Source organism: Mesocricetus auratus, unplaced genomic scaffold (genome assembly GCF_017639785.1).
Source record: "Mesocricetus auratus isolate SY011 unplaced genomic scaffold, BCM_Maur_2.0 Super-Scaffold_100018, whole genome shotgun sequence".
Lineage (NCBI taxonomy): Eukaryota > Metazoa > Chordata > Mammalia > Rodentia > Cricetidae > Mesocricetus > Mesocricetus auratus.
Genome location: NW_024429199.1, coordinates 19,599,234 through 20,727,105, shown reverse-complemented (window position 1 = coordinate 20,727,105; position 1,127,872 = coordinate 19,599,234). Strand labels below are relative to the sequence as shown.

Sequence of the window (1,127,872 nt, the reverse complement as noted above, 5' to 3'; positions counted from 1 at the left end):
CATCCCCAGGATCTGTGTTTAAAAACAAAACATAAAATACTGAGTAGTAGAAAAGCCCACAGTAGGGAGAAGGCACATCAGAGGGTGGGTCTGGTAGACACTGCTGGGAACTGACTCCCTGGCAGCTGGCATCCTACTTGGCAGCCAGGAGGAGCTGGGCTTTACCCTGTGCCCATCTAGACCCACATGGATGATCTGAACCTGACACATGCAAGCCACTCTAACAACCCTAACGGTAGGAACACTGCTGCTCAGCAGCTGCTCTGCTCCTAGCAAGGCTGCCAAGATTGGAGAAAATAAAAATATCTGAAATTCTTCAATATACAAGAAGTACAAAGGAAACAATCCCCCACAAAACACAACCCTCAAACCCCAAACCCCAGTTATCAGCACCTGGAAGGTTGAGAGAGGAGGAATGCAGTACTTTGAGGTCATTCTGGGCTGCAGAGTGAGCTCCAGAAAGCCCAGCATACAAGGTGATACTGTTTCAAACAAAAGCAATGCATAAAATAACATTTGAAAACAAAATAAATACTTTAACTAGACATGATAGTACATGCCTGTAACACTAGCAACTAGGCACTTTAATCCAGAAATCACACTGCTAGAACTTTCCCCTTCCATTACAATTCCAAAAAGTGAAAGCTGCAAAAGAAATGTTTATATAAATTATCCCATGACACAGTTATAAATTATCCTATGACACATTTATAAATAATAGGGGTGATGTATATATAATAAATAATATACATGAGCATACATCTGCTTGGTGTATGTGACACAACTATAATAAAGAATGATTGACGTGTGCACGATGAAAATTCAAGTCAATGCATGTATTGTGGTTTGGATACAAATTGTCACCTGAAGACTCATGTGACTCATGTAAGAGAGCTTAATACTCAATGCAGCATTGTTCTGAGAGGCAGACTCAAGATGGAATTGGATCACAGGGGCTCAGAACTCGTCAAAAGATCAATCCATCCATGAATTCAGAGAAGAATGAACTGTGAGGGGTTGGGTCCAAGTTGTAGTAAGCAGGTCTTACAGAGCTTGCTTGCCCTTGAAGAAGGTGTCTTGTCTCTGGTCTCTCATCTCTCCCCCTCCTCCTCCTGTCTCCTTCTCTCTCCTCTCCTCCCCCCACCTCCCCTTCAGTGCCCCTCTTTCCTCCCCTGCCTGCCTTCCTCCTTCCTTCCCTCACTCCCTGTCTCCTCGTTGCCATGAGGTGAGCAAATCTTTCCACTGTGATGCTCTGTGTGATGGCAGAAGCATCCGACCCAAGTGGAAAATTTCAAGCCACGAGCCAAAATTAGTTCTTCGTCCTTTAAATTATTTCCTCCGGCGTTTCACAGCAAGCAGAAGCTAACACAGAAGGCTGAAGGTGGTCAGAATAAAGAGCTGAGTGGCACGAACACGGACAGTGGCGAGGCTTCACCTCTGGGAAGGACTGCATATGTGCTGGTTTCTAAACAGTTTGGAGCAAGCGCAGAAGAAACCATCTATGGAGTGCGGGGGAACAGACGTGCAGAAAGAACATGCTTTCTTTATTTTAGGCTTTCCTACCACCTGCATTGTCTACGTGAGGCACTTTAAGTACTAAATAATCGCAGTAAAAACGATGGGATAGTAGTGTCCGCAAGCCATCCATGTGCCTCAGGGAGCGCACAGCACCTCATACAGACTAGTTCATTTCATTTTCACACCTCTATAGATAGTAACTATCATTATCCCCACTTGGCACATCAGGAAATTCAAATGCAGAAAGTTAAGCTGGCCAGGCATGGAGAAGCACACCTGTAATTGTAGCATGTGGGATGTCTTGGATTCAAAAAACAGGGAAAAAAATAGAAAAGGAGATATAAGAAAGTGTGCTATGTCACAAGCTGTGGAAGAGAGATTAAATAGAGATCTTCAATCTAAACCCGTGTTTTCACCCATTGCTCTTATTGTGGGTTTGTTTTTCACGATATATTTTTTAAACAACACAATAAAAAACCAAGGCCAATGTGCTGGCTCATACCAGCTGTCCCAGCACATGGGAGGTTGAGAGGGGAGGATTGCCATAGTTTGAGTTCAATTGGGCTGCAGAGTGAGCTCCAGAAAAGTCCAGGATACAAGGTGAGACTGTTTCAAGCAAAAGCAATGAATAAAATAACATTTGAAAACACAGTAAATACCTTAACTAGATAGACATGATAGTACATGCCTGTACTTCTAACACTTAGGAGATAAGCCAGGAGGATAATTAGTTCAAGCTACATGAGTTTGAAGCCTGTCTGAACTATATAAGACCCTGTCTCTAATTAATTAATTAATATCATGGTTTTGGTTCTTAGCATCAGCGTGAGGCAGCTCACAACTGTCTGTCACTCCACCTACAATGTACCAGGTACCTGCCTTTGACCTTTGTGATCACTGCAGACACATCTCTCTCTCCCTCTCTTCTCTCCCTCTCTCTCTCTTTCTGTGTATGTGTGTGTTTTCTGTCTGTCTCTCTCTCTTACACACACACACACACATACACACACACATACATACACACACACACACATACACACACACATACATACACACACACTAATATGTAGAGTATCCATTAGGTCTTCAGACTCTCCCTCTGCCCATTCCCATGTGGTTAAGTGAATAGGTCCAGTTTGGTGATTTTTTTCTAGTAAAGCAAACGGTGTCATATGTACCTCCAAGCAGTTCCTCTGCTGCATTCCATAGAGGTTGATGTATGATACTAGTTTTGACTGCTTAATTATTTTTCTAATGTTCCCCATGGGTTTTTTGTTGTTGTTGCTGTTCATTGGATTATTGATATATTTCTAGATATGTGTTTTAAAATTGTACTGACGTCTTCCAGATAATTCATTTCTACAGTAATGCTCTTATGGTCCAACGTCACTGACACGTTGTATAGTTTTAATCTTTTAAAGCCCATTTCAACTTAACTCTCTGTGACTTGGAACAGGGTTACGTGATCTGGTATGATGAATGTTCCATATGTCCTTGAAAAGAATTTGGATTTTGCTACTTGTTTGGCCAACTGTTCTATGAACAAGAATTAGATGAAGTTGTCTGATGGTATCTATACATTCAAAAGGCATAGATAGAAGAAAGTAGGTATGGCTTTTACATCTGTTTATGTCTTTCCCCATGTGTATGAAAACTGGTTTTAGATGACTATATCTTATCATTATTAGATACTTTTGATGAATATATAAGCATTTAACATTTTTATTGGGAAATTTATACTCCCTGGTATTAATTTATCTTCTGAAATCTACTTTGCCTAACTTTAAAAAATAAAATCTTTCGAGCTGGGTAGTGGTGCCACACACCTTTAATCCCAGTATTCAGGAGGCAGAGGCAGGCATATCTCTGTGAGTTTGAGGCCAGGACAGTCAGAGCTGCTACACTGAGAAATCTTGCCTTGAAAAAGCAAATAAATAAATAAATAAATACAACTTTCTTTTGAACAACATTACACATATCTTTTCCATGATATTTTTCACTTACCTGTTGAAAGTACCTTTTGTACTTGTATTAAAAGAAAAACAAGATTCTTCTTTTCTTTTTTTTTCTGTCTTTTAAGACAAAATCTCTCTGGGTAGCCAGGAATTTACTGTGTCACAGACTGGCCTCAAACTTATGGAAATACTCTTTCATTACCCCCTTGAGTGATGAGCCACCAACCCTGGTAAAATCACATTTTTCTTATAGAGGACATTTCATTGCACCTGTTTTCATTCAATCTATATCTGCTTTTTAGTGAAGTGTTAGGTCATTTATATTTAATGAAATAAGTACACTGTCATACACCCACCTTTTCATCTGCTTCTACTTGTCTTCCGTAATCTTTGATCCTTCTATCCCTTTATCTGCCTTCCTGAGTTAATTTAGTAATTTTCAATGCTCCACTTTATCTTCTCTCTTGACTTAGTAAGCACAAAGTATTTTATGTGGTTGTATGGGGTTTATGGTGTCAACATTTAACTTATCTGTCTACTTTCAGATAATATATTACATTATGCAATTTTTTTGTTTTTTGCCTTTGTTCTATTGTTGTTGTATATTTTCCTTTTTATGTAAGATAATAAACATGCACACATTAACTCACAATTATGTTTTTGCTTTAGACCGTTATTAATCTACAACATGGATTTTAATGGGAAACCTTTATTCTATAATTATCTATATTATTTTTACAAGTCTTGGTGTTCTTCTTTCCTTTGAATAGTTTCAAATCTTTCTTGGATATCATGCTCCTTTTATCTAGTGGATATATCTTCATGTTTCTAGTCTACTGGCAAAATACAACAAAACAAAACAAAAAAACAAAAACTGAAAAAGAAAACCACACTCTGCTTTTATTAGTAGACATGGTAATGCTAAATATAGTTCCATATGTCCATTGTCTTGCTATTATTGTATTTCTATCTCATTTGCCTCATTGCATGGATCCAAAGCTCACTTTTCCTCATAGAGTGGCCCTCCAGCAAGATCTCAGGGTCTACCTATCTCTACCCTCTTAATGTTGGGGTGCAGATATCTACAGCAGTGCCTGGCTTTTTATGTGTGTGTTGGAGATTTGAACTCAAATCCTCACATTTGTAAAATAAGCACTCTTGTCCACTGAGGACTCTCCCTACTCCAGAAACAATATAATTTAAAGATCATATTCATACTGTCCGCCCTTTTGCTCTTTAGAAAATAACCCCATTTTGATGACACTTAGCCATCAATGCATTTGCTCCTCTTATTGTAACTTCCTGATAAATGATCCTTATATCTGAAGTTGATGAAGAGTAAAAACGCAGAGCCATTGGTTTGCCATGAGACCTTCAGATTTCTAAGCCAATTGCCTTGCTAGAATTTGGGCTCCTTAATGAAAGATTCTGCCTGGAAAGTTCTTTACATGGCTGTTAGCCCTTCCCAACCATCCCTGTATTTATTGCTTTCTTCAAAATAAGCCAAAACGAAAGTCCTATATCACTATATTACTAATGCGTGATTAGCCATTTCATCTTTTAACACAAATCATTTATTGGCCATGTTGTATAATTTTGTCCTGATCCACAGTTATTAAAAATGCCTTCAAAATGGACATCAGAATAATTTAATGGGTTCATAAAAATGTACTCAACTTAATATGTTCTGATACCATGCAAAGCACTGAAGTGTTTTTGAAAATGGAGTATTCTACATAAGCTGAAAGCTTTTCATATAAAAATACATAGAGATATTGGATAAGAAAAATTGGTATTTTAAACATATAATTAGGTTCACAAAACAGTGAAGGAAGTCTCCAGAAGGAAACAGAATGCAATAAGAATAAAGACTATTGATACATCAGCTTTCTAAGATAGGTCTTAGACTAACGAGAAAGTTGGTGAATTAAGACTTGGAATTTACAATGACTGAAGGTTTGGGGGTTAACTGAGCTGAACCGCCACTGAAACAGTTTGTAAGGAACTCTGCTTATCTGGGTAAGTGTTCCCAGTGCAAACAGGTTAATAGGGAAAACTATGCATCTCAGGCAAGCCAAGGCTTTGTCTGAAGAGGGAAAATACAGCAAACAAAACAATTCTAGTTCATTTGGCAGCACTTTGGTGTCCCACCAAAGGTTATAAAGATGCTTATTTGTGGTATCTTTTAAAATAAGGTCTCACTCTCTTGCATTGCCTGGCCTCAAATTTATGACAATCCCCCTTTAAATCTTCCAAGTGCTGGGATATGATGTTAGCCACTATTCCCAGTGTGGTAGCTTGAATGTAATTGACCCCCCATAAGCTCACAGGGAATCGGCACTATTAGGAGATGTGGCTTTGTTGGAGTAGGTGTGGCCTTGTTGGACAAAGCATGTCACTGTGGGGATGGGCTTTGAAGTCTCATATATGTTCAAACCATGCGCAGTGTCTCAGTTCACTTTCCATTCCCTGCAGATCAAAGATGTAGAATTCTGAGCTCCTTTTCCAGCACCGTGTCTGTCTGCACATGTCCCACCTTGATGATAATGGACTGAACCTCTGAACTGTAAACGGCCTCTTTATAAGAGCTGCTGTGATCACAGGAATAGCAACCCTAACTAAGACATGCAGTCTAAGAACAGATCTTGAGAACATAAATCAGAACATATCATACGAGGGAAAATTATCTCTCTGGTTTAAGAAATAAAGTGCACTATAAGCTTAACATCCAATTTCACTATTATACTCCTGCTGGTGATTAGGTTTGTAACAGTAGGACTCCAGTTGAGAAATAGTACCCTTCCCCATCTTACTGACACTGGGATACGAAACCAAATTGGCATGTACAGGCACATTAGCCTACAGAAGTTTAACAGCCCCGTGAGCCAGATGACTCTTTAAGAAATGTTCATCATGGAATGGCATCTTCTATCATCTAGAAACAGGTTTGTTCCATGGACTTTAGAGAATTTAACTCTATGGCTTTTGTGAGGAGGCCTGAGGCAAGGTTTCCAGAGTACAGTTTAGTGTCATAATAACAGTGTACTGGGATCTACTCAGGGAAATACATGGAGACAAAAGATAAATCCAGATCCTGCCTTTAAGGAGTCTAAGATCCATGGAGCTTATATATGTGACAGGCAAAATTTAGGACAGAATGAATGTTTGATAATGATTAAAGTGAGCAAGCATCCTCCAATTCCTGGCTGTAGGAAATGCTACTTACAAACGGTAGGGGTCAAGTTGAAGCCAAACTCCCAGCCTAGTATGGCAAAGGTCCCAGGCAGCACAGTCCTGGAAAAATCCACATTCCTCAGAAGGAGGAAACCTTTATGAACTCTTCTGAGATTTTACTACAGACAACTTTTCCTCCCTCCCTCCCTGCCTCCCCCCCTTCTTTACCCCTCTCTTTCTCGTTCTCTCTCTTGCCTTCTTCCTTCCCTCCTTCTCCCTTCCTCCTGTTTCCTCTTCCCCATACCCACAAAAGTCACACTTGTGTCATAGTCTGATAGCTCTTCCAGCCTTTTTTGCTCTTTCTTCATTTTTTGTCTTGACCGTTTTCTCAAACTAACCTATGCTATCTTGGCTGCTTGGCTTCCTTGAGAACTCACTTATTTGCATGGGTACAAAATATATGAAACTCAGAAATACTAATTTGTGGGCTGAAAAATGTCCTACTTAGAGGGGTAGTCTGGCATACACGAAGCCTTTCTTTCTACCCCCAGCAATGCATAAACTGAGCATAGTGGCACACCTGTAATCTCAGTACTTGCAAAGTAGACCCAAGAGGATGAGAAGGTCAAGGTCATCCTTGGATACAAAGTAAATTCAAGGCCAGCCTGGGTTACAGAAAGCCCTATCTTAACCAACAAACAGGCTATAGGGATTGAGATGTAGATGTAAATGGAATTTCTGTTGTGCAATAGGTCCCAAATAACCACTCAGAGACTTGATGTTAATTACAAATGCTCAGTCAATAGCTCAAGCTTGATACTAGCGAACCCTTACATTTTTAAATTAACCCATATTTCTTATCTACGCTTTCTCAAGTACCTTTTCTCAGTATGGTATGCCCATCTCACTTCTCCCTGTATCTGTTGGCAGCTCCAGAATCCATCTTTCTCTTCCCAGTCCTTTGGTTGTCTCATCTATACTTTCTTCCCTAGCTGCTGGCCAATCAGTTTTTTATTAACAATGAGAACAACATGTTTTCACAGTATACAGGATTACACCACAGATAGCTCAGTGGTTGAAAGCACTGGCTACTTTTGTACAGTAGCCACATGGTGACTCACAACAGTCTGTAACTTCAGTTCCAATGTATTCAGCACTCTGTCCTGACTTCCTCAGATAACAGGCATGCCAGCATGTGGTACACAGACACAGAGGCAAGCAAAACGACCATACACGTAAGATAAAAATTTACAAACAAAGAGAAATAAAAAGAAATATTTAGTGTGAAAGCATATCTCAGAAAAACAGATCTTGATTTTAAGAGCGGAGCTGGGGAGAGGATGCAGGACAGGCAGCAGATGGACCAGCAAACCGCAAGACTAGAGGACATCTCAAGCATAGCGAGAATGGGAAGTAAATGGCCAAGTATAATGGAAGACAATGGTGCCAAGACAGAAGGGGCCATGGGAAAGCTCTCAAACGGTGCGCTGTCTCCACTCCTATGCTGGGGACTGAAACTACTAAAGCCTTGTGCATGAAAACAAGCAGCCCACGACTGTTCTGTGCCCCAGATCAGACATTCAGCGCCACTTTAAAGCAGTTCAGCATTTTGGATAGGAAAAGATAGAAAGTTTGTTTCAGACAAAACACTTTTTGACTGTTAGTAGAAAACCTAGTTCATTAGCTTCAAACAGGCCTTATTGGTCCAGGGCAGTAGTTCTCAACTTGTGATCTGTGACGCCTTCACTGGTGGGGGAGGGGTGTCAAGTGACCCTTCCACAGGAGCTCCATATCAGGTATCTGTGTTACAGTTCATAACAACAGCAAAGTTACAGTTATGAAGTAGCAACAAAATAACTTTATGGTTGAGGTCACCACAACACGAGGAACTGTATTAAGAGGTCACAGCATTAGGAAGGTTGAGAAACACTGGTCCAAGAGGTATGGTGGGCATTTGAGTGTGCCAAGCAAGTCAGGGTACCATCAGAGATACCAAAAACTTCATTTTGTCCAATGTTGGTTCCTTAAGACTGAACTTTTACCTGAACACATGGGGGAGGATCTAGGCCCTGCCCCGGATGATATGACAGACTTTGAAGATCCCCCATGAATGGCCTCACCCTCCCTGGGGATTGGGTGGGGGGTTGGGGGAGGCTGGTGGAGGGTGGGGGAGGAGGGGTGGGAGAAGGAGCTGAGATTGACATGTGAAGCAAGCTTGTTTCTAATTTAAATTTAAAAAATTAAAAAAAAATGAACTGTTTAGGAATAAAGATGGTTCCTAGCCTTAGGGACACCGTGCTCCCTGGATTGTGTATGCCACAGCAGTGGATTTGCAGATTCTTGGGGAATAATCATTTCTAATGCCACAAACCTGTCTGGCCTCTTCAGTAGTTAAACCTGAGTACTGTACTAATAGTTCTTCTCCTTATTGTGATAAAATACTGAAGAGGAACAACTTAAGAGAAGAATGTCTGTTTTGGCTCATGACTTAAGAGGCAACCCATGACAAGAGGGTGCTGTAGCAGGAGCAAGAGGCAGCTGGTCACACTGCATTCACAGCCAAGAAGCAGAGAAGGACCATGCTGATGTTCAACAGTACCCCCATTTACCCCTTTATTCAGTCCAGAACCCAGCCCATGGGCTCCTGTTGTCCAGAGGTGTGTATTCCAGATGGTTCTGAAATTGACTCAAGATGACAGTGAAGATTCCCCATCACCTGTTTCTTATTCAGTGCATGGCAAGGGCATGATGTCGCCATTATATCAACCAGAGCAGTCAAACTCCTTGAGCAAATGAACTGTTGGGGTATGAGTGGATAAAGATGAGTAATCTAGTTAGAGAAAGCTGGAAGGATTCTGTCAAAGCAAGACACAAATTTTGTTGTGATAAAGAAACTTTGAGGGAAGAGGCTCTTGGGTACTGTGATGGTTATTTTTCTTGGTTGTGAATGTGACTACCTGGAACTAACTATAGCTCTGGGTTTGGACCTCAGCACTACGTAAAGTATAGCTATAATCCCAGCACTTGGGGGGAGGGAGGCAGAAAGGTCAAAAATTGAAGAACATTATTGGCTATAGCAAGTAAGAAGCCAGTCTGAGCTGCATTAAGAACCCACTCAAAGGAAAGAAAGGAAGATGGGAGGAATAGAGGGAAAGAGGGAGGGAGAGAGAAAGGGAAAATGAAAAAAATAAAAGAATAAATAGAAAAAACAAAACAGAGTTCAAGATTTCAAAGAGGAAAGGGTTTTATGGTGGAGTGAGACTGTGCAACTGAGCACTAAAACTTTGGGCTGACATCAAGCCAACTTGGAATTGTCCTTGTTTTCAGCTTTAAGCACTACTTCCTTGGGGAAAGATACCGAAAAAATGGGGTTGTAATCTAGACTAAGCATTGGTCCACTCGAGTCCCAAAATGTTTAGAGTTCACACCCACCTTGCTCCGCCTCCTAGCTCTTATATTTTCTTGGTCTCTTAAGTCCTCAGCTTGCAGCAACAGCAGCAATAATGTTCTCTGACCTTTCACTTACTATTGTTTATGTACCGGTTGTCCCAACATTGTCGAGCATATAATTTTGTATTGACAATCTTGAATGTGAAATTGTGGTAAATGCTAATAAGAAATACCTCTTGTGGTAACTAAATGTGATGCTTATAAAGAATTAAATTGTACTTGGGAGATAATGAGGCATGAGTTAGTGAAAGCTATGACTTTGGCATAGTTTGGGTAATGAGAACCCCATACATAATGTTTAAGTAAAAAGTTCCTGTTCTATAAAGAACAGCAAACATTTAAAAATCTTCAAATTTATAGAACGTGGATGAGGGAGAAGAGGTGGGGCCATCTCAGCCATGTGTCGTTGGGAATGGGCCTGGGGCCTGTAGTAGTAACAGCTGAATCTCTGTTCCTGCTCTTTCGTGTTGGAATTAAGAGTCATAGAACAGGGCTGGGGTGGAGAAACAGCTCAGCTAGTAAAGTGCTTATCTTGCAAACCTGAGGACCTGAATTCCATCCATAGAATACACGAGAAAGGAAAAGAAGAGAAACAAATAACAGAAACAAGTCTGGGACTGGTACCTAACTGTTATCCTAGTGCTGGGAGGAAAAGACAGAAGGGTCCCTGGGGCTTACGGGGGCTTACTGTGTGCTCCAGGATAATGAGACCTCTGGCCTCCAAATGCGTATGAGTGCGCACACAGACACAGACACACAGACGCACACACACGGGGGGGGGGGACAGATTAAAAGGAGATGGTAGAAAACGTACAAGCGACTGAGTAAGACCAACAGCATTGTCCTCTGTCCCATGCTCAGGCATGACACAGAAAAGCACACACAAAACCACAGAATGTTTCTGCCCTAGTCATTTGGTCTTCTCAAGTCTGCAGAAACTGGCCCGTACCCTCCTTCCAGCTATGGGAAGCTATGGGATCTTTGCTTTGATTGATTCTGAGAAAGTTCTTTCTCCTTCTGGAATCACTTCCTCTAGGAAGTGTCCCTAGATGAATGAACTTCATCAGTTTCCCAAGTGGCCATCTCACAGAAGGATTCCTTCCTGTGCCTCCATCTATTCTGAACGTCCATTATAACAATAGGGCAGGTGTCTACAGTCACAGACTCAAATGCCACTGTGCTCTGCACCAGTTAGGAATACTTCACTGCAGGTAGTCAGAGAGAATTCGACTACAGACAATTAGAAACTTGTCATGACAAAGTGAACCCTGGGAAGTCACAGGGTGGGTAGCCAGAAGGGGCACTAATCTTAGGAGACTTAGCATTCCTAGGGGGAGGTAGAGGGATGCAGAGGAAGGAGCAGTAGAATGGAGAGAGGCGGAGGAGGGGGAGGAAGAGGCTTTTCTGTCTCTAAAGATTGGATTAGTGAGCCCAGGAGACACCTGTAAGGATATTGGAACATCTTGACTCCCAGCTCACCCCCAGGTTTCCCAACAAACAGAGAAATAATAAGAATAATTAGTGTGTGCTCGGAGGGTTAGTTATGGGGCACACATGCCATGGTGGGTATGTGGAGGCCAGAAGACAACTTTGTGAAATGGATTGTTTCCTTCTGGGAATCAAACCAGGTCTCCCAGGACTGCCCAGCAAGTATATCTGCCTGCCAAGGCATTTCAGAAGCTCTTCCTACAGACTTTTAACAGGCTGGGCTTTCAGGCTATTTCAGGCTCTTTGAGCCATGAAAGCCTTTTAGACTCGCCCTCTGTAGACTTGACAGTGTAACAGTGTAGCAGCTTTGCCAAATGAAATAATTTCTTTATCCACAATCCATGGAGTGTCCTTGTTGGTTTCAATAGCAGCAGAGTACAGGCTCTGAACTTGGCTTAGCCCCAGCAAGGTAAGTAGCATGTTAGGGGGCAGGGAGAGGAGGAGGAGGAAAAAAAATCAACAATCAAAACATCAAAATACAAGCAGTATCAACTAGCCAATTTGTATATGTACAATGTACAGTGTATTCTATGATCAAATACTTGATTAGCCAGCCCCACTGGAAAAATAGAGGTCAAGAGTCGGGATCTTCGTTCATACAAAACTCAGGAACCCTGGCTCTCCAGTTAAGGACACATTACCTACCAACCCCAGAGCTCATCCTCTCACAAACATTAATAGAGTCCTTGCCATTTATCAAGCAAAGATTTATGGTTACAATCTGAAATTAGCAGATGTTCTCTGCAGATGTTGAGGGTACAGCTGAAGTTTCAACATGAATATTATTAAAATATATAGATTAATATATGTATCAACATAATATGTAGATTAACGTTTCCATCTTGCATGTTGAAAATCATTTTATAGAGCACTGCTTTAAGAAATTAGTCTAGGTCTGGAGATGCCCCCATGGAGGGCCTCACTCACCCTGTGGAACAGAGTGAGGATTGAGGGGGGCTGGTGGGGAGCGGGGGGGGGGGAAGGAGGGGAGGGAGAGAGAGCTGGGATTGACATGTGAAGCAAGCTTGTTTCTAATTTAAATAAAAAAAGAAATTAGTCTAGGTAGCAGATTATACACACAGCGATCAATAATTTTGTGGCTCACTGCTTAAACTTTCAAATATAGGCAATTCTATACCTAAGCTATCAATGATAGTAATGGGTTTCACTGCTCTTCAATGCCAGGGCGCTTGACCTCAAGGGCGATTTAATTGCACAGGGACATTTAAGATTAAAAGCTATTGATAGCTTCCAAAACGGTCCTGTCAACCTGTCAAAAGAATTGCTAAATCCACAGCAGGGCATCTTTGTTTTCCTTTCACAGCGGAAGGGTGGGGGCGGAGGTCATGCCCAAATTGAAAATTACCTCCACCGAATCTCATCTTGTACCACTTCCTCGGTGTCATATATATATATATAGAGAGAGAGATGTCAACAGTTGACAGGCCCTGGAGAGACAGCTGGGGCCTGAGCATGCTCAGTAGACGGCCGCTTTCTGAGAGCTTCCCTTGGCACAGCAGCTAGCTAGCACTAGAACTGAAGGGAGCCGGCTTGTGCGCAGCTGCTGTTCCTTGCTGGAAAGCCGATCGCTGCACGGCGCCTGGCTTGGGTCCTCAGCGGCAGCAGAGCAGCCAGAGGTCTTCGGAATACCCAGCTGAAGCGTGTGCAGGCTCCGTGATTGCGGGTCTTCCTCCTCTCACGTGCCCGCCCGCAGTCCTTAAAACAGCGGTGTGGATGATGGAGCAGAAATGACAGGTTCCCGTTCCCGATTAGCCAGAGGGGCTCCCGGTGAGAGACACAGAAGGGTTATCGCGTCCGGAGTAAAGCGACTCTCATGGAGCACTCAATGACCATGTTTTCCCATGATCACATTTCCTCACTTGTTGGGACTCCGGGGTCCCTTGCTCAGGACCTGCGGAAGACGGTTACAGCATTGACTAGGCTGGTGCACTGTTTTCACGACAGGTAAGGAGAGCATCTCTGCACGTTTTTTGGTAACTTGAGGGTTGGCAGGTCTCTGAGGAGTGGCTGAACACCAGCGTTAGTAGTTTGTTCCTAAAGGAAACTGGGGAAGGAATCTTTCCAGGATTAAAAAAAATCATTTCTGATGGAGATTAAACACAGCATTCTTGTTCCTTTTGATTTCTGTCTCTTTGGACTCCTTACCTGACAACCACCTTGGTAGAATTTTGTCTTGACCCTGCCATTTAACTTTCCATTTGCAATATCAGGTTAAAGTAATTTATTATTTTAAAAGAATGAAGATTCCTGCTCTTTTTTTTTTAAAGGAAAGGAACTTCATGCAATACTCGTAAACTGAAACAAAAACAAACACAAACACAAACACAAACCCTCCAAATAATTACCATCGCAGCCAAAAAGAGAACAGCTGATATTGTCTCAATATTAACTTGTTCAGCACTGAATTGAAGCAGACTCGGTGCACACTGCACTTATCTGATGTTTTTATTGCTGTCAAAAGTGTTGATCTATTTCTGAGAAATAAGCACGTACCTTTTTGTACAAAACTCCGCAGAGACATCAGCTGAAAAGTAAAGGGTCATTTTGCAAATGCAGGTGTGTGTGTGTGTGTGTGTGTATGTGTGTGTGTGTGTGTTGGAAACTGTGGAAGCATATTTCCAGATGGCTCTTCATATGAAGAAAGCACGAAAATGGTAGGCTTTTGAAACTTAAACCAAAAGCATTTGAATAAAACCAAACACACATTTCCAAAGAAAAATGTTTCCAAATGGCCATTTAATTGCAGCTACAACTTCCATTGCTAGCCACTATAGGTTTAAAGAGAAATCTGGCATTAGGAAATTGCACAGAGATCCACAAGGATGACCCCTCCAACTAGGAATCTAAGCAATAGTGGAGAGGATACCTTAAATGCCCTTCCCCTATAATGAGAATGATGGCTACCTTAAATGCCATCCTAGACGCTTCATCCAGTAGCTGATGGGAGCAGAAGCAGAGATCCATAGCTAAGCACTGAGCCAAACTCCAGGAATCCAGTTTCAGAGAGGAAGGAGTGACGAACAAAGTGGTCAAGACCATGCTGGGGAACCCACAGAAACAGCTGACCTGAGCAAGTGGGAACTCGTGGACTCCAGTCTGACAGCAGGGGACCAAACCAGGCCCCCTGAACTTGGAGGGTGTCATCTAGGAGCACTGGGAAGCCAGCCTATGGGGCCTCTGGCAGTGGAACCAGGATGTATCCCTAGTGCATGAAAGGACTTCGGGAGCCCATTTCTCATGGAGGAATACTCTGTTAGCCTAGATACACAGGGAAGGGCTTAGGCCCTGCCCCAAATGACTTGACAGATTTTGATGATCGCTCATAGAAAGCCTCACTCTCCCTGGGGAGTGGACGGGGGATGGGATGGGGGGTCAGTGGAGGGCATGGAAGGATAGGAGAGAGAGGGAACTGGGATTGATATGTAAAATAAGATTGTTTCCAGTTTAAATAAAATTTATTAAAAAACTGAAAGAAGGAAGCACTCTGTAAGCCAATGAAGCAGGGATAGCTTTGTGAGTATTATCTGATCTTTAGCAACCTGATCAGTCGGGCAGGAAGATGCTGTCTTCCTACTTTGACATTAGATGTCTTCCGTTCTTACTTAAATGATAAACATTAATAACTTACACTCCAATTATTGGAGTTTTTCCTATCAAAGCTAAAACAAAAAAGAAAAACTGAAAGATAAAGAGGAAGAGAGCAGTATGTCTGCACGTGATGCTCAGTGGTTAATAGTTGGGGAAAAGTTGGACTTTGTGGGCAAGGCTTTGAAAGTCTTCATGAAAACACCAGCTACTACTTAGGATGCACTCCTTTGTGGGCACATTTAACCATAAACAAGTGACACTGTCACTCTTGACACAATCAGCTGTTGCTTTAGCACCTGCTGTATTATGGAATTAACACTCCCCATAAGCACTTGCCATTCTCCACAGCAGACCTATACAAGTTGTGAACATGGACCTGACACATAAAATTAAGGCAGGTAGGCCAGGCCACAGAGGAGCTCAGCCTTGAAAAGGGCCAATTAAGGATAATGATTGCAGCCAGTCAACACCTTGTACCAAAACTAGATGAAAAGGGACAAAAGGCAGAGATGAGCACATTTCCTCTAGGGAGGGGGCTAAAACTCACTGTTTCTAGTTTGTTCTGAAGTAGAGAACCCTAACTGAATTGAATTAAACAGTTTCAATGCACAAAAGAAAGACAGGTCTTTTATAGCTTGGTGTCTCTGGAGGAAGCCCATACTGCCCTCCTGGTCTTCATTATGATGATGATGATTTTGTAAATACACAGGTAATACTATTAGCAGCAACCCCACTATGAGCATTCTTATGCGTGACCCTACAAAATCCACCAGGAATCTCCTGTAAACCCTGGCCTCTGACTTGCTCACACTGTAGATCTCCAAGGTCTCCATTCACAAGCCCCTCTGTTTAGTTAACATAAAGCCATACACTTTTCAGAAGCCCCCAATGACTTAATACCTTACTTGAGAAAACAACAACCACAAAATAAAAAGTCATCTCCCAGACCCTTTCCTTGGCTACTTCTTGCCCTCTGTGGGTCAATGGCTTTTGGAAAGTGTATGTTTAAGTCCTTACTTAGCAATAACTGTCCTGGATGAAGTTTGGCATGCAATGTCCTGTTATACTAGGTTGTAAGCAGTCACTTAGAATATCATCATCAAGAGGAAGAATAAAACTGTGAAGTTATCTGCATATTTGGATGTGCAGGACAGGCAATGATTCTGGCTCCCACCTCCTCTTTCACCATGCTTTAATTATGACACAGGAGGAGTCAAGCTATGCAGTGCTTCCCCTTTTAAAGATTGGGAGACTGCTCAGGGGGAGAGGCATCTCACTTACTAAGTTCCATCCTCACCAGGCTCCATTAGTGTGTCTCCAAAACCACCAGAGAAGGACGTGAGGTTTACTACAGTGAATTAAGTTGTGAGGCAAGGGCTGGAAATGGTGTGCATTTCATTTTCTCTTAGCAACTCAATAGGACCAGATCTTCAGTCCTAACACAATTAAGAGCATACTTCCCTTGCCCTTCATTGTATGAGAAGGTGGACCTGACTCTGTTATTTCTACCTTTTTTGTTTGTTTGTTTTTTGAGATGCATTTAACCAGTGTTCAGTACGAGAGCAAAATTTAGCTATGGCTAAATTCATTCTTAAGTTCCATTCTCAAATCCTGGACAAGGAAAATATCCGAAGAGTTTCATTAAAAGTCTTCATGAATAAAAGTGGTTTTGTTTCATTAAGGAAGTCTATATCTTTCATGACTAAGTCCTTTATCAAGTGTTTTCAGTCAGGTTAAGATAACTAATTAATTATATTTGTAAAGCATGCAAGGTTTTATTCCTGGTTCTTTGCTGGCTTATTTTTGATTCAAAGACAGAATTTTCTATTGCTTAGATAATCCCCTAGTTTTCACCTTAGTGTTTATAAAGAACTAACTGCTTCTATGCAGGATAAGAAATAAATGCTAACTGAAATCTAGGGAAGAAACCTGAAATATCCAATGAATTCTAGGATTGATATACTTGTGTCCAAATTTGCTAGGAAGTCCATGTCATTCTCAAGAAGGTTGTTAGCTCCAGTCAGGACTTTCAGATTGTCACTCCTGGGATTCCAGTCTGAGAACACTGACACACACTGAGCTTTGAGAAAGTCAGGCCCTGGTTCTCTACGGCAGTAAAGGTCACAGCTAGCAGCTTTCAAACATTCTAGTCCTCTCAGAGTCTGAATATTTGGACTATCTTGGAGCTATGAAGAGCTAAGAAGTAGCATGGAATATAGCTTTAGACAGGTTAGCAGAACATTACCCCAACCCTCCCCCACAAGCCCACCTCTATGCACACTACGAGCTGGGGTTGGTCTAGGAGTAGAGTTAAAATCAGGGAACATAGTCCTGTGGTTTTTGTTTGTTTTGTCTTTGTTATGGAGATGTTCTGTTACATGCAGTGGAGTTCCTTGGATAATATAGTGTGACCATAATAGAGTCAATGTGTGTGTTTGAAATAGGAAGTTTAGTAATGTGTGTAAGCAGGGTGAAGAGGGAGGACCCATGTGTGCATTAGATGAAGATGTAGGAGACCAGGCCAGCCATGGGTTGCAGAAACTGAGTTTCTATTTTATTTTAAATTTAAAATTTTTTTCAATTACTATATTTACATAATTACCACTCTCATCCCTATTGCAACTCCTCATTGTATCCCCCACTTGCTCTCAAATTCATATCTTCTTTAATTATATCATTACATGTATGCATCCACATACAAACAAATAACCTACTGAGTCCTGTTTAGCATTACTTGCATGCAAGAGTATGTACTTGGGATAGGATAACCTATCAGGGAGCTTGTCCCTGGAGAGAAATTGATTCTCCCTCACTCAGCAACCATTGATTGTCTGTAGCTCTTCATCTACATTAGGGACCTTGTGAAATTTCTGCCATCTAAGTTGCCATGTCAATTGGGGACACCATTGCGTAGGTTTTATGTAGGCAACCATGTAGTTGAGATTTCATGGATGAAGCTTCCTTTTCATGTTAAGGAGAATCAATTACATTTACAGGTAAATTCATAGAACTAGAAAATGCTATGCTGAGTGAGGTAACCCAGACCACAGTACAGCATATTCTCTCTTACTTGTGGATCTTACTTCTGGGTCCTTAGGTTTGAGTATATAACCTGAAATAACCAAAGAAGTCGGGGAGTAGAAGGGGATCATGGGGAATGGGAAGGAGCCTGAATTTTTAAAGCACAGCAGAATTCACTGGAGTATCTCACACTTGGAAGTTGTGGCTGCTGCATGAATGAATAATGCATGGTAGTAGAGAGGGAAGTTATGCAATCGAACCAATGCACTGAGGATATATCTTGTCTGGAGTGTTGTTTTAAAAATTAGCTGTTTGCATTTTCAAGCTGGAATGACTTTTCATATACTTACTTTATGAAATAAGGCAGCATTGGTTTGTCTTCAGATATCTGAAAGTCAGCATCCATAAAGAGCACAGTTAGTATTGGTAACCCAAGCTATTCCTCATATTGTATTCCCTGCCTCAGTTAGGAATTTTAACCTCTTTTGGTTTTTTTTTTCTTTTTAAAAAAAAACTTTTATTTCGAATAAAACAGACCATTCCCTCTTGTGGGTCATGTTACCATCTTTCACAAAAAGGTTTTTGTTTTTTTAAAATGTGGTACTGGGGATTGAACCATGGGCCTTATGCATGCTAAGCACACATTCTACCACTGAGCTATGTTCCCATGCACTGGTACATGCCCCCCACAACTCTGTTTCCTCTTTTTTTGTTGTTTTGTTTTTGAGAGTGGCTTTGAACTTGTGACCCTTCGAGCTAAGGCTTCCAAGTGTTGTAATTGTGAGTGTGCACTAGCCCACTTAGCCTTTTCTTTTTGGGGGGGAGTTCCAGATATGGTTTTTCTGTGTGGCCCTGGTTGTCCTGGAACTTGCTCTGTAGCCCAGGCTGGCCCTGAACTCACAGAGATCTACCTGTTAAATGCTGGATTAAAGACCCATCACCACTTACACACTGATTCTAACACAGGCCTAATGTCATCTGTTTTGTAACTACAGAGCTTGGTGCCACCATGTCTTCACTTGGAGAACAATGTGATCAATATTTAAGCATTGTTTCTAAGCTACACAGATAAACCCTGTCTCGAAAAACAACAACAACAACAAAACAAAAAAGATTTTCTTCTATTAGACTCCAGTCAATGTGACTTCAGCTCTATGCGTGTGGCTGCACCTAACTGATAGTTATTGGTGAAAAACCGTTAAGTGGCCAAATGACATTGAACACTTTTTCTCGAGTCTATTCCTCATCAGCTTCCAGACTGGAGAAGTTTGTGCTTACAAGAGAGTACTCATGTCTTGATGTTAGTCCATATGTTTTGCTCTGTTTTGTGCTTTTTTCCTTCCTGTGCTGTTCTGCATTATTTTCTTAAACTTAGGAGTTGGATGAATTATGGCCCTGGGGCTAACTCTGGCCTGATAGCTCTTTTTGTAAATAAAGTATTATCAGAACAAACTGCTTTCTTTCACTTCTGAATTGTGTAGGATACATTTGAGTATGATGGAAGTCATATGACCTGCAAAGAAGAAAATGCTGACGTTTTAGCTGAAGTTCTCTGACCTTTGCTGTGACCTGAGGAAGGAGCAGCAAGCTAAGATCAGGGTAGGGAGTGATGACTAAGGACATTTTCAAAGTGACAACTTTTATAGAGTAACAAATGCTAATGTTAATGCTGATTGTGAATATAGAAAAAAAAAGCTAGAACAAGGTCTGATAGTTCTGTTTTAGTTATTGTAATCACCTAAAAGCTGGTAGCATCACCCCTGGTCCCCTAGAGCCCCAGCGTCCCTAATTGACCACACCTGAGTGATGATCTACTTTGCATTAGGTATCGGTTCTCAGCTGGCTCTGGTCTCCAGGTGCTGCTTCTAGAACAGTGGTCCAGAGCTCTGAGGTGTACTCCAGAATCACCTCGGGAGTTTACAAAGCTGTTTTCTAAAACTCCTTTTAAGACTCAGCTTGGGCTTTTCCAATCCGGAGCTCCACGGATGTCCTGCATTTTAAAGAGACTGATCCTAGGGCAGTGGTTCTCAACCTCCCTAATGCTGCAATCCTTTAATATAGTTCCTCATGTGCTGATGACCCCCAACCATACAATTATTTTCCTTGCTCCTCCATGACTATAATTTTTCAACTGTTATGAATTGGAATGTAAATATTTTTGGAGATAAAGGTTTCCCAAGGGGTATAAACCCACAGGTTGACAACTGCTAGCCTAGAGTACAATTGGCTTGCTTTCTCAACTAGCCCTTATATGGGTTTTGGCTCAGGTGTGCTTTCGATGTTTGACTGTAGGTTTGACGCAACAGTTTGGTAGGGATTTCATTACATAATTAATTGTAAGAAACACTTTAAACTGGGTTTCTGTTTGTAGTGTGGCTACTGGATTTGTCAGCAAACTTCAATATAGCCATCATCTGAAAAGCATGCCATATTCAGTAACACGATAGTCTTTCCATTTTTCAGAGTAAATTTGGAAACCTATATCTCATTGTGTGTGGTTCTGTATGTGAAACTCCTTTTCCCCTTTCCTGAAAAGGGAGTGAGACTTTCTCTTGAAGGGGACATGAGAGGTTCACATTTGCCATTCCTACACAGAGTTCACAACGCCAATTGGCTTCTGGAAGAGGAAATGGCATTGGGGAAGTCTTCTTGGTTCTTCCCACACTGCTAATGGGAGAGCTCACCTCTCCTCTGAACAGTTAAGGGTTCTGTGCTCTGCATGAACTTTTGCTTGGAGATTAGTTTCTAGCTTCTACCACAGGATTCACATACTCCATCACTTAGTGTTTGTTTCTTTATTAGATTGCTCTTTAAAATGTCTCTATTTCTATGCATGTGTATGTGGGGTTACATATGTGTGCAAGTGCACATGTATTTACTCCTTCCTAGGTATTTATCTTATTTCTGAGACAGTATCTTCTGATGAACCTGCAGCTCACAGTTTTGGCTAGGTTGGCTGGTAGACGATCCCCCAGGATCTGCCTCTCCCCTACCCAGCCCCCAACAATGGACGGTGTCACACAGGCTGTACATAGTTGTTGTAAATCCAAATTCAGGTACTCAATGCTTGTGAGGCATTTTTACCCAGAGTCACCTCTCCAGCCTCCATTTTAATTTTTTGGTTGCTGCTATTTATAACTCTTTGAATCTGAATATTATGTCAGAATACAAATAAGGAAAAGCAACAATGAAATAAGAAATGTAGAAATACCAATGCCTTGGTGTCAGCCAGCATAGTGCCTGACAAGTGTGAACTACATACTAAGCTTCCAAGTTCTGTGTATGAAGAGCCAACATTACTGACATGCTGGGGCCTATATTACATTTTAAAAAATATTTGTTCTTTAAAGTCTAGGAATAGTTACTGAAACTTTGGTTTATAGGTCACCAAATACACATACAACTAAATAACTACCAACTCCATGAGATATGTAATTCTATACTATGAATCATGATTGTGGATGTATAGTATAGGAATATAAACTTGATGAATGGCTAAACAAGAACAATGATCTATAGATTTGAAGGGCCCATGTATTAAGTACTTTTGGATTAATTCAAGTTTTGCCCTGGATGGTTTCAGTGAAAATTTACATGTTTTATTGGGTACTTTATTAAGATTAAAAAATGATATTTGGAAACTGTTGCTAAGGGTAGACCTTTGTTCTGCTCTATAAAGAGGGGCTTTTCTTCCTAAAGGCTTTCTTTGGGGAGGGGACTTAGGGCATTTATATGTTTTCTCAATCTCTTTCTCATGCATTATAAAAATCCATCTGCTCCAGTCCATCTAACTGGGACTTAGACACACACCAATGCCCTTGGCTTCTTCAGTCCATGGTTTCTAGGGAGATGTAGTCCCCAGAGCAATCATTAAGCAAGAGAGAATGTTAACTCACTATTCTCACTCTTAATGTGGCTTAAGGTTTTGTTATTGTTATTGTTTGTGTGGGCTTTGTTTTTGTTTTGTATCACTAGGTAGCCTTGGCTGGCCAGAAACTAGTTATGTAGATCAGGCTGGATTTACAGAAATCCATCTGCCTCTGCCTCTCAAGTGCCTAGATTAAAGATATGCACCCCCATGTCCATGTTGGTACAGTCTTAAGGACACCCAACTAGCAGTGCAAGATTCAGTGAATATGTCATCTGGAAAGACTGATGAAAATGTTTCCTAGGACCAAGACTATATTGTGATTAAATCATCACTATTTACCTGTTATAATAGTCAATTTTCTGAGTCAAGAAATTATACATCCCTTTTATAGGCTAGGCCAATGCCATGGGTGTAGATGTAAATGCATTCTTTGTATAGAGAACAAAATTGTGACTTTTGTTTTTTGCTCTATTCAGAGGAAGTATTTTAGGTGATTGAGTTGCTTTGTGAATGGGATTTTACTTATGCATAGATGCAGTCTGTACTTCACTTAATGCTTTGCTCTTGCTTTCTTAAAGTTCTTATAACTTTCTTAATGAGGAACTCTGCATTTTTATTTTGGATAGTGTCCATAAGTTAATGAGGTTATTTTTGCCAGTATTAACTGTTTCTTATGTATCTTTAAGTCCCTGTAGAGTTTCAGTATGATGCCTATTGAACAAATGAATGAACCTTTGTCTTACTGACAGCAAAATAAAGTATCTACTATTACTTTTGCATCATTATAGGCCTATAGTTTAGATCATTATATTCCTAGGATGAATTCAGATGAATCCTGACATGAGGGAAATGGTTGAATGGTGGTTTAGAAGAAGTGCAGAGACCAAATAGTTTTTCAGAAATACAAGTGTATTTCCTAGATATTAGGTGGATAAACAGATAAAATATCTATCTATCTATCTATCTATCTATCTATCTATCTATCTATCTGAACCGAATCAGGATTTCTTGGAACTGGACCCAGGAATCTATATTAGAAACTCACTGGTTGTGGTTATGGCTGTGTATGTATTTCTGCCTTCCACTGTAAAGATCTGCAAAGGCCGAAGGTCTGTGCCCAGCTATGCACAAGATTTGATAGAACAAGAGATTTGTCTAGGTTGTTGGGGAGGGGGGCTTGTGATACCAAGACAGAAATGCAGGATAAAATAGGAAAAGTCTGCACTTAGAGTAAGTACAGTTCACCTATGTATGGGATGGTTCTATGTGATGGTATCAGCAAGTCTGACATGTCTAATGTGGTCACTGCTGTTCCTTGAGAGGGCTATGATACTCTATGTGGCTTGTGCTTATAGATAGACTCGGTGATGGTTGGTTATACAAACCAGGTCATGGTATAAAGTATCAGCTTATTGCCAACTACTGTTCTCTTCATGTGTCTCAGATGAGATAACTAGAGAATATAAACTATGTGATGCCCCTGCTGGTTAGTCTAGTGCCTTTTTGGTACAATCTTGGCATGGATCTAACCAGAACAAACAGCACGTGAGAGGGTACTCTGAAGTGTATTGAGGTTGTGGGTTAGTCTGTTTCTCACAGTATGTAATGATGGCCACTTATCCTTCAGAAAGCAAGGGTTATTACAGAAGTGTAGATTATATGCATCTCTTGATGGCAGATTATGTAGGATATGGAAGTGACAACACAGAATGAAACCTGTAACTCTGGGAAATATGTGAAGCTCACATTCTAAATGAGAGTGTCTCATCTATGAAAAGACATGTGAGAAAGAAATTTCACAAGATACATAATCCTCCTGAAATGTGCCTTGCCTAGAGGGATGGTCACATGTTCAGAGGGCGTGCAACTGCAGAGCACAGAAGCAAGGGGCTGTCAGGTAATTCCAAATTGTCATTGTCTACCATTGTTAAGACTTTTCAGACAGAGGCACAAGGAGACTGACCATAGTGAGTAGAGAGGCAGAAAGGACAATGACTAGCAGCCAAGGGTAAGGGTCAAAAATTACCCAGAGTTTATCATGTTCTGAGTACCCACCATATACATACTAGGTAGCTATACAAACTAGGTACAGATGATACAGAGGTTACATAAGATAAGCATAGTTCTTAATTTCATGGAATTCATAGAACCTGAATTTTGGCAAATCAAGAGAAAGACAATACAATGTAATATTAACACATCATAGTAGGAATGTAATTTAGTACAACTGTTATGGAAAACATTCAGAGGTTGCTTGACGTAAAAATAAACTGCCGTATGGTCCAGCCATTCCACCACTAGGAATATATCAAGATATTGTGCAGCTAGGATGCAAAATGATGTCTATATTCTCACACTCATAGCAGGATTATTCATGGTATCCAAGACATGGTGTTAGCCAGTATGCTCACCAGTAGGACAAAAAGCATGTAGTGTAAATGCAGTGTTTTACTACTCAGCCTCAAATAAGAAAACTCTTGTTCTTGGCAGAACATGGAGGAACCTAACCGGACACTACAATAAGCGAGATATACCAGGCATAGAAAAGCAAATGCTGTGTGTAATCTTTAAAAGGGGGATTGATAAAAACCAAACTCAGAGAAGGAAGTATGCATGGTAGGTGTGAGTGGGCCAAGTAGGAAAAGAGGATGGGTTTTATGAGATGACAGTTGAAGAATACAGAATTTCCTTTTGTAAGAATAAGTTTAAGGCCAGGAGGTGGTGGCTCACACCTTTAATCCCAGCACTAGGGAAACAGAGGCAGGTGGATTTCTGTGAGTTCAAGGCCATCCTGGTCTATTGAGAGAATGCCAGGACAACTTCCAAAGCTACAGAGAAACCCTGTCTTGAAAAACCAAAAAAAAAAATAATAAGTTTAAGAGATCTGTTGTATATGATGACTGTAGTTAAGTATAATGTACTATATTAAGATTGCTAACAGTAGTTTTAAGTATTCTCACCACAAGATAAGTCTGAGATAATTCACATGTTAATGAACTTAATTAGGTGTTCTACAATGTATACATAGCTTGAAACAAACTATAAATGATAAATGATCTAATTTTGTCAATCAAAAATTAGAAAATGAAGGCTGGTAACTGGTTCAGTGGATAAAAATACTGACTGCTAAGTCTGACCACCTGTTAATCCCTGGGGCTCTTATGGTGGAAGGAGAGAAATGACCTTGAATGTTGTTCTCTGAACTCCACATTCATGCTATGACATATTCATACCCATATCGACTCACATCTACAATATATAAATAAAATGTAAAAAGAATTAAAATTAGAGAATGTGACTGAGGAGATGACTCTATGGAAAAGTACTTGTACAAGTGTGAGGACCTGATTTCAAATCCTCAGAACCCATAGAGTTGGGTTTGGTAATATGCATCTGGAATCTTAATGTTTATATGCAGAGATAGACAGAGACAGGAGAATTCCCAGAAGCTCTTGGGTCAGCTAGACTGTATTTTGCAGTGGTGAACAATGTCTCAAACAGTAGAAGTCAGGGACCAACTCTTAAGGTGATTGTCCTCTGACCCTATGTACTGTTCCATGCCCACACCCACAGTTATGCCCAAGAATGTGTATATGCACATATACATGACCACATATCACATGTTTATCTCTCACATGCACATATGCCTGTACACACACACACGCACACACACACACACACACACACACACAAACACACACACTGAGAAAACGAATTAAGGGCATATCAGAGTTGTGAATATTAAAAAGAGAATTCAAATATGAAAGATTATGGATCCTACAGATGTTCCTGGAAGTATAGAAATGTCCTCCTTTTCTTTCCTTTCTCCAAATATACATACTAGACAATGTGTTCATTTGTTAAGAGCTTCATTTTCTTATGTCATAAACTACTCTTGATCAAGTCATTGTAAAGCTGAGCAGCATGACTTATAAGGCTTAAATTGAGATCAATGCTGTCTATAATGCTAGTACTATGGTATCAAATAGTTCATTTCTAAATGTCAGAGGTATATCAAGAAAGAGAGATGGTGGTTGGCTGTAATTGCCAACTTGATACACTCTTGAGTCACCTGGTAAGAGGGTCTCAATAAGGGATCTGAGACCTGTCTAGACCAGGTTGGTCAGTGGGCATGTCAGTGCAATATTGTCTTAATTATATTAATTGATGTGGGAGGATGGTGCACTATGGGTGGTTCCATTCCCTAGGTAGAAGATCTGAAACCGTATGAGTGTGTGAAAAAGCTAGCCACTTCAAGTTCCTGCCATCTTGACTTCCTCTGCAATGATGGATTGTAACCTGGAATTGTGAGCTAAAATAAACACTTTCTTTCCTAAGTTCTTTTTGCCAGGGTTTTTTTTTTAAATCACAGAAACAGGAAATAAAGCAAAGACAAATGCTACAGCATGGAAGATTACACTCATTTTACTATCTTCATATTTCTTATGACTATGTTTGCCTGATGACTATGTTTGCCTGATAAGAAAAATAAAAACAAAGTGTTAGAAGTTTATTACTATCAATATTTAAGCCTGTTCCTTCTCTTGCCTCATGAATACTAGTTGTATATGAACTTACTCCTCTAAGACTTCAGTATTATGTAAAAGTTCTACATTGTATTATTGTATTGTATGTAGAAGTTTACATTGTAGTGTACATAGAAGTCTACATTATTGTATGTAGGTGGCTACATTGTTGTGTATGTAGGCAGCTACATTGTAGTGTATATAGACAGCTACATTGCATTATATATATATAGCTGGATACATTGTATCATGCGCGGATGGCCACATTGTATGGTATGTGGACAGCTAGATTGTATAGTGTGTAGATTGCCACATTGTATCATGTGTAGACAGCTACATTGCATTGTGCATACACTGTAGAAAGGTCATGCTCTCCTGCCTTCTGGGTTGTTGTGGGAATAACAGTAAGGGCAAGTATGGCAGGGAGTAGAGGGCAAAGATAAAGGAAAATGATGATTATTGTTATAACCAAATACTTATTACAAAAAGATTTTTCAACAAGATGATATCTTATTTGGGTGTGGTCCTACATGCCTGTAATCCCACTGCTCAGGAAGGTGAGGCAGGAGGATCTCGAATTTCAGGTTAGCCTTAGTTACATGATGGAATCTTGTCTCAAAATCAAGAATTATCTTAGAAGAATATGATAGAAACAACCTAACATATTCTTCTAGTTATTTGTGATTAAGGAACTCAACCGTTGTAGTTAGCAGACTTCTATTGAATTTAGATTTTGTTAAATATTGGTTCATGAGCAGGATTATTAGTACATATGCCAAATAAATTACTTTTTGTTGTTTGCTTTAAGATTACAGCAAATACCTAGGAAATTCTAAATATGGTGGCTGAGATACTTATGGTAGGTGAGGTACATGTGTCAATACACTTCAAAATCACAAGACTAAAGACAATGACAGGAATCTATGGAAGGTATTATAGCCTGATTGGACAGATGTTGAAATGCCCCCCATAGAGAGTTAAATGTAGAGCCTGAGGTCACTTAGCCAGTAAGAGTGAGGAATGATAGGGTTGAGTTCACACTTGCTTAGGAGGCCATCATTCTTGCCAGTGACACTGTACTACAATAACTCAGGGGAAGAATGTTGGGAAGGAAAGCAGCTATAGTTAATTAACAGCCTGTGTTTGAGCTGTCCGAATGGGTCACAACATTCCTTCAGTGTTAAAGATGACTGTTGCTAGTTGATACTATCATTGATTATGGGCTCTATTAGGCACTTCTGTATTCTTTCAAAAAAAATTCCATGACAGTTCTCTGAGGTAGCCATGGCAGATAGCTGGTAGATATGATATCCATTGTATACATGATGAACTGCATCTGAATAAAGTGTATACATTACCCAGATTCTCAGTTCTTGGTCTAATTTCAACACCACTCCATTACTCAATTCTTTTCATGTGTATATACGATGTGGAGTGTGTATGCACATGTGAGAGAGAGAGAGAGAGAGAGAACATGCAGAGGCCACAGGAAGATATTGGGTGCTATGTATGCTATTTTAGATTAAACACTGCAACACTGCATTTCCTGCTGTGTCTGATTCCCTGAGATGGGGCCCCACCCTGCTGGGCTGGCAGTCAGGAAACCCTAGCCAGTCTCCTGTCTTTGGCCTCCACAGTGCTTGGGTTCTAGGCATGTGTCTGACTTTTGCATGGGTGCTGGGAGCTGAACTCGGATCTTCATTCTTGAACACCAAGTTCTCTTGCCCAGTGGGCAATTTCTCTAGACCCTTATTGCTTAAATATTTTTAAGCGAACACTGTGTGTTTCTTAGTTTTGTTCTGCTGAAAGTATTTGGTTAATAATGATGAACAGTAAAAGTCAAAGACTGTCCATCAAAATCCCCAAATAAAGTCAAATCCCTGGTTTATTAGTAATTACTTTTGTTTCACACCACCAGAAAGCAGAGACTTAGCTTCATGGGGGAAAAACAACGGTAGGGCATTGAACTAGATAGATGTGGTCTTTGTTAAATCAGGCTTTCATTTTCCTAGCCAGGATCCCGCATGAAAATTCAATGAAATAATCCCCTGATGACCACTAGATGGCGCATGAGAACAAAAGAGATGGTGATATTTATACCCCCCAGCAACACTTTCAAACAGTTGTAGAATTTATTTTCTAAGTGTCTCATTGAATTCAGACTAATAACCAATGTCAGAAATGCCTGACCTTTTATTTCTCTAATATGAAACTCTGTATTATTTCCAATTTTGGATGGAACTTTGATAAATCTAAGCAGAGAGCCAAATATATATATATATATATATATATATATATATATATATATATATATATATTTGGCAGAAGATTAAGCAAAAAGGGCTCCTTGGCATCATGTCTATTCAATAACTCTGGCCCTAGCTGTAGCAAAATTATAGTAAATTGAATGTATGAAAAAGATGACAGAGTCCGGGATTGTCCCTGTGAACTCTATGAAATGAATTGCTATGCTATTTTGGATGACAATATGTTTGTTATCATGAATACAGTCTTCTGGCATTACACAAAGAACAGGCCAAAAATCTTCCAAGCTCCATCTGCAGAGGTGAAAGAAAAAGTTAGAGGACTTTGTTTTTAGGCTGTGAAACTGGCAGATTGTGGGTTGTATAACTCAATTGATCTTTATTTCAACTATTTAATTTTAGACATTCTCTTACAGTCATTTATTATGTGTGCTGTGGTTTATGTGGAGGCATGGACATGTGTGTGTCATGGCATGTGTGTAGAGCTCAGAGGGCAGCTTGGGGAAGTTGGTTCTCTCTGCCCAACATACAGGACCTGGGAATCAGGTCCTCAGGATTGAAGGCAAGTCCCTCTACACAATGGCCCATGTTGTTGACATGTAGTTTTAATTTCTTCACTTCATTACTCCTGTCTTTTTTGAGCATACAACCCAGGGAGGCAAGTGGAATAAGAAGCAGTAGATAAAAGCTGGAAAACTAAAGACTTATTATGCAGCTGAGTCAAAGATTGAATGTTCCTATCAGATACTTTAATTTGACCAGACCCATATAATCCACCTCCCCTTTAAAGATGTCTCCAATGCCAGGGAAATAATGCAAGTTGTGGCTATGGTTAGAAGGGTTAGTCTGAGCCTTTTTCCTTTAAATAAGTCAAACCCTCAGAAAGCACTTTTCAGTGAAGAAAAATGGCATAATCAAGGGGCAACGGTAAGAAAGGGTCTTTCTTGGTGACAAACAAAGCCACAAAACTGGGAGGGAGGGTGGTTTCAAAGGAAATCTGAGCCTTAACCTATCACACACTCACTTGTAACTAGTCTTAGCTGCTGCTCAGATTTTCTCATTGAACTCTCAGTTCTGTGACAAAGGGGGCTTGATTATTCATATATGTGTGGAGAAGGCCTTGGGGGTGCAAAGGGGCTGATTCACTGCACCCATGATTCTTGCGTAGCAGGTGAAACTGGGTGTGTTCCTAATTGCACAGTCTCAGAAATTTCATCTCTAAAATGGGAGGGAGGGAGCCTCATGTACTTCAGAACCTAACCTGCTGGGCTCCTGCAGGCCCCGCACCTGAGGAAAGTAACTGAAAGAGCAAAAGATTTTTAATCAAAGCTAAAAAAAATTACTTCAAGATCATATTATAATTAACACTCAAAAGTTCTTAGAGATACTTTGATGAAAGCTCAAAAGGAAAGATGATCCTGGCTTAGAAAACTGCATGAGTAATTAATTGCAGATGACTAATGCTCTTTTGCCGGCAGCCTTCCCCCTCAAGAGCACAGAAGTAGGATAAGCAATACGACTGACTCAAACCTCCCTGCACAAAGTGAAGGAAAAAGAAAAAGAAAAACAGCTGAGCGATTATGGATGTGACTCAGTAGACCTGGTTTTCTTTCTTTTTCTTCAATCAGTTTTTATTGCTGGGATTAAAGGCATGCACCACCAGCGCCTGGCTTCTTCAATCAGTTTTTAAAGTAAATTTCTTTGTATGTGTGTTGGTACATACATGTGTATGTTTCATAGCACACATGTGGAGGTCAGAGGACCACATGTGAGATTCGATCCTCTGCTACTGGTGGATCCAGCGTTTCCAATTCAGGTGGTCAGGTTTGAGGTCAAAGTTCAAGTCTGCCACACTGTATCACATGTCTTTATAGTCACTGACTGGCAGAAAAGAAAAAATGGAAAGTAGACTGTTTCATCCTGTCAATCAAATGTGTTGATCCCACCCCCATTTGCTTGTCTTCTGCTTTTGTCATGAGTTACGGAGACAGTTTTGTACATTATGGTGTTTACAACATCTGACCTATCTATTGCTTTTGAGAGAAAAGATGTATAGAATTAACTACCTTAAAAATGTATTTTTGGATGAGCTTAGCATATATACTTTAATATTAATATTAAAGATAGTAATGATAGTGAGAACAACTAGTGATCCAGTTGGAATGCTGGATGTGTTTGTGGGGAGCTGGGAATAAAACCAACGTGTTATTAAGATGGGCTGAGAAAAGCCCTTAAGTGGGTCAGTGTCTGTCAGAACTTGGGTACCACCACGTCCGCTGCCAAGAGCCCTTCTGTGGATGGACTCCATTCAGTCTAGTGCTACCCTGGGAATGTCTCTCTCCAGTGCTGGTTCCGTTAACTCGCACTGAATGAGTCTGGTTTTGCAGTGGACCAGGAAAATTGCTGCCTGTCTGTAGAAGCTCTAAAATTTTCTACTTCCACTCTTTTCCTCAGAAATAGAGAGCAACCAATTCCAGATCACAGGACTCCTAAGACATAAACCTAATATTTTAAATTTTAAATGATTTATGTATGTATTGGTTTTTCTGCACTGTTCTCTTGTGTAAAGTTGCTCCAGAGAAGTGTAGATTCTCTCTCTCTCTCTCTCTCTCTCTCTCTCTCTCTCTCTCTCTCTCTCTCTCTCTCTCTCTCTCTCTCTCTCTCTCTCTCTCCCTTCCTCCATACATCCCTCTCTCCCTTTCTCTCCCTCTCCTGATTTCACACCCCCACCTCCCTCCCTCCATACTCCCACCCTCCACCCCCTATCCCCCGATCCCTCAGGGATTTGAGTCAGAGTCTTACCATGTAGCCTTGCCTGGCCTGAAACAAGCAATGTGGATCAGGCTAGCCTTCAGTTCCTCGTGATTCTCCTGCCTCTGCCTCCCCAGTACTAGGTAGGATTAAAGGCATGTGTTGCCATGCCTGGCTTTCATTTTCTTCTTTAAGGAAATGAAGTCTACTGCCAAGACTTTGGCCACTAGAGCTAACGGCAGATGACTGAGGCTGCCCACCCTTGCCATGTGTCACGTCCTTGGGAATGTTGTGCCTGTTCTTATCTGGAATCCAGACTAGAAGTTTTTTTTTCCTCCATTTTCCATATGGATGACAATATAAACAAATTGGCTAACTCCAGTGAGCTTAAACCTTTCTTTCTTTGCAAACCAACTTTTAGGTACAGTACCTAATGCATTGTAAATGCCAAATATGTAAATAGCGGCTGCTATTTTAGCTTGTCTAATAAATAATTCAGTCATCAGAGAAGAAAGAATAGACTGGGGCTTGTTTGCTTGTTTTGTTTGTTTAAGCTTTACTGAAGTATAAGATTTATTGGAAAAGGTAAAATATTAAGTCCTCAAAAGAATTGTTATGATAGTGCTTGCTTTAGCCGCACATACACTATGTGATACAGAGAAGACTAGCATGGCTCCTTGCAGGGATGCCACGCAAATCTGTGGCACATTAAAAAAAAAAAGAATTGCTATGATTCAGTGAAAAGGCCTAGTCTCAATTCTGCACGCAGATCTTGTTGAACTGGTGGTTTACATTGTGGTAAATCTAGAATTTTTCTTCATGTTTCTTTCCCATTGCATTTTTTTTTCTTTTTTAGGTAAACTCTTTCAAAGTACAGGAAGATATCCTTAGGATATTTCCCCTTACATACTTGGGAATGTATTCTTGTGCTTAATAAGTGTCCCATCCCTTATAATCAACAGACAGCAAAGAGTCTGCAGTCTTGTGTTGGGAAGTTGAGTGATGGTGGCGGGTTCTTGCGACAGGATGAGACCCTGCGACAGGAATGCTTGGCTGAAGAGCCAGCCTGGGCCAAACGCTGAATATCCACCAGAAGGCCAGTGACTGGGAATTACAAGTGGGTCTCTGGGCCATTGATATCAGAAAACAAACTCAATTTTCTATTAAAATACTTTAGGTAGTGCTTAGGCAAGATAGCTCAGTGTGTTAAGGCGCCCACCAGCAAATCTGATGACCTAGTGGTCTGAGTGTGAGCCCCAGAACTCCACATGATAGAAGGAAAAACCTGACTTGTGCAGACTGTCCTCTGACCTCCACATGTACACTCTGGTATGCACACACAAATGCACACATGCGTAAATAAATGTTAAACCTCTAAAACACCTACAGGTAAAGCTAGACCAAAGGCACACCACCACCAACTGTGCTCCCTGAAGTAAGAGTCTAAAGATTTCCAATGACTAATGTTTCAGCCCCTGAAAACTGGTTCTTAGATTCTGGAAGCTGAGTGGCAGGGGTAGTTCACGGAAGTCGTTAGCCTTTGTGAGCAATCTGTCAGTGGGGATCAAAAGTAATTTTCCTGAAATGTTTAGGTATTGATTTTCCTTTCTGTTTTGAGACAAGGTCTCAATAAGTAGCCCAGGGTAGCCAGGAACTTGTGGTGCAATCCAGACTGGCCTGGAACTCACTGTGATCCTCCTGCCTCAGTCTAACTGAGTGCTGGAGTTGCATGCATGTGTCACCATACCTGGCTTAGGCATTGATTGTTTTTTTTATTTTTTTCTCTGTGTCTAATTTAATCTCGTGGCCATTTTTTCCTTCTTTTCATAGCTAATGAAAATGTTGCGGCTATTGAAAATGTATGGTTATGTAAACTGTTCATTAAAATGAAATGATGTATGGGTGGGAGGTGTGCACTCATGTGTTGCATGCATGTGAGTGAGCTTGTGTGCACACACCCTTGTGTATACATGTGCACACACACCCTTGTGTATACATGCAAGGCCAGCACAGGATATCATGTATCTTCGTCTATTGGTGTCTATCATATTGACTTGAGAAGAGTTTCTCACTGAACCAGAGTTCACCATTTTCTGGGCTGGCTGGCAAGAAAGCTCTCAAGATCTACCCATCTCTGCCCCCCTAATCCTAGAGTTCCAGGTACGGCGGCCTTGCCTGGCTTTGTTCAAGGGTGCTGGGGATTAGAATCAAGACTCTTACGCTTGCAGAGGAAGGTTTTTAAAATTTTTTTGTCTTGTATTTGAGTGTTTGTCCCACTGAGCCATCACTCCAGCCCCCACAGCTTGGCAATCTGTCAATGCTCATCCTCTCTTGATTCTCTGTGCTGTGTATGGTGTGTGTAGCTTTCCTCTGGGATTCTATCTCTTTGTCCTTCACTTTGAACCACAACCACTTTCTAAACTACAGCAGACAAAAGAAACTCACTTCTAGCTTGCTGTGTGCATCTTCCCCTATCTTTCTATACACTCACACAACACACACACACACACCATGGACAAACCCATAGCTTGAAGTGTAGTGTTCTATAAATAAAAATGTTGTGCCAGAGCTTAAAGCCTCTTCAGGTGCGGTTGTTGAATTTTTTATTTTCATCATTTCCCTGTCATTGTGTGTCAGACTTTCGCCACGTTCAGCGGCAGTTTCTCTTGGCACCCTGCTTTCCTGAAGGATCCCTGTGGCATTCACCTTAGTTTTCACGGAGACAGTTTTTCAACTCACATTCTATCAGTGTAAGTGATATTATGTCCTTTCCCCATTTAGAATAGTAGGGTTAAGTAGTCCGAATAGCCGGCTCACTCCTTGGCAAACTGCAACTCAAGTAATGAAGGGTGAGGGTTAGGGTTAGCTTCACTAGCCCAGAGAAAAGTTCCTGTGAGCTGCCCTGTGGAAGTCATCCTCACTTCTACACGTCCTTGTCCTGTGCCTTCCCCCCAACTGGTAGGGATGATGCATGCTATTCTGTATCACTCTCGCCATTGGTCACTTGGCATTATCTAGAGATGCTTTCAAAGGTGTGGTTACTTGAAGGGAACCAAAGGACTTGTTGAAAGCAGCGAGGCCTCCCCTCTCCTAGCTCTAAACACCCCAGGCTTCCCAAGCTGTTCCTGGAGCATTCCCACTTTCTGCTTCCTCCTGCCTTGATGATAAGCCTTATCTGATGCAATGTCTTTCTGGGGAAATCTCTTGTGTATTTCTTGGTTGGCTAACAAGATTTAGTCTTCACTCTGTATACTTCTCCTCTTGAATCATGGGCCTTCTCACACAGCCTCAGCTCTGCACACACGCCTCCTCCTCCCTCTAGAAATAGATTGACATTACTTCAAAATCACTTTGTACTCTGATTTCTGTGGATTATTTAGTTCAGAAATTGAAATGGAAGTAGCAGTCCAGAATCTGGACTTTGGCCAGGTTGGTATCATGAGTCTGGAGTGTCTAAAGTCAGGGCTAGGGGTTGCTGGCTGATTTGTGAAGAATGGACTGGGACCAAGTGCTGGCAAACAGTGTCAATTCCAAGTCAATCAAAGGATGAGTCAGAAACTGGGGTATAGCCTCCCATGGGCAGAGAAGATAGTTGCCTACATCATGTGCCAGGATGTAAAGTAGACTATAAACAGAAACAAATTAACAGAATTTGATAACTGAAGTAGTTTGGGGTGAGTGGTCACCCTATGATGAGTAATAATAAGTGGGTAGTAGGCCAGGCAGAATTAATTTTATGCTAATTGGTTAGATTTCTACAAATGTACCCATGTGGTCAAGATCCTTAAAGAAGTTGGAAACAAACAAAAGAGAGGAAACAAGTTCAGAGTGTGGCATTCAGTGGGTCATTGCCTGACCAGTGGTGTAAACAGGAAGAAGCCATTATTTGGTTGGCCGTGGTAGTTATATATACACTGTTGTGCTACTGTTTTTGACTCTGGGTTATCTGACTCAACAAAGTAGTGAACAAATAAATTCATTGCTTTAGTGTAGCCATTAACAGATTATAGTACGTCTGTTTTCTGTTGCTATTACCAAATACCTGAGGCTGGGTAATTTCCTTTTTTTAAAACAGAAGTTTATTTCATGGTCTAGAGGCTTGAAAGTCAAAGAGCATTGGCACCAGCATCTGCCTCATGCTTGGCATTGGACTGCTTGCCATCATCATGGATGGGACCGCTCAGTGGGCTCTGCTTTTCTTTCTCATTTAAAGCCACTAATGGTGTCCGGAGGCTCATGACCTTATCCAATCCTAAATTCTCCCAAATGACTCAGTTCCAGGAGTCTTGATGGGAGGGTACTCTAACAGTATCTTACTTTTAAAAGCTGTAAAGGAGCAGGGGTCCCTGCCTCAATCTTAGTAACAAGATAGTTCTACAAAATCATGAAACAGGTAATACTTTTCTCGTTTCATTTTGGGTTTTTTGCATTTGATTAAGAAAAAGTCACAGCTATAAAGGTAAACAGAAGATTCCAGAATTTTTCCTTTCCCTAAAAAGTTATTCCTTCCTCCTGCACCTGTTTCCCAGAGAGCACTTTTTCTGTTGCTAGGTGACATATTTTATGCAATTAGTTGATTAGGAGGGGCAGTTGTCACTGTGCAATCCAGGATAGCCTAAAGTATGCAGACACTTCTGCTTGAATGGCAGGGATGCACCTGTTACCTGCTCTGTGTTTTCCTCCAATGGCCTTTCATTTACACGTTGTTTAGCTTAGAAGAAAACTTGGGGAAGTTAACCCAGTTTTAAAGCATACTTTATTTTAAATAAGAATATAATGACGAAAATAGTGCCCCAAACCAGAATGTGTTGGATCTGTCCCCCTGTTGGTTATGTGGATGACAGGCCAAGTATAAGTGGAGCAGCTTTTCACAGCCTGTGTCACAGACATGGGTCCTTTCAGCTGTAGGCAAGCATCTCCTTTCTTCTAGAACTTTGCAGTCACTCCCATGATAAACCCAAATGGAGAAATGTCCCCGTTGAAGAAAATTTATGAGGAGTAAATGGCTTCAGGATCTGTTTTGACAATTGTGTCTCAGCTGTCAAACTGCTTGGAAACTGCAGGACTGGGATATCTCCTGGAAGAGGCTTACGAGCCACATTTAAACAATCTCTTTCATAAACAGCGTTTATAAGGCATTTGAATGCATTCTATTGTAAAACCAGTTAACTAACTCGATAATCAACCACGAGCTATAAGCCATCCCTTGCAATAAAAGTGGCACTAATGGGGATGTCGTTTACAGCAACTCTGCTCTTATTTTCTCTAATTAGGGGGTTATTTTAATTTTATAATAAAAATTGTGCATCTTTGCTTTTATTGCCCTTTTCAATGGCTTTGCTTCTGTCCTTACTTTGTTTCAATTTTGTATCAACACATTTAAAAACTGTTCGTCTAGACTCAGCCTCTAGATTCGGCCCTTAAGACATAGAAGTAGGACAATCAGGAGTTCAAAGTTCAAGGTTCTCTTCAATTATGTTAGGGTTATATAGGAACCTGTCTCAAACAACATTAGTAGTAACAGCAACACAATTATTGACCCTCCCATTGTGTTTTAAATAATTGTAGGTGTTAATGTCACTTTAGTTTCTCTTTCCTGTAATGCTCAGATAAATACTCATTGGCTTTATTATTGTGATGAAATATCAAACAACATAAAATTGCTTTAACATTTTTAGGTGTAGAATTCAGAGGCATGTAAGCTACTTCTTATTTGAGTACCTTTTTATTAGTATTTTTATTATTTGAGAGTTTCATACTTATACAATGCATATTGATCACTGCATGTGTACCCATCTGCTACAGGAGAAAGCTTCTCCAATGAAGACTGAATAAGGCATTGATCTATGAGTATAGCAGAATGTCACCAGGAGTCATTTTATTGTTATTATTTTTAGACCAGTAGTGTTTGGTCTTACCCTAGGTTCAGGGATATCTAATCTCTGGTTCTTCGTTACCCAAGCAGTGTCATGTATGGGTTCCAAGTCAGGGATGGGTTTACGTCAATAAGACATTAGTTGACTACTCCCACAAGTTCTCTGCTGCCATTGGCCCAGCATATCTTGCAGACAGGGCAGATTGTAGGTCTAAGGTTTTGCAGATGGAATGGTATTTACATTTCTCCCCTGGTAGCCTGTAGAGTATATTCCCACACCACAGATACTAGAACATAGGGATGAAGGCTCCACATAGGCACCAGCTTGATAGCAGCCATGTTCAAGGGTCTTGTCTTTTGCTGTTAGTTTGCAGAGAACAAACTGTTGTCTTAGCAACAGCATGGGTGGTTTGAGGATTTCCATGAGACTCCCATAGCCAAAAACCCAATTGAGTGTAGCCTAGTCCCACTACTGGAATCCTTGTCTGGTGACAAGATATGGCAAGTTGGGAATCTGTAGCCCCCATTATTAGGAAACCTCATGAGGATCACCTTCATCTATTTTAGAAAGTTTCTACTCCATTGGGTTTCCTCATTGGGTTTCCATTCTACCCCAATGCCCCTCATTTCCAGCTGCCTCTCCATTCCTTTGCTCAATCCAATCTCTCTTCTGCCTTCCCACTTGATCCATCTTCCTGCCCCGACCCACCCCCAATGCACCCATAACATCTATTCTATTTCCCCACTCCCAGGGAGATCCATGTGTCCCCCAAGTCTCTTCCTCTAGACCTACCCTCTCTGGCCCTAAAGATTGTCTGACCCTATCATTTATTTAATGGCTAATAGTCACATATATAAGTGAATATATACCATATTTATCTTCCTGTGTCTGTATTACATTACTCAGAATGATTTTTTCTATTTGCCAGCAAATTTCAAAATGAGATAACCATCTGGTTTTTGTCATTCCATTTGTTTATATGGTTGAGTACACTTCTTGGTTTTCAAGTATTAAACCATACCTGTATCTCTAGGATGAAGCCTACCTGGTCATGCTGGATGATCTTTTTGTTGTTCTTGGATTCAGCTTGCAGGCATTTTATTGAGTATTTTTTTTTGCATCTATGTTCATAAAGGAAGTTGGTCTGTAATTCTCTTTCCTTGCTGAGTTTTTATGTGACTTGGGTAACTATGGCCTCATAAAAATGAATTTGACAATGTTCCTTCTGTTTCTATTTTGTGGAATAATTTGAGGAATATTGGCATTAACTCTTCTTTGAAAGTCTGGTAGAGTCAGACAGTGGTGGTAAACGCCTTTAATCCCAACACTTGGGAAGCAGAAGCAGGTGGATCTCTATGAGTTTGAGGCTAGCTTGGTCTACAAAGCGAGTTCCAGGACAGGCTCCAAAGCTACACAGAGAAACCCTATCTCAAAAACAAAACAAAACAAAAACAAAAATTAAAAGGAAATGTCTGGTAGAATTCTGAGAAAAATCATCTTGCTCTGGGTTTTTTGTTTGGGAGATTTTAAAGACTGCTTCTATTTCACTAGGGGTTATAGGTCTGTTTAAATTATTTATATGATCTTTATTTAACTTTCGTAATATATACCTATTGAGAAAATTACCCATTTCTTTAAAATTCTCCAATCTAGTGGAGTACAGATTTTTAAAAGTGTGACCTTATGATTCTCTGGATTTCCCATGTGTCTGTTGTTATGCTCCCCTTTACATTTCTGATTTTGTTAATTGGATAATCTGTCCTTTAGTTAGTTTGAATAAGGCTTTGTCTATCTTGTTTATTTCTCAAGGAACCAAGTTTTTGTTTCATTGATTCTTTGTATTGTTCCCTTTGTTTCTATTTTATTCATTTTAGCCCTGAGTTTGAGTATTTTTTACCATCTCTGTCTATTCTTCTTGGGTATGATTATTTATTTTTGTTCTAGAGCTTTCAGGTGTGCTGTTAAATTACTAGTTTGAGATCACCAGTTGGGTTTTATATATATATATATATATATATATATATATATATATATATATGTTTATGTAGGTACTAAGTACTATGAACTTGCTTCTTAGAAGTGCCATCAATGTGTCCCGTAAATTGGGGTATGTTGTATATTCATTTTTGTTGAATTCTAGGTCTTTAATTTCTCTCTTTATTTATATATTGACCAATTTTTTATTCAGTAGATAGGTTTTCCATTTCTATGAGTTTATAAGCTTTCCATTTTTTTTCTGTTGTTGATATCCAGCTTTAATCTATGGTGGTCTGTTATGATTTGGGGAGTTACTTCAATCTTCTTGCATCTGTTGAGGCTTGCTTTGTATCTGAGTATGTAGTCACTTTTGAAGCAAGTTCCACGTGGTAAAGAAGGTATATTCTTTTGTATATGGGCAAAATATCCTGTAAATATCTGTTAGGTTTATTTGGTTTATAACATCAGTTAGCCACAGCATTCTTGTTAACTATTTTCTGGATAATCAGTATATTGGTGAGAATGAGGTATTAAACTCTGCCACTATCAGTGTGTGATGGTAAATATGTGATTTCAGCTGTAATCGTGTTTCTTTTACAAACTTAGGTATCCTAGTATTGGGGGCATAGATTTGAAATGTCACCTTGGTGGATTTTTCCTTTGAGTATGTAGTACCCCATCTCTTTTGATTAGTTTTGGTTTGAAGTCTATTTTGCTAGATATTAAAATGGCCATACCAGCTTGCTTCTTAGATCCACTTGCTTAGAAAATCTTTTTCCAACCATTTAACTCCAACCATTAACTCCAACCCTGAGGTAATGTCTGTACTTGAGGTTGAGGTAGTTCTTGATACATCAAAAGAATGGATCCTATTTTTGCATCCATTCTGTTAGTCTGTCTTTTTTTTTTTGGTTTTTCGAGACAGGGTTTCTCTGTGGCTTTGGAGGCTGTCCTGGAACTCGCTCTGTAGACCAGGCTGGCCTCGAACTCACAGAGATCCGCCTGCCTCTGCCTCCCGAGTGCTGGGATTAAAGGCGTGCGCCACCAACGCCCGGCTTAGTCTGTCTTTTTTTAATTAGGGAATTGAGATGCTGTGTTTTCGTGGGTATAGTCAACCTCCTTCTAGCACCTTCTGTAGGGCTGGATTTGGATATAGAGATTGCTTAAATTTGGCTTTATCATGGAATATCTTTTTTTCATCTATGGTGACTGAAAGTTTTACTGGGTATAATAGTCTGGGCTGATATCTGTGATCTCTTAGGGTCTGCAGCATGTCTGTGCAGGTCCTTCGGGCTGTTGGAGTCTCCCTTGAGAAGTTGGGTAAAATTCCAGTAGGCCTGCCTTTTTATGTTACTTGGTCTTTTTCCATTGCAGCTTTTAATATTATTTTTTGTTCTGAACATTTAGTGTTTTATTGTGTACAGAGGTGACTTCCTGGATGTTTTGTGTCAGAAGTTTTTAGATTTAATATTTTCTCTGACCAATTTATGTTATTTCTATTGTAACTTCAGTGCCTGAGATTCTTTCTCCCATCTTTTGTATTATGTCAGTGAAGCTTGCCTATGTAGTTGATGTTTAATTCCCTAAGTTTTTCACTTCTAGAATTCCCTCACTTTATGCTTTCTTTACTGATTCTATTTTCATTTTCAGGTATTAAACATTTTTTATTCATTTCCTTCTACTGTTTGTTTGTGCTTTCCTGTATTTCTTTAAGGGATTTAGCCATTTCCTTGCTCTGTTTGTATTTTCTTGAATTTTTAAAAGGGATTTATTAAATTCCTCTTTAAGGACCTCTAATATCTTCATACAAGTGGTTTTCAGGTCTTTTTCTTATGTTTCAGCTATGTTGGAATATTCAGGGCCTGCTATGGTGGGATACCTGGTCTCTAATGGAGACATACTGCCCTGGTTTTTATTAATTCTATTCTTACGCTGGTGTCTAGGCATCTGGGATTGGGATGTTTATAGGTCAAGGGGTTGGTTTCTGGGGTTGTCTTTGTTCCTTGGCTCCTGTTTCCTCTCTGGATTTTCAGAGAGTGTGATGTGATAGCTGTGTTGCCTGGTAGGAAATTTTCTTTGGAGTTGATAGTTGTGGACACTGGAGGTTCCAGGTTAAGTGTATTTCTGGGTATTGTGAACTGACTATAAGAAATGAGGATAGGCTAGGGATCTGGAGGGGTTCATAGGAAGGAGGAGAGTTGAGTATTCAGTCAAGATCTGCTTATTTCACCTCCTTGGGATGGGGGGAGGCAGTGATGAGAAGTCATGCAAAGGGTCTGTTATAGCATTGGTGATGAGACTGGGGTTGGATCCAGAGGACCAGAAGGAGAGGGAAAGAGCTACAGACCAGCTGCTTCCCTGGCAGGAGTGGTTTGTGAGTTTGTGGGGAGTGCCTGCTGGAGTTGGGGAGGTAATAAAGCAACATGTGGAGAGAGGAGAGGGAGGGTAGGAAGGAAAGGTCTGTGGGATCCACAGGAGATGGGAAGGGAAGGCTGCCACAGATGTTCTGATGCAGAGCTGGGCATGAGACTGGGGGATTGGATCTGGGAAAGAGCCTTCCTGGAACTTACAGGAAGAAAGGGCCCTTGCTACCACAGTGTTCACCAGGAGGGGCAGTGAAGCCACCACTATATCCACTAGGAGTGGCAGTGAGCTTGCTGTGGTGACTCTCTGGATATCTCTGAAAGACTGTAGCTTTGAGATCAGAGTGAGTATGCACCCATAAGCTGGCGTTTCCAAAGTTACAGCCTTGCTTTGAGATGCCCTCAGCTGTCACATGGGAGGAGTAGAGAAACTTAGGTATCCAAATACACTTGGGGAATATTCCACAGAAGCATTGTTTCCTGTTGTAGGATCTTTGAGGAATGACTTTAGTGTGGAAATTCTGATTTCCCTCTGGTGAAAAGGACACAAAACTTTCCCTCCCCCTCCTGGGAAAAGGCTGCTGGGAGCCCTGACTCCCACATATGCACTTGACTTTCTATATTCTCAAGTTGTGGGGCCCTTATGTGTTCAAACCTGCAAAATCTGCAATTATATTCACTGAAACAAAGCTGGCATGAACCCAAACAAGTCTCTGCAGACTTGGTAGGTTTTAAAATGTGATTGGAACTGACTGTAAATGTCACAAAGACCCATGATCCCTTTATTTATTGTAGAACATTTAAGCAAAGCATATCCTAGCTGTTTCCTGTTCTTTTTTTAATGAGAAGTAAATCAATTAGAATTAGATTTTTTATGTTAGAAAGTATCACTAAATTTATGGTTAAAAATTCTTTATTAACTTGGGTATTCCAGTACGAGAGCAAATAGTTTATTTTGCCAACATGAAAATAAAATATTCTCTGTGGTGGAACTATACACAATTTTCTTCATGCTTATTTGGATTTTCTGGGGTTTTTTGCTATGAATACTTAACCACTGTGTATTCATAAAGTGTATCAATAAAGACATTAAGTTTTAATATAATAAAGTAGAATGCCAATAAGGGATTCATCTAGAAATCACAATTAACGTTATGTTTCTAGTTATGTATTTTACTCCGGTCAGAAGTTTGTGATCACTATGTATCATTTACTTCTCTCCTTTCTCAATACAAGCTCTGATTACTGCTTAATATTCACTGTCTACAATAGTTCCTGGTGGTAGAAAAGATTTTTTTTCTAAAGGCAGCCACTCTTTTTCCTTCAGCATTGGACTTTGAGCATGGCTTATGGGGGCACAGAGCGGGTGTGCCAAGCTCAGCTTGATGAGCCTACAGGAGTCTGTATGATGCATAGTCATCATCTGAGGTCCGGATGAAGGACACCCACCACCGTAGGTATCTTTCCTGTGTGCTTTTCAGTCAAACCTCATTCTAAATCCATCACGCTGATTTTTTTTATCACTATTGATTATGGTTATCTTGCTGAATTTTATTTAGAAAAATATCCACAAATTGGTGTCTAGCATTTTTGTACACATTTTTCTCATTATTTTTTAGATACCCCCATATTCTTGTTTTAGAAGATGCTAGTTTTTACCTTTAAAGGTTTATTTCTTTTATCTTTGAAATTACAATGAAATCATCCCCCCATTTCTTTCTCTCCCTCTAGACCCTCTACTGTGCACCGCTGCCTTGTTCTCGTTTGAATTTTGCATGTGCCCTCTCCCCTGGGGAAGACTGTTTCTCCTACTCTCAGCTCTCTTCAGTTGCCTGTAATTCTTTGTGGAGGGTTGAAGCCTCATGGTCCTTCCCTGGTCACTTTGTTTTATCTATTGTTGTCCATGCCCAGCTCATGCTGAGTCGGTTATGTTGGTGAGGTTTTATGGGTGTAGTTTCTGACATTATTAGGAGACACCCCCTTCCCCAGGGTTCTGAGTCTTAGGTATGGGAGTTGTTTTGTAGATGTATCCCTTAGGATTGGGCTCAATAATTCTATGTTTTGACTGGTCACGGTTTTGTGCAATGTTCTCTATTTGTTGCAAAGAGACGTTTCCTTGATGAGGGGTGAGGACTACACTTATTTGTGGAGATCAGGACAAATGTTTAGACTGTAGTTGGGATTATGCTGGTTAAGTAAAGTGGTGGTTGTGTGTTCTCCTCTAACATCCATGACTTCACAAGCCTTGACTGGTTTCTAGGTTTCCAATGCCAGCAGTGCCACTCTTGTTGAGTGGGTCTTATGTCCAATTAGAGAGCTGTTGGTTACTACCTGTGCACAAACGCCACTACTACACACTTCATGTTATTGTGTCATGCTGGTCACTGTGAGTGATCAATATCATAGCAGGGTAGAACTAACTGCTGGTTGCCTCCCTCCTTTGGAAGCTTGCAGAATACCTTCTGGCACCATAAAAGCTAGTCCTACCATGAAAGTTAGTCCTCATGGACAAGGCATTTAGTCAGTTCCAGCCCAGGCACCTCCAGGTCCTGTATCTACAATGCATGGTGTCTTCAGCAGTAGGGGCTTACCTTCCTCTGGCAGGGAGAGCAACCAAGGGCAAGAACTCTATAGTATGTAATGTTTGGGGAGTCTTTTGGACAGGCCTGACTAACACTCAGAAGAGGGTTTTTTATGCCTGGTTGGGATTTTTGCTAGATTATTTAGCTCTTGGAGAAAGTATTCCTATTCCAAATGAGAAAATTTCTTTTTAACGATATATATATATATATACAGGCTTGTGTGCTTTTATAGGCTTATTTTTTAGTTTATAGTAGATTCTTTATGACTTTCAGGCATCCTTAATTTTATTTTACCATCCTCCCTCCTTCTGTATTTATCTCTCTCTCCCTCTCTAATTAGAGCCCCCTTTTCCCTATTTCCATGACTAGGTTACTTGTACCTACCGTTCCCTGTGTCAATGAGTAAATTAATGATTAAACATACAAAACAGAAATAATTACTCGATCTGTAGTAATCCTTATGTGTAATATAGAATAAGAAAGTAATGTTTCCTGCATATAATATCATGACATCATATATTTTTAAGCCCCATTGGTAAGGAAGGGTATAGTCATATAAGAATTTCTAAATATCAGTCATTTGGTGACAGACACTGGGAAAAGTATAATGAAGTTTAGCCTAAAATCTAGATTAAGATGGCTTGGTTGGGAAAGGCACTTGTTGCCAAGCCTATGGACCTGAGTTCAATCCCCATGTCCTGCATGATGGGAAGAGAGAACTGATTCCCATAAGTTGTTCTTCCGTCTACACATACATGCCATGGCAGGGGCAGCTCCCCCATATACAAAAACATAACCACACAACCAATACACTGAAAAAGAAACACATTTGAAAAGGAAAGCTATCAATGCCTGGACACATAAAAATAAAATTAAAAACAAGTGTGTACCCTAAAGCAGAGTCTTTGAAAGGTCTAATAAAATCACAAAAAGAGGCTACCACACTAATAATGAGAAAAACAAAACATTTTATCACTGTGCTTAAGGGGCTTCCTTCAGCAACTTTGTACTAACATGTTTCAAAAGCTACTTGAAATGTATATATTTCAAATAAGTATAACATTAAAGGAAAAGGGAATTAGAGAGAAAACCCAAGAATTACTATCTAGGTTGAATTTGTAATTAAAGCCTCAATCCCAGAGTGTCCTGAGCCCATCTGGCTTCATAGATGAACTCCACAGAACAGTTAAAATGAAAGATGAGTGTTTCCAAAGAAAATAAACCAGGATCAGAGAGACAAATAGACCATGTGTTTTCTCTCATACGTGGAATAAACGCTTAAAATGGTGCATGCAGGTAAATAATACATGTGTTTGTATGTGCATGTACATGTATGCAGACATGTGCATGCATGTGCGACATGAAACTAGAAAGTGGAACACTAGAGGGGAGGAAGAGATAGTACAGGAGAAGATAAATGGAAAAGGGAATGAAATACATGCATTAAGATGGAAGGGAGGGCTAGCCGGGCATTGGTGGCACACGCCTTTAATCCCAGCACTCGGGAGGCAGAGGCAGGCGGATCTCTGTGAGTTCGAGACCAGCCTGGACTACCAAGTGAGTTCCAGGGCAGCCTCCAAAGCCACAGAGAAACCCTGTCTCGAAAAACCAAAAAAAAAAAAAAAAAGATGGAAGGGAGGGCTAACTGGAGGATGAAAGGGAATCTGCTGTACAGGAGAAGGGGAACAAATGAGAACAAAAATGGAACGTTGTTGGGGAAGTCTTATGCTAATAAAGCACTGTCTGGCCAATAGGAATCTAGATAGGTGGGGCTAGGAATCCAGGAGGATTCTGGGTAGGAGAAACACAGGAGAGTCAACATGTAACCGCCATGGGGGTAGGAGCCCAGAACTATTCTCCGGTAAGAGACATACTTAGATTAACAATTATGGGGTAATTACTTAAAGCAGAGCTAGCCAGTAAGAGACAAGCAAGGCCAACAGCTTCATAATGAATATAGCCTCTTGTGTGTTTATTTGGGACTCATATGGATCTCGAAACAGGCTGGCGCGGCAGAGCCCAGGTGACTGGCGGGGGATAAACCAAAGCGGCTAGCAAGGAAAAAGCTTCTCTTAACATAATGGTTGTCAGGAGTGGGATTGAATTTCCACGCAAAACAACAAAAGCTTTAAAGGAATTTTAGAAACAGAAGAACAGAGAGAAGCACAGATTTTTGGTAGCAGCATTTTCTCAGGTGTGCTCTGTTTTGCTATCGACAAGCCGAGATTCACGTGGCTCGCTTACCGGAGTCTTCCTGACTCAGCATAAAAAGAAAAAAAAAACAGCAAGGTTGTTTTAAGAGACTCTGCTACCGATTGAAAGGTGTGTACGTACAGCTGGAAGTGGCAGCTTTTGCTGGAGGTCAGCATGGACTGAGGCGGTAAGCTGGAATCATGCTTACGCCCGCCATCTTGAGAAAAAAGAGGCAGTTTAAACTGCCGAGGTTTTAACAGATAAGACACGTGGCCAGAAAAACATAAAGATTTACAGTAAAGTCAGACTTGGATGAACAAAACCTTTAAAGGTTTACAGTGTGTTTAAAAATATACGTGAGATTGAGAGAAAAATGAAACGGCAAAGTGGTAAATAAATACAAAAGCTGGCGTTGTGGTGGCGCACGCCGGTAGGAATTGCTCCAGAGGCAGAGGCAGGCGGATTTCCAAAGAGACACCCTGTCTCAGAGAAAAAGAAATAAAAGTGAAAGAAATAAAGTAATAATAAATAAATAAGCCACGTAAAGATGGAAAATACACAGAGAGTCTGGATACTGTACGCTATTGTGTTTTTCAATTTTTTAATTGCTCAGGAAGGAACAGCTGCTAAAGTACACTTGATTATAAATGCTGCTGAATTAATCCAACTTCTATCTTTTGAAAATGCCTTGACTTCAAAATTTAAGTATAATGATATGTTACTTGGGAAAGGAGATTTTACTTATGTTTCTACAGAAAATGAAAAGCTGAGGATTCCTTCCAGGCTTCTGTGGTTTCACGAACCAAGACCCCGGAAGCAGTGGACCAGGTGTTTCAACGACTGAGACAGCTAAGATGATACAGCTCTACAGACCATAAAATTAAGGACTTATACAGGCTTCTGGGTTTTGTCATGATCCCCATGGTATAAACAGCGCCCCCTTCCAGCAGGAAGCAGTTTGGAATGAGCGACGTCCCAATTCCCATCTTGTTTATAAATCTTTGTTTTCATTTAAATGGGATTGTTTATAATTGGCTAGTGATCACAGCCAATCTTTTTTAATGGTAAAAAAGGGAATTATGGTATGGGTATTGTTTTTCATTTATTGATACAAATTCAAGGTCAATTTTGTGATGTGTATATTTCTCCTCTTGATTAAGTATTGTGCTTATACTGATCTTTTAAAACGTAATGCATAATTGAATACAGACTATAGATAGTTACTTATAATAGAATTTATAGTTAGGTAAGTTAGGTTTTCTAGATATACAGAAATATATTTGAGATAGATAAACAGTCTTCAAACCTCTCAAAGACCTTCAGAAAATGGCATTTAATATGGTTTAGGGTTTTTCTTGACAATGAGAAATGTCTGCTCCTGGCAGCACCAATTACATCTGAGAGGAAGATGGGCATCGAAGGAACTTGTTATGGAGTTTGCTTTCAACATGGCAAGATTAGGCATTTGGGCAAGAAACTGCTCTTGCCTAGACTGTTGACTGTTGCTGTATAAACTGGACAGGCAGGACCCACAGGAAAGTGACTACTGAACTCAGTCTTACAGGGTTCCTGCTTCATGAAAGAGTCTACGAGACTTTCTACAGGACAAAGAAAAGTGAATAACAGACTGCCAATGCAGATGGACAGTTTGAAATTTCCTGCTTTGCTGAGAAGTGTTCCAGACACACTGTGGCCTATGGGCTGAGATGGATGCCCAGAGGAACTTCGGGTGACTGTCCAGATAGCAAGATGTCTCTGTCAATCCTAGTGTTTATATATTATCCTTCTGTGGTCTTTGATGGAGTTGAAGACAGATAGTTATAGTTTTCCTTAGTTATGATAAAAGATAAGTTACATATAGAACTTTGAACTCACAAGGATGGTATGGATGATATTTTCTTTAAATCTTGCTAAAATATTGTAACTATGTTCTTATTTGATAACTGTTCTGTTATATACAATTTGACTGTGTTAAAGTTAAGACCTTTCTTTTTGTTTAAACAGAAAAGAGGAGATGTTGGGGAAGTCTTATGCTAATAAAGCACTGTCTGGCCAATAGGAATCTAGATAGGTGGGGCTAGGAATCCAGGAGGATTCTGGGTAGGAGAAACACAGGAGAGTCAACATGTAACCGCCATGGGGGTAGGAGCCCAGAACTATTCTCCGGTAAGAGACATACTTAGATTAACAATTATGGGGTAATTACTTAAAGCAGAGCTAGCCAGTAAGAGACAAGCAAGGCCAACAGCTTCATAATGAATATAGCCTCTTGTGTGTTTATTTGGGACTCATATGGATCTCGAAACAGGCTGGCGCGGCAGAGCCCAGGTGACTGGCGGGGGATAAACCAAAGCGGCTAGCAAGGAAAAAGCTTCTCTTAACATAATGGTGTCAGGAGTGGGATTGAATATTCTAGTGGAGAATAGTTCTGGGCTCCTACCCCCATGGCGGTTACATGTTGACTCTCCTGTGTTTCTCCTACCCAGAATCCTCCTGGATTCCTAGCCCCACCTATCTAGATTCCTATTGGCCAGACAGTGCTTTATTAGCATAAGACTTCCCCAACAGAACGTTGTCCAAGGAGGCCATGATGAAGCTCTTTACTATGTGTGCTAACCAGAAAAATATGTTTAAAATATATGTGCATGTGGTTTTTAAATGAGTATATTTTAGACACAAGACAGCAAAAGGGGAAGCACTGAATGTTTTTCATGAGACCAGAATAACCACGATAGAAAACACTGAGCATGTGCAGTACTTCTCTATTGATGCTGTAAACAAAGGACAACCTAGGTAGCATCTAAATTATTCTTGATTCAGCATCTTACAGTCGAGCGCTACATGTGGAGCAGAAACCTGTGTAGGCTGTGTGCCTGCTGCAGGCTCTAGTGGAGAACTCTGACCCCCTTTCCACCCGCCCACCCTCCTTGTCTCCCCAGCCACCTTTGTCTAAAGGGTAACAGCAGCAATCTAGTCCTCACTGTGTAGTATCAGTCAGAGCTCTTCTGCTTCCTCTCACGTCTAAGAATTTCTTTCAGCTTGTTTCTGATTCATATGGGTAATCCAGGCCAATTTCCTATTTTATGGTCAGCTGATTGGCAACCTCAGTTTCTCATTGCTGTATATTATGACCTTCACAGAGTCCAGGATTAGGACATTTTATGGAGAAAGGCATTATTGTGCCTGCTATGACTTTATTTGTGAACTTAGATAAATTCTAATAAATGCAGAAAGGCTGCCATATAGCTTACTCTAGAAATCTAACATTGACACCAAAAGGACCCATACAGTTTTATCACATTAACAAAAGATAAATGATTGTCTAATTAGATGTATGCAATGTTTGATAAAATTCAACTCTATGATTTTAGATCGCACCCCTAGACTAGGTGGTGATGCAGACATGTAATCTCATGTTGAGGTAAGGGCATGAGTTAAAGGATACTTTGAACTACATGACATGGTCCTGTATAATGAGAAAATTGTCACTGAATAAATTCAGTGACAATGTCAAAAGATGACAGTGTCAAACCCTCTGGGAATGGTTTAGTATTATCTTCTAAAGTCAATGATATGTGTGCTAATGACCCATCAAGGTAGATACTCACCTGAAATGTGTGTTTGGATGGGCTAATACACAAAGAATATTTATTGTGGCAAATTATTTATCTGGATTAAAAAATGGAACACCTACTATTTCTATTTATGATAGAGTGGATAAATGGTGTTACACCTAAAATGGAATGCTATGAAGTCATCAAAAGAATAACCATCATTTAAATAATTTGCATGTATTATAAGCATAATTTTAAGAGAAAAAGAAACACTAAAGAACAGACACTAAATTTATGTATTTGTAGCAATTTCAGAAAACAAGTAAATCTGAACCACCATCTTTGGAATTCATGCTTAGGCAATAAGTTTATTTATTTATTTATTTATTTATTTATTTATTTATTTATTTATTTAGGCTTTTCAAGACAGGGTTTCTCTGTGGCTTTAGAGGCTGTCCTGGAACTAGCTCTTATAAACCAGGCTGGTCTTGAACTCACAGAGATCCGCCTGCCTCTGCCTCCCGATTGCTGGGATTAAAGGCGTGCACCACCACTGCCCAGCAATAAGTTTATTTTTAAAAAGCCATAAGTCCTGATCATAGAGACTGGTTATTGAGAAAGAGATGAAGATTTCTGGGGCTAGCAATTGCCTGTTTCTTTACTATGGTAGAGTTGCCTGAATATTTGTGCTGTGGTAAACCATGTCACTACACAGCTCTGGATTGCATTTGGCTTGTTACAAGGTTAAGAGTATTTAGGGTAGTGTAGTCAACTCATGTTCTTATTTATAAATCTGTGTGAGTGTATATACATATGTGTCCATGTGTGACATCAGCCAGCTAGAAAAGGGCATCAGATGTCCTCTATCAATCTCCAGCTAGTCCTTTGAGGCGGGGTCTCTCTCTGGACATGGGACTAGAAGTTAGCAAGTCCTAGTGACCTTCTGTCTCTGTCCTCCTTGGAGTTACAGGTGCATATGTGGTGTTACATGGATACTGGGGTCTGAATCTGAGTTCTCATGATTGCATAGCAAGTACTCTTAACTGCTGAGCCATGCCTATTCCATCAAGTGTATTAGAAGCCATTGTATGTAAATAGTATGAGGAGCTAACAACAGAGATGATCATGGCTTCTACTTCTAGGCTCACCTGAAGTTATGCTATTAAAAAAACAAAACGAAGCACAAAAACCCAAGGGTTTCTATGCATACTAGTCTTAGGATGAGTTTCTGAGTGACAAAATCTAGCTACCTCATGTCCAGCAGGTATGGCTCTTGGACTCTTACACGCTATCCTGAACATCTGTCTGCTTATACCTCCCTTATCCAGAGCTCTATTTACTGAATTCCTCAGATAAATCCACTCAATTCATTGTAGACTAGTCCCACTGATTATATTCCTGCTGCCCTAATTGTTACTCTGTCCTTCAGGTCAACCTTGAGTCAATCCTAACATATTTTAAATGCCTCTGGGACATCTGTCTCTAATGTTCACATACAGGATGAGCAGAGAGAATTGAGATGCTGAAGGGATTTCCACAGGATTTCTACCAGATAATCTTAAGTGCAGAAACTGGCATTAAAATGGAGAAATTCAGCTAGGGGAACTAGCGGGCCTTGTGAGCACCCCTCTAGTCCATGATTGACTAATGGAAGTCTGGCTTAGTTGCTGTGGGATCATGATTGCAATGGAGGCATCCCACCAAGAGGGCAGTATTCCAAAACACTTTCCCTATCTTTTGTCTCTTAACTTTCTTTTTGGTGGATCCCAGGGGAAATGCAGTCTTTGTCTTTAATTAAGTATTCATGGGTGAGTCCAGCAGGCTACACTGGACAGTTCCAAGCTTGTAGGTGTCATAGACAGCCCTACTTAAACTCAGTGGGTCACAAAACAAAAGACATGAATGCGAGAAAGGGATTGGTAGGGAAGAACGGGGCCTGACAGGAGCGGGAAGGGGATGGGAAAGGGTGGAGGACAAAAAGAACCAGAATGCGTTAGAGACATGTATGAAACTGTTATCACATTTAATAAAAATTATAATAAAATGGAGGGAAATTAAGACTAAAAATGACAGTTTTAATTTTTAGAGCATAATGGGTTTTCCATCAATATCTATTTTTAACCAGAGCCTTGTTTTGATAGAAAAATAATGAACATTATCATCAAAAATTTTAACTTTGAAAAAGCACTGGTCGATATAGGCTGCCAACATGAAAGGTTTTTGCTGCTTGTGAATGTTTTAAAATGTTCTTTGTCTGTAGTGCCAAATTATATTTCAACTGTTTAAAATTATGACTGTAATTTAGCAGTTGAGGGACTCCAAATTTGATTTGTTTGAAAGACATAGCTTCAAAGACAGAAAAATAATAACAATTAGAATTAAATTTAGAATTTTATTAGAAAATTTGAGCCCAGACTTGGCTTTCTGTTCAATGCGCTACTAGGAACCACATCAAATATATTGCTTAAATGTCAAGCATACTCAATGTTCACTAAGATTGAGACTTACAGTTTCACTCATTTGTTCTTATTCTGTATATTTTTCTGTTCTGTTCTATGCAAAAGGATGCCAGAAAAACACATGCATCCTAGACAATCTCTGTGTGATTTCATTCCTTTTAACTGTACAGTTAAAACAGAGCACAACAGCTAAAATGAAACAAAAAATCCAACTTATTCGGTTTGATATACCTTCAGATACCCAGTCACATAAATCCTTGTTTACGAATGGAGATCACAACTGACTTAAATCCCTATTCCCAGCCTGGAGGCAACAGTTCCAATTAGCACAACTGAGTTGGGCCCTGTCTACAAAGGACACAGTTCCTAGAGTGACTTGAAAGGCTGGGATGTGGGACAGATCACAGATGTATCACCAGCCCCCCTTGTCAGCCTGGAATCTTGGATAACTATGGAGTATTGAGTATCCCAGTCCTCAATTTCTGCATCTGTAAATTTGAATCATACCCCATGCCGTAGCAATGATTAAACAACATATGTAAACAATTTAACACATTTATCTGATACATCAGAACATCAGACACGCTTAGCAAACATTTGCTGCTATTTATGTTTTTAAATAATGACTTTTTAAAAGTATTATTGTGTGTGCACATGGTAAGTATGTGTGTAGTCTCAGGTGTGGAGACCAGGTGACAACTTTCAGGAGGTGGTTTTCTTGTCCCACATTCTGTGGGTTTCTGGGACTGAACTCGGGACGCAAGGCTTTGTACCTGCTGAGCCATCTCGCCAGCCTGGCTTTTCCTTCTCAAAGACCCATGTCCCTATTTCCTTTTATTTTTTCATATAGAATATGTTTGGGGAATTTCATACCATCATGATTCTCTTCTCTAGATAATCAGCTTTTCTTAAACTGTTATGTTAAATGTAATTTACTTAGCTTTTGGATAGAGTATCATACATGCATTTTCAGGAGCTTGGCAGTGACAAAGACACATTTTAGAACAATAGAAGTTATAATGAACCAGGTGTTGGTGGCACATGCCTTTAATCCCAGCACTTAGGAACCAGAGGCAAGCAGATCTCTGTGAGTTCAAGACCAGCCTGGTCTACAGAGTGAGTTCCAGGACTGGCTCCAAAATAACACAGAGAAACCATGTCTCAAAAAACAAAAACAAAATGACAACAAAAACAAAAAAGAAGTTATAATGATGCTATTAACTTTTCACTAGGGTCCTTGGCATATATGCATGGTGCTTTTCATCATTCTCCCTATTACATTGTCATGTTCCTCTAGCCTGCCTACATCTAAAGGGGAAGGGATGGGTCTATCTTTTGATATGGGGGAGAGAAAAGGGGAGGTACCTTTTAATCACCAATTCCCTGAGAAGTTGAATAAAGAGAATCAAAGAAGAAATGCCTGTCAACTCAGTGGTGATCATTAGCTGTGATTTTGTGTCTATTTAATTCTGGACAGGTTAATTTTTTCTGATTCGTCTTCCTCATTATACACTGCCTTCAGTGTCGTTATTTTGTTTGATTCGTGATAAGTGCAAGTCATAACTACCGTTTTCAATTATAGCAGTCACAGACGAGCATGAGACTTGGGTTCCTAAATGGTAATTGTTATTCCTTCCAAAACTTCCAACTGAAATCTCATATGGAGTAATCATGTAGTGTGTTGGGGGGTCACTCCGAAGGGTGCTGGGCATGGACTGTAATTCTCACATCTTTCCCATTGACCCTGGAATACTAAGCTGACATTTGAAGTTGGCTCACAAGTTGACAACTGTTCTGATTTGATTAAACCATGTCCATGAGCATTCCTGTGTTCTTCAAAGTACACACAAGCACTCATTGAGAAGTATAGTCATTGCTTCTCACCTTCAGAGGTGTTTCTATATGCCATGCTCTCCATGGAGGGGAACTCATGACTTGGAGCAAGCCTCCTTTTGGTCAGCCCATCTATAGGTTCTTCTCTCTGGAACATGGTCGTGAGCTGCCTTAGGCAATGTGTAGGGTTATTTCTCATGTTTGTGGCTGTGTCATTATTTACTCAATTTATTATGACTAGTGTGCATATGGTGCATATGCCACACATAGTTGGAAGTCAGAGGACAACTTTAGGGAGTCAGTTTCCAGGGATCCAACTACATTGTGAGGCTTCTGGGCCAATCACCTTTACCTGCTGAGTCAGCTCACTGCCTGCCTGACACCACTGACATTAACAGGCTTAACTGATAATATATAAGTGTTAATTCTACTTCTGTCTTTGCCAGCTGCATGCCTGCACAGTGAGCGATCAGTCACTGGGCTTTCCGTCTCTGTTCCTCTGAGCAGCTAGAGCAATCGCCCTTAGAGGTTAACGATGGGAACTGTGCAGGGCTCCCGGGTTTGCACGCCACCTCTATCGTTTGAGAGATCTTCATGGAATTACACAAGTTGCTTTCCTTCACATCCACTCAAGAAAGAGTAAGATATCAGTTCTCCTTTAAAAAGAAAAACCACCAGCGCTTTCTTATCATTGTGTGATGATTTAGTTATAAAGTGCCGAGACAGTGCCTGACATGGTTAATCCCTCAGCCATTAGCCACCCAGTAATGCCTCTCAGACACAAAAGGAGATAGGGGAAGGGCTGAGAGCAAAGCCCAGCATTTATATGCCTGTCCAGCCAGGCCATGAGTTGTCTGAGACCAGCCCTGGACTTTGTGTGTGTGTCAGGTAGCCGCACCCGGTCAGTACACGGAGTCTTGTGGACACAGGTGAGCAATGAGTGGAGCAAATAAAATAGGCATTCCCTCTTCTGCCTTAATTCCTGATCTCTCATTGCTGCCTCTCACTGTGTTCTTACTGTATTGTATTTTGACCAGTTGTCACTGGCTCCCCCTGCAGGAGGGAAGAAGTATTTTCCTGGTCTGCCTCTGCTTGGCTGGAAAATCTGGGAATGCTTTGGAACTTGGCAGCCGGTCGCAGCAGCCCTGCAGTAAGGCCTTCAGTCAGCATTTTCTATGTGTTGTACGGTTACCTGGGCATTCCAGGGTGGAGAAAACTCATGGGACGATGGAAAGAGGAAATGGCGGGGATGGAGGAACGCTCTGGCTGGCTTGTTTTAAAATTCATCATCACTCTTTTGTGGTATCCTCTGATGCCAGTTGCTTATCGTTTGGTTTGTTTCTTCAAAATGGTGGGTTGTCAGATGGTTCACGAGTGAGTGAGGACAAGCAGCAAGGCATCTGGAGAACCAGAGTAGTTTCTAGCCTGCAACACACACGTGCAGTATCAGCTCCCCTCCAATTTACAAGGTAACCCAAACTCAGCTGCCGTTGCTCTGCTAAGGGTTAGGGTTTCTTTTGTTCACATGGTTCCTTCTCAGTCACTGAGCAGTTTCTGCTGCAGAGGGAAGATTTTTTTTTTGTCTTTCAACCAGCAGGTGGCAACCAAATTAAAGCTAAAAGCTCACCTTATTTCAACACAGGAGAAAACATTGGCTTTTGCATAACGGCAGTGACAGGGAATCAGGGAATGGAGAGCTCTTTTGGAACTTAAGCACAAGCCAAGCACGCCATGGCCGAGCTCTCTCTGGACCACAGGTGGGAAGGCCGGGTTTCTTGAGTCTGCCTTTGATTTCAGCTCCTGTACACCATGCACCTTCTTAGGGGAGTGTTGGATGGCCCCTTCCTGTTTTATGCAGTATTGTACTTAAAATAATGACTGTTCCCTTGACCGGGCTGTTTAAACAGCAGAGTGAAGAGTGAAGTCATGAGTGAACGTGACAGACTACTTATACAGATCCAATTTCATTGTCCTTCCAGACCCAGGCTGAGGCTGTAAGTTTTTGACTATCTGCTGTTTGTGGGGTTGCATGTTTTGTTTAGTTTTTTGTTTGTTTGTTATAAAATGATGAAGATGCCACCGCTATTCTGAATATTAAGGCAGACTATGAAAATGCACTTAGCATAGTTCGTGGCACACGGTGAGCATATGTTGTGAGCTGTACATTTTAGATAAGTTGTGCTATGCTTGTAAATATACTACTGATGGAAAGTGGTAGCCCATGTGGTCTGACAAACCCTTCCCTCCTTGGCTGAGGCATTGGAGACCTAGAAAGATTAATTTGTATAAAGTTACAGATCTATTAAACTTTTTGGAACACAAATTGTAGAAAGTACAACTCCCAAAGCCAGTGCCCCAAGGCTATTCATGATTTCTGGCTGGCGTTGGATGGTACTGAGCCTGTCTTGCCATGAGGCTTACCTGTCATGTTTTGAGCGATTATGGCCAGGTTGGACTGTGGGGCAGGCACCATGATGGCTACATTCAGAAGTGTCCCAAGTTACCACCACATGATACATGCTGCTGAACTCCCTTAAGAGAAGGCCAATCCTGAATAGAAGATTACCCCCATACTAGCTTTCTCTTCCAAGGCAAGTCACTGCTGGCCACCTTTCTCTCCATTAGAAGGCTATACCCACTATCCATTGTAGCTGATTACGTGGCCAGTGCTGCATTCTAGTGGAAAAAACACTGACACTCATTGGCTTAGCAGCTGACCTGTGGATTTGCTAGGAATTAGCCAGGAAGGCAAACATTTCTCCTATTTAATTTGCTGCTGAGACCACCCTTGGCTAATATGGTATCTGCAGAGGTAAAGAAGGGCTGGTCAATGCCTCTTTAGTGAGCTGGTGACTGTCACCATCCTATGTATATAACTCACAGTGTGAGGTCTGTGGGCTATCAGACCATCAGTGCCAATCACAAGATCATGGACTTATCCTATTGGAGATGAAAGAAGTTCAGAGGTGTTCTCTCTCTCTCTCTCTCTGTCTGTCTCTCTCGTGTGTGTGTGTGTGTGTGTGTGTGTGTGTGTGTATGTGTGTGTGTGTTCACTTGTGGTTGTGTGTGTGTCCCTGTGTAAGGGCAGGTACATGCACAGATGTCATAGAACATTAGATGTTAGTTCTTACCTTACTTATACCTTGTTAGAGACAGGCTCTACCTTCTGTCATTTGACACTGTGTATGCCAGGTTGGCTGGCCCATCAACTATAGAGTCCCCTGCTTCTGCCTACCATCCTGCCGTAGCAGCATTGGGGCTACAGATGTTGGTTACTGTACTTAACATTACATAGATTCTGGGGATTCATACTCAGGTCTTCAAGCTTTACCCAAGAAGACATTTCCCTAGCCCCACAATCCTCTTTTTATACATGGAAAATCTCAATGTGATATCATTGGATCATCAGGTGTCAGATGACCAGAACATTATTTTAAGATATTACTTACTGCAGTGATAATACTTTTTAGTCATTTCAATTCTAATAAAATATCCCAAAACCAATAATTGATGGTGTCTGGAAACTAGAAACAAGAGACTTGCCTCCCCTGCTATGAACTGCACATATTACAGTAAGAATTGGTCTCTTCTCGAATCTTCCTTTCCAGTGTCAGGGCTCTCTCTGACTCGGGATTTCATTCAACGCTCAGGGCTTGGATTTCCCACCTGCTTCATGGTGAATATATCAGGAGATTGAAACTCACATGGATAAATTAAGTATAAGCAAAAGTGGGAGCTGAGTGGGAACCTTTCAGATGCCCTCTCAGAGATTCCCCTTCATGTCAAGTGATAGCTGGCCCGAGGGCTAGAGGACCCTGATCATGTGTCTGTTTCCAGGCCATATCCATGAGGCAAGCATGCACAAAGGGGGCTTCCAGCCTTGGAGTAATTTCAAATAGTGAAGTTAATAATGTCTCTAATGTCTAGGATTTATAAAGCAAAGGTCTTCTAAAATTAGGTGCTTGTAATTTATAATTAGACTTAATTATAGTTGTTGATTAGCTGGAAGTGGTAATTTATTGCTGTGCTGAGGAGGATTACGGACTTTGTGTTTTTGTGGGTTTTTTTTAAACCTTGTATTCCAAAGCTTCAATAAGACAAAGACAGGTTGTGACAATTGACAAATTAGTCAGTTCTAAGTGGCAATGATTCTGGATTCATTACAAGGGGAGAAGATAAAAGAACAGAGGGAAGGGCTGGAGAGATGGCTCAGCAATTAAGAAAGACTTTCTGCTCCTGCAGAGGACCTGGGTTCAGTTCCCAGCACCCACATGGTGGCTCACAGCATTTCTAATTTCCAGTTCCAGGGTATCTGATGCCCTTGTCTGACCTCTGTGGACACCAGGCATGCATATGGTGCACATAGATTCCTACAGGCATGATGCTCACACCCATAAGATAAATAAAACCAGAGAAAGAAAGAAAACTAGATTCATTCTTATTTCAGAATGTGTAAGTGGGCACTGGATTTCCTTCCCCAAGAATAGAGGATTTTATTAACTATGACCAATTCAGTAATGGCTTATTCTTAACTATAAGCTTCCAACATTTATCTTATTAAGGAAGGATTCTCCTATCAGAAATCTCCATATACTCCATTTCTCCATTATGCCCTCAGGGTTGTACTAACATGTCTGGCTGCTCTCTGTGGCATTTGGATTAGCAGCAATATCAACAAATAACTGTATCCTTGGTATTACTCTGAAGATAGGGAGTCAGTGGTAACTTTCCGCCCTCAAAGATTGCAGAGATCTATATAGTCTGTGTATGTGTAGGTGAAGAAGGCTTGAGAGAGAGATAAGTAACTTTGATATGGTATAGCAGTGGTGAGATAGATACATTTAAAAAGGATATAATAGAAATGAAATGATTATACATTGAAATGTTGCTCAGATGTCAGTGATTAGATCCTTCTAGAAGACGGCTCAGAGAGATCTAAGTTAATACCTAGGTCTTCTATATGAGAGGACAAAAAAAAAGCTTTAACTTTAAGAACTACAAGGCTCTGTGGTTTTAGCCACACTTACTTAAAACACCTAAAAGAACAGTCTCAAGAAGTTGTTACATGGGGTGAGGAAGCAGGCAGGAAGTGAGCATGAACTTTGCTGCAAAGCTAACTTTGACCCAATGTGTCTGGGTTATTGGACCCAGTATTTTTTTTTTCAGTGTAAAAGTGAGTCACTTTGGGAAGAGTCCCCATGATAGAATTGGAATTCATTATAAAAATGGTTATACTGCTGGGCACAGCAGGACACCTATGAGTCCAGTACTCATGAGTTAGAGGCAGGTAGATTGTTTCAAGTTTGAGGCCCATCTGGTCTATGTAGCAAGTTCTAGGGCATCTGGGGATACATAGTGAGATCTTATTTACACCATACCCTCCAACACACACAAAACATTCCAGAGTTATCACCATACATTTAAAGTATGAGGAATATAAGAAATATTCATGATTAATATTTCTTTGTTGGGAGAACAGCACAAAGGTCTCTGAACCCATACATCTCCAGGGAGGCCAGAAATATTAAACATGCAGGGTTGTCTTTGCAATGAGAGAGTTGTAAAACCTGTTCTTCCATCCAGAAAACAGGGAACTGGAAGTGGTTAGTACCCTGGTGATCTGTGTTATCTGTTGGGTCAGGCCATATCAACCTCCTATAACTGGGACAGAAGGTGGCTAGTAGTCTAAATGACCCTTACAGTCAGGGACTTCCTAAGCTTTTACAACCAGGACCCAGAGATACATAATAGCCTGAATGAACCTTCCATTGTTTGTATAGCCAGAGGCTGCCCCAAGATCCCACAACCAGGGCCAGAGGTGGCTGACAACCCAAAAGACCTCTAAGGTATCTGTGGGACTGAGACCAGGCCAGACCCTTAGGTCCTTAGGCTAATACACGTAGCCTATCTTTATAACCCATCTTCTTGGAAGAAATGACATGTACCCTGAGTCAGTTTCGATGTAATCATGCTACCTTGTGCACCATGGATTGGATTATGTCAGGAACCTTCCCCCCACCATAGTGTTTAAATTTGTTGGGAATAAACCACTTGGCATCAGACACACCAAAGTCTTGAACTGAGTTTTTGTTCTCACCTCTTTGTGGCTCGCATCCCTGCCTGCCATGAACCACCTGCAGGGTCCCCCTTATTTCATTTCCAAAGGTAAGACTAACTGACTACAGGGAAAATACATGTAGTCTTTGTATGATTGTCTTGGATCTGTGGTATTTCCTTTGTCAGCTGTATTAAGCATATAGGCATCCTGGCTACCTATTTCTTCAAAGGCCTTCAGAGTGTTTGGAATGCTGGAGTTGCTCTGGTTGCTTTTGTACTCTAAGGTTTAATTAGTTACACAAAAGGATGCTAAAATCTTGCCCTGTTGCAAGGACTTCTGAGTTACTCTGCAAGGCAATGAGTCTTTAATATGAAGAAGAACACATAAATAAATCTGAAGTTAGGGTTGCTGGACTGGGAAGATAGCTGTATGTAAAATGCTTGCCTTGTTAGTCTGACCCAGGGTTCAAGGCCTAGAACCTATGTAGAAGAAAACTAAGCATGCTAGCTCTTGGTAATGCCAGCACTGGTGAGGTAAAGACAGGTAGAGTCTTAGAACTCTCTGGCCAGACAGTCACCCTATTAACATATCCTAGTCGGTGAGTTCCAGGCCAATAAATGAACCTGTCATAACTTAAAAAAAAGTAGTGGTGGTAGTTCTGGATCATGAGGAGTAACATCCAAGGCTGTCCTTTGGCCTCTATAAGTAGACATATGAGTACTTGCATAAGTATACACAAACACACACACACACACACACACACACACACACACACACTGGAGTTGGGGCTGCTATTTTTAAATGAATGCCTCACCTTAAAGCCAGTTATTGTTTGTTTGTACAAAAAGGGGTAACTGCTTATAACTAACCTACTCTTTGTGTTTATCAGTTGACAGCTTGTTCCACTCCTGGAGTGACTTCCATTGTGTGTGCCTGCTTATCTTTCCTGTCATCTGTCTCCATAATCAGAGCATTTAATTACTATTTATCGGTAACAGGCCTCTTTCCTTGAGGGTCAGTCAGAACAGTACACAGAATTTGAAAAGATTTATATGTTATTGACCAAATACACACACGTACTGGCAGTACTTGTCTGTATTTATATTTATGAAAAATGTAAAATACCTAGTAAAAGAATCAAATTTCATGAAATCATCATGAATTTTGACTTACCTTTGTAATCACAGTACCTAGGAGGCCGAGGCAAGAGGAGAGGCAGGGGGATTACCACTGTGAGTTTGAGGGCAGCCTGAGATATCCAAGAAGGTTCTAAGTTAGTCTGAGCTATAATGTGAGATCTTGTTTCAACAGCCCCAGTGCCTGTCACCTCAACATTGGTTATATCTGGATATTTTATTCTGTGCTTTGGAGATCCTGGATGTTTCTTTTATTCATATTAGTACTGCTCAAATTGTAGGGCAGGGGATCATTGTTGGTATTCATAATGTTATTGCCTATGCTATTTATTTACCTGTGACATGCAAAGTAATGAATAGTCATACACCTAACAAGAGAGGGGCTCCTTTGCGGAAGTTACCATATCACTTCTAAACTCACAAGACTCCATGATGATTTGTAAACAAGATAGAATAATGGAAAATCTAGACTTGTGGATCAAAGGAATTCTATTCTGGATTCCAACTCTGCCTTCTTTCTTTGTGCTTTTCTCTGTAACCTGAGCTGCTGATCTTCAAGTCCCAGCGTTCTCATCTGTGTGGTGGGAAGGAAGCTCTGACATGAAACAGCTGCCGTTGGAGACATTCATGGAAGAGAAGCTGGGAATTGCTTTTTCTCCCCAGCTCATTTGTACTCCAGGACAGCCCTGCTCCTGTTCTACAGGAATACATCATTCCCGCAGGTTCCAAAGCAGAAACTTAGTGACATCAGTGAGGGAAGACAGAAGTCTTCCAGGAGCCTTTGGTTCCAGATCTGCTGTCACTCCCACAGGCTTCTCCCAGGCTGCTGCAGTTGAGTGCCTAGTGACTCCTACTTGAGCAGCCAGTGTAATGACCTCACACAATAACTTCATAACAGAAGCACATACCACATCCTTTTGGGGAAGAATTTTACCTCTTGCCCTCATCCTGTAAACAAGGATGGCCTCTGTTTAAATGAGAGGAAAAGGAAGAGGGAAGAGGATATTGTATCACCTGGCTTGCCAGTTTGGGGAACAGATGTTTTCTTTGTTTCATTGTTTACAGAGAATATTTTCAGGGTAGTATAAACTAAATGCTCAAAAACACCATCTTCTATGAATCCATTCATATTTTTCTTGAGTATGAGAAGACAAAACCTTAGAAATCTCATCTATTTCTCTTTCCCAGGGTGATCCATGTGTCCCTCTTAGTGTCCTCCTTATTACCTAGCTTCTCTGGTGTGTGGATTGTGGCCTGATTATCCTTTGCCTTATATCTAGTATCTACTTATGAGTGAGCAAATACTGTGTTTGTCTTTCTGGGTCTGGGTTACCTTACTCAGAATGATTTTTTTCTAGTTCCATTCATTTGCCTGCAAATTTCATGATGTCATTGTTTTTTTTTTTTTTTAACTGGTGAGTAGTACTCCATTTAGAAATGTTCCACATTTTCTTTATCCATTCTTCAGTTGAGGAGCATCTAGGTGGTTTCTGGGTTCTGGCTATTACAAATAAAGCTCTATGAACATAGTTGAGCAAGTGCCCTTGTGGTAAGGTTGAGCATCCTTTGAGTATATGTGACAGTGGTAATGCTGGGTCCTGAGGTAGATTGATTCCCAGTTTTCTGAGAAACCACCATACTGATTTCCAAAGTGGCTGTAGAAATTTGCATTCCCACCAGCAGTGGAGGAGTATTCCCCTTGTTCCACATCCTCTCCAACATAGGCTGTCATCAGCATTTTTTATTTTTTTAGCCATTCTGACAGGTGTAAGATGGTATCTCAGAGTTTTTGTGATTTGCTTTTTCCCTGACGACTGAAGATATTGAACAATTCCTTAAATGACTTTTCTGCCATTTGAGATTCTTCTGTTTTGAATTCTCTGTTTAGATCTGTACCCCATTTTAAATTGGATTATTTAGTATTTTGATGTCTGAGAACATGCGGGAATATATGGTTGAGTTGAGGGAGGGATGGGTAAGGAGAGCTAGGAAAGAGAAATCTGGATAGAGGGAGCCATTGTGGGGCTAGAGAGAGACCTGATTCCCAGGAATCCAGAAGGATGACCCCAACTAAGACCCCTAGCAATAGTAAAGAGGGTGCCTAAGCTGACCTTCCCTTGTAGTCAGATTGATGGCTATCCTAACTGTCATCATAGAACCTTCATCTGATGGAAGCAGATGCAGAAATATGTACCAGTTGAAGAGGAGGGATTATATGAGCAAGGGGGGTGGTCAAGATCATGAAGGAAAACCCACAGAGACTGTTGACCTGAACTTGCAGGAACTTATGGAGCATAGCTAAACAATTGGGGAGCCTGTGTGGGACTGAATTAGGCCCTCTGCATTATGGGTGACAGCTTTGTAGCCTGGTTTGTTTGTGGGACCCCGGCAGTGGGATCAGGATCTATCCCTGGAGCATGCTGGCTTTTTTTGTTTTGTTTTTGTTTTTTGTTTTTTTGAGACAGGGTTTCTCTGTGTAGCTTTGTAGACCAGGTTGGCCACGAATTCATAGTGATCCGTCTGCGTCTGCCTCCCGAGTACTGGGATTAAAGACGTGAGCTACCACCGCCTGGCTTTTTAAAGCCCATTTCATATGGTGAGGGCCATGTTCAGTCCTAATGTGTGTGGGGGGGGGGGGAGGGGTCCTGACTCCACTGAATGTGTAGGCTTTGTGATTTCCCCATGGGGAGGGCCTTACTCTTTCTGAGGAATGGATGGAGGTGGGTTGGGGGAGGAGGGGAGGGAGGGAAACTGTAATTTCTATGTAAAATGAGTAAAAAGAAAGCAAGAGAAACCTTGACAATGGATTGTAAATTAAGGATAAGCACTAAAAACTCAAAGCTTTCTGTAAAACACTAGACCCCAGATGTTAGAACTATGGAGCTAACTACAGAACTTGAACTAAGGTGGACCCATGGGGGAGTAGGGGGAAGAATTATGGATACTTTAAGACTACTGAGTCTAGGTTGATTTTTTTTTAAAGGCATAGTTTTGCTATGTAACTGTAGCTCTGGCTGACCCAGGACTCACTATGTAGACCAAGCTTGCCTTGAATTCTCAAATGCTGAGATTATAGCCATGTGCCAGAATGCCTATCATGAGGTTTTATTTTGCCTTATTATTTTTCAAGTAGTCTACAAAGTATCAAATAACAGGAAATAGATTTATTCCAGTAATAAAATATCAAGCCACAGTGAAGAAGATACTGTGCCTGCTCTTAGAAATTCAAGTTGGGTTTCTGAGAGGGTCTAGCCTATTCCCCAACTTTACAGCTTGGCTGTGTGATGCACTGACTCCCCTTTAATACCATCAACATGGATGCCAAGCAGTCAACACAGGAGAGAAGAGAGTTTGAAAGGTTTCTCAGGCTCTCAGAACTTCACAGCTGCTCAGTAAGCGCACATCTCTTTAGCCTCAAAGCAAACAAACACAAAAGAGTTGGAAGTTGAATGTTCCAAGTAGACTTCTCTTAAAGAAGTTAAGTATCATTGAGAAATGAGTGCAACATTCAGTTAGGATGACACAGGTACACACACACACACACACACACACACACACACGCTTTGGGCAAATTACTAAATAACTTTTATTCTCTTGGGCAAACTACTCTCTTGGGGCAGAATGTATAGAGATCTGAAACTTCAATCATCAAAGTTTCAATGCACTTCCTTTACTTGTCATACAGGCAGTTCATAGCCACATGTTTTCTGATTCTTTCCCATTGTGGGGTCATATCAAGGCAGTTACTCTCACTGTGTGTTAGATGTCTGCATCCATCCAGACTATAAACTTAAATAATAGAGTCCATTCTTCCAGTTCTTGAAGATTCCTTTGCCGTGATGTTCCTCTGAATCATCCCTGCCTTCGGTAGCCAAGGCTGGGAGAAGAAATGAGGTCCCATCAAGTCTGTCGCTGCTGAAACTGTGCCCTGATGACCCATGTTAACTACAGTGACCCTGTGGCTGATTTGTCCTCTGTCTTCCATCCATGTGATTCAAGTCAGGCAGCATTCCTTCTTTGCATGGATCTGATTGTTTCTTCCCAGCTCATTCATTTTGAATTGTTTCCCACTGCTTCCAGAAGATAAATATATAAGGCACTAAAAGTCCCTAATGGTCTGGTAATAATGCATGTTTATGGAGTGTAATATGATAATTTATACATGTATACAATGTGTGATGATCAAATAACTGTAACTAGCATGTCCATTCCTTAGCTTATCATTTCTTTATGTTGAGAACTTTGAGCCCTCTTCTAGTGGCTTATAAACCATGCCACGAATTATTGTGAACTATAGTCACCTTATGACACCAGATATAGAACATCAGAACTAAACTCTTATGTAACTCACAACATGTTTACCTTGAGCATAAACAGACAGATGGGATCTGTGTCTTGGTTTCCAATGGCTGTCTCTCTCGTAGGAAGCCTTGCTCTTCCCCCATGATTCTCCATTGCCATTGCTTTGTGTACGTTTCCAAGCATTTCTCTAAGCCTGAATTAGCAAATGGCTAATGCTGAAAGCTCAGAGCAGGTGAATCATATGCAGTATTTAATTGTGCCCTCTTCCTTGATACTTGGGAACATCCTGAAATTATTTGCCTTTTATTTAATGGATTCCCTCTCTTAGTATTGAAATCTATTTTTTGCATGTATGATCCAATGTTCCATATTACAGATAGTTATACTGTAACCCACCCTCACTGAAAATAAATGCAGAGGGCTGGGTAGTATCTGGCTGATCAAGCCTCTCTGAAGTGTTTGTTAGAAGCCAACTAGTGTCTGTGTAAGATGAGCAGGCCTGTGACTTTAATGGAAACATGGATTGTGACACGAATGATTTTTTTTAAAATAGAGGCAAGCAGGCTTGCTCATTTCCTCAAAGCACTTCACAGAGGACCTTGTTATTGGGCAGGGCTTGCTCTTGGGTAGCAGGGGACTCTCAGAGACCTTCATTCTGTGCCTCTCATTCACTTTTGAGGTGGTAGAATTTTAGCTCTGGACTGAAACCTTTAAAAAAAGCCTTTGAAAGAAAATGTTTGATGGTGGAGGACTCCATTGATTTCCTTCTGATATTCCTGTAATACACGTACATTCCCACCAGGCTGTGTGGAATAGGGTTAAAGGTGGTCTCCCTAGACAGAAATCAAACTGTCCCTGCTGTTGGCTGCTGTGTGTGTGTGTCTGTGTCTGTGTGTGTGTGTGCATGTGTGTGTGTGTGTGTGTGTGTGTTTCTGAGCGATGTATTCATTTCACCCACCACAGCTTTGTTTTGATGATCTTTGCAAGGTTAAGACAAATATTGCTTTTGAGCTAGCCAGGCTTACAGTAGAGAGGATTCTAGAATATGACTCATCTTTCTGACCAAACGTGTGATTCTACTGTGTTGATTCAAAGTCCTTGATAACTTAGAGAGAGATACATTTCTTAGAACATCACAGTGTGAAGTTTAAATTCAAAGACTTGGAAGGTTACATTCACCTTCTGGAAAGATCTTTTAAGACTACTTCTGTTTGAACAGAAGGGGCAACATGTTTCCACATGCATGTGTGAAGACTCCCAGAGATTTCATCACACCAATATCTCCTGCTTTCTGCCTTTCACACCAGCTGTGATGGAAGCTGTGTTTTATGAATGTCCACTGTGTATTTATGAAAGGAATTGCCTCATGCTTGGAAGATGGTGACCACATGGGATTTTGTTATGTTTAGTACTGCTTATTAATTCTTACCTGTAGTAATGAGATGCATTTAATAATATAGTGTAAGTTTTTATTAAGAAAGGAAAATATATATTAGACACTTTTAAAGAATACTATAGGGATAAAATACTGGGAAAACAGGCTGATGGAAATGGATTTACTCTAGTGGAATTCACTTTTCTCCCTTGCTATTTGAACTATAGACAACTTTAGAGTTCTATGGAGATTTTGTTTTTCCCCTAGGAGTTAATGTGTGACATAGGAGTTTAAAAAACAACATTATTTAAAAGTGATTAGTTGGCCTAGCAAGATGGGCATAGCAAGTAGTGGGACTTGACACCAAGCCCGATAACCTGTGTTTGATCTCTGGAACCTATCTGGAGCAATAATTGTCCTCTGACTCTACACACATCTGGTGATGCATGACCTCCCCACTACACAAAAAGATAATCATTTGAATATGCATTCATAAAGGCTGCCATAAATTCTTATAGTAGATTCTTTTGACTATCTTAAGGCAGCAGCATTTGAACTCAAAAGAACTATTTAGGGAAACTGTATTGGCACTAGGAGGCAGAATTTTCCTGGTCTCTCACCCTTGGCTCTATAGCCATTTGATCTGCTTCCCCACACTCCCCATCCTCTCTAGTAGCTGCTTCTATAAAAAGTAGTTTACACTGGATGTAGATAACTTTTGGATAGCCTTGACCCTATAATTTTGAGTCTCCCTTTAACATTTCATAAGGCACAGATCCTCTTGATTATAGTTGTGTTCTCAGAACCTTGGCAATAGCAAGAAGTCAGCAAATTATTAAACAAAATGATGGAAAATGCTTTTCTTGGTATTTTCAGGCACACAAAGCTGTTTGGGTACAAGGACATTTAAGGAGCTTTGTCTCTGTTAGAGTGAGAGCAGGGCATTTGCTGGAAATCCTTTGTAGTAATAAACCTAAACAATAGTGCTTCTTGAAGCAGTGTGAGAATCTGTGGAAATTTAGCAATCCCACTTCAAAAGCAGGTCAATGGCCCATGTGTGCCCAACCAGGCCAACAGGGTAACCATGATGCCCAACACCAAATTGTAAGGTGACTTAAAACACTGAGTATTTTTAGTGTGTGACTTTTTTTTGTAAGTGGATTACATAGTTTTTTGTTTTTGTTTTTGTTGTTTTGTTTTGTTTTTTGAGACAGGGTTTCTCTGTGGCTTTGGAGGCTGCCCTGGATCTAGCTCTTGTAGACCAGGCTGGCCTCGAACTCACAGAGATCCACCTGCCTCTGCCTCCTGAGTGCTGGAATCAAAGGTGTGCGCCACTGATGCCCAGCTGGATTACATAGTTTTTGAGCATAAACTTTGTAGATGACAATGTCTGTTGCTATGTCAAATGTTGGACATTCTTGAATTAACTGTATTACAAATTTTGTAAGTAATTCACTAGCTTTCCTGAAAATTCTTTCACAGAGAAAGAATGAAGCCAATGATACAAAGACATAAATTCAAGAACAAAAACAAATTAGACCACAATTTTGAAGAAAGAATTTTTCTCTGTGATTCTAGGCTGCTGTTGGTGGATGAATCAACTTTAATAGATTCTTGGGAAATGAAAGTCTTGCCACAATATCAAATTGTTTCAAGGACTTGAAAGTATTTACCATATTTAAAAAAACAGCTAACAGTTATTTCCAAGGACTCTGCATTCACACGCACACACACAGTCACAACTGAGTCAGTTACCTCAAGTAGATTTTAATATAAAGCTTGTTTTTAATTTATAAATAATTTTACTTTCATTTCAGTAGCAGTAAGTTCTTTAAACCTGGATTCTCAGAGTTCTGTTTGAGCAGAGGAAGTACCAAGTCACATGACTAGCTCTGCTGGACTCAGATAGACCTGCCTTCATATAGGCCTATCTAGAATCCTCCAAGAACCAGAGTGGAAGTCATATCAGGAAGTCAAGTACCCTAAAGTGGCTTCTGTGAGGTAGATATGTCCTTGGTGCCTTTTCCATCTATTTCTAGCTAAGACCTTTGTATTTGAACAAATCTACAGACACAACTCTAGGTTTTCCATGTCATTTCTCTATGCATAAGCAAAACTCAACTTTTCTAGTATGTATAGCCTTAGAATGTTTTTCATGCATACTTCATTCTTCAGTTGTATTTAAAACATAGCTCTCACTAAACTGAGTAATGGAAAAGAAAACTAATGGAAAAGTTAGTTATGCATTGCACTTGGCTTTATTGGGCAGTTTCTAGTTTCAACATGACAAGTGGAGTCACCATGGAGCCCTATGACCTTCAACATAGACAGTTCTGTTCTAACATACGCACTTTTCTAAGACCCAGTACTTAATAAAATCTTAATTGCCTCTTGGTTTACAAGCTTCACCTGCCTTTGCTGAACATTTTTTTAAAGATCAATGAAAGGATGTTTATAATGAATGACCAGTGTACTTTTGTTTCATTTCTATAGGCAGAACTCTTTTAGATAGGATTGTCTCTTAGAATGCCATGCAATCCTAGTATTTTGACGTAAGAAATGGTTTCAAAGTACCAGAAAATGCATTTGTGTGTTGGCTAGAAGGTGAATCTCCAGTGCAATGCTTTTATTCTGTTTTCTTGAACAAGCTAGCTTTTCTCTATGCTCTTTCCCTTGCTAGTCTTATAAAGGCTCTTCCCATAAGCAAAATAGCATCACTACTGAGACAGCTAGAACTTTAACAATATCTAAGACTCAGCAATCACACACATACACGCATGCACGCATACACGCACGTACGCACACACTCTCATATCCCTGCTTCTGCTACCTACAGGCTAGATGTCATTCATGTTCCTCATGTCTATAGTGGGCATATCATCCAGGTCCAAGAAAGAGTAAGTACACACATTTTAGCAAACATTACTTTTTAGCAATAAACTCCTTAACTGTAAGAATGATTTTCTTCTTTTCCCCACAAATGTTTGCAAGAAGCCCTAAATTAGCCTCCAGCCGTAACAGTTGCATATTATTCTGGGTATGACTCATACATATTTTCCCTGGAGGGACAGTTAAAATAACTTTGATAATGAGGTAGAAATGCTTGGAGCTGTCCAGATAAAGGCAGACTCATCCCTCACCGACCCAGATAGAATTAGTAACAAGTGACATTTCCAAGGAAGTTCATTTCAGTTCTGTCGACAGAATGTTTTTAGTTGGAGTTCCTTTGCACAGAATTGACCAGAAGGGAAGCTTTCAAGAATTATTCATGATAAAGACTCAATGAAATTTCAGCCAGGCAGCACAGAGAACTAACTCCCTTTTCATCAATCAGAACTACTCTAATCCTACTTTTATCACTTAGGTAAACAAATAAAATCATAACTGATTAATCTATTCAAGTTCTTGTTATAACATATAACTATAAATTGGGTTCAGTGTTACTATTTGGAAGATCACTTTCCATAGGATTCTGTGTCTGTATAGGTTTTATACCACCTTACAGAAGTGGATACTTTTACTTACTGATGTAGACTGATGGGGAGGGAAAAATACTAGTAAATGTGTTAATTCCATTGCAGTTTTGGTTTCTTCCCAGTATAATTCTCCATCATTAAATAGGAGCCTATGTCAAAATATGAACAGTTGGTAAACTCTTCCATACCTAGTAGCAATGAACTTAAGAATTTTCAAAATGAGTTTTGAATATGGTTGTCAAATTGTCAAACACTTCAGTATTCTCGCCAGCCTACTTTTAACAATTTATTTGAGTGCATAAATTACAGCTTTCTTCCCCTTCTCTGTGACATCCAGTACACCCCATTTGAAGGGGATGAGTGAAATGCATGTTTAAACTGTCTTGATGGTTTTAATTACTTTCTAAGATGACTCATAACAGGAAGTTTTTGGAATGAGCTCAATAGCTTAGACTATTAACATTTATCAAGGACATGAAATGTCTGCGGTGGGAGACACTAACAGTGTGTGTTTATTGTATTTTATCTTTTCATAAAGATGACCTATACAATAACATTTAGAGAGAACCAAAAATGAACTATGGATGTTGGTAGAGTTAACTTTATGAAATAAGATCACCCTTTCATTGGTCCATGTTGGTGGCTAGGGTTACTTCCATGACGACATAGTAAAATTCTGAAACTATTTCTAACTCTCTTGAACTTAAGTCTGAAGCGGTGTATACCAGTTCCACTAGCTGTCTACCTGCCTGTGGCAGGCATGGCCTCAGACCAGTAACAAACAGAACTTAGGGGGAAGAAATGAAGAGGGAGCCTGAAAATTTTCCATGTAATGAGTGGGATTCAAAATTTATATATAATGGTTTGGAATTCAATTTGCATCACAGTTAATTTTCTGCCTGGGCACAAATATTATTTGAACTTGAGAAATAGTTGCATTTTAACCTATGCATTATGATGAATTTATTAAATAAGTGAAGATGCTATAATTAGGTACAGATAAAACTTAATTATTGTTTTGGTCCTGGTGGACAAAATCTGTCATTATCAATTGACTCATGAGAGTTGGCAGTGTCCCCTGCATGACACCCAGTGGCTGAAGATTCAGTAAGGAAGGAGGAGAGGATGGAAGAGAAATGAAGATGTAAAAGAGGCCCAAGGAGTAGAAGGGAGGGAGGGAGTGGAGCAGAGGAGAAAGAAAAGGAGAGTTTCCAAAGCTCAAAGCAGATACCTTTATGAAGATGGTGGAATGTGGTCCCATATAAGGTCTTTTAAAAGACAAAAACACTGGCTCTTCTCCCCTCTTGCTGTCTCTTCCTGTGCTGTCCCTCCCTGCCCCCCCTCCCTCCCTCCCTCCCTCCCTCCCTCCCTCCCTCCCTCCCTCCCTCCCTCCCTCCCTCCCTTCCTCTTTCTTTCTTTCTTTCTTTCTTTCTTTCTTTCTTTCTTTCTTTCTTTCTTCCTTTCTCTCTCTCTCCCTCCCTCCCTTTTTCTTTCTTTCATTCTTTCCTTTCTCCCTTTCTCTCTCCCTCCCTCCTTCCTTCCTGTTTTCCCCTCTGAACTAGTGAACTATTCAATGGCACTAGTATGTGCATGGGAGCCACTCCTCTGACCAATTTTAATTCAAGGCTGCTATTGAAGGGACATTCAGATTCCCTTAGCTCTTCCTCCATTTACTTCAAGGCCAGGGATGTGGAAACATGAGAGGTCAGACACAGAGGGAAGAGAAAGGAAGACAGTGCGACCTGGGGGAAGAAGGACGTGTAGGTGAGGTGGAAACCACGCTTAGGACAGGAAGTGAGAAAGACTACAGATCAGCAAGCTGTCTCCTTGGGCACTAGGGAGTCAGGGAAGGTTTGTAAGTAGTGACATCATATGAGTAGTGCTGGGGTAGATTCAGAAAATACGTGCAGAGTTTAGAGTAGGTGACAAGAATGGCCCAAAAGATCTGTTTTAAGAGTGGAGCCACCAGCCACGTAGTGGATCACACCTTTAATCCCAGGACTCAGAAGGCAGAAATAGGCAGATCTTTGACGTCAAGGCCTGTCTGGTCAACTGGATGAGTTCCAGGACAGTCAGAGCTACAAAGAGAAACCTGTCTAGAAAACAAAACAAAAATAAAGTGTAGCTAACACTAATTATAAGTCCCAGCTTGAGGCAGTGATGGTGGAGGGAGAGAGTACAGCATCAGGAGCAAGGGTGGAAATCCTGAGTGAGTAATTGTGAAGAAGAGGGAAGACTATGTAATATGGTCTTTTAAAATCAAGTCTTGTGTGTGAGTTCACTGCAGACATGATCGGAAAGACATTTTTGAAAGATGGAGATAATTTCAGAAGGGCTGGGGTGATGACTCAGCCGTTAAGAGCACTGACTGTTCTTCCAGAGGACCCAGGTTCAATTCCCAGAACCCATGTGGCAGTGAAAAACTGTAACTCATATTCCAGAAGATCTTATGCCCTCTTCTAGCCTCCACAGGCAGTAGGCACACACACAGTGCCTAAACATATATGTGAACAAAAAACCCATATGTATAAAATAAATATAAATTTCTTTAAATGTGTATGCAATGGCTAGTTTTATGTCAATTTGATGCAAGATATAGTCATCTGAGTGGAGAGAACTTCAACTGGGAAAATGCCTCCAGGAGATTTGGTATGTAGGCAGGCAAGCCTGTAGAGAAAGAATTTTCTTAATTAGTAATTGATTCATCGAGGACCCAACCCACTGTGATTGATGCTGTCCCTGGGTTACTGGATTTGTATTCTATAAGAAAGCAGGCCGAAAAAGCCATGACAGCAAGCCAGTAAGCAGCATCCTCCATGGCCTCTGCATCAGCTCCTGCCTCCAAGTTCCTGCCCGATTTGAGTCCTCTTCTTGGCTTATGTCATGACTGTAATTCAGGATATATAATCCAAGTAAGCCCTTTCTTCCCCTAGTTGTTTTCGGTTCTGATGTTTCATCACAGTAATAGATACCCTATCTAGAATATATATTTGCCCTCCCCCCTTTGGTTTGCTTGTTTGTTTTGAGACAGGGTTTCTCTTGTAACCTTGGCTGTCATGAAACTTGCCTTGTTAGACCTTGAACTAAGAGATCCATCTACCTCTACCTCCCATTTCTGGGATTAAAGGTGTGTGTTGACACACACAGCTGACAATGGATGTTTTAAATATGAATAAACTTATTTTTAAGCTTTAAATAATGAAAAAAATCAAATTATATGTATATGGAATGACAAAGTTGAAAGCATCTGAGGGATTTTAGCTATATTAACCAAGAGTGATTGCAAAGATAACCAAGAATTTCAGTTTGCGGCTAGGAATTTGGATCCTTTGGTAGCTTCCTTGTCTTGCATGCATGAAGTTCTGGATCCAATCCCCCCACCCACACCCCTAGCCACATACACTGGAATCCCTGGTGGAAACTGGCATGTGTGTCTGGCAAAAAAATCCCAAATTTAATGTGGTTCTCAACTGGATAACAAGTTCAAGTTCAAGGCCACCCTGACTCACATTGAGATCTGGCCTCAAAAACAAAACGATCAGGGCAGAAAGATGGCTCATTAGTGAAGACCATACACTATTTTTCCAGATGACCTGAGTCTGGCTCCCAGCACCCCTGTTGGGCAGCTTCCAACTTCCTTATAACTCCATCTCTGAGGAATCTGAAACTCTTCTAGCCCCTGGGGTACCAAGAACACATGTGGCAGTCACATAGACAGACATACAAACATACACATGAGTAATCCCCCTCCAAACAGCAACAGCAACAACAATAACAACACCAAATCAAGGTGTGGTGCCATGAGCAGCACTTGGGAGGCAAAAGCAGGAGAATCCCGAAGCTCTGAGTTTGAGGCCAGTCTGGTTTACACAGCAAATTCCAGGCCAGCCAGGTTTACACAGTGAGATCTCATCTAACAGATATACAATAATAATAAATGATAAAAAAATACATACGCACAAGTGTTTCAATTCAGATAGCTACATATGTCGGAGTAGAAATTTTTGTTTTTAATTTTTTAGAATAGAGAACACAAAGAATGATTTAAAAAAAACAAATTCTTTTGAGCTTGCTTTATTATTGAGCTGCCTCTTACTGACTTTTATTTTGGTCAAGGTATTTCACCTGTCCCTTGGCTATAGTTTTTCTTACAATTTTAATACTGTGTGTGTGTGTTTATGTGTACGTGCCTGTGGCACGCCCCCCCCCCCACATACACCTCCTCCCCCAGGCTCACAACTGGAAAACAATAGATTCTCAGCAAATGCTGGAACTGTTTATTATGAGGAATACTTCTTAACAGACAGATCGTTAGATAGACATTTTTTCCCGCCTAAAGTGTGTATTGATAAAACAAGAGGCATGCTTGACATTCCAGGGTACACAGAAATTCAGTATTTTTAGTGAAAAAGCAAAGGCTTTCTTGTGATGTCCAGATGGCACTGTGATGTTTGATTGGGCTCCTTGGTTTGGCTGTGGTGAATATTGACACCTTACCCTAAGGGGTTAAGGAATGCCTTACTCGAGTTACATGAAGTGGCAGACATTATCAGATGGAAACAGGAATGGGGAAGGGGAAAAAGGCTGTGTCCCAGCCCATAGTTTCCTAATTCAGAAGGCTTGTATTTACATCGGTTTGCTGCTCTTCCTTTGAGGCAGGGGCCTCCACACAACACCCGGGCCCCCTTAACTGCTGCTGACTGGGACTGCCGAGTTTAAACAAAGCTGTGAGTCACACAGCCTGTAACTGCGGGGCCAGGAAGCCCTGCTGGAGAGGCCACGCCCCTCTCCCTGTGAATCGCTGGCCCGGACAGGGGAGGGGCTGGCCCTTGCTAATGAGCAAATTGCCAAGGCCAGACAGGAACTTCATTCCTCGCTGTGTCAGGGTCCCAGAAATTATGCCCCTTCTCTCATCATGAACTGGCTCTCGAGTTCCCCGGGAGTTGTGCTAACCGCTTACCACCCCAGCGGCAAGGACCAGGTCGTTGGGGAGAGCCATGCAAAGGGAGGCGATGAAGCCACCTCCAGGTAAGGAGACCAACAAAAACCCACTACCTGCCCCTGGAACAAAGTGACTGGGAAGTTGTCAGGAGGGAAGAGAATCGCCTCTGCACTGGAAGGCTGACCTCGGGCTGCAGCACAGACATACAGCTTGTTCTTTGCAAATCATTCACCCCTTCGGATTACCAGTGGAGGATGGGGGATGTGACTCCATAGCTCTCTACCAGTTGCTTAGCAGGTGCACTGGCAAATGCTGACTGATCAAATGACTGTATCGGAAACACTCTCTATGAGATGGAATTCTTGAATGGGCTCAAAACTCCGCTGGAACTGTTAGCTAGGAAAGTCTGCCAAAAAGCAGGGAGGCTGGTCACTCTGTTAGCTGTTTTGAGAGTGGCACCCTCCGTCCCGCGCTAAAAGCAGACCTCTTAGGCAAAATGCCCAAGATACTGGCTGGTGGCAGTGTTGTTCAAGTGCTTCAGCGCTCGCCCGTAGATTACTCCCACAGTCCAACACACCCTTAAGAAAGGGATTTCAAAAGGGAGTTTTTGTCAGCTGGCAGCCCTCTGCTGCTACGGGGAGCATGGTTAATGTTAAATCACTTTATAGGCAGACCGGGCAAATGTTCTATAGACCATGGAGGTGCAAAGAGTCATCCTCCGTGTACTTTGTTCTGTTTTTCGAGGTTGGTTTCCCCCTTCTTCCTTTCTCTCCTGAATGACCTTCTCCCTAGCTGAACTTTTAATCTGCAGTCTTAGATATACATTGCAAATATTGGCCTGGAAGATTGCCAAGCAACAACAAAAAAATTAGTTATCAGTAAGTCTAATTCCATCTGGATGCTAAACGTGATAATGAAAACTTCATTGTTTGTGGGTGACTTAACGCCCGGGGACTTGCCCTGAAAGAATACCTCCTTTCATTGGTTTTTCAAATCCCCAAACATGGGGACGTGGGAAAATTAAGGGCAGGCTGTAATATTCTGGGTTAGATCCTGGCTGAAGAACTTTGCTTCTCACAGGTTGCCCATTGTGTTGAGGCCATTGAATGAACTCCCTTCCAAAGTTGAAAAGGAGTGTGTGCTTTGGTGCAACATGTGCTACCCATTTTTCTTTCTGTGGCCCTTGAGGATTATCAGCTGCTTTCCACCCTTTCCACCTTGCTTCTGCACAGCAGAAGTCGCCTTCTAGCAGCAAGTAGCCAGCCACATCAAAACAAAACAAAACAAAACAAGCGGTAGCTGTTGTAGTTTGCCTGTCACATGGCAGTCAAAACAGTCAGAACCCTGCAAGCTTGCATGTTCCTTAGTTGTCACTGGCTTCAGGCTGGGGGGGCCTGAGGACTAGAGCTGAGTCTTGGGTTTTGATTGTGGGTATGAATGAAACCCCTGGGCCTTGTGTCCAAACCTCTCATCCCATTGTTCGGACTGCAACCCCAGCAATTCCTTCCGCTGTAGCAAAGTCCGGTGCCCTAAAGCTTTTATATGAGACGGCATGCATTCCCTAGACACTCTCTCCTGTTGTCCAAAGTTTTGTGGCTTGTTATGGGTGGTTTTGACTTGAGTGCGTTGAACAAACAAACAGGAGTGGATTGTTTTCAACTATTATGGAAGCAGAACCAGAGTGAGCAGAGGAGCAGGGCGGACAGTAGCCCATGCAGGATGTGTTTGTGTAGGGATCACATCTGTAGGGTGGCTCCAATAGGCCTTTCTGCTGGCTGCTATACTATTTACCCCACCCTATACTAGGATTGGGTTTTCATGGGGGATAGTTACTGATGCTGGGAGGAGGAGATGGAAAACTGATTTGAGACAGGAAGCAGGGAGGAAGGGATCAGTCCTCATTAATTTTTACACTTAAGCTTAGGGTAACTTTTTGTTGTTGTTGTTGCTCTTTGTTTTGTTTTTTTGAGACATAGTTTCTCTTTGTAACAGCCCTGGCTGTGCTGTCACTCACTTTGTAGACCAGGCTGGCATCAAACTCACTGAGATCCTCCTGCCTCTGTCTCCCTATTGCTGGGATTAAAGGTGTGTTCCGTCACTGCCTGACTAGTTTAGGTGAACTTATCAGCCAAGCACAATGTATCTTTGGGAGGTACCATGTTTAAACTTGAAGGGGTTAAGATATTAGAATTGGCATGGAATAAGGCTTGGTAGAAGGAACAGGGATTTGAGGGGTGACCACTCAAGGATGGTGATAATGGTTAGCGGTGAATGGATGTTGGCTGTGGGTGGGTCAGTTGGCTGTTGGGTGGGTCAGTTGGCTGGTAGTGTAAGCATTAGGAAGGTGCTGCAAGGTTTCAGTGACATTGATGCCTATTTTGTAAATAAAGTCAAAGTAAAACTCATGAAGAGGCTATATTTAATCCAGCAGTCCTCATATCTATGTAAAAGTAGCTGAGGTAGCTCAAAATTCTGACCTTGCTTATCAAAAGCCTCCATTTAGTCTAAATACTATGTACATTGATGAGCTATTTAATCAAATGGTTCAGTATGATTAGCTCATGTATGTGTATATATATACATGTATACACATATACACATATTATGTAGCTAAAAACACAAAATGTTATGTTTATAATTTCAGATGTTTATAGAAAATGTTTGATTTTTAGCTTTCTCTTGCAATCTTTGATTGCTGCTCTGGTCTTATGAAAACATAAGATGGATAAAATTTAACATTTTTGCAAGTAGTCTGATAGTCTCAAATTCCTCAGATTCCATTATCTTTATCAGAAAACACATCCAGATCCCAGTTAGGAGAATTCCTCCTACTCCTGGTTGGGGCTTCCCAATTATAGAATCTCTCTCTCTCTCCTCTCTCTCTCTCTCTCTCTCTCTCTCTCTCTCTCTCTCTCTCTCTCTCTGTGTTGTTGTTGTTGTTTGAGGCAGGGTTTCTTTCTCCGTGTAGCCCTGGCCTCCCAAATGCTGGGATTAAAGGTGTGCACCACCATGCCCAGCTAGAATCCTGTTTTCATATTTTCTTTTTTTGTAATTTTTTTCCCCTCAAACTATTGGGACTTGAAAGAACATGTTAACATTAGTTTTCTGACTGACTGCATCCAAATGTTTCCAAAGGAAACTACTTTTTATGGATGGCTATATTTACAAGACTTTATTTACTTACTTGTTTTCCAGGCAGGCCTCTCAGTATTTGCTTTAGGAAAAGCAATTTTTCAACAAAACTGTATTACTATTCTCTTGACTCTATGTCATTTTAAGGGGTAAACTAAACCCTGCTATGCTTGCTTTATATGTTTTTGTTCTTTTAATATTAGTGTCAAATGATATTTTCTGTCTTATTGGAAGTAATAGTTTGAAATAGCATGAAGACTGAGATCTTTGAGTCTCTCTTGAACAGATATGGTGTTGGTTATATAAGGGTTATCAGAAACCTGAAAGTCAAGGCTGGGGGACAAACATGGCTGGATTCACACACTCTGACTGACTCTCCTAATTAACAGTGTGAACTAGCAAGAGTTCCTTAAGTCTCTGTTGTAAGTTGGATGTCACAATAGTCCTCCCCTTGCTGGGACAATGAAGTTAGATAATCCATGTAAAGCCCATGGGGCAGTGTCTGGCTCAAAGCCAGCCTCCTGCTTTCCTTAATACTCTGTGCCATGTAGAATATTCTTCCACAGTTTAACACCTTGCTTAGGGATCTCATTGTGTCATGGGTTGAGGAATAGATGCATGGTAATCATGCTTGGGTAAGAATGATGTTGGAAGCTAGGCGTGGTGGCATATATCTGCAATCCTGGCATTTGGGAGTGGTGGAGGATTGGGAATTCAAGCTAGCCTTGTCTATCTAGAAAGTTCAAGGTCAATTTGGGCCATATGATGCATCCACCACCACAACAACCAAATAAATAAAATGACTTATGGGAAACTGGGTGTGGTTGGTGTATGCCTATTATTTCAGCCTGCAAGAAGAACCAGGAGGATGAGATTTCAAAGCCACCTGCAAGTTTGAGTCTACTTTATAAGATCCCATCTCTCGCTCACTCCCCATTCCTGGTAAAAGAAAAAAGACCTTGGGAAATGAAGAACAGTGCAACTCTTTTGGTCTTTTGGAATCTGAATGCCCTGGGAAACATGTTTGTTCCACATCAATTTTGAGTTGTCCGGGGACAGCTGTACATGGGAGTTGGGCACTGGTGTCCATAAACATGGATGGAATGTGGGGGATTAATTTTTGGCAGTTAATCTCGCTCCTGTCTTCATACTTTCCTCCTCCATCTTAAGGAAATGTGCCCAGCTGCATGCCAAGCAGAAAGCACTGTCTCTTTCACATCTGTATTTCAACTCTAAACATGTTCGTCTTATCCACTGCTTTGTTCTGTAAGCCTAGCCAGCCAGTCACTCAGTTAGTCCAAATACAATCTCTATTTGTCATGGGGAATCAAATGAACTGTCCCTTTTCTGGTGTTTCATGGAGAATGTGACCCTGTCAGTCAATCCCTTTTTCTTGATGTGACAAGGACCTGAGAAAAACCAAGAGTAAGTACAGTCCTTGATTCCCAGTTAGAGGCTGCAGCTCATGAACCCCATGGATTTCTTAAATCAAGGGTAGGCAGCATGGCAGAAGGAGTGTATGATGGAGGAGGCAGTCAGGAAGACACGAGACGGATCGGAGCCTGGGTTGAGATACAGCTGCCAAAGACACGGCCCAAGTGGCTTATTTCTTCCTATTAGGCCTCACTTCTTAGAAGTACTTTATCACCTCCCCAAATAGTGCCACCAACTGGGACTAGGATTTGAACACCTGAGCCCATGGAAGACATTCAGTATTCAGAATTTATCAAAAAGTACGTGTTGGGGTAGAGAGAAGTATCCGGATGTAGACGGTAAACCCTGAGCTGCTGATGGTCAAGATTAGCAGGTATCTGAGAGCAAGGTCTGTTAAGGCAGAGAGGTCAAATGCATAAGAGCCACAAGCCTAGAGGAAGCCCTGGAGCTGATGACCAGGAGCCAAGAGCCTTGCATGGCTAGAGGGCTGGGGAGGACAGGAAGTTCTGGGCAGATGATGGCTGTGTAGAACATTTGGGCTTTTTGGTTATACTTAAGAAAAAATATAGGGCAACATGGAGGGAGGGGGTTTTGAGCAGAGGAAGAACACAGAGGAGACTCCAGTTTTAAAAGGTCCTTCTGGAATAAAGGGTCGATGGTAAACTGTAGAAACAGCAGCCTCATGAGGAGGTGAAGGTGACAGTGGCCTGGGCCAAGGTCTTAGTCATTGCAGTAATGGAGGGAGTGGGTCATGATCTCTCAGGGGATGTGTCTGCAGGATTTCCTGATGCCTGATGTGTGAGCAAAGGCAAATAAAGGTTCTCGCATGGATTTGGGTCTAAACTCTTGTAAGGATAGAGTTGTCACTGCCTTAAATGGCAAACTTCCTACAGTGCATCAGGAGGTTGTACTGGGAAGTTCCAGAAACCAGCCTTGAATGTAAGTTTTCAGAAAAAGACATGAATGCTTTTCTTGATGAGGTCAGCATTCTGTTTGTCTGTCATGGTGCTAGGGATTGAACTCAGGGACCTTGTGCTTGCCAGGCAAGTGCTCTACCACTGAGCTATGCATCCAGTCCAGGCTCATCATTTTTATGTAACATCCCGTGGTATTTAAAAATCCGATGTGCTGTGACGTTAATAATTCCTTCCAAATTTGTGTATCATCTGAAACTTTTATTATGCTGTGGATGGGATACTTGTTAATACCTTTTTATATTGCAGTTAGTTAAAAGCATATTTCCTGATCTTACTTTTGCAGGATTTAGTGAGGAAATGCATTCTTTGTACCCATCCATGTGGTGGGTTGTTTTCTTAATCTGGGCCCAGATTTCTTAATGACACACAAACTTTAAGACTTGATGTCTTTGGTCTGCAGCGCAGAAGCCCTACTTGTTATTTCTTCTCAAGTTGTTAAGGTCTTGATTGGATAGATTTTACCTTCATTTAGGCAGCAAAACATTGCCTTTTCATTGTGCACATCTTTAAAGTGTTATGTGCATTAGTGTGTCTGTGTGAGGGCGCCAGATCTTAGAGTTACAGCTCAGAGCTGCCATGTGGGTGCTGGGATTTGAACCTGGGTCCTCTGGAAGAACGGTCAGTGCTCTTAATGCTGAGCCGTCTCTCTAGTCCCAAAGTCACTTTTAATATTGATGGAACACCAGAACAAACACTCCTTTTCTTTTAGTTCTCACTTCCTGCAAACATCAGTCTCACATGTTTGGACACACCCCTAGCCCACTAGAGGTTCAGGCTGCCCTGCTGGGAGTTCTTTTTCTATGCTTCCTACTCTTGAATGAATGAGGTCTCTTTATATCTGCTGCCTTCTCTCCACTTGATTTCTTGATTTAGCTCTGCTTAAGGGTCCCTGGGAAAGCTCTTACTGCCATCTTTGGGACATTACTGTGTGTGCTCAGAACTGGAAAAAAAAAAAGACTGGCAGGTCTTAACCCTGCTTGTTTGCAAGGAGGAAGGAGTACTAAGATGGCCTGATAACAAAGCTCACTTGGATTTCTCCATCTGATGTTTACTGGCCTGGTCCAAGCCTTTCATTTCATACAAATGCCTGGAGATAGGCTGTTTTGTTTTGATGATGGTCCATGAGCCTTTCCTTTTGGTAAGAGGATCAAGGGGATGCAGGGCATTCAGGCAGGAGCAGCAGGAAGCATGTCTAGATCCTTCTGTGGACATATTCTTTCCAGTGTGACACTTGTCACTTTGAACTGGCAAGGTATTTATTTATAGAAGTAAACAGGAACCATGGAGACCTGGCTGGCCACTCCCCATATCTCAAGTCCTTTAACCACCAAGTCCACCAGGTTATCTGTGTCTTGCAGTTGTATTTGGTAGCTGCTTTTTGGCTAAGAAAACATTTCTGTAGGGGAAGTGGTCCTTATCATATACAAGGATCTTGGTCACAGGGCCAGGATCCATTCTCTTTTCTGTCCATTGACTGGTCATGTGATGTCATGTGCAACAGGCTTGTTTTCTCTTTTTAAGATCATTACCGATCCATTAACTTTGTATAATCTGATCATTTCAGATTGACCATAGTGGCTCTTCATGGGGGTCTTTCTGTCATCTTGTGTCTTATTTTATTAAAAATTTAAAATTGGGATTTTATTTGCCTAGTTCATCTTATTTTGATGCATGCATGCATGTAGGGTGTATTTTTGAGAGAGAGAGAGAGAGAGAGAGAGAGAGAGAGAGAGAGAGAGAGAGAGAGAGAGAGAGAGAGAGAGAGATATGAATGTGCAGTGTTAGGTACACTGCTCTGTCACTCTCTACCAAGTTCCTTTGGGGCAGAGTCTGGAACCTGGACCTAGGTTGGTGTCCTGAGAGCTCCAGCAACCTTTCTGTCTCTAGTACAGTGCTGGAATTAAAGGCATGTGGGTGGGAGTTATAGGCATGTGAGTAGCTACGCCCAACTTCTTTATGCAGTGCTGGAATTTAAATTCGGGTCTTCACGATTACACAGCAAGCTGTCTTACCCTCTGAGCTCTAGTTTAGTAGTATTCCATATTCAATTCCCAGGCAGTGGACTATAGTCATGCTGGGACTTTTTAGAGGTGAGGCCTGTGGATAGAGTAGGTTCCCCTAGGAAGGATTTGCCATTTTTTCTAAGATGTTTCTAGATTTCCTCATCTATGAGCTCACTATAGCAATACTTTTACTCCCTTCGCCTGGTTAATTCTGAAAAAAAAAAAAGATTAAAAATGTACTTGAGAATTACCAGAAACCGTTTTCTGTGTCTTAGATTTTTCTCCAGACCTTTCACTTATCCAGAGCCCTGACATAATGGTGAGATTTGTGTTGTCTGTACTCAAGGGTATAAGTCCTTAGACTTAGGGATCTTGCCTCGGGATGGCTTGGTTAGTTGTCTTAGCAGAGTGCTTATTGCACTCTAGGCAGTTACCGAGAGCTTGAATGAATCAATAAGTAAGTGTGAGAGGGAAAAGGTATAGACATCACACACATAGGCTGGGAGCCAGACTGCATGGCTGGGGCAGTCTGAGTTCGGGGCTGTTGTCAACGCCCTTTACTGATAAGTCTGGGAGCTTCTGTTCTTTTTTTTGTTTGTTTGTTTTCTTCAAGAGCTGTTCTGGTATTGATTGAGTAAATGTGCAGCATCCTAAGGAGAGTGATTGTTTTAGAGGACAGCTTATTTCCTGTGGTGATGGAGAGCCTGCTGCCTGACAGTGAACAAACTCAAAGTACCGAAAAGCGCTTTTGAAGTTAATTTGTTAACGAATGCTTGCTTTGATACACTTACAGGATAACATCGTTATCTTAAAACAAGATAGTCATGCATTTTAGATTACCTATCTTAAGTACTGCAGAGAATGCACAAATAGTGTTTTTTTTTTTTGTTTGTTTGTTTTGTTTTTCAAGACAGGGTTTCTCTGTGTAGCTTTGGAGCCTGTCCTAGAACTCACTGTGTAGATCAGGCTGGTCTCGAACTCACAGAGATCCACCTGCTCTGACTCCCAAGTGCTGGGATTAAAGGCATGCGCCACTACCACCCAGCACAAAAAGTATCTTAAGGAGGGCTCCATAGTGTTGAAACATTAATCAGGGTGACTGCTTTGAGCAGTTGTTGTTTCTTCCTTTTGGAGAGTATAAATCCTTCATTACCTTTAATGAAGTCATCTAGGTCAGCAAGAAAGGATTGACTGGGGACTACCCGAGTATTTGCAGGTGCATTATTATGTAGTCATATGTGTTTATATGCCTTTTTTTTGTCCTTAAAATGTAAATATGTATTTCATGAGCAGCTATTAACCACATAAACAGGAAGTAATTAATGTTTCCTGGAACTGATAGCCACAGATATCCCATTCTGGCAAAAGAAGCAAAAAGTTTGAAACCACGGGTTGGAGAGATGGCTCAAGCAAGGCCGGGGACAAGGGCAGTCACCATCAAGCTAACTGACATCTAACTGATGACCCGAGTTAAATTCCTGGGACCCTGCCCACACCGTAGAAGGAGAGAACAGACTCGAGCATGTTGTCCTGTGACCTTCGGGTGTGGAAACTTTTAAAATGTTACCATTTCTCTCTGTGTGATCCATAATGCCTTTCTTCAGCCGTCTGTCCGTCCGTTAGTCGTCTACTGGGCGGTAGATTTGGAAAGTGTCCCACTAGCCTGCTCTCAGATCTCCCTGTACTTGACACTCTTTGCAAGCTCCTGCTACAAACTGCTCTCAGGAACAGGCTGCTTTACGTCCATCTCAGAGGAAGTGGTGGAAGTAACTAGAAGGAAGAAAAGAAAGGGGGGGGGGTACCACACATGAGATGCTGAAGTCCTGTGCAGCCTCAATCACCTGTTCCTGCCCATTGTTAATAGGTTCCTCCTCTCTTCCCAGACTCCGCCCCTGCCCGGCCCCGCCCAGATCCACTCTTCCTCATTTCCCTTCAGCAAAGAGCAGGCTTCCCAGGGATAGATTCCTTTTTATTAGGCAGAAAATGCCACTCATTTGGAGCACTGCTGCTTGGAGAAGCATTCTAATTTCCCATCAAATTTAGAAATAAGCTTTCTGAACTCAAAATCTTCGATTCTACTGGAGATTACTATTCAGAGTATATTGTTCATTGCTCTTGGGTCTTTTGAATAGCAAGAAAAGAAAAAAAAAACACTATCTTCTTCTTTGGGTTTAGTTTTGTTTTCTATAATATCCTTTCCAAAATATAAGGGACCTTGGCATGACTCCAATAACTATGTCTTCAAACTCCAGTAACTATGTGTTCCCCTGTCCCCCTCCATCCCCAAAACTTTTTAAAAAAGAGATCCACCATGGAGGGTCTTACCCTCCCTGGGGATCAGAGTGGAGGTTGGGTGGGGGACTGGGGGGGCCTGGTAGGGAGGGCAGGGGAGGAGTGGAGGGAGAGGGAGCTGGGATTGACATGTGAAACAAGCTTGCTTCTAACTTAAATTTTAAAAAAGACCAAAAAAAATTATAAAAAAGACCCCCCCAAAAAAGAAAATATTATAAAAAAAAAGATAGGGTCTCACGGTGTAATCCTGGGGACCTGGAACACAGTATGTATAGACCAGGCTGGTTTTGAACTGTCAGAGATCCTCCTGACTCTGCTTCCCTAGTGCTAGAAATAAGAGCATGTAGTACTGTGCCCAGCCTACCTTTTAACATTTAAAATTCTATCATCTGTCTGTCTTCTGTCATCTGTCTGTATTTGAGTGCGCATGTGTGCTGCAGTGTGCTCTGGAGGACAGAGGACAAGTTGTCTGGGTAGATTCTCTTCTTCCATCCTGTGGGTGCTCGCTATGGGTTTCAGGATGTCCTTGGTAGCAAGCTGAGGCGTCTTGCTGGTCCATGTCACTTATTTCGGAAGATTCAGAAAGGTGGAACTGGACATATGTTCTTATGCTCCTAGTCAAGCCAGACTTGAATTGGGATGATGTAATTTGGGGAAGTAATGCTTCACTAAAAGTGAAATGCCCTGCTAAAGATGCTTTACCTCCAAGCTGCTGGGATGGAAGGGCTGGGAGAATGGCTCAGTGGTAAAGGCTTGCTGTGTAAACTTGGGCCTGAGTTCAGATTCTCAGAAACCATAGAAAGCCTGGGTGCTAGCATTCCCAGTAAGATGGGAGGTAGAAATAGAAATGCCGGGGGTTTCCAGATGCCAGACGAGCCATTGTGGTATACATAGCAGGAAACAGTAAGACCTGCACATGTACTGGAGCATAACACTCACACAAAGATAAAACAAAAACGAAGTAACTCCCATACCCACACTAACCTGGAACAGTAAGATACTCTTTGGATTTTTAATAATGAGAATTTTGAATTTTGCCAGGTTTAGCGTCAGTGAGTTGATGTATCAATTCTGAAAGCTGATGATACCAGATACCGTATGTATTTGAGGAAAATAATAAGCACTATCTATTATTGATGAAACGAACAGCAGGAAATTAAAATTCCTAGTTGGGTTTACTCGGAATGAAATTTAGACAACTCCATAATTCTTTTAAGAATCTGTGAGTATACAATATCTTAAATCCTGTGTGTGTGTGAGTGTGTGTGTGTGTGTGTGTGTGTGTAAGGATATGTAAGTATAGAATATCTTAGGTCTTATATATATCTCTCTCTATATATATAAATTTTGAATATATGTTTTATTAAGTAAACATCTACAGAGGTCTTTGTGTAAAAATGATGAGTCTGGAGGAAAGCAAGGATGTAAGAATTCCCGCTTTAAACAAGGTTACAAGGAAGGTCAAGGAAGTATATTTGAGAATCACAGTTTTAAGCATACCTCTTTTAAAGGATAGAATTTTCAAAGAACTTGGGCTGAGCAATTGAGGTTCAGTTTGGCTGCAGGAAGTTGAAAGGAACAGGCTATTTATAGGTGGTCTAGAAACATGTAACTTGATTAACATGTTTTATAATTAATGCTTCACTAGGGTTACTCGCATGGACCTGTTTATTTCTCTCTGTTCAGATAATACAGTCAAAGGTGTTACTATCATCTGGTAAAAATGATTTGGGAGAATGTGTATAGTATTTTATTTTATTTTTTCTCTGTTTTTTTGTTAATTTACTTTTTATGTTCCAATCCCAGTTCCCCCTCCCTCCTTTCCTCTCACTCCCTCCACTCCCCCCTCCTCCCATCTGCCCCATGGAGAGAGTAGGGCCTCCCATAGGAAGTCTACTAAGTCTGTCCCATCATCTAGTTGAGGCAAGACCAAGGCGCCTCTCCAACCCCAAACCTCTGTGTCTAGGGTTTTTTTTTTTTTTAGCTCATTTTCATTGATGACAATTTTAGCCTTGAGGGCAGGGATAGGTACACTCATATTTCTGGATTAAATTGATTTGAATTACAGCATTCTGAAATACTTTATATTACAGTGGAGTTGGACAGCTTTATATTCAGATGTGGTTAGGTAATTATATAAATCTTACTTCCCATTTCTTCAGATTTATTTTGTGTGTGTGTGTGTGTGAGAGAGAGAGAGAGAGAGAGAGAGAGAGAAAGAAAGAGAGAGAGAGAGAGAGTGCTTGTATGTGATGTGTATATTACATGGACAGCCATGGAGCCAGAAGAGGGTGTCCGGTCTCCTGAAGCTGGAGTTACATATCATTTTGAGCCTTTTAATATGGGTGCTGGGAACCAAACATGGGTCTTCTGGAACAGCAATTAGTACCCTTAACTGCTGAACCATCCATTGAGTCCCTCAGTCACCCTTTTGTCTTGGGTAGGGTCTGTCCTTAGGAATGAATAGGAAAAAGCATGATGACGATACATGTTGCTGATCCCAGTACTTGGAAGGCAGAGGATTGTCACAGATTTAAGGCAAGCCTGGGCTGCAGAGCAAATTCCAGCGCAGTCTGTGCTATACAGAAAAAAAAAAACCTGTCTTAAAAAGAGTCAATAGATAACATAGTCTGTGAGCGACATGATATACTATTAAAACCATGTCCATCTTAATTTTGGGTTTTAGTAAAACCTATTAACTAAAAATGTAAGGATCCAGAATATGAGTTGAATGTGAAATGTCACCCTTCACAGACTTGAGTGTTTGACCACTTTGTCCAAGACTGGTGGTTGTGTTTTTGGCTATTATGAAACCTTCTTATATGGTTCCACAGTGGGAAAGCTAGAGGGTTGTAGGCTGGTTCCAATTCTGGCCAGAGCTCTCTATTTCCCGATCAACTGAGATATTAAGGACTGTTATTTGCGTGTTCCCACCATCAGGAGCTAGGCCATGCTTTCTCTGACATGATCCAAACTAAATCTTTCTCTTTTGTTGCTCTGTTAAATGTTTTATTACAGTTATGAAAAGAAAAATGTAACTAATATAGAGACATGATGCAGAAAGGACTGCACTACAATAATCAGTGCCTTCATATTTACACATTTGGCGCCTAGACAGGGAGGAAGCTTTCTCCTTATGTAACTTCTCTACTTGGTTAACTGAGGTTTCTTTGAGCATGACCATGACAAAGGTTGTCAGATGTCTTACACTCTTAAGACTTTCTTCATGGGAAATGCAAATCAAAACAACTCTGAGATATCATCTTACTCCTGTCAGAATGACTAAAATCGAAAACTCTAATGACAGCTTATGCTGGAGAGGATGTGGAGAGAGGGGAACATTCCTTCACTGCTAGTTGGAATGCCGGCCTCTACAGCCACTTTGGAAATCAGTGTGGAGATTCTACCACAAGACCCAGCAACTCCACTCTTAGGCATATACCCAAAAGATGCACATTCATACAACAAGGACGTCTGTTCCACTATGTTCATAGCAGCTTTATTTGTAATAGCCAGAACCTGGAGGCAACCTTGATGCCCTCAATCAAAGAGCGGATAGAGAAAATGTGGTACATTTACACAATGCAGTGTTAGTCAGCGGTGAAAAAAACAAAACAAAAAAACAATGGAATCTTGAAATCTGCAGGCAAATGGATGGCACTAGAAGAAACCATCCTGAGTGAGGTAACGCAGTCACAAAAAGAGAAACATGGTATGTACTCACTCATATATGGATTTTAGACATGAATCAGGGGGCACCAGCATATAATCCCACGACCACAGAGTCTGGAAAATAGAACCTTCATCCAGCGACTGATGGAAGCAGAGGCAAACACCAACAGCTAAACACTGAACTGAACTCCTGGAATCCAGTGACAGAAAGGGAGAACTGATGGGCAAAGGAGTTAAGACTGGGCTTGTTTAACCCACAGAAATAGCTACCTGAACAAGGGGGAGCTCTTGGACCCCAGATTGATGGCTGTGTAGAAAGCATGGGACTGACCCAGACCCCCTGAATGTGGGTGTCAGTGAGGAGGCCTAGGTAATCTATGGGGCCTTGGGTAGTATTTATCCTTGGCATACAACAGACTTTGAGTGCCCATCCCACAATGAGGGATGCTCTCCCAGCCTGGGCTCTTGTGAGAGGGCCTAGGCCCTGCCCTGGATGAAATGACAGACTCTGGAGATCCACCATGGAGGGCCTCACCCTCCCTGGGGATGAGAGTGGAGATTGGGTGGGGGACTGGGGGGCATGGTAGGGAGGGTGGGGGAGATGGGGAGGGAGAGTGAGCTGGAATTGACATGGGAAACAAGCTTGTTTCTAACTTAAATAAAAAAAAGACTTTCTTAACAATGAATGTCCTAGGAAATATAAGGAGTAGCTACTAACTGGACTTTAGGAGCCAATCAGAAAAGAAGTGCACGAGTTTCGCCTTATGCTGTTTGCCAGTTAAATCAGTCATAGGTCGGCTCACATTCAAGAACATGGAGGAATTTCGGAGAGAGAGGCTACCCTGTAAGACATTCTTATTTAATGCTACCTAGCTATTGTCCTGTATGGCGTAAGTAGTTACTACTTTCATTTGTTTCAAGTTGCTTCAAAGCCCTGGCTGTTTACATACAGAGAAATTTACTCAGAGGGATTGTTGGACAAAGAGTATTTGTAGTACATGGTAGTTTTGAGATTACATAGTACATAAGAAAACATCCAAGAAATATGTGAAATTAGTCTACGGCGTTTGAGTTACTTGTGTCCCAGCTTCCAATGTTGAGTACATGTGAGCATCCAGTCATCTTCAGAGACTGAGCGCTCAGCCATACACACCTCAATAGCTTTTCAAAAGGCTTTTAGTGCGAGCTATCCTTCCCCATTGCCATCCTCTACCCTTCCCGCCCATTTCCATTTAATCCTCCTGTTCTAATTTCTCCTTTTAACACCACACTCATTTCCTCTTCCTTGGCAGCCATACTTCTTTTAAAAGGAAGGAAAAATATCAGTTAACAAACTCTTTGAACTCTGGGATGGGGATTTTCATCTAAGTAAGGATTTTTATTTTGAAACAGTACTTTAAGATGTGTATATTTCTTTAAAATTACTTTCCATCTTTAGTTTGGGATTGCCATTGTATAGGGTGGGACTTAATGCATATGTTTAAATAACTTATCTATAGAAATGATGGTATACTTTGTGAGATCATGTGATTTAGAGAAATAATTTTAAATCACTTTTCTTATTTCTTATACTACAGATTAGAAACTTTTTGTCAGAGTGGGATGAGGCCAGTTCCTTTTTAAAAAGATTTTATTGCTGTTATTATTGTTATTATTGTTGTGTTTGTGGGCCTGTGTAGGCACAGCGCGTGTCTGGGAGTGATTAGAGAACTGCTTTGTGAAGTTTGCTCTCTCTTTCTACCGTTATGTGGGCTGGGGATTGAACACAGGTTATCAGCTTACAAGTGCTCTGCCCACTGAACCATCTCAACAGCCCACTGACTCGTTTTTGAGCTTCGTTTGAAGGTTGAGGCTTAAAGACAAAGTCTAGGCATGACGCCTCTAACATGAAAGAGCCACTCTAGTTGCTATGAATTGTACTATGTACTACATACTACATACTATGTACCCCCCTCTCCTGGAAGACACTTTGTCTATTTGCTTAAAGCACAATCTCTTGCATGAGTCGGTGTTAGGTTCTTATTTCCCAAATTGTAGGTGGCACACTGTTGCTAAATGTTCTATTAAGAAGGATTTTGTGACTCAGTGTTTGGGTGTTAACAACACTTGCAAGCCTTCTTGTAGCACATACTGTCCAGGTAGTATTTTATTCCTCAAAATGATAGAAGAAAAACTGAAGCAAATAGTATATTTTGAAAGAGTCCCTGTTTTGTGAAACACTTGATGCTGTCTTATAGTCTATGAAAACTAAAACTATTGTTTTCTATTTGCATGTAGGAAATGTTAAATACTGTATACTTGGAATGGGTAAGTTACTTTGGGTTGTTTTATACTGTAACAACAGCAGTTTTCAGCCCCCCTTCTGCTGTCCACTATGCATTTATACCTACAGAGCTGGTTCCCACAGTAAGAGAGTTCCTCCCTGCTGCTCCCAACTTGAAGACAGGGTCTCACTATGCAGTCCTGGCTGGCCTGGAATTCATTCTGTATAGACCAGAGTGGCCTTAAACTTACAGAGATCCACCTGCCTCTGCTTCCTGAGTTCTGGGATTAAAGAGGTGTGCCACCATGATAGGCTGTAAGACTGTTTCTTCTTTTCAGATACTGAAGTTTCTGTTGGCGTGGTATCGCATACTCACCATCTGGGCTCTTGACAGGTGGAAGCAGTGGGGTTGAGAGTTCAATTTACATTATCAGTTCTGGATAGCTGGGGGTTTGGAAAAAAAGGAAAAGGTCATATAATACATATCATTCAGGAAAAAAATGGCTATTTTTGTAGGCAAAATTTACATGTATATCCACAAACCTAACATGACAGCCAGGTATAGTTATGGAGGAACTACCTTGTGGCAGTTTTAGTATTGGTATGTGGGAAACACTATCAGAGGAACTGTGGCCCGGCCAAGCAAAGATGTAGCACCTGGCCTCCACTGATTGGCTTTCAGTTGGTGGAGTTTTAACTATTCTCCATTCCAGTAGGGCAGTTTGTACATTGTATCAGACGTTGGCTATATATTTTGAAAAAGCATTTGTATCTTGGGTATATACGTTCCATGTTTTGTTACTTAAAAGAATTGGACAATCTTAGTGACCATTCTTCCCTCTAGAACATCAGTTGTCAGGTAAGGAAGACAGTGGTCCAGAGAAGCAAAGCAAGCTGCCTGAGAGTGTCCTGTTGTGGCAGTGCTGGGATTTGGAACTTGGCTCTGGGAAACTGGTTACCAGGATCTTCACCAGAATGCCACTCAAAAGAATAGTTTTACTTCCAACTTTTGTAAACTGAAAATGATGTTTTGGAAGCATATACAGCACAAGTTTATGAACAGTGAAATATTTGAATTCTGGCTGATTTATGTTCATTTTCATAATAAAAAGTTCTTCTGCTTTTAGTATTTAAAGGAAGTACTGCCAATCTGGATCCAGGACAACTCACTGACGCTAGTCATTTGGGGAAATCACTTTAGCAACGTTCAGACACCAAGATGTTATTTAATCCCAATTAGTAAGGACTTTTACCATTTAATAGGTAATTTTATGTAACCTTAAGATGTTCCCTGTTATTTTATGGTTGGCTATTGCTGTAACCTGAGCAAATTGTTTTGTAGAGGAAAAGCAAAACAAATATTTGTCGAGCATTCTCTGTGTTCCTACGTACAAGCTTTAAAGTACACTTTCTTTAGTGCCGGTAAGATGAAAAGCAACACCCTTATCCAAATGAGGGAAGGAACCGGTGTTTGTGAATGAGCTCTGGCTTGAAGTCTGGCCACAAGCGATAGAATAAGTGATGTCGTCATGCTTATGTCTGAATGGCACCAGGTGTGAGTGACATGGGTTGTCCAACAGTCTTGAGATGTAGGACTTGAGATGTGGGGCTGCAGAAACAGATGAGGAAGTCTGGGCTCCTGTAGGTAGAGGAGATAGGCTTCTCTCCGTAGCTTTTGTGAACTGGATTCCCTCCCAAGGTTCGACAGGGACCCAGGAACAAAATGCCTTTACATCAACACCACTGCCATTATTAATAGATGCATTTTTCTTTGAAGACGAATAAGCAGATTTTCCTTTAGCCTTAGAAAAAGGGCAGTAAGACTGCACTGGCACCGCATTATCTCCAGGCTATCACCAACAACCAACTCAGTTTCAGTGTCCTTTCAATGTAGAAGAGTTTTCCACGGACCGTTGAATCAGCACTCTTTTTAAGCTGGGACTTAAGTCATTTAAATGCTTGGGGTTAGGGCAGCATGGGGCTGTGAGGACACAAATATCATGACCTACCACACATTCAGAGACTTCCACATAAAAATCAACTGCTTGGTGGGTACTTTTTGATTAAGTTGTTGTAGGTGTTTTAAAAAATTGGTGAGTGAGGGCTGGCTGGGGCACATGGACTGCTGTCACTCAGTCTCTGGTCATTCAGCCTGGTCTCTGATAGTATTTAGACTCTTGGCTTATAAACACTAGCCAGATGATGGACACACTGAACCTCTTTCAGGGACACCTCCATTTTTAGACTAAGTAATTTGAAATTGGCCAGTGAGCAAGCCGAAGGTAGGGGAACTGGCTTTTTCTTGCTCCTAAACCTAGACCTGTGTATAAACAGTTGATTTCCAGGCCAAGGTGTCCCTGTATGACACGCTCCTAAAAGGTTCCCGCTGTCACAAATTGCAAATCTTAGCCACAATAGAGTTTTGTGTCTGTCCAGACTGTTCCCATCATAGGTCACCATTGCTGGGGAGACTCGCAGAGAGAGTGAGCAAACTTTCAAAGTGGTGTTAAAATCTGATGCTGCATAGGCTCCTTTGTTTTATATCGTCCCTTCATACTAAGGAAAACAGTTTATTTTGAAAGATTTTTCAAAACTTAGGCCCAGTGTATGCAGGAGAGGAGGGCCAGAGAATAAAATGGTCCATGTGTTATGGGGAACCCGAGTTTAGTGAAGTCATTTTGGAAAAGGGGTCTGCTCAGTTATGTCTCACTCCCCAAAGATCCTGCCTTTTGGGGGAAAAGAAAGGAAGGAAGGAAGGAAGGAAGGAAGGAAGGAAGGAAGGAAGGAAGGATGCAATTTGTAAACATTTCACAACGTAAAAAATAAGATCAACAGAAATGCCCATGCTGCCGAGTCCTTGTCCTGGCCCAGGGGGCCCAGAGATCTCAGTTTAAGGGAAGATGGGATATCGGCTTCAGGGCCAAGAATAAACATTGGGAAGAGAACTGAAAGAGGACCAACTGCAGGAGGGAGGGGCAGCTTAGTCTCATCACCATTTAGAGGAACCGACCACATCAGTAGTAAGGAAGTCCCAGGCCAGGCTCAGGTGGTCCCAGAGGGACTGCACGTGAGATGCAACTGTGATGGATGTGGCCCTGTTGGCACAGTCTAGGACACAGGAGAGTCCACCATGGGCAGTCTAGGCGTAGGGACAGAGCAGTTACTAGAAAACACGACTGCAGTATGGGTTATGCGTTGCTCCTGGGCAGCCCTCTGGGAGCTTGCAAACTGACTGTGATTAGGAGAATAATGAGATCACATGGGTGAAGTGCCAGCCAGAGACCTTTCAGATGTTGCCACTGTGGGAAGTTCACACCTGGTCCACTGTGCTTTCTAGATCTATAGCCTGGGGGAGCTTCTTCTTGGACATGCTTTCTTGCAATCTTTTTTTAAACCTAATACTACTGATATTAAAAGTGGCTCTTCTAAAACTTTTTCTTATGACCCTTTGACCATTAGGTAGTTGTTTGTTTGTTTTTTGTTTTTCGAGAAGGAGTTTCAATGTGTACCCCTGGCTGTCCTGGAACTCACTCTATAGACCAGGCTGGCCTAGAATTCACAGAGATCCACCTGCCTCTGCCTCCCAAGTGCTAGAACTAAAGGAATATGCCCCCATTGCCTGGCTGGACCATTAAGTTTTAATCCTTGCAATACCATTGGCTTTAGGGTTTCCTCCTGAAGTTGTCATAACCAATGCATAACAAAGTGATTGAAATAGTGATTTTCATTCAGAAAAGTCAGCTTTGAAAACTATAAACAGTGACAGAATTCCTTTAAGGTCAAGGTAAAATTTTTCCACGGGGAAAGCAACAGTGCTGGTCTGCAGGATTCAATACCATCTTACCACCATTTCCTCTTTCCCTTGAGGTGGGAGTTCCCCAGGCTTCTGAGATCCCCCATGCTGGTAAGAACTGGGGCCGATGTCTGTACAGCTTTTTATCAGGGACTGGGGCTATGGGAAATGTGTTCTGTAATTATGTGGAAGGTGACCAATTCTGATCACTTGCTTCCTTCCCTCCTGCACACCCTCCTCAGTACAAGACAAAATAAACAACTGGGTAGCCAGTTTGATAGCGAGGTGCCTGTGCAGCAGCATAGCATGCACTGTATTACCAGCCAGAAGATAAAGGACACCTTCAATGAGCCCCATGTGTAAATGTGACAGAGAGGCAGCCATAGTTTCATGGTGTTTCTGCATGCAACCAGACTTTGAAAAAACCCCAAAAACCTTAGAAGTTGTTTGTGTTGAATAAAATGTCAGTAGCATTGAAGCAAATTTACAATTTCAGAGATTTAAAGAAAAACTCACAAATACTGTACAGGCATGTGTAATTGATTTGCTCCTCCATGAATCTTCTAGATTGTGACATATGTTGTTAGGCTCATGAAATTGTAGTATCACACATACCACACATTTATCTTCTTTCTGAAAGGAATATGAAATGCCACAAATCTTCACAATGGTGTGTTCTTGATATGTATCCTTTGTGTATGAATATTTTCAAAGTGAATATTTATACCCCTGGATGTTTGTATTATGTCTTGGAAAGCATAAATCAGGAAAACATTATTTGTTTGCAAAGGAGCCTTTTGTGTAGATTCTAAAACTGTGCTTGTTTCTTTACTTGTGTGGATCACATGTTTAGCTCTGCTGGGAATGTCTCATTTTGCATTTGGAGAATTCGGAGTATGTAATGCTGGATTATTTGAGATGAGGGTAAAATGTCCCACTCCTGCTTCAACCACATCACTGGCTGAAGTGTTTCACAAAGTGTAACATTGTAGTTATATATGTGATAAACATGTGTATCTCAGCAACGGTGGTATTGATTTCATGGATTGAACCTCTTTAGATCTGGCATGTATATGAAGATGTTATCATTACAAATAAATAACTGGACATTTGTATAAATTCCATGCCAGTCATACATGTATGCTTACTTGAGCAGGATATTTATGTTGACTTTGCAATGCATGCAATATTGTAAATGGTCTGGTTACCCAAAGTACTTGTATGTCTACTCATTTTTGACACTAGACTCAATTAAATTCATGTGACTAGTTAAGACAGGAACAAATCTGCCTCCTTTTAAAAGGATGTTTATCTTCTCTGTAGTTGTGAGATTCAGAATGGAAATTTGAAAGCCAGGATGCCAGGAGCTGGGGTGGTAGAGGAAGAAGCTTTTCTTTCTAGGTCTTTAAGGAACGCAAACGTGTGACTTTTCTGAATGAAGAAATGGAGGTGTTTCTGCTGTATCAGGTGTCCATATGTACAAACCTTGCACACAGTGAGTCACTTCTGAATTTAAGCCAGCAAAATACTTACTGAGAAGCTGCAATGTGTAAGTAGGTCTTCAAGCCTGTAACCAAGGGAAGTACAACGCTGATGTTTTCAAAGGCAAATGCCCCAGTGCCCATTTCTCCTTCTTGAGGGAAAGTTCTGTTCCTCTGAGAGGGCTGCCCTCACACCGGCTGCAGGTGAGGATTCAGACAAGACTACTAGTGGTAGCAGCCAGTTATCCCTCTAAGAACTGAAGATTGCCCAATGGTTCAGGTTGTTCACTAAGTGCCAAAGAAGCCACAGAACATTTGTGTGTTAACAAATAACTCCGAGAGCTGGGGAGATGGCTCAGTGGGGAAAGTGTTTGCTGTGTAAGTATCAGGACCTGAGTTGGGATTTTCATAGGAAAGCCTGGCATGAGGTGGTGTGCCTATGATCCCAATGCTAGGAGGCAGATACAGGAGGAGCCTAGAGGTTAGCCAGCAAGTATAGTCCACTGGGTGAGCTCCAGGTTCAGAGAGACATCCTCTCTCAAAATCTAAGGTGGAGAGTAATTGAGGAAGACATATGATATCAAAATGTATCCCCCACACATGCACATGCCTGCGAGTTCATGTGCATGGATGTGTGTACATGCACACATAAGACACACACACACACACACACACACACACACACACAGAATAATTCACATTTCTCTGGTTTGGGCCCTTCAGCACTTTGATTGTCATGAAGCCAAAGAGAAAATGCTTATTTGTCTAGTAGACAGTCCTACTTACCAAAGGAGACGAATTCTTCCTGTCAATCTATGAAGTTCCAGAAGGCAAAGTTGTCTTCCCTGGTGGCAGCCTTGCTTCAGCATTCACTACCTAGGGCAGCAGCTGTCAGTGATGAGACATTGTCTTTTAAAGATCATTCCATGTAAGTTCTAGGGGTTTGTTGAGTAGGAGCTTTGCTCACTGTTCCAATGCTAGACACTGTGCTTTCCAGAAAGTTCTGGAAGGAGTTTCACAATTTCTACCAAGGGTGATAATCTCTGTCACCCCTGTGTTCCAGAACGGGAGGTTACATTCACTCCCGCAATGGTTCAGTTCAGTTCACAAGTGCTCTAGGTGTTTATGGATAGAAGACATCTTCCATCACCTAAAGACCAGAGAAGCTTGTATGCTTCGTCTGTCGGCTTGCCTGGTAGTGACTGAGCTTTAGGGGAGGGAGTAGATGCATTCTAAGGAGAGGGAGGAAAATTATGAAGATGTTAGCTTAGATAGAGGGCAGGACCCTTGGAATAGGGAGAAGGCCAAGCTGGGAAGTTGAGGCCACCTTACTACAGGTCTGAAGAACTGGGATTTCTTTACATGGTGACCTGCCCACTTTAAAAAATACTGAAGTGCTGTATTATAGACCATTGAATCAATTGAACTGGGATTTCTGTACTGAACAGTATAGTGATGAAAGGGGAGAACTCTGGATTATGGGGTGGCAGGGTGTTGTGACTTTGATCTGTCAATTACTGGTCATCTGACCTTGGCCAAGACTTGAAACCTTTTTGTGCCTTAGAGATGCTGTGTAGACTAAGGGAGGAGAGCCATGGATGGTGCGAAAGCCCACTGCAAACAAGTAAAACACCAAACAACCACAAACAAAAACACTTGGCCCCTGATGAACTTGTGACACTGGAAAGTTTCCTCTACTATCCTGTCAGGAACATGGTGGTGAACTCAGGGAACATCATGAAGAGGGAGCAAGATGGTCAACACAGGTGAACATGGAGGTGAAGTCGGAATAGTTACATTTGCTTGGAATGGGGCTTATCTTCCCAGAACAAGCATGTTCATGGGCTCCCTTTCTTTGCTCTGGTAAGAGAGTGAAAAGAGTGTCTCCACTTGAAGCTTGCTGTGGAGCCTGAATTAAGATTATCTCGTCATGTCCTATTTGGTACCTGATTAGAGAGAAGGGACTATAGGTTTCTTCTCTGGTCCCAGGCAGATAGGAAATACTTTGAAACGCTAGCAGTCACATTTCAGTCACAGGCTCTGTCAACATGTCCTCAGACCCTTGGCATTTCTGGAGTTTGCAGGTGCAGTTTCTACTATTTGTATTAACTTGGAAGGTTGGGCACCTGTGATTTACAGCTACTCTGGGACCTATGAACCAGAGTTAAAAGTCCTGAGGGTGTGGTGTGGAGAAGCTGGTTCCTGGCCTGTAAGCAGAATCCCTGGTCAGCATCTGCAGCTAATTGTGCTCAAGTGAAGAAACTGTACTTATGAAGAATGTTTTTTTTTAATGAAGGAGTGATGAGGTAGTTTTATTAACTACTGAAAGACATGGGAATCTGGAAAAGGACCAGGATTCTGCATCAATGCTTCTGTGGTTACAAACCTGTAGATTTTGGAAGCTGTCAGCTGTAATTCTCCCAACTGTACAGGGAAGTGACTGAACCTTGAAGAAATTAGGGTCCTTTGGGAGCCAAGGGAATTCTGGGAAAGCCTCTGACAGGTACTGGTTTAATTATGGAGGGAGATGTCAGCCCGGCATTTTACTGGTGGTGTGGCTGGGTGGAAGTTACATTTAGTTACACTTATATTTGACAGAGTTGAGGTTGGGGAGGTGTTTCTGGACCCCCCCCCCACCACACACCACCGCCATAATCACCTAGGTGCACACAGGGGCTTTGTGTAATGATTGAGATGAGCAGCTCACACAGGAGCACATGACCAAGGAAGACAGAGTAGTGGTTGGCAGCCCACAGTAGGGTGTCAGTACTGGTGGGCATTAGTACCTCTTATAGTGCTGGCTCTTGTCACATAGAGGATGACCCTGTTATCAGAGAGGAGACCTAAGGACACAGTCAGAGCTGGGATCAGTGAGGTCTTGTGGCTTTGAAGGAAATCATTGGGTTATTATAATAAGCTTCTATAAAACAGAAATGTAGACACATGCCCTCAGAGCAGATGTTTCCTTTTACAATAGGGACAGCTTGCTTCTGGCTTTAAAATATGGTGTGACACATTAGGATTGTGAATAAAGAAATGTCCTTTCTTTCCTAGGGGTGAGGAGAATGTGACACAGTGGAGGGGGAAAAAAACACCCAAGAAAGCAAACAGCTAGACCTCTCTTATGCCTGGGTTGTTATAAATTTTGAGGAACTCTAGAATTATCTGCTTTAAATTTCATCGGTCAAAAGGGGGAAGGAGAGGAAGTTGAAAAGGCCCAAGTGGCCTTGACTATGCTAAGCTTGGAAAAAATGTCAAATGATCTCTACCACAATCTGTACAGTTCATGGTCACATTCGAGCCGGCTCTTCTAGAAGGCTGTGCTTATTCCATCTTCAATGGAAAATATCTAATAAATGATCTCCACTTAGTAACTTCTTCTTGCCTGCTGTGAAACAGTCTGTGTATGCATACTGGTTGATATGTGCTTCATAACATCATAGGGGTAGATACAGTAGCAACTTCCATTTCTCAATGTGGGAAACCAAGGCACAGGAGCTGTGAAACTCACTCAAGGTGACACGCCAGGGTAGTGAAGCTGGGTTTCAAACTCTGGTTTGGTTCCAAAGTCTAATCTTGTCACTTAATTACCATGCTGTGTCCTTGTCTATAATCTGTTCTGTACTTCAGTGACTTTGCCTCCTAGGTTGATTTGAGTCTGAAATGCCCCCCCCCCAGAAGCTCATGTGCTTAAACCCTTGATCACTAGCTGGTGGCATTGTTTTAGGAAGTTACAGGTCCTTTAGGAGGTGGGGCAGGCTGGTGGAAGTGGCCTAAGGCAAGTCACACACCCAGGGAATCTTGTTTTGTTTTTGGTACAGGAGTTTACTAATCCTGGTTGGGCTTAAACTTGTGACCATCCTGCTTCAGCCTTCCAAGTACCAGGGTCGTAAGCCTGTGCAAACACATCCAGCTCCCAGATTACTTGGTACACCATCCACATTTTTATGACTGTGAAGAGCTATATTTAGTACTGTAAACATCTTAGTGCCGATAGCTTCGGTCATAGGACAGGGTTTGTCATAGATCCTAGGGAAAACTTCCTTAGGGAAGGGCGGGGTCAACCTTTAGGTTGTAATTTAGCTTCTTGACCTTTGTGGTTTGGTTGTAGTATGGTCAGTTTGTCTATGTGACATGTGAATAATAAGTGAAACTCATCAAGTGGCCAACCACTGTGGTGTGAATATTTAGTGAACTCATTCTGTGTGTGCGCGCTCACTCTCGTGTATCCATAAAGTTGATAAGTGAACGCACAGCTCTCTGACATTCTTAGCAGTGATATTAGGTAATATTCTCATTTTAAAAAAATTGAGAAAAGTCTGAACAGGAAATGTGGATTATTTACAGCATGACTTAGCTACTGGTGAATTTTACTTTCAGTTTTTTCTTTTTTCTGTCTTGTTTTCTTTTTTTTTTCCATTGCTCATACATTCTTAGACATGCTATCTTAACACAGTGGTTCGTGTAGCTCAGCTATTGTTACCTTCACAGTTAAATTTTAACCCCGCTCCAGAATACAGAATGTCTCAGCAGGCATTTTCTGCTGGGGAAACCACAGATATGTCAGCATGTGTATGTTGCTAAGCCACCGCATACCTCATTTCCTTTCCTACTTCCCCCTGTCCCTGGCAGTCCTCTTGCTGGCTCTCCACATGTGACAGCTGAGTCATCACTGGCAGCTCTCTCAGGCCCGCTCCAGGGGCCTGTCGCTGAACTAGGTGACTTTTTCTCTACACAGCCTTTTAGTAGTTTACAAACGCCACAACTCGATTTGGCCTGGACTTCAATCTTCTTACTCTGTCAAGGTTGTTTCTTGGCCCCTGGATTCTTCTCTTTTTCAATCCTCACTTTGAAAAGTAATTTTCTAGGACTGGGAGGTATAGCCCAGTGGTACAGGATGACCTCAGCATGCACAGAGTTCCAATCTCCAGCACCATCACCAATTGAAAAGAAATTATTGCCCACATTTTCTCAGTGTTGCTTTCTTAGCAGTCTCCTGTGACAACACCCCTGAGCTCCTCTCCAGCCTTCCTTCCACTATTTATGATTCTTTGTGGTGTTCTCATTTACCTCACTTAACCCTGTGCCAGGAAAAGGCACACTGTTCGTCTTCATTACCGAGCTGTTAAAGGTAAATCGAGCTGGCTCTGGGGAACGTTGTGACGTAAGGAAAAATCTCTGACATTTCTAGCCTCTACCCTTCATGACTTTATGACCCATTAGGGCTTTTTCTCCTCCTACTTATTATCTTATTCCATAATCCACACTCCAATAAAAATATAAAAGAACATCTTATTGGTTTATGCTTGGGTGAATTGGATGACAAATTCTCCTTCCTCCTCCTCCTTCAGACAGGGTCTCACATTATAGCCCAGGTTAATCTCTAATTTGTAGTCTTCCAAACTGCTTCCAGCACTGGAGTGCTGGGATTACCAGCATATGCTATAGCTCTGATCACAAATTATATCATGGGATGAGATTTTTTAAATGAAACAGGGCTAATGAAAATAGTGGCTTTTTTTCTTTAATTCCTTTCAGAAGGGGGCCTTATTTGGCCAATTAAATAGAGTGCAATACTGTGTTTGTACTTTTATCCCAAAATCTAAAGAAATATTAGAACTGTTGTGGGGTTTATGTTCTGATGTGTAAGGCCATGTAAGTCTGAGAAAATTATTTCAAACTATAGCATTAAAAAGGAAAGGAGAGCAGGAGAGAGAGAGACAGAGATAGAGCTGTCAATATGAGATAGTATTATCTAGGTGTGTCTTTTGATGAAAATGCATTTCTATGAGAATGTTGTTCTCTGACAAGAATACATTGAGTGTGTGCATTTTAAAAAGTCATTTTCTTTGTGTTCTGTTCAGTCTATTTATTTCTTCTCTGTCACATGTGACCAGTTATTATATCTGTCTTACAGTATAAACTTGTAATACCTTTGAGCAGGTTGTTTCCTGTAATCTTGGTCTCAACATCAAGTTTACATCAGCCATCGGGTGTAAAAGCAATCAGTGTGTGTACATTGTGTGATGATGCTTTGGGATAATTTTCCTTGCATGTTTAGAGTTTGGGTTGATTTTCCTAATAGGACTTAAGAATTTTACCCTCCATCCCCATGGTCCATGTTTCAGTCGCTCTGCAAACTTGACAACCCAAGTTATCTAGAGGAGCAACCATTTGCAGCCTTGTTTTCATTCCTTTTGGGGATGTGTGCACCTTGGGTCTGAGATTCTTTTTTTTGGGGGGGTGGTGTTCTGTTAAACCTGCATGCTAGACTGAGGTAACATGGAAATGAGGCAAGCATAGCTTTTTGGCGAAGTCAGGATCTTATCTTGCTAACGAGGAATGGTATGGATTGTTTTGAATTCCAAAGCTACAGCTATCTCCTTGTTCTTCTGTTAGATGCCTTCATACTCACACCTACCAATACTTTCCTTAGATTGGCCAAACCTCAAGGGTGGGAAACGTCTTTTGTTCAGAAACACCATTGGATTGGAAATTTTTTTGATGTCTTTTACTCTGTACTGGTACTGTGCATCAGTGATTCTCAGTTAAAAAAGTGCTGTGATTCTATGATTACAGTATGGCCTGTCTTTTATCTTTATGTGCATACACACACACACGTGTTAACATGTATGGCATTTGTGTGTATGTGGGTAGCATGCATGTACCAACAGAGGTTGACATTGATTGGATGTCTTCCTCTATCGCTCTCTACAATCTGTATTGAAGCAGAGTCTCTCACTTGAATCCGGTACTCTCTGCTTTAACTTGCCTAGCCAGCCAGGTCCCCCCTGGATTATCTGTCTCATCCTCCAAGCATTGGGATTGCAGGTAGGCTCTGCCACCCACCCGGCATTTATTTATGAGATGCTGGGGATCTGAATTCTACTTGTAAAATTTAAATCTGATGAGTTAAATGGAACCCTGAAAGAGAACATAGCTTTTTCCTGGAATGGTGAGATCCAGTTGAGAGGAGACAATGGACTTTTCATGTAGCTGCCAAACAGTTCTGCTTCCCAAGGGAAGGCTCTAAGGAAGGAAGAGGAGACAATGGTTTTCCTAACCCATGTACTTGCTTATCATGCTTTTTGTGAATTAGGTAGATTTTGATGTTTGATGTCTTTGGACTGCCTCAAGGTGCTTGCCCTACATCAGGAATACTTACCTAATGTCCAGGGGATTTGGAATTTGTCTCTTTATTGTATGTGTGTGTGTGTGTGTGTGTGTGTGTGTGTGTGTGTGTGTGTGTGTTTTAAGCCTACACAAAAGTGAAATAAATTATTTTGTGCATTCATTTTGCTTTTAAAAGTGAAAGGATGTGAATGGCCCTGGCTAAATAGAAATGCTTTTATACTGCAGTCTCACTGGATGAGGTGATATTTGTTTTTTCCCTCAATAGGATAACCATTGAAGTGATAAATGAGTGATAGCACAGACCTAGCATGGGAAGAAAGAAGATATTCATATATGCTAGCAATGGTGGAATTGCCCTTTCTTACTCATTTTTCTACATTTTGGAGAATACTTTTAATAAGTACTAAGAAATGCTTCTGGCAAGGATCCTTCTTACGACCTGGAGTACATATGTGGGCTTCATATTTGTAGACGAAATTGGAAGCACCTGCATAAGAGTTTCAGCAAAGAGTCACACTGGTTGACAGATTCTAGAATGGCTTCAGTTTCCCTATCCAGACTGCTGGAGCAGGAGGCAAGTCAGTTCTACTGAAGTTATTGAGTTGAGCCTCCATTATTAACAATTATGAAGTATAAGTAGTACATTGGCATCTCAGTGTTTGTTTTTTGTTCATTTTTTGATAATGTAAGTTCTTATTTAATCCAGGCTTCAGACCTGCTATGTAGCCAAGGATGACCTCCTGTAGCCAAGCCAAGGATGACCTCCTGTCTCCACCTCCCAATGTGCTAGTGTTATGGGCTAATTGTCATGCTCCATGGCCTGTGCATTTCAAGTTTTGACTGGAATCTCAAAGTTTCTCCCTCCTACACTTATTATATGTGTGTTTATAGTCTTGGACTTCGTAACCAAGATTGACTTTGTGGTCAGTGGGAATTGGCTGCTCAGAGGGTCCTTGAATGAATGCCGTGCCCAGTTCTGGAGGCTGGAAGGGACCAAGCTAGGTTTTGTCTGTTCCCAGGTCCTTTTCTTTTGTCCTAAGGACTTCTGAGAACTGGCACTCACTTGGACTTCCTGGCCATGGTATTTGGGCTCTTTCTCTCAGTGCTTGTCAATTGAGGCCATAGGCTATAGTCAGGAAACAGATAAGTGTCATAGTTAGGCTTTTCTTATTACTGTGAAGAGACACCATGACCATGGGAACTCTAATAAATGAAAACATTTAATTGATGGGGCTACTTATAGTCTAAGAGGTTCAGTTCATTACCATTATGGGGGGGGGCATTGTGGCATGCAGGCCAACATGGTGCTGGAGCTATGAGTCCTGTCTTGACTCAGAAGCAGCAGGAAGTCAACTGTCAACACTGAGGGAAGCTTGAGGAAGAAGACCTCAAATCCCACCCCCACAGTAACACGCTTCCTCCAACAAGGCCACACCTCCTAATAGTGATACTCCTTTTAGGGGCCATTTTCTTTCAAACCACCACAATGAGTAAAAGTCATGGGCTGTGACTGAGGAGAAGGAAGAAAACAAGACATTATCAGTTTTAATTGGGAAGTGCTTTCCAGGTGTCATCTAATTAAATTATCCACGTACATTATGAACAGACTGAGTTGCAAACATTTGCATCTTTCAAAGGTAGACAAACTCTTCAAATATGTTCTACAAATATATTTGTAAGTGTCCTGGCTAGTCAACTTGTCTTTTCTTTCTTTGTGGGTATAGTGGTAAATTAGATAATGGCTGTTGAGAAGTCTCAGCACCAGAATTTATGAACAATGGGCTGTTTGGAAACGTCAGGTTGCAAATGTGATTAAGATCTTGCGAGGAAGGATTGTTGTGGATTATCTGTCTGTACTCTAAGTGGGATTATACAAGTCCTCGTGTGAGGCACAGAGAGATTTGACTGCCACGGAGGAGAAGGCTCAGAGACTGGAGGCAGAGGTTGGAGGGCACATGGACATAAGAAAAGCTAGCATCATCAAATACTGTGAGAGACAAAGAAGCTCTTGGGGTCATGGAGGGAGCCCAGCTCTGCTCACATTTTCTCTCAGCCTGCAGATCTTCTCTTGGATTTCACATTTCCAAACAGATGACAATTTCCTCTTGACTTCACGTTTATGGTCACTAGTTGCGGTACCGTTTGCAACTATGGCAGGAAGAAAAGTAAAATTGAAATGTAAAGGAATTTGATTAGGATGACTGCGGCACCAACCTTTGACGTAAGAATCCTGTTTTTTTAAAGATTTATTTATTTATTATTTATACAGCATTCTGCCTGCATGTATGTCTGCATGCCATAAGAAGGCACCAGATCTCATGATACATGGTTTTGAGCTACTGGAAATTGAACTCGGGACATTTGGAAGAACAGCCAGTGCTCTTAGCCTCTGAGTCATCTCTTCAGCCCAAGAATCCTCTTTTACTTATTTATGTCATTGCATTATAAAGGAAAGGGGAGCCTAGTTCAATGTCATTCTTATTATCAGATTGATTTTCCCAAAACAACCATCTAACTGGGTCATGAGTGATTGTCTGAAGTCCTAATTTGACTATAAATTTGAAATTCTGTTTGACCTGTTTATAATTATATCCATATTTTCTGGCACACAGTAGGTTCTCAGTAAATATTTTCCAAATGAGTTCATTTCTAAGTATGAGTACTTTCCTAATTGGGGCTCCAATCTGCCATTCCAACTATTTTTCTTCACAATTTTTTCCATATTCTTGCCAGCGGGGAATCAAGCTGGTAAGACATAAATAATAGATAGCAACTACAATTTCTCTTTTGAATAATAACTGTCCAGATGACAGATGGCACCAGAATAGACTGATTGGGTAATAAATATTAATTGAAACATTTTTGTTACATCTCTTAGGAAAGAGAGGCAAATTAGGACAAATCAATGTGTATTAAAGATTTAGTAAAAAATGTATTTTAGAGTGTATTTTTAGAGTCAGTACAGATAAAACTCAAATGCATCCTACACCTGCAGTATTTTACATGATTGGGCTATTCACACTGCCAGGAAAGGTCCAAACCATGGGTTTTGAAAATGTACTAGAAAATATTGAAACTAAAATTGTTTTAGTAGAGGGAATTTTAGCTATTTGATGAATTCTTAACAGTTCTTACTACCTGACAGTAATGAGATGCTGACCTTCGGGCTAGGGCCATTACCTTGTCTAGGACAGTCGGTGGAGAAGTATGTTTCCTCAACTTTCTTGTGAAAAATTCAGGCACTTGGAAATGTTTTCACAGCAGCTTTTGATGAATGCAGATACATTTTTACATCCGAATTCAAAGTTTCCAATTGAGGAAAATTAAAAATTCAGAAGCTCGGGCCACATTCAAAACAAATGAATCTCAGTCCCTGGGCATCAATCAGAGTTTTGCTTCTTTGTTTCAGGGCCATCCAGAGTATTATGGTGGGAATGCAGACACATTTGACAACCACACATGTGTTCTATTATCCAATCTGTATTACGGTGCCCAGCCTCTTTCTTTTGAGACAGGGTCTCATGTGTGCTAGCAGGGCTTGAACTCAAACTTGGTATGTAACCGAGAATGACCTCGAACTCTTGACCTTTCTACCTCTACCTCTTGATTTCTGGGATAGCAGGCATGATGCTGAGGATCAAATCTTGAGTTATTGAATGCCAAGCAAGCCCTCTACCAACTGACCTATGTCCCCAACCTGACCTCCCAGATGGCCTTTACAGCTAATTTTTGGTAGAAACTATGATGTTTCATTGCTGCATTTCCATATTTATTGTATTCTGTATTCACTGTTGTATCCTAGTGTGTAATCAGGAGACTGGTACAGAGTGGTGGATAACTGAAGTTTTTGTGAATTTATTCACGGGTGTTGGCGTCTTGCCAAGCATCTGTTAAGTAATCTTCCACTGACCGACTGCATGAGACATGAAGAGCAGCCGTGTAGCCTTTCTTGAGCCAGCAGTCGTTTTGCATGTGGATTTTAAAGAAGACGTCAGTGGAGACTGCAGCTCTGTGATCAATTATGCATTAAGGTTCAACTGTATATGCAGAGATGTAAGGTGGGATTTCATTTCATGTTTTGTGTAAACATTGCTTGAAGACTCAAGGAGGCCCTTGTACATGGATCCCTAGGGCTCAGTGGGGCCCAGTTTGAAAGAGAACCAACTAGAAGGTTGTTCCTCCTCCCGAGAGGGCTAGTCATCCTGCCAAATAGTCATTTTTCATCTTGCAACATCAGGTTGTATCATACCTTGGCAGAAACTGAAGGCATATTTTAAAAAAATCATAAATGATACTTATCCTTCTTTTATTTCTTAACTTACTTTTAATATATTTTTGAAATAGGTTTCTGTAGCCCAGGCTATGCTGAAACTCATTATTATAATTCCTAGCGGTTTTCCTCTCAAGTGCTGGAATTACAGGAGTGAGCTACCCTGCTGGCATTTGTTACTTTTTAATTGTTGCACCCTCTTTCCACTTTCCACATTAAACCAGTAGATGCAAGAGCAGTAATATGTTCTGTGTAGGAATTCAAATGCCAGCTGCTGATGGGCTCATTGAATTTTGGGAACACAGGTATCTGCAAAGCTATGGATTAATGACGATAGAAAGAGGTGGCTTTGGGAATGGTGCCAAACAGCAGGACTAGAGAGGTGTGTCCCGGGAACGAGCTGGAGAACCATTCAAAGTACTCATTGATAACAAAATTCAGAGGAAGAAGTCACTCGTTGTTAATGTATCTGTGGTTGAGTGTTCTATAAGCACCAACGTTGCGTTGTAGAAGAGCCTTGCTGGGTTTCCAGTAGAACACATAAATCTAAGCAAGAGATGGAATCTTTTGCAAGTGGAATTGTTAAGTTGACATGCCTAACCAAAGCAAGCACTCAGCACATTAGTTAACCAGGTGTCCATCACCACAAACATGTGTGAGTTTTGTGGAGATTATAAAGTCAGGGAAGGCAACTTATTCCTTGACCTTAATCTTTGGTACAGGATTCTAAGAAGCTCTTAATTTAATTCTGGCCTTGTGGTTTATTTCAATCTAGTTTTAGTGATACAAAAATTCAATATTGCTGCTGCATGTTAATTGCTATTCTATTTTTCTTTGTTTAAAAAAATGTACAAATGTGTCTTTACCTGTTTTCGTGCAAGCAAGCCACAGATTCTTAGATCACAAGAATATTGCCTTTCCCCTCAAATACTTTTTACATTCAAAGGACTTTGAGTGTCATTAACTTTACTTTTTCCATGTACTTATCGAATGTGTGCATATGTGGGCATATATATAATGTATATGTTTATACATGTATTGGGTGCCTGAACTTGTGTGTGTAGCTGAGGAGGCCAGAGGAGAATGTTAGGCATCCTTCTCTATCACCTTGCTTTATTCCCTTGAGACAGAGCCTCTTACTGAACCTGGAGATCACTGTTTTTAACTGTGGTAGTGGCTAGAGAGATGACAGTCCTAACTCCACCCCATCATCTCTGCGGTTGCATGTGTCCATGACTTTTCCACATGGGTGCAGGACATTTAAATTCAGGTGCTCATGCCTGCACACTCTTATTTTTCCCCCGTTGTATGTGACAAAACAGAGACCCCACATGCTAAAATAACTGGTGAAAGGAACTCATACTCAGCTGGCCGTGGAAGGAATAGGAGCCAGGATGCCAGTGAATATGACCCCAAGAAGCACTGACTGAATGCTGTTTGTCTTCCAGGAGTTTTAGAGTGTGGTCTCATTTAGAGTGTTAAGAGTGGAAGGGGAATGCTTTTTGAGCAAGTGTTGGGGACATGCTGAAGTACCTCTGGCTAAGAAACCAGCCACAGCATCATGGCACGTAGGACACAGGGTGAGCATGGACATCTTGGGGTCCATGCTTGATTTTTGGATAGTTTGATGCATTATCTAAGATGTTTATGCACCTTCAATTGGCTACATACCTGAAACTCTATTAATGGATCACCTTATGATGTAGGTCTGAGTAGTATCTGCCCCTTGTCCCTCTATAGTTCATTCATCATTAGGATGGGAAACAGAAGATAACAGTTCTAGCTTTCACTGTTAATGGACATTGACTCCTTCAATGTGTAAGAGGAGCCTTGACCACACGTGTCAGAGCAGTTCCCACTTTGCTTCCCTCCCAGCATCCTTTTATAGAACATGGGGCAAAGAATCCAGAGTCCAACAGTAGATATGATAAAGCAAGCGACTGATAGGTGATGGCTGCTGTAGAGAAGAAGGGGGTTTACTGCCAGTTCAAGACCAGCTTGGTGTACACAGTGAATTCTAAGTCAGCCAAGGCTATGGTGGAAGACAGTGTTGTAACTTACACTCCTCTTCCAGAGTGGTCCCCTTGGTACTTATTAGTCAGTTCTTGCATATGGTTGAGTTGTTCCTTCAGTTGTGGAGCAGAGTTTAGAAGAGTGATGGAGTGAGAGGCTAAACTTGGAGTGGAGATGGTCTGGAGTTATCTGATGGGCAGCACAGGTAGGCACAGGGAAGAGATTAAAAAACAAACAAACAAAACAAAAAACATGGGTCTCAAGGAATAAATGGTAAAGAAAATCCAGTCTGCTGTTTTTTCATTTACTTAAATTTAAATTTTATTTTATGACTGGAAGGCCAGTTTATAACTATGTCCATATATCAAAGTAATAGTACTAGGATTTCTCCTTGGGCAGTGGTTCTCAAGCTTCCAAATGCTACAACCCTTTAATACAGTTCCTCATGTTGTGGTGACCCCCAAACCATACATTTATTTTCATTGCTACTCCATAATTTCAATTTTGCTACTGTTATGAATCACAATGTAAATATTTTATATACAGGATATCTGATATGTGACCCCTGTGGAAGGGCCATTTGACCCCAAAGGGGTTGTGACCCACAGGTTGAGAAACACTGCCCTACGATCTATGATCTAGCCATCTAGGCAGTACTGGCTCAGTCAACAAACCCCTAAATGAGTTTGTCTTGTGGAGTGGGCTTTAATTTCAAGCAAAGAATGGTTGGTTACTTCCACTAACGTCCACCAACTTTTGTGCCTGGGGGTATATCTTTTTATGCCAGCTATTGTAGTTGAAACGATTCACAACTAGGTTAGACTGGGGTTGACTTTTTCTCCTGGTAGAATATAGAACCTTCCAACACTATGAGAACTAAACAATAGTGATAAAGCTCCCAGGACAGTAACAACTTGATTTCTCCATGTTCTCTGATTCCATTATGTGGTATTTCTGTAATAGGCTCTTTGTAATATTGCAGAGTACAATGAAGAACAATGGCAATAGCCTATAGTGTCAATTTCTGTTTTAAGTAGGGACAAGGAGATGGCTTGCCACCAAACCTGATGACCTGATTTTGGTACCCGGAACGCATATTGCAGAAGGAGAAAACCAAGTTGTCCTCTAACTTCCACAAGCACACCATGGCACTAGTTCCTGCCCTACACACAAAATAAATAAATGTAAAACAAAATTCCACGAGTGACTATGAAAATAAAGATTGTGAATTACTGATAGAATCAGCTACATTTAACATGGACAATGGGCTGATGTTACAAACATCAGAGACTTATAGTTAATTCAAGAACTTTGTTAGGGGACTTTAGTCATCTTATGGAAAATTGGTTCAGTACATTTATTATAATTTCCTAGAACCACAGAGTGCTGATCCTTAAGCAGATAACAATGTTCACAGTTTCTGCAGCTGATTTGTAAGGAAGTTAAGTGACATTTCGAAAATTGAGCAGTTAATGATAGAGCCAGGCAAACAGCCCAGTGCCTCTTCCTTTACCTTGAAGACACATGCTATAAATCTTCATGGGAATCTCCTGTCTGGCCAACATTATACAGCAGTTTGCTTCAATTCTAAGTGGTTGTAATAACGAGAATTTCAGCAAATAGTTTTCATGTGGATAAAATATTGAAAATTTTAGACAGGTTGTAAGCCACTACTATGACATATATTTCCTTAATGCTAGATTAAAAGCTGGCACAGCTGGGAAGAAGCTAAAACAGAGTGCTAACTGTCGTCTTTGCAAAGAGAAGGGTATGGGTATGATGAGGTGGAGAGGGAGGGAAGGTGGAGGGGGGGGGGAGAGGAAGAAAGAGAGAAGGAAGCAGAGAGGGAGAGGAACCAAGTAAAGAGGGAGAAGGAGGAAGGGACACAGGAGAGAGAGGGGAGGAGGGGGGAGGGAGGGAGGGAGGCAGGGAGAAAGAGAGTTGGGGAGAGGAGAGAGGAGAGAGGAGAGAGGAGAGAGGGAGAGAGAGATGTCTTCACAGTTAGTAGCAAGTACTGCTCTTTTCTAGATGACCCAATTCTGTCCTCAGCACCCAAGTCAGATAGTTCACAACCATCTGTTAACTCTATCTCTAAGGGATGTGGTAGCCTCTTCTGGCCTCTGCAAGCAGTTGCACAGAAATAAAAATAAAAAAAGGAAGAAGGAAAAAGGATTTCTTTTGTGATGGGGATTGCTGACTTTGGTGGCATGTACCTGAAGCCAAAGCAGGGATGTCCCTTGAGTTCATACATTCAAGATGGACTTTGGCAATATAGTAAGACTTCATCTAAGAGATTGTAAAATATTAAGGATTTCTTTTCAGAGGACATAGCTATTTTGACTGGAAGCAACCTGGAGCTGGTTTTGAGTTGAGAGGGGGGAAAAAATCAGATTTAGCAAGGAAAATAGGAACTACATATTTGCATCAAATTTCCATGTAGTATGAAAACAATGTAACAAAACCATTTCCATTTTAAAGTACTCATGAATGATAATTTTTAAGCACAGTAATATGAGCTTTCTAAAATTTATGCAAAAGCATAGCTTTTAAAGAAAAGTGTTCTGATACTTTTCAAGGCATATAAATATTATGAAAAATGACTCTCCTGTGTGTTTGAAAGGAATTGGCAAGGGAGTGGAGAGATCCAACCTGCAACCTGTATGTAGACAGTCAGTCATAACACCAGGTACTGCCTGCTCACTTTTGAGAGTCCAAGGACTGGCCTTGGTCTGTAAAATCAAAAGCCCGGACTGGGTGATCTAAATATCCTTTTCATCTTGCAATTCTATTGTTGTTAATAATTTGAGAAATCAGAGGTAAATTTCAATCAGGATCCTGAAAGGTTTAGATGTTAACAGGAGTCAGATTCTGAATGAAATATAAAACTTGATATTTTAGGGATAGCACATTCTACTTGGACATGGGGCATGATCAAGAGAGGCCTAAAGTGGGATTGGGGGGGATTTCACTATTTCTAATCCTGTTGTCTCTTTATTATGAGAGCAAAGATGTTTATTATTAGAGATTGAATAGGGGATTGGCTCACATTGGCTAGATACATGTTTTAGCTAGCTTTGGAGAGCAGCTCAGATGAAGCAAGGACTAAGGAAAAGCTAACACGGGGGGCACTAGCCAAGACTCAGGATGCACACATACTTAATAGTTACCATGCATGCCTAGCCTAGGGCGCTGATGTGAAGAGAAACTGATAGAATGGGCTCTCTGGAAGCTGGATGATGTCAAAGACAGGAGGAAGGTCAGTCATTGTTGAGGAAGGGAAAGACTGAACTAAATATCTTCATGTATGTGAGTGCCACAGTCTGCATGTGGACAGCCTTTGGAAGTTGGTTCTTTCCTTCCACCATGGGTGTGGGTTCCTGTGATCAAACTCTGAGCCATCTCACCAGCCCCTGAGTTAGACATCATTGTTATTTGAGTTTTAAAATGTCTATGTTAGTGAGATATTGTGAATTTGAAGAACCATGTTGGCAGGTCCAGTCAGGGAAGAGGTTCATTTTCTGGTTTTACTTATTTTTATTTTTTGCAAATCTAAGCTTATTATTCCCAGTGTTCATCAGTGTGTTGTATGCCATTTAACATTCAAGCACTCTCTGGAATGTATAGTTTGTTTTATTTTATTTCCCTTTACTTCTCTATTGTATGATAAAAAAGAATACCCACACAAGTATATGTAGACAGATGGTCTGAATTTCTCTACAGAACGGTAAAGGTGAAGAAAAAGGCAAGAGTTTTGTTACAGGTAAATACATTAAGGCTGAGAGTCTATCCCTCAATCATTACAAGCTTCTGCTCAATGCCAGACATCTCAAAACAGTACAGTTCTATGAATGTTATGATGTCTAGAGGTTGCCTTTATATCCTGTGGTTTCAGAACTTGACCATATCAGCTTAGGAAATGTGTGGGAACCAGCAATTACTGACATCTGGGACCCAAAGGGGGTAAGACCTGTCTATTGGAGAAGGGAGTGATAGATGGGCAGCTATGGTGACAAGGGAGGGGGTGTTCTAGGTCCTAGCTTATTAATTAACCTGTGTGAGCATTCAAAGATTTGGCAACAGGAAGAGTTTTTGACTTTCACAATGGGTAAAAATTCAAAATCAAACATGTCATTTCTGACATGCCTTCTGTGTGGCATCTTGCTGTTCACTGCAGCTTTGGTTCTATTCATGCAACACACACACACACACACACACACACACACACAAAAGAGCTGTGTGTGTCATCATGCTGCACAACACCAACCAACACTCCCTGATTCGAGATGCTTATATGATGAAATACTGCATTTATACTATGTGCACAAAGTTTTCTGCTCTTCTGGTTTGATTGGGGGAGAATACTTTTGTTTTCCCACTGTTACTTTTCAGTATGTAACAAATTAACATATTGTTAGGTCATGTTCTGTTAAAATATTTACTTTAAAAAACAAGGAAGACACCAATGAACATGCCAATCAGGACCAGGAAAAGCCTATGAGGAGTCCTCAGTCCTGCACATATGTAATATTATACAGACTGAACAGATTATGTTTAGAAATATACATACACACACATTTGCATGCAATAACAATTATTTAAAAAAAAGAGGCCTTGAATTGAGTGTGGAGGAGGGTATAGTAGGTTTGCAGGGAAGAAAGGGAAAAGAGAAATGTTACTAAATTATAATTTCAAAAAGATAAATTTCACTTTAATAAAACAAATTTAATAAAAATTTGCTGCTTGAGTTGTTAATGAGTTTTATCAAATTATCGAATGGATTTTTATCCTGGGATTAGAATATAATTTCCAACAATTTCTGAAATAGTTCTTAAGCATATTGGTGTTATTTACTATGTATATGAAGTGACTATTTCAATAATGATTATAAAATCAAAATATCTATGAGCCCTCATGCTCTGCATCTCCTAGTATCAAATATTCAGCCAATGTTTAATTCTGTCTCTAAAAATGAGCAAGCATATCATCTCACCATGCGCAGATTTTAGTTCTTTAATCAATGCAAAGGACTGCTTGAAAATCAACTTCATTTTTTATTAATAAATGTTGATTTTCATACCTATTTTATATACCTATATGGCATAAAATATCTCAGCTGAAAAGGGATTGTCAGGGGAAAGAATTTAGAGGCCTTGTCTAGTTTGACAACCTACAGAATAGAATAGAGGACCAGCAGAGGGCTCGGTGGGGAGAGGGGAGCTAAAAGGGGAAAATACTTTGGATTTATGACTTTGTAAGTTCTCTAGGCAGAATTTGGATGCTTTTTTTGTGCGAAGTAGGTAGTATAAAAGATTTTTCAAGTAACTGAGACATCCATAAATATGTCTCTTCTGCAGTTGATCCTAGCCAGAAAGGAGAGGAGACCCAACATCCCTCTCCAGACAGTTTACCTCTCTTTTAACTATACAACATTGCTAACACAAAATGAAGGGAAGCAGTTATCCCACAATATGGAATCATTCCTTTAGTTTTCCTAGGTGTACTGGTGGCACCTCAACTTTGAGTTAGAGGATTTGTTTCCCATCTGGAAGCTTCCATGATATTTAAGAAATTCTTTAATATATACTAAGAACGTGAGTGACTGTCAGTCAGCACGTGCCTGGAGAAAATAGAAATGTCAAAATAATGAGACATCCGTAATGCTCTGATGTAGAATTTTTAACTTTTATTTTATTTGTATAAGGTTGATTTTTAGACCAGGAAAACAAAACAAAACAAAACATTAAATCTGATATCCAGATTAGAACTCATTATGGTTGCAAGTAAAATTGTTAGGGCAAGTTTTTTACTCAGATTGAAGGCAAATTTCGATTCAAATTGTCCTTTATTTCAGTTAAGAAAAAACATCTGAGGAGAAAATTGAGACAAATTACCAACAAGACAAGTAAGCATGAAGAAGAGGGAAACAAAACCGACCAAACAAAAAAACCATGTACTTTCTTTTGCAGTGTATAACAGGGACCCAGAATTATTGAACATATTTAGCCTAACTTGTGTGTTATTTGTCCACCGTAGAAAACTGAGGTAGGTATAATTGCTCACAGTATTAACTGCCTTTTAAGCTGGTTTCATGAACATTGGTGCAAATAATCTTAGTTAATGTTTCTGTTTGCTCTGTAAAGCACCTATTCAGTGTTAAGCACAGGTGTTAAAGTAACATGCCTCGGAGGAGAATTAGGAAATGCCTGCTCTTGAACTCACAGTGTGTGGCTCATTCCTCTTTCTCTGGACTCAATGTAATCACACTATTGGTTTGGGTTCTGCTTTTGTTTTGTTTTTCATTTTTGAATCAGGATCTTATTTTACCTTCATTTATTTTTCAATATAAAGTCTCACTATGTAGTTGTGATTATCCTGGAACTGCCTATGTAGACCAGGCTGGATTTTAACTCACATTGATCCATCTGTATCTATCTCTTTCCCAAGGGCTGGGATTAAAGGCATGTATCATGATGAGCAGCTTAATTTATTGGGTATTATGAGATAATCCAGGTTGCTATCCCTTATCTAATTTTTTTTTAAATTACATTCATTTATCCAGGTGAGAGGGACTTAAGGACCATGGCAGGCATGTGGAGGTCAGAGGACAGCTTGCAGAAGTTGGTTTTCTCCTCCCACAATGTGAACTCCAGGGTTCGAACTCTGGTCATCAGACTTGGCAGCAAGAACCTTTACATGCTGAGCCATCTCTCTGGCCCTTAACTGAGATTCTTTAGACCAAATGCATTCCAGCCTTGAGGATGAGAGTGGGGAGACTGTTCATATGGAAAGAGTTGCTTAGGTCTTCCAGCTTGATCATCACTAAACTACAGACTGCTCCAGATGTGAGACCCTAGGAGCACATGTCCTTCAGATGTTGGATATTTGATTTAGGTGTGTTCAACCCGTTATTTTGTACTATTAGTAAAATTATTTCTAATTCACTTAACAACATGTAAGATAGGCACTGTTGTTTTATTTTACAAATGAGGGAATAGTGGATATTCCAAGAGTTCAGATAGTTTGCTCTGAGTTCTGCTTCTGGTAAACTGCAGAGTTAATGGGCACCTTTCTATCTGTTCCCTACAGGGAGCTCATTCCCCTTGTGGGGTTGCTCTGGGAGTGAACTTGGAAGAAGGCAGTGTGCAGTGGTAGAAGTGTGGATGTTGGATGGAGAGGCATTCTTGTGGTGTGGGAGTTAGAGAAAGATAGAAGTTGTTAGTGGAGATGAGAATTGTACACACAGGGCTCTTGAGGTAGAAGTCGTCCGTGTGTCACACAGTTCTCTTGGACTACAGTGTGGTGCTTATGAGAAAGGAGGGAGGTAAACCTGAGCCAATGGGTAAGGGAAGTTGGGCCAGAGTTAATAGGGCTTAGGATGTCAGACTGAAAAATCTAGGGACTCAAGGAACCAGGCTGCTCCTATACTTACAGCTCTTCTGGTGTAGAGGCTTAAAAAAGATTGTGAAGACAATGAAATGTCTTCATTTCCCAGATGGAGTTCCCAGTCTGTTTTATGTATTTGTGGAGAAGCTGATGTTTTTGAACTGATGGCTGAAGACACTGCATTTACACTGCATGTGTTTGTTGTCCATGTAGTGAAAACCTTCTTCAACAAAAAGGTCACTTGGAAGAGGACTACAGCAAAAAGAGACAGCTGCCTTGCAACGTGGCTTGGCTTGAGACATTGGCCTTTCTGTGTCTTTAGAATGGGGGCAATGACTATAATTGCAAACAGATTAGCCTGGTGCATGATGATTCCAAGAAGTGCAGGCAGTGGCCAACGGACATTTAAGTGTCTGGGATGTCTCTAATTTGTGCACTGACTTGTATTACCAAGGGTGTTTATGATATGGAAGGAGAAGATAATTGAGGACTATTGTCAGTCTTTCTTCACTCTCCATTTTTACTGTGTGTATGATCTGTATCTATCCATCCATCCATCCATCCATCCATCCATCCATCCATCCATCCATCCATCCATCCATCTATCTATCTATCTATCTATCTATCTATCTATCTGGGACAGGGTCTCCATGTAATACAAACTGGCCTCACTCAACTCTCTAGTCCAGTCTCAATTACTACAGTCTTGCAAATGCTGGGATTGCAGCCAATTTTATTTCCTTTGGTAGGTGAAGAACAAGACACCATTGCTGCTGCCGCCTCCTTTCTCATTGTCCCATGGTTTCATCACAGTCTCCTTCCTTCTTCCCTCCTGCTCTTTTTGTCCAGGCATGCATTTGAATACCCAGTCCTCTTCCATTTCTTGGCCAAGAGCCCAGTGGACATTACTAGACTCTTATCCTGCCAGGAGCCAACTGGGAACCCCTGAGGTTCTTGTCAGTTTCTTTTGCCCTCCATGTACGTCCTGTCATTACTTGGCAGATCTAGAGCTGGCAATAGCCAGGACCCCACAAGACTACTGGGATCTTGGTAAATGTTTTTTGAAGGAGCTCATTATGCGTGAGGGAGAGAACCCCTTCATAAAGGACTTCCCATTGACTACCTGGAAATCAAATATATTATTTTTCCCTTCCTATATTATGATTAACACCTGCTGTAATATTGAATGTCTTAATTTATTTTAAAAAAATCCAAGTGTTTTGTGCAAGAAGCATTTGTTAAAGACTAAGTAGTTGTCATGCATACCTGTAATCCTAGCACTTGGGAGGCAATGTCAGTGGAATGGCTCTAAGTTTGGGGTGAACTATACTGTATGATGATCAGGCAAATCAGGGATGGACAGCAAACTGTATCTCAAGAAAGCAAACGACAACCCCATGAAACATCTGACTTCTGGGACAAGCACTGGTTGTTATTCAATTCTGTCAGCTCATGAGAAATGCAAAGACATGTCACTACATTGAAAGATTTTGGCAGCATTGAGTAGTTGTTAGTCTATGGAGTAGCTGCTCATTTTTGTCTTTAGAAAGGATAGATCTGGGTGGTGATGGCACATGCCTTTCTTTAATCCTAACACTTTGGAGGCAGAGGCAGGTGGATCTCTATGAGTTCAAGGCCAACCTGGTCTACAAAGTGAGTTCCAGGACACCGAGGACTGTTACACAGAGAAACCCTGTCTCAAAAAAAAACAAAAAACAAAAAACAAAAAACAAAAAACAAACCAACAAAAAAAAAGAAGGTAGAATTTCCAACTTTTCAAAGAGGGAAAGATGACTTTTTTTTTTAAATGAGAAGGGAGGGAAAATTAGATTTTTGGCTAGTGATGTAGCTCCACGAGTAGGTGCTTGCTGCCAAGTCTAACAATCTGAGTTCAATCCCTAGAACCTATGAGATGGAAAGGGATAACAGTCTATAGCAAGTTGTCCTCAGACTTCCATACGTTTGCCATGCCATTTGCATCCTCACCTGTAAAATAAATAAAAAAATTGAAAATACTTTGTATATACCTCCATATTGGGAAATTTAGATGCTAGTTTGTCTGTCCTTTCTGTGCAAGAATTTGAATTTATTTTTGTTAATAAAGGAATTTTTGTTGAACATCTATTTGATGCCCAATATACCTTCATTTTTGGATTCAAAAGGAGGAGAGTTAAACATTGGAAAAGAGCAGGAAATGGGCTTCTGAGAGGCACAGGGGCAAAGAATTGTGTTCCCTGTCAGCAAGACTTATGATCTCATTTGGAGGCTGAGGGCCACACATGTGAAATTAGTGAGCATGGCAGTGTTATTTAGAACTGCATTATTTGTTCTCCATTTCTAGTCTGTATTCTCAAATGAGTTGGTGTCTGTCTACATAAGGGTATATATAGTCAGGGTGTAAATCTGTTATAATAGGGTGCCCTGTAAGAGAATCAGCTAGAAAAGTGGGGAAGGCGGCCCTGGAGGTGGCTTGGAAGGATTTCTTTTTTTGCTGACACATCACAATGCTTTGTTGTAACTTCTAATACATTTGGTATTTGATTCACCTATCACTAGACCTTTAGTTATGATGTTGGTTTGTTTGTTTGCTTTTGTTTTTCAAGACAGGGTTTCTCTGTGGCTTTGGAGGCTGTCATAGGCCAGGCTGGTCTCAGACTCATAGAGATCCATCTGCCTCTGCCTCCCAAGTGCTGGGATTAAAGGCATGTGCCACCACTGCCTGGCTGGTTCTGATAATTTTTTTTTGTTTTTTTATCAATATATGTTTTTATTTAAATTAAAAACATGAATGTTTCACATGCCAGTCCCAGCTCTCTCTCCCACCCCTCCTCCCTTGTCTCTCCACCAGTCTCCCAACCCCTCACCCAATCCCCACATCATTTCCCCAGGGAGGATGAGGACCTCCTTGGGGCGGGGGGATCTCTAAAGTCTGGCATTTCATCCAGGAAAGGACCTAGGCCCTGGCTTGGAAGGATTTCTAACATGGTTGTTCAGGGTGGAACGGAAGAGAAATGGGAGGCCAGGAACATCCTGGGGAAGGGAATTGTTTGATGATCCATAATGGGGTCTAGTGAGGAATTCTCTTTCTGTCAAAGTGGTATGCTCTGACACTCAACATTCTTTTGTTATGTCCATCTGGGTACCCATTCTGGGTTAGGAAGGTCCTGCCTCCCAAGCTATGCTGAGAGGGAATACTCTTCTTCCTTTGACAGAGAAGATGATGACTAGTGCAGCAGGCATCAGTGACAGGAGCAGAACCATCCCATCCCCTGTCCTCCGAGAGCATACGAGAGCATGACTTGGAGTGGGACAGTCTGGGAGCTACCCAGTAAGGTTGTAGAAAAATTGGCATTCTCATCACTGAAAGGGGGTGCCATTGTTGGTTCCAGGTCACAGAGAGGTAATACCTCTTGGTCAAGGCCCCATAGACAGCAGACAGCTAGGAAGTGGCCCAGGGATTTCTGCCACAGAGACTGACCTACATCTTTATCTTTATCTTTCCCCACTAAAGAGAGTGGGTAAGAATGTTAACACCCTGGACGGATGTTGATGTGTATTATTATTCAAGGGTTCTTATGAAAACATGGCCTGAGGTAAGGTTTGAATCTGACAAGTGTAGCTCAGCATTGTGTAGAAGGTGTAATTCAAGGACAGGTTTTTCTGACCCTTCGCTAATTTTGCTGTGCTGCCTTTGGGGCTAACTGGAAAACAAAGACCATAGATTGGATCCCCAGGCCAGATGAGGGAATGAGGAAATACAGAAGTGGGAAGTGATGAATCTTCATTCCAAATACATGCCAATCGCTCTCTCAGGAGTTCTGTGTGTCATGCCATCATTTCATAACGCTGGGCATTTGTGGAAATTGCCTACACTGTAGATATCTGCGCACTTAACCTTGCCCCTCCTTCCTCCATTCAAATGTGTTCATGCATCACGTTGCTTGCTCAAGAGGCCTTCATCTCTGTGGTAATTCCACCCCATTCTCTGAGCCTACATCATTTATTTTCAGGGCACATCTCTCTTCCTGGCAAGTCATAAATCCTTTTGTTTTCTATCTCCTTGCCACTCTGTTTCACCAGAGCAGACTTGATTCACTGCCTAATCCCTGCATTTTGGGTGTATTTGTACTTTCACAAATGCCCAGTTAATCATTTTGAATCGATGGATGAATGTGGGGAAACTGAGACATAGGGTTTTAGATAACTTGCCTGTGACCTCAAAAGTGATGAAATTAGGTTTTAGATCCTATTTTACATAATGGGTATTATGATTACGTCCTAATTCTATTGTTCTCCCCTTTACCAATATTCCTCTGAGCAATGTCTACTTTCCATAATTTTTAAAGGATGTCTATCTTGGGATTTGGGGATAAAGGTAAAAATCCAAAGTAACCAGTCCAACTCTTCCCTTTTACAATTTCACCATGATCCATTCAATATAGATAATTCAATCAAAGTAGTACCATGTTTCTGTTGGGGAAGGGCCAGGCTTGAGTCTCATGCCTTCACTCCATTGTATTCACTTCATTCTTGCCATTAAAACCCTATTTTGTGGCAGAATTTAGCTCATGGGAGAAGGGTTTGAACTAGAGAACCTGTGCTTTGAAATCATAGGATGAATCTACTTGAACAGAGGCTGTCATTCAACCCCCTCCAGAGGGCCTGGCTAATAGCACAAAATGAAAGAGACCCAGGGCAAGCTGGAACATGTATTCCCTGTATAAAGAGACTAGCCCAGAAACACCTGCTATTGCTCCAAGAAGCATGTCTCAAAGGAAGATGGGACTAAGTAGGTGGGACTGGGTTGGAGAATAAGGTAGTATTATTGGATAATTGTTCTTTGGACTCATTCAAGCATCAGTGGGCTGGGTTGTCAAAGTTCAGCAAGGGAAAATAATGATCAATAAAAGAGTATTTATTGCCCACCTTTATGACCTTGGTGATAAAGGCGAAGAGTAATGTGTTTTCTCTCCCCTAATGCCATCTCTCCTAATGGGTGGTACTTGGTCATGCCATTTCCTCCCTGGGAGTCAGCATCGAAGAGGTTTGGTGTGGATATGAACCACCTGGGTGTTCCTGGGAGCTTTCTGTGGCCAGCGGTGCAGTGGCTGGACTCTGAGGAGGCCAAGGCAGGAAAGGATGCTGAGGATTTGATACAGTATTCTAACCTGACTTGTCACCTTCATTTATTTGAAAACAAACAAACTTGAGAGGTGAGACCAGTTGTATTTACTACTTACATACCTTGGACACATGGGTAACCAAAGTGTTTTTGCCAAACTTCCCCTAAAGCCAGCTTGAGAGTCATGCCTATGAGCAGACTGGTGATCTCTTAGGGTCTTTTTGACTCTGATCTCCATCATACTTTATGTCCTTTCTGAGGACTGGTGCCAGAGCCCATTATCCTGTAGATGTGAAGAGTGAGGGTCTGGGACCACTTGGCCTGGGTTGTAGTCTACCTGTCCTAGTCAAGGGGATTTGTTTCTTCGAATCTCGGTCTCTCATCTTTAAAATGCTGGCCCAGATGGGAAACGCTTCTTAGTATTATTGTCGCCACTGTCCTTGGCAACTCACCAAGTGCTCCTTTTCTAATGGCAGAGCAACTGGGGGTGGAAGTAACAAAAACTGAATTAATTAACATTTACATTTCAGATGCAGAGCGAGAGAAGGCTCGTCCCTTTCCCAGAAGATTTTCGGTCATTAAATTTCTCATTAATAACAGAGATATGTTGGAATTAAAAGCTAACAGACTTAAGCATGCAGTTGCCCACACATGTGTGCCTCTGTGCTTTATTCATTTGTTCTGTGAGGTAGGGTCCGACTATGTAGCACAGATTGGTTTCAAACTCGCTCTCTGAAGAAGTATTAGGGTGACAGGAGTCATACCTGGCTCCATAATTTAACAGTTCCAGTTTACTGAGGTACAGAGCCTCATGACTCTTATACCCTGATGTTAATGAATAGGTTAAGTATATATGGCCAGGAAGTCTCATACAGTGATGTGGAAAGTGGGTGTGCACATGGAGATTCGATGCCACTTAAAGAAGACTATCTGATAGCAACTTTGCTAGATAGGGAAGTGTTTACAGCCTGCACACGGAAGAGACTCTTGTGGTTTCATGGGCTAATAGGAAGGACGCTGCATGGCAAGAACAAAAACATCTCTCCAGATCCATGCTGGACATTATTTTTAAAGCGAGAGGATGAATGGACAAATTGCTTCCACTTCAGAAGGAGAGTGTGGGAGCACACTGGGCATTTGTTCCAAAGGGCTCAAAGTAGGCATCGTGCCCTGATGGGCCTTTCCCACTGGGCCACTGTCACTTCTGAAAGAGCAGACTGTCCTTGTCTGCTCATTTTCATCTTCTGTCATATCTGTATTCATGTGTGTCAGTCCCCACATAAAAGAGCACAGCTTGCTATTCCTGTCTTTACTTCATTCTGTGCCCTGCCATTAAAACCATTAGAAAATATATTTTAAGGCTTTTACATGGAGTAGTAATTTATGCATGGTGGTTTTTTAATCATTTGGCCTCCAGCAAGAAGCATTCAGAGGCTCTCATGCCTCAGGGAGCAGCAGCTTGCAAGGGCCTTGGGAGTGGCTGGGCTTCGAGGGTGTTTCATTGCATTCTGTGTGTGTGTGTGTGTGTGTGTGTGTGTGTGTGTGTGTGTGTGTGTGTGTGTGTGTGTGTATGTGTGTGTGTTAGCAACACCAAGCAACTCTAACAGTGTCACCTGGGAAACAGAGGACATAGACAACTGTTGGTGGACTTGAAACCCGCTCCAAACAGCTACTGCATTGTGAAGAGGACTTTAGGAACATTCTTGACCCTGGTGAGCTGGTGGGCTGAGGTGTTTGGGGTGGTCTGAGAGTAGAGAATGGGGCAGTTGCTGCATACATTCCCCATGTTATTCTCCAAGGAGCTTTTGGAGAATTGAATCCCTCCTCACAGCCAGCTTGGAGCACAGATAGTTACAGCTGGGAAAAGAGAATGGTTTGTCCCCAAGGTTTCCAGCTGAGGGGATCCTGGTGAAGTCCTGCCTGAGGCCAGACAGCATCTGAGGAAGCTAGCCTGAAATCACCTTCTTTGGCAACGGTCTTTTAAAAATTGTCTCATTTAAGGGAAAATAGCACTATATATTATCAAAATCAGGAGGTGAGGTGGGGTGAACCACCAGACAGAATAAGCAATGCCATGCATAAATGTATATAATCTTACCAAAGAATCATTCTTATTAATTTTATATTGATCATCTTGTATTTCTTTTTGTTAGCTAGCACCTTTAAATATTAAATAAGTTTAACTTAATCGTAAGTAAGGGTGTTTATTAGTGTTTTTTTTTTGGTACTAGACACTGAGCCCATGGCCTCCTACATGCTAAGCGAGCTCTCCAGCATTGAGCTTCACTCCCTGCTACCCAACCTTCTTGCCCCCACTTCTTAACTCAAAAGTTGCCCAGATTGTCCTTGCAATTTTCTCTATAGTGCAAGCCAAACTCAAATAGGCAATCCTTCTGCCTCAGCCTTCTGAGTAGCAGTCATCACAGACCCCTGGCACCATGGCTAGTAGAAGCTCTTTACAGCTGTAATGTGGATTCACCCCTATTTTCCTTGCCTTTCTTCTTGTTTGTATTTATTTAGTGTACTTAGCGAGTGAGCTGCTGTTTAACTTGATGATGTTTTATTTCCATTCCACACATGCAGCCTCTTCCACACCACGCAGATTCTTTTATCCTGTATAAATTTGTTTTCTGTGGCTAAGCTTCTTTTTCAGCCCCATAGTTTTAACTCTCATGTATATGCTAACGAGTCTAAAATTATCCTTTAGCCAGTAACCCTTCCCTGAGCTCCTGAGCTCCCTTTTTCAAATGCCTGGAGCAATTGTTCCTGGCGTCTTGGACTCTGCAGTTACCTGAGGATGCTAAATTGCAGGCTGAGATTGAGCAAGTGTGAGATGAAGTCTGAGATCCTGCTTTTCTGGCGACCTTATGCCTGGTGCAGCTGGACTGTAGAGATGCAGGGAACTTTCCTCTCTGAAGGTTCATTAATTCAGTGGAAATGACCAATAATGGATGGAATAGCCAAAATAAAGGCCTCAGGATGTATTTATGTACTCAGGGCCCATATGGGAGTGAGTACCAGCAGCCTAATGAGATTTAAGAGCTCATCAGCACCCAGCATGGTGGTGGATGCCTATAATCTCAGTATTCAGGAGGCTTAGGCAACAAGTTTGAGTTGGACACTATTCATTTCCATGGCAAGAATATGCCTCAAAACAAGAAATATTAAAAACAATAATAATGGCAAAACACAACCACATATGCCCTGTTTCTAGGTTAGAGGGAGATGGGGCTGTTTGTAGACATTTTACAATGGGTAGGAATGGTTTGGCAGGAAGGTAAATGGTCTAAGCAGAAGACAGTAGCTGGGGAAGAAATTACTTGATTTGCTAGGTACTTTCTTGTTGTTGTAATCAAACCCCTGGCAAGAAGCATCTTCCTGGAGAAAGGACTTCTTTTGCTCCCATGTTCAGGGCATATAGTCCACCATGCCAGGGGAGGCATGGTGATGAGAGTATGAAGTGGTTGGTCACAACACACTCGCAGTTGGGGAGCAGAGTGGGAGAGAAGAGGAAATGGGACCAACCTAAGAAGCTTCAGTACACACCCCTAGTGACTTATTTAGGCCTCCCACCTGAAGGCCCGCCCCCAGCTGGGGGACAAGTATTCAAAAACAATTTCTCATTCAAACCATACCTGTGCTCTGGATGTAGCAACAGTTCCTGTGTTTCCTGCTGGTGGCTAGTCCCATTCTGGTGAATGGTGGAACTTCGGAGAAAGTTCCCATAGTGCTTCAGGAAGGAAAGAAGTGAGGGATGGAAGGGACTGGAGGTCAAAGTCAATGTGGTTAAAACCTTGACCTTTAATGTTGTTTACAGAGCTTCAACAGAGCCAAGAAACATGATATGGATAGCAAGTGTTCTGAGCAAGTCTCAAATCTAGACTGATGTCATGACATTCTCTATCAAAACTTACCTGGCAGTGGGTAAAACAACTTCAGATTGCTGAGCATGCAGTTCAAAGGGGCTCTTTCTTTCTCCTACTTAGGGAAAGTCAGTATCTCAAATGAAACCACAGTAAAGAATTTCAGCATGAGCCAGTATGCAGCAATGAGTTGGAGTTCATTAAATAAGGGGCTTGTTAAGAAAACCATAGTTCATGCTTAGATGTAAGCGTGGTAAGGCATAGTGGCATGGTGTCTGATGCATGGTAAATACTAGTAATTTTGCAAGGCTTAGGACACACTTCTCCAGAATGTTTCCAAACTGCACTGCGTGAGTGTGTGTGTGTGTGTGTGTGTGTGTGTGTGTGTGTGTATGTGTATGTGTGTATGTGTGTGTCTGTGTGTGTGTGTGTTGACATCTGTGTGCCACAGCAGGCATATAGAGGTAGGGGACAACTTACCCCTTGCCAACGTCATGGACAATTTTATTAGAACTTAAAACATAAACACCTCAGGGCAGGCAAGCTGGAAACCTCAGTGGCTGCTCAGAGGAGGAGAATAGAATCGGGAAGGAAGACATCTGTGCCAGCTTGGCAGCTAGGCAGTCACATGGCAAGGAAGAACATTTTAGAGAAAAAGTTAGGAGGTCCAACATGTCAGGAAAACCCTTAGGAAAGAGATAGAAGGGGAAAGTTCAGAAAAGCAGGCAGAGGTACAGCACTGCATACTATGATCCAGTCACTACTGTATTAGCAACAGGGATACTGGGAAGGAAAAGTATACTACTATCTCATTAAAGAACCAATTATTCTACCCATCTCTTAAGTGTGACTTAGGGTGAACCTGTTTCTAGAGAGAGTGCCCTGGCCAAGTAACTGAACACACCCAACCGGAATGTTTCCACACCAGCCAGAGATTTTATTCTCTTGATCAAAAGGAGGAATTTTTGTGCTTTAACCTATCACCCTCTGCCTTATTCTTTTGAGATAAAATCTGTCACTGAACCTGAAGTTCACCGTGTGGCTAGGCTATGTTCCCAAAACCCATTGATCTATTTCCCTGAGTGTTTGTTTTGGTTATAGACATGAGTGGCTATTCCTGCCTATTTGTTTTTACAAGTTTCTGGAGACTCCAGCTCAGTGGTTCTCAACCTGTGGGTCATGACCCTGTGAGAGGTAGTCAAATGACCCTTTCACAGGGGTCACCTAAGACCACCAGGAGACACAGATACATTATGATTCATAACAGTAGCAAAATTACAGTTATGAAGTAGCAAAAAATAATTTTATGGTTGAGGGCCACCACAACATAAGGAACTGTACTAAAGGATTACAACTTGAGAAAGTTGAGAACCACTGCTCCAACTCATGTCATTGTGCCTGCAAAGCAAGTGCTTTTTCCTACTGAGCCATCGCCCTACCTCTCAGTAAAGTCCTTAGCAAGTGGCCTTACTAGAATGAAGGACTCTTGTGGTCTGTTTCCATAGCAGCCACTGCCTTAGCATATTGTGTTTAAGTTGTGCATGTCTTGCTTATTGAATATTTGGCCTATTTTATCTAAAATGTGTCTTCATTTCATTGTTCAAGGTAATACAGAGAAAAGTAGGTTTTCAGTAAATCTTGACTCAATAGACAACCAGACATTCTGTGAACAAACAGCAATGGGTTTCATATATTGGAAATAGGAGAAATCTAGCAGTTGTGTGCATTGGGCAGCCTGAGGAGAATTAGTTCACTGTCTCATTCGCTCCGTAGTTGCTCTCCTCAGTATGGAGGTTACCAGTCATCTAGGGTGACTGAACATGTGAAATCTGTTGTTCCAAAATGAATCCAGAAGAAAATTTAATGTCTTAGAATGAGGTAAAGCATTGTGTTAATTTGCACATTGATTATATGTTGCAATGATAGCACTTGGGGTGTATTGGGTTAAATTTTATTGACATTTAACATGAATTTTACTTGTTCCTACTTACTTTTTTTAATGCAGCAACCAGAACATTTTAAATTACTTTTGTGCTCCTCCTTTATTTCTACTAGCTGGCCCTGGTTTCTAACATAATTTATTCATCTACCCAGAACACATTCAAAAGTTTTCCTACCACTCTAGTTGTGCTTTCTAAGATTTGGTCGAACATTTACTTCTTAGCTATTTGCAATCTTAGGAGTTATTGACTTAAAATAAATGCAAAGATGCTGCTTGCGAGTCAAGTTCCTCAAGTTGAGTCTTTGAGATGATTTTTCTCATTACTGTATGTTAGAAGTTGTTGTTACTTATAAACACGAAACTCAGTGCATGCCTTTATGCTGTGACCTAGAGCATGATGGGAATAAGAAAATGAACCTGGAATAAAGCACCTACGAAGCTGAGGCAGGGGGATAAAGAATTTAAGGGCAACCTTGGCTGCATTGTGAAACCCTGTTTAAAAATAAATAACGACTAAGCAGAAAATGAGAAATGTTATTTAAATTTAAAACTTCATTTTAGTGTTTGTGTGTGTGTGTGCGTGTGTGTGTGTGTGTGTGTGTGTGTGTGTGTGTGTACCTGCATTTGGGTTTGTGGAGGCCAGAGAAGGACTTCCATTGTCTACTCCTATGACTTTTAACTTTACTGCTTTGAGACAGAACCTCCCATTGAATTTATAGCTAAATATTTTGGCTAGCCTACCTGGCTAGCAAGCTCCTGGACTCCACCTGTCTGTGTCCTCCAATGCTGGGTTATAGACATATGAGATCATGCCTGGTTTATTTACATGGATGCTAGGTATTGTAACTCAGGTCCTCATGATTGTGTTCCAAGTGCTCTAACCCACTGAGACATGTCTTCAGCCTGAGAAGTTTTAGTGTAAGGTTACCAGTTCATGCGCCAACCATGTTTTCTATACAATATCTTGCTTGTTCAAAACTGTAAGGCCTAGTGTATTTTCATACATATTTTCTCTTTTATCAGTTTTTTTCAATATTTAAAACTTAAGGATTTTGCAACTTTAAGTCTCTCTCTCTTAAATTTACAATGTCTAAGGCAGTTTTCTTTTAATTTCTATAGTCATGTAGCCCTTTTCTAGTGTATCCTAAAGGATGTCTTTAAAAAGCAAACCAATTAAATATAGCAGCTGAGGTTGCGAGTTGGGGTTGAGGGAGACCTAGAGATACTTTTCTCTGCCACTTAGTCTTAAAACAAACTAACAAAACCCCAAAACATGGAGGGAGGTGACATGGTGGACTCAATTACAATGTGACAGTGAAAGACAATGTTGACAGATTAGAGTGATACCACTTTTAGAATTGGATGTGACTTGAGGTACTGTCCTTGCATTTGTAGGATGAATGTGTCTGTCATGCCCCCACAAAAAAACAAAAAACAAAACAAAACAAAACAAAAAAAACCAGGAGAGTTGGAAACAGGCCAAGCTTTTCGTCTCCCAGTACAATCTTCTTTCGCAAACTCCCCTGTGATAATAATATAAAAACTAGACTGTCTTGGCCTCTTAGTATGGGCTAAGAAAGATGAGGACACTTTCGAGTGTGAGAAGGCACGAGAGATAAGACGTGGATGCAAGCACTGTGATTCAGGGATCAGGAGCCCCCAGTGAGAATTAGGCGGATGTTCAGGAGGTAGCTAATAAATTTCTCCTCTCTCCATTGCACTCTATCGCTTACTGCAACGCACTGATTAGGGTTTAAAATGGCCCAATGAATTATGCAAAAACTGCATCTGCAGAAGGGGCTGTCTTGCAACCCTAATGCAGCACAGATGGGACGGCCCTCTTGTAATCATTGTTCCCACAGCACTTGGAAGCATTTTGAGGAATAAGCCCTCAGAAGTAGGAGTGAATGAGTTCCTTCTGCAGGGAGGAACTGAGAGGTATTTGTGATGCAGATGGCTGCTCCGGGTTTGACTGTGCGTCCTTATCATTTGAGATTTATAGAAGCAAAATGGAAATGCTTGCTTTTAAGATGGTTCCACTAGAGAAATCACTTCTGCCCGCCTGGCCCAACACGCATTATTATTATTTTCAAAAAAACGGTGACAATGAACGTTTAAATGCCAATTCACTCCAATCAGGGAAACATGCAAATTATTTCTCTCTCTGATCCTTAGTTACTACTGAAGAGGTGGAATTAGTTAGCATGCCCTTACTTTTATTAGCATACTATTAATGCAAATGATCAGTGAGGGGTTTTTTTTTTCCTCTGAAAAAGAAAGAGCCGTGGAAAGCAATTAATAACAGTGCTTATTTCCTCAGTAAGGAAGGGAAAAGAAAACATTTATGATTAGACCTTTAACTGTGTTATTTGTGCCAAAGGCCTCCTATGTGGACCTAAACAAGTACCCGGTTCTAAAAGCAGTAACAGTTCAGCTCTTCCTCTTACAGAACAGGAGACAGTGCAGGCAAAGCATTTCAGAGCAAGGATAGTCTGCTGTTGTTACCTGTTGCAGTTCTTTGGGGGACCATGGCCTTGGGCGCCTGTGCCCGTGTTTAGGCTGCTTCAGGAGGATGGAGCATTCAAGGCCCCCTGGGCTTCATCACGAGCCCCTGTCTCAGAGCAGCAGCAGAACAGAGACAGCAACAAGCTCAGAACTAGTGTAGGCTGCATCCTGAAGACACTGCCTCCTAAAGGAAGAAAAGACTAAAGTAATAGTTTTCAGCCAACTCCAGATGCAGTAAAGGATGGAGTTCAATCCAGCAAAAGGGTGATTATGAAGAGGACACTGACTAATTCTTTATTTGCTCCGAGGAAATGGGCTTAAGCTAAAGGGAAGTGAAGTTGAATCAAACAACAGGAAGACATTGTTGCCTGTGGCGTTTTATAAAATTAGAACAAGGTATAGGAAGAGGCTGGGATTTCCTTCTTACCTCCCCACAGTGCTACAGTGCTTTTGCTTTTTTTTTTTTTTTTTCTTCTGCTTTCTGGCATCTAGTCCTTGCCCAGCTGCAATACCTAGTGTCCCCACAGTGAGCCAGAGCATACCATTCAGCCTCTCCCCCACCCTGCCCTGCATTGTTCTTTTCCTGACCTCTTTAAACAATGCAGACTCTGGTCAGAGGTGAAACGCAGTGCCTCCTTGGACTTTGGACATCAACATGTATGGTGCTTTTCAGCTAACAAAGAGCCAGTATTTGTTGAATGAATGTCTGAATCACCGATTACAAGTCTGTTTATTATTAGCAACAAGGGTCCCAGTTCTGTAATCACTCTACCAAAGCATAGAAGCATTGCCACCATTTAAATCTCAGTGTCCTTTGACATATTCTTCTGCTCTTTTTATTATTATTTATCTATGTATCTATCTATATATATCTATCTATGTATCTATCTATCATCTATCTATCTATTTGTTGGTTTTTCGAGACAGGGTTTCTCTGTGTGACAGCTCTAGCTGTCCTGAAATTAATTTTGTAGGCCAGGCTGGCCTCCAACTCAGAGAAATCTGCCTCTGCCTCCCAAAGAAAGCTAGGATTAAAGGCGAGCACCCCCACTACCCCGCTTCATATTCTTTACTTAGGGGATAGGAACACAGCTCAGTGATAGAACCTGTACTTAGCACACACACAAGATCAGTGGCTCCCAACCTTCCTAATGTTGTGACCATTTAATACAGTTCCTGGTGTAGTTGTGGTGACCCCCCAACCATAAAATTATTTTCATTGCTACTTCACAACTGTAATTGAAATGTAAATATCTGATATGAGACCCCAAAGCGGTTGAGACCCACAAGTTGAGAACTGATACTCTAGATTCAATCCCCAGGCAAGACCCACACCCACACACATACATAACATACATGAACACAAAACAAATATTAATTTCACTTTAGATCATAATTATAATTTTAAAAACAGAGCTTAAATGCAGCATTCAAATTAATATTTATAAAGAAAGGATAATGAATAAATGTTGTCATTGTTGTTTAATGAAACTGTATTGATGAAGCAATTAGATTAAAAAATTACCTTTTTCCTGAACTGGGCGATAGGTCAGTGAGTAAAGCCTGAGGACCTGTGTTCAAGTCCCCAAAACCCAAGTAAATAAGCTGGGTTTGGTGGTGTCAGTATGTAATCCCAGTTTGGAGATGGTAGAACTGGGCAGATCTCTGGGGCTCGCTGTCAGGCTAGTCTGGCCCTACCTATTTACTGAGTTCCAGGCCATTGAGAGTCAGTATCTCAGAAACCAAAGTGGATGGCTCATGAAGAATGACACCAAATGTCAACCTCTGGCTTCCACACACACTTTCGTCCTCTTGGATACCCGAGCAACTTTGACCAGTGTCACACTGGGACCTCAGGAAGCTTGGTCTTAGAGTTGGTATTTTGTGAAAAAATAAATATCAGTCAATCTGTAATTTCTTTAAGGATTTAGCAAGAAGGGAATCTGGGCCTGGAGCAATTATAGAAAACAGGGATGAATACAGAAGACTAGAGATGGAAATCCTTGAGTGGGAAATTCTGTCCTAATCCCTAACCACCATTCATTTAGTGGATTTTTAAAAATGAAGCTCAAACCAGTGACTCAAATAGCAACTTTTTAAAAGTCAAAACATTCTAAACTAAGTCATTACAGAGATACACTAATTGCCTACTTGCATGCTGAGAAATGATGATAGAAAAAATACTTCAAATCCTCGTTTTCCACAGTTAAATCATCATGTTTAATAAGAACAGAAGACTTTTTATGCAGTGAAAACTCTGCAGTTCTTCATTATGTAGTCCTTTATTGTGCCAAATGTGTTCTCTCCCTCCCTCCCCCCCTTCTCTCTCTCTCTCTCTCTTTCTCTCCTCATTTTCTTCCTCCTCCCCCTCCTCCTCCTTCTTTCTCCCTCCCTCTGCCTATCCCCTTCACTTCCCAACACAACATCTAGTTACGGGAGTTCAGACCTCATGTGACCCCATGGTTTCAGAAGATGTGTGCTAGATGGCATAGCATGCTACTGACCAGCAGTAAGATCGGTTATGCTAAAGACTTCTGTTTCATTTATTTTTAGCATTTCATCTTCTCCCACCTGGTATGTTTAGGTCTCCCTGCTAGAGGTAGATATCCCTGGCTACCTTTCAAATGAAACTTAGTGTCTTTCACAAAAAAAAATGCTTGGTTTTCTAGTCATTTTATTGCTGTTATTATTATTATTATTATTATTATTATTATTAGTAGTAGTAGTAGTAGTAGTAGTAGTAGTAGTAGTAGTAGCAGTAGTAGTAGTATTTTAGATGGTACAGTAAGTCTTAACTCCCCATTTCTTCACTGTGTTTTTCAACTGGGAATTAATCTTTATTTGCTATGCTGTTGTTTTATCCTTCATCGACCTTTTAGGCTGCCTGTCCTCTCATCTGTTGAATTAGCTCAGCATCCAAAACATGCTAAGAAATATGGACTTATGTAGTATTATTAAAATGAACTTTCTAATGGAGGCATCCTTCAAATAAAAAGGGTCTATTTAACAGTGAATAGATTCTAGCCTGAGAAAGGGCCAGGGCCTTGGGTAAAATAGTTTATTTTCAAACAACGAGGCTATGTAGTGGAAAAAAGTGTTCATTGAACCTAAAGCTAAGGGTATATTCATATAAGGAAAATTTAAAGACAGAAAGTGTAAGTTCGTTGCTTAAACCTACATTGGCTATAGGTATGAGGGACTAGATGAGGAAGTGGGGAAGCCTGGGGTAAGAAGACAGTTCATAAGCAGATGTATCCATTGCTTCTGGAATGGTTGAAGTTGCAAGCAGAATGTGGTGATGCAGGGGGTACCTGGTACCCAGTGGACTTGATAAGAGTTTTAACATGGATTCATAAATGTGTAACACACTTGCTTTTGCTATAGCTGTTCTAATAATCTCTCTTCCTTTCCATTCTCTAGTTTTGTGACTAAATTTAGGACATCTGAATTTATTTTTTCTCATCATTCTCCATTTAAAAGGAAAACTTGTCTTGAAGTAGTCACAACATGTACTTGGGGACTGACTGCTTGAACACACCTTTAAGGAAATACAGGAATTGTCTTTAAGGTTGTCTACACTTTTTTACTTTTTTTAAGTTGGAAGTTATTTTTCCACCCTCTCTACTCCAAGTAGAGCTGACTTCAGCACTTGACCTATAAACATGCTTCTTGCCTTTCTGTGTATTAGTGATATTTGAAGGTCATTTGGAACTACCAATAAAATTATGGGTTTGCAGCCCATTGGATGCAGCCTGCTTTCTTATTCACGTGCCATTTGTCAGTGTTGCTGTTTGGAGCTGCCTAGTTTTACCACTGGACAACATTACTCCATTTATACTCTTTCCCTTTAATAGTCAAACACCAGTGATTCTCAACCTTCCTGATGCTGCAACCCTTTAATACAGTTCCTCATGTTGTGATGACCACTAACCATAACATTATTTTCATTTATACTTCATAAGTGTAATTTTGCTACTGTTATGAATCATAATGTAAATACTGATATGTGGGGTATCTGAGATGCAACCCTAGTGACAGAGCTGTTCAATCCCCCCAAGGGGATCAGATATCCTTTTGCTTTTAATGTTTTCTTTCAGTATTTGTCTAACTACTGGAAGCTTGGTTTTATACCCTGATAGCTTTCCTGGGATAGGGAATGATTTTTCTACTCTGTTGGAATAATTAGGAAGAACTCAGAAGGGTGACCGTTTCCTTTGTCTTGTTCAGAACATGCCTATGTGTTTGATTATTATCAGAAGATTTTGTTTTGTGTTTTAAAATTGAACTTATTTATATATTCTTTCAGAAGAGCATAAGACAGTTGACGTTAGTGTGTACATGAAAGCCACGCTGAAGGACAAGACATTGCCGATGATTTAGTATTATTTTCTTTAGTACTATTTTCACATCAAATTGTAAAATGTTATTTGAAATTGTGTGTTCTGTCAACAGATACTTTGTTAGTATTTATTTAAGATTTTGTAGGTTAATAGCAACTTTTTAAAAATAAACTTGTAAGATACAATTTAGGGCCTGGAGTGTAAGTGGTGAGGGCTGACCTAGGCTAGCATGCAAGAAGCTAGAGTTTGATACCTGGTAGACAGAGAGGAGAGAGAGGGAGGGAGGGAGAGGACATGAATGAAAATGAGTATGAGACTATGAATGAGACTGTGTAATAATTTATAGATCTGCTGTGACTCAGCACACAGAAATTCCTAACCAGCATCTGATGTATATTTTTTAGATCTCAGATCTTGAAGTTAATTATTAAGTTTTTGCTTGTTTGTTTTGTTTTGTTTTTAGACAAGATCTCACATGCCTTAGACTGGTCTCAAACTCAATAGATAGCAGAGGGTGACCTTGAACTTCTGATCCTCCTCTGTTTACTTGCTGAGGTGTTGGGACTGCAGTCATGTACCATCCATCCTGCCTGATTTTATGCAGTGTTGAGGACCAAACCCCAAGCTTTGTGTGCTCTCAGCAAGCTGTCTGCCAACTCAACAGCATCCCTTGCCCCCTGTGGCTTGAAGGAATTGCTCATCCCTGTTTAACTGGTGTTGGAAAATTGAACTTTGATATTTTGGATATAATAAAAGTTGTGAGAAAGGGTATTTAGATGTTGAGTTTGGGAATGTGGGGAGGCCTTTCATCTTTGTTAGTGAGTCTCCTCTTTGAGACGCCCTAAAAGTGTTTTTTGATAACTTGATAGTTTTCTCAGAGGGAAGGCAGGAGCCAAACTTTGAAAAGTAAAGAGGGAAGAAAAATGTAACTTCTATCAAGCGATTGTGGCCCACACCTTTAGTCCCAAGCACTTGGGAAGCAGAGGCAGGTGGATCTCTGTGAATTCGAAGCCATCCTGTCTACAGAATGAGTTCCAGGACAGTCAGAGCTGCAACATAGAGAAACTGTGACTCAAAAAGCCGATAGATAGATAGATAGATAGATAGATAGATAGATAGATAGATAGAATGTAGTTTCCAAGTGCAGTGAAAGTAAATGGATGGAAGGTTGAATAAAGCTTCGGGCACTGATCACTATCTTTAAAGCCATTGGACAGGTATGGAAAAGAGCAGTATAATCTATAAAAGTTGTGGGGAAGTCAGATTCCCTCTCAGAAAAGGAAAGTTTCAATAATAGGTTTCAGGCAAACCCTGGAAGTCTGGGAGAAAGAGACTAGGGGTGGAAGGGCTCCAGGAAGGGTGAGTGTCTTCATACGTTGCTATTGCTAAATACCCTAAATCGGATGTCTTACAAAGGACAGAATTTTCTTACAGTTCTGAATGTTAGGACATCTGAGATCACAATACTGTCAGGGCCAGGGTGATCGTCTACACCTATGATCCCAGCTCTCTGAGGCTGAAACAGGAAGGTCCTGTGTTCGTAGCCGATCTAGACTACACAGCGTGTGTGTGTGTGTGTGTGTGTGTGTGTGTGTGTGTGTTGTGTGTGTGTGTTGTGTGTGTATGTTGTGTGTGTGTGGTGTGTGTGTGTGTGTGTGTGTGTGTGTGTGTGTGTGTGTGTGTGTTGGGTACCTTCTTTATGTCTTCACATGGTGGAAGAGGCAATGCAGGTTCCTTGGGCTTTTTTGTAAGGACAGCGTCTGTTACTACCTTCAGTATCAGGAGACTGATGGATGCATTTGGAGGCAAAATGTCTCTTTACACCCTAGCAAGGAACTATGTAGGCAACCTCAAATAATTGATTTGAATCTGGGGAAAGTTGGGTGACATGAGAGAGGAAGTGAAATTCTTACTGTGGAAGGTGTGGCAGCTACCACAGAGCTTGAGTCTGTGACTCAGGGGTCATGACTTGGATGATCATGCTGGAGAGCTGTCAGACCATCATAGTTCAGGAAGAGCTGAAATAGTCTACCTACATCTGGAGTGGGTGTCATCATGTACCTCATGCTAAAGGTTTGGAGAGCTTGACTAAATGGTCATCTCTGATAAAGGTGCTCAGCTCAGAAGAATTCATTCAAGGAATAGTTTCTTATTATAGAGATTGAGGGGTCAGAAAAGAACATTGGCATGCATGTTTTACAAACTACAGGCCACATCTTTCTTGCAACTTAATGTTAGTTATAGTCTGGCATCAGAGCTGCTCCTCATGTAAGCTACTGTTAGGAAGCCTACTTTCAATTGAACACTGGAGAGAAGAGTCACAGAACAATGCTTTTGTCAATGTTAGAATTTCTTACTTCTCTTCATGTTTCTAATGTCTGTGTAGTTTTATGCTATTAATGTCTGTGTAGTTTTATGCAACTAAATAAAAGCCTTCGGAAATTAAGTAGGGGCTGCTATTTCAGAAAGACGGTGAATTCTATAATACTTGAAAATCTCACAAGTGTCTGTGATGGCAAATAGTGCTTAAACCTAGGAGGACTAAGATGAAGGAAACACATAGTTTTGCTCCAAGACACACATAGTTGAGAGGTAGAAACACAAGCTTTAGCAGGCTAGCAGAGTGCAGGATGTGGTAAGGGCTGTGGGAAGTCTGAATGGGCAAGATGATACCAGCTCCCACAGGGACAAAAAAAAAAAAAAAAAAAGGTACCAAGAAACGAAGTCGAGTCATGACAGCTGGAGAGCAGATCACACTGTGGAGTTTTGCACAGAATGCAAAGCAGCTGCTGGTGTTTATTTTCCAGGTGGCTGTACAGCTGCCAAAACTAAAAGAGGAAGGAATCCTGGAGAAAGGACTTGTGGGTCCTGGTGTTGATAGATTGGAGTCATGGTGACATAGTGCCTGGAGTAATTATGCAAACGCCACTTCATGTTCTTTGGGCCAATGTTTCATGAGCCTGGAAATTTTATGTCCAGCCCTACTATACATATCTTTGTTCTGGGAAGATGATCTCGATAATTAAGATCTCCTTGTTCTAATCTGGCTAGTTATGTCTGTACGTTAGAAGGAAACGGTACCTGTAAGTAACTGGGGGAACTGGAGAATAAACAGGAGCCAAGTCTACCAGGAACCACTGCTCTAACAAAGAGCTGTGTCTGTGACCATAGTGTTGTGGGTCCTGTGTCTGTGCCTACAAGAGGAGTGCTCCCAAGTCCTCTTTGTGCTTTCTCTAACTTCTTTAATATAACTCATGGCAGTTTCTGCCTGTTTCTTTATTCCTGTGGTGATCTTGACATAGAATGAAAAGCTTTTAAGGTAAAACAAAAGGAACAACAATTACAGAATCCCAAAGAAGCATGAATTCAGCTTAGCCGTTTTTTAAAAGTTTTGATCAAGTAAATGCTGTGTAAATAGATGATAGTCCATTCATTCATTTGCTCATTGCTTTTCTGTGTAAATCCAGGTGTGATTGAACACACCTGTAGTCCTAGCACGTGCTTAGAAGCCTGAGGTAGAGTGATTAGAGTTCTAGGGTAACCTGAGATATATATCAAGACTCCTTTCCTCCTCTTCCATCCCTTCATTTCCTGTTGCTTTGCTATATGCTACAAGCAATGGATACTCAGGATAACAAGAAAACAGCCCAGAAGACGTTCAGTGATTTATAAAGGAGAATCTGAGAGAAATGAATCAGTTCTATTTGTCTCCTCTATGCAAAGCATAAATGATGGCAGTTTACAGAAAAGGTGAAAACTATCTTAGTAGCCCTTAAGAGGATGGCAATTAGGCTGGACACAGAGAGAAGGGGGTCTTCCTTCCCTGGAGTGTTATGTCCCCTGGGTGTAGGAAGGGGCACCATGGTACAGTTTGCTAAACAGTTTCTCTCTGCCTTTAGGCATTGTCAGGGTCCTTTGTTCCTGGCCATTAGAGACACTCCTAATAATTACTACTTTCAGCTAAATGGTAGCCAGCATTTCCTTTCCAAGGAATGTAAATGACTTGGGTCGAATGAAGACTGCAGCTCTTCACAGTCATTCCAACTGCGCAGAGGCTGATGGGCAGGACCATCACACAGTATTAATAGCTTAGAGTTCTTTACCATCTCTGCTGCAGGGAAAGGGGCCCGCTGATTAGAAGCGCACTTCTTATATTTAACACGGAGAGAATGTAGGTGAAGAAGAGTGAAATGTGAAAAATTTTAAAAAAATGTTTGTGAAACAGAGTTTTGTTTGTTTATCACGGGTTATATTTGAAGTCATGGCTCCAGGATGACACTACTTGTGTTTTAGAACATGTAGTGGAAAATGTTTGTGCCATGTCAAATGGTATGTGGAAGGTTGGTGGAATAGGTGGGTAAAAAGAATTTACTAAGGGCGTGAGAAGACAAAGGAGATCATTTATTCAAGCAGGCTGCAAGAGAGGTAGAGGGTGAATTCCTAGAGAGGTAATCATACACTGAAAGAGATTGTGGGTTTTGTTTTTATTTTATTTATTTTTTTTGAAATATTGGTTAAGGGAGTAGCTACTTGGTATTATCTCATGTATGCATAATAATATATACAGGGCCAGATCTAAATATATATAGGTAGGCTTCTCACTATCTTGTTCAAGTAATATGTTTTACTCTTAGTTACTTTTCTTAAGACTGCTCATCTAGGTAATGTGCCACAGAATCTTAAGAATACGGGCTCCAGATATTTATACATGACACTTTAAGTCACTGGGTTCTGATGTCAAGCAGTTATGGCCAAGCTGTTAATGTGGGAGGATGTGGCTTTTGTTTGGGGGCCTTTTGCCTCTGTGTTTCATCCCTTGGCAGATCAGCAGTGTGAAATCATTAACAAAGGGTGACTATTTGTCTTCTGGAATCACTTTGGGGCTGAGTAGCTGTATCAGGGGGTCCTGGTTGGCGCTCCTGATCTGCTTAGAAGACTAAGGCAGAAAGGGCTTGAGCAGTGTGCTAGAGAAACCAGGAATGCATATTTATAAAGGTTGAGTGGTAGATGATGACTCCACAAATGGAAAGACTGGGTAGGTGCTGTCAATCCAACTGGGAGTAAGGGCAGGCCAAGCCTGCAGTCCTCTGTGATGACTGAGTTGTATCGCTTGAGATTGTGAAAAAGGTAATAGGGGAGTTGGTTATAAGGTGTGGGAATAGGTGCTTTGGAATAATCCTTCTCTACACTGTGAATATGTATAACTCCCATGGTTAATAAAAATCTGACAGGATGGTAGGTGGGCAGGAAGTTAGGTGGAAAGTCAAACTGAGAATGATGAGAAGGAGGAGATTGGAATCTGGAGAGACACCAGCCAGCAGTTGAACTTGCAAGACCTTCAGAAAATAAGGTAACAAGCCATGAGCCACATGCCAAAGCCTAAATAGAAATGTAGGTTACTTTAAGTGTAATACTTAGCTAGAAACAAGCCTGAGCTATTAGCCAAGCATTTATAATTCATACCCAGCCTCTGAGTCAGTTATTTGGGACCAGGCAATTGGGGCATTTGTAAACTGAAATGTCAGTGTGCAAATAGAAGTACAGGGGAACCAAAAGTCACAATGGCTAAAAGGGATACCATAGGATGATTTCAGGAAGACAGATGGGAGATGTGTGCATAGCGATTGTGAAGATGAGAAGAAACCCTAGGCCCAGCAAAGGTACCTAGTGATGCTGCAGGAAGTGCGTGTAGACAGGACATGACATAACCTGAGAGAAATGATGCTAGCTTAGCAAAGGCTTCCAAATTCTCTCAGAAGGAAAGGGTTTAAGTTGATGGTCCTCCGAGTTGGGTCTTTTAGGATAGGAAGGGCGGGAAAGGAATAAGTTAATCTTATAAAAGTATGTGGTTAAATATGGAAAGGAGCGAAAGATCAGAGGGGTGGGCCTTGTAGCTTGACTGATAGCAAGCAGAGACATGAGTAGGACTTCATAAGAACTAGGCCAGTCAGATTTGGGTACTTTTTTAATTCTGTGGGATGGCTTCCTTAAAGTCCTTGTGTGTCATCTCTTGTAATTTGTTATAAGCTAACAACTTTGATAGCAGCTGTTTTTTTATTCTTCCTATGAGATAGACAATAATGTAGTTCTGGCAGGTCCTTCCCCTGTCATCTTCTCTATTGCTGTACTGTTATGGCCGGAGTGGTTCTGTATCTGGCTACTAACTACAATGGAGTCTGGCTTGGCTGTGCCTGGACTAATTTATACACCCGTTAAACGCCAAATTCAGATTCTGCCTTAAGAGTACAGCAGGTAGGTCAGAATGATAAAAATGTCTTTCCAGGTGAGGTCGCAGGTCACAGACCTTTCCTTGATGGAGGTGGCCACCTAGTCCAGTTAACATTAGTTTGAACTAGATTTGAGACACGTCCGGCACAGAGAAAAGGATATGGTTCCAAGGTCCCCCCACCAACCACATTACAAAGGGGAGAATGTTTTTCTGTGGAATGAGTATGGATTCTAGTTGTTCCCTGAGTTCCTAAAAGAAGTCCCAAAGTGAGAGTGGGAGGGAGAGAGTACATGTGGGTACCCAGGAGAGGCAGTTGGAAAGGTTCTGTAGACAAAGGGAGGAAACAAAAGCCTGGAGAGGAGTAGAAAGAGGTAAGAGAAGGATGACCAGATGGGTAGGTGGGAGGTCAGTGACACAGAAATAGGAGCTGAACTCTAGGTTGAGCAGGAACTTGAATGCATCCAAAGGGGAGTCACCAAGTTATTATTTGGGGCTGGGTTTAAGGAAGACAAGCTATTGTCAGAAGATCTAGTAAGGATCTTTCCTACAATGGAAATTCATGTGACAAGTTCATGAGCAAACACCTGAATATAGGAATCTTGGAGTTCTTCCCTTAATTATAACAGAGATATAGAATTGTATTGTGACTGTCGAATGACATTAGTGGACCAGTATTGCTTGTCTTATGAGAGTGTACAAAGGCTACATGATCCTGCAAAAGAAAATAAGTCACTTCTTTATAAGGTTCAAAAGACAAAATTTATACTAATTTTGAAAAGTACATCCCAGGGATGAGTCAGAGTGAATGAAGAATGTATAACCCATGGAGAGTCAATTAAGGGGCAACATCCATGCAGAATGTTTCTACTGTAGGTGATGGGTGGACCACCCAGTCGTCAAGAGACCTGAGGCAAACATTCTGAGGCTTGCCCCAAGAATAAAGATGAAGTGGGTCACGGGATTGAAACCCAGTTTTGCTTTAGAGTCACTTATGTTGCTGGGACCAGTAAGTCAGCTAAACCTGGCCAGGTTGAACCTGTCCTCAAAGGGGAACTCATAAACTGAACTTGGCTATCGGCTTGCCATGAGGAAGAAAGCGACTCTCTGTCAGAAAGAAGTGAAAGTGTGCTTACTCAGTCCTTCAGAAGAAATCGGGAAGTCTGTCTGGGAGAGGGGATGGTAGGCATGCAAACAATGGGCATGTGCACTATAATTGTAGATGCTGGGAATGAAGGTTTCACTGAGTAGGCCTCCAACTCCAGAGAGAAGAAAATAAATGAGAGGAGCCTGACAGTGTCGGTGCACTGCTTTAATCCCAGGATTTAGGAGGCAGAGGCAGGCGGGTCTCTGTGAGTTAGAGGCCAGCCTGGTCTACAGAACAAGTTCCAGGACAGCCAAGGCTACACAGGGAAACCCTGTCTCACAAAACCAAAGAAACAAAACAAAAGAGGAATGGGAGAAGTGGGACTCCTTGAGGAGGAATTAGCCACGAACATGCTTCCAAGACAATTGCACTAAGGCATAAGAGGGAGGGGATCCACAAAATAAGAAAAGCAGCACCTGATGTTATGGATGGTAGCTGTCGGTCCTCCTTTATCCACAACCTTTAGTTTCCATCAAAGAGTTGCCTTGTTCAGGTACTTTCAGTTGTGGACAAGATAGAAGGTGTTTGCAAAAGGACAGGAAGGAACGCTTTGGTTTGTGCCCTATAGGACAGGGTGGCCCACAGCCCCAGTCCAGGGGGCTTTGAGTCACACTGGAGAGAAGCCCTGGCCAGAGACCTTCAGTTGTTCACGGGTCATTTGGTTGGTCACTACAAGTACTAGAGAGAAGAGAGACAAAGAGAGCAAGCTCTTAGAGGCCACAAACATTGTGTGAAATGGAGTCTGAAAGGCCAGTGACACGAATGAGTGTAAAAAGAATTTATCAAGGACATGGAAAGACAATAAAGGTATTGAAAAGCACCACAAAAGAGGCAGCACAGAGGAGACCCCACCATTGAGAGGGGACAAATCTTTCCTATAATAGTTACTTGCTCTTATTTTGTGGACCATTTATGTAAGACCATACCTGGGTAGATAGGTGGGCATCTTACTCTCTTATTAAGATGTGTGTATCACAGAACAAATTGTATTTCTTGAGGCTGAACATTTGGGGAGGATGATGTAGGCCATAGGACTTAGGTTTCAGATGTCAATAAAAAGCATCATAAGTCTCTAGGGTCAGGTTCTAAGTAGTCATGGTCCAGTTGCTCAAATGTGGGCATTTAGCTTTTGTTTTTGGATTTTTAGCCTCTCTGGTTTTCTGTGCCCTTTAAAGAAGTATGGTTTGACTTAAATGTGTTTTTCTCTTGATTGCTATCTTAACCAGGGTTCTGAAGAGGAACGGACCGAATAGAATGACTTTATATTACTAAAAGAGGTTTTTGTAGATTGACTTCTGTGAGAACATTTAGGTAGTGTAACAGTGGACATTTTCATATTCAACAGGCTGAGAGGTCTCGGCACTTCCAGTCTAGCACTGAAGATCTGGAGGTTCCTGGAGAGCTACTCGTCTTCAGTCTACATTGGGAGGCAAAAGAAACTAGGTTTTGATGTTAGCAACAGAGGCAGTAGTACTGACTGGATAGATAAGCTTTGCATGAGATGGAAATGGTGTGGTACCTTGGATGAGAACGGCCCCCATAAGATTGTATATTTTATTGGTAGTGGGGAGGATTAGGAAGTGTGACCTTGCTGGAGAAGACAGTCACTGGGGGTTGGATTTGAGGTTTCTATCCTACACACCATTTCCTGTTAGTTCTCTTTCTGCCTTGTGTTTGTGGATAAGATGTAAGGTCTCCACTCTTGCTCCTGAACTACACCTACCTCTTTTCTGCCATGCTCCCCACCACGGCGGTCATGGGATCATAAGCCCCATTGAAGGCTTACTTCCATAAGTTTCCTTGGTCATGGTAACCCTTCACAGTAATAGAAAAGCAACTAAGATAGTAGACGACATTGCCAGACGCACAGGAAGGCAACCAGGTGAAAAGCAGAGTGCAGTACTTTCCCTTTAGAGCCTCTTTTGATTTGGCTGCCACTGGAATGTACTGTTCACAGTCAGGGTATGTCTTTCCACTGAAAATAACCTGATAAAGAAAATCCCTTTCAGTTGTGCCCTCTGGCTTATCTCTTAGCTGATTACATATCCAGTCAACTTAGATGGAGCATCACATTTAATATAATAGTCATTTAAGGATGTTAACTATAGACTGTTTCATCAAGATCAGTTTGGCCTAGCTGTATGCACCATAAGCTCGGAAAACTGTAACTGTTGAGGCAGAACCAAGGTCTACCCTTGTGAGTCTGTTTGGTATAATAAAGTGACCCCTAAAAAAGTAATGATTCTGTTAATCCAAGTTTTCCCAGCCCTTTGTTGATGTTACCTGGGAGACAGCTTTAGTCCTCAAACCTGTCACCTCATCTAGAAAAGGATGAGAGAGGTTTAAAACTTAAGCTATAATACTATCTTTAGGTTTATGTTTCAATAAATGTGATTTTACATAAAAATATATCTAACCATTATGATTAATAACAGTATTGTGGTCGGAGTTGAAACTTTCTCTAGTCTAAAACACAAAAATAAACTCAACTCTTCAGTTTTATGTCCCCCATTCTGACTACTTCTTGTCTTGTATAAAAGTAAAAGTAAGGGGGGGAGGAGGAAGGTGTCAAAATGACTCAGAGAGTGAAAATACTACATAAGCCTAGTGGCCAGAGTCCAACTCCCACCCTCAAACTCATAGGAACAGAAGTAACTGCTAAAAGTTGTTCTCTAACCTACACACACACACACACACACGATGATGATGATAGTAATAAAAATAGGATAGGAAATATGATGGCAGATGTAATCATGTTTTCATATTTAGAAAGGATTTCTTTCTTAAGAAAATGAAATACAAAACCATGGTCTATTATCCAAGGACTTCAAGAAATCAGAAGTTTCCACAACTTTTGCCTGTGAAAGGGACAAAATAAGGAGTCAGACTTGAAACATTGCTGCAGATGTGAATGCAGGGTTCTCGTCCCCTTCCCAAGGTCCTCTGACTTGCCCTGACAATGGACAGATTGGCATGAAAAAGGATTTGCGCATGTGTTTAATGTGCTTATGTACACAGAGAACCTAAATGCGCAACTCAGAGAGAGGCAGATGAATGAAACATAAATACTCTCTAATAGGGAAGAAAAAATAGAGCAGAGAGTTGTTGACACCTTCGGGGCATACTAAATGATTTTTAGTAGAAATGAATGAGCCCCAAGGAACAATCATAGACTGGGACCAAGTTGCTCAGCTCTGGTGTGGCAGCCACCAGTTACGGAAGCAAAATGTCAATGTAAATCCGATCTTACACAAAGTTTCTCCAGAAATCCTGAAAATTACATCATCATAAGAACTGATGCAGAAGCCATCTGGGTAGAGTGAGGGTTGTTGGTTCATTTTCCCCTCTGTTGGTTAATGTTTCCTGGCTACACGGTGAGATTCCTAGGGAGGACGCTTAAGGAGGTTGGATTTCATTGAGAAGGTGCTAATCTGTCAGAGAAGATGATGTGAGAGAGTCCTTGAGTACTTTGGGGCAGAAAAAAGAAGAGAAATTTAGATAGCCCTTGCTTCAGAGGAAGGTCCTATGGCTTTCCACTTTTCTTTTAATTCAAAAGTGTTCTCATCCCATACTTTGAAGTATTGTTTTCTAAGCCTTAAGGAGGTAGAGTACAAAGAATAAAAATTGGACTAGATTACCTAACATGCATCCAGTTCACATGTTATAGTTACAAATATGTCTGCCTTCTGGTGACATCAGATAGAGACCATGGATGACCAAGGGGCACAGAGGTAAAATACCCTGCCAAAGGGGAAAGTTGCTCATCTTTTATCAGGGATGGATATGAGTGAATGATTAAGGACATTGGCAAGGTGAAACTTTTGAAATGAGTTTTATTCTTAAGATACCATTGGGATATACCCCAGTTTTTTTGTTTTTTGTTTTTGTTTTTGTTTGTGTGTGTGTGTGTGTGTGTGTGTGTGTGTGTGAAAGCCTGCAAAACTAAATACTAAATGAAAACAAAAGAAAGAGGGTCAAGAGGCACCAGGAAAGCATTCCCGCTTCCCTCAGTAGGGACACCGCCCACAGAATAAGATGCCCTTTTCAGATCCATTAGGAGTGTTTTGAGAAGTGGAAGAGTGGTGGTGTTCAGGGTGTGGTTGGGGGCATGGGGGAATCTAAGCTGTTTTCGTAGTGTCACTAGGATTCTCTTCACTTCTTTGGTTCTCATTCTGTCATGATAACATAACATAGATAACACAGAGATTGGCTGCAGCAGCAGAATGGGCATCCAGAAGCCCCCTCGAAGCTGGCAGTTCCACAGACACAACAGTGCTGCTCATCTTGATCTTTAACTGCCTTTTTATTTATTTTTTTGTGTTTTTCAAATCATGCATCTGGAACCCATTCGTTTCCTCATCCCTTTGTATCCACCCTCTGCCCTTGCAACAGCCCCCCCCCAAATAAAATGGAAGAAAAACAAATGGAAAAAGGAAAAGTCTCATCACAGAAGCTGTAGTGTGACACAGTGATTCACACAGTGAAAACTCTTTTATCAAATATCTTTACCTGCAAGTGTTCATTGCGAAGAGTCAATGGCCGGGTTTAAGGCCGCAGGGTTTTGCTACACTATCAATGCTGGGCTCTCCTGGGACTCCTCTTGGCTATCCTGCTGCTGCCCTGGGGTATGGAGATCCTGCAGCTTTGGCTCTGCAGGACTGGCCCCTTCACATACTCCAGCAGATCACAGATGGGATGGATGCTGGGGTGAGCCAACTCAGAACCTGGTTCTGGGCCTGGGTAGTTGCAGGGTTGGTCGGCCCCCAAACTCCTCCCCCCCACCACCTGGGTGAGCTCTCTATGGTTGCTTACCGCTTGCAGCGATGAGCAAGGGGTGTGGTCATTTCTCCTGCTTTCATGTCCTCAGGGTCGGCTCTCCCACACCTGGACCATCAGGGCCAGCTCTATTGTGTCACCCAGACAAGTTGCAGGGCTCACATTCCCGAGTGCTGCAGCTGGTAAGGGGGAGGGTCAAGGCTCCCTCTCCCACCACAGGTGCCAGGGTTAAGTAGGGGATGGGTGGGAATGGGGTTGGGGGTGGGGGGGTGGAGGATAGGGAGCATCTTTCCCTTACCCTCTTCACCACATGGCAGACAATGGCCAGCAATCCCACTCTTCCACCGTCGGGGCCAGCTCCCCTGTGCCTCTGCCAACAGGGCCGGCTCTACAGTGCTGCCCAGGTGAGGAATGGGGACTGCTTTCCTGATTGCTTCAGCTGGTAAGTGGGAGGGTCACCTCCCTCATCTGTTGCAGGCATCCAGGGACAAGTTGTAAGGGGCGACACCTCTCCCCCACCCATGCCACCGCATGACTGATGAGTAGTGGGGACAACTCTCCCACACTCACAACGTCCCGGCTGGCTCACCCACACCTCCACCAACAGGGTCAACTCCACTGTGCTACCCACATGAGGTACAGGGTCCATTCTGAGTGTTGTGGCTGGTAAGGGGAGGGTGGGCTCCAAAGGTGGGCTCCCTTGCCAGCTAGAGGTAGTTGGTATGAGGGGAAGGTGAGAGCATCTTTCCCTCTCTCCTAACATCACATCTAAGACAAAGAAAGAGAGGCAGTGCTAGCTATGTCCCTCTCATGCCCCCAGGGTTGGCTACCTGTGACCTGGTCTACAGGGTCAACTCTACTGTGCTGCTCCAGGGAAGCACAGGGCCCCTGAGTGTTGCAGCTTGTGAGGGATTGGATCAGGTCCCTCACCTGCAGCAGGCAGTGAGAGGTGAGTAGTGCTAGGCATCTTTCCTTCACCCGTGTCACATGGCGTATGAAAGGGGTGTGGCCTGCTCTCCCATTCTCATGCCCTCAGGGCTAGTTCTACCATGCCCCTGCAAATGGGGTCCGGTCTCTTGAGGTATAGGGTCCTTTCTCTAGAGTGCTTTAGCAGGTGATGGGCAGGACAAGTTCTCCCTTGTGTTGCAGCCAGTGAGGGGCAAGGCTGACTCCATATAACCCTATCCTTTCTGCCTTTGGTGGCATCAGGAGCCATGGTCATCAACAGTGACTGTGTCTGCATCAGAGTCATGAACCCGGACATGGGCCCCAGCAGTAGCCCAGGTCCAGACATCAGGATGGCCTTGGGTGGCAATGAAGCCACCCACCTCAGCTCACTCCTCACTTCCTCCACCTCCTCAGATATGGCCTCTGTCCATAGGACATGAACCGTTCTGTCTCTCTTTCTCCCATGCCATGTCATATATTTGCTCACCACAGTAGTGTCCATCTTCCTGACACCACAAGGTGCCGGCTGGGCCAGTGTTTTCTTCTCCAGTCCCAGGGCAGACTGTCCCTGGCCCGTGTGTGGCTCTTCTTTCCCCACTTAGACCTTCATGGCGCTGGGCAGACCATGCTTCCTCATCATAAAGAGATCATAGTAGTGCCCTAGGCTCCCGGTGGACTTCAGTTTGGTACAGAGGTATTGGTGGGAGTCCTCTCTTGGGCTAGAAATCCTGGGCTGAGATCCATTGAGTTCTGCCCATCCCAGAGGCACGCCATGGGGTCAAGGTGTATCATATCAATTTTTGTTCTTGGTTTGCTTGGAAGGTAGTAACTTTCTTCTTCCTCCTCTTCCTCCTCTTCTTCCTTCATCTTCTTCCCCCAAAAAAGTTTTTTTTTTCATTTTAATACCTAATGTAATAACAATAGTTAAAAGGCATACAAGGGAAAGCTTTCTTAAAGCCTTTTAACTATGTAAAGGGGTCTCTGGCATCCTTGTTTGAGAATTGTTCTAGAGGATAAATGATTCCTCTGAGCCTTGGAAGATAGCACACGTATCCTTATTAAAATGTAAGAGAAGTAGTCTGGTGTAGATACTGGTGCAAGCATCGGGGAAAAACATTCATGGCTATGACCTTCTCATGACTACGCCTGAGGCAGTCTGGTAGGCCTTTGGACTGTAAGGGTTTTGCTTTCTTATTGCCTTTTGTTTGTTTCGGGTGGCGAGGGATAAATATAGGGCCTCCTAATTAACATATTTACTTGCTGAGTCCCCAAAGCTGTTGGTGGCTTTCTGTTTTATAGGTAGGGAAACTGAGAAGGAGAGGTGAATGACTTACCAAAGATCATGGAGTAAGGCAGAGGAAGAATCATTTGGTACTTGTATATCCCCATTTTGCTGATCAAATTGACAGTAGGCTGAGTCATCAATCAGTCAACCTTGACATCACAAATGACAACCTTACCTCCCTGTAGAGGACAAATTGTCCAATCATTTTTGTTTCCTTTTTGACAAAAGAAATAACAAACTGGGTGTGGTGGCACATGCCTGGAATGTCAGCACTTGGGAGGCCAGAGGGTTGATGGCAAGTTCAAGGGCAGTGTGGTCTTCAGAGTGAGTATAAGGCCAGTCAGGGCTATGTAGAAAGACTCTGTCTCAAAAAGAACAAAACTGTAAGCAAAGCAGCCATCCCTAATACTTTGAAGAGTATGAATACCTTTTAAATTTTCTGGTCAGCTGGAAAAACTATTATAGTAAAATGAGATAAGTTATACCTAGGAAAAATACAGTAAAATAATGGTCCAATTACCTTTATAAGCTTAGAAGACATGGTAACAAGGTCAGAAAAGGACATTCCAGGAAGGCCCTTAAGAGTCTAAGGAGTGAGTGTTTCTTGATGGTTTTGGTGGCCATGAAAACAGGCAAAGGGACAACATGTATATCAGACATGATGTATGCACAGCAGGACTGGGAGCAACTGTCAGGCAACTTCTCTGAGAGAAGCATTTTCAGTTTGGTTATTATAGTTGCCTGGGTTGAGAGATGCAGGACTGCTTGCAGTTTGGCTCTAGCATGACCAGCCCAGAGGCTGCTGGAGGGAGAGAGAAGAACTTGGACAGTGGTTTGACAGCAGGTCCTGAGGGGCAGTTGCTAGCTGCCCATGGTGTGGTCTCTGTTTCCTTGATTTCAGCACCTTGTGCTGGCTGAGATGGCATGGCGATGAATTCTCTTTCATGTCTACTTCATTACTCTGAGTGGATGATGCTTTCCAACTCTGAACTCAGTTTTCAGAGTGCTAGTATAAAAGACATGGTCCTCAAAATCAAAAGGAGGAAATTGGGTAACTTACCAGAGCAGTTTCGGGAAGTTCTAGACTTTTAGCTCTTTCTTGCCGGAAGTATAAAAGTTAAGTACATTTGCAAAGGAAAGGCAGTGATATAACATACTAAACTGACCTCACCTGAAATGTTTGGATCAAAAGGAGAAAAAACAGGTTGACAGAATTCATCAAAGAGTAGTTTATTAGTGAACATCTGCTGCTTCCCATTCCTCACCCTAATATTTAAAATGGAAAACATGATCCAACAATATTTACCAGTGATACAAAAGTAAAAGAAAAAGAAAAAATGGAAAAGGCCCATGATTTAGTGATTGTCAAGTTATTAAAAGTGGATTCAGCACCCATACCCTAGCAAAGTCACAGTATTGAGTCATGTCACCAGCACTGAGGTGTAAGATGTATGCTGTGTGCATGTTTTGAAGGCAGGGCTCGACAGAAAAGATACGTTCATATAACTAGGCTGTAACTCCGTGCCCTCAAATTTTTCTGCACATGCTATCTTAATGGAAATTTACTGGGAATTTCTTGCCAGAATAAACATGTTCCTGCAGGACTGAAAGGCTTAATGTTCTTCTATTCAGCTGCTCTACTTTCCTGTGTGCAGATAAACCCAAATTATTTGGTGTTATTAGTTATTATATTTCTCACAGTTCACAGGACTCATTGTGGTCTCCAACAGGGACCATTGAGCTAGAGGTAGAAAAGAAGAAAATGGAAGCCAATTTTATACTCTAATGAGGGAGAAAACAAAAGCAAAGGCATGAAATAAACAACAGCAAAAATGTGTGGGGAACATAGTGACTCTGCTTTGGCTATCCGGACAGGCTGAGTAAGGAGGTGCCCCACACACAGGTGCTGAACCTTCTGACCTTGGAAATGGAAACATTTATGAGGGACTGACTTTTTTATGTAGTTTTTTAATTTTTAAATTTAAATTTAAATTAGAAAAAAGGTTGCTTCACATGTCAATCCCAGGTCCTTCTCTCTTTCCCTCTCCTCCTCCCATGCCCTCCCACCAACCCCCCTTCAATACACCCTGCTTTTCCCAGCTAGGGTGAGGCTCTCCATGGGGGTATCCATAGTCTGTCATTTCATCCAGGGCAGGGCCTAGACCCTCCCCCAAGAGTCCAGGGTGTGAGTGCATCTCTCATTGTGGGATGGGCACCCCAAGTCCATTTGTATCTGATCTACTACCCAAGGCCCCATAGATTGCCTAGGCCTCTTCACTGACACCTACATTCAGGGGGGTCTTGATCAGTCCCATGCTGGATTCCTAACCATCAGTCTGGGATTCAAGAGCTACACCTTGTTCAGGTCAGCTGTTTCTGTAGGTTAAACCAGCCCAGCCTCAACCCCTTTGCTAATCAGTCCTCCCTCTCTGTCACTGGGTTCCTTGAGTTCAGCTCAGTGTTTAGCTGTGGGAGTCTGCCTCTGTTTCCATCAGTCATTGCATGAAGGTTCTGTTTCCCAGTCGTGGGATTGTAGACTGGCACTCCCCATATCTATGTCTAAAATCCATATATGAGAGAGTACATACCATGTTTGTCTTTTTGTGACTGGGTTACCTCATTCAGGATGGTTTCTTCTAGTGCCATCCATTTGCCTGCAATTTCAGGATTCCACTTTTTTTTTCTGCTGAATAGTACTCCATTGTGTAAATGTACCACATTTTCTCTATCCACTCTTCAGTTGAGGGGCATCTCGGTTGCTTCGAAGTTCTGGCTATTACAAATAATGCTACTATGAACATAGTGGAACAGATGTCCTTACTGTATGAATGTGCATCTTTTGGATATGTACCTAAGAGTGGAATTGCTGGGCCTTGTGGTAGGCTGATTCCCATTTTCCTGAGGAATCTCCATACTCATTTCCAAAGTGGCTGTACAAGTTGACACTCCCACCAGCAGTGGAGGAGTGTTCCCCTTTCTCCACATCCTCTCCAGCATAAACTGTCATTGGTTTTTTTGATTTTAGCCATTTTGAAAGGAGTAAGATGGTATTTCAGAGATGTTTTGATTTGCATTTCCCTGATGACTAGGGATGTTGAGCACTTTCTCAAGTGTCTCTCAGCCATTTTAGACTCCTCTATTGAGAATTCTCTATTTAGTTCTATAGCGCACTTTTTAATTGGATCCTTTGGTGTTTTGGAGATTTGCTTCTTGAGTTCTTTGTAAATTTTAGAGATCAGCCCTCTGTCAGATGTGGGGTTAGTAAATATCTTTTCCCATCCTGTGGGCTGCCTTTTTCTCTTGTTAACTGTGTCCTTTGCTTTACAGAAACTTCTCAGTTTCAGGAGGTCCCATGTATTAATTGTTGACCTCAGTGTCTGTGCCACTGGTGTTATGTTCAGAAATTGGTCTCCTGTACCAATTCGTTCAAGGGTACCACCCACTTTCTCTTCTAAGAGGTTCAGTGTGGCTGGATTTATGTTGAGGTCTTTGATCCATTTAGACTTAAGTTTTGTGTATGGCAATAGACATGGATCTATCCACATTCTCCTACATGCCTGCATCCAGTTATGCCAGCACCATTTATTGAAGATGCCTTCTTTTTCCATTATGTATTTTTTAGCTTCTTTGTCAAAGATCAGATGTTCATACATGTATGGGTTAATATCAGGGTGTTCAATTCGATTCCATTGGTCTACCTGTCTATTTTTGTGCCAACACCAAGCTGTTTTCAGGAGTACAGCTCTATAATAGAGCTTGAAGTCAGGGATGGTGATGCCTCCAGATGTTGCTTTGTGAATAAGGTTGTTTTAGCTATCCTGGGTCTTTTGTTTTTCCATACAAAGTTGATTATTGTTCTTTCAAGGTCTGTGAAGAATTGTGCTGGTATTTTAATGGGGATTGCATTGAATCTGTAGATTTACTACGTTGATCCTGCCTATCCAAGAGCATGGAAGATCTTTCCATTTTCTGATGTCTTCTTTAATTTATTTCTTTAAAGACTCGAAGTTCTTGAGATACAGGTCTTTCACTTGTTTGGTTAGTGTTACCCCAAGGGACTGACTTTTTATGAATGACTGACAAATCAAGACGGGAAATTCTACAGTCACCATTGTGACTATACAGTGATAATGGGGCCAGTCACCTGACTTGGGAGTTACACACACAGTGACATAAACAGGACGAGTGGGGCTGGAAAGGAGGAGTAGCTGTTTTGTTAAAGATGGAGTAGGTCGACAATGGATAATGGAGACTGGATGAAAGAGATACCTAAGTATTCCATCCACTTCCTCTTGTTAACCCTGCTCCTGAAGTCCACCTGCCATCACTCCAAGGGTGCTGATAGGAAAATAGGTATTATGTGTGGGGTAGAGAATCTCACTCCATGACCCAAGGCAGCTCTGAATATGCAATCCTCCTGGCTTAGTCTATTGAGTGTTGAGAGTACTAGGGTGTGGGAGCCATACCCTTCTCCAAGGAGAGATTTAGTAATGCCTCTTTTGAGTCTCACAAGCAGCATTGATCAGAGCTAAAGAACTGGCCTTAAGGAATAAAACTTGTCTAGTAGCCCATCACAGCTAAGTACTCAGTTATGCTCCATTTCTTCCCAGGTTCTTTGCCTTTTCTTGTTTTACCAAACCATTGGTTAAGATCATACTCTTTTAAATATCAGAAGTACCAGTTTAAATATGAGAACATCACTTGTGGAATATTAAAAAAATTTATATTATATTTCTCTTTATTTTCAATATGTACAGGAATAAAACCGGTCTAGCAAGTATTGCTTCTTAATAGTCTTTGGGAGATTAAAAACATTTTGAAATTACAATAATATAACTCTTCTACCAATTATTATCCCCATTCAAATTGTGCTCTTTAAAAAGAAGAGTATTTTATATAAAGCAAAGACACCAGAGATGAAAATGTCCCTCTTTGAGGTACTTGAGTGTTGTTTTCTTTCTATCCGTAAATAATAAAAAATAAAAATTTCTAGTTTATATAGGTTTTTATTGTTTAGTCTCATAATTCAATTTCAGAAGTAGATGGGATGTGAGTATCATGAAAATTAGTTTACTTGAAGTCATAAAAATTCATTCAAGGGCTGATAAGGCAGTCAGTGGGTAAAGGCACTTACTGCCAAGCCTATGATGAGAGTTCAGTCCCTGGGACCTACACTGTGGAAAGAGAGAACTGATTCTTCCAAGCTGTCCTCTGACTTCCACACCCTCTCCATGACTCATGAGCCCGCTCCTGTCCATAATAAATAAAGGTAATGAAAATAAGTCTCATTCAATTTATCTTTTTCTCAGAAGTAACAAGAAATATCTGAGGCAATCTCAAGTTATTCAGAATTTCCAGTAAATCAGTGCTTAGTCATGTTAGAAATTATTATGTATAAGTCATGAGTCCATTTATAAGTTTTAAAAGAGCTTTGCACAGTAGAGTAGAACAGAAAACTTCACAAATTAACTTCTATATACTTCAGTACCAAAAATAAGATGGAAATGGAAATTCACTTTATTCACTGGTGGGAGTGATTGGCTATAAGTTGACTGAGTTTGGTATATACATGTAATTGATAAAAATTGTGCATTATGTAAGATTTGCTTCCAATTTATATGTGAATAAGCAACAATTTGAGTTCACTCTATTGCTTTCTAAATACAAAGTTTCAGGTTTCATTGAGTCTATGTGAAAGGGTAAGTTACTGGTTCCTCCTTACTCTTATTCTTTTCTGTAGAGCCTAAAACTCGGATGGCTTATCAAACTGCTTTCCTTTTCGTGTTACCTACCACAGCACATGTTTGTTTGAGTTAACAAAACAAGGGTGAACATAAGTAGTTTCTGGGGTTCCCAGCTCAGCGCTGTGGCGCTTTGGCAATGGTGCTAATTTCTCACAATAACATGAACCATGTTTGTTCTGTATTTTAGTCGCAGATATGGCCAGTACACCATAATCCAAGAAAACTCTGCCAAAGTTACAGAAAGGCCTCCCTTCAATAGATCGAGTTCCCAGGATTCTTTGGATGAAGGTTTGATGGAAGACTATTGGACAGAACTAGAAAACATCAAGAGGTCTAATGAAAATCGCCAAGAGAGTCAAGAGGCCGTTGTTGTCAAAGAGCCTGATGGTAATGATTAAGTGAACAAAACGTGTCCATAACACAAAGAGGGATGCTCTCTCAGCCTGGACTCTTAGGGGAGTGCCTGGACCCTGCCCTGAGTGAAATGACCGACTCTAGATATCCCCTATGTGGAAGGAAGTCTCAATAGGGTGGGAGGCTGGGGGGATGGTGGGGACTGCGGGAGAAGGGGAGGGAGAGGGAACTGGGATTGACATGTGAAACGAGCTATTTAAAATTAAAATAATAAAATAAAAACAACAAAAAGTGTATATATTAGTAGAAAAATGGATGTCTAGAAAGAAAGGGAACAGACTCCAAGTAGTCTCACTGGTTGCCTTTGAACTTGAAGGTTACTAGACTGTAACATATCAGAGTCCAGTTACCAGGTACAAGTGTTGTGAGCAAACTCACTTTATAACGATGGTTAAGCCCATTCTGTTAGAAATTCAATGAGTTTAAGCTTACTGTTTAAAGTCATCCACGCTGACTTTAATTCCTTCCCTGACATACTAGCATCATGGCTATTTGGTCTCCAAGAAGTGTGGATGGTGATGGCAAGCTCTCCACTTTGCAGTGATTCTGTTTTTCCATTTGATAAGCCGCTTGGTCTGTTAGAGCTGTGTTTGGTTTGCAGTCTGTTTCCTTTCTATGCAGACTTAGTTGGTGTAGTTCTTTCTGCTTCGATGAAGAACTAATAAGTTCATTCTGCTTTCCCATATATGGTCGTCTTTTGACCATTTGAGGGTGTTTATCTTGTTTCTAGATAATACATTTCTACATCACACATGTACATGAGCATCTCAGGTGGGTGGGTTTTAGACCTTTGGTAGACCTGGTCCCGTGTCATTCAGCTCAGTATCCACATTGGAAGCAACACAGCGTGCTTTGCCGATGGAAGGGTTCAGATTTGGACGGTCGAAGACAGCATTCACATTTCAGCTGCCTTAGTTGCTTCTTTCCAGGATTTAACACATTGTTTGTTTTTTTTTCTTATATTACTTCCCAATAGTATTTAATATACAGTTCATTACTATACTTGATATTCTGGAGTAAGCATGCAGTACTTCACTTTTAAAATGTTTTTCTTAATTTTTTTTCTAATTCCTTTAGTATTTTAAAATTTAAGAAGTCACCATATTTGTAATGCCAGATTTTTTTTTTTTTTGGTATTTACAAGACAGGGTTTCTCTGTATTGTTTTGGAGGCTGTCGGTCCATCCTGGCCTCGAACTCACAGAGATCCGCCTGCCTCTGCCTCCTGAGTGCTGGGATTAAAGGCGTGTGCCACCACCACCCGGCTTGTAATGCCAGATTTTATCATTAAAACTGTGACTTTCTTTCTATGCTATCTATAATCTTGTATGTATATTTTGGTATACTAGTAAATATATAAATGCCAAAAAATAAAAGTCACAATCAGCTCTGTGATCACTAGTACAGACATCTTTAACTTAGTTCTATTGAACTACTCCTTTAAGTAACTATAAATAGGGTTTCTCCTTTGCTACAATGTTGTTCTAAAAATTCCCACCAATAGTAGCCTTGGGCCTGACTTCAGTGCTCCTCTTGAATAAGGTCTCACTATGTAGACCAGAATTATCTTGATCTTGTAATTCTCCTGCATCAATCTTCTAAGAGCCTAGATCACAGGTGTGTGTCACTGTACCAGGCTTGGAGACTTTTCTCAATTTAATATTTTTCATATTGATAAAAGAAAGTCATAGTCAGCTAATATGATTTCAGATTTCTTTTTCTCCCATTCTATTCTAAATACATTTTGACCAAAACCTCCCTTATTTATAACAATTAAAAAAAGTTTCCATCTTTCAGTCTGTGTTTCAAGACAGAAGCAACTTACTGGTTGCTTGGTAGGAAACAATATGCTAGGGAAAACCACATTTAAGTCTTAGGTATAGGAGTGTGCCTGTGACTATTTGTGAAATGTCCAAAGTTAAATTGAATTCACAGATAAGGAAGAACAATGGGCATAATTCTATAGACTCATATTTTCCTAGGTGGTATCATCATTATCATCATCACCATCATCATTATTATTATCGTCCCTGGTTGTCCTGGAATTCACTATATAGACCAGGATGGCCTCCCTCAACAGAGATCCACCTGCCTCTGCCTCTTGTGCTGAGACTAAATGTGTGAGACATCTATGCTTAGCTTTTCTTAGATTTTAAATAATTTGAGTTTTTCTTCTATTTTTAATGTACTAATGGATATAATCATCTCGTTTTCCTTGTCATGATATGTCAAGCCCCATATCCCTTCCCCCAGCACTCTGGGTTTATACACCTGTAGTGTGTTTTATCTATTCAGCAGTAATGACAGTGGCTGGTTGTTTTTCTTGTGACCAGGGCTATTGACACTTGATTGCTATACTCAAGGAGTTGCTGTGGTACACATGGACAGAAAGCATTTGCTAGTGATCCAGATGATAATATTTGCACAGTGTCTTGGCCTTTACTCATGAAGTACCTCTGGTGGCCCTCATTTAGTTTATAGAGGAAAAAAGCAGAATTAGCTTCAGGCTGACTGTTGCAAAGTGACATGGCTGTCAAGCTTCTGAAATGGGGTACAGACTCTTTTGTGACCTGTCATTACTATTTTATCTCTCCCTATAAACATGGTACTTGAAGTGACTCTGTTCTAGTTTTCCATCTGTTTTTCTACATGCTTCATTAGGTCTTAAAATACAGCATCTCTTTGTGTCTAGGAATGGTTGGTTCCAGGATTTCCAGAACACCAAAAATACACAGATAGATACTGAAATGTCTTTTATAAAGGCATAGAATTTGTATAAACCTATCTGCATACTCCTGTGTACTTAAATCAGCTCTGTGTTTTATGGTACATGATACAACGTACGGTACTTTATCGATAATATATTGTGTTTAGGGAATGGTGAGAAATGAAATATCTATAGGTCACTGGTAGGGCATGAAGGAGTCTGCTATAGGAGATCAAAAATTTAGAGCTTGCCTGAGCTATGTAGTGAGACCCTGTCTTAAAAAAAAAAAGAAAGAAAGAAAAGAAAAGGCTGGGGGGTGGTACTTATCTTTAATTCCAGCACTTGGGAGGCAGTGGCAGGTGGATCTCTCTGAGTTCAAGGCCAGCCTGGTCTACAGAGCTAGTTCCAGGACTGCTAGAACAAAGAAACCCTGCCTGACAGGGGTGGGAAGGGGAATGGGGGAGGAGTAGAAAAGGAGTAGAAAATTGTTCATATCCATGTTCAGTTTAGACCCATTTGCTTTTCAGCAATCCAGGTTAGTTGGATATTCAGATGTAGAAGGAACTACAGCTGAATTCCTACTTTCTGTGTTTTCAATTGATCATTCACCTAATCAGTTTTCATACAAACTCTTTTGTTGTTGTTGTTGCTGAAAGTAATGTGCTTTTAAAAATTCTTTACTATCTGTGGTATCTGATGTATGCTTTGGAGAAAAAAAATAGAAAATTAAACTTGAAATTGAATAGTTCCCCAATGCCCAGATATTTTTTTTTACTGCTACCTTGCCATATGCCTCATCAGCTACAGAAAACTGAGAAAACAAACCCTTTTCGAGATTAGTGTTGGACTCCAAGATAGCCTTGAATTTAAGCCAAGAAACTAGGCCTGCATATGTGCTCTCAGCACCAACTTCCTGTGCCATGTACTGGAACAAGTTATCTCTTTATGGCTCGCTTGCCTCTGGAAGGAGTGCTGTACGGCCCTCCTTAGTTAATATGCAGAAAGTTGTGGAGGTTAATTACATGTGAAGCAATTTAAAAAATTTTTAATTAAGTATATATGAAATTGACCCAAAATTTGCAATCGCTCTGGCCAGAGTGGATGGCAGTTGTCCAAGTTTCAGATAATGATTCTCAACACCGGCTTGGTTATAATAAGAACATTTCAGTCAGGGTTTCTGGGCGTCTAAAAACATGAACATTTTTACACTTTGTGATTTCAAAATGATCTCCTCCTTTTTCAAAACTTTTAGAGGGGGAGCTGGAAGAAGAATGGCTCAAGGAGGCTGGGTTGTCCAACCTCTTCGGAGAGTCTGTCGATGACCCCCACGAAAGCATCGCGTTTTTAGCCACACTGACCCGGACTCAGGCAGCAGCAGTTCAGAAACGGGTAGAAACGGTCTCTCAGACCTTGAGGAAGAAAAACAAACAGCACCACATTCCTGACGTCAGAGACATATTTGCTCAACAGAGAGAAGCACAAGAAAAAGTAAGTTTCTTTACTGATACCAAGGCGAAAGGGTGAAATGCTTAGACTCATCTGGACCAATCCAGTTTCTTTCAGATCATTGCAAACCCAACGAGCACCTATTATCTACCCAGGGTCAAAACACTGTATTGGCAGTGAACCAGTAATCTCGAGTTTGGCTGTTTTAGAAGTTACCCCAGTGAGGCAAATACCTAAGCTAGTTCAAATTCAGTGTGATGATCCTCTGCTAGGTAGGATGGAGTCCTGGGAGCATTCAGATGTGCCCATGACACCACTGGGTGTGACAGAGTGGTAGAGAAGGCCTTCCACACAGCCTGCCTGCCAGTAGAAGCTGGAGGCAGGGAGGGGATGTGAGATGGGGGAGTTATTCCTTATCTTTTTGTTGTTGTTGTTGTTTTCAAGACTGGGTTTCTTTGTGTATCCCTGGTTGTCCCAGAACTCATTCTGTAGACCAGGCTGGCCTCTAACTCACAGAGCTCCCTCTGTTTCTCGAGTACTAGAATAAAGGCGTGCACCACCACCGCCTGCTCCTTATCTATTATTGCTTGTGGAAAGTTTTGAATTTTCAACCCCCTCAAGGATGAGTGGAAGTGAGGAGTGAAGAAACCCATGGCACCTGAACTATGAATGAAGTTGGAACCTTGGGATGTGAAGGATTCTCCTCTTTGTGTCTAACTCTAGGCACCTAGCATGGCCTATAGATTCGAGTTAACACAAACCCAGTGCTTTCTGGAAGCTGCTGGATTCGGGTGCAAATAGAAGACTGGTAAATGAAAAGATTTTAGGGAGATGGTAGAAGTGTTCCTGAAGAATGACTGGCTGATAGGTCGTTCATTGCTTATCTATGAGGAAATAAGGAGTTTGCATTGGGTTAAAACAATCATACTTAAGGAAGTTTTGCTCCCAACAGGGAAAAGTCAGCTGAACTAAATGATGTTTTTAGGAGCACAGAAAATTTGCCTTCTGGCCCCATCAGCTCTGGCTTAGAAAATTCAGTGAAGTCATTGGGAGGGTAACAAAAGGATTCTTGGATAATGGTTATAATGACAACATTAGCAGTAGCAATTGCTGCCACAGCGACTGAGCTAACTGCTTCACCTGCTTTATCTCATTGAATCCACACAGCTGTCTTATGAGTGAGGTGGTATCAATTCCATCCTATGGCTCAGGTTCATAGACTTTAAGTAACTTGCTCAATGTCCCGTAGATGCTAAACCCAATTTTGTCTGACTTTAAAGCGGTCTCTCTCCTGCTGTATTTCTACTTCCAAACATGACTTTGATGCTAAGCAGTCTGAATTTGAGAATTCATTTATAGTATAAGCAAAGGGCAATAAAATTTTCATGATTGTTCATAAAAAGTGGGATTGGGAGATCTTATATTTAAGGCACTTTTTTGGGTTGTTGTTATGTAGAGAGTCTTTACTTTTTGCAATCATTTCATTCTTCTGCAAAAATCCTTCCAGTGACAGACTATTATTCTGCTTGCATGGCCAACTGTGGATCAAACTCAGCCCATTTACAGGAACTCAGGGTCACTAAATTGCTCCAGGCACTTGTACAAGTTGCTCGCTTGCTTACTAGTCAGTGGTTATTTGCGACATCTACTTGGTTTCCATTATAGAAAAATGAATGGCAAGGCTATGCAATGTGACATTTCCTTCCTAATTAAAAAGCATCACTTCTTCCCTGATCCTACCCATCTAGAAAACTCAGAGGAAGTGAAAAGCAGGAATGGTCAGCAAGCTGAACCTTAGTAAATATATGGTGTGGGATTCCTGCCAGACTTGAGGGCAGTGTTGTTGCTTCATGCTAGAAGAAACATTTTTTTTTTCAGCAAATTCCTGGAAAAGTCTAACCCATGTGATTTAGAATCTAAAATAATTGGTAGTTTTTATTATCTGCTGATCTCATTAAGAGAGAAATAACACAAACAAATTAAGAAAAATGTTTTCTTTTGCTGGATACCTTTAATTGAAATACCACCACTTTTTAGAAGTTGATTTTCCATTTCCCATTCCCTAAGTATCCATCTTTGTTTGTGGGTCCTCTGTTCTGGGATAAAAGTGTATTCAGCTTTTCTGGTGTCCATACTTAAGCATGGAGCTCATACTGACACCAGGAAATTTAATGCCTAAATGTATCCATCAGCGTGCCTGTCTTCAATTACTAACAAAAACGGTTTGACCACATACTCCAAATATATATCCATACTTAAAATTAGAATCCCTGGCCGTGTTCACTATGTTATGGAAGGCCAATCCTCTGTGGTCTTATAGGCAGAGGGAAGGAGAGTGTTGTACTGCAGTCAACTAAAGTACACCTTTGACCATGCCATGAGTCACTTCTGTCACTTGCTTTTCACCTTTCACTGTCCTGAGCCCTATAGGCCTCTAACTCGTATGTTAATGACTTTTGCACCAGCCCTAGTGATTTTTATAAAACTGGGTGTGAGGAAAAGAGGGGTCCTTTGTTGAGAACAGCTTGAGGTTAATTATGTTGAGAGGGTTGTTATTATTATTTTTGTGAATGTAGAGATGGGATCCATTAGAGTGATTATCAAAATTAATGCATTCAAATAGGCCTCTTTATATGGTTGGTTGAGACTCCCTTTCCGAACCCTCCTAGAGCCCTATCTGGAAAGAAAGAATTGCTGTCTGACCACAGGCATGGGTAGAGTCAGTCCTGGCTCACCACGTTCATCAACCCCCGAAGGACCATCTCGTAGCTGTCATGGCTCATGGCACCAATCTCTTTATAGAAAGAATTCTTTTCAGTATATTAGTGCCTATTGCCAGTGTGGCAATTATTTTTAATTTATCTCACTTTCATTCTTTAAACAACTTATTTTTCATGTGCATACTAATGCATAAGGGTATATGTATACGTGTAGGGAGGTCAGAGGTCAACATGAAGTGTCTTCCCCAATCACTCTCTACCGTGTTATTTTTTGTTGTTGTTCTTGATGTAGACTCCTTCACTGAATCCAAAGCTAACCAATGTAGCTACCGTGGCTGGCCAGAAGGTAGCTACAATTGCTGGCCACAAAGCTTTAGGTATCCACCTGTCCCTACCAGATGCCTGTAGCCCTGCCCAGGTATTCACCTGGATTATGGGGTGTAAACTTAAGTCTTCATGTTTGTATGAAAAGCATATTAATCCTTGAGCTATCTCTTTGTTAAGATTGCCATCTATCTATCTATCTATCTATCTATCTATCTATCTATCTACAAGGTCTCACCCCACAGCCCATCCTAGCCTTGAACACATTGAAACTGGTCTCAAACTCATGAGAATCTGACTGCCACAGTCTCCAGAGTGCTGGGATTCCAGACATGAACCACCACCAGGCTGGATGCTTCCTATTATTAAGGGTTTTATATTACTTCCTGTGTTAGCTAGTGCTTTTGTTGGATGATGTAACTGTTGAGATAAAATTCATATATTGTATGATCACCTGATTAAAGCATAGCACTCAATCTGGAAATGATTGCTTGTGTGGTGCTGGCAGAGTGAAAACTGTATCAACAACAGAAACAAAAAATGGAGAGTCAGCTACTTCACTGGTGTAGTCACTAGTAAGCTGCTCTTGGTTCAATAAATAAGTCCACACCCATGCTTATGCAAGAGATCCTAATAAAACTTTAGTCACCCCCCATCAAAAAGACACAAAAGTAGGAGGGTACTTGTTTGGGACAAGAAGGGGTCCCATGAGAGTGAGAGGGGATAAGAGGTAATGCGGTATTGAATATGGTCAAAATATATGCATGTGTGAATTTTTAAAAATAATTTAGAACCAATAACAAAAGAGGTATATAATCCAGTGATTTCTCTATTATCATGATCAACTATAACACATTTTTATTATGCTCCCCATAGAAAACTCATATCCATCAGTAATTATTTCTTATTTCCTCTTGAATACTCAGGCAATAATGGATATTTTGGTCTGTGTGATTTGCCTGTTCTAGACTTTTTCCTATACATGTAATTATAACATATGTGGCTCTTTGTGACTATTCCTTTGGTATGGTATAATATTTTTCAGAGTTTATTCATGTAGAAGCATGATTTTGGACTGTATTTTCTTTTGTTGTTGTTGCTAAATACTATGTAATAGTGTGAGTAAACCATATATATCCACTTATTACTGGATGTTGCTAACATTTCCCTTTCATCTATATAGTGGTGTTTCAGATGACAGGGACATTCTTGACATCTTCGATGTTCCCAATTGTGCTTGGATATGTCTCACTGTTATGAGTAATCACACACTTGCTGGATAATTATCTATTGATTATAACCATGGCACTTTGTTCCCTCACTGTGACTTGTATAAGTCTGAGTACATTTCTTGTTCTCTGAAGGTTATAATGGGGTTATTTACAACAGCATTTTCTTTAGTTATGAGTTGGAGAGGATTAAGTGGCTCCTTTTCTGTGTTTAGTCTCCAGGTGGCTCAGAATCACCATCAGCCAGAACGAAGGAAAACAAATGCCAAGGAAAAGATGGTATGTGGGACCTGTGCTCTTGATTGGCCCCTTTAATTACTATAGTAAATCAGTTGTAACTCTAACAAATTACTTCTATTCTACTAAGCAACTTCTACTAAAATGCCAGCGTAAGGTCAACATAGATAAATGCATGGTTGGCCCCTTATCATTTTTATGTGTATTTTCATCTGATCCAAATACATATATTATATATACATCTTCCTGACTGTTTATCATTATCCAAATTGGTGTGCAGACCATTTTGCTTCATTCACTACACTCAAGAATTCTACCTGGTAGGTACTGCTCTCAGTCTATTTTACAGATGAGAGAACTCAGGGTTAGACTTGGGCAGCTATGTTCCCAAGACCATGCATCGAGTATGTGTAGTTAGTGCCTTGTTCATGAATCATAAGCTCTAAATCAATAAATGGTTTCATTTTCAGAAATTTTATAGAAACCTTTAAAAATTTTTCTTTTGAAATTGATAATTCTCTTTCTCATGCATTTTCACATCAAACATTTATTTCAGGAATGAATTGGAAATTCAGTGTCTAGAAGGAAATGAATACAAAGATTCTATTAAGCATCACCAAGAAAAAGGTTCATGTCCATAGCTAAGGTCCTAAAATTGGAACTTAAAAAAAATTAATCCTCTAGTTACTTAAGAAATACTGACATAGATGTCTTTATTATGTTCTTCAGCCTTAGCATCTAAGGTATCTGTGCATGGCAGTGTTGCCTTGGACTTTGAATTAGCAGAATCGGGGAGTGGCTCTCAGATAAAGTAGAGGACTGGGAAGCATTCCCAACCTTCCTCTAGAAATCACTCATTAGGACAAGGTTGTTTGGGAGGTTTCAGGAATCCGAGAGCATATATCATCTTTGTTTTGTCAGGATTTTCTTAATACTTCTCTCTTGCACCCCTACTTAAAAATATGAGGGCATGCAATACTCACATGAACATCATGAGACTGAGTGCACACGCACGAGCACACACACACACACACACACACACACACACACACTCTCCCTATAAAAACATGCTTCTTTATCTTCTGTGGAGGCCTCTGTAGCTACATGTATTGTATCAGAATGAACTGTTGGGTATTTCCTCCTGTATTTGTGCCAGCAGACACTGAAGTGGCGAGCAGGCTGGCTATGCCAGCCCTAGCCTGCTGGCGAACTGGGTCCTCAGAGAGACAGATGACTCTTTTGTGCCAATGTCAATATGCTTTGGGCTTTGCGGAAGAGCGACTGCCAGTTGTTTAACAGATATCGAGGAAAACGTTGTCCTTTCTTCATGTTTTCCTCTCTTGCCTGAGCTCATAATGTTGGCTGTATCAACAAAGGTTCTGTGTGACAAGTCCATTATATGAGCACTTGCAGGCTGAGCTTACAGTAGGCAAGGGAGATGTGACAAACTTGTGTCCTGATTTACATCTGTTTCTACTGGAAGGCTGAGCAGCAGGAATCAAGCTGCAGGGCAAAATACCAAGAGATTGTGGATAGCCCATCAAGTGACCAGGTAGCTTCTGCTGCTGCACCTGTTTCTCGGGACTTCCCTACTCTTTTGCTTATCAGTGAATGAATGTTGATTTGAACACCCTGGAAAGTTCAGAAATAGATTACAATAGTTTTGTTTTATTGTTGCAGTGGCTGTTATAAAACACTAATCAAAAGAAGCTTGAGGGAGGAAAGAGTTGCCTTAGCTTGCTGGTTACAGCCCTTCATCCAGGGAAGCCAAGGCAGGAACTCCGAGGCCATAGCGGGGTAGTACTTATTGGCTTGCTCCCAGGTTCATGTGAAGCTGTGTTTCTCATGCAGTTTGGGACATCTGCCAAGCGACTGCACTGCCAACAGTAGGCTGAATACCGCTCCATCAATTAGCAATCAAGGAAATGCCCCACAGACGTGCCCACGGGCCAATCTGATGGAGGCACTTTCTCCGTTCAGATTCCCTCTTCCCAAGTGTCTTAAGTTGACAATCAAGCCTAGCCGTGATGTGGATGCATGGAAATATTATCTGGAATTTGTAAAGGGAGGCTGGTTGTGATTAAAATCTCAAAACATGAGTGTAAGTCTAATCTAAATGTTTTCCTCGCACTTGAGTTTTTATTTCATTCCAGACTACCAATTTTAGGGCAGGAGAGATGGCTCAGCAGTTAAGAGCACCCTGGTCCTGTTCCCAATACCCATAACCATCTGTAACATCAGTTCCAGGGATTTGACATCCTCCTCTGGGCACTGCATGCATGTAATACAGATACATGTATACTAAACAGTAATACATATTTTAAAAAACATAAAAAAGATCTTTAAAAAGCAATTTCAAACTAAAAAGTAATAGACTTTAAATATTGAAAGTATTGATATATTTCACATTAACCCACTTTCTTCATTCTTCATAAAATTATAAAACTCTATGAAAGGCCCAGTATCTATATTTTCTTAGAAATATTAATATGTTAATAATTTAAATTTTTCATAGTGATTTTTATATATATATGTGTATATATATATATATATATATATATATATATATATATATATATATATATTGTGGTTTTTTGAGACAGGGTTTCTCTGTATTGTTTTGGAGACTGTCCTGGAACTCACTCTGTAGGCTGTCCTTGAACTCACAGAGATCCGCCTGCTTCTGCCTCCCTAGTGCTGGGATTAAAGGCGTGCACCACCAACGCCCGGCGTGATTTGTATATTTTTAGTTTTGGTTTCCATGAGAGAGGAAAATACTTTTTTTCCACTATTTTTATCTTTTATGTGTAATCAGCAGCTCTTAAGTGGTTTACAGAATCCTAGGAAACTGTGCAGAGGTACACTTTTTAAAATTTATTAATTGATTTATTTTTTACATTCCAATCCCAGTTCCCCCTCCCTCCTCCCCTCGAGCTCTCCCCACTTCCCCCCACCCCACCTCCCATCTGCTCCTTGGAGAGGGTAAGGCCTCCCCTAGGAAGTTTACTAAGTCTGTCCCATCTTGTTGAGGCAGGACCAAGGCACCCCCTCCCCCACCCCCATGTCTAGGCTAAACAAGGTATCGCCATAGAGAATGGGCTCCATTAAGTCGTTTGTGCATTAGTGTTAGGCCTCATGTGTTTCCTCAGCTGCACCACTGTCACCTGTATTAAGGGAGTCTAGTTCTGTCTTATGCAGGTTCCCCATTTGACAGACCGAAGTCAGTGATCTCTCACTAGCTCAGGTCAGCTGATTCTATGGGTTTCCCATCATGGTTTTGACTCCTTTGTTCATATTATCGCTCCTCCCTCACTTAGATGTACCCCAAGAGTTTGGCCCGATGGTTAGTTGTGGATTTCTGCATCTGCTTCCATCTGTTAAAATAAAGTTGTTTCTGTATATTTTGGACAGCTGGGCAATTTTTAAAAAGTAATCCTAACCAAAACATATTGTCTTCTTCCAAATCAGAAGGGCTAGAGAGATGGTTCAATCAGTTATGTGCTTGCGAGTTAAATGCGTGCCGTGTAAGCATATGAGGGCTTGGGTGTGATTCCCCGAACCTATGTGAAAAAGCCACACTCAAAAATATTTGTTACCCCAGCACTAGGGAAGTTTAAACAGATGGATTCCTAGGTGTGCTGCCTAGCCAGATTAGCATACTTGTTAAGCTCTCTGCCAATGACCCTAGGCCACTCGTCTCAAGAGTAAAGTGGACAGTGCTGGATGATGGAATCTGAGGTTTTCCTCCCACCTCCACATCCATGTATACACATTTGTGAGTCCACCTGCACAAATTAACACACACACACACAGGCACGCACACTCACACACACACACACACAGGCACACACACTCACACACACACACACACTCACACAGGCACACACACACACACACACCGACAAACACATGTATGCATGAGCACACACAGATTCACAGAAGGAAATAGCACTTGAGGACTTAACAAGCAAGGAATTTGCCTCAATATTTTCCTTTAACTTCTCTGTGTGAGAATGATGGTCCATCATTCCTCTTAGCCAAATTACTGTCTGTCTCCCAGCAGTGCCCATCTCCCCCCAACACACTTATTTTTCTCTCCTTCCTGCCTGAACTTGACTTCACATTTGAACTGAGGTTTGTGCGTTTTGTATTTTTTTGCTCTTGTTGCCGTGTTTTCCAGAGAAAATCAGTTTGTTTTAAATGTGTTCTGAATGGCTCCATTTTGAATTCGGCACAGCATATTTATATTATGCACGAGGACGGTGTGATTATTGTAACTGACATAGAAGCACTGAAGAGAACCGTTTTTAAATTCTTGTCCACCAACATCCAGCAGCTGAAAGTAGCTTCTAATTTACGAAAAAATGGCTAATCATTTCTTTTCTCATTGAATTGTTCCCTAGGAAACCAGTAATGTATTCACAGCAAAACATATAACCATATAAACTAATGGGGAAATAAAATTATTTTTTGTTTTGACATTTATGATAATGATTTTAAAATTAGTCATAAAAGTATTCTATTTAAAATTGTCAGAGACTGTTGAAAAACACTCTTCTGACATAGAAGGGAGCAGATAATACCGTCATGGAAGTTTCAGTTCATTGTTATTTAGGGGTTTAACACAGGTATATGTTTGCTTGCTTGTCTAACAGAAAGATTGCCTGAGAGCCAGCGGGGCTGGCTCATGCCAAAAATCTAGGCTTTTTGCAGGTTGTAATTTGGTTGTAGAGAAGCATTAACAAAGACGAGACCCTTTTGAGATTAGAGTGCCATGTGACAGCATGGCTACATGTTCATGGAGCTCACTGCTTGTTCAGTGGGAATGAATGAGACTAGACTAATATTTCATTATTAACTTTATTTTGATTGAAACAAAGGCTTTTGCTTTATAATAAGGTGATGACAGAAACACTCCTGAGCATTAAGCTTTAAGGAATACACCTCTGATTTCTGGCTTATACTCGATTAGATTTTTAAAACTAACTTCATCTTTTGTCATTTTGCTTCACAATGTGCAATGTTAGTAGACAAACATGCAAAGTGCTGTTTTTGTTCTTGTGTTTTTATTTTTTGAGACAAGGTTTCATTTTGCTCAGTCAGGAAATTGACTCACTATTTGGATTGGAGGCATCGTCCATGCCCAGGTATCAGTTTATTTACTCATGTATTTAAATTTATTTACTATTGTTGTGTATATATATATAGGGGGTGAGTGTATGTACATGTGTAGTCAGGCACATGGTACGATGCACATATGGAGGCCAGAGAACAACTTTTATGAGTTATTTCTTCCCTTCGCTGTGGCACCCAAGGATGGAACTCAAGTTGCGAGGCTTGTATGACAATGCCTTTACCTCTGAGCCACCTGACCAACCCTATTTTTGCTTTTGGAGACAGGACTCATAGCTCCTGGGGCCTTAAGCTCACTATGCAGTTGAAGATGACCTCGAACTCCCGATTTCTTACCTCCTCAGTGCTGGAGTCAGAGGCATGGGCCACCATGTCAGTCTGTTCCTCTTTCAACTCACAGCTTCTTACTGTGAATCAAGCGTCAGCAGTGAAAAGAACCCCAGTGTGCATGCCAGGACTTTTCAAAAGTGGGATGTACAAAAGCCAAAAAATCACCACGGAAATTTGGAAGTGTTTTCTTCTATCCTGGTAGCTGTTGTTTTTAATCAAAGAAAATTTTTCAGTGTTAATTATTTCCTAGAGGACCAGCCGCAGACAAAATGAAAAAGCCAAAACCAAGTTTTGAAATGTGGATGCAAATATTCACAGTTTGCTTGACTCAGAGCAGAAGGGACCTTTGTGCTCTTTGCTAGACTCGGGTATGAAGCCTGTCCGTTCTTGTACCAGGTGCTTCAGGATCCGACGTCTGTAGTGATGAGTTGTTGGCATCAGCTTTTGTTTTGGAATTTTTACCATGGTACGTAGGTAACATTCCAGGGTGTGGAGGACATCTGCCCCTGGATGTGCTCCACTCTGAGGGAGTTAAAGCAAAGGCTCTAGGCAGAGGTTACAATGAAGCTCACCTCTCCTGCTCTGCTTTTATTTAGCCCTTAGTGCAGAAGCACACAACAGTTGCATTTACTAAATGCATGAGAATGTTTTTCTACTATCTAGCAGAGAGAAATGCATCTACTCAATGTTATGAGAATTTCTGCCGTGTTTCAGTAGGCTTTTGCATTTGTACCCAGTGGAAAAACTGGGATCACAAAGAATCCACAGTTGAACCCTGGTTTGCTAGTCACTTCTACCTCCCGGCTTTTATACCATGAACTATTAGTATAGTTCCTTGAGTAGATATTTTAATATTAAATTAACAGTAAATTGTTTCCTGGAGTAAAGAATACTCTTCCCGTGGGTCTTGTTAATATATTAGAAGGTTTTTAAATAAAAGGCATGCAGTTGAATTGTCTTTTTTTTTCTCCTAGACCAGGCATCAAGTGGGGCTGTTGATAACAAGGAGCTGATCCCACGGGTGCCTGAGGATGCTCCCGCCTCCGAAACGGACATCAACCTGGAGGTGTCATTTGCGGAGCAAGCTGTCAATCAGAAAGAACTCAACAGGGAGAGGATGCAGAAGATCAGAGTCAATGATGCCTCATTGCCTGTATGTAACACACATTCAGATGCCTCTAAAAGAATGTCTTTTAAGGCAAGCTTTGCATTTTTAAACTTTAGCAGCCACAGACAACTTAAAAGCATAGCATAGGGCCCGGCGTTGGTGGCGCACGCCTTTAATCCCAGCACTCGGGAGGCAGAGGCAGGCGGATCTCTGTGAGTTCGAGGCCAGCCTGGACTACCAAGTGAGTTCCAGGACAGCCTCCAAAGCCACAAAGAAACCCTGTCTCGAAAAACCAAAAAAAAAAAAAAGCATAGCATAGTTAGAATTACATTGCCATCAACAGTTGATTCAAGTTATTAATATTTTCCTAACCTATATTTTTATGCCTATCTGTCTGTATATACACTGTACATATTCACTTGGTATTTGAGTCTTTTCAAGACCATTGAAAACAGAGTTGGAGGTGGAGAGATGGCTTGGTGATTAAGGACACTGGCTGCTCTTTGAGGGCTTGAGTTCGATTCCCAGCAACTACATGGCTGCTTACAATCATGTAACTTCAGTTCCAGGGAATTTGATTCCCTTTTCTGGTGTCTGTGGGCATCAGACATGCGTGTGGTGAGGTTCACAGACATACATGCAGGAAAAACACCATATAAATATAAAAACAAAATTAAAAATAAAATAGATAAAAAGTAAACAAAGTTTTAAGACTTAAGAAGTTAGATTCTAAAGTCATAGCTAACATTTCACAGACAATCATGAAGCCCTTGGCAATTGTCACAGACTGTCCTCATGGCTTCTCCCTTCACACCCTTTTGAGGTTTGTATAGAGAGTACACATTGCATTTGTTTTCCTATATTTCTGGGTGATTTAAATTGAGATTTCTCCTCTTTTTTAATTTGTTTGTATTTTTAAAAACATTTTAAAAACAGTTCATAGCATTTAAAAATTATCTGATTATTTCATCATGATTAGATACAAATTAAACATTGAACCAAAACCGCTATGCCTCTGAATTGATACAAGCCACTCTCCATGATGGAAGTTTTTGCCGCCAAGTTGGCTAAGGGAGATGCTTCCTAGTTCTCATCCTGTGAATATAGCTTTCTTACCTGTGACTTACGCTAGACTAGTCCTTGAATTGGGTCTATCCTATCTTACAACGTACTGTGCAGTGCTTTGGTCTCCATTTATCCTTTTCTGGAACAGTAATTAAGCTGGGAAAATTAAGCTACATTAATTGACAGCAACATTCCTCAGTAATTGGGAGCTCTGCTTCTCTTTTCGGCTTTGCCTGCCACTATAGACCTGCTGACCGTTTTCATTAAACGTTTTATAGATATCATCATTTGTCTTTGATGGTCAGAGTCACACAGCCTTGGCCACCTTGCTCAGTGGGGGCCTGCAGCTGGCTCCCACACTGTTCCACCATGTCCTCCTAATCAGTTTTCCTCTCCGTTCTCTAGTACGGACTGTTCCCGGCTCACCTTGTAATTTTCTCCCTCTTAGACTTGAAAGCAGCCGTTTCCTAAAGAAACTGGTTCCTTTCAGCAAGAAATGGTATTTAGGACCTAAGCCTTCTGTACACAGTGTTCTCTTTGCTGTGAGTGCCTTGAATTTTTTCATACATTTTAAAGCAAAAGACAAAAAAGAATAATGTAAGGAACTTCTGAGTACTTAACTTACCTTTCAGCCTCGGCGTCACTAACATGGCCAGTTCAGACCCCTCTATAACTCTGTTCTGTTTCCTGTTCTGTGTTACTTTGAAACACACATCTGGATTTTGGTAATCATCTGTAAAGGTTTATATTGCTAAAAACAAAAAAGAAAAAGAGGTTTTAAAACCTGCACACCCCTCTGATCATTACCATACCTTTAAAATACCTTTTAACTGGGTACTTTAATCTCAAATACTCAGCCTTCAGACTTGAAATGGTATCTCAATTATCATGACTGTTTCTGCAGTTTGAGAGCCAGGCTCCAAATAAAATCTGTGGTTGAACTGGGTTGATATGACACTTAGACTCTCCATCTTTCCCTTACCCCCTCCATCCTTCCATGTCTCTACTTTCTCTTCTGTTTTCCCATTGACCTTGACTTTCTCAAGTCTTACTGATTTCTTCTTTTCTTCCCTCCCATCTTTTGTCGTTTGGTGCCCCCTCACTTCTTCAAAGCTTATTTGTCTTGTCACATGTATATGTGCATTGCACATGTATGTGCATGCTCATGAATGTGTAGGCACATGTATATGTGTACAGGTGTTTGCAACTTATCCCTGCTACAGGGTCTTTAAAGCAAACCCAGGGCTTGCTGAAGCAGCTAATCTGCTTAGCCATCTTGTGAGGAGGATTCCCTGTCTTCTGCCTTTGGGGACTTGGAATACAGGCAGCTCTTGCACACACGTAGGGAATCCAAACTCAGGGCCTCTCAATTGTATAGCAAGTGCTTTAACTGCTGTCCTATCTTCTAGCCCTGTCCTCAAAGTTTATTGAAAGAGCCTTGTAATTAAATTCAAGGCAAATCGCACCCTCTGGCTCATTCTGTCCTCATAGTAGAGTTTCACATCTTCTGTGTATTTATAAACTAGTTGACATTAGTTCTGTTGGATTTAAGTTCCTGTTTTTTTGTTTTGATTTGTTATACACACTTTAGATATGTTCTCATGTGTTGTCTACTGGGGATAATCTAGCTACTTTTTTTTTTTTTTTTGTCTAGTTAAAGCTGTGGTCCAGAGCCATACCTGACTACATAATTTATTAATGATCCAAAAGGATGAGGTTCTAATTGTTTCTTCTTTTTCATTTATTATTTTGGACATTTCCTTTTTAAAAAATTATCAAGATGGTTAGTTTTTCCAACTATATAAGTTTTCAAATTTAGTTTTTGCTTTCTTGGCATCTGTTAACAGTGATCAATTCATGTCTCTGTGTGTTTATAAAAAGAGCATCTTAACCCATGGGTTCATACATGTTTAATGATACCATAGGAAAATCTCTCTGGGCTTATCTTGTGTATTTCCTGCTAAAGACTTAAAAGTGTCACATTTTCAAGTGTCCCTAGTTCCATTTAGTAGAAGTCGAGATCTTCACCTGTGACCAGGACACTAGGAGTTCTCTGGGCTGGTTTTCACTTGGGAGCCCTGTTTGGTGAAGACGTAGTTTTCATCTTCTGTCTTCCATGCTGAGAAGTGTAGTTCTTAGGAAAGGACAGGTGCCCTCACTGTCAGAAACACACTTGTTTGTTCTAATTCAGCGTATAACATTCTCTGAATGCCAATGGTGACCACACTCAGTGTGAACGCTTCAGAATGTTTATAAAGTTGCTTTTCTGCAGTCATTTGTGTCCTTGGGATATATCACAAAGGGGACTTGATACAGTCAAGTTACTGAGCTGTAGACTTTTTTTTTTAAGGCCGCTATTCTCTGCGTGGCTAAGCTGCCAACTGCATGTCTGGTTAGGTTAATTTGCTTTGGTTTATCCTCAATTTCTAAAGCCTGCTCTTTTAAAAACAATATTATTTTATTCCTTAAGAGTATTAAATAGTTAATATGACCCAAAGTAAAGTAAGTTTAGCTTTTATCTTTGAAGGACCACCCTGTCCAGGACCTCCTTTTAGAGAATCCTTTTTCATTTTTTGTTTTATTTAAAAATATTTATTTATATTTTTATGTGACAAGTGTTTTGTATACATGAATGTACGTGTACTATGTGTGTGCCTGGTGCTCACACAGGTCAGAAGAGGGTGTTGGATCCCTGGAGCTAGAGTCATATATGGCTATGAGCCATCATGTGAGTGCTTGGAACCATGCCTGCATTCTCTACAAGAACAGCAAGTACTCTTAACCAGAGTCATTTCCCTGTTGTGAGCTGTGTCTTTAGGGCTGCAGCGGGGACCAGCCAAGCAGCCCCAGGTCTATTCCTGAGGGGGGAGTGTGGGAGAGGGAAAGACTAGCTAAAAGAGTTAAGAATCAGAGACACAGGATATCTGTCAGGAGGGCATATTCAGTCCATACTGAATGCCTTTATTTTATTCATACACCATCTTATGTATTCAACCAACAGTGAAGACAAAAGGCAGAAGACTTCTATTATCATGTATAAGGGGTAAAGAGTCATTACTCCCTTAATCCTTCAGGTATTTCATAGTCATAGGTACTACCAGGTCTTCAGTAGCAGTAAACTTGCTTGGGTCCAAGTCTATTGTTATTTAGATAGGAAAAATTCATCACCAAGGCCAGGACATTCTGCAGCCCTTAAATTAATGTCTTAAGGACAATAGGAGTTATTTGAGCTGTCTGAACTCTTGGCAAGATGAAATGGTCTCTATTTATGGGTCCCATCATTTCCCTAGCCCTGAAGAGCCCTTTTTATTTTGATACTGTTTTATCTATCCATTTTTCCTATGGATATTAGCCCACTGCTCAATGTTTCTCCATCTTGGCTTTATTTTATTTTAACTATAAGAGACCCAACCATAATAATTCAAGACATACTTCTCATTTCTTCTTCTGAATGCACACTTCTCTACTATGAGGCCGCATCATGATTTATTGAAGGAGTCCCTTAGTGATAGACATCTGGTTGTTTTCAGACTTTCCCATAAATTTTGAGGGATCTGTTTTTAGTGCCTCATGGGGAAAGTAAAGGAGTTTTCAAGATTTGGCATAAAGCAATGACCCGCACTCCCAGATTCTCCATAGGAAGAATAAAACTCTCAGTTTGTGACAGTCCTTGTCGCAGAAGATGGAAATCCTTGAAGCTGCAGGAGGAGGGGGACACTAATTAAACAAAATTGGGATGTTACTGATTGGTAGGTTGCCCCCCAAACAATGAAATAAAATGTAACTTCCGTTTGAAGACTTTAGACACAGAACTTGGCCTGCCATTTATTTTTTCTATCACGTTTATTGGTGTTTGACTACCTTCTTGATTTTGCTCATGTTGTACCCAAGTTGTGCAATACCCCCTCATGCCCCATCCTTCACACACACACACACACACACACACACACACACACACACACACACACACACCTTCTTCTGTTTCATGCTTACCTGGAAAACCTGTGACTGTCTCGTGGCTAGCTTAACAGCTCACTTCTCAGTCCAGTTTTGCTTGGCTTGAACTCAGTCTATAAAATATTTAGTGCCTTTGCCCTGATCAGTACCATAGGTTTGGTGGCTGTCAATCATCTCTGCATTTGGTTTTCATCTGTATGTACCTGTCCATCTCTATAACCATGGTTCAGAAATGCCTCCTATGTGTGGGCATGCTGTATCGCTTCCATAAGTCCATAACATGGTTGATGAAATGAATATTTGCTGGTGCCACGTTAAAGTAGGTGTCTAAACAGAGCCATGAGTTCCATTCTGTAGCTACACTTCCCTTCCCCTGTAAATAAACAGTGGGCTTTATGTAATGAGCTGCTTTCTGGTGACCTCATTTCTCATTCACTACCCTAGTCCTGCAAAATCAGGCACTCTTTGTAAATTCTTTATGGTCTCACAGTGGATTCACATTTCTTCTCTTAAATTTGGAGATTACATTTAATATCTTTCAAGGTGCAGCCATCTGTAAACTTAGCTCTATTGTGTACATTGTGTCCATGTCATAGTCTGAAAATGGTGCTTTGTAACTGCTACTCATTTTTGGAGTAATCTTTGTGATCTAGATACTATCACCCCTAGCTTTCAAATGTGCAAACAAGTTAGAGGATGGAACATGTTAGGCCCTGACTCTGAGCATTTTCTGCTCTTGATTTCCAACTTGAATCGAAAGTGGGAGTGGCTGGTGAGTAAAAGATTCAACTTCATCATTACTAATAAAGTCCCCAAAATACCCCCACCACACACTGTACTTCACAGCCTACAAAAGGGTACAGTTAAAAAACTAGCTCATGAGTTGATGTTGCATAGAAGCCCTAAGAACCTTACGCATTTTGGAAAATTTTTATTTCTTTAAAAAATACATTATTCCAAAGTAAGGTACTTTACTTTTGCTGAAATTTCATTTTTTTCTCAGTCAAGAAACTGAACCATCCGGTTTGTTTTTTAAAACACACACACACACACACACACACACACACACACACACACACACAAATAACTGACAGGAAACTTCATAAATATTTAAAACAGCTGCTATGAATTAAACATTGGGATAAAGAACCAACTCTTTTTATTAAGCACAATGTTTAAATCAATAAATAAACAAGCTCATGACATACATTGCTAGGTAAATTAAATGTTTGTACTAATAGCATTTCACGTTTCTCTAAACATTTACCTTGGGTAATACTTTTAGCTAATTATATTACATGGCTTATTATACCCAAAGCAACTGATTTTAATGAAACACTTGAACTGTTGGTTTTTTTGAACATGTAAATGGGTAGATATGGTTGGTTCAGCATTTCTGGAAACAAAGCCATTAGCAGATGTACAAAGTCATGTGTGAGAAGAATGGGACATGTTTTATGTGGGTTTTAAAAGTAAATCTCAGGGCCAATGATGTGGCTTGAGGACAGATGTTTGCACAGCACTTGCAAGATCCACCATTGCCTTTAATTAACGAAAGCTCAGGAAATATGACAGGACATCAGAGGACATAGAAGAACTTGAGTAAGAATGAATACAGTGTACACCGGGTATGCAGCTAAAATCTTAGTACTTGGCAGGTAGAGATAGGAGGTTCTTGATTATGAGTTCTTCCTGTGCTGTGAGAGAGACCCCGTGTCCATAAACAACAGAGATAACACTGATGAAGCAGCTTCATATAGTGGTCCTCTCTGTGTGGTTCTTTCTGGGCTGTAAGAGAGACCCTGTCTTGCTAAACAACAGAGACAACACTGGCCCTCCTCTCTGTGTGGGGTGTGTCTCTTCATTCCTTCCCTAGACTGTGGCAGAGCACCTGAGGCATGCTAGCCCTGAGAGAGATACTGGGTCTGGAGAGGGGCTCACTATCCTCTATCAACCTACACTGTTCCTACCTCCCTAGACGATGAGGAAGTTGAGTAGGACGGGAAAGTTGCCTGGACTTTCAGGCAACAAAAACAGACAGGAACAGTCAGAGACTGATGTCCATTGTCTATGCAGCCATGCCAGAGTCTTCCTAAAAATCTGTTTCCCCACACCTCGAGTATGCCCTGATTCTTACCCTGGTGGAACTTTTTGCAGAATATAGTGAGATACCATTTATCAAATGTGAGTATCACACTTGGTTTTTTTTTCTTCCAGGACCATACTTTCAGGAAAACAAAACCAAAAATATTTTCAAATGATTTTTAAATTTCACTCATAAAAAATAGCGTAATACAATATGCATGTAGACCATTGTCTACATCTCTGATAGAGAGTCCAGGAGAATCAGAAGTTCAAGGCCAGCCTTGGGGAATTTGCAGACAGCTTTGGCTACACAAGAGACCCTTTTTTCAAATACACCCATGTATTTGGTGCAAATATATAATATGTGCATGTGTACATGTGTGTGGTGTGTATATATGTGTGTACATGTGTATGTGTGTATACATGTGTGGTGTGTGAACATGCGTATATGTATGTATGTTTGCACCTTTGTATGTACTTTTGAGTGCTTACCTGTGTCATTGGATCCTCACCCTGTGAGGTAGTGTGGTATGATCTGTGGTTTCTATTTTACAGATCTTTCCCTTTCTCCTTCTCTCTCTCCCTCCACCCCAGTCTCTCTACCCTCCCCCACCCCACCTCGTCTGTCCTATTCCTCCTTTCCTTTCTCCCTTCATCCCCTCCTTCAGTTTTCTGACCACTAGGATATGATTTTGACTGAAATTTGCCCCCGGTTCTCCCATCCCCTCTGCTATGGATTGACACTCTGAACAAAAATAAATGTCCTTCTGTAAGTTGAATTTTCTCAAGAGTTTGTCACAGTGATGAAAACCTAACACAGATAGTAGGTGACAGGGACAGGATATGCCACCTGCAGTGTAGCTCTGCATTCTCAATTTTGTATTGCACCATGGAGGTCAAATGAATGAACACTTAAGATGTACTTAGACTCTTTCTCCCATGGTACATACCCCTTGCTGTTTGAATGTTTTCAGAGGAAAATGTACTACCAGAAGTTCAGAAAGCATCATTTCTATTTATTATTATTATGATTATTACTAGAAGTATTATTATGAGTATTATTATTGTGAGCAGTCAAGCTCTCTGGAGTTGAGCATATATGAAAAGCTACCCAATCTCCAAAAGCCACTGATGTTAGGAATTGTTCTATGTTCTGCTGGCAAATGTTCTCTCAAACATTTATGGTCTCAAAATTTCATTATGGTCTTAAATCATTTTAGACCTCAAAAAACCTTGTGTATACATTAATTGAACTATGGATACATGTAGCTTTTCAAGACAGAGTCTTAATTGCGTTGCCAGGCTACCCTGAAATTCACTGTATAACCAGTGTTAGCTCTGACCTTATAGCAATCCTGCTGCCTCAGCCATCTGAGTACTGGAATTATAAATATGAGCCACCATGTAGGCTACTCTATTGATATTTATTATATCAGAAATTAAAATTTCAGCATGGTACCATGTCTCAGTAGTAGACTGCTGGGTGAAGAGAGGCTCCTTGACAAGCATGTACAGATGCCAATTTTAATTGTCAGTATGAAAAAAGAAAAGAAAAAGAAACCTCCACTTGAGTTCTAGCACCAAAAATCTTAAGTTGAAAAATCAAAATACTACAATAAAGTTAACTATTATTGGCATACATACCCTTTTAAAATACAAACAATTCTTTTGCATTCTGTCTGTTGGAATAGACATGTGATTTACTTCTGGAAAAGTCCATTACACACTCATGAGAGAGTTAAAGTAAAAAAGAACTGTGTGTTAGTATAGATCATTAAAACTAATTTGGGGCTCGTAAGCTTGACCTCTTGGACTAATTGGTACCCACAAGTTTCCCTGAACTGAGAATGAATGCTAAAGAGTGAATCTTAGCAACTAATGAAGGAATTAGGGCAAACCCCAAAGAAACAGTCTTGATGACATGATTTTTAATTAAACTACTGGAGAATGAGCATTGTAAACACAGTGGGACTGTAATTTGTATTAAATATGCTAGAGAAATTTGTTCTTTTAGTTTGTGCCTTGTTTTCTTATATTTAATGTGTTTAATGATAAAGGAGGTTAAGTCATTAGGAGATGAAATTTGAGGAAGGCACAAAACAGTAAAAACACAGTTATAGATCCCTGATCCTGGGTGGGATCTTGGCCTGTGCATGTTCAATAGTGAAATAGCAACAGTAGCAGACACAAAAGTAGTTTAGTTGTATTGACTATTTAAGCCTCACAGTGATCCTCTGGATGAGGAGACTTCTTTCTCGCTTCCCTCTTCCACTTTCTCATCGAATTTGACAGAAAGGTTGAGCAGTTGCCCAATCCCACAGCTAGTAAGCAGCTGGAAACTGATAACCTCTGACTCTACAGTCTACTCTTCTCCCATTCTAATGGTGATAGACTTTCTTTACTAATCTCCTTGGGTTTTTTTTTTTTTTTTGACAATTAGGAGAGCATCGTGCATGTGGAGGATACCTGGAATACTCTAAGGACATCCTCATGAATGCAACTCCTCCTTCTCTTCCTCCTGTTTATAACCGGCAGACCATTTAACCTCGCTTCCTCTCTGACCTCCTCCTTAGGGTCCCTGTCTGACATCTAACTTTTGGTTCTTGAAGTCCCATGAGACAGAAATCAATTTTCCTGTTCTCTGATCCATTGTATTACTTGGTTTAACTTCACGTTATGTCAGACATCAGATGTGAATTATCTAACTCTCTACAGTTTGGGGGTTCTCCATGATAAAAGTATTTTACCTTCTGATTGCAACATCCTACCTTGACTTTCATCATCACTCAGTCTGAGTATAATCTTTGTTTTTTTTTTTTTTTTTTTTTGCTGTAGTTAGAATGTCTTCTCCTTTCATTACAAAAGGAATAAAATGAGTTGGATACTGATAACCTTTTCTAGCTTATATATACAATTATATGTATGTATATATATTTATATTTATTATTTATACATTTATTTATTTTTATTGTTTTAGAGTTTCAGACTGCCAAAAGATAAAACTGGTACTACAAGGATTGGGGACTTGGCACCACAAGACATGAAGAAAGTTTGCTATCTAGCCCTGATTGAACTCACTGCCCTGTATGATGTGTTGGGCGTGGAACTCAAACAACAGAAAGCTGTGAAAATCAAAACAAAAGGTAAAGGTAGATTTGGTTCCCAAACAGCAAAAATAGACTTGACTCTTGGTTGGCATTCTTGGTGGTGGAACAGAACAGCAACCAAATAAATAAACTGAGACTCAAATACATCTAGACATCTAGAGTTCCAATTCTCAACATTGCCTTAAACCTTTTTATAAATTGATAAATAGAATATACAACCAAATAATTTAATTCTAACAAAAGGGAATTGTAACTCAGGGAATTGTCATGCTCTTGTTTTCCTCTTTAGGATGCTGTTTGTTTGAGAGCCCCTTGGCAAACATATCTATTTCCAAAACCAGATCTCAAAAAATGGCTTTTAAGGGGTTGGTGTTGAGTGATTCCTTTTGTTATTCCATGATGAAATATGGCAGTTCACAACCCGCCCCTATGTTCACTTTCATTCTGTTTTTAAATTTCACTTATTAGTATTGTGTATGTAAAATGTCCATGTGAGTGCGAGCTTGCAAGTGCCACAATGTGTGTGTGGACGTCAGAGGCCAACTGTCATGGGTCACTTCTCTCCTTCCACTATGGGCTCCAGGGATCAAGTTCTGGCTTTCCCGCCTGCGTGGTATGCTCCTTCACCTGAAGAGCGATCTCATTAGCCCTACACTGTAGTTTTAGCTATCTGACGGAAACAGTTTTCCCTGTAAGTGAAATAAGGCTGCTGTGATATGCAACGCCACTACATTGTGCTCATTTTCCCTGTGTCATCCTGATTTTGCAGGTAGCTTGCTTATCTATTACATCAGCTGACTAATCCTGATAACATGTTAAAGAACAGACACCTTTAGTCTCTGCTTCTCTTATTTTCTTGGTCTGGAAATTCAGGTAATTCTCTACTGACAAAGCTTTCCCGTTTAGGAGCCTCTGTCCTCTTGTTTAACCTTACAGGTGTCTCCTAAAGAGGCACTGAGAATGAGGCTTATTGAGTTGCTATGGTAACATGAGCCAAGACAAGTATGTACCTGATTTAAGTTATAGAGAGTTTCTCTGTAGGAATGTAGTGTACTGTTTCGGTCCTTTCTGTGTGTCCCTGTTGTGGCGGACCCTAAAGACTGCATTCTACGCTCAGTTCTCTGGAATATTTTACCTTATGGCTTGTAGTGGTGACTTTCTGAGTTCAATGGTGCTTCTGGTTTCCCCAAGTCCCTATGAAGAATGAGGACTTTAAATGCTTCTGTCAAAACTCATCATGACCTTTTTTTCAATGAGAAAGTAGGAATACAGCTTGAATAGCTATAATTGCATGCCCAAGATTTTAAAATGGCTTACAGAGGTGTTTTTTGTTTCTGTTCTTGTTTGTTTGTTGTTGTAATATTTGGTTTTGTTATATGGTAAAGAGAGAAATACTAAAATGTTATTTTAAGGCTGTGACTGTTTAAATGGAATTAGAGGAAGTAGCTTGTAGTTTTCAAAAATACCTATAGCTTTGATCCAAGATACCTGTATCTTGAGTGTTTGGACTCCTTGAGAATACAACTCTTCTGCTGAGCAGACCAAAAGGCAATTTATTTTTTTAAAATGGTTTCTTCTCAGTGTTAAGTGTCTGTCCTGTCTGTCCTTAAACCACAGGCCAGTCCCTTCTCCTTTTCTACAGATGAATGTTATTACTTGATTGTGTCGTTCTAAAGGACAGAGCGCTTGCTTCTGTTGTAACCATAGACCCAGAAGAGAGACAGAAACAATATTGTAGGTAACAGTTATGTTCATTTCAAACTTATGGCATCAGAGATGAGTTTAGAAAATGTACAAATATTACCCATCATTACACACACATATACACACACCAGACACACACACACACACACAGAATTTAAATGTAAGAATACTAGGTATCTCCTACTTTTTTGGTCAGGATTGTAATTCTCAAAAAGCAAATATTTATATTTAGCTGTATCAGGGAGTGTTCAATGTCCATTCAGTAAGGCAAAGATAAGTGGTGTTTGATTATACGTCAGAACTTTTAATTTGATTGCATTTCGTCAACTGTTCAAATAGTTTACATGTCCTCATAGTATCTATATTTTATGCAGCAGTTCGCTCTTTTTAATTGCCATCATTTGTTTAGATACTTGTGCCTGCTGGATTGTTCTAGAAGACAGAGTCATTCTTTGGCTGTGTTGGCTTGTGTCTATTTAATGGCTTCATGGTATCATTCCCTTAGTAGGTGCCTCAACAAATAATCTGATCAATAAGTGATAATGTAAGGAATCTTATATTGTTAGGTTTTATTACTATTTTATAGGTTGATGGAAACTTGTGTTTTCTTGTTGCAGATGCTGGCCTTTTTGGTGTTCCATTAACCATGTTGTTAGAACAAGATCAAAGGAAAGCACCAGGAACTCGAATACCCTTGATCTTTCAAAAAGTAAGTAGGTCTGAACTGGCCAGTACAGCAAGAATACACTTAGGCTAATAGTGACGTTTTACACTCAGACTATGATAATATACTTCTCCAATTGATATGCTGATTTATTTTATACTTTGATTTTCTATTCATGAAGCAAATTCGTTTCAAGGGCTCATAATTTTTATCTCATGGTAATACTTTCTATGATATTACTGTATCTGTGATTGCCTGGCATCATTTTCCTGTCTTATATTAGCTGCTTTTGTGTAATTGAGATTTCAGTTCTATAATACATAGGAGTGGGAACTGTGTATAAATTCCTAGGGAATTGAATCTTCATGAATATTTCATGCACGTATGTATTTCTCATGCTCTCCTATTTGCAGTAAGGCTGTCCAACTTAATTTACCAGTGCCCACGTCCAGAGTAGGCAAAGAAACCATAAAGTAGAATTAGAAAATGATTGCTAAACTATCAAGTTGCTTGTGTAGTCAACACTCAATTATTCATAAGGGGATTATCTGTAGCAATGAAAAAATTTCAGCTCAACCTCTGAGCCATCATTGTGCAGGAAAACAGATTCCATTTGATAAAACCTAAGAAAACACAGTAAGGAAGGCAGGCCCAACATCAGTGGACTACCCAAAAGAAAGATCCTTTGCAACAGCCTCAGCGTATCAGCAACTGTAATTTCTCAGGACAGTAAAGACAGTTTTTCAGTTGACTGACTCAGCCAGTCCTAAGGCTCAGTCTATTTGGTACTCACTGTTCTGTTCCAAATCAGTTTCTACCCTTGTTACCCTCATGCTGTTGGTGCCTCTCTCCTCTTTCCTGTCATTGCATCTAAAGTTGTATCTGACATGTCTCTTGATGAGGGTTCTGTAGAGTTTTTCTGCCATTGTCTATTGAATTGTATCTATATTAATAGTTGATAACTTATTCTGATTAAGATATAGAGTCTAGCTTATAGAGACTACATATTCCAATTGCTTCTTAGGTTGAAAGGATGGAGCTACTGTACAAAGATGCATTGTAAAGCTCTACCTTTGCAGTTTCTTACTTTTGGCAAGCTCTTCCAACATCAATAGAATCTACAGCTATATCTCTGTCGCTGTCTCTGTCTGTACATCTCTATCTATACCTATATGTGCATCTGTCTATGTGGAAAGGTTTCTTTTAACGATTTTGTTCATGCAGTTAATGGGATCCAGCAAGTCTGAGATATGTGGAACAAGACACCAGGAGAGCAACTTGGGCAAGAGTTGGTGCTGCAGTCTTGAGGAAACAGTTTCTTTGCAAACCACAGGCTTTGCCTTGCGTCTTCACCTGATGGGATGGGGCTCACCATATTGCAGGTGGTGACCTGCACAGCTTAAATTCTGCAGCTCAGCACTTGGTCCCTTCTAAAATGATGCCGTCACTGAAACATTTAGACTAGTGTTGACTGAACCTCTGGCCACTCAGAGCTAACCAGGTTTGCACACACAGTTCATCATCACACGGGGAAGTCTGAGTTTGGCTTCATGTAGGGTTCAATGATGCTTCCCTCAGTGGGCTGAATAATAACTGCTTGTGGTATCTTGAGGAAAAAAATCATTTTTTACTTTTCTCCAAATTTTGATTTGATGTATTTAAGTAGTTATTTTACAATTTTGTTCCCGTTAGCACACCAGAGACTCCTGCAACCTACCATTTTTGAATTTATATTTCAGTTTTGTTCAGATTGAAAATAAAATGCCTTTAAAGGGTTGAAGGGTAGGCAGCTCTCACCAGTTTGCTGCTTCTGCTTTGTGTTGTAAGAAACAAACCACAGAGATGTGTTGTGGGGAGCATCATTTGATCAGCAGCCCATACTCCCATTGTCTGTCCTTCCATTTTGTAAAATGGGGCAGGGACACTTGATTTGCAGAAACCTTTGCTCCCAGGCTCCAGAGGGTTCATCTTTAATGTGAAGGGAAAGTTTCTGGCAGGTGGCACTAACCAAAGACAATCTCGTATCACTTAATTTCATCCTTTGTTTTTCTCAGACCTCCTCCTCCCGCAAGGCATGTTGTTCAAACCATGTTCGTAAAAGGGGTTGGGTAAAGAGAAATGTTAATTTTACCTTATGGAAAGTGCATTTTCTGTCAAATTTTCAAATTCAACAGTGTCTTTTTTATCAAGACTATAGGTCAAATCAGTGTTGTGACAGAGGGTCTAATTTCATTTCCATTTTAGTTTTCAACACACACACACACACACACAATTTACATTTTGAGAAACATTATGGATCAGTAATAAAGCATGGAATGCCCAAATTTCCCCAACCAGCATAATTAAGCATAGTTATTTTTGTCTATTTGAGGTCTTGAAAATTAAAAGAAAGCTAGACTATGTTTCCTACTAATATAAGAGCCAGTAATAGAACTAATTAATTAATGTAGCTAAAATATGTGATTTTTCCAAGTGAGAAATAGGAGATAGCACATGGTATTGTTTCAGACAGCACACACATAACTCTTGATGTTGGTATCCACCATTAGAGAACACTAGAAATAGATTCAAGTATAGAATTCAGAAATGAATCCTATTCAGCTGTTTAGAAGCCATGATTTTCTTCTGTACTTAATGAAAGTGAAAAGTGTAGACTATTAAAACCTGATTGGCTTCAGCAGCCTACATTCAAATGGATATTGTAATAGGACATGCAAATGTTTTATAAGGGGAAATAAATGAAAATTGGCTGTACATGGAATATTTTAAAATTTGGTGTTAAATACTTTTTTGAGTAATGTCCTTCTAATTTCAAATAATTTCTAATTCTTATTTCTCTGAGTTTCTCTACAGTGGTATTGAAAGATGTGGTATAGGAAAAAATTGAATTTTTTTCTCAATATATTTTTTTATTTAAATTAGAAACATGCTTGGTTCACATGCGAATTCCAGCTCCCTCTCCCACCCCTCCTCCCTTGCCCCTCTACCAGGCTCCCCAACCCCCCCAACCAATCCTTACACCACTCCCCAGGGAGGATAAGGCCCTCCATGGGGGATCTCCAGAGTCTGTAGTGACATATGCCCAGGCTGAGAGAGGTTCCCTCCATATGGAATGGGCTCCCAAAGTTCATTTGTATGCCATGGTAAACACTGATCTACTACCCAAGGCCCCAGAGATTGCAGAGGCCTCCTCACTGAATTTTAAAAATTGATGTACTTCTTTGAGTGGTCAGGGATGGATGCTTCAGCCAATAATGTATTCTCAGAATTTGATGCTATTATTGGCATGTTCTCGGAACCCCTCTGTATCCATGAATTTCCTGGTGAAAATCTATTCACAGGTTAGGACAGATCAAGTCTTTAAGGAAAAATCACCATCACTTCCAGGATCCACTGGAAGTGGTACATCTGACTTTGGAACATGTAGGCAGAGGTTCCACAACCTCCCAGAGGATGCTACACTTTCCCATAACACAAACTTTTATATGCAAGGGGGGCGTCAGTAAACTCTATGAGGTCTATGGTGCCCGATTAATCATTAACAGGAGATTCCCTGAAGATAGCATTCTTTTGCACCCTGGAGGATTTTATAGGTGTGCAGAGAACACTAAACTAAGATCAGAGATGCAGGAAGATCTTGTCTGGGTTCCATTTTTTGAGTAAAGGCCAGGGGTGGGGGGTAGGGGGGTAGGGAGGGGTATAGGAAAGAAACACTTAGTGCAAGTAAGTGCCTTGTATTTAGAAGGAGGTAAAAGTGATTTCCTTAAATATCACAGAGGCTGCTCTGCACTCTGTGTGCTCCATGCCCTACCAAGGACATGTGACCCATGGTTTCTAACTGGAAGCTCCCTCACCCCCCCCTGTCTTCACAGCTTTTAACAATTTGCCTCTGTAATATTCCCTACTTGCCTGAATTTTGTGGTATGTTTTTAACATTTATAAACAAATATTTATAATTTAAAAACAAGTTATGTGTATTTGTGTGGGGGTATGGGCATGTGAATACACAAAGACCAGAGGCATCAGATGCCCCTCCACCTGGAGTTTCAGGCAGGTGCAAGCTGCCTACATAGTTGCTGAGATCTGAATTCGGATCCTCTGCAAGAGCAATTCATGCTTTTAACCACTGAGTCATGTCTCCAGCCCCATGGCTGCTACATCTTCATTTTAGTTTATTTGAGTGGAGTTGCTGAAGGAGATACATAACCATTCATTGAGGGTTGGTATTTAGAAGCTCTGTTTAAAAGCATTCCTCTTTAATCTTACTACCAGTAGCTTAAAATGAGTATTAGCAACCTTTTCTTCCATATAAGAGTTATTGTTTCTTGAAACAGATTAGATACAGCATATAAATGTGCAAATACTGGAATTCATGGTATTTATTTGGCCACACAATGCATGTTGCTGGCATAGCAGGATGGTGTTCCGAGCTGCTTTTACACGGTGAACATCTTTTCCCTGATCCTGTGGAGAACCGCAGCTGTTGTGTGAAATAGACATTTCTTTCACAAAGGAGAATAAAATGAACTTTTTCAAAATAGTAACCCAGGTTCTCATGTTTTCGTATGCATAGCTTTGAAGATGTTGGTCCAATAGCACTCCGAACCTCATCAAATCCAGTTTACATGCCATTGAAATGTACTTTCACTCACTGATGGGGGGCAGGCGGGGATGGAGGGCAGATGTTAATCTGTACTTGCATGGATATCAGAAGGTTTGTTGGATTACCCACAGCTGATTTCTCACATTGAAGAAGGTGGTCTGGAAACTGAAGGCCTCCTACGAATACCTGGAGCTGCTGTGAGAATCAAGGTAACCAAAAACACTTCAGTTCTGTTAATGTCCAGTTTTATTGCTTAATTATGCTTGCACATTTTAAAGGCCAACATAGCTTCCCCACCCCTTACTCTTGTTGGCAAAGCAGATAAAATAAAACGATAAAGCCTCTTAACACCCACTTTATAGTTTCTCTACAAACCCCCGTCTGATTTTTTTTTCTGTAAGTCTTATTTTTCCAAATCCCCATATCACCTATTGTCATTCAACGATAATGAGAGCATCATGACTCAGAAAGACAGTAGGGAGCTGGGTGAGAGTCAGGATGAGTAATAGCAATCGAGTTTTGATTTTAGAAGGAACAGGAACATGGCACTCCAGGTGGGGAGCAAATTAAGGCCCTTGACAAGAGCCACATAGTTGGCAGTGTTGACAGAAGGAATAGCTAGTGTAATTTCGAAGACCAGTTAAGTGGCTTCAACTGTGTCAACTGGTCCACCTAGCCTGTCGTCAAAGGCTGGAACATGCTGCAGCTAGCCCCTTGTAAATGATTTAAAGATGATGAGCAAACATTTGGTCTCCCTACCCCACTGAATTTTCTGCACTACTCTTTCTTGCCTCCTTCCCTCCTTGAGTCTCCTCTGTCTCTCTGTCTCTGTCTCTGTCTCTGTCTCTCTGTCTCTGTCTCTGTCTCTCTGTCTCTGTCTCTGTCTCCTCATTTCCTCTCTCTCCACCTTTCCTCCTGGCCCAGTCCTTTCTTTTTCTTCCCTTACTCCTCTTTTACTCCATTCCCAATTTCTGAGGTAGCATCCATGTTTTTCACCAATTACAAAAACAATTAGTGCAAAAAAAAAATGAGGGTTTTGTTGGGAGAAGCAGAAGAACAGCGGAACACTTTCCTAGCATACAGGGTGCATAGAGTTCCATCCCCAGCACCGAAGCCAAAGAAAACATAAGTCGAAGCTGTCCTTTGAGAAAGTGGCTACAGTAATAGAGACTTAGAAGGATTTCTGATATATTCGGGCTTATGCCATATTAAAAGTGAATCCAGAAAAATAGTATTCATGTACTAACTTAATGTAGTAGTAATAGTGGAAGCAGCAGCAGCAGCAGTAGCAGTAGTTGAGTTGGCACATCTCATAGAGTATCTGGAATGGACAATCTCAGCATCCTGATTCTATATGGATCCAAATGTTAACCTGAACTAGCAGGGGGATGGTGGTCCAGTGAAAATAGGTATCTTTATAATTATTTTTGACTCCTTATCTATAGGATTTGGTTTTTGCATTTAGACAAATTACTGGTAACAAATTAGAGGTAACCTTTTGCTTGCCTAGAGATGGATTTATGTGTTTTGTTATGTAACACACCTCTGAATAACTCAATAACATCATCTTGAATTCTAAATGTTCTGTTTTAATATAATGACAAATCGTAGGGCCTAATGGAAAATGATTTTAATCGATCTTTTAATTAAACCTTTGCTAATTAAAGTGTGTGAAAATGTTGAAACTCTTTTCTTAACCTTGGGTGTAATTTCTCCGTGTCGGGACAGCCAAGGTTGGGGATGGCATTTTTCTGAGTGACAGGGAAATGTTAACTTTTACTACTCTAGCACTTTACAGATTAGGATTCTTGTAAAGTAGAAAACACACACTCAATAGAGAAAAAAATGTGCTAGCTGCTAATTCCTTTTTCCCCTTGTGCCATTCAGAACCTTTGCCAAGAACTAGAAGCGAAGTTCTATGAAGGAACTTTCAACTGGGAAAGTGTCAAACAGCATGATGCAGCCAGCCTGCTGAAGCTCTTTCTCAGGGAGCTGCCCCAGCCGCTGCTAAGTGTGGAGTATCTCAAAGCCTTCCAGGCTGTCCAGAGTGAGTGATTTCCATCGGGAAATCGCCTGGGAGTGGGTGCCACTCACATTTACCGTCTCAGTGACAATTGGCAGAATAGGGCACATTACCAGATGTCTTTGGTTAGACACATTGTTTCATGGATGTCAAGAGTTGCTCAAATGCCATGCCACTTTCTTTTCATAAACATAACAGAGTGTTCTCCTCAGGTGCGTATGAGTTGCACTGCCTTTAAGAACACATTGCATCTTAATTGTGTGAGTCACATAGATGTCTGATGGGTTTTTCTTGCCAAGTGTTGAGAGCAACACACACAGTTATTATAAATGCACAAGGAAATATCATAGCATCCATGACTATCTCCTAAAAACTCAGATCCTAGAGTAGTATAGGGGGATGGGTACCTAGTGCTTTGCTGCTCCTCATTGGCAAAAGGTCATGGTTTTCTGATGTGTGGCCATTTTGTGGTCCTGGAAAACTCCGAGTGTAATCTTGATTATTTTCCAGGAACACAGACGTCTTACAATGGTTATATACTGCTGTGATTGTTCCATTTACTCCTAGGAACCACCAGGAAAGGAAACAGTACTGTAATGATATTCAAGAAATCATTTGGCTTCCAAACTGGAACCCTTTGTGAATGAATGGGTGTACAATTAACAATGACAGGGAGGTGTATTTCCCATTTGCATAGTTGCATAGTATTGTTTAGTTTGTGTACTTTTGGAGTGAATGCCTAAGTTATCTTGTGTCGTAACTTTTTTCTTTCAAAATCCATGAAGACAATAAGAAAACCACTATTTAAAGTATCTCCTTTTAAATGAAAGAAGCATCTTTTGTTAAAAATATTTGTAATGATGAAGTTGCATTGTTTTGAATGCATTTCCTGGATATGGATCAAATTTGTTGCTGGCTGACAGAGCAGTGCTGGGAATACTCTAAGTTTCTGGGAATATTAGGTGCCAGTGATGATAATGTATACATCCTGGAAGCTTACCTTGCTGATTGGTTCCTCATTCATGCCAGACACATTTATTGGACACCTATCATATTCCAGGTCCCATTTTTTTCTATGCCTGTCAGTTCTCTCCCCTTGTATTTTGTTCCCTTGAGACTGAGAGATAAATTTCAATGTTTAAAAAGAAAAGCACCCTACCCTTGCTAGCGCTTCCTGGACTGTCCAATCTTCCCCATGTTTCCGTTGGAGAAGAAATACCATGTGGAAGTTAGAATTGTTTCCAAATCACTGCTGTATGTCTGCAAACATAAGGTTGCTCATCATGTGATCACAGTTGGAAGCTAGCATCCTAGGACTAAGGGTGCTCGGAGCAGCTGCTTCCACTGATCTCCAGCAAACACTCTCGGTGAGAATGGCTGCTCAGTCACTGTGTCTTACATTCCTCTGTAACGTTTACAACGGCTTTTTTTTTTTTCAAAAATGGAAAAAGAAAGGAAAGAGTTCCCTGAAGTTTTTGGATTTCTTTCATCTATCTACAGATCTTCCAACCAGAAAGGAGCAATTGCAGGCTTTGAACCTCCTTGTCATCCTTCTACCTGATGCAAACAGAGACACACTGAAGGTCAGCTGCTTCGTTTACACTAAATATCCCTTAGAAGGACGCAGAGGAATTCTTTCACTATTTGTGGGAAAACAGTATGATGCTTGCTTTGGGAATAGCAACATGCATCTAAAATGGAAAGAGTGCTTTTAAGGACAGACAATGAGAGGCAGCCTTTCACCCTTAATTGGTTTACTGGGTTGCTAATTTTATTAATATTACCAAGGGTTTTAAAGAGGGTTTATTTACTTTATATGTGTATCTGCATGTCTGCTTCTGTGCACGTGCAGGTGCCCAAGGTAGCCAGGAGAGGCCATCAGATCCCTTGGAGCTGGAGGCATCTGTGCTTTTGAGTTTCTCTGTGGATGTGGGAATTGAATGTTGGTCTCCTGCAACAATAGCAAGTGTTTTCAACCACTAACTCACCTCTCTAGCCCCTAGGTTGTTTTGTTTTGGAGCACTTGTATCTTTTTGAGAGAGAGAGAGAGAGAGAGAGAGAGAGAGAGAGAGAGAGAGAGAGAGAGAGAGAAGAGAGAGAGTTCGTGTGAGTATGGGCATACATGTTGGTATAGTTGTGTGTGTGTGTGTGTGTGTGTGTGTGTGTGTGTGTGTGTGTGTGTGTGTGTGGTAGCTGAAGGTGAACATTTGGTGTCTTCCTTGACCGCATTCTGCCTCATATATTGGGGCAGGGCCTCTCTTTAAAAAAATACTTATTTATCTGTAACTTTGTGTGTGTGTGTGCCTGTGTGTAGGTTTGTGTTTGAGGCTGCCTACAGTGCTTACAGTAGAGAGCACCTGATCTCCTGGAGCTAGAACGACAGACAGTCCCGAGTCATCTGATATTTGTGTTGCCAACAGGTCCGCTGCAGGAATGACAAGAGTTCTTAGCTGCTCTAGGCCTGAGACAGAACTTTCTGATCGAGCTAGTCTAGCTAGTTCCCAGAATCTCCAGTCTCTGCCTCCCTCCTGTGTGTGGGATTGCAGGTGGATTATAACACCCTCCTAACATTTAAGTGGGATCTGAGGATCCAAACTCTGGTTCTCAAGCTTCTGTGGCAGTGGTTTACCCTCTGAGTCATCTCCCTGGTGCAGTTCTGGTTTTCAGATGTGTCTTGGCAAACAGCCCTAGCTGGCCTTGAATTTAAGACATACCCCCAGCTCCCTGCCACCCATGCTTCACACTGCTAGCTCTAAGCTTTGTATTTCCAATTTTCCCAATATTCTTTCTGGAAGATCAGATGATTAAAGCTCATTGATGAATAGAAAACATAGACTCTTTCTGTGTTTCCTTTTTCGATTTTTCTGTTTTCCCAATGTTACTTAGTGAGCATGTACAATAAAGCAAACAATAGGCGTTTAAAATGCAAGTGCCAGTGTCCATATCATATGTGACACATTGTTTCCTGAAGATGTGATTGGTGTTTATAGTTAGAAGTGGTAGAGGCTGAAATAAGTCACAATGGCAGCTAAAATATTCGTTAACATTAAGTTACTTCTCTCAGGGCTGGAAGTTCTGATTTGTATAATTATACTGAAGTAATTTGATAGAGTCATCACCCTTCTGATTTAATGATCTCAGTAGTAGTATCATTAGAGGTTCTTGGGATTGGTGTGGATTGTTTTCACACTAGGTTGATTTTCCTTAGCCTCAGATATGTAAGCTCAGTGTTGCTAGGCATTGTGGCTTGAATGAGAAGTCCGCACAGGCTCATTTCTTCAACACTTGGTCCCCAGTTGGTGGAACAGTTTGGGAAGGATTAGGCAGTGTGGCCTTATTGGCGGAGGTGTATCAGTAGGGGCAGATTTTGAGGGTTCTCCGCCTTCTACTTGTGGATCAAGGTATAATCTTTCAGCTACTGCCTCAGCACCATGCCTGCTCCCTGATACCATGTTGCCTGCCTGATGGTCATGTACTCACCCTCTGAACTGTAAGCCCCAAAGAAACTCTCCTATAAACTGCCTTGGTCTTGGTTTCTTGTGGGCATAGAAAAGTAAGTAAGATAGTAGAGCATAGAAACCCTATGACACAGGAGGCTAAGAAGTGAAGGTAGAAAGTTTAAGGCCAGCCTTGGCACATAAGCATAGAAAGGTCCTGACCTTGACAATAAACAGAAGTTTATCATGTGGGAGTAGGGGCTAATTATAAACTTTGGAAAAAGATAGTAAAAAAATCAGTAAGCAATACTTATCTGGTTCTGTTACTGCACCCCACCCCCCAACAGTGCCAATGTGCTCACACCTCACTTATGTAGTACTTTCAAGGTCCAAAAGAGAGTGTCAGATCTCCATGGAGATGGAGTTACAGGCAGTTGTGAGCTGTGCAGTATGGGTACTGGGAACTGAACTCTGGTTTGCAAGAACATTGACTGCTCTTAACCACTGAGCCAACTGCCCAGTTACCCACAGTCCTTTAATAGTTTTTTTGTTTTTATTTGTTTGTTTGTTTTGTGTGTGTGTGTGTGTGTGTGTGTGTGTGTGAGTAGTGTGAGTGCAGAAGAGGGCTTAAGTTACAGGTGATTGTGAGCCACCCCATATGGGTACTGTTGATCAAACTCATCCTCTGCAAGAACAAATCTCCTTAAGGGCCAGGCCATCTCTCTGGCTCTCTCTTTATTTTACTTAATTTCAAAACTGTGTTATATATTGTGTCACAGTCCTTGAAGTTTAGGAGAGCTGTATTCTCACTTTACGTAGGGACACGTTTTTACAGAGGTGTTGAAAACAGACACCCTATGAGCACTCTTAGCTAATGAGTAACTACTAGCCTGGCCTCTAGGTTTGCAAAGACTCAGTCTTTTCACACCAGGCTCTCTGCATGGTTTGTAACCGCTTAAAATGGTCCAGCCATTCTTCAGTGTAGCTTTGTCAAGGCCTGAGCCAGCATCTTTTGTTTTGTTTTGTTTTAAGTATCTAGGATGGTTTTATTCAGCAGTTCGTTTTTCTTTCTTTTTTTTTCTTTAAATTAGAAACAAGCTTGCTTCATATGTCAGTCCCTGCTCCCTCTCCCTCCCCTCCTCCCCCACCACCTAAACAGGTCTCCCAGTCCCCCACTCTGTTCCCCAGGGAGGGTGAGGCCCTCCATGGGGGATCACCAGAGTCTGTCATTTCATTCAGGGTATGGCCTAGGCCCTCCCCCAAGAGTCCAGGCTGAGAGAGCATCCCTCATTGTGGGATGGCAGCCAAAGTCCATTTGTATGCCAGTGATAAATACTCTATTACCCAAGGCCCCATAGATTGCCTAGGCCTGCTCACTGATACCCACATTCAGGGGATCTGGATCAGTCCCATTCTGGCCTTCCAGCCATTAGTCTGGGTTCCAAGAGCTCTGAGCCAGCATCTTACTAACTTATCTTCTGGTTCCTCCGCTCCATCTCTTCCCCTCCCTTCCCCCCTTTTCTCCCTGGCATTCCTCTAGTAATGTTTTGAACAGTCTTATTGCATATGCACACCACAATTAAAATAATTAGCTAATCTTTGTAATTTATGCTCATAAAGAAAGAGATACACTGGTCCCCAAGAAACCATTCTGGTCCCTGTGGAACAAAATTAAATATTTTTTCCTAAACTTCAATTAATCTTTTGTCCTCATTTGTGATCATGTTGCTTCAATACAGCACAATGCTTGGATTACAATTTAGCTTTGCAAGCACTGTACCAGATATTAGATACATAAATTTTGCTGTTAGATATTAAGCCTTTAGTTTGCTTCAGATGTCTGAGGTCTATATTGCAAATAAATCTGATATAAGATCAACCTGTTAGCACTAGAGCCTGGTTTTTTTGTGTGTGTTTTTGTTTGTTTGTTTTTTGTTTCTGCCCTGAAATCTTGTAAAAAGGCCAGTTTTATTTGGCTTTGTTCCTTCCATTTGGGTCTAGCCTATGTTGACTTCTCAGGTAGCGATTTTAGGATAACTATGAAAATGTGATTCCTTGTGTAGTTAGGAGTTCGGAAACAAAAGCCATAGAGAGCTGGGATTAAATTATTTGCACAGCATTTGCTAGTTGTATGCTTTCCAGTATTGTTCTCTAAGGCATCACTTCCTCCTCTGCAATCTGGGGTAGCTATAGTGTCAGCCTCTCATGAGTATTAAAACGATGACCTCTAAAATGTGTGGATAAAGTGCCACATTCATGGAGAACATCAAACACACGTCCAGTTAGTGTTATTCTGGAGAAAATCAACCGAAAAACCAAAAAAAAAAGCAAAAGAACCATCACATGCCTCAGTTCAGAGTGTGTGGAAGAAGTGGACATGGCAATGTTGATGCTGAGCGAGACCTAACATAGTCTGCAAAACTCCCATTCACTTATCCCCTCAGTTTTTAAAAACCTCTCTTTTCTTTGGTAGCTCCCTCACCCCCAACAAAGCTCACTTTGTTCAGGTGTTGTGACAGCAAGCTATGGAGTCCCCTAGTGAGAATGAAACTAAGGTAGAGTGTACTTTCTTAAAGATCTTCTTCTTCTTCTTCTTCTTCTTCTTCTTCTTCTTCTTCTTCTTCTTCTTCTTCTTCTTCTTCTTCTTCTTCTTCTGCTTCTGCTTCTGCTTCTGCTTCTGCTTCTGCTTCTTCTGCTTCTGATTCTTCTTCTGCTTCTTCTTCTTCTTCTTCTTCTTCTTCTTCTTCTTCTTCTTCTTCTTCTTCTTCTTCTTCTTCAATAAAAATAGGTTCCTTTATTTTATTATTATTATATTTAGATTAGAAACAATCTTGTTTCACATGTCAATCCCAGCTCCCTCACCCTCCTCTCCTCCCCTGCCCTCCCCACCAGGTCCCCCAGTCCCCCACCCAATCTCCACTCTGATCACCAAGGAGGGTGAAGCCCTCCATGGTGGATCTCCAGTAACTGTCATCTCATCCAGAGCAGGGTCTAGGCCCTCCCCCAAGAGTCCCGACTAAGAGAGCCTCCCATTTTGTGACATGGGCACTCAAAGTCTATTTGTATGCCAGGGGTAAATACTACCCAAGGCCCCATAGATTACCTAGGCCTCCTCATTGACACATTCAGGGGGTCTGGGTCAGTTCCATGCTTTCCACACTGTCTACGGCTATACCACCCTAAATGTTCCTGATCTCATCTGATTTTCTTCTTGTTTTTCCTTCCTTTTCATTTTATATCCTTCCCTTTTCTTTACCTGCCTCCCTGTCTCACTCTTTCCTTGAGGTGAAATAATTAGCATTTTCTGAAACATGTGAATGTTTATATGCTATTTGAAACTACTTTCAGTGCTCTGCAGTTCCTGTATATTTAGAGGCCTGGATTGCTACACATCTCTCTGCCATGTCAGAGGCACTCTCTTCCTTGCTGCCCAGCGCTGTGGGTTTCGGAGAAGCAAAGCACCATTTTGGGCTTCATTCATCTGTCTGAGGAACTTTGCTGATAAGGCCTGTTGGCTAGAGATAGGTGGTTATACATGACTCACATTGCATGTATACATGCTTGGTGTGGTATGGTGTGGTGTGTGTGTGTGTGTGTGTGTGTGTGTGTGTGTGTGTGTGTGTGTGTGTGTGTGTGTGTGTAGGCTAGAGGTCAACTTTGGGTGTCATTCCAAGGAGCTGACTCTCTTGTTTTTTGAGAGAGAATCCCTCTCTGATCACCTAGAGATGACTGGATTAGGCCAGGCAGGTTGATGAATAAGCCCATTTCTGCCTCCCCAAACACATACTGTCTAACCCAACTTAGTTTTGGGGTGGGGGTTTTGAGACAGGGTTTCTATGTAGCTTTGGAGACTGTCCTGGAACCAGCTAACTCTTGTAGACCAAGCTGATCCTGATCTCACAGAGATCTGCCTGCCTCTGCCTCCCTAGTGAGCTACCACTGTCCAGCTAACCCAACTTTTTACATGGGTTCCAGGAATCAAATATGGGTCTTCAAACTTACCTAACAGGCACTTTGCCATTGGAGTCATCCTCAGTCCTGGCTACTAGTTCTATTTAATGTTTCTGACATTTATTTATTTGTGTGTTTACGTGCATAGGGCACGTGTGTCAAGGCACATATGAAAGTTCAGAGAACAAATTCTAGGAGCTGGTTATTTCCTTTCACCGTGCAGGTTCTGTTGATTGACCTCATGTTGACAGGCCTGAAGGCAAGTCTTCTTACCTGCTGAGATGTATCACAGCAAAAAAGTGTTTCTTCCTTTACTAGTTATATTTTGGGTAACACTTTTGCTAGTTCTTTGATAATTAACAATTTTATTAATTTTTATGATAATTTCATACAGTATATTTTGATCAACTCTTCCCCCAGCTGCTCTCAGATCCACCCTCACCTCCCTACCCACCCAACTTCATGTTCTTTCTTTTTTTGTTTTCCTTTTAAGACCATTGGATCCTGTTTGTGTAGCCCAGGTACCCCAGGGAGTAGGACCAGTTCCTAGTTCTCCTCCGTCAATGCTGGGGTTTTGATTGGCTTATGCTTGTATAGGTCTTACTCATTCTGTGGCAATCGCAACTGCACTACTGTGTGGTAAATACTGTTCCTTTCTAGTCATCTGTCACCTCTGGCTCTTACAATCCTTCTGTCCCCTATTTCCTGATAAAACTCCAGGCTTGAGGGAAGACATGTGATATAGATGTAAAATTTATGGCTGACTATTCTGCAGTCTCTTACTTTCTGCACCTTGGCCAGGTGTGGGTCTCTGTATCAATTGCTGTCTCAAGAATAAGCCTTTCTTATGAGGATTAAGAGTGGCCCTGATCTATACGTATAGTAGTAAGTCATTGGGGGTTGGTTTAATACTATTTCCATTTGGCACAATAATAGTAGTAAGTTTTTCCCTAGGGTCTATGATCTTTGTAGGCATAGGTTCTTGGCCTAGCTTATGGTATCAAGTATAGTTTCCTTCTTGTGGAATAGGGTTTAAATCTAATAAGAAAGTGGTTGGTTATTCCCATGATATTTGTGCCGCTACTCCACCAGTGGACATGTCTTGTCAGGACAGTCATTATTGTAATTCACAGAGTTCACAACTGGATAAGATTGATGTTTACTTTTTGTCTTCAGGTAGCATACATAGCATAGCACCTTCCAGTACCTTGAAAACTAGCAAGTAGGGATAAAGCTCTGAGATAGCTGTCATCTTCATTTCTCCTTGTTCTGTGATTCAAATATGTGGCATCTTCAGCAACAGAGTCATACTGTTATGTTCTGAGGAATAACCAAGAACAATGGAAATAGCTATTGGTCAACTATTCCAAAAGAGGTAGCCTATCCCTGGTACTGGGATTTTCATTTGCTAGCTTGTGGTGTTAAGTTGGGCTATTGTCCCATTCAAGGTAACTCCACTTAAACTCTTTTTATGTTATGAATCTATTTTTGGAAGCTTATGTAATAGGTGATTTCCATATGAATTTTTTCAAAAGGAATGTAGAGTTAGATAGCATCATTTTAAAAAAATGACATAAAAGTCCTATGTACTACAGTGCCTTTATCTACATGTGTGACAGAAATCTTGGTCATTTTTGTTTTAGGCCTTGCTTGAATTTCTTCAAAGAGTCATTGACAATAAAGAGCAGAATAAAATGACAATTGTGAATGTAGCAATGGTCATGGCCCCAAATCTCTTCATGTGCCATACGCTTGGTTTGAAGTCCAGTGAACATCGAGAATTTGAAATGGCAGTTGGGACGGCAAATGTCATGCACTTATTGATTAAGTACCAGAAACTTCTATGGACAGTAAGTATATGTTTTTAACTTAACTTTTTAGGGCAGTGTGCAAAGTCTTGAGTTTCATAGTGACATCTTCATACTTATTTGTCATTATACTTTTGTTTTAAACTTATGCCTGCATTTATTCTCTTCTCTCCTCCAGTTGGTACTGTTTTATCTTTTTATTGTATGTATTCCATAATCCTCCTTTCTTCTCTACTGTAGGATCTCTTCCTTCTTTCTCATCAGTCCTTTTCTAATACACATGGATATGTACACACACGCTTATACATACACAAAAGTTTAGATCTAGTTTCTTCATATAAGAAAAACATGTGGTATTTGTTTTAAAACTGCAATAGTGATCATATAATTTCCTAGCATAATCGTTCTTAATAATCATGAAAATAACTTTATAAAGTTGATATTTAAAGCAATGTGCTTTTTTTCCTCAATGGCTTAAAAAGACACTGCATGTTAGCTGCTAACCTTATAAAATTACCATTACCATGTGTGAGTGCAGAGGTATTAAAGGCACTTTATTCACAGAGGTAAAGAAGGCCTTGTGAATTTCTATTTTAGAATCACAAAATTAGGTCAAGCAAACATGCCTTGTAAAAGGTACTTCTTAGGTAGTTCCTTCGGCACATTTCCCCTTTGCTCAGTGTTCAGGCTGTCATGTTTTAAAGAGCTCATGCTGTCTTTGCTCCCATCATTCCCTTATTTTCCATGGAACTGCTATTTAAAGGGGCACACGCATTCTGCACTCCGATTGCTGAGGTCTTGAATGCAGTTTCCTGCTTTGCTTTTATGTTGATCTTAAGTTTTAACAGATCATCAACATGGATGCTGATGAGAGATTTAGTTGATTACAGTCTCATTTTTCAATGAAATTTGTATTTTTGGCAGAGAAACAGGGAAGAGAGTCCTTTTTCATTTTTTTACACGCATTTAGAAAAATGAACTAAAGAAATCTCAAGCCAAATTATACTATTAACTATTTTAAACCTCAATGTGAGCCTCTCCTAATCTCAATATGTTTTACAAATACAAAATGACGCTTTCTAGACTCTCAAGGCTTTTTATATACTATCCAAAGGCAAATGATGTAGGTTATTTCAAATATATTTAAAGTAATGATCAGTTTCATGCCTACCTCCTTTGAAAGCAGCATTATTTTATAGCTAAATTTTAATTACCTAGAAGATTTTATTCTTAATATAATGTCTAAGAATAAGTTTTCTTGTATCTTTAGAAGTACAGTGTAATTTTTTTTTTAGTACAGTGTATTTTTAGGAGAGCCGCTGGCCAATTTTTGGCTTTTGTTGATAGGCGAGCTTTTTTTCTGGTCTGGCAGTAGAGGCCATCTGAATTATTGGAAGGGACCTGTAGGTTAGTTTAGAGGGGCCATCAAGAGGTGGTTGCTAAGGGGACAACTGTAGAGGTAGTGGCCCCCACATGGGTCTCCTCAGGGAATCTCCTGTGTTGACAGCCATGCACACAAGTGGCCAGTATGTCCTTGAACTTCACAAAGTCCCTCTGGCACCCTTGCACAGTGGGTGGCAAATTACACCAAATGGATGCCCTGTTCCTGGTCTAAGTAAGCACATGGTTCATTTCTTTTCACAGGGCTAATGAACAGCACAGTGAAATGGCTTAGTCTTGAGAAACAGAAGCTTTATTCCTCTTGAAATTAAAAGCAAGAAAAAGAAAAAAGTATTTAGTTTAAAAGGGTTCCGTGTCTTTTATATCATTTTCTTCCTCAAGCTGAATTTCTTTTCTCCATAGATTCCCAAGTTTATTGTAAACCAAGTGAGGAAGCAAAACACTGAAAACCAGAAAAAGGAAAGAAGAGCCATGAAGAAATTGCTGAAGAAAATGGCTTATGACCGAGAAAAACATGAAAAGCAAGAGAAAACTACAAATGAGGTAAGAAAATCTTGAAGGTCTATTGTTACTGTGATTTAAGTAATCTCATTGGATGGCCTTCTCTCAGTTATTGGGCCTTGGTAGTAGTCACAGATGAAAGATACCAGTTCCTTTTCTTCTAATAATATTGAAAGTTGGTCAGGTGTTGGGACTCAGCATGTGGTTTAGTAATGGTGAACAAGGAATCATGTCAAGAGAAGGCTGTCCCGCCTGTAAGTATGTGCACGTGTAGGCACACATACATATTCACTCACACACACACACACACACACACACATACTCTCACACTCACAGACATACACAGCACATATAAACACCCACACCCATACTCTCACTCACACACACACACATATACACACACACACTCACACTCACAGACTCACACAGCACATATAGACACCCGTACTCTCACTCTCACACACACACTCATTCACACAAACACAGACACACACACACACACACACACACTATATGCCCACTGATTTTATGATGTATAGAGAATGAAATTCTTCTGCACTCCACTCACCTCCTTCATCCATAAAGATTCCCCCAGATACTTGCCTGGGCTGGGGTATCTTGGGGCTGAAGATAAATCTTAGACTCCTGTAAGGATTTAAGGTCTGTGATTTGGTCAGAAGAATCGTTAACTTATATTGTAGAGAAGAAAATTAAAATAAAAAAAATCCATCATTTGCAAACTGCAGTAAGAATATATTAAGAATCATGTTTACAATAATTGAAATATGCTTGCAAATATATTTATGAATTGAGTTAACACAGCTCTGGTGGCAGATCTCAGAATGAGGGAAAGGCCTTCTATTGTTCTACTTAAGGGAAAACACCCCGCACCCCAGCTGAAGTTGCTCAGTTACATGCTGACATCTTGTGGAGTATGATGAAAATGCAATTATCAGCCTTTGTCCAATTTCTCTGCTTTAAGTGGCCCCCAAATAATATTAGTTTTTTTCTCTTAAACTTATTTGTAGCTCTCTTAAAAAATTAATATTTTCTTAGAGATGCAAAAAAGTCTTTAAAATCAAATTTAAGTATCTCTAAAAGATACAAAATATAAGTAAGGGAAATTATCCATGTTGTTTACATTTTTTTAGAGCTTAATTTTTTGTCATAGGTTAGAAAGGATTTGTGACATGGCATTTTTCTTTCGCTTCAGAATGCTCTGTTATTCAAACACAATTGTAAAGAGGGGTCTGGGCTTGTAGTCCTGGCTGTTCAAATTAAGTGAGTGCATATTACCTCTTTCTTTTCTGAAAATTCAGGTATCTAGCAAAATGCTGCTGATCCAAGGTACCAAACCTCAATTCTCCATTAGGTATTCAAAGAGGCCCAAAGCTTCATGTTTGTCTTCCTGCCCCATACATAATCGGATAGCACAGATTAACTTACATGTGTATGAAGGAGATGGCATGCAAAGCCAACTATGACTTCAAAATCCCTCAATTCTTATTATTTTTCTCAATATTCCCAGATTATAACCTCTAAGAATAATATATACCAAAACTCTGAGTTCATTGTATTGGTTCTGAGTCTCTGTTGCTGATGGAATAAAACGACTTCCAGATAGTTTTTAAACTAATCGTGGATGGCAGGCAAGATCCAATAGGAAAAGGAAAGAAATTCAAGAGAAGAACCACCAGCAGGTGTCACAAAATGCAGATACTGGGTGAATGTTAAGATTATGGAAAAATAAATATAGAATGATATTATTGTAATTTAAAAAGCGGTGCACAAGAGAAAGACACCATGAAGCTGAGCTCACATGGAGGATATTTTTTTTAATTAGGAGAAAGGTAATGGGGAAAAGGGAAGGGGATGGGGAATGGGGGAGTGGATGAAGACTGGCCTCTGAGGACAAGAGCAGAAAAAGAGAAAAGAGACAGAGACAGACAGACACACATACATACACACACACACACACACACACACAGAGAGAGAGAGAGAGAGAGAGAGAGAGAGAGAGAGAGAGAGAGAGAGAGAGAGAGAGAGAGAGAGAGAGAGAGAGAGAGAGAGAGAGGAGAGGAGTGGGAGGTGGGCAGGGCCCTTTCAAAAGTGAAGGCTAGTGAATGTGCACAGGTGGTGCTTTTAGTGACCACAGCTGAGGGTGTATCCTGTCAGAACCCCAAGGGCAGGCCTGAATACTAACGTTGAATTTTGTTTGTGACACTTGCCTATTTAAAGGTAGGGTAGACTTAGAGGGTCACTTGGGGCTTCAGATGCATCTTTGGAATTAGCCTCGAAATTGTACTTTAGGCAACGGAATGCTTGTGTAACTCAAGAAAGACTTGACAATGAGAAAAATAGAAAGACAAGTCTGAGGCATGTCAGTATTTTCATAGTAAGTCATGAAGATGGTAAAAGAGTTGACAGAGTTAAGTAAGACAAATATGTACAATATATACAGTGCTAGGATCTCATGCACAAAGGGCACAGTTAGTTAGTGCTGAGTTAGAAGCACCAAGTAATGCAGAGACGGGAAGGCTTGCTCAATAAAGGTGCTTACTTTTGTAGGCTGGTGGTGACTGCCTCTAGAGCATTGTCAGTAACCTGACAATACAGTGAGATAGCTGGGGACTGGAGAGTGAAAGATCAATTTTAAGATACTATCCATGCTTTAAAGCTAACTGTACAAAATCAGGCATCCATGTTAAGATAACGCTTGACTAGATAAATGTGTACTTTGCTCCAAGTTGTAAGATATATACTCGATTTACTTACTAAGGCAAATGTTCAATGACTACAGCATATTAATTATTTGGTATGAATGTGAATGCCCTTAAATACTATTAAATTTTATCCACTAATTACAACAGGAGGAAAGAATAACAAAATTATAGATCATTAAAAATAGTTATTTTCTAATAGCATTTGACTTGTTGGGATCTTGCTCTCTCTCCACATACCCAGTTTGGTGTATGTATACCTGTATATTTAATTGTGGATTTGGGTGAGATGAAACTGAGGGCGGTTTCTACTTAGACAGGTGGTGTACCACTGTGATGTACCCCCCAAAAAATAAAAACAATAGCATGTGAGCCCCAACATCAAATCCCTTTACTTTGCTCATCTTCCTACCTGTTCCACACACTTTCTCCCCTTTTAGTCTCTTTATGCTAATCACAGACATCCCATCATTTCACCCATAATTACCTCGGATGGCCTCTGTCTAATGAGGATGTAGGGGCAGCTTTGATGATCACTTAGCGACAAATTGCTGAAGCTCCCAGGCTTCGTTTCCAGTGTAGGCTTTGATTTACATGATCTTTCCTCTGCTGTCCCTGCTGGCCTCCTAGAGGGAAGCCGAACTTTTATGAACATGTGTGGGCAGTGTGGATCCTATTTCCCCACTGCTACTCCCCACTTCCAGTGGCTTAGGAAACAAACCTTCTCATAGTGCCTTCAACTTAAACTTTCACTCTGGATGAGCCAGCTTTAGGCACTAAAGTAGAACTCAGGTTTTGGAATGGTTATGTGATTTTTTTCTAAAAGCCCCTTATAAGGGTGTCAGGTTTAGGGACTCTGGACGGAGGATGCTGTAGTTGACTGTGTAGCATTCAAGCTCCGGTAGTTTGTGAAGACTTGTGCACAAGTCACAGCTTTTCTTGGCACTTATCTGGAGTTTCATTCAAAAGCGTTTACCCATAGCTTCATTGCAGGTATTGGTTCCAGTGCCTACTATTTAGATATGGACAACAGGCTCTAGCTTAACTCAGAGATTCATGTGGAAAATGAAATCAAACGATGCCACACAATCTTCTTTCATGGAATGACTCACAGTGATCTTAAGTAGAGCATAAAAAAAATCATGTAAAGAAAGAAAAACATTAGGACTCACCTCATTGTGAATTGAATGCTTATCAACTTCCGTAAATTATTAGAGCTCTTAACAATTTCTGAATCTCTGAGTCAGATTACCGTTTAAGGCTCTGTGATAACAAAGACAGCATTTGGAGCATTGTTTACGACAATGAGCTTATTTGGCCACCTCCTGGTATTGGCAATTCACACTAGAGTGATCAGTATGGATTTTAGTTTAGATACTTTGCCGTAATGTCCTCATTTAATTTTCTAAAATGCATATTACATCTGGAAATATTTTAAAGAAATCTTTGTTTCTTCTTCGTTCTTTTGATGATACAAAGGATTTTCTGTGGCATTGAAAGAATTAGTTTTTCATTCAAATGAGTTTTAATGGAAAAGAATAATGTCTTCTTTGATCTTGCATTAAATTTCTAGAGTGCATAACTTTAGGAATGTAATGCTTACACCTAACTGAAAACACAAGAAAAAAGTCATGGTTTATTTAATCAAACCAGAACTATAATCAGATTTCTCTAAGTCCACCTTAGTTCAATATATGACATGTGTGAGGATTACTTGAGGTCATTTTTTCTGTTCCTGTAGTCTTGGTAAGCAGAGGAAATTAACATTCTTAACATTGCAAACTCACTGGGAACTGATCTTAAATGGCCCATTAGTCCTTGTCTACTTCGGACTTGTGTACAACAGACAACTTCAGTTCATAGGCTTACTGCACCCCAGTGTACCGGATGGCACTGGCTGTTAGCCAGTGCATTATTCAGGGTTCTCTAGGGGAACAGAACTTATAGACTGAATGTATACAGGGGGCTTTTAAAACAGTGGCTTATAGGTTGTGGTCCAGTTGATCCAACAAGAGCTGTATACCAACAGAAGGCCCAAGATCCAGCCGTTGTTTAGTTCACAAGGCTAGATTACTCAGCTGTTATTCAGTGTGTGTCATAATACTGAATAAGTACCCTCTCATGCCAGCGGAGGAATAGTCTTGTTGATAAGAGTGACAGTAAGCGCAAGCAGATAAGGAGAGCAGGTTTCCTTCTTTCATGTCTTTTATATAGGCTGCCAGCAGAAGGTGTGGCCCAGATTAAAAGTGGGTCTTCCCATCTCAAAAGATCTGGATTAAAAGTGGACCTTTCCACTTAAGTGACTTAATTAAGAAAAATCCTTCATAGGTACACCCCACCATTTGGGTTTTAGTTAATCCCAGATGTAGTCAAGTTTTCAACCAAGAATAGCCATCACAAGCCCACCCCCTGTCAACTTGACACACAATCATATCTTATTATGTCATGTTTAATTTCTAACTGAAAATAATAATAAGGTTATAATTATGCCATGACGTGATATAACTATCCTACGTACAACTGCCAACACATGAAATATTTTTACCAGGTCATAATTACACATAACATGATACAACTATCCCTTGTACAACTGCAAATGCATCATAAATTTACAATAGGTGTCAATGTCCCTTGAGAGACATTCTTTTAGTATTTCAAACTTAAATATGACAATCACTGATATTCTTTGGACATTACACTACATGATAAAAAGTTGAGAAAAAACACAAATATCTATATAAACACATTCTTAACAAATATAATTATGATCCTCATTTCTGCAACTGGTCCCCCATGGTCTTAGCTGATATTTATAACAACCTTCTTTTATTACCCATTTTGTATTTTCTCTATCCTCAGCAAGCATTTCATCATCAGGTCTGGGCCCCTTTCCTGGAGAAATGACTCACACCTTTGTTACTGAAGAGACTGTGCCCTTTGTCATCCTGCTTGAATTTTAGTTACAGGACATGGTAGCACCAAGAGATTCCCTAAAGGATCTCTGCACTCCAGATATAATATTTCTTAACCTTCCTTGTGAGAAACAATTCAATTTCCTCTTGGTAATCTGGTTCAATCACCCCTCCTAAAACTGTTAGTCTTTTCATGGCTTGTTGACTTAAGGGCATCAGAAGTCCATAATGGCCAGGGGTAGGTCTGAGCTTCCAGTTCAATGAAATATTTGTTGTGTCTCCTGACAGGAGTGTTCCCCGCTTCTGGAACCAAAACTTTTAGGCCAGCAGAACTTAAGGTCATTGTAACAGGAAGCCAAATTTTTCCTAGTGGGTCATTAAATGTAATAGTAAGTGGAACTATTTATTCCCTTTTGTTTTCCTTGATTCCTGAACCTCTGGATCCGGACTGTGGGAGAAACTGTATGATGTATTATATGCTAATTTACCTTCTGGAGAACTCTACCTCAATCTTTCACAGGCTGCTGCCACCTAAGTGGCACTGTGACTATGTCTTCAAAAGGCTATTCCATCTTTCTATTAGGCCAGTTGCTTCAGCATAGTGGGAAACATGGTAAGACCAGTTGGATTGTGGATTCCTTGATCATGCACCCGCGATCACACTTCTTTGGCTATAAAGTAAGTTCCTTGGTCAGAAGCAGATATTGTATAGAATACCATGACAGTGGATAAGACACCCTATAATTCCATGGATGGTAGTTTTGGCAGAAACATTAAATGCAGGAAAGGCAAATGCATAATGAGAATAAGTATCTATTCCAGGAAGGACAACGTCTTATCCTTTCTACAGAGGAAATGGTTCAACGTAGTAAACCTGCCACAGGGTCACTGACTGGTCACCCCAGGGAATAGTATCTTGGGCTCAGTGTTGACCTCCATTGTTGGCAGATTTGGCACTCAGCAGTAGCAGTAGCTAGGTCAGTCTTGATGTATGAAAGTCCATGTTGTTGAGTCCATGCATAGCCTCTATCTCTGCCTCCATGGCCATTTTGTTCATGGATCCATTGAGTAATGACAGGGATGTTTGGGGAAAGAGGCTGACTGTCCACAGAGAGGGTCATTTTATCTACTGAATTATTGAAATCTTCCTGTGCCAAAGTAATATTTACAAGTATCTGCACATCTTTTACCATTTGGAGAGATTCTTCTTCCTTAGCTGTCTTTCTCACAGATTTTCCAGTCATACTCTTTCCAAGTCCTTGGTCATGCAGGCAATCCTCTAACCATAGCCTGTAAATAAGGGAATAGTCACACATCTGGCCATTCTTCCTTCCCAATAAAATGTATTACCTGTTCTCTCTACTGTGATTTCCCCTCGTCAGTGTCTTTCAGGGTTGTCACTGGAAGGGGTTGTAATTCTGTAGCTCTCCACTTCTGAGTGGTGCCTACATAATGTGAGGAACCATCAGTAAACCAGGCCCTAGTCTTCTCTTCCTCAGTCAACCAATCATAGGACACACCATGAGGCTCTAGATGTATGCCTGCCTGTCCACAGATAGCATTGTAATGGGAATATAAATCATGGGCATTTAGGAAACTTCTTCATATAAGTTTGTACCTTCAGGACCTGCTCAGCCTGCTCTCTCTCTCTCTCTCTCTCTCTCTCTCTCTCTCTCTCTCTCTCTCTCTCTCACACACACACACACACTGACACACACACACACACACACACACACACACACACACCAATTCCATGTGATAATAGATTGCTGCTGTGCAATCTATGACTTGGTGGGGCAGATAACACCAAACTCATGATGTTGCATGGTAACCTAGCTCAGGTTGCATGGTGACTTGGTGACCTATTGTCAAATGTTCAGTTTCCACTAAAGGGCCAAGAGCAGGCCAAGAGTTGTTTTTCAAGGGAGAAGAGTTGTCTGCAGATGATGGTAGAGCCTTTTCCCAAATCCCAAATGTCTCTTCTGTGACTCACCTGTAGTGACAAAGGCGTGGCAAAGCCTTCACACAGATCCCAGTTTGACACTGACATCTCAAGTATCATTGAGTTTATTGAATCATATGATCCAAGTGGTAGAGTAGCCTGAACTGTTATAGAGCCTTCCCTGTTCTAGAACATACACACACAAATCAAGCAGCTTTACAAGACACTTGGTATATGAGCTAGAGTAATACACTCAAGTGATGAATGTACTGTCTCCAAGACCCAAATAGTCCCCCCCTAAATCTTGTGCTTCTTTCTTGGTGGTGTGAGGGGCCAGGCTCAATAACCTATTCTCCACCTTAGAATGAATATCTCTGCCTATCCCACAGCACTGGGCTGCTAAGAATTTCAATGAGATATAAAAGGCCATTGAACTTTGGTTGGATTTATTTCCCATCCTCTGGGGTTCATATGTCTTACTAATGAATCCAAAGTGGTTGCTACCTCCTGATCTCTTGGTTCAATTAGTGTAAAGTCATGAATATAGTACACCAATGTGATATTTTGTGGAAAAGACACAAGGTCAAGATTCCTTCAAACTAACTTATGACACAGAACTTGAGAGTTAATCCATCCTTGAAGTAAAACTGTAAAGGTATGCTGTTGGCCTTGCAACTGAAAGGAAATTACTTCTGGTGGTCCTTATAGACAGGTACCAAGAAAAAGGTATTTGCTAGATCAATAGCTACATATCATGTACTAGGAGATGTGTTAATCTGCTCAATTAAGGACACCATATCTAGTACAGTGGCTGTAATTGGAGTCACTAACTCTTTGAGATTTTGATAGTCAACTGCCATTCTCCATGATCCATCTGTCTTCTGTCCTGGGAGATAGGAGAGTTAAAGGGAGAGGTGGTGGGAACTGCCACCCCTGCATCTTGCAAGTCTTTGATGGTGGCGTTGATTTCTGCAGTTCTCGTGATGCTGTTCTTGGTACACTATTTTCCCTGACAGAGGCAACTCGAAAGCCTTTCCAGCCACAATAGCCCTCACTCCACAGGTCAGAGAACCAATGTAAGAATTCTGCCAACTTCTATCCCAATTATGAATGGTAGGACTGGGGAAATAATCACAGGATTAGTTTAGGGACCCACTGGGCTTACTGTTCGTTGGATTTCAACCAAATCTCCATTAATCACCTGACCTCCATAAGCCCCTACTTTACCTGGAGGGCCACAGAGGTTCTCAGGGTCTCCTGGAGTCAGCATCAACTCAGATTCAGCATCCAATAGACCATGGGAAGTTTGATTGTTTCCCACAGCATCAATTACCCTTTCAAAAGGCCATGGGTCCCTCTGGGGAAGGAATAGGAGAAGGGTTAATAATAAAACTTTAGTTTTTCATCAAGGTTCTTCTTTGGGGGAAAATAGCCATCCCTTAATTCAAAGGGTTTTGGGTCTATAATCTGGCTCATCTGAAAATTGTTTCACAGGCCAAGATTCCTTTTTGTCATGATCCAATGGAGACTTACTTTCAGTTGTTTGAGAATTTTTCTGCTTCTACAGATCAAATAAAGATGCAGTAAACTTCTTATCTATGTTATGCTTGGAAACAGCATATTTGATTAGCCAGTATATTATGAGTTAGGCCACTGTGGATATTGCTTTGTCTATTCTGCCCATTATGATAACTATGATCAGCTTGCCTTTGGGGATTTGGTGCTGCCACCTGACTCCTTCTTCCAGGTCCAATTAAACCCATTACATTTAATTCATCCAACTGAACAACAGCATCTTCAAGCTGAAAGTCTGGCACAAGGGAAAGGATGACAACAAAACTCTTCACATATGCTGGTACCCATTTCACCATTTGGGGCCTTTTAAAGATTATTGTCTTCTGGGCCTTCCCACTGTGGAAAATTAAGTTTTATACATCATTGTCCAACTGTAGCATTGTAATTTCCTTGGTTACCAGGCATTTTCAACTCCTATGTCCAATAAATCATTTTGTCAAATGCTTCAGACAACCATTAAAACAAACTTTTGACACTTTTTTTAAACTATGCAAGCTTCCATATTAAACCTAGAATCACCTCCACTCAGTGGACCCATATCAATAAACTCAGCCTGATCCAGTTACTTCCACTTATGTTACTTCCACTGTAAAATGAGTTCTTAATTGTCTAGATAATAAAAACCTGGAGTCAGATATAGAGGAAAATGCTGAGAGATCAGAGAGAAGAAACAGCAAGCCACAACCACACCTTACCTCCTTAGTGTTTCAGCAGACAAGAGAGTGAGTTCCTGTTTCTCCCTGCGTGTATCATATTTCCACACCTTACCTCCTTAGTGTTTCAGCAGACAAGAGAGTGAGTTCCTGTTTCTCCCTGCATGTATCTTATTTCCACCCAGCTTTCTCATTCTTGTCTGTGCAGACCCCCAGACCTCTATGGTTAGCTAGTGGCAAGCTCCATTCTCTGACCCTCAGACAGGCTTTAATTGTACAAGCAAGATATCACCATTTTCCACCATTATCTCACACCCTTAAAAATCCATTCCCACATGGATTTCACAGACTTCTGTTTGAATGAATTAGCAAGCTAATTGAGCTCTTTAGTAGTGTAGTGCAACTCCTCATGGACTGCACTTTCTACCTCCCCACTAGGAACCTGCTCAGGATGAAGTTAAGTTACAGGTATAGAGTCAACTGTCAGTGGGTCCTGAGGGACATTAGTATTTTCTTGCCTGGCAACTCCTTCAAAGAAACTCACTGCTGTTTTAGCAGGCAACAATGATTAATTTCCTCAGAGGTAGAAAAAGCACCGTTTCAGGGGTTAGGGATAAGAGTACATCTCCTGCTGAGAATAGAGGGACTATTGCCTTTGGTGAGATTGAATTCTTGAGGACATGAGGGTACAAAATTCTCAGTTTTGATATCCCCATCCCAAGTTATAGGATCCCATTCTTTACCAAGTAATGCCCTTACCTTAACTGCCAACATCCTTGAACACTGGGACTTGAATTTTTGCTGTAGTTCAGGCAACCATATAATGAGGGCTTTGGTTTGATTTTCTTCAACTTGAGGTCTTTGGCTGCTGGAGAGAAGATTCTCTTCCAGGGCACATTTAGAAATCTTTAGACTGTTTATGCACATCTGGATCTGGTCAGTTTTACTGCCGAGTCTATTGCTGTCCTTCCCTGTGTTCTGAGATGCTGGAAGTTGGTTAATTGGATCACAGAGTTCACTCTTTTCCTTTGTCAGTTCATCCAGAGATGCTTGTAGCAACCAAGCAGTATCCCCAGTCTCCTTGTTTTCCTACAGACTCTCAAAAGTTCTGTATTCAGAGTCACCAAATCATTGCACCTCGCAAGTGGAGAATCAGGATAATCACATGCATTTGCCTCCTTGAGTTTGTAAAGTAGTTCTCACCATGGGCTTTCAGTATTCTCCAAGCTTCCAGGAGAGGCTTCAGTAACTAACTAGGTGTTGGCAAATTGGAAAGTCTATTCCAGATACTTAAACAATTCATCCTTTTACTTCTAGTGTTCCAGAAACATTTCTAGTACCAAAAGCTGTATTAGTCAGGGTTCTCTAGAGGAATAGAACTTATAGAATGAATCTGTCTATGTATCTATATATCTATCATCTATTGATGAAATTTATTAGACTGTCTTACAGGCTGTGGTTCAGTTAGTCCAACAATGGCTGTCTATTAACAGAAGGTCCATGAATCTAGTAGTTGTCCAGTTTATGAGGCTGGATGTCTTGGCTTCTTAAGTATATGCCTGAATCCTAAAGAAGTAGGCTCAAATGCCAGTGCAATAATGGGCTTGCCAGCGATAGAAACAGCAAGTAGGCAAACAAAACAAAACAAAAAACAAACAAAAACAAGCAACCTTTTCCCATATCATTTATATAAGCTGCCAACAGAAGGTATGACCCAGATCAAAGGTAGATCTTCCCACCTCAAAATATCTGGATTAAAAGTGAGTCTTCCCACTTCAAATGATTTAATTAAGAAAAAAAATCACTCCCAGCTGTACCCAGCCACATTGAGTTCTAGTTAATTCCAGATGCAGCCATGTTGTCAGCCAAGAATATCTATCACAGCCATGAAATGTGAAGGTCACAAAGATTATTCTGTATATAGCTTCAGCTACTATTATGGCATAAATAAGAACATATTGTTTGGCTTGCTGATCAGGCATGGTGTCTTTTCAAAGCTTGGCAGCTCAATGTAATTAGTATACTAATAGCACTCGTATTGGATACAGTGTAAGTTTGGAGCTTAATTGAAGCTGTCATACACCATTTAAATGAGATCTTTGGTATTATTTGTTATTTATCATCTCTGTGTAAATATCATTCGCCCACCCTTGCGAATATACTCAGTGAAAACTTTCAAAAACATCTGATGATATTTTCATCTTTACCATCTACTGGACACACTTCTGCAAAAGTTTAAGGAGCTTAGCAGAGTCATATCAAGGCACGCTGGGGGAGCATTTAGATGAGGTGCATTCAATCAGTGTATATTGCTTCCATCATAGATATAAACAATACCCACACACTCTTTTATGGTAAGTTCTCCAGTCGCCAGAAACAGGAACGTCAAGAGTCAACCTGAGGAAGCAGCATGTGCTACTAGTGGCTGAAGGAAAACCTTGAAGAGGCAGTGATGTATCTGTCCACTTGCTATGATGAGTCAACATTTTTATAGAGTCTCGTTTGGGAAGAGTTAACACTGAACTCAAGTCGGCCTAACTTCATCCCCTTTAGTGGAGGGCTAGAAATGTAGGGATGGTTTTATCCACAGCCATAAGGAGCCTGTGGTTGATTTCCCATATGGCAACCCAATTTGGCAAAAATCAACTCTGGTGCCATATATGCATAACGTGACAATTTCTTGACATTTGTGTACATTTAAGAATTCTGGGATACATGGAAGCGAGTTCCTGAGACTATTCCTTCCAAAATCCTGTGAGTATGTGAGAGGCAGTGTTCTAGAATTTCTGATACCACACTAAATCTCGGTGCTGTGTTTCTTGAGAAAACCTGTTGCCATTTCCAAGTCCACACTCCCTGAACTCACGTAGAAGGGATGGGGCATGGATCATGTTAGCACAGGTCTTGTCCTTCTAGGGATGTCTTGGCAAGAGAGAGGTTACTCTTGAAGCAAGCACATGCTAATTCTGGAACCTTGGACTTTTGTTGTCTTCCTACAAGATAAACTAACTGAATTATCTTTTGTAGCGTTGTTAAATTCCTTTTGTACAATTCTGTCCCTTGTCTTTGCAGAGTGTGGGGAGCAATACAAGTGACAGAGGCAATTCAGTGGATTAATCTTTCTTTTTTTCTTGGTATTTCAAGACAGGGTTTCTCTGTATCCCTAGAAATCCTGGAACTAGCTCTTGTAGACCAGGCTGGCCTCGAACTCACAGAGATTCACTTGCCTCTGCCTCCCCAGTGCTAGCATTAAAGATGTATGCCACCCTTGCCCAGCTTCGATGTACTAATCTTAGATAAAGTGCATTAGAATATTTTTTAACCGGTAAGAAAATGTAAACTGGTATGTCTTGTTACAGAGAAATATTATTGTCATCATTCCATTGTTTTTAATGAAAATATTGTTGAGTGATTTCATGTCCTTTGATCTGCAAGCCATGGTAGACTAGGTTCCATGGAGTTTGAGATGTTTGAAATGAGCCTTGGTACAGTCCTTGGATAATGACCTACTATAGAGGAAAGGTTTTTTTTTTTCCAAAAAGAGAATAACCTACAAGGAATAATGGAAGGAAATGCAAGTAGCTGCTGATGTTGCCATACTGTTGAAATCTCCATGACACAATATTATTTTTCTGGTCCATTTTTATTTGTAAAGTGTTCATTGTAGATCTTCTGTATGTATAATTTTATCTTACTTACCTCAAGTGTTTGACTGTTAATTTAGCAAGCATATACATATTCATTCCCTAGGGCTGGGTAAGAGGTGACTATGGAAACAATTTTTATTGCTATTACTGTCATTACGCAAATTTAAATATAGTAGCTACTGTGAATTAGCCTGGATTTCCTAATGTTAATATCATCATAAGTACGTGGTTATATGCAAACTCTGGCCTTCCACTGAGGGCCTTGTACAGAGTTATAGTGAGGATAGATTATGTTAATTCATAGTGCCATTGTTTGCTGCGTTCACTGTGTGGACAAGGTAAACAGGGTGTGATGAATACAGCCTCACTTTATCCAATATCACGGCTACAGTTTTCACTCCCAACATTCAAGTTTGCAGTAGCAACTTATTGTTTTCCACGTGGAGGAAATAGATTGCTGAGACCAAGCTGTCATTGGAATGGACACAGTAGAAAATAAGCTGGAGAGCGAGCCCAAGGGAGAAGGCCCTGCAGTCTCTGAGTTATGTTTCACCATTGATAGTTTCTCAGAAAGGAACACACACACACACACAGTCACACTCACACAGTCACATAACCACAGAATATCACACTTGCACGTACATAATCATACAACACACACAGCCACACAGTATCACACACATAAAATTACAGTCACACAATATCACACTTGCACACACATAATCACTTACACACACAGTCACACAATATGATACACATATACAATCACACAGTCACACAGTATCACACACACATAAAATTACAGTCACACAATATCACACTTGCACATACATAATCATACAACACACACAGTCACACAATATCACACATACATACAATCACACTCACACAACAGATACATACACACACATATACAAAATCACAGGAAATGTCCTATCCACTGTTTAAAGTAGCTACTTTTTCCAGTATGTTACAGATGAAAGTAGTTTATTTCCTAGTTAAAAGAAAAGGGTAAATTGGGCTAGACACATAGGGGTAAGGGTCGTGTCAAGGTCATAGTATACTGAGGAAATCAGGCCAGACTAAGTACCCCAGAAGGAGAAGTGAAAACCAACAAGTCCAAGATGGAGTAGATTTGGCAGTCTGTCTGTGGCTTGGACTTGGTGGCTGGTGCCCATGCCTGCTGGGCACTCCTCAGCAGTCCTATTTCTTTCTCTGTCATCCCAATATGAAATCTCTCCTGTTACTGAGAACCCATTTTAAATTGTTTGGGGTCTTTTTTTGTTGTTGTTGTTTTTAATTCTGGCCTGATTCTAGAAAAATACTGTTTTGTTTACTTCCCAAAGACATCAATGGCATCTGTATTATAGTCATGCTTTATGGCTAAAACCAAGGGAAATTCAAGATTGTATCTATTTAATAGGCATAGACACTGACAATGAAGGATGGGTATCTTTTTATTCTACTAGATTAGCAGAACTAACAGAGTACTCAGCAGATACTTACCACAATTTTGGTTGAATTAAGTGGGGGAATTTGTAATATTTAAGGAGTTATAGTTAAACATAATTTGAGCATGCTGTTCTAAAGTCTGTTTAAGACATATGGTTATAAATAATAAATTAATATTTATTTTAGCAAAACCATTTATGAATTAATTAAGCCTATTACTTTGAATGCTGTAGCTGTAGATGTTTTGATATTACAAACCTCAAAATGTGTCCCTGATATCTCTAAATCTTTAAAATATCCTGCAGATCCATGGGTGGAGGACTAAGACTCAGTCATCTTAAGCAAGTGGGAAGCTAATGTAGTACAAATACATCACGAACAGGCCATTTCTTTTTCACACCCAGGGACATTAAAGATGGAGGAAATTTTGATACTGGGTGGGAAGGTTTTATAAAAGCACACATAGCCACAGCACCGAGTGACTTCTTTCTGATTCAATTTCATAAATTGCTACATGAGGAAGCACTCTCCAGTAGATAACACTCAGAAATCAGCACTTAATATGGCAGTAATGGTTATTGCTGTCATTCTTTACATCTTTAAAAATAATTAAGCATTACTGCACAGGCATTATAAAGTTCCCCTATCACCATTAAAAGGATATTTGAGGTTTGATGTAATTTAGCAAATTACATTATACAGTAGTTAAGGTTTTATGCAGTGGGGTAAAATGAGTAGTAGTTAAGCACACTTACCATACAATGCCTTGTACAGAGTTACACGTTCCAGCTGCTGTCAGCTTTGTTCCAGTGTCATTATTGCTTTGCAGGCTGACGTTCCTCAGGGAGTGATTCGAGTGCAAGCTCCCCATCTTTCAAAAGTTTCCATGGCAATACAGCTAACTGAAGAACTAAAAGCCAGCGATGTACTTGCCAGGTTTCTCAGCCAAGAAAGGTAAAGGCCTGTGTTAATTATTCTGTGGGATAACTCATGTTTATATTTATCCTCTCTCTCTCTCTCTCTCTCTCTCTCTCTCTCTCTCTCTCTCTCTCTCTCTCTCTGTATCTCTCTCTCTCTCTCTCTCTGTATCTCTCTCTCTCTTGTCTCTCTTGTGTGTGTGTGTGTGTGTGTGTCCCTCTCTGTATCTTTCTCTCGTGTGTGTGTGTGTGTGTGTGTGTCCCTCTCTCTGTATCTTTCTCTCGTGTGTGTATGTGTGTGTGTGTGTGTGTGTGTGTGTGTGCGTGTGCGCGCATGCGCACATGTGTGTCTTCCCATCAGAAGAACAAAGCTGACTTGACAATTAGACCACTGGAGTGAACAGTAGGAATTGTCAGAGGGAGATTGTGTTCAGGCCGAGCCTGTTTCAGGCGGCACGTGTGAGCAGCCCTCCACCATTTGCCTGCAATGAGCTTGGCAAATAAAACTACTCCATGGTCTTTCTAGAACACGTTGGTTGGAGGTTAATTACTGTTTGTAGGCTGTTATGAAGATTGCTAATTAGGATTCAGCAAGATTAAAATGAAGATGTAACTTTCTCTATGAAACTTAATGAATAAGAAAGGAATGTTCCAATTTAAAAACTGAAAGCTTAGATGATTGAGAGAGGACACCCAGTCCCTGAGGTCTGAAGTCACCAGAAGAGAACAAGCTGTCCTCATTAGGGACATCCACGTCCTTCCTTGTCCTGAGGCTGATGCTATCGATACTTAGAAAGCTGTGCTTTCCCTCACTGTACTCACTATAGTCTATCCTCCCATTCATCCTGTCTAGAATTTGAGAGGTCCTGATAAGCTTACAGGGATTTTAGCTTTTCCCCTTTAAATATCTCATTTTTGGCTAGAGTCCGTTTTAATGGCATTCCCCCTATTTATGCTATGAAATTAAAATTCTTGTTTTTAAATGTTATTAGTATGTTTGCATGCATGCACATACATGCACATGCACATACACGCACATGCACACACACACACACACACACACCTGTGTATAAATTTGTGGAGTCCATTCTCTTTCCATCCTGATATGGATTCCAAGCATGGAACACAGGTCACCAGGGATGTACAACAGCCTCCTTTACCCACTGAGCCATCCCACCAGTCTCAGTGTAGAATCTGGGAAAGACATCTAGCATCTGTTTGCAAGCATCCCATTCTAGGCTTTCCTTGAAGTTAGTCTCATTCTAACGATGGGGGCTTCCATCAGATTGTCTCTCTCTGCATGTCAGTACCTTATGCTAATGTTTGTACTCCCATTAAGACTCTGAGCTTGGTGTTAGAGAAGTAGAAACCTTCAAATAACCACCTCTCCCCAATCCCATAAGCTGGTAGAAAGGATGGATCTGCAAAGATGGTGGTGAAGAGGGAAAGAGACTTTTGGGTAACAACTCAGCCCCTTGCAAACCAGCTTAAACTTCCTTGTAGTGTCACTGTGCTTCAAATACAATCATTCCTTATACTTCACTGACAGGAACTTGATCAGGGAACATTTTTATCCCAGGCCACACAGCTGGAAATATGCACCTATATTTGTGTTCACACCAGCTCCTGAGAATCACGTCTGACCATTAAGCCCTGAGTTGAATCTCTCAGAACTGGGGACTGGAAGCATAAGGAATTTCTCAGATTGATCCTTTCTCCCTGGAGTGTCTCAGCTATAATGAAGTCAACCCTCTTTCTTGATCCTCCCCATCTTTGACTTGTAGATGTCACCTTTGACCCCTCCCCCCAGCTGTATGTTCCATTTCCTCCCAGAATGTGTCTGGAGATTTGGATACTTGAGTCAGGAGCATCCCACAAGCTCCAAGAACTCAGTTCTGCTCATCTTCCCTACTTTCAGAGCATAAATCCTTATGAAGTTGTACACTCTGTTCAGCTGGGACTTTAACACTTTTGGGTATAACATGAAGCATTAGTTAGTATATTCAAATGCATGCTATTCTGTCTAAAACTTAGGCTGGTATTTTCAATGACAACATCTTTGTGTACCTTTATATGCTTATGGTACACATGCCAAAGTGCTTGAACCAGTTTTTTCCTTCTACCATGCGGGTTCTGGGTCATCAGCTTTGGAAAGCTCCTGCCGAACATGTCCCGTGTCCTAGGTTAAAGTCTCCATTCTCCATTAGGAAGAGCAAGACAGAATAGCACTTCCTTATAGACTTGTGAGAGTTGATTAGGGAAATGGTCAATAAATAAGTCCTCTTGATATCTATCTGGGCCACAGAGTGACAGCAGTGCTCAGTAAATGTTTGTACTGTAGTTTTCCTCTCCTGTGTTTCCCCCCATTTATATCCCACCTGTTTGGGACAGTTAGGAAACTCTCTTTCATCATTCACTTTCCAACTCCGTCAAAAGCCAGTGAACACACACATGTGAGCACAAAGTACAATAAATTGGCCATTCATTCATCAGTTATTGGTAAAATATGGGTACCTTTCCATCAGTCCTTAGGGATTTGTTGACTTTATATGAAAGCTATTCTATGTCATAAAACTTGTTCAGCTTTCTACAAAATGAAAGAACTATATAGACACTTGAGAACCACTCTGAGGGCAATATTGAACTAGATTCTTAAAAATCAAGTCTTTTAGAACGTTCTTTGGGGGTTTTATAGCCACAGTAGCTCTTGGTTGGAATCAGAATGTAACCATTGGATGGCACATGAGGCAGCAGGCAGAAATAGCGTGTGTGTACACACACGTGGGCAGATGGTGATGCTGTGGCCATAGCGGTGGGGAGAGAATCACATAACCAGAGAATCATTGACAGGCTGCTTAGAAAAGCTGCCGTTATGCCTGGAATTCCTCGTAGCGGGAGTAGACTCAGACTTGCTAATTTTCTTCCCGCCTACATGATGCATCTCCTCTAGACTGCCTACATGCGAGACTGTACACAGTGTGTCTGTGGAGGTACAAAGGGTAGTTGATCCCCTGGAACTGGAGTTACTGCTGGTCATGAGTTACCTTGTGGTTGTTGGGGATCAAACCCCAGTCCTCTGGAAGAATAATCCAGAACTGCTAAGCCATCCCACTAGCCCCTCTCCTTTGGACCTTTACCAGCAGCCCGCATCCTCTCCGTTCACCTCATCTACACACCACAGAGGATTTTCACAGCAAATTCTCCAGCTTCCTCTGGGAAATAAAAGTTCGGTTTAAAGTTTCGGCAGGTTTCTGAAGTAATTTCTTTTACAGAAACCTTTGAAAAATCACTTAATTATAGTGTATGTGTGTGTGTATGTATGATTAACATTTTAGAAATGTTTACTTTTGTAACCAACCTGGAAAACCTAAAATATACAGAGTTATGGAGTGGTAAGAGGTTCCCATTCCTGGCTATACTATGTAATGTCAAAACATGGCTAATTGTATCTGTATACCTTAACCTTCAGTGACTTTTTATGGTAGGTGGAAAATCCTTTTTTTTTTTTTTGAAGAATGTAAATGTATAAATGTAACATACTGAGTGAGCAAATACTAAGTGCAATGAGGAAACTGACTCACTATCTTAGGCCTGTGAAGAACGGATAATCATATCAATAATCATGTGTTATCAGTGTTATATTAACTTGACTTTCTAGTGTTTACAAATTTAGATACTGATGTATTCTTTTGCCGCCAGATATCTGATTCTATTTATTTTGGTTCCACATGTGACATCTTTAATTACCTGTAGGGTACATTTAACAGATGGGAAAATACAAAAGTGTGTAACTACAGTATGTTTAACTTAGGGATTTTCTATGCTAGCTAGACTTTGCCAGTCTGCTAAACTGATTACCTGTAAGCTGTTTGAGGGATACAACTAATCAGTTTGTCTTATCCCTGACAGTGGGGTTGCCCAGACACTTAAGAAAGGAGAAGTTTTTCTATATGAAATTGGAGGAAATATTGGTAAGAACATTTTCATTCTATATGCTGATTTAACGTTGCCAGTTTATATGTTTGGAACAAAAATATTTCTGTATTTGAAAGTAAACATGCCGTGCCTTAGACAGTTGCTGTGGTCAGAACTTTCTTCCTGGGACCTCTTTTTGAGCTTCTTCTGTCCAAATAATCATTCACACGCAGTCTTTGTACATTTGACTTTTCATTTCACAATTAGATCTTGGAAATTAGTGTGGCTTCTTAGCTGAATTCAAGACGACTGTTATGTTTAATGCAGGCGAGGTTGATTTTAATGAAGCATTTAAAGTCCACCCCACAAAGTATTTTTGCTTCTTAATTTAATTTGATACTAGCATTAGAGAGTGATTACCTAATTGATGTTTTCAATGCCTTGACAATTCTTTAAATATTGTCATGAGAAATAGGGAAAAAAGACAAAGGTTTAGAAAGATTTTTAAACATTGGGATTGATTTTATGATTGCACCCGTACTCACCCACTGTGTTAACTAATACCACATCTCCTTCACAGGGGAACGCTGCCTCGATGACGACACATACATGAAGGACTTGTACCAACTGAACCCAAATGCTGAGTGGGTCATAAAATCCAAGCCACAGTAGAAGACTAGCCAGAGGACTAGTGTCATCATTCATTCTTGCTGGGTCAAGAGTGTAAATAAAAGTTGCAGGTTTCTTAATTATTCAGCTGTACCCAATTATTACAAAGTGACATCCCAATGCCTTAAAATTATAGATTTTTGTGGCTTCTACAATTGCTAATTATTATTATTAAGGAAACAAATATTTTTGGAGTTGAGAGGAAAGGGGCATAATTAGCTTGTGGACTGTTTATGCACACTTTAAAATGTGACAGCTGTTTGGTCTTTTTGTTTTATTTTGTATGAAATAAATTCTCTACCACTTTTTTGGGGGGGATTGCTGGGTATTGAACCAGAACTTTACCCATGATGGGCAAGTGCTTTATGATACCTAGCGATATCCCCTGCAGATTAAATCACATTTACTAATAGGCTTACCAAAGAAGTTTTGGTTTATTTACATTTTAAGAATGTTCTCTCCCCTTCCTTACCTCTTCCTAGCTACCTTCCCTCAATAAAACTTGCCTTTTTAACCAGAAAGAGACAGTTAATAGCAGGTATGGGAAGCTGTGAAGGCAAACCTAACTCAACAGTATTCTTGTTAGTATCCGTGCCTCTGGATCCTCTGTCTGAGCAATCCTTCCTGCAGCATCCAGGCAGTTATTTTCTGCAGCTTATCTTACTTCTGTGGACAAATCTGTATCCATCATCAAATCCCAAACTGTCAGGAATGTCCAATCATCACCAAAGCATAAAAAGCTTAAACACTCCAGAGAAATAATATGATCCACACAGAATAACTGAATCACCTCTGACCACAATGTGAAAAGCCAGATCGCTTTATGCGCGCCATGCTCTTCCAGACGGAATCTGCAAAGTAACATATTATAAATATCATAACAGCCCAACCTGGAACAACTGGAGAATGCATTGTGAAATGGCACTTTCCACCCCCACCCCCACCTCCCCCGAATGAGTCTTCTGGGTGTGACGATTGTTGATGTCAACAATTTTGCCTGTTTTCATATTTTAAATAATCTGAGTCAACTTGTTAAGATGTTACAGAAAGTATTATTCCCAGGGCTTTTCGTGCACAGACACACTGTGACACATGGACCTCTGCTGTAAATAAGAGAAATGAAATAAGAGCATTGTTCGCTGTTTTATAAGCGTAGAGCGTCATTGATGAAAGGTGGTGTGTATAGATGTGGCACCAATGTCTTGATGACACTGTTCCTAATTCTTTAGGGGGAGCTACACATTCTCAGAAGCTCTTGATGCCACTCTAATTAGGAAGGAAAGTGCCGTTAATGAAAACAGCGAAATGTTGAGCAGCCTGTGGATAGATGCTTCAGTAACGCCATGGTGATCTGTGCCATTGCTTTTTTTATTTAAAGAAATTTTATAATTAAAAGTCTTTTTCTAAACAATCTTCACTTGGTATTATTACTTTTATTCCAGTGTGTTCATGGGTCTCCTTTTGTCTTTTTAAATTATTTTAATTAACAGTCTATTTTCATTGTACTTAAGCCTCATCTGCTCTTTTAGTGGTTCTACGTTCCTGTCTAGTTTTTAAGTTTGAAAGACATATGAGACAAGCTTATTTTCTTCCTCATATTTCTTCTGTTTTTCTTTGCATAATTTTCTACCCTTTGGGGCTTTCAGAACACATTTTGTGCTGTTTATTATAGGAGTATGTTCATTTCCTAGGTAGCAAAATTTTTTACTAATGATTTGGTGCAAACAATGGACAACTCTAAAGAAAAACTATATGCTCAAAACATTCAGGGACCCATAACAACAAAATAAGACAGGAGTCAGGATAGTAATTTAAAGAAGTGTTTCTAGATCACATGTCAACTGATTCTTAGTAGACCGGACTGCCTACCCAGGGAGGCCGAAAGAATTCCTAGGGGTTTTTGTTTGTTTGCTTGTTGTGTTTTTGTTTTGTCTGTTTGTTTTTTTGAGATGGGGTTTCTCTGTGTAGCCTTGACTGTCCTAGAACTCACTCTGTAGACCAGGCTGGCTTTGAACTCACAGAGATCCCCCTGAATTCTGGGATTAAAGGCATGAGCTGCCACCACTCAGCTCAGTTCTGAGGTTTTGATGGGGAACTGAAAAGGCCTTTTTATTCGGAGTCATTCTTAGAACTCATGGCCTAAATTCATTGGCACTGAACAGTGCATTTAAATAATACATACATACATACACACACACACACACACACACACACACACACACACACATAAAATTCTTACAGAAGAGAATTTCATATTGTGGAGCCTCAGATACATATCCTGACATTAACTCAAATGCTTTTACTGTGATTTTTTTTTCTTTCTAGTAAGTTTTAATTTTCAGTGTACATCTGTTTGGTTGAGAAAAGGACAGTGAAGTGAGAACAAACACATTTGCTTTGAGTCTCAAACGTTTTAACACTTACATGAGTTGCTGGTGGGAAATCTGAGAGCCAGTGATTACAGAAGAATGCTCACCCTGCATACCCATCCCTGGGGCTTCCTGCTCTCATCTCCTTGTTCTGACTTTCCTGCTTTGCCACCTCACCCTCTGGAGTATTCCTTCTAGATATTTCTGGTCCTTGTTATTCTGATAACCACCTTCACTTAGCATAGTTACAGAAATTGCTATAAATTCCTTGTTGATCATCTCTGGGAAAAGTCAATTGTTTTCTCAAGTTTGTAGAACTGGTTTACGCTTTGCATTGTCCTGATTCCCACGAACTTGTCAGTAGGTGGCAGTATTAGGCAGAGATTCCTTTGAATGGAAAGAACAAGTTTTAAACAATAACCCAAGTTTATAACATGACATTCTTTGCTGTGACTTGGTAGGTGCCAGCCACCTCCAGCAGTTAGATGATAACATTGTGGGGCTCTGTTTTAGTTAATCATCTCTGTTTAGTTAATCAAATTGTAATAGTTAACCTGGGGGGAGGGGAAGTGTTGTATTTTTTTCTGTGTGCCTTTAATGAATTAGTCTGCTGTAGTCCTTAATCCACTGAATGAATATGTGACCAGTATATCATACCCCGAATTAAACTTTCAGCAATGTCTAGTTTAATCAGAAGTGTTGTGTGTCGAAGTGGAAAACCAAGAGGACAGGGACAAGGAGCTCAGAAATTAACTCTTCGGTGACATTTGTTTCAACAAATTGGACACTTCCTGGACTTACTAGACACCTGCATATGTCTCCTGTAGGCTGTTCCCTTGAGACTTCTTAATGGACAAAATAACCAAAAGCATTGACACTGTTGGATTCCTATTTTCATGCGGGAGACAAGTAGTGAATTAAACAGAGTCGTGAGTGAATGAAACTACAGAGTACAGTGAAAGGTGGTAAGGACAGTGGAGGTAGAAAAGAGATGACAAGGGCTGGGGAGATGAGCATATGATAGCATGAGATGAGAGGTTGCCTCGAAGGTTTGGCAATAGATAAAGATGCGCAGAAAGAGGGATTTTCTGTGTGGCTATTTGGAATGATGTTCCAGACAGAGGGAACATTTAGGACCAAGGTCCACTGTAGGAATGTGCCTTGTCAACAGAGTGGCTGGAGTGGCGTTAGGGCCAGTGGGAGCAAAGGTCAGAGAGGGAAATGCAAAGACAGAGTCCAGAATCATGAGAGCCTTGCAATAGAGGGGCAGTAAATTATTGGTCATATCAGAACAGCCAGTAAAAGGGCACTTTTGGCAAAAGCTATAGCTGTGAAGTCATGAGACATCCTGGTCACTCCACACTGTGAAGGCGGAGCCTACAGGCTTTCTGGCAGGAGATAAAAATGTGTAATCACAAGATTTTTATCTTGGCTATTCATAGGGTGGAGTCAGGATAAACTGTGCCCTTGGCTAAGATCAAGGGAGGGTGTGTGGATTTTATTGAGAAAACAGGGACTGGAGACGTAGAGCTTCCTAGTTTTGGAGGCTAGGATGTGAAGGAAGCAGGGAAGTATTAGAAAGAAACCTCTCCTAAAATAAGAGATCTAGTGTATGAAAAGTCATGTGAAGGAAAGCCACCAAAGTCATAGCAGATCTTCCTTGTAGCTCAAATGAAGTAGGATTGATCAATGATGGATTTCTCTATGTGAAGTCTTCGTTGATTTGGATGCCTGGGTGAAAATATTACATAGCAGGGCTAAGTTCTCTTAAGGTGAACTGTTGCTGGACAAAGACAACTAAGTGAGGACAACTGCCAGGAGAGGCAGGTGATCTGATCTAGGTGAGGTTTTGAAGTTTGTTTAAATAACATTTAGAGGAAAGCTGCCAGGGGTGCAGGGGACAATATTAATGTTATTATTTTAATGTGACTTTGGGCACATTTCTTACCTGAGCTTCATTTTCTGTTCTGTGTAAAGATGATAATGGGAATATGCACTTTTTAGTAGCTTATTAGAATCAGTTTTGTCAAGAGCTCAACAGCATACTAACCAGATAACAAGTAGTCAATAAGTGACAGTATTTTCATTGTTGGTTTTAATGATTATTATCAGAACAGTATAATAAGAATCCTCACTATATCATGCTAGTGCCCAACTCTGTTTTTCCTCAACATAGAGCAAAGGTATGATAGACATAATAAACAGGAGATAGATTATAATAAACAGGAGAATCAGGGAAGTGGAGTAGCAATTATATTGAGAACAGTAAGGTCCTCCCCCCAGGTAATTCTCATAGAATCTCTTAGGACTATTCCTTTCTCCAAGTTAGGAATCACTTCCTACCTAGACACTTAAGGACTGCCCTCCTCTTTATATTGCTCAAGGGAGTCAGCCAAAGGCCAAACAATTTCACTGGAAGTCTGTAGTACCACCTCTTTCTTGGAGAAGCAGTGCCATTGTCAGTTGGACAAAACATCGTTTTCTCTGCTTCACATGAGCTCAGATCACCATTGAAGGTGGTTTATTTAATTTACAATGAAGAGTGCCAGAAAGCTCCTGGAGTACAATGGAAGTGAGGGACGAGAGATAATATGAACAAGGGGTCAAGACCATAATGGGGAAACCCATAGAAACAGCTGACCCGAGCTACTGAGAGATCACAGAGGCAGGTCTGATAAATGGGGAATCTGCATGAAACGAAACTAGACTCCATTAATACAGGTGACAATGGTGGGACTGGGGCAATATATGAGGCCACTGGCAGTGGGTCCAAGATCTAACTCTAATGCACAAACTGACTTAGTGGAACCCATTCTATGTGGAGAAATACCTTGTTCAGCCTAGACACAGGGGTGTGGGCGTGGAGAGGCGCCTTGGTCTGGCCTCAGTGAGATGATGGGACAGACTTTGTAGACTTCTTAGGGAAGGCTTTACCCTCAGAGGAGCAGATGGGAGAAGGAAGTCGGGGGGAGTGAGACTAGGGAGGGGTAACTGGGATTGGAATGTAAAAAATTAATAATAAAAGAATGCCAGAGTTCTCTCCCATATGTCAGTCCTGGAAGCACAGGGATAAAACAAATATGTATATACATTTATGTACATATATTTGTTTTATCCCTGTGCTTCCCTGTGATATGGCTGGGAGGACATGGGCTTCTTGTTCTGCTGCTCACATTGGCCAAGATCCCTGTTTTTGGTGCTGGCTTTCTTGGGCTAATTATCTCTCAAATCCCATGTTTAATATATATTGAACATCATATCCCTTCTAGGTCTCCTGGCCTCTCACCCTGGAATCTGGACTTCGCATTATTTCCTCTTTGCACTTGTGGCCATGGATGTTGTGTGGAGCAGCTTGCTTCTGGGCAGAAGGGTGTGGCAGGAAACAAGGGAGCCCTTTCCCCGCTGTAACTATTTCTCTGACTCTTTAAGGTTCCTTTGAAGGGACTCCTGGGCTATTTTCCCATATGAGTGAAAGCAACTGGCTGCCAGGAATGATACTTGAGGTGTTTGTACAAGAAGCCATGACACTGGTTCTGTCTAGCAAACTTTTCATCCAGGGCTTTCGAGTCTGCGTCTCAACTAAAGCAGCTCAGATATGCTTCAGAGAATGAGGCCCCACTCCCACGGTCTACTCTGCTTTCGATGCTTAGACCTCACTACATCTCAACTGTTCAGTTCTGTGTCTTATTGCATCTCCTATGACCTTTACAAAATGACAGCTTTCATGTACTCTCTGCCTCAGGTCACCTTCCCTTCCAGCCAGGAGCCACCGAGAACAAGGTACATCCCTAAAGAGAGGTTCATAAGGAGAGTGAAACTGGCAAAATTCTTAGAAGTTCATCGGTTAACATTTTCTTTCTTTCACCTCCCTGTAACCATGATACAAGGGGACCATTGAGCCATGACTTCTGCCTTTACAACTCTCAGTCAGTGGGCTGAATTTTGGGTATCGTACCTGTGTCTGTTTGCATCATCTAGTTTGGCAAAACGTCCAAGAAATCAGCTACAGACAATACATTTCCTTTGGTACAAGAGTCTCAAAACATGTGCTAGGCCATGCTTCAGTTATTCCCATGCCTACCTAATGTTGAGACGGAATAAATTGTCATGCTTCATTTCACTTGCCTACTTACTTTGGTTCCTAGGATTGAACTGAGAGCCTTATACGTGTTAGGCAGATGCTATACTACTAAGCAACATCCCTAGCATGCTTTACGATTTCATTTATTTATTTGAGACAAGGTGTTACTATGTAGCCCAAGCTGTTTTTGAGCTCAAGGTTCTCTTGCCTCATCCTCCGGAATGCAACATGCTGAATTTTCAAGTGTGAAGAACTAAAGAATTATTAGGTATACTAGATAATGCCTTAAGGAACTGAGTTCATTAGACCATATTACAAACAATATTACTAGTTAAGAAAGAAATATGGCCATCATGTTTTCCTTTCTCCCATTCTTTTCTTCCCCCATACACTTTGATGTTTACTATATGTATTATACAGTGGTTATATGGTGGTAATGTAATAAGCAATTGTTTGATGCATTTCCACAGGGAAATTACATTTACACTTGTAGATTGAAGCTGTAGGGAATGCATTCTATACAAATTTACTCCATTTTGATGTACAACTAACTGCAGGATAAAATATAGTGAGAACATACAGAGAGGCTGAATAATTGATAACAGAAACATGAATACATAAGCTGCTGAACCATTTAGAATACTGAAGACTAGATCAGGTCAAAAAGAATGGTCTCAGAATTAGACATAGGCAGTGGAAAGTGACAGTGGGCCAGGCTGAGGTTGTGTGGTTGGAATCAAGGGTCTGAATGATTCCACGGGCTGCAGGGGTAACAGACGGATATGATATTGCCAAATAATAAGTTAAAAATTTAAATAACCCTGAGAACAAAGGATGCTGCTTTCAACCAATCTCATGTTAGAATGAAGTACTGATTTGAGATTAAAGGATTTGAAAGAGAGGAGAGGGAGAGAGGAAAGAGAAAATAGGATGTAGGGAGAGAAAATAATGAGGGTATAAAGCTTGAGAGGAGGTGTTTGCAAAAGAAAAAAGTTAGAAGGAGGCATTTTTGGGGAGGTACTTTTTGAAAGATTTATGTTTAGATAATACTTCTTGGAATATGGTAGAAAAAGTGACTGGGGCCAAAAGAGGGGTAAGCACTTCCTTGAAACCCTAATAGTAGTATGAGACGAATAACACTCAGAGATTCTGAGGATAACAGTTTCAACAAAGGAAATGGCCAGCTGTGTCAGATAATTAAGAGAACAACAAGGCAAGAATTGAACTGGAAACATTCGTGCTGGAATTCAGGGTGAACCTTCTAGAAGTAGGCCGAGAGTGTTTGGGACTGATGGAGCACATGCCTTTTAATAGAGCAAGATGCAAGCAGGAACTCAAAGATATGAACTTAAGTGGGATTGTTGGAGGGAGATACAGTGGAAATGAAGTTTATCAAAGCTCCTTTTTTGGCCATTCTTTGATATTATTTTGCATATGGGGAAAGTCATCTGAAAATAGTTTTTGCACAGAATTTCTAACATTTAATGGTCTGTACCTCTGCACTTAGTTAATTCAATATTTTGATAAAGTTCTCATCTCTAAAATAGTACTTAAAGTGATTCCCTTTAGAGATGGTGTCCCTTGTATAGCTGAGGATAACCTTGGATATCGAATCCTCGACCCCCGCATGTTCTGTGAGTATAGCTGTGTACCACCATGCTAGGTTTGTGTTGTGCTGGTGAAACAGGGCTTTGCTCATGCTTTCCCAACTAAACTATATTCACATACCCAAATAATTGACTTTTGAAGAAAATTGACTGTGCCAAATATGGAAATCATCTCTAAGATTTTGTCAAATCTTAAGGGATATCATTCATTTACATTTTACTTCTATGATATTTTAAGTATCTTTCCAAGTTTAAATCAAACGGTTTTAAAAATATGCTTATTTGGAAGTTGGTCTTTAGGGAGGACTGCTCAGAGAGATGCAGCAAAGCATGTTCCATGTTAGAAGCTCTATATAACAGGGGCAAAGAGCACAGTAGAGAAGGGGTAAGAGGGATGAGGAGGCAAAGGAGGGAGGTGAACCAAAATAAAATGAAATAAGTTTTTAAAAAACCCATAAGGAAACAATACTTGGGAAGAAAATCTTAAAAACTGTAGATGGAGTTTCTGACCCACCTAGTCCCACAGTCGATTAGCCCCCAAATAAGCACACAAAGATTTATACTAATTATATACTGTTTGGCCAATGGCTCAGGCTTCTTACTGGTTAGCTCTCTCTTAATATTAACCAATAGCTATTAGTCTATGTACTTCTACATGATCTTATCTTACCAGAGAATGCCTGGCAAATCCTATCTTCCCCGTAGCTACATGGCATCTCCTTTGTTCACCTCTCTGTGCATCCTCTCCCCAGAATTCTCCTGGTTTGGTAGCTCTGCCTATACTTCCTGCCTGTCTACTGGTCAATCAGTGTTTTATTCATCAATCAATAAAAGAAAAATATAGACAGAAGGAATCCCCCATCAAAGAAACAGTAAAAATTTAAATAAAAGGTCTATTGGAGATGCTGTGCCTACTCCTCAGAGTCCTGATATTATAGTAAGTGTTATTACTTATCCCACTTTAATTTACTTAGTAAAGCCTGGAGAGCATACACTGATGATGCCATTAAAAACAAGGATGAGGACAAAAGTTATACAAAGCCTTTGTTTCCATGTTGAAATGTTGAAATGTAAACAATTCACTAGAGGCTCTAGATTTCTGTTCTTCATTTTTTCCCCAGTTAATCTCACCTGTGATAAGGCACTGTACTGGTAAACGTCCTCTAGATTTATAGGACGTACATAATGTGTCTTTATATATAGAAATGACTTATAGGCTATGGTCCAACTAATCCAACAGTGGCTGCCTCTGAAAGGAAGGAAAGTCCAAGAATCTATTAGTTGTTCAGTCCACAAGCTGGATGTCTCAGCCTTGTATTAGGTATACACCTGAATCCTGAAGAAGTGGGCTCTAATGCCAGTAAAGGAATTTACTAGCAAGCAAGGGGGTCACAAGCAAGCAAGCAGAGAGAACAACTGCTTCCATGTTCTTTATATAGGCTTCAAGCAGAAAAGCGGGCCCAGATTAGAGGTGGGGCTTCACACCTCAAAGATCCAGATTAGAAGTGGATCTCCCCACTTCAAATGATTAGGCAAAAATCCTTTACAGATGTGCCCAGTCATTTTGGGTTTTAATTGCAGATGTAGTCAAGTTGACAATAAAGAACAGCCATCACAATCACCTTGCATACCTTTCAAAGACAGCCAAAATTTTCATTTCTGGTTGTAAAAATTTCAAAGGATATCCTAAAATTTTAGTATATTTCAAAGAGAATAAGCACACCACAGTGCTTTGATAGCGTGTTTTTAAATGTATGAAACCTAATTAACAAGAATGCTGTTATAATTCTTTTACTTAAGGTTTCATTGCACTTTCCTCCTAGAATTTCATCCCAAAGTAATGTATTCCATGATATGAAACAGATACATTTCTCTGTATCCAAAATAAGTGTCTACATGATGAAACAAGTATATGAGAAATTTTAATAGCTATTCAAAATTTAAATTTTATTGAAATCAGATTCCTATTGAAGATTTTGGGTTTATTTTCCCTCTAATTGCCACTGGGTAGACATCATTTAGTTTTAATAAATACAACATCATTTTATTCTCATATATATGTGTATGTCTGCATTTGTGTAGACATAAGAAAAACCTTTATTACAAAAGTATAAATTGGACTGGAATACATTAGTTACAGTCACAGTACACAACTTTTCAATCCTTTGAACATTCACTATGAGACAGGTGCTATTTGTAATCATCTACTAGCATTTGAAATCATGCAGTTTGAAACAACCTGACTTTTATAATGATCTCCTCCCTGGTTTGTTATGATCATGCATGTTTTTTTCAGTTTCTAGGATATATATCAGAGAAGAGTAAAGGGTTGTGAAAAAAAATTTCCAGCAAAATGTTTTAACCTATATTTTCTGGATACTTAATGAGGCTAATCATGTTTCATATGTTTACTGTAGTATGCTCATAAAAATGTTATCTTTTATGTTCTTTATATGTTAGTAATGGAGAAACACAGAAGTTGTATTTAGGAAGGTCACAATTATCATGTCTGTACAATTAATGAACATAGATGTGACAAGAGGCTAAACATAGCAGAGCATGTGATTGATTGGATTTTCAATGTCAGTCATATCAGAATTACTACTGGAGAGCATTTCCTCTGGTTTGACTTTAAATAGTTTTTCTTTTTGTCTAAAATTTTATTTTTAACCTTCGTGTGCTTGAGGCATTTTGAAGTGAAAAGTACTTATTTAATGAAGATGTTAAGGAATGAATGCATCCTCTCCAAATGTATTTATTAAAGGTAAAATACACAGAATTATGGTGTTTGGAAATGGGACCTTTGAGTGGTAAGCATAGTTAGAAATGTTCATGGTCTATTGGCTTAGTGGTTTGTCACATGATAAAAGAGCAGTTCCTCCATGTAAATGCTTCAAGTGAAAGCTATTCAAAAACTAGGAGAAAGTGGTTGTTAGCCAGGAAGAGAGTCTGCTCCAGGAATGAGTCATAAGACCTTTTGTTCATGGACTTCCTACATCCCAGATTTAAGAAATACCTTTGTATTATTTAAGTTACTCAGTCCATAGTATTCTATTATGGCAGTGCTCATTGGATAAGTCAGAGGCTTCCTTAGAAAATGTAATGTCTGATCTTGAAAATTGTTCACCTTCTGTCACTTTTCTAACAAGATTTTTAAGATATATGTGCATATTTGTGTGTGTGTGTGTATTCATTTTTGTAAACCATGTACATACAGGAGACTGGGGAGTGGGAATTGAACCTGAGTCCTCTGCAAGAGCAGCAAGTGCTTTTAAAGACTGATAGATGCAGAGCCATCTCTCCAGTTCCATAATTTTTTACTTAGTAGTAGTGGTAATTGTTAGCAACATGGAAATTCCTTTGAATCTAGGACTTTCTTCCATTGCCCTCCCCAAGTAAGTCAGGGGATATTTAAACACATCTATTCTACTTTAAAAATATACAAATAAGCTTGTGAACATAAAAATGATAATGACATTTTTATCACTGATATGCATGGAGGCAGACCTCCTAGAGTTATCCTTGTATTTCACTGAAGAGCTGGAATCCCATCATCTCTAGCATAAGCACACAGACTCACAGGTAGAAAAGTAGTATGTGCTTTTGATATTTTAAAATGATTTCTAAAATGTCTACAACAAAATTCAAGTATAAACGTAGTTTAATGGCACCATCAATCATGTGGTTAGGGATCTACCTATGGAATTAATAAAGAAAAACAATTTTCTATGAGGAGAAATTTAATATATATGATTTCAAAGGTATATGTTGAGTGGGTTAATAGACAAAATGAACTATAGACCTACATCTGGGAAGACAGCTTATCTATCAATTTTCCCTGATGAGTTCCCTAAGCCCAGCTCGCCATCTGCAAACTTCCAGACCTGCCTTTGGAGAAGTAACTTTCCATGTGTTCTCTATGAAGTCTGTCAATCCCATTCTCACACTTCCAGACTTAGCTCTAAAGGCACAGGTTATTCACAGTTGTGCCTGGTGAATCTACCAATCCCACCAACATTGTCCCCACATTTCCAGGCACTGTCCTAGTCTGTAGTATTCTAGAATCCCACATTAGACACCATGTCTTCTCAGATCATAATGAGTTTGGACTAGAAATCAATAACAAAAGCAGTAGGAAATGTTTATATAATTTCCGTTTATATAAGTGGAAATTGAGCATCATGCTTCTAAATAACCAATGAGTCCTGAGTTGAATGGAAGCTGCATATAATACAAACTGTATCATGTACAGATATATCATAAGTTGTATTAGGAGGGAAAAATATAGCAATGAATGCATATATAAAAGAGAAAGATTATAAATAACTTGGGATGTGTTTTACAGTTAGAAAACCCAATCCAAAATGAATAAAAAGTGACTAGGATAAATATAAAATTTAAGAAACTTTAGCTAGATTCACCAAATAGGAGAAAAAGAGAGAAAGCCCCAAATATCAAAAATGAAAAACAGAGACTACAGAAAAACAATGGATCATAAGCTGGTATGAATAACCCTATAATAGCAAGTTGAAAATCCTTCAACACATGAACAAATTCCTGGCCATATGCAGCCTACTAAGGGTAAATCAGAAAGGCATACAAAATATAAACTGATAAATAGTGACTGGTTCAATATCTCATATCAAAGAAAACTTTAACAGAGCTGTACAGCAGATTTTATAGAATAGTTTTTAAAAGTCATTCTAGTTATTCTCAAACTATTCCAAAAACTGAAAGATGAAGGACCACTGTTAAACTCATTTTAAGAGCTGGCATTATCCCCAAACCAAACCAAATACATAAAACTAAAGACCAATATCCCTGATAATTGATGTAAAAGTATTCCCTAGAATGCATGCAAACCAAATTCAAGATTCCATCTTTAAAAAAAAAATCAACAAGTGAGATTTCCCCCCAGAGACTTAAGGATGATTAAACATTTAGAAATCAATAAATGTAATAGCTAACATCAACATAATGAAAGCCTAAAGTCACATAATCATCCAAGAAGGCACAAAAAGGCATTTGATAACACTCAATATCCCAGTTGATAAAAATTGAATAAATTATATCTAGATGGAGCATAACTCCAAATAGTAAAGTCTGTATATGACGAGCCCACAGCCCAGAGCCAACAGCACGCTGGTAATTCCTCACCGTACTGAACAAGAGAAGGTTGTCCACTTTCACCACTTTTGTTAAATAGTTTTAGAAAGACAAAGAAAATACATCCAAATTGGAAAAGATAAATTATGTGTTTGCAGATGGCACAATTTTATATATAAAATTTAACTTCATCAAAGAACTGTTAAAACCAAGAAATCAGGAAAGTTTCACTACACATAGTCAACATACGAAAAAGTAGATGCAGATTTACATACCAATAGCAAGACTACCCCAAAAGAAATAAAAAATAATTCCATTTTCAATACCTTCTAAAAATTAAAAGTCAGTTTGGAAAAGAAAATTACAAAATGCTGGTGAAAAAGCCTTGTGAGGGACACAGGAGAAGTGGAAGCAGGAAGAAGGAAAGGAGGGAAGAGGAAAGAGGAGGGAAAAATAATGCTTATGATGATGATAAGGTGAGTCTGTGTTCATAGAGTAGAAAGAACAGTAATGTTAAAAGACCATACTATCCAACATGGTTTGTTGATTCAATGTAATGTCCACTGAATACAAGTAAAATTCTTTATGGAAATAGCATATTGAAATAAATACGGAATTACAATTGACTCAGAAAATTAAGAAACACCGGCAGGGGCATTGTGGGGGGTCTGGAGGCATCAAAATCCTTCTTAATTCAAGACAAACTTCAAATCTATAGCAACCGAAAACATCAAACTGGAAAAAAAATGACAGTACCAGGAGAGAGTAAGAAATCCAAGAATTAACCCACATGCTGATAGCTAATTGATTTTTGGCCAAAGTGCTGAGAAGATCCATGGCAGAAATGGTAGTATCTTCAAATGGTGCTGGGAATCTAGATACACATATGTGAAGGGACAAAACAGACCAGAGAACTGCAGGTAAGACCATAAACTAAGATGACACTGGAAAACACAGGAGAAATACTGCCAGGCATTGCTTTAAGCAAGATATATTATTGTTGTTGTTAATAAGATCCCTGAAACATTGGATACAAAAGCAGATAAATGGTATTCTATGAAATATAAATGAATATATCGAAAAATAAGTGAATATATGGCAAAACAAATAATCAGCAGAGCTGAGACATAGCCTAAAGAATAGGAGAAAATATTTTCATAATTATAGACAGTCTAGAGATCAAAATAGAGCTCTCAAAATAAGGCACACAAATGACCAAGAATCATAGGGTATTTGATGCTTTTTATTGTCAACCTGACAGGATCTAGACTCACCTAGGAGATGAGCCTATGGGCATGTCTGAGGAGATTGTGTTGATTAGGTAATCAACATAGCTGCGATGGTCCACCACCCCTGTGGGTGGCACCATTCCATAGGCTAGCATCTTGAACTGAATAGGGAGAAAGTGAACTGAGCAAAAGCATTCATTCCCATCTGCTTCTTGACTAGATACTGTGTGGGTAGCCACCTTAAACCCTGGTTGCGGTGACAGACTGTACCCTCAAATTTTAGTCAAGATAAATCCTTCATTTCCTTACGTTGTTGGGTATTTTGTCACAGTGATGAGAAAAGTAACTATAATGGGGGAAAGGTTCGAAATCATTAATAAGAGCATCATCAGGGAAAATCAAATAAAACAATGAGACATTGTTTTCCTGTGGAAAACAGTAAGAAATACAAAGTAAAAAGAAAAAGTTGGAAGGGCTATATGAGCCATTAAACTGATAATTGAGGTAATAGAAAAGTGATACCTTGCATATCCATATTTACTATAGAAATCTATATGTAATAACCATTCTAGAGAATCAACAAGAATTTCCAGTGATGGATGAGTGTATAGATTTACAGCAGAGTATTATTCAACCTGAAAGAAGAATGAATTGTCTTAATAACAGCACAGAACAAAGTGGAGGTCACCATGTTAAGTGTACTAAACCAGACACAGAAAGAAATGTCACATGTTCTCATTTTTGTGAACTAAGAAGTCTATCTCATAGAAGGAATGGAAATGTGGTCTTTAGAGACAACAATACCCTATTAATAAAATGAGAAGAAGTTATACAAGTTAAACTGAGGAGATAGGAGAAAGTGGAGTAAATAGTATCAACGACAACCTATGACCTTCTGTAAAATAACTACCCTGTGTGAAAGCACCCAACACAATAATTAATGATGAACTAGAAGTGATTTTTATTCTGCTTGATCATTCCACACTATATACACATGTAAAATTATCATACTGAACCCATAAATACACAAAAGAGTTTATCTTAATAAAAAGAAATGGAACTCTCAATGGTACATGTCTGTTATGCTGCTTTGATGAAGGGCTACTTTTGGAGTAGTGATTAGACAAAGGAATTTGGTCTAGTGGTAATCAGAGAATGTAATCAAGAAAATCCCATTAGATCAGGCCTTTTCTGCAACTCTTCCTTGGCCCTTAGAAATGCTGACATTACTTTCCTCTACATGTAGGGAGGGAATCTCATCAATGTTGTCTTATAGCATGATGTGTAGGCAAGTTGGGGAATTTTTTTACGCTTTGCTGTAGTGGACAGGAGTGGGAGAGGTCAGCAACTTCTTGATTCTACTGTTATTTTAAGTGCCAATGTGCCACATCATATCCTAAGCCCCATTAATAGACGCCTCTCTAAAGAGTGGAAACAACCATAAGTATCTAAAAGCATTCAGCATCCCCCAGTTATCAGGTAATACAAGCTAAAACATTTAGACATTACTGCAAGAGAGAAGAATAGAAGAAAACTCTTGCTGAGAGACACTCTCTGCCTGGCTCTGGAATGTGTGTTACAGCTAAATGAGTTGGAAGAAAAATCCTGGCTTCAGCAGCTGCTATAGCCCCAGACTTGAACCAGCATCAGAACAGTAGAGAGGAAAACTGGGGTTCCTACTGCCACCCTCACTTCTGTAACTGCAGTGTGTGAGCCTGTACTGCTTGCAAGTTGAAAACACGTGTTTCAGGCCCTTCATTGCTGCTGGAGATGTCAGTGCCAGAGACCCTAAGAAGTAGCAGGGCTAGCAAGCATCAATAATATCTAAGGAAGTCTCCCTTATCTCATGGGGCTCCTACTCCCAATTTTACGTTAGTACATAAATACAGAGTGAGCACTCCTCACCCATTGCTTGCTCTATACCTGCCTGAACTGATAGAGTGTTTCCCTTTTACCTGGCCCACAAAGAGAGAGGTTTCTCTGATTCTGCCACAGTATTCAGTGTGCCTAAATCCATTGATGATATCCAAGCAGCTTGTAGGGAGATAATATCATGTCAAGCAAGAAATGAAGCCAGTATTTCCCACCTGTCAGAAAAAGATGCCTACTAATGTTATCCCATGGAAAGGGATAATGCTAACTGATTTAATAGATGTGCAAATTTAAATATGCTACAAGAAAATGTCAAAACACAGGTAACAGGATGTCTCCAAAGAATACAGCAACAATGTGAACAAAATGCCTGAGAAAGCATGTAGAAAGGAAGTGGTGGTGCTGTTGATGGGTGAGCAGGTAGAGTTGCTTGTAGACAAGTCTGACTGAGTTCAATCCTCAAACCCCCCAAAGAGGCAGGAGAGAACAGACTCTTAAATTTGTCCTCTGTCCTCCATATGTGTACAATAGCATATGTGCCCTCTCTCACACACAAATTGTTTTAAAAGAAATCTCAGTGAGAACCTACAGATTGCAAATAAAATAAATATTCCATTTAAATAAAATTTGGAAGACAATGTAGAATAGAAATAAAATATTCAACAAAGACATAGAGATCTAAAAAATAAATCCCACAATTACAAATCTTGGAAATGAAGAATATGGCAGATCAATTCTGTTGAAAGTTATGGCAGATGGACCAAGTGAGGAGAAGAGTATCTGAACTTGAGAAGTCTTTTTTTTCCTCTTTTAAAGAGAGTGTTTTTAATTTTTGAAACTATTGAATAAATGTTCAGGTTTATGAAAAGCCCATCAGAGAAAAGAATAATGACAGACCAGGGAAAATAGTCAATGAAATAAGAGTAAATGACTCTAATGTTGGAAATGACATAAACATCTCTGGTCATGGACATATATGACCCCAAGTGGTCATAACCACCTGTGTAAGACTAAATCTACAAAAGGAGGGCAACAAGTCACATGTGAGGATATCCCTTGATCACTCCCAACAGATTTGTCATAAGAAAACTTCCTAGTTAGTAGGTAAGGTAATTATGTGTTCTAGTTTCTGAAAAAAAAAGCCAACCAAGAATACTATACTCAAAGGCATTATTCAGAAATGAATCAAGAATATAAACCTCAAAGGCAAGCAAAACAAGGAGAGAATTGATGATACAGACCTATCTTACAAAATATGCTTATTAAGGGAGACCCACATCCAAGAGTGAGGCAGACAACCACTAAGATGTGAACATTGTAGAATGCCAGTCTAACAGAGGAGCAGATGTACACAAGAGAAAGAGTCCAATACACCAACACAAACAAAAGGCAAGAAATATTAAAAAATAACTAGAAAAGAAGTCCTTATGATCAATAAGAATCTTGAATATAAAACAATACCTTCCAATTAAAAGATACAAACTGGGGCCAAGGAAACATCTGAGTTGGTAACATGTTTACCATGCAGGTGTGAGAACCTGAGTTCAGATCCCAGTACCCACATAAGATCAAGCACAATGGTGAATCTGTATCTCCAGCAGAGAGTGGCGATTCAGGGAGGCAAAGACAGGAAGATTTTGGGAGTGCAATGGTTAGCCAGCCAGCTGAAGAGATGAGCTCCAAGTTCAGTGAGAGATTTTATCTCCAAAACCAAGATCGAGAGCACCAGAGAAAGACACCTGACTTCAAGTTGGGGTCTTCACACACATGTACACATATAAGGGTACATCTGCACACATAAGCATACATGTATACATATAAAGCATGCATAATACACATAGAGAAAATAGAAACTGATTGAATTAAAAACACAAGCCTAATAGGGGGCATATTTATGTTGGGTCAGGAGACAGAAGGCAATCCTGAGGAAAGAGAAAGCAAGGAGAGTGTGGTACTTTGAATAAAAAAAATGCCCCCCCATATAGAATCATAGGGAGTGGCACTATTGGGAAGTGTGGCTTTGTTAAAGTAGGCGTGGCCTTGATGGAGGAAGAGCGTCACTGGAGGTGGGCTTTGAGGCTTCAAATGCTCAAGTCAGACTCAGTGTCACTCTCTCTTCCTGCTGTCTTCTGATCCAGATGTAGAACTTTAGGCTCCTTCTTCAGTACCGTGTCTGCCTGTGTACCTCCATGCTTCTTTCCTACCATGACAACGGTAGACTAAACCTCTGAACCTGTAAGCCAGCCCCAATGAAATGCTTCCCATGATAAAGTAACCAATACAATTAATGGGTAAAGTATTACATTTCTCAAAAACAGATGAAAATAGAAACAGAACATTCACAGATTTCTGAGACAATACATGTTGAGGTACTAAAAATGATGTTTATAGCAATAAATACTACATAAAAATGCAAGATTTCTGTGAGTTCAAGGTCTACAGAGCGAATTACAGGACAGGCTCCAAAACAATAGAGAGAAACCCTGTCTTGAAAAACAAAACAAAATGAAACAAAGCACTGCCAAAATACTAAATTTCAAACAAACTATAACAATTTATGTCAAGGATTTAGAAGGCAAATCAAACCCAATTTAGTAGAAGGAAAGAAACTATAAAGATTAGAGCAGAAATACATGAAACAGTGTAAAAATTACTGAAGGGCATTCAAACAATGAGTTGATTCTTTTGAGGTCATAAACAAAATTAGTAAACTTTGCTAGATTCACCAAGAATGAGCAGAGTCAAGTAAATCATATTATAGATTAAAAAGAAAAAAGAAACAATAGCCTATGTAATCAGGTAAGAGGAAGAAGTAAAAGGGATACAAATAAGCAGGAATAAATCTACTTATCTTTGGCTGTCTATGACATGGGTCTGTAGTTTAAAGACCCTAGCCAGAAGATTCTTAGAGCTAATTATCAATCTTAGAGAAGCAGGATTAAAATATCAGCATCAGGATAGTGCCAGTCTGCACTTCCACTGACAGAGAGTCTGGGAAACAGGAAAGAACCTAAGAGTGATATGCATGGTACCCCAGAGAAGAGGAATGAGGCAAGATCTTCTGAAAAGATTGGGAACATGGTGAGGGGTGGGGGGGGGGAGTGGGAGCTGTGAAGAAGAGAGGGGGGAGAAGAGGAAGAGAGAGTAGGCCAGGAGGAAAAGGAAGGTTGAATGGGAGGTAGAATAGGGGGAAGAGGGACTCATGGGTTAGAAGACAGATCTGGCACCAGTGCGACCTCTAGTGATCTAAAAGGATGACAACAACTGGCAAGCTAAGCAATAGTGTAGAGACCACCTCGAATGCCCATTCCTGATAATGAACTTGATGTCTATAACCATCCTGGAGCCTTCATCCAGTGACTGATGGAAGCAGAGGCAAACACCCATAGTTAAACACTGAACTGAACCCAAGGAACTCAGTGACAGAGAGGAGCGATGAGCAAATTGGCAAAGAATGGGCTGGCAAAACCAGCATAGACAGCTGACCTGAACAAGGAAGAGCTCTTGGACCCCAGACCGACAACTGGGAGGCCAGCATGGGACTGATCCAGACCCCCTGAATGTGAGAGTCAGTGAGGAGGCCCTGGGCAGTGGATCAGTGTTTATCCCTGGCATACAAACAGATTTTGTGTGTCCATAACACAAAGAGGGATGCTGTCTCAGCCTGGACTCTTGGGGGAGGTACCAGATCCTCTGGAACTGGAATTTTGGATGTTGTAAGTTGCCATATGGATATTTAGTTGCAGGTTCTCTGGAAGAATAACCCATCCTCTTAACTACTGAGACATCATTCCATCTCCAATACTGCCCACTTTTAGGATGAGTCTTCTTATTTTAATTAACCAAGACCAGTGGTTCTCAACCCATGGCTCACATGCCTTTGACAAACTTCTTTCTCCAAAAACATTTATGTTATAATTTGTAACAGTAGCAAAATACAGTTCTGAAGTATCAAGGATAATAATTTTATGGTTGGGGCTCACCATAATTGAGGAAGTGTATTAAAGGGTTATGGCATTAAGAAGGTTGAGAACCACTGCTCTGGATAATCCCTCACAAACATTTCTAGAGATTTGTTTCCTTAGTGGTTCTAATTCTCAAGTCAACACTCAAAACTGACCATCACAGCACTGAAAAATAAAACTGGAAACACTAGGAGGAGAGACTACCGAGTTTATGAATTGGAATAACTAATAAGCTTAAAATATCCATATACTCAAAGCAATCTGTAGTTTCAAAGCAACCCACGACAAAATGTTAATGGCATTCTTCACATAGATAGAAAAACAAGCCCCCAATTCATATGGAAGCACAAGAGAGACTGGAGAGATGGCTCAGGCATTCAGAGCATGTCACACTCTTGCAGAGGAACCATTAAATCCCCAAAACCATGTCTGATGCCTTGCAACAAGTCTAATTTCAAGAGATCTGACACTTTCTTCTGGTCTCCATAGGCACACACATACATATGGTACAAACTGCCACATAGAAAAACATACATGCATATAAATAAAATTTAAAATGTTAGAGGAAACACAGGAGTCCTGTAGCCAGAGTAGACAAGAACAAACGGAGAAAGAAAGGCAAGAGCAAAGCTGGCTTCGAGGCACACTCCAGAGCAGCAGTGTGGCTTTAGTAAAACAACAGCAAATAACAACAGCAACAGCAACAACAACACAGAGGATGGAATCAATCAACAGAACAGGACGGAGATCCAAAGAAATGAGTCCAGTATCCATAGTCAACTGATCTCCAGCAAAGTAATATACACTCAAGAAAAAAATAGTGTCTTCAATGAACAGTGATGGAAAAACTGTATGTTTACAGGCAGAAGACTAAAACATGGCCATTATCTCTCATCGTGCCTAAGAATCAACTCAATAGACCACAGAAGCTTGTAAGATGAGAAACTCTAAAACTATAGAAGAGGACACAGGGGTACTTTGAGACATTGGCACTGTCAAGGACTCTAAAGCCATAGGAAACAAAGTAGAAATGAGCAAATGGGATGATATTAACTGAAATGGCTCTGGAAAGCAGCAAGACTATCAGTGGAATAAAGAGATGACTTCCAGAATGTGAGGAAATTTTTATCAAGCATTAATTTGACAAACTTGCTCTCTACAATAAAACAAAAGGAACTGGAAAAAAGAACAGTAAAAATAAGCAATCTAATTAAATCAGCAAATGATCTAAGCAGTTTAAAAGAAATAATCTCAATAATCTATCAATGTTCGGTATCATGGAAATACAAGTAGAAAGACCCTTGAGTTATCATGTCACATCAGAATCGCCTTCATCAACTCCCTGCCTCCCCCATCACAAATGCTGATGAGGATAGATAAAAAAGGAAATCCTACACATTGTTTGTGGGATGTAGATGAGCACAACCAACATGGCGTACACTAACCATTCTTCAAACACTGTCTGCCAACTGGGCATGATGGAACATGCATTTATTTATTTATTTATTATTTAGAAACAATCTTATTTAATATACCAATCCCCCCTTCTCTCTCCCTTCCATCCTCCCATTTCCCCCACTGACCCCACCCACCTACCCCCACCTACTCCCCAAGGATAGTGAGGCTTTCTGTGGGGTATCATTAAGTATGTCACATCATTTGGGAGAGGGACTAGGCCCTCCTCCATGTATCTAGGCTGAAATGGTATCCCTCCATAGGGAATGGGCTCCCAAAGTCCATTTGTATACTAAGGATAAATACTGGTTCCACTGTTAGAGGTCCCACAGACTGCCCAGGCCTCCTAACTGGTACCCACTTTCAGAGGGCTTGGTTCAGTCTAAGACTGGTTCCCCAGCTTTGTGACTGGGGTCTATGTGCTCTTACTAGGTCAGTTCAGCTGTTTCTGCAGGTTTTTCCAGTATGGTCTTGATTGGTTTGCTCATTTCCCCTCCCCCTCTACAACAGGCTTCCAGGAGTATGGCTCAGTGCTTAGCTGTGGATCTCTGCTTCTGCTTCCATCAGCTACTGGATGAAGGCTCTAAGATGGCAATTAAGGTAGTCATAAATGTCATTATAGGGAGAGGGCATCAAAGGCAGCCTCTCCCCTACTGCCTAGATTCTTAGTTGGGGTCATCTTTGTCAATCTCTGAACACTTCTCTAGTACCAGATTTATCTTTAAACCTATACTGGCTCCCTCAATTAATGTATCTCTTTTCTTGCTCTCCTCTATTCCTCCACTGACTCAGTCTTGCTGATCCCTCTTATTTTCTTCCTCCCTCCTCTTCTCCACTTCTTTTTTCCTACCTCCCTCTTCTCTCCCCCCATGCTCCCAATTTTCTCAGGAGATTTTGTCTTTATCCCCTTCTTCGGGGGACCATGTATTTCTCCCTTAGGGTCCTCCTTGTTTCCTAGTTTCTCTGCTGGTATAGATTGTAGGCTGGTAATACTTTGCTAATATCCATATATGAGTAAGAACATACTACGATTGTCTTTCTGTGACTAGGCTGCCTCACTCCAGACAGTTTCTTCCTTTTCCATCCATTTGCCTGCGAATTTCAAGATTTCATTGTTTTTTTTTCCCTTGTGAGTAATGCTCCATTGTGAAATGTACCAATTTTCTCTATTCATTGTTTGGTTGAGGGGCAACTAGGTCCTGGCTATTACAAACGACACTGGCATGAACATAGTTGAACATATGTCCTTGCTGTATGAATGTGCATCCTTTGGATCTATGCCCAAGAGTGGAATTTCTGGATTTTGAGGTAGACTGATTCCCATTTTCCTGAGAAACCATTATACCGATTTCCAAAATGGCTGCACAAGTTTACACTCCCATCAGCAGTGAAGGAGTGTTCCTCTTTCTCCACATCCTCTCCAGCATAAACTGTCATTGGTATTTTTTATTTTAGACATTCTAGCCAGTGTGAGATGGTATCTCAGAGTTGTTTTGATTTGCTTTTCCCTGATGACTAATGATGTTTATTGCATGAGAATCAAGATTCAGTAGACTCAGTACAGGTTAAGTGAAGTTTATTCAGAGAGAATGCACCTGCACAAGAGGTGGGTGACCACTGTAGGTTCCAGCTCCAAGGATCCACCCAGACTGTTCCCTGTGATCTGACCAGAAGCAAGACAGAGCTCTGGTGTGGTCAGTGCTACACACCAGAGCTCTCTTTCAGTCTAAAGAAAAAGATTTAGGCTTGATATGATCCTATATACAAAGACAGCAAATATCAAGTATGCTCTAGAAGAAAGAAAAAGTAAGAACAACACACTTGAGACCTATTGCCAGTGATGCAACAAGAGCAAATGGCAAGAGTTACATATCCAGTCCTAGGAAAAAGGCATAACAGAGATTACCATAGAGTTATCCTAAACTGGAAAGTTTAAGCCCTGTATATAATTTTTATGTCTAGGAAGAGAAAACAATAATTTTGACAGTCTAATCTTCAACCTCATTAAAGACCTGAGAAGGAGGATAACAATACTAGGGTAGACAGGAAGTGAAGGCAAGCAACTTCCAGAAGTTGTAGTGAGGACAAAAAGAGCAGGCTACCTGGACAGTCCTTGAAGTCTCACAGCAATGTTGGGGCAACCAGCTTTGCCTAAGGCTTAGAGTATCTGACTGACCAACACAGAACCAGGGAGGTTGAAAGGCAGTCTTACTTGGCAAGGTTCAGCAGACTTCTATGTTTATCTCCTGCAAGCACAGTAGGACAGCAGGTCCAAAGTCAGAGGTAGATGTGGGGGCAGTTCTTTGCCCAAGAGGCCATTAGTTGAGGAGAGAACGGACTCCAGATTGAGTGTCATCAGTGCCCAACATTTTTTCGGGAAAGCTTGATGCTGTCAGGAGCAATTCTGTCTCATTTCAACAGAGTACTAATATTAAAACATTTAAATGCCATGTTCTATATGTCTATGAACTGTTTGAGGATCAAATATCTATGTCTGACTATTCTCATAGATAAGAAACATGGGTGGTAAAAGTCTGTAATTCTCAGAAACATAGGTGTACAATGGCTGAAGTTTCCCAAAATAATTTAACAGGACACTGACTTCAAAAAATGTAACTATGTGCATATATATATAATTCTAGATAACAGATAGAACTGAAATGTCTTGACTAGAGGTAGAACTGTAAAATGCAATATGGTAAAATATCCTAAGTTGTATTAATATACAAAATATCTATACATCAAGATAGATTTATATTTGTGTGCAAAACATCATAAACAGAAACATCATAAACAAAACATCATAAACAAAACATCATAAACAGAAAGAATACCCTAAAGAGTCAACATACAATAATCTAACAACTTAAGTTATCTATAGCTAACCGTTGCTAAAGTTAGTTCACTAGAAAATATGTTAATCTGCCTATATCCTATCTTAACCATACCTTTCCCATCTATACCCTTAAACTTATCTAAAAGAGATACCTGAGTCTGAGCATCTCCCTCCATACCCAATCCTAAACAACTAAAACCTACTCTATGCAGGTAAATACTATCCCTTAAAGTCAACGGTAGGGGAAGGGGGCATTATTTTCTTAGGATTATTTCCTGCTGAAATGGGACGATGAGTTCCACGGAGTCCTGTAGAAAAAGAAATTAGAGCAACAAAAGTCTTGAGAAGACTAGTTGTAACATTTGTAGCTAGTCTCTACAAGCTAGGAGATGCTTGACTGAAGTTCTTATATGAAGCTCTAGACAGAGTGTAATAAGAAGGTGCACCATGTCAGGTAGATAGTCTGGAATTGTCTCGAGCTTTATAGTCCCAAACCAGTTTTAGGGTGGTGTTTGTTAATTCAGAGGCATCAAGCTGAATCAGCTGAATTGGTGAAGTGGGGCCCCATCTTCTTTCCAGAGAGTTCAAAGATTGCTGTTAGGAAAAATTTTGTTTTCTGTGCAGGACTTGAACATTAGCATCAGCACAAAAAGTTTAACTTCATAGGTAAACATACAGGAAAATGTAACAATAAGAATGAAATTAAGATTGAAAAAAATTAGGATTTTAGAGAATACAGAGTCAAGAAAATAGTAGTCCTAGATTTTATTTTCTTCTGTCTTACACCAATGGCTGTTTGATATGAGACAGAAACTCTGAATTTTATTAAACAACATGGTTGAATTTGGAGAAGGAGGACTAAGTCCAACTCCAAAGTCAGGTTTTATTTTTCTGCGAGTAGGGACTACAACAGTGCTGGGAAGCAGGGAAACAAAAGACAAAAGCTTCGTATAAATATTTTACCATATGTCAGATTCATCTTTGTATGATGGTTCTTTCTGGATAGCTATCCTTTCTTCTTTAGGCATCTACACATTCAGTATCTTTTTGCTTTTTGGAGATCGGTTTTCCTGTAAAGACAAGAACAAAAACACTCCCTATACCTATGAGAGGTCTCCATACAACTCGTGGGATATACCTTGGTAAATGACCTATCATTTTTCCTTATCAGGAGGTTTCTCCTGTTCAAACCAGATCTTGATCAACTTTGATGGTATTCAAAGTTTTTCTTCTTCTGTAGAAACAGAGGTGTAACACATATCCTGGTTTCCATAGAAAGGTCAATACATCCTTGAAGTACACCAGCTGGTTTAGTTTAGAAGATTTTTCTATTGTGCAGTGTGTTGAGCACTTTCTTTAGTGTCTTTCAACCATTTTAGATTCCTCTATTGAGAATTTTCTATTTAGTTCTATACCCGCTTTTTAATTGATTGTTTGGTGTTTTGGTGATTAACTTCTTTGTAAATTTTGGAAATCAGCCCTCTGTCAGATGTGGAGTTGGTAAAGATCTTTTCTCTTTCTGTGGGCCACCATTTTGTCTTGTTGACTGTGTCCTTTGCCTTACAGAAACTTAGTTTCAGGAGGTCCCGTTTACTAACTGTGGATCTCAGTGTCTATGCTACTGGAGTTATGTTCATGAAGTGATCTCCTGTACCAATTCGTTCAAGGGTACCTCCCACTTTCTCTTCTAAGAGGTAAATTTTGGGCATGGTGATATATAAGGACCTATCTGTAATCTTCTATTTGTCAGCATCCAGTTATGCCAGCACCATTTGTTGATGATGCTTTCTTTTTTCCATTGTATAATTTTAGCTTCTTTGTCAAAGATCAGGTGTTTGTGGGTATGTGGATTTATATGTGGATCTTCAATTTGATCCCAACGGTCTGCCTGTTTATTTTTGTGCCAATACCAAGCTGTTTTCAGGACTATAGCTCTATAATAGAGCTTGAAGTCAGGGTAGTGTTGACTCTGGGAGTTCCTTTACTGTACAGTGTTGTTTTGGCTATCCTGGGTCCTTTTTTTTTATATAAAGTTGAATATTGTCCTTTGATTGCATTGAATGCATTGAATCTGTAGATTGCTTTTGGCAAGTTTACCCTTTTTACTGTGTTGATTGTACCTATGCAAGAACATGGGAAATCTTTCCATTTTCTGGTAACTTCTTTAATTTCTTTCTTTAAAGACTCAAAGTTCTTGTTGCACAGACCTTTCTCTTGTTTGGTTAGTGTTGCCTAATATGTTTTATATTGTTTGTGACTATTTTAAAGGGTGATGTTTCTCTGATATCTTTCTCAGCCCATTTATCATCTGTATAGAATAGGACTACTGATTTTTTTGAGTTAATTTTGTATCCTGCCACTTGTTTGAAGGTGTTTTTCACCTGTAGGAGTTCCCTGCTAGAATTATTCAAGTAACTTATGTAAACTATCATATCCTCTACAAATAAATGAAAATTTGACTTTGCCCTTTCCAATTTGTATCACATTTATATCTTTTTGCTATCTTATTGCTCTAGCTATAACTTCAAATACAATAATGAAGAGATAGAGAGAGAGTGGACAACCTTGTCTTGTTTTAGATTTTAGAGGAATCGCGTTGAGTTTCTCTCCATTTAGTTTGATGTTGGCTGTTGACTTGCTGCATATTGCTTTTATTATGTTTAGGTATGTTCCTGTCATCCCCAATCTCTCTAAGACCTTTATCATGAAGGGGTGCTGTTGTGTCTTTGTGTGACTTGGATACAAAGGAAATTGTAGCCTTGTAAAAAGAGTTTGGCAAAGACCATTCTGCTTCTAATGTGAGGAACACTTTGAGGAGTATTGGTATTAGCACTTCTTTGAATTTCTGGTTGGATTTTGCACGGAAACCATCTGGCCCTAGACTTTTTTTGATTGGGAGGCTTTTGATGCTTCTATTTCATTAGGCGTTATAGGTCTATTTAAATTGCTTATCTGTTCTTAATTTAATTTTGGTAAGTGATATCTACAGGGTTTCTCTGTATTGTTTTGGAGGCTGTCCTGGAACTCACTCTGTAGACCAGGCTGTCCTCCAACTCACAGAGATCCATCTGCCTCTGCCTCCCAAGTGCTGGGATTAAAAGCGTGTGCTACCAAAGCCCGGACAAGTACAGGTTTTCAAAGTATGACCTGATGATTCTCTGGATTTCCTTAGTGTCCATTGTTATGTCCCCCTTTTCGTTTCTGATTTTGTTAATTTGCATGCTTTCTCTCTGTCTTTCTGTTAGTCTGGATAAAGGTTTGTCTACTGTTTTGATTTCTCAAAGAACAAACTCTTTGTTTCATCGATTCTTTGTATTCTTTACTTTGTTTCTACTTTATTGATTTCAGTCCTCAATTTGATTATTTGCTGGCATCTACTCTTCCGGGGTGAGTTTGCTTCTATTTGTTCTACAGCTTTCAGTCGTGCTGTTGATTCTCTATTGTGACTATTCTCCAGTTTCATTATGTGGGCACTTAGGGTTATAAACTTTCCTCTTAGCACTGCTTTCAAAGTGTCCCATAAGTTTGGGTTTGTTGTATCTTCATTCTTGTTGAATTCTAGGGAGTCTTTACATTTTTATTTCTTCCTTGACACAAGAATGGTGCAATTGTGCATTGTTCAATGTAATGGTGCTTCCTACCCAGTGCCACAGACACCTCAGAGTCCCCAAACGAACACAAGACTTTTATTAATTATGAAATGTTTGCCATTAGTTATGGTTTCTTATTGGCTAGCTCTATTATTGACCCATAACCACCATTCCATGTGCTCCCACACGGTCTTGACTTACCAGACCCATAACTCCTTTGCCTGCTACATAATGATGGCTGGCTCAGTGTCTCCACAGAGAAGAGAGTGATTAACTGTTTGTCCCTGCTTATATTCTGATTCTGCCCAGCTAAGTTACATCCTGCCTATCTGTACAGACCTCCAGACCTCTATGGTTACCTAGTGGCAATTTCTACTGAGCTATTTCACTTCCTAGGATCACATGCGGACTCCTCTCTGCCTGTACATCCCAGAATCCTCCTCACATTCTAGTCCCACTTATCTTGCTGTCCTATTGGCCAACAGTGTTTTATTCGTCAACAAATAAGATAAACATATACACAGAAGAACATTCCCTTTCAATTCAATTTCCATGAGTTTGTAGGGTTTTTGCAATTTGTGTTTTTGTTGTACTCTAGCTTTAAAGCATGGTGATCCAATAAGATACAGGGGATTATTCCTTTTTTTGTGTGTCTGTTAAGGTTTGCTATGTTGCCTAGTATGTGGTCAATTTTAGAGAAGGTTTCATGGGGTGCTGAGAAGAAGGTACATTCATTTGTGTTTGGATGGAATGTTCTATAGATGTCTGTTAAACCCAATTGGGTGAAAACTTCTGTTAGTTTCTTTGTTAAGTTTCTGTCTGGTAGTCCTTTCTAGTGGTGACAGTAGGGTGTTAAAGTCTCCTACTATAGGTGTGTGAGGTTTTATGTGTGATTTGAGCTTTAGTAGTGTTCCTTTTATGAATGTGGGTGCCTTTGTATTTGTGGCACAGATTTTCAGAATTGAGACTATATCTCGATAGACTTTTCCTGTGATGAATATGAAATGACCTTCTTCATCTCTTTGGATTGATTTTAGTTTGAAATCTAATTTCTTAGATATTAGGATTGCTACACCAGCTTGTTTCTTGGGTCCATTTGATTGGAAAATCTTTTCCCAACCTTTAACTCTGAGGTAACATCTGTCTTTGAAATTGAGGTATGTTTCTTGTATGCAGCAGAAGGATGGATTCTGTCTTCATATTCATTCTGTTTGCCTGTGTCTTTTTTTTTTCAGAGACAGGATTTCTCTGTATTGTTTTGGTTTGGAGCCTGTCCTGGAACTCGCTTGGTAGACCAGGCTGATCTCTAACTCAGAGAGATCTGCCTGCCTATGCTGGGATTAAAGGCATGTGCCTCCATTGGCCAGCTGCCTGTGACTTTTTATAGGCAAGTCAAGACCACTGATATTGAGGGATGTTATCAACCATTGATTGATAATTTTTGTTTGTTTTGGGTTTGGTGGTGGTAGTAGTATTGTGATGGGGGAAGTCATATGTATATGTCAATAAAGCACTGTTGGGCCAATAGGGAACCAAGATAGGTGGGACTAGGAGTCCAGGAGAACTATGGGAAGGAGAAACACAGAGAGTAAAGATGTAACACCATGGGGTAGGAAGCCCAGAACTATTCTCCAGTAAGAGAAATACTTAGATTAACAATTATGGGGTAATTACTTAAGTCAGAGCTAGCCAGTAAGAAACAAGCAAGGCCAAGAGCTTCATAATTAATATAGCCTCCTGTGTGTTCATTTGGGGACTACAACGCGGCAGAGCCCAGGTGACTGGCGGGTGATAAACCAAAGCAGCAAGCAAGGAAAAGCTTCCCTTTACATAATGGTGATCAGGAGTGGGATGATGAATTTCCACATAGAATGACAAAAGCTTTAAAGGAATTTTAGAAACAAAAGAACAGAAAGAAGCACAGATTTTTGGTAACAGCATTTCCTCACTTGGGCTCTGTTTTGCTAACGACAAGCAGAGACCCATGCTATTCACTTAAGTCAGACTTGGATGAACAAAACTTCTAAAGGTTTACAGTGTGTTTAAAAATATATGTAAGATTGAGAGAAAAAAAATGACAGAGTGGCAAATAAAAATGGAGAAGCCGCCTGTGGTGGCGCATGCCGATAGGATTTGCTGCAGAGGCAGAGGCAGGCAGATTTCCAAAGAGAAACCCTGTCTCAGAGAAAAATAAATAAAAGTAAAAGAAATAGAGTAATAATAGATAAATAAATAAGCCACGTAAAGATGGAAAATACACAGAAAGTCTGGATACTGTATGCTATTGTGTTTTTCAGTTTTTTGATTGCTCAGAAAGGAACAACTGCTAAAGTACACTTGATTATAAATGCTGCTAAATTAATTCAACTTATATCTTTTGAAAATGCCTTTACTTCAAAATTTAAGTATAAGAATATGTTACTTGGGAAAGGAGTTTTTATTTATGTTTCTACAGAAAATTAAAAGCTGAGGATTCCTTCCAGGCTTCTGTGGTTTGATGAACCAAGACCCTGGAAGCAGTGGGCCAGGTGTTTCAACAATTGAGACAGCTAAGATGATGGAGCTTTACAGACCACGAAAATAAGGACTTATACAGGTTTCTGAGTTTTGTCATTATCCCCAAGGTATGAACAACACCCCCTTCCAGCACGAAGCAGTTTGGAATGAGCGACGTCCTAATTCCCATCTTGTTTATAAATCTTTGTTTTCATTTAAATGGGATTGTTTATAATTGGTTAATGATCACAACCAATCTCCTATTAATGGTAAAAAGGGGAATTATGGTATGGGTATTGTTTTTCATTTATTGATACATATTCAAGGTCAATTTTGTGATATGTATATTTCTTCTCTTGATTAAGTATTGTGCTTATACTGTTATTTTAAAATGTAATGTGTAATTAAATACAGATTATAGATAGTTACTTATAAAAGTCAGAACTTATAGTTAGGTAAGTTAGGTTTTCTAGATATATTGAGATATATTTGAGACAGATAGATAGTCTTCAAACCTCTCAAAGACCTTCAGAAAATGGCATTTAAAATGGGTTAGGGTTTTTCTTGACAATGAGAAATGTCTGCTCCTGGCAGCACCAATTACGTCTGAGAGGAAGATGGGCATCGAAGAAACTTGTAATGGAGTTTGCTTTCAACATGGCAAGATTAGCCATTTGGGCAAGAAACTGCTCTTGCCTGTACTGCTTGACTGTTGTTGTATAATCTGGACATGTAGGACCCACAGGAAAGTGACTGCTGAACTCAGTCTTACAGGGTTCCTGCTTCATGGAAGAGTCTATGAGACTTTCTGCAGGACACAGAGAAATGACTGACAGACTGCCAATGCAGATGGACAGTTTTAAAATTTCCTGCTTTGCTGAGAAATCTTCTGGAAACATTGTGGCCTATGGGCTGAAGATGGATGCCCCAACGTTACAGAGGAACTTTGGGAGACTGTCCAGGTAGCAAGATGTCTCTGTTAATCCTAGTGTTTATATATTATCCTTCTGTGGTCTTTGATGGAGTTGAAGACAGATAGTTATAGTTTTCCTTAGTTATGATAAAAGATAAGCTACATATAGAACTTTAGACTCACAAGGATGGGATGGATGATATTTTCTTTAAATCTTGCTAAATGTTGATAGACAAAATATTGTAACTATGTTCTTACTTGATAACTGTTCTTTTATATATAATTTGACTATGTTAAAGTTAAGACCTTTTTGTTTAGACAGAAAAGCAATGATGGTGGAAGTCCTGTGCATTTGTCAATAAAGCACTGTTGGGCCAATAGGGAACCAAGATAGGTGGGACTAGGAGTCCAGGAGAACTCTGGGAAGGAGAAACACAGAGAGTCAAGATGTAATGCTATGGGGTAGGAAGCCCGGAACTATTCACCGGTAAGAGAAATACTTAGATTAACAATTATGGGGTAATTACTTAAGTCAGAGCTAGCCAGTAAGAAACAAGGAAGGCCAACAGCTTTGTAATTAATATAGCCTCCTGTGTGTTTATTTGGGGAGAGCCCAGGCAACTGGCAGGTGATAAACCAAAGCAGCTAACAAGGAAAAAGCTTCTCTTTACAGTATTGTGTGTGGATTTCCCTCCCCTTTTTTCTTTTGGCTTTTGGTATGGTGGGATTACCTATTGCCTATGTCTTTCTGAGTGTAGTTAACTTCGTTGGGTTGGACTTTTCCTTCCAGAACTTTCTGTAGGGTTGGATTAGTGGCTATGTATTGTTTAAATCTTTTTTTTTTCATGGAATATCTTATTTTATCCATCTAAGTGATTGAAAGCTTTGCTGGGTATAGTAGTCTGAGTTGGCATCCATGGTCTCTTAGTGTATGTGGAACATGTATCCATGACCTTTTGGCTTTCAGAGTTTCCTTTGAGAATTCATCTGTAATTCTAATAGTTCTTACTTTACTTGTTACTTGGTCTTTTTCTTTTGTTGCTCTTAATATTTTTTCTTTATTTTGTTTGAGTTGTTTCCTTCATTAGTTTGGATTTTTTTTCTTGCTTTCTTTAAGAGATTTGTTTATTTATTGAATTTTTTTGGTTTGTCTTTTCCTCCATTTCCTGCATTTTTGTTTGTTTGTTTTCTTCCATTTCTTTAAGGAACTTTCTCATTTCCTCTTTGAGGGCATCTATCATCATCATAAAGTTGATTTTAAGGTCCTTCTCTTTTGCTTCATCTGCATTGGCATATTCAGGTCTTGCTAATGTAGAGTCCCTAGTTTCTGATGGTGTCATATCAGTCTTTCTACTGTTGAATGCATTCTTATATTGTCTTCTTCCCATGCCTTCTTCCAGTGGGTTCAGGTGGTATCTCTCTCTCTCTCTCTCCTCTCATCTCCCAGTGGTTGTAAGTGGGTCAAGACTTCAATGTCAGCAACTCTGGATGGTCCAAGGTCTCATGGAGTTCTCAAGCAGAGAGCATGGGGGGGGCAAGACTGCAATGAGGGCAAATTCTTTATAGTTCAGCATGCTGGGGGCAGGTTCACAACATGTGGAGCTGACCCAGGAAGATCCAAGGAGAGGATGGAGGGAGTTGGGCCTGAGCAGGCTCCAAACTCACCTCAAGAGGAGGGTTTGGGGGGGGCAAGATTCAGCACATGCTTTTAATTCCATTCCTTGAAAGCAGAAGCAGGCAGATCTTTCTGAATTTGAGGCCAACCTGGTCTATACAGAAAGTTCTAGGCCAACTAGAGCTACATAGGGAGAAACTGTCTCAAAACAATGAAACAACAACAGAACTGTCTGCCTAGTATGTACCATGGTTAATCTGAGGGTCTCTCTGTGTATTTTGATCTATGCAAAAGGCTACAGTTTAAGGCCATCTTTATTTCTATTACTCTGATCCACACAAAGCTCTGTATCATCTCCTGGTCTGGCTTCAGCTTCATCTTTTTTTCATTCTTCTGTTTCCAATGTGTTTCATAGTGATTTGAATGCAATATTCCTCAAGTCTTTAGCTTCCATAGCTAATGGAAGGAGTCAACAAAAATCCAGTGAAAAACAGGTGTGGTGGTGCATGCATGCGTTTAATCCTTGCCAAGTCAGAGACAGGATCTTAGAGTAAGATTGAGATCAGCCTGGATTACCTACACTGTGAGTTCTAGGCCATCAGAGATACTCCATAAGAGTCTGTCTCAAAAACAAAGAAGTAAAAACCCAAGAATATAGGGGATGCAATAATGAAGTGTGTATTTCTAAGCAAGACCTAGACTGGTCCTCAGTACACTGTTTGTGTAGACTCGAGACAGGGTGTTGATGACAACATCACAGTGAGTTGTTTCAAACAGAAAACCAATAGCTCTGTGCCTTTTAGAGCTTGCTTGGGAACCAGAACCTTGCCATGTGTTTCTGCCATTGAATAAAAGTCCATTATTTATATTGTATCTTGCATTCAGATATTAATTCTTTAGGGAGTCTTGTATTTTTCAAGCTCAGAGTAGAAGTCTGGAGGGATTACTGGAGCAAAATATATTTCTGCCTGGGACTGAGAAGATAAAAAGCAGCAGAAGAATCAGATCAAAGAGGGGGCCATACTGTACATTAAAAAATTCCAACTTTACTGTGGGCTTTTATCCAAAACACTGGGAAGTGAGTCTCCTCAAGCCTTTCTTTTATTTATAATCACCACAGAAGTCAGTTTGTCACTCCTGTGGTTATGGATAGAAGATTACATTATGAACACTGGTTATCTGTGTGCCAACCAGGGGCTTTTTACTGTCAAAACCAGACTGCCCTGGCTCCAATACTGTCCAGTGCAATTGAGAAATTCCTGACTGACCTTCACACTGAAAACACATATATCCTGTTTCTCAGCATGATTTCAGGGACTTTCACTAACGTGGCAATTTAGAACTGTGATTGCCTCAGAGTCCTGGCTAGTCACTATTATGAAATAGCAAATTGAGATTTTTCTTTTAAAATAAAGGTTAAAGTCTAGGTGTACCTTAGATTATTTTGTATAGAAATCCAAGAGACTCTTACTATTTGCCCCTTTCCTGAAGAGGTGTCAAATATGGGGATGAGGGATTTAGGGACAGTCTTGGCACGATGGAGATAGGTGTCTTTATGGAGCCGGTGTCCAGGGGGAGCAAGCTAATGGTGATCATGTGCTGTTAGCATGCAATTGTGTTTAGAAAACGAGTGAGTGGGCAGAAGTTATCAAAGGCAAAGCAATGCTTCTACATGTGGAGCCTTGAGAACTTATCTCTCCTCTTGTCTGAGTGATTATTATTTATGGTCTAGCATATGACAGAAAATAAATCAAGGGTTAAATGGCTCATTGCTAGAACAATTATGCTGCACATGGGAGACCCAAACCCAATGACCACAAAAGAAAAATTGAATAAAAAAAGTTAAATATAAAGAACCATCCAAGTGTGATGGGGAAGTCCCTCTGTGTATATGTAAATAAAGCACTGTTGGCCAATAGGGAAACAAGATAGGTGGGACTAAGAATCTAGGAGGATTCTGCGAGTTGTTGCCATGTGATCATGGGAAGAGGATGCATGAGGCTGCATCCTTGGAAAGATAAGTCCTTATAAAAACACAGATTAGTAATAATGGGATAATAAGTAAGAGCTAGTCTATTAGAAACTATAGCAAACAGCCAACAGATTTATAATTAATGTAGTGTCTTGTAGTTATTTGGGGGCTAAAGCGGCAACGGGACCCAGACAGAAATCCCACAACACAAGTGTTGACTTTCATCTGTAATCATAGAATCCGGGAGGTTGAGTCAGGATTGCTTTAATTTAAGAGGCCAGCCTGCCTCTTAATGTGATCCCACTTTCCCACGTAAAACAAGACAACAGTGTTGTTAGCAGGTGTTCACAATGAGGCTCACACTATCTAACATAAGCCCACAGGATGCTGACACACACTGAAGCAGCAGCGTCATGGAGCAGACATCACCACTAAGCATGAAATGAAAAGGCTGTACTAACTTGGGAGAGCACTGTTGTGTGCACTGGTATGCAAAGTTCATGGTGATGCTGTTCTGGGGAGATTCATGGGAAGTCTGTTTTCTGGAGTTCTCCCAAGTGCTTCAGGACCCTGTGTGGCTGTGAGAAGCTGTGGAAACAGGACAGGAACCAGTGTCATGCTCAGTCAGGAAGACTGTTGGAGCTGGGGTGCCAGAAAATTGCTGAGTGGCCTTTCCCTGGAAACTAAATGGGAAGCTGATTACAGGGGAACAGTCCACCACCATGAAAACTGTGAGGTCTCTGGAAAGGGTCGTTTGGGGGAAGCTGTCCCAAAGACAGGTCACTTGCAGCTGACTACCAGACAACGTTGATGAGATTATCCATCCACATTGAAGAAAGATAATGGGGTGGTCACATGGATGGAGGAACACAATTTTCTCATCACTCTCTTGGCAAGTAAACAATGGGTCAGCCAGCAAGGAAGAGAGATTTAGAAAGCTCACTGACACTCTCTGGAAATGGAAAGCTATGCTCCTGCTATGGGCTGTCCACCTCTCCCTCACTGAATGCTGCTGACAGGACCTTGGCTCCTAACTTCCTGGAGAAATTTGATTTAAATGGAAGCATTAGCTGTCAGGTGTCCTATTCTGTGCTTAAAGGCCACTATGAGATTCAAAGTCTCTTAATGAAGAAAGGGACTTAGTGCAGAATGGAACGAGCACTACACAGAAAATGGTTACAGATCCGCATCAGATGTCATCACACTGGACAAGCCTTCCCAACAATATCTACAGATTGATTTGAGACGCCGGTAGAGAACAGCTGGAAAGCAACTCATAGAAGCAATAATGAAATGGAGGTGGTGGCCAGAGTCTAGTCACCGGGAATTACCTTACATCTGTTTGCCACTACAGCTTTCTGGAGAGTTTCCTTTGTAATTACCCTGAAACCTCTATGGAACCCCTACTTTCTTTTTCAGCTCCTTTGAGCTACATCTGGAAGAGACAAAGCCAATAGTTATTTAGGTCAATGGAGTTTTCTTGTGTATTTATTTTCTGCATGTATTTCTTAACAAGCCACACAAGAGAAAAAGGCACGGAGTCTTAACACACAAAAATTGAAAGCTTGCTCTTCAGCGAGGATTCAAGCCACTTGAAACTGCAGCAGGATATGCATTTTCCTATGTGCTCCAGGAAAAGATTATGTCTGTGATAGACAAGCCAGTATGTCATCTTATAAAGAAAAATTGTCTCTTGCCTGTGCCTAGGTTCATTCAACATACCCACATATGGAGATTGACAACTCTGATGCGAGGTTCCATGTGATGACTTTGACTGCATGCATGGGGGTGGGGGTGCTGCTGGCTGGGCTAACCCCCAGGAAATACCTGGAAAAGCAATGAGAAGCTATGCGTATGTTGGCTCTGGCCCTACAGAGACTAGTGTCTGGTGCCTTCTTTCTTTATCCCCAAGGCAAATGGAGAAGATAATCCAGGTCAAGATGGAAGCAGCTTTTCCTCTTTAGGTAGAAAGGATTTGGGCTAGCATCTTCAAATACAAACCCGAGACAGAGCTTTGCAAAAGAATCGGCACATGGTAAACTGTAAGTAGAAGTCTCTGGCGTGGAGAACAAGGTAAGGTTTTCCTTGTGTGTATTTTACCATATAAAGATCATATTGGTGTTATTTTTTTGAACTTTGTGTTGGAGTTAGCATTTCAAATGCATGTAAATTCATTACAATTAGCATTTGAAATTCTGTAATGATGTCTTTCATTTTAAGCATTTATTAAAACTATAGGTTAAGTACTACCAGCAAAAAAAAAAAAAAAGAAAGAAAATCTTTTCCTTCTATGAATAAGAACATAAGCTCAGGAAGAAAGGGAAGTTTGAAATAAGGGAGGCAGGCTCTGGAGTTGCAATGGGGACAAGAGTAGAGGTGTGAACAAGAGAATTGTTGCTAGTTTCTGGGTGTACTTTTCTTAGGGCAGTTACAGAAAGGGAAATACAACCAATTCTAGGTTTTAAATACATACACAAGGGATCTCAAAATTCTGGGAAAAAATCATTGAATGAATCCTTTGTGCCATTAAACTTGTCCCTAGGGAGATGATTCATTTAGCGAAATCTTCAGTTACAGATAGATAACTACACGATAACTCCGTGTCCCCAAAGTTTCCAAGGGTTGAGTAATCTGAGATCACATACCATATCACATTGTCATCTGCTTAGAATCACAGCAAGCTGAGCTCTCGAGACTTGCTGTCCGCAAAAGTTTTGGAGTTATTATAACAATGAGTGTTTAATATAGAATAGCAGCATGGCATTGGGGACTCACAATTGGCCCTGTTACTCTGAAGATTGCCTGCCTGAACATTCCCAGGCTGGTAGTGACCCAAGCCCATTACTGTTGGATAATTGTGCAATCCACCATTGTTGGATCTATGTTTCCCTAGACTCAAGGCTGAGTGACGAGGGAATATCTGCCTCAGGAGCCGCCTCTTCTCAATCCTTAACTTTTTTCTTCCATGATTGTTTCCTTTCCCTTGCTACTTCTAATTTCTGTTGTTTACTGAAGTCCTGCTGTGCTATGATTACATGTGCCATGAAACTTGATCACTTAGCAGAGTTGTAGCACAGCCAGTACTAGGAAAGGACACAGATTCAGAAATTTGTTGAATCAGCTTCTCCTGTCACATAAATTGCTCCCCCAAGGGAAGTTAAGCTCATTGGGAGACTTTAATAATGCAGGCCACTGGGTACTACTTCAAAAATTACTATTTCTTCATGATAAGATTTTCTCTTCCTACGTAATTTCCTCGGTTGCTAGGAGTGACTGCTTGCAGTGTCCAAAAGAGTGGGGACATGGGGAAATGCCATGGAGATAATAGAAGCCAGATGCAGAACTTGGAACAGTTTTGGGAAAGCTCTGTTGACTGTGAAACCTGACCTACAAATGTTAGAGTTTGTCTATCCATCCATCCATCCATCCATCCATCCATCCATCCATCCATCCATTCTCCCTCCGACGCCCTCATCCACCTGCTTACCTAGATATCAGAATAATACTTTAAGTAAAAACTGAGACAATGAGTAAAGTTGAATATACATGGTGTAACTACAAACACCAAATTTAGTTGTAAAAAGGAACCATGCAATTACAGAATGTAGGATCCCCATGCTGAGAATTTGTATACATATGTGAAATATGACAGGCGATTAAAACATATCTAAAAAATATTTTGTCTTCATCTAACAGTCAGGAATAAGTTTCAGCTGCATTAGAAACATATTTTATTTTCCTTGATGATATCTAACTCACATTAGGCAATTTGCCTCAAAATACCAGTGTTCACAATGGAAATGGAAGATAGACATTCTGTTCCCACTCTGGTGAAGGAGCTGCTGGAGTCTAATTCTGGAAGCTGCTGCTGACTGACCATCTTTTCAGTTAGATGGAAAAGAAAACCTTCTCAATATTAAAGACCAAATCTGACAAACATAGTGGTAGGCAGTGTTATCTGACATTTGAAGTATTCCCATTAGGAATCCATACTTCTACAGACAGGTGCTATCAACTTCAAACTTTATGAAAATATTCATCAGTGGGTTTTTCTAATAGATGTAAAGATGGCAGATAAAAACAATTGTTTTTTTTCTGATTACTTAAGGTAAGTGCTTGTTTCAGAATACTATGAAATATAAAGTGCAAAAATCTAGGAACCTTAGAAGAGTTCCATAACTGTAGTAGTGTTGGAGAGCTTGAGAGTGACTATTTTTATTCAGGTCACTTGACCTAGGACTATAGAAGGAAGCCATTCTGCCATGACACTTTTAATGCATGTAACTATTTTTTGTACTTTCTTGCTAATAATGTTTGGTTTCTTTGTTAAAAATTAAAAACTAAATGTGGTTCAGGGGTTTATTTCTTTGTAATACACCATCTGCTATTGAGGTTAAATATGTGAAGCATACATGTATTTGTGCTAGTGAGTGTTATCATAATATTTATTCCTCAATCTGCTGTTTGCTAAATGGCCAAATTACCTTACATCTGTTTGCAACAGGGGTTGGAATTTTAATATCAGTGGTATCAGGACTAAATCCCACATGTTGCTAAATAATAAATCTACAGTCTATTCATGAAATTAAACAGGGAAGTGCTACACAGTATATCTTCATAAGCCAAGGTACATATAAAGCTCTCATGATAAACATATACCCTGCAAGACACTCCTATTCTGAGAATGTTAGCAGATACAGTAATTGGAAACATTACTATTAAAAGAATTATATATAATAGAAAAACTTAGATTAAAGAAAGATATAAGGATTTAAAATGTGATCAATTATAATAGCTCATTAGAAATTGAAGAAATCAAGAAGACATTTTAAATATTATCCATATGGAAATATGAAATAGTATAAATTTCACAAATTAAAGTCATTACAATGAAATAGTCAGCAGATGGGCTAATTGATAGACTATGTTGAAGAGATAATAGAGAAATGGAAAATAGCAGTGGAGAAACCACAAAACAATGGAAACCAATGTGATATATACAGATGTAGATTTAAAATATGCTTTAATGAAATAACCACCTTTAAAGTTTTAGCTGCTCACATAAGTCTAAACCAGGAATAAAGTCCCCCCAGCAATATATTTATATTTCCTTCTTTTCTCCTTCATTTTTTTGTTATCTTTTTTCTTTTTTGAGGGGGGGAGCTTTTTGGAGGCCAAGTTTCTCTGTGTAACCATTCTGCATGTTCTGGAAGTCACTTTGTAGACCAGGCTGGCCTTGAACTCACAGAGATCTGTCTGCGTCAGCCTCATGTTTTATGCTTCATCAGTGTGCAAAAGTGAAGTTTTTAACTGCAGTTGCTTATGACTATTAACCCTTTTTGCTTCATTTACACATTCTTTATGCAAGGAAACATTTGGAGGGGCCTTGTGCATTTTATGTAAGATTAGCTTGGGTATGTACATCCTGTGTTGGAAGTCACTTCTTTGTGTACTATTGCAGACATCCCCACCCCCTGTTCAGGTCCTGGGAATAGTTACTTTGCCACAAAGGTCTACAATGACTTTATAATAGGAAAATGTTCTGCAGCACCTACTATAGAGACAGTAAGGAGAAGGGAGAATCAGCAAAGTTTGAGATAAATGGAGTCAGAAAGTCATCTTATTTATGTTCTCTGATGGCAAATTGCTAATTGTGAACTTGACACAATCTGGAGCCCCCAGGGAAGTGCGCCTCTGGCCATACCTATGAGAGGTTATCTTGATTATGTCTACTGATGGAGGCAGGACCATTTCCTGGACAGGGCTTCTGGCCTGTATGAAGTGGAGAAGCAGGCTGAGCCTATATTCACGCCTCCCAATTTCCTGACTGTACATGAGATATGACTAGCTACTTCAAGTCTGCCTTGACTTCCCTAGCATGATGGACTGGGGTAAAATAAACTTCTCCCCCTCCAGTAGCTTTTGCCAGGGTGTATAGTCATCACATCAGGAAGAGAAACTGAGATTCACATGAAAGAACCTCCCTAGAGGTTTTTCTCCTCAATTGAAAATAATTTAAAAATCAAAAACAGCACCTAAACATAAAACCAGTGAGGAATGTGGGATTAAAGCAAGCTTTAAAAGAGAATATCATAGAAACATGTTAGAGGAGACATTGGAATACGTTTCTCAACTGAAAAAGACCTCACACCATTGTCACAGAAGAGCGTATACCTAAATGTAGAGGAGGGAAAAAAGATATTACAGAGGCAGCATGGTAGCTAATATACATATTATGACATTTTCAGGACTTATGTTTACATATTGATTTTACTTTAAAATTACGTGTATAGGTTTGTGTGCGTGTGTGTGTGTGTGTGTGTGTGTGTGTGTGTGTGTGTGTGTGTTTATACAAGGCAGTATAGTGCCTGCAGAGGTCAGAAGAAGGCATCAGGGCCACCCCCATCCACAATCAGAGCTGGAGTTACAGTCAGTTGTGAGCTAACTCCGCCCCAATGTGAGTTCTTAGAACCAACTTGAATTCAGGTCCTCTGCAAAAGCAGCAGAGGCCCTAACCACTGAACCATTTCTTCAGACCCTGATGTAGTTGTTTTGTTTCAATTTACAATTTGAGTGATTTTTTATTTCACATTCTAAAGACATACTATTTCATATTTAATTTTATAGTCACCTTTTTAAAATATCATCCCTAAATGAGTTCCAGATTGTGTAAATTGAAGATTCCAAAAATCCTGAATCTGTCCCTGGAAATATGAAGGACAGATTGGCACAGAGAAAACAAAATGAAAAGCTCCAATTTAATTAAGATTCGAATGAAAAGAAAAGGGAGTTTGGAAAAAGGCAATGCACAAGGAGACATGCTCAGGAAGACGCTTGAATTACAAGAAAACATCAGTCTTAAACTGAGAACTGCGCATTGAAATCTGAATAGCACAAATCAAAACAAACTTTCACTTAGTATATTATAGTCAAAGAGCAGATTTCCAGGGACAAAGAACAAAACCTTTACATCAAGGAGAAACAAAATACAACCCCAAAGTGCTAAGCAGGGTCTGTTAGAGAGCTTTACTAATGGAGACAATGGACCTTCAACGTGCTGATTGAAGATGCTTGTCTAGAATCCTCTGCCTCAACCTATTACTTAAGACTAAAAGCTAGAAAAGTACTTTTTTAGAAAGGGAATACCTAGCAACAGAATAAAAGAATTCTGAAGAAAAGGGGGAAAATCCAGGAACTGACAATAAACCAAAATGTTATTAAACTACAATAAATATTGTCTGAAGCAAGGCAAAAATCAGTAGTAACCAATTTCAGAGAGTTTAATTCAACCAGAACACTGGAACACACACACACACACACACACACACACACACACACACACCCACACACACACAGACAATAGAAGTTTTTCCAGCTTCTTTTAAATCCCAAATCAAAGTTACACTTTAAAGATTATCCTTAAATTAAGAAAATTCAAAAGAACAAAAGTGAGAATCAAACTCCAAAACCAGAAAAGATTTTTATTTTTTTATAGAAGGAAGAATTATTTTATTCAACATTGGAAAGGAAAGGGACAAAATTGAAGGCAAAATAGCTGCTATCTTCATGAGATCAGCTATGTCTATTTGCAAGAATCCATTACCAAGGGGTCTGTGGACTATTGACACTCCTTCATAGGCTGAGGAGGAGTTGGGAAGCTTATTGAACCCTCATAGGAGTATCCATCAGCTCCTCCCAGCTGTTTGCATGTAATTCTGCCTTAATTGCATGTGGCCTAGATTCTCTAGAGGTACTAGAGTATATAGACTATGGTAGTTTGAATAATAGCCCCAGATAGGCTCATACATTTGAATACTTAGTCATTAGGGAGTAGCACTACTTGAGAAGGGATGGGTGTGGCCTTGTTGGAAGAAGTGTGTCAATGGACATGGACTCTGCAGCTACCACCCAGAGTTCTCTTGAACTGTGTGTATGTGGTTCCCTGGGTAGCAGGAGGAGGGCAGGGGTACTTGTGTTGAGCAACTTCAAGACTTGCTCTACATTCACTGTCATCTTTTTGCTACTGCAGTCTAGTAGATTTTATTTGTCTTTGACATTTTTCTCTTATTTGAGTCTACTCTATCAAGCAGATAATGCTATATTAACTATGGATGGAGTGAGTGATTTATTTAAGTGAATTATTTAAGGCATAGACATCTAGAAAGACTGCCTTTCTTCAGTCCCAAGTAAAGACCTGTCTAGGCGGGCTTTGGTGAGTAGGCAGATGTAATCTGACTAGCTGATGGCCTCTCAGTTACGGGAGCAGCATCTTGCTGAATGAGAGACTGGGCCCTTCACAAAACTGTATTAGCTTGTTCAGTGGGCCGGCATCTTTTATCAGAGTCATGTGTATGCACATATGTTCAAATAATTTAATGTCCCATTCCATTTTATTCACTGGTGAGAAAAAGAGAGATTTATATGCGAAGCATGGGCTGACACAAAATAATCCCTTTACAAAAAACATTTGCTCATCTACAGTAAGTCTTCTTTAATTCTCATTTCCCATCCAGGGCTCAATTCTTTACAGAACAGTTCTTGTGAAGGTTACCATGTTGTCTGTCTAGGAACAGCTTTCCATTTTTATCAAAAACACGGCCCATACTCCTTGAATCCAATGATAGTCTTACTTTCTTATTTTTATAATAAAATGTTTAAAATGATATACAAATCAAGAGAGGACCAGTGGAACAGAAAAGAGGAACCAGAAATAAATCCACAAAGCTATGCCTGCTTAGTTTTTGACAAATGAGGCAAAAGCAAGCATTGGAAAAAGGATGACTTGTGCAATAAATGGTGCTGGCCAACCTGCACTTGCAAAATGAAATTAGATTCGTATTTCTTTTGCCTTGTTCCAAATCAATTCAAAGTGGATCAAGGATCTTAATTTAAAACCTGAAAATTCTGAAACTACTAGAAGAAAACATTGGGAATATGCTTCTAGACTCTGGTGCTAGCAACAGCTTTCTGAACAGAGCACGAACAGCTCCAGGTAACATCAGATGGGACGATTGGAAAACACAACAGTAAAGGAAGCAGTCACCAGAGCAGACAGCCAGCAGTGCAGCACGGGAGAAGATCTTGAGCATCTATTCTTTAGACAAGAGGCTAATATCCAGAATTTACAAAGAACCATAGAAACTCAATATCAAGAAAACAAAACTGCCAATCATAAAACCAGCTAATGGGTTGAATAGAGAGATTTTTGTTTTGCTTGTTTTGTTTTTAAACAGAAATGGCCAATTTAGTCACCATGGCAATGCAGACTAAAACTACTTTGAGGTACCACTTCGGTCACCCCAGTCAGAATGGATATGGTCAAGAAACCTGAAGAAAAATGTTGGAGAGATGTGCAGAAAGAGGAGCACTCTTTCACTGCTGGTGAAGGTAAAAGTGAATCCAAGCATTTGTGGAAATTGGATCCCTCAAAAAAACAAAAAATACCACATGGCCCAGCTGTTTCACTCCTGGGCGTATACCCAGAGAACACATCTTACCACAGAGATAGGTGCACCCTCCTTTACTGCTTTATTCACCGCATAAAACTGGTTGTGCATCAACTGATAAATGAATAAGGTAAACTATATACATATATGAAATAGAATACTACTCATCTCCAAAGAAAGCTGAAGTCACACAATTTATAGAAAAATGATGGACTTAGAATATATAATATTAAGCCAGGTCACAATTTTAGAAAGGAAAAAGATATACATGAATCCTAGTATATTATATATGTGCAAAAACATGTATATGTTGTTATAGTGTAATATGTAGCAGGGTAAAAAAGAGGAAATATTAGGTGATGAGTAACTATTTAATTCTGGTAGTGGACACATAAACCATGCAAGAGCATATAAAGCTACTTGTTTTTCTAGTTTTAACTCTTTCATGGATTCTGTTGTTTTGTTCCTCCCCCACTCCGGTAGTTGATAAATACATAAAAATCTAATTGATAGTGTATGAAGCATAGCTGATAATGAGAGTGTAAAATGCAGCGTGAGGCTTCACAGCTTCAGCACAGCTCTTTGAACTGTGTAGACTCCACTGAGAATCTAGACTTTGGGTCTGACCAATCTTGCCTTGTGACCTTTTACTTGCAAATTCTTTACAATCCAGTTTTGATTATCTAATAAGGGACTGTTTAAATCCATTATTTTTAGGTTTTATATTTGTTTAACTGACAAACAATGATTGGATGCGACTATGGGGTATGGTGGGATATTTTATGCATTGTAGGAAGACCCAGTTGGGTGAATGACCATGCCCACGCCCAGCATCTCACTACTGTATAATTTAGAGGATGACATCTTATTACTCACTTGCCTTGGGACATTATTCTGAAATCACTCTACCTCTTCTTTCTTCTTCACTTTTATCTTTTTAAAATGTGACATTTAAACATGTAGGTTATTTCTCTCAGTTTCCCCCTGAGAACCTAATAACTTCCATAGATCCTTGACTCTCTACCTGTAAAATTTGTATCTCTTGAACCTATTCTATTTTTTTTCCTTTTAGTCAAACTCAGGTCCATCAACCTGTTTGATATTGTCACATGAATCTTCAGATCTAAAATCAAAACCTGCGAGCAGAATTGCTGTTTCATTTCCACCTGCATCATGAATACTATTAGCCAACAACAAAGTTCTGCATGCCCCATGTTTGTTACTGGAAAAAACTTACTTTTAGTAAAGACAAACCATATTTATAGTTTCCTCAGCTATTGCTGTCTTTCATTGATATGGTTCACTTGTTAAAATGAATGCGTGGATGTTCGTAGAAGACATCTGTTCTGTTCTGCCTCAATTTGCAAATTCTTGCCCCCTTTGATTGATGTCCTCCTAACAGCGCCCCTCTGTCCTGTTCACACATGAACATATTTTTAACATAATTGGATTTTCTCACATAGTGTCAGCATAAGGGTTACCATTAAAAAAAAAAACAGTGAAGACTCACCCTAAAATTGGTTTCCTCTGTTTTTTGTGGGTGTTTCTGCAGTGCTAGGCAGAACTTTGCACTGGCTAGGCAAGGTTGCTACCCCTGAGATACATGCCCAGCCCTGTGTCTCTCTGTTTTGTTTCTTTCCTAGAAATTATTACAGGGATTTGTTTCGTATCTACTTAAGAGAAAAGGAAGAGTGGGTGGATTTTCATTAAACTTTGTGTCTCTAGCACCCAGTGGGTTCATTGCTACAGGCAGAACTCACAGGTGTCAGATGAAAGATGAAGGCTGAAATTCTTTTTATTCTTCAAAATTGAAACTAGATTTTTTCATACAATATGTTCTTATTATAGTTTTTTTCCCTTATGCAACTCCTCCCAGCGTCTTCCCACTTTTCCTTCCACCCAAATCTACACCCTTTCTTTCTCCCATTAGCATACACACACCCAAAATAAAATAAAGTAAAATAGATAAATAAATAAAAATACAGCAAGACAAAACAAACAAAAATAGCCAAAGAAAAAGCACAATAAACACATACAGATATTGAAGCACACACATTTTTACACACAGAAGATGCATAAAAGCAAAATTGAAAACTATAATATAAGCAAAAGTTTTGTGAAGGGAAAAAATACCCAGACAAAGCACTGTAAGACATCTCAAAAATATCATTGAGTTCATTTTGTGTTGACCATCTACTGTGGGTTTCTGTACCCAGGTGTTGCAAGTGACCCTGCTTGGATACCCACTGGGGGAGGGTGTAAGAAGATACAGAACCAATGACTCAGGCACTGCAGACTCACTTATTAATGAAGTTGCACTTGCCTTAAACCTCCTCCCAAGGTCCCATTGGCTCAGGTGTCTGACTCTGTTGTGTTGTCCTGTCCTCACTGGTGTCTCTGGGTCAGGTGTCTCTGGGAGTGGAGGCAGACTTTGCTCAGGGAGGAAGTGACTGCCTCACATGTTCATGCAGGCTGGCCTGGGCACCTGTGGCTTGGGTAGGCTGGCCTCAGTTTCTCCTACACCCAAGTTTCTCTTTTGGAGAAAACTACTTTTTCCTTTGTGAGCAGTTGTATAATGGAAATGGCCTCTGGGCTAGGGATGGGGGCTTGTGTCTGCATTCCCTCTCAGTGCTGGGATTCCATCTGGCTTGATTTGTGCAGGTCCTATGCATCCTGTCACAATCTCTGTGAGTTCATATGTGTACCAGTCCAGTTGTGTCTAGAAGGCTTGTTTCCTTGCTGTTCTCCATCCCCAAAGGCTCTGTTATTCTTATTTTTAATAGTCCTAACAACTGGTGTCTCAATTTGACATACATAAAGATAAGGATTTTTTTCCTTTGTAAAAAATTAGAGTGATGGTTGGGATGGGGGACCGGTGGGAGAGTGGGAGAACAGTAGGGATTGGTTTGTAAAATAAGATTGTTAATTTAAATAAAAATTAATAAAAATAAAATAAATAAAGCAAAAAATAGAGTGGCATTGTACAATCATAAACAAAAGAGGAAATGACAGTCAGGGAAGAACAGTAGAGCTATTTTTTAATTTTTAAGATACAAATATTAGCACTCCAAATTATCATTTATGGAAAAAGTCACTTCTGTGAATCACATTGTTTGATCTAGAAAGTTATATGTGTTGTGTTAGTTTAGCTTTACAAGTTTTATTCCATTCGACTGAGAAACTATGTAGCTCAGAAGAGGAGATCATGGGTTTGGCAGTTGTTTTCCACCTGAATGTATTCTGAAGTTGTTACCCATGAGAGAGAGAAGACCTTATGGTCACTGTTTGCATGAGAGATTTTATTTGGAAGGTCTGTCTTATAACCACAAAGAAAAGTTGCCTTATTAATCTTGTAGAAATGCATTAGACTGAGTCAATTATAGATCTTCTGTTAAGAAAATTAGGTTTTTTTCATGTTTGTAGTACATGGATTACAATAAACATACAAACCAAACACTTGGAGTAGGAAACTAGGCGTTTAAATTATGGAACAATTTAGATTGATTTATCAGGCTGCTGGGTTGTTTAGAAGAATCAGGAGGAAAAAGATGTACTTTAAAAACGCATTATCATTTAATCAGTGACTGAATGTTTCTTAGTTGTGGTGTTATGGCTTTTACTGCCAGATAGCACTTAGCTGAGAAATTCATTTACCATCTTGCCTTTTTGAAAGGATTTGAAGTGACCGTATCATTCTTACAATCTCTTTTGGGCTATCAAAAACTCCTCTTTCAAAATGTCAGCTTATCATTTTAAAATATCTGTTTCTGCAATTGCATATTTTTCAAAACTAACCCTGATATATTCATTCATTGACTCTCTCAGGAACTGAATCCAGGCCTCCCTCTTTACATGACTTCTTTCTCTCTTTCCAAACCCCATAATTACCAAGTCTCATCAGAACTCAAAGCTCCCTCTGAGTTTGCACACACCATCAACTCATCACTTAGCTTGGCTTGTGCAGTAACCAGCCTCCCACATCTCTACAATGCCCCCTCACCTAAGACGCAAGGGCTGGTTTTGTGCATTTAGGTTTGCCTCCCTTGACCTTCCAGTGACCATGCAAATTGGACCACTGGTAGCAACGGTTGATTCATGTCCACCCCAAACCTGCTACAGTGTTAAGTGCTTTAGGATTGAGATTGGGTGCAGCGAGAGCTTCTCCAAGGTCCCTGTAAAAAAATGACTGATATAAGTGGGGGGTACCTATTCGCAGCAGCCAATGCTGAGGTACCATCTCGAAGGAGAGAAGACTGAGCCCGTTCTGTGGGAAGCAGAAATGGATGCACAGAGTTGAGGGAGGACCTCGTTGCTTCAGTCCCTGGCTGTGGCCCTTATGAGCTCAGGTTGCTGTTTTGTCTTCAGGAAATCCCCTATCTGTGCTAATGAACACTCTTGGCTAGTTTCCCATTGTTGCTTACAAACTGGAAACGTGAATATAAGATCGTATGTGAGGTATCTCGATAGTGACTGCATGTGTTGTTAGTACCGGAATAATCCGTGGGAAGAAGAGTCAGGAATGATACTTTTCAACTCTCTTCCACTTTAATCTTACAAGTTTTCATTTTAAAAAAGCATCAGGATGAACACATAAGCAGTTTAAGCCTCTCTTGTTTCATATCTAAAATAGGGAGGAGATGATGGTACCCTCACCAAGAACTGTTGGGAAGACTGTCTAAGAACTCATGTACACAGTGCCTCCATGCAGTTCCTGTGTCTGGCAATTAGAGCTCATTGTTGCAACTGTGAGGAAATCCCACTACAAGCCTTAAACACAAGAACTATGCTGGTCAGAAAGACGAGAGTGACAGCAAGTTCTGGAATAGTGTTTCTCTATTCTACCCTTCAAAATACCGTCTTGATCTCCATTCATCCCTTTGCTCCTTGCATATCCAGGTCTCCCCACACAGGAGTCACCATCCCAGCTATCACAACCTTACTTCCATGTGCAATCCCTCAGGAGGGGTATGCACTGCTTCCAAGAGGCCTCACTGGAAACACCATGGTCTTAATTAGCATTCTTATCACCCCAGGGTTTGTGGGTGGGAGGATGGGATAAAGTTCACTTGATGAGTTGTCACTATTTATGGAAAAGAATTCATGGAATGATAAATCTCCAGAGGAAAATGGATGTGGGGGAGAAGTCTCCTCTCATTCCCTAAGTGCAATGAATGTACCATTTCTTCACTTTGGTCACAGTTTTAAAAGCATCCCACACAAAATGGAGGTTATTGTTTTCTTCGCAACGTAATTATACATGAGTTATGCATAACTTTTATTAGTTTTGTCTTGATGTGATTTTTAGAAATTGGTCCTGAGAAATACATTATTCTTCATTGAAATTTGATTAACACAAATTATTCTTTGTCTTTTATTTGTCTTTCCCTTGCCTGCTCTTTTGAGCCTGCAAAGCGAAGAGATGGTTTTGCAATGTTTTAATTCAAAGGCTACATTTTGAGAAATATTGTGTTAACTCTGCCTTCAGCTCTGTGACTCCTCTGGAAATCTGTCCACAAGGCTTTTGATCCTTGAAGAGATGAGCTTGTGGACAGAAGCCTTGGTATCAATTGGAATCAAAACAGTTTACTATTAAGGAAGCTATTAATTATATTAAATTTTTGAGTTGTTTTTGCTTTTAGACATTGGGTCTCATACTCTAGTCCAGGCTGGACTTGAACTCATATCAAATCTTCAGCCTCATATTCCTCAGTCCGAGAAAATAAGCCTGAGCCACCAAGCCTGGCTAAGCCATACTTTTAAGTGTAGTATTTCTAGGATAGTATTAGTTTAATGGTACAGAATGTCCAGGGAAACAAATGTTATTTGGTTTAGTGGATAAATTGTCCGCATTTTCTTAATATAATAATAAAGATTATTCTGTTATTGTTATTTTTAATTTCTTATCAAAAATATGAAAAAGTCACTTGTATTAGTTACTTTTCTTCCTATAGTAAAATAACAAGGTCAAAAGCAACTTAGGGAAGAGGGTGTATTTTGACATTTGGTTCCAGGATAAAGTCCATCATGATGGGGAAGGCATGATAGCGGCCAGGGCCAGGGAAAGCATGGCTTTGGGAGCAGGAAACAGAGAGATTGAACAGAAAGTGGGGCAAGGTTATAAACCTTCAAGTATGCTCCCTACAGGAAATCTCTCCCTCCTAAAGGTTGCAGAACCCTCCCAAACAGCACTACCTACTGGGGACCAAGTGATAAATACACAACTGGGAGAGGAGACATTTCTCATTCAAAACATAGCATTGTGTTATTCATTCCTTCCTCCCCCTCCCCTCTGCATTTTCCTATAGCGTTAATTATGCTGACATCTACTTCAACCTTTTGAAACTATAATCCACAGAAGCAAAGATACTAGCATGTATTATAAATATACTTTATATAACAGCCCAGCCTGTGTGCTCACAAAGAAAGACTGTTGTTGGTAAAGCAGTCTCACTCTGTATGATGTCCTTTTATGTCGCCATTCTGTTTTCCCCTTTCATTCAATTTTCTTATATAAATAGCTCATTTACAATCCTGTAATTTGATGTTATGACCCACTGATGTGTCTCAGAAATACAGTTTGGATATTCTTGCTAAAGCTATACTTCCTCATGAATAATTATGTGTGTTAAAAGGAGTCCTTGTCTTTGAAATATAGAGGCAGCAAATATTTGTGTTTCTCTTTTTAAAAGCATTATATAATTTAGAGTGATATGAAATTAATCTTCTAACTACTCATAGCTGAGAAAACACTAGAGCATGCCAAGTAAGCATGACTGCTAAGGTATTAATCTTGTGAATCTGGTTGAACCTGGAAAAACCTAAGAAACATGGATCTGGATGAGTCTATATGGGAATTTCTGGAAGAATTACGTGAGATTGAAAGACCCTTCTTCAGAATGGGAGGCACCTTCAATATGGCCCAGGTATAAGAAGGCCTCAGCGAAATTTACTGATTTTTGCCTGTCTGCTTTCACTTTCTGCTAGTGAGTGCGTCTATTCTGGCTGCCCCCATGGCCACAACCATCACAGCCACCAGCGCCCAGACTTTTCAGCCTTCCAACATGGAAGCCAAACCACTGACTCTGCAGGAATCCTCGAGGCCTTTAGTACTAGATTAGGGTTTCTGAGTCCTCTATCCTCAGCAACAGAGCAGCCACAGGATTTACTGCCTCTCTAGTTTGGGACAGCCATTGTTGGACTACTCAGTCCCAGCCCACATGTGCATGCATATGCGCAGCAGGCACTTCTTCCCTGAGCCAAGCCTGCCTCTACCCAGAGACTGCCGAGGAGACACCACCTGACCCAGAGAAACCAATGAGAAAGGACAACACAGTGGAGTCAGTCATCTGAGCCAATGGGACCTTGGGAGGGGGTATAAAGGCAGGCCTGACTTCCTTAATAAAGGAGTCTGCAGCATGCTTGGCTACTCACTGACTCCCAGTGCCTGAGTCCTTGGTGCTGTGTCCTCTCACCCCCTCCCCCAAAGGGTGTCCTTTGTAATGTATACTCACTCTATCTCCTTCTATCAGTTCTCCTTTGTCCTCTAGAGAGCCCTAATTAACACAAACCAACTGATGAAAGCCAGATAAAAACACCACAGCTCAGTCACACAGTTACTACTCATACAAGATACTGGACACCTTGCTAAAATATGAAAAACTCACATTTTTCTCATGAGAGGCATAATTTATATTGTGAATCTGACACTATGACTGACCGTAATACATTAAAAACCGGTGACAAAGAGGAAAAAAAAGGAAGCATCCGGTTTCTACTTATTTACAAGGTGTTCTTTTCGAGATGTGCCTATATATAGTGATGCGAAATGTCCCTGTTGTCATAGAGAAGCTAAAAAAAAGTATTAAAATGAGTCAATTGATACTTTAAAGTATAAAATTTTAAGAAATGCAAACATTATATCATAAAATTTATTTTAGTCCATTTTTAGCCCATGCAATGTCCTTGAATTTTAAAATATCAAGATTCATTTAATATACTAAGACAAAAATCATAGGCATTATTCAGTAAGTTGGCTCTTATTTACATTTTAAAATTAAAGTGGGCATGGCCTTTATAATAAAGTCTAAATGTTTTCTCTCTCAGTCCCTCCCATCATCCCTTCCTTCTACCTTCCTATTTTCCTCCCTATCCTATCCCTTTCCCCTCTCCCTCCCTCCTTTCCTTCCCTCCTTCCTTCCTTTTTTCCTTTCTATTTTTCCTCCCTATTTCTCTACCCTCATCTGTTGCATCTTCTGAAATAAATATGAACTGCTGTTTACTTATTTAAATGATCCTAGGGGGTTCCAAGCCTGGCATTGGATTTGCTGTAGAGACTCACTGGTAAAGTACAGCTCAGGGACACAGCAGTGCCTGCACTTTGCAGCCTCATTTGGTGGGTGTGATTTGTCACTTGTCTTGGTAGTGTTCTCTTTGTCCTTTTACCAGGTCTGATGTGTATGGACTGTCACTCTCCATAGGCAGTCAAGAGTCTTTAATGCTAACACGTGAGTTTTGAGATATGATTGCCCCGTTAGTTCCCTGAGATTCCCGTCAGAGTTTTTTAGGTGAATTCTGTGAAGGCTACAAGGATTGCTGCATTGTAACTTGGTAAACTCAAAACTGTCTCTCCATATTTGGCAATCTGTTCAGATAGCTCTTTTTGTGATTTTTTTTTAAAACAAGCAATCATTTTATTTTAGCTATATGTGTGATCATTGACTTTGCTAGTAAATCAAGTATATATAGTTACCTTAAATACTGTAATTATCTAATTTTTATAATTAAAAAAGTCATTTTTTTCTCTAATGCAGAACTATAAAGTGACTTTAGAAAATGTTTTTGTGATGGTGTGCTATTCAAGATTTCAAATGCTAAAATGGTCTGACTTTTGTAAAGAAAATAAATAAATTTTGGTCAGGCAGATAAAACAGTAGAATACTTGCCTAGTATGCACAAAGCCCTGGATTTGATCCCCCACATTGCATAAGCTGAGTGGAACACATGGCTCTGATTCTAGTACTCTTTATGTAGATGTTAAAGGATCAGAAGTTCAAGGCCATCCTTGGCTGTATAACAAGTTTGAATGTAGTCTGCACTACAGGAGACCCTGTCTGAAAAAAGAAAAAAATGAAAAGGAAATAAAGAATGAAAAAAGAAAATAAACGTATTTTACTACAAATAATTGGTTTTCTGGTTCCAATTATATTACCCAAAGATAAGACTAGATCTGAATAATCTCTCTCTCTCTAAAAGTTAAGGCCAAGCAAATGAGAGAGACTATAAAGAAATGTAAAGAGCTACAATTCTTTCTCTGTGCTTAAAAATGCATTAAAGTAGCTTCTAAAAATAATATTTACTTCACAAGAAATGCAGTAATGGAAACAGAAGGTTAGAAGGGTTGAAAAAATTCAATCATAAATAAATTGTGTGAACTGTTGTTTAGTTTTGAATTCACTTGAGCAAATTCAGTCTGTTACTTCCTTTTGCTTCCTTCTCTGTTAAAGTCTAGCTTGCAAAGATGAAAATTTATGACTGTCAGAAAATTATAAAGTAAAAATACCAATGATTTTAACTCATCAACTAATGAGGGAAATGGTAATTTTAAAGGTCTCAGAAATTGGTAAGATGTACATGTCCATGCAATTAATTTTTCAGTGAAATATGAGAACAAGGTTATTCAGTAAAATACAGGCTGTTGTGACTTTAGGGGTTATCTGGTTTACTTACCTGTGTCTTCTAGGAAAAGCTGCAAGTTATTTGTCACATGTAGTTTTACTATAGCCCAGGTAGAAGTTGAGCCTAGTACCACACTGCAAAGAGCATCTAGACATTTCCTGTACCTGCCTGTAGGTTCTTCACAGTTTTCTGATACCTCTACTCTGAAGGCTCTTAATATTATTGTTCAGAGTCCTCCTGCTGTCTTGTTATGGGTCCCACTCAGTCCTGTATAAACGGCATTATAATCCTGATGACTATGGAGATAGTTCAAATCTCTCTCCTGACCTCCAGTCTCCATCCAACTGTTCACAGCATCAATACATGCCTGACAGTTGAAATTCACCAAATCTAAATCCAAATTCTGAGTTTTCTTTTCCACAAAAGACCACTTCTCCTACCTTTGGGGCCTCTTGGATGGTTACTCTTTCAGGTCATCAGAAGTCTAATCCTATTTTCTTATACTCCATGGGGATTTCTTCAGGAACCAGCAACCCATCTTCTGAATGAACCAGTGACCACTTTTCACCATGCCCACTCTTCTGGTCTCTTACCTTATCAGGTGAGTCCCCACAGAGGCATTGAACTCCAAGAGGATGTGGGAAACACAGCAGCACTTAAATGTATCAAATAGCTAATGATGGCTTCTTCAAACCCAGACCATCTCTCAAGATAGTTCCCTCTACTGAACAGTTTGAGGAATTGTTACTATGTGAAACATTAGTTACCTGGCTTATAATTCTATGTAGCTATGTCTAATATTTTCCATGAACACACAAAACACTTGATTTAAATATGCCATAGCTTAGGAAGCTGAGGCAGAAGGATTGCCATGAGTTCGAGGCAAATCTGGGCTGCAAAGTGAATTCCAGGTCAGACAAAGCTATAGACTCTCTCCCCCCTCTCATATATAATATAGTAGAGAGTGACCCTTCATTTCAAAAGCAAAAATCATTTAAAAATGTTAGTTGCACAAGTCTCAGAAAAGACTTTGAACTTTGGACTTTTACATGTTGTTGAGACTGTTATAGACCATGAGGACTTTAAAAGTTGAATGTAATGCATTTTTGCATTATGTTGTCACTACAAGCCTATGGGAGCCAGGGAGTGGAAATGTGGTGGTTTGAATAGGTCTGGCCCCCATAGACTCATGTGATTGAATGCTTGGCAACAGGGAGTGGCACTATTAGGAAGTATGACCTTGTTAGAGGAAGTGCATCACTGTGGAGGTGGGCTTTGAGATCTCACATATGCTCAAGCCATACCCAATGGGACAGTTCACCTCCTGTTACCTTTGAATCAAGATGTAGAACTCTCAGATCCTTCTCCAGCACCATGTCTGCCTGCATGCTTCCATGCTTCTTGCCATGATGATAATGAACTAAACCTCTGAAAGCCAGCCCAAATTAATGGTTTCCTTTGTAAGAGTTGACATGGATAGTGTTTCTTCACAGCACTTGAAACCCTAATTAAGACAAATGGATTGTAGCTTGCTTATCAAGATACAATGACTTAACAGCTAACATCCACATATAAGCAAATACCTACTATGTTTGTCTTGGTTACTTCAACCAGGAAGCAGCTAAGACAAAGTGGTGGGGTGGTAGAGAAACAGTGTGGAAGAGAGGTGATCTGCTGGGAATTGGTTCCAAGAGGGAAGGGGTACAACAAGTAGTCTGCTACAGAACGGATGTGGATTCTCAAAATAGTTTCAATTTATATCATTCTGATAGCTAAAGATCTTGAACACTTCAAAATATTTATTAGCCCTTTGTATTTCTTCCTTTGAAAACTTTCTGTTCAGTTTTAATTGAGTTATTTATTGACTGAATGTTTTAAGTTGTTTTGGTGTTTAATTCTTGAAATTCTTTATATAGTCTCAATATTAACCCGTTGTCTGAAGCATAGATGACAAGGGTTTTCCTCCATTTTGTAGTATGCCTGTTCGTTTTGCTATTTGATATTTTTTGCAGTGCAAAGCTTTTCATTTTATGTAATCTTCCTTACAAATTCTTATAGCTATTTGCACTATGAGGAAGTCTATTTAGAATTCTTTTTTGCCTATTCCTACATCCTGATGTATTCCCTCATATCTGTTTCAGTGTGTCTACTTTCAAGCTAAGGTTTTTGACCCAGTTTGAGTTTTTTGCAGGGTGAGACAAATTGATTTATTTTAATTCTTCACATAGGGAGTCACACTCTTTGACTTTGGAAAATTCTTAAAACTTTTTTCCTAATCATAACACAAGAGACAATAGTTACTTTCAAAACATTTGATTTCTCTATCACCATTCAAGAACCTCGAATTTGTTGATGATTGAATCTTAAATTTAAAAATATTATTTATATTTCAATAAAGGAATACCGTGTTAGTTTGCTTTCAGTACTATAACAGAGACCAACAGACTGGGTAGTATCAACAAGAGAAAATTGTTTCCTGGCATTTCTGTATACTGGATGTCCAAGTTCAAGATGTCAGGAAAATTGGTTCTTCTCAAAGCTTCTTTACTTTGTGAGTAGCTGCCTTCTTTCTGCTTCTTTCTTAAAGCCTGTGTTCTGATTTCTTCTTTGAAGGTCACATTTCAACTGGTCTAACTTTATGGCCTCATTCTGTTCAATTCTTTCCTTGTAGGTTTCATCTCCAAAATTAGTCATATTTAGAGCTGGGCATTAGGATTGTGCATGGATTTTGTGAGGGCACAGTTCCACCCTAACATTTCTGTATCACTAATGGACACACATCATACCACTTAGGTAATTGGTACAAATGCTTCCCACTATCCAAATTCTAAAATAATGTTTGATTTTAGCACCCAGACCAGATGGCCTTTCCTTCCAGGTGCCTTTTGAACCTGCAAAAGGTAGGGATTTTAGTCAAGCAAATAAGGAAACTACATTTTGATGTATTCAAATATCTCTACTGATTAAATAGAAAAACATAAAAAGAAACAAGAAAGCTTTCTCAGAAGTGTGATATTTGCAGGTGGTTGTAAAAATTACTTCACATTTGAAAAAAATACTATTCTGTTTCATATTTATGTTAATCATTTTATCTGTATTATACACAAATAAGCCCAATAAAATCTCCATAAAATCTGAAGATTTAAATTTTTTAAAATCATCTTTTCTTTTGTGAAATAGAAATCTAGCAGGTCTTTGTAGTCAGGGACAATAGATTAAATAAAAATGGCAGAAGATAGTTATAATTTTTATAACTACTAATTGGAGCTGTGTTGTCAGTGGTCTGGTGACTTGGGGTTGAGGTCTGTCTACTTTCTTCTGTATTTTCCAATCTTGGGCATATTTACCATGGTAACTTCCATAAAAGACCCTCACAAATGTTTGTTTTTTCAAAGTACCAAGTGTACCTTTTAAAAATGAATGGCTGACAACCTTGTAGGAGTGAATGTTTGGAAAATAAATGAAAACTGTTTACCTTTCTTCATGGTGGCTGCATGTGGTGGGAGGTACCATAATTTCTGAGAAGGTCTGACTGTAAAATAAAATTTAACTTACTTTGGGATAAAAATTAATTTGATGTTTGAGGTGGGAAATTAAAGTATGTTGTAGAGAAACGTCTGTTTTTCATAAAATTTATTTTTGATTTTAAAATCTAGATAGGCTGTGTTCATGCACAGTCATGAGTTTACCCTTCGGTATGAACCTAGGGTGAGAGAAATCTACTCAAAGCCAGGCAGTGAGTTCTGCCTCACAGCAACTTTTCAGGAGCCATGTTGGAAAATATCACTAATGTGGGACCTTCAGCACATTGTCATACTTCAGGCTACCCTTTAGACCCTCTTAAAGAAATATGGAGATGGCAGGAGACTTGAGGTTTCCATTCCCAGACATACACTAGACTCAGTTGGAAACTGGGGTGTGTGTGTATGCAAGGACCCTACTCAAAATTGTTGCTTAATTGGTACTGGGCAAAATCCATGTATAATTTTTTTGTTTGTTAATGCACCTAAGCCATTTGTAATGTCTGCCTGGAATCAGAAGGCCCAACATTGATGTCAAAGGACATGCTGAACCATCCCCTTCCAAAGCATTTATCTAGAATTGACTTCAGCAGGACTTACCTCTGATAGGAGTGTCAATCATGCACCTGGGCTTCATATTTATGTATCATTTCTAGCAGAACTTGAGGAAAAGGGTATTTTCTTTAATATAAGGAAAGCATCTTTATTCATGTTTATCTTACCCAGTATCCAGAATAACCCCAATAATTTATGTCAAGGTCCACTGCAGAAGTAACGATTGCATTTTCAAGACACTGAATTTCAAATAGTTTAAAGGCTTAAAGGCTGATTAAGAGGCAACTAGATTATAGAATTTTTATGTGTTTGGAAAAAACCAAGATCATGATAATGGTAGGAATTTCAAATGACTATAAAATTCAGTTGGCATCGTGGATAATTATTTCTTAATAGTGGCGATTTTCTTCATGGGAAGATTACTAAATCCCTTCTATTGTAGACTGCATCAGAACTGCCGTATCTCATAACAGGGTTGGTTTTTTTTCCCTCCTAGGAAATACCTTTTAAAACCCAAGGAATTTCTTTCAATAGAATAGAAATGTGTGGACAAATTGTGCAGAAAAACTGGCTAATGGTAAAATGCTAAGTGTACATTTGCCAACACAGTGATGGAAACCACACCTTCATTCACTTAGCAGATAACACCTTCCTTGTAGATTACTGTCCCAGTGCTTAAGTGTTTTTAGTGAGGCAAGTTTCCTGTTCTTTTACATCCATGGTTCTCAACCTCTTAGTAGTTACCCCTCTCACAAGGGCTGCATATTAGATATCCTGTATATCAGTTATTTACATTTTGATTCATAACAGTAGCAAAATTGCAGTTATGAAGTAGCAATGAAAATAATATTATGGTTGGGGGTCACCATAACACGAAGAACTGTCTTAAAGGGTCACAGCATTAGGAAGGTTGAGGACCACTGCTTTGCATGTTCTCAATCATTAAATTACATCCATTTCTTCCAAAGATGGCAAATGAAATGTTTCCTTTTAAACTTGATGAATAAAATCCAGGCTAGTCTTAGAACCTATGCCCCTCTGAAGATGGCTGAACAGAAAGAAATAAAGAATAAAAAGCAGACCTTTTTTTGTTGCTGTTTATAGGAATGACTTTGTCAGGTCACACTACATGACAGAAGGACTCAAGGGGAATGTCTTTGAAGCTGCTGGTGGCGTGTCACCTGACACAAACAAATGCTGTTTCCTTGCTTCCTCTCCATCTGGGTGTAGGGTGTGAACTCTCCCTTGTAAAGCTAGAGTCCACAATCTCACTACAGTAGCAAAGGCTTTGAGCTTCACTGTCATTCTGCAGTTTGGCTCTGGCTTCTTCTCGAAGCCTATAAATCATTATCAAACAAGAAAATCAAGTAATTATTAAGCTCACTGGCCTGAATCTGATCTATACTATCAACCTGCAGCATGAAAAGGTATTCACTCATAAGGCGACTATAATGCTCTAATAATGAACTTGGATTAGGGAAATGATTTGCTAATGATTTTGCAAACACAGGGACTGAAGGACCTGATTGCTTTCCACTTGTTTTCAGTGGCTTGAACACAAATGCCAAAGCCAACAGCCATGGAAGGGGATGGCACAATTATTCATAGATGTTGTCTCTTTTTATAGTTGCCTCCACAAATTGCATGAGCCTTTTTTTTAAATGATGGCCTCCGGGTATATTGCAAATTCATTTTATGGTCAGTTACTTTTCATCTATAAAATCATACAAAACATGCAATTATTTAGAATGATATAATTGGTTTAATAATCATAAGATTGAAAGAGAACTTGAATTAAAATTCAATCTGTGGTCTGAATTATCACCACCTGAAAACAAAGAATTCTATATACGTGCACACATTAGTTTTATTAATATGCATAGGAAAGTATATTGTTTAACTTGATACGCTCATCTTGATAGACCTTTCACAGGCTTGAACTTCTCTTTATTAGGTAGCTGGGCATGATACAGGTTGAACACCCGTCAGTTCCAGGGCTTTGGTGAAATTAACCTCCAGTGGCTTGCCTGTGCCTTTGGTGAGTCTCAGAGATCGAATGCATCCTCGGAACCGAACGTTGGTGGTCAGGCCAAACTGATTGAGGCCATCTGAGAAGACAGAATAAGAGGGTTCAGCTCAGAAACCTTGTGTTCACTAGACAAGTACTCTACCACCGGTTGACCACTACTCCCAACACCCACACGGGGTCCCCAACTGTCTGTAACTCCCAATCCAGGGGATCCGATGCCATTTTTCACAGGAAATAGACATGCACATGATCCACAGACACGCATGTGGGCCAGAAACATCCATGCCCATTAAATAAAATTTAAAAGAGAAAAGCCACAAGCAGCCCTGGAAGGAGACGCTGTCAGTCTCCTCTAACGTCTTTTGCTCTGCCAACCTGTGTTGAATTCTGCGCTTTATTCTTGCTACCTAGGCAGAAGGGCTTTGCATAAGGGAGGACAAGAATTGTCCTTTCAAAATGATGACAGCTCACTCCAGGAGTCTTATGTTGTTTCAGTGCTCAGGAAGAAGCAATGGCCTCATTGCTCAGCTCGACACGTTTGTTCCTGGGCTCTAGGTAACTATGCAGTTCATGTGCTGTATTTAATGTGTTGAGGAAGGGTTTTTAAAATACAGATTTATTGCTTGGGTTTTCTTTGTAATATAAATACATAAACTCTATAATAACCTACGTGGGAAATTAGCTACATTTAACTTGGAGAATTCCAGAACTGGAGGAAATAAGTTCGACAGTGTTTTATGATTCCTCTGATACATTAATTTTAAAATAAGAAATAAAAAGACCCCACAATTCAGGCCTCAACTGCTGTTAAATGCTTTATATGTTTTATAAGTCAAATTCATTTCCTTTAGCTTTAGCCTCCCCTTAGATAAAACTTCGGGGGTGATTATGAAAATTTTAGCCCCATGTGGTTTAAATAAATGTCCTCTTCTTATTTTACAGACTGGAAATTTTAGGTCAAGTGTTATTTATGGGAGGAGATTCTACGGCTGGGAAGCAAGTACCCTTAAGTACACATTTTTGGACATGGTTATACAAATATAAATGTTTAAAACCACACGCATAAGGAGCAAAGGACATGTTTGCTGGAGCAGCAAGCACTTACCTGGGAAACCGCCAACAAAAACAGGGTCGTTTGTATCGGCTGATGTGGATGCTGAGTTTGGGCTCTGGGCATCCACCTGGTTTCCATCTACCACAAGCTCAAGGCGGTTTTTGATCTTCTTGGCAGTCACTTTATGCCACTGTCCATTGCACATATGGCCTGGGATCCCAGCGTCATAGACCGCAGTGAATCGGCCAGCGCCATTATCCACATGGAACATAATCTGGGAAGTAGGAGCATGATCAGTCACAGGTGGCTCCAGTAGGGGAAAGCTCCATAGCCCACACAGTGGAAATTAGAGTCTGGAGTGAATACAACCGGGGCCTATTTAACATTAAAAAATCTGGACCAAAGTTGAGCCTGGAGAAATAGCTCAGTGAGTAAAGCGCTTGATATGCACTTAAAACTACTTAGTTGATTGAAGCATTCCCTTCCGCTTATCCGTTCACGTGCTTATCCTTGCCTCTGAGTTATTGGATATTTTACTCTGTTGTTTATGGGATGGTTTGAGGACTAAGGGAAGGAGAGGGGGCCAAGGATGGTGTAGTTTAGATTACCTTTTCTTAGTGTGAGATGCCAGTACTAAAAGGTGGAAATAAGGGGCACAGTTGAAGTGTAGTGCTTGAGTAATCTTGAGAACTCATGTGAAAAAAATCTCATCATAAGGGGAGCAACTTGGGGGTCCACTGGCCCACCAGGCTACTTGGCTTGGTGTGCTCCAAACCAGCAACAGATAGCATCTCAAACAGTAAGGTGGATAGCTCTTCAGGATAGCTGTGTACAGTGTCTTCTGGCCATTGTTATGTGCATGTGTGCCCTTGTACATGTGTATCTGCATATGTACATGCACAGTCAAGCACACACACACACACCCTAGGGGAAAGCTGACATGCAAAATTAAAACTTGGGACCCAGTGACAAACCATGTTCTTGGGTATTGCCAGCTTTACTAAACAATACGTATGCTGTTGATTCTCATTTCCAAGAAACCACAGAAGAAAATTCAGCAGCAGCAAAGAACCCAATCCCCACAAAGATTTTCTACCATGCATCTTTTTAGAATGTGAGGGCTCTCGGTGAACCTCACAAAACTTTCTTGGGAGATATTGCTTAAAATAACTCGTTAATTGACTTACAAATTTATTTTAAAGGATTGTTTTTAAATGTAAGCTTTTGATGTTTTTAATTGTGTTTTTCTTTCTCCTACATGGTTTTCATTTTATATACAGGATTAAGAGTTACATAAATTACTCTTTTGGGCAAGTTTTATGTCACAGGTGCCAAAGACCCGAGCCAGAAGGCCAGTTAAATTCCCAACAAGGGAGAACTTGATTAGAAGTTCTTGTTTAAATGAGAAAAATCTGTTTTTAGTAACATGGAAAGGTCCCTGAAATTTGAGACATCAGGGTTCCTTTGAAGCTGATGAAGAAAAGGAACATGCTGAAATATTGAAAACATTAGTCAGCTTGGCAATAGACTTGACAAGGTAGACGAAAGAAATATTTTGTTTAAAAAAGATTAATAAGGCTAGGTGAAAAGTTTGCAGAAATACATACTAACGCAAATATTAGAGTTTAGGACGCTGAGTCGAGTTTGTTAAAATGACATTTTGCATTTCTGAAGAACCTGGTGAAAAATCGCATGATGTAGTGACATACAATGAATGTAGGCTTTCAAAATTCAACAGATCTATGAAGTTTTGCTTATCTGTGTATTTGTTAATCCTTTTTGCCTATAAGTCCTGGATATTTTTTTCTATGTGGTTTGTGAGATGGCTTGAGGAACACAAAAGGAGAGAGAGAGGAAAGGAAGTTGTGTTTTAGATCACCCTGTCATGTTTCTTCTTGGGCAACACCAGGACCCTAAGGTGGGAAATAAAAGCACAGTGGAAGTCCTTATATATGAGTCAATTGGAAAACTCGTGAAATTAGGTTATTGCTTGTACACAAACTAGTAATACTTGTATATGTTTGCTCTTTTTGAGAAGTGTCTGGGTGCTTGTAAGTGGAAACTGGGAACTGGTATGTGACTAGCCTCAGTGTCATAGGGGAGATGCTGGCCTGTTGTAAGAGCAAGGCTGATTTCAGATTATCTGAGCCTCTTCCCTTTCCTCTGCACCAGAAGTTTTGTAAACTAGGCTCATAGAGAGAACAGATGTCCTAGGAGCATCACACTAAGAGCTGGGCATCCAAAACCACTTGGCCCACAATTAGTCAGCACAATTTTGGTGTGGCCTGACATTTTAAAGTACAGGCTGCTGTACAGGATGATGGTGATAAAAGTGTACATGGATTGTGACGACCTGGAAGAATGACAAGGTGCTATCTAACTTTCTTGCGATGAAGACTGTGGCAAGACCTGAAAACAGAGCTGAGTGGAAACACCAGTGTCATGAGATTGTGTTTGGGCTGCAGACACTCACCTTCTCGTCAATCATTTCGATACCCATTCCATCCATCTTCTGACTGCTGATGCCCAGGAGAACTCCAGTGGGTCTTGTGGTGCGGAATTCAAATTCTACAAGAAGGTCCAATCCCACTTTGAAGCCTCCAACTGGGAAAAAAGTATTGATTAGATTTTGGGGCCAAATAATTGTAACCGGTAGCTTCACTAACAGTGTAATTCACTGCTGTTGCTTATTTTGAGTGCTAATGCGAGAGGCCAGGACTTTATCTATTCTACTCCTAGTTTTACTCTTGGAAATGTCTAAGTGTCTGGCACAGTGCAGCTTCAGTCCTTGAGTAGCTGAATGAGTGAGCTCATGCTGAGATGGAATCGTTGAATAACCAAATGAGTGAGCACACATTAAGACTGGACTCCAAAGCCAGGTGTGAGTATTTCAAAAGTCTGAGCGTTGAATAAAGCATCTCAATAACTACTCAGTAAAAACTTTATTGAGATGCTCAAAATGGCACTACAGTGATTGGAGAGAGGTTAAACAATCCTACATATTTTATTAAATGAAGAGAAGAGTTGCAAATATAATTTTATGGAAATATTCTAGAACATAATCTTTTCTATTTAACTCTAGCCAATTTTTTTTCCTCCAGACTTTTTAATATTTGGCTCAGAGATTATTCAGCCTTTAAATAAGAACTTGAGATATTGCACTTAGGAATAAAATGATTTCCTAAGATCAGTTAAGACTACATGAACTCCACAGAATATTACAAAAGCCCTCAAGAAAATCCTCGCTCTAACTTTTATTTACTGTGCAAGCAATAAATACCATGCGTGAGCACAGCTGTCCCCAGTGAAGGGTGGCACTTGTTATGTGCTAGATTTTTTTGTTCTCCTGGGGATCTTGATGATTTTGCATGGGAAAGGGTGGATGGATTTTAAACACATTTCTCAAGTAAAGAGCAGAAGGAGCTGAATTATTCTGGAAAATAAAGCAGCAAGAGAGAAGTAAAAAGAAGAAAGGAATGATGTAAGGCACTGCAACTGAACACAGAGGTAGCAGGTAGCGAGGAGGCCAATAAAATGTCCAGCGACTGGGTGGCCGAGAAGCTTTTAAGAACGGAGATACTGAATTTGTATGACTTGCACGGATGTAACCTGCAACTCTGCCTGCCCAAGTTTTCTGTGAATTGTATTCTGCTGTAAGTTGAAGTGATGGGAGGAGCTGTTGGGAATAGAAGAAGTGACTGCCTCCTTTCTTTTTTCTTTTTTCTTTTTTTTTTTTTGGCTCATTTTGATCCAGTTCCAAGAATAGGTAGGAGGGTGACAAGTCCATCCATTTGTTACAGATGTTAAAGCTTGCACCAAACCTGGCTAAGAGAATGGTATGGCAGCCACTTGGGAATATGCAGAAATTTTGAGAAGCGTTTTGGCTTTCACAGCACATGACTGTTGAGTTCCATCATATCCTTTAGTATTTCCATACCTGACACATCCCCCCCTTTTTTTGGGATTCTGCTTCTACCGAGGTGGGGTTTCCTCCCTGGACCATGTTGGAGTATTGTAATATCTACTCCCACAACTTCTGCATGAAGTGTTCAACTAATATAATAAAGCTTTGCTCACATATCTGTTTCTCCAGAAAACAATTCCTAACTCACAAACAGAACTAGTCCTTCTAATAAATCTGCAGAATACTGTGCATCTTTTACAGTATCTAAAATTTATTTTTCTTTCCCTTCTTGTGATTTCTCAGAAAACTGAAATTTTATTGTTGACAATATACTTTTAAAGGAAGGAAATATATCTCATTTACTCATTTCCTATAGTTGGCATTCATACATTATGGGTTCCTTATTTTTCTCTTATACTAACTAATGTAAGGGAGTTTATGTAAATAGAGATTAGTTCCATTTTTTATTGTAATGTGCTGTTCAATTTCAGTAACACAGACTTATATTGGAAATTTATACTTAAAACCAAACAAAATAACATATGTTTTCATTGTCAACGACAAAGAGGCACTGTTGTGCGTGGGAGTGTGTGGTGTGTGTGGGAGAGAGAGAGAAAGTGTGTGTGTGTGTGTGTGTGTGTGTGTAAGAGAGAGAGAGATGAAATGTAACCCTGAAAGGAGTTTTAAAGGAAGAAAGGAAAATGGTATCTCATTTCCAAAAAGTTAGACTGAGAACACTCCAGAGACCATGACATGTGAGCCTTCTTGCATAGTGATATTTATTTTGCTGTCATTGACCTGTAGTGAAGGAAATGGAACAGACTCTCTAAATATAATTTTTCCCCCACTACTTATTTTTTCCTGTAAGTTCTTATCAGAATCACACATGTGAGTTTTGTTGCCATTACCGGGTTGCTTTGGCAGTCTTAGAGAATGAGCCCAGAGGTTCACCCATGCTAGGCAATGCTTTACCATTGAACTACAGCCTCTGCCCCCACAAACCATATATGAATGTTTTAGAGGTATTCTTTTTCTTTTTGTTAGTTATTGAGACTGATTTTTGGTTTAAATAATGAATAATAGTTCAGGACCCAGGGGACTTTTATTTCTTGGCATAGGCGAGAAGTCAGTGTGTATACATCGTGCATATTCAAAGCAGAAAGAATGTGGAAGTACCTCACCTGCTTTGGCAAAACCTGTTCCATCAAAGTAAGTTCCCCTTTGAGCGTTTGCAAAACATGTCCCAACATGGAAGCTGGAAGTCGGCTGGTCAAGGTTAACAGGGGCCTGCTCCATGTGAAGATTCCTAACACAGCCATCAAGACTGTAGGTCACCTGAGCAGTTGGGTCAGCGGAAATAGAAGCCACATTTAGCAATGTTTTGTCTCCATGTGTAGTCAGTCATCTGTGGGGTACACTATGCACTGTCATTAGCCAGTTGTCTCATAACATACCTCAGAGCTGCTTGGGTCTGGACTTCTGTACCCTAGACTTGACGGTATAGCAGACCACAATCCAACACTGAACTTGTCCATTGGGATGTATCTAGCCAGGACCACAAGGACCTGGTACTCCAAGGACTGAGTCACACTTTGTGACTGTTGACTTGATAGAGCTGTGAGCTCCATGTGAGCATGGTAATATTTGATTAGTTTCTTATATTACTGGTTTCATGTTTCTATGGATAATTTCTTAACCTTACTATCAATGCATTCTGTTTTGATCTATGTTTCCGTTCCTACTAAAAAAGTTTCAATCAGTTCTACTTCCTTTAGAAGAAAAACCCAATGAAAGAAACAGTCCCTCCCCTCAGAAAATATATACAGGAAACATGAAAGTTTGTATAAAATATTTTAGGGATGATGGAATTTAGAACTAACTTAATTCTATGCTCTGATCCACTATAGTCCATAAGGTTTAGAAATTTGAGTTGGTCATTTTTGCTATCATCACTCCAAACTCTTGTTTTTGGTAGGTAGGCAGCATAGTTATGAAAAATGGAATATATACTATTCACATACACGTATAAACACACAGCCAGGTACTGAACATTATGACTGTAATAGGGATGGGCTTTGATGCATAAACAGACATTTGCTAATTGAGTGGAGAAGTCTGTCACACTTGCCTATAATGCAGTCACCAAAAACCCTAATCCCCACTTCTCAGAATTGTGCTTTCCAAAGTAAGCCAGGACACAAGCCAAGTTTACAAAACTTAACTGGCAAATATTAATTTGTACAATTATTAAGCTTTTAAATTCTAAAGTCAAAATTTGGTAGCTACTCTTTAAATTGTGCATCTCTCGAGAGGTCTAAAAGAATATCAATACCTTTATTTTCCTTGTTGTCCAGTGCTTTCCATATGTTAACCCTTTTGCAAACACCTTCATGTATCATCTCCTTTAATTTTCATAGAATCTTCATTTTGTTGTTGGTATTATTATTGCCATATTTTGAAGATAGAGAGTTCATTTAAGAGAAGTGAAATGACTTGCTTGAGGTCATACAGCCAGTGTGAATATCTAGTTAAGTAGATACTCAAACCAAGATTGTTGGACACTATGTCCACTTTAGTGTTTTGTGGTAATATCTCACATAGTCAAGGCTACCTAGAAGACTTTCTCCCTTTCTCTAATAAGATGTTTTCCTACATACCAGTAAGTAATCATGAGACATAGGACCTTAGAATTAAAAAATAATACATGCAAAAGTCACTGAATCCACCAAATAAGCAACAAGGAATTAGACACTTACTGGACCAATTCTGCGTGTGGTATAGTTGATCGGCAATCCACCGACATACAGCATCCCCACAACATCCAGGATATCAGCTTTTTTGGGACTAACGGTTTTGTTGGAGGCATCATCTACATAAAGAGTTCCTTCTTGTTTCACTCTTATAATTTTAATCTATAAAAGTAAGGAGTCATCATTAACGACAATTTTGAACAAAAGTACAAGACATACGAAGTTTCATGGTGTTTCCAAGGGAAAATGATACCACTTATGTGCTCAGCCCATGCTATAAGTGAAAGTAGATATGTTTTATAGAGCATATCAAATGCTGCTTTTGAATATAATGTTTTTCTAAATATCAGATAAAATTCCAGAAACATATATAGAAATCTATGCCCCAGAGGTGGGTATGTCATAAAGAACTTGGCAGACTAATTTGAACTTGAGCTAAGAGAGATATAAAATTCATTTCTTCATCATTATCACTATTATTGAAACAAGGCCTCACTATATAGTTGAGGTTGGCTCTGAACTCAGGACCTGTTGCCTCTGTTTCCCCAGCATGGTTATGATAGGCATGTATCATTGCACTCAGTTTCCATGTCTCCCTTTAGCAGTGTGCTAACTGGATGATCAAAGTCTGGGATCCTAATATAACTTCATGTACACCTATTCAGACCTCCTTGTGAAAAATTATAGGAAGGATGATTGGGGCAAGGGAGGGGCATTGCCATTTCTGTAGCAGATGATTGGTCTAAAGTCAGGGAGGAAGACGCAAACCTGAGATCTGTTGAAATCATGACAGAAGTGAGAGAGAGAAGGGGAGACATGTGAGGCCCGGGAGTCTGCATCTAGCCAAGGGAAGATGTAAGCCTTTAAATGCCGGGGCACAAAAGTACTCTAAAAGCAAGTTAGGGCAGGATTACAAAATAGTGTAACATTTTAAATATCTATTCTGATATTTAAATGTACGAAGTACATTTTCTAAACTTTCACAAATGATATCTGTCCTAACAATTAAGGCTAACTAGTCTACATAAATTGCCTTTCCTAATCTTAACTTGGTGGTCCATTAATATGTCTTTTTTTTCTCAAGTGTTTATTTATTCTTCCATTAGCCAGAGAACAGAAGGAACCTTATCAAGACCTCCCTTACCAGAAGCCACACTTGCTATTTTTGAAGGTCTCAAGCAAAAAAGACCTCATAGCTTCTTTCCGGGGTAACAGGCTGATTGACCTGTGGTTTGTATTGTAATTCTATTTTCTTCTGCTTTGTGGCTTTCTCTCTGACATGACAAGCCAAAGCAGGTTAATATATCAAATCCAACATCTAATAATGGCTCACTCTGAAAATTACATATTTTATTGGTCTACCTAGGGAAACTTTACTTAATAGGCTATCACAGGTGCAGAGACAAATTTTGAGGTTTTGTTTTAATCAAGCCGTATATTATCGACTTGCAGCCAAACCAAAGAGGAGGAAGTTGGCAAATGAGCCTTCTGTGCCTACAATACCACCAGTTTCTGGGTATAAGGCCAATGTTTAAAGTTGTTACAAATGACTGTTGGTGGAAATGGTACCTCGGGGCCCCTTAAAGTTGGTATTGCAGAGATTTCCAGTCTCCTGATTTTCAGGTCAAAATGTGCTAGGTCTTGGGGCCCATCTTAATGTCACCAACTTTTACCTTGGGCACATACTATTTCTTAGTAGAGAGGAATGCACAGTCTTGTAATAAACATTATTTCCATAAACTGAAAACAAAAGCGTCATAATGAACACACCCAGTTGTCCTCTGAATCTCACTTAAACCAGTGGAACAGTCTTCTATTGCCTGGCCTTGTTTTGTGGACAGATGCTTGGGAACCACAGTGATAGAGCAACAACAGGACTCTGTGGTACCACAATCAGCTCATATGGTGAAGCAGAAACCTACTCAGCTCTAAACACATTCTCAAGGCTCTGGTCACTGTACACACCGCTGACCATTTGTTCAGTCTCTGCCACATCCCTGGAACTGTAGAGTTGGGGTCTGAGTTGGCAAAGTAGTGCTTGTAGGGGAGGTTCAAACTGTCTCTGGGACCCTTCTTAGAATGCTACCCACAACCCCAGACTGTTACCTTGTGCCACTGGCCATCATTGATTCTGGTGGGGATCATGGTGCTAGTGTCACCACTTCCCAAGTCATAACTGAAGTAGGGGAATCCATTTCGCAGCTGAACAGTAGCAAAATCAGCATGATTGATCCGAGCCATGTAAAAGAGCAAGCCTGATTCAGCTTCTGTTCGCACTTCCAGCTCAATTGTGAGGCTGTGAAATACGAATGTGAAAAAGAAACAGAAAATTGTCAGGTTAAGAAAAAGTGGTAGCATCTGAGGGATGCACTTTGATGAAGGACATGAAATCTGTAACAGGGGGATTTCTAGGTTTATGTATCTCCTGCATGTGAGCTCAAAGCAAACAGGATTCTATTTTCTACTTCCCTCGGTGGATTAAGAGCAAACAAACCCTAAGGCAAGAGATTTACATGTAGTTGATTAGGCTTGATTAAATGTGAATAGTCGGTGCTTCGATGATCAGTTGCTGTGTCGTATTCTAGAATAATACATACCGGTTTTTGACTTTGGTGTCATCAAAGGCAATAGCGATGTGGCTGTTTTTGGAAAGCCCAAACTGCTTGGTCCCTGCCAGAAATGCTGGTTCTGATTCTGCAACACAAGAGCCCTGAGAAACACCAAGGACAGGAGATGAGAAATCACAGTCTTTTGCTAACAGCCGAGCCTGCAGTCTGCTTGCTTCTATCTATTCCCTCCATGACTCCGAACAACGCAGAATTCCTCAAGAAGAAAATCCCCTCTTACTCATCTCTGCAAACTGCAGCATGGGCAGGTGCTTTTTATGTGTTCAGTGGATTTGAACTAGTTTTCCTTAACATATCCTGGCACTGCTAAAGGAACATGTTAAAAAACAGTGTATTGATATACTTGTAGTTTCCTTACTCTCTAAGGAAAGCATGGTTGGTATTGCTGGGGAAATGGCAACTTCTTTTCCATATTTACTTCATTGACGAGGAGTTTTGTTTTTAGAGACAGAACAGGGAGGATTATGGGATAGCCGTGTGGGTTAGAAGAGTAGAAAAATGTGGTTCTTTCCACTTCCCACTACAATATTTTTTTCCCTCTAAAATTATCAGTCTACTAGAAGGTTGCAGTAAATTCAGAATTTCAAGATGGTGTATCTAAAGCTGCAAGTCAGCCCATTCAGGGCCTTAGCCAGTTGCTAGGCAACCAGCATGAGAGTTTTTTTTTTAAGTGCAACCCACCATACACCGTTTCCACTGCTGCTGTTCCAAGATCAGCTTCCTGGGGTGCTTAGGAGGGACAGCTAGGTACATAGATGTGAAATTACTCGCTTTAATGCTGTGCTATTACCACCTGGAAATTCATAGTAATTTTTGATGAAGGGGCCCTGCTTTTTCCTTTTGCACACAGTCTCACCAATAGCATAACCAACCCTGATGACTTGGACTGTCACACACAGCTCAGGAAGCAAGGCACTTCAAATGACAAAGCCACAAGTCTTCTCCTTGCTGGCTCTCTATTTTCACCGGCTAGCTTGGTGTGCAGGTGGCAGGCTATTGAAGAACTTGTAACAATAACATGCACCCTTACACACGTACATCTGCGTCTCAGATCTGAGATTAATAGCTATGAAAGAGCAGCCGCCCCAGTCAACGCTGACTAAGCAGGGCCTCCCAAACAGCCCAGGGCGGGATTTTGATTAGGGGCATTCTTCCCCAGCAGAGTGTTTCTTTCAGACATGACTCATCAGCACCTAGGACATCTTTATGCAAGGAAAAGCCTCGTTCTCTTTTCTCTTGTGCTTAGTCAAAGGTGTCATTATGCCACAGCAGGTAAAGGGGCTTAAAAGTGTTTTGAAAGCTATAAAATTGTTTTTTATGGAGATAATTCCTTTCTTGCCTCCCAGGAGATGGTCAGTTATGACAGCTTTGCAAAAGCCCAGTGGGTAGGACAGGATAGTTGTATTCACTACTATACGGTACCTTTGCTATTGCATGGCCAACAAAGAAAGCCCAAATGGAAAGTCTTCATAGCTTAATGTCCTGTCCCACAAAGGCTACGAATAGAACACGGATCATTTATCAGGATTTTGGGGGTATTTCCTGTACAGAGTACCTTCTCAGCAAACATGTATGCAGCTTTCCTTAGAATTCTCTGAGAGAATCTGTATGTTGTGAGTTCTTGGGAACGGAATTTCCCCAAAACATCTCTAAATTTTAGCTCTGAAAACAGACATTGAAAAAGCCAGCGGATGCCAAGGAATTAGGAACCAATAATGTACAGCCTGAAGGAATTTTGCTGTTACTACTGCTTCGGCTGCTTATCCATTCACCAAAGAATATGTTAACACCAAATAATACTGTGACATGCCATTTTCTAGTATGGCTCTGTGAATGACCAGGATGGCAGTTGTAAAGATTGGGTATTTCGTTAGTGGGATGTTTTGGACAGCTTTTGTCTTGGAATGCCATTTGGTAACTGAACACCATGACTCTGCCTGTCGGTAGAGTGGACAGGTTTGGAACAGATCTACAGCTGAGCAGCAGTTCCACTCACCCTGAACATATTACCTACATTTCTAGGTAGTCATTTCAGAATCTCTCTTAGTTGGAAGAGATTTAGTCCGGGTCCTTTGACCCCATCATCATCTTACAGCCCAACCGCTTAGGAGAGAGGAGAATGATGTAAGAGACCAGCTTCACCTCTGTATAAGGGCGGATGTGAGAGTCAAGAAGAGCAGCGAGTACAACAGTGTCCTCAGAGTGCTCAAAGCCATAGAAGCAAGTGGGAACAAGCCCGTTCTCTAACAGGCCACCCTCATTATAGCCACACTGGCAGATTCTTACCACCAACTGCTAACAGGATGCATACCCTGCACATCACTTCGGCAATATATTCATAATCTATATCCCCTAATAACGCTGGTCCTTGGCAAAGGATAGAAGTGTGACCCTAGTGGATTATGGGACTATATATCTACCTTGGTTAGGACTTAAATGTTAAAAAACAATTCTCTCCCAATACATTGTTTCCCCACAAATCTACATCTCTCCCCTTGCTTGGCGTCACTGGATCCTGACCAATCACCATCACCTGGGGGATCTGACCATGGGGTGTGTCCAGAGTCCACTACAGAGATTTGCCTGCTTCCTCCCTTCTCGTGGAACTGCTCACCGCAGCTTCAGCTGTCTGACTTTTACAACCTTCTAAGTGGGCTCTGCCCGGGAGCAACTAGAAAATGGTACTTCTCACAGCATGAAGCCATCTTGTCAGCAAGGACGTTTGTACAAGCCTGTCCTCCATAGAAACCTAAGCTAAGCAAGAGAGGTTGGAGCTGTTTATCTTACTCCTCCCAGCTGGCGGGGCCCGAGAAAGGTCTTTCCTTGTGTTGTGGAAACACTAATCTCTGAAACATGTTAAAACAACAACAATAATAATATTCTAAAAATCAACCTCAACAGAGGCTCATCAATCTCAGCATGTTACACTTCTGCCACCTGGTGGCGACACCTCATAATACATGTAACACACGGGGAAATGGTGGTAAAGGACAAAATGATTTGTCTCTGCTTTGCAGATGACAATTCTTAGGCGCACGGGGATGTGGGGAGCCTAGTGGAGAAGTGTATTTGTTGATGAGGGCCTGAAGTGGTTTGGAAGGGTTCTGAAGGAAGCCGTGTTTCCTGGAGCCACAGTCACAAGGCAAGAGTTCAGTTATCCCGGCAAACCCTCCCATGGTTAAATTTCAGGTCAGAGTAAAGCAATGGCCATTTCCAATTCCTGATGCAAAGTTGACACTTGAAAACAAATGATCAAATCCAAGGCAACATGTGGTTTCTTTGTAAGTGTACTTTGACTTTAGATAGCTGTAGAGCAGAGATTTCGACTGTGTTTATCGAAACGGGCAGCAAATGATGACTCATGCTAAAAATTGTGTAATTTTCTTCCTTCATGAGTCAATGATCCCACTAATAAGTGTGGGCTAAAATCCCATCTGATGCTTGCTTTTGATGATCTTTGTGGGTGAATGCTAAATAGGTACTTTTCCAGCACCGACTTCATTGTCCTGACGGGCACAATGCCTGCTGCTGTGTCTGTGAATTCACGTGAACTCCTTGTGTGTGAGCTCTTTGGTGGGAACTGGGCCTCTGCAGTGATATGCCTTTAGACACATTCTGGGGAGTGTGGAGAATGTGTATTTTCCCTTTAAATATGTGTCAGTGTCCAATTGATGCATCCTATGGCTTTGACTGGACACAGCTTTTAAAGTTGTAGCATTGATGTTGCTACAGGAATCCCTTTCTATTGCTGTTTCTGTCTTCCTTTTCAGCTCACTTCTTCTCTTCAATTCCCAACGAGACCTTATCAGAAGTCTTCATTTCCAGCAGAACTCGTAAGTGCTACATTCAACTCTCCAGCAGGATTCAAAGAAAATAAATGCAGCCAACTTGTTGTATGCCAGTCCCCATGGGCCATGCTTTTCAGGAAGGCTTGCAGTCAACAGTGCAGACATTTGTCCCATTTGAACACATCATTACATTTCTTGTATTGATAAGCCCAGATGGCTATCCATTCCATCCCTGTCATTCTAGATGAGAAATATCCACAAATATAACACACAGGGATCCCCTCCCCTGCCCCGCACCTCTTCCCCCCTACTCGGACACTAATGGGCTAAATAATCAGAGAAAATGTACAAGGGACTGCTAGGCTCTGGCACTGAGAAATAAGATAACATGCAGGAAATACTGTCTAATCGAGGATGGCTGACTACGTAATAACCACAGGATTGGCATATCCCTTTTACAGGGCACCGCTTTCCCAGGATACTTTTCTATTAGCCTGAAGCCTACTGAATGTTTTCTTTGCACTCTAAGTGACTGGCGAGGTAGGACTGAAGGATATAAGGAAGACAGAGGTGGGCAGGAAGGGCGGGGGTCCCTGTCAGTCAAGGAATATGAGGCTTGTAGACATTAGTTCCCACTTGGGAGGTTAACCTGCAATGCTTTAAAAAAAAAAAACCTAAACTCAGAAATGTTGAGAATTAAAAATAGCCAGAAACCAGTTCAAAAAGCATTTCATGATTGAGGTTGAATTGCTTACAAGTAGAACACTCATCAGCACCCAAGGGCTCTTAGCACTTGTGTCTACCTCCGAAGGGTGAAAGGTTAGACCAACTAGTTCTCACAGAAGGATTCACAGTGTGATGGGGTGTTACCACAGGCTAGATCCTGTTCTTGGTATTTTACAGACAGTATGCAACTCCACACCTAATGATCTTCAAAGTGAGGTGTCCTTACTATCCATTTATTACTTCACACTCACAGAGGGTATCACCCGCACATCTCACTGACCAATGGCAGGTGGCCTCTCCTCCCTCTTTCTGTTCCTTCCTGGTTAGCCACGATGACATCAGTCTTACATTGATTGGACTTTTTGATATATATATATATATTATAAAATGAATTACCAAGTTATTAACTTCTAGTCACGTCTAAAAAGAAGGCTCCGTTTTCCACAAAAAGGAAAGAAATAAATCAAATTAAAATGGATAACACATGTCATATGGAACTGCTTGGTGCAGTGGCACACACCTTTAATTCCAACACTTGTGAGGCAGAGGCAGGAGGTTCTCTATGAGTTTGAGGCCAACCTGGCCTACATAGTGAGACCCTGTTTTAAAACAAAACAAAACAAAAACCATGAAGTTGGAAAGTTCTAAAACAATTCTGACCCCACAGTCCCAAATTACTAGAATATGTAGGAGTAGAAATAGCAGGTAGGATTCAGGTCTCTATTACTTGTGTGTGTAATCTGAGACCACACTGTAACTTCTCTAATGGGGTCACGGAAGAGTAGGATTTCTGTGCTGAGGTGGATTAGAAGATAGGAATACTTGCTGCTCTTGCAGAGGATCCAGTGTTCAGTTCCTAGTACCCATAGGAAGGCTCACTTCCCCCTCCTCCCAGCCCCCCGTTCTAAAGAATCCTGTATCTTTTCTTGAACCTTGTGTGCGTCATGTGGTACACATACATACATGCAGGCAAATACTCATACACATTTAAAAAAGCAAATATTTTATAAGAGAGTTAGGATTTCCAAGGTCTTTTCTACCCGTGATGCAGTTCTTTCTTGATCTGCAAGTCGGGCTGCTCCTCAAGCCCTCGGCACAGTCCTGTCTACTAAGTGCAGTGCTGTGATTTTGAAAAAGTTAAAGCATTTTTCTAAGAGAAAATGAAAAGCAGAGTTAGAATAAGAGGTTCCAAGAAAACTCATTTGTGAAAATCTCCATGTTTCTGAAAACTGTGCTCTTCAGAAAGCGGAGCAGGGTGCTTGAGGGACCCCTCAAAGCAAGGCTTGTAGAATTTACAGGAATATCCTAGAGCTGAATAGGTTGCATAATAAAGAGAAGCACAAAGGGATGCCAGGTTCTGGCACTGTGACAAGTGAGATAACATGTGGGAAATGCTTTCTAACTTTGGAGGTCTGACAATGTATTAACCACAGATTGGGGTATCCATTTCACAAGGAAAAATAAGGGACTCCACAGAGACAACCAACGATCTTCTCTACCCGACAAACCACAACACAAAGATGAAGACCTACTGATAAGAATGTCCAAGAGGTTTTATTTGACCAAATATGATAACTAGTTAGGAGACATCCTGTTGATGCATATGCTGGCAGCATCCATGTACCAGTGGTACCCCAGGGGAAATGACCCTACTTAACCATGACCTTGCCGTTATTTACTGACTCTAGGCATTCCTTTTTGTAAAGACAGGGATAACAATACTTGTAATAATATATATGTGTATATATATACAGAAAATACTGTCTTATAAAAATAAAATCCCTTCACGCTCATTTTGAGGTGAAAAAAATTCCCAATTTTCAAAGTCCTACATATGCCATGCCTTTGATTATTACATCTTCACAAAAATTGTGGCTATAATATACTCATTATTGTAATTATTTCATTATAACACAATATATATTTTATGATATAATAATATAAATTATATTTTATTATAATTTTGTTATAATAACTCTAGTAGTGTAAGACTCATTTTTCGGAAGCTTAAATGTTGCTTGTAATAGATAATCAGTTTTTTTGAATAATGGCTATTTGGCCTGCCACCTAATAAGAATTTCCTGTGTCAAGGAATGAGCTAAAGAATAAGCAAAAGAGAGACTGCTGTGTTCAAGTGTTTTCAAGAGATTTCCTTAAGCCCACACACGCTATCGCTTTAATTAGCCATGGACAACTGTGATCAATGCCTGAGTGCAGTGAGACGAACCATCTCTGATGTAGTAGTGAGACTATAAATTGTAGTAAATTCTGGAAAAAGCAATTCTGACACATGGGTGAGCCTCAGATGCACCTATCTTTTGGCTTCATACTTTCCTACTAGCAATCTAGTACAGTAATGAGTGATGATAAAAGACTAATTCTCAGGTGTATTTGGTTGCTTATAGTTTCTAAGTGAAAACTAGACCCTTCCTCCCAGTAGGCCTCAATGGGCTAGTCAAAGTACAATGAATTATAAAGGCAAAGCTTTGCACTCATTCAGAGTCAGAGTTTTAGGATCTGATCTAATGGATTAAAAACCCATCCAGACACTGGCCAGTCATTTGAGTGAACTCATAAGTTGCTTCAGAGAGCCAGTTCTTATCCAATCTACAAAAAAAACAGATGTCAATTTGTATTTCACAGAGCTGGTATGAGAACTACACATTGCATTGGATAGAACTTGTTTGGCTAGAGGTGGGCATGTAGTAAACATGAAAACAGCAAGTAGGACCATTAGTATGTGCTTAGCATACTTCAGGCAGTTAGAACTATCTTCTAAAATCCTGATGGAATTTGACAGCTCGCTTGTTAATATCCTCACTCTACAAGTTACGGGCCTGGCCTTGATTGCTAAGCATCTTTTCCACATTTACTCAGACGGTTGGTTTGAGAGCTGGAATCCGGGTGTGGCTGGGTGACAGGATCCAAGGATCTCATCAAGGAAATCCCGTCTCTTGTAATGTGGCATATTTTGTGTGACTCCGTGTGTGTGTGTGTGTGTGTGTATACAAAAGAAAGTCATGTTAAATACAGATACACATCTATGTGATATTTATAGACAGTTGTGATTATGTTGTGATTCTGTCTTACCAGTTTTACAAGTTAAGATTCCAAATTATATGAGATTTATGTGTAAAATTCAAAGGGACTGAACACTGGCATGATTTTCTCTGTGTATGGGTATTACAAATGACTTTGAATCTGGATTCTGAAAACTTCTGTCCTCTTCCATTTTTCAAACGAAAACCAGTTCTAGTTTATGACCATCAAAATTAAAGGGAATGACATGAAGATAGAAGCAACCCAAAGAAGATGCGTGTGAAGAGCCCAGGGTTTTACAGACAGGTCCCTGGTCCTCTAGTGCCAGGGCCAGAGTCTATTAGATTCCTTGAACAACTTCTGTTCTGGAAATGGTTCAAAAAGAAGTTTCAAAAGCAGTGTCTATGTGAACACTTACATGTGTCAGGGTGGGCTCAGGTGAAGGGAAGACCGGGGTAGGCAGTGGCTGAGGCTGAACAATGACTTCACCTGGAACTTCATATTCCCGGGGCTTCTGATAGGCACAGCGGCCAATGTCAGCATTTTTGAAGGCTACAGGTCGTGCAAAGTCCATGGGGCTAATGAAACACAATCAAAATGAATTTTTTTCTTATTTTTCATTGTCTTCTTCCTTAACAATTAAATTAGTCCCCAGTTCTGACTTGAAATGGTCTGGGTAGAAATCCAGGTCTCCATTAAAGGTATCATGGCCTCTTCCCTACTGTGGTTTTAGAAAATATGGATACTACATCGACCCTAATATTGAATTAAGAGCAAAGGGGCCAAGGAAATGACAGTCACTTACACAGAGTTGATAACAAGATTCCACACACAGCCTTCAAAAGCAGGGATATTCCTGAGTGGGGGAGGCTGAAATTCCGGAGGCGCACCCCCGACGAAGAGCTTTTTCACTTCGATAGGTTGCTCCACCGTCAGGTTTTGTGTATGTCTTCTGTCTTCATCAACTTGAACAGTGAAGATGCTGATAAAATGTTTAAAGACAAAGAAAAATCCAGTACAGTTAGAACATCTTTCCTGCCACCTCTTATTCTCTACCTCCAGAAGTCTATTTTTCAGTTTTGCCGTTATTACTGCCCTTGTTGAAAAGAGGTATCTTAGTCTGGCTTTGAACTCATGATCTTTTTGCCTCGGCCCGTTGACAGCTAGGAGTGTGTAGGCATGTCCATGGCACCCTGATCTCCCATAGCCTTTGAGATAACCCAGGTTAGATAATTAGGACCTCTACGCCAAGCAACTAACAAACACCATTGTTTCCTAAGACTTTGTCTCATGACTTGCTCATTAACTTGTACTGAAAGTTTATTGAAACTAGGCAAACACACAGCTGTGACACTCGTCTGTGATGCAGGTGGCAAGACAGGTTTGAAGCCCAACACACGTTCTGTGAGAACAGAGGCTGCGGGGCTGTATAGCAATGTCTAATCGGATAAGGATCTGGGAGTTTGGCACAGCAAGGGGTTGCATTTTGTTTGGCTCTTTATGTCTTGGTTTGTGCTAGCTATTACCTTCTTGCTAGGGGACAAACCGTCCTCCTGAGAGCTTAGATTGCAGGACTCAACAGCAAACACTTACAGTACATTTTACAAAGAATGTAGCTGCTGGCTTTTGAATAGAAGAGGCAGGCCAGAACACCAAGCTAATTGTTCCTTGCAGTGATTTTCCTCAGTGGCTGTTTCATTAATTTCCCTAATTTGCTTATGAGTGATTACTCACACGCTACTAATTGAGAACTGCATACTACTTATTCACAACAATCCTTGGATCCAGGGGCAAAGAACGAAGACATGGAGTTCTAATGATGAAAACAACCAAAGGCATTTTCTAGTTTTCTTTGTACAAGCAGGGTTTGAGCTTGGTTCCAACAGTAATCAAAATGCTGTTTGTCATCGTGGATGGACTGCAAATGGACTGCAGAGACATTACTTCTTATCTGAAGATGAAACCTAAATGCCCAGGTGGAAACTCAGCCTTAAAATGCCATATTACCTGATTTTGTTAAAAGAGCAATAGGAAGAGAGAGAGGGAGGGAGGAAAGTAGAGAGAGAGGAATAGAAGGAGAGGGAGAGGGGAAGGGACATCAAGGTAAATGAGCTGGAAATAATAAATTAAGACAAGTTAGGACTTGGAACTGAGCAGTGGATCCATTTTTGGTCTAATTCCAACATAAGAAAATAGAACAAAATAAACTTTGTCCTGGCTCAAAACGTCACAGTTCAGGCTGTTCAAGGCACAAGCAAGACTTTGTTTCAGAAGGAAACTAGGGAGAACTTTGTTTTTAAAAGAAAAGAGTCTAGAAGAATACGTTGGCAAAAACCAGGAGGTTCAATGGTGCTACCCTCTAGTTTCCAGATATGAGTGACTCACTGAGACCTGCCTTCCCCAAGCCAGGGTTCTCTTGCTGAAGTGCTGGCTGTTTTTCTAAGGCATTGAACCAGGCTCCCAAGGGCTTAGCTGGGGATTTAATACACTACTAAGGAATGTCCATTGACAGTAACTTTCTGATCTTGATTAGGGTGTTAAGGAACCAGGGGCCCTTCTCTGTCTTAGGTAGATTTTCCACCGGTTCTGTTCACTGGGGAAGCAACAGGCCTTACTCTACAGTAATGCAGAAGGAATGTGGGCCTTTAGGAGGGCCAGATTAGAATTCAGTATTAATGTGTAGTCTTCCTAGCAGCATGACCTTGGGCAAGTTATTTAATCATGCTTAGTTTCATTTTATTCATTTATAAAATGGAGATTAAAAACACCTACTTCAAACAGTGGAATACATTAATTAAGAGGTTGCCCTGAGGCAGTGATACATAGTAAGGGCAATGTTAGAAGACTACAGTTGATTTTTTTTCTTGCATTTTACATTCAAAAAACATTAAATATAAATAATTGATTCAGTTCCTTTTTAGATAAAGTCATTAACAATATATCCATTCTGGCATGGCAATTTGCTTTAATTTTTTTATCTTTAAAGATTTGTTTTATTTTTTAATTATGTGTATTATGTGTGTCTCTGTGTAGGTATATGCAAGCATGAGTACAGGGGCCTATGGAATCCAGAAGATGGTGCTGGATGCCTGGAGCTAGAGTAATGTGAGCTGTATGATACGGGAGCTGGGAACCAAACTTTGGGCCTTTACAAAAGCAGAATATGCTCTTAGCCACTCAGCCATCTTTGTACCTTCTCATTTTTTATTTTATTTTTAAATAGCTTGTTTCACATGTCAATCCCAGTTCCCTCTCCCTCCCCTCCTCCCGCACTCCCCCACCATTCCCCCCCCCCCAGCCTTCCACCCTATCGCCATTTCCTTCTACATAGGGGATATCTAGAGTCTGTCATTTCACTCAGGGCAGGGTCCAGGTACTCCCCTAAGAGTCCAGGCTGAGAGAGCATCCCTCTTTGTGTTATGGACACACAATGTCTGTTTGTATGCCAGGGGTAAACATTGATCCACTGCCTAGGGCCCCATAGGTTGCCCAGGCCTCCTCACAGACTCCCACATTCAGGGGGTCTGGATCAGTCCCATACTGCCCTCTCAGCTGTCAGTTTGGAGTCCAAGAGCTCTCCCCTGTTCAGATCAGCTGTCTTGCCGGTTTTGCCAGCCCATTCTTTGCCAGTTTGCTCATCGCTCCTCTCTCTCTGTCACTGGGTTCCATGGGTTCAGTTCAGTGTTTAACTGTGGGTGTTTGCCTCTGCTTCCATCAGTCACTGGATGAAGGCTCCAGGATGGTTATGGACATCAAGTTCATTATCAGGACTGGGCATTCTAGGTGGTCTCTACACTATTGCTTAGCTTGACAGTTGGTGTCATACCTTTAGATCACTAGATAGAAGATTTTTTTTTTTTGCTTTTTCAAGCCTGTCCTGGAACTAGCTCTTGTAGACCAGGCTGGTCTTGAACTCACAGAGATCTGACTGCCTCTGCCTCCTGAGTGCTGGGATTAAAGGCATGCACCACCATGCCCAGCTCTACCTTCTCATTTATAACTTTTACCTGATAGGTTACTTTATATAAAACACTATAGTAAATTAATATTGCAATAACTTAGCTGATATTTCCTTTTATGATGTCAGTGGTTGATTCTCACAGTCTAATTATTTTATTTCTTGTGCTCTATTCCTTACTGATTTGCAAAATGGGTCCAAGTCATCAGCAATTTTGTATGTGCAGGAAGGTACTAAATGGAGTATTTGTAATTTACATGAAAAATAAAATGATATTTTTTACTGACATATATTGAGACAATACTTGGATTGTCTGAACTATGATCTCTAGAAGTCTTAAGTTCTAAGATATCCTAATTTTCTGGTCTTTAGTCATATTCTGTACCTGTGTTCCAAATGCTTTCACAGAGGACATACTCAACCCAGTACTTTATCCCAGTCACCCAAGGCACTACTTAAGACCTTAGTGTTTCAACGTTTTTGTCCTGCTAGAGGTGATGTCCATGGGCTAGACTCCAGGGCGAAGATCAAAATCAAGGCAGTCATAGGAGGAAGGGTTACTGAGTATCAGGAAGTGAGACAAGAAAATGGTTGAGGTGAGTATATTTTTATTTTTAAAAGGAAGGGGTAGAAAAGGAAAGGATGTGAGTTGGGGCCAAGAAGGAGCAAAAGAGGAGAGAACTTTTGTCTCACAACTTGCTAAAAATCCAAATAATTTGAGGGTGCTACTACAGTTACCACACTATTCTGGAGTTTAGGAAAAGAAATGACTGGCCTCTATGCATATAAAAAGTATTGGTAGAAAACAAGTATTTCCAAATTAGTAATGGTGTATCATACTCAATTCCTAGTAATATTAAATCTTTGATGTTACCATTGGGTAAGAACAAATAGCAGAGCATTATAGACGGAACATTAAGGCTGGTTATAATTGGTTTTAAACCTGGCTTTCATTTCTGCTGTGCAATTTTAGGCAAATTACGTAATGTTTTTTAATTTGAGATGAAAGAACACCAATATACTTCTCACAAACAATGTAAAATGACTAAAAGACAATCGGCCTAGAATTCAACAAAGTGCATTCCTTAGAATTGCTATATGAAGCAGCATGATGTTTCTGAGTGACAGTTGTAATGCTCATTAGTGATGTCTGGCTAACTGGCTTTATGTGTTTGTTTATAGAGTAGACAATAACTGTGTTTTGACCTTAGGAAACCAGGAGGACATAGTAGTAAACGGGTTCCTGTTTTGGCACAGAATTGGATAACCATACAGTCATATGTCTAATATATCACCTCATAACTAACAGTCAATGGCAACCCTGTTTGTTTATACAGCTAATTAACCGACTGACCAGTTTGCAGGGATGTATTGTATACAGAGCTTAATCAAATATAATTTGGATTGATGGCCAACAGCTGTGAAGTTGGCATAAAGTAATGCCCTTCTTGAAGAAACACCTGTTCGAAGGACACGTTAGTATAACATGGTGACACATTTGGGGATTTGTAAGTTCTTTCTCTTAAAAATAACATACTTTTGGTGAATTTTGGTCACCTATATTTCCTAAATCTGCATTTGTTTGATGAAATTATTTGAGATTTAAGGACTTGCAAAACATGCTTTCCATAATGAGAAAGATTAATGTTGAGAAAATGGCTTAAAATCTAGATGAGAAGATATGCAGAATTTGTATTCTAAAGTACTCCCCAAGAGAAAATTGAGTCTGCCCCTGCCCTCCAGTCATGCTCCCTGGCTATTAAATCAGTAAAAGTTACGAGTTGTCTGAACATTGATTCCTAATTTTTCTTGATCATGGTATCCAAACCTTTCAGTCTAGACACAACACAGATGCTTAGTATTAATTCAGCTCACAAGCAAATACTCTGTATCACAATAGCAGAAAGCAGGCTTTGTTATTTACTTAGAAAGTAAGAAATCTCATTAGTTACCTAAGCCATTACCTATACAAGAGAAGAACTAGACAGCATAGACCTCCAGTGTATGATAGCAGCTGCTTCTTTGGACCATCACTCCATATTCATACCCTCGCTGCCCTCCCACACTCTCTGTGTCTTGAGGTTTCATCAGGTTGAATTTCCAGTTCTTTCTCCTGCCTTCAGTCTAATAAACGGACTGTTGGTCTGGAGGTCTGAGGCCCCCAAGTCTCCGGGCTTCTGGTTTCTTTTCCTTTCATCGTCGTTCTGAAGAGATTACCTCTCTGAGTTGTTACATAGTGTTTTGATGAAGGACACAGATGACTTTTTTGGTAAAGCAAGTACAAAGCATTGTGCAGAAATGACAGATCAGTTCATAAGCTTTCCCCAACTCGGCACTAAGGGCAGGCATCCTTGGAGATTTGTAGAGAGGTGACCACTACACATGATTGCAGATGGCCACCATTCTCCTTTTCTACTTTAACTCACGTCTCCCAGAAAGTTGCTACAGGGCCCTACACACTGTGTTAGGGACAGACAGAGGTGAAACATACCCATAAGAGGATCTGTAGGTCTCGTAGCTACTGCCATGCTCCATAATACTGATGGCAGGTTTCTAAGCAGCTGTTGTAACTGGTTTGGAACCTGAGTGAACTAGAAGCCTCTGCTGCTGCCTCCACCTGAACTATTCTATGATTACCTTATTAGAGAAGAGCCAACTTGCAAGATGCAGGGGGAGGGATTTTTCTTTATCTCCAGCTGGAGAAGGTGCATTGTGTGAAGCAGGTGAGAAGAACCCCACAGGAGGGGGACTGTTGGTAATAGAATTCCTCGGGCCCTTGCCAATGAGGTTCCCAAAAGCAGGAGGCAAAGAGGAGGATATAAGTGCATCCTCGCAGTTAGCAGTGTGTGGTCTGTCCTCGCAGGGAGGTTCAGGTAGAGAGCTGTGCCGGTAAAGCGACTTCACGTTAGATAGAGTAACAACAAGTGTTCTACTCCTACTTACCCTCTGGTTCTTTCCATGTGAACTGAATGCTCTCTCCCATCGTGAAACAGATTTGGCTCTGGTTTGATGACAATTTTCCTCATTGTTCGCGTCCCCGAGGAGAGATGCACTTCCAGACGGCCCTTGTTGAGGAATATGGCATAATAGGCCTGCAGCAAAAAAATGGGTATTGAAGATTAAGCAGGATTTATATCTGGGACAGCTGTAGTGATTGATACTTTATCACAAAAACACAAGCCAAAGGAGGATGTCAGGTCCCACTCTAACACTCTGCTTCGCTCACTGAGAATGAACTTTCTCACTGAACCTGGAGGCCAGGACTGGCATCCCTCAAGCCCCAGCAGTAATCCTGCTTTTGCCTTCCATAGTGCTGTGTTATAGCCACATCTCGCTACTTACTTAGATCCTAGGGATTTGAATTCAGGTCCTCAAGTTTGCCCAGCAGAGGTTCTTACCCATTAATGTATTCTCCCTAGCCTCTCATATTTACTTAAACAAAGTTGATAAGAATGTAGAAATGTCTTTTTAAAATCCATTGCCATTTTGCTTGTTGGATAAGGAGGCAGGCTGATATATTGATATCAGTTGTCTGACAAGTTTCTAATGCTCAATGTAACAGCTCTGCTTACTTCTGTCCTCTAACTTACAGGACCTGTCAGGAAGCAAAGGGTGTCAACAAAATCATTCCCCTTTACACTCACAAGTGGGCAGCTAGTTTCTAGAAATGAGGTCTGACTCAACCTCATGGCATTTGAGTGTTTAGATTTTAATTTATCTCCAAGCTGGTAGAAGAGATCACTGCCACAAACATGTAACTTGTCTCCCACATTTAGAAAGAAGGAAGACAATTTTCTATCCACAAACATGCCTGTTTTCTTCTTGTCAGTGTTACCATGGCAACCAGTATGGTTTTGATATCCAATTATGAACTACAGGGAGCTTGGGTGCAATCCTTGTACCCAAAGCTGATGTTATATGCACTCCCTCTCCTGTGTGGTACCAGGAAGCTGCTGTACTGTGACCATTCTGTGCTCCATATGTAACTGATGATGGTAAATAAGGCTTCCACCAGCATTACCAACCCTTCAATATCTCACTAGATTATCTGGGTAGCTATGTATCCAGTACACAATGCTCTGAAGATTAGCCCTCATCGTCCCTCAATGGAGCCACCATAATCTACCTACTCAAAAACTGCTTTAACTGATTGTTCGATATTGAAAACACACTTAAGGGCACACACAATTAAAGATAACCTTCTGTATATTTCAACTCTTAACTTTCATAAACAAAATGTATCCATTTAGACAGTCCTGATTCAAACACATTTGAACAACTTAACACCGTTTCCCTTTTAAGATAACGGATATTACATGACTTTAAAAGCTGGATATTCATTATCATTAAATGTTTGTGGCATTAAAAATTTCATTTTGGTACTTATTATCTTCTTGTGTTAATTGTCTTAAGAGGAACACATTCCATTTTAAGAATTTGCCTGAAATTTGATTTAATCCATTTATTCATTGTTAAGAAATTTGAATCTGACAGATGTTTAATTATTGACAGTGGCCAAGGGGATGTGGTGAAAGTTTCAGAACATTTGGTCCTCAATGTAATCTGAGTAACATTTGCAAAAGTGAGAAAAGATTTTTATTTTTCAGGATTAGAAGATGAAGATTTGGTAGTAGTCCTTTTTACATCTATTCAGTGATTATTATCCACAGTGAAGAGTTAAATATTACTTTTCTTCCTCTATGTGTCAAGAAAAACTTTTAAAAAACTTAAAAAATAAACTGATGTTTATATGTGTATATATATGGGTAAGTATGTGTGTGTCAGTTCAGAAGCCTGTCTAAGCCAGCAGAGGGCATCAGAGCCTCTGGGACAGGAGTTACAAGTGGTTATGATCCATTCATTTGGGTCTTCTGCAGGAGCAGTAGGGCTTGTTAACCCTTGAGCCATCTCAGCCCCTTGAGAAGGATTCATTATGACTGATGGGATTCTCACAATATAAATGCATTTATGTAAATACAGAAGGTATGTTTATGCTCTGTCATCAAATCATCTACACTCTACCATGCAACTTAAGAAGATACCATTTTCTATCCATTGAGCTTCTTACTAATTCCATCTTCCCGCTTCCCCATCTCAGAGGTACCACTATTATGGGATTCATTATCCCAGGGTTTTAAAATTTATTTTTGAAGATACACATATGCATTTGTAAATAATACCCCCTACGGCTTCGCAATACCCCTATGCAAGTGATATCACAGTCGGCTCTATGCATTCACTGCTGCTTGGTTCTCATTCACCCCTGTTGTCTTGTTAAGTTGTAAGTCATCCCTTGCTCATCCTTCTTTCTACACCATTAAGCCAAAATGCTACTTTACTGGTCTCTTCTCCAGTTGACAGATATTTGGGTCCTTTTTCACTTATCTGCTATAAATAAGAACTGTTCCTTTGGGCTGTTCTTTTTTTTTTTTTTGTACTTGTCTCATTGGGCACCATGCCAGGGTTCAGGTTCATGCATGGGGTGGATATGCACGGGGTGGAGTCCACATGTGGTTCACCTTAAAGAATGGATTCACAGCTACCACCAGAACACATGTATCAATTAGGAACTGCCTTTAACAATGGCCCTGCCAGCACTTAGCATTATCCTGTTACATAATGTTCTGTCATTCCAGTGGATATAAAATTTAGTGTGAATTGAAAATGCATTTCTCTCTTATCTCAAATCTGAATGTTTTAAAAATATTTTTTTTGTATTCACCATGGTCTCTCTTCTGTGAAATGCCTATTTAGATCTGTTCATTATTGTATATGTATGTTTCTGTTGGAACTTGGTTTTTGAAAGTTGTTTTCATATTGTGGTTACTTAGGATTTCTGAAGGTTACATTAACAATACCTTTTCAGGTAGATGCTTGTGTTTTGTGGTTTTTGATGAATGGAGTGTTTTAGTATTAATGTGGCTGTACATACACTCTTGTTTTTCTTACTAAATCTCTTCCAGAATATCAGAAATATCAAAAGTATCTATCTATCTATCTATCTATCTATCTATCTATCTATCTATCTATCATCTATGCATCATCTACCTATATACTGATCATCTTTCTAGCCATATAACTTTCATTGATTTAGATCTATCTAATCTATCTATATCTACCTCTCTATATAATATGTGTGTGTGTGTATGTTTGTAGAGAGCAAGCGAGTGAGAGAGAGGATCAGGGGTTTCTTTCTATATATCTCTTGCTGTCTTAGAACTCATGATATAGACTAAGCTGTCTCCAAACTCACAAGGATCTGCCTGCTTTTGCCTTCTGAGTACTAGAATTGAAGGTGTGTGCCATCATGCTGAGCTAGTTTCTTCTAAAAGTTTTAAAACTACTTTTCTTTCCATATTTACACCTTTAATTATCTGAGAACTTATTTTTCAATTTGATATGAAGCACATTTTTAAAATTCTTTCTGGTATAGAGACCAATGGCTCTAGAATTGTTCAGGGAATGCCTACTGTTTTCTTAATGATTTGAGATGCCACCTATTGGTAAATGTCATATCCAGTCTTCTGTATTCTATGTTATCAGGACAGAGTTTCCTAGGAATGAAAACATTACTACAGTCTAAATCTCTAGCTTAGAAGGAGCAATATCTGGTACAGCAGCTTATCCCATCATATTCTTCCATTTCAGGAGTTTTGGTGGATTTTGATTTTTGTTATAAATTAAAAAAAACTAATATACTATGATTCTCAAGAAAGACGAGATAATATTCTTACTGAAATTAATTTTGTATATTATATTAGGGAGAATTGACATATTTCTTGCACTTTTAAAATTTAAATTAGAAACAAGCTTGTTTTACATATCAACCCCTGTTCCCTCTCCTTCCCCTCCTCCCCTGCTCCCCATGGGCCCCCCTATTCCATCCCCTTCTGCTTCCCAGGAAGGGTGATGCCTTCCATGGGGGAATCTTCAAAGTTTATATTTTATTTGCATTGGTGTTTTGCCTGTATGTCCATGTGAGGGTGTTAGATCTTGGAGTTACAGACAGTTGCTAGCTGACGTGTGGGTGCCGGGAATTGAACCCAGGTGGTCTGGAAGAGCAGTCAGTGCTCTTAAATGCTGAGTCGTCTTTCCAGTCCCTTAACTGACAAAATTTTAATGATGAGTTTTTCTCTACTAACAAGATGAATGTGTACATTTATTGAGGATGACTTTAATGGCTTTCAATAAAACTTTACAGTTTTCCTCATCTATGTCTAACTTGCTGTGTTTGTTTTTAAAGCACATAGTTCCTTTTGTTAACTAGCTACTTGCTCTTTGGTTGCTTCAGCAGAGAGATTGATACATATGAAACAATTTCATAGCCTTTTATAGCACATCACATATCTGTGATGCTCTTGCATCAAGGCCCCTAATCATCATCTTTTATAGAAAGAATGTTTCTTCCTCTTAGTGCACTCAGTGTTTTTTAAAAATCGTGAATGTTGTTAAATTTTACCTAATGTTTTTGCTTTTCTTAAATCTGTTATGAAAATTTTGTGATTTTTAATTTTTCAAATATTACATTGCAATGTAATTCCTTAAGAATTCTATTTATGCATTTACTCATTTTGTGAATGTGTTTGTGGACGTATGGCGCACACAACCATCATGTGGGCCTTAGGAATCAAATTCAGGCAGTGCAGCAGACAGCAAGGCCTTAGCCCACTGGACCATCTCACAAGCCTCTCCATGCACTCTTGAGATTCTCAAGGTTATAGAGTGCTTGTTCCTCTTAAATAATCTCTTGTTATAGGATTCATTATGTTTTATATAAAGAAATTGAGATCTTATTGCCTACTAGGAATTACTCAGTATTAAAATCTTCCAATTTAGAAGGTCTCCAATCAAGGCCTGGGAGATGGCTCAGTTGCAAAGTATTTGCTTTGCAAGCATGAGGACTTTAATTCAATCCCTAGAACCTACATTAAACAGAAAAACCCAGGTGAAGTGGTGCATGCCTATAATTCTAACACTGGGAAGGTGAAAACAGTCAGATTTCTGGTGCTTTCTGGTCAGACAGTCTAACCTACTTGATGAGTTATAGACCACTGTAAAACTGTCTTATATTCACGCACATGACATGCACCTGTGCACACACACCCTACACACACACACACACACACACACACACACACACACACACACCTAGTAAGGGTGATGCCATCTCACTTTTAAAGGTGTTTTCATATCCAAATATGTATTTGTACAACAGTTTGTTTACTCGTTTGTTCATACCTGACTTGATAATAGTAGCTATGGATCCTCTCACTCAGAGTGACCAGCCCTGGTTCACCAAGATGATAGTCAAAATGAGTGACTCAACTCTGAACTATAAAACTAATGTAATGGTGCTCTTGAAGGCAGGCCCTAACCAACCCAGCATCTCAGATGAGCATATCCCTAACTCGATAAGGTACTATTTAAACGCAAGGGGGAAATGTCTTATGCAGGAACTGTGAAGGTACCTGTCCAGTTTGCCTCCTTTTTCTCCTAGGTGGTGTTGGTGTCCCTCCACTTCCCAAGAGAATGATTCCAGACTCATTCTTTGTACTGAAGGATAGATTGATTTCTGTCCCAACATCAATGGGCGCCGGAGCAAGCTCCACAAAACCAGGCTTGGGGAAACTAACTGTGTAAACATTCTGTGGGGAAAAAGGAAACAAAGAGAAAACATTAGAGATGAGGGGTTAGATTCTCCACACACCTCTTTCCTCAATACATTCAGCATGATTACAAAAACAGTGTAATTTTAGGGAGCATGGAACTTAAGAGAAATTGAAGAAATAATGTTCCAAATGCAATTAATCTTCTGTACAATTCAGCTCAAAATTTAAAAAGTATGACTTCTGTTTTAAATATGTAATTTTTGACATAAAATGTGGGAGAGTATTGGTAGACAACATTTTCTTTTGGTTTAAACCTACCTTGCTGTCTTTCTTAAATCTCTTGTCTATGTAGTATCGATTATTATTTTGTGTTTAAAGCTGTGTGTGACCATGACTTATATCTACATTCTTCCTCATGATGGGCCCATGGGAAAATGTTCATTAGTTTCAAGAGTACAAATATTCTCTAGAATAATTTCTAGAGACATAACCTAGTTATAAAAATAAATTCAGTATTTCATGTCTGCTTTTTCACAATAATACCAATGTGTTGTTGCCAACCACAGACTTTATATACTCAAGTTTCAGAGACTGCCCAGAGGACAAAGAGAAAGTGACCCGCTTCTCAAAGCCATGCTAAAAGCATGCAGTTTTCTAGAACTCATTGGTTTGTTTACTTTATCTTTCACAAGCTTGTCCTCTTCATTCTTTTTATATTTAGACTGAATCATCTCTTTAAATTTTTTAAGATTTTATTTTGTTTCTAAAGTGTGTGTGTGTGTGTGTGTGTTGTACGTGGTTGCTGTGCTCATAGAGGCCAGAAGAGGACTTTGGATGAAGTTAGAGGCAGTTATGAGTCATTAGGCAGTTCCTCTGCAAGAGCAGTACAGGTCCTTAACCACTGAACTATCTCTCCATTCCCACAACATCTCTTTTCAAATATGTAAGTTTTTCTGCCAGTAAATACAGTTTATCATCACTTTTTAAAAGACGGGGTTTCTTGGTGTAACAGACCTGGCTGTCTTAGAATTTGCTCTGTAGACCAGGCTGGCCTTGATCTCACAGAGATCGGCCTGCTTTTGCCTCCTAAATGACTGCTGGGATGAAAGGTGTGTGCCACCACACCCAGTTCATCATCATTTTTAAAAGCTGGAGAAATTCTACCATCTGATAGTGCATTTATTTCAGCAAGATTATGCCATTGGAGTTTTAAGGTCCCTAAAATATTCAGCTTTTTAAAGTCTTAAGTTTTTCTGGAGGGAAGGCAAAAACCCCAAAACTGAACAACAACAACAACAACAAAAACCATTTTCATGCGGGCTACCACCAACTCCTGCACCCCTGCACAGGCTAAGTTCAGTGAAATAGTATAGGAGGTAGTGAAATGTATAATCTACTTTCTATTTTGTTTTTCAAATTTCACAATTTTAGATGGTTCAGATGAAACTATGGTGTAGACTTTTGAATATTCATCCATATCAAATTCCTGTCTCTTATTTTAGCCAAACATTTCCCCATTCTGGAAACATTATGTTACACAGGATGCCTTTACATTACATCACACAGGTTACCTTTATATTGTGCACACATGCTGTTCAAGTTCGTTGCTCTGGATAGCTTTCCACTCTCAAGTACATATCTTTCGAGTGCAGATGAGAGCTAGACTCTGAAGATTTTAACTCTCTGTAAGTTTTTCTTTTAGAAGACAGTGTGGACCCTTAGAGCATTCATTCTTTTTGTATTTCTCCTTAAGCTTAGAGTAGGAGTCTATGGTCACTTCACAGAGAGCCTGCAGCTATGAACAATGAAGACCCAGCTAGGTCTGTCTCAATCTTCAAATCTCACAGCTCAGAAGGCAAATTCACTCTTCTCTCTATTTCCTGCCCCTACTTCATTTCATTGAACTCCACTGGAGTGATTCAAAATGATTTGCATTGGAGAAAGCAGCCAAAACAAACAGTTGTGTCAGAGTGGGTAATTAAAAATTTGTGTTTGATAGATTCAACATTTTCTTATTTTAAAGATCTCATCACTGTAGAATTTCCATCAAATTATTGTTATTAATTTATGGTCATCTCTCACTGTGTTATAGATATTGTAAGAGGGGAAAGTGATGCTTTGGGTCTTTCTTGCATTGACTGGCCAGAACTGAAGAGTGATTACCGAGCGCTCATCTCCAGGCTGCACTAGCAACTAAGAAGAGATTCTGAGATACGAGAGATTGTACACTCATATCACATGAGTTTTTGCAGATTTGGACAAGATATGACACACAGCTTCAAGGCTGCGGACAAGATCCTGCACAAGATGGTGCAATGGTGGGTGGTGTTACTGTCTGTGTAAACTACTAACATAACAAAAGGTAATCAAGCAGTATAACGTGCAAATGTGAAATCAATTTCGGAAAGATGACAAAAATGAGAAGTGTTATTGAAATGGAAGATAGGACCCACCAGCATTATTATTCATATTAAAAACACTTGCTATATATTCAAGTACTATGCAATTTGGAAAATGGAGCACAGTTTTGGCTCCTCTTAGTACTATTTCCATTGCAGTGATTTATAGAATGCTTCTGTCTTACTATGTCATCTATGCATAACTAAGACGAGATTAGTACAAAACTAAAGCATATTGACAAAGGAACAATTCTAGCAAAAGCACTCATGTTAAGTAAATGAAGCATGATGTGAATATGTTATAGAACCTTTAGAAATGAACCAACCTCCAGTGAACAGCCTTTGGTAACGCCAACGTAATTGGGGCTACTGAGTATATTGTATGGAGTCCTTGAAATTTCAATGTCTTTGAGGCAGCCGGAATATTTCTTCACATTTACTTCTGGCCTATTGAGTAGTCAAATGGAGAACAAAAGCAATACCATTAGACTGATGGCCATGTAGTCTTTGAGCACTGGAAGGAAGCCATGTGGAGCGTGCGCACGTGTGTGTGCACTCACACACACACTCACACACACACACATAGACACACACACGTGCACACACAAGCAGGTGCATGTCTATCACAGGGCACATGCACACGCTTGCACTTCACAAGCTGGGTTCCATTGTGTGCTAGTTGGGTTGAGTGGATGTTGACATCACTCTGTACACAGAATTCTGAAACCATTTTCTCTCTAAGAGAAGCTGTGTTCATAGCATTTCAATACGAGGCCCAGAAATCAACTGACTTATTAATGCTTCATGCACATAATGAAATAAATGCTTCTTGTTTCCACTAAAGAGCAGATAATTGTGTGGGCAGAATAATTCAATTATTTACAAAAAGCTCTTTAAAATCTTGTTCATAGTTTAGGAAAAATATTTGGAAATGTTTATTTGAAATATTCCTGAAGCTAGAGAGAAGTGTGTGTGTGTGCCTGTGTATGTGTGTGCATATGTGAGAATGTGTGAGTGAGATTGTATGAAAGTGTATATATGTGTGTACATGTGCATGAATGAGTATGTGTGTGTGAGTGTATATGTGTACATGTGCACGTGTGTGTATGCCTATGAGAGTTTGTGTGTGTGTATACATGTACATGTGCAAGTGTGTATGTGTGTGTGAGTGTGTGTATGTGTGTACATGTGCATGTGTGCATGTGCATAAGTGTGTATATGTGTGTGCATGCGTGTGTGTGTTGTGTGTGTGCCATAACAAAATAATGCAATATAATGCAAAATAGTCAATTCTTCTAATTTGGCTGATGTCTTCTACACCGAAACAATACTAAAATGCTTGCTTTTTTCTCACTACATATATAGACACAGCAAGGATGCTAATAGATTAGAAATTAATTCCTTGCCTTTGACTCTTACATGTTGCTATGATTCATTATTTGATATTGACCAAGTGATCTGATTTCTTGAGGATTCCATATTTGTATGTGTAAGTAGGCATGGTGACAATGACAGTAGTGCCTATGTTTTCAGTGAAAAAAGTCTGGATGTACTGCAGAGCACAACACATCTAAATGCACAATCCACACCTACTGACAGCATGCACGGTGATGACATCTCTTGAGTCTGTGACAGCAGAACTTTCTGTGATGGTGGACATACTCAGTTCTACACTGTCCAGTTCAGTAGTTAACTGGTTCCCAGGCATCTGTGACTACTGGGACTTGCAGTGTCGTTTGTGCCAAGGGGGAGTTGAGTGTGTGTGTGTGTGTGTGTGTGTGTGTGTGTGCTCACAGTGGCTAGTTAGTAGCTACTCCAGTGAGCAGTGTCAAAATATAAGAGTAGAGATTGTAATTTTTCATTATGTAGTGTAGATGAATATCTGGAAAGTGTCCAATCAACTCCAATATTGTACTTGATAGGCTAATGATTAATTCTGCTCTCGTCGTCCCTTGATGCCAAGTTTCTCGTTTTCATCTTTATAGAAGACACATGGTACGAGGGAAAACAGGTGGGAAAGCAAATTAGACGCTGGCAGTCTGTACCAGGTGATTTATTTCTTGTCAAGTATTTGTTCTCTTTTCCACTCCCACCCCGTCTCTCTGGAACTTCTTTATTTCCTTTGATGATTTTCTCCGGTTCCCAAGGTCTCTTCCTTCTGTTCCTCCTGTCAGTAATTATGAGGAGCACTGCAAGCTAGGGGGAAGGGATCTTACTTGTCACCGTGTACAAAGCGAAGGGGATGGTGAATTTCATTGTGGTGGTGCTCACTTACTTCCAAATTGTGCTTTAGAGCAGCATAGATCGATCACAATTTGGGGGTTGGGGAAGTTTTGTCAATAAAGTGAATCATACCAACAAGTTTATTGTTTCATGGATATACTGAGATCCTTTTTAAAGTGTCCTGATTCAGCAAGTTCAACATTATGAAAGTCTCAGGGATGAGTCATGGTACAGTGATTTGCTTTCCTATAGTGACCACAGGTCCTCTTTCCTGAGGCTAATACGCCTTGGAGAGCCGTCTTTATATCTCTCCACACTTAACTAAAATATTTGTTTTAAGTGTAGTATCTGCAGAGGTTTTTCTCATTTGGCTACATAGATAATTTTATATATGGCAGTAAACAAGCGGCTTTGACAAGAGACAAGAGGTGCAGTGGCCATGGAAATGCACATTCTCAGGCCTGCAAAAAGCAAGAAGGCGGTGCACAGGTGGCTTGCTGAGCAAACAGCACAGTGCTAGAGAGGCCAGAGTCTAAGGCTCTGCTTTAGAAGCCATGGTTTTAACATGGTTCCCCAGAATTAACTTGACTGACCAGCTGCCCTCTGCGTATATCCTGCTAGCCACTAGGAGGCGCTGTGCCAGGCGTTTGAACAAGTAAGCAGTGAAATTCCCTTAGGGCTAGCCTAACGACAGAGGTAACCTGACTGATGGTGGGCAAGCCGTGATCTCTTTGTAAGTGCTGGGAAGCATGAGGACTCTTGCAGCACGCATGATTTGCTCATGAAATCTACTGTGGAAGCAACTGCATTGGTGTTGCTCTGCTTCTGCAATGCTGATGTCACCACAAAGCCACATTTCCCCAGCCATGCACTCGAAGAAGGCATGCATAAATTTAAATTTTACCTTGCTTTCATACTAAGCCAAAGGGAAGAGAAAAAAAAACACAATTTATTTATAATTGCATTTTCATTTAATGAAACAACAAACTTTAATAATAAATCTTGTTAAAAACTCATCTCATAAAGGAATACTTGAGGAAAGGACACAGAATAGACCAATGTCCTTGATGGAAGTGAAACCAGAGATGGCCATTCCCCATTACCTCCTAGGCATTTTTATTTTGGAATAGAAATTCAATGTTCTGATTTTTATTGACATGATATATGAGAAAGTGCACCAATATGGTATTTATGAATAGCTTACTAAAACTGACTCTCAAGAAGCACAAGCTTAACACTGTATGGGAAAATAATTTGTGTTTACCACATCATCATGCAGAGGTTCTGACTGCACAATACAACGGGTGTACACATGAATACTTTGTCAATCACAAATATGCACGTAGACTATTTTGAAACAGTAGGCCACAATACAGCAGCATTATAATTTAAATTGCTGAATGGAGAAAGTCACATTGCAGTGATAAAGACTCAGAACATAATAGTTCCCAAAAATACACCCAAGATGCTAAACCATTCTCAGTGAAGTTAATTCATGATGCGTTTGTGGGTGTTTCAAGAACTCACTTTCTGATAATAAAAATCTTCACTAGACTGTGAAGTATTTTTAGGTAGTCTTATTTCACTACATTTAATTCATTCTGAATATAGTTAGTGATTTTCCAAGGTAAATCTTGGATTTAAATAAATACTAGATCACCAGTGTTTGGTGTGCTGCCTAGCACATAGTAGGTATTCAGAAATCATGTATCAAACACTTGTTTAGAAAAGAAACTAATAAGTGATAGTTACATCACTATTCAAATAATTTTGCTGTATACTGATTTTTGCGACTTGATACTTCAGAATTATATTACTAACAAATATAGTAAAATTATGCATATATATATGATATATGCGTGTGAACATGCACACATGACCTGTAATGTGAAGGTTATCAATATACACTAGGAAAGACTGGCAATTTTACAATTGCCTGGTCTTAGGAACAGATTTTGGAAAAAAACAACTTCAGTTGATATGAAACTGATGTATAAAATGAGAACAAGGTTCCTTTGTTCAGGGACCTGTTTATGGGAAATAGGGACCTAACTGCCCCATGATTTCCAATAATAGCATTCTAAGGATTTTCCAGATGTAGTATTTTTATTGAGTAGAAACACTTTTATAGGACTTTCATAACCTTTATAAGCCACCAATAAAAAGCAAAAAAGCCAAATCTGAAAAACCTGAAAACATGATAACCTGAGAGTGTCACAACTACTCACAGATTAGCCAGGTAAATTCGTTCCAGTTTAGTCAGATTCATTTAACATATAGTATCTCCTACCTACTCTATGGGATTTGTTTTATATTAATCAATAAATTAATTGAATACTGCATGGACTTCTTTCTGACTTGTTAGTTCCTGTTTCTGAACTAACTCAACTATGAGCTAATGATGTCTTTCTATCCTGCTCACTACAGAGCATACGAGAAATCTCTAAAATATCTTGGAACAGGTAAGTGAATAACGAATGTCATTTAGATTGGATACCTGGGAAAGCCCCACTATGCTATTATGATGCTAATGCTTAGCAATAACATAGATTATACTCACAGCATCCTGAACACTGACTAATTTTCAGAAGCCTGCACAATGTCAGAATGCCATTCTCTCTGGTGACTGTGTGCAGAGAACAGCAATTACAAGACTCACATTCAACTTCGGCTTCCACCTTTAATTACTTTCTTAATTCTTTTCAGCAGGTGTATATATGAGAAATAGCAATTCCAATTTATCTCTTCAACAAAGATGTCAAACTAATCCCCAGTTTCCAAATCCTTGCGTTGTTCTTACATACAGCATGATTTTTTGATTAGTTCTTTCTACAGCTAAAGGTTATATGACATTGCTATTGTAATTAAACTCCACAACTCCAGTGACACAATGGCTATTTAATTAAAACTTTTGCTTTAAATATATACTAGATTACCTCAAGTTTCTCAGGGTTGGCAGGCCACCAAAATATATTTTGTCATCTGCTTTCAAGTCAAGACCAAAGTTGTTTCCAGAAGAGGAAGTGGCTACATTCTCCTCCTGGTTGGTATCGATGTCTACAATGGATATGTTGGCTGTAATGGAGATAGGACATTTCTATTTAATTAGCACAAGGTTCTTGCTGACAGCTGGAGATACACTCAGTCTAAATTTTGAATAGACATTGGTGTTCTCTCAGTATGTGTTTTATTATATATATAATATATAATACAACAATAACATAAATACAGTACATTATTGAAACATTAACATTGGAGCTGAAAATAATGACTTCCACACAATGAAGGCAAATCAGTGGAGAAAAAAGAAAGCAGGTTGGTTGGCTATCAACAAACCACTTGACATGGTTTCTCATACTAAGGAAAATTAGTATTGTGTTTGCAGGACTATCTAAGTAGAATTGGACAACCGGGAATGTTTCAACTCCTAGCCTCTTCCTTTGAATTTCAGCCTCTTCAGAACTACTGAGGTTTCTGTTCATTGGCAAAGTGTTACTTTCTTGTATAAAATCATAGCACATGCAAGTGGAAAATGTGGATGCTTGGCTCCATGAGCAGGTGAGACCCACATCTCTTGTAAAACACATTTTAGGCTGGGAGGATGTGCTGTGAGTGATGTGTTGTCCTTATTAATTACTGCTTTTCTTTTAGGTCTCAAAGGATTTTCATATGTGGGGAGTACTAGAATGTAAACAGAGAGAAGGAAGAGGAAAGAACTCACATTTCTGCTGAGACTGCATTGTTTAGAAAACAAATGAGAAATCTTAAATCACCAGTTTTCCTCACTCATTTCTTAAGGGCCAGGCTAGGCTACTTCTGAGTGATGTGATTCCTGGGCATTCTATACACTTAGCTTAGATCTAACCTTCAAGTATGTTATGTGTTGTGGGTCCCTGATATATATTGAGACATCATCTCATTTACATGACAGATTTGCTTCTGTATCTTTGCCTGGTGGAGGATCTGAATTAGTGTGGGTTTGGAAAATGGGCGTTTGAACCAATTAGTTAGAAGGGAATTTCCACATGTTCACTGCTTGTAATGTTAGTTTCTTGGATGTCCCTGGTTCAGATACGCATGACATACACTGAATTGAACAATATTAAACATGTATTCAAATGCTTGGCCGCCCAGATTTTTCAGTATGCCAATGTACACTTCAGTGCTCCAATAGAAGGGTACTACCCAAATCTGTTTGAACATGCAAGATTATTATAATCTCTCCATTCATCATCATTTAGAATTGAGATTCCTTGGAAAACATAGAAAAGTACAAAATTCCATTGTAGTCTACAGTGCTACTCAAAATCTTCAATAAAATCAAATACCATCAGCACATAAAAATGAAGTACCCCCAAACCTATTAACACCTCAAAACCTCAAACTCAAACTAGTCTATTTGTCTATCTATCTATCTATCTATCTATCTATCTATCTATCTATCTATTTTCTATCTTGGAAACAGACTCTCAATGTGTAGTTCTTACTGACCTGGAACTTGCTATTCAGACCAGACTGGCCTTGTACTCCCAGCGATAACCTGTCTCTGTCTCCTGAGTGCTTGGATCATGTACATGTACCACCATACATGACAAAATCCACTTTTGTAAAAAGTAAAAAACCAAATCAAACTAGATAAACCACCATATGAGAATGACTTTCCCATTTAGATATGCTTAACAAATCAATGTTCAGAATTTTAATTAATTTTAAATATTTAATTATTAGCTATATATACGAACACCTCTTAGACCAGTTTGGCAACTAAAGAAAATAGATTTATAGAACTGTTTCTAAGACTTCTATACATGCTCCTTTTTAAAAATCTGGATCACAAAGAAGGCTTTATTTGGCGCTGTTCACTGGAACATGAAACTTGTCTTTTTCTGCAGACTTGGGGGCTGTTTTAATAGTGTTCATGAAATGGAATTCTGCCTGTCACTAACAAGCCAATGATTGGATGTACTTTTCCTCCTTATCCATGAGAGGGTATAGCCAATCTCAGTATCAAAGAGCAGCAGCACAATTCAAGTGGAACTCACTAGCCCCAGAGCTATCTCTGATGAACATGTAGGCTGGCATAATTTTACTATTTTGACAGGAGGGTTTTCCTGCAGCTGTTAAGAATGCCAGTGGTAGGTAATGTTATGCTTGCCATTATAGAATTATAGAATGCAGAAGTAGCCACCCACACACAAATTCAAGATTTGGTGGGTTTAGCCATCAATTTCATGAGTATGCAGGGAAAAGAGGGTGTTATTAAGTAAAACACAGAGGAGGGGTTAGCATGTAACTTTACAATCATCTCTGTGTTATTATGCACTGTTTCTACCTTGGTAATCCTTTTCTTCCCCAACTCCAGTGGAAACCTAAATAGTTATTCTTTGGACCATTCAGTGCACTTGGAGGACCACACTTCTATTAGTGGCTGTGGGTTCACTCAAGACTTAAGGAGGGTGAGGAATACCCTCAAAGAAGGATTCTGAATGTCAAGAGAACAACAGTTTTACAAACAAACAACAATCTGTGCAAAGCAGCCAATATGGTCACTGATGAAAAGCAATCTCCTGCATTGCTGGAATCTTACTTCATGTCATCTCAGTACTTAGTATCCTCCAGTCTTAAAGCCTTCCGAAATTCCTTCTCTACCTCCATTTCAGCGCCTGAGCACTGATGAGTTCTTACCATAGTTTCAGTGAAATGTTTGATGCTGCTAGTGTTCCTTTCATTGTAGGAATTTTCTTCTTTTGCCTCTAGTTTTTCTTACTTCTAAGTTTCAATTTCTTCCCCCTTATCCTTAAGACAGTTTTAATTGCACTTACTTAGTATGTGTTTGTGCATCTGTGTGTGCCCACTAGCACACATAAATGAGGAGGTCAGGGACAACTTTCAGGGGCCAGTTCTTCCCTTTTACTATATGGGTTCTGAGGACCAAACTGAGGAGTCAGAATTGGCAGTAAGCACCTTTACCTGCTGAGCCATCTCACTGGCACTTCCCATATTACTTTGAATACTTAGGAGCTATTCATCTTCTGTAAGGTTCCTTTTCTTGTTCACCTCATAGTTTTAGCCAACAGAGTAAACTCAAGATAGCGTATAATATAATAACACACCCCCACCAAATATTCATGCCTGAGCCTTTATTTATTTATTTATTTATTTATTTATTTATTTATTTATTTGGTTTTACGAGACAGGGTTTCTCTGTTTTGGAGGCTGTCGGTCAAGCCTGGCCTCGAACTCACAGAGATCCGCCTGCCTCTGCATCCCGGGTGCTGGGATTAAAGGCGTGCGCCACCAATGCCCGGCTTGAGCCTTTATTTTTCTAAAAATTCACATCAAATAAGTGATACCATTATTAGCATTTTCTTTCAATGCTAAACATATTCTGAACTAGAGTGGAGAACTTTGTATTCTCAACCATACATGAATTATTTTATTTGGTGGCACTGTTACTCCTAGGCACTCTCTTAAACCAGAAGTCAGCCCCTAGCATTCATTGCTAATAAAATCAACACCATTACTGATATTCTGCTTCTACATAAATATAGCAATTATGCTATCTAAATAGCTTTAATGAGATATAGTTGACTAACTGACATATACTTTGCCTGTGTGTAAGGTGTACGGTCTGACAAAATTTGAAATATCCATGCACCCATGACATACATTACCTTTCAAGAAAATGAGTGTAATTTATGCCTCTAAAAATTTCCTCGTGAGCTTTTATGGTTCCACCTCCCTACCCATCTTTTTTTTTTTTTTTTTTTTTTGGTTTTACGAGACAGGGTTTCTCTGTATTGTTTTGGAGGCTGTCGTCCAGCCTGGCCTTGAACTCACAGAGATCTGCCTGCCTCTGCCTTCTGAGTGCTGGGATTAAAGGCGTGTGCCACCACCGCCCGGCCCTACCCATCTTTTGACATAACTTGACACCCAGAGCTCTCATATACTTTGTGTGACTATAGATGTGTTTGCATTGTCCATATAATTTAATAAAATGTACTCCAGTTTGTCTAACCTGTGTCATTTATTATTTTCATATCCATTCATTTATGTTATGTCAATAGTTTGTTAGTTTTGTGGTCAAGTAGTATTCTATAACATGTATGTATAACAATTTATCTATGTCTACATTCATGCTGATGGATGCTCAACTTGGCTTCAGCTTTTGAGTTTCACGAATGGGAATGATATGAGTATTCGGGCCAATGATTTGTTCTTATTTATGATTGCAAACCCCATGAGAGGGAGAAGAATGACTGGCTCATAGGGCTGGTTGCACACCAGTGGTGCGCCATCTTCCATTCTACAATGTGAAGGATTTCTTCAATCCTACATCTTTGCAGCACTGGGTATGACTGTTTAGACATCCTGGTGTTTGTGGAGTGGCATTCCTTTTTGCATTTTACTACTGTCAAATCCCTCTGTTACCCTCACTTCATAGTCATGTATTTAATTTTTCTATGTTCAATGACTATATTCTTCCACTGAGATTTCATTTCTCAATCCTATATAGTAAGAACTCTGAATTGGTTTGTCTTTTGTTAATTATTTGTTTGTAACCATCACCTCATTTTCTATTGTGGCTTCCATGCTCTTTTCCTTAATATGAAAGATAATTCATGTTATTTAGCCTACCAGAATAATAAAATCCTGTAAAAGTATCAGAGAAGATATATTAGATATGCAAAAACATGTGGAACACCAGACACCTATTATAGTTTTAATAAAGCAAAAAAACGACACCTATTTCATTTGAGAAATGGGTGGTTGGAGGCCAGAAAACAATGCAGCAGGAGAAGCTCCCAAGCTAAACTGAGAATCCAACTTCTAAACAACTGAAGTATGTGGGACTTAATATGGTTTCCTTTTTATGGTGATACTATGGAGACACAGCAGGGAAAGTAGCAGTATGCTTCATTTTGTGAAGACCCCAAGAAATAAAACAGAGAGTGACTGCATGGTGCACAGGATGGGGGCATGTCAGAAGCCATAGCAGAATGGGAGCCCGTAGTCCATCTGTAGACCCAGAAGAAGCTTAGCAAAGGGGAGACTAGTAACAGTGACATGAGGTTCAAAATACAGAACAGAAACAATGCATAAGATACTGTAGAGGTCCAGGACTGTCAATGTTCCCTCTGATTTCTGGACCCCAGAGAGCTAATAATGTAAGCTTAGTGGGGTCTGGGCAAAAAGTAGCACCATTTACAGGCAGTGATTAAGCTACAGTAAACTGGAAAGCTCCTTTAATGACTTTGACATTTACACAGTACTATAATTTGACTTTTTGATTACTTGTTTCAATGCATATAATAAAAAACACAAGGTAATAGGAGAATTACAGTAATTGATATATTGCCAAGGTGACAATATATGGAAATTATACACCTAGGAAGTTGAGTCATTCCATACCCCTGGTTTTAGCTATTGATTTATTTAACAGTGTCATCTTTAGAATTTGTAGCTTGCCTAGGGAAGGGATCCTGTACTTCCTTATCCCTGCCCCAAAATGCAAGTAGAACTTTCTTTCTAACTTGTCAGTCTCTACCTCTTGTTTTCTCCTGTGCTCTATCATCTGGAGAGAATGACCTCAGAATGTCCATGTCCCTAGAGTATGCACCTCTTGCTTGGTTTGACGCTTGCCCTCCACCCTGCCTTGGATTGGGTCCTGCACTCCTGAGGACTCCTGCTGTATTAGTAACCACTCCTCTCTTTGTTATTTGACTTTCTCCTGGCACATTCTTCACAGCCTACCATCATGCTGAAGAATTGCTCACTCATTCCCTCAAAGAAAAAAATACTTACCAAGTATTCAGGGCATACTAGAAATGGATGGAGAACGCTAGAATGTTCTCTCACCTCATGCCACCTGCCCTCCAGCTCCACATTCACACTGTCCACTACTGTCTTTTTCTCCCTTCTCTCCTTCTGAGACTGTCCTTCGGAATCAGCTTATTTTTACAATGCCTACTTTCCCATAGTCCTTTGCAGCCTAATGAGCCACTTTTAGCCTCCACTTTAATCATACTGCTACCTTTTGTTGCAAGGATTATTATAGTTTCCACTGATGATGAATCCCTTTGCTTTTATTTCCTGTCAGCATTCTATGCTCTAGGATAAGCCAAATTCTTCTTCCTTTTTCTTTGAGATAAGGTCTCATGTAACCACGGCTAGAACTTACTGTGTAATCAAGGATGACCTTTAACTCTCTATCCTCTGGTTGCTCTCTCCCCAGTGCTGGGATTACATGCTGTGCACCATGCCCAGATCTTCATTCTTTGAGGACATTTTCTCTTTTTCTCCTTTAACACTAGGGTTTTCCAAGGGATTCATTTCATCTGTCTCTGATTATTTCTCTATGGTTCTCTTTACAGGTTCTTTATTTAATTACTCTTTCAATATTTGTGTGCTTCAGGGAGTGAAATTCTCCTATGGCTAAAGTCATTTTCTCAGCTCCTAGGCCTATGCAGTGACTTGCCCTGCTATCTAAGTATAATTCAGTAATTTTCTACCGTCATTCATCCATTTAGCCTACACAATCACTGATAGTTACTATTGTGTCTGCTAACATGTGTATGGCAGAAACATTTCTATTGCAGTAGTTGGATTAATCTGAGTAAAGATATTTGGGAAACACCTAATTAACTGTCCTTACTGAACGACACAGAGTTCTTATGACTTGTGAGTACCATGTCTCTCTTTCATGGGGATGAAGAAAGCAGTACACACCAGCTACTCAAGAGTACCATTAGCTTTTGTCTTTCCTAAGGAGTTTCCCCATGCACCTCCTGCTCCAAGGAAATGCCGCTTCAAACTGGTGCATCTTGTTCTCCAGTGGCTCCTGGATTTGTGCAGCATTCCTCTGAAATGTCTGCAGGTGCTCTTCACCTAGGACACTCTCCCACCCTTGCTTGTGTCTCAGGGGCCCACCCCAGAGCTGATTTCTTCCTCCCACTCACATAGTTCTTTTCTGAGACTATGTGCCGGATAGTTTTATATCTACTTGACATAAGCTAGCGTTGTCTGAGTGAAGGAAACTCCATTTGAGAAAAAGAAAAGAAAACAAAACAAATAAAACACTCCTGCAAGATTTGGATGTGGGAAAACCTGTAGGCTATTTTCTTAATTAGTAATTGATCTGAAAGGGCCCAGTCCAGTTGTGGATGGTGGCGCCCCTGCAGTTGGTGGGGTGGTCCTAGGTGCTCTAAGGAAACAGATTGAACAAGCCTTGAGGAACAAGCCAGGAAGCAGCACTCCTTCATGACCTCTGCATCAGCTTCTGCCTCTAGGTTCCTGCCTTGCTTGAATTCCTGTCCTGAATGTCTTCAATGATTTTAAGGAAGAGTAAAATATTAGCAAAGCCTTTCCTCCCCAGATTGCTTTTGGTCATGGTATTTTTGTTGCAGCACTAGAAACACTTACAATGACAGAATGCTACTTTACTATACACAACTCTATCAGCAATTAACCATTCTTTTTTTTTTTTTTTGGTTTTTACGAGACAGGGTTTCTCTGTATTGTTTTGGAGGCTATTGGTCCAGCCCGGCCTCAAACTCACAGAGATCTGCCTGCCTCTGCCTCCCGAGTACTGGGATTAAAGGCGTGCGCCACCACCTCCCGGCAAGCAATTAACCGTTCTTGTATCGTCTGACTGTACGCTTCTTGAAGGCAAAGACTGACATCAGATTTCCTTTAGTTCTTGTACAGTACTTAGTAGATGATTGGCAAAAGATTATTCAACTTAGAGTTGGGGGGGTGGTATGGAGTGAAGTCTAAATTGTCTTAAAATATCACATTGCCCTCATTACTATTAGTTATGTTTGTTTCTTTTTGCAGAGGTTTAAAAGTTTGGGTTTCAGCAACTGGTAATGCCATAACACAGAAAATTATGAGATTATAACGAAATACCAATTGCACCATTACCCCATACTGAGAACTAAGAGACAGGGTTTTCCATCTTGGTCATGATTATAAATTTTGCATTAATTTTTTTCTATTACTGTGATAAAACACTCTCACTAAAACAAAACTTAGGAGAGTAAAGGATTTATTGAGTACATCATGAAAAAAAGCCAAGGAGGTCACTGAAGGCTGGAGCTTGAAGCAGAAGCCATGGAGAAGTGCTACTTACTGGTTTGCTTACAGGCTCATATTCAGCTATTACTTTTCATAATCAGCACATGCCCACCTGCCTGGAGATGGTGCCATCTACTGTGGGTAGAGCCACTGTACTTTAATTGGTAATTAAGAAAATACCCCACAGATATGCCCACATATAAAACTAGTAGAGGCATTACAGATGTGAGGTTGTATCCTTCCAATTATCTTGAGTTGAAAACCAAGATTAACCATCACACACACACACACACACACACACACACACACATATACACACACACAACCACCACCATATACATATACCTATACACATGTACACATACATATGCATGTATGCCAGGTTATATAAGTTTAAGGGTGCTTTTCCCATTCTCCAACAACATATCAAAATATTCCCTTATAGGATCAAATGAAATAATGTACAATTTTAAAAAGTCTCAGAACCATAACAAATGTCATGTCATTATTTCTCAATTACTGGAACGTATTTACAGTTTTGGCATTTTTGAAGATCAAGGAATTGATGGTTATGTGATACCACCCTACAGATTCTGAATGAGAGGAAACATCTCAACAAAATAGAAAAGCACACAACCTTTCCAAACCTGTCATAGGAGATAATTTCACAAGTTGTGAGACACTTGTATGCTTTCAAATTAAGCTCTCGGTTAAAAATAATGGCAGAGAACCATTGGGCTCTTCAATCAGTCTTGTCTAATCCAAATCACCTATAATGTAGGCCAAAGAAATGACTGTATCAATTTTTCCCAGAAATTGTGAGTAGCTGAAATTGCAGGCAAGGCCCTTCTCCTGATTAGGTTCACGGTACTTTGGGTGGCATGATTAAGGCCCACACTGCATTCTTACTTTAAAAGCTCACCTTGTTTCTGGATCCTTGACAGGGTGAAAGATTTCCATTTCCCATCGTTATGGTTTTGATTGCTGACAACAGAAGCCATTCCTGAGCCCAGATCATAGCTGACTTTTATGTGCCCGTCACTGAGCTCTACACTCATGAAGTCCTTCTATTAACAGAGTGAAAATACACCAGTGATTGGATACACAGAGAAATATACGGGTATTCACTTTTTATGGGGTTTACAAAAGTGCCTTATGGCTAGAGTGCTGCATGTGTCACTCTGTGACAGAATTACATTTCTGAAATAGAACTAGTGTCACTATTTGTATTTTTTTTGCTTGTGAGTGTGAGATGTTATAGTGCAGATGGCCAAAATCAAATTACTGGGACATATTCTCTCATGATGGTGGTGCAATGTGGTTTCCTTTGAAAAATGTATTAAGCAAACCAAATGTCAAGATCCCCAAACAAATTTACTAAAGAAGTGTGAACCTGAGAAAAATGATGCCAAGGAGTATTTAGAAATATTTTTCAGCATAGGTCTCTTAAATAAAGCTAAGGAACTAGGATTGCTGCTACATAATTCTATTCTGGGAGAAATTATCACCAGATGCTTCTCATAAAGAGTTATACACATAGTGATGTCAGAGAAAAAGTAACTAAGCTGTATCTTGATTAAATCATCACTGAAACAATACAAGCATTTTTCTGTATTGTTCTTGGCTACTACAAAACCACTATAGACTCCCTTTATGTTTAACTGATAATTTTACCAATAACTAATAATTGTATTGACATTCTACAAAAAAACAAAACAAAACAACAACAACAAAATCCTTAGCAAATTTCCCAGTCTCCATGTTACCAGGTCTCGTGTGGCAAGATACATCAGGAGAGCACTTGATGAAAATGTCCGGAACTTGAACATGACCGTGGAGATGTTGGGGTACCAGCGGATGGGGCGGCTCACCAATGCATAACCTTCTCCATCAAACTGAATAGTCCCTTCACTGTCTTCCACTTGTGGGCTGAAAAGAGACATTGCACATCAATCAGTTGGACCTACTTGGCCTGTCATCCTTCAGTGAAATAGACTGTCTCCTAGGATAGAATGACAAGGTGTTGCAGGACAGAAACTATCTTAAACATGGCACATGTCCTTCCCAGCTCCACTTCTATTCAACACAATCTTAGACTCCAGACCATAATCTTTTACCTAGACTTTCATTGGCATTTTTAGGCAAGCAGTTAGTATAAAATTACATAATATTTAAGCACGTCTTAGTGATATTTTACACTGTTACACTGTTAGAATTTGGGATAGACAGAGGAACTTAGCTTTTCAATCACATACTTGATTGTGGGTAACTTGGCTATTGTTTAGCATTTCATCATGATAGAATCCTGGAGCACCAAGCTCGAGATAAAAGGGTATTACAAGAGACGCCATACGTGTTTCTTGAGATTCTCATTTACTAGAACGTTGTCTAGTATACCACCATGGTACCAAGAACATCTCAGGAATCAGTCACATCCACTTTCTCTTTCTATGTGCTTTGTCCCCATTGTTACTTACTGATAATGTTTAAATTACCGTGCCGGGTGCCGGTGATGAACGCCTTTAATCCCAGCACTCAGGAGGCAGAGGTAGGTGGATCTCTGAGTTCAAGGCCAGCCTGGTCTACAAAGATATATGGAGAAACTCTGACTTGAAAAATCCAAAATATTCAAATAAATAAATAAAATTACCCCAAACAACAAAAATCTCACTACACAATTCTAGAATCAAAAGAGAAATACTAGTTCAGTTTTTGATAAAAAAAAACCTTAGGAAATTTAAGCCCTGTCATACTTGTGTCCCTATTTTATCTTCTTCTCAATGTTGGTTAGATATCAGATACTCTGGGAACTGCTGGAGAATCTCACTGAAGCCATTTAACAATTCATATAGGAATTTCACAAGCATGACATAAAAGTTTAAGTCACTTTTAGATTTCCAAAGTTCCTTCCAACACTGACAACATTATCTCACACAAGCAAAAGACAATTTAGGGGAAAGAGTTTCAGGCTAGAAGTGAGGCAGCTTAGAGGCACAAAAGAACCACCATCACTCAATTCATTACTGACATTAGTCAAAAAGGGGAAATCTGGCTTGGAATGTGTAATTTGGAAAAAGTTAGTTTAGGTATATGCTATATTTCAATATGTAACATTATATCAGTTTCTTGTCCAATTTGATCATACTTTTTTTTGGAGACAGGGTTTCTCTGTTTTGTTTTGGACGATGTCCTGGAACTCGCTCTGTAGACCAGGCTGGCCTCAAACTCCTCACACTCACAGAGATCCACCTGCCTCTGCCTCCTGAGTGCTGGGATTAAAGGCATGCTCCACCAACACCCGGCTTGATCATACTTTTAAAGGAAATGTGGCAATCCCTTCATACCTAATAATCACAAAGTACCTTTTATTTCTCAAAGGAAAAAGAATAATAATACCTAGAGTTCTATAAATATTGTTGTTATAAATAAATGGTCAAATGGGACAACAGTGCTTCAGGAGATCACTCAAAACTTATGCAACTATAAAATCAAAGCTTATTAAACAATAGCAATCCTAATCAAAATAATTTCACAAAGCAAAAAGATCCTTAAACAATTCTATATTTGGGGCATTTTGTGTGTAAGCATAGAACTTTACTTTAAAAAGAAAAGATAAGGGTAGTTTGCCAGCCAGATGCATGAAGAAGGTGTCCTAATTTTTTTTTGTACTCTACATAAGCTAAAGTCATTTGGGGAGAAAGCGTACCAACTGAGAAAATCTCCCCACCAGGTTGGGCTATGGTCAAGCCCATGCATTTTTGTTGTAGTTGTTTTGTTTTGTTTTTGTTTGTTTGGTTGTTTTTTCTTGATTAATGGTTGATGTGGGATATCCTTTGCCCTTCCCTGTGGTCCTGGGTCCTATAAGAAAGTGAGTTGAGGAAACCACGGGGAGCAATCCAGTAAGCAACACTCCTCTGTGAGTTCTGCTTCAGTTCCTACCTCTTGCTTCCTGCTCTGCTTGAGTTCTTGCTCTGCCTTCCTTTGATGATAGATTGTGATGTGAAACTGTAGGCTGAGGCAAACCCCTTTGTCCCCAATTTGCTTTTAGTCATGGGGTTTTATCATCAGTAATAGAAACCCAACGAAGACAGGAGGGTCAATACTGCATAGAGGTGGGGCTTAGTCAAATACATTGTGGTGGAGAACTGGGCAGTCCACACCCGCTATCTCTGGGCTCTCCACATTCTTCTTGGCTTGACACATTGCTGAGGTTCGCCTCAGGGTGGTAGGCTCCTTCTTCCATAAGGCAGATTTCCAGAGTTACACTTTATACCCCATTCAAAGGGGGTTTTTAAAGTTGTGCTTTATAATTTAGCTTATTAATCTTCCTTCCTTGTGATACAACTTTTGATGACTGAGTTTGAGTTGAATTCTTCCTAGTCTCAGAAGGTTGGAATTATAAATTCCCCAGGTGATACATTACATATTGAAGGTTTTTTTACACAGCTGATAATGTGGTAGTCTTACAAACTGTCCATGACAGAGTGATGATTTGATATTTTAGCATAATCAGGCACATTCATCCTGTGCTCTATGGGCTGCATGTATTCCAAGATAGCTATGAATGTGACCCAATACATTTGTAAGTGACAATATTATATTGCAATGTCAATTGATTTGATAGTTCTAAAAGATTTCCTTTTACTACTGTTAATAATCTTCTAAAAATTCCAGTTATAAAACTAACAAGGGAATGTTTAGGACAAATCTGGACCTCGTGCCTCAGACTGGTGCTGGATTTAAGATCTTCCTACCCCAGTGCTGGGATTAGAGGCAGGTACAAGCAAACCTTGCATTGTATCTCATGGTTTTTGGGTGAACTGAAAGAATTTTATAGACATCTTTCCATATTCTGTGCCAACACATTCTGGATAAAACCATCCTAAGTATGTCAAACTTTCCCCCTGTCTTAGCACCATATTGATAAGGTTGTGATACAAGAAGAAGGATATTAAAACTTCCAGAGGTATTTTGGAGACTCTTCCTAAACAGATTTGGGTGCTTTTTAAAAAAAAGTACAATGTGCTTTTCTGTGTTAATGGGACTCGGGATTTGGAAATGCCCATGCACTCTTTAAATTTGAAATAAAAACACAGGCTTAGTACTTCTGAATTATTATGTATTTTTACATTAATCCTTCAGGTATTTATTGTATTCTTCTGAGTTTTACTATAATTAAATAATTTTTAGACTTAAATGACTAGGGGATTCTATATTTTTATGCTGAGAAATTTTCCCACTTTTGGGTTATTATTTTTATACTCTCTACTCAGGTTCATATAAAAGTATCTATTTTCTACATATGCATTTTATGCTGGATACTTTAGAATCCTGTTTGTTCTGAACTCTTTTTTACATTTGATGCTATGTATTATGGCACTGCTTCCTGGATTGACTGGGCATCTGTTATTCCCGCCATTATACACCCCTTAAGCATCATCTCAAAGTCTTTCAGTTACCCCTGAAAGCACCTGCAGAATCAGACGTCAATTGGAAAGGTCCTACAGGAAAAGAAATATAAGCTAGGTTTCTACATGTATGTATGTTTAATCAGTGTGGGGAGTACTCTCCTTATAAAATAATAATTATGACCAGAAGTCATTAATAGATAAGCAAACTCTCCTGGCCATGAATAGACACTGGCATATAGGAAAAGACTATCCTTAATCCACTGGGGTTCAAATTGCTCATCTGTGCAAATTTTATGAAAACACATGGCCATGTAAATGTATTGAAGGGCACTTTCAAGGTCCTTGGAAAATGCCTGCACAGGTTGGGCCGGGACATGAAGTTTCACTCATTTTTGGTAAATCCACCGTAAGCACAATCAACCCTATTCTGCATGATCATAGATGGATATGGAGTAAAATGTAAACTGTGTGATTCATAGAACAGATCTCATCTAAACTCACCTGACAGTGCAGCCTTTGCAGTCTCCTTCTTTTTCCCTGAAGTTCCATAAGCCTATAGGTTTGTTGTCAAAGTAGGTTTCTCCCATACAGCCGGTGAATGTAATCACACGTACAGCATCGGCCTTCTGCAGGGACACATGTGATGTTTGTTAGAGTTAAGGATTTCACGAATTACAGTAGTTGTGACTTATTAACAACAGAAGGCAGAATAGCTCTTAACTGTTCTGTATGACAATCTTAGCAGTCTTTTTACGGCATAGTGTGCCCTCGCAGCTACTACAGAATAGGTCATAAAGGGAAAAGCTCAGTATTTCATTAGTGGGTCTTGTTTATCTTTTATAAATTACCTAAAATAGAACTTCATTTACATGTATTATCTCCACTATCAAAAGCAATTGTCTTTTTGTATCCTCTAGTGTTTTGTTAAAAAACCCCTCAGCAATGTACAGTCCTTAGATTCTGAAGTATCTTACATAGAAAGGATGTAGTATTTTATATACCACACATACATCCTTTCATATAACTTCAAATGATCTCTAGATTGCATAATAAACCTAAAGCAATGCAATATAAATTCAGTGTGATTAGCTGTTATACTGTATTATTTACCATAAAAGAAAACATCTGTACATTTTCAATGTAGGTGCAGTTTTATTTTTCAAATACTTTCCATTCTTTGTTTAGTCTGAGAATGGAAAGACCATGTATACTTTTGGCAGAAATAAATGATTTTCCAGCTTCTACCCTTAGGCTAGCTATGAGCTTCTCCACAGATGCCTGCCACATGGGATCATTATGAGAAATAGATTATTTCTGCTCCTAAATCCAATGCCCAGTGCAGACAAGTGCGTATTTGGAAGTAGTGTTTACTTTGGGCAAATCTGCCCAACAACACCCTATGATGTTTTTCCCTTGGGGTCATGAGAGAGCTCACACAGAGATCTTAATGACGAAGGTGAGAACATATACATTAATTAAACTGCAACAGTGTTGATCTAAGGCAGTAGTTCTCAACCTTCCTAATCGTGTGACCCTTTAATACTCATGCTGTGGTGACCCCCCAACCATAAAATAATTTTCATTGCTACCCTTAACTGTAATTTTCTATTGTTGTGAACCATTGTGTAACTAGCTGTGTTTTCTGATGACCTTCAGTGACCCCTAAGGAGCCAAGACCAACAGGTAGGGAACTGCTGATAAGGTTTTAATTCCCAACCAGTAGGCTTCCATCTCAGGAGAATGAGGAGAAAGATAGCAACTTTATAAGAGAGGGCCATGTATATCCACACAGCTTCTGTTTGCTGCTATCCCCAGCAGAGCATCTGGGATCTAAGAGGACTTCCCTATGATTAGCTGTTGAATGTTAATTCTAGTGTCATTGTCACAGAGGCAGGTCTTCAGCTTGGTGAATGCTACATTCACAAAGGAGGAAAAAGAGCATGTCCAAACTAGAAAACCTTGTTTAAACACCTCTCATCTCAGCCCTGACTTACTACATGTAAGTGGCATAGTTTGTATCAGAAACTGCCAAAGCTGGCTGTGATGTTTAACTTCATTGCCAATTTAAAATAATTTAGAGCCATCATGGAAACTCACTTTGGTGTGTGTTTGAGGGCATTTACAGAAAGGTTTAAGTGAACAGAGAAGACACACTATAAATATGGGTGATGTCATCCCATAACCTGGTATCCTGGATATGTTGTGTCAACTTGACATAAGCTATAGTTATCTGGTAAAATGAACCACAGTTAAGGAAAGTCCTCCATTAGACTGGTTGTAGGTGAGTCTGTATGGCACTTTCTTGACTAATAATTGATGGGAGTAGGCCCAACTCACTGGGGTTGTGTGACTGCTGGGCAGGTGGTCTTGGCTGTATAAGAAAGCAGACTTAAATTGTTGGGAACAAGTCAATAAGCAGCAATCTCCATGGCCTCTGCTTCTGTTTCTGCTTTCAGGCTCCAGCCTTGACTTTCCTCAGGGATGGACTATGAGTAGGACATGTAAGCTAAATAAACTCTTTCTCTCCCAAGTTAATTTTGGTCATGGTCTTCATCACAGCATAAAAAATTACGTTTGGACAAGTGTGTTCCCAGACTGAATAAAAAGAAAAAAAAAAAGAAAGCAAATAGAGTACCAGCTTCCTCTTCTTTATGTTTTCTGACTTTGAAATCAGTGTGAGGAACTACTTCACACCCCTGCAACCATGCCTTCCTCTCCGCTCTAGGATGGGTGGACCCTCAGACCATGAGCCAAAATAAACCCTTCTTCAATTTTTGTTTTGTCATGTATTTGCTCACAGCTACCAGAAGAGAACTGGTTATGTAAGTCTACCTCTATGTCAATTATCTAGTAAAAAGAGTAGATGGAGATGTTTAGGAAAAAAAATATGAGAAGATGGTCATGAGAAGCTGAAGTATTCTGGCTATAGCTTTAGTTCTAACGTTAACAATATGCATCTCTTTCCAGTACTGTGACCAGAACTAGGGACAAAGGCCACAGATGTTAATGAGGGAGGTTCTTGGAATGTTGTCAACGGCTAGAGCCTCTTGACTGACTAGACATGGACCATCCTGCTGCTCACTTTCTCAGTCTTCCTCCATCCTGACATGCCGCACTTGAGAAATCTTCCTGCTCAGTTGAGTTTTAAGCAGTGCGGTTGTTGAGTATGCGCTTGTAGCTTTTGGTGTATAGCTTGGGTGATGGGGGATTTGGAGCTCATGGTCCAAGAGATTTCTCAAGATTTTCCTTTATATGCTCTTCTTATCCCCTTAGGCCAACTTGGAGTTGCTTTGCACTAGTGATGCCTACATATTAATAATAAAAAGTTTGGGCCTGGGGATGTGGTTTTCAGTTGGTAATGCACCTGCCACACAAGCATGAGGACCTGAGTTTGGTTCTACAGCATCTTTACAAAAGTCAGGCAGGACAGCACACTGTAACTCAAGCCCTGGGGTAGGGACAGAGATAGTGGAGAGCCATACTGGAAGACATCCAGCATCCACCTTAGGTTGACATACATACACACATACATACATAGGTAGTATGTGCGTGCGTGTGTGTGTGTGTGTGTATATGCGCACATGTACATGCATACCCCCATGCATATGCATATAAATAAACCATAAACATATGCATACATACAGTTTTTGAAATAATTTAAGGTAAAAAAACATGTTCTTGGAACTTTTCATATATTTTAAACACATGGTCTCACTCTTCACTGTAGTAACGAAGCACTGAGATTAGGAATGGTGACTTCTTACTCCATGTTCAAATCTAATTGCTTTCACTAATGATTATGTAACATGTTCAAAATATTCCAGTTCTTTCTTTTTCAGTCTTCTTCATTATGAAATAGGAGGATTTTAGTATTGACCCTGCTTTCATCTGAATATCTACCTCCTCCCCAAATTCTCAAATTGAAAACTTTGTCCTCAGGCCGGGCCTGGTGGTGCACACCTTTAATCCCAGCACTTGGGAAGTAGAGGTAGATAGATCTCTGTGAGTTTCAGGCTAGTCTTGTCTATGAAGTGAGTTCCTGGATAGTCAGGGCTATGTAGAGAGACCCTGTCTCAAAAAACAAGCAAATGAACAGAAAACTTTACCTTTAAGGTGTGGAAGTTTGGGAGGTGGTTGTATTAGGAAAGTAGGGTCTCCATGAATGGGCTGAGTGACCTTGCACAAAAGTCTCAAGGAAATTTAATTGCCCCTTCTCATTTGGGAGCATATTACAAGACAGAGCCTTACATGTCTAAGGGGCTCTTATTTACTACCAGCTATTGGTACCTTGATCCAGTTTCTAGAACAGTGAAAAATTTGTTTATTGTTTACACAAAGTTTGCTTTTATGATAGTTTGTTTCAGCATATACACGAAGACACTTTGTTATGCTATATTAAATAAATCACGTAAATTGTTTAGAACATGACTTAGCACATAGTGAGGATTATAAAATGTTATCAGAATTTTCTATTGTTTCTGTTAACGTGCAAGTGAGGCATATGTTCTCACTGCACTTTTGTAGTAAAAAACACTGACCCCCAAAGGGTTACATGTCTTACCTAAGGGCATATTTTATAGGTAGTAGAGAGAAAGAAAAGCAACCCAGATATACTTTCAAAATTCATAGGCTTGTACTACTACGTATTGCCTTAATTTTCTTTCAGGGAGCAGAGAAAGTTGTCAATATGACTACATATTGCTATGTACTACACAAGTAATTCTATGGAGTGAGGGTGGTTGTAGTGGAACCAACTCCCATTTTTTAAAGTCACATATTTTGCATGAAGCCAACAAATTAGCTTCACGCTCTATGACAATTGTGTTCTCTGACTAGTCTCATTGCAGGATTGTCCATTATATTTGGTTGTGTTCCTGCATTTCACCCACAGGTCAATTTTCCACACCTATTTCCATCTAATCAACATAAGCTTCTTTCAGATGCAAGCACTTTGCAATTTGAAACGCACAAGGACCTGCCACGGAGCAATTATGAATATTAAGTGTATTGCTCCAAAGGATGAGAAGAACAACTAAAAAACTTTTAAAGCAGATCATGATTTGAAAGTGTATGGCCTCTATGATATTTCCTAAAGATTCATAAATCTTTTAATTAGATGTATGAACTTTATAGCACTTCACTTTTATAAATCATAAATTGATTGCAAAAATGATGCATATTTAAGAAACACTTGGCTTTTGAAGTGACTGGATAAAAAAAGAATGCCAAAAATGAATGCAACAGTTAAGGAATAAACTACTATTGAAGGCTTAAAAATATGGTAGTTCCAGATTTGAATGTTCACAACTCAAAGATGAAAGTTCTTTTGGGTGTTATGACACATGCCTGTCATCATAACAGCTGGGAGGCTGAGACAGGAGGATTACAAGTTCCAAGCAGGCCTTGGTTACATGGTAAGACCATGTCTCAAAAAATAAAGCAGAACAAAGAGAAACCAACCACCAAAGCCAAAAGATCTTTAAATTGATGGTTTCACAAATGAAAGTTTAGAAAACATGGGCAGGTGTTTTCAGCATTCTCCACAGCATCTCTTAGCTGTCTATAAAGGGGAGAGAAAGGATGGGGCAAAGCCCATTACCTTTATTTTCCCAGTGAGACCGCCAACAAACAGCATTGCATTTTCATCCACATCTAGAATGGTGTAACCGGGAGGGGACGCCGAGTGGTAGGTGCTGGGTATAATGCTAGCTTTGGGCCCATCTAGAGCTCTCACAGAAATAGAACCATTTCTTCCCGTTCTTCAAGCATACATGTGTGTTGAAAGAGAAGGGATGAAAACACAGGAAGTGAGATATGAATCATAGTCTATCGCCACCAGATTTCAAAGACATAAAATAGAGACACGTTGGGATACTTCAGCGAACTGGGTGTTCAGGTCCAAGTCCTCTGAAGTCAGCACTTCTCAAGCCACTACAAAGAGCTGATCTTTATTAAGTACTTACTGCCACATTCAGACAAGGAAAGAACAACATAACCTAATTGTGAGTACAGCCCTCGATAAGAAAGGACAGCAGCAGTTAGAGGATAGACTTACTGTAAAGAAGAAAGCATTTCCTTGTTGCTTTACACAATAATTTTCCGTTTTATAAGATGAGGAACTTAAACAAATTTTATGACTTCATTTAGTATTTTGTCAAATATAATTCGGCAAGAAGATTCCTAATGAGCTACCCTTATGCAGCACAAGCTGCATACTTCTGCCTGAATTTCATTATGATGGATCTTAATTCATTGAAATATTCTTCCCAGAGTTGTAGGTTTTGTTGTTGTATCATATGATCTTAATGTATAGAAGAATGCAGTAGCTAGTCTGCCGAGTTGTGTATACTCATTTGTGGAAGTACACTTTTAAATTCAGTTTAAAAACTTTGAAAGCTATTATCATTTTATTTCATTTTCTTTTTTTAAGTGATGGATTTCCATGAGTTGTTAAATATGAAAATCTGGTCTCTTCTGAGACAAGCAGTCATAACAAAACTTCCTTGTAGCTCTCTCCCTTCTGTCTCATTATGGTAGACTTTCTCTTTGAGGAGGCAGAGCTAAGTGAAATATGTGGGAACAAAGAATGGATTGGATCAATGAGAATTCTTGAATAGAATGAGTCTCTTCTGATAGAACTGTACTTTGTGAGAATAAATGTCTTTAAACTAAGCAAAGTACTCAATCACTCTAACACTAACATGGCTGTGAGCACAGCCTTATCTTTCCTTCCTTCCCACCCCCATTTAAAATGGTATGGATGAATCTCACATGTTAGATAGGGGACCCATATCTAGAATAGACCCAACGTAGACTAAGGGGAACCGAGTACACACAAATAGTAATGGGCATTTTTATGCTCTTTTGTATGTTTGATAAGAACAACTAGCTGTATTTTTTCTTTTTTCTCCTCAGGTAAGGTAAGATGTCTGAGACAGCTTCTCTTGCCCCACTCTGTTTAGCAGAAAACAGATTAAGGAGTTAAATTGGAATAGATTCACTGACTTAAATCTTGAATACGTGTCTTCTCCTAACAGGATGACAAATGCAATTTTGCATACATTTATACACGTAGTAGATGACCTTTGCACATATGGACACTCATATATAGCTACGTTATTGAAATAGCAACAGGATTTTTCTCATGGGCTTGGAATTTAATTCAAAACGTTGCCATCCAGTTATCTTACTATTTCCTGAGAATTTACCTTGATGCTTCAATACGGTACCAATATGAGTCATCTATGGTCAAATCTGGATACTCTACACGGCCAACTCCAGATCCAACATCCCAGAGGAAGCTGACTTTGCCTTTACGCATTTCTATAGCAAGAAAATCAATCTAGACCAAAGAAATATGAAAACAACATGCTTCAGAAAAAAAGCACTCTGAAAGAGAAAGTGTGGAGTGTTTTCCAATAACATGTAAAATAACTGGATTGAGAATTTTTCATAGTTATACCCAAGACACTGTCTTTTATCAGAGGTAGTTGTGTTAATTTTTAACACAAGGTGAGACAGGCTCCCCAACATGAATAGTAAATGCTAACTTATGATACAATCAGTCTGTTTAAACACCTTATTCACCTTGGAAGATCCCTACACATGAGAAGTAACATTAAATTTGGTGGGTGAGAATTTGCATGCACCACTTGTGTAATTTCAGTTTGAATCATAAATTCAACACATGGCAAAAGAGTTTTCCATGGTTTGAATTTGTGTACAATCTGTTATTTGCACTTCATTAATATGAAAGGTTATTATTATTTCTTAATTTGAGAATAGAAAAGAATCTTTTATTCTTATTAGACTTTCTCATTAATGGCTAGATTTGAAAATATAATGCAAAATAAATATTAGCATGCTGACAAATTTGCTTTTAGAATTTTAAGAATTTTCACCTGTTTATCTTTCTAACTTAACTTAAACTGCAAACATTTGTCAGCTAAGATTCTGAGATTTCAGACATGAAATCTACATTAGACACTTTCCGGGTCATGTTGCTAGATCCTATGTATTTTCCTCACTGATTAACCTTTGACCTCTACACACACACACGCAGTAGCTTTAAAAAAGGTTGAATATTAGACTTACAAATTTGGCACTTCCAAGATAAAAAAGGAGATTGTCAGCAACAGTAGTCTTGACATTGACAACAATGTTATTGTAGCTTCCTTTCTTGATTTCTGGTTTGTATGTTCGAATACAGTCACCTCCTGAAGACACGGATACTTTGATCTTAAAGAAAAACAAGAAACAGAATCCTATGAAACTCTATGACTAAATCTTTCTGTAAGCTTGAAGTACAACCCAAACCACCACAAAAACCATCATCATTCTTTTCTTTGAAGTAATTTTTCAGTCACCAAATAGTATCATTAAATGTCCATATGTAGACACCATTATGTAGATAGGGAGGGCACAGATGATTAGTTCTTTGCTAGCATTTTTTCAGTGACCTACTCACAATTCTTTCCCTTGCTTGTTAGCTTGTTAGGGTGCCAATATTTTTGAAGCATGAAGCTAGAAAATTCTCACCTTCGTACCATTCTTTGAAGACACATTTCCAAGGGCGATTTTATGCAGAACAAATGGAAATAATCTTCATTGAGGTTATTTGATGAAGAATTTTAATTAAAAATCTTACTTAAAGGGTATCACTTAAAGAGGAATCCATTTTTTATTCAGTTTTCAAGAGGGTACTGCCAGTCCACCCATGCTCTTACAGTTCAAAGAGGCCAAGCAGAGTTTGTTCTAGATCTCCTAACAATAAGAATATTAATCACTCCTCTCAGAATATATATCCTTCAGAATAAATTACACCTATTATTAAGTTTCCAGGAAATGAGATGGAAATAACTTCCAAATGTCTATCACTACTAATATGTATAACAGCTCTTTTCCTTTTGAATAGTACTTCAAAATTACTATAAATTGCTAAGAAAGGAATTCTTATGTGAATAGAATGGCACTGTTCATGCCAATTTTTACTTCTATTAAAGGAGGTTTCGTTCAGTCACAAATAGCACTATTTGATTATTGGATTTAATTTCTTTTGGGTCAGGTGCAAAGCCACCATCAGTGATTGCTGCTTTGCTGGTTGCTAGTGCTCAACAAGGAGAAGGGAAGATATGAAACTTACTGTGCCTCTTGCTCAGATATCTATCATATTAGATGTCTGTCATCTAGCTTCAGGATGCCCACTGGCCTTCCTTAGTCATAACTTCCCATTTGTTCATTTCTTCTTGTACCTTTTGCTACTCATATAGTTTTCACACTTGAGAAAAACCAACTAATAGTGTTATCCACAACTTGTGCAGACCTTGAATAAGACTGCCTGGGCCACCAAACCACTCTCCATAGTTGGGTAACTGGGAGGCATCTTCAAGAGGCTCGCTTTGGGTGTGAGGGTAGGGAGCATTGCAGATTTTTTTCTGTGGAGGGGGAAAACTATCTGGATGAGGTTCTATGATCTATGTTCAAAAAGGAAATGAAGGCTGACCGGCTCTGAAAAACAGGAAGATTTACATTTGGGGACTTCCTGGGAAAGAGCAGATCTGATGACTCATTAGAGTCCTGTATTTTACAAGTGTTTCCTGTGGCCTCTGAGCAAATTGTGTTTCTACATAGAGGAAACTGTTCTGCAAAGAAACAGGCTCTGTATGGTGGTCTGAACTTGCTGTGATCTAGAAAGCCAACTTAGACGGTTTTATGTCTTTGTCCCCTGCAAAGGTGTGATCTACCCTGATAATGTTCAGGACTAGAGGTCACCTTGGATCTCAGGATATCTGCTTTGTGTCCCCCAAGTTAGTCTTGGTTGTGTGATTTCCAGCTAGGAAATATGTTCTTTGATTCCCATATGATACAGTTTCCCTTCTACATGAAGTGCTGAGAGGAGTCAAATCAGAATAAATTTTGGAAATCCTAAGGCAGGGAATGTACAGGTTTTGCCCTGGGTGCTAGCACTATGAAGCAGATACGCAGCTTGAGTGGGAAAAAAGTCATACAGCAGAGCAGCAGCTATGCAAATAGTTATCTGGGGCCAGAGATTAAAAGGATAAAACATCAGAAGGGAAAGGCCCTATAATGGAGGGTAGTTAAAAATGCACCATCAGATTTTTTAATGTTCAAAGAAAGGTATAATATACATGCGTTTTTAGGAATTTGCAGTGAATGAAGCAAAACCTTCAAGAAAAAAAGATAGTGGCATTGAGCAAATTTAGTATCTGAGGCAGGTTATAGGTGCCATTGATATCCTAAGATAATCAAAGATCAGAAGAAATAAATGATCTGACTGTAATTCAGGAATAGAATTAAGTAGTAGATATAGTCATCCCTGGTAGGAAACTATATTCAAAATCACACAGGGTCTTGAGTAGCAATGGAAAGTAAGCATGTGTAGTTGGTTTTTATCTTTACTTCATAAATGCATTATAGGCTTAGCTCTGAAGCCATGTTATCACTGGTTGAATCAGAAATAAATCATGTTTCTCGAAAAGAACCAAATTAAATAATACTCCTTGACTATGGGATGCAATGATTATGTGTACTATAGGGTCATAGGATAAGTTTCAGACCTTGTCTATAGAGCTGAGGCAGAAGTAACAGATCATGCAGTTGATCCAGTACAAGGGATGCGTGGTGGTTCCAGATTCGAAGACAGCCCCAAGGGAAATGACAATGCTCAGTTTGGGAACCCAGTCCATGAGTGTGACCATTTAAAAACCAGGTGTATTCAATCTTACTAAGATTTGCAAACTAAGGTACTCTATCTATTGTACACTTTCCATATCCATAAAATCCAAGTCTCTGAAGAAAAGGCTAGTGTTATTCCCAGTATGCCAGGATTATTCTACAAACTCAGCTCTCATCCACTAATAGAAAAACTCACTGGATTTGCTGATTTTTCTTTATGAATTTACACTGACTACCCAACTGTTTGCAACTAGATCATAACTACAAATTTATTCTTGAAAATACCACTTTTGACTTCCAGTGGTTGTATGGCTTAGTGGTAGAGCATTTGACAACATATGAAGAACTTGAAATAATTAAATCAAAACACAGCATTTATGCATTTCTTTAAAAAAATCTCTTGGATACACCACTCTTGCAAGAGGCAGAAAAGTTATGTAACACAAATATTCTTTTGGTATATTCAGTTATACCAATTACTGTATTCAAGTGTAACTTCATGGTAAAGCTTATGAAATTACCACTAAGAAGCCAATGTTTCCAAGGTGTTCTGGCTCAACATTATTCACCAGTTAATCACCATAAACACAATTAAACATTGTTGGATATCCCACTGCTCTGTGGACTCGATTTGCATTTCATTTTTCATCTGATAATTAGACAATTCATTTAGAAACAGTATTAAGTTACTCAATTATGCAATTAACAAGCTGAATTAAACCACTTTAAAATAAATGCATTTAGTTCCTTAATTAGGGAATGTCTTAACTGGGCTGGCAAGATAGGTCAGTAGTTAAAGGTGTTTGTCGCCAAACCTGACAACCTAATTTTGATTTCCCAGGACAAGTTTTGTACCATGTCTCCAGAGAGCTGCTCAGGTTAGGCAATGTTTGGCAGGGTTGGCATTTGGTGAAGATGCCCTAAGAGGCTACTGCTTGAATCTGCATAGGTAAAGCTCAAGTTGCAATGGAGATCTAAGGATGTGAGACACTTTAGAGTCATAAGATTCCCACCGAGGGAAGCTAATGGAATGTAGTAGAGCCAAAGAGCAAATCTGTGTATGCTGTAGGGTGCAGAGCTGAAGGAGGAGGGCGATTACTCAAGCCCTTAGTAGCTCAGAACATTCCATCATGAATGCCAGATGCTGGACACAGAGTCTCAGGGTTTACTCTTTGCTCTGCTGTGTTTCTTCCCTGCTTCACTCCAGTTATTCCTGGTCAGTCTTCTATTCTTCTCCTTCAGAACAGAAATGCTTTTCCTGCATCAATATTTATTAGAAGTATGTATTTTTTTCAAATTTTATTGGGGCTCACCATTCAGAGATAGTCTTGTGTCACAGAAAAGGCTTTATGATAGACCTGAAATTGCTAGAGAATTTGGGGACTTTTGAAGCATTTTATACTTAGAAAGCAGAGAGCCTAATACAGGCACAAGGGTCAGAAGAGTGATATATTTGTCCATCAAGCTCCCAATGAATAAGTTGTGATGACTGACACTGATTTTGAATCACTAAAGAGAGAGCATCTGGCTTGTCTGTAGGTAATCCTCTAGATGAGGTTAATTGAAGACATCCCACTCTAGTGGGGCAGCACCATTTCCTAGGCAGGGGTTCTGAACAGAAGTATGAGGAAAAAGGAATCTGAGCACAAGCGTGCATCCCTCTGACTCTTGACGGTAGTCCCAGAGTGACCAGCTGCTGCCTTCACCCAGTGTGACCAGCTGCTGCCTTCACCCAGTGTGACCAGCTGCTTCCTGCTCCCAGTGTGACCAACTTCTGCCTGTTCCCAGTGTGACCAACTTCTGCCTGTTCCCAGTGTGACCAGCTGCTGCCTGTTCCTATTGTCACTGTCTTCTCTGCCATGATGACCATATTCCTGGGGGTTACAAGTCAAATAAACCCTCCCTTCCTTAAGCTGCGTTTGTTAAGTATCCTTCTGCAGTGATGAAACAAGAAACTACTATAAAGCTCCATTCACCTACTCCATTATCAACTTTCTGAATGTAACACTGGGCTAGTTCATCTTTGTATACTTCACAGGAAAAAATACTGAACATAAGAGGTCTAGTTTCATTGTGTAAGTATCTCAATAAGCTTGTAACACTGGGCTTCATTTTACCATGTGCTTAAGGGACACAGTGATCACTTGTCAATCACACTACATGGTTTTCATGTTACAGTTGAATAGGCATCTTCTCAGACATCATTACTGTTTCTTTTTATCTTATATTACCCACATCTTCTCTAATCCACTGGTTTCTAAGGTTTTCTTTAATAAATATAAGGTACTTTCCACTTGGAACATCATTGTCATGGCCTTGTTTAGATGTCTTAGATACATACAAGGAGGGACAAGTATATACTATCACATACAGATTCTTAGCCACTGCTAAAAATAAAAATGATTATAAATTGATAAATTAATAAGAACTTATTTTCTGACCATCATGGCTACCTTTGTTAAATGAAATTGATTTTTATCTCTAATGTCATCATGGTTTGACTTTATATATTTAAAGTTTCACATTGGCATTTAAGTGTCCCAGTTCAGGACCAGTAAGGAAGTCTTTGACTGCAGCCAGCCTGACAGAGTTAAATTCCTAGGACCTACAGGGTGGAAGGAGAGAGCAGACTTTTAGATTCTGTCCTCAGATCTCTACACCCACACTGAGGCACACACCTACACACAAGCAAAGCAAATAAATAAGCAAAATGTAAACATTCCAGTCCCTTAGTGCATTATTTTTTTTAGAGAGGGTTATCTGTCTGGATAGTTTTCTAGTTAGGTAAATATAAAGCGAAATTTAAAGCCAGCTATTTCCTATTTTTCTCCATAAATATAAAAAGAAGTGCTACAACAAAAGGAAGTTGTTGGGTTTCTTTTAAACAAGCAAAAGCTATATTGTACTTAATTAAAATAATGCTTCTGTTTCTCCTAACCTTGTTTGTGAATTCCGATTGCAAGCCCACTCATTGGACATTTTGTATTTTCCTGAGTAAGACACTCTCATTATTCCTTTTGGTATGCAAGAATAAGCTTTTCATTTGTGTTGTTTGTTTTGGTATATTAAAGCACCAACAAAAATATAAAAGATTTCCCAATTCTCAAACAGTAAGAATGGTTTGTCATTTTCCTGAAATGGTTTTGAAGTCTATAGGAAATAAAGGGCTGCCTCATCCTTCCTACATACCAAAATAACCTTCAGTTCAAGAAGCCAGAGATCATTTATTCAGCAAGTTCATTGGGGAAGACTTTCCCTCTGGGAATAAGAGTAATGCTTATTAGTAGTTCTTAATTCTGAAAATAAGATCTTACAGAATTGGCTTGTTTCCGGGCTTGGTTAATCAGTTCCTTTATTTCGGAGATGTTTTTCTTCAGGTTATCTTCCAATTCCTTGATAGGCTTAACTTTATCTATCAGGCGATCAGCTTCTTGCTCTAGATTTTTCACAGTAGTACCTGCATCTGCAACTGCATAGAACAAAATTTGCATTTCCGTGTGTGGGATGAGCATGTACCCCCCCCCCCACACACATACACAGATACTGGTGCCAGAACAGCAGTGGATTTGCTAATTTATTTCATTTTATACATGTGTCAAAAGCAAGACCATGATGGCTGACAGAGTGCATGAGGCTAACTGTGAATATTTTAGTCAGGATTAAAGCAGGCCAGAGCTGTTAGAGAAAGTTTTTGGCTTTGGGATTTAGATGATAATTGTCATTAAAGATAGAAGATATGATAAGCTTAATTAGTGCTTAAAGCTGACCTTCACAGGAAAATTAAAATGGGGTGTCTTTAAGATATCACCTGCTCTGCCCCACACAAATAACATTAAAATCAAGGTTCTCGAGAAACTTTTTTTTAAATTTTTTCCCTCTTTGTCTTTCTTTGCACATGTTAGAGAAGGAAGCTATGGAGACACAGCTTGAGGAACATTACCTTGTTGAACAACACTTAGGCTGAAGGCCTCTGTTATGCCTTAATTAAACTATTCAATCTTAAGTTCAATTTTGTCTTGTTCATTATACTGCACTGTATATTTGTTAGATTCACATTAAACTGCTCTTTTTGTAGGTTATAGAAAAGATGAATATTGACAGTTTCAAAAGGCTGTACCTGGAAAGAGTTGAAGGTATCTGATACACAGACCTTACGTATGTGCTTCCATGGCAATGGGGGCAGGGTGAGGTATATAAGGTGTAGAAAACCAGTTATTCAACTTCTGGGATACTGACAATCTATACAAATTCTGTCATCTGTTATCTGAGTTTTATTGTTCATCTCCCTGTTATTTTGACTCTGAAGAATTCAGCAGAGTCCAAGGCTACCTGTCCTGCTAGACTATGACAAATCTGCTGCTTGCCTGATGTTGAGCCACTGAGGATTTGTCTTTAGGATTGACAAATGATCATAAACAAACATTCTCTGTTTGGATTCAGCTCACACAGGGTCTCTGTGAGTTGCTTGTCAGCCAATAACTACAGGTGCATCCTGTTTTCTAGTCCGGGCTTATAGCCCGGTCTTGCCCCCCTGGCATCAACCTCTAATTATGAAAACATGAACTCTTACACCTGGGGTTTTGGTTTTTCCACTGTTTTGTAGGTCTGTATATAAGGCAGCTCCCTTCTTAAACTCTCTCTCTCTCTCTCTCTCTCTCTCTCTCTCTCTCTCTCTCTCTCTCTCTCTCTCTCTCTCTCTCTCTCTCTCTCAGCACAAATGGCCAGACATCTTGTATTTCATTTAAATCTCCAGGCTTTCATCTGATATACCAGATTTGTTTGTGGCGCAGGCACCACAATTCTCTTTGGTTTTGTTCATGCTGGAGCCAGAACCCAGGGTCCAGTGCTTGGTAGACAAGCACTGACCATGGAGCTCAGTCCTCAGTCCCACACACCAGCATCTTTAACTGTATTTTGAGTTAGTTGATTTGGATGCATGCTCATTAATGTGGGCTGTATTCTTAGTGGAACTTAAAAAGATAGTGGACTATTGTTAACATTTGTAGGGTTCCTGGATCAAGACTCTAATGTTGTTTTTGTCTATTCATTTTTCTGGAGATGTAGGTTGCCTGGATCAAAGCCTTTGTCATATAAGTAGCATGCCATTGCTACCACGTTATTTTCTGTACTTGTCCTGTGTTTTCTTCCGTCTCACCCTCTAGTGTTATTTTATATTCTATAAATATTCAAGAATTAAGGAAAATGGAGTTTTACAGCTAGATTCACAATAAAGAGAAAGAGGAGTTAAGCTAATGCTACCAAGGCTAAGATAAATACAGGACCCATTTCTCCTACATCTCCGAGAAGCTTTTTCAAATGCTTCAAATAGAACTGGAGGTTCCCTTCCTCCCTTTGCCTCTACTTTTCAAAGCTGTTTAAGCCATGTGGAAATTATCTTCCTGAATCTCTGAAAACTAAGTCACCTATGATGCCGAGTCTAAGGAGTCTTGTATAGTTGTGTTTGAACATATTCTCATTTTCTTCCCTAATTGTCTGAGTAAGTAGATTTTAAAATAGCTTCCCTATTTAGATTTTGATAAATGGATGTTTTTCTGGAAGATTATCATCTGTATGTTGTAGGCTCTGAAATTTACCAGCATGGAGTTTTCCCAAGTAATCTCTTCTTTATTATGTTTTTCTCTATTATCTAATTCTATTGTCTTTAGGAATCACCTGGTTGACCTTTATTTCTTGGTATTAAACTTGTCAACTATCTGTTTATTGTTTTCTATATTCTAATTTATTAATTGGTTAGCTGTTTCTTCATGTGGATTTTATTTTTTTCTAACATACTAATAGAAGGCTTAAGAGTTTTCTTCAGTGTTCATATAGTAATGCAGTTCTTCTGTAATATTTTCTACAGAGGCCATCTTTGGATTTTGATATGTTTGATTTTATTAACATTTCACCTACATATTTGTAGTGCTGTGCTTGGGATGTTCAGCTCAAATTCTGATGTGTGCAAGAGACAATATTTTTATAGTTAAATGAATTGTTCATGTGTATAGAACCAATTTTATTCCAAGAAGAATTGCTTAGAACCAATATAATTATGAGAATAATTACTTAAATGAAGGGAGGGAAAGTGAGCATGGGGTGGGGTGGGGTGGCAACAACACAGTTTATTTTAGCTACTTTAACTCATGTGCAGGGAAGTCATTCAAGCCCAATGGCTGGATTTGAACTATCAGAGACAATGTAGTTATCTCAATCTGTTGCAAAAGTCAGTTTTACACGTCTATGTGGATAAGATTAAATATTTCACCAGGTTTTCATAGGACTATTAAAACCATTTATACTAAATATATCCACACATCAGTCTCATTGGAAGGATATTCTTTTTATATATTGAGTACTAATTGGTGATAGTGTATAGAACAGATATGCAATGTTTAAAGCAGCTCCAACATATGGCCACATGCAAAACTAAAGCTTTTAGCAATAAGTAGAGCAGTATAAGAGTTAAGATAGAGCATACAAATAAGGATATACATACTGATTTCTGCAGGTAATTTCATATGGAAGAAAAAAAATAAATTAGAAAATTCCCGAGGAAATATTTTCTACAGGTATTATAAAGTACCAAAACATGGCACTTTTTAACAAATGTTCTTTACAAATACACTTTATTTTAATTCAAATAAGTATTATCAGATGAAAGGACACAAAACATGATCAAAATATATTTCATGAAAACAATTTAACTTTTAAAAATGGAAAAATACCCTTTAGCAAGCTGTTCACATGGGAGGAAGTGTTACTAAGATCAAAAGAAAATATTTAATTACTATTTATCAATAAATGTTTCTTTTAGCAGAAGATAAAGAAGCAACAGTGTTATGACAGGGATGTCATCAGCTGAGATTAAATCTAAACTAGAACAAAATGATATCTTAAATCATACTCTATGTGAAATAAAACAGCAAATTTACTTTTAATTCTATTTTCTCCTGGTTGAGGAGTGTTGTGATGTATCAGAAGTAATTCAGGTGGGGTTGCTGAAACACATGAGAAGTACTATTTATGCTTATCCCCTATCTTCCTTGAAGAAATGGCAAGGAGCCAGTCTTTCTTCATTCCAGATCTGAAGTCCATCATTTTTGTGTTGACTTTCCCCCTTGCCCAAGAAGCTGTCATGAGCATCCTCCTGAACCACCATCATAACGTGGTCCGTAACATCATAGCATCTTTAACATTTGGGTTGAAGTGAAGACACTCAGATCTGTCCACTCTATAGTCACTACCATTATTATAACACTGCTTCTGTTATCTCTTTGTATAAATATTCTTATACCTTATAAAATGTTGGTAGTCTATTTTATTAAAAGCAAAAATCAAAAAGTAAACAAAAACATAAAAAGCCCTTAAGTATCTTCCTTAGGGAAATTATATACCAATGTAGTATCTTACCATATGATAAAAAGTACCAATGTTTTGTTGACTAGCTAAAATTATAAATCATTACACTGAATTCTCTCAAATTTCTCAATAAATTATAATTAAGCCAATGAGTTTGATGTAATATGTAAGAGATGTGAAGATACGGTTGTTAACAAAATAGATAAACACTTCATTTCCTGGAAATGTTAATTGACTGGACTATAAATAATACATACGGTGAAATTTCAAATGATGCATTTTAAGGTGATATCTTTCTCTAACAGAACAACTAATGAATATACCCTTAAACTCTATGTTCCATGCAACTCCAATCCTAAGCCTAAGTCACCTGTGTGTAACTATGTTTTCAATTACACTAATGGATTAAAAATTTGTGACAGCCACACACCAAACAAACTTCGAGAATTCCCAGCCTCCTCCTGATTGGATAAAAGTAAATGCAAAAGGCACCCAGGCAGAGCTGAGAGACCTGAGGGCTGGAATGGCAGGGCCTGTAATTCTCACACAACCACACCAGGAATGAGGGGGCCACAAGCGTCAGGTCAGGTCTTGATCTAGCTCTCCCACACACGAGTCTAGGCCACTTTCACGGTGTGATGAGATAAATGACACAACCACAGGGAGAAAGGCAATCTTACTGTTTTTGGAAGGATCCTTCACAACCGCATTCGTTTTGGCCACACTGTCTGCTAGTTTATTGTAGTTTTGTTTCAGACCGTCAAGGTTCTGATGCAGGTCTTTAACCTGGGCCAGGACTGCTTTTGCTGTGTCATTGGCTTGTCTGGCTTTCTCTTTGACAGCTTGCAGCTTAGCAGCCGTGTCTGTTGGCACAAATGGGCATGAGAAAGACAACAAAGAAAAGACATTGGTGTTTGCATCCATTGCATCCATGCTCGGCAGAGACAGACTGTGGCTGGCTGACCTCAGGGACGAATTTACACAGGGTAAAAGGCTAAACAGTGTTTCAATCAGCTGTATCAAATGAAGCTTTTTTGTTTTTTAGCTAAATTAAAATATCTCAGGGACCTTTGTGATGAATATGTGATTAGTTTTTAAAATAGCAAAGTGATTATTTTCTAAGTTTGTAGTTAAGGGGTATATTGTGATTTGCTGCTGAGGAATCTATCCGCCTGGTTCATGTAGCTTCATCAAAATTAGATTTAAGATTTAATCTGTAATTCCATAGGAGAAAAATGTATGTGTTTTACTTTTTGGATCTACTTCTTGGAATGTTGCCGTGTTCCTATTTGTTTTCTGTATTGGCGCTTGGTAGGTTCTAAGTAGTCAAGAGGTGCCACGAAAAGTTCATAAAATAAAAGTAACATGGATTTAAATTTTAACATTTCCTATGTTGTATACATGTGTGTCCTTATTTCTGGGTCCTAATTTGAATGTCAAACATAGTTCTGGTGGTTTGCATATAAAATGACTTCTGAAGGTTCCTGTGTTGAGGGACTTGTTGCCAGAGCTGGGACTTTGGGATTGTTTGACCCATGAGGTCTCTGCTTTCATCTATAGATGAATCCATAGATATATTAATAATTTGATGGATTGGGGAGGTGGGAACTGTGAAAGAAGGGGGCACACCTGAAGAAGAGAGTCACTGAAGATATCATTTGAAGGGTTTACATGATTCCTAGCTTCCTTCCTCTGACCCTCTGCTTTCATCTATAGATGAATCCATAGATATATTAATAATTTGATGGATTGGGGAGGTGGGAACTGCGAAAGAAGGGGGCACACCTGAAGAAGAGAGTCACTGAAGATATCATTTGAAGGGTTTACATGATTCCTAGCTTCCTTCCTCTGACCCTCTGCTTTCATCTATAGATGAATCCATAGATATATTAATAATTTGATGGATTGGGGAGGTGGGAACTGTGAAAGAAGGGGGCACACCTGAAGAAGACAGTCACTGAAGATATCATTTGAAGGGTTTACATGATTCCTAGCTTCCTTCCTCTGACCCTCTGTTTTATGACCCCTGTGAGTTAAGTAGCCCATCCTTGGCCACATGCACTCACTACTACCGTACTGTGTCTCATCACACACCCATATCTGAGCAGTCAGTTGACCATAACACTGAAACCATAAGTCAAAGTAAATCTTTTTCTTTACGTTGTTTATATATGATTTTTAAAAAAATTCAGATATATAAAGTGACTAATACAAATGTACAAATATACCCATGCTTGTGTATCTGTAATGGTGGGTGAGGCCACAGGCTATAAAGGTAAATGTCACTTTAGACAACAGCTTTTAGTATTCTATTTCTTATTTGAAAAGTGAAAATAACAATTCTATCCACCCTGGAGAACTAGCATGAGAGATTACATGCTTACCAAATCATATTGATTAGTGAGTACTTATAACGCACTGTAGCCTGTTAGGAAAATATAAAAAGACATTGCCCTGTCCAGAACTAGCATCGAAAAATTATCTTAAATAGTTAAATAGTGTTAAGAGGTTGGATGATATTACAGATATGGGTTGACTGCTACTGTTTTTGAAATCTGGAATAGCTAAGGAGGTCACTTTAGCCAAACAAGACATATGAAATGGCTATAGGCTCTTGTCTGTTGTGTAAGACCCTAATAAATTGTGACTTTGGGTCAGTAAACCAATATAATGGAGAGTAGTTCATGTATGATTTGTTGATTTTATTCTTTCTCACTAATACAAGAATTCTTAGGGATGACAATATAATAAAATGATATATAATAATATTATATCTTTCTTGATATAACATGTTCCCATGCATGCCAGTTAAAGGTAACAAAGGATATCACCATCATATTGTTAAATGTGATTCTGATTCTCAAAAGAATAATTCATAATTAAGAAAACCTTTATCCATTATTTTATGATAGCAGAAATGTAATGTTAGGAAATGGTAAAAGCTACCAAGATTCTTCTGTATTTCAGGTAACCTGATGTAGAGGGAGGGACAAGGATGCTTACCATTTGGAATGACTGATAACTTGCCCAAAGTGTCATTCAAAGCCCTTAGGAGATCACCATTCCTAGCATCAGCAGCTTCTAATCTGGTTTTCAGGTCATTTAGATCATTGTGATTTTCTGTGAACATAAGCCCCCAAAAGACACAGTGACTTACATTATTCTTGAATGTGAAAATTTCATTAACCTTAACACACAGTTAACAAAAAGCAAGAAGATATAATTCATTTATTATCTTCTACTCAACCACACATTACTGCATTAAGTACATATATTTATGATCATTTGGTACTTCAGAATGGTTAGCCATCTTATTTTCCTCTTGGTATTTGGTCTCTGTGACTTCATTCAATGATTTCCTATAGGTTAGAATCCTCCACAATTCAACCTGCAAGTGAAATTTGATGATATTCTCTTGACCTTCCTCCACTGTTTTTTACATATTCAAATTTTATTATCAACAATGGATTATTGGGTTAGCTTTTCAAAATCTTATATATAATCATAGATAAGAATATTCTATTTCAGTAAACACAACTGAGCATTATAGTATTATTTGGAACAGAAATAAAAATTAAAGCAAAGGAAAAGCAATACAACACAGATAAACCTGTCATTTTTCATAGAGAAAGAAATACGTTTTTTACAAATTCCCTCCAAAAACTTCACTAAAGCTTTTTGTCTTGCTGCATTAGCTTACGTTATCTTACATTCAAAATCATTACTTTCAAGTGATCATTTAATATTAAATGTGTACATATTGTCTTCTTTATCTTGTTTTTTTATATTAGCTTTTTTTGGCTGTAGGTTAGCTTTTGTTGTTGAAAGAACTGTGTGGTTTACATTTTAGCAATGTCAAAAAATTTGAAATCGCTTAGAGGGGAAAAAAAAGGTAAGCTTAGTAATCTTATTGAGGACCAATGAACATAAGCATATGTGGGGACTCCTTACTAATTTTCTGACATCCAGGGTTATTTCAAATAAAACACATATGTCTAAAGATTCAAAGTAAATATCAATCTTGATCATATGTGAACACCATGAGCTACACTAACAACTGGCCTAGCAAGAAGACCACCTACCAATGCAAAAGTGGCACAAACGTCATGGTAGGAACTACCTGCTTCTACTGCTTCGATTTAAGATTTACTTCACTCTACAGGATGCAGCTCATAGCTGGCACTATTACTGAAACCAAGAAGCTTTTGCTAGTCAGATCATAGGCCTTAGGTGAGAACCTACTGTTATTTTTCAACTAACTGGTTACAGTACTAACCTGGCTACTAATGACTTAATCGCTATACCCATAGATGGTTGTATCTCATCAGAAGCCTCTCTAGCTTCTTTTTGTAATGGATGCTAATTAAAACTGGTCAAATTACAGAGAATAAGAGACTTCAGAATACAGGGGCATCTATATCACACTCCTCTTTCCAAGGCTCAAGGGTTACTGAGGAAGACGGAGTAAAAAAAAAAACGGTAAGAACTAAAGGTGATAGAGTGATGGCTGGGAGGAAACAGTTTCTTACAGGCCACACAGAAGTTGCACATATGAGCTCACAGTGGTTTTGATAGCATGCATCAGACTTGCATATGTTCAAGTCAGATATAATCCCAGCATGGAAAGGGGGGGTGAGCACAAAGTCTCATGCTAAGGAGCTATTGGCAACTTGGGGCAAAATAAAAGAAAATAATTTTCTTTATAGGTGTGGCTCCTGATACGGCAACCATGCTCCACTGAAGAGCCACACATCCAAGAGTATAAGACCAGCAAAAACTGGATTTGATGGGTTTTAAAATTATGAGACAGAAATTTGGGTATGTGAAGAAAAGGGGTATGGATCTGAGAGGAGTTTGAAGAGGGGTTGACCATAATCAAAATACATCGTATGAAATTTTCCAGAAACCAATAAAACTGAAAGGAAAAGTCTGATAATACCAAGCGTTCACAAGAGTGTTGGAAGTGAAAAATGTTTGACAATGCTGCTTTTCTGAAAGCACTTAAATAAATTTATCAGAATTTAAAAATCGAAATGGGTTTGGTTTGGCATCTCTCTTTTCAGAGCTCAGGATTGAATTAGGACCTTACACATGTTAAGCAAATACTCTAGCACTGGGCTTCATCCCCAGCCCTAGGACCAGCAGTTCTACTGCGATACTTACCTTACTCTTCTGTGTGTGGCACAAGCCTGAAACCTCAGCACTGCAGAGGCCGAGTTAAGAGAATTGTAGATGAGTGGGTACAAGATACAGAACAAAAACTGAAGTGTGTTAGTGTATGTCATCTGTAATATACATTAGATCTTTGTCACAGAAAAAGAAGAAAATGTTAAATAATTTGGTTAAGACTATTTTTATATCAGTATAGCATGTCCATACAATAATATGGATGGCACAGCCTTTAACGAAGAATTATATGAGTATATGTGGGTGTATTATGATCCTTAAAATTTTCCCATGAAGAAGTAAGATACACTGTGATGGTTTGGATGAGAATAACCCCCATAGACTTATATATTTGAAAGCTTGTTCCTCATTTGGTGGAGCTGTTTGAGAAAGATGTTGGGGGTAGCCTTGTTGGAGAATGCACATCACCGGGGGGTGAGTTTGTGGTTTCAAAAGCCCATGTAATTCCCAGTGTCTCCCACTCTCTGCTTAGTGGCTGTGTCTCAGGGTGTGAGCTCTCAGCTACTGCCTCAGCGCTATGACTGCTGCCTTGCCCATTCTGATGGTCATGGACTCTAACCCTCTGAAACTTTGAGTGATAAACAAACTATTTTTACTATATGTTGTCTTATCACAGCAATATAAAAGTAACTAAGGCATACACCATTGCAAATCAAGGCATATATGCAGTAATTTGGCAGGACAGAGGCTGGAAACTAGGTGGGAAAGAATATACTAGAAAATGTCAGCTGCACTTATGATAGGAACTAGGAATCAATAGAGAAGTAACAGTTTCAAAAACAGGAAACTAAAACTTCTTATTTTGTATCTGGTTGTACTAGTGAAAAATTTCTCTGTGTGTATTGCTGTTCTTTGATCTTTTTAAGAAAGTGTATTTAAGTGCTAGGAAAACTGTCATCTTGGTAGTACTTGTCAACATGAGGACAGTTACTTTTTATCAATCCCTGTACCTGGAGTGATCAGGTCAGGGGAGAATATGCTCCTCAGAAAAGAGCCAGATTGCTTTAGCTGGACTGTGCCTGCCCCTCTCTCGGCCGTGCACAGGGCTGTTGTAGGACCTGTGCCAAAAACAACCAACTGAAGAGTCATCATCCTGTCCTCCATTGACCTTCTTCTGGAAAGAATACAAGGGAAGGAAGACAGATAATTCTGAGCTTGCAGTGCTCTGGACATGAACAAGTCCTGGACATATTAATGATCCTCTCCGATGCACATAAAGGCTTTTATAGGCAGCCCAATTAAACCACCACCATAATCCATAAGCAGCCACAACTATAGCGCAGATTATGCTGAAATAATAACATCATTTTGCGAAAGGTGCTTCACTCTGTGATCCAAGACAAAGACCTAATACTATAAAAAACAAAGCATAAACCAGCCCAGCAAAGCACACCTCTAAAACATCAATATGTTCATTCATGCCACTAATATATTACTATTTTCAATTTTGCTCTCTCAAATGTACTTTCCAAGTAATTGAATTTTCTTCTCCATCAATCACAGCTCATCATTTCTTTAACACTTCTGCTGTTTTCAGTGGTAGTACTAAGATAAAGTTATTGAATAGTTATCCAATCCTCTTATGTGAAATAGATCTAGTCTGGTGATCAGGGCACCGTCTATGTGGGTCCCTGGGATTAAGGGGTTGCTCTGCCACTGGGAACCTGGAGGTCTTAATCTATTAAGGAAATAGAACTGTGAGCATTCCATCTCCTACTTTCCTGACTGGATTTTATATTTTTACACAACAAAATATTCAAATTCTCTAGCAAGCAAGGTATTAATGTATAATAAAAAGAAAAGAAGCCAATAACTTAAAGAGTGTCACTGGGTTTATACCATTTTCATGTCTGAGAAATTCTGTTGGTTTTTCAGAAGAAAGAGTAACTGAAGAATATCTTCACTGATACCCTTCAAAGTCTATTTCAAGACTATTATCACTATCATTTGCTTTCTGTACTAGAAAATAAAGTATATAAAATTCAAAATTAATGCATATACTCTGACTTTGGATTTTAATATTTTAGCTGTTTTACTCTGGCTTCTTAATTATCCCTTCTGACAATGCTCAGTTGAACACAGTGAAGCACAGATTCCGAGATGGAAGACGCAAGTGCAGCAGGAAAGAGAAAGTTGAGAACTGCAGTGTTGACTTGAAATGAAGCTATGTGAGGTCTAAGAGAACCACAGCTCTGCCATGATAAAGAATTCACATGGTCCAACTTGAATTAGAGCATGGTGGAGGAAACAGAATCACTGGTTGTAAAAAGAAGCCCTTACGTAAGTCTTTTAACTTTTGGAGAATAAGAGGAGGACAGGGGCTGCATGGTATGGGCCTGCATTTTCCTGTCTGTGGAAAAACAACATCCAGTAAACAGTAGCCATATCTTTCTCCATCTCCATCTTCTTTCTGAGGGCCGCATCCACCATGCCTCGAATTCTCTCTCTCTCTCTCTCTCTCTCTCTCTCTCTCTCTCTCTCTCTCTCTCTCTCTCTCTCTCTCTCTCTCTCTCTCTCTCAGCACTTTCACGTAGGAGACCGTGTTCCATGCATGAGCTGGATAAAGACGGAGTTCATAAAGTGAAGAGCAGTGAAGCAACTCAGGCAGTGAGAACATGCCAGGCAGTGCAATTGCCTTTGTTGTGGAAGGAGGCTCACCGGGCAGGGTTGGAAACAACATCTACACTGGTGCCTTCTCAGGTTTCCCATGTACCTGGGACAGTGCCTGTGGGTCCTTTCTTTACACCTGTTCTAGAGCTCAAGATAGTTTATGTTCTTGAATTTCATTTTGCTGTTCTCTGAGGTAGGACATGTGGAGAATATGGGAAAGTATCTGACATGAATTGTTTAGGAGTGAGTTCAGCTTGTTGTATGGGCCAAGATTTAGGGGGAAACATCCATGAAAAACAGATTGTCTCTTCACTTGCTTAATCGACCACACGTAATAACAGAAACAATAGAAGCAATGGGAACTTCGGACTCAGAGTGCTTTGTACTTATTTCAAAGGTTAAGTGATTTTGCAAAACAGTGAATAAGGGTTCAAAACTAAATAATACCAAGAGATTTTGAGTAAGTGAAGTAACAGTGTCTTAGATCTCTAAAAGTTCACTTCTCCCTAAAGTCATTTGCTTCAAAGTCTCTGACTGTTCCTGCTATTTTGTGATTTTTACTATAACTAAATATACTGATAAAATTATCTATCTTCTTTTAAAATAGCCAATTCTTTAGTTAAACCAATGCAAACATTTTACATTGTTTTTGATCAATGGTTTATTTGTTTATTTCTTTTTTATTTGTGTTTTTAATTTTGTGGTGTTGGAAGTTGTACACAGAATCTCATGCACCTTATCACACAGGAAAGAAGACTGTAAAAATGATTGCTAATAATGTAAAGTTTGAAATTGAAATGTTGGCCTGAGAGGCTAGCACAAACCCTTAATAGTATGATCTTCCTTTAACGATTTAAGGCAACCTGCAAAGATTTAGCTTACGTTAACTAAAGTAATAAGTTTTCCTTCAATATTTTAGAACTTTCTTTCCTTACCTATCTAGAAGATAATGTTAAGAGAGAAGGTTAAATTAGTCACATAGATTTTAGCAGATTTGATACTGACCAAGCCCATTTATATACCTAAAATGCACTGAATTAGATATATTAATTTCTAGCTTATATGTTATGTATAAATCATCACATGAATATATGACTGTCTACAGTATATAGTTTTACAGTCCCTCAGGTACTTGGGACCTTCAAGATGTGTATTTGCTTAGTTGTCAAGACAAATCAGAAAAAAGGCTGAGATCAGATCTTCTGCATGGTAGAACACCCCTGTACCACAATAATTTCTGAACCAAGTACAGAACACCAAATGAGCCTCATCAGAATCTTAGGCTAGTTTGTGATTTTATCATTTTTTCCTCAAAATCTTTTAAATATAAGGTAATTTCACTTTTATGATATTTTGATCTCCTATAGATTTTGATCTCCTATATAAGTATGTATCTCTATCTATATCATTTGTCTATAATCTATCTACCTGTACATTTTATGTTATTTGCAAAGCACTCGTTGGTCCAAATTAGGACTTCTAGAAATGGGGACAGTGATTTCCAAAGAGCTGTTAGCTACAACTGCTGTGCTCTTTCTCCCACCTGAGGATCATAGCAGACATCTTCTGACAGGAGGGAGAGATATGTGTTTGGTGATGGGTTTTCTTGATGTTTAAGATGTGGAGGTAGAGATACTTCTGTTTGCACCAAGATTAATAAAACTCAATGGCAAGACTTGAGCTCCATATGGTATTCCTGATTGAAAGCCTGTAGACTTGTTTTGGGTTAGCTAGTAAGGACATTGAATTTCAAAGCCTTTAAATAGGATAGGTTTCTCTGATTTAATACAAGCCCCACCTCCCTTGAGTTATCAGGAAGTTGAAGGTTTTGTGTTTATCCCACTATATCTAAACTGATTGGGAAATTTCCTCCATCCTCCTGGAATCTTAGATTCTGGTTTTAAACATGGAGGCGAGCCTGGGTAATTTCCAGGTAAGACACCCAATTTAATTTTGCAGGCCCCCATCTCTAGTTAGGATGGCACTAATGAACTTCATGAAGGTTTGCTGACAAAATGAGGCAGAGACTTGGCATCCAAGTCCCACTTTCAGGGAAGATCATCCCCATGGCTAGGACCTCAATGTTGCCAAAATTTTGCTGTTTTTTCCTCCTAACATGACTGCATCTCAGTTATGTTCTCTTGATTTTCACTGTTCACATCCAAAGCAGTGAACAAAATTTTGTAAGAGGAATCAACACTTTTAATGGGAAAATATGAGACAGCATGGTGGCCAGGGGACACAGACTAATTTCTTCTACTTATTGCCAATTCTCTGTCAACAAAGCAGGATTTATTTGCCTTTCATACATGCACCTATAGAAAATCCTATGCAGGCAAATGACAATATGTGAATTAAAAAGGGAGGTAACTTTAATAATATAAGAGTTATTTAATCCAAATTAAATGACTATGTCATACTTAACAGGCCCACAGTACTCCCATTTATTAGCAAGGGTATAAAATATGTAATGAAGTAAAATAAAATCTTTTTCTAATATAAATCATAACAGAGCCTCAAATGATAAGTATCACAAATGTATTATCTCCATTGTCTCAACAGTTTTCTGATACACTTGTGAGAACTGCATGCCTGAGTACCTGATGTACCATAGTTCAGAAAGAAGGTATTGACTGGGGTGATGAATGTTAACAGTGGGAACATAGATTTTCCCTGTTCCATGTATTGCACAGTACTGAATATCTAGGAATTCTCAGATTTATTAATATATTTATTATTCTCGAGTTTAGAATAATCCTTTAATTTCATGTTACCAATTTTAATATATTGAACAATTACTTATTTTCATAAGTAGTTAAATTCACTTACCTTGGGCAAAGCCAACAATTAGAGGCAAACCAGGAAGTGAATAAAATTGAAAAGTGACTCCAGTGAGTGAGGTACATAAAATTTTAACATTCACATAGTTTCCACACCATAAACTACCCCATTCTTTGCCTGTGTACATATTCTATGAGAACCCCAACTGACTATTTTATTGACAAAATTTCCTGTTCTCTGCAAAGTGATATTCACCTGGTGGCATTAATTCATCTTCTGACCCTTTCAACGATTAATTTGTCCCTTGCCTCAAATTATCAACAAAATGATTTTTATCTCCACAGACATTCTACTAGTACATTATAGACTGCCTTCAAAGCTCCAACCATGTGCAAGGGCAAATTTACTTTTAACAGATGTATATTCAAAAATTAAAAAGCAAAACAAATTGCTCCTGGCAAGTTCAGACTCCCTCAAGGCAAGGACAGCATAAAAATAGCAGGGAGTAGCAGTAAGTCATTTGTGACCAGAATACAGGAATAAACTGAGCTGTACTGACTTGAACAAGCAACAAATTAGAAATATGGAGGGCATGCTGGCCCCACCATTTTTATTCCTTCTAACTCCAGGCGCCACAGAGAGAGAAATGACTAAATCTCTATTTTAATAGCTGCTGTCAAGAGTTTTGCTCTGCAGAGCCTATTTCAACAGTTCCTCGTGGTAATATATGGCATTTCCCTGATTAACAGCCATTTTATAACCTGTGTAATTGGCCACAAATCAGGAGAATGTCATAACGTAGCAAGAAAACATTCCCATCTCCGTCATGGCCTTGGCTTGGTTTTCTGTGGGAATTATTGCTTGAGTAGTTTGTAGGTTTTCATTACTTTAAATAATGAACTACCTGAAGTACAAAAAAGTACATTTAAACTGATGAACATTTCTATTCCTAACCCTTTCTGTTGCCTCAGTCCTCAGATTTTCCAAATGAAATTGTATCCTTTTATGTGTAATGTTAGGGTTTCAGGGAAACAGGGTCAAAGACAGGATTGGGCACAGTGTAAAGTATGCACAGTATTCAGTTTAGCAATGAAAACTCGGTACTCAAAATAGAAGTAATTTCGCGGAATATATATGTTTTTGGAGATATGGTGTCATGAAGTTCAGGCTGGCCTCAAATTTCCTATCTAACCAAGGTTGACTTTGAACTTCTGATCTTCATAACTCTACATCTCCCATGCTGAGATGACAGCTATGCACAACCACACTCCGTATATGAGGATCTAGGGGCTGAATCCAGGACGTCAAACACAATAGACAAGCAGTAGTTACCAGTAGTCACCCCAACTTTTATAACATCAAAATTAGCACAAAGAAAATTCATGAAGAGTAATATGTCAAATGCTTGAATAAAGAAAAAGTCTGGCTCTGTATTTGTACATGAACTTTAATGCTTGACAAAAACTCTAGCCTCTTGCATAGGGATTGGATAGGAAAGAGTGGCCGCAAAGGAATTGGGTCAATTCTAATTGTACAATAAGAAAACAGTTCATGGGTCTTTACAGTCAATCTTTTGCTGTAGCACTTTGATACCAGGACTGTGGAATGCACAGTCCAAAGCATTTTGGTATCAAAATGAGTAATAACAGAAATGGCTCTTGTAATTCCTTATCAGTTGCTAAAGGGGTTCAAGATATTTTACTTTAAGGCATGCCAAATATCTACTATATCAAACTTCATATTTTCAAACGCAAGTAAAACTTAATTTATAAATCTGTCATCTTTATTTCTAATTTTTTTTACTTAAAATCAGTAATTGCTTCATAATTTGAAGTAGGCTGCATGTCATACATTATAAGCTCAATGCTTAAAAAGAACCTTGTGTCTTTCTTGAGGAAAAAAAGACTGTATCAGCAATGGTTTGGCAGGTCTATGAGAAAGGCTGAATAGGCAGGTTAAGTGTGAATTAGATATTCCATTGTTTCTTACAGAAGATATCTCAGCAAAGATTGTTTCAGTATTTTTTTTCAAACAGAGTCTCATAGTTATTTAATTGTTGTTTGATGGACTGAGTAAGTGACTGAAGAACTAAGGACGGAACCTGGGACTTTGTGTACAGGAACTGAGTCCTCTATCAATGAGCCATGGCCCCGGCTCAAGGACTTAAGTAGTTTGGTCTGATCTTGAACTTGCCATCCTCTTGCCCATTCTACTCAGCATCTATAATGCTGCTGAACTAAAATGTGATGCTTTGTTATAAGGTTTGTTGATGCAGAAATACAGGAGAATGTGCAAATTTAAGGAGATGGAATACCACTATGACCCTATGGCACCTTGGGATGACAGTATATGTGAGGGTCCATGTGTAGCTATGTTTGGGAGGTGGATGAAAGTCAGATGATGCCAAGGCATGAGGCTAGAGAAACAGGCAAAAAGGATCGAGAAACAGGTGGTACTTGAGTGAAATGATAGACACAATAGCTTACACTGATAGCAGCCATGCTTACAAACGTTGATAATGTCTCAGAGTAGAAACCGCTTTGTACACTTTTATGTCTTTAATTAAGAAGACAATACATGACTATTTTGTAAATGTTTAAAGACTCCAGAACCTATTGTCAAAACTGAAGATTTCACTAACACATTCATGCCACATTGTCCTAGCTCAGCATTTACTTGAATTTTATTTTTAAAACCACATCAAATGGAGTTTAGCAGCTTACAGCTTTATAACACTGAAAATTTCTGTTTTAGATAGGTGAAACAATGCTGTAGACATTAGGTTAAAATTATGAAAATTTGCTTGGTGAAGCTTGAAGACTAAGTATTGTCAGGCCTGTGAGAAAGGTCAGTTATATTGTGTATATAAGTCACAGCTCACAGTTTCATTTTTTAACAGTGTGGTGTAGTCTCCTCCCATTATAATGCTATTAACCTCAACATAATAGAAACAATGACCACACTAACCTTTCACATCATTTGCTAGCTTCTTGGCCTCATTAAGGATCCTGAAGCTTTTCTGAAGGGAGCCTTTGGCATCTTCCTTTAATAAGCCCCGAGGACTTGTTGCCTGTGGATAGAAGAAAAGGTGTCACGTTTTAAACCACAGCGTGGTAAGGCACAGAAGGCAGCAGATATACAGGGCCTCCTTTAAGGATTCTGGATTTAGAGTTGCAGATTTTTCAAAGGATATTCAATGACGGAAACTGTTCACTGTGTGAGTTGAGAAGCATTGGGCCAGAAACCTTCCAACAGTACTCTTTAGACAGGTAGACAAAGTGGGCCTGATGAGGTGCTCTGGATTCCATAAATGAAAGTGGGAAATGTTGCAGTGACATCATCTCTCAGTAGCCAGGGCTACAAGTTAAGCAAATGAAGAGCTAAATCATCCATTGACTTTACCTCTCATCAAGCAGAAAGCTCTTCCTACATTGTCAGGAAACAAAAGCTAATCTCTTTTTAAACACATCTCTAAGTTCCACTGCAAAACATGAACTTCTAATTGAAAATCTTAGAACCTGGGGATCTCTAGGCAATATGTATTAGCTTAGGCTTAGATATGAACAGAGTGACACAAAAATAATAGAACTGGAAAGGGATCGCTTAACTTCCTGTCTACTTATCCATTTAAATAGTGTTTGCTTTTTAGAAGCCATTGCATAATGCATACATACCAAGAGGTGAATCAAATAGGATCTTACGTGTAAATTTTAAATGGGTCAATATTTTAGAGTACAAGGGTTGGAGAATCTTTTTTTTCATTCTTTTTATTTAAATTAGAAACAAGCTTATTTGACATGCCAATCCTGGATCCCTCTCTCTCCCCTCCTCTCTTGTCCTCCACTATCCCATCCCCTTTCTGTTCCCCAGGGAGGGTGAGGCCTTCCATGGAGAAATCTTCAAAGTCTACCATATCATTTGGAGCAGGGCCTAAGCCCTCCCCAGTGTGTCTAGGCTGAGAGAGTATCCCTCTATGTGGAATGGGTTCCCAAAGGCTGTTCATATGATAGGGATAAATACTGATCTACTACCAGAGGCCCCATAGATTTCCGAGGTCTCCTCAGTGACACCCACAATCAGGTGGTCTGTAGGAGTCTTATACTGGTTTCCCAGTATCAGTATGGGGTCCATGAGCTCCCCCTTGTTCAGGTCAGCTGTTTCTGTTGGTTTCACCAGCCTGGTCTTGACCCCTTTGCTCATCACTCCTACCTCTCTATATCTGGATTCCAGGAGTTCGGCTCAGTGCTTAGCTGTGGGTGTCTACTTCTGCTTTCATCAGCTACTGGATGAAGGCTCTAGGATGGCATATAAGGCAGTCATCAATCTTATCATTAGGGAAGGGCATTTAAGGTAGTCTCTCCACTATTGCTTAGATTGTTAGTTGGTGTCATCCTTGTAGATCTCTGGACATTTCCCTAGTGCCAGATTTCTCTTTAAACATATAATGCTCCCTCTATTCCAGTATCTCTTATCTTTCTCTCCTTTATTCTTCTCCTGATTCAACCTTCCTGCTCCCTCATGTCTTCTTTGCCCCTCCTCTTCACACCTTCTCTTTCTCCTAGCTCCCTCTCCCCTACCCCCATTCTTCCAATTTGCTCAAGAGATCTTGTCCCTTTCCCCTTCTCTAGGGGGGCATGCATGTCTCTCTTAGAATCTTAACTACCTATAGTTAAATCTATATATCTGAATTTGGTTTATTCTAGACATGACACCCTTCAAAGGCACTTGCAGCATCCTAATAAATACTATTTTTCAGTTGTGTTGTTTCAGCAAATCTAGGAAAGATGTCAAAATGTCGTCATGCTATGGTCAAATTTGTTTTAATGTGTTAATCCAAGTTTCTATTTAAGTACTTGACTGATTAAGAGTCAGATCAATGATACAATATTAAGATATACAGCAAGGTATATGATAGAAACATATCCATAAATAAAAATGGAAAAGGTTTACTGCTGTGGAATAATCCTCTTGTACACTGTAAAGATTTGTTATTGGAATTGATTTAATAAAATGCTGATTGTCCAGTAGCCAGGCAGGAAGTATAAGTGGGGCAACCAAACTAAGGATGATGGTAATGAAAAGGACAGAGTCAGGAGATGCCAGCCAGCCAGACACAGAGAGAGCATGCTGTACTGAGAAAAGGGACCAAAACCTGGCAGAGCATAAATAAGGGATATGGGTTAACTTAAAATGTAAGAGCTAGTTAATAATAAGCTTGAGCTATTGTCTGAGCATTTATAAGTAATATTAAGCCTCTGTGTGGTAATTTGGGAAGTGGCTGCTTGTATTTGGGATTGAATGACTCTGAGACAGGAAACTTCCACATACAGTTCACTGAAAAGCCAATCTTGAATTAGAATTGTGTGGAATTTCTAGAAAGAGGGGATTCTTAGATCCAGGTTTTATCCTTGGAACTGATATAGTAACACTACTTAAGTATTATTTATCTTAGAAAAAAGATGTGAAAAACTGAATTGTACTTGGGGTAAAGAAAATGTGACAAATATTATACAATGGAATGTTAAGTAGCTATAAAGAAAAATAAGTTCATGAAATTTGTAAGAAAATCAATGGCCTAGGAAATCAATATGTTAAGTAGAATAAGCCAGACTCAGAGGACAAATAATACATGATATAGCATGCTTTCTCTCATATGTGGATCATATATATTATATGTAGTAAATATAATACACATATATATAGTGTGTGTGTATGATGAAACTAGAGAGAAGACCATAAGATGAACAATCTTAAAAGAAGAAGAGAGTAATTAAAAACAGAGGGTAGTGAATGGTATGTGGCATGAAAGAGGAAGTGGGATTATTGGGGGAATACAGGAACCAGCATGAGAAGCAGGAAAGAATGGGTCAGGGAAAGACAAATGAACAATAACAGTGTAGATATGAAAATGCCACATTGATACCAATTACTTTGTATACTCATTCAACAATTAGTAAATAACATGAAAAAGAGAAGTAAGTGAGTTATGGTGGCACAACAGGTAGGATGTGCTGAAGTAGAAGAGCAGGAAGGTTATGAGCTGTAGGCCAGCCTGGGCTATACCTTTTTAAAAAATTAAAATAACAATAAGAAACAGAAATACAACAATAAACTGAATTCTACGTACTTGACTAAAATTCCACATGCTTTACTAAAAGATAGCAAGTTTCAGGTTATTCATCCAGCTTCTGTATTTATTATAACATACATATCATTATTTGTCTAATTCTAAGTTTTCTGAATCAAAACAGATTTAATATAAGATATTACAGAGATTCTACTTGACAATCACCTAAGAAGACCTAAAAACAGCAGAAGTGATAGCTGACAATCTGTTTGACAATGGAAAGCAAGACAAGAAAGCTAAGCAGTAGAGAACATTTCCAAAGCTTAGTATTCCAAGACAAATGGAGAGGGTCTATGACCATATCATTCTGGATGCACCTGATCTCTGTCTAATTAATCTCCAAGGCTAAGCATGGTTGTGGCCTGGTTGGTACTTCGATGGGAGATAATTTAAAGAAGGGTAAAGTGTATGTGGGTAGGGTTCTTGTCAGAGGAGAATATTATTGTAGTAAGATATCACAGGATGATGATGGTGATCCTGAATCATGAAGATAATGGGGGTCATTCACAATTTAGATACAACTTGGAAAAACAAAGGAAGCCAGTGAAAAATGAGAACATTTTCTTCACCTTTAGAGACAGAGAGTGAGAGAGAGAGAGATAAAAAAGAGACAGAGAGAGAGAATATGTGGAGGCTGATGCACAACTTCCAGCCTCATAGATGTCATCCTTAAATGCTGTCACCATTTGTCTTTGAGATACAGTCTTCTACTGGCTTTGAACTCCCAGAGTAGGGATTGGCCAGCTGCTCAGACCCCCAGGAGTCAGTCAGTATCTGTTTCCTCAACATTGGGAATACAAGCAACTATGCTTAGCTGAGGTTTTCAATGTGGATTCTAGGTCAGAACTCGGTCCTTCTGAACAGAATGAGGCAAGTTTAACATTTTGACATATATACAACCCTGAAACCACCATCACAATAAAATTGCCAAATATGTTGTTATTTCATTATATTGTCTTCCTATTCCACCCATATCGTCTCCCAAATCTTCCCTCCATTTCTAAGCATTCATCTAATTTCCAACATTATGTTTGCAATTTACACAACCTTCTATAAATTTATCACAATCTTTAAAATAATATACCTACTTACATTTGGATGCATTTGGACGCTCCTCAGTGTTGTGTATCAATATTTGATTTCAACTGGTAGGCAGATTAACTACATGGATACGCCTCAAACCACTTATTTATTTATCACCTGATTGTTATTGGGATTATTTTTTCTGCCCTGTGTATTCTAAAGAGAGTTTCTTTGATCATTATTGCATGATGTTTTGTAACATGTGATTTCATTTCCCTAGCAGTAAATACCCTGAAGTTGAAAGATGGAATCACGTGTAGGTAAATGGTTAAGATTTTAAGAAATTACTACCAGATCGACAAGGTATTTAAACTATTTTAAATCCCCATCAATAGAATTTTCTATTTCTGTACATTCCAACAAATCCTCATGATTTTGAAAACTTTGACATCCTAATAAGTAGGCATTTTGCTTTTAGTTTCAATTTTTCTGTTGATGCACCATGTTAAGCATCTTTTTGAACATAAGTAGTTCTTTTGTATTATAAGTTCTTAATATTTTAAAAACTTATCCACAGGTCTATTGGGTTTTGGGGGTTACTTTTGGATTATGGTATAAGACATTTTTAACACAAATATCCAATTCTTATGTGTGCCTTTATGGACTTGACATAAATTGCCTTTGTACTTTGGACTATGTTGTTTTGATATACGTCTGGACTCTTCTGTTTAGTTGTCTACTTGTTCATATTGACCAACACTATCTCGTCTACATACCACAATTTTGTAAAAAAAAACCTTTAAGTCCAACTAAGCAACTGTGTCATTGTTTTTTCTTTTATTCCCAGTGAAGTCTTCAACATTTGTGCCAATTTCTAAAGAATAAAAGCTAGCCAGGTTTTATTAGGATTTCTCCCAATGTTTCTAAAATTATCAGCATACACATATTGGATTTTCTGATTGTATATCTCTTAATTACTCAGCTTTTCTTTATTTATTTAAAAAATAATCAGTTCCTTGGCATTTTGAACTTTTATAAAATTTATTTTTATCATCATTATTGATGCTATTGTCCATTTTAACTTCAGTTTCTAATTCCTTGTTGACAGAAACTGTAAATGATTGATTTTGTATATTTTGCTGTACTGTTTAATATTGATCAAATTGTTTATCAGTTCCAGTAACTTTTTTTAAGAGATCACATTGGCTATCATACTTAGACACCACTGGTTGCTTTCAGTGTGGGTCACTTTTATTTTCTGTCTTCCTGCCTATTGGGCTGGCTGAGGTATACAATACAATGTTGAATGAAAGCAATGAGAACAGACAGATATCCTTTCCCTTTTCCTGAACTAGAAAGAAAATTTTTAAACATTTTACTCTGAAATATGATGCTGGTGGAAGGGTTTCCTTTTATGCAACATACCTTCTTAGGAGTGGGTAGAGAAGGTCTCTTAGTCATTGTATGCTGAGACTATTTTTAAGAAGTAACCTTGGAACCTGTTTGGTGGGGGAAGTCCTGTGTATATGTCAATAAAGCACTGTTGGCCAATAGGAAACCAAAATAGGTGGGACTAGGAATCCAGGAAGACTCTAGGTAGGAGAAACACGGGAAGTCAAGATGTAACCGCCATGGGGTAGGAAGCCCGGAAATTTCTCTGGTAAGAGAAATACTTAGATTAACAACTATGGGGTAATTACTTAAGTCAGAGCTAGCCAGTAAGAACCAAGCAAGGCCAACAGCTTCATAATTAATATAGCCTCCTGTGTGTTCATTTGGGACTCATGCGACTCTGGAACCAGGCTGGCGGGAAGGCTTCTCTTTACACCTGTTGTTTTTCATTTCTCTAATATTTTAAAACATATTGTTTGATTTTTCAAATTTATCTATTTTGTTCCTATAATTAACTTCACTTACACTGTATAATCTTTTTAATGAATAGTTACTATAATTAACTTACAAACATTGTATGATCTTTCTAATGAATAGTTGGATTTGATATAATTTCGTCAAGAAGTTTGACATATGTTTTGATGAAGAAAATCAGTCTATACTTTTGTTTTTATTTAATGACCTTGCCTAGTATTTGTGTAAGAGTAATATTAGACTTATAAAATGGTGTGTGTGGGTATGTGTGTTTTAAACTACAAATCTGATTCCCTCATGAATATAAAAGTATTCTAATTATTTATTTATCTGTAGGTGAATTTACCAGTGTATAACTTGTAAAATATTGTTTATTCCGATGAAAGTATTGGCCCAGCATCATTTAAATACATTCTGAGTTTATTTTCCTTCAGCAGAAGGTACAGGGACATTACATCTTTTATTGCTGCCATTGGTGACCATCAGTCTAGCTGAAGGGTTATCATTTTTTGATCCTCCACCTCCTCCTGTACCTTTGTCCAGTAACAAGTCTGCATTCTTTCAGGCTGATTTCCTTACTGACTGTGGGTTTTGCTTTGTTTCTTCCTTCACTATTGCCTTTTAAAATATCTTAGGCCTTTTTATTCCAATAATCTTATTTTTCCTGACTTTTAGGAAGGTAGGGATTTCTCTAGAGCTATAGTTTACTATTCTTCGCTGACATATAAGGAGATAAATGATGTCTGAAGGCATTCAGGGGATAGAGTAAAAACAGTGTGAGGAAGGCAGAGAAATAGGGGATCTTAATGCGTGGATGAGTGAACAAGTATTTCTGTTTCATGGGCCTGTGGAGTGTGTGGTCTTACCATGAAGTAAACTGGTAGGCATGACCTTTGCATGACATTTGAAATCAGATTAGGGGTATTGGGAAATGAAAATTGGAGCCATTAACAGTTTCAGAGTTGGTGAGTAGGATCATTACTCTAATGAAAGACATTGAAGTGAGCAGTAACAGGAGGGAAGGAGCCCTGAGTTGGTCATTGTAATAGGTCTGTACAATTGAGATGTTTGGATTTACAAAACCGAGAAATAAAAATAAGGCCTTAATGTTTTCAGACAGTCTTCAAAATATTGGACGGCTGATGGCATGACACTCTTGGTTACAAGCAATCTGCCAACACCCAGGTTTGAAAGACAGGCTTTCAAATGATAAGGGAATGGAAAACACTAATATGGATAAACAGAACTGTTTTGACTCATTGGAATTTGGAGAGAACCTTTCCAGGATTGCTTAGCAAGTTACTGAAGTACAGCTACAGAATCAAGACAGGTGATGAAGCTACATTCTCCAAGCTAATTATACCTCATGCATATTCATGAGCATCACATCTGAGTCTCTGAGCTGTGTCTGCAGCATATGTGGGATACCAGAGAGAGCCTCAGTATTGCAAGATACTGTGTTTTCTTGCTTTTAAAGATGTATCTTTACAAATACGTTCTTTTGTTCTCCCTGAGTGTATGATTATAAATGTGTGTGTATGTATACACATAATTATATAAAATTTAGTGTCATTTAAAATAGAATTTATTTCATATGCCTATATGAATTATGCATTCATAGTTACTTGCTATGATGTGAAAGACTTTTGGGGCAAAGTAGTAAATATGTATAAAAATTGAAATGATCAATTTTGTAAAGAGTTAACCAAGGGTAAAATGCATTTAACTGCATTTTGGTGTTACTTTTATCCTTTGTCAAAACTGTGTAGTAACTCATATTAAAATATTATGAATAAAAAATTAATTTATTAATTTTGTTCAACAAATGCTTTGCTTGCAAGCACAATGTTCACTCCTTGATTTCCAAAATAGGAAGACAGCAGTTTTTCCTGATGGAATTGGACTGGAGTGGAGGAGATGGACAAATTTAAAAATCACTATCAAAGAATAAATGATCTTTTCTGCTAGGGATCAGAAGCATTCCATCAAGCATTTGGTTGTCAGAGAAGGAGGAAGAGAGATGGGAATGGGAACCCTGAAGATAAGTTACAATTTATCAAGTAGGTAAACTGCATTAGTGATTTATTTTTTGAAAGTTTAATGGTTGTATTACTTTCTGTATTAGACTTTTATGATATTTCTCAAATAAATTTCTTAGAGATAAATGTTGAGTTTGTTGAAAGAGCTGACTATTTGAATCCATGCAGAATACTGTTTTATATTTTTAAAGGAATTAGTAAATTACAGTACTATTCTGTGTATGAAATAACTAATTTTAGAAGACAAATTACCCACTTCCAGAAGGGGAAATGTGCCAAGATAATATGCTAACTTACATGATTTTAAATTTAAAATCTTTTCAATAAAGAAAACTATTTAAAATGTAAAAGTCATATGTAATGTTGGTAATTAGATGCAATATGTTTACATAAAATATGTAAAGAGGAAATTATGCTCTTTGTGATGTTAGACTACTGCGGAAAATTAAGAATATTGTGCTGTGCTGTTTCTAATGAATTATCAGAAAGAAAAGAGGGATCTGCTGTTATATGTACTTTAAGAGACAAATCTTTTGAGAATATTGTTAAAAATACGTTTTTGAAGTTAGTCGCTACATAAAGTTACAAATCAGTTTCACTGAAAAGACACACTTATGGGTAAGTATTACCTTAAGTGGTATGAACAGACAGACAACAACATTATAAAATAATCATTTGTAGTTAATGGGATCCTGCAGTCTTACAATGTTCCCTTTTCCTTGCCTTTATTTCCTACTTTAATAAAACAGACATGAATTGTCTTTTCACGAATATTATAAAGATCATATATTTTGAGAATAAGGAAATCACTGCATATCAATTTAAATTTAACTTTTTAAGCTAAAAATTTCTTCCTAAACTTCAATTTAGCATTATTGATCCATGTGTATGTGTTTGACATGAGCTAGTACTGGTCCATGCATGTCGTGGCTTACAAGTGGGTGTCAGGAGACAACTACAGTCGATGATCTTCTTCCACTGTGAGACCCATGAGTTGAACTCAGGTTCTCAAGATTGCATGACAAGCACTTTTACCCACTGAATCATCTTGATGATCCCAATTATATATTTTAAAGAATTAGTAACTGAAAAGTAATACGGGATCAAAATCAGTAAAGAAATAATTGCAAGAGATAGCTCTGATCAGTGCAAGTCGGTTTATTACAGATTCCTACATCACATAAAGCATTTTTGGATGTAGAGGGACCGGTGAGTCCTTGTGGAAGTCTGAAAGCAACAGAGCACAGAGACTTTGTGGGAAATCCCCAGTATTGCTTCTGGGAATCCGAGTTCATGACTGACTTATTAGCTTGATGAGAAAACTAAAAAAAAGACATCTAAAAGGAGAACTTAAAATATAAAAGAATCTGATAAATATTTTGTCAACTGTCTCAAAAATAGTAAAGACATAAAAATACATGAAAATCATTTTTCTCCAGTTGCACAGTGTCAGTCAACAACCATTTAGCTGGTCTGAGTGCCACAGCCTACTGTCACGAGGCAGGCACTGGGACAGCTGTACCTTTACTAACATTTGATCTGTCAGTTTTTAAATACACCCACTGTTCGGTCAGGAAATAGCACTGGTTTTTCTGCTTTCAATAGATAATTGCGTAGTTATTGACCTAAGTGTGTGTATCATGTATAAAGAAGATTAACCAGGTCCTGGTAGTATAACGAAGCCAGTTTTCATACACAGATTTAGTGCACCTTAGATCCACACTGACATTTTCATATTTGCTGTTGTGGGAAGTGTTTAGTTCTCAGATATGACGCCCACTCACTAATGAAGAAGAAAAAGATGTTGTTCACCAGTTTTACTGACACATTCTATTATTTTCCCATCAACATTACATGGGCCTAAATGTAAATTCCTGAAATTGCGGAAATTCATAGAAAGACCCAGTCATTGCTTTAATGACTATTTGGTTACTAGTAAGGATATAAAAACAGGAAAAAAAAAGAAGCAAACAAGGCCTGTTTTAATAATGTATGCAGCATGGCTTATAACATGTGATATTTGGACTTTCATCACTTATACAATTATTTCTGGAGAAAATACCACAACATCACTTTACTAGTCTTTTTTATGTGTTGTGTTTCATCTGGTTATAGAAAGAAAATTTAAATAAGATGTACTAAATGGAACATGTGACCACATTTCTAAACAAACACTCATTAGCAAAGCCTTAATGTTTAATCACATAGCTACAAGATTCACATTAATTCATCATCTTACAGCGAATCAGAAGAATCTTGCCAACATGGACCTCAGGAATGAATAAAGCAGAATAAAATATTATGGATAGGAGTAACATAAAAGAAAAAAATAAAAGAAAGAATAACACAAGGAGCAACAGAATAAAATAAAGTAAGTAAATTATATAGGGAATATTCAGCCTCATATTATGTTGGTAAGACAAGTAATGAAAAATAAATGTTTATTTCTGGTTTAAGGACAGACAAGAATTTCACTTATCTTTATTTATTCTGTATGTTTAATAGTGCTATTTATTCATTAATTTTAGTAGATTCTTAACAAAATAAATTTGATGTTAATGAAGCAATGAAAATAGGACCATGTTTAATATCTCAAATAAATAAGTACTTTATAAACTTATTATGCAGACTATAACTTCTTTGATATCTGGTATGAAATGATCATCGATAATTGTAGTGATCATTAGGTCACATAAAAACTAAGTTCTAAAATTGGAAGGCACTATATCAGCCCATGAAAACCATTATTTTTCCTCCACTGGAATGCTATGCACCCATTAAAACTAAAGAAATTCTTTTGTGATGGTATGAATGAATGTGCAGGACATTGCCTCAGAGATGTTATCTAGGCACAGACAAAAGCCACATGATCCCACCACTGTGTCACATCTAGGTTTTGCCTTACAGAGGTAGATTGGTCATGATTAGAGGCGTGGTTTAAGACAAATGGAGAGAAGTAGGTTAAAGGATACCATTGCATTAGACAGGAGGGATGGGTTCTTCAAATGTCCACAGGGGAACTGTGCTTGATGATGGCCTATTGTGTTCTCTAGAGGTACTGTGAAGTGAATAAATCATATCTGCTCTTACCACAAAGAGGTAAGACTTTTATTATTACCTACTTTGAGTCATTCCATGATGCATATCAACTTCCAAACATCACGCTGCAAGTGATAAAGTGTAAGTCAATTAAAAAACATGTTTTAGAAAAAAAATTAGGGAACTTCTAGATATTAATAAAAACCTGTCTGAAAAAGGAACAAAACAAAATTAACAAATGAAGAAATCAATGCCCCAAACCAAGTCTACGTCCTAAGGGATGAAGAAAAAATAGGGAGAAAATGAAAGAAAGCCTTAGGAAAATATTTAGCCAAGAAAATGAAAGATCTGTACACTAAAGTCTGTAAAATATTGGTAAAATAAGTTTAAAAGTACACAAGTAAGCAGAAGATGCCTGCTGTTTTGGATCGCAAGAGTGAAATAACCATACTGCCAAACCTGACTTACAGTTTGAAATGCAATCACTATCAAAGTTTCAATGATACAGATACAGAAAAAAGTACTACAAGAGTTTTTCATGGATATGTAATTGATCCTCCTGAAGAACCTAAAAAGTTTTGTACAGACAGAGTAAAGTTGGAGTCATTAAATTACTTGACTTCAAGATATACTCCAGGGTAATAGTAGTTAAAATAGCAAGACACTAAAGAAAAAAATTGGAACATAGACAATGAACAAGGTAAGTTTCTCAGAAATAAGACCATACTTTGCCAAATGGTATGAGAACACACAACATGATAAGTACATTGTCTTCAAGAAAAATATTTGTGATAAGTAGATAGCTATACATAAAAAGTGAGAGTAGATCCTATCTCACGTCATATAGAAAAATCAATAGAAAATGGATTTGCGAAGGATCTTATGTGATTTGTCTGCCAAGGACTCATGTTGGTCTATATCAGTGGTTCTCAACATGTGGGCTGTAAACTCTTTGGGATTGCATATAAGATAACATGCATATCAAATGTTTACATTGTGACTCATAACAGTAGTAAAATTGTAATTATGAAGTAACAATGAAACAACTTTATGGTTGGGGGCCACCACAACATAAGAAAATGTATTAAAGGATCACAGCCACTAGTCTACACAATAGTATTAAGAGTTGATTAGACAGTTAAGAGATAGGGCTCTGTGCATGATATGCATGTATGAAACCATAAAGAATTAAAACAATAAACCTTAAGACAGAGGTGGGAAGTCATCAAAGATGCTGCTTCACACGGAATTGGTGTTTTGTTGTAGGATTTAGCTAGTTCCCATGAGAGGTTGATATAAAAGAACCAGCTGTATCCATCTCCAACCTCTTTCATCTTTCACATATGATCTCATTTTCTTACATGTGCTCTCACCAAGATGCCATAGCTCACCAAGCCACAGGACATTGTATGATGCCAACTTAATTTGGGAATTTTAGTCTCCAAAGTTGTGAATAAATAAAACTCATTTCTCTGTATATTTCTCAGCCTTGGGTAGTTCATTACAGTAACAGAGAGTGAACTAACTGGGCTCATTAAAACTTAAATAGAAATGAAGCTCTAAAAGAACCACAGAGAACATGAAAGAAGAATTCTGCACATGTGGCCCACATGATTTTTTTTTAAAGATATGTCAATGAAAGTTCAGGTATGAAAACAAAACTAGACAAAAGGCAGAACATCAAACTAAAAATCTTCTGTGTAGAAAAGGAAGCATTTAGCAGAATTGTTTATTGAATGGGAGGAAATAATTGCAAACCATACATCTGATAAGGAATTATTGCAAAATAAACAAGTTTAAATGTCCAAGTAATAAGGAAAATAACAAATGAAAATGAACAAAGACTGTGGTGTGTCTCAGAAAAAGGGAACCAGTTTTATGTAAAGAATATTCTGTAATATAAACCATCTGGGGAATGCAAAGTAAAATCACAGGCTATTACCTCACACTTATTAGAATTGAACCCCAATGCATGTTACATATACACTTTTTGGTTTTCAACGAAGAATAATAAAACTTAGGCGCAAAGTTATAAGTTCTAGGAACTTTATGCACTATGAAAATTTGGCCAGTGAGGGAAAACCCAGACTGCGTCATGTTCTGGGAACAAAACTGCCAAGTGACAGATCACTGCCTATATCACAAGAGCTCAGTCTGAGATGGAAGTGTAATCCCTAAATCTCATCCACTAATGACTTTTCCTAATTTGACTGGGAGTTTCAAGCATATCATTGGAACCTAATTCTGACCAATCAATAAACCTCATATACGGCATTTAGACTTACACAGATATTCAAATGGGACCTCAAACTACAGAGAGAGAGAGAGAGAGAGAGAGAGAGAGAGAGAGAGAGAGAGAGAGAGAGACAGAGAGACAGAGAGAGAGAGAGGAAGAGGGAGGGAGAGGGAGACAAAGAGGGATAAAGAGAGATTTCTTTGTAGTTTTCTTCTTTGCTCAACTTCCCTATGTCTTGTGTCAATATAAATGTTTCATTAATTCTTAATATCTGTATCATAACTGTTTTATATTTCTAGTTCCACTGTTAGTATTTGGAGATGAAGAAGGCATTTGGTGTTTAGTATCCACTAATTATAAAAGGCACAACCTATATGAAAATCATAGAACACTATGTAAAATAGTAAATGATTCAGGGTAATTTTATCCAAGTTTCTGTTCACTAAGTAGTCTGTTGAGAGCACAAATTTTAAATCTGGAGACACTGCATTCTGGGAGAAAGAAAGAACTAAAACACTGCATTAGTAGTCAGAAAAGGAAGATAGTGGAGCCACTGGAGTAGATTCCTTGGAAAAGAGAGAAGAGAGAAACTCAGATAGGCCCAGATCCACATAGGAACTGCACACACTGAAGTAGTCAGCACTCAAAGCTTCCATCCGAGGGCCAGAAACTGCCTGATTACTGCTCAGGGCCATTAGTACCCTGGCATATCGAGTTAATCTGGGCGACTTTCCTCCCTCAGGTCCAAATAGTGGACAATTAAAGGCCCCCAAAATATTTTTACAAAGGAGAAAATATTATATATATATTCACTCAATTTAAATTTTTCACCAAAGGACTGGTCATTCTTTACAAGATAGTCCCAAGATTACAGGGCACATCACTAGGGAATAGTAGAAGGATGGAGGTCTGTGGAAAAGAAAATCAACAAGGCCACTGCCTCTGAAGAGGAATCTACCCTTCTGCAGAATGGACACTGTAGTGGAACTATTAGGAGGCTTTATCGGAGGAGTTATGTCACTAGCACGTGGGCTTTGAGGTCTCAGAAGCTCACTCCTGGACAGTGTGTGACTGTTAACTTCCCTATGCCTGTGGATGCAGATGAAGTACTCTCAGCTCCTTCTTAAGCACCATGTCTGCCGGCATGCCTCCTTGTCGCATCATGATGATAATGAACTAAATCTATGAAACTGTAAGTCAGTCCCAGTTAAATGTTTCCCTGTATAAGAATTACCATGATCAGCTGGGCAGTGGTGGTGCACGCCTTTAATCCCAGCACTTAGGAGGTGGAGGCAGGCAGATCTTTGTGAGTTCAAGACCAGCCTTGTCTACAAGACCTAGTTCCAGGACAGGCTCCAAAGCTACACAGGGAAACACTGTCTTGAAAAAACAATAACAAAAAAAGCCCAAAACAAACAAACAAAAAAGTTACCATGGTCATGGTGTCTCTTCACAGCAAACAGAAACCCTAATTAAAATAGATACACTTCTCTACATCAACATGGTTCCCTGGTTAATTCTTGGTCCTTCATCATCTACAGTTATTTCTTACAGTCCTCATACAGAGAATAGGCAGGGCATGAATTCACAGGATCTGGGACATGTGAGCACAGAGGAGCAAGAGGACAGGTCAAAGATCAGAGTCTGCTGTGAGAACAAAAAGAGATACTTGGCTGCTATCTATCATTCCTTTCTCCAGAGTGCCCCGCCCTCGCCCCCCCCCATCCTGGGGGAAGAACCAAGAGTGTTCTTTAGGAAAAACAAATGGCTTGTGAGAAAAGGTTCCCTCCTTCTTAGGACAGCTGTAGGTAGAGATAAAAATCTATTACTTATAATGACAATATGACAGAGCTACAGAAGTTGAAAGGAGGAGCAAGGAGGTGAGCACATGGGCAGGATGGATGGTGTACCCAGGACATCATCCCGCATCATCTTACAAATGTGGGACCCATCTCCACGAATAGGAAAAGACTCTGCTAGGATGTCTGCTTTATTTAGAAAGCAAATAGCAAAGGATCCACTCTTGGGTGAGTCAATTCAACATACCATGTGCTGTGAGCCATAGCTCACTCATCATAGCAGCATTAAAATGACCACGCCCCATGCAAGATGAAACCACATCTTCAGCTCCAAGAGATGCAAGAGAAGAAACATTTAAAAGATCTAGAAATAGTAGCTCCCAAGGGTGTGATCTCAGAAGTGAGAAATGTGAGGTCTGGGTTGGGGGAATTGTAGCTTAAAATGATCAGCCCTGTCCTTAAAATGTACTGACATGCAAACATATGTGCATTATGAGTTTCCAGGATGTAAAAAATCCTCTGCTTCCAGAACCAGTTTAGTCTTACTCTCCTAATTAAAAAATTAAGACTAATCTTATAGGCCTGTTTTAGTTTTTTTCTTTATTTTCAATTACACAATTTAACTATAAACATACAGGGGAGAAGAGAACTGTAGACATGGGCATTCTCAATCTCCATATCAGGAACAGGATCCCCCTGCTCTATTCATCCAGAGCCCTAAGTCCTCTATGTTTCCATTTAGGTGATAATGTTTTATTTAAACCTTCTCATTTCGGGACTGATCCAGACCCCCTGAGTGTGAGAGTCAGTGAGGAGGCCTGGGCAACCTATGGGACCCTGGGCAGTGGATCAGTGTTTATCCCTGGCATACAAATGGACTTCGTGTGTCCATAACACAAAGAGGGATGCTCTCTCAGACTGGAATCTTAGGGGAGCCTGGACCCTGCCCTGAGTGAAATGACAGACTCTAGATATCGCCTATGTGGAAGGAAGTGGCGATAGGGTGGGAGGATGGGGGGCATGGTTGGGGGGTATGGTAAGAGGGGAGGGAGAGGGAACTGGGATTGACATGTGAAGCAAGCTACTTAAAATTAAAATAATAAAATAAAAAACCTTCTCATTTCTTTTTTCCCTTTTTATTTAAGTTAGAAACAATCTAATTTTATATATACCAATCCCAGTATTCCCTCCCATCATCCCATGCCACCCAACTTCTATGGGGGATCATCAAAATTTGTCACACCATTTGGGGCAGGACCTAGGCCTCTCCCATGTGTCTAGACTGAGAGAGTATCCCTCTGTGGGGAATGGGCTCCCAATGTCCATTTGCACTCTAGGTATAAATGCTATTCCATTACCAGGGGCTTCATAGACTGCCCAGGCTTCCTAACTGACATCCACATGCAGGGAGCCTATTCCCTCCTACGCTATAAACCTCCTCATTTCTATTTAAAGGATTAGCATATACATATATGTATATTCACATACATAAAAAGAAAGAGAGAAGCGAGGGATGGAAGGAAGGGGAAGGGAGAAAGAAAGAAAAACAGACTGCAAGAAAGAGAAAGAAAGAAAGACAGACTCTTGTCTGCAGAGTTGGAAATCTGCACTCCAGATGGTTTTTTTTTTTTTGCTTTTATAAAATAAGCTGGGGAACCTTGTCTTCTATTCCTGTGCTTTGGGATTTTTTTTGTTTCTGGGGTCCTTGAATTGATGGTAGTCTTTGCCATATGACTGTAGATAAGTTGTGGTCTACTGATGGTCTTTATCTGATAGAATAATGTGTTCTTGCTTTTTAAAAAAGTTTGCTCTATGCCGGGCATTGGTGGTGCACACCTTTAATCCCAGCACTGGGGTGGCAGAGGTAGGCAGATCTCTGCGAGTTTGAGGTCAGCCTGGTCTACAGAGTGATTTCCAGGACAGCCTCCAAAACAATACAGAGAAACCCTGTCTCAAAACAAAACAAAACAAAACAAAAAGTTTGCTCTAGATTTATTCTCCACTATATCTGAGTATTTAGATTAATCTGAATAAAGCTGCTGGGAACTCCAATTTATACATGTTTAGTTTTGGATCTGTATGATCTCAAAGAGTTATGAGCCATTCTTTGCTAATCCTGATCCTGTGTTTGTTTAATACTCTCTGCCTCCTCTGTTTATGTTCCCATTTGTTTGAAGAATCAGCTTTCTATTTTGTTAATTCTAATGGTTTTTTCTATGTCATTAATTTCTGCTTTTATGTTTATTTCTTCTTTCATACTTTTTAAATGCCTTGAACAGAACTTCAGATTTAATTAGTTTCTTCTCTATCTTTTTCCAACATCTTTCAGTAATTAACAGCTTATTTGCACTCCATAATTTATCAATTTATTTTTGCTGCATTATTCAGTGATTTCTAAGTATTCTGTACCATTTGACTCTTGAACTATTTGGAAGTATGTTTTAAAATTTGAACTTAGATTTATTTGTCTTTTGTAAATGTGCAAATGCTTGCATGTATGCCTTGTGTATTCCTGGTAAATGTGGAGCCAAAAGCGGCCCTTGGATTATCTGGAATGGGAATTAGAGACAGTTGTGAGCTGCCGTGTAGGTGCTAGGAACAGAACCTGGCAAGAGCATCCAGCATTTTAAACTACTGAGCCATCTCTCAGCCCCATGATTAACTTGTTCAACAACAGTTTTATGTGATTTTTGTCAGTTTGTAATTTTACTGTTTGTGATGACTGCCTGCTGCCTGGATGCCTTCAGAGCATCATGTATTACTGGTACACCCTTTGAGGTCTGCTTCATGGCCCCCTTTTTTTGTTGTTAGATTCTATATGTACTTTAACTACTGAGGCATACAGAATCAGTTATCCTACTGTTGCAAGATTCCATAAAGCCATTCACTAATACTATCTATGACCCTCTTCAAACCTGCATGCCTCCATTCTCTACCTTGCCTGCCAGTTTTTAAGAGGCATGCTAACAACCCTCATGGCAGAAATAATGAATTTTCTCATTCTGATGTATCTGTCTTTATTTATTCTTAGGCTCTTCTGTTAAGACCTTGAGACTTTTCCTACTAAGTCATTCTTTTCATTCTATTCTAGTGAGTTTATTGTTATTCCCTAATAACTCTTTTTGGAAACTTTAAAAGTCAACTGTGACTGTTGCTGTTAGCAATGTGTTCCCACATTTTCTCTCATTAGTACCCTCATTTGTTATCTTTCTGATCCTTAATTTGCAATCTATCCTTATACTCACACTTGAGTGTTAATTTTGTGTAAGCGATGGCAGTTTTAGTTGGATAGGAAAATCACTCTAACCTGACTGAACATTTCAGTCATTTTGCATTATAACGACAAGTTGTGATATAGACTGTTGATTCTCGTCAACATTTTTTTGCTGTCTTTATACTCAGACTCCCACGTGCCTAGACTGGAGTGCATGTGCATATGCCCAGGTCATGCACCATATAGTGAGAGCTGGAATGTTGCTTTTCCTCTTTGCCAGGATAGTCTTGGAGTCTGTGTAATGTGGTGTTATCCACAGGAGAACAATGGCTACACCTTACACACTGGACTGTGATTTAACCATAGACTTGAATTCTGTCCATCCAGGCTCTGAAATTTTGGAACTTATTTGCACCAACTAGCGAAAGCTACTCTGGCTTTGGTAATTGGGTTAATTAAATTCTATCATATTTTCATCACATGTTTACATATGTTTACACAGTTGTGATGGTTTTCCATTTGTATCTGTCTTGCTTCCATGGAATAGGTTAAATATTGTTCTTCTGAACACATTGTTTTTCTTTTGTCCTAGAGAACATGTTTAGCTTTTTGTGATGGTGTTTCTGGTGTCAATCTGGCTAGGCTATGGTTCCCAGGTGCTGAACCAAAGCTTGACTGTATCTCTGCTCCTTTTTTTTTTTGGTTTTTACGAGACAGGGTTTCTCTGTATTGTTTTGGAGGCTGTCGGTCCAGCCCGGCCTCAAACTCACAGAGATCCGCCTGCCTCTGCCTCCCGAGTGCTGGGATTAAAGGCGTGCACCACCACCTGGCTATCTCTGCTCCTTAAGCTATGGTTTGTGCATAGTGAGGGCCACTAAAACAAAACAGCAAAATGGCATTAAAAGGTCTCTGAATGTGTACTGACCAAAACTTAATTCAAAGTCAAACATGTAAAAATGAATCCCAGGTGTGTCTGTGTGGTGCCACCCTGCTCAGTTTCACTGCAGCTTTGGTTCCGAACACATGATGTGCACACTTTGCATTGTGGATTCTGGCACACCACATTACACCAGCGAAACAACACCACTCATATTTAAGACTATTGCACGCTACAAATTACAGTGGTTTGATTATACATGTTTTCTGCTCTGAATGGTTTATAAAAAAGAAAAAGTTGTGATATTTTTATCTTCAGTATGTTAGTAGCAAATTATTATGCCTTTGATTTACTATGTTAGAGTGCTTAACTTTAAAATGTGCTGTTTGAATTGCTGACCTGAATACCATAAAACATCACTATATAAAATTATATTTGGGAGTAGGACAGGATTCCCAATGATTTCTTAAAGGTTACTAAACATACTTTGCCATTTTGGGTACATGTTTATGTGAAGTAATGTTCTCAGTATTGTCAATTATAAAACCTATTTATTCACAGACTTGCAAGAATCTTATCTTTCTGCGGATGGTACATGTTTTAAGGTGACTTATGGTATGGAAATTTAAGATATAGATTATTGATTATGGTTTATTGTTAGTATTTCTAGGTATGTGTATGTGTGCTTATTTGCAAGGGTGGTGTGGGTGAGGGGCTTGCATGTTTAGTGGAGTGCCTGTGGAGGCCCAAGAAGGCATTGATTGCCCTAGAATTAGAAGTATAAGCAGTTATGATACAATGTTCTGGATGCTGAACTTGGGTCCTCTGGATGAGTAGTATATGCTCTTAACTGGTGAACCATCTCTCTAGCACCTGTTAAATTTTGTTTTCAATACAAGGTTTCTCTGTGTAGCTGTGCTTGTCCTGGAACCTATTCTGTAGACCAGGTTGGCCTCAAACTCACAGAGATCCATGTTCCTCTGCCTCTCTAAGTGCTGGAATTAAAGGCATGTGCCTCCACTGCCTGACTTGTTGAGATGTTTTTAAAGGATTCAAAACCAAGCAATTCATTTTAGAAAAATAATTTCTAGATTTGTATATTTCTTTATCTAAAAAGTAACACAGTTCCTTTCACCTTTTGGTGTACACATCAAAGAGAAGTACTAAGATCAGAAAGACTGGACTGGGAGAAATGAATATTTTTAATATGTAATTTGCATTTAGCTAAACACCAGCATAAACAGAATATTGATTTCCCCACAATGCTTCAGTTCTTAAGTAATATTTCATTTTTATATTTAATGAAATTATGCTTTAATAAAAATACGTGTTATTTCTTATATAATAATAGTATGTTATAAACTAAAATTGGATACAACATCTACCAGCTTCTTGTATTTTCATTTCAATTCCATTCTTAATTATTTCTCTGTGTTGATAAATAGATTTAAGTGACTCTTATGGAATGAAGTAGATTTTAAAATGCTGCCTCCATTATGTCTAGAGCTTACTTCAACCATTCACTTGTCTCTCTTCTATGGTATTTTCAGTGTTTTATTTTTCTTTTTAAAATTGTCTCATCACCATTTTCTTCAGTGTTTCAATGGGTTGTTTTGTTATTTAACAAATCTAGTCCAAGTATCTACTTTGTTTCTTTGATTTTTCTTCATAATTCATTTTAAACATTTGCTCTTTTTCTACATATGATTCACTTCAGTAGAGGGCTCTCCCATACTGCGATTCTTCATCTCCTTTCATAGTAAATCATAAACTTGTGCTCTATTGTTATTTATGGTTTTATATATAATACTAACAATAATATGGGATTTTAGATTTATGAGATGTTAGATAACTCCTCAATTGAATGCTTTACAAATATGGTAATTTTATGAAAGAAATAAACTATAGTATAATGACCTTTAAAGGTTAAAGTCTTACCTTTTCAGTTCATGAAACCTGCTCCAACAAATCACCCAGAACAGTTCTTTACATGTCCTGGTAGCTATTGAATAAATAATTAATTCTGTGTGCCACACACTTTTTCAAAAATTTCATTATCTTTTTAGTTTGTAGAAAGAGAAAAAATAACAATAAGAATGAGTGGACTTTGTTGGAGATTGTTAGCCTACCAGATACAAGAAGTGAAAATTTTATGTCAGTATAACCATGAGGATTTTCTATATGTAAGTTAATAGATTGAATAGTTCTTTAAGACAAAATGTTAAAAAAACGAAATAATTACAATAGTATATTTTAAAACAATATATGAATATGCAAAACTATATTAATGTATTAACTATATCATAAAACACATGCTAGTATTTGCTAAATACTAAGCTAGAGGTTGAAAATATTTATCAAACAAAGCATAATTTAGATAACAGTGGGGAATTGGAAATCAAGTTTTTAAAATTATAACAGTACCTATTTAAATGAATAAAATTTGTTAGATTTTAAAAAATAATCATTTTGTAAGGACAATATCTTCAATGATATATCACTATTTTGAATAAGAAACTAATACTTTCCCCACAATTTATTGAATGGTTCTATACCCATAGGTCTATTGGCAATACTAATTCGATATATTGGGCTATAGAGGAAGAAGGAGGAGGAGAGGTGAAGAGGGAGGAGATTTGATGTCAAGAGTATGTGGAATTGGAGGGAGGAAAGGGAGGTGGATAATACCACATTTCATTGTACACATGTAGGAAACTCTTAAGAATAAAGACAATGTACTAAATCTGCAAACAAAAATGTAGTATATGGCATTAGTTTAGTCCATGTCAGAGAAAACACTAATGGTGGCAATTATGAACATAATGATGTCCCCACAGAATAATGTGATAATTATTTCTGATGTCCCTCAGTGAAAAACAATGTTTTTTTTTTCAGTACCAAAGCCAGGGGAATTCCAATCTGTCTCTTGCAAGCCATGGTTTATGCACATTTCTTTCACAAATATCCAGTAAGTGTTTTCCCTCCAAAATTATTCATGTAGTTGTAGATTCTCTGTGAAGCAAAATTGCTTCAGTGATTGTTCTGGGCATTGTACTTCCTAAGGAATTCCCATAAGGTATTTCCTCACCTAAAGCAGTCTGAGAGACACTTATTGGAGACATTGTTTACACAATGTTGCTCGGCAATGAATGAATTTTTGTCCTGACTGAAGATAAAGATCCTTAAGGTAGTCGCACACTTAGAATCCCAAAGCTCTAAAATATTAGTTCCATGCGTACTTTGAACAATGACCAAAAGATAGTGGGTTTTCAGGTCCCAAAAACAGTCTACGCACTCACTTTAGAAACATATGATCTGATGTGTTTTATAAAGGTGCACTTGACATTAAACCCAACACAATGGAAAGTATAAATGCTCTCTGTTCTGGATACTTTTGCAAACCGATGCCTGTTGGACTAGTGGTGATTAATGTTCTCTGTTTTGAGTATTACATTTGCTTATTTTAATTTTGTGAGCTGCAGCACAAATATTCTTGGCACTGGGCAGTGATCTCTGAACTTGGACAATACTATATAGTGGGTGACTGCTGTGGTTATAGATAGTGAGAAAATACTTAAGCTGGATTTTTTAAATGTGATTTTTCAATAAATACTCATGACAACTATTCCAATTTACTAGGTTTGTCATGTCTCATTCACATCTGAAAATTAATGTTACAAAGATTTGACTAGGAGCTCAACAGATGAACTGATTTTCTTTTAAATGTGGTACTTGCACACAGTGGTTTTTTTTCTTCAGCCACAAAGAAGAATGAAACTAAGTTGTTTTGGGGGCAGGAAATGGATACAACTGGAGATACTAATATTAAGTGAATTATACCAGTTCCAGAAAGGCAAATATTGTATTTTTCCTGATTCTCAGCATGTAGGTTTTGTGTAGATGTAAATCATGTATGTACATATAGAACAGAAGTTGAGTTGAAATTCTCTGGGGGAAACAAAGGAGACCAATGGGAGAGGTGGGAGATGAGGGATGGGAGGGGATAAGGATGAGAGGCACGCTCAGTGTACAAAGAAAAAAAGAATTCAGTTTCCATTCTTAGCATATGATGTTCTCTGTTTCTCACCAGTTGTGTAGCTTCATGGGCAACATCTTTTGCTTCTCTGGCAACTCTCTCAGCTTCATCAATATTGTCCTTAATATTACTGTAAGCTCTGAAGGCTGTAGTGGCATTGAAAGAGATGTTTTTAGCCTCATCCAGGATTCTGTCAGGTTAGACAGAGAAAAGAACTTTTAGAGGAATTAGCACTCAAATAAAGAACAGGCGAGTCATTAAAAGCCCAGCTTGTAAGGGATCATGGCAAATATGACCAGGATAATTCCAAACCCTAGTAATGTGTCTATTGATTGCATCATGTTGTACTGTTCCATTTAATCTTATATTCCTCAAGGTTTGTTGTGAAATATAGCCACTCGGTTGTTTAGGATTTTTTAAATATTTATTTAGTTTCTATCCTTCCTTCCTTCACCCTTCTCTTTCTGTGTGTGTGTGTGTGTGTGTGTGTGTGTGTGAGTGTGTGCACAAAAGCATATATGCACATGTTCACAGCTTGAAGGAGTCAGTTCTCTCCTTCTACTGTGTGAATTTTAGGGATTGAACTCAGGTCATCAGACTTGGTGGCAAGCATCTTCACCCATTAAGCATTCTTTCTGCCCTCCCCCACCCTACAGTGTATCTTAAACGTCTGTGACAACCTGTCAACGCCCTTGCAACCATTGGACCAGACAAGTGTATGCAGTACTTTCTGTTTTTTTTTTTTTTTGTACTGGAGCACACTCCAGTTTCCAGAGCACTTGTATCCCGTTAATCAAATGAATTTTACAATATCTTCAGAGTAGGCACACTTCCCAGAAAGCTTAAAGAGATCATAGAAAAAAACAAAAAACAAAAAAACAAATCATGACTAATACATCCCTAATGGGAGATTTGGAATCTGGGTCTGCTGATTGCTGGTCACTGATTCATCTACTGCTCTTTGTTCTAGATTGGGGAAAGTTTGTTAAAAAAATAAAAAACTAATTGTGGATGAGGTGCTTGAGTTTTCAATCATTTTTTCTGCATCAATGATACTCAAAGATGAGAACAGAGACTTGCATGTGGTGCATATTAAATAGATTTATTTTGTAAAATTATTTCTAGGATGAATAGCTCCTGCGGTTTGTGTGTGTGTGTGTGTGTGTGTGTGTGTGTGTGTGTGTGCCAATCACAAAAGTATAGAGAAAGTAAATCAGTCATACCTAGAATACTGTTTAATAGGCAAACCCTATTCTCTAGGTCTTTTCTTCTGTCCCACATGATAATCCTAGCAACAGTGAGCTGTTATTTATTTCACTTCTTTTTATTATTGACAGGGTTTCATATAGACCAGGCTGGCCTAGAGCACATTGTAGTTGAAGCTGGCTTTGAACTTGTGTCTTTCTGCCTCCACTTCCCAAGTGTTGGGGTTATAGGTATGCCCCATCCATCACTGTTTCTTCAGAGAGGTGCACGAAGTGTCTTAATGGAGGGCAGAGACTGAAAAGCAGTTTATAAGGCTACGCATTCAGAGGCATTTTTAAACAGTGAAATGATTAGATCGCATTAGAAATGTAAAATTGAAATTTGAAGCTGAATGTGTTTGTGTATTATTTAAAATGCTAATAAGACAACCCTGGTGCCTTCTAATAAAGAACAAAACACAATATTGTAAGGGTAGCCCAAGGCTATGTTCGTTTCCTAACCAGGCATAGTTGAATTCACTTTTAACTGTGACTTTTGATGCTTTTCCAGAGGATCTTTGCCTACATGCTCCTAATTAGCATCTTCCAAAGAGAAGCCATGCTGCGCTTTTGTTCATAATTACGGAAATCAAGACTTGAAAGTGATTTTCTACCCTTTCTGCTCATCTAAACTTTTGGATGGGTGTCAAGTTATGCAGACATTTCCAACCACACACGGCTTACCCATCAAGCACAGCAGAGGAGTCATTCAGCTGAGCCGCACGGCTCTCAGCCTGGAACACCTTCTCAGCAAGCTTCCTGTCCTTTATTTCCTGAGAGAGGTCATCTATTTTGTCACTAAGCTCCTCGGACAGTGGTGGCAACTTAGTTTGAATGTCTTCGACATACTGACATGGAGAGAGAATAGATGGCATTAGGAGAAAATGCATCCAGGCCTCTAGGAGACTAAATCACACATGCTTTATTTTGCTTGCCTTTAGAAAACTTTCAGTCTATTACCAGAAGGAATAGGGAATAAAAGCAGTTATTTAATAGAGAAACAGAAATTTATGAAGCCAATTTACACCATGAAAAGTCTATTTTTCTTGTAAGCTTACTTCATAGCAACAAGTGAACACGTGACAATCATTGGAACCTTTCAGGTCCTTTGTGTCCTTATTCCTGCACATCTCAATGCAACGTACTAGACAGTAGGCTAAAGACTTGCTTGTGGATTTTTATTTTTCTTTTAGCTAATGTTATATGAGATAATAAAACAGGTTGTGAGTGGTGGCCTAGGAACAAGGAATGACCTGTTCACTGTGATAAGAAAAAAAAACATAAGCTTGCATACGTGAGTACTTGAATAATGTTAGGTTCTAATTGTTACCAATAGGTGCACATGTCCACAACACTGTACTACAATAATATATTCTCACCAAAAACCACATAAAGGCTCTTGTTTCTGTTACTGAGTTTTGTTGCCGGTGTGGGAAGGAATTGTGTCACCATCTTTCTCTTCATTCTGAGCTGTATTCAATACTCACATCTATGACTGAGTTGATTTCATCTGCAAGTCGGCTGGCTTCATCAAGTATGTCATTACCCTCCTTCAAAGTGCTCTCTATTTGTCGTTTGCCATTTTCAATAGCCTCCTTCTTTTTCTATAGCATGCAAAGGAAAAGATGATATTACAAGAGCATCTGGGTAAACCTGTCTCTACTCTGTATTCCTATTTTCCCCGAGCTGTCTGAACAAAAGGTTCACAAATAGCATATGATATCTATCGACAGTTGGGCTAGATGACAATGGTTGAACTTACCCACTCAACCCTCTTAAGAATTCTTCAACATAGGGCATAGACAGGTCATTTCTCCTTCCCATTTGAGAAAACCATCCAGGCAAAGAAAAGCAATGTGATAGTTGCTAGAGAATTAAAAGGTTTGCTGAAGCAAAGTGGGACCTCTATCTTGACTACAATGCAAGTGCTGAACATGTGCTGCCAGCATCTAGTGTGCCAGATTAATCTAGGAAAATGTACCCCGTTCCAGAATCTATGCAGAAATCATAAAATTCAAAAGGCGGGATTTCTTAGGGAACTTAGAAAGAATATCTTTCAGGAAAAAGAAACTATCCCCTTAATGAATAAACCTAATGGATTATTTCATAGGATGAGGACAGATGAACTTCTCTGTGGAACTTATGGTTTGTCTCAAAGCTACATGAACTTCATTCCTGGCCCAGAAGAGGAAAATCAATGGGAGACAATTACTGCCATGCTTTCATGTGGAGTTTCTTTGTACTTCAAACTCATTCATATTCTGCCTCCCCTCATTCCCCTTACATGTTTAATGGAATAAAGTAAAATGTTAGTCTCTGGACTTTATATGCTTTTCATATAAATCCTAGTGATGGTTTATATTCATGCAGTTTTTTTAAGTTGTGCAGAGCAGCCTGTAAGTCTTTGATTCTGTGGGTCCCATGTTCATCACCTTGAAATGAACAGGAAACTGAGTCATTGAAGGGCTATGATTTTAGCGCTTGTGCCTCCATCAAATTTCTACGTGTCCTCTCAATTCTTACTGGGAAGTACTGACTCAGAACCAACACTGTAACAAGAACTCAGGCTTCTGTGAAATTAGATAGAAAAGATTTGGCTTATAACTGCCAGGCACAAAGAAATGCTCTTTAATTGTTAACCATTGTATTGATGGTTTCATTGTAATTTCTCACTTAACTTACTGTCTATGTGAGTGTGCATATGCATGTGTGTTTGAATGTGAGTGTGTGAATGTGAGTGTATGTATTTGTGATATATGTGTGTGAATGTGTGTGTGTGTGTGTGTGTGTGTGTGTGTGTGCGCGCGCGCACCGGAGTGCTCTTGTGTGTGGCATATGTTCATGTTTAGGTAGGTGAGTGCATATCTGCAAGTAGGTGTATGTACACATACACATATGTGTATATGTTGACACTCCTTAATCATTCCCCATCTTCTCCATCTTATTTTTGACACAGGGACTGTCACTGAACCCAGAGCTCAAGGATTTGGTTATATTGACTGAAGGAGCTTCGGGGATCTGCCTGTCTCTGCCTCCTGAGTGCTGGGATTAAAGGCATGCGCCACCTGCTGACATAAGGCTTTTATTTGAGTCCTGAGGATGTAAATTCAGATCCTCACGCTCATGAAGGATGCACTTTGTCAGTTGAGTCACCTTTTAAGGCTCCTTAAAAATTTATTCTATGGGGGCATTTCACCAATTATAGTGATATAAATACGTCATTTTTTATACAAGTTGATTTTTCTTCACTAGTTTTGGGAGTGGTTCTAAAAACACGGGTTATTTAATGGACATCGAAGAAATAAACACATCACAGATACAGGGACCATGGAAAAAAGACACAGCCTACTGAATTGTGCATAATGATGGACATTGCATAGAATGTATAATGAATAATCATAGTGATGGTTGTAGATCATGCATTACATACCAGAAAACCATTACCCTGTACATTATCTCTCATTTCCAGCTTCCCACCATTTCATACACTTGTTAACTGAAGCCAAGAACATATTTTTCACCACAGTGTGAGTCCCACAGAAACAGTCTCTCTAGCATCTCTTTGAACTTCCCCAGTGAAGAGTTTTAAATGAGTGAATGAAAGTGAAGCTCATGACATGTGTTGTGTGTGACTCAGCTCATTGAGATACTGTGTCTCTGCAAGATTCAAAGGAGTATTTGTTTTGTGATTACTGCTTTGCTGACAAAAAATTGCAGGGGGAAGTTCTAGTGTCACTGATTTCCAGCTACTTCTTTGCTTCCAAGGGTATGAAATGCTTTACATAAGAAACACCGGCCCCCAAGGTCTTGTATAAGTATATAAAGGTACATTGTACACGGAAATTCAAAAGTGCTCTCTTCGTTGTTGCTTGCTTCAAATAATGCAACAAAGTCATTTAAAGTACTATGTCAGGGCTGGAGAGTTGGCTTAGAATTTCAGAGCACTGGCTGCTCTTGTATAGGTCTTGAGTTCTATTCCCAGTAACCACATGATGTCTCACTACTATCTACAATGAGATCTGGTGACCTCTTTTGTCATGCAGGCATACATACAGAACTCTGTATCCATAATTAAAATAAAAATAGCATGCCAATGGGAGGATGAGAGGGAAAGATATATCCATGGGTGTGTTAAGCAAAGAGCTACATCTATTTCTTTTTAAATAAACTAGAGAGTATCTGTTTAAAGTTTTTTTTGTAATTTTTTAAAATTTAAATTAGAAACAAGCTTGTTTTACATGCCAGTCTCAGTTCCCCCTCCCTCTCCTTCTCCCCTGCCCCCCCCCCCCGCCCACAGACTTCTTAAAGTTTTAATTGGATCAGTTCAGGGAGCCAACTGTAATATAGGGGTCATAATTTATTCTTTATCACACTAAAGAAAATGATGATCTAGAGAGTAAAGAAGTTTAAGGGTGTCTAATTTCCAGATTAGATGATAGACTCTAGTTTTGAAACAAGGAATATGGAGATTTGAGGCTCCAGGAAAATCAGAGAAAACATTGATTTCTCTTTGCTTTATGACATTCTTTTGTTCTACTTATCAGTAAAAAAAGTGTTTTTGTATTTGTGCTGAATACAATTTGTGGCTCTAAGGATACAATCAGAATTGGATATGTATTTCTTATGACTTCTCTGAAAGAGAAGTATTGTATGGATATCAAATGTCCAACAAAGGCCAGCTGTATTGCTAATACAAAAGAGTGAAATATTTAGCAGGTGACTTTCCCTCTTTCTCCTTCTCTTCCTCTGCTTCTTCCTTCTGGTACACCATAAGGTCACTGCCCTTCCTCTAAGGGACACCATAGGTGACTATCCTTTCTCTAGGGTGATCTTCACACCATGATTTTCTGCCCTGCCATAGACCACAAACAATGGAACAAGTAGTCCACAGACTAAGACCTCTGACAGATGGAACCTAAATGACCTTTTCATCATCATGCTTTTTGTTTTGTTTTCCAGACATGGTTTCTGTGTATTATTTTGGAGACTGTACTGGAACTCACTCTGTAGACCAGGCTGAGTTCGAACTCACAGAGATCTGCCTGCCTCTGCTTCCCAAGTACTGGGATTAAAGGTGTACACCACCAACGCCCGGCCTGATCCTTTTTTTTTTTAATTTTGCATTTGTTCTGTCACAGCAGTGGAGAGATAAATAACACAGAAGGAGGAAGTACATTTGTAAATTAATGTGCCAACTTGAGTAATCATGAGATTCATGTTATAAAGATAAATAAAAAGGAATAAACAAAGATTGATGTAGGATATAGAATGTATTGACAGGAAGCTCAGAGTGTTTAAGAGACAAGAAAAGGAAGGTCCATATATAGAGACCGTCAGTCTTTAAAATTATGCTAGAGATTGGGGAGGATTCATGAAGTCACACCCCTAAGGAGTTATTGGCAACAAATGACTGCTGTAAGAGGGAGAAGCAGTTTTCTTTAGGAATGGAGTCCCACATAGGTTACCCAAATTGTAATCTGTGGCCCTGTATCTTTGCATATATTGGTAGATCAAAGTGGCCACAGTGAATTAAAAAAAAAAAGACACATGAAGTTGGAATGGGGAAATGGTGGTGTATAGAAAGGAATTTCAGGGGAGAGAATGGGTGATGGATTTGATCAAACATATTATGTGCAATCATGACATTCTCAATAAAAAATAAAAAGTATTTCATAAGCATAATAGTTAATTCATTCTGTTTAGAGACCGACGTTGATTATCCTACCTTTTCTTTCTAGATAGTTACATCTTCATCCCTTCAGACCCCTTCTTGATGAATATTGCCCTTCTCTTGTGCTATTGTTTATCGGTTAGCTTTTGTAGGTCCCTGCAAACACCATCTCCCTGTCTACCTTTATGTAGCAACTTAGAGCTTTCTTTCTTGCAATCGTCTCTTCAGTCAAGTTCTAAGAGTGGACATTGGGCAGAGGGTCCAGTACGTATTCTTTGCTTCACTAGTTGCTCATCTGTTCCCAACCCCTCGGCCTCTCCATTGTTAGAATGCCCTTCTCACTCAGCCACCACCAGTAATTAGTGTTCACAGACTTCTGTGATCTCATTCCAAAGGGCATTGCCAGAGCCATCTTTCACTACTTTTGATGTAACTTGTAAATGAACCAGCCTGCTCTATGTGAGATTTCCTACAGTCACCTTTTGCCTTCACTGTCCATACTTGAGTGCATGTTGTTCCCTTATTTCTATAAGTTTCTTACAATTTTTGGTGTGTTGGCATTATTTCTACAAATATTTTATTGACCCTCCTAGCCAATATAAACTACAATATTAAATAGAGGGAAAAGATAAACCGTGGATATTTTTTCATATTATAAGTTTGATTCAGTCAGCAATTATTCATACTCAATTTGAAATGACTGGGTTACCAACAGCAGCCAGATTTGATCAACATTTAAATGTTAGGTCAGTTTACTCTCTGTACCTAACATCACACTATTGAATGACACAAAGCTGATTTTGCAGTTTACATGAGCCCTTAATAAGCCATTTACTGTGTCACTCTAATCTATGATTACATATTTTGGTTGCTTCCCAGTGTTGAAGCTATAAACAAAATTCTTTAGTCACATAAGCCTATTTTCTTGTAACTCAAGATTTGGAATCTGCTTATTCCCAATGACTATCTATGCCAACATTCATTCACATGTACTCTTTATTCCAATTCTAGCAACCATGAATTCTCTGTCAGAAATGTTACCTCTTTTCCTATGTTTCTTTTCATGTGCCATTTCCTGTTTCTGAAATGTTCATCACCACTGCTTCCACCAAAAGGCACTTATACTCTGGTCCTGGAATGAGTGTCAGAATCTCTATGAAGCTGATCTACCCTTATCCACTTTGGTTACTTCCATGATAATTTCTACAGTGCTAGCATGGTTTGCTTCTTTGCCTGTTTATACCTCCAAGTAGAATCAAGTTATTAAAACCATCAGTGTTGTTGTTTTATATCAGTGTTTCTTAGACTTGAGGTTGTATCTGAGTCATTAGAGAATTTGTTTTGTCTTGTTTGTCCTTTGAGATGAGGTCTTATTATGCAGCCTGTATACTTTGGAACTTATTATCCTTTTGCTTCTGCCTCATAGGTTGCAGACATTACAGGCACAAGCCACCATTACCAGATATATTTTTAAGAACAAGCTTCTTAGCTGGTCATTTTCAAATAAATAAATAACCATCCCTGTTGGGGAAGTCCTGTGTATTTGTCAATAAATCATTGCTGGCCAATAGGGAATCTAGATAGGTGGGACTAGGAGTCCAGAACTCTGGGAAGGAGAAACACAGGGAGTCGAGATGTAACGCCATGGGGTAGGAAGCCCGGAAACTTCTCCGGTAAGAGACATACTTAGATCAACAATTATGGGGTAATTACTTAAGTCAGAGCTAGCCAGTAAGAAACAAGCAAGGCCAACAGCTTCATAATTAATATAGGCTCCTGTGTGTTTATTTGGGACTGATGCGGCTCTGGAACCAGGCTGGCGGGAAGGCTTCTCTAAAGAAAAAAGCCTCCCTTTACACATCCCTTTGATTTGGATCTTAACATTACCTTAATAGTAGACAGTACAAGGGGAGTTTGAAGTCACTTCATCATTAAACCTGCTGTGTACAGTATAGTTGCTGTTTTCAAATCTGTGTGGCCAGTAAGTGAATTCAAGTATCTCAGTAATGAACACCAGGTAACACTATAGGCCAACCTATGCTGACCCTGCAGGGGAGGCCATGGATCATGGATACTGTCTATTTAATGAATTCTGCTGGTGTGTGTGTGTGTGTGTGTGTGTGTGTGTGTGTGTGTGTGTAAATGTATATGTGAAAGTCAGAAAACAACTTGTGGGAGTTAGGTCTCTTCTCCACAAGGGATCTGGGAATTGAACACAGCCTTTTAGGCTCAGGCACAGTGACAATTAGCTACTGAGGCAACTTTAATGACTTAAGTAACATTTTTTAAAGGCTAGTATGGCACCTACCAAATTAGTATCCCTACCAATGTAAACAAACAAAAAAGCACCATACTTTATTCTTGACAATTTACTTAATTCGCCTATCTTATCCAGAAAATATTCAAATTAGTCTTTAGTTAAGCACGGCATATGATATAAAAATACAAAAATTACGACATGGAACTCCAGGACTGACTGTGTAGAACAAACATCTGCCAGGGTGCCTGAGAATGACAGAGCTTGGTTTTGCGTATCACGAATGTGAGGAGCAGCCGGAGTCCCCATTCACTGTATCACTATAACTCTTCTTGAAATACTTCTCAAATACTCAGTGTGCTTTCCACAAAGGGAATTTTAATTTCCTAAACTGTTCCCATAAAATGATGAGGTAGAACTCTGGGTAAGTTACAGCACTGGAGTGTTAAAAAGCTGAGTGTGTCATGTCGGAGCATGTGACAGGACACAGCATTTTCTGACTCTCCATGGACTGCTTTCTTTTGATTATTGTGTCAGTGGTCCCCAATTTGGTTAAGATTAGATACATGATTTACAGTGAAAGTCTTCCTCTTCAGTTTTCTATGACTGTGACAAGGCTAAGTCCCAGAAGAGGGAATGTCTCCCCCAGGTTTCTTTTAATTTTATTTTCTTAGACCCAAAGGAAAACAGACCAAATAAAAGGACAAAAAACTAAAATGTGTGGCTGGTTTAATTCTCTGTCAGGGCCATTTGACACACATTTTAGAAATCTTGCACAATGTTGGAGCATTGAGTTACTGGTGATGGTGATATGTTAGCAGAGCTGTGGGTTTCCTGAAGCATTCGGATCTGCTGGGAGAGCAACAGCAAGAGGTGTGTTGTGTATGGAGAGAAAAGTGTTTACACACCAAACACAATTCTGTGTCATTGTGTACACTACATGCACTCTCAGAGAACCCCTAAACATTAACCATGCTATGATCAAGAGAGAGAATGAAAGGAAGGAAGGAAGAAAAAAAGGAAGGGAGGGACAGAGGAAAATACAGGTGCTGAAAAGAACCTATTTTTGTCTTAAGCTCAGCAACTCTCTGGTAAATGGTGACTAGTCTCTGTGGGGGAAAGGAGGGAAAACAACCTAGACTTGTCTGTCATGTTAGGCCCATTAAAAATGTCCTTGTCCGCCGGGCGTTGGTGGCGCACGCCTTTAATCCCAGCACGCGGGAGGCAGAGGCAGGCAGATCTCTGTGAGTTCGAGGCCAGGCTGAACCGACAGCCTCCAAAACAGAGAAACTCTGTCTCGTAAAACCAAAAAAAAATGTCCTTGTCCATGAACACGTTCCAGTGAAGAAGGGAATGAAGGCTCCCTTCTTCTGGTCTCCAGGTTTCTCAGAGGCTCAGCTTCTACGCAAGCAGAGAGAAATGTAGTGATTGTTTGCAATCACATCTCTGAATTGAGTTTGTGGGTCAGGTTGGGGAGCTGCAAAGCTGTGTGACACTGGGACTTAGCAATTGTCTATGTATGTTCCATTATAATGTATTTACTGTACAGCTGGAGAACGGATTGACCCCATCTGGATTTCTAGGTGGTAGCACACTCGTCATTAACATGGAGGTTCCCTGTCTCTCAGGAAAGAGTTTCTTTCATGCCATCATTATAAACCTTCCGTAGTCTCAATGACACAGATGGACAGACAGTCACATGTATACTCTCTGTCTCTTATCTCTCTGTTGTTTCTTAGAAAACCTCCCAGAGTCATAGCCTTAACCTTTGTAAACATACATGAACTTCACTATTCTAGATGTATTCAACCTGCTCCCCATTCCCAAGAGGGCTCCTGGCTCTCACCTCCAAAATGGTCATGTTTTTTTGATTGGCAGCAGACAAGTGATTAGCATCTCGTGTTTTCTCTGTGGCTTCTCTCAGTAGATCCCAAGCATCATCAAGTTTGTCCTTGTAACCTGCCAGTTTCTCACGGAGATTCTTTTCCATTTCTTCATTTTGGGCTCTGGACTCGCCAAACAGCCTGTTCACTCTCTTCAGAAGGCCTTCTGCTGCCCTGCAAACATTCCCAGCACAAGCATACATCATATGGTTTTGCTTATATCAAGCTATGTTACAAGGGGATGCTAACACAGAAAGGTTAAACATAGGTGAGAACACACCAACAGATTCACTATGCACGAAGTCAAAGTGAAACTGGTGTCTGACTGTGGAAGAATTTTTAATGAAAATGGAAAAGACACCTGTTAAATTTAGTCATAAGCCTATACTTCCAATTGTTTAGGGGTGTCATGTCATGGTCACAGTGTGACTGGTGAAAGGAAAAGTTTTGTTTTGTTGCACATATAAAAGCAAACAAATCAAAGTGCCAGTTGACCCATCATACTGTGCTACTTTCTTTGACTTTGATGAGTGACTGTTCACATGTTTGCTTACGTAATGGCAGGTGGAACTCTCAGGGTTTTGTCATGCTAGAATAATATTATAATTTTGTTATTGTCTTTTTTTTTTTTGGTTTTTACGAGACAGGGTTTCTCTGTATTGTTTCGGAGGCTATCGGTCCAGCCTGGCCTCGAACGCACAAAGATCCACCTGCCTCTGCCTCCCGAGTGCTGGGATTAAAGGCGTGCGCCACCACCGTCCGGCTTTGTCTTTTTTTTTTAAGTTGAGGACTGAACCCAGGACTTTGCACTTACTAGGCTCTACCACTGAGCTAGGTCCTCAACCCCCTTGATTTTGATCTAGTCTATCTTTTCTTACAATTCAGTGATCTAGAGAGTCCTGACTTAAGTTAGCAGCATTTCCTAAAATGGTAAAGTAACGATGGCCTTGTAAGGTGTGACTTATTTATCATTTACCAAAATATGTGGTCATCTCCTCCTTGTCTTCCTCCTCCGTCCCCCCTCTCTCTGTCTCTCTTTCCACTCCTTCTGCATCTTCCTCCCTCTCTCTTTCTTCTTCTCCATTGAAACAGGGTTTCACGTATACCAGATTGACTTTGGATTTGCTATGTGGTCAAGGATGACCGTGAAATTTGGATCATCCTGTCTCTCTATCCCACAAGTTCTGGAATTGCAGGTGTAACATCATGTCCAGGTTATGCAGTGTTGGGGATCAAAGTCAGATATTGTGTATGTAACGCAAGCACCTACTGGCCAACTCACACCTCCAGCCCCTTGAGTTTATTGATAGTTCCAATGTTTCTAATACCAGTCATTAGCAAAGCAAGCCTATTGACCTACTTACAAAAAACAAACAAAAATCAGTTCTTTTACTTATTATTTTACATATAGGAAAGAAAGATGGTTTTAATTAATTTTAAAGCAAAGTCGATAGCACTAAATGAAGGCATGAAATATAAATAATAGCAAATATCAACATCCCCAGATAGAAATGTAGGAAACTCTCGATAATGCTGATCAATTGATCAAATGATAAAACACAGAACATCTACTCACACTAGCTCATCCTCAGCCACTTCTTTCTGTGTCTGAAGATCTTTATTTCTGAGTTCCTTCAGCATCCGATCGATCTCTTGCTGAAGCTCTTGCAAGTTTCTCTCCACAGTCTTGTCTTGACTTCCTAACGTCTCATTTAGTTTTACAGCTTTTTCATTTACAGCTGTTGGGGGAGGGTGGGTTAAGAAAAATTTTGTAAATGAAGCAATGAAAATGTCAAACGCAAAATCGGCATTCAACATCTGGTCTTCTCACCATCTCCGCAGTGTTCCTTCTGAGAATCAGAGGCAGCACCAAAGAGAAATATGTGACATTGCTATCCGCTTTAAATTTCTTTAGAGAAACCATTACAATTAAACTACCGTGGGTCTAGCCTCAAATGGAGGACATATAAATATAAAGGACATTCAGATTCTCTTCAGGTCAAAGGGAGAGACAGGAGATATATAGGTTAACACCCTGTGACTGACCATGCAAGAGCTTTTGACAAGGCATATCCAGAACATCTCAGAACACTGAGAGTAGAAACGCCTTCAGCTGTGAGCTCACTGAACATGGACCTGCCTTCTCATTTTCACAACTCCCTCATCCTCAATTTTTGAAGGCTGAAAGGAGTACCAGTTTATGGAGGAGACAGGTATATTAGCAAGAAAGATGCATGCCTTCAAGCAGTAACATCTATCCAGGGAGTCTGTGTTTACTATGCAGTAAATGGGGCTTCAAGCTGTGCCCTTTGGAATGCTAGAATTCTCCAGGTGGTTCAGGTACTCTACAAATGATGTCTGTTCTGCCAAGAAACTGCTTGATAGGTTGGTGTTCTAGGCAAGATTTCATTTGGAAAAAGAATTCTCTGTCAAATAAAACTTTAAAAACTTAGTGAATTGAAACAGTTACATAGCTCTATCATTCATTTTAGCCTCATGTTTTCTGAATGTTCAGTGGGACGTTACTTTGGAGAGTTGAAGAGAGATATTTTCTCAAGCTCTTTGTCTTTCGAATATATATTTCTACAGTATTACCCATGAAAATCCCCAGAGCAAAGAGTTCGGCCTGACCAAGTGGTATTTTCTAACATTTAAAGGCTTCTCTGAAGACCTCTTTAAGATGTAAAAAAATCTTGGATTTCCTTATTGGATAGATGTTTTCTTTCAGATTTACACTGGGCAGTGCTCCTGAGTCAGGTGCATACAGCAATCAGTGTGGGCTTTGAGAAAGTGGCTCTCAAATGTGATACCCTACCCAGTGGCAGCAGCAACACACTGGAGCTTTTTTAGAAATGCAGATTCCTAGGCCCCGTCACAGATCGACTAAGACAAAAAGTCTTGGAATCAGGGACCAGCAATCTGGTGCATGACCAAGTACTCTGGAAGTTTCTGGTGTTTCCTGGGATATAAGGAACACTGATAAGTTCAAGAAGCCATGTATATCTCAAGTGCTCTTTTCAAATCACCCCCTTTCCTTATAAATGTGTTTGGTTAGAAAGCCCCTGCAGTCAACACTTGTTCCTGAGTGTCATAGCTAGAGACATAATGTTTCTTTCCATCAAACATACTAATGTAAAATTTAATTCCTGTGTGACACTAGGTAGAGATGGGGCCTCTGTCATCTTACAGTGTTGCTTATAATCTGTTCTCAAAGATAAATGTCTGGAGAGAAGAAATTGATCGGAAAAGAATAATTAGATAAAGAATGTATATGTCATATCTTTTCAATAAAACTGGCATGTGAAGAAGTAAAGACATTAATAGGGTACACAAAATGGCTGCAACAACGTGCATTGAGAAAGAAAACATAATTTGTATATAAGAGGGGCTTGATCAGAGGTCAGTGGTAGGTTATTACCCAGCATGCATGAGGCCCTCAACTCAATCCCTAGCACTGAGAAGAAAGCTAGTTGAGCAGAAACGGTTTGCTCCTTCTAAAGCTTATGTAAGTGGAATCAGAATTTACACTAAAGATAAACGTTATTTAATCCTTTATTCTAAGGTATATAGTGTCAATACACTTCCTACAGAGTTGAAAATAGTTGCAAAATATGAATTGACTCTACTTGCTCTGATCTTATTTCAGAAGAGGGTTTTATGGAAACTAGCATATCTAAAGTCAAGGTAAAAATCAACATTGAGGGAAACTAGAGGAAAAGAAAAAATGAGAATGAGGGGAATGTTTCTAGATGGAAAGGTTTGCCATGCTAGTTTTTTCTGAAATATCCTAAATCAGCTCCACACCATGACAACAGCTGATGCGCAGCACAGACTAAATGGACCCTTCTCGAGAGAAGTAGGGAGCATCTGTAAGACCAGACAAACTAACTCCTTGGAGGAAGCAAGTATATTCTCCATATTAAATCTGAAAATCCCTCTTATGAGTAAGTGCATCTGGAAGGAAATGTGTTCTGAGAAACAAACAAGAAAGATGTCCTAGTATTAATTAAGTTCGGCTATAAGTCACAGCATAAACACTAATGGGCATGATCATTAACTCTAACCTGTGAGATAAAATGCAATTCAGTCACAATATGATCAAGAGTCACAGCACAGTAGACATAAAATTACAGTACATATAAACATACATTGTGGTTGACTAGAAGTTGATTGTCCATGAAGACTATGATCGGTAAGCATTTCATCTAGCTAAACAAAACTGAAACAGACAAATGCCTGACCAAAGCCTTCACTTTTCCACAGCAATTGACTGCCCCTAATAAATTACAGAAGAACCCCTGATCACCCCAGTGCAGAAGTTTAGGTGAAGTAATCAAAAGTGCAGCTAGGTAAGATAAACTATTTAATCTTTAGGCAATTCCTTTCCTCCCTCCCTGTCCTTTCCCTTTACTGCCTCTCCTCCCCATATCTTTTGTTCTTTCTCCCCTCTTCCCTAGACTGTTAAGCCTCCTGTAGCCAATCTCTTAGAACATCTCAGCTAGAATTTAGCTTCTTTCTGGCATATGAAAATTTGAACTTTTATTTCATTGTGAGACATGTATTAATTCTACCAAACAATGTCTGTTGGCAGAAATATGCCATGTTCCTATTTCCTTAGATACAGCTATCCCACATGACACCTTACATGAGTTAGTAAATAATGTTGTCTCTGCACAGATGTGTTCAACTCAACTGACCAAAGCACAAGGTAGGGAATGAGAGCTGCCTCTCACTATTGACCATGCTTTTTTGACTGCTGTGTGGACTCATAAATGTGCTTAAATGCTATCTTTACACTGTCCCTAATGGTGACTTTGTGTGGTATACAAACTATAAGATGGTATCCAGAAAAATATCAAAGAAGCATGTAAAAAGCCCACGGTAACCAAATGAGCAGCTATACTTGCTTCTCTCTTGAGGTGGGAGTGGCAGATTTGTTGCAAAGAAGAGAGTAAGCAGTGATGAACCTGGAGTCCACTAAAGTGTATATAAGCAGTTATGTTTACAAACAAGTTACTTTTAAAATTTTATTTTACTTTATTTCTGTGGATACATACCTTGAGTGTTTGTATGTACACCACATGCATGTAGATGCATTTACAAGCCAGGAGAAGGTGTTGCATCTCTGGAACTGGTGTTACCAATGGTTTAAGAGCTGTCTGACATGAGTACTTGGAATTTAGTCTGTGTCTTCTGCCAGAACAGCAAGTACTCTTAACCATTGACCCCCAAACCAAAGATGAAATGATTTTAAAATGAGTCACTAGGAGGTCATTGGGTGTTGAGTGGTTGAGACTTCAGACAGAAGATTGTAAAGGTTACCTTCAAAAGTCCATGTAGAAGAAAGCAGCTTTCTGTCATACATTTGTTGTTAGGGGGCATTTTCAAATGGCATCAATGGAAAACAATACTCGGGAGAACACAACAACAGTTTCATGGATGAGATCACAGAGCACCGTGAGCTAACTCAGAAACTTGCTAGAGAAAGTAACATGTTCTACTTCAGAAAAGACTCATCTGAAAACCCTGTCACTGCTCGCAATGGGGACTCAGTCGTTATAGATATTGGACCACCGTCAGACTTTGCGTTGAAATTTAGTTCCCAAGCCCTCCATTTTTCTATATCACAAAGCAAAATAGCAAAAGTCCACAGTGGTGTAGAACAATAGGTGTTTAGCTTTTATTTTTTTTTAAAAAAGCCACTCTTTGAACCTTCTGAACATGCATCCATAGTTAATGTTTATTGATAGAGGCTGAAGTGCTAAGGACTTCTTAGTCTGGGCTTTTGCCCAAAGAAGTGGCTTCCACTTTAATTCTGTCATATTGGGAGATGCCAAGAACCAGTTCCTAGGGAACTGTGGACTGCATGCCAGGGAGCCTCTGGTGAACTTGTGCAGCCAAATCCTGAACAACAGATGTTCTCTTACAACCCGTACCAAGTACTTGAAGGACCATTTTGAGAAATCAAAGAGCAGTGCTCATGTACCAAATGGAATTTCAAAAATAACTTTTAAAGAGACAGGATTAACAAGTTGTAGATTGCTTTGATTAGAAAAATAGCCAAGGATAGGGTTTTCAATGAATTATTTAAACATCTTCACATTTATTCATATTCTGCACCCATAACCACCAATTTATCAACGGCTATTGCTCATTTAACTCTGTAGGCTGTAGATTTCAGGTAATCGTGACACCAAACAGCTCAGTCAAAACCTTTTTCTAAACCTAAAGACTTGAATTTAGAAATGACACCTCTTTAAAAGGGGAATTTCAGTCATGTGCAATCCCTTTTTAAATTTTTCTGTAGGAGAAAACAAAACTTAAAATGTGATTTCCTAATACCTTCGGCATCCTGGACAAGCTCTTTAATGAATTCTTCTAAAGATTTCGCTCTTGTGTTGGTCCGCTCAGCATCTTGTCCTGTTTGCTCGCCATCTGCTGTCACTTTGGTAGCCTAATGATCCAAATTTAGGGAAAGCATAATTAATAGAGATGATGATGGTAGAGCTACATAAGCTCCCACTGGCTACATTTTATTTCAAATTTTACTTTGAGCCAAAGGCAATTGATGAATTATTGATCAGATGTACCGGCAACAGCACCCCATGCTCAAGTATACAATTAAACTTTATTACTTTTCCCATTAAATGGAAATCAGAAAACTGTATTTGGTCCTATTAAAACCCCTGTTATATGTGGTGACACAAAGTGATAATACACAGTTATTTTGAAGAATCTTCAAGTTTCTGATGCCAAAAGTGTTTGCCTCCGTTAGCTGCAGTTCCGTCTGTATTTTATTTTCTGAAACCATGTGGTGTGCAGCAATGATCTCTTGACGCAGGAACTGGCCATCTGTCTCAATAAGCTTGATCCTATGGATTCACTTTAGATCAATATGCTAATTAAGAAACAAAGAGGGTGGGGAGTACTTAGCTACTCAGTAGTAAAATGCTGTTTTGTAATCCTCCAAAGATGCCAATAAAACATTAAGGCAGACTTAACGCTTGCTTCCCTACATGACACCACTGGAAATATGGCTGCTAATGTATGTAATCACACACCATGGACAACAAAATGAAACAGAAGCCCCCAAACAGCTCTACCTTCCAAAGTGTAACATAAAACATACTCAATTTGGGTCACACTGTAAGTGCCTTTGACACAATGGGATAGATTTGAAGTGTTCATTTCAGACATAAGATCGTCAAATACAAATAGATTAGATGACATTAAATATTTCTTTAGGACTAATGCAAGGTTTGGAGCACAATGGCATGGACTTAAGATTTATTTCTCTATGTAATAAGACTTCTCTCTTTCAAAAGATATTGATACTGAATCAGAGAATCAAAATGTGCCTCTGTGTGATGTCACACTCTACAGCAACTCCTTGGGGGTTGAATACCCCTTGCACAGGGGTCGCCTAAGACCATCTTGCATATAAGATATTTACATTATGATTCTAACAGTAGCAATATTACAGTTATGAAGTAGCAATGAAAATTATGGTTGGGAGTCATTGCAACATAAGGAGCTGTAATAAAGATTTGTAGCATTATGGAGGTTGAGAACAACTGTACAGTCTTGTACTAGAGTGCTTGCATTCTAACAATGACCAGAGAATTAATGTCTTTTTTTATAAACACACAGTGAATTTTGAACAGTATATATTTGTTTGGCCAGCATAAAACAAGCCAGGAGATGCCACAGGAATTACTCTGCATCCCCTCCATCCCCTAGGTTTGATAAGAAGTTAAATTAATGGTGAAATCTGAACTCCTGTTACTGTTACCCTATTTTTACATTTGCAAGTGTTAAAATTACAGGGATGTAAAGGGAAGAAGACTTGGAACCCATTAAAACTCCTGTTTGCAGCAAGTAGCAATGACCTGGAGAATACTAATCAATGTACTTAATGCTCAGTTTATTCTTCCAAGATTAGTAATGGGATTGTTTTTCCTTTAGTATTTTTCGACAATTCTTTTTATAAGTAAACTATGCACATATCTCAGTTGCGTGCTTCCATGGTAATTGTTATGTTCCCAGCAATTTCTGTCAAATCAGGTTTCTGTAGCTATTTATACCCAAGGCTTAGATGGGTCAAATTACACACACACACACACACACACACACACACACACACACACCTTTTCCAATGTTACTTTTGATTGCTAACTAAGGTAAACTATTTAAGAAATTGACAATCTGAAATACAATACCTTAGGAGTTTCTGAGGACTAAACTGCACTCTGACTTTATCCTCCAATACCACTCTGATGTCCACATGGCACAGAACATCATAATGGTTTGATCTGCAATGTGGTCATCCTCCAGTATCTTATGAATGAATACACCCACCAGTTTACTTTTTGCCATAACACTATCTTTTGTGATCACATAGTCACACCATCAGGTACACTAATCTTTAAGAGTTTAATACAACTAATCCTTTACAAAGTTTGTGAATATATTCTCTCTTATATTTAGATGACCAGGAACATATCCATTGTGTTCTTCTCTTTCTTGACTTACTGCATTTATGGAGTGTTTCATAAGAGACTTCATTAACAAACACTTTAAAGTCACATTCAGCCAGTACTCCAGAGTCACTCAGGTGAGAAACTTTAATTACAAAGGTCATCACTAAGGCCATATGGAATGACTCTCCCTGGCTTCCTTTGAGCATGTCACATAAGCCAAGCAGTTCCTTTCTTTGGATCACTTTGTTTCCTACTGTCTTTACCCAGAATGGGTGTCTCCTTAACACTTTCAGAGATTTTACCTCCATTCATCCATCCCCTTTAATTTTTTCTCTTCTTAGTATGGCTGTTGACTGGGTTCTTAACTAGGCCTCCAGATTTACTGCAGACAAGTATTTCCTCCACAGCATAATGCCTTTTGGAATCACATATATTTTAATGAATAAATAACTGACTTACCTACATATCAACTTCCACTCTCCTCTAACAGGTACGTATCACAAGGGCAAGTTTTGGCCTGCTGTGTTCATCATTTTATATCTATCTCTCAGTATGGAGCCCAACTTTAAAAAGTAAATAGTCCCTGAATGTGATTAAATGGGTGACCAAACTGTTTTCCACACAAGACTTACCACTGTTGTTAGACAATTTTCCATATCTGTCTAATTTGTACCTTTGGGTCTTAGGATTCTGTCTTACTTCCATTATTCCAGAGCAATCCCGTCATGGTATGTGGCAAATTGCAGGGGGCCTAAAACGTTGGATGATTGGCTGGTATAAAAATAATGAAACCAAGCACCCTTCTGAAGTGCTAAAGCCTGCTGGAGGAATCCCAAAGTCATTCAGACTGACCATATGTCTGGTGCTATGCTTGCCAGTGAGTGTGGATGGCAGAACAGGTTGCTGGGCATTTCTCACTGTTCACATGAAGCTGCGACTCATGAACTGCAGCTGAGTACTCGGGAGGCGAGCCAGGCTACAGTCCCTCCATTCACAGGGACACCGTGTTCTATATCCTAGCTTCTTGAAAACTCAGAGTTGTGATGACACATGAGACTCCAGGATGGGGAAGGCGATGTGGAGGCTTAGGATGGGTGGAGTCCTCAGACACTTTAGGGCTTAATTAGGATGAGTCCCTTCTTTGGCACATACAATAACTTCCTCTCTTGGCTCTACCCAAGTAGAGAAGGAGATGTGAAGTCCCTGGCACCAAGACACTGGCTTGGGTGGATTGACACACTTGAGAACATGGTTCTACAGTCAGCTTTTTCAAGACAGATTCTATGCAGATTCACAAGGGCTTACAACACTTTTCATCTCAGCTCCCTTCCTCAGGAGACACATCAAAACAACATGGTCCTCATTTCTACAAGGTGGAAGGGAAAAGTATGGGAAGCTTACATGGTCTATTTGATGCCACAGGTAGGGAGCTGAGGGGGTAATAGGACTGTGCCAAGTACTATTACATACCTTTCTAACATGCAGGTGTGAGGAACCCATACAAAAACAGGCTGAGCACCTGAAGTAGGAAGAGGCCATGGTTGCATACATTGTGTACTTATAAGCATTTAATAAATCAATACATTTCAAAGTCCACATCAAATCATCACCTAGATACAAATGCTCCAAATTGTGTCTCATTATACTGTATACTATAGCTAAGTCAAAACAACCCCAGAACAGACTAGAAGTCATTTACAAATGATCTATTACCCAGGGTGGTGGTCACTGGCATAGGTGTCATTTGGGATCATCTCTACTTTTGAGTGTTAGAGATACGTCTTAGTTTTGTTTATTCCTAAGAGTACCAGGCACCATCATTCCTACCAGGCATTACCATGCAAACAAACTGCAGGGGGGAGAAACTCACAAAGAACAAGTTCACCTAGGACAGGTTGTTGGTAGTGCTACCAACAGATGCCATACATCAGCTGACAGGAGCTGCTTGTTGGATTCAGTTCAGGTGTTCTTTTTTTTTATTTTCCAGTTTAAATTTAGATAAGAAACGAGGTTGCTTCACAAGTCAGTTCCAGGTCCCTCTCCCATTCCCTCCCCTCCTCCCGTGCCCTTCCCCCAACCCCCCCCCCCGTTATCCCCTCATTCCCCCAGGGAGGGTGAGGCCCTCCATGGGGGTGTCCATAGTCTGTCATTTCATATAGGGCAGGGCCTAGACCCTTCCCCAAGAGTTCAGGGTGAGAGTGCACCTCACATTGTTCTATGGGAGTCCAAAGTCCGTGTGTATACTTGGGATGGGTACTGATCTGCTGCAAAAGGCTCAATAGATTCCCTAGGCCTCCTCACTGACACCCAAATTCAGGGGGTATTGATCAGTCCCATGCTGGATTCCCAGGCTGATGCCTGGGTTTCAAGAGTTAACCTTTGTCTAGTCAGCTGTTTCTGGGGGTTAAACCAGCCCAGTCTTAATCCCTTTGATCATCAGTCCTCCCTCTCTGTTACTGGCTTTCTTGAGTTCAGCTCAGTACTTAACCAAGGGAGTCTGCCTCTTCTTCGATCAGCCACTAAATGAAGTTTCTGTTTCCCAGACTCTCTGGCCATAGGATTGTAGGCTGGTACTCCCCAGATCTATGTCTAAAATCCATATATGAGAGAGTACATGCCATGTTTCTCTTTTTGTGACTGGGTTACCTCACTCAGGATGGTTTCTTCTAGTGTCATCCATTTGCCTGTGATTCTCATTATTCCATTATTTTTTTTTCTGCTGAATAGTACTTTTGTTTAAAAAATTGCCATTCCTATTTCTTAGTCATCTTCCCTCTTCATGTTTGTCTTATCCTTTGACTGTTTGACCAATACCTTTTACTTCTCCTAATATGCTGCACAATTTGCTTTTATCCTCTTTGATTTTCTTACTTCTACCCCTACTTGTATACTGCAATCTTTTCAGCGTTCCTTTTCAAAATGTTTTATGCACTAACACGTTTCTTTACATTTGATCGTCTTTTGAAAATATGCTCACTCACTCAACTAGATTGTTTCCCCCCCCCCCCCCGGCGTTTAGTTTTTGTTGATTCATTTTAGACTATTTATTTATACACAGACAACATGCTTGACCATTATGCAGACGTTAATTTACTTCTGAAAAGTGTGACTTTTACCTCCTTGTGGTAGCTCAAGCAAGTCTCACCATGCCTGTTAAGTTCTGCACATCATTTTCTTGGTTGGATATTACTGGTGCCTTTCATTACAGGCTTCTCTATGCTAAAACAAGAATCTAATGGAGCAGATCTAACTGCCTAGTAGACAACATTGCTTAAATGCCATCCCCCTTTGCATCAGCAGACTTTTATGGGTTCTTGCTATAATTATTTCAGATCTAATCATTTACAGAATATTTTCAAGGACCATCTTCAGACACTACTTGCACTGTATATAAGTGGCAGTGACTCATTTTGCAGGCAAGCTGTTGGACCAACAACATACAAGGAAAGACACCAGAAGCTGTCACATCACCCTGTGGAATGGTGAGGGAGATGTTTCTAAGGCATGTCTTTCTGAACATATCCTGTGTTGATTTTCAAAGCTACAAACCAAACCAGCATGGTTTGTTACATATACCCTCATCCCCTTATAAGCACAGGAGGAATAATAAAGGATGGTGGCAACAACTTGAGCTTTAATTTTTGAAAAAAATGAAAATAAAGCAGCATAAACCCATACCAATGCAGGCACTTAAATATTGAAAAACTAGCTTCCTTGCTTTGCATATGCTTCATCTTCATTAAGCTTGATTTTCAACAGACAGCAAAAGACACAGCACGGAAAGCTCAATTTTGATATTCAGGCTGTTTCCAGCACTGTCTTCTCAAGAATATAAAGCACATGGGGAGCAGCTATCTAAGAAGGGATTTAACTTAATATAAGTGCTGCCTCATTTTAATACAGTTGTAGAGAGATTCAAAATCAGTGCTGATTTTGGGTTTGTCCACATTTTTTATAGCTACTCTGATGCTAATCTTTTTAGCCAGAATTGCTAGGGAGATAGATTTCTCTTTTTAAAATAAGCTCAAAATATGTAAGGACTTCAAGGTGTAAGGGCAGGTGTTACATCATCTATGCAGAGTGAAACTGCATTTGTCTTAACCTATAGAAAGACTACTCATCAGAGGAATGAAGGCTTTAACTTTGAGGCAACTTTGATAACATAGCGGGTCTCAATCTTGGCTGATGTCAGAATGATCTGAGGTGTTCGAGAAAATCCTGTCATTCAGACTGGACCAATAGCATCACGATTCCCATGGGCCTGTGCCCTGAATCAGGTAAATTCCACAATGAAACCCCGGTCCAAGGCAGTAGGTATTGGACAACAGGAAGTTGTAGCCATTGTATGAATCATGCACTGGCTGTGTAGTCTACTATTGGATACTGAGCCCTGTATCCCTCTGCTTATGATTTCATATGCTTCTATAAATGTTTGCATTTGAAGGCACCTTAATCACCCACAAACTTGTGAATTGGAGCAACTTAGGAAGATATTATTCCTTCAAGGTGCAGGGCATCTTGAAAGAGGTCCTGGAAGGGAAAAACACTAAGTAGAAACAAAAAAGATGTGGAGATCAAGCTATTTTTTCATGCAAACAGCCTGTCAGATGTAATGTAGTAATGTAAGATGCAAAAATCGAGGAAACTGGGAACTGGATACATGGAAATCCTCTGTGCTATTTCTGTAACTTCTGAAAAATCTAAAAAATATATAAAACATTAGGTTTATTTTAAAACCTAACATTGGAATTAAGCACAAATGGATCACAGTGTAAAATGAAAAACTACAAAGTTCCTAGAGTATAAGAGAACAAAAATATAGAGTCTTGGGTGACGGTGCTGACCTCTGGGTTAAAATAGCAATGATACACTAATGCTAATGCGGAAACATTTTTTGATTAGCTCAACTACATTAGAACAACTCCCCCCTCACTTTTTAGAAAATGAAAAATAAGCCATAGAACATGTTAACTATCCTACAAAGAACCCTTAAAGTGCAACAAAAAGACAGGCTGGGGAGAGGACTCAGTGGGTAAGGTGGTTGTTGCACAACCTTGAGGATCTGAATTTGGATCACCAATACCCATGCAAAACATAAAATAAAATAATAATAAAAAACAAGTTGAGCATGATTTCTGTTTCTATAATGGCTCAAACCCCAAATCTAACAATATCAGAATCCATTAATGACATGCAATGACAGCAACTCCCATTCAATACTTCTGAGAATGCAAAATGTTCTACCCAGTCCAGAAGATTTGGAGACTTTCTTACAAAGATAAATACACTCATGTAAAAAAACATGCCAGCAATCATGCTGCTTGATATTTACTCAAATGAATTGAAAACTGTTCCCACACAAAAATCTGAACAGAGATATTTATAGTCAATTTCTTCATAGTGCTAAAACTTGGGAGCAATCAAGACATCCTTCATTAAGTACATGGATAAATCAACTGTGATGCGTGAAGACAGTAGAATATTTATTATTCAAAGCTAAAGAGTAATGAGCTATTAAACCATGAAAGGGTGGAGAGAAACCTTAGGTGTGTATAACTCAGGAGAAAATGTCACTCTGAAAATGTTGCAACAATGTTTCCAATTACACTGTATTCTGGCCTAGACCACACTACGGAGAGACCCCAGGATAGTGAAACTCTTCTGTACAATATGATCTTGTTGGATATTGAGTATTCTATGTTTGTATACAATGTGCAAGAGCGAACTAAGGCATGTTACAAGTTTAGACAATAACAATGTAGCACTGTGGGTTCACTGACAACAACAAATGTCCTATTCTTGTTGGGCAAGTGAACAATGGGTGACTGAATGTGGGGAGGGCTGAAGATGTGTAGAAACTTCCTGCACTTTCCACTCAATTTTGCTTGAGCCTTTAACTGCTCTTAAAAGGCTTCTAAACATATACAAATTTAGTCTGCGGAAAAGAAAGAAAAACATGGTCTGAGATACAAAAGAGATCTGACACTTCTGGCGAAATAGTCCCTTTGTCTTTAGACGGAGATCACCAGGCTACACAGGTTTCGTGAGAGCAGGGACTACACCTGCTTCACCTCACTTCATGCACACGCACCTGTGCACACACACACATGACTAACAGCTCCAAAAGAACAGGTGGGGCCTCACTGGTGGGCTGAGTCCTTGAAAAGAGGTTTCTGATATGGAACCCAGGAACAGTGGTTCAGTTGTGTGTTTAGAAACCAGTTGATTTTCCTGTAGGACTCTCCCTGGCCCAGTAACAGTTCATGGGGAACAGGGCCGGTGAGACTTAACACCTTGGCTTTATCAGGTTGTGTTGCCATTGTTAATTTATCTCCCTATTGAATCTGGGCAGAGCCTGTCTTTAAACAGACCAGGTAATCTCCAAGAATCTTCTAACTGCGGCATTTTTGGTCATTTAAACGTAGTTTATATAATTCCCTGGATCTTGGGTTGCAGACCAGCTTTCACGCTCATGTGTTCTTCTGCCCACAAGATGGCAGACTTTATGTTGTTTTCTGCAGTCTCCAATGGTTAAAAAGAACTGCAATCAAACTTCTTGCAGTTTTGAAAATTTAAACCCACAGATTGCTGGGAAAAGTCTGATAGAAGCAGCATGGGTTTTTACAGCCTGACTAAGTGGTGTCTTAAACGCTTCAGATTTTGACAATAAAGATTTCATTTTCTGAGTAGGAGTACTGCTTGAGACTGTATTTCTGTAAAACTGCAGAAACTCCATAAGGATTAAAGAGACAACAAGTATTTTCATGTTTTTCCCTTACATAATCAAGGACAGAGTTTTTGAAACTTAGAATTTATGAAAACTTTTACAACGGCGGCTACTAGGTAAAGTCCTCAAAATACATAATAATCATTAACCTTTTTCCTTGACCCAGGCCAAGTATGTCAGTGTTGTTTATTGCGTGTGTGTGTGTGTGTGTGTGTGTGTGTGTGTGTGTGTGTGTGTGTGTGTGATTGGAGGGAGCCACTGGGAAATAAGAAATCCTTTGGGGAAGAATTAGCCAACCATTATTCCCAGATCTCATGTGAACAAAGATGAAAATTAGAAAGAAGATTTAAGAATAGCACTGCTGCTTTCTTTAGTTCGAAGAAAACCGACTCCCTAAGGTCTGTGTGATTAAGGAGACTTGTGGCTTTTCTAACTCACCCTGCTCAGCAGCTCATTCATTTCCATCATGAGGGTGTTCAGGTTGCCCTCTGCCACCTGAATGAGCCTCTCCGGTGCCCGCTGCGGTGAGAGCAGGTGCTGGAAAAGATTTCAGACCATATACATCTTAGTAAATGGGTTGGCAGCCATTCTAGGGTCGCACAGAGCACATTTTTCCTGGACACTAGCACTCCTATCATCAATAGAAGAGAAACTACTGGGCACTTATTTACTGGCTGCCATGCCAGACACACATGTAAATATTGACCTGCTACAATTTATTGAGAAATTACCATGCTCAAACTTTTTTGTTTATCCTCCCCACTCCCAAATTCACTTCTTATAAGAATTCTGTGAAGTAAAGTTACTCCAATTTCTGGATGAGCAAACTATGGACTGTAGAGAATCTTTTTTACAAAAGGCCATCAGCTGGTATTTGGTTGTGTTTAGAAAGACCTTTAGATCTTTTGCTAGGACTCCCATTCTAATCAGCATGGCTGTAGTTTACAAGGGAGAAAAAGCAGTCCCTGCTACAAGGATCTTGCTTGCTGGACTGGTCTTGTGGTCAATATTGGGAGGAGCTGGCCTTGCACCACAGCTGTGCCAAGTTCCTCTACAATCTACAACCTACTTTTAGACAAGGTCACCCATGATAGTGATGAACAAAATGAAAATTAGTCTACTCTGTAAGCTTGTCAAAGAGGAGACCGTTCCACGTCCTTGTACAGATGACAAAAGTACCACAATGCCTATTTTGTGCCTATAGGAGGGAACATCGTTCCTTATTAATCACAACATTAGCCACTCCCTGTTCTAGATAAGATTCACCAGAATTTCCATTTAGAGCTCCACTCCTACTTTCTAATGGTTGAAAGGACTGCACACTTCTGCATCTGGAACCCATTCCATTCACAGAGGCCACGTCGATGTCTAAATGTTGCATGTCATTCTTTATGTCTTCTCACCGAGATACTGCATGATTCACCCGTGTTGCTTAATATCAATGATGGTAGTAAGTAAATAAACCCAGCTTTAACTATCATGGGTATTGTCCTGGTGGCCTTTGGTTAGACCTTGGGAACCATAACATGATCAAGTATAGTTCTCAAAGATTGTAAAATATGAAAACAAGATCCTAAGTTTTCAAATAATAAATGTATTATGGAAAAAGAATTGAAATAAGAAAAGAATGAGGAAAGTCTGTAATTGAAGAATTATGGAGATCATTTTCATGAACTCTAAGACATAAAGTAGAGGGGTGATAGAAGTCTTTAGTATTAGTGATGCTTATGGGTAGAAACTCTTCCATAAGGTTCCAGGAAGCTCACCATCCATTGATTACATATTATTTTTAGAAACAATTACGTCCAACTTAAATATTTGCTTTTCTAATTTGTTTTCTAGTCAGTATTTTCTCTGTGTTGAAAATAGCTAGTCAGCCTCCATTTCATAAAGTCTTTTATGTTCTTGAATGTGAGGCTATGAGGGAAATAGACTGTGGCCTAGCTTTCAAGGTTGTCCTTTATTTTCGCCCTCTCCCCTAGAGTTCCAGCCTTATCTCTCACAAGCAGGCCTGACTTCTAACATGGCAAGACAGGTCCAATGCATGTCTCTGTCATATGCAGGTGGCTCTCTAAAGCAAGAATGGGTGGTAAGAGCATGGCCCTGGACCAAGGAGGTCTCACTACTAGCTAACTAGATTGTCCCATATGAATTATTTTTGTCTCTTCAAGGTTGGAGAAGATGTTGAGTCTCACAGGCCCTAAAGTCATACTGCCTCTACATAAAATCTCACCTCTACACTTACTGGCCATGCAACTGTACTTCAGACAGCACTCCACTATGCCCCAGTTTTCCTACTTAAAAATATTTCATATGGTACTTTTGTTTTAGTACTTTCAGACTATTCCACCAAAAATTGCCATACACTAGGTAGCTTGAACAAAATGTACAGTTGTGGAAGCTGAACAACCCAAGCTTGCCAACTAATTCTGTTGCTGGTGAGGACCAGTACATGGTTGTCTTTTCCTTGTGTTCTGAAATGGCTGGCAGAGAAACAGTCCCTCTTCCTACTCTTCTGAGACTAACATTGCATCATGAGGGCTGCATCCTCATTCTTCAACTTAACAATGATCACCTCCCAAAGATCAGTTTTTAAAATACCATCATGATGGGAACTAGGGCTTGTGTAGCTCACAAATTGATGTGTTGAAATGCTAGTCTATATGGTGATGATGTTATCAAGTGGGCATTTAGGAAGTGATTAGGTGATGAGGGGAGACCCCTTCTTCTTGGGATTGTAACCTTTGAAATATATCCAGAGAGCTAACAAATTTTGCTAATAGATGAGGCCAGAGCAAGGAGTCATATATGCAAGGAATGTGCCCTTACCAGACACCGAGTCTGCCTTAAACTTGGGTTTTTCCAGGAAGCAGAACTGTTAAAAATGCATTTCTATTGGTTATAACCTAGCCAGTTATGCATCTTTTGAAACAACAAAATGGACTAAGACAAAATTTCCATATAGAAATTTAGGGGGACACAAACTATCAAAACTCCATTTTGCTTCTTGGGTTTTTATTGCTGTTGTTGCAAGAACTATATGTTATAATACATGTACTTTTTCATTATATAACTTTTCAACCAATATTAATGATTTTTACTGCAATCGTTAAGGTAATGGTGAGGATTAAAGAATATATTCCCCTGTAGGGAGAGATCTAGGTACCTGTGGCACTGACCACACTCTTTTGGGGTGGTCACAGGTGTATAGAGGCTTGTGGAGCTGAGGGACTCTCAAAAGGCTACAGAGACTAACCTGGGTTTTCTGTTTCTTGTGTAAGTAATTTCCCACAATAAGTAACAAACAACACCCTTATTTCGTGTACTGTTATTTTCCACAATATTCCCTCGAAAAGTATCTCCTGCTGGCTAGTGAATGAAGTAAAATGTCTTCCTCCTGTTCTCCAGCACTGCTCTTCTTTTTAAAACCTCCTCTGCCATTTAGATCCCAACAAAACTGTGCTCTCATTACTGGTGGTTTCCCTAGTTGCCCTGAATCTTACTAGTTTCCCAGTTTTTGTGCTTCAAATCCTTAGAAGGAACATGGTAACTACTGTTTTTGCTAAGGGCTTAATTATTATTTAACTTTTTTTAAACAGCAGGGAATCTATGTAAGCTTCCTGAAGGTGTGGAAAGACCAGAGGAGTTAAGAAATGCACAGGGAACTGAGTACAAGTGGGGTGCCTATGGCTTCTCAGTAAGTACTTGATAATTGAGTGACAACATGCAAGTAACTACTTCTCACTCATTGTAAACCACATTAATTTTCTAAATGTTGCTGTTAGCCTTTCACACACTGGAAGCTTTAGCAATGTTTTAGAATAGTGTGTCTTTAATTGGTACATTCAGAATCACTGTCAAAGTTGTAAAATATTTTAATATTTATTTTCAGTATCAATAAAGAGTAGTGAAAACATTCCTGGCTCCCAGGATAGGCAACTAGCAGATGGATATCAGCACTTGATCATTGACCCTAAATTTGTGTGGGTCAATGGTCAATTTGAATGCAGAAGTCATGTGTGCTTGTCACTTCAAGGCTCCTTGTAGGGAACTATTCAGTTCCACTACAGGAATGTAGACTGAGAAACCACCAGTCACCTGTAGAGGAGTAGGGATGTAGTCAATATCACATTATCCTTGCGAGAAGCAATTCACTTTCAGTCCAAATCATATTACTTTAGATTAATGCTTTTAATTTGAATTTTATTGGTTTTGCAGACTTCTGTAAGGATTAATTTGTTTGATTTTATGGAGCTATAACTATAAGGGGTACATACCTGATTTTATGTTTGTTCATATTTAAGTCACATAATAAAACCGATTTAGGTCAAAGAGAGGGAGATAGAAGAATATTTGCCTTTATTATCACTCTGCATATTGCAGTTCTCTAGTTTGAATATCAGTTTAGGTGTTTCTTTCCTGCATTTGCTTTCCTGGTTTGGAGCAGTGAAAAGAACAGGTACTAATGATGACCAAGACCACTTGCGAAGCCTCTGTCATCTCAGGCCCTGGTCCTGAAGCTATGAGTGCCCCCACTTACCTTGAGTTCCTGAGTTGTGTTTTCAATATCATGGAGAATTTTATATGGAGCAGGCAGTGGGCCAGTGAGGTTGATGCTCATTGCCATCTGCTGCAGACGAGCCAGGTCACCAAGAAGAAGGCCTGTGCACTCGTCTCCACAAACTGTAAAGGGGGAATAACAAAGATTGTTTACTCAACTGAACAGTTCAACCCTATGTTCACAAAGATATCAGTTATGGAACAGCTTATTGTCCAAGCATAGTTCTATGAAAGATGGTTAGATGCAACTCAGAAAATTAGTGCTATCACACCGATGGCAGCTGAAAAAAGATGAAAACAACAGAAGATTCAGTTGTATCTGTCATATAGAACCTGGAAGACAGAGGATGACATAACTAGAACAACCAAACAAGAAGAGCAGATTGAGTGTGCACTGGGTGGAGGGCAAATCATGTTGGAGAACTAGTAAGAGAAAGGTAAAACACATAATATAAATCTGTGAGAACACAGCAGTAACACTGCATTAGAATGTTCACTGTATACAAACATGCTATACATCTTCCATGGTACTGCATAACATCTGTAGCAATTTCTCATGCAAATGTTTCATGTACTATAAAAAAGGTATATATAAGTATTATCTTGATATATAGTGAAAAGATTTTGCAGATGTTTGCACATAGGTGCATGCATTTACAGGTGCAGGCAAACATATGAGTATGCTGAATGATTGTGTAGAGGTCAGAGGTCAATTATAGAGATCTTTCTTTATTACTCTCATTGAACCAGGAGTTATCATTTTGGCCAGACTGACTGGTCAGCAATTGTCAGAAATGCTCATGGGTCCACCTCTCTGAAGTAGGTGGTTATAAGGAACTTACTGTCACACTCAACATTTTCCTTGATGCTGGGGCTATGAACTTAGGTCCCCATTATTATGTGACAAGCACATTACTGACAGAAACCTCACCTCATTGCCCCCCAGAATTTTTGAGCCCCAAAGAAAGAACCTTTCTTCTGCGATGATTTTTCCTTGTCTTGATGTTTACCGTTTTAGCCAGAATTTCCTCCTTTCCCCAAATATTTTATCTCTCACAATGAACTGCAGCTCCACAAATCTCTACTGTGATGATAAACTTTATCCAGTCTTGTAAATACACAGCTTCCAAAGGCAGGGCAAGATCTAATCTATAAGTAACTGACTTTGCTATTATCATTAATATCATCCTTAATGATCAGAAAAGGGAACTATTCAAATTCATAGTGGTAGAAAGGGTGCTGGTAGAAAGCTAAACGGACTTTTGTCAGAGTAAACTTAAAGTAGCATCACAGTTTTTAAAAAGAACATATATTTATTCTTTGGAAAATGTAAAGTGTATTTGCTTAATTATTTTCATTTTTGGAGACAAGGTCTCACATAGCCCAGGATGGCCTTGAATTTGCTATGTACTTTAGGATAACATTAAAATTATGACCTTCTCTCTTCTACTTTCTGAATGTTGGGATTACAAACAATAACTACTATGCCTGGTTTGTGCAGTACTGGAAACCAGGGCTCTGTGAATGCTAAGTAAGGACTCAACTAAGCTACATCTCTAGTTCCACACTTTGTACTTTTTAATAAGACATGTATCTTTACACCAGGAAGCACAGACTCATATTTACACTACATAGACAGATAAAGATTCTGTCTCTTCTGATGGATCAAACCCACATCCATGTTAGAAGAGAGAATACATATATATGAAAACGCTGAGTTCTGGGGCAGGACTGGCTCATGCCCCAGGCTGGCAAGAATTCAATTAGTTCTCTAAACAGCACTCCCGTGAGCACTTAATGGAGAGAAAACCATTTACAGAAGCTTGTAAACAAAGGGAAGCAGTGCAGAGGGTGATGGTTTGATAGGACAGCATTTAGAGGTGAGCTGCCATAGCTCTTCACCATGATTTAACAGACCCAGCAGGGTTTTTAGTGAACCATCTCCTTGCAGGTGGCAAGTACAAGGGTGGCCTATTATCTGAGTTACTATGCAAACTTCTGACGTTCTACAAGTGACTGTACAAGGGGCACTGGAGGCAGGAGCTGAAGTCTAGACCTAGAACCATGCCTCTTACAGTTCCAGCTAGGATGAAAGAGAATTTCTGCATCACAGAAACACAATGAAAGGATGAAAAAACAGTGACTTCATCACCATTGCTTGGGCAATGAGAGCTTCTGTAGAACTGTCAGCATTCAATCATTCTAGACAACACATCGCAAGACACAATGGAGTGCTTACTGATCTAAAGAGGTGAAGATCCTTAGTGTGGCTGTCAAGCACTACTGGGTCAATATTTGAAGAAGGCACATGGCATAATAACACACATTCATGAACAGGAGAGAAAAACAGGGGGTAGGAGTTTGAGAGCAGAGAGAGAAAGGTGTTGGTCACATGGGAAATGTCTGAAGGTGAGAATGGCAAGCATGATAGCCAATGGAGAGCTATATGGTTGTGTCAAGAATACAAAATAAGATGAGAACAATAGTTGGAGGAAACAGAGTAACCTGCTGCCTAGAAGGACAGGGGTTGTCTGAAATCAAGAAAGATGGTTGTTCTTATTACAGTCCTGTGAATATACCTAGGGAATTTTATGTTGTATGACCTATATACTTGCTCATCTGTGTTTATTGCTTCACAACACATGAAAGCTAGGAGATAGAGTAAGCTCAGATGCCCATCAAGTGATGAATGAACAATGAAAATGTGGTATATATACACAACAGAACTGTATTCAGCAGCAAAGAAAAATGAAATCATGAACTTTGAAGGTAAATGGGTGGAAACCATAACCTACATGGGAAAACAAACACGGTGTGCTCTCCCTCATCTGTGGATCCAAGCTTCTCTATTTTTCACTTCCTGTTTAGGCCAGAAATACTAAGGGAGGGAAGACAGCATAATATAGCTACTATGAAAATATTACTGCCCGGAGGTTACTGGGAGAAGAAAAGTTTAGAGGGGAGAGCTGAGCAAAATGAAGTAATTAGGAAAAGGTCTATGGAAATCTTCTATTTTGCAACAGCAGCAGCAACAACAACAACACAAAACCCAAACAAACAAAAACATACCAAACAGAAAAGCACAATTCATTTTAAAAATAGTTAGAAAGGAGATACCATTTCCCATTGGGAAAATTTTTGTTTAGAAACTATAGGTTGTTAGACAAAATCCTCAATGCCAGGTGTGAGATATTTCCTTAAGGGTAGGTCAGAGAGACTCTAGGCTCTAGAGTTCTCCAAAGCTATGTAAGGTATCATTTTTCTTGGTCACCCTCAAGAACTAGATGATAAGAGTCTATTGCTGAAGATGAGACACACAATGACTGAGTGAGAGAACTTGGAACTGAGCTGACAACTACTCCCTGCTGGCTTATCTTTCATAGCACTGGAAGGTGCTATTCAGGCTGTCAGGGGCAAAGAAGGAAATGACAGTGTTAGCTAGCTTTGCATGTCTACTCCACAGGATAAAATCCTGGTACTATGAACCCTTTCAAAAGCACATAATGGAAGAGATCATAGGCCCTGGGTGGGGACACATAAATGTGTTGTTTAGCTAAACTGATATAGTGATGAACCAATCACTTTCTAAATGTATCTGTTTATAGCTGTAGACAATCACCACTCTCAGCTGTAGTCACAGCAGCCTCTGTTCCAAATGAACTATGCTAAATGCCGAGACTTGGCTGAGAGAGATACTGAGAAGTAACAGTTGAGTGCTCAGATCTAAATAAGACATTCATTGTATTCCCTCTATGGGTTAGAGAACATGGAGAAGAAGATCATAAAGAATACAAGAGCCAGAAGACAGGGAGAAGGGCTGTAGAACACCATCTTGGGGCATACAAAGATGTCACACATACAGCCATTGCAACTACAGACTTGCAACACTTGTGTTTGTCTGCACTGGATCACCCTGAGACTGAGACCATCAACAGTCAGGCATGGATGGAGGAGGGATCCAGGGAACCTTGCCCCATACTGATGAACTATTTTCTACAGATAAATTCTGGAAAAGGGTAATGATTGCTTTCAGGTATGTACCTACTGGTGAACTCAACAGTTACCAACAGATAGTCCTAATCCAATGGTCGTGAAGATGTCTCTGGTTAAACTAATGACTTGTACTCAAAACCAAACCAAAAGTCTTAAATCCAGAAAAGGACAGTAAGAAAGGAGGGAGGCTGAAGGATGGTAGAGAGGTAAGTAGGAGCTTGGGGAGAGAGTGACCACATGAAATTGTCAAAGAAGTTAATTAGTAAAAGTGATAATGAACTCTTAAAGACAGAGGTCCCAATGAGTACATATAAGTACTGCTATTTACTGGTGACCCAGAGAAATGTAATGAAGGGAATGCAGGGGCAAAACGTGGGTAAGATTGATTAAGGAAGAACACATTTAAGTTACAGACTAAGATGTTCATTTCTGGGTGGACTGAACAGAGCTAAAACTTCTTTGTTTTTATTACCATTAAGAGGCAAGTCTATATCTTACCTCTTCCCAGTTCAAGATTGGCTTTGCAATGTACTCTAATTCACAGAATGTTACACGGGACTTCTTTTTTTGGCTTAGGTCTCAGCTTCAAGGATTCAAAGATTTTACTTTCACATTCTTAGATCTCTCTTGTCCAGAGTATAATCACAGGTTAGCCTCATTAAGAGACAGGCAGCACGAGAAAGAGAAAGACTTGTCCTCATTGTCACCACCTGTGACACCACCATGTAATTAAGAGAGAAGTAATATTTGCTCCATGTTTAGAGTTATGGTTTGGAATGTGGATTCACACTAGGGACTTTTAAGTCTCAGATCATACATTAAAAACAAGAACTTTTAACAATTTTTAATATTATTAAGACTTAAGTGGTTGGGGATCCAGCTCAGTGGCCAAGTACTTCTTGGCTACCCCACAAATGACCCTGGGTTCTATTCTTAGCACATGTGCCCCCTACATGCATCTATGCATGCACAAATAAACACACAGAAATGCACACACACACACACACACACACACACACACACACACACACACACAAGCACCTATGAAAAATCATGATGATTCCTTTCCCTTTGAGCCAAGTTCCATTTCATTCCAGTGAAGTTGAATCTATGAATGCTAATTTCAGAATATATGTAGTAATTTGATATTTTTGGGTCTCAGAAGATATTTAGTATTTTGTCTCTCTCTGCCTTTTAGGGTTGGGCATTCATCAGGAATCCTTTGATTGACCTTTATCTAATTTGTTTATTTTTAGTATAATTTATTTCCAAGAATGAATTGGACTAGATTGTTTATTATTGCATTGCTAGAGGATCCTTACTGGGTAGTTCTTAAAAATTCTAAGAAAAGGATCTACAACTTTTTTCATTCATTTCATACAAGAACAACCTGGGGACTAGAATACAAAAGTAGGTCTGATATCCTGGGATATATCACGGAACAAATTGCTGAGCTAGATTGCCGAAAGGCACAATGAAGACTGAGCTTCTTGTTTGTTCTACCCTCACCCACATCTTCAGTTGTTGAAACGAAATGTACTTAATTGCCTTTTCAAGAACTCATCTATGCCATTTTATGTCTCTAGGTCCAAGGGTCTACCATTAGGTCCTATATTATGGTCTCTTCATTTAGTATGCTCCAGGTATCACACTCACATCTGTCTGAATGGCTCAGAATCACAACATCCATGGTGGGGGCGGGGTGGGTCAAAGCTTCCATCCAACTCACTCATTGAGTTTTAAGGTACACACATTGATGGGGGGTTCCATTTACATAATGGTTTGTCATCTTTTTCTGACATGAAATATTTTACTTATGCCACAAGATACTTTTAGTTGACCTTAAAATGTCTGAAGTGTATGGTAACAGACACTGGAGAAGCCATGAAATGAAAACAAATTTAATTCACTTTGATAGGAAGATCTGAGAAGCATAGAGAGACATGGGGTATTCATATTCCATGAACAATGGCTCTCTGACAATGCTACTGTGTAAATTAATACCTATCTCATAATCAGGACACCCTCCAAGTCTCTCTAAACCACTCTCCTAATTCAATAATATGGATAAACTTATAAAGTGAGAGCTTGCCGAAAATGCATGAGAGTAAAAGCAAATATTTCAAGACTATGATTAGATTTTACATGACTAAATGTTTCCGAGTCTTTGCCTATAAAAGTGTCAGGATAAATTTGTGTCTAATATTAACAAATGCAGTACTAAATTCAGATCGTTATAGCTGGGCACATGTAAGGGGCAGATTGTGCAGCTGATATTACACATCTTTCTGTTAGCAATTAGTTCAAAATATTGCATTTCTACCAGAGTCTCCCATGCATAGTAATTACTGGCTTACTGTCACCAAAAAATTCACAAAGTGCATTTAAACCAAAGAAGCTGAAGCTGAAATGAATACACTGAGCATCTGGAAAAGGCCAAACCCTTTAACCAATTTTAGGGAGAAATAAAAAAATCGTCTGCCCCAATCAACTAGAGATAAATGAATACAAATTTACATTTTAAAAGAAAGATAAAATTTATACTATAATTTTCATATTTAAAATTAATTAGGAAAACAAAAAGATATTGTTACATCTCTGGATCTGGACTTTTTTGTCTATTATTCCCCTTGATTACCGGAAAAGGGAACTTTTAAGCAGGACAGAGAGGATACACTTGCAACCCTTGTGTTCTAGACGGAAAGGCAGGAGAATCAGGAGTGCAAAGCCAGCCTGGGCTACATGGAGATTGCTAATACAATGTGAGGTGACACTGTGAGATGCCTTAAGAAATTAGACAACAACAAAAGGAAACTTACCAGATTTGGGGCTCATTAAAACAGATTTGGTAATACTGATTTATAAGTCATTATCTGACATAAGAATTTGAGTTCAGACTTACTCAAAAGGTTTATTCACCTGTCGTTTCTTTGATTAGAGAAAAAAGTTTTTGGAAAGCACTAGAATAGTATCAGAAGGCCAATTAAGAGAAAGCTTTTATTTCTTAGCCACCATCTCTAGGAAGGTTCATGCATTGCTTTCTGAGATTTAATCCAGTTTGGTGGGCCAATGACTTAGTTTAGGGACCATCTTCGGGAAGGTGGGTTCACCTTAAACCATACTAAAGAGGCAGACAAATTATCCCTTTAAGGAAATAATGCACTTTTTCTTCCTTGAATTCCTGCCACCTTCAACAGTTGCTTTGAACCACTATGAAACCCTGCTGGGTCAGAGTGCTGTTCTGAATCCCGATTATGTGTAACTACTCCTTTTCCTTCTCTTCTGTCTTTATTTTGGATTCCCATCAGAGCCTTGCACTGCTTTTTTTCTGGTACTTTAGGCTTCCTTAGTCTTCCTCCAAAGTCCACCTCCCTGCTGTGTGGCTGGCTGTTTACTTTGTAGCTAACATCCATGCTGCCCTAACTTAGGCAGCATTGCTTTTTTTCCCGTTTCTCTTCTGTATTCTTCTCCTAAGGAAGATGCTGGAATTTTCAGCTTGCCTGCCCTAAAGTTGTCCTCATCATTGTCATTCTTGTTATCATCTTCTTCCTCCTCCTCCTCCTTATCCTTCTTCTATAAAACTGTTATTCCCAGGCTTCTGTTTACATTTGTTCTTAAATTCTTTTATTAATGAGACTAAGGATTTCAGCAGGGGTCCCTGATTTTTCTGGTATCTTTAGGTAACAACAAAGATTATCTCCCAAATTTCCAGTAATGTGAATTTAGGCAAAGATTCAGACATTTATAAATGCACAAAGATTCAGACATTTATACATGCAGACACTGTGAAATACAAAGGTGAATTCCATTTAAACTAAATCAAATTGTGTAAGATGGGAAAAGAAATGCTGGAAGAAAGACCTCAGACAACACAGCGCTTGCCATACAAGTATAAGGACCTGAGTTTGATCCCCAGACACACATAAAAATCTAGGTAAGATGGTACAAATTTGTAGTACTTTCACTGAGGAGTCAGAACCAGAGAGCACATTCTCACTGGGACTTAATACTCAGTCAATTCAGACTAATCATTGAGTCCTGGGCCAGTGAGAGTCTCTGTCTCAAAAAACAAGGTGGTGTGGGATGTCCTTCTGTATCTATGTTTTGCCTATTTGTTGATGAATAAAACATTGATTGGTCAGTAGCCAGGTAGGAACCATAGGTGGGGCTACCAGGCTAGGAGAATGCTAGGGAGAGGAAGGCTGAGGAGATGCCAGAGATGCTATGTAGCCACTGAAGAAGTAACAGGTTCGGGAATTCTCAGCTAAGACAAGGTCATATAGAAATGCATAGATTAATAGATATGGGTTAATAATTAGTAGAGAGCTATCCAAAAAGAAACCTAAGCCATTGGCCAAACAGTTTATAATTAATATAACTCTCAGTGGGTTTACTTGGGACTAAAAAGGGCTGTGGGACCAAGTGGGACAGAAACTTCCATCTTCAACAAGGTAGACAGAAATTGAGGAGGAATGACACTTGAAATTGTCCTCTGTCTTCCACACATACATGTATACATAACTGCATGCCTATCAGCACACATAGAACAGACACATAGACATAAATGTATGCACACACACGTACTCACATACACATGCATGCACATACATGACTTGGTGTATACACACACACATACACACACACACACACAAAGTAAAATTAAATTGAAAAAGCAAGACTATTGCAAGTCATAGATGATACAGTTTTAAAAAAATAAAATAGAACTATAATGGCATATAAATACCACAAGAATATAGCTTGTTTTGTCTACATAAAAATCACACCATAGAGAGCAAGTGCTTTGCTATCACTGTCTCATCTGGTGCTCACAGCAGTTTGGTGAGGATCAAAACAGCCATGGCCCATGGATAGGAATGTAGAAAGATGGAATACAGAAACTTAAAGGAAAGAGACATTGTAGGGAGAGCTGAAGAATGGTTTTTGGTGACTTAAAGTATCTAGAATTAGAGATAATTATGAAAAATGTGATTCAGCCTAAGCCAAGGAAATATTTTATCAGAAACTGATGAGATGTTCAAAATACCTTGCCTTTAAAGATGGCCAAAAAGTTAGAAGGAGCAGCCAGGGTCTGCCCCAGCTTGCTTCCTGTTGCTATACTAAACCATGATCAAAAGCCACTTGGGGAGTAATGGTCTCATTTTATCTTACAGCTTATAATCCATCATGACAGCAAGTCAAACAGAATTTTTTTTTGCTTTTTACGAGACAGGGTTTCTCTGTGTTGTTTTGGAGGCTATCGGTCCAGCCTGGCCTCGAACTCACAGAGATCCGCCTGCCTCTGCCTCCCGAGTGCTGGGATTAAAGGCGTGTGCCACCACTGCCCGGCTTTTTTTTTTAATTTATTGAACTTTATTATATGTGCACTGGTGTGAAGGTGTCAGATCCCCTGGAACTGGAGTTACAGACAGTTGTGAGCTGCCATGTGGGTGCTGAGAATTGAACCCGGGTCCTCTGGAAGAACAGCCAGTGCTCTTAACCACTGAGCCATGTCTGCAGTCCAAACAGGAATTTAAAGTGGGAAACTGAAGCAGAAGCCATTGGAGAATACTGTTTACTGACTTGCTCCTCATAACTTGCCCAGCTTGTTTTCTTATACACCCCAGGGGATAGCTGTCCAAGAATGACACCACTCACAGTGAGCTGGGCCCTCCCACATAAGTCTTTAATAAAAATAATACTCCCAATTTTTCTGATGGAGAGATACTCTCATCTGAGAATCTGTCTTCTCAGATGGCCAAGCTTGTGCCAACTTGACAAAAAAATAAAAAAACAACAGCAACAACAACATCAAAAACACTACTAGTGTGGTGATAGTTTGCTTGTACAAATAAAGCCTGTCTGAAGATCAGAGAATGGAGCTTGCTACTAGCTAACCATAGATGTCTGGAGGTCTGTATAGACAGACAGGAAGTGAGATGGCTGAAAACAGACAGGAAGTAAGATGACTGGGTGGAGAGAGGAGACAAGTGGGAAGAAACAGGAACTTGCTCTCTCTGCTGAGACGCTAAGTGTGGCTGTGGCTTGCTTCTTTTTCTCTCTGATCTCTCAGCATTTTCCTCTATATCTGACAATGGGTTTTTATTATTTAGACCAATTAACAACTCCCTTTCACAACTAGCACAGGTTATCTTGATAAAAATACTTCCAATATGTAGCTTTCACATTCTAGAGATTATGAAATAATATCTAGAAAACTATCCAACTTTAACCAATATGTAATTCTTCTCTTCTTTGTGGGGAGGGGTCAATGAAGTTTTCAGGTCTGTCCAAAGTGAAGAACCAAAGTAAAGTTTAGTTTATTCTTAAAAGAAAGCCTGATTAGAATAAAAGCAATAATGATCAGTAATCGAGATTGACAACTAACAAATGGGACTTCCTGAAAATAAAATGCTTCTGTAAGGCAAAGGACTCAGTCAACAAGACAAAAAGGCAGTCCACAGAATGGGAAAAGATATTCACTAACCCCACATCTGACAGAGGGCTAATCTCCAAAATTTACAAAGAACTCAAGAAGCAAGTCTCCAAAAACACAAAAGGATCCAATTAAAAGGTGGGGTACAGAATTAAATAGAGAATTCTCAATAGAGGAGGCTTAAATGGCCAAGAGACACATAAGAAAGTGCTCAACATCCTTAGCCATCAGGGAAGTGCAAATCAAAACAACTTTGAGATACCATCTTACTCCTGTCAAAATGGCTAAAATAAAACACACCGAAGACAATTTATGCTGGAGAGGATGTGGAGAGAAGGGAACACTCCTCCAGTGCTGGTGGGAGTGCCAACTCGTACAGCCACTTTAGAAATCAGTATGGAGATTCCTCAGGAAAATGGGAATCAATCTACCCCAAGACCCAGCAATTCCACTCTTAGGCATATATCCAAAAGAGGCAAATTCATACAACAAGGGCATCTGCTCCACTATGTTCATAGCAGAACCTGAAAGCAACCTAGATGCCCCTCAACTGAAGAGTGGATAGAGAAAATGTGGTACATTTACACAATGGAGTATGACTCAGCAGAAAAAAACAATGGAATCTTGAAATTCGCAGGTAAATGGATAGCACTGGAAGAAACCATCCTGAGTGAGGTAACCCAGTCACAAAAAGACAAACATGGCATATACTCACTTATATATGGATTTTAGACATGGATCAGGCTAGTGCCTGCTTGCACTTCCAATGACAGAGAGTCTGGGAAACAGGAAAGAACCTAAGAGATATGCATGGTACCCAAGAAAAGAGGAATGAGGCAAGATCCTCTGAACAGATTGGGAACATGGTGAGGGGTGGGAGGGAGTGGGAGCTGGGAAATAGAGAGGGGGAGAAGAGGAAGATAGAGTAGGTCATGGGGGAAGAGGAAGGTTGAGTGCGGGGGTAGGATAGGGGAAAGAGGGAATCATAGGTTAGAAGACAGATCAGGCACCAGTGATCTAAAGGGATGACACCAATTGGCAAGCTAAGCAATAGTGGAGAGACCACCTCAAATGCCCTGATAATGAACTTGATGTCTATAACCATCCTGGAGCCTTCATCTATTGACTGATGGAAGCAGAGGCAAACACCCACAGTTAAACACTGAACTGAACCCAAGGAACCCAGTGACAGAGAGAGAGGATCGAAGAGCAAATTGTCAAAGAATGGGCTGGCAAAACCAGCAGAGACAGCTGATCTGAACAGGGGAGAGCTTTTGGACCCCAGACTGACAACTGGGAGGCCAGCATCGGACTGATCCAGACCCCCCTCCCCAATGTGAGAGTCAGTGAGGAGGCCTGGGCAACCTATGGGGCCCTGAGCAATGGATCAGTGTTTATCCCTGGAAAACAAACAGACATTGTGTGTCCATAACACAACGAGGGATGCTCTCTCAGCCTGGACTCTTACGGGAGTGCCTGAACCCTACCCTGAGTGAAATGACAGACTCTGGATATCCCCTATGTGGAAGAAATTGGCAATAGGGTGGGAGGCTGGGGGGAATGGTGAGGGGGTGCGGGAGGAGGGGAGGGAGAGGGAACTGGGATTGACATGCAAAACAAGCTATTTAAAATTAAAATAAAAAATGATCAGTAATCCTCCCAAATTGACTGTGTGGTACTTTAATTTGATTATGGCGCAGGGTTGTCAATATGGTATGAGGAATGCTTAGATTTATTTATTCAGAATCAGCCTCACAAATACTGTTCCACACAATAATAGCATGGAATAATGTTAAGTAGGCTGTTGATGAGAAAAATAAGCATGTTCTACATTTTAGTAAAACAGATAAATGGATTAAGGCACAGAAGCTGCTTAAATAGATCGCTCTGCATTTGGATTTGAACATGACGTCATCATGGCTTAAAGCTCTAGAAAGCTATGGCAAACACACTATGAATGTAGGCCTTTGAAAAGGAGTCTATTTGATAACTAAGTGACAGTAGAGAGCATTACATTTAGGGGTGAGTATGAAGGGTGATCCTTTGCAAAGTCACAGACTAACAAATTACTTCAGGAGGTCTTTTCAAATCATCTTTTGGAACAGTAAGTATTGTTTATTTTTACAATGATGACAGCATTCCCCTATTTTGCTCCTGCTCCCACATATAAAAAAGAGTAAATGTCATCATTAATCATCTTTGATTATCATGGATCAACAGTGATGACAGGAACCTGTGTATTATGGTAGTGAGATTCTTGCTGGCAGCTAGCTATCAAGAATAAGAATTTTGGGTCACTACATTTTCTCTATCCACTCTTCGGGTGAGGGACATCTAGGTTGCTTCCAAGTTCTGGCTATTACAAATAAAGCTGCTATGAACATAGTGGAACAGACATCTTTTTTGTATGAATGGGCATCTTTTGGATATATGCCTAAGAGTGGAGTTGCTGGGTCTTGTGGTAGGTTTACACAATGGAGTACTATTCAGAAGAGAAAAAAAATAATGGAATCATGAGATTCGCAGGCAAATGGATGACACTAGAAGAAACCATCCTGAGTGTGGTAACCCAGTCACAAAAAGAGAAACATGGCATGTACTCTCTCATATATGGATTTTAGACATAGATCTGGGGAGTGCCAGCCTACTATCCTATGGCCAGAGAGTCTGGGAAACAGAAACTTCATTTAGTGGCTGATCGAAGAAGAGGCAGACTCCCTTGGTTAAGTACTGAGCTGAACTCAAGAAAGCCAGTAACAGAGAGGGAGGACTGATGATCAAAGGGATTAAGACTGGGCTGGTTTAACCCCCAGAAACAGCTGACCAGACAAAGGTTAACTCTTGAATCCCAGGCATCAGCCTGGGAATCCAGCATGGGACTGATCAAGACCCCCTGAATGTGAGTGTCAGTGAGGAGGCCTAGGGAATCTATTGAGCCTTGGGCAGCAGATCAGTACCCATCCCAAGTATACACACGGACTTTGGACTCCCATAGAACAATGTGAGGTGCACTCTCACCCTGAACTCTTGGGGAAGGGCCTAGGCCCTGCCCTATATGAAATGACAGACTATGGACACCCCCATGGAGGGCCTCACCCTCCCTGGGGGAATGAGGGGATAAGGGGGGGTTGGGAGGGAGGGCACGGGAGGAGGGGAGGGAATGGGAGAGGGACCTGGAACTGACTTGTGAAGCAACCTCGTTTCTTATCTAAATTTAAACTGGAAAATAAAATATAAAAAAAAAGAATTTTGGGTCACTAAGATGACCTGGTGATTAAGGATGATCTCCACCAAAGCTTATGATCTGATTTCAATTTCTGAACCTTTCATGGTATAAGTAGAGAATCAACTCCTTCAAGTTGTCCTCTGACCTTCACATAAATTTCATAGCATGTGCAGCAATAAGGAAACAAATAAGAAAAAAGATATAAGGAGCATCACCTTCGTTGTGTCTCTACAAAATTGCAGAATCAAGAACGCTTTGCGTTTGCTGCTACCGCAATACCGATGACAGAGGCATCATCTTCCATGTCATATTTTAAATAAGCCGTGATACAAATAACAAAATGGATGTATCATGAATACCTCTTATGCAGTGACTATGACAGTAAGCACGAATTTGGTATTTATAAGACACGAAATAGTATTTTGGGTACATCCAGAGGAGCCTTTTGCCAAAGTTACTAATTTTAGTTGCAATTCCTCAGGAGTGTCCTATATTTTACTCTGTCACTCATGGTCTGTTTTAAACACTGTATGAGTTATTCTGTTAACTATACATTTTAGGAAAATAGGACATGAACAAGTCAAGTTCTGCTTTCACATAGAAAACTTTTTGCATTGAATCCATAAGGGCTTTCTCATTCATTCTCAGATTTCAGGGTAGGTAGGTATTCTCACTGTATGAAATGATATGTCAATTATGAATGAGTGTTTAGATAGGAGGATGAATTTGAGTAACTCAGCTTACTAAGCAGAAATCCTGTTTCAAGAATTACAATAAAATATTCAGGAGTCACAAATATACCTAAGGAATAAAAGTGTCCAGCTGTCTTCAAACTGGTAAATTCAGATTGGGATGTAACTCAGTAGTGGACTGTCTGGATAGCATGCAAAGAAACTTTGGTGTTTGATGCTTAGAGACAAGAAAAAAGAAGAGGTATGAAATTAACCCAAGTACCAACTTGATGTATTTTTTCTGCTTCAATGAAGCAAGACTCTGTAGACAAGTTCTGATGAATATGTATGGGTCTTAATTAAATATATGATCTCTTAAAACCTACAGACAGCCTCTAAGAGAATAAAATGACCTGGGGGGAGTGATGAGATGGCTCAGCAGGTAAAGGGGTTACTCCAAAACCTAATGGTATGAGTTTGATCATGTAGATTGACAAGATGGAGAAAGAAATTCCAGAAAGTTGTGCTCTGACTTCTTTTCACATCCTGTAGTCTTTATGTACACACACACACACACACACACACACACACAACACACACACACACACTAAATAAATAATAAATAAAAAAATTTCAAATTCAGTGAAATGTTTAAAAAGATAGCATAAAGCTTATTTAATATGCTAGTCAAAATAGTGGGTTTTTCTGATCATTGTCCAGTGTCATCCTAGAGAGTTTTATATTATTCTACTACACTTGAACTGCAGATCCTCTTGTCTTTTGTCTCCATACCCAAGTGCTGGGTTATAAGCAGTCACTACTATGCCAGGCTGAGGAAAGTCCTTTTCACATAAGTAATGTCCTAGCCTGGCTTGCTGGCCAATGATGCCCATAAACAATTAACAGACATTTACAGAAATTTAGGTAGTGACAGGCACCTCATAATTTCTTTATTTATTCTGCATAGTCCAAATTCTAAAGCATAAATTTGTACCTTTTATTAAACAAATAGTGAGTCTATGAATTCTCTCTACAAATACACAGCTCTCCTAAAATAACACAACCAAGAAGCCTAGATCATAATCTTCTATGCAAATGTCCTACATAACACAGTACCACGTGCAATCGCTATACATGATGAAAAGAAATTAGAAATGAATAAAAAACTAAAGCTAGAACCAAAAAATTTAAATATGTTATATGAGTCAATTTCAGTTGTGTTTCTTAAGGAATTAATGAAAGAGAACAAAATCAATTCTCATATAATCCATACAAATAAACTGTTGGTGCAGTATCTAGTTTCTATCAAACAGAGCCATGATCTTTTCTGTAGTCAACACCACACTTACTGACAACAGCACAGACACTCATTTTTCTTACTCCTTCTCGTGTTTTGTCTCCTTCACAGAGATCTTTCCCCTAACTCACACCCCCAGGCCTTATAAAAAGCCCACCGTGATCTCACGTGATGAAGTAGGCCCCCCAGATACGACGTGCCAGGGCAATCTATTCTTTGGTCCCTTGATCTAATTTAGCTTGGGGATAGAGAAGTCTCTTACAAAGAGAATTGAGAATGAGCCAGAGTTTTGCCCTCACTGAGGCTTGTTTTCTTAAGTCATTTGAAAAGTACGGGTAGGAGGCAGGAGCTGTGGGCTGGGAGAGGGAGCAGTGTAAGAAAAATCACAGCATGTTTGTTCTAAACTATAGAAACTGTAAAAGACGAGAAACGAAGAAAAGTCTAGAGTTGTTCTGTGTAGCAGTTCTTAGGGCCAGTCTAAAGAAGGGTGGAAGACAGGCCCAGAAGCAAGAGGGAACTATTAAGCCCAAAGGAAGGCGGTAGAAAAAATGTCTACCTATGCAACACAGCTGTAAATAATATAGAATAGGGGTCTAGATAGCAAAAAAAAATCTCAGAATTTAACATTTTTGTGGTATAAAAATCACTATAATATTCTAGAAGGAAATGAAAATTTCCAGGACACAGTAATGGATGTGACTATCATTGTTCAACAGGTGCAAATGCATTACTTGTGGGACAAGAATAATGCAAATGGACACTGAGAGGTCATGTGACTGTCACCATAGGGTGAGTGCTTTCGTTGGTGAATATCAGATGGAACACGTGAAAATTAGAGACACAAGGCAGTGAAGAGTTAAGCTTTCTTATGATAGATGTACTTAATATGTAAGCAAAGATTTGATCACCAGAAAAAGAACATAAATCTCACTTGACTGGAAAAATCTCAATTCTTTTTTAAAGTAAATGTTTAGAAAGTAATCCTTCTATTTCATCTTTGGCTAACTTTAATGTGCTACTGTTTTATTTTTGTATATCATGTTAAACATTTTTAAGTTGATGTCTGAATAATTAATAGAATTGATTATTTATAGTTCAAGGTTTTTGAGATATGTCTATATATTACTTAGCTGGTAATTTGAAAGCAGTTCTGTGGGATATTCAACACATACTAAAACATTTGTCTACCTGTCTGTCTATCTATCTATCTATCTATCTATCTATCTATCTATCTATCTATCTGTGTGTGTGCACATTTGTGCTGTAGGTCAGAGGACATCTTGTGGAAGTCACTTCTCTCCTTCTATGTGGGTGTCAGTGGTTGATTGAGATTGAGGCTTGGTGGGAAGAACCTATGTCTGCAGAGCTCTCTTGTTGGCCTGGGGTCTACCTTTGGGGTCTACCTTTAAAAGAGAGAGAAAGAGAGAGAGAGGGAGAGGGAAAGGGAGAGAGAGAACGATAGCAGTACTATGTACTATCAAACTAATATTTTGGTATATTACATTTATAGTCTTTCCTCACGCCCCAAACTTCACACTTATTTTTTTATTTAAATTAGAAACAAGCTTGGTTTACAAGTCAATCCCAGTTTGTCTCCCTCCCCTCCTCCCCTGCCTTCCACCCATGTCCTATCCCATCCCCTTTCTGCTCCCCAAGGAGGGTGAGGCCTTTCAGGGGGGATCTTCAAAGTCTGCCATATCATTTGGAGCCAGGCCTAGGCCCTCCCCTGTGTTTCTAGTCTGAGAGAGTATCCTTCTGTGCTTCACACTTATTTTTGCTTATTTTTATTTTTCCCCATCATACTACAAAGTTCAAGTGGAAGCTCTGTGCAGGCGATGTAAGCCTGAGTCATATCTGTAGCCATTCTTATCTACTTTAAGCACTATGCATCATGTATTCTCATTAAAGAGAGTTGGAATACAAAGAAATCCTGTTTGAGATTTTTCAAAATAATTTGTATTTCTACATAGGTATGTGTGTTTCTGCGCAGGTATGTGCACAAAAATGCAGGTGCCTGTGGAGGTCAGAAGAATTAATGAATCCCCTTGAGTTGGCATTACAGGCAGTTATGAACCTCCAGGCAGGGGCCTCGACATCGAACTCAGATCCTTTGGAAGAGCAGCAAGTATTCTTAATCTCTAAGTATATCTTCAGTCCTCTGCCCATTTGGCTTTTTTGTTTGTATGTTTTGTTTTGTGATGGGGGATGTCCTTCTGTGTATATGTCTCTCTTACTGGTTAATGAATAAATCACTGTTGACTAAAAGGGAAGCAAGTTAGGTGGGACTAGGAGAGAAGAAGGATTCTGGGAAATGTAGTCAAGAGCAGAGAGTCACCATGTGATCCCAGGGAAGAGAGGAGGTGTCAGGATGCAGTGCTAAAAAAGATAAGTCCTTATAGAAATATATATTAGTAGTCATGGGTTAATACTTAAGACAGAACTAGCCAATGAGAAGCCCTGGTCATTGGCCAGACAGCATTGTAACTAATAGAGTCTCCATGTGTTATCTTGGGGGCAGTGAATCCCACAACAATTTTGCTTGTTTGTTAATGCATCTTCCCAAATGCTTCAATGTTACCGTTTTGACCTCCTTTTAAACCCAGCTTTAGCTTTTGAGGTAGCTTTTTAGAAACCAAAGCACAAGCAAAAGTGCTTCTTAAAATGCAACTCAGAATTAGACACACATAAGACACGAAACAGGGAAGACTGTCATGCATAAACACATTGAAATATGCAAATATTTCAACGGAATGCGATGGAACAAATTTCTTTAGGAAAAAGCATAGCATGGTCCAATACTCTCCTTTTAACTTTATAAATAACTTACTCTAGATGTGAATTGATGCAAGATCCAGTATTACATATTTCAATACTGAATCCAGAATCATAAGAGATGAGAGGCAGTGAGAGATAGAAAGAGAGGAAGACACACACACACACACACACACACACACAGAGGGGGGGAGAGGGAGGGAGGGAGGGACGGAGGGAGGGAGAAGGCAAAGAGAAAACTAGCCATCTTCCCATTGTTTACTCTGTATGTACAAAAAAAAAAACCCAAACACTTGAGTGCATTGTAACTGCATCCTGGGTTTATAGTTTGAGATGAAGTTACAAAACATAATGTAAAATCTGGGGAAAGAAGTCAGTTGTAATTTGAGGCTTAAAATGCTTACCCAGCCAATTACAAATTCAGGAGGATTCTAAAAGATTTAATAGACTTGGATCCTTAATCTGTCACAAAGGCAATGCCAACTTTAGGCAAAATGGCAAATCCTGAGATGGTCAAAAACAAGATTTGCCTGGAGGAGCTTTGTTGTAAATCTTCAATGAATTGACTAGAGCATGCTGAGGATTTTCTCAGCTGCTCTTGGCTCAGTGGGATGGAGACAAAAACAGCATGGGAACAGCAGAAGGTGGGTAGATAGCTCCAGAGAGGATGCAGAGTAGCAACAGCTACTGCAAACAAGGAAGTATCAGGCTTATTGGAACAGGGACAGACATGGGAGTCAGGCCCACATAACCAGCAGCTAAGTTAGTATACGTACAGACACACTCCGTGCCCTCGCGTGCATGCCAGTGCTCGCAGCCATCACACTTCCTTCCTGTGGCTCCAGGGCGGCACGTGCAGAGTCCTGTGACTGCATCACAAGGAACAGGCAGGGAGCCATAAGGGTCACACTCACATTCTTGGCAGGAGCCTCCGGGGCTGCTTGGACTGCCAGTGTAGCCTGGGGCACACCTAAGTTGGAATAGGACAAAACCATGGAGATTAGTGAAAGTCACATCCCTAAATCTGCTGTGTGTGTGTGTGTGTGTGTGTGTGTGTGTGTGTGTGTGTGTGTGTGTGTGTTACTAGGGATTGAGCCTTAGGTCTTGCATATGTTGTTTTTGTTTTAAGAAAGGCTATCACTAAGTTGCCCAGGCTGGTCTTGAACTCAGTCTGGAGCCCAGACAGGCTTTGAACATGCCATCCTCCTGCCTGCTTCATCCCTCTGAATAGCTCTGATGATGCTTCTGTATTCCCAGGCCTGGCTTGGTAATTACCATTTTAATATAAGATAACAAGTGTTCAATGAAAATATTACTTAAATAAACCCCCTGAAGTTATTTCTTAACATTTACACATGAAACCTCTTCAGTCTAAGCAGGTTCAGGTTGATTAAATCTTCCGAGGGTTCATTGCAAGACTAATGAAGATAAAGCATAAGAAGGGGCTTCTGTATTATAGAGACAATCAAGAAACTTCAGCAGTTTTAGACTCTGACCGCACTGGGCAGGTCAAGGGTGATTTAAATGATCTAAGAGGCTCTCATAAGTGAAAAAAATTTATCTGGAAGGTTACAATAAAAATTTAATCAAGACCTTTGCTTTAATTTAGCTGAATAGAGGCAACTTTTAGGGAAATATAATCTGATCACTTATATGTTAGAGATGATAAATTCAAAGCTATAATAACATCCAAGAATTGCAAAAACAATTTAAACCACTCACATTTGATAGTATATGACCCTGCTCATCCATAAACTGCATGAACTACCAAGTCCTACTGATCCTACGCAAATGCATATTAAAATGATGGATTTCTGTGACTCACTTTCAGACTGTAATTGTCATCTTACTATACATTCTTCTAGTCTTTTCTATATGCCTGCTTTGGCAGATAGTGAGTGATAGTTTCACTTTATAAAGTTAGCTGCAACTTAAAATAATAAATTGCTAACTATGATCCCACTGGTATCCAGCATTGCTTTCAGTCATGAAGCTACTGGTGTTTACAAGAGCATTAAATGAATATTCACTTAAACATAATCCCAAGGGTGTGGCAGACATTTAGAAAATATAGCCTCATCATCTATAATCTGTGTCCAAATTATGCTTACATCTTCCAAATAACTGAAAATGTTTTTGGATGTTTGTAGCATGAACTATTCAATATCTGATAATTCCATTGATATGGGTGGTGTAAATGAACCTTTCAGTACGTTTATGAAAGTGCTGGGTATTATGTGTTGTTATCATACACAAATCTTTGAAAACATATCTTACAGATATGTGCAATTTATTGGAATTAAAAAGATTTACATATAGTTACTCCATTCATTTTTATTTCCATCATTCTTATAATCATTGATGGCTGTGTAAAAGAATCTTTTAAGTAGTTGATAGAAAATAACAACAAATGGTTATTTAGTTTTCAAAAGTGATTAATGGTTTCAGGACTGTAGGTAAGTGGGCAAATAGGCTTTGGAAAAGAAAACTGTAAGTAAGTGTGATTTCAGGTGAGTTTTCAATCTTAACTTTATTATATGTAGAACATTCTAGAATTTTAAAGAGAGTTTCAAAATTTGTTCTTCTTTCAGACAAAGGATGTAGAGCTGTGAAATTAATCCTGTCTTGTTAATCCTTGACTATTAGTCACCAAGAGAAAGATGAGGGTAAATTCTAAGGGTAATCACACCTCTTTCTGTGGAGGAGCCTAGGTAGGACATGAACAAGGTCCCTTACACATCAGATTATCAGGAAGGCAGGGTTAAGTAGATGGAAAATGGGACCCAGATAGCTTGCTGGAACTAAGATAAATCTATGAATTGTTAGGAATTATTAAATTGCTACCAATTTTACTAAGATGACAGAATATGAACATCTTGATAATGCTTAGTATTCATTCCCCTGCAGTGTCTGAAATATTAGAAGTGGTAGTAACCATCTGAACATCCAGCTTCCTGATCTCACATAAATGCATATCTGAAAGATATGAATTTACTGCCCAAGAGACAGTCAATCTGGGACTGTGTTCCTTAGTTTAGCGTTTGCATGGTAGCTAAATTCAGTTTAATTGTGCTTTATCGGATTTTGTATGTTCAGACTGTAAGAAACCTTTGAAGAACATTGATAGTCTACTATAAAGGGGGCTTAATAACTAACACTTTATTTTCTGGGTAGGACTAAGTAACTACCCTCATTACCACCTAATTCCAGAATACACAAAAACCCACTGATACAAGGCCAGAGTGCCATGAACAATGACATGTGAAGTTATTGCCAGACACTATTGGTCAGGGAACTAGTTGAGAACCTTGTGACCAGTTTCTCAATTGCCATAGCTACTGAAGTCTGTACTTTTAAAACTACACCCGACTCTGTATATACTAAAACATAAATAATCATGAAACCATTTGGAATCACTTGGTCTCAAGATGAAGTTAAAGCAAACAATTTTTTAATAGAAGCAATTCTGAAGCAATGGAAATAGCTTGAAGCAATAATGACTAGAACAGAAACAATGAATGGAATCATGAGCATTTGTGATCTCCATGTGTGATTGTCAGTACCTTTCACAGTACTGTCCTTCATACCCCCGTGGGCAGGCTGTGCATCGGTAATCATCCAGGCCTTCCAGCACACAAGAAGGGCTGAAACTGAATCATACAAAAACATAAGATGTTAATCATTTATTTGATAAAATTCAGTATCTCGACCCATTGCCATGGTGGATAGGTCATTTTGAGGTATGGGGTGTTAAATATATTTATAAATTTTGATACGGATCTTATTAATGGCAAAGATAATGAAATACTACTGATGATAACAAAATTGGTTCATTTTTACGGCATTAATAAGGTACCACATTAAAAATACCAGCATTTTAGGATTTCTAATGATTCTATGAAACCTATGTAAATATTAAATATTCAGCAAAGATACCACAGAGACAATTTTGATGTGTGCATGTGTCTTTATATAGTAGACCAGGAATCACTGAATTCCTTTCAGGCTAAAAACCAAACAACAACAAAAAGAGGATGCAAAACCATATAATTTTACCCCTTAAAAGTCTCTGTTGAACGTGTCTTTGGCAGTCCAACATGTGGAGCGTGAATAGCTGTTTCATTCAGAATACAACAATCTACATTCTAAAAAATTCCATACAGTAGTTTGGTTTAGTGTGTGGCAAGAGGACAGAGCTTTCTATATGAAAATGAACAAAATTAGCTCACTATTTTATGGACCTTGGAACAACTGCTAATTTCTCTATCACATGTATATACCACAGCCAGACCGCAGTTCCAGGACTGCCTATTACCTGGCTGTGCGGGTGTGGGAGGGGAAGCCTGATGAGACTTGAAAACTAAATTTATCATATGGTTTTGGATAGTAGCAAACTTTTTTCAAACCAGTGCTTCATTCCCACTGGATAAGATTTTTATGGAGCATTAGAGACTTAGGAAGAGAAAACTTCCTAGCTGTCAAGTAATGATGCTTCTTCAGAGGTTCCATTTTATTGTTTGGGGTCTCCGAAATATGTTCATATAAAGAAGCAATAGAATATAAAGGCCAAGAACCAGATGTCAGCACACACTACAACCATATTCTTGGGCTTGGGCAGCATTTTTATAGCTATACATTCATAAAATCCATATGAATGCATGGTTTGTGAGTGGATGCTACATTTTACCTTTTACAAAATGTGTGAACAAATGAATCTGCTACTCACAACCTTGCTATCTAACCAATTGATTTATTCTTACATTTCCAAGAACTCATAACCCCTAAACTCATAATTGACACATCTGTCAAGTTTTCAGTTCTTTCACTTAAACTAGATGCTGAAAACATGTGTGTAGGCACAGGCACATGCACGCACACATCACACTGATATTCATACACAGGCCTAGGAAACAGATTCTAGACATTTCAGTTACAGTTCTAGACTAGACAATAGAATGAAATTACAGTTCATTTCTAGAAATTAATAAAGTCCTCAACATATAATATCTTAAAAAATACTATATGAGAATGTAGCAGTCCCAGACAAGCTGATGCAAAATATGGATGGCTTTGTGATGGACCTTGACTTTTTCCTTGAAGCATAAAAAGGGGCTTGTAATGGGCATGTAGGTATTACATCTCCCTGAAGTTAGCGTTCAGTTTTTCTCCTCGACGTTCCTACTCCCACCTCTCTAACCCTGCCTCTCATCTTGTCTGCAGGATGACTTGGAAACACTGTGTGTCTCTCTTAGTGACAACCTTTGGATATTCCCCTGTAGTAACAAGTTTCAAACATGCCACTGCACAGTTTGCAAAATTTACAGGGTTCATTCTGTGCGAGACCTTCCATGGATTACGGTGCTGACTGGCAACCGCCTGAGTACCACCTCCTTCTGGTTTTGTTCCCAGTTCACAGGCTGCTACTTTACTGCATCTATGTTGTGCTCTTCGTCTGTTAATGTGATTTCCAGTTCAGATTCAGATTCCTCCTCTAAGTCACCTCCTTTGTGAGGGCTTCACATATTGAGTTGATTCTAACATCTAAAGCAGATTTTCTCCTCCTCTGAAAAATGCACTTGATTTTCCTCAACTTAGTCAATGACTGTGCTTCTACACCCTCTGCTAAATGCATAGTGTCAATGTTGCTCCCTTCTTTTGTCCTCCATCAAACTGTTTTTGTTTTTGTTTTTTTGATGTGCAAATGTCACCAGAGCTACTTTCAGTGGCTTCATCGCATTATCCTATGTTGTGCCACCTTAGACTTTCATGAAAATTCTAGCATTTGCCTTTTTCCCTTCTGCTGCATTCATTCCACTCCAGGCACGTTAACCTATTGAAGAGTCAGTACACTGTTTCCTCTCAGCTGGACTAATCTTGCAGCCATTCCAGTGACTCAACACTGCACCAGCTACCTTCATTCATATCACTGCACCAGCCACATCTGTCCGTAGAGGTCACTGACCCTTACTGGAAACAATGCAAGCCTATCCTTTGTGGATTTTTCCTGGAGGCACTGTCTCAACCTATATATTACATTACATGTTTCTTTGTTCACTGTTTTACTCATGAAAAATACAAGCTCCGAGAGAGAAAGACATGGGATTGTTCTTCTTGCTTATACATTCCCAACACAAGAAGGTATTCCCAGATGGTGTTGAACTGGGCCCTCAGTAAATACTTGCTGGCCAAAGGAATAGATAAAATGCTTTTGTCTTCATGGAATGCACAATTATGTGTGATCCTTACATAAATATAGGACAGGACAAATGTTTTCTCTGGTATTCAGGATATTAGGATGGAGTACTTTACTACTTAGAAAAATTTTAGTATTTGAAAGACAATTTGGTTGTAGTCAAGATGTAATGTAAAATTTCAATAGTGGCATGAAAAAAGTACTAAGGCATGCTGTGTTGGGAATATGACTGCAGCAGAAGTGGCCCTGGAACTGGACTGGATTTTGCATGGATTATCTCAGGTCTTAGTGAGAACGAAGACTTCTAAGCATGTGTGGAAATGAGCAAGGGGCTGCAAGACAGGCATTGGGTGGAAAGGTACTGTGGGTCATAGCGTGCAAAGGCAGGCTGAACTAGATTTCTGATACTGCCTTCAAAAGTCTGCCCTTTCCTTGGGTGTGTATAGTAGAACACCCAATGGTGAATAAATGGTCTGCCCTTTCCTTGGGTGTGTATAGTAGAACACCCAATGACTACTAAGTGGCACCGCTGAATAACTAACACTGTTGAAGGTTCATGGTATTTGATTTGATAGGAACAAAGACGCTAATGCTGTGGCTGTGAGCTGGCAGTCATCGAGTCTTCCTTACCTTTTTATTTCCCATGGACTACATAAACTGAAGTTTAAAATAAGACATTTCACCTCTCCCAACTGTAGCTCAGAATCTATTTTCACACACTGAGGGGGGGGAAGTGCCTCTATTTGCCCTGACTAGTTTTTATACTTTGCCTCTTAATCCTTCTTACTGGCCATAGATCTTTTTGTTAATTAGGCTAATATGTTCCAAGCTACAGCTGGTGAGATTAGTGGGTCAAGAAATCAGCTCAGTTTTTTTGACTAAGAGTTCTCTGAAAATATATAGGAAAATTGAATACATGGTGGGATACATACATACATACACACACATACATATATGTACATATACATGTATATATATATATATGTATGTATGTATTTGAGTGTCTCCATGTAGGCTTTTGAACACTGGGTTATGATATTTCAAAATGACCACTTATAATTGTGGTTGATAAAGTCTGAATGGCATTTGGGGCTGCAATTATGATGTTTTGAGTCTTAAAGGCTCCTAGGCATACAATTTATAGTGAAATTAAACAAATCAAATTATGAAATATAATATGAATATGACATTATGTTGATTCTGCTAGCCAATCAAGCTGGTATTGTATCTGTGCGATTTTCTAAAACTGGAAGGTCTTCCTAAAGCTGCTATTTAAAGTCCACTTCCACTATTGTCACCTTTCGACAGTGGCCCTCCAGTTAAAAGCTGCCACACTTGCTCAGTGTCCTTTGAGAGAACAATAGTGGATACTTGCTGAGTATTGCTCGCCTTTCCCTTGGTGCCAGTGACAATGCTGCCCGAGGTTCTGATCTGTCTGGCTTCTCCTGCATTTGTTTTCCATTTTCTGAGGCTGGAGACTTTTATCACTTAAAGAAGCTCCATTTTGCCTTCTTTCTATGTGCTTACCTTGGGGAACATCCGCTTGGGAAATCCAATCTGACTTTAATTCATTTATTAACATATTTCTTCCTTCATCTGCTCCTGCAATTTCCAGATTTCCATTCCGTGAAGCTATTTGCATATTTCTATTCAGACAGACCTTTCACATCAATTTGAACCCATTTAAATCATAAATTACCTGTCTTCAGCAGCAGCTCTTTCCTTATTTCCCTGTGTGAATTCATGGCTCCACCATTTTTGGGGGCCAAGCTGGCTAGAAGCATCACCCCTCAACTCCTGACTAGACTCTCCCTTCTCATGCCCAGGTAGTCACCAGTTGTACACCACCGTGTGTAACATGCTCCTCACAATCCTCTCTGTGCTGCCGTCTAGTGGTTGTTACCTGGCTTCCAGCTCTCATTATCTCTTGCCTGGGTTATTGTAATTGCCTTTTAATTGGTCTCTTTGCTTTTGTTCCTCACCCACTTCATTTCATTGCATTCAGTTCCAGCATAGCAGGCTTCCTAAAATGTAACTCCGATTATATTAATTTTTTTTTAAAAAGAAAGCCTGAGTGTTTTAAATTAACATAGGAAGTTAAATAGTAATTTCATGAATTGGCTCAAAGATTTCTCCAGTGCAGTCTCCAATTTCCCCGTCATCTTTGGCAGTAATTGCAGAGTCCTGTTTACACCACACACTCAACACTGTCTTGTGTCCTAGTTCATAAGCATGCGTTGTGTTCTGTTTTCTAAGCATTTGTGCATATGTCTTACTACTCAACCGTATAAAAGGCATTAATCTACTTTTTTGACATATTCTTAAGTCTTTCCCAATTAAGAGTGGTATTTGTGACTTTGAATTTTGTGACCATTGCTTTTCATGCCAATATTTTACAAAAAGCTTCTCCAAGGAATCACAGGATTCTATTTTGCACCCTCGGTAGCTGCTGGTATTATAATAGAACCAATGGGGAATTCTTATTGATTTTTTAAAAAAATCCAAATGGTTCATATCTTAATAAACAATGAAACAAATGTCATTCCATGGCACCAGAGGAAGATCTGGGAAAAGGAAATGAAAAATAATATTCTATTTCATACATTTATCATTTTGTACTTGAACAATGAGATAATATATTTCATCTTCATCAGTATCCAACATACATAACAATTTATTTTTGACACCCTGGAGAGAATTGTACTCTTGCAGAGGAAAGGGGCATAATTTGTACATAACTGTTTTCAGAATGCATATAAAGATAAAGATGAGGAAACAGGATAGACATATACCAGTGGAAGTTCATTTTATCTGCATGGTTTCATGGTTCTTTTATAGTTAAGGTATCCAGAATTCCAGTGCTAGGAAAACTGTCAAATCTTCTTTAAGAAAACAAATTCTTAGCAGAAACTGACTTTCTCATGTAGAGATTGAAGTATACAAATCACCTAACAGAAAGCCCAGATAGTCTTAGCAAAGAGGTAAACACAAACATTGAAGGGTTTATAACAGTAGATATAAACCAAGGCAGAAGGTTCAGACAGCATGAAAATAAGATACTTCATAGTGTCTTTCCCCTTGTGGTGATGTTTCCATGGTACCCAGCTCAAACCATCTGGACAGAAAGGGGACTATGCTCCTAGCTGTTACTGACTTCTTAAAAAGAGTAAGTTGTACAAATTTCATTGTGCTATGTTTCAATTGCCTTTTGGTAATTATTTGCTAATATTTACTCTAACATATAAAATGATGGGAAACAGCCACAAATGTGAACTGGTGTGCACTCAGACAATTCTTCATAACTGATTCACAGCTAAAGTGTAAGCTTAAACTAGACCTGTGCATTCATAAAATCGTGTGTCTGTACATATATCACTTGTCTTAGATACAATATAATGTCAATATTGATGATTACAGTTTTGTTAATAAGTATTGTTTACTTGAAAGGGGGTTTTAAAAGAAAAATTAGTCACAGAATATATACATACTGATTATGGTTGTGTTTTTGTCTTATTTAAAATCTGTGGCTTGAGATTTCTTGTCTACTTAGAAAAATTGGCAAATCATAAACTGTCAGTGTGCCAGTCAGATGGATTTACTAATGGGAAAATGTGGTTATATGTATCAAACTTACTTGTTGCTGGGAGAAATCAGAGGGCAAGCACATGGTTGACAGTCATTTGGCAATCCCCTGACAATTCCATAGTAGCCAAGGGCACATCGCTCACAGAAATCACCAGCAGTATGATGCTGACAGTTCTGTAAAAGAAAATGGTTCAACATATGAAAATCCATCAATGTAATCCACTATATAAACAATCTGAAAAAGAAAAAAAACACATGATCATCTCACTAGATGGTGAAAAAGCCTTCGACAATATTCAACACCCCTTCATGATGAAGGTCTTAGAGAGATCAGGGATAACAGGAACATACCTAAACATAATAAAGGCAATATAAAGCAAACTGACAGCCAACATCAAACTAAATGGAGAGAAACTCAATGCGATTCCTCTAAAATCAGGAACAAGATATGGTTATCCACACTCTCTGTATCTATTAAATATTGTTATTGAAGTTCTTTATAGAGCAATAAGACAACAAAAGGAGATCAAAGGGATACAAATTTGAAAGGAAGAAGTCAAACTTTCACTATTTGCAAATGATATGATAGTTTACATAAGTGACCTGAAGAATTCTACAAGGGAACTCCTGCAGCTGAGAAACACCTTCAGAATAGTGGAAGGATACAAGACAATAAAGGGGCTGAGAACAAAATCAGAGAAATATCACCTTTTACAATAACCACAAACAACATAAAATATCTTAGTGTAACTCTAACCAAACAAGGAAAAGACATATATGACAAGAACTTTGAGTCATTAAAGAAAGAAATTAAAGAAGATACCAGAAAGTGGGAAGATCTCACATAATCTTGAATAGGTAGGATTGACCTAGTAAAAATGACAATCTTATTAAAACCAATCTACAGATTCAATGCAATCCCTGTCAAAACCCCAGCACAATTCTTCACAGACCTTGAAAACAACCTGTACAATAAAGTAACTTCTGGAGGCATCACCATCCCTGATTTCAAGCTCTATTTTAGAGCTATAGTCCTGAAAACAGCTTGGTATTGGCACAAAAATAGACATGTAGACCAATGGAATCGAATTGATATGGACACATATCTATGGACACCTAATTTTTGACAAAGAAGCTAAAATTATTCAAAGGAAAAAAGAAATCATCTTCAACAAATGGTGCTGATATAACTGGATGCTGGCATGTAGAAGACTGCAGATAGATCCATATCTATTGCCATGCACAAAACTTAAGTCCAAATTGATCAAAGACCTCAACATAAATCCAGCCACACTGAACCTCTTAGAAGAGAAGTTAGATGGTACCCTTGAATGTTTTGGTACTGGAGAACGCTTCCTGAACATAACACCAGTAGCACAGACTCTGAGATTGACAATTAATAAATGGGACCTCCTGAAACTGAGTAGCTTTTGTAAGACAAAGGACACAGTCAACAAGACAAAATGACAGCCAACAGAATGGGAAAAAGATATGTGCCAACCCCACATCTGACACAGGACTGATTTCCAAAATATACAAAGAATTCAAGAAGTTATTCATCAAAACACCAAATAAACCAATTAAAAAGTGGGTTACAGAATGAAATAGAGAATTCTCAATACAGGAGACTAAAATGGCTGAGAGACACATAAGAAAGTACTCAACATCCTTAGCCATCAGGGAAATGCAAGTCAAAACAACTCTGAGATACCATCTTACCCCTGTCAGAATGACTAAAATAAAAAACACCAATGATAGTTTATGCTGGAGAAGATGTGGAGAAAGGGGAACACTCCTCCACTGCTGGTGGGAGTGCCAACTCCTACAGCTACTTTGGAAATCAGTATGGAGATTCCTCAGAAAAATGGGAATTAGTCTGCCACAAGATTCAGCAATTCCATTCTTATGCATATACCCAAAAATGCACATTCATACAACAAGGATATTTGTTCAACTATGTTCATAGCAGCATTATTTGTAATAGCCAGAACCTGGAAGCAACCTAGATGCCCCTCAGTTGAAGAATGGATAAAGAAGATGTGGTACATTTATAAAGTGGAGTACTACTCTGTGAAAAAAAAAACCAATGGGATCTTGAAATTCGCAGGCAAAGTAGAGAAAACCATCCTGAGCAAGGTAACTCAGTCACAAAAAGACAAACATGGTATTTACTCACTCATATATGAATTTTTGACGTATAGCAAAGGATTACCAGCCTACAATCCACACCTCCAGAGAAGCTATGAAACAAGGAGAATGGAATGGAGGAGAGCAAGAAAAGAATAGAGGGAACATACAGGGTTAAAGAGAAATCTGGCACTAGGGAAATGTCCAGAGATCTACAAGGATCATCCCAACTAACAATCTAAGCAATAGTGGAGAGACTACCTTAAGTGCTTTTCTCTGATAATGAGATTGATGATGACCTTATATGCCATCCTATAGCCTTCATGCAGTAGCTGATGTGATTAGGGCAATGACGTATTCTTTAATATGCTAAAAAATGATGCTGAGAAGCATAATTCAGTAACCAGATACATGTAGATATACACTTCCCTATTCAGCCCCACCTGCAGCCAGTGCTGCCTGTGTACACTGAGCTAGCCATAGGAGAGCACCTGAAAGTTGCTACTTAGGGCTCTTCATCTTTACCTGTAGGATTTTCATTTGTAAATTCTTTGTTCACTTATTATCATTTCATCTTCTTACCTGGATAGCTCATGTCAGCTCTTATGTCAAATACCTTTTTCTCTTCTCAAAATTCCTTTGTGTCCTAAATATGGCTTAGCAGCCCCTCTTAACTTAATACCATAAATGATACAGTATCAGCACGCGACAACTATGATAAATGATAGAATGAAGGAGCTCATGCTCTATGTAACATAGAAGACATGGGTCAAGATTATTTATGGAAAAGGACAGTTACCATGTCCAGTAAGTACAGAAAAGTGCTCAGCAGGAGAAAATAATCTTCGGCATTAGGATGCTGATTTAAATGTCCCAACCCTCCTTTGCTTGACCACCCAGAATAATCTACCCATCTTTTCAGTCAAAGTCTTGCCATAATTCATCTCTGAGAGAGAACAATTCCAAAATGAAATAATTACATGTGTATTTTGGTGACAAATCACCTAACAAGCCACTGAAGGAATGTGTTTCCTGAGGAAGGTATTAAGGTCACATTTTATAAATGCAAAAATATGCCCCAAAGACAAAATTTTCAATAATAGTCTTAGGCATTTTAGCTTTGGCAACAAAGTAATTGTGTTTTTATGTAGTCTAGATATACTAGTGACAACTGAACTTAGTTGCTTAAATATAAAAATCATTACTAAAAATACAGAAGCCCACAGTGTGGTTTTATGTTTTCAGTCTGCAATTTTACATTATTTGGTTACTATGAAAATGAGCATATTTTAACCTTCTCTGGATTCTTGGTCTTTCACAGATACACTGATATACTATTCTTGGTTAAATGAATTAAATGTCATAGCTAGTTCTGTAAACTAAATATGTAATTCACATGGCTATTTTAAAAATATTGATGTGTAGCACTTTCATGTGACTATCCAATGCTTTTGAAACAGTATACATAGAAATTTTCCTATAGGGAGATTTATATACTATAGTTACCTAATAAGTTTAAATACATTCACAGTGTGACACATCAGTGTTTTTTTCCAGAGTATATTAGAATATGTGAAATGTGCACGCTTGCTTTAAATGATACATTACAGATGGTCTATGTGGCTTCTACAGTAGACAATGAATATGACCTAATTTTGCAGCATTTGAAACTTAAGTTGAGAAGTAACTAAATATCAACTTATACTACAGGGATACTTTATTAAGCTCTGCTTCAGGCATAACGAAAATGCACAGACCTCTTAAAGCAGGTCTCTCCACCTTACACGACTGTGCCATCTGAACATTTGCTTTATTCTTGTCATGGCTGCAATCTGAGTTCTGCCTTCCTAAGCTGGGCTGATTAAGTCTAATTCCCATTTCCTAGATGCTCGAATATCTAAAAACACCATTAATTTATAAATACTTTGTTATAAGCTAAGTCTTTAACAATCTTAGTTACTCAGAGTTTCTTTTAAAACACGGGAGATTATAAGTGTGTTACTGAGTTTTGCAAGCACATTAAGTGTTTTTCTGTCCTTGATTTCTGGAGCCTGTACAATTCATGATATCCCCACACTCAAAGGTAAAACTACAAGCCAAATGTTCACAGCTGATAGATTAATGATGTGTGTAAGTTTCTGCAAAAATGGACCACAGTTAGCTTCAGAGACATCACAAACAGTATGATACAACCTCCGTAGCACAGGTCAAAGTGTTCACTAGTGACATGATAAGATATTTCAAATATTACATTACATAAAGATGAAATGGTTCCTAATGTTTTGGATGATACAACATGCTAACATGTCACCTTATGACCCACAATTGACAATATGAAATTAACAGAAAAAATTAATTCGTTTCATCAGTCCATTTTTTTTCTTATGATTTTTGTTACTAAGTATTTCCAGTATGTCTGCCTTTTAGAAGGTGCTGGGATATAAAGAAGAAGATAACAGCAGCATATAATATTAATTCATTTGATGTAGGTGTGCTAATTGGATTGCAGATTTACTAGGTGCCCATACCATAGCCTTCAACTAATACCTATTTCCCAAAGAGAGAAACTTGTAATTGAATTAGATATTGACGATGTGTCAGACAATAGAGCATGTTAGCAAAGAGGATTTGTATTTCTCTTTTCTTTCTAAAATTATAATTGTAAGGAGTAAAAATAATATTTCAACAAGCAAGATGATATTTAAAATAGAAGTTAATTTAACTGTCAGTATTTCTTTATGAAAAATAGAAGAGATAATATTGACAATGGTGTGGAGATCATTAAGTGAGGGCATCTATTGTCTACTCCTCTACCTATCTGTCCTTGTATCTACATAACTCCTTGTATATGCATGTCTACTAACTTATGTTAGTACACTACCTCCCTTTCTTGGAGTATGACATCACATAGGTATTAATCTTTCATTCTTAGAAAAACAAGTTCTATTGGGAAAGTGACAGCCACTGAAATATTTGTAGTAACAAACAGTGAAAAATATCAGAACTTACCAAAATCTAAGATGAGCCAACTACTCTATTGAAAGTGCTATATGGGATTAGAATGAGTGTAGTCACACAGTAGTATTTGTCTGGAAGAATTACTTAACCTTGTGTTTCTCTGTTATTAGATGTGTTCTTTTTATTGCTTATAAATAAAGGTAAAACTAAAAATATTCAAAAGAATAAATGAGTGCCCATGTCTAAATAGCATCTCCTCGAGGGCTTTAGCTTGGTATTTGTTGGAAGTCTGTGTCATTCAGTCTTTTGTCGAATCCATACTTCTAATGTGATTGTCTTGGGAAGTATCCCTTTTGAAATATGATCAGATGATTTATCATAGATTTCTCATGATTGGGATTTGTGCCCTTACAAAATCTTCTGCAGGAAATTACTATTATAGTTCCTTCTCCCACACAAGGCCACTGAGAGATAGTGTTCTTTGTGACCAGCAAACAGGTGCACACAAGACACAAAATAAGAATAATTTCTGTTGTTTATAAGCCAATGATCTTGTGGTGTGGTGTTTTGTTCCAGCAACCCAAGTAGAATAAGATAGTGAGAAAATCTTGCATTATGCTAGACATAATAATGATGACCTCCATTGTTTATTAATTACTAGTTTGTTTGTTCTAAAACTGCAAATGAAGTCTAATGTGGTCATTGTCATTATCAATTTTATTTTTTAAGTTGTTATGTATTTTTCTTGATGTATCTATGTACCACGTTCATGGAGTCCAGAAGTGGATATAAGATCTGGAGTTACAAGTAGCTGCTATCTGCCATTTGAGTGCTGGGTCCTGAACTTAGCTCCTCTGTGAGAACAGCAAGTTTTCTTAACAACTAAGCCTTGTTTAGAGGTCAGCCACCTGCTAGATCATGTCTTAAGCTGTGTGTTGAGTACTTTATTGAATCTGTATTAAAAAGAACTCTCTGAGGAGGCATTACTAGTATTGTTATTGTTTGATAAATGTGGAATATCATGTAACATCAATGCTAAAGAAACTGATTGTGCTTATCCAGTCAGTGAGAGGTGAAGCCGGGATTTGAGTCAAGATAGTGGATGTGAAGCTTGCCATTCCACCAAAGCTAGGGACATTGAATTATATAGCAGACACAATACCAAGCTGAAACCCAGCAGAAGAGAAATCAGTATGCATCTGCTTCCTCAGTTGAACGATGAGGTTATCATAGCTGTTTTCTATTTGCCTCATAGCCCTGTTTCTAAAATAAAGTTGTCTGAATTCAAAAGTTGTAAGTTCCCCTAAGGACAATATAAAAATTCAAGGCATAACAATTTATATAACTGTGTGTGTTTGATGGAAGTATTTATTTGTTTCTTGCTTCATCTAGGGATTTCTTAGGAAATAGACTTTCACTGAGGATTCTTAAGGCAGAAAACTATCTGTAATACCCAATTGAACAAAGAAAACAGCATGAAGACCACAACTTTTATCCTAATAAAAGTGAAATTAAATTCTCATTTATGGGTGCTTCTGAATCAATTATATGAATCAAATGTAATACTTTAAAACTATGGAATAGTACATTTAACTTGTGAGTTGAGTCCTTCCCCCACATTATCAGCTGAAATTTACAGACAAGCAGAAAGTAAGACTATGACACCAAAAGCAAACACTAATTATTTCAGAAATTCAAGGATAGTTAATATTAGTTATTAATTTCTCATGGCACTCATCATTTAACTGATGAAACTATTACATGATCAGATCTTGAACCAGCCTTTAATCTTATCCAACACTCCACAATAAAGTGTATGCTGTATTTTAATATCTTGCCTGATTGAAAGAAAGTATCTCTGAGAATATAAGAATAGAAAGATATTCCTCAGTATTGCAAGGAATGTTTTTCTTAAAAGAATCCCTATCACCAAGATTTATGATAGAATAATGAAACACTAATATTGAAATCAGGTATTAGGTAGACTTTTGTCTACTTAACATTTTGTGTAATTCCTAATCTATAAAATTCACAAAATGATTATTACAGATATAGTATATGACAAGCAGCAACAAAGTTACAATTATTTGCAAGTAATAATTTATAATGATGAAATAAATATAAATAATTGAAAATTTATAGGTTGCAAATAAAATGGTTGAATTTGAAGCATGTTAAGAAAGATGTTAAGAAAAATTTTACCATGAATAGACTAGTTAGTAAATGAACTGAAATGAGCTGCTAACACTAAACTACAATATTTACCAATGAAATTAAACTGTTATATAGTCAATTTTACCATATAAAATATATAATAATCTATATTTTGTGACAGCTTACTCTAAGATATGATATGTTTGAAGACAGAAGACAGTAACATTCCCAGGGGAGGAAACATAACTGAACTATATAAATATAGCAATTTCTTATAAAGAAGTTTGATGAAATTTCAATAAAAATTCTAGTAACATATTTGGGGAAATATCGAATAAAAATGTCACCAGGATGAACATATAGACATCTAGTTAGGAAATGAGAAGAATTAAGTATGATGAATTCTTGTTACTACATAACACATTCTAAAATTAATGGAAGCAAAGTATTATAGCAAAAACAAAAAGACAAGCTGAAAAGAATCTTTAAGAAGATTTTAATTTGGAAAAATAATTGTGAATATATTTAGAAATCATGAGTCTTGAGGAAGAGACAATATTAATCAATAAGATGTGTCTTTGCTATAAGAACTTTGAAGGAAAAAAGGCATTATTCTCCCACACCATAAAAACTTCTAGAATGATTAGAGAAGATTTACAGTTAAGAATCATGTAAATACTGTAGGATCGCAGTAGACATAGGTCCTCACATCCCTGTATAAGATCATCATGGGAACAAGTGTAATTAGGGATGTAAATAGCACTAAATCCCAGTAATACCATGAATTGATATCAGGGCAATGAGGAGAAAGGTAAACAGGGCTGAGGAGGAGGACCAAGGGGTTTAAAAATTGCCAGTGTTATAACTAGGAAATGAACCAAACTCTGACTTCCACAAAGAATGGGGAATGAGTCATTCACTCTACCACAGCCTGAAAGTAAAAGCTTGATCTGAGTAACTGGAGTCCTAATTGATTGAGAAAAACTGTGAAAAGGCCATAGAAAATTCTTTGATGACTGCTAGAAGAAAACAGAGCCAAAAGCCTCCATTTTTTTCATTTCATTATTTATTTATTTATTTGGTTTTAAGACAGGGTTTCTCTGTATTGTTTTGGAGGCTGTCGGTCCATCTAGAAGGAAACAGAGTCAAAAGGCTACGTTTTTTTCATTTCATTATTTATTTATTTATTTATTTATTTATTAATTTATTTGGTTTTAAGACAGGGTTTCTCTGTATTGTTTTGGAGGCTGCCCGTCCAGCCTGACTTGAACTCACAGAGATCCGCCTGCCTCTGCTTCCTGAGTGCTGGGATTAAAGGCGTGCGCCACCACCGCCCGGCTGTTTTTTTTTTTTTTTGGCGTTTTTTTTTTCATTTTAAATGATGATGTAGATAAGATAGGAGGTTCCCAGGGTGGTGTTCTTGAATGGGAGAGAGTGGTTAGATCAGGAATGGGCAGAGAAGATTTGGTGTCTCCTTCTCAGACTTGATATCTTCTTGTTTTCTAGAGACTGAACACAAGGGCACATGTGTGTTCTGCTAGTGCTATATCATGAGTTACATGTCTAGCCTAAGAGTTGGCCTTTTCCAGAAAGATTAATTCTTCTAAAAGGAAGGAAAGGAGTCAGGGTAAGAGGTAAGATCAAGGGATCATTGAGGTCATGTAACCTATGGTTCTCTCTTTTCTCTTCTCTCATAAGAAGCAGCTCCAGGGACAGAGGCGATGGCTCAGTCAGTCAGAAATATGCTTATGTGCAACCATGAGGATCTGCATTTGATATCCAGGACATAAATAAGAGGCCAGGCATGGTGTTGTGTGTTTGTAATCCCAGCACTCTGAAGGTAGGGCTCTCTGGCCTGCCAACGTAGCTTACTTGGTAAGTTCCATGCCAGTGAGAGAGCTTGTACAGAAAAACAGAGAAAAAGAAAAAGAAAACCAAGGTAGATGGAGGCTGAAGAGTGACACAAAAGAGGGAAACTGCTTTTTAAAAATGAGATAAGGTATAAAGCTCAATGACGAGATTAGAATGTGGAAATATTAAGGACTGAACAGGAGAGAAACAGATGGTGACCAAAGAAGCAGATGTTCAAAATGGAGACTGCAAAAACAGAATAAATTGAGAAGGAAAAGAATGGAGGATTAATTTTATGGACATTAAAATCAAGAAAGATTACATTAGTGGTTTTGTTACAGAACCGACATGACACAAGGAAAAAACATAAGGGAGGGAGGGGGCTGATCAGAGGGCTGGTGGTCTGCTGATCAAGTAAAGACAGTGCAAAGACAGACTTGGGAATAAGTCAAAGCTGAGTGGTGCTACAGAGGAGAAGGGGTGGGGTGTGAGGCTGGCAGGGAGGGAAAGGGGCACCCACCCTTTCTTCTGGGTTAGACACAGGAAGAGCATGAGCAAACAATGACTACGATTTAGGAAGGCCACAGGGCTGGCAGCCTGTAAGGGTACAGCAGGGTTTCTATGAGCAACCTGAAGAGAAAATTAGGGGAAGGGGGGAATTCTTCATGTGATTTTGCTGTTGTCTAACCCTGAATTCTACAAGACTCAGCAAAAAGATTCCAGAAAACTAGAGGAAAAACGATGGGACAAAAATATGTTCAGAGCTATGAAGCAATTCAACTTTAGGGAATAAACATTGATAGGGGAACCTGAAATAACAAAGGCAGAAGACAGAAGAGTACTGATTGTCCAAAAACAAGTGGTGGTTCTAGGTTCTGGGCATCATCAGGAAGATGCAACACTGAGAATAGCCCCAGTTATATGAGAAATAGGTAACCTATAGGATATACAGTCAACATATTTAAAGATTTTCATGATAGGCACATGTAAATGCAGAATATAAAACTCTAATAGTTCTGCATATTTTGTTTTTAAACACAGATAAAATTAGTGGGAAATATTTAAAATATTAGCATTTTGTCTTAGGCTTAACATTTTGCTTTTGTAACATTTCTTTTTGACTAACCTTCCCTCCCTCCCTCCCTCCCTCCCTCTAAGGTCCTCTTTGACCCTCCCTCAGTGCTTTCACTCTTCTCTGTTATTTGTAATGCTGGAAATCAAAGTCAGGACCTCCTATATGCCACAGGCTCTCTACCATTCTAATCCTGTAAACATTGTGGTATAATTTCCAGATTCCATAAGAAAAAAACCTACTACTCTTGCTTATAATTAGACAGTAACACATCACATAATTTTTGATTAGTGCATTCTCCAGTAACCTGAGCTGATATCATTCTCTTTTTGAGAAGAACTTGGTTTTTCTCATCATAATTTTTCACTGTATCTTAAAATGATAACTATATTTTCCCCCTTGCATGTTTTATTTCAAGCACATAGTCATACTCCCTATAGATGAATCAGACTCTCTGTGGACGACCTACAAATGTGGAAAGAGAAGGTCTTGTCCATGAAGTTGCAGGTACCTACCTGGCATACTGAAGTCTCAGGATCACACTCACTGCTGTGTCCATTGCATTGACAGGGAACACAGGTTCCTTGGTCACCTGGCTCAGAACGCAGCCGGTAAAATCCTGGCGCGCATGTCTAGAAGAAAAGGAAAGCAATTAGGACAGGCACAGTAGCACTCTTACTTCATCAGTACTGAAGGTGTCCAGTTGTTTTAAAGATGACATTGGTCCAAGCCACTCCATGTGTGTACGTGAATTTGGGGAGCACCACTTATATATTTTTGCTAGGCCCTTCTGTTCTCAGATGCAGTCAGCCCCCATGTAGTCAGATTTTAGCAGAGGAAAAGCTTTCATTTGCATCTACTGCCTTTAGTCTGAGAAGGCCTGGAAGTGTCTTTTTTTTGTGAGGTTTATTTTTAACTGACATTGTCATATGGACTAGCACGACAATTCCGGTGTCCTAAACCGCCAAAAATGTACTTCTTTGTGCTTGATGGATAATTAGCAAATGTCCAAAGAAACTCAAGAATGCAAGATAAAATATTCATGGGTGCATTATTTATATCAATACCATTTTAAAGAATATAAAAAAGAAAAATTCAAAATAACAAATAAAAGTGTTCTTGAGATCACTGGGCCATTCATAAAATTTATCTTCTTCTAATCTGTATTTTTCATTTTGCAATAAAAATCTAAAACCAACAGAAAAATGCTGGCAAAGCTGACATGCAAAATCAAGTGTTTCATCTTCACAAAGGTTTCGTTATATAAATCTATCAAAAACATCACCAGTTTTCTGTAGAAAGTGTCTCGGCATGAGTTGAGACTGCCTTGTGTTCCAGGCTCAATGGTCTCATTCATCAGACAGTGATTGATTTTTGATTAAGGGGTAGGCAGTACTCAGATACCACTGAGGATTGTAAAGAGGCTGTTTCACCACCTGGTTAAGTAGTGTTTTCTTTCTTTCCTTAAAAGACTCGCTCTTGTTGACTAGAGAGTGGCAGCTGGCTAAGTAGGGCAAACATGTTCTACCAAGAACTTCCTAATCCTTGCAAATGCTTTGTATCTGGCCTAAGCAGCCCAGGATGAAATACATAGAAGTCCCCTAGAAGGAGAAGAAAACTCAATGCTCAGTACTCTCCTGGTGTTTATTTTGATTTGTTTAATGTGTACCTCAATTAAGCGCTTAATTAAGAGTCTCTTGGCTTTTTATTAGTCTATAAGAAATTATAATTAGATTAAACACCTTTCTGATTTTGAACAAACTAAAGGAAGACTGAGCCTAGTAGTCAACAAGAAGCAAACAAACAAACCAAAAGCCAAACTTTGCATCTTTTCAATCTCGTGGTGCATATATATGTAATCATGCTGTTGACAATCAAGGTTAATTTTCATCATTGTTACAGAAAAACTCTAGAAATTACACCTGAAGGGTTCACTTATGCATAACTCAAGGAGAAATTCCATGTGTGTTTGAAAGAGGGGGATGATGCATAGGAGCTGTGGAGGCAGCACACAGGCTGGGAGGCGGCACCCAGGGTCTGGGAGGCTGCACACAGGGGCAGGGGCTGGGAGGCGGCACCCAAGGGCTGGGAGGCGGTGGCACCCAGGGATTAGGAGGTGTTGTACAGGAGACTGGGGCGGTGGCACAGGGCCTGGAGAGGTATCTTAGTAGGCAAAGTACTAATCACTTTAGTCTGAGGACAGGAGCTTGGATCAGTTGAACTCATGCAAAACATGGTAGGTGCGGTAGTCACTTGTAAATGCAGACAAAGCTGTGAGCTTTGAGTCAGTGAGAAACCCTACTTTAATTCGTAAGATGGAGTGTGATCAAGGAAGACATATCAACCCTAAACCTCTACACTCATATGCACTCACACATATGAGAACATGCACAAAGAAAACTACCCACAAACACACACACACACACACACACACACACACACACACACACACACACACACACCTCTCCTTCCTAACCCAAAACAGTGCATGGTGTGGATTGTTGCTAATTATATTGACTTGAATAAATATGTATCTTGTTTACATGGATCTCACACTTATATATCTTTCTAAATATTATTATTTTGCTGGCTTATCTGCTCAGGTCTGTGTGTGTGTTTGTATACTATGTGTATACATGAAAACTATGCAAATTGGGAGGAATTTCTAAGATCTATATTCCCCCAAAACAAACAAACAAACAAACAAACAAGACTTACAAGAGCTAAGTAAATAAAAATGCACTTAATTGAGGAAACTAAGTTCAGTGTTCTGGGCTGAAATGCCCTGGAAATCCTAGAGTGGTTTGTACTGTGGTCCACCAGGTTTTGTTTCTTATGTTGTAACTTTGGGCTCCATCAAGTTGCTAATAGTGTCCACAGCCCAAGTTCCATGCTGAGTTCTGTGAAAGATGTTGTAGGCCTTTCCTTTTGGTTTTCATTTATCTGGGAAATTTTGAAACATTCTGATGTTTGGTTCCACCCCAGGAAGCTAGTAGTTGGTAAAGAGAAGGGCAAAGAGTGGTCATGGCGGAGGGTCATAAGCATACTAATCATCGTCTGTTTTTAAAGTGTGTTTGAAAAGGGCATGTTGACTTCTTTGGACTGTGCCCTAATAAATATGGGAGCTGTGGTGTAAATGTTAGTTTCTGGGAAAGGTGTTGGCCGGTTAGTGTCTTTGTGATGTGGCTTCTTCATCCCACAAACAAGCAGGTGTGTTAACTGAATTGAAATTTAAAGTTTCTTCTAACATCTTATTGTGCTATGGTGGCCTGCATTTCTCAACAAAGAAAAAAAGAGACTGTTTCTCATTCTAAGAATTGGAGCATCAAAAATTGTTTAAAAAGGTCAAATTTATTTCTTTCCAATCCCCTTTTCCTAGATCCCCTTGCATTTATTTTTTCCATTAAAAAGCCAAAAAATTCAAATAAAACCTGAAGGTGTTTTTAAAATATCAATTGTTTTTTCCCTCAGTGACAAAAGTGGCAAAATTCAACAGCATGAGGAAGTTTCAATTAGGACAGGAAAGGAGCTACTTTTAAATTTTCTTTAAAAAAATTTTTGGAACCTGATGAGGACATTAAGAAAAGCTATAAACTTCTTCAAATGTTAGATTTGTTAGATTATCTCCCTCCCGTAATTCAAACTCTCCCAAAATTCTCTTCCCATGTCCTGAAATTAGACAAAACTCAATTATCTTCTGTCTTCTTTTCATCTTTTCTTTCACAATATGGCATATCCCCCAAAATTAGTATATAATCAAATTTGTACAAATATGTGGGGCAGTAGAGCCAACAGAGTTAAAGAAGAGTAGGGAGCCAACATGTTTCCAAATTGTTCAACAGTCCTCCCTCCTCGGAGACAATGGAAGTAGACAAGTATAGATGCCACTGAAGATACTCTACCTCAGATCTCTGCAGGGGCTTTGCATCACGGACAACACGACTTGAGTTTTTCTCTGGACACTTACTACATTCTATTGCACACAGTACTTTGAGTACTTCAGGCCTGAGTTTTCTGACCTGAATCACATGGATCTTTTATATAGTATTTGAATATAAGTCAATGCATATTGTTGGAAGCAAGTTTATCCCAGTACAAATCACAGCTTTGCTACTGAACAACTATGTTATGGTGGACAAGTTCCTTTAGCTGCGTGGGCTGTAGTTTTCTCACAGGGAACATGGAGATTAAAAATAAAACTGTGGTGATGGTATATGTATGTCATGAAATGTGTTTGAGATTATACAGGATATTGTAAGTATGCAAAAAATTAAGTTTTGTTTTGTATAGCAATGCTGCAAGCATCATTTAATCCATAAAACTAATGCTTCACATAAAATTAACATAAGTGTCCTGTTCTAGATAAGATTTAGACGTAGTTGCCAAGAATAAACTAAAAATAAAGGCAGCCACAATTGCTGTAAGTTTCTCAGGAAAGGAAATAGCAAATAAAGCATCTATCCATAACATATCCCTTGATATTTAGAGATATAACCATGTGTCACAAAACAATGCTTCAATCAACTGCATAGCACATACACAATAATGGCCCTCACATATTACTTTGAGCAGGCACAGAGCAGTCATCTTGCCATGTATACACGCATGCCATGATATTTGCATAGGGATGTACTTCACTAGTGTCACAGTTCTCACATATCTTCCCATCATTAAGGAGGACATGGCTGCATGAAAACAGTCTTTGGGTCTCTTTCGCACACGCCCCATGCTACCAAAGTGATAGAGGACCCTTCGAAGGAAGTATGCATGTTGAAGGGGACACGTCTCTTTCCACATTATTATTTATGACTTTCCAATAAGTATACCATGGGGACTTAGGGGCTGGAGAGATGGCTCAGATGTTAAGAGCACTGGCTGCTCTTCTGGAGGTCATGAGTTCAATTCCCAGCAAACACATGGTGGCTCACAGCCTTCTATAATGCGGTTTGGTGCCCTTTGTTGCATGCAGGCATACATACAGGAAGAATGCTGTTAACATAATATATCAGGGACTTAAAATTTATGTTGCCCCAACTGATAGGCCCTGATTGACCCAGTCAAACACCACACCATTCAACTGTGATGCAGAAGTCTTACCAAAACAACACCTGGGAAGAAGGGTTAAGAGACAGGAACTATCAAAATAACAACTAGTCATCGTTATCACACTTCTGTTTTGTGTGATATCATTGAAGAGTATCATACAGCTAATGCTAAAAGGTCATAGAAGATGGGGGTCTGCATATAATCTAAGCTGAATTTAGGTTTAGGTATTAGTCTAATCCTAAAATAATCTGGAAAACATGCTAAGCAGGGTGGTTCTGTGAACAAATATAATGCAGAGAGACTTTCATTTGACTCCTAAAGCAATTCTAGTTCTCATCCTCAATCATAAAATCATATTAATTGTGCATCTTAAGGATAGGAAATTGTGATAAACAGAATATTTTCCTGTCACTCCAGATATTAGGCAAAAATGTAGTATCTTTATAAATGGTAGTATTTTAAATGGTAATACTTAATTCTTACTTCATGCAATCTCTTTTTGCCTAAAAATATGAAATGAACAGCTTACCAATGTAGATATCTATAGAATTCTACCCAGTTGGTGAAGATGTTGTAAAGGAAACATTTTGTGTATTCATAACCCAAAGCATATGTTACTGGAATGGGGTAGATTATTTCAAACCTGTCTTTAGCTCTTGTTTTGACGATTAGATTTTATGCCTGGGTAATTACAGTTTAGCATCAAAATGAGTTATAAATAAGATGTATAATGGATTAGAGGCAACCAGATGTGGAGAACATGTCAGGTATCTTATTATGAGAGATAAGCTTTTATCTCCATAATCTCTTTACTAAATCCTCACCGTGAACAACAGCGCTGGTGACTCGGAGCCTGAGTGGAGCTCACAGGACACAGACAAAGATTACATGGACACATTCTAGGTTTTTCTTAGTTTCTTTCATCTTCCTTGGCTTAATTTGTGCTAATTCATATTTTCAAACAATGGCAAATCATAAAAAACAGTGCTGTAGTGTGGTTTACTATTTTTAAACACCTCTAAGTCACAAGGCAAACACTGGCATGAAGAGTGTGGAGATGTGCAGACTACACTGGAATGCTCTCATGATCTTCCAATATTTTTGTGGAAAATGAAGAGAATCATATTAAATAAATGGAAAGAAATGTAGACACAGTAACTTTCTTCTCAGGATACTTTAAGGTCAAGCTTGATTCTGAATATTTTCTATAGGAAAATTACATTACTGAGTCAGAACTTTCAGAATGCCCACCTCATAGCTTAGATAACTATACAATGGTGACTATATATAATAATAATGAGGTCTGTAGCAGTTAAGAGATTTGGCCAAGGTCACACAGTTTTCCAGCAGTGCAGTCACATAATGAAACAAAATTCCATCTCTTTATAAAAGTCTAAAGTTCTCTGTGTTCTGTGTACTTTCATCTTTCATGCTCACTAGAAGTTAGCCTATTTTGTATGCATACATTGCCTCATTTTCCAGCCATATATTGTATATGTTTGGAAGGGTATATAGATAATTGTAACAATTTGTAGTGTGTGAAAATATATATGCAAGGGAACTATTACTTAATAATGAGATGGGTTCTTTGATTATTTATGATATCAAAGTGGGCATATTATATTGAATATCACCTTTTAATCAGGTGATGGAGCTGCTACAAGGCATTTCAGTCACCCCATGAAGTTGTTCCTTGAACAGTGTGGAGCCATATAGTGGTGCCTAAGCTGACTAGCACTGGTTTTCTTCCATGAATTTTCTCTTATATTAATCCTTGAGGTTATTCTCTCTGTAAAAACTCGAGGATCAGCAATAAACCAGCAAAGTACCCAAAGTGGTGGGATGAGGAAGAGTCATAATATCAAATTTCTGTTGTTCTTTACATAAGCTATTCACTCTAGGGAAACATGTGTTTGATATTCTGACTGCATTTATTTATTTATTTGTTTATTTATTTATGTATATGTGCTTTGGTATGTGCATACCACAAAGAATGCACGGAGGTCAGAGGGCATCCTGAGGCAGTCTGCTCTTTCCTTTCGCAATGTGGGTCGTGGAAATTGAAGGAAGTTAGGTCGTGAGGTTTGGCAGCAAGGGTCTTTGCTTGCAATGGCAACTCATCAATCCATATTCAATATTTTCAAGATGTTTTTTAACTTTGACCTGGACTCCTGCATGCCATTTTCAACAAAAACTTCCAATATTCCATTTACAACATAATATAAACTATTTATACTAAAATATTAGTACATGCGTCATAACACTAACTCTAATGAGTAAGACTGACTTCAAAACAGTGATATGTGCATTAGGTTCACAACTCAGACAATCTTCATAAACTCTTAATCTGTAGGAGGCAGAGACATCAATAATATCCAGTTGTCATGCAAAGGGCACCAACTAAAGTGACTAATAAGACAGTATTTGGGATGCAGCAGGTCCCAGAAAACTCTTTAAGGCCAGGCTCTACAGAAGACCAGATACCATTAGTTACTTACTAAACTGAGTATTTATCATGTCCAGTTTAAAGATGGTTAGAAGCTTGTGCAAAACAGCCAGGTGGTGGCTGCTCATGCCTTTAATCTCAGCACTTGGGAGGCAGAGGTAGGTGGGTCTCTGTGAGTTGGAGACCAGCCAGGTCTACCAAGCGAATTACAGGACAGCCTCCAAAGCTACACAAGGAAACCTTGCTCAACAAAACAAAACAACAACAAAACCTATGTAAGGTCTCAGCCCTAGAACATGATAAAGTTTAGATTCAAATTCAGCCCAGCTCCTTAACTCTCCCAACTCTCCAATATTCTTTTTAAGAGTTAATATTTGTAGAAATTGATTAGTCCACTAGAAGGTAGTCAAAGGCCTATCCTATCAATGAAAAAAATTGTTTTAAAATTGTAGTGGCTGAAAGATAATAGCACTATTGGAACAAATTTATGTCCTTTTGAGAAGACTACGTTGAATGGAACAGCCTGCTATTTAGTGCAGAAATTTTGTCTGTTCTATACAGAAACACTCTCAAAACAGATATAATCACATCTTACAATCACTGCAGTTTAAATGCCTCTCACTGCTCAGAAATGATGCCAAGAAAATAGATGAGTTATAACAAATCAACCTTTTGAAGCACACTCACCGCCCCCTCTGACTGTGACATTTCTTTACAAATCTCCTAATTTTTACCAGACTTTCCCCTTCAGATGCGATTCTTTATAAGGCAACAATACCATTATCACATTGCCCCTGTGTCTCATACTGTGTGTGAAAGATCAAATGAATAGGGTAAGAGTACACGTGGAAGTCAAGTGCAAAGTGAGTTTGGAAAGGACTCCTGTTTGCCTCTGGAAGAGAGCTGAGCTTAAGCAAGTTAGCAGTAGCGATCTTACCTCACAGGACAACCCTGAATAGCCAGGGGGGCAGTCACATCTTTCTATCAAGTGTGCTGGTGGACTTGATGCAGTCGCATGTCCTGGTTCAGCTACTTCCATGGAGATTTCAGAAATGCTAGAAGGAGAGAGCAAAGTCCGTGATCATACAGCCACATACAGCTTCTCTCAACAAGTCAAGCCTTAATGAAGAACCTCCTCAGGTTATTGCTAGTCACGGGTAAATTCTTTTGCTTTCTCATTTTCAATGAACCAAAACACACACATTTGTCAAGGTAACATGATATTATACATTGTAGAAAGGGGCCATCAAGCTATTAACTACATTGTTTTGAAGCTGCTTAAATTCCAGGGGCTCAGTTGCCACATCTTATTATTATATTTTTTTATTTCCTCAAAGTCTGAGCTCATGCATTAGAAAAATATCCACATAAATCCTAAGGAGTTTAGTAAATTGGATGTCTGCTGTCCTGTTGAGAAGTTATTATAAAGACTTTTACCCCCCCAGTTTTTCAAATGTGAGTAGCTTCATACAGACATGGCCAATTAATTAGACATTTATATTCCTTCAAACAGGCATCCCAAGGTCACTCTCTCTTAGAATGTCTCCTGTAGTCACTAGTGAAATTGCTTTTAATTTACTACATTTTTCCTCTGGAGCCTCTGGTGTCCTTTTAAGAACTTTGGAAAGCCTCCTAGAAAACAATACAGACCATGATCTAACCCTGATCTTTAAGAGGATAAAGAGCTTTCCAAATTAATATTTTATTAGCTTTATTAGATAAATCCTTCAAGTGATTTAATTCACCCTTTCTATTGGTGAGAAAGAAAAAAATATATATTCCCAGTGAACCCACTGATACCTTCTTCATTAATTTGAAATTATGCATTAAAATATATATGCAGTCCATAAACCCAGACTATTTCATGACTGACTAACTGCAACATGAAAATGTTCTGCAAATAAACTTTTAAGTGAAACACTGAATAGATTTTCCTCAATAAAAGGCACCTGCAACAGCCTAAGGAGGTTGAATCATAATCTTTATAACAAGCATAGCTAAGTCTTACTGAATTATGAATGTGCGTGCTGGTATCAGTAGCATTTTGATCTGCACTTGGGAGCCTTATTGAAACCAATTTTGGGCTAAAATGCAGGTTTCACCTTCTCCTCCTTAGAGTAGCATAATAGTTGTGAACTGTAAACAGTCACTCCTCTCCCATAAGAAAGCCTTTAATGCTCTATGCTCCCTGAATTCTGCAGAGCAAGAGGAAAACTTGTTGCCTGTTTGACCAGCATTTTCTCCATTGAAACCCGGTGGGGCTCCATAGCTACTTTGAGAAGATACATATCTGTTTGTTTTCATTCTCTTGTACATGCATTGTACTAGAAAGCTATGTTTAAAAATCTAGAGACTCTCAGTAGCAACAATAGATAGCTCTGCCGTAAATAATGTTTCTCAGGTGATCAGAGGAGCTCACATGTGGGTGAAAGGTCACGGAGGTGAGGAGGAGGAAGTGCAATGGCTTTGCTTGTGTCTGGATATGGCTTCCGTTTAAATGAGTACTAGAAGTTGCTTCCTTCATACTACACGTGTAACTCTTAAACTCTGTTTTGGACACTGATATGGTTGCTGTAACAATAAAGGTGAGGGATTATGTCCTCCTGGGGGCACATTTTAAAGCTTTTAATCTTGTCAGAATTCCACTGTCTTCAATAATCAGGTGAGTGATGTATCTGCCTTACTTGTTTTTTGGTGAGCTTACAACAGTTTTGATAGGGCTTAGAAAAAGTGATGTATACTGAAAAATGAAGACAACACTGGTCCTATTGGTTACATTATCAACATTTTCTATGAGCATCCAAGTTCTTATTGTGGTCTACAGGAATTTGCAAAGTAGTCTCCCTGAGTATCTAATATGCAAACCTACTTTGGCTTCTATTACTAGTGTACATTTGCTATGCTAAGATAATTAACAAAACAAGAGACAGTGCTTTTTTTCCCCATAAGTCCATGTATTTATTTTTATGGCAAACGATGGGAATAAAAATGAGGAAGTGAATTTTGGTCCGTGATTAACTCTTTCACTGAATGCCACCCCCCCCTACAAATGATGTGAACAGCATGAATATTCCATTAGACAAAAAGGAGTTCTCAGGGAGACTGTGTGCATGCCTAGCACAGTACAAATATCTGAAACTTAGAAAATTTTGGATTCATTAGTTTGACTATGAGAGGTTTCCTCTTTTGTGTTTATTTTCTTTAGCTTGATATATTCATTTGTCATATGACTATTTTACAAACATGTATTCACTCCATGTTCTCCAGAATATGAAAGAATATAACATGCGAAGGAGACATTGAATTACTAAGTAAATTCAACACAATGTTCAGTCTCTGCACCGAGAACTTAATTATATCTGTGTGAGTTCTCATTTCATCTATTGGATGATCCTTCTGCTAGTGAAGGTGTCTCCTGGAGCCTCCACTGTTCTCTTTATTCTACATTATTTTATTCTGTTCTATTTTCTCTTTCCAAATACTTGTTTTATCATAGTCTATAAACATGCTTATCTATTTTTGAAATGGGATAAACATCCATTGACTTTTGTCACTGGGTCATCCCACCATTTTGTAATCAGAGTTGTGGAAAACAATAGTTGGCACTTTCAGTACTAGGTTCTTTGTGTCTTTCATTCTTTAACTTGGGACAATTTCTAAACAAAGGCATCAGTGAAAATTGATATTGGAAAAGGCACTGGTATGGTCCCAAGTGCCATCCTCAATGATGTCTCCATCAATTGGCCTCTTTGATTCACATGGAAACACTGAGTACTCTCTTGAAATATTCCCAGTTTAGCTTCCTTAGTGTCACATACGTTTCTTCAATTCATCTGTTTAATTTTTTTCACTATGATTTTCAATCAAGTTACATCATGATATCCAGAGTAAATAAACATATATGTTACACTGGCATGGGTAGATGGGAATGCTCAAGGATGGAGGAGACTGGACTAACTTGGCCTTGAATGCTCATCTTCATATTTCAAGGTCATTTTATCAATAATCTTACAACAGATTTACAACATTACAGTTAAATATATGTGTTTTGTGCTATCCTGAACTTTTCCTGGTGCATTAAACTCACCATGATTAATGTAAATAAGGATATTGTTCTTAAGTTTTATATACTGGGGATAATTTATGGTATCTTCTCCCAAGTGATCAGAAGCCTCCTTTGGTTTGTCTTTTATCACCTTAGTTCCAAATTAGCCCCTTGTTGGATTCTTTTCTGGTGTCTCCCTGACCAGCCCTGTAGACTTTAGAACAAGAACTTGAGTGCTCTCCATCATACTTTACCGGCTTTGTCTCACAACATTTCCATAAGTAGCCTTGATAAGAATATAGTGAATATCGTAGAGTATATCCAAGAAGTCTTCACGGGTCACAGTTCTACTGATTCGAGGATCATCACCATAATATTTCCATTCTTTCTGTAAATAAAAAAGTGCATTGTGATAAAACTGCATGAAAAAAATAGTATCTTTTCACCAAACAACTACAAAATTTACCTCTGTCATTTCAATCTCATGCCTTGTCAACTGGCCAATGAGAGGGGCAGCCATGTGCCTGGTGATAATTCTAGCATGAGTAGAAGTCCCACCTCGAATGATAACTTGAGGTTTGTATGTTGAAAAGCCTGTCTCATCCCGTGCCTCGAAATAGATTGCATACTTCAATTTACCCCCATAGGCCATCAACTGAAAAAAAATAGGATAAAGAGTGATGATTAGGTAAACCTCCAAATGACCCGGCTCCCAAACATTGTTTTACTTTGCTCACTTGTGAATTTCAGGGTCATTTTTACCTTTCTTCCTTCAAATTGTTCTGGGAGTTTCCAGTAAAAAGGTTCCAGATGGAGCTCTTGCCTGACTTCATCCATTGTTGCAACAATCTCTGGGTGCTGGGAAGCAATGCCTTTGGTAGTTGTGTGCTGTAGGCCCTCATCCACCAGAGGCAGGACGGTCAGCTCATCACTCAGAGTCACCTGCATGGTGTCACATTTCATCAGGACGCTGAATATGTGCATGAATATGAAGCACTCTTTTAGAGCTAAGTATGGAGACATGCCCATCTGAGTTCCTGTCCCTACTTTGACGTGATGTCACAAGAAGAAGAAATGAGACATGGCAGGTGAGGGCAGACTTGCAAAATAAAACTCATAATCTATAAAAATTGGAAGATTTTTTCCCACTGACAAAAGTTGAAATTAAATTCTGGAGAGATAAATGGAAATTAAAGTCAAAATGAGCATAATCCCAAATGCAAACAATGGATAGTTTCCTATGACTGGTTGGAAGGCACACAATAGGCTGTGGTTTTCAGGGCTGCATTCGATGTCAGCAGTCACACTCCGGCACCTCCTTCCTCAGGATGTAGAGGCTTCTCAAGCCAGAACACCATGCCTCCCTGGCAATGTTTCCCGTTTCCACTTGCCATCTAATTCCTTATCAACAGTAAGTGAACAGTCTTCTAGGAGGAATTTTAAAGAGGCATTTACGCCAATTGCCTAATGGTACATAGAGCCTTTACCATTTCGGGAATGCACACAGGGGACAAGGTTCCTTAAATGTTTTGCCATTTCCTACCGCCCCTCAGGGCCCGGCTAAAAGATTCCTGCAGGAATGAACATTATACCATTACACGGCTCAGCGGCTTCTTACTCACCAACATGCGGATCAGACCCTCTGCTTCAGAGCACTGACTAGTAACTCCAAAGCAATAGCAGCTGCTGCAGCCAAGTGGGTTCTTGGCATCAAGTCCAAATTTGCCAGGCCGGCACTTGTCACAGTGGACACCTTCTACATTCACCTGTAGAAAGAGGAGGGTGCTTCAGGGTCATTGTCATAAGAGAAATCAACTTAAGAACAATGGAGAACAGCACATTTCTTTTTCATTTAGCTAAATAAAAGGAATGAATGAAGACTCTGGTATTTACAGCTCATATCCCTGTCAGGATTTCTTGGTACTTTAAAAGGTATTTCATTCCTAAATGTACCTGTAACTAAGGGTGCTGTATGCTGTTGTTGGGATCTAGCAGTGCATTTCCTAAGACTCCTCTGTGAGCTATAAGATTTTCAAGAGCAAAAGAAACCAATGATTGCTAGCTACGAAAAAAGTCAGGATGCTAAAATTCAACATTTGCATATCTAATACTATACAAATGCTATAGTATAATACATATACAACATGCAGCAAATATAGCACATGACCATAATATAGTGTGTATGTGTGGAGTATGTTAATCTGATAAGCTAGGTTCCTTAGGAAAGAGGATATTGTTTCTGAAATTCAAGAGCTGCTCACTTCCCCGATTTCAATCTGCCATTTCCCCTGCCTTTCTTTGCATAGACTTTGCTTGAAAAGCTATCTGTGACACTGTTTTAACCACATTTTTCTTGGGATTGGTTATTTTTCCAGGAATATATAAGGGGCAAAAATATCCCTCTTACCCATTTTAATTGGCTGTTTTTCTACATCATTTAACAGTACTAATGACAACTGAAATTTGCACATACTTAGCCACTGTTTGTTATGTTAGCTTACACACGTGATGTAATTTTACTGAATTTCCACAGCAGTAAATATGCTAAAGTGTTCAGTGGCTGCAGATTAACTGCAGGGGAAATAGTTTGTGATATTTTGGCTATCAACTGTGGTTTCCCTCTGGCTGTGCCTGAAAGCCCTCCCTGACCACTCCACAGGCATTTATTTAAGCAAGAAGAACACAGAAGAAAAACAACTTCAAGCACTATAGAAATTATACCTTGTGTGTTGACAAGAAACAAGACTGGGTTTGGGTTGAAATTAAGTTCTTGAAAAGAGGAGTGCATGCCAATGATCTTACATCAAGGAAATCTGTGTCTAGCCTTGAATGTTTGTTTGTGTTGCTTAAAGTAGCAAGCATAGCAAACAGTGAATGGAGGTCTAACTGAGCCATAGAATCCACAGTAAATGAGGGTTTTCCTTGCAGCACTTCAGCTATTCATACCTTACAGGTGCACTGTCCTGTTTGATCAGTACAGGAGCATTTTCTAGTCTCTGAATCACAAGTTGTGGCATCTGTCCCTGGAAGGAAGCATTGGCAGAGACTGCAGTGAGGGTAGTTCCAGTGACCTCGGTTGCACTCCGAGCATCTCACACCGGAGAATTTTGGATAACAGGTGCACTGGCCAGTGTTTACATTGCACTGTGAATCCAAGGACCCAGTTGTGCTGCAGTTACAAGCCTGTGGAAGAGAGAAAAGCATCATCTGTTGACACAACTGCATACGAAACATCTCAATAGTTTAACCTTGATGTTTCTATCCCACTATGCACATATGAACCATGTATCTACTACATGCTTGTAATGCTGAAGTTCAGTCCTTTGGGACACGTTGGTAAACAAAGAATTAAAAGGCTTCCTGCATGTAAGAAAATGTATGATAATCTAGAAATATAGGTTTTGTTTTATTGTTTCCCTTATTGTTACTTTAAATGACATTATTTATTTCATGTGTGCACCCATGTATGCATATGTATATGTGTGTGTATGTGTATGTGTGTGTGTGTGTGTGTGTGTGTGTGTGCTGGCAAGTGTGTATGCACATGCTTCTGTCGCCCTCAAGTGAGACTGTCTCTTACAGGAGCTTGTGGGCCCATCAATTAGGCTATCTCTATGTGTTCCAGGGATCAAGGTTAGGGCCCCACGTGCATGTGCCAAGCACTAGATTGACGGAGCTACCCCCTCAGCCCTGATAGGAAACTAGCTTTCTATGTCTTCTTTGCTATGCAGGGAAGAGGCTCTAGGAGGAATTGCCATTTAGAGTAATTTTAGGGCTAGTGAGATGTCTCAGTGGGTAGAGAGTAGTGCTGTGCTTGTGTTCAGGCCTAATGACCTGCTCTTACAGGGTGACAAGAAAGAACTGCTTCCAGAGATTTGTCCCCTGACTTCCATGCTCATGCTGTGGCAGGCACAGGCATGTCTGTGTGCATGCACGCACCCTTGAAAAGAATTTTAAAAAGTCAGTTTAAAATAGTGATATAAACTGAGGCTGTTACAAACGTTTGTTTCTTTCTTTCCTTCTTTTTTTTTTGGCTGGCTTCCACTTTCCATTTATTTAATTACACCAAGTCCAACATTAAAATAGAATGAAAAGTATACACAGACCAAAAACAAGAAACCAAATCAAAACAAACCCTTTATATAAATATGAATATGTATTATATAAATATATATATTCTTCCTTCCTTCATAATGTAGGAGGAATTAAATTTAATTAAAATTTAAATATAAATAAGATATTGGGAGTTGATTATGTGATTGGAACTATATGAACATTTTTACACATACACACACATGAGAAAGAGGGAGAGCAGTGTGAGTGAGTGAGTGAATGAGTGAGTGAGTGAGTGAGAAATTCAACAAAAGTATAGATTCTTGGGTATTTGTTCCAGTCTTCTGGGATATGGGTTGACAGTGTTGGTGTTTGATGAAGACTCTAGTTGCTTGACATTGACACGGAGTAGATGGAGAGACACACTTCAAAGATTGCCGTGGCTATTAATAGAACTCAATTCCAAAAACACACTTAGATTTAAGTATTTTTCTCAACTTCTTAATCTGGTCTGTTTCCTTTTAGTCTCCTTTAAATACACACAAACATTGCATTTTACAATTACAACAATCCTGTAAAAGGCAGGACGTATGGTCAAGTGTTAGCTAATACTTGAATAGTAGAGCAATAAGGTGTCCAGACCTAAGCTTCATCTCCACCTACTACTTATTAGCCATATAGCCTGAGTCAGGTTAATTTACCTCTGGATGCATCAGATTTTTCTATCCTTAAAAATAAATGATACAGTGACCACCTCACATTGATGCTGTGAGGAGAAGACACAATGGACATGCATACTCCATAGAAGTGGTTTCATGTTATTATTTTACAGATAATGAAAAACAGGCTGTAAGAGGTTTTCAAACTTGCACAGTCACAGTTAAGTGGCAGGACGGGGTCTGAAAAGTTCTTTGGGACTACAGGTTAGTAAGAAAGTAAAAAAGAAAGGCATATGCCCCTTTCCTTAATTTAAAACAGGGATGCAGGAATATTCAAGACTGTCCAATGGTAAAGCAAGGGATGGGTTCCCAACTCAGCAGGGTACTTCGGGGATGGAGAGATGGAGTAAGAAGGTGACTTCTAAGAGATGCACTTTCTAAGATACAGATAACCCAGTACCACATCTCTGGTGGCTAATCTTGATTGTCAACTAGAGCACATCTTGAATCAACTGGAACCCAAGATCTAGGCTGTCCTGTGAGGGTTTTTTTTAGATTGTTTTCAACAAGAAGACCCATCTTAAATTTGGTCTATGCGTTGTTACAGCCACCCAAAAGGGTGTGGAAGAAGGAAGCTTTGCTCTTCGCCTGCTTGCCTTCACTCTTGCTATCAAGTTCACTTGTCCTGTTGCTGAGTTATTTCTTTGCTGGTATTGAAACCAGGTGTGTTGTCATTCCGATGTAGACTGAAGACCAGCAGCTCTCCAGGAATCCTCTAGGACTCCAGCACCATATTGGGACTTCTCAGATATCCAGCTTCATGGATGGAGCAACTACAGGAGTCTCTTTTCCTTTGTGAGACAACCCTTGTTTGGACTACCTGGACCAAGTCTCATAAGTCATTCTAATGAAGCCCCTTTTAATATACATGTATTCATATACATATATCTCTTTCTGTTCCTTTAGAGAACTCTGATAAATAAAATAACCCTCATATAACTCGCTTAAAGAATAGCAGATGTAGAATGTACTTTCCAAAATCAGAATGATTTAGTAAATCATGTACATTTTTTCCTTTGCCAGTTTCACTGAGTATGTGTGGACTCACTTAAATAAAATAGAAAGAAAATAATGATATGGTATGGAAACTATAACCATGGGATAGATTTTAAAAGGTTCCAAAAAGCACCATTACTTTTAGATGACAAACATATAAAATGTCTTCTAACCGGTTTTGTTGTATACAATCAAATAACTAGCTCTTGAGGATTTCTGACAGTACAAATAGACTTTGGAATCATTCCAGATCAGGAAGTTTATTTGAGAAATTACTGTGGGAATAAATGAGACAACTGTGTGTTCAGATAGCACTATACCCAACATCAAACTTAATTTATAATTGGATGTAATGTTTGTTTAGGAACAGAGGATTTATTCGTCTTTCCGCCGCTAGTGAAGAAAGGCAGGCTTGGTATCCTACTGCAACTGCAGTGACAGCTCAAATGATTTGTGTGCACACACCTCAGCACGGAGCAATTCTCCATGGCATAAAAGGAAGAGACTCTCTTAGTTCCAAATCACTGTTACTTTAAATTATACTCACCCAATAGGAGAATGTCTGCTCATAAATAATTTCTAATAGCCACATGGTTTTTATAAATCCTTCTAATAGCAAAATGTGCAGTTACTCAGAAATTTGGGCTGCTTTAAACAATAGTTCAAAGTAATAACATTCAATTGAGACTTCAATCAATATAATGTTTATTCAGTGACCAGTAAGAGGGTAAGTCCCAAATAACTCTTAAAGTCACTAATTCATATGTATATGGGTTGATGCCTGCACTGATTATAAAGAATCAGTTTTGATTTCAAGAATTTCATTAAAATTTGGCACTATTGTAAGCTTTGTGGATAAAATGTACTCCCATGTCTTTATTTTTTTAACAAAACTATTCCAAGTGACAAAGTTGATAGAAACTTAGGTTTGACTTTAAAATGCAAATAATAATAATGATGATAATAATAATATAATCACTTAGAAGCTTAGGGCACTATTTATACTCAATAAAAACTGTCAAATTCTTGAAAAATTGTTTTTAAAAGTGTAGCATGATAGAATGTCAACCTTAATACCATGAAAGATAAGAAAATGAGTGTCTTTTCCAGTGTGTATGCCTTCTGATCACATATTGGAGCGTGGTCTGAGCTTCATTAAACAATTACTAATACTTAAATTCTTTTTGAGGTCAGTGTATTTTAGTCCAGTATTCACTTACTTTAAAATTTTTTGAATTCTCTGAGAATTTTGTAAAATGTATTTTGATTATGTGCACCCTCAATACTTTCTGGTACCTCATCCCAGACCTAACTGCAGCTTTCTCCACCCCTCCTAATTCCTCCCAGACCTACCCCCAGCTTTCTCCATCCCTCCTAACTCTTCCCAGACCCACCCCCATATTTCTCCACCTCCTCCTAACTTCTCCCAGATTCACTCCCTGCTTTCTCCACCTCCTCCAACTCCTCCCAAACTCACCCCCAGCTATCTCCTACTATGTGTTCTCTTTTTAGACTTTTAAATAACCTGTCAGCTCCAATTTGTGTAGTCAGTGTACTCCTGGTGTGAGGAAGCCACCAGAGCATGGATGCCTTACAAGGAGCCACACCTTCAATAAAATGGATGCTTCCTCCCCTAGAAGCCGTCAACTGTCCATTTCTCCTCACGGTGAGGTGGAAGTTCATGAACTCCTTCCTTTTTATCATATGTAAAGATAGTTCCCATCTATTCAGTCAAAAATATAGTCTACCTGTCTATGCAGGACAATGTCATGAGGCCAAAAATAGAGCCCATCTATCTACAGGACAATGTCACGAGGCTGAAAAATATAGTCCACCTGTATACACAGAACAATGTCATGAAGCTGAAGAGGCCACACTTTGTTGCTGCATTACAGGAGTCCTAAACTCAGGGTGACTGACTGGAAGGACTGCTACTACCTTTTAAAATGCCTTAATTTACCACTTTAAACCATCCAGGTACAGTTTGACTCTCATTTTACTTGGACCTGTTACGTTTCACACACACACACACACACACACACACACACACACACCAAAATACCTACCTCTGAGTTTAAATGATTATACTATAAAAGAAACATGAATAAATAAATAAAACACACAAAAAACAGAAAAATGGTTTTAGACATTGGATAATAAAGTATAAAACTATTATTTGTGAGCAAAGAGAAAGAAATGAGACTGTGACTGGAGGCAGCTTCCAGGCTGTAACACTAGAGAGAAGAATCAAACAAAAGCCCAGCAAAGAGCTGAGCTGAGAGACAGTGGTACTTATTTAGAAAACCTGTTTACAGGAGCAAACAATATACTCAGAAATGGAGTTTTGCTGTGAGAAGTCTAGAGACAGACAGGAGAATGGTCGAGATTTTGGTTGAATTCCAATGTACACAGGGAAGAAATGGAACTCTGTGGTGGGAGAAAGTAAAGCTTTGAAGACATTGAGGAAGAAACATTTCTAGACATCATAGAAACCTTAGGTTGTTTAATGGTTCTGATTATAAGATGGGAGAAATTCCACAATGAATTCGGTTATCAGAAGGGTTAGAAGGAGACTCACTTGCCCTAGATTTATGCTTGTTTGTTTGGCTTTATTTTTTTAGTCACCTTCCCAATGAAAGCATAAAAGCAAGGTTCACAAGTGTCCAAATGATCAGTGAATAAATAGTGTAAATGAATACAACAAATTATAAAATTCATTTTTACCTCAAGTTGCCCAAAATACTGGGAATGAGAAACAAGACCGAAGGACTTATAATATGATTTTTTTCCTTGCTAGGAAACCACACTGATGAAAACATTATACTTTTCACACAATTATATAAGAAAATATAAGAGTCAAAAAATCATGAACATGAGACCAATTACTTTAATAACGGGACCAAGTTAATGCAGTAGGAAACCAGTCTTTTCAAGAAATGATGTTGGAAAAATTGGACAGTCATAACAAAGTGAATTTTATTACCTCAAATTAGGTAAAAATTGATACTAAATGTAAAATGTGAATCTTAATTTAAAAGCTAAAATTATAAAAAAAAATAAAAAAATCACAGGAAAAGAAATATTTAGACTTAGGCAAATAGATTCCTCCAAGGAAAAATATAAGAAACAGGATCCAGAAAGGAAATGATACAAAAAATTGTTTAAACATATAAAAATAGATGAAGATACTAAGTAAAAAACAAGTTACATTCTCGTTGTGTGTATGTGTGTGTGTGTTAAAGAATGTGTATTTAGAATACACAAAAGCCTCTTCTAATTGTTTTTATTAATGAAAAACTTTCTCAGAATAAAAGTGAAGAGAACATTTGTAACAGAAGTTCTAAAATAATACACATACATGGCAAATAGCTAATTAAATAAGCAACATGATCTCCAACATTGTTTAGAATTAATAAACTGCAAAAGATAGGAATACACAACCAACTAAATACAATTAAAATAGTCAGAATTGCTGGTGTTTGCAAAGATGTGGAGTATTCTTAGGAGAAATTAAATTTTATGGTTTATGAATATACTGGTGAATCCCACACTAAAGTTAATAGCAAAGTTATTAATGAATGTTCCAAACTGTCTATCAAAAGTAAACAGATGAACAAGTTACAGTAAAATATACAATGTAATATTATTAAACAACTAAATACAACAAACTTGTGATGTTTTCATTATGATGGATAAACTTCAAAAGCATAAAACTAAGGGATGGAAGGCAAATCAAATTCTCTTTCCTTGAGACAAGAAATAGAAAACAACAGAGTATTATCCTATTTTCGTAAAGATGAAGAAATCACCAGACCACGCTATTAGAAAGCAGCAATGGATGGGTGAAGGAGAACTGATTTCAAAAGCGGCACAGGGATGGCTAATTTATTGCAATTCTTGGTCAAGGCTCATTGCACTTTAAATAAGTGAATTTTAATCTCATTTAATTAGTATTTGACAAAAAACCCAAACAACAAAGAACCAAACAAGCCGCAAATGCCCCATCTTCCTGAAGTTCCTCCTTTCCCTGGGATTTCTATAGGACTAAGTGTGTGTTGATTCCACTTTTTCCATATCAGAGTCTACAAGTCCTTAGGGCTTCTCCAGTGTTACCTCCAAATCAGTGGGTTCAGATGAGCTTAGCTCACTGAAGCCCACACCACAAGCTCATGGAAGCTGCCACATGGTCCTGAACTGTGGTGTCTTTCTTGAATATCTCTATAGCCATTAGCAGGTGATTCGCCACTGCTGATGCTAAGAGCAAGTCTTGTTTTGACATTTTTTTGTGGTCTATCCATAGGGAAAAGAGGATTTTTCTGACTCAAGGTAGTTAATTTGACTCCTCAGATTCCTTTTAATCACTCCTTGAAAATAAAACCAAGTTAATTTGGCACAATTTTAACATTATATTGGCAAACTAATTTTTCAGTCCATTTTTTCAGATATATTTTCTTATGTCTAAGAGTATGACAGTTATTTGGGGCTTTATTATAGGTTTATTTTCTCTTTCCCTTCTATTATGTAGGCATCATGCATTCAATTCATTAGTGTCTCTAACACAGTGAAATGGAAAGTAAGACCAGTGTCTTTAAGATAGTCTTTGATAATTCTATGTTATTTTGTGATATGATATTGAATTGAAATGTACAGTTATGGCCCTCAACTGAATGAAAACTCTGTAAGAAAATCATCAGGTGACAACAGCAATCCACTCACCTTACAGCCGGTGACAATGCTGTGGCCCCAGGTGTTGGGAACACACTCAGAACATTTTTCTCCAGTGGTATTGGGAGGGCAAATGCATTGGCCAGTTTTGGGGTCACAATTGTTGCCCAGATGCGAACAGTCACAAGCTTTACAAGTGAAGAAGAAAACAAAGATGAGTCAAAGATTCTTAGTACATTATTTGTTCTTTCCATTTTTTCACACTACATTTAAGAATCCTTGTGGGAGAGGGTATACATACTTTATTATTTATACCATAGTACAGTATCTTTCACAAAAGTGTCATATCAATAAATGCTGCATTTCATTTAGCAATTTCAAAATTTTAGCACTTTTTATTTTTCTATTAAATTTCAAGAAGGAAAGGACATCTGTTACCAAATCCTCTCTTAACTATCTTCTACCCAGATACTGTACAGTTTAATATTTTTGTCCATGTATTTATTTTATGTATTGATTTTTATAAGCCAGTCACTCTTTAATTAGAACAACAAGGGGCAACAGTCTCTTGGGGGCAGTGGGTTCTGTGATGAGGCTCGGAGAGCTTGGGAGCTCTGTAGGGCAGAAAAGGGAACTTTGAGGTGCAACCATCTATGGTCTATTATGTTGCAGTCTCAAAGTTGTAAATCCCAAAGGATCTAGGTATGTTGTCCCCTTTGTCAGGAGCTCCCTAACTACCTACAGATGCTATCAGTGACTGACTTGCCTGTTCAGTGTTTCTTGACTCATCTGAGGCTTTGAGGTTATCATCTCTTTATTCCAGACCCCAAGAGACTACAAAGGGAAAGGAATTTTGTGTTCATCTGACTGTTTCCTGCTGAGTAGGAGTGGCCTCAGGTTTCTGGGACTGTCATAAGTTCTAAAGGGTATTTAGGTAGTATTTATTTCAAACTTATGAATGTTTTCTTTACTGTAAAATGAACTTGTTTCCTGATGACTTTGCTTTTCCATAAAACAAACATACCCAACATCTAAAATCCAGTGCATCGTGTGTGTAGTTACAAATAACAGAATATATTCCAGTTTCATATATATTTAAAAAGCATTCCATTATAAAACTTTCAAAGTAGAATTATTTCTATTTACTTAGGACATGATTTAGTACTTTAATTCCAAGGATTCTTTTTTTCTCACTAGAAATTAACTTGTTCTCGAGGAATGTAAAAATTGGGTTTCAAAAGACCCTCAAAGCCAACCATAATAAGTGATGTGTGCCACTTAGTGTGTAGACTTAAGTCAACTTGTAAGAATATAATTAAGCACAGCACTTCATTTAAAAAATTATTACAAGAAAATAAATACCAAATATTTGATTTCAATTTGAAGAACAATGGTGTGGGAAAAGTTTTAATTGGTTAGCTGATGGTTAAGTCATTTTAGTTGAGTCTACTTAGGTATTTGATTACGTTAAATTTAAAGGGTCATAATTATGATTACTCAAAGTGTTTCATACCAGCTGTGAATGTTTAGCACAATGATTGACACAAAGTAAATGCCAAATAAATGCCAGTGGTTATTTTCTTTGCTATTGTTATTGTTTTCTCTAATGCTAAGATGATAGATTTGTTTATATATGGCATTCGTTATGAAGAAAAAATAGCATTATGTTGAACTTTATGTACTAAGAAACATGTTGGGCCAGCTGGATCATTGTTTGGAAATCAAAATTCTCTAGGTAGAATTTCAGTGTAATTGTAAGACAGGAAAACTTGAGCAATGACTTAGTTTTGTCTGTCAAAGCACAATGTGTACTACAAGTAACACTGTTAATAAAAACAATTTTTGTAAGAATTGCACAGTGCTGATAGTCAGCCATTACTCTAAAGCTATTATTAACTCAGTGAATTCCTACAAATCCTAATGACCTAGACATTATTGATATCCTAGGCTAGAAGACAAATATTGCAGAAAATGTAGTCAAATCACACATCCAAGGTCATAAAACTAGTTACTGATGGAGCCACTAGGTACATATAGGCTATTTGGTGCAAAGAATAATACTCTCTTCTTTTGTATTCTTATGAAATACCTAATTAATTAATTCCCAGCCTGATCATGTTTTGCCTCTCTCCCTCTTCTCCCATTCCTTCCCTCTATCCACTCCTCTTCCTTTCTCTTCAGAAAAAGGGCAGGCTTCCCATGGATATCAGCCAGCCATGACATAAAAAGTTGCAGTGAGACTAGGCACCTCCTCTTCTATCAAGCCTACATGAGGCAAAACAGTAGGAAGCAAGGTTCCCAAAATCAGGTAACAGCTGAAATACACCATTTCTTCTACAAGTTGCTTTTTGTCATGACGTTTTATCACAGCAATAGAATCCCTGACTTAGATAGCTCTGCATTAATTCATATCATGTTAAAATATTAATGAGAATCGCACTTAAAGAGCAGAATATTTTTAAGTGGTTCTTTATAATTTTAGTGCTTACAGATATTAGCTTGGAGATCACACAGGTCTTAGAATATATCTAACACATCACAAATGTCTAAAAATGACTTTCTTTGATGAAAACCATATGGTTAAAATTCAGAAGATGCTGTGAAAGATACTGGTACTTAAAATACTTTGGAATATTATTTCTATTCTCACAGGAATTTGCTATAGTACTCAGTGATAACATTTTAAAAGCTTTCCATGATGCTGAGAACACAGTACAGAGGTAATAGCTGTAAGTTAATGAACATAGAAAAAATGTGTAGTTCATTTCTGTGGTTGTTGGAATGCCACCAATTCCAAATTAATGATATATAAATAAAAGCTGATTTCAGTCTGTACTTTTAGTCCTATTGTGCTGACTGATTGTGTGTGTGTGTGTGTGTGTGTGCTTGTGCATATGCATGTTTGTGTGTTTAGTTCATGATCTGTGTGAAAGCTCTGGCTGGACATAAGACAAACATTCTTTCAGGGAATCATGTTAGAAATTTCAACCTGCATTCTCTCAAGATCCAACTTGTTTCTCACCCAGAATGTAAAGCCTTCAAAGTCAGCTTTGATACAAGCATAGTTTTTGTGTCACACAAACAAACAGCAGCAGCAGCAACAACAACAAAATCCTTAATTCTTGCGTCTGTTTGTGGTAGGAGAAGTCAAGATGTCTGCGTTTGAAAGGGGAATGAAGGCAACACTGAATATCAGAAATCTTCAAGCCTTAGAATCCATAGGAATGGAGGATACAAAGGGGCACCTCTGCATTGGGGTCTGCTGATTTTTGCTCAATACTTGAGTGCATAGTAACAGGCAGGGCAGTGTTTCCAGATGCGCTGCGTTCTATTTGTTAATTATTTCAAATTAACATATTCATTACTTTAAATATTCCTCATCACATACTTGTTTTCAACATACATTTCCTTTAACAGGACAAACTGTTACAAGAGCCAGGAGTATAAATTCCAAAATTGAACGCACAGGGCATTAGTCACATTTACAGACCTGTACAGCCTCCTTCCTGGAAGTTGAAGTAGCCATGGGCACAACGGTCACATTTCTTCCCTGCTACTCCAGGCTGGCACCAGCACTGCCCGTTGTCTTCACAGTCAAATGATTTGGACCCAAAAGAATTGCAGTTGCAGGGAACACACCCCCTTCCCAATTGCAGACCAAAGGTTTCAGGCTGGCACGGAAAAGAAAAGAAAACATAAATGTCAGCAAATGAACTCATACCGAAACAAGAAGCAAGAAATCTAGAGAGCAGTCGGCACTGAGGAACCCAGGCCTCAGTAGGCTCTCTTGTGGCTTTGACAGCTGTGTTTTATTCAGTGGACTTTCTATGTTGACCAAAGGGAAAAATACAGTTACTTTGAAATGTTATAATAATTAATTATCAAAATAGGCACCATGTATCCATCTTATAGTTTTATAAGCCTTTCTATGATATTCCTTGGTTCTAATAGCAATATGAAGTAGATTATGCATGACATTTCTGGTTTTAACATAAAATTTTACTCACTTTACTGTTAACATACTAAAGTGGTTACTTTAAGACTTTATCAACTGCCTAATCTTGATTCAAATGCTTTCAATATTATTGATCAGCATCACAGCCAACAAAACCAGTCTGTGAGAAAAGATTATGCATGAGGTTAGAAAGGTAATGTCAGGCCTTTCATCTAAGTTTTAAACTATAATACCGTATTTACCTGCTCCACATCATCTTCTTACCCAAGCTTGTATTGCCAGCTTGGAGACATTCTTGAAATACATGTTACCAGGCCCAGGGTAACTATGATTAAAAATACTGGTGGTTTCAGAAATCATTACTACTATTAGAAAAATGAAAGCCATATATCATACTTAAAGCACACCACTTTTCTTTTTATAAATATAAAATATGTCACATTATTATGGCATTTTAATCTGGAAAATTACTCTCTGTAATTACTTCTTTGTCAAAATAATTTGTATTTAGGAAAATTAGACTTCATAATTACTTCTTAGTAAAAATTAATCTTGCCATTTATTGGGAATCACCCAAAGAGAAATGAATAAGCTTCATTAAATTTTTTAATGTTTTGTTAGCAGTATTAGAAATAAATTTGAGAAATTAAAATTATAATGAGAATTAGACTTAAAATGACTAGCTAAGAATAGTTGTATTGTTTAAAATGTACAATGAATTGATTGAATGTGATAATCATGTTAATTTTTATAGCTGGCTTTATTTTAAGTTCTAGTCATAATGCTGATTTCACCCTACTAAAGTAGGAAGTATGTAAGCAGTAACAACAATTAATATTTTTTAAATTGAGTTCACCTACTTAAATAAAGTTAAGACTGATATTATTCACAAAAATCGTTTCAATGTAAAATCCTTAACCTTAGAGAGACTATCAGATATTAGAAAAATGACTAAATAACAAGCATGCTCAATACAAATTGTTTATCATATCCTGTAATTATGGTGACACTCAAATCTTCACTGTTAGAGAAGGTACTGAATAAATTAAGTTATAGTACATTCATGATATAAAATGGGAGGCAATTAAGTAAAATGTATTTTGAAGCAGTTTTAATGATAGGAATACATGTATGACTCAACACCACATAAAAATTCTAAAAAGCAGCATATACATTATCTAGACTGTGATTCTGATTACATAATGTACAATGACACACACACACACACACACACATCCACAGGCACATACACACCCAGGTACACACCCAGAAACACAAACACAAACATGGAAATACACTCAGACATATACATCCAAATACACACTGAAATACACACACACAGCTACAGGCACATACACACCCCCACACAGACACAGACAAACACATGGACACTCATACGCACACACACACATACACACCTTCAAATAAACATACACACATGCACACGCACACACACACATGCGCGCACACACAGACACACACAGAGAAATGTACACACAGAGCCACACGTGGAAACACATGGATTCTGAAAGTCTAGATGATAACAGGCTGTTTTTAGAATCAAAGCAGAAACTTACATTTTTATGTGCTATTGTTATTAATATTGAGTGTATGCTGTATACATGCAATACTAGTGAGAGCATGTGTCATGTAGAAGGGGAACAAATTCCATGAGCTGTCATCTCCTTCCACTGTGAATTGGAGCCTGGAACTCAGAGTGTCAGGCTTGAGATCCAGATACTTTCACTCTTGAGCCATCTCCCTGGCCCACTATACTTAAATTTTTAAAATATCTGACTATAAAACTTTTCATTGACCATTGTATTATAACTTTCTTCATATACTAAATTCGATTGTAAAGGCATGACTTTACACTCATCTTTCCTGAATTGTCCACATTTAGCAAATACACACAAATATACATGTTTCTTTAATGGATGAATCAAACATATAAAATGGATTTCTGAATCACAGTTGTCATTAAGAAAATTCCAAAGTTGACTATGTAAAGAAATATACAAAACAAATCATTGCTACAATCCTTTTCTGTCGTTTGTATAATGTAGTTTAAAAAACTGAATTACACCCAAATAAAACTACCAAATATCATAATAAAATAATAAAAATTTAATAATTTTGGTACTCAAATTACATTCCAAAGTACAAAGATAACTCTCCAATAAATACATCTAAGGGACAGACACTTCCAGTCTGTAACTGAGATTCCATGGAAACTCAAATACAGGAGTTTTCATCCTGTCCCCACTGGAAGCCTGATGGCTCCATCATAAACTCTCACTTGGGTTGGTAACAAAATCTAGTAGTTGTTTGTTACTTCCTGTGTGCCAAGCACTGTTCTCCAACTCTAACAAATACCAACTCCCAGAATAGTAGTCTCAGATGGCTGTACCTACTATCCCTTTTTTACACAGTGATGCAACATGGGCTCATAAAAGTGAAATCTGAGGTCACCATTGCGACAATCAGGCAATCAGTATCCCAAATTAGTCAGCCTGGCTTCAGAGTCTATACTTTGTTTGTTTGTTTGTTTGTTTGTTTTGGTTTTACGAGACAGGGTTTCTCTGTTTTGGAGGCTGTCGGTCCAGCCCGGCCTCGAACTCACAGAGATCCGCCTGCCTCTGCCTCCCGAGTGCTGGGATTAAAGGCGTGCGCCACCAACGCCCGGCTATACTTTGTTTTTAAGATTTGTTTTTAATTATATGTGGTGTATCTGTGTGTCTGTGTATATGTGTGCATGTATGTGTGTCTGTCTCTGTGTATGTGTCTGTATGTGTGTGTGTCTATGTGTAAATGTGTGTATGTGTGTGTGTCTATGTGTACATGTGTGTATATTCATGTGTGTTTGTATGCCTGTTTGTACATGTATGTGCCTATTTGTATGTGTGTGTATCTGTGCATGTGTCTGTGTGTGTATATATGTCCGTTTGTACATATGTGTATGTGTACATGCACATGAGTGAAAATGCTGGGGATTCCAGAAGAGGTCGTAGATAAACTAGAACTATGGTTACAGGTAGCCGGCTGTGAGCCAAAAAGTTAAAAGTTTTCCTCACTTTGTGTCTGTTGTGCATTTAAAGAGTATGTGTCTCTTCTGCTTGGAGTGCGCATGAGCAAAACGTTAGTTAAAATGAAATGTCAGGCTTATGTTACTTTAATGCTGTTAATTCTCCAAAAAAGTCACTTTTGATACCTTGAACTTCCTTCAACTAAATTTTTTTGGTTTGTCCTTAGACATGCGTTCAAAAATATTTTATTTTCTGTGCATGTTTTTTGCCTGCATGTGTGTGTGTGTGTGTGTGTACCACATTGGTGCAGTTGCAGATGATTGTGAGTTAGGTGTTGTGAACCAAACCTGGGTCCTATGGAAGTGCAGTAAATGCTTTTAACTGGCAATCCATCTCTCCAATCCCCACAGTCATGCTTAATGGAAACTTATGCACTTAAATGCAATTTTAAAAGCACAAAAAACATCAAGTCAGGCATTGCATAATTTCTGCATTTGAAGTTTGCACACTTAGCAAACAGCTTGCACGCTTAGCGACCAAAATTATCTGGTAAAAGGTTTCTGAGCCACTTCAGCTACAGCCCAAGAACACAACATGCCCACAAAGTCATGCAGTGCCTACCAGCACTGGGGTCCGATAGGTTCCCCTGGGGCACCCGCTGGAACCGCTGGAACCCCACCTCCGAGGAGACCCCAGCACCCGCTGCGCTCTGTGCGGTTGCTCTTCCGGATGATGCACCTGCCTGCTGAGGTTGCACTGTTTCCCTACAAAGCCCGATTTACAGAAACATCTTCCCGTCATATCACACTGTGGTGACACAGAACCCAAGGGACTGCAGTCACAGAGCTCACAGAATTGCTTCGCTGAGTCCCACCACGTACTGAGCTTTAAAACCCAACAGAAAGAAAAAACAAGGAAACAAGCTAATGAGCATATGGTATTATTCAAGAGATAGAAGCAGGGATATTTTGAAACTTTCTACTAAAGGCCAGTCTGATGTCTGAAAATTACTTGCTTGAATAACAAAATGTATCTATGTGACAGGATCCAAAGTTGACAGGCTCTCCTGAAGGAACCACAACACAGGGCAGAGCCATTGCTGTAAACGGATACTGAAAATAACATTCCAATTGATGGGATATTTCATTTGACTTATGCTACAGCAATCATTATACAAATTTGCATATAGGACCACGGGCCAACTGCAGAGTACAGTAAATTTTGTTCTTGTTGAGAAAATGTTTCACTGAATAAAGATATTCCGTTTTTAGAAGTAAATAATTCTGATCCCCATGTTCAGTATGTGTATGGAATTCATCACTGAAAGGAGGTGAGAGTGGTCCTTACCTTACACTCATCGCAGCGCCTCCCCTGCACGTTGGGTCTGCATTCACACTGCCCAGTTCTAGTGTCACAAATCTCCGAGAAGGAGCCATTGGTGTTACAATGGCAGGCTGCAAAGACAGGACACATGGCAAATGAAACTACGGTTCTACAAATTCCCAACATAGATCGAGTAGCTCTTACCTGAAATCCTTGTGACTAGAAGCATCTCAGGCACGGAATATATTTTAAGTATTGGAAATATTTGCATAGACTTCTGTGGTTGCACATCCCTGATCTAAAAATCCAAGACTCAAATCTGTAAGGGAGCTGTTAAATAAAACAGTAGCGTCTGGGAACATCAAAACCCAAGCTGAGTACTCCTTCAAACATTCTGTTATTTAATTGCTGTGGCATCTCTACATATAAAAGACATAGTTCACATATGCTAGGCACATCACACTACTAAAATATTAATACAATTGCTACTATAATCTCAAAGGTGAAGACAATGAAGTAAAAAGAAGCAATGACATATACAATGTCACCCATTTAGTAAGTTTTAGGAGAGATCCAGGAATCTGCTTGAGCCATGAAGTCTCTGTTTCCTGAGTCAATGCTATTTTACCTCTTCAAAAATGCATTGGGGTAACAGATACTTGTTATAATCTCATATATAAAATATGTATCCCTGGAAAGTTGAAGCAAATTTAAGGTATTTTCAGTATCAATAGTCCTCTTGACATAGCATTAATGTCATTTTAAATAAAATTTAACAGGATGTTTATTTCCTATGTGCCAGTTTTTGTGCTAACCTCTAATAATAATAATATATATCCCTTTTATGGTATGAATGCTATAAGAAAATTTAACATTAAATAGGAATTTAACATTATAATTGCTAAAACCACTTATATTTTACATGTTTTTATTTCATCTCCAAATGTAGAAAACATACTGGTTTTAGCTACTCTTCATTAACTTTTGCATTAGAAAAATCTTATAAAGATATTCTGAAACATATAACTGAATAACTCTAAGAACTATTTTGTTTCTCTGACAAAGGTAATAATTGTTGGCTTACTATGCTTTTGGCAAGTCTATCTTAATGGTATACATAATTGCACTGATTCCAGAATAAAACTGTGAGGAGAAGATGACATGGGATTTATTCATACCAGGCTTTTTCAATATGGTAGAACATCATGGGTTATAAATACATTAAAAATAGGTGCTTTGTCATCTTATGATATTATGCTGCTCACTTGGTTCCAGGTTCTACTTCTCTTAACCATTTTTTTTCTATAATTTTCTTGGCCCTCTTCAATCAAATATTAGTCTTCAGTGTCTACTAACTTGAGGCCACTAAGAAACTGGCCCGGGCAATTGACCACTCCTTTACCTTAGTCAAAAACCCAAGGAGAGTATACAGGTAAAGTGTAAGAGCAATAAGGGAAAATGTATCATCATTTAAAATTCGATTTCATGTGAACATGAGAATTGCTCTGCATATTGTAACTTTGCATAAATTTCAAGAGCACGTTTGCAAATTTCAAATTATTTAGAACCACTAACCCCCTCTTTTAAAGGTAGGAACTATAAAATTAAATTTACCAGAAAGATGGTGGTAACTGATTAATGCCATCTAAAAATAACAAAAGCAATAGAGTTTGTAATTATCTATTGAGAAATAGGATATTCATGAAATTTATCTTGACAAAAATAAAGCATTTTATATTCAGAAACCTTTTTGTGTATTTGTATGTGTTTTTCCATATGGTCCTATTATGTAGCCCAGGTTGGCCTATGTCTCTGTGATCCTTCTGCCTCAGCCTCCTGCTTTCTGTGATTACAGTGCTTAGCATCACAAGTTATGAACTTGTTTTGGATGAGGGCTCACTCTCTATGCATACAGAAGATATTATAGCCCTGAAAAATATTAAAATATTCACTAAAGTAATATATAGACTTTAAATCAAATTATATGCTGAAGAGACTTAAAAATCACAACAAGATCTATACTTCATGGCAAATGGTACTCAAATGGATGATGACTTTTTGGTTGTTTCTGTTCTCATATTTTTCTCTGTTCTCATAGGGTTTCATGCCACAGGTCATAACAAAATGAGTGGAATGTCTAGCTTTGTAGAGAGAGTTATTAGGAGACATATAAAGAAGCCATGAAATGGCTAATTAGACCTAGAATTAGTGAGCCATTAGTACACACAGTTACCACAGGGACCACTTTCAAAGACTGATAATGGCAAGTATCTCCACTATCAAGGGCTTACCACATCCCCTGTATATGTTACATCTACTAATCCTCAAAGACAACTCATGACCCTTTGGATATGAGGAAACCATTCCTTGAGTCCCACAACTAGGGACTAAAACTCCCAGGTGTTCCACATAAACATAAGACATTCTTATATTCCCTGATATTTCACAGAAATGTCAAATTCCACAGTGTTTAAAGTCACTCTGATCTTGCGGGAAATTTTGTTTAGAAAGTCAGTTTGTGATTTTAACAAATGCCAGTTACTCCAGAGAGTGATTCTTTTTTTTGACTTAACAAATTGTCATTCTGAAAGGACAAAAAGCTAACACCCAGCTTCTCAATTTAAGAAAGAAACATCTTTTCTTGAAAGAGGGTCACTTCTGTTTCCAGCAGAGATAGCAGGCAGAGTTTCCTATGGTGTCTGAATTCCACAGGTCCTGGGAACTCACCTCAGCCTTGAGTCTCTGTTTACCATATTAATTCAGCAGACATGAACTGTTGCTGGTCTTAAAGCTTTCTTCCTAAAGACTTTATCGGTGAAGTGGATAACTGCCAAGGAGCTCCAGAACCCTGATGTGGATTCATTACTTTGTACACTGTGTTCTTATAACACAATTATAACGTAAGTTATTTCATGTAAAACTGAGTGCTATAGCCCAGGAGAAAAAGATGAGAGGAGGAATACCTTGTACCAAACTGCCTCAAACTTTTTAATAACATTCTACAAAAAATTCTGGCACAAAAATTAATTACTCAACTAACAAATGCCAGTGTGTGAAATCATTGACATGTTCTTATACTAGTTAGGAAAATACAAAGTGTGTAAAGTCTTCATATGAAAGCAAAAGCAATTAACACCTGCTGACAGGTACCATGCAATAATATGGACAGATGAATTTATTTCAATCAAATGATTAAGTTGATACTAATAAGAAGGCCAACTAGGCCTGTATCATTTCTAAATTCTTTTTTTTTGCTACAGATTTAAGTTCACTTAAAATTTTTTATTGCATACATAAGTATAAATATGTGTATAACCCGAAAATCAACACTAGCATATAATACATTTAAAGGGTTTGTTCTGTTCATTACTACAAAGAAATATTTTGGAACGTGCAGACTTCATGTCTTCACTGCGCATTTATCATCAATGTATTACAGATAATTTCTTAGTCTCCAATCCCCACTCAAGAACTCATCAGCTTCTTTGAGGTATCATGTATCAAATCTGTCAGGGACATCAATAGTTCAGGACTTACGTTGACAGTTCTTTGCATCAACTGCATCTCCAAAATATCCATCAGCACAGAGCTCGCAGTACCGGCCTGTTGTACCTGGCTTACATATCAGACAAGAGCCAGACAGGCTGTCACAGCTGCCAGGGATGGAGAAGTCAAGATTGTCATTGCATTGGCATGGCTGACATGATCCTCCAGGTATGGAAGGTTGTCCAAAATAGCCTTCTGCACACCTAAGGTAGTAATTTCCAACAGTGAAATTATTTTAGTGGGGGAAGGGGACTCAAGAGACCCACCCAACTCAATGTTTACATATCATTCATATTCCTCTGCCAGGATAATGGATTTTTCTCTTAAGCACTCCTTTTCTCAGATACAAAGTGATTAAAAAATACTTTTCTGCAATTGTGGTATAGATACAAGATGAAATCTGCCAACTCCACTTATAATTAGATTTCACCAGATAATAAAATAAAATCTTGTCACTGACATTGAAGATGGAACCAAAACATAATAAGAAATCTGTGACTGGAATACTGCAAAGCCTTTATAATATAACACATCATGTCTCCACATCCAATTGGTCATTTTCTGTAAACACACACACACACACACACATATACACACACACACTGTTCATATTTTTGTTGCTGTTGTTTTTACAGCAAGAGCTTGTTATGAGGAACATACGGAAACTCAACATTTATTGAAAGAAATTGTCTCAGAAAATATTGTCATTTGGGTAGAAGCTCTGGGCATCTCTGAATTAATAAAGTGTTTGTGTACATTTGAATATAGATTAAGAGACTGCTTTTCAATGAAGAGTCTTCATTCAGGAGAAGTCTAAGTAGGGGTACCTGCTTATTACAGTAGTGGGCTACAGGTTGGTGCTGACCTGTGACACAAATTCACACCAGAGAAATCTAGGTCTTCATTAAAAAACCCAACCACAAACTGTACATTTATTTGAAAAAAAACACATACATTAATCATTTAGAAACTGTGGCATAAAACTATTAATGAGTTATGTTATCCATGTTTCCCTGATGTACATGTTTTAAAATTCTGTTCAATAGCACAGATGCTCAGATCCACCTTTGCCAAGATTTCCCACTTCTTATTGGCTTGGTACCCTCTGCTACATTTTCTCATACTTTGTATCAAAGAAGAGATGAAGGAGATTAGAAGGCTGTGGCCATTCTACCTCTGCTGTCTGTGACATCTTATCAAATAAAATAGTTTGTAGCAGGGCTCAAGACTTAGAGGGAACATGAATAATGTAGGAGAAGGCATGCATTGTCTATGCTCTTCTGCTCAGATAGGAGAGAGACTTTTCCATTTGAAACATGAATGTTTTAACTACAATATACATTAATAACATTATTAGGTCAAAGTTGTTAATTTGGAATAGATAGATTGATCATCTTAAATTTCATAGAAGCTTTATATGTGGGAATATAATGTTGCAGATTTGAGATTTTATCATAATCTTTTAAGAGGTATTTTAATTATATCCACAAGATGATTTGTAAAATTATGAAAACTGTATAATCAGATATTAGAAGAATATTGCTACTAATTATTATTGACAATAATTACTTATTACTTCTCTACTATAGACCATGAAATAGCATTTTAGTGCATAAAATTTCCTCACAATTCTTTCTGAAGTTTTTTTTTTAATAAGAGGATAACTTTGAATTTGTAACCTGATTTTTACCTTATTTAATCTTAGGATATTATGATAATATCCACATATACTCACATCTCATTTTGCTTTTCCTTTGCTGGTTAGAGTAACAGTTGTACACTAATCATTATCAAAGCCAAAAAAAACCATTACTTTCATCTTGCTCCTTTCAAAATATCTTATTGACCTCAGGAGAGATGGAATTATGTAATGAAGTATTACACATCGTCCTAACAAATGTACCAGTTAATAAGTCCAATATTCTCCTGGAATTAAAATATACATGCAGAAAAATAAAATTAAACAGAATAAACAGGCACCTGCCATTTTCATTTCATGATATAAATAAGGAAAATGTGAGAGTATACATAGCAATTTATATATCACATGATTGAAGTGGAATTCTTCCCTCCTCCAAGTGCATAGCCACATATGAGCAACCTTTAAATGTTTAATCATTTGGTGTTTATTCTTGACATATGTGTGTGTGCATAAGATGTTAAAAAGAGCTAAAGAGATTTCATTAAGGATTAAAACATATCCCACTGGAAGAGATTATCTTGTTATATGTCTAATATCAATAATAAAATTTACTATTATTCTTTTGTGTTATATACTTAAAATTAGTAAATATTATAGCCCTGTAGGTTGCCCCAGCCTCCCAGATTTTCTCTTTCCCAAAACTAATTAAAATGTGGAATCTCTAGACTTCTCATTTTCACAGAAAAGGCAAAATGAAGACAGTAAAAAATAGTTAGTAGGGTTCTTTGTCAAATATGGAGACATGTTGCCTCTACCTTTTCATTGTTGTAATTTCTCAGGTCAAATCTTTATTGTTTGACAAAAGAATATTTAAATGTAACTGTGAATTCAGGCTACACAACAGTCCTGTAGCTGATGGTTTGGGAATAATATCATTTACTATAAAGGGGAAAAGCTAATGAAGATGAATGGCAGAAGTAGAGATCAAATATAATAGGGAAAATATAATATAATAGGACCGATAGGACTTTTGTCTCACTCTGTTCCATCACTTTTTAATGTAATTTTCAGTCATCATCTTTGACCTAATTTCTCTTACTCCATCTTCCTAAAAAACAAAGCTTAAATAGACAAGGAGAAAAATCAGCAAGGAAATTTTATATTACACTAATATAAGTAAGGTATAATATCATTGTAGTGTCTAGACCCAAGAAATATACATTTAAAAATCTAACTACAGAACAACTAGAGATGCATGAGAGAATCACTGTACAGTATCATCAAAGACCTTTGATGGGGGATGTCCTTCTGTATATGTGTTTCTCTTATTGGTTGATGAATGAAACACTGCGGCCAAAAGAGACAGAGGGATAGGTGGGACTAGGAGACAAGGAGAATTCTGGGAAAGATAGACAAAGAAAACTCGGCAAAAAGAGTCATGATGTAGCTGCCAAAGGAGTCAATAGGTCCAGGAATTCTCTGATAAGCTAAGACCAATACATAGAAATACATAGATTAATAAAAAATGGGTTAATAGTTAGGGCAGAGTTTAATAATTAATGTAAGTCATTGTATGTTGATTTGGAGCTGAGAAAGGTGACAGGAACAGGCCGGACAATAAAACATTCATCAACAGACCTTTTCAGGATGCAGAGCTCAATGCTGGTTACTGAACAGGTGCTGGTGCCAGGTTTAAAGGCAGAAGGAATGTAGTCATCTTACGGAAAGAACTACATCCACCGAGGAGGAACCTGCTATCTAATGGGTTTGCCTGAGCTGTGGTGCTGTATTCTCACTACTTCCCATTCAGCTCAATACTAGGTTAGCTGGCATGCTCACAAGGTGCCTTTGCCAAACCTGAAAGCAGTGCAGAGGCAGCGGGCCCAAACTGGACACCTGAACACGGCACCGAGGCTGCACTGGCAAGAAGTGGTTCTTGGGCACAAAATCTGGTGCTAGATCCAAGAGCCAATCACTCCCTCCTCCAAGTGCACAATTGCATGTGAGCAGCCTCGAAAAACCTCAGCTGTCACAATTCTAATTGTGACAGAATTATTAAGAAGGAATAAGTGCCTTTCTGCAGCCAAGACATAAGGACTGAAGATTGAGATTGGGACAGAAAATGTCTGCAGCATTGTAATTGAGAGTGAGCGTACTTGATCCAGATTAAGAACTCTCTGAAGTAAAGAATACCTAAATGGCATTTTGGAATTGAAACTAAAGAAAAATGAGCTCCATTTATATCCATTGTGAATCTTGTGGTTAAAATTTGGTGAATTTTAAATTTACGTTATTTAAATGTAAGTTAAATTAAGCTTAAATTTCATTTAAAATTTAAATTGAAACGTGGTGAATTTTTAAAATGTTAAGCCTTTGGGGTCAATTATCTTCCACATTTTCAGTGGTTACTATGTAAGTACTCTTTGGGCTTCTCTATTTTCAACTAGTGAGTTTTTAGTATTTGTCAGCTGGGGAGGACTTGGGGTTTAAGGAATCCGTGAATGTACTGTTTCACTTTTTCCTATAGAATTATTTCTCTTTGTTAATGTGTCATGGTTTTTCTTAGGGTCTCTATGTTGTATGATTAATTGTTGAGGCTACAGATGCCGAAAGTCACTTAGTACCTGATTAAGTGTCACTGGCACTTAATTAACTTTGTGTTCTTTTTTAATTTTTCTTTATAGTCCAGTACTCACTTGATCCCTTACACCGTCACAATGCCATTTCTCTTGTTTTTCTAAATGCTATAAGCCTAGAATCTTAATAAACGTCTTTTTTGATATCCTAGCTCTATTTCCTCTGTGTAAGTCTTCCTCAGCAAAGAATCTCTGTACGTGTTTGCAGGCTACAAGTAGCAACTGGCATGCCAAAGAACATCATGAATAGTTGATACGTTGTTCTATTTACAATTTTCATCCCATTCACTAGTTTTGTTTGTTGGCCATTTTGCTTGTATTTTTCATTCCCTCAGTTCAAAGGACAAATTCATCTTGTACTACCTGGAATTCCTAGATTGATTTGTGGTTTCAATTACATTTTCACTTCTTGTAAATCTTGCCTGAAAACAAAAACTGGATGATTCTCAAGGACAGAGGAGGAGAGATGGGAACTAAGTTCAAATCCTGCTCTACCCAAGGGACTATTGACATTTGGTTGCTGCTGGAGGAAGGAAAGTCACCTTGTGTATTAACCACACTCAAGAAGTAGTCACCACCAAAACTGGACTCTGTTTGCGGGTTTGTTCATTTGGATAGTTGGGTAGTATTGTGTGGGGGGTCTTTTTTAATGGGAGTGTTGAGGGTGGTTGAGTATAGAAGTGGGACACCATCTGGAAGGGATTGAGGGAGAGGCATGAATACGATTAAAATATATTGGGTAAAATTTCAGAGAATAAATAAATGCATTATTTAAAGGAAATGGGATGAAGTCAGAATGGGAAAAATGAAGATATAGATGTTGTAAGTTCCCAGGGTTTGATTTAGGATGTTGAATATTTCCTGAGCAGTTATTCCTCTAAGAGTGGGAAGAAAAGGGAAGCAGTAGGTAGAAAGATCTAAAGGGAAAGCTAATTGTGATGACCAGGAAAAGGAACAGGTCAGCTGGAACATATTTGGATATTCAGGTATTGGTTATTCAGGACAGGTCAGCCACAGTGTGTGTCCACTTTTATGAAACACTCACCAAAAACACACACACGCACACAAATACCTTGAACTCTGGAACTGGTTAGAACTTTAATTCAGGATGGCTTGCAAAAGGGAAGAGAGAAAAATTCTAATTGTCCATTCCATGCATCTAACTCATCACAACTCCCATAGAGGACTGGAGTCTCACAAATGAAATAAATTGAAATAGAGAATATAAAGTTATAATTCATGTCTTCTCGACACGTACATATCTTAAAATATTGGCAGACGTTTTAAGTCTGCATACATATACTCAAATCTGAGCCAACCCAGTTGACTGGGCTTCATCATAGTCAATTAACTTGTGAATGGGTATCTCCAGAACTTAAGTGATTATGGAAGTCCTTACTACAGGAATAGTGACAGCATGGAAGACAATGTCAGTTGTAAAACGTTGGGTTTGGTTGTTGTGTGCATACAGGGATCAAACAAGTCTTTCACATAATGGTCACAAGATATGCAATATAACCAGTAGCCCATCCCGAGCCTGACCTCTGCTGTCTTTCAATATCCACAAATACATCTCACAAGTATTTCTATTAGTATTTATGATCCATCTGATGGTTTTTTTGACTCATAAAAGTACTGAAATGGCAAACTCACATGTTCAAGGAATATCTTAACCCAAATTCTGGCTAAGAAAATACACTATCTCATTATCTCTCTAATAATATTTGTAGACTGTTTTCAGCTGACAAATTTAAATTAGAATTAAGATATACCATTTGCTATATGGTGTATATACCTCACCTCACTCTCTTTTTAATATGAATAATACAAGTTTTAGAAAGGACATCATGCTTTCTGTCAGCTACTTCTTTCCTTGCTGATTTTCCTCAATTAGAATTCTCCCTAGAACACATGTGACTGTTCTTACCCACATTAAAGAAGGATGTGAGCTATTTGAGGACAAAGATGGAAAAACACATATGTTTGTATTCAGTGTCTTACCTTTTACCTAACATATGGTACTTGCAAAATAAATATTTGTTAAATAAAATGTAACTTGGTAAATTGCAGATGTCTCAGAAACTCTAATGTGCAGATAGGACAGTGCACCAAGCAAAGCAATATAAATACATAAGAGACCATGCTCACCCAAATAAGCAGATTTAATAGCCTTTTGTGACAGAGAAGCTGTCATTTTCCAGTTGCTAAAAAAGATTGCCTGTAGTAAGCTTGGGGGTACCAGACATTGATGTAAATCCATCTCACTGATGGTATGCTGTCCTATTAGAATGTCATATATATGCATGCCTTTCTTTCGTTCTTTTTGAAAATATACACAATTAAAGATGTTCAGTTTCTTAACAGCAAATAAATCCCTCTTATTTCAGGACCATTCTCCCCATTCTCATCCATAGATGAGATCATAATCACAAACAGGACTTATTATTGCTGGAAACTGCTGCTGGCATGCTGTGTTCACACGACTTGCTCCTGGCCAAATTCTCCCTGGGTGAAGGTTTGAACAGGTGATGGCTGCCAAGAAATCAGGAAAAGATGGATAGAAATATCTCTCCTTATTTTGGCCTTGGTGAGGAGGAGTAAAGGAAGGCCATGACCATGTTATGGTTTGTCTTCCTCTGCCTCACCCATATCCCCAGCCATTGCTCTTCAAGAGAAATTCTTTTCAGCATTAAACATAGGGGGAGGATGTGTTGTGTTTGTCCACATCTTCAAGGAAGAAACTCACATCACTTTTTAAATTTGGAGCAAAAACACACAAAAACAGTTCTTCAAATATATTTAAGGAAGAAATATGATTATGGAAATTGCCTAAAATAATATCTATGTTCTTGCTGCCCAGAAACTCAACACGAATTAAGGTACCAGTTTAAGAATGATTAGAAGGGGATATAAATCATTATAATAAATTACACTTTGTTTTTGTTTCAAATATATTTACAGTAAATTATAGGCCACTTGTTGAACTATGAACTATGAATTTAAGCCACATTTTAAGGACAAAAAGTTAATTATGAAAAATAAATGGTGCCAAGGGTAGACAGTAAGATAAATCTTAACAAGATGGCTTTCCACTTGAGCAACACTGTTTTAGAGAGTGTGTAGGTTAATGCTTAACCTTTAAGATTAAAACATTAATCAGATATCCTCAGAGTAAATGGAGAGTTATAGGCTAATTTTCAGAGAATAAATAAACTATAAAAATAGAGTGCATTTGTGTGACAAATGTGATAAGAAAGTTTATTTCACCCTGTTGAGCACTGAAGCTTTTCTGGAACAGGGGAAGATCATGCCTGTGGCTTTATAACTCCCAACATAGAAATCATTTTGCAAAGCAATGTGGTATGTGCTTACCTTTCACAGCGTGGTCCTGTGTACCCAACAGGACATTCATCACAGATCAATCCCAGACTCCGGTCTAAATGGCACGTTGGACTAAAGCTGTGGTGATATTTGGGAGACAACAAAGAAGCATCCATGAAATCATTAAAAGTGAACCCTCATATTGTGACCAAAGGCTGGCCATTCTCATCTCCCAGGCAGAAATTAGAGTCTAGGCAATGGGGGATGAAATGGCATTGCTATTTCAACAGATATGAATATATCCCAGTGGAGAGCAGTGCCCCTGTGATATGTAAACTGACTTTTGACTGTTATGAGATCACCAGTAAGACGAGTCAACATATCGCAGCTTTTAAAGAATTCCACAGCCCTGACAAAAACCTACTTTCACAACCTTCCTCTCCAAGCATACCCTTCAGAAGTTGAAGCAGCATGGAGAATTCCGAGAGATGCTTAGACCGCAGCGGAGTCCTCATGGCTGTGTGGGTTCCTATATCCAGAGCAACTTCCACAGGGCAGGGCATGTATGCATATGGGCTGCTGTGCGTGTGTACCCACAGGCGTGTGTTACATGGTGGAAGCTTTCAGTAAACATCTCATGCACACTTTCTGCTTGTTCATAATTACAGAAATTAAACCAAACTAGCTTTGCTGTTTCACATCTCTTGGCATGTGCCAAAATTTACCTGTCTTTAAACACGGTTGCAATTTCGGACTGAAATGACAGAGTGTGCCATCAAGTGAGAAAACCAGCACAGTTGTATGGCAGCATCAGCCTTCTTTTTTTTACCGTGTTCAGCATTAGTGCCTCTTCTGATAAGAGACACCACTCAAGCAACACCTGACTCAATGAAACTGTCACTTGATTTTCCCATGAGCCAGCCCTCATGCATTCGGAGTTCTCTGTTACACTGGTTTTTATTTATTTATTTAATTTATTTTTATTTAAATTAGAAATAAGCTTGTTTCACATGTCATTTCCAGTTCCCTCTCCCTCCTCTCCTCACCTGCCTCCCACTGACCCCTTACCCCATCTCCTTTCTGCTCCCAAGGGAGGGTGAGGCCTTCCATGGGGGGATCTTCAACGTCTGTCATATCATTTGGAACAGGGTCTAGGACCTCCTCTGTGTGTCTAGGCTGAGAGAGTATCCCTCTACGTGGAATGGGCTCCCAAAGTCCATTCGTATGCTAGGGATACTACCAGAGGCCCCATAGACTTCCCAGGCCTTTTAACCGACACCCACGTTCAGGGGATATACATCAATCCTATGCTGGTTTCCCAGCTATCAGTCTGGGGTTCATGAGCACCCCCTTGTTCTGGTCAGCAGTTTCTGTGGGTTTCTCCAGCCTGGTCTTCACCCCTTTGCTCATCTTAAAATTTTATTTTTATGTGATATATAAAATTATATATAATACAATGTTAGATTTTTAATTTACATGATAATATGATTGTATATATGTATGCCATATCATGTTTCATAGTATGCCTTGCACATATTTCAGTCATGTTAAATATATGTCCTAATATGTCTTTCATTTCTTTATGTTAAAATTTTTCAGAGTCTCATGCTGCAGATTTCTGAAATTGCTCTTACCTACAGACTCATTATATAATATCATGTGAGAGATTCTTGGTTCTGATTAGTTACATTTTCATATCTCTTGATCATTCTTTCTCTACTCCATCACTCTCCCAGCCTCTTCTCAAAGGAATGATCTCCGTGAGATCAGTTGTTCTAGACTCCACATCATCCATTGTCTTTAAGGTAACTGCCTTCAATCTTACTCCAATTATATTTTCCCTATAATATTTTCTATTCTAATGAAAAACTACTTAGTAAAGCTTTGCTTAAAAGCCAAATAATTAAAGAGATCACAATAAATTAAACACATTGGGCCATGGTCTCTTTCTGCTTTTGATACTTGGTATGACTCAGGAATATTTTCCAACTTTGGTGCCAATCAGATTGTGACTACCATTTGAAAGTAATCTTCCTCTGGCATGACTCTGAGTGGTCCTGCAATGCTTCAATAATTTTCATTTCTCTATAGTGCCAAGTTATTATGATCCATTAGACCCTTCATTCTAGCTATTTCAACTCATTAGAAAGCCCAAATGAATCTGTGAGGTAACAGAGAAACTTGAGCCGGAAAACCCTTGAATTTATAAATGTTATCCAAGTGGAGAGGTTCTGATGGGTGCTGTGGGAACTCAGCTTGTGGTCTAAGAGGAATATCTTGTTAGAGGAGAATTCACAACAAAGGGGTTTGCATGTGTGAGATCTTGGCATTTATTAAAGCAAATAGATGGAAAAATGATTGTTTACATTACTTTACTTGTTATTTGTTTATCGTTTGCAAAACTGAAAGAAGAAACTGAATTCCAACAAGTCACTATTGTGTACATCTGTATTCTTCTGAAATTGTCATTCTCTTATCTTTATGGAGAAAGGGACCCCAAGGAGAAGCTTGAGTTTACCAACCTTGTTGCACTACAGTGACTGAAAACCAAGTGAATTATTCTTTAAAATCCTAAGTCAGTTTACCATAAAGACATGTCAGAGGTGGTTGACAAGCCCCTGACATCTTAAAACCATTCCTAAAATAAATCTTAAATTCTTAAAAATACTCCCTTGTCAGTTAAAACTAACAGCAATATAGTCTGTCAACTGAGCTTACTGACAGAGAGAGATACATTTTCAGGAAAAAAATGTTAAGCAATAACAATATATTCAATGTGATGAGCTCTTACATTTCAGAATACTTTTATCATAATTGTATGGAATTTTAACATATTCCTATGAGCTGGCAGAGACAAACTTAATTTTTCTTCTTCAAGGTCATACACTAATTTCCAGGAGAATTTACATGAGATTCATGACTTTAGGGCCTTCATTTGATTCTCTTCTCTCCCTGTAACCGCCTGTCATTCAAAATTGGTAGTGAGATTAAATGAGTTTAAGCACCCGGTAATATAAATACTTGCCACAGTGTATTCAAATATTATCTCCTCTTAAAATATCCCTCTATGAATGCTTTCATAGTCTTTAAATGCTACCCGAGCACTGTTTTTTTTTTCTAGAGTAATTGTAGTAGTAACTATAGGAGAAGGTGACAGGCAACAACATAAAAAATTAGAACAAAAAACTAATGTGCATAGTAATGATGCCCTGATACTCTGGACTGGTAAAGGAGGCATCACTAAACTGATTCTTGTCCAAATATGAAGTTAATTGCTGTGGGAAACAAAGAAGGAATGGCAAAATGATCACTGATTTCAAGTGATTCCAAACTTATGCCATTCAACTTTAGATGGCTCACTCTTCTCCAACAGAATAAAAGGCCCTTCTTCCTAGATTTTCCATCCCACAACATCAAACATTGGGTGATCCAAGAGCAAAGATATTGCAGATAGGCAAGCTATTGTTGTGATGAATTGTACAGCCCTTCTAGCTAGCCAAGCATACATTATTATGCGTACAAAGACTTATTTATAAGTAAGTGTGTGTGCATGCATACATACACGTAAACTCAAATGTACAATTACAGTACTACATGAATATAAATGTAAATCTACTTATGTGTAACTATGAATTCACATGTACTGGTATAATTAGCTTTGCTCTCAACAATGTTAAATTGTTATGGAATATAATGGAATAGCTTGTCCTTAAATAAATTTCACAATTATAAGTACAATTTTGATAATTCAATGTTAGTGTGTGTGTGTGTGTGTGTGTGTGTGTGTGTGTATTTGTGTATAGTGTACATGTGTTTTTGGTATGTACGCATGCATACATATATGGGGTGGCCTGAGACTGATGTTGGTTATCTCACTTAATTAATATCTACTTTATTTATTGAGGAAGGATCTGTCTCTTTCTAGATCTGGAGATCACCAATTTTGACTTAGTCTAAATAGCTCTTCAGATTACATTACCTACACTTCCTAATTTTTGAGACTATAGATTTCTGCCATGCCTAGCCAACTTTTACAGAGACAGAGTTTAAACTCTTGTCATCATGCTTGTGTGATAAGTAGATTATCCATTGAGCCCTTTCCCCAGCCCAATAAAACCTTATGTGTAATCCCTAAAATCAACTCTAGAAATGTTCCATTGTTTTACAAATGTAGCTCTTGGCATTCCTGATGCCTACCAAGTACTGTTATGACAGTACAACATAGGACTTGTCAAAGCCCAACCTCCTGTCCACTCTGACAATACCTCTAAACATATTGCATACTTGAAGGAAATTTCAAACGTCTTCAATGATAGTATCTTCTCTTTTTTACATCCTAAGTGTTCCAGCAAAAACATTCATGGATTTTTGTCTTTAAACTATGATCTGTGTAACTAAAAATTAATGAATATAAACTGAAATGTTTATACTTTATTTGCTTCTCCAGAAGGAAATTTCATTACTTTAGTTTCTATCTGTGATAAAAATATATACATCACTAAGATGAAAAGGAACTGTACACTGTAAAGAGATGATAAAGGTGATCTATATTTATAATTTAAATATTATATGCTCATCTGTATCCATACATCTTAATAATCATACCAATCTGTTTTTATCTCCCTCACATTTGATTTATTTAGCAATATTATCTAAGAATTTTGGAGCCAAAATGCCTGTGATTTCTAAGATTTATGACCAGGGATTAAGAGATAAATCACTAAGATAAAACTATCACTAAGCCTGCACTTCAGATGGAGGTTACAGCAACCTTTAGCTCTTTTTTATTATTTCTGAATAACCTGTGAAAATTCAAATCTCATCTTATAAATTAAATGTGAATATTCAATTATTCCTCAGAGTACCTAGCTCAGATTACAACAGTAAAGACTTTTTACGTTTTTTTTAATTCCCCATATGAAAAGATGGTTTCCTTCATCATTAAGTGCTTACCCCTACTGAATAGTTTTGGTGAAAATATTGGGTTATTAAATAAAGATGATCTTGCCACAACATGGTTGTAAAGCTAAACTATGACAATTTAGTAAATTTTTTCAATGTAAAAGAATATATGAGTTCAGTCATAAAACTTGTATGACGTATAAACAACACAGAATACTATGGATGCTTATTTTTCTGTTTACAAAATACCACAATTAAATCTGTAATTTAAAATAGGCAGCTTCTTTCCCTACCAATCTACTATTAAAAGTAAAATTATTATTTCATAATTGAATGTTTACTTTAATAAATTATCTTAAATTCAGTCAATTCTGACCAATGTTGCTGATGTTATTGTATTATATTTATTTTTGTTTTTCAGAAAAGTTGATCAATGTAATTTAAAAAATTGGAATATATTTGTTTTAGGAAACACAATCATTAGTCACTGGGATTCCAAACCCTTTGGCAGCATGGGTGGGTTTTAATGTTTGCTGACTTAGTTCTCTAAGGAAGAAATAATTAGAAGCCATTATAAAAAGAGACACACAACAAACATAGAGGGAACATGGGTCATGAATGCTAGTAAATATCAAACAACTTCTCTCCCAAATAATTCTTCTGTTATGTACAACATTAGTCAGACATGAGAGGAAATCTATAATGTCCATACATCAGATATTTCTATACTTGTTAAGTGTACTGGTCTTGGATTCATAAGACAAAACAAATGACCAGTATTGCTGAACTGATAGCTATGTAGATACTGACAATATTTTGGCTGAGATGTGTTGTACAGAAGTATGTGCCACCTGTCTGTTTTTATCAGTAAACATTGGTGTGGAATAATGATTTTTAGGTGTGGGTAAAGGCTTTGGATAATAGCATTCAGCCACAGTGAACATGGAGGTGAACCCTTCAAATGTGCAACTGACAGTAGTCTTGAAACATTATGTCCATCACAGGTCTACTACATCTATCACAGGCCTAAGTAGTCATTACTTAGGGAGGAATTTCCTTAATTTATTCATTTTCAGTCTGCTAACCAGTTTCCTTCTTTATTTCTTTTCTCTGACACCTTTAGTAGTTAAAGGCTCTGCAGTTCTTTGTCTGTCTAGATTTAACTCCATGAACTCTAGAAATGTATGATCATTAAAATACATTAAACCAGTGTCTCATCTATTTTCAGTGTCTCTCTAGGGATCCTAATAACTTACGAGACAGATCAATGAGTTGTTTTTATTTTCTCACTTAAAATGCAGATCTTTATTTTTTTTAAAACATTCTTTATTATGTAAAGCAGAGGACTGGAAATAATAGGAACATTAAGTAACTTTAAATTTCAATGGAATAACTGAGATTATGACTCTGAAGAGTTTATTTTAAAGTAGTTCTCAGTTCTCCGTGTCATCCACTGTTTTAAATGTTCAACACAGTTTAATTATATAATTAAGCACAGCTCCACGAAAGGGTCAAGTTGGTGAACTGAGTAGCATTTTGGTCACTTGTTCAAAGTTTTGCATCTTGAAGTGTGGAGTTTTCAGGAAGCCAGGAATTCTGGCTCTAGATATGATATAAAAATACTCTCTTCTCAGAAAGGTTGTTTATTCACCTATAAAATGGAAGCAATACTACCCATCATACAGGATTATTCTTGGAGATGAAACACCGATACATGGTGTTCAGATCTATATCTTGCTTTGACAGCCTGCCTTCACTGAACAGTAGATTGTCTGGAGAGAAGCATAGTTGTAGAGGGGGGGTGAAGATTTCACCAGTGTGAATAGCAGGAACCTCAGTTCCCCAGAGGACTTAAGTAATGGCAAGAATTTTATTAAGCATCAATTTTGCCTTTAATAGGCTTCTTATATTTGCATTTATTTAGGGATAAGATTGTAGCTCAGTGGTATAGCATGTGGTCAGTCAGCATGTTCAAGGCAGCATCAGAAATGACAACAATAAACAAATAAAATGGCAGCTATTTATAAATATTCATTATAAAATTACTAATGTAGTTTCAGTGGGTTGTAGATTATAGTAATATTTTTTGTCATTGTTGTTTCAGGACCTACTCATGTAGACTTGCCTGTGCTTTGGAAATGTGCCACTTTAGCAACTGAAGTAATAGTATTCTCATAAAGTCAAGGGAAAGACTCAGTCCAGCTGCATATTGTCTCCTTTTTAAAATGTCTGATCCAATAGATTGCTTTTGTAGGTGAAAAGAATGAGAAAAATTTACACTTACATCATACTTTTTTCAAAATCCAATTATTTATGCAAGGCAATATAGCAACTATCATCCAAAGTTGAATACTCATTTATGATACAATGATTCGGTGGAACACATTTAACATAAAGATATATTAAAACAAATGATCATTTGTGAGGGAATAGATTGGCACAAACTTGGTCTGTTCTTTGGAATTGACTTAGAAATTTCATTTGAGTTTTATCTCTTTAGTTCTAAATCAAATCTAGAGCCCAAATATCAAACTCCTTGGAAATGGTCATAATTTTAATTACTCCACACTTGAAAACTTATTTTACCCTCTTGAGAAATCCACAAATGTATCTTTCTGATATGAAAATTGCATCTGTAGACATGAAAGTGAAGCTCTGTAGTAAGGTCAACTGGTACTCACTTATTTGATGGGATATTGAGTGGACAGGCACAGGGCTGACAATCTTCAGAGGTTCCTCGAGTAGGATCACCATAGAAACCAGGAAGACATTCATTGCAATATGGGCCACCTGTGTGATCCTTACAGTTCTGAGAAAGAAACACACAGAAGTTCATTACTTTGGTTTCAAGCACAACCATGTTATCAAAAATAGTTCTCCAAAGTTATTAGTGTGTTTCCATATCGGAGAATAATTTCCACATTAAATGTTGAATTTTACAGCACAAAAATGGCGCTGGAAGGTAATTTAATATATATTTCATATTTAGCTTACAACTACATGCTAGCCTCAGTGTAACATACTTAAAAATCAATAACCAAAATTAATTAAGAAAATTATCAATATAAAATTTTTATTTTCATAAGAGTGTGTGTGTGTGTGTGTGTGTGTGTGTGTGTGTGTGTGTGTTTAGGCATAAAGCCCTAATGGCATTAAAAGTGCTGTCCTAATAGGAAATGTAGCTCATTGTGTAAATTCCTTGGGACTTAGCTATCTTAACACAGATGATAATTTGAAACTTATTGGACTCTGATCAGACAATGCATTCCCATATTATGTCTCTGAGGAGACTACTTTACCCACAACCAAGTGTTAAAAAACAGATATTTTCAACATGCAACAATATATTAAGAAGCTACAAGGTAGAAACTATTGCCTTTAGAAATATAAAAAGAAAAAGAAAGACTAGAAATGACATGCTCTTGTCATTTGTTTTGGGAAATGTGTATTTTTCAAAAATTTTTTCTTTCATATCTCTTCATATTAACTAGATGACCTTCCTTGGGTTGGGCTGCATTTATAGAAGTCATCAATTCTGAGATTTAGGTGAACAATTCAGCCACCAAGTTCAGAATTGTCTCTGAGGATTCTAAGAGTTCAACAATTTTACCCTCCTTTCAAAATGTACTCATTACTACTGAAATTATTTTAGTTTACTAAGGATATACAATTAATAATTTTTCTGCATACTAAAAGAAGAGTTCATAGAACCCAGGGGATGTGCAGCCTTTATTTTATGATCAGTAGAGAAATTTGGTGAGAGAAATAGCTAAAATATAAATTAACTTTAAACTGAGAGAATAAAGTTATTAACCTGTGTGACCACTGGAATAGACTAAGTTAATGCAATTCTGAATAATATTTATTTTGAGGTTTTAAAATAAGAGTGATTTCAATTACATTTAGCAAATGGACTCGATAGAAGTATAGGCATTAATAAGTAAAGATGCAATTCTGAGAACAACTTATTAAAATTCCTTGGAGAGGTCAGGATTGTTTGTTGAAAGATATCCAAAATATAATTTATTAATTTAACTTTGAACTTCCCATTCAATTCTGCGGAGTAGAGGACTGAGTTCATTAATTGTGAATAAGTACATATTTTTAACAATAACTGGTATATTTAAAATCGGGCTTTTCTTCATTGAAAATTCTCAATTTGTTTAACAAACATTTTTAAAGGAAGCACAAATGTTACTCTTGCTGTTAACAATTACCACAAGATACCTAAGGAAAATGGGTCCATTTGTAGAAAATTGTTTTTCCTTTAAGTTTGGCTTCCTGTCACTTCCTTTTACTTCCCAAAATTACTGTAAGTCACCTATATTTTTCTTAAACCTAAGAAATTTCTTACTCTCTGAAAAATTATTTTCTTTTTATATATTTTTTACTCATTTTACATAACAGCCACAGTTCCCTCGCCTTGCCCCCCCACTCCCCCCCCATCCACTCCTTAGAATGGGTAAGGCCTCTCATGGGGAATCAACAACACCTGGCACACTCAGTTGAGGCTGGACCAAAAATTCTTTTCATATTTCCAGTCGACATAATGGAAACTAGATCTACAAAATCTTTTAAAAACAGGATCACTAAACTGATTACACTATAACCAAGCAAACATCAGAATATCTGAAATTCAACTGAAAATATTAGATAATTTGCATGTCTTCAAGCACAGATTTGAAAAAGAAATAAATGCACTGAGTTCCTTATACTTTCTGTTTTTACTTTTCAAGTAATATTAAAATTCACGTGTGTTTGAGACAACACTAGGCAACCATCACAATGCAAATCAAAACTGGGAAAGATAGATTTCTCCTCTGATGAACTGGGTTTTTTCTCAGGTAGCTTGCAATCCAAGTAACTCCTAAACTTTGCTTGCAATTCATAGCGTGAAAATACTGAGACCCACACAGCCTTCCTAGGTGGCTTGAAGTATTCTCTGGTTTTTTCCAATGCACATGAGTTAGGATAACCTTGACATCCAGAGCCACACCACAGAAGAAGCCTGGAACTTGTTCTGAACCCCAAAGTGTTCATTTATAATCAGGTTTCAAGGGTAACCTATACTAAACAACCCTTTTTAAGATAAATAAATTCCATGCCAGGCTTGGTGGTGCACGTCTTTATTGTCAACATTCTGGTAAGAGAGGCAAGTAGATCTCTATGTGTTTGAGGCCAGCCTGGTCTACAAAGCAAAGTTCCTTGACAGCCAGGGCTACACAGAGGAACCCTTTATTGAAAAACCAAAAAATTATAAATAAAAATTTTTCATTTTATGTTTTCCATTGTGAAAAAATTCTTGCTGAATAGTAAAAAAGAGATAAAACGAGAACTTGGCAGACTGATAAGAATTCCTTTCATACTCAATATCCTAATGTGTTGTCTCTGTAGACTGTGTCAGAACTATTACATTCTGAATGCGAATGCAACACAGAGTTAACAGCACCAATTCAGAGAAGTGATGCTTGACTATCTCCAGAAGAGTTTGCAGGACCATGTGCTTCCTCAGCAAACCCAGGAAAAAGAAACTGGGTTTCACCTACCAAGAATCTGTGGTTTCCCAAAAGCCTCCCATCATTGGAAGGTTGATTTTTCTCTTTTTGGCCATCAAACTTTCAATAACCTGGTGAACCCTGTCTATCAATTCTCTCTCCATTCCTATTCTTACCACTCTGCTGAAAGAAACTATTTTGCCCTGAAACAAATGGTTCCTGTTCTGTATTGTGTTATATCATCAAATGCACCAACTTGAGGATTTGATTTAGTCCTAATGAACTCAACTCCATAGAATACCTTAGGGGACATTATGAGGTTGGTATTATGGCACATTTATTTTTGGTCTTTCAGGGTAAGTAAAGCAAATTAATGTTAGTTTGGAATTGGCTATATTCTACTGCATGCTAATAAAGTGTTTAAAGGTAGTTCAGGATTTCCCCCAGAGTCACTTTAAAAGGCTGTAGTATAATTAGAATGGAAATCACTCAGTCTTCTTATTTGTAAAATCGCCATTGGAAAAATCTACTGATCCACAAATTAGGGCTATCATGCTTTATGCTGCTCTGAAATTGAACAAATATCTTATGCAGAGAAAACAGAAAGTGCAACAATAAACTGAAATGCCAAATTATATTGGAACAGAAGCCCTGATTTTTTCAACTTGGATTTCTCCTAGCAGCACTTAAGTACAGGAGAAAGCAGAGAAACGAGTAAGAGGGGTACAGCATACGAATTAGAGAACAGAATATGCCTGAAATTCTGCAGAGATGAGATTATGATACCCTCCCAAATTGGCACTGTCTCAAATTGTGTTTCGTGAAACTAATGGCATGAGAGGCGTTCTTTCAAGCTTCATGCCATGGCAGATAATATAAATCTAACATGCCCTAGAGTTCCTCTGAGTGTCTGTTCAGGAGAACTCTCCAGGCCTCCAGCTACTTAGCAGCCCAGACAGGTCTCTGCTTTTTGTGCAGCTTCTCTTTGCTTAAAAGTACAAAGTCAATTGTAGAAGGAACTGTTCACTGAAGATGCATTCTGTATGTTCAATATGTTAAAAGTCCACGCACAATATTTTAATTGATCTCAATGCTCAAATTTTTAAATAAGCATATATAGTATGTCATTGTTTTCCAAGTGAAAGAACCCTCTAATGTATGAAAAAGTGAATTATTTTTATTATGATGGTTGTTTTATGTTTTGTTCATATTGTGGAGCTATAAGTAGTTTTATACTTTAGGATAGTACACTTTTGATAGATTTATAGAAGAGAGAGAAACCATATATATTCATAGTAGATGTGTATCCTAGCCATTGTTATATTTTATAATGAAATAGTTGATCCTAATTCAGTTTTTAGACACATATAAAAAAGCTCTGCCTCACAGTTGCTAGGCAGATCACACATGAAACAGCATTCTTAGCTTCCAACTCAGTCTGGATAAGGATGTTTGATGTATCACTTCTCCACCCATGTGTTCAAGGTTGCATAGGTAACAACAGATTTCCAGGGTTTGTTGAACAGATTTCAGTCTTGTCAATCAGCATCCTCAACAGAGAATCACTTACCCGACACACTCCTGTGATGTCATCACAGGATTCTGCATGACCAAAGCACTGACATGGTTCACAGATGCCACCGTAAACAGTGCCATTAACTCTTCGGTGCCTAGGCCAACATGACTGAAATAAAGATAAGGTTTCAGTCACTTTTCAGTATTTTGAAAAAAGAAAAGCAGTTCCCCTTTTCCTGATAATAGAAAATAACCCAGGTAGCAAACTCAGCAAATGTGCTTGTCAAAAAAGCAGAGCTATTATTGAAACATCACTACTGTGCTATTACTCCTGACACTAGGACTTCGTACTGACCTTACTGTTATTGGCAGGTATGAGATTAGAGGAAACGTTAGCTTGGTGTCTCTTCTGAAATGGTAAAATAAAGCACAGATATAAAGAACTGAAATGTGACAGTCTCAAAGCCAGAAGCACAGACAAGGAAACAGAAGGGAAGGCACTGAGAGAAGCTGTAGGCATGAGAGGAGCTTACAGAAACTTAGACTAAAAGAACACACAGGGTCATCACATACTCATTCTCTGCATGGAGTACCTTTTCCACCTTCCAACTGCCCCAACTCCTTCACTTGCCAAGACTTTCTGGAATCATTTGGAAGGCATACCCAATGTTTCCCCTTCTCTCATCTTAAAACATGGCCAGTGGCTAGTGCACATTCATAATTCATATATTTTTTAAAATTTCTTCTGTCCTTTATGCCTTCTCAAATTTGTAGGATACAGTTTATGATTTGTTTAGCATATTGCTTTGCTAGTTCATTTATGTTATTTGACTGTAAGCATACTTATATTCACCCCTGATATCTTTTAAATGTGGAACACATTTCTGAAAACAGAAAAACAATGACAGTGGGCTCTCTGCATGGTAGGTAACCTGCGGGTCAGTCCCTTACATCTACTGTCATCATTCATTCCATTTCCTTTCTGTGTGGATTTCCACAGATGTGATGAAAAGTAAAAAAAAAATGTGCAAATATTGCCGCCTTCTGGAAGTTTATGATACCCTCAGGTTGCAATTGCATCTTGAGAGTTATTTACTATGTTTCTGGATGGTTAAATATACCATCATATGTCAAAAAAGGTCCCTTTTCTAGTTGGAAATGGAAACTAGAGAGAACCACTGAAGTAATAAACTACACAGAACCGTGCTGTGTAATGTGGGAAATGATCTTTTTGCCTCAGGATGAGAAGAGACTTCCATTTGAACAACAATAACAAACATGGGGAGAAGATACACTAATATTTCTTATCTGAGAAGAAAATAAAATCCACTTTCCTCTTAATTTGAGCAGTACAGAGACAATGGTTCTAACTTCATGTCGCCTTCCAGTATGTTTTTCCCCATTGTGATACAAGTAATTCCTTTTCTAACATGTATTTTTCAAAGCAAGTAAGCCTCCACAATCCAGATGGAGGTAAAATGTAAGGGTGCTGACAACACAACCAGAGTGATTTAGGGTTGTCAAAAGAGATCCCCATGCTATCTATTCTCTTTAATAACTTTTAAAAAATATTTTCGAAATTTGCTTGCACCGCTCTTCTTTCTATAACCATTCCAATGTCATATACCTTGAACTGGTTTGGATAAGAATGACTTCCATAGCTCCCAAGTTTGAGTAATTGGTCTCCATTGGGTGGAGCGATTTAGGAAGGATTAGGAGGTTTGGTTTTGCTCAAGGAGGTATGTTGCTGGAGGCAGTGGGCTCTGGTGTTTCAAAAGACCATGTGCCATTGACAGTGTGTCTTCTGTCTCCTGCTTACAGATCAAGATGTGAGCTCTCAGATGTTCCTGCTACCATCCTTTGCTCTTCCATCATGGCCTTTAACCCTCTGGAGCTGTTAGCATGATTAAATGCTTTCTTCTATAAGTTATCTTGTTCAAGGTGGGGGGTTTTTCATGGCAGTAGAAGATTAATTTATAAAATTTTCCTTAGCCATGGAATTTACATTAATATCCACAGAAAAATTAAAGCCATTATACTTATCTTTCCACTTATAAGCCAAAAGGCACCAAGATTTATATCCACATCTCTGTACCCATTCCCTGTCCAAAAGGATAGAAATGAGAACAGTATCCTAAAAGGAGGATTCCTTCACTCATATTCTAGAACCCAGTTCATGTTTTTAAGTTTTTGATTACTTTAATTTTAAATAGCTTGCTTCACATGTCAATCCCAGTTCCCTCTCTCTCCCCTCCTCCCACACCCCCCACACGCTCGCCCCCAGCCTCCCACCCTATCCCCACTGGGGATATCCAGAGTCTGTCATTTCTCTCAGGGGCACTCCCATAAGATTTTACAATGTTTTGTTTCTTGGTTTTTTGTAGAATAATTACAACCCTTGTCAAGATAATGTGTCCCAGAAAAATTACCACAAAAGATACGACATCAAAATCACCCTCACAATGCAGTCTAAATGGAAAATTTGAAATGTGATGATGGCACAGAGTTGAGAGGAAGAAAGCATTTGAAGGAGAGAGGAATCAACTGGGTCACATGATAAAAAAGTCATAGGATTTGGCTACCTTGAATTTGCTGGCAAGAGCAAAAGCAGTTTTACTTGAATAGATATAAGAATAGAATGAAGTATGCGAGATCTCTGAAGAAGTGGCTTTCATTTCTCTGAAAACAAAACAAAAATATTGTATACCCTCTCTCTTACATCCTTTCTCAACACCTCTAGCCTATTAAGAAGCCTAAAGCTTCTTAAAACTTTATTTATTTACTTTAAGTGTGTGGGTGTTTGCATGTCTGCACATCATAAGTGTGTGTGGTGCCTGAGGAGGCTAAAAGACAGCACTCTACAGCCCGGGATCGGAGTTACAGATTGTGAGCCACCATATTGGTGCTGGGAACAGAGCCAAAGTCCTCCAGAAGAGCTGCCAGGGTTCCTGCCTGCTCATCTATCCCTTCACCTTCAGTGGTTTTTCTAGAGATCACATCTGTAATTCTCAGAATACTGGTTTTTTTATGTTTAAGACTTTAATTGTCTCAAGTGTGCATGCCCATCAAAAACTCTCCACTAAATGCAAGCATAACTACTTCTCAAAAGCAGTTACTATTAACTCAATTTTATAGAAATCATTTAGCCTAAAACAAATTAGTAGCCCACTTTTTTTCATTTCTTCATCTGTCACAAAGACAAGTTACAAAATATTGGGCACAGAAGAAATTTTTAGAGACTAGTAATAGAAATGTATAAGATGTAAAAAAATCAGGGACAAAAAATAAAATAGAAAAAACATTCTGAGGGTGGTGTCCAACATAGAGTAGAAATGTGTGTGATGAATTACTATGGTAAAAGGAGAATTTTATTATTACATACAATAGACACACAATCTTCATAATCTTTATTATTATAAGACTGATTGCAATAATCCTATCAAACTTTCTTTAGGCCAAAGTACTGTTGTAATATTAATATATGCCTTTGCTTATTAAAATGGTTGTTATACTTCATGTAGAATTGCCACTGGTATGTTTGTTACTACAGCAGTTGGAAGTAAAATTTGATAATTACAAAATTAAAACAACAAAACCCCAAACAAAAAGAATTCCAAATCAACTTTGTGACCTCTAAATAAGATAAATGAGAATGACTTGGTAATAGAGCCATTGATGGACTGTTGAATGGGCAGGCCTATCCAAGCTAGCACTGAGACATAGTGTCCCTGTAGTTCACTCATCTTTGAATACATCCCAGAATACTAGTGATAACACCACTAGAGTGACTGGCCCTTATCTACCATTCACTGGTCTCTTGACTGTATAGAGCCATGATTTTCCAGTGGTATTTGCTCTCTATCTAAACAGATTACTAGATCTGTAAGGACAGAGGTTGTATATGCATTTCTAACTTATATACATGATATTTACTAAATACATAGCTTATCAAAATATTCTAAAACAATAAAAGGAAAACATATAATTGCAAAATTCAATATTCAGATGACTTTATATTAAATGGGCATTTAGTATAAAAGTTGGTAGGGAGAACTGAAAATGAAATGGAACTATATTAAAAGCAAGAATAGAATGAGGACATTTATTATTCCAACTGAAATAGGAATTTAAAGCTTCAAAGGGACCTGCCTGGTTTAAAATCAAAACTGGAAGACTTGTAATAAAGGAATATTTTATCAAGTACAGCATGTGTTTTATGTGTAAAATCAAATTTGAGTTGACATAACTAATTCATATCCATGATTATTTTTCCTCTTATCTCTACAAATTTTGGAAAAGCAAGTACTTCAATGAATTACATTTAGTTTCATTTCTAGACGGGCAAATCTCTGCCCAGTTTAAAGAAAACACATTAGTCATGAAGATGACTTTAAGCTCTGTGTATCCTCTGGAAGCATGTATTACTTTAAAGAACACAAGAACCGGCAAAGTTATGCCTGGGGTGTTGATACAAATGACATAAGTAGTTTGTGGAGTGGAACATCTCAGAGCACTCAAATAACTCTTTCAAGATACCACCTTTAAGAAACTTAAATTCTACAAGCCATTCCTTCCTTCCACCAGGAAAACACACACACACACACACACACACACACACACACACTCTCACACATACACTCATACACTGGGAGAGAGAGAGAGGGAGGGAGGGAGGGAAGGGGGAGAAAGGGAGATTTCTAGAAAATCAAGTTTCAAACTGTAAGAACATATCAAATTAATCTTTTTAAAAATCATTTTAAAACGATATGCTGAGCTATTAAAAATATTGACTTTTAAAATTACAAATATAAAACAATGAGACAACAATAAAGATGTCAAGCCTCAGGTGCTCAAGAGTAGTGAAGAGTTTTAGGAGTAATGTATTTCTCCCACACACTCTTATCTTGAAGCTTTAAGGATTGTGTTCTGGGGTCAGAGTGCTTCCTTCAGAAAGAAATAGAAGGAGATGGTGATAGGACTTAAAAATAGGAAAGGAAAAGGAAATGAAACAAGTGTTCATGTCTTAACACAAATAAAAGGGAAACATTTTCAAAATATTATTTTGCCACCATCACCCTAGCGCTGGCTAAAAGGAAGAAGACAGACAGGAATCACAGTTACAGTAGGACAAATATGTCAAATATATGGTTAACTCTACTGAAAGGTCATGAATGCTAGGCAGACATTCGAATTACTTCTTTAATCTAGCATGGATTAAAGGCCCTATACCTAACTGAGGAGTTATTGGCAGCTGCCAGCTTCTAGGGAAGAGAAAACCATTCTTTTCTGGGGTTATGGCCTCTGGTAGGTTGTCAATGGTGCTGCTGGTTGCCCTGTCCTCACACATTTGGGAGGTGCTCATTTGACATAGTATATTAGCTACAGCAATCAAAAAGAAGACACAAAGAAGAGAAGAGCACATACTGGGGGAGGAGGGAAGTAGGGGCAGATCTGACTACAATACTTTGAAAGCATCTATGAGATTCTCAAAGAACAAAAACAATTGAAGCTGAAAACTTATTATTTAAGGAATATGTGCATACAATTACAGTTTGAAATTTTCAAAATGTCCATTTTAGAGCATTTTTTGCAACACTATCTGACGAATTGACTCCTATAAACTTACTTCACAAGAGTTGCCACTGTAACCAGGTGGACACTGGCAAACTTCCACAGCAGTTGCAATACTTCTATCGGTAGGGTAGGGGACAGCTGATTCAAGATTGACAGAGCTCAACCTGTGAAGAGAGAAATTAAATAGTGTGTCAGTAAAGATGTTATGATATATTTTGGATCTAGACGAACGGTCATATGTGAGTATCCATAGCAATGTAGACATGAATGAACTATCCATATTGAAAAAGGTGCTTTTGTTATTTGAAGCTTCTGTCATTCACTATAGAGTCAGTATTGGCTACCCATTTTCTTTGCATCCATGGAGTCAACCAGTGCATACTGAAAATACTTGCACAAAACATTCGTATTTGTGTGAGCATCTGTTGACTTTTAAAAAATAGCCTTTGTCATTATTTCCTAAACAGTACTGCATTGCATTTATTTATATAGCACTAGCCTTATATTAGGACATGGTCTGGCAATAATGAATAGTCATGATTTGGATTTAAAGTATCCTAGATCAGTTCACATGAAGCCTTGAACACTTGAGTGGTGGTGTCTTTGGGAGCCTGTGGGGTCTTCTAGACATAGGCCTGAGAGAGGCTTCATCTAGAAATTGATAGAAACAGATACAGACCCAGCTCCCAGGCAAACATTAGAGGGAGTTCAGTGAATCCTGCTAAAGAGAGAGAAAGGAAGGATTGTAGGAGCCAGAGGAGAAAAGGACACCACAAGAAAGCCCACAGAAACAACTAACCTGCACAGAGATGGAACTAACAACCAGGGAGCTTGCATGGGACTTACCTAGGCCCTCTGCATATATGTGACAGTGTGTAACTTGGTCTTTTTGTGGGATTCCTAATGGTGGGAGCAGGGGCTGTCTCTGACTCCTTTACTGGCTTTTGGGACCCTATTCCTCATTCTGGGTTGCCTTGCCCAGTTTTAACAAGAGGCTAGATGCTCAGTTTTACTACAGCTTGAGATTCCATGTTTTGCCAATATCCATGAGAGGTCTGCTATTTCCTGAATAGAAATGGCAAAGGAATGGATGAGGGTGGGGTGGCATTGGGGAGGTATGGGGAGGAACTGGGAGGAGATTGTGGTTGAGATGTAGCATAAATAAACAAATAAATAAATGAATAATAGATAAAAGATAAGATTGTCAAACAAAAATCTAAGTATGACATGTGATATCGCTCTCTGTAAGCCTTTTGTGCAGAAAGGCCCAGAGTCCCCCAAGCAATACAAGTACCACAAAACAAGGTTTGTTGCCAATGTCTTTGATTGCACACCAAAACAAAATCATAAAACCTGTTGCTTAAGACACCATACACTTGGGCTGCAGGATATTGAGAAACCAGGCTGGATCTGGGAGGAATTTTCCTCCTGGCTAGTTTTCACTGTACTGAACCCTGATCTTCAAGGTGTTTGAGGGAAAGAGTCATTAATAGTTCCACCTAGGTGCTGACCCCATCAGGTACAGCAATGACCTGTCTGGGAGGAAATGTTCTCCAGCATGATATGTTGTGATTGTCAGGGGGAAAACCAGTAAACAAATACATTCTGATTGGATTATGATCAAAAGGTCATGGCTGGGAGGGCATACTCCCTAGAGGTGAATTTCTACTACTGTTTTGTTAAATGGGCATTGCGTCAATTTGCCTTCTAAGTATTTGTTTATACCCACAGATTAGTGTTTCTCTCAACTTTCCTCAGTTTGCAGTGGGTGTGGCTTCATGAAGAGACTCAAAACTGGTAAAAGAGACAAAGATATATAACCATTCAGGGTCCCTAAATAGGGCATCCCTCTCTCTCAGGTTCAAGGAACATTGTGAAAGAGAGTACAGAGAGAGTGCACAAGCCAGGCGTTGGAGAGGAATGTTGTGAATCCTTTTCCTACTGTCATGAATAGAGAGAGCAGCAGTAAATGTCAATATGCAAGTATCTCTGGGGTAGGAAGAAGAATGCTTTGGTTATGTGGCTGCTGAGGAGTAGTATAGTTGAATCATAGGGTCATGCTCTTTCTAGCGTTTTTAAAAGTCCCACACTGATTTCCACAGTGGCTGAGCCAGCTGAAGCTCATAAAGACTATAAATAAAGGTCCTTATCCCCGAATTCTCACTCACATTTGCTGTCCTTTGTTTTCTTGATGGTAGCTATTCTAGTGAGTGAGATGGAATCCAAAGCAGTTTTAGTGTCTGTTTTCCTGATGGCTAAGGATATTGAACACATTTAAACTATGTATTGGCCATTTGTATTTCTTCTTTTGAGACCTGTCTGTTAAGTTCATTGGCATGCTTATTGGTTGCAAAAGTTCATTATTATTTTTCTTTTTGCAGTTCATATTTTTCTTTCCTATTGTCTGGATATATCTTTGGAGTATGTATTAATTTCTATCATCCTTGAAGCAGAAAACAAAGTTAATTTGAATCTTTGAAATATGCTGATGGGTGGAATCTTTGTAGGCACTGAGTGACATCTAGAACTTCAAAAGACCAAACATTATCTTTAACTGCTTATACATAAAGCCAACACTATTTTTGAGTACTTTCCTTGAACATTTAGGTAAAGTCTATGACTGATGGGCTGTCTTTATAGTGTTTCCATACACAGGTCACTTAAAAATCACAAAGTGGAGTTTTTGCTCCTCAGGTAACCTTGTAGATGAAAGATTAAATTTCATGAACATTTCATGATTCACATCTTACTTTTTAAGATGACATTCACAAAATAAAATTAGTAACAAAAATTAGTAGCTATTTATTAGTTGAGAATCCCATACACACGTACAGCACATTTTGATCAAACTAACTCTCACTCCCATTACCTCCCCCTCAATTCCTCTTCTATCCCCCAACTACTTTCTTCTTGTCTCCGAAATGAAATGACAGACTCTAGAGATCCTCCATGGAGCACCTTACCCTCCCCGGGGAACTGATTGGGGATTGGGTGGGGGGCTTGGGGGACAGGTGGGGGTGAGCAGGTGTGGAGCAGAGGGAGAGAGAGCTGGGAATGACATGTGAAGCAAGCTTGTTTCCAATTTAAATATATAATAAAAATTAACAAAAACAAATGAAACACTTAGTGATGTCTATATACGTGCAAGTATAGAGCCATCCACCAGAGCAAGAATAGTTGCTAAGGGGCTCCATCCCTGAAGAAAACTGCTACTGTCTGTCTGTCTGTCTGTCTGTCTGTCTGTCTGTCTGTCTGTCTATCTGTCTATCTATCTATCTATCTATCTATCCATCCATCTATGCCTATCCATTCATCTGTGTTTCCATCTATGTCTCTATCTATATATGTATGTATGTATGTACCTATCTATCTATCTATCTATCTATCCATCTCTGTCTGTCTGTCTGTATGTGTCTGTCTGTCTACCTATCTCTGACTCTCTCCATCCCTCCCTGCTTTGATGCATTCTCCCATAAATTGTCAATAACTCTGCAGCTAAGGGTAGAACTTCATGAGCTACTCTCTCATTTTAGAGGGTTCAATTTTGTCCTTTAGGATATTCACAATATTGTGCAGCAGCCACTTCTGTCTAGAGCAGTGGCTCTAAACCTTCCTAACGCTGTGATTCTTTAATATAGTTCCTATCTAGAGCAGTGGTTCTACACCTTCCTAACTCTGTGATTCTTTAATACAGTTCCTCATGTTGTGGTAACCCACCAACCATAAAATTATTTTTATTGCTACTCCATAACTCTAATTTTGCTCCCATTATGAATATATATATATAGTCTTAGGTGATCCCTGTGAAAGGGACATTCAACCCCCAGAAGGGTTGCTACCCACAGAATGAGATCTGCTGTTGTAGATCCAAGACAATTTAACAGCCCTGAGCTACACTTGTCCTCATGCCCGGTCAGGTTCCCTTCTTGCTTCATTGTGCTCTCTCATTACTAATTCTTAATGGTAGGCTCAGCAATATGTAACTTTAGTATCTGTTTTCTCTCTTTTAGTATGTTTCTAAGGTTCAGCTTCACTACTGTACATTTTTTTGTATTCCTAAGTAATATTCTAATATTCCAAACTTTGTCTTCTACCCTTTTGTTAATGGATACTTGAGTTTTTCTACAACTTGAATGCTATGAATCTTTATAAACATGTATTTTCAGTACCTCTTTTCTATTTTCTTGTGGTTATAAACTTTGGAAAATGGCTAGGTCTGCCAAGTTTTCTTAACACAACAGGTACACAGATAAAGATAGTGTTTACCTAGGTTGACACAAACATGAATTATCCCTTGATAACACAAACCATGCCTTGTTCTTTCCATATGAAGCAGGACTGTCTCAGTCTTTGTGCCACATACTTATGATGGATACATTGATAGATATACTCAGGAGTAGTTAAAATACACATAAGTTAGTAGGTGAATGGAATACAGTTATCGTAGACACGGTAACTAAAATAAGTCCAATAAAACCTACCATCTACATTTCAGGGACATAAAATGCAGTAAATAAAAATTAAATTGTGTATTTGATATGACATAGAAAATAAATGGGGGAAAGTTAGTTAGGACTTAAAACCAGAGGCCAGAAAGGCTCTTAAAATATCATGACATCCAGCTGCCTAGAATTAATATGCTATCAAATGATAAGCCTATAATTCTGATCATTAAGAATCAAATGGTTTCACTGTTGATAAATTAGTTGATTACCATATAAAAGAGTCATAGCTTACTAACTAGCAGCTTGATTGATAAAGACAGATATGTTTCAGGACTTTCATCATAAAATTTCATTACCAAATATAAAACCCAAAAAAGGGGACATTGTGGAAGAGTGATGGTCTGAGTACTTTAAGACACAATTTACAAATGAAGATGCAAAACAAAAAACACTTTCAGTGAACTGCCAAGTCTCCTTTGTCTTTTGAATAGCAGATGTTCTTAATCTGTGTAACCATTTGAGCTTCGAGAAATTTCAACACTAAAACATCTCTCCCTGTAATATTCCACATCAGTATTCACTGAGCAATCTCAATGTTCATTAAGTTCTGCTGTTTGCTAAATGGGATTTTAATGCATTTACCAGTTTTAAGTGTTACCCGCAAAGAAGGCACTGTTTCTTCCTCCTTCAATATGGTCATTTGCTTTTCCTGATACCAGACTACATTCATTTATATACAAAGTATTGGCAGTAACAAAGTACCAAATGCTGAAAATGCATGAACTCTCTAGGGTTTGTGTAAGAGTCTAAGGCTTTAACTGATTCTCATTATGACTTGAAAATAAAGATAAGATGATGGATGGAGAGAAGAGACATGACTACAGGAGCTACTATGGGACATACTAGGGTCACATCAAACACAGTCCTGTTCCTTTATTTCTGTTTTATTAAATTTCTCAACAAAATTGACTAAGTCATGGTACACTAAAAACCACCAAAATGAAACAAAGTAGCTTAAATAAAAACCCCTGTGGTCTTAAAACTCATTTAAATGCCCCCTTTCTTTTCTTTGCACATTTCTCTTAATCAAAGACTTTCATTTTATTCAACTTCTAAAAAATGTAACTTATGGTTAACCACCACAGAAAGATTTTACTGCTAGTAAAATATTCTGTTTGGCATTTGTTAAAACCTAAGGCAACGGCTTAGCATCCTTTCTTAACTGTGTCTGGTTGTGTATGCTTTGGATCCCAGCGCTTGGAAGGCCTAGAGGCAGGATCAAAGCAAGTTCAAGGCCTACTGGAGCTACAGGAGGAAAGCAGAGCCAATCAAGACAACTCTGTAAGGCTATACTTTAAAATAAAGAATGAGAAGAGAGCGGGAATTACAGCTCAGTGATGCAATGCTAGACCAACATAGGTGAGGTCAAGTTCAGTTACCGATACAAGTCCTTAGCCTGTGCCCTGTGGAACCTCATTAAGACCCTCTCATTAGAGGGGACAGATCATTTCTAACAAGGAAACAGAATGATTTAGTGGTCCAGGATATATCTGAAGGAGTTTCTGGGAAAGAAGACTTTGTGCACTTCAAGTGTGTGTGTGTGTGTGTGTGTGTGTGTGTGTGTTATGTGTATATGTGATGTGTAGGACTGTGTGCGTGCTATTTGTATATGTGTGTCTTATATGTATACGTAGTATGTGTGTCTATGTGTGGGTGCCATGTGTATATGTGATGTGTGTGTTGTGTGTGTGTAGTGTATGTGTCTATGATATGTGTGTATGTGAGGTATTGTGTGTATGGTATTATGTGTAGTGTGTGTTATGTGATATGCATGTGTGTAATATGGGTGTATGTGTTTGTGTGGGAATATGTGCTTGTGTATGGTATGTGTGATAATGTATGTGGTATATGTGTGTCTGTGTGTGTAAATGTTTGGTGTGTGTGGTATGTGTATTTGTGTAGTGGTGCTGTGTGTACTGGGTATGTTTCTGCAGGTGGTTTGCATGTATGTGGTGTGTATGTGTGTGTGGTATATGTGCATGCTGTGTGTGGTGTATACGTGTCTTGTAGTATATGTGTATGTGTGTGTGTGTTATATGTGAGGTGTATGTTTGTGGGGTATGTGTGCGGTGCATATTATGTGTGTATAGGCATGTATTTGTGTGTGGCAAGTGTGGTTTGTTTGTTGTATGTGTATATATAGAGTGTGTGTTTGTTAGATGCACATATGTGAGCATGTGTGAGGCTTGAGATCAGTGTTGTCTGTCTCTCTCAATTTTTCTCAAACTCATTTTTTAAAGGCATGATTTCTGAATCACTAAATCTGGAGTTCATCAATTTTGCTAGGCTGACTGTCCAGTGTGCCTATCTCTGCCTTCAGGTAGCTGGGGTTTCAGGTGAGAGCTGCCCTGTTTAGCATTTTACCCAGGTGCTGGGATATAAACTCTAGTCCTCATGCTTGTTTGCCAAGCAGTGCACTTACTAAATAGGCCACTCCTCAGTCCTTCTCCAAAAGTTTTGATCCATGTCAAGTAAAAGAAGTATATGAGAGAACATGAATCCACCACAGGCATTTCTAAAAACATAAAACACTACTACTGTAAGACATTGCCTCCTTTTTCTTAGCCCTCCAAGTGCATCTTATTGCAGTATATACTGTATATTTTTTTTGGTTTTTACGAGATAGGGTTTCTCTGTATTATTTCAGAGGCTATCGGTCCAGCCCGGCCTCGAACTCACAGAGATCCGCCTGCCTCTGCCTCCCGAGTGCTGTGATTAAAGACATGTGCCACCACCACCCAGCCAGTATCTACTATGTTATTATAAATACCAGCATCTTGCTTTCATTGTAGATTATGCTTCCTTTGAGTTCATTGGCTCACATTGCATTGCAACATGTGATGGTAAATAATGTGCTGTATAGGCATTGTTCTCTCTCCTCATCTTCAATCTAGAAATTCAGATATTGTTCCTGCCAGTTTACATGGCAGAGAACTGATATTTAGACAATACACATGCAAGATGCTCATTATGAGTTTGCAGACTGAATGAGTCCAATATTTACAGATGACTCTCCAGGGATGCTTAAAGACCATAGGAAGAAATTCCTGTGGGTTTAAACCTAGTTCTACCTCTCACCAACAGCATGATGAAAAATATGTTATTTAAGTATTTTAAAATTGTAGGGCCCTTGTCAACATATTTCTTTAAAATATGGTCACCTGGATGGCTCATTTCAAATGTAGATAGAACGTATGTACTCTTCCACTCCATGTCTCTAATTATCAAAGATACTTTTGCTCATGTGATTTTTGCCTAGATAATTTACAGTGCAAACTCTGTCAATTCTATTCAATGCAAAACTCCTAAGTTCACTTGGAAATCACATGAAAATATCTTCACTTTAAAAGGTTCTGGCTGGGCGGTGGTGGCGCACGCCTTTAATCCCAGCACTCGGGAGGCAGAGGCAGGTGGATCTCTGTGAGTTCGAGGCCGGGCTGGACCGATAGCCTCCAAAACAATCCAGAGAAACCCTGTCTCGTAAAAACCAAAAATAAATAAATAAATAAATAAAAGGTTCTGTATGAGGGCAAGTTCAAAGGGCATGATTCATTTGACAAGAAATTATTTATGAAGCTCATCAATATGTGTAACTACTATATGTCAAAAAAACATGTCTAAGTGGTCCTGGAGAGATAACTCAGCAGTTAAGAGCACTGCTTTCTCTTCCAGGAGACCTAGGTTTTACTCCTGGTACCAACAAGACAGCTTTCAACTGTTCATAACTCCAGCTCCAGCTGAACCAATGCCCTATTCTAACCTTTAAGAGCACCAATTATGCATGTGGGTCACTAAAATACAAACAGGCCAAACAATAATACAACAAAATAAATGAGTAATTAAAATATTTTTAAAGATTCTGTATTTGTTTGCATATAGAGAATGCATATGAAGTCTGTCTTGATAAAGTCACAAGAGCCTTGATTCTACCCTAGTAGGAACTGCAAATTCTGGTAGCTCATCCAGGCCTGTAAGAGGATTTCCAAAAATCAACCTTTCTTCAGTAACTAGAGGATCGAAACATCCGGGGCACTGGCCTCCATGTGCTCTCAGAATTCCATGTTGTTCATCTTCTGGTTGCTGAATAAACACTAGGAAGTCTCAAGTTGGCTGTTCAATGTTCCTCTCCTGGGAAGAGCCCATTACTTTGGTTCACAGTGAATTGGCTAAACCACTTTATCTGCTGTCCCCAAAAGCAGTAGAATTTGGTGAACTTTATGAATGTCTATTGTAGGGTCAAAAGGAAGACATTTTGTGAAGAATTCTATGTCTTATAGGTACTTAAGAACTATTTTGCTTTAGCTAATTGTCAAGGATGCTACTAGAGTCAAGATTCAGAGAATTTAAATGACACACACATACATATGCAAGTAGCTTGATTTATCTTACATTCTTCTTTCTTTGTGGTGTGTGATAAATATGAAAATATGTATGAATGAGTATACATGTGAATCTAGAGGTTGATATTATTTCAAGTCTTCATGGACAGATATCCACTTCACTACTGGAGCAAGGTCTCTCACTCGAACCTGGAGTTTATTAATTTGGTTAATTTAGCTTGTTTTCAGGACCAGTATGTGGTAACATATTGTTCATGATCTAATAAAGCTACCGAAGATCAGAAAGCAAAGCTAGCCATAGGTATAGAAGCTGGGCAGTGGTGGCACACACCTTTAATCCCAAGACTCAGAAGACAGAGGCAAATGGATCTATGTGAGTTCAAGGACACTCATGATTGCATAAGGGTGAATCAGTCCAAAAGAGAAACAGAGTTCATGCCTTTAATCCCAGCACTAGACAGTATATAAGTACCTCAGTGCAGTCTGAGAGACCAGTCTAGGATTCTGAGGCTTGGTGGAGAGCAGTGCAGTCTGGAGATGCAATCTGAGGTTCAGTGGCTTTATTAGATTATAAGTAATATCTCAGCACCCCAATCCCATCTCCAACTCTGAAGGCCAGTCACCATGCCCACCTGGCTTAAAGGTGGGTGTTAGGCATTCAAACTGTTGTCCTGATAGATTTTGTGTCAAGCACTTTACCTATTGTCTCCTGTCCTTACACTACATTTTCTTTTTAAAAATAACACCCATTTATATTTTTCTCCTCACCTTAACTATATATGATCATAAAAACAATATCAATTAGCTACACTTTGTGAGTCTTTGGCAATCTGGATAAGTATGGCAATAAGCACTCTCACAGTCGTGGAAATGGCAGTGTGTACCATATTCTAGATGTCTTCAAGCCTATATGATGTTTAGATAAAGTGTAATCACTTGGAATGCTATCAGTGAGATATAAATATTTCATATTTGTGAGCTGATTTTCTGTTAGAAAAGTCTTTCAGCAATTCTCTAATTCCATTCCCAAAGTGACCTTTTGAAGTTGGCAAGGCTATTGTCTTCCTATTTCAGAAATGAAGTGACTGAGGTACAAAGAGGTCAAAGCCATATTCATGTTTACAACTATTAAATAGCAGTGTTGGAAACAGAAGTCAAAATCCTTGACCTACAGCTCAGTTTTCTATCCAATTCCACCTAATCGTGCAACTGGGCAAGCCTAAGTCCATTTTGCTGAGATAACTACCCTTCAGCGAGTCTAAATACGAAGCATTGTTGCAATACTTCAATTTCCTTGTGCTTGCAAACAAGCCACAGCCAACTCAGAAGCCTACTGTGCAAGACAACTCAAAATCAATTCAAGCAATGTTTTACAAATAAGACTCAATCTGGTAGTAGATCAGAGATAAAGAAAATATCTCAAGCTAACTGTTTCGGGATTCATGGTGACTTTTGGCTCTCCTAGAATGGGCTGGAGCTTCAGTCTGACATTGGATCCATTTCTTGGGCCACAGTGCCTCAGTAATAAGGATGGCAAAGGGTAGTCACCTTCTTGGAGAGCTTCTCGTCATTTCACATAGTCACACACTGTGACCACATTCATAAGTTCAGAGATAATGCCAGAAGGAATGAAATGAGATGAATGACTTATAGATGGGTAGCCTTTGAAGCTGTCTGACATAAATCAGGAGGGTGTCTCTGAATTATCTAGCCTGAGAAGGAATGCAACAAAAATAAATAAGCCCTCCAGCTACTTTTTGCCAATTTGGTTGTCATTCACTTTCAAAGCTGGAGGACTCATTTCTTTATACTGTTTAAACATCATGACAATCTCTATTTACTAAACGGGAAAAAACATAATTAATTCCTAAGTGCTGCATCTCATCTTTAGAGCACTTTACCCCAGCTTCTAGCAGAATTGCCTATGCAAAAGAGGCATATTGTTTGGCAACGGTTTTGTTTATGAACCTGCAGCTCCCTCCTTTGGGAAATGGTAATGATGACTGTACTTTGCTGAAATATTACAAGTGAAAGACAAACTCAGCAGCAGCAGCAAATTATGGGGGCAGAATCCACAACTGAAAAATTCAGAGCAGGAGATAGAGATATTGCTCTGAATAAAGGCATGTGAATTCTCAGTGTGGCATAGAACTTGATCTTCTAATTTAATCTCATTGAGAATGAAGATGTGATAATATCTTGTGTTGCTATCTGGGCTTTTTAAAAAGGAGAAAAATCATATTCCAATATATCTGAAATAAAAATTTTATCGAGTAAAATGTCATTGTTTCTAAAACAATAAACATAGGAGCTTCTAGTCAGCTTCTGTGATCAAATTTGGCTCAAGTCAGGGTTCTCTCTTTATTCCACAGTACATGGAGAATAAGAAGGAATGAGACTTTGAAATATCAAAGTTAAAGTGGTTCATCATTTTAACCACAGTCTTGGTTAAAATGGGATGAGATTGATATTATTATGGGCATATTGAACTTAAAATCAAAGTTCCACAAATGCCAACCAATTGCCAAGATCAGCAGAGCTTATTTAAGTTCCAAAATCTCCCACTCTTTCCTTTAACCAATGTGTCAATTATAGTGTCACAATGTTTTATAAAGAGGTATAAAGTTTTGTAAATGAATAAGCTTGTATTTCTTAATACAATCTAGATACTATTGAAAAGCAGTTAGTTGAGTAATAGAATAAAATACTTTACAAACCACTTTCTGATTATGAGCAGACTAAAATAATATATTTTCAATATTTCACCTTCTGAGCTGCTATAAAAGGAACAGTCTTTTTGTTTCTCTATAGGAAGTTACTATCATATGGCCTGTCAAACTTGCAGAGTATTCATCATTGTTAAAATTCAATACATTATTCTAAACATTTGAAGTTTAAAGGTTGCATATGATTATCTTCTAGAAATCAGAACTTATGCTTTTCTTTTACTTGAAATCACAAACTATACCTTTTAAAATGTACTTTTCTGGCACACTTCTGTTTGCCCCAGATACACATGTGAGCACATTAGGAGATGGAGTTCTAGATCTTACCTGAAGATGGCATCCATTCCCAAATTGTATGTGATTTGCACGAGGACTCTCTCCAAATTTGCAAGTACAGTCATAAAATCTTTTCTACTGACTGGTATGTTTGTTCCATATATGATAAAGTACTCTTCTTTGAGTGATAGCTCCTCGGTGTGTTCTTCAGTTGAATCCAGATACACCTCCCTAAAGTCTGTGCTGATTCTCAAGTTGTTTCCCTAATGGGGGTAAAAAGAAAGTACATATAGATAAAATTTCAAGAAAGATACACAAATTATAAAGGTTATCTGAATTTGGATTCTCTATGCCAGATTATCCTCATGAGGGTTTTTTACCCCTCAGGAGTGTTTTAACTTAAGATTGGCTTTCCCCAACATTTTGCAATGTTAAGATCAGCCCTCATCTCAAACACTACAAAGTCTACCATTGTGAGTTTTACATGAACTTGCTTTCTCCATCAACTAAAATAATAGATAATCTCATATATATGATTGTATAAAAATGTTAAAAGCAGTTTGGTTATTACAATCATGCATTTATGGCAGAGATAAGAATTGCAGAACACCTTGCAAGGAAATTTCATTAATATAAGTTAAAATATTTCTGACTTCCATATAATGAAAGGTCTGTACACTGATATTGAAAATAGAATAACAACATCATAAGACTTATTTATGTTTACTTAGGACATTCAAGTCTTCTTTCTTCATTTAACATTTTAATGATACATCATCTTTCAACCTTCATGCTTAAGAGAACTTTTATCTCCAAGGAATTCCAAGATACACATGCAGTTTGATGTTTACATGAAGTCTAAACTACTCCATTTGATTCTGGAAGAAATTTTTTCGGAGGGAGTAATGCTGTCATTCTGTCACTGACCCGTAAGCAAGGAAGACTTGGGGCAAGAACAGAGCCTAGAGCTCAATCAGCATCTTCTATCTGGAACCACTAATACACATGCCCGTGTGTGCCTATGGGTATGTAAATGACTAATGTGGGGAGTATCCATTATGGCAGTACAGGGGAGTGCAACAGGGCTCTAAGCATGTTACTGAATGCAGCATTTAGAATTGTGCATGTGCTTCAGTTCCCACTGGCAGATTATCTTATACATTGTCTTCCTAAAGTAATGTTTGAAGTCAAGGGTTACCAACAACTCAACAAGTTACTGCCCCCTTTCCCTTTGAATACATAAACAAAAAAGTAACCCAATTATTCTATAATACAATGGATTATATAAATTAGTATTGACCTGAACACATGGATCATGTAATCTTGTAAGTGAAGAAATATGATCATATTGTAACTTCAAATTAGTCTCCTTTGTTATCAGAACCCATTCTGGATTTTCTTGACATGTTTCAGATTGAAGCATGGTCATGGCATAAAATTGCTAAGGTGTGTTTTCTATCATAGCATGTAAACTGATGTCAGCCAACCAATTAAAAGCAGTGTGAGTGTCCTCAGGTGACATGACTGTATCATATGGTTGTAAAGTGACATGTTTATTTTCGTACCTCTAAGATAGTCATCAGCTGAAGGATTTTTTCTGTATCTTCTTCTTCCTCTTCCAGGTCATATGAGATAGTAAATATCAACCGTCCTCCTACAGCTGGGAGCTAGAAGAGAAGAGGTGCATAATCATTCAGCTTAGGAGATAGTTTACAGAACCATCTTTTATGTACTATTTTAAAGCCTCTTTATTGTTCTAGAGGGCAATATTTACAAAAAGTAGCAATCACTGGAGTGCAGAGTGGAGAAGATAGACATTTCTGTGGGACTAAACTTTATATGAACCTTTATACATCAACAGCAAGCTTGAGATAAGTAAAAACCCATGGATTATTTCCTCAGTAATGAAGACTTGATAAAATAGGGTAGGTTCTATGAAACCAATTGAAGATTTCCCTGTTATCTCCTTAGTCTGTAGTCTGAGTTTTAGAATCCCCAAACAGAAGCATCAGTGTTAAACTGGACAATTTCTATCTATTCCTACAGTTACTTACATTCTGTGGATCTGAATATATTCAGCAAAGACACTTTTCCATTTGAAAGGCACTTTACATAGACCGTGAGCTAAGCTGAGAAACATTGTTGGTCAAAGAAAAATAAAGGTTAGCTACAAAATTTGCATGTAAATTCAATCAGAACTGCCCGAGAAGGTCTGCTTTTGTCTATGCAATCAAGTGAGCTAGTTTAGATGAATGGTATTACCCCATTTTCATTAAGCAAACTTCATTCCTTTAAACGTCTGCTTGATGCTTACATTTTATGACATTGGCATTAACCTTGTAAAATACATATTTTCCCATAGAACACAAGATCATTTTATGGGGCAGAAATCAAAACTAGATCTATGAGTGACAGATTCAATGGGAATGTGGCAGGTCCTTAAAAATTCAACCCTGGTACTGTAAACAAAGTAAGTCCTAGAACAAAGCTGATGATTTGTATTCTGCTGTTTGCTTTGTGCTGACATGCAAAGCCCCAGCTTCTGTGACCTGGGCTCTCTGTGTGTCCTTTCATGGCAGACCTTGACCAGAAGGCACTTCCCAGGAAGGCAGTGGATAGAAGAGGAGGAGCCCTAATCTCTTAGAGCTGTCCCATAGGGGCCACGAGAGCTTTCTAAGGCTCATTAAACAGAATTTTACATTGCATCTCAGCATTGGCTTAGAAGAGCTCATTACACAGTGCTCTGAAGGGACTGCAATTCAGAAAACATTTATTCCCCTGCTCCTCTGAGAAACTAGCTACTCTAATGTCTTTTCATACATAAAATAATACATATCTGCCTGGACAATAGCACTTAGCATTATTATAAGTAATGGGGAATGAATCTGTATACCAAGGTTTTGGCTCTTTTAGAGTAAGCATCCGACAGTTTACATAGCCAGCTTGGTCAGCTCAGCTTGACATCAGTAAGATGTTAGAAAGGCTATGACTGATTTTTATTAATATCTCAAAGAAAACTGAATTTATTGTTTACTAAATTAATAAAGATATACAGTAGAGGTAGGCATTAAAGACTCCATTTTGTAACATATGCAGAGTTGGAGGTAATGGGAATTAGGACTTCAGCATGGGAATATGGGGAGGACACAACAGAACACAGAGATGTATACTAATAATGTCTCAAATATTCAACATCCCCAAGTTTAATTTCATTACTTGAATCTTCCTAGCGGTGAAACTTGATCAATGTTCAACTTTCATTACTGGACCAAAGCAAGTGGTGCATTTTAATACAGTAACTGGGTAATCCCAATATTGCTTTTGCATTATTAAATAATTTTCACATTAGAACTGTCTTGCTATAGATTTCCTGATAGGATCCCCGTAGTTTCCTGTTAGCCCAAGTACTTTTCTGTTTGCCTTGTTAATGTCTCAAAAGCCAAAGCACTAAGGGAAACAATTTTCAACATTCTGAAATGTATTAGAGAACTATTATAAAACATCATAAGTACTAGAGTTGTAGAACTCTAGGAAGGTTACAGTTGTGCTCCAAACCCAGCCATTAGCATTCACTGAATAGTTCAATGAAACAAGATATTTGTGGAAAGATATGTATTGAATGCTATTAATTTTCCATAATTGTGAGCTTTCTAAAACCTATTTATAAATTCTACCTTTGGACTTTCAAGTTAATTTGGGGAACAACATTCATTTTATCATTTTACTAAGCCTTGCATACGTCAATAGAACACCTAATTTATTTCCATGATTTATGAACTCCCTTGCAATCAGTTCATTGGCTAGAGAAATGGGGCTTTTTACAGGTAGAAGTATGACACCTTTCGCTTGCTTGGATGTGCTAATAGAGTTTACTGGGTGGATTAGACTATTCCTACAATTGATGAATGTTGAATGCCTTTTCAATCACAGAAGAAAGTAAACGTATTAAGACTAGGTCTTTCTGTGAGATTTCATATTGACTTAGCTTTTTGCTTTTTTCTCTGTTATTGACTCAGGAAAATTTTCTACGGGGAGAATCAGCTACCAAATGGAGAAGGAATTTCCGATTGGAAGGCAAAACACTATTCTATTCCAGAACGTAATTCAGGGTTAATTGCTGCATTCTCCAGTCATCAGTGCCATACCATTAAGGAAAGAAAAGCTCTTTTCCATGTGTATTTGCTTTAGTTCTACCTTCATTGGAAAGAAACAGCTTGTTTGTAAGTAACATTGTGGCTTCCATGCAATATGGAATTCTTGTCTAGGGTAATAATGTGGTTGAATGGAGCAGGAAAGCTTTCCACTCATTGAGTGAAAAGGGCTAAATGTAATTGGCTTTACAAACAAAGTATTGGGTATGGGGTTGCATTTGTGTGTGTTCTACTAAGTTTAAAGAATTTGAATTGAGGGAGTGTGGTGTGGAGCACACTATTGAGGACATTGCACCTGGAGAGCAAATTCTTCTCTAGAAATAAGCTAGTGATATTTGGTTTTCAGATGTCAGATTATTATCACTGTAATCCCAGTAAATGGAATGTAAAACCTAATATTTGCTTCTGCTTACCAGAGCAAATATTTCAAGAGGAATATAGTAAAAATGAAATGAGTAAAAGGTTTTGTAATAATGAGCCAGATAAATTAAACATAGCTGTCAGTTTTTGTTTAGTATCACTGACAGGACATGTATTTCATCTTTTTAGATTCTGAAGACTCAGAAACTAAAAGTTGGAAAAGTCACTCCTTCCTTCTATACAACTATTTACAGTGCATGTGTTCAATCTATTCACTGACTGAGTTGCAAGGTCTCACTGTGGTCTTTCATACATTTATGACACAAATAAACATATTGCTTTTTCAGAGATTGTAAAGTATTAGAAAAAATAAGGCAGATGGTATTAAGTTATAAAAGATGCAGAATCAACAAAGGAGATTGAAGACATTGTCCCCTTTTAGCATATAGAAAACTGACTAGGAGCTGAGGTTGCCAAAAAGAGAGGATACATAGAAAATCGTTGGTTTAGAAGGCAAGAGACCTCATTGTATAGAATCTCTATAAGGCGAAAGACATATTTCATAGCATTCCTGCCACGACTGCATCAATGGGCTTTCCCAGGCACTAATATAGTTCACAATTTTAATCTAGGTGAGATTGATGTCTGCCTTTCTCTTCTGGTAGAGTACATACCACCTTTCTAAAACTATAAAAGCTACCCAATTATCAAAATACAGGACAGTACCAACTTGAATTCTCCATGTTTTATGATTCAAGTCATGGTGTCTTCAGTAAAAGAGTCTTACCATCAAGTTCAGAGAAATGATGATAGCCTGTAGAGATTATGCATGTGTTGGTCATCAACCCAAAAAGACATCCGCATCCTGCAAGTCCCTATTAGGTAGGTTGTTACCCTGTTATGTGGTAATTCCATTTAACATTTTTTGTATGTGTATGCACACATCTATAGTCCTAAAAGGCCTCACAAAGCTAGAAATACTACATGGTCCAGCTAAACTTCTCTTGTACATCTACCCAAAGCACTTACATCCTACTGTAGAGATGCTGCTGGCTTATCTGTGTTCATTGCTGCTCTATTCACAATAACCCCAAAATAGATAACAAACTAGATACCCATCACTTTATAATATTATTCTGTTCTTACAATAAAATAAAATTATAAAACTGGTAGGTGGATGGATAAAACTAGAAATAATCACTCTGAATAAAGTAACCCAGACACAGAAAAACAAATATCATCTGCTTCTTACCATATGTGGATGTTAGCTTTGAATCTTCAGATGTGTGTTATTTATTTGGAATACCCTAAAAGGTTATAAAAATAGTAAGAGGCCATGGGAAGTAAATTGGGCTTTCAAGGAGGGGAGATAAAATGTAGTGATATCAAGGGGGTTTTGATATAACAGAAGGACACATGAAATGGGTGGAGGAGGGAGAGCAAGTAGAGGAGGAACAATGGGGAGGGATAACTGACTCTAAAGGCCTTTGCGAGTGTTAAAGTTTCTTAAAACACACACATATACATAAAAGTAAATGCTGAACCTTCTTACACAGTCTCCCACTTATTTTGTTTTGTGAGAACTTTGCACTTAGTCCTTGCCGCCATTTTTAATATTGATGCTTTTCTTTTTTTCATGATTCTTCGTGTTTTCTAAATACTAACCATCTAGCAGGTATATAAATGGTAAAGGTTACTATGGGAGTAAGTAATCACTTTCTGATTGGATTAAGGTCTTTTAATGAGATGTTTCCCATACTTGGCACCATTATCTGCCCTGGAAACATGAGACCAGATAGGTAGTTGGCTGTATGTTAGAAACCACTACTATTATTCAGCTATATGCACACAGTATTAAAATAAGTCCAAATGACATAGCTATAGGAACAGGTTTGTGCATCTCTCAAGCCTCATCAGAGGAGCCTTTTCCCCTGTCAGTAGATTGTAGTTAACACAGAGACCCATACCTAGTCAACATACAGAGGAAGAAACTATAGAATGTTCAGTACTAAATGGGAAATCTATATCATATCCATTTCTCCAAATCTCAGGGGTCATTGTGGAAGAAGCAGCAGAAATGTTTTAAAAACAAGAGGTGGTGGATGGCTTCAAGGAAAGAGTGTTCTCTTACTGAAAGGGGAAGTTAAAACATACAAGTTCACAACAGTTCCGACAACATGTACCAGACCTGTGTAAGCTGAAGCCAGATAAAGATCTCAGCATAAAGGAGGTAATGTGAGAATGAGGCCCTATCCCTAGCTAGGAACTTTTGGCAACTAGCAGCTGTGGGAAGAGGGGCGATTAGTTTTCTTTAAGAGTGCCATTGATTGATCATATATTGACTACATTCCAGGACAGCTCCCAATACCCTGGAGTATTTGGCCAACATAAACTGGACTCATGGTTCCCCTATCCCTCAAAAAGGACACAAAATTTTGGCTAGGGAAGTGACGATATGGTATCTTCTGAAGTGCTTGGGTATTAATATGATATTTTTAGGAATTAATAAGATGTTTTAAAGAAGAAGAAGCTTGGAGACTGTTTTCTTTCTGACTACAGAAGTAGATTACTTCTTCCTTGTTTCCTACCTTCCTGCTTTCCCTCCCTTCCTTTTCTCCAATCCTTTGATCCATTACTTATTATTTTCTTTCAATTTTTCATAACCAGCACAAAGTTTTAACAGTATTTTCCTTCATAGTAGCTCTATTCATTTCATTAACTAGAACTGGAAGAAGCAAATACTGACTTTGGGATCTCCCCATTAGCCATCACCACTATAATCAGTCCAATCTGATAATTTTATATTTTTCAACATCTGGTGGTATCTAAGGTTTGAAAGTACAAAGTGGTGTACATACAAGCATACTTTATGTGACTAGATCAAGAACAGAGTTCTAGGTCCTCAATGTGACCAACATTGAGGGGGATTGCCGGATGCCTGTAGTACATAGGATCACCACACTAAACTTATTCTGCTTGAAATTCACCTTGTATCAAGAAGTATATTTTATTCAATGTTTCTTATTGATAATTATGAAACACTGAATTTAACTTTTTGATTGGCAAGGAGGAAAAAATACTTCTGAGAGACATATAAAGACAGACTGAGAGGACAGTGTGATGTCCCATGCACCTATGGATGAATTTATGATACTATGAACACATTGTTCATACATTTTCTTTCCCATGTAACAACCCAAGACCAAATGATATGGTCCATATACTAACCTATAATTCAATTCAAATGGGGTTATAAAAGATTTGCCAGATCACAATATTTTTATCTGTAATTGAAAATCACACTATTGGTAGTTCTCCTAAAAGAAGAATGCCCGTGGGCACATTTTACTGTTCAAAAAGGAGATTAGCATTTCTTTTCATAATACATAGACTCAATTGGGGGCTTTGGAAAATTTCAATGACCTACAAACATATTACTTGTGCATAGAAATGAACAATAGTTTAAAAGAAAGAAAGCATTAGGGGGTTAGGGAGAAACCTAGGACTAGAGAAATTCTAAGGAATCCACAAGGATAACCCCAGATAAGAATCCTAGCAATAAGGGAAATGGATGTTGAACGGGCCTTCCCCTTTAATCAGATTAGTGACTACCCTAATTGTCATCATAGAACCTACATCCCACAATTGATAGAAGCAGATGCAGTGACCCACAGCCAAGCACTGGGATGAGCTCCTGGAGTCCAGTTGAAGAGAGTGAGGAAAGATCATATGAACAAGGAGGATTAAGACCATGATGGGGAAAACCACAGCGACAGATAACCCAAGGTAGCAAGAGCTCACGGAATATGGAATGACAGCTGGGTAACCTGCAAGGGACTGAACTAGACTCTCTGAATGTGAGTGACAGTTATGTGACTTGATCTGTTGGGGGGCCGGCACTGGCATTGTCACTGGCACTGGGACCTAACCCAGTGGTATGAACGGTCTTTTAAAAGCTCGTTCCGTATGCTGGGATATCTTATTCAGCCTTGATACAGGGGAAAGGACTTGGTCCTGCCTCAACTTGGCGTGCCAAACTTTGGATTCCTCTGAGGAGTGTATGGGGGTTGGAAAGGGGGAAGCAGCGAGGACAGAAGAATGATAGTGAGAGGGAACTGGGGTCAGTATGTAAAATGAAAAACAATTCGTTAAATTGAAAAATTAACAAAGAAGAAGAGATAAAAAAGAAAGTGTCCAGTGCAGTAAATTAATACTTACTCTTCCATTAAACTTCCCTGATTCAGAGAACTAGTGTTATTCTGTGTCACACACTGATAATATCTTGGGCTGAAAGCATAGACTCTCAACAAATGCAAGCATAGCAGGGAAATTCACAAAAGTGCCCTGTGCTCTGTGGCTCACACTCAGAAACAAGGTTTTTGCTACAGCTATTCACTTTCCGTCTACTTAAGTTTGGATGGAACATTCCACTGGCACTCTTGTTATGAGCTAGATTAATTTATATGCGAAAATACTGTACAAAATACATGTGATACATAATTAAACATTAATCTAATCAAATAAACCATAAAATGTAGTTTTATACATACATAGTGTTGTTTTTCTGTCTAGGTCTTCAATTTTTTTCAAGACCTCTGCCAAGAAATTTGTAACTGAGGGCGCATGACATATAACATTGATGCTGGTTAAAACAACAAGGTACGTTTTAATCCAAGTTCCATTAAGTTAAAAATAAATAGACTTACTATAACATAAACGACAAATTAGTAATAACAAGATGTACAATCCTTTAAAAATGTTATGGAAATACTGAAGAGTGAGAGAGAGACAGAGACAGAGAGAAGCATTGCTATTCTCCTTTCCAAGGAGGATTTTAATCTCACTGTTTAGGGAATTTTGTATCTTAAGGGTATTTATTATCTTTGATTGTCTGTGGCTATCATTAAACTATCCCTTGTTTCATTACTGGAAGAAAAAACAAGAGTAAAGGAAAAGAGATTTCCCCCTCCTGTAGGAAATCCTCAGTGTTTGCACCTTTGGTAACTCTGAGCACAGTCTACCATGCTGTCTGTTCAGTTCACATTATTCAGAAGTGAGACTACCAGACACAGTATTTTGACTGGATTCTAAATGTTACTGATCTGCTACTATTTCTTTTCCTCTCCTTCCATGTTCATGAGCTCTGCAGGTGATTATTTATTAGAGAAGTAGAAGTTGGTTGTGAATTTTAGAAGATAGGAATCCCCGAGGTTCAGAGAGCACTAAGTCATACTCCAGAGAAGAGCCAAAAGGCCAATAAAAGACATCCAAGTGCCTCGTTCCAGAATAAATGGGCAGACTTGTTTCAGTGGTCTGATATGTCTATTAATATTAGAGTCCTATATAAATCATACAGAGATGAAGCTCGTTTCTGGAGTTTTAACTCCCTAGTTTGGGATTCAAAGTCTGCTGTTAGGTGATGTGTGGCTCTTGGGAAAGTTATTTATGCTTTCAGAGGTTCAGTTATTTTTCACTAATATGACCTGAATTGTTCCTTCCTTAAAAGCTCACATTTATTTGATAATGAGGATATACTCATGTAGTCCTTCACTTGGCACCATGCACATAGTAAATGCATGTTTTCAGCTTTAGTATTGTAGTAAATGTCATCTCCTGAATTAAAATTCGATAAAGAGCCCCCACTTAATCCCTAATGGCAAAAATATTTATTTCATGATTCTTACAGCTTTAAAAAATGTTAGAATTTCTGGGAGATCATAGTGATGGAGGACTAGGCTCTTGCACATGTCTTGATGTCTCCCTGTGGTACTTTGCTAAAGGATTTCACAGGCAGTAGACCCTGCATAAATATCTGTTGAATTTTAATAGCATTCATAACCATATATCATTTCAATGTATTATATATGGGGACAGCATAAAGAGCAAAATAAAGTTGGACTCCCCCAGAGATAGTTTGCAGTTGTTTTTAAAAATATGTCTCCATTGATTTCTCTTTTCTTATAAGTCCTAGAAACAAACCAAAGCAAATAGATCCACTGTAGCATTTCAGTGGTTCAAGCTTACTTATACCCACTGTACTGCTCATTGGCATGCCATAAGTACATTAGTCTTAAAGGAAGGAACTTCTATCCATTTAGAAAGTTTGATCGGCAGTTGAAGAGGGAAAAAAATCAATATTTAAGCCATTTAGACATTCACACATATAAATCAACTTTATGCTATTCTGTTTTGCCAGTTTTTATGTGGTAGGATAATAATGTAAATCTCAGCACCCAATACATATTTTATAAGTTGTAAATACATCTGCAGTACGTTATGATCTGTGGGTAAGCCACGTAACCCTTGAATCAGAAAGATAGCAAATATACGGGCTTAAGGAAGCAGGGATGCGCCTACACTCGTAGCTAGTCAGAGCACATCCAGCACCCCATGATCCGTTCCTGACACCACCATTTAAGAGGGTAGTTGACAAATTAGAGTTCATCCAAAGAGCTGTGACCAGGATGCTGATGCCTCCAAGAACTGAACAGGGGCTTAGAAAGGTAGCATAAGTACTTAACCTTAGAAAGAGAAGACTTTAAAAAGCTGTTTTATCCTGTGTGATAGAAAAGGAAATTGTGGCTTATTGTGTGAACATAGAACCTGTATCAGAAAAATGTCAGTGGAGGGGTATTTTTTCATCCTGCTTAAATTAACATCTAACATCTAGAATTGTCTGAAAGACAGTGAAGTAGTTTATGAGCTCACTGTTTCTCTGAAGGTGCAGGAACAGAGGTCTATCTGCCTGGGGAGTGGAGAAAGACTCGGGAATCAGCTGAAAGGTGGGACTTCAGTTCCATTCATATAGCTTGGTGGTAATGTTTTATTAGTAGATTGCTTAAATATTAGAGGAAAATCATTTGTAAGTTCTGTTGTAAAGCACCGGAATAGTAGTTTTATGTACACCTGCTCTATAATTTTAGAGACAAACTATATGCAGGGTAGAGGGACATATGCATACAAATAAGTAAATAAGGTGCATAAAAATGTAAAGATCTATTCTCTCTCTTAATGTAGTCCATATATTTACTCTGTGACTTTGGAAAAGTCAATTTAATTCGAAGTAAAAAGAAAATATGTTTGTATCTCAAGGATGGGAATACTGACCTTCAAGTTTTCTGTTTCTTTCCGAAGTAAGGAATCTATGACAGCAACATGTGTAAAATATATTCTTTATGTTCTACATAAGATATAGAATTTATTTAAACATTATCTCCTTTGTTTTTTTGTTTGTACTGGAAATTCAATGTAAAGATTTGTGAATTTAAAGTATGTAAAATAAAATATTTTTAGCATTAAACATACTGTTTCTATTATCAAGGAATTGCTAAGGGCATCATCTCTACTTATTAGACTGATAAAGACTGAATTTTTAATAATATGGTCTTTGGGGGAGACAAATACATTGGGTAAAGAGTGCATAGAACAAGATGATAAGGGCTGGAGAGATGGCTCAGCCGTTAAAGGCTAGGCTCACAACCAAAAATATAAGAAAAAGATGATAAACTGAGGAGTAATCATTTATGATAGAAAATCTTTGAAAATACCTTCATATCCATCAGTACGGATTTCTCATAGATATAAAAATGATACTGATGAATAGGGGGGTTAAGTGATATTGTCCAGACAAAGTGACACTCTCTGAACCACAGCTTTGCAAATATCAAACTATTTAATTATCAAAACACTATGCACATGACCTTGTGAGATGGGAATGTTATTGTTGATGTTTTTCCATTTCAAGCATTGGGAAGTATTACTTTGGAATGATGATACTGCATGTTAAAGCACATGATATTTGTCGGTGGTGAAACCAGGATTTGAACTCTCACAGAGTAACATAAGAATTAATGATGAACATTTATTCCAAATGTTAAGAAAATATGAATTTATTCATTCAGCTGAAGTAAATGATATTGATATTTTTCAAATTATATTAAACAAAAATAAACTACAAAATGTGTATGACATATAATAAATTAATGAGTTTTAGATATATAATATATATATGTGTTTTAACATATACAAAGTTATAACTATTAAACTAACCCCAATATAGATGATATTATTTTGATATCATTTTTTCTTTATTTAATTTTATCAGATGAAAAATAACTTTCCCTAAAAATCAAAAAAGAAATCAGCGTTTTTACCTAGAATATGTGAATACAGTAAATTATTTGTGAATGTTTAGTACCCGCAGAATGTCATTGTTTTCTAATCCAAATGTGGCTGTAGTATAGGATATTTTCAAAATATAATCAGGAATTCAGAAAGTTTCTTTATGGCCAGCACAGACAACACGAGGGAAGCCATTCCTGAAAACAGTGGTGCTTAGTTAGCTGTTATTTAAAAAATAAGTTACTTGTTTCTGAACACACACTCAGGAAAACAAAATATGGACTACTTACTCAAGCTAGGAAGTGGCAGCATATGCTTTAATCCCAGCACACTGGAGGCAGAGGTAGACAGACCTCTATGAGTTTGAGGCAGCCGGGTCTACAAAGCGAGTTCCAAGACAGCTATGATTCTAAAGAGAAAGCCTGTCTCCAAAAACAACGAAAACAACAAAAGAATATTAACATAAAAAGAGCAGATATGATGCCCTAGTTTAAATATTTGTTGGAGCTATGGCTTGAAAAAATATTTGTTTGTTTGTTTATTGTTTATTATTTATTACTACAATGAGATTCAGAATCATCATCTTTCATGTATAAATTTCAACAATTTTTCAATTTGCTTTATGATCTATTTAGTATGTTTGGGAAAGACATGTATAACTATTTTTAAAGAAGAGCTATTTTTTAATATTTGAAAATTTAACCTCACATATAATATATTTTGGGCATACCCATCTATAATCCCACTCATATTTCATCTACCCATCATTTTCTTCCCATTTCTTCATGTGCTGGTCTTTTTTTTTTTTTTTTTTGACCTACTAACTCTACTTAGCACTGCCAACATGTGTGTGGGTGTTGGGCCATGGGTAGCCAATCAGGGACCACTTCATCCCATAGCTACCAATTCCCAATGGCTCCTCTAGAAGAGGTGGGACTTCATAAATCTTCCCTATACATGCTTGGATTTTGGCTGGATTGATCTCATATAGGCACAATTTCACTGAATAACACATTCAATTATACTTAACCCAGCTGACATGAAATTTAAGTTTTCAGCAATAGGAACCTCATGCCCTTTGGATCATACAACTTCAATGAAGTTTTCAAGACCTCTTGTTTTACTGGGAATTTCTTTGCCCTGCAGTACCCACTTGTCTTCCAGTAAATGCATTACATAGTACTTTAGGCTTACCTCCATTTAATTTCCTTTTATTTTCTGTAAGAAACGTATTTGAATAAAAGTCTTTTCGGGGACCGCATTTGGGAGGAAGAGGCAGGAGAATCCATGTAAGTTCAAGGCCAGGTATGACTATTGAGACCCTATCTGAAAAACAAAACAGTCTTTTCCGGATCTGTGTATTTAATAACATGTATATTACTAAGTAGCTCAGACTATGTCATCCCTAACCAAAGGAAGATAGTCAGGAGAAGGAAGAGGGGGACAAGGAGAAGGAAAGGAAGGAGGACATATAATGCAGAAGGAAGAGAACGCAGACAAAGAGCAGGAAGGAAACCAATGGCCAGTTTCCAAGTAAAGCTGAGCATTTGCTGGAAGTTGCATGAATAAGTTTGGGGTTTTGTTCTAGGTACCCTCTGAGAACAAAGGGAGCACAAACAGCATTCTTTACTGTTTTCTAACAAAACAGTTACAGAGACACAAAGGCAGACAGCCCCTCATGGCACTCCACATCTCCTGCTAAGAGTTCAAAGTGGGCCAGGAAAGCCCCCCATCAATTTACAACATGAAATGCAATTTCTCACACTCTCATGGGGGTGCATAATATTTGTGCAGCTTGGGAAACTTGCTTTCTCCTTGCTCTTTCACATTGGCCCAGTACTCAGTGGGGAGACCCTTCATGTGTCCTGAGAACTTTCATCTACTGCCTTAGACTTCTCACCACGTACTTGATATTATGTATGGTTTCTGGTGATTTTTTTTATTTCTCGTTTCTAAATGAAAGTCCTTTCCACACAGGCCAGATGTTTCTCCACTTGGAAGAAAGCAAGCCATTTCACATCACAAATACAGAATCACATCTCAAGGTCATAGTCAAAAGCTTTTATGTCTCATTAAATGTTAGGCTTCTCATCAATTTCCCACATTGAGCTCCATTTAGATCTGGGGATGGGAAAATGCATGGGCCAGGGGTTGTTAGATAGAAGGCTTCCAGGGCCACTTGCGACTAATATAAAACATTTCCAATTACATGTACAGCACTTCATGTACTTGTTTTAACAAAGTACATGACAGCAGCAAACACTTTCCTAACTCCAAGTTCCAGGAGTTTTCTGGTCCATGTAACAGCAATTTGTCTCATGGAGGGAAAGGAAACAAGATGCCTCTATAAGTTAATACATAACCTCACTACTGAGATACAAACATATTGACCTTTACCTTTCTTCCAAATCAAATCAATTTAGGCCACTCATGTAATTCTCAGAAGTGGCTGTTACAAATCTGATGTAGTTAAATAAAATCTTAAATCCACTAAATTCAGCAAAAGCAAAGTAGCATTCACTCACCTAAGTCTGATCATCAATTTTCATGCATTCAGTGATAAATGAGTGGTATTTTGCTAACATGAACAACCTCCCAGTGTTTCATAATCTACAACCTAATTTCCAAATCTAACCGTACATCATCAGGTAAACAAAATCAAATGATTATATCCGTATCCTCATTTTTGTCAAAGCATATTACATTATCTTTTTTAAACACAAGGTGCTTGTTTTAACAAAAAGAAAGCAGGATATAGGCAAGATACATAATCAACTAAAGTCAAATTGAAAATATTGGAAGAAAAACTCGGTCTCGGGCTCCAGTCTCCCATGTTCCTATATAATCATAAATAATTGTTTGGCTAATTGAAGGTTCTTCTGTTTTAATTTTTTTTGTTGTTGTTTTAAAATACAGTCACATATTCTTTAGCATGCATCCTGGTGAGAGTCACTCAAGTCTGACCCAAGTCTGTAGGGGGTGTTTGCTTTAACCAATGAAATACTAGAGACCTGATGTTCTGAGACTTCTGAAGAAAAGCTACAAAAATCACTGAGATTGTGCCTTACATCAAGAGTACACTTCTCTTTGAAGCCCAGCAAAAGAAATTAAACCACCCAAAGTCATCAAGTGTAAAGCCACATCTATGTCACATGTGGGAGACCAGATGGTCCTCTCAGCCAAGCATACACTGTGCTTTTATTCTCCAAGTACAGACAGCTAAGTGAAAAGTTTTCCAACATTCAGCTCACCTATTCCTGTTCAAGTCTGCCAAGATGAGACTCAAGATAGCACAGAGCAAGATAAACCATCCCTGCATTGACCTGTCATATGCTTGCTGGGAAACTTGGAGCAAGTTAAAACAGTTGAGTTTTTTGCACTCTTAGTTTCAAGGTGTTCTGGTACTATAGCTATACTAAAATACTATGAATTTTCAGTTATTTTCTACATGGTTGAATACAATGGTATAATTGACAAGTTCAGCTATTACCATTTAAAAACTATGAGGGTCAAATGCAGAATTTATACTCCCTTTGAGGACAAAATAGAGCAGCTTTATGCTATTATTAATTAGAGACTCAATTTTCTTTTTAATCATGTCATGTATTTATTTAAAATAAAAATGTCTGCAGCATATGTGTTCAGGACCTCCAGGTTTTAGAGTTTCCATTGAGAAGTAAGATGCCAGAACACACTACTCTACACAGAAAAACTTATAATTACCATAGGTGGAGAAAATAAGTTATTCCATGGTAAAGAATAATTTAAATAACATCTATCCACAAGTCCAATCCTACAGAATGTGCTAAAAAGAAAAATCTAACCTAACTCACCCATGAAAACAGAAGAAATAATAATCTCACAGCAGCAAAATCAAAAGAGAAACACACACATCACCACCACCGTCACCACCAACAAAAACAATAAAACAACAGGAATCAATACTATCTCCATTGGTATCTCAGTATTAATGGTCTCAATTCCCCAATAAAAAGACAACAGACTAAGAGAATGAATGCAAAAACATGTTCCGTCCTATTACTGCATCCAAGAAACATACCTCAACATGGAGGATAGATATTACTTCAGATAAGGGGTTGAAAAAATATTCCAAGCAAATGGACATAAGAAGCATACTATTAATATCTAACAAAATAGACTTCAACAAAAACTAAGCAAAAAGAGGTAGGGAAGAAAACTACATACTCATCAAAGGAAATATTCACCAAAATGACATTTTAGCTCTTAACATTTATACTCCAAACTTAAAGGCAAACACATTGATAAAAGAAGCACTACTATAGCTTTCGCAATAGCCTTAAATGATATAAATAATATAAAATAGCTTGTTCAATAAAAGAAAAAATGAAATGAAATGAAATAAAATAAAAATAAAGCAACATAATTCATCAAAAATCTTCAAAAATGATCAAATTTAGCAATACACTTCAAAGTTATCAGTAAGATTTCAAAGTCAAGAAAGGAAAGAAAAAGCTAGGGAAAGTATTTCTGGTGCAAGGTGATTTATATAGCAAACTTTTGGCAAACTAATACCAGAATAAATATTTTCAGAGCAGTTAACTGATGAGAACTGTAGAAATGTCAATGTGTATCCTACTCATTAAGCAGAACATTAATCATATTATTAACTTCTCTCATGGCTTATTTTATATACGTGGCATTCAAGAAACTCTAATCATTTGTCTGGGTCAAATAAAATCCTACTATAATTTTAGTTATTGTCAGATAATCCAATAAGTATTTAGGTCAATGATAACTCACCCCTGTCCTAATCATACGCAACCTACAGAGACAGTCTTTTATCCTTTCTTGCTTGTAATTCACACAAACACCCAATAGAGAATATAAATCTAGAATGATGGGTTAACTGGGGTTTGGTAAAAGGTTTGTTCCTTTAACATTTCAGAAGTATGTTTAAGGTTTTACTTCCAAATTCTTTTCAAGTCACACATTTACTAAGTTTATTTCACTTTATCCATTCAAATCTATAAACTTAATTTACAGTACAAAGATTAATTCAGATTATAATTATCTGCTGTTTTTCTTTGAATGTGCAATGTCCCCAACAAGTTCATGTGCTTGAACACTCAGTCACCAGATGGTCACTCTGTTTTGGGAGACTGTGGAACCTTCAGTGCTGTGGTATAGCTAGCAAAAGTGGGTCACTGGAGGTAGGCTGTGGGTGGTGATGCCCACTCTGGTTCCATCCAAACTCCTCTTCTCCTGATCTATCAAGATGTAAGAGGCTGTTGCTGAAAGCTCCTCTTGCCACACTAAATGCCAGAGCCCAATTGCCTTTCCTGCCTCTGAAATCATGAACCGCTGAAAATTCTTCCTCCTTAAAATTTTTCTGAGACGCACTTATTTTAATCAATGTGAACAGAAAAATAACTAATGTGTTCAGCCTCACAGATACATTGGGTTAATGACCAGTTTCATGTCTCTGATTGTATGACTGAGATGGTTAACCTATTGAATATTTAAATATGAATTGAGTAAATGACACAAAAATACACACACAATTAGCGTGACCCTATTAATATTAACTTAAATTGATAGTACCTAATTTCATAAATATAGTTTAGAGTTTGAAACTATTCATAAAATATGCTTATCAGAATAAATATTTTGCTTCTTTAGAAACACCTTTAATAAAAAATTAAAAAAATGTAAGTAAATCTAGACTGAAAATATAGTACTAATATAACGTACATGGAGAAAAAAATAACAGTTTCAAAATCTTTTTTTAGGTAATCTCCCTTCTTTTGTTTTAAGTATCTGAACTCTGCAATAAAGAGCAAAGACCTAAGAAAAGTTAGAAGTTACCCTCCAATGGGATTCCACATATTGTTACAGTAAATGATTCACTTTGGAACTTCCTTCTATGCATGTGTAGTATCATGTAGCAGCAGTGAAATGGCTGAATATTTTGAATTCAGTACTTGTGGATTTTCTCAGTATAAAAAGGATGCTTTTATACGGTGTACACGTATCCTGTCCTCTTGCTACTATGTGCATACGTTAAGTCCCCTTTATATCTCCAAAACCAGCCTGCTCATACCTCTCATCAAAATACCTCTTCACTAGGTCATTCATACATACCTCAAATGACAGATACTCAGGACACTACTTGTGAGGCAGATAGACCACAAGTTCAAAGGTAGCCTAAGCTACATAGTAAGCTCCTGGTTATCTTGGCCTACATTTGAAAACTCGTCTCAAAAAAAGCATCAATGTTTAGTGTTCATAGTGAGCCTACAGTTTCAAAGAAGCCTGATCATTTTTAAATAAATTTATTCGCTTATTTATTTTATATCCTGGCCAGTTTCCCCTCCCTACTCTCTTCCCAGTCTCTCCCTGACCCCAGTCCTCCTCTGTTCCCACCCCTAAGCCACTTCCCCTCTGTTTCTGTTTAAGAAAGGGTGGGTCTCCCATGAGTATCAACAAAATATGACATCAAGTTGCAGTAAGTTTAAGCACTTTCTCCCTGCATGTATTAAGGCTGGGCAAGGTGACAGAATAAGAGACATAGGGTACTAGAAGCCAGTAAAAGAGTCAGAGACAGACCCTGCTCCCTATCAAAAACTTTAAAAGTCTTGCTTTTAAAATATTTGCTCAAGGTTCAAAAAAGGAACTACAAATAAGTGAGGGAACTAAAATCTGAGGGATTTATGTCTTTTATTTTTCCTCTCTCTCTCTCTCTCTCTCTCTCTCTCTCTCTGTCCTTCTTCTTCTTCTTCTTCTTCTTCTTCTTCTTCTTCTTCTTCTTCTTCTTCTTCTTCTTCTTCTTCTTCTTCTTCTTCTTCTCTGTTTCTTTGTTTCTCTATATCTGTCTCTCTATATCTTGTCTTTCCCCAGTTCTTGGTGGTACCAATATGTACATGTCTACAACAGTAACTCTTTTTTACAATAGAATGTGAGGCTTGGTTTTCTCAGTGTTAGCAAGGCAGATAATATTTACACACAGAACATTAAACTAAAACTGCTAGGAGAAACATTTTGCATCAATGGCTTGGGGCTGTAGGTCAAAGAGAAGGTCTAAATTTAATTTGCACATGAAACAAGACCTGGCACCTTTCAGTGTTCTGGCCTCAATGGGAGCACAGGTCTTCAGGAAAGTTTACTTCTTCCTAAGGATGAGCAAATGGGCTGATTACCAATGTCTTTATCTTCCCAGGGGAAACAGAAGGGAGCAGTAAATCTCTGAGCTAAAAGTCTTTAGTCAATACAATAAGAAGTTTGAGAATCTTTTATGAGGGTTAGTATAGGTTATCACTTCTCTATCTGCCAGTGAGGTAAAATCAAGGGCATGCTTATATTTTCTACCCATCTAGGGAGCTATGAATCAACAATGTTGAACGTGTAGTAATTCTATGTCCTTGGATATTTGGGGATTTCTTAGATAGGATGCCTTTGCCTGGGCCCTAAACACTGACCAAATGCCTGTCAATAAGGATAATTACAGGAAGGCAGATCTCTGCAATTAAAACAGAGAGGGAACAAGGACCTGACAGTGGGAAACAGGCCTCACACATAGCTAAGGAACATAATCATTCAACTAGGACCTGCTAATGAAGAACAGGTATTTACACCTAGCTAGGGAGTGTAATCAGTAAAACTCCAAATGCATGGGAGTAATTTGTCCCCAGTAAATGATCAGATGGTACTGAACTGTGGGAAGTAAATCCCAAGTTTGTTACAGAAAGGGATAAGCTACAGGAAGAATCTACTACAGCCAATTCATTCATGACATTATAACACCAGGTACAACTTTTGTACTGGTTTCATCCTTCAGGAGAATCCTTAATTCTTCTAAGTTATTCGTGATACAAAGGCTGAATAATTACTGTGTCACCTTGAGGCTTATAGTAGCTCCCACTGTTAGGAGTCCCACAAGAGGACCAAGATGCCCAACTATAAGATGTATGCAGGTTGAGAAAGGTTCTCTTAGCCTGAAGGGTATGAAAACTGCTTCCCAGCCAAATGTGGGGAAACAGTTCCTCCTGCTATCTGTCCCACAACATTTGTCTCAAATGCTTTTCTTTTGTTTTTTAGCGCTCAGTTGTTTCCAGTGAGACTCCAGATATTTTTCTGAGCACTTGAGTAAACAGGGGAAGGGGAAAGGGGTACACATTCCTTCTCTGATGGGGGAAGTCCTTCTGTGTATATGTTGTCTTATTGGTTGATGAATAAAGCACTGTTGGCCAACAGGGAAGCAATATAGGTGGGACTAGGATAGGTGGAGGATTCTCGGAAACTGAGGCACAGTCAGTCACCATGCAGGACGCCAGAGGGGTAAGAGGCCTGAACTCTTTCTCAGGTAACACTCAGATTAGTAGTTATGGGCTAATAAATAAGTCAGAGCTAGCCAACAAGAAACCGTAGGAAACAGCTAATGGCTTCATAATTAGTATAGTGCCTCATGTGTTATTTGGGGGCCGAGATAGCAGCGGGACACAGACAGCTGGCGGGAAAGAATACATGTTACACTTCTCCATTTCTTTCATCCCAACCTTTCCTCCTAGTCTTATGCACAAAATGCTTCCTAACTCCGTCTGCCCAAGGAAGAGGTTAGTATCCATATATTATCAGTAGGGCTTCCTTATAGTACTGGTGTCCTATTGCTGTCTAAGGAACTTTGCAGTTGTCTAAGGAACTAAACAACATAAACATATTTCATCACAGCTCCATACAAGAGGATTCTAAAACATGTCTCTCTGGAAAATGTGATAAAATTGCAGAAAAGCTGTGTCCTCGCCTTTGCAGAGGTTTGGAAGAATCCAGCTGTTGTGGTTGTGTTGCTCAGGCTCCCATGGATATGCTGGTTGGCTGCCAATGTCCATTCCCAGATTCTGGAAATGGTCCACATTCCTTGGCTTGTGTGCTTCTCTCTCTGCGAGGCCAACAAGGCTTGTTCATCCTTCAACTCCCACCTCCTTGTTTCCGCAATTTGACTTCACTCTGAAGCTCTTTCCTCTTCCTCTTGTGCTTCTAATGGCTCATGTGATTAGGTTGTGCCCCCAACTTCATCCAAGATAATTTTTTGCTTCACAGTCACTCAGGGGTTAAGGATATAACTCAGGCCAATGAAGAGCCTGCTGATCAAGCCATACCCAGGGCCCTGTGTCAAACTCAACACTGCAGAAATCCAGGAATACATTTCTGTAATATGTGTCTATAATCCTAGCATGAGAGAGGAGGAGGCAAGAGGACTAGAAATTCAAGGTCATCTGAACCCTTGCAGTGAATCTGAGACCATTTGAAGCCATTTGAGAGTTTATCTCAACAAACAAAGAAGAATCAAGGTATCTTAAATTCATCACATTTGCAAAGTACAGGGGTTTTCCTTTGTTTGTTTTTGTTTTATTTTTGAGACAGGGTTTCTCTGTGCATCTCTGGCTGTCCTGAAACTCTCTCTGTAGACAAGGGTAAACTGAAAATGTAATCTGCCTGCCTCTGCTTCCTAATTTCTGGGATTAAAGGCATATGCAACCACACCCAGCTACAAAGCACATTCAGTCACATTTAATAACATATATACAGGGTTGAGATATTAGGATACTGGAATTTTTTTAGTGGACTGACACTTATCCTACCACATCTGTCAATATGAATTTAAATAAACATCATTATAGATCCATACAAATCAGTGGTTTTCCACCTGTGAGGCATGACCCCTTGTGTCACATATTAGATATCAGATATGTACATTATGATTCATAACAGTATTACAGTTATTAAGTAGCAACAAATTAATTTATGGTAGGGGGTCACCACATCCTGAGGAACTGTATTAGAGGTCACAGCATTAGAAAGGTTGAGAAGTCACTCATACAAATAAATGCCCATGAAGAGCTCCCTGGCTTGGAGTTCTGCAAATATACCCAGAATTCCAGTTTGGAGTCAGGTGCTTTTAAGATAGTTTTGAAATAAGGCATTATAACTTTTGGGAGAGGTTTTGTTGTAAGATATTACATGGCTGCAAAGCTCTCAGAGTGTAATAGAATTTAGTAGATTAAATCATAATATGCAGAAGAGGAAGGCTCACTGAAAACTCTGACAGGACTAGTAACAGGACTGAAGCCCAGGCAGACACTGCTGTAATAGGAACATATAACTTCCCAGAGAATGTCTTTCTGGTGAGTTTCAAGCAGGGGGAAGGTGAGATCAACTCTGAATGTAAATCATGTCAAAAGTAAGAGCTAAACATCAAAATAAATTCAGTAAAATTTAAAAGACTTTGCTAAGCCAAGCACGTATTGACAAAAATTAGGAGCATATTGTATGCCTTGTTCTGTAATAATATTATTCTGCCAAACTAAAATCATGTCTTTGCTAGGCAGACAGCTATGTTTTCAGGTTATTGAGCTGAGAAAGAAAGACGATTACAAAATAAAGTTTTAATCAAGATGAAATAGGCGGTCGCTCTTACATGTACAGTGTACATATGTTCTGAGAGTATTTGGAAAATAACTACATGCAGGCAAAATATAACTATGAATTTATAACCAAATGTCCCTACTGTCTAATGATATCCTATTTCAGAAGTCAACATCTTTCTTCAAGCTGTTAAATCATTTGATGCTTGATATGTGCTGAGCAATATTATGGAGAATATATTCACCACCTGTTTGTATTTCGTTCAAAAAAAACACAAAGAACTAAATTCTTAATCTTAGTAATCACTGTGAAAATAGGAGAAGAATGCATGTGAACAGTTCGAGGGATTAAAGAATGGAAAATAAAATGTGGTCATGACTAGGGAAAAGGGATTTTTAAAAAATTTTTGCTATACTGGATTGGAAAATATCCAAAGAAGTGTGGATGAAGGATGAGAACCCACACTGTGTCAATGTGAAGGTCACCTGCCTTCCTGTGTGCAGTCCTATGGAAGAAATGGAAATATTCCAGAGACACATGAAAAGACAAGACCAGACAATGTAGGTAAAACAATTAGCACCATGTCAGTTACATATAAAACACTTAACACATTCACACACACACACACACATGTTCAATCATTTAGATTGTCATTGGTGTATGAGAAACAAAATAACTATGCAAAACGCCAAATAATATTCTTCCATGAGAAATAAAGTACATTTTCACAATGTTAATCTGGTTGTTCCTTGTTGGAATATTTTATTCATGACAGAACAAGCAGGGGATTAGAGTAATTTGGGTGTTTGCAAGGTATTCTGAAGTTAGATTAAGTCGTTTTGGCTTTGGGTAGGGACATGTATAAAACCTCCATGTCAATGAAGATGAAACTACAATGTGTTTAAAATCATGTCAAAGATTGCATACTACTTTCCAAAGTTGTAATGAAGAAACACAAGGTTACTAGTACCCTATATGGGCGGGAAAACCAAAATTTACCCACCATTCCATGACTGACTACAGCATGTTGATTTTTTTTTTTGTTTTCTGTTTTGCTTTTGTTTTTTGAGACAGCGTTTCATTATGTAGTCCTTGGTGGCCTAGAATTCTCTATGTAAAGGAAAATGGCTTTGAACTTGCAGAGATTTATCTATCTTTGTCTCCAGAATACTTGAATTAAAGGCATGGGCCACCATGTCCATGGGTGTTTTATATGTATGTATGTCTGTGGACTGAGTTCATGGCTGGCATCAGCATAGCCCAGAAAAGGACACTGGGTCTCCAGGAACTAGAATTATGGATCACTGAAATATGCTTTCTGGGTGCTGGAAACTGAATTTGGTTCCTCTGGAATAATAGCTAATATTCTTAAAGGCTGAACCAGCTCCCCAGCTCCAAGTATAGTATTATTTTAAAGAGATGGAAAGAGCATCTCTCTTGACTTGGTGGCTCAAACATTCTTTTAATCTCCATTTCAGATTTTCCCGGATCAGACATGTAGATTATCATTTTTAGTATTTCCACTTTGATGTCACATAGGCCTCCCCAAATTCATGTCGCTAGTTAAACTTAGCCTCTGATCACCTTCCTAAAATACATTTTCCACAGTCTGTTAACTTGGCTACTTTATTCTTTTAGTTGTTCAGACCTTGAAGCCATCTTTGGCTTGTATCTTTTATGTCTCCCAGCCAAACTGTCAGAACATGTACATCATAAATAATCTTCATACTTCCCCAACCCTCCTTTCTTATTCGATCATCTCATATCAACTTGATGGGCCTTAGAATCTCTGTGTGGAAATACACTTGTGGTTTTGTCCAGAAGAGTGTTTATGAAATCAAAGACACTTCATCCTTGATATGGTGGCACCATCCCATCATCTGGGTCCCCAGAATGCATGAAATGAAGAAAGCAAGCCGACCCTGAGCATTTGTTACTTCCTGCTTCCTGATTGCAGACATCACGTGATTAGCTGCCATATCAAGGAGGCCTATGTGACATCAAAGTGGAAATACTAAAAATGATAATCTACATGTCTGATCCAGGAAAATCTTAATTGGAGATTTAAAGAATTCCTTGCATACCTTATAATCTTCTGGCCTGTTTTAACTATCAAATATCTATCATGTTTGGGAGAGTCAGATAAGACAGTTTGCAGTTATTCTTAAGAGACTGATGATTTTCCAGTCATAGATTAAGACTTGTTTCAGAGTAGGGGTAGCTGAAGCAACGTTACAGGATATATTTTGAAGACAAAGCTAAACACACTGAGTGATTTTTATGGTAACAGTAACAGAGTAACAGACAGAAGAAATCTAAGGAAGAAAAAGTTTGTTTCCACACACAGTCTTCAGGTGACATCAGTCAAGGAAGGCATGGCAAGGAATTCTAGCTTCCCATTTCTTGAAAAGAATTAAATATAATTTATAGTGGCAAGAATTCACACTTTCCTCTGTCCATCCCTGTCATCACCCTCCTCACGTATCCTTTGAAAATTCAGACACGCTTATGTTTTGGTGTCTTTGTACTTGTTTTGCTCTTGCCTTGGGATTTAAACAAAATATGGAAGACCCACCCTGAATGTGGGCAGTAGTAGCATCACAAGGGTTGTGATGAGACTTGATAAGATGATCGAATAAGAAAGGAGGGTTGGGGAAGCAGCTGTTAGCTGAGCATTAACATGAATCTCTGCTTCCTGAGTGCAAACTCATGGTAAGCAGCCAGCTCACACATCTGCGGTGATGTCATTCCTCTGTAACAGACTGTATTCCTCTGAACTATAAACCAAGATATAAGTTTCTCTCTTCAGTTGCTTCTCGTTACGGATTTCATTCCAAAATAAGAACAGTTTCCAAAATAAGTTTGTATGTGTGTATTCTACAGGTATACATACTTATCTATTAAACACATATGCTATGATATATATTTATTTTCACTAAAATATATACAAAATATATTTTTAAAAGAAAAGAAATAAATACTATCAGTTTAAACACTAGTGATTTGTTGATTTGAAATTCCCTTTCACTCAGAAGACTGACACTATGCTTTTAGGAGGAGCAATGTAACAAAATATGTTTTTACAATATAGGAAATCTTTCTATAGTATTCAAAGCTATTACTAATATCTTTAAAGATCTGTCATAGAGTATTAATATTCAGTGTTAAAAATTTTGCACATAAAATTATAAAAATGATACAAAATATACATCCTAGTATGAGAATTTTAGCAGTGACCAGCACACTGATTATGATTCCCATTTTTCTAAGATTTTTACCAATTATTTTAGGATCTAGCTGCAATTCAACTGATAAATGTATTACTATTAGTTGATAGTAGCTGAAAAATATTTTGACAGTGTGAAATTTTAATATTTTTAAAAGAAAGGATCAGAGTTTACTAAGATTTTTTTATTCAGTATGATTAAAAATAAGTTATACCATCCTGCTTTTTATTCTAATTTGCAAAAAGTACATTTGTGGATAATAGGCCATCATTAGTTTGAGCCCTATATTCACATAATACTAATTTTTTCATATATGTATTTGTGTGTGTGTGTGTGTGTGTGTGTGTGTGTGTGTTAAACTGGCAAATATATCTATGATCCAGTTGTATTTCTGGTACTCACAGAAGTCAGAACAAGGAGTAGAGTTCCCTGGAACTTCAGTTACAGATAGAAGTTCATTAGCTATGGTTCTGGGAATCAAACACAGGTTTCCTGGAATAATAGCCAGTGCTCTAAATCACTGAACCATCTCTCCAGTCCCCAGTGCTAGAATCTCTTGAAATGGCCTTAGTATACTCAATATTTTCAATGTTGTTAGCAGCTCATCCATTGTCTGACTTCTTCTCAAGCTTCATGCTGACTTTGGCATTGTTTCTCCTTGTGACTGGGGATAAATTCTACATATAGAGGAAGTCACTGGAATCTACAATTCTCTATCTCTGCTTATGCTCACATGATGTTTTCCTTTTAATATCTCACATAGGCTTTTGTTGAGGTGTCATAGATGTAAAATTCTGGGAGGCAAAGTTAATCAATCAATTTATCTGAAAACAATAAAGTGCAATATTTCATTATCTCAAAATTAATCACCAAGTGAGATAAACATCAAACACACTCCAATTTGCTATCAAAACAGTTTGAACATGGGACCTACCAGCTGAACAGGCTAGTGTTGATCACACATTAGATACTTGAAAAGCATTTAGGTAAGGTAGATGTGGTGGCAATAGCCTTAATCCCTGGCCCCAGAGGCAGAAACTGAGGATTTCTAGTTTCTAGTTAGCCTGGAGTACATCACATCATGAGATCTGTGTCAAAAAATAGGTAAGACTTAAGCTATACCCAGTTACCACCACCATTTTATTACCCTAACTATGTAAGCATATGGTCTTATATACATATCTTTGATAGTATTAATTCAGTAATACATTTGATAAACAGTAGGTGCTGTGTGATAAAACTGAACATACACTGAAATTTAAACATTTGAAAATGAAAACATTCTCTATCTTTATGATTTCATTGGATATAAAATATGGAAAGTGAGCAACTCTGCCCGTCTTAAAAATATAATTTCAACCGGGTGTTGGTGGCGCATGCCTTTAATCCCAGCACTCGGGAGGCAGAGGCAGAAGAATCTCTGTGAGTTCGAGGCCAGCCTGGTCTACAGAGCGAGTTCCAGGACAGCCTCCAAAACAATAAAGAGAAACCCTGTCTCGAAAAATAAACAAACAAACATACATATATATAATTTCATCTTGTCTCTGATTCAGTCACTTCCTATACTTAGATCACCATAATTCTCCCATTTGTTTTTACCTCTGACTATATAACCATGTTATAATAACCACAATCTTTTCACTATCATCAATTTTCAGAAGGTACTGGATAATATTAGGCATTTAATGAATGTTATTGAAGAATGTGAAAAATAATTATTTAAACTTGGGACTATTGCTGTTTTATATTGCAAAGATAGTTTGCATTTAATTTACAGGTTTCCCCAAGTTTTAAGCACCAGATATAACTTTCTCATTTTTCATGAAAGGTTCTATAATTTTCACGAGTACATTGAATGGAAACACAAGTTTTTAAACTAAGCTTTTGTCAATTTTATTGGATACAGTGAACCCAATGAACATCTATTTTCTGTAAGGACATGAGTAGATTGAAGGTCACCATAAGGTCATCAAGACACTGTTTCTTCCTGTAAGCTGTTTTGAGTTCAAAGGAGAAGAAACACTCAACTTTCTCACAATAGAATAAGACAGTTCAGTTCAAATATTATTAAATTATTGCAAAATGAATCCACTTTTGTTTTTGATGTATTAGGAGTTAATTGGGACACCATCTGTAGTAATTGTGAAGCTGCTTTTAATGTCATCTGAAATAATGTATTTGGGCACATTATCTGTATTAATCTAGTTAATATTTCAAGTCTTTAAGCTTTGATTCATTGCTCTCATTTTCTTTTCTTGCATTAAAATGACTGAAAATATGATGAAAAGTTGATGTTTCTGTGTTTGAAAAAGAAATCAATAAATTGTGGCCAACTCAAGCGCTGTGAGGCAAAAAGCTTTTGATTTTTAAATAGGTCCAAATGGGCTCACACATGGTCACAACTTCCCTCTCTGTTACTTCTAAGGGACAAAGCGAGAGTGTCCTTTAGACTCTCCCTGGGTCTTAGGAATCTGCTGGATATGTACTGTATGTCATTGCCTCAACACATTGTTCTCAAAGGACAATTATAAGCAAAGTATCCTGGGGAACTTCATGAGGGGCATCTGTATCTGAGCTTCAGACTCATCTTAAGTCACCATGGTGGACTAGACCCCAAGCTGTACATAGGAAACTGCATTCATCTATGAATGAGTCTAGAATACATTATATACTGGAGCTTCCCAAAAACTTTAGTTTGCTTCCTTTTTCAATGGGAAATATTCAAAATCAACTTTCAAATTTTCTTATGACCTGACAACGGAGGATTTCCATGCCCACAGGAGGAAAGTTCTTTGGGTAGGGCAATGCACTGCTTTCTGGTAGCCTTACTGACAGTGGTCTATTGACTTATGTTTGTTTGACTTAAAGAGAAAGTCAACTATGGCACAAAGAGAAAAACTACTTAATAAAAAATAAATGAAAGACTTCTGAAACCATTTCTGTTGCTGGTATATTTATACAATTAATATAATTACAAACTGTTGACTGTAGACAACTGATGTTTGGTCTTGCATACAAAATGAAGTATTGCAGAAACTAGTGATTCTAAAATTTTTTATTTTGTATTTTAAATGCACTCCTGATTTACCTAGTGTTTTAAGAATAGAGTTTACTTTCTTGCTCCAAATATAATTTTTAAGATGAAGAACTTAATACAAGCTTAGGAAATAATGAGATCCTGGTAATTATAATTCCTTCTAAGAATTTTAAATAACTTAAAATATTTTCTAATTCTGCACCAGAAAGTCTACATCATAAATATTGCAAATTTTATTTTACTGGCTTTATTTTATTATCTATTAATATTCAGTATGATAGTAAAAAGAAAGAACAGCATTCTCTAAGAATGAAAATAGATATCATACAGCTCTTTAAATTCATCAGTAGCTTGCATCTTCATGATAAATACCTTTAGTCATAAAGTAGATTATCCCATACCTCCAAGAAAATGTCCTTTGTATTTTAACCATTAATTAATAATTACTGGTAACACAGCATGATTCATTACATATTCCAGAAAAATAAAAAATCTACTTATTGTAAAAGTTAGCTCAAGGCTATTCAGATAACCATGTGTCTCCATCTTTATTCCAAAGAACATCATTTTAATTACAGAGATTACTTATTATTTATATAACATATCAGATTGTGCTCTAGGCAGTTCTAACATAAGAAAGGCATGTTTTGCCCTGAAGGATGTTCTTCTACCATCAAACTGACAAAAAACAAAACAAAAGATGAACATTTTCATGAAATATAAATGATGAAGTTGTTATCTCCACACTGGCATTTATCCTGTGGAAAGTTGCTGCAGGTTACCAGAATGGTACAATCAAATTTTATGTTTCCCATTTGCTCTGTGAGTTTTCTACAATTTCAAAAGTGAGATCTTTCTCATTGGAGGTTTTATCACATTGTGAGCTGATGTTGGGCACACTCAACCATTATTGTTCCTGTTCTTACTGAATCATTATTTTGTCCATGAGATGTATAAATTACAGTTTTACCAAAGGTAAAAATCATACACTCAGCAAAAAGGAGTTAAATCAATAATAAAACAAGCTACAGATGGGAGGTAAATATTTGCAAAAATTTATACTTTATAAAAATCTTTTGCAAAATATTCAATGATTTCTTCAATACCAATAGTAAGAAAATGAATATGCCGAATAAAAAAAATGGGCAAACACATGAAGACACCTTGTGAAATATTACATACATATTCAAATTTAGCATATGAAGAGGTACTCAATGTCACAAATTATTACAGAATCATAAGTCAAAACAACAAAATATTACTACACACTATTAGAATAGCTTATGCACAAAATAATGGCAATTGAATGTCAGTAAAGATATGAAAACAAGAAAGCTCACTTGCCAGTGAGAATACAGAAATAGTAGAGTGGAGGAGAATGTTGGCATTTTCTGACAAAACTGTTCTCCATACAATGAGGTTTCACTGCCTAATCTTTACCCACACAACTGAGAAGTTACAAAGAACAAGTACAAACAGCAGCCCTGGTGTTAATTCTTGTGGAATAATCCTTTTGCACATTGTGAAGATTTGTCACTTAGATTGGTTTATTAAAAAGTTGTATGGCTAATAACCAGGCAGGATTTGAGGGGAAAAGAGGATGCTGGGCAGAAGTCAGACACAGGGAGAGTTACTAGCCAGAGGTATAGGAAATATCATGGGCCTTATAAAATAAAGGTAATTAAGCCATGTAAAAGAACATAGATTAAAAGAAATTGGTTAATTTAAGTTATAAGAGCTAGCTATAAACAAGAATAAGTTATTGGCAGAGTATTTATAATTAATAAGTCTCCACATGGTTATTTAGGAGCTAGCAGGTGTGACAGAAAAATCCACCTAGAAATGGAGCCCTACATGGGGCAACAGATGATACATTTATCTAGTTATTCATTAATAAATAAAATCTCAGGAGTCAGATATTGGAGTAAAAACCTGAATGACCAGAGAAGCAGCAGAGAAGTGACCAGTGAACTCCTATTTCTTTTGTTTATCAATCCAAAAGGGCCAACATCCCCTCTAAGCCCTGCCCTACTACTTCCTGCCTATCTTTCCATAAACCACCAAAAACTCTATATTAATTTTGGTCACCCTCTGATTCAAAGCAAACTTTGATGTCAGAATGAGATCAAAATATCACACATTTATAGCCCAGCTTTATGGACACTGACAAAATTTGGATGTAACTAAGATGTACTTCAATAGATAAAGGCACAACTAAACTGAGTCCCATCCTGGGAAAGGAATAATACTCGTTCTAAATCAAATGAGCATTAGCCGTGAAAGCACATAGAAGGAAGTTGGATGCATATTACAAAGTAAAATAAATCAGTCAGAAAAGGCTGCTTAGTAATGCCCCCCCAAGTACAGGATATCTGTAAAAAGGCAAAGCAGTGGAAAAAGTAATGATGGCCATAGTCTATGCCTTTTTTTCACTTAAAAATTTAAATATTAAAGTAACATGTGTCTTAAAAAACATATTCTGACATGGCTGAAAAGATGACTCAGTAGGTTAAATTCTTGCTGAGCCAACATGAGGACCTGTGTTGTTAGCACCCACATAAAAAGCCAGGATGGTAGCGCCAGCCATAATTCCAGCACTAGGAAGGCAGAGATCCTTAGGGCACAGGGGACACATAGCAAACCTGAATAAATGAGTTACAGTTGAGGGTGAGACTCTAAAAATATGATGGAGAGAGATTGATGAAGACATCAAATATAGAACTCTAGTGTCCATGTACACATATTTATCTTCATACACACACACACACACACACACACACTGAAGAAAAAAATGACAGTTACTGGAGATCCATCATGGAGGGCCTCACCCTCCTTGGTGATTTTGGTGATCAGAGTGGAGATTGGGTGGGGGACAGGGGAACCTGGTGGGGAGGGTGGGGGAGGAGGGGAGGGAGAGGGGGCTGGGAATGACATGTGAAACAAGATTGTTTCTAATCTAAATAAATAAAAAATAGAATATAAAAAAGTTAAATAATCTAAGAATTAATAAAAAGCAAACAAACATAAAAGAGAAAAATAGGGTCATTTCTTATAAGTGGATGCAGAGTAATGGAAAGATGGTTACATGTAAAAAGCCACAATGAACACTTGAAATACTTTAAAATGCATACACTTGTATTGCAGAGCATATTTTAGAACAAGGTAGACTAAACAGTATTAAATCAAGCCTCTAAACTGCAAACCACACCTGACCAAATATTACTGTATCTGTTCGTTTTACTATCTTGAAAGACAGCTGCTTCCTAAATGTAACCGATTAAGCTCATTTTAACCAACTTCTTAAATGTGATGGCATAAACTCAAAGTTTGAAAATAAGTTGCTTTGATTTTAACCTGTTTTGCTGGTTAAGTGGTCTACTATTTTTTGTTTTGTTTTGTTTATGTCTCACACAGAAACATAGAAAAAGGCCCATGTGGATGTCAAGAAGTCACATTCTGTGTGTGCATGAACTCAGGAGAGGCTGCACATCTTTATTTGGATGAGTTAGTCATGTGGCTTCTCCCCTTCTACATTCCATTCTAGGTGTTGTCAGAATGCGAAGCAAGTAACAACAGTTAGAAATGCATTGATTTAAGGGGTGGAGTGAATCCCTATTGGTCCATCCTCCCTTCTGACCTGGAAGGGTTGGACCCCAGCAAACACTAAGATGCCACATCACAACTCAGCAGGGTGAAGAAACCACTCAAAATAGTACAACTCACACTTTTCTCAGACCTGGAACTTTACTTATGTGTAAATGCTAACATTTTAAACTCATCCAGAACCCGTAGGAAAAGACTTTTACCCACCTAGTGCTCTATAGGCTCAGAAAATTTTAAGGTTAGGAAACAATTGGGAGGACTATTCTGGCCCTCCCCTTGGCACTGAACAGATATGGACTTAAATGCCTCTAGACAGATTTTATGTATTTATGTATATTTAGAAGATCTACTCAAACACTTAGTAGATTCCAACCACGTCATTTTAAAGAGGTTCCAAACTTTTTCCATTTAATAGAAATAATACATGTTAACACAGAAACACATTTATTCACTTGAAGGGAACTGTGAAGCCATCTGAAGCAATTTGTGTGTGATTCTGGGAGCACAGAATCCAGTTTTAAATGTTGAGGAGCTAAAAAATTTGTTAGAGAGTCAAAAGGGAATGTCTCTGTGTGTAGGGAGGTCTCAGGGCAAGGCCCAACCCAGAAAGACCTGTCAGAGATGAATCTTATAGAACTCAACACCCGATCATCCTTGTTCAGGAGTAATGGAAGCTTATCACTCAGTAAAACTGTAGATGCAACGTCCCACAAAAGGGATGTTGAATCATGAGAACTGAGAAAGTATTAGATATTTATGGGTTTTTATTAGTGGAGTACTGGATTCTTAATTTTCTAGGAGGCTGTGAGTGTAGAAAGTCCTCTGGGTTTCCATTTTATTAAAGCTTCTTAAGGAAGGGATAGGCGGTCAGATCTGAGGCTCCTAAAGCATCCCTCCATCTGGAATGTGAACAGCATTTTAGAGCTGGGAGGTGAAGGTAGAAAGGAAGTTCAATGGCTTTTTCTGCAATCTAGGCAGAAAGCGATGTGTCCCAAACACTGGTTGTTCGGGGTCTTGAATCATCTTAGTTGCTTTGCTTGACACTTCTCACATTGTCTATGGCTGGGCTTACGCTTCATCAGTGCATCTGGATGTGGAGGATAGCTCAGCCGGGTAAAATTTTTCTCTTTTCAGCGGTTGTTAGATGGTGCATTTCCCACACTTTGAAGAGTTATTATTTCCTACCTCATAGTCAACTGAGTGAATGATTCCATATAATGTTAGAATCAAAGGTTTTGAAATCTGCACAAGACTTCTGATCCACACAATCTGTGTGATTTCACATGTTTCTCCAGAATTAGACTTTCTTTAGGGGAAACCAGGTGAGTATTGTATGTATACATGCAAGTAGAGTGCCTAATTCAGTCACCCGCACATCTACCACTAACACCACTGGCCAGTCTCAGCCACTATAACGATCTTCCACTTTAACTAAAACGTACCATGTCAGATGCTGTAACCAGGTCCCGTTCTATGACTCCATAACTTGCATCATCTCCATTTACCTTGCAATCAGAGATTTTTCTCACCCATCTTGACTCCAGAGCATCCATCATCATTTGATGCCACACCCCCATCTCCTTGAACATATGCCAACCTCACCCTTCTCTAGCCAGTGTCCTTCTTACTTTCTGGTGAAACAAGCGCCATTCATACCTCCCACCAAAAGCCAGAACTATTCCTATATCCTTCTATCTATTGTGATATCCACCTCTCTCTACAATAAGAGCCACCCCTACCTCCCTCTAACCTGAGCTATCCCATCCCCTCTATATCTTCAGCACACCTGTCACTTCATGTGTTTTGAATATTCATTCTATTAAAGATTTTGTTTAAGAGTCTGCTATTGGCTTATTGGACAGAGGCAACTGTACACAGACACCATGACCTGAATTTGAAAACCAGATTCGATAAGATGGTCAGAAAGAACCTACTCCAGAGGGTTGTCCTCTGATCATTCATGCCATGGGTGCACTTACACACACACACACACACACACACACACACACACACACACACACACACAATTCCAAAACATGATTTTATTGTTAAACTGAGTCTTTTGCTGAGAAACTATAACCTTTCAGATTATGAGGACTTGGAGCTGTGTGAGTGAAGTCAAGGGTTGGCCTCTGTTGGTACTTGTCATGCAGTAGGAGTCTCCAGATGGCAACACTCTTAACAAACTTGGGGCAAGTTAGAAACCCTTGTAGGACAGGAAACTGTTCCCAACCCCCTCAAAACATTCTGTTCCAGCCAAGTCTCACTTGTTCCTCATTCCAAACATTAATGGCTGTGCATTTCAGACTTCCTACTTTAAAAGAAAACAGCTGCTTGCTGAGATTAACTTTCTTCCTGTGTGAATGTGTGTGCCTAGATTATTCCATTTATAATGAATCTGATAGTAAATTTAAATTTGCATATTTTGTAGTTGTCGCTAAAAGATAATTATTTAAGGGATTTATTTACACATTAAACTATTAGATCATAAAGCTCACCTCTGAATTCAATAAAGCATGTTACAGCATATTTTCTTAAGCCGTGGAAAACTTAAGTTTGTAGAACCATCTACAGATGTAGTTATAGAAGTCATCCTAAAAGAGTAGCTCATATATATGGATGAAGAGTGGGATGGGAAGTGTGCTAAAACTACTGATTCTGGGGTTGCAGAGTTGGTTCCATGAATAAGATGCTTGCACCCATGTGGTGACCTGACTTCAAATCCTTATAGACCACATCAAAGCAGGACACAATAGCTTAGTGTTCCTATAACAAGGTAGGAGACAGAGACAGTAGTCTCCATGGAAGCTGGCAAGTCAGCCAACAAAAAGATGCCATCTCAAACTAGGTGGATGGCTAGGACCAAGAGTTGAAGGTATCTTCAAGCATCACACACACACACACAGGAAAAAGGAAAAAAAGAGGGATGGGGAGGGTAAAGAGAAGGAAGGAGGGAGAATTTCAACAAAAGTATAAACTCTATGGTATTTGTCCAAGTGTTCTGGGAAAAGATGTCAGTGTGGATGACTCTTGAAGATTCTAGATGCTTGACACTGACACTGAGTGGATGAAGAGATACCCATCAGAGACTGCTATGGATATTAATAGAACTCATTTTCAAAAACAGACTTAGATTTATGTATTTTCTCAACTCCTAAAGCTGGTCTGTCTCCTTTTAGTAAAAATACTACACTGTGTGAGTCAGGAAGATGGAGTTAAACTCTGACCAGGCTGTGCCTAAGGATTCAAGCTGTTGTGGGCTTCATTCCCAGCATAGTTAACATAGCTTTACTGTCACAAAGATCAAGAGCTTGGCACAAAAGAAAAGGTTTACTTTCAAACCAGTATGCTATCCATCATCCTCCATGTATATGCCAGAAAGTGAGATACATTGAATTACTATACCTGAAAGTTAAGAAAAGAATCTTGATCAAAAACATAATTAAGGTTATGTGTTACCATATTGAAATTGTATCTCTGGACCTATTTGGATTGGGGGGAGCTTTAATCTTTAAACAATACTATTGCATCCAAATTTAAAATTATTTTATATCAAAATAGCAACAACAGCAACACACTGTTCCTTTTTTCCTTCTGTGCTGTAGGTAGAAACAAACTTAAGGCAGTAAACTGCCTGGAGGACCTTCAAAGGCTGAAAAAACTTCTTGCCTCTGGGTTGTTTCCACTCCACTTCATCACAGAAGACATTTTCTGGAACAGTGAAGCTGATGATCCCTTCAAATCAAGCCTCAGATGAAAATGAGAGAGAAAAGCCACTCACTCTCTATCACAGTATCACTTTGTAAACGGAATGTGTTGAGTGAGGTAACCCAGTCACAAAAAGACAAACATGGTGTGCACTGACTCATATATACATTTTAGACATGGAGCAGGGGAGTGCCAGCCTACAACCCTACCGCCAGAGGGGAAACGGGAAGGATCATAAGAGAGATATGCATGGTACCCCAGAGAAGGGGAATGGGATGGGATCTCCTGAGGGGATTGGGAACATGGGGTGAGAGGAGGGGAGAGGAAGCTTGGAGAAAGAGAAGGGGAGAAAAGGAGAGGAGAGAAGGGCATAGGGGAGCAGGAAGGTTGAGTCTAGGAGCCACTCTAGGTTTGAGAAGAGATCTGACACTAGGGAGATTTTCAGAGATCTACAAGGATGACGCAGACTGGCAAACTAACCAATAGTGGAGAGGCTACCTTAAATGCCCTCCCCCAATAATGAGATTGATGGCTACCTTATATGCCATCTTAGAGCCTTCCATCCAGTGGCTGATGGAAGCAGAGGCAGACACCCACAGCCAAATACTGAACTGAACTCCAGGAACCCAGTTGCAGAGAGGGAGGAGTGATGAGCAAAGGAGTCAAGACCTGGCTGGTAAAACCCACAGAGGCAGCTGACCTGAACAAGGGGAAGCCCTTGGACCCCAGACTGGTGAATGAGAGGCCAGCATGGGACTGGCCCAGACCCCCTAAACATGGGTGTCAGTGAGGAGGCCTCTGCAATCTATGGGGCCTTGGATAGTAGACCAGTATTTAGCCCTAGTGTACAAATGGACGTTGGGAGCCCATTCCACATTGAGGGATGCTGTCTCAGTCTGGACACATGGGGGAGGCCCTCGGCCCTGCCCAGAATAATATGACAGACTTTGAAGATTCCCCATGGAGGGTCTCACCCTCCCTGGGAATCGGAGGGGGAATGGAATAGGGAGTTGGGAGAGTTGGTGGGGGCCAGGGGAGGAGGGGAGGGTGAGGGAACTGGGATTGACATGTCAAGTAAACTTGTTTCTAATTTAAATACAATTAAAAATGAAATAAAGATTAACAATTTAAAAGTCAAATAAAAGAATTTCTGATAGTCACTTCATAATCAAAATACTCTAAAATTAAATATATATCAATGGGCCCTTCCTATCCGTTTCCTTTCTTTCTCTATTTTTTACTCTTTCTGTTTTTCTCCTTCCATTTCTACCTTCTCTCCTCCATTGCTCCTTCTCCTTTCCCCCTCTTCCTACTTTTCTTTTCTCTTCCCCTTTCCTTCTACCTTCCCCTTTTTCCCACTTGCATTTTTCTTGTCTTGGGGAAGAGCTGTAAAGCCTCAGTGGCCAAAAGGCACAATTAGAGTTAGCAGTAATAGTTTTATTATTTTCTAAGTCCTATCTTAATTGATGGATGCTTGTTAGTTCATTTAACCCTTCAAATAGCTCTATGAAGGAGGTGTTGCTATTAATCCACTTTGCTCTGGAAGGAAAGTGAGTATATTGAATCAGAGTTACTACACAGATTTCATTAAAGCTGCTGTCTCTAAGAACTAAGGCCAGCAGGATCCATTGCTCCCACGTTAAGAAATATTGGGGTGTACATAATCTCTGTTCCTTATTTACAAATAAATAAATACATGCTTGAGTAAGTGCCAAGACAATTTTCTTCCTCAACTAAGATCCATCTAAACTAACATACTTTGAGACTTATATCAACTTCTTCAATATGCGATTCAGGATCTTGGCTTCAACTTATTGACAAATGCCAAGGTTTTATGTCATCTGTTCAGAACAGTCCCAGAGAGTTAACTGTCATTCAGGAACTGCTTCAAACTGCCCATTTCCACTAAAGCTAAGCCCCAACACCCACCCCTTCTGAGGTATTTCAAGTTAGTCAAGATGCAGTCTCTCCTCAAGGCTTCTGTAAAACAACAGTTATTTTTCAGAAATTAGGGAATTCATAAGCAAAAATTTGTCTAATACTTTGTAAGAAATAAGAAGACTATATTATTAAATATATTTACATATATACATGTAAGTATAATATATGCATATATAATGAAATAATTTTGTGTATCAAGTTCTCCTAAGGTCAAAAACATGACTATAATTGCATATTAAAACTATCCAGCTTCAGTAACTACCTATAGAATTTTTGACACTCCTTCACAGTCCCATGTCAAAGCATGTACGTTTGAGTGATAAAAGTTCTCTGTAAAGAAAAAGAAGTTTCAGAATGGTTTTTCCAACCCACATGAAAGATAAAATGTGAAATTTAATGGGTATAAAGTTTTTTCTTTAAAAAATACATTCATTTTTTCATGTATGTTCAGTGAAAGAAAATATTTTTCTTTGGAACTTTTGCACAACCAAGAGACTGACAAGAATGAAATAAACCACAAACTTAACAAATGAAAATCCCCATTCCAGTTATCTCAGAGGATTACAGCCAGGGAAATATGTTTCCTAATGAAGGAAGCCAGTGTGATAACTCTTTTAGGTATCAACACACGAGGCACAAGGAAGGTCCGTTTCGTTGGAAATCGCTGCAAATATATCCATCACCGCGAAACAGTCATCTGTGTCTAGTCATGTGTGCTCTCTGCTTCCATGGCTGTCACTGCTGTCGATCTGAGGCTGAGAGGTAATGGCCTCATGACTCAAAGAAACTGCTGAAGTGTGTACTCAGGCTTCAGTTTGAGAGATGGGTTCATTTATCATCATAATAAGCCATTACCATGGATAGGTCACAACTCATTGAAGAGACAGTCAGTCTAATTGGCTCAATTCTGCTAGCTTTCGATGTGCCTCAAGGAGATAAGCACTCTTTTGCAGGTAATTTTCAATCACCCACAAACTACCTATTTAATAATTCATCACATTTCAGGTTGGGGTCCTAACTCCCTCTGCAATGTGGCAACTGTGAGATGAGGGCCGCTCAGCATCCCAGACTCAGGTCATAGAGCAGGAGCCTTAGAATAAGCCAGATAAGACAGTGCCTGTTCTGATGCAGCTGCCACTATTGGGAGTGACAGGATGACACAAAAATAAAAGTGTCAACTGCTTGCTTCCACAGAAGGCCCTGCTGCGAAAAGGAGGTTTTACTAAAGAATCTGGAAAGATATGAGAACTGCTATTTGAGTCCCTGATATTAATTAAGCACGACAACTACTGTTTAGCAGACAGGACTGGGCTCTTAATACGCATTAAGGGATTATATTTAAGGAACAACTTTTACAGCAAAGTGTAGAAGGAGAAATAACCGCTTGTAGCAGACTAAATTATAATTATGAATTAAAGTTGTTTTAGTCAACATGTCTTGTTTTACAAACTGGATGGTATTTTCTTCTTGAGAAGGGCAATAGAATAGTCTTTGACACAAGTTCATCTCAATTCGAGAACTAGATGTGACTCTAAATAGCCAAGGCACCTTGAAAGTACAAATATATATTCTTTTTTCTACTTGAAGATGAATACTAGTCATATAAATATATACATATATATGTATATGTGTATCATATCTGTTTAACAACTTGAAGAAACTATATATAACACTCCATATTATTTTGCAATTGCTAAGCATAGAAATTCTGGTTTATTTATTATATGCTGTTGGATTATATGGCTATGGCAAAATTCATGGTATCACTCACTGATTGATGGACATTTCAGTGGCTAAGATCCATTTGTGAGACTGCACACAGGTATATGGACGTCTAGGCTGAGCCCCCAGAATGGAAGTTCATAGGAACATGTGCATTTGTGACTTCAGTGAATTTTTCAACTAATGAGGGTCTGTTTCTTTAGGCCCTCATTGAAACGCATGCTGTTTTCTTACCTTTATTATATGATGCATGAAAAAATGTCTACGCATATAATTACCATATTATGAAACAAGTGAACACAATTCCTTATATTTTAGGACCATTTTCTGTAGTCTCCTGGGAATAGTTCATTCATATCTGTTGACTATTTTTTTGACTCTAGGTCTTGCCCTTACTCATTTCCATGATTTCTTTACAGAATTGACAAATTTCCAGTTGTTTGCCAAATATTATACCAAGAATGAAAGCCATTGGGTTTTAAAAAGAATTAATATTTTATTTACCTGGTTTGTTAAGGATGTCATAACAAATGTTATGGACTGGGCAGTTTAAATAATAGAAATTGACATCCTCATGGATTCAGAAGCTAGTCATAGGACACTGAGAGGCTGTTATAGCCGAGAAAGAAGAGTGTGTTCCAGACATCGCTCCTTGCATGAAGACAGCTGTCTTCATGGTCATGTGACACTGTTCCTGTTTGTGTGCCCGTCTGACCCACAATTCCTGTCATGCAACGACTGTGGTTATGCTGAGTTAGGGTCCCTCTTAATTGCTTCATTTTCATTTGTATCTGTGTTGCTATGAGATGCTCTCTGCAGTTTTGGAATTTATTACTCTAATCTTGGACTGAGGAGTAGTATAAGATACACAAACCCTTTTGCTGCCAAGTCTTCGGTGAAGAAAGAAACAGTGGGGCACTTATGTCACTTGTTTTGGATGAGATGACATGATATGTATTAGCTCTACCCTGAGACATTCAAGATAAAGAACAAGATGTTCTGTAGGTATTTCCAAGACTGGCTATTCCTCTTTGTTGCAAAGCTGGTATTTCAGTTACATAATCTTTTTACTTGTTAAAAATGAACTTCAAACTGTCTGTCTTCATTTGTAATGTTATCACTACCATCAGGAATTGTGTGAACAACAAATATGTATGAAAAGAAGTATTCTTTAACAAAAATCTTTTCCTGATAAGAAGATTACATACATCTAATGTAAATTATCACAGAAAATATCTACAGGAAAAAAATCGCAAAGCAAATTACATTTGCTGAGGACATTCTGTGTGCCTGGCGCATGTTTTAGGACTTTGTGTAATTGTGAAGTATGTCCTACCTATTATTTTGTAGATCATAGAAGCCAAGATTAAATGAATCACAACACTAGCAAATATTCACAGTCTAACTCATGTCTAGGTAAGATATATAGAATAAGTCAGGTCATTCTTTACACACGTAACAATTTTCAGTCAGTTCTCATGGAAATGAAGGGTGGGAAAATGGTCTGGAAGCAAATTATTGGCAAAGATGTTCCTTCTGAGGGCTGTGAGGAAGGATCAGAACCAGGGCTCTCTCTTTGGCTTTTTAATGGCCATCTCCCTGGGCATGACAGGTTCAGAATTAGCATAACGAATTGCACTTAAAGTTAGCTCTTTCCTAGTGGCAGACTGGCATTTGGAGGCTTTGTCCTCTGTGGAACTGGGTGGTTTGTCAGAGCCATCAATCCATTGACTCCCATAGTCTGCTACTAGGCTGTACATGGAATTTACGTGTAAAGTGTTGTTGAATGGAAACCAGAAGAAAGACACACCTTTTTACATTAAGGGATAAATTTTAAACAGATACTACACTTGATCTAGGCCAAGAAGCAATAGGAAGGAATGCAGGGGCTAGAGGGGTTGAAGACCACACAAGAATATGGCCCACAGAATCAACTACGAGGGCTGACTGGGACTCAAAGATAGTGAACCAATATTCACAGAGCCTGTATGGGTCTGAGCTAGGTCCTCTGCAATACGTTATGGTTGTGTAGCTTGGTGTTCTTGTGGGACTCCTAACAGTGGAAGTCGGGAGGGCTGGCTCTGATTCTTTTGTTTGCTCTTGTATCCATTTTCTCCTCCTGTGTTGCCTCATCCAGCCTTGATGTGAGGGGGTGTGCCTAGTCTTATAGTAACTTTTGCTATATTCAGTTGCTATCTCTGGGAGTGGGGGGGGGGGGGCTTCTGTTTTTGTTAGTATTTGGCCTTCCTTTGAGTTCTGGCAGGATATTTCTGCTGCTGCTGCCACTAAGAGCACCACCTGTGCCTATACATTATGTTCCTTTTCAAAGGGCCTTTCCCACCTCCCATCCTCCCTATCCTCCCTGTCTGTCTGTCTGTCTGTCTGTCTGTCTGTCTCTCTCTCTCTCTCTCTCTCTCTCTCTCTCTGTGTGTGTGTGTGTCTGTCTCTTTCTCTCTCATCTCTCCTGCTGCTCCTGTACCTAGAGGCAGGTCTCCCCCTCCCCTTCCCTCTTTTTATTATCCCCTTTTAAAATTACAACAGTTTTCTTAAGTGAAACAGAGGAGGGGTGGATCTGTAGGGGGGGTTGGGAGGTTGTGGTTGGAGGTCACTGGGAGGAGTGGGTAAATAGTGATTGGGATGTAATGTATGAGAGAAGAATAAATAGTGAAAAAGAGAAACATAATTGGCTTTTGAAATAATGCTTGGGTATTCTCCTTAGTGTTGAGATAAGAATTGTTGGAGGGGCAGCTGGGTGGTGGTGGCACACGCCTTTAATCCCAGAACTCTGGAGGCAGTTGCAGGTGGATCTCTGTGAGTTCAAGCCCAGCCTGGTCTACAAGAGCTAGTCCCAGGACAGTCTCCAAAGCTACACAGAGAAACCCTATCTCAAAGAAACAAACAAAAAAAGTGTTAAAGTGTTAGACGGCATGGGAAGCTTTTTTAAAAACACATTTGCTGTCTTGCTGTGCTGCTGTCTTCCTTTTTCCAAATTTAGAAAGGATTTTTATACAAGGAGTAGTTGAAGTTCTAGCTTAAGTTGCTGTCTTTGGTCATTTATTCAATAAACGTTATGTTTGACCTGAGGGCTAAACATAGTGGGCCAGAGGTCTTCTAGCTAACAGTAGTAGGTAAGAAAAAATACTCTTTGTTTATTTTTCTAATACATATAATCTGTCTTATAGGACCAGATTTCCATCTGGTATGGCTTGTACTTTTGCCTGAAGAACTTTCTCCATCTCCTGTAAATGTAGCCCTCTCTGTGATTTATTTCTCTGACAAACTCTTTGCCTTCAGTTTTCAAAGTTATTTTGGTCTGCTAAAAAATTCTGTACTGACAGTACTAGCTTGCTTATTTTGCTGCCTTTCGTTTCTCAAAAAAATCTTTGTATTATATTTTAGATTTCAAAATCTTAGTCTATTTAACTACCACAGCAAAATACCACAAACTGAGCCACTTATGAGCAACAGAAATTTATTGTTCACAGTTTGGAGAGTAGTGGGTCTAACATCAAACTATCAGTGCCTCAACATCTGATGAGGGGTTCTTCTCAGCTATATATTATGGCTTCTGATTTTGTGTTTTTCTGGGATTCTTATGCCTTTTCTTGGGCTCTTTTCCTTCTGTTTTTTTCTATCCTGATGTGTTTGCTTTTGGTTTATTTTATTTTAGTCTCTATATTTTCTAACAAGAGGCATACAAATTGGGGCCTGGGTCCAGATGGGTGAGGAGGTGTGGAGGGACTGGGAGGAGTAGAGGGAGAGGAAGCAGTAATCAGAATATAGTGTATGAAAAACATATATTTTCCATAAAAACACGTTTAAAAATGAAAAGCACAACACTCTTAAGGGCCAGTTCATTTCTCTTTACCCTTTTTAATAAGGGCACTGAAGCCATTTACAGGAGAATGAATAAGTCACTACCCAAAAGGTCTACCTGTTAGTACTATCACATGAGGTTGGAAGGCACCAACACTAGGATCATTTAGCGAACTGTCAGTTTCTTACTTTCTTTTGGTCTTGGTGTGATAAAGGATTCTGACAAAATCAGATTAAGTGGAAAGGGATTTATTTGGCTCACAGATCGAAGCTACAGTCCTTCAAGTTAGAAAAGTCATGGGTGCAAGAGTTTGAAGCACCTATTATAAGGAATCAGAGACATATCACATGATCATCTCACTAGATGCTGAAAAAGCCTTTGACAAAATCCAACACCCCTTCATGATAAAGGTCTTGGAGAGATCTGGGATAACAGGGACATACTTAAACATAATAAAATCTATGTACAGTAAACCAACAGCCAACATCAAACTAAATGGACAGAAACTCAACGCAATTCCTCTAAAATCAGGAACAAAACAAGGCTGTCCACTCTCTCCATACCTTTTCAACATGGTACTTGAAGTTCTAGCCATTGCCATACGACAACAAAGGGGGATCAAGGGGATACAAATTGGGAAGGAAGAGGCCAAACTTTCACTGTTTGCAGATAATATGATAGTTTACATCAATGACCCAAAGAACTCTACCAGGGAACTCTTACAGCTGATTAACACCTTCAGCAAAGTGGCAGGCTACAAGATCAACTCAAGAAAATCAGTAGCCCTACTATATACAGATGATAAAAGGGCTGAAAAAGAAATCAGAGAAACATCACCCTTTACAATTGCCACAAACAACATAAAATACCTTGGGGTAACGCTAACCAAACAATTGAAAGACCTGTATCGCAAGAACTTTGAATCTTTAAAGAAAGAAATTAAAGAAGCCCTCAGTAAATGGAAAGACCTCCCATGCTCTTGGATAGATAGGATCAACGTAGTAAAAATGGCAATCCTGCCCAAAGCAATCTACAGATTCAATGCAATCCCCATTAAAATACCAGCACAATTCTTCACAGACCTTGAAAGAACAATAATCAATTTTGTATGGAAAAACAAAAGACCCAGGATAGTCAAAACAACCCTGTTCAACAAGGCAACGTCCGGAGGCATCACCATCCCTGACCTCAAGCTCTATTATAGAGCTATAGACCTGAAAACAGCTTGGTATTGGCACAAAAATAGACAGGTAGACCAATGGAATCGAATTGAAAACCCTGATATTAACCCACACATGTATGAACATCTGATCTTTGACAAAGAAGCTAAAAATATACAATGGAATAAAGAAAGCATCTTCAACAAATGGTGCTGGCATAACTGGAGGCTGGCATGTAGAAGAATGCGGATCGATCCATGTTTATCGCCATGCACAAAACTTAAGTCCAAATGGATCAAAGACCTCAACATAAATCCAGCCACACTGAACCTCTTAGAAGAGAAAGTGGGTGGTACCCTTGAACGAATTTGTACAGGAGACAGCTTCCTGAACATAACACCACTAGCACAGACAGTGATATTAACAATTAATAAATGGGACCTCCTGAAACTGAGAAGCTTCTGTAAGGCAAAGGACACAGTCAGCAAGACAAAAAGGCAGCCCACAGAATGGGAAAAAATATTCACTAATCCCACATCTGACAGAGGGTTGATCTCCAAATTTACATAGAACTCAAGAAGCAAGTCTCCAAAACATCAAAGGACCCAATTAAAAAGTGGGCTGCAGAACTAAATAGAGAATTTTCAATAGTGGAGTCTAAAATGGCTGAGAGGCACTTGAGAAAGTGCTCAACATCCTTAGCCATCCGGGAAATGCAAATCAAAACAACTCTGAGATACCATCTCACTACTGTCAAAATGGCTAAAATCAAAAACACCAAGGACAATTTATGCTGCAGAGGATGTGATGAAAGGGGGACACTCCTCCATTGCTGGTGGGAGTGCCAACTGGTTCAGCCACTTTGGAAATCAGTATGGAGATTCCTCAGAAAAATGGGAATAAACCTACCACAAGACCCAGAAACTCCACTCTTAGGCATATATTCAAATGATGCCCATTCATACAACAAAGATGTCTGTTCCACTATGTTCATAGCAGCTTTATTTGTAAATAGCCAGAACTTGGAAGCAACCTAGATGTCCCTCAACCGAAGAGTAGATAGAGAAAATGTGGTACATTTACACAATCGAGTACTATTCAGCAGAAAAAAACAATGGAATCCTGAGATTCGCAGGCAAATGGATGACACTAGAAGAAACCATCCTAAGTGAGGTAACCCAGTCACTAAAAGAGAAACATGGCATGTACTCTCTCATATATGGATTTTAGACATAGATCTGGGGAGGGCCAGCCTACAATCCCATGGCCAGAGAGTCTGGGAAACAGAAACTTCATTCAGTGACTGATCGAAGAAGAGGCAGACTCCCTCAGTTAAGTACTGAGCTGAACTCAAGAAAGCCAGTAACAGAGACTGATGACCAAAGGGATTAAGACTGGGCTGGTTTAACCCCCAGAAACAGCTGACCTGACAAAGGTTAACTCTTGAATCCCAGGCATCAGCCTGGGAATCCAGCATGGGACTGATCAAGACCCCCTGAATGTGAGTGTCAGTGAGGAGGCCTAGGTAATCTATTGAGCCTTGGGCAGCAGTACCCATCCCGAGTATACACAAGGACTTTGGACTCCCATCCAACAATGTGAGGTGCACTCTTAACCTGAACTCTTGGGGAAGGGTCTAGGCCCTGCCCTATATGAAATGACAGACTATGGACACCCCCATGGAGGGCCTCACCCTCCCTGGGGAAATGAGGGGATATTGGGGGGGGGGTTGAGGGGAGGGCACGGGAGGAGGGGAGGGAAAGGGAGAGGGACCTGGAACTGACTTGTGAAGGAACCTTGTTTCTTATCTAAATTTAAACTGAAAAATAAATTTAAAAAGTAAATAAATACATAAATAAAAAAATAAGGAACCAGAGAGAGAGATAAGTGAATGCAGGCATGTCGTTCAGATCCATTTCTCCATTTGTGCCATCCGGGATCCTGCTCAGAAAGTGGGAAGGCCTCGCCACCTCTATAATTGACATAAAGTAGTTAATGCCACAGTTATGGCCAGATGCCCACCTCTCAGCTGATTCTTCATTCCATCAAGTCGATGTTGTTGGCACAAAATGGAATCTGCTATGTTTCTTGTCTTTTTTCGTCTCTGCATGTTTTATCACTTGCTACATCCCTGGCTGCTTCCTCTTTTTCTGCTTTCTTTCTAATCAGATTCTATCTTTCCTTGTCATGGTTATTTTGACCTAATTTAACTTCAGGTGACGGCTCATATATTCCACTCCTTCTTATGTGACCCGTGCCTTGTAATATCAGATGTGATACCTGACATGGTGAACTTTGGATTGCTAAAACCTGAATTTTGTTGTAATTTAATTAGATTGGACTTGGTTTGGGTACGCAGTTCATTTTTTTAAAAAAAGACAGTTATTTCCGTCGATTTTTTTCCAGGTTTGCCTTCAAGATTTGGTAGCATGAATGAAGAGTAGTTGTGGTCTGGTGTTAATTTAGTCCCTCTACTAAGAAACTATCCTGTGACATTTTAACAGATGTCTTCATTGTTATGGGGGCATTCCAGTTTGGATTATGGGAAAGCAAGCCAACGCCAGGGAACAAGTTCTGCTTCAGGCATTTTCCCAACCACTGCTTTTTGATGACTTGTACAACAGCTCTAGCTGGTTTGTTTCATGCATTTACCACTCAACATTTGGAACCCTTCATACAGAAATGCAGATCTCATGCTCTTCATCTTCACCTTCTGCAACTTGTTCTTCCTTTGCATTCTGTGCAGCAGATTCTCGCTAATTTGGCCTCCATGCATGCTAGCCTTTCTGCTTGGCATCACCATACACTATAGAGCTTTTCCCTCAGTGTTCTTCACTCCAGAAACCACTGCTCCGTCATTAATCTAAGGCATCTGTAAACCCGAATTCTTTGATTCACCTTTCTCAGTGATTTTGTAACCTTAGCATCTGATGCTACGTATTATAAGTTGTTTGGTTGCATAGTTTTGGTGGAGGGAAGTAAATCCATAACCTATTAGTCAACCATGGTCAAAAACAGACATTCCAATGCACTATCTTCATAGATCTTATTTAGCATGGTTGTGACATTTTAATCTTTGTTTCCAGGTGGAATTCAATTATGCACAGTAAAAGGTAAGAGTGCATAACTTACCCTTTTCCTAGCAGATAATTCTTGGCTTCAGAGCCGTGGTCTATCCTACTGTCATTGATTTGTAATTTAGCTAAAAATAAAGTATCCATATACAAACACGACATTCATGGGTTAGTCTTTTAGTTATATAAACTTTTTAAATCTTTGTATCAATGGTGATTCCTAAAAGGTATTTGCTTCTAATTTCATACATAAATTTGGATGATGAGTTCTATGTTCTACCTCCTTGATCAAAGTTTTATTTAGACCAAATATATCAAGCCACATAAAACTGGATGACAAGAAGCTCTCATTGTTTATAAGACTGAAGACAGTGATAGGTTTTTCTACCAAGTCAGTTCACTGTGTTGCAATTCTTCATTTTTCAACTTTTCAAACCTAGTATGTGAATTTTCATTTTTTGGCCTTATTCATCTCCTGTTGTTTACTCTGTAATTTTTGAAGTCATTTTAATTATTATTTTTTGTGTGTAGGCTCATGTATGCATTTGTTTGTGTACATGTGTGTTCTTGCATGTGGCAGCCTGAGGTGAATGCCAGGTATCTTCCTAAATTGGTCTCCACCTTTATTTTTTGAGACTGGGTACCTTAGTAAACCTGGAGCTTGTCAATTTAGGTACATAACTGGCCAATGAGCTACAGAAACCTACCTATTTTGTTACCTAAGGATAGGGTTAGAGTTGAAGGTTGTTGCATGTGGCTTTCACTTGGAGGCTAGAGATTTGAACTCAGGTCCTCGGGATTGTGCAGTGGACACTTTACTGATTACGCAATCACCACAGACATTCTTCTTTACATTTCTTTTCATGCCAATACACCTTCTGCTTAATTTTTTCATTCTATTCCTCTGATATTAAGTTTGTGTCTGTGTCTTCTTGGTTGTCCTTTGCTTTCTTTTATATTCAAATACATTCATCTATTTGCTTTTTTTTCTTCACGTGAGATAGGGTCTCACTCTATATCCTGGCCTGGATTGAACTCCCACCTCCTGCCTCAGTCTCCCATATTCTACTTATTGTTTCTGCTCATATGATTTCTGTTAGACATGTCACTTCAGTATTTTTATTGAAAATCTAAATGACCCAAAGAAGTTAAAAATAAATGTCTGAACAATGCTCAGTTGCAAAGGGTATGACATATTTAGATATTCATTGTGCCTTCATTGTTTTCCTAGTTGAGATATCTTGGTTTACTGGTCGATTATTTTTGACTGTATGTTGCCACAGGTGAAAACACAAATTTGCAATTGAGTGAATGTGTTAGATGGCACATTTTGTGCAGAATTATGGTGGCCATCAATCCCTCTATTTTTTTTTTTTTTTTGGTTTTTACGAGACAGGGTTTCTCTGTATTGTTTTGGAGGCTATCGGTCCAGCCCGGCCTTGAACTCACAGAGATCCGCCTGCCTCTGCCTCCCGAGTGCTGGGATTAAAGGCGTACGCCACCACCGCCCGGCGAATCCCTCTATTTTTAAGTTCTAGGTTTTATTAGTTTTTTTTTTGTCTTCGAAACCGCAACCTAGTCACACTGAAATACTACTAAGAAAACTCCTTTCTCTCCAGTACATCTTGTTAGTAAGCTGAATATTTCCCTCCCTCACTTAACTCATTCAGTTAGCTATAAAAAGTGATTTTCGTGCCTGCTACATTTCAGTCTAAAGTAAGGGAAATAAAACACATGCTAACATTAGAATGCACTTTTATATACCAATTTTCTGGGAAAAATAATGTACATATCAAACTAATATTACAGCAAGGACATATCTTTGCTATAAGACCATTGTGATCTTGACTCTTTCTTGGGGACAGGTACTTTTGCATAGCAAATTGCTTAGTAGCTATAGTCAGTGAATGATTCCTTGGTCTTTTCTATGTTTTAACATGGATTTTCTCATTTAACCTTTACAATTTATCTGTGTTATTCCAGTCAGAAAATATTTCCTGGGTTCCACGCTATTTCTACATCATTCTCGATTGGTTTTGATTTTTTTTAATTAAAAAAGATGTCCAGCTGACTTATCCTGTTAACTTCTATGGCCAGGTCTTTCTCCATATTCATGATGATTTTAATTAATACATTTGACTTAATCCAAATTCAAGCTAGGGGAAATTGTTGATGGAGAAGAGGATGCAAAATTCTACTTATTGGTCACTTTTTTCTTTTTGAGACAGGTTCTCACTCTGTCTGTCCTAGAATCACTTTGTACCCATGACATGACTAACCTCAAACTCAAAGTGGTCCTCCCTCCTCACTCAAGTGCTGAACTTCAGGAATGAGTACCTTGCCATGGTTGAACTCCTCTTTTGAACAATGTTGGAAAACATGGAACGATGACTGTTAGTGTTTTAATTTTTTTAAACATATGAGCTTGAAATCTGCTTTGAACTCTCACACAAACTACCATTCAGGTGTCATCTGTCAACAGCCTAATTTAAATAATTTTTTGTGATTCTTGTTTGTTTAAGCACGTACTTTCAATCAAAGTATTTTCTCTGATATTTTTATGTAATAAGATCCACACTGTCTGGACACTTCCAGCAACCATTTTCTTCCTATACACAGATATGATGTGGGCTCTCCAATGAACGACCAGGGCATACAACAAAGAAATTTACCAGAGTTGCTCCAACATGGGAAGGCTTTCATCTGGCGGTTCTTACAGCCTAACTGCGGGTATTACTAGCGGCGAAAACTATTGAATGTTTCTCTGAACTAGCCACAGAAATCCAATATAAGGGTAATAAGAATAGCTATGTCAAAAAAAGTCTCATAAGGTTAATTCAGTAATGTTCCAAGACAGAATTTTAAGCTTAACAGCCATGTAAGAACAGAAGCAAGCACGAGGAAGCAGATTTTTGGAAAACTTTACAGCCCATAGAGAAATGCTTTTGGACGCTGCACCAACCATTTCAGTCCACTAGGGGAACCTTAAGCAAATGACTTCATCAGTATTCCAGCAACATTCAGTTTACCAAAGCAGCAAATTAGTCTATCTCTGAAATTCCCGAAATGTTTCTGAACAGCAGCTGCTTTTAGACAGCCAGCAGGGTTCTCTCTCCTCTAGGTCATTCCTCTCCTGCCTGCCCCCTGCTCCCATCCCTACTTGCACAAATGCCCTAAAAACAAGCAGTAACATTTGCTCAGGATTGTGAAAATAAAACACTACCCACTGTAGCCCAGGGGCCATCTGACTTAACACTCTTGGAGGCCTGAGAATGAGATGAGAAAATTACATAAAAACAAACTGCAAATGGTGCCTGATATCTGCTCATGTAAGAGGGGAAAAAACATGTCATGATTACTATTGAGGAATTAATTCATAGTTGAGGTGATAAAATATTATTGCAGGCCTGTACATAAATGGCTACGATCTTCTGGGTTTCATCCACGATTCACACACACACACACACACACACACACACACACACACACACACACACACACACACACCTAAAGCTCCTTATTTTCCACAAAGCAGTGTTGTTTCACATGATAAAAGGTTTTCTTTATGAAACTGGCTTGCTTTCTTGAGGTTGATGACAAGCAGGATGACTTGTAAGTTATCACAATGTGTGCTAGGAAGGAGTTCTTTTACTATGTGTGGTTAGTGTGCCAATAGAGGAAGGGAGAGCTGTGGTGGCTTTATTATGGGAGGGTATGCCCAATATCTCCTTCTATTGCAAGCAGCCATGTAACTAAAGAAATAGAAAAAATGTTTCTGAATCTATATCCCATTTGCTTTTTAGGAAACAGTGATTACACCTCATAAATAATTTTAACCTTAGGAATTAACACAGAGAAAGTAGAGAAGACATCATATTCTCATAGCCTACAGACCATAGCTATCAATAAAATGCAGCGATTAAGCAGATGTAGAAGAAAATCATGATGTACTTATTATTCCTATCAGATTCTGGCAGTAGCTCTTATTCAAACAGCAATTACTGGCAAAAAATTTAGCCTCAACTGTTTCGAAAAGTGGGTTTATTGAATTTACAAACAAGGACCTACAATTTTCCATTTCCTTAGAAAGATATTAAATCAAGCAAGCTAAGTGTGTCATCATGACTATAATTTACGTGATGTGACATGACAGTTAAGATGTACTGTGGTAATTTCTGAGAGCTGGCAGTATTATTGTGGTATCAAAAATTTATATGGTTCAGTTATTAAGGCAAATTGTTTCATTCATACTGAGAATGCTGACAGTAAACCACTGAGGGCTTCCACGGTACACTAAAAAATGCCTTCCATAGTCAAACAATTTGCACACTCTGTTACCATCGTTTTGCTCACTGAATGGAAATGGGGACACTGGCAGGCAGAGCTTTGTGAAGCGAAAATGATCTGCTGTGGAATACGAAGTGTTTCATTGTGGGCGGTTAGAAGAAACAGCTCATCCAGACGAGGGAAGTTATCTTTGGGATCCAACCACTATGAACAGGAAGTCCAAATTCTTTGCTCTGATGTTAGTTAATATCCTATTTGCTTGCTTTCCTTCTGTTGGTTTGATTTTCAGCCAACATATGACCAAAAAAGAAATGAGGGCAAATATGGTAATGATAATTTCTATTAGTAACTATCTTTAAATAAATTTTAGCATAGTGTCACCCAAAATTTTTAAAAAAGGAAAGAAAAGAAAAAAGAGAAAAGTGTCTGAAACTCATCCGATTTTGACCCAAATTTCTTCTTGAAAGACTTTCAGCAATAAAAGGAAAGAAGTTTATTTTCATTTTTTACTTTTTGGCAATGTTAAGCAGAAGAAATTCAAGGCAGGGATAGAGGAGGTTTCTAAATAGAATAGGATAAAATGACTTCATGTCATAAAGGGCCTAGCAAGTAAAAGTTTAATTACATTTTTATTACAGCTATTGAATTTTATGCAACATATGCTGTCTACTTTTAAATGCATGTTCATTGAAAACCTACTTTATTCGTTTACACATTTTTCGTAGGACCATTTAGAAGCCTTTTAAAAATAAGAACCTGGCTATGAGTTAAAATGTTTCAATCAGCTAAAATTACCAGCTCCCATTCACTGAGCAGTATATCAGTTACTATCATTTCTATTTCAATGCTCATATGTTATGCAATACAGCTAATAATTGTAAGCATACTTTTGCTTACTTAATCACTTAAAAGTTTTTTATGATAACAATGTGTGCTCAGAGGTGGCAGGTCATATTATTTTCCCATCAACAGCTTTTTGCCATCACTAACTTCTGGTGTAATGAGGTAACTTAATCCTTGACAACGTACTAATTTCCATACACCAGGAAAAATTCACAAAATAATTAAATTTAGTTTCTAACAAATTATTTGGTAAAAGAAAACAGAATTCTAAACACCAACGTATACATCTAGAGAGGATTCATGTACAACAGCAAAAACTTCACACGCACACACACACACACACACACACTCACACATGCGCGCGTGCACGAATTTTCAAGGTTGCTCTCATTGTTTATCTCTGTGTGTATATTTTACATGTGTGAGTCAGCTTAAAAACAACATGTGCTTTCAACATGGCAAGTTCGGGGTACTTCTCTGTCCAAACTCTAAAAAATATGTAGTTTACATATACCTCATATCAAATACTGAATTAGATACACAATAAATCTATTTTTTCTAACTAACATGCATATTGGATAAAAGGAAAAGATGATTGCTTTTCTATCAATTTTGAAATAAAACTGAAAGATATGAGGGGAACTTTGTAAAAAATGCTACCATACACTACTTTAAAAGCAGTTATATTTAAATAAACACCCATAGTTTCCTCCAATATCTAAAATATGTTTTCCAAAAGACTTTAGGGATTGTTAATATTCACTCATTTAAAGTGTTTTCATAGAACTTTTGTGAAAATCTAAGGATGCCATAACCCTATGCTATCTCCTACTTTTTATTTAGTTATGTCACATGGAGAATACCCAACTTCTCTCATTAAGTTGCTTCTAAAATCTATTACAGTAGGTGTTTGATTTCAATTCTTAAAAACAAATATTCATTAAAACTCACTTTCTAGATAGGACTGTTACAACACAGTTTCAAGAAGAGTGTCACAAATGAACTTACTTTGTTTCCCAGATATGGAGGTGGTGCACTCCAGTAGTAACCATTCAGGAGGGATCGCCGGGCCTCAGAGTTACTGATGCTGATCTGCTGAGGTGAGTCTGGGTTATCAAATTGGGGAACAACTTGAATGCGGCCAGAGATGTCTGTGAGATGCCAGCCTCGCATATCTTGAATCTTAAAGAAAATATAACACAACCATCACTGGTTACAAAAACCAAACACATGCGCAATTAAAGGAGAGCAGCAGCTTATTTACTCCAGCATAGGACCTGCTGTTTTGAAATTAGGAGTGGGGGAGAAGCTACAGACACTTAAAAAGCATAGGAGTTGGGTATACTGTGTATATCACCACGCTTACCATATGCATTCAGGTAGAATCTGTTGTTTATTTTTAAATGATGTTTTTGAGAATCTTGACAGAGATATGTAATAATGTTTTTACTGTTCCTTAAAATGTGATTTCAAGTATTATGTGTTTCTACACATGTGTGAGCAAATATGTATGTCAGATGCGTCTGTGCATATGTGCGTGTAGGTACATGTGCAAGTGTATGTAATAGAGGTCAGAGATTAGCAGCTGAAGTTTTCTTCCATTGCTTTATAAATTTCAGTTTTTAAGACATGTTCTCTCAGTCTCCCTGGTGCTGATTTGGTTAGACTGGCCTTCAATCCAAGAATCCTCCCATTTCTGCCCCCCTCAATGCTGGGGTTATTGGTGTGCCCCATGGCACCCGGATATTTATATGAATCCTAGGGATTTAAATTCAGTCTCTCATGTTTGCATGGCAATCATTTTACTAACATAACCAAAAATAGAAATTCATTCGAACTTATACAATGGTTATAATGTCATATAATTTATTAAATAATTTTGCTTGGAATTTTACATTTGTCATTTCAGCAGTATTTAGTACTCAGTATTTAGTACTGTTTTATGAAACCTAATGTCTCACAAGTGTTGCATATGTTTTCATAAAGCTGACGACCAAAGGAAATCATGCATACAAGACTTAAAAGGGAGCATTTATTCAATCCTTCAATTCTTACAACTTTATAAATTTTCTGTTTTGAGGTTCCAGGTCATTTGAATCCAACAAATGTTGCCATGACAACATCTCCCACAACTGTATATATTCTTGTCCATAGGATCAGAGAAACTCTGGGGACTTTTAGCCTGCCCCAGAAAAGGCGATCACTCTAAAGGAGGAATAAAGGATGAGTAATGATTTGCTTTAAAGTGTTATATCCCAGTCAAGGTCAGGTGTACATTTCCACTTCAAATTGAAGTCATTCTATCTAGTTAAGACAAAGCAGTATTTGCTGAGGTGTAAGGCTATGGGTAAGACACTAAAGTTGTATTAGTTTTATTATCACTGTTACCAAATGCCTAATATCAACAACTTAAGGTAGGAAGGATTTATTTTGCTTCTAGGTGCCAGAAGATTTGTTCATCACTGTGGTCAGATTGTAGCGAAGAGTCATTTAACTCAAGATTGCAAGTGGGTAAAATATAGAGAGGAAGAATCCGTGGACTGATGTCCCTTCCTAAAACATACCCCTTGGACTTACTTTCTCCTACCAGGCCCTACTTACAGCATTGCTACCATCTCCCAATAGTCTATTAACATTTTAATCTATCAGTCTATCAGTAGGATAAACAATCTATTGGATGAGAGACTGTATAATCCAGACATCTTCACCTATATGCAGATAAGTACTTTACTAAAGTCCTACTTAACCCTCAGGCTAGTCAAGCTGATAACCAAGGTGAATCACTACAGGGCCTACCAGTTTCAGAAATACTACTGCCTCAGATATAGCTTGTATTACTAGTGACTGACAACAAATGAAGTGATGAGGCTGACAATGGATAGACTAAATATGAGAGATCATTTGATTTCTGTTCATCTTTAAAGCTTTGGGATGCTTTGGTCAAAAGGTCAAAGGCCATTGACTAAATAGACAATAGTAAATTTTGAAATTTGCTTCCCTTTCTAACTTTAGCTGTCCTTTGGTGTTTTGAGTCATTTGAGTAGGATTATGGATATAGGTTCTGAAGACCAAGATTTGAGTATTACCTGCACCCTGTCCCTTGGCAAACCATGAAATATATATTCATCAGTGGAATTGTCAGGAACTGTTAAACATGACTCTGTAAACAAAATGAAGAAGCTAGACCTTGAGTCCATTAGTTTTTGTTTCTTTGAAGTTGCCTTTGAAATTAATACATTGAATAAATATCTAGAGATTCACACTCAGGCATAAGAGTACAGTCAGAAACTCTCAAACTTGACATAAAATCTATATAGACAGAACAATATTTTAAGACTGTGCTCTGGGTTAATTTGCAGATCAAAACTGGAAGGAGTGATTGTAAAATAGCTTCTCAAAATATCAGTCTATAAAACATGACTCGGATATGCCACTCTGCTGTTCACAGTTGGTTAATAATTATTCAAGTGGAACCCCACCGTGTCTCAGTGGTCTCTCTGCAATGTACTTCTTCATTCACTCTGAATGTCTCTTCTTCTAGCCTGCTTCCTATACATTCTACACTCAAAGTCTAGCCAAGGTGACTATGGAAATTCCCAAAGATCCCATTTTCCTCTTACATATTTTCTGCAGGGGAAAATGACTCTCTGCAAACAGGCAATGGGGAGCATCATGGGCAATGTGGGTAGACATGTAATACATGTTTGTTTTAGAAAAAGATAGTCTCAGTTATTGGTGAAGAGTTGGCAAGACAGGTTTTCTTAAGTAGCATGTATATCATATTGGTTAATGGAAATACAACATTTACTATTGTAATCTTATGTGTTCTCTCATACATCTTGTGCTTGGGATGAAAGCAACATGATTTTCATTATGTTTCACACATGGGACCTAACAAGGGTTGTTATCAACTTCAGAGAAGTCTCGGTCTATACACTTACATACATTAGTGTTACATATGTTAATATATTACATATGCTAATAAAGATTATTTTTGTTGTGTGTGTGTGTATGTGTATGTAAGCTTCGTGTATGAGTATTGATACCCATAGAGGCAAAAAGAAGACTACAGATCCTTTAGAGCTGGAGTTACAGGCAGTTGGGAGCTACTTGATGTGGATATGGGGAGTCAAACTCTAGTTCTCTTCAAGAACATCAAGCACTGAGTCATCTCTCTAGAACATAGATGAAATCTGAAATGTTTGGGTCAAAGTACAGAAACAAACAGCATTTGAAGAAAATTCCTTACAATTTCTTTCTGGAAAAGTGAAAGTTGTATCTATGGTTTTGTTGTTGTTGTTTGTCTTGTTTTGTTTTATTTTTGGTTGGTTTTTGTTTTGTTTTGTTTTGTTTCCAATTCCCAACAAAAGAAGAAAAACAGCAGACACCAGGGAGAACATGGGGGCAACATGAAGATGGCAGTGAGCACTCTTACATTGCCATAGGTCCAGTAGGAACTCTGACATCTGTTAGAAACACCAGAACAGAAGCATTCATCACAGCCTTTCGAATTGTTCTCTTGCAAGTTGAAGAAACCAGATTTGCAACGGCTACAATCTTCACCTTCAACATTCTCCTGCAAATGTAGAGAAGTGTGTTAGCAACAGAGGCCCTCCACAAAGGAAGACTTGGATCTGTAACTGCATTAGGTAAGCTTGACTGTATAGTCCACATTTTACCTTATCACCTATTTTGAAAGCACAGCAATGCAGTGGAAAACAACTGCTCTAAAGTTTCCTGTTAAGGTCTGTTGTTCTAAGATTACAACCTGTGCGTGTGTGGGGTTTACTAAGTGCTAAGTGCTGCACTCAAGGTTAATATTTTTATCTATATTGAGCATGTAGATTAAATATGATAAATCAAAAATGTGTTAGTCTGAAGGATAAAGAGCCAATATAAAGCTTGCCATTCTGTGTTAGAAACTTCATCTTCAAACATATTATAAAATTCAAACATTTCTATTATACAAAAATTGCCAAATACCTTAATATATTGCACGTTAAAAATACATGCCTTTGAAGCAAACATACAAATTTGAGATGTGGGGAGTTTGGGGCAAATACACATACATAAGCAGAAAATAGGGAAAAGTCTTCCCTGCTAATTTTTTACAGTCTTTCCTGTTCTAGTAGGTTACCTATATAATAATATTGTGGAGAAAATTCATTCTTATTTAATAACTGTTCTCCAGATTAGGTTTATTAGTCCTAGTCCCAGTACACAGAAAATGTATTTCCTTCTAGGTGAGAACATATTGTGTGCTCACAACAATAAAAGCTGACTACACAATGAAAGCCTGTGAAGGGTACAATCTCTCCATTTAAGAAGTGGCTAATCCTGACTAATACCTCCAAATGAAGGAAACAGATTTCCAGCATCCTTGAGCATGCATGACTCCTTATACCCCTCTTCCCTGCCTTCTCCTTGTACCTGATTGTATTGTTTTCCCTTTACTTAGAGTGCTAACTTGTTTCACTACCATTTCCATAGTCTTGAATGCACTGCTTTATTATAACCATGAAACCAAATCAAGACATACAAAGATTATTCTCCCCAAATACACATAATATTTAGTCAGAGATGGAAAATTGTTGTTTGGTTTCCAACACAGCAGCTATACCTGAATCTACTGATGTTTCAGTCAATAATTGAGGGTCCAAAGTAGAGGCCTCTGGGGGGCTTTTATGTACCTCTGAATCCACCTCCTGTCCCTGCCACCAAATGTAGTTTTAACTAAATCTCTATTGTTCTATTGATCAATAAGACTCAGGAGTCAGAGGCTGCGGTGAAAACCTGTTAGCTCAGACAGATTGAGGAGTAACCAGCTGACCTTCTCTTTTCACCATTGTCTCCAAAAGACAGCGTCCTTCTGCTCCATCAATCCAAAAAGACCACCACACTCGAAGTTCTTCCCTACTACTTCTGTGGTAATCTCTATCCATTTTCCAGATGCCCATTTACTCTATGTGATTAATTTCTGTCAACTTGTTGCTAACTTCACCTCCTGACCCAAGGTTGATTTTATTTAATTAATGCAAACACAAACTTGGGAGTCACAGTGTTATCATATATCCCACCACAGAAACCCTCCCATGTACATATTTCAAGAAAATAACAGGTTTCCTGGACAATGTTGAGAAATGACTTCATACAATTCTATTAAGATTAAACAAATTGCTTGATGACAGTATTTTTATATATATTGTAGTATTATGCACACAGTGCACTCAGTGCATAATACTATAATATTAAAACTATGATAAAAGGCTAGGTCTAGCTGGCAAAGTACTTGCTACATAAGCACAAAGACCTGAGTTTTAACACTAACATCCAAGTTAACAACAAACCAAGCAAACAAAAGAAAACTACAGCAAAAAAAAAAAAATAAGCAAAGCAGTAGGGTGCTGGGTGCACAATGTGAGCCTGTAATACCAGTACTGGGAGCTAGTGTCGGGAAGGATGTCAGGCTTCCTGGATGGCCAATCTAAACTGAAGCTCTAAATTCAGTGAAACACCCTGACTCAAAATATAAAGTGGAAGTGTAATAGAGGTATAAACCCAACATAGAATTTATTGGTTTCCACATGAACGTTCACATAGACAAACCTACACATACAAACACACACATATACAAATATATTTGAGTAAGCCAAGACTTAGAAGATAGGACAGTAAAAAATATAAAAATGAAAGACAGAAAATGGGCCCCCAAAAAGGAGAAAATTGAAAGACCAAGAAAAGAGGTTCTTCTTAGAACTGAAATAATTTACTTAACCTTTGATTATTGGCTCTTAATATCCATGACCCATTCAAAACTCCAGTTATTTTTGAATTGCTAAGATCCTTAATAAAATAGCATGCCTACAGTGCCATTTAATGTCTTCATATTTAGTGTCTATATGTATTGAAATTGAAGTGTGATTACTAACATTCTTACCAGTTTCAAATTTTCTGGGCTGATTCCAAATGTTTTGCCACTATAGATTTGGCAAAAGTAATCAATCTACTCTTGGACCAAAGAAATTCCAAGAGCAGTGAAGAGCATCTTCAAAAGAGAGAACGGACAGAAAAGATGAAACCCATTTATAATTATAATTTAGCTTTTTTCATTGAGAACATAGTACAGCTGTTCTGAACACTGTGTTCTTCTGGGCTCTGTCTAGTCTACTTTTCATTTACTCTAAATTGAAAGCAAATAACGCCACTTTTCTGAGATTCAGACTGAGCTAAACAATCAGAAAATTTTAGACATTAACTACATATTCCTTAGCTCCACTTTAGCCTTGTAATGTGACCTTGAGAAAAAATTATGAATAAATCATTACATATTCAGTTTAATCTAATAACCTGAAGCAGAACTTTAAAGTACGGTAAAAGATGAGAGTGGAGTCAAGGTCTCTTTTCTGAAAAGCCATTGTCTGTCTAGATGAAAGGATACATCTGAAGTCAACTTTACTGCAAGGTGGAACATGGTCAATGCATCTCCAAAGCAAATTAACTTATGAGAACATACTTAAGGAGGCATGGATTCTTCCTGTGAAGGTTTTGGGATGGGAAAGGAATTGTAAATAGACCTTGAAGCATGGTTTACAAAAATTAAACTTGTAGGTAGATGTAGGGACACATCAATGGTAGTAAAGATGGTGAAAATAATGTTTAATGTGAGGAGGGTTTCATGTGTCATCTTCTAAAATAAACTCACTGAAAACTTCCTATATAGTAAGAATTTCATTTGGTACTTAGAATCAGGGGCATACAGTTAAATAATTGACATTTAAAAGTATCCTAGGAGACAGGACCTCTTCTCTTAAGAAATGGGAGATAATTAATGTGAGCTAAGCAGGAGACAAATCCACAGGTTTATAACTGAGGTACTTGAGCTGACAGTAATAAGTAAGATTCCTATAAGATATGAGGTTAAGGGAACACCAAAACTTTCAATACTATATAGTACAGGAATGGGTTAACTCAGTGGGTTTGGATGTCAAATACATCATCTGATAATGAATGTTACCTTAGAGCAGTGGTTCTCAAGCTTCCTAATGTCATGATCCCTTAATACATATCCTCCTGTTGTTGTAACCTCCAACCAAAAAATTATTTTCATTGCTACTTCATAACTGTAATTTTGCTACTGTTACAAATTATAATTCAGATATTTTTGGAGATAGATGTTTGCCATTGGAGTTGTGACAACCACAGTGTTATGGGGGAACTAACTAAAAGATATTTGAGACAACCTTTTAAATAATTTTTTATATGTAGGAACTAGGTTTACATGAGTTACTTTATACTAACACTCTACTAAGTCCTTATCTCACTCCTCTGGAGGCTCCCAAGCCATGCTGTATCAGTGAGACTTTGTAGATACTGCAGATGAAGCAAACATTTGCCACATGAGCATATGCCATATGGACATAACTCTCACTTTGTCAAGACCCTGGACACAATATTAGAGTGTGTTTCCTTGGTTAGCAGTGCTCTCTCCTTGTCACACACAGTGGGACCCTTAGCATTCTGTATGCTTCCACTTGGGGAAGGTGGATGACATCTTGTGTTTTGTTTCTCTTGTTTCACTGTGCATCTCTTGCCTTTAGTAATTCTCATTTGAAACTGCTCATGTAATAAGACATACAATGAATGTAACATTTTATTTTATTTTTTTACAAATCTGAAAGTCTTTCTAAGAAGTCACTGAAACTGATGTGGCTTCCAGAAACCCGCAAACACCATGCTAGATAGGAGCATATAAAGCACTCACAGACCAAGAAGAACATGCCATCAAACGGCTACTTTTGTCTCGTTTAGTTTAACTAATACTTGAATTGAAGTATTTTTAGGTCTGGTTTGCTGCTCTCAAGTTAAACCTTCAGATTCTTCATAATAAGCTGCAATTTACCAATATGTCAAAAAGGCAAAACTCTAATTTAGAACATAATGTTGTAACCGATGAGTTTACCATCTCAAGCACCTGACGTTCATCTGATCAGTGTCTGCTAACTGGTCAGAACCTGTTCAAATAAGCAAAATATTCAGACGTAACAAATCCAGCTATTCCTGTACTTTATCTCCAGTTTGTCTAAGGATGTTTATCGGTAACCTTGGAAACCAGTGCTCCCCGAGTCTGCTCTGGTTCTGAGTGTTACCTGATTCATAAGTCATCTATACCAAGAGCTCTCATGCTAATGTTCAATGAGATTAAAGTGCATTCATTACACCCAAAACTGCAGGATGCTGAATGTTGTCAGTATGGACCAGAGACAAATGTTAACACACAACTAAGTAGAAAGGGTGCTGAATATAGGACCTACTTATGTTTGCACTGTTATGGCTTCTCTTGTAGTTTGAATGTGAAATGCCCCTATAGACTCAAGAACTTAACTCTTGCTCTCCATAGGATAGTACTGATCTAGAAACTTGTTGAACCTACATAAGCTGGCGCCTTGCAAGAAGAAGTGCCTCACTGAGATTAGACCCTGAGGTTTGATCATCTAGCCCACTTTCTGTTCATTCTCTTCCTGACTTCAGCCACCTTATTTTCCGATTCTACCTACATCATGAGGACTGTATCTCCTCAAACTGTTAGAAGAGTTTAGTCATACTAAACCCTCCCTCCATCAAGCTGCTTCTTATTGGCTATTTGATCATGGTAACAGGAAAAGTAACTAATATTCCTACTGACAGGGCCTTTTGAATTTTGCAGAAAAAGGCAGAATCACAGAAACTCTGTTTAGTTCACAGAACTCTACTTTCTAGACATTTCAATGTGGGAAAAACTAAACTTACTAGGTTTTCCTTCCTTAACCAAACCTCCCCAGGAAAAATCATGTGACAATGCATCTAACAGTTGATGTATAGGGTCATGCTTGAAAATGTTTCTTAAAAAATAATAGTTTTCAACATGATTACTGAAGAACTCAATGGTGTGATGTATGCATTTCAAATCACAGAGAGTAGCATGACTCAAATACAGAAGTTGATTCTGGGGTCTTTATGTATGCATTAACAAAGCCAAAGGGTTCTCAAGTTCAACAGTGTAGGCTACACAATCATCTATATAATTGGCACCTTCATACTAACATGATCTTGGAAACCTGAGTTTCACTCTTTCTGCAAATTTGGGGCATTATGTTTTTGGGTTTTACTTTTAAACCTGTGACTCCACATTCCATCCACGAGTCAGCCCCTTATTGTATCCACGTTTCATACATGAAGTTCTTCTTTGATAACTGAGACCTTGAACTTGCATGTTTTGTTTTGACTTTGTGTGAGAGTGAACCATCTGCTCTACATGAGAGTGCCCCATAACGTAATTTCCTTTGCTACCCTCATCAGACTGTTAATAAATCCTCTGCACATTATTTCTTTCCATGACTCATTCATCCAGTCACAGCTGAGCATTTTTTCATCCAGGTATGCTAGGGGACAGAAAACTACATGCCAGAGGATTGTGGCAAAAGCAGCTGTAAAAGTGTACAGGTAACCTAAGACACACTGAAAGAAATCCCTGCTCTGAGACTGGTACAAGTGCCATGGTTGATGCCAGATTATCACCACAGTCCCCAAGTCTCTGAAGGAAAAGTAAGCAGAGAAGTGACATAGTTGACAGAGAAGATGCCCTCTGTTTTCCTCCTAACACAAAAATAAGTTATTACAACATTGCTTTCTGCAGTTGGGATTGTTTTTCAGGTGTGTTTACTTACTAAAGGCTATTTACTGAAATAAATATATAAAACCATTGTTTTTGTTCTTTTTCTTACCATATTTGAAGATTGACAGACCATCCTACTGGTCCCTAAACTAGAGGTGGGAGTATAGCTGATCCTGAACTTCTGACATTGAGGGTTATTTTAGTTATTGTGTTATTTACCCATCTTTTTGATCTATCACATCTTTTTACTGAATACCTTTTAAAGAGTTACCAGCATAATTTGATGTTTCAAAAATATTAAATGCCTCTTAATTTTATTTAAATAACCAGAGTCTACTCCATTAAAGCTCTCATCACTTCTAGGGGCAGGCAGCTCTTATCAATTTATCTTAATATTTTAAGTGTTTAGAGTCCATTAGTGATTTTGCTAATTTACATATTTAATGATAGTTTCCACACTGAAGCCAATGAAATGGTACAATTTCCATTTTTTAAACTTTTAGTCTAGAAATGCCTATTCCTAACACACACTCACTGTTCATTTCTAGGTTATTCTAACATATACTACATATACTAACTTATAAATATGAACCAATCATAGGCTATGAATTTCCCCTTGTAAATATTCCATACAATAGTCAATACATTCTTTCATGTTGTGATATTAAGTGTTCTCAACTTATTCAAGCTAATTTTCATTATCATGACTCTCAAGGGGTATGCTTGGTCACATTGTCATCATATTCTTCACTGTAAAACCTTAAAGCTACAGATGGACTATATGTACATATGTACTGTAGAGACACACTTATTTTACATGTAAAATTAATGTTTTTGTCCCTCTTGAACGAACACCCATGTCCTCAAGAAGGTTTGTTTACTTCATTCCATAGTTACGTTGACTATGCATAGTAAAATGTCTAATTAAAAGATACTGTGGTCTATCCTACAAAAAACTCTTAGTGGCTGCTCTTTATTTCTTTAAGACTATTTTTGTCCTGAAGTAACTAAAGTTGAAAAGCATTACTATGTAGCTTTTTTTCCTTCAAGGCAGAGGCTGTTGGGCTGACATCAATTTTCGTTTTGTGATAGCTTCCTCAGTGTAGCCTCTCTCTGGAGAAATAGAGTCACAATAGCTTCCCGATTTCCATTCTCATGAAGCTACCACCTTAGAAATTAGGTACAACTTCCACATCGTGTGCTTAGCTGAGATTGTTAGTCAATTGGGAATTCTATTGACAAAGTTACTGAGAATATCTACATTGACATTTAACATTTTTATATGATAATTGCTTAGTAAATTTTGTAGTCACGCTTAGTTTTTGAGGCCTGTGTGGTCAATTATGTTTTTTTTTTCTTCCAGAAAGGCTTTCATTTTAATGTGTCTTAGTATTAAATAAGTTAACACAATGGAGAATAATTACTTAATTAGCAATGTTCATTGGGTGAAAATTCTTTAAACAAACTGATCCAGAGTTAGATAACACGTGGTGGCCTAGGGAAAGATGAAAAGAAATGAGAGTTTCACTTCTCACAAACCGAATTTTAGTCAATGTTGTTTAAAAGGAATAGTCATATATTAGCTTATATGGTCACAAACAGATTTTTACCCAGCAACTATTCAAAGTTATCAATGCTGAACAGCACATCATTCCAAATGAAGCCAGAATATTTTGGGTTTTGTAAACAGAACACAAGAGGGTGAAGCCACAGAAAACTACCAACAGAGAACATTAAGGATGGTTACAATTCTTGATGAGACTACCCAGCAGCCTTCATGTGGAAGGCAGGGTAGGCTGCTCTGATGGGAAGGATGAGGGACTCACAATTGATGACTTAGGAAGGTTTTTATTAGGCATGATTGGACCTGACAATGAAGCCCCAAGAAAAGTTGCAGACAGAGGGGTCAGAGGAGCCCAACTAATGTTGGGTAAGGAGAGGATCTCTCTCTCTCTCTCTCTCTCTCTCTCTCTCTCTCTCTCTCTCTGTCTCTCTCTCTATGTTCTTTCTGTCTCTCTCTCTCCCAGAAGCAATCAGAGAATCCCCATTTTATTTTATTTCTGGATATCATAAGGAAAGAGGTAAGACAAATCCTATTTTACACACAGCACACAGGTTTGGGGATTTGATCCCTCATTGGCTGCTAACTTTACTTCTCCTGAATCTCAAAAGACAAAGAAAACTGTCCAGCTGCTTCCCTATATTTAAATCATAGAGCTATCATATCCTTCCCACATTTGGAAATTATTTCTGGGGTCCCCCAAAAAAGCAGTTAAATTCCTGCCTAACTCTTGAATTGGTCCAAGTGTATTAACTCCTCCAAATATTGAGCATTGTCTTAAAACTAAGACTCAGCTTCTACGTACACCTCACCAGTTCTGGTTATTCAAATTGGCTTGATCTTAGGTTTAACAGATTTCCCTCTTTGGTGTGACATCTATAAATGCCCATCTATTTCCTGAATCTAACTACTTTTAGTTTACCAGCTGTATTTATCCAGACAATTTATCTGTTTAAAATAATAGAACTGGGAAACTTGTGTCCATCTCAACTCAATACAGCATTTAGAATCACTGTCACTTAAAATTCATAAAAGAAAAAATAAAACAGGCCTCAGGTTTCATAATGAAGAAGTTCTTCAAACTGTCTTTGTACTCAAAGCTCTGACTCAGGAAGACTATGACAAAGGAGACAGGCCAGTCAGATGACTCAGCACATAAGGTGCTTGTTTGAAACTGACTACCAGAATTTGATTCCTAAGACTCACAAGGTGTACTGAAAGAAGCAACTCCAGTAAGCCTTCCTCTGATGTTCACAGGAGTGCTGTGGAATTGTGCCACTATACACACACACACACACATACACACATATATATACACATAAGGGCAGTCAATAAATGTAATAAAAAGTTTAAAAAATGAAAAAACAAAGAAAAATTCTTCCTATATTACAATATAAAAATATAAATTTAAATTTTTATTGATTAGTATGCATTTTGCCAACTTATGCTTAAATGCTTATTTATATCTATTTTATATTCTATTTATACATAAATACTTACTAAAGTCAATATCTTTACATCAATGCTCATACACCCACTTTATACTCAAATAAAAATCTATCACTTTATTTTAAGTATTCAATAACATTTTTCTTCTCATAAAGAATTTTGAACCATATTTCTTTATTAGTTGGCACAAGTATTTCATATCATACTTTAAAAAGAAAGAAGGATATATCTCATTCCTTTCTGCATTAGTGAATGTTCCTTTCAGAAATTAAACTCTATGCATAGCTGTCTTAAATACTTAGCTGTTTATCATTCTTGTAAATGAGAGGTGATGGGCAATTCATCACAGTGTATTGTCTGTACATTGTTTACATAGTTCATTATAGGCACCACCATATAATTATGCTGCAACACAATTTCTGATGTAACTAACTCATTCATTACGTGTGTACACTTTTTTATATTCTTACGGCTGTGCTGGCAGGGCATCTTATGAAACTTGCTTTCTGCACATTTTTATCACAAGGCTTCGTAAGAGCTGATGCTTTTTATTGAAAAATCACACTGTTGAAAGACATTGCTTGTAATGATGCTATTTAGCCAATTTTTAAATATCTTTTATGATCCCTTAATTACTGTTTGTTGTAGCATTTTAATTGTATGCTGAGAGCATCAAGTATCTTCTTGGTGGTGTTTTTCTAATTAGGATTACTATTACTCTTCTCAAGACTAGGTGTCTAACCAGCTCCAGGTACTTCCCTGTGAACACAACTAATCACCAGAGCTCTTCTGTCTCTACCTTCCTAGTTCTCTCCCCAAAAGAAGCCAATGAAATGATGCTTGCCCTTTTCTCCCCTTCATCAGTCCTTCCTTAAACATAGAAATCCAACCTTTCTTTAAAGGTGTGTATGTAAAATGCATCCTCTCTCCTGCTTGACTTTCTGTATTCTACAGACTCATCAAGTTCTTCTCCTATCTTAAGCTTAGCTCTACCTGTCCTGCACTGGAGCAAGCAACAAAATGAGAGACACCTGCAGCACTTTAGGAAAAGGAAGGGAGCATAAACAAGGTCCTCCTCGCTGCGTATTTGAGGAGAAGAACTGGAGGCTATAGGATTGCACATCCCCCACCCCGACCAGCAACAGCACTCAGCATGAGGTGGGGGCAGGAGTGGGTGGGTCCTGAAGCAAGTTGCCACTCAATCACTGCTGTCCAGTGCTGGTCTTAGAGAGCAGTTTTCATTTCAGATAATACTGGAATGAAATGCCCTAAATCTAGAAAATTTATTAAATTCCAATACGTGAGAACTTTCACAATGGCTTTCTGTTCACTGTGTAGGCAGTAAGTGGTCCAGTTTCAAGATAGATGTTTAAATAATCTCTACTGTAATACATGCTTGTTTTGTAAACATTATGTGTATATAGTTTTATTATTGTTTTTGTATACAATAAGTATACATAAAATTTGCAAATAATGTACTATATGGCTTATTTCAGAAATGCTTTTTGTAATGTGTACTTAATAATAAAAATATTTTATTATGCTCTAATATTTATGCATATACACCAAAATACACACATATCAACTATTATCATGTTTTCATAGATAAGTATAATAAATTAGTAAAGGAAAGGAAAGACTACTAAAATCTTCATTTAACTGTCTTGCTTTTAGTAAGGCTGCATCAAAGATATCAAGATTGCTTTCATGTTTATAATAATGTGTCATGCCATCATTTTAAAAACATTACTCATGCGCTCAGTTCATACAATTATGCACTAATCAGAACACCATGGAATGAACTTGTGTAGCTGAAGTAAATTAGTCCTATCATTTCAGACTTGTGCATGCCTGTTTCCTACGTGTGTGAAAGCTAATGTGTAAAATGTCGCTTAGTGTTAACATGACAATGTTATTTGATTATGTACAATGAAATTGCCTTTCTGAAAGTACCCATGGGAGAACACATCGACTCTTTAATCAATTCCACTAGGCTTTCTTACACTTTGATAATTATGTAGAAGAATCTAACTATGGTGAGAATTTTGAGACCTTTCTCCACTCAGCTTTCAGTGGAGACTTATTTTTTTTAAATCCTTGACAGAATTCTTTTCAGCAGTGACTGCAAAGGTATATAGTTTTAAATTTTAAATAACTATTTTTTCAAGTGACACATACATTTTTCTGCAATTGGAGAAAAAATCATTCGTTATAAAATGGCATAGACCACTAAGGGGGCCTCTGTATTTGGAAAGTTTACATAAATGCAGTTGTGACAGTGAACCTGGTTAACATTTAATGACACACACAGAAGTATTGTGCACATAATGGACAGTCAAATGTACGAGAAAACTTAAGATGCCTAATGGCAGCAGATGTAACAGAGAAGCCAAGAGATGCTGTCCTGTGTCAACAATGGACCTCAATTGGATTAAACAACGTACCTTACAGCCACAGGGCCCCACACATGTCCTCTGTCTCAGCAATGAGAAACAATTGGATTAAACAATGTACCTTACAGTTACAGGGTCCCACACAAGGGTCCTCGTTTGCACTCCCTGAGCCACTGCAGTTGCAGGGTTGGCAGTCTGGGTAGCCACGGTAGCCCCTGGCACAGCGATCACAGCTCATGCCTCCAAAGCCAGTCTTGCAGTGACAGGATCCAGGTTTCAAACCTGAAGGAAGAAGTATTACTTATCAGCTCTTTTAAAGGACACACACAATTTAGTTCTAGAGGTTTGAATTATAGTAACTTTTAAGTTGGACTCTGATCACAAAATTAGTTTTTAAATTTTTATTACTTAAAAATGAAAAGCAATTTTAATTTGAAATATACATTGTTCCTGTTTTTGCCTTACCCTAAGTCCTACCAGATCCTCTCCCTTCCCTACCTATTAGACTTTAGGTTCTTTCTCAACAAACAAACAAAAACCCAATATAACAGCAAAACCTAGAAAACTGAATGCAACAACACCCAAAAAGAAATGAACACACACACAGACACACACACACACACACACACACACAGACATAGAGACACACACAAACACAGAGACATAGAGACACACAGACACACACACAGAAATACACACAGACGCACACACAGAAACACACATAGACACACACAAATACACACAGAGACATACACACAGAGACACATACACACACAAAGACACACACACACACACACACACACACACACACCAAACTGTTACCTAATAAAAGTACAGGCAAAATTCATTGAGTTTATTATATGTTGGTCAGCTACACCTGAACATGAGGCCTGTCCTGGAGTGGTTGATCTATTCAGTGTCACTCTGTTGGAGAAAACTGACTTTCCCTCTCCCAGCCAAGGTATAAATGATAGTTCAGCTGTTAATGTTTCCTTAGTGAATACGTTTTCATTAATTCATTTTAAAATATAACAAAGTAAAATATAATAAGATAAAACAAAAATTATCACATCAAAGTTGGACAAGACAAATGAACAGAAGGAAAAGAGGCCTGGGAGAAGGCACAGGAATCAGAAACATACCTTTTCTCACACTCAGGAATCTTAAGAAAACACTGAAGTAAGTCATAATATTCATAATATACACATAAAAAATATAATGCCAATGCATACAGGTCCTGTGCATTATGCTTCAGTCCCTGTGAGTTCATATAAACTTTTCTCATGTTGGTTTATATGGCCTTCTTTCCTTGTGTACATCAGGATCTGGATAAACTTCAGAGGGGCTGGGAAGATGGGTCAGCAGTTAAGAACACTTGTTACTCTTACAGAGGACCCAGGTTTGGTTCCAAACCCCAACATAGTGACTCAAAATCACTTGTAACTCTAGTTTCAGGGGACCCAACAAGCTCTTCTGGCCTATGCTGATAGCAAGCACTCATGTGACATGCACATTTGCATGTAAACAAAACATCCATACAAAGCATCTGCTCATAAAAGTATTTTAAAAAGTAAAAGAATAAGGTTGGAGAGAGGGTTCAGTGAATGACATGTGCAAGCATAAGAATCTGGATTTTGATTCCTAGAACCCACATAGAAGATGGGTGGGACAGTACATATCTACAACCCTAGCACTTGGAAATAGGATTAGGGCTTGCAGAAATAAACAGATCCCTGGAGCTAGTTGGCCAGCTAGTGTAGTCAAATGGATCAACTCTGGTTTTAGTGAAAGATCCTGTCTTGAAAAACAACGTAGACAGCTGTAAAGAAAGACAACCTGGGTTAACTTTTAACTTCCTCCGCACATGCCCACATACCTACCAACACATATATATCCACATATACCACATGCATACAAAATATAAGGAAAATGAAGAATAGAAAGATGAAAGCTGAAACATCTATGAAACTACAAATTCTGTTTAACAAGGCTATGGAAAACAATAGCAGCAGCAATAACAAAATGATCAAGGGGTACTTCCCAAAAAGTTTAAAGCTTATGACACAACACTGGAAAGAATAAGCTGTCTCTTGTGCATATCTGGTAGCTCATAATCAAGCCTGCCCCAAAACACCATAACAAATGGGGGACATCCTTGAAAATAAAGATGTACTACTTATGAGTTAACACTGCTAATGTGATGTAGTTACACACACAGCAATGCTTAACAAAAAAGGCTAAATGTGGGTAGAATTAGAGCAGTGGGCTGAATATTATAAAAATACAGTGTATAAAATTCTCAAGAAATTTTGAGGAACAGATTTTGGACATGGAAGAGGTATATAAAAACTGTTGTAATTTCCCATTTCTCTTGACAGAAACAGTAAGGATAATACAGCCACAAAAACACCTTTGGTCTCTCCTTAGGAATTATATGATGACTGTTTTCTGTTGTTCATGATAAATATGGAAAAACAAAGATGAAAAGACAAAGATGAAGACTAATGAAATGCTAGAATATATCATAATAAGAAATAATATTACTGAACAAAAGGAATATTAAACATGAATTAGTCAAGCATACATGCTATTGCTATAAAGAATATGTTTGCATAATGTGCACAAAAGTCGTGCAAAATGACTGGAAATATTAAACACAAAGAACATGTGTGCATGTTTGAAAAATATGTAGAAAAGTATACTTGCTACAAAAATACTAATCAGGACCATAACATATAATACATTTAGTGACGTAAGTATTCATTTTACATTGATAAAGGCGTAATAATTTTTGATTCAAAACAGTACTGATTATTGGAGCTGGAGAGATGGCTCAATGGTTAAGAGCAGTTGCTGTTCTTCTAGAGAACACTGATGCAATTCCAACTCACATGGAGACTCACAACAGTCAGTACCTCCAGCCCCCTTGAGGATACAATAAAAGATAAATTATAACATGAAAAGGAGGAGGAATTGAAGTTTGTTTCTTTATAAAATTTTATTATTCTTGCTTCTAAACTACCACTTTATTATGTATTTATTTTCCTAATTTTTCTATTTCTAATAACTTTTTAATAATGTACAAATTTTTGTGGGTGATTTATATTATTGATAATTGTGACTGACTTGTTTATAAAGGGGGAAAGTATTCATGATGGTAGGATTTAACTTTAAAGGTATTAGGGCAAAATACCCAGGCTTTGTTATATGCTACTTTAAAGTTGCTACTTAAATTATCCAGGGAAAATGCCCTGAAATCAGCTCCCAGCTGTTAATTTTATCATGTTGCTATTTGTTTCCTTCATGTTGAGAATTATGATGAAGTTCATTCCTCAAAGTTTTTGGTTTCAACTCATATTGCGACCATCTGTATTCCTGTGTGCACTTGGCATCACCTGCTTCTCACAACGTGATTGTTATTTAGTTCCCAGTGCTGCAAGCAAATCCCTCAGTGAATGCTGTCATTTTACAATGGACCCAGTGCACGTTACAGAAAAACCAGGGCATGAAAAATTGTATACATAACATGTATGCTTCATACATAAACACATTCTATCGCTTTATACCCTTCCTTCCCCCTCTGTCTCAGACACACACACACACACACACACACACACACACACACACACACACACACACACGCCAGTAACTGTCATATAGCATCATTTTTCTGAAGGACACATCACATAGATGATAGCGATCGTGTACGATTATATTGCCTGATATTTCTACATCTAAACTGCTTGTGACAAATTTCTTCCTACAATAAAGTGCCATGTTACTGCACACATACATCAGAATAGATGATTTTCTTTCTCATCTTCTTTTTTTTTTGCTTTTCAAACAATATAGTCCGTCACAAAATCAAACATTATTATGAATAGTATAGAGGCCTAGAGGGCACAGTGTTAGACATTAGAATCCCGACTCTGGGGATGGAATTACTGTGATATTCTCTGAAAAGAATGGTGTTTGGCATCCAGTCATCTTCTCATCAGAGCGGCAGTTCTCTATTGTGCCTCACCTCGACGGGCATATTTCTCATCCTTCACGCATACTTCACTTAAGGAGCCAACTGGATCACAGTGACATGGCTGGCATGGTCTTGGATAATTTGGTGACACCTGAAAAATAATTGAAATGTTTTCAGTCAAGTGTAATAAAAATGCCACTATTTCAACTCAGCAAACAATTCAGGACTGATTAGTTTTAAAAATAAATGAATTGTTTTCATAAAATTGTAAGATTTTTTTAATCTTTGAAATAGATTGTTGGACTTCTAAGACCCAATTTTTCTAAGTGGACACACAAAGTAAAGGATTGTATATCACCAATTTGTAGATGTTTGTTATTTAAATTCAATAATCAATAAGGTTTTTTCATATTTCATATCTTGATGACCTTTTTAAAGCTTGTATAAATGAAACCACAGATGAGGAGCCCTTGACTCCCAGTATACATAAAGCAACATGTTTTTATAACCACTTCATTCTCATCATAACAAAAATGATAATACTTGGATGGAATACTCAACTATATATTCCATAATTTAACCTACCTGCTTATTGTATGTTTTAATATGACAAAATCAGCATGGCCAATTTTCCTCCCAATTTGGCTTTCAAGAACTTTCACACTAATCATGGCATAATTATTTAAATAGAAATTTATATTATCTGCTGAAAGAGGCACACTCAAATATTTAAATTGGAAACTTGGTTTTCTAGGAGGTTGTACAACCTGGAAAGAAACTTTTAGACTCTGTAAGTAGTCTAAAAGTTCAAATCCGAGTAGGGCATGTGAAGCCCATACCCTTCCTTCATTTTGACAGCAGGACAATAACATTGCTCTAAAGATTTCTATAAAGGAAAATGAAGAGGGATGGCATGGAAGGTATCTCACAAGCTCTCTGGCACACAGTATATGCTTAGAATTATAAGTAGCTTTTACTGTTGAATATTTTAATTAAACAAATCTAAATTGCTCACAATAATTCACACACATTTGTTTTCCAGATGGCATGGAAGAAAACAAAAACCCTAAGCTGGTTTCCCAGGAAATGAATCTATATAAATATACTTTTCTCTAGTAGACTACATCTTTCATATGCGTCTATACCTAGTTTAGTTTTTAAGGAGGAATTTTTGTTAATATAAATCATGATGTAAGAACTACACCAGATTATATATCTAATCAATTATGATTCAAGTTCACAATAGTTTAAAAACATTTGTTCAAGACACTATTAATCATGTCCTCATGGAGCTAGCACTGTCCCTAACACAGACATGAGCCATATTCTCTACCTTAACCAAGGTTATGTGAAGAAAAATGTATGTAAGACACCGATTAAAGAAATATGATAAAAGAGACACACAGGAGGAGACTCTAGGATCAACTGCCACAACCTTTCCATTACCTTTAGACAACAATTGTGCAGAAACAGTAACATTTAAACTGTAGCATAAATTGAAGGAGTTATTTGTAAATAAAGTTTTTGAACAGGGCTTTCTACAGAGAAGAGTCACCAGACATCAGAAAAGAGAGGCCTCCATGGTACATTGCAAAGAATTATGGAAACTTTGAATTAACCTTTGAGTGTTACAAATCTGATTCATACTTGCAATGGCAAGAAGGAGGAAACCAAATCCCTCTAGCTAATTATTATGCTTGATACTGATTAGGAAAACATACCTGAATCAGATTATTGATCAAAAAATTCTCTAACCTCTGAGCCTGACAAACAGACCTGTTTTATTATGAATTCTGTCCTCTCAAAGTAATTCAGATTATTACTAATTAGCCCTTAAGTAAATTTTGCTTAAATATTTCATGTGTGAAATATAAACATGTAAATAAAATCAAGTGTATGTATTTAGTAGATAAATCTAGGATAAAATTAAATTAGTAAGACCAAGGGCCTCAAGCTTCATCTCTAGGCTACATCTCCAAATATTAGGACAACAGTTTTAAGACAATTTACTTCACAATTTTTCAGGCACAAAGCTCTTGATTTTATAACTTTGCAAACTTCTACCCAGATAGTGTTTGTAAAATTTGTATTTTTTCAAAATTCTTTTTTGTAAAAATATTTTTGTAATAATTACAAAAGTTGTATGTTAATTTAATTATGTCACTTGTAAATAAAATTAAACCCAGCTATCAGTTATGATTATGGTAATGTTGTACATTTATCTAACACACCTTCAGATGAAAATGTAAATTTGGGGGAAATGTGAGAATTAATTATTTGAACACTCTGAGAATAATAAGAAGCAGTCAGGAATTACCAAAATTTGATGTTTGAGCTGTGCTGTGGCAGTGCACACCTTCATTCCCAGCACTTGGGAGGTAGAAGCAGACAGATCTTTATGAGTTTGCGACTAGCCTGGTCTACAGAGCAAGTTCCAGGACAACCAAGGCTACACAGAGAAACCCTGTCTCAAAAACCAAAACCAAAAAAAATAGCAATAATAATAATAGTTATTATTATTTAAAAACCAAATTGATGCTTGAAAAACAGAAAGATAAAGCTACTAGAGAGGTCCTTAGAGGGCTGGGTAACAACATTTGGCATATTAACATTCACCAGAGCTTAACTCCTCCATTCTGCATAAAAAAGTCATTCACAAGATGCCAAGAAGTGCAGTGGAAAGAACTAAAAAGAAAACAGAGAACCTTGAGCTGAATTTTCAGTGCTTTGCACAACGTAAACAGGATTTAAACAAACTTGGAAACGAAAGTTAAACACCATGAACTGTCTGTCAACTGTCTCTCAAGCAGCAAATGCTCTCCTCCACTGCTCTATGCACCAGTAACTTTACACATTCAGAATCTTCAGAGGAAGAAAATGGGATCCAGGAGGTTTGTACTTTATCACCACAAATGCACTGTAAGAATGTATGTTCCAAGGCATGAGAAGAAACAAGAAAATGTAGCAATTTTTAAAGAAAGAAAAGTCAATAAAGGTAGACCCCAAGGAGCCCCGGGATTGAAATTAAGGAAGTCAATGGAGGAACTGTAGATATTTCAAATATTTCATAGAATGATATTTATGAGTGATGCACCAAGTATTTCAACTGAAAAACACAAAGTATGAGGAAAGAGTGACGAAGCCAGCTCCAGACAGCAGAAAAAGCGAAATCTCAAGTTTTCAAATTCATTGGTTGTGTTTAATGTCAGATTACAAATACTAGTGCATGTGTGTGGGGGGGGACAGGTAGTCAACCCAATGACATGGTGTCAGATAAAGAAAAACTATTTAGTCTGAAAAACAGAAAAGAAATAAAAAGTGAGAATGACTTCAGAAAACTGCAGGAAACAATCAAGCAACCTGACATATAAGTTGTTAGTCTCAGAAAGAAGAAAGAGAGTACTTTTGGGTATATGCCTAAGAGTGGAATTGCTGGATTTTGTAGTAGACTGATTCCCATTTTCCTCAGAAATCTCCATACTGATTTCCAAAGTGACTGCACAAGTTTGCAGTCCCATCAGCAGTGAAGGAGTGTTCCCCTTTCTCCACATCCTCTCCAGCAAAAACTCTCCTTGGTATTTTTTATTTTAGCCATTCTGACAGGAGTAAGATGGTAACTCAGAGTTGTTTTGATTTGCATTTTCCTGATGGCAAATGATGTTGAGCACATTCTTTTTTTTATTACTTTAATTTTAAATATATTGCTTCACATGTCAATTCCCAGCTCCCTCTCCCTCCCCTCCTCCCGCAACCCCTACCATCCCCCCAACCTCCCACCCTATCCCTACTTCCTTCCACATAGGGGATATATCCAGAGTCTGTCATTTCACTCAGGGCAGGGTCCAGGCACTCCCATTCTTAAATGTCAGACATTTTAGTCACCTCTATTGAGAATTCTCTACTTAGTACTGTATCCCACTTTTTCATTGAATTATATGGTGTTTTTTTTTTGTTTTTTTTTTTTGGAGACTAGCTTCTTGAGTCTTTGTAAATTTTGGAAATCAGCACTCTGTCAGATGCTGAGTTGGTGAATATCTTTTACCATTCTGTGGGCTGCCATTTTGTCTTGTTGACTGTGTCCTTTGCCTTACAGAAGCTTCTCAGTTTCAGGAGGTCCCATTTATTAATTGTCGATCTCAGTGTCTCTGCTACTGGTTTTATTTTCAGGAAGAAGTCTCCTGTACCAATTCATTCAAAGGTACTTCCCACTTTCTCTTCTAAGAGGTTCAGAGTGGTTGGTTTTATGTTGAGGTCTTTGATCCACTTGGACTTGAAGTTTTGTGCATAGTGATAGATATGGATCTATCTGCAGTCTTCTACCTACCAGCATCCAGTTATGACAACACCAATTTTGAAGATGCTTTTTTTTCCCATTGTATAGTTTTAGTTCATGGACCCTAGACAGATGGCTGAGGAGGCCAGCATGAGACTAATCTAGACCTCTGGAATGTGGATGTCAGTGAGGAGGTCTCAGCAATCTGTGGGGATTCTGGTAGTGGATCACTATTTATCCCTGGTGTATGAAAAGACTTTGGGAGCCAATTACACTTGGAGGGATGTGCTCTTGGCCTGAACACATAGAGGATGACCTGGGCCCTGCCTGGGATGATATGACAGACTTTGGGGGTCCCCCATTCAGTGCCTCATCCTCCCTAGAGAGCTGAGGGAAGATGGTTTTGGGGGCTGGTGGGAGCCAGGGAAGGAGGGGAGGGAGAGGGAGCTGGGATTGACATATGAAGCAGACTTGTTTATAATTTAAATAAAAAAGAGAAGAGAACATAGGTCAAATAATACTATTAAGGAAAGAATGGGCCACGAAGGTATGGAGACCTCAGCATTTGGGAACTGGAGGCAGGAGTTGATCAAAGGCTGCCTCAACTACAAGTTTAGGCAACAGCTGTGCTACATGAAACCCTGCCTCAAGAAAACAAAACAATAAAATAAATATCCTCAAATACTCTCAATGTGTATCAAAATCACAGTCAATTTCTAGATAAACTCAGTGAATCATGTAAGATAAGCAGGGAAATCTGGACAGCACACTGCTGTGTGCTGAGACTGGAGAGTGTTTGTGTAAAGTGGCCAGTGGCAAAGCTGCATAATGTCAGTTTCTGTCTGCTTAGCACCCTCCTTCCCTGTATCTTTTCTCTTCCTTCCTTTCTTATCACAAATGTAAAAATAGTTATTTGTTTGCAGAACATACACAGAACATGCACCTAATCTGATAGGCAGGGCAGTTTTTCAATAGTAATTGCTGAGAAGCAAGCTAAAGAAGGTATCTAGAATTCAATGGCATTGGGACAAGCCCCAAATGCCAGAGCTCTAGAAGACTAAAGCCAGAGAGAAATTAATTTGAGGCCAGTCTGGACTGCAAAGTGATTTTCAGACCACCCTAAACTATTTAGTAAAACCTTGGTTCAAATTCAGTCAACCAAACCTCTGTATCAGGTAATTAATTAACGGGGATTACACAAAGTGGGAGCAAGAAACTAATTCCAGTGTGCTTTCATAAGGACCAATGAAATCTAGCAGATGATGGGTACCACACCTGTAAGATGCTCTAGGCTTTAAAGGTAATAGGCGATAGTCAACTCACAAACAAAGCCTTCATGGCAAATATTTGAATGCTTGGAAGAAAACAATACTCTGAAAAGTTAAGATGCATGAGAATGACCTATAAGAGCTAGTCTGTAATTTAAATATTTGCAAGTCTGGCTAGAAGATTTCAATCTGTTAACAATTACAATGTGAAACTCTGTCATACACATACAAAAAATAAAAATGTGAAACCTACTAGGTATAGCCACATATCTAATTTTAAAAGTAAATTAATATCAAATTTTCATTCCCAGCATCCATGAAAAGGGTTCAATGCATAGCTCAGGTATCTCACTGGGAAATTCTAGACTAAGCTGTATTAAATGTTTGAAAGAGATTTAATTTTAATAGTACCTAATGATATTTTTAATCTGTGGAAAAGGAAGCGATTCCTAGCTCTTTTGTTTGAGGCTGGTAAACCATACTACAAATGACTGACAAAGATACTGTTAAAACATAAAATTAAAGTCCCAAATCCCTCTGATAGCAGAACAAAACTCCTTAATAAAATCATCCCTTGCATGAAAATTATAGTATTTTATAAATAAACCATACTTAATGCACAAATGCGAAATTGTTTTCATATTCTGCAAATGAATACAAACTAAACATGAAAAGTGAAAATACATATATTTATTTTAATAGATGCAGAAAAGCATTTGACAAGAATGCCTCAGCACTTTTTTATTATAAAAATGCTCAGCTACCTGGGAAGAGCAGAGAAGTTGCTGAATCTGATAAAAAGGCACCCATAAAAATCCCATAAATCGCATCGTGCTCAATAGTGAATTACTATGTTTATATTTAAAGTAAGAACAAAATAAAAACGTCAGCTCTCACCAATTCTATTTAACAGCAGCATAAATATTTCAAAGAGTGACCCTGACATTATTTGTAGACAAGAGTATAAGTGTACAATTCTAAAAATACTGTAAGAATCCTAGAATCAACAAATGAATTGTAAATAAGTACAGATGATAAAGTCAGTATTACATTTTTTCTTAATAATAAAATGAAAGAATTGGGGAAAAGTGTTACTAAACCATTTAATTACTCTTTGAGAAAGAACAATACAAACAAAAGGCACATTTAAATTTAACCATGGGGATATAAGACCACTATTCCAAAATTTTGTTAGGAATAAATTTTGAAAAGGACATAGAGACTCAAAATTATCATGATTCCTTGTCTCCCTATTAATACATGGATTCCAAGCAAGTAACAAGTAACACGATCTTTATTTGAGAACTAGATTGTAAAATTTTATGGGTAATGAACTGGTGTTTTCTTGGCCACCCTGAAAACATACATACAAATAACATTATACAGACCACACACACACCAACACCATTACCACCACCACCATCACCACTATCACCACCTGTAGGAGGAAGTCTGATGCCGCCATTAAACATGTGACTTATTAGAGGCGCATACAGATGAGGTAATAAAAGGGCGGTTTACCACACCGCTAACCACACCCACTTTAGGCAGGACTAAACACGTATACGTACGTAGGCGGAACTACGTCACTAGCCAGGCCCACTTTTGGGCATGGCTAGGGGCGTTACGGGGGGAAGGCATAAAAGACAGCACACAGGAAGTCTCGGTCTCTTTTCCTGGAGTTCGGCTTCCGGTCCGGCCGCTAGCTGAGAACTAGATCCTCTGGGTTTGGTATCTTGTGAGTAATTTTCTATATTAAATACTTAGCCTTATTTTCAGTAATTGTGTGTCGCGTATAGTTACAGCGTCCGTTGAAGCCAACAATTTGGTGTCGGGAGCGGGATTGAAATCCGGATCCAGGCGCCCCGGAAAAGCGGCTTCTCTTGGCCCGACCAGGCACACGTGGACTCTCCTTTCGCTAAGTTCCTCACCACTTCGCTCGGCAAGGCATGATTCCTGCCGCCAGGAACCAGCACCTACTACCTGCCGGTAAGGTTAGGCGGTATTCCAAGATTTCTCTTGCAGCCACGTGCTGTTTTACTGGCGGCCTGCTGACTCCGGCCACGTGCTCTTTCGCTGGCAGCCTGTTGATTTCGGCCTGAATTACTCCATTGGTAACAAACGGAACTGCTTTATACAATGTCAACAGCTAACACTATGATGCAGGATGTTAAGAATTTTCTTGTTTTTTGTATGGATGGGATTTTAGAAAGGGTTGAGGACCTACCTGAAAGGTACTTCCTACCCACGATGGTGACTATTAGCTTCATAATCAATATAATTTTGTTAATGAAATGGCTCAAAAATAGGAATAAACTTATACAGGTCATACAGTCATCGCAGGATAGTTTTGAAATCTTAATACAAAGGATTCAGGAAGTGCAAAATTCATTGCAGGAGAGTAAGAAAGTGTTGGTAGATAATATTCAGGATATTAAAAATGATAATGTAGGTCTGACGAACAGATTTAAAGAGACGGAACACAAAATTGAATTACTATCAGGAAAAATGTGTTCCACAGAGAGAATTGAAAAATTGGAACATAATGTGGAAACATTTAACGAAAAACACGGTTCCATGTTTGATGATTTCACTAGCAAATTACAAAGACTGGAACATAAAATTGAAATGCTAGCAGAAAAGAATTGTTCCATGTCTGAGAGCAATGATAAACTAACTGATAGAATATCGTTTGTAGAAGGCAGTTTACATGCTATTGAGGTACTTGCTAAGGATGAGAATATTAGAAATTTGGAATCACATGTAAATGATGAATGTAAAAAAATGAAAGATTCCATGACGTCCTTAGAAAATTATTTGTCCCAAGAACTTCAGGAGCTCAGAGAAACAATGATGAATAGACTGCAGGATTTAGAAGACACTCAATCTGATACTTCAGAATCAGAAATACAGGCAACAGGTCAGGACAGGAGTTTCCCAAAGCTTCTCAAATGCCGGAATGATTTCCCTAAGGTTGCTATGCGTTCCCCTATGGTTTTTCCGGTATCTGTAACAGAAAAACCAGCAACGAAAAAACAATCAAATGGTCCCATTGCTTATCACTGGGAGCCTATACAGATGAAGGATCTAAAAAATATTAAGGAGGCCATTGTCCTGTATGGTCTTCATTCTCCCTTTGTCAGAGAGCTCCTAACCTCATGGGCTACTGTAAATAAAGTAACCCCAAAAGACTGGGCCCAATTAGCCTCTGCAGTGCTCGAAAATTCTTGCCAAATTCAATGGAGGGCTTTGTGGAGGCAAGAAGCAAAAGCAATAGAAATTCAGGAATTACAGAACGGTCATGAAGTACCCCAAGACAAGATTCTTGGGGAGGGTCCTTACGCTGACACACAGGTTCAATCTGCATATGACGAGCACATGTTGTCTTTGTGCCGTACAGCTGCTTTAAATGCCTTGGATAAGGTTTGTGAAACAGGAGAGATAATGCAACCCTACACCAAGGTATTACAGGGCCCAAGGGAAAGGTTCACTGAATTTTTAGAGAGATTATCCAGAGCAGTAGAAGTACAGGTAGCGAACCCAGAATCCAGGCGTCTTCTTATAGAATCTTTGGCGTATGAGAACGTGAATCCTCAATGCAGGCAGGTAATTTGGCCATTAAAAATAAGATCAGCGCCATTGGAGGAATGGGTCCTACATACAGCGAACCTGGAATGTAAACGTCAGGATACAGGAGCTTGGGTAGGTGAAGCTATTTCTACAGGCTTGAGGAGGCACCAGGATGCCAAATACCCTACCTGTGATGATATAGAGGCATGGGTAGGGAAGGCAATCTCAAAGAATTTAAATAGGCGTAAAGATGCAACATGCTTTAACTGTGGTAGAATAGGACATCTTAGTAGGAACTGTAGACAACGCATTCCTAGAAATAATGCTTTTACCAGGAATGCATCAAACAGAAGGCCTAAGCCTCCTGGTCTATGCAGGAGGTGTGGGAAGGGGCGCCATTGGACTGATGAATGCTTTTCCACAATAGACAGACAAGGTAGATCTTTAAAGCCAAAAAACGGAACTCAGGGGCCCAACCAAGCCCCAAAAAGAGAGATTATCCGGTCATTCCCAGTGACAGTGGAGGACAGCCTCTCCCAGGACAATTAGAAGATCCACTGCCCATTGTAAATAATACGGCACTGGATAATACATTAGCTCCAGAGGATGAATCAATTACATCAGGAGGAGATACAAAACATATATTTTGGCAAACTTCTATACTGCAGCAGAAAGACACTGGACTACAGAGAAGACTTCTGAACTGAACCAACCGGTGTATTTTAAGGATGTTATGACCTCAGTCTGGAAACCAGGATATGTGTTACGTTGGGGAAGGGGTTATGCTTTTGTTTCCACAGGAGAAGAAAAGGTTTGGGTTCCATCAAAATTAATTAAAATTTGATCAGAACAGAAAACATCTCAGGAGGAGGAAGATAACAGCACATCTACAAATTCATAGTCCACCATGGGTAAAGTGACCTCCTAAAAGGAAAGAGAAGTGTTTTGCTTTTTGCATTCACAGGTAAACTCAGCAAAGAATACTGGACTTATGGATTCCTGTAGAAGAATGAATAGCTACCCTGAGGACCATCAAACAAACAGTATCTCACTGTGTGGTATCAAAGTCTAAATCTCTCTATATTGTTTTTTCATAGTATCCTTTTATCTTTATTTCTTCACATACCTCAGTTCCCATTCATTTAACTGAAGCTGGCTTTGGAGTTGGATTGGCTCTCCTACTCTAAACCCAAGTATATTATTTAAATACAATTCAGAATTTCTGTATTATATCAAAGAGCCATTGATATAAGACAGAAGAAATAAAATGAGGGACTGTTATCTGTGGATTTCTTTTTCTGAACAGTCTAATTTCCTCCAGGTTTTCCATCTTCCCCATTGTCACCTCTTCTGTATGCATACATATGAAAGTTAAGATATTTCTTTGTTAACAGTAATGTTTGAGTTTTCCAGAGAACAAGGGATTTCCTGACAGCAATCTTCAACTGCTTCCGAAAGAGAATGAGGATCCACTTCCTTGACTTTACCTGATTCGACTGGAGGCATCTGAATTGCCCCACATCGTTGACTCCACCTGACAAGCACTATCCTGAAACTGGCTTGAAACTACATCACTCTACACATCTCCGGACCAAGAAACTGAAACAGCACATCTTCTACAATCTGACCAGAGCTTCAAGATAAGAGCTTCAATCAACACTAGAACCCTAGTCAGGAACTTCAATCAAGCATCTCCTGCCATACTGAGACTGTCTGATCTACTGAGATTTTGTTATACTAACATTTTCTTTTCACAGGTCCCCATGAGATTATCATCGTCCCATCTCAGCAGGAAGTAGTTTTGAGAATTCCATGCCCCCTCTCCCTACTATTGATATTATAAGATAGTACACCTGTTAGTGTTAGTTTTCAATTATTTTAGAGTTGGGATTGGAAGGAGGTGTTCATATTTGGGTGTTTCTTTCAGATAAGTTTAGGTTTAGATAGAAGTTTGATACATTTTGTTCATGGACACAAGTTAGTTGTCCTTTTTTAGACTAAAAGGGGAATTGTAGGAGGAAGTCTGATGCCGCCATTAAACATGTGACTTATTAGAGGCGCATACAGATGAGGTAATAAAAGGGCGGTTTACCACACCGCTAACCACACCCACTTTAGGCAGGACTAAACACGTATACGTACGTAGGCGGAACTACGTCACTAGCCAGGCCCACTTTTGGGCATGGCTAGGGGCGTTACGGGGGAAGGCATAAAAGACAGCACACAGGAAGTCTCGGTCTCTTTTCCTGGAGTTCGGCTTCCGGTCCGGCCGCTAGCTGAGAACTAGATCCTCTGGGTTTGGTATCTTGTGAGTAATTTTCTATATTAAATACTTAGCCTTATTTTCAGTAATTGTGTGTCGCGTATAGTTACAGCGTCCGTTGAAGCCAACAACCACCACCACAAATTATTGAAAAAAGAGGCAGTAAATTTTAACCAAAAGGGTGGGTAGGGGTACATCGGAGGGTTAAGAGGAAAGAACAGGAAGCATGAAATGATGTAATTATAATCTCAAAAAGTAAAAGAAAATTTTAAACTTTTTGTGGAAACCCAAATACACAGTTGAAGAGAGAGCCTTGTTTCAAATGAAGTATAAAATGGGTGAACCTGAATTGCTTGACTCCAAGCATGCTAATGTTAGTGGACATAGAATGAGACTGTACAAATTGATCCACATTATATGGTCACATCCTATGATTCCTAAATACTAGATGTAAGTCTAAATCATTATTCCTTTCTAAATACAAAAATTCGCTCAAGATATTGTTTAAAAATTAAAAATGGAAATTTTCTAAATTGATAAAGAATAATATCTTTACGTGAACACATGCTTCATGATAGAAGCTACACAAGTTGCCAACAGGCCTTGAGATCAAAATCAAATATAAAGCGAGACAGTTTCAAACCGTCAGAATGACTAAGATCTAAAAATATTGTCAGCCATAAATATCAGTGGTGACATGGAACTCATAAACATAAACATTTTTGGTGAACATGTAAAATGTCATTAATAAGTTGATAACAATGTGACAAAGCCTTATAAATTTTAATACAACTCTGTCTTATGAAATAACCATTTTATTCTTGAGTATATTTCCAAAAGATTCATTAAAACAAGACCATAACAAGGCATATGTAGAGTTACTAATAAGAATCTGAAAATCACCTGAATATCCATTGATGGGAGAATGGTTGAATTACTTTACATGTTCATGCAAAGGAATATTATTAGTTCTTTTAAATGAGGAATTATTGGTGCATATAGCAAAGATAAATAAATCTTCAAATTATATGATGGGAGAAATTAAGATGCAAATGAACAAGAATTGTATGTTCTAGATTTGGTGATGTTGTTGATCATTTACTGAAAGGTATACAATTTTCTCAGATCAGAAGACAGTTCTGCTTGAATGTGTTTCAGTTTGAGGAATTCAAAGGAAACTTTGCTGGAGTGCTTATAACACTGGGTACCACATCCACATGCCACACCTTCAGGTAAGAAAAGTTTCCAGTCACCTTTTAAAGGGTGAAGCCCAATGTTTTAGAGATGCTGTAAAAGTCTGTTTGGAGTACATAACTTATGAAAAGTCAAAAATAAAACTTTATGAAAGAACAGTATACCTTACCCCTTTTGGTCTGAAGAATCCATCAATACATGTTTCACAATTTATACCAGCAGTATTTTCTGTACAGTTGATGCACACACCCCCTCCGATGTACTTCCCATGTATATTTAAGCTTAGATTTCTTCTGGCAACATTTTCATCATAATAGCACTCTTCAGCTTTTCCATGACAATTGCATGCTACAATCAAAACACAAAGCAGTAAGTACTAACTTCGTGCTTAGAATATATTTAAAAATATTTTATTATCCATACAGCATAGATACACAAGTCCTTTAAAGCATTTTACTTATTACATATATGTCAATAAATAAACCTATTCTTGTAATGAATTTGAAATAATTAAAATCTATAAATTCAATGAGTGTTGAAATGTCAATAGTTCACTGGTTTTTCATATCTAACTACAATTTCATGTAGTTTAATCTGCACTCTATTGTGACAGATAAATTATTGAACAAAGCATTGAATTATTAACACTCATGTAATCTATGATGAATAATGCCCATGTGTGATGACCCTCTATACTATGTCCTGTGGATAAAATGGACAGGGAGTAGTTAATTAGTCCAGTTTTTCATCATTAATAGCAAACAAAGCTTTTCAATAGGCTAGATTCTCTGCTAGTCATTTTATATTTGCTGCTATTGATTTCAGTTGCAATGAAATGCTCTTCATACATCACTAACCAAATCAGAGACAGGGGAAATCACATACAAACTGCTATCCTTAGTATTGGTCACTGTTCTGAAGTGAGATTCAAAAATCTGCATTCCCAACTACTGGCTCAGTCCTCTCGAATCCTTTCCAGTTAGTGAGACAGGTTCACAGTAGGTATCAAGAAATCAGAACAGAATGAGACCTCAGAGTAGTTTGAATTGGATGTTCTTGCCCTTGATTAGCAGTGATGCGACTGACATAAGTAATGTCCTCCTTTGGCTGGGACTCAGTTTCCATATGAAGCATGAGACAGTCAATAGCCATTTAGCAGATAGGGATGTTTAAAAGCCTCCAATGAGATGATGCATACAACACCATTACCATAGTGCCTTTTAAATAAGTTCAATTGATTTGTTCTGCTCTTCACCCTCTTTATCTTTTTCATGTTGCATTATAGGAATTCAAGACAGTGGGGAAAAATCACTTTTCCCAGAAAAGACTTGGCTTTTAAATATATATTGAATTTTTATAAGGATGAGATCCAGGGAATGATATTTGTGAAGTCTCCTTCCTCCCACATATTTTGTTATCTGTTCTTTCATTGATTTGTTTTATGTACTGGAGGGCATGCGCACACAGTACATGTATGTACATAGCTGTTTTATGTATTTTATACTCTTCTGTACTGTTTGACCTAACAATAACTTTTCTTTCCATAACAGCATGGGTATCACAGCTACATTGAATACTACTGGAGAGGAGGTATGAGTCAATGCCACATTAAGGGACAGTTACAACTTGTCAGGGGGTTTTCTTCTTAAGCAACAGTGCACATATACTAGCATTAGTGGATAAGGTTAAGGGGTGGAATCTGGTCTATGAAGCCAAACTCCTTCCTATGTTAAGCTGAAAGACTTTGAAGAGTATTTTGTTACCATTTTATGACTTACTTCTTTGGTTTTGTACATGAATAGTACTTAAAAATTCTGGAGAGACATGATTCAAAAAATGTATTAGTGATAGCAACTAAAAATAATGCAAAGATTATTAGAACATGACCTGTGTACATATATGATACCATCTGTGGGCTAAATTATTAAAAGTATAATTTCTATTTTAGACTAAAGGCATGTCAACTAACTTGAATTTTAATAGATTGAAAACAATGGCCATCAAAATGTTCTCCTAGATGGCTCTCTACCCAACAGACATGATGAAAACCATCCCTTCATAACCTCACTAATATTGTAACTTATTAATAACATTATTAATAATATAATTAGATATATCAAGCACTCAAGTATTTGTTAGGAGGAAGAATGCATACACAGACAAATAAAGCAATATTTTCCTTGTCTTAATTGGTGTGTCCTGGTTTTAAGAATCATCTTCTTTTGTCTGAATTGTTAATGCCATGTTTCTCAAAAGACATAATTGTTTTGTTTTTGTATAACAGCATTATTGTTTTTCTTACTGACATGTAAGACCTCTTAATACAGTAAGAATGATATCTCCTTGTCATGGTTGTTTAAAAAGCCTTCTCCAACGTGCTGATTTTTGATTTATAATATAATAATTTCAATATATTTGTAGAGTTTCAAGCCATATTCTAGGGAATACACAGAAATAAATATAAGTTTTTATACATTATAAATGACTTTGTGGGTTTAGGAAAAGACAAACGAATATTTAAACATTCTCTTTTTAATATATATTATACGAAACTGAAAATTCTGCTGTCAATAGAGATGGAAGTGTGTAATGAAATACAGAATTACCTACCCAGTATTTAGAATGGGTGGTGCTGAGTATATAAACTGCGAGCTAATGTTTGATGTTTGGGCAGAAGCCCTTATATTTCCCACAATCTGAACCCTTTATGTTTTTATCAGCATCAGTGATGCTGTGCCCAACTCTGCGTGGATGACTTCAGAGGACAGGGATGGTGTCTGTTATCAGTGAGGCATTTTCTATGTTTTCAACCAGGAACTTTCTACTCCACAGAAAATCCTTTAAAGTCTTAGTAACAGAATGAAAATTTGTCACTATTCAGCGATACATCTTGCTTTAAATAAACCCAAATTAAACTCAAATTAATTAGAAATAATTATCTTTTGTATATGGAGAATTTTCCTATCATAAGAGAATTTCCTAAATATTAAACTTGAAAGGAGACATTTTATGTTTACCTTTAGAAACGGATACATTGCCAATGATGTGATGCCTAGCTAACTTATAATTAAGATACCCATCATTAATTTCTGGGCTTTGAATATCTTTATTCTTCAGAGTATGGAAGCACACTTTCTAACCCACCTTACAAAAAGAAAGAAAGACTTACAGTCCCCAACATTTTAAAATTATATTAGAACAAATTGATCCTGCTAGATCAGGGATGGCTGAGAAGAGCTGTAAACAAAGAATGGACATATAATCTGTCTGGGCATTCAGTGGTGGCTAAGCCTCTTCATTTGTCCACTAGCAATAGAAACAGGTAGACACATATCAAAGATACTCCAAGTATGGATAACACATGTAGCACTAAAATCACAAAAGTGTGGGTTTTATGATTGGAGAATATTTTATTCAATTATCTTGAAGTCTTACCATGTCTAAAATATGAGCCACAATAAGCATAAATGGAGTTTCTTTATATTCAACATATAGGGCATGGTTTATTTACTTGACAGCAAACCTGCATTGGAGACCTTTCATACATTTGAACTTAAAATATATAGTTTAGGCTGGCTCACTAAAATATTTATATCAAATTCAACTGAATTTGGCTTCCTGCAAGTTTGAGTCTACAATTCTGCCGAACTGTGTGTGCTGAGATCTTTGCTTGCCCTACAAAAATCTACGAAAATAGAATTTCCTAGGATTAGGTCACATGGGTTGGAAGAATGGCTCAGAGGTTAAGAACACTGACTGCTCTTCCAGAGGACCCAGGTTCAATTCCCAGCACCCACATGGCAGCTCCAAACTGTCTGTAACTCCAGGATCCAACACCTCTCCCAGACATATATTACCTAAAATACCAATGCACATAAAATAAAAACAAATAATGATATATCTAGAATTCAGGTCACTAAGGTAGACTACTTGACCAAATTAGTATCTCAGACAGTAGATTGTTTATTTCCTTCAGGAAAAACATTCATTTTATCACTAAGGTAATAGTTTCAAGTATGAACACTTGTCAACATATTATTCACTATTTTTCATTTCTTTCACTTTTTCTTGGTACTCATTGTCCATCAAATGTTGTAGCATAATTTGTGCTAATAATCACCATAGATACCACTTTATTATAATTAGTTCTATAGTGATGTTGCTATAAAGAAACTATTTAAAGCAGTAGACTATTGAGAATCAGTATGTCAAAGCCATAATTCTCCTCCCACATTTACCAAAGCACTCATTAGGGTAGTTGCTATATGGAATTAATTTAATGACTGTTTACCACTGTAGTTGGCATCATGAAAATAAGAGAGTGGGTCCTAAAATTGAGGTGGACCAAAGTCTCATGCAATTGCCAACTTTATTCAGAGCATCAGACAATTTATACTCTGAGGGTTAAGAAGGGTCATGTGAGTAAGGTGTTACATGGATAAACTGTACAAGGCAAAAACATGTTTTTCCATATATGCAAGAGAATAACAACAGCTGAAGTGAACTTGCTCCTATCCACTACACCTGGGAAGAGCATGGGGAGCACATTCCAAAAACAATTCTGTGTTTTGAAGAAACTAAGGTCACAAGACTCTCATCTTGTTTTCTCACTCAAAATTCTCACGTGACTCCATTCTTTGGCTGACTTCCCATAATGTCCATCTACTGAAGGAAAGAAATGTGGAATATGTATACAATGGAATACTGTTAAGACAAAGGATGGACTATTCCATTAGTGATCAAATGAATGGAATCAGGTTACATTATGTTAAATGTAATAAACCGGGTACCAAAAGACAAACACAGCATGACCTCACTTGTATGTCTAATCTAATAAGCGTGAACTCACTAAATCTGAAACTAGAATGCTGATTAACAGAAATGGGCAAGACGGGATAGGAGGCTGAGATGGGCAAAGGCTGGTCACTGCTTACTAACTTATAGTTAAATAGAAGAAGTAACTCTGCTGTGCCATTTACAGTATTGTAATGCACTGCACAAAATGATGATATACTATTCCACAGAGGAGTGGGTTCTGACTAGTTTTTCTACTAAGATATAATGATTTAAGATTTGAACAGGAAGCTGGGCGTTGGTGGACCACGCCTTTAATCCCAGCACTCGGGAGGCAGAGGCAGGCAGGCGGATCTCTGTGAGTTTGAGGCCAGCCTGGTCTACAGAGAGAGTTCCAGGACAGCCTCCAAAACAATACAGAAAAACCCTGTCTTGAAAAAACAAAAAAGAAAAAAAAAAGATTTGAACAGTATATACAGTGTATATATACCAAACACACAGGATCCCATAAACTCATACAATTTTAAATGCCAATTTTAAAGAGTGATACTTGTGACCACAAAGCTTCATGTCTTGACCTCCTTGTCATCTTCCAATATCTTCTGTGGCCACTGCTCATCAGCATAGCACATCCTAAGTGTGACTAATGAATCCTTTCATTCTCTGTTAATAGCCTGGTTCTAGCATAAAGATAAATTCTCACCTTTGACTGGACTCTGGTACTCAGTGCTGTTTAAAGGGTATTTGAGGAGGGTTCTTAAGCGATTATCCGGACCAAGGGAGACAATACAGACTCTACAAGTATCTGTGTTCAAAAGACATCGCCACAGACTAGGTTTCACTCACTGCTCATCTCTGTTTCTATTTATGTGCATGGACATCCCGTTGTTTATGCTTTTATGTTGTCTGCCTGTACTTGTAAGTTTGTGTGTCTATTTATGTGTGTTTGGAGGCTTTTGTGTTGTGTCTTTGTGTGTGATCATATAGGTATTTGTTAGCGACTATGTACATTTGTATGTCTTTGTGTTTATGTTTTTTGTATTCCTATGTGTTTCTATGTCTGTGTTTTGTGCATGTGTTGTTTATTTATATTTATATATGTGTTTTACATGGTTTTGTGTGTTTTCATGTTTGTGTGTGTCTGTATGAATAGTTGTTTTTAGTTTGTGTTTGTTGTATATTTTTGTATGTTTCAGATGTGGTTATGTGTATTTATGTGTCTCCATATGTTTTTATGTTTGTTGGTGTCTTATGTTACAAGTACTGACTTTTTCCTGATGAGAAAAAATTTACAATATTTTCCATAATCCTTATATTTATGATAAGTTAATAGCATTTGATAAATATTTCGACATTGAAGATGAAATCCCAAGAAACCTGAGGTAGTAAGATAGTTGCTTGACTTTAATCCCAGCACTCATGAGGCAGAGGCAGGCGGATCTCTGTGAGTTCGAGGCCGGGCTGGACCGATAGCCTCTGAAACAATACAGAGAAACCCTGTCTTGTAAAACCCCCCCCCAAAAAAAAGATAGTTGCTTGATGAATTTACTAGCTGGAATATGAGACTATCTAACCCACATTAGCTCACAATGATGTCCTCTGTGACCCTAGCCAAGCAGAATGGCAGGGTTGTCCTCTCAGGTCAGGAGCATACCTTCACACTCAGTCTTGGTGAGGAAAGTCCCAGCTCTCCAGGGCTTCTGATGAAATCCAGGGCAGCACCTGTCACAGCTCTCCCCACAGGTGTTGTGCTCACACTCACAGCGTGATTTCTAGCCACAAAGGGAGAGGGGGAGACTTTGAGTTTTGTATAGAACCACTGAAGAGGAGTTGTCTTTGAAAGGTGGGTGTAGAAAAGGAAAAGCGTCTAGACTATGCATGAAAATGTAAAATTAGGGTCAGCATGTGTGGAAGACAGTGCAGGTACCAGGGGCTTACAAATGATCTGCAGCAGTGGGGGCGGTCCCTGCTGTGGCAGGAATCACTGGGTTTCAGTTCTGAAGAGAGAAGAGAGGCCCAGTTGAAGACTGAGTTCTCATTCTCCAGTGCCTCGAGACTCTCTTTTCTGGGGTACATGCCTAATGTAAACCTTACCTCAAAGCATGACACATGCCTTTAATCCCAGCACTCAGGAGGTAGAGGCAGGTGGATCTCTGTGAGATTGAGGCCAGCCTGGTCTACAGAGTGAGTTCCGGGACAGCCCCCAAAACAATACAGAGAAACCCTGTCTGAAAAAACCAAAAAAGAGAAAAAAAAGTTTCAGAAATGACAAGGTGGCTAGTCTAGTCCTCACTGCACATCTAGGTCCTTAGGAAAAGCAGAAGTTTAGAATCTGTTTACATGGCTTTTGTCTCTGTGCCCTGTCTTCTAGTCTCTCTATTCATAGCCTTTCCACGGCCACTTTTAGGGTCCTTAATACCTGGGAAACACTGTTCATTGGTGACCTTGATAGATAGCATGGAGCAAGCTACACTCAAACTAGTCTGGAAATATCAACTGGGATCTCCTTTCTCCCTGGGAGATGACATTACATAAGTCTTTAATCAGAAAACTAACTTTGGGTATCACATTATTTGTAGTAGACTTTTAGTAGATGCAAAAGGCAAAAACAAAACAAGAAAACCCTTCATGGCCTTATAGACACCCACTTATTTTCCTATTCAATATATTTCCTCCATATGCTGCACAGTTGATGATTATGAATTTCATCAGTTTGTTTATGACAGGAGAAAAACACATGCTCATTTGTCTTCTTGAGGTTATGCTCACCTAATGCATTCGTTGTCTTAATGAAAAGTCCTACCCAAAAGCTTTCAGGCCTGAGCTTGGCAATTTCAACAGTCGAATACTCTCTTCCACCTGATTTCTTATTGTCCCTCCCCCATGTCAGCTTCCTGTCACAGGGACACTTATATGCTTACCTCCGTGCACAATTTTCATTTCTTTGCATGATTTTTTTTATTAAAAAATTCTAAGGGACCAGACAGGTAGATTGATGGCAGGCATTCTTACAAAGCTAAACTGTGCAGTGGGCTGCCATAGCTAGAGGGGCTTCAAAACAGACACCACTTTGGAACCCTTTATGGGAAAAGAAAACTAATCTGTTTTCTGATGCAGTGATGGCTGGATTCAAAGTCTATCATCTTAACTGCCAGCTCCATTTCACCCTGGCAAGGCTGGCTGTTAAAGCACTTAAGTGGGGACCTGACACCCATTCACAGCATTTCCTTTCAATAAAGTCTCTCCTGAAGTATTTTACAGTGTGGCATTTCATTTTGCCTAAGCGTCCTTTAAATATACATACATTTGTTGCTGGATCAAGTGGACAAGCCCGGGCATGACCATAACAAATGCACATCCCGCCAACTGAAATATCCTTGACTGAGTAGTAATACTGAAAAAAAAGAAAGAAAGAAATGTCAGCATAGCTAAGAGGGGAGAATAGGAAGAGGAGAAAGAAGGAGCAGGGCAATCAGTTAAAACTTCACCTTTGCCTTTGGACATCCTTAGAAGCATCCTTGTGTTTTCTGAGATGAAGTAACTCTTAGCTTTGCAACTCACAGCTCCTGAGAAGGTCTTCAATTTGTGTTACATGTCCACCTTGGGGATTTCCTTCTCAGGGCATTATAGTGTCCCAGGCTGGAGTAAGCTATTACCACAGCAGTTTTGACCTTGAGGCTGAGTAATTTTTCCGAAGTTGTTTTACACAGTTTCTCATAAAACAAACTCTTTAGTTATGATCATGAGAAACAGAGTATTTGTGAATCAGAATATCCCATTTTTGCTTGATAAATTTGAATTGGAACAATAGCTTTAAGGGAAACTGTGGTGATAATAATATAAATTTTATACAGATTCACAAGGAATGTGGAAGGAAAAAAGCGTAAAGTGAAGGTTTGATATGCAGAAAGCTTGCTTTATGGTTATGTTAAAATGTTCTTACAACTGCTTTCCTATCTGAAATTAACACAAAGCTACAGTCATTGTCATTTTAAACTACCTGCTATTTTTAAGATTCATAATTATAGAGCTGGACTAAATTGAAAGTTTAATTAATATGTATAACATTTTATAATCATTAGACTTTTTTTACATTATCATTTACTATCCAAATAACTCTTTCAGGGAAAGAAAGCGCTCTTATTACAACTACATACAAGAAGAAATGGCAGCTTCAGTAAGAATAAATAATGAACATGTATCTGAGCTCCCTGACTAAAAATTATTTATTATTCTAAATATTTCTTTGTATTTCTACTCTTCTTTTAGTTTTGCTATATGTATATAGTATCTTGTAAAATATTTTTATCACCTTAGGTTTTTTGTTTAAACTAGACTTTGAACTAATGGAACATGTTCAGAAGTTTAGGTATCTACAAAAAAAAAGAACAACAAGGATGACACCAACTGGCAAATTAAGCAATAGTGGAGAGACTATCTTAAATGCCCCTCCATGATAATGATTTTGACATCTATCTTACATACTATCCTAGAACCTCGATCCAGTGACTGACAGAAGCAGAGGCAGACACCCACAGCTAAACACTGAACTGAACTCCTGGAACCCAGTGACAGGAGGAGTGATGAGCAAAAGGGTCAAGACGGGGCTGGTGAAACCCAGAGAAACAGCTGACCTGAACAAGGGGGACACCTTGGACCCCAGACTGCTGGCTGAGATGCCAGCATTGGACTGATCCAGACCACCTGAATGTGGGTGTCAGTGAGGAGACCTAGGCAATCTATGGGGCTTTGGGTAGTAGATTTGTATTTATCCCTGGAACACAAATGGTCTTTGGGTGTCCATCCTACAATGATGGATGCTGTCTCAATCTGGACACTTGAGGGAGGGCCTGAGGGTCTTATCAGCCCTGGGGAATGGAGTGGGGATTGGGTAGGGGGCTGGGGGAGTGGGTGGGGGGAAGTGACCATGGAGGGGAGGGAGAGGGAGCTGGGACTGACATGGGAAGCAAGCTTGTTTCTAATTTGAATATATAATAAAAAGTGTTTAAAAAAAAGAGTTATAGTTGAAGCCGATCGATCATACTTTGTCATTCAAAGCTTTCCCAAAATCTGATAAAGAACTTAATACAAGGTTAAACAAAACAAAACAAACAAACAAACAAAAACCAAAAAGTTCTCTTTACTTAACTTCATCCCTTACTGATATAGATACAAATGGAGATAATTGCTCAAGAAGCCAGTATAGTATTACTGTAGATGCTTTTAAAATTAAGAATTTTATTTTAACTGTAAGCACATATTGAGTATGAAGTGCTGAAATGTGCTATTCCATTTTCATTTGTTTAAATTTGCATGCAGTGTTCATTGAACTTGAGCACTTTCAGAAAGCATATGCAGATGGTGACTCAGACTCAAGTCTAATGCCACTGTAAATAATAAATGTGTAACACAACCCCCATGCAGTCTTGCAAAAGATGATAAAAAGAACAGTAGTTTTTTTGATGTTCCCTGATGCACTTGTCAAAGAAGAATAAATTTCACAACAATATTGTTCAGACTTTTTCATGCTAAAAATAAAATTAAAGGTGATCTTTTTCTCAATATGTGAAGAATCCAAACAGTGTTAAGAAATAATGATTACTTCTGCATAAGGCAATTGACAATCTGGTGAAATATAATACAATGTAAAATTGCTTCAAGTTTGGAAAATAAAAGGCACTAGAACGGTTAACATATGTTGTCTGGAGATAATTAAAACTTTGGTAGTTATTCTATGATGGTGGAGAGGGTAAGCTTAGATAGTAGATTACTCAATGAAGAGAGAAAACAGGCAAAGACTGATGAGGAACAGTAACACTCAGCTTACTGTGTCATCAGTAGGTAGGTGGTGGCAGTGATCTGATCTTCATATTCTAGATCTAAGTGTTCTTCTGTCAGGTTCAATTTCACCCTACTGTTCCCTTTCTTACAGGTACCTCCATGTGTACAGTACAGCATTTTTTTGTTAGCATGGCTGTCCCTTTCGATTCAAGACTGAATTTAGACTATTATAATAGCTTGGTTGGGTGGGGACAGACACTAAGCAAATTCATTGTTAGAGTATGGAGTACATAGGGAGGAGTTGGGCAGAATCAAAATTAGGAACAGCAAGCTGGGCTGATCATCCTTCTCATAACAACCTCAAAAATTTCTATTTGTTTGATATTGAAAGAAAATAACCTTTGGCTTTGGTTGTCAAAGATCTGTTGATAGGATGCTAAAACTTTTGTTTACTTCTGTTAATTTTATTCATAAAGAATAAAAGCAGTATGTAGAATCATCTTCTCCATTGGCAGGGCTTTTTTTTAAATTTTGTGGTTCATGTATCATTAATGGAGACAGAATATTTGATGAGATATCATGGTCTTTGGACCAGCAATATTGACATTTCTGAAAATTTCTATGATTGTAGAATCTCAGTTCTGCTCTTTACCTACTGAATTAGAATATGGTTTCCATGAGAACACCAGATATGTGTATGGTAAATATATAAAATATATTTCTTCTTGTGGGCTATGGCCTAAAGTGTTTCAAAGCCCCTGTACTTTGACAAGTAGCAGCTCAGAGCCAATTATAAAAACACAGATCACCTAAAGTGACAGAAACTAATGCAGTGTTTTAAGAACATTATGAACAAGATATTATGATCCCCATTTTACAAAAGATGAAATTAAAGTTGAAAAATGTTGAAGGGCTTGATAAATTCTGTGTAATTAATAATTAACAGAGCTTAGATTTGGACAAAGGAGAGTGTTCTGGGTTTTAAAGTGTCTAATGATAAATGTTCCTACAAATCACAGAACAATATTTCTCTAGATCCTTCATCGAGTATTAAGAATATGGGTATGATGGCATTCAGGCTGCAGTGTTATTCCCAACACTTACTCTTCTTGTGACAATGGGGTCGATTTCTCTGGGGTCTTTGTGAGCAAACATCATCAAATCGGCATTCAGGGTGCGTATCCGCTGAAATCTCAGGCGAATATAGCGCGCAGAGGTGAATTCCAGGAGTTCAGGGGAGGGATCATCGGCACTTGGTCTCCCATTAATCAATGAAATGTGAATCTACATGAAGCAGAAAATGATTTACATGGTTAGTTTTCTTCCTGCTTTCCCCACATGGCAGATGCAGGCTTGTGTTCACACATCCAAGTGTGGCAAAGTGATGTAGGCATTTATGGTCATTTCAATAGTTGTTCATGTAGTAGTGTTGCTTATCTGTTACATGTTACATATACTATATGCTGTACTTATTTATAATTGTCTCTTCTAAGCTCTTACTTTTCATGGCATTCCCAGAAATTAACTATTAAATCAACTATACTTTCTACAAAATTAATGTACTATATAACAAATTAAAAATTGTTATATAGTAAAAAATAAGAACACTTGCTAGGAAAATGTTAGCCATATCTGACAAAACTAGGACCCCGTCATGGATTAAAAACAATTCTGAACTTGAAAATCTCCCTATGACAAATGAAGAAGTATATTTCAGGGATGATATACAGGGCAAAAATGATAAATTTTGATGGAAACTAGATAAATCTCAGCTCCCAGACATCTCAATAGATTTGTTTTTGTTACGATTTATTTATTTTTTAGTAATTGATAGAACAAGAAGACAAAAAATCACACAAGCTATTACATACTGTAAGAAAAATGGATTGTCTGAAATTGTATTAAACCTGGATGTAACGGTGACTTCTTTTTAACAAAAATAATTTAGCACAATTGACATCAGAAGAAATACAGTTTGATCAGACCACTTTCCATGTATAAATGGACCTTCCCCAAAGCACAGATAGCTTGTGTGCTTTCACAGGACTACCTGAAGAGCAGACTATTCTTTATTTTTCCCTTATTTTTATTAGTTCCCCGAGGATCTCATACAATACATTTTTATCATATTTACTCCTCTTCTCAATCTTTTCAAATCTATCCCCATTCCCTTTCCCACCTAATTTTATATGATATATAGATTTTTTAAGTCCCTCAAGTACATTGTGCAATGCCCATTAACTCTTGTATGCCTGGCCTTCACTGGAGTGTGGCCTGCCTACCAGAGACTCTATCCCTAAACAAAATTATCTCTTGCTCCTCCAACAGGTATCAACTCCCCACAAAAGAGCAGAGAATCTACTGAAGGACAGACAAACTGTTGGTTCAAATAAAAGAACTACCATAAATAAAGGATATAGGTCTTTAGTGTTTTTAAAAATGTCTTTAAATCATAAGGGATTACAATAAATCTGAACAAAAAAAGATATGAAAAAGCATTATTTTAAAAAATAAACCAATGTAACTGGCTTATCAACTCCTGATAAAATTCTATCATTTTGAAATAAGGTAACTGCTAACTAAAAGTGAATTGCTAAACTATTTTCCCAGTGTTTAGATTGATGATGTTCCCCAATATTGAAAACACACTTTGAAGACAAGACTAGCTTTGTATGGTCATAAGTTTTACTTTTATGAAGGCAAAGTCAACTGTACAAACACCTCAAACATGAAATGGGTAACACATTTCAAAATGAGCAATGTGCCTAGTTGTTGATTTGCAATTTATCTTAGTAGAAAATAGTACAGATATTATAACATGAATGAAATGAGTATATTCAATAGATGAGTTCCCAAGTTTCTGGAATGGATCCCATTTTGGGATGTTGATGAAGGCAGTAGTAAGTCATTTAGCAGGTAGTTAGATCATAAGGGTGGCATTCTCCTGAAAGATATTAGTGCCATAATAGAAAGATACCAGAAATTTAGCTTCATCTGCACAAAGCAAGAATACAGGTCCAGATAATGCAACCCAGGAAGAGGGTTCTCACAATAATAGATGAGTGCCATGCTGACCTCTGAGCTTAGCCTGCCAGCTTCTGGAGATGTGGGAAATCTAGTTCTCCTCTTTAAGAGTCACATAGAGTGGGAGCTTACCAGCTTTCCCTCATATGGAAATGTTCGTTTAGCATTTTTTAGAACAGAGTAAAAGAAAGGAAACAATTTGTCAGTGTGAGAGTGGCTCCATAAACTAGACAACTATATGCTGAATTATGGAGAGCACTTAAAAATACTGTAATCGTTCCTTTTGTATCCCATGTAAATGGAATATTACTCATGGAATGATTCAATCATATCAAAATTGTAAAAACAAACACTGAAATTGGGTGGTGTGTTTTGAATGTACCACATACAAACACAGACATGTGCACACACCTGTGCATATGGAACTAAAATGACCAGATAACTAAAAGTGGGGGATTTGAACCGCAGTGGGAGAGTTTGGTGCAGGCTGTGTACACACTGCAGAGTCCTGACTAGGGTCAGCCTTAGAATCATCATCTGCTTTTGTAAGACAGTGTATCATCTGTGTTAATTACATTTTTTTGACAGGCAAGTCGATGAAATGTATTTCCATCCTAGAATTCTACTTTTAGATAACTCCAGAGAGCATTTTACAAACTGACTGCCAATAAACTACTTCAGTCACTGGAGAAATATAGCAAACACTGAGATGAGAAACTAATGTGATGCTACACACACACACACACACACACACACACACACACACACACAGCATACTAGACTAGGCCAAAATGGTTTTGTGATTAAAAATATGGAACATTCCAGCAAACTGAAACAAACCCTGATATTTAGTGATGCATCGATTCACTGATTTGACATGTTGGAGGGAGACAGAATGCATGCTCTCCAAAAATGCCGAACCTCACAGAACTGACTGCTGGATATCTGAAGAGTTATGTACGTTTTTGAATATTCCATAGTGTCATTTAGCAGGTGAGCAAAAGAAAGAAATGTGTTTTAAATTAAGCTGTTCTTTCTGCTTAAGGAAAAATCAACTAAATGTTCAAAGAAAGAGTAAATGATCCGTGAAGCTGTTAAAGCCAGTATCTCTTGAAGGCTAACATGGCCACCCTCAAAAGGTTAACAGTGTTCTGAAATTTGTGCCTAAATTTCTTTCCTGTCTTCCCCCCACTGCCAGATTTGAAGTGAAAGAGGAACTTATTGCATATGTTGGACTCTGGCTTCTGAGTGTCCTTAACATTTCCTTGATGTTGATGCTATGGTGATGCACGATTTGCTGTGTAAGGCTCAGTGAAGTCCTCACATTTTCTTAAAGGTGTACATGTGCTCATTTAGGTTAGCCAGCCTCAGGATAGCACCATGAAATATTCAGCAAAAGAACACTTTTCCTCACAGCTTTGCTGTGTTCATCAAGTTGCTCTGCCAAGAGATCTTGTGATCATAGCTAGTACCAAGCTGTTTCTTGGAGAAAAAAAAACAAAACCAAAAACCAGCCAGCTGTTCCTTCATGCCCTATGCTGTTTCCTTAGACTGACTCTCTCTCTCTCTCTCTCTCTCTCTCTCTCTCTCTCTCTCTCTCTCTCTCTCTCTCTCTCTCTGTCTCTGTCTCTGTCTCTCTGTCTCTCTCTCTCTCTCCTCTCTCTCTCCTCTCTCTCTTTCTCTGTGTGTATCTCTCTCTGTCTCTCTCTCTGTATCTCTCTGTCTCTCTGTCTCTGTCTCTCTCTGTCCTTTCTTCTTTCCTTTCATCTTTCTTTCCTCCCTCCATCCCTCTGCCCCTGCCTCCTTCCTTGTTTCCTTCCTTTTCTACTTTCATCTAAATTAAATCATAATTTTGATATTCCTCCCAAAACAATAGTATGTAATTTCAAGTTTACAGAATTATTTAGCATGCTTCTGACTTCCTGTGGAGGGTGTCAATCTTCAAGGAGGATGAAACAACCACTTCTGCCTTACTAAGAGGCCGTGGGAATCTTTGAAAATCCAGTGCCTTCTGTACTGATTTCTATTAAAGACATGCTGGTGGGTGGACAGTCATGTTGCCACAGGAATACATTACAACTGAAAATATCTAACTGTGGCTATCAAGTGACCTTTTAGATATTGAAACTGCTTTTCTTAGAAATGAGTTTTTATAAACTAATAAATGGGGATAGTTCATGAGAATGTTTCTTTTTATTACCAAGTAACTTCTTCAGTAGTACATTCTGATATAGTAAATGGCTCTTTTCCATTAGGTAAAGCATACTATATGCCAGTCCCCCAAAAGATAGGTAAGACCTCTCTATGTCTACCTTACTTTACTTTAAATACAATTTAAAAATATTTTATGCAGTAAATAATCAGATTTCAGCTGTCTGATAGTCTTGTCACATGCCTTTAATCCTAGCATTCAGGAGCCATAGGCAAGTGGATCTCTGTAGTTTGAGGCCAGCCTGGTCAACAGAATCAGTTCCACGACAGCCAGGGCTGTTACACAGTGTTACCCTGTCATGAAAAACAAATACAAAATCAGACTTCTACTCTGGAAAATTGCCCCTTATTATGTGACTATATCTGCTTTAGATTGCTGGAAGTGCTGAAGTTCTAATAACTGTCTCAATGACAGGAGGTTTCCATGGGAACTGGTGGACAAGAGAATGAAGAAGGTTCAGAGATTAGTGATACATATCAGAAACTCTACAGTGAGTACTGGAATGAGTGAAGTTCCAAAAGTAGCATGCTCCCTTGGAATGTTTTCAAATCCTGTTTGTATCAGCAACGTCTAAGGGTGTATCAGTGAAATAGCACGGTGAAAGGAGACTGACCCCAGGCATGCAAACAGCACACCTGTATGTACAGAATGAGATTATCTATTCACATTTGTGGCAAAGGTTTCATTCATAAAAGAATGGAAGCCATCTGGGAACCTTGTAAATCCAACCATGTCTTACAAAGATGACCTTGAACGATTAGCCTGTTTCATTTCAGGGTGTGAACTCATAAAGCATTTGCAGAACTTGGCGGAGCCATGTGAAGCTGAGGAAAAGGAGACAGTGTGGCACTTGTTGCACTGCTACTAGCACAAGGTAAAACTAGGGTTTGGCCCTCAATGGTAATTGGCTCCTTTGTGACCACAACCCCTACTTCTCCAAATTCCCTCCATTCCATGGCACCTGCTCCCATAGTCACCAATGGCCTCCACATCATTTGCTAAAATGACCAGTTCTCTGTCTTCATCATGACCTACTAGTAGTAACTAAAACAATTAATTGCACTATTGAGTCAGATGACAAGACACCCTGTCCTTATTTTTCTCCTACCTTGTCTGACTTTCTGTTCTGCAACTCGCTCAGTAACTCAGCTTGAGAATACCATATCTGAAAGCTCTAGGCAGAAGTGTGTCACTCCAAACTGATGTGTATTTTGGATAATTTTGAATACCTAATGTATGTTTCTGTATACCTAATGCATCTTCAAAGTGAGACCCATATTTAAAGATGAAATTAGTTTTTCATTTTGGAGTATTTCTGTTTGGGTTTGTGCATGAGGCTTCTCTTCTTAGACCTTAGCTCCTTCTAATATTAGAGTGACCTGGTTCTCCATGGTCTGCTTTTTTTCTGCTTCTTAAATATACATATAAAACCACGAAAATACATGAAACCATCACACACAAAAATTAAGCACCACCAAAGTCTACATAACTCAATGAAATATTTATACAGTTAGGATAGGTGTATAGAATGGATCATGAGGAACATTATGTTAATTTTTACACTTTAGGTATCAAATGTGTTTCGTGAACTTTTCACCACCAAAACAATGACAAATTATGCTTTACTTTTTGTCTGCTTGTTTATCTGCTCAAATCTCAGTTACTCATAGAGTCATTCCATTTTACATACCAACCACAGTTCCCTCTCGTTCCCCTCCTCCCACTCCTTTCTACCTTCCCCCAACCCACCCCCATCCACTCCTCAGAAAACTAAGGCCTTCCGTGGGGAGTCAACAGAGCCTAGCACATTCAGTTGAGGCAGGACCAACTGCCCCCCACCAAGTCTGAGCAAGGTATCCCACCACATAGAATTGGCTTCAAAAAGCCAGTTCATGCACTAGGGATATATCCTGGTCCCACTACCAGGAGTCCCACAAACAAACCAGGCTACAAAACTGTCGCCCACATGCAGAGGGCCTAGTTTGGTCCCTTGCAGGCTCCCCAGCTGTCAGTCTAGAATCTGTGAGCTCCCACAAGTCTTAGGCCCATGATGTTCAGTACCACTAGTCCTGGTGTTTTCTATATCTAGCTTCCCCAGGGATGACTTTTATGAAAGGCAGAGTGCAGACACTAATTGCCTACTTACTCAGTTTACATAGCTGCCCAGGAGAAAACCTGCTTTTCGCCCCCAGCTGTCACAGTTTCACTAAAAAGCTAACCATTCAGCTGCTTCACACCAACAGTTCAGAATCATGAGAGACTCCCACTGTTTTCTGGGAATATATATATAGCAGCCAATCACTATCTATCACTTCCACTGAAACCATCGTGGACCGCATCCCCATCGTCTTAAACCCAAGGAATTACTACTATCATCTCCCCTCTATTCTGCAGAGCAAGAGTCCTAAGACATTGGAAAGCTCTGGACTTGGTTTTTAAACTATCATAATCCCAAGCATAATGGCCAGTCTCTGGCAAAATTAAGGGCTGATTAAAAATTTTGAATGAGTAAAGTTAATGAAAATCCTAAATACTTAGTAAATTAAATTACTTTTCTATCTAAAAAAAGAACTTCTTAGAATTGTTGATGCCATTTTTCTATTAATGGGAGTATGCTATTTTCACAAAGATCAAATTAAGAGTAATAATCTTTCCTATTCCTTTAATTCTGAGTATTTTAGTTTAAGTTGTTTTAAATAAACTTTAAATATTAACCACAGTGTATTATTTCCTTTTATCATAGTTTGCTAAGCAAGTTAATATGACTTCGATATAAGCCAATTTTATTATACTTAAGTTTTCTTATGGTGTATCTTTTCTTTTTGTTATCTGAGATAAATATATAAATGTGGTTTGAGAAAGACATGATATTTTGTTTGAACTGAGGAACTGTTAACCTTGGTTTAGTCAACCAGAAAAGACTTTACCCATTGGTTACTCCCATCTTTTCAATAAATCAGTGAGCAATTATTAAGTGTGTCATTTTGAAGGAGGAATTTCTGTAAAGAAAATTAGTGGCATCTGCTTGTAAAAACGCAGATGTCCTTTCAAGGTATCAATATTCCTTCTAACCAGAGTTGGAAATATTTTTGGTAGCAAATAGCATACTAATTTAATCTAGAGAGGCTTTGATAACTATGCCACTTTTTTTGTTTTGTTTTATGAGACAGGGTTTCTCTGTATTGTTTTGGAGGCTGTTGGTCCAGCCTGGCCTTGAACTCACAGAGATCCGCCTGCCTCTGCCTCCCGAGTGCTGGGATTAAAGGCGTGCGCCACAACTGCCCAGCACTATGCCACTTCTTAAATATCCAATAAGCCAATTAAAATAACCACTTATACATAGCTGATGATTTTAGAGTTGATTAGAAAGTGATGCTTTAAAAATGAGATGTCAAAGACTGTTTGCCCCGACTTCTTTAAACAACCCATCCCAAAACAACAGGCAGATGTTAGCATAGTGAACTGCTTATCAAATATGACTGCATCATTGACAACTCTATGCTTGAATTAACACTTTTTCTTACTATCCCATAGCATGTATTTTGTTCCAGACACATACTTTGTTTCAATTGCCCTAAACTGACATTGTTTTTGAGTTATAATTCTTGCATTTGTCTTTCCTGGATGAAGGCTTTAAACAAATTCTTCACTGTCAAATCGATTGTCATTAATAAATTGAAACATAATAAGAAAATCAGCTATCTTCACAGAATATTTGTCATCCCTTCTTTTTACTTCTCTGTTGTCTAATGAAAAATCAAAATCCTGGGCCCAAACGTTTGCATGACTTATCAGCCAGTTAAAGAAAAGAATCCTTGCCTCTCATTTTGCAATGGAGTAGGTTCAGACTCTTGTTTTCTCTCCATATAAAAACAGATTTCATGGTACAGTGATTTCTATGTTCCATAGAACAGTGGAGCACACAGGAGGTCTAAATTTTCAGCAACCACATAGACCAGTCAAAGTTTCAGTTGCTTTAGGGAAACCAGTCTTTTCTCAAAGACTTTTTGTTGGGATGGTCCTGTTTTAGAATGTATCTTCTAGTCTTCCTGCTTTCAACAGCTCAATGCGCTCTAGTAAAGCATTCATTTCCAAGTCTTTTGTTAAGTATGAGCTTTGATAAGTTTCATATGAAACATGCCCTGATGGATAACCTGTAATTCATCATAATTAAATGAAACAGCATAGGCTTCTGACCGGTCATGATGTATGAAAAGAACATGAGGTGCCTGAAATTTTCAAGAGGAGAAAAACCATTACTAAATGCTCACTCCACCCCTTTCTTTAATTTCTGACCCTGAATGGTCTTTGAAATATAAGAATTCCTTTAACTTCATGTACTCTCAATTCCTTTAATATAATAAAAGTGACCTAAGTTGAAAATATTTTATTTACTTTCGTGTTTTTCTTTCTGCAATTCGGTAATATTTGCATGGATAAAAGAAGACTTGTCAAAATAGGTTTTCTCAGACTCTTTGGGGAGCTTCTCATTTACATTTTATCAAATGCAAATGCTATTGCTAAATCTTTGTGCTGTCAAGCCAAGACTATAGAGGGATACAGTTATCATGTGATCTCCACAGCCAGGAAGGAATGCAAGCAGAGCAGCTCCAGAGCAAGCCATGAGGGAAAACACCAGAAGGGAACTCTCTCACTCTCCTCAGACATTTGCATTTCTCCAAATTTTGCTTGGGTGTGTCTCAACTAGAATTGGCCTAAGAAAATAGGCTCATTATTCAACTATTCCACTGTCTTAAGTATTCAGTAGGATCTTACATGTAGAAACAGCGTCAGTTATTATATTGCAGTTACTAGATATCTGAAAACATTCCTTGTGCTCAGAATGTACTAACTGATGCAGTATTAACCCAGCTATTCCTTCCTGGGTTGGGAGTGGGGGTGGCGGTGTTATCATTTTTTAAGGAAAAGAAACACTGAATTTTAAGCAAGTATGCCCAAGTGTAACTGAGATGTGTTCTAATCCTATTCTGACCTCACTCACTGAGCACATCAGCCCATCATTACACTATCCCACATATCAGAAGCTCAATAAGCATCCAGTCCATTAATAACATCTGGTCATGTAGATACAACTAGAACATATCTACTGACAGGAAACTATTGCTGGTGGGTCTGCTCCAAGCATCTGTTCCATATTTTATAATTAGGCAGGCTTCCATACAGTTCTGAATATGATAGTCTCAATGTATTATTTCCATTTCCTCTTTATGCCTCACCCATGATTCTTTAGATTCTTTTATGGTTTGGGTTTTCCTTAATTTGCATGGGATTTGCCCTTTTGGATCTACCTATTGAGGACTGTGTGGTGAGGAATTGTTATTATGTCCAAGTCCTATTCAGACACCACTGGAACAGATTGAGAACAGACCTCTTGAAAGTAGGCAGGCTTGAGGCAGAATAGAACATGGAGGATCATTGATCTAGGGGAGAGCTACATACCCAGTAACCAATCCAACCCCCAAACACATTAATACAGTATCTCTAGTTTTTAAAAGCAAACTTTTGAGAAAATCATAAGCATAATTGCCTATTTCTTAGAATTGAGGAATGAAACTTTACTATCCAGAAATAGGCCAATTCCTAGATGTTTACTAATTTCAAATTTTCTAAATTTTTGTTAATAAATGTAATTTGTGGAGGAAGTTTCATTATATAAGTATGTCATCAAGTGAAAACACATGATAATTTACACTTTGTAACTTTCTACAAGGTAGAAAGTACTAAAACTAAGCTATATGTAGAAAAAATGTTCATATTCAAACAGCTGTGAAATTAATATGGTCTTCTTTAATACGGAGATGTATATTAGAGCAAGTCCCAAGTACAAAGAGAGTGTTCCATGACCTACATTGGTAGCACAGAACAATTACTACCCTTAAAAGTCATACAACAACACAAAGGAAGACTAAAGCAACATTTTCCTGTTTTGTTTTCAGTCCCTGTGTGAGAACACTTGTTTAAAATTAAAATAAAATTTTGGAACAGGCAGTGCAAATACTATGCCAGATCCTGTGTCACCCCATTAGAATAAAGCTTGCATGTGTGTTTGAAAGAGAAAATCAGTCTCTTTTTAGTGTCATTCCCTGATTCAAAGCCTTCTCAGAGAGAAAATATGTTCAGGCCTCACAAGTGTGCAAATGAAAATCTGAATGGATATGTTGATTTGAAGCAACATTTTGTGATGACCACTGATAATCTCAACAGATTTAAAGTTCCAAAAAGATCCTTCTAAAAACAGAAAGATGTAAGGGACTTTAAAATAAAAAGACAATACTTATATTTGGAGAAGAGTATAGATACAGCTAGCCAATGCTGAGCATGCTCACCATATTCTTGATACCTCTGACATTGTGTTTGCAAACTAGAGTCATCATCCCGCCTGACACTTGCCCGTGCCTTGTTTGAACAGCTTCCCTCTCCTCTTACTTTTATTTTCACATTATTAACTTAGGGTAGTTCCTTCTATATCTTATGTATTGTCCATCTATCTTTTATCATTTACTTACTGTATCTGTTTAGCAATTTGCTCTCAGATAAACTGTTCATCTTGAAGGAAGGCCTGTTAAGACCCAGGATGTTAAAAGGGAGATGAAACAGTGGGATGCTCTAAGGGGAAGTGAAATACTCCATGCTGAAGGGAAACTCCTTAAACTCAATAAACAAACAATTCAGTAAATTTAGGAAGTCCCTGAAACTGACCAGATTCACTAGGCCCTTTTTTTCCAGAGCATCTGTAGCTGTAAGGATGGCAGAAAGAGCCTCTCAGACAATCTGAGCTTCAAAGAGGTTCTGGGCATGTAAGCAACACAGAAGATACAGAGATGAGAGAGGTTTCCAATAAGAAGCAGAGAGCAGCTTAAGTCCCTGGAAGAAACTCAGACTGACTGAGATACTTAGAGAGGTTACTTTTCAACCTACTGAGCACCTTCAGGCTACACAGTGTGGTGCAAATTTCCAGCTTTCATGGGATGTCACCCTTCCTAGGGTAAGCTTTTTGTAATGCAGTTGTCTTTGAGTCATTTCTCCTCCTTTAAGTAACCCTTCACCTGTATTCCTCTGAGTTACCCCAACAAACCTCATTGTTTCACCAAGCTGGATATGGGTGGTATGTTTTACTTTGGTCTTTTTTGGATTCCCTATGTGGAAAATGTAGATATTTGTTCAAGTTTCCCCAGGAATAGTAAGACACATACTTGCCCTTCCTAGTTTTAATTATAAGAGAAAATCTGCATATCACTTGGTTAAGTTTCTATGCTATGATTTTCAATGTTACCCATCAAATTTCTCTACATATGGATCCAGACTATCTTTGTAGCAGAAAATTCTGGTTTTATCCTTCCTGTTTCATACTTTTTCATAGGAGAATATCATATAACATTGTGTTCCCATAACTGTTGAATGTTTTATTTTAGTGGGCTTAAGAATCAGACTCATGTGAGGGTGTAGAGATGCTAGCATCATTTCCTAGCATGGGCTTCTGTGTATGGCTAAGACTGTGTCTAGCTGTGTGCACATGTTCAGAATGTTTGATTGTTAATATCACAACAACTGGAAACAGACTTTGTCCAAAGTATGGCTTTAATACTTACTATCCTGTCTAATCATTTTAATCATCTGTGTCTGTTTCCTTTTTTTAATAAAAGATAAACACTAACAATACCTTAACCTTCTGTTGCACAGACAAAAGGAATTCATGTGAATTTATTAGAATAGTGCATAGCTCAAATGGAAAATTTGCAGCTACTTGTTTTATTGAGAATAAGAAAAACCATGAAATGGCTATGCATTTCATAGTGTTCCCCCTTTATTTCAGTTACCTATTGCCAACCTCCATTGCCTCAGACATGAGAGACAGTCGCAAAGTTTCCTCCTGCCATGGAGAAGCAACTGTAAGATGTTAATGAGTTTCGACGTCAAGGGAAGAACATGCATGAAGCTTGGCAAACACATCCTTATGTCTTTTTTTTCTTATCCATAACGAGTGTCTGTACAAACAATTAAGGGAGAAAGGAACAGAAAAATTCCAAGCTCCATCCTTCTAGGTCTGTGCTGAAAGTATTGCCCAGGGGATGGCCTGTGTACTCATCCCTTGACAAGAGGGTTCAGGGCCTGAGATCAGAGGAGATGACCAAAGACCAACACAAAAGCTTCAGGAACAAAAGGCTGTAGAATTACTAACACCTGGGCAGGAACTTGTAAGAGGAGAAAGATGAAAAAGGAAAGAACATAATGTAACAAGGGATCCTCTATAAATTTAACTTCAGACTTGAAAGGTGGCTGGGGCTGATGTATTAGTGACTTAATCACTATGATGGGCCCAGATGGCCAGAAATTCTAAATGAATGAGGTTTTGAGAGATTGTTTCACAAAGAAGTTTTATCTTCATTTTGTCCATTTTATAGAATGAATGCCAACAGTTGTGATGCCTGCCATTAGTGTTCCAAATCGAGGTTCCTCCTAATACTCTTTGCAGTGTGGATCCTAATCATTTATTTACTAAGCTAGCTGGCTGTTGGCTTGCTGCCCTCTGACATCTGTAAGGCTCCAGCAGATCTTGAGTCCTTTCAGAGAACCAGAGTGCACACAGGGACTTTGCCTCCCACACAAGCAGAAGATGAAGTTTTCTGCCGATTTACTAAGTACACAGTGTTCTTGTTCTTTTTCTGGCCTCTAACTAATAATTGACCGCAGGAAGCTGCTGGGCCATGTCCTCAAAAGAAGCTCAGAAACAGCTCACACTGTTGGTTAGCTAGTGGGGGGCAGGACAGGCTGAAACTTGGGGTCTTGTTTTCTACCAGGACCTGTGCAGAATTACAAATAGTTTGAAACATTAACACTTGAAGGGAAAAAATGAATAAGCTGCTGATTGGTGGTCATTGATCATTTTTTTTGTAAGTAATTCATCTAAAGGAGACATTGTTACACAACATTTCTTTTCTTTTTCCTCTTGATAAACAGGGTGTGAATGAAAGGTAAAGGGAATAAAGGATTTAATCAATCATCCAGGGGCCAGGGTAGAATTGCTTTCTTGTATACATTTGCTGCCAAGTTCACAGTCTCAGGTTTGTTTTCAATTATTTGTAATATGTTTTCCCAGAAGAATTTATAATAGGCTGTTTAGTCACTGTTCCCTTTTCTTTTAATGACCAAAGCACAACTGTTCCTCCTCAGCCCAAAGCAAGGCAGGTAAATTAGGAAATTGTTATGGATGTTGCTCTTGGTCTTTAGAGATTTTGTGTTTGTTTTTATTCTAAAGTGGCTCCAGTGAGATCAGGGACAGGACTATCTCCCTGTGTTTTTTTTTCCCTTTGTTCCTATTACCTCACTTCCCAGATAAGAAGTCCATAATAACAAGTTGCTTAGGAAAAACAAAATGATCCTATGTCCAGGTTACAGGATGTGGCTCTTGCCCTTCTAACACCTTTAATTGTAAGCCAGTGAATAATTACTGCCTAAATACAATGCTTCTAGCATCTGAGTATCACCTGTGTGGGCAATCTCCAGTTCCCCAGTAGCTTCCGCCCTAGGTTGTCTTGTCCCTCACCAGCAGCATGACAGCCATCCTCAGGCTGACTCAGATGCAAGGGTGCAAAGGACGACAGTCTCACAGCAAGGAGGAGCTCTAACTTGCTGGTTCACTAAGCATGGCAGCTCTGACACCCCGTTCACAGCAGACAGTGACCTGTACACCTGTGGGGACATGATATCTCGCCTCCTCCTGTTCTAAACATTTCACTATGTCTTTAGGTCCAGAGATCGCAAAGGTCATGCTATGCTTCTTGTCTTTATCCACAGTGAAACTGGATGCACCCCTTGGGAACGAGCTCTAAAAACAATCTCAGGCCTCTGATACTGCCAGCGTCGGCTGGATTTCCTATGTCAGATTTCTGAAACTATTATCAACAGTTAGTACCTTCTTTCCATTCCTGAAAATTCATTTCCATTTCTCTTCCTAGCCATAATTAAGCCCTCTGATTGCAACATCACAGCATTCTCCCACCCTTTGTCTATCTGCTTCAGCTGGAGTAACCCTACAACCTAAATGCTGTCTTTATGCATGTTTCAAGTTCCCTAATTTCATCTCTAAGTATACAGATTTGAAAATGAAATGTAACTTATTTTTTATCTCTGAAGGAGTGCAGAATTCTCTTTTCACTTGGGTATCTTTCCCCATATTTATATATCCCCTTCCTCGCAGAATGTGAAATGATATGATGACACCAACGATAAGAGACAAATGACTCTTACACATTACAGACATCATCAGTGGCATATATAGTTTGTAGAAAAGTACACATAAACTACCCTAAATTCCATTTCTTCCTTAGGTAAAGAGACAAACATATATGTAGGTCAACAAATTCAAAAACAATTTTAAAAGTAATGCCCTAGAGTTTGTCAAGTGGATATTGCTCATTACAAATAATTATTTGAAGTTATTATAAAAGAACTGACTTGTATCAATTTTTTTAATTCAACCATATTTTTCTTTAGTTGGGAAGTGACAGGAGGAAGACTATTTCAAGAACAAAAAGTATTTGAGGAAAGGAAATAGAGCATATATATAAAAGATCAGGTCAAAACAGAACCTGAAATTGGAGGAAGCTTCATGGAGCCGGGGTGCAGTTACACCCTCATTACCCACAATTCCAGAGCATAGCTGAGCTTCAGGACCTTTAAGATTATCATAGGCAGGCACTGGTAAACACTGAATGTTTAAGTAAAGAATGGTAACAAAGCCCATTCACTCAAAACACTGGTTCTCTTTTAGCAGCCACCTTTCTCTTTAACTTTAACTTAGTCTCAATTACTTGTGGTCAGCCATGGTCCAAGTAGATTACAGACCTTCCAAGGCAGACATCTACACACTGTTATTTAGTGCATTGCTATTAATGCTGTAAGTTAATTATTATTACTGAACACTCATTGTTCCTAATTTACTGATAGATACTATCTCAGATCTGGATGCATGGGCATATACAGAGGATTTTGATTGTTGGGTTCTGTCCTTTGTTTTAGGTACCTTCTTGGGATTTTAGAATGTCACTTGTAGAAAATGGGGTCTTCAGGATGAAACCAAATCCTTTCCTTCTACTGAAGACTGAAAATAATTTATCACAGAGGATATTAATGTACCCATGTTATATATTTGAAAAAGTGATTTAGAATTTGAAAACACCGGTTGAGATATGTGATGTGCTTTATCTTAAGTTTAAAACCATATTGCGAATTATTTTTCTTTTTAAAAAGATTTATTTTTTAGCTATGTGTGAAGGGTCAGTACTACTTACTTCAGAGGTAAGAAGAAGGTGTTAGATCCTCTGGAGCTGGACTTTAGGTGGTTATAAGCTGGGTGGGTGCTAGGAACAGAATTCAGGTCCTTTATGGATGTACGACATGCCCTTAACCACATAGCTTTTATGCAGCACCACATATCATATTCGAATTTCATTTTATGTTATAAATTGCTTTAAATTTTTCCAACTTGTCTTTCCAGCCACTTTTCAAGAAGGGATATTCTAAGACCCCTAGGAGTTACTTTTCATGCCGTGAAAAGCAAAGAGGTTAACACAAATTTTTACACACAATCTTTTCACATAAAGTCTCATTTCTAGAAAGTAATAAGTCCTATTTATCACATGGCTTGCTGGGTTATGTTGACAACCTTTGCTTCCTTTAAATATGAGAATTGAAGAATAGTCCCACATAGGTGGGACACCTGCCCTGCCCTCCTGGATTGTAGAAAAGATGGTGTTTGCTTTCAGGGGAACATCTCTTTGACAACTTGAAATGCTAAATATGTTTTTTTCATTTCCGTGACACTAAATACCCATAAAGTAATGAACATTGACAACTATCTACATCAGTTTGACCCGTGTGTTGGGTATCACACATGACATAAATTAAACATAAAAAATAAGTGGTTTTGAAGTCTGGCTCATCATGACAGAAAAAAAATACTTCATTATTTCAATATATAAAATTCTACATGAAAGTCTTTCAAAATACCATGTAGTTAAAAACAGCTATCTCTCAATGTTTACATGTACAAGCAAAAGCCAAAATTAAAAGTTGTTTATGAATAACCAGTGTTAAAAGAGGCTGTCAGGTAGTGAATCTAAGTCTAATAGTCAAACATTTTACACATTTGAACTGAGTTTCTTCAAATATTCTATGCTACTGTGATACATCCTTAAATGTAATGATAAATCCCTCAGCATGTAAGATCTGATAGATAACTAAGGGTATTACACTCATTTGTCTTTGTTTAATGTATACCAAGGCTTGTCACATCTTTCTTTATATATCTAGAGCCAGTTACCTTCTCCTTATAAGGTTCTTGAGTAACTGTTTCACTTTCTCATATATCTAAAGGAATTAGTTAACTGTTCACCACTTGTGCATACATCACACCAAACTCAAGCACATTATTCTCAGATTGGTATTTCACAACCAAGAGGCTCCAAAACACCTACAAAGTTGTTGTGAGGAATTTCATCCTAAATGATGGGCTTTGAATTTTAAGGTAGTAGTTTCTCTGTGACATATAAAGGATTACCTTCCCTTCTCAGGGCTAGAACACTACCTTCATAAAATCGGTCTCCTGGTTTTCAATTCCCTGAATCTTGCTGATTCCAGATCACTGTAGAGTGTCTGTTTACCCTCAGCATGATGCTGAATAGATCCTTCATGTTCAACAAACCCAAACTGGACTCCTGTGCTCACAATCAAAATTCTCAGGAAGCCCAGTCTTCCTCGGTTGCTTTGACAGTAGGTAAATCTTTATAGTTGCTCAGGACAAAGCCAGGGACTCATCTTTTGGGCGTCTCATCTCCTAATACTCCATGGGAAAGTCATCAACACATCCCCTTGGCAGATTTCCTTAGTCAGGAAATCCTACTGGCTGTACTTCCAGGTGTCTATTCCACTCAGTCATTTCTTACACCTCGCTGCTGTGGGCTGCACTCTGACCTACTATCATCTATCCTCTGAACAGATGCCCAAGTCTCCTAATGCTCTCCTGCTTCCACCTCTCCTTCCTGCCTCCAACATCATTGACCCAGAACAGCTGGAGTAAGAAGGGGGGGAGGAGTGTGAGGAATGATGTTTATTTACTGAAAGTTGTTTTTATGAGAGCCAAACATGATCTGCTTTTGGACCGTGCTGTCCTACATATGACTAGCCTGTCTGTGTCAAATTGGTGAATGACATGACGGGTAAAGTATGTTTTCAAAAGCCTTTTGAAAATATTTAAAGGACTGTGAGAGTCTGAGATTTCATCCTATTTTCAGAAAGATAGCTGATACAGGTTTGTGGATTCTGGGAGGGCACTTGCAGACTCTAAATCAGGGACGAAGATCATTAGTACTCAAGCCAGGGAAGCAGCCCTGCCAGTTCCCAGAGATGCACATTCCAGAGCAAGCCAGAGACAGGGCCAGCTGTGTCTGACCTCACTGTGAGCAACAGGAGATGACTCCTGACTCTAAGAGCTGACTCGTTATCTTGCATATGGTGGCTGGTGCTTAACCCTCCCTCTGGATGGAGACTCTTAAATCCTTCTTCCCAAGTTTATCTGCTCTTTGTCTCTAAGAGATGCTGTCTATGCCTTCCAAGTCTGCTGCTCTGTAAACATCTACAAAAGATTGTCTGGGCCAAAGATGATTCACTCTGGTTTCAAAACTTACAACCAGTTTGCCAAGGATTCTAAGTTCATGTGTAACCTTTTAGAGCTCAATTATTAGCCGGAATGCTTCTGAGAGACACTGCATGAATGCCAGGGCTTCCTGTGGCAGTAACATTTTTAAAAGCAGGAATCCATATTTGCCCTTTCAAAAATAAAACACTCTATGGTGTGTTAGTTAACAAAAATGTAGTGAATACAACACCACAAGTACACTGTTGCTTACACACTGAAGCTCTGCCAGAATCATCTGTACCATAAACATGACCATAGCTATCCAAACTTTCTTCTCACCTTCCTTATTTATATTTTATGATAGAAAAATGTGACCAGAGAGCTTCTGTGATAGCTAGCTTTTTAATATGCATGGGAACAGTTAACTCCTAGCATGTTATGCTAAGTAGATCTCCTCTTATGAACCTTTGTATTCTTTTTCCAATCCTTCTTCTTACCCTACTTCCATAAACCCTGGAAGCCACCCATCCACTCTAGGCTTCTATGAATTTTGACTTTTAGACTCCACATATAATGGAGTCTAAAACTATTTGTCATGTTGCATCTGGATTTGTTTTGTTTATGTGTCTTCTGGTTTCAAATATGCTATGACTCATTGGATTACTTTCTTTATAAAGACTGAACAATATTCTTCTGGAGGTAGTATATTTTCCTATTCATCCACAGACGAGTATTTGCATTGCCTCTATGTTTTGGCTACTTATTACGACTAATTCTAAAAAGAATACTGGAGTCTAGCTGTCACATTGAAATGCTAATTTAATTTCCCTAGAAGTACAATTTTAAACATTAGAAAAATTTCTCTTATTTTGTTATTAGGTGCTCCAGCCTACCTGCTACCAATAATTTAAATTCTTATTTAATTCTCAGGGGTTTGAAGGTATTACTATGTTCTCTATTTTTGCAGGTGAGAAAAGGTAAGAAGAAGTTAAAATTTAACCAAGAACAAGAGACCTGTCCCTGGACAGGAAATCCCTGTCCAGCAAATTGGTCATGACTTATTTTGACAACAGTAAAGTTCATCTACACCCAGGTGAGTAGACAGGAAAGACACCTATGTGTGTTGCTGCTAATGCTGAGTCAGGAAGCCTCTCTTAAAGTAGCAGAGAGCCTCTGCTTGCCTCTAGCAAACAGAACCCACCCGAGAAAATGCTGCTACTAAGATACCTTGTTTGACTTTGCTTTTTTGTTGTTGTTTGGTTTTTAGAATCCCTTTTTGATGTGGAAATTTTGGCCTAACGTGTGGGCACTGTATTATTAACTATAGTTATTATTGATAACTGTTTTGTTATATATAATTTTACTATGTTAAAATTAAAACTGTAGTATCCAAATGGGTCAAGGATACCACAAGAAAACTCACAGAATCAACTAACCTGGGATAATAGGGATCACAGAGATTGAACCAACAACCAGGGAGTCCATATGGGAGTGACCTAGGCCCTCTACTTACATGTTACAGTTGTGCAGCTTGGTCCTCTTGTGGGAATCCCAACAGTGGGAACTGGGGCTGTCTCCTACTTTTTTTTACTGGTTTTTGAGACCCTACTCCTCATACTGAGTCATCTTGCTCAGCCTTATTACTGTGAGGAGACACACAGTGTTTTGTTGATACTCATGGGATTCCTGCCCTTTCCTAAACCCAGGAGGAGCAGTTTGGGCGGGAACAGATAGGATGGGGAGCTGGGACTAGGAGAGAGGAGAGAGGGGAAACTGGACCTGTATATATGTTTGTGTGTATATGCATATATAAATATATTTATATACACATATATACATATAAAATATATACACATATGTAAAGAAAATATACACACATATAAAGAAAATTATATATGCATAAGAATAGCCCATGCTAAATTAAAGTATACAGGTCAAACCAAAATGTAGTGGTAAACAACACCAGAGGGCATAAAAACTGAAACTATATTTACCAAGGATGTTGGTGTCCTCAAAGAGATTTTTAAATGTGTTTCTTTTGAACTTTAAAATCTTCCAATTTTAGAAAACTGAGTAGATAAACATCTCAAAACAGAGCAAGTACAATGATGAGGATGATTCATTTGTTGTTATAAGTTCTCTGTAAATAATTATTTCTGGAAATACATCCCAAGCCCACCATCAGTGAGGAACAATTGGGAGGGAGGTCTCTGAGGTCTCAGCAGGAACCTCCTGGCTAATGCACATTCCCACCCATTATGACAAGACCACAGGGCTCTGGACAATTTAACTTCGGATCCTGTTAATCATTTCAGTATTCACAAAGCTTCTTTGCAAACCCTAGCTGAAGGGGAATACTGATGCAAGTGGATTAAAAATATCTTTTCCATTCAATTAAAAGCAACAAAGGAGTAGGGTCCCAAAAGCCAAGAAGAGACACTGGATGCTTCCAGACTTTCCACAGTCATCAACCAAGATTTCTCTCCTTCTTTTGTCTCAAAAACAATAGCAGAAGACAGTCCAGATCTGAAGTGACTAATGTCCTGGAAGATTTTACAACCCACCATGAACAGTCAGACTAAAGAGTCATAGCGTGATTGCATGAGAGAGGATAAGGGAGCCTTTCAACCAAGCAGGACCAGTAATAACTACCATGTCATGAAAGAGAAAGGGCTGGCATCTCAAGCCGGAAGATCACACCCAGACTCCAGATGTTTAAGCTATACTCATCATTGTCCTTTAGTATTGGTCATAGAACTGTTCCACTTTCCTTTATTTGTTTAACTCTAAAATCTTTGACCCACTCATTTTTTAAAATTATAGGATAACTACACATTTCTGCTCAGCCTGATCCTCAGAAGAGGCCTATAAATTCAACTGAAAATGTGTCAACTTTAGGACAGCTTTTATGAGCAACTCCACACCAGTGGAACAAAGTTCTTCTATTTGATCTCATTCCATTTTGACTTTCATATTTTTATAGATGATGAACTTTAAAACGACACAAATATTTACATTATGGATTTTTCATTGTTTCTAAAAGGCTCAAAACATTTCAACCTCCACTTTACACCCTAGCTTATTACACTGGTGATTGTAATTCAAATGGAAGTTTAGATACTTGAACCATTTTTATCTTTGACCATTGTGGGAGGTTGAGGACTGGATCCAAATATTTTTCTGAACGTCTTAGGTTGAAATATCTTGAATTCAAAACATTCTTGATCTATTTCCTATATAGTGTTGACAATTTCTGGTTATAAATTTTTTGCTTTCTGACACTGGTGGATGGATATTGGAAAACATACTCTAAGCTTTTTTTGAGTTGATAGCACAAGTGTAGCTAGAACCCACATAAACTACAATTTCTATTAATTAAACTATGACAACTTCTATGTTCCTAATCATATTGCTTCTCACTTTGTTATGTGTCAGTGTTCACCCATAATAAAATATGCATATGTTCTTCAACCAAACTTACTTACTGAAACATTTATGGGCAAACAGAAATATATGTGTGCAAGATGTCCATTCCAGCATGGGTTATAATCATGAAAAGCTGAAAATGACATGAAGTACCGTCAAAGGAATATGGAGTAATACATTATAAGATACCAGCACTGTAGAATAAAGTAACATTTATGTTTTAAATTACAGCAAGGTGTCATCCTAGAGCTCAAGAGGTTGGAGACAAGAGGATTATGAGTTCAAAGCCAGCCTAGCTACATAACAAGGAGGCCACCCTAGGCTACAGGCGGTTCTGTTTCAAAAAAGCAAGGGAAGAACACAGCTCCCTAGTGAATTACTGAGGGCATAAAGGGCTCTGGGTTCACTATCAAGCATTGAAAATAAGGAAAGTAAAATCTAAATTCAAAAATAACAAAATATGAAAAAATGTATATAGCATCATAAGTGAGAAGACCCTATCATAATATCATGTAGTATATAACTGCATTTATATAAAAAACATGAGTAACTAGCATGATTTCATATATGCTGGCTTACTAATTCATAGAAAATGAAAGAAGACACAACAAGCAGTTTGCTGCCATGAATGGTGGAATAAACATGAAAAAGGGAGGACTCTCTTTATCTACCACTCCTCAAACTGGACCTCCACATGCTGCTGCTTTATAGCGACACCTTTTATTTTGTACTTATATTTTTAAAGTTTTGCTTCAGTGCCTAAGTACACACTATACCATTCCTTCTTGTTCCATGGGGATTTTCACTCCAGTTTCCAATCTGGCGTGAGGAGCAACAACCATCCAATAACTCCCCTTGAGAGCTAGCTTCACCATCTTGCACATTTTAGGGAAACAGTTAAAAAAATCAATCACACACACTTCTTGCTTTCAGAGCTTTTGTTTTTCACATCTTTGATTTTTTTCAAGCAAGTTAAGAACTCTTCATATCCTTTGTGTATATCACAGTTGAGTCTCATTTCCATATAGGTAGGATCAGAGTCCTAGGAATGGAGTTATGACTGTGAGAATTCCAACATTAAGTGCCATGAAATTTCACATCAAACCCTGTACTTTTCACTGAGTAAACTAATTTGGCAGCATTTGTACATTAACTGATGGTTTTGTGTGCATGCAGGCAGGCATTTGCTATTGCAACAAGGTAACAACTAGTTAAAGAAGGAATCTTAAACCAAACTATAGATAAAAGATAGCATTTGTAAATCTACCCAAGTCTCCAGGAAAACTGATCATTAGAGTTGCAGATACTAAGTACTAAAGTAGGGAATTAGTGTAGGTGAGATGTCTTAGTAGGTAAAGGTACTTGCCACCAGTCCTGAAGACCTGGATTCCATATTCAGAACACGCATGCTAGAAGAAGGGAACAAATTCCTACAAGTTGTCCTGCAATTTCCACTTGTACACTATGGTATGGACATGCTTCCCATTCTCCCACCTCCCACCAAAATAAATGAAAAGCAAATTTTGAGTCAAATCATTGTTTTTCCCCTTAAAAATTCAACACGCTTTCATTAGTCCATAATCATTTTCAAAAGATGAGTTATGGACTCATCTTGTATCATAATAGTCCATTCACTCTGCCATTGAATACTATGTTTTAAATTTACTTAATCCCAATCTGGTGACCATGATGCAATTCGTTTCATTCCTGGACACTTGTCAGAGAGTCACATTAATGCTTTTTCCTGGCTAAGTCAGTTAACAGAGTGTTCCCTTTATTATTGCTTATGTTAAGTCCCCTCCTCATGACCCTTTTATATATGAGCCTATAGTGTCTACTCTCTGGTGTCTGTGGGGTTATTATGCAAATTCAGAGACAGCTTAAGGGCATTCTCATGACTGTGACTAAAGACATCATTTATGGCATCATCCTGGGTTCATATCTCAGCTTATCAAAAGTAAGACACATGATCTTTGGTGTGTTGATAGTTCTAATATATTTCCTTATTTATAAATGGTAAACAATAGTAGTGTCCACTATATGGAATATTGTTGATAAACCCTTAAAATAGAGGACAGAATGTGACAAGTAACAGATACTAGTTATTATTGCTCAAGGGAACATTAAGAAGAGATCAATGTCTGCTTCTACCACGAGGTTCTAATGACAAGCCATCTTCCAATATATTTCTATGTGGCAGTCAGCCTGCTGTCTGTTTAAATAGGAATGTGTCCTATATGTACTCATACTGAAGACTACCCTAATGAAGATTGTGCTTCCATGAGAATTTCCCTTGACACCTGATATTCACAAAAAAAAGAAAAAAATGCACACACTCCCCACCATCTCCAGGGCTCTATTGATGTAGAATTATTATAGAATGTCAGAAAGTAAAATTGACTTATCATCAAGTTCTTTGGAGGCATGTGGCCCTCAACTGAGTAAAAACTGTACTTACATTTCCTGCTTACTTGTATGGTAGAAATAAAGGGTTAGTTTTTTCTTCTTTCTCATTGTGCTGACAGCCTTGTACTTTTGGCTCCTTGAAGTGTTCACAAAAGGACATCATTAAAATTTGTTCTGAGAATGCATTGCCAGGAAAACACTTGGACTCTTTCCTCTCTCTCTCTCTCTCTCTCTCTCTCTCTCTCTCTCTCTCTCTCTCTCTCTCTCTCTCTCTTTCTCTCTCTCTGTCTCTCTCTGTCTCTCTCTTTGTCTCTCTCTCTCTGTCTCTCTCTGTTTTATCACACAAGGAATAATATAACTTAACATTTTCCTATTTTTTGTCTGAAAGTTGTCCACTGAAATAACCAATATACCCCAGATGATCAGCCAATCTGTATTTTAAATGTTTAATTATGTTTTCGCAGTTTGGTTGCATCAAACTTACATTTTGCTTTAGGACACCCCATTTTTTAATAAGTTACGGCATGTCAAGGGTCCGATTTTCACTCTAGCAAACCGGTTTGTTTTACCCCTTCCTTATTAGCTCACCCACCTACCTGACTTGAGATCAGATCCTTCTAAGCATCAGAAGAAGCAGGAAAAATGATGCATGCTCAAATGCTGAATTTCTTGAAAGGGGAATGAGTGTCTTCAGTTTTCATTGCATGACCATGGCAACTCTTATAAAGCAAACATTTAATCGGGGAGGCTTGCTTACAGTTCAGAGGTTTTGTGACGGGGGCCATGTGCAGGAAGATGTGGTGCTGGACCTGAGAGTGCTACATCTTGCCCAGAAGGCAGTAGGAAGTTGACTGAATATCACACTGAATGATGCTTGAGGAAAGACACTTCAAAGCCTGCCCCCTCAGTGACACACTTCCTCCAATAAGACCATACCTCCCAGTAGTGTTGCTCCATTTGGGAGCCATCTTGTTTCAAACCAACAAAGAAAGGATTAGAATAAACAAATGCATTGGAGAAAATCATTCCATTTCAGAACACACATATGAAATTTAGGTCATTAATATCATTTTTCTAAACTCTGTTTACTCATTATCTGGAAGATGGAGAGTGGAATCACCTTTTAGTGTGAAAATCAAGACTGCTCATTTCTTAAATTAAGAGCTTTTTAAAAAATAGTTATGTAAGAATTCTGTACAATATATTTTGCTCACGTTCACCCCTTTCCCCCAATTCTCAGATATGACCCATTTATTACCCACATATACCTCTGTGCCCTGGTCTTACTTTTAAACCCAATTGTAATAACATATAGTCTTATATGTGTGGCCCTTCCTTTTGAGCTTGGTTGATTTTAAGGGCTATGCTCTAAAAGAAAACCACCTCTCTTTCTCCCAGCAGCTATCAGTTTCCAACACTTGGCTGGGACTTCATGCCCAGCTTCACTCTACTGTGAACACATTCCTGAGTTTGTACTGCTTGGGATGGGTGCTTCCTCTAACTTCCCTATGAGGAATAAAAACAGTTGAAATCCTTCATTCTTCCCCATTTAAAGAGCAGTATTTTAGCATAGAAGATTCAAAATTCTGTACTCTGAAAGACCTGATGCAAATACCAAACTACTAGTTAAATGCATAAAATCCTCTGCAGGTCAGGAAGAGAAGAAATCTCAAGTCGTGTTCTGGAGCATACTGTGATAAATTCTCACAACAGCTGGTATTTGTTATCTGTATTTGAGCCAGATAGATTGTTTAAATCATCTCATTTAATACAACTAGTTTGGAAGCTTTTATTCATATTTCAAATCCTGAAGTGAGGACACTGACCTTTAGAGTTTTGCTCAAGGTTACAGAGTTTCTGTCTGCCAGACACAGCATCCAAACATGCCTGGTTTCAAAGGCTTCTAACTCAAGGACACCACCTGTGACTATTCCTAATTGTTCCTGTTGTTCATATCCTAACCATTTGTTTATTCCTGGGCAAAAGATGATGGGAATGAAATAGAGTCGTGGGACTTCAGATTAAACATGGTTTGTGCTTCCTATGGAATTTTATAGGCTGTACATTGACTTAACCATGTCTTAACAACAGCTGAGCAAATACATTTCTTCAAGAAGTAGTCTGTATGCATCAGACAGTTTAAAAAATCCAATCCAGATGTTCATATGAAATTATCCAGATGTTACAAAATGAGCATCCAGAAGGTTGGTGACAAAAGAAAACCAAACTGGGAAATAATTTCAAAAGAGAAATAAAAGTGGAGACAGCAATTTGGTTATGGGGGTTGTATTCAGTTGCTGAAGAATGATTATCACGCTGATGTTTTAGTATATTCACACGGACAGATCTCTCTTAAAGGATTTGATAATATTGCTACATTAAGTGTTTCCTAGTTGGAAAAAATAATGTCATTTCCAGGACAATATTCTAGGGTTCACTGTAGCACATTTTACTGCAGTGTATTTTTTTCTGAATTAATTGGTAACCTCTTAGGTACCTGAGAGATACAAACAACTGTCATGTAAATGTTTTGTGTCTATGACTGTTTTTTTTTGTGGTGCCTAGATTTGTTTGACCTCTGGAACTGGAGTTACACAGTTGTCAGCTGCCATGTGGGTGCCTGGAATTGAACCCAGGTCCTCTGAAAGGACAACCAGTGCTGTTAAGCACTAAACACGTGACTCTAGGAAACATGAATGCAGGAATAAACCATGCCTCCCTTGTTTAAAGAACTCAACAGCTGCCAGCAGTGATTACTAAACAGAGATGGCTGTCAAACACATGGTGGCCCATGAAAAGACAATGACCATAGAGACTATAGGTACAGGTTTCCAAAGGAATTCAGAGAAATGATGTAGTATCTGTTTTAAGCCAAATAAGCAGACAAGCAAAAGTGATTTGTATTCCTATCCCCACAGACATCCTTTCATAGTTTTGCCTTGGGGAATTGTATAACTTATAAATACACCAATGAGAACCAAGAAGTTCATTTAGTTTTGAGTCTTCAGCTGTCTTTAACTGTGCAGCCTTCTCATAGGACTTGTTTACTTCCCCTTCTGCAGCTGTGAGCCTTGGACAGCATTGTACAGACCTTGATTTTCAAAATAACTCACAGTTCCTTTTCCAGACCAGAATATCAGTATGTTGTTTGGTTTGGCATATGTCATACTCATTATTCCTAATAATATTGTTTTTTACATCTATTCAACCTTAGCTTACATCTATCTTATTATATACAAGTCCTTTGATTTAGAAAATACAAATATCCTATTAATCATGACTTGATATGCTTCTACTTTTCTGAGTTTTAAGGACCTGAAGATGCCATTTCTTTCACATGCAAACAATTGTTAGTAAATAGGAAGCACTAACATCCCTCTCCTCATTCAGCCTTTGTTTCTTTTACTGATAGAAATATCATCTGGCTGAAAATTACCCATGCTATTTTTAAAAAGGAAAGGCATTATTTCTGTTGGGATAGGGATAAAATGTCTGGAACCATCTCTCTCTCATGTCTGAACGTGCGACTTGAACTAGAGGAAATCCAAGGATGGCTGACATTCCTGACTCCTAGGTGGTCCCTCAGGGATACCAGAGGGAATTGCTAAGCATTAACAGGGGCTCTGCAGGGAAGAAGTACAGGAAAATTCCATGTCTGTGCAGGTAATGTTCCCCTGCCCCCCATCTTGTTTTGTCTTAATCCAAATTACTTTGTCCATGCTAGATCATATTTCTCTAAGCACAGAAGAGGCTTTACTTGTTTGATTGCTTTATTGTTGTTTGATTGTGCAATCATATTTACTTAACATGGAGACAAGCATGAAGAAACGCATTTGTATATCATGTCATAACTGTATGACCATTATAATCCTGACTGCCAAAATCTGCATGATAGTCACCGTATAGTCATGCTATGTAGAGTGTGTATGTGTGTGTAGAGATGGTATTTGTTTGTATAGGGATATTTGTGGTTAGAATCTCTGTCTCTGTCTCTCTGTCTCTGTCTCTGTCTCTCTCTGTGTCTCTGTCTCTGTCTCTCTCTGTCTCTCTGTCTCTCTGTTTCTCTCTCTCTCTCTCTCTCTCTCTCTCTCTCTCTCTCTCTCTCTCTCTCTCTCTCTCTCTCTCTGTCTCCCAGTGATAGAAAACCACACATCAGGAGAAACAGAAAACCCAAGTTGCTTGAAGCATGGGGCATTTTTGAGCAGATAACTGTTGTTTAACAACTAGAAAGAGTATACCTTAAAATAATCCTGAAAGGCTTAACAAACACACAAAGAGAAGTGGTCATCCATTATTATCACTGCATATGTTGTGTGGTATGATATCAAATACATTATATGTTTGTACAACTAGCAGCACAATAGGTCTACTCATACTAGAATTATCACAGAAATGAGTAATATAAGGTTAGGAGGAACTTCTCAGATCTGTTTTAATCCTATAGGTCAATTGTGTCTTGTGCTGTGATTAGATACAACATTTACAGTGAAGGGTGCAATGGCATTTAAATGGTTCACATAAAAAGCTGGACCTTGTTAGTTAAGGCATATTGATTGGAATTAATAACTAGAGAGCCTCACAGATCCATGTACTGCATGTTAAAACAAAACTAGGTACTCTGTTGATGACTCTTCTCTCCATATCTGGGCTCCCGTCTTCTCTAGCCCTTTTAGGTACCCACCATTAAGAAAAATACATGTGATTTCCACAGCATGGAACCCTGGCAAGGAGACCACACTCATCTTCAGACAAGACAAACTTACCTCTGACAGTAACTTAGAAGTCAAATAGGCATGTTCAGCGAATTATTAAAAGACTGTCAATCAAAGGAAAGGCTTATCAAATCACTGAGGGAAAGTTGGGCCTCTAAAGCTTGGGCTTTCTAGTGATGGAGTCCTTTACCGAGAAGAACAAACCCCACATTATGTAAGTATCGCATGAAAACAAGGGCAAAGCAAGACCCAGTTTATAACTTCAAATACTCATAACCACCACCTCTTCTATTGACCCCGCCCTGTTGGGCAGGTAGCTTTGTGGGGTTCACTCCTACACCACTGTTTCTCCCTCATGCCTTTTTAGTACCTGAAATCTTTACCACCATCTCCCAAACTTTGAGATATTTTCTCTGGTGCCTTTCTTGTCTTATATTAAGCTTCTCACTATAACACACTTTAATCTCTGCAACCAGACACTGCTTGTCCTGTAGATGCTTCTCATTATTTGTTAAATAGAAAAAAATAAAGGATCAACTCCAATCATGCTATATAAACTCATGATTGCTTTTGACAATGGTGAGCCGTTTGTTGAAGAACGGAAGCTGTATTCGAGTCATATTTCTGGTGTCCTATCTTTTTAGTACAACATTTGCTTAGAAGTGATAAAAATGTAAGCTGCTCTCCCACAGCTAATTCAACATGAAACTTTATCTTGTTATGAGATAACTGAGTACAACATAACAAATTGTAAGAAAGAAAAGCACAGGGCCTTTCATCCACAGAAATAATATGGTGATAAGAAAGACGGCAAAATTAAACCACTGCTATGATTTTTCTTTTCCAAAAAGCAAAGATCCTTTTTCTTGACGTAATCTCTGAGAGTTTTCACCAATAGTCTTATAATAAGGTAATATGTCTTGAGAATAGTGTATTGTCGCTCTAAGGGACTATCAGGTTTAAAAATAGATGAAATGTTGATTCAAAGGTGGCAGCTGTCAATCCTGATATTTGAATGTCTGTGTGTGTAACCGTGTTGCACATAAAGGAACCACAAAGTTCCTCTGGAGGCACAGAAACACAGACTGTAGATTTACACTTTATATAGTCCTTGAGGCTAAACACAAGCCCAAACTCATTACTGGTAGCCAGTATTCTGACAACATCCATGTGCTCACCACAGAATCAGAATGAAGCTGATTAATCCTATGAAAATGCCATTTTCTGTCCTCTTCTTCCCCCCATGAAATCAAAAGTCCATTTGATAGATGTTTTATTAGCTTATTATTTTCATATCTCTAATTTGGTCATGAAAAGACCTTAATAAAATGTCTATAATCAATTATCATAAATTATTGTTTCAACAGAGAGTATAATATTCTTTCAGGGATGTTTGTGAAAACATTGTCTACAACTAAGATCGCATTTTGGATAGTTTAAATTTCTACATGTATTTCTATCCAGGCGTTTGGCGTTTGCATACTTTAGTTTAAATCATATAAACCTGCATTTTGTTAACTAAAAATAGTGGAATATCAGCAATTTCTGTGACTGAACCAAACAGTCAGGGTGGGTTTTATAGGCACTTGCCAGTAGAAAGGGAAAATAAATCATTCCTGCTGAAGGAAGCTTACAAGCAAATTTGATGGGAGGCAAATGTGATTTCCTAAGTATCAGTCTTGCCAGGTTTGTTGCTCTTCTTCCCAAAACAACTCCAGGGACTTCAACTGACCACTAAGGGAATGTAAACCCTGTGTCATGTATACTCCCCAGGTAGCAGAATTGAGCAAAGTTACTAGTTCATGCATTTCCAGTGAAAATACTTGGTTGCAGGTAGTCTGGTATGGTGCAAAATGATACACGTTCTCAGGCCAAAATGTTCTGCAGAAGGATTTTCCACACCAGTTCAACTCTCAGCAGGGGACCTGCCTGAGTGTTTCCTGCTATCTCTCTATGCTAGCTTCGAAAGCATAATCATAACCATTCTGCTCCCTGGGTTATTTGTCTCAAGGACTTTTGATAACAGCTTGAGTGTTGAAAGTTTCCCTATGGAGAAGAGTTATTTTAATAGCTTCAAATTCCTTTGTTGTGTTTTCAAGTATACTTTGGCAATAAAGATAATACTGTATCATCTTTCCTGTGTGAGACTGATTAATGGACACAGACACACCTTCAGGTTTCCCAATAGACACAGTTGCCTGATACTTAATTATCCACACTGTGCTACCCAAGCCCTTGGAACCAATGGAAACACACATTTAGAAAATGGCTGATGGGACCTAAGGACTTTGTTTATGGAATTCACCATCAGAAGATCTGCACCTGATATTAGTGTTGAACATTAGTCACATCATGACCTCAGACACATTCCTTAGTCTCAATCTATAAAGTGAGAATGTTAAAATAGGAGCTTCAAGAGTGTCTAATGCTTTGATGAGGTTCAATAGAAAAATGCATGACAAAGTACCTTAAAACCGACAAAGCAAATTCGCAGAAAGGGCTACTTATAATATTAATGATGACAAAGATACTAATTCATCTACTAACTTCTTCATTTATTTCTTGGGAGTCACATTTTAACTGGAAGTCATTCAGACTTCCTTGGTAATGTTAAATAGAACCGATGAGACCCATAAAACCCTGTTTGACCTGTCATACCATCAGTGGCCTGTTTGTTCAGCAATTAAAAATTGATTTTAAATATTATGAGATTATTTAAAGCTCAGAAGCAAAAATGCACAGCAGCTAAAAGGCAGACTCTGATGGGGGAAGTCCTGTGTATATGTCAATAAAGCACTGTTGGCCAATAGGGAACCAAGGTAGGTGGGACTAAGAGTCTCTGGGAAGGAGAAACATAAGGAGTCAAGATGTAGCTGCCATAGGGATAAGAAGCCTGTAAACTTTGCTCTGGTAAGAGAAATACTTAGATTAACAATTATGGGGTAATTACTTAAGTCAGAGCTAGCCAGTAAGAAACAAGCAAGGCCAACAGCTTCATAATTAATATAGCCTCCTGTGTGTTCATTTGGGACTGATGCGACTCTGGAACCAGGCTGGCAGGAAGGCTTCTCTTTACGAGACCCATACATGGTCACATCAAAGAAAGGGACTGGCACTCCCAGCAGATATTCCAGAAAATTCCACACACAGGTAAATTCCTAGTTCTCCAAGCACATAGCATCTTAATTCAAATCAGATCCAAAGATTATGTGTTTTCTATGAACCCTTGAAAAGTTAATCAACTTCTCTTTGCCACTTTCTTCTTGGTTGCAAAATAAGATCATCCATTTATCCATGTTTTGCTTTCCACAGGTAATTGAAATAGTAGTCCAAAAACTTTACATCAAAAATCTGAGAAACAATTCATAAGCTTCAAATTGTAGGCTGATTTTAGTTATCACTGGAATGATAGAACTTCACACTACTCTGCTCTATCCTGATATCACACTGTGTTCCTTCCAATTAATCACTAAGGAAACGTCTCTTTCAAAGTCACTGTGGTTGTGTCCACTGAGCTTATATTAAATGTGTCCTTACTGTGCATGAATTATGACCAAAGACACAAGAGTACTGGTGTTGATGATTCCAGTACAGCATGATGTTAGAATTGCTCTGTCTTTTTTGTTTAGTGTTGTTGCTCTTACCCTGCCTATTCATATAGTATACTTTATTATAGGTATGTTTCTATAATAGAAAAGCATAACATACATAGGGGTTCAGTGCTATTCATGGTTTCACACATCCACTGTGAGTATTGAGATGGCCCTGGTCCTCTTGCATATAAGCACAGTGCATGAGATTGATTTATATGAGTTTATATTCATAAAACCTACAAATAACATCTGTCATAAAAATTACTAGAGCTGTTATCTTCCTATCCTTGTGCTAAACTCACATCAGCACTTAAGGCCTTCTTCTCTTCTTTCTGACAAGTCATTCTTTATGGACATATGGTTGTTTATTTCACATATTTCTTCAGTGTGGTTTTAAGGTTCAGGACAGCCTTACAATCACTCCACAAAATAATACTACTTGGTCCTGATTCTGGATGCTTCCTACTCTCCATCCAGCACAGTCTTTCTAAGATGAGGGATGGTCTATACTAACCATGGAACTACTGTCATGTTACACAGCTTACACGGAAGCATTACTGTACACTATTTGGACCTTCATTCTAGCCAAGAAAATGGGCTAGACACATATTGGCAGTTAACTTGTCTCTGCAGGTCCTATTGTTACTTGACGGCAGAGCTACATCAGCCACATCAAGTGACAGCATTAAGTACTCAGTACCAAGGTCCTTTGCTTTCTCACAGGCTGTTACAGGTTCTTACTTCCCCATTCCCTTTTGGTAAGTGCTGATACATTCAATAACTGCTCCTTTGGACATAGGTGTTATCTCCCCAAGATTCCACTCTTGTCAGCCACTTCCTCTGATCACCTTTATTTTCAAAGATACTATGTGAATTTAAAAATCACTTATTGTTATTTTCATCGATACTATATGAATTTAAAAATCACTTGCTATTTTCTATGTACATTATTTTTTAATATGAGCACATTAATTAAAGAAAAGTCTAGGGACTAACAAAGACAAAGGAACAATGCAATTCCCCTAATTTTATCTTTATTAAAAAGATGTATTCTGAAGCATAATAAATAAAAATACCTTAAATGAATTGTTTATAATATTTATATTTGTAATACTTCATAAACAAATAATTTCAAGTGCTCTATGTATTACAGCTAGAGACAAAACCTTGTTTCTTAGAGGGTTTCAAACTCTTCAGGGCAAGGTAACAATTCCATGATATATGCTATTGACTAGTCCAATGTTGGTCATCTTACCAATTATTTTTGAGGAAAGATATATGAAAACCCATTTAATTATTTACTTTAATCTCTTTTTTAACAGACAGTAATTGGTAATGTCCCCTGCTTCTTCCTGAGGGAACAACTTCAAGGTTCACTTAGAAGGGATAATTCTTCATTTCCATAGATGCTCATACATGGAATCATATTATATCCATGACAGTATGACATCAAAATAGAATCTCTACAACATCTTTAATGTGCTGAACTTGTGTCTTCCTTCTCTACTAATTTTCAATTTTCAGGGTCAGCATAATATCAGGTGATGAATAGAGAATGAAAAATATTCTGTCTTACTACATAAAATTCTGTCACATAAGAAATCAAAATAATTTCAAATCTATAAATATGGTTTTCCAAAAGAAGTGTCCTCAAGAATTAATGATGGTGCCTCCAAGATTTTAAATAAGACTGCCACATTTCAAAAGTAAATTCAAAGGGAATATAAGTCCCAATGAGTTGCACTCCTGTGGGTTGGGAAGGCTTGTAGTAATAATGAAAGAAAATTACTTGTACCTAAATTAAAGGTCTGGCCATGAGGAAGCTGAGGCAAAATCACCACGGAAATCATGAATATTCAATTACTATTTAAATAAATTAAAAGTAATAATCCCAGTCACAGGACAGGACAGGACACTTTACATATAACCAAAAACTACTGATTACCATTTTGGTTTTAGGATCCCCAATGCTTTCCCATCCATACAGTCCATGCTCCTCAACATAGTTAATGCACTCCCTTTTCCCTCCACCTCTTCAACAGTCAATAACCTAGTAGAGTCCAGGTAATTTGGTCAGCTCTAAACCACGCAGAGTCTGTTCACTAAATCCTATTAGATTTCCTGAGAACTCTGTGCTTCTGTCTTTCCTCAGTTACAAATTACCAATATTCTTTTCTTAAGTAGGTGGTCATGAGTGACTGAGAAAGCTGGAATTGTCTGAGCAGCAAGCTAATAGAGGCTTCAGAATCAGAGTCACCAGGAGCACATACTTAAAAATTACTTTAAAACATGCCTCCCAAATCCCTGTCATATGTACTAAATGGGAGGCTTCGCACGTCCCCCCAAAAATGACTCCAACTGCTCAGTGGTGTCTTTGGGTGCCAGCCCATGTAAACAGTCCTCAGTTGCTTCTGGAGCAACTGCTTTCCGCAGATGCAGCCCTCTTTGTAGGACAGTAAAGTAACTCTTGGCATCACAGTGGGAAGGCATGGCTGCATATGGGTACCCATTAGAGCTTGCTCCTGTGGCTGGACTCACAAACTAATGGAGACTCCCTGGGGTCCAATGCTTCATACCCTGCAACTCCTATTACTAAATTTCAGATCATTCTTTCTGACCAGAAGAAAGCAAATTCCTGCTGAGTCCTCTCAGCACTGATGATACAAAATTACTTTTCTAAAATTAAACTCTACAGGCTTTTTCTCAATACCTCCCATGGTTTTCAACTTGGATAACAACACACGGTTTATACACCACCCCCCTCATTCATTGTCCTCCAAAATCCTATGCCAGACCCTAATATTTGATATACCAGCATTATCACAGCTCACAGTGAGCTTCTCTGCTCCCTTGGGATTCAATCCCAGCATGCAGAGTTAATCTCTTTCTTGGTAATAGTTGAACCTTGTTATCTTGGAAACTTAGTGCAACCCTGAAATTCCCTCACAGTAAAGCCACATGGTAAACATTTTCGATCTCTTGAAAACCATGTGGAGTGTGCTGAGCAAAACCAGGGAAGGTAATAAATTGGATACTCTTGCAACAGAGTCCAAATAAACAAACAGGCATGATGAAGCCAAGATGAGAGAGGTCAGATAAAAGCTAGAAGTCTGCAATGATGACTTGACAAGAGGCAGTACCAAACTCTGGGCACAGAGGCCAGACTCAAGGTCTGGCCATTATTAGATCAATGGTGAATTAACCTAGGTATCTTTTAACCTAACAATGGTGTATTATCTTCCTGAATTGGTATTTTAGAAGGTATTGAGGGTTTGGCATGTCTCTAAATGTCTCCAAACAATTGATGATATAATGTACCTACATCATTGGACTGGGCATTGGTCATGAGATTGTTCTATTTATATTCTATATTTAAACCTAATAAAGTAGTATATTGGTGTGTCATAATTAAGATGTGCTTATTTAATCATTCCTTTTTCATTGATGAACTTTAACACAATCTTTTTTCTTATTTATGATCTCATTTTATACTTAAAGATATTATGAAGTTCTGAATAAAACTGATTATTCTATGCTTAGTCAAAAACTCATATTTCAGATTGTGGTGAATATTTAGACACTTTTACTACAAATGAAAAGTTATATAAAAGCATAATCTAATGAATGAATATAAAAATGTACATGAAATTACTTATGAGGTACAAGAGACAGCTGTTTCTTCCATGGTATTCTCCCCCCCCCAACCAAGAAGGTCAATTTAATTATAAGATACCAGGCAGGTCCAAACTGAATAGTAGTCTGTGAATTATCTTTTCAAAGAGGCCTTAAAATACATTTTAGAGCTATTACAGATCAGAGGTTATGAAGGAGACACAAGTCTAGATACAATGCTGTCCCCTAAATTGGATCCCAGAAGAGAAAAACAGACACTAATGAAAAAATTAACAATATCTGAATAGTCAGTATTTCAGTGCAGAATGCTGTACTAATGAAGGTTGACTGTTTAGCTTTGACAAATGCATTGTGCAAGACATTATCTATAGCAGCATCAGTGTAAAACTATGTCTTGATTCTCTGCATCTTCTAATTATGTAAATATAACATAATTCCAAAATTTAAAAGTCTGTGTATGACTTTGATGTTCTTTCTAATAGGTTAGATAACCAAAATGAACATTTCCAATGACAAACATCAACCAACTGACATAAAACACACACAGGAACATCTGTTTAAAGCCATTTGAGAGCTGCCAAAAGAATGAAAAATAATGTCTAGAGAGCTATTGGTGCACTGTGACACGTACAGTCCTATGGGCATGTTCCCATCCTGAAGACATAGCTGAGAAGACTAAGAAATGCTTTGATGGCCCAGTTTAAGAGGGAGACAAAAGTTGGGTCCTGAAATTTGGAGGGCTCAGGACTCAATAAATTCCATGTATATTGGCTTGGACTCCAAAGACAGGATGCCCGGGAATGAGTGTAAGTGGAATTAAAGCAGCTGTCACCAGGTTCCGCCAAGGCTTTACTCATCCGAGTGTCCCAGGAATCTAAATCCGTAAATTGTTTAAAGCAGATCCAGATTGCTGCGTGGAGTGGGAAGAAACATCAGAAAACCCTCCCTGGAAAATCATATCCCAGCCCTTCAATTATTTCCACAAACACTTTTCAAATCCAATTTTGTTATGCAAAGTAACAACATGAAAAAGAACCAGGCAGTAATTGGGCAACAAAATATATCCACAAATGTCAGGCACTGAGTTATCAAACAAAAATCTCAATAAATATCACATTGTACTCCAGGAAATAAAGACAGAACATTGATATTATTAAATTAATATTTTATTTATTTTTAAATATGTGTTTTTATGGCTATATCAGTATGAGTCTGAACAGAAGCTAGAGGGGCATCAGATCGCCTGAAGCTGTAGTTACACTCAGCTGTGAGCCTGACCCAGGTGCTGGGAGTTGAACTCATCTCCTCTTCAAGAACCATATGTTCTTTTAACAACTGACACATCTTTCCAGGTCCCAAATAATAACTGTAAAATTCCAATGGAAACTCTAAAAACTTCTACTTGGAAATGAACCATAGAAATTATAAAAATTAAAAATTATTGTAAACAAAGTTAGAATTCTATGAACAGTTTCAATAGTTTTTAACCTAGCTCTGGACAGAATTTAATATATTTAAAAATACACCATAATTAAATATCTATGTAAATATACAAAAGGGGAAATGGACAAAGATTATAAACTACACAAGTGAAAGATACAAGTGTAAGGCACATAGTGACAAATATGTGCTATTTTGTTTTTAATTGGACTTGTAGAGACAATACTGAAAGAAGCAATATGTGTGGAAATACTTACAGAATCATGTCTACCTTCTCTTAACCTATTTTTTTCCTAGAAGGTAGCATATTCCACAAAGCGAACTCCATAAAATGAGGAGAAAGTCTAAGAGAAGTTTATTCTTAAATCCTATTGTTCTATTGTATTTGAGTATCTCTGTCTCTTACTTCAAATTTGTCCCTATAAGAAACAAATAGATGTGTGGAAACACATCACAGGAAAATCTGTATTACCTCTCTAGTTGAAGAGAACTAATGTGGAAAATGTAAGGTTAACAGTCAGTGGTAGTGAGATAGTGTGGGATATATTAAAAGGATAGTATATATTTAAATAGAAATGTCTCTATAAAGCACCCCCAAAGAACTAGAAATGATACAGAACAAATGAGCAAACAAATGAGCAACCTGTTGACAGATTGAACCTATATAAATATCCAAAAACTATCTATAATGCCTAAGGAGGGGCTTCTCACATAACTTCACATTGCATAGCTACCTAGTTATACTTTATATTGCTCAACCAACTCCCGATTTGGAGCATTTCTTAAATGATAAAGAATTAGACAATTATTAGTCCTAGGTTAAAAGTTGGAAAAGTAAAAAAAAACAGTAAAAATCAACTCACATACATATATTATCTCTGCATACCCCTCTTTTCTCTCTTATAAACAAATTGTCCTCAAATTAGCTGTCTCTGAGGGTAAAGATTGAATAGCTCTCTGACTCAGTGTATTTGACTCCTTGTTATTTCTCAGATTGGGGTCTTTGCTGGGTACACCATTTGGAATGGGTTAGTTTTGAGCATGCAAGTTGAGATAGATCAAGGGCACTGTTTTGAAGTTGGAGAATTAAATTGCCAAAAAGGAGTCTGGTAGACACATTGGAACTGTAACTTCTTCTCCAGAAGTATTTAGAGGTTGACTATAGTGGGGAACATAAAAGGGGGAATGTGGCTTTTCTGGAAGTGTTTGTAGAAGATGATATGATCCTTGGATACCAGACTGGAGGGAGAATGTCAGACAGGGGTACAGACTGTGTCTCATACAGGAATATTTCTGCTTTGACCTTGTGATGCTGAAATATGAATTTAACAGAAATATACTTCCTGTTTGGATCTTTTCCAAGGCTAGCAGTAAGCAAGACAATTCCTTCCCATGAAGCCCAGTAGCCTTAGCTACAGCTTTCTGTCAGCTCCACATCACACCAAGAGACAGTGAGTACTCAAAGTGTACTCTGCAGCACGTTGGAATGTTGGGCATTGTTATTTCCCAGCTCATCTCCATGAATCACAATCTGTGTCTCTTGCTCTCACACACCCACAATGATTTTAGTTTCAATAGAGTGTCATCAAATTGCATGGACTTTGTGTTAGGCATTTTTGTTCAAGCCAGGCTGATGGAAGTGTTCAGAGTATACGTAAGGTATGCTTACAAAAAAAGTATGGTTACAAAAGATGTACATAAGGTAAGTTACAAAAAGCTGTGATGTCTAGTAGATTGGTGCATTAAATGCAATAGCCACTCAATGATGTTTTTGTCTTGTGATGGATGTTTCAAGATATAAGCCCGGAGGTAGCTTTAAGTACAAATACTCATTTGATCATGGTCATGTTCCTAACTTATGGGTGGTGACACTGAGGCCCAGGCAAACTAAGCAACTGGATTAAGAACACACAGTTAGCATCATGGAAGTCATAGCTTAATCTCCTGCCTTAAAACAAATGAATAAAAACTAGAATATTATCTCCAGAACTGAAAAGAATAACACACTACAGGGCAACCAAACACTCTTGAATTATGTTTTTTTGCATATAATTGAGAACTGAAGCACGTGATCATAAGCTTTCAGGAAGATTTTACCAGTAGGATAACCTCACACTGTGGCCCTCCATGATGACAGCAGAAATGTGTACAAAATGTGACATGATTTCTTTTTGTGTGGATTATGATTTTGTTTTGGTTTGTTTGCTTGTTTTTTACAATTCCCCCTCCTTTGTCTCTAGCCTCAGACTATGTGAGCTTTCTTTGGGTCTCCAGTCTTTCCCTAGTCACTAGCAATTGTCATCATCAGGAAAATCTCAGATGTGAAATTAATCTCTGGCTCCCCAGCTCAAACCCATTTCCTCATCTCTGACGTTTATTGGACAACGGAGACACATGAAGGTGGTTAACATTCTAATCACCTCGGGTTTTCTTCTTGATTTAATAATGCATTTAAATCTACTTCTGCTATATTCCATTTAAAACCATCCTGGAATTAATTACTGTTATGTTCTTGTCTTTCTGATGGGGGTTATTGCCCAATATTCAATATGCTTTTGTGAAGCTTCTCCATCTTACCTCTCCATTTTCTAAAGGGTGGATCTTGGAATAAAATGAAGTGCAGATGACCTCATCATCTTTGGCATAGGATGGTGGTCCAGTGCGGGGATAGATATTGTAGAGAGTCAGGCACTCTGTGTCGGTAACTGCATGATACTGCCAGGGTTTATACTCCACGTCATCTAGGGAACGTTCCAAAATCCAGTTTCCAGGCCGAGGGGAGTTGGCTGCTTTCACGATCACATAGGCAATCTGGAATACCTGAAGATGAGTGACAACAGCATAGGTTTGAGTTCCAAAGTGTTCTTTCTTACTTTTTCCAAATAGAAAGGCGGCCACTATGTAAGAGTTCATCTCAAATTTTGTTTTTTAACTCAATCATATTCTACAGAAATGATTTTAGTATTTCCTGCTCATATTAATACCTTCTTGCTGAGACAAGCTATTTCATTTTGGCAACCATGACTTTGAAGGCAATGTGTTCAGACTAGACTGGAGTTCCCTAACAACTCATTAGCATTGTTTCACTTAGTTTTTAAAGTTCTCTTATAGCATCAATATGCAAAACACTTACTGAATACTAGTTTTCTCACCTCATATTAGAGGCAAGAAAATATGTGATAAAATAATACAAGCTTATTTAAATCCCCTTAATCCTGAAAAAGATAGACCTTGTGTATGACATCAAAAACAGCATAGCACTTAGGGATACATACTTATATTCAAATTGTGGGTCCAGCATTTTTGCAAACCGAGGAAGATTATTTTCTCTGACTTTAGTTTCCTTTTCTACAAGCTAAGATCAAGAATAAAGCACATCCCCAAGACACCACTGGATTAAATGGGATAATATACACAGAGTACCTGGAAAACCACTTGCCAGTAGTTACCCAATAAATGTGAATTCCTTTGCATCCCTAGAAAACACGGAATAGAAACCCCAGTGACATGTTCACAAGTAATTAAAACTATAACATAATAAAAGAGGTGTTTCTGTGCTTTCTCTTTATGGGAAGTAAATATCTAAAATCAGAGAAGGAAGAGGCATCATTGCTATAATTGAACAGAGTAAACCCAGGGGGCAGAGGTCAGGGGAAGCAGTAACCTTTTCAAATCGGCATATAATTTGATTGCCAAAATGGGTGAGTAGGGAGAGGGAGAGAGAGGAAGAGACAGAGACAGAGCTAAATGTTTGTGAGAATATTTGTGCTTGAAGTGCAATAAGAAAGTCTCAAAGAATAATGTCCACATATTATAAAGTGACATTTATGTTTGCTGTCCTAGGCAGAAATAAAGATGCAACCTAGATAAAAACACCATCCCTCTAGAATGGAAATGGTAAACCATGAAAAGTAACAATAAAGCAATGTAATAATTTCTAGACTGGCAAATCCTATGCCATACAGGGATTTTGAGAGTTTTGAGGTCACTAGTGGGCATGAGCAAGGTGACGGGTCTATCCAACAATGTGATTAAAGTCCCTCTTGCCTTATAGCGGGAGTCCTGAAAGGAATATTCTAGAGAAACTGTATCAACCATTAGAGCTCCGTGAATTCATGTATTGTACCTATGATATACTTTCAGATAACAAATTTTAAAATATGAAAACTTGATATAGAAAGGACAATATAAGTCATAGCTCTTTCTGGAAGATATTTCCTAGAAGGGGGGCATACTATGGGCAGTGAGAAAAACACACAATCACTCAAATGACTGAAATTAGTGCTGGTGTTTACTGTTTAGACAAAGTTGTGGGAAAGCTGCTGGCTAAAACTCTGAATTCCTTCTGTTGGTAATCACTGATGTTCAATCATTTAAATGATTTAAATGGCATCTCTTGGTTGAGGCAAACAGAGTAAACTGAGTAAGATAATGAAGAGTTAGAGTTTTTAATCTGTTCAGAAAGGGTTTGTGCCTTTCTGTTCTCATTATTGCCATATAAGTGGGAAATATTTGTGAGTACTTTTTTCATCCTTGTGTGTCTGTGTGTCTGTGTGTATGTATGTGTATGAGAGAAAGAGAGAGAGAGAGAGACTCATCTAGAAGAGAAGGGCATCCTGATCCCATGCTATATCGAGATAAGACTATTCATACCATGTTAAAACCATTTATTTCAAGAATGAGATCAAAGAGAGGTGACCATGAGGGCTCTGTCTCCATCCCAATATCCTGGCATGTTACTTGTATTAACACAAATGTCTTACTTTCCAACAGAATTATTATTGTTATTACTATTTTGTGGTTGTGCAACTTAGACCCAGAGCCTGTCACACACTAGGATAACATACTATCATGGAGCTGAGTCTGTAATTCTAGTTCCATTTGTTCCAAGTGGCCCTGGATAGCCCAGAATTTGTAATTCTTGTACCTTAACATGAGCATAGGGACTATAGTTAGTGCTGGCTTCCTATGAGCTTGATAGATCAAACTTCAATACCCATATAGTATTTTCTGTTTCTTGGTCTTAAAGAATTATCTCCATTTAAATTAGATCCTATTCAACAACCTATCACATGAATTATCTATTGAGGAATACATCAACTGATGCCTTGTAAAGAACTTAAAGGGAAGGGCTGGAGAGATGGCTCAGAGGTTAAGAACACTGGCTGCTCTTCCAGAGGTTCTGAGTTCAATTCCCAGCAACCACATGGTGGCTTACAACCATCTGTAATGATATCTGGTGCCCTCTTCTGGCCTGCAGGCATACATGGAGTGCTATATACATAATAAATAAATAAAATCTAAAAAAAACATAAAGGGAGACTGGCCTCTAAGACACAGCTATTGTCTCTTCTTGGTTAAAGACACAGCTATTGTCTCTTCTTGGTTATCTGTAATCCCAAAGCAACTTTGGCAGGCCTTAAAATGGTAAGAAAAGAGAAAAACTAAATCATGAGGACTCAAAGAACTAGGCTTTTGAATCCTTAAAAATGCTGTCACTTACTAAAATATTTTGAGATAGTGAGCATTCAGCATTCATGACATATAGCTGAATAATCAAAATCACTGAAACATCCATGTTTCTGTTTTTAGTTTAGCTCTGGTCATCTCTATTTGCAAGACCCTGCATCCTAGCCAACACCAGGACATACATGACTTGGAGAAAGCAAGGCATACATTTCTCTGCTGCTTATCTTAGTCAGCTTTGATGGTCTAAAAAAAAGTAAGTAAACTCTTTAACATTCTACTTCCTATTTTTTTAAAGACAATGCAAGGAAGAGACAGTGAGATAATGAACAAAACATGCTGGGTAATGGGAAAAGAGTATCTGCTGCATGTATATTCAAGGTGGTGTCCTTCCTTCAAGAAAAAAAATGTGCAAAGATTTTTTTAAAGATATACAGAAATAAGAGGTAATGGAACATGTTAGAGATTACAGTTAGTCCATAAGAAAAATAAGGATACACTGAGGTTACAGATATGGAACTTTGTTTAGCAAGCAGCTCAGCAAGCAGACAGAGGAACAGGCCAACTTCTCTTGGGGATGTGATATAGATTTATGATTCCAGAGCATCTGTGTTGGCTCTGAAATAACAGATGAAAACTTTTTAAACAAAGTATCTCAGAGCCCCATTCTATAATCCAATATAACAGCCAGTATTAAGTGCCATGAAAAGCAGTTACTGCCTTTTAAAATATCAAAAGAGTGCCATTTCAAAACAATACCATTCTTTCATTTGTTTTCTATGGATTCTTCTACATCCAATGCAACATTAATTAAATTTGTTGGCATGTACTATTATGAATAGACTTCTTAAAGTACTGTAAATAGCATTTTTGAAAAAGATAATGAATAGAAGTATTCTTTGAGGACTTGAGAGAGTGAATGTGAAAATTTCTAAGAGTTTTCCAAGTACTCCACATTTTCAATGCCTGGAAAAGAATAGCTCTTTAATGGTGTCTACGCTGTTTTTATTAACTGTCTCCTGTGTTTTACATATAAAGACTCTTCAAAATCAGTAATGTTAATACCTTATTCTAGATGAATAAAGGCCCAATTTATTACAGAGTGCACAAGGAAAGCACACATCCCAATACAAGAACCACTAAGACCTCTAGGACTCAAAGGCCACATCAATGTGATATGCAAATGGGTTTTTGTTTGTTTGTTGGTTAGTTGGTTGGTAGTATGGGGGGGCACTTGGTTTTTGGTGGGAGGGTATTTTTAAAAATTTAGTGTCTGCAAAAAAGTCCAAAATAATTTTTAAAATAATACCAAATATCTGGAATGTTATGTTGGGGAAGTCCTGTGTATATGTCATTAAAGCACTGTTGGCCAATAGGGAAGCAAGATAGGTGGGACTAGGAATCGAGGAGGACTCTGGGTAGGAGAAACACAGGGAGACAAGATGTAACCGCCATAAGGGTAAGAAACCCGGAAACTTCTCCGGTAATAGAAATACTTAGATTAACAATTATGGGATAAATACTTAAGTCAGAGCTAGCCAGTAAGAAACAAGTAAGGTCAACAGCTTCATAATTAATGCAGAATCTTGTGTGTTATTTGGGGACTACAATGCAGCAGAGCCCAGGCGACTGGCAGGGGACAAACCAAAGTGGCAGACAAGAAAAAGGCATCCTCTCTACAATATTACTGTAACAAAGTGAACTTTCTATTTCCTATTACTCTTGCTGCTAATTCACACATGTAACAGACAATCATGTAATAACTTCATTTGATGTTCCTTCTCCAGTAATTGGAGTATTTAGAATGCAGTTTCATTTAGCATGTAATTGGAGAAAAGGGTCTATCAGTCCAAGGATAATTATAACACTCAACAAACATTACAGAAAGATACCTTTCCAAGCCATGGCCAAAATAATATGATATTGTACAATGCTGCCTCAAGTCAGTAACTTCAGTAACTTGATAGCTTAGAGTACTCTGGGTGCTGGCCTGGTGCTGATTATCTTAGCTTACCTACAAATGATGAGGTAGGGGAGGTATTCAGATCCAACTCTTATGTATGCATTGTCTATAAGATTAACTTCTCGAACTTTTAGGATTCTCCTTTCTCCTGGGACCTTGGTTTTCAGAAGGATGTTACCAAAGACTGTTGTGTTTTGGATATTCTAGAAATTTTGAGTGTCACTGGTATACAGTTGAAAGAATCATGAAGAGGGCTGGAAAGATGACTCAGCAGTTAGGAGTGCCCGTTGTGTCAACAAGACAAAATGGCAGCCTACAGAATGGGAAAAGATCTTCACTAATCCCATGTCTGACAGAGGACTAATCTACAAAATATACAAGAACTCACAAAACTAGACATCAAAATACCAAATAAGTCAATTAAAAAATGGGGTATAGGTCTAAATGGAGAAACAGAGGAATCTCAAATGTCTGAAAAATATTTAAGGAGTTGCTCAACACTCTTGGCCATCAGGGAAAGGCAAATCAAAACAATTCTGAGATATCACCTTTCATCTTTCAGAATGGCTAAACTCAAAAACACTATTGAAAGCTTATCCTGGAAAGAATGTAGAGTGAAGAGAACACTTATGGAAGCATAAACATGTACAGCCGCTTCGGAAATCAGTATGCCAGTTTCAATCTACCTCAAGACCCAGCAATACCCCCTTAGGCATATACCCAAATGATGAATACTCATATAATAAGGATATTTGCTCAACTATGGTTCATAACAGCATTATTTGCAATAGCCAGAACCTGGAAACAACCTAGATGGCCCTCAACCAAAGAATGGATAAAGAAAATGTGGTACATTTATACAATGGAGTACTACTCAGGGGTTAAAAAAATGGCATAATGAAATTTTCAGGCAAATGGATGGAACTAGAAGAAACCAACCTAAGTGAGGTAACCCAGTCACAGAAAGAAAAACATGGTATGTACTCACTCATATATGGATCTTAGACATAAAGCAAAGGATAAACAGCCTACAGTCCGCAATCCAGAGAAGCCAGTAAACAAGAAGGACCCTAAGAGAGACATACATGGATCACCCCTGGAAGGGGAAATAGGCAAGATACCTTGAGTAAATCGGGAGCATGGGCTGCAAGGGAGGGGGAGTGTATTAAAGGAGGGTTAGGGTGGTAGCAGAGTGGGGAGGAGAGCATGAGGGATCAGTAGAGTGAAGTTGGAGGACAGACAAAGAGGGAGAGAAAGGAAAGAGGTACAATGATAGAGGGAGCCATTATAGGGTTAACAAGAAATTTGCCCCTAGGGAAATTCCCAGGAATCCACAAGGATGATCCCAGCTAAGAATCTAAGCAATAGAAGAGAGGGTACCTTAACTGCCCTCACCTTGTAATCAAATTGATGACTACCTTAATTGTCATCATTGAACCTTCATCAAGTAACTGATGGAAGCAGATGCAGAGATCCACAGCTAAGCACTGTGCCGAACTCCTGGAGTCCAGTCATAGAGAGGAATGAGCAATAATAAGAGCAAAGGGGTCAAGACCATGATGGGGAAACCCACAGAAACAGCTGAGCCTACCAAGTGGGAGTTCATGGACTCTAAACTGACAGCCAGGAAAACTCTGTGAGACCAAACTAGGCCCTTTGAACTTCGGTGACAGTTGAGTGGCTTGAGCAGTTTGTGGGGTCACTAGCAGTAGAACCAGTATTTATCCCTAGTAAATGATCTGGCCTTTTGGAGCCCATTCGCTATGGAGATATACCTTGCTCAGCCTAGATACATGGGGAGGGCCTTGGTCCTGCCCAACAAACTTTGTTGATTGCCCATGGCAGGTCTCATCCTTTCTGAGGAAAGGCTAGCAGACAGGATAAGGAGAAGGTGGGGGATTGGAAGACAGGAGGGATAGAGGACTGGAATTGTTAGGTAAAATAAGATTGTTTTAAAACAATAAGAAGAAAATATTAGTTTATGATTAAAAAAGAGTGCCTGTTGGGCAATCAAGACCAGAGTTTTCATCCTTGTACTCACCTAACAACCAAGACATCATGCAAATACTGTAATAAAAGTTTGACACTCACTTCTGGCCTCCACATACACACAGGCATGTGTACCTACACCCCCCCCCAATACTCAACTAATCAAACACACACTTGTTATAAAAGGTTCTTCGTCCTGGCAGGGTGTTTATGCCCTTGAGTCCCCAAATAAACACATATGAATTATGAATCTGTTGGTCAATGACTAAGGCTTAATATTGGCTAGCTCTGTCTTATTAGCCCATTTGTAATAATCTATATATTTCCATGTGGTCTTACATTACCGGAGAAGGGGCCAGACCTCTTACTCCTTCTTCTACTACATGGCAACTGACCTCAGCCTCCACCTCTCAGGATTCTCCTCGTCTCCTAGCCACACATATCTTCCTGCCTGGCCAATCAGTCTTTGAATCATCAACCATAGGAGAAATATATACAGAATAACATCTCTCTCTCCCTGCCCTCTCTCTCTCTCTCTCTCCCTGCCCCCTCTCTCTCTTTCTCCTTTCTCTCTCTCTCTCTCTCTCTCTCTCTCTCTCTCACACACACACACACACACACACACACACACACATGCTCACAAATAAAAATGTGTGCTTATTTTTTTCTAAAAAGAGTTGGGATGAATATGACTCCTTATTAATGGAACAAGGTCTTTTCTTCAAGCACTTCAAAAATGACTAATAAATTGATAAAAGCCAGTGGCTGTAAACAGCAGTGCAGTTCCTTCAGGGAGGACTTGACCCAACTTACTCTCTTCTGAATTTTATTTCCTTGTTGCTTATGAGACTAGCAGGTGCCCGTCTAATTTCTGTCCTTTTGAGTACTGCTTCCTTCCCTACACTAATGTCAGTTTGGGGACTATAGCCAGCATTTGCCAGCAGGAATCTCTGTAGTATTCTAATATCTCCTTTTGTCCATGCTATGAATTTTAACATTCCTAGCAGCTGTGACCTAGTCTCCACACTACAAAAACTATCTTTTGAAAGCTCATTTGTATTCTTTGCTTTAAAATTGTGCGTGAGCCAAATTGTACTTTTTGTCCATTGTGTTTTAAAGTAACAAGAGTGACCTAATGTCAAAATGAGAAGAGATTATCGAAAGTAAGAATCTTCAAGTTTAGGGAAGAATTCAAGAGGTTCATAGAGGTATCTGTGTTTCTTTGCTTGAGGTGATGGACACAGTTCCTGTGATCATTTATATATATGCATACACACACACTAAGGAAAAATTAAGAAACAAAGCATAATTCAATGACGGCAGAGAGAAATGAATGAGAGCTTGGTGTGTGTGTGTGTGTGTGTGTTTTCTGGAAGAACCATGAGAATTGCTAATGGAAAGTAGAGGTTAAGGTGAAAGAACTCAGAATGCCTGCGGCTATTCTGAAAGTCCAGAACCTTTTAGACGAAGATGGAAGAGAAGCTTCACATGGGCTGAGGATTTGAAGCTCAATGCAAGGCTGTGTACAGGACAATAGACACAATTTTCTCCCACTTGTGGTGCATAGAACCAGGTTGTTGCTCCACAGAAATGTCTGAGTTATGGCACAAAAATTATGCCACATTTCTTTACAAAGAGATCAGTATGTATGTGCTGATAATGGTGTTGCTAAACTCAAATTTAAGTCTGACACCAAGTTTAAAAGGTTTTAAATGAGGCTGTAAAGTTAAAAACAAAAAAAAATTAACCTAAAAACATCCACAGTCATTATATTCGGGATGAGTTGTGTGTCTAATTATTTCTTTATTTCATTCAGGAAACCCGGAATGATGTAGCAGGAGGCTTCACAGGAGTTCACTGGTTCATGCTCTCAGTCTTCGGGGAAATTCATTTCAAATAATTCCACATACTGAAATAATGTGTAATTGTCACTCAATTATACTGTGTAGGCCACTCATCTTCCCCTCCTGCAAATGTGTTAGCATAGATGAACATGAGTGGATGGAGGTTGAAGGTAAGCAGATGTGCCTGCCACTCTGCCTCAGGGTAAGTGGCTCTGTCGGGTCACCAGAGGAACAGGAACACTCTGCTCCCAATTAATACAGATTTTTAAAATGCTCACATACACTCATGAAATTAATACAATAATCTGGCTGGATGACTAATGATAATCCTGAGAAGATAAAATTTGCAATTATTTGTTGAAATTGGATTTTTTTATAAAGGGTTTAAATCAGTGACTAACTTTTCAACAGATAGTCTTGAAGGACTTTTTTGCCTCTTTCTACAAGAAGGAAAATCTTTACCACTGTTCCAAATAAATGAGCTACTTTTCATTTCTCTCTATTATTATACAATTAACATACAGTTGCATACAATAACATGCAATTCTATTTATTTCATTAGAAATACCAGATAGATTTTTTCCATAGAGCTGAAAAAGCTTATCATAAAGTTAACTTGTAAGACGTTAAAACCAGAATAATCCATAACATGCTAAACTTGAAGTGCCCTAAGTGGAGGAATACAACTTTAGATGACCAGAGGCTGCATGGGATGTGCTGATGCTACACATGGCTTGCTTCTCTTTATTTAGAGGATGATCTACTTTAATCAAGGGTCCTATGGGTACCAGTGCACATCAGTGGCCATTGATAACACCAAAGTGGAGATACCCAGACACTTATACGGTATATTAGGAGCACGGCCTGCCAGCTATGAATAAGTCAAGCCTAAAGAATTAAATTGCATTAGAGGGCCGGGCGGGGGTGGTGCACGCCTTTAATCCCAGCACTTGGGAGGCAGAGGCAGGAGGATCTCTGTGAGTTCGAGGCTGGGCTGGACTGACAGCCTCCAAAACAATACAGAGAAACCCTGTCTCGTAAAAACCAAAATAAATAAATAAATAAATAAAAATATGGCTGCAAGTGGGAGTGATTCCATGGCTACTCAACCTAGCTAAAACAATGAGCTTCAGGGTCACTGAGAAACCCTGTGTCAACGAAATACAGGGACCAAGGATAGACACCCATTGTCTTCTGGTCTCCATGTGTATTCACTAGTAGACACACTCCTGCACACCCTTGTGTATGCAACACACATGCAAATAAAAATAAAACAGTGATATGAGGGAGCCATGAACTAGTTATAATAAGTAGGTCTGCATTAAGGACACACACTCATTCTATTCTCTATGATTTTTGCATATTTGATTTTTTACAACCAGGATAAAAAGCTTACCAATATATCTCATTTTAATAAACAAATATTTCTCTTTTACACAACAGTATTACCACTGGCAGTAATTTAGTACTTGTTCCTAAAGTGCAAGTGTTTAATATATTTTCATAATTACCTTGATAAATAGCTGGGCATTTTCTGTTTCTATACTGCACTGAGAGACTAAGAAAGATGTGTGAATAATTATCAACTTCAGTGGCATCGTTTGCCATAAGGTCTCAAAATTTTAGCCCAGCCTTACTAAAGCTAGTGGCAAGAGGAAGTGGAGTCCAAATTGGAATGAACATGGTCTTCCCTCTGCTTATTAACACATCTAGTCGTCCATGCTTCATTAAGTTGCTATCATTGTAACAATGTTAGCTGCAGGGCAAATCCAGGCAGGCATTTTTCTTGTCTTTAGCACTGCCCTTGACATCTCTTCTCGCCTCACGGGCTTCTTTCTCATTTGAAACAGTCTACGGTTTCAAAAGATTGACCTGCCTCCTGTGAGGAAGTCGTTGGCTCAGCATGGTGTTCACACTAGCCTTAGCTAAAAAAGCAGGTGGGCTGAGTCCTACACAGAGCATGCCAGTCCTTTCCCTGCTGCCATCATAGAGTGCAATATTGGTGGGAATCACAGACAATCAAAACTGTGACGATTTAAAGTCTGCCTTCTCAAATTATTCACCCTGGAGAAATACCTAGCCTCACCTTGTTTTTGTTGTTGTTCGTTGTGTGTGTGTGTGTGTGTGTGTGTGTGTGTGTGTGTGTGTCTGTATTTCTACAGTTAGCAAGGTAAGGAGAACCTACATGTTCTCTAATAGTGACATTACAGGCAGGAACCAACCACTGTAGTTCAAAGCATCTGGAGAACAATAGTAAAGATGTGTAGTGATGAGGAGAGTTAGAATCAAAAATCAAAGGCAGGTGGAAACTTTTTGATTTCAGTTCATGAATGCTTTCCACAGATCTGAGATATTCAACACCTACCCAATTAACCGATTATGAATGAAATAGCATGAGCAATTTTCATGTTTGCCTGGTTCTCTATTGTTGTGTCTTCTTTACAGATGTTGTAAAATAAATAATGTCAGCATTTTAAATTACCTACAGCTTCAGAATCACACGCTCCACCCCAATATAACCAACTCCAGAAAGATACCAGTGACCTGGTTAAAAAATTCATAGTGCTTTTCTCCACCTTCATGTTCTTTGAAGTATCTGCAGATTTTCATTATTCTTCTCTGTTCTCCAACTTTTTGAATCTTTCTTTCCTTTAGAAAAAAATTATTTTCTGGAGCATGGTGGTTCATACTTGCAATCTCAGCACTTGTGGAAATTGAGGTATAAAGACTGCCATGGATGTGATGTTATCTTAGGCTATACAGTAAGTTTCAAGCAAACCACCACCAGGTATATACTAAGAAATTTCTCAAAATAAGAAGATATTTAAAATTTGGAAAAATTTAAAACTGCATCATACCTTCTTACCTCAGCTCTTTGCATGAAAGGGAAAGTAAACAACAGAAGAGGAAGCACTTAAAGGGAAAACCTACCACTACATTCCACTGATAAAAATTTGCTTCTAAGCTTTTTGACTAAATATTTGGGAGTAATAATATAAGAAATAGAATTAAGAAGCAATAGTTTATACCACTTTAGAAATAGTTGAGTACAGGATTTTTCTAGAGAAGAGTTTTCCCAAACCCTTTTCAGAAAATAACACCAACCTGAGTTCTTGCTGAGTCCTGGAAAGCCACTTGTGGTGTCTCTTTAATTTGGGGTTCCCAAGCAAAAATATGGTTCATGTCCTAAAGTTGTCACTGAATCTTATTTTTTTCTCAATGAAAAGCAGGTGGTTTCAAATTCCCTCTTGTGAACCTTCAACTATCCCTTACCCTGGTTAATTTGCACAAAAGCCATCACTAGAAAAATCCTATACTTAATTCCTTCTAAAGTAGTACAAAGTATTGCCTCTGAATTCTGACTCTGAAATCATTACTCACAAATAAATTTAGTCAAAAAGTTTAGAAGCAAATCTTTAAAAATTAACACATTTCCAAGACATTGTAGTATTTCTCCTGGCATGGAATCAAGCTCGGTTTCATATGTGAAAATTGGGACAGGAATCATAATCCATGGGCTTCCTGAGTAGTCTGGCTCATACCAGACCTAAGGTTGTAAGACCACCATCTGCCTAAGCAGAGAAAATATGACAGTAGAGCTAATAAATATAGATGCAGAGAAAACCACAAACAGACACACAACAAGTGTCACTGCGTGTCTCATGACATGAAACCAGGACTCCTGTTAAATGAAAACATACAGCAGACAGCTAGGAAATGAATGCAACTATCAGAAGAGCCCTGTAAGAAGGTTGCAGGATGGAGGCTCATCTTCTATGAACCCTACTTCTACGCTGACAGTCACTGTAGTATGGTACTTGCATGTGTGACCATAAACAGTGTCTAGTAAACATAGGCAGTTGCTTAAACACATTTTCTGTTTGTCGGGGGGTATGGAGCAGGTGCCTTATTCCTTCTCTTTTTCAACATTTGACATTACAAACATAACATGGAAAGAAGTGGATCCTCATGGCTATCAAAATGCTCCAGAATCTTTTGAAATATCTGGATAGGAAACTCTAAAGTCTGAATATAAGGGAAAAGAAGGTCACGATTTTAATTGCAAATGTGGTTGACATGGGCATTTCAGTAATGTACTATGTGCCTATGGTACATAACATACTGAGATAACTTCATATCCAGCTTTGCAAGCTGAACATAAATGAAATTATTTAAATATGAACAGAGTATATTTGAATGCCCTTATTCTTAGTAAACAAGATTACATTCACATAAGGTTTAGGGTGACTTCCAAAATAAGCAGGATAGGAAGGAGAGTTGTGCCTAACATCAAATTCACTTGAAGATTGCTAGGCTCGTTTTTGCTTTCCGAGGTACCAATTACAGAATCTGCAGTTAACGCGTGTACATTAAAGCCCCACAGAATGATGTTTTAATTAGTTCACTAATCCGTTTGTCTCACAATTATTGAGTAACACATCATTTACGGTAGCATCCTATAACCTAGCTGTTGAAATACAGGAAGGAGGTCAAAATCCTTTGCTCACTGGAGTTATGTTCTAGAAAAACAAACTCTATGCCTAAGTTATGGTAGAGCTGATTCACACGGTTTTCATAAGCCAGTGTGAGTGTCTCTTATCAATGCTGGACCTGTGCCCCCATGATATTGCATGAGGTGATGTTCAATCAGCCACTATAGGATAATTTTCCTCATGGAAAGTGTCTAATATTTTAACTTGGGCCCTTGCTATTCCCCTGGAGAGCTAGTTGCTAACACTTGTCAATGGGCCCTTGCTATTCCCCTGGAGAGCTAGTTGCTAACACTTGTCAATGGGCCTTTGCTATTCCCCTGGAGAGCTAGTTGCTAACACTTGTCAATACAGAACTGTAATAACAAACAAGGTAAATAAGCAAGTGGTGGGATTTGAAATCGAGTTCCATTTTAAAAGTGTTTTCTAGGAAGATGATATTAAAGGGAAGAAGCTATGTTATATCTTAGCCAATAGCACTTGGGCAGAGGGCACAGTAAGAGAGGAAGACTTGAAATGGTAATAAATTTATTTTATCCCAAGAAATCGAGTGTTGTGGTGATATATTGTTTATGGTCAAATAAAAATTTCCTGGAGATCAGAATTCAAAGCTAGCCACAGCCAAAGAGGCTTTTAATCCCAGAACTCAGGAGACAGAGGCAGATGGATCTCTGTGAGCTCAAGTTCACCCTAGCCTAAGGTAAGTGAATCAGTCTAAAAGAGAAACAGAGGTCACACCTTTAATCCCAGCGCTAGGGATTAAAGCGCTAGAAGTGATATGGCTGGGTGGAGAGAGGAATATAAGGCAGGAAGACACAGGAAAAATGGCATTCTCAGTGAGTCTGAGCAGCAGTGCAGTCAAGGGAAGTTTGTGGTTTTTGGCGGAGAACATGAGAGTCTAGGCAGTGTGAGGAGCAGTGCAGTTTGGAGATGCAATCAGAGGAAGCGATCACCCCTTTAGTCTGAGCATTGGTAAAGGTGAGCACTCTCTAGTGGCTGACCGCTTTGCTTCTCTGGTCTTCAGCTTTAACCCCAATATCTGTCTCTAGGCTTTCATTATTCATGCTACAGAGTGTGATCCGAGTAAAATTGACAACAAACACTATACAGTCAGTGATGATGTTGAAGACCATGAGGACCAGGCCCCAGGGACACACAGAATTTAAGTAAAGGTGGAAATTTAGATCTACACAGATCGAGGTATTAAACTGAACAGGGGTAACAGAATCTAATTATATTTTAAATGGTTATTCTGACCACTGGAAGGCAAGTAGGCTGCAGGCAAGGATATAAGAACAAGTTAGACATGAAGCTCTCCTACCATGGTGAATGGTTGATGATGACTTAGTTTAGGATGGGATGATGCTGATTAATGTCATATGCATTTATGATGTGCTGCATCTGGGTTTTGAAAGATCTGCATAAAAAGTGTGAGTAGGAAGTGGTAATGAGGGTTATTTCCCAGAGTCAAGTTGGAAAAATGATCCATGTTGGCTGCATTTTTAAAAACCTTTAATTGAAAAAGAGAAATAAGAATTGCTTATACATATTTATTAATTAGGATAAGTCTGCCTAGGCCTGTACTCCTATTATGAATTCTAATTTTCTGACCAATTGTCACTAGGGTTACAGTTGGTTTTGGTTGGATTTTTCAAAACTATTGTAATAGTAGAGAAAGAAGAAAATGTGTTCCAAATGCAATGAAAGAATGTATTTTAAATGGTTTAGTTATTGACAGGATCACTTATTTAGAAAAGCACATATTGATGATCTCCATGATAACAGCAGACACCATAACTTAATGGAGTTCCCTGAAGTTGAACTAATTCTGTTTCATTTGTATTGCCCTTATATTACAGATAAATCACAATTCTAGCCTGTTCAATAACAGCTGCTAAACAATCATGTGATATCTTCTCCCAAAATCCAATTAGACACTGGAAAAACAATTATTAAATACTCTTATGCATTTTCACATTTAAAGATGTTGTACAATTTTTACTATCTCTTACTCCAACCATCAAGTGTTTACTTCCTTTCAAATATATTGTTTTGTTAAAATCCTTCTATTTTTAGGGATACTTGATACTGGTATATGTCTTGAGCCCCAGCTGTTTGTTATATAATTTTAATAAATTTATGAGGAATTGTTTTTTCCAGGACATGTCTTACCTTTATGATCTTTATTTCTTGTAGCTGATAAAGATGAATAAATCATGTAACAAGAATTAAACTCATCTGCTATCTTTTCAGAAATACCTTTGTAAATTATTGAATGCAGAATTCTATATAATATATTGAAACAAAAAGGGTGTAAATGCCATGCTGCTATGAGAGTACTCAAACAAACCTTCAGTGTGATTATTGCAGAGAAGTTAAATATCCTTCCTTAGCAAAATCAACAAATCACACTGATAGTGAAGAGGCGGGCTTAGCTTCCTGAAAGCCATCTTGACTAAATCAGATCAATACTAGTAGTACAGTTCTGACTGTCTGATGTCCAATCTGTTGTAATTAGTTTCCCAGAGCATTTTCATCAGATTCCCAAGTCTATATGGCTTCTTATAGGTGCTTGTCTTGACTGATGAGCATACTAATGCACTAACACCATTCAAATTATTATTAGAGAAGCAGCAATGCACAGAGACATTAAATCAGGCAACATAGGGTGTGAAGTTCTATCTGTAAACATATGTTATAGGACAATAAAAATGCTTTTGATCAATCCAAAGTTTCAACTACAAGTAGAAGTTTAAGATTATTTTACAATAATTTAATTTTTAAATGAAACTAGGATAAAAGGCAAGTTCAGTTCTGTGAACAACAGAGAAAACCTTGATGCTCTTAAATTCTGATGTTTACATAGGAAATTGAAAATATCTGTTTAGAGTCTGAAGGGAAAGCTGTAAAACTAGGGGTGGCTAAGATGGGCTCTGGTTCCATTGCTTTCTAACTGTTACATGTTAAACAAGATGCTTAATATCTGAGATGCAAATGTTCTTATTTGTAAGATTATCTTCCTTGAGAAGTTGAAAATGCCAGGCGATGATTCACAGATTCCTGGGAAACACCTTGTCTACTGTACAGGACGAAACAGGTGTCCAAGTAATGCCTACAGCTACTTCCAAATGACAAAAATTCCTCTTGTAATTCCAGACATGAGTGCCCACATGTTATATTTGTATGATAAAACTGTAATTTATGCAAATAACAAAATAGCTCATTTACTACCTGACTCTTTTTGACTTATCATGAGCCTTTAACTGATGACATATTTTAGCAAGCAGAGCAAAATTGAGCAGGATTTCATTTCCTTTAGCGCAAGGTTGTATCTATCATGATTCAAGACTTTCAAATTTTACAGGACACTCCTCATTGCTATTCTTTCCAACAGCAGGCAGTTTAAAATTATTATGTATCTCTCAGGATGTGTCAAAAATGACCTCAAGAAATATTAGAGAACTCGTCTTGAAAATATGAGCCATAATCTCCTTAAACCAATTTGGAAAACTGAAAAGAGAGAACAGAAAACAAGAAGTGTGGGTGAGAGTGTAAGGAGGTTGGAACTCCAGGGCCCTAGTGGTGGAAAAGTCAAATGATGTAACCACTGTTGAAATAGTATGTAGCTTACACAAAAGGACTTATTTTTAGGAGTCAAAATATCTCATCCAGTTGCATGTGTGCATATCTGTGTGTGAGGATAGATTTGCATTTCTACGCACGCATTTGGAGAAAAGAGATCCCCATCAGGCGTCTTTCAAAGTCTCTCTTCATCTTATTTTTGAGGCAGGGTTTCTCCCTGAACTTGGAGCTTGCTGGTGAGCTCCAGAATCTTAGTGTTTCTACATGCTTTATGCACAGTCTACAGACACATGCCTCTAGGGCTGGGCTGGCATAGAACTCATCACTCAAATGAAGCAATTCACCTGGAAAGCCATCTCCAGGACCTGACATGACTTCTTATATCAGAATAATAATGATGATTCCCTGCGGAGAAGCATCTGCTCCTCACGGTTTGCACTGATGTCCTGATTTGTACTGATTTTTCTTACTTGTGTTCATTGTTTCCACTAATTTAGGAGTAATCTAAAATCAGCTTCCCACAATCAACTTGGCAGAAAATCTGCATTAAAATATTAGTAAAAACAAACAAAAGTGATATATTTTGATAAAGTAACTTATTATTTTGAATATTTAGACATAATCTGGCTAATATGCAAAAAGGTTATCAGTTTTATTTTGTTTTGCCCAATTTCATTGGCTATTACCTTAATTGAAAAATTGCAGTGTGAACATTAGTGTATTCAAATAATTAAACTGGTCGCTGGTAGATGTTACTTTGTTGTAAAAGGTTCCCAATTACATCTCACTGTTTGGAGCCATTTTGTAAGGAAAAAAAGAAGAAGAAAAACAAAGAACAAAGAAAGACATCTACAACCAAAAGAACCTAGATAATGTTGCCTGTTGCAATCCAGAGGGTTTGTGTTTCTGATACTCTGGCAGTGGGATTATTTCTTTCAACTCTTCAATTCCTTCTTGAAATAGTTTACCTCTCACTTCTAACACTTGGATGCCCTGGGATTCAGCCTGGCTCTCCTCTCAACTCTAATCTTCCCTTCTCATTGACAAAAGAGACCAGTGTTAAATGAGTCCTTATCCTCATGATCCCAAAGATTGACTTTCTCCCTGAAGTGCAATTGTATCTTGACTATTTCCACAATGGTAATAAATGCACATTTCAAATTCAATAAGTTAAATGAAAGCTTAATTACCACCCAATATCTAATACTACCTGCTCCTTGGTCTGTGACACTGTCATAGTAAGAGGCACTCCTCAGGCAAGGACCCTGGGGGAATCAACATTCCCGCCTTCCTTGTGGATTCTTCCATTAAATCTAGTCACACCAACCTCCTTCATAAACTTCAGAGCAGCACTTTTCTGCTCTGCCACTGCCATCTCCCTGAAGTCACCCCATTGCCAGGAAACAGCAGTGATCTAACTACTGTTCAGGTGGACAGTCCCCTCCCACAGTGACACTAACAAAATAAAGGAAATCAAGTTAAGTCTTGCTCAACTCTCAGTGGTCAGCATCTCATTATTCTACAGATAAATCTAAAGTCCTTCTGGTGACTGACTGCTCTCTGCAGTGGCTAAGCAGACGGAGCCATTTCCCAACATCACCTCACACCATCTTCTCCTTTGATCTCTGTGCTTCAAATTCATCAGCCGGCTGTCTTTCTATTACTTTCTGTATGCTGGAGTCAAAGGTACTCAGTCTTTTCTACGGTTAGTACTTTTTGTTACTAAATTCTCCACTCCAATAGCACCTGTTGAAGGTTGCATAGATAGAAAGTACAATGGAAGGGTCTCTCCTGTCATTCTCTATAGTGTCTTAATGCCTCATTTAGTTTTCTACTAAGGACTTTCACTATTATAATTGGTTTCTTAATTTTCCACCCTTAGACGTTCCCTGTCTCCTTCATGTCCAGAGCTGTCTACACTACCACTACCAACTATTGTCTCCTAAATAAAGATTTGTCAGGAATGTTATTGTTAATTTTATAAGGTGTGATCATAATTTCAAATAGTCTCACTTATTTTCTCAAAATATTCCAATAGTTAACATGCTTCATTATCAGGACTGATATTCTAAATATTCCTTAATTCATATGTACAGTTTGTATCACATACCATGTCTTATTGTTTGTTTTTAAAAGTTTGCTATACTTGTATACATATGCTTTATTGTGTTTTTTTTCACTTCCCCAAAGACAACAAACAAAATCTGAATGTGTTCAAAGACCAGCTGCTTGGTGATGTCAAGAAATTACAGAAACTGCCAGACTTGAGCAAAGAGCAAGAGACCCACATGAACTAGTATTTTTCTCTAACATCTTCAGCGATTTGTGGAAAGGTGAACAGGGGGTTAAGGGGAAAAGCTCCTGCCTGGATTGTGCCACAGCTGCACAGATGAGAAACTCCATACTGGACTTCAGGGATACAACCTCAGCTCAGACTTGACAGATGATGATCCACAGAGAAATGAGGTGAAGGCTTCATTTCAGATTCGACTTTAAGAGATTTGGCAAATGCTAAGAGGTAAAGGGTCAGGAGATAGCATGCAAAGTGTGACCCATGGGTAATGAAGAGTTAAGCTGACCACTGGAAATTTACAGAGACCTGGGGGAACCTGAAATTGGACTTCCAGGTCAGTCAAGCAGTAAAGGCACTGGCCGGTAATCTGAGCTCTCAGTTCTGCCTCCAAGACAAAGGTCAACTGGAGAAAGCCACTACAGTTCCTGCCTTCATGACTATAAAGTGTTCCTCAAATATTTGCACTTGTGAAGATGCAAATAAATCCTTTCAAGGGAAAATATTATTCCTACTTCATAGGACTTTCTCAGACACAAAGTATTTAATCCAAACTCATCCTGCATGATACTAATGAGTGAACTAAAAGTAGGGAAAGATGGTCTTTCCAGGTACTTCATCCAGGTACTTCAAGCACAAAAGAGAGACTCTTGTGAAGGTCAAAGAACTAACTAAGAAGTGACCAGTGAATAGGAGGATAGCCCTCCTAGTATCTCCCTAGCCTAATAATGGTCTTCCTTGGAAATTTTACATTTTATAGGCAGGATAACATAAAATTATGCCACATTATAAATTAAAATACATATATTCTATCTTAAAACTGAAACACATAGCTGTATTTATGAAAGTAAATCATATCTACCTAATATATATATATATATATACATATTCAATATATGTATAAAGACATAAACTTGCAAGTCTGAGATGTGTGCATCAGTATAGTAAGATACAATAAGTAGAGGCATAAATTCTAAGAATAAATGAGTAAACACACAAGATTCCAGTAAAATGATCAAATAAAGATGTTTTGTGTGTGGAAGCCATCAGACAGCTGTGCAAATCGCCCTCATTTGGTCTATTTTGGGATGTCTTATTCAGGCTTCCCATTCCAAAGTTCCTATGATTTAAAATTGTAACATATTTTTTCCTACAGCTTTTTAAAAGTTACTTGTTTCCTCGTGTCCTCTTGTTTCTACTTTTTATGAATTAATCTAATTTAACCAGTGACTCCAAGAACTATTTACCCAACAGTGAGTTAGCTTTCCTGCAGTGGGACATATATCGTGAAATAGTGTTTCATGGTGGCACTAGACTTGAATCTGTTTCTGTTGCTAATTAGATAAACAAGTTAATATGGTGGCACTTGTTTAAATATCATTGAAGTATTAGCATTGTGTCATTCTTTTCTCTCTCCATCCTTACACCTCATTTTTGTCCACTTGGAAAAACAAAATGCCAGGCCATAAAAAAAGGCAAGTCAACAAGTAAATAAAGCCTGGGATTCCAAACTTGATTACAAAAGAGAGTTACAATAATTGGAGTCATTCTGAAACAAAGCTATACACATGACAGAGTCACAAAGACAGTGAAAAGGTGACGGATTTTCAGAATATGTTTAGAAAGAGAATCGGTGAGGATATGTGTTGCAGGTTTTCTGTGAACAGCTGACTATTTGTGTCCTAACCTAAAGGTAAAACCTTTAAGAGGTGCCAGGACCATGAGGACAGTCTTTATCAGTGGCCTTTGTAGGAAAGACTCTGGAGGATTTAACTATTCCTACAGCCACATGAAGCTACAATAGATGGATGGTGTTTTTTTTTCATCTTCTTAAATTTCTTTTATCCATGCTTTATAGATTGTAGGGTAGAAAGATTTCATTTCCTCATGGGTATCTCTATTTCATTTCACATTGTCTATGCAATTATGTAAAGTAATGTTATCTCAAATTCCTTTGGATAGTTCATTGACATTGAATAATAACATGATTCCACTGATCTTTTTCTTGCTAGTTTTAACTATTTTTGGTAGATTCTTTAGGTTTTCTGTATATAAGAATATGTAGTTTGGAAACAAAGAAAATTCTCATTAATCCTGATTTGGATGTTTATTTTTCTTGCCTAATTACTCTAGCTAAGATGTCTAGTTCCACACTGAAGAGAAGTGGTATCAATGTGGTATCAGGTATTTGTTTTAGTACTGGTCTTACATGAAATTCTTTCATCTACTTATTATTGAGTACAATGTTTTTAGCAATTTACTGGGTTGTTATCCATGCCTTTGATAGTCAACTTATTTAGAGTGTTTTTCATAAATGATCAAATGAATTTTCTATACCATTCAGATAATCACATTATTTTATCCTTATTCTATTAATATGCTATACTACATGTGTAGACTTGCATTTGAGGATTTGTCCTAGAGTATCAAGAATAAATTCTACATAGTTATTTTAAAGTGATACTGTATTTGGGCTTGTTAACACTTTTTTGTTAAATTTTAGGTTCAATAATGATACTGACTTGTAACTTTTCTTCAGTGTCTTGGACTAGCTTTAATATCAATATATTCATGTCCTATTCTCATACAAAAAGCATTTCAGAGTGTTAAAATAGTTTTGACTTTTAAGTGGTTTGAAAAAGAGTGACATCACTTCTTTAAATATTTAGTAGTGTTCAACTATCCACCAGGTTCTGGGCTTTTCTTCAAAGGGAGACTTTAAAAATTATTCATTTAATTTGTGTGTGTACATGTGTGTATATGTGTATGACTGTGAGTGTGTGCATACTTATGTGTATGAAAACACACATGTAGAAATTAGAGGACAACTTTTGGGAGTCAGTTCCCTCCTTCCCCCATCTGAGTCCTAGGAAATGAACTCAGGTCATCAAACTTCATGACAAGGACATTTATTCACTGAGTCATCTTGATTCTCCTTATATGAGACATTTATTAGTGGGCCAATTTCCTTGATCTTTAGATGCTGGGGTAAGACAGGGCTTCTCTGAGTAGTCTTGACTGTCCTGGAACTTGACCTGTAGACTCTGCCTCTAGAGTGCTGGGATTAAAGGTATGCACCATCACTAATTAATTCCCTTATTTGGGTTGTCTATTTCTTTTTGACTTAGTCTTGAATGGTTCCCTTGTTTAAGAATCCATCCACGACTTACTGCTCAGCTGAAAAAAAAAACAATGGAATCTTGAAATTCGCAGTCAAATGGCTGCCACTAGAGAAACCATCCTGAGAGAGGTAACCCAGTCACAAAAAGACAAACATGGTATGTAGTCACTCATATATGGATTTTAGACATGGAGTAGGGGATTACCAGCCTACAATCCCACAGCCAGAGAGTCTGGGAAACAGGGAGAACCCTAAGAGAGATATGCATGGTAGCCCATAGAAGGGGAATAGGACAGGATCTCCTGAAGTGTTTGGGAGCTTGGGGGGGAGGGGGCTGTGAGAAAGAGAGGTGGAAAAGAGGAGGGAAGAGGAGGACATGGGAGAGCAGGAAGGTTGAGTCAGGAGGAGAACAGAGGAGAGCAGGATGAGATAACCATAATAGAGGGAGCCATTATAGGTTTTAGGAGAGATCTGGCACTGGTGAGATTTCCAGAGATCTACAAGGATGACATCAACTGGCAATCTAAGCAATAGTGGAGAAGGTACCTTAAATTCCATTCCTGATAATGAGACTGATGACTACTACCTTATATGCCATCCTCGGGCTGATAGAAGCAGAGGCAGACACCCACAGTTAAACACTGAACTGAACTCCTGGAACCCAGTTACAGAGATGGAGGATTGATGAGCAAAGGGGTCAAGACTGGGCTGCTGAAATCCACAGAGACAGCAGACCTGAACAAGGGGGGGGGGGCTCATGGACCCCAGACTGAGAGACCAGCATGGGACTGATCCACACCCCCTGAATGAGGGTGTCAGTGAGGAGGCCTCAGCAATCTATGAGGCCTCAGGTAGTAGATCAGCATTTATCCCTGGCGTATGAGTGGACTTTGGGAGCCCATTCCACATGGAAGGATGCTCTCTCAGCATTATGGAGGGACTATGCCCTACCTAGGATGATATGACAGACTTTGGAGATCCCCCATGGAGGACCTCACCCTCCCTGGGAAGTAGAGGGGGAGAGGATGGGGACCTGGAGGGAACTGGTGGGGGCAGGGGAGGAGGGGAAGGAGATGGAGCTGGGATTGACATGTGAAGTAAGCTTATGTTTAATATTCATATTATTAATAAATAATAAAAAGGAAAAAGAAAAAAGAATCCACATATCTTAGACTTTTCCAGTTTATTGGTATATAGATAGTTGTTTTTCACAGTAGTATTCAATGTATTCAATACACATGTATCTGTTACAATTCATTCTCTTTTAATTCTCATTCAATTTTTTTCTTTTTCCTGTAAACTAGCTAGGTTCTGCCAACATTGTTAACATAGTTTTTGGATTCTAGTTTTGTTGTTCACTTCATTTTCTATATTTCGGCTCTGCTCTTAATTACTTTCTGACTTCTATTAACTCAGGGATTAATTTGTTTGTTTGTTTATTCCTTGAGGAACAGCAGTAGGCTGACAGAGATTTTTGTTTCTTTTCAGCGAATTTGTTGCTAGTCAAATAACTTTCAGAATTTCCTTTGCTTTATTCCTTAAGTTTTGACATGGTTCTCTACATGTTCACCTTGCAATTTGTTTTCTTTTAAAAAAATATCCTTTTCAACCTATTACTTGTTCAGGAGAATTCTGGCCAATTTCTCTTTGAGTCATGTAAATGGAGAAGGGGGTTAACAAATAATTTAGCATAGAAAAAAATTAACTTTTTAAAATATTGATTTTAATTTTTATTCCTGTGTATGTGAGTGGGGGGAGGGAGTATGTGCATGTGTACAGGTGTCCAGTGAGGCCAGAAGCAGGTATCAGATTCCTTTAAAGTAGAGTTCTAAGTAACACTGTTCAGAATAACTCAATAATATGAAGCAATGTAAGCTTTAAGAAAAAAATCTGGTCACAAAGATTTTCAAGATATAGCAAAATATACTTTAAAATAGTACTTTCACCCTTTTCCAAAAATAGCTTTCTTTAAAAAATTGTTAACCTGTCTCATGAGATATGGCTCTAAAGTGTCAACGAATAAAATATTTAGATCAATAGTGTGTAGCATGTATCTCCAAGGTTGTAAAGAAGATCTTACTTAACCAATGTATGTCAGTGAATGGCTGATTAAGGTGAAATGATACCTGCATGTGAGTGTAGCTAATTTAATAGAATCCTGGGTTCTCTACCGCAAACAGAGTTTCAACATCTATTAGGAGAGATGCCTATTCTTCCATAGGAACTGGGTTTGAGACCCAACATCTATATGATAGCTTACAACCTTCTATGTCTGTAATCCTGGGGTTTCTGATGCCCACTTCCAGCCTCTGTGAAAACCAGGCACATACACTGTACCTCTGTGTGGTACTCCATCTATCAATCAGCTTTCTCGTTAAGCAAATCCAAGGACAGCAATAAAATAAGCAACCAGATTACAAATAACAAAATGAGATCAGAAATCATGACATAGTCACATGGCATCTTGAAATAAAAAAATTTTGGACATACTGTGAATTTTTGAGAGTTCATTATCATCTTCTAACTTGCCATACAATTTTGTTCATCATACTGATACTGGCTTTTTTTGTACTTCAGTTTCTACTTGAGTTTATGCTGATTCTGCATCCTAACATGCTTGCCAGATGGAATTTAGCTGTTATACGGCTATAATCATTATTCCATATTCTTGCCACAATGTAATATTTATTTTACTAATCTCAATGGCAAAGCACAGTGTGATTAAATCATTTTCTCAAGATTGGCTGTGAGTAAATAGAACTGGGAAATGTTAGCATCCCTTAGTAATAAATGTCTGAAAACAATCTGTTTATAAAATAAGGAGCAATTTTTATCTGAATAAATTGTCTTATTTTTTCTAGTGCTTATCTCAAATGCTAAAACATTAAAGAATCTTCTAAGTGTAATTGGCAATGGTTTGATCAAGCCACTTCAGTGACTGTTCCTTATATTTAAAATAGTAATTTATTAAAAGTATTTTCAGAAGAGTCAAGAATATATATGCAAAATCACTAGTACTTGTCAAGATTTGTATGCATACCTCAGAATTAAAAGAAATAAGTTTCTCACTGAGTCAGGGAAAGTCCATGATATTTGCTTATTCCTTATAATACTATTGCTTTGACTCTGAGTTAACAATATCTAGTATGATGCTGATAAATATGTATCCCCTTCAGTGTGTGTGTAAAAAGACAGAAGTTATGTCATGCTAGACGCATAATGATATGTGCTACGTAATAAGAGATCTAACGGGCTGTCCTTGACAGCACAAACATGAGCAATATTTTCCTAATAGAAGCCAAGACAGTGGGTGCTCCCTCCTTGAAACTAAACTACATATAGAACAGCTCTCATGAATTCTGTAGGCCTGGGTCTTCAGAGTCCTGTTATGACATTCTGGCATACTTTTAATTTTGCATTTGAACTCTTTGGGTGTAAACTACAGCACTGCTTGGTGGAAGCTTTGTAAAGAAGGCCAATTCACTTTCCTAAGACTCTGTGATCTTTGACTATTAAATGGGAGCTTTTAACCCTGGGACCATGACTGAAGTTCTCTACACAAAGCCAAAGTCATTCCATAGTGCTGTTTTTCTAAGGCGATATAAGATTAATAATTTGGGAAAAATAAATTTTAGAGTCTAAATCCTCTAAAAACTATGAAACAGAGTAATAACACCAGCTGCCTTGAGGGGCTTTTGTGAGAAATCAGTGAGATAGTAAAGAATGTCCACCTTTCCCTGCCTATCACTGTGTTAAAGGATGCTCTCCTGCATTTCTGTCATAGCTGAATAAGTACCAGAACACCTTCTAAATATTGTTAATCCACAGACTGAGGCAACGTGAAAATGTGAAACCCCTTCTAGTATAATGAACACTATTATAAAGCCTAGGTATGAAACATGCTTAATTTTTATATCCTTAATTAATCGACTAGAGTAAAGTCTTGGGTCAACAGAAATGAGAGCTTACCTCATGAATCTGATTATATGAGTCTGCCTTCTCTTAAATTCACATGATAAGCTAATTTTTAGGAAGTAGGAGAAAGTAAATGTAAATATGAAAATGGGCATGTACCACACTACCAGACCATTTGAGCCTATAGGCACTGAGCCAATTATACTTGATAAATTCAGAATTTAGAGTTAGGTCAACCTTTATTATAAATATGACACGTTCACTTGTTGTGGAGACATAACTATAGAAGACACTTTAGGTTATTATATTACATGAGAGGAGGAATAAAACACAGAAAACACCACTAATTTCTGAAGATATCATGTGGTCATGGGGAAAGCAGTACATGAAATAGAGTTAAGAATACATACATGCTTTCAATAAAAAAAAACACAACTTTTAGGTAAACACTGACTCACTAAATTAATGATGCATTTGTTGACTATAAGGGTTAAGTTAAAACCTGTGATTGTATAATATTGCTGTAAATTAGAAGAAAAATATCGTTCTATTGATAACAAATAAATTATAGTGTTGTCTAGCTCAAGGAAAAGTTTAAGTACTGTATACACAGGGTATTAATAATTAACTTTTATGACCCATGTGCAATAAGAAATAAGTGGAGAATAAATGAGAACAACAAGCCTTCACTGTCTCTTGATTTCCTATCGCCAGCAATGACCTGAGTCGATGGAGTGCAGTCTCACTCTTGATTGGAAAGACTGATTTTTAATGATCACATGGATGCTGCAATCAATAAAGGATCAAGCTGTCTATATCCAGGGCAAAATCCTCCAAAAATTCATCCACAGATCAGCTAACCTAAAGCATGTCAGGATAGCACTCCATAGCCATCAGCTCTCTGACTCTTCTTATGAGCTAAGAACTAACTCAAGGCTAACACTCTTCTAATAGATAGAAATAAACCCATATTTTATTTGATAATAATAGTTGATTATTCGGCGACAGCATAGGGACCCTGCTCTTATCCAGTTGTTCAGGTGCCAAGGAGTCCCTAGAGGGATAAAGGAGAATCTACTGTGATATCTGTTAGTTCTCTCTCTCCCTGAGCAGCCATGGATAGCTTAGGAGTATAGGAGGAGACTTTAGGACTCCGCCCTAACCATGCGGTGCACTAGAGGCACATACAGATGTGGTAATGAAAGGGCGGTTTACCGAGCCGCTAACCACACTCACTTTGGGCTTGACTAGAGAAGCATAAGGATGTAGTAATGAAAGGGCAATGAACTACGCCACTAGCCAGGCCCACTTTTGGGCGTGGCTAGAGGCGTGTAAGGAGGTTCTGATAAAAGACCATGCAGCAGAGCCATGCTCTCTCTTTTCGGCTTCCAGTTCTGTGGCGAAAGCTACTTGGCTCATCTTGGTTGCCCCCGTATTCTCTTGTAAGTAATTTGTACAATAAACAGTTACCTGTACCCTCAACAAGTGTGTCTTTTATTGTTACAGCTACATAGGAGTATTTGCAGTCCTCACCAGGAAAGGCCAAGATCCTGGAGAAGGGATGCTTAATTCTAGGGTCTAGTGTCAATCTATCCTGCTATCGGTTACTTCCTCACATCATGGCATGCTATGACAAGCATGGCCTCATTGTGCAGTCTGTGTCAATAAGCATCTTTAGCACATCCTTGCATTCTTACTAGTCTATCCACACACCACACAGGCAGTGATGCTGGAAGATTTTTCTACGATGATGCAAGAAACTGAAAAAAAGACAGGCTAAGTAATAATCAATCTAAATCCATTTTTTTGTCTTAATCTCTGGTCAATGGCACTCTTATTATGTATTGGGGAAAATTATGGGGATGTCTTTTCAAATTCCATCATAAATCCATATATGAGCCTAAATTATTTGGGAATGAGGATGGATATTGGTTATTAAGCTCAGCCTGAATTGAATATCATGAAGAAAAATAAGAAAGTTAAGAACAGGAGGCATAGAGACTTATGCAACACAAACTCTGATATCCAACATGAATTTTATACAATTACAGGGATGAGTATCTCATTTAGTAGTCTGAGTTTAATTTGAGAATCAGCTATTACAGCTGGCACAGCTCTCAGTAATAAGAACAATTTACTCAGGAGCCTTGCCATCCAAAAGCCTTATAAGTACACACACTATCACCCCTGATAGCATAGTTTTGTTTTGTAAGTTTTAAACTGCACTGTTAGATTTTCTTCACATAAAATTTTGTTGAGCCATATTTTTATCATTACTCCCAACTGTTTGTGACATTCAGCTTCTAATTCATTTCTAATCCATCCACAAGGATCCATTTGAGTTGTGCTTTAGAAGTAAGGGCCAAACATCAATAAATGGCTATCTGTGAAATTGGCAGGACCTTTGTCACAATATCGAGAAAATAATAGTGATAAGAAAGCATATCCTTTCATCTAAAAATTGCTAACTAAACAAATAGCAGATTCAATGCATAATTTCAAAAGTGGAAAATGACAATAGATACCCTACCTGTTGTAAATCCAGAGTTATTGTCACATAATGGTATTCTACTCCATTCTTGATACTGGGACTCTGCCACCATGTGTTCTTGCCGTCAATAGCATTCGTGATCGGATGTCTCTCTATGGTGTTGGTGGAGAGAAGGAAGAGAAAGGTCAGATAATGACCTTACAGCAGTCTTTTCAAAGAAAGGGTGAAACAAAGTTGAAGGGGTAGAGCACATCTGCAGGCAGCAAGCATTTAAAAAGCCATTTCTGTCTCCAACACATCTCCGTGGCTTCATAAATCTACACAACACAGCATGAAATGGTGAATGTCTAGGTAGAGAAGAAGGTACCGAACACTGACCACCAGCTAAAACTGAAAGCCTTAAGGATACTCCCAGAACAATGTGCAAATAAATAGTAGAGAAATTCAACTAGGGTACTGATGGTTTGAAAAACGCTCATGTTGGGAAGATGCTTGAATATTGCTTGTTTACATACCTTCTTTATTGCTGAGATGTGGACAACCCAATAGGCTTTAATATACAATATAAAACAATACCTTTTTCTGTCTATGAGATGTTTTTGGAACAAGACTTTAATTTTTCACCTTCCAGCCATGATTTAGAACTATATTGAGAGATTCTCCAAATCCCCTACCCAACATCCACTTGCTCATGCATCACTCATTCCAGAGGAGGAATCTAATCAATGTTGGCAAGGCAGGAGACTGGCACATGAAATTGCAATGTACCAAGCAAACATAGGCTTTCCCTCACATCCTATCCAGACAGATTTGAAGGGCAACTAGAGAAAAGGAAGTAAGTGTAAGCCATCCCTCCAGTCATAGCTGTCTTTCACTATCGCTCTCTTCTTTCCTCCAAGTCAGAAGCTCTCAGATTCTCATGTCTTTGACTCTAGCTCACAGATATCTAAGAACATAAATATCCCCACATCTCACAGCTCTGTTACAAGTTTGACTGTGTTGGAACCTTTTCTCATATTTCACAAGTTCTAGATCTTTTCTCTAAATGGGCACAGAGCACATCTGGCTGAGGATGACAAGCGTGGAGGCCGTTGGTGTTCCTGATTCTGTTCTCAGGATTGAGGTAAAGATGTCTAAGACCCTCAGATCTCACGTGGGAGCCACTTACATCAGCCCTCTGAAATGTCCACAAAGTTTTGGGGAGACTCTCTACTAACCTGTTATTATCCTGCTTTCATTCTGAAAAAGTGTGCTCTCTAGCACCAATCCTGGGGACTTTAACAAAGCTAATTATCTCAGAAAATATTCAGAGGTATAGTGTGGTGGTTGATTTGGATCTCAGCCTAACATGATCTGGAATCAACCAAGAGACAAGCTGCTGATACACCTGTTCAGAAACATAGATACACCTTCCAGTGGCTGCCCAGACAAAAGGAGGTCCAAGGGAAAAACTTACTGCTTTTGGCCTTCACATCTCACTAGCTAGTTTATCTACCCTGGTGCTATCTTTGCTGCTTTTATTTGCTCACAACAAAATCCAGATTCCTCAGGCTTCCAACCTGTACTGAATGAAGACCAATGGCTCTGCAGGAACCCTCTAGGACCTCAATACCAGGATAGCATGGTTGAAAAACAGTTTTTAGAAGTGAGCTACTTGGTTCTTAGCTTCTTCCATGTGAAGATAGCTATTATTGGCCTATCCAGACCATATTTTGCAAGCCAAGATAAGAAATGCCCCTTTAATATACATTCATTTGAACAGTGCTGTTCTGGAGAACCCTGACATAATGCTTATTTTAAGTTGAAGAAATATCCCTAATGAGTCAATAAATCTTGTCATTGTGAGGATAAATCCTACCCTCTTAACTTGCCAGCATAATCCAGGAGCTGGGACATGTATTCTGTCTAATGATATGAAATGAAAGACCCCCAGACTCAGTGTACAAAAAAGGCATGTATGATGCCTTATTTTTATTGCCTCCACTGTTTAGTAACTAACTGGCCATGGAAAAATCCATTAAATTCCATTTTATTCCTAAAAGAGGGATGGCAAAACTCTACTCACAGTAGGATTTTCCAGACCCTCAACTTCCAGGAGAAAATCAAAATCAGAAAAAAAACAATACATGTATAAGAGATTTGGAAAGTTAATGTGGGAATTCTATCCTCAGAATTTTATAAATGATAGCAATTTTGAGTCTAATTTATCATCATCCAATGTACCATGAATTCAACATTCATTCATAAATGAATGGACATTTAGAAACCTACAATCATCTTTAAAAACAATAATATCAAGTTAAGGAAACTCAGTCAAACTTATTCCCTTTACTTTTATGAACACTATGGAACACTGCATTCATTGCCCTTATTATCACAGATCAGTGAAAACATTTGAGGGATCCCTTTCTTTAGAGGGTTGCCCAAGCTTGCTTGGGAACATATTTGTGTAGTACTGAAATAAATTATAAGCCTGTTCAAAATATGAATTGTTGTGAACATTACAGACAAATTACACTTAATAAAAATTGAAGATAAAAAATAGCAAGACTGTGGTCTTCATGTGTAAGGATCTAATAATAATATAAAAATTATCTTTAAAAGAAATAATATAACTTAATAAAGTGAGCATGATAATCCCCAAGCAGCAGTGTTGGATGTGTGTGATCTCAGGGCTATGAAAAAATTATCTCCACATCTCAGAGCCCTGGTACATTCATTTGGGATTGTGTTTGATATTTTCCAAGAATAATCCTTCGAGCTCACTGAGCAGCCATTATAGCTCATTTGACAAGCTCCAGGCAAATGATAGACCCTGCCTCAAAATCAGAGGTGGACAGTGGCCGAGGATCAACACCCATGGTTATCCTCTGTTCTTCTCACATGCAATAAGACACACACACAGCACACATATGTGTACTCACACACATGAACACATGCATGCACACTTACATGAAAGGATGTTTATAAAATTTGCCATTTCCACTTAGTGAAAATTTTTATGTTAATTTTATTTATTTAGTCTTCTATGTAATCTTCAACTAAAAACATGAACTTAAAGTCTGATATTCATATTTTAATATAGATATGATAATATAAGACAGAATGGTAATATGACATTGCCACTGGAATTTCAATGCAACTATAGTGCTCCATGGACTTACTTTGTACCAAGTCTTATCACATCAATAGCTCATTGTGATGAGACATCCAGTCTCAATAATGAAAAGAAAACTGATGTATATATTTAGCAATTTGTGCCAATTGAATTCTGTTGAGGCTAGGTCCAATGTCACTGTATAAAAACAGCAAACAGCAGAATCCTAAGCAAACATCAACAAATGTCTCTGGTAGTGTGCATGAATGCAAAAATCAGCACATCAGGAGTTAGGGCCACATGTGAAAGATTACTGTCATTGCCCTTCCAGAAAAATAAATATAGAAAGCATTCTACATCATCTACCTATTTCTTTTTGGTGTTGTTGTTCTCATGTGTGGAAGCAAAGCACACATTCAAAATTATTTCAAACAGAATTCATTGGTTTTCAGTAATTACCAAGAGTAGCTGTTTATACGGGAAATTTGTTATCTGCTACCTCAAGTCAAACTGATATGAAAATCAGCCAGAAAAAAGATGGGAATATATATCAACAACCATAATTTTCACTTCAGTAATCATAATTAATTTGCAAATACTGATCAATTGTTAGCAGAGTTCCCTTATTCAAAAAAGATAGAAATATTATATCTTCAAAAAATAAAACTATACTAGTCAAAGAAAGCCAACTACTTTTGAAAACTGACTGGGGAACCATAAGACAATTTTCTCAAACTGTTTGTATTTTAATTAAGAAACACAAACTACTAACAGCCAGAAAGTTTGTTTAATTTTCTTTGCTTGATGATTAAATGCAGACCTTGTGGATTTATTCTGGAAGGTCGCTGAATTTGTGAAAATTTATCATCTGTTACTACAATTTTTACTCAAGTATATTCACATAATTTATTGCCAAATTTTTATTCCTGTCATAGTTTATTCTTTCTGAGTTTACAGTATCAAAATTGATTTTGAAATGTAATGAAGCTGCTCACACTTGAAAGTAACACAAAGTAAATTCAGGCTATGACAAGTTTAAGAGACTACAAGTGAACAAACAGAGAAGAAACCTGAAGATTCTTCCTATGTCCCTTGCTTCATTCTGGCTTTGGTGTGAAAAACTTGGTGTATCTACATCAAAATGTAAGTATATTCCACTGAGATGAAAAATACCCCAAACACAGAACCCTAAAGCAGATAGATGACAGGATGGGTTGGTGACTCTGCTGGACCAGGATGAGTCATCCAATTCTGCTATCACGGGTCTCCACTCAATTCCTTCCCATCTCAAACTTTGCATCATTATCACTGCTTCTAAGATATTACTCACTTCCATCCTTCTCTTTTGTCTATAAAATATTTACATATTTAAATATATTTGTATATTTAATATACTTAGACTATAACATATGACAATTTAAATTTCACATTTTATACATTTTATATTAGCATAAGCATAGTGATGCCAACACATTTATCTTTATAATTCTCCCTGTTTCCTATCCTAGTCTAAACACACAGCTACACATTTCTACTACCCCATGTCCACCATTCACCTACTATTATGTCCAGGATTCCAGGCTTTCACGTCTTAATGAAAAGTGAGAAACCAGTCAATGAATAGATGACAGTTTCTGTTCATCAGAACTCATCTTTATTCGCAGTGAATGTACAAGTTGTTATCCACCCAGTTTATTCCTTTATGGCTTCAGCTTCTATTTCCTGGCTGCCCTGCATTGTCTGACTTCTCCTTGAGGATCCATCCAGACACTTGCAACTTCTCTTTCCACCCCACTCAGTACCTGCACCACTCACCCTACCTCTTTACTCTCCACTTGGTATCACATTCTCCTGATTACCCAGCTTGAGAACTTTTATTTTTCCTCATCTGCCTTGATTATAGTAATTTCTTTACCTAGTAAATCTCCCCCAGGTCTCTGGCACTGGTCCTCACCTCTTAACATACTATACCAGACATAGAAAAACCCAAGATGTGTGCTATATCACTGCCTGTTCCCATGTATATATCAGAGTCACTAAAAGAATAGAAATCTTTTCATGGATGCCCTCTATTGTAGCAAGCTGCCTGTGTGTTTGCAGCTACAGTGCTACCATACTTCACAATGATCTGAGGCTAAGGACTAAGGATGAAAATAAAGACAAAAGACAGAGGCTCATTCTTACAAGGAGAATGGCATTTATTATTACAAGAGTAGAGCCTTATATAGCAAAGTCAGGTATGGTGGAAAAACACCAAGGTCAGAAGCCTACATTCCCAGGGCCCTCCAGCAAAGGGTGGGTCAAAAACAGGAATTAGCATTTAGAAAATAAACAGGAACTTGCATACAGGCCTTACTGGGAGGAGGAGATGAGAAGTGTTTTGCTAAAAGCCCCTAGAACAAGCAGTCAACAGACCCCCATGGGGAAAGGGTGCAACCTCTATGAAATATCTTAGTTTTTCAAATACTCTGGACATACAATATCAATAATTGTAATCAAAGAAGTATCCATATAGTCATATTATGAAAATATACACAATGTTTAAAAAAATCCCTAAATTTGATATAAGGCTGTTTAGCTACTATTCTCTCTGTCTTTGTCTCTGTCTCTGTCTGTGTCTCTATCTCTGTCTGTCTGTCTGTCTCTGTGTGTATGTGTGTGTGTGTGTGTATGCGTGCGTGTGTGTTATAGTCTCATTTTTCCTGCTGAGATGAAAAGAATCCACAAGTTATAAAACTGAGTTTCCTTCCTTTCCATTCCATTAAGAATAGCTCAATTAATCTGTAAAGAACATGATATATTTGTCCAAACTCATAGACTGTACATTACTAAAAGTGAGACTCAAAGTAAATGGTGATGGTTGGATGATAATGTGTTCATGGAAGCTCAACAGTGCAAATTAGCACTCTAGATAGTGGGGATAATGAAGATTGAAATGTTGTTGAGGAGGCCACACATATGCTAGGTAAGGGATATTTTGGAAATCTTGGTGCTTTACCCTTTATTTTACTGGCAACCTAAAACTGTATTGAAAAATAATGAATGAAAAAAATTGAAAATTGTCTAGTTATGAAATTATGTTTTCACCATTTCTTCAATTCCCACTATTTACTCTATTAATTTCTTATATAGGCAATCAATAGAGATGCAGACATATCACTTTCTACAACATATCTCTAAGGCAGTCTTAATCTCCAAAATTATATTTGAATAGATTCCCTTTCTCACAAAAATCCTTTACAAGTTAAATTACACAGAGTCCCTACAATATGCCATGTGTCACATCCTCCAGATGTGTGTGTGACTATCTTTGATAATCCCCCTCTTCTTCCTAACTCAAACTGCCTCCATCCATGCATAGCTTTCTCCCTGTACTTAGGTCTTCTTGGCAAGCTCTAAGGGCCTGAGTTACTTCTCTCTTTTCCTAATTTCCTCATAATTTCTCTAGAACAAAGAATATAATTTTACTTCATGCTACAGTTTTGATTATAATACATGTTCCTATTCCACCTTTTATTAGCCACTCTTCCATTGGTTTGTAGAACCATTTGTAACCTGTTTCCAGCTTCTATATTCCACACATGTCTAGACTCCACACTCTGAAAATTCAATTCTTGTCATTCTATTTGTACATCTTTTTACGAGGAAGCTTTTCTGTGTTATTCAGACTTTCTCCTTTCTCGCCTTCCTCTTCTTATCCCCTCCTCACTTATTAACCTCTTTAGTTCATACTTGACCTAGGCTGCTGGCTTCATCATGGTTTCATTAGGAAAGCCTTCCCTTACCCTGACACTGAATTTATGACCTCTTTTCTCACTTCAGAGCCTGTGTTCACTAATCCTTGGCTAGTTGAAGGCAGGACCATTCTTTACTCTTCTTGCATCTCAAGAACCAAATCTAGCAAATAACTAAACAATGAACAGCCAAATTCCACAAGAGTCATCACATCCCGAAAGTTTTCTGGAGCCAGTGATCCTAGTAAGCGACACAGAGCTTCAACTAGTGAATTCCTCTCTATTATTGAACTTGTTGTATGTAAGGGACACTGATACTAAATATGTTTATAGAATGACTAAGAAGGACCACAAAAAGCTCATTGAAAAGAAAATGCTGGAATTCTTGGCTCACAAGTTCTTTGAATTCAATACAACTTGGCCTCACTGTGTTTTTATCATCCATCCCATCCAGCGCAATACAAACACATATATAATACATACGTTGTGGATGGCTGCTGTTTTGATTGCAGATTCGGCACTGAGGGTTCCTCACAGGCTGTCCAGGGACATGCTCCACCAACTTGCAGTACATTTCAGGTCCTTTTTCCCCACATGTTGCATTGGTTGTGATGAGCGCATTAGAAGCAAGATTCAGGACAGCAGGAAATAAACCTGAAAAACAGTGACAAATGAAGGTATGTCACAAAAAATCTTTAAAGTACAATTAAGTTAAGATATTTTTTCTGGAATTAAATCAATCCAAAATGAAATAATTAGTGACTAGACACCTGACTTGTCAATGCACTGCATCAAAAGTTTGTTATTAAAATGCTATTTTTTTTTACATTTTGGGTCTTAATATATTCTCTTATTATTTAGACTCTAAAATTTTATTTAAAGTCATGTCTCAAGCAGACTTTAAAAATAATCTTTATGTATTTGATATGATGGTATTATTCAATCTGAATCTACTGTATTCCATCTCAGCTACTTAATACCCAATATTAAGCTATAATCATATATAGTTTCTTTACAATTATGTGCCTATGTTTTTCGTGGTCCTTTTGTACAACAATTATCACTTAGTGTAAAATACTGCTACAACATATGCATATTCAAACTGGAGAACTGGAGAAAAAAGACAGTGCCAAAAGATCTTAGAAAACTATTTGCTTCTTGTTTCTTTGCTACCAAAACTTTATCATAGCCAAAGTAGTCAATGATCATAGGCCAGAAATTCTTGCTTGGGTCTAACAGAAGGATTTGAGCTATGCAGGTCTATCTCAGTGCAAAGCCAGAAAGGCTTCCTTTTCCAGCTGGGACCCAGTAGAGGCTTTTTCTTCCTCTTCGGTAATGCCAGCTCTACTACATACATATATACAGTTTGCATTCTATGAACAACCTTTCAATGACAGCACCATAAGTTTAATTATCAAAAGCCCTTCTTTAACTGAGACCTCATCACAGAGAAGATATATTTGAGATGACAAATAAGAAGACTTGATTTCTACATGGAGCATTGTAGCCACTCAGACTGTCACAGCTCTGTGCCTGTGCCAGTTGTGGCTCTACCATTTCAAAACTTCCGTCTTCTTAACTGTATTCTATGCATGGTGTTTGGCTGAGTGCCTTGGATTCATTAGTTCATAGATGCTTCCGCTTTAACTTCAAGCATTAACACATGGTGAAGACACAGTTGGAATTCAGACCTATTGCAAGATGGAGAGATGACATACATGTTGACTCATAAATATCAGTCTGCACAAACTGCCCATTTTAATAGCAACCTTCTTTGTCAATGCATATCTGCAACATGCCAGACTCTAGTGCTTTTCATCTAATCTGTGCCACAAAACAGTCATGTGATCCGCATGCTATTTTACCTCTACTTTATCAAGCTGCTATGCAGCGTGCCTGGAAGACAGAAGGAAAGCAGCAGGGTTGTGCTTCACAATCAAAGCATCTGACCCCAGAGTTTAGCCTCTTAGCACTGCCACAATGTGATGTGAAACATATGTTTTGCTTTCATTTGTAGCCTTAGTTGACCTTAAAATTGCACTGAAAGAATTTTTATGAAAAGGAAAACCAGAAACAGTATTTAAAATAGTTAATTGCACTCACATGTGTTTGTGTTTGATTATTAAATTTTCTTTTTGATCAGAAAGAATAATTAAAACATGATCACATTTTAAATATTGTAATTGGTCTCAAAACTTTAGAAGGGGGAAATAAGCTAATAACTGTTATACATGCATTGCTCCAAATTGTTCTAACTAAGCAATATCCTTATCCCTTCTGTTTCTCTAGTCTCCAAAAGCCCCAGCTCCCTACTTCACTGAGCCTCCCTCCTTACCATTCTTGTTTTCAGCTAGCAGTTATTTGAAATTTACAGCTTCTCTTCCTTTTCTAGCACTTGCATATTTACTTCTTTTTCTTAATTCCATTTACTAGCTCAAGCAACCTTTCCATTGACGTTGCTCACCTCGACATCCTCTGGCCCTCTTTCACACAGTGTACCATTCTACTCATGTGATGTGGTCAGCTTACATGACCAGTTTTCAGAGAAATACTGGCCGGCCACAACAATACCATATATACTTAACAAAAAAAATTATAGAGTGTTGTGTAAAAAGTAAAGTACTAATACAAGAGAGATGCATTATATTTTTCATTTTGTCTCCTCTACATACCAAATAAATGTTATTTGAAATAGTCTGCCGTTTGGTGAAGTTATGAAATTGCAAACTTTAAATAATTAATCTCCAGAGAACTACTTCTACATCTAAGATATTTTATTCTTTAGTTTAGGAAATTACATATGATGGAATAAATGAGGTTCATCTAGGTGTCTTTCTCCTCTGTTGTTCTGCACCATTTTCTACTACTGTAAAATTATTCTTTCATCAAAGGTATTTTGTGCATGCACTAAGCCATATATCCAAAAAGTTGAGAAATACTAAGATGAGTTTCATGGGGGGGGGACTTAATGAGCTCTTGGGAAAAACTGAAGTTTATTTTGTAGAAAAACCCAAGAAAGGAAAGAACAAGAGTGCCAGCCAGAGGGAATGGTGTCTGAATTGAACACTTTTGACAATATATATTGTTGTGATAAAAGAAAAGCAGCACATGAGAGAAAGATGCCATGCAACAGGTTTCAAACAGAGGGGGTTTTATTATTAGGGAAAGGGATCATAAGAAAGTGGAAGAGAAGGGGGGAAGACTGGGCTCTGGGAACAGGAGCAACAGGAAAGAGGCAAGAAAAGAAAGAGAGGGAGAGAGAGACATGCAGAGAGGGGGGACAGACTGAGAGAGAGGGAGAGAAAGAGAGAGGAGGATGGGAGGTGGACAGGGCCCTTTTAAAAGGGATCTTAATGAATGTGCACAGGTGGTGCTCTTAGTTACTGTGGCTGAAGTCATACCCTGTCAGAACCCCAAGGACAGGCCAGTACAGATGACTAAATACTAATATATATGGTCATTATTAAACTGTCAGAGTATCTAAACATGCCTTCATCCTAGCACATAACAGAATATAATTAGATACTTATGTGACATGGATTTAGATGCATTTGCTACACATAAAATACACATAGTCGTTCTTCAAAGCAGACCTTTATATGTTTGTCTTCACTCACTGGTCATTTATTTTCCTTATTCCCCTCTTCTCCGAATATTTAATTTAAAGTATAAAAAGATGGTATAAGAAGATATGTTTGGTTTCAAGTTTCAGGCAGAGCTGTACATGAGCCACATGAGGCTAGGTATGTCAGCTCCGTCTAAACCCTTCCAGGAAACCAGTTTTTATTTACAAATCTATCTTTGTCCTGCTGTAGACATGTCTAACCCTTACCCAGGATATTGTGAATTTGGTTATGTAATTTTTCTCAATTCTATAGCTGATAACTAGTCCTGAACGTACTATGACCATTGGTTTTGTCTTGCTAATATTAGAAAACCCGTTGTATTCTGAAGAGCTGAAATCTGAGAAGTCCAGACCTGTGCTATCCAAGGCCAAAGCAATCATGAAAGAGGGATCAGAAAGAGAGATGCAGAGTCACACTGTCTAGTGTGTATTCAATGATTATAATATAGAGAATTGAATTCCATGCCATTTTTCCTTTAGGAGTATATAGATAAAATGAATGAAGAAGATAGAGCTTTAAAATGATTATAGATGCGTAAGTGACATTTATCAAGAAACTTCCTTGTGTTCCTCATTGCATTTAATTCCAAATCATCCTACTGGGCAAATGCAATTTATAAAAACAGTATAGGTCAAAGAAGATTAAGTAACAACCAATTAAGACTGATAATGTAATGCGAACCTAGCACTGAAAAGTTCATAGTGCTTGGTGAAGAGTTAGACCCTGATCCTCTGAAAATCAGTTTCTATACCTCACAAAATAAATAACATAGTCACCACTCCATCATCACTGCATAGGATTTTTGCACATTATACTGAAGATATTAATGCAATTTTATCAAGCACTTTCATTTTTCTCTATTGATTTGATTCTACTATGATTATTGATCATTTACTCAAAATTAACCTCTCCACTGTATAGTTGGCTTGCTTCAAGGTCAAGAAGCAGTGGCTCTATCAAATTTTACTACTGTCTTGCTGTTTGGTTTTTAAAAACCGGTGAGGAGTATTGGACTTAGAAGGTCCTAAATTAGTTGCTAATGAACAATTCAAAGAATAAGTCGATATTAAACCTTTGGCATGTTGTATGTTTTGATTACAATGCCTTTTCATTATATGCTAAACCTTTTAGGCTATTCCCATTCCACCCCTCTCAAAAGCATCCAGGTGGCATCTATTGTCATACTTGGTATGGGTCACCAGCTAAGATTAGGTAACCATTAGGAGTGTAAATGAACTACAAATAGCTGATGAACACCTTAAGAATATTGACTTGTAGGTTCTCAATTCAATCTGAGATCCTGTAATTTTAATGACATAAAACCCAGTGGTCACTATCCATATAACCATGATTGATGTTTTTCTGAGTAGACTCTAAACTAAATAAATTTAGTTGGATTTACAGTTATGAAAAATAAAGTATGATATAAGCCAAATGAATATTTATTCTTTACCTATTATGTATATGGGAAATTATAGTATGCATACTACTATAGACAACTTGGGAAAAGTCTAGATCTAAATAAGGGTCAAATTTTTAAAAATGCTTCCTAATGGCAAATATTTAGAAAACTCACACAAGTTGACTGGTTTTGTTGGGCATATTGTTTGCTTGTTCATAAGGTAGCATGTCCATACATGTTGGCATGGTTTCAATGTTCTAAACCATCAGAGCTGTGCACTAATGGTGGGTGCATTTTTTAGCCTACTTAAACTCCTTTCAGAGAACAGGGTAGGTTCTGATTGGACCAAAGCTTTCATAGACAAAAGCTGTGAATTCTCTAAATATTTGATAGTCTGTTGACATTGGAACTGTTGTGGAATCAGAGGAACTGTGAATATTAAAGTCAGAGGAAGAGTGTATGCACCCAAGAAGGAAATAACACAGGAACATTTCTCAACATCCACAGTTTCATTCCCCGGAAGAATCAAAGAGCAAAACTGAAGAGCAACGGCAGCTCTCAAGTGATGAGGGAAGTGCTAGAAAAGAGAAGATCACAGAAAAAGGGACTCCAAACCTGTTTTCAAACTCTGCCCAAAGGTTAGATGCCAAGAACTTTACTCTAGCTGGGCTTGGAAGGCTACAGATTTGAGAGTGAAATGTGAACCCAGTTAGTCAACAGCTAACAACAAATAAGATGGGAGAGCATTCTTCACAAAAATATAACAGAATCCAGAGTTTCTACAAAGAATGTTTCACAAAATCCAATGTGTGTTAAAAATATATCCCTAGACAAAGAAATAATAAAATTTAGCTCAAACTTTAAGAGGGAGAGTCATTTGTTTGATCACTGCTGAGATCAAACAAACATTAGAATAAACAAACAACTATTTTTTAAGCCATGGTAACTGATGTAGACTCATGGAACAGTGCTTGCAATGACAAGAAATTTATGAATCTTTTTAATCAAATTTGAAATGACAAACACATAGTTCTTCTATTATCTGAAAAGTTTAAGTCAATTAATAGTAAATTTTGGTAAGACAGGAAAAAAAGGAAGTAAGAGACCAGTGAAAAATAAAAAAGTCATTTATATAAACAGTCAAACTGAGTCTATGGAAGGAATCAGTGGGAAATAATTGCTGCTGTGAGTGGCACAGGTGAACTGGGAAGAGGTTTAAAGGAAATCCTGAACCTACCACTCCTCACAGTGGTTTGCATTACAGAGGCACACACCACCGTTAAAACTTGTGTTGTCTGCTTGGGGGAAGATCATATTCAGGAATGGATCATGTATTTCATTGCAAACAATTTTAATCCAAAAAAGAAAGTATATCAACACTTAACTCCTGTTAATGATGAACAAGATACCACATTTTTCAGTTATGAAAAGGTACTTCAAACTCTAAACTGGAATAAAACTTATATCAAAAAATGAGATGGATTCCAAGTAGTTGTGTTCATGTGAATAGATATTAAAAATGCAAAGAGAGCCAAATGCTAATTTTAGAAGCTAAATTGTGAATAATATTGTATTTACCATGTAAGTTTTTAAAACTTTGTTGCATAGAGGAAAATTTTCATCACAAAATCTTGACAGACTCTACAGAAATGGGACTAGACAGATGACTCAGTGGTTAAAATCACTTGCTGCTCTTCTAGATGACTTGAATTTTGTTCCCAGCATTCATAGCATGCAGCTCACAACAACCTATAACTAAAGCACGAAGGGAGGATTTGGCACTCTCTTCTGGTCTTACTTGCATGTGACACATACACACATACATTCATATAAGGCATTTTTAAGTCTGTAGGTGTGACCTATATGTAAGATTCTTCTTATGCTTTGGTTTCAATCAACTTGCAATATCAGCACAAATAAAAAGTAAAGTTAACATTTCTTTTTCTTTTTTCTTTTTTTGTTTTTTTGTTTTTTCGAGACAGGGTTTCTCTGTATTGTTTTGGAGGCTGTCCTGGAACTTGCTCTGTAGACTCACAGAGATCTACCTGCCTCTGCCTCCCGAGTGTCTCTGCCTCCTGAGTGCTGGGATTAAAGGCATGTGCCACCAACACCTCAAGTTAACATTTCTTAAGTGTTTGAATGCATAATTGGATGCTTCAAAGGAAACTTCTTTCAAGTTCCTCAGAACTAGATCATCTGGACAAAGAGAGAACTGAACGTAAACCATTTCTTCCCCATACCCAGAGTCACACAACAGTAGGAACTCTACTTTCCCTGAGCAACTTTCCAGTTCCAGTTTCCATTTTAAGGAAATAAATTGTTTTGCTTATAACTTAGTTTCCTTTCAAATATTTGTGATTTATATTTATATTTATCAGTTGCTTTCTCTAAAACAATGTAAATACAGGAAGGAAGACATCTTCTGAAACTCTGGACCATTTTGCCTTTGGATCATATGAAGTACACAAGGCTTGTCTTGTGAAGAATGTCATGAGTCGGTGTGGTATTTCACAGTGGCTGAGCTCTCTGTCTGTCTCTCTGTCTCTGTCTCTCTCTCTTTGTGTGTGTGTGTGTGTGTGTGTGTGTGTGTGTGTGTGTGTGTGTGTGCGCGCGCATGCGCGCGTGTTCCTGTGAGTGGTGTGGTACTATGGTTTATCCCAGTTTGGATATCCCACTTTTCTGCTTGCTTCACAGTTCCTGTTGTTCATTTCCAAACAACTTCCTTCTGAGAAAGCACTCCTTACTGTAGTCTGAATCCTTGCCTTCCTCTGGCAACTGTATTCCTTCTGATCACTGAGTAGGTACACCGTAGGCCCATTGAATTCTTCTGGCTGATAAAGGGACTTGCAGTTCATCCCATATCTCTCAGTAACTCCTTTTTCAATATTTGAATAGCCCTACTCTTCAATATACTCTTCTCCAGTATGGAGTGACTTCATGAAGACCACCCAAAGTGCTGCCTGATTCAGTCAGATTTATCCCCCAAATTTCTACCATTCTCTTCAAGTAGGTAATTATCAGCCAGTGTGAATTGCAGTCTTCTGGAATTAGAAATGTTAAAATGTATTTTGTAAATGTTTGCATCCGACTTCATCATTGTAGGATATCTACTTCCAATTCATTAATTTTGTCTCTCAATTATATCCACTACCCATTATATGTAGTTAAAGTTGCCTAACTAGTCTTTCTGTGTGACTGACCTCCTCTTGATCTTCAACATGTCACTTTCTTGTTTTACGGCATTTGTGAGTTGCCTGTTGCATACAGCATAGCAGTCAGATTCCATGGTTAGCTACATGTTTATACCAGACGGCATGACTTCTTATACTCAAGTTGGCTGACATCATCCTGTTTACAAATATAGTAAGTATTTTAAAACTCCCTTTGTGTGATGGAATTTTGTTCTTTCTACTTAATCTGTATAATATACTCATCTACTCAACTCTCATGTTGTAGCTCAAATATTCCTTAGTCTGTGAATATTTTTCCTGATTTTAATACACCGAATTTGTTTCCTTTGTGGCATGGTATCGTACATTTTATTGTAAGCTCCATAATGTTTTAATTCTGTGTAATGGATATTTATGCTATAGCATGATTCAGTATATAAATAATACCAGCTAAAATACAATGCCATTGATATTGATATGTATTAGATGAGAATAAAGATGTGTACTATATAATCCTTCTGGGGAGGACTCTTGTCCACAAAGCCAGTAAACTTATTGGTGCCTTGGGATGACAAAAATATGGAAGTGTTTTGCTATTTTAGCCAAATAAAAAGTATTGAAGGGAAAAGTCACCCCTGTTGAAAAATAAAGGAAACTTTATTGTGTCTTGCTGTCTTCCAACCCTGCTCCATTTCTATTCTAGTTTCTTCTATTATATTACAAGTGCCAAAATGGACAAGTACATATGCATGATTGCTTCACTTACCTATTGATAGGGGGAAAATATCTCTGTGCATTGTCAATTACCTACAGGATAGCAGCTATACTTCTTAGTAATCTGAGCCTTTGTAATTGGACTTCAACAAGACTTTCTGCATACACACTAGCCTCAACTATTTTTTTTTTTGGTTTTTCGAGACAGGGTTTCTCTGTATTGTTTTTGAGGCTGTCGGTCCAGCCTGGCCTCGAACTCACAGAGATCCACCTGCCTCTGCCTCCCGAGTGCTGGGATTAAAGGCGTGTGCCACCACCACCCGGCGCCTCAACTATTTTTAAAAGGGTGCAATAATAACACAATGATTGTAATCATACATAGCCCCAAGGTCACTTAACAATTGGGTTTTAAAGTGAACAATGTATTTCTTTTCTTTACCCCTTAGGTATTGAACTTTCTACTTTATTACCTTTGTGTAATTTTTGTATTTTTGGTTGTGAGCCTAGCCTTTAATGGCTGAGCTATCCCTCCAGCCTCCTTTGTGTAGATTTTAATAAACCATTTTTTAAATATTATTTTAAAAGATCCAATATATTTAGTGCATACAGTAAAGGAAATTTAATGTTATGAGGCATTAATACTTCCCAACATGCCTTTCTTTGTTATCAGCTTAAATACTAAACTAACTAAATATTGTGGAGTAGCTATGTTTTTTGCTTATGCTGAGCACAACATTGTATTTCTCAGTTACCATTCAAAGGTATGTATATGGCCATAAGCACATGCAAATATACATATGTGTGTGCTTGTATGTATATATACATATATGCACTTAATTTCTCAAAGAATACTTATTAGTTTTCATTATCCAGCTTGAAGTAATCACATTAATACGTATAACTGATATTCAATGATATTTGGTATTTGGCTGGCTGGGAAAGACAAATCTTCTGTCACTGACACAGCTGTTTACAATATACTCATTTTAATGATGGAGTTCAGTCATGTATTATTTATTATACATGGCAGATCTCTCCCTTACCCCTTGTCATTTTCTCTTTTCTTTTCATCACAGTCAGGGTACATGGTATTTCTCCTCTGAGTTCTTGCCAAGCCCCTATCACCTCTCAGGAGAAAAAAAAAAAGCATATGGAGTGGAGCTGTTTGGATGTTTCTAATTTTCCATTTCAGTTTCTCGGTCTGTAGAGCAGTTTAAAATATATTCATGCGTGTAAACAGAGCTGTTTGCAAGTGATTCTCTATTTAAAAGACAAAAGAGAACACGCCAATTGCAAATGTTCTAAGATGTGTCAAGGAAGTAAAAGAGACACTTGTCTATTGAAACCCTAGCTATGTGGATGTGTAGGAATACACTAGTATAAAACAAAATTGGAACAAAACAAAATGCTGAAGAGAATGGCTTCCAGCTGTGCACCACAGGAAGTAGCTTAATGTTCTCCATCCACAATGTAGATGAAGAGTTTTATAGAACTGAAAAATCAGCCCAATTTGAACTAATCGCCGTCCAGACACACAGTACTTGCGAGCTAGGAGAAAAATAACATCCAATCCAGTGGGCCAGAAGCAAACAAAGCCAAGGAGACAATGCGTTCCAGTTCTGTTTCCACGACTTGCAAATTCGTCTCATAATTCAGCACTAATTCTTCCCTTCCAAGCTTTTCAGCTTCCAAAATAAGAGAACATTCCCAATGGTCTGTGACTTGGTCTTCCTTCTTATTTTTTCACCAGAAACAAACAGAAAATGTAGTTTATGTTCTTCTGTGGAATTAATTTTAAAAATCACTCTGTTTGGTTTTTTTAAGTAGAGGAAGATGAAAATCCAAGTAGGTTTTTTCTTTCTTAATCATCAAAAGGAAAATAAACCAGACATGATCATATGTACTGCCATTGGTTGCATTGGTTGCATACAACACCATCTAAGAGGTATCATTATTAACTCTGAATAACAGATACACACTCAAGCATTATGAACACAAATGGCTTCTCCGCCACTTACTCCAGCCTAGAAGACATTACAATATTCTTAACAAATCCTAATTAAAGAAGGATTAAATCCTAATTACTGTATTAATTTGCTAGCACCTAAAATTAAGAGGTACCTGAGATAATAACTGTCATTATAACCCAAATACCTGGGAGGAACACTGATGTACAAAGAAAATCCCAAGAGTTTATACTTTCAGGTGGTGACATTTGTACTTCAATCTCTCTCAATTTCTGAACATACTTTATGAATCCAATTATAACTATGATTTGCTTGGCAAAGTATTTATTGTAACATGCTTCCCAAAGTTAAAAAAGATCAAATTTAGCGTGATATCTTTGTGACTAGATTAAACATATTTTAATCTCAAGCTTAGCTGCCCTAAAAAACAGGTCCCCACCATACTCTGCTCCTGTCCCTTACCAAGAACCTGCTGTCATGCAAACACTGATCTGCTTACATTTCCAGTCCCTATAAAAGGCATGGAAATCCTACCTGCCACTCTGGCAAAACTAGAATCTACTCACTATTTTGTTGATGTTTGACTATGCTCTTCTTGCAGGAGAATCCTGAATAAGAACCCAGATGGTTTTCAAAATCAGTATGTTTAAAAAAATAATCGTCTTTGTTGAGACTTTTATTTGGAATGTTCCAGCATGAGGGTGGTTTTCAAAATCAGTATGTTTAAAAAAATAATCATCTTTGTTGAGACTTTTATTTGGAATGTTCCAGCATGAGGGTGTACCCAAATATATATTGAGAGGATCGCAGTTGGGGTGAATCAACTACATCAAGGCTCCATCCAACCTCATTTCATCCGTATCAGCAGAACATACTCTCAGTGCCTGCTTTTGTTTGCCTTCTGCAAAACCAGCCTATAAACTGGATGTCTCATTGGCTGATCTTTCTATCCCCAAAGCTGAAGTCAAAAGGGTTAAGTTAGCAATACCACAGGAAAGGTGCTGGTAATACAGCATAGCAATAGAAGAGTTTATGCTGTTAATAATCCAACAATAAAAACCAAACAATGAAAAATCTCTACTAGCAGGAGTATATGCTTGCATTTAGAGCCTGCAATTGAAGGGATTCATGCAAACTAGAAATGATCCCTGAGCAGTAAGGTTGAGTCGGGGGAAGAAAGGAGGAGACCAGGATGAGACATACTATAATAGAGGGAGTCATTATAGGTTTGAGGAGAAAGCTAACACTAGTGGGATTTCTACTAACCTTATATGCCATCCTAGAATCTTCATCCAGTAGCTGATGGAAGCAGAGGCAGATACCCACAGATAAACACTGAACTGAACTCCTGGAACCCAGTGACAGAGAGGGAGGAGTGATGAGCCAAGGAGTCAAGATGGTACTGGTGAAACTCACAGAGACAACGGACCTGACAAGGGGGAACTCGTGGACTTAAGACTGATGACTGAGAGAACAGCATGGGACTGAGCCAGACCCACCTGAATGTGGTGTCAGTGAGGAAGCCTTGGCAATCTCTGGGGCCTGGGGTAGTAGATCAGTGTTTACCATGGCATACGAATGAAGTTTGGGAGCCCATTCCATATGGAGGGGACCTTTCTCAGCCTGGGCACATGGGGGAGGGCCTAGGCCCTGCTCCAGATGAAGTCAGACTCTGGAGATCCCCCATGGAGGGCCTCATCCTCACTGGGGAATGGTGTGGGGACTGGGTGGTGGGTTGGGGGGCTGGTAGAAGGGCAAGGGAGGAGAGTGGGAGAGGGAGCTGGGAACGACAAGTGAAGGAAACATGTTTTAATTTAAATAAAAAACATATTGAGAGAAAAAAAGGGGAGGATTCATGCATGTTTTGATGAACACAGCATCCTCCAGAAAGGTATCTTTTCTGTGTTCTTACAGTCCACTCCTCTGTTTCTTATCCCTACTGATAGAACCCCCATGGAAATTTGGTTATGCCTTCTCTTTACTGGGGCTTAAAACACCTAGGTGAATGAAAAGAAAAGGCATATTCATTTACTTCTCACTTTTTGTTTGTTTGTTTTTATGAGTAACTGGTAGAATTCCTTGGGAACTCTTTCTTCCCCTCTAATGTCATCGACTTCTAAGTCATTTCTGCAGTCAATAACTTTTCACTGTAGCTTGGGGCCAGCAATTTCGCTGAAGCTTTAGACTTGTTTATTCCTGTTTATTCTCATCCTTTCTGACAACTTCTCTCATACATCTCAGGGACATCTCAAACTCTGTTCAAAGGAGAGCTTGAGATTGCCCTTGCTCGAAACTTTACCCAGAACACACCCTGAATTCCTGACTCCTGAGTGTTTCCTGATTCAAAATCTGCTACTTGGTCCACAAGGGCATGATAATGAAAATTAGAAATAAATAAATATTCATATAACTTTATCACTAAATACTATTCTAATTCTAAACCAATATCAAATCCAGCTGTTTTTCCAGCACTACTGCCAACATGTAGAGGCAAATCATAAGCATTTCTAATACTAGGACTTCTTCAATGTCTATCAGACAGACTACTGATTACATTTTGCCTTTCTTTTTTTGTAATGTTTTCATTTAAATTAGAAACATGAATGCTTTACATGTCAATCCCAGCTCCCTCTCCCACCCCTCCTCCCTTGTCCCTCCATCAGTCCTCAGCCCCCTACCCAATCCCCACAAAATCATTACCCAGGGAAGGTAAGGCCCTCCTTGGGGATATCTGTAAAGTCTGTCATTTCATCCAGGGCAGGACCTAGGCTCTTCCCCATGTGTCCAGGCTGAGAGAGCATCCCTCTATTTGGAATGGGCTCCCAAAGACCATTCATAAACCATGGTAAACACTGATCTACTATCCAAAGCCCCAGTGATTTCTGTGACCTCCTCACTGAGACTACATTTTGCCTTTCTTTTATCATACTTTATATATGTATGTATATATATATGTGTGTGTGTGTGTGTGTGTGTGTGTGTGTGTGTGTGTGTTCATTCTTCTTTAAAAGCTTTCCACAGAATGTTATTGAACCTAAGTGAAAATGCAATATGCAATACTATTGACCTGGCTAACAAGGTCTTTCCATCAAACTCTCAAGACTGCCCCCGTTTAGTCAATTTTTAGAACAAGGTAATGTTGTTTTCTTCCTAGCAATTGTTTAGAAGTCGTGGCTATGCAACACCCACCCTCCCCTCATGCTTTCCTATAGCTAAAATAATTTTTCCTTTATTTTGTCTTCTCCCTTTTCTCAAGGGGTGTTTGTGGTGGGAAGGGGGACACAGAGAGAGACAGTGCGAGACAGAGATTGAACCTGAGACTTTTTACATATTTGCCAAGCATTCTACAATTGAGTTATATACCAATCCTTGTTTTAATTTTTTATTTCTTTGTTTGACTCTATTTTTGTTTTCCCAGATAGGATTTCTCTGTGTAGCCCTGGCAGTGTTGGGACTTGCTTTGTAGTCCAGGCTGGCCTTGAACCAACTGCTAGGAGTAATGGCATGCACCACCAGGCCAGGCTTTATTTTTCCATTTCAATACAGGATTATTTATTCCTCCCTCAGCCTCCCAAGTAACTAAGACTATTAAGGTACCAGATACAGATAGGGTCTTCTGTTATAATGCCTGACTACATATTTTTTTGGTAAAGCACTAAATACAATGAATAATTTTCAAAATTGTTTAGAATATAAACTTTGTTGTAAAGGGAGGCTTTTTCCTTGAGAGAAGCCTTCCCTCCAGCCTGGTTCTAGAGCCACATCAGTCCCACATAAACACACAGGAGGCTATATTAATTATGAAGCTGTTGGCCTTGCTTGTTTCTTACTGGCTAGCTCTGACTTAAGTAATTACCCCATAATTGTGAATCTAAGTATGTTTCTTACCGGAGAATAGTTCCAGGCTTCCTACCCCATGGCGTTACATGTTGACTCTCTTGTGTTTCTCCTACCCAGAGTCCTTCTGGACTCCTAGTCCCTCCTATCTAGATTCCCTATTGGCCAGACAGTGCTTTATTGACAAATGCACAGGACTTCCCCAACACTTTGTGATATAATAAATGACATGTTTTGCTTTCTGTTGGTACTGACTACCAAATTCTCAGAGACCAAGAAGCTGGACACATGATGAGCAAGAAAATGTTCTCCCTTGAAAAATTCTCTCAGAATTCATTACAAATTTTGTGAGGGTTCTGAAGAACCAGCAAGCCTCTTCTTATCACAAAATAAAAAAGAATGAAGTAGGACAACAAAATAAAAACAAAATACAATAAGACATAACTTTTATTATCCAAGTGACAAGTAGCATAAAACATATTTAAAGCCACTTAAAGTATTTAGAGTATTTCCTATTTATTTTGTTAATTGTCTCCTTAAATACCATACATTTTTCTTCTTGATGGATTTAACAATTTCTTTGTTAGAATATAAAGTACATTTTCACATTTTGTGTGCTTTCAATGAAATAGTTTGAATTTTTTTCTTATACCTCAGTCTGACTTCACCTCCTCAAACATAGATTAGAAAACACAAGTGGACTATCTTAATGAACCACTAACTACCACATAGCTTCTAGAACTTTTCCATGAGAAATGGGTGGGGCCCAGAGTGGGGTGGGAGCTTGAGAGCTGACATATGCCTCTAATTTGGTTTTCTGCTATCAAGGCAAATTCTATACTGTTTTAGTACATTCATGGAAATACTTGTTTTATAGCGAATTCCCTTTAAAGTAAAATCTGACAGTGTTTACAGAAAAACACTTTCTTCTCTAGCAGCTGTTTGAACACATACATAAAAATTCAGGAAAATACAAATATTCTGTTTCTTCTTGTAACTACTTCAAGTAAAAAAAATCAGCATTTTACAGTTATTTGGCACAGTTTTCTTAATAATGCTTCTCATTTACCAGGTACAGATAAACTCCCACAATAATGAGTTTTCTGTCAGCTTCATTTTTGCCTTTTACCACCCATCTGTGACCAGCTGACTCTTGATTTCTTGGGGGTTAAGGATGTGATGTCCTAATTTTTTCATTTTCAGATACTAGTCATTGACACCAAAAATAAGCTCATTAAACATCCCTTAAAATCAGCAAATCATCTGAGACTCTGACCTTTAAAAAAGTCTTTATGGAGTACATTTATTATGATGTATCCAATCTAAAAGTCAAAAACACAACCCAAACAGCACATCTGTCTTTGTCAGGTAGCATGAACTGTGAAACTTTGTGAGTCATTGCTGATGATACAAAATACATATATGGAGGACTCAAATTTACAAAGTATTTTTTCTCTGGATTTGTATCCTCTCTCTCTCTCTCCCTCTCCCTCTCCCTCTCCCTATCATCTCCTCTCTTTTCTTCTCCTCTCTTCTCCTCTCCTCTCCCTCTTTGCTCTCACGCATCTAAGCTATTGCACATATGGGATAGGCATTGTTAACTAAATTTAATAACTAAAATAAAGGGAGATCAACAGTGAAAGATGACTTTCTAAATATGAGACATGTTTTTCTACTTATAGAAGGATTTTCTGAAAGTATATGATACATGTTCACTAAATTTCTCCAGCTGTTATTCAACTGAGATAGAATGGCACAAAATGACCCACATCAGCAAAGTCCTTTGTCTCCACAGAGCCTCAGAACCATGCAACATAATTATGTAACATAGCTTCTGAATAAACGTCATAAAGCATACTTCCATTTTGAAAACAATGGCAAACCATTTAAAGCTAGGCTGACAGAAAAAAGGGAATCTCAGAGATACAGAAAGGGAGTCTGGCTTGAGGTTAACCCAGAAAGTGAGCTACGATAACAGTAGACACCTGCCAAGGGAAACAAGACCCAACCAGTATTTACATTCCCAGACAGATCAGGAACAGGTTTGTAGAAGTGAACATTCAAGTCATAAGCTGCATATCTAATTCTTGGCCAACAGTTTCTCAGGGAAGCAGCATGCATTCCAGTTGAGAGTTAGAGGGACCTATGCAAGCAGACATAAATCTGTAATTAGAGATAAGTTTGTAACGCTACCCTAAGATCTTTGAAGGGAAGTGAACACCAGGGGCTGGGAAGATGGCTTGGTGGGTGAACTAATTGAGCTTAAGTAAGGAACTGTGCTTGGGTCCCCAAAATCCACATAAAGCCAATGTGGTAGAGTCGATCTGTGACCTCACCTCTCCTAAAGTGAGATTGGTAGCAGAAACAGGAGAAGTACTCACTACAACAGGATGAAAAAAGTTCTTACAGAAATTATTAGGTGTCCCTGTTTACTCATTGATGCCCATCTTGCTCTGTCACTCATGTTCAGGAAGCTGATAGAGTATGACTTTTCTAGTTGGGATAAAAAGAACATCTCGGAGGCTTGGGAGGGTTACTCTTGCTACTAGTAAGATACCCAATGTGAGAAATTCTTCTCTAAAATCTGCTACAGAAGGCATCCTTGCAGCTGTCCTCTAATTAAATATTCCTAATCAGTTTGCACTCCTCCCCCCAGGAGCATCACTGAATAAACTCCTAGGCATTTCTAAGGTTTTTATGTTCCGCCCCACATGGCATGCTCTTATTTATACTCTCAGGGTTTTAATTGTGTGATCTTTAGAGCTGATGCATAATGAGCTCTCAGATCACTCTGGTATTTTTCCCCCACACTTGGACATAAAGTAATTTCCTCATCATCCTGTTTGGGTGTCACAACATTTTTGATTCCCCAGTAAATTGCTTTTGTTGTTTAATGTGTAAAATATCTGATTCGTGTCTATGCAATTTGTGAGTTTAGTTCTCTCTCCTTGAATCTTGACTAACATTCTTTCTAGTCTTGCACTGCTTCCTCATTTAAGACTACACTATGCCATCTGAACTTGTAAGTAGGTTTTATACCCTGAAATAACATTGGAAGGGAATGTATATGTTTTTAATTGGGAGTTTGTTCATGACATTACAACCAATGTCTGTCCATTTTTCCTTATTATTATGGGATCTCATCTTTGCAAGCAGCAGGAACTTTGGAAGTTAGAATTCACAGTTTAGTGTAAAATGTTCCAAGTATAGTTCATTTAATCAAAATAATAATAATTACAAGTTGAAAATATGCTAAGTACTTAAACAAAATATGGCTAGAAAGTGAAGCCTAAGAACCACATTCAGGCTCTAAAAGCATTTAGAACTCAAGGTCAGCATCTTAAACAGTATGTTTTCAGCATATGAATTTATTCAATCAGAACTATAGTATTAACTAGTTCCAAGCATGTTGAAATAAGGGATATACGTATCATTTTCAAAATACTATACATTTTCTTGACAAGAACAAACATGGCCATGAAAATATTATTCTTTAGAAACATAAACCCTGCCCATTTGTCAGATTTTGAAATCCTGTTTATGAAACTAATAGGTGGATTTGGAGCCTCAACCAACGTAATGAAAGTACAGAAACTGTTGACCTGAACAAGGGGGGAGCTCATGGACCCCAGACTGATGGTAAATCAGCATAGGACCCCCTGAATGTGGGTGTCAGTTAGGAGGTCTGGGCCATTTATGGGGCCTCTGGTAGTGGATCAGTATTTATTCCTAATACACAAATGGATGGCGGGAGCCCACTCCACATAGAAGGATGCTCTCTCAGCCTAGAAACATGGGGGAGGGTCTAGGCCATGCTCCAAATGAAATGACAGACTTTGAAGATCCTCCATGGAAGGCCTTACCCCACATGGGGAGCAAAAAGTGAATGGGATATGGGGTGGGTGGGGGGCAGAGGAGGAAGCTTGTTTCTAATTTAAATAAAATAGATAAATAAATAAATAAAATATTTATTGATCATTGCTCTCTGAACCAGATGGAAAACACTGTCTAATAATTCATCTGTTCAATGTAGTGCCAGACTTCAGAAAATGCTCAAATGCTTGATAAATTAATTAACCAGAGCATGAATGCGGCATATAAGGCAAATTCCAACTTTAGTCATATATATATATATGAACATTGCATAGAACAATACAAATGGTTTATAATTTAAAGTGTGATTATAAAATCATACTCATAGTATTTGGGATCTACCTTCCTTGTAATCAGCAGGTCTTATCATTTTATTGGTGTCTTAGATTCCAATTATTTTGCATCATACTGTAGCAGTCTTCATTTTTATTAAAAACAGAAATTAACAATTTATTAGATTCCTATGCATTGAAGTACAATAAGGTCCACATAAGTCCACTTTTCTCATTACCATGGATCTCTAGAACCTGACATAATTCTCAGTAGACGCTTAAAGATGAAGAGTTCCATTAAGTATTGCAAGTATTTTGCATTATCAGTATAATACAAATCATATATCAAAATGTATTCTAATTTTTACCTACTTAATTCTCAAAGTGTCATTCTCTAGTCAAATGAATTCTCTCTCTCTCTCTTTGTTTGTTTGTTTGTTTTTTCTTTTGGTTTTTACGAGACAGGATTTCTCTGTATTGTTTTGGAGGCTGTCTGTCCAGCCTGTCCTCAAACTCACAGAGATCTGCCTGCCTCTGCCTCCCGAGTGCTGGGATTAAAGGCGTGCGCCACCACCGCCCAGCTATGAATTCTCTCTTCTCTGGAAGTGCCATCTAGCTTCCTACCTTCTCTAAGTAGTGATCATGTCCCCCACATGAATTTTTCCTCATAAGTTCTAGATGTATGTCTTTCAAAATCTGTTCAAATTCATCTTGTGGTCTAAATATAAATCTCCATTCTCTTTTGCCCCTCACCAATGACTCTACAGAATATGACTTTTTATTTTAAAATGATTCTATTTTTCATGTAACTATACTCATGACATAAGATATCATGTTTCTACTTGTTTGAATTTCTACTATGCATGGCATACCTATAGGTGCATTGTTAACATGCAAAAGTTCCTATTAATCACAACTTCATTCACTCAAAGCATACAAACATACTTTTTCTAATAAAAATATATGTGCATGAGCTTATCCCCACATAGTAAGACCTGCCAATCTATCTGCTAAATGTATGCATGTGTAGGCAAATTATTATTAGTGTCTCGTTCATTCTTTCAACAGACATTTAAAATGCTTGCTATGTACAAGACTATTACTGAATCATCTTCATGATCCAGATAACAAAGCTCGTACATGGTAAAATTAAAATGCATTGAAAACAAAGTAGGCTTTCTATTTACTGAGAGGTTACCATTTTTGCACTCCTATTTCTAAGATTCTCCTTCAACCAAGAACGTTCCTTTGGGGTTTTAATGCCAAAGAGTTGATGTATTTTTATTCTCTTAAAATCAAAACTAGCTAGAATTTTCCAGTTTTAAAAATGTTCAGTTTTAGTTACGGATGAGTAGAGAAAGCAATGTCTGAGCAGATGGCTGTCAAAACACCAGTGACTACACACCATGGCTGAGAACTTGCACACAAAAATATGCAACTTGGTGAACAGTATAGACTTCTTCCATGTAAATGCCAATGGCCATCTGGCTTGAAAACTCTGTAAAATCCATTTGATGCAATTCTATATTTGACCTGACTTCCATGGATATTAAATTATATCAGCATCTGGTAGGATCCCTGACAGGAAAGATCACATCCCCAGAACCATTTCAAGCCACAGCATTTCACTTTCCAACATTAGAAAACAGCTGGACACTAAAACATGACTCACATGATGGGGCATGCTGCTTTGATGAAAGGAGATGGTTGAAAACTAGAAAGAGTTTAAGCATTCCACTTACAATAAATTCTCTTTCCCCTATTGGAGCAAATATATACTGATTTCTTATAAACAGCTTTAATCTTAGACTTTCTTCCTAAGAATGAAGCTACTACATTCCTCTTTGCAGTTAGATTCAATTTAGTACACACTTACGCAAAATATTTTTTACTAGTGTGTTGCTGGAAATTTGACAGTATGTTCACTTTAATTAAAATGTTACATAATTTAATAGAGAAATACATAGTCTACAAGTTGAATTAGTATATAATGAATGTGACTACCGTAGGCACTTTTTCCATCAGGTCAAGATACATATTTTATTCTACATGACAGAAAGATAATTGCCATTTGGGTTTTTAATTCATAGAATCTTTCATTTCATGCCAAATCATATTAACCATGAAATCATTAACAGAGCTTACAGCACTCATCTTCATGAGAAAATGTCATTTTATTGATGAAGTACATTAGGCTCCAGGATAAAAAACAAATTGCAGTTGATATCTGAGTTTGGTACAATAAAGAAATATATCGTATAAACTTGCCTGTGAGAGTGTTTAGGTGTGTTGTGTATTTTAAGTGTAGGTAGTCTGTGGAATTATTCTGAGGGTGTGATTGCAAAAGCAAGTGTGCTGTTCCACCAAAAAGAAGTCACTGTGAATTTTCTTGTGACTCCAAAATGCAATGAGATTTACTTGAATGAGCAGTAGCATCCATAGGTAGATTGTGGCCACAAAGCACCCATCATTGCTGTTCAGTGGACAATTTCCAAATTAAAATGTATGAATTTGCATGCACTATTGAAAGAAGAAAAAATGGTTTCCTTGATTTAAATATTTCCAATTTAATTCAAATTCTGCTGTGTTGTTCTCTTTTTCTCTGAGAACCCTTCAGTTTATGTAGGATTCCCCCTTAGCATAATTGCAAAGCTATTGATGAATAAGGTGACTGCTACGCTGAAACAAGAGGCAATATTTGCATCCTTACCAATAAACTTTTAGACTACTGTTTAAAAACTATCCTTGAGAAAAATTTGTAATCTGAGTTGTTGAATTTGTACCCAAACACCATTCCTTCTATTAAAATGTGTATCAGTACTTTCTTGGAAATTTACTAACTACAGATAACAAGGAAGCTAGGAGTGAAAGAGGAGAGACAAAGAGGGAGAGTTGCTTTTTTCGTAATTGAAAGTGAAAAGTCTACTTTGTGTAAAAATAGCATAGACATACATTTCATATAATTTTCTACATCTCATTGATCTCTTCCCTCAATGATGGGAACTAAAATAGACTCTTGGCTAGTCTCTCAATACAGACACTTAAAATGTTTAACAGGGAATGTTCACTATTGCAAAATTCATTTCTAAACATATGGGTACCAAAACTATTTAGCAGTAGATTAATTTTTAAAAGTTATGAGTAAAAAAGAAAGCAGATTTTTTGGTTTTTTGAGACAGGGTTTCTCTGTATTATTTTGGAAACTATCCTGGAACTAGCTTGGTAGACCAGGCTGGTCTTGAACTCACACAGATCCTCCTGCCTCTGCCTCCCAAGTGCTGGGATTAAAGGCGTGCACCACCAACGCCCGGCCAAGAAAGCGGTTCTTAAGGTCTTTGACTTTTATCTGGATTAATCAAAAAGTGAAAAGATACATTTATGTATAAACCATGTGATTTTTTTAGCCATGTCTTTGGTTGCATGCTAAATTGGCAAAATCTGTTTATTGGGTATATATTTCCTCCAGAAATTAGAAAGTAATTTTGTCATGCTTTCTACATTTCCCTCATGATTTGATACATTCATATTGTATTTATAGCACAGTGCTTAATTACAACACTGAGATTCCATAAAAGGTCTGTGTAAAATTTCTGGGTACTGGAAAGATGGTTCAGTTGTCAACAGCTCATAGGACTGTTGCAGAAAACCCAGTTCAATGTCCAGCAAGCATATCTGAGATTCTCAACTGTATATTACTCCAGCTCCAGGGAATGTGATGGTCTCCTGAATCTTCTGAATATACTGCACACATGAGCATGCAAAAATTCACATACAGACACCCTTGAATACACATAATGTTTTTAAATCTTAAGAAATTCTTGCAATTATTAATTGTCTTGCATAACAATTTAAAAAATGCAGGGAAGATGTAAAGAACCATTATGCTGTTGTTTATCAGGTTTTATGGTTTTCAATATCTATGACCAGCCAGTCACCTTCACTCTATATTCTCTTAGTCATTATCATTTAGTTTCAGAACTTTCAGTCTGTATTTCTCATCTTTATGTTTACTTCTATACACCTTTCCAGACAAATATAACAAATACCATGGAATGGAGTGAATACAGAATAAAACTGCTACTAATAAATGCAGTGCCTGATAAACAATCAGAATATGAACCATAAATGAATAAGTAAAATCAAATATGATGCATGTTGATATATTGTATTTACAAGTTGAGAGAGATCAGAGAAATTGTCTAAGTTGGGCTGGCCACACCAACAAAACGTGTTCAAAAAGTGTAGTACATTATTATCTAGGGCATGATGTAATCATGACTGGACGATACTGTTACTAGGTATAGAGAAAAAGAATCAAATCAAGAGACATTTACAAGGTACAGAGTCTTTGGTGGTTTATCAGTGTCAAAATAGGGGAAAATATTATTGGAGGACTATCCAGGTTTCTGTGCTGACTCTCAGCAAGTGACAGGTCACATGGGAATCCTAGATGTAGGAGTGTCTAACGATAACTTAAAATAAACACTGTAGACACATTTATAAATACACATGCAACCAAAAAGCATAGGAAAAGTATAGAATTCAGAATACTGCTTTGTAAGAATTGTACAGAGGCATTTAGGGGATGCAGGTTTTTACATAGAACCTTCACATAATCACAGTTCAATGAATAGATGGGAGGCAACAGGGAAGAAGTTAGATGAACAATGTGGTTTTAAAAAATCTCGTTTGTTTTCTCTTTACAATGAAAACGTAGTAAGAAAGAATTAAATGGGAAATTTTCTAGAACCTAGACATCCATCAAGTTGCCTGTCATACTTTGTTTCATACATACCCACGGAGTAACATACAAAAGGTAAGTAAGAAAAAATACTGAAAATTAATATCGTGATGGGGTGGAGAAAGACAATCTACACTGGCATGCAGATGCAGACACCATTCTGGTTTTTTTGTTTGTGTTTTCGAGACACCGTTTATCTGTATTGTTTTGGCGGCTGTCCTGGAACTCTCTCTGTAGACCAGGCTGGCCTCAAACTCACAGAGATCCACCTGCCTCTGCCTCCTGAGTGCTAGGATTAAAGGCGTGTGCCACTAATGCCCTACTTAAGACACCATTCTTAAGTATCTAAACCAGAAAAAACAATTTCCAATTCACATTTCTTTTGTGTATAATACTATATTCAAGTTAGACATTCGGTTCAGTTTGTTGAATGTTAATCTACTTTCTACAAAGAAAGCCTCTTTGAGAAGGAAGTTGAGAAGGTAATGTTTGCAATATGTGTTTTATTGAGGAAAGGAGAATATAGAGCTGTGAGGTACACTGGGAAACACATTTGAAGTATGATGATTTTATTTGGATCCTTCTCATACATCTATTGATTTTTTATCACATTTATCAAATTGTAGCAAAAGGCTGACACTGCACGTCAAAGTACTATGTTTTTCTAAACTTTGTGGCTAAATGTGATTAAAGTACAATTTCTTAAGAACCAAGAAAATTTTGCAACCAAGAAAGAATTTATAACATGCATATCATTCAACGCTAAATTTTAGAGTAAATGAGGGTTTGGCATTGTGGTGAATACACAATGAGAGCTTGTCAATGGACAGCATTTCTTCTGAGCTTCATGAATAAACAACAGTGTAGAATAAGCAAAAATGTGCAGCATTTTTAAGTAAAACAAGATAGAAACTTGACTTTAGAAACCTCAAAAATGTATGCTGTTATCTGAAAGCCCCCAGAAAGATTATGTTATTTTGCTTGTAGAAGAAAGTTTATTTGTATGCTAAAAATCAACAACAAAGAAATAAATACTCAGAATCAACCAACCAAAACAACAGCAACAACAACATGGATGGACAATGCATTTAGGCTCTACCACACAGTCATTTCTTGCAGGAGAGAAAAAAACCCTGGTATGGTTCACTTCTCTTTCCTTCTAATACTGTTTAAAGTGCTGGGAAACTCTCAAATGGATGAAACTTCCAAAACCTAGTTCTTACAGTATCCTGGCATGCCTCTGGGCTATTTCTGTTCCATGGCCTACTTAAAATCATATTTTAGAGACTTTCTTTTGGAATTGGAGGTAAGTAGCATTTCCAAATTAGTCCTTGTCTCTTTGTGAAACCTGTGGACCCTAAAGAAATGACATAGATTTAAGTGGAGGAACACAGCATGTTTTCCTGGCTTTTTTCCCTTTGGCTATTTACTAGTCTCTTGTTACTTTCCTCACAAGTTCTTATCAGGGTAGGACACACTTCCAATTACACAGAAGTCACTTACAGGTTCCTCCTGGGATAATAACACCTGTTCTTGCCTAAGCCATTCAAAGGGATTCTCAGGGCATTCTTTCCCCTACCCTTTCTCTCCAAAGCTGCCACTAATTCTTGTTGTTAGAAAAGCAGCTACACCATAAGATGCTTGTAGCAAATGGAAGACAAATAACAGTAGAGAGCTTCTTTGCTCTTGACATTTTCATTTCCAGAATTAGGTGCACTCTCTATGTAATTTCAAGAAATGAGCTATATTATACACAACATACATTTAATTCCACCTACAGTCTACTTGAAATCAATGAAAATCTAATTTCAGCCTAGAATAATTTTCATCTTCAAAATTATCTTAACATATATATATATGTTCACACACATATATATATGCCTACTTGGAAGAGTAGTGGTCCATAACTGAAACATTTTAGACTAGGTAAGTGACATAAAATTCTAAGCAATTCACCAGAGTGTTGTTGGTCAGTGTGTTTATATCACAAATTAGTTCTCAGAAATCATGAGAAAGTTTGACTGTACTGTGAACTGAACTGTGAGCTAGAGTTTTCTTAAACACTAATACTTAAGATTAATGAACATTTAGATTAAAAATCCCAAAGATTCCCAAAATTCAGAGGAGTTCCCGGGCATTTCAAGTTGTGAAGTCTTGTTTGTTCATCCTTTAAGTGAAATAAGAAGTACAAGATCTGATTATACTAAAAGACATAATGCATGAAGACAAATTTAGGAGGTTTTCCTCTGCCTGTGGTTCCTATATTATATATTGATATACAAAATCATATATATATATATATATATTGTGTGTGTGTGACATGAAAGTATGCAGAACTGTCTAGGGGAAAGGGTTGGTTCTAAAGAAGCAGGAGGGTTGAAAAGGGGAGAAGAGAATAGTATGGGAGAATTTGCTTAATGTGTGAAAACGTCCTTATGTAACAGAACTATGTTCAATAACAGTACACAATGGAAACTTAAGACAGAAATGTATTATGAACAAAACAATGGAACTTTTTCTACAGGAAAACATTTCTTCCACTTGTACCCAAAAGGATCTGTGACTCCACAGCACTTGTAACTGTCAATCTCCTAAAAGTAAGTGTAGATGTCATCTCTGTGGGGAGACACAGTCCAGAGGGGAAAAAAGTCTACTGCTTCTCTCTGATGTTGCCCAACAAACTGTAGCTCTCTGATTCATCTCCTGCTGCCCTGTCCTATTGCAAAGTGCTGTCAATAGCCTCCACGTAAGGACTTCATAATTCATTGTAAACAGGCAAAGAAGAACATGAAATGTACTGAGCACAGTCCCTCATGGGTGAGACGAATCAAGACAGTCCTTGGTGTCCTCAAAAGATACCCACCGCACTCAGGAAGAGAAAGGGGGTAAGGTGACAGGAAATGGAAATGACAAATCTAAGGATGTGCCTGAGGAAAATGAGCTATAAACCAAGGGAATGCAAGATAAGAACTCCCAGACATTTCTGGGTCTTGTGGTAGATTGATTCCCATTTTCCTGAGGAATCTCGGGCAGGCCTGGGCAACCTATGGGGCCCTGAGCAGTGGATCAGTGTTAATCCCTGGAATACAAACAGACATCGTGTGTCCATAGCACAAAGAGGGATGCTCTCTCTCAGCCTGGACTCTTAGGGGAATGCCTGGACCCTACCCTGAGTGAAATGACAGACTCTAGATATCCCCTATGTGGAAGGAATTGGCAATAGGGTGGGAGGCTGGGGGGGGATGGAGGGTACAGGAGGAGGGGAGGGAGAGGGAACTGGGATTGACATGTAAAACAAGCTATTTAAAATTAAAATTAAAAAAAGAACTCCCAGACAAAGTGAAGCTAGTGACAGATAATAGCTTCCAAGCTCAGGCAATAGCAAAGAGATTTGGGCAAAGAGCTCTGAAAACTAGTATAAATAGTATATTGAGATCTTTGCTATCATGGAAAACATGTGGGGATAAGAACAAGGAGAAAAAGTAAAAGCAATAGTCAAACCACCAAAACTGAGATGTGTATTCATGGGATCATTGTAGCAGAGTTTAATATATATATGATTGAAATTATGAGGTGACTAATCAATTTTAATATAATTAGAAGGATTAATACATAAAATCAGAAGATGAGGTGTAAGAAATCTTTTATTGCAAATATTGATGCTATGAACATTGTTAAACATATGTCCTTGTTGTATGAATCCAGACCCCCTGAACATGGATGTTGGTGAGGCAGCCTCGGCCATCTATGGGGCCTCTGGTAGTGGATTCATTCCACATAGAGGGATACACTCTCAGCCTAACACATGGGACAGGGCCTAGGCCCTGTTCCAAATGATATGACAGACCTTGAAGATCCCCCATGGAAGTCCTCATCCCTACCTGGGGAGCAGTAAAGGGATGAGATAGGGGGCCAGTGCGGGACAGGGGAGGAGGGGAGGGAGAGGGAACTGGGACTAACATATAAAACAAGCTTGTTTGTAATTTAAATTAAAAAATAGGAATAAAAGAATCTTTTTTAAAAGCCAAGAAATGTTAATGATACAGAACTGAAAAAAAATACATGGCTAGGAAAGGATAAGGGTGTATCTGTTTGTTTTAAACTGAAGGATTAAAATAAACAAACTGTCTTCTCTCGCCAAACTTTCCCTTTGACTCATGTATCATTTATCATTCCCAGATAAATCATCCCTCCCTTTTCCTTAAGACCTTAATTATTGTCATTTTGTTTTTCTTTTTGCTTATGTGGGGTGGTAAGAGAACTGGATCACAGTAGTGTACCTTTGATGCCAGAAAAGGGCACCAGCTCCCCTTGGAGCTAGAACAATACACAGGCAATTGTGAGTGGGCCAGCAAGGATGCTAGCTTTATTTTTTGCATATGAACGTGTGTGTATGTTCGTGTATGTGTTCATGTGTGTAAATGTCAAAGGTTGACACCAGGTGTGTTCCTCTGGTGTTTCCCACCTTATAAACTGAGACTGTGCCTCTCATTTGAAGCTACAGAACGCAGAATCAGCTATCCTAGCCAGTAAATACACTCCAGAGAGCCCATTACCATTCCCCAAAGTGCTGGGATTAGAGGGAAACTGCTCTGGTTGGCTTTTAAGTGGATGGCAGAAATATAGCACCACACACGCTGTGCCGTATCCCCAGTCACTTGATGCTAATATCTTAATCAAGGTTTTAATTATCAACAATGACAGCCATCAATGTTCTTCTAAAATGGTCAGTTTTCATCCTCATAGAATGAATAAAGCCATGACTTCAGGAAATATACTCCATTGATTTTTGAGGAGAAAACAACAACAACAACAAAAATTTAACTTCTTTACAGAAACCTCCCAGTCAGATGTGTCACCAGTGAAGGTACTGTTTTTGCCAAGTAGTACACATCTGGTAAAAGATGGGTATTAGCATTACCTTTAGTATTATTTTGGAACATACCTCCCAACAGGTTATGTAACATAGGTTTTCAGAAATAACACATTATTTGAACTCCAATGTTTTCCTAGACTTTCTGTTCCAAAATTTAGACAAGTGTTTACTAAAATCCTTAGTTTACTGGAAGCAATTTTTTAGCTACAGGTACATAATTAATAGGTGTGAGTGTGTTTCATGAGTGTATCAGAGAGTGTGTGTGAGAGAGAGTATATGGTTGTGTTCACTACTGAAATCAACAATACCTTCATCAATAAAATTTCCTAAGAATCTGTGTCTTTATAAAAAAACCAAACCAAACAAAAAAATATATAACATCTCAGAAAGAACAAAAACAAAACAAGGTTACTTAAAACAGTTTGAAATGGATTGTTGAATTAAATAAAAATTAGATAAAGCCAACAGACTGAGCTTTAAAAAATTGACTCTTATTAAATTTGCTTATGGTTAATGCACTTGAAGTTTATTCAGGAAAATAGTCTCATCTGAATTTTTCAAGTGGCTAAATCAGATGCAATCCAACCTGTTCTTCTATAGATGCAGATGCAGAATAGCTTACTTGCCAGGGTCTAGCACAGACACAGTCCTCAAAGGACACTGGAGTGACTAAGTGACACATCTTTAAGAGGAATGGAAAGCTTCCTATTTACTTAAAATTTTCTTCTTTCTGTTCTTTAATACATTTTAAAGCCATACATTGGTGGATAATAAATACATGCATGTATGTATGCATGCATGCATACATATGTGGGCATGCTGTCTCCTTCCTTAATCTTAATTCTACTCTCCCAAGATAAATTGTATCTTCTGTCTAAAATGAAAACTATCTGTAGTTGAAACCTACACGTATGAAATTAGACTGTATCTATTCTTCTACATCTAAGTTCTTCTTAATGTCATTTGTAAGAGCTCACCAGCACCATTGGCTGTGACTTTTGCAGCTTTATAGTATTCCTTTTATCAATACACCATGGAATATTTATCCAAGCTAATATACTGTCCCCAGTTATGCAGTACTAACACCATGGCTACAAACATTCCTCAGTATGTTCTTTGGTGCATGTGTTTAAATTTCTCTTGGGTCTATGATTACCAGTTGAATTGCAGAGCACATATATCTTAAGTACAACCGATAATGTCAAACAGCATTCCAAAGTAATTTATGGCACATGCTTGTTTTTAAAATATTGTATGTGTAATCTGAATCATAGAGAATTATTTGGCTGTTTGGTCCTCAGATAATAATCCTTGCCTTATTACACATAATGATATAAAATACTACTTAGTTTTATTTTTAACGTTGCTATATATGACACCTTAAGCTGTTATTCAGCTAGACAAAAGTTTCTGCAGCATTCACCACTTAAGACACAAAAAGCAGAAAAAATTTCTCTTTCAAATACAGCATGCCATGCAGGTGACAGGGCCTAGTTCTTCTAAACAAACCAAAAGAGAACCAACCGCCTGCTGACTGAGGTGCAGACAAGAGTGGTTCTTTTTTTCAGTTGGATGTAAGTATATTGAACTTCAGAATTGCCACTGACTTCAGCTAAAGTTTCCACTACAGCCAAAATCCAGAAGAGTTCCAAGTAACACTGGTGATTGCAAATGCACACACTTGCCAACACAAGTAAGCCAAAACTACACAAGCAGCAAGCAGGTTAACAAGACACACTTCATGTACAGCACAGCCAGGCTGCATCAAAAGAAATTCTTTGATTAGGAGTGACAGGCAATGCTCTACTTCTTAAAATAATACCTCTCTTAATCACCCACATCCCTCCACCCCCAAATAAAACAGCACAAATTCAAAACTCTAAAGTGTCTAGACATTAAATTTCCTGATAAAAAGAGAGCTAATTTTTTTAAAAAGTGTTATAGATCTCATGTTTCATAATTAGAATGTTTAGTGATCTTAATGGTAAAGGCTTACAGATGTCATTATACTCATATTTTAAAGACCCCAATAATTCATAATACAAATCAACTCTCGAAAGCTTCAGAGACTGGCTGATAATTTACATCCTTTGTGTCTCTGAGTGGTGACATTTATTCTGGTCCTATCATCATTCTGTTATTCACCAGTGTGTCCTTGATTTTACATGTGACTTTGATGCTCTCATATCAAAGGCATGATGATCCTTGTGACCTCAAATTTGTTTCATGTGTGATCTAGGGTGTGGAACCTTGGAGATTAGATATAATTATGAACTTTCTATCATACGTACTCTCAGTTTAAACCTCCAAAATGATTACCTCATTTCTGATCCCAGCAGTTTGTATCCTTTAACTGAGATGCATATAATTTTCCTGATAAATGATCTATGTTATGTTCAATCTCAGACAATGAATTTCCAATTAATATGGAAATTCCCTAATTAGTTACTTAGAATAAAGTGTATTTAATGTCTTACTTGAACAGATTTCCAAGTTATAGTTCAAAACTATACGGCTAGCCAATTCTCCTGCCAGAATATAATACCTGGTACATTCATGCTTCATGATGATATTGAACTATTAGTATTTCAAATCTGCATAACCTTGCCTTGATATAGCCATGTTATCAGCATTATTAGAGTTTCAGTTTCTAGTTTTAAAATCATAGGTTAAACAATTAGCTAACATTTATCTAGTATAGCTGGCATTAAAAAACAAATGCAAAATAACCAGAAAAAGGGAAAATAGAGATGAACCATTCACACCTTCTTCATATTCTCCAAAGTGTGATGTGCCCTATTCCCAGCATTAAGATGACAATGATACCATACTCTTGTCTTCCCTCCAATTGCTTTGATGAAAAGGGATTCTTCCCATCTAAGTCCAAGCTTGCCCACGTGGTAAGCATGTATCCAAGGCTTTGCTCCTATTATCTGTTTCCTTTCAACTCTACACCATCAATCTCTCCCATCGTTCAAATCAGTCTATAATACACAATATTTAAACATCAAAAGAGATGGATATATGAATGAAACCCTCTGTTTCTCTTTTCCCTCTCCCTTGCCTTTTTTCTCTTGTCTCCCAGGGAAAACTTCACTGGAGAAGTTATCTATCTATTTTCTCTCTTTTCACCTTCTCAGTCTCATCCTAACCACACAATAACATAGAAAATGTTCTTCTCAGACAGTAGTCTCCAGTTGTTAGGTATTTGCTCATTGCTAGTTGACTTGAACCAATTATACCGTTTGATAGTACAGACTATGTCCCTATTCATTTTCTCTTCTTTTTTTATCCCATCACTCTTGAGGTTGTATTTTAATTACAAATTTTCTCCCTTCATTTTCCTTCCTCCATACCCTCTCACATACTGCTCTCATAACGTCTTTAAAGTCATGGTCTCTTCTTCATCAATTGTTACGTGATGCCTACAGTATTTGTATATACAGCCTGTTGAGTTCACATGTTACTTGTATGCATGCTTTAAGGGTGACCTTTTGACACTGGGCAATAAATTGGTGTGCTCTTCTTTGGAGAGGATCACCTCTCCCATTCTCAGGTTTGCTTGGTCTCTTGTAGTTTTTTTTGTGTAGGGCTGAAGCCACATAGCCAATTCCCCATCCAGTTTGTCGTGTTCATTGGTGTCCTTGTTCAGCTCACGTTTAGGTGGTCATTTGGTGAGAGTTTTGTGGTGTAGCTTCTGATATTACTAGGAGACACAATATTACTGCAAACTCCCTGATCCTCTGGCTCTTACAATCTTTCCTACCCACCTTCAGCAATGGTCCCAGAGCCTTAAGCGTGGGAGTACTTTGTAAATAAACTTAGCTAACTTTTCAGAACTAGTGAAATCATGGCTTTTGGAGGAGACTCTATAACCTCTTATTTACTAACCCAGCATAATCTCTAACAACAATCTATGAACATCTGTCCTTTTCCCAGTAAGTGTAGTCTTCCCTACCTTATCAAGGAAACTTGTCTTTACAACAGCTGGAGACCACTACAGAAAGCCACAACCAATCAAAATGCAGAGTTGTGAAGCACAATTGCAATGAATATTTTTTCTTCACCTAATTGAACTACACCCATTGGTTTCTCTTCTGCCTAAATAGCCATGCCCTTGCCCTACTGTGTATTGTCAGCAACCAAATACGGAATGGCCCCAAAGCTCAGGAAGAGTAACTTTGCCTTATTCTACCTATTCAATCTTATCCTTTGACTTTTCTTTATCTCAACCCAATGGTTTTATACACTGTGTATAATACATTGTCAGTAAGCCAAAGGTTCCAACTTCATACCTGCTGGTTAATTGTTTTCTTAGAACACCATATTTACCCTATTCAAATATCAAGACAGCACATCTACTGAGATGTCTACAAGGTGTCTCAAATCTTATATGGATCCTCCAGAAAGCTTTATTCCCAGCCTCACTACCTAATAAACTTTGTTCCTTACCTGATCTATTATTCCATCAGCATGTATGGAATTGTCCAAGATTTTTTTAAAAATCCAGGATATACCATTGTTCTTACCCAATTATGATGGTTAAGGCTTTTCTTTTTAATCTTACCTAGGGATGACAACGGAATCTGTCAGTATGTACTATGGCTTCCACCTTCCAAAACTATTCCATACATACTTCATTTTGCCAGTTCCCATGAAATTCACCCTATCCAAGCCACTAATACACCTGGCTTCCTCCAGTGCTCTAACTTAATAATAAGTAGCATTTTATTCTTCAACCATGAATTATCTTCATGGTAGTCAACCACCTTTTCTACAGTATAAGTGAGAAGCAAGCGAGCCTCCCCCTGTTTAAAATCTACATAAAAGAAAATCAGTTATCTCTCCCATTTCAAAGTGCTTCATATTCTGGTCTCCACCCATCTTTGTCATTTATCTGTAGGATTAAGATAGTTTGTTTCTATGCCTCAGCCTCACCAGTAATCATTTGTCTCCTATCACAGAATATGGTGGTCCATTGCCTTCTTAGTAGTTGTCTGGTTGATAGAATATTATTCTATTTATTAAAATATTTTAATAAAATATCATTCATGCAGGAATGTTGAAGGACTAGCTCACATAACAACTGTATACCCAACACCCACATTCAACAGTGGTGACATTTGGTCATATTTGCTCTGTCTTTAAATGTGACATTCATACCATCACATAACATGGACAGGTAATAATACTTCAGGATGGCATCAGAATTTGGCTAGTCATTAAATAATGTGTGCAATATTGTGATGATCTGTGAAGGAACACAGGGTTTTCCCCATTAAAATGAACATTTCATGGTTTATTAATCAGAAGTACTTAATACAGCTTCAAATAATCTACATCCCATAGACAAAAGCATGATAAATGAAAGCCATGCACACAAAGTTTTCAAATGTTCTGCTCTTAATAAACTCATGTTGTCAATGTAACACTTATCTATTGTCCAGAAATCATCACTCAGATGAACTAATAGAAAAAAAAATAGCATGACATATACTTGGTCTTCAGGGAACAAATATTATCTGTAGAACACCTTTCTTCTGAAATGAAAAACAAAGAACAACTAATTTCAAAGAACTATGTTAATGAGTCTGGAATAACATAGAAAGGGTTATATAAAAATATTACTCTGACATAAATACTCAGTGAGGAATAAGTATGCCTAAAGCATACAAAAACTCTTCTAACTATACAAAATGGAGGTATATTTTATCATGGGAAAATACTTCATAGATAATTATGAGAGGGTCTTTTTTTTCACTCACCTTGATGCTATGTTCATGTTGATTCTGAATTGTACCAATTTTGAATAAAAAATCTAAGAGTGACAACGGTAGTTGGTTATTTGTAGTACAAGAGTTATGGGGGATGTCCTGTGCATATGTTAGTCAATAGGGAAGCAAGATAGGTGGGATTAATACAGCATCTTGTGTATTATTTGGGGACTACAACGCGGCAGAGCCCAGGCGACTGGGGGGGGGACCAAGCGGCTAGCAAGGAAAAGTCTTCTCTCCACACAAGAGCATGGTTCTAAATGAGTTAACAAGGCACAGTGTCACAACTATTTTCAAATGAGAACTAAAGGTATAAAAATGTGAGTCATAAAAACTTTATTACCTATATTCTATTTTAATAACACATGTGAACACAAAAAAATTAATATTTCTGCCAAAAATACATACCCTGTGGTTTGTAGATGAATGGGTTTGGAACTTCCAATATGTTTTTGCTTTGCAGAAAGACAGAACATATTGTGGACTTGTATTAAATAATAAATCCTGAATACCTTCGATTGAATCCAGAGTATAAGGGCACGAAGGGTTGAAGAATATAAGAAGAGTGAAAAATCCCAGGACCAGACTTGTCATTCTCTTTTAATAAATGCTCTATAACAACAACATTAAACCTGTTTTTAGTTTTATGATTTGTGTGTGTTTCTAGATGAAATTTGTTTGGAATTATAACAATAAAAAGCCTAAAGACATTTAGATTTCTACCTATCCCTTACCTCCAACTCTTCACCATTGCAGCATTCATGTCTAATATTGAGGGAACAAAATGAATTACCAGGAACATATAACAAAACTAGAGAAAAAAAAGAAGTTTTGAAAAAGAAAACCAACTCATTGCAAGACTTACCCACTGACCCCAAAAGCCCTAAAGTAAACACTGCTAAGAGAAACAGGTGCACTCAGAGTGGGAGACTTTCAGAATGATCCCCAGGAAGGCCTTTTTTCCCCTCAACCTTGATGTTGAGTGCACTAATGCTGCCTTCGATGCTTAAAAAGCCTGGGATGGACCCTCCACCTGTGCACAGGAGAAGAACAATTCTCTTCCATTAAGTAGAGCCTAACCTAATTACATGAATGCTTGAAAAAACATAGAGGACAAATCGCAGCAATTTTATAAATGTGCCAAGGGCACAGACATGGGTCCCTGGTTTCCAAATAGGAGAACAGTCAATACATCACCATTTTCTGCCACACCGCGGAACTCTGCAGTATTGGTATTTCTTACTCACTGATATTCAGAGAGCAAGAACCTGGCAGTGTAAATGAATGGTGGCTGTAATATTTGCCACCAAAATAATCTATGTGGTTAAAATACCTTAGTAGCTGAAGCCTCCATTAGGTGATGGCTTTTTATTAGTAGCAGAATTTTTTTTTGGAAAATGGAGAACAAGAGGGAGGTTCTAGGAAGAGAGAGTAAACTGATAAAGTAACATTCAGAAAGGGAGTATACAGAGATAAATAGGATGAAGACTAAATCTGCATTTCTCCTGCAGAGCTTTTGAATATAAGCAGTTATAAATGTGGGCCAAATCTATATGAAACTCAAGTCCTGTTCCATTTGCTTCAGTTTGGATTATTCATCTCAGTTTCTATAGGCAGAATTTTCTGTTCCAACACCTTTCTTTTTTTATTAGACAAAAGTGGGAAATGTTGTGTGATATTTTGATTGCACTCTGGCAATAAAGTTTTCTTTGAATCAGAGTGTGGAGCTAGCTACTAACTGACCAAAATTAACCATAGAGATTTTGGAGGACTGAGGATAGATAGACAGGAAGTAGTAGGGCGGGGCTTAGAGATGGTCTCTGCCCTTTTGGATGGGGGAAAAACAGAGATAGGAGGTCACTAATCGATTCTCTGCCACTTCTTTGATCAGATACTTATCCTGATATCTCACTCCCGAGTTTAGATTGATAAAGAATAACTAGGTAAATTCAACACCCAGATACACAACCATCTATGGAGTAAGAAGGAAGAAAGATAAATATAATAGAGAAAGATTAAAAAGCCCAGAGGCAAAATGTAGCTAAAGAGAAACAGGCTAATTTAAGTTTTAAAAAAAAAGCTGGCTAGAAACAAGCCAAGCTAAGGCCAGGCATTCATAATTAAGAATAATTCTCCATGTATTTATTTGGGAACTGGGTGGTGAGCTCCCCCCCAAAAAAAAGAAAAAGAAAAAGCCAACTACAGCTTTCTTGAGAGTGTCCTTCATAGAAAACAAACAGTTAAGCAAGAGTGACAGGTTGCATAAGGCATAATTACCAGGATGAATAAGTAAAGGAATTGCTCTGTCATCCTTCCCTTTCACCTGAGTGTACTCAATGTGGAATGGTAAAGACAGGGAAGGCAAAGTCAGTTTCATATTTTGACCTTAAACAAAGGTCTTTTTACCTTATTCAAAGTGGCACAAAGATGTGCTGAATTGAAAAAGATTTTGAAAGGTTTTTGAATCTCATTCTCTTAAAGAGAATTTTCTAGAACAGTGAAAAATGATTTAACCAAATCACAATATATATGGGCATCTAAATTCTAATCCACAGTATCTTCCAGTTCTCTTAAGCAAAAAAAAAGAGGAAACTACAGAAATATCATCCCCATGCCTTTTGCTCTGCAAGCCTGTTAATAGGGAATCTTCCAGTGTGGAATCTCGCTGGGAGAAGGATGTCCTGGTTTAAGTACATGAATGATTCAGTTCCCAGGTATAGAAAATATGTCAGTCCCAACATATATGTAGGAACATGCCAGTTTGCCACTTAAAAATCAATGACTTTGTTTCAAGAAGACTTTCATATCTTTTAAACAAACTCTTTAGCATCCAGTTACAGTCTGATTTATAATTGTTGCCACACTATTCCTGACAAATAAACCTGCAATAATCCTCACCAGCTGCCAGCCAACAGGTGCTGCCAAGAACATTGACACATTGAGCCATAAGCCAGAATCAATTTGGTCTCCTTTCCTGTTACAGCTGAAGCATTTTTAATCTTTCCTTTAATATCTTTCTGAAACAGAGGGGAAATAGGACTCCACCATATCATCAAGAAAATACACTCCCAGCCACAATAATTGTCCTCTGGAGACCCTCATTTTATGATTTCGTTTTAAAACGTAGAGGGAAGGTCATCTTCTGAAAAATGAAACACAGCCAGTAGGCAGGAAGAATCAGTGTGTGTGCGTGTGTGTGTGTGTGTGTGTGTGTGTGTGTGTGTGTGTGTGTGTGTGTGTGTGTGTGTGTACTTTGTGCCTGGAATGTTGTATTAAAGTTTTCAGATGATAAAAAGTGTTCATTTGCAATTTCAGAACTTATATCAACTTTATATCAAGAATTTAATAGTTTTTGTCCTCTGGCCCAGAATCTGCATCCACAGTCTTTCCTTGTGATGACATCTCTCTTTTCGAAATGGACATTTAAAAAGCCACCAAAAGGTCAAATATTTAATTGGTGACTGCAAGCTTCCTTTTTAAAAAAGTTTCCTTCACTTTTCTGAAGACTATTGTAATTTATATTTCTCAACCTGAGTTTTTAGATTAATCATGTGTTGAGTCTTTTAAATGTCTCTCCTAATTAGAAGAAAATGTGGAATATTAATCAATGTTTTAACTTAAAAATAAAACTAATCATAGCATCATATTTTTGAAGGCTATGAGCCATAATTCCCAAGTGCTTAGAAGAAAAAATGAAGAATTCATTTATACTCATATGACAGATTTTGATCTGGCTTGGAGTGAAGTTAACTTACTTCTACATGGTGACTTAATTATACTATATACCCTTTTATACTCCAAAAGAACCTTAATTTAACTAAAAAGTTAGCATGTATAGCTTATTCCCCAAAGACTCCCAAGGAGGAAGGCAACTTTCTCCATGACCTCCAGAGGAAGCTACGTAGGGGACCTGTTCAATTAATTACACTTATTAGAGATGCTAGTATAATTAATATTATGAAGACTTTTTAAGAAAGCACTTGCTTTGTAGTTAAAACTGTTAAAGCCATTGATCTCTACATAAACCGTAGAATTATGCATATAGATGGAAAACTCACAGACCACACTGTAGCAAGCATATTGAACACTGGGAACAATACATTTGTTATCTCCAGACTGTTTTTCCAAAATATTTAGTTAATTCTATAAGAATCATCTGGAAAGTTCCTGTAATGAATATTACCCAAAAAATAATCTCTCCTCTTGCCAAGGTTTCTGACAGCATATAGATCTCAATTCTATTAGTCAGCTCAGGGAAGGTTTAAAAGACTTTTGTGAAATTTTTATTTTTCAAATAGATATTCTTAAACAAATTTTTCATCAAAATGCCATTATTTCTAGAAATACTATTTTTCACATCTAGGTTTAATAAAGAGCAAAAGATGGTTCAGATGCTAGAAGTACATATTGCTCTTACACAGGACCCAAGTTTTGTTCCTAGCACCCATATTTTTACATTGAGTTACAACTGTGTGTAACTCCAGCTCCAAGGGATCCAACATTGACTTCTGGCTTCCACAAGCACTTCATTTGGGTACACAATCCCTAATCCACCACGTACATACATACATAAAAAAAAATTTGAAAGCAAAAGTTTAACAAATTTCTGATTTGAAAGCCTTCAAAAGCTAATTGAGAATACATATCTTGGTTATTTAATCCTGAGATTAAATGCCAGGAAAACACTTAGTCTCTTTCTAGTAAAATAGAGATAACATTTCCAATATTCTGTGTTTATGGCTAAATTAGATAACATATGTAAATTAATTCACAGTGGTAAGACTTCTTTGGGAATATCATATGCTTTATCCTCTCACCTTTCAATATTGATATTGAATATATCTTACTTAATCTAATTTTGAACCTTTTAAAAGAAAATTCAGCAACCTCGTATTACCTTCTACCTCAAAGGAGCAACCATAAGATCTAGAAGATGGACAGCAGCATTTTCACCAACAAATATACCAGGGTTTCTGCAAGCTTTGGCAATCTCAATTTACTGTGCAATCAATGACAGCATGCATAAAAGCTGAATAAGCCTGATGTCCCATTGCCCATGATTTCAACCTTCAGCTGTCACTGTGGGCTTTAAATTGATCCCCTTTGTATTCATTTTTCAACTTCATTACTATCAAAGTGGAAATTCTCAAGAATGTATTTTATTAGGTCAAAAGTGCCTATAAATTATGGCAATTAGTGAAGACACAGCCAGCACACTGTAGCAGGTAGCAAGGTAATAAGAAGCAGCAGTGGAACTCCCAAGATCTAACGATTCACATAGACTCCAAAGAGGAGACATCAATAAATACCATTGCACTGACAAGACATCCTGTTTCCATATTTTATTTTTTATTTTTTGGTTTTTATGAGACAAGGTTTCTCTGTATTGTTTTGGAGGCTGTTGGTCCAGCTTGGCCTGGAACTCACAGAGATCCGCCTGCCTCTGCCTCCCGAGTGCTGGGATTAAAGGCATGCGCCACCACCGCGCGGCATGTTTCCATATTCTAAAGAGGCAATTTGATGTGCAACACCTCTTAGCGGAACAAATGGAGACCTGAAATATTGCAAGTAGGCTCTTGGTATTCGTGATTTACTCCAACATCAGAAAGTTCTTGACAAGGAGGTTCCTTTTCATTGTCCCTATCTGAGAGTGGAGTTAGAATGGGTATTCAGGCACCATTTACATAAAGATGGCAATGGTTTGGCTTAATATCTTTGGACCCTACACATCTTCATCAAATCACACTGCAGTTTTAAAAAGGTCCATTACATAAGTGTACTTTTCATTGCTTTTTGAAAGCAAAATACTCAGATGTTAATGAAAGCACCTGGAATTCTTTATTCAAGAATGTTTATTAAGGGCCTACTAAATGCAATTTGCATAATCTACTTGCTGAATATTGTATGGCATTCTTGAGAAACGTAGATAGATGACAGGCATAGTCTTTGCATTCCAGGTGTTCACTGAAGGAACCAGTGTTAGATGGGACAAAAGATGCCTCATATTTCCCCTTCCTCCAATGACCGTCACAAGCCTTCTTAAATCTATCTCCATTCCACATACTCTGTGTAAAACAGTGGTCTGACAGAGTGACAAAAGGACAAATTTTCTTGAATCCTTTCCACCAGGTTGCTTCCATTAATTTCCTCTCTGGCAACTCCGCATGATGGGGACCATCAGTGATAATATTATGGGATAAAAGATATATGTGTAAAGACCATTGGAGGCACAAAGTATGGCTGTTTGTGGATCAGGATATCAGGAAATAGTTAAATGTGATGTAGGGCTACCTTTAAAATAAGAAATGCTGGATAAGAAAGTCTGTGGTGTAGTATGCACACACAATTCCCAGGAATGGCGAAATGCAGCCCAGAAGGTACAGCATGCAGGTAAAAGAGTTGTTAAAGATTGGTTTGACCTGATAAGCGAGGACCAAATCATATGGAGGATATACAGCTCGTTTTAATCTATAATATAAATTTATCTCGCAGACTGTGTTGGCTCTTTTTATGTAAACTCGACACAAGTTAGAGTCACTTGAGAAGAGGAAATCTCAATTAAGAAAGTGGCCCCACCAGATTGGCATGTGAGAAAGCTTATAGGGCATTTTATTAACTGAAGAGTGACCAGTCATGTGACTGGGTCCATCTCACTGTGTGTGGTGTCATTCCAGAGCTGGTGGTCCTAGGTACTATAAGAAAGTAGTCTAAGCAATCCAGGAGGACCAAGCCAGGAAGCAGTGCTCTTCTTCTGCCCCCAGGATCCTGCCCTAGGTTCCCCCCCTTGACTTGTATCAGCAATGGAGTATGACCTGAGAGCGGTAAGCAGAAATAAAAGTCCACCCCAACTTGTTTATGGTCATTGTGTTTTATCACAGCAATAGACACCAAAACTAAGACAGAGATCATGGGGCTCCAAGAGAGTACTAAGCAGGAATGGCATTAAAATTGAAAGCAGGAGTACTAGAGGATTGTCTTGAGTAACTGAAGAGGCAGCTAACAATAGAAGGAAGAAGATTCGAAGGCAAGTAGGCTGTGGCTGCAGGACTGAAAATCAGCAGGTGACTTTCATATGGACCTCAAAAAGTAGTATCTACAGAACCTCATAGCTGAGTAAATGACAGTGAGTGTAAATTACGACTTTACAGTGTAATTTGCAGTTTGGTGGATGGGCAAATGGATTAAAATCAGCAACAAAGGAGAAGAGAGCCAAGTCACTCTGTCTATTCACCAGCTGCTAAGACTGGGACAAAAGCATTTAATGGGTCAAAATGAGGTTAAGAATATTACTCATTCTTTTTACTTATTTTTGAGATGCAGTCTCCCAAAGAAAAGATTTCTCAAAAATTCACTGTATACCTGAATATGGCTTGGAACTTCTGCCTGCACCTCCAGAATGTTGGGACTACAGGTATACTCTAGTATGCCCAGTTTTATGCAGTGATAGGGACAGGACCCAGGGCTTTCTGCATATTAACTGTACACTGTACCAGCTGAATTATAGCCCTCAGATCCTGCATATCATTCATTTCTTACTGAAATATTTATTTTAGCATAAGTTAAAGGATATTAAACTTAATAACCAAACCATAAAATGCTCCAAAATTATTGTGAGAGAGTAGACTATCAATTACCTATAGATGTTCCCAGACACTATCTAAAATGGTTCTTGTTCACAATTATGGAAGTCTATGCTATGAACTTGTTTTTGTTGAACACTTGAAAGTTACTGTTTATTCAATGTCAGAGTTATTGAATACTTACTGAACATAGTAAACTATTAGTGACACTGATGAACACCTCTTGATTTTAGGAGCTTCTTGTTATTGTTTGTGATTGTGGTGGTTTGAATAAAGAATGGTCCCATAGGCTCACAGATTTGAATGCTTAGTCACCAGGCAGTGGCACTATTTGAAAACATTAGGAGGTGTGGCATTATTGGAGGAAGTGTGTCCCTAAGGGTAGGCTTTGAGGTTTCAAAAGTTCATGGCAAGCCAAAAGTCTCTCTTAGCTATTGGATCAGGATGTAGCTCTCCGCTACTTCTCCAGAACCTTTTTAATATATGTCCTACCCTGCTTCCTGCCATGATGGTAACGGACTAAACTTCTGAAACTTAATTAAATGCTTTCTCCAATGTCTCTCTTGGCTATTGGATCAGGAGGTAGCTCTCAGATATTTCTACAGCACCATTTTAGTATATGTCCATGCTTTCTGCCATGATGGTAATGGACTCTGAAACTGAATTAAATGCTTTCTTTCATAAAAGAATTGCCTAGTCATGGTGTCTCTTTACAGCAATGAAACTGTGACCAAGACACTGATATAAAGCTGATTACATCAGACTGGTGTATCTTTCCATTAGAGGTAAAGCAAGAAGGTGAAAGACTAAGTAAGAACTGCCAGTCAATTTCTTTCTACAGAATCATACATTTGAACAGCTCTTCTTTTGTGAAACTCTTTGCCAATACTGACAAAGTCTGGAGAGAAATTCCAAGATGTGATTTTAGCATAACAAGAAAAGATACATTGAAGGAGGAAGACAGAGAAAGGGGGACTAGGGAGAGATATGCACCTGCCTCCCCCAAGTCCCAACAGGGTAGGAGAAAAACACCTACCTCCTGCTTTGGATTGGGAAGGAACATTAAGTTCAGACTTTAGACTCTGGACCTTGACCCAGACCTCCTCCAATGTAACAGGATTGGATAGAGGCTCATGACTACTATTTCCAGGCTGGCGCTTATAGCCATAGCTTTTGAAACTATTAGCCTAGTGATCATCACATTGCCTCCATCACACCTCGAGCAACCTCACAAAACTCAGTGTAGAGAAAGATTCCTTCCAATGGTGAGGTAGGAGAGAAACCAAAACATGGAAGTTAGCCTTCTAATTCAATTCCAAGCCAGTAAGATTGAACACTGGGCTGACTGCAACATCTTTTGTCTCCAGGCCAGTGACTGTGAACAAATCCCCTACTTACCTGAGTTCTAAATGGATCCCACAGTTCTTCTGGGACATAATTCTATTATCATGCTCATAAGGCAAACACTTTACTGGCTGATCTACCTCCTTATCACCTCCCCCAGAGATTCTTATCTGTCTTCTTGGATTCAATCCATCAATTTGAGAACCTTCAGCCTTCACAATCTATTGTCAGCTTTGCCAAGTTCTGTTGTTACTAATATCTAGTTCTCTGAACTGTGGCTTTGATATAACATTTATCTCTTAAAATTAGATTCAAAACTACCCTAGGATCTAATACAAAACTCTAACTAGAAATTAACATGCTACCGGGTTCTTAAACCTGTTAGTATAATGTTGGAGTGGATTAGCCTTTGTATCCATATTTTTGACATTTAATAGTACCCTGTATTAAAGAACCCTATGAACTTTGCTTCTGTACTAACTAATTATAGTAATTTATGAGAACAACCAGGTAGAATGAGAGACTACTCCTTTCATAGACAACTTTCTTCAAAAATTCTCTTTCTTTCTATTTCTCTCTCTCTCTCAGCACATATCATATGCCTTATTAAAATATCTACTCTTTCTGCATCAATAGAGGCTATGAAGCTGTGTGTTTTCCTTCATGTTGCTGCAACAGTGAGTCATAGCAATGCGAACCTTAGCAGGACTATGTTGATTTTAAAAACCTGGAGATAGTAAGGTTGCAGGCAATGTTTTTCATATTAAGATAATGAAAAGCTCAAACAGAAACGAGAATAGGCATGTACAACTAGCCCATAATGATATGTGTAATACATTCTCAATAAAATATGTATAAGATCTAACATATATAAGCAAATTTGAGTTGGATTTCTAGCTCCTCTTAGGTTGCCTAGCAACAGAGGGACCATGAGCCACTGTCAAGACAATGTTGCTGAAATTTGTGAGAAATAACAGTTCACCAATTGTTCAGTCAGGATCTGTGAACATTAGATGCAAATTCTTAGTGAATTTTTTCCCAGTTTCCATTGGTCAACAGTGTCTATATGTCGAAAGGGCACCATATTATTTTCCTTTGATTTTTTCAGGCAGAATGATTTGGGTATGATTTATATATGTGAATGGAAATACTGGTTCTTATCTGCTGTGTTGCTGTGGTGAAGGAATTTCATCTGCAGGAAGGTTTTACATGTATCGCAGGAATGGTTCCTACTGAAAGACAGAGAAATTATGTAGTTCCAGTGATGGATTTGGCACGTGATAGCCCTAAACATTTTCACATAAAAGATTCAGTTGTCTTAAATAACATCATAAACTTTTTTTAGCGTAACCCTGGACCTTATATTTTTTTCTGACCAATTAGAGCTTCTCCTTCCTTCTAGATCAGTTGTTCTCAACCTGTGGGTCATTACTTCCATGGGATCACATATCAGATATTCTACATATCAAATATTTACATTATTATTCATAACACCAACAACATTACAGTTATGAAGTGGCAACAAAATAATTTTGTAGAGGTCACCAGAACATGAGGAACTGTATTAAAGGGTTGCAGCATTAGGAATGTTGAGAACCACTATCCAAGAAGGAGTATGTGAAGTCACTAAAGCACACAGTGATGGTAGAATGAACAAAGCCATGTGAGGAAACAGAAACATCGCAGCACAAAACATATACATGACCTGCTTCTTCCACTTTCAACCTAGCTAATCAGGAGTTATGTCTCTCTTTGACTTGTGAGTCCTTTAGGATTATTACATACTAATATCTGTATCACTCAATGCCATGGTTCTGCTGAAGTTTATGGCATTTGTTACGGGACACATGAGCAGATGACAGGAAGGAAGTTCTGTGTTGAGAACATGACATGACCCTTGTCCTCATGAATTCATAAAGTCACATCAGTTACATTCTCCTGCACAGTGACTGCGTGAGACTGAACCTGCTAACATTCAGTCATGGGACTGGAGATAGGGAAGGGCTCATATGTTATCTCTTTCTTAGGGATCTATGGGCATATGATAGCTTCTGGGCGAACAGGAATCATTATCTTCAGTGCTATAGCTGCCGATGAGTCCCATAATTCTATAGATACCTCCACACCCACACGAGCATCCCTACTTAAACTCAGCAAGTCAAAGATAAAAACAAAAGCAAAACAAAAAGATGTGAAACTAAGAGAGGGACTTGCTGGGAGGAGGGAGTTGTTGGCTTGATTTCGAGGGAGATCCCAGAAGATAAGGGATGAGTATGATCAGAATGCATTATGTATGTATATGAAGTCACCAAAGAATAAATTTTTAAAGAATCATAAAACCAAAAAGAGTACATAGGAAATATTTATGGAAAATAAAAATTGAATGTTTAAATATATCAACTTAACTAGTCACATGATTCTAGTATCTTAATATTGTCCTAGAATAGACATTGTAGGCTTCTTGAGTTTCCTCTACAATATTTAAGTAGTTAGGCAATAGCAGGAACTTCTTTTCCCCTAACAAAGCAAATGGTTCTTTAAAACTATGCATTTTACTTCACTGCTTATTATAAGCAGCAGATTGCTTTCTCTTCTTCAATTTATTGTGAAGAATTCTAAAATGAGTTTGCATGCAATGCTACAAACTGGCTGTCTTTCACTCGTAAGAATCTGCAAAGTAGAAATGGTGTCTCTGTTTGTATAATAGACTGGAGCACTGCCATCCATTTGCATTGGGAGAGGCCTGGGTGATGTGAGGAAAAGCAGAATTTCGTATTGCAGAACTGAAGAATGTTGTCGAGATCACCAATAGAAGTCAGTAGAAGGAAGAGCTGATAGAAATGTCTATTTGTAAGGAAGTCATTGTGCACTGCCAGGAAGATGGGGAGCAAGCCTAAAAGAATAAAACGCCTTGCAGCAGGGGGCTATACTGGGAGGGAGATAAACAAAATCACAAAAAAGCCTTTGCCACATTTAAGGATCAGATTGTAAAAACACCCAAAAGTCCTAAGGATTTATACTTTAAGTCAAAACCCTGTTTAAATAATTCTTTTTTTACAGTTATTTAAGTTGTTTGATTATAATCTTCTAGTTACACTAAGAAAGAACAATAGATTGTCCCATTTCTAACTATAAACAAGACTAAATGCCTGCATTCTTTCCAGGAATCTTTCTACAGTGGGATTCTTCTATCTTACAAACAAGGATACATACAGATTAAGATATCTTTGTGTATATAAAGAGATAAATAATAATAAGTGATAAATGTTCTGCCAAGTCACGTGCTTACAGTTCAATTAAAACCACTACTCATTCATTTCTTTCAGGAGGCACACATACAAACAAAAAAAATTTCTTATAAAACTTCTTAATAAACAATGAACTCTCTGATTAAGGCAAGATAATTAAGACTGAATGTAACCCATTTGAAGCCAAAGCAGAAGTAGAAGCTAGTTTTTAACCATGTAGTTGGCTTGAGGCAAACTGATAAATATTGTATTGCCTAACCACAGAGAAATTACTTCTTTCCTGACACAAGACTCTGTAGGTTTCCATTGCCTCTAGCTGAAGACCCACTCACAAGACCCACTATAATAGCAAGTTGAAGCACAGTGCAGCCAACGTGTTTTGGGAGATTGGCAGCATGCCAGGCTCTAAATGCACATTCACATTTGAAGATGCATATTTTCCCAGCTAGATATGCATTCACAAGCTGCTGCACAAGCATTGCTTGTGCTGCTGTTTTATTCCTGTAGGCCAGAAGAAAACAGTTTCCCGTTAAACCATAAATAATCAACAATTAGAATGAGTGTTTCTTTCAGGGAACCAATAGGAAATACAGAAGAGAATAATATTTTTTCTGAAATAGCACATGATGAAGAACCCCCCCAAACACACACAAACCAGAAAATCTAAAAGAAAGCTACTAAATATTCCCTTCAAACAAAGTTATTTTTTACTGATATTACAGTCTTATGCTTGGTTCTGTTTGAACAAGATAATAAAGAATCAGAACACCCTTTAAAATGATACATATATCATTATATATATATATATATATCATTGAATACCTATATATCCTTTTCCACACTATGCTCTTGATTTTTGTGTCCTACCCCCATCAAGACTAACACATTAAAATCTCCACAAAGTAACAATGTTTATTAGGTGGGTCCTATTGAAGTGGGCTAAGGTCTGGATACAGCGCCCTTATGAATAGGATTAGTGTCCTTGCTAACTGGGAGAAGTCTCTTGCTTCCTTCTACCTTGTCAGGCTACAGCAAGAGGGTGAAACCTGTTAATGAGACCCTTGCCAGACCCTTACCGGGCCCTTATCCTGTGATGTTCTTTTTTAAACTACCAACTTTGAGAACCTAAGGAAACAAACCTGCATTGCTAATAAGCCATCCAGTTCATGTGCAGTCACCTGAATGAACTGTAACAATTCTATTCATCAAGTTCTGTACTGAAGTGACTGAAAATTCATCAACACAGACAAAAAGGGAAGGTAAGGATGACATCTTTAAGTACCTACTTCATACCAGGACATTTAGGCATTCTTTTTTTCTAATCCATACGACAGTCATGTAAAGCAGATTTTGTGATCTTCCCTGAACAGTTGTGAAGCTTAGGCCCTGAGGAAAATGGCTTGGTTTCTGGGAGCCTAGTATATAATGTCACTAAAGAACTTCAATGCAAATTCTAAGGCTTACATTTACAAAGTTTTCATGCTATTGAAAAACTGGGATTTTAAAAATTATCATCTGTGAGGCGCATGAATGACTTCCTTTCCTTAAAGGCAACAATCAGCTCTCCTGGTTCAGAATTACCAGTCACCAACTGCATCGCTTTGTTGGCTGTCATGTTCTATACTTGACTTTTTAAGCTTTTGAGAGCAAGTGTTATACATGTATATTTGGTACTACAGATGCAATTGTGAGAACTTAGAAGAACACGGAGCCCATTTTATGCCATCATAAAAAATGTAATTAAAGAATTACTGAAGGAATCTAATCAGGTATCAAGGAACTAGAGAAACTAGCTTCCACTGTAGCATCTTCTAGTCTTTATTTTAAGCCTCTTATATCAATAGATCACCACCATTACCAATCTCCACACTTTCAGGAAAGGCAATTCTTTATACTCTTCTAGAGATTTGTGTGTGTGTGTGTGTGTGTGTGTGTGTGTGTGTGTGTACATACATATAAATACACATACATACTTATGAAATCGTCCTTTTTTGTTTTTCATTTAATTTTCCTCCAAAGGATAATTTCTGTTTTATTCAGTATCCTATTAATTCCAACAGGATCTAATAGACTTGTTTAAATTAACAATTTTAGCCTGAAGAAATTTCTGAGTTTTCTAAATTAAATGCTTCAGTTTTAATTTATTTGGCCCAACTCTGATGAATTTAATCTCTATCCTGCATGAAGAGTAAAAGTGAACTAAATTTCTCCCAGTCGTATGATTTCAAAGATTCAAATTTAAGAAAATTTAATTTAGTCTAAATTCTAAGGAGTTTGAAGAATCCAATTCTTGGCCATCGTATTGCCCAAGAGCAATGCTCACACACTATAGATCCCTGTGCTCCTGAGCCCTCCCCTGCTAAAAATGTCATTCATGCTTCCATCCTCAAGTCTTGGACTAGAAGATATGACGCACATACCTAAAATGACTCTAGCAAACAAGTTTACTAAACTTGTTACCAATTTTTATCTCATTGATTCTGATTTTTACCTATATAAAGGGAGAATTTAACACATTTGTCCAAGTTCAGTTACTCTCAGTCTATACTTGGTTTTGCATTCTCAGGGCTCATTCTCTAATACCTAGTGGGTTCTTTTATTTCTATTAGATTTTCCCTGATGATGGCCACTCATAAAATTCTTTTACTTCTTCTTCCATAACTACTCTCTAAATCAATCATTCTCAACTTTCCTAGATCCTACAGCCCTTTAATACAGTTCCTCATGTTGTGGTGAACACAGAACCATAAGTTATCTCATTGCCACTTCATCACAAATATCTGATATGCAGAATATCTGATTGCAGGATATGCAATATGCAACCTCCAAAGTTTTCATGACCCATGGGTTGAGAACCACTGCTCTAAAGAGAACAACAGCTGTGGTGCTAAACACAAGACATCATCTTGTAGGACTGTCTGAAATAAGATGACTAACAAAATAAAACCAATCAGGGACTTCAGTCAACAGACCTTTTTATCTGACCTTAATTTTTCTGTTAAACACCAGACATGTTAAAGGAGTTTGAAAAGGTATGCTTGTTTTCCAGCTGGTTACATTTCCTTAAGAAACAGAGGGGTGACATCAAATGATAATGGACATTTAGACTGAGCCCTCAATTTTCAGCCCTCTCTTGTAAATTAGCTTTCTCCACTTCCATCTTAGTGGCAATAGACCAACTAAGGATCATTTATTTACTTGAAACATTACCCAAATGACAGTTTTTGGCAGGATCTAAAGTAAGTTCTGGGAATAAAGACACTTAAAACATGGAAGGCAGCATGCAGATCACACTGCTTTTGATCTTCCTTAGAAGTCCAGGCGGAACTCACCATGACTATAAAGCTACCGAGACCGGTAAGTATTTTTTCAGTTGTTTTTCTTTAATTTAGAAAGAAGCTTTTCCCACAAAGCATGCTAAGAAACTACAATTTAAAGAACTCCTGAAGTTTCCTGAAGACTGTTGGAATAAAAAGTAGGGACTTCTAAGGTTTGGAATTGGTGCCAGCAGTGATTGTATCAGGACATAAAGTACACACCAGCACTATTATGTGCAGATGAGATTATGCAGTCATCCCGTGGAACTCCCCTTGGTCACTTAAGCTGTACTTTGGCTTCATGAAATCTCATACACCAAAATATAGTCACCTGCGCACTGAAAGCAGTATTAACAAATCAAATACATTGAAAATCCATGCTTTCACAAAGATGCCCCAAAATAATCCTTGTAAATCAACCCATTCTTTTTCCATCAAAACTGGAAAATAAGTGCTTTACTGTGAGAAAGTCTACCTGAGGGTAAACAAAGAGTTAATGGTCAAATGTTTTCTTTCTATTAAATATTCCAGCAAAAGAATTAGAGCTCAATAATAACTATTTGATGATATGAAATAGTTAATGCTGAATGCTATCGAGACCTCTTTATATATAACTCTTAATTTTTAGAGACTGAAAATGTGCAGATAACAGTTTATCTGATGTGGTACTATAGATTTAAAAGAATTCAGTCAAGAAAAAAAGGAAGTGGTGTAAAACATATCTTTGATAGGTCTGCACTATGAAGGGACCAAGAATTTTCTTATTAAAGCAAATCTGGTCTCCCTTACTCTCCCAGTCTTCCAACATTTTAATCTCTATTTTTCCTTCACTTTCCAATGAAATGTCTCCTCCTGTGCTGACATCAAAAGCCCAGAATTTTGCCATGAGCACTGAATAGTTTCAAATTTCATGGTGTCTTGAAGTATCCAGACTGGTAACAGTACTGTTAACCTTGACTAATCTGTATTTTCAAACAGCACCCTTCAAAAGAATCCAGGAAGCTATTGATTTCCCGCCCCCATCTGCACAGACAACCATATGACCCACTTTTCTTCGTAGAAACCCATTCCACATTCAAGACCACACATTTCATGGGTACAAACCTAAGAGGAATGGAGGCAGGCTAAGAAAGGAGATTATAGGATGAAATGCTTAGAAGATTCTATATTGTAACATACATCAAAAGACTGGAAACTAATACAAAATGTGGGGGGGAAGGTACGTATCTAGGGTCTACCAACTAGTTATTGTACTTCTATAAATAATATCAAGACAATGATCACTTTTAGTAATCTACAAATTTCATGAATCTTTGTTTTTATATTTACTGGGTACATTCACTTGATTGGTGGGGTAAACACATGCAATTTGTACTAGTTTGTAAACAAATATGGAAGTAGGCACTCCCCAGGGAAGATTAAAGTGAAATTTTACTATGCTGTATTTGTGATTGTCCAAGGGACTGTCAGCATTAACCAAAGAAGAAGTCAGGGGGGAAACAAATACTATTGCTGAGAAATAATTGCTTAATGGTTGCAAAAAACAAGCAAAACAAATTTACTCAAATTCTCACTTGTACAAAGACAGATTTTTCTTCCCTTAGAAAATGTCTGTCTGAAAAGCTTCTCATTCAAAAATTTAGAAGGTGCAGGTGTTTATTTTCTTCAGAGGAGGTTGAAAGAGTGCAGTATTCTAAAATAGACACATTCATATACCTTGAAAAGAGGGGAATAGGGAATATGAGCTGCTCACTCCTGGATGCTGGTCACCACTGGCCTTCCAGTCTGGGTAGTATGAATGAGTCATTCAGAAGAAGGGTCAGTCCTCAAACTGTGGCTATGAATGGGTAGGTCTTAGTCAAATGAGTTTTACATAGGGACTCGCACAGCAAGCACAGGAGCAGGTCATAAGCAAGAAAAGATGACATCCGAGTACAGAAGACATTTGCTAGCACTTCGGCACTGAAGCAGCATCATAGGAGGAGATCAAACAAAAGAGCTTGATGCTCCAATTCTATGTAGGACGGGAAAATGTGAGTGACTGAAGGTAGGAATGGAAAGAGTAGAATTTGCAAGGAACGTCTACACTACAAAATGTTCGTTTTATTATAAAGGTAGCTGCTGTGTTTATGCACTGTATACTTTTACTTACTATGCTGGCAATATAATGGAGAACATGGGGCAATGCTTAATGGGGTCTGATTGCTTTGATTTTGAGCGTAGTAAAGAAGATAACAATATTAGTGGTATATGTTAAACAAACATTAACATTTATATTGTGCTCACAATACAATTCAAATCACTGAAATTGAATTTATCAAATAAATTGTAATTACAGTCACTCTTCCTTTCTTGTCATTCCCTCTGCTTACTTCAGATCATTAGCATTTGTTGTCTGGTCCACAGCAGTATTTTTCTAAATTGATTTTCTGCTTTGCATCTTCCCCTTCCTAATTCCTTAACTTCCAAAGCATCTTGCACAAACTCATTCTTTAAAATGAATCACAGATGGAGATACTGTCCTACCAGGCTCCATCAATAAAATTCCATGTATGAAGATGAGGCTTCAAATCTCTAGCATGGCATTCCCCATCTTCTTTTCTCTTCTCCTCTACCATTCTCATTCTGTAAAATAAGTACCAATCACCACCCACCTGCCTACACATCTATGATATTCCCATTTCCCCAAACCTCTAGGTATTAATGCTCATTCTCCATAAAAAACAGGAAGTCACTAGAAGTTCAGGCTGGATTTTCAAAGGCCAAGAGAAAAGGTTTAATTTTATTAGCTAATTAATCTTATTAATAAAAGCATATTAATTGATTAATCTTATTAATAAAAGCACTGATAACACACTATTTTCCCTCAAAAAGTTAATAAAAATTAATATACATGGCAGTATACCATTTGGCATATTTAATTAAAATTACATTTTTGATGGTTAAATGTAGCAGACATAATTTAAAGAATAATTATAATATATAAGAATTAATAAGTTAAGAAAAGCATCACACCATTTCTAAAATTAGGAAATAGCACAGATAGATAGCACCTGCGCCATAGACATAATATATGTGATATGGCATAGTGCTTTTAATGGAACAAAGTAACAATCCTATAATGAAATTTGTGTCTAGAAGAAGCAAAGGAAGAATGGGAGTTATGACATATTGTGGCTTGTAGCATTTATTATTTATTAAGAAAACATGACAATATGCCTAAGGTTGAGTTTCCGAAGAAAGAGGGATATGAAGATAATAGTTTATCACCTTTCTCACAAACTTGGTTTTCTCAGTATAACATAAAGAAGGAAGACATTGTTGATACCACCAAGAACAATGCAATAATGGATCTTAAACTAACTACTTTGACTGTGTAACTAATTTGGTATTGGAAGGACAAACTGTGCTGTGAATGTAGAAAAGCTGAATGCCTGTAGCATTTTCATCTATGATATTGTAACCAAATACTTGAGGAAATAAAGGGGCAATGCTTTCTTTTGTCTGGTTTCATAGGTCTCAGTCAACTGTGATGGGAGGCATGGAGGAACATAAAATTTCAATGGTGAATTATTCAGGGGTCCTGTCCTTATCAAGTCAAGAAATGAGAAAAGAGACACCTTTAGTCTCAATTCATTTGGTTTTAATCTGGTGACAATTACTATTTGTGGTGGTTTGAATAGAAATGACCCCAAAAGACTCACAGGGAGTGGCATTATTGCAGGTGTGGCCTTATTGGAGGAAGTAAGTATGTCACTGGGTGGGTGGGCTTTGAGGTTTCAGAAACTCAAGCTAGACCCAGTGGCTAACTTGTTCTTCCTATTACCTGCTGATCCAGATGTAAATTCTCAGCTACCTCTCCAGCATGATGTTTGCCTTCATGCCACCATTCTTCCTGCCATTATGATAATGGACTAAACCTCTGAACTGTAAGCCAGCCCCAATTAACATTTTTTGTTGTGGTCATGATGTCTCTTCACACCAATAAATACCTAACTATGACACTGTTAAAACCTGGAAATATGAAAACTACCTAAATATGATCACACATTTTATTAAAAATAATTTAAAGGAAGACGTTATGTTTGTCTGTGGAATAATATTCTAGGAATTTGCTCATGATATTGATCGAAACACATCACAAGATACACATGTGACTGTGAAATCTACTTTTGCTGTGGAAGGTAGTTCTTAAGAAGTGAAAAATAATAATATCCATTGTGATTTATTAAAACAAACACACAGTTACCAACTAGTTATGTCAACTGATAGAAATATTTTATATAAAAGTCCTTTCATCTCTTTGGCACCATGGAAAAACAAGTTTGTTTATTTATAGGTGTGAATTTCCTTTAGCAGATATGTGAACAGCTCAATAAACATCAGTTTCCTCACCCAGTATGGCCCAATATTCCATGAGAACTCATTCACAAACAAATAAAAGAATGAGACTAATATCTCACACAAAAAATTAATCCCCATGGGAAACCCTTGATTTCCTCCTTTCTTTTGTGAATATTAATATTTATAAAATACAAAAATGGACTCCATTTCATGTGCTAGGTGCCATCAATGTGGAAGTCCTGAAGCAGGTGTTCTTCTATACGCAAACTGTCTGTTTTCATATATACTGTCATTTCAAAAGCTCTAGGGAATGTAGAGGGGAACAATTTACAAGGCAAAAAAACAAAATATTTTAAAACATGCATTCATTATTAGTGTGTGTGACATTGATATAGAAGGGTAATAATTTTTTTTCTTTTGCACTGTCACATTTAATGTTAGAAAACACTGTTAACACCAATTCATGGTATTTCCACTAGTGGTAGCTTGGATCCTTCCTTGCTCTTTGTCAACAGAGCAATCGTTTGAATTTGGTTAACAGCATCTATTGGCCCAGGCATCACTCTAAAACACCAACCTTTCTCTTATTTTTACTATTTATACAGCAAACAGTCCTACTGACATGTTATCAGACCATGACTGGGTTGCTGTCTCCCCTATCATCTAGTTCACTTTTACTATCTAAAGACTTTCATATCCAAAATAAAATCGCAACAGTTGCAAAAAGGTTCTTTGGGATATCTGTTTATAAATGGTTAGGTCCTAAAATGGTTGTTCACAGTTATGGGTGTGGTCAAAGTGTATTCACCAATATTCATCAAAATTACAGTGTGGTCACTCATATTGCTCAGATCTCTCGTATTAAATGATAACAAAATTTGTCCTAAGCAATGACTTGTAGTTTATGTTAGAGTATACAATTTAGTCCACACAGTATTAGGTTGTAATGGTGTCTATCATTTTCCAGGCCACGTCATAAAAGAGTAGAGCTGAACCTTCAGCTGTCTATCTCAGTGAAGATAATCAACAGCTTTCCAGAGAGAATGGCACCCATTAGCTTCTGCCATCTGTAGCAGCTAGAACAGTCCTCCTTTCTCCACATCCCTGGTAACTGAGTTATAAAATGAAGTGAAATAGACAACCTCTCTTGTTTTTAGCCAGGATCCTAGGAATTGTTCATTTTATCAGAACTATGTAGGTTAATATAAACCAATAGGGTAAATCCCCAAGGTTACTGTCATATTTCTGTGGTCTCTGGTGTCACATTTCTATGGTCTCTGGTGCTAGTGTGGAATATGTGCCACTGAACAAATCATCTTCAGCCCCATCTAACCTCTAAGAGATAGGATACATATTTCAAGAATAACACATAGAAATTATATTCCTGAGGATTTCAGAAAGAAGACATGACACCTTATCTCATGAGCTCTTGCATCTGAGAGAGACAGAATCATCACAAATACATCACAGTTCTTAGTTTATGAGGCACTGTTTTAGACATAGATGAAGAATGCACTGAACAATAATAAAAGTGGCTGCGTTTTCATCATGTTGAAAGAAAACATGTTAATAAGTCACTAACATAGATATTCGTACAAGTGTTTAAAAGTCTGTGTTGTACTCCTTAATGCTCTGTCATAGTCTGCGTTTTCTTCATGTACTTTTTAGGTACCTGGAGAGTGGTTCACCCAGCTCTGAATACCTACGGCCAATATGAGTGAGTGATAACTAGTTCGGGCTTTGAAATGTTAAAAAAATAAAACAGAGTTGCTCCAAAGACAAGCATTTAAGTGTTACAGTGTGCATTTTCCTTCTATCCTGATTGTCAGTAATGGTGAAAAGATGGTTACTCCATCTGCCTAGTGATCACAATGGCTTGCTAGTAACAGACACATGCTGACATGTGTGTGTGTGTGTGTGTGTGTGTGTGTGTTGTGAGTGGCAAAAATGTTTGTTGGTGGCACAGAAAGCCATGGGGGTGGTATAGCCCATCCTGAGTAATATTTTCTTCCCTCGTGCCCAGTGTCATAATCTCACAACACTTTTAAGACACCAACTGATTTTTGACAAAAAAAATCACAAAGATACTGAATCAAGAGAAAAATATGATAGGATGAAAAAAATCTATGAATTTACTCCAATAAATGAGTACTGTGGGCCAGCAAGATGGCTCAGCAGGAAAAGGCACTCATTGTTAAGCCTGATGACCTGGACTCAATCCTTAGGAACAATATGGTGAAAACAAAGAAACAAGTCTTGCAACATGTTGTCTGACCAACACACATGTGTCCACACACACATCATCCACACAGACACATACACGATAAATAAATAAATAAATATATTTTAAATTAAGGTTAAAAAAATAGTGCTGTGATGAAAGTCGTTTTGGCTTTCCCAGACTTCATCTTGACACTTAGGTGATAGCTCACCATTCTCTCCAGCATGAGCCCTCGCCCCGTGCTGCTCATGCGCAGAACCCTTTGGCTACAGAGACCATGGGTGCCTAGCATCAGAGGAGCCAGAACTGAGCCTCAGAAGATCGTTTGTTCTTGCAAGAGTCAAGTTAATGCATCCTTTGAACAGGTTCACCTCCCAAGTGAGCCTTGCTTTTCAAGAACCCTTTTAAACATTTTCTTAGCTTCCATTCCCTCTAGTATCCAGTTTCTGGCTTTTCATTTGTCTTTCATGTTATTCCTCTTGGTACATGATCCAGGCTGCTGCTTTCTTTTTGTGACAATCCATCAAAGGGAAATCAAAGGATTTCGATTTTTTTCTTAACCTAATTTTCCATGTAGAAATTTCATTGATGCTTGCTAAATATGTATGACAGGCCTCTAAATATCCTTATATTTGTTAAAATAGAAGCATTTAGAAATAAGTCAATGACTTTAAATTTTATTTAACCAGGATGTATGCAAAGTACTATCTTGGCTTAGTTTGCCAATAAAGTTTTATTGAAACAGAGTCACATTAATTTCCATAAGTGTTGTGAATGTCTTCCTCCTCCTTGCAGCAGTAAGGTTGGATCATAACAGAGACCTTAAATCATCTGCAATATTTACTATGTACCTTTTATAAATACAATTTGACCTTTGATAACTATCACTTAATAAGAACAACCATTTAATCTATAAAGATTAAAGATAAAAGAAATGGCATTCATAAACAAATTCAAAGAAAAGGTGGATAAGTTTTGTTTTGACATCAATTTGATAGCGTGTGATAAACCTACTCTATGACATAGGGGTCCCACTTTAGTGGAGAGAAGACCCTTAGACCAGATCTTATCTGAGGCTTCTATACTTGGGAGTTTGTATTTTCTATATTTCAAAAGTATCTTGTATATGGAACATGAACCTACGCCTCATACAATTTGTTTGAAATTATTTGGACTGAAATGACAAAGATTTGAAGATCCCAAGAGAATCCTCATTGATGTCAATGCCATTCACACTGTGCACTCTTTATTAGTGAGTTACTGCATTAAAGATGGTTTGAAAGGCAAGAAATTCTTTTTTGTCTCTATTTTCATACTTTTCTTACAGAGAAAGATGTGAATACTGAGTGCACTCTGGGGCAAAGTTCTCTTCCTCTCACAGTACTTTGGTTTTCTGGAGTTCTTGGTACATGCCTTATATTCTGCATGCCTCTACCAACAGTATCTATGGAACCCTTGGATACCAGTGGACCTTTTATGCTGAAGTACTATAGTCATTTCTGTTAGGAAAAAGCCCATTAAGTTCTAATGCTCAACCTTCTTCTGGGACTGTATGCCTTGGAAGTACCAGAAATTAGAAACTAAATCATGCCAGAAATTCTTCTTTCCTCTCAAACTCTGTTTTTTTCCTTCAACTAAGTCAAAAGTCTTTGCTTCCTCTCTAACCCTTTCTTCTATCTTATACTCTACGTGTAACCAATTACTGAGTTCTGCAGGATCAAATCCCCGCAACAAGCTGTCAGTGTATTTCTACAGTCCACCTCCTCAGCAATCATCCTAGTTCAGTCCTCAAAAATTTCCTTCAATTACACCAGAGACTAGCTTTCAAGGTTAACAGAAGGTGCCATAAAGTTTCTGAAGGAGCGGGACAAGCAACAGTCCTACCTAACTATGATGCCTCTGAACCAAACCAACACCAGTATGCCATGATAACCCTTACAGGTACAGTAGTGGTACATATGCTTTAGTGGTAACCAACAGCTCTCTAACTGAACTTACTACCTTATTCACCAAAAAGGAAATCATGCTTGGTACTGGAAAGCTAGCCAACCAGGGTTACTGAAGACATAGATCTTAGAGGAAAGCCAACATAAATCCCTTACTAAACTACCATTATCTTTAACTACATTTTAAATATTGTTATTTATACTCACTGATAATTATAGTCCTCACCCTTCATCAAGGTAACATCTCTCTGCAACATACATAGACATTTACAGAAAAAAACACAACCAATCAAAATGCAGAGTTGTGACGCTTAGGCTTCATCTCAGTTGATACATCTATAACATGACTCCTGCACCTAATGCTCAGGGATGATTACAGAAGAAATAATGGAAAGGTTGTAAGAGCCAGATAAACAGGGATTTTACTGTGAGATCTCTTAGAAATGTCAGAAGCTACATCCATAAGATCTCAGCAATGTGACTGGATAAAAATAAGTTGAACAAAGATGACAGCAACAACACATATTCTAAAGAGGTTTGGGAAAAGTAGACAAGGCCTCAACCTTACACACACACACACACACACACACACACACACACAAAGAAAAAAACTACAGGCAACAAAGGATTGCTGAGAGTAGGGAAAAGTCTTCCGCAGAGAGCGGCATACCAACTGGTTATCCAATTCCAAATACTCAACCCTGAAAAAACGTACATACAGGTAACACTATATATCCTAAGTACATTGTGTTTAAGTATTTAGAAATATAATTAATAAAGACAGATGCCAAGAATTTGAAAGAAATCAAGGTGTATATGGGAAGGTTTAGAGGGAGGAAAAGGAAGGAGAAAAGTATGTCAATATATTATCATTTCAAAAAATAAAATAATTTTAAAGCATATGTCTATGAGGAATATGTGCACACGTGTTTAGGTACCCACAGAGACCAGGGGTATCTAATCCCCCACACACTTGCCACAGGAGCTGGAGTTACCAGTGGTTTTGAGCCTCCCAAGGTAGATATTGAGAATCAGACTCAGATCCTCTGCAAAAGAGGTCCTTGCTCTTAGCCACAGAGCCATCTCTCTACTCCCACTATTAATAGACTTTCATACAATGGCCCCTCCAGACAGTTTCCATCCTGCATTAGGAGATCTACCAGTCACTCTGATAAGGTTCGCAGTGAAGTTCATGATCTGCCTCCTGCTCAGCAGTTGACTTTACCTCCTCCAACTCTTTCCCATTGACTCCTCCCCATCTTCCATTATTCTTTACGCACTGTGTGTGCAAAGCATTCCAACCCTCTCTTCAGTGACTAATAAAGAGTAGATCATTACAACTGCTCGCTTGGGTTCTCCTCACAATCTATGCTACATTATTTCTCTATATTATATTATGCTATATTTTTATATCCTCTCCACCTTTCCTCCAACTCTAGATTCTGTTTCTCTTAACTTCTCCTGTTTATCCTTATGTTTTCAGATTAGTTCTTCTTCCCTCAGGAAGACCCTACTAATTCAGCTAAGACTCACTCAACATTCTGACCTCTGAACCTATAGCAACTGTCAGTATGTACTTACTGCACTATATGTCATTTACCTTGCTTTAAAACTGTTTTCTCATTCAACTGCATCCTAAAGAAGACCCAAGACCTATTTGATTTTTCTCTTCGAAGTGAACAGAACAAAATTATAATTTACCATAGTGACTAAAATGTATTGCAAATACTTCTCTGAAAATCAATACTAGTTTAGGCAATGCTGTTTAAACTTTCCCAGAGCGTTACTGTGAGTTGCTACTCCAGGAAATATACTGGTGATGGGTAACTAAAACAACATGTGAGCTTTCCAGTCTGATAAGACTGGAATACTTCAACATAAAAAAGGTTTTTATTCTATATCTTATTAATACTTTTAATTATTAATTTTTATTTATCTGCAGCTACTACAGGCAGTCAGGAGTCAACTTATGTGAGTGCTGGATACCAAACTCAGATCCTTGTAAGATTAGCCAATGCTATTACATGCCGAGCTATCACTCCAGCCTCTAGTTTTAATGTTTATTCTGCAAGACAGTACCATACAATACTGCAGCTTTTGCTATCCCTTGGCATGCTGCTAGCTAATATGCATTAGTATTTGACCTTGAGGTTCAGGTATGCCTACCTGACTTAGTTCACAATCACAGAGCCAATTCTTTTGGTGGAAACAAACATTAGAAAAATACTAGCAAGTATTCTTCAGGCTGAAGCAATTATTTTGGTAAAATGCAGGAATGTATTTTGCCCTCATCTTCAAAGACATATTTGATAAAGAAGGTAGAGTCACCTGGGACAACACAAAAGGCCAACTAACATTGTGAAAAGTATACTGGTGTTAAACCACTTACCTTGATTAGACTAGTGATTGGTGATGTATTAGGGCTTTTATATGATTCATTATATCTGTATTAATGTGAAAAATCTTAAAAAGCATTTGAAGAAGATTCAATATTTTGGAGCACTGGTCAGCATTGGTGCTGGGAGGTACCTCCCAGGATTCCCTTTGGAAATCAGGCACTCTATCCATTCTCAAGGCATATAGAAATCACTGTGAATAGCCTTAGTTTTCTAATCACTGGCACAAGAAAACTGTGGGGTTAGCCCTGGGCTTAAATGCACCTTTGTCCCTGTAACACTAACTTTCAGCTCTTCTAGCAATGTATGACCCTACTGGGAAACTGAAAACTTACAGTTTCCATCTTTCCTTCTCTGCCTTAATTTTCCCCTCCTTTATTTTCAAATTCCCGTCTTAAAAAAAAAACAAGTAACTTATAATTAGTAATGAATGAGAACAAGTAAAGGTAATCCTAATTCATATAGCTAGGTAATTATAAGGTACAAGACTTATTTTCAGAACATGTCATAAATATGTTATACCTCTAATGGTTTAATTATCAATGGAGGTTTTTGATTTTATAAATTTACTGTGTGTGTGTGTGTGTGTGTGTGTGTGCTTGTGTTTGCATATGCACATATGATGCCAGTTGGATACCCTGAGCCTGGAGTTATAGAAAATTGTGATTCACCCAACCAGCCACGGGTGCTGATAACTGAATGTGGGTCCTTTGCAAGAGCAGCATGTATTCTTAACTGCAGAGCCATCTCCACATCCCACCAGTGAAGTTTCTAACATTATTTTGAACAAAATAATGCCTAAAGCAAAAGGAACAATGCAGTTTTAATAACGCTTCTGTTTTTTTGCTGTTGTTGTCAAAGAAACTTCCTCATTCCTTTAAGCTGAGTATTATAAAGTGATCCTGGCAGAAGAAAAATCTTAAAGCGTCAAACTCTGTTATTATCGGTAACCTCCTTTGCACATGGTTGTGCCTTTGAGCCAAACCCAGAGGCAGGACTACCAAACCGTAAGGAGATCAGCCCTGCTCTGAAGTGAGATCTTCTGTGTTGAGCTCATTAACACTGGGGCCAAGCTAGCCAAAAGTCTGGAGCATGCTAGATGGTTTTGATTCAGTGTCACTTTCTGTAGGAGTGGCTTTAGCTACCAGGGCAACACTGTTGAATCACCAGTCTTGGAAAGCTTTTTCTCTTTCCAATTCCAATATAATAACTTGCTAGTAAATTGTTTTAAATTTGAAATGTCATGATCAACTTCTAAGTGTCCTGGGTATTTTCAGAAAACTCATTTGAAATTCAGTCAAAATTTTCTATTTCAGTATTGAAAGGATATTTTAGCTGAATAAAAAATAACAACATAGCTAAGATAATGATTAAACCTTTTCAAAGAATATTGGGGAAAGTGTTATATGAAACATAGAGACCACTTGGGATTATCCTTGAGGCATTACCAAAATTACTTCAATAAAAAAGGCTTTTCCTTGTCATATACTTTTTGGGTCTCCAAGCTATCTTTAATTCACCCTTTCCAATAGTTCACTATTTCTAATTGAGCAGAGTGTCTTTTTCATGATGAATAAATACAGTATAGAGCTGAAGAGACAAACTGTAAGGTGTTATTCATGCCAAGACCATACACTTGCAGATGTAAATGAGGTTCCCTTACAGACCCCAACTCCAAGTCAATGATCCCCAGAACTCAACATTGCCTCTAAATGTCTCCTAGAGACCATAAAACTTTTGCTCATTAGGAATAAAGTAATATATGCCATCCAAGGAAAAGTTCCCATTTACAATCATATTGTGAAATGCTCAAACTTATGAATTAGTGCACTTAACTTTCACAGTGTGGTGGTCAAGCGTTATAGTCTCCCTATGACACATTCAAACTGGAGGATCACCATAGTCCAGTAATAAAAATGAAGCTGCCTGAGCAACAAAAGACACAGCCATGGTTTAAGGGAAGGTCTTTCTGATTCAAAATCCAGTGCTGTTATGGGGAAAAATGCCCTGTTGGTTAATGATGTATTTGCAGTCAGAAGTCATAACCAATCTGCATTAAATATCTCCATTTATCTGACCTGCTGTCCCACATAGCCATCTAAGGACCTAACCCATGTTTCCAATGTGGAAATTCTGCCAGTGCTTCACCTGGAAACCTTCTCCAGGCCTGAGTTTCTATTTCTGAACTTCAGCACGTGTGGACTGGCAATAGTTTATAGCCAAATCATCTCAGAAATCAGCCATTGGGACAGCCTCCTGACCTTGAAGCACCTACTGAATTACATGAGTTACCCTTTATCCCACCTTTTGCTTAGAGGCAGAAACTAACTAATGTGATATAAAACTCAGGTGTCCTGTTACTATGAGGCAACACTCTCCACACCCACACTCTGAATGTGGCAGGTGGTGTTGGCTCCCACTAAAGTCACAAGTCCCACTTTCTAAGAGCTCTGCCTCTATCAATCATTTACACTAAATGTCTACTACAGGCTCTGCTTTGAGACCCTCAGCCTGTAACACCATCTATTTGTCTGTCTTCTTACTAATCTCTGCCCTGTTCAATCCCAAAAAGTCCAGTAAAAACAGACTATATCAGAATGTCTTTTTATGGTTTTTTTCACCTGCCAATCATTCTAACTCACCTCTACATTCACACATTGCTTACGTGTCTATGTCTTTCACAACAGCATTTTAAATATTTTCCCTTGGAAATACTCACCTCTTATCTCTAGCCATAATTAGATTATGGACTCCCTTAAAATTATTTTTTCCTATGACAACACAAAGAACATTAAGGCTGCCAGTTGTTGCTTGCTTTCAACAATGTGATGCATCTTAAAAAATCAACATAGGCATTGTGCTAAAATATAAATATGATAGTAATGTACTTTAAAAATGAGTTCATTCTGTAAAAGATTGGTTTGAGTCTTTTCCTTGTGTTTTTGTTTTGTTTTGTTTTTATTTCAACCCTCACTGTCTCTGTGGTGCCAGGCACAGGAAGGTATAGAGAATCTTGCTCTTCTTTGTTGTCAAAGCTATGGGGACAAATCCTTCCGACTCAAATGACAGACTGTCACAGAGAAGGAAAAATGGGTATCACATGCCAGCTACAAAAAAATAACAGCTTTGGCTCTTTTCCCTCTCTCCCCTCATGGCCACCAGTGAAAGCAGCTATACTCTAAATAAATTTGGCTTCAAGAGAAATAAGCAAAAGAAGGTCACTACTTCTTCCCAGCAACACATCTTACGTTTAATTCCCATATTATTGCCATTCCATGCAACAACTTAATTCCCTTCCTTTGAAGACAGCTAATGTAGAAACTCCAGTGGGTAATGACTGATTTAGCAATGGGTCATGCAAAGCCAAATCATAAAACACTTATGGAAGAAGATTCTTGAGAAGGTAAGAGAAAGGAATGATCCCAATAGGATTGAGCATTATTTCCAGCAATTGAATGTCTTCATTTTATAATGCAAATTTATTTGTGGTTATTCATGAATATGTTTTTGTGAAAACTGATTAAGAAATATATATAATACAAAATCTGCTTAAATCTACTTACTGACTTTCAGTATGAAGACCTAAATAAACCATCTTTCTTGCCCGCACTTATCAGTGTTGGAAAAACTAAACACAGCAAGGAAAACTTGCAGATTCTTACCATTGTCAGGCAACATTCTACAAAGAAGGGGGTTAAAGATGAAAGAATGTATGAATTCTGTTCATATTTTAGTTTATGCTTTTGTGCTTTGAATTTGTACTAGCATTTCTTATCCAAACAAAAACGTTAACAATGGCTTCCAGTGTCTAACTAGCTCAGTCAACAGAGTATGAGACCCTTGAACATAGATTCACATTAAATCACAAGTATGTATTCTTTCACATATTGCTGATCAACTAAATCAAAACACCCATAGCGATGACACTGCTTAAAGGGTCAGAATACTTAATTTTTACAAAAATTAAACTTGATCATTTTTTAAAATATGGGCATTTAATAATGTATAGATTTCTTAAAGGTAAAGTTAAATTTTCCTCTTAAGAGCAAAATTCCTAATTTTAATTAATGTATTTAATATTGATTTTTTCCTGCTGGTTTTCAATCATAGTCTTCTTTGACATAATCTCTTTTTATGTGTATAAGTGTTTTGTCTGCATGTGTCTATGCCCCATATGAGTGCTCACAGAGCCCAGAAGAGGGCATCAGACACCCTGGAGCTGGAGTTACAGATAGTTGTTAGTTGTCATGTGATTTTCTTTTGCTCTGCTTAAGAGGCCCTCTAAAATGAGTAAACTCTAAGAACAGAAATTTATTCCTGGCTGCTTTTTCCACTGTGTAGGGTAGTGACTGTCACTTAATAGGAACTCAAATTTTATTCACTCAACGAATGAAGAAGCACATGAGTGACATTTTCCTTGAGCAATAGTAGATCTATAATAATAATAATAGAGCTGGAACTTCCAGGATCCTTAGAGACCAGGTAGCTTGGGTATGGCCCAAGATACTAAATTATGGCTCATGTTTTCTTCATCCACTGAAGGGATGGCCTGTGCTTCCCCAGGGAGAAAACAGAATCTCGATTCGGGATATTTGCTCAGATTAATAAATAGACAAACAAAACTAAACGGCTCTCTCTTATTTCCTTTTTCCTGATGCTCACCCAAGCCTTAGGCCCTTGATTGACAGGGCTTTATTTCAGGAAAGAGAATTTTTCTGCAGTAATTTCCTGCTAACCCAAATAGTTCCTACTGGAGGAAAGGTTCCTTTAAGACTCAGGAAGTAAAAGACAAAACCACAAGTCTCAGGAAATCCATGAAACTCAACAGATTTCCAAGACCCCTGCTCAATGTTACACAAGTTGGGGAGAGGAGACCTTGAAAGAAGCTCAGGGTGCTCAAAGAGAAGCATATTTTATTAGGTATCACCCAAACTAGAATGAGTTCTATCTAGATGATGCAGCTGCCTTGGAGTCATCTGTCCTCCTGTAAACTCACTGATTTGGGTTAAATTGTCTATCTGACCTGTAACTATTGCCCCTATCTGGGATGTAAATATATTCATGTTTCCCCAGGAAAAGTCACACAAGAAAAAATTTTAAGTATTTGGCAAGGATACTCATCAGATAGTGTTCAGCACAGATTTCTAACCAAGCTCTGGGCACTATATAGGTAAGATCACATCTATCATCAAGATGTCCAAGAGTATATTTCTTACTGGGCACACTGTATATGGTGCTTGTACAGTGCACACAGAGAAAATCTAACAATGTCAGGCACACAAATATTTTATTCAATAAATATTTAGTGAAACAATTGAGATTTTCTTTTTTTGTTGCCAATTTTCTTTAAAATCATTTCCTTGTGCTCTTTCCTTTATAAAATATATTAACTCACTTCTCTTTTTAATAAATGTCTAATTTGCTGTGTCTTTAGGCATAGTGGTAAGCTTGAATCTATCAGAACCTTCAGCACTGGGTACCCCTGGTGTCTCTGAATGGCTGCTGGGTGCCATGGGTACCCAGCATCTCTGTACCAAAGGCCAGGCCTGAGGTTTCACAGCAGCAAGAATGTGTGAACTAATTCATTCTTGGGCACATTCCTGATCTCTATTCACAAGAATCTTAATAAGCAACCTCCAACAAACTCTACCCAGCTTGTGAGCACTTTTCCATGTAGCATGAGTCACTCCGTGAAATCTGGACCTTCACTGGTTGTATAATGAGGAAGAATTGTGTCCTTGAAATCGTTTAATGCAATATGTGCACAATGAAGTTTAATTAATCAATTCTAGATTAAAAACAAAAAGGACCATTTTCCTGTGTGTAGGACTTTCATTATTACAAGTACCTTATTTGTCAGGCTGATCTTTGCTCTTTTAAATAATACAAAATTAACCATTTGATAAAGAAAAAGCTCATTTCTCATCACACTGACCTACTTATTCCTTCACCGACCTCACTTAAAAAAGGATTATGCGAATGAATGGATACTTTTTATGAATATTTAGCATTGAGAAAACAATAGAATCATTTATCAAAAAAATAAGGATTTTTCAAACTATTCAACTAAGTGCACAATGCCTTTCCAAAGAAGAGTTCGCATGATGAAGCTTGGCCTAGAGGAATCTAAGGAGCTCAAATTATTTTTCTTTTGTTTTTAGTCTTTGTCCATACATACAATTTTATTTTATTTTTAGTTAAAGGTCCTATGTACTAACCAGTAGCAGCAAAAGAGACTTCAAGAAATTATTCAAAGAAATTATAATTTACAGATATCCAGAAGTTATTTAGCGCAAAAATTCAAGACGCTTGAGCAAGGATGTATTTTCTAAATTTACATGAACATCAAACATTTGAAAAACCAACACACTTTAAAATTCATGACCAATTTCTAAGACTATTGCTTAGCAGAAAGGGAAATCAGGATATCTGCATTAAAGAGACTGGTCAAAGTCAAGGTGAAATTCCAAAAATTGAAATAGAAAAACTTAAAGATTGAATTCTAATAAGTAACTACTTAAAAATTTAAAAAATATTTCTCTCTCTTTTTGATTCTATAGCCCAGACTGGAAATGGTTACTTAGACCATGCTGGCCTCAAAATGTGGCAGCCCTGCCTTGATCTCCTCAATGATGGCGTTACAGGCATAAGCCTTCAAAAGGAGTTTCTATTTCATCTAAACTTCTCTGTGATCTCTATACTCCCTATTGGCAATTAACAATATCCTAATGCTAATCATTAGACGAGTAAAAGATATCCCAGTGGAAAACACACAATGGAGAATGCAGTAGTTTTTTCTAGTGCATTTTAATGTTTTGCTTCTAGACTTCAGAAACAAGAAATTAGAATAAAATTGGAGGTAATAATGATTCAAGGGAGTCAGGTAGAGGCACTAGCATTAGAGGGGCTGGTGTGTATGGAGTCCTCAAAACACATGAGGAAGCAGAGAATCGATTCCTTCAAGCAGTCTTCTCACTACCAGATGTTCTCCATGGCTGGTGTGTGTGTGTGTGTGTGTGTGTGTGTGTGTGTGTGTGTATTCAAACACACTCAAATAGTACTACTAATGATGAATAATAATAATATAATAAAATGGAATCTTTTAAAGTATGACTCAAATATTTCTCTCTCCGATGATGGATAATATTAAGAGACATTGTGGTGAATAATTTATGAACAGTATAAAACAGAACTCAAAATAGCTGGCTAAACACTGTTTCATATGTCATAAGTAATAGTATCATTAAAATTGTTTGCATATAACAAACTCCTATACTCAAATACTTATTGCCTTTAATTTTTCTCTCATTTTCTTCGGGAAGTTTGGTTTCCTCCTCCCCACTGAACATTAAAAAAAAGAATAAAGTGGATGGTTCAAATGAACAAGGACCAATGAGAATAACTTTTGAAAGTGGAAAATGCCAATTGTGTTTTACTGTTACCTCTTCAGAATAAGTAAATAAGTAGGGTCATTTGTTTTGTTTTCTTTATTGAGCATGTTGTTAAATCTGCTCCCTATGCTGTGGAAAATTTTGTACTCATACACATAATGGAGTTTCTGCTTGTAGGATGTATTTAGAGTCAGACAGTCTCATTCCATTCGAACAAGCAAAAGCCAGCATGACACTGCTCAGCCTTTGTAGCCCCAGATGCAAGATATCAACATAGTCTGTTCAGAATAGATATTATGGGTTGTCTCAGTCCTATGAAGACACAGTGATGAACTTTGCACCCCTCCAAAATATATATCCCTCCTTTTGATTCTAGTGCATGTGTGTGTGAGTACACACACATATATATACATATATATATGGAATAAGACTAATAAGTGCTTGGAAGTATCATTTCTAATGATTTGAAGACTCTCAATAGCACGCTGCTCCCTGCGACTGCTTGGGCTATCACTGGGTTTCTTTTTATGAGCCTCTCATATAAATTGTTCATGTGGGGGATTCCTCTTGTAGACTCCTATAACAAGAATGTAGCCTGTACATTTATGTTACAGGTTTATGATGATAGATGATTCTTGTCACATATCTGGGAGCTACCCAAACAAGTTTATAAAATCTGTTAATAAAAACAGTCTTCACGCCGAAGTACACTCATTTACTGAGTAACCAAACCTACCTAATATGTATTCAATTTTCCAGATAAAACCATAGATACCCTTATATGTGAGGATGTATTGTGTAACAAGAACAGAAATTTTAAAAGTTTAGTGTGTTCCTTTCATATATTAAAATTAAAACAAGATGACTATGATTTGATTGACAATGCATTTTTGTTTTATTTCAGGAGACACATTTGTCAAAAAATGAAAGGTTGCAACATTGCAACATAACTGAAGGAGACTACGATTAGCTTACAAAGTGCTGTTTGAATGCCAAAGCCAGTCTACGTTTTGTGTGTGTGTGTGTGTGTGTGTGTGTGTGTGTGTGTGTGTGTGTGTATGCAGATACACTTGAAAGTCAGAGGTCAACCTTTGCTATCATTTCTTGAATGTGGTCTCCATTGTTTTTTGAAGCATGGTCTCTTAATGGCCTGGAATTTGCTGATCAACCCAGGCTAGTAAGCCGCAAGGATCTGCCTTTTTTGCCACCCATATTATGAGATAATAGAAGTGGATATATATACACTTCTTTTTATGTAGGCCCTATGGATTAAGTTCAATTCTTATCATTTCAACGTTATCACTTAACAGATTGAGCTACTGCTATAGTCCCCAAAATTCATCTACTTACATTCAAACCTATTCTCCATTATTTGCTCCACTATATCAACGTTTGGAAATAGAAAATCAAAACATTGTGGCTATTTTTGTCTGTGATGAATGAAATTGGAGCCAAATATTGTGACAGCTGAGCACTCTGGAGCACCCTGTCCTATGAAATTATGCTGGCATTCACTATGGGAGAGGTGAATTGTATTTGACAACATATTCCAAAGCACTGTGTAATGAACCTTCAAACTTCAATTAGAACCTATCAGAAAGAAAAACAAACACAATTTCACCAAAATGCTGCTTTCAGGAGAAAAACAAGTCAGTTGGAAAATACAAGTTCAACACCATTGGTTGCTCATCAAGCATCCCTTTCCCATGGCAGGTATCATATCATGGCAGATTTTTAAAAGGCAATAATAGAGATGACTCTTACTTTTAAAATACAGGGCATTCAGCACACTTGATGGTCTTCCAATTGCAACAATTCCACACTCCAGACTTTAATGATTTCTCTTCCTCTCCACTTACCTCCAAAGAAAACGATATTTTCCCCCAAGTGCATTGAATGCCACTGTTTATAAAAGGTGGTCAGACATTCAAAGCTCCAAAGAAAAACACAGCCTTCTGTGGGTAGCACTGAAGCCTAGAAAGAAACTGCATGATGGAGTAAATTAGTCTAGAAGGTTGTTGAAGGTTCATCCCCCAAACATGTGGCATGCTTCCTATACTATGATTTAGACTATTTTGGTATTGAATTTCTGAGTGCTTCATACAGGCAGCATTTCAAAAAAATGTGTTTGTTTGCTAAAATGCAAACATTTGCCTGCCTGCAACCTTCCTCCTTACCGGTATTGGTACTCTGAAGACATTTTAACTGTGAGAAAACAGACATGAAAGGGGCAAAATGATAAGCCCTATTAGTTCAGATGCTGAGAACAGTGTTGACTTTGCTGATGATATAAATCGTAGAACAGGCTATTTGGCTTCTTGGAGGTTTTACTCTAATTCTTTTGATGCAATTTCTTCATTGGTGTAACATGTTGATTTAAATTTACTGGTGATACAGAGGAGAGGATGGGGTAGGTTGCAGAGAGCTGGAGGGAGGGAGAGGAGGGGAGGGAAGTGGAACTGTGGTTGGTATGTAAAATAAATAAATAAAACAGAATCTCATATTTTAAAAAAGCACACAGTGGGTTTTATATAAGATGAATCCTTCAGAAAGCCAAATGGAACCACGTCATGTGAGACACTATTTCAGCAGTTCCTCATGTTGTGCTGACCTCTGAGCATAAATCTATTTTCACTGTTACTTCGTAATTGTGATTTCTCTCTGTTATGAATCATAATGTAAATAGTTTTGGAGATAGAACCACTGCTCTAGAGAAATTGAGTCACTAACTTTCTAAGAGGAGATGTACTGGGAATGGTCTATTTTCTTAGTTTTCAACAAAGAGAAGGGTGACACTTTGACATGAAGTCCAGACAGTGATACACAACAATAGGCTAAAATCATATATGACCACATGATAAATTATTGTCCCTTATGAAGTACAAGGGAAAGATGTGAAGGGAAGGCTTCAGCTGTACATTTAATTTTATTTCATAATAAGGTGTCAAAAGCAATGAATTCTGAAGAGACTTACTCTCCTGACTTTGAAGTAAAGTAGAAAAGATAAAATGCAAAAAAAGAAAAGATAAAATGCATTAAACATATGACACTTTGAAATTTTTTTCTAAAATACTCAGACTTTAATGACATCATAGAAAAATGTTCCACAGAACAAGAATGGTAGGCAATTTTAAAAAACACTTTTGGAGGATGATATCTTGAAATTAAATTAAATTTAGATGATAAAAGAACAGGACAGATTGAAAACCACTAACAAAGAAACACATTTGTGAAATGTTAACGTTTTATAAGTTCTGTATATTTCCTAATCAAAATCCTATAACATGTACTAAATGTTAGCAAACATTATTTTTGACTGATAAGATCATTTCTCCTTATATGAATTTTCCAGATTTTAATATCAATATACAGTATTCCATGGCCAGGAAACAAAACATGTGATAACAGATTAGAAACAGAAAACAGAATCAGTGTATGCAGCTTTCCTGAGAGGCACTCTTTCCTCTAAAGGCTAAGAGGATTTTCAAGACAAACCTCAAATTGGTAAATGACACATCTCTGCAATTGTGACATTACAGAAAGAACCACATTTAAGTGACAGCTCTCAAGCAAGAGGCAGAAAATGGGCTTGAAGTATTACATAGGGGGCGGGGGAGACTTCATTCCAAGTTATACTTGTCAATAAGCTCTGAGATCTCAAGGACCGATTGTCACTCAGTGTAAAGTACTCATCAAAGACAACAGATCCTGGGCAGTGAAATAGCCATCAGGATCAATGAAATTCTTCTTCGCTGGACTCCAAAACAGTGCAAAGTTCCCCACAGGCACCTATGGTAAGTAGACCTGTGAGATGTGCTGGAGGGCATAGAAGCATGAAACTGTTGTAATACAGATATTAAAAAGACATATTCAGTCACTGCTCAGTGCCTACATTTTGCTCACTCCACCACAGCCATACCCATGGTAGATACCAAAATCTGCCAGTGCTGAACTGGCATTTATATATAACATGTTCACATCCTCCCTTCTACTTGCTTCATTATTTGTAATACCTAACACAAAGTAAATGCTGTGTAAGTATCTGTTACACTGTGCTGTTTAAGGAGTAATATCAAGAAATGTGTGCTTATTCAGTACACATGGAATTTTTCCCCAGTGAGTTTTCCACTGATAGTTGGTTGTGTCCGTAAGTGCTGGACCTGTAGATAGTAGGGCAAATTGTATCTCAGCCTGGGAAATGACAAAATTAAAAAACCCAGGGAGCAATGCCTTTGAAATCTACAGAATGGCATAGGCATTGAAAAGTGAAAATACATCAAACTCTGGCATGGCTCAGCCAATAACCCTGTTTTTGTAGCTTGAATGTGCCGTGTTCCCAATGGGTTCAGGTTTGAACATCAGGTACAGAGTTAGGGCTGCTTTAGAAAGTTTTGCAAACTTTAGGACGCTTGCTGGAGGACTTGGATCATTGGGACCAGCTTGGAGCATTTATAACCTGCCATTTCCTCTTTTCTTTCTTCTCCTTGAGTGTGGACACAAAGGGACTGGCTGGCCTCTTTCCTCCCAGGATGCTGTCTTGGCATCATGATGGAAGGAGCTACTGGAACAGAAACAAGACTGATGCACATATGAATTCACAGAGAGTGGGGCAGCATGCGCGGGTCTGCACCTGATAGGGTCCTGGAGCTAAGAGGAGAAGTGGACACATGCCACATGCCTAACCCAGGGACTATCTTCAATTAATAAACACTTGAAAGTAAAATTTTAGTTTTCATCAAGGGAGTCTCACTGGGCAAACAAGCTATTCTTCAGGGTATAATGCATGCCCAGCAGTAATAACAGCATCCTTAGAGGTTTCTTATCTCATGATGCAGTATCTGGGGTTTTTCCTTTTTTTAAATGTTTCATCTTATTATTTTTTATTTTTATGTATTTTTATTCATTTATTTGTTCTTGTCTCTTTTTAACCTAAGGGGCCTTTGTGTATATATTATGCAGTGTTTTCATGGGATTCTGGAGTGTGCGTATGAGCAGGTCCCTATTTCTTGGGCCTTCTCTTAGGTTCTTTTCCTTCAGCTTGTTTGTTTTGTCCTGTCCTGATGTGCTAGTTTTCATCTTATCAGATTATATCTTATTTCGTTGTTATCCCTTAGAAGCCTGTTTGCTTTAATGAGAGACCAAATGGGAGTGAATCCAGATGGGAGGAGATGAGGGAATGGAACGGGGAAGAGTAGAGGGAGGGGAAACTTTAATCAAAAACATGATGCAAGAAAAAATATTTTCAATAAAAGAAAAAAATAAAAACAAAGGCTATTCTAACTTTCTTTTAGTTAGTGCTAGCACAGTACATCTTCCTTACACTTTTATGTTTAAGTCTGTAGTCAAAGTGAATTTTTTGTATACAACATGCAGCTGTATCATGTCAATTGAATAAATAAATAAATTGACATAAACTAAAAGTTAAGATTAACCTAATGAACAGTGCTATAGTATAAACTTCGTAATACTCATCCAGAAATTAGCAGGTGCACTGCATACAATGAACACTCATTAAAAGCACTGAACATATAAGAGTAACTTGGGAAAACATCCCTAATCTGATCATATTGACCTCATGAAGTCAGGTCACTGCCCAACTCCCATGTTTTGGTGTCAAATGAAAATCAGATGAATAACCTAAGCAGCTGTTATTATTATAACTGTATCATGTTCTGCATGGACTAAAATCCTAACCATAGAATAAGCTTTAATTTTTGGAAGAACTGACTTTCTTGAGATTGCTATGCACTGTTTCTTGGAGCATTTTATTCTGAATTCCTCATCACACAAGTCACTTGCACGTAAAATCCATTCAGGCCATCATTCAATCTCGGTGCTAGATTCTGCTTTCACTTGCCTTCTTTGTGACCTGCTGGAACTGTATTACTAGAGAAAGAAGCATGAGTTTGTTTGATATGACAAATAAAATGGAAGCAGGAGATGGTCATGATTGCAAGAGGCAGCAGTGTTTCATTATAGGCAACAACATTAAACACTCACAAAAGTAGTAATTGTCAAGGTAGAAAATGACTAGATATATATTGCTCAGTATTGCCACTCTCTGAAAAATGTCATTGACTCTATTTTCTGTTCCTTATATATTAATGCTCCTTACTCTGCTTCATGAACGAAACTATTATTGATCTATCTATTCTTTTGAATTAACAGACCAATACATAGAGAAACTTTTAAAACCACCTACCCCAGTTTCACCTTCATTGTTGGAGTCATATTGTGTCAAAACTTACTACCAATCCTCAGACAGATAAAATATGGAAAGCTACCTCATCTCAGAAAGTCTCAAACTGTTTTTTAAATTTCCCTAAGGCAGGGAGGAATAAATAGCTCTACCCCAAGGTCTTATGGCACAGTTCCAACTTTCAACTTAACAGACATGACTGTGAAATTTCTTTGAAGAGTTAGGCAGAATATTTTAAAAATGCAAATATGTGATTCTATTGCATGACTTTTTTAAATGTTAAAATGTTGCTTAAATTTGCCTTTGAACAAAATTGATGGGTTAAGACAATCTCCATGCTCATACCACATAGAGGCATATCATTCTGTATCTCTGATGATACTTTGTTCCCCAAACTCAGAATTGTTGTGGGGATGTGTTTTTTTCCTATAAAAGTAGTGCTGAAATCTATGTTAGTGTAAGAACTATCAAGTCATAATAATTCTTGTGTTTGGATCAAATGACTCTATTCTAGCCTTTTGCTCAAAAAGAACTTCTTTAGTGAACATTGTAGTGAATGCTGATATTTAAGAAAAGCAGCACGAGAGAGAAAGATGCCATGCGACAGGATTTAAGAAGAAGGCTTTTTTATTAGAGAAGGGGATCATAAAAAAGGGAAAGCTGAGTAGGGAGACTGGCCTCTGGGGACAGGAGGGAGCATCAGGAGAGAGGAAAGGGGCAGAGAGAGTGAGAGGCAGAGAGGAATAGACTGAGAGAGTGAGAGAAGGAAAAAGAGAGGAGAGTGGGAGGTGGACAGGGTCTTTTTAAAGGGGAACATAGTGAATATGCACAGGTGTTGCTTTTAGTGGCTACAGCTGGGGGCATATTCTGTCAGAAAAGAACCCCAAGGACAGGCCAGTGCAGATGCCTGAATACTAACTGTGCATTTAAATACACTTATCAGCCACACTACTTATGTATCTCCACCCTTTGTAACTCTCATTTAAAAGATATAGTCATTGAAAATACTATTGCAATGATGAGTTAATGACTTCATTTAAAGTTAATATATTTTAAATATCTGGTCTCTAAAATTTAACAAAACTGATGAACAGGTAAATGCAATGAGGATGGATATATATAGAACAAATGTTAGAAATTCAAACTGTATCTAAACACCCATCATGAGGATGATAAGAATGAAGATTTTAGATATGTTTCTTCCATTCATTTTCTCCTAATAAAGCATATTACCAATCTATGGAGCCTATGGCACTAGATCAGTATTTATCCGTGGCATATGAACGGAATTGGGGAGCTCATTCCACATGGAAGGATGCTCTTTCAGCCCGGACGCATGGGGGAGGGCCTAGGCCTTGCCCCAGATGATATGACAGACTTTGGGGATCCCCTATGGAGGGCCTCACCCTCCCTGGGGAGTAGAGAGGGGATGGGGTGGGAGATTAGGGGGCGGGGAGGAAGCTGGGGTTGAGATGTGAAGCAGACATTTTTCTAATTCAAATGAAAATAAATTTCTAAAAACATGTTGCCAGAACTGAGGAAATAGGTCACTTACTAAAATACTTGCCTTACCAGGTTCAAGACCTGAGTTTGACACCCAAAATTTAAATTTTTGTTGTTTTAAGTTAGAGATGGTGGCTACCTCATGCTTGTAAATCCAGAATGGGGGGCAGGGCAGAGACAGGCTGATCTTTGGGACTCACTGATCATCCTGTCTATCCTCCTCCTCAGTGCGTTTAGGTCAGTTACAGACCCTGTCTTGATTTTTAGGAAAAGAGGGAAGGTAGGTAGCAGCACCTTACAAATTACACAGATTATTGTACACACACACACAAACACACACACACACACACACAAAGGCATACACTCATATGCACATGTAAACACACCAAAATACTTAAAATTTGGAGTGCTTACACATATTTTGATCTTTCATGTTCAAATTTAGAAAATACGACACCAATCTGTCCTGTCCACATAACTCATTGTAGCCATATTGACTAGTGACAAAAGCAGATTGTCAGACCCTTTCAGATATGCCCAGATCTTGGCTCTCCCCCAAACCTGCTTTGTGGCCTCAGAGAAGTTACATGACTCCTAAACTCTGTGTCTGTAAAATGGGTACAGCAGTAGAGTTCCTATCTCATAACTAATGAGCAGTGTGTCAAGAGTCCGAACATTTGTGGGAGGAGAAAGACTACCAAATACAGTGTCACTTTGCCTATCTCAACAATCCAAGTAGTTTGTCAGATCCATCCCTGAGGTGTGTCACTACATTTCATGGGAACAAAAGCAACGACAACCCCGCAGAGCATCTTCTGAGGTTGACAGCTCTTTTAACCAGCAAGCTTCACGGCAGCAATGCACTGCATAGCTTTTTCTTTTGAAGAGAGATTCTTATTCTTACTACTACTCACATAGGTCTTGTGTGTATCATTTAGGCTAGCAACACTGTTAAATCAGACTTCTGAGCCTGACAAATGGAAGAACATTTATTAATTCAGAGGAAGTTTAAATTTATATGGTAAAGTTTTAAAATGACAGTTAATTTGAGAGCTGGAGGAACAGCTCAGTGTAAATTGATGCCACAGCCTAGACAAGGCCATGACTTCAATTTTGGTAGCACAATAGCAATGATATTGATATTTATAATGGTGATAATAATAATAATGATAATAATAGAAAACATCTTAAGTTGGGACACACAGGCTCATCTTACAATAGCTAGAGTTTGATGACAGTATTTTTCTATCTGACCCGAGAGGATTGTTTTGAGAATTCATAAACAGATCTCTTCCTATGACTTACAATGTCTTCACACAAATGTATTGCGTTTGCCTGTGTACTTAAGCAAAACAGAATGTTCCTGTTGAGTAGGTTTATCCTCTATGACAGGTCAGCACCAAGAATAAAAATTAAATCAAGGAGCTGATAATGTAAAAATGCCAACGCACCACATATGCATAAAACAGCTCTATGTTTAAGAAATGTTAAATAAAATCAAATATGATGACTGCTAGCAACCTTCTGCTGATGCAGACATTTCTTTAAAGGGGCCGTAAAAAGACAGACTTTTCTCTCAATGAGACACAAAGGATTTCCAGAGCTTGCAATTTCTTCCTGACATAATAAAGTATGAAAAACAAAATCTAATTTAAATATTCATGCCTTCACTTTATTTAATGCCGTGGCACTGTGGTTATAGATATTTTACTTTAATGCTCTGTGATGCTTCTTCCTGCTTTAGAACAGCTAAAATGATAGCCATCTTTAAAGGTAATATCAGAAAGCATTGTTGCCAAGTATTGCTTTCTTTCCTTGAAAGATATGACCTGCTGCTAATACCATCTGCAAAACACATGCTTCATATCTGAAATAGACAAAAAAATCCTGGTGAAGGAGACGAACTTCAGGACTTGGTCTCCTTTCTATATTAAGACAACAACCCTGAAGAGATGAAGAAGAAATGTGATCAAATCTTACACAGCAGCAAAAATGGGTTTCTGACTATTTGCATTATTTTCTCCGCTTTAACTTTGGTTTGAATCGATGTCCATAAAGTCACCTGCTAACAGTTACGAAGAAACACATTTATTCATATAAAGCATTCCCTTTCCTCCCTTCTCTTATTCTTTCTTTCTATTCTTTTTCTTTCATGCTTCTCTTAGAAGTTAAAAAAAAGGCTCTTTTGACCTTTGTGTTGGATACTTCCTAGTGAGGTATCTGGGTGTTGTGCTGACACCTCACCAACACCACATACACACATGTAACTAATTCACAATTTCCTAATGTCTAATGTTCACACTAATTTTCAAAAGAAGTCGTGTGACTTGAAATGCCTAAGACATAGTAATGATTGTGTGTGTGGTAGAGGCCAGTTTAGAAGCAGTAATAATCTATATTGGAAAAAGAGTAGGTAGGCTCGGATCAGGAAAAAATCTGTGTTTTCAGAAGTCATCTTAGAAGTATATAAACTGGGAACTTACTAATGCCCAAAGTAGTAGCCATACAGAATGAAGAAGGTGCCTCCTAGAAAGTCCTTGCTCCAAGGAGACTTTCCTCAGTCTCAGGATGGCAGACAGCCCCACCTGCTAACCTTCCCACCACTCTGTAATGTGCTCACATCTCTATGTTTGCTTTATTTTGTATGTTTGCAGTCCTGACTTCCCCAGGACCTCAATACCCAATCTCCTTAAGCTCAGATAGGACCTGCCTTAACTCAAACCATGACTTTTAGCTGCTCCCATGCTTCCTCTCTTCTCTGCCTTTTACCCAACCTTCTCAACTCTCGCTTCTTTTCTTGTAATCTCAGTGTCTCATTTCGATCTCCGGCACCAACATTGTCACTTACATCTCAAATCTACATTATCTCTGCTTTTCTGCAAGTCTTCTTTCTCCTTTACCCAGCTTATGCTGACATTTAAGCATCACTTTCCATATGTTCTTATTTCCTTTTCTGTTGCTGTGATAAAGCACTGACCAAAACTTACTTGGGAGAAAAAAATATAGTTTATTGGCGTATGCTTCTACATCGCTGCTCATCACTGAGACAATTCAGGGCAGGAAATCAAGCAGGAACTGACACAGACACCACAGAGGACAGCTGCTTATTCTGTTATTCTCCATGGCTTTTTCAGCTTGCCTCCTCATGTAACTGAGGACCATCTACCCAGCACTGACATAACTCGTATTAGGCTGGACCCTCTCACATCAATCCATCAATCATTAATCAAGAAAACACCTCCACAGATATGCCCACAGTCTGAAGAAGGAAATCCCTCACTGCGAGTCCCTCTTACTACAAGTCCCTGATTTAGAAGGAAATAGCTTCATGTTACTTATTTTTTGCTTGATTATGTAGTGTGTCTGTCTCAACCAATGAGCTTCACTTTGTAAATGTAAGCATGGAATTATCAATAAGATAATGTCAGTCAGGCATGGTGCCTCATGCCTGTAAACCCAGTACGTGAGAGATTAAACAGAAGTTTAGTGTGAGTTCAAGGCCATCCTGGGATACATAGTAAGTTCCAGGCAAGCATAAAATATAGTGAGAGGCCTCTTCATCTTTTAAAACAGAGAGAAATCTCAAGTTTAAGTTTAAAATTAGGTAACAATAAAAAAAGGATGAGTTGTTAATGAAGTAAAAAAGAAGAAAATTTATAATTACTTCTAAACATTTCAATTTCATAATCTTCCCATCCATTTTCAAAACAAGAGGTATAGACTACATTAACAGAAGTTACATATATCAGAAAGAACAAGTCTGTTGTTTGAGTAATGGGTAGCTGATTCATGGTATTGTTTAACTGGATATGTTTTACAAGGAATATCCATAAACTCAGTGGCTTAATTCAATATATGCTTAGTATCACAATTTCTGTGGGCAAGAATTGTTACAGAATGTACGGGTGCCATGCCATGCTCAAGACACACCAGGTAGCAGTCAGCAGTGATCTTGGCATTGGCTGGCCTGTTCTTACATCTTGGCTGTCACTCAAGCTTCCTACCATTCCTAAAATTCCTCATGATTTGCCTACCTGTCCTTCAGGGCTGCAGGAGATAATCTTTCACCTCCAAGGGTTCTCCTAAGAGTTCAAATCATCAGTCAGGCCCAACTCAAGGTAAACTCTCACATGAATGTCTCAAAGAAAGCTAATTAGTGGGCAGAATTATATCCTCTACATTATGATAAAGTGTACCCTACCCATCTGAATGACAGCCCAGTATTTTCATGGATCTCAACCATATTCACTTAGAGATGACTATACAGAAGGCATAAGCTATGGATTGAGAATCTTGATATTTTCAAAATCATTTGCTACAGTGAATAACCTTCTAGTCTGACTGAATGCACCTAATAAACTCCAGTCCACTAAACTTCTGAAGATAAGATATATAGAATATATACTATGAAGATCTTGCCTGTCAAAAAAACTGTGATATACAAGAGATGGAAGAGAGAATCTCAGGTGTTGAAGGTACACTAGGAGAATTAGATTCATTGACCAAAGAAAATTTTAGGTCCAACAAATCCCTAACACAAAATATCTAGGAAATATGGGACACCGTGAAAAGACCAAACCTAAGAATAATAGGTATATAAGAAGGTGAAGAAACAAACCTCAAAAGACCAGAAAACATATTAAACAAAATCATAGAAGAATACTTTCCCAGCCTAAAGAAAGACATGCCTGCTGCGTCGGCTGCACAGCCTGTGTCCGAGAATGTGCAGAGGGTGCTATACCCAGCAAAGCTTTCAATCAATATAAATGGAGAAAACAAGATATTTCATGACAAAACCAGATTTAAACAATATATATCCACTAACCCAGCCCTACAGAAAATTCTGGAAGGAAAACTCCAACCCAAGGAAGTTAACTACAACCAGAAAACATAGGCAATAGATAATCCCGATTTACCAACAGGCAAAAGAAAAAGTGGTGGAAATTCACATACAATTCCACCAACAACAACCATTCCAAAACAAACAATAATGAGCTACCAATGGTCATTAATTTCCCTCAATATTAATGGTCTTAACTTGCCCATAAAAAGACACAGGTTAACAGAATGGATTTGAGAGACAGAATCCATCCTTCTTCTGCATACAAGAAAAACACCTCAGATTCAAAGACAGACATTATTTCAGAGGTAAGGGTTGGGAAAATATTTTCCAATCAAATGGACCCAAGAAACAAGCAGGGGTAGCAATCCTAATATCTAACAAATTAGACTTTAAACTAAAATCAATAAAAAGAGATGAAGGAGGTCCCTTCATACTCATCACAGGAGAAATCAACCAAGATGAAGTCTCAATTCTGAACATCTATGCCCCAAATACAAAGCCATCCACATTCGTAAAATAAACATTACTAAGACTCAAAGCACATACAAAACCTCACACAATTGTAGTGGGAGACTTCAGCAGTCCACTCTCACCACTAGACAGGACCACAAGACAGAAACTTAACAAGGACACAAAGGGCCTACTAAAAATTATAACCCAATTGGGTATAACAGACAACTTTAGAACACTCCATCCAAACACAAAAGAATATAACTTCTTCTCAGATGCACATGGAACCTTCTCAAAAACTGCCCACATAGCAAAACTCAACAGGTACAAAAAAATTGGAATAACTTCATGTATCTTATCAGACCATCATGCCTTAAAGTTAGAATTCAACAATAACACAAACTGCAGAAAACCTGAAAACTCATGGAAATTGAATATTACACAATTGCACCACTCCTGGGTCAAAGAAGAAATAAAAAAAGAAATTAAAGTCTTCCTAGAATTCGATAAGAATGAAGACACAACATACCCAAACTTATGGGACACTTTGAAAGTTCATAGCACTAAGAGCTCACATGAAGAAACTGGAAAATAGTCACACCAGAGAATTAGCAGCACAACTGAAATCTTTAGAACAAAGGAAGCAAACTCACCCCAGAGGAGCAGACACCAAGAAATAGTTAAAATGAGGGCTGAAATCAATAAAGTAGAAACTAGTAAAATGATACAAAGAATCAATGTAACAAAGAGTTGGTTTTCTGAGAAAACCAACAAAATAGGCAAACATTTATCCAAACTTACCAAATGGCCTAATATGAACATGAAAATCAAGAAAATCAGAAATGAAAAGGGAGACATAACAACGAACACTGAGGAAATCAAGAGAATCATCAGGTCATATTTTGAAAAGCTGTACTCCACAAAATTTGGAAATTTAAAGGAAATGGACAATTTTCTGGATAAATATCACTTACCAAAATTAAATCAAGAACAGATAAGCAATTTAAATAGTCCTATAACACCTAAGGAAATAGAAGAAGTCATCAAAAGTCTCCCAAACAAAAAAAGCCCAGGACCAGAGGGCTTCAGTGCAGAATTTTACCAGAAATTCAAATAACAGGTTATACCAATTCTCCTCTAAGTATTCCATGCAATAGAAGCAGAAGGGTCTCTGCCCAACTCTTTTTACAAGGCTTCAATAACATTGATACCCAAGCCAAACAAAGACACAACTAAGAAAGAGAACTTCAGATCAATATCCCTCATGAATATTGATGCAAAAATACTCAATAAAATACTGGCAAATAAGAGCCAAGAAAACAGCAGAAAACTCATCCACCATGATCAAGTAGACTTCATTCCAGGGATGCAGGGATGGTTCAACATATGAAAATCCATCAATGTAATTCATATAAACAAACTGAGAAACAAAGATCACATGATCATCTCACTAGATGCTGAAAAATCCTTTAATAAAATCCAATACACTTTCATGATAAAGGTCTTGGAGAGATCCAGGAAAGCAGGAACATACCTAAACATCATAAAAGCTATATACAGCAAACCAACAGCCAACATCAAACTGAATGGAGAGAAACTCAAGGCAATTCCTCTAAGATCAGGAACAAGGCAAGGCCCGTCCCTTCTCCCCATATCTCTTCAATATTGTACTGAAAGTTCTGGCTAGAGCAATAGGAAAATAAAAGGAGATCAAGGGGATACAAATTGGAAAGGAAGAGGTAAAAATTTCACTATTTGCAGATGATATGATAGTTTACTTAAGTGAACCAAAAATCTCTACCAGGGAACTCTTACAGCTGATAAGTATCTTCAGCAATGTGGCAGGATACAAAATTAACTCAATAAAATCAGTAGCCCTACTATATACAGATGATAAAAGGGACAAGAACGAAATCATCAAAACATCGCCATTTGCAATTGCCACAAACAGCATAAAATACCTGGGGGTAACGCTGACCAAACAAGAGAAAGACTTGTATCGAAAGAACTTTTGAGTCTTTAAAGAAAGAATTAAAGAAGACACCAGGAAATGGAAAGATCTCCCATGCTCTTGCATAGGTAGGATCAATGTAGTAAAAATGGCCATCCTGCCAAAAGCAATTTACAGACTCAATGAAATCCCCATCAAAATCCCGGCACAATTCTTCACAGACCTTGAAAGAACAATTCTGAACTTTATATAGAAAAACAAAAAAACCAGGATAGCCAAGACAACCTAGCTCAACAAAGCAACATCTGGAGGCATCACCATCCCTGACTTCAAGCTCTATTATAGAGCTTTAGCTACAGCTTGGTATTGGCACAAAAATAGACAGGTAGACCAATGGAATCGAAATGAAAATCCTGAGATTAATCCACAAACCTATGAGCACCTGATTTTGACAAAGATGTTAAAATTATACAATGGGAAAAATAAAGCATCTTCAACAAATAGTGCTGGCATAATTGGATATTGGCATGTAGAAGAATGTAGATAGTTCCATGTCTATCGCCATGCACAAAACTTAAGTTCAAATGGATCAAAGATGTCAACATAAATCCAGCCACACGGAACCCGTTAGAAGAGAAAGTGGGATGTACCCTTGAACGAATTGATACAGGAGACTGCTTCCTGAACATAACACTAGTAGCACAAACATTGAGATGGACAATTAATAAATGGTATCTCCTAAGACTGAGAAGCTTCTGTAAGGCAAAGGACACAATCAGCAAGACAAAAAGGCACCCCACAGATTGGGAAAAGATATTCACCAACCCCACATCTGACAAAGGGCTGATCTCCAAAATTTACAAAGAACTCAAGAAGCAAGTCTCCAAAATACGAAAGGATCCAATTAAAAAGTGGAGGACTGAACTAAATAGAGAATTCTGAATAGAGAGTATAAAATGGCTGAGAGACACTTGAGAAAGTGATCAACATCATTAGCCATTAGGGAAATGCAAATCAAAGCAACTCTGAGATATCATCTTACTCCAGTCAGAATGGCTAAAATCAAAAACACCAGTGACAGTTTGTGCTGGAGAGGATGTGGAGAAAGGGGAACTCTCCTCCACTGCTTGTGGGAGTGCCAACTTGTACAGCCACTATGGAAATCAGAATGGAGATTCCTCAGGAAAATGGGACTCAGTCTACCACAAGATCCAGCAATTCCACTCTTAGGCATATACCCAAAAGATGCACATTCACACAACAAGGATGTCTGTTCCACTATGTTCATAGCAGCACTATATGTAATAGCTAGGTTCTGGAAGCAAACTAGATGCCCCACAACTGAAGAGTGGATAGAGAAAATGTGGTACATTCATACAATAGAGTACTACTCAGTGGAAAAAAAAACAACGGAATCTTGAAATTTTCAGGCAAATGGAAGGCACTAGAGGAAACCATCCTGAGTGTGGTAACTCAGACACAAAAAGGCAAACATGGTATGTACTCACTCATATATGGATTTTAGATATGGTTCAGGGGAGTGTCAGCCTACAATCTCAGTGCCAGTGAGTCTGGGAAACAGGGAGTTTCCCAAGAGAGATGCATGATACTCAAGAGGAGTGGAATTAGGCAAGATCTTCTGAGCAGATTGGGAACATCGGGCGAGGGGAGAGGAAACTAGGATAAAGAGAGGAGGATAAGAAGAGGGGAGAAGAAGGCATGGGGGAACAGGAAGATTGAGTCGAGGTAAGAATAGAGGAGAGCAGGATGAGAGATACCATAATATATCTAGTTATTATAGGCTTGAGGAGAGAGCTGACACTACTGAGATCTCCAGGATCCAGGATCCAGAGATCTACAAGGATAACACCAACTGGCAAACTAAGCAATAGTGGAGAGACTACGATAATAGGCCCTTCTTGAAGGTTGATGACTACCCTATATGCCATCCTAGAACCTTCATCCAGTGACTGATGGAAGAAGAGACAGATACCCACAGCTAAACACTGAACTGAACTCCTGGAACCTAGTGACAGAGATGGAGGAGTGATGAGCAAAGGGGTCAAAACCATGATGGTGAAACCCACAAAGACAGCTGACCGGATAAGGGGGAGCTCTTGAATCCCAGACTGGTGGCTGGGAGGCCAACAGGGGACTGATCCAGACTCCATGAATATAGTGCCAGTAAGGAGGTCACAGAAATCACTGGGGCCTTGGGTAGTAGATCAGTGTTTACTGCAGTTTTTTGAATGATCTTTGGGAGCCCATTCCAAATAGAGGGATGTTCTCTCAGCCTAGACACATGGGGAAGGGCCTATGTCCTGCCCAGGATGAAATGACAGACTTTGGAGATGCCCCCAAGAAGGCCTCACCCTCCCTGATGAATTATGTGGGGATTGGGTGGGGTTGGGGAGGCTGGTAGAGGAACAAGGGAGGAGGAGTGAGAGAGGGAGCTGGGATTGACATGTGAAGCATTCATGTTTCTAATTTAAATAAAAACATATATTGAGGAAAAATGATTCAGTTACTACTAATGCAATCTAATATGAATTAAGAATAAAGATACTGCCATTTCAAAATAAAAAAAAACAAAAAATGTGATATATCACCATTGATTAAATGATAACAGAAATGATAAGAGATATACTGTAATAATTTTTTAAATGTTTTGAGATCTTGAGTTTGCTACACACACACACACACACACACACACACACACACACACACACACACACACACCAAACAGGCTTGCTGTCTTAAATGTATTTGCAAATGCTCTAAGTCTTTAGTGTCAGTTGCTCGTTCTTTGCAAGACTCCTCTCTGAAACCATACATCTGACCTACATGCTCCATACAAGAAAGACAGATGTGTTCTCTGCTGTCTTTCATGCCATATAATTATGCTGTGCTTTCTCCTCTGTTTTCCAGTTTGCAATATTTTTGTAACCTTATTTCCACTAAGTAGAAAAGTACCTTAGGGGAGCTTCATTGTTTCCTGATTTGACAAGAAAAGTCAAAGTTAATTTCTGTTGTGGAATATTACTTTAAATGTGTAAAGGTGTGTTATATTTGTTTATGCTGCATTTGTTTAATGGCATAAGGATGTTTGTTTAATTATGCAAAGATGTATTGCATTTATTTCACCTTGCCTGTCTAAGGTACCTGATGGTCTAGTAAAGAGCTAAGCATCCAATTGTAGGCAGAGAAACTATAGGTGGGTCTGACAGGCAGAGAGAATTAAAAGGAGAACAAGAAAGAAGAAGAGAATGATGGGAGGGAGGGACAAGGACATTCACAGGGCAAGAAGCCCTGACGCAAATGGTAGATAAAGAGAAACAGGTTAATTTAAGTTAAAAGAGCTAGCCAGAAGCAAGCCTAAGCCAAGCTGAGCATCCAGAACTACGTCTCCGTGTCATGATTTGAGAGCTGGTTGGTAGTCTAACAGAAAAAGCCAAGTACAAATTTCAAAGAGCAGAGGTTGCTTCGTATACATTTTTATTTCACAAGAACAAGTTTGTATGCCTCAAAATTAATTTATGTTAGAGAGAAAAATAAATGAGGCTAAGATGTAACTATGTTAGTAGTGTTTGTTTAGCACACAAAGCCCTCCCTGGATTTGATCCTCAGCACTGCACAATCCATGCCTGATAGTGTATACCTGTAACCCAACACTCAGAAGGTAAAGGTAGGAGGACCAGAAATTCAAGATCATTTTTACTGCATAACAAGGCTATATTAGACCTTGTTGCAAAACAAACAAACATGACCTAACAACAGTAATAACAGAAAAGTGTATACAAAATGGTATTAGAAAATATTGAGAAAATGACAGTGTGAACTCTAAGGAATACATGGGACAGCATCTTATGGAACTTACAGATGGAACTTCCAGGGATTCTACTGCTCACAGGGAGCAGAATTTAGGAAATTACTGTGCCCACAGTCTCAATAGTAAACCCTTAACTCCCACACCTATGGTTTTCCCTTCTAGTAAATTCCCTTGTTAAAGATTCAGCCTTAGCTGTGGCCAAGGAAGTCTCCAATTGAATTGGCAATTGTCAGTGTGCCATGAATATACAGCTAGGTCTCATTTTTAAAAAACAGAACAATCAACTGAAGAAATACTTCCATTATCAGTATGAAAAACTAAAATGAGAAATATTTTATTCTCCATGACAAAAGTATTCAGACATGCACACAAAATATCTTTTAGAACTCATTTAAACGAGTGGATTCAGTTTTAAAAAATAAAATTAAAAGTATTAATTTATTCAGCATGTCTGGTTATTCTTTTTTATTTTTTCAAGATGAACTGAAAGGAAAAGTTCTCTTTAATTTTCAGTGAGATTTCAGTCAACAATAACTTATATGACAAAAGATCACATACCTTTTTAAAGAGACTCTAGATTTTCTATAGTATTAAAAGAGCTTGGGTGAAAACTTTTGGTTTTTTCAAGGTGTTTTCCCTAAAAGACTATGTTGTAGTTGGGTTTCTGTTCATTTAAAAAACACTAATCAACTTAGGAAGAGCATCTGTCGCTTACTGGTGGCAGTACTTCACAGAGGGAAATAGGGGCAGGAACTCAAGGCAGAACCCTGGAGGTAGAAATTGATTCAGAAGCAATGGAGAAATGTAGCTCCATGATTTGATCAGCTTGCCTCCTTAGTCAACTAGTACGACTTCTTCAGGCAGTACATCCCCCCACATCAGTGAATCAAGAAGATGAACCACAGACGTGCCCCCAAGCCAATCTGATGGCAGCAAGTCCCCTTCCCTGGTGACTCTAGCTTGTGTCAAGTTGGAAAAAAAACTGACCTGCACAGAATTCAATAAAAAGGCAGCAGAATAAAAACAAAAGATTGGGTGGGTGAGTAATCTCAAAAGTTATTGCTATGAACAAAACTTAATGTCCCAAAGAGGACTTCAATAACTAGAGAGGTGGAAATAAAAGCCTTGAGAAGGTCATGCTGTCTCTGCTTCAGCTGTGGATGTTTGGTTTCCTTTTTTAAAATGTATTTTGGAATTGTTTTCTGAGCTTGTCTTAATGAGATTGTGTTCTGCTGCTCTTAAATGGTGCAGCACCTAGGGCTCAGCTAATTCAGCCAGTGTCTCCTAGAGACGTTCTTTCCCAGCTGAGACTAAGGTCAACACCATTCCCCTTCATCATCTCCAGCCGAATTTCTCAGTGGCAGAGGTTTGTGTGGGTTGTTGATGGCCCCTACCTTCACAGGACATTTGAAAAATCACTGTCAGGAGGAGATAACGACACACTGAGCATAGAGAATAAAACTTCCATCTACCACATGGGAATCGCTCTTGCTTGGTAGTGTGTCTTGTTAATGAAACTCATTATCATCCTCTCACTTATTTACCATTTCTCAAAATGGTGAGGTCTAAGCTCACCTGTTTTTTCAATAGCACATCATTTATTTTGTTTCCAAAACTTAACATTTTTACTTGTGATAAACAGCCACAGTATTAAAATTATTCCTAATGACTTATCATTATACTTGTTGATCAGAACATCGCCCAACCCTCATCAGAGAAACTTCTTCCAATAGATGACAATTAACTGAGAGACCCAGAGCTGGTCAATATGCAAGAATAAGAGGCAGTAGATTGCTTAGCCCTAAATGGATGTCTATATCACATCTGTTCCCACCAGGCTCAGAGATCTTCTTGGAAGAGGAAATGAAAATATTGTAAGAGCAAGAGATGGTAGCTGATTTAAAGTAAATAGTGTTTTCCAAGAACAACAGAGTTGCACATATGAACTCATGGTGGCTATAACATGTACATGACAGTTGGTAAGCTCAAGCAAACCAAAATCCCCACACGGAGGTGGGAGGTAGGCAGGAAGTCCACACTTATCTTAGGAGCTATTGGCATGTAATAGTGGATGGAAGACTTGAAGATGAGTCACTTTTCATTAAGGCCTGACACCCAGTATTAACTCCAGGTCATGCCCCACACCCAAAAGTACTTTAGCAACACAAATTGAACTTCATAGGTTAAAATAAAAAGAGAGAGAAAACATAAATCTGGCCGATTGGGAGGATAGGAATATCTGAGAGTAATTGAGGGGTTACTATGATTAAAATAAGTTTGCAAAATTGTCAGAGTTAATAAAAGTATTACTTTTAAAATATTTTTCTTTAGCAGAATATAAGAGAAACAATGGATTTGTGAAACAAAGCTCAGATTTCACAGTCAAAGGAACTAATCTAACAGGATATTTGTAATATTCACTGAAAGTATGATGCCATTTATTTGAATAATTTACTTATTCATTAACCTATTCATTCAAAAACCTCCTTTAAGAAAATACATTAAGCTTTAAAAAGCTTTCTGATTATGCTTCTTAATATGAATTCTGTGTATTTTACTTTTTATAAGATCAACTAACAATCAAGACAAAAAATATGGGAAAACCCTTAGTATTTTCTTGGCAAATATGTTTTTGGACATGAAAGCATAAACACAGGCAACCAAAGGAAAACAAACAGGTGCACCAAGATCAAAACCAGAAAGGTTCTCAGAACAAAAGAAAAGACATCAAAAAGGAAAAGAAAACTCTGAAATGAAATAAAGCTTTTGTAAACCATATATCAGATGAAGGATAATAAAAGAATATATGAGGAAATCGTTTAAGTCAGTTACATCAAAAGCAAAATACTCATTATTAAAATTAAGCAAACAGCACAAAACAGTATAAAAAAATAAATGTTTTTTCCTAAGATGTATGAATGGTCCACAGGCATATGGAAAAACAAACATCAGTCATCATGAGGGAAATGCAAATCAGAATGACAGTACTACTTGGTACTTGTTAGGATGGCTATTAACAAAAAGACAAGACATAACAAATGCTGGGGAAGGTGTGGGGAACGAGACCCCTTCTGTATGCTGCCAGTGAGAATGTAAATTAGTATTGCTGCTATAGAAAACAGCAAAAGGTGTTTTGAAAAAAATAATAAAACACTAACACCAATGACACTGCAATCTATTTCAGGATATATATTCAAAGGAAATAAAAAGCAAGATTTCAGTGAGATATCTATATTCCCATAGTCACTGAAGCATTATTCACAATATCAAAAATATAGGTTCAGTTCTTAATGTCTATCAGTGAATAAATGGATACAGGAAAAATGTGTGTATGGTGGGAAATTGTTTAGCTATGAATGAGGAAGGACTGACTGACAATTCAGTAAAATGCTTGTCTTCAAACATGAGATCTGCACCCTGTATAAAACCAGTCTCAACGATGTCTACTTCTAATCTCAGTGCTGGAGGGGCAGAGAAAGAAATTCTCAGGATTTGTGGGCCAGCCTGGGTAGCCTAATTGGTGGGTTCCAGAGTAGAGTCTCACCTAGTTTCTATAAACAATGTGCGCATCATCTGAGGAATAACATCCCAGGCTATTCTCTGGATGTCATTTACAATCACATAAATCAACCCAGGCTATATTATATTAAGCAAAGGAAATCAGGTGCACACACACACATGAAAATAATCCAACATATTTTAAAATATGCTCTCTCTTGTATGAAGAATCTGGAAGGTCCAACCCACAGAAGCAGGAAGTAGAATGGTAGTCATCAGGAGATGGCCTGTGGAAGGAAAGAGGGAATGTTCTAGATGCCTTTTCTGATGCTGTGAGAAACACCATGGCCCTAAAGCAACTTGGAGTTGGGGAGGATTTATTTCTTCTGTGTCACATTCCGTCATTGAGCGAGGCCAGGGCAGGAACTCAAGGCAAGAACCCGAAGATAGACCTGCTTGTTATTCCACACACATTACCTCCACCCAAAGAAACATGGCAAGAACCATGAAGGATGCTGCTTGGTAACAGACCTAGGCTCAGCCAGCTTTCTTATTCAGTTCAGGACCAGGTACCTAGGAAATGGTACCACAAACTCTCCTACATAAACTAACAATCAAGACCATCCACACAGACATGCTCACAGGACATCAAAGCAAGTTCTCAAGGATCTATTAACTATGACAGTGTCCTATATGGCATAAATAGGCATTTGTTCATATTCCCAAGAAAAAGTTAAAATACACACACCACACACACAATATTCACTCTGTGAGGTGATAAACTTAACTGTGGTAATCATTTCACTATGTCTCTATGTATGTTTGTATGTATGTATGTATTAACATACGTAGACTGTGTAGCCTCTACTTGTCAAGTATATTTTTAGAGTCTATAAATAAAAATCACACCTACTCTAGGACTAGGTTCTTTTTGACTAATTGCACAAACTGTCACACAAAGTTCACTGATTGATCCTTGGTGTTGCCTAGGTACAATTCTGCTATACAGCTCTTGTAAAGTTGGTTCTTCTGTTCTCAATTCTTCCCTGCTCAGAGACTGTTCAGAATTGAACCATGCCCTCCCATACTTTTCTCTGTGACATATGTGAGTCTTGTCTTGAGCCTAAGCCTTTGAGAAGGAATTATATGCCATATTTAGTATTCTCTTTGGTAAGAGCTGAAGGCTTGAGTATAGTAAGTTCTTGGCAAACACTTGCTGAGTGATGGGTTTAAAGGCTCCAAGGCATTGCTACTGAAAGAAACACCAACTGTATAGGTTTACATAAGGCACAGTCATTCTGTCTGAGGATCCCTGGGTAGCAAAATGAAGCCAATGACACAGAACTCCACTGTGAGAATGTCTCCATATCTATGCTTGTTTTTGTCGATGTTTTTTGGGAAGGCTGCTTTATCATTCAAAGGAGGCATCGTAATGTACAGTTACTTCTCAAGGTACACCATGAAAATGTTCAACTTTTAGGTTTTTATGTATTACCTAAGAATAAATTTCAAAGTAGAGGCCCATTAAGTATGACTTCATGCACAAAAAATAGTTTTTAGTTTTTCCCTTACTTTTTATTAATCAAAGTTGAGAAAATGTAAAATATTTATTTACCTGAGTCCCTATATTACCTGTCAAAGAATAATTGGTTCATTTAAAGCAGTTAGAAAAAATATAATGAATAATTACTTTTAAAGGAATTAATCTAAAATGAGAAGGAGAATGAAGTGAACATACTTCTACAACAGTGGCCTAATGGAGCATTCTTTGAAATAGCTACCTAACAAAATTTTGATCTGTTTAAAATATAAACTGAAGTCACAAAGAAATGCTTAAACATCAGCTAAGTTGGAGTTCATAGTAAACATCAAAATGTATTTCAGACGAAATAATTTTTAAGAACACCGATCTGGGTACAGGGGCACACATCTGTCACTCCATCAGTTGGGAGGCAGGGGCAGGGGATCAAAGCAAGTTTGAGGCCAACCTGGGTTACATAGTAAGTTGCAATGCAGTTTTGAATAAGGCCTCATCTCATGGAAAACTAAACCAAATGAATAAGTAAACACTTTTTAAAGAAAATGATCACAATGACATTTAGATTTCTTAAAAATACTCTTTTGCAATACCTGTCCCATTACTGTAGTTGATAATCTCACAGCTTCCAAAGAGAAACGTGACAGCTTTAAAATAGTCATTCCTTAATGTTAAGGTACTTTGCATTATGCAAAACAATTCAAAGTAATGCAGAAGTGACATTTTATGCTTGGGGAATAAAACATTAGGAACTCTATGCCGAATGGCCACTGAAAATGACTTGGGAACTAACAAAGTCCTTTGGGAATTTAGGTACAGTGATATCTCTTGTCCCTTCCATACAAGTATCCAGAAAATATTTCATAGAGATAGCGACACTTAAATTGTTTGCTTAAAAGAGGTGACAAAAGCTGGAGAGATGGATCTGTTGGTAGTATTTGCTGCACATTCCAGAGATTCTGTGTTTGGATCCCTAACACCGACAAACAGTCAAGTCAGATGCAGTATTGCACATCTGTAAGCCAAGGTTGGGGACATGGAGGCAGAAAGAGTCCATCAGGCTTGATGGCCATCCATTCTAGCTAAATACCATCGTCCAAGTTCAAAAAGAGACCTTATCTCAAAAGGCGAGTTGGAAAGTTAATGATAAAGATTCTCACTATTGCCTGTGAGCTTACACACACACACACACACACACACACACATGCACACATGCACAGACTAATGCATATCTACACATGCACATACACAAAAACACCACATAAAAGGAATGAAAGGAAAAGGGAGGGTAATATTTTCACCAACAAGCACGTACAGTATGTCTCAGTATGAATGCTGAAACACAAATGGATGTACATTTTGAAGGGCTTGCAGGCCAGGAAATGAAAGATCTCAGAAAGAAATGTGTATAAGAAAGGTCTTCTTCACAAGGTTAAGATATCAGAGTAATAGAGTCACTGGAGAAGAAAGAGACTGAAGTCATCATAAGTGGGAATATGTTAGGACAGACCAGGATGCTGAGTAACTCTGAAATGAAACCTAGTAGATTAAACCAAGAAACATAACAAGGATTTGTCTCCTGCTTCTTTCTTGTCTTCATGGGTTGGTGAAGTCAAGACCCATTTACTCAGGTATTCACCTGAAAGGCCATTTGTAGCATTGTGAACTTTGCTCTGGTCATTGAAGGGTTCAGCCTAAGAGTATAATGTTGTGTGTGACCCTGCTCAGACACCCCTTGGTGAGGGTGGGGGAGTTTGAAAAGAAGCAGCACCAAAGACTCAGGTACTGGGAGTCACTGAGTAGCAGAGTGTGCTGCAGACTTGTTTATTAAGGAAGTTAGACCTGCCTTTATACTCCATCACAAGGTCCCATTGGCTAAGGTGGCTGACTCTGATGCGTTGTCCTGTCCTCATTGATTCTCCGGTCAGGTGTCTCTGGGGGTAGAGGCAGGCTTGGCTCAGGGAGGAAGTGCATGCTCATGCAGGCTGTCCTGGGCACCTACAGAGTGGGTAGACTGGCCGGCAGTTTCTCCTACAACATTACATGTTGCTTCTGTGCTCATGACCTTGACCTATGTCTAACTTCATATGATCCCCCATGTACCCAGAAGAACTAGAGATATTCATACCAGCACCTACATCAAAACTTGATGTGGGTAAAGAGAAAGGAACAAAGACTTGGTAAGCATAAGATGTATTCCAGAAATGAAATTGAGACATTCTTGATTGATACAATATGAGAGGAAAGAAAAGGATTTAATGTGGGGGTTTACTGATTGCTGTAAGGCTGGTGGTACCACTAGAAGATGTTTGGAAATCAGAGGAGAAAAAGTTAACGCAAGATAAAGAGAACCTGCAGTCAGAATGAAATACTTCCAAGGCAGGATACTTACATAAGTAAGGATATCCAGAATACAGATGAAAATTAGAAAGTGGAGTCACAGAAGAGGAAACAAAGTTTCTGGGATCACTAACATAGAATTAATGCTTAAACCGGGGCTGGAGAGATGGCTCAGATGTAAAGAACCCTGACTGCTCTTCCAGAGGTCCTGTGTTCAATTCCCAGCAACCATCTGGTGGCTCACAATCATCTCTAATGAGATCTCATGACCTCTTCAGGCCTGAAGGCATACATGCAGGCAGAACACTGTATACCTAATAAATATCTTTTAAAAACTGGGAGTCAGCACTGGAGAGATGGCTCAGAGGTTAAGACCCCTTGCTGTTCTTCCAGAGGTCCTGAGTTCGATTCCAGGCAACCACATAAGTTTACAAACACCTGTAATGAGATCTGGTACCCCCCCATCTGGCTTGGAGGTATATTCATAATAAATAAATCTGTTTTTAAAAAAGAAATAATGCTTAAACATATGCAAATTTAGCATCAGTCAAGTAACTTTTTCTCATTCTTGAGCCAAGAAAAAGTTCACCTTATTTTTTTGGTTTTATACTTCTGGGGGGGAAACGACAATGATAAAAATAATGTAGAGAAGAGTCTGGGACCTTTACTGGAGCATTACTATTTTAAGGAATGAAATCAGTAGCAGAATTTTGAGTCCTTCAGGAGTCCTTTGTTAATATAGTCTTACAGCTTTTGCATGTCACTCCTAGAAGGTCACAGTGTAAATACAAGGGAAATGGCTGATCTCCCCCTAGATAATTCAAAGTTCATACTTAACTATGATCTTCAGAAGGGTGTTATAATAGTTTTGTGATTTTTAAGAGCTTGTCTTTCCCTTGGCTTTAGCATGTACAGACATGGACTCTTAATGAACTAATGAGGGTAATCTTTATGAGATTTTTTTTCCAACCAACTTTCCTGGGCAGGGATGTTAGCACAGGGATGTTCAGTCTCTGGGCAGGTAAATTTGAACGGATTCACTATTCAGCTAGCAAGTTCATTTGTTTCCATAATAAAGTCAAACATGAAATGAAACAGTCTGAGGATGGTTTTTGCAAGTTGTCATTAGCATTTGTTTCTGGATTTGGAAGTCATTGTAGTGGGTAAGGGCTAGCATTAATAAAGACTATAGAATAGGAACTGAACTAGAACACAATGTGTGGTCAGTGCTAGTATTTCCTCAAGGTAAGTTATACTGTTGTTTATTTATTTAGTGTGTTAGAGAGAAAAATAGTCAGAATTGATAAGTTTTCTTGTTAATAAAATAAATTGAAGGCTACTATTCAAGAAAAGTGAAGCAAGAGAATGAATACTGAGTGTTGAACAATGAATACTTTAGCAATTTCATTAGAATGAATACCACAGATGGATACCATTCTAAGCTCCATTTCAGCGTGGACACATCATTCTCAGCCAGTTAAACCCACCAGATCTTTGTTCCCATCATGTTTTGAATAGAGTTTGTCTCTGCAAGCCTATATGGAATTTTAGTTACTCCATTTTAAAACTAATGGTATTTTAAAAATGAACATTTATCTAACTTGTTTCTGGAGATTTTGAAGTGTGACATGAATAGGTTAGAGCAGGGTGTTAGGGTAGAACTAGGCTCCTTCCTGGGACAGAGAAAGAAACATGGGGGAGGGAGGGAGAGAGATCTTACAGAAAGATCATACAAAGGTATACATGAGCCAGAGCCTATGTCATGCTTCCAGCCTCTAAAGCACTACATGAGTAGCATGGGTCAGGTACTGTGTTAGAGTAATTTAGTACTGACTAATATATACCCTACTGCTCTCAACTTCTCCATTCTGTACTTGTTGGATGATTTATCCCCAAAAACTACACCCTAGTGGATGAGTGTGCTCTAACTAGATGTCAACTTTGATCATATACATCATATACCTACTTAATTCTCCATTTTGTCTTTGTTAACTGAGCTTGGGAGACTGGGATTTGTCACCGTCTTAGCAATAATACTGCAGTGCTGTAGCTGATGAATACTAAAACACCTTTTTGCTTATAGCCTTAGCACCGCACTAAATATTTCTAATTGACAAGTGGTCTTATCTATTTCAAAGGGGGAGAGGGCTCAGGAGAAGGGCTGGATTTCCAGAATTTACCACTGCAGAGGGATCACCAAAGTTAAAAGCAGGCATAAATTTTAAAACTATTACTCCTAATATTATTTAGCAACATGACACTGTGCTGATTTTAGATGATGATAAGATACTGAGTTTCTCTGTATTGGAAAAAGAAAGAAGTCTTATGGGGTCAATAGTTTGTCACTCTGTTAGATCATTGGAGCCTTGAAAAGCTTCTTGCCTATTCTTCATTTTGGATTTACCCTAAATATTTAGAACAAAAAAGATTAGTAAAGAATAACAGACATATGAGTAAGATCTGTGGAATATAAATTTGGGCAATGTGTTTCCATCCTTGAAGCTGTATGTTTTATGTCTAAAAGAAGCAATTGTAAATAAAAGCTGAAATTTGTCCTTGCAAACCCCTGTTCCCACCATGACTAAAGAGAAACTTGAATTGTGCATACATTCAAATTCACCTTTAGAGAACAATACTTTGAATCACACACACACACACACACACACACACACACACACCACACACACCACACACCCTCAAGTAGAATCATTATACTTTAAGGAAAACATGTTGAAAATGGGAGAAGTGGGGTAAATGATAGACATGCAAATCTTAGAAAAGTCCTGTTAGAATGGCTCACTTGTAACAAACTAATGGAGAACATCACTCCTATGCTGAAAAGATGACAAAGAACATGTCAGTAAAAGAGACAAAACACCAACTCAGTTTTGGTCAGGATGTTTTCATGCTTCTTCTCTCACAGTGGGGCATCATTGGATATGGAAAACAAATGCTGTACATATAATACAATGTGTAAACAACAAAAAAACTAATCAGCAAGCAAGCCGCAGAGTGATGCATGAGAGTGTGGAGAATAAAACCACAGCTTTTCTCTGGAAAAGCACTTGTGGTGAAGTAGCTTTTAAAGTTTTCTTAAATTATGGGGGAATATGCATAACATAAATATTCTATTCTAACCATCTGCAGGGCCCAGTTTGGCACTATTAATGACCTTGACGATGCTGTGCACCCATCCCAACTATCTGTCTCCAGAACACTTTGCATACTGTGAAACCTAAACCCTGTACTTTCGCATCACTAACTCATTCCCTGCAGCCATCATTCTATTGTCTGTCTCCATGAACCTCTTGACGCCAGGTGTCTCAAAGAAGTGGAACCATTCAGTATAACATTATTGATATAAACATGTAAAACAAATAATCTATGATATAAAAAATAAAGGAAGCAGACTATTTGCAGAAATTGCATGCTTTTAATAAACTTTGGCGACCATATTATTCATCATTATGCTTAAGCAGAAATATATGTATATATATGTGTGTGTGTGTGTGTGTGTGTGTGTGTGTGTGTATTCCATACACAGTTCACTCCCTAGGAGTTAAGGTGTATAACTATTTCTATATAGTAAAATGTACATGCTTTCCTAGCTGAATTATAGAAGACTTGGAGTGTCAATTCTATGTTAATCTCATCTTTGCCTTGGTAATCAGGGAAATTATTCATCTATTTAGTGACATCACAAGACCAACTGGAACTCTGGCTGATTTCATGGACCTGTTTACACAGTGCATTATTTCCCAGTCAAAGTAATGATGACAACCTTGATAATGTTGAGACTTTTGAACTATGGTTGAACACTGACTAGAGTAGACTAATATTTAAGTGACTCTGTTAATAAAAGCATTAGCAGTGATGTTGAAATAAAAAAATAGTGGGGTGCCACATTCTGTATGGGAATATATCATATGATTAGAGAGAAGGTCATAGGGGCAGGTCAGATGGCTCAGCTGTGAAACGGATATACTGCCCTTGCAGAGGACCCAAGTTTATTTCCACAAGCCTTTACCAGGCAGCTGACAGAAGCCTATAATTCCAGCTCCAGGGCCCTTACCCTTCCAGCCTCTCTGAGCATCTGTACTCACACATGTACACATGCATATGCCTGCACACACACACACACACACACACACACTTGTATAAAGTAAAAAATAAAATAAAGTAGATCATGAGAGGAGAGATTATGAGAAGATTATGAGAAGGAAAAGAGGTGAAAACATGAAATGGCAGAGATGTGGTGGGTAAGCACAAGGAGAGACTATTTGAGAGGAAGAAGTTCTCCAGAAATAGTGTCCAGGGATATTGGAAAAGGCAACGGAGAAGGATCAGTGAAAAAATAGACATTATAATCCCCAAATAACTCCTAATTGCAGGTTCTATCATCCCTTTTCATCTTTTCCATTCAAATACATTGATGTGTTTATCCCCTTCAAAAGAACTGTATTGGCTGCCTAGGGATATCATAAGAAACCACATCATATTGGGTGACTTAGAAAAGCAGATATTTATTCCTTTGCATTTCTGGATACTAGAAGCCCTTGATTAAAGTGTCTGCAGACATTCTTCCTGTAGACACCATGAGAAAAGAATGGCTTCCATTCATTTCTCCCTTCTAACGAGACTCAGTAATCCCTGGAATTGTGTGGTTTGTGGAAGCATCTCTTCTGAATTCCTACATTTCCTATATCTTCTTCCATCATATAGTGCAAGCTCATCTTGTCCCCATATGACCTCCTCTTAACTGAGTCACATTTACAAAGTTCCTGTTTGTGGAAAAGGTCACAGTCACAAATACTGAGAGACTGAAGTTCAAGGTGGTTCTTTGAGAGACACAATTTGATCCTTAAAAACAGCTCACAAACAATGGTCCACTTCAGCATCCCACTTTCATCTTCTGGAAGTAAATGCTGTAAGTTGGATTTAAACAACCCTTACTTTAGTCACATTTCAAGAATTGTTTTGTTTGCCATAACTTGTTACCAACTTTAAAAAGAGAGTTTGTCTTGATTCAATACATTCTCAGATTCAAACATAATTACTCTTCACTGACTGAAATTGTTTCTATGAAAGATGCTCCAGTAAGACTGAATACTTCAACATCCTTAGTCATCCAAGTCAAAACCACTCTGAGATTTCACCTTACACTTGTCAGAAGGGCTAAGATCAAAAGCACAAGTGATGACTCATGCTGGAGAGGATGTGGAGTAAGAGGAAAACTCTTCCACTAATGGTAGGAATACTAAGTTCTATAGTCACTTTGGAAATCAATATGGCAGTTTCTCAGAAAATTGAGATATTGATCTACCTCAAGACCCAACTATACAACTCATGGGCATATATCCAAAGGATACTCAATCATACCACAAGGATACTTGTTCAACTATTTTCATGACAGTTTTATTTATAACAGGCAAAACCTATGAACAACCTAGATATCCTTCAACTGAAGAATGAATAAGGAAAATGTTCTACATTTACACAAGGAAGCTATTAAAATGGCATTATGAAATTCAAGGACAAATGACTAGAACTAGAAAAAAATCATTCTGTGTTGGGGGAAGTCCTGTGCATTTGTCAATAAAGTACTGTTGAGCCTATAGGGAACCAAGATAGGAGGGACTAGGAGTCCAGGAGAACTCTGGGAAGGAGAAACACAGAGAGTTCGAGATGTAACGCCATGGGGTAGGAGCCCAGAACTATTCTCTGGTAAGAGACATACTTAGATTAACAATTATGGGGTAATTACTTAAGTCAGAGCTAGCCAGTAAGAAACAAGCAAGGCCAACAGCTTCATAATTAATATAGCCTCCTGTGTGTTTATTTGGGGACTACAATGGGGCAGAGCCCAGGCGGCTGGCAGGAGATAAACCAAAGCGGCTAGCAAGGAAAAAGCTTCTCATAACAATTCTGAGTAAGGTAACCCAGCAGAAAGACAAACATGGTATGTACTCACTTATAAGTAGATATTAGCTGCAAAATAAAGGATAACTATGCTACAATCCACAGCCCCAGAGAGGCTAGGTAACAAGGAAGGCTGAAGGGGGTACTCAGATCTCCCTCAGACAGGGAGATAAAAGAAATTTTGTGGGTAGACTTGGTATGGGAGGGTATGGGAACATGAGGGATCAGGTATTGGCAGAAAGAGAGGACTGGAAAGGGAAAGGGTCACTTCAGGTTCATGTAGAAACCTGGTGCAAGGCAAATTCCCACTAATCTAAAAGGATTACCCCAGCTAAGACTTCTATCAATAGGAGATATTTAACCTAAACTGACCATCTCCAATAACCAGGCAAGACTTCCAGTGGAGATAATGAGACACCAACATAGTCAAACAACCTTAGACCTACAGTCTGTCTTGCCTATAGGGTATGCTGGGTTAAGGGTGGAACAGAGATTGTGGGAGTGGTCAACCAATGACTGGCATAACCTGAGACTCGTGCCATAAGAGTGATCCCACCCCTGACACTGACTGAAGCACTGCGACATAGAGATTGAACAGCCCAGAGACTTAGGATAGAACTAAGCAGTACTGGAGGGGAAAATGTCAATGTAATGATGCCTAATGATATTCTGCTATTCTCACATATTGGTGCCTAGCCCAATAGTCATCATAGAGGCTTCATCCAGCAAATGAGAGAAACAGATGCAAGACCCACAGCCAAACAGCAGGCCAAGCTCAGGAAATCCTGCTGAAGAGAAGAAGGAAAGATTATAGGAGCCATAAGTGTCAAGGACATCACAAGAAAACCCACAGAATTGATTAACCTGGGCTCACAGGGGCTCACAGAGACTGAACCAATAACCAGAGAACATGCATGAGACTGATCTAGTAGCTGGGTCTTCTTGTGGGACTCATAAGAGTGAAAACAGGGCTGCCTCAGATTCTTTTACAGGCTTTTGCGAACCTCATCCTCATACTGGGTTGCTTTGCCCAGCCTTAATACAAATCAAGGTACTTGTGCTTAATCTCACTGCAACTTGGTATCCCATGTTTTGTTGATATCCATGGGAGGACTGCCCATTTTTTTGTTTTTTACGAGACAGGGTTTCTCTGTATTGTTTCAGAGGCTATCAGTCCAGCCAGCCTCGAACTCAGAGAGATCTGCCTGCTTCTGCCTCCCGAGTGCTGGGATTAAAGGTGTGCGCCACCACTGCCCGGCGGCCTGCCCATTTTCGAATAGAAATAGATGAGGAGTGGATGGTAGCTGTGAGGAGACAGAAGTGAGTTGGGGGGGGGAGAGACAAAGAGGAGAGGATGGAAGGGAAACTGTAGTTGGGATGTGTGTGTGTGCGCGTGTGTGTGTGTGTGTGTGTGTGTGTGTGTGTGTGTGTGTGATAGACAGAGACTAAACACTACAAGAAAAAGAAAATGGGCTTCAGGCTTTCTTTTTCTTTTCTTCTCCTTTTCCTCACACCTTGGCTAAGGGTAAGCAACAGTGTGAAGGCAGGGTCAGCTGATAAGAAATGGAATGCACTTGTCCATCCAAATGGTCAATTCAAATCATCTCAGGTATTTCCCCCCATGTTTTCCTTTCCTGATATTCAAGACATAGCCTCAGACTTTCTCTCTGGTCTTTGTAACTATGCCACGCACACAAAAACATACACATATACACACTTTAATAGCACCTAAGTAAAGTCTTGTGACAAGATGAGAAAGAGCTACCTTACCACAATTTGCACTTCGAGTGGAAGCAGAGAAGTCAGTTGGTGGATACAGTTAAGTGGAGAACCATCTAATTGCTTACTACAAGGAAACTGTAAGCTAGGGAAATTCAAGCCTGTGACCCCAGCACTCCAGAGGGAGAGGCAGGAGGATTATAACTTCAAGGGAAATAAATCCCAGCTACACAGCAAGTTCAAGGCAAGTTTGGACTCTGATGAAGACAGAGATAGACAGAGGAGGGAGTGAAGGAGAGATACAGAGAGAAATAATTCAAAGCCCTCTAATGGCTGGAACCTGTTTCCTGAAAAAGTGAAATAAATGCAAATATGGCAGGTATCATGCATTACTCTCATCAGCAGAGGGATATTTCTCAAGCCTTGGGTTCACAACAGGTTCCAGTTCAGAAGTGACAGCATGTGACATACCTCTTATATCCCAAGGAATCACAATGGCCACAGCTCAGATGACCGAGAAAAGATAGATGAGGTTAGGAAGAAATGTAAAAGGGCAAGTCACAGAGCAATTTATAAATAAGGTGAACATATAATTCATCTTTCAGACCTGGCTACTTTTGAGAATAAATGGGGCACTGCTATTAATTAAGTTGGAACAGAAGGTATACACCACTGCTGACAGAGTAACTAGCAACTCGTATCACATTAGCAGAGCTTGGACTTTGGGCTAAGGTCAATCAGATATACCATGACATTTTATAGAGAGGAGTTTGTTTTGTTTTATTTTGTTTTCATGAAATTGCCTCTAGCTGAAGTACATGAAACAAATGGGAGAAGGCAAAATTACAAGCAGAAAGATCCATTAAAATCCACTATGATGGCTTCTGGCTATGGAGATAATGGTAGCCTGGATCATGGTGATAGTTGGGTGAGGACTATAAGGAAACTGATGAAACACTATTAGGCTGACTTACATTAAATTGCTGAAATTCACCTCTTTGTGGCCTATGGCGTGGAAGCTTCTCGTGACTCCCCTAAGGATTTTAAGAAAATAGACTTTTTTGGCCACAGTGTTAAACATTAATTAGTACATCATGAAATAATGATGATAGTGAGATAAAAATTATTGAGAGTATTATCATTATCAAACGGAAGATAAAGACTATACATTAAAATTGAAAACATTGAGGATTGCTGTACCTGGATATTAGGAGAGTGTTTGATCATGTATGGCTCAGACATGTAAGCAGAGAGCCAATTCCAGGAAAACAATCCCCATGAGGTCAGGGGAAACAGCACGCCACTAGACTAAGCGGAGAAATGGGAAGTCAATCAGAGAAAGAGGGCAAGCACATGGCCAGCGTTGCGAGTCAGGTGACACGTGTGACTAAATTTTAAGGTCACTGTGGGTGAACTGGTCCAGCACCAAGAGAGATTTCTGATAGTCTACTAAGTGATCCCAATATACTGGCCATGTTGATGAGTTTAATAAAAGCCAGATGTGTGCCTCCCTGGCTTGACATCACGGGATCACATGAGCTCCCACTGAATCCAAATTCCACATCAAGCGTGATCAGAAAGTTGAAATTTGAACTCACTGTGTGTTAAACGGAAGAGTAATCTAAAAATTGCAGGAATGCACACCTATCCTTAACCTAATGCTTTCCCCCACACTGTCACAGTCTTCTATATGCACTGTAATTTGCTCAACTCATTCCCATTAGGAGGGGAAGAGAGCCAGACTGAAGCAAATTTAGTAAGTTTACAATTTTACTTCACTGTTCAAACTCAAGGGAAGCTGAGTGAGAGAGCTCTGGCTCACCTCTCCCCCTCTGGTGATGAGCTGACTTCAGAGCTACTGCTGTTGTGACACCAGAAGCTTCTCTATGTTGTGGACAAGCCCAGCTTTCCCAGGCTGGCACTATTCTAGAAGCACTCTTCTAAATGCAAGGATGAGAGTTCGAAGGAGCCCAAAGTCATCACTGACAGCAATTCCTAGCCCACAACAGCACATTATCAGAAGACAGAGACTTGAAATCCCAGTCAGAACACAAAAGGTGATTTCAAGTGACACGCCAATGACAGCACACTGCTAACATGACCCAATTTAGGTATGCAGGAACAAAAAGTCCAGACACCTCATGTAAGCTGGTGAGCTTCAAAACATAATTATTTTGCAGCTAGTGTTTTCTCTTTCAAATACCTCCAGACCCAATGAATAGGAATGGAGTGGTCAGCGACCAAAATGTTTGTTCTCCATTCTCATTCTCCATTACCCAAATGGGCTTTCCAGTCACAATGCTGACATGCTGCCCAGTTATAGCTGTGAAACCTGGAATGACACTTGAAATAAAAGGCAAGACTCTCATCAAGAGAAGCAAGTGGACAAATTTCAGAGGCACTATAGAGAGTGTCAGCACCATTAGGGAGTGGAGAGCATCAGTTGGCATAACTAATCAGCGTCCACGCACACAAAAACCTACATATTTCAATTCCACTGGAAATTATATTTTAGATATTTTACACTAATGTCTTAGTTATAGTATTCATCTTATTTTGGAATTGCAAAGCAAGCATATTATCTCTCATCAAACATACATGATAGACTGGGGCCAAACTGTAGAATTTATCCAAAGTCTCATTCCTTAATTTATTGTTCTCCCACAAGGAACAATTAGAGTTTTCACTACAACTATCCAAATAAAGTCTTTTCTTCTGTAGCATCAGAGGTCCATTTTTAAACTATAAAATAACTGGTAGACTATCCACTTGCATAAACATCATTCCAAATTGTGATACAATTTCTGTCAGACAATGTACTTCACACTGGTTAAGTAATACTCCCATTGAGTGGAGTTCTATAAGACACTGCCAAGTTTACCTGCAGGGAAACACACTTCAATAGTTCTTGCACAGCATGAAGGCATTTATCATTATTCAAATATAGAAGAAATGAAAAGGTTCCAGCATTTCTGACATTATAACTGGCTTGTGGTAAACTCCTGTTAAGCACATTCAGTGGGCTGTACTTACCCTACACAATTGGAAGACAGTTTTCATGCTGTTCTGACGAGTATGAAGAGAATCAGAAGTGCTCTGGGGAAAATTCCTTCCTCAGAGCTTGCCCTATGCTCCCTGATGTCCTCAAAGAAAACCATACACTAATCCACAAAGCACAGTAGCAATTAAAGAAGGGAAAAATAGATGCGCATGCATTTCAAGGAAGGTAATGAGGTTTTTTTCCATTAGCCTTTCTGTCTCATTCAATGTCTGAAAAGAATGTTTACAAAGTGTTCTGTTTGTACCCTTTTTATTCCTTCCTTTTAAAATGATAGACGAAATTGTATGTGTTTATTGTGCAAAACATGATGTTTGAAATATTCACTGTGGTAAGTGTTTTTGCAGAAAGGCGAATGTATGTTAATTTTCAACATGTGACAAAATTCAGAGCATCAGCAGTAAGATTTAGGCCAAGGTTCATGTGAAACCAGTGTCTGAAATTAAAACAAATGGTCTCCTATCTTACTTACCCTTATCTCTTTCATTAAACAGAATCTAGAAACAAAAACAATGAAGTATGTTGGCAGAGCTGTTCATGGGGTTTGTTAATTGGCTTTGGTGGTGGTGGGGGTGGTACTCTCCCCCACTTCTCTGTGGTACACATACATTAGGCTAACCATCCCATGAGCCTCTGTAGGATAGAGGCATTAGCCTGTCCCCAGCTCCCATATCACCAGGAGTGTTGAGAATATAGATTTATGCTACCACATCTGGCTTTTACTTGGGCTCTGGGGATCTGAACCTCAGAGAGTAAAGCTTACCCAGCAAGCATGTTTACCTGATGAATCATCTCTGTGGCCTGTTGTTCATTGTTTTCAAAGTTCTGGCTTCTACTTAAAACTGTCGATGGGTAGTAGTGTCTTTTCTTAGGGTTTCTATTACTGTGATAAAATACCATGACCAAAACCAACTTCGGAAGGAAAGAGTTTATTTCATCTTATAACTTGCAAGTCAATCATCCAGGGAAGTCAGACAGGAACTCAAGACAAAAACCTGAAGGTGGGAACTGATGGAGAGGCCATAGAGGAACATTGTTTAGTGACTTGCTCCTCATGGCGAGGTCATGCTGATTTCTCATACGGCTCAGGACCACCTGCTCAGGGCTGGCACAGTTCCCTGCCCTGAATCCCAACAATCATTGATTTTTTTAAAAAGGTACTACAGATTTGCCAAAAATAATCTGAATGGAGGCATTTTCTCATTGAGGTTCCCCTTCCCAAATAACTCTAGAGTATGTCAAGCTGACAAACGATCAACCAGGTCAAATTGGTACATGAAATTGGAGAGAAGGCTATAATTTTTGTTGTTTGCTTTAAAATAATGTTTGAAAAATAATATGAAAATATAAATGAGTAACATAATTAATTAAGAACATGATTTAGATGATATAAGTTAAAGCACATTCATATTCAAGATGACTAACTCTGACTCAATTGAACATTGTTTTAGCACATTCACAACCTTCATCTTAAGACTCAAGTAAGAAAAAATTTATCTGTGTGATACATATTTGAACCATTTACCTCACACAGGTCAATCACAGATATCCATGAAAGTTTGCTTTGCTATTTTCCTATGAGCTATGCTTTAAAACTACAGCCCATGAAATAAAACATGACTGTGGCAAATTTTCCTTTTGAAATGAGCATAGTTATTTTAAAATTAGATATGCTTGAGATGGCACTGTGAAGTCCTGAGCCCAGGAGCTATGTTGAACTTGAGGGAAGTATTACATATATACATTACAGAAGATTACACATTCAAATTACACAGGTCAGTACTTTACATAAGTAGTGCTTCTTTGTTACTCTTTATCCATTTACGTTTACCTTGCTGGTATCAGCTTCCACTCTGCAAATAAACATGTACAGTTTTCCAAAGTGGAAAATCAAATGTACCTACATACTATTTAAATAGTATCTACCCAATGATTTGAGGATCAAGTTAAAAGAGCATCTCCAAACTATGGGATTTTTTTGGTGTTTTTGGTTTTTTTTTTTTGCTGTTGTTGTTGTTTTGTTTTGTTTTTAATTTCTCATGGAAACTCAGAAGCAAACCTCCAGCCATGGAAAACTATTTTAAAAATAAAAGCAAAAGCTTCTTTGTTCCATAACTATTTGGGAAATTATTTCATCTACCAACCTTGAGGGCATTAGTTTTACTCTTAAGTTTTTCATTTCTACATCTCTACACTCCTTTTGCTGCTATTTTAGGTCTTTTTGTCTAGATTTACTCTTATTCTCACAGTCTAAAGCAACAATTGCATACAATGGCACCTGCATATATTCTCAAATGATATTGATACTTTGAGCTGTGATATTAAATTACACGTCTCTCTCTCTCTCTCTCTCTCTCTCTCTCTCTCTCTCTCTCGTGTGTGTGTGTGTGTGTGTGTGTGTCTGGTCTATGTAACAGATGACTCTTCTTTTCCCTTGTAAATAACGCTCAATTATAACCTCATTTCATTTAGATTACCTGTGGGCTGAGGTAATTCCATAACATAAAAATATGTCTATGCCTAGCATATAGTGCCCATATTTTATTCCTAATAAACACTGTCTAATTTGCTCTGAGAGCTTAACACTGATTGCTTTGCTATTACAGTGGCATGTACACAATCGAGGATATCACAAATCTATTCCAGAAATGGAAATACAGGAGCTCAACCATTGTATTGCAGTAAGCTACAAGCACAGAGTTTCTAAAAGAATCTCGAGTTAACAGTGACTAAATGCAAATTATGAAAGTGACCTAACGACAAAGAAAATACAGCTTACATTTGAATGGACATTTATGTCAGATAAAAAGGCATAAGAAGAAACTAAGGAATCTATTACAATTATCTATTTTCATAATATGTCACATAGAAAAAAGATATCAAACAAATAAATCATTAGAATAATCAATAGTCGTAGAGAGCTGCGAAGTGCCGCACCCTTAAGATGGTACTGGCTTCCGCCTCTGCTAGCCCGACAGCAAGTGCTCTCTGTGATAAACAACTCCTTATTTGGTCAAGGCTGGATATCAGGCTTGCTTCCTCGTATGTGGACCTATCGGCTGTCGCCACATGGCTTACCGGGGTTGGCTGCCCAAGGGCCTTTTTAAGCTGTGGGCGGGCACTCCCTGGGGTCAGAAGATTTTGTTCAAGGTCCTGAATAAACTGCTTGTGAGAAGGATTCCTGAGTCGCGTCTTCCTTGCTGGTCGAGGTGGTCGTGACAAATAGTTGGGTGAGTTTGGCCGAATTTATAGACTTTGAAAAGATATTGAAGAGCTAAAGAGATGACTCAGCTTAAAAGCATGTGCTGTTCATATAAGGGACTGGATCTAGGTTCTTAGCAAACACACTGGATGGCTAAAAACACCTGTAAAGTAGATCTGAGGGATCAGATGCCATCTTCTAGAAGGAAACCTGAATGTATACATGGACAAATGTGTGGACAGTTAAAAATAACGTGTGAAAAATCACACGAAACCTCACCCACTCATGCACACACCTATGCTCATAATAAAAAATAACATTTGAAATGATTTTGAAGTATTTTTTCTTTCTAGATAGATTTAATTATAAACTAGAATAGTAATAAGCCTAAATTCAAGTATGGATTTTTATTTTAATACTGGTAATTCTGTCTCCTTGGTTATCAGGCTCAACCTAATTTATCTGTCTGTCTCATTATTCACACCCCACAACTCACTATTCCTTCTCTCTGAGTTGCTTTGTTCCTGGTATGCCCATCTTAATTTCTCTCGTCTATTAGACTAAGTACAAATTGTATCTCCTTTGTAATACTGTCCATATTCCTATGAAATGAAAATTCTTCTCCCTCAGAATTTAAAAACACTTCAATAACCTTATTAAAACCACCTCAATATACATTGTGCTTGTGTTTACCTCATTATATAGATCCAGTTACTTTTCTTTTACTAACATAATTCTAGAGGGAGAAAATTATGCCCTTCTTATATTTTTATCTACGTTGCAAATTTCTTTTCTTACTTATAGCGCCTGATTCCAAGCATTACTATTTAATAGGGGGATCTTTTTTTCTGACGTTTATATCTTTCCATTGCCTAACCTGGGAGAATAGTGCATGTAAAATAGATGAAAAGAAATGGAAAAAAGTATTTTTATTTGGAGCAGTGAGATGGCTCAGCACGTAAAGGAGCTTGTCATCCTCAGAACCCACATAATGGAAACAGAGAACCAAGTCTTGTATAGTGATCTATGACCTCCAGTTGAACACTATGCTACCCATACAAACACACACACACACACACACACACACTTTAAAAAGCATCATTTATTTATTTTGTGGCATGTAACTTTAGCAGATCTCTTAGAAAAATGTTAACTTTGTCAGTCTCTTAAAAAGATAAAATCTTCCCATATAAAACAAACTTTTTACTGTTACATTGCAAAATTATATAAATAGTATCATACCTTGGTTTTGAAAAAACAAGTTTCTCTTTGGTTATAAGATTAAACAACATCTTACATGAAATCCATGAATTTCACTCCTAAATGTGAGAAATTAAAACATTTCTACAAAGTAATTATGAATATCAACTTTATTTGAAGAAGTTAAAAAGTATAGTCACTGTGTGTGTATGTCACTAATAAGCAAATTCAAATTAAGATACATTTGTATATAGGTAACTCTACGAAGTTAGAAAGAACAAATGTTGATGAACAGAAATCATAACCTTTTAAAATAAGTTTTCAAATTATGTGAAAAAGGAAGACCCTAATGAATACAGAATTGGATGGCCCGGGTTTTGGAAATTCTAGGACAAATGGAAGTTAATCAGACAAGAATTTGAAGACTATAGGAGGACACTGCAAAGGGCCAAAGAGGGGTCACTGGAAAAAGGGAAATGTTCTACTTCTTGATTGGGGTGGTGGTTACATGAGTGAGTGTACTGTCAAAAAATCATATGCTTTTACATTTTACCCAAATTTTATTAGGTATAAACTATGCCTCAAAAGGTTAATTTAAAGCAGAAAGGGTGCCTTTGTGACATTTGTAAGTATCCCACAATTCAGAGGAGCTGCCTGTCCTATTGTGGAGTTATAATTGCAACAATGTGAGTTCTCAGAAACTCTCAAGAATAGTTGAGACAACATGAATAGGCTGTCTGGCACATACTGGGTACTACCCCTGAGAGAGAAGAAAAAATAGTCAGAGTATAAAAGCCAAAAGGAGATGAGAGGTCTGAACTCAATATGCAAACTTTGTCTTGCAAAGAAGCTCTTAACATCTGCATATATGTGTATAATCTAAACAATTATCAAATCATGCATTAGAAAGCAACAGTGGTTCAACTCTAAGTCCTTAGCTAGACTAGGGCTCTAAATAATAATCACCGAAAAAGGTAATTTGGAAAGTAGAATGGTTTTGTATGTATTTCACAGGAAACTATAACCCAGAATACAACATTCAGTAAAGAAATATCTAGGGTTTATCTGGTTTCTAGGACTTTATATAACCATGCATCTAAGTGAGCAGCAATAGCCCGATTTCCTTGCAAACAGCTCATTATTTCATTCAGCTTCCTAATTCCTTCAATTAAATTTCACATATAAGCAAATGAAAACCATGCATAATTTGGAAAAGAGACATTATTCTGTTAACTCTCACACATACACAAGAAGAGTAATCGTAAGCAGCTGTCTTTCTTTTAACTAAATTAACAATGCTTATTAAGCTCTGGCTTCTAGATGCAGAATAGCATGCTTCCTGTTAATATGCTTGGTTTCTGACCTGACAATACTGCTTAAAAACTCAGCAGGAAACTCAACTCCCACATATTGCTAGCTAGGGAGAGAGAGGCAAAGGAAATCATGTTGTTGGAAATTAAGAATGTTTATTACAACCTGCATCAAGGGCATCTCTGCACTCGATCTGTTGCTGTGAATTATGAAGAAGATTCCCTCAGAACATTCTGAGGAACCCGAGGCTGTGGGCGGCATACTGATGAAACAGAAAGCTGCCTTTTGAGGGAGCTACTAACTTGGTGACCCTTTTCTCTCCAGAGAATAAAGACAAGAGCTGTGGTACGGTTTTAACACAAGGTGCTAGAGGGTGGTATTGAACTGGATAAATTCTTAGAGCTCCTCCCATCACAGTGGACTGAGTAGACAGGACTTGGGCTTTGGTCTCTGATCTCAGACCCTTGAAGCAATGGTTCCAGAACTGACAGTGTTAACCTAATTATAAGGCAAATGTCCCTGCTGGTCCTTCACTATAAGGTTCTTTCAAGCCAAATAAATAAATAAATGAAATGAAAAAGATTACTGAAAAGGGTGAGCCTTCTGGGGATGGATGAGATTCTAGCATCAACATTTCAAATTCAAGACCATTGCATTTATCTTTTCTTTTGTTGCTGCCTTCAACCCAGATTTCTCACTCTTGGTCCACATAGCAACATCTTAAACAATGCATTCCAAAAATATTTAATCCAGGGAAAGATTCTATTCCCAGTAAGCTCTGTCCCTTAAACTTGGGGAATCAAACTGATAGGAGGAGAGAGAGAGAGAGAGAGAGAGAGAGAGAGAGAGAGAGAGAGAGAGAGAGAGAGAGGGAAGGAGGAAGGGAGGGAAGGGAGGGAGGAAGGGAGGGAGGGAGGGAGGGAGGGAGAAATACTTTGCATTTCATATGACAGACTGTCTTGTAACCTGGCTGTTATTGAACTACTGGAATGGAATAAGACATATATACCACAATACACAGCTACATGTTGCTGGAGGTCAAACCCAGGGCTCTGTGCGAGCTTATTAATTAGTCTACCAAGTTTGCTATATCCCAACTTGTCTACCAAAGTTTTGATTTTTTAATGTATAGAATAAAAGAATATTGTGACAAAACTACAATTATATCTTAAGATCCACAGAGGCTTTAAGAAAATTTGTAATCCATAATTTATCTCATTTTTGTACAATAATTGCAACTGTGCTGCAAAGTATTTTCAAATGATTTCAGAAAGAAAAAAAATCAAGTCATTGTGAAACCATACAATGAAATTTAAACCAAACTCTCTCATGTAACACCTATATAAATCAATGGTCACCTCTTTAAAGCAGAATTGAAAGTACACACAATGCATGTTAATGCACAATATGCAAAGACACTAAGATCTGCAACTCTCCTAAATGTCAATGGTTCTCTAACACACTTATTGTGGAGTCAGATATAATAAAACTCCATTTATAGTGGAGCAGAATGGAAGTCTACATTATGTCAAAGGAATGTCATGTACAAAACCCAATTCCAGTAATAGTGAATGGCTTACAAAAAGATTTTGATGAAGTAATTTCATTGTGAGACTCTGGTATCATTCAAATATACATGCATATTTTAATACCAATAATTTTCAAAGTTAATTATAATTTATTCAACATCCTATTATAGAGAATCATGCACAAACCTATCATAAAAGAACAAAGTGTGTTAATAAATAAGACAGTATAGACTCTAATTTGTTTCTAAGCATAGTTGTGAATGGAATATAAAAATGAATTGTGCAAGTGAATGAGTGATAATTATCTTAAGCACATGATAAAATGAATATATGCTTTAATCTGGAGAGTCTAAGATATCAATATATTTTACTACATTTTTAAAAATCTGACTTTTAGATTAGTTATAGGTATGATTCTAAACAAATCCTAATCCTATCATGTCTATATTGTTTTACTGATATATTTTTTTCATATTAAGTTCCTCAGTCTTCAACTGTGTCTTTCAGTACTGAGGGAAAAGTCAACAATTAATGTAGGACGAGAATCCATGATTGAGTTGTAAAAAACATGGAGTTCTATTTCCTTCTCATTATCAGTCTTTCACTCACATTTACTATTGATTCCCTTTACTCCAGCTGTGGGTTACACTGTAGTATCCATCTTAGACGTAAGATGCAAAGGCTAAACCTCCATGATGCCAGATCCTATACAGATGTAAGCAATATTATACCGATATGGTGGAAAGGAAACTTATAATGAATATAAGTCATGGTTTTGTGTTATTTATCCATGAAAATTAAATGTTACATAGTTGCTCAAGATCAGGCATTTAATTTGTAGGATCTGTGTTAGTTATCAAGGTAATGTTTAACTTTATAACTCTGGATATTCAAGTTCAAGATTGGGTAGTCCGATTGTCTTGGGAGTCTGGCAAGGATAACAAACCAGGGGAGATTTTTTTGGAGCATATACATTTGAAATCAATAAAATGAGAGCAAATAAGGCAAGGTTCCACAATCCCCCTTGCTGGCATGCCACCTATGATATAAGGATGACGTTCCAGCCTCTGAATGGGCCACAATACTCCTCAATCCTGCCACTCTAGAGACCTGGGTTTACAAATGGACCTTTGAGATATTCATCCAAGCCACAACAGACACTATCTGTATGTTATATTACCTGATTGTTAAATAGAAAATTGATTAAACTGTATCATCCCAATTCTATGTCCTAGAGGAATATTTAATATAAACAAAACTTACCAGCAGGCTAATAATTCTTTATCTGGCTACCGAATTTTTCAGTATTTGGTTCATTTGCCTTTTCAATCACATTACCTTTCCTTTACTTGTGAAGGATTAATGATAAGAATATAACAATTAGAGCATGGTGACAGGACTCATCAGAGGCAGAAATAGATGCCATGCAAGTCTGATGACCCGAAATTCATCCTGGCTCAAAAGCGGGAAGGAAAACACTGACTCCCAAAGTCTGTCCTTGGATCTACATGCATGTACAATGGCACATGCACATGTACACTCACATGTGCAACAAATGCATACACACATGCAATAATGATAAATAAGTAAAACAATTTGAAATGGTGTGACTTTCTGATTTATTTAAATTTGACACTAAAAGTTGTTGCCTAAGCTTGGTGAGGTTAGAATTAATTTAATGAGGAAATAGTTCCGTTAGTTAAGTAAAAAACACATAATTCTGAGACTAATTCTACCTCTTCTATAATCTCAGCATACAAGCACATTAATCATGAAGGCTAAAGATTTAAATTCATAAAAAAATGGGTGGCTTAAATAGGTCACTTAACAGTGAGTTTGACTGCTATCTAAATGTGTTAAATGACCAAGAATTTTATACCATACATTGTGATCACTGATGCTAATGTGACTGATGCAGTCAGACAATGGTGATGTCACCAATTCAATGTGGAAAGAATGATGTTCAAGCCTTAATTGAGAAGTGGAAGAGGCAGGTAGCTATAGTGAATGATGTGCTGAAAAATGGTGGTGTTTTTTGATGGCTTGAATATTTTAACGAAGCATAAAGTGGGAATCGCTTTGGCATGCAATAACAAACAACTGAGAAATGAGGGAATCATGTCTAGGCATTGACCTTTAAATGGAGGATTTAGGAAGGAGCCTGACCTGACATTTACATCACCTCTTAAATTTAAATACTTAACGAAGACATCTTATTACAGTAACCCATGATCTTACCCCTTCCCTACCTGTGGCAAGCTTGTTTACTCATGTTTTCTAAAATGAGTAAAAATTTGTACCTGCTTGCTTTGAATAGAATCACGAATTTCAGTCATCCCCCTATTTATTTCAACAACCACAAGTATAAAAAAAAAAAACATGTTCTTTCCTAAAAGTCAGCTGCACCATTTCTCCTAGCTCATCAGTCTTCCCTGTGACATTGTCAGCACCAGCTTCTGTAGTAAGGATACAGTAGCAGCAAAAACTAGGCGTGATCCCTGCTGTCAAAGCTCTTAAAGTGTTCCACTTTCTGTTAATTTGCTGTCTACAAGAAAACCCTTCCCTTGCTTCCAGGCCAGCTCTGATTTACCTTTGGCCTTGAAAATCATTCTGTTCTTTAAAAAATGTGTGCTACATTTATTGAAATAAATTTTTAAAGTTTATTTATTGCTTCTTAGAAAGAGTCTCAAAAATCCAAGGCCAGCATCCAGTTTCCAAGGCTGGTCTTGAACTCCCGATCCTCTTGTCCCTTTCTCCTAGACTACTTGGATTACACTCATACACTCCAACATCTAGATTTATGTAGTGATGCACATTGAACCCATGGCCTCCTGTAAGCCAGGCAAACACTCTGACAAACTGAGATGAATTATTAGTTTCAAATCTTTTATTAATTAAACATAGTTCACCCAATTGACTATTATGAACTGCAAGAAAAAGACCACATCTAAAGTTATGGTGTGAGCTGACATATTCTATAGGTCTGTGGCAACTTTAAGAAATTGTTTTCTGGGTCCTGGGGTGGGGTGGGGGAACTCTGTGGTGTTTAAGAAGAAACAACAAAAAAAAATGGAAACAGATGCCAATCAACTCAATCCAAGTGAGTTATTTATATTCTTTCTCTACAATTTACATCTTAAATGGGTTTTTTGATCTGGTCCATTGTAATTCTCATCCACAAAGGCTTCAATTGCCTAACAGTTCTGATTAAGCCACGAAATATTCATTTCTAATCCAAAGCTTAAATGCTGTTTAATTCTCACTAAAATGTCTAAAGAAAAAAACTAAAACTCAAGAAGTAAGATTTAAGGTAGCCTCAGCTTTAAAGTATTTTCTTTATCATATGAGTAGTACTGATAATGATCTTTTGTAGATGCCTACATGTGTGCTAGTATTTATAGATATTATACATTAAACTCATCCAGCCTATCAAACCACACATAAAAAAGAAAAAAAAGAAAAGAATTGCTTTCTGGTGGAGTTAAAAAAGTTTAGTTACTACATGTTTTTCTTCTGGGTACCTGACACATGTCACACTAAGCTAGACATAAACAAGAAGAAGGAGAAGAAGAAGAGGAAGAGGAGGAAGAGGAAGAGGAAGAGGAGGAGGAGACAACGATGACAACAACAAAAGTTTTATCATCATAAATGTGGGGGATTGTTTCCTATTTGCTAAACTTCTAAAACCCCTTCTATCATTCTGTAGCGAACTGTTGTAGGTTAGTCTGAAATATGAATGGCATGGTCGTCTCTTTTTTTTTTTTATTCTCCAGATTTATTTTGGTAAAAAAATCAGATATAACCTTTCAAAAATTACATTAATGTTTAACATGCATTCAAATCACTTTCTTTTTTTCCAGTTTAAATTTAGATAAGAAACGAGGTTGCTTCACAAGTCAGTTCCAGGTCCCTCTCCCATTCCCTCCCATCCTCCCGTGCCCTCCCCCCCAACACCACCCCCGTTATCCCCTCATTCCCCCAGGGAGGGTGAGGCCCTCCATGGGGGTGTCCATAGTCTGTCATTTCATATAGGGCAGGGCCTAGACCCTTCCCCAAGAGTTCAGGGTGAGAGTGCACCTCACATTGTTCTATGGGAGTCCAAAGTCCATGTGTATACTTGGGATGGGTACTGATCTGCTGCCCAAGGCTCAATAGGTTCCCTAGGCCTCCTCACTGACACCCAAATTCAGGGGGTATTGGGTCTTCTCTTATATTACATAACTGGAAATCATAAGCAAGACATCCTTAACATACATTAATTCAAGGTTGACTTAGTTCATGCAATTATGTTCAGAAGAGACTAAACAACAGTCCGGTTCAAAACAAGAAATACTGATACATAGTATTTCCTAGGCTCTGGAGATGAAGTCTCATCTAGAGCTTAAATTTCAAAGGTGGAGGAATACAGACAGAAAAGTAAGAAATAAAATTATTCTAAAGAAACATTACCCTGACTAAGGAATTTATAACAGAAAGATAAGCCTACAATAAGAAATAATTTAAACTAATACTCAGGAAAGTCCCTGCTAGGAAATGAAATATAAATATTAAAAACAGAAATTAAGCTGAAGGAACTGTGAGGAGGAGAGGGGAGGGGAAGAGAGGGGAGAAGAGAGAAGGGAAGGAGAGGAGAGGGGAGGAGAGGAGAATGTAAATCTTCACATTTTTGAAGAATAGGAAGAAGTTCTTATAGCTGCTGGAAAGCAACAGAAAAGAACAGTTTGGCATCAGAAAAGACATAAGGGCTCACTCACAAATAATTTTGTCAGCTATGGAACTTTTATTTCCTTAAATTGGAATTCTGTGAACTCCTTAGGGGAGGCAGATCTAATATGATTTTCTCCTTTCAGAGCTCACTCTGGCTATTGCCTGGAAAATGGATTATAAACTGTGCAAAGAGAAGACTAAAAGAGCAGCTCTTGTAGCTTCATAGGCAAGAAAAGTGTGTTGCAATGCAGGCGGCAGCAGGATAAAAATGCACGCATGTACGTGGAATCAGTGATTTAGATGTGGGAGATGAAGGAAAGAAACAATCTATGTGTCTGATTTTATTCAATAGGTGGATATTGGTGCTATTTTTTCAAGCCAGGGAAATGTAGAGGAAAGGGAAAAAAGAGAACATAGAGTACTTATGCTTAGTACTGGAAAAGTTCCTTCTGAGAGGCCAAGTAAACAACCAATTAACAACCTGAAGTAGATAGTACCACCATCTGAAATAGGGTAGTGCAGCTTAGCCCAGTAGGTGACTACCTCTATTCAAACAAAAGGTGTGATGAACCAGGCTACTTCCTACATGTCTTAAGCCAAAGCTCTAGTTGGTCGTGCTGACAATACCACACTGAGTTAAGACTTTGAATAATGACTTGGTCACTCTCTTCTGATGTCCATTAAACCCTAGATTCCTTGTAATACTGAGACTATTCTTCTAAGAAAGCTATTATGATTATTACCACAACTTTAAAGAGAGATAGTAACAGAAAGAAGCTGAATAATTCCCCAAACATCACTCAGCCAACAAGACCTCAACCTCTAGAAAATCTAATTTCAGGATATGCATGTTTAATACTCACATGAGCTGGATTTCTGATGCAAAATTATAGTTCTGCCAGCCAGTTAGCAACATAAAAGGGCCAGTTGGATGTTATTCTTTACCCTAATGTGTTATCCAAAGCATATCATGAGATCTTTGTCAAAGTTTACAAAGAAGATTATCTTTCAGAAAATTATTTAGAAATAAGCACTCCAGGACAAGAAAATTGGTATGGCTACATTAATACTACAAGAAATATTTAATGTGCATTTAGAGGTAAAAGATGACAAATAACAGCATGGAAGCATGTGAAAGAATAAAATTCACTGGTAAAGCAGATATAACAAAAAAAAAAATAAAGCAATCAATTCCAGTAACCACAGTGAAAAACTGAAGGAGAGAACAAGAGAACAAATGAGAGATGAGAACAAAAAATGTAAAACAAACAGAAAACAACTAACAATTAATGAAATGGCAGTAACAAACTTGAATATAAGAGATAAAATCTGTTGATCAAGAAGCTGAAAATAATGAAAAGAAAACAGAGAGGGAAATCCAGCAAACAAGAAACTTGCTCGGTAAAGACATAAAGTAAAAGTTAAATATTTTAAAAAAAGATACACAAACAAACAAACAAAGCAAAATTAAGAAGTAACTAGTCTTATGTCAGATAAAATGGATTCTTAAGTACCAACTTTAAAACATAAAGACAAAAGAGGCAACTATAAAGGAGATCCACTGTATAGTGTTAAAAGGAAGAATTCAATAAGAGAAAACAATAATAATAAATATATATACACCCAACAATATAGCACAAAATTAAGTAAGGAAACATTATTAGATCTAAGGGAAAGATGGAGTTCAAATCAGTAATTGGTAAGTGCTTCAAGATCACATTTTTATTAATGAACAGGTCATTTAAATGAAACATCAATAAATAGTGACAGCATTAAACTACACTGCAGAGAGTGTCACTGACAGATATTCATGCACCATTTCAGCTAGCTTTGGTACAAAACTCTTCCTCCTCATTCACACGTGGAGTCTTCTCTCTCTCTCTTTTTTCTTTCTTTTTAACCTTAGAGGTCTTTTTCTCATACATTATGGTTTCCAATTTTGTTTGTATGGGTTTTTGATATGTGTGAATGTCCATCTCTCTGTGTTCATATGTGTTTCTTGTGCTTTTTCTTTGGATCTATTTATTTTATACCATTCTGGTTTCTTTGTTTTTATTTTACTTAGTTTTTTCTTGTTATTATTTTTAAGATCCTTGTTTGTTTTCTAATGAGAAAGAACAAGAAAGAATGTGGATTTGGGTGGGTGAAAAGGCGGAGAAGATCTAGTGGGAACTGAGGAAGCAGAACCCATTTTCAGAATCTATTGTATGAAAAAATACATTTTCAATTTACAGAGAAATTGTTTTGTTTTGTATTGTTTTGTTTTGTTTTGCAAGACAGGGTTTCCCTGTAGCTTTGGAGGTTGTCCTGGAACTCACTCTGGAGACCAGGCTGAGCTCAAACTCACAGAGATCTACCTGCCTCTGCCTCTGAAAACTGGGATTAAAGGCATGTGCCACCACCACCCAGAATGAAATTCTGAAGAAAATTGGAATAGGAAGAATATATCTCAATATAATGAGGACTGTAAGATATAAAAGGAAAAAGAGTGTTTGTTTTATTGTAAAACATGTCATCTCCTATTGCCTATACAGAAAATGTATCTACGATAATTTACAAAACTTATAAAAATGAGATATCTGCTTTTAAAAGTTTACCTTTCATACCAATTTTAACCCTTTTTGTTATTAGGACATGGAATAAAAAAAAAGAAAATATTTTCTCTCCTATGAAGAATCTAGGTTTTTAAAACGTGAAAATAGAAGCAAACTCTGAGGAGAGGAAGGACCAAGTAGAACAGAGAGAGAAGATTACTTGAAGAATGAATATAAATGATGTGCATTATATACATCTATAAAAAGGTCATAATGAAAACTATTATTTTGTGGCAGGCAGTAGGGGTGCACTCCTTTAATCCCAGCATTTTTGACGCAGAGGGTAGGTAGATCTCTGAGTTCAAGGCCAGTCTGTTTCACAAAGAGAATTCCAGGAGAAACCCTGTCTCGAAAAACCAAAAACAACAACAAAAAAAAAAAAAAAAAAAAAAACAGAGTTTCAGGACAGTCAGGATACAGAGAAACCCTGTCTCGAAAAACTAAAAAAAAAAAGCAAAACCCAATATTTTGTACAACTAATATGTATTGTTTGTTTAAAAACTACCTCACTCTCCAGTTTAGTATTAAAACTGTGTTTCAAGACAATTATCTGCCCTTAGTGAAAATCAATATAAACAAACTATAGTGAGATATTTTCTACATCTAACCAAAGCACATGTCAATCAAGGATAGATACTTCATAAGCCAAGATAATACTAACCTTTAAAAAAAAACCTCTGTAGTGTATGTTTCTAAATTTACTACATTTATTACAGGGTTCTATAAAAATGTTTCGTCAATATTTAGCTAACAAGTATCTAAAACTGAGAGACACCTAAAACCAGTGATAAACTTTTAACTAAAAAAATACAGAGTCAAAGTCTATTCCTAATGTCTACATAGCTTTGTCTGTTTCAAATCACTTCTCACACTGAGTTACTAACAAACATTAGTTAATTATAGAAGCTTGTGTTTCCTGGTATCTCCCATGTTGACATGTGTAACCCTGGCAGATTTTTTTCAACACCTCTACAGTGAAATAGTTTTGCCATGTGTAGTCTCTTATGATGTACTAAAGGAATATTTTAAGGCAGTTTGTTTTTGTAAGCAAAATTATTTTCATGTGTACTGAAAATATCATTGTTGAGTGTAATACTCAAAACAAAAAGCAAAAAGAAATAACAAGCATTGATTCACTGTCAATCATTTTCACATGTATTTTCTAACTCAATTGTGTTTCTAATAAGATAAATTCCATCTATCAAAATTTTGATATTAGTTAAGTAGTAACTTTCCTATCAATTTAATTTTTGCCTTCTTTCAAGTCCATGCTTCTCCTACTCAGAGTTATTTCTAAAACAGGGAAATATATGTAAAAATTAAAAGTATCAAGAGATATGCAGTACTAATTATTATAGACCAAGCTGCAAAGTTCAGACTACTACAGTATAAATTCTAATTATATTTGAATTCATACATTTCTACCTCAAGTACAGAACAAAATTCTTTCACAAAGTCTTTAACAAATCATTTTGGCTGAATTTGATAGGCCACAGCGTTGAGAAAAAACCTTTTATTGAGCTAGGAAATTTTTTGGTACTATGTCAGCCTTTAGACTAATTGACATCACTGAGGACTTACTAGATGCTGATTTATGTTCAGTGTTTCACACATGCCTCCTGACAGATAATTGAGGCAAGGTCTCTTCATCATGTCAACTGCACTATTTCATGTTTTCCTTCATACAGTAAGTCTTACTTAATAATTGCAAAATACACCTCAGGTAATGAGCCTGGAAGTTGTGACCACTATGGAGACTTTGGGGAAAGAAGCAAATAAATATAACATGTAAAAATGTATACTCTATGAAGAGTATGCTTTTTAAAATATAAAAAATAATCTATGGTTTAACAGACCATAAATCAATAGACAATATACTAAATATACTAATGAAGAACTCTATGATCTAAGCCTGAACAGGCTGTAGATACTGACACTCAATATATGTACATATGTACATTCCTCTGAAATACAAGCAACTTAAAAACCATCCCACTAAGTTTTGAGAAGTTTGCAGTGTTTTGATTCTCTCTCTGATAGAAATTTTAGCCTAACCATTTTCTGAATTTTTAAAACTCTTGTTCTTTCATCTACCAACATTTACAAGCTGAGTGATTTTTTATTATTAAATACATTTCATAACAAATGTTTTTGTTTCTAACCTGCAGAAATAGCTCTAGAAAAACCTACATATAATCAATGAATTCTTTTATATTACAGTAATACAAGTCCTAGAACAGTGGTTATCAACCTTCCTAATACTAAAACCCCTAATGTAGTTCCATATGTTGTACAACCCCCCAAACATAAAATTATTGCTGGTGATACTTCAAAACTCTCATTTTGAAACTGTTATGAATCATAATGTAAATAACTGATAGACAGTCTTAGGTGACTCCTGAGAAAGGGTTGTTAGACCCCCTTTTGGAGTTTTGACCCACAAGTTGAGAACCACTGTCCTAGCAATTTAAAGATTAAAATTTAATAAATCATTAAATTGATTTTAGTTAGTTGCATATGTTTATATGTTCACATGGTTTTGTGAGTATATTAATTTAAATGAAGATGACCTCTGAAGAATACAGTCTCGTGGCTCTCTGTTTTCAAGTTAAAATAACATAAGTCACAGAGAGATATATAATTTTTCAGGGTGTTTTATAAAACATAAACATCTAAGTCTCCAAAAGTGATGATGACTTGGGATTTGGAAAATCAGAAAAACAAAAATTAATATCTAAGTCTAAAACTACCCTGGGATTGTTCTCTGTCCTTGACAGACTACAGGACATCTATTCCTGTCCCTCTAAAAGCTAAAGATAATTATATTAACTCACTAAACACCCCCATGATGTAAGTAAGCATGTTAATGCACACAATGTACTAAATACTATTATACCAAATTAAACCATCTGGCACCTGAGAGCAGTTGGGGGAAGAGCCTTGGGAAGACAGGCAGCTCAGAGTCAGCTGAGAGGATCATACATAGAGAAACATTACAGCATTGTACAAGGTGCCTTGCCTAAGTACCAGGCACCGCAGAGCTCTGACACTGTTCATAATTCAGAATTTGCATAGATTAGCTTGCTATTTGAACTAGTTTAAGCTCCTCATGTCATTATGAGGAATAACTCCCAAATAGAATTGACTCCATGATCTTTTACTAAATGGCACATCTCCAAATAAAAATAAAAACCTAGCCAAAAAAAAACCCTCTCCAAATTATACTTAGTCATAGAGTCCTTGCTATCATCTGTGCAAGGTCCTGATTGTCAGAGTCTTGGATTTAAGATAATTCAGAGATATGGTAGCACACACATGTGATCCCAGTACCTGGGAAGTGAAGGTAAGAACTTCAGGAGTTCAAGGCCAGTTTTGGTTACACAGCAGATTTCAAGACACATTGAAATACATAAAGTCTTACCTCAAAAAGTAAAAACAGTAAGAAAGATGTTTTAAGGGAAAAATTAATGTATGTTGCATATCTTTGACAAGCCATTAGCTTTCATTCTCCATGTAAATTCAGATTGTCTCAAAACCATCTTAGATAATAATTATTGATGCCTTTTAATATGAAAGATAAGGGGAATTTTCTGCAAATGTCCTCTTAAAAATGTAATCCTAAAACCACCTCTTTCAACTACCATATTTTATTCTCAAACAGGATACTAAATGAAAGAGAGAAGACTGAAGGGAAAACCTAAGCAATTTTTTCATGTAACTTTTGTCTTAAATAACAGAATTAAATCATGCCCAAATCACATTTACAGTGATCCCTAAAGTATTTATAAAAATTGAAACAGAACAGAGAATAAACTTCTGTTCATAAAATAGGCAATGTTTCAAAGTTCATTTCATAAAAGAGGTCATCAGACCAATATATCTTTCTGTCACTTTAACAATTATGTCTAAAGTTTAGCTTTGATATTAAAATGGTTAGTAACAAAGGCAACTCCAAAGAACAGAAGAATCTATGTGAGGCTGAAAATACCTTACTTTTGTTTTAAAGTGCATTAAAGTGAAAACTACCCTTAGAAGTCCACAGTGTACTGAGTTCACTGGCAGAATCTAAAGAGAGCTGTAGCTGTCCCTTAAAAAAAACCATTTACTGTGGCAGGCACAGAAACACAGTGTATTGATTATGACAAAAGGAAGGAAGTGTCAGATCAGGCATCTGGATTTTACAGAGAAGCATTTCGAGGTAGAATGTTCTACAACATGGAATCACTTACCATCCTCTATGCACAGGATATCTGGGACAAGAGATAAGCAGAAAATAATCATATTTTTGGACATTGGGTCTAGTTCCAATGAGCTGTGTCTACATGAGAAAAGATGTAGGTATTATCTCTGTCATTTATTAACTCTGGTCAAAACCTGTGCCCCTTCCATGTCACTTAGACTACAAAGCAAAATATTTACAGTGGTTGAAGTATGTGATTTAGCTCATGTTACTTCTTTGAGCCCTTTCCTTGGGCCCAGTCAGGATTCCTCTTCCACCTGACCCCTGCAGTGACATTCTACTCTACATCCAAACATTTGCTCAAGTTGACCTACTCCATAAGTTCAACCTCTTCCAACCCATTTAAGCTAGTAGTCAATTTCCCTGCTCTTGTAGGGCCCCATCTCTCTTCTGTATGCTTGTCCAGGAGTCTACCATAGACTATATTCTGTTATGTATGGCTGTGCTACTTAATTATTTATTCACCATATTCCTATCATCCCATGTTTATCCTAACTAAATATAGTCTCCACAGGGATAGAGATTTGTGTGTCAGTCCTATGTCTGTCTGTTTGATTTACATACACCAACCTTGACATTAATCTTGCATTAATCAGTTTTTGTTTTTCCTCTTTCATCTTGTATTTATTTCTATTTACCAAACCTAAACTTCTGCCTAAGCTATCTGCTTCCTACCCAATTTAAAAGCATGAACATACTCAAACCATTCTTTTGGATTAAAAGGAAAATAATTTATGTGAGCAGTAGCAAGCCTTTCAGACTCTAAAGCACTAAATTAAGACCTGCAAATTTGGTAGGTGACCTAGGGTCACAACTTTTGTATTTATTTATTATTATTGTTATTATTAATATTGTTGTTGCTGTTGTTGTTGTTATCCCTCTCTAATTGGAAATCTTTCTAACTCTGCTCAATGGCAGAGTAGAATCCTACCGGAGAACCATGCTGACATGAGTTAAGCACAGTTTGAATCCTTTGTATTCTGTAATTTAGGCAGTCAACCACCCCACTGATTTTGTAGTATATGCTCCAAGTTAAGATGGTTGTCATTCTCTGACCATACTAGATCTTCTGCTTCCATTGTGGACAGATGCTTGACCCTCTAATCTTGACATACATTATGAAGAAAGATGTGAGATACATAACAAAGTTTACTTATTAGTAGTTCCTATTATGTCTATTTGGACTAAAGGAAGTAGTGGCTTCATTCTTAGAGGTTTAACATGCTCATTGTCAGAATATTTAATATTTCCTAGATGTTAAACGTTCTGCTTTAGATGAATAAAGGTGAGGTTTATGAGTTGAGAAATGTGCCATCAAGCACAATTTTTTATTCACAGCTGTTGTAGTATAGTAGAAATTATATGGGAAAATGTGGAGTGTGTATATGTGTTGGTTTGTATTTTATCTACATGTATGGCACTAGTGTATGTGTGCTCATATGGGAGTCAGAGATCAATGTCAGTGTCTTCCTTTATTTGTCTCTGTCTTACTTCTGAGAGAAGGTCCTGCAGTAAACCTGGAGTTCATCAATCTTGCTACACTGGCTAAACAGAGAATCCTCAGGATCCTCATTTCTCCTGCTCCTTGAAGTGGGGTTACAGTGACCACTAGTCTTGGCTTTTACGTGGGCACTAACGTTCCAAATTCAGATCCTTGTGCTGGACAGCAAACACTTAACTCACAGAGTCATCTCTGCAATCTCCCATTCAGAAATATCCCTCTACCCAATTCATCCCATAAAATATACAGTCATTTTTTTCTGCAGACGTCACCATTCATGGCTAGAACCCTTGGGTTACCTAACTGGACTTTACAATGTCCACAGTTAAAGGTGTCAGGTGGCCCATATTTCAGGAAGTGATTTGAGGGAGAATGGGAAAAGCATGCCCAATTTTTGCTTCTTAATGACCAACATCCTTTATATAGATGGAATTCAGTACTTTGCATGGTACTTATGGATGAAAACCTTCAAGGCTCCACACTGAAATATTCATACAACTATATGTGAAATTGAAAGTATTTGTATCAACCTTATAAATCATAGTCAATTTTGAATATGTTTGTATTCTCACTTTCATCTGTTTTGAAGAATTTTACTAAACTATTATGTCAGTGAATAGTAAATAAGCTATTAAGTCAAAAAAGTAACAAAACAATGGTTAAAAATGATAACTCTATGTTTATGACCACAATAAACCCCATGACAATATCTTAGGACATTTATAAACTGTTCTCACATTTTATAACAAATGATGTTTTAAAATCATGCCATTTTCAGTGATGTAGAAATTCCTTGTGAAATGTTTCAGTATTTTTGCCAGAAATGAGCAAGGTTTATCCCAAAGATGTTTTTATTTTAAATTCCTGAGGGCATCTAAATACACATTTAAACATATTTAACATTTTGTTCACATTTTTAAGAATCCAGAGATTGAGAGAAAGTATTCAGTCCAAAAACAATAAATTATAATTGCAGGATCTTGGAACTGAAGCAGGACTGAAAACATCACATGCTGTAACTTCCTCTCTGCGTAGGATCTCCTCCTAAGGGACACCTGGCCAGCTGTGCATCTTATCATCAAGTGGACATTTCAGAGGCAAGGAGCTCCTAGTTACTGCCAAACTGTTCGGAATGAGTGTTAAGCATAACAGGGCAGACAGAGAAGGATTCCTCTTTTTATTGGAGTAGAGCCCTTTTATTCTCCATATTCTTCTATGGACCCAGTTCAGACAGATCCTCTCAACCCTTTTCATGTAACAACTCCTTGAAGGCTAAAGGCGTCTTTTATATTCCCTTTCCTCTTCTTCCTTCTTCTTCAATGAAATTTCTTCCCTTGGACTATGCCTCCTGTGAACATCTTTTCAAAGCTGTAACTGCTGTTCCCCTGCCGGTACTCAACTCTGTTAACCTTGTCTGCTTCTATGTGCAGATGAAAGTTGACTTTTCTGCCACACTTCCAGACTGTATATTCACACTCAAACTGCTGCAATTCACACTGGTATTTCGATCCTTATTCCTGCACATTTATAAGGGGGCACAGTACGTTTCCAGAAGAGAATGAATCATTTAACAGTTGGATATGAATAATAAGCTAATTTCCCGCAGGCTCCATGGTCCAGGTGTGGAGACCTTTGAAATTTCTGGACCTGTTATTCACCACCAACCAAATTTAGACAACCAGATTAACTTTAGAGTAACTGAAGTTCTAACAACTTAATTTGCACATTTTCCTCTATAGACAGACATAAGAAAACTACCAAATTGATCACTCAGTAGATTACATACTGCTATGCATCTGCCTCTCTATATTAATCATGTGAATATCAGAGATAATTTTATTTACTGCTTTGCTGAAAGGTAGATTCACTTTGAATCATTCTGTTTTTTTATATTAGTTTAGTGAAAAATTTTCTATATACAATCAAACTTAGCTGAATCACTGATATTCACACTAAAATTCAGTATATAGAAAGTATGCAGTATTTCCAAGGAAAAGGATTAGCAAATAAATAAAATCTGGTTAAGTTTCTAATTCCCTTACAGCAGTGGTTTCCAACCTTCCTAATGTGGAGACCCTTTAATACAGTTCCTCATGTCGTGGTAACCCCCAACCATGAAATTATTTTTGTTGCTACTTCATAACTGTAATTTTTGCTACAGTTATAAACCATAATTTAACATCTGATATGCAGGATATCTGTTATGCAACCCCTGGGAAAGGGTCTTTTGACTCCCAAAAGGTGTCATGATCCATAGGTTGAGAACCACTGTGTTACAAAGTCTAAATACACCACATGCCAACATCCTTAATAAGTTGGCACTTGATCTATAAGGGAAAACAGAGATCCTTTACTATTTTAATTCTGGGACATGAAGGTCATTGAGAGTACATATAATCAAACCCAGAAAAGATAATCGTAGCCAAGAAAACGTTTTTTGTCAAACCATTCTTAGTGATCCTTACTGATATACAGTATAAAAGAAAAATAGCCTTCTAAAAGGAAAGAGACCCTAACTCCATGAAAAGGAAATGTGAGCATAAACAATACTGTGTACACTTTTAGTTTATGAAAATAATATTCTCATCAATTATGCAAACTTTTGTGGCCACTACTCCAAGTCTTAGATTTTAAATTAGTCCTGTGGGAATAATGATAACTGAAGATGAAAATAGATCATGCAATACAAAGTTATGTGACTTCTATATAAGTACATTAAATTACAAGGCATTCACACTAATTTCAACCATCATAAAATTAATTTTAAATATACTTTTATTATTAATCATTTAAATCACTTACCCTGGAGCCAATCTCCAAGTATACTTCAATAACTACAACAGATGGCTTTAACAACATTAACAAAACCAGGAGGATGAATCCTTGGGTTAAGGGTGGTTGCCTATGCCCGATTACATACTTTTTATTCACAGAACTCAGATGTTGAAAGTTCTGACTTTCCAAACTGACCTCTGACCACCACACATATGTCACCACCATGTGTGCACTCCACCACAAAAAAAAGTAAATAAATAGATGGCAAGAAGAGAGCATGGAGAAAGAATACAATATGCCTGTACAGAGAAAATTCTCAGGAACTCTGCTGGTGTCTACACTGAAGGGTTGAAGCTCTGCTTGATTCCAAGTGGAGGAGAGTGCACAGACCCAGCCCATCTCTGGAAAAGCCCAACAGTACTGAAGTACCACCTGTTGCTAATCTCAGTTGAAGAAAGGAAAGAAGGTTATATGTAGCATTTTTTCAAACCAACTGCCAACCACACTCCCCCCAGAGCACAGTCTCAAGTAATTCTATTATTTGTGCCACACTGACCTCATTTCACCTCTGTGAGAATAGAAGGAAGTTGTCTAGAGAAACTGGAAGTCATTTTTATTCTACGAACTATATATAATCAAAGACTACAGTGATGAACTTAGGATATCTCTTTGTGTCTTCTCAAACAGTAGTGTGGAAAGTGCTAGACTACCACAAGAACAAACACGGAGACGATCAGAAATGGATTGATTCCAGCTAATTAATAAACAGAAAACTGTGTTTCAAAACTCTATTACAACCTCCTCCAGCTTTCCAAAGCCCTTTCCTCTAGATTTTGTATTTTTGAGGGCAAATACTTTAAAACAAAGCTCTCATATTACTGAAATGCTTTTTACTTTGATTCAAGTTTTTCAGCTTTGGGAAATGTGTCCCGGAACAATGTGGTACAAATTATGTTTCTCAACGCTGTGCGTGTGCATCTTTTAAAAATTCTGATAACCCTGCAAAGACTCCCGAGCTTTTCAGAAAGATATGCACACAAACATTTAGATGTGCTGATAAGAATAATTTAGTTGTACTCAACACAGTTGTTTCACAAAGCCCCGGAAATATGTATCTGATCGATCCCCTTGAGTCTTAAAATACACAGAGATATAGTCTGTATTTTAAGCTAGAGGAGATTTCACAAATGTGAGGATGGATGTGTTATCCATATACTGAGCTACTTTATATAAATAATTGGAAACACAATCCTAAAGTTTAAAAAATAATACTTAACTTAAAGTTCTAAGATAAACTATGGCTCAGGGAAGTAGTGGAATGTAATTTTTTGAAACGTTTTCTCTCACTTGGAAAAAGCCTACCCTGGGAACTGTAAAAAAGTTTTCCACAGACAACTTTCCAGGACTAAGAGCGCGAAAAAGCAGAAAGCGCTTGGTGCCCCTTCTCTTTAATTTCCTGCACCTCTCACTCAGGGATCTGACCCTTAACTTGCAGGAGTCCTGGCCCCTTGTACTTGAAAGCCAACGCCCTAAAGTCAAGCAAGAAAGTGGTCTCCAGTCAGCCGACTGGCCAGCTGAAGCCAGTTAGGAGCAGCGGTCCCAGGAAAGGGCGCCCTGGACAGTACCTCTCTGCTGATGCGCTGGGGACTGTCGCCGAGGGTATGGTCGCTGCGCCTGGGAGCCTCCCAGAGTCCCAGAGAGCAGGAGAAGGAGGACACCGGCGGCTGCCATCGTGGCCCGAGCAGATCCCCTCCTCAGGAGCCCACGGAGTTGCTGCCTCCGGTCCGCCCAGGCTGGAGTGAGCAGCTGCGGGGGGAAAGAGGAGGAGACAGACAGCCCTCCCCAGCTCTGCCCCGCCACCGCCCAAGGGTGGGGGAGAAAGGACAGTCCCCACCCCTTCCCAGGCCTGAGCCTTTAAAGGGTCCTTGGTTGAAAGGACCTTTCCTCCCGGTGCTTCTTCTGTCAGGGGAATCACGCCTTAGTGGGACTTATCCAAACTTCTTTAGCATGAAGAAAGTAATTGACATCAAGGCACTCTGGGGTCTGTGTAATACCTCCAGATGGAAAACATTATCTCCCACAAATCCATACAGCTAGAAACTTTTGCTCCTCAGAAAGTCCTGGCAAAACTGTGTTCAGCTGCCCTGGGTCCAGGTCACCCCGGGCTGTCCCCCAGACCAGGGTGCTAAAGTATTAAGGAACTGGGGTTGCCTGTGGGGACACTCCTCCTGGGAGGTGACTGTCCAGGCAGCAGCAGAGGGTGGCAGGCTAAAGCTGTCTCAGCTCTGTTGAAATGTTTCTCATCACTCCACTGGTTGGAAGCTGTCCCTGTACTCAGGGGACATTATTAAAAGGGGGTGAAGTGTCTGCAAGGATTTTCAGTCATGGCGGCTTCTTCCCTTCAACCAAACAGAACAGCATTTTATTCTTCTGTCACCAGGTTCAGGTGGCTACTCCATACCATGTTGTTATTGATAAGGTCAAGACCAATGGTTCTCAGTATGACATCATATAGCAAGCACCTTAATAGGTTTTAGGAAGCACAGGATATCCTTTGCATCAATGTAGCATGGGATCAGGATGCCCCTCTTTTCTAAATGAGTGTCTCTCTCTCTCTCTCTCTCTCTCTCTCTCTCTCTCTCTCTCTCTCTCTCTCTCTCTCTCTCTCTCTGTGTGTGTGTGTGTGTGTGTCTGTGTGTCTGTGTGTCTGTGTGTCAAGTGCTGGGATTAAAGGCATGGGTGAATATTTTAGATATTTGTAAGAAAAAAATGTTTTATATTTGAAATTTGATTGCAGTTTTTTGAAAATAAAAAATTGTATTTCCTAATTTTACAGGATGCAGCAATTAAGCCAACTGAGACAATGTACATATTTCCATATTATAGTACATGTAGTTATGCAGTTGCTTTGTTTCCCTTTTTAGTTTATAGTGTATATATATATGTATATATATATCCATTTGAATTTCCAATGAATTTCCTTTCAGTAGAATAGGAAGTAACTCTCCTAAGGGACTGATGAGAACTGAAATCCAAGATCCTTCCTTCATCAGGCACCCTCCTAGAGGCATTTCTAAGTTTCCAGATCCTTCCCACACCTCCCTACTTACACAAATTCATCTTATTCTTTTAATGTCTGTGAAGCCTGCTATGATTGTCTGCTATGGAGACCTCTTTTCCCTTAAGTTAGCTGGTTGGGGAGAAAGGGGAACAGTTAGATAAAAGAGTCTAGTGAGATTCTTCTAAATATTACTGATGCTTTCAAAGGATCCCCTTTGGGTTTCACTGGGATTTGTTATTATTATTTTTACTGTTTTGCACTTCCAGGTTTGCTAATTTTCTCTTCATTTAAAAACTTTCCTTCCCTCTTCTTACCTTGGGATTACTTTACACTTCTAGCTTCTAAACAGACACATACCAACATAAGGTAGTCTGAGTATTCTTATGACATGGCCAACTAAAGGGATAGCTCAAGGGGTAGGGAATATATATGGCCTAATCACACCACATGTTCCATCAAGTTAGGCGAATGAGTAGAGATCATATGCAATGGGTTGAAAACTAGACTCCTCCTTTTCAAAGAGGGGTTTTTAAAGGTGTCTAGGGATATACAGTAGATTCTTCTTTCATAAAATGAATATCAACCATAGTTTCCCATCCCTCCACTCCTTCTAGCTCCCCTTACCTCTCCTCTTCTTCAGATCTACTCCCCTTCTGTTTCCTCTTCAGAAAACAGCAGGCTTACAAGAGAAAACAGCCAAACAGGACAAAACAGTACAATCAAAAAAGGCAAAAGCCCTCATATTAACGCTGGAAAAAGCAACCCAATAAGAGGAAGAGAGTCCCAAGAGAAGGCAAAGGAATCAGAGGCATACTTGCTCCCACTGCTAGGAGTCCCACCTAACAGCCAAACTAACAGCCATAACACAGAAGAACTGTTGCAGACCTGTGAAGCCCCCATGTTTGCTGCTTCAGTCTCTGTGCGCCCAGGTGAGCCCTGTTTAGTTGATTCTATAGACCATGTTCTCCTGGTGTCCTCTATCCCTTTGATTCCTACAGTCTTTTCTCCCCATCTCCCATGGAGTACCAAGATCTCCAAAGTGAGGGACCTAATGGAGACCTCCAGTTTAGACTCTTCTTCTGCATAATGTCTGACGGTGTGTCCCTACACCTGCTTCTATCTGCTGCCACTGGAAAAAGCCTCTCTGATTGCAACTGCACAAGGCACCTATCTATGAGTATAGAATACTATCATTAGGAGTCATTTCATTGTTTTTATTTGTTATTTTGTTTGTTTGTATAGTTGGTTGGTTGATTGGTTGGTTAGTTTTTTGCAAGCCATGTTTGGTTCTACTCTAGTTCTCTGGGCTATCCAGTCTCTCATTTCTGCCCATCAAGGCAGTGTAGAGCCTGGGCTTCTTTTTGTAGAGTGGATCTCAAGTTAACCCAGACATTGGTTGGCCACTCCCACAAGTTCTGCACCATCGTTGCCTCAGCCCATCTTGCAGGCAGGACAGATTATAGATAGAGTGTTTTGTGTCTGGGATGGTGTCCATGCTTCTCTTTCCACAGCATGAGGAGTACCTTCTAGCTCCAAAGAGACTAGAATGTAGGAGTGAAAGCTCCAACCCCACATCAGCTTGATCTCTCTACATTCAAATCCATGAGCTGTGTGGATGTCCTTGGCAGTGGGGCACACTGTCACAGAGAGAGCTAAAGAAAATGATACCAGTAGGCTTTGCATTTAAAAGGGAAAGGTCTGTAATCTGGGAAGTACAATGGTTAGATCTATGTGCTTGATAAGCAGTCTATCTGTGCCTCCAGGGTATCTTATAAAACAAGCAAGGGAAACAGAAGCAATGAACCTAATAGTAAGGGGAGCACATGTTGTTTCTATGCAGCCATTCACTTCTTCTTATAACCAAATGCCTGCTATGAGCTAGAAGCTAGCACAGTAGTTATCAGACACATTGGTTATAATCCACCTATTGAAGAACTTACATCTAAGTGGGAAAACAGACAAGTTAGTAAAAAGGGGAAATGAATCACAACACATTGTTACAGGAGTTACAAAGGAAAGGAGGTGGTTTAGCATCAACTGTAAAATGATGCTTCTTAAACAGTGTCAGGAAACACTCTCTGAGGAGGTGACATTTAAGCTGAGATCTGACAGAGGACATGATTCCAGTGAATGCGGAGTGAGTAGAGAGGAGAGAATAGCATGGAGATCTTTGGGAGAGGGAATTCACAAGTCTTGTGAATCAACCGGACATGAGGATTTTCAGGATGCTTCTAAAGTTTCTGCCTGGAGCAACTGGCTGTCTGGAAATGTGAATGCCTGAGAAAGGAAACACAGTCTGACCGCCAGGTGGAAGCTCAATATGCTGAGGTAATTGACACTAGAAGTGTCCGGATGGTTATTTTTAGTTCTTATAAAAGAAGCCTGTAGTCATTTCATGAATAGAGCACACAATCAAGGAAGTAGGTTTTTCTATGAAGTAGAAGAATAGGTGCAGAGGAAATAATTAGAAAGGATGATGCACCTAAAAGCAAAATAATTTAACAGATGCTCATTTGCACCTTGAGTTAATATGAAAGGGGAAAAATAGCAACTGTAAGGGTATAGGCAACTGGCTGACCAACTGCAAAAATTGAAAGTCAGATTGTCACATGTATAACTCCAAATAATCTTATGATCAAATGTCAAAATAAATTATTTAGGACAGGTATATATGAATTAAGGAAAATACATAAAAATTTACAGTAGGAACTGTGAGGCAGGGCTGGGGAATGGGTAGCTAGAATAAGATGTCATTAAAAATGTACCATTTTAGCTGGGCGTTGGTGGCACACACCCTTAATCCCAGCACTCAGGAGGCAGAGACAGGCAGATCTCTGTGAGTTCCAGACAAGCCTGGTCTACAGAGAGAGTTCCAGGACATTCCAAAGCAATACAGAGAAACCCTGTCTCAAAATAACAAAAAAAGCACCATTTGAAGAAAACCTTGCCTTAGTTATGGTACCAGAGAAAACTATCCCTAGAGAAAACACACATGTGATAACATTTTATTAGGATGTAAAGTCACAGATGAGCTGGAATTTTGGAAAGGTGGCATAAGATATGGCATGGGAGAGAGGAGGAGGAAAGCATTATTGAAGTGGATAGAGATTCGTGCCACGCTGATTGCTTGACCATCCAAGACTTTTTCAGAAAAATGACACAAACTATTCTTCTGCCACACAGAATGAGATGAAAAATCAAATCTACTGACTCCTGTTTCACTGTAGTACAAGGTCATCATTTAGAAGAGGTCCCACTCTTGAATTTGCACCCATCTGGGTGCATAGTAAAATGCATAGTTAAGTCTATGTGCTGAAACACAGTGGTGAATGAGGACTCCCAAAGCAAAGATTGAGACAGCAATTGCACTCATGCTTTAAACAGGAACTAGGAACAGACAGAGTGGGCCAGTCAGTCAAAAGTCATCAAAGCAGCCAGAGCAAGGCTGGGGTTACTGCTCAGTAACACAGTGCTTGTCTAGCATGCATGAAGCTCTAGGTTCGCTCCCTGGAACCACACATACACAAAGAAAGTGAAGCCAGGTGCAGCTTTAACTTCGACTTTCCTCTTAGAGAATGGAACAAGCTTTCATTAGGATATAAAGGTATGGGTACAAAATGTGTAAGTCTTATAGGTATAAGCTTAAAAGGTACAGGTATAAAGAAGGCATGTGAATGATATTTGGTATGATAGGAATATGAAGACTAAAAGATGGATAAAAGGGGGAGAAAGAGAATACAGTCATAAGAGACAGAAGGTGAAGGGACAGACAGCATTAGTCATTCCAAGGATAGACACCTTTTGAACTCTAAGTGGAAGTGTCACAGTGATTGCTCCGTGTATCTGGCTGCTTGATGAAATAGCCGCATCAAATACACACAGAAATGGATGATGGGTTTAGCAGTGTATTTGTCTGCTTAATGAAATAGCCTGCATCGAATACACACAGACATGGATGATGGGTCTAGCAGGCTACTGAAGAAACGAGTTGACCAGTTCTAGAAATAATCTGTGGAATCTTTGGGGTCTTGCATGGGTAATGTCACATCACATGCCATTGTGGCTAATTGGATTACATTTCTTATTTGTATCCATTTAATTTCCTCCTCTTGCTATATTGCTCTAGATAGGGTGCCCAGCATTATCTTGAAAATGAATGGGGAGAGTAGAAAGCCCTGTCTCATTCCTCATCTTAATAGGATTGTTAGAGATCTAAGTAGAGAGTTATCAAAAGTAGAAATAAATGACTAAGAAATACTGTTTTAAAAAGCATTCAACGTCCTTAGCTATCAGGGAAATAAGGATTAAGACCACTTTGAGATTTCATCTTATCCCAAAAAGAATGGCTAAAATTAAGAAAACAACTAACAGCAAATGTTAGCAAGGAAATAGGGAAATGGGAACATTCATAATCTATTTGTGGGATTTCAAACTAGTGGAGCCACTGTGGAAATCAGTGTAAAAAAATCATCCAAAAGCTATTGCCCCAGCTTTACCATGTGTTGGCATATACCCAAAGGATTTGCTATCTTACTTCAGAAATACTTGTTCAGCCATGTTCTTTGCTGCTGTCCTTACAGCCACTAAGAAATGGAAGCAGCCTGGAGACCTGAGTCAACTAATAAATGAATAATGGAGCAGTGGTACATGTCCCTAAGGGAATTTTAAAACTGGAGTCGTAGAATTTGCAGGTAAATGGATAGAACGAAAAAATATTATACAGAGTGAAGAAACCTCGATCCAGAAAGAAAAATCACTTCATGTTCTCTTGTTTGTGGATTCCAGACCCAAAACTGTAGGTTTGATGTATAACCTGGACTAACCATGGAAGCCAGGAATGTATAAAGGGATCATTGAGAGACAGAAGAAGCAGGAGCCCTAAAAGTAGCAGGACATGTGTGCTAAAAATACAGAAGAGGAAAATGGAGGAACTCAGTTGGAAAGAAGGGAGAAAGGACAATACAGCAGTAAAGGAGAGGAAGAAGAAGTAACACTAAAAATGTTTGGAAAATCCCAGAGGAACCTATTATTTTATAATATCACTTAAAACACATGTGAGATCAGTGTGTGTGTGTGTGTGTGTGTGTGTGTGTGTGTGCGCGCGCGCGTGTGTGTGTGTAATTTCTAATTTCTAATATAGTTACCCTACCAGGAACAATAGACTACTTAACAAAAACATCCAAGTGCCAAGCAGAGAATATCACTCTTTGAGTTTTTGTTCAAGGGAAATCCAAGAAACCCCAACATAATATATCCTATTTCCATCACCATTGGTTTTCTGCCAGAAAGTGAAGGCAAGACCTTATTGCTGAAGACACTATACACTTTGGTCACAGGACTTAAAGAAATCATATTGGTACTGACCTGGAAGCCTCTTCCTAGAGAGCTAGCTTTCATGATGTCAGAAGGTCTTATCCAAGGTGCCAAGAAAGAAAAGCAATAAATCATCCTACATAGCTATGAAGTCAGAGAAGTACAACAACAATGGGACTGACGAGATACCACGAGCAGTACAGCCACAGTATCTGTATCTTGCAGGCAACTAATAGTTGTCTAATTGAACCTAAAGCCATCTCAATTAGCAAGAACTCATACCTGGTATTGTAAGCCTATCCAAGAACTCGCTGCTAGAATGACCTTAGGCCTTAGAGAAAACCTACTACTACCATATTACTAAAGTAATATAATTTCTAATTGTCATCTAAATATTTGTAATTATACCCAGAGATAAATACAGCTCTCACATATCATCAAAGTAGCTTATGTTGTAGCCGATAGAGACTAGTAGAAAGATAGAGAATCAACCAAAATACAGAGAATAAGTGACTGTGTGATATACAACCCCAAATGGGAAATGTACAATACAACATCTGTACCTAAGACTCAGGGGAACATTGCTGTACCAATATTGTTAAGACCCTGAGGACTAGGACAATGGCTGAATGATAGTTTTATTCTGGATTGAGAAAGGTGCTGCTTTCCTGAATTCTCAATAAAAACGTTTACTTATACACCACCTGCATAAAACATGTGAACTGACATGGCAACATAGATGAGGGAAAAGTTCACAAGACTACACCCCTAGAAAAAGAAACACAGTCAGTCACTGACTCCTGGAGCAGGCAAAATAAGTCAGTTTATTTTTTTTTGTGGCACAAACTCTAATTTTAATGGTCAGTCCTAAGCACATACAAATTAGAGCAACACTAGTTAGTCTCAGCAGAATGAGAAAGGGAGAGTGTGTGTGGTGTGTATGCATTCATGCATGCATACCTGTATGTGTAAAAACAGAAATACATCAGTACAACCTGCTGATTTAGTCTCAAACGGAAGAAAAGTCTGTTTCTTACACGATGAACTAGATGTATGCCTGGTTATCAGAAATTATTTTTTAATACTATAATAAGTAGTAACAGCAAGTCAGTTGCCTTATGTGTTGCTATCTGAATGTGGAATAGGCTTCATAGCTAATGTGTAGAGATATGGGTCCCTAGGTGCTACAACACTTGGAGAAGGAGGCCAAACCTTGAACAGGTTGACCTTTGCAAAAGGAAATGAGTCATTGCTGATAAGCCTTAAGATTTTTGGGACTTATAAAAGATAGATTCATTTTACATCTATGAGTGTTTTGTCTGTATGCATGTGTATGGCATGTGTATGCCTGGTGCCTGTGGAGGTCAGAAAATGGCATCAGATATCCTGGAACTAGAGTTATGAATGTCTGAGAACCATCGTGTGGGTGCTGAGATTCAAACCCAGGTCCTTTTCAAGAGCAGCAAGTACTCTTAACCCCTGAGTCAGCTCTCCACCTCCTCTTGAGATTTGATAATATGGCTCTATTTCCTCTTTGCTCTCCGTTTAGTGACAACAAGTAATGCAATCAGCCAGCTCAAACTCCTGCCATCATGCTTTCCCCATGACCACCGACTGCACTCCTCAAACAGGAAACCAAAATAGATGCTGGGTTTCTTCAGTGGCTTCTTGTCAGAGGTGGGATGGAACGAGAGCTGGAACTAACAATGAGAAAGCAAAAGCCACAAAAAGCTAAAGCATGCACAATGTCCATGAATGTGATCTTGGGAGATACCGAAAGCACGACTCACACTCAAACCAGTCAGCAATTAATAAAAAGGAAAATGGAGACGTGTGGTAATACATGCAAATGCTTTAAAGAAGGATAACTTTAAGATTCACTTTTGGTAAACAGCCTGTATCTTTCAGCAGAAATGGTCAGTTTAAGAAGTGAATTTCAAAAACTAAATGTAAAATGAACAATTCCATGTTCTCTTTTCTATACGATTTTTGCTAGAAATATTTACAGTAAGGCAAATTTAATTCATTCTTTTCATATGACAAAAATAAGACCAGTTAGAGGAATATCTTTCTTAGCATTTGTTTTCATTAATTTTTCTATAATTTTCATCATGATGTCCAAGATAATAAAACCCACAATTTAAAAATTAATTTTATATTTCTTTGAAGATGTAAAAATGAAAGAAAGATCTCCACACTTTCCATTTGGAAATGTTTTTAAAGAACTATACAATCCATCCCCAGTAATTCAAAGTTTATTTTTTTTATTTTTAGCATATATATTTGATTTTGTGAATTTTATGATTTCATAAAGGGTGGCAAATATTGGCTAAAAATAATTAGATTTATTGTTAAATTTCCCAAACTAAATATAAGGGATTTCAAATAGTGAAATTCAAATGATGAGTTTTGTGTATTTGCCACACCTATGCCTCTGATTCTAGCCAAGTTTCAAGTTACTCATAACGTACATGTCCTAACCCTGAAAATACAAGTCTCCTAATAGGCACTGGAAAGAAGCCATGGGGAGAAAGTCTAGCGTCAGCTGCATATTGATTTTTAAGGCCAACAGAGGCCACTGGTCTACATTGAGACTCTGTCTCAAAAAGAAAGGAAAGAAAGAAGGAAGGAAGGAAGGATGGATGGGAAGAAAGGAAACAAAACATGCCTGTAGAAATAGAGAAATAAACTATGGGTCTTGTAAAGAGGATCAAATATTAAATATGTGAAATATACTCAAATTAATTAATATTTATTGAATGTCTAGATTTTGGAATCTGAAAAATTGGGTCTGAAAGAAAAACTATTCTGACACCTGTGAAAATGCTGAGGTTTTCGCAGGGTAGCCACTCTTACTGGGACTATTGTGGTTGGGGAGAGACTTGGCTCCCAATGCAAGAACAAGCAAAGATGCCTGTACTGTACTTCTCTGTATAAGTAGTTTGGGGGTAAAGTAGACATAGTGAATAGACACATAATAATCAAGAACCCAAGCATATGGAATAAAAAAAAGAATATTAAGAGCAGCTAAGGAAAAAGCTCAAGTAATATATAAAGGCAAACCTATAAGAATTATACCTGATTTCTCCATGGAAACTCTGAAAACCAGAAGGTCCTGGATAGATAGTCTACCAACACTAACAGACCATGGATACCAACCCAGACTACTATAACCAGGAAATCTTTCAATCATTATAGATGGAGAAACCAAGATATTTGATGACAAAACTAGATTCATGTAATATATATCCACTTACCCAGCCCTACAGAAAGTTCTGGAAGGAAAACGCCAACCCAAGGAAGTTAACTACAACCTGAAAAACATAGGCATTAGATAATCCCACCTTACCAATAGCCAAAAGAAAAAAAGGGTGTAATTCAACACATAATTCCACCAACAACAACCATTCCAAATCAAAGAAGAATGAGCAATCAATGGTCATTAATATCAGTCAATATTAATGGTCTTAACTCACCCATAAAAAGACACAGCCAACACAATGGGTTCAAAAACAGAACCCGTCCTTCTGCTCCATACAAGAAACATACTTCAGTCTCAAAGACAGATATTACCTGAGAGTTAAAGGTTGGGAAAAAATTTCCCAATCAAATGGACCAAAGAAACAAGAAGAGGTAGCTATCCAAATATCTAACAAATTCGATTTTAAAATAAAATCAATCAAAAGAGATGAAAGAAGTCATTACATACTCATCACAGGAGAAATCCACCAAGGTGAAGTTTCAATTCTGAGCATCTATGTCACAAATACAAAGGCATCCACATATGTAAAAGAAACATTACTAAACTTCAAATCACATATAAAGCTCCACACACTAATAGTGGCAGAATTCAACACCCCAGTCTCACCACTAGACAGGAATACCAGACAGAAACTCAACAAAGAAGCAAAGGGGCTAATAGAACTTATGACCCAATTGGGATTAACAGGCATCTATAGAACATTCCATCCAAATAAAAAAAGAATATACCTTCTTCTAAGCACGACATGGAACCTTCTCAAAAATCAACCACATACTTAGCAACATATCAAACCTCAACAGGTATAAAAAAATGGAATAGCTCCATGCATCTTATCAGATCACCATGTGGTAAAATTACAATTCAACAACAACACAAATTGCAGAAGCCCTACAAACTCATGGAAATTGAATAATGCACAATTGCACCATACTTAGTCAAAGAAGAAATAAAAAAATGAAATTAAAGACTTCCTAGAATTCAGTGAGAATGAAGACACAACATACCCAAACCTATGGAACACCTTGAAAGCAGTGCTATGAGGGAAAGTCATAGCACTAAGTACCCACATGAAGAAACTGGAGAATAGTTACACTAGAGAATTAACAGCACAGCTGTAAGCTCTAGAACAAAAAAAAGGCAATCTCACTCAGGAGGAGTAGACACCAGGAAATTATCAAACAGAGGGCTGAAATCAATAAAGTAGAAACTAGGAAAAAATACAAAGAATCAATGCAACAGAGTTGGTTCTTTGAGAAAATCACCAAGATACACAAACCTTTGTCCAAACTTACCAAACAGCAGAGTGTGAACATGCAAATTAACAAAATCAGAAATGAAAAGGGGGACATAACAATGGAGTCTGAGGAAATTCAGGGAATCATCAGGTGTCATACTTTGAAAACCTGTACTCCACAAAATTTGAAAATTTAAGGGAAATTGACAGTTTTCTGGATAGCTATCACTTGCCAAAATTAAATCAAGAAGAGATAAGCAATTTAAATAGACCTATAACCCCTATGGAAATATAAGCAGTCATCAAAAGTCTCACAACCAAAAAAAAACCCAGGTCCAGATGGCTTCAGTGCAGAATTCTACCAGAAATTCCAAGAACAGCTTATACCAATTTTTCTCAAAGTACTCCATGCAATAGAAGCAGAAAGGTCTTTGCCAAACTATTTCTACGAGGCTTCAATAACCTTGATACCCAAGTCACACAAAGACACAACTAAGAAATAGAGCTACAGACTAATATCCCTCATGAATATTGATGCAAAAATACTCAATAAAATACAGGCAAATCGGGAAGTTCTAGCCAGAGCCATACAACAATAAAAGGAGATCAAGGGCATACAAATTGGAACTTTCACTATTTGCAGATGATATGACAGTTTACATAAATGACCCAAAGAACTCTACCAGGGAACTGTTACAGCTGATTAACACCTTCAGCAAAGTGGCAGGCTACAAGATCAACTCAATAAAATCAGTAGCCCTACTATATACAGATGATAAAAGGGCTGAGAAAGAACTCAGAGAAACAACACCCTTTACAATTGCTACAAACAACATAAAATATCTGGGGGTAATGCTAACCAAACAACTGAAAGACCTGTATTGCAAGCTTTGAGTCTTCAAAGAAAGAAATTAAAGAAGACATCAGGAAATGGAAAGATCTCCCATGCTCTTGGATAGGTAGGATCAATGTAGTAAAAATGGTAATCCTGCCAAAAGCAATCTACAGATTCAATGCAATCCCCATTAAAATCCCAGCACAATTCTTCACAGACCTTGAAAGAACAATAATCAATTTTGTATGGAAAAACAAAAGACCCAGGATAGCCAAAACAACCCTGTTCAACAAGACAACGTCCGGAGGCATCACCATCACGGACTTCAAGGTCTATTATAGAGCTATAGTCCTGAAAACAGCTTGGTATTGGCACAAAAATAGACAGGTAGACAAATGGAATCAAATTGAACACCCTGATATTAACCAACATGTATGAACATCTGATCTTTCACAAAGAAGCTAAAAATATACAATGGAAAAAAAGAAAGCATCTTCAACAAATAGTGCTAGCATAACTAGATGCTGGCATGTAGAAGAATGCAGATCGATCCATGTCTATCACCATGCACAAAACTTAAGTCCAAATGGATCAAAGACCTCAACATAAATCCAGCCACACTGAAACACTTAGAAGAGAAAGTGGGTGGTACCCTTGAATGAATTGGTACAGGAAACAGCTTCCTGATCATAACACCAGTAACACAGACAGTAAGATAAACAATTAATAAATGGGACCTCCTGAAACTGAGAAGCTTCTGTAAGGCAAAGGACACAGTCAGAAAGACAAAAAGGCAGCCCACAGAATGGGAAAAAATATTCACTAACCCCACATCTGACAGAGGGCTGATCTCCAAAATTTACAAAGAACTCAAGAAGCAAGTCTCCAAAACACCGAAGGATCCAATTAAAAAGTGGGCTACAGAACTAAATAGAGAATTTTCAGTAGAGGAGTCTAAAACGGCCAAGAGGCACTTGAGAAAGTGCTCAACATCCTTAGCCATCTGGGAAATGCAAATCAAAATAACTCTGAGATACCATCTTGCTCCTGTCAGAATGGCTAAATCAAAAACACCAAGGACAGTTTATGCTGGAGAGGTTGTGGAGAAAGGGGAAAACTTGTCCACTGCTGGAGAGAGTGCCAACTCGTACAGCCCCTTTGGAAATCAGTATGGAGATTCCTCAGAAAAATGGGAATAAACCTACCACAAGACCCAGCAACTCCACTCTTAGGCATATATCCAAAAGATGCCCATTCATACAACAAGGACGTCTGTTCCACTATGTTCATAGCAGCATTATTTGTAATAGCCAGAACTTGGAAGCAACCTAGATGCCCCTCAACTGAAGAGTGGATAGAGAAAATGTGGTACATTTATACAGTGGAGGTACTATTCAGCAGAAAAAAAACAATGGAATCCTGAAATTTTCAGGCAAATGGAAGGCACTAGAAGAAGCTATCCTGAATGAGGTAACCCAGTCACAAAAAGAGAAACATGGTATTTACTCTCTCATATATGGATTTTAGACATAGATCCAAGGAGTGCCAGCCTACAATCCAATGACCAGGGAGTCTGGGGAACAGAACCTTCTTCCAATGGCTGATGGAAGCAGAGGCAGATTCCCACAGCTAAATACTGAGCTGAACTCAAGGAACCCAGTGACAGAGAGGGAGGACTGATGACAAAAGGGATTAAGACTGGCCTGGTTTAACCCCCAGAAACAGGTGACCTGGCAAGGGCTAGCTCTTGAATTCCAGACTTATGGCTGGGAATCCAGCATGGGACTGATCAAGACCCCCTTAATGTGGGTGTCAGTGAGGAGGCCTATGCAATCTATTGGGCCTTGGGTAGTAGATCTGTATTTATCCCGGCTATACAAATGGACTTTGGGTGCCCATCCAACAATGAGAGATGCACTCTCACTCTGGACTCTTGGTGGAGGGTCTAGGCCCTGCCCTGAATGAAATGACAATCTATGGACACCCCCATAGAGGGCCTCACCCTCCCTGGGGAAATGAAGGGGTATTGGGGGGGAGTTGATGGGAGGGGGGAGGGAAATGGAGAGGGAACTGGGATTGACATGTGAAGCAACCTTGTTTCTAACTTAAATTTAAAGATAAAAATTTTAAAAATAATAACTAAAACAAGTTGGTTTGCATGTTTATAGAACTAGAAAAATCATGGATAATCCAGCAATTTGATAAAAGGTTAACTGATCCTGGATTTCCTTTCCAGCCTGGAAACAGTCTACCTCTTACCAAATTGCTGGATAATCAGTCTCTTTGACCCAAATAAAAACACAGACTCTATATTAATTATTAAATTGTTGGTTGATGACTAGGGCTTCTTATTGGTTACCTCTGTCTAATCATTTCTAGTCATCTAAGTATTTCCATATGGTCTTACCTTACCATAGAAGGGTCCGGACCTGTTACTGATTCCGCTACTACATGGCATCTTTCTTTGGCCTCTCTCTGTTCTTAATCCTTCCTCCTGTCATCCTGCTGATATTTCCTGCCTGATGAATAGCAGCCATGTTATTCATCAATCAATAAGAGAAACATATATATAGAAGGACATCCCCATCCATAAACTAAACAATAAATACTTCAATTTAGAAATATTTGTGAATTGCTGTGCAAGGAAGGTCAATATTAGTTTTGATTATTTATTAAGCAAAAAATCATCAGGATAATTGTATTATCATTATGTAACTTACATAAAAACAGACTAGTTATAACATCTGTACAGTAAACCTTCAAAAACATATTAAAATATAAGTAAATAAGGAAAAGAGAAATGCTGTAGTTAGAATACAATCTCCAAAAGGGACAATACAATGCAAGTAAATATGTTAATAACTGAGCAGCAGACATAGTAAAGAGCTCCTGACAACTAGAATAAAAAACTAGTGAAATTTGTCACATAACTATGTGAAATTTGTTTTGGAAATAAATAACATATAAAGTTAAATTACAGAACAAAGATTATTGGAAATGTTTTTTAATAACTAATTGGCACATCTTTTACATACAGTTATTTTTAAGTGTCTATAAATTACTAAGACAGAATACAATTCAGTAGAAAAAGAAGCAAAGATTAACATGTGATTCACAAGATCAAAGATACACATTTTTCTCTTGCTTACTCAGAAATATTATGATAGTAACAAAGTCTCTCTTTTCACTATAATGAATAAAATAAATTGGTCAAATATTTAAAAGTCAAGTACCCACAATGCTAAAAGAAAAAATGTAGAAAGATATTCTTGAAACCTGAGGTTACAATTACCAGCATCATTTGGGAGAACATTGGTGAAGAATCTACAATGTGTAAATTCCATTCATTCATACAATATTTAAAACATGTGGTGCCTTAAGCCAATTATTCTATTTGTAAAATCATTGGTTTCATCAACACAGTATGTTTCATAGTAGCTGATATTTATCCATTGTGAATTATTCGTATTTGACTTATAAATAGGTAATGGATGCAAAACATCACAAAGAACTTGGGTGGGTTCACACTGTTCCTCCTCCCACCCCACCCCAAGAAAACAGCAAGGTAAGTAGGAGTAGATATATAAGCTTTGGTAAGAAGGAAAGTCTCACAGCCTATCTGACACAGAAGTAGAATTCCATTAAGAATCTATGCATATTCAATGCCTATATGCATCAAAACTTCACATCACAACTCATAAATATGTGCAAATATTATGTGTCAATCAAAAGGAAGAGAATCAATGTCTGCACCCAGCTTTTTCTGTGATGGCTCACCCTCAGCCTTATTAGCTTTCAACCTATGACAGTTCTTACTGCTTCCTGCACCCACCATGACATCCACCCAGCTTGCATCTCTGCTTCAGCAACCCATTTTTTATTATCATCAGTTTCACTCTTATCAGCATTTCCCCCTTGGTGCTTTCATTCATTTTTAACATCTGTTGGGATGGCCTCCAGCACAGAGTTCTCCCAACTCAGTAGCACGCATTATCTTGAATATCAGTTTTATGATCCTGCAGTTCTCTGGTTTCAAAGTTTCTCAAGTTTGGTAGTATTTTGGTGCCATATTAATTTTCTTGTACTTTAATTGAGCTATTTTAAAGGGCATGGCTCATCTCTTTAGATGCTCAAAGAAGAAAGCCTATATTTGCAAAGATGCCCTGTGGGTATAAGGATGATGATTGCAGGAGTGTATGCAATAGTAATAGCCAGGTGGAGGTGGCTCAATAAATTATGATCTGTTCTTCCCATAGGATGCTAAGCCAGAATAAAAAGGAGATTTATTGACCCATGAATTTTATAACAATATATTATTTTCTTTAAAATTTACTAAACAATGGGTGTTTTACATTAAAATGAGAACTATATAATTTTCTTTAGATATACCTAATTGTCCTTGATGTTTACATATAAGAATGGAAATATTACTGAGATTTCATCAATCAATATATTTCTGTGAAATTTAAGACCTCTAAAGCAAAATGCTGTATTCATATCAGAAATTTTAAAATAACTCCTAAATTGAAAATCTAAAATTTATGAGAAATTACTCTGTACTTAAAATAGACAAAACTAGAAATAAAAATAGTCTTCATTAGCAAGCTTCAATTTTATAAATAAAATGAAAAGATGAACACATTCATGAAATTATATGAAAACCCCCAATACCAGGCACGAGAATCTCTTTTGGCTTGCCAGGAGACAATATATAGCCAAAATATTTTAGGCTATATTGCTATTGCTATTGCCTTTGGTTGCCCACAAGAGATAGAAGGTAAATCCCTACTGCTGAAGACACCATGCATTTTGTACATAAGACCCAGGCCTCTGAGCTGGCAAAGACTTGAATACCCCTCCTTAGAAACTAGCTTTTCTAGTACCAGAAGATACTTTGCAGGCTTCCAAAGGAAGGAAGCCAACTAAGATGCTGATGAACCACAATGGCAATCATGGCATAATAATCCAAAGATTACAGTAGTGGCACATGCATTTTGGAGGTAACCAATAGCTCTCTCATTGGACTTAGAACACATTCAACAAGAGGGAAATCACATCTGCTACTGGAAACCTAGTCAACTATCCAGGGTTAATGAAGGCATGGATCGTAGAGAACCTACAACCAACCACCACCTTACTAAACCAGAATAGTCTCTAACTACATTCTAAATGTTTGTACTTACATCCACAGATGAGTATAGTATTCCCATCCCCATCAAGAAAACTGCTTGTGGGGCAGTGGTGATGCATGCTTTTGATTCCAGCACTTGGGAGGCAGAGGCAGGTGGATCACTGTGAGTTTGAGGCCAGCCTGGTCTACAGAATTAGTGCCAGGACAGGCTCCAAAGCTACACAGAGAAACCCTGTCTTGGGACAAAACAAACAAACTTCTCTTTGTGATCAGCAGACAACTACACAAAATCACAAATAATAAATGCAGACTCTGGAGCCCAAGTCCAACTTACATATCTACAACACAACTTCTGCACATAGGGCTCAGAGAACCCTGCAAAAGAGGCAGTGAAAAGATTGTAAGGAACAGGGAGTTTGCTATGAGCTTATGTCTCCTAGACATGTCAGAAGCTACGCCCATAAAATACCACCACAGCTTCCTAAGCACCAAGTGAACAAGGATGACATCAACAGACAATGGTAATGTGGATGGAGGAAAGCTCATGAAACCTCAGTCCTACAGAAAGAAATCCAGCAACTAAGGAATGCTGAGAGGGGTACAAATAGTCTCCCCAGGGAAAAGCATGCCAATTTGTTATCCAATAGCAAATGTTCAACACTGAAAACATATGCAAGTAACAGGTGTGTGTGTGTGTGTGTGTGTGTGTGTGTATTTACGTGACAATTAATGAAAAAGAGGCCATGAATTTAATAAGGGTGTATCTGGAGGGAAGAAAAGGAGGGAAATGATGCAATCAGATTATTATAATTGGGATCAAAACATATCCTGGTCCTTGCAGAAGCAAGAGTTATGAAAATGAATACAAAAAAATTACAAAGTCTGAAGGTACCACAGTTTCCTGCTCCACCCACGGAACTAGGACTACCTGGCCGCAGGTGCTTGGGGTCTAACGCTGCATCTTCCAGCCCAGCAGCAGGAACCAAAGCTCCCTAGTCTCCTGCCCCACCCTCGGGTCCAGGTAAACCAAGGCCCATTTCCTGACCACGTGCCTGATCCTGGGCTGCACCACTGAGCTTTCCATGCCAGCAGAGGCAGTAGGATTCAAGGTACCATAGTTTCATGCTCCACCCACGGAACTAGGACTGGGCCACACTCCTGTGCCTGAGGTATACCACTGGGGCTCCCATCCATTCCAGTGGGATCCAAAGCATCCCAGCATCCTAGTGCATTTTACCACACACAAGACCAGGAAGTGGAGAGCTAACAGAACAGTGGACTTGCCTACACCCAACAAAAGGGGACCCTGGTCCCACACCCATCAGGAGAGGAAGAGGCACCCTCTGGAACCCATTGCAAGAACTGACAGGAAGGAGACAATATAAAAACACAAGGTGTGGAGAGCTGTGCCACACCACGCCTCAAAGATGGCGCCGGCTTCGGCATTCCACCATCCCAACGGTGAGTGCGCTAGGTAATAAACAACTCCTTATTTGGCCTGCTCCCATCCTACCGGGGTCACGCCATCAGATTGCTTGCGCACACGTGGCTGCTCAGGGTTGGCTGGCCTCGGCTATTTTAGGGAGCAGGAGGGGTTTCTCCCGTGGCTGCCTCCACGTTGTTCATCAAGGTCCTGAATAAACCGCTTGTGAGAAGGATTCCTGAGTCGCGTCTTCCTTGCTGGTCGAGGTGGTCGTGACAACAAGGAGCAACAGACAAACCAATATGACACTGCCAGAGTCCAGAGACAACACCAACAAGACTGGAGCACCCCAACACAAATGAACTAGAATAGAATGACATAAAAAAAAAAACCTCATGGATGGACCAACAGCCTCCAAAACAATATGGAGAAACCCTGTCTCATAAAAAAAAATTCATGGAAATGATAGAGGCCCTCAAAGAGGATATGAGAAAATCCCTTAAAGAGATGGAAGAAAAAACAATCCAAAAAAATGCAAGAAATGAAGCAAAAGACAAAACAAAAATTATAAGAAACAATTCAAACAGTGCAAGGGCTAAAATCTGAAATAATAAATAATAAAATAATAATAAAAAACACAGTCTGAAGGAATTCTGGAAATAGAAAAGATGGGAAAACAGTCAGGTACTACACATTCAAGCATAACCAACCGAATACAAGAGAATGAAGGGAGAATCTCAGGTGTTGAATATACACTAGGAGGATTAGATTCATCGACCAAAGAAAATGTTAAGACCAAAAAATCCCTAACATAAAATATCCAGAAATATGGGACACCGTGAAAAAACAAAACCTAAGAATAATAGGTATAGAAGAAGGTGAAGAAACCCATCTCAAAGGGGCAGAAAACATATTCAACAAAATCATAGAAGAAAACTTTCCCAACCTAAAGAAAGATGCCAATGAAGGTACAAGAAGCTTACAGAACACCAAATAGAGTGGACCCAAAAAAAATGCACTTGACACATAGTAATCAAGACCCCAGACATACAAAATAAGAAAGAATATTAAGAGCAGCTAGAGAAAAAGGCCAAGTTACATATAAAGGCAAACCTATCAGAATTACACCTGACTTCTCCATGAAAACTATGAAAGCCATAAGGTACTGGATAGATATTCTACCAACAAAAAGAGTCCAAGGATGCCAGCCAAAACTGCTATACCCAGCAAAGCTTTCAATCAATATAGATGGAGAAAACAAGATATTTCATGACAAAAGCAGTTTTAAACAATACATATCCATTAACCCAGCCCTACAGAAAATTCTGGAAGGAAAGCTCCAACCCAAGGAAATTAACTACAACCAGAAAAACATAGGCTATAGATAATCCCACTTTACCAACAGGCAAAAGAAAAAGTGGTGGTGATGCACATACAATTCTACCAACAACAACCATTCCAAAACAAACAAGAATGAGCTTTCAATGGTCATTAACTTCCCTCAATATTAATTATATTAAATCGCCCATAAAAAGACACAGGTTAACAGAAAGGATTCAAAGACAGAATCCACCCTTCTGCTTCATACAAGAAACACACATCAGCTTTAAAGACAGACATTATTTCAGAGTAAAGCATTGGGAAAAATTTTTCTAATCAAATGGACCCAAGAAACAAGCAGGGGTAGCATTCCTAATATCTAACAAATAAGACTTTAAACTAAAATAAATCAAAAGAGATGAAGGAGGTCATTTCATACTCATCACAGGAGAAATCAACCAAGATGAAGTCTCAATTCTAAACATCTATGCCCCAAATACAATGCCACCCATGTTCGTAAAAGAAACATTACTAAAACTCAAAGCATATATAAAACCTCACACACTTGTAGTGGGAGACGTCAACAGCCCACTCTTACACTAGACAAGACCACAAGACAGAAACTTTACAACAATACGAAGGACCTAATAGAAATTATGACCCAGTTAGGTTTAATAGACATCTATAGAACACTCCATCCAAACACAAAAGAATAGACCGTCTTCTCAGCTCCAGACAGAACCTTCTCAAAAATTGACCACATACTTGGCAACATAGCAAACCTCAACAGGTACAAAAAATTGGAATAACTCTGTGTATCTTATCAAGCCATCATGCCTTAATGTTAGAATTCAACAATAACACAAACCGCAGAAACCCTGCAAACTCATGGAAGTTGAATAATACACTATTTCACCACTACTGGGTCAAAGAAGTAATAAAAAATTAAAGACTTCGTAGAATTCAATGAGAATGAAGACACAACATACCCAAACTTATGTGGCACCTTGAAAGCAGTGCAAAGAGGAAAGTTCATAGCCTAAGTGCCCACATGAAGAAACTGGAGAATAGTCACACTAGAGAATTAACAGCACAACTGAAAGCTCTAGAACAAAAGGAAGCAAACTCACCCCAGAGGAGCAGACACCAAGAAATAGTTAAAATGAGGGCTGAAATCAATAAAGTAGAAACTAGTAAAATGATACAAAGAATCAATGTAACAAAGAGTTGGCTCTTTGAGAAAATCAACAAGATAGACAAACCTTTATCCAAACTTACCAAAAGGCAGAGTATGAACATGCGAATTAACAAAACAGAAATGAAGAGGGAGACATAACAACAGACACTGAGGAAATCCAGAGAATCATCAGGTCATATTTTGAAAAGCTGTACTCCACAAAATTTGGAAATTTAAAGGAAATGGACAATTTTCTGAATAAATATCACTTATCAAAATTAAATCAAAAACAGATAAGTAACTTAAATAGTCCTATAACACCTAAGGAAATAGAAGCAGTCATCAAAAGTTTCCCAACCAAAAAAAAGCCCAGGTCCAGATGGCTTCAATGCAGAATTTTACCAGAAAATCAAAGAACAGGTTATACAAATTATACTGAAAGTATTTCATGCAATAGAAGCAGAAGGGTCTTTGCCAAACTATTTCTACAAGGCTTCAATAACCTTATTCCCCAAGAAACACAAAGACACAACTAAGAAAGAGAACTACAGATCAATATCCCTCATGAACATTGATGCAAAAATACTCAATAAAATACTGGCAAATCGGATCCAGGAACACATCAGGAACCTCATCCACCATGATCAAGTAGGCTTCATTCCAGGGATACAGGGATGGTTCAAATACGAAAATCCATCAATGTAATCCAACATATAAACAAACTGAGAAACAAAAATCACATGATCATCTCACTAGATGCTGAAAAATCCTCTAATAAAATCCAATAGACTTTCATGATAAAGGTCTTGGAGAGATCTGGGAAAACAGGAACATACCTAAGCATCATAAAATCTATATACAGCAAACCAACAGCCAACATCAAACTGAATGGAGAGAAACTCAAGGCAATTCCTCTAAGATCAGTAACAAGGCAAGGCTGTCCCTTCTCCCCATATCTCTCCAATATTGTGCTGAAAGTTCTGGCTAGAGCAATAGGACAATAAAAGGAGATCAAGGAGATACAAATTGGAAAGGAAGAGGTAAATCTTTCATTATTTGCAAATGATATGATAGTTTACATAAGTGACCCAAAAAACCCTAGCAGGGAACTCTTGCAGCTGATAAACATCTTCAGCAATACAAGATAAACTCAAGAAAATCAGTATCCCTACTATATACAGATGATAAAAGGGCTGAGAAAGAAATCAGAGAAACATCACCCTTTACAATTGCCCACAAACAACATAAAATACCTGGGGGTAACGCTAACCAAACAAAGTTCTGTATCGCAAGAACTTTGAGTCCTTAGAGAAAGAAATTAAAGAAGACACAAGGAAATTGAAAGATCTCCCATGTTCTTGGATAGGTAGGATCAATGTAGTAAAAATGGCAATCCTGCCAAAAGCAATCTACACACTCAATGCAATCCCCATTAAAATACCAGTACAATTCTTCACAGACCTTGAAAGAACAATTCTCAACTTTAAATGGAAAAACAAAACACCCAGGATAGCCAAGAAAACCCTGCTCAACAAAGCAACATCTGAAGGCATCACCATCCCTGACTTCAATCTCTATTATAGAGCTATAATCCTGAAAACAGCTTGGTATTGGCACAAAAATAGACAGGTAGACAAATGGAATCGAATTGAAAACCCTGAGATTAATCTACAAAGCTATGAACACCTGATTTTCGACAAAGAATCTCAAATTATACAATGGAAAAAATATAGCATCTTCAACAAATGGTGCTGGCATAACTGGATATTGGCATATAGAAGAATGCAGACAGATCCATGTCTATCACCATGCACAAAACTTAAGTCAAATGGATCAAAGACCTCAACATAAATCCAGCCACACTGAACCTGTTGGAAGAGAAAGTGGAATGTATCCTTGAACGAATTGGTACAGGAGACTGCTTCCTGATCATAACACCAGTAGCACAAACACTGAGATCCTCAATTAATAAATGGGACCTCCTGAAACTGAGAAGCTTCTGTAAGGCAAAGGACATAGTCAGCAAGACAAAAAGGCAGCCCACATATTGGGAAAAGATATTCACCAACCCCACATCTGACAAAGGGTTGATCTCCAAAATTTACAAAGAACTCAAGAAGCAAGTCTCCAAAAGACCAAATGATCTAATTAAAATCCGGGGAACTGAATTAACTAGAGAATTCTCAATAGAGGAGTATAAAATGGCTGAGAGACACTTGAGAAAGTGCTCAACATCATTAGTCATTAGGGAAATGCAAATCAAAGCCGCTCTGAGATATCATCTTATTACTGTCAGAATGGCTAAAATCAAAAACACCAATGACAGTTTGTGCTGGAGAGGATGTGGAGAAAGAGGAACACTCATCCACTGCTGGTGGGAGTGCCAACTTGTGCAGCCACTATGGAAATCAGTATGGAGATTCCTCAGGGAAATGGGACTCAGTCTACCACAAGACCCAGCAATTCCACTCTTAGGCATATACCCAAAAGATGCACATTCACACAACAAGGATGTCTGTTCCACTATGTTCATAGCAGCATTATATGTATTCTAGATCCTGGAAGCAACTTAGATGCCCCTCAACTGAAGAGTGGATAGAGAAAATGTGGTATATTTACACAATGGAGTACTACTCATCAGAGAAAAACAATGGAATCTTGAAATTGGCAGGCAAATGGATGGCACTATAGGAAACCATTCTGAGTGAATTAACCCAGGCACAAAAAGACAAACATGGTTTGCACTCACTCATATATGGATTTTAAATATGGATCAGGGGAGTATCAGCCTACAATCCCAGTGCCAGTGAGTTTGGGAAACAAGAAGGTTCCCAAGAGAGATACCCCAGAGAAGTGGAATGAGGCAAGATCTCTTGAGCAGATTGGGAACATCGGGGGAGGGGAGAGGGAACCAAGAAAAAGAGAGGGGGATAAGAGGAGGGGAGAAGAAGGCATGGGGAGCAGGAAGGTTGAGTCGAGGTAAGAATAGAGGAGATCAGGATGAGAGATACCATAATAGATCGAGTCATTATAGGCTTGAGGAGTGAACTGATACTAGTGCGATCTTCAGAGATATACAAGGATAACACCCACTGGAAGACTAAACAATAGTAGAGAGACTACATTAATAGCCCCTCCTTGATAATAGGGTTGATGACTACCCTATATGCCATCCTAGAACCTTCTTCCAGGGATTGATGGAAGCAGAGACAGATACCCACAGCTAAACACTGAACTGAACTCCTGGAACCTAGTGACAAAAATGGAGGAGTGATGAATAAAAGGGTCAAGACCATGATGGTGAAACCTACAAAGACAGCTGACCAGATAAGGGTTAGCTCTTGAATCCCAGACTGATGGCTGAGAGGCCAACAGGGGACTGATGAATGTAGTGCCAGTGAGGAGGCAACAGAAATCACTGGGGCCTTTGGTAGTAGATCACTGTTTACCATGGTGTATGAATTATCTTTGGGAGTGCATTTCAAATAGAGGGATGCTCTCTCAGCATGGACACATGGGAAAAGGCCTAGGTTCTGCCCTGGATGAAATGACAGACTTTGGAGATCCCCTCAAGAAGGGCCTCACCCTCCCTGGGGAATGATGTAGGGATTGGGTGGGGGGCTGGGGGGCTGGTGGAGGGACAAGGGAGGAGGGGTGGGAGAGGGAGCTGGGACTGACATGTAGAGCATTCATATTTCTAATTTAAATAAAAACATATATTGAGGGAAAAAATTACAAAGTCCTTGTAGTCTCATGGTCACTCTTGCAGTTCTGCAAATACCTTCAACAGCAAGTACAATTACATCAGATGATTTATTAACAGAGAACATAATTTGACAGTCTCTCCTAATTTTAAGTTAATGAATAAATTACTCACACAAAGTTGAAATACCCTAGCCAGGGCATAGACTCCCCAAACACTTAACAAGAGAGATTTAGAAATGACCAGAGAGTAACAGGTTAAATTTAACTGTTTTACTCTTGTCCTTCTGTTGCTGTATATGTTTTGGGAAATTTGTTTATTTTTGTTTTGTTGTCTGGTTTGACAAATGGTCGTCTTCTACAGTACAAGCTAGCCTCCAACTCCCAATCATCCTGCCCCAGTCTGCCAAGAACTGAGATTAATGGAGTACACCAGCAAGCCAGTTAACATTTTCTTTGATCTTTTCCCCTTTTCCCTAGAGGAAAAATAAGCAACCTGGCATCACTAAGATCAGTGCTATAGGGCTTTGGACAAAACTTCTATTCAACTGTTTGTGATGAGGTCTGCAAAGTACTCCCAGAATCCCACTAATGGGAAGGTTATGGATCCTCACTAGGTCCAACTCAACTTGCTATGTGTCCAGCCTTGGCAAATGGAGTAATGTGATGTCTGTCACTTTTTTATGCTTTTCCATGTGTCACTCTCACTCTGTCAAGAGACTGCAAAAGTCTAAAGAAGGCAGTATTGCTGGCTGGAGTCCTATGCCACTCCAAGCAACGTGGCATGTAACTAAGACGTTAGTATTGGATGTACCCAGGTCCTCAGTTGGAGCTTCTTAGGCATTCCCAGAAGAGCTTTCCTAACAAGAACCAACCAAGAAGAAGAAGAGAAAGGGGCTTTAGCCCAATTCCTTTAAATATTAAAGGGTTAAAAAATAAACCAAAACAGTATTCTTTTCCTTTTTATTCCTAAGTGCCTGTATTAGTTGATTAACTAAATAGGAAAAGGACCATCTACTCTAGTGATCTACTGACTTAATAGCTAGCCACCTTTATTTCTGAAAAGAAAACAAACTCTAAACTTCTTAATGAATTCAGAAGGTACATTTCAGCCTTGTCTTTAAAACAGAGCCCCCATCATTTGCTTTCTCATCTGAATCTGCATGCACAGCCATTTACTAAAAGAAATCAAAATAATGCTGACTTTCCTTCCATTAAAAGGAAAATGCATTAGCCTTTAATTCCTAAATCAAACAGGCTTCTATTTATTTTTCTGTGAATAAGTGTGCCTAAATTAATAAGAGAATGAATAACGACAGTGCTTTTAGGAAACCATGTAATTTTCAGATGAAAAATGCTAATCTTAACATGTTCTTAGGCACAGAAGGTTGTGACTTCCTCAGAAGAGCTCCATGCTTCCAACTAAAATAACACTTTAGAAAGGGGTGTCCACACTTTGATTTAAATAATACTTCTGTTACAAGAGAAAACTGCCAAATGTGACCCGAATTGATTAATAAGGAGAATAATCAGCTCCCAATAATTTTAATCTTTTGTACAGCTTTGCCTCTCATGGGCTAAGCATGAAGACTATGTGGCATGATTGTCAAATTGAAATCTACCCACTCCTTGCCGTGGTCAATGAAGTGCAAATACAAATTAAACTGCATTGGGGATTCTATTACTTGGCTGTTTGGAAATTTATTTCACTGCAAAGGATTCAGTCAGAGAGAAGCAGATGGGCAATACCGAGAAAATTTTCTTTCTGGGTATTTCCCATCTGTTTTCATTTTTGTTTTTCTACTTCAAGCTATTCTAGATGTCTCATTTCTTTTTATGCAATGGCATAAATTAGCTATTAAAATATTCAGTGGTCACACATGTAATATTGACTTAATCATTTCAAAATAAGTAATAATATAATTTTAATTTATATTGAGTGCTCACTGAGTTCTTGTCATGTTCTAAAGGTTTAAAATGTCTTACATTTTTTTCATTACACTGAATAGATCCTATTATCATCTTCATTTTACAGATGAGGAATTTGAAGGATAAAGAGCTTAAGACAATTTTCCAGTTCATGTTGCTTAGAAATGTTAGACTAGGGAGTCGTGGCTGTTTGAAAATTCCATGTCTTGGGCACAAGGGAGAAAGGGGTTTTGTGTATGTGCCCTAATTGTTGATGTATTTTCTACTATTAACTTTGGAATTTCAAATAATGAAACATAAAAATGCATTTTATTTAATGTCTCAAATTCACTAAAGATTTTTAATACAAATAAGGTGCCTAATATTTTCCAAAAGTTAGTTCTGTTATTAGAAGTGGTGAGTATGCAATTGTCAAGCCATTGATTTCAGGTTTGGAATGAACATTAGGCATGCTTTTACCCAAGATTCTTCAAATGATGTAAACAGCAGAACCTTTTTCTCAAATAAAATTTGATGGAAATTTGATACACAGAACCAGTCATTGCTGAGTTTGGGGTAAGGAAGAAAGGAAGAGAACAGGTGTGGGAGAGCAGAGTTGGGTTTCCCCCACTCACTCAGTACTCAACTTATCTTTAGCACCTCTCCTTCTGTGGTCCTCCATACTTACTCTTACCATTCCTGCTCATCCCTGCTTGCTATGGCTCTTCTCTAATAACAGCATCTGCTCAATAAGAAGATGGTGTTGATTTCAACAGGACTCAAACTCAGTAAGAGCCAATTTGGATAATCTCACAATGTAATGTGCTTTGCCATCCTCAACTAGCCTGTGTCATAAAAGGAACCTTAAGCCTTTAACTCTTCTACACATTTCCAATGGAGGAAAGAGAGTGCTTTAGTGAGCCAAGGAGCTTCAATGAACCAAGTGTGGGAACAGTCAGTCCTAAGGGTGACACTCCCAGCATTGCCCATCAACTTCAGTTTAAAGCACTCTCAAATTTACATGCAACAGCAATATAAAATACAAAGATCCAGAAAATTTGAACTGTAGATCCTCTGGATCTTGAAATCAAGTTGGGTCAGTGCAACAATTCAGTAACAGAATGTCAAACTAACAGGAGAAATCAATAAGCAGGATGAAAGAGGATTTTTTGGCTTTTGTTGTCCTTTGTTTCATTTCCTCTACAGTCAAAGAAGAGACTCTATTGTCTCCCACTGTCTTTCATGACATCCTTTCCAGAGAACTTAAAATCTACTTTAACACAATAACACTCTGTTTAATTTAGAGTCTAGTGGGATTAAGTTGACTACCGTGACTGGCTTAGTAACCAATCTAATTAATAATACATTATATTTTACTTAAGGAATAATAAACTCTACCCCAAGTATCCAACTACAAGAATTTTAAGCAACAAATTCATTTTGTATTAGAATTATCTTTGCAAATGTGAGCTTTTGTGCATGATTAGATGACTAGTTCCTCAGCCTCCCAATTCTAAAGAACAGGTACTTGGCATATGCACTTAAAAGCTTGTCTCTGAAGTTCCTTGGCACAGCACAGAAGAGCATAACATTCCCTTAACCATTAGTGGCATCACACTAAAAGGAGATACATAAGCATTGGAAAGCGACTACATTAGAAGTTCTGGTAAGACAATTAACTATGAAAGAAATACCGGGGTTTACCTTATCAGTGAAATCTAGAAGTTATTATATCAACAGGTAGAAGTATGGCAGCGGAATTCTTCTAAAGGATGGAGCAAGCCATTATGCTGCACATTAACAGGAAAAGAAAGTGAAATGCATGGTAGGAGCCCTGGGTTTCTTTATTTCAAATCTTTGTTGATGATTACTTTCTCCAGGGATCATATACTGACTTCAGTGTATTATCTTGATAAGAAGGGAAAGCTCCATGGATCCAATCTGGCTCTCTTTACCATAGTAATTCTGTCTCATGGCTCAGGCAAGTAAATTAAATTTCTGCTAGTTATTAGACACATGAACTCCAGCCACACACTTACTTACCAATGTGAGTAAGCACAATGTTTGACAGTAATACTCATTTCCCTACCTCATCTTTGCTAATCATGACTAGCCAATTGACTGTATGATGACAAACCTTCCTGTTTTCACCTACATTTTCAGTAATGTACTAAACACACACAGCTCAATCCTAGCAAGGGTACCTAACAGAAATGTATCAAATGGATAATATTTCCAGGAAGAATTTATTTTCTGGGAGCAGATTTAGCATTTTCTCATTACCTTAACCATACCTTGAGCATGAGAGTAGAAGGAAGCAGTACAGTGGCCAGGCTTTGACATGAAGTAATGGCAAAGCAAAACCCCTCAGAGCTGTTGAACATATTCACCACTTTCTGATGTGGTACATGTATTGTTTGCCACATTGCTTGTATTTGTATTGCTGTGGTACATGTATTGTTTGCCACATTGCTTGTATTTGTATTGCCACCTGGGTGATTAAATAATTGTGCTTAAGCCTTCAGTGTCTCCTCTCTCTGCGCTGTAAAGTGGAAACTATTTATCTTCATATCTGGATGACATTTTTTCATTTGCAATCCATGCACGAATGAAAACACAAACTAATAAATTTTAACTGTAAAAGAAAAGGAAATTTAAGAACTGTAGAAATAATTCAGTGATGTGCTTGCTACAGAAGCATGAAGACAAGCTTACTCTCCAGAATTGTGTTTTAAAAGCCAGTTATAGTGAAGTAAACTTCTAATCACAGCATGGAGAAAGCAGGGACAAGAGAAGCTACAAGGCCCATGGGTCAGTCAACTCAGCCTATCCACTGAGTTAAAGGTCAAGGAAAGAGCCTGTCTAAAAAAAAATAAAAAAGGATGGATAACATCTATAGAACAACACCCAAGGTTGATCTCTGGCCCACACACACCAAAGTACACATATACATTCCCTTTTTACAAGCACACATAAATAGATAGATAGATAGATAGATAGATAGATAGATAGATAGATAGATAGATAGATAGATAGATGAAATTCGACAAGACAATAAATTCACTCCATGCAATTCAGGAGCACAAACTTGTGTTCATTTTCAGTATCCCATCTCTAGACAGCAAAAGATAATAGGATTCCCCACCTTTTGGTATGATCATAAAAATTTTATTTACAATCTCTGACTTAAGCCAAGAATTTTAGAATTGAGCACACTGTCTTCCGTTTTGAATACGTCCATAAATTTGAAAAAAAATAACATCTCGCTAGCCACTGAATGCCTTTCACACTACTGTGCAGCACTCACTGGTCTCTCACGGCCTTGCTTTGAATGGGTTTTTCGCTGTAGATGACCACAGGGAATAATTTAATTAGTGGCTCAAGTACCACATTCCATTGACTACCAAAGGTCTTTAATATTCACTGGAATCTTTTTGCCTCCAGGCCCTTCAGCCCTCTTGCTCCCTCACCATCCATTTCCCCTTAGGCTTATTGCTTGCAAACATATTCTGGTTCCAATTCTATATTAATCAGAGTTTGGAATTGAAAGCAACAAATACTGACTGTCCCTGGATGATTCGAGATTTAAATTTGAAAAAAAAATGTTTTGAAGGAAATTCCAATGAGGTTGGAGAACCAGTTTCAGAAGCCTTATAGCCATAAGACAAGGTAAAAATTATACCTTCCATATAAACTTGACATTCTTAGTGATCACTGATGAAACTGGCTCAGAGCCATAGGGAGGGTGTCAAACAATTCAGAATACCACTGCTAGGCTCCTGTTAATGCTGCCCATGTAAGTTCACTTGATGGGGGAAGTCCTGTACATTTGTCAATAAAGTACTGTTGAGCCAATAGGAATCTAGATGGGTGGGACTAGGAGTCCAGGAGGATTCTGGGAAGGAGAAACACAAGAGAGTCGAGATGTAACGCCATTGGGGTAGGAAGCCCGGAAACCTCTCTGGTAAGAGATATACTTAGATTAACAATTATGGGGTAATTACTTAAGTCAGAGCTAGCCAGTAAGAAACAAGCAAAGGCCAACAGCTTCATAATTAATACAGCGTCTTGTGTGTTATTTGGGGACTACAATGCGGCAGAGCCCAGGCCGCTAGCGGGGGATAAACCAAAGCGGCTAGCGAAGGAAAAGCTTCTCTTAACATTCACTGGTGTGTCTTTGCTTTCTATTTACTCGTGTAACTTTCTTTGCACAATAAACACATGCATCCCAAAGAAAGGTTCCCAAGCTTAAATCAAGGGAATCTAGATAGAAAAGTAACCTAAGTACCTGCCATTAAGCTTTTACATGGGAAGACTGAGTCTCCCTCTGTGCTGGTTAGTTTTTTTTAACATTTTTTATTTTAATTTTAAATAGCTTGTTTTACATGTCAATCCCAGTTCCCTCTCCCTCCCCTCCTCCCGCACTCCCCTTCCCCCCCCCCCACCCTATTGCCAAATCCTTCCACATAGGGGATATCTAGAGTCTGTCATTTTACTCTTGGTAGGGTCAAGGCACTCCCCTAAGAGTCCAGGCTGAGAGAGCATCTCTCTTTGTGTTATAGGCACATGAAGACAGTTTGTATACCAGGGATAGACACTGATCCACAGCTCAGGGCCCCATAGGTTGCCCAGGCCTTCTCACTGACACTCACATTTGGGGGGTCCAGATCAGTCCCATGCTGGCCTCCCCACTGTCAGTCTGGGGTCCAAGAGCACTCCCCTGTTCAGATCAGCTGTCTCTGCTGGTTTTGCCAGCCCATTCTTTGCCAATTTGCTCATCACTCCTCTCTCTCTCTGTCACTGGGTTCCATGGGTTCAGTTCAGTGCTTAGTTGTGTGTTTGCCTCTGCTTCCATCAGTCACAGGATGAAGGCTCCCGGATGGTTATAGACATCAAGTTCATTATCAGGAATGGGCATTCGAGGTGGTCCCTCCACTATTGCTTAGCTTGCCAATTGATGTTATACCTTTAGATCACTCGAGGTCACTCTGGTGCCTGATCTGTCTTCGATCCTATGATTCCCTCTTCCCCCTATTCTACCCCCACCCCCTCAACTTCCTGTTCCCCCATGACCAACTCCCTTCCTCTTTACCCCCTCTATTCTTCCCAGGTCCCACTCCCCCCCCACCCCTCGCCGTGTTCCCCATCAGAGTATCTTGTCTCCATCCTCTTCTCTTGGGTACTATGCATATATGCATATCTTTTAGGTTCTTTCCTGTTTCCCAGACTCTCTATCTGTGGAAGTGCAGACTGGCACTATCCTGATCCATATTTAAAATCCATATATGAGTGAGTACATACCATGTTTGTCTTTTTGCGACTGGGTTACCTCACTCAGGATGGTTTCTTCCAGTGCTATCCATTTCCCTGCGAATTTCAAGATTCCATTGTTTTTTTCTGCTGAGTAATACTCCATTGTGTAAATGTACCACATTTTCTCTATCCACTCTTCAGTTGAGGGGCATCTAGGTTGCTTCCAGGTTCTGGCTATTACAAACAATGCTGCTATGAACATAGTGGAGCAGATGCCCTTGTTGTATGAACCTGCCTCATTTGGATAAATGCCTAAGAGTGGAATTGCTGGGTCTAGTGGTAGATTAATTCCCATTTTCCTGAGGAATCTCCATACTGATTTCCAAAGAGGCTGTATGAGTCGGCATTCCCACCAGCAGTGGAGGAGTGTTCCTCTCTCTCCACATCCTCTCCAGCATAAATTGTCTTCGGTGTTTTTGATTCTAGCCATTCTGACAGGAGTAAGATGGTATCTCAGAGTTGTTTTGATTTGCATTTCCCTGATGGCTAAGGATGTTGAGCACTTTCTTAAGTGTCTCTTGGCCATTTTAGCCTCCTCTGCTGAGAATTCTCTATTTAGCTCTGTACCCCACCTTTCAAGTGGATCCTTTGGTGTTTTGGAGACTTGTTTCTTGAGTTCTTTGTAAATTTTGGAGATTAGCCCTCTGTCAGATGTAGGGTTAGTGAATATCTTTTCCCATTCTGTGGCCTGCCTTTTTGTCTTTTTGACTGTGTCCTTTGCCTTACAGAAGCTTTTTAGTTTCAGAAGGTCCCATTTGTTAATTGTCGATCTCAGTGCCTGTGCCACTGGTGTTATGTTTAGGAAGTGGTCTCCTGTACCAACTCGTTGAAGAGTATCTCCCACTTTCTCTTCTAAAAGTTTCAGTGTGGCTGGATGTATGTTGAGATCTTTGATCCATTTGGACTTAAGTTTTGTACAAGGCGATAAACATGGATCTATCTGCAGTCTTCTGCATACCAGTACCCAGTTATGCCAGCACCACTTGTTGAAGATGCTTTCTTTTTTCCACTGTACAGTTTTAGCTTCTTTGTCAAAAATCAGGTGTTCATAGGTGTGTGGATTAAAATTAGGGCTTTTGATTCGGTTCCATTGGTCTACCTGCCTATTTTTGTGCCAATACCAAGCTGTTTTCAGGACTATAGCTCTATAATAGAGCTTGAAGTCAGGTATGGTGATGCCTCCTGAAGTTCCTTTATTGTATAGGGATGTTTTGGCTATCCTGGGCCTTTTGTTTTTCCATATAAAGTTGATTAATGTTCTTTCCAGGTCCTTGAAGAATTGTGATGGAATTTTGATAGGGATTGCATTGAATCTATAGACTGCTTTTGGCAAGATTGCCATTTTTGTTATGTTGATCCTACCAATCCAAGAGCATGGGAGATCTTTCCATTTTCTGTGCTGTAGGCATGTCTGTGAAATTTGATCTTGATTAATTATCAGTGTGGGAGGGTCCATCTCAGGTGGGGTGCCAAGCCTGGGCAGGGGGTGTTAAGTTTTACGGTAAAGCAGGCTAAGCAAGCTATGAGGAGCCAGCCAGTAAAGAGCGCTACTCCACATCCTCTTCGGTTACTATTCCTAGATCTTGCACTGAGTTCCTGCACCAACTTTGGGAGTTGATGGACTATAAACTGGATGATGAGATGAACCCTAACTTACCCAAGTGGCTTTTTAGTCTTCTTTCATCACAGCAATAGAAACCCTAATTAGGACACCCACCCATCAGGAGTTCAGGTTAGAATTTCTGGGCACATAGGAGAATGGTCCACAGTGTGAACAAACAAACACAAGGGCAATATTCAATAGAAATTGTTAACACTCATCAAGCTCCTGTCACTACCAGGCACTGCCTTATAAACTTTCAATTAATTAACTCATTAGGCACTTCCATTAATATGTCTTCTCAGTGTCTGGTGCAGAAGCTAACATATAATGAGGTTAAAAAGCCTCTCTGAGGTCACAGCTAATAAGAGACAGGAGAATTATTTCATTGAATCTCTGTCCCATACCAACCCTCCCCCACCATGAGCTTTGTTTGCATAATTAACTGCTCACCGGGTTCAATGTACAATGTAATTTTGACAGAAAATACCATTTTTATCCATTGGGGAAACTGGGAAGTGCTCAAAATATATCCTATGAAAGAAGAAGAATGTAAGATTGTTATTGAATTTAAACCTAAATCATTAGATTATGACTTTGCCATAGGCCTGAAAGTTTCTAAAATTGTAAAATTGGGTCAAAAGACTCTAGCTATAAAATTATACTTTCCTTTAGAATATTATTGTAAACCTCTGAGCAGACCTCTGCAGGAATATGTTTTCTCTTTCTGCTCTGAGACAATGACTCAATATCCTGCCTTCCAGATAACACCTGCAAAGATAATAAAGAAAGGGATATTGCCAGAGGTGCTTTTCTCTTTACTGGACAAGAAAACAGCAAAACACTAGTTTGTGATATTGGCAGAAGTTATATGTTATAGAAGAGTGTTTACTTTCAAAGCTTAAATAATTTAAGAAATGTTTCCTCTTCCTCAATGAGTCTGTCTATATTTTAGATTAATAGATATATTTACATGTGTCTTTGAGATAATGTCTTTGAGTTTTATGTCAACTTGACACAGGCTGGAGTCATCAGAGAGGAGGGACCCTCAACTGAGAAAATGCCTCCGTATGATCCGGCTGTAAGGCATTTTCTTAATTAAGATTGACAAGGGAGAGCCCAGCCCCCTGCCCATTGTTGGTGGGGCTATCTCTGGACTAGCAGTCTTGGGTTCTGTAAGAAAGAAGGCTGAATGGTGATGTCTGGGACTGGGCTGCTGCCAGGGGCCATATCTGGGTTCATGGCCCTGATCCAGTCACGGTCTGTGTTATTTGTGTCTCCTGATACCATGGAAAGCCAAGAGGCTAGGGCTGTACAGAGGTGGCCACGCCCCATCACTGGCTGCAACACTAGGGAGAACTGTTCTTGCTCCTCTGGGGCTGAAGCATTCAGAAGAGGGAGTCTTACACCTCACAGGTGTAGCACCCTATTCACAAGGGCAAGGGTGAGTTGGCCCCGAGGGCATAAGAATGGGAGAACAGGTCATGTCTGCCCTGTAGTGAAGGAAAGATGCCTTCCTTTGCCTTTCACAACTTGCAGCCTGTAGGGGACCTGACCAGTTGTAGTGTTAGGGAGAACGGGGCCTGTGCCTCTTGTGGAATTGACCCTGAAAACAGGGATATGGGTAAGCCAGCCCTGAGGGCATGAGACAGGCATAACTGGTACCACCTCCCTTATCTATGGTGCAGTGGTGAGGGTGGGAAAAAGATGATATGTGCACACCCCTGCCACGTCCAGCTGGTGAGGGAGCTGACTCTCCCCTTTATCAGCTGTAATTCTCATGAAAGCAGGTCCTACACCTCACCTGGGAAGCACAGCAGAGCTGAACCTATTGGCAAAGGGGATGAGGAAGCCAGTCCAAGAACATGAACATGGGAGAACTGGACCCATCCCTCTTCTGCCACACAGCTGCATGGGCAGGGAAGAGATGCCAGCCCCTCCCCTCTACACCTGAGGTCAGTGGAAGAGCTGTCCCTGTCCCTCACCAGCTGCAGCATTCAGAAGAGTGGCCCCCCTAAACCTCCCAACACAAGAGAGCTGGTCCGGATGATGTAGTTGCCGGAGAGCTGAACCTGGGGCCATGAAAGCAGGAGAACTGACCCTGCCCCTAGCTCATCCTGCAAGGGGTGAACTAGCCATGGCACTGGTGGAGAGCTCACACTGGTGACGAGGACAAGGGTGACCTGGCGGCCTGACTAAGCCTGCAACTCCCCAGGGCCAGAACCAAGGTTATCAGTTGGCCCATCTCAACTCCCCCTATCCCCATGATCTGCTAGAGCAGTGTGAAGGGGCCAGTCCTGCAGACCCAAAGCTACAGGATCTCCATGACTCAAGGCAACAACAAGATAGCCAAGAGGAGTCCCAGTGAGGACCCAGTATTGATAGCAGAAAAGAAACCAGAGGCCTCAAACCAGACCAATAACTCTTTACAACAGGTAAGATACTTTACTGGGCATACAGCATCAAAGCTGGTGAAATGGCAAATACATTGCTGGCGAAAGACTTGCGTGTTGTACATTTCCTAATCAGAACCATGCTATATGATACTCACCAACCATGGAGTACCCTCTGCTAAGTGCCTCATGCCAGTTTTCTCTTCTGTGTCTCAAAAAATCCACAAAATGGTACCTTCAGCTTATATAATGAGTAACTGAAGGGCACAGTAGTTCGGCAACTTCCCCAATGTCAGGCTGCTCATGTAGAAATGCTTTTGGAGCTAAGATAGGGCAGCTGAGTCCAGACTTGGTCATTTTGCACAGTGAAGTCTGATGCTTCTGGGTGTGGCTTGAAGGATGAAGAATCAGTGAAAATTCAGTAACTGAAAACCAGAAAGGGGCTGTCCTCATTTGTTTCTCCATTGCTGTGCTGTGATGGAACACAAACCAAAAGCAACTTGGGAAGGAAAGGGTTTATCATCTTATAGTTTACAGTTCATCATTGAGAGGAGTAAGCAGTGACTACAGATGAATGCTGCCTCTCTGTGCCTTGCTTTCTTATACAACCCAGGACAGCCCTGCCTGCTCACAGAAGCTGGACCCTGCCACATCAAGCATTAAACAAGAAAATGCCCTCACAGATTTGCCTACACCCCTATATGATGGAGGCATTTTCTCAGTTAAGGTTCCCTTTTCCCAGATGATGCTAGTTTACATCAAACTGACAAAAACCCAACCAAGACTGGGGCAATATCCATGTGACAAAATACTCGATTCTTAAACTAGGAGAAAATGAGTTAAGAAACACAAGTGACACCAGCCCGGGGTGGGGTGATAACTTCATACATAACTGTAGTGTGGAAAGGTATGAGGTCATTACACTTTGCAACTTGAACACTCGCTGTTATAGAAAAAGGGAAATGGAAAGATAGAAAATATTTATACCGGCTCTGATTTGATTAGAGCTTGTTCCCACCAAAGGACGAACTGTGGTGGTGCTGGGAAATGGAGCCTAAAGGAAGCTTTGAATAATGGGGATGGGTAGTCATATCCTAGCCTCTATTAATATGCTAAATAGAATAAAATTGGCATCAAATGTGTCTTCTACCAGCTCTATAGAAAATATGAGTAATTTACCTGGCAGAGTTCTTGGTTTAGTAAGTGCAACCAGCATTCATAATACAAGCAGAACTCCAAATATACTGAAAGAATATACCTCCAGTTAACTAAAACAACAAGTTCTACTTAAGATCCCTGCAAAACAACAGTTTGGGGGGCAATGTAGAAAAGTTATGAGTGCCAACTAATCAAGGACAGTAAGCACTTCTGAAATCTAATGATTGGGCAGCTCCTATTACTCATTAAAGCATTGATTCTCAAGCTGTGGATCAAGATTGGTCTGGGGGTTGAACAATCCTTTCTTAAGAGTCATATATGAGATATCCTGCAAATCACATATTTACATTACAAGTCATAACAATAGGAAAATTACAGTTATGAAGTATCAATGATATTATTTTACAGTTGGGGTCAGCACAACGTGGGGAACTGTATTAAAAGGAGGAAGTTTGAGAACTATGCTCTAGAGATTTGCATGTGTAATTTTAGTTTCTCACAGTAAGAAAGGGAACTCCTGGATCTGATGTGACTCATTTATTTCTGGATGTTACAGGTGACCAAGCTAACCCTTAAGCAGAAGGTAAGTTATCCACTGAAATTAGAAGTCACTGACACAGAAACATACAACAAAGTAATAGTTGTTGTTTGGTTTTGGTTTTTTTTTCCTCTCTCCCTTTGGTTTCATCAGTTGTCTCTTCTGTCATTTACTTAGTATCAAGGCCACAGATCCAAGGATTGAATGTTTTCTACCCACCTGAGCAATGTGAGACCACCTTATTAACAGCAATAACTCAAATAAATACCTCTGTGTTTTAAACCCAACCATAAAAGCTACTCAGAACACACTCCCAGCCTCCAGTCACTGTCTCTGTATCTCATATTAGTATGCTAGCCATTGTCCAATCCCCACTCCCCCAGCAACTTCCAGTCTATCAAGACCATCTGAAGACAGCCCCCCATGTGGCTGCTGCTTTGGTGCCCACCATGAAATGTTTCATTTTGCTTTGGGATTTTTTGTTGTTGTTGTTGTTGCTTTTTTTTTCTAGATAAGGGTACATTCTCTTGTTGCTGACATAGCAGCAAACTCACTAGGGAGCAAAGTAACACTGAATTTCCTTCAGTCTTCACTGTGTCTGTGCCATGCTGTGTTGCTTAGAAAGAAAGAACAATAAACCAGTGCAATGCTCCTCTCTTCTGTCTTTGTTAATTTTAGACCAGAACTCTAAAACAACATTGCAGGAGCCCCATTTATTTAGTGGATTTGTTTATTTAAAGACTTACTTTTTAAATTTTATGTTTGTATTTTGTCCGCATGTAAGTATGTGCACCACATGTATACCCAGTGTCCATGGAGGCCAGAAGAAGGTGTCAGATGCCCTAGAACTGGAGTTACAAATGTTTTTGAACCACCATATTGTTCCTAGCGATGAAACCTGGGTCTTCTGCAAGAATAGCAAGTGTTCTTAACCACTAAGCCATCTCTCCATGTTCAGTTCTTATGAAAATTCTCTGTTAAAACATTCAGGCCAACTGGATATAAGATCAGACTTGACTCTGAGGTCCTTCTCCTTCTACTCACCTTCCCAAGCCATCCAAGCATAAACTTCATCCAACCCCTCTGTCCTTCATATAAATCAGCTACTACACACCCTGACTTAAAAGTAAGCCATTTTATATACCAGATATCAGACTGTGGCTATTGAATTGTTTGAACCTATTTTTCTGGATGATTGCAGTAAGAAATACAAGCATAACAATCTTTCCGCAGAGTATATGTCTTTAAGATAATCATCCTCTGTAGTAGGATGGCTAGCACATCCCCCATCTGCAATCCTTGCCGTGCTTTCTTCCAAACCATGCCAATTTGTTCTTTGGTGATCACTTATGTGTATTTTTAAAATATGCAAGTCGGAAAGATGAGACGGCTCCACACGTACAGGTACTTGTTGCCAGGCCTGTGCACATAGGTTTGATTCCAGAAGAAGAGTGTTGACCCCTACAAGTTGTCCCCTGATCTTCAAATCCTGCTCCTCCCTCTCCCCCACGAAATTAATTAATGTAACTAAAAACTTCAAACCAAAGTATATAAATGACTGAAAAAAATTAGCTCAATATCCTTAAAGGGTTGCCTCTTTCTGTCAGTCAATTATCAACTTCTAACAGAAAGCACCCTCAGCTCATATTATGTGGAGGCTAATTTGGTGTCTCAGCTTTACTTGATCCAGAGTATACTCTGACAGTTGGTCAAATATTCTGTATCAGGATGCTTCTAGGAGAGATTAACATTGGATAGGCACAATGATGAGAACCTATTTTACAACCTAATTTTACACCCTAATATAGGCAGGCGCTATCTTATCAGAAAAGATGGAGAAAGCTTGTAAGGAGAGAGGATTTTTCTTGTCTGCAAGATAAGACACTGGCTTATTTGTTTGTTTTTATTCTTTTATTTATTTTATGTATGTATATGTTTTCCGTGTGTGTGTGTGTGTGTGTGTGTGTGTGTGTGTGTGTGTGTGTGCGTGCCACCTGTGTGAAGTACCCACAGAGGCTACAAGAAGACCTTGGATTCCTTGGGGCTGGAGTTACAGACTGATGTGAGCAGCCCTGTGGTTGCTGGAAATCAAACCCAGGTCCTCTGAAAGCTCAGCCTGTGCTTTTAACCACTGAGAGATCTTTCCAGCCCTGGGGCACTAATTTTTTCTTCTTTCTGACTCAAATAAAAACATTGTTTTTTTTAATGGATCCCCAGGGATGCATTCATTGTACCATAACTACGCCCACCAATCATTGTACCAGAACTACACCATGTATTCATGGCTCCAGACTAGATTAGAGTTAAAATATCAGTCTACTTTTATAGTTTTCCAGGTGCTAACCTGGAGAATTATTGGCCTCTATTATCATGTAAGACAATTCCTTTTCATTTATAACTACCTATCAGTAATCTATTATGTATTCTTCTGTCATCAGTGTGTTATTTATATACTATCTATTACATTTATATCATCCATCTAATTAATGTCTATTTTCTACTTATCATCTATCTGTTATACTTCTATCATTTTTTCTACTTATTACATATCCATTTATTAATCTATCTGTCTGCCTATCTATCTATCTATCTATCTATCTATCTATCTATCGTCCATCGACCCATTCACTCTGTCTCTAGAAAACCCTACCACTGCATAACATATTAGCTTTACCCTCAAAAACATTTTAACTGGAGGTCCCTCAGCTCATCGACAAGGATTATGCTAAAGTCAACAAGACAGAAAGGGGATGTTAACTCTTCTTCCTTTCTTCATACACAGTAGTTGACCCATAGAGGTCTATTTGAACTTGGAAGTGTGGTTGGTATTGGAATCTACAACTCAGTTTATATTCTTCTCTAGCATTTGCAAAGCATCCAATGCTGCAAGTTCAGAAATCCATTGTTAGCATATTCCAGGTGAAGCAGTATCTCATGTGACAAGTAACTTCAGATGCCATTAGAAGTTGTATTTTAAATGGCTTATCTTTGTATTCATTTATTGAGAGTCCCATAACACATGCTCCCTTAGAGTATGTTATCCATTACAAATCTGCCCACAATTATTTAAGCTTCTATATTCCCAGATTCCTTAAAGTAGCTAACTTCTGACAATGTAGGTTTTCTTTCAGAAAAAAGTAAGTTATTAATTTGTCATGTGTTGTTTACATGGGTTTTATTTCTCTAATTGAAGATGTAGAGTTAAATTTATGAAGTACCTAACATTGGTGTCCAAAATTTTTCAGTTCTTTATTCTAACTTTGGTTATTAGCTGCTTAGTCAGCATCAGCTGACTTCCTAAAAGGGTTACAAACTTCACTTTAGGTACTTACTATGCTGCTCAGAGTTCTCAGGGAAGTTCTATTCAATGGTGAGGCATCTGACTGGCCTGAGTGAGCATCATTGCTTCCCTTGCTTAATGAATAATTCATCTATAGAGAAGTGAACTTTAGGACTTTCCAATTTAAACACTGGGGAAGTGGCAGTCCTATCTCCAGATACCATGTGATTACAAAGCCTGGAGGTGGGGCTGTTGTTTTGTCACAATGAAGACAGATGTAAAATGAGGATGAAGCTGACAATGAAAAGCAGAATTTCAAAACAAAACGCTGAGTCCTTAAAGATTTCCTTTCATTATTGAATAAAAATCAACCTAGAGACTCAACTTAGCTTTGGATTCCCACATTCACAGGAACTTCCAAGTTCCCTATGAGGATTAAGCAACTTTCATTCACATTGCTCTATGTAACAAAGAATGTAGAATGTGGGGCAGAAAAAACAGTGCGTGTGAGCACTGGGTAAGGGGCTCTGCTGTCTTGAAATCCTCAGAGACTCCTCTATTGAAATATGTCACAAATTAAAAGTGGTTCTACCATTTCCAGGGAGTAAAAACTAAATACCTGTTATATATTTCCCATTTCAAAGTATTTCTCTAACTCTAAATAGTAGTCAGCTCGCCTCAGCTCATGTTAATTGTTTTGAAAGCTAGAGTGACCTGGGACAACTGGAGTATTTCCACCTTCCCTGCCTGACCCGCCCACTCTGCCCACTCAGCCCTGTATGTCTGCCCTACCTGCCCCACCCACACTACCCACTCTGCCTGCCCCACCACTGATGGAAAGACCAGATGAAGATAATCAAGGCAGCTCAGAATTTCTCACAATCCTACTAGGAAACGATTCAACATTTGCAGGTTATCTTTTTTAAACCAAAATTTCACCCAACTTGTTATTATTGCTATTATTCATTATTATTATTACAGAAATGACTAATTTATTTTAAAGCATTATTTCTTAAATGGTAAGTTACATCTTTAAAAAATGTTATTCTCCAGGATAACTTGTTAAATTATCTCATATGCTAAAGCATGGAAATGTACACATTATTTTATTTGTGTGACATGATATCTACTCTGATTTTTACCAACATTATTGTTTAGTTATCTTATATGTGCACGATGTTCTAGTAATGATATGGATAATTTATATTTTTAGATCTATGGCCAATCAAAAATATTTTTTGTAATTCCTGAGACTAATTCTTATAAATCTATGTAAGTATTACCCTTCATTTTAGAAGTAGAAAAATTAAAGTTTACAGAAATCCATTATCTTGGTGAAGGTAGGGCTGGATTGGATCGGATGGGAGAGGTATTCTGGCACTCGGGAGTCACAGAATACTGAGTGTTACACAGCCCAGGTGGAAAGGTATCCTGGAGGTCTGGAGCCAAGGACTACCACAGGTTGTAGTAAGCTTAGCTGCTTACAGCCCTGCCTCAGGGAAAGGCTTCCCCAGGGTATCAGCTTCACTCCAGCAGGACAGGATCTTCCAGCTGGGGATGTTCACCTTAACAGTTTTGCTCAGCAGGAGGTTTCTCTGGGGAAGTTGCTAAAGTTCAGCTCTGCTCCCAGAGAGTGGAGAGCAGCTCAGCCAAGGAAAGGTTTCCCTGGCAAAAGTGTTACAGCCCTGCTCGCTCTGCTCTGCCCAAGGTCGCCTCTACTCCACTGCCGCCACAAAAGAAAATCTTCACCCAAAGCTCATTGAAGGGGTTTATTGGAAGGAAGCAGCTGGACTGACCAAGCTGAACATACACAGGGTTTGTATAGGGATTCTTGGGAGAGGGGAAGTTTTTCCAGGGTAGGGATTGGTCTAATTTCAATGCTGAGCTCAGATTGGCTAGAGCTCCTACCAAGGCCTGGTTAGTTTTTCTGCACAGGATTAGGCTCTGGTTTCAGGGCCAAAGTGTGTTTCTTTCTCTGGTCCCTTTTAGCCTTTTGGCTCCAATTTTAGGGCCAGGGTGCATTTCTTTCACTGACTCTGATTCCAGGGACAAAGTGTGTTCCTTTGGCACTGGTTTCAGGGTCAGGGTACATTTCTTTGGTTCTGGTAGTAGGGCCAAAGTGTGTTTCTTTGGCTCTGCTCATGGTGTGTTTCTTTGACTGGTCACCTTTCCCTACACAAACAAATGGAATTAAATATTGTAATTAAGCAATCTAATTATTTGCAACACTAATATCTATCTTAAGCAAATGATACATAGGAGATAATGAATTACAGGGTTTATGTACCATGCTGACTTAAAATACTGGCTAAAGGATGGATTTTCTTGCCAAACATAATATGTGGCACTTTTTCAAAGCAGAAAACCTAGGTAGAGTTAGGAGAAAATCGGAGGGTGAATTTTTTGTGTTACTTTCATTCTTCCAACTATTTTGATAGATGAGGTACAAATGATTTATAAAACTACTTTAGAATTTTTATGTTCATTGTACATAAGTTTTTGGTAATTTCTCATCATCCTACAAGGACGCATTTAATTTGCCACAAAATATAGTTCATGACCTCACAATGGCCTGCAATACAACCCAATTATATTGACTAGGTACCACCAGTCTACCTTAGCTCTTGTGGGAATAGTTCAGCTCTTTCCAGTGACAGAAGGACATTGCCACCCTGGGAACAGTGTCAAGACTTTACTTCTCAAAGATCCCAAGAAGGCATATTTTCATAAAAACTTCGAAAGCACCATCCATCAGTCATAGTCTTAGAATGACATGGAGCAAATGCCCACGAAAAAAAACAATTATCCGTGTTTAATTAGATTGGCCAATATTTAAAACATTACAAGTATAAATTTGTGATCTCTCTGTCTCTACTTTTGTTATTTGGCTCTTGGTTGTTTACTGTTTGTTTTTATTGTTTTAAGGTACCATTTTTACATTGTTATTTTTCTGAAGAAAACATATGGAGTTGACTTCCAGCCTGCAAGTGTAACTGATTAGTCAAGTATACCTGCAGAAAAGGGTAGGTGGAGCAGAGAAGGGAGACAGACAGATAATGACAGACACAAAACAAATAAAAACTATTTCATAACAATGTTTTTCCTACGAGTGTGTATGGCTGATGGGATATCTGGTGCTGTTCTCACTGCCCTCTCAACCCTACAGTGCTTTCTTTTCTCTTTATTTCTGACCCTCCCCTACTTTCCCTGTCCTATGTCACTCAACTGTAGTCTGGCTTCTGGATTGGATTGTTTCCTAGCCAAGCCCTTTGGCCAACAAAACTGTGACTAAGTTAAAATGAGACTCATCAAGTGTGGATGAATAATTGACTGGTGATTTTTACACAGGACACAAGGAGGAACCCAGCCCAGAGAAAAGGTCTTGTGAGGACAGAGGAGACAATCATCTGCGAGTCAAGGATACTCACTTTATAAAAATCAGCACTGCCAAGAGCTTAGTCTCAGACTTCCCAGAGTGTGCAAAGTAAATATTTAAAACACCCCGGATAAGAATTTTGTTCTGTCAGCCCTGGCAAGTTCATACAGTACTACAATCTCTGTTACTAAAAATAAGCTCTTCAGACCCACCTCACTCTTCAGATGAAATGAAGTGTCACTACACTAGATCTGTCACATTTTAAGTTTGTTGCTTTATGTTAACAAATAAATACTGGCCCATATGTTTTTTAAACTTAAATGATGAGAATATCAGATCACCAATCAGCAGTAAGAAGGTGAGCACAGGCCAGTATCCCATCAGATAAGCCAAACTCATACAACCACCCAAGAGCATCCTCCAAGTGGAGAAAAATGAAGCTTCCTTCTTTTTATTCTTAATTATTAATATCACAGTAAGTGGCCATTCTAAACCTTCACAGAATTGGTGAACTGATGACTAAATAATTCCTCTTACATTTTTCAGTAATGTAGATAATAATTCATGAATGTCATATTATGTTAGTCTTATAATATTTTTGATAAATGATGACTACTTGGAAATCTAGTATTTTTTTTTTGATTTTTCAAGACAGGGTTTCTCTGTGGCTTTGGAGACTGTCCTGGAACTAGCTCTTGTAGACCAGTGGAAATCTAATTTTAAATTAGCACTTAAGAATTGTTAAGGAAATCTTTCAAACAGTGTACAACACAGTACTTCACGTGTATATGGTGTACCACTAGTAACATTGTTCCAACAGTACCAGTGCTGATTTCATTTAAATCATTCATCTCCTAAACATGGAAGTTCAAAATTATAATTTCATCACTTGGAAGTCTGAGGCTAGAGGATCTCTTGAGTCCAAAATTTTCAATATGAATACTATAGCAAAACTCTTTCTAACACAGTGTATATTGGTTAGTAATAGGAGAAAAAAGCTTAAGCAAAATATATGATTAAAGGATTGAGTATATGGTTCAGTAGACAAAGTGTTTGCTGACCTAGCAGGAGGACATGAATTCCTGTCTCCAGTATCTACTAAAAGCCAAGTCTGGAAGTATACATTTATAATCCCAGTGCTGGGTAGTAGAGACAGGCAGATCCTGGGGGCTTGTAAGTTAGTCAGTCTAGCCAACTCAGAAATCTCCCAATTCAGTGAGAGACCCTATGGTACAAAATAAGGTGTAGAGTGGTTGAGAGAGACCCTAACATTGACTTTTGGCCTCCACATGTGCCACAAAGACAAGCACACCTATATATACACATGCCACATGCCACATGCATATACAATATACAACCCCCTGACTGGCACACTTCAAATGGCAAGAGTATATACCTTTTGCCCATACTCACAATCTCTTGATCCATAATTTTATCTCAACTGCTAATGTTAAATCCAACTGTACACAGGTATAAAAGCAGCCTCTGGCTTCGATGTGTTTGACTCTCTCTGTGTCTCTCTCTGTCTATCTCTGTGTCTCTGTCTCTGTCTCTGTGTGTCTCTCTCTCTTTCTCTCCCTCTCTTCCTCTCTCCCTCTCTCTTTCTCTCATTCAAAGGGATTCTCTGCTGTTTCACTGTTGAGTTGTCAGTAGCAATCCATTCAACCATTCAAATACAGGAGCAAACAACAGTGTAGGAAAATTCACACCACATGGGCAACATTTGGGCACTAAAGGATAGGGGTGGAGAAGCTGGACTAACTTTCTTACTGTAATAGAACTTGACCTAGGATTTTAGTGATCAACTCAGTAACTACCCTTCAGCTATGTTTCGCTCTGTCTAGTTCCCTATTTCTGTCGCTTGGAATGACATAGCAAAATCAACTGTCTAGACACAGGTCCCAGGCTCTGACTCCACTTCTGTGATCAACTTGATAAAATAAAAGGGAGATTAAATTACAAACTGCAGTGAATGTTTTACATATTAGACAGATCAGTTAAAATACTCTGACAGTTGGGTTCTCTGGGAAGCAGACTGTGAAAAATATAGTAAGTTGGGAGCTTCATTGGGTGGCAATGTTTTCCAGAGATAAAAACTAAAGGAAGTAGGGTATGGCGAAGGCACAAGGTCGCCATGGAGGTCTCACACTTAAGAAAAGGGATTAGGCAGAGAGATCGCCCAACAGTGACAAGAATCTGCCCAAACTGTAGTGAACCCCACTGGGAACCCTGAAGCAAAACACTGTCCCTCAAGAATCTGTTCTTGGCCAGATGCCACATACTAGTATCCATGCATGCTTCTGTATAGATTTTTTGGAGGGAAGGGGGGGGTCTGCCCTACTTTATCATATTCAAATTAACTTCAGCATTTAGAGTTCACACTAGTTCCTAAATTGATCTCGTCCAGTATCCTTAGTGGCTTCCACTAAGAATCTCTAGCCCCATGCAATTTCAAGACACAAACCGTGTGAAAGGTGTGGAGGGCAGAACTGAAGCCTTAGAACCGAGGGGTTTGGGAAAGCCCAAGGGGACAGCTTCAGTTTGCTTGCAGCTCTCCACAGCTTTGGAGAGATTGGTTTGTTAGGGTTTCGTTTGCTTTTTTTCTTAATTTTGTCTTTGAACAACCTTATAACTAGAGAGCTTCTTTAGGCAACTTCTCTTGGGAATAACCACCACAGATACTCTTCTAGGAAAAAGGCGATCTTCCCTTGCATGTCACAACCCAGGGAGAAATTTCGTCATGGAGGACAGGTGAAAAACACGATGCGCCAATTTATCTTCTCTTATATTCTACTACCCACGAGAAAATGTGGTGCTAGTCAGTTTGACTGCAATTAATCAGATATGTGGCTCTCTTTGTTACTCAGAGTAATAAAAGATTCAGCATTTCAGACAGGCATGTTGATGCAGCCTCTAATCCCAGTACTCAGAAGGGTGAGATAGAACAATTGCTAGGAATTCAAGACCATCTTGAGCTACATAAAAAGTTTTAGGCTGGCCTGGGCTGCATAGCAGGACCATGCCTGAAAATAAGTATATTCAAAGAACTCTAAAATAATTCTATGAAACTCTTCAGAAAATTAAGTCTATCTCAATAGTTCAACTTCCTGTGCAGATTTTTATGCAACATATATTTCATCCATTATAATTGCTTATTGGTATTACCTTTATAGAACATAAAAGCCCAACAAAGCACTGTTGCATTTTGTTATTTTTATAATACAACCTAGCTATCAGCTATCAACTAAACCAGACACTGTCAACTAAGCCAGAAGCTGGAGATAAGTCTATACTTAGTTGGTACATTTATATATAACACAGCAAAAATCTAAGCAGTTATTTAGGGTCACTGCTTCACCAATTCTGAGAATAAATTTGTGAAGTCATGAGAGCATGGTGTGACTGTTCCATTTTTGCTGTGCTCAATAATAGACCTAGAACATTCCAGTGGCTGGGGGTTTGCCATGTCACATTAGCTGGTGATGAGTAACATTTCTTATTCAGTGATGGGTAGAAGATTCTTGCCATAGCTCCCTTGTGTCATTTTATGATCATGAAGAACCTGTAGATACAGGCTGAGAAAATGACTAAGAGCAGACGGAAAATAGAATGACAAGAAGGTTGTGAAGATGTCTTACAGGAAAGAGCACTGAAGGAGGCACTCCCAAAACTGATAAGAGGAATGAGTAGTGCGCGTGCGTGTGTGTGTGTGTGTGTGTGTGTGTGTGTGTGTGTGTGTGTGTGTGATGTACATGTACATGTATTTGTATGTGGTTACATGGAAATGTGGTTACTTGAGGGTGGGTGCATGGGAGTGTGGGTACATGTGGAGGCACACCTTTTTTTAGACACTGAACTTGGAGCTCACTAATTCAGCAAATTTACTTGGGCAGCGGGTTCCAGGAATCTTCTGTCTTCACCTTCTCTGAGTTTCCATGTTAGGTGTGCTACAGCAACTACAGCACTCAGCTTTTTACATACATTCAGGGATGCAACTCAGTTTCTCATCCTGTGACTGAGTCATCTCCAATACCCCTGGTATGGACATTTAGTTCTGTCTCAGAAACCTGAGAATCTTTCCTGCACCAACTTGTAGGCTCTGCTTAAGTCATCAAGCATTTAATGAGGATCTGTCACATGCTGACCCTTGGATTTAATGCTGTCAAGGAAACAAATACCCCTCAGACAGGCCTAATAGTCAAGGCATTTACAAGCTACCTATGACATCAGCTCTAACACATAAAATCATTAAGACCTAATTAGTGGTACTAAAGGCCATAGTCATTTAAATCTGCACTCAGCAGGGATGCGAGTATATCTTAGGACTAGGTGAGCCTATGATGAACTCATAGTGAGTAGCAATTTTTAAGATTAAATGAAATGTGACTTTAAGACTAGAAACTAAACATACAGTATACTCTTGGTATTAGGTATCTCAGTAGCGATAACCTTCAGATTGCAATAGGGTTGACTGACATGTTTCATTGGAGAGAGCCAGAGTTAGTATTTCAGGCAGAGGAAAAAAGGGTGATTGCAGTTGTCTAAAAAGAAACAGATCAGACACTAAATCCGATACTTTCTGATTCAGACTAAAGAGAAACTAATTGAAAGTTGTGAAGATGGAAGTAATCATGACACGAGGCAAAGGAGAGGGATATTTGCATGTGCCTCACATACCCATGGAATGTAGTGTCTTATTCAAACTACAACTGTACATTTTGAATTATACCCTTTATACTATCCCAAATTATGATCTTAGTGACTCAAAGTCAACCAACAGCATCCCATATAATTGTGGACATGCCTTCGTTAAGGTGCTAGCAGCATAATGTAATACTGGCAGAGAATTTTTCACAGTAAGTTTTACTATCATGTAACATATCCCCAGTTCATCACTAGTAACGTTTTCCTTGCCTGTGTCGCCATAATCAGAGCAATCTAAGCTCCACCACAGGAAATCCTCCTGATATTTCTCTGTCCTTACTGAGATGCCCAATCCAGCCTGTCAACAACAGGTGTGGAGTATCAAGTCTATTCTTTCAGCTAGGAAGATTCAGGAAAGTACTTTCCTTCCATTACCAAGTCTCCACCATTCTCCACAATGGTAATTCACCTGACCTGATGACCCCGCCCTCTCCCCAGGTTCTTCAGTCTCTGGGGCTCTCACCTCTACCACCAGGCAGGTGCTCTTCTGAACTGTTGGCTTTTCAGCAGACAAAAGTTCCTTTATCCTACCATATGACATGTAAGTTCCCTATATTCCCTGAAGAGTCAGTACATGCTTGCCCTTGTTTGCTTCTTTGTTGCTACGATAAACACGGGGCAGAAACCACTTTGGGAAGGAGAGGGCTCATTCGGCTTAAAGGTAACAATGCATCATCAAGGAAAGCTAAAGCAGGACTTCTTTGCAGGAACCAGGAGGCAAGAAATGAAAGACAAACAAGGAATGATGCCTCTTGTATTTCCTTTGACTCCCTCAATCACCTTTCCTATAAATCCCAGGCTCACCTGTTCAGTGATGGAACAGCCCACAGTGGGATCAGCCCTCTCACAGCCCTCGGCAGTCAAGAAATGTCTCTGCAGGCATGCCCACAGATCAATATGCTAGAGGCGATTCTTCCATTGAGGTTCTGCTTCCCAAGTGACTCAATTTACGTCAAGTCAAAAAAACTAACCAGTAAAATGTCCCAGCTCTGCTGTGAAAGAGAGCCTAACACAACCAAAAGGATTTACTGCTTTTTCAATTTTTTTGTAAATGTACTCTTCTATGCCAGTCACTATTACAAGAACAGGAAATGTGCCGGGCGGTGGTGGTGCACGCCTTTATTCCCAGCACTTGGGAGGCAGAGGCAAGTAGAGCTCCATGAGTTCAAGGCCTGGTCTACAGAGTGAGTTCCAGGACAGCCAAGGCTGTTACATAGAGAAACCTTGTCTTGAAAGCAAAAAAAGAAAAGAAAAAGAAAGGAAGGAAGGAAGGAAGGGAAGGAGAGAGGGGGAGAAGGAGGAAGGGAGGATGGGAGAGAGAGACAGAGAGAGAGAGAGACAGAGACACAGAGAGAGAGAGAGAGAGAGAGAGAGAGAGAGAGAGAGAGAGAGAGAGAGAGAGAACAGGAAATGCACTGAATGAAACAAGTGATGTCACTCTAACCCCTGTGTGTTAGTCACTTTTTTATTGCTGTGATCAATCACAATGATTAGTGACCATTATAATAAATAGTTTATTTGGTCCTATGCTTCCAAAGAATTAGAGTCCATGATGGCAGAATGAAGGCAAAGAAAAGGAGCAGGAAGCTGGAGGCTCGCATCTTGAAACACAAACTTAAAACAGAGTTCACACTGGGACTGAAACGAGGTTTTGAAACCTCAGAGCCCATGCCCAGTGACATACATCCTCCATCTCCTAAGCCTACCCAAGCAACTCTATTCACTGGACATTCAAGCACCTGAGCCCATGGGAGATACCCTCATTCAAACAGCCATGCCTGTAAATTGGGAATTCTATCAAGGGTGTAGTGGGCAAACCTCTCCCAAAAGACTGTTTGGGTTTTGTGTCCTTCTTACAGGTTGAGTATCTCTTATGTCCTGTGCTTTAATCCAACAGTAGAACACTGAGCTTTTTAATATTTCATAACATTTTCATATACATAAGGAAATATCTTAGGGATAGGACCTAAGCCTAAACTTAACATTCATTCATGTTTCAAATGCATCTTAGAGATACATTCTTATACATGCAATCTGATGATAGTTTGCATAACGCTTTGGTGCGTGTGTCTTGATTGCCACTTATCATAAGACAAGTTAAAGTGTGGAATCTTCTAACTGTGTCCCTGTGCTCAAAAGTTTAAAACCTGAAATATCTTGACATTTTTATATTCCAATTAGTAGGAGCAGTAGGTTGTATTCTATAAGCAACTTAATAGCAGATTTGTTTATTCTTACCATTAGTTTCCATGCCTGGCTTGCAGCTGCAATCATACTTGTCACTCAACACTCAAGGCAAAAACAGTATCATTATATTCATATTGAAAGAATTTTCTTATCGATTTATATATACATAATTACAGTACCTCTTCAAAGGCCCTATCTTGCTATTTTCCAGATTTGAATGAAAAACCATCCTGTCAGCCCAACTCTAAAGAATGTCCCCACCCCCAAAGATATGTTCTTGGTGAAAAGACTTAGCAAGCTCAATGTATATCATCTTTGTGTTTGTATAGTTTAAGTATGTATATGTTCATGTTTTGTGTGGTATTTGCATATGCCTGTAGTGTATGTGTGCATATGTGCATGTGTGTGTGGAATATGCATTTGTGCATGTACATGTGGTATATGCGCATGTACAGGTGTGTGTGGTATATACAAACATGCATGTGCATGCGTGCTTGTCCGTTTGTCTGTGCCTCCCCTGGAGATCAGTATGTTTTCTTTCTCTGTTGCTTTCCACCTTTGGGGGTTTTGTTGTTGTTTTCCTTTCTTTCAGGAGTCTCATTAAACTTGTGGCTCACCAGCTTTCCTGGACTGACTTGTCAGAGAGCCCTCAGGACGTGTTCACCTCAGCCTTTTAATGCCAGGGTTGCAAACACACATCCACAGGAGATCACAGAAGCATTAGCAGCTGTCAAAAAGAAAAATGTTATGTTCATGTCATGTTATAATTGTTGAAGATGTCTTGAGCTACCATTGTTTTCTTTATTATTCACCGATTATTTTACATCGGAAGTTACTGTGGTTACTTGTTATTCAAACACAATCCAGAAAATGACAGTTTTGTTAGCCACAAACCTAGATGGTCAATTTGGGGGCAAATCTGGGCCCAATAATTATAAACTTACGGGGTTTGCATTTCAAAAAGAGAGTAGTCTGGGTTCCAGGTGTAATACACTGCTCGCTTAGCATACAGGAAGCCTTGACCTAGGCTAGATGACTTAGCATACAGAAAGGTCTGGGTTTGATCCCAAGGACCATGTAAACCAGATGTAGTGAGGCACACTCATATTCCTAGAATTTGGCAAGTAGAGACAAAAGGATCAGGAGTTCAAAGTCATCCACAGCTACTCAGTGCATTTGAGACCACCCTGAGCTACATGAGAATCTGACTTCTCTGAAGTGTGAAGGAAAAAAATACTTTAGACATGGAGACATCTCATCAGTCCATGCATCATAAACCTCTTGATTAAATATGTCTTAATTCATACATGCTAGCTTGAAGACTGCCTTTTTCAGATACTTTTTCCATAAGTACACACTTACATCACTTAACACTTGAGTGGGTTCTAAACAATGAATCATTAGTCAGATTCTTGTTTAAAAGCCACCCCAGCATGTACCTGCATCAACCTAGATAGTATAGCCACTATGGCCCACCTAAGCCATATGACATATGGATATGATAGAACACATTGTTCCCAGGGCCCTGATGAATGAACTGAGAGACTAGATTAAACCCAAAAGAAAAACCTGAAGTCAGGAAACAGTAAACACCAGTTGTAGGAGTCTTCAATTAGCATCACAGGGGAGAGTTTTATAATAAACCACTGTTATAAATAGAAGGAATTTTTAAAAATAACAAATCTGAAAATTCTATTTCTCTCAGCTAACAGCTTTAGCTCATGGTTGTTTATGAACTCTAAGGGGCCCTGTTTCTGGACTCTCCTGTTTTCATATTTGGCCTTAATTTGGATGGGTGGGCAATGTAACTATAATCTAATAAATATTTTAGTAACCAAAACCCAGTTAGTATGTAAACCAAGAGCATATACATTTATTTTCCTTATCAAATATTCTGTGTGCTGCATTGTATTTTCTGTGCAGTACCCCATCATCACCCCAGGTTTACCCCAATGTCACAAGAAACACACAGAAACAAAGAGTAGCACACCGCCATGTTGTGCAAGCTATGGTGTCATGAGGTGATGGGGAATTTTTCAACTCCACTATGATCTTGTGGGACCACTTCTGTAAATGTGATCCATTGCTGATCTATAACACATTGGTGGTAGGGGCCCAAACTCACATTTAGGGGCTGTTTTCTTGTGCTTGTTATACCTGGGGCTGCCGTTTTGCAACACATCTGCCCTTTGTTCTGAAACTAGGAGATGAACGTAGGCGAGCCCCGAGCATCAGGCATCTCTTCCACGCCCTTCCTCTGTGTTCACTCCTCTCTCTGTCATCTGTCTCTCCCTACCGCTGCTGCAAAGCTTGAGCCGTGATGCCTGCAAGCTTCCGTTTCCCAGTTTCTGAACTCTAACTTCTAAAGCAAAACAAAATGACTTTTACTTCCCTGATTGTACCTCTACCAATTTTCTGTAACTTAAGCTGTCGCTTTCAGCTGCTGAATCAAACAGCGATGATAGCAGCTTTTTGTTTGTCACCTTTTTCATTCACAGGTGGGGGCCAAATGCACAGGGCCAAAGAACGGGAATTTTAGAGCATGGTTTTCTGGGACAAAATGAATAATGTCAGTTTGTTTTGGTGAACTGCAAATCTGCATATTGCTTTGTATCTTAATTCAACACTCATCATGGAATAAATCTTTACCACAAGGGCAGTTATGCCTTTCACTTTGTGGGTGTTAATAGACATTGTTAGCATGATAGAAGATAGAATTGCCTGGATGCTAGGCCTCTATACATGCCTATGGGAAATTACTATGATTACATTAACTGAGGAGGAAGGAGCTGCCCACTGTGTGTGGACAACACTGCACCCCAAATATGACACCCCAATTGTTGAGATTTTCTGTACTCCCTCACTTCCCAAGGTTGCTCTTACTCCATTTAATTCAAACCATGAAAACATGTAGCACTGATGCCATCTCTCTTCTTCTTCAGTAAAGATGTGACTGTCATAGCTATAGCTCACATTGCATTACACTACACCAGGAGAATGGCAATTTGAATCAATAATTTGCAATCAAGATTCCACTTGTGGGGCTGGAAAAGCACTTGCTTCTCTTCCAGTGGAGTAGAGTTTGGTCCCCAACACCATCGACAGGCAACCCACAACCACTAGCCAGTCCAGATCTGGAAATTCTGATGTCCTCTTCTTAGCCTCCACAGGTACCTGCACATATACTGTGTGCACACGCACGTGCAAACACACACACACACACACTCACACACATTCCCCCTTCAGATTTCACTTCCACTGATAGAACACTGGCAGAACCATTTCAGTTGGTAATAGTGAATAGTACCCCAATAACACAGTAACTGTTTCTTAAAAAATGGACATTCAGGAATTTTTGAGGCAAGATCTTATAACGTAACTCAGGCTACCCTGGAACTCGTGACCTTCTTGCTTCACCCTCTTGAGTGCTAGTGTTACAGTCACAGGTTCCACACATAGCACACTTTCAAATTTCCTTTTCACTTTATGTACTCATTTGCTTATCTTGATTATCAAAGCAACATTTTCTTTGTTACATATTTTTAAATTAGCAAATCAATTTTGTTATGTTATTGTCATATGTACTCTGTTGATCTTCCTTCTCTCCCATATCCTATCCCCCTCACCCATCCTACTGGCGTTCATTCTCCTGAAAGTAGCCCATATTCCCTTTTGATGTCACATGTATTCTCTTACCCTCTTCCTTCCGTCACACCCCCAGACCCCACCACTTAGGATGACCTCCTATGGTCCCTTTCTGTTTCCTTGACCTACATTTACACCTGCACACCCAATATAGTATTTCTTTCCATGGCAAATGTGTAATTCTTTCCCTTGTCTCTTTGTCAAGTGCTCTCATCTACCCAACTCCTTTAGCTGCCAGCCAGGGAAGGCTGTGATCTCTCTTTACCCACACACCCTGAAGGCAGCTCCACCACAAAGCCAGTGGGTAGCTAACCTAGAAAGGAAACACAAGGGGTCCAACTCCTGTAGCATCAGCCTGAAGGATGACTTTTATTTTCATTTCAATAGGACTGGAAATGCCTAGCTCCAACTATGTATTAGGCAGAATTCTACCAGTGTATAACTGAGAAAAATTAATTTTAAATGTCTATAGAATTAGTCTATAAGTGGAAGGCATTCTGATTGTACTTTAAAAACTATTTTAGGTATATCTAATTATTGGCAGCACATGCCTGTTTGTGGGATATTTGTACACTGTGTGAAGATATATTGCTGTGATTGGTTTAGTAACCAGTAGCTAGGGAGGAGATGTAGGAGGGAAGAGGTAGGAAGAGATAATCAAGGACAGAAGAGATGCCAATGAGACACAGACCGAATCAGACACACAGAATAAAAGGAAAGTCAAAAGCCACATGGTGAATCACAGATTAATGAAAGCAAGTTAATTTAAGTTATAAGACCTAGTAGGACCAGCCTGAACTAAGGTATAATTTTCATAATTAATAAGTCTGTGTGTCATTTGTTATCTGACTGCCCAAAGGAAAATCTGACTACATGTGGCATCCAGTATGGAGGCTCGTATATACACAAAGAGCCTGAGGAATCAGTCAGTCTCTCTGGTAGGCATGGCATACAGAGGCCTTGCTCTTTTAAAGAGGACTTGCTGTGCAGCATAGCACTTGAGAAGCCAGCATGCTAGGTAAAAATGCCTGCCCCATTTTGGACACAGCAGCTTCCCTGAGCCGGGGCTGTAAAAACACTGGCATGAGACTAGGCTCTCAGGGAACTGGGGTGGGGGTGGACCAGCTACCAGATCCACACAGTGTTAGGCTAGCAATTCAAGATTTCACTCACACTGCCAGAGGAGGTCGAAGATGGACAGAAAGTCAGGTCCACACTGAGAAAATCACTGAACACATACAACATCCTTAAAATGAGCTTAGATGGTGAAGAACAAAAAGAAAATGGATATAGACTGTCATAATAAATAGTTTTAAAATAATAAAATCTTTAAAGACAGAGTAAAATAATATAAAATAGGCACATAAAGATGGAAAATACACAGGGTATCTGGATCCTGTATGGTTTTTTGCTAACTTTGAATTTTTTAAATGCTAATGTGCAAAAAAACAATGGCTGCTGAGAGACACTGGATTATGGAAACTGCTAAATAAAACCAACCTATATGTTTTTTAATGTCTTAACTTCAAAATGGAAGCCACAAAATATGCTGGGTTGGTGGGGAGGCTATACCTTTGTATCAACAGGGAACAAAATGTTAAGGTTCTCTTCATAGTAAAGATCAGATTTGATGAGGGGAGACCTCATGAGGATCTTGGAGGCACTCTTGTCAGGACAAAAGCTGAACAAAAGAGATTAGATTCAGGGATGTCATTCTGAAGGAAAAAGGGGGGATATAGTATAGAAATGATGGGATAAAGGGGTTTATTACTGAGTGTACTTTTAAACAACCGCTAACCTCAAATACATTACATTGGTGAAGATTTCTGTATATTGATACAAATTTAAGGTTAATTTTGTTATATATATGTTTCTACTCTAAGGTATGCAGCTCATTTAAAAATGCAATGTAAAGTTTTAGTCCTTAAAACTATTTAGGAGGTTAAACCAGCCCAGTCTTAATCCCTTTGATCATCAGGCCTCCCTCTCTGTTACTGGCTTTCTTGAGTTCACCTCAGTACTTAACCAAGGGAGTCTGCCTCTTCTTCGATCAGCCACTAAATGAAGTTTCTGTTTCCCAGACTCTCTGGCCATAGGATTGTAGGCTGGCACTCCCCAGATCTATGTCTAAAATCCATATATGAGAGAGTGCATGCCATGTCTCTTTTTGTGACTGGGTTACCTCACTCAGGATGGTTTCTTCTAGTGTCATCCATTTGCCTGCGAATCTCATGATTCCATTATTTTCTCTGCTGAATAGTACTCCATTGTGTAGATGTACCACATTTTCTCTATCCACTCTTCGGGTGAGGGACATCTAGGTTGCTTCCAAGTTCTGGCAATTACAAATAAAGCTGCTATGAACATAGTGGAACAGACATCTTTGTTGTATGAATGGGCATCTTTTGGATATATGCCTAAGAGTGGAGTTGCTGGGTCTTGTGGTAGGTTTATTCCCATTTTTCTGAGGAATCTCCATACTGATTTCCAAAGTGGCTGAACCAGTTGGCACTCCCACCAGCAATGCAGGAGTATCCCCCTTTCACCACATCCTCTCCAGCATAAATTGTCATTGGTGTTTTTGATTTTAGCCATTCTGACAGGAGTGAGATGGTATCTCAGAGTTGTTTTGATTTGCATTTCCCGGATGGCTAAGGATGTTGAGCACTTTCTCAAGTGCCTCTCAGCCATTTTAGACTCCTCTATTGAAAACTCTCTATTTAGTTCTGCAGCCCACTTTTTAATAGGGTCCTTTGCTGTTTTGGAGACTTGCTTCTTGAGTTCTTTGTAAATTTTGGAGATCAACCCTCTATCAGATGTGGGATTAGTGAATATTTTTTCCCATTCTGTGGGCTGGTTTAACCCCCAGAAACAGCTGACCAGACAAAGGTTAACTCTTGAATCCCAGGCATCAGCCTGGGAATCCAGCATGGGGACTGATCAAGACCCCCTGAATCTGGGTGTCAGTGAGGAGGCCTAGGGAATCTATTGAGCCTTGGGCAGCAGATCAGTACCCATCCCAAGTATACACACGGACTTTGGACTCCCATAGAACAATGTGAGGTGCACTCTCACCCTGAACTCTTGGGGAAGGGTCTAGTCCCTGCCCTATATGAAATGACAGACTATGGACACCCCCATGGAGGGCCCCACCCTCCCTGGGGGAATGAGGGGATAACGGGGGGGGGGAGTTGGGGGAAGGGCACGGGAGGAGGGGAGGGAATGGGAGAGGGACCTGGAACTGACTTGTGAAGCAACCTCATTTCTTATCTAAATTTAAACTGGAAAATAAAATTAAAAAAACTATTTAGGAGAATAAAGAACAGCAGGTTAAGCCGGGCATTGGTGGCACACGCCTTTAATCCCAGCACTCGGGAGGCAGAGGCAGGCGGATCTCTGTGAGTTTGAGGCCAGGCTGGACCAACAGCCTCCAAAACAGAGAAAGCCTGTCTCGTAGAACCAAAAAGAAACAAAAAGAAAAGCAGGTTAGTACTTAGTCATCTAAAATAAGCAAACTTATAGTCATGTTAAGTATGTTTTCAAGATCAAACAGAGACATATTTAGATATATGGTCTTCAAACACTTCAAAGGCCTATAGAATATGGCATTTAAAATGTTTTAATAACATAAGGCTTTGAATGACAGTGAAACATGTATGCTCCTGAAAACACCAGTTTACTTCAAAAAAGGATTAAGGCACTGAATAATTCCCATATGGAATTTGCTTTTATTCTGGCAAAGTTAGTCATCTGGGCAAGAAACTATCCTTGTCTTGGCTGCTGCCAAAATGATATCCAAATTGGACAAACAGGACACAAAAAAAGTAACTGCTTAACTTTGATTAGAAAAGGTAGGATAGTCCTTCAAATTTCCTGCTTCACTGAAGAGTCTATCAGATATTCTAGGCCGATAGGCCAAAGATGGATGCCCCAACATTGTTAGAGGAACCTTGGGTGACTGTCCTGGCAGCCAGCTGTCTCTGTTGTTTCTATAGTTTTGGAAGTTGTTTACTGTGGAATTCCTGTTTATTCAGGTGATATTATATCCTTCTTGGATCTCTGATGGAATTGAAGATGAAATAGCTATAGCTATAGTTTTCCTTGTTGCCAAATTCAAAACAGATACTCACAAAAGAGGTATAAAGTATATAAGCTTGAAAGACATAAAAGCTTAAATTGTTATCCAAAATGATGTTTGAAGTTCTAAAATTATATTTTTAAGATGACAATATAAGTTATAATAAAAAAGTGGTCTATGTATAATTCTTTAAATTCATCAAGATAAGACAGTTAATAGAGTATTTTCTCCAAATATGCCAAATACAAATGGACTGGACATTTTGAATGTAATTCTTACCCAATAATTATTTTTATTGTTTATAGTTTTACTCTGCTAGAGTAAAAAACCTTTACTTTTCATTTAGACAAATGGGGGAAATGCTGTGGGATATTTGTACACTGTGTGAAGATATATTACTGTGGTTGGTTTAATGAAGAGCTGAATGGCCAATAGCTAGGCAGGAGATACAGGCAAGACTTCTGGGCAGAGAGAGTAAGTAGGAGGAGATAATGAGAGCAGAGGAGACTCTGACATGACCCAGAGGGAGGCAGACATACAGGATGAAAGAAGGTAAAAAGCCACATGGTGAAACATAGATTAATAAAAGCAGATTAACTTAAGTTATAAGACCTAATAGGACAAACCTAAGCTAAGGTGTCATTATTTGGGAGCTGGTGGACCGAAGAAATATCTGACTACACACACCACAGTGCACATGAAAAACTCAAAAACATAACTTTCAGATTCTGAGGCTCTCCTTTCTGCAGGTTGGACCCAGGGATCGAATTCAAGTTGTCAGACTTTATGGTGAGTGCCTCTAACCACTTAACCATCTTGATGGGCCAAGGTTTGATCCAGGCTGGTCTCAAACTCATGATTTGACTGCCTTCTGACCTCCAGCATAACTTGCTGGAGTGTACAACCACACATGGTCTCTTATTTTTCCACTTATTTAAGGGAACTGTAACTGTCTCCAATTACAAGTTAGTCCAAACAAGTGAAATAGCATTTAGTTCTTTTTCCAGTGCTGGTGTCCTACCATTTTATATAGTAGGCAAGAGGCAAGCACAGAACCACTAAGATATACACAGCTCCCAAAAGAGATTTTTGTCCATTCTTAAAAAGTCATGGCTGTCTTGTTCCAGGAATTATCATTTGCGTGTTTATTCATTCAATAGCTATTTGCTAAGCAAATAATAGATTGTGGCATTCCCAGTAAATATCCAGTCACCTCTTTATGCAGGCAAAATGTGAGGACTTTGTGTGTTTACTCTTAAATTAGAAAATGTTCAGTACAGTACATGGTAATGGCACTGGGTCTCAAGCTCTCTCCCTGGTCCACATGATTTCGCCATAAGAGATGGGCAGATCATAGTGGAGGGGACAGATGGAGTAGTGGACCACTCTCAAAAGTGAGTCACACAATTGCTGACACCACTGCAAAGAAAACCTCAGGCATAGAGAGTAGACAATGGTCAGAGAAACCATGTGTACATTTTCAGGAAGACTTCACACTATCTATATAGTGTCTGAAATAGACAGTTTTTTTGTACAATCGGTTGAATCTTTCTTTCCTTTTCTTTCTTTTCTTTACTTTTTTCTTTCATTTTTTCCCTTGGAGATAATAGGCATGCATCACCAGAGACTGGATTAACTCTTACAGGAGGGGGCAGTAACATGTAAAGTCTCCTGCTAGATAGTAATCTTATGAAGTTTTTTAGGGCTCAAAATGTCTCTACTCAGGGCCAGGGCTACAATTCAGATCCCCTTTCTCTGACCAGTAATTGTGAACATAAGGAATTAGGAGGAATTAACAATAGAGGCGCTACAAATGAGTTAATGAAAACAAACTCCTTTTACCAAAAGGAAATGACCCTTTCTTCATGAGTCTCTACAAAGCCCTCTGCCTGCAGCTTCCCCTTTTTTTGTCTAGTCAGTAGCTAGCCTTTTTAAGAAGGAGCTGAAATGGTATTTCTCCTTCCTTCATCACTGATCCTCAATTGTAAAATTAGTGTGTCATTAGGGGCACTTCTTTAAAGAAGAAATCAATCTGCTGGAGTATGGAGTCAAAAAATGCTAAGGACATGAATATTTCACCCGTCACTCCATACCCTACCCCAAGACATTTCCTTTGGAGAGTATGTGGAGTAATTTCTTCAAGATGAACAGTCTCTACCCAATTTTTCCAAGTTCATATTGGAATAAAAATTATCTCCTCTTGCAATTTCTGTCTCTAGATTTGTTTGGGAAGAGGAGCAGGTAGTGGAACCTCCTTGACTCAGTAACAAATAGAGTCTCTCAGTTCTTGGCTTATATCTGATGACCTACAAGCCTGCTAATATTTAACTCAGTGCTCAACAAATAAAGCACATTGTCAGTGGTCAGAGCAACACTGATATTTCAGGACTCAGCTGGCTTTCTAAAGAAAATATCTCCAAAGTTGTTCGTGAAGTGTACCTTAAGAGATAGTTTGGACATTAAATGACCTGATGAAAGCACACATGGCTAGGGGTATGAGTGGTGGGGTCCTGAGTTCAGATAAATGCCTGGAGGAGAAGATAGGGATCCATTGGACACTCTGGCTAGCTAAACTAACCAAGTCAATGAGCTCTGAGTTCAGTGAGAGACCCTCTCTCAACACAAAAAGTAAAGAGCAATTGAGGAAGATGACCTTTGACCTCTACACTCTTGTAAACTTCTGCATGCATGCAAGAATACACACACATGTGCACTCACACATATATGAACATATACACCACACATATACAAGCCCATTGTGAGTGGAGTGTACCAGTGAGAGGTGGCATAAGCATTCATTGGGTTTCTCACCTCAAAGAATAGAGATTATAGTTTTCCTTCTCCTTCAAACTCCTAAAACTTTAAGTTACTATGTTAAATTCACCTATGAGTTCTAGTAGGCTATTTTTTCCTATTTTTTACAGTGTATATAATTTTCCCTCTTTATAATGTATCATCAGTAAAATTTCACTTGTTCTTTTCTAAACTTCCTCTCTTAAAATTTTCCAACATTTAAATAAACAGCCTTTTTCCTGAATTTCAGGATCATAGTAAAATAAAAAGGTAAGTACAGATTATTTCATCAATGCACATAACCTGGGTGTTACACTTAGTAAAGTTGAAAAACCTACATTGACATATCATTATCACCCATTTGTCATTTACATTAGGGGTCATTCATGGCATTTCACATTACATCAATTTGTACAGACTTAGAAGGATGTGATTCTGTCATGACAGCATATAATACGGACTCTTCTACCCTAAAACCATCTCATCTACAGGCTTCTTTTGCTTATCAAGCCTATTCTATGGCCATTCAACCCTGACCACTCACATTCCTGATCTCATCTTATCTGTTAATAAGCACTGAAGTTTCCTTCACACCATCCTGGGGGATTGTAGCTCATATGTTTTCATAATAATCATGACAACCTATTATCAAGATAGTTCACCTATCCTCCTGCCTTCTGAGGTGTATCTTAGTTGCTCCTAAGTTTGTGCAATTATAAATACAGCTGTTATAGACATCTGTATGCAGGTTGTATGGTTTAAATTTTCAACTCCTTTGGGTGGATACGAAATAGTATGAATGCTGGATCATGTGATGCATGTTTCATTTTGTAAGAAACTGCCAAATTGTCTTCTACTGCAGCTAATCTGTTTGGCATTCCCAGAAGCCATGAATAAGAATCCCTGTTGCTCCATGTCTCTAATATTTGATATTATTGTGGAGCCTGGCCAGCTGATAACTAGCTATAAAGCTCGTGTCATGGTGATTTCATTGTGCTTTTTTCCTAATATAAACTATATAGAGAATCTTTTCATATGCTGACTTCCTAAGTATGCATCATCTTTAGTGAGATGTCCCTTAGGGTCTTTGAACTGTTTTAAAATTGAATTTGCTTTCTTGTTGTTTGATATTTAGAACTCTTTGTATATTGTAATAAACAGCTTTCTATGAGTTACATCTTTTTCAAATTATTTTCCCAGACCCCAATTTTCCTTCTCATTGCCCTAGTACTCCCTGCTATTTCTTCCTCTTCTTTTTGGTGTTGAGTAGTGGTGATGGCAGCAATTGGTTTCTTACTCCCCATTTGAGAGAGGATATGTTCAGTGGCTGTGCATTTCCTCAGGTGTCTTCAATCAGGCTAAGAATGCTTTCTCAAATGTGTTTTTAGTTTGCTGGGAGAGTTTCTTTGTAAAATTCACACATTAGTGCTAAATTGTGCCAGATGCTTCTGGTGAGGTTACCCTATTTTTGTCCTCTTTCAGATTAATGTGTTGAAATTACATTGACTGACTTGAAATGTTGAATCAATTTTGCCTTGCATATATAGGATAAACAGCACTTGGTCATGATTTATTGTCAGTGTTCCATGTGGCTGCCTGCGAGTTCTTCACTGCATTAGTTTTTGTTAAGGCTGTCTTTAAAAGTAACCAAATTGGGTGGAAAAAAAACACAGAAACTGATTGTCTCACAGTTCTGGAACCTATGACTTAGTGTCTTTTTAAATGAAAAATTATAGCTGGAAAAGGTGACTCATACCTAAAATTCCAGCTCTGTGGAGGCTGAAGCTAAAGAATTTCTAGGTATTTAAGGCCAGAGTGGGCAACAGTGAGACACAAAGCAGTCTGATCCAAAAATGAAACCCTGGATAGGGAAATGGCTTGGTAAATAAAGCGTTCACCATATATGCATGAGGAGCAGAGCTCACATTCCCAAATGACATTATCAGGTGGATACAGTAGTAAACATCTATAATCCCAGTGCTGCTATAGAGGAGGAGACTGAAGAATCCGAACGTCACAGGCCAGATAGCTTGATGTATGCAGCAGTGAAGACCAAGAGATTCTGCTACAAAAGACTCAAACGCCTTGCGTTGCTTTCTGGTATCATCTCACTGTTTAGCCTGCATATAATTGGTACTAAAGGGAGGGGTGATTTGATAAATGTTATATACAATGACTAGAATAAGAATTCAATCAAGGGGCTGGGTTTGGAGCTGAGTTGGCAGAGTACATGAAGCTCTGGTTTCATACACAGGAAGTGGTAAGGTGTGACTGCATCCTAGTACCTAGTGTTCAAATGGTAGAAGCTGGAAAATCAGAAGTTCAAGACTATCCTCAGCTACATAGAGTTTGAGGCCAGCCAGACCTACATAAGACCTTCTCAAAAGACAAGATGGAAAAAATATGTAATTAATACCTTTAAAAAGTTACACAATATAATGTGCTCATGATTCCTGTCTATCAATTTACAGTTTAAATACCTGTTATACAGTGATTATTTTGAATTGTTAAAGTTCAATTTTACAAGTTCTTAATTTTATAATTGATGAGTTATGAGAGTTTTAAAGCAGCATTAAATTACTGTTAATTAAGCTCAAATATTCTTTATATTAGTTACTTGCTTTTAAAGATAACTTCATTATTTTAGCATCATATAATTTAAAATGATATAAATTTAACATGATTTCACTGCTTAGTTTTTACATTACATATAACATAATTTTAAATAAAATTCAAGAGGCTCCTTATCCTGTCCATATTTTCATTTAAATCAGTATTGCTTGTTTCTCAGCACTGTTTTGTAATGACAACACGGAAACAGCTTCACAATATCCATAACTCCATAGAATAAATAGAGAGATGCAAAATTTAGCCTGAAAATGAAATATAGTAGGCCAGAATTCAGTTCTGGGGAAGACAGAGGTAAAGTGCTATGTTGGAGTTACTATTGAGCTATGTATTGCCCCATAAAGCAGATTTTACTAAGCCAAAGATAGTGACTCACTGCTATGACACCAGCATGTGGGAGGTTGAAGTAAGGGGATGGCCAAGTGTTGAAGGCCAGTCTGTAGTTAGTTGGTTACAGGTTAGTTCCACTGCAGAGTGGTCCTAGAAGTAATGCCTGCAAAGGTGTGGAAGAGTTTTCAGGACAGTGTAAGATTTAAATCTGTGCAGTAAGTAAGGAAGACCTGTATTTACCCAATGTGACCAGACAACTTCCTGCTGTTGAGGGTTCATACTGAAAAAAAGGCTATGTAAAGAGAAAAAGTATGAAAGAATGCAAGATAATAGTAAATGCTGTAGGGGTTGTTATTTGTTTGTTGTTGTTTCTTTGAGACCATCATGTAGACATAGTGGGAGAAATGTATGTCATTGGGTCATGTTTTTAGGTACTACATTGTAACATCTTCTTTTTTAATTCTTTTTATTTAAATTAGAAACAAGCTTGTTTTACATGTCAATCTCAGTTCCATCTCCCTCCCTTACTCCCTCTCCTCACCTATCTCCTGTCCCATCCCCTTTCTGCTCACCACGGAGGGTGAAGCCTTCCATTGGGGATCTTCAAAGTCTCTCATACAATTTGGAGAAGGGCCTAGGTCCTCCCCCATGTGTCTAGGCTCAGAGAGTATTCCACAATGTGGAATGGACTCCCAAAGTTCATTCCTATAGTAAGGATAAACACTGATCCACTACCAGAGGCCCCGTAGATTACCCAGGCCTCCTAACTAACACCCACTTTCAGGGAGTTTGGATCAGTCCCATGCTGGTTTCCTAGATATCAGTCTGGGGTCCATGAACTCCCCCTTGTTCAGGTCAGCTGTTTCTGTGGGTTTCACCAGCCTTGTCTTGACCCCTTTGCTCATTACTCCTCCCTCTGTGCAACTGGATTCCAGGAGTTCAGCTCAGTGCTTAGTTGTAGGTGTCAGCGTCTGCTTCCATCAACTACTGGATGAAGCCTCGAGGATGGCATATAAGGTAGTCATCAACATCATTATAGGGGAAGGGCATTTAAGGTAGCCTTTCCACTATTGCTTGGATAGTTAGATGGGGTCATCCTCGTAGATCTCCGAACATTTCCCTAGGGCTATATTTCTCTTTAAACCTATAATGGCTTCCTCTATTATGGTATCTTTTTTCTTCCACTCCTCTATTCTTCCCCTGACTCAGTCTCCCTGCTCCCTCATGCCCTCCTCTCCCCTTTTCTTCTCCCCTTCTATTTCTCCTAACTCCCTCTCCCCTCCCCTGTGATCCCAATTAGCTAGGGAGATCTTGTCACATTCCCCTTCTCCTGGGGACCATGTATGGTTCTCTTAGGGTTCTCCTTGTTTCCAAGTTTCTCAGTCACTGTGGATTGTAGGCTGGTAATCCTTTGCTCTATGTCCAAAATCCATATATGAGTGAGTACATACCATGTTTGTCTTTTTGTCACTCAGGATGGTTTCTTCTATTTCCATCCATTTGCCTGTGGATTTCAAGATTCCATTACTTTTTATGCTGAGTGCAAATGAACCACATTTTCTCCATCAATTCTTCAGTTGAGGGCCATCTAGGCTGCTTCCAGGTTCTGGCTATGACAAATAATGTTGCTATGAACATAGTTGAACAAATGTCCTTGTTGTAGGAATTTGCATCTTTTGGGTACGAAAAACCTCGGCATCAAAGCGCCGGGCACCGAACCAAACTCTCTGCCCAAGAACCCGGGCCAGACCACTGGATGCAAATGCAAGAGGTGGTTTATTGAGTACACAGGCACCTGTGGATGCTACTGTGACATGGGTGCAGAGCATACCGGGCTTGCAGGGAGTACAATATTTATAGAGTTTTAATGGTTACATAAGTATAAGCATAGCAACAGGCATTTCATTGGGGGCAGGGGTAGTTCCCACGGACTAGGTTTCCTGGTATTACCTCATGAACCACCCCGGCATGCTTCAGCAATTATTATCCAGGTCCCATGACTGCTCTGGTGACCATAGACATTGTGTTTGACATCCTGTTGGAAGCGCCAGCTGGGTGAGGCACCTGGTCTGGGTTTTTCCATTAGGCAACAGCCTGGCCTTGTTTTTATTTTCCTAGGGGACCCTGTGTAGGGGTCTTTCAGGTATATGCCTAAGAGTGGAATTTCTGGATCTTGACTGACTGCCATTTTCCTGAGGAACTTCCATACTGATTGCCAAAGTGGCTGTACGAGTTGGCACTCCCACCAGCAGTAGAGGCGTGCTCCCCTTTCTCCACATCTCTCCAGCATTAAACTGTCATTGGTGTTTTTGATTTTAGTCATTCTGAAAGGAACAAGATATCTCAGAGATTATTTGATTTTCATTTCCCTGATGGCTAAGGATATTGAGCACTTTCTTAAGTGTCTTTCAGCCATTTTAGATTCCTCTATTGAGAATTCTCTATTTAGTTCTGTACCTCACTTTTTAATTGGATTATTTGGTGTTTTGGTAACTAGCTTTTTGACTTCTTTGTATATTTTGAAAATCAGCCATCTGTCAGATGTTGGTTGGTGAAAATCTTTTCCCATTCTGTGGCCTGATGTTTTGTCTTGTTGATTGTGCCCTTTGTCTTACAGAAGCTTTTCAGTTTCAGGAGGTCCCATTTATTAATTGTCGATCTCAGTGTCTGTGTTACTGGTGTTATGTTCAGGAAGTGGTGTCCTGTACCAATTCACTTGAGAGTCCCTCCTACTGTCTCTTCTAAGAGGTTCAGTGAGGCTGGACTTATGTTGAGGTTTTTGATCCATTTGGACTTAATTTTTGTGCATAGCAATAGACGTGGATCTATCTGCAATCTTCTACATGCCAGCATCCAGTTATTTATTTTATTTTATTTATTTTAGCTTCTTTGTCAAAAATTAGGTATTCATAGGTGTGTGGGTTAATATCAGGGTTTTCAATTCAGTTCTATTTGTATACCTGTCTACTTTTATGCCAATACCAAGCTGTTTTCAGGACTATAGCTCTTAAAGATAACAGATCTTGAAATTGAGGATGGTGATGCCTCTCGAAGTTCATTTATTGTACAGGGTTCTTTCGGCTATCCTGGGTCTTTTGTTTTTCCATATAAAGTTGAGAATTATTCTTTCAAGGTCTGTGAAGAATTGTGCTGGGATTTTGATGGAGATTGCATTGAATCTGTAAATTGCTTTTGGCAAGACTGCCATTTTTACTATTTAATCCTACCTGTCCAAAGCCATGGGAGATCTTTCCATTTTCTGGTATCTTCTTGATCCACCATGGAGGGCCTCACCCTCCCTGGGGATTGGAGTAGAGATTGGGTGGGGTACTGGGGAACTTTATGGGGAGGGTAGGGGAGGAGGGGAGAGAGAGGGAGCTGGGATTGACATTTGAAAGAAGATTGTTTCTAACAAATAAAAAATTATTATTATTATTATTTTAAATCACACCTGTAAAATCATTCACTGCTGTGTTCTGCCTGGGTCAGAAATCGGCCACTTTCTTTTCTTCCATGTTTGATAAAGGATCTCTCTGTGGAAAAAAAAAGGCTCTTTCTTTGGTGATCTATAGTTTAATTGTAGAGGTCACTTTTTCCTTAGGTGTGTTTTAGAGGTATTTAGTTCTCTTTATTTATGTCTAGTAGTATTTCTTGAATAAAATTGGACATATTAGCATTTAAAAATTTTCTTTCTTTAACAACTCAAAGTTCTTGTTATATAGGTCTTTCACTTGTTTGGTCAGCATTACCCCAAGATCTTTTATGTTGTTTGTGGCAATTGCAAAGGGTGAGTAACATCTTCTTATATCCCTCTTTGTTTCTGCTTCCTGACTGCCATAATGTGGGCTGCTTTTCTTTGTTGCTCTCCTCCCATTGTGGTAGACTAACGATAACGTCTGCAACTGTGAGCCAAGGTAAAATTGTTCTCCCTTGGTTCGGCCAGTGTTGTTTCACAGCAGCAAGAAAAAGAACAAATACAGCTAACAAACTAATGTATACGAGTTTCTTTTAAGACTTTTCTAAAAACAGAACACTCAAAGTACCATAATCAATTACCATAACAAAATTCTACATTAATGTTTGGTTAATGTACATTTATTAAAGTAAGGCATATAAAGTAGAAAAACTAAGGAAAAGTATAAAAATATAAAGGCACACAAAACCTGAAGGAGCCAAACATGATGCTCACCTTCCTTCACTTGGGAGGCAGAGGCAGGGGAATCTCAAGTTTGAGAACAACTTAGGCATCCTATTTTAAACAAAGAACAATAATAATAACAGTAGTAAGTAATACAGCTTTTAACTTTTATGTTACACTTTATGGAAATGTACACAGTATCTTCACACCCTGTATACTAAGGAAATAAAACAGCAGCTCATTTTCATAGGTGTAGGAAAGTTACTTAGCAAATTCAACACAATATCTTATAAAAACAATAGAACACAACTATTGAAATTCCCTTAATAATAAAGCAGTCCTTCCTTGGCTAATAAGAACAACAAAAGAAGTCAACATCTTTTCTAATGAAAACCATCAGAGGTACCCCTGCTGTAGTCAGTTCTTTAGAAAGTACAAAACTAAAACTGAGTTAGGTGTAGCAGTGCATGTCTGTAATCCCAGCACTAGGAAGGGTTAGGGGGAAGGACCTTCACAAGGTCAAGATCAGCCTGAGACATAATCAGATCAAGATCAGCCTGACCCCATCAAAAAGAAAACATACCATTTAAATCCATTATTATTCAATCTTTTTGTTTTGTTTTGTTTTTGTTTTTGAGACAGGGCTTCTCTTTGTAGCACTCACTGTCCTTGATTTGTAGACCAGTCTGGCCTGGAACTCAGGGAGATCTACTTACCTCAGGTTCCCAAGTGCTGAAATTAAAGGTATGTGCCACCAACAACCAGCATTATTCAATCGTCTTATTGGAGATACTGGTCAATAACAAAAGGAAAAGTTTAGGGGGCTGGAGAAATGACTTATAGGTTAAGAGCACTGACTCCTAGTCCAGCAGACCCAGGTTCAATTCCCAGCTCTCACATGGCAGCTAACATTGTAACTCCAAGATCTGACACCCTCACATAGACATACATACAGGCAAAATATCAGCACACACAAAATAAGAATAAATTACTTTAAAAGGAAGAGCTTTAAAACATAGTGTTGAGAGGGCTAAAATCAATATAAACAGTTTTTCCATGTGCAAACAAAAACTAACTAAAACCCTATTTATGAGAACAGATGTGTGTACATTTGTAAGTTGACAGGTTACATACACAGCTAGGTTAATATACATCCGTGCCATGTTTAGAGCCACTGGGTCTGGGAACCCTGACTGCAGATGACAAGGGAATGAACAGATACATAGGTGGGAGAGGGGAGGGTTGTGCTTGCTCCAGTGGAGCATACCAACTGTGGCAACATCTAGGATCCTCAGAGAATTTATTATGTACAGTAAATACAGTAGGAGGTCTCTGTAGGAGAGCAATATCAGGCTGTAGACATCTGGAAGAGGAAGCTGCAACAGCTAGTCTTTGTACACACTGTCATCATTCACATTGGAACAGAGAATGGCTTTGCCAATTCTGACTGAACCCATATGGGGAAGGCTCTGCCATTCCCATGGGTCTGACGCATCAGTCCTTGACATGACTATGCCCATGTCAAACAGTACACATTCACTCTTCACACCTTCAGTCAAGGCTTCCTCAGCACCCCACATGTGTACATACCTGGAAGTAAACTTAACAAGAAGTGATCCAAAACCAACATGAAAACCACTAACCATACATTGGTAGACTTGGAAAGGAAAGTCTAAGGATATGTCAGACTTCAAGAGGAAGGTTTAATGCCCAAAAGACATCGGTTTCCTTTAACTAATTTATACATTTAAGGGAAACGCTGCAGAAATGCCATTATAGAATTTTTCCTTGAGCTACAAAGCATTATTATAAAGTTAATTTCAGAGTGAATAAAAAGTGACATAAAGGTCTGAACAGAAAAGATTAATGTCTGAGAGAACTAGCACCCCCATCTATTAAAATATATTAAAAGCCTCTGTAATTAAAATGGTAATGCCCAAATAAGCAGATAGGTAAAATACATGAAATTAAAATGCACGTGTACAATTAACTGTTACAGAAACATGCATGATAAAGTAAGTAGCATCTCATATGAGTAGAGAGAAAGCAAAAGGCTATAAAAGTGGTGTAGGCATAGCCTCATAACAGGAGTGGGCCCATTCTTCATAGTAGGCATCAGATAAGTACTAAGTGGTTCAGAGTTAATGGGTCCACCCACTTGATGTCTGAAGGGAAGGGAGGGGGTGAGGTACTTGCTATACAAGCATGAGGACCTGAGTTCAGATCCCCAAATCCACATTAAAAAGACAAAAATCCAGGCATGGCTACACCTTGGGAGTGGAGATAGGTGGATCCTACTGAAATAGTCACCAGTTAGTCTGCATTAAACAGAACTCAGGTCACTGAGAAGCTGTGTCAAAAAAACTAGGTGAAGAGGAAAGTGAGGAAACCACCCCAGACACACACACACACACACTCACACACACATACACACACACACACCACACATATACACACAAAAAAAAACAAAAGCACACATACACATACATGCACATACATACACACACACATACATTCACATGCATATGCATACATACACAAAGACATACACACATTCACACACACATACACACACACAAACACAGTCTGAATGGATCTAGTTATTACTACATAAATAAGTTTATGAGTTAATCCATGCCTAAAGTGCAGAGTTATTTGGGAGTAAAGACTCTTCAGTGCTATAGATCAAATAAAAGCCATGAAGAAAAACATTGATACATTTTGTTATATTAAATACATATTACAACAAAGTTATTAAAAAAGCAATAAATCACTGAATGTTAAAAAATCACAAATCTTTATCACAGAAAGTTGTTTATACTGTAAAAATACAATGTATTTCTAAAATTATTAAAGAAAGTCAATCCAAAAGAACTGTAAACACATTCTTCGAAACCAGGGGAAGGTAGCAAGATTTGGTGCTGAAGGTCATCCTTGGATAAATAACAAGACTGACAAAAACCTGAACTGTATCAAAATAAAAAGAGAAAATTCCTAGGATTGTAAACAAACAAAGAAGAAACAATGCAAACCAAAAAGTCAACCATAAGACACAAACATGCCCCATTTGTGATAAGAAAAGAGCAAACCAAACTTACACTTAGGAATTTTCATGTATAAAATTCTAAATTTAGCCACATTCTTCTTGGCAAGTTTATGAAAAGGTGCTCTTAAATATTGCTGCGGGAAAAGAAAGTGGTAACATCTAAACAAGTGTCATAAAATATTTAGCCAATAATATATGTGTTTGTCTTCCAGCATTTTAACTCCTGGAATCAATACCAAATCTATAAGAACACAAAGAAATGGATTCATCATGAAGAACCTGCATTACTGTGACATGTGATACCTCTTGGTCTCTCCAGGAACACCATGATTGTGGATATCATCTCTGGTTTCAAATCTCTGGACACTAGAAATAACCAGACATTTTGAGCACTAATAAAAGGATTTTGGTGGTCACTGATCATCAAAGATACACAGAATCATCATGGGCTTCATTTTACAGTAAGGACAGATGGTAAGGCAGCAAGTCAGTTACAAAAAGGAGTTCCAGATAAAGACCACTGTACCATCCTTTCAGACCATAGAGACATACCTAGCTGCTGGATATTTCTCTGTCTCTCCTTCTTTCTCTCTTCCTCTCTCTCCCTCTACTCTTCTTTCTCTGGAAAAGAAAATACAGTTGACTTTCTACTATGGCAGTATGAATGAATTCACACTTTTGACCAGAACAGAAGACCATCTTATTTACAATACTTCAAGGGAAAAAGGGGTTGATCAGTAACTAGAATGCTTCCTGCCTAGGTATCAATATTCTTGACTTGAAGAGTCATTTCATCAGACTGTGGGGCAAGAGACGCCATAGAGAGTAGTGCCAAGAGCCAAGAGGAAGCTCCAGAAACCTCACATCCCCCTCTTGCCACCTTCATCTAAGAGTTAAAAGAGATGATCACAGACAAAATGAAATTTGGGACATGGACTGGGCAGAAGATAGGAGAAAGTGGCCAGTGGTACTGATTCATATAATATACCTATTATATATAGTTTATATATGCATAAACACAAATATATAAATGTTGAAACATTCATAAATGTGTGTGTCAATACATCCCCATGTAAAAATAGATTCTCATCCTTTGTTACATAAGCTTAATGATCCAGATGCCTAACTTCAGCTGCCCTTCCAAGCCTGATGCTTTTGCTCAAGGAACATTGTGTAGTACACTAAATGAACATGCATGTAGTCATGCATATATGCTTGAACTGCAGTCAGGAAAGGGAAGAGAATAAGTCTACATACATACGGGAGTTTTGAAGCACAGCATCACAGTTAAGCCTCACATCTAGGTTTATGCCACAGCTCCATGTAGTAATAAAACCCCAAGTTTGAACTTCAAGGAAGGTGCCTGCATATGCATTGGCCACTAGCTCACCAAGAGGAGGAAAAAGAGTACCATGCAGGTTCTGGGAAGACCCTTGATAAATGTGACATGTGTGAACCCATAAAAATTCAGACACCTCTATAACAGGAACGTTTTAGGAAATCTGGTAGGTCAGAGCAATGCAGAACCCTTTCAAGTTAAAAGGAAAATTACTTTAACTTATTCCTTGTGTCAGAACGCTGAGACATCATCTCCTCCCATTGGGTGCTAGGAAAGGCTACTTTCTCAGAAAAGTGTAATCATAGATAGAGGACATGAAGCAAGCTTAGACTGTGGGGTGAAGAGTTTGCTGTTAGATCTATATACAAGTCAACATAGCCTATCAGTGGTTTTTATAAAAAGTGAAGAATTTGTTCTAATTCTCAGTAGGTAATCCACAATGTATGTACTTGGAATTCCAGAGCAAAAACCGCACCACTCCACCAAAGAATTATATGCCTTTTGGAAAACAAAAACAAATTATCTTGTGGTGGTCCACTAGACCCTAGTAAACAGGGAATGTTTGATCATGCATCTGAAGTGCACGCCAAGAGCTACATCCTCTTCAATTTACTGAGTTACCAAGCCAGGCATCTGCAGCAACAACTCCTTACAAATGTAAATGGTCCATTCCTGATTAGACCTACACTATAATGATGCACATTTAGAAGCCATGTGAGCGGGGATTCTGGAATCCCAACTCAAAAACCAGGCTTGCACCCTTTTCCACAGCCTCGGCTCACTGGAGGAAAGAGTTCACACCAGCCACTCAGGAAGTAGGAAGAAGTGAGGGGGCTGCTTTGCCAAGGGTTTTGATCACTGAGTACATTTTCACAAGAGCTGAGAGTAGATAGACTCTAGGGGTAGAGACTCGATATACAAAAATAATTGTTAAGCTGAATGAGAAACACATGTGTATTATACAATTTTGCTTTAAATGCCAGCTATTGACTGCAGTTGGTTTTTTTGGGGGGGTTCCTTTTTTCTGCATGATGGTATTCTTTTTTCCCTCTTTTAAAATTTAAAATAGAAACAAGCTTCTGTTACATGTCAATCCCAGTTCCCTCTCCCTCCCATACTCCATGCCCTCACCTATCCCCTATCCTATTCCCTTTCTGCTCCCCAGGGAGAGTGAGGCCTTCTATGGGGATCTTCAAAGCCTGTCATGCCATTTGAAGCACAGCCAACACCCTCCCCCATGTCTCTAAGCTGACAGAATATCCCTCTATGCGGAGTGGGCATCCAAAGTCCATTCGTGTACTAGGAATAAATACTGATTCACTACCAGAGGCCCCATAGATTAACCAGACCTCCAAACTGACATCCACGTTCAGGGGGTCTGGAACAGTCCCATGCTGGTTTCCCAGCTATCAGACTGGGGTCAATAAGCTCCCCCTTGTTCAGGTCAGCTGTTTCTGTGGGTTTCTGCTTCTATCAGCCACTGGATGAAGGCTCTAGGATGGCATAAAGGTAGTCATCCATCTCATTATTGGGAAAAGGCATTTAAGGTAGCCTCTCCACTATTGCTTAGATTGCCAGTTGGTGTCATCGTTGTAGATCTCTGAAAATCTCACTGGTCCAGATCTCTATTCAAAACTATAATAGATCCCTTTATTGGATCAAAGACCTCAACATAAATCCAGCCACACTGAAACATTTAGAAGAGAAACTAGGTGGTACCCTTGAATGAATTGTTACAGGAGACAGCTTCCTGAACATAACACCAGTAGCACAGACAGTGAGGTCAACAATTAATACATGGGACCTCCTGAAACTGAGAAGCTTCTGTAATGCAGTCAACAAGACAAAAAGGCAGCCCAGAGAATGGGAAAAGATATTCACTAACCCCACATCTGACAGAGGGCTGATCTCCAAAAGTTACAAAGAACTCAAGAAGCAAGTCTCCAAAACACCAAAGGATCCAATTAAAAAGTGGGCTACAGAACTAAATAGAGAATTTAGTCAAAAATGGCTGAAAGAATTGTGTTTTTCCGATGAGTAGTACTCCATTGTGTAAATGTACCACATTTTCTCTATCCACTACTTCGTTGACAGGCATCTAGGTTGTTTCCAGGTTCTGGCTACTACAAATGCTGCTATGAATATAGTGGAACAGACATCATTGTTGTATGAATGTACATCTTTTGGATATATGCCTAAGAGTGGAATTGCTGGATCTGGTGGTAGACTCATTTTCATTTTCCTGAGGAATACTGATTTCCAAAGTGGCTGTACAAGTTGACACTCCCACCAGCAGTGTAGAAGTGTTCCCCTTGCTCCACATCCTCTCCAACATAAATTGTCATTGATTTTTTTTTATTTTACCCATTGTGACAGGAGTTATCCAGTATCTCAGAGTTGTTTTGATTTGCATTTCCGTAATGGCTAAGTTTGCTGAGCATTTTCTCAAGTGTCTCTCAGACATTTTAGAGTCCTCTATTGAGAATTCTCTATTTACTTATATACCTCACTTTTTAATTGAATTATTTGGTGTTTGTTTTGGAGACTAGCTTCTTGAGTCTTTGTAAATTTTGGATTATTTGTTGTTTTAGTGACTAGTTACTTCAGTTCTTTGTGAGTTTTGGAGACCATCCATCTGTCAGATGTGGGGTTTGTAAATATCTTGTCCCATTCTGTGGGCTATCATTTTGCCTTGTTAACTATGTCCTTTACCTTACAAAAGCTTCTTAGTTTCAGGAGGCCACATTTATCTCAGTGTCTATGCTACTAGTGTTAGGTTCAGGAAGCTATATCCTGTACCAATTCATTCAAGGGTACTTTCCACTTTCTCTTCTAAGAGGTTCAGTGTCACTGGATTTATGTTGAGGTCTTTGACACATTTGGACTTAAGTTTTGTGTATGATGATATTTACAGGCTTCTACATGCCAGAATCCAGTTATACCAGCACCATTTGTTGAAAATGCTTTCTTTTTTCCATTGTATAGTCTTAGCTTCTTTGTTAAAGATCAGGTGTTCATAGGTGTGTGGGTTAATGTCAGGGTCTTCAATTCGATTCCATTGGTCTGCCTGTTTATTTTTGTGCCAATACCAAACTGTTTTCAGGACTATAGCTCTATAGTGAGCCTGAAGTCAGGGGTGGTGATGCCTCAAGAAGTTCCTTTATTATACAGGGTTGTTGTGGCTATCCTGGGTTATTTTTTTTTCATATGAAGTTGAGAATTGTCATTTGGAGGTCTGTGAAGAATTATGCTGGTATTTTAATGGGGATTACATTGAATCTGTAAATTGTTATGGTTAGATTGCCATTTTTACTATGTTGATCCTACCTATCCAAGAGCATGGGAAATCTTTCCATTTTCTGGTATCTTCTTTAATTGCTTTTTTTTTAGTGACTCATGGTTCTTCTCATACAGGTCTTTCACCTGTTTGGTTAGCATTATCCCAGGATATTTTATGTTGTTTGTGGCTATTGTAAAGGGTGATGTTTCTCAGGTTTCTTTCTCAGCACATTTACTGTCTATATGTAGTAGGGCTACTGACTTTTTAGTTAATCTTTGCTAAAGGTGGTTATCAGCTGTAGAGTTCCCTGGTAGAATTCTTCAGGTCACTTATATAGACTATCATATCATCTGCTAATAGTAAAAATTACTTCCTTTCCAATCTGTATCCCCTTGATCTCCTTTTGTTGTCTTATTGCTTAATATTGAAAAGATATGGATACAGTGGACAACCTTGTCTTGTTCCTGATTTTAGAGGAATCATCTTGAGTTTCTCTCCTTTTAGTTTGATGTTGGCTGTCATTCCCTATATATTGTCTTTATTATATTTAAGTATGTCCCTGTTATCCCTGATCTATCCAAGACCTTTATCATGAAGGGGTGTTGAATTTTGTCAAAGGCTTTTTCAGCATATAGTGAGATGATCATGTGGTTTTTCTTTTTCAGATTGTTTGCATGGTGGATTACATTGATGGATTTTCATATGTTGAACCATCCCTGCATCCCCGAGATGAAGACTACTTAATCATGATATTCCTGATGTGTTCTTGGATTCGATATTTGCATCAATGTTCATGAGGGAGATTGGTCTGTAGTTCTCTATTTTAATTGTGTCTTTGTGTGGTTTGTGTACCAAGGTAATTGTAGCCTCTTAAAAAGAGTCTGACAATCATCCTTCTGCTTCTGTTGTGCTGAACAGTTTGAAGAGTATTGGCATTAACTCTTCTTTGAATTTCTGGTAGAATTCTGCACTAAAACCATCTATCCCTGGACTCTTTTTTGGTTGGAAGAGTTTTGATGATTGCTTCTATTTCATTAAGGTTTACAGGTCTATTTAAGTTGATTATCTGTTCTTGATTTAATTGTAGTAGATGATATCTATCCAGAAAATTGTCCATTTCTTTTAAATTTTCCAGTTTTGTGGAGTACAAGTTTTCAGAGTATGACCAGATGATTTTTTTGGATTTCACAAGTGTCTGTTGTTATGTCCCCTTTCCATTTCTGATTTTGTTAATTTGCATGTTCTCTCTCTGTCTTTTGGTTAGGTTGGATAAAGGTTTCTCTATCTAGTTGACTTTCTCAAAAAAAAAACAACTCTTAGTTTCATTGATCCTTTGTATTGTTTTCTTTGTTTCTACTTTATTGATTTCAGCTCTCAATTTGAATATTTCCTGGCATCTACTCCTCCTGGGAGATTTTTCTTCTTTTTTTTCTAGAGCTTTCAGGTATTCTGTTAATTCTCTAATGTGGCTATTTTCCAGTTTCTTCATGTGGGCCATTAGTACTATGAACATTCCTCTTACAACTGTTTTAAGAGTGTCCCATAGGTTTGGGTATGTTGTACCTTCATTTTCATTGAATTCTAGATGTCTTTGATTTCTTCCTATATCAAGGAGTGATACAACTGATCATTGTTCAGTTTCCATGAGTTTGTGGGGGTTCTGCAATTTGTGTGATTGTTGAATTCTAATTTTAAGCCATGGTGGTCTGATAAGATACAGGGGGCTATTCCAATTTTTTTAACATCTGTTGAGGTTTGCTTTATTGCCAAGTATATGGTCGATTTTAGAGAAGGTTCCATGTGGTGCGGAGAAGAAGGTATATTCTTTTGTGCTTGCATGGAATGTTCTATAGATGTCTGTTAAACCCAATTGAGTAATAACTTCTGCTTGTTCCTGTTTCTTTGCTAAGTTTCTATCTCGTAGTCTGATGGGGTCATATTGTTTTTTCTGATTTGACTGTGTTTTTATATTGTTGTCTTCTCATCCCTTTTTCAAGAGGCAGCTTTTGGGGTCTCTTCCTCTCCCGGTAGGTATGAGTCTAAGATTCTCTTACAGTGGACTCAAGCAGGTCCAATATTCCAATGGGTCTCACGATGGGTGCAGGTGTGTCTGAGACACTCTAGGCGAGGGGCAGGCCCAGAAATATCAAAGTAAGGGGATGTCGGGAGTTAGGGCCTGAGCAGAGCCCACACTCACCTCAAGCAGAGGGCAGGGGACAGGGGGAGACGAAGACTTAAGTGTGTCCAGATTCAGGGTGGTTCTTTTTGGTGGAGCAGATCCACTACAGGCACAGAGTGGGTCCAGAAAGATCGAAGAAGGGGGAAGTCTGGGGTTGGGACCCTGAGAAAAGCCCACACTCACGTAAAGCAGAGGGTGGGGGGTAAAGAGAAACCAAGCTCTGGTATCTTCTTTAATTTCTTTATTTAAGGACTCAACATTCTTAGTGTACAGGTCTTTCACTTGTTTGGTTAGTGTTACCCCAAGATATTTTATGTTGTTTGTGGCTATTGTAAAGGGTGGTATTTCTCTGATTTCTTCCTCAGCCCATTTATCATCTGTATAGAGCAGGGCTACTGATTTTTTTTAGTTAATCTTGTATCCTGCCACTTTGCTGAAGATGGTTATCAGCTGTAGGAGCTCCCAGGTCATCTGCAAATAGTGAAAGTTTGACCTCTTTTTTTCCAATTTTTATCGCCTTAATCTCCGTTTGTTGTCTTATTATTTTTGTTAGAACTTCAAGTATAATATTGGAGAGGTATGGAGAGAGTGGACAGTCTTGTCATGTTCTTGATTGTAGAGGAATAGTTTGATGTTGGCTGTTAGTTTGCTGTATATTGCTTTTATTAAGTTTAGATATGTTCCTGGTATCCCTGATCTCTCCAAGACCTTTGTCATAAGGAGGTTTTAAATTTTATCAAAGGCTTTTTCAGCATCTAGTGAAATGATCATGTAATTTTCATTTCTCAGTTGGCTTATATGGTGGATTACATTGATGGATTTTCGTGTGTTGAACCATTCCTGCATCCCTGAGATGAAGCCTACTTGATCATGGTGGATGATTTTTCTGGTAGAATTCTGCACTGAAACCATCTGGGCCTGGGCTTTTTTTTTTTTGCTTGGTAGACTTTTGAAAACTGCTTCTATTTTATTAGGGGTTCCAGGTCTATTTAAGTTGCTTATCCGTTCTTGATTTAAGTTTGGTAAGTGGTATCTGTGCAGAAAATTGTTCGTTTCCTTTAGATTTTCAAATTTTGAGGAGTACACGTTTTCAAAGAGATTCTCTGAATTTCCTCAATGTCTGTTGTTATGTTCCCCTTTTCATTTCTGATTTTGGTATTTAGCATGTTCACTCTCTGCCATTTGGTTAGGTTGGATAAAAGTTTCTATACTTTGTCGACTTTCTCAAAGAACCAACTCTTTTTCATTGATTCTTTGTAATGTTGTCCTAGTTTCTACTTTATTGATTTCAGCCTTCAATACTCCTCCTGGGTGAGTTTACTTCTTTTTGCTCTAGAGTTTTCAGTTGTACTGTTAATTCTCTCATGTGACAGTTCTCCAGTTTCTTCATGTGGTCACTTAGTGCTATGAACTTTCCTCTTAGCACTGTTTTCAAAGTGTCCCGTAAGTTTAGGTATGTTTTGTCTACATTCTCCTTGAATTCTGGGAAGTCTTTAATTTCTTTTTTTATTTCCTCCTTGACCCAGAAATGGTGCAAGTGAGTATTGTTCAGTTTTCATGAGTTTGTAGCATTTCTGCAATTTGTGTTGTTGTTGAATTCTAACTTTAAACCATGGTGATCTGATAGAATACAGGGGGTTATTCCAACTTTTTTCTCTGTGGAGAGTTACTATGTTGCTGAGTATTAGTAGATTGTAGAGAAGGTTCCATGCGAGCTGAGAAGAAGGCATATTCTTTTGTGTTTGGATGGGATGCTCTATAGATGTCTGTTAATCACTTCTGTTAGTTTCTTTGTTTCTTTGTTGAGTTTCTGTCTGGTGGTTCTGTCTAGTAGTGAGAGTGGAGTGTTGATGTCTACCACTGTAAGTGTGTGAGGTTTTATGTGTGATTTGAGTTTTAGTAATGTTTCTTTTATAAGTGTAGATGCCTTTGTGTTTGGGGCACAGATGTTCAGAACTGAGACTTCATCTTGATGGATTTCTCCTGTGATGAATCGCTGTTTCTTGGATCCATTTGATTAGAAAATCTTTTCCCATTCCTTAACTCTGAGATAGGTTCTGTCTTTGAAGTTGAGGTGTGTTTCTTGTGTGTAGCAGAAAGATGGATTCTGTCTTCATAATCATTCTGTTAGCCTGTGTCTAATATTGAGGGATTTTAGTGACCATTGATAGTTCATTCTTGTTTGTTTTGGATTTCTTTGTAATAGTGATATTATGTGTGGATTTCCACCCCCTTTTTCTTTTGGCTGTTGGGAAAGTGGGATTATTATCTATTGCCTATGTTTTTCTGGTTGTAGTTAACTTCTTTGGGTTGGAGTTTTCCTTCCAGAACTTTCTGTAGGGCTGGATTAGTGAACGTGTATTGTTTACATCTGATTTTGTCATGGAATATGTTTTTCCCCAGCTATAATGATTGAAAGCTTTGCTGGGTACAGTAGTCTGGGCTGGCATCCATTGACCACAGTTTTGAAAAGGTATTGAAATGAAAACTTGAGGTGAAGAGAGGTACGGTGGAAAAAAAGGGACGTTCTCAATGAAACCCAACACTATTAAGTTTCAGTAGTAAATGTCATTTCTTGGGAATGTTACTGCCTTTTTTCCATTTACAAGCTAACTGGCCTACCAAGAAATTCCCTGTGGTGAATAGCAGTGATGTGGAATGGCGTGGTATTCAGAGATTTTGTGTGCAAGGGGTCATTTTAGGCCTATCATATTGGCAAGATGCCATTGCTGAATTAAAATGTGAAAATGAATGATGTCTTTATGTTCAAAATTAAAAGCTGACAATATATTTATTGTCCTGTTCCTAAAAAATGTTCAGTTTGCAACCCATTCTTCTTGCATTTTAATGGAGCACTCTCTCAACTGTACAGAAATGCAAGTGTAATCAACATTGTAAAACACAAAGCCAACTCAAAGGTCATTTTTTATAACTTATTTTACAAATGAGAAAATTAGATATTCTGAAGTCCTTGGGGTCTTGGTGATTGAGCTGAGACTAAAACTGAAGACACGGCCATCCACCTCATAACCTAACTTTAAAACATTCTAGTATTTCCCGCCAATCCATCCATCCAGTCTACAAGTGAAAATTCTCCAATGAACATTGAAGCAAACTTTGCCCCTCTGGAAACTTCCTAGTTAACTCCATCTCCCTTGTCATCCAGAGAAGACTGAAAAAGAGCCTTTGTCTCTTTGTTTTGCCATATTTTGACAGTGATCAAAATATGCTCAGTGGAAAATTAAAAGGATATCGCAGTTGTACCAAATTTTCTAAAGCTCTTCCTGAAAGAAAAATGACTTCCATGTTTCATCAAAAAGATAAAAGAGGTAATGTGTTTCTAGCATATGAAGGTAATTAAATTTGAGCATTGGGTTTTGTTTATCTTGTGGAAAGTAATTTACTCACTTCCAGTAATTCTGACTATTGAATGTCGTGTCTGAGGTTTCTTTTCTTGTCTGTATGACTCATTAAAAAACCAACACATAGCTTTACTTAGTAATCCTAATAATGAAGAAAATTTGTCATAATGCTACTATGTAAAGTTTTACAGTTAAGACTGGAATATCTGCACCAACTATATCATGATTTCTCCCAAAGAGAAATTATTTTTAACATTCAAAGAGGCTTTTTTTAAAGTTCCTATCTAAATTCATTTTCATGCCTAAAATAAACTGTATAGTTTTTTTAAAAGACTAAATCAAGGCGATTATCAGTTGTGTTTTATTTGAGAGGAAAATATATTTCCACTCTCATGCATGTTGTCTCTAACAATCCAGGAAAATTCTGCGTGAACACCATCAAGTGAATCCAATAAAACTTTTACTGCTCCAGGTAAATGAGTTCCAGCAAATTAAGTAACTCATTCCTGTGTTTATGAGGGCTTTTTAGTGCACCCTTGTGGTAAAGTAATAAATTACAAATGCAACCTTAAGGAAGGCCAGAGAAGCAAGGAGTCTACTACCTTCAGGAAGCATCATCCACCGCCTGGTCACAGAAAGAAACAGAAGAAAAACTGCAAGCTAGTACTGCTCTTCAGCACTCACACCCTAGGTGAATAGCATGACTCCAGATGAAAGGACAAGTTTAAGTTTTTAAGGGACAAAGCATATTGGACCATGGATCCTGATGCACGTGGATTTCTGTGAATTCCAAGTCATCCTGGGCTACCTGGCAAGTATCGAGCCAGCCTTCTATACACAGTAAGAGCTTGTATGAAAAACAAACAAACAATTAATTCATTTGCAAATTGCCTGTTCAAACACCCATCCATCATATGAGAAAATGGCATTTAGACAACACTTTCATTCAAATTGTCAAATCTGTTCTCAACTCTAATCTTGTTGTTTATTTATTCATTTATCTGTTTTAACTAAACTTGAGAAGTGCCTGTCCTATGTAAAAATGGAATTTTTTTCCTCATATTAGCACATATAACACAGTACAAGCATCCTGCCAGTGTCATTAGGAACATCTTGCTCAGCCTGGGAAACAATAAGAAATCTTCCAAAGTGGAAAGTTAAATCACTGTCTGTGATGTTCTCACAAAGATTAAGACAATATACTTCTCAAGGATAAATACAAGGTTGTATTCTCTTGTCTGTGTGTTTTATGTGGTGTGTGTGTGTGTGTGTGTGTGTGTGTGTGTGTGGCACATGCATACAAATAATGTGTCTCTGTGCATTAATGTGGGAATCAGAAGAGACCAAATGTCTCCTTCTCTTGCTCTCCACATCATTTGGAGAAATGATTCACCATGAACCTGAAATTCCCTTTTCAGCGGGCAGTCTGTTCAGAGAGCTCTTGGAATCCACCTGTTCTGCCTCCAAATGCTGGGGTTACACAGTTACATTTGCTTTTGTTCTTGTTTTTATTTTCATGTGCTTGTGTGGTATGCACCTATGTGTTCATGTGTGGGAGCATATGTGTGTGAGTACATGTGTTTGTGGGTAGACACGTAGATGGAAGGCCCAAGTGTTAACACTGGGAATTATCTTCCATCAATCACTCTTCACCTTATTGGTTGAGGAAGAATCTCTCAATTAAGCTGAGACTAACCAACAAGGCTAGACTCGCTAACTTGCAAGCTCTGTGACTACTCCGTCTCAGTCTTCCAAGGCTGGACTCATAGGCAGGTTAATATGCCTTTCCAGAATGCATATGTGTTCGTAGGATCTGAGCTCACATCCTTACGCTTCTGCATCAAACAATCTCCTCAACCCCATGTGTGACTTTTCTCCCACTGAGGTATCTCCCTGAGGCCCTAAAGTCTTATTTTTAAAAACAAGAAAAATACCTATATATGATTCAGAAAAGCAGTGAACGTGGAGAAGAGAAACCTGAAGAGTCTGGCCATTGGGTATCTATTTTCCATACTGCATGGTAGATTAACTTGTAATTATTACATTATCACTTACATAAAAAATACGAATAAATGAGTACACTGGCGTGTCCGATGTCAGTACCTGACAAAACAAACATAAAAATTCTGTGCCACTGGCTACAAACAACAGAGCAATAAAAAGGAAGACAAATGTAATTATTTCACTTTCTGCAAATTTTAAAACACAACAGTGGGTATGGTATGGTGTGGCTAGGCAGTGTAGAAGCTCACCTTGCTGTGAATTATTAAATTTGCCATTTTTTAATCTATTCCCATACAGGTGCCTCCAGCAGACATTACATGCCCATTATTGAAACTTGTGCCAATCCAAAATCAAGTACTGTGCTTAATAAATATTTGATAACCAATGGTATATAATTCAAATGTTATGGTTAATCTAACTTTAATAAAGTTGTTATAAATTAAAGCAGAGAAAATATTATTCCCAAAAATAATTGTTGTAGACATATGACACACAACGTCTTTGTGAAAAACAGCATTATCATACTCTAGGGGATAGGCCTAAGGATAAAATATGCTTTGCATATGTGGGACCATGAGATAAACTCTCAGCACTATTTTAAAAAAGCAATTGATATACAGATTTAATTTATGTATTTAAGATATATCTGAAAGCATAGTTTTATGTTAGCAACTAAAATACCATTGCTTCATATTAAAATATTATCTCTTGCATAGGAATAATTTTCCTATTTGTTTTTAGCATTTAATTTTTACAAATTATCAAGAGCCAACTTCTCTCACCACTTCAAAACTCTCTGCTTAGTGACTTGTAATAGGACTAGGAATCCTGCCCACCACGAGTCAAGACAAATAGTCTTTGTCTCATCAAGAGAATCTGGTACCATAAGAAAAAGCCAAGGAAGATGGAACCTGAGATGTCCCATTTGTGCTGGGAAAGGCTATGAGCAATGCCAGTTGGCCAATGGAAACAGGAAAAGGTCTTTCATGGAATAAAGTGGAGTGACCATGCCGGTCTTGAATTGGGTATAATCTGGCCCTAAATGGAAAGTCCTGGAAGCTCAGTGGGAACGATGAACACTGAGAACAGATGAATTAAACACTTCTGAGCATGAACGTCATTGAAACAAGTACACATTGTGACTATGAAGTATGAAATAAAGACCTTGAGAAGGTAAGCATGGTATAATTTTATTAAGAATTCATTTAACTCTTTTGTTGTTGTTGTTGTTCATTTGTTTTGGTTTTTGGTTTTTTGGTTTGTTTTTTTTTTCAAGACAGGGTTTCCCTGTATTGTTTTGGAGGCTGTCCTGGAACTCACTCTGTAGACCAGGCTGGCCTCGAACTCACAGAGATCTGCCTAACTCTGCCTCCTGAGTGCTGGGATTAAAGGCGTGTGCCACCAACGCCCAGCTCATTTAGCTCTTTTTAATGCTTACAAATACTCAAGGTCTCTAATATTAGTCATGTCTTCCATTCTCCAATCCCAAGTTATAAGATGCAAAAGATAGTTTTCATTTATCGACTGAGTGACAGACAGTATTAAACTTGGAATAATTGCAGTGTAAAAGTCCTCTATTCAAGGGCAATTAAAGGATACTTAAAGATGAATTTTAAGTAGAGAGAAGGGCATGGATATGTAAATGACTAAAGATGCAAGACCACTTTGCTGACTTTAAAGAACTCCATGCTAGTATATAGGCAATGAATGGAAGAGTGGGGAAGTCTTGACACTAGAATTATGTAGAACCTTCTACTGGACATCTTCAGTATGTGGCCCTTGAGCCATATGTGTTTCAGAATAGCTATGAACGTTGTTCAACACATCTGTAGTTGACAACATCACATCATAATGTCAAAGAGATAAACACCCCTGTACCACTTTAAGCTTTTATTAGACTCCACTCTTAGTGCTAAAATGCCATGGAAGCCATGGAATTGTCTTCAAGAACCACACTTACTGTCTCACAAACACACACAACCAATATACTACAAGGGAATAAAAAGAGAATTATGAAGTGTTTAAAGTGTCCAATTAAATTAGAATGATGGGGGACTTTACATCTGGCTAATGAGTTTCAAAGGCAGAGTCTCTCTCTTTGAAGCAACAAAATGTAGGAAGCATGGGACAATTCTCTATGTATCAGCCCTGTTGCTATTCCAGGAAGAGGAGACATGGGAAGGTCCATCCTGTTACTGCTTCAGCCTAGTGTCTGGTCTTTCAAGTCTCCATATAAAGAAATGGTACAGAGAAGGAGACTGGCAGATTTCCTGGGCGGAGAAAGCAGAACAGAAAAATCCAAGCTAGGAAGAGACATAGAAATTATCATTGAGAAGAAAGCTTCAGGGAGAGAGAATACTACAAGAGAGTATGAGTCTGAGAATGAATGTCAGGAGACCACCAAAGGCTAAGAAAAAATTTATATTAAAAAAACATTTTTAAAACATTAAAAATTATTAGAAGCTGAATATGGCGGTGCACACCTGTAGTAGCACCAGCATTTAGGAAGGGAGATGCTGAAGGATAAAAGGTTCAAAGTCCTTCCCTGTATATCTATAGGGATCAGAGCAGCCTGGAATATTAGAGACCCTGTCCAAAGGAAAATAATAGAAGGAAGGAAGAAAGGAATAAGGAAATGGGAAAGATGGGGAAGGGACCATTTAGGGGAGCTTATCTGTGTGTGGAACAAACTCAGGACCAAAAGACAAAATAAGACATAATATACAACACTTAAAAGGGTTTGCTTCCATTGTCACATAATATAAACCCTAAGTTTTTATGGTTAGTCAATTATTTTAATTAGAATAACACCATAAATAATTGACAATATATGAGAAATCTTATGTTTGACATAGTCAACAATATTTTAATATTAGCTATTCCAGTAGACTCATGGAATCTCACTATGGCTTTGCATTTGTGTACTTCTGTAACAGCTATAATATCAGTCATGTTTTCCAATTGTACAAAGCCACTGAAGAAAATGTTCTCAATTTTTTTCCTTGAATTTTTATTTAAATTAGAAACAATCTTATTTTACATATCAATTCCAGTTCCCTTTTCCTCACATCCTTCCATGCTCCCCACCAATGCCCCCATCCCATCCCCCTTATGCTCCCCAGGGAAGGTGAGGCATTCCATGGGGGATCATCAAAGACTGTCACATCATTTGGGGCAGGGCCTAGGCTCTCCGCCATGTGTCTAGGCTGAGAGAGTATCCTTCTATGGGGAATGGAGGTCCCAAAGTCCATCATACACTAGGGATAAATACTGTTCCATGACCATTCTTAAATTGAGGGGCATCTAGGTTGCTTCCAAGTTCTGGCTATTACAAATAATGCTGCTATGAACATAGTGGAACACAAGTCCTTGTTGTATGAATGGGCATCTTTCACGTATATGCCTAACAGTGGAATTGCTGGGTCTTGTGGTAGACTGAGTCCCATTTTCCTGAGGAATCTCCATACTGATTTCCAAAGTGGCTGTCCAAGTTTGCACTCCCACCAGCATAGGAGGAGTGTTCCCCTTTCTCTGCATCCTCTCTAGCATAAACTGTCATTGGTGATTTTGATTTTAGCCATTCTGACAAGTGCAAGATGATATCTCAGAGTTATTTTGATTTGAACTTCCTTGATGGCTAAGGATGTTGAACACTTTCTTATGTGTCTTTCAGCCATTTTAGATTCCTTTATTGAGAATTCCCTATTTAGTTCTGTATCCCACTTTTTAATTGTATTATTTGTTGTCTTGGGGACTAGCTTCTTGAGTTATTTGTATATTTTGGAAATCATCCATATGTCAGATGTGGGGCTGGTGAAGATCTTTTCCCATTCTACGGGCTGCTGTTTTCTCAAAATCTTATACATTTTCTAATCAGATTTTTAAATTCTCATTTGAATTATGAGGATCAGGATATCTGCTATGATACAATATCTTCTATATATGACACAGAAGATACATCCATAAAATATGAGCAATGTGGTCATCTATGCAAAATCAATACAATGACAATGGCAGTTCACATGTCAACATAGGTGGGGGAAATCTCACAAGGCCTGACTCTTAGATGAAGAACTCTAAACAGTTAATGGCTGCTGATAGAACAGAATTCAGTTATCTGCAATGGTCATCCTCCTGGAAAGTTATCCTATCCTACGTGGTCAGCTCTAAATACATATACACATAGTAATAATAACTAAAAATAAGAGATACATCAAAGAATCTTCCTTTGCAGCAAACAGAGACCATCACAGAAAACCACAACTGCTCAAATTGCAGAGAACTGATTGTAGTGTGCCTAGCCCCAGTGGAAACATCTACAACACAACTCCTGCACCTAAGGCTCAGAGAATACTGCAGAAGAGGCCATGGAAAGATTGTAAGAACCAGTAAAGGATATACATCTACTGTAGATTTTGTCTCATAGAATAACAGGAAAGCACAATACTGCAACAATATGGTTGATTAAACAAGACCCAAACAATGACATCAGTAGACCTGCTACATGAAAGAGAGTAATCTCTCTGGGCCCTGTCCCTGGATGGGGAACTACAGACTGACTGCTGAGAGATGAAGAATTAGTCTTCTACAGGGATAAGCCCCCTAAATCTCCCTAACTGGCTATACAATACCATACAGCAGTAACACTAAATGAACTCAGCAGGGTGTATTCATATATTTGTGTGTGTGTGTGAGAGAGAGAGAGAGAGAGAGAGAGAGAGAGAGAGAGAGAGAGAGAGAGAGAGAGAGAGAGTGAAACAATTAAGGAAGAAAGGTCATGTATTTGAAATGGAGTGAACAGAGGAGGAGTTGGAAGGTATAGAAATGATGTGAATACATTATTCATTGCTTATATATGAAATTCTCAAAAAAGTAAATAATAAATAAATAATAGCTTTTATTTCTTATGCATATGATTTATTAATAGACTCTCCCAGTCAACTACTTTTATCCCACCTGACAGGAATAAAAGATTCTTTGCACAGTAAACATCTTAAAATTTGGGGAAACAGAACTTATCTATATTTTTCATGGAGTATGCATTTTATATTTTATCTAGGAAGTATTTACATAGTCCTAGCTCATAAAGATCTCCCACTATATTATCTTGCCTTATGTTTTACACCAGTGGCATGCTTTGAACAATTTGGACAAAAGCCCTTTACTTTGTTGTTCCTAGTCCACTGGTGCTACATGATCACAGATTGTTAGTTAAAAACACTTCCTCCAGCCTACAATCCCATGGCCAAAGAGTCTGGGAAACAGAAACTTCATTTAGTGGCTGATCGAAGAAGAGGCAGACTCCCTTGGTTAAGTACTGAGCTGAACTCAAGAAAGCCAGTAACAGAGAGGGAGGACTGATGACCAAAGGGATTAAGACTGGACTGGTTTAACCCCCAGAAACAGCTGACCTGAAAAAGGTTAACTCTTGAATCCCAGGCATCAGCCTGGGAATCCAGCATGGGACTGATCAAGACCCCCTGAATGTGAGTGTCAGTGAGGAGGCCTAGGTAATCTATTGAGCCTTGGGCAGCAGATCAGTACCCATCACGAGTATACACACGGACTTTGGACTCCCATCCAACAATGTGAGGTGCACTCTCACCCTGAACTCTTGGGGAAGGGTCTAGGCCCTGCCCTATATGAAATGACAGACTATGGACACCCCCATGGAGGGCCTCACCCTCTCTGGGGAAATGAGGGGATAACGGGGGGGGGGTTGGGAGGAGGGCAAAGGAGGAGGGGGAGGGAATGGGAGAGGGACCTGGAACTGACTTGTGAAGCAACCTTGTTTCTTATCTAAATTTAAACTGAAAAATAAATAAATAAATAAAACACTTCCTCAACTATTGAGTTATTTTCTATTTTCCTAGCACTGAAAAAAGTCATTTGTGGACATTTGTACACATCCATTTCTCTGTTATCACACAGATCAATGTAGCTGTCTGTATTGTAAATTGTATTGTGTGATTCCTCTTAGACATACTTGTCTATGCCTAAACAACATCCTGCTGTTAACTTGATGACAATTAGGTTTTTTTCTATACATCAGATTGAAGAAAAATTTTTTGAAATTATCAGAACCTTCCTCAAGTGTAAGCAAATATACAAATGAAAGAGGACAATAACTCAAGAATTAAGATGCAAGAATACTTAAGAGATTTTATGATAAAAATGGTGTTTAATGTAATTGTGTAAAGACCTTAAACAGCATTTTTACAATTGCGTTCACTGTTTACAACCAAAGGAAGCTAAACCCTCATCTCATACCATTACCTGGAATGATCTGGAGAATGTGAATCCTCTAAGATGGAGCTGTAATATTCAACTGCCCTTTCAGAAAAAATAACTGAACATAAGACAAAATAACACAAAACAGCTGAAAGACACAAGTAGACAGACAGATAGAACAAGCCAGTGAGTCACACATTGCCCCTGGATGTGGGTCTAGTCTAGCTTTTAGTTCTTAGAGAAGATACCAAGTAGAACACAATTATTTAAGTGAGTGAAAGGGGTGAACACTAACTTTAGAGAAGCTGAGGCACAGGAGACTTCAGAGCAGAGTTTTGGAGCTGAGGGATGCAAGTAGGAGTGTGCATGGTAATCCTAGGGACTCTACATGGATGCAAAGGCAAGGAGACTGCCCCAAAGCTTGGGGATATGCCATTACCAGATGGCGTTTGGGACCTCTACGAGGCAGAAGTCACAGTAGAATTACATGTGCTGAAGATACCCTGAGACATATACCATGATGAAAAGTGAAGAATGCTTCAAAAGGATACAGGCCAGTCTTCACACAGAATGTTGATCTGGACCCTCGAGAAGGAGAAACACTAGTATAAAAACTGCACACTGTTCCACAAACGTTCCAGCTTTGGTGGTGGGAAACCTTTGTGCCACAGTCAACTACTGAGGCAGTCTCACTCTTTACCTAGTGAGCCTTCATTAGTTACCATTCCTCGGCCCTTTTTGTGAACCTGTCTTTTTAATTCAGGGAAACATCTGGAACAGCACTTCTTGCTATGTGAGTCTTGGTGGCACATGCTGTGACTTTTGACAGTCTACTGTTTCATGTACACCATCTGCTTTGCTGCGGTTTGAAACCCCTGTAGACTCTGGGCAAACATCTTCTCAAGGAGAAGTGCTCACAAATATCTGGAGAATCATGAGCTTTTCAAGAAAGGCTCAGTGATTCACTTTTCCATTGTCCTTCCCACATTCTTCCACAAACTGAGCTATCTTCTGGCTGATCTTGTAGACGTCGCTGACGATGTGACCAAAAATTTTATCACTGACGAAGACATATCAACAGAAGAAATAATGCAGACAGGAAAAGCAGACTCGAAGATATAAAGGTTTATTGTACGGTATAAATGTGACAACTTGAATGAAGAAAACATACACCTTCTATAAAAATAACCAAAGTTTTCTTAAAGAAAAAAATAAGAACTTTGAATAGCCCTGAATTTACTAGAAATTTCTAGTCTATTCTCAGCTCACTTTGCCACAAAGAAAATTACAGAACAAAAGCGTTTCCTGATATCTATTAAATACAATAAGAAAATAAAAAGTTGGCAGAAAAAAATGAATCATAGAAAATATATCCCCCAAGTGATTTTACAGGGTCACATTAATATGATATGGAAAACTGTCAAAATTCAAAAGAAGATGGGAAAGGGGTGGAGGGAAAATATGATATCCCTCTGTAAACAGGTGACAAACTTAGATATTAAGTGATCCTAGTCCAAGTAACTTGATCAGTTCACACAACGATACAGGGAAGGTTAAAAAAAAGTAGTGTTTTTTCCAGGAATTCAATGTTGACTTAGCATTTTTGAAGACTGAGCATTACATTTTACTAAACTAACAAAAATAAAAGCCACTCACAGTAAAAACAATACCTGAGAAAATGAAAGTCATGGAGGAAAAAAAGCCTTACTCCAGCATTTAGCATCAGTGAAAAACCTATGACAGATGTAATACACAATTCCAAACAAGACTGAATGTTCTCATCAAACACCAGAAACAGCAAGTTCATGCTCATCCCTGTCACTACTAGAATTTGTAGTAAATCTGAAAAGGCAAGAAAAATGCATATGAGAATTAAATCTTGAAGAGTCACACATGACATTCATAATTATCTCTCATAGACAGTAGCAAGATACATACAAGATAACCATAAATTGAATCTGTTCACGGGATAAAAGATAATGAAAGTCAAGTATACTTTCATTCAAACTTCTGTACCAAAGAAAACAACAGAAGTAAGTATTTTGCTGAATATTTAGGTTTGGTGATAATTTTTTGTTTTTTGATGTTTTATTGTTGTTGCTTTGTTTTGTTTTGTTTTGTTTTGTGTTTTAGGCAGAGTCTCCCTGTGTAAAACAGGCTGGCTTCAATTTCAACATGTAGCTCATGTTACCCTGAAATTTTCGTTAATCTTCTTGCCACATCCCCCATGTGCTAGGATCTGTATCCCCACACTCAACTTGGAAATTAAAATTAAAATACAGTAATAAAGCATGAGATGATTAAGAATATATTATTATAGTGTATTAATTACAATAAGGATTTTAAAACACTGAGCAACCTTTAATAAATGACCCAAATAAATGAAGACATATATGACAATCATGAATTCATAAAATATATATTGTTGAATAGTTCTCTAATTACTACATCTTTTCAGTACCATTTTTTAAAAATTAGGTTTTTAAAATTTTTTTTTAATTAGGCTGATTCTAAAATTATAAGAAAACACAGGAGACATAGAATAAAAACATGTGTTTATTAGAGAACATATATTACTTCATTTTAAGGATTATTAGAAGCTACAAGAAACAGAATGTATTGTTCCAACGATGTATATAATAGATAGATAATATGAACTGAGTATGTCTCTACATTTGTGATTATTTTGCTTGTGCAAAGGTGTTAAGACAATTAGGTGTAAATCTCATCTCTTCAATAAATATCAATATGGTAAATCATAAACTTACCCTTCACTTTATACCAAGAAAATCATTTCCTTCAAGTCTATTATGATCATAAGTCTATATCCTCAAAATATATCATACTTGTTAAAAAGTTCTAAGACACCATCATTGTGATTCTAGAAGAGATGACAAAAAGTGTCATCCATGAAACACCCTGTAGAACAGGGCTTTGTCTCTACACCACTAGGTTGATAGATGGTAGAAGAAATAATCTGACAATAGGTAAATTAATAGTGGAAAAAGCATTAAAAAATCATTAGTTTTAGTAGGCACTTGGGAGTCACCCAAAGTAAATGAATACTAAAATAGACAGTCCCAAGTAAAGACTATGTACTGTCCAAATAGGGTAAAAGGAGAAGCCACTTGCCAATGAATAAGATGAGCAGGCTCTCTAAAGAACACATGAGAGGCATCATCCTTTGGATAAAAGCTGTAGAGATGATTTTCCTTCTCCTCTATGATAATAACCATTGTTTCCCAGTTGCTAAAATTCCTGGGTAATGGAATCATTGATGCTTGAGTTCCCTTGGGGAAAAAATTCTGCCTTTAATAGATAAGAAGGCTGAGTGCAAGCCTCTCTCAGTTTGCTGTTTCACAAGTACATTTAGCTCAAGATACACCAAAGCAACAGATTGGAGGCTGGAATGTATTGGCCCTCTTTCATACACAATGTCTGTCCTGAAAGATGCTTCTAAAGAAGAAAGTATCCAGCCCACAGGCACAGACCTGTAATCACAGTTTCTCAGGAGGCTGAGCCAGGAGGATCGCAAGTTCAGGCCTTATCCAGGTTACAGGGTGAGTTCAAGGCCAGCATTGGAAAGTTAGTGAGATGCTATCTCAAAGTGCACAATAAAAAGGATGCTGGGATACAGACCACTGATAAAGCTCTTGCCTAACAAGTGGAAGGACCAAGGCTTAATTGCCAATAAATGCACACATACATACACGTGCACAGCTATATAGGCAATCAATCCATATGCTAAAAAACAAAAACTTTTTAATACATATATTTAGAAAATTACTTGCACATCTAATAGAACATATAACATTTACAACTATAGTTATCTCACAGAAGAAAACTCACAAAAAATAGTAGAGGGTAACGTGTGATAGTACATCATGCTACTACTACATGCTCCTGAAAATGACTAAGGTAAGAAGACTGGCAGTATCAAGTGTTACAGAGAGGAGACAGTTTCCTATAGCCTCTCAGTCAAAGTTTCAATCACATATTTTTTATTTAATTTTATTTTATGTGCACTGGTTTTTTTTGTCTGCCTTCATGTCTGTATAAGGGTGTTAGATCCCTGGAACAGGAGTTGCAAACAGTTATGAGCTGCCATGAGGGTGCTGACAATCAAACCCAGATACTCTGGAAGAGCAGCATGTACTCTTAACCACTAAACCATCTCTCCAGACATTATGATACTTTTATGTGTCTACTCTTCACTATGTGCAACAGATGTGAGAAAAATATGTCAGTGTCTTTGGTGAGTCAACTACTTCCACCATGTTTAGACTATGCTAACCGATCTGTAACATGTCTATACATGATCACAAGACTGTAGACAGGGGTCTAGGGGAAACTTGAGGGTATGTAGGTGTCTTAGTTGGGGTTTCTACTGATGTAAAGAGACACCATGACCAAAAAAGCAAGTTGGGGAGGAAAGGGTTTATTTAGCTTACACTTTAGCATTGCTGTTCATCACTGAAGTAAGTCAGGACAGGAACTCAGACATGGCAGGACCCCAGAGGTAGGAGCTGATGAAGAGGACATGGATTATTGGCTTACTTCCCAAGACTTGCTTGACCAGCTTTCTTGTAGAACCCAGAACCACTTGGCCGAACATGGCATCACCCACTATGGGCTGGGCCCTCGCCCTTTGACCACTAACTGAGAAAATGCCTTACAGTTGGATCACATGGAGGCATTTCCTCAACTAAGCCTCCTTCCTATCTGATGATTCCAGCTTATATCAAGTTGACACACAAAACCAGCCAATACAGTATAGTATGAATAGTCACCCAATGCTATCATGTTCTAGTTGGCATATTCTATGAAGCCATGACCTTATGTGGCAGCAAGTGTCTTGTAAGTATGATTAAATACTTTAAAGTGACAATTCTGAACTGTATCAAGAACTTAATATGATCGCAAGGGACCTTCAAGTTGAAAGATAGAGATTAATTGAAGCTCAACGTACTACTATTGAAATGACCTTCTCTGTTACTGCTATTTCTTAAATTGAAGAAAAGACAGCATGAATTGTAAAATGCAAGCAGTCTTTAGAAGCTGGCAAATCCAAAACCACAGCTTCTTTTCTAGTGTCTCCAGAGGGAATGCTCATTTGCGGGCACCTACTTCCACCTACTGGAATCAGCAATGAGTTCCTAGCCTGGAAAACAGTGCAACCATACATCTGTATCACTTTGATGCTACATTTTATGGGAGCAAGAAGAAGTCTTTACAGGATAAGGAGATTAAGCACTGATTACCAGGTAATTGTCCTGAATGAGAATACTAGATGAGAACACAAAAAGAGGAAAGCTATCCCCACAGCTTGACAGAGGAACTCTTGTTGGCAATTAAGTGTCTGAAAGTTCCTCATCTCCATATAAGTGAGCTCTGCTAGTTTCTTCCTCCTGACCAGAGATTGGAAGAGCTGGGATATATTCAGCTTGCGTTGAGCTTGGAAAGTGCTGGTTTTAATATAATAAGAAACATACAGGGCCCATGTGTTAAATAAAGACCTGGGAGGTGATGGTGCTTTGTAGAAGTGGACCCAATGGGGCATTGTTGGGTCCATGGAGCACATTCCCAAAGAAGACTGGAGGACTCTAGAGGACTATGTGTCTTTCTCCCTTTTACAACTAAATACCCTGATGTGAAGAGGCATCCTGTTTCACATGTTCCACCATAAAATGTTTGCTGCCATGAGCAAAAGCAATGGTATTAACAGTTGGTCATGGGACTAAATGTCCTAAACCATTCTTTTTGTTGCTGTTGTTGTTGTAGGTATACAGGTACAGGCAAGCAAGACATTGTGTGTGTGTGTGTGTGTGTGTGTGTGTGTGTGTGCCTGTGTGTCTGTGTGTGTGTGTGCGTGTGTGTGTGTCTGTGTGTTTATCTGTGTGTGTGTGTCTGTGTATGTGTCTGTGTGTGTATCTGTGTGTGTGTGTGTGTCTCTGTGTATATGTCTGTGTGTGTCTGTGTCTGTGTGTGTATCTGTGTGTGTGTGTATGTGTCTGTGTGTGTCTGTGTCGGTGTGTGTATCTGTGTGTGTGTGTGTGTCTCTGTGTATGTGTCTGTGTGTGTCTGCGTCGGTGTGTGTGTGTGGGATTGTGTGTGTGCAGTATAGTGTATTTGTTTCTGTGTCACAGTGGTCATGTAAAAGTCAAAGGACAGCTTCTGTGTTGGTCCTCACCTTCTACTTTGCTACAAAGTCTATTGATGACTCCTTCATATGCCAGGATAGCTCGCCCATTAGTATCTATGGATTCTCTTTTATCTATTTTCCATCTTACTGAAGCATGAGGTTACAAATATGCATATATATCCCCCCCAGGGATTTGCTCTTGAGCCCTCACATTTGTTCAACAAATGTGTATCCACTGAGCCATTTCCCCTTTTAAAAAACACAACCTAAACAAATAAACTCTTTTAGAAAACAAGTTGATTTTCTTAAGTATCTTGTTAAAGTAACATAAAACTAACTAAGATATTGATCAATTGATTTCTCCATCTTCTAAAATGATCCCAGAAATAGTATCATAAATAAGGCAGTCTTTCAGAACAACCATAAAAAGCTATTGAATTTTATTGAATAGGGTAATGGATGCATCTAGAATGATAGTGGTTAAGAAAATCTTATTTTCAGTTGCAACCATAACATGTCAATCTATCAATACACATAAGTATAATGGCAAAGTTCAAAGAGAACTTTCAAATACCTGTTATAATGGGAATGAACAAAGTAAAGAATCTCAAATGATATGAAGTAGGGTGTGAAACACAAGACAGAAGACTGAGGACAAGGATGGAAAACTGTATCACTGTAACCAGTGATATTTACTAGGATGCTGGCTGGAATTAAAAGGCGTGATTAAACTTGTTTCTCTTCCTAAAGAAGGTGATGAAGGTGATTGATTACTAAGAATAAAAGAAAAGGAAGAATATTTAGAAGAATCAGAGGTGGATAAAGTCAGCAATTACTGCTGTAGAGATAAGAGATAATGAGATATTAGCAGAGGGGATTGTTGTTAATGATGTTAACATTTATTTATGCCATGGGACATTCCTTCAATGATGCAAAGATGTGCTGCATTCTTTTAGGTTGCATTTGTTTAACTCCATGAAGCTGTGTCACTTTGCCTTTCTAAAACAATTGATTGGTCTAATAAAGTGCCGAATGGCCAGTAGGTAGGCAGGAGAAAGGATAGGCAAAGCTTACAGGCAGAGAGAATAAATAGGAGGAGAAACCTGGGAGGAGAAGATCAAAGAGTGAAGAGGAGAGGAGGATGTTAGTGGCCAGCCACCCAGCTACACAGAAAGCCATGGAGTAAGAAGTAAAGAAAGCTATACAGAAAGATAAAGGCCCAGAGGCCAAAGGTAAGTGGGATAATTTAATCAAAGTTTTCTAGAGATAAACCAAGCTAAGGCTGGGCATTTATAAGTAAGGATAAGTCTCTCTGTGTGTATTTATTTGGGAACTGGGTGGCAGCCCCCCCTCACCCCGCCATACCACCAAAGAGTAAAGAGAAGAAAAAATAAAAGAGAAAACCAACTACTGGGAATGGTAACAAAAGAGTGAGTATCTAATTCTGATGGGGAATATAGACATCAGCCTATGTAGTATTTTTTTCTGTTAGTGCTAATTATCCCAAGCACTGATGAGATAAGGAACAAAGCAGAACTGATCTGGTGCCCTAAGTTAGGCAACTCTCAGTGTTAGGGGCGACTAACTCCCAAACATATGTTTTTGACTTGGGGAAGGATTTACTCTGTGTATTTGATGTCACTCACTCCCTCATCTCCAATTAAAAAAGACAAAGGAGATTTTTCTCCTACTCTATTATATAGCCAATATAAAACCATTTACTGAGCTTCAGCCTACTATATGCTCCCATCTAAGACTTGCTGCCCGGAGCCAACTGAGGCCTGGGGACTGAACACTGTGGATTCAATACTAGTCGGTTGCAGCCCACCCAGAGACTGCCAAGGACCCAGTACTACTCTCAACTCAATTCACGGAAAGAGGAGAGCCATCAGAATACTGGACCTGCTTGCACCCACCAGAAGGTAACCTTGGTCCTTACACACCAGGAGAGGAAGAGACTACTCCTGTACCCACTGGAAGAAGGAATGGGAAGAAGACAATATAAAAACACATTCAACAACAGAAAAATCAATATGATACCACCAAAGTCAAACGACTCTACACCAGCAAGACCTGAACATCCCAACACAGATGAAGCAGAAAAGAATGACCTTAAATACAACTTCATGAAAATGACAGAGACCCCCAAAGAGGATATGAGATAATACCTTAAAGAAATGAAAGAAAAAACAAACCAAAAACTGCAAGAAATCAACAAATCTCTTAAAGAAAGCCAAGAAGAACCAATCAAACAATTGAATTAAACAATTCAAAAGTTCAAGATGTGAAAACTGAAATAGAGGCAATAAAGAAAACACAAACTGAGTTAAATAATCAGTAACTACAGATGCAAACATAACCAATAGAATACAAGTGATGGAAGACAGAATCTCAGGTGTTGAAGACACACTAGGAGAAATAGATTCATCAACCAAAGAAAATCTTAAGTCCAACAAATCCCTAACACAAAATATCCAGGAAATATGGGAACCATGAAAAGACAAAACCTAAGAATAGTAGGTATAGAAGAAGGTGAAGAAACACATCTCACTGGTGCAGAAAACATATTCAATAAAATAATAGAAGATAACATGCCAACGAAAGCACAAGAAGCTTGAAGAACAACAAATATAGTGGACCACGAAACAAAGACTCCTCGCCATCTAATAATGAAAACACAAAACATACAGAATAAAGAAAGATTATTAAGAGCACCAAAGGAAAAAGGCCAACTAACATATGAAGGCAAACCTATCAGAATTATACCTAATTTCTCCATGGAAACTCTGAAAGCAAGAAGGTCCTGGATAGGTATTCTACCAACACAATATCACAGATGCCAGCTCAGACTACTATAGCCAGTAAACCTTTCAATCACTATAGATGGAGAAAACAGGATATTCCATGACAAAACCAAATGTAAACAATACATATCCACTAATCCAGACCTACAGAAAGTTCTGGAAGGAAAACTCCAACCGAAGGAAGTTAACTACAACCCTAAAAGCACAAACAATAGATAAGCCCACTTTACCAACAGGCAAATGAAAAAGGGGGTGGAAATCCACACACAATTTCACCACCACCAACAAATCCAAAACAAACAAAAATGAGCAATCAATGGTCATTAATACACCTCAATATTAATACTCTTAACTAGCCTATAAAAAGACACAAGCTAACAGAATAGATACAAAGATTTCATCCTTCTGCTGCATAAAAGAAACACCTCAACTTCAAAGACTGACAGTACCTCAGAGTTAAAGGTTAGGAAAAGATTTTCCAATCAAATGGACCCACAAAACAAGCAGGGGTAGCAATACTAATATCTGACAAATTAGATTTTAAAATAAAATCAATGAAAAGAGAAGGACGTCATTTCATATTCATCACAGGAGAAATCCATCAAGATGAAGTCTCAATTCCAAACTTCTATGCTCCAAATACAAAGGAGCATTACTAAAAAAAACATTACTGAAACTCAAATCACACATAAAACCTCACACACTTATAGTGGGAGACTTCAACATCCCACTCTCACCACTACACAGAAACTTAACAAAGAAACAAAGGAATTAATAGAAGTTATGACTCAGTAGGGTTTAGCAGACATTTATAAAACATTCCATCCAAACACAAAAGAATATACCTTCTTCTAAGCCCCACATGGAACCTTCTCTAAATTGGACCACATACTCAGCAACATAGCAAACAGCAACAACAACAAAACAACTGAAATAACCCCCTGTATCTTATCGAACCACTGTGTTTTAAAGTTTGAATTCAACAAAAACACAAATTGCAGAAAACATACAAACGTATGGAAATTGAACAACACACAATTGCACCATTAAAGAAATTAAAAAATTCCTAGAATTCAGTGAGAATGAAGACACAACATACCCAAACTTCTGGGACACTCTTAAAGCAGAACTAAGAGGAAAGTTCATAGCCCTAATTGCCCACATGAAGAAAACAGGAGAATAGTCACACGAGAGAACTAACAGCACAACTGAAAACTCTACAGCAAAAAGAAGCAAACACACCCTGAGGAGTACACAACAGGAAATAATCAAATTGAGGGCTGAAATCAATAAAGTAGAAACTAGGAAAACAATAAAAAGAATCAATGTAACAATGAGATTGTTCTTCCAGAAAATCAGCAAGACAGACAAACCTTTATCCAAATTTACCAAGCGGCAGAGAATGAACATGCAAATTAACAAAATCAGAAATGAAAAGGGGAACATAACAACAGACACTGAGGAAATCCAGAGAATCATCAGGTCATACTTTGAAAACTTGTAATCCTCAAAATTCAAAAATCTAAAGGAAATGGACTATTTTCTGGACAGATATCACTTACCAAAATTAAATCAAGAGAAGATAAGCAATCTAAACAAACCTATAACCCCTAATGAAATAGAAGCAGGCATCAAAAGTCTCCCAGCCAAAACAAGCACAGGTCCAGACGGCTTCAGTGCAGAATCCTACCAGAAATTTAAGAAGAGCTAATTCCAATACTCCTCAAAGTGTTCCACACAATAGAAGCAGGAGATTCATTGCCAAACTCTTTTTATGAAGCTACAATTACCTTGATACCCAAGCCACAAAATGACACAACTAAGAAAGAGAGCTACAGACCAATCTCCTTCATGAACATGGATGCAAAAATACTCAATAAAATATTAGCAAATTGAATCCAAGAACACATCAGAAAAATCATCCACCTAGGCTTCATCCCAGGGATGCAGGAATGGTTCAACATACGAAAATCTATTAATGTAATACACCATATAAACAAACTGGAAAAGAAAAACCACATGATCATCTCACTTGATGTGAAAAAAGCCTTTGACAATATCCAACACCCCTTTATGATAAAGTTCCTGAAGATATCAGGGATAACAGGAACATACCTAAACATAATAAAAGCAATATACAGTAAACCAACAGCTAACATCCAATTAAATGGAGAGAAACTCAATGCAATTCCTCTAAAATCAGGAACAAGTCAAGGCTGTCCTCAGTCTCCATATCTCTTCAATAGAGTACTTGAAGTTCTAGCTAGAGCAATAAGACAACAAAAGGAGATCAAGGGGATACAAATTGGAAAGGAAGAAGTCCAACTTCCAGTTTTTGCAGATGATATGATAGTTTACATAAGTGACCCAAAAAAACTCTACAAGGGAACTCCTACAGCTGATAACCACCTTCAGCAAAGTGGCAGGATACAAGGTTAATTCAAAAAAATCAGTAGCCCAATTATATACAGATGATAAATGTGCTGGAAAAGAAATCAGAGAAACATAACCCTTAACAATAGCCCCAAATGACATAAACTAATTGGGGATAACGCTAACCAAACAAGTGAAAGACCTGTATAACAAGAACTTTGAGTCTTTAAAGATAAAAATTAAAGAAGATACTAGAAAATAGAAAGATCTCCCATGCTGTTGGATTGGTAGAATTGACATAGTAAAAACGGCAATCTTGCCAACATCTACAGATTCAACACAATCCCCATCAAAATACTGGCACAATTTTTCACAGACCTTGAAAGAACAATACTCAGCATTATATGGAAAAACAAAAGATCCAGAATAGCCAAAACAACCCTGTACAATAAAGGAACTTCCAGAGGCATCACCATCCCTGACTTCAAGCTCTATTATAGACCTATAGTCCTGAAAGCGGCCTGGTATTGGCACAAAAATAATCAGGTAAACCAATGGAATCGAAATGAAAACCCTGATACTAACCCACACACCTCCAAACACTTGATTTTTGACAAAGAAGCTAAAATTATACATTGGAAAAAAGACAGCATCTTCAACAAATGGTGCTGGCATAACTGGATTCTGGCATGGAGAAGAGTGCAGATAGAGCCATGTCTATCACCAAAGACCTCAACACAAATCCAGCTACACTGAAACTCTTAGAAGAGAAAGTGGGAGGTACCCTTGAACAAACTGGTATAGGAGACCACTTTCTGAATATAACACCAGTAGCACAGACACTGAGATCAACAATTAATAAATGGGGCCTCCTGAAACTGAGAAGCTTCTGTAAGGCAAAGGACACAGTCAATAAGACAAAAAGTAATCCCACAGAATAGGAAAAGATATTCATTTACCCCACATCTGACAGAGGGCTGATCTCTGAAATTTACAAAGAATTCAAGAAGCAAGTCTCCAATACACCAAAGGATCCAATTAAAAAGTGGGGTACAGGACCAAGTAGAGAATTCTCAATAGAGGAGTTTAAAATGGCTGAGAGCAGGGGTTGGTGGTGCATGCCTTTAATCCCAGCACTTGGGAGGCAGAGTCAGGCAGATCTCTGTGAGTTCCAGGCCAGCCTGGTCTACAGAGCGAGTTCCAGAACAGGCTCCAAAACAATACAGAGAAATCCTGCCTCAGAAAAAATAAATAAATAAAATAAAATAAAATGTCTGAGAGACACCTGAGAAAGTGCTCAACATCCTTAGCCATCAGGGAAATGCAAATCAAAACAAATCTGAGATACCATCTTACTCCTGTCAGAAAGGCTAAAATCAATGACAATTTATGCTGGAGAGGATGTGGAGAGAGGGGAACACTCCTCCACTGCTGGTGGGAGTGCCAACTTGTACAACCACTTTGGAAATAAGTATAGAGATTCCTCAGGAAAATGGGAATCAGTCTACCACAAGATCCAGCAATTCCACTCTTAGGCATATACCCAAAAGATGCCCATTCATACAACAAGGACGTCTATTCCACTATGTTCATAGCAGCATTATTTGTAATAGACCGAACCTGGAAGCAACCTAGATGCCCCACAACTGAAGAGTGGAAAGAGAAAATGTGGTACAATTACACAATGGAGTACTACTCAATGAAAAAAAACAACAACAATGGAATCTTGAAATTTGCTGGCAAATGGATGGCACTAGAAGAAACCATACTGAGTGAAGTAACCCAGTCTCAAAAAGACCAGCATGGTATGTACTCACTCACATATGGATTTTAGGCCTGAAACAGGAGACTTCCAACCTACAATCCCCAGGCAGAAAGTCTGGGAAACACGGAGGACCCTAAGAGTGATATGCATGGTAACCCAGAGAAGGGAAACAGAACAAAATCTTCTGAGGGGATTGGGAGCATGGGGTGGGGGGTGAGGAAGCTGGGAGGAAGAGAGGTGGTAAAGAGGAGGAGAGAGGAGGACATGGGGGAGCAGGAAAGTTGAGTAGGGGGAAGAATAAAGGAGAGAAGGATGAGAGATACCATAATAGAAGGAGCCATTATAGGTTTGAAGGAGATCTGGCACTAGTGAGATGTCCAGAGGCCTACAAGGATGACACCAACAGGCAATCTAACCAATAGTGGAGAGGCTACCTTAAATGCCCTTCCCTATAACATGATTGACAACTTCCTTGTGTGCCATCCTAGAGCCTTTATCCAGTGGCTGAAGGAAGCAGAGGCAGACACCGACAGCTAAACACTGAAATGAACCCATGGAACCCAGTTGCAGAGAGGGAGGAGTGATGAGCAAAGGGTTATGACTTGGCGGGTGAAACCCACAGAATCAGCTGACCTGAACAAGGGAGAGCCCATAGACCCCAGACTGATAGCTGAGAGGCCAGCATGGAACTGATCCAGACCCCCTGAAAGTGGGTGTCAATGAGGAGGTCTTAGCATCCTTTGAGGCCTCAGGCAATAAATCAGCATTTAGCCCTATCATCCAGATGGTCTTTGGGAGTCCATTCCACGTGGAGGGATGCTGTCTCCGCCTGGACACATGGGAGAGGGCCTAGGCCCTGCCCTAGATCATGTAACAGACTTTTGAGATCCCCCAAGAAGGGCCTCGCCCTCCTTGGACAGTGAAGTGAGGAATGGGGAAAGGGTTGGGGGAGGATTGAAAGGGGGCGGGAGAGGAGAGGAGGGAGAGGGAGCTAGTATTGATGTGTGAAGCAAGCTTGTTTCTAATTTAAATTTTAAAAAAGAGAATGATACAGGATATTTACCATGTGCTTTGTTACATGCTGAGTAATTATAAGTAAACTGTCAAATGTAAATTAAAAAAAAAACCTAAACCAGATTGTTCCCTTATGTGATACATAGTCATCCAGTGCAAGCACATTGGTACAACATTAAAAAGCCTACCCTTAGTAGGTCTACCAAATCAACTTTGGTCCTAACAAGTTATCAGATCCTATCTCTTCTCCACCTTCTGTTGAGCTGCTGCAGCCTCTTCAGTTCTCTGTCCTTTTGCAAACGCAAAGGCTTTCCCAGAAAAGCTCTTTGCAGTGTCACATTGACTTCACCCTCTGCTTTTCCTGCATCTCACATGAGATCTCACTGCACCAGAGAGGTGTTTCCAGCTGAAGTTGTCTACTGTAAAATTCTGCCTTTTACTCGACTATTAAATAGAACTCACCACCAAACATACACATGCATTTTTACATGCTTTTTCAATTGGACATGGATGTACGAAAGGAACTCATGCTATCAAGTAGGCTGTAGAACTGTGATTTCTTTTTCACCTAGACTATAAATTCCAAGAGAGCAAAGCCTTCTTTGTGTCACAACCTAGGACACATTTGGCATATAACATATGCTAAATAAAGCTTTTTAATATATCAATGAGTCCCTGCAACACTGACAGATCTTAATCAAATTGAAATGCCTCTTTTTGCTCTTGTCTTGAGTAACAGGAATGGCTGTGCACTCCATTCTGTCTGTCCAGTGAGATTATCCTCCTATTTAGAGCACAGCTGAGCTCGGGAAGTTAGCAAGCTCACAGTTGTAAATATACCCAGACTGCTTGAATGAACTCATCAGAATCAGTCATTGGAGCCTGAGATCTGATATGTCTCATCCTTTATTAATGTCCTTACAATGTGTCCCAAATAATAAAGTAATAAAGAAGCCAAGATCTGTTAAAGACTGGTACAATTGTTTCAATTCCTCTGAGTTTGCCAGGAAGCATGAAGCTGGAAATAATTCAATCAACTCATGTTAGAGTGTTTCTCCCCAGAAACACACCATTTTATAATAAAGGGAAAACTTTGTAAAGAAAAAAAAGTTAATAAGCCCTTTACATCCGTGAAATAAGGGATGCATCATTGCTGACACTAAAATCATTTGAAAGGTAGAGTAGAGGTTCATGTGTGAAGAAGAGATGCTTCTGAAGATGAGAGACTGTCTCCGGTTTTCTCTGTCTAAATATCAGGACAACTTTGGACAAAACTGATGGTAACATGCTTCACTTAAGAAATAGGTTTGAGGCAGGCAAATTGGTTAATTACTGCCTGTACAAGCATAAAGACCTGAGTCAGAGCATAGAACCCGTGTTTAGAGGTTGAACATGGTGTTACGCTTGTAATTCCAGTGCTGGGGAAGCAAAGACAGGCAGCTTACTAAGGCTTGTGGCCAGCCAGTCTAGTCTAACTGAGTTCCAGATCAGTGGTAGAGTCTGTCTCAAAAATCGAGAGCAGCACTCAAGGTTGATGTCTTGCCTTCCCACATACATGTGCCCATGCATCCGCAAATGTGCACATGCACTTCAGGTCCCACAAACATGCATGCTTACACTTGAATACACACAACAAACAAGAAAATGAAAACGAGTTGCTATTAGGTATGAACATTAAAAAGAGGAACTTAGAATTATTTTCAGGATTTTATCTTACTACCCACAACTCTGTTTCTGCTCAGGCATCTCATTTTGTCATACAAAGATAAAATACAGATAGGTTTTTGGGACATACATGCAGAATCATGAAAAAGTTGTCCATGTCAAAAAAAATGATGTATCAGTATTGTCAGAAACTGTCCCCAGATGCCAACTATCTTCGTAGGTTGCACAGTCAAAGTATCACCTTTTCTTCCATGTAATCACTGTTTATGCTTTAATTTAAAAATCACTGTTGTTCCATGAAATATAAACTTAAAATGCTCATAGAATTCTTCTTAGCCTAGCTGAAAACTTTTCACATTTTGTTGCCCCATTGACTTTATGAACAATAATGTGGCTTTGTATAGCCACCTTAAATGTAAATTTTTACAAGTTGGTTCTCATTAAGAACAACAGTGGTTAAATGAATTCTTTCCATGGCAGTTTATCTGTATACCCCCTGTTGCTTCCAAGTTGATTTCCTGATCACTTTAATGTTAAAGGAGTAGTATTTTACTGTGCTGTCTTCAAGGAGAAACAATGGTGGTATACATAATATTGTGCTTATTAGAGTATTTATGACTGCTTTCATGATTTTTATTATTACATTTCATTAGACATTTAGAGCCCAAGATTGCAGTTGGTGTTTAAATTTTTAAATATCCCTAGGAAATTCTTAAAAAATTTTAAGATTGAATTTTAAATCATATATTGGGTTTGGGGGTGAAGTTCATCAGTAGAGTACTTGCCTAGCAGGCACAAAGCTCTGAGTTTAATCTCTAGCATCCAAAAAAAATTTTCCCTCTGGTCATATCCATAGCCTTGCCTCTTGCTATGCAAAAGCAGGAGAATCACAAAATGAAGACAGTTTGGGCTTCACATACTGAGAGAGGCTCCATTTAACACATACCTACATACAAATATACATATACATATACATATACATATACAAACACATACAAATAGAGATTTCCCACTAAGAGTGGAAGTGCTCCCTAACATGTTTAACATAACCTGGTCAGGTTGGGTTTTTTTATAGTGAGATCTTTGTCCCTGCTCTGAACTTTGCATCAATAGAATCAAATCTTTGGATGATGTCACTGATTCCAAAAGAACATTATTTCCTTGCGCTTACTGTACTTGAAAGATGCAAATTCCAAGAGATAACCACTATTGTACCCATATGACATGGCCTAATTTTGCCTGTATGGTAACTGTCATCATGAAAACTGCCAAGAGCAATGAGCAGCAATTTTTCCATATGGCAGATGAAAGCTTTAGAGGTTAGAGGGATTTGGAGGTTTAGCTGCTTGGGATAGAAGACAGACTTGAAACAATGTGATCTGGAGAAGTTCAGCAGTATGAATGTAGTTGCAAAATAAAGAGGTAATCCAGTTAAAATACAGGACACCCAGTTACATTTAAATTTCAGGAAAGAATTTTTATATAAATTTTATTTAAATTAGACACAATCTTATTTTATATATCAATCCCAGTTTCTTATCCCTCCCTTCCTCCCATGCCCCCTATCCCATTCCCCATTCACTCCCCCAGGGAGGGTGAGGCCTTCCATGAGGGGTCATCAAAATATGTCAAGTCATTTGGGACAGGGCATAGGCCCTTCCCTGTGTATCTAGGCTAAGAGAGTATCCCTCCATGGGAAATGTGCTCCTGAAGTCCATTTGTGCACTAGGGATACATCCTGGTTCCAATGCCAGAGGCCCCATAGACTCTCCAGTGCTCCTAACTGACACCCACATTCAGGAGGCCTGGTTTGGTCCTGTGTTGGTTCCCCGGATGTTAGACTGGGATCCATGAGTTCCCACTTGCTCAGGTCAGCTGTTTCTGTGGGTTTTCCCAGCATGGTCTTGACCCCTTTTTTGTCACCCCTCCCTCTCTGAAACTGGATTCCAGGAGTTTGGCTCAGTACTTGGCTGTGGATCTCTGTTTCTGCTTCCATCAGCTACTGGATGAAAGCTCTAGGATGGCATTTAGGGTAGTCATTATTGTCATTATAGGGGATGGGCATTAAAGGTAGCCTTCCACTATTGCTTAAGGTTCTAGTTGAGGGTCATCCTTGTGAATCTCTGTGCAATTGTCTAGTGCCAGATTTCTCTTTAAACCTATAGTGCCTGTCTCTATTGATGTGTCTCTTTTCTTGCTCTCCTCTATTCATCTCCCCACTCAATCTTCCTGATCCCTCATGTTCTCATCCCATTCCTCTTCTCTCTTTGTCTTTCTCTTACATCTTCCCCCCCCCATGCTCCCCATTTGTTCAGGGGCTCTTGCACCTTTCTGCTTCACTGGGGGACCATGTATGTCTCTTTTAGGATCCTCATTGTTTCCTAGCTTCTTTGGAAGTGTGGACTGTAGGCTGGTAGTCCTTTTCTCTATATATAGAATCATGGTGTGAGTGTGTACATACCATGTTGTCTTAATGTGAGTGAGCTGCCTCACTTAGGATGGTTTCTTCTAGTTCCATCCATTTGCCTGCAAATTTCAAGATTCCATTGTTTTTTCCACTGAGTAGTACCCTACTGCATCACATTTTCAGTATCATGCTTCAGTTGAGGGGCATTTAGGTTGTTTCCAGTTCTGGCTATTACAAATAATGCTGCTATGAACATTACTGAACAGATGTCCTTGTTGCATGAATGTGCATCCCTTGGGTATATGCCTAAGAGTGCAATTGCTGCATCTTGAGGTAGACTGGTTCCCATTTTCCTGTGGAACCTCCATACTGATTGCCAAAATGTCTATACAAGTTTGCAATCCCACCAGCAGTGGAGGAGTGTTCCCCTTTCTCCACATCATCTCCATCATAAACTGTCATTGGTGTTTTTGATTTTAGCCATTCTGACAGGTGCAAGATGGTATCTCAGGGTTATTTTGATTTGTAGTCCCTTGAAGGCTAAGGATGTTGAGCACTTCCTCATGTATCTTTCAGCTGTTTTAGATTCCTCCATTGAGAATTCTCTGTTTAGTTCTGTACCCCACTATTTAATTGAATTATTTGATGTTTTGGTGACTAGCTTGTTGAGTTCTTTCTCTATTTTGGAAATCATCCCTCTGTCTGATATGGGGTTGATGAATATCTTTTCCCATTCTGTGGGCTGCAGTTTTGTCTTGTTGATTGGTTGACTGCGTCTTTTGCCTTACAGAAGTTTCTCAGTTTCAGGAGGCCCCATTTATTAATTGTTAATCTCAATGTCTGTGCTACTGGTTTTATGTTCAGGAAGTGGTCGCCTGTGTCAATTCGTTCAATGGAACCTCCTACTTTCTCTTCTATGAGGTTAACTGTGGCTGGATTTATGTTGAAGTATTTGATCCATTTGAACTTAAGTTTTGTGTATGGCAATATATATGGATCCATCTGCAATCTTCTACATGTCCATATCCAGCACCATTTGTTGAAGATGATTTCTTTTTTCCATTGTATAGTTTTAGCTTCTTTGTCAAAGATCAGGTGTTCATAGGTGTGTGGGTTAATATCAGGGTCTTCTATTCCATTGGTCTATATGTCTGACATTTTCTGAAAGAAAGGCCGTGAAGGATGAACATGAACCAGAATTCATGAAGTAGTCCGTTATAGCAGATGCAAAAGTTCCAGAGCCCTGCTAGAATAGAATGTGTTACACTTTGAATGAGCATGATCCCCATTGGCTCATAGATTTGAATACTTAGCCCCAGTCAGCGAAAATGTTTGGGAAGAATTAGGAGATGTAGCCTTGTTTCAAGAAGTGTGTCACTACATGTGGAATTTGAGTTTTCAAAAGCCCATGTCATTTCCAGTTAGTGCTCTCTCTCAGCTTTGGGCCTGAGGGTCAGGTTATAAGCTCTCAGCTCCTACTCTAACACCACAGTTGCTGTCTGCTGCCATGTTCCCAGCTACGGTGATCACCGACTCTAACCCTCTGGAACCATGAGCCCTAAATAAACATATTTATAAGTTGCCTTGCTCATGGTGTCTTAGCACAGCAACAGAAAAGTAACTAAGACAGAATCCAAAGATAAAACAGCCCCAAACACCTCGGCACCATCACTTCTGGAGTTAAAAGGAGAAGCGCTTCATCATAAGGATGTAGCAGGATACATCAAGGATACAAACATAATATCCAGAGCAGACAAGTGTTAAGAAAAGGGACAATGTAATGTAAGCTCAAGTGTGGACGTCATGCCTGATTCAGACTTTCAAATTAGTACATGGTACATTGAAATAAGATGTTAAGCGTGTTAAAATATTGTGGAAGAAATGCCTAGGATAGGGGAAGCAAATGAAATCTTGGGAAACCAAAAAGTTAACTAGAAAATGTAAAATAAATAAACAAACAAACAAATGTGCTGGGAAACCAGGGGACACTTCTACCAAGGAAGAGGGTAGACTAACTTCACCTCTCACTCCATGCTTCCAAGTGCATCCCTAACTCTGTAAGCAGACAACCTGCTGATGCCTCTTCCCCTTCCTCCCTCCCCTCTCTTATTGATTTATCCCAGCCTAAAACTCAGAGGTAAGCTTCACCAACAGAGCACAAAAGAGTAAAGTGAGAATTGCAGGTAGTGAAGACAAAATAGGAGAAATAGATACACTGGTCAAAGAAAATGCTAAATACAATTTTTTTATAAAAATCTGGAACAGAACACCCAGGAAATCTTGGGGATGTTGTGAAATATTATTTTAAATAGGCCAAGATGAAATGTATCAGGCTCTTTCTTTTGGGCCACCAACCAGCTCCCAAATCATGACACAAAGACTTATTATTAGTTTTGAATGCTTGGCCTAGCTTAGGCACATTTCTGGCTAGGTCTTTTAACTCAAATTAACCTGTTTCTCTTTATGTACCTTTTACCTTGCGGATTATTATCTTACTCACTTCTGTATGTCTTACATGCACTACTTCTCTGTGTCTTTCTGTTTGGTGTCTGCCTGGTTTCTTGCCCCAGATATGACTCTCATTCTCTCATTCTTCTGATTATTTTTGTGCTAGATTTCTCTTCCTATTTATTTTCTCTGCCTGCTATCCCCACTTATCCTACTCTGTGCTTAGGTCCATTCAGCTTTTATTAGATCAATCAGGTGCCGTAAAACAGCTGCAACATATCTTTACATAATTAAACACATATCCTTACATCATTAAACAAATGCAGCATAAACAAATTCAACACATCTTTCCTAGTTAAAATAATATTCTACAACAGAGGGACTACGAAAAGACCAAACCCAAGAATAGTAGAAATAAAGGAAGCAAAAGAAACCCAGGTCAAAGACACAGAAAATACTTTCAATAAAATAGTAGAAGAAAGTTTCCATAATCTAAATAAATACCTATCAAAGTACAAGAATTAAAGAATAAAGTACCCTCAGCACATACCAATCACATAATAATCAAAAAACTAAAAACAGAGAACAAAGAAAATTATAAGAAGCTGCAAGAGGAAAAGACCAAGTAATATATAAAGGCAGACCTATTAGAATTATACTTGACTTCTCAGTGAAGTATATGAAAGACAGAATAGCCTGGACAGATGTTTTACAGAATCTAAGAGACCACAAATGCCAGCCCAAAGTATTATAACCAGCTAAATATTCAATCACCATATGTGGAGAAAAGAAGACATTCCATGATGAAACCAGCCCTATAGAAGATACTAGAAAGAAAACACCAACCTACAAAGATTATCCACATCCAAGACACGAATAAAAATCCTACACTACCAAATCAAAAGAAGGGAAACACGCATAACTACAACACAACAAAATAACAGTAATCAAGAAACACTGAGGATTGATCCCTCTAAACATTAAAGGTCTCAACTCACCAATATAAATATACAAACTAACAGAATAAATGGGAAACAGGTTCCATCCTGCTACACCTAAGAAACGCACCTTAACATCAAGGATAAAGTGAACTTCAGGGTAAAGGAATTAAAAAGACACTCCAAGCAAATAAACCTAAGAAGCAAGCTGCTATAGCCATCTTAATATTTAGCCTATAAACCAAAACTAATCAGAAGAGATACAGAAGAAAAGAAAATACCCATTTTAAGACGAAGTGACATTGCAATTCTTAACATCTATGCACCAAACAGAATGACATCCAAGTTCATAGAAGAAAAGCTTAAATCATTTACTGACACTCACATGGTGGTAGTGTGAGATTTCAATATGCTACTCACACCAATAGGCAGGTTATCCAAACAGCAACTAAACAGGAATGCTGGAATTAATTTGATGTTACATGCCAACTGGACCTAACATATTTACACAACATTTCATGCAAATACAAAAGAATATATTTTTCTCAGCACCTCGTGGAACTTACTCCAAAACTGACCACACACTCAAACATAAAGTCTTAATAGATTTAATAAAATTGAAATAATACCTTGCATCTTATCTGACCAACATAAATTAACATTGGGTATTAACAGCAACAGCTTACAAACTCAGGGAAACTGAGTAACGCATTACTGAACGAAAAATGTATAAGTCAGAAATTAATACAAAAATTGAAGACTTCCTAGAAATGAATGAAGGTGAATATACAACATACCTGAATGTGTTGGACATTATGCAAGCTGTTATAAGAAGCAAGTTCATAGCATTAAATGCATACATGAAAAAAATTAAGAGAACTCATAATAGTAATTTAACCACAGATGTGAAAGTTCTAGAACAAAAGAATACACCTAAAGCAAGATTACCACTCTCTCCACTTGAAATCTTAGCTAAACAATACAAAAACTGAAAGAGATCAAGAGAATACAGTTTGCCAAGGAAGAGTTCAAAGTATCTGTAATTACAGATGTCATGATTGTAGACATAAGTGATCCTAAAAAATTCCACCAGGAAGCTCCTACAGTTGATAAACACTTGCAGCAAAGAAGCTGGATACAAAATTAACTCACAAAAATAAGGCCCCCACCAGTATACAAATGATATATAGACTGCAAAAGAAATCAGGGAACAACATCTTTCACAATAGCTTCAAATAATATAAGAAACCTTGGGGTAACTCTAACCAATTCAGTGATAGACTTGTATGATAAAATCTTTAAGACACTGAAGAAAGAAATTAAGAAGATATAAGATGACAGAAAGTAGAAACTTTGCCAGAGTGTCTAGGTTAAGTCAGAATAATTCCCTTAGCCATATAGCCTAGTAGGATGATTAAAGTGCTTCAAACTAGTCCTCATAAACATTTAAGTACATGTAACTGTCATCGTGGGGCTAATTGTAGGCATTCACTGTAATGTTCTGTGTATCCTTAAAATCCAAATGAATGTACTAAGATGAAATAAAGCAATCTATCTTTTAAAAAGAGAAGATAGGAAGATCTCCCATGTTACTGAATCAATAGGATTAATATAGTAAAATTGGCCATCCTACCAAAACTAATCTAGACTCAATACAATACCCATCAAATTCCAACACAATTCTTCACAGAATTTGAAAGGGCAGTTTTCAGCTTTATATGGAAACACAAAAATCTCAGGAAAGCTAAAATAATCTGAATAATAAAAGAACAGCTGGAAGTATCATTCATGAGCTTAAATTATACCACTGAGCTATAGAAATAAAATCAGCGTATTATTGGCACAAAAACAGATATGATGATCAATAGAACAAAATTGATGACCCAGATATAAATCCACATACTTCTGGACCCCTGGTTTTTTTACAAAAAGACATAAATACAAACTAGGAAAAAGACTACATCTTCAACAAATGATGCTGGTTAAATTGGGTGTCTGCATGTAGAAGAACTGAAATATATCCATACTTATCACCCTGCAAAATACTCAACTCCAAATGGATTAAAGACCTCAACATGAAATCAGGTACAACGAACCTGATAGAATAGAGAGCAGGAATACGTTTCAACAATGGAGATGAAATAAACATAATTTGCATAAAAAATTTAAGAAAGTGACTGGAGGGATGGATCAGTGACTAAGAGAATTTACTGCTTTTGCAAAGGACCCATGTTCAGCAGGTAGTATCCACATGACAACTGGCACCCACTTTTAACTCCAGTGGATTCAATGCCCACTCTGCCCTCTATGGACATTGCACATGTGTACATAAAAAACATTACACACATAAAATAATAATAATAAATCATTTCAAACACTATCAGAGTTAAAAGATATTGTAGATAATATATTGTAAGCATGCAAATAAATTATACCTATACCACACAGAACTAGTATATTACTGAAAGAATAAAGATTATCAGAAATGATAGATAAATGAGGAAACTAAAATACTTTTTCAATTGCTTCTATAGACAATAGATTACTTAGAACAAAAATAATGATAGATGTGCTATTTTTTACTTGTGTAGCAGTCATTTGTGAAATGCAGCGGTACAGCGGATGGGAAGAAAGTTGGAAATAATCTGTCATTTGGTGCAATAATAAAATGCTGACGATATAGTCTGAAAATTAAGGGGAGCATATCACTTTCTCCATAGAAAGCAATAAAATTAAAATGAATACCAAGAATAATTAAAAGCCAATAAGAGAGATTAATGGAAAGGATTTTAAGAACACAGGAGCAAAGGGAAGGGGAGATGGAACGAAATGTCAGTATAAAATCCAAATCTGATAATAACTATATGAAATTCAGGTCGTCTAATCACTCCAATTAAAAAAGAGGGTACGATTCTTAATCGAATTATCTACTTTTATAAATCAAGAAAGATGTTTGAGTCATAATTTTTATATTTTACCATATTTTTATTGATTCTTTTGGAATTTCACATCATGCATCCCAATCCTACTCATTTCCAGTTCCTTCATACCCACCCTTCACCCTTCCAGCAGTGCTCCACCCCCAGCCGAAGAATTTTTTTTAAAGAGCAAAAATATTTAAAAAAATAAAACCTTCACTCCTCCATCTTTCCCACCTACCCATCACGTCTTCATTCCTCTTGGTGGGTGTTGTGTCTCATGCAGTATACACTTTTGTTCAAACAGTTTTACTTGCAAATGTTCATTGTCTAAGAGGTGCTGTTGATCAAGTTCAAGGGCTCCAGGACATCATCAGTACTGGACACTCACCAAAACTCCTCTCGGATATCCTATGGTTGCCCTTGATATGGAGATCCCGCAGCTATAGATCTCTTCAGGCGCTCCAGCAGGTCATAGATGGGGTGGATGTTGGGGAGTACTAAAGCAAAGCCTTGGATGTGGGTCTGGGTGGTAGCTTAGTTGGTCAGTCCCGGCCTCTGCTGAGACCGCGTCACTCAGGTGAAGGACAGAGTCAGCTCTCAGCCAGTGAGGGGCAGGACCACCCAGGACCAACGAAGGGTGGTACCAGGTTAGCGCATCCCTCAGAGTTCAACACTCAGGGTGTGCATGGCTCCTGGTGTTAATAAGAGCCATGGACATCGACAGGGCCCCGGATGCAGCAGGACCACCGACTCCAACATGGCCCTCAGAAGCAGCTCTGGCCCAGATGTCACCACGGTCCTCGGTAGCAGATCAGACCACTCGGATCAGCATGGACCTGGTGGCAGCATTCTCTTGAAAACCAACATGGTCTCATTTGGTGGCCCAGATCCCAGGCATCTGCTAGGTTTTTGGTGGTAACAGGAGCCAGGGACATCAACATAGACTCTGGGTGTGGAAGGACCACGGACTCAGATGTGGCCCACAGCAGAAGCACGGACCTGGATGTCACCATGGCTTGGGGTGGCTGTGCAGGCCACTCCCATCAGGCTACTGTACCTCACTACATTTGCTGCTTCAGTTCCCCCTCTCTCTCTACAGCACCTGAACCACTTTGCTTCTCTTTCTCTCCCATTTCTCCTCCATTGTAATAGCACCTACCTGGGCTAAACACCAGACAGGCCTACGGTGGATTCAGCCAGCCTAGGCCACCGAATTACCTGCTTTTTAAAAATGCAGATGGGTGTTTTAGGCAGGCAAAGTAACACTGCCTTACAGAGTTAAAGGCAGCACATCTTTGCATCATTAAACAAATGTTCCTCAGTGTAAATCAATGTAATACTTCTTAAACTGTGGAACAACAGACTTCATAACCATAAATCAGTTTATATACATAACAAAACAAAAAAGATTTGAAACAATAACTTGTGGAATTAAAACAAGAAGTGGGGACCTGGGGTGATGACTTAATAGACAAAGTGCTTGTCTTTCGAGAATAAGGGCTTGAGTGCAATCCCCAGATCACGCTAATAGAAGATGATAAATATGATGACCTGTACTTATAACCCCAGGGAGACAGAGACATGTGATTCCTGAAGAACATTGGCAAACCACTCTAGCCTATATAGCAAACTCCAGGTCAATAAGATTTTGTTTCAAAAGACAAAGTGGATGGCTCTTGAAGAATGTCACCTGAAGTTAACTTCTGATCACCAAATGCACACACACATGCATGCATTCACCTACCACATGACATGAATGTATCCACATGTCTGTGTATAGAAATATAAACACACAAAAAAACAACGAGCATGATTACAGATTTTAACATTTCCCAGTTAGCAACCATTTAGACAAATTTTCATTAAGGCCAAGAGACTTACACAACATTAGCACAGTTGATAATATGCACATTTATGGACACCCAAGCTTATAAATCCATATTGGAAATGCTTAGCAAGTGCCTTTGCAAGATTGATTGTGATATACCATGATCAAGTCTCATTAATTGCGAAGATTATGATCACAGTATTTTCCCTTTAACCCCCAACTGAAATAAATTATAATCAATAGCAATAGCATTTATAAATAATTTGTAGTAAAGAAAATTGCAGAGGAATAAAAACACTGCTTCAAGCCAAATAATAATTGAAATGCAATATGTCAAAATTAACATAATACAGCAATGTATTAATTGACTGAAAATAAATTTAAATGCAAACAGTAAAAAAGAACAAACCTTTAAAATCATCTGTACTTACACTTTTAAAAGATACCAAAACAAAACCAAATTAAGTATGCAATAATTAAAATAAAGAGTAATAATGACACTTAGAAACTGCTACTTATACAATAGAAAAATAAATCTATGTTCCAAAAAAATCATTTTAATTTTTGTATTTATTTCTTCATGTGTGTCTGTGAGATCAATGCATGTGTGCACACATGTGTAATCAATCACATATGCCTATGTAAAGGCCAGAGGATGTCTGGCATCTTCTATAGTTTTCTACTTTTTTCACTTTGAAACAGAGTCTCCTGCTGAACCTGGAGCTCACTGGGATATTGGCCAGAGATTTAAAAATAATGTTTTTAATCTCCAGTAAGAATAACCAAGAAAAGGAAGAAGTTAGCAATTACCAACATAAAGAATTAAAAATAAGTGGTATTATATAGACCCCACAGGCCTTAAAAAGCTGTGCAGAATTGTATGCCATTAAGTGTCTTACCTAACTGAAAACCAAAATTAATTTTAAAACTATTTTTACCAAAACAGCATAAGAAAAGAAAATTACTTCCTGTTTCAGATACTGAATTTTAAACTTCATGCTCAAATTGCTTCAGTGTCAAAATCATCCAACATTTAAAATAGAAATAAAGCAGGCAGGTTGTTCGTACACACTTGTTACCAGATTTGGGTAGTGGGAGCAGGGACATCTCAAAGTCAAGGCTATTGTTGCTGGTCAGCCCGTATTACATGAGGCCCTGGTAAAAAAGTAAAATAAAGTGGAAGTGATTATGTACTGTTTTAGTCCACTATAACATCACAGAAAGGGTGCTTTACAAACCATAGACACTTGTGTCCCATAGTTGTAGAAAGTGGGACGGTCACGATCATATGGAAAAAAACTCAATAAAATGTAATATCTTTTCTTTGGAAAAATTTGCAACATTTAGAAACTGAAAATCTTCAATCAGATGAAGAACATCTATGATAAACAATTGCTGAAGAAAAATGTAAAATATTCCACTAGATACATAAAACAGAGAAAGATGAAATGAAGAAAGACACCCCCCACTCAATACTACTCTCGGAATTTTGTCGGAGACTATAGGAGGTGCTGCATATTTTAAAAATACGAAAACAAGGATTAAATTACATTATTTATAGATTACATTATTCCATAAATACAGTTAGACTATAACAAAACCATATATATTTATATATCTAAAATAAAGTAAAACACAGAATGACACAGAGGTTGTTAATCATATTCAATTATACACATATCTACACACAGAGAAAATGCTAAGCATACCAGAGAAGCAGCTAGAATGAATAAGTGATTTTGACAAGGTAATAGTACACAGAGGCAATATAAAATCGCTAGTATTTATCTATGTTAGAGAGAATTATGAAAGAAAAATCCTTCAAATCCCATTCATGTGAGGGTGAAAGAACACAAAATAATTGGGAAGTTAAAGGTAAAACATGCATGCCAGAAAGAAAGAGAGGGAGGGAAGGAGGGAGGGAGGGAGGGAGGGAGGAAGCGAGGGAGGGAGAGACAGAGACAGAGAGAGGGAGAAACAAAAGAAAAGAAAAACCTGAAAGCAGCATTTTGAGATACCAAGGAAGCCAAAAAACAAAATTAAAAAAATAAACAACTGAAAAAAAACCCTCTTATTCATAAGAGAGGAATCCTGAGAGAACACATGGAATAAGCAATCATTTTTTTCACTTTCTATAAGCTGGGGGATTCCACTTTGAGTCCCCTTCCTTCTGCTCCTCTTCCTCTTCCTCCTCTTCCTGGCACTTTCCAAGGCATTAAAATGTTTAACTGAGGACTAGGAGCATGGTGCAATATTAGAATGCCTTCCATGCATGTATACAATGGCCTAGATCAGGTCCTGGGACCAAGAAAAAGAAAAAAACGACTGTTTAAGTGATGCATAGAGGTTTTTTGTTATTGCTGTTGTTGTTGTTTTGTTTTGTTTTTGTAAAGTACAAGGTAATTGTTTTCCTCCAGTGATTTACAGTCATTTCAATGACCAGACTTTCCTTGATTCTGGCTAGACTGTGTATCCTTGACTCTCATCCATTCCACACAGCTTCTTGCTCCTGTTGCCATACCCACCTCTTGCTTCCAAGCCTCAGAAAATGTAAGCCAAAATAAACTCTTTCACCCATGAGCTGCTTTTGTTCATGGGAGATTACCAATACATAGGCCTTTATATGTTTCATGTGTTTAAAATTCACCACTATGAAAATATCTATGTGATAAATAAAAATAGGAGTATTCATTTTCAAAATAAGAGTACCCTGAATCGTCTTGGGTCCAGGTACAGATGAAGGAAACAATGGGAGAAATGTAAGTGGCAGAGAGAAAAATAATATCTTGAAGACGTATAAGATCCTTTCCTGATTGTTCAGCCTATGAGAAGAGGGAGCAAAGGGCTTGTATTAGAGTAGCGATTCTCATCCTGTGGGTTGTGACCCCACCGGGGGGTGGGGAGGTCAAGTGACCCTTTCACAGGAGTCACATATCAGACATCTTTCATATCTGATATTTATATTGATTCATAACAGTAGCAAAATTGCAGTTATGAAGTAGCAGCAAAAATAATTTTATGTTTGGGAGTCAGGACAGCATGAAGAACTGTATTAAAGGAACTATAGAGCTCCACTGTACTGGAGTTATAAAAACTGCTCTCTGGCATCAACTAGTATGCTTATGCTGACTGCTAGCTTCACAAGGTCATACTCTCGAGTCTCTAGGCTCTTATTTTATGAAGGGTTCACATTTCTCACATACTATCAAGGGGCGGGTATAAGAAAAGCAACAGGTTATTAGCAGTTTTAGTAATAATTGCAAAGTTGGAAATAATTCATTTGCTACAAATTTAAGACTGTAACTACTGTGCTCAATAATAAATCAAGAACAAAATGAACTGCAATAAAAGTTGAATGTATATTTGACCAGACCTAATTAGCATTTAATAGCTTTAAAACTTTTAATGGTGTCCTTATTGTGTCATACGGAAAGGTGCCTCTTGAGCAAGCAATTCAAGCCAAGAGAAGAAACTCTGTGTTTTAAGAGAGAACTAATTTAATAAATGTACCAGAAATCGGGTAACTGGTACAAGGGTTTTATTGAGTCTGAATGGGTTCTGCAAACTACTAGAAACATAAGCTCTACATAGTGTGCCAGGGCAGCTTCCAAACAACATTTCATTAAATTCTGGGCTGAGGATGTGTGTGCACAAGCATGTGTGCATGCATGTGTTAACCCTAAGTACTATTTGTTTCATCCGCCAACAAAGCAAAGAGTTAAGTGGTTGGGAGGAATCAAGAATTTCAGCAATCTCCAAGTGTGCTTACTAAAAATAATTCATATTACTCCAAATTTAAGAGAAGAGTTTTGAAAATCTGATGTAAATATTGCACGTCTGTGTGACTCCAGTATTGTGTTGCTCTTGGAAGCAAAGCTGAAGAACTTCCAGACAATCCAACAGCAAGAAAGCAACTGTTCCACACACAACAAGGTGAGAATAGCAGTGCTCTGCAGTCTTCACTTATGAAGCCTGCTCAAGAAAAATGACTCCCCTTTAGAATGCGTTTAAGTAATGACCTTAAACTCATAGGAGATAGGTTAAAACACAAAGTATCTCTTTTAAATATAGCATCCATGTTTTTTCAACTCATACACCATGACATTTGGGTAATTACATGACTGGTTTTCAATTTGTTTATTTTGTAGTACTTACACTCCCAATAAATGAATTCACTGACAGTTTTTGCATAAGGTCTACAAATACATGACATTTTTGTTCCTATCCTCTGGAGACTACAACAATTCTATTAATAGTCATAATATTCCAAGGTAAGTATGATGAAATATATTTTTATTACAAATTTTAAAAATAAGATTATATTTTTATTCATGTGTCCCCTGTGGCACAATATTAACTGTTTAACACAAAGTCGTGTTTTTTCTCTATAATGTATCAGCTCCTATTGAGAGCCAATGACTTATCAAAGTCTACAATTTCATGTTCTGCTCCCTTAATATAGATCTTGAAATGGTGTTGGATGAAGAGCTGTATGGCACCTTCTCTGATACAACAGCTCTGTTTTAGTCATGCTATTCCCTTATCTGCTACCTGATGCAGAGGATGCAGAAGCTTGAAGGATGGAGAAGTGGTTGGGGACATGGCCCAGCAGTTAAAAGCACATGTTGTTCTTACAAAGGATGTTCAATGTCCTCCTCTGTAAAAACATACAAGCATACACATAAACACACACACATACACAAACACATACACTCGTACACACACATAAATAAAAAGTAACAGAGGAGACATATGACAGAAGACATTGAAGGCTTGACAACAGGAGTACATGTCAACCAGAAGCACCTGAATAAGACTATTACTTTAGCATAAAATATTCACTTATATGCAAGAAGCCAAAAGTCATTCATGTTGTGTTTGGCTTGGTAATTTCATTATATAGGATAATTTTAACTAGTGTAAACATTAAGAATTTGAATGTATGAAAGAGCTTTAGCTGGACATAGTGGCACACATTTGCAATCTCAGTACTTGAGGGCTGGAAGCAAAGGGTTCAGGAGTTCTAGATCTTCTTCAACTAAGCTGCAAGAAACTATATCTCACAAAAGCAGAAAAACAAAAATGAAAACCCGAAGTGTCTTGCCTATGCTGTGCTAGCTTAGTACCAGGCAATAGACAGTGAGGTAACTAGTAACGAAAATGGAAAAGATGGATGACTGTATTATGCAATGCTTAAATATTTGATCAGTTGTCGTCATCATGTGCTGGAGGTCAAATCCAGACAATGGAAGTTACAAGCAAACACTATCAACATGTGTGCGCTGAAGCTCCAGCCATGCCACTCCAGGAAAGAAGTTAGAAATGTCAACATGTACATAAGCTTAAATTGGGCATTCTGTACTCCCATGTTCATGCTACCATACGCTTGATGCCTTACATAGCCTCAGTACTATTAATCACTGTAATTACTGCTATTTGCATGAACAGTCTATGTTTGGATTTTCCCGCCTGATTCTGCTTGCCATCTCAACTTCCATCTCTCTGGTTCAGGATACTTTATTTCTCAGAGCCGTTCCCTAAGTATTTCTCTTAGATTTGCTCACAGTGATTTCCCTTTTGTTTGAGAATGCCATTAGTTATGTTGTTTGTGTTTTCCTATGGTTACAGAGTTGATTATAGAATCTTTCCCTGGCATGTTAAAGATGTCTTTCCACTGGCTTCTCTTGTCCATCACTTCTACTGAGTAATTAACTGTCAGGCTTTGAAGATGAAATGTCATTTAGTTTTGCTCCTTTTAAGGTTTCTTATCTGTTTTTTTATTTTCAGTTTCTCTATGCTATTCCTGGGTGTGATTCCTCTATATTTATTATGCTAGGAATTTTCTAGAAGAATCTTTGTGTAAATTGTGAGGCTGAGTCATTTGTCCCCTTATAAAGTTTTTCCTTACCATCTATTCAAATACTGCCCGGGGTTATGATGGTGCACTCCAGTCAGTGATGTTGAAGAGGCAGAAACAGGAGGATCAAATGTTACCTCTGGTCCATTTTCTCCCTTGTCCTGAAACTTCAGACCATAATCATATATTCCATGTATCAATTCTATTCTTTCTTTTTTGATGGTCCAGGATGAATAGTTTCTGTTGTTTTTTTTTTTGCCTCATACTGCTTCTAACCGTTTATATGGCTCTGAGATTCAGTCATAAATGTAATTGTTTTTCACCTCTACCCCTATGATAACATTCTTTAACTTCTATTTTTTCCTGTTATCTCTATTTCTTCAAAACATATGTTCAATTCAATTAACTATGATAATGTTTCCATCAGTTAATACCTGGATCACCTGTAAATCTGTTTCTTTTCTCCCTGTTTCCTTTTTATTTTTGACCATAGGATCCTATCTCTTGACACACCTAGTAATATTTAATAAAAAGTGAGTAAATTGCGTATAAAAATATGTTAATTCCATCTAATATTGACTTCCTCCAGATCGGCCTTTTATTGTTACTGTTTCCATGTATATGGCTGGCATAGAGCTGAGAAGGGTAGCCTCCATAATCTACTGGGGGATGAAGTAAGCACGGTGTAGATTATGGTGACTAACCTCAATGTTTCCATATGATGTCAAGGGTGAATTTTTCAGAAAGTGTTCTTATGGGGAATATTCGGTGTATATGTTTGTCTTATTGGTTGATGAATAAAGCACTGTTGGCCAATAGGGAAGCAAAATAGGTGGGAACTAGGAGACAAGGAGATTTCTGAGAAATGTAGTAAAGAGAAGTCCCCAGGTGACCCAGGCAGGAAGTGATGTAGCAGGCAGTAACAGTATATAAGCAAGAACAAACAGGAAATTGCTCTCTCTTCTCTTCTCTGCAAAGATGCTGGACAGATGCAATGTAGACCCCAGTTGGAGTAAGTGGCCCTGACCTTTTATCCTGTAAGATAAGCCCATGAGGAAATACATGGATTAGTAATTATGGGTTAAGAATAAGAAGTACAAGTCACCAGTCAACAGCATATAACTAATATAGTGTCTGTGTGTTTCTTTGGAGCAGAGAAGGGTGGTGAGACCATAGCCGGGCCAGAGAAAAAAACATATTCCAGTGTTCCAGTGCTGCACATTGAAGTATACTCCTGTATATGAGATATAACAGTAGGCTAGGTCATGTATGTATTTATAGACCAGTTTTAGATCATTGTTGTTGTTTTCTAATTAAAATGAGACATAGTCATGGGGTTTTGGGCACAGAAAAGACATGACAATAAATGGTATTTCAAGTAGTTTGCCTGAATATTTAAATATGTATATAGTATAAGAAGTAACACAGGACCACAAATGAGACAGCAATATCACCTCTTCAAAAAAGTTCACCAGGAAATATTAGAGAAGAATTTATGGACAGAAACTCAAGGATTCAAGAGCCAGGGTAGGAGGAACAGTGCAAAATTCTGACTTCAGCATATGATATGGATATTGCACTCAAGCTCATAGTAACTGTGATTACCTGCACAAGATTAGCACAATAATGGCAGTCAACAACTTGTCTTGAGGCCCTGCCCTTCCCTGAGAGTCACTCATCGATTGGGAAGGGAGAGGCATTTTCTGCAGCCACTGGGAAGATGCCCATTCTCTGTAATAGGGAAGGGAGAGGCATTTTCTTTAGTGGTGCAGCCATTGGGAAGATGCCCATTCTCTGTAAACAAATTGTCACCTATACTCCTGTAAGCAACCCTAGTGGAACTCATGATCTCAGAGAAAGGAAGGGAGGAAGGAAGGAAGGAAGGAAGGAAGGAAAGAAGGAAGGAAGGAAGGAAGGAAGGAAGGAAGGAAAAGAAGAAGAAAGAAAGGAAGAAAGGAAGGGAGAGAGAGAAGAAAAAGGAAGACATGAGTTATGAGCGTAGGAATGGAGCTAGTTGGCAAGAGAAAGTGGATTGAAGAGAGTGAGAGAAGAAGAAAATGGGTGAATATGATAAAAATCCATGTATGAAAATATCATAATGAAATCTATTTTGCTAAAATTCAAAGTATTTTTAAAGCAATGCAGGTGGTGGGAGATATCTCCAGTCATCTTTCAGTCTGTGACAGGTAGTTCAGACAAAAGCGGTTAGATGGCATATATACTCTTAATTACAGCAAACAGTATTTCCTAATGCCTAGGTGTGGGATATGAGAGCAAAAGAGGAGCCAAGACTTGAACTCGAGTTGCGGGCCTGAGTACACAGAAGTATTATCATCATTGGTTAATCTTGCAATGATCTTTACACTGGAGCCCTGTGGCCTGGAAGTTCCCTTTGAGATACACTAGTTTGGATACAGATAGGTACTGAAGTTTGATATTCATCTGAACAATCCTGATACAGAAGGAAATGTGTGTGAGAGATTAACTAAAATGATCTACATAAATGAAGAATGCCCTAAGTCCTGGAATGAAACTGGGATCTGACTGTGTTGACTAAGAGATCTTTTTTCCCCTCAATGTGTAATATCATTTGCTGTCACCTTGTCCATGAAGCTTCATCCACCTAAATTCTTATAAGGAGAATATGGGTTTTATCAGAAGAAATGGGCTCATCGGTAATAAACTAAAAAAACGATGAAACTTTCAATACATATTTTTCATCTTCCAATAGGATATGTCTTACCACACTCAAATTTCTATCTGGAAAGATAAGTGGGTTTTACCAAGATGGTCCAGCCATACTAACTTCTGTCTATTCTTACTATTACATCATTTCTCCCAGGCTTTTTTTTTTCAGCATCAGTCTGTGTCATCAGAAAGACAAAAAAAAACATGATGGTTTAACTTTTCATTTGTAGACAGAAAATAAGCCACTCAAACAGAGACTGGGGTGAAAGAATGAAAAACAAAATAATAGATAACCTGTCAGTGTTGAAAGTGAAGAGCTAAAGAAAACTTAGATGTGGAGCTGAGCGATTTTGACAACAGTGTTAAATGGGTTGTGGTACTTGATATGTTTTCCAAATGTGTAAAAGGATTTTCACTTAAAGAAATGGGGACCTGTATAAAATACTTCAGAAACTGTTTCAGAATTTACCAGCCCCCTGTTTCAAAGGACTTGCTAATGAAAGACAAGGCATGAATCTATTGCCAGTCTGGGGATTCCTGTTTTACAAATAATGTGCATGTGCTGTCACCATCTGTAAAACACATGGTTTTTGCATCTTAAATATAGATTTTACTCTGAAAATAAAAATAAAGCTAAGTAAAAGCTGTATTATTTACAGGATTAATAGACATGTTTATAATCCATGTAACATAAAAAAGCCAAGTTCACCCTGAACTTAACCCACACATTATCTGTAAAATCAAGTACTGTATCTCGCTATAAAACTATTTTTATATATGAATATAGGCCAGAAAAAATTTCAAAACAAAATTCAGTGTTGAGGAAGAACCACAAATAATATTCAGAACTGTTACAAAGCAATCGAAAAATCCATCTCAAGAGACTTAATTCAGAAATTATTTCCGTCTTACGCCAAGAGGCAGAGTATTATTTTGTTCAAAATTTAATTATATAGATTGTAAGGAGCTTGCTCTCAAAATCTCCCCAAATCCTATCATGTAAGACCCAAGGTTCACTCTGCTTGCTTTGGCCACTCATTTTTTTTAACTCCATCTGGGCATAGCAGCCTGGGTGAGGCTTTAAACAGTCTGGGATCACACTTCTCCTCTGCTTCTACATATCCTTTCTGTCCATCTGCTCTCACCTCCACCGCTTTGTAGTCTAACATGCTTGACTCTAGGTATAAGCTATCCAGACAGTGAAGGCCAACCGCAGTGTGCGTGGCAGCAAAGTCTGTCCCCTCTGAAAGATGATTAGTTTAAGGTAAGGACATCTGGGAAGAGAATGAGAAAGGTTCTGCACATTGTCCATTGGATACAAGTGTACAGGCGTCTCCTTTCCTCTTTGCCAAGAAGCAAGGCTAATCACCCAAAGCCGTTGTGGACACCATTGCTGTTATCTGACTGTACACCTGCACTAAAACATGTAGGTTGAAATCTGATCCTCGATGTGATGGCATTCATGGGTGGAGCTCTTGGAAGATGACTGAGTGATGAGCATGAGCCCTCATAGATGGAATTGATGGACATAAAAGTAAACAAAGAGATCACAGTTGTTTTCCTTCCACCAAGTGAGACAAACATCATTACAGACCAAGACGGTGGCCTCACCAAACACTGGGGCTGACAGTGCCTTACTACTGAGTTCTGTAGCCTCAAGAAATGTAGACCCACTCGGGTGGTGGTGGCACCTGCCTTTAATCCCAGCACTCGGGAGGCAGAGGCAGACGGATCTCTGTGAGGTCAAGGCCAGCCTGGTCTATAGAACAAGTTCCAGGACAGGTTCCACAGGTACACAAAGGGAAACAAAAAGAAATGTAAACCCATTTATGTTGTTTATAGCCACCTTATCTGTTCCACAGCCGACTAGAACCATGGCATCTTGGGACCCTGGTCCCCTCAGACACTTCATGAGAGACATCTGTGTAAGTCAAGAGCTGGATTTTGTCTACCATTTCTTACACATTTATTCTCCTATATTCTCCACAGAGAAAAATTTAAGGATTATTTTTTCTCCTAGTCTTTCCTCTTCTCTGAAGCTGAAGATGCCATATAAAAGTTCAAGCTACCTCTTTAGCAGGTGGTTATAACATAATACACACTGATAAACTATTCTTCCCATAAAAAAGTAACAAAGCAATTTTTTGAAAAATAGGAAAAAACTGCAACATGTTTTTTTAAGGTTATATGTCCTAAGTTTGAAGTCTGTCTCATATCTCTATCTAGAAAGGGTGCAGGGAACATGGAAGACATTAACGGGATGTTGGGATTTACATTGGTTAAACTCTAAGCTGGCTTGAGACTTCATCTCCCAAGTGCTATTTCCTTCTATTGGAAAGGTCGCAGGGGATCTCATCGGCCGGGAACCAGTGTTACTTCTTTGTTCTAAGTTGTATGCATGACTTCTCTGTGTTCAGCTCATATGAGTGTTACAAGAGAAAAGGATTGTCAAGAATATCACATGAAAGGGGATCTTTTAAAGACTGGGAAAGGGGCTGGGAGAGGAGGAGGAAACAGAAGAGCAGAGGCTAGACTCACAGGAGGAGCAGAAGTAAACAAAAGATTAGAAGGGAAACCAAGACAGGAAACAGAAAGTACAGTTTTCTGCTCCTCACTCTCTTCTATCAAAGTAACCAAATTAATAAGCATGTAGTTTTAGACATTCTCCTTTAGTTCCCCAAATACAGAATCCAAGTTTTCCATCTGAGCTCTTATGTTCCTTCATTCCATTTCTGTGAGACAGGGTGGAGGGCAACGTCTTTCTTTGTGGGAGATCTAGGGACTCCGAGTGAAAGTTCTTGAAGAATCAAACAAATGTGACTCCCAAGGGATTGGAAGATGAGTCAAGAAGCCTTCCTCTGGCATGAACATTGCAGTGGACTCTGCCCTCTCACCTCTAATTGACTGAAACTGGAAGCGGCCTTCTTCTCAGCCATAAGGATTTGGGAGGAGGCCAAAAGCCAAAGGAACAGAGAGGGTAACAAAGAGTGGTTTCAACTGAACTTCTGTTTTAAAAGGACATCACAAAGTATGTTGTATCTTTCTGTTGGAATCCAAGCTCATTCCACCACTTATTTAAGACACAAATGTTTCCACTTCACCCAAAATTGTATTTGAGATCACAATAGTAACAAAGACCACATTCAAAGCAAAGGGGTTTTTGTTTGTTTGTTTGCTTTCAAAGAAATAGGAGAATGCAAAATTGGAAAATAAATGGTGTTTTATTTTCCAGCATAATGGGATGATGTAGTGAAATGTTTTGTGGCATTGGACATGTTTATATTTGGGTTATTTGAATTAAGTCAGTGTTTTTTGTAATGCAAAATAAGGCAAATAGTAAAGGAGCTTTTTCTAAACTTCTTTGTAACTTATTTTTGTAGTGCCATGACATAATATTCTTTAAAAGAACCAGCTAGATTTATTAACCTGATCATTGAAAGAAAATTTAAGTTTTGGAAGGTTGGTTTTTAGTACTGACAAGAAACATTATGAATATATACCTTATTACTAAAATATTACATTTTAGACAAAAATAATAAATCACTAGTATATCAACTTACAGTAAACACAGTTGCATTACTATTTTGTGGAGTAGAAACATTGCAGTCTACCAGTGATTAAGTTTGTTGCTGAATTGTAAAGTTTTTCCCTAAGTCACATTGTCACACTTAAACAAGAAACTGGTCAAATGACCAATACTGAGGAAGGAGTGAGAGTTCCATAGCCAATAAAGGAAAAAAAAGGCCCATGATAAACTACAATTATGATCACATAAATGTACAAAGAAAGTATAGTTTAATTAGCAGCCAACATGACACAAGCCAAGATCAGATTCCAGCAACACCTACAAGGTCAATAACTGGCAACAGAAGTCAACGTCAGCAGCTAACAAAGCAGAAGGAAGAGATGGACAACAGTGGGGTGGGACTTAAATACCCAACCACCTTCCTAAGTGCAAGCAGCATGAACAGAATGTGATGGTCTCTCTGACTCAAACAGAAGGGTCTGTGCAGAGTGTATGATGCTCTTCTGCTCCCATTGGTTCAGGAGGATCTGTGCAGAATGTATGATGTTCTTCTGCTCCCAATGGTTCAGGGAGATACATGCAGAGTGCATGATACTCTTCTGCTTCCATTGATTCAGGAGGACCTGTGCAGAGTGTATGATGCTATTCTGTGCCCATTGGCTCAGTACAAAATATGCAGAAAAAAATTCACCAATCCCAAGATAAATGACCCCAGTGTTTGTCTAGTTTTTGCTATGAGGTCTATGGGAAGTTGATAAGCAAGCAGCTAGGCAGCGGGTTTGTCCCCTCTCTTGGGACTACCCCATTCAGGAATTTCTCACTTTTCCTGAATTCCTCATTCTTTCTTAATTTCTTACTTTTCCTTAATATCTCACTTTTCCTTAATTTTGTTTTGATTCATCTGCTTTTGCTTTGCTTACTCCTATGTACATTCAAGGCTTTAGCTATTATATTTTAACTGTTATTTAACTATTTTAACTTGAGACAATGCACTATGGAAGCACCATCTCAGGTTGGTTTGGGGTAACTTTTTCATCTCATGCTTGTATTCTGTGATAAGCTCATCTTGGCTGAGAAAGACCCTGTAACTCCCAAACATCTGCAACCCTAGCAAATAAATTACCTTCCTTGTTCCTACTGTAAAGATCCTAACTGGTGTCCACTGCATTCTAAACACTATGCACAATTCTTCTGCTCAAGGAGCCATATTGGAGAAGATCTTCAGCCAGAAGGGATTCTTTTTTAAAGTCTGTAAAGTTGGAGTAGATAGAAAAAAATGAAAGAACCTAACGCCTGTTATCTCCATTACAAGAAACCTTGTCCTATCTTTACCCATATAGCACCAATTTTCAACTATGAACAGTTGAAGCACTCATACATATAAAGTAAAATGATAAATAAATCTTTAAAATATAAGGTACAGACAGGTCAATAGTTTAAAGCATTTTCTGTACTTGCTGGGGACCTAGGTTCAGTTCCCAAAACCCACATGGTACTACAGTATACTGGCACCAAGCATGTGTATAGTACATAATGAATGCAAAACACTGATGCACATAACATAAATAAATAAATACATAAATAAATAAAGCTAAATCAACAACAAAAAATCGCTGTGAGGACATTTAATTCAGAAGAGAAGTTCTTCAAGTTAAAATACCATAAGTGTACTAGTACTATTCAAAAGCAGAAAGCTGCAGACCTGTCTTGTAAGAAGACTCAGAACTAGGTAATCTTGATCCAACTCTGAAGTCTTACAAGACAGCTCTTCAATCTAAAAAGTGCAATTGAAGCTCCCCTGCTAGGAATGGGTGAAGTCCTTGCTCAATTGGCCCTCCATGTCAAGACCAAAGCCTCAGCCCCGTGTAAGTGATAGAGCCTTCCCTCAGGTGAGACTCAAGGGATGGCAAAGCCTTCCACTAGTCAGTGTGTGCAGAAAGTGTCCACCATAGCCTTCACCCCCAGATCATTTACTACCAGAAGACTCTTCCTCTAGATATTACTTCTACTGAGACTAGCTGCACTGGTCTCCTTGTTCATCTGTAGATAATAGCTCTGCCTCCTTGTTTATATGTATGTAATGACTCCACCTCCGTGTTCAGCTCTGTGCATTAACCCTGCCATTCTGTCCGACTTATATAATAAACACACTGAGCTTCTCCATCAGAGAACCCTGTCCACCCAAACCCAGCTTTGGGTGTGTCCACATGCTTGTTCTCATTATTTTGATGCCCCACTTAGGTCAGTCACTGGAGTCATGCAGGATGCAGCATTCACCACAAAACAAAATGAACAAAGGAATTTCAGCTTCCACTCATCCAAGGAATACACTTTTGAAAGGAACTCTGCCTGGCACCAAAGGAGTGAAAATCCCACAAGACCAGATGGCTTCTTGTTCAGAAAGGGAAGTCAGGGTTGAAGGTGTAGCTAAGTTGATAGAGTGAATGTAAGTAGCAATTTTTAATTTAATTTCTCACAAGTTTTGTCTTAGGAATTTTTACTTCGTTCCTGCTACACCATCTTAGACTCCACTGCTGGTAGTCTGGGGGAATTTCTTCCATGATTTGATCTTTTCTTTTTCTGTCTAATGTCTATAAAGACTTAAAAATAACATTAAAAGCCATTGTATGGCAATGAGACATTTTACTGAGAGCTCCCTTGTTTTCAGACATTTTATAAATGATAAATGTAAACATTCAGTAGATTGCTCTAGTTGTTTTTTGCATAACTATGCTTCTAGCAGTAGAGATATGTGCCTACCAAGGTTGAGCTGAATTTCCTAAATTGTTTATGCTAGCTGTACTTCTGACTACAATTATGTAATTAAATTAAATGATATGCAAATTGATGAAATATGATTGACGGTGAATTTGCTGTGTAAACTAAGTTAAATGCTTTGAAGGCTTCCACAAATGTTAATGCCTAGCATAGACTCACTGTTGTGTGATGAGCAAGGAAACCTAAATATTGACAAGGGTCTTGGAAGTAAAAATCTAGACGGAAGTTGGACTCAGCCTCTTTTTTTTCCCCCAAGTACATGGAGTCCTATACTAAATTTAAAGAAACTAAAACTGGAAATCACAAAGTACATCGTGGATGTGTTTATATAAGGGAGAAAATGTGGTGCTTTTCTCAACAGACATCAAAGTAATAGTCTTGGATCACCATCAAAGCCTGGGCAAATCAGTGCAAATTCATTGGTTTTAACTTGATGTGAAATGTTGATGCATGCATTGACAAAGAGTCTCTCCTTCAGCCAAAACTTTGGACTGGTGCCCCTCAGTCCTTCACTTGACTGAACTGAATCTTGGGCTTCCCATCTTCTCCTTGTAGAATTTGATTTGAACAAGAATTCCACAAATTTACTTAAGCAAAAAAATCCCCTATCACTGGCCTCTTACTCCCTTTGTACATTTGCCCCCCCACCCTTAGCAATCATCCACCAGATTATTACATGTCATTATCCTTGGTGTTTGCTCTTAGGAATTTTCCATGCAGTCGATGAGGACAGGAGGTAGAAACCGGTCAGGCAGATTGGGGGTAAATAGCTGTGGTAATAAATAGATTTCCCTTGCCTTAGAGCTGGAAATACATCTAGTCCTGTGGGTAGCTCCATCCTTGCCGAAAGTGAGAGACGCTGGGGGAATTGTTTTAGGCAAAATATCCTTGGTTCTGACAAAGCATAAGTATGCCAGAAATCGGAACGGGCTGGTTTCTCCTTATCCCTCTTGCCTGCGTGAGCACCCTTTCCTGGAGTCTAACCATGGACAAGTGACCTAAGATGAGAGGAGGCACCTGGACATCCCCTACTGGACAGACCAGCTCATGGCCCTCCCTGTGCCACACCTCGGTTTCTGCCTCCAGACCTTTAAAAAGCTCCAAGCTTAGTAGTTGCTGCCATTTCCTGGGACCCCATCCTCCAATAAAACTCTGCCTTCTTTCTGATAAACTCCCATCTATGATTTCTAGAATAAACCTCTTTCCTGAAATCCCCAATGCGTTGTCCCTGATTTCAGTCTTTGAATTTGTAAGACAAGAACACAGAGGTCACTGACTCTGAGGAGTTCTGTGTGACTCTGAGCATCTGTTGAAGGCCCCTGAGGCTAGGGAGAAGATGCCATTGAACCCAAAAATACCAGTATCTTCTCACATCACAGGGCTCTCTAGGTATCTTCTCATGTCACAAGGCTCACAGCCCTCAACACTTCTTGACTATAAATCCTTACCAGTCCTTATCCAAGGTGAGACCTGACTCCAGGCTCTTTCTTGAATGCAGGACAGCAGCTATAGTCCTAACCTTAGAGATCCTCTGTGGGCAACATCTTTAGCAAACATCTTGTCTATTTCTTCCTCCTCCATAGCCAAGTTTTATTTTTAAATTTGACTTACATAATTCTGTTGGGACATGGTTTCACATATCCCAGGCCAGCCTCAAACCTTTGAGTAGTTAAGGATTATCTGGAAATTCTGATCCTTCTGCTTCCACCCCACAAGTACCTGGGTTACACATCCAATTTAGAAGGTACTGGGGATTGAAGGTGCTAGGCAAACACTACCAACTGAACCATATCACCAGTCCAGATAGCTCACTTCAAACAACCGCTAGTTGTGAGTTAGTAGGAGGGATTTGGTTTTTTGTTGTTGTTGTTGCTGTTTTGTTTTGTTTTGTTTTGTTTTTTGAGACAGGTCTTACTGGGTAACACTAGTCGACTGGAACTCACTGTGGCTTCTAACTCACAGAGATCCACCTGTCTCTGCCTCCCTATTGCTTGGGTAGGCCACTATGCCTGGCCCAAGCAGAAGAGATATAATTTCCTAATGCATACAACGTGTAACCTTGTATTATTATAAAAAATTTTCTTTAATGACTTCATATTTTTGATGAAGGCCTCTAAATTTGCTAGTTCCAGTAGATGTTGGATAGAGTATTTTAGTGCTAACTCAGTGTTTATTCAAGACAAACTATTAATATCCCCTTCTTTGGAAGCATTAGCTTCGATGAAAACATTGTTTATGTAAATATCTGTCTCAGACAACCAAAGTTTCCAAGGAAACATGCTTTGAATGCAACAGAATATGCAAATGAAAGCCTTTTTTTTCTATATAAATTGCCTCTAAGTAAGAGACAAAGCCTGAAACAATAAGCCAATTCAGAGAGATAAAAAGAACCAACAACTGGCAAAGTGACTCCAGTGGCTTTTTTCACTAGCCATGAAAATCATTCTCTTTTGCCTCGTGCATTGTAGCACCCAGTATCAATATTTGCCTATTGTCAACGGGGGAGAGATTAAAAAATGAGTTTGCTTAAATGCTCTCAAATGGGCACCATGGTGTCTTTGCCTCTGAATGATATCTATTTAGCTAGTTGATTATTGAGATTAAATTGCTTTGTAGAATAGCTCAAGTTTTTAGTCTCTTCTTTATAACAAAAATCAATGCGACTTCTCCCGCCAAATGAAAACAGCAACAAAGTACAAAAACAGGAAACTGATGAGACAATGCCCGGGCAAAGTGATTGTTTTGCAAGCTTTCCAAAGAGTTCCATCCCCAGAATGCAAGTAAAGCTGGAGGGAGAGAGATCTACTTCACACAGTTGCCTGCTAACCTCCCACCAGCCATGCCGCACACACAATAATAACAAATGAATTGTTTTTAAGATGGAAGCAAATAGGAAATAAAAGGGTTCTTACAAATTGTAGGGTTATATTATAGATTTGTATCCAGAATGCATTTAAGATGACTTCCCATTTTGTACACTAAATATTTTAGCACTTGGCAAAATGACAAGGAAGAGGGAGAGAAACAATAGTGCAAGACACGTGACATTTGATCCCTAACTTCTAACCATATGATCTACCATTCTTTTTCAATTCTCTCTCTCTCTCTCTCTCTCTCTCTCTCTCTCTCTCTCTCTCTCTCTCTCTCTCTCTCTCTCTCTCTCTCTCTCTCTCTCTCTCTCTCTCTCTCTCTCTCTTTCTCTCTCCCCCCCCCAGGACAGGGTTCCTCTGTGAAACAGCTCTGAGTGTCTTGGAACTAGCTCTGTAGATCAGGCTGGCCTCAAACTCACAAATCTGCCTGCCTCTACCTCCCAGTGCTGGGATTAAAGGTGCCACCACTGCCGCACTGCCTGGCTCTTCTTTTTAAATTCTAAAGTTGAGCAAATGGTTCTACCTTTATGTCTCCAGATGTGTCAAATTTTCACACATCCTTTGTTGTTGTAAATGTGTACCCCAATTTTACAATGTAAAATGACCACCAGGCAATTTCCATTTGAAAGAAAAGGTTAAAGCTGTGCCTGCCTTTGCTCCAATTGTCTAGTTACACAGATGGCACTGGAAATGAAGCTGTTTTATTTTTAGCAACTTACATTGTTTTAAAAGAAATGCAAACAAACAAACAAAAAAGACCAAAAGAAATCAACCTGGCAGTCAACATGGGAAAACTTAAATAACATTCCTGGATCTACAGCACCTTTTACAAAATAATAATTCTCTTGTTTTGTTTTTGTTTGTTGAGACAGATTTCTAATTTCTATAGTCCAAGATGGCCTCAAACTTGCCATGTAGCTGAAATGGACCCTGAACTCTAATTCAACTGCCTTCACCTCCCAAATTCTGGCAGTAAGGGCAGGCACCACAGACAGGACTTCTCCTAAGGAGCTCCCAAATCTCTCAGTATATACACAGAAACCCAGAAAACTAAAAATGATACATTTTCACAAAGTTTACTTGAGGAAAAAAAAACATCTAAAACCAAGCATCATTCAGGTTAAAAATGACTTATTCCTAAATGCCTTTACTCACATGTGCTGACTATGTATATAGCCAGAGGAAAGAAGAGACAAAAAAACAAAACAAAACAAACAAACAAAAACCCACGTTTTTAGATACAGTTAACATTCGCCCTACAAGATTGTGTTCTGATCTGTTGGGAGTCTATGATTGGATGAAACTTCAATGCTGACCTCTGGCCATCACATGCACACACATGTGCCCACGCAGCTGTATCAGCACATACATGACCACACACAAAAGAGCGCAACAATGAAAAGTAGTAGAGGAGGGTGGAAATCAGGAAAATAACAGGGGAAAAAAGAGAGGTGAAAAGTATAAGCGCATAAAGAAAGAGAACACTGCCAAAGCAATGGTGACTCAAGCCTTTAATTCCAGCACTTGGGACACAGAGGAAGGCTCATCTCTGTGAGTTCAAGGCCAACCTGGTCTGCAGAGCGAGTTCCATGACAGCCAGGGCTACACAAAGAAACCCTGTCTCAAAAAACCAAAATAAATAAGTAAGCAACCATAAAAATAAATAGAATACTGAAACGTAACCAAGAAAATCAATTCTTAAAATTTGAATCCATTGTAATTAATTCAAGTTTGCTTGAAAAAAATCAGAGCTAGAGTTTTTTGGGTTTTTTTGTTTGTTTGTTTGTTTTGTTTGGGTTTGGTTTGGTTTTTCGAGACAGGGTTTCTCTGTGGCTTTGGAGGCTGTCCTGGAACTAGCTCTTGTAGACCAGGCTGGTCTCGAACTCACAGAGATCCACCTGCCTCTGCCTCCTGAGTGCTGGGATTAAAGGCGTGTGCCACCAACACCCAGCCAGAGCTAGAGATTTAAAGTAAGATGTACTAAGGATTTTCAAGATAAAAAGAAATATGGTTACGTTTAAAAACTAAGAACAAGAAAGACTGTTTAAGTATTCCCAAACTAACAAAGAGTGCCATTTCAGTAAAATGTAGTATATGTGGTTGTTATGAAAATGGAAACAATTATAAAATGACTAAAAGGATGGATAGAGAAGGGACTCATTGAGAATACAGTTCAAAAACTTAATCAAATCAGCTAAGAGATTCCAGTAGTGTAGCTTGGGGGGCTTGGACAATTGGAGAAGCAAAAAGCTAACAGTGCTACAGCTAATGGAGGACACAGGAATTCATTGGTAAGTTCCATGCATGCATCCAGAGTGCTGGTCTCAGAGCTTCCCAGAAGAAATGACATTCGTTAAATCTGTCAGAACAAAGATAAACTACTTAGAATTCATAATCAGACAGGAGATAGACTTCTCATTTTCATCAGTATCTTTCAATAATTATGCCTAAGCACAGATGAAAGGGACAAGAAAACTATCAACAAAGAATTCATACCTAATGAAACTGATATTCAGCAGTACGTGCAAGGAGGTAAAAGAGTATTTCAGACATATCTAAGATGATTTATAAGTCATTCTCTGAAATGTTTTATATGACATTTTAATTTAGTGTGTGTGTGTGTGTGTGTGTGTGTGTGTGTGTGTGTGTGTGTGTGTTCATGAGCACATGAGCATGTGCAACATGTGATATTTTGGGTCTCTCCATCATGTGGAATCCGGGAATTGAACTAACTCAGGTTGTCAGGCTTGGTAGTCAGTGCCTTTACCAGACTAAAGGTGCTTGAGGAGAAGGCCTGGAAAACCTATGGGGCCTTGGTAGTGGATCAGTATTTATTCCTAGTATTCTTACCTTCTTAAAAATTGAAGTAGTTCTTGTAAAAAAAAAAAAGCCTTGTGATATCATTAGGTTAAATTATAACAGGACACATTTTTCCACCTTATTTTGTGGATTTAAAATCTTAAAAACACAAACTTGTTTATCTTCAGACATCTAAAATTAACAAATCTTTGGGTTTTGTTGCTGTTTGTTTCTAGACTTAGCCTCATGTATCACAGCTCATTCTAGAGCTTGCTATGTAGCTGAAGATGATCTTAAATTTCCGCACATTATGCCCCCACCTCCCAAATGTTGTGATTCCAAGTGTATGCTACCATGCCTGGAGATTAAATCCAGGCACTTGTGGGTGCCAGGCAAGAACTCTACCAAATGAGCTATAGCATCAGACATAAAATTAGTGACTGTTCAGTTATAAACAATCATGTGAACAGTTACAAAAAATAACTTAAATATAGTGAAATCCAAATGGAATAGCTTGATCAATTAAATATTTGCCAATATTGAGCACATTTTATTTATTATGGAAAATTTCAGAAGCTAACAAGATTGGAGCAGCAGTCACCCATTTAACATTCCTGCATATACCCACAGGCAAGTAGAGCTACTCTTAGCATTTGGTGAGCACATATATCCAAGCAAGTTAATATATGAATGTCTTTTAGATTTCTTTGTAAACAGGTCTATATGCTATGGTTTGAAGGCTCATTTTATTTTATCACACTTAAAATGTTTTAACATTTTCCTATGGTAGGAAGTATTCTTTAAAGGCATTGTTAAGACTCCTAGTATTCAGTCACAGGATAATATCATGAATCTATTTGAACATCTCATAGACTTCATTTATGTCCATTATCTGTAATGACAATTCATTTGAATAAATCCACGATCAGTCTGTGTTTTTGCTTTAAATGAGCTTCTCGCAGAATTATTCAGTAAACAAATATGCTTTTGGACCATAATACAATGTCTTTAGCCCCCTTACTGGTGAATGAAAATGAGAACTTGATCCTATGGATTTGTAGGAAGTAACTGATTTCCAGTCTCTTTTCCTTAATGATTCATCCTTTGAGTACTGGGATGCATGAGTAGGAGATATCAGCTCTATGGTCCCTGCTCAAATGTCTGCCGGTCCTATAGAGTTGCTGCCTGTATACATCTATCTAGATTCCTACACAGAACCTGCTAACATCCATGCCTGCAACTCTGAGAGCTGGAACTCTTCCCCCCTGCCACCCAACAAGAAAGGTCTTCCCTTCTCAAGACCATGAAGACCATGATCTATCACAAACTTGATCCTATGGCAACACAGTCTGTTCCATTGATCGTACCAGTTTCTGCAGGATAACAAAGTCTAGACTTGGGATGGAGCCATTTCCAGGCAATACTGAGGGATGAACACCTACGATTAAACCGTTAGCGGTATATCTATTGCCGAATTCATGGAATTTTGAAGGCTTCTGTCACAGAGCATGAAGACCTGTAGCGAACTGCAATGCCCTAAGCCTCCAGCTGCCTGACAGCCAATGCTGATCCTGCCGAAATATGACCTCTAGAGAAACTGGTGTCAGAAAAAAACTCATGTGTCAGCTCCTGTTTCCCCCAAACCCTTGTCCACACTGTATAAGTTTTCTTCTTTTCTTTGTAGGTTTTCACATCAACTTAAAAAACAACAATTTTGTATTTCAATTCATATTTCTTTGATAGCTAATATATTATGTACATTTTATACTTCTTAAACAAGTTTTTATTGGACAGGTAACACATGCCATTTGAAACACACCTTGAAATAATTTAAAAATGAACAGAGAAAGAAACTTCTGTCATAATATCACCTTTAGAAGTAAGTATTTGGTGCATACTGCCCATATTTCCTATGTTAATATGCATATACATATATAATATCTGTAATGCATAAATATATATGAATATTATATCTCATTGTTTTCAAAGCTACAAAAATGATTTACACTTGTAATCTTTTTCAACCAGTTATATATTGATAAAATTTTTTCTAGTTTCAAATTTTTCCCATGACTAACTGCAATATGACAAATATCATTTTATGCACTTCATGCATTTTAATAAGACTATGCAAGAAAAACTTCTAGTAGTACATTATTGTATCATGAGGTTGGTAATTAAGTTTTTACAAAATGGAATTCTATGAGGTCAGAGACTATTGTCTACATTCATCCATTGCCTAAGACAGTACTTGGCATATTATAGGCCCTAAATACATGGAAATCTTTCACCCCAAGCCCCAAAAATCTTGTATCAGATTATTTTCCTATCAACAATATGTTGACAAATTGTGTGTTGTTTCACACTTGTCAGGCAAGAGTATCATATTGTCTGATGATGACCAATTAAAATTGGTACCTCATATTCCTTTGTATCCTGTTACAAAGATTAGCATGAACCTGGCTTTTTTTTTCATTTTTATTATTGTCTAAATATTTTATTTTTAATTTAATTCTATTCTTTTTCTTACTAGCATGTCTTAATTGTTCATGTTGGTAGGGTCCAAAACATACATATATTGACTAAATTCTACTTCTCTTTACTCGCACTTACGCATCTCCAATCTCTGGTAATTACTATTCTACATTCAGACTGACATTTTGTTTTAAACTTCAACATATGAGTGAAGACATGCTGAACTTGTCAATCTATGCCCAGCTTCCTTGACATAATGTCATCCAATTCCATGAATTTTGGTGCAAATGACAGGATTTAAGTTCTTTAAGGATGAAAATATCTGTTACACACACACACACACTTTCTTTATTCTTCTGTTAACAGACACAAAAGCTGATTCCCTATCCTAGCTATTCTAACTATTGCGTAGAATAGACATGACTATTGGGTTATGTCTTTGGCAAGATGATTTGGTACATACCCAGAAATAGGATACTTTGGTCATCTAGTATATCTACTTTATAAGACTTCTTTGAGGTTTTTTATTTTAGAATTATTTTGGATTTTGCCTGCATGTATGTCTGTGCACCATATGCATGGGGGCCAGAAGGGGGCATCAGATTCCCCTGGTTATAGACAATTGGAAGCAATTATGTGGGAGCTAGGAATCAAACCCAAATACTCTGTAAGCAACGTGTATGCTCTTAACTGCTTGATACCTCTCCAGTCCTTATTTATCTTCTGTGGCTTTCTTTTTAAAACATATTACTTATATGCAAATGCACAAATATTCATCTCACTTTATTTCCTATCATTTTGTTTAAATTTGCATACAATCAATTCTGAATTTTTCCCTTTTTGCTCCTAGGATTTTGTTTTTGTTTTTTCCATAAGGAAAGCCTTTCCTACTTAAACATTTAAAAATATGCAGTTTTTTACTTTTACCACTTTACTTATATTTAAGTCATTAATATGCTTTACTATTTTGGTATTGATGACAAACATGAACTAAGATCTTTTTCTTTCTTATGTTGTTTTTGGCCATTTTGATTTCCTCTACTTTATAAGTTTGCTCATTTTAATTAGTTGGCTGTATTTTCCTTATTTTTAAAAGAAAATATTAAATAATAAGAGTATTAGTTTTCAGGATTCCTTGAGTAGTACTTATTTCATTTCATTTTTTGAAACAATGCCTTGCCCAGGGTCACTGTGAACTTCCAGTCTTTTTACCTTTGCCTCTCACAGGAAGAAAATGAAAGTTTCATAAAAGAGAAAACCTCTAAGGAAGCTGAAGAAAATTATTTTGACAATTACAATATTCTAGTTCCCAAATAGTTAAGAAAGTGATTGTCTCATATTCTCTAAAAATTCTCTGACTCTCCTACTCTCTCTCTCTTCCGCGCTCTGGGGTTGGATCCACCACCCTTGAGTGCACACTAGGAAACGACTACTACAGTGGTACACTCCTTTACAGTAGAGTTTCTGCCACAGAGTAATAAGGTGGATGAACAGATATTCAAGTAGCTCTCTCAGCTTTATACTGTTGTAAATAAACAATCTTAGAACAAAGAAAATCAACGCTCACACTCAGCTCACAGCTTAAGAACAGACAGACTTCAAGTTGTCTTCTCTTACTTGGGCTATATGATATGACAGCTCCTTTGTATTCAAAGGAGGTAAAGATGTAACTGGGTTGGCCTGGGTCAAGTCCTGGCCATGCGGCCTTGTGGTGGGGATAGCTGTTTAAAGGTCATGAGGCAAGCCTTAAAAAAAGAAAGGAAGGAAGGGAGGGAGGGAGGGAGGGAGGGAGGGAGGGAGGGAGGGAGGGAGAGAGGGAGAGAGGGAAGGAAAAAGAAAGAAACAAAGAAACGAAGGAAGGAAGGAAGGAAGGAAGGAAGGAAGGAAGGAAGGAAGGAAGGAAGGAAGGAAGAACAAAGACAGACAGGACTGGAGATGTGTCAGCAGTTAGGAGAGTGTGCTGGCTAGTCATGGAGACCAGAGTTTGGGTTCCACTTACCATGTAACATGCTGGGCATCACCTGTAACACTCTTTTATTACATACAAACGCATGCACTCACCCAGACACAAACATGCATAAATAAATAAGGCATACTTTTATGGAAACATAGCATCAAATGTCAGAAACAAAGATTCATCTGTTCTTTCATATTTTCCTGGGAAGCTCTCAGTGTGTCACTGGAACTTCACTTTTCCCTATCATCATTTGAAGCAGTACTTCTGTTTTACACAGAATATGACTTATCCAATTTGCCTTTATGGTTAACTTCTTACATATTTATAAATATTCTGAGTGGAGTAATGCATATTATCTCAGAGAAAAAGAACGCCATTCCTGAATTGGTCGATTGAGGTTGGGGTTAGGTTAAACTTTCAGGAAGGATGTGGCTGAGCAATTGCAGTTAGCCACTTGATATCATCTCTTAACAAACAGTGCAGGTTGTATTTCTCATTTTTCAGTTGTTAGTGAATTGAAAGCAAAATAAGGGAACCCCAGAGGTCTGAATAAAAATTGGAGATGTGGAACAATAGGACCTGAGGAAAGCAGTGCTTAATATTTTTTATTAGTCTTATTTGAAAGTGTGCCTCTGTGTGTGCAGGCACATGTGTGAACACACACATACACACACACACACAGGAACATGTGCAGGCACCTGTATGTGTGTGCCTGTGTGAGTTTATATGAGCAATACTTGCAAGGACATGGTTATCGTATCTCCTGAAACTGTAGTTGCAAGTGATTGTTTGCCACCCGAGATGGGTGCTGGAAACTGAATAAGGTTCTCTGCAGTGACAGTATACACACTTAACAGCTGAGCCAGCTCTCAAGCCCGATATTATAGTTTTTAGTAGAAAGTAAAGTTGAAATACACAAGCAATGCTCAGGTTTAAGAGAATGCAAAAGAAGAAAAGGTAGGGAGAATTTGAAGAGATTGATGTATGTCTCATCACAAAAGAGAAAAACATCACTGGGGTCACATCAGCACACATAGCCTGGACAAAGTCTGGCTCGCAGACATTTAGAGTACAATAGTGACACTATAATTATTGACAGTGAACTACATACATGCACAGATCAAAATATAACTACTAACTGGGTATAGCTAGTAGAGAGAGATCTTATGTATTTGTAGCGCTGACCACGCCCACTTGGGCATGGTCACATACCCTCTACAAGGTATGGGAATAAAAGAGGATAGGGGAAAGAGACACATTCTCCCTTGGGGTTTCTGTTGGATGTTGGAGAGCAGCGGAGCTCTTACCTCAGGTTATCAGCTTCTCATGTAAGTGACTACTCCCTAATAATACTTACAGAATCTCTGGCTTATGAGAATGCAAATCCACAATGCAAACAGGTACTGTGGCCTTTAAAAAATCAGATCAGCACCTGTATAGAGCTAACCTTGAGTATAAAGATCAAAATACAGAAGCTTGAGTAGGAAAAGCAATTTTTAAAGGTTTGTAAAGGAACCAAGTCACCAAATGATGATGTGCATGCTTGGGTAGGAGATGCAATCTCCAGAGGTTTAAACAGACGTCGAAATTCCAGATGTCTAACTGTGGTAGAATAGTAAATCCAAGAAGAAATTGTAGGCAAAGTATTCCTAGAAATAATGCTCCTGCTAGGAATGATTCAAACAGAAGGCCTCAGCCTCCTGGATTAGGTAGAAGATGTGACAAAGGACGACACTGTACCAATGGATGTAGGTCGACCACAGACAAAGTAACCCTTTACAATTGAAAAACTCCTTGGGGGGCCTCTTGAAAGCCCCCATGTCAAAAGTGGTCTGGTTATTCCCAGTCACTGTGGAGGACAATCTCTCTCAGGACGATTAGAAGATCCACTGCCTATTGTAAAGAATAATAACTCTCTGGATGATAGATTAGCTGCTGAGGATGAATCAAATGTAACTGGAGGAAACAAAAAAAATGTATATTTTGGCAAACTTCTATACAGGGTCACAGACACGAATTACCAGTTAGTGTAAATAATAAGGTGATTGTTGGCCTTTTAGACACTGATACTGATGTCACCATCATAAATAAAAAATTCTGGCCTTTAAGATGGCCCCTAAAAGAGGTAAACCTTCAATTCTTAGAGATTATGAGGCCATATGTCACAGACATCACTATAAATCTCAGGGGTCATGATCTGTTACAGCAATGGGATACCCAAATTAACATTCTTGCTGTATCAGATATGAATCATAAACAAGGTCTTGGTGATAGAAAAATATTATAAGACACACCAGATATTGAGGAATACTAAGCTACACAGGAGGCCCCAAGAGAGAACAAGTCTCTTTTCCCTCAGCTCTTTCATTCCCACCCTGCCCCGTACCTTTTACATACCTGTGACCATGACCAAATGGGCTTGGTCAGCGCTAAAGGTACGTAACATCACACCTGTACTCCCAGGACTCTGGAGGCAGAAACAGGATACCTGCAACTTCAAAGCTGGACTGGGCTACACAGCAAGTATGTCATGTACTTTATCTATTTTCATTCCATGTATTTCCTCTTTTCTCCTCTCTTGGCCTCCCCTTGTACCCATTTTCTATCAAATGCCATAATATCTTTCTTGCAAATGTCAGAACAAAATGTGACTGGGTGCATACACTACATGTTCTTTGTCCATTTATCTGTTGTGAGATATCTTGGCTACTGTGAATAGTGCTACAATAAATATGGACAACCAGGCATGGGAGTATACCTGTTTAACCCCAGCACTCAAAAGACAGATACAAGTAGATCACTTTAAGGACAAGACCACCCTGCTATACATAGTGAATTCCAGGAAAGCTAGGGCTACCAGTGAGACACTCAATGCTTTGCACATATGGATGTATAAGTATCTCTGTGGTATATTCACTTATCTTTTGAAGATTCCCTGATGATTTAATTGGCACATTTATTGAATCCAGTGCTTGGATGTCATTTGGAATTCAGTTTCTTGAAGTATGTGTGTGTGTGTGTGTGTGTTCTTGCTATTACTCATCTGCCATATGTGTAACTAGAAAAGATCTACCCCCATTCTATAGCTGTCTTGCCACATGATAGTTTCTTTGGCTGTGTAGAAGCTTTTTTTACTTCATGCAACCCCATTTTTCAGGACATGACTTTGTTTTCTGGGTGACTGGAGTCTTTTCAGAATCCTGGCCTATGCTTATATCTTGAATTCCCTGGTTTTTCCTCTAACAGTTTAGAGTTACCTCTCACACTAGGGTATCTTGTCAATTTTCAGTTGATTCCTACACAGAATGAATGGGGATCTCATATCATTCTTCTACACTTGGATATCCAACTTCTCCAGTGCCATTTGCTGAAGGAGATATCTCTTCTCCAATGCTAGCTTTTGTATCCTTGTCAAAATCCATGTGCTTGTAAAAGTGTGGGTTTGTTCCCATGTCATCTACTCCATCCTGGTGACATATGCTCCTGTTTGTATGACTGTACCACATTGTGTTTTGGTGACTATGGCTCTGCACTATAACCCCAGGTCACAGATAGCTCTACAACCAACAGTGTTCTTTTTATCAGGATTGCTCTGACTATCCAGGGGTTTTCTCCCAACATATTTACTTTTGGATATTTTCTTCTCCTGTGAGGAATATCCTTGGAAATTTGAAAGGGTTTGCAGCGATGTGTAGATAACTTTTGGAAATATAGCCATTTTATTATATTAATTCTGCCAGTCTGGCATCATAAGGGATGGTCCCATCTTTAGTGCTATATTCAGTCTTTTTCTTCAGTGTTTTATTGTGTTCGTTTTACAGTGTTTTTCACAACCTTGGCTGGATTTATTCCAATGTGTTTTTTAAGCAATGGTGAATGTAATTGTTTTCATGATTTATTTCTCAGTATGTTCATTATATATAAAACAGCTACTGGTGTTGGAATTCCAAGTTAAATCTTGATATAAAGGTGTTCACTAGTTCTACGAGGTTCTGGTGGAGTTTTCAAGGTTTCTTATGTACAGTCTCATATAGTTTTGGTTTTGTCTGTTTGTTTGTTGAGAGGAGGTCTCATCTAGTTCAATCTGGTGACCTTGAACTCTATATGTGCCTGAAGATGACCTCAAACTCCTGATCCTCCTGTCTGCACATCATCACGTTCAGTTTTTTTGTGATGCTGGGGATGTAACTGTGGGATTCCTGCACACCACACAAGCTCTCTAGCAACTGAACTACATTCTCAGCTCTGGGATGTTAGTTTTAAAAGACATTTCAAAAACTCTTTAATAATTAAAAACAAAATTTTGATATTTATAGCCATATTATGTTTGAAATACTCTATCTGAAAATAACTAGGAATGTAGATTTTTCAAGCTTTCTAACAAAACCATTAAGATATCTTGAAAATTCAATTGCAGAGGAAAAATCTAAGAATATCAGTTGATATTCTACATTGTACTACTATAGATGGAAATATTCTTTCAAGCTCACAGATACACACATGCACACACAAACACACACATACACACACCAAAACATAAATGAACATTATATGAATCATCGCAATGTTCTTTTGAAACAGTTCATAGTGTACTCTGGCTAGCCTGGAATTCACTACATAGACCATAGACCTGGATAGCATTGGACTCAAAGACATGCCCCTCCAGTGCCCTGTGGTTCAAGGCATTTGCCAACATACCCAAGGGTTCACTGCATTTTTATCTTTAATTTCATTCTTAGATAACATATATAAACCCATAGTTATATTATGCATAACCATCACTTATCTATTTAATTTGTGGAGAATTTGCACTGTTTTAGTGAGGTATTTATTCATTTCTTTTTTTAAAAAAAGGGAAAAACTCCTATTTATATTTAGTTATTTGAAATACATATAAACATTAAAATGTTTACTATCTTAGGAACTCTAATTCAGAGTTAACTTTTATTCTCAAAACAGTTTGTATCAAAAAGCTCAATAGCATTTTCATATTCATAAAATTCAGTTACAATTTTAGTCTTCATGGCAAGACAGGGACAAAAATGCAAAAGTCACTGGCATTTCTTAGAGCCAAAGTCCTTTGCTTTCCTTTACAAAAGTGCTTACTTTCTTCTGAGATTAATGGAATGTCAATTGGACAGGGACAATGACTTCAACTTTACAATAAGGAAGGGCGACCCCTAGTGTTGGTCTTCAGAAATCACATTCATGCACAGCTCCCACAATGTTACACCAAATTCCAGTGTGTAACTAGGTAGAATCCCAGTTTTATTGACTTCAATTGCCTTTAGATGCAAAAGTTGCTATTTACTGTGAAATAATTAAAGTGTTTTAGGAAAGTCTTCCAAATGGCAACAGCTCTTCTCCCAGGAAATGTCTTTTCAGTGACACCAAGTATACAAATCAAAATAGAATAATGCAAGAGGAAAATTCTCAGGCTTTGCTTGAATGGCCAAGCGGAAAGCCAGCTAAGGGAAAAGTAAACCCTGAATATTAACTCCACCTTGAACTGAAGATAAATTATACTTAAGTCACAGCAGGAGCCTTATATGTGCACAAGGAAATCCTGAGGGAATCGTTTACTGCTTTACAGGTTTTGCATTGAAATCTTCACCTTCATGAGCTTAAGGTCACCATTCCTACAGAAAAAAAGAAAGTCCTTCGGCTTCAATACCAGTCACTTCTGACAAAATAAAATGAAATGGGAGGTCAGGAAGAGTTGCTGTACTGTTTGAACCCATTATCACTCAACCAGAGGAGATGCTGCCAAAATAAAGAAAAAAAGGAGATGAAGACCTGTTGAGACAGGAGAAATCTTTTACTTACAGGGATATTCCTTGAGGGGAAAAGATAAATTTAACAAATTTTTGATGGCATCCTTGCCTGTTATGTTTTATTGTCATTGTCTACTAAGAATCTTCTTGCCTGAAACTGGCTCATTACCAGCACAGACCTAAGCAACATTCAATGTTCTCCTTTTGAGTTTTAGGTGTCAAAGAGATATATACACAGATACAGTTATAGGTACAGGTATAGGTATAGGTATAGGTATAGGTACATATGAGTTGCTTAGGCCAAGTTAGTGCTGGGAACAGCTCCGCTATTGCTTTTTACCCAAACAAACATGACACATCAGTGTACGAAAGGATGGGACAATTGCGAATGAAAAGGTAACTGGACATGGTAACCAAATTGCCAACTACCATGGCAGGCAGAACTCAGCAGACAGCAGAGTTTCCATTGTCATCAATGTCGACTCACCCAGCAGACACTCAGAACATTCTCCTTTTATAGTCTAAAGTTGCTCACCTCCCTCTAGTGTTTCCATAACATGAAACTTTTTCTGGATGAGACATTTGCATCTGGCATCCTATGCTTTTTTCCATGGAGGGTGTGCCAGCAAAAAAACTCTAATAGCCACTGAAAGCCTTCCTCCGTATTTACCACTCCCCTTATATTGGATTCAGAGTAGTTGTCCCTTTTGGTTTTCCTCCTACATCCTGAAGATGCAACCAATCCCTCTTCAAGCCAAATAGATCCTTTCATGTTTCATAAACAGTGCCTCGTAAACATCTGTGCTCAAACTAGTAACCATAAATTATTTAGATCACACATGCTAAATGATTTATTATAGTACATGGAAAAAATCATGTGCATTACCAAGAAACAAGACTTTTCTCTGTAAGACAATTTAGCACTGAGAGTTTTATTTAAATCTTTTGTATCCCTGACTTGCAACACTTAGGAGAAAGCAAAATATCCTTTTCAAGTCTGCAGTTTCAGTCTATGTACAGAAAGAATTTACTCTAACAGGTTGCCATGAGTTCCTGCTGTCATTTACATCCCATGCAATCAAGAACTTTCAATTACTCACAATATGTCCATGATAAAAATTTTTGTTTATTTAGCAAGGAGATAATCTTTAATAGGTGAATACATAATTTCATTTTGTATGACTGATTTACCTGCCTACTGATGCTCACTTTAGCAAAGCATTAGCGCCCTCCTGGAACTTCTGTTTCATTTAAAAGCTGCATCCATTCCTTCCAGTGACTAATCTCACAAGACACTGAAATGGCCTCTTTGAAATTCAGCTTTCAAAGTGCATGGAAAGTCTGAGGAGTAGCTTTTGCATACATTATTTTGCTTTCCTCCATTATAACTTCTGCTAGCAAGCATAGTAGGCCTCCAAAAAACACAGGGTAGGCAATCTCCACTCACCAAACACCACAAAATAACAGCCCATGCAAGCTCACTCTCACACATCCTCAGACACAAAAGGTGTTACCTAAGAAGTGCTGTGCTTTGGGGAGAGAGTATGCAAGAAAACCTGCAGGGTGATAGCTGCAAAGGAACCCATCTTGGAAAATCAGTCTTATTAAATATTTGGTTAAATAAAATTATTTCTTTTATTTTCTACTTGAAAGTCCTTTTTGTTTCTTTCCTTTTTGCTTGTGAGATAGGGTCTTGTTCTATTTCCCAAGCTTGCCCAGAGCGCTCCATGTAACCCATGAGATTCAAAGATACTTGGTATTTAGTATATTAAAGAGAGACAGTTAGAACTTGAGGCGCTTTAAACTAATTTCTCAAATCCTTTTGGGTTCATAGATACTTTGTTCTTCTATTTAGGATCAATTTATGGAAATGTTGAAGATCAGAGTACTCATGTTTAGACACTCTTAGAAGAAATTACACATAAAAGTGTCAACAGTATATGTCTAGAACAGAGGTTGGAGCTCAGATGGAAAAGTGCATGTTTTACAAACAAGAAGACCTGAGTTTGATCCCCAGAATGGTCATTGGAAACTTGAGAGTTAGTAATACACACCTGTAATCCCAGAACTGGCAGGGAGGGAAGACTAGTGATTCCTTGAGGCTTGATGACCAGTCAGTGTTTTGATAATTTATATAATGACCTAGCTCACAGTTCTTTTTGGAAGGCTAGTGTACTATTACAGAAATTGATTTTCTGGAAATTCAGGAGTTCCAAGCTAGCAAAGTACTGTTTCTCAACAAAACAAGGTCGACAATACCTAAGGAACAACCACCAGTTTGACTTTTGACCTCCACATACATGTGTATATAAAACATAAGAACACACATACACATGTACATTTCTCTATCATATCTATCTGGGAACCAAAGACTACAGAAAATGTAGATAAAAGAAAGATGTAATAGGTAGAAAGATAGACTGATAGATTGATAGACACTAGGTAGATGATTGGGAGACAAGGAAAGAAAGCTATTGAGAGAGGGTTGTGAAGAAGAAGACCAAAGTAGGAAGCCCCAATAAAAAATGGCCATCATTGAAGGTTTTCAACAGTCTGCCTGTCTTTTATAATCTACATCTTTGAGACAAGGAAATATTTCATACAACTCAGATATGTATAATTTTTTAAATTTTTGTTCTAATTTACTAAAGTGTCTGACTGATCAACGTCCCTAAGCTATCTAGAGTCAGTCAAGAAAAAAAAGAAGAGTCAAGCAAGGTCATATATGTAGAAGGTCATGTATGTGCAACGTCATGTATCCAAGGTCATGTATTGTAAGGTCTTGTAGTTACAAGGTCATGTATATGCAGGGTCATATATATGAAAGGCCATATATGTGTAGGCTCACTCACTACAGAACAGACAATGTGGTCTAGCTGAGGTGATAGCAAATTCAAAATTCAGCCTAAGATGAAGTCACCACTGGGTGTAGAGGACAAAAAAGTTGGCAAGGAAATCCTTTCTGGACTGGACTTTTCTAGGCTAATTCTAGGCTAACAGGCACATTTGTTTTCAGTAGCCACTGCCAATTTCATTTCTCCCAAGTCTTGACTTCTTGCATTCTGTAGAAATTTGTGTTCTTGTTAGTAAATTAGCATCGTAAAGTAGCATCTGCAAAGTATTGTTAAAAACTGACAGATATTTAGAGATTGTCTCTCTTTGCCACAGAGGCTCACCACGTAGACAAATCTGGCCTCTAACTCATAGTTTGTGCCACTGTACACAGCTCTAGGTGTGTGTGCACTTTTGGACACCTTTTTCTTTATATGTACATTTTCTTAGATATAAATAAATTTATATATAAATATAGAGATAGTAACTATGTATGAGTCTTTAGCATTCATAAGATGAATTTTGCATTTTGAATCATATTTAGGCTAAGGCTATAGATCATAGCCTTATGATACTTCGCTTGCAAGAGAACCTAGGTTTGATCTCTACTGTAAGGACAGATGGAAGAAAGAAAGATGGGCATGAAGGGAAGGAGAAGGGGGGGAAGAGGGAGGGAGGAAGGGAAAAAAAGGGGCACTAAACCCCATTTTCAGAAGCAGATCTTTAAATCATAAAAGGTTTAGAAGAACTTGTGGTAAGAACAGGAAATAGAAACTGCCTAGGTAGTTTTAGGGTCAGTGACTCTGACAAGGAAGAGTTCTAATTCTTGTCTTCGTCCCAAAGCTAGAAGTGTCTTTGGTCTGTCCTGGCCAGAGGCTAGAAATGCCAGAAGGCAGTTCTCATTCCTGGTCTGCTTTCTCGCTATCTCTCTCCTAAAAAAGCACTTCTGCCTGGAAGCTATATGTGAGGATGTAACCAAAACCAAGAGGAGGTCCTTGGATGCTCCATGAGTCAGTAGACTAACCTGCCCATGACTCACTCAAGTTTCTGCCTTGGGTCTTCGGATGTAAGCCACCAGTACAGCAGCTCAAGACACCCCACTCCCAGGAGGCCTTTCTTACTGTCCCTGAGCTCTGTCATGCTTCCCTTAAGCTCCGGGCCATGAATCTATATTAAACTTCCTTTCTAAACTCACCTTCTGTTGTCTATGAACTGCATTCTTCAAATTTGCACGACAGGAACCTGGAGACCACTGACTGAGGGAAAGATTGTGTGTCCAGAAATTACTGACACCCTGACTCCTAAGCTAAATCCCTCCGAAGGTGATAGAGAAATCCTCCATCAAACTCAGAGATCCCCAACTTTTCTGCAGCACGTGGACATAAAGCCAGCTAATATGGGGATCTGCCTTAGGCACTAGTTTCTTCTATGATTATTGTTTTGTTCAGGTTTTCTTCTTTATATGAGTCAACTCAGGAATTACTACAGTTTATCACTATTTTTCCTACTCTTCGGATGTTTAATTAGTATTGTTACTTATATTTTAGTACAATATTTTTGACATTTCTCTCACAGACTACATTAATGTAGTTCTTTCAACAACTTTTCCAGGTAGGTACTGTTATGATACAGCATGAGAGAGACCTCGGCAGGTCCAGATTAAGAAATTGAGATATAAATCAATACCATCATTGTCTAATACTACAGTGACAGCAAATAACCTCACTGTCGGTACTGAATCCTGTGTTCCCAGACTACATACTACACATGTCTGGTCATCTTTCTGCCTCTTTTAGTAGCGAATTGAATCACTTTAGGCAGAGTCCCTTCCCAAGGTCCTTTAAGGCCTCTGCCAGCACAACTCTGTCTTCTCTCTATAACTGAGGTCTTAAATGATTTTTAGTATCTCCATTAAAATTCCTAAGAACTAAAATGTTTCATTATAAGTTTAAATCATTGCAAAAAAGTTTACTTTTCTGTTTATTATAAATACATCACTTTGAAAATAAAACTGTCAAGTCACTTTAAAACATATCTGCTTCAGTATGAACACCATGGAGATTTGGAACCATATTCCATTTAAAATAAAATTTTCTTCAAAAATAAAATTGTTTTCTTATTCATTATTCACTTGTCCCCATAAAACCTTATACAAAATTTAAAAATATTTTATAATATATTTTGTTATTATTTTTATTTCCTAATGTATTTTTGTAAAAAAGAAAAATACATAAATAAATTTAATATTTAAATCCCTTTGACTCTGTTTCCAATGTTAAATTATTTTCCCAGAATTAAATCATTAGTCTAATTGTTTACTTGTACTCTGTTGTTTTAATGAATAAATTAACTAATTTGGGCTGGAGAAGTAGCTGAGTAGCAACATGTTTGTCTAGTATGTACATGGCCCTGGGTTCAAACCCCAAGATCATACACACAAATAACATACAACCTACGCAATTTTCAGTCTTGAAAACATAAACTTTAATTGACAATGTATTTCTTAATGAAATAGGAAGGTAATAAAGCTTTTCTGATCCCTCAATAAGTCTTTATTATTAATTCATGTATGCATTGATGGTTATTATTATTCTTGAGACAGTGTTCACGAGCCATCTCATCCCTATTTTCATTTTCATAGATATAAGTGCTGAGAATGCTTGTTCACATAAATTAATAACTGGCTCCCAGAGGAAGCTTAGACACAGTAATGTTGTTCAATTCCTTGAACTCATTATTAGGTATATAACAAAAATTGCTTAGCAGTATTCCTTCAAATATTATTTTTAATGATTAATCAGTGGAAATTCTATTAGATTCTCTAAGTTTTATTTAATTCAATGAACAGCAAATCCCACAATCTACAAGAGGATTTGTTATCTAGTCATTGGGCATTTGCTGCCTCTACGCCAGCATCAATATTTCCAACTGTCTTTTGTCTGGTATCTTGTTGGTTACACAGTGGCACAATATTCCATTGTAATATCCTAGAAGATGTGAGGAGAGCCATGTCTTCAATCTACTTTTGATTATGAGGGCAGGATGTGTGCATGTGTATGAGTGTCCACAGAGACCATCGGTTAACATGATCTTGTGTGTGATCTGTTGAGATGAGAGATTTGACAAAGGATAAATCTCTCCACTGAAAGCTATAGAAACACTTTCCAACAATGACTTTGGCAACCAATCATAGATTATGTAGAATTAGTGACATTAAGGTTACTATGTAAACACTAAAGAGGCAGAGCCAAGATGATGGAGAGATTGAGGCCAGCCTGGGCTATATAGTGAGTTTCAGGTCAGCCTGTGATATCTAACAAGACCCTATCTCATAGAAATCGAAAAGATAACTATATACCCAAACTTAGAGGCTATAGAGTGGTATTGAGACAACACACAACATTGATTTATACTCTTCAAGGTGTAGGGGTGAAATAGAATGCCAACTGAAGTAGAAGTTTGAACAAAGTAAGGCCAAGTCATTAGGTGAAAATGAAGTCAACTGTAAATAGAAATTAAATACAAATAAAACTAAAAATCTACAAGTTTGAAGAAGAAAATAATATTAGTATGTATTGTAGTCAGATAACTTCCAAAGGTTTTATTGTGACTTAGACCTCTTTCCTTGACTGGGCCCTGAAACCTGTCCTTCTTCCTTTGCTCATACACACACACACACACACACACACACACACACACAGCTTCTCAAACAACCTGCTTTGTTTCCCTGAGGTAGGAAGGGCTTGCCATGTGCAAAGGAGTTTGCAGTTACCATTTACTTTGCCTTGAATGCTTTCCCCAGATCTTCACCTGGCTTTTTCAATCATTCCACTCAGGTCCCTGCTATATTGTGACCTCCCTCCTTAAGGACAGATCCATCTTTCCCCTTCCTCCATTAATTTGAGTTTAGAAGGAAAAAGAGAGAAAAAGAATGGGAGGGGATACATACCTTCTGTCTTTTCAGAGACCACACTTAGGTGCCTACTCCATACCCAGTGGCTTTTTAAAAGTATAATTTTTCATACAATACATCCTAACTAAAGTTTCCCTTCTCTCATCTCCTCTCAGATTCTCCCTATGCCCCTTCCCAACTCCAAACCTTCTCTCTCTCCTTAGAAAACAGGCAAATCAAAAAACAAAACATGAGAAACACACACACTCACACCTTAAAACACAAAATCAGAAACTATAATATACAGGCAAAAGATCAGTAATGTATTAACATAAAAGAAAGAAAGAAACCTATGAGTTCATTTTGTATTGACCATCTACACCTGGAACCTGGGTATGGCGTAGGCACCTAAGTGTGGTTTGTATACCCAGTGAGACTATTGGAGCAACCTGTATTTGTTTGAAAGTGACTGTCTATTGTAAATAGCTTCTTGTTTAGATGGGAGTCCCTCTTCCATATCCCTCTCATTTTGGGGGGCCCGTGCAGGCCCTGTGCATTCCACCACAGTTTCTGTAAGTTTATATGTACATCACACATATGTGTCTGAAATACACAATTTCCTTGGTGTCCTCCATCTCCTATGGCTCTTACACTCATTTTGTCTCCTCTTCCATAGGATTTCCTGAGCACCGAGGGAAGGAAAGGAGACATCTCATTTAGGGCTGAATATTCCAGAGTCTTGCTCTCTCTGTGCATTGTTCAGATGAGGGTCTCTGTGGTAGTTCCCATGTGTTACAAAAGGAAGCTTTCCTGATGATGGCTAAGTGAATTGTTGATCTGTAACTATAAAAGAATGCTATTAAGAGTTATTTTATTTCTGTGCCCCTTTAGCAGAAAAATAGGATTTGGCTTTCACCTAGGTCTGTGAACTATATACTATTAAGTTCTTGGCCACCCAAGCAGTGTCAAACATGGGTTCCATCTGATGGAGTGTACCTTAAATCTGATCTGATAGGGTTTGGTTACTCTCATGATTGTGGCCAGCACATCATGCAAGCAGGTCAGCATTGCAGAGCAAAAAAATTATAGCTGGGTTGCTGTTTACCTTTCTCCTCTGGTAGTGTGCAGAATACCTTCCAGTACCTTTACACTAGTCAGTGGGGTGGAGCCTCTGGTTAGGCACAGCTCAACCTCTCTGTATTCAATGAGATATGTAGGCATTGTCTTCAGCAGTAAGACCCTATCATCAGTGTGTGGAGAGCAACTAATAGCCTGGTTTGTGTGGGGGTTTCCATGTGGCCTCTTTGGCCAACAACTCAAGATGTCACCCATTCCTGGCACTGGAAGTATCACTTGCTGGCAAGAGATATGCAGTTAGGGCTTTGTCCTCTCCGTTATTTGATGGGGAGCTGGAGCCTTTACATTTTCCCCAGTACCTGCTGAAGCTCATTCTGTGTGACTTAATCATCAATGATGTTAAGAAACAAGGACATGTAATTGGTTATGAGCTGTAGGTAAATTTATGTGGAATAATGGGGTGTTTGTATGTTTAAAACCATATTAGGACTGGGAAAAATAAGGAACATGTTCCTGAATATTTTTATAATTTTTTCATCTTTGAGGCATTGTTTACTACAAGCAAAAAAATACACCTGTCTCAGGAGAGCAGGGGAAGCTTGTTAAGGAACAATGGAAATTATTAGCACATGAGAAGAGCAGAGAAGACTGTGTGTGATTTTAAATTTCAAGGGAGACATTTAACTTTGTTTTGCTATCAGTACACAAGTTATCAGAATGAAGCTGGAGGCTGAATCACTGGTTGGAATTAAAATGATTTGGGGAAGTTAGAATGTTATAGGTCCAAAGCCTAGTTACAAATCATCATCAGCTTTCTCTAGTGTACTTAAGTGGCCATTTATTGCCTATCTTTGTGTGAGACCAAGCATCCTATGACTATCAGATAAATCTTGTGGAATGTAGAAACAGACCCCTAGATGCCACCAACTCAACAGCTAAGAATGTCATCAGATGTCATCCGATATCCATTATAGAAGTTTCCCTTTGCTGCAATCTCCCTACCTGATACACCCACCAATGTGTTTGAGAGTACAAATTCATGACTTTCAGTGTTCCGTTATTATAAAACTTCATGGAACTCTTATCTTTTAGAACATTGTTTCAGATGCAACCTAGACATGTGTTTCTGGGCCATGGTCACTCATATTTGGCTCCAGAATATTTTTTTCCTTTGAAGTGCCTGTGATTTTTTCACCAATACAGGGAAAAGCAAACCGGTAAAAAGTTTTTCAGGGAAGCGACAGTTATGGATACATGAAGTGTTGAAGGAAGATTATAAGGGGCTGAAGAGATGGCTCAGAAGCTAAGAGCAGCTCACAACTTCCTGTAATTCTAGTTCCAGAGGATCAGTTGCCACCTTCTGGCCTCTTCTGGCACCAGGCACACATGTAGTACATAGCCATACATGAAGACAAGACAACCATGGACATTAATAACAATAATAGTCAATCATGATTAGTCTACATCAGTTCAATGAACAGACTGATGAAGTTCAAGCCCAAAGAGAAAGGGTCAAGTAGAAAATGTTAGCCATTGTTTTTCAAAATGGTTCTGTTCTGAATAAGATTCTGTGTCTTTGGCCTTGTATTACAGGACACGGTAATGAATGAGAGCTTTATTGGGGGTGAGTCACAAGGTGGAAATTACCTGTGTATGAAAAATGCAGGATTCATATTGGCTGTGGGTTGAGGAATGTAAATGCTCTTTTAGTCCATATGATGAATGCCTGGTACTCAGGTGGCATGGTTAGAAGGCATTGATCCATATGGTAAGTGCCTGGCCCTTACATTGGCATTAGTAGGATGTATTGGTCCATATGGTGCCTGGTCCTTAGGGTGTCATGGTTAGGTGGTATTGGTCCATATGATGAATGCCTGCTCATTGGGGTGGCATGGTTAGGAGGTCCATATGGTAAGTGCCTGGTCCTTACATTGGCATTATTAAAAGGTATTGGAAGCTTTGGGAAGTGCAATCTTAAAGAAGGTCCATTGGACAATATGGCACTTTGACCCCTTATTCTTATGTCTCCTGGCTCTGAGGAAAGCAGTTGTGCTGCTGTGCACTTCCCGCCATTGTCACTTGACCCATCAACCAGATGCCTAGTATATTGGGTCCATTCAACTTTATGCTTCAGCTTCCAAAATACTGAGCCTAAGTAAACCTTTTTCTTTATAAGTTAGTAGAAGATGGTCTCAGACATTTTGCTGCAATATGAGAAAAATGAGCAATACATTATCAAACTACATTTAATCAAAAGTAACAATTATTATTCGTTACATGTATATAACATGTACATAAGTATGTATATCTGTATGCATGTAATATATTCTATAATGCAATGGCTTATATAATATGTAAGGTACAAAAATATTAAAAGTATATAAAAAGGCTGGGTGGTGGTGACGCATGCCTTTAGTTCCAGAAATCAGGAGGCAGAGGCAGGAAGGTATTTGTGAGTTCAAGGCCAGCCTGGTCTACAGAGCTAGTTCTAGGACAGCCAGGGTTACATAGACTTCTCTCTTGAAATACTTTATTTTAGTCATTGTTTCTATTTTACTGAAAAAACTCTTATAGTTTACAAATGTCTTTCCAACCACAAACACTCACTTAAATTATAATTCAATACATCTTGTAGTAGAGATGATAAATTATTGTAATTTGGGTGCTGTGACCAGGTAAAGCAAAGGGCAACAAAATCAGCACCTGGATCTTTTCTTCTTCCTTTTGTTGAATTTTTTTTCACAAAATAGATTCAGATAGCGGATTTCCCCTCCTACCCATTCCAGTTCCTCACCATCTCCCCTCCCATCTGGTGCCACCCCCTTCTTTCTCTCATTAGGAAACAATAGTTATCTATGGGATAATAATAAAATAGAATAAAACAAAGCCAAACAAATTTGAATAGGACAAAGCAACAGAAGGGAAAGAGTCAAGAAAATAGTGCAAGAGAGATATAGACACAGAGACCACCTATTAATACAATTAGGAATCCCATAAAAATACAAAATTGGAAGCCACGATATATAGAGAAAGGACAAGTTGGAGGAGAGAGAGAGACAGAGACAGAGACACAGAGAGAGACAGAGACAAAGAGGAAGGAAGGAAGGAAGAAAGGAAGGAAGGAAGGAAGGAAAGAAGTTAAGAAAGAGTGAACACTGGCATTGGCATGGCATTATAAGGCAAGGAACCTCCAAAGATGCCATTTAGTTTGTTTTCTGTTGTCCATCTACAGCTGATCATGGTACCTACCCATAAGAAAAGTTGTTTGTTTCCCCTGTGAGACTCATGTACAGAAAACAGAATTGTAACTTAGAGTTTATCAATTGGAGTTTGCTTCTGTGTTAGGGATAGAGTATGTATCCGCTTCTCCATTCAGCTCTAGGAACCCATCATGTGCAGAACCACGAAGACTCTATCTGTGCTGCCCCAGTGTCTGTGAGTTTATATGTGCATCAGTCATGCTATGTTCAGATTCCTTGCTATCCTCCATCCTCTCTAGCTCTTACCCTCTTTCTGACTCTTCTCCCACAGAGATCTCTGAGCCCTGGGGCAGGTTGATAGAGACATCCCTTTTAGGGATCAGTGATCCAAGGTCTCTCACTCTCCACGTATTGCCTAGTTTTGAGTCTCTCTATTTATTCTGATCTGCTGCAGGAGGAAGCTCCTCGGATGCTGGCTGAGCATGGTACAGACCTATGAGTATAGCAGAATGTCATTTTACTTTTACATTACTTTAGTAAAACAGTAGCAATTTGTTTTGTCCCTGGTCTATCTAGTCTCAGGTTTTTGATCACCCCAGCAGAGTCAGACATGGTTTCCACCTCATGCAGTGGGCCTTAAGTCAAATCAGATATTGGTTGGTTACTACCACAATCTTTGTGCCACCAATAGACTAGCGTATCTTGTATATAGGACGCCATTGTAGAACCAAGGTTTTGTTGCTGGGTTAATGTTTACTTTTCTCCTCTGCTAGTGTTTAGAGTACCCTAGGCAGGCACACCAGTTCTACTTCCCCATGTTCAAAGAGTTGTGTAGATGTTGCCTTCAACAATGGAGCCTTGCCATTAGTTTGTGGAGAGCAACCTAAAAACCTTGGTGAAAATGGGGTTGTTTTAGGGTTCGCTCGGAACCCTTTGGCTAAGAACTTAGTTAAATGTAACCCATTCCAGGTGTTAAGAACTTCATTTGGTGACTAGATATGTCCAGTTGGGGCTCTGTCTCCCCTTACTTGGGGATTCCATTTAAATCACCTTCTCATATGTATGTATTTTAGGAAACTTCTACTGTATTAGATTTCCATACAACCCTTCAAATGGTCCCTAATTTTAACTGGAATCCATATTCCTTCCTTAATCCTCCTCTTTCATTTCCCCACCTGTTTGATCCTCCTGTTCCAATCCTCCCCCTCGTCTATTCTATTTCCCTGCCTAGGGAGATCTGTTCCTCCCCAACTGGTCCCTTACTCTATTCCTAACCCCTGCAGATCTACAGTTTGCAAGTTGATTATCATTGACTTAACAGTTAACATCCACATATAAATGAATACATGTCATTTATGTTTCTGGGTCTGTGCTGCCTCATTCAGGATGATTTTTTCTAGTTCCATCCATTTATCTATGAATTTCATTATTTCATTTTTAACAGCTGAATAATATTCCATACTGTGAATGTACCACATTTTCTTTATTCATTCATCTGTCAAAGGACATCTAGGTGGTTTTCTTGATGTCTAGGCTTTTAATCCTTTATATATTTTGGATATTAGCCTTCTATCAGATGTGTAGTAAATAAAAGTCTTTCTGCATTCTGTAAGCTACTACCTTGTCCAAATGATGATGCCCTTTGCCATACAGAACTTTCTAGTTTCAAGAAGTCCCATTTACTAGTTGTTGCTCTAGTGCCAATGCTAACAAGAGCTTGCATCTTGAAACTGTATGTTCTGCTAGAGTCACAGCATTCTGTTTTTATAAATAAGGAAATCTCTGAGAGCTTGCTATTGTCCAGTTATATGTATTATTGACTCCTTGAGTGTCTTTTAAAATCACTCACTTGGACACACACACACAAACACACACACACACACACACACACACAATGTTGTGTGAACACCAATTGCCAATGCAGAAATAACAAGCTTCAGAAATGCAACTTGCAACAAGTCATCCAACCTGTAGGTGGCAGCAAAAATATCAGAGTGCTGGTCAACCAGACCAAAAAGCCTGCCACCTATTGGGAGGCCAAAAATCTGCCAGGAAAATAAATGTGAGAATGTTCCCCAAAATGATGAAACCAGGGACTCATAAAAGAAGTTATAATTTGAAGATCTGAAACCAAGCAAGAAAAGCCACTTTCAAGAGGAATATGTCTTATAAGCGGATGACAGATAATTTTTCTAAAACCTTGCAGATTCCACCAAAAATCTACTGAAACTGGTAAATTAATAGAGAAAATTTGAGGCTACAGAATTAACATATAAAAATAGACCTACATTTCTCTATAACAATACACTTTGCAAAAAGGAAAGCAAGAGAACAATTCAATGTTCTCTATAAAAAAAGAAAGTGATTATTACTGAATTTAATCAAAGAAGTGAAAAAACCCTATATACTAAAAACTGTTACAGTTACAGAGAAACTGAATGAGACACAAATAAATGGAAAGATATCACATGCTCATAGATTGAAAGTATTAATATATAAATATATACACTTTATTTGAGTATTTGTTTTAAGAAATAGTCTTGCTTCTGGAATAGTTTTGAACTCTTGGTCCTCTAGCCTTTCGTGCTGGACTTACAAACATGTGCAATCACATCTAGCTGTAGAATTTATTTTTTAATGAATGAATTTACAGGTAATGTTGAGGGCCACCAAAAGATGGTGAACCACATTAATACATTAGGATCCTTGTACACTGTAAAATCAAACTTTACTTTAAATTTTTGAATGAGCATAATTGTCTGGTAACAGAATTATATTTTTTTGAGAAAGGGTTTCTCTGTATTGCTTTGAAGGCTGTCCTGGAACTCACTCTCTAGTCCAGGCTGGCTTTGAACTCACAGAGATTCACCTGCCTCTGCCTCCTGAGTGGGTAAAAGAATTATTAATCCCAATAGGTAAAACAAGATTGGAAAATGGATGAGAGGAAACAAAGTTCATAAATGTAATCACTGATCTGTGTCTACTTATTTTGAATGCCTGAGTTTCTAGCTTACTTGAGAAAACAGTCAGAAACAAATGATGATCTGGAAATTCCAGAAATAATTCTGTGCCTTATGGATTTATGTTGATCAATAAATATAGTTGTTGAGACAAAGATGTTTGGGAACAATTATTTTGTGATTTTTTTTCACAAGGAAATGAAAGATGCAATTATGAGCACCATGACAACTCTGGGGCAAGTATTTAGCAAAGAAAATAACAACATAGAGAGAAGGGGTTTTTGAAAAACGAGTATATAAAAGAAAAATGTTAGTATTGAGAAACAATATAATGTTCCGTTGATCGAGAGGTCAGTGGAAAGGCAATTTTAGGGAGAAAGAAAACTGAGTAGATTGTGTGAATAAATATCTATAAGAGCTAAAAGAAAGTTGTTCTCAAGAGTGTAAGCTTGATAAGGAGCAATTAATGTACTTAAAAGTGGACTAATAGAAATGAAAAGGACATTGGCAGTATTTATCAGTTAAGAAAATGAAGGAAGAGGATATCTTTGTGGAGGTAGAAGAGCAAAGACACATAAAAGTCTGGGAAAGAGTATCTACAAGAAATGTTCCCTTATGGATAAGAATCAGGGAAGATCAAGGTCATATTCAAAGAGATGGGCTGGTTTTACAGTAGGGTTAACTTTCTAAATTTGAAAAGAAAATTGACAGTTTCACAAATTAAGACACCGGGAAAAAGCATCCTGACTGTTTCCAAACATACCTAATAATCATTGACGAGGAAAAAGGATGGAGCTTGAAGAGGAAGGGACTACAGGATAGGAGACATGCAAGGAAAGAAGTAAGACATTGGACACTGCTCCTCCTTCTGAGATGTGATACTTTGCTGGTAAGAGGCTAATAAAAAGGGAAGGAAGGAGTCTGGAAGAGGCTCAGTTAAGACAAACATGAGCTGTGGCCAGCCATGTCTGAACAATTCCTTGTTCTCACCTTTGGCATTGCACAGACCCAGATGAGACTGACCATATAGACAGAGCAGACCTCAGTTGCTAGGATTCTTGTCCCCATGCTTGAAAACAATACATTAAAATTAGTTTTGTTAGCTTCTATATTTCACTTTTATTATGAGATACACAAGCCAATGGGATGGTCCGGGTAACTCATTCTTGGACCAAGTCTCATTCTTTCAGTAATGTTTAACAATGCGAATATATTTCTGAAATCTCACAGTTCTCATATAAATGAAATTATAAGCCCCATTCATAAGTTAATTGTGCCTATCCCTAGTGGAGCTGATCATCAAGTAACTTTTTTAAAAAAAACATTTAGTTCTTTAAAATTTTGAGAAAACTAACGGAGGTATACTTGTAACTACATTTCATTTAATTTAAGTCAATGTAGGCATTAAATTTCATGGCAAGAATGTGATTGTGTGTATTTTTTTGTTATTTATCCCAATTTATTGACTGAACAAATTGTATAAAAAGCTAGGCAAAAAAGAATGATAATAGACTGAAATTTATACTAAGGGTGTTGTTAGAACAAAAACTTCTTTTGGATTTTACATAAAGATAACTATTACAGGCACATCTCAGTGTCTTGATGTGCAGTACTGGAAGAGATGGGTCTTGGAATTATAAAATCTCCTTAGAGAGGACCACGTCTTGTCTCTGCATTAAAATATGTTGGGGCCTAGCCCCCACAGGGTCTCTGAGTTGTTTGTCAGCTGATAGCCAAAGTTGCATCCTGTTTTCTAGTCCTGGCTTACTGCCCCAGCATTGCCCCACTGACATCAACATCTAACACAAGGAAAACATGCTCTCTTCCACCTGTTTTTCTGCTGTGCTGTAAGCCTGTATATATAAGACTGCTCCCTCCTATAAGAGAGAGACCTCTTAGCACTTGCAATAAAGACACACACACACACACACACACACACACACACACACACACACTGTCCTGGCAATAAAGGCAACACATGCATTCTCTTAGTACAAGCAGATGGATGTCTTGTCTTTCTTTTCCTGATTCCCTGGACTTGCTTGTGGTGTGGGCACCGCAAAAATAACCTTGGTAGAATTTTTTAACAAGCAAAGGGTTAAGAAAGGGAAAGGAAAATGAAAACCAGGTATTAAAAGGTTAATCTTGTTCTTTGTCACAATGCCTCCTGGGCAGTTGGCTATGTCAAGATGAGGTCCACTATCTCCACTGGATGTCAGTAGCTCACTGAGTGGATGATACACTTCTATGAGAAGCACACAGCCACAGAAGTAGCTGGGGATGCTCTGAGTAAAGAGTGCACAGGTTATATGGTCCCAATCAGTGGTAGGAACAAAAAAACACAGTTGTTTTTTTATTTTGTTTTGTTTTGTTTTTGCCATGAAGAGAGACATGCTGGCCCACACAGGGTGCATCAGCTCCTAAATAAGGGTCATCTTTAGTATAGACCAAGGAAACAGAAGAGAGGAAACACAGCTTGTTGATAGAAGCATTGTGAATGCCAATTTGAGTGTTCTCGACTTAGTTATTGTTAAAAAAAAAAAAAGGAGAGAGAAAGGTATCACTGGACTGACAGATACTACCATGTGTTGGCAGCTGGAGTCCAACAGAGCTTTCAGAATCTGAAAAGTTTGCAATCTCTCTAAATAAGAGGTGTCTGGAAGAACAATGTACTGAGAAAAACAAGGAGGAAGCTGCAGAACATGCTAAACTTTTGGTCAAGCAAATGAAGAAAGCCAAAGAAAAATGTCAGGAACAGATTGCCAAGAGCCATAGTCTATCCTCACTGAGAGCTTCTAATTGAAGACAATAAATACATAAGTCTTTGAGATAAACAAGTAGAGAATCAAACCTTGAATTTCCAATAATAGTAAATAATCAAGGGTTGGTGAGAAGGAGATGTGGCTAAAGGCACTGCCACACAGCACAGCCCAAGTTTGATCCCCACGACCCAAATGCTGGGAGGAAGAGGAAGGTCCCAGAAGTTGTCCTCTGACCTCTTTTTGCACACCTGCATGAACTCACATGCATGGGCAGACATAAAATCAGTGTAATCTACAAGATTTACAACATGTGTTAAGATTCCTGCTCATGACCTTCTCTCCAGTCCATTTTTAAAAATATTTGGGTACTCCTGCATAGTTCACTAGGAATCTCACATTTACTTTTACCAACAAATCTTCCCACTAGAGTCAAAGGGGAAAATATTATTTTTGTTGAAATTAATTATCCTTCAAATGTACGCTTTCCACAGTAGCAAACGGTGGATTCTTAGAGCATAAACATTAACCACAAAAATGTTTAAAGCAAGACAGTTCTAAAACTTGAAGCAATGTAAAAATATAAGCTTACAGCACTAGCCTAGTTCAATTTTTATATTTCGTGTACAACAGAGCAACATTTCCTAAAGCAAAAATAGGCTGATCCATTTGGCTTTTAAAACTGTAGAATGTAATAGAACCTCTCTACACAAAATATTAACTATGAGTCCAATATTTCTTTTTAATCTCAGCGAATTCAAATATTCTAATTTAATAGCTTGCAGATAACTACCGTATTAGCAAATGATGTAAAAGTCAAGGCTTTAGGCTCCCCCAAGCCTTCTTAAATGATATGATACTTTTACATGGCTGTTAACCCTGTCCCACATGCAGTCTTCCACCAAAATAAATGAATCACTGCCTACCATTTTTCACTTTAAAAAAATAATGAATTAAATCTGTACTGTACATGACAAAAGCTTAGTTTTATTTTAGCAAGGCTTCTCCATGATTATGAAGTTTGCCCTTGAGCCTTTGATGTATGTTTTTAATCATACCAACATTAAAGTTTAAATAGGAAACCTTCCTCGGTGTTTTATGTTGTTTTACACTTCCCCATGATGTGTTCTCAAGAGCAACTGCTGGTGACTTACAGCTCCAAACAATGGCAAAGGCACCAGGCTTAGCTATTATCACAAGATGAAATCACCCACTGACAGAACCTAGACAAAGCCAGGCAATCCCCAAGTCTGTGCTCCCATGTTCAAGAACCTGGCATGAGTTCAAGGCCAACATGAACCTCATAGTGAGACCTTGTCACCTGGCAAAAAAATGAACAAAACAAATTTTCGAGACAGGGTTTCTCTGTATTGTTTTGGAAGCTGTCCTGGAACTCGCTGTGTTCCAGGGTAGTCTCGAACTCACAGATACCTGCCTCTGCCTCCCGAGTGCTAGGATTAAAGGTGTGTGCCATCAGCGCCCGGCTAGAAAAGCATTTTTGTAAAGAAGAAAATCTACTCTTTGAAGTTTGATTTCTCTGTTCTCTTGCTTTCTTTATTATTTCTATGTAAACAGCGTTCTTTTCATGTCTAACATCATTTTTCCCACATTCATGTTAATTAACTCTTACGGTCCTGTTTCATAAGACTTGGCTAATTGGAAAAATTCCAATTTGTTTGTCTTTGAGCTAAAACAAAGATATTCATAAGATGCAAAGTAAGTGTGCTGATGCTGACACCTGATAAACTGAGCTGTCACTCAAACAAGACTCCAAAGTTTGTGTGCCCGTGTTTCTAGTTGTGACGCACACTTAGCAAGATTTCTAGAAATGTACTGATAGTTAAGATTTCACATGCATTGGTGACCTAGGTTTTTATCCTTAAAAATGTTTACATTATCAGCTGACTTATCTGTTTAAATGTGGTGTTTTGAATTAAAATGGCCCCCCATAGGCCCATGTGGAGTGGCACTATTAGGAGGTATGGCCTTACTGGAGGAAGTGTGTCACTGGAGGTGGGCTTTAAGGTATCAGAAGTTCAAGTCAGGCCCAGTTTTCCTCTCTCTTACTGCTGCCTGCAAATCTGGTTGTAGAACTACTCCAGCGCCATGTCTGCCTGTGCACTGCTATGCTTCCTGCCACAACAATATCAGACTAAACATCTGAACTATAAGCCAACCCCAGTTCAATTTTTTTCCTTTATAATATTTTCCATGGTCACAGAGTCTCTTCGTAGCATAGAAACCCAATAGTTTCCAATAGTTCTTTTTTAAAGACTATTTTATTTTGTGTACCTGAATATTTGCAGAGTCCAGAAGAGGGGGCGGTGCCTGAAGTTAAAGTTACAGACAGTTATAAGCTTCTCTGTAGGTACTAGCAATCAAACCAAGGACCTTTGAAAGAGCAGCAAATGCTCTTAGCCACTGAGCTCTTACTCCAATACTCTTCTAGGAGATCTTAAAATATGAATAAAATTTTAATTTTTTAGATGTATCCATTTTATTTTATGTGTGAGCACGACATACATGCTTGGCGCCTACGGAACTGGGGATATCGGTGGTTATGAACTACCACATAGGTTCTGGGAATCAAACCTGGGCCCTCTCCAAGAGCAACAAGTGCTCTTCATGTCTGACACATCACCCCAGTGCCACAGAAAATACTTTACGTGCTGGCTTTCTGTGTGTAGTCAAATTTATGATGAAGCCAAATGTGTTCAAGTTTTTAATTCATTTCATTTTTATTTTTATGGTAATATACTGTCTAAAATTATACATGAGGAAGAGCTAGAGAGACAACTCAGAAAGCAAAGTGTTGTTTTGTAATCCTAAAACACAAACATTTGAGTTCAGAACCCAAACACCTACATACAAATCCAGGCACAAAGGCAGAAAGCTGTAATCACAGCATTTTATGGGATAGACCCAGGAGGACCACTGGAATGTATTGGTCGATGAATTGCGCGAATTCATGAACTCAAGATTCAGTGGAGAGTAATTGAAGAAGATGCCTTCCACACAGACATGCACCCACATATACAAGCACATTTACACACAGTATATATGTACCTGCACAAGGGAGCACACACACACACCACTTACACAGTAGTAATAAATTTTAAGTTTTTAAAAAATAATTCTCATATACTGTTGGTGAGAACATGAGTATAAACATTACAAGGAACTATTGTACAGAGGTCCCTTTAAAAAAATCCTATGATCCAATCATACCACTTTTGATATATCCAAAGAAAATGATATCAGCATATGAAGGATACACATATGTTTCTGTACTACTCAGAAGCTAAACTATGTGTCCACAGATGGATGACTGGATAAAGAAAAGTGTAACTTGCATATATCAGAAAATATTAGTCAGCCATAAAAAATAATGATATCTGGCAAATTGTATCAAAATGGGTGAAACTAGGAGATAATTTGCTGAGAGACATAAGTCAGAAATACAAATAGTTCATGATCTCATCACATGTTGAGTATTTTTTAATTGATCTGATTGTAGACTAGCAATTATGAGTGTTTGAGAAAGGTAATTGATAAATGGGGGATGTTCGTTCAATGCATATTGTATGCAAGTGTTAATATAGCAAACAGATCCCCATTAATATATTCTAATAAAATAAAAAATAAAGTATATGTCTATGAAGTTAATGCGTTTATTCATATCACATCTTCCAGACGAAGGGCTCCCCTAATGGGGCCCAGTAGGAAATCCCTCCCAGAAATCTCCAGTAAAATATCCCTCTATTTTATTGAGTACTGGGTAACATTAGAATGTGTATTCCCAGGAGTGAAAACATCTATCCACCAAGAAGCTTCTAAATGAGTATTTGCAGTATTTTCACTAATATTCGCAATGGGCAGAAATAATTGAAACTCTCTCAGCTAAGAAGCAGCTCAATTAAATCTGATAATTCCACACAATGTCTTTTTTTTTTTCCTTTGAGGCAGAGTCTTGCATATTCCAGTCTGCCTGAACTGGACTTTGCTGTGTAGCTGAGGTTGGCCTTGATCTTCTGATCTTCCTACCTGCACCTTCTAAAGCACTAGCTGAAAAACTGAATATCACTTGCCAATAAAAAGCCATTCTATATAGCTGCATGCTGCAACTTGCTTGAAACCTGAAAACATCACAGTCACTGAAAGAATCAAAGTGCAAGAAACCCACTCAGCCTGATTCAAGCCAGTGTACGGGACAGCAGGTTAGTGGCTATGGCTGACAGGTAGGGCAGAATGGTTTAAGAACATGTGAGGAGTGGCAGGTAGTGAGTACAGAATTTATTCTGAGAAATGAAAATATTCTAAAAATGATTGTGACAATAGTTATATAACTGGTTTTATTAAAATGACTAAGTATATACATTTGAATCGATGAATCAAATGGTATCCAATTTATATCTCAGTAAGGCTGGTAGCTTTTTTTTTAAAAAAAAGACAGACTACTCTTAAGTTAGAGTATATTTAAATTTAATGCTGACAGAAGGGAACCAAGCATGCTAAGTCACCCCAACCATTAATATAGTCATTGCAACATTCTATCAATTATTTCTCAATCATGAATTCTGTCTCCAACAGTAAACCCAAATACTACCTTGAAAATAACTAAAACTCCATCTTGAAGTTTTCCTATTATGTTCAATAAATACACATACTGAAAAGAAAACATTGCCTCGGCTTTGTTTCTTCCAACACAGTTCAGTACCTAAAAATGTAGGTTGTAATGTAGGGACAGACAACTGGGGATGGTGGTGACATGCTGACCTCCATTTACAAGCTTGTCTTCAAACCAACCTAAAGCTGTGCAAATAGAGCTCTCTGGGCATGGAACAAAGCCACATAGACACATTTAATAAGCCCTTAAAACTTGTCAAATACTGGAACCACTTGCTATGAAATTCCTCAAGACCTTCTACCTGAGATTCACATATGTAAAACAAAACTACCTGGTTATTTCAAACAAATACTTCTTTACTTGGATTCAATATATGATGCATTTTTTTACTACATCTAGTAACATTGACTTCCATCATCTACCTGTCACCTATCATATGATAACTTATGATGAACTCATTCAAATTTTACAAACCAAAATAAAAAGGACAGTTTTTAACTTGAAGAGACCCTATTTAGAGGACTTAATGTCACAATTTATCACCGATAGTCATCATGCTAGGGATTTATAAAGGATTTATATAAATGCATATCAATGTTCCTCTTTATTTATATTACTAAAGTATTTTGAGAGAAAACTGTTAACCTTTCACCAGAACTAGTGTCAGCCCTGTATTGAATTATATTAAATTTATTCAATACCAGCTTCTACATACTTGTTTTCTTATTGGCAAGCCATTTATCTACTTGTACATTTTTATACAAACTAGACTTTGAAACCTAAACTTCCTGGGGAGAAAAAATTCTGATACCTAATCGTGTTGGTATAAACAACTGTAACTGGCTTAAGTTACATTTTTGCGATAAGAAATATCAGAGACCCATAGTTAAGTACAATGTGACAGTTGAAAGAATATGAAAATTAACTTTGAATGGGAGCGCAAGTATCTATAGAAATTTTAGTCCACATAAGCAAGGAACTGTAGTTTCTGATGTCTGTGAGTTTGTTTAAATAACAGCCTTATTCCTTAAGAAATAATGTAGCCTTTTTATTTTTCTGCATTATATACAATAGAAGAAGTGCTGTGCAGTGATGTGGCTGAAAGGTTATCATTACATGGATGACAGAAACAAAAGTATATTATCACTGGGATGATGTCAATGAAAGGGTATCATTACTTCTTCTGGGGAGAACATTCTGGTATGTAAACATACAAATGCAGTATTTATTACATTTTATCCTACATGTGTCTCCAAGAAAATCTCATGGTAGGGTGGGGGTGCAGTTTGTGATGTTGAGAAAAAAATCATTGCTTTTACTTGTTTGACAAAATCTCTGCAACAAGTACATTTTCATCAAATTTCCCTTCATGGCAGAATGTTCTGTTTTGCCATCTACGTTTTTCACACGTATCTCAAAGGTATCTTGCTACAGGGAGTGAAAATCAAAATCTAAGTTCTAAAACATGTTTACACTTTCAAAGTTACATCAGTCTCCTCTTCTGTGTATCGAACTGAGAGGCATACAGGACATCCTAGCAAGACTCTGAAATCAAGGATGTTATTCTAAGAAAAATCTAATGAAAAATACATCATTGTATACATCTTCCCAAAGCTTTCTTTACCATGAACTAAATCAATTTGTTAAATAAACTGCTTATTTACATCCTTGAAATCAACATTCATTGATTTTCACTAACCTAAGTGATATGACAGGCTTAGAACCTTTCAAACATTTGTAATGAAGCTACAGAGACAGCAGATCGCACAAACAATGTAATTCCAAAGCCAAAATCCTTGCACACTTGGCAGGCAGTGGCCTGATCTGAGTATGTATTGAACTTCTCTAAAAATTTCACGAATATTAAACATAAAATAAAACAAAGAAATAAGAACTTCCAAACACAATTTATACCTTACCTCTTTTTGTCAGTCTAGCACCTGGGATAAAGTACTTAATCTCTACATAAATTACTCTTTCTCTAGGAAAGTCTGAAAAGACAGAGCTCGGTAGGCTCAATAAAGTATATCCGGTTGTTTCCTGTAATTGTCATTAAGTAGAGAAACATCTGCTGTGTAAATGGTCATGTATAATACATACACCAATTCAGAACCTCACAGAAGCTGTCTGATTGGTCCACTGATAAGCTCATCAATCATTGTAATCACTGCTCCATTTCTTTTAGTCTGTTTCTTTTTACTATTTTCTCTTTTCTTTTTTTCAGACTGTTCCTTCTTACATAACCATTGTTTTTTTCTTGCTGTCTATACCCTCAGAATTCTGTCCTTGATATTTAAATTTTTTTAAAAAATAATTTATGGATTATGGTTCTCAAATTTTGTGTGGCTCTCCAGGATACAGACCCTGGTCCTCAGCACTCCTATTTCAGGAGAGGGATCTCCCCAGCTTTAATTACAGTTTCCACAAATGGAGTGTCACTCACGAAAATGCTGGCATGAATAAGTTCACAGCATTTCCATCTAATTCTTAGTTTAGTTTTCTAGCAGGTAAGCATGGTAAGATCTACAGTTTTGAGGTTTATATGGAAGACACATCCACCATCAATGTCAGAGCTCTTTTTATATGTGAAGTACACTTGAAGTGCTTTTCCCTTGTGTGTTAGATGTCCTTACCTAACAACTCTACTATTCCTGGAAGTAACTGAAACCCAAGTGGCTGGATACACCTGGGAGGGATTTTTCTTAATTAAATCATTTGAAGTGGGAAGACCAATCCAAATCTTTGGAGATGGTAAGATCCCACTTAAATCTGGCCCACATATTTTTCTGGAAGACTATGGAAAGGACATGGAAGAAGGAAGCTTTTCCTATTTGCCAGCTGGCCCTCACTCTCACTGGCAAGGTCATTCCTTCACTGGCATTAGAGCCATTGAGACATAAGATTCTGGATTATTGGACTTTCTATTGATAGATAGCCATTGCTGGACAACTGAACCACAGCCTGTAAGTCACTTTAATAAATCTCTTATTATCTATATGTGTATATATTAGATATATGTGTATATATCACTCATCTGTCTGTCTGTCTATCTTCATTCTGTCAGTTCTGTTCATAAGACAGCCTTGACTAATACCCCCAGGATAAACATACAGAAACTCTTATGTACCCCAGGCACAGCATCAATAGGGCAAGGAACAGATCCCATCCAAACTGAGCTCAGTGAGCCAACCAGTTTACAGAAGAGAACAGGCAAATCAAAGCAGCTGCTTGGAAGCAAGGTCACACCCCAGCACGGTTGACTCATGGAAACCTGCCCCCACTGAAGAGTACAACCCTAATGGATTTTCCACCTCCTACACACTCCTGCACCTCCATGACCTGTGTAGCTGGAACAGGAGGGAGTGTTGTGGTATCTCAGATGAGGAGCTCCTGGTCCTCCAGTTCCTTTGAGGAAGAGTTGCTAACTGTCTCTATCCCTTTACCACCACCGTAGCTGTTGGCTGTATCATCTGCTATTTCATTGTCAAGCTGCCTTAGGTAGCACCTGTGCTTGATGGTAGTGAAGGACATACCAAACATACAGGAAACAGCTTCACTACACAGTTACTCTTATTTTACGCTCAGGGAAACAGAGCTGCACAGATACTGGGTGATTTTAACATGTTCATGCAGCTAATTCACAAGAGTTACTTTTTAAAACCAAGTTCATTACCCCACACAACATCTATAATCACCACATCACCAGCCTTCAGCATTCTTTCCCTTAAAGTATACTTCATGAAGCTAAAAAAAATCACACCTAGAGAATGTGGGCTTTAAAATGAATAGTGGCATCTTTTGTGATTTGGGCTTATAAAGCATGAAAAGCAAGGAATACTAGTCTTTTGAAAGTGATTTAAATTAGCATTGGAACAAAGGGCATAAAAAATTCTATAGTCAAATTAAAATGCAAATAAACAGAACAGTTCTGGGTCCCTTTTGGCTACAACTGTGCATGCTAAAAATATAGGATGCTTCTGCATCACTGAATGTGGGGTGGGGTTGAAGAGACATTAAATTAAACCCTCTCACCCTTATTAAGTTGGAACCAGAAGCAGGTATCGAAAGTATCAGAATAGCAGCATTGTGGCCTACAGCACTAACCATAACGCTCTTCTGGCCTATGGCCTTCCTGGTACACTGTAGACATTGGGATACCTCCACTGAAAGAAAGTTTGAGAGGTTGGCAACAGACCATAGCGTAAAACCAGCTGGAAGCAGTTCTGGTCTCACTTGCTCGAAACATAGAACTCACAAGTGCTTCCAACATTCAAGAATGGAGAGCGTGTGTGGTTGTTCCATGCTTACCACTCACCCTCAGTCAAATCCTTGTTTCTCAATGCAAAGATGTAGTAGAGCGAGATGGGAGAATGGAGAGGAAGATTTCCTGAAAATGGCGTGTACTGAAACTGTTGCAAAGCCTATCAGTGACAAACTTGCAAGAAAGAGTTTAACAAAACCAAAGAAAAAGAGTTTCACATGCCATCACCTCCTACAATAATACAATAATCTATATGATGTATAATATCCATGATATAAATATCTGAGCCACCTATATAGTGAGAATACAAAGATATGCATATTGTGCATGTATATATATATACGTGTGTGTACACATACCTATAAAAACACTTTATATATATTATGCTTAAACACTGCCATACATACTAATTTAAATCAAAGAAAATTAATATCATTTAAACAGTGAATAAAATGACTATTACTAACGTCAGCCAACTCAGGCCTTTTTTAAATATAATTTTTATTTAAATTAGAAACCAGCTTCATTCACATGTCAATGCCAGCTCCCTCTCCCTTCCCTCCTCCCTTGCCCCTTCACCAGTCCCCTAACCCCCCACGCAGTCCCCACACCATTACTCAGGAATGGTGAGGCCCTCCATGGGGGATTTCCAGAGTCTGTCATTTCATCCAGGGCAGGGCCTAGACCCTACCCCATGTATCCAGGCTGAGAGAGCATGCCTCCATGTGGATGGATGGGATGCTCTCAAATTTCATTCGTGTGCCATGATATTGATCTACTACTCAAGGCCCCAGAGATTGCCAAGGCCTCCTCCCTGACACCATATTCAGGGGTTCTGGATCAATCCCCATCAGGCCCGAGGCCAAGACTTTCCCCTTGTTAGGTCAGCTGTCTCTGTGGCTTTCACCAGCATGGTATTAACCCTTTTGCTGATCACTCCTCCATCTCTGTCACTGGGTTCCAGGAGTTCAGTTCAGTGTTTAGCTGTGGGTGTCTGCCTCTGCTTCCCTCAGTTGCTGGATGAAGGTTTGGCAGTGGGATTATAGGCTGGCACTCCCCTTATCCATGTCTAAAATTCATATATGAGTGAGTACATACCATGCTTGTCTTTTTGTGACTGGGTTAACTCACTTAGGATGGTTTCTTCTAGTGCCATCCATTTGCCTGCAAATTTCAAGATTCCATTGGTTTTTTTTCTGCTAAGTAGTACTCCATTGTGTAAATGTACCTACCACATTTTCTCCATCCACTCTTCAGATGTGGGGCATCTAGGTTGCTTCCAGGTTCTGGCTATTACAAATAATGCTGCTATGAACATAGTGGAACAGACGTCCGTGTTGTATGAATGTGCATCTTTTGGGTATATACCTAAGAGTAGAATTGCTGGGTCTTGTGGAAGACTGATTCCCATTTTCCTGAGGAATCTCCATACTGATTTCCAAAGTAGTTGTACAAATTGGCACTCCCACCAGCAGGGGAGGAGTGTTCTCCTCTCTCCACATCCTCTCCAGCATAAATTGTCATTGATTTTAGCCATTCTGACAGGAGTACGATGGTATCTCAGATTTGTTTTGATTTGCATTTCTCTGATGGCTAAGGATGTTGAGCACTTTCTCAAGTGTCTCTCAGCCATTTTAGACTCCTCTATTGAGAATTCTCTACTTGGTTCTGTACCCCACTTTTTAATTGGATCCTTTGGTGTTTTGGAGACTTGCTTCTTAAATTCTTTGTAAACTTTGGAGATCAGCTCTCTGTCAGATGTGGGGTTAGTGAATATCTTTTCCCATTCTGTAGGGTGCCTTTTTGTCTTGTTGACTGTGTCCTTTGCCTTCTCAGTTTCAGCAGGTCCCATTTATTAATTGTCGATCTCAGTGTCTTTGCTACTGGTGTTATGTTCAGGAAGTGTTCTCCTATACCAATTCATTCAAGGATACCTCCCACTTTCTCTTCTGAGAGTTTCAGTGTAGCTGAATTTATGTTGAGGTCTTTCATCCATTTTGACTTAACTTTTGTGTGTGGCGATAGACATGGGTCTATCTGCAGTCTTCTACATGCCAGCATCCAGGTATGCGAGGACCATTTGTTGAAGATGCTGTCTTTTTTCCAATGTATAATTTTAGCTTCTTTGCCAGAAATCAAGTGTTTATAGGTGTGTGGGTTAGTATCAGGGTTTTCATTTGGATTCCATTGGTTTAGCTGTCTATTTTTGTGCCAATACCAGGCTGTTTTCAGGACTACATGTCTATAATAGAGCTTGAAGTCAGAGGCGGTGATGCCTCCGGAAGTTCCTTTATTGTACAGGTTTGTTTTGGCTATTCTGGGTCTTTTGTTTTTCCATATAAAGTTGAGTATTATTCTTTCAATGTCTGTGAAAAATTGTGCCAGTATTTGAACAGGGATTTTGTTGAATCTGTAGATTGCTTTTGGCAAGATTGACATTTTTACTATGTCAATTCTACCAATCCAAGAGCATGGGAGATTTTTCCATTTTCTGGTATCTTCTTTAATTTTTATCTTTAAAGACTCGAAGTTCTTGTTATACAGGTCTTTCACTTTATTGGTTAGCGTTATCCCCAAATATTTTATATTGTTTGGGGCTATTGTTAAGGGTTATGTTTCTCTGATTTCTTTCCCAGCACATTTATCGTCTGTATATAATAGGGTTACTGATTTTTTTAATCAACCTTGTATCCTGCCACTTTGCTGAAGGTCGTTATCAGCTGTAGTAGTGCCCTTGTGAAGTTTTTGGGGTCATTTATGTAAACTACCATATCATCTGCAAATAGTGAAAGTTTGACTTCTTCCTTTCCAATTTGTATCCCCTTGATCTCCTTTTGTTGAATTATTGCTCTAGCTAGAACTTCAAGTACAATATTGAAGACATATGGAGAGTGAGGACAGCCTTGTCTTGTTCCAGATTTTAGAGGAATAGCGTTAAGTTTCGCTCCATTTAGTTGGATGTTAGTTGTTGGTTTACTGTATATTGCTTTTATTATGCTTAGGTATGTTCCTGTAATCCCTGATCTCTCCAGGAACTTTATCATGAAGGGGTGTTGGGTATTGTCAAAGGCTTTTCCCACATCAAGTGAGATGATCATGTGGTTTTTCTTTTGCAGTTTGTTTATATAGTGTATTGCTTTGATAGATTTTCTTAAGTTGAACCATCCCTGCATCTCTGCATCCCTGGGATGAAGCCTAGATGGATGATTTTTCCGATGTGTTCTTGGATTCGATTTGCTGATATTTTATTGAGTATTTTTGCATCAGTGTTCATGAGGGAGACTGGTCTGTAGTTCTCTTTCTTAGTTGTGTCTTTGTGTGGCTTGGGTATCAAGGTAATTGTAACTTCATAAAAAGAGTTTGGCAATGAACCTCCTGCTTCTATTGTGTGGAACACTTTGAGGAGTATTGGAATTAGCTCTTCTTAAATTTCTGGTAGGATTCTGCACTGAAGCCATCTGGACCTGGGTTTTTTTTTTGGTTGGGAGACTTTTGATGACTGCTTCTATTTCATTAGGGGTTATAGGTATGTTTAGATTGCTTATATGCTCTTGATTTAATTTTGGTAAGTGATATCTGTCCAAAAAATAGTACATTTCCTTTAGATTTTTTAATTTTGAGGAGTACAAGTTTTCAAAGTATGACATGATGATTCTCTGGATTTCCTCAGTGTCTCTTGTTATGTTCCCCTTTTCATTTTTGATTTTGTTAATTTGCACGTTCATTCTCTGCCGCTTGGTAAATTTGGATAAAGGTTTGTCTGTCTTGCTGATTTTCTCGAAAAACAATCTCATTGTTACATTGATTCTTTGTATTGTTTCCCTGGTTTCTACTTTATTGATTTCAGCCCTCAATTTCCTGTTGTGCACCTCCTCAGGGTGCGTTTGCATATTTTTGTTGTAGAGTTTTCAGTTGTGCTGTTATTTCTCTCGTGTGACTATTCTCATTTTATTTATTTTTAATTAATGCATAACAATACACATTGTACATATTGAGACAAAACCATGTGGTATTTCAATACATGTCATATTGGGTAACTCTTAAGTAATTTGCACAAACACTAGTGCACAAACAAGCACCACAAATGCTTGTTTATAGTTGTTCATAATAAGCAAACCTTAGAACCAATCCTAATGCCTATCAGCTGACATCTAAATAGCCAAATATAGAATATCCAAATACAGACCACTAAATCAATCATGGTGGTACATGCCTATAATCCCATCACTCAACAGGCTTATGCAGGAGAAGGGCTAGGAGCTCAAAATCAACCTGGGCTACATAGCAAAACCTGGTCTCATAAAAGAAAGAAGGAGGGAGAGAATAAGAAAGATAAATAATTCTAAACTACTCCATTAATAAAAAGAACCAAGTGTTACTACAGGCAGAACTTGGTAGTCCAAAAGCATTATACATGTAAATAATTTGGACACAAGAGACTTTGGAGCACAAAGGTATCAAATGTCAAATTTAAGTGGGACACTAATCATAGATGAGATTTTCCCAAAGTCAGTCTTTGGTTGCTGGCCTACCTCTCTGTATTATATGCAGAGACTGAAAACAAATGCTGTTCTTGCTTCACTCTGTTTGGGATCTGATTGGAACATGCATTTCTCAGATGACCTTTTTTCTAGTTAGTTGATACTAGGAGTTGACACCTTCCCTCTTAACTGAGTGTCCATTTACCTAAAGAGTTTTTGTCACACCACTCCATGCTAGTGTACACCCCTGTGTAAATTCTAACTTTATAAGTCAGAGAAAGATGTAATTGGAAACTATAAAGGAATGGGAGGACAGAGAGTATACTTTGTCTTGAATATTCTCTTTACCTCCTGGCTTATCTCATGTCATACTACACTACTGGATGGTGTACTATCCAATGCACCCTAAAGAATTGTCAATTTTACTAGTGTAAATATTCTTCCATTTTTGCCTCTCTTGCCAATACAAACTCTTCTGTCAAGTCATTCTCTTGACTTTAAAGCACTGTCTTGGTTTCTTCCTGATTGGAAAGTATGAGTCATAGTATATTAATTATTCAATATTGAATGTTGATCTCAGTGGGTTTTCTTGCCTCACTGCCTCCTTCTTTTGTAATCATCTGCCACAACAAAATGCAGCTGGGTTTCAAGAACTTCACTTTTCCAACATTCCTAAATTTTCTCTGAAATCAAATATAGCCAATGTTGAAATCTAAAAAATATCAGAACAACTCTGTGGAACAGAGAGCCATCCCCAATATGTATGATGAGGTGAATGAGAAATGTTGGCATTAGGCTTGTCCTATGGGCCATCTAAAACATGTGTGGTGATTTGAATGAGAAATGGCCCTCATACTGCAGGTGGTGCTTCTGCTATTTGGAAAGGTTTAGGAGCTAGAGCCTTGCTGGAGAAAGTGGGACACTAGGGACGAGCCTTGGGGCTTTAAGAGTTTGCCCTACTTCCCGTTGGTTTTCTGTTTTCTAAATGTAGACATAGTGTTGCCAGACAACCTCACTCCTACCTCCCCTATCATGATGGCATGTAAACCCTAAAACTTTAAGCCAGAACAAACCCTTCATTCCTTAACCAGCATCTATTCCGGTATTTTGTAATAGCAATGAGAAAAAGAACTGATACAATAAGTCATATTTAAAAGCAAATACATCTATAAATAAGCCAAATATGAATTACTCAAATCATTCCCATGTGTCCTGAAAAGAAATTTAAAGTTTATTAGTTTGTTTTCCATGGAAAATTATTTTCAAAGCTGCTACTATAGAAATGTTTCCCAGGCCACATGTGTAGGCATTAGAACAGCACAAGGCTCTTAACAGTAAAGAAGTAAGAACCGGGCACTGGTGTGCACACCTTTAATCCCAGCACTCGGGAGGCAGAGGCAGGAGGATCTCTGTGAGTTTGAGGCCAGCCTGGTCTACAGTGTGAGTTCCAGTACAGCCTCCAAAACAATACAGAGAAACCCTGTCTCAAAAAAGAAAAAGAAAAGAAAAAAGAAAAAGGAAAGAAAGTAAAGAGAAGTAAGATGAACACAGGAAGTCAGTACTCTGTGAAAGAAAATGGCCTCCAAAGGGAGTGGCACTATTAGGAGGCATGGCCTTGTTGGAAGACATGTATTTTATCACAACAGGCAATGTAACTAAGACATTAGGCAACAGAGAGTATCACAAGACTACAAGTATATGAATGAACAAATTAATGAATGAAGGAACACCTAGAGAGAGTAGCTTTATGAGAAAGGCCAACTGAAAGAAGATGTGGCCACTAGCTAAGAGACACAGCAAATACGTTGGCCTGATTACTTGAAAGATGGAATTGGGAAGTAAACACTCCAAAGCTCTTTCTGCTCGTTCTGTCAGCCCATTTGAATGTCCCATTGAGAGAAATACAGCCAGAAAACAAATACAAGGCACTCAAGAATGAAATTCCTGAAGTCATCATTCTACAGCATATAGAATGTTGAAGACCAGTTCAGAAAGTCCAGTGGTGGAAATTATCCTACATGGCCTAAGTTGCAAATAATGGTTACATAAAAGAAAAGAAAAACAATATTAGAAAATGCATTATGACTGAAATAAAACCAGGGAAGAGTGGCTAATATATGTATGAACACATACAAATACTTATCAGAGTTTTTTTTTAATTCCAAGGAATAAAGTATAATATGTACTATCTTAAAACTTTGTCTTTGTTTAACAAAATATTGGATATTTAAAGAATCAATAAAATAATTATTTCATGAAGATTTATCAGTGGTTCATTAGGTACACACTAACTAGTTTACTTGATTCATAAAAAAATGGAAAACAGACTTTACATCTTTAATCTCTGTGTCCCCATTAGCTGAGATATAAATGTTTATGGAATAGATGCAAGTATATGAATAATCAAATGAGTGAATGAAACAATGAATTAATTCTGGGATGTACTAGTCAAAGTTTTCTGATTGTTGCTCATATGTGTATATGTTTAGCACTAACTACTGGAACTGAAGAACATACCAGGGGACTCCACTGGAGAAGAATGGTATTTTGTCCTGGTCACCTAAACCACTAATTGCCTCTACACAGCACTTCATATAGGGGCAAGACCCCATGACATTTCCCCATTCATGTTGGCATGTCATCTGACATCGTTATGCAGGTTATGTTGATTTCACAGGTGCAGTTTCCCAATATGTAGATGTTACCTTACATCGGACTTCATGATCCTCTAGCCCTTACAATCTTTCCCTCCCTTATTCTACAATGTTTCCTGAGCTTGGATGTAGGAGTTATGTTGTAAATGAATCCCAGAAGGTTAGGCACCCCATGGTCAATTGTTCTCTATATTTTAATCAATTAGATTATATGTGCACTTATACATGTCTGTATATATGTAACATCTATGTACATATGTAACATTAAAAACTAAAGAAGAGGTCATGAATTGAGAGGGAGTGGAAGAGACATAGGAGATGTTGGAGGGAGAGGGGAAGGAAATATAGTAATTAAGTATGAAAGTAAGACAGGAATATAAATATAGTAATTATGTATGAAATTCTGAAAATTAGATAAAAATTATAAAAAATAAATGATAAATCTTTCTTGATGACATTTTCAATGTTTCCAGTGCTGGTTTTTTGTTTTGTTTTGATTTGTTTTGTTTTTTTTGTAAAAGCCACTTTTTGTCCTGATCACCCAATCTCAAATAAACACACAAAAACTTATAGTAATTACAAGATACTCGACCAATAGCTCAGGCTTATTACTAACAAGCTCTTACACTTAAATTAACCCATAATTTTCATCTATGTTTAATCTAATAACTTGGTATCTTTTCTCAATACAGCATCCTTATCTTGCTTGTCTGTTTACTGATGACTCTCTGACTCCACCCTTCCTCTTCCCAGAATTCTCTTAGTCTTGCTTTCCTGCTCAATCTCTTCCGGCCCAGCTATTGACCAATCAGCTTTTTATTAGCAAATGAGAATAATACATATTCATAGTGTACAAAAAGATTGTTCCACAGCAGTTTTTCACTGCTGCCAAATGACTCCTGATATAGGTCCAACACTTCTCATTTCTCACTAGTTAATTCTTTGTTGTGGGAGATTCTCCTGTGTGTGTTCTACCTCATCTCTCTAATTCTGAGTCAAGCTTCCCCTAAGGGGACAACTAAAGGGGTCTCCAGACAGTGTTAAATGTCACAGGGTCTAGACAATTTCCTGACTGAGGGCCACTGATCTAGAATATTGCTCCTCTCTTTTTGTCTACTAAATATAATGGAACACCAGGATGTTGCCATCACAAAATGGTGCAGTTTTCAGATTTGCACAATTTTTGTAATGTTGATGGCTCATGTTCGATGTAACACCTGTCATTTTCCACCTTGCCATTAACTACTTGACACTTTGCGTTAGAGGTGAGTTCCATGAGTGTGAGAATGTTAGTACTCCTTGATGTAGCTAGTGATGCTTCTTTCATAGGCTATGGTGTTTGTTCAACATTTGTTAGACTGGATGAGGAAGAAAAGTGTATCTGCATATTCAGAACTGTTATTGTTGAGTGACACTTACTCTGTAGGAAGTAAAAGGCCAATTGCAGATCCTCTAACAAGGTCGACTTCTTATGTCCCCAAGCCAAGAGCACTTGCTGGCTCAAAAAGATGCTTTGAAACTGACAGTATCAGGTTTCACAGCAATATTTCTTCGCATAAGTTTCATGTTTTAAATTTCTAGTTAATATCCAAATGAAGCCTGTAAAAATAACTTGAAAAGACCAGATACAGGGTTTTTCCTAGTTAATATTTACCATAAAAATTCACCTCCAATAATGAGGCCTATTAAATTGTTTCATCATCAAAATCCTCTCAAGCATTAATTAATTATTGCAAGACTCCTGTGCAATAAATAATTAAGTGTTATCATTGCTCCATTTATTGATGGGAAAATGAACATAATAGATTAAGAACTTTCTCCCATTTATTTAGGTCAGCCACAGTGTAAAGATCTGACACTTTTCAGCATCCCTTTTTTTCATTGTATAACCTGATTTAAGAGACATTTTTATGAAATACGTTTTTACAAAGTTTGGTAACAGAAACCTCAAATAATTTCTAATATCAGAGCAATAAATAATAAACTCCTATTTCCACCAAATATTAAATCAAACTTCAATCTTCAGGTCTGGCTCCTGAACTATAAAACTTCAGGAAGTGGTGAGCACTTTCCGGAATTAAGTTTCCATCCCCTCGGCCTCATTGTTCGTGACTGCATGCACACTGAGGTTTGCACACACACAAAATGTAATCTTTTAAAATTCTAGCTCTAAAAAAGAGTAAACCTCAAAACACAGTTGATGATACTCTAGGATTTACAAACCCACCACTTCCCTTGGGAACTAAATAACAAGAAACTGACTACGTACTGTCATCTTTTATAATGTATTCAGAAGTGAAGTGTCAAGGAAGTTTCACATTTTCTTTCAGTTTTGTGTTTGTGATTGTGTCTGTTTCTGGTGATTAGTAGGCTGTAGTCACAGATTTGAGAGAATGGATCCCCTGTCCCCTTGCTCCATGGAGGGTAGATTTGTGTTAAAGTGGGATCATTCTAGTAGGCATACTGGAAATGATAACACAGCAGCACAGGTTGGACCTGGGTCTTGGAAATACAAACTTGTCTGAACCTCTTTTCCTCAATGGTCACCTAAGGGACAGCTTGTCACTCCACACCCAGCTGTGCAAATGTAGTTAGGGCTCACCTGCTGCTGACTAGTATATGCTTACAGAGGGTTGGCCACATGACCACAGTGTCACTCTGAAAGAAAACAAAGCCATCCATCAGCAGAGCCTCACAAAGCAGGAAGCTGTAATGTGAGAACGTGAAGGAAAAAGCTCAGAGTTAAGCTGTCAGTGCGAAGGTGGAGAGGAAGTGATGTGATAGGCAGCACGGGGTTGCTATGGTAACAGAGGATATTTTGCATGCTATGATGTCTTCCCTAGTGGGATTCCTCTGGAATTGCCTCCACTGAGGTCATGGCTTCTGGTGGAAGGGAACTACCGTGAACATTCACAGCAACCATTTCCAGATGCCACTAAGAAAAGCCCTGTTTGTAAAATCTTTACTCCTATGTTTTCAGACGTCTACATGTTTGCTGTCACTAGCACATTAGTCAGAATGGGTGGTAAGTGGAATTGGCAGTGGAACAAGAAAATTTTCCTGGGGTGTTACAGAAAGCAACCAATCACTAACACTCTCCCTAAACTGACACTGAAAATGGCAATAGGAGAACGCTCAAGTTCACACACATTTCTTTCTCCCTTTCTCATTCAGAGACCATCAGCCACTCCAATGTTAGGAAATCTGTTTTTTTGGTTTGTTTTTGTTTTTGCTTTTTAATTACCTAAGAGGTGTAGTAAAGTGAGGTCTATGTCAGGGTACTTTGGTTTTTGGTAAATTACAAACATAGTATTTTGGAAGAATGAAGAGGAAATGCAAGAAATTAAAGGATAGATGTACATAGGGAAAAAAAAGAACAGTGCTGTAGCTGCATGAGTCCCAGAGGTAGAGTGCTTGCCTCGCATGTATGGGGCCTGGGTTTTGTGTACAGCGGTACACAAACACTAAAAATAAAAATAAAAGCCCAGCATGACAGCTGTCTGCACTTGGGAAGCTGAGGCAGAAAGATTGGCATAAGTTTAGAGCCAGTCTGCGAAATATAATGGAAATTCTGAGCTAGAATAATATCTTTCCTTTTAAAAAAGAAATAAAAAAGAAAAGAGAAAAAGAAAACTTCCACTTATTTTGCACTTGCTACGTGTGTTGTGCCTTATCATTTATCCATTTCATGATGACAATATTTATTTATACACAAATTTTATAAATTTAAAAATGAAAGTGCATGACATTAAGCTACCCTTAATTGATTAGCTTAGGCAATAGTTATGCAGTTCTATGAACCAAATGATTTTCTGCTTTCTACCTCATTGTCCCAATTATACTAGGAAGCATTTTAAATGCTTTCATCTTAATGAGACTAGTAGAGTGAAGAAAAATTGGGGACATGGAAAATAGAAAGGAGGAAGGAGGCAGGAGGATAAGAACAGAGAACTGTTGGTGTAATAGAAACCTAAGTACTATCTGGAATTTTTTAAGAATAGAGAAAAAGGACTGGAGAGATAGCTCAGTTTGGTGAAGGGATTGCTGTGCAAGCATGGAGATCTGACTTTGAATCCCTTTTTCTATGAATGGGCTGTGTCTAGAATCTCAGTGCTGGGAGGACCAAGTAAACTTGCTGGCCAACTAGTCTAACCAATTAGTTAGTTCTAGGTTCAGTAAAAGACACTATCTCAAAAAACTGTGTGGACAGCAATGGAGGAAGTGACCTAACACCAACCCCAGTCTTCCACATGCATGAAAATACATACTTAGACACCACAGAAACATGCGTGTATGCACGCGTGCGCACACACACACACACACACACACACTCTCTCTCTCTCTCTCTCTCTCACACACACACACACCAGAATAAGGAAAACAATAGGGATCACAAGTCAAGAAAAAAGACTTGCAGCTACTACAACTAAGACATGTAGCTTCATGCAAGGTAAAGATATGAGTTTAAAGTAAAATAGTCCACTTATGATCAATTATTCAGTTATTTATACTCAAAATGATTGATCAGCAAAGTCAAAACTCTAGTGTAGATAGACTCTATTCACTAAGTGGTTTTACTGCACTCGGCATTATCTCTTCAGAACACTAATAAGGTGTACGGAGAAAGAAAATAAGGAGAGAGAAAGGAAAGGTTAAAGAGAAGAAGGGAAAGAGGAAGGAGAAATGGAGAAAGGGAAAAAAAACACTGGCTCCCTCTGGACAACTCTGACAGAAATCAGGCATCACAGTTAATCTTATACTGTAATTACCACCCACCAGACAGCCTGAAATTCCATCAGTGTTGCCCATTTCTCAGCCAAAGTGACAGTACTGACTCAAATTAATTTTTACATGTTTCCTCAGGTACATAAAGTCTTTTATCACTTCCCAAAGTTATATTCTACATGAAGCTATCATTTTCAACAGAATTTATTATTTAGAAGAATGTATTCCTTATATTCACATGAATTCTTCGCCTTCTTAAAAATCTATTAAAGTTTTATGATAGTATAATCTTTTAATTTCACCTTCCAAAGAAGCTGCACTGTATGCGGCATATAACAATAAGGGCCAAAAAAATACATCGGTTTTCTGTGTCAGGTGAATGGTATTGTTGGTTCTTTGAAGATCCAGAAAGGCAGAAATTTTCTTTATTGTTATTTTCACTTTCTTTCTGTTTGTTTGTTTGTTTGTTTTGACAAGGTCTCATTTAGTTTAGGCTGGCCTAGAACTCCCTACACAGTCAAGGGTGACCTGGAACTTCTGATTCTCCTGTATCCCCAGTGCTGAGATTGTAGGCATGACCACCAAGTCATTTTGCACTGCATGGTACTGGAGCTTAAACCCAGGGCTTCATGAATGCTAGGCAAGCACTACATCTACCAAGCTAGAGCTACACCCCTAACCCCGAGTAAAAGAATTTCTTATAGAAATAAAGAAAGGAACTCCAGGCCATCTCAGTTCTGTTTTTCTTTTCTTTCTAACAGATAATAATTTTGAGTGTTGTGGAAATGTCAAAGACTGTGCTTTTGCTAACTGTGGATGTCATTGCCATTCATGAAGCTCTGATACTGATCAGGGACAAATCACAAACAGGAAGCATCAGACAGTGATTCTGTGGTGTTGTTTGCATGAAATGGTGTCATTCCAAGTATACTGTTTAAGAACTGGATCAGATGTGTGAAACAAGGCAGAAATGAATAGGGGCTTGAACAGAAAGCTGTCTCATTTGCTTTCACAGGCAAGACTTGTGGAGGAAAGCAGTAAAAATTTTTATATTTCCATTTCTAAGCTACAATCCTTGGACACATTTCCTGTAGCCCAGGTCAGCTCAGAAAGGAGGAAAGAATGCACGTGCTTCTAAAGATTTGGCAGAAATCCCATGTGACATTTACATTTATACATAATTCCAAAGGAACCAGTCATATACTCATACCAACTACCAGCAATGGATCAAAACTGGCCTGTGGTCAAGCATTGATCAAGAACGTTTTCACAAGGAAGAAGGGCAAACAGACACGTTTAGTTAGTAGAGTTCCCAGGCAAATGGACTTACTCATGTAACTCATATAATATTAAATAACAAGTCACCATTTCCTACTAGGAAAAAAAGTCTGTTAGGCTAAAGGGCAAGTGAAACCTAGTGAGAGAGACTGAGGCAGGAGGATTTTCTCTTGATGAAAATCATTAGAACTTCAAAGGAGCCACTGACACATGCATACAGCTCTTCTGGTGGAACTGTATCACAACTCCTACCTGCAGTCCTGAGTGTCCCCTCCTCCCCTTCAATTTTCTCCTAAATAACTGAAACGTACTTTCTAGCATTCTTTTGACTATTCTCAAAAGTCAATGACAACCACTGCAAAAATACTTTCGAAAATACTTACAAATACTTACAAAAACAAATTACATTTCCTGGCTTTACCGTAATTAATTTGGATAACAAATAGTCTGTCGTACAAAGGTATTCCTTGCTTCAGTACTTTTGACTGTTATCCTGTTACACTATTCAACTTCCATTTGTATAACACTTTTCATTTTCCCAGGCTTCCTCATTTATATTCATTCTCTCTATAGATAAGATAAATATGGCCTTTTTTTGTTTGCTTAGAAGATGAAGAAAATGCAGCACAAAAAGATCACACAGCTAAACTTGAACATAGAATATACTCATGGTTCCTAGTTCATTAAGGAAATTTGCAACGGAAATTTTCTGTTCTAACCTGACAAAGCTATCGACTTCAGCCATGATACTTAATATGGCTTATAATTAAACACTGTTAGACTTTTAAATTAATGTTACTATCCAAGAATAAGTTCAAAAAATCTTTTTTGTGCGCCATCATAACTCTTGTACAAAACAGTCTCTGGTAACTTGGAGACACTCAATAGGCATCTATTGCACAAATGGTGGGAGTCTTTTTCTGTCAAAAGATATCTAATCTTTGTTCCTTATAATTAGACTGTAATTATGCCTCAATGTTTAATTTGTAACTAATTGTACCTCTTATATCATGGGCAGCTCATTACATTGGGTTACCTCTAGATTCTTAACAATACCTGACCATCAAGTACCTAATAGAGGAGCTCAGCGGCAATGCACTTGCCTGGTAGGCAGGAGGCTCAGAATCCAATCTTTAGCACACCCAACAGCAACAAATGCAAAAACATCAAAATTAGTATATGCCCACACCCTGGGGTAGTATTTAATAAACATTAGAAAAAAATTTCTTTTTCTATACAGCTTCGAGAAAAGTCCATACAACTCATAAAACAAACACTTAATGAATTTCAGAACATCTGGCCCTATTGCTAAGCCAATTTTCACTTCATTGGGACTCATAACCTGAACAAAGACAAACACCTCCCCCTTCAGTCCATACGATGTCTCCACCTTCCTTAGAACGACAACCTTCTTAAGCCAGAGTCATGGAGCAAGTAAACACTCAGGCTGCCCTGAGTGAACACTCAGAATGCCCATTTCAGCTCTGCTATTGTTGTCAGTAAGCTAATCTTGCTGCTCTCTGTCTCTCTGTCTCTCTGTCTCTCTGTCTCTCTCTGTCTCTCTGTCTCAGTCTCTCTCTCTGTCACACACACACATACACACAAACACACATACATACACAAACACACATTCTTTTTCTACCTGTCTCTCCCCCTTCCTCTCCATCTACCTCTGTCTCCTTCTCCCTCTCTCCCTCCCTCTCTGCTTTCTTTTCTCCATTTCTTTTCTGTTCTCTAGTACTCCTCTCTCCTGACCACTACTCCAAGCACACTCGAATGATCAGTATGTGCTCTAGGAATTCCTGATTTACCCCTCATTTACCCCAGAATGGTGAGTTTCTGTGGGAGACAGCAGATGTTCCACACAGGCTGGTTCAAAACATCTTTGTGATGATATATTATTTATGATTTATTAAAGCTTGCCTGAGGATTCAGAAAGCAAAGTCAGCCACAAGCCATGGAAACCAGGCACACACCTTTAATCCCAGCAGCCAGAAATTAGAAGGTGGTGGTATATACCTTTAATCCTGGGACTCCAGATTAAGAGGTAGACAGATCTCTGTAAGTCCAAGGCCACCCAGAGCTACACAAGATTGATCGAGTCCTAAAGAAAAACAGCTCACACAAAGATAATATCAGCACCTGAGATCACATGCCTTTGACCCCAGCATTAGGGAGATATTTAAGACAGGAGCAAGGTCTCTGTATTAGGCATTCATTCTCCAGTCACACTGAGAGGATGCATCCATTGGCCAGTCACACTGAGAAGAGGCAGCAGTTTGAGACTTGGTGAAGAGCCTGTGGATCAGCCCCTTCAGCCTGAGCTAGAGGTGAGAGCTAATGGTTGGCTGGCTGCTTTGCTTTTCTGGACTTCAGTTTGAAGTTTGAATCCCAATATCAGTCTCTGGGTCATTCATTTATTGGGTTACACATGTTTGCTGCTTTCTTGGTGACTGGTTGTCCTTTAACTTCATTGTCATCTTGGAATTCACCTGTGCAGTAAAAAGAACCATGTAGTTTGCATGAACATCCCTGTAAATAGCTAACCATGATCAAGCAGAGGAGTGAAAGAGAATTCTTGAAGACACAATGGTCTTCATACACATTACACCCACTTATTGATTCATCTGACACTCCCTAACCTAAGAACCAACATGTTTCTTTCACTTGTAAGTAAAAAGGAGAGACTAGCTTAAGACAGTGACACCAAGTCCCACCCTTCACTGACCAATCACTAAAGACCTGTTTGCTGTAGTAACCTCTGGTGTGGTTTTGAGCTCATCTTAGACAGGTAAAGAAACAAGATTACATTTGGTGACAAGTGAGTGACATTGTCTGTGTGTTAGTTCCTTTTCTCATTGGGGGTAAGAAAGTGACAAAAACAAGTTAAGTAAGAAACACTTTGTTCTAGCTCACACTTCAAGACCATCCTCCCTAATGATGACTGAATCACATCAACAGTAACTTGAGGCAGCTGGTCACATTGTATCCACAGTCAAGAATTGAAGAGGAGGAATGCCTGTACTCAGCTTGTTTTCTCCTTTTTAATCAGCTTGGAAGCCCAGGCCATGGATAGGTACTGCATACATTTAGGGTGGGTCTTTCCACCTCAATTAACATCGTAGAAATTCCCAAAGGTCTGTTTCCATGGTGATTCTAAAGCCCACCAAGTTGACTGCCAGTATTAACCATCACAGCCTGTAATTGTGCTCACTCAGTGCTGGGATCACTGAAACAGGCAGACATTGTGGGACTATTCCTGTGTTGATGTCATCAAGGCTTACACTTGAAAAGTGGGAAATGTCAGGAGAGAAAGTTCTGACCTAACATTCTGCAGAAGTTATCCCTCACGAAGCTTGGAAGACTGAACACTGCCAGAATATTCCCCACACTTCACAGGGAGCAGTGACATTTTCAGGGTCTGCTTCTCAATCAGGAATAAAGTCCTCCCGATATAAGAATCAAAAACAGCCGTCTTTCAGAGATCCTGTAAAGGTCATCTATACACGACTTAAAACTAAAGTCTGTAAAGGAATCCCTACCAGGAAAGGATAATGCTGTCCTCTTAACCTTCAAACACACTAATTAAAACCATATCTTTTAAAGGAAAAAAAGTGCTAAGTCAGATATTCCACAAAGCAACAGCCTAGCTTCAATAAAATTCAATTTCATACAGCCAAGAAGTTCTTAAATGTCACTCAAACTCCTACACAAATGATACCAATGGTGATGTAAAAGATGTTTTACTGGTCATAAGATTCACAGTCTTACTCCCAGTCTTCAGTTATAAAGAGTTAAACTGCCTCCCTCATGTGTCTATTTTAAAGAAAAGCTGAGGGTCAGTCACATCACTAAATTCCAGACAGAACCATATTTATTTTTATATATAAAAAAATAGCTGTCTGCCCAATTCTTTGCAAGTTTTTGATCATTTGCTTCAGATCTTTGTGCTTTTACTCTCAGAAGTCATAAAAATAAGAAAATTGCCATAATTGGAACTATCAAATCTTGGTTCAAACCCTGCTGGTGTCAAACTCACTTCATAGCCGAGGATGACCTTGAACTTGTGATCCTCCAGGCTCCATCACATTAGTGCTAGGATTACCGGAATGTACCACCACACAGTTGTAGGTGGTGCTGGAACATCAGCCCAAGGCTTCCCAGACAAGCGTTCTACTGCATCCTCAGTCCCAGTATATGCTTTTTAAATTTCTTTTTTTTATTTCTCTGATGGGGGAAGTCCTATACATTTGTCAATAAAGTACTGTTGAGCCAATAGGAATCTAGATAGGTGGGACTAGGAGTCCAGGAGGATTCTGGGAAGGAGAAACACAAGAGTTCGACATGTAACCGCCATGGGGTAGGAAGCCCGGAACTATTCTCTGGTAAGAGAAATACTTAGATTAACAATTATGGGGTAAATACTTAAGTCAGAGCTAGTCAGTAAGAAACAAGCAAGGCCAACAGCTTCATAATTAATATAGCCTCCTGTGTGTTTATTTGGGACTGATGCAGCTCTAGAACCAGGCTGGCGGGAAGGTTTCTCTCAAAGAAAAAGCTTCTTTTAACATTTCTCAGCTCATTTACTACCTTGATCTGATGATGACGATACTATTATTATTCATAATAATAATGATTATTACCAGTACTAAGATCAACCCTCCTGACTCACACATGATAACCATGCATCCTACTGTTAAGAGTCAAATCTAAAGTCATCATATCAATGCTAGATTTGGCTACCAGGTTCTCCCAGCATCCTTCAGTCCCTACCTGTTACAGATTATGGCTGGCATATCATGCCCTCTACCCTGAGGTCAGAGACTGGGCTCTTTGATACATAATCCAGACATTTTGGTTACCCCACCCTTTTGGACCTTTGACCTGCTGGCTGCTGCCCCTGGTTCCCCTCTCTCCCTCCTCCCTTCTTCCACACCCCACACAACCCAGCTCAGTCTGGGCATGTCCACTCTGGACTTTCTCAGATGTCCCTGCCTCTGACTATACTCTCCCACATATCTACAATAAACTTCACCTCTACCATACCTAGGAGAAGTCATGTCTTTCCTTTCCTTTTTCCTTTTTGTTTCTTCTTTTTTTCATTTACCTATCACTGATTTACACCTCCAGCCTTGGCCTTCTGCCTTGTTGCAATGATGCTTAAGACTTGCTTTTGCCTTTGACATGAAAATTATGATCTTTAAATAAGTCTAGCCTGAGAACTAACACCCCACTCCAATTTTCTCTGGTTCCTAGAGAACATGAAGCCACAATCCAAAGGAAAAGGTTCAAGCCCAGGCTCTAAAAACAAAAAAAATGAGGTGATGTTATCTGAGTCAGGAGGCTGAGGGAGATCAAAATATGCCACTCCAAAATAGTCTACTTTGACGTAAGGGTTATTTTGAGCTGAAGTGAATTGGAAGCAGCAGGAAGAATTTGTTAGCCCTCCCTTTTGCACCTTAACTCAAGGACATATGTTTCCCTTTATGAAAGAACATAAATCTCCTTTGCCAAGGTGTTCCCACCTCCTGTACCAAGAGGAGGACACGGTTCTTATTTGTGTAACAAATCAGATTAAATGATCCTTGTCTACTGTATCCTTTTCTACATTTCATACATTCCTAAAAGTTGCTATTTCTAGAAGCTGACCCCACACACACACTTTCACTGTTTTATAGCCCCTTTACAGTTTATATTCCATTTGTGTAAATGGTATGTCCATGAATCAAGAACTTTTTTCTGTGATACCCAATGTACATGTGCAAACTAATATCTATAAACCAGCATATGGGGTTATATATCACAAGTGTGGCAGGATGAAGAGTTTTAGCTACCATTCCTGCAAGCCCTTTCTTCCACAGGAGAATTTGTGGCCCAAAGGGTTCTCTTTCAGTGTTTTGTTAAGTGGGCTTGGGTGAATGATAAGGAAGATAAACTCTACCTGTCCTACCTGCTCTATTGTGTCCTGGTGCCTCTCACCTGGACCTGGTGAGCACCTTTATTCTGTGGAACATTTCCAATTCAGTGTTTCTTCACAGAGTGGTTTATAAGTCATTATTAAGCATAGGATTTAAGACAGGGCAGCAAAATAGAGATCTGGAGAAATGGCTCAACAGTTAAGAATTCTGTCTGTTCTTCCTAAGTACCTATGTACAGATCCTAGTCCTGACTGAAGGTGACTCACAGCTGCTTGTCACTGCAAATCCAGGTGTCGACCCTCTTATAGTCTCCATGAATGCACTCATGCATGCCATACACGGACACAGACACATACAGAAAGCAGAACAAAAATTAACTTTAAGTAATAAAAATAGCTATAAACAAAGCTGGCTGATTAATGTAGAATGAAAATGAAATAAATAATGAAATCAATAAAAGTTAGGGAAATAAATCTAATTCGTGTACAAAATTGAAGTTGTCAGTAGCTAAAATTGTCTATTACAACCATATGTTTTATGGACAACTCATGACTACCCCAGAGAAAAATTTACAGTAGATCCATGGCTTAGAGTCCCTTGAGGAGGAAAGGGTTTATTTCTATTTATGGTTCCATACCACTGTCTGTCATGAGAGGAAATTTGGGCAAGAACCCAATCAATCAGGGCAGGATCCTAGAGACAGGAGCTGATCAGAAGCTATGGAGGTGTGCTGCTTGCTGGCTTGCTCAACTGCTTTTTGCTAGCACCCAATACCACCAGCCCAGGATTGGCATCATCTACACACAGTCATCTGGGTTCTCCCATATCAATCATCAATTTAAAAACTGCACCACAGACTTGCCTATAGGACAGTGTATTGAAGGCATTTTCTCAATTGAGTGTCCCTCTTTCAAAATGGCTCTCATTTGTGTTGAGTTGACATAAACTAACTAGTATAATATACCAAAAAGGGATAAAATATGCCACTACAAATTTTTAACAAAATACAAATACAGAATGTTGTGGGTGACCCTGCTCGGACACCGCTTGGGGGAGGAGGTAAGAAAAAACAGCATCAAGGACTCAGGCACTGGGAGTCAGTGAGTAGCAGAGCGTGCTGCAGACTCATTTATTAAGGAAGTCAGATCTGCCTTAAACCCCCTCCCAAGGTCCCATTGTCTTAAGTGTCTGACTCTGCTACGTTGTTCTTTCCTGGTTGGTGTCTCTGGGTCAGGTGTCTCTGGGGGTAGAGGCAGGCGTGGCTCAGGGAGGAAGTGCCTACCTCGCATGTTCATGCAGGCTGGCCTGGGCACCTGCAGCTTGGATAGGCTGGCCTCAGTTTCTCCTACAACACACAATAAGTCAAGGAGAGAGGAATAAAACAAAAACCTGTGAAATATATGGAAAACAATTAAAATTAAAATTTGAGGTTCATGGTCATAAAAAGCTACTATAAACATGAGTGAATAAAAGTTAGAAGTCAAAAGTTCACAGAGGTTAACAGGAAGGACAAATTTAAATACTACCAGAAATTAATTTTATATTTAAAAGCACAAATACACTGCAGGTAAGGGATAGGTAAAAAAAAATAGTCCATGTAAATGATAACCAAAAAAAAGAACGTGAGTTGCTATAACTCTATCAAACTAAACAGACATTAACTCAAAAACTACCAGAAGATTCAATGGTCATTAAATATTTATAAATCAACAATTCAAAAGGAATATATAAGTATACTTATATATACCATCAACATTAGAACATCCAAATACATAAATCAAACACTGACATTTCAAAACAGAGAAATAAATAGCAATAAGACAATTGTGATTTCAATGATCCAGGTTGATGCCCCAACTCCTGAAATCCCAACAATAGAGATCCAGTTCCTGTCCCAACATGCCAATTAAGTAAGGGAGTGATTGCAGAGAGCTGAGAAACAAGATTTAACTGATGTAGCCATGTGGGGAAGAACAGATGAAGGAGTTCAGTGACCACAAGCTCTCCTGTGGCATACTGAATTAAACTTTAAGGTTCCATAGAGAACGAACTGGGGTAGGGGCAAGAAGTGGACACAGTTAAGCCATCTTGGTTGGGTTATGGTCTGGTGAAGCACCAGCTCTGATTCTACAAGGTAGTTCAAAGATGATCTCAGTGCTTACAGGGACATGCCAGTTGCATGAATTGAAAGTTCCTGCTTGTGTGATCCCATCTTTGGGTGATCTGTCTGTCTAGAATCAAATGAGACTACACATTTAAGACAATAGCTGTAGAATCTGGGGTGCTTTTTTGTATACTAGAACACTTTAAAGCCAACAGAAAGACGCCTCTATAACTTTGTCTTTGCTTTAGAAGGGAGGTGAGATAGGTTAGGTGTCACCAGTATTACACGGACACTCCCTGAATGATTAGCATGCAATTTAAGCAGAAAACGGACCCAAAATTTTAAAATGAAGATAACAGATGCAAATTAGATGCAAGGATGCTGGGCTTCTGTCCTGATTATAATTACCTTGTGGGTACCAGTGAGGAGGAGTCAATATGTTTTACTTTGTTGCCATGATAAAGTTCTCTAACCAAGTAATTTAAGGGGGCTTATTCTGGTTCACAGTCCAGGTTACAGTCCATCACCGTGGAGAAATCACAGCACGAGGGAGTTTGAGGGGGCTGACCACATCTCATCCACAGTGAAGGAGCAAAGAGAAATCAAACGCATACATACCTGCAACCAGCTGCTATCTCTTCTTTAGACAATCCAGGACCTCTGCCTAGGGAATGGCCCTGCCCACATGATGTGAGTCAGGAGTCTACTGTTGCGATAAAACAGGATGACCAAACACGACTTGGGAAGGAAACGGTTTATTTCATTTTATACTTCCAAAGCATGGTCCATCATAAAAGTAAGTTAGGGTAGAAACTCAAAGCCTGGCACCAGGAACTAAAGCAGAAGCCACGAAGGAATGCTGCTTACTGGCTTGCCTCCCCACCCCCCACCTTACCCCTCTAAGCCCCCCCCCAACTCCCCCACTCCCGGTGCCTGTGGCTTGCTCAGTTTGCTTTCTTAAACAACCCAGGACCATAAGGTCAGGGGTAGCACCACCCATAGTGAGCTGAGCCTTTCCCCAAACATAGTTATTTGCCTTAGGGAGGCATTTTCTTTATTAAGATTCTCTCTTCTCAGATATGTCTACATTTGTGTAAAGTTGATAAGAAGCAAAGGCCCATCTCCCAAGTGACTGTAGACTCTACAAAGTTGACAATTAACACAAGGCCTCACACAGTGTTTTTTACTAAGTGCAGCCTTTAAGTATATATTCCAACAGTGGGGGCCTCAGAAGAAACTGGCTTACCTATAGACTCAGCAAATTATGAACATTAACTATGTTCATCTTTTTGAATATCCATCACTAATGTGGTTTTCAAAAGGAAAAATGCTTTTGAAAGATGAAGCATAAGCCTTTCCACTTGCTAATCTGTTTTCCATCAGTTTGATGGGCAGGATCTTGGTAGTGAACCTAAAAAGGCAAAGGAAATAGCCTCCTCTCCTGTAGAGCTTTTGGGCTCAAGAACTCAAAAAGCCATCAAAACTACACTGACTTCTGTAAAAGACATTTTTCTGAGTTACACAGAAGTTTGGAGCTATAGCCAGAAGAAAATGGTCAGTGGATCGATTCTTCAGTCTGTTACACCTTGTGTTAACATGTTCTTCCATCTCTTCGACATAGCAGAGTGGAGAGGGGAGTCTTGTCCTTCATACCGGCTGAAACAGCTTCACATGTTCGACCATTACACAACCACATCCAAAAGCCGGGATGAAAAGAGGGCAAATTTATTTCCTTGTATCCCTAAATAACAGTAGCTAAAACTGTCCCAGAAGTAAGCCATGATGTCTGTCATGTCTCACTTCTGTCACATGCCCATGCCATAATGAATCACTTGGCAGTACTGTGGCATTGCCATAATTGGCTGGGACAAGACAGGCCTCCACCCTGGAATTGGGGAAGAAGCCAGGTTCTTGTGATGCTCAGAAACCCAGGGTAAAACACAAAGGAAAGAGAAGCTGCTCACAGGTCACCAAGAGCACAGCTTGTGTCCACTGCTGAGGAATCCTTTGTTCTTTCTGCTCATCCATTCATTCCCCCCTTCTTCTTTACTGTTTTCACTACAATCTACTAAGAATCCTGACTTGACTGTTTATTTTTACAGCCCCAAGTTTGTATCAGCAGCTTAAAGAGTTCCCTGTAGACCGCGTTCCGGCGTGTCTTACAAATAGGCGAACACACAGTTCACAAAAGGAGCACTTACAAGCACATTAAGAAATGCAATTGTCCATTAACTTTCACACTCTTCGAGAGCAGCAGTATAATTCACTCAAAGTACCTGGGGGCAGGAAGTAGTCACAAGGCACCCATGATTTTATTGTTTTAGTTCTTCAGGCTCCAAGATTGCTATATTTGTGGCACGTTATAGACTCCTCAAGAGCGGGAATCATACTTTATACATTGATGTGTTGTGGGCGGTTAATAAATATTTATCAGACAAAGCAAACAACTTTTGTTATTCCTTTTAGAACACTCCTCTATGCTTTCAAATAGGTGAAGACTGCCTTTTAGAAGTTCATTGAACCTGCCGTGTCTGTTGATTCTTTTTACCTCAGGAAATCGAGATTCACCCTCTGAAAATGATCACTATTTCAATGGGGACTGAAGCATCCTGATACTGTTTGACCTCTGTGTTTGGTGACTACAGTGACAGCCTTCTTTCTTCTAACATTTCAGAGCTCCGAGGAGTCAGTACAGAATGTGCAAATATAGGCTAATACGCAATGCACCTCCTGAGTCACTTTTGCTGCAATACTGACTCAAGCCTGTCTCCACCAGCACCTCCATTCCATCTCCGGTTTGCTTAACAGTAGTGACCCTGCTGTGCATTAACTTGCATCACTGCTACTGGAAATGTCCTGACCTCTGGGTTCTACCTTCTGCCTTTGCCCTGGTCATCTTGACAGATTGAAGCAAATTTAGACACCGCCTATCTAAATCCTCTTATCAATGTTTAATCACAGCCTTGGATTGGCTTTTTAAATATTTATTACTGTTATGATGATAATGATGATGATGATGATGGTTATTATTGCTATTCTTGGCATCATTGCTAGTGTGCCTGTGATGTAGAAGAGAGGTGGTGTGCACATTTATGGAAATCAAAGGACAGCTTTGTACAGTCAGCTCTTTCCTTCTACCTTTCAGGAATTCCAGCACTTGAACACAGATCAACAGACCTGCCTAGAAGGTAAACAAGCCAGCTATGCCAGAGTGACAGGCCCTAGCTTTAAAAAAAAGAAAATCCCTTATCTAGATCATAGAATTCTATTATGTATTTATTCATCTTTGGTCTTTTGAGACAGGGTTTCTCTGTGTAGCTTTGTAGACCAGGCTGGCCTCAAACTCACAGAGATCCGACTGTCTCTGCCTCCCGAGAGCTGGGATTAAAGGTCTGTGCCACCACCGCCCGGCTGGATCATAAAATTCCTAAAGAAAGAGTTTTGTATCTTGTTTTTTAAAAAAAAAATATTCCATTGCCTGTTTGCAGCCCTTTTAATACAGAAAGGTTTTGATAAACGCGTGTTAATTAAATTGTTAAGTAGAGTATAAATATACACTAAGCAGGGAAATTTTCTCAGTTTATTAGCAAGCTACTGCGGTGTGTGAATTTTATCTTCTTTTCAGTTCTTTCTGTGTCTTGTCAGCTTCCATGACACAAACACTCTAAAGGAAAATGCATTCTTTGGTTAAATCTCACATTAAAAACACAGTTGACAGTTTCTTCAGGTGATGTCCTCACATGAAGGGGAGACTTTAACTAGGTAAGGGGAAGGAAAGGTTAAAAAAAAAAAAGAGGAATAAATAACACCAAGGTTGTCTGAAGAAAGAAAAACATAGGGAGGCATTATTTTATGTTTACTTTGAAATGCAAATATGATGTGTTTAATTTTATATTTTTTTCAAACGAAGTTATTCCACTCGGGGTGATAATGCTTCCTCCAAGACTCATAATCTATCGAACAAATGCCAAGTATGGAAACCTCCTTTGAGTTGTTGGTAGGGAAGTCTAAGAGACTCCCAAACCAATATAGGCTATTGTCCTAAACACATGCATATATGTTATAGGCAATTGATGGCGGCTGAAGAAGGAATAATCAGTCTTCTCCAGGTATAGGGTTATGTTGTAGGCATATTAATTAGAGTTGAGCACCCCCACTGTCTTTGTTCTCTTCATTTTGACCAGTTGTGAATGTCTGTAATAGTCTTCATCTCATGCAGAAAGAAATAATTCTGAAGAGAGGTGAGAGCTACATTTACCTGTGGGTATAAGGATAGGACAAACCTACCAATAGGTTGTCCAATCCCAAATGGTCAGCCCTAAACACATACACATATGAGCAACACTAAATTGACTAAGCACGTTGTATGCACATCTTTGTATACGTGTGTGTGTATACATATGTATATGTGATAAAATAATAATTGAATAGAAAAAGTCAGTAATTTGAGGGGGGGTGCAAGAGAAGTTGAAGGTGGAGAAGGAGGGGTAAAAATGATGTAAATAAAATCTTGTACATAAAATTCTAAAAACTAAAATAAGCCTTTAAATAAACTGATTAAATTTTGTTAAATGAAAAATATTTTAAATTTTAAATTATCACCTGTAAATAAAATTTAAAATTTTTTGAAAAAAAAACAGACCTTTACAAATTTGCTATGAAATCTGTTGAATGCTGTCCTCAGGCTGTCTAAAACACTTTTGGCTCTTTTCCCTTTATTTACCATACTCTTTCTCTTTCTGTTTTGTTTCTTTTTGTTTTCTATCAGGCCATTGTAGATCATTGCAATTAATGAAGCATGAAATTATTCAGAAATCATTGTCAATATTGGCATACTCGCTGTGAGGTTCAGATCATCCTTTGAGATGCAAACCTCAGAAGCTATTACCTTGCTTTCTCACTTATGTCTTTCAAGTCCTAGAAGGCTGCCCAGCTCCATGGGCAGGCACATGATCACTTTTGTCTTAAAATGGTTAGGGAAGTCATGGTTTGTGTACTTGACAGTTAGGAAAGACACTTCTTCCTCCTCCCCTCCATCTTCTCTGATTTGATTCCTCCTGTTAAATCCTGCAGAGATTTTGCATGAGTTACATAAAATAAATAAGGGAATAGAAAGATGGCTCAGTAGTGAAAAACACTGTCTGAAGACTCCCATTCACTTCCCAGTATCCATATCCAGTGAATCACAACTTCCTCTAACTCCAGGTCCAAGGTCTCTGACACCTCCTACTCAGACATAAGGCTAGATACACTGACTCTTACGGAGGATAAAGTGGGAGGCAGTCTTAACCTTGTAGACACAGAACACTGATAGCACAGCAGTAAGATCAAATTTAATAAAATTAATAAACAGAGTCTCACAAAACTGAAAAGCTTCTCTAAGCCAAAGGACACCATCATTTGGACAAAGCTGCAGCCTACAGCATGGGAAAAAGATTTTTACCAACTACACATCTGATAGAGGGCTAGTACCCAAAATACATAAAGAACTAAGAAAAATTGGACATCAGGAAAACAAATAGCCCAACTAAAAATGGGGTACATATTTAAACAGAGTTCTCAAAAGAGGAAACTCAAATGACTGAGAAACACTTGCAGAAATGTTCAACACCTTTAGTCATCAAGAAAATGTAAATCGAAACTGCTTTGATATTTCATCTTACACCAATGGGAATTTCCAAGATCTATAAAACGAATGACAGTGTATGCTGGAAAGGATGTAGAATACAGAGGACACACATCCATTACTGGTGGAAGAGCAAACTTGAACAATCACTATGGAAATCAGAGTGATAGTTCCTCAGGAAAGTGAGAATAGATTTACCGCAAGATCCAGATACACCACTCTTGCACATATACCCAAAGGATACTTCATCCTACCACAGAGATACTTGTCCAACCATGCTCACTGCTACTCTAGTCATAATAGGCAGAATTGAAAACAGCATAAATATCTGTTAGCAGATGAGTGGATAAAAAAAATGTGGTACATTTATGCAATGGGATATTACCCAGTCATTAAAAAAATAACAAAATGAAATTTGCAGGTAAATGGATGGAACGAGAAGAAATCCTGAATGACGTAACCCAAACCCAGAAAAACTAGTGTGGCTTGCATTTGTTTATGTGTGGATGTCAGCTGTTAGTTCATTGGTAATCAAGTTACAACCCATTTAACCACAGAGATTAGGCAGTAAGAGAGGCACTAGAAGGACAAAATAGATATCTCTAGGGAGGGGAAATAAAAGAGTAAAGATTGGATGTGGGGGGTACTGAAATGGGAGGATGCTACAGGGTGGGGAAAATAAAAGAAGTCAAAGGAGGGATTATGGGGAGGGACAATTAAAACTAAGGATCATATGACGCATTTGAGAGGTCATATTGAAGCCTAATACAGTAGAAGCCTCCTATAATATATGCATATATGAAGGTGATCTAAATAAAATTGCCAAATAAAGTGGGAGACATAACTCCAACCAAACATCTCTTGCCACCAAATGAAACTTCCAGTACTGGGATGGGTTACATCTGGTTAAGTTGTTTTGTCTAAGGGGTCCCATAGGAACCCCCAAACAACCCATGTTGTTGACAAAGCTACTCATGGCTCTCTATAGACAGATAGTAAGTCCCTATTGCTGAAGACAACACCTACTCAACTCATTGAACATGGAGAAGTCATGCTGGTTCCTACCTAGACCCTTTGGGCTAATATTCACAGTACTCTACATGCTACCAAAAAACATCAACCCAGCAACAGACCCTAGCTATGAAAATGACTTGCCTTTAAGATACACTAGTTCAATAATGGCAACAAAAGCTGGTAGGAGTATCTGGTTTGAGTTAAGGCCCATGTCATGAGATGGAACCCATACCTAGTGATGCTTGGGTGCCCAAGAATCTGAGACTAGGTAGACCAGGAACTTAAAGGAAAACCAAATACTGCTGTTCTGCTAAAGGGACATAGTAACTAAATTATTCCTAATGACATTCTGCTAGACTAATAGATCAGTGTCTTGTCCAACCATTATCCGTGAAGCTTCCTCCTGCAGCAGATTAGAATAAACACAACACACACACACACACACACACACACACACACACACACACACACACACAGCCAGACAATAAGCAGAGTGAGAGACCTTGGAACACCCAGCCCTAAGTGGGATGTTTTCATGAAATCCTTCCCCTCAGGGCTCATAGAACTGTGGGGAAGATGAAGCAGAAAGTGAAGAAGAACCTGAAGTGATGAAGGACACCAAGTAAACAAGGTCTTCTAGCACAACATCACTGATTCACATATGAACTCACAGACTGTGGCAGCATGCACAGGGCCTGCATGGGTCTGCACCAGATGTGACCCTAGATCTGAGAGAAATAGACAGATGCACTCATCTCTAACTCAAAAGTAAAGATAAACAGTTCTGTCCCACCTGGTCCCACAGCCACTTTACCCCAATAAACACAAAGAAGCTACATTAATTATAAAAGTGTTGGCCAGGACAAGGGTTTCTTATTGCCTAGCTCTATCTTAATTATTAACCCTTAACTGCTAATCTACATATTTCTTCATGACATTATCAGAGAATGCCTGGTGCATCCTATCTTCCCAATCTCTACATAGCATCCCTCGCCTCCTCTCTCTCCTCTCTCCCCAGCATTCTCCTCATCTCCTAATCCTATCTTCCGGCCTCTACTGGACAATCAGTGTTTTATTCATCAACCAATAAGGGACACATATATACAGAAGAACATCCCCCATCACAGAAACTATCTCCAACTGTTAGTTTTCTCTAAGGGAGTCTCACTGGGAAAAGAAAACACTCTTAGGGCCAACAGTAGATGACCAACACAAATTAAATCAATGGCAATTTTCACAGGTTCTTTGTCTCATAATGCTAAGTTGGGGCTGTGTGTGTGTGTGTGTGTGTGTGTGTGTGTGTGTGTGTGTGTGTGTGTGTATTCCTGTTTGGGGGTTTTATGGGATACCTGTATACACAAATACGTGTCTCTGCATCTATATATTTCCTGTGTTTTTTCTTTGGCTCTTTTTCTTGTTTGGTTGTTTTGTCATATTCCAATTTTCTTTGTCTTTTATTTATCTTATTGCATTGCATCTTATTTTATTATTCCTTATATGCTTGCTTGTTTTCTAATTGGAGACAGAAAGAGTATGGACCCAGATGGTAAGGGAAGTGACAAAGCACTTGGAGAACTATGGGGAAGGAAAACCATAATCAGAATATATTGCATGAATAATCTATTTTCAATAAAGAAAAAACAATTTGGTAAATACTTTAAAAAACATATTTGTCATCGTGTAAAAAAAATACAACATTGAAGAAAGAAGACAACAGATGCTAGAAGTAAAGAGGAAGAGTTTCCTGGAAGTAAAGAGGAAGAGTTTCCTGGAAGTAAAGAGGAAGAGTTTCCTGGAAGGGGTGAAGTAACTCCATATTTTCATGGAGAGAAAGATGTCTTTAAATTCCTAAATGGGTTTATTCTATGTTACAAAATATGCCTCTGCAGAAGAAAGTAAAATCCTATCTCTGTTTCTACTTGTTTCTACAGTTTTATCTCTACTATTATAAATAAGAAATATTGCAGCTTTTTAATACCCAGCATTAAATTTGTAGAGAATTCTTAGACTTAAAGATAAAGTCAGTTTCAAAGGAATGGGTAACCATGTTAGGAGTCTACTGCAAGAATGTACTTGTTTCACTCAGCGTCTCTGGCAGAAATAAACACATTTAGAATATACAAAGAACCATCCATCATTTTGTTAAAAGCATTAAATAATCCGCTGAGGGGGAATATGGGGAGAAAACCCCAAGAGCAATGTGTAACTCTGAAATACAAAATCAGTTTGGACAAATCATTAGGAAACATACTGTATAAAACAATCCTTGTTGTCCCCACAGACTGAACAACATGACATAGGATGAAATTTGCATTTTTGTCATCAATAGAACTCTCCCCTTAGGAGAATATGAATCAACCTCTCAGAAGGATATTAACCGTTTCATAACCTACAGCATTCTCAACTGTCCACAGAGTTCTATACTTTTAGACTCTCCAAATAGATGGATACATCACAGGCATAAAAGTTGAACAAGACTTTCAAATTCTAGATCCCTAGCTGTTGCCCCCTAAAATTATAAATCATGAATGAGTCACACCCAGATAGCAGCCTCCCGGGAAGCTGTCAATAACTATTTCAGTTGCTGTGTTGGTCCTGTTTGTTTGGAGTTTGTGTGTGCATGTGGACTTTACAGTAACATGTTTTTTTGAGAAGCTCCAAGATTTCTGGCCCTGAATATTTATTCTGAAGAGTCCTTGAGAGATACTTTTGATCTGATTTTACTCTTAGGGTCTCAATGTCCTTGTCCTTTGAGATAGATATTTAATATATTAAATTCTTTTAATCACTTATACAACAAAGCTCCTATGAAATTCAGCCTAATTTGGAGAGCTCGGGCATTAATGGGTCTTGTATAACCAGAGAAAATAAGTGTACAGCCATGACTTCAACTACAAACTTCACCCCAAGGGTCACATTCAAACACTAACCAACAAGCATTTACCCTTTTATTCCTACAGTAGTGGGATTAAATGCAGTAATAGTATTTATTATTATTATCATGAACTATTCATTTACATAACCTTTTTTAAATGTGTGTAATAATATTACTATTCGATAAGTATAATCCTATGAGGTGTGAACAATGGTTTTCTCCACATTGAACATAATAGCACTAAGGCACAAAAATAATTTCCCAAGTCCCATTACTTGTGAGGAGTGGAGGTAAGATTTGAATTCAGGTAATCTGACATCACAATTGTGTGTCCTTGACTACTGTGTCCCCTGAATTTACACACCATTTTGATTCTCCCTCTCAAAGGGAAAAGAAATAATAGCAACCACATTGACCCAACAAAACTAGCCCATTCATACTGTCACTCAAACCACTGTGGTTCAGCTATGTCCACTACTGATATCACACAAGGGGACTTAGATTCTCTTCTAGTGAATTTTTTCTTTCCAACAACTAAAGGCAGGATTCTGTGTCCCTGCTCCTCATGGCCCATGCCTTGTTTCTTTACCATGCACTCTTTCCTATGAGAGTCAGTGGTCATGCAAATAGCAATATGTTAAGTATTTCTTTAGAGGTCCAGTCTAAAGGCTATTCCTCTCTTCTGGTGACAACAAGGCCTACCATGTGTATAAGATCTTTACTAGCTAACTCAGCTCTTGTGACTGGTTCTTGCTCCAGTGTAGTCACTGTTGACCCATAATATCTTCTCTCCCAGTGCTGCTTTGTCCTGCTTCAGAGTGTGCTCAAGGCAAATCTCATCAATGATTTAACCTAGGATACTTTCGCATTGTGTTTGTGACCACACAGTTGCCACTAGGTTATTCCATTTTGCACTCACACAGTAATCTCTGGATATGAAGGAAAAGAAGCAAGAAAGAGGCTAATGGAGGATAGAGGAATCAGGGCAAGAAGAGGGAAAATAAAGAAGTTAGGTGTTGAATATATTGATTCAAAGGATAAAGTTTAAACCAATTTCTTCATATGTAAGTCAGCAACTGTTAATTGTGATGTAATCTAGACTTTGATGTTGTAAAGACAATGTGGCAATTAATCCTTCAATTATGGCTGTGGACTGACAGATAAAATAATGTATAAGCTAGGCTAATGTAAGTGTTCCCTCCATAAAAACTTTTATGTAACAACCTTGAACTCCGCTTTTAAAGCCCAATCCTTTAAGTAATGATTTATTTTTTATCATTTCTAGAAATGTTACTCCAGGGGGAAAATGAGACCCAAAAAGATAAATGTTAGCAATTAAACTAGAATCTTCTATCTTATGCTAGATGATGCATTTATAAAGCCACATAGAAAAATATGAATCATCTTTATGACAATTGTTACAAGAATCATTAGTACTAGTCCTCCATTAAGTAAGGAAATAAATTGCTTTGCTTAAAATTTAATCCAACTTTCCCTTTACATATTCACGAAAGTGAACAACATTTTACATGCTAGAAGGGCAACTAAGAACCCTAAGCTCCTTGCAGCAAACAATTAATATGCTTTATCATCAGAGAACATCTAAACTTTGACAGTGTAATTAGACTGGATGTAACATAAAGGCTTATTTGATTGTTTTGATTGACCCAGTCTGTCAAATCAAGTCAAACCCATCAAATATACTTGACATGGACAAATAATCTCTCACACAACAATGTCATGTTTTATAATGCATTGCAGTATGGATTTGGCACGGTATTAGCATCAGTGGTACAAAATAAAGGTACGGAATACAGCAGTAATAATAATCTTCATACGAAAGTATCTATTTTCCAATAAGTATTGCATGTTTCCTCTTCTTTGGGTATTTCTGAATTATCTGTATTGCTGTACTTTTAAGTCCAAAGTTTATGAGGTCTGTATCAAGCAAAAGTAAACAATCAAATGGCAAATAGCAGATACGCAGACACAGCAGCTCAGTAACAAAACAGTCCAACCAGGCACGTTACAGCATCCAAAAGAGATGAGTGGAGTAATATAACTGAGAGAGCATGGATAACATCCTCAGATGGAGGCTCGCAGCCTACACCAGAAGCCAAGCAGGGAGGCCTTGAAATTGGTGTGCCACAGCTTGCAACTGAAGAATTCAATCCGAGAAGAACAGTCTGTCCGTGGATGGGCTCCCCTTCCCACCACAGGTGTTTTTATAACAGGGGTTAAGCTATATTAACGTCTGTTGGAAATAGTTCATTTTCTCCCTGTTCTTAAGGACAAATGTTTTTAACTACCTTTGCTGCTTGCCTCTTGTCCTCTACCCGTCACATTTAGGTGGCCTGCCAATCATCAAGCAAGAAACTGTCAGAGGATACTTTGACACAAACATTGAAACAGTAGCTGGGTCAGGGGATCCTACTCACCTTCCAGAACCCATCTTCTCAGTAAGTTTGAGTAGCACATGACAATTTACCCATACAATATACATTACAGTGTGTGTAAACATACGTTGTAATACCATTTTTGTAAGCCATTTCTTTGTATGCTTTTATCAAAAAGGAAAGTTTCTACTTTTGAAAGCCTATTTAATCTCCCTAATATCAAGTTTTTAAAGTAATAAATCATCTTTCAATGTGTCCCATATTCATGCACCTTTCTTTGTTTTGTTTTATTTTGTTTTGTTTCTCTCCAGTATAGTTGCCTTTTGGATATTGTTCTGGTAGTTTCCATCTTGTTTTCTTTTGAGGAAGATTTTTTTCTTTCAGATATAATGTTGGTCAAAGAGATAATAAATTATTACTTCACTTGTTTTTATTGTTAATGTTGTTTTAAGAATTTGATACACAGGAGCTACAGCTAACTGACCCCTACTCCACCCTTTCCCACTTTTCTATTAAAAGAGGCTCTATAACCCAAGGTAGCTCAAACTCTCAATGCTTTTGACTCCTCCCCTCTAAGGCTGGGATCCAGGAGTCCATCACCAATCTCAACCCTTTACATTTATTTTTTGTTTTTGTTTTTAACCCGTGTTCCTCGTATCTTTTATTATTTTTTTATTTATTGATTTATTTTTATTAAGCTAGAAACCAGCTTGTTTCACATGTCAATCACAGCTCCCTCTCCCTCCCTCCCCCCTGCCCTCCCCACCAGGTCCTCCTGTCCCCCACCCAATCTCCACTCCGATCCCCAGGGAGGGTGAGGCCCTCCATGGTGGATCTCCAGTGACTGTCGTTTCATCCAGGGTACATTTATTTTTCAAAAGAGTTCAGTGCATTTAAATAGAGGTAGTTCATCAAACTCAACAGATTATTCCAAAAGCATGAATAACAAAGAGTTAGACAGGGGAGAAACACCATACGACTTTGGAAGAGTTTACAGATGTATTAAAAACATCAGAAAGGATATTTTCTTAAAAACAAAATATTTGAAAACCTAGATGCATACAGTATTTTAAACCTTACATAATTAATTATAATCCAGTCGCACACTGTGCTAGTGAGTGAAATATGTAAGAAAGGGCTTCCAAAACATTCTTTTAGAGTTTATGTTTTTTAATCTTCTAATGAAAAAAACACCATAGAGCTGTACTATTTCAGTGTAGATGGCTTTTGCATTAGCCTGTTTGTATTTGGAACTCTATAATACTACTTTATAATCTACTCACATCGAAAGTCCATCAGTTCACCAGAGACTCTGAATCAATGGTAGCTTGATCTCTATGGCTACATAACAATTTATCATGCCCATATTTCTCTTGTCAAGCTCCATTTGGATGAGGTCTAAGGCATTGACCATTTCTCTGCCATCTTGTTTACTTTCCTAACCACACGGTCTTGAATCCTGGAGACTTTTCTTGATTCACTACTCTCCTTCATTACAGTCTTTCTGTTGGGGTAATCTTTATTTCAAATCTCTGCAGGATGTATCTGGGAAAATATTTGAAATATAAGAGGCGGTAGAGAGAGAGAAAAAGAGAGCTGATATAGATGAGATGAGAAGACATGATAATTTACAAGATCTCTTAGCCTGGGCAACCATGAGGCATTAGGCCACAGTCACTAAGTCATTGTGACCTAGTACAGGTGGCTTCTGCAGACTCCCAGGTGCTGGGAAGATAATGAATAACCTCATCACAGCTCCCCCCCTTGTTATTATTACCAGAAATGAATAACGCAAGTCCACATCCCAGGCTGTTCTTATAATCAATGCAGTTATTATACAACTGACCAGCTGCTGCAACCTCATTCTTTGACCCTTCAGGTAACTTTTAGAGCCCAACTTCTAAGTGGATAGAAATTTGTCTCCCTGGGTAATCATCATCAGATTGGTTTGAATGATCTCTTTCATTTCATCATATTGCATTGGTTACTTTTTGTCATTGTCATAACAACTCAGAAAATAGCTTAAAGGAAAAAACATTGATTTTGGTAACGAATTTCCAAATCTCCTCCATTCAAGGCTTGCTCCCTCATGGCTTGCTTGCTCTGTGGCTGTGCTCCTGTGGTAAATTAGCAAGAGTGTCACAGTGGAGGAGACTTACCTAGGAGCAGCCAGGAAGCAATGAAACCAAGAATAAGAGCTGGGAATAAGCTTTCCCCTTCAAAAATATACCGAGTGGCCTACTTGTTCTAAGTAAGGCTCACCTCCTATTATCCCATTAAGTTGTGAATTCCCTGATGACTAATTCACCAATGAGATTAGTAACCTCCTCATTCATCACCTCTCAACCAGGGCACAAGCTGAGGGATCAAGCCTTCAAACATGATGTGAGGACACTCTGTGCACCTCTGTCTGCTTTTTTGCTTTTTACATTGATAGGTCCCTCAAGGCCCATGTGGCGGTTATTCTTGGTTCTCAACTTGTTTGAGAAGAAGCTAGAAAAGAGGCCAAGTGCACTTGGAGGTTGGCTGGTATATGAGTTAGAGAAATGAGTGACAAAGAGTCTCTTTCAAGGCAGTGCTGTTCAACAGGTTGGAGCCCAGAGGAAGCCAGAGTCTATAAACACAGGCTCTTCCTCTTGAGTGGGTGCCTTTTAAAAAGTGCTGCTGATGTAACCATTGGATATCAGATTGCAGAGTCTTCAGGGATCAAATACATTGCCTTCAGGCAGCTCCTTGGACTTCAGTCTTAGATGAGGGCTGCATCGTGGGTCCCTCTTGTGCTAAGGCTTCTAACTTCTTGGACTCCTCAGATACCAGTCTGAAGACAACCACTTGGCAATTATCCAGCTTCTGATCTCATAAGCCATCCTAATAAATCCCATCTAAACTGACTATGCATAAGTATTCTTTAAAATATGTCTTAAATTATGTGTATTCTATGTGTACATATAGATAATCTGTCAGCTTGGTCCTTTCCAGTAAATTTTGACTAATGCAAATATAACTTCCTTTGTAAAGTCGTAAGAAATGTAAAGGACAATTGTGGGGAGAACTGATGAGCAAAGGAGTTAAAACTGGGCTGGTTTAACCCACAGAAACAGTTGACCTGAACAAGCGGGAGCTCTTGGATCCCAGACTGATGGTTGGGTGGACATCATGGGACTGATCCAGACCGGCTGAATATGGGTATCAGTGAGGAGGCCTAGGTAATCTATGGGGCCTTGGGTAGTATTGATCCCTGACATACAAATGGGCTTTGGCTGCCCATTCCACAATGAGGGATGCTCTCTCAGCCTGGGCTCTTGGGGGAGGGCCTAGGCCCTACCCTGGATGAAATGACAGACTCTGGAGATCCACCACGGAGGGCCTCACCCTCCCTGGGGATGAGAGTGCTAATTGGGTGAGGGACTGGGGGCATAGTAGGGAGGGCAGGAGAGGAGAGGAGAGAGAGAGATCTGGGATTAACATGTGAAGCAAGCTTGTTTCTAACTTAAATAAAAAAAGGAAGAAAGAAAGAAAAGACAATTGAGCTACTTCTTTTGCTATTTTCCAAGCACACATTAATTTGTAATTATCATAGCGTGCAACAAGTATTATCACGAATACTGCTTACAGGTACTGTTATATTTTATTAGTTACTTTTTTGTTGCTATGATAAAATACCATGACCAAAAGTGATAGACAAAAGTAAGATTTTATTGTGGGTTACAGTTCTAGAAGAAGAATTCTTAATGGAGGGCAAGGCATGGCAGCAAGCTATCAGAGCACAAAGCTGAGAGATCACATCTTCAACAGTCAACGTGGAGCAGAGAGAGTTAGTAGAGAGAGGCTGTAAGCCCTCAAAACCTCTCCCACACTGATAGACCTTCTTCAGTAAGGCCCCATTTTCCAAAGCTTCCATAACTTTCCCAAACAGCTCTACCAACTGTGGATCAAGTGTTCAAGTACGTAAACCTATAGAGGACATTTTTTACTCAAGCTATAACAAGCATATCTATGATAACTTGTCACTTAAATTCAGCCCATTATTCATAAGGTTTTGATTTTAGACTATGTTTAGATGAGAATCCAACTCAACCAACATATGGGTTTTGTTGAAGGAATGTATTAAACAATTCCATATCTCTATAAGACATGATAGCCCAAGAATACATTTAAATTTATAAAGTACTTTTATTTTATCACATTTAATTTATTTATCATGTGTGAGGGGTGAGTATGTGCATGTGTCATGTCACATTTGCTGAAGTAAGAGGACAGCTTGAGGTAATTGATTCTTTTCTTCTACCACGTGAGTCTCAGGGACCAAATTCAGGTTGTTCGACTTGGTAGTAGTTCAATGAGGCATCTCACCGACCCTAACTACTTTAATTTTAAATAAACAATGGCCAAGATGAGTTCTAGTTGAGATATTATTTATTTACAATCTCAGAGCAAATCTATAAGTAGGGTTATATATTATGTATATTTCAATACAGCTGTAGGAATTAGAAATACAATATGTCATCTTTAATGGGTTTAAAATTAATTATTTTGCAAGTGGAAAGAATGAGTATCAAGCTGCCAATGCTAATCATTTTAATGTATTTTTCTTCACTTTTAGATTTTCAATGTTGTAGCCAGTTCTTTTTCACCCTACAAGTTTGAATAAAAAGCAAGGATAAGCTAGAAAAGTACTAAAATATCTTTCTTACTTTCCTGATACTATAATTTCAAAGAAAAATCCCATAGGTGGCCTCTTAAAACAACCCATAAAAGAGCTATAAAGGGGGGATATAATAAGAAAGATTTTTTAAAAACCTACATTCCCTACCATGAGTCATGAATAAATCAATGAATCCAAAATAAGCCTGAGAAAAGATCCAAAATAAGCCATGTGGGTAGCTAAGTAGATTGAGGGGTTAGCGGCAGAAATTACCACTAATGCAGATATTAAAGATATTTACTTCCATGGATCCAGATTGTAGTACAATCTTTGTGCAAATACTTTGCAAATGTCTTCCCTAAGCAGTGTGGGAAATTATTACCCTTGTGGGGGAGTATCTAACTCACATATGCAAGATAAATATGGTGTTTTACCATAAATGATCGTTGAATTAAGGGCACATCATTAGCACACTATCACTCAAAATCAATATCCGAAAGCAAATTTCATCTTTTTGCAATAATTACACACTCACTGGAAAACTACTGGGACAGGATCCTAATCTCCACGAGCTCTGGATACAGAAGCTGAATTCATTTTCTCCAAACATTGGTCTAGACCAGTGGAGCCCAAACGTATTTCCACCCTTGGTTGCATACAGACCCTATTTGGTAGGTAAATTTTCTGAATTATTCATGATAAAATGTCCTTGCAAACAATATTGGAAAGGAAAAATGTATGTACACACTCTGTGTGTGTGTCCTCTCTAGAGAGAGCATTTCAGATTTATGACATGCAAACCATTTAGCAGGGCCCTGTGTTGTACTTCCAGATGGCTGCTTAATTTTATCATTAAATTTATTTCAAAAATCTTCAAACATTTACCACTGATAAACTATATTGGCAAAGATATATGGGATTGATTAAAATTGATGTTTATAGCAGGTGGCCAAATTACACAAATCTGCTTTGCCATGAAGCTGTATTAAAAACACCGCACATAAAACTAATCTGCCATTTTAAGAAAGCAGTTGAAGCCAACCCAATAGCTGCTGGCTTTTTCAAAATTTGACCATTGAGCTGGCCATGCCCTACCAATATGTTAATATCCATCTGGGACAGAAGCCACCAAATATTCCCAAAATGTCAAATGAAACGATTACCAAACATTTTTATTTGCTTTCTAAAAATAGTAGGTTGAAATATTTCTATGTTTATTAACTCTGTGTGTGTGTATAAGTGTGTGTATTCATATGTGTAAATATGGGTTGGTTAGCTATGGCAGGTGTATAGAGGTCAGAGGACAGTCTTGGGTAATGGGTCTCCACCGTCAACCTTGTTAGAGACAAGATCTCTTGTTGGCTGCCACTACATATACTCCTCTAGTTTTTGAGGGATGTCTCGGCTTCCCACCTTACCTTAAGAGCTCTACAATGCCCTGCTTTACATGGCTTCTAGGAGTCCAAGCCCAGGTCCTCATATTTATATGTCAAGTACTTTATCCTCCAAACCATCTCTTCAGGCCCTGGAAACATCCTTGAATTGTATTTTCCTCGCCTCTCTTGTGCTTAGTTGCATACCTTGTAAGGAAAATGTCATGTTGACATACAAGTCATCTTTGTGCTATACTTGGATCTGTGTAATATGCTTGGGTGAGACGGGTGACTACCTTCCTCTATGCCATCTGCCCACTGCAGTCTCTGGAACCCAACAGTATTTATAAAGATTGTATCAAGGGTATAACCAAAACTCACAGACAGAAAATAACTGGCTTTCATGCCCACCTCATTTTGGTAATAATGCCTGAGACAGCCAGCACAGTAGCAAGACCAGAGATCAAGATCTTTTGTAGGCATCTGGACTGTAATATTCTCACATCACCAATGTATATGAGTATGGTCAAGTTGTAAATTTTGTTAGAGTTAATTACTAAAAATAAAATACATAGGACAAACAAAATGAAATAAATTGAATTTTAAAACTCAGAGATCTTACTTAATGAAAAAGTTTATAAAATCTGAATTTATTTCAAGAGTTTACTGACCTAGTATTTTATAACATTTTCAAATCTTGAAACCCAGAATACTTAAGACTCAGTTATATTTACATAAATGGGCTGTACATATATACATACATATATATAGTACACTCAATTGTATACATATTGTCTTAGAAGTTCTATTGCTGTGAGGAGACACCATGACGATGGCAACTCTTATGAAGGAAAACATTTAATTGGACTGGCTTACAGTTTCAGAGGTTTAGTCCATTATCATCATAGTGGAACAAGGCAGCATACAGGCATATGTGGTGCTGAAGGACATGGTGTTGGAGAAGGAACAAAAAGTTCTACATTTTGGTCTCTGGGTAGGAGAAAGTGAATTATGACACTGGGCATGGCTTGAGCATAGGAGACCTCAAAGCCTACCACCACAGTGACACACTGCCTCCAACAAGGTCAAGCCTACTCCAACAAGGTAACACCTCCTAATAGTTTCACTCCCTCTGGGGATCATTTTCTTACAACCATACATATATCAGATATATTTACATTAATATACTATACATATATACCCATACATTGCATATTCATGTGTATGTATTTACACACACGTAAGTACTTATAAAGATGGGACTTGAAGTGGATTTCATTTATTTCTTTTGTTCTCTACTTTTCTGTTGTTTGGGGATTTTTGTTCATTTGTTTTCTTTTGTTTATGAGACAACATAAGTCAGTATATGCTGGAAATCCCAATGTAGATGAGGTTGACCTTGAACTTCTGATCCTCTGAGTATTGGGGTAATAGGTAGGTGTGTGTGTGTGTGTGTGTGTGTGTGTGCCTGCGTATGCTCAGTTTTATTCACTCCTGAGGTTCATGCCCTGAGCTCCATGCATCCTAGGTGAACATGCTAACAACTTAGCACCATGCCAAGCCACTTGCATTTGGGTTTTATTAGTCTAGCATTTGATATTAACTTGAATTCACTGGTTTAACATAAAGTATTTAAACATCAGAGAAAGTGTGCTGTTAGGCTTTGGGAACAATGGATTTTAATAGTTCACAGATTACTGAACCACCAAATTTATTTACACATGCACAGATCTTGACATTTCTTTTTCATTTATCTGACTAACTCATGCTACAGCCTCTAGGGTATTTCACACAAATTTAAACATATGCAGTCTAGGGAAGATTTTCTCTTTAAAGCTGTAAAGTTATTTTTGGACCCCATCTACCTAAGAACTTGAAACTTAGTTCTACCTACCAAGGGTACCAAGGGAATTTCTGGTTACTTCTATAAGAAACAGTATACCTTCTTGTTATGAACAAGAAGATTAAGAACCTGATCTGTTGCTATGTACTTCCTGAATTTTGTTCCTTCTTCTATTTTTTTCACTGTTAATGACTGCATTTGTCTCCATTTGTCTCTGTTACCATGGATGACTATCCAAACTATGTCCATTTTTAACTTGAATACTTTGTTGCACATTAAATATATAAGCACTTTCTTACATGCACACACACAGCGTTGTTAGACTAACCTGTTGCAGGTCACACAGAGTCAACACACAAGCTCAAAATGTATATTTATGGGAAGACAGAAAGCTTGTAAGGGGAAATACATCCCTGATCACCTTTTAAAATCACCTCAACAGTTTTCAAAAATTATTTGCTGCAAGAAATAAAAAATTATATGACGCTAATATAACATGCTGCTTATCCTTTAAATGCCTGTGTAAAATAAACCATGCTACTACAATGTGCAAATATTTTAAGTTTTATGCAGTATGTTTTCTTTTATTATTTTAAGGCTTTCTTTTAGTTTATTGTATGAGTGTATCACCTGAATGTGTATTTGTGCATCATATGCATGCCTGGTATCTCTAGACATCAGAAGAGGACATCAGACCTTCTCAAATTGGAGTTACAGATGACTGTGAGTTACCATGTGGGTGATGGGACTGAACCCAGGTCCTCTCTAACAGCAACAAGTGATCTTAACCACTAAGCCATCTCTCTAGTCCCTAATTTCCCTTTAAGTCCAATTTAAATGGTAGCTCTGGGAATTGCTAAATGCGTAGATTCTCCCTATCAGTATTACTGGGATTATAGTTTAATATGAAGAACAAAATATCGTGGAAGGGATGTTCTTCTCATTCTGACTTTCTTAATGCCATTAAGTACTTTTACAGTGCTGAGTCTCAAGTTTTAAGCATTCAAACAGTCAAGTTTCTCTTAATATTCCAGCACAATGAGCAAAACTCATGTGGGTCAAGTAGCTCTATATTTGTACTAGGTTCTATTAATCATTCAGTGTTTTCTGTGGTAAATGATGAAAGGATTATTTTATCTGGATGTAGGCTGTCTAACTTGGAAACCCAGAGTAGCTGGAAGCATACAGGAATGACCAATATTCTTCCAAAGCATTCCCCATTTTCCAACCTATTCCACCCCAGTGTTCCACCCAGGGCACACACTGACCAGTGCTCCTGAACCATCCCTCCTACTGTCTGCTTGTGTGCAATTCTGTATCTTCAGAAGGAAGATGGAGCACACAAGAAGAGACCTATACACCTTAAGCTAAGAACACAAAAGATTAAGTAAGCATCATGTGACTTAGAGGTTCCCCAACCAGCAATTCATATGCAAGTATATAAATTCCTTTCCTGTTCAAAACTGAAAAGAAATGTACAGCAACTTTAAAATTAACAAAATAAGGCTTTTGTTCCTCTCCTCCTGCTATGAATAACTGTATTATCTAAGACACTTAATGTCTGGTGTTGCAAATTTGTCTGTCATGACGCCACTAGGACAATATCACAATATTCCAATGTGATTCATATACTGAACATCTTGTCTTTTCACAGGGGGCTGTTACCTTCATTTATCCACCTCTTCAAAGGATACAAATAAAAGTGACTAGTATCTATGAACTTTTGTAACATTCATCTTGCTTGATAGGAATAGAAAGGTACAGAAACACAATTTTTGATCAAGATTCCATTCACTGGCCTTCTGTTCTCTTACTAGCCTCTACCAAAGGATATTAGCAGCAAACTCTCTTTAAAATATATCAGCCTTTTTCCAGTAGTGTCCACCACAGATAAGTTACATTTTTAAGTCAATCCAACTTATTTTATTTTTTATTTTTTATTTTAATTTTAAATAGCTTGTTTTACATGTCAATCCCAATTCCCTCTCCCTCCCCTCCTCCCGCTCCCCCCATCCCCCCCCCCAGCCTCCCAACCTATTGCCAATTCCTTCCACATAGGGGATATCTAGAGTCTGTCATTTCACTCAGGGTATGGTCCAGGCACTCCCCTAAGAGTCCAGGCTGCGAGAGCATCCCTCTTTGTGCTATGGACACACAATGTCTGTTTGTATTCCAGGGATAAACACTGATCCACTGATCCACTACTCAGGGCCCCATAGATTGCCCAGGCCTCCTCACTGACACTCACATTCAGGGGTCCAGATCAGTCCCATGCTGGCCTCCCCGCTGTTAGTCTGGGGTCCAAGAACTCTCCCCTGTTCAGATCAGCTGTCTCTGCTGGTTTTGCCAGCCCATTCTTTGCCAATTTGCTCATCGCTCCTCTCTCTCTGTCACTGGGTTCCTTGGGTTCAGTTCAGCGTTTAACTGTGGGTGTTTGCCTCTGCTTCCATCAGTCACTGGATGAAGGCTCCCGGATGGTTATAGACATCAAGTTCATTATCAGGAATGGGCATTCGAGGTGGTCTCTCCACTATTGCTTAGCTGGAGGGGATGGGTGTTGGGCAGGGGATGGGGAGTGTCCCCACTGGAGACCCAAGCTCTCCCAAAGCTGGGCTCCCAGGAGTTTGGGGCCCAGAAGGGCGGATGTCTTTCCTGTGTGGGCGGGTTTTCTGGATGCCTGGAGCTGCCCAGAAGATGGAGGGGATGGGTGTTGGGCAGGGGATGGGGAGTGTCCCCGCCGGAGACCCAATCTCACCTGAAGCTGGGCTCTCCCAATCCAATTTATTTTCTAACAAGGAATTATTCATTACTTAACTGTCAGCATAAAAGACATGACCCATAACCACTTACCTGTGTAGTTTACCAACTGGATGACATTTCCCATCTACTTTCAGTATTATCAGATGGTAAACTAAGCCCAAAAAAGGGAATCCTGTCTAGAATTCTTTGCATTTGAAATGCATATGGCAGCAAAGAAAACATTTCATTACCTAAGACTGTTTTGATTAGAATAGAAAAGGGTGAGATACGAAAGTTTGTGGAATGTAAAGAGGATATTGGAGAATCAATAAGCTGAAAACCCAAGATAATAGGTTGTATAACTCCAGTTATAGCAATAAGAACTTGGTCTGTTTCCTTGTCTTGGGTCTGCTTCTCTCCATCCTACCTTCTGACCTCCTTCTTCCTTGTCTTAGTTAGGGTTTCTATTGCTGTGAAGAGACACCATGACCACCACAAGTCTTACAAAGAAAATCTGCGCTGTATCTTGAGCATAGAAAACTTCAAAGCCCGCCACCACTTCCTCCAATGAAGCCATATCTACTCAAAAAAAAAAAGCCACACTTCCAAATAGTGCCACTCCCTATGAGCTTATGGGCACCAATTCCATCTAAACTCCCATATTCCTCTTGGCCAAAGAATCAAAGTAGCTCCTGGGAGCTCTAGAATAAGTCACCAATCTTCAGCAAGCACACTGGCAAAAGCCTTTCTCAAAATCCAACTGTAGGACTGCCTTTGCAAAGTGGGATGTATTTGCTTTCTGCCCCCTCTGAATAATATTTTGTAGGTACAGGAATTGTATATCATTTTTGACATCCAGATCTAAATTGGTTGGTTGGTTCTCATTTCAAACTGTAAAGCAGTGATCAGCAAAGTTTTCTTAAGGAGATACAAGGTAAAGCATGATGTACACACATATAAAAAAATTGCTGATGGGAAGTCAGAAATGGTAGACAGCCAATTGTAAATACATTCAAAGAAATAAGGTTATAACCTTAATTGGTTTTCAAAAGTAACTTTATTATCATGCTGGTATTTAGCCTCGATAGAGCTGTAGATCTTTCTTGTAGGTAATATATAATCAAAAAAAAAAGCCACCTATTGAATGGTAATGGCAGCTTCACAACTACCAGTTCTGAGACTTGACTAACAATTTCAGTTTACGAAACCCTAAACAGTGGGGTTTGCATAATTTGATTTCTCATATGCATGTAATAATAACACAATCAGTAAAAATAAATTTATTTTCAGAAGGAAAGTAGACTTTTATAATTTAATTTTGTACTGTGCAAAGATTACATTAAAGCATTCCCATTGTAAATATATGTATATTTATATAACCTTAGCTTCCTTAGCTTCCTAAGCAGAATTTTACTAACTATGAGCTGTGAGTCTGGTAGTATCAGCTACACAATAAGTCCTAAGCCAGGGCATTAACAAATAACTCCCCAAAACCCTTACCCACATACCCAAATCCCAAATTCAACTTTAATTCTACTACCTCTTTATCAATCCCTCATTGATTCTTCCAAACTTTATAGAAATGCAAAGAGAGGTATATGTGGACTAGAAAAGAAAATATAGGGGTGAGGTATGAGTGTACACCAGACCAAGTCAAGCAAGAAAATCTATATGCCCTTTCAAAAGAGTCAACTCATTCTCCTCCTACCAGGGGTCTATTAGATAAAATGCTACACTGACATAGTAATAACAGGGGCTGATGACACTGTTGGGAAGTACTTTGCTAAGAGACTTTGGGGAAAGCATAGTCATTGATAATTCTTCTAAAAATAGCCTAGCAATTAGATGTTTTCCATGGAGCCCTGAAAGGGAAGATGGTGGCCTCTCCTTCACAAAAGACTTCTAGAGACCAAAAGAGTGATTCTTTTAGATTAGTCTGAATGCTGTTGGGCAGAAGACAGGGAAAGAGACATTTTCTCAGCTTTCCTGGCCTATGATTCAGACAGTCAAACTGCTCAGTGATGGGATAATCAACAACCCAATTGTTATATGAGACAGCCGGGAACGAGCTAAGTGAAAAAATAAAAGACAAATTACAGGGTAAACTCTTAGACTGCTAGAAGATGGAGTCTTTTATCCAATTTTACCTGTTGTTTTGCTATTTTACTAGTTGTTATATGGTAGATACTCTTTGGGGGAAAAAAGAATAACTTACAGTATGAACTATTGTGAAAATAAAATGCCCTATAAAATTCGTGTGATGGTGTCTTTATTTCTTCAAGGATACAAACATCCTAAGCTTTTAGGCTTGCCTGTGATTTCCTAACATTAGACATTCTCTTCTCAAGCTTTCTTTCATCAAGATCTAGATTTTCTGTTGTTCTCCTGAGGGTTACAATTTTTATGTTTATTCTTTCTGCCAAACTGGGCTGATTTTCACATTTCTTTTTTGAAGCTTTAGATGAAGTTTAGCTTTACTCTCTACTGATGTTGTGTCTTGCGATTTAGATTGCTACTGGATTTGGGGTTTCCTTGTAGGCCATTAGAGAATCACACTAATAACTTATTTTTTTCTCTTTTCATTGGAAAAGACTTGACAAAACTTTCACTAGTCATCTTGTTATTAGGTGACATTTTAGTTCCAACTTCATTGCTATTAGTTGTGCAATGTAAAATTCAGTATGCTTCTATGTCATTATTACAGTATGAAGAACTTATGTTTTATCAGCTGTCTTGAATCCCAATTTGATTTCCCAACTGTCCTGTAAACATGATGTCTGATTTGTTCTATGTGCTGTGAACTTGTAGTGTAGTGTCTACTACACAGTAGCATGTGTTCAAAAAACACTCCATACCTTAAAAGAATTAAGAAAGGAGTGAAGGAACAAAGGAGTTAAGTGCTTGGTACACAAAAATATCTTAACCATTTGTTTATAAAATGAATATAAAATTTGTGTTCTGTATACAGAATTCATATTCAATTATCAGTATATGATATAAATACGGCATAGGAGATATGAAAATGGTGACAAGGTTTTACATCTAGATTTTTAAATATAAGTAAAAAAGGTTTCAATCTTAGAAAAGTCACAAGTTCATACAAAGCTGGTTGAAACAAAACAATGAAAGTGACCTGAAGGTGAATAATTACAAATTGTCAAATGTTGATAGTCATCTTATTGGTAGGCTCGGAGATGAATGAAACAAGACTTACTTTAGAGAAATATTCAAGTTCATCTCCATTTCATTTTCTTAAAAAGATGACCCAATGATGTAACTTGTTCAATTCTAGTTATAGATACGTTTGTATTATGCAGATGTGTTATGCATAATAGCCTTCTCAGATTCTATTAAACATCCTTGTCCCTAATTTGGGGTAGAGAGATAGCTTGTTTCTTAATGTGCTTCCCGTGCAATCATGAGAACCACACTTCAGTCCCCAGGACTAATGAAAAAGCCAGATGTGTAAATTTTGGAGAGCAGCCCTCTGTCAGATGTGGGGTTAGTGAATATCTTTTCCCACTCTATGGGAAAGCCTTTTTGTCTTGCTGACTGTGTCCTTTGCCTTTCAGAAGCTTCTCAGTTTCAGGAGGTCCCATTTATTAATTGTCAATCTCAGTGTCTGTGCTACTGGAGTTATGTTCAGGAAGCGGTTCCCTGTACCAATTCGTTCAAGGGTACCTCCCACTTTCTCTTCTAAGAGGTTCAGTGTGGCTGGATTTATGTTGAGGTCTTTGATCCCTTTGGACTTAGGTTTTGTGCGTGGCGATTAGACATGGATCTATCTGCAGTCTTCTACATGTCAGCCTCCAGTTATGCCAGCACCATTTGTTGAAGATGTTTTCTTTTTTCCATTGTATAGTTTGAGCTTCTTTGTCAAAGATCAGGTGTTCATACATGTATGGGTTAATGTTGGGGTGTTCAACTTGATTCCATTGGTCTGTCTGTCTGTTTTTGTGCCAATGCCAAGCTATTTTCAGGACTATAGCTCTGTAATACAGCTTGAAGTCAGGGATGGTGATGCCTCTGGATGTTGCCTTGTTGAACAGGATTGTTTTGACTAACTGGGGTCTCCTGTTTTTCCATATAAAGTTGAGAATTGTTTTTTCAAGGTCTGTGAAGAATTGTGCTGGGATTTTAATGGGGATTGCATTAAATCTATATATTGCTTTCGGTAAGATTGCCATTTTTACTATGTTGATCCTACCTATCCAAGAGCATGGGAGATTTTAGGGGACTGCGGGGCCTGGTGTGGAGGGCAGAGGAGGACGGGAGGGAGAGGGAGCTAGGATTGACAAGTGAAACAAACTTGTTTCTAACTTAAATTTTAAAAATGGGTATGTAGTTAAAAAAAAAAAAAGATGACCACGTGGCATAAAGCAACAATTGCAAAGCTTCCCAGTGAACGAAAGAAAGAAAGAAAGAAAGAAAGAAAGGAAGGAAGGAAGGAAGGAAGGAAGGAAGGAAGGAAGGAAGGAAGGAAGAAGAAAAAGCCAGATGTGATACTATGGCATACTCAAGTAATTCCCATACTGTGTTCACAGAGACAGGAAGATCCCTGGGACTTCTTGGCCAATCAGTCTATCCCAATTCATGATCTCCAGTCCCAGAAAAAGAGGTGATGTAACTCTCAGGAAGTGGAGCCTAGAAAATAGGTTGGGGCAGAGGACATTGATGCAAATATGCACTCTTCACCAGAGATCCACCTTTCACAAGACAATGGATTGTGCCCTTTCCAATTGTGAGCCAGAATAAGCCCTCCTTCCCTTCAGTGTTCTTATCCAATATTCTATCATAGTGGAGAGAAAATTAATAAAGATGTTGTTTTTCTTCAAATGTGAGTTTCTATGTTAACTTAGATGGGTTAGATTTCTCCCAGAAAAATATGAACTCTATCATTTTCAAGGTTGTTTCCTCTTTATGGTAAAATGCACAAACAGGTAGAGTTCTTTTAATTTTTATTCCATTTATTTAGTGGGGGAGGATAGAGAGAGAGAGAGAGGAAGTCAGAGGACAACTTGTGGAAGTCTTCGTTTCCTTTCCATCATTTGAGTCCTGAGGATTGAACTTAGGTCATCAGACTTGGCAGCAAACAGCCTCACCAACTGAGCTAATGTGCTGTTCCTGAAGTCTTGATTAAATGAAAATTGCCAGACTCAGAATACTTCATTGTATTTTCTTCCCCTTGCTGCTAAGTCCATTATCAAGAAACAATCAACCATCACTAGTAAGTATATCATCCATAAGGTATTAACTGACCTCACAGCTTCGTGCAGTCGAGTATTTCGCTTCTGCTTGTCAAATTTACTCTCCCTGGCATGTAGCACTCCTGTGTAACAGCATTCCAGCTTTTACATTTCGGGAGTTTTAGAAGTCTGCCTCAGAATGGCCAGGTGAAGTTAGATATAAATGGTTACGTTTTATGAATGATCGAAGTGGTTCAAAAGTTCACCATTTTAAATATCACTTATACATCCTGCCTCTCTTTCTCACCTTAGACAAAGTGTTTGCAATAGAACTATTGTCTTGGGGGGGGCAACACTTCAGGCCTTAAATTTTTTGCAGAGTTTATGTGTATGTTCAAAGTTTCACTTGTAGCCATTAGTGATGGCAGCTGCCTGAAATCCCAGCAATGGAGAGGTGGATACAGGAGGATTTTCTATATGACAAGATCCTGAATCAAAACAATAACAGCAACAAAATGTGTGTTACCAGTGGGAATAGAAATCGTAGCTACCAGTGATTTTATTTCAGTTAGTTTGCTAATTAATAATGGGAGGGAATGGATTCCTGTGAGGATGGGAAATTTTCCTATTCGAAAAATTTGTAAGCTGGGCGGTGCTGGCGCACGCCTTTAATCCCAGCACTCGGGAGGCAGAGGCAGGTGGATCTCTGTGAGTTCGAGGCCAGGCTGGACCGACAGCCTCCAAAACAATACAGAGAAACCCTGTCTCGAAAAACCAAAAAAAAAAAAAAAAGAAAGAATTTGTATGTGGAATCTTTCATTTTATTGCAGCTTATGTATGGACTGGAGAAAGACTGAAATCTTTCCAAATTAGTCAGCAGTCCTAAAAAGACTTGTGTTAGAAACAGTCATTTATCAATTGCAATTCAGGAACCTGTCAGCCCAACTCAGCCCAATTTGGCCAAAGAAGAAAAAAAAAATCAAAGTCTTACTTCCTGCATTTGAAAGAACTTTTTGATAGAAATACATGAAATAAAATCAATATAAGTCATTTAAGGCAGAAGTGGTGGTGTGAGCCTTTAACCATAGCACTTTGAAGGCAGGGATGCTCTGTGAGTTCCAGGCCAGCCTCATCTACATAGTGAGTTCCAAGCCAAGCATGGCTGCAAAGTGAGACCCTATGTATTAAGAGGGGGTAGGGAATGTTAAATAACAAGACATTAGTTAAGATTCTTAAGCTCTTCAAACAAAATATGGTAAATGGCACCAAATAAAAGGATTTCAGACAATTAAGTCCACAAAATTCTTGGAAGCAGTAGGAAAAGAGGCACAAAACTAAGGCTCATCAGTCTTACCTGTCATCCCAAAGCACACCTTTGTTCTGCTGAGAAAATGGTCCCCTGTGTTGAGAAGGATGCTTCAAAGACAGCATCATGAAGATGAACATCATCTAAAGCTGCTGCATGCAATATGGTGCTTTTCACAGGACTTTCAGCAGGGTGACAGGCTTTCTTACATCTCTAACTTTGCTCTGTTTCCAAAAATACTACATGAGTGTAGAGCACAACACTGAGTTCCAAAAAAATTACATGCTATTAGATTTTATGCAGAAAACAAAGCAAAGAGTCCTCAGCCATAGTTTTAGCTCAGTGCAATTATGCCATCAGAAGCTGTCCAAAATGCGGCTGCAACACAAAGAGATCTTACTATCACGGACTGTCCAAAATGGGGCTATAACATAAAGACATCTTACTGTATTTTTTCTTTCTGTTCCAGGCTTCAGAAGTTACATGTATGAGGCAGTCATTCTACCATTGAGCTCTGTCCGTGAAACCCTATCGTCTCTTAGTTAACCCTGTTGGCATGAGCCACCTTTTAAATAATTCTATTTCTGCTAACTGTCGCCTCTCCTAATGTCTTTGAATCTTTTTCTCCTGCTGTGATAAAATACTCTGGCAAAAGGAACTCAGGAGAGAAAAGGTTACTCTAGCTCCAATTTCCAACCTCTGGGATACCATAACCTGAAGCAGCTGATCACATTACATGAATGGTACATACATAGTCATGTTTAACTGGCTTTCTCCACCCCTGTACAGTCCATGATCTTTGCCTAGGGAATGGTGCCATTCATGGTGTGTTGGATCACCCCACCTCAATTAACGTAATCAAAACAACCCCGAAGAGACAAGTCCAGATGCCATTCTCACAGGTGATCCGGTCTAATGAAATTAAATATTTTTGCCTAGTATATAGCCAAGTCTTTCTGGTTTCAACACATGGCTGGTGTGCTTCAGAGGTTAAAACAAAACAGTAAAAATCTGAATGCTTTAAAAATGAGAGGCAGTGTTAATCAAAGTAAGTTAAAATAGAATGTAAAATTTAATTTGTTTCAAACAAGTTGTCCCTTTCAGGTGTTGTATCAGCTTGCTGTGTATTTCTTCCTCACCCTTCTATCTGATACCCATCTTTTGATACCTTTCTTTTCAAGATTTACATTCTGTTTTACCTTCTGTAGTGTCATATTGTCAAAACCTCATCTCCATCCATTCCAACCTGTCTTTCCTATTTGAACATCCTTCATCTCAAGGTACCAAACACCTTCCCGCTATAATTTATATACATCATCACTCACACTTGACCCTACTTGTCACAACTCCCTTTAAATACATTTTTTAAAACAGGGCACAAATAATATTCACATGGTAGTAGTTTGTCAACAAGACAAAACAGCTATAGTTCTCAACTTCAGTCTGGTGCTCATGGTTTATGTTCCTACAGTACTGTGTACACATAACTGAAAATCAATGGGAAGTTAATGGAGAACAAATTCCACAGAGAGAACCAGGCACTACCCATAACGTTCTTACGGAGCAAGAAGGAAAACATTTTCAGCAAATGGCTGAAAACAAGTTTGGAAAGTTGAAGAAAAATGGATTGGTGGTTTTTATGATGCTTACCTTTAAGGAATATATAACTTGACTTTGGGTTCAATATATGCCCACTTCTTCACATTTAAACAAAAAATGCCTGTTGGGAAAACCTTGAGGGAAGCAGCCTGATTAGGACAATTCACCAGGGCATACTAGAAGGTTCATGCATCTTTTCATTCTCTGAGTTCTAAGAAATGAGCTCTGAAAGGTCTGGGTATGTCTAAAATGGTGAATGTAATGAACAGCTAAAATACAAATAGCTCCACTCACTCAAAGTTCATCTAGACCCTGACACACCTATAACCCAGCAGGCAGAATACCTCTGGCCTCTTCAGGACTCCCATTGATCAAAATGTTGTTGTTCTGTAGAAATCTATGAAATGATAAAAAATGCAGCCTTGCCTGGCCATATGGGCTGTAATCCCAGAGACTCAAGAGACAGACGCAGGGAAATTACAAACTCAAAGTCTGCCGGGGCCACTTAGTGAGATGCTGTATTAAAATAAAATCTACACAAAAGACAAGGCTACCGCACAGTGGTGGAGGAACATCTGCCTAGCACATGTGATCTCCTTGGATCACACACATACATACACACATACACAAACATAAATCAATTGTTAATAACAAATGAATTATTTATGAGCATTTGCTGTGTATTTCATATGTGTACTAGGTTGGTGCTATAAGTCTTAGTTATGCATTCGATGATTAATAAAAGATTGTGTAGACAGTGGTTAGTACCATGGATTCTAGAGTCAGACTTCAAGACAGACAGATTTCTGTGTCTGCTCCATCAATGTTACCATAGCTATATAGAGTATTTGGGACTTTATGGTACTTAGCCCACAGTGCTTATGTAACAAAAGCAATCTAATGTTCCTCTTGATATGTGTATAGAATACATCCTTAATAATGCTACCATAACAAACTAGCACCCATGCAATGTCTTGAAAGAACACAAAATTATTATCATAATTCCAAATATCTTTTTTGGTTTGTCTTGTTTTGTTTCTTCCAGGCAGGGTTTCTCCATGTAACAGTCTTGGCTGTCCTGGAACTCGCTCTGTTGACCAGGCTGGCCTTGGACTCACAGAGATCCACCTACCTCTGCCTCCATCCATCACCACCACTGGCCTCCAAAGATCTTAAATTCAGAGTGGGCCCCACTAGGCTAGAGGGTAGGTAGCCAGAGGGCTAGATTCCTGCACTGGGGGTATAGGAAGGCCTTCTTGCCGTATTCAAGCCACCAATACAAGGTCACTGTTGTGGGATAATCTTTTTGTACACTGTGAAGATGTATCATTCTGACTAGTTTAATAAAAAGCTGAACAGCCAGCAGGTAGGTAGGATTTCCAGGCAGAGAGGATGCTCAGCAGAAGGCGGGGATACCAAGGGATGCAAAGCATGGGCACTACAGAGATGAGGTAATAAAGCCATAAGGCAGAAGTAAACTAATGGAAGAGTGTTAATTTAAGTTATATGAGCTAGTCAGAAACAAACCTGAGCAATTGGCTGAGATTTCATAATTAATAATAAGTCTCCATGTCATGATTTGGGAGCTGGCTGGCAGGAGAGGGAAAATCTCACTACAGATCCCTAACATCTCAAAAAACCAATCTATGAATAAATCAATTATCAAACAATAAATAAATAATAAAATTCTCTCTTCTGTTCTGCAACATATAGAAATGAGGACATGAGAAAAAAATGGAGTACCAAAGATAAAACAGCAGCCAGAAATGACCATATCTCTCCTGTTGGACCAGCACATAACTTGTGCTTAAAACTCTCTGGTCTCCTACTGCTGTTCACCTCCTCTGTACCTGAGGCCTTGGAGCTAGGAGCCAGGCAGCAGAAAGAAGAAACGGTTCACTGAGATGGTGTGAGGAAATGAATACAAGCACCATCATTTTCCTAACATTTTCCTTCTCCCTTAAAATAGGAGGCTTCTTAGCATCATCCTTTGTATTCACTGGGCCGGTCTACAAAGCCAGGAGGCGCATATATTTAAGTCACAAGACTAACACATATCTCAAAAAGAAAATTAGTGTTGAAAGCATAGAAGAGAATTCAGAAACTTCAATCCACACACTTTTATATTTCTGCTGCTTTTGTTACAAGTAATTATAAAGTGATTTTTTAAACAAAAAATCTGCATACCCCCTGGAAAAGCCTGACACCTTAAATATACATGCAAATGCTTTATTCTCTTTCTCAAAGGTCATTCCTTCTGCCTGAAACCTTGTCAGTTTAGTCCATCTTAGACCTGGCTAGCTCTCATTCACTTCCATCACAGAAACAATGAAATAAATGTGTGTGCAGTTAATGCCACGGAGAACACATGATGTGGGTGAGCTAAGTACTTTTCCATGCCAATGGGACAATGTGTAACATTTTGTTATCTGCACACACTACATAGTACATAAATTATGTTAAAATATCTCTCTGGTACTTTATTAGTTCTTCCTGGAGAAAAATTTCAAAATCCTGTCTAGGATTTTTTTTAAACATGTTTTCTCTGTGTAACAGTCATGGCTGTCCTAGAACTCACCCTATAGATCACGCTGGTCTTGAAGTCACAGAGATCCACCTGCCTCTGTATCTGGAGTTCTGAGATTAAAGGTGTGCACCACCACCACCCAGCTCCTTTCTAGGTTTTTAATAACAGTTTTAACATGCATTTATTGTGTGTGTGCACAGGCACCTAGGAAGGGTCCTGTGTACTCAGTGACATCTTGACTGGGGTCAAATGCTGTGTCCCTAGCTACAGGCCTGTGGTTAGGCACTGCAGGGTTCTGCACAGCCAAGGGCAAAGTCACCCTAGATGAACAATCCATGGTTCTTACATCATCTCTGTGGCTATAATACCACCAAGCTTCATCCAACGACATGCATGTTGCTGCAATCAGACCAAGACTTTCATTGTTAAGCATTGCCTTTTACTTGAAGCTCAAGACCACTGCAGACAGCCACAGGCATTCCTAGGGTAAAACCCCAACATATGTGATTTTCTATCTGTCTGGCACTTGAGCTCTTCCAGAGGTTCCACCATTGGGCAAGCCTAGAGCTTGGGGCCACAAAGATCTTTCAAGTGTTAGGTTCTACTAGCCTACAGCTAAGATCCTGGCAACTCCCTCACTTACTCCCCTATCTTATATCTAGTACATGGGTTCTCACAGGACACTGTGATGTCAGAAGTGAGAGAGTATTGGTAAAGTAAGTCCCTTGACTACCTAGGCTCATATTAGGGAAGACTGTGCCAAAGTCTCTTTGATGCAGGGTCCTGCACAACTCACAGTCCCAGTAAGATGACAGGGGTAAGCAAGGTTCATTCCAAGACTAGGAATTAATCTGGCTCACCTTGAGTTGGAGTGGAAGGCAAACATGTCTCTGCTTAATGTTGGATCTGACCTGGAGGCTCTGTTTGTGTAGAGGACCCCTTCAGTTTCTATCAAGTGCTGGTTTTACTATGAAAGCCTTGGTGCTGGACTTGAGGACAAAGCCTTATGTTGGCTCTTGTCAGTGGGTGGAGTCCTGTTCCCAGTTCTGCAGCACAAGGCTGAGGTGAGACAGGGGTTGCAATTACCAACTTCCTGGGACAGTTCTACCAGCTCATCCCTGCCTAGCAGTAGAGTCAGTGGGACTCTACTTAGTTTCGTTGGTTGGGCCTAACACTAGTTTTCAAATCTAAAATTTGAATTTAATTAGACATCTCTCCCACATGGTGGAGATATCACTCAGTGTGCTGGAATGCTTAGAGGTAGAGATATGACACCTGTCCTTTGTTGCTGCCTCTACAATAGTCTATCCATTTTGCTATATTAAAAAGCAAGCATTCTTGTGTCTCGCCTGGCTTTCTTAGCTCCTATAAAAACAGTTTGTGTAAGATGTAGCGTTAACTCTTTCTGGCCTCATGTTTGCCATACATTCATGTTCCTTCCTGTACACTTATTTGAGAAAATACTGGACTTAAAGTAATTTGCAACTTGCTGTTTTAAATTTGGACTGTTTATTTAGTTCAGTTTTTTCCACACTCCATGCTGCCGTATTTTGAGGGGATCGAGTTTTATTTAATATTCTTCACCTTCCTAGATAATCATGTCTTAGTAGTGCTACCTTCAAATTCATGATTCATGTTGAGTCAAAACATAATTAGACAGATAGTCTTATATTATTTATTGTGCCTCATTACAACTTTATAATTCAGTAAATACATAGTTTTTACAAATGTAACTTTTTTTAGTGCTGGGAATGGAAGCCAGCATCCCTAGCATGGTAGGCAAGCATAAAGCTTTTGGAAAGCTAGAGCGAAGACTGCTCATCTGTCCGTCTGTTACATAGGGTGTGTGCAGACTGTGTTACAAACAGAAACACTCTAATGGTCATGAGCAGCTCAGATTCCAACGGAAATCACACTCATTAACTCTCTTCCCAAGTCAGGGTCTCATTTCTCGGCAGTTCAAATGGCGACACAACACATTGAATAACTAGGAAAATCACCGCTGAACTTTGATTTCTGTTTAGCTCCCAAACAACTTTGTTCTGCTTTTTTAGGTGGTATCACCGTTAACTACTATTTCTAATTTGAGGCTGCAGTTTTGTTATTAGCCAGTTTATCCTGGTGTATCTGTGTGGTTTCTAAAGTACCAAAAAGAAGGTGGTGGAGAGAAGGGTGGGATACTTTTCTCATATTAATGTCTTTCTCAAATTATGTGTATTGTTTAAGAAAGCAAGGGAACATGACCCAGGAGTCTAAGTTAAATCTACTATTTTAGTACTAAACTTGCTACAGGTCAGGTTGGTATGCATCCCACCTCCAGAAGGGTTTCCTGTAGTAAATAAGCTGCCCACTTTGGTTTAACACAGGCATCTCCTATGGAAATGTAGCATGATTGATACCAACTGCATGTGTAAATATATCATCCTGACAAACCACAGAATACAAATTATGTATCATTCATGTAGTGTCTACAGATTTGTAATGGACAAAAAGATGACATGGTATTTAATAAAACAAAATAAAATATTCTTCACACTTCGGAAAAAAAAACAGTTTGTATAACTTCTTACTTTGGAGTCAATAGAAGGTAGTCAGCGGGTTTTACTTAGCCACCATCTTACTTATTCTGCCTCTTTCCACTGAGATCAGGTACCAGTTTCATAACAAGAGAGAAATATAACAGATGGAACAGGACTCCAATACATGTAGAAACAAAAAAGTATTAAAATAAATCCAGCAAAAAATAACAATGTCTTTTTCAGTTTTGCAGATTAAAGATCGATTCATGCATATGAACTGAAGTGTAGAGAGAACAATGAATGTAAAGATTAATGGTTTTCACCATGTAAGAATTTACATTTTATAATCAAATATAGCCAAAATAAAAGAGTCCAGAAAAAGTGAAAAATATTAGCAGATAAATGATATTCAAAAACTGAGGTTTATAGAAGAACTCGTTCAAACAAGAGAAAATACTATTGACAAAATCCAACACCTCTTCATGATAAAGGTCTTGGAGTGATAAGGGATAACAGGAACATACCTCAACATAATAAAAGCAATATAAAGCAAACCAACAGCCAACATCAAACAGTAATGGAGAGAAATTCAACATGATTCTTCTAAAATCAGGAACAAAACAATGCTGTCCCCTCTCTCCAAACCTCTTCAATATTATACTTGAAGTTCTCGCTAGAGCAATAAGACAACAAAAGGAGATCAAGGGGATACAAATTGGAAAAGAAGAAGTCAAACTTTCACTATTTGCAAATGATACAATAGTTTACATAAGTGACCCAAAAACACTCTACCAGGGAACTCTTATAGCTGATAAACACATTCAGCAAAGTAGCAGGATGCAAGATTAACTCAAAAAATCAGTAGCCCTACTTTATACAGATGATAAATGGGCTGAGAAAGAAATCAGAGAAACATCACCCTTTACAATTGCCACAAACAACATAAAGAATCTTGGGGTAGTGCTAACTAAACAAATGAAAGACCTATATAGCAAGAACTTTGATTCTTTAAAGAAAGAAATTAAAGAAGATACCAAAAAAATGGCAAGATCTCCCATGCTCATGGATACGTAGAATAAATGTAGTAAAAGTGGCAATCTTGCCAAAACCAATTTACAGATTCAATGCAATCCCCATCAAAACTGAATCACAATTCCTCTCAGACCTTGAAAGAACAGTTCTTAACTTTATATGGAAAAAAAAACCCAGGATAGCCATAACAATGCTGTACAATGAGGAACTTTCAAAGGCATCACCAACCCTGACTTCAAGCTCTATATAGAGCTTCAGTCCTGAAAAAAGCTTGGCACAAAAACAGGTAGAACAATGGAATCGAATTGAAAACTGATATTAGCTGGTATAACTGGATGCTGGCATGGAGAAGACTGCAAACTTAAGCCCAAATGGATCAAAGACCTCAACATAAATCCAGTCACACGGAACCTCTTAGAAGAGAAAGTAGGTGGTACCCTTGAATGAATTGGTACAGGAGGCTACTTCCTGAATATAACACCAGTAGCACAGACACTGAGATCAACAATTAACAAATGGGACCTCCTGAAACTGAGAAGCTTCTGTAAGGCAAAGGACACAGTCAGCAAGACAAAAAGGCACCCAACAGAATGGGAAAAGGTATTCACCAACCCAAAATCTGACAGAGGGCTGGTTTCCAAAATATTCAAAGAACTCAAAAAGCTAGTCACCAAAACACCAAATAATCCAATTAAAAGGTTGGGTACAGAACTAAATGCAGAAATCTAATTCTCAATAGAGTAATCTAAAATATAAAGACACATAAGAAAGTGCTCCCCTTCCTTAGCCATCAGGGAAATGCAAATCAAAACAACTTTAAGATACCATGGCTAAAATCAAAAACACCAATGACCATTTATGCTGGAGAGGATGTGGAGAAAGGGGAACACTCCTCCACTGCTGGTGGGAGTGCCAACTCATACAGCCACTTTGGAAATCAGTATGGTGGTTCCTCAGGAAAAGGGACTCAGTCTACCACAAGATCCAACAATTCCACTCTTAGGCATATACCCAAAAGATGCACATTCATACAACAAGGACATCTGTTCAGCTATGTTCAATAGCAGCATTACTTGTAATAGCCAGAACCTGGAAGCAACCTGGATGCCCCTCAGCTGAAGAGTGGATAGAGAAAATGTGGTACATTTATACAATGGAGTATTACTCAGCAGAAAAAAACACATTGGACCCTTGAAATTTGCAGGCAAATGGATGGGACTAGATGAAACCATCCTGAGTGAGGTAACCCAGTCACAAAAAGACAAACAAGGTATGTACTCACTCGTATATGGATTTTAGACATAGAACAAAGGATTACCAGACTATGACTCACACCACCAGAGAAGTTATTAAACAAGGAGGACCATAAGAGAGACATACATGTCTCACAGAGAAGGGGAAAGGGACAAGATCTCCTGAGGTAATTGGGAACATGGGAGAAGGGGAGGGAGAGTTAGGAGAAAGAGAAGGGGAGAGGAGGACTTGAGAGAGCAGGAAGATCGAGTCAGGGGAAGAATAGAGGAGATAAAAAAAAAGAGATACCTTAATAGAGGGAGCCATTATAGGTTTAAAGAGAAATGTGACTCTAGGGAAATGTCCAGAGATCTACAAGGTTGACCCCAGCTAACAATCTAAGCAATAGTTACATGCCCTTCTCCAATAATGAGATTGATGACTACTTTATATGCCGTCCTAGAGCCTTCATTCAGCAGCTGATGGAAGCATAAGCACACATCCACAGCTAGCTACACACTAAGCTGAACTCTAGAATCCAGTTGCAGAGAGGGAAGAGTGATAAGCAAAGGGGCCAAGATGAGGCTAGAGAAACCCACAGAAACAGCTAGCCTGAACAAGGGGGAGTTCATGAACCCCAGACTGATAGCTGAGAAACCAGCATAGGACTGTTTCTGGACCTCCTGAATGAGGATGTCAGTTTGGAGGTCTAGTTAATCTATATGGGGGGGGGCTTGGCTCCACTCCAAATCAAATGATATGAAGATCCCCCATGGAATGCCTTACCCTCCCTGGGGAGCAGAAAGAGGATGGGATGATAGGGGGTTGGTGGGAGGCAGGGGGGGAGCAGGAACTGGGACTGACATGTAAAACAAGCTTGTTTCTAATTTAAATTTTAAAAAAGGGGAAAAAAGGAGAAAGAAAATACTAGCAATAAGTCCAGGGTGTCTTAAATCACAACAATTGAAGTCATAACTTTTCCAATGAAATTCATCTCTGAAATTTAAATTATTTCAAAAAATCAAAATATACTTACTCAACTATTCAATTACAAGAAAAACCTATTTGACAATCATTATTTGTGAATAAAGACCTTTGAAATTTTCCATTCACATGACTAATTAGCAAAGATTATGCTGTAACTAGAATAAGAAAGCTTCGAGGTTATGGCTAAAGGAAGGGTCTGTAAAGGAAACACACATTGAGGGACAAGGATCCCAAGGAACACACAGCAGCATGCAACAAGAGTTAAGGTTCCCAAGAGGAACAGGCGCATAGGGAGTGTCTAGCAGTGTCTGGGGGAAAAGAATTAAGTCAGCTAGCCAGAACTTCCTTGCTGGCATGAGAGATTTATGACCATAGGAGGTGCCTTAAGACTTACAGGTATCATTGGCCACATGGTATTTTCCTGGTGATGTCACCATGTCAGATACAGTGTATTCCCTGGTAAACTGCTGAAGTCTCTTTGGGAGAAGGCTTTGTTTTCCCTACCAGGGTAAAAGAGGAGACAGTTGTATAAAAAAAGATACCCAAGTCTTTATGGATTCCTTCTCCCTCCAGTCTTAAACTGAATCCTGATCAGTGGATCCCTGTGAGGAAACTCTCTGGGGATGAAAAAGAACAAGCTTTAATTTCAGTCTGCATCCAATGGTCACACAGATGGACCTGGTTAAACTAAACAGTCTATGCAACAAAACCAAAAGTCATGAATCTAGGAAAGGCACACACAGGGAAGACAGGAGATTAATGAAGAGGGAGGGGAGATTATCAAGAATGTGTGGAAGCCAGAATGCACTATACACCTAAGTAAAATTGTCAAAAAGCCAACACCAACAGAAAGAGCAACCCAGGATTGGTGGAAGAGAGTGGGGAAGGGTCACAGAGTCCTCTAAGGACCCAGTAGAGTTCTTCTCAACAGTCAAAATGGAAAGCAAGACTATGGGCAGAATATGCATGTACACACATACTGTGAAAGAATTAGCTGCCAGGAAACTTCATAACAAAGATTAAATGCAAGACCCAGAAGAACCAATCTGTTTTGAGGTGACTTCACTATATCCCAGACTGAATCTCAAAAACACTTATACTAATATGAAAACATTCAACCTAACAAGATGAATTTCACAAAATCTGCTGTAGGAATAGAAAAGAGGCAGGGAAATAAGACTCATAATTAGTAGAAACATACATCAAAACTGGCTTCCAAATTACAAAGATGATAGAACATGAAACAAAGACAATAAATCAGTTAAGACAAAGCCGAACAAAAAATAAGAGTTTTGAAACAGAGACATCCATGATACAAAAACAAAAAACAAAAATGACCTAAAGTAAGCTAAAAATAGATGAGTGCAAAAACCTCAAAACCTTCCTCAAGTCCAACAAAGCAACTATCGTGAAGGAAAAATCAGAGCCTTGGGGCTCAAAAGAAGGTTCAACAATTAAGAACAATGGTTACTCTCCCAGAGGTCACAGATTCTGTTCCCAGCCTCCATATGGTGGCTCACAACTGTCTATAACTTCAGTTCCCAGGAAATGCAACACCTTCTTGTGACCGTTGTAGGCATGTTGTGCAGCCACATACATGAAGGCAAAACACCCACACATGTAAAATAAATACATTTTTTAATCTTTTAAAAATTATAACCTAACTATGAAAGCTTAAGTTATAGAATTTCTAGAATAAAGCATAGGTGAAAGTGTAACTTTGACACACTCTTTTATTTTGCTTACTGGTTTTGAATAGTACATAACAATTATGAGCCAAAAAGAAAAAAAATTAGATCATTGTCCTTCATCAAGATTGCAATGACTGTTCTTTGAAAGAAACCAGTACTTTACAGAACAAAAAAGAAGAAAAAAGCTAGCTGTAAGATGGGAGTGAGCATTCACAGAAGACATATTTGACAAAGATAAGCTTAAACTTCTACACCAAAATGAATCAATAAACATTTCATATTCAATAAGCATATGAAACATTGAAGCATTATCAACCATTATGAAACTAAAGTTAAGATCACTAAATACATAGAAAAAAATACTAACATTTTACATGTCTGACAAGACAAAAAGGAGCAAGACTGTGAAGTGACAGTATCTTATACACTATTGATGGGAATAGAAAGTTCAACCGTCATTTGGAAAACCATTTGAGTTCATCGTTAAATGAAATACCCTTAGTGTTTGAAACCATCTAGTTTCTGGTTCTAAAATTTACTTAGGAGAGTCCATAACAAAGGAATTTCCAGTATGACAACAGGACAACAAGCTGTAGTGTGTCCATACATTGGGATGTTCTATAAAATGTCTCTTGTGAGCCAGGTGGTGGTGGCACATACCTTTAATCTCAGCACTTGAGAGGCAGAAGCAGGTGGATCTCTGTGAGTTTCAGGCTGGCCGGTCTACATATCAAGTTCCAGGACAGCCAGGACTATTACACAAAGAAACCCTGTCTCAAAAACAAAAACAAAAACAAAAACAAAAACAAAAATGTCTAATGTGAAAGTCATGCATAGAATATAAATTTATAAAAAACACATTAAATTATAGAGTTAAAGGAGATATAGTTCTGGATGTAAATTAAATATCAATAAAATTTCAGTTTTTTAGAGTGTATAGATGGTCTCCACAATCGAATTCAACTGTTGTGAAAAAACAAATGAGAATCAGGAAATATTCATTTGGGATTCCTGGTTGGAGGGGGGGGGCTCTGATGAAGTGGAACATCATAGATAGGAGAGTAGGGATACAGAACTTCTCATCTTAATAGCCTCAAAAAGCAGAGTATGAGTAAAGGGAAAGGTACAGAGAGCTGTCTTTCCACCACGCATCTTTTTTTGGGGGGGGGAGGGGAGTTGGTTTTTTTTTATTATTATTATTTAAGTTAGAAACCAGCTTGCTTCACATGTCAACCCCAGATCCCTCTCCCTCCTCTCCACCCCATCCCTCCCCACCATGCCCCCCAGTCCCCATCCAATCTCGGTTCGGATTCCCAGGGAGGGTGAGGCCCTCCATGGTGGATCTCCAGAGTCTGTCATTTCATCCAGGGCAGGGCCTAGGCCCTCCCCCCAAGAGTCTAGGCTGAGAGAGCATCCATCATTGTGCGATGGCACTCAAAGTCTATTTGTACACTAGGGATAAATACTACCCAAGGCCCCATAGATTACCTAGGCCTCCTCACTGACACCCACATTCAGGGGGTCTGGGTCAGTCCCATGCTTTCCACACAGCCATTAATCTGGGGTCCAAGAGCTCCCCCTTGTTCAGGTCAACTGTGTCTGTGGGTTAAACCAGCCCAGTCTTAACTCCTTTGCTCATCAGTTCTCCCTTTCTGTCACTGGATTCCAGGAGTTCAGTTCAGTGTTTAGCTGTGGGTGTCTGCCTCTGCTTCCATCAGTCACTGGATAAATGTTCTGTTTCCCAGACTCTCTGGCAGTGTCCACCGAACATCTTAAGTGACCCAATTCTTCTGATGAGGTCCCACCTCCTAAGAGCTTCAGCAGTACTGAGTTCATCAACATGTTAGTCCACTGACAAACTTTGTGTCCTTATGACCCAGTTGCCTCTCAATGCCTCCTCCAGATGTGGGCCCAGCCTTCAATACATATTTGAGGAGATGTTTTGTCAGGAGCAATCATTGTTATTTAGGACCTGTTGTAAATATTGCCAGCCTTTTTAAAGAATGGTCCATGTGTTAAAAGAATAGCTGCCTTCAGTCCCATTCAACCCTCTTCCCCCGCCCCAGCTTCCTAAAGAATAGAACTTGGGCTCACAGGAATAGCTGATGGCAAGAAGGAAACATTCCACAATTGATCACTCAACCCCTCCTTCTGCGACCCTTTCACCTTGCCAACACCTGTTATCTGCTCCCCTTCAGTGACCTGGTTACTAGGCAACAATCCCTCCCCTTTGATTACTCCGCCCTACCTAGTTTCCCGCCCTAACCTATATAATGTGCCTAAGGAAAATAAAATCTTGCAGCTTGATCAACTATGTTGTCTTGCTTTCCATTGTTCTTGTCTCCCATCCTCTCGTTCCAGGTTTCTCTGGGCTAGACCTTCTTTGTGCCCTGCTGGCCAGGGCAATATTTTACATCCCAACCACAAATATAAAACTGAATTAGTCCTCTTAATATGTTTTAAAGGGGAGAATTCAGAAGTCTCACATAGGTCTGACATCAGTTACCCTTCTTAGTGACCAAAGAAGAAAATGAGACTTTGATCACAATTTGAAATGGCACAAACATTCAGACTTTAAACACCAGAAGTCTGTTTTGACCATTACAACACATAGTATACCTTAGAACTGGGAGGAGTTGATGATCAAGTGACTATAGCAACACAAGTCAATTCTAGTTTACAGAGATATCCAACAATCTGGCACTAGGATATATGATACTTCAGTCCCCAAATATAATAGATATTTAGGGGGACAGAGAAAGAAATCTTCCTTGCAGCCCAAACTGTTATTTCTATTTGGTTTTGTGTGTGTGTGTGTGTGTGTGTGTGTGTGTGTGTGTGTGTGTGTGTGTGTGTGTTTAAAAAAAATAAAGAGCTTCATAACAGTCATGCTGACTTGGGATTTTGAAAGAACTAGAATAAGCCATTGATAAGAAAAAGTAGTGAACAAATGTGAATGAGCAAGAGTTTGAAATTGTGCTTCAAGTTACTGCTCACAAGCAGGCTTCACTTGTAGGGCACACTCCCAGTACTGAAGCCAAGATAACTCTTCTATAGATGCTAAGCATCCTCTCTCTCTAACCACTGTAGCTTGACCAATGGGCTAACAAAGAAAATAGTCAAGGCATCAGGTGCAGACACTGCACATTTAGCTAAAACACACAGCTTTCCCTTCAACGAGTCTATTCTTGCTACCATGATTGCTAGCTACCTAACATACTGATTCAATGTATTGGCTCCATTCCCCAAAGAATCTGGGAACCAAGGTGACTATTTTCATCATAGAAGCAGGAACATGATTCACCAAAATAAACATGGATATAAACAGCCTTCCTGGGTGCTCTACTTTTGTATTCATCACTAACTGTGGACTAAAGGAATGTTTGATTTTCTCTGATGATAGCCACTCAACTTCATTTGAAGCCAAAGTACACGTGTATCATCCAGGAATGAGAGAAAGGCTCACACCCATTCAATTTATTGGTCTTATCATATACCACATCAGCTCAAATTGGCTTGCCTGTGACAGCTGGGGAGTACCATGTAAAAGCCTTCATTGCAGTGCTGGCTAACATAATAAACTAACAACATCTCATTTGGAATGTACTGACCTGTAAGATTTTATATGTCTTCTGAATCAGTAGCCAGTAGGATACTATCTTTTCCCCACTGCCAGAGCCCATGGATCAAAGGATGGAGAGGGGAATGGAGGTGGTTCCTGACTCTCTGTGTTACCCTAAAGGAGCCAATCACAAGAATTCTGATTCTTCTTTCCAATGTTTTATCTCTGTAGGTTTAGATATCTTTTTGCTAAAAACAAAGTGAAACTTGCTACTTAAACTACATGAAGTAACTTTCAGTTCTTTACACTATCAAGCCACCAGGAAAAAAAGGATTTATGTACTAACTGAGGGACCATAGTGGTTATTTAAAAAAAACTGCTACTACCTAGGAAACACAGCATTCAAGGAATCTTTTTTAATTACCTCAGTATTCATGTGTCCAGTGTCAGAGACTAATAAAGGAGTAGTCAACCTAATAAAAGCAAGGCTTTTATTCCTCAGGCCATTAAAAATTAAGTTTTACATTACCTCAGCAGAGAAAAATCAAGACCATAGAGGCAATAACCTGAACACTACTGAACAGACACATTTATTCCACATTACACTGCTTCTGAATATGAGTGAAAGAATGGATGAGGAGCCTGAATTGAGCAAGTTAGGATAATGCCAGGTTGACTCTTAGGTTGATGTTTGTACTGCCTGTCTTTTATCTTTTTGTCTGTTTCAGAGGAAGGATATCTGAAATTCCATCATCCAAAATTCCTGATATATTGTCTTCCTTAAGTCCTGTGTATATGGACAGCAAAAGAGCTCTGTCTTACCTTAAAGTATTAATTTAAAACATTTTTTTCTCCAGTTATACATTTTCTTGATGGAAAATTACTCCATAACTTGAACATGAACTCAAAGCTCTAGTGAAATGAATGACCTTTTTCATGGTCTTTGCTGTCTTGTAATCCTCCACACCCATCTTATTCTTGGAATTCACAATCTATTAAAATTCATTATTGATGATCTCAGATTACTACATTTAATCTGCCAGATTTGACTTCCTTCCAACAGAATTGTAATATTTTGTTAATTACCCATCATTTTAGAATACTGAAAAACTGGCATTTACTCTCAAATATTAGGTTATGATAGGTGATGACTGGGTTAGTGGGAAAAGAAAATAAACTCTGATTTCTCTAGTTAAGAAACACTTCATGGAAGTAACTAAAATTTCGCTTTTTGTCTCAAAGCCAATCATAAGACTAATTCTCATTTATAGGCAATTCTGATTCATGCAACAATTAAGTAAAATGTTTCTATGGGCAACCTGAAGAAAAGTTCATTTCTAAGTATTGAAAGTTTAAAATGAAAACTCTCTATGTTTATGATTTTATACGTAGCTTTAAAAGAGGACTCTCACTTAATGGGAAATTCTCATGAGTGCCAAAAAGAAGCGTTATGGTAGATTAATGGTCCTAAGAAGAGTATTTAAATATTTCATTGTTCCAGGGAACCCATCATTCAAGTCACTGAATATTTATTCCCTTTGTATGTGTTAAAAAATAAGACTAAATTAAAGCAGCTTTTCATTCAAGATCTATTTAGCCTGTAAGAAGTAAATGAAGCTTTTCCAACTAAAAATAACCCTGGCCTCTTGCTACATTTTTAGCATGCTAGCAAATGACATTCTGATACACGAAGAGCTAGACAGCTATCGTGAACTCAGGGTGTCTTTTGGCAAAGAGTCAAACAATGTTCTGTTCTACCAAGCAACCCTACTGTCAGCTATACAACATGACACATACATCTATCAGCTACATCATATTCAGCTTCCAGATAAGTTTCACTGTTGATATGTTCATCTTAGGATCAAGTGACAAGAGAAAGTGTCCAATAAAGTGTTTGGAACTGCAAGCACTCCAGAGGCATGACAACCTAATCAATGCTCAACTGTGAATTTTGGTCACCTTATAAAAATGTAACCAGTGGCAACAAACTGTGGGAGAAGTTGATTCTAAGATAGATTCACAGAGGACAGAATAGCTCAAATGGTTCCATAACAGGTCACACTCTTGTATGAAACAACACATAAACAAGCAGAAAAGTCAGAGATGGGTCATGCAGATGCACTCTATCTGTGAGAGATAGAGTCAAGGAGAAATAATATGTTTGAGAAAATGGGGGAAGAGATTTACAAGCAGTAAATTGTATTAAGGAAGTATTTTCTGAAGGACAGAAGACAGAACATGAAAAACAAATGGGGCATATTTTATATAATAATATTTAGTTCTCTGAACTACTAAGCCTGAGGATTTGGCTTCATTGGTAGAATGCTTGACTAGCATGTACAAAGCCCTAGCTTTGATTTGCTGCACAACATGAACCTCATACAACTATATTCCTAGCACTTGGTAGGCAAGGGTAGGAGGATCAGAAGTTCAAGGTCAATCTCTTGGTTGATACATGTTAGGTTAAAAGCCAGCAACAATTGATGAGACCCTGAATAAAAATAATAATGTTGCCCAGCAACTGGGAAACAGGGATCTCTGTGAGTTCGAGGTCAGCCTGGTCTACAGAGTGAGTTCCAAGACAACCTCCAAAAACATACAGGGAAACCCTGTCTCAAAAAATCAAAAAAATAATAATAACAATAATAATGATGATACCAATTGTCATTTGTTGAAACTTATATATGCCAGGCATTCTTTCATCTCAGACATTCTATTTAATCATCTTATTTAATTCTTAAGACAAGGTTTTCAGGTAGTCATTATTGTTCTCATTTCATAAATGAGGAGTTAAGGTTTAAAGGTAAGTGCATGGTCCAAGATCATATAGCTAGCAAGAGGAGTCAACATTTGATTCCAAATCTATGTCTAACTGGCCTTCCTATTCAAACATCTGTGAACCTTGCAATGATCAATGCATAAATGCATATTAAGCCACATGTGTACACAGACTGTTCATCCACATATTCCCAGGTATATTGATGACTGAGTTTAGCACTGTGGGGATAAAAACCTATGGGAGTCATTGCTATACTCAGCTTATGCACCACTCACCTTAAAAACCTAAGAAGGCATAAATTCAAGAAGGACCTGGAGATGTGTTTAAGAGAGAAACAGCATTAGGATGGGTTTAGACAATACAAAATATATGAGTAACTTTTCTAGGACTTTCATAGTACTGCAATAGTCTTCTTAAAGAAGGTAGATGCTAAATACAGTTGTTATAAACTATAAAGAAAAATATTTGTAAGTATTCCTTAAAAGAGAGAGGCACCAATATTCAGGGAATTTGTGGATATCTCAAAGGAATTTAAAACTGTCTTGGTATTATTTTCTATAAAAATAGTCCCTGTGGGTGTGCAGAAAAGACAGGACAAGCACATATAGCAATTGGCTGAATATTCCATAACCTGTAGTTTGATTTTACAGAGACAGAGCTGAAAATATACTCCTGTGTTCAACCAAGAAATCACTGGATATTGTCAGGTATTGCTATTGAGTTTTTACCTCCAGCTTAGAAATAAGAACGGACAGTTCTTTTATCTGAGACTGAACATTCAATCATAAATTACCTCCTTTGCTTACCTTGGGCCATTCTCCTTTTGAAGGATTCTTTCCATTCTCTGTTTTGATAAACATAAGAGGCGGTTCAGTCTATCTGATGAATTTCCTGGTAGCTAAAGACAGAAAACTGGGTTAATAGAGACATCTTTGTCTATAGGTAGTCGCAGAACACAGTAAGACCTTTTTCTAACTAGCTGTGCAGGTCAATGACTCAAGTTGCCTTATTTAAATCTCATTGTCTTCTGCTGTTAAATAAGGGAATCAAATTAGAGAGCGTCTACAAATTCTTCAGTTCTTCTCTGATTTTTATATGTCAGGCTGTTGACTGTGGCTGATTCTATGGAGTGGACATTTATGGAAATGGCACCTTCTACATTTTATTGATTTCATTTTAATATGAACTGTACTACTTTTGTGAACATAAATTTCAATATCAAGTTAACTCATTTACCTATGATACTTGACGTGACAGAGTTTTGCTACCTTTGGTGTCTATTGTGGAAACTACCCACCACCCATTTTCTAGAAATAATCCCCCCATGCATACATTTTAAATATCTAGCAGCGTAGCCTCCTTTCCTTCTCTTTCGGGGAGGATCAGTTTCATGGGTCCTTTCAGTAAATAAATACCCCCATTCTTTTCTATCTTTTCTTTCCTCTCTCAACTTTATTTTATAGACTCTAAGAAGTGATTTGGCGCGGGCCCCTACACTATCTGACCGAGCTCAGCTGAGAAGAGAACTCTTGCATCTCCCTTTTGATCATGTGAGGGGCATGTCAATCTCTTTCTTGTTCTAGCAAGAATAAGGCTGGCCCACCGCTGCCAAGTCATTATCGAGTTTCTCTGGCTTTTGTGATAAGCGTTTGGGATTTCAACCAACTGTAGGAGGACTCCCTGAGACTGTCGCTGCAGCTGGATTCCCTGGATGATCTTCATCTGCCCCACATTTGACGGCATCAATGGAGCTGTGGCTTGACAGCCAGACTATAATGTCGCCTTTGTGTAATGGGAAAAAGTTTCCCATTTGTCTGTCAGATGTAAATTCACCGTGGCTAGTACCCACAGGGAGTTCTGAGGAAAGATTGTTTGGGAGATGATTTCTTTGGGGTTTGGAAACAGCAGGATATGTTTTTTGTATATCCTTATACATATATATGAAATACAAATATTTTTGAGACTAGTAACATATGCCAACTTTGTTGTCTTTCTTTCTTTCTTTCTTTTAGGAATTGTTCTTCAAGTTTAATATGAAAATTAAGGCAAGACAGTTAAGGCAATCAACTTTCTTCATAATCATTTACATGCTCATCATCTATAGCATGAATCCTATTTGCCTAACCCAATTATTTTAAAGACAATCCAAAATTTAAACAAATACCATAGAGGTCCAGCTGCATGTTCCTTGAAATATTGTGACCAAAAATCTTCTTCTTGGGGCTAGACAATGACTCCTCAGTTAAAGGCACTTTACATTCTTCCAGACAACTGGTGCTGGCACCCACACATGGCTATTGACAACTCACGGTCTGTAACTCCATCTACAAGGGACCTAGCGCTCTCTTCTGACCCGTGGTCACACACACACACACACACACACACACACACACGTGGCATACATACACACACATGCTCATAAATAAAAAGAAAACACATTTTTTTAAGCTCCATCTCATGTAGTTGGTGTGATACATTGACAAGAGATTAGGTCTCTGAGAAAGGAAGCTTCACTATGCTCATGTTCATAACACAATATTATTACATCAAAACTGTTGAGGTTACTCTATTTTCCCAATACCAGCCACCACTGCCCACATTCTTCTCAAACCTTAGTTTACCTGAACAGTATACTTCATAGAATTACAGTTGTGTAGTCCTCAGCAATGGTCCCACTTGCTGAACACAACTTTTTTTCTTAGCACCATCCTGGGTTGTTGGGGAATTTCCATGGGACCCCTTTGGCCAACAACTCGGGTTGAAATCAATCCAGTTCCACTGCTGAAAGCCTCTCCTGGTGACAACAGGCCAGTTGAGACTCCATATCCCCCAATACTAGGAGTCCTCATTAGGATCACCTTCATACATTCCTGCCCTACGTAAGAAAACATTCTTATAGTCTGTTGAACATGTGTTATAGTCAAGGCTCCAATAGCTACTATCTGCTAGATCCCTTGACCCACAAATTCAAGTACTTCTTGGAACATTGGAAGTCACTGGAGAGCACCTTCGGTAACTCATGAAGCCAGGGAAGTGTCAGTGAGCAACTCCTGACACAACAGAGTAACTTAGTTTCACACTAAGCATCTCTTCACACTCAGGAGCTGGCTACTGGCGGTACTGGATTCCTAAGAGGAAGAGAAACAGGGCTTTAAGTCTAGAAAGAAATCTAGCTATAGAGAGCTAAAAACTAAGATGGAAGAATTTTCTGGTGGGCAGGACTCCCCACTGGCCAGCTTTATTGTTATTGTTGTTGTTTGACAGAGCAAATATGTTATTACATACTTATTTATAGAGGTGATTAAATCCACATAATTTCTCTGGATAATTGTTGAACTTTGGGGATAGCTCCCAAGTTATGAATATTACCCATTGCCAACTATCTACTTCCCGGTTCTATAAGGTAAGGTGGTAGCTGTATACCAGTTTCCCTGGACTGAGTGTACGCATTCCATGAGGAATAATCCCTCTCTAAATCTGACCCATGACATAGCTCACATTCTCTCAAGTGTGGAAGAGAGATAGAAAGACTGATGTCCAGAAATAAACAGGTGGCCCACACATCAAAATGAGACTTATTCTAACTGTTTGGTATTCTCTAAGGAGGAACTCCCCATTTTATGTGCACCTAGACCAATGAAAAATTTTTGAGGGTTAATTTCTATTTCCCAAAACAGTTAGCACCTTGCGCTTGTGGGCACTTGCTTTTCCCTCCCACATTTTGAAAGACATTGATTTAGTACAGAGATTTGTGTTGCAGGTTGCCTCTTATTTGACTATAAAGATGACTTACAAGGGTCTTTTACAGATGTGTGCTGTGTAATCCAAATAGGCTGGCCTTTGGTCAGTATCAAAATTGGAAAGAAATTGCTCATTAAAAGGCAATATCATATCCCTTATTCTGCTGTCATGAAGTTCAACTTGCAATACAACATATTTTAAGCCCAAGTTTGTATTCTTTCCAAGTCTGGGTTTAATATTATACTTTATACTATCACAGTTGTAGTTGACTGTGTTTTGTGTAATTCTGTGATATTTCAGCCTAACATTATTTGTAATTTTGAAGATTTGTTTATTTGGAAAGAGAAATTGTTCCTAGGATTTGAAGTTTCTTTATGAACTTCTCTTGTTTTATCCCTAGGTCTGCATGTGACCAGTATCTGAGTGTCACCACCACCATTACAAGTGAATGCTCCCTATCATTAGTTATACACATTACGTTAATTAGAACATTCATTTTGGTTTGAAGGTCATGGGTGGGGTTCTGGCCCCAAAGCACGTCACTTTCTACAGTGTGAGTTGTTCAATTCATAGCTGAGACTGTGAATAGCAAAAAGGCCACAGGTGAGTATTTGAGGTGTATTTATTAAGTAAAGACAAATACTAACCTTAAGGTACATGGTCTAGACAGTGCCATTGAAAGCAGGCTTCAAGCAGAGGATTTGATAGGGGCTGTTGTAATAAGAGTATAGAAATGAAAGAAGGAAGGAAAGGAATCGGGGAACAAAAAAGGAAAAAGACTAGGGACAAATAGAGAACATAGAGGCAGACAAGGAAGGAAGGGGAAGAAAGGAGGGAGGGAGAGAGGGAGGGAGGGAGGGAGGGAGGGAGGGAGGGAGGGAGGGAATGAGGGAGGGAGGGAGGGAGGGAAGGAGGGAGGGAGGGATGGATGTAATAGGGAAGGTAGGAGAGGAAGGGAAAAGGAAAGGGGACAGTTGTTGGGTCCATGATTTGTAGTCCCAATTGCTTTTCGTGCTCTGCTGTTCAGAAGGGTTTCTACTTTATTCTTCCAGATTCTTCTCTGTGCTCCATTGACTTTGTCTGAGATTTTCTGAACTGGACCTTGATTAAACTTGCCATTTAAGCAGAAAGAACTGAATTCCCTTGTGCTGAATATTAACCTCCCAGTAATTGCGGCTGCACAGCTTTCCCAACGAATCCATACTCAGACTTCCCCAGAGGCCGACAGCTTTCCCTCTCTGAAGGTAATTAGAAATACCTTTATGGCTTTTTGGTAGCAGCAAGTGGAACTCAGAAAATATCCTGATGATCAGTTTGGGAGGGACTTTCACAAATACACAGAAAATGATTAGATTAAAGGTGAATCATCATGAAATTACATTGCACATAAAGAAAAGACAAGAGTAAATTCAGGGTTTCTGGTCTTTGCCCTGCTTCATCCTTCACAAATGCACCAACAAGAATGTCTGAAGTTTTCTTAGACTTAAGAAGTATATAATGGTAAAAAGAATATGAACTTATACAGCAAATCTAACTTCTTCTACATCAACTTATAACATTATTATATGTAACTTTTTAGAAATAAGAGATGTGTTTTAAATAATACTCAGGTACAGTCATTGTCAGTTATTAAGAATAAATAAAAAATCAAAGTCACTGTAATTTACCACACTGAAATAAATACAAAAACATCTTTAGCAACTTCCTGTTTTCAACATGATATTTTGAATGTATGTGGTCCTTTATTTGTGTTTTATGTCTTCAACTCATTTTGTCAATGCATATATACATGTGCATTTTTATTCTTCCTAGTTCCTCCCCAGTACCTGTCCCCACTCCCTTTCTGTCTCTCACTGGAAAAGAACAGCCTTCTAAGGGATAACAACCAAACATAACAAAATAAAAATGTATTATGATAAATCAAGAAACCATCACATCCAAGTTGGACAAGGCAGACCAACAGAAGGAAAAGAACCCCAAGAGAAGGCACAAGAATCTGAGACCTACTCGTTCACACAGGCAGGAGTCCCATAAAACTACTAAACTGAAAGCTGTAATTTATATGTAAAGGACCAGCTGCAGAACTGCATGGGCCTTTTCTTGCTGTGAGTTATTAGCTTTGCTCAGTTGATTCAGAGGGCCTTGTTCTCCTAGTGTCCTCCATTCCCTCTAACTGTTGCACTCTTTCTGCCTCCTCCTCCATGGGATTCCCTGAACTCTGGGGAGAGGGATTTGATGGAGACATCCCATTTACAGAGAGTGCAAAATGTCTGGCTATGAGTCTCTGACTCAGATTTTTTAATTTGCTCATAACAAATAGGTGTTCATGCCAGCAAATAATAACATAATAACATACTCAGTAATTTTTCATTGCTTTTTTGCTTTGTACCATATGAATATAGAATTGGTTTAATAAGTTAGCTTTAAGACAGTTGGATTGTTGGAAGTTTAATTGCTAATTTCTCAGCATTTCATTTCTTTAGCCACATAAGAATGAAAAACAGAAAAAAAAAAAGTAACAAACTCACAGGGTTATTGTGAAGCTAAAGGATCCAGCACAGTGGTTGTCATCTCATACATATAAAATATTAAATAGACTTGTAGCACAAACAGTACAAACCCAGAGACAGATAATAAGGTTCATATTGAATATCAGAAAAGCAAAGCAGCCAACCAGTAGCTCTTACCACTACCAAGGTTGAAATGGAAATCCTGTCTTCTATGTGACTGGAAACTGAACCCCAAGACTGAATGCTGAATGCCCTGCTCCTATCTTATATACCTCTCTAGTGCTGGCATTAAAGGCATGAGCTCTGATTCTATTTTAGACTGATTCACTCTCATGTAGCTCTAGGTGGACTTGACCTCACAGAGAACCATCTGCCTGTCTCTTGAGTCCTGGGATTAAAGGTGTGTGCCGCAACTGCCCAGCTTCTATAGCTTGGCTAGCTTTGTATTCTGATCCCAATGGCTTTATTAGATCTTAAGCAATATATCACCACAAAGACTGACTCTCTAAGACTCTCTTTCTCTCTCCTTACTGTCCATAGTCTTATAAGGATAATTTATCAGAATTTAAAAATATTATTTAAACAGATATTCCATTGACAGCAAATAAGTACTAAGTTACTGATAATCTAGGTCAATAAATACTGAAGAAGAAGGTTTTCTTTTTTCATGCAATCACCAGGAATTATAAGCTAGGGTAAATTAGATCCATCCAAACCTAAAATTGCAAGATTATTTTATAATACACTTAGAGGAATATAGGCCTATATCACCGCACCACCCCCTGGTAAGCATATCATTTTTATCAAACAGATTTAGTAGACTTTTGTAAAATGGAGCACCAGGACCCACCAACTGAATGACCCAAAGACCTGACATAGAACCAAACACGACTGTAGAAAAAAAAATGTTAACGTAGTGATGCCTAACAATATTCTGCTATACTCATAGGTTGGTGCCTAGCCCAATTGTCAGAGTGGCAACATGGAGCAACTGATGGAAACAGATGCAGACCCACAGCCAAACATTAGGCAGCGTTCAGCAATCCTGCTGAAGAGGAGGAGAAAGGACTGAAGGAACCAGAGGGGTCAAGGACACCACAAGAAGACTGGGGGAATCAATTAACCTGCATTCAAAGGAGCTCACAGAGACTGAACTGACAACCAGGGAGCCTGAGTAAGACTGACCTAGGCCCTCTGCATGTCTATGACAGTTGTGTAACTTGGTCCCCTCCTGGGACTCCTAACTGTGGGAGCAGGGGCTGTCTCTGACTCCTTTGCAGGCTTTTGGGACCCTACTCCCCATACTGGGTCACCTTGCCCAGACTTAATACACGGGGAGGTGCTTAACCTTACTGCAACTTGATATGCTATGTTTTGTTGATAACCATGGGAGACCTGCCCTGTCCTAAACAGAACCTGAGGAGGAGAGGTTTGGGGTGTGTGGGGACAGAAGGGGATGAGGGAGAGGGACTGAGAGGAGAACAGGGAAGAGAAACTGCAGCCTCGATGTAAAATAAATAATTTTTTAAAGAAAAGAGCTGAGTTCAAGAAAATAAATAAATAAAATTTGAAAACATAAACAATGCTTACCTCTAACCTCTACACCTGCCCATGACCTCTACACCTGCACATGACAAGTACATGATTGCCCCACACCACACAACAAACAAACAGAAGGTGTGATTTCTAAAAAAGAAAACAGCAGGACTGAAGAAATGGCTCAGTGTCTAAGAGCGTCTGCTGCTTTCACAGGAGATCCAGGTTCAGGTTCCAGTACCCACACCAATCAGAAGCTTCACACTGTCCTGTAACTCCAGCTCTAGGGAATTCCCCATTTTAGCTCCTACTCACACAAAAACACATATGTATACATAACAATAGGCATTTTTAAAAGAAAATGTGTTAAGTAGATCAACATACAAAAACACATGAAGAAATATCACCTGGAGTGGCATAAAACCCTCAATTTAATGTCCATCAATATGTTGCTGTTAAAGGGATCTCTCTCTCTCTCTCTCTCACTCTCTCTCTCTCTGTAAGTATGTATGTGTGAAAATTTTTTGTTTTCCTGCTTTTCCTCCCCATAAGGAATGGTATATTAATCAAATATCCCAAGTGTCTGTCATCTATTTGACATGATCTAAAATGATAGAGAATATAAATCTAAAAAAGAAACTGTGTCATTAAAGGAGGTGCAAGTTGTGTGGTCAATGAGCAGACAAAACAAATCTCAAATCTCACAAAGTGAACAGTGAGATACTTTTGTGGGCCAGCAGAGGGAAAGATTGCCTTCAGTTTATAGATCAAGAACAGGTTCCATCAATGATGTGGCATTTCAGAAAATACTAAAAATAGGTGATATTTCAGTCTGGCAGACCTGTCATAGTTAGTGGATATAGTTGAATAGTAGTGGTTATTAGAGCCGGACGTGAGAAAGACATGACCCTTAGGACCAGGTTTGACAACCCTGGCTAAGAAACTTCCTCCTATCTCTAGCCGTAGTATTTGATTTCAAAGAGCCATTTTAAAATGCTTTCTCACATTATTTGATTTGTTCACAGCAACCTGCTGTCACACAACTTTTCCTGTGGAGATGTGAATGAACATCTGTTCACCTCAGATAGAGCACTGACAACAGACCGAAGAATCAGTGGTACCCGAGTCTGTTCACCTCAGGTAGAGTACTGATGCCAGACCAAAGAAACAGCGGTACCCAAGTCTGCTCACCTCAGGTAGAACTGACAGCAGACCAAAAGAAACAAGGGTACCCGAGTCTAGCCTAATGAAGCAGCCAGCTTAGTCACATGAGTTATAGGATTATGGGCAAGGAGTTAGTTATAGGATCATAGGTGACACAGGCAGTGACTTATGAAAAGCCCATTCCCTTATGGAAGATGATTCATCCATGGAGTCCCCTTCATGGCTTACTCACAAGCAGTTGTACTGATATAACTCCTCTCCTCAGCAATCATCATTGTGTGTACACCTGAGAGACCTGGTGAATCTTGTGAATCTCAGGACTTCCTGACACTTCCTTAGCCTTCTAAGTTTCATTCACTTCCTCAGTCTTAATGACTTTCCATTCTTCCTCTAGGAAGTAATATTTCACTTGGGAAAAAGCAGCTATGCAACACAACCATACAGTTAAAACTGGAAATTAGTTATATAGATGAATTGGGCATCCTAGGATATTTCTCAAGGCTAAAGAAAAAGTAGGACAATTACCATTTCCTGAGTCTACCACCCTTGATCATCTTTGAAGGAAGTCTGACTCTTTCCCTAAGCACCAAATGCAGTTCTTTTTAAAATTAAATACTCATGGACAAGTGAAATGGTTCAGTAGATAAAGACACTTATCATGCAAGCCTAGTGGGACTAGCTAGACTCACTGGATCCCACATAAACTTGGAAAGAGGGAGCCAATACCACATATATGTCCTCTGACTTCCACAGGCCAACTCTGGCATATACACACCACTGTACACACCATGGCAGACACACATACACATGAAAAATAAAATAGAAATTTAGTTGAAATGTAAAATATGAACAAACATGACGCCAATAAATATGTTAGTGTGCATGATGGAAATCCCATGAAGCTTCAACTCTACACAAAGAACTACAGGCAACTAACAAAGGCTGAGAGCAAGAGAAACAGTCTTCCCCAGGAAAGAGCCCACCAATTGGTTATCCAACAGCAAATGGTCAGTCCTGAAAACACACGTACATTATACATCCTGAATAGGTTGTGTTTATGTATTTTGAGATGTAGATAGATAGACAGAAAGAGAAAGACAGACAATAGATAGATGTAGCAAGTAAAAAAATAAAAATAAAACAGGCCATAAATGTTAAGAGAAGCTTTTTCTTTTGCTAGCCTCTTTGGTTTATCCCCCGCCAGTCGCCTGGGCTCTGCCGCGCCAGCCTGGTTCTAGATCCGCATGAGTCCCAAATAAACACACAGGAGGCTATATTCATTATGAAGCTGTTGGCCTTGCTTGTTTCTAACTGGCTAGCTATGACTTAAGTAATTACCCCATAATTGTTAATCTAAGTATGTCTCTTACCGGAGAAGTTTCCGGGCTCCTACCTGGCGTTACATGTCGACTCTGTCTTTCTCCTTCCCAGAATCCTCCTCGACTCCTAGTCCCTCCTATCTAGGTTTTCTATTGGCCAGACAGTACTTTATTGACAAATGCACAGGCAAATAACAGGACTTCCCCAACATCTCCTCTTTTCTGTTTAAACAAAAGAAAGGTCTTAATTTTAACATAGTCAAATTGTATATGACAGAACAGTTATCAAGTAAGAACATAGTTACAATATTTTAGCAAGATTTAAAGAAAATATCATCCATCCCATCCTTGTGAGTCAAAAGTTCTATATGTATCTTTTATCATAACTAAGGAAAACTATAATTATAACTATCTGTCTTCAACTCCATCAAAGACCACAGAAGGATAATATATAAACACTAGGATTGACAGAGATATCTTACTGCCTGGACAGTCACCCGGAGTTCCTCTGTAACATTGGGGCATCCATCTTCAGCCCATAGGCCACAATGTGTCTGGAACACTTCTCAGCAAAGCAGGAAATTTCAAACTGTCCATCTGCGTTGGCAGTCTGTCAGTCATTTTTCTTTGTCCTGCAGAAAGTCTCGTAGACTCTTTATCAAGCAGGAACCCTGTAAGACTGAGTTCAGTAGTCACTTTCCTGTGGGTCCTGCATGTCCAGATGATACAACAACAGTCAAACAATCTAGGCAAGAGCAGTTTCTTGCCCAAATGGCTAATCTTGCCATGTTGAAAGCAAACTTTATAACGAGTTTCTTCGATGCCCATCTTCCTCTCAGACATAATTGGTGCTGCCAGGAGCAGACATTTCTCATTGTCAAGACAAACCCTAAACCATTTTAAATGCCATGTTCTGAAGGTCTTTGAGAGGTTTGAAGACTGTCCATCTCAAATATATTTCTGTATATCTAGAAACCTAACTTATGTAACTAGAAATTCTATTATAAGTAACTATCTATAGTCTGTATTCAATTATGCATTACGTTGTAAAAGATCAGTATAAGCACAATACTTAATCAAGAGGAGAAATATAAGCATCACAAAATTGACCTTGATTTTGTCTCAATAAATGAAAAGCAATACCCATACCATAATTCCCCTTTTTACCATTAAAAAAGATTGGCTGTGATCACTAGCCAATTATAAACAATCCCATTTAAATGAAAACAAAGATTTATAAACAAGATGGGAATTGGGACGTCGCTCATTCCAAACTGCTTCCTGCTGGAAGGGGGCGCTGTTCACACCATGGGGATCATGACAAATCTCAGAAACCTGTATAAGTCCATATTTTCGGGGTCTGTAAGACTGCATCATCTTAGCTGTTTCAATTGTTAGAACATCTGGTCCACTGTTTCTGGGGGTCTTGGTTCGTCAAACCACAGAAGCCTGGAAGGAATTCTCAGCTTTTCATTTTCTGTGGAAACATAAATAAAAACTCCTTTTCCGAGTAACATATCCTTATACTTAAATTTTGAGGTCAAGGCATTTTCAAAAGATATAAGTTGAATTAATTCAGCAGCATTTATAATCAAGTGTACTTTAGTTGTTCCTTCCTTAGCAATCAAAAAACTGAAAAACATAATAGCATACAGTATCCAGACTCTCTGTGTATTTTCCATCTTTACGTGGCTTATTTATTTGTCTATTATTTATTATTACTCTATTTCTTTCACTTTTATTTATTTTTCTTTGAGACGGGGTTTCTCTTTGGAAACCTGCCCGCCTCTGCCTCTGGAGCAATTCCTACCGGCATGCGCCACCACAGCCAGCTTTTGTATTTATTTACCACTTTGTCGTTTCATTTTCTCTCTCAATCTCACATATATTTTTAAACACACTGTAAACCTTTAGAGGTTTTTCTTTATCCTAGTCTGACTTTACTGTAAATCTTTATGTTTTTCTGGCCACGTGTCTTATCTGTAAAACCGCGGCTGTTTTAAACTGCCGGTTTTTCGTCAAGATGGCGGGCCTCAGTCCATGCTGACCTCCAGCAAAAGCTGCCACTTCCAGCTGTATGTATACACCTTTTAATCGTTAGCAGAGTCTCTTAAAATAACCTTGTTTTTTTGTTTTTTGTTTTTCTTTTTATGTCGAGTCAGGAAGACTCCGGTAAGCGTAAGCGAGCCATGTGAATCTGGGCTTGTCGATAGCAAAACAGAGCACACCTGAGGAAAATGCTGCTACCAAAATCTGTGCTTTTCTGTTTCTAAAATTCCTTTAAAGCTTTTGTCATTCTACGTGGAAACTCATCATCCCACTCCTGACACCATTCTGTTAAGAGAAGCTTTTTCTTTTGCTAGCTGCTTTGGTTTATCCCCTGCCAGTCGCCTGGGCTCTGCCGCGCCAGCCTGGTTCTAGATCCGCATGAGTCCCAAATAAACACACAAGACGCTGTATTAATTATGAAGCTGTTGGCCTTGCTTGTTTCTAACTGGCTAGCTATGACTTAAGTAATTACCCCATAATTGTTAATCTAAGTATGTCTCTTACCGGAGAAGTTTCCGGGCTCCTACCTGGCGTTACATGTCGACTCTGTCTTTCTCCTTCCCAGAATCCTCCTCGACTCCTAGTCCCTCCTATCTAGGTTTTCTATTGGCCAGACAGTACTTTATTGACAAATGCACAGGCAAATAACAGGACTTCCCCAACACATAAATTTAAAAGAGAAAGTGTGGTTGTACTGTGAGGGCTTAAAGGGAGGAAAGGGAAGATGGGAATGACTTCATAATAAACTCATTAAAAATAATAAGTAAATACAAATATACTAAGCAAAAAGGAAGTTACAGAATATATACAATTAAGGAGACTTGAAGCCTTTCCATGGCAGAGTTTGATCTCTTATCACTTTGAGTCATATGCTAAAGCAAGTCTTTCTGCACCATATGCTTGTGTGCTCTTATGTACAGAGGCAGCAATTTCAAAGGTGGATTAAATCAGGCTCAAAAGGATAGATTATTGAAATATTTAGGTAAAAATCTAACAGATTTTACACTAAGAAAAATGTAAGTTAATTAGGAAGTAAGTTATGACAGGTCTTGACCCTCCAACCTCTGGTAGAGAAGTAAATCCCAGGGGCTACTCTAACCCACCTCTTTCTCTTTGAGTCCCATAACCTACAGCTGCCAGACTCTTCCTGCCACCAAATCCCCCAGAAGGACCATAGAACATTAACCCATTTCCACCAGGAAAGGGAGATACGCCAACAATGCACACTGGAAGAAGAGATGGGAAGATGACAGTATAAGAACACATCCAACAATAGAAAGACTTATATGACACCACCAGAGTCTAGGGACTCTACACCAGCAAGACCTGAACATCTGAACACAGAATAAACAGAAGAGAATGACGTTAAAAAACAAATTCATGAAAATGATAGAGGCCCTCAAAGGGGATATGAGAAAACCCCTTAAAGAAATGGAAGGAAAAAAACAAACCAAAAAATGCAAGAAATCAAAAAAATCTCTTAAAGAAAGCAAGGAATGCCAAGAAAAAACAATCAAACAGAAGAAGGAAACAATTCAAACAGTTAAAGACCTGAACACTGAAATAGAGACAATAAAGAAAACACAACTGAAGGAGTGCTAGAAATAGGAAAGCTGGGTAAAACAATCAGGAACTGCAGATGCAAGCACAACCAACAGAATACAAGAGATGGAAGACAGAATCTCAGGCACTGAAGATAAACTAGAGGAAATAAATTCATCGACCAAAGAAAATCTTAAATTCAACAAATCCTTAACACAAAATACCCAGGAAATATGGGACACCATGAAAAGACCAAACCTAAGAAAAACAGGTATAGAAGGAAGTGATGAAGCCCAGCTCAAAGGTGCAGAAAACATATTCAACAAAATGATAGAAGAAAACTTTCCCAACCTAAAGAAGGACATGCCTATGAAAGAACAAGAAGCTTATCAAACATCAAATAGACTAAATAAAAAGAAAGAAGTCCCCTCACCACATAATAATCAAAACACCAAGCACACAGAATAAAGAAAGAATATTAAGCACAGGGAAAAAATGCCAAGTAACATATACAGGCAGACCTATCAGAATTGCACCTGACTTCTTCATGGAAACTGAAAGCCAGAAGGTACTGGATAGATGTTCTACAAACACTAACTACAAGCAGCCCAGACTACTATAACCAGCAAAACTCTCAATCACTATAGATGAAGAAAACAAGATATTCAATGACAAAACCAGACTTATACAATACATACTCAAAAATCTAGCCCTACAGAAAATTCTGGAAGGAGAATTCCAGGGTTTAACAGACATCTATAGAACATTCTATCCAAACACAAAAGAATATACCTTCTTCTCAGCACCACATGGAATCTTCTTTAAAATCAACCACATACTCGGCAATAAAGCATACCTAAACAGATACAAGAAAAAAAAATGGAATAACCCCCTGTATCTTATCGGATCACCATGGCTTAAAATTAGTATTCAACAACAACACAGACTGAAGAAAACATACAAACTCATGGAAATTGAAGAATGTTCAATTGCATCACTCCTGGATAAAGTAAGAAATAAAGAAAGAAATCAGAGACTTCCTAGAATTCAATGAAAATGAAGGCACAACATACCAAACCTATGGGGCACTCTGAAAGCAGTTCTAAGAAAAATGTTCATAACACTAAGTGTCCACATAACGAAACTGGAGAATAGCCACACAAGACAATTAACAGAACACCTGAAATCTCTAGAACAAAAAGAAGCAAACTCACCACAGCTAAATGGACACCAGGAAATAATCAAATTGAGAGTTGAAATCAATAAAGTAGAAACAAAGAAAACAATACAAAGAATCAATGAAACAAAGAGTTATTTCTTTGAGAAAATCAACAAGAGACACAAACCTTTATCCAAACTAACAAAAAGACAGAGAGAGAACATGCAAATTAGCAAAATCGGAAATGAAAAGGGGGACAAAACAACAAACATTGGGAAAATCCAGAGAATCATCAGGTCATACTTTGAAAACCTGTACTCCACAAAATTCAGAAATTTAAGGGAAATAGATGATTTTCTGGATAGATATCACTTACCAAAATTAAATCAAGAACAGATAAGCAATTTAAATAGACCTATAACCTGTAACAAAATAGAAGCAGCCATCAAAAGTCTTACAACCAAAAAAAAAGTCCAAGGCCAGATGGTTTCAGCACAGAATTCTACCAGAAATTAAAAGAAGACCCAATATCAATACTCTTCAAATTGTTCCACACAATAGAAGCAGAAAGATCATTGCCAAACTCTTTTTAAAAGGATATAATTACCTTGGTACCCAAACCACACAAAGATACAACTAAGATAGAAAACTCCAGACCAATCTCCCTCATGCAAAAATACTCAATAAAATACTGGCAAATCAGATCCAAGAATACATCAAAAAATTATACATCATGATAAAATAAATAGGCTTCATCCCAGGGATGCAAGGATAGTTCAACATACAAAAATCCATCCATATAATCTACCATACAAACAATCTGAAGAAGAAAAACCACATTATCATCTCACTAGATGCTGAAAAAACCTTTGACAAAAATCCAACACCCCTTCATGATAAAGGTCTTGGAGAGATCAGGGATAACAAGAACATACCTAAACATAATAAAGACAATGTACAGCAAACCAACAGCCAACATCAAACTAAATGAAGAGAAACTCAAGGTGATTACACTAAAATGAGGAACATGACAATGTTGCCCACTCTCTCTATATCTCTTCAATATAATACTTGAAGTTCTTGTTAGAGCAATAAGACAACAAAAGGAGATACAAATAGGAAAAGAAGTCAAACTTTACTATTTTCAGATGATATAATTGTCTACATAAATGACCCGAAGAATTCTACCAGGGAACTCCTGCAGCGGATAAACACTTTCAGCAAAGTGGCAGGATACATGATTATCTCAAGGGGCTGGAGAGATGGCTCAGTGGTTAAGAGCCTCTTCCAGAGGTCCTGAGATCAATTCCCAGCAACCACATGGTGGCTCACAACCATTTATAACAAGATCTGGTGCCCTCTTCTGGCATGCACATAGAACACTATACTTAAGAAATAAATCTTAAAAAAAAAAAGATTAACTCAAAAAAATCAGTAGCCCTATTATATATAGACATGGGAAAGAAATCAGAGAAACATCATTCTTTAACCAAACAGGTGAAAGATCTGTATAAAAGTATTGTTGAGTCTTTAAAGAAAGAAATAATAAGATATCAGAAAATGGAAAGATCTCCTATGGTCTTGGATAGGTAGGATTAACGTGGTAAAAATGGCAATTTTGGCCAGGCGGTGATGGCGCACGCCTTTAATCCCAGCACTCGGGAGGCAGAGGCAGGCGGATCTCTGTGAGTTCGAGGCTGGGCTGGACCGAAAGCCTCCAAAACAATACAGAGAAACCCTGTCTCGTAAAAACCAAAAAAAAAAAAAAAAAAAAATGGCAATTTTGCCAAAAGCAATCTACAGATTCAATGCAATCCCCATCAAAATCCCAGTACAATTCTTCACAGACCTTGAAAGAACAATTTTCAACTTTATATTGATAAACAAAAGACGCAGGAAAGTCAAAAGAGCCCTGTACAATAAAGGAATTTCCAGAGGCATCACCATCCCTGACTTCAAGCTCTATTATAGAACTCTAGTCTTGAAAACAGCTTGGTATTGGCATAAAAATAGACAGGTAGACCAATGGAATTGAGTTGAAAACTGATATTAAGCCACATACCTACGAACACCTGATTTTTGACAAAGAAGCTAAAATTACACAATGGAAAAAAGAAAGCATCTGCAGCAAATGGTGCTGGCATAAGTGGATGCTGGCATGTAGAAGACTGCAGATAGATCCATATCTACCACCATGCACAAAACTTAAGGCCAAATGGATCAAAGACCTCAACATAAATCTAGCCACATTGAGCCTCTTAGAAAAGAAAGTGGGAAGTACCCTTGAACTAATTGGTACAGGAGACTGCTTCCTGAACATAACACTAATAGCACAAACACTGAGATCGACAATTAATAAATGGGACCTCCTGAAACTGGGAAGCTTCTGTAAGCCAAAGGACACAGTCAACAAGACAAAATGGCAGCCCACAGAATGGGAAAAGATATTCACCAACTCCATGTCCAACAGAGGGCTAATATCCAAGCTTTACAAAGAACTCAAGAACCTAGTTTCCAAAACACCAAATAATCCAATTACTAAGTGGGGCACAGAACTAAATAGAGAATTCTCAATAGAGGAGTCTAAAATGGCTGAGAGATACTTAAGAGAATGCTCAACATCCTTAGCCACCAAGGAAATGCAAATCGAAACAACTGTGAGATACCATCTTACTCCTGTCAGAATGGCTAAAATCTATGGCTGGAGAGGATGTGGAGAAAGGGAAACACTCCTCCACTGCTGGTGGGAGTGCCAACTCATACAGCCACTTTGGAAATCAGTATGGAGATTCCTCAGGAAAATGGGAATCAGTCTACCACAAGACCCAGCAATTCTACTCTTAGGTTTATACCCAAAAGATGCACATTCATACAAGGACATCTGTTCAGCTTTGTTCATAGCAGCATTATTTGTAATAGCCAGAACCTGGAAGCAACCTAGATGCCCCTCAACTGAAGAATGGAGTACTACTCAGTGGAAAAAAAAACAATGGAATCTTGAAATTTGCAGGCAAATGAATGGCACTAGAAGAAACCATCCTGAGTTTGGTAACCCAGCCACAAAAAGACACATATGGTATGTACTCACTCATACTTGGATTTTAGACATGGAGCAGGGGATTACCACCTACAATCCAACCTCCAGAGAGTCTAGGAAACAGGGAAGACTGTAAGAGAAATATACATGGCCCCCCAGAGAAGAGGAAGGGGACAGGATCTCCTGAATGGATTTCGAGTATGGGGAGAGGGGAGAGGGAGCTGAGAGAAAAGAGGGGTAGAAAAGGAGTTAAGAGGAGGACATGGGAAGCAGGAAGGTTGAGTCAGGGGAAGAATAGAGGAGAGCAGGATGAGAGATACCATAATAGAGGGAGCCATTATAGGTTTGAGGGAAGATCTGGCACTAGTGAGATTTCCAGAGATCTACAAGGATGACACCAATAGGCAATCTAAGCAATAGGGGAGAGGCTACCTTAGATGCCCTGCCTGATAATGAGATGGATGACTGCCTTATATGTCATCCTAGAGCCTTCATCCATTGGCTGATGGAAGCAGAGGCAGATACCCACAGCTAAACACTGAACTGAACTCCTGGAACCCATTTGCAGAGAGGGGGGAGTAATGTGCAAAGGGGTCAAGACCAGACTGGTGAAATACACAGAAACACTGACCTGAACAAGGGAGAGCTCATGGACCCCAGGCTTATGGCTGAGAGGCCAGCATGGCACTGATCCAGAACCCCTGAACGTGGGTGTCATTGAGAAGGCCTTGGCAATCTGTGGGACCTTGTGTAGTAGATCAGTATTTATCCCTGGCATAGGAATGATCTTTGGGATCATGGAGGTATGTTGTCTCAGTCTGGACACCCAGGGGAGGGCCTAGGTCCTGCCCTGGATGAAATGACAGACTTTGGAGATCCCCCATGGAGTCCCTTACCCTCCCAGGGGAGCAGAGGGTAGATAAGGTGAGGGTTGGAAAGGAGGTAAGGGCTGGGGAGGAGGGGAGGGAGAGGGAGCTTGGATTGACATGTAAAACAGACTTGTTTCTAATTTAAGTAAAAATAAATTTTAAAAAAAGGAAGTAAGTTATGACTGCCACATACAACTCCAAGGGGCTTCTTGCAAGCTTTGTGCACCTAAGCTACCTCTCTGATTCTGAGGCGGCAGAAGCTCCTCTCCTGTCTCTCCGGATGGAGAGTCTCATGTGTCACTGCACTGCGCATGTTCTATAGGCTGTAAGAGTCCCAGCCAATTCTTCCCAGTTTGTTAAAGGAATGGGAGCGTCATTTCTCAGTGTTGCCTTTATCCTTTGGTTGAAAACAGATAAAAGAAATAAAAAGACATCTACTTACTCAACAATATATTGATTAGAATGTCTTCCATTTCTAAAGCTTCATTTATTAATGGAAGAGGTGTTTTTTTTTTCAACTGAGAAATTTCGTATCACACAAGAATGAAATGAGAAATTTCACCTCTATAAAACTCCTAGTCACCCTTTTTTTTTCAGATGTTGTTTTTCGAGGAAATATAAGTCATGCCTGTAAGGGGACATAGGAAGTCCTAGGAACCATCTCATCCTTTGCTAAGCCCAAAATATTACTTCCGTGGCCACTTCCCCCACCCCCAACACCTCTCTCTCAGCCTTGTATCCTGGCTGCTGTCTCTCTCAATATTGCCTGTGGCTATTTTGAGCATTTTGTGGTTACTTGACTTTGAAGTAGAAGCTTATCTATTGTTTAGAACAATATTGTTAGGTATTAAAGGGAAGTCATATTTCTCTCCTATTTCCTGTCTCTGTTGCCACCAGATTCAAACTGTACTTCCATTGTTTACATAAACTGTTTTTACATTATTTCCTATATTTAAAAGCTAAAGTCTGAGTTTGATGCCTGAGCTGCCTGTGATAGAAGGAAAGAAACAGTCTCCATAGGTTGTTCTGTGTCTTCCACTAAATTCCACTAAATTGCTTGCTCTGTGTGTGTGTGTGTGTGTGTGTGAGTGAGTGTGTCTGTGTGTGGATGTGTCTGTGTGTGGATGCATGTGTGTGTGGATGCACATATGCAGAAATGTAGTTTTAAGAAGTTAAGATGGAAATTTTAATCAGAAAGAAAATCTTTCATGTGGAATTCTGTTGGTGTGTATGGGACCCAGAGCCCATCTTAATAAGGGACGCTATAAAGTTTGGAGGGGTTGTTATTATGGCTTTAAAGATGGATTATCATCTCCATTCATCCAAAGTTAATGCTAAAGTGCACCTATAATCCGTACATTATGGAGTCAGAGCTCCCAATGCTAAATAAGAAAATAACATTTTAAATCTGCGTGACATAAAATTTAATAAGTGGAATACAAGTAACATTTGGAAAGATCAAAACAGATTTGGATCCAATTATGTCATTGCAAAACTATAAATCTACTAAAGCAATAGCTGACTAAAATGACAGGAAATGGATACAGGAGGGGTATGATACTGTCTTTCTTCCCTCCTCTTTTTTTCCATTTTCAATAACAAAATCTCTTGCAACATTGAGAAAAATAAGTGAAGGAAGGTTTGGAGGGGGTTTGTTTTGGTTCTGTTTTGGAGTTTTTTCATTGTTGTTGTTTTACTTTATTTTTTGGTTTGGTTTGGTTTGCTTTGGTTTTGCTTTTTCAAGACAGAGTTTCTCTGTGTAGCTTTGGAGCCTTTCCTGGAATTTGTTCTGTAGACCAGGATGGCCTCAAACTCACAGAGATCCACCAGGCTCTGCCTCCCGAATGCTGGGGCTTAAAAGTGTGCACTACCACCGCCTGGCAAGGAAAGTTGCCACCTATGATATTGTCATGACCAAATTAACTGACGCTTGTAAGTCCTCATCACACTTGACCTCTGGTCACTGTAGACTCTCTGTCTTCTACCTCAAGGTGATTCCCTGTGTTGTCTCCAAAGATTCTATAGTGCCTTCACTCCTGCTTCCATAGCTTCTGGTTCCAGGGCCTTTTACAATTCCTCTTCCTCCCTCTCTGTGTAAACAGAAGGTTTTCCTAAGGTTTCCTCATTTGAACTCATCTAATTCCACTTAATAGAGAGTAACTGCCCCGTCTTTCCCATGCCCCATTCAATCAATCACCAAGTTCTATTGATCCAAACTCTTTAGTATTTCTTACAGCAATGCCATGTCTTCAGTTCCTGCAGCTACCTCTTCCATTCAGGCATTAATCACTCCTATCTGCAGTATGCACTAACCTTGTAACAGATTTCCCAAGTCCATCCTCAAATTTCTCCCTTCAAAGTCTACCATAATCTTAACTTTCAACCGAGTGACTGCAAAGAAATTATATAGCAATCTCTCCTAAGTGCTGAGAGAAGAGTCAGATATAGGAAAGGAGACATTTTTAATTAAGCAAACCTTAAATTAATGGTTGCTATAGAACAATTGGGGAAATCCTACTAACAGCTTTAATTGCCTTATTCTTGGTAATATCATTTGCTATGAACTCCAAAGGATTCTTTAATCCATATTCTCTTTATGTGTATTCTTAAGTGCTGAAAGAAAGCAGAGAAAGGAGGCAAAAGGAAGGAAGGAGATGAAGAGGAGAGGCAGACTAGAAAACAATTCTATGTAAAATATTTATATGGTTCCACATTATTTTTGGAATAAGGGCCACTTGCTAATTGGGCTTTTGAAGTTTTTCATGGTAGGACATCTATTTGTCTCCTCTGAAATGTCAATAATAACTAATTAAACATAAATGCTGTGCAAAACTACAAAGGAGAAAGAGCTGTTTAATGGGCTTCACATGCCTTGCCACATACAAGCTACCCCCAGCTCCATCCCATCCATCTCTACTACACATGCTCACAGTTACACACACACACAGTTGCTTCTGATGACATCTTTTCCTTCAAAACACTCCTCAAGTGTAATTGCCTTGGACACTTGTTCTGACAACGAAGTAAATTTGCAGTTGAATCGTGTGCCTCTTCATTATTTGTTCTTTAAAAAACTATTTACATCCATATACACATATATAAAGCTTATGAAACAAGTTTCCATATGGATTTTTCAAATATCCCTAATGCTACTTATCCTTCTCCTCGCGTACTCCTCTGCCTTGCCTTTCCATCCTTCACCGCCTAAACCCACTGCCTATCACGGAAGTCATAAGTCACAAAATTAAAGGTCTAGTACCAGGTTTGAGGTACCCGCCCCCCCCCCCTTGAGTTGTTGGTCAGGGTTGTCTCAGAGACACACAAAACATTATAGGCTATTCCCATTGTTCTCGGTGTCCAGCAGTATTTGATGAGAAGACCCTATTTCTGAAGACACTCAACACTTTGACTTCAGAAAATGGAGAAACAAAGTCAACAATAACATGGAAACTTCCTCACTCCTGGACAGATTTCACAGCACAGGAAGGGGCTAGACAGGCTGTTGATGGGGGCTTGGGAGAGTAATCGACAGTCATACCCAGTTATGGACCTTGAAAGCTACAAGAAATACCAGTCTGGTTAGATAATACCCATGGGTGTAATGATGGCATGAGTGTTGTGAGTGTAACCATCAGCTGTCTGATTAGATCTAAGGCCCGTTCCACAATAATAAATGTATATTTGGTACTATAACTCTAACCAATAACCCATTACTGGGGAGCTCATAGGCACCAAAAAATGAACCTACCTCTATTAGTTTGCTAGGTGTAGACTGTTGGGGGAGAAGTCCCATAATCCTCAGAGAACATTACTGAAGAGGGCCAAGAAAAACTGGAAGGGCCAGGAGTCAAAGAGAACCAGGTCAAAACATTTTATAGACATGACAGGACCAATATACTCTTGAATTCACAGCAGCTGTGGTTATCTGCATAAGACCTGTAGAGTCAAGCCAATTAACTTTCCAGTATGAAGCATCTTGTACAACAGTGATGTTCCCTATAGCCATACATATATGGACAGCACAAATTGGATTCAGTGGACTGTAAAAAAACAAAAAAGAGGACAGGAAGTTTGGAGTAGGGTGTGGAAGCTGGGGTGTACCTGTGAAAAGTTACAGAGAGAGAAAGGAGTGAATATGATTGCATACATTATATGCATGCACAAAATTCTCAAAGGATGAATGCAAATATTATATGCTTTTATTTTTATTTATTATATTATTATTTACTTCATGTGTTCATATGGATGTGTATGAGCACCAGTAAGCCAAGGGGTATATTGGTATATGAGGAAAACTTGTAGGAGTCAGTTCTCTCTGTTACCATGTGGGTCACAGCACAGGTCTGCCTAGACACCTGTACCCACTGGATATCTTGATGGCTCTTCATACATGTTGGGAACTCCTATATTTCACATCACACTCTAGCAAAGTCCTTGCTGTCAATATCTACCTTCTCAATCCATAAACATCTTGAGAATAAAAAAAAATCACATTCTTCATCTACTTACTCAGTATCTAGCCCACTGTTTTCATAAATGTTTTCTAAATACTATCGGACTGATTTCATTGTTTCAGTGAATTAGGATGAAAACAAGTTTCTCAATGCATGTTTGTTAAGATATTTTTACATTTGGTAATTTCAGAGGGTCTTGCAGTCTATCAAGTAACACCTCTGTCATATTCAGAAGGCAGCTATGAATTCCTAAGCCTGCATTAAACCCTCTTCAACTGACTGTAGGTCTAAAGTATAACAAAGAACTTCATTAAAGAACACATAAAATTCCATGTATTTTCAGTCTGTAAAAGCAGCTAGTTAATTAATTCAGCTGAGCTCACCTGATGACTTTTTTCTTTAATTGGTCTTAAAACTCAAATTCATAAACCAATAAGAAAAGAAGACAAATTACTTCTTGTAGTATATAAAGAAATTAGTGAATGTAAAAAAGCATGAATAAATTAAATTACAAATTTTTCTAGAAAAACTCTTAGGAACGTTAAACATTTTATCTCCAGATAAGATGGTCTTTTACTGTCTTTATTAAATGCATTAATTATTATACAACCAACTGGTTATACAGTTGTGTTTGGCCTTATTCATACTGAGACTATACTTAAAAATACCATAGACTTTGAGAAATTATGATTTCTAGGCACTGTGAAAATATTCTTAGAATGTTAGATGGTATACCAATATCCCTTCTGTTAAAGAATTATACTGGGAGCTTGAGAAATGAAAACAGTCTTTGTTTGACCCTCTCTTGGTCTGTTTCACAATTATTGTACATACAGCCTGTAACCCAAATTCATGGATAACTCCCTTGACACAAAGACAATCAAAGCAGAGAGTCACCTTCTAGTCTTGTGGCACTTCCTATCACTGGGTAACATTTGGACACACAGGACCATTGGTGTCCAACAGGCTGTCTCTCAGGACAGAGAGCACAGAATCCTCAGTCTGTGTTCCCATGCCAAGCCTTCTAAATCTCTGTGAAATCCTGGGACTTATTTGCCTCGGTAGCTATTAGATTTACTGGTTGTTCATTTGTTTTTTCTTTCATTTATTTGAAAGATATTCCTTAATTTGTTCTTTCAAAGACTGAACTGCATACCTGTTTTATGCAAGCATGGTGTCTCATGCACATCGTACAGAAGATTCAAGAAGAGGGCAGTAAGCAATGGCTTTGCCTTTACAAATTGTATAGGTTTTGTTTAAAGTAGATAGGGATTATCGAACAACTCAACTATATGTAATTCTACGTTTTCCACAAAGGAAAATTTTTGGGTGGTGTAGGCATAAGAGAGACGAGTGAGAAAAGACATCCTTCCTTGTTGCATTGTATTTTCTCTCCTAGCTCCTTTTATTTCTATTTCTCTGCAGCTACCCCCAAGACAAAGCTTTGTTGCTCAAACACCTCAAGGTGTTTGATGGATATGACCATTTGGATATATCCATATGATGGATTTGACCATTTGACCAGTGTTGAGAGCTGTCATGAGAATAGTGTCTTATTCACAGGCACTGGTCAGATTTTCTGAATGTTTTTAACTTTTATATACATTTTAATTATGACTATATTTTCTTTTTTATTTATTACATTCCAACTGTGATTTCCTTCCCCTTCTGACCTCCCATTCTCTGCTGTCTACCTCTTGTCTCCCTCAGATACACTCCTCCTCCATTTCCCTTCAGAAAAGGGCAAGCCTCCCAGAGGTACTGACCAAACATGGCTTATCATCCTACAATAAGACTAGGTACATACCCTCACATTAAGGCTGGATGAGGCAACCCAGTAGGAGGAGAAGGGTACCAATAGCAGGCAAAAGAACCAGAGACAAACCCTGCTCCCACTGGTAGGAGTCCCTCAAGAACACCAAGCTACACAGCCATAACATATGTGCAGAGTACCTAGGTCAGACCATAGAGACTACCTACCTGTTGGCTCAATCTCTGTGAGCCGCTTTGAGTCCTGGTTAATAACTATATTTTTGATGTGTGTAATAATCATAGAGTGATAAGACAAGAAACTTGATATATTTGGATCATTGAATGGTCTTAAAGGAGGCTTTTGAGTCTAATCCTAATGCTACAGCTATAATGGAAATGGAATAAAGATACGGAGAAACAAACATTTAGTTGAGACTCCTGTGGTGAGAACTTGTGACCAGAGCTACATAGGAAAGAAACGGAAGAATTGTTTTTAGAATTTCATGGTTTTCTCAAGAGACAGTAATAAAGTTGTCTGGTAGGAGATAATTGCCAAGCACTAAAATTGGCCCAGCACTCACACTACCACATTCCTGCGCCACAATGAGGTTCAGCTACATCAGCACGCTCTCAAAAGCGTTCAACCAGTGTCCACTGTTGAAAACGTGAGGCTGGCTGGTTTTGCATGTGAAGCAAATTCTTTATAAATATTAATTTGACAACTGTCAGCTCCATATATTCAGAGTTAGCGTTACATAAACTGCCAACCCGCAAGCAGCTTGGAGAGGGGGTGGATATACTCCAGGGAAGGCACCTCACCATTCTGGCCCACAATGTTTTTTAAGGAAGAGCTGACAGAGTCAAGGACAAAGTAAGGAGAGCAGCAGAATTGATGGCTCCTCTGAGCTCGGGATTGTACTGCTTGAAGAGCAAAGGCACCCTCAGACTGAAGCATCCACTTTGCTAGCACAAATCCAGGCACCGGGAGTCACTTCGTCAGTAAGGACAAAACCAAGTAATAGGTTTTAATTTAGAACATAGAGTCCCCACCCACCCCCTAGATAACTATGGGTAAGATATTATCTCCACAAACCAGGGTTTTCCCAAACTTTTTGAGACTTTTAAAGCAATAAATACCACCCCAGGGGCGAATCAAGAAAAGTAAAGAACAGAGCAGCACTGAGCCAGAAAGAACTGAGTGGAGATACCGAATCACAAAGCCCCCATTCAGGGAGCCCCACTATGCCTGCCTCTGCCACGCTTGCCTGCTCTACTTGACATTGTGCCAGCTGAAGTCTTCCAGATAAGACACCTGCCTTGTGTCTCTCTGGGTCTCTGATCTAGGTGCACTGCAGCTTCTCAGCCCCTGGCAAGAGGCTAGGTCAGCTCTTAGCTGGAACCCTAGTGCCTCTGGCTAGTCACTGTTCCCTCAAAGACTCACGCTGATTCCCACCCCTCAGAGGCTATCTAAGCCACAGACAAGCAGCTAGTTCTAGCTTAAAAATAAAAAAAAGCATACATACACACACAGTGGATGTTTTCTGCATAACTTTACCCTGAAAATGCAACTGCACTTCATACTTGCTTATATCAGCTGAAAACTTCTGCAGCAGGAAGCCTCCAAACCCATGTCTCCTAGAGTCTTTCTGCCAAGGTCAACAGTATCTGACTAGACTGCATTGTTTGTTTTCCCCCACCAAGTCCTGGTGAAGGGTTTCTACCTCAATATCATAAAACACTAAAATAGTTAAGTATCTCTGTGCATCCTACATAACAATGGTATATTGCAATACTGTCTTTTATCTACTGAAGACTCATGAGACTGTGTATTAATTGGGGTAGGATGGTGATTATAAAAAACATGGCCCACTTAGCAGACACAGCTTGAAAAGCCACAGACACCGTTAGACAGTTCTACACTGTCCACTCCACAGTTACTTTTCCTGTATGAGTGGCTATTTGCAAAGATGATTTACAGGGTGGCAAATAAGGAAATGGAAAGATATACAGCAGCAGAGATGCTTCGAGAATCGCCGTGCAGGCATTGTTCTCAAGTACTGGGTACCATAAATTCTCCCAAGATAAAGTGTAGCACACAGAAAGCAGTGGGCCATATTCTTTATTTCCCTTCCCTTGTGCCAGAATTCTAAAATCAAAATAGGAGAGGGTGACTAGGAGCCACCAAGGACAGGCCTGTGACTAGCTGGGTCGGGGCATACATGACCTTGGACAAAACCCATGACAGTCCCGGCTGCTTTCCACTGTTGAATGTGTAATAGTCTATAATTGTCATCAAATATCAATCAACTTTACCTTTTGTGGTAAAGTTTCATCATTTGGGGATGTGATAAAGTGCATATAAAGCAATATCATAAGTGAGTACAGTAGTTGCATATTTTTGTTACCAAATGCTAGATATGACCAGGGTGGGTTTGATACTAGTTTCTGACACTGTGAGTGCCCCAATTACACGACAGTTCCAGTAATAACATAAGTAAAACTATTCAAAATCTTTTCTTGTTTACTATAAAATAACCAACAAACTTGTTTTCTTTGTTGTCGTTTGTTTTGAGACAGGATTCCTCCTGTAGCCAAGGCTAGCCTCAAGGTTTTGATCTTCCTGCCCCAAGTTCTTGAAGGTTGGACTTACCAATTCCCCTCCACAGCAGGTTTAAGAAGGGAAATTAGCTTTAAGTAATATCTTATTATGTGTTGTATAGAGGGTTTTCGATACCAGCCATTTGTCAGGTATCAGGAGACACACAGAGAATCTGAACAATCAGCAGTAGGTTGCTAGGCCAAGGCCTTCCAGGGTTACACAGCAAAATCGAGGGCACCCTGAATTACAGATTGAGACTCTGACAAAAGGCAAAAGAAAAAAGCATTCATTTGAAGGTTGGCCTGAAACCAGTTAAAGGATATAAGATAGTGGGAATCACATTTGAAATCCTTGAGACAACAGACTCTCAAATGGATGACCTGAAATGATTATATATATATATATATATGTATATATATATGAATTTGTGGGGGGTGGGGGGTGGTTGTGTATGTTTAGGATGGAGTGAAATGGCTTAGGGAGTAAAAAGTTTACCACACAAGCTTGCAGCCCTGGGGGGCTGCCTTCAGATGCTCAGATCCCAGGAAGTCACAGAAAAATGCAGATGCAATAGACTTCATCTTCAGTCCCAGGACTCCTACTGTGAAACAGGAGGCAGAAATAGGAAAACTGAATGAAGGCTCACAGGCTAGCTAGCCTGGAGCACACAGGAAAATGGAAGGAATAAGAGCTCCTGGGGGTTGGTCTCTGACCTCCATGTATGGACCACGGAGCATGTATTCTCTCCACTCTCTCTCTCTCTCTCTCTCTCTCTCTCTCTCTCTCTCTCTCTCTCTCTCTCTCTCTCTCTCTCTCGCTCTCGCTCTCTCTCTCTCTCTTTCTCTCTCTCTCTCTCTCTCTCTCGCTCACACACACATCGATCTCTCTCACACACACATACACACATCATGCACACTCACTCATACCTACATATTTACACTTACAGCACACACACACAAACATAGCATGTGCATATACACACCATGCACATCCATCCATGCATACACATAGCACACACATACCTATGATAACATAGATGATATTAATACCAAAGATGGCAGAACAATAACGTGAGAAGTTCAACCAGGTGCAGTTACAAATCACACGAGCATTTCAGGAAAGTCAGTGAAACTTGACACATGGAAAGTATATCCGCAAATGAATCACATGGAAGAGTCCCACACTGTAGTCAACAAGTACTAAGCATGAGATAACCAGAGGAAACACTAGGCAGGGAGAGATGTTAGTTGAAAAGACAGACCTACTTCCTATCCTTCCCAAACTTCAGCCAGCAGGGAATGTATAAATTTGGAAGCTAATTAAGAGCTTTAAGTAAGTAACTGCAGTACTCAAGGTGCTGCCGAGGGTTTCAGGAATGCAGGATCACTATAAAGAAAATGAAGTTCATCAATTCACAGTCTGTTGGCTAAGACCAAGTGTAAATGAAGTTTAACCAGTTGGTGGTGGTGCACACCATTAAAACCAGCACTCAGGACGCAAAGGCAGGTGGATCTCTGAGAGTTCAAGGCCAGCCTGGTCTCCAAAGCAAGTACCAGAACAGCCAGAGTTGTTACACAGAGAAACCCAGTTTCAAAAAGAAAGAAAAAGAAAAAAGAAAGGTAGGAAGGGAGAAAGAGAGAGGGGGAGAAGGAAAGAAAGGAAGGAAGAAAGAAAGAAAGAAAGAAAGAAAGAAAGAAAGAAAGAAAGAAGAGAAGAGAAGAGAAAGAAATTGAAGTTTTAAAGAGGTAATACTAAGGACTACAATCACTTGAGACTTTTCTAATTCAGGGGATAGGAATCACACTGTCAAGAGAAAGTACAAAGAGGCTCAATCAGGGAGACTGGGCAGTGGGGATGGAGGTGTTTCAGTTTAGGCAGAACTTGAGGGTTGGTCTCAGCAACACTCCATCAGAGACTCAAAACCACAGCAAACAAAACCCATTGCCACATGTATCCCCATATTTACAGTTAGATGAATTCCAAAAATTTAGCAAATACAAGGCAGAGGAGAAGAATTTCCTGGATTCTGAGCCTACCTCATACTCATGTCTTTTTAGCACAAGTTTCTGAAGTTAGTATACTCATATAACTACACCTATTATAGCAGAAACAGGCTTTTTTTCTTTATCATGGTAAGCTATACAGTTTTTTACCTTAACTGATGTTCAGGGGTTAAATAAAATTTTAAATGTATTTTTTAAGATACAAAAGACTCTATAAGTGGCTTGAGTCGACCTACGAAAATGGTTTGACACTCACTTGACCATGAACACCCCACAAAATCATGCAAATCAGGAGAGTCAAATATTGGGGTTGGAGAAATGTTTCAATGGTTTGGAGCACTGGCTGCCCCTCTAGGGAACCTAGGTTCAATTCCCAGCACCTACATGGCAGCTCACAACCGGCTGTAACTCCAGTTTCAGGGGATCCATAGTAACAGACATGATGTGGTGCACATACATATGAATGATGACAAAATACCCATACATATATAATTAATTATTTATTTGATTAATTAATTAATAAAAGGGAGAGACTAAAACTTTCGCGTTCACTTTAAGAACATTGGTAGAACTGCCCAGGCCGTCAAGGTTATGTGCGTAAAGAAAAGCCATCAAGATCTGAAAGGTGTCACTTTAAAGAAGCAATATGCCAGGGAGAAGAAGTGGTGGAGGTGGTGTAAATACAGTGCTCATGCATGAAATCCTCAAAGCAATGAGGTACACTTTTAAAAAGAAGAAGCAATGTGTGGATTCTGGTGGCTTTGTTGTGCTGTCGTAGGTGTACCCAAGGCAAACAGTGGGACTGGACAAAGGTTTAGTGGCCTCAAAAGAATGCCAAATGCTTTCTGCACATGCAATCCTGAACTTAAGGGTTTCATGTAGAGTGTCTAGTCATGACATGTCCAGATGAACTAAACACCCACGAAGCACATTGAATTTACAGAAAGAAAGGTGAATTAACTCATGCATGGACTCCCCTGTCAATCAGCTGAGCCTCCATGACAAGGAAACAACTGCTCCTAAGCCATAGCAGAAGGATACACAGAAGAAAAGATATTTCAGAATAAACTGAAGAAAGAAAAACGTGTGGCATGTCACTAAACCTAGCATAAAATAAATGCAGAGAGGCATTAAAAAAAAGACAAGAAGTAATTTCAAAGAAACTTTATTCCTAGAATGTCTCCTAACACATGCATAAGCACTGTTTCTAAGGATGGCATATTTTAAACAGTCTGAGGTAAGCTACAATCAAAAGGTTTTAAGGAAGTACTTTGCAGAGCATGTCCCAGTTCAGCCACTAAGTGTCTCTTTGTGCTAAAGTTGCTTAATCTTTTCGAGTCTCAGTATCTTAGTTTATAAAAACAGAGTTAATGCCCCCTTCATAGAGTCCAACTGTGAGATGCTAATATTCTCCTAATCTGTTTTCTAGTCCTCTAAGAGAACACTGCCTGAGTGGTTTTTAAAGAACTGACATTCGTTAAGCTGAACTCAGGAGGCTGGAGAGCCAAAGAACATGGGAGCACTGGCTGCTCCTCTAAAGGACCTGGGTTCAACTCCCAGCACCCACGTGGCAGCTTGCAACTGGCTATAACACCAGTTTCAGGGGATCGATGGCAACATGCATGCATGTGATGCACATACATATGCATAAAGACAATACCCATACACATAGAATTAATTGACTGACTGATTGATTGACAAGAGAGATCAAGAGCCTGATGAGAGCCATTTTTACTATGGTAACATTGCAGAAGTCATCACGAGGCAAACCAGAGCAAGTGTCCTAGGTCTGTTCTCTTTCCCACAAGATCTCACCTAATCCTATGTCCCAAAGGCCCACCTCTACATGTAAATAATACAAGCCTTTGAGGGTCGAGTTTCCAAGAGCTTACTGGGAGAAACACTGAGACTGTTGCACTTGCCAAATGGAGTAGAATGCTCTTTCTTGACTAGAACCCTAATGCAACCCTAGAAAGAAATGGGGGGAGGGAAGGAGAAGGGAATAAAATAGATAATTCTCTCTCTCTCTCTCCCTCCTCTCCCTTCCTTCTCCTCCTACTCTCCCTCTATCTCCTCTCTCTTTCTTCAGGCCAGAGTCAACAAAAGACGATGTCTTCTTGTAGTAAGAAGCAATGAATGAAAACTAATGTTCATTTTAGCCAATTGGGGAGGGCTTTGAAGGTTAAATAGAGAATCCCTGCATCTAGCTTAATAACAAAGCACTTGTTTAATAAAAAATTAATAAGATGAAAATGATGACTAAACTGAATACCTGAAACAAATGTATGAATGAACCAAAAATGAACATACACTGTCCATTTCATAGAATCTTCATACTTGCACATAAGTTATTTTGGGTGCTATTTCCTTCTATGTCTGAGCTTGTCAACTCCGGTTACACAATAGAAATTCATGGATAACATTTAAAATACCTATATATGGGTAAAAGCATTGTATTTTTTTTAATGTCCTGGTCTATTTTGGGTGCTGCTATTACATAATATCACAGCTGAGTAGTTTATAAACAGGATAACTGTAGTGGACCCTTCATGATGAAGGCTAAAAAGCCTCAGACTAAGGACCACATCTTGGGGAACCCTTCTTACTGCCTCACTGCAGAGATGAAGGCAAAAGAGCATTTAAGAGAACATCAGAGCCGGGCATTGGTGGCACACGCCTTTAATCCCAGCACTCGGGAGGCAAAGGCAGGTGGATCTCTGTGAGTTCAAGGCCAGCCTGGTCTACAGAGTGAGTTCCAGGACAGCCTCCAAAACAATACAGAGAAACCCTGTCTCAAAATACCGAGAGAGAGAGAGAGAAAGAGAGAGAGAGAGAGAGAGAGAGAGAGAGAGAGAGAGAGACAGAGAGAGAGAGAGAGAGAGAGAGAGAGAGAGAGAGAGAGAGAGAGAGAGAGAGAGAGAACATCAGAGCAGCAACCCCGAACTATAAAGACATATACTTTTGAGAAGGAACCTGCTTCTGTGATGACCAGCCCTCTCCCTCAAGAGAAGGATTATTTCATCCTTGAGGAGAGAGCCCTTATAAAATAAGCATGCCTTCAAGTTCTAACAATCAACACTGAGGCATTGACAATTGAATTGTCAAGGTAAGAATTTCAAGGGATACAGTCATAGCATGGCACCAGGTGATCCCAATATATAGTTACAGTTGACCCAAGTTCAAGACTCAGCTCACCTGTGCTAGTCTGTATAGACTTCGTATGCACCTATTTGAGAACAAATATTTCATGGTGCCCTAATGTATGACTTACTACTCTTTTCTCTTCTAGTTAGTTTGTTCATGAATGAAAATTAAAGACTATAGTTCTCTATAGCTCTTGTCATAAAATCATGTGTATTAGAAAAAAATTAGGTAGATTTGGAATGTCTTACTAATTCTTACAGAGCAATAGAAGGCCCAGTCTTGCTGTCAATAATTCTGTCTCTGAAACCCAATCATTATTCTGCAGCATGAACTCAGAATCTCACATGTGGATAGCAAGGCACCAGAGTCCCTTTATATGTCTAGAAAAACATTGGCAAGGCACAAATTATTCCCTTTCTGTACGTGTGTAGGTGGCTACAGGCTATGATCTTTAGACAACTCCTAATAGTCAATAGAGATGGCAAACTAAAGTAGTGACATCCTCGCTTGAATGTAATCCGGCTGGCTCCCTTTGAAAAGTACAAGCCACAAGCCATCGTTACTGTCCCCAGGCAGAATGAGGGGACATCCCTGCCTTCTCTGCCTTGAAGAAAAATGTAGTTTAGACACAATGCATTCCCTTGTAGCCCCAATGGTCCATATAACTGAACTTTTTTTTTTCTGATATTCTCATTGAGTAAAGCTGTATATTACAGGAGTTGTATTGTACTCTAATTCATTCATTTTATTTGTGATGCACTAATCTTTCCTTCCAAAAAGCACAAGTAGCAGACTACTAAATTCCATAATAGCTGGGCGGTGTGGCGCACACCTTTAATCCCAGCACTCGGGAGGCAGAGGCAGGCAGATCTCTGTGAGTTCGAGGCCGGACTGGACCAACAGCCTCCAAAACAATACAGAGAAACCCTGTCTCGTAAAAAAACAAAACAAAACAAAAATTCCATAATAATGTATAAGTATGTTTATATATTGACCTTTTCTGCTATCTTCCTTTTTAGTCTACTATCATTTGTTTTTTATTAATATGGTCTGTATTTCTTTTGTTGTTGAGTTATCATCTTTTTTTTTCCTTGCTTGCTTGTTTTTGAGGCAGAGTCTCATTTTAAAATTCAGCTGGCCTGGAACTCACAGCCCTTCAGGCCCAGCCTCCTGTGTTTGCATGAGAGGTCTAGCCATCCCGTCCAACAACCATGTTTTTCACCCTTCTGACACCCTCCCACATCACAGTATTCCACAAATTCCTGCCCTATTTGCTACATATTTTATTACATAGCATATTTACTCATAAGTAGTAGTTTAATATTATATAATATTCTTCTTCATCCTGATTACAATAGCTGTCCTTAAAATTCAGCTTCTCTGATATTATCACATTGGCTTTCTTGTGTGTTTACTTCCATGAACACTTTCCATAAAGAGGAATATAATTTCTTACTTCTTTTGCTATCTTTATTATATACTCTACTTGTTTGAAAACATGAAATTAATTTATCATAAATCGTAAGTCTTTTAAAATTGAACATAAAAAAAAAAGTTTTATCCGATAGGGAGTGATCGAATTTCAAGAAGAACAGGACAAAAGCTGAGAAGAGCCCAAACTGAACGCAGCTAGGTTGGATTGATAGAAGAACCTGCCCTGCTTCCAGGGGCTGTCCACCAAGATACTGTAGCTGTCACAAACCTTGAGTAACACCACTAACAACATCCTTTCCTGGGCATGCATGTATATGTATGATATATACATATGTAAATAAAGCTATATTTATAAATTAGGTACAGTAAGATACTAGCAATAACTAATAAAGTACCGTAATTATAATGAATTGCTTACTGCAGAGGTATGTACTGGAGAATGTGTCATTAGGCAATTTTCATTACGCAAACACAATAGAGGACACCTAGATGAACCAAAGTGGTATATTCTTTTACATACTTCTCATATATAGTATGTAGGACATACCCTGTGTTCTGGGGCCATGGTGATAACATTAGCAGAGGTAAATGATGGAGTCCCGAGAGATGGTAAACACAAGGTATGTGAGACTGCTCACAGCAAAGCTGGTCATACTGTCTCCAGTGAACTCTTTTAGATATAGAAGGAGGACTCTCTAAAGTAATGGCTAAAAGCATCACACAGCAAATACATAAACCACAGAGTTCTCAGTTACTGTCATTATCAAGTGAATGTAAGTAGATATGTTTGTTTATTCCCGCATCATCAAAAATGTATGAATAATCCCCTGTGTTGTGATGTCACAATGAATATAGTATCTATCAGCAGTGAAAAAATTTTTAGCTTCATTATAATTTCATGAGTGTGTCTTTATATGCGTGGTCTGTTGTTGACACGAAAAGTATTCTGTGGCATGTGACCCTGCTAGAATAAAATTACCTACCACTGCCACTGAACTTTGAGGCTATCATTAAGTAACATAATAATTACTTACAAGCAGGTCAAGTATCACCCTGTGGTGAAGCTTCATAACTGTCATCGTCACTAAGTGGCTACAGCAAGTAGCATATAAATTGTTGGGTGCTAGACTAAGAGCTGATTTAGGTCCTAAATAGAACAGAGTCAGGGAGAGAATTCTTCATTCTGAGAATTATATGCATTTTAAGACACATCAATTGTTTATTTCTATAATTTCTCCTGTGTGCTGAAAGGAGGGAGCTTCCATTGAGAAAAATACCTCTACAAGATATAGCTGTGAGCAAGCCTGTAGGGCATTTTCTTAATTAGTGATTGATGAGGGAGGGCCCAGCCCACTGTGGGTGGTGCTATCTCTGGGCTGGTGGTCCTAGATTCTATAAGAAAGCAGGTAGAGCAAGCCATGAGGAACAAGCCAGTAATCAGCATCCTACCCCACACCCAGCATGGCCTCTGTGTCAGCTCCTGCCTCCAGGCTCTTTCCCTGCTAGAGTTCCTTCCCTCATTGTTTTTGATGGTGAACTGTTATATGAATCCATAAGCAAGGTAACATTTTCCTTCCCAACTTGCTTTTGTTCATGTTGTTTCATCGTAACAATAGTAAACCTAATTGAGACACCATGTAATATTTTTGGATCTACACAGAAGGGAAACCATAAAAAGTGAACAGAGAAGGTAAACCACAAAAAGTGAAACCAGGGATAATTTAACAGCTTGGTCAGATCTAAAAAAAATAATGTATGAAGGCACTATACTAGCATTGAAATGATAGTAATTACCATAGAGAATATTTGTGGCAGAAAACTTACTGAATGAAACAAAATAGGAAGAAATTAAAAGCAAAATTTATCACTACAGAAAGTCATACAACATCAAAGATGAATGTGAAAAGAAGAAAGGAATAAAGGGCACATACAACAAACAGGAAAAAAAAAATACCAAGAGACCAGAAATGGGTTGTAGTGGTTTGAGTGAAAATAGACCCCACAGGCTTATAGGCAATGGCACTACTAAGAGGTGTGGCCTTGTTAGAGTAGGTGTGCCCTTATTGGAGGAAGTGTGTCACTAGGGTTGGCCTTTGTGTCACTCTCCCTGCTACCTGAGGTTCCAGATGTATAGTTCTCAGCTATCTCTACAGCATCATGTCTACCTACATGCCATCATGCTTCCCACCATGATGATAATGGACAAACCCTCTGAACTCTAAGCCATCCCCAGTTAAATGTTTTCCTTTATAAGAGTTTCCATGGTCATAGGATCTCTTCACAGTAACAGAAACCCTAACTAACACATGGATCTTTATTTATCAATGATACCATTGGCTGCAAATTTCCCAATCAAAAATGTACTGATGGAATGGATAGAGAACACTTGGCAACATATTTATTTATAAGAAAATCACTTAATAAGAAAGACTTAATAAAAGTAAAAACATTAAATATGTTTAACCACATAAATAAAACCAAAAGTGAATGAGAATAGTTTCCATACCAATCAACTGAAATAGACTTTAAGGCAAAAAACTAAAATAACAAAGAACATCACTATATAATGATAAATGTCTCATTTCAATGAGAAGAAATAATAATTGTAAATATGAGCATCCCAGTGCACTGAAACAATTGTTTAAACCTGCTGATATTAGATCTGAAAGGAGAGGTAGGTGGCATACAGTGGTCATCAGGGACTTTGATAACCTACATTCATTAACAGATAAGTCATCTAGACTCCACCCCGAAGTCCACAAATAAACAACATACTTAAACTATGCGAGAGACCGAATGAACACAACAGACATTTCCAGAACGTTTCCTCCGATAGCCATGAAACACACATTTTCTCTTATTATCATGTGAAGCATTGTCCAGAACAAACCACAAAGATTCAGCAAATCAAAAATAAATGCAAATCAAAGTATGTGTGTTCTTCAACCATACCGAAATAAAACTGTAGAACAGCTTTAGGACTGACCTTAACCTGATCAATAAAGACTTTTATACACCAGGCGTTGGTGGCGCACTCCTTTAATCCCAGCACTCAGGAGGCAGAGGCAGGCGGATCTCTGTGAGTTTGAGACCAGCCTGGTCTACAGAGTGAGTTCCAGGACAGCCTCCAAGACAATACAGAGAAACCCTGTCTGGAAAAACCAAAAATGAAAGAAAGAAAAAAAGACTTTATACATGTGTTAAAATATATAATATCCTATAAATACATATAATTGGTATCAATTGAAAGTAAAGACAGTTTTCAAAAAGACATAGTTTTTCTTCTGTGTATGTGTGTGTTTGAATCATTTAACACTCATTAACCTGTTCTGCCATTTTTATAATGTCATAGGCATAATTTTCAATGTTGTACTTATAATGCCATTTCACTTTCAACTCTACCCTTTGTGAATTGCACACTTTTGCCAAGGACAGTTGCTCTTATAAACATGTATATGGCATTGGCTAGTGACTAGATTTTACCTTATCTTTTCTTTTTAGTTTTATTTTAGTTCTATTCAGGTTGTGACGATTTGATTATTTCACTCATATTAATTAACTTACTTTATATCTTTTCTATTTTAATGGACATCCTAACAAAGGTCTTTATTGGACTCTTTGTCATCATTTGGGGAATAGAGGTGTATCTCAGAATGCTCAGTTAGCATGAAGGAATCTCTGGGTTAAGTCCTCAGCACCCCATAAGCTTGGCAGCTGTAATCCCTGAAAATGGAGACAGTGGGATCAGAAGTTCAAAATCAACCCTGATTACTTAGCAAATTTGAGGCCAACTTGGATTATATAAGAGCATGACTGAAAAAGAAAATTAAATAAAAATCACACAATAATCCTAGCCAAGATGGTATAATTTTACCAATTCTTGCTTTCCCACCCCTCCTCTCAACTGCACACACACACACACACACACACACACACAACAGGGACATATGAATAACACCAGTTACTTTTGTTTAGTTACCCTTCTTCCCTGTGCCTCAGACAAAACTATCTGAATGCTTTCACTTCTCTCCAATCCGCTCCAACCTCTTGGGTTTTCCTACACTATATCTAGTACTTTTATTTGCAGGCTTAAATTCATCCCCAGTACAGTCCTTCAATTTCAAGACTCATACTTGGCACTAATGTATGAGTAGACACAGTCAGGCGAGGCTATGTGATTATTATGTACCTTCACCTTCTATCTTAATACTACTTTTATTTTGCTTTGATTTGATAATGTCCAAATGATGTCTTCCAAGGTAGCACTGTGATAGTTAATCATGATTATCAACTTCACTGGATAGAGGATCCCCTAAGAGACATGCCTCAACAAGATCTATGAGGCAGTTTCCTAAAATGACTAAGAGGATGAGACCATGCCCAGAGTAGACAACACCTTCTTGCAGCAACACTGATATAAAAAGGTCTGGGGAAAAGGAGTCTGCTTGCTTGCCTGCCTGCCTGCCTGCCTGCCTGCCTACCTGCCTGGTACCTGCCTTTGCTCTCTGCTTGTAAGTACATCTACTCTGTTAGATTGCCAACACTGCTGTTCCCTTTCACTGACATTTGAACTCAGTTTCGTCGTCCTTCTAATATGACTCTCCAAGAATCTTCGAGGCCCTTCGGCACCAGATTGGAGTTGATAGGGCATCCAACTTTATGGAGTAAGCAGCTACCAGAGTCACCACTCCCCCAGTGTGCAACCAGCTATTGTTGGAATACCAAGCATACATCGTGTAAGCCGATCTAGTTAAGTGCCCTTCGCAATATGAATTCATGCTATCAGTTCTGTTCCCCTCAAGGCCTCTAAGAGGCAAATATATAATTTTGTTTTTCCTGATAATGGGTATATTTTTATCTTCAAATACACACATACTGTAGAGTATTGAAGAGTAGCAGAGAATCCCATGTCTTTCTGCATTTGCTTTTTATAATTGAGAACTCCATTGACAGACTGTCTTTCCTTTGTAATTTTCATTCCTTTTTAAAGCTAGTGCTTATAAGAAAGACTCTTTAAACATTTTAGCAAGAAGCTTTTAGGTACATGAATTTTTATGTCAATTGTTCTTCAACATCATCAAACATTTGTGAGTTTCCATTCAAGGCAAAGAAGCTTTCCCTTTATCCACGAATAGTATAAATGTCTTTGCTAAAACATCTACCATTCTCATGTATGCCTGGATATATGCAACAAGCTTAAAGATGTAAATATTGTCCTTACTTGTTTTTTTTAATATTGATTTATTTTCCCCCTTTGGAAGACAATGAAAGGGAAATCTATAAACATGCTAGTTTTCTTGTCTAAGGGCCATGTTGATTAGTGATTGTGGTGGTTAGTTTTAATTATCAGTGTGAGAAAACCTAGACTGACTTGGTCTCTGGGCCTCTGGGTGTGTCTTGATTACATTAATTGAGAAAGGAAGACCTGCCCACTCCAGGTGGTACCATTTCCTAGGCAGCAGGTCCTGGTTCACGTAAGAGTTGACAAAATGAGCTGAGCACTAGTATACAGGTATTAATCACACATCAGTTGCTCTCTACTCCTATATACGGATGCAATATAACCAGTTCCCTCAAGTTCCTACTCTTGTGAATATTTCTCATATTATGAACTATTAGAACTGTGAATCAAAAAAAGAAAGAAAAAACGACAACAAAAACCCTTTTCTCCCTTAAGTAGCTTTTGTCAGAGTATTTTATCACAACACTGGAAAGAGAAGCTAACCAATGACCTAGCCTGGGGCTCTGAGGCTCAAAGGCCCTTAACGCACCAAAGCGAAAGAAACAAACACCTCCTTTCTACTCAGCCGGAAGCTGTTTGCCTTGAGAAAGGTAGACAGTTGGGATGGTGTTAGTTGTGAAATACAGAGCACTTTATTTAGGTCACTGTCTTCCCAGAATCTCTGATATTGAACCCGTTCACCTTAACAAGAAAGTTCCCAACAGAAAAGTTCCAGTTACACTTTAAATCCTATGTGCCTATCTCACAAATATAGACGGAGGACCAAAAGTTTGAGATTGTTTAGACGAAATGTAGCTGCGTCTACTCTAGGTAACTGACACACAGACTGTCAGGTGCAAAAGAAACTTGGGACAAAGGGCTAACCGTGATGCCTATTAGCATACCAAAGGGCTTGTGGAGCTCCAGGTTTCCTCAGCATCCCACCTGCGGATCTGCTCAACTCTTCTCACTCCACCCCTACCCTAACTCCTGCAGCTCACGGGCTTCCCTCTCCCAGCCTTTTCTTCCCCTAAACCCTACAGCTCTGTCAGCTCTGCACCCTTTTCCTCTCTCGCCCCCCCCCCCCCCCACTCTGAGGCTCTCCTTTGCCCAGACTCTCTGTCTTCCTCTCTGGCTCTCACCCCATCTCTCTCCTCCCAAGGCCTCGTCCAGTCTGCTGGCCACATTTCCTCTGCTTTCTCTCCCTGCCCTGGACCTTTCCAGATGCCTTTGGCTGTACTTTTCCTGTTAGGTTAGAAGCTCCAGCCTACTCCTGAAAAACCTATTTGTCACTCTCCAAACCCCACCCTCTCAGGGAATCTCCAACAACCGAGAAGAGCGGCCAAAAAGCCCATTTCTGCACTCTCGGGTGGGTGACAGCTCCTCCCCTGAAGCTGACAGTGCCCTAAATTCCCCCCTGGTATTATAATTGGGCACAACCCCTCACCCTGCACCTACAGGCTATTTAAATTACCTTCTTTAGTTTGAACATGTAATTTTCTCCTGCCCCTCAGTCTCTGGGGATTGGAGGGTCACCTGGGAGTTACTTTGCTCAGAATAAACCTGGTCTTTCACTTTTTAAATTCGACTTCAAGTGGCTTATTTCATGTACGGAAACCTATTATCCACAATGAAAACTTTCCCCTCCACCATACACTGGACAGTCATTTCCTCTGTTTATACAAACATGAACGGACGATTTTGATTGCTTGTCTGTTAGTCGGCTTACTCCTTCTACAACCTTACTACAAAGGCCTGAGATGGTAAACTTAAACACAGCAAAGGTTTTATTGTGCCTCATGGTTTTAGAGGGTTTGGTCCATGCTTACTTCATTCGTCACATCACTTCTGCGTTTGTGAGCAGCAGTATATTAAGGAGAGTGTAGTAGAGCAGAGTCACACTCATAACCAAATGCACGAAAGGAGAGACTAGAGTCCCGCTGTCATCTTAAAGGCCATACCCACTGTTCTTTGATTTGCCTGAAAGCTGGTGGGCTCATCCTGCCCCAGGGGGCAGGGACAGAATAATGCCTGGATGTTAATATCCACAATGAGCTGAAGGTCTGAAACAATACAGCCAATAAAGGCTCTATCTCCCACAAACAGACCCACACTAAGGACCACGTCTTAAGCATGTGACATTTTGGCAGGACTTACAGATACATCCCATGGCACTGCTGATTCAAGATGTCATTGTATTTGTGAATGAGTCCTCCTTGGTCAGAAGCTGCGCCTGCACAGAATGACTGACTGGAGAGTGAAAAGTTTCTGCTCCCCATAAGCCTCTCCACCGAGGCAGCAATCCAAATAAGACCAAATCAAACCAAATTAGAAAAAGCCCAGGTTTAATGGGTAAAACCCTCCCAGAGACGAGGAAGAGAGACTGAAAAAATCACATGTCTGGAGGGGGAAGGCAGTTAAAATATCCTGTAGAAATAGTCTTGCGCATCTCTGAGGAGGAGTCATTATTTGGTTGGCTTTCTGATATGTGGCAGGGTTTGGAGAGAGATAGGGCTTGAGGTAGAACTTCCACGAGAACAGAGAGATTGGAATGTTGCCGACCCAGTGGCTCAGTACCTTTTCAAGGGCTAGTTCTAGTCTTCTAGAACAGCCATTCCTTGCCTACCTACCCCTGTGTCAGAAGTAACATCATGGGACTAATATATGGAAAAACCTGTTAAAACCTGATAACTTTTGCAGACCACCAATCTTCCACCAACCCAACAGCTAAGAATGACATCAGATAGCCTCTTGGGCCTATAGAAAAGCTTCCCCCACCTCGCTTCCTAGGCTCTCTGATATACCCAGCAGTATATTTTAAGTGTGCCTTGATTCATGATTTTCTTGTTTTTCAAAGCTATAAAATTTCACAAAACCGCTTCTGCATTAGAACATGCAATTTGGAGTAACCTAAATCTGTGGTCTTAGACTATGGTCACTCAAAATGGCTCTAGAATAAACTATCTCTGATTCTTTTTAAGGTGGGAGCTATAAAAAAATCAAATAGATAGATGGATAGATAGATAGATAGATAGATAGATAGATAGATAGATAGATAGGTAGGTAGGTAGGTAGGTAGATAGATAGACAGACAGACAGACAGACAGATAGATAAGATGGGAGCTGTGGTGTTTGCATCTGCATATTGATGTTGGTAAGTAGCTGAGGTTCTTTGTAACTAGCATTAATTCCACAGCCAGGACCTATGCCTTGTTTTCTATTTCTCTAAACACTGTAAATGAATTTTTAAAGTTTCCTAACAGACCATTTTTACCACTGATTTTCAAAACAAAGAAATGAGATGTCAGATTGCACTGTTTGTTTACAAAGTCTAAATAATGGCCAATTCAAATTAATGAGAGTTTTAGTTTAAAGGTAAAATATACTTTAAAAGCTTCTCTACAACAATAATATTCTTATACCCTCATACTGGATTTTAGTAACCAGTCCTTCCAAGATCTACTGCTACTAATTACTTACTAGAATAATCCTGAATAACAAGGTCATTTCTGTTCTCCAGGATTTTAAGAATCACTTATTGTAATTAAATTAGCTTGAAAACCCCCTTATTTGTCCTGGAACAAAGGAAATACTTAGAAAAAAATTAAAAGAGTTCTAAGTCTTAACTTGAACAACAATTATCCCTACCCTCCCTTCACAATCTGTTCTACTTTCCACTCCAGGGTTTGATCATTTAGGGGGAAAAGAGAGAGAGAATTAAGGAAAGGATTTCTAAGAAACTATCTTCCTACAGGGAACTCAAAGCTTCACATTGAAAGGCCAAATGACAACTGTATTTATTATTGGATAAACTTGTCGTTTTTAACAATGAACCCGAGTTCTCTAACAGTCGGTCCACTTGATTTTCCCAGGAAGCTTGCCATAATGGAATTACCTTTCAGATTACAGACGGTTATTATTCAATCTTACTAAAACACGGTCACCGTGAGTGTTCATTTGTGCACTTGGCACTGATTAAAATACAAATAATAAATTAGAAACTTCAGGACCACATCTACATTTGAAAACTGGTCCAATATCAATCACTCTTTACACTGAGAAAAGGGAATTCTTAGGCCTATGATTACTGGGTAAATATATGACTTCTTGTACCTCATGTTTCCTAAAACTGAGAACACCTTGTGCCAAAAACACAGTCCAGTCACTTGTAATTATGAAGAATACACTCTTTTTTTTCTGAACTCTCTCCCTTGGATTAAAAAATTGGAAAATTCTAGGGAGAGGGCAATGAAGAAAGAACAAGGGGCCACCTTTTCGACCAGACAACAGTAGCCCTGGCTAATCCGTATGGTGTAAAATGATTGACCAAACACATATAAGAGATTACTTCCAGGTTTCCTCTCAGGAATTTTGGAGGCAGACCGCAGTGAGCTGACATACTTTAAATGTTTTTAAAATGTATAAACTCCATAAATAAAATGGTAGTTTCTAGGCACTTGGTGGGGAAGCCATGTAGAAGTGTTGCTTAGTGTCTCATGTATCTAATAGTGTGCACCATGTATCCACTAGTGTGTACCATGTATCCACTAGTGTGTACCATGTATTCATTAGTGTGTATCATGTATCCATTTTGCAAAGTAAGAGGACTTGCGCAGGTAAGCAATTATAATGTTAGCACAGTATCATGATGTCATTCGATGATTTAATGCTACTGTACTGGATACTTAAAAATGGTTGGGGGTGGGTCTCAGTCCAATCAATAAAGTGTTAGCACAGGAACACGAAGGCCTGGGATCTTTAGCACCATGCAAAGCTGGACGGAGTCACACATCCCTATAATCTCAGCAGTGAAACACTAGCAGACATGGCAGGATCTTTGGAACTCACCTGGCAGAGAATCTTGCAAGTCAATAAATTCCAGTGAAAGAGCTTGTCTCAAAACAAGAGAAAGATAGTCAAAGTCATCTTCCAGCCTACACCCAACTGTTCTGGAGTATTAATTTAAGATGTGTTACATTTATTTATGCTGTGGAATATTTGTTTTAATGATGCAAAGGTGGATTGTATTCTTTTATGTTGCAGTTGTTTAACTCTATTAAGCTGTGCTACTTTGCTATCTAAAACATCTGATTAGTCTAGTAAAGAGCTGAGCAGCCCATAGCAAGGCTGGAGAAAGGAGAGGTGGGGATGGCAGGCAGAGAGAAAAAATAGGAGGAATCTGGGGAGAGAAAAGATCCAAGAGCAAGAGGACAAGGAAAGATATAATAAGCCCCTGTGTGTGTGATTTTATTTGGAACCTGTGAGGTAGCCCCCCCCAAAAGAGAAAAGAATGAAAACAACCAACACCCAACTGCAAAAAATTACATCAATGCATTTCCAGAGAGACATATTGTAGAGACCAAAACCAACCGGGGAAGGAACCCTACAGCCTGTAGTCAGGGAAGACAACACAGGAGCCTATAACCTGTAGGTAGGAACTCAGGCAGAGACCTTGGAAAAACACCACTCAGTTTGCTTTCTTGTATTACCCAGGACACCTACCCAATGGCGGTACCATTCACAGTGGACTGGGCCCCACATATCACTCAATAATCAAAAAGTGCCCACACACCTATCTGATGGTAGTAATATCTCAGTTGAGGTTAACTCTTCCACGATTGACTCCAAGTTGTCAAAAACTAACCAACACATAGGTACGCATGCATACATAACCGTACAAATACAAAACGGTTACATGTTGGGTGTCTCATATCACAATTTAAAAATTTGAGGGGGGCAAATTTCTGAGGCAAGATTAACTCGAGAAAAGAACAATATATATTAAATTTTAGGATTTGTGGTGCCTAAAGAGGTGGCTCAGCGGTTAAGAGTTCTTGCAAAAGACCTGGGTTCTATTCACAGCACTCACATGGTAGCTTACAAACATCTGTAACTCTAAATCCTAAATATACAATGCCCTTTTCTGACTGCCTCAGGGATATATATGGTACACATATGTACAGGAAAATACACATATAAATAAATAAATATAAGCGTTCGCAAAACAATAACTTTGGCAACTAATACTAGTAATGCTAGGACAAATTAATTCCACAGCTTTGTAGAGGGATAGAATATAGAATATCCAGAGTCCAATAGTATAACTTGAAATGAAGTTTCATACAAGCTGCAATGAAAGCTATACAATAAGATTACAGCAATTTTTTACAATGATATAGTGTAAAATGTTAGAAGTCCAACATTGCTTATTTCTTACCTTTGCAGTGGTCCAGTTCATGAATGGCATTTGGGCAGAACTTTTCCAAGCAATAAATGAGATAGATGGGGAAAATTTTCCAATGGCTCTTCCATCGTTAACAAGTGTCTCCTGAGAGTTCCTATAGAGCATTCTGTAAACTGACCATTTGAAACTGAGAAACACTATAGAGGATCACAGCTTAGGAGAAACTCACTATGGCCATGTCAAACAACATGGGCAGAGAAACCTTTTTGGTTAGGTGCCAGAAGGAAAAGGGAATTTGGTATTCTGCAGCAGAAGCTGCACAAATGGAAAGGACTGATAGGAATTTCCCAGGAGCATTAATTCCTCCACTGACTATAAATGATCTGTTTTCTAGATGAAAGGTTCATGGCAAAAAGCTTTCAGTGAAGCAATAGCTCATCCAAAGACAGGAAATACAGGGAAGACTGAGGAGTAGTCTGGGGTATGCAAGGAAGGGTGGCTGTCCATTGTAGCTCTAACATAGACACGATAGTCCCAAGATATGAGCAGAATAACTGAACTCACTTATTTAGATACATCTTTAGGATTTGAAATGACATTTTAAATTGCTTCCCACTTGGTCGAGATCCATAGAAAGAAATTATATCACCTTGATTAAGAAAAAAACATTCAAAATGATATGAAGTGGAAAGGGAATAATGAGGAGGAAGGTTTAAGTGGGGGATTGGAAGAAAGGTTGTAGGGGGACACTTAAGACTCTGCCATTAGATATGTGGTGCTCTAAAGATGCATACGGATGTGGTAACGAGGGTAGAACACAAATGGGACCAGGAGGGATACCAAAATCTAAGAATTTTTATGTTTGAAAAGCCCCACATTATGGAAACTTACTGTCTTATGAGTTTCTCACATAAATATGTATATACATGCAAAACAGTCTGATAAGCATTTCCTATGTGGGATGATGCTCATCCCATCATCCACAAGTGGCCAACAAAAAACCCACAGCCAGATGTGCAGGCATGGGATGCTTCCCCTCGAGTCGTTAGTCAGCAGGGTCCAGGAGCCTCACAGAACAATACAGGCTGATGCCATTGCTCTTAGTTGCCCATCAGAATTTGATGGTAAGAATACTGCTAAAGATACCAGACACTCTGGCTACAGGACATGGAGGAATTAAGCTGACGTTGACACGGAAACTTCCCCACTGCTGGCTAGCTTTCATAGTGCTGGGAATGTTATACAAGCTGCTGGTTGTGAACCCTAAAAATCGGTAAGGACAGATCTACCAAGATGTGTCCATGGGTGCAATAGTAACACAGATGTTATGAGTTACCTGTTTTCTGACTGGATTTGAGGCCCATTCTGAAAAAGGAAGCACGTGCCTGGCACTGTTTGGGAGGGAAGCCAGCTTTGTTACATAGACAAAGTATCACATTGTCTTCTGCATTTGCATCTCGCTTCCCAGAGTTCAGTGTGGAATTCAGACCTTGTCAGAGAAGGTGGCGCAGTAGATGGTGGTTAACACAGAAACTCACAAGTGAAAAAAATAAATGCCCGAGTGGTACTCAGCCACAAATGGGACCTCTACATCATTCATACTTCAGGAGGCATTGACCATCTTGGAAGAAGGAACAGAAAGACTGTGCAAGTCAGATGGCGGGGAGGACTGAAAGGAACCTGGTGTCTTCTGTTCAGGAGAGGACCAATGAACTCATGAATTCTAGCAGCTGTGGTTACTTGCACAAGATCACTCCAGTCAACATAGTGGGAAGGATTCCGTGACCCCAAACCCTAACAGAATTGCAATGGACAGATAACAACTTCTGGACAAAGGGGCGTCCCTTTTAAGGGTGTAGCTCTTGGTAGAGACAGTGCCCCAGTGGATGGCTCCACTCCCAAGAGCATATGAATATCAGAAACTAGAGAAGATGGGTTCCAGTTAAAAAAAATTAGAAGTGAACATGAAGTTGAGGTGGGTGAGGAGGTACAGGCAATCGCCAATGGCATGATTTGTGGGTGGACATGATCAAAAGGCACTGCGGCATATTCTCAAAGATTAAAAATGTGTTAAAAAAGTAAAATCTGCCCGACGTTGGTGGCGCATGCCCTTTAATCCCAGCACTCAGGAGGCAGAGGCAGGCGGATCTCTGTGAGCTCGAGACCAGCCTGGACTAGGAGAGGACAGCCTCCAAACCCACAGAGAAACCCTGTCTCGAAAAAAAAGTAAAATCTTCAATGATTCAAAACATATTTAAGGGGAAGAATCAATGGGATTTTGTATGAGAAAATAAGAGGAATCAACTTGTAATACAGGAAAGCACAAAATAATTTCCAGAGGTCTTCCAACACTGAATGATTTGGAGAACAATAATAAGACTAGAAATCTGTTTAAAGAGAGGTAGGATCGATTACTAAGCTTGACTTAACATTTCCTAAGCTCCAATATAACATTCACCTCAAAACTATCAAGTCTTAAAATTCTCCAGCATAGGTGTAAATTTTTGCTGAGCCAGTCTCGCTATTAATAAAGGTCATCAATTATTCACTGTTTTGCTGGAATTCTCACTCAGACGTCTGCCTATTGAATCAATAAAGCACATTTTTATTCTGCGGCTTGACAAAAATAATAATAATAATAATAATAAAAGCCAAGAACCTTCCCATCAGTACTCACTCATTCAGTTATCACATTAATGTTTCTATAACAAAGGCTTCCTCACCTCTGCTCATCACAAGGATAATGTCACAGCGACCTTCTCGTTGGCAAATGAATGGGCAGTGTTTACTCAGCCTAGCACATTTCTCTAGGAACGTGAGTTTGACCACTTCCCTCCAATTAACCTCGCCTTCTGCTTTGACCTGGGTGAGAACACCTTCTGCTCTTCTTACTGACAGTTTCTTCTTGGTTTCCTTTCTCACTGTCCCCTCCATCACTGGCCCTTTCCTTGTGCTGTCACAAAACAACTTGCTCTTGTCTCTAAGGCTTGGCTGTGAACTTCATCAGGACATCCACGAGGCCTGATTGGATTAAAAGCTAAAAAGCTTCCAGAATGGAGCAAGGAAACCCAAAAGGGATGGGGAACCAGCACATGCATGTTCCCTGCCTGAGGAGCTAGGGAGTTCTCAACTCGTTTGACTTTTGCCACGTGAACATGTAAAACACGGCTCCTGGATCACACTTCATTAATAAAAAAGAAGCTATTTTTTAAAAACAGTATTTGGGGCTAGCAATGTTGCCCATTTGCTGTGAAGTTCTGCAGAGGAAGAAAGCATGCACAAACTGCCCTCCAGTGTGAGCATTTTGTAATCTCTGACATTGGCAAATGACTTTTGCAGGATTTTTCTCCCATCCTGAGTATGCCCTTATGTACAAAATAGGATTTCAAACCAGACACCTCGATTCTATCATCCTACAGGCACCTCAAGTTCAGTATAGTCAACAATGAGACATATGGACTCAGGAAAATCCAGTTCCTCCACTCTCTGCAATCTGCCTCGGACGGACTTGAAATCTTTCATGCCATATCCTCATTTGCATGTCTATGATAAGGTACAAAGATAATAGTAGAGCTAAATTCAGATCTCTGAATGACTTCCTTGCAATCAGGTCATTTGGGTGTGGATTGCCATACATAGTAGTTGCTCTAGGACAATAAGGTCATGCCTACTCTTTCTATTACTGCATTAAGCAGTGTAATAAGACTTTTACATAAATTAACATAAAGAATCCATACAACAAAAAAGTACTATCATTAACCACAACTTGTAGAGCAAAAAACAGCACTAGATGGACTGTGAAGTAATCTAAGCAATAAATTGATACAGATAGAAACCAATTAAAATATGACTGACTGCGGAGCCTTGTATACTGGGTTCAGAATCCATCTAACCTATGCTGGATTGTGGATGTTGAAATTGATGCTGAAGGTGTTTTGAGTAACTTTAATAAGAGCTCTGTCATCAATGATTCATCCCCTTTCAGAATGGTTCTGTAGAAAACATGATGTTTAGACCCCGGCAGACAGGCTACTCTGCGTTTGTGGGGATTTGTGAGGTTGTGTGCCTAGCATCCCTGGCATTTTCCCTTTGGAGGACTGTTCTCAGAGTCAGTGGTTAGGTGAGCAAAGACAGGACGTCTCCTATCTCACTGCAGAATAGGAATGGAACCACAACCACAGTGCAGGGATAGCCATCACTTTGTTAATTTGCACAGAGTTCAAGGGTGCTTTGAGTTTGGGGTGTGTACGGTGAGAATAAGGAGGTGTTGGCCAAACCTTCAGTTAGGAAAGATAAGTAAAAATTTTTAAGATCGACTAAGCAACATGGAAATCTTACTTAATAATATAATATAATAATATTTCAAACTTACTAAGAGAAAGTTAAATGTTCTTACCATAAAAAGGGTGTCTAAGATAATATGTAAAGTATCTTCCTTGATTATTATATTAGATATATGTAAACATCACATTGTACTTCAGAACATGCACAATTTTTATTTGATAATTGATTTTTTTAATAATTGTAGGTAAAGAATGGGTCCTACTTCTTGAAGGTCAGAGTTCTAGGGATGATACAATGTGGAGCCTACCTATACAACTGCAAACCTTCTCCCTACAGCCACATTGAGAAAACCCTTTGAGGATTAAAATGAACACAGACCAAAACAAGCATGACAGGTGAAAAAGCAAAGAGATTTCAGATGACACTATTTGACTCCACCTTCTTGGCCAAGCTGCATGTAACAAAACCATGCAGTTTTTACTTGCAGTGGTACATGTTTGGCTTTTCAACTGATTTAGACTGTAATTCTGTCCCTTGCAGATGAGAGGTGCCTCTTGGAAAACTAGCTGCCTGGCAGTGTGTATCTTGTAGCTGACATTTTTTATTACTTTATAATAAGTCTGTACAGCACAATCATAGGTCACCAATTATTGCTAATGGTCCATGACTCTACTGACAGCATTATGGGACATATTACTTGACGTGAGTTTCATGTCAGGTGACCACCAACTAGCTCCCAAATTGTTTGCTGTGTGAAACTACCTGGGTGGGGAGGGGAAGATGTAGAACAGAGATAGTAGAAAATCCTTGCCTCATAATGTGAGAACAATTTAAATCGTTCAACTTTTCCACTAGGCAATACTAACATATCCAGTTTAACATGCAAAACAAAAGCAACACCAATGAGCAATTCACAAAAGACCATTGCTTGCCCTCTCTTATAAGAGAGAGATTTGTATATAAAATTGTAAGGCACAGAACTGGTCACAAAAACTCTCTCTCACTCCCTCCCTCCCCCCACTCTTCCTCCTCTTTGACACATGTTAGATTTACACATTCAGTGAAGCCATGTGATTAGTTATGACTAAGTGATATTTTCACTCGGGGACCAGAATATGAAATAGTGGGTATCAAGTCCTCCAGAATGCTTCTGGTTAGGATTCCAGAGAAGGGCATTTATGAAACAGAGTGCTCACCTACCTGCAAAAGGCAAAGACCTCTGAGCAAGATACAAACCCAAGTTGCTTTATGCTACTCAAGTTTGGGGTTGCTTGCTATTTACAGATGCCATAGCTGGCCCTGACGGAAAGAAAATGTGGAAACTCTCAGCAGGACTACTCTGACAATGCAAATTCAAATTACACACTTACATACTTTTAGCAGCAGGATAAATTGGGTAAAGCTTTTTGAAGAGTGTTTTGGCAGGATGTCCTAGCACATTATTAAATTATTTCTTTTTCTCCTGGCAATAGACTCCAGACAAAAACAATAAAGAAATTGAAGAAAGAAAATGTTGGCATTGACAACCAAAGTCCTATTTTCTAAGAAATGTAGCAAATTTGTTTAATAAAATTGCAATGCTCCATAGAGTGAGAGAACGCCATCCCAAGGTCAGGTCTTTAATGATAATTTCAATCTCCATTTCCTTTCTTTTATTTTTTTTCTGTTTGGGTTTCTTTTTTTGGGGGGGGGCAGGGTTTCTCTGTGTATCCTTGGCTGTCCTGGAACTCATGTTGTAGACCAGGCTGGTCTTGAACTTACTGCCTCCTGATTACCAGCCAGGAATAAAGGTGTACACCACCACCGCTCAGCCTAGTCTGTATTTCTTATTGATTGTCTTTGGTTAGCCTTACTAAGCTTCTGTTTCCTCATTTAAAAATTGATTTCATGGTCTTGAAATTTAGCTCAGCTGGTAGAAAACTTGCTTTAGCATACACAAAACCACCAAATAAACCAAGTACAGTAAGAAGCACTTACTTGTTCCCACCCCTGAAGAGGTGAAGAAAGGAAGACCAGTTCAAAGTCATGCTTGGCTCAATGATGTGTTTAAGGCCAGCCTAGGTATGTAAAAATCTATTTCAATTTTTTTTTTAGTTAAATTAGAGGGGCTGGAGATATGGTTCGTTGGTTTAGGGTATTTTGCTGCACTTCCAAAGTACCCAAATTCAGTTCCCAGCCCTCACATTGAACAACTTACATCTTCCTATGACTCCAGTTCCAGAAGGCCCAATAACACCCTCTTTTAACCTGTGTGGGTAACTTCACTAACAAGTACATACCCCCATAGACAGACATGCATACATGTAATTTTCAAAAATAAACATAAATCTTTAAATTAATTAATTAATTAAATTAAAAATAGACAAAAATTGTAAATGGACCATTATATTCCCAAAACTGACTGAATGGAGTAAACACTAATACTGGTCATTAGCATGACCTTAGTGGTTCAAATGCACTATCTACCTTGCCCAAATTGACATGACAATATATGTATCATTCCTGATGTTTTATTTATTGATATATTATTATAAATTTCCTTTAATTTTTTTCCATCATGGAACAAAGCAGAATTTTCTGAAGGTGTTTTCAAGTAAAATATCACCCCCTTCATATTCAACTTGAGAGTGGACAGCATATCCATGTCACTTTTGTTGTTGTGACTTGGACACTGTACACAGTGAGCTTGCTGTGGCATCACCCTCACACTAAAAGGTTCACCTTCAACACCTTGTGACAACCAGGAAGCTGCTGGCCTTCTGCTATACTGCTATGCTGGGGCAGGGTCTTTCTTAAACAGCAAATATACTTCCCGCCCTGAAAGATTAAAGTAAAGGGGAGGGAAGGGTTTCATTGATTATGTTTAATGCCTTACATCCTCAAAATGAAGTAACTTTTCCCTTCTCCCATGATAAGGTGAGCTCCAGGACTCAGGAGAGACTTGTAGTGGAACTGTCATGTAAGTCCCCAACAGTGACATCTCAGTCCCAGAAGAAACGCTTCATGGTTAGAGTTTCTCCCAAAAAATTGTAGCATGGGTTTGGTTTATTACTGGAATGTATTTGGCTTCACAAAGATAAATCTAGAACCTTAAAAAATGTTTGTGATAATTAAAACATGAATCTTTAATTAATCTTTAATAACAATTTCTGAAATAGCTTTATTTTCTTCCCAACCCAAGCTTTCCAAGACTAATTCATTTTCCATCTTCTTCATCTCTAATTTCTCAGTGTCTTTCTTTGCCTTTTCCTAGACCCGATCATTTGTGGGGTTTTTTGTTTTGTTTTGTTTTGTTTTGTTTTTTAACGTGTCCTTTAAATTTCTGGGATAATGCACAAAATCTGTTAGGGCTGTATGCACAAAATAATTCCCAGTTGTTCACTTTGATTAGACAATCCCACCAGAATAAATCCAAAACTCCAGCCTGAAGGTGGTATTGTGGCAGCTCATATTACACACACACACACACACACACACACACACACACACACACACACACACACACACTCACAATTCCATTGATCTGTAGCTTCCCTGAATGCTCCAATTGTCTTTGTTTTGTGCATGGCCTCTCAAGTCCCTAAACTGCCTGCATTTCCAGTGTCCCCTCTTCGTCAAAGTTTTAATCCAAATAAGAGTAGAATCCATCACAGGAAGAGAGTAGTTTTTAAATGCATTGGTTTGGGCCTTGAAACAGGAGCATTTATTCAGATTTGGACATGTAGGTAACATGATGAGAAGTACTGGAGATAAATGGACTAACTTATCTGATGGGCATTCCTGACATGTGACAGAATTAGCAATGATGCAAGCTTTGGTGTTTTGTGGTTTTTATTTGCTTTTCCTGGAGACATTCATCATTTGTTTGTAAAGCCAGAGCATTTAGATTTCAAGGATAATAAAAGAAACTCTGTGGTTTATTAAGCTAGTTCACACTGAATATTTTTCTTAATTCATTAAAATCTGTTGGCAGTTTTAGTATGCTAATATCTATTTTTCAAATATCAGAAATGTTTTGTAATAAATACAGTGATCAATTTTTCAACATTCCAGTCTTGAGCCCACTCAAGCACCGAAACGGTGGTGTCGCTGTAGAAGTCAGGGTTCCCTTTTGCGTTATTAATCTCATTAGCAAAAGAATTTAGAGACAGACTTGGAAAGAAGCTTGAAGACAGTTTTATTAGGATTGGAGGGGGGGAAATGACAGGGCAGAAAAGCTATAGGTTTTTGACAGCTGTTGTAATAAGGCTAGACAGTAAGTCTGTAATAAGGTTAGACAACAAATCTGAAGCCCACAAATGTAATTTTTCTACATAGATCAACTTATTCCTTTTTTTAAATTAAAGAATCAAAAAATCTAATATAAACTTTTTATGATTTTTTCTTTTTTTTCTTCTTTTTTCTTTTTTTGTATTTTAAAGACAGATTTCTCTGTGTAGCCTTGACTCTCCTGAAACTTGCTCTGTAGACCTGGCTGGCCTTGAACTGACAGAGATTTGCCTGCCTCTGCCTCCTGAGTACTCGGATTAAAGGCATGTGCTACCTACCAGCCTCCATAACAGAGATCTTTTAATTACCACTGTCTTCACAGAACCACAGGCTGATAGACTACACCAATACCTCAGAAAGGGGGTCTTAACTGTGAATGTGCATGTGTTTTGCTTCTATGTGGGCATTTTCCATATTTCCTTAGGCACCGCCACACAGAAACCAGAGTAGGAAACAGGTAGTGTTTGCTGTGGGCCTTATTAACCATTCTTAGCAGCTAATTGCATAGCATCACCAACTTAAACACACTGCGAAACACTATCATTACTCTGAGTCTGAGGAATGTTTCTTTGGCATAGATTTTAGAGCTTTTGTTTATTTATTTCATCATATAAGGAATGCCAAGTGGCTTCACCCAGTGCAACTGAGAGGCAGGATGTGGTTCATCAGTTCTGGGGGTTACAGTGAATCAGTGATAAAGACAAATGTTTCCATGGTAACCTTCCCATCCATTCAGTGGGAAGACTCTCTCTATGCCCACAAGGATTAATGACAGCCATTAATGCTGATAATCATAATGAAGAGAGCTGTCTCAGAATGCGACAACCGAACTCTGACATGGGGGATGAAACAGGGAGGAATCTAGCCAAAGTTTTGAAGAAGAAAATATTGAAGAACAGGGAGATGAAATCCACTGCTTCTATCTGCTGTTGGGCAGACCATTATAAAATCTGATCTGGGAATGCTCTCACTTAGGACCAAGAGGACTTGAAGAAAAGAGAGCCCAAGAAGAGCACGAACAAAGAAAAACCAGATGACAGAGAATGGACAGTACCCAGGCTTAAACTCTACTCCATTGGTTTGTTAGTCAATTAGTTAGTTAGTTAGTTTGCTAGTTAGTTAGTTTGCTAGTTAGTTAGTTAGTTTGTCTGTTTAAATAATTTTTAAAAATCCCTTTTAAGGAACTTTTTTCAACTGCGATTTACCCTTGTTTATAGCTCTAGGTAATCACTTCGGTTCTTTCCCAGGGAAATGCATTCTTTTCACAATGTCCTAACAGCAACACTATACTTCGGTGAACAGAGATGGGGGACATTGTACAAGCTGATAGAGTGACCCGAAGAGCCTAGGATCTGACTCAGATGCCAGCCTTGGGAAAATTAGAGACACAAAGAAAAACTACTGCACCTTCCTGGAACAGGGTGTAGACACCCCCAGGCTTACGAGAGATTGAGACAGGTTGTTTAGCTAACTGTTAGCATGGCGATCTTCGATACTAAATTTTAGGATTTCATGGAACAAAAACTTCATCTTATTCATCTATGTCACTGCTAGATCACCACTAACACACACATACAAATATCCAGATAAACATACACACGAATCAAGCTATACATTCAAAGGCTGTCTTGATATCCCAATTTACATGCCACACACCACATTATTACATGTCTACTGACGGGGTACATATATTCCAAGAAGTAAAGCATTA

The 1,127,872-nt window shown here is 38.6% G+C and overlaps 2 protein-coding genes across 6 annotated transcripts; one reads left to right on the top strand and one right to left on the bottom strand.

Moving 5' to 3' along the window:
* The first annotated feature begins 13,155 nt into the window (after positions 1-13,155).
* Arhgap18 (Rho GTPase activating protein 18) lies at positions 13,156-223,264 on the top strand. 3 transcript variants are annotated; one of them, XM_013110241.3, is made up of 15 exons: positions 13,156-13,550; positions 155,686-155,885; positions 159,871-160,106; positions 164,553-164,616; positions 171,012-171,190; positions 181,230-181,395; positions 183,681-183,772; positions 188,462-188,539; positions 190,218-190,377; positions 191,854-191,936; positions 199,385-199,591; positions 201,353-201,493; positions 217,182-217,306; positions 221,179-221,240; positions 221,765-223,264. In XM_013110241.3, the coding sequence occupies exons 1-15, from the start codon at positions 13,420-13,422 to the stop codon at positions 221,854-221,856; spliced, it is 2,016 nt and encodes a 671-aa protein (XP_012965695.1). In that variant the 5' UTR covers positions 13,156-13,419; the 3' UTR covers positions 221,857-223,264. The 3 variants fall into 3 exon arrangements, with proteins under 3 accessions (XP_012965695.1, XP_005065774.1, XP_040614149.1); XM_005065717.4 differs by lacking the exon at positions 13,156-13,550 and adding an exon at positions 75,637-75,839; XM_040758215.1 differs by lacking the exon at positions 13,156-13,550 and adding an exon at positions 124,293-124,434.
* Positions 223,265-281,898: 58,634 nt separating this feature from the next.
* On the bottom strand, positions 281,899-831,005 carry Lama2 (laminin subunit alpha 2). 3 transcript variants are annotated; one of them, XM_005065788.4, is made up of 65 exons: positions 830,820-831,004; positions 701,734-701,904; positions 694,459-694,571; positions 665,846-666,088; positions 626,270-626,449; positions 622,689-622,778; positions 621,039-621,156; positions 614,760-614,938; positions 602,074-602,173; positions 598,171-598,331; positions 586,431-586,571; positions 583,004-583,177; positions 530,109-530,210; positions 528,595-528,806; positions 516,749-516,860; positions 511,178-511,291; positions 506,794-506,921; positions 499,262-499,348; positions 491,603-491,814; positions 488,090-488,196; positions 483,252-483,432; positions 479,813-479,949; positions 472,275-472,511; positions 470,951-471,094; positions 470,091-470,270; positions 469,795-469,983; positions 469,583-469,716; positions 466,221-466,338; positions 458,307-458,423; positions 447,679-447,803; positions 441,415-441,501; positions 438,628-438,821; positions 419,440-419,582; positions 415,338-415,436; positions 406,035-406,146; positions 401,269-401,431; positions 399,656-399,866; positions 391,369-391,485; positions 390,566-390,729; positions 388,689-388,827; positions 365,349-365,451; positions 354,807-354,923; positions 352,484-352,666; positions 350,941-350,946; positions 347,759-347,913; positions 341,844-341,987; positions 340,958-341,091; positions 339,349-339,508; positions 334,251-334,375; positions 330,105-330,267; positions 329,261-329,405; positions 320,199-320,337; positions 318,167-318,178; positions 315,366-315,486; positions 312,500-312,676; positions 306,975-307,123; positions 300,879-301,055; positions 300,492-300,651; positions 292,491-292,603; positions 292,000-292,189; positions 289,900-290,055; positions 288,325-288,478; positions 285,713-285,843; positions 283,291-283,513; positions 281,899-282,264 (listed from the first exon to the last, which is right to left on the bottom strand). In XM_005065788.4, the coding sequence occupies exons 1-65, from the start codon at positions 830,923-830,925 to the stop codon at positions 282,107-282,109; spliced, it is 9,336 nt and encodes a 3,111-aa protein (XP_005065845.1). In that variant the 5' UTR covers positions 830,926-831,004; the 3' UTR covers positions 281,899-282,106. The 3 variants fall into 3 exon arrangements, with proteins under 3 accessions (XP_005065845.1, XP_012965664.1, XP_012965663.1); XM_013110210.3 differs by lacking the exon at positions 318,167-318,178 and having other exon boundaries at positions 830,820-831,005; XM_013110209.3 differs by lacking the exon at positions 350,941-350,946 and having other exon boundaries at positions 830,820-831,005.
* Positions 831,006-1,127,872: the final 296,867 nt, after the last annotated feature.

What these genes read in the sequence shown, in the direction of transcription:
- Arhgap18 (XM_013110241.3), top strand. Translation starts at nt 13,420, where the DNA reads ATGGAGCACTCAATGACCATGTTTTCCCATGATCACATTTCCTCACTT. An exon ending in GAGCTGCTGTGAGAATCAAG is followed by an intron (nt 188,540 to 190,217) that starts GTAACCAAAAAC and finishes TGTGCCATTCAG; the next exon opens with AACCTTTGCCAAGAACTAGA. An exon ending in AAGAGAAAACTACAAATGAG is followed by an intron (nt 201,494 to 217,181) that starts GTAAGAAAATCT and finishes ATTGCTTTGCAG; the next exon opens with GCTGACGTTCCTCAGGGAGT.
- Lama2 (XM_005065788.4), bottom strand. Translation starts at nt 830,925, where the DNA reads ATGGCAGCCGCCGGTGTCCTCCTTCTCCTGCTCTCTGGGACTCTGGGA. An exon ending in ACAGTGGCAACTCTTGTGAA is followed by an intron (nt 511,292 to 516,748) that starts GTAAGTTTATAG and finishes TCTTTATTTCAG; the next exon opens with TCATGTTGGCCTAGGCACCG. An exon ending in CAGGACAGTGCACCTGTAAG is followed by an intron (nt 471,095 to 472,274) that starts GTATGAATAGCT and finishes CTCTTTCTACAG; the next exon opens with GTGAATGTAGAAGGTGTCCA.